This window comes from Ictidomys tridecemlineatus, chromosome 9, assembly GCF_052094955.1.
Source record: "Ictidomys tridecemlineatus isolate mIctTri1 chromosome 9, mIctTri1.hap1, whole genome shotgun sequence".
NCBI classification, from domain to species: Eukaryota; Metazoa; Chordata; class Mammalia; order Rodentia; family Sciuridae; genus Ictidomys; species Ictidomys tridecemlineatus.
Genome location: NC_135485.1, coordinates 130,489,511 through 131,642,943, shown reverse-complemented (window position 1 = coordinate 131,642,943; position 1,153,433 = coordinate 130,489,511). Strand labels below are relative to the sequence as shown.

Below are 1,153,433 nucleotides of genomic sequence, written 5' to 3'. Positions count from 1 at the left end.
AGTAAGGACGTGACAGGGGACAAGATATGCCATGCCGGGCCATGCCCCAGTGACGTACTTCCTCCCACTAGGTCCTACCTCCTATAGATTACTCCACTTCCCAATAGTCCATTCAATTTTGTACCTGCCAATGGATTCTGCCATTGATGAGATCAGAGTCCTCCTGATCCAATCAACTTCTGAAAGCCTTACCTATAAAACTTGTATCATTGGGAACCAATCCCAACAAGAATTTAAGAATCTTTGCCTAAACTCTTGGAAAATTTATTTACACACTTTCTGTGCATTTTCCTCCACCTTTGTTCTCTCATAGGTACTCTAAAGAGAGATTTTTCCTCGTTATCTCTCCATCTCCTTCATGGGTCAAGACAGAAGCAAAAACAATTACCCAGAGGAGCAACTGGCCTAGAAAGATTTATCATGTGTCCTTGCAGAGTATCTTCATTTTTGCTATAGAAGCTAAGCATAATTGGGGCTTAGGGAAAGAGAAGGCAGATAGAAATGTAAGGAATAAATGAGCCAAGAGGTAAGGGTAGAAGATATTATAGAGATCCTACATTGAGCAGTATGACAGAGGAGACCTTCCCAGTGGTCCATTTCCTACTTCAGACTTCCACAGTGATCCCAGACTTTAACGTGCCCACATTAGGTGGGAGTGAAGACATGTACAAAGCCTCCATCATGTACAAAGTAGAAATAAACACAAATTGCTGGACACTTTTTTATTGCTGAGCCTTTATGGTGTGAAGCCCCTCATGATTTTAAAATCTTCATACCAGATCACTGGTAGGATATTCTGAAAAATTCTATAAGAAAAGTCAAAAGTCTTTTTTAAATGCTGAATAAGATTTAAAAATAGCAATTACACAAATTCATGGGACCTAAGAAATCAAGGGGAATTCTTTAAAGTCAGGATAAAGAGTGAACCCAAATCTAAGAGGTTTCCCACTGTCCCAGGACATGATTTCTGGTAGCTTAAAACTTTGGCTTTAATGACTGCGTAAGAGCTAGTCAAGCACTTACAGTAGGGCCATTGAATAATGAGGAATTAGACTGGGAACTCTTGTAAAAATCCCAGAAGGCCTAAGTCTAGGAAAGGATAAAATAGTGGACTTCTTTGAGTAGGATTTACTGTAGTTATAGAGGAATGCAGTAGCTTCCCAAAAATATTTTGGGTCATAGATATGCTTTTATATATGTTTGAGACTTGAATTCACATTTTCCACAATTAAAGACTTTTAATTTAAAGATCTGGGTTTATAGCTTTCTAGAACTCAGAGAAAGTAGACAAATGCTTTCAAGTAAACACACTGTCACATCAAGTCTCAATAAATTCACAGAGTTTTAATAAACATGTGCTCAAAATAAAAAATGACTGAACAAATCAACTAGGCATTGTAAATGAGGGAGAACCAAACAGGTAACAACGAAAGTAAATGTGTGGGAATCATTAGAAATATAATGACTAGTAATTTTTTTATAAATAAAATATGGAATGAAAACACTAAGATCAAATATCTATCAAAGATAAACAGGCATAGTTGAGAAAAAGCAAAATCAAGCTTTTAGAAATGAAAAATAAAGTCAGTGAATTAAAGTTACATTTATAGCTTAAAAGGGAATTAATGACACAGAAGATATAAATGAAGAAATCACACAATAGGGACACAGAGAGAAAAAGTAATGAAAATGTATAAAAGAGAGCTTGAGAAATGAGGGACATGGAATGAGCTAGTCCAACAGACACACAATCAAAATTCTAGACAAAATAATGGACTGAAGAGAGACAATGTTTGAATGGACAATGGTTAAGAATTACCCAGAATTGCTGCACTCAGGCATACCAACAAATCTCAGGTAGGTTAAATTACCATAATCACACACACACACACACACACACACACACACACACACTTGTGTGTGTGTGTGTGTGTGTGTATGAAAAGCACCAAAAAAGAAAATAGGGTTTTACAAAAGGCAGAGAGAAAAAGTGGATTGTGAAGAAAATAGTGACAGCTACATTAACAGATGTCTTCTCCATAGAGAAGTCCAGTAAAAACAGAACATTATCCAGAACTTCTTCATTGTTCACTCCAGTGATCTTTAGTTCACTGACTGTATATATTTTTTTTCAATTCTAAAAGCTCAATTTTGCTTTTTCTCATTTATGCCTGCTTATCTTTGATACACATTTCATTCTAATGTTTTCATCCCATATTTTATTTACATAAAATTACTAGTCTTGACTTCTCAATGAAAGACAGAAATCACCAGAAAAAATATCTTCAAGGGTCGAAAGTTCTTTCAACCTAGAATCATCTACCCAGTAAAAACATCTTCCAAGAAAGGCAATTTGAAGACATTTTCAGAAATTAGAACTTTACCACCAGCAGATTGTCCTGTGGGAACATCTTAGCATACATTTTAACAAGAATGCACTTTAAAAAAAAGATTAGGAAGATTCTAGAAGGAAGTTATGAGCTACATAAAGAAATAAGGCAAACAGGGAGGCAAGTGCAGAGGGCCAACAGGGAGCTTCAACAATCTGCATAACATCTTATTTCACTGTATAATTTTTTGATACATGTTATGTTACATATGTTCATATGGGTACCAAATGCTTCATAATTTTGAAAATAGATGAAAATCATCATATGGTCCCTGTGGAAAAAATATTTTAGCATAAAAGAAATAGGTGAATATTATCCCTAAAAGTCAGTGAAAATAAAATCTCTGTAAATAATTTGTAAAATAAAGCAAAACAAAATTTTAGACAACTGTTTGGACAAACTGTAGTAGACAAGTGTTTCCACAACAGGGCTTAAATAGTGGTTCATGTGCAATAGGAGCATCAGTCATATGCAAAGAGCAAGTTGAGGAGACAAAGGGATGCTAAGCCAGAATACAGAGCTAGGAAGCAAAGGGAGATGGGAAGAGCAGTCACTGGACAATAAGGCAGCCATCACAGCAAGGCCCTGCTGAAAACTGGATGTAGAAAAGTCCCCTTGTTTATTGACAAAAAGTTTCCCAGCTCTTTGAGAATGCAAAATAGAATAATAAGGTGATGAAAATGATGACAGGCCAATCAACATGTAAAATAAGGAGCAGAGGAACACATCAGAGACAGCTGTGGGGAAAACACCATTAGAATAGTCACAGCGTGTTTATTGAGTGCCTCTTGTTTGCAGGCCGGAGGCCAAAACTAACACATCATCATCTTATTTACTACTACACCAACGTGAGGTTCACATTATCGCCACAATTACAAAAGAGAATTTTAAGCCCTGAAGAGGTTGCTAAAGACCACAGCTGGAATTTGAACCTAGGTTTTTCTGTTGCAAATGTTTGAACAATTTATCTTTTTCAATAATGATATCAAGCGAAATAAACTTCAAGTTAACCTACTATGTATAAAGGAAGTCATTTTGCATTCGTAGACAAATTATCAGCATGGAAAAGAATGTTAAAACTTTATACTTCAAAAAAATACAGCATAGAAATATGTGTGTGAGTGCATGTGCGTGTGTCATATAGATCTAAGGAGAAAACAGATACAGACACCTATATATTTCATGAATGTGAAAGCAAGATCTTCAAAATCAAGTTGACAGTTATTAAATTCATCAAAATTGCAAACAAATAAGCCACAAAGTCAATAAAGATTTTACCAAAACTACATGAATAGTTTGTTATTAGAATATAGATAATAATTTAAACATGTCAAAATTTATATATTTTATAACATATTTATACAAACAGAAGGAGTTCAATTACAAGGTAATTTAAGTTGCAATTTAAAGACATTTGATAACTAAAACCCTTTATAATAAAATATCTTATTAAATGTAACTAAGTTTACTTCTTTTGTATAACAATAATACTTTCCTAATTAACGGCCAAAACTACATTTGAGATTAAAACCCCAGAATCATTGTCAATAAGGAAGGAAGACTATTAATGTTTAATATTATTCTGAAATTATAGCCCATTCTATAAGTATATTAAGAAATTGTTAACAAATATAATTTTGGGAGGTCAGCTAAACTATAATTATATACAGATGGTCTGATTACACATTGTACATATTGTAAAATCCAATAACGTTTAACTCAGCAAATTAGACTGTTTAATATTTCTGAACATTGCCATGGAATGGGGAAATTGGTGCTCTCATATAATATCACATAGGGGAACATTTACTTTTTTAGTTAGCAATATTAGTTAAGATCATGTGATTGTTAACTACTGGGAGTCTGTCCTCAAAATAGCTAGAAACAAAAATAACATATGACAAAGATGATTACTATGATCTTAAGTCTATAAAATTAAAAAGAACAATATTTCTAAATGTCTAATTAAAAGAGAATCTTAATTAAAATACTGTACTATATACTCATTAAATCTTTTAAAATTTTGAAGAATGTCAAATGTTTGCATGTAGAATATTTGTATGTTGAGTAGGAAGAATCTACATATACATATTGTTTCTATACTGTAAAAAATACAACTTTAAAATAAATTTTGGAATGACCCTGCCTATATACTATGATCGCTTCAGAAGAAAAAGTTAATGCTGCACCTCACATTGCTCATCCTTTAGTACCAAGAACACAAGTTATTTCCAGGTCCTTCTTTATATATTTCTATATTCAATTCAAATAGGTAGTGAGGGAGGGAGAGGAGAGAGAGAGAAAAGAGGGTTATCCAGACCAGGGCTGTATTTGATAGCAATTCATTACCATTAGGAAGGAAACAAAAGTCTGCTAAGAGAAATCTGTTTAATAACTAAAGCCCTTTATAATAAAATCTGGGTAAAGAAGATGGGTAAAGAAACAGGACAGGAAGGAACACGTTGGCGGGATGGCGTCCATTCATTCACTCACTGCCTGAGAAGAGTGTCCTGATGAAATATCATGGTAACTTGACTTGGTTATTCAGAAACGGGACACATGGTAGTGTAGCATCCTGACGCTGCTCAACATTCAGATGACACCATCCTGGACCAAGCAACTGGATTATCTAAAATTTGCTATGTTTAACATGGCAAGGCCTCAACACAACCCAATAGCGGTCCTCTTGATGACAGCCTAGTTTCTATTTGTTCACACCAATAAAAGCGTTGTCACACAGATTGTCTTAGATTCAGTCCACAATGTCATATGCGTTTCATCACTTTCTACATGTGGAAACAGCTGATATAAAATGGACGTGTCCAGGATCACACAGAAATTAAATGGTAAATCCAGAGTTGAATTTCTGTTGGGCTTTCCTTTTAAGTCAAAATTAGCACTTTGTCATCTATTTCTTTCTACATTAGTTCTAAAAGAAAAAAAAAAAGCTATCAAATAAAATCTGCTTGTTGGTTACATGGAGATTTTTAGTTGAAATTTGAGATGCAGACATGAATTTTTGCCTCAAATATATTAAAGATGAATTTATTCAGACTACACAAAAGATCAAATAGTCTAGTTATAAAGCTAAAATAGATACCCCCAAAAAATACTTGTCTATTTTGCAATTACTTTGAAATAATAGTACAAGATTTTTTCCATGACCTGTTCTGATTGTTGATTCTATCTTACAGCATGTGAAAATTCTGTGTGTGTGTGTGTGTTGTGTTTTATTCAAGCAAAGCAAAGTAAAATTAACAAAATGGTACTTTAAATTATTCTTAGGCACACATTCATTAATTTATCCAATAATTCAATAAAAGTTTATTGAATATCATATATATATACATATATGATACTATGATGAAAAATTGTAAATGAAAAAATAAGAAAGAACTATGGAGTGCTCTAGCTGTTCGTTTTTTAGCACATTACCTAAACTCTTTGAACCCCATTTTTACTATCTATAAACTAAAAATCACAATCTCTAACAAATAATTTAGTTTTAGGATTAAGAATGAGACATTGAAGCCCTGAGGCCCTCAGGTGGGGCTGAGCAACTAGTCCTCGTGAATAACGTATAAGTCAGTCCTCATCAAGCTCACAGTAGATTAGGAAAGATGAGCTTTTGCAGATGGAAATTAAATATTGGATTCCTCCCTTACTTTCTGTGTGATCCTGGAAAAGTGTATGTCTGATCCTCAGTTTCTAAGTTAGTGAAGCAGGAATTCAGGCCAGATAGATTTAACCATTGGCCAATATTAAAGTGTTTCACAATTTTATATTTTCCATATTACATCATACTGGTATCAAAAATAGTACCTATCTTAGTGGGTCTGTATCTAAGAGATAAGTTTGTATGACTCATGGTTCTTGCATAAACAGATTATAGAATCTGTAACACATTAATTACAGAGTTCCCTTTTCGTAGATTTTGAGTGCATGTAAAACATCATCCTATATTTAATAACATAAATACACACATATACACACACAAATCTTTTTTGCACAGGATTATTCAAAAAGACACTATTTGCAGTTACATTAAACTTAAAAAGTCAACCACAACACATTGTAAACCATAGTAACAATTATGTTATATATTGTCCATTTGGGAAGGGAAGATTATGGCTTATACTGCTGTGTAATCTGCATCATGTAGTAGATGCTGGTTGCAGAGTTAACAATCAATAAATGCTAGCAAAAGGATGATCTCATAACTTTAGGTTTAAGTCTGTCAGAAACCTATTTACAGTCCACAAATCTTTGCCTTCGCAAACTATGCTTAGGTATAAATACAAACAAATGTAGATTTTAGGGGGTAGACCTATGTATGTTTGGCAAGATATGCAAATAAAACAGCCAAGTTTCCAATACAACTTATATACCCATATCAATTATTTATGGATGGATGAAAGTATTTTAAATATCATTCATGACCATTTCCAAATCTTTTTCTGTTTTCACTATGCTTGAGCATAAAGGCCAACTTTGCAAACGTGATTTCTGTTTATGTGATTGATAATCTCATTTCTTATTCATGTTCCAAATAGAACAAAAATGTCAACCCTCTGCTTTGAAAGTCATTTTTCAGGGAAATGGCCATTCAGTTTGAGTTTCTGACTTTATACTATCAAAAGTAAATCTTCAATGGCACATTTTCTGTTATTTTAGATAAGAATCCAAATAGTATATTATGCCTACCTCCAAAGTGCTGCTTCAACTGCATAAGAGACCTTACTGCTTTGTATTATGTTCATTAATGTACTTCATTGACAACCCTTTCTTTCCCTAGACCAGTGCATTTTCACCAGCTTTGATCTTTTTTACTTATGTTTTTAACTAAAACATGTAAATTTTGTATATTCATGGGGTGCCATGTGATGTTTCTGTACAAGTATAACGTTATGCAAAGTTTAAATCAATTAAACATATCTACTTTCTCTGTTAATACTTCTTTATGGTGAAAACATTCAAATCCTCTCTTCTAGCTTTAAAAAATATATGTGTGTAAACAACACATTATTGTCATCTAGGGTCACCCTCCTATGCACTAAAGCACCAGAAATTCTTTCCTCTAACTGTAACTTAGCACCCACTGATTAAGCTTAGCCTATCCTTCCCGTCCTGTTAGTCACCACAGGCTTAAGAAACAACCATTCTGCTCTCAACTTCTTTGAGATCACCTTTTTAAATTCCACATATGAATAATGTGGAATATTTGTCTTTCTTTGCCTGGTATATTTAACTTAACATAATGACAACTACTACCATGCAAATGACCAGATTCCATTGTGCTCTGTACCCCATTTTCTTTAGCCACTCATCAGTTGACAGACAGCTGGTTGTTTCTATTTCTTGGGTACTTAGAACACTGCTACTAAGCATATAGGAGTGTAGATATCTCTTTGAAAGACCTGTTTCATCTCCTGTGGGTATACACCCAGGAGCAGGATTGTTGGATCATACAGTAGGTTCTTTTCTACTTTTTAAGGACTCTCCACACTCTTTTCTACAATCGTTCTACTAACTCATATTCAAACCAACTGTGCATTGAGGTTTCTTTTTCTCCACATCATTACCAGTGCTTTCCATCTTTTATTTATTTATTTATTTTGGTAATAGTCATTTTTCCCAGGGTGAAGTAATTGTGGTTTTAATTTGCATTTTCCCGATGATTAGGGTTGTTAAGAATTTTTTAATGTATGAGTTGTCCAATTGTGTGTCTTTCTTTGTAAAATGTTTATTCTATCACTCAAATTCAGTTTGGAATTTTTTTTTCCCTATTGAGTTGTTTGATTCCCTTATATATTCTGGTTATTAGCCCTGTCTGATGAACAGTTTTCAAATATTTTCTACCATTCTTCTTTGTAGTGCAGGGGATTGAACCCAGGACTTTCTGCATGCTAGGCAAGCACTCTACCAACTGAACTATATGCCTAGTACCTTTTTCTCTCATTCTACAGGTTGTCTTTTCACTGTGACAATTGTTTCCTTTTCTGTGCAGAACTGTTTAGTTTGATTAAATCCCCTTTGTTTATTTTTGCTTTTGTTTCCTACACTTTGGGGGTCTTGTCCAAAATATCTTTGTCTATGCTAATGCCCCAAAGAGTTCCCTTTAAGTTTTCTCTAAGTTTTAAGTCTTATATTTAGTCTTTAATCTATTTTGAGTGAATTTGTGTTATGTGGTGAGACAGAAGTTTAGTTTCATTGTTCTGCCTGCAGTTACCCAATTTTCTCACCACAATTTATTGAAAATACTGTCGTTTCTCCAATGTGCGTTCGTAGCACCTTTGTCAAAGATCAGTTGGCTGTGAATGTTTTCTCTAGATTCTCTATTCTGGTCCATTGGTCCATGTGCCTGTTTATGTGCCCATCTCATGCGTCTTAATCAACATAGCTTTGTAGTATATCCTGAAATCAGCCAGTGAAATGCTTCTTACTCTTCTTCCTTTTAATCAAGATTGTTTTGGTTGTTCAGAGTTTCTTGGTGATTCCACACAAATTTTAGGAATTTTCTTTTTCTAAGTCTGTGAAAAATGTCCCTGGTATTTTGATAGGAATTACACTGACTCTCTGGATTATTTTGGGGTAGTATGAACATTTCAACAATGTTGATTCTTCCAATCCCATGAGCATGGGATATCTTTACATTTCCTATGTCCTCTTCAATTTCTTTCATCAGCATTTAATAACTTTTATTATAGAGATTTTTCACCTTGGTTGAATTTATTGTTATGTATTTTAACTTTTTTTGTACCTATTGTAAATGGGATTGCTTTCTTGATTTCTATTTCAGATAGTTAAGTATTGATGTATAAAAATGCTATTGATGTTGGTATGTTAATTTTATATCATGAAATTTTGCAGAATTCATTTATTAGTTCTAATAATTTTTGTCACAATCTTTGAGGTTTTCTACATTTAAGATGCTGTCATCTGCAAACAGTGATAATTTGACTTCTTCCTTTCCAATCTGGGTGTTCTTTATTTATTTCGCCTGCCTGGCTGGGGTTTCCAATACATTGAGTGAAAGAGGTGAAAGTGTACAGCCTTCTCTTGTCTAGTCTCCCCTCATTCAGTACGATTTTTGCTGTGGGCTGTTGTACATGACCTTTATCATATTGAGGTATGTTTCTTCTATGTTTTATTTGCTTAGGGTTTTTTATCATAAAGGAGAATTAAATTTTTATCATAAAGGGAATTATTTATCATAAAGGGAAATTGAATAAATGACTTTTCTGCATTTATTACAATGATCATATGTTTTTTGTCCTTTATTGGGTTGACATGGTGCATCCACATTTATTAATTTGAGTATATAGAATCATCTTTGCACCAGTGGGATGAATCCCACTTGACCATGGTGAATAACCTTTTAAAGAAGCTATATTTGTATTTATACAGCTTATTTAAAAGGTTATTCACTGTGTGAGTAGTATTTTATTGAGAATTTTTGCATCTTTGTTCATCAAGGATATGGACCTGTAGCTTTCTCTCCGTGTGTGTGTGTGTGTGTGTGTGTGTGTGTGTGTGTGTGTGTCCTTGTCTGGTTTTGGCATCAGAATAATGCTAGATTTTTAAGATGACTTTGGAAAAATTTCCTTCTCTTCAACTTTTAAAAATAACTTAAGAGGAATTGGTATTAGTTGTGACTCCATCTCGGATCTCAATAATTTTCTGGAAAATGCTTCACCAAGGAAATAGGGGACCCTCCAGAATACCAAGAGCCAGGTGGCAGCTTGAGGCCGTTCCAGACAGATACAGGAAAGAAGAAATTATTGGAAAGAGGAGGACCACTTTTCAGAGGCGGAGGGCATGGCCTGGTGTCAGGCTAGGATTTGTGAGGATATAGGCCTCCTTGTGGCAAGACTAGTCTCAGTCTCCTAAACAATAACTTAGTGACTACATCTCCTTTCTCCCCGCAACAGTTCAATTGTTTTCTCCATGGTATGCTGCCTGGGGTTGAGGAAAAATTGGTATGGGCTGTGGCCACCAACACCAGATCTTACCAGAAGCCCACAGCTTACCAAGACCAGTGGATGTGGTATTAGGACTGAGGCCTACTGTGCTGTGGGCTGCCTGCTGCTGGGGTAGAGTCAAGGATTGACACTGCTGCAGCCAGCTGGAGGTAATGCTGGCTGGGATATGTCAGACCAACAGAGATGGATGGTATCTACCTAGCAGAGGGTCAGATCCAGAGGCTCCATCCTCAGATACTGGCCTAGGAATAAGGAGTGTAAAGACTTGCCCAGTGTTAAGTTTGATTGACCTACCACTGAGTTCCAAGACACAGTCCTGTGCTCACTTTCTTGCTCCACTCCTCAGCAGCTAGAATCTTGCTCCTCATTTTGCTGCCTGAGGTCAGGGGTGCTGTTGGATGCAGTGCTTTGGCTGTCCAGGCTGATGTTAAACTGGATTACATGTGAGTCTCACAGCCACAGGGATTCTGCAGCTGAATTGATTAAATTGCATAATCGATGGGGGCACCCCAAGCACACAAAGAGCTGGTGATGATGCAGCCCAAAGCACAAGCCCGTCCTATCAGGGCAGAGATCACTGCTTGATGCCAGATAGGTCCAGAGGCTCCATCTCTAGGCACTGAGCTAGAGATTGGGGCCTTTGGGCTCTATCTGGTGCTGGGTTTTATCATGGTGGGCCCACATTGATCTCCACCAAAGTCCTATGCTTACTTTTCTGCACTATTCCCTGTTGGAGTCTTATTCTTCACCTTTCTTTCCGAAGTTTAGGAAAGAGCGGCCCAGACACTCCTTTGGCCACGTGACTAAGGAGGATCCAAATACTCAGGGGGCAGGAGACTTGGTGCCTTGTAATACACTGGCTTTTGCTATGGTGGATCTGGTACTGGGCTTCAAGTCTAAGATCTAGACTTAAATCCCTCTCCTTTCCCTCAGGTAGCATCTAGGAGTTGTGGGAAGGGTCTTGCAGGCAACTCCTCCTTCTAGCCTTCTTCCATGTATTATTCTTTCTTTGCTGTGCTAAAACCGAGCACTGTGTTTTCTTATCTGGCTTCCTTAGCTCTTGTGAAGGTGGATTGGTAAAAGAACAGCTGTCCATCTTGGCATCTCTTTGGAGAGACAAACACTGGAGCATCTTACTCACCATCTTGATCCATCCATTGTTGGTTTTTGTTAGTCTGTATTGGGAGTAGTATGGAACTCAATCATTTCTCCCTGCTCCCTCTCTCTCATTACAGGGGATTGAACCCAAAGACTCTCAACCACTGACGTACATTTTCATACCTTTATTTTTTATTTTGAGACAGGGTCTTATTAAGTTGCTTAGGGCCTAACTAAGTTTCTGAGACTGGCTTTGAACTGGCGATCCTCCTGCTTCAGCCTCCTAAATCACTGTGATTCTAGGTATGCACCACTGTACCTGGCCTTATTATTGTCTCTTAATTGAACATCTATACTGATGGCTCTGTCCTTCTTAAGACATCTGTCCTGGCTCCATTATTTGGATTTTTCATTATAATTGAATAATCTCTGTTTTCTTTCAGTTCTTCTCAAAATGTAGTATAAATATGAGTTCCTTCATTGGAGTTTAGGACTATGACCCCATCATAGTAATATGTCTTAAGATGAATTAGGGTGAGTTAATTTTAAAATTTCAGATCCTCCAGTCAAATTTTATATGAAGAGTTCTTAATTTTAGCCAAAATTAATCAAGTTATAAACACTTATAAGTAAGGGAATACTTAAGTTGTACTGTTATTTCAGAGTATTGTTTTATAATAATGTTTATTGCCATAGAGAATATTAATAATTCACAAGCATTAGATGTGTCATAGTGAAATGTAAATAAATGGAACACAGCACATTCTGTAGCAAAAAAAAAAACTATTCAACTGTTATGGCTCTTCTTCCTCAATTAGTATTGATAATAGAGTTTATTCCAAAAGAAAATAATGTGTCTTCAATAGTACCTTGCAAGTACATTTTCTGCACTACAAATTCTGTAAAAGATTAATTGATGTTCTACTGTTAAATGGTTCTTTGCTCAGTAAGTGTGAGAAACAAGTGAAACAGTACTAACCAGGATTTTTTTATGTCAGGACACTATAGAGTTTTCAATATATTGGTATTAATTTTATAATTCAGAAAGAGAGGAAAAGGTATTATAATGAGGAAATCTAATTACATCCCTTTTTTTTTCATGGTTTATACTTTCTATGCCTTATCCAAGAAATCTTTGTGAAGATTTTCTCCTATGCTTTTTTTTTCAGGAACCTTACAATTTTCAGCTTTTACATTTAGGTCTATGAACCATTTTTTTTTGTTAAATTTTATGTATATTAATGAGTTAAAGAATAAATAATACTTTTTCAAAATTCCCAGTTTTTCTATATAATTTGTTGAAAAGTTCATCTTTTCACTATCTTACCCAGACCCAATTGTCAAAATCAGTTGGCCATTAATTTGTGGATTTACCCTGACTCTCTTCTCTGTTCCATTGTTTTACTAACCTCAGACCTCTAGCACATTGCTCTGATTATTACAGGTTTATACTGCATCTTGAGATCCGGTAGTACAGATTCTCCATCTTTGATCTTTCTCCAAAGGATTTTGTCTCTTCTAGGACCTTTGCACCTGCATATCAATTTCTGAATCTTCTTATCAAGTTGTATAAGAAAATCTGCTGGGATTGCACTGAACTTATAGATAACTTTAGGTACATTTCAAATGTTACTAATGTTGAATTTCCAATTAGTGATATATCTCTCAAAGCATTTAGATGAAAGATTGGCAATCATTCTTTGTAAAGGGTAAGGCAGTAGTTTTTGATGCTTTATTAAATTATATGGTCTCTATAGCAACACCTCAATGGCAAAAGCAGATATGTATATAAACATAGCTGTGTTGCTTGGTGCAGTTGTGCATGCCTGTAATCTCAGAGGCTGGGGAAGACGAGGCAACTCAGAGAGGGGTTAAGAAATTCATCCAGACCCTGCCTCTAAATAAAAAAACATATATGAAAGAGGGGGTAGGAAAGTGGCTTAGTGGCTAAGTGCCTCTGGATTCAATCATAAAAATTAAAAAATAAGCATAGCTGCATTATAAAATCAAAAATAGACCACAGACTATAGACTGTAGTTTGCTAATTTCTGATATAGATCATCTTCAAATATTCCCAACAGTATTGTTAGTTAATTATTATTTTATGTTGGATAGTTTTATAAATTATATTTTTAAAACATCATAATCATGAACAGGATACATATAAAATTATAATTTGTTTTTAAATATTTACTTTGTATCCCATGGCTCTGCTGAATTTTCTAGTAATTTTTTTGGTAGATTTCTCAGTAACCTATTGCCTGCAAATAATGGCAGTTTACCTATTTCCAATCTTTATGAGCTTTTTTCTTTTTACTGTTTTGTTGCATCCCTCAGGACTTCTGGTACCTGCTGAACAGGAGTGATAAGAGCAAACATCTGACAACATCAGCAAACATCAGCAAACAGCTGACTCAGGGAAAAGACAGTCATTTTTCACTACAAAGTAACATATTAACTGGATATTTTCTCATAGATTCCTGTTATTAAGTTCAGGGATGTTTTTTATTTTTATTTATTTTTTGTTGTTGTTTTTTCTATTTCTAGTTTCCTAAGTGGTTTTATCATGACTCAATACTGAATTTTATCAAATGTTTTTCTCCACTCAATTAATATTGATAATTGTATTGATCAACTTTTGAATGTTAAATCAGCCTTGCATTACACAGTTGTTCCTGTTTTTTTTTTAAACTATATAAGTCAATTATATTTGCTATGCTAATGTTTTGTCAGGAATTTTTATGCAATGCTCAAAAGAGGTATTCATATGTGCACTTCTTTTATGTAATATCTTTGTTTGGTTCTTGGCAGGTAACTCAGACCTCTTAAGAAAAGTGGGGAAATATTTCCTATTCTACATTTCTTGAAGAATTTGGGTAAAATTGGCTGAATTTTCTCCTAATTAGAGAATTTCCCAATTAAACCATCTGGACCTGGAGTTTTCTCTGTGGAAAGGATTTTAATTATGAATGTAATTTCTTTAAAAGATATTGATCAATGTAGACATTCTATTTCCTTTTGTGTCAGTTTTTGTAACTTGTGACTTTCAAGGAGTTTATCCCTTTCTTTGGAGATGTCAAGTTTGTTGCCATGGTGTTGTTTTTTAATATCCCTCATTTTTTGGATGTCTGTAATCATAATGCTTCATTGCTGTTATTGGTAATCTGTATTTCTTTCCTTTTTTAATCAACTCAACAAAAGATTTATTTTATCCAAGAATATTATTGATAATTTCCAATAAATAATGTTTTATCAATTTTTCCCTTTCCCATTTCAGTTCTCATTTTCATTGTTTATTTTGTGGTTTTCCTTTTTCAGGTTTGTAAGATTAAGTTTATTCCACTGACTTTTATCACTTTTATTTCTGATATAAGTATTTATAGCTATAAATTCCTAAGCACTCTGTTAACTGCATCACTCAAATTTGATATATTTTTCCATTATTATTCAGTGAAAAGTGTTTTATAATTCCTTTTGTGATTTCTTCTTTGATCCATGGTTTATTCAGAAACTTGTTTAATTCAGAAAATTGTCAGAACATGCCTTGGGAAATTGCAGAACACTCTTGTTATTTACACTTAGGATATAATGCAGTTTGGAATACAAAATATGGGGAGAAGATGGCCCCAGAGGTGATCCAAAGGAAAAAAGTATGTAAGCATCCTACCCATATAGGGATACATGTTTACTCTAGGGAATTATCTAAGACTGAGGCTCATCTTAGGAAGGGGCACAGTGTGATCAAGATATTTTTAGAATCAGACTAATCATGACACTAATTATCAGGAGACCTTTGTCTTGAGATATTTTGTTTGATACAGAAAAAAAATAAATATTATAAACATTTTATTACAGAATACAAATCTCAAATGAATAAAATTAATCATACAAAGAATAACTTTGCTGTATTATCAGACACCATTTAATTCTATAAAGGACAAGAAAAAAAGCAACTTGTATACAAGTATGAACCACAGTCATAGTAAGTAAGCTAGTGGCAAAATTCATAACGTATGTTACATAGTAAGTTACTAACCTGGGAGACATGCTAAAGGTAGATAAATGTAATAAATAAAATTTATGTGCACTAGTTATCTTTCCATCACTGTAATAATTGTCTGAGGCAATTAACTTGGCTTTGGATCACAGTGGTGGAGGTTTTAGTTCATGGTCAGGTGAATCTATTGCTTTTAAGCTCTGGTGGAGGGGTGCCAGGTGGCAGTGGCAGTATCATTTGGCAGAGGATAAACCATTCACCTCATGCCTGGGAAGAGAAAGACAGGAATAGGAAGGGCCTGGGGTCCTGCTATCTCTTCAAGGGCATGCTCGCAGTGACTAGAAGACCTCCCACCTAGGCCCCACTCAAAATTTTCACCACCTTTCAATAGTGCCAAGATGGAAGCTAAGACACTTGGATCTTTAAGATCTGAACTAGAGCAATATGGCAAAACAAATAAAAATACCATTTACAGAAACAGAGTCAGTTATGATAATCCTCTTCTCGGATTTTTTTTTTCTGAGAAATGGCTATTACCTTCTTTTCAATGTTTTATTGGTGCATATAATACTTGATTTCATTTTGAAATAATCATACAATTTGTCATTTTGAATTTGGTATTTAATTTGCTCCATTTCAGCCCCAGGTCTTTTCTTTCCCTCTCTTCCTCCTTTTCCTTACTCCTCTTCCTCTACTCTATTGTTATTTTTTCTATTTATTTACTTTTAATTGGTGTTTTATAAATATACATAAAGATAGATTTCACTGTTGTATATTTATACATGCACATAACATAAATTTGTCAAATTCAATCTGTGTTTACTCTTCTTTCCTATCCCTCCTCCCTCCACCTCAGTCTCCTTCTTTACTCCACTGATCTCTATCCTTAGGATATATGAAATCCACTCCCTCCTTTCCTCCCTTAATTTGCTGTAGCTTCTGCATATAAAAGAAAACATTAACCCCTGTCTTTCTGATTCTGGCTTATTTCACTTAGCAAAATGTTCTCAAGTTCCTTCCATTTACCAGCAAATGCCGTGACTTCATCTTCTCTATAACTCAGTAAAACTCCAGTGGATACGCATACCATGCTTTCTTTATCCATTCTTCTGTTGTCAGACACCTAAGCTGATTCCATGCCTTGACTATTGTGAATTGTATTTCTATAAACATTATGGCTGCATTCCTATTGTATGCTTATTTTAGATCTTTTGGAAATGAAGGAGTGGGATAGCTGGATCATGTGGTGGCTCCATTCCTAGTTTTTTGAAGGATCTCTATACTGCTTTCCAGGGTGATTGAACTAATTTGCATTTCCATCAAAAATGTATATCTTTTTCCCTACATCCTTACTAATATTTATTATTATTTGTATTCTTGACAATCACTATTATGCATGGAATGAGATGAAATATCAGTGTAGTTTTGATTTTCATGATTGGCAGAGGTATTGAACACTTTTTTCATATCTGTTGTCCATTTGTGTCTTATTTTGAGAAATGTCTATTAAGTTTTTTGCCCATGCATTAATTGGATTATTTGGATTCTTCTTTTTCATTTTTTTTCATTCTTTTTTGTTGTTGTTGTTGTTGTTTTGGTGTTAAACTTTTTGAGTTCTTTATTTTTTGCCCCACCTGAGGAGCAGGTGGCAAAGATTTTCTCTCATATTAATGCCCCATCTGAGGAGCAGGTGACAAAGATTTTTCTCTCATTTTTAGGCTTTATTGTGCAGAAACTGTTTAAAATGATACCATCCAAATTGTTTATTCTTGGCTTATTTCTTGAGCTTTAGGAGTCTTGTGAAGAAAGTCAAAGTCTGTGCCAATATGTTGGAGTTTGAGCCTACCTTTTGTCCTAGGATTTGCAGAGTTTCTGATCTAATTTCTAGGTCTTTGATCCACTTTTAGTTGATTGTTGTGCAGAATGAAAAGAAAGGGATCCTGTTTCATTCTTGTACATTTCAATATCCAGTTTTCCCAGAACAATTTGTTAAAAAGTTCATCTTTACTCTATCATATCTTTTTGGCATGTTTTCTGAGAATCAGATGATTATATCTATGTGGGTTTGTCCCTGTGTCTTCTACTATATGCCATTAGCCTTCATGGCTGTTTCGATGCCAATACCCCAGTTTTGTTACCTTAGCTCTGGGGTATAATTTGATGTTCAGTATTGTGATGCCTCTGCAATTGATCTTCTTGATCAGGATTGAGGTTTCTATTCTTGGCCTCTTATTTTTCCATATGAATTTTAGGACTATGTTTTAGTCAGCTTTTTCATTGCAGTGACTAAAAGATCTGACCAGAACAATTATAGAGTTTCATTAGGGGGCTCATGGATTCAGAAGTCTCGGTTCATGGTTAGCAGGCTCCACTCCACTGGACTTGAGATAATGGCAGAAGAGTGTAGCAGAGGGAAGCAGCTCACATAATGATCAGGAAGGAGAGAGGAGAGAGGGGAGGGAGGGAGAGAGAGAGAGGAGAGAGAGAGAGAGAGAGAGAGAGAGAGAGAGAGAGAGAGAGAGAGAGAGACTGACTCAACTTGCCAGATACAAAATATATACCCTCCAGGCATGCCCCTCATGATCCACCTCCTCCAGCCACACCCTACCTGCCTTCAGCTACCACTCAGTAAATCCACATCAGGGGATTAATTCACTGATTGGGTTAAGGCTATAGTAGTCCAATCATTTCTCCTCTAAACCTTCTTTCATTGTCTCATACGTGAGCTTTTGGGGGACACATCACATCAAAGCCATAACAATTTTTTTTCTAGTTCTCTGAGGAAAGTCATTGGCATTTTGATGAGGATTGCATCGAATCTGTATACTGCTTTTAAAGAAAGCATTTTGATGTAGTGCTTGTCCAAGAACATGGGAGGTCTTTCCCTCTTTTAATTTCTTTGTTTGGTGTTCTATAGTTTTTATTGGAGAGAGCTTTCACCTTCTAGGTCATATTTATGCCTAAGTATGTTATTTTATTTTATTTTTTTTTGAGGTTATTGTAAATAGAATCATCTTCATACTCTCTTTTTCAACAGATTCTTTATTGGAGTATAGACGTCAATTGATTTATGAGTGCTGATCTTATATCTATATCTCTATATCCCTGGAAGTCTTCTAGTGGAGTTTTATTGGGTCTTCTAAATGTAGGATCATGTCATCAGCAGAGATAGTTTGAACTTTTCTTTTCCTATTCGTATCCCTTTAATTTCCTTTTCTTGTCTGATTGATGTGCTAGAGTTTCAAGGATCATGTTGAGTAGGAGTGTTGAAAGCTGGCTTCCTGTCCTGTTTCTGTTTTTAGAGGAAATGCTTTCAGTTTTTCTCCATTAAGTATGATGTTGGCCTTGGGTTGGTCTAGTATAACTTAAGTTTCTTCTATCACTAGTTTATCTAGCATTTTTAAATATGAAGGTCTACTGGACTTTGCTATTTGCTTTTTCTACATTCATTTAGATGATCCCTTGAGTCTTGTCCTTAATTCTATGTATTATTGATTCGTGTATCTTGAACAAACCTTACATCCCTGGGATGAAACCCACTTGATTATGGTGTACTATCTTCTTACTATGTTTTTGAATAACATTTGCCAATATTTTATTATGAATTTGGTATCTATGTTCACCAATGGTACTGGTCTGAAGTTTTCCTCCCTGCCGTGTTTTTGTCTAATTTTAGTATCAGGGTAATACCAGTTGTATAGAATGAATTTGACAGCATTCTCTCTTTTTTGTTTCATGCAATAATTAAGAATGATTGACATTAGTTCTTCTTTAAAGATTTGGTAGAACTTGGCTGAGAATCTGTCTGGGCCTGGAATTTTCTTTGTTGGAAGGTTTTTTAATACCTGTTTCATTTTCATTACTTGATATTGGTTTATTGAAGTTTTCTATATCCTCTTGGTTCAATTTGGGTTAGTCATATGTCTCCAGGAATCTGTCAATATCTTCAAATTTTTCTAGTTTATTTTAGTATCAATTTTCAAAATAGTTTCTAATGATCCTCTGGATTTTAGTAGAGTATGTGATGATATCTCCTTATTCATATCTAATTTTATTAATTTGGGTCAGTGTTCTCCTTTTTTGGTTAGTTCGACTAAGGGTTTATCAATCTTGTTTATCTTTTAAGAGAACCAACTCTTTATTCCATTTTTTGTATTTATTTTTAAATTTTCAATTTCATTAATTTTGGCTCTAATTTTAATTATTTCCTGTTTTTTTCTCATTTACTAATTTTGGTTATTAGTTTTTCTACAGCTTTAAAGTATGAGATTAGAGTATTTATTTTTCACCTTTCAATTTTTTTAAAGGTAGGAACTCAGTGCCATAAACTTTCCTCTTAGAGCTAGTTCATACTGTGCCAGAGATTTTGATGTGTTTTATCTGCATTCTCATTTGCTTTTAAGATTTTTTTCTCCCCTGATTTCTTCTGTGATCAATTCCTCATTTAAAAATATTTAGTCTCCAGGTATTAGAATGTTTTCTGTTTTCTATCTTGTCACTGATTTCTAATTTCGTTCCATTATGATTTGATAGGCTGCGGAGAATTAACTCTATTTTTTTTTTTTTTGTATTTTCTAAAACGTGCTTTGTGCTCTAGTGTATGGTCTATTTTAGAGAATGTTCCACAAGCCATTGAGAAGAAAGTGAATTCTTAGTTGTTTGTGGATGAAATATTCTATAAATGTCAGTTATTTCCATTTGATTAGTAGTATTTCTGAGTACTGAAGAGCCTTTACTTTGTTTATGTCGGAATGAAGTATCCAATGGTGAGAGAGGTATGTTGAAATACCTCAGTTGTTGCTTTGGAGTCTATTTGATTCTTTATAATTGAAAAGGGTTTGTTTTATGGGGGTAGATTCACACAGTTTGGGGCGTAAATATTTACAATCCTCTTATCTTTTGGTTAGGTATTTCCTTAACCAATACGAAGTGACCTTCTTTGTCTCTTTTGATCTATTTTGGCTTGAAGTCTACTTTGTCTGATATGAGGGTAATTACCCTGCTTGATTTCAGTTTCCATTTGTGTGGTATATATTATCCATTTTTTTTATCTTCAGTCTGGGACAATCTTTATCTGTAAGGTTAGTCTTTTTTATAAACAACACGTCATGGGTCTTGTTTTTTAATCCCATATGCCAATATAATCCTTTTTTTTAAATTTCTTTTTGTTGTTGTTATTGATGGACCTTTATTTTTTATATTCAGTGCTGAGGATTAAACCTCACACATGCCAGGCCTGCACTCTACCACTGAGCCACAACCCCAGCCCCAATATTTGCCTTTTGATTGAAGAGTTTAGACCATTTATATTCAGTGTTATTATACAGAGATTATTTTAATTTTCTGCCATATTGATTAATATATCCTAATTAATTCAGAATTGATTCTTTTAATTGACTATTCTTGTGAGATTCATCCATATATTGGCTCATATATTTATTTTTTGTTTCTTCTGCATGAAATATTTCATCATATATGTTTTGTGGTGCTGGGTTAGTGGTTATTAATTCTTCTGATTTCTGCTCATATGGAAGGTTTTTATTTCATCTAAATTCTGAAAGTTCATTTTTCTGCACACAACAATCTTGTTTGGCATCTGTTTTCTTTCAGTGTTTGGTATACATTATTCCAAGTTCTCCTCTCTTATAGGATCTGGGTTGAGAAATCAGTTGAAATTCAAATTGACTTACCTTTAAATGTGACTTGCCTGGTTAATCTTGTGAATTCTAACCTTATTCTGTGTATTAAGATTTTCATTATAATGTGACTTGGAGAGGATCATTTTTATCTTGCTTTATTTGGAAGTTTATGTGCCTCTTGTATTTCGATTTCCATCTCATTTCTAATACTTGGAAAGTTTTTGTTGTTGTTGTTGTTGGTATTGATTTTTGGTTTTTATGAGAAAAAGGAAAAAGAAGGTTTATTGCTTTGCTAGCAAAGAATAAACACAGGGGATAACTTTCCCAGGGGCTGTGATTCTGCCCATCAGCAGGAAGAGGGGGCTTTTAAAAAAGGGGATTCAATGGCTACATTTCATGTGTTCTCTGTTGGAGTTGTAATTCACTTGTTAATTTAGGAGAGAGTCATTTCTGAGATATTCTGGTACCATCTCCAAAGTCTGGATTACTTGGTTTCTATGGTGGGTATGTGCTCAAGGACAGGAAAATATGCCTAAAATGGAAAAGAAAGATAATTCTGTTTCCCCTGAGATTAGGGTGGAGGAGAGATTAAGGAGGAGCAGGGAGAGAGGAAGAGAAAGAAACATGTCCATTTTAAAAAATAAGTTGCTGTGGAGGAGCAGCAAGGGCTATATTCAAAGCATAAAGTAGACCACTGTTACATTTCCCCACTGTTAATTTCTACATTCCATTTCTATTTTTTTTAAAAAAAAATGGGCAATGACACCTCCAAACTGCTTCTTGCTGAAAAGGGGTGAAGTTGGGGGAAGTAATCCGAAGTCCTTGTTCTCTATCAGGTGGGGTGTGGACAGTTAAGGGTATTCAACACTGGAGCAGTCCAGAGGTCTACAGTGGCTGATGGCTGGTGATTGGACAAGGCATACAGAGGGCAGGGATCATGCTAAGCCAAGAATAAACAATACAATAAAGCATTACTTTTTGTAAACAATTAGCACAAAGGCAAATAGTATTTCAGTCAGTCTCTGAAAACCATGAGGACAGTAACAAAAAATCTTATCAGTGAAAACCAGGACTAGTTTATTGATGTAGGAGGTTAGGACGATTTGTAAGTCTATGAGATCATACTCCAATTAACTCAGGGCAAATTTTGCAACTGTAGAGTCCCTTGTGATCATTATTATGAGGCATGGAAAGTTTTATAATATTATTTCATTGAAGAGATTGTAGATTCCTTTAGTTTGTATTTTGGAGTTTTCTTCAATCCTGATGAGTCTAAATATGTTCTCTTGATGTTATTCCAAATTTATTGAATAGTCTGGTCATCTTAACATTTTTTCTTTATTTTCAAGTTTATATACTTTATCTTTAATACTGGAAAAAAATGATCTTTGAAGTGGTCTAATTTATTGTGATGTGTTCCGTTGGATTCTTAATTTGATTTATTGATTCTTTCATTTCCAGGATTTCCATTTGGTTCTTTTTCAGAATCTCTTTTTATTGAAATAATCTTTCACTTCCTATATTTTCTAAGCTTATTTCTGATGTCATCTTTTAGATCATTGAACAATTTAATAAGAACTTTCTAAATTCTTTCTCCAACATTTCCTCTTCTGTGGTGGCCATGGGGTCGGTTGTTGGAGTGTTGCAGGCCTTTTGGAATGGTTTGTACCTTTTGCTTTTTCATACTGCTTGTAGGTCTACCATTTATTAGAATGATCATTCTTTTTCTTTATGGAAGGGCCTATCTAATGAACTTCTTTCTCTTAAGAGTCCCAGCCTGGTCAAATATCCAGGTGGTGATAACTCTTACTCAGTGTGCATCCCATGTTGTTTCCAGTATCTGCACCACTTTGAGAGAAGACACTGAGTCTTATTTATTTATTATAATCATTTCAGAACAAAGTCATACAGTATTCAAACTTAGGAAAAAACCAAAACCTCATTAATAGTGTTGCCCAGAGTTCCTCTAATCAAGGGGTAAACTTGTAGTCGTGTTCATCTCCTGGTTTTCAGGGTGTTCCTTTTCTCCCCATGGATCTTCCTGTACCTGTACAGCAGAGAAATCTGGGCTCCTGGACATAAGAGATGGTGCCTAGAAAAATCTCAAGGTAGTTTTCATTGGCATCTGATTTTAAATCAGGGAACAGTTTTGTCAAATTGTGTTGGCCATTGTATTTCTTCTTTTGAGAAATGTCTGTTCTTGTGCCGATTGACTGTGTGTGTGTGTGTGTGTGTGTGTGTGTGTGTGTGTGTGTGTTAAGTTTTTTGAGTTCAGAAGACATTTTTATAAAACATTTTAAAATTGGCCATTCATTGTTGATATCCATTATGGCCCTATTTTAACTTCACTTGTTGTGTGTCCATGAAATGAAGGTAACCCCATGACTGTTCAGGAGAATGATTGCTTGCAGCTATGTCTTTCTTACAGAGCAAGGACAGGTTTTGGCCACGGTTAATCTCCATCTGTGCATTCCTTCCTTACTCAAACCCCAATTTTAGTCTGAATCAACACAGAATCAGCAAAGAAGGTTGCCTTGGGACAGAGAAAGAGGAAGTATGAGGAAAGGACAGGGACAGAGGTAGTGTATCAACATTTTATAATCCAAAATTAGGGTAGTAAGATCCTTTCACATACTCATAATCTAACCTAATACCCCATCTCTTTTATTTTGCCTCATATTGTATGCTTTTAGTTGATTTAATAGACCATGTTATTTGAGAATCATCATTGGGTCTGTAAGCCGTTTTCTTCTGAGACTTCTAGGATAGGAAATTGGAGGCTACTATTTCATCAAGATTATTTTCTACATGACCATTGCCATAATAACAAAACCAATGATATCTTAATAATCAATGATGAGAGGCTTCTTTTGGTATTGTTGTTATATATATATCAGAGTATTTCGAAATCTGATTTTGATATTTTGAGGAAAGGTTAAAAACTCAATAAAGAGATGGTAGAATTAGATATACATATAATCCATAGAATAAAGCAGTGTAAATTATCAAAGTATCTCATGATATTTGCAAAGAGCTTATTTTCCATCACTGTGACCAAAAGAGCAGATAAGGATGATTTAGAAGAGGAAAAGTCTATTTTGGCTCACTGTTTCAGGGGGTTCAGTTCATGGTCAGTCAACTCTGTGGTTCTGGGCCCAGTGTGAGTCAGAACACCGGCAGAAGCTCCTGGCAGAGTAAAGCAGCTCCACCAGGAAGCAGAGAGGAAGGTCTGCTCACCAGTGACCAAACTTAAACTCCAAAGGAATGCTCTCCGTGACCTACCTCTGAGATAGTGGCCATGCCAGGCAGCTAGACAGGGACCAGCTGGCCCAGGCAGGTCTCCCCTCTTCCTCCCTTATCCCAGGTTACCAAAGGCCCTGATCTTAGGAACACAGGAGACAGTATCACCAACAAGTTGCCCAAGCAGCCTGGGGTTTCAAGGCTGGGCCAATCCACAAACCCCAGCAGCAGATTTCAATCACAGAACGAATGCCAAGACCCCCAGCCTCACATCCCAACCAGGAATTTTAAAAACCAAGCAGCTCCTCTTTTCTGGCCATAAAAGCTGGATGGTCGGCCCTAGCGGGGGCACTCAAACCATGCACCAGAAGCTCTGAGCGTTCTCATTTTCTTTCTTTTCGAATACAATTCTTACTAGTTTGCTTCCCGGCATTCGTTGGTGGTGTTCATTCTTGGACTCTGTGGAATATAAATTCAACTTGGAACCGACCCCGATTTTAGCCACCCCCTACCTGCCTAAAGTTGCTACCTAGTGAACCCATTGTTTCACCTCTGAACGTTCTTACGTTGTGTCTCCTAGCTTTTACAGGACCCTTATGTGTAAACCTTCTCAGAGCCATTATATACACACACACGTACCTATTTATCTATCTATATAAATGTATGCAAAATGTGTATAAATGTATGTATGTGCATATATACATACCTAGGTGCTCAGATTTTGCTTTTACCACACATTTAAAACTGTGAATTTAATTTTGACAAAATAAATTCAATAAACACTAATTGAGAGTCTACTATTTCCCAGTCACAGGGCCAAAATCAACATCATTTTAACTTCACCTGTTGACATAGATGTATTATTGCCCTCAACTTTATCTTACATTCTTTGATTGTTAATATTATGATATGTTGCCAAAAATACATAAATTTAGCTGAGAATGGTGACCTTTTATCCAAGCCACTCAGTATCTTGAGGCAGGAGGATCAAGAGTTCGCAACCACCCTTTACAACTTAGCCATACCTTAATAAGATAAAATGAAATGCAATAAAATAAACATGTTAAACCATAGAACTAATTCAAGATAAGTATGGGCCATGTGTTCACAAGCATGTGATGTAAAGCAAAATTTATTTTTATAATTTGTCACTGAAACAAATGTCAACAAGATCATTCATATTGTATACCTCTATGATATACTTTCTTATTATAAACTAAATAGGGTGATGAATGTTTTTTGAATTGGATTTTGACTGATAAGATAAATATTAAAGCACTGCTTAGTGTTAGCACATTAACTCCTGACTCTAAACCTCTTCTCCATCCTCCAATGCATTTAACATTCAATGTATTTAAAATATACAAAGAATTCAATGTATATTATTGGTTTTGAGGCATCTCCAGCTTGAGACCAATGTGTTTTCCTTCTATGCCACTGGTGTATTGGGGTATATTAGGTTTTAAAAATTCACCCATGTTTATTAGGAACAGGCCAAAGTCTGTAACAAAACTCTGCCAACCTCCGTCAGTCACTTTGTTTACATAGCCTATATCTGTGGCAGGCCTGCAATCCCCAGGGCAGTTTCATTACAGAAACAGGAGATCTAGAGGAAACAATTCAAGGAAACTGATGAGTTTCTTCCCTGGCAGTGCCTAAAATTACCCTGTGCAAACAAATATCCGACAGAACAGCACTACCTGAGAGTCAGTGGGCTTCTTCCCTCATGTACGCTCTGGTTTCGAAGCCTGGAGTATAGTTATCAATGCAGAAGCAGCAGAGGGAGGAGGTCTGTCGTCAAGCCAGACTACCAGAGTGAAGTCCTTGCTGGGGCAGTCACTTGCCCTGAGACTTGATACAAGTTGTCTAATTTCTCCAGGCCTTAGTTTCTCCATTTGTAAAATAGAGATAATGATAGTTCATATTTCATTGTATTGGTGTGAGGATCTAATTAAGTTAATGTATTGTACTTACATTGTACACAGGTACTGAATATCACAATGTGCCCCATAAATAAGTACAATGAGATAAAAAAAAAATAACAAAATTTTAGAAATTGTACTGAGCACAGTACTAGGTGCACACGTTAAGTACTGTAGAAGTAATTGCTAACATTGTTATACCTCTGAAGATGCAACAACTCTTAAAGTTCCTGAGAACTTAAGTCACCTTTAAAAGCATGAGTATTCCTTTAATGCTGAGACAATCCAAACAAAACAAAACAAAAAGAAGTGAGAGTTTCCCTGAGGTGTAAGGCTGCACTTCAATCCCACTTATTCAAGATGGAAACTTGAGGGATCTTGTGTAGCCCACACTTTCCAAAGACCAGATCAACTTGTTCTTGGCTTGTGATTTAATCTTAGGAGGACCATAATAAAGCGTCTGTCATGGACTTTGAACACTAAATCTAAATGTTATGACCTAACATTTAGCTTAGTCCAAAAGCTATAGAAAACATATGTGATTGATTTATTTCAAACTTAACTATTTAATTGGCAAATATTGTCTTTGGGGAAAAAATCAGATATTGAAACATTATTTAAACTGTGGTTTTACTGTTCATTCTTTGAAGTCAGAAGATTACTATGGCCGATACTGTAAGGTTTACTTGATTTTTACTTCTTCCTACATTATGATTTTATCGTAAGGCAGCTTCAAATTATTTCATCAATCTTTGCCTTTGCTTTTAATTTATGAAGGGGAATTTACTTGTTCATTGGCTTGAATAATTCTCAATATCTTGCCAAACAGCCTGTGGCAACTGAACAGACAAGACACATACATTAGACTTTTCCATTTGAGTGCAATACAACAAAAACAAATTATGCAACAAACTCAACTTCATGAATTGTAGACACTCATAATTCAAAAATTTCCCTTTTGTGTCTGTAATTAAGAAAGCAAATTTGACACATTTATTTGGGAGGCAAGTAGCAAAGCAAAGCATGTCTTTGGCTATAATAACTTTTCATTCCATTTCTTTTTGTTATTTTATCTCTCCCTAATCTGACTGAATGCTTTATATCACTCAGACCATCTTATTTCAGAACATATATTAGGTGCTGAATCAGTAACTCTAGAACTTCATTTTTCTTATATCCTCAGATTGTTCTTTTAAGTATGAAGAAAGTTCCCATCAGTTCATAGTGTTATAAAAACTCTCCAGTTGCTCAGAACATGTAACACATTGTGGTGGCTGCAATGGGTTAAAAGTGTGCCATCAGACTGGACAGCCCCCAAAGACTAGTGCTCCCCAGCTGAAAGGAGCATCCTCTAGAGCACTTGGGCAGCCCAATGAGGCAGGATCTGGGATGCCATGTGTTCTCTGGCTCTGCTAGGTGGTGTTGGGTGTGGCCCGTGAAGGAGATGGGAGAGGAATTCACTTGGCAGGAACACAAGAAGTTCAGCAGTGGTCCAAGTTGAGGCAGGGGTCACCTTGCATATTGTCCATCCCTTTCCTTCTTCACACACATTCACATATCAGCTTTTTTGTAATTGCTATATAGTTCTGCAGTGGAATATCAAGCCTTTCAGATGGGCATGCATTTTACAAATCAGAGCTTTCTGATATTGCTATGAGAAAGGCAGATTGGAGTTGAAATTCATGAGCATTATCACAAGAAAATTCAACATTACCTTGCTTGGACAGAGAAGAATGATTCTTTCACTTCTTTAAATATAATTTTCAACTATGAAAAAATTTAGAGAGGTTGTAAAAGAAGGTCTTACATATTTCCAGTAACTTGCTATTATAGCTATATAAAGTTTGAAGTGATTATTATCAAAAAGTCTATCAGTTGTTTCAAACATAAAACTTTATATAGGAAAGGTAAGTTTATGGAAACAAACTCAAATTTTTTCATAAAAAGCAATAAATGATTTTATGTGGAATTTTTTTGCACAGTTAATAATCACTTTGAATATTTCCCCACTTTTTATCATATTAATTTAATACAAAAAAAATAGTTAAAATTTTAACAGGGCTCCCAGGAGTCTTATCATTTTCTTGGTGCCTTGACTCTGAAAGGTTCTGGGAAGCACCTTTCAACAGGGAATTTTAGTGATTCACATGCATGCCAGATTCTCCCAAGAACTGGGCATTCTGCCTTTGCTGCTAACTCAGATCCACATGCAGATTATTCAGCCTCAAAAACATCATTCCAATTTGAACATAAATAAAACATCTCAGGATTCCATCAAATGGGACCCCCGTGTAATGTTTTAAGCTCCACTACCTATTAGACTGAAAAAGGGATTCCAGAGAGGTACAGTTCCTGCAAAGTTCACTGATCCTGACAGCTGCCTGCAAGAAATGGGTCACTCAGGTGTCTTCAACAATTTCCTCTAATAAGTCAGAAACTTCCTTCTTCCTACTTCTGCTGCGGGGAAACTGGCTTCTCTGGAGTAACTATCCATCCCAATTCGAAATCCCTTTGCTTTCCTAGGAGCGCCTACCGCACCAGGGTCTTCAGGCTTTGCTGCATAAATTTCCCTAAGGCGGTAGTAGCTGTGACCTTGGCCTGTGGGCTCCACCCCAACCATTCAGACTTCTTTTTAGGTGTCCCAGGAGGCAGATAAGGCCAATGGCCAGTAGCGCATCAAGGCGGGTCCGGGCTTCTTCAGTATCCAGTTCCCCTTTCAGGTTCTGTGCCCCAGGACCTGCAGGTGATCGCGACTCCACTTGTGGCTCCAGGAGCCGCCTGCCACCCGCCCCTCCCCCAACCTCCGCTGGTGGTGTTTATCTTTGCCATTGCTTCTGGCTCTTTCTCTTTCACTTTTCTTTTTGCCAGAGTTGGGACTCCCCGATTGGAAGGCGGCGGGGGAAATCACAGCTGACTCGCACTTGCTCGCTGCCGTCGAAGCCCTTAGCCCTGTCCTTGGTACGCGGCGCTGGCTGCAAGGAGACCACCCTGCATCCAGGTCTCCATGGAGGTATGAGCTCAGCTTCTCCGCTTTGGGAATGGAGATGGTGTTGCTTGAAAACGCGGTGGAATTTTCCCCGAAAGCCTACGCCCCGGGCCCCTCCCAGCTGCGGCTCAACTCACACTTCTCCTCCACCAGCCGCAGCCGGGCCGCCCCGCCCACTTGACGGGGACTTCAGTTTTCGGTTGCACGTCTTGCAGACGGTTTTTCCCCTCCTGACCCTTTATTTCTCCGGTGGGTTCGCCTGCCCATACGCCTGCTTCCGGAGGAGCGCATTTTCGCGTCCCTTTGCGCCTTGCGTGAGTCTCCCCGGTGCGCTCCAATCCTGCCATTCCCGGTGTCGGGCGAGCAGTGACAGCGCCGGACCCCTGCGCGCCACCTATTCTGCCAAGGCTGGCGGAGGGTGTCTGGGTGTCCCAGCCACGCAGCGGGTTTCCAAGAAGACGCGCTCCCGCGGCACTGATTCTTCCTGAACCTACTCCACCACAGAAAGGTCAAGAAAGGTACCGCCGCTCTCCGCTTGCTCCCTGTCGCCCCAAGACCCTTGCTCTTCGTGCGTGCGCGCCTCTCTCACTACCTTTGCAAAATCAAATTACAATTCGTCTTTGATCAGGATATGTCTTCTAGGGAGAGAATTATGCAGGAGTGATCATTGCTTGGCACTCAGGCCTGGCGCTGTGTTCGCGCCAAATCTGCACAAGTCGCTTGTCTCTCAGAAAAGCAGTATTTGGAATGAAGGGGAAAAAAGAAAAAAGAAAGAAAGAAAGAAAAAGAAAAAAGAAAGGAAAAAAGAAACTTGCAAGAAATTTGAGAGAATGGTATTGAAATAGAACCCTTATTCCAGAGGCTTTGAATGAATAGCTAATTAATTTTTTCAAGCTTTATTGAAGCTCCATTATTACAAGAATTTACAGTTCACTTGAATTAAATTTTTGTGATTCTATGCATTTAAAATTTGCTAATTTCAAAGTATATGTCAAGCAAAATAGTTCTTCATTGATGCTTATAAATGAAGTAGATTGTTAAACAGAATGAGTCACAAGTTAAAACTAGAAGCAAAAGTGGCTGTCACCAGCAATTTCCCATTAGGTGTTTCTAAACTATTTTTGTAATATTATGATACTGGATAATGGCCACTTCTTGCAGTTGTGGTCACTCTCATCTTTCAGTGTATGGAACTAGACCCAACTGAGCTGGCTGAACTCTTGTGTTAGGATTGTGGAATAAATAGATCAGGATGGTTATTACACATCTTACTATGCAGAAGCTGTAAGGTGGACCATTCTGTTGAAATCATCAACATAAAATACACATTAAAATTTAAACTTTTGTCATTTTCTTATAAAGTAGTGCATTGGACATGGTAGAGGGAGGAGGTGCAACAGAAGAAATATCAAGATATGTGAAGGACTGAACACAAAGCAATAGTCATTTTAGGGTTTTAAAGTAAAGAAAAAGCTGAAGTTTTAGTGTCAGAAAATTCTTAGGGTTTATTAGGATTCTTTGTGTCATGTCCTTATATTTTTCTTTTTCTCTTTCTGAGGTTCATTCAGACTCATGATCTGCTTTGCAGCAGTGACTAAGAAGGGTTAGATTGGCCCTAGATACAGAATCTCAGATAGGTGGGGTGTTTCCATGATTTTGTTGTCATTGCTGTCTGCTAATTTAAAGGAGCAACTCCAGTGTTTGATTTGATGTTCTCATTAGAATTTACCTGCAGATTACTGGTAAGCTTAAGAAAAATAATATGATACTTTTTGTAATTAGTACTTTTTGAAATTAGTACTTTAAGAATTAATATTGTCAATGAATGTATTTTTTTAAACTGCTTTGAAGGATGGAGAAAAATAGTGATTTTAAGTTTATTGGAAGTAGAAGAGTTTAACATCTGGAGCTTCCCCATCTCAGGTTTGCTGCCTCTGGTAGGTTACAGGAAGTCTGTAAAAGAAGTGGCATGCTGTGTAGATGTAGATTTTCTTCAGGAGAATACCTCATAATTCTAATCAGCTTTTTAAATGGATCTTTGATGCAAAAAGTTTACAAAACTTTTAGAACTTAGAAGATTGTCCTTCCACCCATTTCTCTGAGTGTTTTCTTTCTCTTTCTTTGTTTATTGTGTAGTTACTCTTCTGAAGGTTAGTTAGTGATAGATAATATAGAGTACTGTCTTCAGATCCACAAGTTGCATTTTGGACAATAATAGGATTAACAGCCAACACCTGTTGAGTTCTTACTAATGTATCAAACATTGTTCTAAGTATGTTTTGGTTTTTGTATTTTGGCAGTGCTGGAAAATTTAACCAGGGCATCCAGCATGGTAGGCAAGTCCTCTACCACTAAACTACATGCCCAGCCCCCTAAGTATGCATTTAAAAAACCATCCTGATATATTTTCGTGGTGCAAACTATATTTTGTAGCTTATGAAATTATAGAGTAAATAACTTTCCTAAGGGGATAGGCTTAGAAAGTGGAATTCTAATTCACATAGGTTTAAACCATTTTGTCTCATTATCCCACATGTGGAAAACCTATAAAAAACTTAAATATGATAATAATATGATTACAAAATGATAAAAATATAATTATAATAGTTATGATATAATAACATAAATTCATGTTAATTTATATATGAGTTCTAGGTTATGATTTCCAACTTATTTTAATATTTTGTTGAAATATTTGCAGGATTGAATACTTGAGACCTACTAGGTTAAGAAAGCATGTATTTATTCAAGGATACTATTATTTCCTACAATAATATTCCTCACTCAAATATTTCCTACAGTTTGACAGTGACAATCATATTTCATTTTGAGGAAATGTTATAGTGTTAGAATGTAGATTTTAAAGTAATGTTTGTATGACACCTATATCAATGACATCAATAAGTACATATTTAACAATTCTCTTTAATCAAATAATATTCATATAAGTATCTCTATGTTTAGTTCCCTGGGGAAATATCTTTTATGTTCCCGAATGAAAACACTTGTCCAATTCATATCAGTTTTAACTGATAAAAGAATAACAGTAGGCAAATTTGGATTGATCCATATATCTGTATCCACCTAGTTACTTATCCATCGGTCCAGGTAGAAGGGCCAGGACTCATGGAGGGATCAGGATGAAAGACCTTCCTATTGCATCACAGCTGGAAACAGTAACATTAACTATTTTGGAAACCCCCTTTTCAGAAGGCCTTATGATAGAAAAGCTGGGAAGAAGCCAACTTCTTTCTTTAGCTATACATTCATTCTTAGATTTATTTACCCCGTGATTACAGTAACTGCATGAGGCTTTAGAGATTGAACATTGCTTAAATGCTTGCTGCTAGCCTTTTAAATTGATTGGATGGAAAAATTCCATAGGGCCTTTGAGAGAAAATGTGTGGTGGTGAGTACTGGAATGTAATTAACTAAATAATTAATAAAAATTTGATGGTGTATTTCACTAATGAACTATCATCAAGTGTATATACATATGTAAACATATGCATAACTGTGTATATTCTGTATGTGTGTGCATGTGTAAGCATATGTAAGTTTGTATGTATATATGTATGCATGTACATATCACCTGTTAACATCTGGGGACAGATAAGGGCTATTTTTCACTCTGCTTCTGGAGTATATTGAATCAGGGATAGCCCAAAAATCTTAACAGAGTCCTAAGTACAAATTATTGTTATTAAGAGAATCATTCCAGTAGAAACCAATGTGAATCTGGAAGTAACACAAAGGAAGTTTCACGCACCACATTGATATTTCATCTGCATGACCTCATGGACTTCTAATAATAACTACATTTTTATTTTCATTGTACAAAAAAAAATTGTACTGGTATGCAGAATTTCACTTGGATTAGGACATAGCTAAGAAGACATTCTGCTGAGATTTATTTTGGTTACAATGTTAATACTTTTTTGTATATCACATGTTTTCTTTTCTGGGTTCCGGAAGTCAGTTGTTCAGTACAATGAAAACTATAATGCTTGTATCCTTGCCATGAAATAGATGGTGATCATCACTGGGATAATCTAATGATATTTATTACTTAGCTTTATGTTAAAAGATGTTCTTTTTTTAAAATAAAGTTATTCATTGCTGGGATTAGAAATAGTAAATAAGAGGTTCTTTGAGCTCAGTTCAGTTCAACAATATTATTTGTACACATTTTACATCTGAAGGCAAGGTATTTGTATACATCTATTTTATAGTGTTTTAGCCCATGGCAGAGATAGAGGGTTGCATATAGTCTAAATTAAAAAGGACTCAAAAGTTTGGATACAATATGTGGTTGTGTCCTCTCCACAATGTTAATGATTCTTTCAAGTCCTGATAGGTATTGGGAAAGATCAGAGGGGAAAGAAATTATTTGTCAAAAGAAGGAATTGCAACTGAAAATAGTCCTAGAAGAAGAAGATATGATGATTTTAAGATTGATGGGGGAGGAAGTTATCATAGTGACACATACAAAAGTGCCCAGAGAAAGCCCAGATCTCTCATAGCACTGAATTATATTTCTCCTTAATGGGAATTTTACACACATATTTTTTAATTGAAATTTGAGAAATGAAGTAGCCCTTGCACACTGTTAGTGATGATCTCTAAAATCTTCAAATAATTATTCTTAAATTGAACATTTTTACAGTTATGGATTTTATAATATATTTTCCATTTTTTCTCCCTTATTTCCCTACAAAAGTAAGTCTATAAATTCAATCTTAATCCTTTTAACTAAGGGATTCCGTTGTTAAAATATCTTCTTGGTTATGTTGTTTTACCTATTATGAATGTACAATTAACCAAATAATCCTTTAACTTTTTGTAAGCAGCAATGAGGCATAAAATTAAAGCTATAGTGGAAATGTGAATGATAGCTAGACATAGAGATGATTGATAACATTGGTTTGATTTAAGTTAAAAGCTCTCTCTTACGTCAGTTTTTCAAGTTGCTCCTTTCTTTATGTGGCACCCTGGCAAGGCAAGCCAGAGGATCAGATTCTGCATGGGGGAGGGATGTGTCTTTCATAGAGTGGGAAAAGAAGAAAGGGGAAGTAAGAAAGGAGAACTTGCTAGAAATCTGCTTGTCTCAGGTCCAGCAGGCATGGCATTAATAGTACGGGAGTCCCACTAAGCAGTGGGTATGGAATTTGGTTCCTTTAGTGCTCTGTACCCACACACCCCTGGGAAAATGCAGGACACCCAGGGGCATATTTTGTTCCATTGGGAGATCTCTGATCTAGTTCAGCCTTATCCTCTTGACATCTGGATTGCCGTGGCTTACTGCACATAAAGCTAAGTACTCGGGGCCTGTGGGCAGAGGTAAAGGACCTAGTGGGACTGCTGTGGAGCCTCCTCCCTGGCTGGCAGTAGGAAATACTTTCATGCAGGCTGTGATCACTTCTGCATCCCCCTCTCCTCTTCTAGCCTCAGCTCCAGGCACACTGCTGCTGTCTTCTACACATACTTGCCCCTCAGTGCCAGCCTGCCAGGGTCCTGCACAAAGGGCTTATCATCTGTAGTGTCTGTGTCCTCATCCTCTGCCCGGGCAGAATTACTTTCTTCCTTTTATGTATTTATTTGGTGCTGTCTGTATTCCCTTATAATATTTTTTATGTCTGTAAATTCATTTTGATATGAGTCTGACTCTATACTTGCATTTTAAATAAAGAAAAGATCTGAGTGCCTTGCAGAGGACTGGTCATATACATGATTCGTATTGATTCAGTGAGAGTCAGTTGGATCATTCAAAAGCTGGACAGCTAAGCACATGAATGTGAAGGAGGGAAGAGGCATAGCAACATAGCAAAAAACAGTGCTGGACCAATAAAATGCCGACAGTATTTTAGGAAAATTAGCTCAAGGCAAGAATTTGTTGAAGAAAAAGGCAATTTAGAGATCAGAAAACCAGATAGAAATCCATGCAGTTAATTCAGGTGTGTGGTCTCATTCTCATTATCTACTCAAGGGTTTATAGCTCTAATAATTCTTTCTCTCCATCATTTTTTTCTCTCTCTAATGGGTCTTTCCCCTTACCATATCACCAAGCTATAATTCCTCCTATTAAGCAAAAAACAGCCTTGTGTTATTTTCCTCATTTCTTTCCCCTACCACCTGGGTGTTGTGCCCCCATTTTTCAGGAGAACTTTCAAGGTTCACCATATTCTTTACCTGAGATTTTGTTTTTTCTCACTCTGTCTTGAACCAGCCTGGTGGTCATCCCACTGGTGCATTGAAATCCATTTGTCAAGGACACAAGAACCTCTCTGTTTTTAAATCTCGTGGTGAGTTCTTGGCTCTCTTCCCCCATGCTCTTTCAGCAGGTCCTGAGAGTTCTCGGGTAGACCAACCCCTCTTCTTTCTTTATTTTCCTTTTTCCTCACCAGCAGCCATTTCAGTCTCTTTGACTGGTTTCTTATTTACCGAGTGTGGAAATAGAGGAGAGTTTGAGGGCTCAGCCCTGGGGCTTTACCCTATGAATATACTCACTACTTTGGTGATTTCATCTGTCTCATGGCCTTAATGCCTTTGTATACTGATGAGTCATAAATTTATGTCTCCAGCCATGACCTGTCCCTTGAACTCCAGACTCATATCCAAAGTCTCTCCAGAATCTCGATTAGATGTCTAATACTCATTGGATTCCTGAAGATCCTCCCTGTCTGCCTCTCCCACTGTCTTCTCCATCTTACCTGATGTTTCAGTCAGCTTTTTCACTACTGTGACTGAAAGATCTGATCAGAACAATTTTAGGGGAGGAAAAGTTTATGTTGAGCTCACGGTTTCAGAGGTCTCCGTCCACAGACAGCAGGCTCCATTCCCTGGACTTGAGTGAGGCAGAACATCATGGTGGAGGAGTGTGGCAGAGGGAAGCAGCTCACAGGATGAACAGAAAGCAGAGAGAGAGACTCCCTCTGCAACATACAAAATATATGCCCCAAAGCCACACCCCCAGGGCCTACTTCCTCCAGCTATATCCTACTTGCCTTCAGCCACCACCCAGTTGATCCCATCAGGTATTAATTCACTGATTTGTTTAAGACTCTCGCAACCCAATCATTTCTCCCCCGAACCTTGTTGCATTGTCTCACACAGGAGCTTTGGGGGAATACCTCCCATCCACACCATAAGGATCCATTCTTTAAAATGAATAGACAGTACGTCAATCATCAATCAATAAATCAATCATGGAGTCATCTTGGACTTTGTTTTTCTCCTACCTACTTGAATCTGCCACCAAATCATTTAGCCATGCTTTTGAAATATAGCCCACCCTTGACCTTTTCTCACCACCGACATTGCTGCCACCTGGGCCCAAGCGAGGATCCTTTCTCACAGTATAAATGCAAGAGTTGACCTCGCCACTGCCACACTTGCTTCCCTCTGCCGGACTCCAGCCTGTTCTCCATGCAGAAGCCACGTTGTTTCCGTTAAATGGCAGTGCATTAAAAATGACTATCGTAAGAGAAAAATGGAATGTAATAACAGTTGAGAACTCGGTGGCTTAAAAACCTCATTCATTTGTTATTTATCATGATTCAGCAATCTGGGCTACCTTTCGCTAGTTGACTCTTCTTAGGTTGTTAGGGTCAGATACCCAAAAATGCTTCTTCATTCTCCTGTCACCTCAGCTAGAACATCGGGAAAGCGAAAGACTGGCCAGCCATTCGCCTTCCTCTGTTTGGCCTCTCTAGATGCCTAATTTACCTTTGCATGAGTAGCCTGCTTTCTACCCTTAGAGAGTTCGAAATTTTTATACTTCTTTTAGTTTAGCTGTTGATGTATTGTTTCTTGTGTTTAAATTCATATCTCTTTAAGACATGGAGGACTTCCTTTTAATTTGAGTTTAACTCCATTTGATCAAAAATATATATATTTTATGTATAATATATAATAAATATACATAATATATAATACATCAATAATATATAATAAATATATATAAATGTGTATATATACACTGAATATATAATATATAATAAAAAATATATAATGTATATATATATTTTATATATATATATATATATATATTTTTTTTTTTTTTTTGTATCTGACAAGTGGAGTCTCTCTCTGCTTCTGATCATCATGTAAGCTGCTTCCACTCTTCCATCATGATGTTCTGGCTCACTTAAGCCCCAAGGAATGGAGCCTGCTATCTATGGATTAGACCTCTGAAACTGTGAGCCCCCAAATAAACTTTTCCTCCCCTAAAATTGTTGTGGTCAGATCTTTTAATCATAGCAGTGAAAAAGCTGACTGAAACATCATATCTATATCTATATCTATCTGTATCCTGAAAACTCTAAACACTGGCTCCTGTTTACTTTCGCTGAAAGTGAGAATGCTATAGAAGAAGCCCTTAGGATTTTTAGGGGCCCAATCTGACAAGATCTAAGGCAGCACTTTAAAACTTTCTAAGGTCTTACTGAAGGATCTTTTTGCTACGTGCCTATGATATGATCTTCAACCTGAGAGCACGTTGTTTTAGTAAACCTTGGGTTTGACCTCTTTTCTATGACTACTTCTCTCTTTGAATATCTTTTGCACCTAGAAAAGCAAGAGTTAGTTTTATTTTCTCAGCCAGCAAATCTTGGGTTGAGCTATTTCCTCTAAATTTGGCTTGAACACCGAGTTATATTTCTCTTCCTGCACTTACTCATGGTGCACTGAATGAAACCTATTGTCACTTTCAGAAGCACATTCTTTTTTTCTTCTCTATTATTATAGGCCACGGTGCTGCCAATGTCCTGTCACACTATGACATGAGTTGTTCTCTCTCCAGCCTCTAATGACAATTTCCCTGCTGACTTTCTAGCCCTTAGTGACAGTGTCCTTGATTCTCTTCAGATGTTCATCTGCCACCTAGTCTCGTATCAGTTTCTGGTACAGTTATTAATTTTTAAACTACCCCCAAACCTATTGGTGTATGATAAGAACTATTTTATTTTCTCAAAGTAAAAATGTGGACAGGACACAGTGATGATGGTTTGATGTTACTCCACAATGTCTGTGGTCTCAGGAGTTAGGACTCAGTGGACCTTGGCTCACTTTTATGGGATCCCAAGTCTGGTTGTTGTTGACTGGGTTCCCTGGTTCTCCTCCATGGTTTTCCATGTGGCTGGCTTGAGCTTCCTCATAGCATGAACCTCTCATGACTGTCACACTCCTTGCCTAACATTCATTTTCTATAAGAGAGAAAGTGGGAACTGCAGGCTCTTCAGGCCTGGGAGTTGAATTTCACAGACTACCACGTTTATCTCATTCTTTTGAGAAAAACAAGTCAGAAGACCATCCTCTGTTCAAGAGGACAAGACACAGATTCCACCTTTTAATGGGCAGCATGTCATGCAGGTTCATGATGGGAAGGCATTGACGTACGGTAGCTACTTTTGAGAGATAATCTGCCAAAAATGTGATCTTGTTAAAACATTAACCAGGTTTTACCGCCGCTCCTTTATTCAGAACTATCCATTGCCTTCTCATCTCATTCCAGTAAAAGCCAAATTCTGTTATTTTTATATTTCTGTTATAAAAATAACTGATATGTGATCAATATGTCCCTAAGTGATTTGTAGCCATCGTCTCATCCACTGTCTTTCCCAGAGCACTAATTCAGTCACCCTGGTGGCTCTTCTACTCATCAGTCATAATGTCACGTTCTTGTGTACAAGTCTTTGAACCTGATCTTCCTTCTGCCTAGAATGTTCCTTTCTCAGATATGACCCACTCTTCTTACCTCCTTAAAGGCCTGGCTTAAATATCTCCTCTGCAATGAAGCTTTTCCTGACTGGTGAACTTCAGATCGCCCTCCCTCAAGGCTCCCCTCAAAGCTTCTCCAAACACCTGGCACTATCTTGTTACCATGGTGAAAGGTCTTACCTCCTGGTGCTGTACAGAAATTTGGGAGAAAGGCTGGAAAGGAAGTAGCTTTATTTAAAACCAGGTTTGAAGAAGAGAGAGAACTTTCTGTCTCAAATTTCTACCTTTTGAGGGGAGATGAGGCTTTCAGAAGCTTTCAGAAGAGAAGGGGAGGCACAGTCAGGAAAAAGAGTTTAACTAGACTTGACTCAAAGTGAGTTACCTGTGATACGTGGCTGTTAGAAAATTCTCTCCAGCATATTCTGTATGGTCTGGATCGGGAAGGGCAATGAACTTTCCTGAGGGCCTAATTTGGCTCAGGCTGTTGATAGAATCCTCATATTTATCATTAGGAGTAAGAGTTTTTAGCACTGAAACAAATATGCACAGAAAACAAAATCAGAGCTGTTTAACATTGCCGGCCAGTTTTATTTAGAGTTGATGATTTTATTATCACAAAGTAAGTGCTTCAACAAATGAAAGGAAATTGAAACAAGGCACACCTATTTTCTCTAAATTCCTTCAAATGGAAGTCCTTTCATTTTCTTAATTCCATTTACCAGGTATTTTGAAAAAAAAAAAACACAATTATTTCAATAGTACAAAAATGATAAGGGAAATTTTATAAAACTGGAAGTATTAGTAGCACCTAGATTAGTGTCTCTTCTCTTAAAAATGCAAGAAAGGACTGGGGCTGTAGTTCAGTGGTTGAGTACCTGCCTGCACATGTGAGGTACTGGGTTCGATCCTCAGCACCACATAAAAATAAATATATTGTGTCCAACTATAACTAAAAAAAAATATTTAAAAAACGAATGCAAGATAACAAATATGTAGCCCTAACGGCATTATTATGTCACTTCAGAATTTACCATAACCCCAAATCAGAGTAAAAAAAATTCTGTATTTTGTATCTTTGGACTTTACTCCTGAAAAGCAAGATCCTAGTTTATTGTATGCCTAGGACCTCTAAACTTTGAGACACGGTTTTGCTGGTGGCTTATTTGACTTGATAGTAAGGCGTATATCTTATAAAGCCTGAGCTCTCTTAATTCAAGCCGTGTTATTCTCAGTCACTGCAATTTATAAACACGGCTTCCAGGACATTTTTTTTTTTCAGTCCAGGAAGGCTGACAGTGGACGAAGTTCTACTATGTAATAGCAGACATATACTGATCATTTTCTCTGTGCATGTCTCTCTACTATGTGCTGGACGGGATACAAACAAGGAGCCATAATAATCTCCAGGAATTTATTATCTAGTAGAGCAATTCATATTTGTATGGAAAGAGTTGCATCGTCCGTGTGTTGAAGGGCTGCCTGACCTTTAAGTACACCATGCTTGCTTGCATAGCTGGATATCTGGGCATGCTGCCTTATAGGTAGTACACTGTTTCATCCAATGCCTCTTCCTCCTGGCTCTTTTTAGCTGGTGCAAAAGTCTCCAGTAATACTTCCTCGGAAAATATTTCCCTAAACCTCTAAGCCTGGGTTAAGCATTTTCCATTCTTAACCTCATTGAGTAAATATTTGTGTAGTGAACATTTGTTGCCATCCAAAATGCTGAGCATTTTCACATGTTTAATCCTCCCAATTCTTGAGGCACTTTCTTCCTACTTTCCAGATGAGTAAACTGAAGCATCAAGAAGTGAGGTGACTTGCAGGGAGCTGATAGCTAGGAAGTGGTAGAACTGAATGTGCACTGGAATTTATCTCTAGAGCCTGTGTTCTCCACAGGGAGGATACAACGAAAGATTGAATGAGAGGAGATCCAGTTACCATTATTTGTAGACTCAAGCCATATGAATAACCAAGGTTTTCAGATAGAAGATCAAGAAAATTAGTGACACTTTGCAATACTAGATAAAATATTAGGACTGGCAGTATAGTTCAGTGGTGGAGTGCTTGCCTAGCATACGTGAGAGACCTTGGGTTTGATTCTCAGCACTGCCAGAAAAAATATTAGAATTCTAAATAAAATTATAGCTAGTATAACAACAGTAAAACAAATAAACCATGTAACCTCCCCCATCAGGAACACACGAACTATAGTAAAATACTTGAGGATTGTATAGATAGCTCAATATCAGAAAATTTATCAGTATAATCTTGTGATATGGAAAAATATAATAGCAAACTGTTAGAAGAACAAGAATAGATGGGATCTTCCAAAAGCAGATACAGTATATCTATGAAAATCCTGTACTGAAAATCGAATGTAAATCAAAAACTTGAAAAACATTTCCTTTAATTTGAGAGAGAGGGAGGATACCAGTGTTGGTACGATATTCCCTTAGAGTACTAAAGACAGAGATAACGATAGCAGCACATTTTTATTGAGCACTTAACTATATGCCAAGCAGGATAGTAAGCATGAGTGTGGCTTAGCTATTGGTGAGAACAGTGTGAATGGTCTATCTTCCCACTTCTCCAGGGAAAAAGGATAAGAATTGAACCACAGTGAGTCAGGGTTGAAAAGAGTTGTTTGGAGCAATCGCAGGTGAAATGTTTGTTTTTCTGACCCAGAAAGCAGCTATTTGGAAATCAGTGGTGGGGAGCCACTTAAATTATAGACATGTTTTGCTGATGGTAATGATGATGTTGATAGTTAGCTCTAAGATATGAAATGAAAAAAGCTCAAAATTCACTAATAACTACCTTTTAAATATGGTCAATTTATGTGAATTTCAAGTACAAAACATTGTAATATGGGCTGTAGATTAGACTCAGATTACAATGTATAGACTCTATCTATATATTAGACATCCTGAAATTGAAGTTAATATAGAGAAGTGGTATAATCCATATGTATTTTTGGTGTTTCTGTTAACTGAATGAATTCCTAATGTAGAATTAAAATGGGAATCCAAAACACAAATGGTGACCCGAAATGCATTGTTAAAATTTAACCCCTTTGGGTAAAAAATCTAGGCAAAAAATTCATTTACTTTTTTTTTTTTTTTCCCTCTTCTGAAAGTAAGATGATTAGAAAGGAGAAATTCCCCCTCAGGTGTTAAACCATCCTTGGTGGTTCTAAGGATTTGCATAACAATTCAGTATCTTCTAAGATTATCAACTATACCTTTATAGATGTTACTTAGGCACTGGATTGAACTTTAGTCACTTCCAATCTAATTTCATTTTAAAGATAAGATAACTGAGGTTTAGATATATGAGGTACTTCACTTATGGTGAATCTCTCTTTGGATGTGTTGTGGGAAAGTGATGTGCTTCCTACAAGGGCCACCGTTTTTCTATTCTGTTCATCTTTAAAATGTTACAGTTTCTAATGCTGTAGTTCATGTACCACTGAGACTGAAGAAGGCTCCCTGGCAGAATTTGAAATCTTGCTAATCTTAACCATGGAACAGACCTGGAGCTTAGAAGCTGCAAATGACAATCTCTTTAGAGCAATAGCTTGGAAACTATTAGTTAAATAATATGTAATTAAGGTCAGCAAGGAGGGATAAAGTACTGTTTCCTATCATGGAAACGGGCATTCTTTGAGCTCTGTCTAGATGAGTATACATAGCCCTGGTGGAGAGGAAAGAACTACAGTGTGTGACCAGGGTGGACGAGTTCTCTGAACTAGCCATGTGAATCACACTAGAGGTCAGGAGTTCAAACTCTCTGCCAGCTGTCAGATGAACTTTATTAATGGAGACAGCCTATGCTGAGCAGTTGTGTGAGCACCACTGCTTTGCTAGGTAGACTTGAGAAGTTTAGGTTGCTTGTCAGGAAGGAGCTCGGGAAGCAGTGCTTTAGAAATAAGATATTGGGACTACTGTAGCAAATTGGTGGCTGCTCTGTTGTTCCAGAGATCCCATGTTCAGTGTAAATGACTTGATAGATTTCATAAAAAGCCAAGTACTGGGAATGGGAAATGCCAGAGGTCTAATAGGCAAGAATAATTAAAGGTTAGAAGAATGGCTGCCAGTGTTAGTCAGACTGCCTGAGGACAGGGTAGGATTATGTGGTCTCCAGTGCATCCGGGTTTAATACAAGATCAACCTTGCTCTAAATCATTTTACTTAATTGGAAAGTGTTATTCCTGACATTCGTGGTAATCGTGCTTCTTTGCTGCTGTAGGGAATTAGTGAGAAGCAATAGAGATGTTTGAATCCGGTTATTCGCCAGCAGGAGATGTACTGTACCATTAAACTGTTGTTTTCATTGATAGGTTAGTATCAGCAGGTAATAGGAAATGTGCATCATTGCAAATTATCCTGTGGTATTTCCTGCTACAGCAGATGATGTACATCTTCCACTTCAGCAATGAGCGGTCCTGTAGAGATTGGTGTCATTATGGTTGTTATAAATCACAGCATGCATTTTAATAGTTAAACAATTATCTAGAGTGGCAGTACTGGAGTATTGTTGGGTAATGACTGGCTGATTTTAATGGTGAAGAATAAGTTTTATATGGATCTTTTTATATAAGTGCCTGAAGAATCCAAAAGACATTTTAAAAGCTTATCTGGGAACTTTTTGTTTTTCTTTTTTAGGCTCATTTATCTTTAACTGAAAATACATGAAGCTCAGAAGCCCATCAAAATAGCTTTCCATATGTATAGGTAGAGATTAAGGTCATGATATATACGTATAATAATTTCTATCATAAGCAGATAAGGTATAGAAGGAATAAGGAAGCCAAAAGTGGCCACTTGTAAATTCAGGCATACCTAAGTAAACAAGGTTTGGCTTGGCCTTTGGAATGAGAGGCAGACACTTCTTCAGTCTTAAGGGGCTAAAGCTAGAAGGCTTCTTTCCCCTCTCTTTCTCTTCTTTTCTTTTAGTCAGGTGTTTTCATTGCTGTGACAAAAAGATCCAACAAGAACAATTTTAGAGGAGGAAAAGTTCATCTGGGGACTCACGGTTTCAGAGGTCTCAGTCCATAGACAGCCATCTCCATTCCTGGGGACTCTAGGGGGGCAGAAGAGCGTGGAAGAGGGGAAACAGCTCAGGACATTACACCAGAAAGGGGAGGGAGGGAGGGAGGGAGGGAGGGGGAGAGAGAGAGAGAGAGAGAGAGAGAGAGAGAGAGAGAGAGAGAGAGAGAGAGAGAGGTGGGGAGAGGGAGGCAGAGAGATCCATTGAACAAGGACAAAATATAAATCCAAAAGGTATGTGCCAGGGACTCACCTTCTCCAGCCACAACCTACCTGCCTCCAGTGAGCATCCCAATCAGTGGATTCATGTGCTGATTAGGTGAAGGGTCTCCTAACCCCACCATTTCCCTTCTGGATGTCCTGGCATTGGCCCACACATGAGCTTTTGGAGAACACCCAGTATCTAAACCATTCCACATTTATATGATTCCTTTATCATAGTCCTCCTGCCATTGTGCTTACACCATTAAGGTCTTCATGTTCTTCAAAATTGAGCTCAAATTTACCAACTATAGACCCTTCATCTTGCTGCCTCAGGAAATCCCTGCATTTCCCATTTTGCTGAACGAGTCTTGGCCTTTTTCATGGCACAATTGGACGCCCTTTATATTTTAAAATCCTATCTAGTGGTGTGTTTTCCCAATGAGACTGGAACCATTCCAATTTTGAAAGTATAAAAATGTTCCTAGGCTTTCATTTGATAAAAAAAAATTGCATCAGAGTAGCAATCAACCATATCACTAACACACATTTAGTTTACTGATGTTTTCCTTATAGCAAGACTTTCCTGAGGAAGGAGTCATTGTGAGCTTTATTCATTACAAACTGAACATTAATAGCACTGAACTATGCAGATGTTAACAGCTACTTTTTTCTCTTGGTGGAATAGCCCAAGCGTGGGGGATGATGCGGCTGGTTTATAGTGTGATGCTTCATTCACAATGGGGATAATTGCCCATAAAGAGTCGATTTTTGAGTGCTCATGTGTATAAAACATTTGTTTAATGAAGTTTGCATGAATGAGCTCAGTTAAACTTCACAAAGATCCTGTGAGATGGGTAATGCCATGCTTCTCAATTTATAGATACAAGAACTGAGCTCCTGAAACAATAGCCTGCCCTAAATGTTACTGGTAGTAAGTAGTTAAGTCAGATTTCAAACCCAGCTTTGTCTGAGACAAAGTTCTGTTCTATACCTCTCCAGCGGAACTTTCTGCAGGAATGAAAACGAAATATTCTATCCCTCTCTGTCCCACATAGTGGGCACTAAAAGTATATGGCTTTTTACCACTTGAAGTGGCTGGACTGAGGACAGGATTTTCTACTTTTAGTTTATTTTAGTTAATGATTTTCTACTTCTAGTTTATTTTAGTTAGTTTACTTTTAAATTTAAACGCTACATGGGTTAGTAGCTACTGTACTTGTTAACACAGCTCTGGATACTTTTTAAATATTGATGACTATGAGCCAATAAAAGAGAAACAATATCAGAAAAATATATTTATAGAAGATACTATTCTTTATCCATTTCTAGAATTTTCCTGTTTCACAAAAAAGAGTGTCTTAAATTTGTTGCTGTATTAGAAGCATAGGATTTTATTTCTTTAAAAAGTTACTTGCTGCCTCCTTTGGTTGAGACATTGCTAAATTTTGGGCATTCTAAATGAATAAGTTATGGTTTTGAACTTTATGGAGCTCACCCATTTAGTAACTTAATAAATGTTATAATTTCTTTCATAGTCTTTTCATATGCAATTAATAAAGTGTTTCAATCTCTAATGTCTAATATTTTGTCATGTTTTTCTGTTAATTTTTAATGTTGTATTTTGGATATATCAATTGGTATAAATTCACATGTTCTAAACTTCAAAATGTATAAAGTGCTTTCCAGTTCCCTTCTATAGATACAACCAGTCCTGTCATTTTCTAGTGTATGCCTTTACAAATACTTTTGTGCACATGTGAGAAAATGCACATATATATTTACTTCTTCCCTTTTCAAAAAGTATAAACTGTTGAAGAAACTTGCTATTTTCACTTAAAATATACCTTGGAGTTTTTCATATTAGTATTTAAATAACTTTTTATTCTTTTATATGACTGTATAATATTCTAATGCATCATAATTCATTTAGTAATGCCTTATTGATGAAAATTTAGAATGTTTCCATTATTTTTCTATTATAGGAAATATTGACATGAGTAACTTCAATGATTAGATTCAAAAGTCATCCCGAGGGGACTGCAATCATGTTTCCCAGAGCATATTTTAGAGACCATAAGTCTCATAAAATGTTGAATATAAAAAAAAAATTCTATGATTAAGTAACTGGGTAACTTTAGCATTTGTTGGTGGTTCATCATGCACATTGTCAAATTAAAAGAAGTTCTGTGATAATCTATTTTGATTTGATACAGGTGCATTCCCATCTTACATTTTCTCAAAGAGAGAATACACTATATTTGTAGGTTGGGATTTCTAGGGAGCAGATGCCGGGGTAGAGATGTGCATTTTATGTGCAGTCTGCATGCAGTGCATGTTCTCAACTCCTAATGGAACTGGGGCAGATAGAAACAAGGTAGGCAGGGGGAACATTGTAATACAGTTGCAGTAGAGGATTCAGCAGATCCGGTGAGGAAGGCTGTGGAGCTAGGAAGCCCCATTGGAGGTGGTCCAATCCTGGGGAAGAAGGCCAGGTTCTTCCAGGGGAAGGTCATGACCTTGTACTAGATACCTTCTTTGATGACAGCATTTCTGGGTAGGGACTCAGCTATGTGCTGTCAGCTGGCAAAATGAGTGCCTCCTTGTTGACTACAACTCTGAATAGCATCTTCATATTTTTTAAGTAAATGTTTATTTGTTATTTACTGCATGGTCTTATTGATTAGAGCAAGTCACTAGGTCACTTTGGAAACCAGTTTCTTGCTCTCTGAAATATGGATGCTGAACTGAAAATTTTTTGAAACATCTAACATTCTCTTTTTCTGGTTCCATCATATTGATTACATTCAAGGTCAGAGATAAATTTTCCTAAATACATGATTGGCCACATCAAGGTCAACTATGGGTGTGTAGGTCAACCTTACGCTTTCATACTACTGCTGTGCAATGATGGAGCAAGTGCATTTTTATAGGGCTTTCGGGTGCATGCCACCTAACTTTGGGAAGCCTCTTAGGGGCAAAATATGGCCTAGGAGACGTGTATTAGTAATCTTTGGTCACTGTGACCAAAACACTTGACACGAAAAACGTGGAGGAGGAAAGGTTTGTGTTAGATCATGGTTTCCAAACTTTTTTGTCTATGATGTGCTGACTCCAGGCAGAAACATCATGGTGGTCAAGAGAGAGGAAACCTTCTCAGTTCATTGCAACAGAAAGGAGAGACAGAGAGAGAGAGAGAGAGAGAGAGAGAGAGAGAGAGAGAGAGAGAGAGAGCACACGTGGGTGTGCACAAGGAAAGAGAATGAGAGAGTACACAGAAGTAGATGGGGAGAAGAAATACCTTCCTAGGGCACAACCCCAGTGATCTACTTCCTCCAAGTAGGCCTCACCCCCTAAAATGTCCATAATACCATCAGATGATTTCATCCTCACTGGATCAATCCACCAATGAGGACGGGGTCCTCATGACTCAATCACTTTCCAGAAACCTCACCTCTGAGTATTGCAGCATTGGGGGAAAGGCCTTCAACACACAGGGAGACACTCCACATCCAGACCATACCAAGCTGAGTAGGAGGGGTGCTTTTGATTTTTAAATATGTTAGTCACAAGTTATTAGGTATTCACTGAAGTGGATGGCCCGAGGTCTTCCTAGGAATATTATCTCATACTGGTAATAATTGAGGAATCAGACTGCAGTCAGCAGAGAGATGACTGTGTGCCTGCCCCTTTTGTCTATATAAACAGTGTCTTCGTATCACTGCATCAGTCTGGGAAATATTTACCCCATACACTGGTCTCCCTTATGTTGCAGCATGAACCCCACCCCCAACCCTAAAAAAAACATAAAACCCTGTTTGGGATGGTTTTGTTTTGCCTCTTCATTCCTTCTATCTTGAGCTGAACAGGCTGAGATGGTTGCGTTAAGAGCTGGCCACATGAAGGGCTGCTAGTGCTAAGAGCACCGAGCAGCGGAGATCTGCTGAGTAGTTCCAAAGAATTGCTGAGAGCCTCTGACTTCTGAAGGCAAGTGGGAGAGCTGCTAACATGAGACGGAGAGCTGCAGCACTCAAAGCTCAGAGATACTAACACTAAGGTAGCCGCACTTCATCTTTTTGAATGAATTGAGCAAAAGAAATCTCAGCTGGTTGGCAACAAGGCTAGCTGTGTTATCATATGTCTGCTAATTGCAGACTTTCTGCACTGCTGTTCCCTGCATGGGTGCTCTTCAGATTGGAGTGGAGATAATGCAGTTGACTGCAGTGTGGGTAGAGGCGTCCAGAGCAGTACAGGGCAGAGGCATCTAGAGCATTCCTGGCAAAAGTGAAGGTATTTGACAGCGATTGCGGTAGCCATGGGCAGTTGTAATGGCAATCACAAAAGCAGTGGTGGCTAGAACAGGGCTTTTGGAACAGGTTCATGGAGACAGCCCAACTGGACTACTGAAGCAGTGGCAGTCTAATCAGTGACCTTTATGACAGCTGTAGGAGCAGCGATGGAATCAATGATGTCTGTGGCAACTGCAGAAGTGTTGGCCCTGTAGCACCAGCCGAGGCTCCCAGTGGAGCTGCAGGAGTGGCAGCAAGAGTGATCGCTACTCAGCGGAACATGGGACTGCCAGGATGACAGCAGTGGTCCCCGTCCAGCCTGATGTCATCCTGGCTGTTGCTGTCACCCTGGCTAGACTGGCCATCTGGCTACAGTACCTGGGTATAGGGGAGGGACATGATGGATATCAGTTGATCAACCAGACACAATGATGCCCAATTCCTACCACCCTCAAGCTGCTTTGGCTGTTTGAAATGAACAGAAAAGTAGAAAAGTATACCTTTGAGAGAGTTGGGTCTTCCTATTGGTCTCGTCCTGAGCTGATGTGATGTCCAACTAGGGGATGAAATGCCAGTTTGTATTAGCTGGGGCTCCCGTAACAAATTACTACAGAATGGGTGGTTTATACAAGCAACGGGAATCTGTTTCTCAGTTCTGGATACTGGGAAGTCCAGCAATAAGATGCCAGCTGATTTGGCTTCTGGCTTTCAGATGGCTGCCTTCTTTCTATGTCTTCACATCAGAGACAGAGAAAGAGACAGTAGAGAAGGAGGAGGAGGAGGAGGGGAAGAGGGAGAATGGAGGAGGAGAAGGAAGAGGGAGGGGAGGTGGAAGAGGAAGAGGAGAAGGGAGGAGAGGAAAGAGAAGCAGTCACAAACTAGCTCTTTGGTGTCTCTTCTCATAAAAGCACTAATCCCTAAGGGCCCACTCTCCTGACCTCATCTCAGCCTCATTATTTCCACAAGATTCCATCACAAATACTGTCATGTTGGGGTTATCACTTCAGCATATGAATTTTGGTGGAGGCATGTAGTTCACATTTCAGTCTATGACAGATTTTTGTTTTTTTAATAGGCTTATAGTCACTAACACTTCCCATCATGTCCTTGAATGGTGACTCGGGTCATTACCTCGGCTACACTTTCCTGGTATTTTAGTTTTCTCTATATGGATCAGAGATAAAGTCTCCGAGTGGGTTGATGGTGGGGGTTAGTAGTACGTAGGAGATGTTTTCCCACCTCTGAATTAGCCTTGGAGCAGATGTCTGGACCCAGAACTCTCTTTATAACTTTGTATAACTTGATGTTTATTTGTCCTTAACATTGAGTTCTAGCCACCAATTCTAGGACAAGAATAAAATCTCATGCCAAATCTTGCTGAAATCCTGTTCCTCCTCCAGGAATTCTGAGCCAGTGCAGGCAGCATGCCTTTGCTACTAAAACTGCTCGCTCAGGCCACTCCAATGTCTCATGTTCACTGAAATCTTTCCCAGTTCCTCATCTTCCTCATCCCCATGGGATCCATGGCCTCACACATTGACTTTGCATGAGACTTTCTTCATTCCCCTTTCAAAACATTCAGAGCATTTTTTTTTCTGTTGTTTTCTGGTTTTTCTCCACTAGTTGGTGAGCTTCTTAAGGATTAAAACCCATTCTTAGAGCACCAAGCAAAGATCCTTAGACATAGGAAGTTTTGCATAAATGTTTCTTTAAATGAATAATTTGGAAGAATTCTGGCTTCCAGGTAGGCATAAAGAAGGGCTAAATTTGGATTTGCAATTATATTAAACGTTTGCTACCTCAGTAGTGATCAGAACTAAGATTGTTTAAAATTAATTATTACTCTTATTGTAAATATTCTTTATACCATCGGCCATACTGAAATTTGGCTGTTTCTTAATTTACTTTATAAAATATAAGTTACACTGCTTTACTTTTTTAAAGTGGAATAAGTTGAAATACCATTTGTAAAAATAGGAGGCGTGCTATTTTAAGGTTTTCTAATAGTACAATCCGTTAGCATATTTAAACCCCTTAAATCAAATGTACTTTGAAAAATGAAATCATACATAATAGTGATTTAATATTAAATATATGAATGGAGATTTATATTTCATTGTTAGAATAGATGTTCAAAACTATATTCAATATCTTCCTTAGACATAGTAACATATCAGGAAGCCCACATATATCTTTGAAATTTTCCTTATGCCATTTTGTGGTAAAGAGAAGAACATTTTGCTAGAAAACTCTGGGAAGCATTATACTTTCTAATCAACATTAGCTCGAGTTAAATTGTGGGACACTCTCAAGACTTCAGGAAAGATTCACCCAGAAAATTCAGGCTTAACTTTTGAAGCCTTCTCCATGCAAGACTTCATGTCTTTTATAGCATAATCAGGAACATAGTAAACCATTAACCTGAGGAGAAGAGGATTCAATACCTAATTTTTGATCTTTTTATTCTCACCTTTGACTTTTACAGAATCCATCCCGACGTGTGGCCATCTGGCTCCGTGAAGCAATGTCTCCTCCTGTTCCATGTTAGTGATGTCCCTCGGAGTACAGAAGTCCATGCCAGCAGACAGCCAGGCTACAGGAGGTCATGTAAGCAAAGTTGAAAAACCATATTATGCAATAGAAACACTTTTATGTACTTAATAAAAAGTAGAGTGGGGGCAAACCTGGTAATGTCATACATAAATCAGAATTTTCGTAAACTGAGCACCTTGGATGAAAAAGAAAATGCCAATTTTCATAGACTGTTTAAAGCATTTCCTGTGGATGGAGAATACTGCACATAAGAAAAGTAGACATTTTTTTTCTTGCAATTACTCAGATAGGGAATGTTCTAAGCTTTCTAATCTAAATGGTCAGTCACAACTAGTCCACTCTCCTCTATTGATGGAAAGCAGCCATCGACATGGATGTGTCTGTTCAGTCCCAACAGAACTTTATTTAAAAGCACAGGTAGTGGGTGCATTTTAGTAAGCTTCTCAACTAAAAAAAAAAAATGATAAAAAAAATTTAGAGAAGAAAAGTTCATTTGAACTCATATTCAGGGGTTCAGTCTATGGTTGGCCAGTTCCTTAGCTCTGGCTCTAAGGTGAGGCAGAACATCATGGTGGAAGTGTGTGGCAGAGTTAAGCAGCTCAGGACATAGCAGCCAGGAAGCAGAGAGAGCTCCACTGACCAAGGACAAAGAAATAAACCCCAAAGACATGCTCTCAGTGATCTACTTCCTCTAGCTACAACCTACCTGCCCACAGTTACCACCCAGTTAATCCATATTAGTGGATTAACTCACTGATTAGCTAAAGGCTCTCATAACCTAATCATTTTACCTCTGAATTTTTTTCATCATCTCATAGATGAGATTTTTGGGGGGATACCTCATATTTGAACCATAACAGGATGAGATTTGAGCTATAGATCGCACTTTGCCAATCCTTGAGAACATAAGATGACAAGATTCTGCAGCTCACATTCTGCTACTTTACTACTTTGCTTTTGAAGAAATGGGTGCTTCAAATTACACAATAATATAATTCCATTTTCCAACTTCTTAGTTTACTACTTTAAGGAAATTAGAGACTATCTGACATTGATGAGATTATTTAATGACTAATTGAAATTTTTGAAAAATATATAAAGATAATATAAGATCAAGTTCAGTCTCAAGAACTCAACAAAATAAAGCCACAGAAATGAAAATTCAAGCACCTGGATTCTTATTGGTAAACCTATACATATCTCTTTTTAAAATTTTTTTATTGGTTCCTCTTAGTTATACATAATATTAGGTTTCATTCTGACATAATTATAAAAGCATGAACATACTTTGCTCTCATTCAGATCCCAGTAGTATCCCTTTCCCTTCCTTCCTCCCTGTTCCTCTTACATTTCGTTATAATTTCTGTGTAATTCCTCAAAATAAAATTTTGTATTGTGTACATAATGCAGAAGGAAAGGGGGTTTACATAAACTGAAACTCTTTACATAAATGCTAATGAGAAAAAGGTAATTCCTCTTTTGCTTAGTCATTTTTTGGTGCCAGAAAATAAGAACATAAAAAGTGAAACAAAAAGTGTGAAAAACATATCCTTTGGCAGTAATTACCTATAAACTAACAATTTCCCCTTAACTTCATTAGGCTTCCTTGAAACTACTGTTTAGTAGGAATTTTGGTAAGTATTCCCCTGAACTCAAGGACCAATTTACTGGTGGTCTTTTGAATACACGCTTATTAGGGTGTCTGCACTGAGGGTTCTAAAAAGGACAGGACATTTTGATCATTGGGGTATAGAACTTGGGACTTTTTAAGCACTAGTAATGTAGCTTTGAATTATCTTGTCACTATGAGATATTGATGAAAGCAACTAGTCATTAATTTAAAAAATTCCATTTTGATAAATTTGGGGACAGGAGAGTTTTTTTTTTTTAAATGAGATCATGGTTGAAAATGCAAGAAATTCCAAGAGGAACCTCCTCCCTTATTATCTCAGTAATAAATAAGTGTTTGAAGTTGTAAGAAAAAAAGTCTCATATGCTTTCAGTTTTTTCTTTTTGAAGAATTCTGATTCCTCAGTTTTTCCTTCAGCTTCCTTTGTTGGTATTCTAACAAACAGAGGCCTTTTGATTGGTCACTTGGGGTGACTAGTGATTAGTATTCCTGTCTAATATGAGTGAGGACTGAAAATTTAGGGTAGGTAGAGAGACCTCAAATATCTCAATTTGCATACTAAAAAGCAGGCAATCAAGTGCCATTTATTCCTTAGTGACCCTTGATATTACTGTCACTAGGACCCAGTAAAGCACAATTGGTACAGGATTTCCTCTCCAAAGCAGCTCTTATTTTGGAAAATCAATTTAGCATAGTAGGCTTCATAATAAAGAAACCTTGGCTGAAATGACATTTGTATAACTGAATTTCACCTGCAGTGTTTATCATAATCTTTACTTTTTTTTTTACATTCTGAGAATAAATGTACTTATGCATCAGAATTTGGGTATATGGTGAGTTAATTCTGAGAACAAATGTACTTATAAATGAGGATTTGGAATATGGTAAGTTCATAAGGATCTCATATCTACATGCTTTCACCAAAGCCCTCTTTATTTATTTTACCTACAACTGTAGTCTACAGGGTTGGGAAGCCATCAAACATGTCTTTAACTCAATTTGTTTAAAACTTAACAGTATTTCTTACTACTTTTTTGATTATCAAAGTAATACATGCTCATTATAGTAAAGTAAAAACCACAGAAATGTATACAGTGGAAAAATTTCACCACTTATGTAATTACTAAGGAATAACTGATTACATTATTCTTTCCAGTGTTATTTTTCATCAATATAAAAAAAAAGATACAACATTGTAACATTTCTCCTTGGCATTACATAAGTAAATATTATTTCAATGCATACATAATAATCCAAGTTAAAATGTATCAGAAACCATCATTAATTTCCCTAATTTTAATTATTAAAAGCAACACTGTCTAATGTATACTTGGGTAGATCTTTGTCCATAATTCTGACAATTTTATCAGGAAAGTTTCTTAGCAGGGTGTATTAGAGTTCTCCAGAGAAACAAAACCAATAGAATTCATAATTATAAAAGGGGATTTATTAGAGTTTCTCATATGACAAGGGAATCCAAAATGTCCCTCAACTGCGGTCTTCAGTCTAGAGAGTCAAAGAAAGTGGGAGCTGCTAGGTCTAAGGAATTAGAAGCCTCAGAACAAAGGAAGAGGCCAAAGATGCAGCCCCAGTGCTAGTGCAAAGAGCTGAAAGCTACCTAGAGAGCCCCTGGTGTAAGTGTGCATTCAAAGGCTGAAGGACGTGGAGTTCCATGTCCGCCAGTGGCAGCAGCAGAAGACTCCACCTGCTTGGGAAGAGAAAGCCAAGCATTTTCTAGTGGCCACTTCTGCCCTTTGCTCCGCCTGGATCTCCAGCCTATTGGATGGTGCTTCCTGCATTCAGGGAGGGTCTTTCCCACTCAGTTCACTGATCCACGTGCCAGTATTCTCCAGAAACACCCTAATAGTCACACCCAGAAGTGTGCTTTACCTATTCCTACCATCTCCTCCGTTCAGTCAAGCCGTGGACCAAAATTAACCTTGAAAGAAGGGAATTACAATGTCCAAATTTAGAAATAAGTTAAAGATGCTCAACACGTGTTCCAGAAAGCCTGTGCAAATTTACACTTTTGTCATCTCTCTGTGAGTCTTGGTGGCCTGTCTCCTCATCCATCCTAACATTTAATCATCCTTTTTGGTTCCATGAGGAATAGGATAATAGTTTATGCCACATGTGAGTATTTCAGGAACCCTACAGAAAACCAGGGAATTTGGATCGAGGGGGAGACTCACAAACTAAGCGTACAGCAAAATCCAGAGACAGTGAAATACCATAAAACCCCAAATATGTCATTTATAGGCAAAACAACTGAAGCCAGCAGAATTTGTGCAGGAAACCCTGCTGAGTGCCAGGGAAGAATGGGAATTTGGAAGGAACCCATTGATATCAGTGCTCATCAACAGATAAATACTGCAAGAAAGAAAAGGACCTGCTCTGTGAGCACTAACCTTGAACAGAAATCATTGCTGGGAGAAAAAGAGAAAGATGTTTTTGCATCTGTAAGTGGGAGAGCTCACAGAGCACATTTTTGAAAAGGAGAGAAATGCATTGGTGGGAAGGGGCTGTGGCCCATGGTGGCAGCTTCTAGTGATGACTCTGGAGGAGCTCAGAATTGATACTTATGACACCCCTTTTGTAAGTGCCAATGAACTTCACAGTGTGCATCCTGACAGGCAGTCAGATACCTGCCTGCAGTGTGTGTATGTCTTGTCTGGGGTTTCCTTCTGTCATGGAAATGTGCACAAGAGGACAGCCTGTGTGTGTGGGCTCTGACCAAGGAAATGGAGACGTCAGCAGGACACCCTTCCCCTGTCCTCTGCCTGGGAGTGACTCCTTATGGTGCAGTCTGTGTCGTCGTTCTGTGCTCTTAGAAATGGCCAGCTCTGCAGCACTTCCTGGTAGGGGCTTTTCTTCAGTATCCTGATATTTTCCCCTTATTTACTTCCTCCCACTTTCCTGGAATTGCACTCCTTACCGAAATGCTTCTGTGTCTAATGATGATGTCATACTTTTATTGTTTTTCTGGTTTCCATGGGAATTTCTTTCAGGCCACAGATTATTTTAAAAATATGTTGCTTAATTTTTCCAGCTGTTGATCATTCCTTAGGTATCTTTTGTGTTTACTGATATCACAGCCAGAATTTAAGTCCTTTTAATTTTTAATAACCTGCTTTATGGCCCAGCATATGCTTAATTTTGGCAAATGTTCCAAGAGGACTTGAAAAAAGTGTGAATTTTGTCAGTGTTGGGTGTCAAGTACTATACAACACCAGGTAGATCAAGTTTATTAATTCTTTTTCAGATCTGCTTTATTCTTATTAAACTCTTCTCTTACTGTTTGTTTTATGTACATTTTTTAAAGATTTTTTTTTTAAAACACCTACACCGATGGTGAAATTGCTTTAGTTCTATTAATTTTAACTTAGTAAATGTAAAGCTATGATTTCAGGAAATTAGATTTTGGATTGTGATATCCCCCGGTGTGTCAGTGAGCTTTGCATCACTATGACACAACATCTGAGATAAACAACTTAAAGGAGGAAAGTTGTATTTTGGCTCACAGTTTCAGAGGGTTCAGTCCCTGATTTTTATCTTTGGCTATGGGCTGCATGGAAGCACAATATCATGGGGGTGTGGAGCCCAGGATGGAGCAAGATGCATCCTTCATGGTAGGTGGGAAGTGGAAAAGACAGAGAGAGGGAGGAAGGGGCAGGGAGTCCCAATATTCTCCTGAAGGGCATGCCACAGTGACTGACTTCCTCCAACTAGGCTTCACCTCTTGAAGTTTCCCCACCCCGCATAGCACCGTGAGCTGGGAAGCCAGTCTTCAACACATAAGATCCAAACCATAACACCCTGGGAGATCGGCCTCTTCCTTGCTTTGAAATGCCCCCGCACCCTCATCTTTCTAATAAGCTACTTGACTTAAAGTCTCCTTTGGTGTAAATATAGCTACCCTGGTTTCTTTGCCATTTACGTTCATCGTTTGTTTTTATGTTACAGGCCTGCCTCTTAAACAGCACATAGCTAGCTATAGATCGTGCTATTGTCTTTAGTCCAACTTGGCAATCTTAGTATTTTACAGAGTGTTTAGTTCATTTTCATTTGTATGATTACTGATTTAGATGTGTTTATCTGACTATTTCCTCAGTCCTTTATGGTGCTTTTTCCTTTTGTGCCTTTATTTAGATTAATCAACTTTTTATTTCTCCTTTATGTCTACTACTCTGTTAATAATTGCCATTAGACTCTATAACCTCATATGTTATAACATGCATCTTGTTTAGTTTACATACCAGACATCAGTTTTTGTTGTTGTTGTTTCTAGTTTTGTTTTGTTTTTTTGAGGGGTGCTGGGGATTGAACTCAGGGGTACTCAACCACTGAGCCACATCACCAGCTCTATTTTGTATTTTATTTAAAGACAGGGTCTCTCTGAATTGCTTAGCACCTTGCTTTTGCTGAGGTTGGCTTTGAATTCGAGGTTATCGTGCTTTAGCCTCCCAAGCTGCTGGGATTACAGGCACGTGCCACCATGCCAGGCCAAACATTAGTTTTTACTGAGATATTACAACATACATTCTTCAAAATTGCATTCTATCTAGTGGTTATTTTAATGAGAAATAATTGCAGAGTGATTTAAAGCCTTCTCAAAAAATACAAACTTCAAATTATTTTCATGAAGTGAGCATGCCTTTGATACTTAAGCTTAATCTCATCAGTAAATTATTAGCAGAAATAATTTAGGAGCTCATTGAAGGAGTAATATATAATGGCAAAGTAGGGTTCATTTTAGGGATGAAAGATTGTTAACTGTTAAATTAATTAATCATATTAATGGATCTAAGAAAAAATACAAGTTAATCTCTATATATGCTAAATATTCAGTTGAGCAAATTCAGCAATCATTGTGGGTTTATTTTTATGTTTAAACAAATAAGGGCAACTCAATAAAGTAAGAATTAAAGATTTTATGACCGTGACAAAATGCTTACACACACCTGCATGTAAACACTTGCTACCACACACACACACACACACACACACACAGGTGTGCGCGCACCCACACACATACACACACAATCTCAGTGCAAAGATAGGATCATAATTTATGGCAAAATACTAGAGGTGTAGCTGCCATCCTTGCTAAAATGCCAAATGAGATAAAGATGTACAACCGTACTGGTGATGCTGTACCAGATTTCCAACAAAGCATACAAGAAAAAAAAAATCGAGTTTTAAACAGACAGGTGGAAGGAAAATGTTTTGATGACTAAATATTTAGAAACTCCCAAAGAATCTACCCAAACACTTTTAACCATTACTCAATTTTAGGATCTAGGATAGGGACTGATCAATAAATGAATCTGACTCATTAAAAAAAGTCCTTTGGTTGGAAGTTGGAGAACCAGTCTGGAAAATTTCAAAATAAAAATGATTAACTGGAGAAAAATTCAAAATGACTAAATGGGGAGAAACATTACCAGGTGTTTTCTTTCTGCTGTAACGAAAACTTTTAGAAATAGTTGGGTGGGATTGTGGGGAGTGCATAGCAATAGAGCCATAGGGAAAGAACACCAAGGACGTTCTGTATAAAAAGAAATAAATTGCATTTCAACTTATAAAGATATATTTAAGCCAGGCATGGAGCACATCTGTAATCCCAGCAGCTCTGGAGGCAGAGGCAGGAAGACCATGAGTTCAAAGCCAGCCTCAGCAACTAATTGAGACCTTGTGTCTAAATGAAATATAAAAAAGGTCTGGTTATGTGGCTCAGTGGTAAAGTGCCTCTGGATTCAATCCCCGGTACCAAAAAAAAAAAGAGAGAGAGAGATATTCAACTCGACATAAAATGCTAGCTGTTATTTAATTTTGCTTAGGAAGTGAAGGAATATAAATGTCTCTTTCTAGATTTGCTTGCATTTTATATAGTATTTTTGGAGGAAGCACAGGAAGTAACAGGAATGGTTACCTAGAGAGACCCAGTGAAGGGAGGATGGAGTCCACAGAACAGGAACTGAAATTTACATAAATGCCTTCTCATATTGTTTTCTTCAGTCATGTGAATATACTACCTTTAAAGAAAAAATATAGCAAAATGCAAATTAGTAATTATTTTCACACATTTGTAAAGTGAAAGATGACACTGTTCCTAATACTATAAAAGTTTAATTCTATAAAGTATTCATTTGCTGTTTCACACCTCAATTATCTATTAAAGTTCTTTATGTTTAGAGGTATTTTCATTCTTCATATTAAATTTTATGATCCTTTAATGAATTAAGGAGCCCGTGTATTTAACATATTTTTTACTTTTTAAAATCAACTTATCATCTTCATTCTATATTAACTTATCAATTTATTTTTATTTTGCCAAACCTATTGCTTTTCCTTTGTTGAATTTAAAAAAAACACACTACTTTATATTACTATTCAGATACCAGATAAAAATTTATTTGCTTTTTTCCTGGATATTTTTAATTTTTTTTAAAAGTCAGAATTTATTTGTCATAGACTATGGAAAAATACTATAAGTTTTCTCTTAGAGAGCTAATCTATTTTTTCTTGGGATCCTTGTTAAATAATAACTCACCTGTTTCAAGTTTAGAGTTATAATGTTTTGCCGAGTCACTCATTAATACCTTTGTATTGATAAACCAAACTTTTTATTTTTTGGTATATTTAACATCTATTCTTTCTAGCTCCTTCTTATTCTTTTTCTATTTAAAAATTACATTCAGCAGTAGATTTTTCCTTAAGGATCACAATTTTAATTCCGCTTTCTATGTCAACTCTTTTATGTCAATTTAGATTCCAAATACATTTCTTATGAAATAATTTGAAATAAATAGATTCGTAATATATACCATTTCTTTCAGGAATCAAGTTTGCTTCTCAAATTATTTAATTACCCTTTGTCTTTTTAATCTTGTTTTATTGGTTTTTTAGATAGTACCAGAACATTCCTTTTCATATTCATTCCTGAGCATTGTGTAGATTTTCCCCTGCATATTGCTGAGATAGGGAATGATGTATATGATATTTATTGATTATTTAATTTTCATTCATCATTTATTTTGTCTCCAAACTTCTCAGAACTTGATATTTTACTTCTTATGGTATCTTGGGTAATTTGCTTAACTTTCTTTATTGTATAATTGTGGAATTATGGTGCAATGACAAAGAATATGGGAAAATGGACTCGGGTAGAGGCTCAGTTATAGAAGATTCTTTGTCGTGATTGGAAAAAAGTTACTATGTTCTCCTTGGCATGCTCATAGAATGTTTTTCCCTTTGGAGTAGTTATAATTGTCATCTCTTCTTTTTCTCCCCTATTTGCAAAGAATAGGTACCAAGGTGTCTTATCTTTACTCTGAAGTACAGTAAGGATACTTGTGATTTGCTAGTAGGTTGGAAGTTGTTCAGAATTTTCAGTCTATTTATTTTGTTGATAATTATTTTTTTAAGGAATGTGTACTGGATTTTGTCAAATGCCATGTATAAAGATTGAGCTGAATGGATTAGAAGCCCAGCTCCACCACCTACTAGTATAGTATCACAACAGTGGGTCATCTGTTCCTGCTCTCAGTTTCAGTTGCAAAATGGAGATGATCTTTGTATCTGCCTCACAGGGATTCTATGAATGACATAGGACTTATAACCCTTAATGGGGTTTGCCTGCAGTTGGAATAGAGTAGGCATTCATTAAACAATGGCTACTGTCATCTATTAAGGTGATGGGATGATTTTTCCACAGGGCACCTTACATTGAAGAAGGTCCCACTGGCATCTCAGCTGTGGCTGAGTACTCTCATGTTTGAGTACTGTGGTTTAAGTCTCAGTAGATTGGAATTCACTCTCAATTGATACTCACCTTTAAAATAATAATGTGTTTGCTTTGTCTATCAGCAAGGTTAAGAAACATGTCTGTCTTCTGTTTTTGAGGGCTCTGTTTATTCAGTTAGAGGAAGGAAGGGTGGAGTTGAGTCAAATACTAATTTTTGAAACACTTTGTTTTTTTAGTTCTTTTATAATGGTAGATATGTGCGTGTGCTTTTATCTTGGTATACTAATGAACATAATACTTAGAAAGTTTCAAAGCACTGGAAAGTTTAGTCTGTATGGATAGACCCATCAGCATGAACCTCAACACCACCTACCATTAGTGAGCTTCTTAAGTTATTTCCCTTATTTTAATTTTCTGTTATAATAGGTTATTTTAGTGTTCTGTGAAAACCTAACCCGATTCTGATAGCATTTTTATGGGACATTAAGTTTTGTCCACTGTCACAGTTAATAAATCTCACTCAGTTTGCTAGAAATATAATTTGGACACTGAAAATTGTGCAGCATATACAATTTCATTTTATTAGTGTGTATTTTACAATTGCAGTTAAACCACCTTCTAATTTTGTTAGCATATGTTAAATGATTGATTATGTAATAGAGATAAAAGTGCCACTTATACCAAAAATATATGCACACCTGTTGGAGGAGATATTTTCCTTAGAATGGAGGGACTTTTGGGAGAAAGATGCTGTGATTTCCCCATGCCTTTGTCTACCTGGCCACGCCATGGTGGTAGGCGGTCTCTGACGTGGTAGGGGGAACTTCCCTCATGCCTCTTTGCCATTGCTGTTCAGGGCAAGTTTCTGATTCTCTCTTCAGCCGTCTTCCATGTTCCTGTGAACTTTGGCAGAAACTTCTGGATCCCTTCCACAGAGACTTGGATGGTTCACTCCATCCTTCTCTGCCTACTGAAGCCTTCCCTCTGGTACCCTGTCATATCTGGCTGCTCCATGGGTGGAATTACCCTCCCATTTGGAGTCCAAGAGTCCAACAGGCATGATCAGTACTCAGCTCCCTGTTGAACGTACTCTGACCCCACGTTCCATGGATTCTGCTCTGGAAGGAGAAGTGGTCCACGCCTCTCTTCTACTTCTGTTTTCCTTTGCCTTCTCACCCTCCTGGCTGAAGGGCCGGTTTGCATCACATCCTTCTGAGGGTAACCTTGTGTTCAGCTTCCGCTGACAGATGGTGTTTCCCCTCTCTACTACAGAATCCAGAGACCAGATCTAGGTCCAGTTTCATTTTCAAGACCAGAGGCTTGGAAACCCTAAGCAGTGGGAATTTTTCTGAAACGGAGGTGGTACTGGTTGAATTCTCAAAGGAACATAGTTCAGTGAGTAGAGTGAGTGATGATAACAAGGACACAAGCCAAGCTGCCTGGTTTCCTGTTCTGGGGCTGCCACTTACTGGCTGTGTAACTTGGGGTAAGTTATGCAATTACTTTGTTCCTTAAACTTGTCATCTTTAAAATGATGACAATAGCAGTACCTTCCTTACAAAGTTGTTGTAAAACAAAAATTAGTTAATAACACATGAATAGCTGAGAATAGAAAATGAAGATAGCACTGGCTATTAGTTAACTAGCATGATTATTTTTTATTTATTTATTTTGGTACTGGGAATTGAACACCAGGCTACTTACCACCGAGCCACATCCCCAGACCTTTTAATTTTTTATTTAGAGACAAGGTCTCCCTGAGTTGCTTAGGGCTTCACTAAGTGGCTGAGGCTGAATTTGTGGTCCTCCTGCTTCTGCCTCCCGAGCCACTGGCATTACTGAGGTATATCACCACACCTGGCTAGCTACTATTATTTTAATGTTATTATTAGAAGTAAAAATTTGCCTTTCTTTTCTGTATTTGAAGAGGTAGAATGTGAGGGGAATATGGTAAGGTCATTGGTAACTGAAGGGAAACAGGTGACTTCCTATTGGAGATTAAATAAAAAACAGATTTAGAAATGTGTGTGCCTTTAAGGAGGGCTTTGAAAGTGCCATAGAATTTAGACATACCATGATAAGCAACAGGAAGACTTGAAAATTGTAAACACTTGAGTGATTGTATTACAAAAGTAGCTCGATGATTTATATTAGTTCATCAGGAGCTAACCCAGGATAACCAAAGCATGAAACAGATATAGTTACAGGAATTCAGCCTGGAGGTGATGCAGGCCTGGACTGTGCCATTGCAATTAGTAGTGGTGACAAAGGAAACCAGAGAGGGTTGTTGGCAATCACAGAGGGCATCTGGACAAGGCTGCTTCTGAACATGGGATAGTGGTTGCCTGGTGCTGGATTTGGTAGAACTGGAGAGTTGGAAGAACAGGGCGTTGTCTGGAGGAAAAATTTTAATTTTAGGTTTCTCAACTTTGAGATTGTAATGGGAAATTCAAAGAAAAATATCCCCAAATCCAGAATTAGCAAACTTTTTTTTTTTTTTAATAAAGAGCCAGACAGTCTTTCTAGGCCAGATAGGGTCTTTGTCAAATATTATTTGTAATGCTTTTTCCTAATCTCTTTTTCCTAAACAAAAACCAGCTGTAACCTGATTTGGCATCCCCTTCCATGGTCTATTTCAAAAGAACTAAAGCTGGACTGAGATGTGGGATCTAGAGATCTAGATTAATCTTCAGCATGTGAATAATTTAAACAATCATGAGTGAACATGAGTGGTATTATATATTTATGTAGATTTGTTATTGTGTTGTTTTTCTCCATGGTGCCTGGCTTGTAACCCACACAGCCAGCCCTAGTCATTTTCTGTGTGAGTGGATCAATGCGGCATCTTTTGTTAGAGTACCAGGGATGAAGGCTAAAGACACTCCCTGGTTGCAGTGTTGCAGTGCCTTAGGCTGCAGTGCCTTAGGCTCCAAGTAAAGTCTCTCTATGACTTTCTCCTGCCCTTCTTTCATTAGTTTCTTTTTCTCCCCAAGAAAAGCCACTTAAACCAGAATTTCTCTTCCCCAGTGCAGGCCATAGAAACTAAAAAATATAATTATCTTCTTTTACCTTTTTGTCTTGGAAATGGGCATAAAGATACTTTGTGATGTACCTTATCTGATAGTAAATCATTAGACCCTATTTCGAAGGGGTTCTGCCCCATACCTGCAAGGAAGGACTGCTTCCCATGTGCAATTACATCTTCGTGAAAACGTGCAGAAGGACAGGGATTCCAAAAGCCGAACATCTGGAGGCTCACAGGAAGGTGAACGGGCACTCAGCTTCATGCTGGGAGGTCGAAACCCACCTCCATGCATGTGTGCCCAGAAGCCTTCCAGACTTTGCCTTATGTGTCTCATCACCTGGATGTTCATTTGCATCATTTAAAATATCAAAACTGGTAAATGTGTTTCCTAAATTCTGTTAGCTGCTCTAGCAAATTGGTGGAGCCTAAATAGGGGTGCATGGAAACCCAAACTTGGAGCTAGTTGGTCAGAGTTTCTGGAGGTCCAGATTGTGACAGGTGTCAGAAATGAGACAGTCTTGTAGGACTGAGCCATCACCTTGTGGGATCTGACACTATCTCTAGGTAAATAGAGCAGATTGGAATCAAATTAGCAAATGTCCAGCAGGTATCCACTGCAGAATTGATTGGTTTCCTGCTATTGGGGAGAAATATCCATGCACTTTTGGGTTCTAGAAGTGATCTGTTGTGAGTGTACATACAGTAGGACAAACTGAATTTGAATGTTATTTTTTCTTTGTTTGTTTGACACAGCATGGATATGCATTATTAAAATATCATTGTTAAGTTACATAACTATTGAAATAAGAATTTTTGTCCAGAATTAGATTTTATAAATCATGACCCACTTCTTGTGAGCCCAGGAATTCTAGCAAGTAGATATAAAAGTAGATTCAGTAAAATTAATGAGGATTTTAAAAAATGTTTTTTAGAATTGAACATAATATTGCAGGAAATTCCTGATTTTATAATCCTATGGAAATTAATGCAAAATAATGTTTACTTATCACAGAGAGAAAAAGTAATATCTCTGGTTTATGAGATTATCATAAAATAGCCCATAAGAATTGTAGCAAACTCCACTTGGATCAAGGAATTAGAATACTTATGCTTTATGGGATTGAAGAATGTTCTGTTCTTCTAAAATTGACCAAAGGATATGGTTTAGAATTTAAATAAAAAGTTTTGGTTCTGTAATTCAGCCCAAGTTAATAAAAATCAAGGGTATGATTTGAAGAAACCTCTCAAATTAGCCATAATTAATGAGTCATTTGTTCTTTTAACTCAAGTTGATCACTAGAGATTAAATATGCTTTCCTAGTAGAATTTATTGATTGCAAATTTAACCAACATATTTCCAGAAATATGTTGTATTTTCCCCCAATATAACCAGAATTTTTTTTTTGTTTCTTTTAAGACGATTCCTTAGTCCAGATAAACTGATGATCGCTGCAAAATGTTACTTTCATATAGACGCAAAAGTTCAGGTTATTGAAAGTAGTTTTGGACTCAGCATTATGCCAGGCACTTAAATACCTGAGTGTTGGAGAGAAACATCGACAAATCACATTTTTCTTAATTGTTTTTTAAAGATAAATGGGAATATAACATATCTAAGAACTAATTCAAGTGAAAATAACTGAAACAAGAGTCATGAAGGGCCTTGGTATAGGGGTGGGTTGTGTGTATATCACAGTTGTCTTAAATATTTAAAATATCAAGTGAAGAAGTAGATTTATTCATTCGTCTGTCTCTCCATCCATCCATTTATTCATCCATCTATGCATACATACATCCTTCCATTCAGTTATAATTTCTTTAAAAAAATAACCTTTTAGGTCTGGGATTGTAGCTCAGTGGTTGAACGCTTACCTTGCATGCATGAGGCATTGGGTTCAATCCTCAGCACCACTTAAAAAAATAAATAAATAAAATGAAGATATTGTGCCCACCTACAACTAAAAATAATTTAAAAATATGACCTTCTATATCTAGTCATCATGCATGTACTAGAGAACCAAGGTTGAGTAGTATAGGCTTCACTAGAGAAGCTCCTACTCTAGTGCCGAGGCTCCCAGGTTCAAGGATGTACTTACTAGCTAGGTAAACTAATCAGCTTTTGTTTTCTCCTCTGGAACTCTGGATGATGATATCTGACTCCGAAAGTCATCCCCGTCAGCAGAATGAGGTATTGTGAAAGTACTAAAAAATGCTGTAAAAGATACTTTAATATCATAGGGATATTTTTTTGAGGAGAGATTGTAAACTCCTATTTTCAGAATCTTTAGATTGAACCTATATAATGAATTGGTTATCTGTTGCTTTGTGAAAAAGAAAAAATGATTTTAAAAAATTCAACATTTAGCAATTAAAAATCACAACATTTATTATTTCTCATGATTTTGTTGCTTGACTGATTTGGGGGTTCATTGGAAATCTGTTCACTGCCCTGCCTGGGTCCTTGGGTCTGGTGGTGGCCTGAGTTATGAGTCATGCAGTAGTCTACTACTACATGGACTACTTCATTCAGTAGTCCAGCTGGATTTTCTCACATGCCACGAGAAACTTTCAAAAATGGAGCAAACAGAACGGCAAGGTCTCTGAGATCCTAGCCTTAGAGATCACACACTCCTTTCACCATATCCTCCTGATCAGAGCTAGTTATAGGGACAGGGCCTCGAAGATATAAAAGAAGGAGAAGCAGATAAAGGGGCAAAGTCAGAGTACCAAAGGACACAGGAGCTGGGAGGGATTGTAGCCGTTTCACTTATCAACCCACATTGTATATGTGGCGAGGATGAATTTCCCATGTGGTAAGAATGTAAATAATTTATTTTTCTATTCATGATGCCAACATTTTTTTTAATTTCAGTAATCCCTACTTGCAAATAATAGCATGAAACAAGATAAACTTTAAGTCCTCTTAAAGTTCATGCTAATCGTTTGTGATTAAAAGACTTGGCAACCACTGCTCACTGGTGTGTCATGAGGGAAGGTTCTGTGTGTGCCTGTGAGAAAATCTAGTAGTTTGAGAGCACTGAAGTCTTACTTGATAGGTACACTGTCTTCAGTGTTTAGTAATAAGAGGTAAATTCTGCTCTCTCAACTCTCGCTTTTATATATCCATGACAAGAAGACAAATATTTTAGTTCAGTTTTTCTCTTATCTCCATGCATAACCAAAGATTAGAGATTCTAGAGTTGAGGATGGGGAATGGTTTAGGTTTTTTTTTTTTCCTGTTAATTGAATAGTTTTGATGTTATTTCTAATTAGATAATCTTATTTATTTATCTACTTATTTATTTTTTTCTAATATTTTTTAGTTGTAGATGAACACGATATCTTTATTTTACTTATTTATTTTTATGTGGTGCTGAGGATTAAACCCAGTGCCTCATGTGTGGGAAGCAAGCGCTCACTGAGCCACAGTCCCAACCCTCTTATTTATTTTTGTTGTTGTTGTACCCAGGATTGAATCTAGGGGCGCTTAACCACAGAGCCGCATCCATAGCCTAATTTGATTTTTTTGGTTTGTTTGTTTGAGATAGGGTCTCGCTAAGTCGCTTAGGGCTAACTTTGAACTTGAGATCCTTCTGTGTCAACCTCCCAAGCTACTAGGATTACAGATGTTCACTACTGCGCCTCTGGCATAATCTTACTTTTTAAGAACTTCACAACAGAAAATTTTCTGTTTCATTGATCTATCTTTGCTGTTTTATAGTTTCAATGACTTTATAATTTATAGGCCACAATCTCTTGAGTGTGTATAAGACAGAAAGCATAAACGTGTTCATTTTGCTTAAAACAGGGGATTTCAAACATTTTGGAAAAAGCAAGAATTCTATATTGAAAAAAAAAATCACTGTCGTGAGATTGAACTGTAGACTTTAAATGTAAAAGAACCGTGATAATGAAGAAATAAGCCAGTTTATAGCCAATTATGTCTGTCAATCATAGTCTTTCAGGCCTTTAAGACATGTTGCCTGCTGAGCTGGGAACCCTCTCTGACCCCTTATCAATGAGTGTCTTATTGTCCTAAAAGTTTGCTCAGCTCTAGTGTCACTTTCTCCAGAAAGTCTGCTCTTGTGGGTTGTCACAGCACCCTCCTCAGATGCTCCCCACTGTAGTGCAGTTGCTGAGGCCTTGTCTGTCTTCCAACCAGACAGTGAGCTCTAGGAGAGCAGGCCTGACGCTCTTTATTCCTGTTGTATCATTTCCCAGCACAGCAGTGAGAGCATTGCAATGGGGGGAGGGGGGGCGGGGGCTGATGTTTAAATTAACTTGTAGTAGACTGCAGGAAAATTCCCCTCTTTCCTTTATGTATGCTTCATCCAAATAAAAATACAATAGAGGCCCTCTTTTCTCAATTAGGACCCATAGTTCTGCCATTGAAAAAGGAAAAGCGCACAATGACCTGCTTTTTCATTGCATGCAACAGATGAAACCTTCTGCTTTGTAATCCTCCTACAGGGAAACCAGGATCCACATGATCTCTCATTAGAGTGTAACTATATGATCAAGGAGATGATTTTTCCTGATCTACTCTGTATTATTGTGTAGTTTCCCAGCACATTGCTATGAGGATCCTGATCACCCACATCAAACAGCTCAATTGTGCCTTCAGTATCCAACCTCCCCACTTGATTTCCTGGTTTGGCCAAATCTTTCTGCTTCCTACAGCCTTTCTAATGGTTTCTTTTCACCCCCCCTAAACGATTATAACCTCATTGTCTGCTGTCCTCGGAGCTTCCCATCTGCCTCGTTTAACACATGTGAGATTCATTGTGTTTATTACCATTTCACAATGCATGCCATCTCCTGTTCTGTAACGCATCCCCCTTTCCTTCCTTTTGCTCATTTATCTCATACGTATAAAACTTGATTCATCCTGACAGCGGATCAGAGATTTCAGGACATAACTCATTCCCTCAAAAGAAAGATGTTCCAGGTTCTTGTCTTGTTCTTAATATTCGAACATTGTTAATGAACTGCCTTTTGATCCCAACCTGTATTTGTACTTTTTCATAAGTAGGAATTATTTCAACCAGCTAAACAATGCGAGCAAATTGAATATTCTTAAGACATTTCATCTTTCTTTTCTGGCCCCTGAAATGTTCAGAGTTTCACTGAGGTCCATCTCAGACCGGTAGAGATTTCAGAAAACTCTTCAGTCAATCTTTATTATAATAGCCAACCTCAACCTGGAGCGCTTAGGACTTTGGTTGACTTACTAGTATCCCAGGGCTTTTTAAGGGGATCTATCTGGGATTTTTTGTTTGTTTGTTTTTTAATGTTCAATTAAAACATAGCACAATGGAAATACAAATCATGGCTGATTTTTAGTTGACCTTTGTTGAGTCATTTTATCATTTTGGAGAAATCTTATGTGAAATTTTATTTTAATTCACCTAAACCTACAAATTAACTTAAGAGTATAAGGAAACCTAGGAATAATTAATACACTAATAATTTTTCAAAAGATTTCAGAAAGACTGACTTTTACAATGTGTCAGAAACTCTGGTGAAGTGTCACAAAATTAAAAGTCATGCTCAGATTTCTTTTGTTATAAAATCAGATATCTAAAGGTACAGTAATCCCATCTTAGTCTATTATATCTGAGTGTCCTATATATACAATGTCTATAGAAACTTAAGCAATTTTATAGGTGTCCTATAAAATTTTATAGGCTTGTACAGCTGTTCTACATATAGGACAATCAGACAATGGGTTAAATTCTTACCATATGCTAAAAGCTGTGCCAGGCACATTACATACCTAATCTCATTACTCCCTGTTACAATCATTTATTATTTGTATTATTATTTCTGTCTTTGAGCAGTTCTTCAAGTTAAATAAATTGCCCTACATTATTTTCTATTGCTGTGTAAGAAATTATCATCAACTTAGAGGCTTGAAATTAACACCATTAATTTTATTACACTTTTGTACTTCAGAAGTCCAGGCAGGTTTAACTAGATATTCTGTATGGGGCCTCACAAGATGGAAATCAAGGTTTTGACTGAACACTTATGTAGAGAATAAATAGAATTCACTTCCAGGCTCATTCAAGTTGTTGGAAAAGCCAGTTCCTGGTAGCTGTAGGGTGAAGTCTTGTTTCCTCGCTGAGTATCTAGCAACAAGAAATTCTCATCACTCCTAGAAGCTGTCCATATTATGTTTCACATGGTTATCTAGATCTTCAAAGCATCAATGGCAAGTCTTTTTCTTATGATTTGAGTCTGTCTTCCCCTTCTCTCACCAGCCAGAGGAAGTACTGTGCTTTTAGGAACTCATGAGATTAGATTAGATTCCCTTTCCTCAACAGCTTCCCTACTTAAGGCCAATTGCACTCTGTAACGGAATCACAGGTGTGAGAGCTCACCACTTGCACACCTAGGGAAGGAGATGCTTTGGGGAGAAGCAGAGTTCTGCTTACCATAAGTAATTAGCAGAGCAGGAAGACAAGCCTGCTTTGGGTCAAACCCCAGAACTTTGTCCTATACCACACTCATCGGAGGGACTGATTTTATCTCTGGGCTTTATGGAAACCAGCCAATTGCTCTAGAGCCAAACAGAGTTGGTCCCACATACTGTTATAAAAAGTACTACCTCAGAGGATTCCAGGACAAGTTTTACACAAGCTGGTCCCATAAAATAGGAGATCCAGATGGTCAAGAATCGCATAAATTGGGTTTTGTTATGCTCTACATATTTCTGTGATTAGCGCTGTGTTTGTTGGTCTGCCCTATTTTATTACAAGCTTTTGATTGCTGCTTTGTAGTTTATCTCCTCTCTGTCTTGTGAACACACTTTTAAAACTTGGTTAATTAAAAGTCGTGCTCAGATTTCTTTTGGAAATTGGAGCGCAATTATAGTTTTTCTACTTTAAATCCGTTTGAGAAGTAATTGAGTCAAGTGACCATAATTCCCATAGCAAGGTGCTTAAGGGAACAGCAGAGGATACAAAGTTAATCAAGAAAAATCACATCTTTGATCACCCAGAGCTACCATTTAACTAGAGACCTTATGAAATTTTTATGGAAAAAAAAAGATCTGATACACAAAGGGATAAAGAAAGGTATGTATTTTGTTGATCTAAATAACAAAAACAAATATATGGCACAGATTTCGTAGCTGTTGGGTATAATACTCTTTGAGAGAATCATTGATTTCTTTGCTGACAGCTTTCAAATCTCTTAAGTTCATCCCCATTATGACAATGATAGGGATTTGCTGTATTCCCAGACAGATCTCCTTGACTATATCCTGGTCCAGTAAATAGGAGCCGCCTGGGTTTTCTGTGAAACAAAGTTCAATCCTAGTCTACTTGATTACCAAAGTAATTGGAATAGTTATCTTTGAATTTCATTGTCCAAATTTATAAAAATGAAAATTCCCAAACTCTGTTGTTTTAAATTATATCTGCTATGATATACTTTGATGGAATCCGAGTTGCTAGAAAAATTTAATTGATTTTGTGTGACTACTAAGAAACTTGTTTCCTGGATTTTATAAAGACATATGTAAAAGTTTTAAGTTTTACAGTTAAGTGTGTGTGAATATTTTACTAAAACGGATAGGCATGTACATGGGGCTTGGTGTGCTTGATCAAGATGTAGAATTGTTTTTCTCTCTTCAGGTGACTAAAGTCTTTTCTTCTCATAAAACTCTTGTCTCCTCAAATATGTGTTTCTTCTTTGTTGCTGTTTAATCAGAAACACATTTTATTTTGAATACTGTCAAAATTTATTCATAATTGCACTTGCTTTAAATGAGATACGAATAGTTCTGCTGAGTTAAAGTAACAAAATATTAAAAAACAGACATGGTGCAGTTTATGGTCAATGTGCATACTCATTGTCTTGACAAAGTTGGTTTTGCCTTTTCCTGGGAAATATATTGTGTGAAGCCCTGGTGGTATCAGTTTGATGAGTTCTTCCACAAATTGATGGCTCAGTTTTGACAAGCCAAAGCAGCCATATGATGTTTTAAAGTGTTGAAGAAAATTAAATGAACAGTAAAAATTAGAAATGGGGTTGAGCTATAACTTGTCTCCCTAGAAGGGAGGATAATATGGGCAACATGCACACAGGGAAAGATTTTCCTGGTAATAAAGTTTGGGAAAATAGCAACCAAAACAGAACAAAACTATTCATGTTGTCATTCAGTACCAGAAAATAAAAGAATTTTCACTCTGCGAGGAACCTATGCTGCAATATATTTGCAATGATGCCTTTGTGCAAGGGGAAACAGCTGTTTATCTGTTTTTCTTTGGCTTTTATTTTCTTTCCCCACTGCCATTCTGTCACTACGTGGCTTCATAAAGCCATAGGATTCTGTTAGGGAAACTACTGAGTCCATGTGCTTTGGAAGCCAATGTGTTGATTTTCTGGCTTGATAGCAATGTTTTATGATAGCTGGAGGGAACATGCGCCTGTGTGCGTTAGAGACAGGGAGGCAAGTGCCACCAATACCGTGTCCAGAAGTGAGCCATCCCCTGTGTTTTATGGGCTTCATTCCACTGAATGAATATTGTTTCTCCTTTTTTTTTTTTTTTATATCAGATGGTTTCATTTCCGTCAAACACTTGATAGAAAGTCTTGTTGTAAAGCTTCCTCCATGGAGATGGCTTTATGTCCTGACTATAAAGTAAAGTTCCATAACATTTGATCAGAATTGTCTTTATGGGTTGCCATCCTGTGTGTGTTAAAAGCCCAGAACCCGAGTGTTGTTTTTAACGCGGAGCTGTGTTGGCCTCGAGTACTTGGATATGTCCTTTGTCTTCCTGCTGACCCGCTCTCCACCAGCTTCCCATCACACCCTCCCTGGCACATTTGACCCTTGCAGGGCTGGGGCAAAGCTCTCCAGAAGGCTGCATATGCTCTGAGCTAGCATTCAGTGCATGGTTCTCTTTCTTCTATGGCTAGGATTCACAGGTCCAAGAATTAAGGGGTGCAAAGGGGAATGGTATAGTTGACTCACCAGTACCCCTAGTGACCCACTAGCACAATTCCTTTTTTGTTTGTTTGTTTTATTTTATTTTTGCTTCTTGTCCCACAAACTTCTGCTCTGCTGAACTACAAGTCTTAGTTACAGAAGAATACTTCTGCCAGGAGGTGCAACAGTGTTTCCATTGAACTGGAAGAAGTGACTTTCCCTGGCCACTTTGAGCTCCTCAGGCCTCTGAGTCAACAGGCTAATAAGGGAGAAAGTTAAGGTGATTGATCCAGATTACCAAGGGGAAATTGGACTATCACTCCACAATGGAGGTAAGATAGAGTATGCCTGGGTGCAGGAAATCCATCTTTTAATAGTACCAAGTCCTGTCATCAAGGTCAGTGGGAAAGTACAACAACCCAATCCAGTCAGGATGACACATGGACTAGACCTTTCAGGAATGAAGGTGTGGGTCACTCTTCTAGTGAAGACAAAGTGTTGTAGAAGAAGGTAGCTGCAAAACCGCTGTGGCCATGTGGCCAGTGACTGAACCAAGGACTGTAGTTGTCGTGAGTGTTTCTTTCCTATTTTATTAAGAATATGTTTGTGCACAGAAACATTTAAGTGGAATCTTTGTTTTCTTGCTCTCATTCCTTTGTTAGGTAACATAATATTAATAGATTTAATATCAATTCCTAAGTGTTTTAAAATATTTATTGTAGATTTAAGTTGTAGACTGTCAAGATAGAGTAAGCATCACTCAAAAACTTTGCCTCCCCTACTGGGAAAGGAATTAGTGTATTTTCAGTGGTAGATACAGATGTCATTCCATGGAATAATGACATCGAGTTAGGTGGAGTTGTGACCTTGTTACTGTGTTTATTTGAAGATTAAGCATGGTTTATAGAGATATGGTTGGATGTCCATTTGACAAGGGGTGTACCTATGATTAACTTTGGTTCTCAACTTCACTATATTAAGAGAACCTAAGAAATAGTAAACCATACTCCTGGGTGTGCCTGTGAGGATATTTCCAGAGATGATGGGCAGGTGAGTGGCATTATCCATTAGACTAGAGGCTCGGATGGAACAGGAAGGGGGAGAAGCCTACCAGTGCTGGCAAGCTCCAGTCTTATTGAGCAGTAGAATCTGTTGCTGTTGCCCTTACCTGTGGACATCAGACTCCATCTTCAGCCTTTCCACGTGGACTCATACCAGTGACTTTCCAGGGGTTTCCACACCTTCAGTTTCAGACTGAGGCCACATCATTGGTCTCTCTTGTTCTGAGGCTTCCAGCGTTTTATACTGAACAGCTACTGGTTTCTCTGGCTCTCTTGGCTGCAGATGGCCACGGTGGGACTATCCAGCCTCTGGTCACGCAAGCCAATGACCAATCTAATAAATTCCCTTGTATAATTATATATATATGACCTACATATATCCTAACAATTTTGTTCCTCTAGAGAATGCTAATAGAATTCTCATGTTTAATTACCTTGAGTAAAAAGAAGGAAAACATTTTTTAAGGGTAAAAGAAGTCAATAGTAATCTTCTGCTTTGCATGGGAACAGGTTGTTCAGTGTCCAAAGGGGATCTAAACTACACAAGAACTTTTTCATTTAAAAATAAATAAATAAAAAGGCAAGTGGCAGCTCAGATAGGCTAGCTAGTTGTGCCTTCCTTCCTTATGGTAGCCCATATGTTGAAATGCTATAAGCAAGAAAAGAATTTCTTTCATCTTCTTTCCTGCTAATGTTTTTTACTTGATATAAACATTCCGTTCCGGCATGATAATAGGTGCCTAAGGGAATTAAAGTGAAATAACAAGATTCTTAGCATATTTTTTATTCCCATACAATTTATGTTTCACACATTTCTACTAGAAACAGAGAAAACACTTTTTCCCCCCCAAAGGTAATTACCCTCCATAGCCTTTCTATCCTATGGAAAGACATCCTTTCTAGTTAGTAATGCACAGTATCTCGTTAGGTGCTCATGTTAAGTCATTAATTGGTTTGACTAAGGGTACTTGACTGCAGAGAGCTTATTCTGTCTATTGGTTGTGTGTTACTCCTAGAATTAAGTGACCCTTTTAGTTGTTCCTGAGGCCAAGAATCATTATTCTATTTTGGAGTTTACTGACTGCAAACTTCAGTTTAATTCACAAACTTTTGAAATGATGTCTGCTAAGAAGCAATTTTTTTCTAGAGAGTAGTTCAAATTTTTAAAGAGTTGACATTACAAAGAACGTGTGAATTGGTGTACTGGAAGATGAAGACTACTCAGGGAAGACTTCTTGTAGTGCTCCTTTCTCTATCAGAAATGGGTTTTGCTAATCTGCGTTTTCTCATAAACATTTGTTAACAACAAAACCAAGGTAATTTATTATCCTCATGTAAATGATTAATGCACTTAACCACTAACATCCACCTTTGTTTTCTACCTATATACTTCTAGATACTTCCCTCTTCTTAATTTAACCATAAAAAATTAAATTATCAAGAATAGTACAAACTACAAACTTTTTTGTTTTTTGGTGGTGGTAACTAGGAATTGAACTCAGGGGTATAATACCACTGACTATATCCCCAATATCCCCAACCCTTTTTCTTTTTTTTTTTTTTTTTTTCACTTTGAGACAGGGTCTTGCTATGTTGCTAAAACTGTCCTTGAACTCAGCATCTTCCTGCCTGGGCCTCCTGAGTAACTGAATGTGTCACCACTCCCTCAATCTTTTGATCAAAACTATCTAAAATATTAAGTTCTGACTAAAATATATCTATCAGAAAGTCACTTCTATTTTTCTCCATAGGTCTATGACATATATTCATAATATATTAATTTACTTTGAGAAATAATTTACTTTGAGAAATAAATAATATGTATGAAGAAAGGGATTTCATTCCTTTTGTTCTCTACAGTGGCACATACTGAGTGGAAAGTCAAATTGTAAGGTTTCTATGGACAACTTGGGAAAGCTGAGAGACAATGTGATTATAATAGGAACATTTGTTAGCGGTGAGTAAAGTAGAATCGGTGTCTTCCCTTGGTTGTTCTACTAACCTTACTGTGGGAACCTGGAACAAATCATCTAATAACTTCTGGCTGACTTTTATCTTGTCCATTTACAGTCATCCCTCCATATGAATGAGTTCCACATCTATGATTTAACCGACAATAGATAAAAAGTATTTGGAAAAAAATTGTGTCTTTACTGAACATGTAAAAACATTTTTTTGGTTATTATTTTTTAAACAAATAGTATAGCTATTCATGTAGCATTTACACTGCATTGTAAGTAATCTAGAGAGAATAGCAGGTGTTTGGGAGGAAGCGCGTTGGTCATGTAAGTCTGTATTAAAGACTTGAGCATCTACAGATATTGGTATCCACGGTGGGCTCCAGGTATTAGAGTATGAATATATAAGGGTAAGTTCCAAAATGTAATTTCTCATTTAGTAGAATAATGGTTTAAATGAAGAAGGTAAAGTTAAAGTAGCAAAAGAGACATTTGGGTGGGAAACAGAATGTTAAAAATTTTCTAGGGCAATTATTTTTTTTTAAATTTTTATCTATGGTGAGAGTACAATTAATGGTTTATAGGGGTCTGAGTAATGTCCAGCTTTAGGAGGCAGGCCAAAGTGCAAAAATAGTATAAGTACTTGATAAAACAAATGTTTTCAAAACCACACAGTTACTGTTACAAATAGTATGTGTTTTAGTGAGCTTTATCACTACTGTGACTAAAAGACCTGATCTGAACAATCATAGAGGAGAAAACATTTATTTGAGGGCTCCCAGTTTCAGAGGTCTCAGTCCATAGACAGCTGACTCCATTCCTCAGGGCTGGAGGTGAGGCAGCACACCGTGGTGGAAGAGTGTGGCCAAGGGAAGTAGCTCCCAGGATGATTAGGAAGCAGAAAGAGAGACTTCATTTGCCAAATACAAAATAGATACCTCAAAGGCCCAGCCCTCATGACCCACCTCCTCCAGCCACACCCCACCCACCTTCAGTACCACTCAGTTAATCCCCTCAGGGGTTAAGGCTCTCATAACCCAATATTTTTCCTGTGGACCTTCTTACATTGTCTCACACATGAGCTTTTGGGGGACACCTCATATTCAAAACATAACAGTGTCACCGTCCAAATAGAAGCCTCTGTTGTACATATATGTTAGGGAGGCTGAAAGATTTTAAGCCTAATTAGATTTCAACTAATTATCACCCAATTCTTTACCTACAGAACTAATAATTAACATGTAACTTTACCATGCGGTCAACTATAAATTTTCATTCTTCAATAATTGATAATGTCTCCTTTCTTGTAAAAAGAATGATCATGGGTAGCCAAGAATCACAAAGTAATTCTTTCAAGTAGAAAGGCCACTGAGAAGATTAGAGTCATAGTTTTCTAAGAGGTACACATCTGGCCTGAGTTTTTATACTAGCTGATACATATTTTTTTTTTGCTCTTTAATCATTCATTTAGTTCACAACTAATTCATTTAATTCACAACTAATTCCTGTCAATTATAATTATGAGGTAACATCACTAAGAATCTGAAGTAGTTTCACATTGCATAGCAAATCAAATTAGATTCCTCAATTCGGCTTTGAAGGTCATGGGCAATCTATCTCCAAGGTGCTATTCATGTGTATTTCCTTTGGCTTCCTTCAATGCTCTTCAGTGAGTGGCATCTTTTAGGCTTTCTCATAATATAATATTATTTATGCAGGTCTATATTAGCTTGGGATAACCTCCTTTCTATTCAAGTTTTATTCACTCCTCAAAACTAACCTCAATTTCCACATAAACCAAAAACCTTCTCTATTTGCAACAGCATTTATTAAATATTATTTATTACCCATTTATACATGTATTCCCAATCATACAACAAATATATACTGAGTCCCTTCTGTTATAGGTACTGTCTTCTCCTAACCATAAACTTTTATTGCATGTATAGTCATAATCAATTAGTATGCTGAGTTTGTAGTTGAATGTTTATTTTATCTCCACTATAAACATGTGCCCACAGTGGCAATGATTATGTCATTAAAAAAAAACATAATGAATTAGTATAAGACAAGTTCAGGCATGCACGGAGTTATGAGGCTGGTTCTCTGTCTCTTCTTGGCTACTTGGAAGAGCCCTTGCACTTCATAAGCAAGGGATGATCCAAGTTGGAGGGGCCTCCAGCACTTACTATATCCAGGCTCCTTAAGAAAAAAAAAGCCAGGCATGGTGACACCTGCCTGTATTCCCAGCTACTTTGGAGGCTGAAACAGGAGGATCCCACATTTGAGGCAGCCTGGGGATGTAGCTCAGTGATAGAGCACTCCTGAGTTCAGTCCTCAGTACTGCAAAAGATTCCCAAATCAGAACTGCAGAATTAGTTAACTGGATCACTTTTTAGGTATCTCTTCAGACTGGGAAAAGAAATCACAAATTACAGATATCTAAAAATTGAAAAATACCATAAAAAGTTATCATCACTAAGTTTCAGACTCATATTTATAATACTTCCTTTCCTAAAGATTTTTAGTCACCTATACTCAAATTTTCTCTTTCAGACATTTATGAATTTTAATATTTTCCACAAAATAATATAAAGAAAAATCATTCTTTTTTCTAGCACAGTGAATTGAGGGTTTGGGGGGGTTTGTTGTTTTGGGTTTTTTTTTTTTTGTCATTGATGGTTTAGGAAGTATTCACTCACCTCCATGATGACCAGAAACATCACATACCTAACTTGCTCTGTGGCTTCTTGCTCAATGCCTGTTTAGGGGGAAGCCATGGAGAAATCCAGCTTCTGGGTCTCCCTGGGCATGATCTCAGTCAGGAGGTGCAACTGGCTGGCTCCCTGTTGACTCTCCGTCCTCACCCTTCTGGGCAGGTCTTGCTGGGAGAGATGAGGAGAAGAAGAAGAGAACAGCCAAGGGGCCTGAGAAATGGCGATGTCAAAGCCTTTTCCCTGATATCCTTAAGATCCCCAGTCAGGTCTTGATTCTGCCTGAGGTCTACTGGGGTCGGGCTGTCATTGGAGTGTAGATAGATTGAAGGAAATGCCGGCATCTCCTTGCCAGTACTACCTGCTGCAAGGCCAAGATGACTTCAGGAGGCAGAAGGTGAGCACCGGGCGGGGCTGCCCCCCATGCCTCCATCATAGTACCAGGCTGTGGTCTCTCACCACGAGCACGCGGGAGAGTAGAGCTGAAATCTAAGCTCCGGTTTCGTGACAAATCTGCCTTGTTTCTAGGAGTTCAGTAAGTTAACACTCTCCCTTATTATTTTACTCTTTCCTTGCCAAAGAGTTTTTCAGTCAGTCTCTAGGAATTTTGCAATAAATGCCTTTTTGATCTTGTGCATGACTTTATTTTGAGGAATAATTCTTTTTCTCTATTCTAAACAGGGTAGGACTTCAGGTAACCCAGCCTTTTCCTAAAGTGCATGTTGAGATGAGTGAACAAATTTAGGTTCGGGCTTCACGATCAAATTAAGATCAAATCATATTGAGATTTTAAAAGCCACATTCCCTTTATCCTTAAATATCACTTGTAGGTCACCATTCTGTGGCCATTATCCCCTTCAAGATGAAGAATCTGTTAGGCCAGTTGCCCGGGACTGCTGCTTGCTGGTTCCCAGCTGACAACTCTAGCCGTCCTAGAGTTTCTTGAGGACAAACTCTTCTTGCCCAAGGTCACACCTCCCTGGAGGCAGCCTTTGCCCAGTGTTCCTTGGGTGGAAGTGGAGGGGCGGTGGGTGGTTCCTAAAGGCTTCCGTTCCCATTCTCCCACCTCAGAACAACTCTCAGGCTCCATCCCAGCCTCAGAGCCTCTTGCTAATGATTGCACAGTGACTTCAGTTCTCTTCCTTCTGTCCAGTTGAACTATCTTCCTTCTTCCAAACAGATATCCTTAAGTCATGTCCTCATATACTTCACATGCATAAAAACTGTCTCAGATTCCTGAAGAATCACTGTTAAGAAGCACAATCTTTTTAATGGTTGCTTTTCTGAGGATGAAATCAAAGATCCTTTAGAATATGAAACCCAGTTTCAGAAATATACAAATTGAAAACAACCTGTCAGTGAGGTGCAGCGGCACATGCCTGTAATCCCAGCGGCTTGGAGGCTGAGGCAGGAGGATTGCGAGTTTAAAATGAGCCTCAGCAACAATGAGGCACTAAGCAACTCAGTGAGACCCTGTCTCTAAATAAAATACAAAATAGGGCTGAGGATGTGGCTTAGTGGTCAAGTACCCCTGAGTTCAATCTCCATACCTCTCCCCCAGCAAAAACAAAAAAAAATGTTTCTTATCTTCAGGAAAACAGCTCTCTGAGACCGTGAGAATCTATAATTGCTTACTGCATGATCGTTTTAGCTGTGACCAACCACTTGAAGCAATTAGAAGCCTTCATTAGGCCATTATCTAAAGAAAGGTTAAAGACTGTTGATCTCTCCTCTCCTTGCTGCAGTTTTCTCTTTACATATGCTCCTGGCTTGATCTCTTCTGAACTCATGGTTCTGGTCCATTGCATTGCATCTGCAGTCCTGCCCTCTCCTGAGTTCTGGTTTACTTATTCATCTGTCTGCCAGAACCTTTTCTTTGATATCCTTCTGATGTCCCAGAGTTAACATGTCCAACAGCAAGTGAGTCACCTTCCCATCAAACCAGTTTTGTTTCCAATGTCCATTAGTGGCACCACTATCCTGATATTCCAAGCCATAACATCTTAGTCACACTAGACTCTTCTCCTCCCTCATGCTGCATAGTCACACAGCCAAGATCTTCCACTGGCTTATGAAGAATCACCCCAGCCAGGCCTCTCTTTTCAATTCTTTGTTTTGTTTTTGGTGCTGAGGATTGAACCCAGGGTCTCGTGCAGGCCAAGCATGTGCCCCACCACTAGCTCCACCTCTACCCTGAAGTCTTTTTTTTGTACCGAGGATTGAACTCAGGGGCACTCAACCACTGTGCCACATCCCCAGCCCTATTTTATATTTTATTTAGAGACAGGATCTCACTGAGTCACTAAGCACCTCAACATTGCTGAGGCTGGCTTTGAACTCACCATCCTCCTGTCTCAGCCTCCTGAGCCACTGGGATTACATGGGTGCGCCCCCAGGCCTAGCCACCCTCAACTCTTATTACCACTCCTTGGTTGAGATTCTACAATAATAAATGCTCATTTCCCCACCTTTGGTCTTACTTCCTTTAAGCATACCCTGTGTGTAGTGGTGGAGACAATCTATTTAAATGCAAACCTAATCATGCCATTATATGCATGAGTGCAATCAGCCAAGGTCTGCATGACTGACTCCCATTTCTCATTTACCACGCCACTCCACTCCCTTTCTCCAACTTGATGTGCTAGGCAAGGTGGACTGCTCCCGTCTTCCCGTGGGCCTCCTGTTGTTCATGCCTCCGAACTTTGGCCCATTATCTTCCATGCCTTCTTGCCTGTGACCAGAGAGCCCTTTTCTCCTTTGTTGGCCTGACTTTCATCATCCTGTAAGATAATTTATTTTCATCATCTCTGGAATGTTTCCTTTCAACCTATAAGACTACAACGAAAGCCTGTGCTATGTTTCTAAAGGACAGGAGCTACAAGGATTGGCCTGTAGGCCTAGCACCTGGCACATACCAGATACTCCTCTGCTGGGGAGCACTAAGACCGGTAGATTCTGGGACCCTTGTGCATTTCCTGATTTCATTTCTTCTTATATTTTCAATATCCCTGTGAAAATTGATGAGTTTAGAATTCATTCATTCAGTAAGTATTTTTTGAGCCAATTATATGAATGTTACCTCTAGAGAAAAGTAAACAAAATAAATTAATATTAATTTCAGCACACACTATGTCTATTAAACAAATAAGAAAATTTCATTAGTTACTCCAGAAAAAAATAATGAGGACATCCTGTGTTCCAAGCACTATTCTGGAAGGAAGGAAATTCTGTGGGGAGGAGAGCTGGAGAGAGCATACATGGACCATTTTAGAGTGTTCTTGTTATATAGAGGGTGGACAACTTAGGAGTCCTTAGAGGAAGTCGTGAAGCCAAGAGTTTTCCAACAAGAGGTGAGAGGAATAATAGTATATGGGTATTTCTGAGATAGGTCACATTGCTATTTATCTATCATCTACCTACCTAACTACATACCTACCTACCCACCTCCTGTGCTTTTTGTTTTTCCTAAGAGTTATTTTTCTCCTTCTCTGATTGCCACAACCCACCACTACCACCTTCTGTTAGATTGCTCAAGGTATCTTCACCTTTTCTCCTATTTTTATGAGTTTGGAAATGTTTGTTCTTTCCATAGTTAAATTTTCTCTTGACTTTTCCCATTAATCAGTATGAATATGTTTCAAATACCCAAATAAAACAATAACCATTGCCTGACTTGCTGCTTCTTCCTTTTTCCACATCATTATCCATGATTTTCCTTCTACGTTGCTATTTGAAAATGCATGATTAAGTCAGTAACTGACTTGGGATTGAAGATGGAAAGACTGCACAGGGAATGTTTTGTGATCATCAATATGGTCCATATCATGGGAGTGGTGCTGATTTCATGAAAACACGGATTGTTAGAACTCTGCATACTGTTTGCTTAAAGTGTGTATATTTTATTATCTTGACATGGTACCCTGATAAACTTGAATTCAAGACGTAGGGATGGATGTAAGGGAGAGTAAGAAATATTTAACAGACTGCAGAGATTGATGACTCAGTATTTTTGAAATTACTGTAACTCAACATTCAGTAGTTTGATATTATTATTGTTGGTTTGTAATCATATAATGTAGGAGGTATGATTTCAGATTTTTTTAATCTTTAGAGCTCATGAAATTATAAAGACATTACTCTTTTTTCACAAATACTTAGCAGATTGGAATGTGAAATGGGCAAAATGAATGTTAGAGAAAGACAAAGTATTTGGGGATGTTAGTATCTACTTGGGAAAGCATTGCAGGGACCAAAGCACCTGTGGTATGGGGAAGCAAGCTCAGCTAAGAAGCTGGTGGTTGTGAGAATGGGCCCAATGTAGTTGAATCCAAAATTATGTAATATATGCTACTCTTAGCATGCTTTCAGGTATTTTATACACTTATGTATGAAACACTATTTTTTAAAAGAAGAAACGTTCTGACTTGTCATTTGTTTTTGTTGTTTTGTTAATACTGTGAGATTTATAGGCCTATAATAGTATGTTTCTGTTGCTAAAACAAAACACCTGAAGCTGGAGGCTTCTAAAGAAAAGAGGTTTATTTAGCTCACTGTTTCAGAGGCTGGAAGTTTTAGATTGGGTAGTCCCATCATTTTGACATTTGCCAAAGGCCTCGTGGTAGGTGGCATCTCAATTGCAGGGTGCCCTAAAGAAGAAGAGATCAAACTAAACTCAAACTAAAAAGCTTCTTTTCAGCCCAAGGGATTCATGAGTCAAGCTTGTTCTTTTATAATAACTCACTCTCACAGAAACAGCTGGAGGCCTTGAGAACATCAGCCCCTTCCACAAGCACAATTTCAGCAACTTAACCACATCCCACAGGCCCCACCTCTTAAACACTCAGCCACTTGTTGGTACTGTCACACAGAGGACCCAGCTTCTAACTCCTGCACCTTTGAGGGACAGTGCAGACCATAGCAAGGCCCTTGAATATGTTGTGCAGCATTATCAAATAATTAAATACACACTTCAGGTCTTTTTAATTTTATGAATTAATTTTTGAAAATTTAGCAGTAGTCCCTGGTAACAGAGTTCATAATGATTTATGTTTTAGTTTTAATATTGTACTTAGAATGTGTTTGAGGGAGTCTCTTATTTGAAAGAAGCAATTAGTGTAAAAAAAAATGCCAGCACAATTCATGACACTTAAAAATATACTTTCTCAGCTATATTCAAATTAGGGCTGATGGAGGGATGCATAAGATTCAGGGATCATCAACAAATGAACATTTTACTAACGTAGGTGGTTGGGAGATCCAAGGCCCCAATCACCCATTGACACAGGAAGTTGTATTGGAAGACAGTCAAACCCATTCATTCATGTGTTGTCTATGGCTGTTTTCACTGTAGTGGTCTTATTAAGTAATAATGAGAAAGACCACAAGATTTGCAACGCCTAAGGTGTTTATTATTTGGCTCTTTATTGAAAATGATTACCATGTTCTGTTTTATAAAATAATTATAGTTTTGCCCAATGACATTCTTTATAGAACTAGAAAAAACAATTATGGAATTCATTTGGAAAAATAAGAGACCCAGAATAGCCTATGCAATTCTTAGCAAGAAGAGTGAAACAGGATACATCACAGTACCAGACCTTAAACTATACTACTTAGCTATAGTAACAAAACAGCATAATATTGGCCCCAAAATAGTCATGCACACCAATGGTACACAATAGAAGACACAGAGAGAAACCCACATAAATATGGTTATCTCATACTAGACAAAGGTGCCAAAAACATATATTGGAGAAAAGGTAGCCTCTTCACTAAATGGTGCTTGAAAACTAGAAATCCATATGAAGCAAAATGAAATTAAACCTCTATCTCTCACCTTGCACAAAAATCAACTCAAAGTAGATCAAAGATTTAGGCCCTAGAACAGAGACTCTGCACCTAACAAAGGAAGAAGTACAACCAAATCCCCACCATGTTGTCTTAGGACCTGACTTCCTTAAGGAGACTCCTAAAGCCCAAGAAGTAAAATCAAGAATCAATAATTGGGATGAACTCAAACTAAAAAGCTTCTTTTCAGCAAAGGAAACAATAACATGAAGAGAGAGCCTACAGAATAGGAGAAAATTTTTACCACATGCACCTCAGATAGAGCACTAATCTCCAGGATATATGAAGAACTCAAAAAACAATACCAAAAAAAAAAAATAATAATAATAACCCAATCAATAAATGGGCTAAGGAACTGAACAGACACTTCACAGAAGATATACAATTGATCGACAAACGTATGAAAAAAAAATGTTCATTATCTATAGCAATTATCGAAGTTTTGACTTGCATTTCTCTAAGATTTCATCTCATTCTGGTCAGAATGGCAATTGCTAAGAATACAAGCAACAATAAGTGTTGACAATGATGCAGGTTGGGGGCGGGGAGGGTACACTCATACATTTCTGGTGGGACTGCAAATTGGTGCAACCACTATGGAAAGCAGTATGGAAATTTCTCAGAAAACTTGGTATGGAACCACCACTTGACCTCATTATTCCACTCCTCAGTTTACAAACAAAGGACTTAAAATCAGCCTACTACAGTGATGCAGCTACATCAATGTTTATAGCAGCTCAATTCACCAAAACTATGGAACTAACCTAGATGCCCTTCAACAGATGAATGGATAAAGAAACTGTGATACATGTACACAATGGAATATTAATCAGCCTTAAAGAAAAATGAAATTATGGCATTTGCAGGTAAATGAATGGAGCTGGAGAAAAATCATGCTAAGCAAATTAAGCCAATCCCCTAAACACCAAAGGCCAAATGTTTTCTCTGATAACCAGATGCTAATCCATAATGGGGATGGAGTGGGGAAGAATGAAGGAACTCTGGATTGTGCAGAGGGGAGGGGAGGGAGTGTGGGGAAGGACGGTAGAATGGATCGGACCTTATTACCCTAGATACCTGTATGATCCCACTACTTGTGTGACTCTACAACATGTTCAGTCAGAGGAAGGAGGAGTTGTGCTCCCTTTGTGTACAATGTGTCAAAATGCATTCTACTGTCATATGTAGCTAATTAGAACAATTTAAAATATAAATAAATAAAAATTTTAGTAAAAGAAAAAAAAATTGTTTGTTTTGTTTTTTTTAACTCCCAGGGATTACATCCACTCACAAACACATATGTTCTTAGGAGAATTGGTGCTCCATAGAATGATAGTATGTGGCAAGTTGAATACCTCCAAAGCTGCTGGTGAAAGCCAGGTTTGTGTTTCAAACCATAAAGATACTTATGTCCTTTTTCCAGATGCCAGACAAAGCGGTAACATGTTTTCCTTTTTCAGCTACATGGTTTTCTGTTATGGTTATGTTGTTAGAAGCTTCTGAGGACATTTCCTACTGCATTCCTGTCTCGTCATGCTTGAGAACCCCTTGCAACTGTGGAACATTCTGGCTAAAGCACTCAGTCTTCTTTTCTTCATGCCAGCAGGAGGTAGCCAGGCAGGACAGAGGGGGTCACTGCTACAGAAACCCAGGAGGGAAAGAAAGCCTCATTCTCTATTAAAGTAGCTTTCCAAGGCCTTACTAAACATTGCATCACTCTTAGCATTCATTTTTCAATCCCAAATCAATGAATAGTATTTTTTTTAAATGTAGAATTTGGGATACTATAAAAAAATGTAGAGAGTTTAAGATGATTTGGATGAAATTACAAAAATAATTGTGAAATGATGAAAGAAATGTTGAACACTGAAATAATGTAGACAGAGTATGATTACGAAATGAGAACAGTAAGAACAGCAATTTTATTGTTTTAAATAAATCGATCAATGGGCCGGTTAGGTCAGATGTACAGGAAAATTGGGTTTAATACATTCTTGAGGAAAAATACTCCTCAAACATATCCTTGTAATATTTTGTTTAATACCTTGATAAATAGTTGTTTTTTCTTTTAAACTAGTACATTATTGATTTTTAAAGCAATCATTTTATGTTTTAGAAAGATCTTAAAAGTAAGAATTCAACTGTTTGACCTTATGAAATAGTTGTAGTAAATACTTATCTCGGTGGATGTGGCAGATTTTGATATTTTTGTGGATGGGGCCAATAAATATGTATTATTTTTGTATATTATTTCTACAGGACAACAATGAATTATTTTTTAATTTTAAATATTTTAATAAAATGGAGGTGAATATATTTTGATTCTTGCATTCTTCCCATACCTTAAATTAGAAAAAGTAATACTTTATACTTAAGAAATTCTCAAATGATGTTCCAATTAGCAATGATTTATTTCAAAGACTGAACACATCTGTTCAATGTCTGTAGGAGTAGCTACTGCTATTGGAAATTGGATTGTCAAAGAGTAGTCATACAAATCTAAGAATTTACATGCATCTACTTTTCACTAATGTTCTTTCAGAAATTTCCAGTTCAGGGACACAATACAATAAAAACATTTCTCTCTTTATGATCAGACAAACCAGGTCTCATATCCTGGCTGTCACATACAGGATGTGGGGCTGGGGCAGCTTACCCAAACTGCTTACCTTACCCCACAGGACTGTCATGTGGATTAAATGTGATGCATATAGCAGGGAATTTCATTTTAAAAAGTAGATGCTCAGTAAACATCAATTCCTTCCCTTTCTTTCCAAAACGTCTCCTCGTGACTTTAATGGATTGTCCTTCACCTGGAATTGTGTTACAGGAGGTATTCTGGATGGATGGCTGCTGGAAACCCATTACCATAGCAGGCTCTTCTTCAATACCTGAGGACTTACTCTGGCATTGAGTAATGAGAATTTCGGTAAGAAAAAAAAAAGGAGGAAAATAGCGTATGCACTTTTCTTTCAAAGGTCATTTGAATCTCAGACACTTCATAACAAGCTATACGATTAGTTGTGAAAGACCTTGGGGTGTCACAGATATCTGTTCACCTAGGATTGTCTTTATTTTGAAAATAAATTAAATGGAGTTTTCAAAACAAGATTAACAATTTTTCGAGGCCCTTCGTGTCACTGTAAATGCATTATGTCACTCATTCCACTCTATTTTGTTCTTAAAATGTCTGTCTGTGCAGTAAATTGTGCAGTCTTTGAGGGCAAGGTCTGAGAATAATTCATCTCTTCTGTGGAGACCAAATGAAGCACAGAACTAAAAAAGCTTTGAAAACACAAAGAGTAGGCAAAAGTATTGAAACTTTGGGAATGTCTGAGATAAATGATTTTCCTAAGTCACCAAGAAAAATTCTTATACTGAGGCTCTTAGAATAGAATAAAACATCTTTATTTGAATCCATTCATATGTTTTTTTTCCAAGTGATCACATGTTAATGTTATTAATTTTCAAATTGTGGCATGAAACTAATATATAACTGGTGTACCTGTTATCAGTGCATGTTATTAATCTGTGCTGCATAAAATATGTTGGTCTATTAAAAAGAAGAGAAGGATGATAGGATTTGAAAGATAATAGAGAAATTAAGTGACATTAGTATATAAGTATAGTACTAAATATGTAAACTTTGTTAAGTGATTATCAGAAACATGCATCCAGAGAAACACTTATTAAAGAATTTTGAGGAGCTGGGATTGTGGCGGAGAGGAAGAGCACTTACTTTGAATGCATGAGGTGCTGGGTTCGATCCTCAACCCCACATAAAAATAAAATAAAGATATTATGTCCACCTATAACTAAAAAAATAAATGTTTAGAAAAAATAATTTTGAGCATCAGATAGATTTGGAGGTGAGTGATAAATAAAAAAATAAATTCTAGTTTCATGATTTGATAAAGAATATTAATTGTGAAATAATAATTTTACATTTTTGAACCTAGAAACATAAAATGTTATTTTACATTTAACTTTTCAATTAAAAATATTTCACTATCTGTCTATGATTATATTTTTCAGAAACCACATTTGAGAATTACTTCCATCCAGTGCTATGTGTGTTTACTTCTAAATACTCATTTTTTAACTGAGGCTGGCATGCGTGTCTTCATTTTGGGGTAATTTTACCTTTAGATATCGTAATCAGCATATCAAAGGCTATGACTATTGTCCTTGAATGTCTTCCCCATGAAACTTGTCCCCAGAAAAATGGTCAGTTTGCTCTTATCTCTAGGAACGAAGAATTTGGAGTATGATGGGCTAGATTATAGCAATTCAGAGGAGGCTGGGTGATCAGCCAACTGTGCATTTCTCCAATCCCCTGATATTCCAAATAAGTATTCGCCCCTCACCTTTGATTTCCAACTGCACCCAGTTGGCCACCAGATTTATTATTGTCTAATCTTATCACAATTTACTTTTCCTCCACTAATACCTTCATAGTGTGGGGAACCATAGGTTAGTTCAGGTAAATGTTCCTCATAAACTAGATTAGCCTTGATTATCATGCTTCTGTACAAGATCCATCAAAAAAGACTGTTTTTCCCCAAACTCTAGTAATTATTCCATAGTTACATGGTCAGTATCTTTCACCTGGATATTAAATTGCAAATTTTACCAAAGTTACTAAGAATATAATCATTTAGCCCAGATTAGGCTAAAGTCTGCAAAGTATATGAAGGAAACTGCTACAAGCATAAGAATAGTGTGAGCACCATGGAACTGAACATACTGGAGAGAACATTTACTGATACAGCTGTTATATGAAAATGATAGTTGCCTGTTTTAAGATCTGCATAGTAGGCTCCTGGAGCCTCTACCTAAAGAAAACTAGTAACTCATTCAAGAACAGTTATTGAGCATGGCCATACATCTTGTATTGTTTCTGCTTCATTAATTTGACTTTTCGGTAATCCTTGAGGTTGGCCAGTCCTGCAATTGACCTAAAGTGTCAAGGTGCACGCTGTATTCAGTGCTTAAGTTCATCTTCAAGACTATTGAATGCACAGAGACTGGGATAACACTGACCTTCACACTGGTCAGAATAAAAACATTTCAATTGCTCTGTTGCTTATAGTAAGACATTCAAATGCTTTGCTCTGTTTTTTTTTTTTTTCTCCCCAGCTGTATTAGTGCAGGTATTCCTAAAACAGAGGCTAACTGGGAAGATGTAAGAAAGGATTTGCAAAAAATTGAAAATCTTATTCAAGTGAGTACTCATTTATTTTCCATAAATAGCTGGTATAATTGCTATGGTGTATTTTTTTCTCCTTATATTTTTCTATTAACCTTAATGAAATGTCACATTAAAGAATAATATTTTTGTGGAAATTTATTAGCATTTTATAGTCTGAAAATACATCTTTTTCCATAGTATTTTTAGGTTCTGGTTATCTTTAAAATTTAATTAAAAGTAGCCTACCTGAAAAGTTCCACTTTTCACAGGTCAGACTGCCAGGTATCTTGGTAGCCACCTGCAGGCAAACACAGGGTGGACCTGACTCCAAGGAAGGATTCTTGTCTCTAGACTAAAGACCCCCTTCTTCCACCAAGAAATACCACCAGAATCAGTTCAGATATGATGAGCAGGGGCCCCATACAAAACAACAGTCTGAAGTGGTTTATCCCAGGGGGCTGTGGGTATCCCATCCTCTGCCTAAGAAACCAGGCAGCCTGGCCGAGAAAAATTCCTCCTACCGCAGGAGGTGACACCAAAAAGATCCTGAAAACTTAGCTGCCGTTGGAATCACTACATACAGAAATAGGTCAGAACTTGCCAAATCAGAAGAAGCTGACTGCATGTTAAAATGGATTTAAACAGGACCAGGTTCTCTTAACGTAATAGTCACAGTGCCACAATACCAACGAAAATCACTATCCCAAGAAGAGAAACATCACAATCAAGTTGGACTAGATGTTGGAACTATCTAACATGGATTCAAAGCAACCATTATAAACGTGCTTCAAAAAGCAGCTACAAATATCCTTGAAACAAATAAAAATAATAGAAAGCCTTAGCAAATAACTAGAAAATATAAAAGGAACCAGTTGGAAATTATAAAACTAAAAACTGGGATAGCTGAACCACAGAACAAACTGGAAAGGCTCATTAAGCAGAATGGTTATGACAAGACAGTTAACCTGAAGATAGAATACGAGAGAGAAAAGGAGGCAGGGAGGCTCAGGGACCTTGGGGACAATAACAACAACAATGACAAAAATCCAGCATTCCTGATATTGGCTTCATAGAAGAAGAGGAGAGGTTCCACCAAGTAAAAGCAGAGTTGATATGAAAACACAGGCTAGCTATGCTATCTATAAGAAGCTTCTTCAAGTATAATGACGGGAAGCCTTAAATTACAGAATAGAAGAAAACATACCATACGGTAGTGGGTTGAATAATGATATGTGGGAAGGAAGAAGGGTTTGACTATTAAAGAATAGAAGGAAGATCTTTGGGTTAATGGTGATAATTTTGTATCTTAACTGTGGTATGGTTATGTGAACCTATGAGACAGAATCACATAGAACTTCACTCACATGTATGCACACACATTATTGCTCATAAAACTGGTAAAGTTGAAAAACGAAGGTAGATTATGCATTATCAATTCCCTGGTTGTAATATTGTACTATGGTTCTGCAAGATATTGCCATTGGGGGAAATTTGGTGAAGGTTACACAGGATCCCTCTGTTTTCTCTCAAAATTTCATAGGAATCTAAAATTATGCCAAAGTTATAAAAATGATTTAAATGGCTTAATTTACTGTTTTCAGTAAATTGCTCTCATGATATCTGAATCAGGGCAAAGTTTTACATGTTATGTAATTTTGTTTCTTTTCAGTCTTTACATATGGATGCTACTTTATATACAGAGAGTGATGTCCATGTAAGTAGTTCCTTTCTTTTTCAAAATTGCTTTTCTTTTCAGTTTTCAAATACCTAAGAAGCATATTTTCAAAATTGAAGTGTGTATAGCTTTTAAATATAACTTTGATGTGTGTTTATAACATATGCTATGTCCTTAACATCTGCAAATTTTAGAAGTGATTGTTGAGGTTGTGGGGCTTGGGGACAAAGAGCTACATAAATACTGTTTTTTTAATGGTGCCAATCAAAATACACACACACATACACAAAAGCCTTTTCCATCAATGTCAAACAAAATATATTTTATGCTTTTGTGATGTGGTCAAATCATGATGCTAGAGTCAGGTTAACTGATTCAATTTAAAAGTATCCCCACATCAGTTATTTCTGGGCTGTCACGCGCGTATCATCATCTCAAATCGCATTTTGTACAAACTGCTTAGGAGCATTCGTGTTCCGTATTTTGCATGGATCTTTACATATGTCAGAAAAGCATTCTGATTAAGTTCTCTGTATGAGGGAATATACACATAGTTCATAAAACTTACCAGAATTCAAAATGATGAATTGGTTTCATTAATATACCGACATTGCCTGGGGCTTGTAGGTTTTGGTTTTGCTGTTAGTCTTTCTCCCCGGATTATCACTAAAACCAAGAAATGAGTTCTCAATTTCACTTTGTGAAAAAACACACTCTGTGCTGTATGTGTTCAAAACAGTGTCCTCTCTGTTATTCTTCAATTAGAAATTCGCTGAAATCGGCTTTTCCCCCACTAACATTTCATGTGCATTGAAAAGAATCTGTAGCTAAAAACCAGGAAAAGCAGATGTCCATCAAACACTTGGGTAGTGCTGCTGAACATGGAAATTGTTTCCTGTCTCCCTCCCCTGGCTTCAGCACGTTTTCTGTTTTTCTTTGCATTTTTTTTTTTTCTAAACAGAAATCAGTCAGAGAACTACCAACTCTCAGCATCTTGGGGTTACTTTTTTGCAAGAAGAAAACCTTGCAACTCGTGGGCTGTGGGGAAATTGAAATTTAGATTTAAACTGACATGACCACTTCTTACCTGTGTTATTTCAGAAGTCACTTAACATTTCTGAACCTCAGTTTTATTATTGTTTATATGGTAATAGGGTCCACCTTTCAATCATGAGCAGCTGCAGTGGGAGGTAAGGATACTGTAGGGGCGGGCACATGGGGTGTCCATTTATTCATCCATTTAGTGAGCATTTAATAAGTGCTTGCAGGGCTATGGATATTGTACCAGGCATTGGGTACCCAAAGTCTAATAAGTCATGGTCAAATCATCATTTAATGTTTTTTTTTCTTTTAAATTAGGTTTTTGTTGTGGAAAGTATACTTTGAGGTCCCTTTATGATTTGGCCAACTTTTGAATCAACACTATTCCTTCTTTATATTTATATTCCTTAGAGTCCCTTCTGCCTCTGGAACTTGGGAAATTTTAGGAATAGTGTGATTAGCAGCTACCACTATTTAAAATGTTAACATACGTCTGTTTCCAAAATTCTCACTGACTCTCTGTACTGAGGTTTAGAAAGTCTAGGGCCAGTGTTATCATGCTTTCCACGAGGGAAGTGTGCACAGTGAAAACAGCTGAGTACATTCATGTTTTCTGGTATTAAGTTCTTTCTCCTGCATAATAGCACCATCTTTCTTATTTGTGATTGGTTGGTTTGGTTTTGATTTCAAAGCCAAAAAGAAAAAAAATTAAGCTGCTTCCTATGTAAAATCTTTTATGAGTATCATATGTCTTTATAAAATATTTGGCTTGATTTTTTATATAATCAAAATGACATCAATGTAAAAATGAATAATGGAATTTTTTTTTCAAAATGTCTCTTTGTAACTCTAACTTCTAGCCCCGTTGCAAAGTAACAGCAATGAACTGCTTTCTCCTGGAGCTAGAAGTCATTTCACATGAGTCCAGAGATGGAGACATAGAGGAAACAGTAAAAAACCTGATCCTCCTAGCAAACAGTAGTTTATCTTCTAATGGGGTGAGTTATCCAATAGTTTTACAGTGCTACATCTGATGTTTTTGGCTTGATTGCAAGAAGCTATTAGTAGACAAGCAGGTCTTTCTCAGCAGTGCTCAGGAGAAAGAATTCATTTCTAGTGGAGTGGCATCCAAAAGTGGCACCATAGTTGGCGTATACACATGGTCCTCAACTGTTCATTGACTGATTTGATAAATAGACATTTGCTAAATAATGCCAGGCAGTGTGCTTCAGTGCTGCAGTCACAGTGGTGAACCAAACAGGTGCTTTAAATAAACATTAATCTAATTACATAATCACATGTTCAACATCAGTAACAGTAACTCACATTGGGGTTTTTCTGTGTGCCTGACACTGTTCTTAAAGCTTTAAACTGATATTCATTTAATCCTCAAAATAAATCTGTGAGATTATTATCCTTATATCTTTTTTAAAATCCAGTGAACCTCATTTCTAGTTGAAAGGTGAAGAAACTGGAGTATTGGGAGCTTAAATCATTTGCTCCAATTCATGTAGCTAGTAAAATAGGAAGCCATAATTCTAACCAAGCAGAGTCTATCTCCTTATGCTGGAAAAGGATAATCATAATTAATGATTAATGACTGGAGTGTAGTTTAGGACATGCCAGGCAACGTAAGCAATAGAGGGTTCTAAGAGAACTGATGCTATGGAGCCATGGTAGATGGGGAACCAGCTGTGCAGAGTCCTAAAGCACAAAGAATCATGGCTTTCATGGCAGAACACTCGTGGCAAAGGCGAAATGACAGAAACAGAGAGGGTGTCGTCAAATTAGGCCATTTAATAAATTCATTTTGGCCTTCAGGATACAGTCTGAAAAACACCCATGACCCCTGCTCTTAAGGAGGGAGGAAATAGAAGTCAACCAATCAGGAAGCAAATGAGTAAAAAGTCAGTTATTCATTAAGTCCAGTGGCAATAAAGAAGGCAGGTAAAGGGAACAGGTAAAGGCTGTAGGCTTAGATAAGTTTTCCCTAAGATGACCTGTGACAACGATGGGAAGGAATGAGCCTTCAGGTTGTCTGGGGAAGTATGCTCAGGCAGAGGCAATTGAAAGAATAGTGATTCAGAGGGAGCGTGGCTGGAGACCTTGACTTTTCCCTAAAAATGCCAGGCTACTTTAGGTCTTTGGCTTAAATGTCACCTATTTTCTTCCCCCTTTTAGCAGTCTCCTTCCCCTCCTGTGTACGTCCCACTTCCTGACATATCATGCACTTTACTTAATGAATAGTGTCCATTTCTTTCCCCTTCAGAATGTCAGCTTCAAAGGGTAAGGCATTTTTCTCAGTGTTCTATGCCAATTTCCAGAATAATGGCTCACCTGTACTCAATAGCCAATACGTTTGCAAACACAGTTATGGCTGCTTAACACTTAAGATGTTACCTCCATCTTATCAGTGGAGAGAGTGAATCATACAACAGATAACTCATGACAGTATCAATGTGGAACCATTTAAAGTGTTTGTGGACAGTCAGCTCCCTTAGGACATAGTGTGGAATGTGTTTAGTGGTTCAAGGGAGCAGGTCTGCACAATCGAAAGACCTGGATGTGGAGAATTTCAATTGAATATGTCAACGGAGCTGGATCACTTAATATCTTCACCTTCCTCTCTGATGATTATTTTCAAGCTCAAATAGGACAGTAGTATATACAATCTGACAATACTTAGCATATGGTATGTGCTTGATAAATATTGGTGAATCTGAATTCCAAGTGCCTAATTATAAAATCGAGTTCTAATTTTTTTTTTTTATTGGTTGTTCACAACATTACAAAGCTCTTGACATATCATACTTCGAACAATAGTTTCAAGTGAGTTATGAACTCCCATTTTTACCCCAAATACAGATTGCAGAATCACATAGGTTACACATTCACATTTTTACATAATGCCATACTAGTGACTGATGTATTCTGCTACCTTTCCTATTTTTGCTGGCACAGCCTTCATGGTTGGTTCAGATGACCTCTGAAATGTTTGTTCGGGATTGCTACATTTGGAATATTCTGGTTATTCATGATAGTGTTGTGGAATTACAACAGTTTGTAGTATTTGCCTATGTGAATTAATGCCACCAATAAGGATTGAGTGATTTTTGTGTGCCAGGCCCTATGCTTAATGCTGGAGAAGCAGAAATGGATGACCTTGCCCTCCTGGGAGAGCTTAGAGTCTAGTAGTGTAAAAGGGGTAAATCTTCATCAAGTGAATGTAAAATGGGAAGTGGATGTGAGAGAGGTCTAAACGAGGAGTTCTGAGAGACAGGACATGGAGCAGAGCCCTAAGGAGCTCAGGGATTCAGAAAAACCTTCCTAAAGGAGACAACAGTTGAATATTCTTAGATGTACATGGCAGTAGCTAAAATAGGAAGAAATTAACAGAAAAACAGAAGCAGAGAGGCCTTCAATAGCATGCTGTGTGCCTGGGGAGGAGTAATGGAGCTCACTGGATGTTCTCAGAGCATAACATTTGAAGCAGTGGGGAAAGGTGACAGGAATAGGAACAGCTCTTGGAGGGCTCATGTAGGATGCAGGGAGGCAAAGGCCCTATACCATGCTAGGAGGAGATGATAAGAAACGTGGAAGCACTCTAAGCAGGAAGTCTGATAGGCATGGCTTACTTTTTCCAATGACCTTAATCCATTAGAGGAAAAATAAGCTATATCATAAAAGTCCCAGTTCTCTTTTCTCATAGTTCTTCTTTCTATGATATTAATTTGTCAAAGCTCTCGTGTCTCAAGACCTCACCATATAGTTTAGATAATGTGATATTCCAAGAAAGAAGTATATTAGACTCAACAATGTAATTCTTCCTTTTTATTTAGCAGAATATAACAGAATCTGGATGCAAAGTATGTGAAGAACTGGAGGAAAAAAACATTACAGAATTTTTGGAGAGTTTTAAACATATTGTACAAATGTTCATCAACCCTCCTTGACTGCAGTTGATCCTCTGCAGTGTTTCTGTTATTAACAAACATCTTCCCCGATGCTTAGAAGCAACAAAACACTCTGTATTTCAAATGTGCTGCCAAAACAAGATGTTCCAGCAAGAAGATGAGCAGGATCTTGGATCATGTGAACTCCTAGAAATGAAGGCAGAAAAATGTCAGTGACAAAGTTAACTATGCACTTTTCTCAGACTTATTTTTCTCATTTATTTTTAATTTATTATTGAAATTGTACATATTTGTAACATAATGTAAAATTGTGAATAAAATTGTGTACTTTTCATCAATTGAAATTGCACTGATATTTTACCTCCTGTAGGAAAACGGGGTTGGGGGGCAGCATTTGTTTAAAGGGTATAGTCTAATTATATAGCATGGTGGGGTCTGACCAATGCCATAGCTGGACTGGTGTGCATGTATGGAACCACTGACTACTGGCTGTCATTTACTTCTTCAGTCACTGTAGCACCCAGAGAAGGAACTGGCTACCAACAAAAGAGGAACTATATGGGCACCCTGTGCTTTATGCTGTAATTTAGTTATATACAACACTTGTTATTAAAGAAAGACATTGCAATGCCTGGTGTACAGTGTGTACCAGTAAATCTTAGGTGGTAGTGGTAATAAACACACCTTCACTGAAAGGCAGAACAGTGAACAGAAAACTGATGGTTTCAACAACATTTATATTCATGCTTTCCCAAGTAGATGCATTTTATGTTGTAAAATAAAAAACTGCTGATTTGTAAGAGTCAAGGTTATTGAACAGAAAATAATAGTTTATTAATTTTCTGTTGACACTTTATTATAATTTCTTTGCATTTTACTATGTAAAATTAGCAAGTTCTCTAGCTTTTCTATTGGTGCAAAGTATTAAAAATTTAAAAAATACCATTTTTAATTCTAAGTTTCCAATCTAATCCTTAGATAAAGGTTAGTCCCCCACCTGAAGTTCATTGGGAAGGGGGAAGGAAAAACGTAATTCCAGTTGTATTCCCATAATATTTTATAGTGGCCATTAGCCCATTTTGGACATATATACATACAGTGGATATAAAATTTGGAATTTTCCAGTGCTCAAAATTAGAATTATTCTCAAATTAGCCACTTAGTCTGGATCAATTCCATTGATCTTAGGAAACTCAGGGCATAAGTTTGCAATTTATTTAAAACCCTCTTAGCATAAGAAACAAAGCAATCATCTACAACAGTCTAAATTTTATTTTTCATGCTTTGTGCTCTTAAAAAAAATCAATCTTATTTTAAAAACTTCCCTTTTTGGATCTCCACCCTGATTTACCTGCCCAGTGTCATTTGCCTAGAGGCTCTTGTGTTTACTGGCCCACTGCCCTAAATGCTGAAAATATTTGCCACACACTGTATATAATAAAGAAAGTACAAAATCATATATCGAACCTCAAATAGTAAAGGTAAGCCTAATAAAAATTAGATTTACAGTTCTAAGTCACATTGATGAATTACGTTCTTGCATTTTCTTAATTGCAGGCAAAGAAAAGATATATGAGAAAAAATCATCTCTACACTCTCCCTGGCAATAAACAGAAAGGACTAGAAGGCAGGGGAAGTGGAAATGTAGCAGAACCAGTGCATAATTAGGGAGTCAGGAGAATCTGTAAAACCCAATTACTTGTATATAATCTTATTCTTTGTCTTAAAAAGTGAATCAAGGGGATTGTTTTGCTGCTGCTAATGATGATGACGGTGATGATGATGTAGTTGAAAAAAGTGAGCTTGTATGTTTTCATGTGTTACTGTTATTTTTATGTGTTACTGTTTATGGTCATCAGATTCAATAATTCATAATATCAAACCAAAATATACAATATAAAATCAAATAATGTGATTGTTCCCTCCTCTCTGCCCCCCACCCAACACAGAAATATTAGAGAATGCATTATTTATTTTTCCCGTTATATCAGGCTTAGCATAGCTCTCTGCACACACAGGTGAGTTATGATTAACAATGCATGCCATATGTAAATCTTTGGCCCAAAGGAAACCCCATTTCCATAGAGATTTGGTTCAATGTTTCTGAATGTGTCTCTTGACAACTGGGCCCTCACTAGGGAATTTATTATTCAAGATTACACTTTACTGCCTAAAGAAGTCCCCTAATCATAACTGCATTCTCTAGTGCAACAGAGGAGAAAAATTAACCAGTCATTAACAAAGAGTCATGCTTATATCTTACATTTCACTCCTTCAGCAATGAATTTTAAAATAAGCTTCAAAGGTACTGAAGAAGAAATGGCTACACAGAAGCAGAAATGAAAATTGTATATTTGGTTTTTGCAAACAGTGTCAACCCTATCAGCATATTATCATCAGGGAATCTGGGGTCAGCCTGCAAGTTGCTCGTCTTCATCATCATGGTTTTATCCCTGTTCTTCCTTAATTAAGGAATTCACTCTCAATCACGTCGGAACCTTGTATATTGAAAGCCTACTACACGGAAACTTTTTGCTAGGGACTACAGTTATAGGTGTGAAAAAGGCCCCATGGTGTCTCCATTTCATCAGGAGAGTCATGTTATCAACCTAACCAGCTGAGTACTAGCTGGGATGCTGCCTGTTCTATGAAAGGAAGTCTAGAATGTCCAGGGCAGGAGAAAGGATTGCAAGGGACAGCTGGCAAGCTCAATATCAACTGGTGTCACAGGCTCTGCTATACATCCCCAAACAAATAGGACTCTTATTCTGACATGCATAGAAAAAAAAAATATTGGAAGCAGAATTTTCTACAGTCAAGGGAAGAGTTGAAAAGAAAAAAAAAATATATCTCACCATTTAATCTCATTAAATTATGTCTAAGAGCGTCATCTCACAAGAGCTCCATCACTGCAGTCATTTAATAAATTTCTTAATGGAAAGCAACCTCACAAGTAATGACTCGTTCTCCATCCACCCTAGAGTTCACGGCACACAGGACATGAGAGTCATCAGGGTTAATTTGTGAGGTTCTGGAGACCTTCAGAATTGGTCTGTGCTCCAGATTTTGCCACAGGGAAGACTTCTTGAAAGAAGGACTTTCTACATCACTCTTCACTGAGAAGGGTTTGCTATAAGGGAAGCCAATTCTTCTCATCAGGAGAAAGGGTAGAGGAGAAGGCTCAAGAGCAGGAGGACCGTGTTCTGCTAAGTTAAAGAGGGAGCTGGACAGAGCCAAGATGTGGCCAGGCAGAGAAAGTTCTAGAAGCACAATGACACTGCATATAATCAGAGTTTGGCCTTGCGGAGGGTCAGAAGGGACAAAGCGGGTGGGTTTATGGAGAGCATAAGTAGGAAGCTGAGTTTCAGAAGAGGAGTCAGCTGGCCTTCTGAGGGTGAAGTGAGGGTGTCAGCCTGGTGACGGTCCTGCAGGACAAGCACCGGTGTTTCCTAAGGTTTTCCACATCGCGGTCATCAGACAAGCTCAGCTTCCTGAGTTCAACTATTAAGTCAAAGCCCCAACATGTCTGTGGGTTCTTCTCTCTAAGGACCTGGCCGAGAGTCAGTTGTGATTCTTCAAAGTTCACAAAACACTTTTATCTATGTTATTTTATTCAGTGAGATTGTCTATCTTGGGCATAGAGGAGAAGATGTGCGGAGCCTCAGAAATGGTTTACTTTTGTCACTGATGTATACAGAAAAAAAAAAAGAAAAAAATGACCTGAAATTGTGCCCAAGTTCAGCTGTGTATTTTTCTACACCGTCCTGCCTTTTATATTTCTTTTTAAATAAGCATGAGTATAATACTCAGGAGGGGAAATTATTTGTTATTCCAGAAATCAAAATAAAGTTTAAGTATATATTTTTGTTCCCTATTTTGATATTTTTCCTTCGCACAATTCCATTCTAGTGCCTTGTTTGCTCTGCCCAGATGGCAAATGCACCATTAAGTGTATCCAGCCTGAATTAATTATCTTTTTATAGTAAGAGAAAATCCTTTCCTTTTGACAAGTAAGATGTTTGTGCAGTGTTTATGAATAAATGAAAGCAGCTGTTGTACACAGCATTATTAATAGCATCGCTTCAAACATTTCATCTGAAAAGAAATCTGTTCTTTTTAATATATGGTAAACTCTCGGTGTCTCGGAGATTGTTAAAGAGTGAAAACCACAGACCTGTTATCCACACTGTGGCATCAACAAAATGTCACACTGTCTCTGAAGTACTCAATTCAAGACAGCGAACCAGAGACAGTACACTTTTAAATCGTTGTTGTCTTTGCTGATCCCTTGGCCCTGACTCTTCAGTGCCTTGCACGATCGGAATCTAGACAGCAAAGCATCTCTCTCTACAAACAGACAGCCAGAGGGCACCCACAGCCTTGCTCTAAAGGGCCACAAGATACCATTCTCGGCTCTTCAGTTGGATGGCTTTTGGAGAGGGTATATGCCATTCCAGAAGAGACGTGTTGTTTGCTAAGAGAGAGTGGTTTGCTAAGCAGAAGAGCTCTTTCCCTTCACAAAGAGGCCTTCTAGTGTCTGAGCCAGGAAAGGTGAGAGGCAGGAGAGCCCTTGTCCCCGTGATGAAATCGAGACTCCGGGGCCTCTGGGGGGGCTTCCAACTTCCCACGTGAAATGACTTAGTTTTCCGAGAGGACACCATTTCTCAGCAGAACCCAATCACCCCTGAGAATTCACTTCATTTCTTTCTTTTTTTTTTTTTAATTTTTTATTTTTTTTATTGGTTGTTCACAACATTACAAAGCTCTTGACATATCATATTTCATACATGAGATTGAAGTGGGTTATGAACTCCCAATTTTACCCCAAATGCAGATTGCAGAATCACGTCGGTTACACATCCACAATTTTACATAATGCCCTATTAGTAATTGTTGTATTCTGCTACCTTTCCTATTTCTTAATCACCTTTATTTTATTTCTAACAGCAAACACAATATAGGCCCAAAGGATTGACCATTTGAAAGCAGTGACACCTAGAACGAGGGACGGAAGTTCCCAGTGAAGACTTCAAGGAAGCCCACTCTCTGTGGAGAATGCAGAGATAATAAAACCAAGAACCTTTCTGCCTTTCTTTCTTTCTTTTTTTTTTTAAATACTTTTTTAGTTGTAGTTGGACACAATACCTTTATTTTTATTTGTTTTTATTTTTATGTGGTGCTGAGGATCAAACCCAGTGCCTCGCACGTGCTAGGCAGGCTCTACGGCTGAGCCACAGCCTCAGCCCTCTCTCTGCCTTTCTGCAACTGGTGCATCCTCTGCCTCAGGATTCCCATGTGTGGACACTGACTGGGAAAGGGGACGCCTCCCTAAAGGAATTTTTTCGCTCTAAATTTTAAGCAATTGCTCAGATTATCATTTTTTTAAAATGACACCCATGTAAAATCCCATTTAGGATATTTTGTATGTATTCTTAAATGAGTGCCGTACAGAGAAGTTTATTCGGTGACCTTGGTTAGGTGGTTAACTCTCATTTCTACAGAACTCAGATTTATTTATACCAGTTTGGGACATGGGTGGCACTGTTTTTACCGGTTTGGTCCTGCAGAGTTTTGCATTTAAATAGATTGCAATAAACAATTACATAGCACTCTGACTGTGAAGAGAGGAAACTTATCTTGCCTCAATTCTTCCTTCAATTTATTTTTTTTGTGTGTTTGCTAGAAATTTCAATTTAACTTTCAAAATAGTGAAAAAAAAAACCAGTAAATTTGGTGGTGTAATAGTTTAGTCCATTCAAATGTTGACTCATTCCTCAAATGATAATTTATTAAATACAATTAGTATCTTTGACTTTGAAATGAGTTGTTGGATTTAAAACTAAAGGAAACACAAAGAAAATAAAAATTTTTATTAGTGGTATAATTTTGTAGTTGCCTGATATGCATCTTTTGCAGATGTTTCAGTTTTGCTAAAATTTACTTACTAGTTTCTAGTTATTCGCGTAATTTATTTATTTTATCAAACTTGTTATTAAACAAAGTCTAAACTGTTATGTAGATGTAAACAAAATAAATAGTTGTGGTTTTAGTTCTCCATAAACTTAGAAGGACTTATTTTTTTTTTGTAGTACTTTTGTTAAACTGCAACTGTTTCATGATTATTCTGAATTTTGTAAATAAATTTACATGGGGAACTCAAAGCAACATGAAACTACACTGATAATGAGTCCTGTCCTAAGGGTACAGACATTGAAGAAGAGAGGAAATGTTAGCAAAATTCGAAACAACAGGATTTGCGTTTTTAATAATGGAGAAGAAAAAGTACTACTAAATACCAAGTAACACTGAAGGCTCTAGTAAAGACTCCAGCATGATCAAGACTGTATTGAAGAGGGAGAATGGATGATAACCTATTTTGATGTCACCATCTAGACAAAACTACTTCCAGGTGACTTGAGAGGTAATCTGGTTAGCAAAGAAATGAATCTTTTCACAATAAGCATAGGACTACCTTCCAAATCTAAGGACAGGAAGAAAAGCATAAATTAGATACTCAATCCATAGTGAATCTGTGGTTTTTTGAAGTTTCCCTAAGTGATCTTGAAGCATCTAGTTGATTAAAAAAAAAAAAAAAAAACTTTTTTAAAATTTTGCTTCAGAATCCATAGTTAATAAAAGACAAAATTTTGGAATATTCAAGTTTATAGCTATCTAAATAGTTATGAAGTTATTGAAATGAAGTTTTTGAAAACATATTTGAAACTGTAACTTAAGCGTCCCAAGGAATGAGGTATCCCTGTGTTCTCTTAGAAAAACATGTTGATCAAGATCAAAGATCAAAGATCTTTTTCTTTGGGATTGGTGTTACTCTGTTTCCAGAGTGAAAGAAAAAATATGGGAGATAATTAACTTATGAAAGAGAAAAAAGGTTAATTTTGTCTCAGTTTGGGAGGTTCCAGTTAAACATCAGGCAGACTCACAGTTTTTAACCTCATACCAAGATAGCACATCATGGTGACTGCATGTGGCAGAGCAGAACAGCTCATTTCCTGGTCAGGAATCAAGAGACAAAAGAAGAGACCATGGTCCCACAGTCCCCTTCAAGGGAACACTTCTAATGACCCACAAGATGCTGCCTCTCCACGGCTGAACCACCTCCCAACAGCACCAGACTCGTGATCTTGGCTTGAACACATGGACCTTTAGAGAACTTGTAACATCCAACAACACTTCAATTAACTACTAATAAGTCTACTGTGAGAAATGAATTAAGAGAAATAATTAAAGAGGACTCCCTCATGTCTATATAGGTTACTTAAATAAAATTTCCTGCCAGCTTCTAGGAATGCATATGTAACTCAACTTTGATAGTATTTGTGCTGCTAATGGAAAAAGTGTATTTTTTGCTTTTGCTATTATATTTTTACTTTTCCAAACTTTTAATACTGGTTTTGATTTCTCCACTCTCTTAGTCATGACTCAAAAGCATTTTTAACCTGGTATCTACACCTAAATAGGTTGCCCATACATGGAATTAGGCTTTAACTCTCAGAAAATAAATGTAAATTTGTTATCACTTTGCATAATTCATTTTCAAGAATGAGTCCATAGTTTTTTGTCAGATTCTTAGAGTATTCCATATATCAAAAGGGCTTAAGAATGCATCTCTAGGAATTCCCATTCCTTCCTACTAAGCCAAAAGTTCAGGCAGCATTATAGGTTGTAAAACTTGAATATATACTTTCATGTTCATTTAGGGATGTTATTAAAATGAAGATTCTGACTCAGTAACTCCCAGGAGACATGAGGCTGTGGTTCAGGCAGGTCACACTTTGAGCAGTAAGGGTGTAAAACTTCTAAGTTTGACATCAGAGAGCTTTTACCTCTGAGCTATTCAGGCAAGCCACAGTCATGACTGGATGCACACCACCCAGAGAGACCCAAGAGTGGGTGTGGTCTTAGTCATCTAATATTGGGCAAGTCACTGAACCCCTCAGAGCCTGCTTTCTATTGGTTAGTGATATTGACTAGCAGGACTGATGCAAGTTATTCTATTAATTGAAACTAGTTATTTGGCCTAACTCACTACAATAGAATTGCAATACTACCTCTGCTGAGTATAGCTGCTTGCCTCATTCATATTGATTATTGATTTGATATATGACCTTGTGTACTCATCTTCTCATTTCATCCTTCTCCCCATTAGTCAAGAATCGAGCCTGTGTAGATGGCATTGCATTACAACTCTTAGGTGTCAGGTGAGCGGAACCTTAAAAGCTTTGGAATATATCATGGTTGTTTCTTCACATAGTTTACTTGGCTGTCCTTGCTTGCGAACAAATGATATTATGTTCTCATCATTAAGCTACAAAGGCAAGGAGATCTGGTCACTACTTTCTTATTAGCAAAGTGTGAAGGTCATGGTTAACATGGAACTTCCATTAATTTGACCTACTACCAAATTCTCATCATTAACAAAGTCTCTGAACAGATGGTAGTAAATAAATATGGTGGGAAACATCGGTACTGATTTATAATTTTTCAACTCTTAAAAAGTTGCTGCTTGTGGGAATAGATCACACTATTAAAAAAAAAAAAAAAGAAAGACTGTTGTGTTATTCTTAAAGACTATTAGGCTCAAGGTTACCAGCCAAGCATAATTCTTGTTTAATTCTCCCATTACCACGGAATCCTGTTTATGTCAGGAACACCTTTAATAGAATGTCACTTCAAATCATGAAAAGACAAAGACAGGCAGTGTAATTTACTTTAGCTAAAAAAAGACACCCTTTCCACAGGTCGCCCTGAGCTAGCAAGTACATCAGGGACAATACAGTTTGCTTCTGACCTCCCCCCTGTATATCAAACCCCCCACCTCCCAATAAATGAATTCCTTTTTATAGCTACATGAATCAGAGTGCTTTTCTCCCTATTCCTGAAGGGAATTCTGGGTGATGATCCCAGGATAAAAAGCATTTTTGGTCTCTGATACTGTGGTTTAATTTTAGCTTCTCTCTATAAAATGCACTTGACTTATCTTTCCAACTCCTGCAGCCCAGGGGATGTTCTGATGTTCCTTAGGGTCCATGACTGCCTTTAGTGAATTGTGTAACTCCATGAGATGAACGCTCCACAAGCTTGACTGCTTAGATGTCATTGAAGAAATCTGTACTCGTATCTGAAACACAATGTTGGACCTAATAGGTACCTCTGGTTGGCCATGGGCAGCTAGAGGCCTTGAAGTACAACAGAGTAAAGGCCACTGACTGGACCTTAAAGAGATAGTTTGAAGAACAAATCTCTAGAAAAGCAACATTTTAAAGAAAATTTGTATGATTTTTTTCTCAGTACAGTAGCTCAAGTATTAAATCAATAAAGCAAGGATGTAAGTGTTGTCTGTGCCATTAGATAACAAAAATGAACTTGATGATTGCTTATTTGCTCTAAATTGGGGCAGCAGAATAATCTTTGATTCCAGAAATGATTAAAGTCTCTGGAAATGATTGCTAGGATGGCTAACAGAATCCGTTGCCTGGCCAACAAATTCCCACAAGTTGACCACCTTAGGGGTTCCTTGCCATTGGCCATGCTTTGCAAATGCAAAAGTACAACATCAGAGGAAACCTTTTGGGTCTATAATATCTACTCTAGAACCCTGGATGTCACAATGCCAAGTTTTCCATGTTGCAGAGCTAAGTTGGCAAGAGCTCAAAAAGAACGGGGTAGGGAGTGAGTGGTTAGGCTTGAAGGGCCTACCTATTAAGGGGACTCCTATAGGAGATGGGCAAGAGATGGGCCCTGCCCATTTTTCTTCACTTCCTTCAGTTATCATACCATGTTTTTGACTATCTCTTTTATTAATTAATTTATTTATTTATTCATTCATTCATTCATTTATTCATTCATTCATTCATTTTGGTACTAGGGACTGAACCCAGGAGTGCTTAACAACTGAACCATATCCCCAGCTCTTTTTATGCTTTATTTTGAGACAGGGTCTCACTTAATTGCTTAGTGTTTCACTAATTTGCTGAGGCTAGCTTTGAACTCACAATCCTCTTGCTTAGTGTTTCACTAATTTGCTGAGGCTAGCTTTGAACTCACAATCCTCCTGCCTTAGCTTCAGAGCTGCTGGGATTAAAGGCATCTACTGCTATACCCAGCTTGAATACCACTTTTATAAAGTTATCTTTGTCTACTGTGGTGGCTCACAAACTTTACCATATACTAAATTTACCTGGAGGACTTAGAAACTAACGCACACTGCTCATTCTCACTCCCAGAATTCTGCTTCAGAGGGAATAAAGAGGGAGAAGGAACAATAATTTACATTCATAACAACATGACATACTGTTCTATTATATATGTTTTGGAGTACTTGGTTGATTATATCTTTTCTGTTTAATATTTCGCTTCCTTTTCAAACCAGAACTCCCTCTCCAAGAAAGCCAATCTATGCAAGTTCATATGTAATTAAATACTAGAGGAAGGATTTGAACCAGTGTCTCTAACACTGACAGGTGTATATTCTTAGGACGGTTAGGCTTGAAAAGAGTCTGATGGAGATGTCTCCTAAAGGAAGGGACATAATTGAATTAGTAGAAGTTTATCCCCAAAAGTGAGTGAAGAATATATCCCAATACTTTCACTCTGAGCTCTGGACTTTGTCCGTTGCCCTCTGACCTCCCACCTTTTCCTCCTGGGCGCTGTCTTCCTGTGTTGTGACCATCCCCATCATTCTCCCCCCCCCTCGTATGGGCGAAGGCAAGCGCCCTATTCGGTGCATAAATCTCTCATTCGGGGCTCATACTGGGGAAAGTTTTTATGTTCTTCTGACCTTAAGTGCTGCACAGATTGTTCTCCATTAGAGCAAGGACAAAATTACTTCTCATTTTCTTCCCGCCATCACTTTCCTCAAGGCCTAATAATTTGATCTTTTCCGTACAGCTGTTTCCCCATATAACTTAAAAACAAAATTGTTACTCTGGTTGATTTTGTTTTAATGTCTTAGCAATCACACATGGTAAATTCAATCAAACAGAAATGATGATTGGTGTTTGAAAAGGAAACCAAGATTCACAGAGAGACTGGTCGTAAGCAATCTGCAGGGGAATTCTAGCATCTCGCTCTCAATGTGAAGGCAGCTACAGACTGGGAAGAATTATCAAGTAAGCATGACCCCAGACATGACTAATGCTCTTTGAGAGTGCCTGAGTTCTTTGTGACATTTCAAATTTTGATGAGTGTTGGAGGTCATTTGGGGATTCCGTGAGATACTCAGCTTAGCCTAGGGCTTCTTGTGTCAATCATCTGCCGTCACAAGTCTCATCACAGCTGCCTGGTGTTCACATTTGTAAGACTCCCTGGTCCTTGCAACCACTTTACTGTACAACCTCTTAAGAGTCAATGCCACTTACACTTCGAATGGGATTCAGAACAGAAATTCTGGCCACCAGTGCCACCTCTTCCAGCGAGGTTACTGAGAAAGATATGCAAAAACAGAGAAAAAGTAGACACAAGAATTTGTATAAACAGTTATCACCAGCTTGGTTTTGAGCCCCTTCAAACTGCATTATGGAATCTTTGTGAACTATGACCCTCTAACCTTTGACACACTGTAAGCCCAGGGGCGAATCTCAGCACCCAGCACCAATGTAAGAAAACCCTGCAATTAAAAAAAAAATGCAATAATTAAAAAAAAGAGTGGAATATTTCCTGAAAACTGAAATGAAGAGGTTAGATTAGAGGAGCATTAGCCTGGCCCTCATCTGTGTCCGGCACAAGCTGCGGAAATGAGGTTCCCCTTGGTGGAATGGGCTAGCTACGAAATAAAAGCTAAGAAAAATAGAACGGCGAAAGAACCACAGGACACAGAAAATATTTCAAAAGCAGGGGTGGGACGGGCAAATTGGAGCCCAGGCTTGCTTTATTTATATCAAGGACATCAAAGGCAGGGATAGGGTTTCAAGGGCAGAGTCTGGCTTTGTGTTGTCTTGCAGTCAGCAGGTTGATTGACATCTTGGCAGGTCATACCCAGGTCTTGGCAGGTCTCAGGTGCTGTGTGGGATCTCTGGCATAGCTTGAGGGGGAAATTCACCTATATCAGGCGATCAATCCCTGTGGGGCTGCCACAGGCGGTTCCCAATGCCAGACTTGTCCCCTCATTAGGTAACTATGTGCAATGTAGTCCACACACAGCCCACAGACAGCTCGTGATACCTGGCTACCCAGCCCAGGAATTCTTAGGGTTGCTTCTATTAACAGCTTCATGAAAACAATTGAGTCCCAAGAGAAGAGTTCCCTGTTTCCTGAACACACACACACACACACACACACACACAGAGAGAGAGAGAGAGAGAGAGAGAGAGAGAGAGAGAGAGAGACTCAGATGTCTAATCCTTTCCCCATCACATAAACCTACAAGTCCTTTTGAACATAGTGGTCTAACAAAACATCTTTGAGTCTAATGGTGCTGAGTCTTAGTGCTTAAGGGTATTTCTGCAGGGCTGGGAAGATATGTTTGAGTCCAATTTGCATAATTATAATTATCAGAGTTCAACAAAGAAAAACAATTAAAGCCTTAAAGCCGTACATAGCAATATCATTTGCTTAATCGCTGCAGATTTTCTTTTAAATTTTCCATTTTTTGGCATGTGCATTTCTAAAATACAAAACGAGTTTACATTGTAGATAATATTTTATGTCATTTTTACCTGATGTATTGTAAACCTCACTTTAATAGCCATATAGCAGTATATCATTTTAATATACTATATTTTCTAAGTCTTTTTCCTATCATTGCACCTTAGTTATTTTATACCTTGTTATAAACTATCCCTTCAATAAGTATCCCTGAGATAAATCTTTTCCTACTTTCAGTTACTCCTTTAAAATACAAGTCTTTTAATCAAATAATATGCATATTTTAAGTCACCTTATTGTTGAATAGGAACTTTATTCTCATATTTTGTTTCTGCCCATTGGGAAGACTGATTATGCCTCAGCTTACACGTTTAAGTATCATCTGACCATTTTCTGTCCTCCATCTTCCCATCCTCCACTATAATGGCTAGTTGAATTGATCAGAGGGCACATTAAGAGGCCTCTGTCCACCAACAGTTAAGACTTTTAAAAGAAATCAGATTGGGGTACATCAGGGCTTCCTGCCTTGTCTCAAACTTCCAGCATCCTGTATTTCTGTCTGAGATTGACTAGCCTTCTGTCTAGCTGCTTCTAGACTAGCTGCAATCAGGCTTCTTGATGTGATCACGACTGGGAGAGAGGGTGAGTTGACAACACAATTCTCTCCTTTACCTCCAAGTTTTTAGTTGGGTAGGTAAGTGAACCTGAGTTCAGAGGTGAGGGAGTAGGAGATGAGCAGTTCTACCTAAGGCTCCTCTCTGGGTTTCAGCCACATCTGCAACTTTTCCAGGGGGTCCATGTTCATGTGAGCAGATAGAGGCCGGAGTGGTGTTAACCAGTAGCCTACTACCTTCAAAAAGAAATATGGGCACTCAAAGACCCAGGGTACATTATCAAGTACACTTGTGACATTTTTTACAAAAGTTTTTAATGTCCATATAATGGCAGTCAAATCTATATAGTATTTTATTATGATTCTTAGCCATTGGCATCTCACTTAGAAAGACTTTCCCCAGCCCAAATGCAAGTCTATGTAGCTTTCCTCCAGGTAGGTTTTGGTTTCATTTTTATTTTGAAATAATTCGATACTTACTTTGGTTCGAGGTATGAAGCAGGCATCTCAATCATTTCCCCAAAAGACCAACTGCATTTTATAAAGTTATTATTCCCACACATATATTCTTAGCCCCCTTCCTGGAATCCAACTTTTTCTTGTTCTGCCTGTTATTCTTGTTATTTGAGCAGACCAAGAACCCTCTGCTGGTATTAGCAATATTCTAATAAGCACATGAATTGAAAATGACATTAAAGAGACAGTGGAATGAACCACACATGACTTTCCTATGTTCATATATGAATACACCAGAATGAAACACCCACATCATGTATAAGCACAAGAATGGGATCCTAATAAGATAGATACACACACACACACACACACACACACACACACACACACACACACTCACACACACACACTCTTCTGTGATGTATATATAAAAGAACAAACTAAAGATGAATAGGCTGTGAATAAAACTTGAAGGGAAAGTTTCACTGTTCACAGAATGAGAAATGAAAGTTTTTTTAAAAATGTTTTTATTAGTGCATTATTCATTTTGACATACTCATACATACATGGAATATAATTTGCTCTATTTCAGTACCCATTACCCTTTTCAGTATACTTTTTCCCTCTACACCTTTCTCTCTTCTATTGGTCTTCCTTCTAGTTATTTATTGCTTTTTAATTCATACCTTACACATAGACATAAAGATGAAATTTACTGTGGTATACTCATAAATGTACATATCATAACTTGGTTCACTTGTGACCACAGTTCCTGCCTGTCCCATTGTCCCCTCCCCTTTCATCACCTTCTCTACTCCATGATCCTCTCTTCTATTTTCATGCCATTCCCTTCTTTTCTCTTATTTTGCATGAGTTTCCCCCTGAAAACATGTCTTCCTTGATTTTGAGAGTCTGATTTATTTCACTTCGCATGATATTCTCTGGATTCATCTATTTACCAGCAAATGCTATAATTTCATTCTTCTTTATGGCAGAGTAAAACTCCATTGTTAATGTAACATACCACATTTTCTTTATCTAGTCATCTTTTGATGGACACCTGAGCCACTTCTGTAACTTGGCTCTTGTGAATTGCACTGCTATAAACATTGTATCACTATAGTATGCTGATTTTAGTTCTTTTGGATAAATACTGAGGAGTGAAATAACCAGGTCATATGATGGTTCTATTCCTGGTATTTGAGAAATTCCCATTCTGCTTTCTAAAGTGGTTGTGCTAACTTGTAGTTCTACCAACAATGTACAGGTATACATTTTATTTGTATTCTTGAGGTGTAGCTGGAGTAAAATGAAGTAAGTCTCAAAGTAGTTATGGTTTCCATTTTCCAGTTTGTAAGAAATGTTGACTATACTTTCATTTATTTGTTGGCCATTTGTATTTCTTCTATCAAAAAATGTCTCTTTAGTTCTTTTGCCCATTTATTGATTGGATTTTTTAAGGTGTTGAATGTTTTGAGCTATTTATATACTCTGGATATTAATTCCCTATCTTAGGAATAGTTGGCAAAATTTTTTCCTCCGTTATTTAGTCTCTTTCTTCATTTTCTTAGTCATTTCCTTTGGTCTGCAGAAGTTTTTCAACTGGATGCTGTCCAATTTATTCATTCTTGGTTATAATTTCTTAGCTTTAGGGGTCTTATTAAGGAGTTGATGCCTGTGCCAATACATTGAAATGTTGATCCCATGTTTTCTTCTAGAAGTTGTAACGTTTTTGTTCTAATTCTTAGATTTTGATCCATTTTGAGTTGACTTTTGTGCAGGGTGAAAGATACAGATCTAGTGTTATTATTCTGCATATGGATATCCAATTTCCCCAGCATCATTTTTTAAAAGGCTATCTTTTCTCTAATAACTGGCACTTTTGTCAAGTATGAAATGATTATAAGTATATGGCTTTATCTGTGTGTCTCCTGTTCTTTTTTCCTGGTCTTCTTGTCTGTTTTGATGCTGATGCCAATTCAATGATATAGTTGTTTTACTATAGCACTGCAAAATAATTTGAGACCAGGTTTTGTGACACCACCAGCCTTGTTCCTTTTGCTCAGTATTGTTTGGCTATTCTGGGTCTTTGTTCTTCCAAGTGAATTTTAGGACAGTTATGTGTAATCTAGTTCTGTGAAGAATGTCGTAGGTATTTTGATGGAGATTGTATCAAATCTGGATAATGCTTTTGGTAGTACAGCCATTTTGATAATATTAGTTCTGTCTATCTAAGTACATGGGAGGCCTCAGGTCTTCTTAAATTTATTTCTTCAGTGTTCTGTAGTTTTTTATTGTAGAGGTATTTCAATCTCTTAGTTAGATTATTTCCAATTTTTTTTGAGGATTTTTGGGAAAGTGATAGTTTTCTTGATTTCTTTCTCAGCAGGTTCAATCTGGAGAATAGAAAAGTTATTGAATTTTATATTCTGATCTTGTGTTCTGCTACTTAACTGAATTTATGAGATTTCAATGTCTTCTGGTGAGGTTTTTTTTTTTTTTTTGGAGGGGGGGTCTTCTAGATACCGGGTCATATATCAGAAAACAGAGATAATTTGCCTTCTTTTTCTTTTTTCTATTTTTATCCTTTAATTTTGTTCTCTTGCCTGATTGCTCTTCCTTTTCTTGTTCTTGATTTGAGAGGAAATGCTTTCAGTCTCTTTTCCATTCATATGTTATTGGCTTTGGATTTTTATATATAGCTTTATAATGTTGCGATGAGTTCCGTCTATCCTTAGCTTATCAACAATTTTAACATGAATGGGTGCTGAGAATTTTGTAGAAGGCTTTTTCTACATCTATCGAGATGATGGTGTAATTCTTATTCTCAATTCTATGTGACTGGTAAATTACATTTATTAATTTGCATATATTGAACCAACCTTGCATCCCTGGGATGAAATCTACTTGATCATGATGTACTGTCTTCTTACTGTTCTTTTAAATGCAGTTTTCATAAAGAAGGAATTTTGCAGTTATTTTCTTCAGGAATACTGGTCTGTAGTTTTTTGTTTTTTTGGTTTTTTTCCTTGATGTATCTTTGTCTGACTTTGGAATCAGAGTGATATTGACTTCTTAAAATAAATTTGGGAGCTTTCCTTCTCTTTATTTTCATGGAATAATTTGAGGATTATTGACATTTGGTCTTCTCTAAAGGTCTGGTAGAAGATGACAGAGGATACTTGTGGTCCTGAGCTTATCTTTGTTGGAAGGCTTTTAATATTTGCTTCCATCACATTACTTGATTTTGGTTTGATTATGTTTTCTATATCCTCATGGTTCAATTTGTGTAGGTCATATGTGTGTAGAAATTTGTCAATGTCTTCTAGATTTTCCAGTGTATTGGAATATAAATTTTCAAAATAGTTTCTCATGATCCTCTGGATTTTAGAAGTTTCTGTGGTGATATCGCCTTTTCCTCTCCAATTTTGTTGATTTGAGTCTCTCTCTCTTTCCTTTGCTTAATTTGATAGGAATTTATCAATCTTATTTATCCTGTTAAAGAACCAACTATTTTGTTTCATTAATCCTTTGTATTTTTTAACCCAATTTTATTAATTTTGGCTCTGATCTTAATTACTTCCTATCTTCTACTAAATTTGATTTGGTTTGTTCTTCCATTTATAGTGTATAACATTAGATTATTTATCTGGAATCTTTCTTTTTTCAAATGTAGGCATTAAGTGCTACAAACTTTCCTCTAAAATGGCCTGCGGCACTATCCTAGAGATTTCGATATGTTGTATCTTTCTGTTCTCATTTGCTTCTAAGAATTTTTTGATTTCTCCTGATTTCTTCTATGACTCATTCCTCATTTAAAAGTGTATTATTTAATCTTATGTTGTTTTATCTTCTCATTGATTTTTTATTTATTCTGTTATAGTTTATAGGATCCAATGAATGCTAATTTTTGTATTTGCTAAGACTTGTTTTGTGTCCTGAAATATATTCTATTTTAGAGAGGGTTTGATGTGTAGCTGAGAAGAAAGTTAATCTGTTTGTTGATCAATGAGACTTTCTATAGATGTCTTTTAGGTCCTTCTAATTAATTGTATTTTTTAGTTCTGAAGAGTCTTGATTTAGGTTATGTCTGGATGACCTATCTATTGGTAAAAGAGGAGTGTTGCAATCACTCATTAATATTGTATTGGGTCTAAATATCCTACATACACAGGACATTTATTCTCAGCTCTGACCCAAAGTGGAAAAACTTGTTAGGGGAGTCTGTATGAGAGTTTCATTTTGGCTAGCCAGCTCTGACATGTCCCTCTTTCCGTGAGTATCACACCCTGTGCTGAGGTGAGAGAGAGTCAAATGCCCCAGCCTATCCTCCAGTCCTTTCTAGTCTTGGACAGGATGACTGGAGGATCACCAGATTTGGTCTGAATTTAATTGGTCTCAGTTCACTACTCCTCATGGGAGCCTGGTTCCTTATCTCAGAGCTCAGATCACCTGTCTCAAGTGAAAGAGTTCTTTGCTCTTTTCAGCTTTGAAATCCCATTTGCTAGTGCTGAATGCTGTTTTGATTCGCACTTGGGGAGCTGCTATGATAGAGCAGCTTCCTCAGAGCTACCTTACTCCATTCCTCATAGGGCTCCACTCCATCAATCATTTTAACATTTCAACATGGGAGTTAAAAATATAGTTTATTCAGAGTAAAGAAGTTGGGGTATGAAGGCAGAGGGAAGGTTGGATTGTTCAAGAGGTGAGGGGAAGAAAATTTGAAGCAAGATAGTGAATGAAGGCCCTAAAGAGGGAGGAACTGAAGAAGAGGAGAAAACAAGGTATTCTGCTATGAGAGGGTGAGGTGAAAAAAAAAAAAGAGTAATAAAACAAGCAAATACAAGCAGAACAAAGGAACACCACTATCCCAACATAAAAAAAAAAAAAAAAAACACAAAACAGGGCCGGGGTTGTGGCTCAGTGATAGAATGCTTGCCTAGCACATGCGAGGAACTGGGCTCAATCCTCAGCACCACATAAAAATAAATAAAATAAAGGTATTGCATCCAGTTACAACTAAAAAAAAAAACCTAAAAACAAAACAACACCAGAAAAAAACAAAAAATCAGTGCCTCTTAGAAAAAGAAAATGAAATAGAAAAAAAGATAATAAAAGGAAAAGAAATAATAAAATAAAAAAAGAAACACTGGTGTATATGTATACACATGAATCAACAGCAAACAGAGCTAGAATAATAACTAAAAAATGTTGATTACAACAAAAGAAAAAGAAAAAAAATTAATTAAAAAATGCTTGAATTTTTCCATTGATGTAGCTGAAGTTGAGTATTTATTTCCTATTCTGTCCCTACTTCTTGGATTATGCATTCACCTCTTAGAGAAAGGGCTGTATGATAATAAACCCAAATTCCTTTTGTGATTTTCACCACTTTGCCTGCTGGAGTGGATTGGAAGTGCAGCTGGTTGAGATGCTTTCAGTTTGTTTGCTGGACAGTTCAGGGTGGGGGTGGGGGGGGGTACTAGAATTATTTTCTATTGGGGTTTTGCCCAGATGTCTCAGATTGCAGTCCTTCCTGGTTGGAAGCAGTGCAAAGATTTATTTAGTAACTTGCAGCTGCTGGGTTGAGCTGTAAATGGAACTCTGTACCTTTGTTTGGGGTATCTACCTCAGAGCAGTTAAATCCTTGCACCCTTAGGGCTGAGGCCATCTCAGCTGGGCAACTGAGTTTCTAGCATCTTCCTATAGTTCTACTTATAGGGCAGGGTGACAGACCACTCTCAGTATGTGGTGCTTGGAAGGGTTCCTGTAGCTTACCCACCACTAAACATGAATTTCCAAGTCTCTGTCTCCAAGGTCAATCCTGCCCACTAGATCAATTTCTCTTAATCCTTTTTGGCTGGTCAGTCCTGCTGCAGAGTTCAAAAGGATACTGGGTTCCCTCTCCTGTCTCAATGTGATCATGCCTCACTGGTCAGTTTCTCTTCCTTTTCAGCTGGTTGTTCACATCACAAGTCCCAAAGGGAAAGCGACTTGCATCTTCAGTCCCTTGGATCCACATTCTCTGTAACCATTTTAGGATCACAATTTACCAAGTGTGCTTTAGGTCACAAATAGAGCACTGGCTGAGACAGAGCAGAAGTATTTGCCAAGGACTTGGGTTCCCATAGGAACAAGCCACTGGAGCTGGATCTCCACCTCAGATCTTCACTTAGAAGCTGAGAAACACTGAGCACATTTAAACAGCATCTCACTGTGCAGTCGCTGTATCAGCCAAGTACAGACTGCCCTCCACAGGTGTTCATGGGACAAATCTATCTACTTGTTTCTCTCCCCCTTTGATTGACACACCTCAGCTGCTGCCAAGCTCAGGTGTATTTCCTTATATTCTCCATTCACTGCAGCAGAATCTCTGGGTTTCTCTGAATTTCTGACAGATACTGATTTGTAATGGTTTTCTTCAGACATCCACCTCATTATGAAGCCATATTCCTGTCATTTCAATTTCAAACAGCAGAGCAAGTGCCTCTTCCCTCTATTCTACCATCTTGCAGCCTCTGGTGAATCCATTTTGCAAAGCCTTTGGAAGAGAGTCACCGAGTGGAAGATAATATATTGATAGCACTCATACAACTGAGAAAAGAAGGAGATGTAGTCTTAGCGGCAACAAGGATAAAGGAGATCACAAGCACACACAACTAGGAAAGCTCATGTGTTGCTCCCTGGAAAAGGGTTCCTTGACTGAAGATTGACTTGTACATTTCCAGGCTTGTACTGGCCTACTGAATAAGGATAGTCAATGGTCAGCAATCAGAGGTGTTGGGCTCCAATTGAGGTCTTGTTCAAATGCAGAAATCATACCTGCAGGCCAATCTGTAGAAATATTAATGGGTGTTATCAAAGCCTATTTCAAATGTAAAAGACCTTGAAGCTCACCTGTGAGAACTCCTCCTTTGCTCCCTCCTGTGTCCCAGAGGTGAGCAAATGAAAGTGGGGGAATGGGAGGTGGAAAGGAACTCAGACGGAAGTCCATAGTAAGAATTAAACTCGAAAGCCTGGGTGCTGTTCTCAAAGCCTTTTTTCAACCCCTGTTTAACAGATTTTGCTCCATGCTCCACCAAGAACCATATATAAACTCCTAAACTGGCACACAAAAATGGGATTTTCTGCTATCAGGCCCCCTCCTACAGGGTAGGAACTTTCTTCTTGCTCAAATAAACCCTGCTCCATTTACATTTCTTTCCTTCTGTTGTTGTCTGTGGGTTTCATTCTTCAAATTTTATGAGTCAAGAACCCAGAAGGAAATTGGCCAAACAGGGATAGTCTCATCTCGAAACTCCAGTTCCACTGCCGCAGCCTCAGCTGCCCTGAGCATTTGAGTTCTTGCTCTCTGTGGGGAGTCACTGCTCCATGAGTGACCTCTGCAGAAAGACTCTGGCTTCTTGTTTGGCTTGTCCTGAGGGTGCATGCTTGTAGTTCCTTGGCAATTATAAATCTTGTGTGTCTGTACACAGTATCCTCTTGTGAGCTTGATGTCAGTGTCACTGAAATTTGAGTCTGCACATGCAGTAGCAGCTCAATGACTCAAAAGTTTTTCTCTGAGCAGAGCTAACATTTTTTATGTGAAAATCAGACATTCAACCTTGGACTCAAGTGAACAGAACAATTTACATATCAAAAAAGAAAGAGAAAAAACCCCCACATTCTCTACATCCATAGATTAGGGTCTGTTTTTACTTTTTTTATATCTTTTAAGTGGGAAAGGGATAGGGATATCTGGGACTCCCATTTAATTATGCCAAATGACTTGAAGGATGATTTAAAATAAGAACTTCCAGATACATCTGCCCCTGAGAAAGTATACTCAAGTTCACAATGTATTAATTCCTCTTAGAAAGTTTGAGAAAATTCCACATCACCAGGACCACTTTTATTGTACCAGCTCTAGAAGATCTCCATGTTTAAGTAAAATTCTGTGGACTACTCGGAGGGAAAACAAAAAGTTGGAGCCAGTAGGTACAAAAATACTACTTAATTTGCTTTTTAAAATCTTGAAAAACAAACATGTGGATCTCACCAGTGGCAGTTTTCATGCCTCATGCAGTAAAAGGTGAGAAAAAATAAAGGGAATTTTATTTCAAATCCTTTCTTATTTCTTGAGATGATTTAGTTCAAAGTAATGGCTCAAAAAGTATTACTTTTCTCTCAAAGACATTTCTCTGTAATCCAATAAAAGTCAAAATAATTTTAAAAGAAGTATGGCACCATTCTTTGGTCAAAAACTTTGAGGTGGAGGAGGCTTGGGGCTTCATCACAGCTGGCAGTACCCCCAAGACACTAGAAAGGTCTCCAACTTACGACTCCACCTTTTCCTTTCTTTTCTCATTTTCCCCAAGCATCCTATGCCATTCCTCTGCGCCTGCCTTCTCATCCAGCTTTATGACTTATGTCCCCTCCAATGTTGCCCTTAATGGTGTTTTCACCTGTGCTGGGCATTAGAAAGAGAGGACATTTATTTGGAGCAATCTGTTGCTGTGATTATCTAAACTTGGGAGCTGGTATTATTAAAAAAAAAAAAAAAAAAAAAAAAAAAAAAGCATGTTTCAGCCTAATTGTGAGACTTTTTTCTTCCTACAGATGGTTTTCCTCCCCCTACTTAAAATGAAAGCACTCACATCTCACTAATAATCAAAATTGAGAAATTATGTTTTGGCATAAAATGCATCAGGGAGAAAAAATAACTTTGGAGTGGTCCATAGGACCCACAAATAGAGATTATTCTGCTCTATTAAATAATGTGTCTCTTATTTTTTTATGAAAATAATCTGTGTACATGATTTTTCATGAGGCAAATAATACATAACATCTTACGGCTGGAACAAAAGTGGTCCCCTGCCCCATGCCTGAGTCCAGCTGTCAGATGACAATCATTACCAAAAATTCTAACACATTCATCTATCTCCTCATATTTCTAAATACTGAGCATATACTCATTTCTTTTTTAAAAAAATGATCTCTTTTAAAAAATGATTATTTTAAATCCATAAAAAAATCCAAATTCTCAAAGTAACATAATGAAACAAAATTGTCCATTGACTCCTCGGGCAGATGAGAGTGTTATCCCCTTGTTCAACTCTGACCCCACCATTCACTTTGCCCCATGTCAATATATCAACACTACAATTTTTGATAAAACCAATTCTCAGAGTTTAATTATTGGGACTATGTAAATACTGTGACTCCTGAGCCAGTAGGATCCTGAGATATAAAATCATGTCTATAACAAGGAGTGGTGTTAATGCAACTCAGAAGTCAAGCTGTCTTGCTGGACATTTCTCATTCTACACTGATGTTTTGAGGATATGAGAGATCAGTGAACTCATGATTAAAAGAAAGCTTTATCAGTATACAAGTACTTCAACACACTGCTGAAAATCCTGTAAAATGCTTTCTATTTGATGCACAGAGCTGCTGGCTTAGTGGCATCAAACTCTACCACATGCTTACTGTGTCAATTTTGGAAAACTAAGTGTAGGAACATTTTCTTTGGTTTGGAAACACTTGCTGATGGAGAAGAATACTTCATATTATATTTTTAATTTCAATGAAGTGGATCATCCACAAAATGAGAAAAAGACAATCTTTAAAAAAATCATGATTATTTTAAACCCACTAAAGGCTTAAAGTCTCAAAGTAACATAATGATTTGAAATGTGAACAATGCAGAGTCCTCTTCTGGGAGGTGGAACCAATGGACCTTTCTTTTTATATTCGGGAGAATAGCAGAGGAAGAAGAAGCTGTCATAGAGTAAGAAAAAAAAATACAGTGGACTTGCAAGGATTTTTAAAGGGTGAATAGCTCAGTCTAAAAACTTAGAAACTCTGAGAGTTCCATACACAGGGGGAATCTATACTTCCTGCCAACCCTCTATCAGAACCTAGGACTTCAGTGAGTACTCTTTAGAAATATTGCTGGAAAGGCCTGAGAAGTAGAAGAATTTTCTTAGGTGCAACTGCCCCCAGCCTGCTGTAGACTGAAGGAAGAGCGAAGGAATTGAAAGGAACCCTCCCACACTCCAGGCTTATGCCAAATAGGAGACAGCAGCTGCCCATCATTTAGAATGGAGCCTAGCTAAAAAAGCACATGCCTGATTAGATAGAATGGCAAGAAGGAACCCTGAGACACTCTCTGCAGAAACTCTAAGCCTCACCCTAACTTTGAGTGATGACAGACATTCACAGGAGGAAGACCAAGAGAGCCCAGAGAAACAGCCCACATAGCTCCAGAGGCATAAGGGTTAAGGGGAAATCTGAGTGAAATCCTATAAGACATCCCAGGCCTTACACGGATTCTGGGTAGTAGCTTTCAGCCATCTGAAGAGTGTGGAGATAGACCTGCATATGGAAGAGCAAAGGGTTTTAAGCAAGAAAACCAAAGCAATTCAATGGAGAAGTCAAAAATCTTTTCAACAAACAGTGCTTAAAGAATCGTATGTTCTTATTTACAAAGAAAGGAACATCTCACATTATAAATGAAAAGCAATTTGAGATGGATTATAGGCTTAAATCTAAAGTTAACACCATAAGACTTCTAGAAGATAACACAGGAGAATGAATCTTCACTACTTTGGTTGAAAAAAAGATTTCTCAACCAACTCAGAAAGCATTAACCATAAAAGAAAAAATTGATAAACTGACCTTCATCAAAACTAAAGCTTGTGCTCATGAAAATTCACCATTAAATCAGCTAGCCTGAGACTGGAGAAAATATTCTGAACCCAAATGTTTGACAAAAGATTTTTCCCCAGGAATGAATGAATGTATGTGTGTATGTATATATATATATATATATATATATATATTTTACACACAAATATATGTATGTGTGTGTGTGTGTGTGTGTATGTATATATATATATATATTTTTTTTCTTACGAAACCAAAAATAAAAAGAAAACCCAATGGACAGAAGACTTGATGGCTCTTTTACCAGTGCACATACACACAAATGACCAATAAGCACAGGAAAAGTACTGAATATCATTTATTATTTAGGAAATGCAAATCAAAACCACAATGGGAACCTACTGCATACCAGCACAAATGGTTACAATGACAAAACTTTATAACACCAATTGTTAGAGAAGTTGTAGAGCAACTAGAATTCTCACTCATTCCTTCTGGGTAGGTCAAATAGCAAAACAATTTTGGATAATAGTCAATTAATTTCTTGGGGAGTTCAGCATATGCTTTCCCTACCACTCAACAACTGAGTTGAGTTGGACTCAAGGGTACAATCATTTTTATAGCAGATTTATTCATTATAGCTCCATCCAAGAAACACTCAGGAATAGCTCACCCCTTTCAAAAAATGGGACCAGATAAACAAAATGTGATGTAATCATACAATTAAATACTACTAAGAAATAAAAAGCAAAAAACTAATAATACAGGCAGCAACATATGTCAATCTTGATATTAACATTGGGAAATTTCCCAAAACCATTTGGCTGAAAGAAGAGAGATGTAACAAGGAACTTATTGTAAAGTGTCACTCACATGAAGTTTTAACACAGGCAAAGTGAATCTAGAAGGTTTTCCTTGGTTGGGTGTTAACTGGTATGAAAGAATTTCTTGTAATGAAAATATTCTGGACCTGGTAGAGGTACAAATTATACTAATGCATGCATTTGCCAAAACCTTGGACATGTACTCTTAAGATTTTGGTATTTCATGCTATATAAATTATATTCAACAAAAATGTAAATTATTCAGTTTTCCAATTTTATTTTTTAAAAAATAGTTATGACCCAATATATTTCTCCCTCTGTGGAGTTAACTTGTAAGCCAGATTTCAGTTATCTTTGGAATAATTTTTAAAGAATGTCTTTTTTCTGCCAAAGACTTTGAGGATTTAAATAATTCATGTTCACACGTATGAATGCAACTTTAAATTGAACTAAGCACACTCAATGAATGAGGTTCATTCATTGGCAGGTGTACAGCAGCTGTTTAGTGGAAAAGGGCCTGAACATTTACAAGTCTGACTAATGGATTCATTATCACAGTGGAGCAGGATTTCACCTTGCTGTGTGTCTGAAACTAAGTGAACCAGGGGACCTAATCCCTATTTTTCCACGGTGCCTTAAACGATGGGAGCATTGCAGAATATTTAGTCAACATATATTTACTAAGAATTCATAGTGAACATAGTCCTAACTAGATGTGCTATGTAAACTTCAGGAAAGTCTTAAGACTAACTAGTTAGTAAACGCATCAATCTCATTTACCTAAGTCAGTGTTGACCTTGAAACTAGGTCTTCAGTTCAATGATATGTTTTTTGCTTTATACTTTGAGAGCTCATTTTTAAAATTCCAGGAGAAAATACTTCTTACAGGTTTTGTAAAATTGGCTTTATCATGTTCTTTATTTAAATATAGTTCAAAATGACACTTGATTATTATTTTTAAAAACTACTCTCAAAAGATGGTGATTTACTCCCATTGAGGGAATTTAAGAGCTCCATTTGTAAAAAATTAAACAAAACAAACCTGTACCTTGTCAACCTAAAAGCAAGTTGATGTACACTGAATATTCAAAATGGTACCCTAGGGTCTGATTTTATAGATCAGAAAGGATGAGAAGGGGCTGCAGCAGGTTGGTTGTTGCAAACACATTGCAAACACAACGTTAGCCCTGGTTGTTGACTGTCCCTTGCTCACTTGAGCTATAGATTCCAGGGGGAGGATTTCGATAAACAGGGACAGACTTACTGGGCCTCTTTCCGGTCTCTATGGCATCAGAGAGTTGGCAAAACCTGGCAACTGCCATGCTCCACTTCATGTTTCCCCTGGGCTAGGGAATTTCATGACTTCATTCTTGTGACATTTTAAATCCTTTCTCAATCCTTAATTTAGATGAAAAATATTAAAGGAGTCTTTTAAAAGGTAACTGATCCTAATATGGCTGCCAGGAAAATAATATGAAATATCTACAATGTCTTACCATTCCTGCCTAGCCCTGAGAGAAACATCCATGAATAGTACAATCTGATAAGTTCATGCTGGGACTATATATAACAGGCTGCATGTGGTCAATGAAAGAGTGAATATGTTCATTTGGGATGAGCTTCATACAAGTGGTATCAAAGAAGGAATATGAGCTTAGTAGGTAAAAAGGCAGGAAAAGTATCCCCAATAGAAAGAATAGCATGTGTGGGGGCATAGAGGTGGAGACCCACATAGTAGAACCAAAGCCCCTCCTCTTCCTCTTTCTTTTTCATTTCCTGACCATGAGGGAGCAGCTTTACTCCACAATATGGCCCCATATGGCAGTGTTGGCTCACCACAGGCCCAGAAGCAACTGGACCAACTGACTGTGTGGATTAAACCTCTAAAACCATGAGCCAAAATAAACCTTATTTCTTTATAAGTTCCTCATCTCAGGTGTGTGTCACAGTGACAGAAGGCTAACTCAGCTACAGACTCTAGGCCTCAGATCTTCTCTTAGAGCCTTTACTTTAACAATGTAGTAATTGTAAATTCTTCTTCTTTTTTTTTTTGCCACTTTAGAATGTGTATAAATCTCCTTAAGAGCCTGTGCCAGTTTTACAACCCTGAGAATGTCTTTTTCAAGGACCCAAACGCTATCTCTTTGAAATGTAATTGTGGAGAATATAGTGCCTCCATCTCTAGCTTTCCACAGGAGGGTAGGAGCCTAACTAACCTCAGAGGCTCTTTGTTCCAAGTTGTAAAACTCTTAACTAACCTCAGAGGCTCTTTGCTCCAAGTTGTAAAACTATCTTCTGTCATTATGATGGAGGAAAGTCTACTTTTGTTTTGTGTAAAGACAATCAGCAAACATACAGGTGGGATCAAATTGTAAGACAGAATGACTCAGTCATTCTATATTTAATGCACCCCTTGGATAAAACTAAAAACTCTCAAGATTAGAGTTCACTCTCTTTTCCTTATTGCGATAATCTTTATGGGGGAATTGGGAGGGGCGGAGGACAGGTACTGGGGATTGAACTCAGGGGCACTCGACTACTGAGCCACATTCCCCAGCCCTATTTTGTATTTTTTATTTAGAGACAGGGTCTGAGTTGCTTAATGCAACTTTTGCTGAGGCAGGCTTCGAACTTGCAATCCTCCTGCCTTAATCTTGACTAAACAAACAGTAGTCTTAAATATGGTTAAAAATCCATTTAACTGTGTTTAGTGCAGTGTCTGACTGTGATACTGTCATGGGAGAAAAGATGTCTCTGGGGAAGGGTCTGAGGAGTTCCCACAGGAGAAGGGGAACTCAAATCAGGACCAGACAGGTCCTTGGCGATTGTGATAGAAAAGAATTTCAGCTCAAGGCAGACAAGGGCATAGTCAGAGGTTGATTTAGGAAGAAAATACAGAGTTAAGGGAGAATGTGGGCTATCTCCAGAGTGAGAAGCAACCCTGACTTGGGCTGAGGGCCCAATGTCTATAGAAGGGCTGTATCAGGGGCCAGACTGGAAGTGGAGCCAGGGTGGAGCTCTACAATTTCATGCAGTTTTCCCTGCATTTGTATATTTCCCTCATTTTATAAGGGCATGGGCCAAGGGCATGTTGTTCAAGATTTACAACTGTACTTTCTGCATCTCAAAGGCTTGTGGACATTTCCTTTAAGATTCCTTATTTCTCCCTCTCTCTATTCTAAATCCCTATCTCAATACCAGTTTGTACAGGCATTTAGCAGCATAAGAAGAAGGAGACCCTGGGTGTTGATGATTAATTATGAACCTATTACCATAATGCAAGCAGAACTATGGGACTGAATTAAAGAATTCATATGGAAAGAGACAGAAATAAGAAATATTTGGAGGGTTAAAACTATAGGACTTAGTGACTATGGATTAATGATAAAAATAATGATTCTATAGAGGTATTTAGAACTGGACAGAGGAGAGTGAAAAGAAAGGAAAGGACAAGGGGGTAGGAATGATAGTAGAATAAATCAGACATTATTACCCTGTGTGCTTATATGATTACATGACCTGCGTAACTCTACGTCATGCACAACCAGACCAATGAGAATTAAACTCCATGTAAGTATGATGTGTCAAAATGCATTCTATGGTCATGTATAACTAACTAGAACAAATAGAAAAAATAGCGATTCTAAGGTTTAGGGCAAGAATCAAAACTTCTGACTGGATAAATGGTGCTAAAACCTATCAATGAAGAACATACACAATTCAAGTATCCAAAAGGAAAGAGGTAAGTGCATTTTTTCTCATTTCAACTACATACCATGTACCCCAGGGAAAGTTTCCCTACCTGTATTGAAGGTACAGTCCATCGAGGAAAGAATATGGTAGTAGGTAATGTTGACAGGCCTCATCTTGAGGAAATATAATTCTGCCTTACAGTGCCCACCATGAATTCTCATCAGTTTGTCACTGGTTGCTGCCGAGTATTAGAAGATGAGCACCTTGCATCTGGCCTCAGTATCAATCCAGACAATCTCAACACTTTTATCATTTGATTAGGGTTAATGCTGGAGCCAGGAGTCCATTTGAAAGATATTGGCAAATAAGAGGATTGGATGGGTTCAGATTTTCTTACATATTTCAACCAGAACATAAAACTTGCTGTCTCCAGGGCCAGTCTCTTCATTTCATCAACAGACGGTGTCACAGTTGATTGCTGTGTTCTTGTACCAGCATATAAAATCTGAAGCAGCTATCCAAGGGGTGCATTAAATATAGAATGACTGAGTCATTCTGTCTTACAAGGAAACATATGGGAATCTTTGCTTCCTAATAGAGAAAACAGTGGGGGTGTAGGAAGCCACCAAGGGATTAATCTGCATCACAAAGCTTCCAGATTCAGCAAACAGCTTGAGATGTGCAACAGTTTTAGGCTGTTAACTTCCAAGTATAATGGTATTTTGGAGAGGATGCATTTCCTGAAACTTTCCAATAAATTCAATTCCTCATTGGACCAAAAGTCCAGATCAGTACCTCGGGTTAATATGAAGCTTTCTTTGAACACACTTATAAATCATCATTCAGCACAAACTTCATTATCCTAAATACTGGTCCTCTTTACTGATGAATTTTCGTCAGCCTGTCTCCCCTAAAAGGAAATTCGTAAATGAATGTGCTTGATTTTTTCTTCTCATCTGAATCTTTCAAAAGCCGACCTGATATGGATGAGGCCATTTTGGCTGTGTCACTGAATCAAGTGGCATTTGGAAAGAGGGCAGATATGCAAGTAGGAAGATCAAGTGCTTGGGAGGAAAAATGATGTTGAATCTAGAGGCTCTGTCTTTGCCTTAGAGATAACTGAATTGGTGTCTTCTTATTCCATGGAGCAGGATATGAGCAGCTGCCTACTTGGAAAGTGAAGAGGTGAAGGAAAAATGCTTTGCTCTTATAGGTTTTGCCCTTCCAAGCTTATGGAACCTTATCCTCTGAGAATACATTCAAGCTCAATGTTAAACTCACAGATGAGAAAATGGAGCTGCTTTGGGGCTGGGATTGTGGCTTAGCAGTAGAGCACTTGCCTACCATGTGCCAGGCCCTGGCTGGATCCTCAGCACCTCATAAAAATAAATAAATGGAATAAAGGTATTGTGTCCAACTACAACTAAAAAATGAATATTTAAAAAAGAAAATGGAGCGGCTTCGTCCATGTTTAACCTCCCTCCTTTCCCATTTCCTACTTGCCCTTCCTTCCTTCCTTCCTTCCTTCCTTCCTTCCTTCCTTCCTTCCTTCCTTCCTTCCTTCCTTCCTTCCTGTCTTCCTTCCTGTTCCTGCATGCATCTTCCTGCCTCCCTTCCCTTCTTCTTCTCTCTGTCCATCACCCCATCTCTCTGTTTGCCCTTATGTAATGGCCAGAGATCTCTACGGTGTCCTACTGTTGCTTGATGATGCTTGGCAAATCATTGAGACCTTTAAAACAGTTCCAACCTAATTATCTAAAAATTCCATTTCTCGCTAAAACTAAGATAAACCTTAAATCTTTAAGGCACCTAGTAGAAAGCCCCATCTTTGAAGGTCTAGACATAAATAAATCACACTGATAGTATTATTTACTGTGTTCTAGTTTTAAAGCACGGAGAAGTAGTTTATTTTCATGTCAGTAGTCATATAACCAGTGCCCTATAATGAAATAGAAAATTCTTATTCCTTCCTTCACTGTTCTGTATCATAATTCAAAATAACAGGACCCCAAGCAATTGGGACCCAGGAACATATTTGGGCACAAAAATGTGAGACTTTAAATTGGAATATAGAAAATATTTACTAAGACTGAAATGATCACAAAACACCAATTATCAAAAACAATTGGGGACCAATTAATAGCAGTGTTATTTGACCTGAGGGCATATGCCACCCACCAATCCTACACATCCAACCGCCTACATTCTCCAGGTCATCCCCACTTGTCCTTGATGACAATGATAATGTGATTCAGTTCCATTCATAGAAATATGGGTGGCAGCACAAGAAGTTCAAACCATAAAAAATGGAAGAAGAGAATAAAACTGAAGAGAATGGATTTCCATGGCCGGAGTCTGATGCATAGTGCTGATCTAACAAGTAGTTTTCTTTCATACTTGTGAGATTTACTATTAAGTTGCCAAAAGTCAGCTTCTCTCCACCTAGGTACCCTTTTGAAATAGGACATAAAAATAGCCAGCCTCTTGTGAATGACTTTAAAGGAGTGGAATGAATATTTCAAAGCCTTCTCGGGCAGGCTGAGCATCAGAAGAGCAATTGATTGACTTAATAGTTATTGAATCCAGTGAAGTGCTAGGCCCATCTGTTTGATGGTCAGCTATGCCTGTTCTAGAATGTAGAAGAAAATGACTATACCTAAATAAATATCACAATAAAACCATTTAATATGTTATCCATTAATCCCAAATCAACTATTAAGGGCAACATTTGCATCTCTGTTACTACAAGAAGCTTAAAATTTCAATAGAATCTTCTCTCAGAGTTTTTGCTCTTAAAAAAGAATAGAAGATTCCAATGAGGTAAAGACCTTAACAACAAGAATAATACAGTTACTAACTTTCATCCACATTTAATACCATGCATGTGGGATAAGCCATGTTTTTCCAGAAGGAGAATTTTTTTAAAAAAAGGGAAAATTAAGCTAATTTCAAGGTTGTATTTATACATTTGAATTCCTACAAGGCAGTGACAGTTTCACTTGTATGAATATGAGATATTTTTAAAAATTAACTTCCAACCAGAGATAGCCCAAACATCTCTTGAGCTTCAAGGGAATACTACCTGAATACTAACACCCAAAATGCTACCAGTGTAGATTTTACAATTAGTACCAAGGAAATCCAGTGTTTTCTTTTTAAAAATGTATAATTTATTTAAATATATAAAGTCATATTTTAACATTACCAATATATTATAATTCCAACACAATTAAACTAGTATTCTTGCTGAAAGATTTTGACAATTTCAAAATATAAGAATGTTGTTAAGGAAGAATTCAGCTTGTAAACAACCAGGATATGCAAGCCGTAGCAAAAATTTTAAGAAGACAGCAAAGAGAATACTTCAGAAACAAAACAAAGATGTGGTTTGCTTATAGGAAAGATAGAATAGAAAATTATGCTGCTGTGAACCAATCATGGTTTTTTTCATGCTGCAAAAATGTAGAAATGTAGATATGTTACACGATAAGGATATTTTTCTTGTTGCTATGGATCAAAAAAAGGAAGGTACAGGTGAAAATGTGTATGAAATAGGAGGCATGTTTTTTTTCATGTTATGGTTTAGAAACAAGGTGTTTCCCCAAGGCTCATGGGTGAAACAATGCAAGAAAGTCCAGAGGTGAGATGATTAGGTCTTAACTATGGGAACATTAATCCCTTGGCAGGATTGACTGGGAGGTAACTGCAGGCAGGTGGGGCAAGGCTGGAGGAGGTTGGTCATGGGGAGCATGCTTTTGTGATATGCATTTTATCCCCTGTGAGACAAGCTTAGTCTCTCCTTCCTGATTGCCACGTCCTCAGCTGCTTTCCTCTTCCTCGTGACATTCTGCCTCAACTTGGGCCCAGAGCAATGGAATTGGTGTTGTATGAACAGGAACCTTGAAACCGAGAGACCCAAACAAACTTTCCTCCTCTAAAACTTTTCCTTTCAGGTTTTTTTCAAGTCACAGGAGAGAAAAAGCTGACTAAAACACCATACTGTCTAAAAGGACTAAGATATACATGATAAAAAGTCCCTAAATTTTCCTTGTCTCCTTTCCTTTTCCTTTATTTCATTTTTTTAAAATTGAATCTTATTTATTATTCAGTCTGATCATTTCTAGCTTTGGATCAATTGTTGATCAATTCACATTTAATGTTGTTATTAATATAGTTGGATTTATGGCTGCCATATTGGTTTTGTTTTCTATTTTCCCTCTTTGATATTTCACTATATTTCCCTGTTGTTTTTTTCCCCCATCAATAATATTTCCTTACAATACATTTAAATTTATATTTAAGTATCATTTTTATTTTTTATTTTTTTGACAAAATTTATCAAATTTTATTAATCTATTATGTGCATGTACAGATATTTCATATATATTTGGTAACTTGAAGTTATTTATTTATTTTATCTTTGACCTTTCTGTACTTAACTATGCATTATATCTGTTTCTATGTTCTCTTTTTTTATTTGACTTTATTTTTTTAAATACATGACAACAGAATGCATTACAATTCTTATTACACATATAGAGCACAATTTTTCATATCTTTGTATATAAAGTATGTTCATGCCAATTCATGTCTTTATACATGTTCTTTTGGTTTTTTTGTTGCATTTTAATTCTTATTACATATATATAACATAATTTTTCATCTCTGTTTATATATAAAGTATGTTGACACCCATTTCGTGACTTCATACATGTACTTTGGATAATGATGTCCATCACATTCCACCATCCTTGCTAATCTCCTGCCCCCTCCCCTTTCCCTCCTACCCCTCTCCCCTATCTAGAATTCATCTATTCCTCCCATGCTCCCACTTCCTACTCCACTGTGAGTCAGCCTCCTTATATCAGAGAAAACATTAGGCATGTGTTTTTTTGAGATTGGCTAACTTTGCTTAGCATTATCTTCCCCAACGTCATCCATTTACCTGCAAATGCCATGATTTTATTCTCTTTTATTGCTGAGTAAAATTCCATTGTATATATATGCCACATTTTTTTATCCATTCATCCACTGAAGGACATCTAGGTTGGCTCCACAGTCTAAATATTGTGAATTGTGCTGCTATAAACATTAATGTGGCTGTGTCCATGTAGTATGCTATTTTCAAGTCCTTTGGGTATAGTCTGAGGAGAGGGATAGCTGGGTTAAATGGTGGTTCCATTCCCAGATTTCCAAGAAATCTCCATACTGCTTTCTTATCATTTTTAATATGATTGCAGCCTAACAGATCCCTTTTTCCTTGTCTTGTTTTTTTGCTACCTTCATACACCCTCTTCACACTTTGCTTAACCAACAAAACACAGAGATGCAAAAACTGAGCTTAGAAGTACTTCTAAGACAGGTATGAGGATAGAATAGCACTAACAATGCTGAGCAGGTGGAAGAAAACTGAGAAAATCCCCAACTGCAAGTTTCACAGCAGTTAAAACTAAAAACTGCAACCCAGTCACAATACTTCTCACCTAAAATTTCATTCTTCAGTTGCTTCCTGATACTTATCAACTGAAGAAAGCCTTTAAACTTCTCTATTAGCCATTGTTTTACTACAGTGAAATATCTGAGGCAATAAAAAGAGAAAATGTGTACTTAGGTTCAAATCCAAGGTTGGGCCACCTGTGGTTTTGACCTCAATGGGAGTAGCAGATGACAATGGCAAAGCATGTGTCAGAGCAACTGGTCAAGTTACAAGTCACAAAGCAGAGAAAGCCTGAGGGACTGAAGGACACACCCCCAATGGGTGTGTGCTTAAAGGCCTCCCAAGAGGCTCCACCATTTAAAGATTCACAGTACCTATCCAAACTGCCCCCTAAAGACAGAGCCTTTAACACAGGGACCTCTGGAGAGACAAGGTCTGCATTCAAACCACAGCACATTCATGTGATTCAACTAGGCTATTTTTTTTTTTGGTTTGTTTTTAGATAATTATCTGCAGAGTAATCTTATTTGCATCACCAAGGACTAGAATTTTTAATGAAAAATACAAAGATGCTGAAAGAAATTAGATTCTAGGGTTGCCCTGAAGTGTCTAACTTAAAGCGTAAGGTACATATGTTTTAAAAAGGTTTTGATTACAAATTAAAAGCTTTAGGAAATGTGTTTTTTCTCAAGCCCAGTGACATAGTGAAATAAAGGATTTCCCTGGTTTTAAATGAGTGTGTCCTAACAATTGTGTTTGATCTAATTTATTCCAGTAAGAGGTGTTATTTTTATAAAGGAAAACATGACTGATTGAGAAAACATAGTATTCTTGTTTTACTCAGGTAGACAAGGGAAGGGAAACCTCACCCAGCTAATACAGCCCTGTTCAATACCTTATCAGTTAACTGTATGGAAACAACAAACCCAAAGAGATAGAGAGATCATTAGAAAACTACTCAAAAGTGTCTTCTGGTGTCACTTGGATATAAAATCCAGATCCTTTCATTATAAAACTAAAGTTTTTAAAAATGATATATTAACCTCTAGTATATTATTTGCCCCAGAATGATGATAGCAGGAAAGGAATTATAATTGCCATTTTAAAACTCAGTGTGATGGTCTTTTATCAGATTAGTGGCAAGTTCAAAAATACATTTTGTGAATGAAGTGCACCTAAAATATTTGCCACTCCAAGATGCATTTGAAAAATTTGTAATTGTTTTATAAATAAAATAGTAAACCATCTTAAGATCAGATGTAGTCAAGCACTGCCACATTTAGCCCTCACTTTGTGGGTGGTATAAGGTTCTTAAGAGACTGTAAGGAGCTTGGACTTATCCAGGGTAAATATTTTGTAAGAAATAAATTCTTTACTTACAATAAAATGTGTTTAAGGTACTGAGACCTATTTTTAATGCATTTCATTGGCATTATCTGGAGAAATCAAAAAGAAAATTACATGAAACACTTAAGAATTCATTTAGAAAGTGCTGTGATAATGAAGTTTGTCTATGCATTTGCTTGAAAGTCAGCATTGATTAAGCAATTTCAAATGGCTACTTACAATTAAGAGTTCCAATTTGGCTGTATTCTAAGAGGCGCTTGGAGAATAAATAGGAAAGGAAAATATATCCAAATAAAATATAGTTTATTAAGGTATGGATTTTTTTTCAATTTGTAGATTTACACTTCATTTGTTTTAGAAAATTAAAGTTTTAACCTAATTTAGGCAAGATACTGAGCTACAGTGAACAAACAGATGCCTTTGTGATTCACTTCAGGTTTTGGAAAACACTGGAGGTGTTGAGCTATAAGAAACCAGGACATCATGAATGTAGATGTAGTTTTCTTCCTTTCTTACTATGGCGTTTTTGGTCTTGGGCGACTTTATGTAGCAACATGCAGAGCTGTGAGAGAGAGAAAGTATACTGAGGACCAACTTTGTGCCAGGCACAACTGTGAGAGAGGTATTTAAAAACTTAATAGCTATCATGAGCTTTGTAATGTTTTGAAAAACCAATAAAAAATATAAAAAAAAACTTAATAGTATTATTATTTTATCTTATATAGATTGTGAAGTAAGCATTGTATTCCTGAAGGGTTGATGCTCAGAAAGACTATAAGTAACTCATTCTAGGAAACAACAATCAAAGACATAAGAGTCATTTGTAAACCAAATCCTTTTTGCTTTGGGCTCTTTTTTTGACAATGAAAAGATGAAACACGTTGATATATGGATTTCAAATTTCCTGTTGCTTTAATTAGCTGTTGCTTATACACCTGTGTGTGTAGGTGCTATTTTACACATTAGGCTATATATAGGTACAGTATATAATACGAATAGCTATAATTACTATACAAAATTATACTATTACTTGTAACTTCCCCCAAGTGATGGAAAGTGATTTCTTGTGTTGAATTCCTAGGAGACAGTCCTGATCTTCATGCAGCTTCCTCCTAGTGATGATCCAGTCAGGCTCCTTCCATCTCAACCCTTGTCCATCTTTAGCACTTGGCTTCTGAAGTGCTCCCTCTGTGGCTGATCAAGATGGCCTAAGAGGAATGAGCGTGAGAGGTTTTAGGTGCCAGGACTGGAAAAGGCACAAACTTCTGCTTCCACAAGCTTCCACTCAGAATCCATTGGCTAGAAATTAGTTCATAGCAACATCTAAAGATGAGGAGTCTGGAAAATGTCATCTACCAGTGTTTCCAAAACTAAGAGAAAACCAGTTTATTGACATGTCCTTAGATTTACCAAAGATAAATTTTCCATATGAGTTACATACTAAGCATTGTTGCAGGAAAGGTGCCACATCCATGTGAAATGTCACTAAAGCACAAAGAATAATAGAGAGGAAAGGGAAAGCAATATTGGAATCCAAAAACCTGAACTTCAGTCTTGGATCTGTTACGTAAGAGCTAAAGCACTTCTCTGAATCAAAACTATCAAATGTGAATAATAACATTCTTGGCCCACCCATATAAGTGTTATAGAAAAAACTTAGAATATGATTGGATTTGGTAAAGGTTAAACTCCTAAAATACTTTTAATTTTTTCTTATCTATAATCCATTGTTAATAGAAATAGTTACCTAAAAGAAATATCAATTACATTACTCAGATGCTTAAAAGCATTCATTGGTTCTCATAATAAACAGACAGATATAGACAGACGGTAGATGGCATATAGATAGACACAGAGATCAATCAATCAATATATATAGTATCAAAGTCTGTAGACTATAGTCTCCAATGTCCACACTAGAGAATTCCAAATAGAATGTAATGAATTTCAAATTCTTCAGCACAGCATGCAAGCCCCTACAATATTGCTCAGTATGTATCTAGCTAAGGACATTTTCTTCTGTTTCTGTTAAACAAACTTGTTTCCTCTGTTTTTTTTTTTCTTTCTATAATGCTTATTAGTTGGACATTGGTACAACAGTGAATGTCCTGGGTCAGTCATGTTATTCTCATATTTGTATATTCTTTTCTATCTAATTCTCCAGAATGTCTTTGATTTTTATCTGCTAGTGTTTTCCAGCTGTTTCAAATATTCTGCTGACATGAATCCTATCAATTTTTTAACTTGTATGGTTCACAATTCACAGCGTCTCCACAGATTTCTCTGAGGATAATAACTGGGACATTTAAGTCCTCTACTCTTGGAGGCTCAGTTCTTTTCGTTATACATCTTGGCCTTCTCTTTCATGACACTGTTTTCCTTACAGGCTTTCTTTGGTTCGACTTTTATATTTGAGATTCATTATTCCCTGGTAGCTGTTGGGGGCTTTCTCCACTGCTTGCCTGAGTAACGTGGTTTCCCAGTTTTGTCTTTCTCTTAAACGAGAAGAATCCTGGGGAGACTGTGTCCCTGGCTTTGTCAACTGGTTGACTTGACTTTGGGGTAATCAGACAAGGATCTAACTGTCAGCTCTCATCTGAAGAGATTAATGCTGAAGGGCTTGCATCAACACCAGAAGCAGGTCCCCAGGCCATCTATATGATCACTTCAACCAGAAACACTCTGAGGACTAGTGGAATATTAGCACGGATATTTATAGCTGGGGCAGGAGATAGGCAGATAGAAATGGGGATCTCAGAGGATGGGATCCCCCCACTCCAGATTAAAACCCTAGGCCAGAACTTGTTTTGTTTTTGTTTTTCTCTGCCTGACTGAAGGCCCCACTCAGGCTTGGACACCCATCCATTCTGTGGTTGCCCCAGGGTTCCTTGACCACCCCAACATTAGTCCACCTCAAAGAGTTGTTTTGAATCCTGGCAATTCTTTTGCTTGAAGGAACAGGTACAGGACAAACTCAGGTTAACAAACACATTAAATCATCCTATTGTGGGAAGAAATTTAAAATGTACACCTTCAACTGGGTCAAAGGAAAAGAACAATCAAGGGGGACTCCCCAGTGAAAGGTTAGTTCCTCCATCAAACAGTATTAAAAACCCGGAGACAGACAGCCATGCACGACACTCGCACTGGGACCCTCCATGCTGTGGGGAGCTTCCTTTCTTGCTTCTAATAAATCTGCTATTGAGTCCTCACCCTGTGTTGTCTTTGGACTTCATTCTGCAGGTGCCTAAAAACCCTACAGCACACACATGACCCTGTGTTTCAGAGCTACAGCAACTTATTACTGTTTTGAAATATAGGCAAATTTTATAAAGTCTGATCATAATAGAAATCTTAAAAACATCTTCAAAATGTCTTTCTGGGAAATTGAGAGTAGCTGAAACAATAATACCAATAGCAACAATATTAAAGAATAGAGAATTTGAATGACATAACTTATGAACTGTATCTAATAATGTGCTGTTTCTTTTTTCTGGAATGTTCTCTGAGACCTCCACAGGGTCCTGACTTTTCTGTGTTTTGAGGGGAACTTGCCCTGATTATTCTATTTATAGCCACACCTCTGTCACTCTCCATCCCTTCACACCGTTTTGCTTTTGTCCATAGACATTATCACTAAAAATGCAGTTACTTGCAGAGTTAGTTGTCTCTTCTGCTTGAGTGCCAATTCCACAGAGGACAGTGATGTTGTCAGTTTTGTGGATTTCTCTTCTCTTGAAGCCCAGGATGGAGCACAGCATATAATAGCCCTCAACCCACAACTGTATGATAAATTACAGAAACAAACTTATCTCCAACCTTAGAAAAAAGAAACTTTTGAACATACATAATCTTTTTATGTAATAGTTTTTACAATAACTATTTAAATATCAAGCAAAAAAGTAAATATGTGTACTTCCCCAAAGCATGAATCATATGGCTCACAACCAGTAACCCAAAATAATATAAATAGAGAATTAATAAATTAGAGGTGGCCATAAAGATGTAACCGTAAGCACAAGTAACGGAGATGGGAGCGGACCTCAAACAGATCTGCAAACTTTCCTTTGTTCAGCAGCAGAGTCAATCAGTGAGGCATCAGAGAGGCTCATTTTCAGGGTGCAGAATGGCTGCTGGTTACAGAAGGGCTCTGAGGTTTAAAGGTCACGACGAGGGTGAATTAATCACTGGAGACTGAAGCAGAATGTGTCGGTTTGGGGCAGTCAGTTAAAAAATTGAAAAAATCCGAACCTAGCTGAACACAGTAGTATACCCTTATAATCCCAACTGCTTGGGAGGCTGAGACAGGAGGATCACAAGTTCAAAGCCAGCCTTAGCAACGGTGGGTGAGGCACTAAGCAACTCAGTGACACCCTGACTCTAAATAAAAAATATATAAAATAAAAGTAGGGCTGGGGATGTGGCTCAGTGGTCAAGTAACCCTGAGGTCAATTCCTGGGGCCTGCTCCTCCTCCTAAAAAAAAAATATATATATATATATATAAAATAATTCCAAAACTTATTGTTACTGGGAAGGGATGAAAGAACAGACCTGAGTTCATTGTTTATCTTCTTCCTCTGGGACCCCTTGTTACCTAGAGTTTTACTAGTTGCTTTTCTTCTTCCAGGACTCCTAAGAAAATGGGAAAGGGTGAAAGTTTAGGGCACAGCAGTCAATTCCTTCAGGACCCATTGTTAGTAGGAAGGATTAATGTTTGCATTATATATATATATATATATATATATATATATATATATATATACACACACACACCAGGATTAAACTCAGATGCATTCAGTCACTGAGCCACATCCCAGCCCTATTCTGTATTTTATTTAGAGACAGGGTCTCACTGAGTTGCTTAGCACCTCACTTTTTGCTGAGACTGCCTTTGAACTGAGAGTCCCTTTTAACCACTCAGGTTAAAAAATAAATTCCTCGTACTAATGTATTATTTTAAATTAACTACATATTGAAACCAGTGGCCATAGCCAAAATAGTAACAAAAAGACAAACACCTAAATCAGATAACCAGAAAGAAAACAAACAAAGTAAGTCAACTTTAATCTCAAAAAACTGGAAAAAGAGCAGAAAATCATTACCCCCCTCTCAGTGCAAAGGTGGGTGTCATAAAGACAGGAGTTTTCAATGAGGGTAATAGAAAACCAAGGATTCAAACAAACCTCCTACAGCCTACAACTAAAAATGCTGAATGAATTACTTTAAGAACCCCTTTGGAAAATATCAAATAATTGACAATGAAGCAGAGTTACCCAAAGAATAGAAGAGAAAACAAAGCCGGATCCTGAAAGGATAAACAGCTCAGAAGTCATTTTTTTCATGAGGAGTTTTTGCCATCCCTGAAAATTTTTAAATTTGTTTTCAGATCCGTTACAGACATGGGAGGAAAAGCAGACATTAAGACCCAGGTGGGGAGTGGGAATGTATGCCGTATTTTAATGGAGACACTCTCCACAATCTATTGTTATTCTGAAAGAAAATAAATCTCTCAGCGATATGCCAGTGGTCATATCCTTTGGGAAAAAGGAGACTTGTCTGAGTTTGGTTTCAGATTGTTCTTGGCTAACAAATAACACCCGTAGGGCACCTTGTAACGCACATGTAAAACCTCTTTAGATAAAGCCTCTTTTTTTTTTTTTTTAAGACCTTAAATCATTTTTTCCAAATTAGTTTTTAAAAGCAATGAGCAGCACAGAACCAAGGATATTTTAGCACCTGCAGAGCTTGAGACATCATCCAGCAGCTGACCAAACCAGAATGGGAAACAAACACGGCATACAGAAAGGACAACCTACCAGGTCCAGTGTATCGGATGCACAAAAGGAAGAAATGCTTAAGAAGAAGTAAAACAAAACAAAAAACCCAAACATAACAACAACAACAAAAAGACAAAAAAGAAAAAAAAAGAATACAAAGGAGTTGCTATGGTTGAGATCTGGAGGTCCCCCAAGGCTCATGTGTTCAAGGCTTGGTCCCAGTGCAGCCAGGTTCAGAGGTAGGACTTTGGGGAAGTGATTAGGCCATGAGGGCTCTGACCTCATCAATGCATTAACCCATTGATGGAGCCATAGCTGAGTGGGCTATGGGCCGCTGAAAGAAACTGTGAGACCTAGTTGATAAAGTTGTTCCTTGGCAGCCTGCCCTTGGTGACTCTATCCAGCCTGCCTCTGTCTGTCTGTCTGTCTCTTTCTCTCTCCTCCTGGCTGCCATGCCTCTGCCATCCACTGTGATGTTCTGCCTCTTCACAGGCCCAGAAACAATGGACTAGTTAAACGTCAACTGAAACTTCTGAAACCACAGGCCAAAAGAAATCTTTCTTTCTTTAAGTTGATTTTTCTCAATTATTTAGTCACAGCAACAAAAAAGCTGGCCAATATATGAGCCGTTCACAAAAAAGGATTGAAACTGTCAAGGTCAATGTGGAAAATAATCAACTTCCAAAATAATAAAAATATAAATTAAAACATAATACTTTCTCTTATTACCTTGGGAAGTGTTTTAAAATATCAGTACTACATTGCTAAAAGTGTTGAGGAATTTAGCCTCCAAGACACTGGTGATGAATGTTGTCATATTTTAAAGTGCATTTGCTAATGATTTAAAATGAAAATGCATATATCATCTGACTCACGAGTGTCATTTCTAAAAATTTGTTCTCCCTCTATTTACACAAAAGTATGCCAACATAGTTGCATGAATGTTCTTTACATTATTGAGTACAAAGGACCAAACTAGAAAAACTTAGATATTCATCATAAGAGAATCTTAAAAATATATCTATTCAGTAGTATTAAGCAGCCATAAGAAATAATGAGGTAGGGCTGAATGTCTTGATATTCAAGGAAATGGAAGCTATTGTAATAACAAAAGCAAGAGCAAAAATAGATACTGGTTATGACATGATATAAAAAAATCATGTAAAATCCTAAGTTAAAGTACATTTTTTTTTTTCTGAATGAATACATGAAGGATGTTAACTGTGGTCAACTTTGTGGAGAAGAATCGAGAATCTGAGTGGAAAGAAAAACCTTCACTCATATCTTACACTGTTTTGTTTGGTTTTCTTCCTTTAAAAAATAATTTTCTTAGTTGTTTAAACAATTTATATATATATATTATATATATATATAATATATATATATATATATATATTGAGATTCTCTATATATTCTACATATATACATTGTGCATATGCTGTTGACTCAATATATATATAAATTGTTTAAACAACTAAGAAAATTTATTTTTAACTATTTATTGGTTTTGTTTAATTTTAATGCATAATTCAATAATACATAATTTTAAAGTTAAATCAATTTAGTTTATTTAAGAAATTTAAACATTGAAAACATTAATAACATAACGATTAAGGGATGTTTTTTCTTTTGTATCATCTCCCGACCTTTTCCTTTCATTTCTGAATTTCCACTGAGTTTCCTACGGATCTCTTCCCTTCCAGTAACTCCCAACAAACTAGGTCCAGGCTGTGGGGGTGAAGTCAAGCAAGTGAGGGGCCTTCCATTGTTGAGTGTCTTTGAGCTACTTGAGATCAGGGAGGGAAACACTTGGAGTCTGTTACAGTTCTTGAACTTTCTTTTTTCACAGCAAACCTATCAGCTTTAAATTTGTAGAAGTTTCAGGTTTACCAAATTCTTACTGCTTTTCCTTAGAAAACAAAAGGGGAGATTTTAATTTCCAGCTTATTCTGCTTATTTAAAAATTTTATATCCTCTTCAGTGTCTGTTTTCATAGACATTTAATTAACATTCTTAGTTAATTATTAATGGCTCCTAATTTGAATTTCTTCTCAACTTTTTAAAGGTCATATCTTTATTTTCTTTAATTAAGAAAACCATGTGGTTTATGAAAAATTAATAAAATTATTGTCTCCTCCTATATTTTTTTTTAAATACGAGTTTTCTTTTTTTAAAATATAGTTTTTGAAAGTCTAGAATTTATCTTGGTTCTGCCTGTGTGAAATTATGTGATAATTATAATTTGAATGAATTCCAATAACTAAGAAAAATATTACCAAATGCTCAAAATAGCAATTCTGGTCCTCTCCCTAAAACCCTCCCTTTTCAGCCTCATACCTCTGGGTATGGTGCCCTGATGCTCTGACTGCAGTTACCACTTACAGAATTGCACTCTGGGGATGCAAAAGAGAGAGAAAGAAAGAAAGAAAAGAAAAAGAAAAAAGAATTCCCAAATGATTTCCAAACTCAATCCATCCTTTGGTAATTACATTTGTAGATAATGGAAAAGAAACCATTAACACAGAGTGCTTTTAAATCATAATTAATTACACATGCAAATGCACTGCTAAATTTGGATGCTCAATTAGACAGCTAATTGCATTGAAAATGGAAGTGCACCCTTAAATTGAGGACTGTGGGCCCTGGCCCACCTGTGTGCATCTTCTCACTTAAGCAAGCAACAGTTTTTTGTTTTGTTTTTTTTCCTTGATGCAATGGTAGGTAAGGAAGGAAATACATCTGCAACCTGCAAAATGTGGAAGATGTAGCCAATCATACTGACACATAATTTATATCTGTATTACAGATAGTCTATTTTAAACCAGATCCTTTGAAGACCAGACACCCTGGGGATTGCAGGAGTTTTAGCATCCTTTTAAATGCACTTTGCTCATGAAAGAAATGCTATGCTTACACAAGAGTTCACCCTTTGAAAACGTGGGAGGCATTTTTCCTATGACCCTTTAACTCCTACAATATTTGATATCTTGAAGCTCTGATTTTTAAAAAAATTAGGTAAATTGGAACATTGTAATTGTTATTGACATTACTACTAATAGATATTTTGTCTTATATTTACTTAGCAGGGTAATGTGATAGTTTAACACATATTTGCTCCTCTCATCACCCCCACAAGATAACTCGAGATCAGTAGGAAATGTGCAGTTACCCGTATGCTAGCAGCAGGCAACTGAGATTCAGAGAGGTTATATTATTTGCCCCAGAATGACGATAGCAGGAAAGGAATTATAATTGCCATTTTAAAACTCAGTGTGATGGTCTTTTATCAGATTAGTGGCAAGTATAAAAATACACTTTGTGAAAAGAAGTGCACCTAAAATATTTGCCACTCCAAGATAAATTTGAAAAATTTGCAATTGTTTTATAAATAAAATAGTAAACCATCTTAAGATCGATGTAGTCAAGCAGAATAATGCCCATTCCTCTCCCTCCACTGAAAGATGCCTATATTTTAATTCCTGTAACTGGAAATATATTTAGGTTACAAAGTTAAGTGAATTAAAGTTGCAAATGCAATGAAATTTACAAATCAGCTGAACTTAAAATAGGTCCTAAATTGTATGAGTGGGCCCAGGGAAATCACAAATGTCCTTAAAAGGGAAGAGAGGCAGAAGAGGAGATGAGAGAGAGATACTATTATAGAAGGTGTAGCATGCTCTGCACAGGTGGAGGTAAAATGCATGCAACTGAATCACAAATTGTAAATAAATGAAAGATGTCTACTAAATATTGTGATTCTGTAGGGGTATATAATCCCATGCGGTGTTTGCCTCTCATCCTGTCTCACTCTATCAGTTCTCAGAAAACATTCCTGGTCTTTATCTGAGAGTTTATTCAAAATTACTGCAAGTGCTGGTCTGAGGAGAGTCACCTGTTTTGCAAAGACAATTTTTTTCCCACTTTATCTAAATGAGACTGGCCAGGCTGTCTGTGAAAGTTCACCACATACTGGTATAAGCTGCATTGATGAATAGCTTTCTTTTAGGCTCAGGCTTAGTTTGTATGCTCCTTGACTTATGATAGGGTTACATTCTGATAAACCCATAGTAAATTCAAAGTAAGTCAGACTGCATTTAAGCCAGGCACAGGGGCACATACCTGTAATTCCATCTACTCAAGAGGCTGATGCATGAGGGTTGCAAGATTTAGGCCAGCCTGGGCAATGTAATGAGACCCCATCTCAAGTTGAAAAGAAAGGGCTGATGATGTACCTCAGTGGCACCGTACTTGCCTAGCCCTGGGTTCAATCTCCACAACTGGAAAGAAAACTAACAAACGATCCCCCACCCTGCATTTAATACACCAAGCCTAGCAACAGCTCAGCAACACAGTTCAGTGGAAAGTGATTGTTTACCCTGGCAATTGCTTGGCCAGCTGGGCCCTGGGCCTCCATGTCACTAACCAGTATTGCAAGAGTATCTTACTACATATTGCTAGCATGGAAAAAGATTCATATTCAAAATTGGAAGTAGGGTTTCTATTGAATTTGTATTGCTTGCTCACCATCATAAAGTTAAAAATGCTAATTTGGGGAACCCTCTACATTTTGAATTGATTTCTCACTTGTTCTTGGGAGATTCTAAGCATAATTGAACAGCAATTTTGCTTGATGGTTTGATAAGTGAGATGAAAGAGGTTTGACTTGGATTTAGATTTTTCTAGATGGACTTTCACCTTGACATTCAAGAGGCTGTCCCAGACAATCATTATTATGGTAAAATTTGGACAGTAATAGAATTTCGTGGATTCTAAGGTAGATTTTCCTGGATTTGAAATCAATATTCTTTATAGAACCAATAAAGATTGTGTAGCATCTTAGAATCACTCCCAGCCAGTTGGGTGTGTACAGCTGTCTTGCATGTCATCACTTCTGATAAATGACTGACGAGTGCTGCCGCTGGTTAGGTCTAACTGGTGTTGGATGAAAAGTTGGTGCATCAGCACAAACACAGAAACATAACAACAGGGTACACATTTTTCCCTTAGAGAAGCAAATGGTCATTGCTGGAAGAATGGATATGATTATTACTGTTATTGTTGTAATTGGAGAAACACCGACCGGGATTTAAGAAACACAATTACTGACAAGGAACTAGGGAGGCTGCCCTGTGCTTTGTTACTGGGCCTGTGACAAGGATTGTCTGAGCATAGGAGTGGAGACAGCAGAGCTGGCAGGTTCCTCAGAAGAAAGACACTTCCAGGTAAGGAAAGGCTTGTGCGACTGACGCATCCACTGCTTCTGTCTCCCTCACCCTGGGCAAGCCAGCTGCCTTGACGCGAGGACTCAGGCCAGGACTGTAGGGCCAGAAACAGAGACTTCCACACTACAGCCATGGGGACACCGAGGGCGCGACCCGCAGCCTTGGAAGGAGTCTCCCACAGGCAGAGCCTCCAACTCCAGTCAAGGCTTAAAACCAGGAGGAAACCCCCAGAGACTGACCCTCGAGAGAGACCCTAGGCCAAAGTCAAACTGCTAAGACACTCTGACATTCCTGATTTGGTAATAAGAAGTACAGTCTAATAAGTCATATAGCCTCATCTAAAACCCGAGGCTAAAGCTTACTTCATAAAGTTTTGGAAGGTTCAAAAGAGCCAAAGAGAGTTTGGAATGGAACCACCCGTTGACCCAGTTATCCTCCTCCTCAGTATTTACACAAAGGACTTAAAAATCAGCATACTACAGTGATACACCATTGTTTATAGCAGCTCAATTCACAATAGCTGAGCTATGGAACCAGCCTTAGTGCCCTTCAGCAGATGAATGGATAAAGAAAATGTGGTATGTATACACAATTGAATATTACACAGCCATAAAGAAGAATGAAATGGCATTTGTCAGTAAATGGAGGGAACTGGAGACTGTCATACTAAGTGAAATAAGCCAATCCCCATCACCCAAAACCAAAGGCCGAATGTTCTCTCTGATATGTGAATGCTAACACAATAAGGGGGTCGGATAGGAGTTTGTTGAATTAAAGTGGGATAAAGGGAAGGGAGTAGTGATGGGAATAGGAAAGACAGTGGAATGAACTGGATCTAACTTCCCTATGTTCATATATGAGAACATGACAGTGTAACTCCACATTATGTACAGCCATAAGAATGGAAGTTATGCTCTACATATGTATATTACTCAAAAATATATACCACAAAAGAAAAAAGAGAGAGTGAAAAAGAAAGGAGAGTCCAAGTTGTAAACTCTGAATTATCAATGCAAATGCTAAGTACGGTAATTATCTCTCATGTCCATATAGCACACTTCAAGTAATCTAAATGCTTTTCGACTTCTTCCCCCGATTCTAAATAAGGCAGGTGGAGGTATTGTGTTTGGGGCTCCTCAAGAACACACTCAGGTTCAGGAATTTGCCAGAAGAAATCATAAAATTCATAACTCGTGGTTATGTTTCATTGCAGTGAAAGGCTATAGATTGAACTCAGCAAAGGTAGAATGTGCAGAAGGCCGAGTCCAGAAAAGACCTGCACAAGCTTCCAGGACTGCTCCGCAGTGGAAGAGCCCAGACAGCACTTCATTATCACAGTAATGATGTGAGATTGTAAAACAGAGGATGCTTACCCGAGCCCTGGAGTCCGGGGGTTTAAGGGAGCCAATCACATAAACCTGAAAGCAACCCAAGAGATTGACCTCAGTTACTCAGTCTCCAGTTTCTCCAGAGGTCAAACTGACATAGTACGGCCCTGTGATGTGGCTGAAGTCCCAGGTGGAAAAGGACACTGAGCAGGCAAGATCTTCTGTGGGATTTGAGGTGTCTCCCATGAGCCAGGAAAGGAATGTACAGAGCTTGAACTCACTAAGCTTGCTGAGTTACATGTTCACCGCATGGATACAGATCTACAGATTTATAGGTTTGCATTCAGTCCTTCATCCTTCATGTGGAACATCCCCACCCTGCAGGCAGACCTGTCTCTTGTTTCCCATTTGGACTTGGATATTTGAGGATTATGTGGGTGCCTGGAGGGTCCTGTGATGCAATGGGATTATCTTGCAAACAATTCCATCTTCTTCCAAAGAATCAAAGAGGAAAGCCCCAGATGACATACATGTGACCACGTCTTACTAATACTAACACAGCTGGGCTTGCTCAGTGGTCTAACAGACAAAATGAGAGCATGCTCTAATGGAAAAGCGGTTAGCAGTCAGGTCAGAGCTTGGTATTCTTGCCCTTTTTCTCCCCTAAGAAGCTGTGCAATTTTTTTTCTGTGTAATTTAAGGGTCATTAAATATAATAATATATAAAAAAATCCGTAATAATGTTTTCATGCATCTATTGGCTCTGTCAGAAAATGACACAGAGTTGAAAATTTAACAAACATATGCTGAAAATAAATTGAGTTCAATGTGTCTAGGTTTGGAGAAAAGAGGAATGCTTTAAATGACATTCTTACAAAGTGGAGAAATCATTGCAGATTTTTTAGCTGGATATTGTTAGGATTAAGGCTGACCATTGAATGGCATGCTATATAGAACAGATTGGATTTCAGAAAAAGAAGGGTACCAGTCGGCTTGGAGCTCAGTGAGGTGAGCCAGCCAGCAGGGAGAAGACCTGGGTAAGGATGCCGCAGGGGAATAGTTCACTGTGAAATCATTAAGTTAGATTTTTTTTTTTTAACAGCTCTGGTTTGGAGAACCCTAAACAGAAATCATTACAACCATATTCAGTCCCTTGTGGCAAATTTAAACTATCAGACACTTTTTGGAAAATGTGCATTAGTCTCCAACTAAAACAGAACATCTCCCTTTTCTGCCTTTTAGCCTTAATCTCTTCATCAGATTTTGTTTTGCTTCTCATCTGCCTCACTGCCTTTCAACCCCACTGTGTCCTCTGTCCAGTTGTATCTCACCTTCCTATTTGGGCTTCACACTCATCATTTATTTTTTTCCTGCCTGGCTGTTTTCAACAAACATTCCATTCTTTCACACCAGGTATGTCGACTGCAAGCCTCCTACAATGAACTCCCTCCCAGATCTCTCATTTCCAGACCCTCCCCTGGTCTCCTAACAAATTCATATACCCAACGCATGGAGAATTCTCACTATGAGTGAATAAGAATGAATGATTTATAACAAACAACAGGAATGTAGTCTTACATGTTGCAGTAGTCAACCTTTGGAAGTCATTTCCCTGTTCCTGTTAGGTGACTTTTCCCGCCTTCACATGGGTCTCTATGGAAGTTTTTTTTTTTAATTTTTAAAAAATTTTTAGTTGTCAATAGATGTTTTATTTATTTATATGTAGTGCTAAGGATCAAACCCAGGACTTCACACATGCCAGGCAAGTGCTCTACCACTGAGCCACAACTCCAGCCCTCTATGGTGGGTCTTATTAGCGCAAGGAGCCCTACATGGCCCCCCATGATATTTATTTATAGGTGAATCCCTTTCAAACTTCTGAATTCTTGTACCACAAGAATAGTCTTTACATCTCTCATTTCAGCGTTTACACACACACACACACACACACAAATTCTTTTTATACACACACACACACACACACACACACACACACATAAATCCTTTTTATCAGTTACATGAAGAACACAGGGTTATCCCCATAAGCCAGGATGGCATGGAGAAGTAGAAACAGATGGAACTGGGATTGGTTGATGTAGTCTAAATCCAGCCTTAGTAGAAAATGACAAGCAGCCATAAGGCTCACAGGTCTGTGAGGTGAACGCGCTGCTTCCCTGCCAGACAAATCCAATGCCCAGCCTCACATGTCAGAAGTCCACCTTCTACTACCTGTTCCAGCAGTGGCTTTTTTATTTGTTAGAGAGTGAATCCCTTCCAAAATGGTAAAGATATGGCCATTTTGAGTTTTTAGAGCTACCTTGACCTTCAAGAGGTCAGCTCATCCTCCTTGATCCTATGTTTCATCTTAGGCTGTCACCCTGTAGTTTCTGAGTCACTGTTCCAAATGTGCACACTTTCCTGTCTCTGGGAAATACCCTGTCTTACACCCTAGAGGTATTAGTAGAGGAGTACTTAAAATTCCAAGTCATTACATGCTTGATTTGGGGGCGGTAAGAAAGCAGAGTACTGGGGTGACCATACTCAACTATGTGCCTCATCATAGCAAAGAAGGGTTCCAAGAAGTAAGTAAGCAATGTTCTAAGAAGGAAAGTGCTGGCTAGTTGAGAAGGAAGGAAAGAGTTGAAAGAAAGTGGATGAAGGTCTTGACTACAGTGAGCATATATCCTGGTTTGCTAGGGATAGAACAACTCTTACAATTGTTGTCCCGGAATAACTATTAAAATAGCCTCTTTTCCTCTAAGCAGTGTCCTGGTGTGTTTGGTAATTTATAAGGTAACCCTAAGCTAGTCTGGTGCAAGGGTTGCATGGTGCCCTTGAAGAACTGAGTAGCTGAGGGGAGAATTCCCAGGAAAAGCCTTGTGTACAGAAACCCGCTGAATGCCCCAGGAAGGTCAATGAGCAACATGGTCAACGCTTCAGAAAAAGCAAGAATTTTTACTGATTAAATGATTAAAGATGATTAAGATGATTAAATCAGAAGGCTGCTGGTGACTTCCAGAGAGTAGCTTTGGAGTACTTCTGATAGAGTTTGCAATTTCAACAGGAAATGGGTGAGTGGTTCTACACTGGCCACCTATACTTCAGATACATTTCATAGCTGGATAGAAGAAAGGAATACAAAGGAGGGATATATATGAATGGATTGATGCTTAAGAAAGAGCAAAGTGTCTTCTGGTCCCAGGTGCTTCAGGCATCAAGGGTTATGGTACAAATATAGCCACATCTAAGAACCATACCACCTGTAACCAGACCCAGAAATGGCACTAAGAAACCCCTGTCACAAAGACATGTATCTTTTAAGCAGGTAGATCCCAAGTTCCTGAGGAACAAGCATTTCACAAGAAGTATGGGAAGGGCCTAAAGAAGATTCAGGCAAACAAGAGTGTGCCTACAGAGGCTAACAAAGCCCTTGAAGCCCAGGAGGTTAAACCCAGGATCCCACAGGGTGTCAGCCACAAGCGCAATCAACTTGCCCACATTACCCAACCCAAGCTCAGGAAGTGTGATCATGTCTGCATAGCCACAGGTCTTGGGCTTCCCTAGCCAAAGGCCAGGGCCAGGGCTCAAATCAAGAAACAGATCCAGGCTCAGGCTGCAGCTGGCCTAACCCCTGGGCTGCCTTCTGATTGGGACTGGTGTCCCCTTGTGCTGTTTGTTCAAATACATCTGAGGCAGCATCTGCTGAAGAGGGAAGGAAGAAGGAAGATAGAGATTGAGAAAAAAGGATCTTCAACATCTGGGAATATGCTTAATGTGAGAAGGTAATTGAAATTAGAATTATGCTGTAGTATCATTTTTTAACTGTCATTTTGGTGATGGCGAGAGGACGAGGCAATCTCCTATCACTGTTAGTAGGGAATAAATTATTACAATCTCAGTGGAGGGTGGCTTGGCAATTTGTATGAATATATAAAATGCATGCTCCATTTGACCTAGAAATTTCTACCTTCAGAAATTATCCTATAGATATTCTTGCATAGCTACAGAATGACTTTATATGAGAGCATTTACTGCAAAATGATTTCTAAAATCAAAAAATTGAAAATAATTTATATTTCAATAGGAACCTGGACAAGTCATGATAGAAAAATGTTGAATATTTACTATGCATCTGACACAATGTTAAATGTTTTAAATGCATGACTAAAGTATTTTCTTGCAATAAACCTACAAGGTAGGGATGATAATCATCCTTCTTTTAAAGATAAGAAAACTGAGGTACGATGAGTGTAAGTACTTTGCGTAGGGTAATAGAGCTACGAAAGGATAGATCTGGAATTTGAACCTGGATATAAATCTTCTAATCACTGGTGTACACATAACTTATTCATTTAAGCAAAAATGAGGTCTTTTATTGTTGGTTCTAAAAAGAATGAAGTAGATCTGTACGTGCTTATGTGCAATGATTTCCACACATAGTTTTAAGTGAAAAGAGAATGATGTAAAACACTGTGTTAGTAAGTTTTTCATTGCTATGACAAAATTCCTGAAAAAAAAAGTCATTTTAGTGGAGAAAAGATTTAGTTTGTCTCATAGTTTTAGAAGATTTAGTACATGGTCTCTGGGTCCCATCACTTTGGGCCTTTGGTGAGGCATCTTGTCATGTTGGGAACCATGGGGTGGAACAGAGCTGCCCCACAAAAATGAATGAGTAAATGATGAAGTGCCTAATAACACCAAATCCTGAAGAATTAGAAGGTCTAAAACTAGTAAGGAGGATGAATCAAAAATAAAAAAAACTCCCAATAACAAGTCTAGGATCAGACGGCTTTCCTGGGGAAGTTTACTAAATGTTGAAATAAAAATTAACACGAATCCTTCTCAAATTCCTCCAAAAAGTTGAAGAGAAAGGAATACTTTCAGACCCATTTTATGAGGCTGGTATTACCCTGATATCAAAGCCAAAGGATGTTACTACAAGAAAAGAAAACTAGAGGTTTTCATCCCTGATGCCAATAAATATAAAATTCCTCAACAGAATATCAGCAAATGAAATTCAATAGCACATTAACACATATATCATGACCAAGCAGCCTTTATCTCCAGGATGCAAGGATAGTTCAACCTATGGAAATCAATAGATGCAATATAACACATTATCCAAGGACACACATCACATACATCATCATCTCAGTAGATGCAGAAGAAAACGTCTGACAAGATTTAACACAATTTCATGATAAGCACACTCAACAAGCTAATAATAGAAGGAAATTACTTCAATATAATAAGAGCCATGTATGAAAAGCCCATAATGCTAAAAAATTAGCATTATATCCCATGGTGAGAAACTAAAATCTCTTTCTCTGACATCAGGAAAAGCCAAGGATGAGCATCTTCACTGCTCTGTCCAGCAGAACTTGGTTAGGTCGCACGTGTGCATGAATGTATAGATCTTCTAGGTCATCCAATTTCTGAGTATGCAAGTGTTCATGATAGTCTCTTTTTCCTATTTCTTTTCTTTTATTCTAATTTGTTATATATGACAGCAGAATGCATTACAATTCATATTATACATATAGAGCACAATTTTTCATATCTCTGGTTGTACATGGTCTTTTATTGTTCTATTTCTGTGAAATCAGTTGTAATGTCTTGTCTTTCATTTGTGATTTTTATTTTTTTAATTTGAGTCTTCTATTTTCTCAATTTGTCTGTCTAGGATTTGTTAATTTTGACAAAATTTTCAAATCAACTAGCTCAGCTTCACGGATTTTCCTTCTATTGTTTTTATTTAATTATTTCATTTGTTTCTACTCTAATCTTTATTATTCTCTTCCTTCTATTTTGATCTTGGTTTGTTTTTTTTCTAGCTCCCTGAGTTGTACAGTCAGGTTCTTTGAGGACTTATTTTTTAATATGTCTATGTACTGTTTTCAACTTTCCCTCTTAGGTCTGCTCTGCTGTCTCATAGAAGCTTTGATATTTTATAGTTTCATTCTTATTTGCCTCAAAACATTTTATCATTTCTCTTTTGATTTCTTCTTTGACTTATTACTTCTTGTTTAATTCCCATACAGATGTGAATTTTTGTTTCCTTCTGCTACTGATTTCTAGTTTTATTCCACAGTGGTCTGAAAAGACTTGGAATGACTTAAATAGTCTTAATTATGTTAATGCTGTTACGTGGACCAGTCCGTGATCTACTCTGGAGAATGTTCTGCATGTGTCTGAGAGTCATGTGTGTTGTGCTCTTGGGTAGAGTGTTCTATATATGGGTGTGAGGTCTATTTGGTTTATAATACTTTTTAGATCTTTTGTCTCCTTATTATCCTTATCTTTTGTCTCCTGTTTGGATAGTCTATATATTATTGTAAGCAGGGGATTGAGATCTCTTACTAGTTGGGGGTTGCTCTTTCACCCTTCAGCTTATAAATTTTTGCTTCATCTGTTTAGGATTTCTGCTGCTGGAGATATATACACACACTCATAATTGATATTGTTTCATGAATAATTGACTCATTTATTATTATATATGTCCTCTGTCTCTTGAGATAGTTTTTGACTTGAAACCTATTTTGTCTAGTACAATTATACTCACTCCTGTTTTTCGGTTTTCATTTGCATAGATTATCATTTCCCATCTTTTCTCTGTCAAACTCTTCATGTCATTAAAATTGAAGTATGTCTCATATGCAGAATATATATTTGTATTTTTTTTTTATTATCCACTTTGCCACCAGAAGGACTTGCTAAGCTCTGTTGAGGCTAGTTTTAGTCTTGCTTGAGATGGAAGAGCCTCTTAATGAATTTCTAGATTTTTTACATAGGAAATTGCTTTGTGTATTGTTTTGAGTCAGTGTGTGCATAGGGGAATTGGGACCGGGCCTGGGACTTCTTTTTCCATTATCTTGCTGATATCACCTCCCAAACGATGACATTGCATATCACATTTTAGACCTTAAACGCCTATGTGTAAAAACTGCTGTATACACTGTATACACTGTAAAGTAATTGACAAAGAACTTTGAAGCATTTATGCAGTGCACCTACTTCATAGAAAGGTTTGGAAATAGCCCAGTGGGACATCACATGGTCACCAATGAGAGATCTTCTTTCTGAGAAATTTTTATGACTTTGCTTCATTGTCTTTTAAAGAGGAAAAGAGCTCAGCCTGGTAATAAACCATCATACTCCAACAATGACACGGCCCCACAGTGATCAAGTAAATGGGCCATTAGCCTCGGATGTGTCTATAGAGATTGGAAATGCTGTGGTACTGTGATGATGAGTACTTTGTAATACATGTTTTCTTTTAAATGTTGTTTTGGATCTCATAATTCTTTTTTAAGCTTGCTGCCAAAAATTCTGAGAAGAAGAATGAAATAAATACAAAAATGTTGAGAAGGGCTGTCTTAATTCTGGCTTTCGTACAAGAAGACTGCATAATAGTGAAAAGGATGCTTTGAAACTGAAGCAAGATGCTATGGATCAAAGGAAGAGCATAAACTATAGGCAAAAGAAGGTGATAGCAATGGTTCTCTCTCTCAAGTGTTTTGTTGCGTGAGAACTGAGGGTAAGGGGAATGCCCATTTAAATAGGGGTTAAGGTGAAGTGGTTTTCTTAAATCCTTTTTTAAGAAAATGTGTTCCAGTAGCATAGGAGTTCCAGAGTGGGCTCAGGTCAAGTGGCCATGGAATGTATTGAAGAGTACAAGGAATAAGTTAACCTGGGAAAGTGAAAATGGTTATAGGCGTAAGATCACCAAAGGCAAAAGCAGTGTGCAGAGGCTGGCTGCGTGTGATAATAATTACAGATCATAGAATGATAGACGTTAAACCTGGAACAGGTTGAAGGGTTGCCTAGAAGTTGAAGGTTGTTTCATATATATATATGCAAAATTAACTAATCCCATTGGACCCAATTGAAATAGTGTTGTTAAATATTTATAATCTAGGTACCACCTTCTTGGTACTTATGATTTTCTGGGATTTTCCTAATGGTTATGGGGTAGGCTTATACAAACTTAAAATTGTGTGTGTGTGTGTGTGTGTGTGTGTGTGTGTGTGTGTGTGTATTTTCATCAGAAGTGATGCAATTTGAAAGGACTCTTCTACCTGACCTGCCCGTTTCAGTATTACAGTTGGATCTCACCCTTGGGCTTCTCAATTAATGTTGTACCTGTCTTAGCCACTTTAAAATTGAAGCCGCTCCACTCATATAGCTTTTAGTGCTATAAAACCAGTTCAGAGAAAAGAACTTTCTACTTTCACCCCCTCAGGCTTTCAGACCTCAAATCATGATAATGAGATTCTTGGTAAAACTTTATTTATAAAGGAAATATAATCACATTATAAAAATTCTGAAAAATTGGAAATAATACCTCCAATTCATCCATACGGCATCATCTTAAGAGAATTAATGATATAATTTTGGTGTATTCTTTCTGTACATTCATATTCTCACATATATCCAAGCATATGATAAATTTAGTTTTTCACTTTGCTATTTTTATGTTAGCTGAAGCCATCATTTGCCACAATTGCATAAAATTTCCTTTACTTATTGATCCACAATAGTTCTCTAGCCTTATGCATTTCATTTGATTTTTTTATTTCTGTTTATATGATCACTGAACATCGTTGTGCACCCTTCTGTCTGTTAAATTATTTCTTTAAGGTAGTCTCATATATGGTTGTCATACCTAAAAACATAAAATAATGGCTGTTTCTTATTCTTATTAGTTATTTTTCCCACCATGTTATGTACAATTTTTTTAAACACTTAACTCCTATATCTGATTTTCGCATTTTAACCCCCTTATGGGTAGGGAATCTCAAGCTTAAGAGGTGAAGTAGCTTACTGAAGATCACCCAGCTGGCAGAAGGATAAAGCTGGAAATGAGCTCAAATCAGAAAATCAGAAATGAGAAGCTAAATCCCACTACATGTTACAGTCCCCAAAGAAGATGTACACAGAGTCTGGCTATTCAGATTTGCAATCTTGATGCTCTGTAAACTGAAAAAAATATTATTTTTTGACTATAGTGTTCTGATCTATATAGGAAACCTCACAGACTCTATATCTCTCTGAAATTACTGAGTAATATTAAAACATTCACTTTATCATCTGTTCCTTTGAACAAAGAAGAGATTGTGGATAATGTCAGCAGCTCAAATGGCATAGGTGCTATTAATTATTGATTTAATGGATGAGCATATATGTCAAAAGAGGAGCCCTCAGGACTTTCTTTCAGACTTACTTAATTCACTGATTTCCTCTTCAAGTGTAGAGATCATTCTCCTCCCAATAATCTGCACTAAGCAGTAACTATAGATCTCAATGACACATCTTAGCTGCTCACCAGTTAAATTGCCATGATGAAAATGAAATAAAATGTCCAATAATGTGCCCTAAAAACTTACATGTCTATCCTTCAGTGGACGTCTCATCAAAGGACAATGGATGGAAAAATGGAAATCCCAAAAGTGAATTATGGAGCAGACATCAAAATTTCTAAGTACAGAAACTGTTACCTTTACTCTCATTGAAAAAAAAAAAAAGAGACAACCTTTACCTAAGAGTATAGTTTTTAAAATCAGTATTAAATAGTATTTGAAACAGTATTTCTTACATTAGTCATGGGTCAAAAATACAACCTGAAACTGAACCTACTCTCTCTCTATATGTATTATTATCATCATCACCAGAACTAGAATGAAATTCAATCCTTTTAAAAAATGCTAGAAGCATCTGCAGTGGACTGAAATAACATGAGAGGAATGAGGGGAAAAAAAATAAATCATTCACAAGAAAAGGAAAGAACAGGCTTTTAAAATCCTAACAGGAAAATATCCTGCTGCTACCTAAGAAATGGATCATTAAGTTACGTCCCACTATGTGGTAAAGTTACTCTTTGTCTGCCTGCAACACATGTACCTTACTTAGGCACTTCTTTCTCCCCACAGAGGATCTGATGTAATTTTACCCAAGAGAAGAAGAGATGAGGCTTTTTCCTTCATTATTGGGTGAGCTTCTTTCTTAGGGTGCCTGTTCTTCGGTCTCCTTATGTGAGGTTTTATAGATGATACATTGAAACGATTCCATGATGCTGAAGAATATTTAAATAAATTGCTACTTAGAGTTAGATACCTTACAAATGCCCCTAAAATAAAGGTATACTATGAAAGGGCTTTCCTAATACTGTGAAGTCATAGCTTCCAGAATTGACGGAAAAGTTTGGGGTTGGTGTTGTCATTTCATAGCTGTACTTATACACACAGAGACGCAGCTGGCTGTGAAATCAGAGGGTCATATAGATTGATATTGCTGGAGTGAGTGAGCATCAAGGTCTGGAGAAAGGGTCACAATACAGTTGAATATAGGCCAAGCCCAAGAAGGCAATCACAGTGGGAATAATAATCCAGGAAAGAAATTCTCTCCTCCATCTTTAACCAGCCCGACATCTACAAGACCAGGGCTGCAGAGGTGTAGGCAACAGAGTGGACATTGCAGCCTCCGTGCCATCTACTGACTCAATGCTAAATGGTTTATTTGGGATTAATTAGACTTGCTTCAATGCCTTTGTTTTAAGTGATAGAAAGACTATAAGAAATAGGTTTTTATAGTATACATGCAAATATGGGTGTGTGTTTATAAATATGTTTTAAAAATGCAAAATATCAGATCCCAAACCAAGGCCCTCTGTATCAACAGTCAGATTCAGAAATTGCTTCTGTCACAGTAAATCTAGGTAAAATTCAAAGCTTAATTTAATTATACTTCATAGCCATTTACTTAGGAACTGAACTGAGTAGTTATGAAGGATAGGTTTCTCTTTCTTCCTTTCTTTTTTTTTTTTCACCAAGTCGAATCATTGGAGAATCTTCATTACTTACAGTCAGGCTGGGTCAAGTGTCACAAGCCCACAGTCTTTAAACCCAAAGTCACTCTGTACAACAGGACGATTGGTGGATAGTATTAGTGCTCGACTTTGTTTCTATGAAACTTTTATGTAAAGCAGTTTCTGTGATAAGCTACTTATCAATTAGTATCAACATTGCTTCGATTTTATTGAATGTGGAAGGGAAGCAGGGAGTAAATCTCATTTTGTTGAGGTACTCTGTCAAGTAGGGGGAATTCTGGCTTTGTGAGTGACTGTTCATGGATATGGGAATGAGCTGCTATGGACAGAATCAGAAGGACAAGAGGCTAATTCTGAAATCAACTGTGAAGGGAATGGGAGAAACAGGGAGGGGAGAGTACAGAAGCAGGCAGGGAGAGACTTCAGGTGACGCTGAGGGGCAGCACTTGTGAAAGGAGAGGAGACAAGGGAGATTTGAGTGAGGAGGGCTTCCTGCTGCAGTGTGTCTCTGAGAAAAGTCTAGCCCAGACCAATAAGGAGCCCTGGGATACTGACCTCCTTAGAAAAAAAGTCCAGCACCAAGTAGAAAACTCCCGCTGCAGGGTCTCCATCATGCTCCATCCCGAGGAGCAGCCTCAGGACCAATGCTTCTGTGGATCTCAGAGCCTCTGGGGTGGCCTCTAGAGTGGCCTCTGGGTCACCCTGGAAGGGAGGTCGTATACGTCCATGACGGCCACATAGCATCCATCACTTCTGAACTATAACCTCTGCCTCTTTCCATCTATTTCCCGAACGTTAAGTCCACGACAGAGATGGAATGTTCATAATAACAATTCCCCTTGTGTCCCAAGACAGGCATCACTAATCAATCAGTGTAATCCTTAATGCTGATCCCAGACACTGCACATGATTCTTCTCTGGGAAGTCACTATCCTGGTCTATGAGAAAAAAACTAAACTGCTACCTCTGGGGAGGCCTTTGACCTTTCTCTCTGGAAAGCAGCAGGGACATAGGTCAGCAGGAAAAGTTACAAAAGTGAAATTTGAGCTTGACATACAGATGCTTTGCTGAATATCAACATATCTTCAGTGTCTATATTATAGTTCTCTCAAAGGATAGATACACAATGCTAGATGTACGTGCTCTCTCTCTCTCTCTCTCTCTCTCTCTCTCTCTCTCTCTCACACACACACACACACACACACACACACACACCACAACTTTGTTTTTCAATCAAAGAAAGTCAAATTTATAATCATTCCTACTACCAGTATAGTTATTAAGTAGATGCAGTCTTTAACTTCGAATCTGCATTTTTCTCTTGTATAAAATTGGTTTCTTGATTTTGGGGCTAGAACACAGCTTCCTACCTCTTCATATTGCCATCTCCAATGCTTTGCTGACTTGGCACTTCTTGGCGTATTTTTTTTTTTGTGTATGTCTTTCCAAGCACAATTGGAAGCCAGTCAGAGATGACTGCCTCAAGGTTTGTATCCTTTTATAGAGTACTTGGCATAATCTTCACATTATGGATATTATTCTTTAATGCAAAAATGGAATAATACCATTACGGTGGAGAGCAAATTGGGTTTTGCCAATAAACTTCTAACATTTCTTTGAAATTTTTCATTTCCTCAAGTTCCCCTTGGTTGAGGGGAGGAAAAAAAATCCCTAAGATCAGGAGTTTTCCAAAGAGTTTTGCTTATGTATTAAATTCTTGCCACTGGGCAATCTCCTGACCCAGAAAGATTTATTCTAAAACTTTTATAAATAATCCCATCCCTTTTCATATACTTCTCCCCACATTCTAATTACATTTTTGAGAAATGTGAGAACAAATTTGATTGCCACTATTCCTTATAAAAGATGAAGGTGGTTTAACTCGAGCTGCTGAGTGAAGCCCCATTGCCCTTCGCAATATTTCCCCTGTAAATCTTTATCAATGTGTCAAGCAGAATTTATTCTTCCTGATATGATTAGATTTTTGAAAGGAAGAGGAGTTGGAAATACTGAATTACTCATTTATGACTCACATGGGGTTATTCTGAAAGTACACACTGGGGTACCAACAAATTCAGAGATGTGGGCTGAGCACCAACTCCAACAGGGTTGTCTCGAGAAAAGAATTTGGCTCCTGGTCACCACAATTAGAGGCACAGAAAGTTTAAATAGGAATATAGATGCTTAGTTTTTAAACAAATTAAGACCTCCCAAACACTTAGGTAAAAAAAGAGAAGCTAAAAGGATGTGAACTCGTAGAAGAAGGAACACGGAGTTGAAGCACAGATTCTTAACATAAGGATTGAGAAAGAGAAAGTCAGTGTGATATTTGCTGTGTTCATTGCATTCAAACTTATTGGACTTTAGCAAACCGCAAGGGGGAAAAACAGGAGGTTATACTGTGATGAGTGAGACAGTGCCTTCCACTTTTGAATGTATCCTGCCCTGGGTCATCAATGGTTCTGCTCTGAAGTCAGATCCTGCCCTTTTCTCTTCAAATCCACTTGTATTTATGGGTGCATAGAAATTAAAAAGGCTAAAAAACGATAGTCCATTCAATAGACGGATCCATTGATGAGATCAGAACCCTCACAAGACAATCACTTCCCCAAAGCCCCACCTCTGAATATTGCAGTTTTAAGGACCAGGCTTTCAACACATGAGCTTTTTGGAACATTCCAGAACAAAACCATGATATGTTACAATCAGGGATGGTTTCCTGAGTGGACTACCTGTGTAGACACATAGGGGTATCTGCGCAGGAGCCTCATACATGTTATTAATTGCTTGCTGTTACTGTCTTTGGCTGCCTAACAATTTTTGAAAGAGACATGAATTTTTATTTTGTACCACAAATTATATAGTCGTTCCTGATCACAACCCTTCCTCTGGTCCCTCCTCAGTTCCCACCTATTTGAAATAGGCATTGACTTAATTAACATTTTCTCTGGTGGCAGTAGGATTAAGGGTCTACCCTCGATGCCTTACTTCTCCCTAAAACACAGTCAAGTGAAGAAGTGATCTGATCACTACTACAAGTCTTCCATTATCTTTCATAAGGAAAGTGACACACTTAAAACAGACAATGATTTTCAGGCCAGACTGTGTTGACCATTACAAAAGATCCACCTTTCATTTTAAATTAAACCATTTTCTTGTTCCAAGTGGAAATTTGTCAATACGTCGTCTTTGCCTTCTATTTCCAAGAGGAGAAAAATGCAATAATCTTCCAATACAAAGTGAAGAAGCAGGCTTGAGGATTCTGAACAAGGTCTGTCTTTGGACAGGTGTCAGATGAAGTCCAGCCCTGAGAACCCCAGTGGGAGGGATGGCGGGTGAAAAATTCTGAGTAAATGTGCGGATGGCAGACACCTCACGCACATTTCAACCTAAAGTTTTATAGATAGATTCTGATCCAGGCTTAGTGCCTGTCTGCTCCAAGTCTGTGCATAACGCTTTAGTCTGAGCTGTCACCCAGCTGTCTCTCCTGGTTTTTCAAGATCCTTTGTTTAGCTTCTCGAAGGCAAGGGCTGTCTAAATCGCTTAGCTGTGTACACGTGTTCCAACACTAGTGCCGAATCTGAAGTGACCTGAATTCATGCTCCTCTGCGCTTTAGGCTTTCCTTTCTTTGTTTACTGCAACAATTATAAAAAAGGAATAAATATAAATCTTTACTGACATTAAAAATACTGCTTTCATTATATCTTTATAAACATTAAGCCAAGTGAATATTTTAGAGATTTTTGTGGTAGTAGTTTATACATATAGGATAACCAGTACAGTCATCCAAAATTAAACATTTCTTTTTGTAGGAAAGGCTTCATGGATGACATGGAAGTTAAGTCTAAGAGACAATACAGATGATGGTGTCAGGTTTGAATAAAAGAAAAGAAAAACAGCAACCATAGACTGTAAAGTACCTACAGACCTGATCATAAGGATAGGGGTTCTTTTCAGGAATTCCATCTTTCAAATCACAAAATAATGTAAACATAAATTTCTTATAAAATTGTTTAAGGAACAGAAAATCTTTTAATATTTTAAACCTTGGACGAGTGCATGAGCATGTGAAACTTTGAAACGTGACAACGTTATGAATCCTGTTGTTTCCTTTTTTGTTGTTGTTGCTTGATAGGAAAGACAGAGCAAGAGAACTTGATCATAGACCAGAGTCTTTTCTGAAACAGCAAGGTGAAAATCCCCACAAAGTGCTTGAGAAACTATCCACCAAGGCACGTTTTGAATTTTCCAAAATTATCTTCTGCTTTTTTTTCAAAGGCTGCAAGGTAGGAATGGAGTTTGCAAGAACAATTGGTAAAAAAAACTCATTCTTAAATCTTCTCTCCTGGCTTCCTGTGCTCCCTAGGGAGAAATTCTTGTGTTGGAGAGGGCATTTCAGTGAATTTAATTGTGTTCCTTAGCGTAAAATCAGACCTGTCTGAAACACTTCAGAACAATTAGCAAATTGTCATCCGTTTTCTTCTTATGCCCTGGCCCGCAGGGGCAAATGGAGAACTGTCATAGTGGTAATTGTAGGCACTCTTTTCCCTTTACATTTTCCTGATGACTCTTAATCGAAGCCTCTTTTAGGGCTTACAGAAAAAGAGCAGAATTTAGCCTCAAAAAGCCAAACTTATTTTCCAGTTCCATGATTTCCTCCCTCTTGGTATTTCACATGGGACCTGATTTCCATTCCATACCTCTGAGAAGCCACATTATCATATCATCATGAAGCACTAAATTAGCTGCTATTGTCCCTGAGCCCATATTCTGAGGTTGGCCGATTGGAATTTATCCTTGCTGATCCTGGAGCTTGGGCTGCCGGGGAACAGTAAAACAGGCAACGAACCAAGAGGTGCAGAGTGCCACTCCTGAGGAATGAGAAAAACGACCCACTCAGGGCCTGATAAGGGAAGGGTAATTTCATGCCAAATGACATTAGCACTGTGATCTGAATCTCTTATTATTAATTATTATTTCTGAGAGCAAATGCACTTGAGAAAGGTCAGTACCCTTCACATTTAAGCCCTCATCATTACATTGTGGAACTGCAGGAGCGTTGTGGAGCCATAAGCTTCTCCCTGGTAGATTAGTTTAGTGACCATCACCAGAAGATGTTGCTTTGAGGAACGTGTTCTTCCTGTTCTATACAAACTTCAGTTTATCTGTCTAGATTCTGGTTGGCAAGTGTGTAAGCCAGAGGACTAGAAGTGAAGTTTCTTTCATATTACACAGCTATGCAGAGAGCCACCACAATGCACCTGAGATTCATGTTGATAGGAGATTCAAGTGAGTAGACAGAATGACAGAATTAGACCTACTTACAATGTTGGTCCTTAGCAGACATCTAGAACCTTGGATTTAGGAAGGATCCCTAAAGTTGCCAAAACTAAGAAAAGTAGTTCACTGTGCTTTAATTATTATTAATTAATTAATTAATTAATTAATTTTTAAACCAACAATGTGGTTTATACCAAACATTTGCTTTCTTCTATGCCCTTGAATTTTGGTACATGCCAGGCAGAGAGGCTCAGTGTGACCAGCCTCCAGTAGAAACCTTGGATACCTAGTCTCTAGTGAGCATCCTGGTAGAAAATATTTTATATAAGTTGCTAGAGAAATTAAATACATCATACCTCACTCCGCTGGGAGGAAATTCATGGAAGCTTGTGACTGATTTTCTCCAGACTTGGTCCCGTGCATTTAACCCTTTGTTGATTATTCTTTCTATCCTTTTTCTGTCATAAATCACAGCTCTGAGTACCACTCTACACCATGTCCTGTGAGTCTTCCTAATATATCATCAGTTCTAGAGGCAATATTGGGGACTTCTCAACATGGAACATGTGGGTATCTCCATTTTTTATCAGGAATTTTTAAAATTAAAATCTTAAGTTGCATTTGTTTACTATTTGATGTCTCTTTAGATAACCTCTGAAAGAACTCAAATAACATTATAAATTTTGAGAATACTTTGAGATCAACTATAATCTTGGAAAGAAGTCACTATTATTGATTCTATATTTAAATGACTTATCTCCATAATAGTATACAGATCTCTACTCAAATTGGGTATTGTGGCAGCTTTTATTTTTAAAGGAGTTATGATACAATTATTTCCTTAGTAACACCCATGGTTCCTAGGGTACTACTGTGGGAAGGCTTGGGGGTCTGACTGAATTATTTTCCCTGCAGAAGCACTTTGAATTGAATTTTCTGAGAAATAAAAATAAAAAAATATTGTATCTGAGAATATATATTAGAGTCTTGGAGCTATAACACTCCCAGGATATTCTGGAGCATGTGTGTGTGTGTGTGTGTGTGTGTGTGTGTGTGTGTGTGTGTGTGTGATCTGATAGAACTACAGCTTTAGGTGATTGTACTAAACATTATATTAGATTATGTCAAAGTCCTTTAGAAATTCTTCAGATGGCCATAAATATTATTTAAAGCTTTAGTAAACTTTAAGTTCAATGGAATAAATAAGACAATATTGGATTAAGAAGGTTACACAACAAAGTAAGGGACAAAAATGGGAGAATTGGACCACTCCTGAGAACAGCACTACCCAATTCTCCCCGAGTTGGTACCAGAGCCCTTGGCTATCAGAGGGCCTCTGCTAAGTCAGAGGTTCTTGGCTGTATAAGTGTGGTGCTAATTATATGATGTGGCTTAGGCCACACTGTTGGTTTTTTGAGTTGTATTTCGTCATCATCAAGTGTGGATGAAACACCTGAAGAAAAGACATTAAGTCAGAGTGGGACCTACAGCCAGTTCCTGGAACACTGTGTGGCAGGCAATAAATAAATGGCAGAAATTCCAGCCAATCCCTTGTCCTTTGGGAGAATCGAGGCTTTTGATAGACAGATGGTCAAAGAAGAGTAAGTAAATAAGTAAAATGCTTTTCTATTCAACTCACTCTAAAAAGCAATTAATTAGTGTTTCCCATGTGAGAAATCATTTGAAAAGTCTGTTTGGAATTCAAAGCATCTTCTCACATGACTTGGGATTTGAAGCTGTTTGTTTCCTCTGCACGTGTTGTTTGAGCAACCTGGCAATTTCCTCTTCATTAGTAAGCACGTGGGCCTCCCACTGAATCTTTTTTTCCATGAGAAGAAAACCTACTGTGTAATTCCTCCTCTGTATGAATGATGCCATGACACTTTGTATTCTATATTTTACATCAGGTCAAATTTGGTGAAACCCATCCAGTCATTTTTCTGGGGATGGAGTAACAAAATAGATAGATGCAATTTCATTTCATTTTCACTGGAGATGATAACTATTGACACTGATCCTTGTTCTTTTTCCTGTCTCCAACTAAATATTAATAATGCAGGATGATTGCACTTGATGTCATTAGTACACAAGGGTGATATGGCACAAAAGTATGGATTCAATACTTTCTTCTGAAACTCCCTAGATCTAAAGATGCTTGGGGAGAAATCATTACAAAATGAGGCTACCCCTCCATCACAGAATCAGAGCAAGTAAGAGTTGAGAAGTGAAGTATGGCTAGGAACACTTTCAGGAAGCAGGTCGTGCAGAAAGAGAAACACACCTCCTCTGCCTTTTCAGGTAGACACCAACTTTCATTTGAGTTCACTCTGACAGTTTAGTGACTCAAACATGTTTGGAAACAAAATAAGCAGTACACTAAGGACATTTCTGGGTAGATAAAGGCCAGATGAGAGTGGTCAGGTCAGTGGGCTTATGGCTGTGATCCAAGAGGATTGTGAAGATGTGGGAGGGAAGAAGGAGGTAGAAGAAGTAGGCTAAGACTCTAATGGCAGATTCCAATAAAAAGGCATTTCATATTAAGAAGAAGGAGGAGGGGGAGGAGGAGGAGGAGGAGGAGGAGGAGGAGGAGGAGGAGGAGGAGGAAGAGGAGGCGGAGGAGGAGGAGGAAGAGGAGGAGGAGGAGGAGGAGGAGGAGGAGGAGGAGGAGGAGGAGTGAATAAGGTGCTGTGGGGAAGCTTGTAGTTAATTGATGGTGAGAGGAAAGCAATTCATGGCATGGCCATGGGTATGTGAAAGAGAAAGATAGCAGGGGACTGAAACCAACGATAACATACAGCCCGGCGCGGTGACACAAGCCTATAATCCCAGCAGCTTGGGAGTCTGAGGCAGCAGGATCATGATTTCAAAGCCAACCTTAGCAAAAGTGAAATGCTAAGCAACTTAGTGAGACCCTGTCTCTAAATAAAGTACAAGGGTTGGGGGCATAGCTCAGTTGATAGAGTGCTTGCCTTGCAGGCACAAGGCCCTGAGTTCAATCCCTAGCACCATGATAGATAGATAGATAGATAGATAGATAGATAGATAGATAGATAGATAGATAGATAGATAAAATACAAAATAGGGCTGGGGATGTGGCTCAGTGGTCGAGCGACCCTGAGTTCAATCCCATTACTCCTCACCCCACCCCCACAAAAAGAGAATTGACAGTTTGCTCTTAAGAGTGATATGAAGAATTTTCTCAGACATGAATAACTGATTGCCTGTTGTCCTCCTTAACATATTTTCCTTGAGTTTGTATTTTTTCCTGAACATCTTGATGCCCCATGTTGCTGTTGCCATCTGCGTCTCACACAACACCTGTGCCTATCAGTCTGCCTAATCAGCATGTCGTCAGGGTTCAAGACTCAACTCAAGTGCCACTCTCTCTGTGAAGATTTTCTAACCCTGATCCAGGTAAAATGGGCTGGTGCTTCCTTTGGACCTTCTGTGTACTCAATAATTACTTACATCAAAGTACTCATGGCACTCTATTGCATTTGTTTTATTTTTTTTGTATTTTTTTTGTATTTTTTATTTGTTTTAATTAGTTACATATGACAGTACAATGACCTTGACATAGCATTTGTTTCTTTTTGTGACTCTTCTTTTTGCCTTATAGATTATCATTTTCCTATAGGTTAAGAACCCAATTCATCTTTGTTTGTGCCTGGTGCCTGTCATCAAAATATATTTTGGATTAATGGCAGTGAATAAGTGAGAGAAACATGAAAGGAAGAAAACAGTAAATGAAAGAGAGAATGAATAGTATCTCCTACATTTAATAAAATGATAGAATAAGCATTGACTTCCTCACCTAGGTTTACTGAAGCCATGGGGGACAAACATTTCTCCTCCTGGGCCAGAATTTAAAGATGACTAGCTATGAAAATTTTTTTAAAGCTAAAAACAAAACAAAACAAAATATGAAATTTTTTATCACTAAAGTAGTCATTGTTGATGGAGAAATTGCGACTGGAGTTAAACTTGAGAATACAAATTAAAGACAAAAGAAAAACTAAAATCCTGGACTTTGTATTTTTTTTCCTTCATATCAGAAACTTTCAAATTGAAAATAGCCCTCAGACATTTCTGTTAAGAAGTCTAAAGCTCAGATGGGCCCATATACTCGTGTTTGGCAGGAAGTTAGAAGATACTTCGCTTTCCTCGAGGCCACCGGTGGGCCCTGGAGTATTACCTTAGTGAAGCCTACTTCTTTCACCTGCTTATTTTTCTACTTTGAAGTTACATTTCAGGCATCAGTGAATTTCCCAAGACATTAAAGCTTGGGCCTTGGCAGCAGTCTTCCCGAGGCCATCAGAGCTCTGCATTTCAACATCAATCACATGAGGAGTTTATTGGCACCAAGACAGTTTCTCATTATGAAACACCCAAGAGAAAATGTTCTTAATGAATTTGAGTCAGAGCTGGCAGTGTTCGTCTTGAAGCGAACAACCAACTTCCAGCAGCCTTATTATGTGTAATTATCAATTGAAACTGTGGTCTTAAGACCTATCATTGGCAGACCCAAACATATGGATTTGCTTGCTGTGGAGACTCTGGAGGATTTGATAACCAGGCATCTCCTGATCTTATTAGATACTTCTTGTATCAGGACTTGACACTTAAGTCTCTGAGAAACTACTACACTCTGGTTTTGAAAGTGAACCTAGAGCAATATTTTATGTTTAGAGTCTTTCTCTTTCTTCATTCCAAATTTATATTCTATAGAAAAGAGGGTGAGATGTACATTTATTCAATTCATAGGTATATATATATATATATATAAAATTATATTAAGAGTTCTAAAATTTGCTTATAATTCAAAACAACATAAATATGAATATTACCCTATTCCAAAGCCAGAGAATGATATTACACAAAGAGAAATTATAGCCTAATATCCCTCATAAACATACATACAAAAACCTTTAATGAAATACTAAATCAAATCTAGCCTTGTGTAAATAAAGGTGTTTATACCACAACCGAGTAGAGTAGAACTTTTAGACATGCAAGGCTTAATTTGGTATGGTAAGATTTAAACTTCCCATAATAAATGCAAGTTGTAACTTATGAAAATCAGTCACTATCATCAAGCATATCAAAGAGCTATGAAAAATCAGATGATCCTATCAATGGAGACAGAAAAAGCATTTGATAAAAATAAATACCTATTTATAATATAAACTGGGTGAAAACTAAAAATGGAAGAAAACACATATAACATGAAAAGCCGTATCTGCAAATTATCTACAGTTGGTTTCATATGCACTGGTGAGCACCTGGAAGCCTTCCCCCTAGGTTTGTAATGAGTCAAGATGTCCTCTTGCACCATCTCTTTCCAACATCACCCTGGAGTTCCTGGCTTTGCCAGTAAGACAAAAGGGGAAAAAAGCAAAAGGTATATAGATTGTAGAAAGAGAAATAAAACCATTTTTCTTTGCAGGTAACATGATTGTACATGTACAAATTCTCAAAGAATGGAAACAGAACAAAACAAAAACAAGAAAAATCTCCAAGAACTAATAAGCAGGCATAGCAGTGTTGCAGCATACAAGCTTAATAAAGAAAAATCTATTGCTTTTTCCTGTACACCAGCAATGATCATTCAGAATTTGAAATTAAAAATAAATCTACAATAGCAGCAAAAAGAAATGAAATACTCAGACATAAATCTGACAGGATATCTACAGAGAGAGCCTTTACAAAGAAAGCAACAAAACTAATGAAAGAAATTAAAGATCCAAAGATCTAAATAAATGGAGAGAGATGCTATGTTCAAGGATTGGAAGATCCAATACTTTAAACATATTTATTCTTCCCAAATTGACCTGTAGACAATTCATTTCCAATCAGAATGTCAGGAGGTTATTTTATAGATATAGGCAAACAGATTCTAAAGTTTAAACACAAAAGCAAAAGTCCTGAAATAGCAAATACTGAAACAGAAGTAAAAAGTGGGAAGAGTCAGACTATCTGCTTCCAACGAGGTCAGCACTGATTGTTCATGTTGGTAGGATGCACGCATGATAGGATGTAGAAAATGCCACTTTACCTCTGTGTTCTCTAGAACACATAACCCCAACTAGGCATGAGAAACACACTGGACATATCCCATTTGAGGGACATTCTACAAAACACCTGGCCAAAACTATCAAGGTCATTAATAACCAGGAAAGCTCGAGAAACTGTCATAGCCAGGAGAAGCCTAAGGAGATCTGAGGATTAGATGTGATGGGATTGTTCCTAAATATGACCTATTCTAAATGTGTTAGGATTCAGGAACATAAAAGGGACATTAAGTAGAAGCCAAGAAATTGGAACAGAGTATGGACTTTAGCTGATATCATATCAAGACCAGGTCATCAATAGCAACTGTACCATACTAATGTAAGACATTAATAATTGGGGAATTGGTGTGGCATGTGTAGGAACTCTCTGTATTATACTTGTAATTTTCTTTGCAAATCTTAAACTGTCTTAAATCAAGTTTATTTTAAGAGGAAATGAACTTTGGTGAAATATTTACTTAGAGGCTGAGGCAATGCTGGCCACGATCTCTGGTCTGTAGAACATTTTACCAATTGATGAAGAAACAGGCATTTGAACAAGTAGAAGAGAGAAATAAATAGCCAGTGAATCAAATCTACAAAAACATCACTATGTCATAGAAGCTCAAAGAAGAATCATGTGTGGTACTACATGACCCTTATTCCAGCTACCAGATAAGCTGAGACAAGAGTGTTGCCAGTTTGGGAAATATTATGAGTCCCCATTTCAAGTTTTAAAAAGGGCTAGATGAACTCTAGATAGAGCAGAGGGGTTGGAGGGGCAGGGAGAGGACATGGGGTTATTAATGATGGTGGAATGTGATGATCATTATTATCCAAAGTACAGAAATGAAGACACGAATTGGTGTGAATATATTATGTATACAACCAGAGACATGAAAAATTGTGCTCTATATATGTAACAAGAGTTGTAATACATTCTGCTGACATATATAAATTTTAAAAAGGGGGGCTGGGGATGTAGCTCAGTGGTAGAAGTCTTTCCTAGCATGCATAAGACCCTGCGTTCAAGCCTTAGTACCACAAAAATACAAAGAAGCTCCAAAAAGAGGTTCACATCAGAAAGAAACATCATCAGTTCACATCAGGAAAAAAACAAAGATTATGGAAGCCAGGATCTGAATCACTTAACCCTGGGCAAGCTCCGCATCTTCCTGTTCTTAAGTTTTCTCATCTCATTGACGATGTGAGCAGCAGAACATCGCTCACATATGTGTCAGAAGCACTGATGGATTTGTCCTGGAGGGAGCTCAGCATGGTACTGTCATCAGAGAGCAAGCACTCCACTCATTATCATCATCAACTAAATTTTAAAATGCAAACTTGAAGAGGTTAGTATTGCATATGGAATATTCCCTGGTGTTGATAAAAGTGAGAGCGATTCCCTTACCCCTCAGGTGGCTTTCACAGGTAAGATTTGTGCATAAGCCCATGAGATCGGAGTAGAACATGTTTTATGATCTCCAGTGTTCTTCTATGCAGTCACTTCTGAGGATTTATTCTGATATGGCTTGACTTCTGTTATTTCTAAGAGGAAGAAGAAAACCAAGAGCAACACAAATATTCTGTGAGCTTCAGCTTGGGTAAAGTGCCAAGGGACAAAAGAATCATTCTGACAGTAACCAAGTAATGTAAAGTGTTGCTCGAGTCTTCTCTCTCTGCTCTCAGGCAGGAACAAAGCTTAAAAGGAGGATCCAGAGCATCATAGCTTTGCTCCAAAGATGAGCTATTTGTGTGACACCTCTTTCCAGTTGTCACTCTCCTTTGTGTTCTCTTGGAACTGACAGAGTCACTTAATCCATCTGATTTAACAGTCAACATCAGATTGCATCACTTTAAGGTGGCTTCCAACTCTGAGATTTTAAAATCTCAACTAATTAAACTAATATTAGGAAAAAAATTTAATGAATTTCGTGTTCTTGTGATAGCCTCTGAGGTCATTTTTCAGACAACAAGTAAAGTCACAATTAGGGAAACAGATCCTTATATCAGACTCATTAATGTTAGGGCCTAATATTCTGGGGTATCATTTAGCATTTCCTTTTTGTTTCAATACCTTTTTTAAATAGAGGAGCAATATTTGGTGCTTGGAAGAAAAAGGTTTATGAAGGATAGTAATTAAAAAGTTTTAAACATATATATGTGTAAGATCTAAGGCAGAACAATATTCATTAACAGTCTTCAACTATATTAAGACGAGAAGATTGTCATTCTTTAATGTTGCAGGACAAGAGGAAATAACTATTAACTAACCTCTGGGGATTTCAATTTGTCATCTGAAAAGCATTTTCCAGAAAACTAATGACATTGAACTGATGCCAATGCAGAGATAATTTTCTGGAAAAAATAATTTGAAATTGAAATAGGAGTTCCTCTGATACGATGCTTCCTGGGGGGTCATGATGAAAGTCTGGAGCACAGGCTGATTGTCCCATCCACAATTTTCAAATACCTGTCAACATCCAAATAGAAGCAGCTGCTATTTTTTTTTTGTGTGTGTGTGTGTGAACTAGAGCAGATATAAATAAAATAAACATATTCTGAGTTAAATGTGATATAATATACAAATACTGCTATAATTTTAGTGGTTTCTCATTGTCAACTGTCACTCTATCAAATGGAAAATAGAGATGCAGTAATTTTGAGACTTGTTTTGAGTCTTAAGTAATTTTGTAATTAAGTAATGCAATATATATATATTTATTGATCCCTTCTCTATGCCTGGTACTTATGTTTATACTACAAATGAAGCAGTAAAAAAAAAAATAATTCAGATATTCCTACCTGTGTGCATGGAACTTACAGATGAGGGGTGTGAAGTTAACAATTTTTTAAAACAGTGAAACACAGAGTATAATAGTTTGTTGAATTTTTAAATCCAGATGTTGTGAATAGAAAGGCTTAGAAGGAGAATACAAAGTTTGTGTGCATAGTGAAGGAGGACAGTTATTACAATTTTTAGTAATAATGTGATTAAAACCAAGTAGAAGATGAGAAATTAGATGGATACATGCGACAGAATGTTCCAGGCTGAGGAGATGGTAAATGCAAATGGCCTGAGGCAGAAGTTTTGAAAAGGAGAATACTATGGTCTGACATTTTAAAATGATGACCTTAAATGCTGTGTGAGAATAAACGAAAAGCTGGGGCAGAGAGATCATTAATGTACGATTGAAATAACTCTTCACTATGCTTTCTGCTTCAATCGTTCATTCATGATCTTGGATTGGTCAAAAGACAGCAGTGAGTGTGGTACACTATGGTAGAATATATTTAACAAATAGAGCTGTGATGGGTCACATGGAGGGCAGGAGAGGTGGGCAAACTGAGCAGCTGGAAGGATATCTTTGCCAGTCCCTCTGATGGGGACGTCTGTAAGCACTCAGAGGGGAGATCCCAAGCCCAGTTTGGGACATTTTAAGTTGAAGATTCCTAAAAGACATTGAAGTAGATGGCAGAAGTTCAGAGAGAGAAGCAGAACTTTTGGCCCTAGATGCCATTTGAAAGCATGGCACTGGATGAGATTAGATGCCCTAGACAATGGGTAGGAGGAGATAGCTGAGTCCCTGTGTTGAGGGCCACAACCAAGTTAAGATGGCGCCTGGCAGTATGGCAGGAGGAGAGGTTTGTGAGCCAACGCCAGCGAGCCATGAAGATGATGAGGATTCCTTAATGACTGACTGCTGTGTCTAGATGATGTCAATTAAGTTAAGCTGTGTGTAATTAGTTGGGTATGTGTACCTCTGCGGTCTGGCAGATAATCGGCTCCTGCTACCTCGGGTGCCCGCTACTTTGAGTTCGCAGTTCCTGCTGAGTTCACTGGCAATAAAGTAGTTCCTGCTTCAACCTTCAAGTTGCTTGTCACCTCTCGGTTATTTTGTCCAGCCGGACTTAGGCAGCCCAGCCCGACTATGGCATCCCTGGGACCTCAAAATGCCAGAGAGCAGAGGAATGAGTAAGAACCCTTAAGTAGACAGGACACTAGGGAGACAGAGAGAAACCATAAGGCATCCTGAAAGCCAGTGGAGGAGATGATCCGCTGTGGCAGGTGTTGATGGTTGGGGAAGTACTATAAGGATAGAAAGCTGGCCATTGGATTCTGCACATTGCAGGAAGTTGGTGACTTTCCTAAAAACAACCTAAGATTGAAAAACGAATTTGAAAAGATTTTTAAAAGAGACTTGAATTTTTAAATCCATTGCTGATGGATTAAATTCAAAATCTTTTTAAAAGTATCAGAAGGTAGGCTACAAAATATTAGCAGAGGGAAATAAATGATAACAACTATAAGTGATGCATATTAATGATTAGCCACTAGGAATATGATGAGAAAGGCCCTGGAGTGGACAGAAGACTGTTGACCAAAAAGCTAAGCAAGTTACTGTTTAGTAACTGCTGGAATTTATACCATTGACATCCATTGGCCTCAAATTTCTTCTAATGTTCTATGGAATGAAGCTGAGACTAATGATAGTGTAGAACATGGAAGAAAATTCATCTACTAAGCTTAGCCTGAAAAAGCATTTTTAAGTTTTCCCAGGATCAGGTGAATATGGAAGTTGGGATTACAGCCAATCAAGAGTTATACTGGCATATTTCTAGACAGCACTGAGAAAAATTGGCCTCCTTCTTAGCACAATGTGCATGCCTCATAACATAAATAAAGAAAAAATAACCAGACATTTAACAAGAAATATAGGAAGCTGTGTTCCACCCAAATATGAGGGGGAAATTCAAATGATGTCTAAGAATCAAAATTTCACAGTGAATCCCATCATCATGTATGTCTACAAGAACGGGTTCCTAACTAGAATAAGATATATTCCACCCTTATATATCAAAATGGATTCTACTGTTATATATAACTAAAAGAACCAATAAAAAATCCACAAACATTTCTGGAGAATCTATTATAAAAGCCAACAGTGACAATTCCTTGTGGAGCACAACAAATTCAGTACACCACAGATTCTACTTTAAAGTCCATTTGGGAGAAAAGGCAGGGAGGGAGTAATGACTAAAAGCTAACTAGCCATATGCAATTTAAAAATTGGTTAAAGAGAAAAGGCTAATAGCTGTCCTAAGGTAGCACATGTTCAATAGCATAATCAATGAGGCTCTCAATATTACAGGATGCTTAGAAAGGGAAGCCATTCATTCAATTTCAATAGTATTTTGGGAAGAGGTTAAATTTCATTCAGTCATTAGACACAGGCACTTTTCCTGCTGAAATTTATCATCCAATGGGAAAGAATATGAAAAAAAATATTTCAACAGAAAAGTTAAACAATAATATACAGGCATATGGTTAGAGTTACTGGAACAAAATAACTTTATTGAAAAGATTAAGAAAAAGTTTCGCATATTCAAGGCAGGGAATTGAATTTTGAAGGCTTGATAACATCTTCACAGGTAGCTAAAAGAAAAGAAGCAAAATACTGCACCAGGTCTCTCAGCAGGAAGGTGAGCTAATATTTCCCACAAAAGCAAGTATTTGTGGAGAAGAATTTCTCATTGGAGGAATGTGATGAACTAAATGTGTAGAATTGTTTATTTGATGATGGTGTTATCAGTAATAAAGAGAGTACTGACTTGTAACAAGGACATCAGAATAATAGTAGATATTTGTCTTCATCTAAATAGCAAATATATTGGTGAACATTATGCTTGTCTACTTCAATAAAGAAATCTATGAATTTAAAAATATAAATAATAATCAAATGCTACTGTTCCTAAATACTGGGCCATACCTTACTTAAATAGCAATGCAGAATTTAGGAGTTGGTAGCAACTTCTAAAATGTTAGCCTTGCAAATTAACATGCTATCAAAGTATGATTATAAATATACTGAAAGCATGAATCACATAGACATACAAAATACTCTAGAGATATATTTAATTTATTAATGAAGAAACAACAGAATGGTTGAGATACTTCAAAAAGCGTCAGAGGCACACTGGAACAGATTTGTTATGTTAGAACAAAACTAATTACTGTTCTGTAGGACAATAAAATTCCAGTCTTTGATATCAGGAAACAATAATTTACAATTCTGACAGATAACTCTGGTTAAAATATTGCTAAAGCAAAGATATAATTGCACTGACTCAAGGCCTAATTGTGAGTTAGTAAGGAGTCCACTTAAAGCACTTTGTATAGAGAAATCATCTATTGGGTAGGTCTATTCGACAAGGTTCTGGAAAACATTGAAAAGACATGCAGCCAACATTTATACTTCTGTATGAATTTTCGTATAGTCTTGAATGGCCTTTACTTGTGGTCATAAATAATCATTATATATTTTTTTATTTATCATAAAAGGATTCTCTGATTCATTTACATGGTCCAATAAGAGATGTTAATTGACACGGATATTCTTCTCTTCTTAATGGTCATTACATGTACAGCTACCCTGAGTTGGAAACTACTAAACCCACAACATTAAATGCTGCCTGGAAATTTCATCAGGAATATAGGATTGCACATTGAAAAGCCTCTATTACTTGCTCTTCTTCCTCAAGTTTAGGAGACAAATAAGAGATTCATCTCCAGTAAATTCTGCTTGCAGTACATGTAATGTTGGTGAACTCTACTCCACAGGTTTTCAAAATCTGTGGAAATTCTTGAACTGTCAGAAAAATGGCCTTTCTTAAAACATGTACATCAGGAACCCTGTTATGAGACCAGTATTTTAGAAAAGCTTTGTAGACATTGGTCTCAATATGAAATACAACCTCCACTTCTTTAACTGTGGATGTTTTATATATGAAAAAGGAAGATTTATTTCTCACTATATCCTTGATTACACAAGAGATTTGTCTAATTATATTCTGGCAAAAAAGGAAGATGGAATCTTAATGAGCCCATGCAAGCCGTGCTATTGGCACAAAAGACAGAGACTCAGTATTTGTTGCTATCCCCTGAGGGAATCACTGAAGAAAAAGCCACTTTCAAAAGTATAATTTCACTCACAGAGCCCAGAATGGCCCAGGACAACCCCGCCAACCGACACACCGGAGCCCACACTGGGTCCAGAGACAGCTGACAGCCACAGAGCTGCAAGCCACAGAGCTGCATCACTGAACACATCACCCAGCACCACCACCCACCCATCCCTCCAGACACTCCATTGCTGAAAGCAGCCACCTCCATTTTGAGACACCTTTGTTACCATCTTTAGCTGGTGCAACTCCCAGCTTGTAACACTGGCTGGGCAGGTACTCATGGTCCCCAACTTTCCTCTCTCTCCCCTGCAGCTGCTAACCTGGCACAGTGATTACCCAATACAAAATAGCTCTCCAAGACAGGGGCACAACCACCAGAGTATGACCCACAAGACCTCCAGAGAGAAAGGTCCCTGATTAGGAAATAGAAAGGGAGAGGGAGCAGTACTGGCACCCTGAAGAGGCACTATTAGCCTATAGCATAAAAACTATAATGCCATGGATCCGAAGTGCTAGCAGGGAAGACATACAAACAACATGAAAAAACAAGGTTAAAAAGGTGCCCCAGACAAATCAAGATACTACATCATTAGAATCCATGGGCAGCACAATAGAAGAAATGACAGAGAAGGATTTCAGGATGTACATAATTAAAATATGTGAATTAATTATGTGAATTAAAGGATGATATAAGAGAACAAATACAAGCAGCAAAAGATCATTTTGATAAAGACCTACATAAACAAATATAGGAAGCAAAAGATTACTCAATAAGGAGATAGAGGTTCTAAAAAAAAAAAAACAGAAAGCCTTAAAATCAAAGAAACAATAAATCAAATTAAAAGCTCAATAGAAAGCTTCACCAATATATTAGAACGCTTGGAAGACAGGACCTCAGACAATGAAGACAAAAATATATAATCTTGAAAAGAATGTAGACCACACAGTGAAGATGGTAAGAAACAATGAGCAGAACATTCAAGAAATATGGGATAGCCTAAAAGACCAAATTTAAGAGTTGCTGGAATAAAGGAAGGCACAGAGTTACAAACCAAAGAAATTAACAACCTATTCAGTGAAATAATACCAGAAAATTCTCCAAATATGAAGAATGAATTGGAAAACCAAGTACAAGAGATTTACAGGATGCCAAATGTACAAAATCACAACAGATTCACACCAAGGCACATTATAATGAAAATGCCTAGCATACAGAATAAGGAGAGAATCTTAAAAGCCATGTGAGAAAGGAATCAGATTACATATAGGGAAAACCAATTAGGATATCTGCAGATTTTCCAATCAAGACCCTGAAAGCTATAAGATCCTAGAACAACATATAACAAACTCTGAAAGAAAATGGATGTAAAACAAGAATAATATCTGACAAAATTAAGCTTTAGATTTGATGATGAAATAAAAACCTTCCATTATAAATGAAAGTTAAAAGAATTTACAACTCTAAAGTCTGCACTACAGAACATCCTCGGCAAAATATTCCATGAGGAGGAAATGAAAAACAATGGAAATCAGCAGAGGAAAGTATTACACTAAAGGAAAAACTAATCAAAGGAGAAAACAAGTCAAGTTAAATACCAAAAAATAATCAAAAATGTTTGGGAATACAAATCATGTCTCAATAATAACCTTCAATATTAATGGCCTAAACTCACCAATCAAAAGACATAGACAGGCAGACTGGATTAAAGAAAAAGACTCAACAATATTATGCCTCCAAGAGACCCAACTCATAGGAAAAGATATTCACAGACTGAAAGTGAAAGGTTTGGGAAAAACATATCACTAACATGGACTGCAGAAACAAGCAGGGGTCTCCATCCTCATATTAAATAAAGTAGACTTCAAGCTAAAGTTAATCAAAAGGAATGAAGAAGGACATTTTATATTGCTCAAGGGAACCATACATCAATATGACATAACAATTATAAATATATATGCCCCAAACAATGAAGTAGCTATGCTCATTCAACAAACTCTTCTTAAGTTCAAGAGTCAAATAGACCACAACACAATAATTCTGGGTGACTTTAACACACCTCTTTCACCACTGGATAGATCTTCCAAACAAAAGCTGAACAAAGAAACTTTAGAACACAATAATCCAATCAATAACTTAGCTTAACTGACATATATAGAATATTTCATCCATAAATGAGTGAAAAAATTTTTCTTCTCTGCGGCACATGGATCCTTCTGTAAAATACAGCATGTATTATGCAACAAAGCAACTCTTAGCAAATACAAAAAAAGTAGAGATACTAACCTGCATTCTATCAGATCATAATGGAATAAAATTAGGAATCAATGGTAAAATAAAAAATAAAAGCTTCTCCAACACCTGGAGACTAAATAATATGCTTTTGAATGAAAAATGGATCACAAAAGACATTAAAGAAGAGATTGAAAAGATCTTAGAGGTAAATGAGAATATCGATCCAACATATTGAAAATCTCTAGGCAGTACTAAGAGGAAAGTACATTGAATGGAGTTCATTTCTTAAAAGAAGAACAAATAAATGACCTAACATTACATCTCAAAGCCCTAAAAGAGGAAGAACAAATCAACACCAAAAGCAATAGAAGACAAAAATAATTAAAATTAGAGCTAAAATCAATGAAATTGAAACAAAAAAATAGAAAAAAATTGACAAAACAAAAAGTTGGTTCTTTGAAAAAAATAATTAAAATTGATAAAGCCTTAGCCATGCTAACAAAGAGAAGCATAGAGAAAAGTTAAATTACTAATATACGTGAGGAAAAAGGAAATATCACAATGGATACTATAGAAATACAGAAGATAATTAGAAATTATTTTGAAAATTTGTACTCTAATAAAATAGAAAATATCAAAGGCATCAACAAATAATTTCTAGAGTCATTTGATTTGCCCAAACTGAACCAGGATGATATAAACAATTTAAACAGATCAATTTCATGCAATGAAATAGGAGACATCATCAGAAGCCTACCAACCAAGAAAAGCCCAGGTCCAGATGGATACACAGCTGAACTCTACAAGACCTTTAAAGAATAACTAATACCAATACTCTTCAAATTATTTCATAAAATAGAAAAAAGGTGAATACTCCCAAACTCATTCTATGAAGCCAATATCACCCTGATTCCAAAACCAGACAAAGACACATCAAAGAAAGAAAACTTAAGACTAATATCTTTAATGAACATAGATGCAAACATTCTCAATAAAATTCTGGCAAATTGAATACAAAACATCAAAAAAATTGTGCACCACATTCAAGTGGGCTTCATCCCAGGGATGCAAGCTTAGTTCAACTTATGAAAATCAATAAATGTAATTCATGACATCAATAGACTTAAAGAAGAATCATATGATCATATCAATAGATGCAGAAAAAGAATTTGACAAAATACAGCATCAATTCACATTCAAAACACTAGAAAAACTAGGGATAACAGGAACATCTCTCAACATCATAAAGGCTATGTATGCTAAGTCCCAAGCCAACATCATTCTAAATGGAGAAAAATTAAATGCATTCCTTTTAAAAACTGGAACAAGACAGGGATGCCCTCTTTCACCACTTCTATTTAACATAATTCTTGAAACACTGGCCAGAGCAATTAGACCAATGAAAGAAATTAAAGTTATACAGATAGGAAAAGAAGAACTCAAATTAGCACTATTTGCCCACAATATGATTCTATATCCAGAAGACTCAAAAAATTCCACCAGAAAACTTCTAGAACTAGTAAATGAATTCAGCAAAGTAGAAGGATACAAAATCAACACCCATAAAGCAAAGGCATTTCTGTATGTCAGTGACAAATCCTCTGAAAGGGAAATGAGGAAAACTACCCCATTTACAATGGCCTCAATAAATAAATAAATAAAATATTTGGGACTGAACCTAACAAAAGAGGTGAAAGACCTCTACAATTAAAACTATAGAATACTAAAGAAAGAAATTAAAGACAACCCTAGAATATGAAAAGATCTTCCTTGTGCTTTGATAGGCAGAATTAATATTGTCAAAATGAACATAGTACCAAAAGCACTATACATTTTTAATGCAATTCCAATCAAAATCCAATGTCATCCCTCAGAAATAGAAAAAGCAGTCATGAAATTCATCTGGAAAAATAAGAGACCCAGAATAGCTAAAGCAATCTCCAGCAAGAAGAGTGAAGCAGGTGGCATCATTTTACCAGAACTTAAACTATACTGCAGAGCAATAGTAACAAAAATAGCATCGTATTGGCTCCAAAATAGACTGGTAGACCAATGGTACAGAATAGAGGACACAGAGACTAACCCATATAATTACAGTTAACTTATATTAAACAAAGGCACCAAAAACACACATTGGATAAAAGATAGCTTCTTTAACAAATGGTGCTGGGAAAACTGGAAATTCATATGCAAAAAAAAAAAAAAAAGAAAGAAAAAGAAAAAGAAAGAAATTAAACCCATCTCATCATACACAAAACTCAAAGTGGATCAAGAATCTAGGAATTAAACCAGAGATCCTGTGCCTAATATAGGAAAAAGTAAGCCCAAATTTCTATCATGTTGGATTGGGCCCTAACTTCCTTAATAAGACTTCTATAGCACCACACACACTTCAGATAGAGCCCTAATATCCAGAGTATACAAAGAACTCAAAAAATTAGACAATAAGATAACAAATAACCCACTCAATAAATGGGCCAAGGACCTGAACAGACACTTCTCAGAGGAGGACATACAATCAATCAATAAGTACATGAAAAAATGCTCACCATCGCTAGCAGTCAGAGAAATGCAAGTCAAAAACACCCTAAGATACCATCTCACTCCAGTAAGACTGGCAGCCATCATGAAGTCCAACAACAACAAGTGCTGGAGAGGATGCAGGGAAAAGGGTACACTTGTTCATTGTTGGTGGGACTGCAGATTGGTGCAGCCAATTTGGAAAGCAGTATGGAGATTTCTTGGAAATCTGGGGATGGAACCACCATTTGACCTAGCTATTCCCCTTCTCGGTCTATTCCCTAAAGACTTAATAAGAGCATGCTACAGGGACACTGCTACATCGATGTTCATAGCAGCACAATTCACGATAGCAAGATTGTGGAACCAACCTAGATGCCCTTCAATAGATGAATGGATAAAAAAAATGTGGCATTTATACACAATGGAGTATTACTCTGCATTAAGAAACGACAAAATCATAGAATTTGGAGGGAAATGGATGGCATTAGAGCAGATTATGCTAAGTGAAGCTAGTCAATCGTTAAAAAACAAATGGCAAATGATTCTTTTGATATAAGGGGAGTAACCAAGGACAGGGTAGGGATGAAGAGCTTGAGAAGAAGATTAACATTAAACAGGGATGAGAGGTGGGAGGGAAAGGGAGTGAGAAGGGAAATCGCATGGAAATGGAAGGTGATCCTCAGGGTTATACAAAATTACATATAAGAGGAAAGAAGGGGTAAAACAAGATAACACAAGTGGAAGAAATGATTTACAGTAGAGGGGGTAGAGAGAGAAAAGGGGAGGGGAGGGGAGGGGAGGGGGGATAGTAGAGAATAGGATAGACAGCAGAATACATCAGTCACTAGAACGGCAATATGTAAATCAATGGAAGGGTAACTGATGTGATACAGCAATCTGTATACGGGGTAAAATTGGGAGTTCATAACCCACTTGAATCAAACTGTGAAATATGATATATTAAGAACTATGTAATGTTTTGAACGACCAACAAAAAAAAAAAATCAAGAATCAGTAAATGGGATGGATTCAAACTAAAACGTTTCTTCTCAGCAAAAGAAACAATCTCTACTATAAGGTGCTGAGAATATGCTTTTTGGTTGAGGATCAAATTTCTGAATTGTATCTTATAATGAGTCTTTAAGAAAATATGAGAGGCAAATATAATCCATCTGTTGATAAAGACTAAGTAGCAATGATAACTTTATTAAGCAACATTATTAGATTCCATGAGAGTACTTTCATTTGGATTATACCACATATTGATATCATAAAGGTTTGGTACACATTTCCTCTAAGGGTAAAACATAGGATGTACCTTAATCCTAGAGCCTTCCAATCTTTTCTGTAATGGGACAATCCCTGAAGTATACTTGTATTAATAGTAATTCTGTACAAAACTAATTCAGGGAAGGCTGAGTTGCTCTTTATTTGACAGGTCTTCCAAGCAGCTCTTTATTCAATAGCATTGAGTTAATTAGGAAATATTGGGCAGATCAAACAACCTAATTATTATTAGTAACCTTCTTTGGTAATATGAAAGAAGAATCTTCGTAAGTATCCAGAGACTTCTAGACAACCCAAAACATTATTGAGTTATTAAAAAATCTTAAAGAAATTATTTTTATGAATGTAAGATCTTGTCTTGGGAGGCCAAAATCAAAGATCTACAGAAGAGATTAGATACCCAACTAAGAGAGAAATAGAAGTGCCAGGGAAGAATAAATGGTTGTAGCCTCTTCATCTACTAATGATGATGTCAAAAGGATGACTTAAAATAGGAATAGTAAAAGGTAACCTAACCATCAGAGATCTTAGCTCTTTCAGAAGCAACTTTTGTCCTTTGCTTTTTAAAATGTATTCAAGGGCATTACAAATCAGGGAGAAAACACACACACACACACACACACACATCCTCTGAGGAGCCTAAAACTCTTTGTTGCCTGGAATGTTACGCAAAAGTTAGGGAGTAGCTTTTTATTGCTTCTTGTTCAGAGGAACTGAATGCTCCAATCTGTCATTTTAGCAGAGAGAAAACCCAAATTCTGGAATTGCATTCATGTGATTTGGGGCAATAAAGAATTCATAAACCATTTTCCCCCTTATGGACAAACTCAAAAAACTGCACCAAAGTATTTCACTGATCTTTTCAGACTAATCCATTTTGGATACTATAATTTCAGGTAAAAATTTTTTTCCCCTGAAACCTTAAACGACTCCCCATACGCAAATTTTTCATTCACTATTGCCTTCTTCATTCTGGAACAACTTGACACTTTCTCTGAGGTCAAACCTCTTCTACTTTTCTTTAAAAATACAAGCACACAATCCACTACCTTGCATACACAGTTTTATTTATTTGTCATTATTTTTTCATGAAGAGTCTTTTTTGTCTGCATTAATTGTATCTTTTAACCAAAATGCTCGGTTTTGCTCCACAGCAAAAGATGACGTGCATGTAAATGAAAACTCTGTTTCTTATACAAGCGCTTTGATAAGCAGAGAAGCTCATAAAAACAATTTTAAAACCTCTCGAACCACATGTTCCCTTGGTCCTCTAAGCATTGCAAAGATAAAAATGTCCATTCATATATTTTAAAGATGTGTTGTCCAAGGTAAAGTCATTCTGTAACATTTTGAAATAAAAATGTGCTTCTGACCATGGTGATGTTAATGAAACCTGATCAAGGTCTAAAATTTAACTCAGGATCTTGGATAGTTTCCTTAGGTTGACAAGCAATGTACAAAGTTTGAAGGGATATGAGTAAGGCAATAGCAGCTTCAGATGAACAACTTTGGCTCTGGGTCAAAAGTAAATGCAGGACACAAAATCTCACTGGCCAGATCCCAAAGTCCAAATGTCAAAGAATATATCCAACAGGTATGACATACTTATTTATTTTTGAGCCAGGTTACACACAGGCAAACTTAACATGTGGTTATGAGTTAATGTAGCAACCCTGATGTTTCTCACGTCTTACATTTCTGTAGAAGGGCCTGCTGGTGGGGCTGGCCTTGGCTGACATCTAGGAATTTTGCTTTAGAATGTTCCCTTCATGACTAATTTATAATGCAGTTTTGTATGCTTGGGGCACTGAACACTGCAAAAAATACCAGGCTATATAAATTGTACAAAAAATGTAATTTATGATAAGCACATAAATTCCTCCTCTGGGAATATGGCCTGTTGGTTATGGTGGCTGATAGGTGGGTAGAGGGTACCTGCATGACCAACTTCCAATCAAATCCTCAGCTCTGTGTTGTAAGCAGGTGTCTCTGGACAGATACATGCCATCACAGTTCATGAGTGGAGGAAGAAGCATGTTTTGTGCACTTCTCTGTGGGAGAACTTTGAAAGTTATGCCTGGATTCTTCTAGAACCTCCTGATGAAACTTGTCCCTGTTCATTCTCTCTTATGTCTCTTCACTGTAATAATTCATTATAAACTTCATTGTAATAAACTTCCAGCAACCACTGAACAGGTGGGTGGTCAGGGGACACCTGGAATGTGCACAAACACAAGACCACACAACAGGTTTCTCGTAGAGTCTTTCTTAGAAAACAGATGATGAACATTTCAATAGTGAGCACAAGACATTGTTGCCACAAGTAGAGAATAACTTACGTACTTTTGTATATACTAGAACCAGAACCAGGGTTGACCAGCAACCAGAAAAAAATAAAAACGAAAGAGCAGAGTCAAGGGAAAAACAATTCAGCAAAGATAAAGGTATTTTGCTACTTTTGATTTACTCTGGAAGAGCATACTAAGCATTTCTTCTAGATAAAAATTAACCTGTAATTTCACAGAATTTTGGATCTTTGTAGATCACACAAAAGTCATTCCTATTTCCTAGCTGGATCTGTTAGGCCATATACCAGTATAACTTTACAAAAATAGAGTCATCCTTTTGCTCTATTGTGAAGGTTTGGATGATCACATGAGTAGTGAACAATTATGTACATCATAGTGTACTAAAGAGTTCACATGAATAATTGAAAAACAGATTTGAATAAGAAATAAAACCTATTTACACAGTCATAACTCTAACATTGATTGTGACAAAAGATCATTTAGTGCATTCTGATAAATTAATTGCATCATTAAAATTTATGCTATATAGATAGATGTTGTGCTAATACTTGGATAAAATAATGGGTATTATTATGGGAGGGTAGATCTCACACTATTCTTTGTAGTTACAAACAATGCTAATGGTTTATGATTCTTTGAGTCAATGAAGTATAGTGAAAAGAAAATCTTTGATGGAATAAGCATTGTAATTTCAAAAAATGTTTTCTGTAAAATAATTGTGCAATTAACTGGATGTCTGTATCCCCTCAAAATTTATATATTGAAATCTGATATCTAATGTGATGCTATTTAGATGAGGGACTTGTGGGAGGTGACCAGGCCATGAGGTTGGAGCTCTCATGAATGGGATCCGTGTCCTTATAAAAATAAGACAGGTTTCTGGCTTCTCCTCTTTTCACAATGTGAGAATAAAATGAGAAATTAACAGTCAGCAACCTGGAAGTCTCTCACCAGAAGCTATCAGGTGGCACTCAGATCTCCAAATTTCAACCTCCAGGACTGAGAAATAATTTTCTGCTGGTTTTGAGGCATCTGTTCAACAGTACTTTGTTGCAGTAGTTCAGGCTTTCTAAGACAAATGGAGACAGTTACTTATGCTACTCCCAAGTGATGCTGTAATCTGTAACGCCTGTGTGATGCATCACTATGATTTCTCAAGAATGAAAACAAGTTTAGTTCATGCATGCTGGATAGGATCAAGTTCAATGGCAGGGAGGGAGAAGAGTTCACTGCAACGTCTTCTTTGAACAAAATGACCATGTTAATATTCATGGATTATAGAAGAAAACCTCATAAAATAGTGGCTGATCTAACATTTATGACCTCGACTGCTTGATAAATTCTCCAGAAACTGAAGTTTAATGAACTATTGAAAGAAACTTTGACTTTGTTGTGCTGGGAATCAGGGCCTGATGTTGGGAAATGGAGGGTTCCTCACGCATGAGCCAGCTGCATCTTGCACTGAGAGTGTTATCACTGTGTCACTGTCTGCCTGGGTTCAAGGGCTAGTACCCCTTCTACATTTCACAGGTGGGAGCTGAATATTTCCCAGGGAAAAATTACAATTTCTAACATTGCTAATGATTTGAGGCTGCTCTGCCCGTAATTCCAGCATTTGATCACACTAGCAGTAACACAAGCAACTATAAATCCAGGTACTGATTACAGGAAAACAAACATAGAAGAAATATTTGGCCAAAGCCCCTAAATTCAAAGAAAAGCAAAAACCAGAGATTGAGGCAAATAATGTAAAAAAAAAAAAATACCCTGAGCATCTATAGCTCAGAGGTAGAAGGCTTATCTTAAATGTGCAAGGCTCTGGGTTCAATCCCCAGCACTGAAAAATAAAATAAAATAAAATAAATAAAAAATTTTTGTAACTTGCAATTATAATTCTTATTTTACTCAAATAAATTCAATAGAGGAAAGGAAAGTCACATCAAAGCCATGACCTTTGAAAGTTGCTTCTAGCTCTCTGGGAGCTGCTATGGTTAGTGATAAAAATAAGGTTTGGTCCAAGTTGCTAAAATACCTCAAGAGCATGTCAAGAAAAGGAGACATAATATAAAACTCAATTTCTTCAAACTTGAGGGGACCATTTCTATGCTCCCTTCCCATGTAAGAGAATGCCAGTGTTCGCGCCAATGCAAAAACGTAACCTGTCCACATAGTACTATTGATGAAAGTCACACTGGAGGCCTCCTGGTGAGCAGTTCTGGATGTCAGGTTTGTAAGTGTAGCAGTTATGCTCTTTCTGTAAGGCTTTACCCCAGCAGGGCAATAACTCCTACATTAATTTTCCCCAAACGACACTGTGTAAGGCTCAAATATTTAACAAAATCTCATGAAAGGATGATTGATCTCTCTCACACCCCTCTCACAGGCTCATTACATGGGAAACTTAAAGCTAGGGATATCAGGTATTGGTATTTCCCACACCCATCCCCAGAGGGTTTCTTCATGTGGTCCTCCTTTATAATTTAACTTGGTTGCTGCTTTCTGTGTTCCACTCAGTTTTGCCAGAAATTCACAGAGGAAGGGAAGGAAGCCTCTTTTTTTTATAGCTTTTAATCCAAAGCCCTGAACACTCTTTTTCTGATGGCAGGTCAAAATATTAAAAATAACCATACAATAATCCACTGAGGCCTGTCCCATGCCTGCAACAACAGTTTTAAGCAAGGTATTTGTGTTATTTTGGTAGGCTCATGACTTTTAAATATATTGTTGTAAAGTTTAGTGTTTTTATGACTTTTCCAGTATAAAGGTTTCCCAAGGAAATGTCTTGTTAAGGTGGTTTCTTACAATTCAAATAAAGGGCCGCCTCAGGTTAAGTTTTTATTTTACTATTTTCCAAACACTAAACATGAAATCTATTCATGTTTTAAGTATACATTATTGTTGTGTTAAATAGCAGACCTCTAGAGCTTGTTCCTTTTGATTGACAGAAGCCTTTGCCTTGTTGGTCTGTAACTCCCAATTTCTTCTCCTCAGACACAGGAAGCTACCCCACCAGTCTTCTTCTATGAATTTGACTATTTTAAATAACCTGTATAAGTGGAATAATGGAGACTTTGCATATATATGATCTAAATACTATATATAGATAAACATAACATAATTCACCTGTGGAAAATCAAATAATTACCTTAAAATGGGCAAAAATCATGAAACAACATTTCATCAAAGAGGGCAAACAGATGGCAAGTACACACATGAAATGTTGTTCACCATCATTAGTTTCCAAAGAAATGCAAATGAGATCTCTTTGAATACCTACCAAAATGGGTAATAGAAAAAACAGGGACAGTACCAAATGCTTGAGATGATGTGGAGAAACTGGATCACTTTATGGAGGAAGAATGTTAAATGACACAAGTAACTGTGAAAAACAATTTGGCAGTTTGTTTCAAAAATAAATATGTAATTACCATATAACTTAACAACTATATTTTAGGGTATTTATCTCAGAAAAATAAAAATATATTTACAAAAAAATCTGTACCTAGATACTTGTTATGGTCTAGGTATTAGGTATCCCCCAAAAGATCATCTATGAGACAAAGCAAGAAAATTTAGAGGTGAAATGATTGGATTATGAGAGCCTTAACCCAATCAGTGAATTAATCTCCTGATAGGAATTAACTGGGTGGTAACTGAAGCAAAGTAGGGTATGGCTGGAGGAGGTGGGTCATTGTAGGTGAGTGGAGTAGAGTCACTCTGCTTACGGGTGCTATGTCCCCAGCTGCTTTCCTCAGCCACACTATTCTGTCATGATGTTCCAAGGCACCTGAGCCTCAAGGAAGGAAGCCAGACTTCTATGGATTGAGACCTCTGAAACTGTGAGCACTCAAATAAACTTTTCTTCTTCTAAAACTGTTCTCGTCAGGTCTTTCGATAACCACGGCAAAAATAAAACAATATTATAGCATTTATTTGCAATTTCTTAAAATTGGAAATGTTTTACAATGATTGACTGATTGAACAAAGTGTATTACATCCATACATTGGAATGCTATTTTAGAATAAAAAGAATGGACTGTCAATATATGCAACAATCTGGATGAATCTCCAAATAACTACAATGAATTGAAAAATAGAATTTTACCTCCCTAAAAGAGGTAAAATTTATCCAACAATCTTAAAATGATGAAATTAGAGAAATGGAGAACATACTGGTGGTTACCAGGAGTTACAGAAAAAGTGGATAAGGGAGGAAACTGGTTACAGGGTAACTGGAGGAATCTTCATGGTGACAGAAACGCTCTCTCTCTTAACTGTGTCCATGTCAATATAGTACCATTGGGGGAAACTGGGCCAAAGATACTTGCAGTCTCTCAGTGTTATTTCAAACAAGTGCATGGAAATGTGTAATTATATTAAAAAATTAATTAAGAATCAGGGCACACTATTCTACACTAAGATGGTATCATAAGTTCAAGTTCCTACTAAAATGTCAAGCCTACAAGACAGCTGGCTTGCTTCTCTAAGATCAAGCCCTGAGCAATCATCAAGGAAAAACAAAACAACCACAACATAAAGAAATCCAGCAAGTGATTTAAAATCTCCTGGCATGATAGGGATTATTTTGAAACCTTGTGTAGGGATGTGGCTTTTTCCTGAAAAAGGAAACATTCAAGTGAGGCCATGGGAGAATAAAATATAAAGGAGCTGTTAGAGTTCTGCTTCCTCTTCTTCCCTAGGGGTAACCAGTGCCTGTTCTCTGCACCTGCTGCTACTCAAAGGTCTAGTTCAGCTGTCATTAGAAGTAATACATGCCAATAAGAAGACTGTGAGCATCAGATTTTAAAAAGTGAAAAAAAAAAAAAACACAAAAACTTTTACACAGTCATTTCCCAACACCTCCCTGTCCAAATTCTCCAAGGGCTGGTGAATTAAAACTGAAACAGGCTCTTCTAATACACATTCCCCAGGAAGCAGAAGCATTATTTTCTGGAGATAGGAGGGTTTTGTTGTTTTGTTTATCTTTTATACTCGGGGGCTCTCCACATGTCCTGCCTGATAGTGTAGCTGGAACCTCACGGGATATGAGCTCAGAAGTCAAAATACTAATACTTTTGAAGAGTCCAAATATTTTAAAAGAAAAACAGCATACTGTATTAAGGATTCCAATACAGCAAGTGTACTAGAACCAAAGGACAAAGAAAATGAACTTAATCTAATTGCCATACAAAAAAAAAAATGATGAACAATGATAATCAGCAATAGAAAGCAGGTGAATTTTCAAAAAATAAAACTGTATTAGTTATGAAAAATTAAATAATTACAGTAGAGTCATAGAGAAATAAATGTTGAAGAACTTAAAGAGTATGAAATATCTCAGACTAAAATGTCCATAAAAAATCAAAGGACAAAGTTAAGGGAAAACCCATACTAGAACACTGTACTAAGGGTCTTTGAATACCAAAGACAAAGAGAAATTTCTAAAAGTTTTTCAAAACCCAATTATCACATGTAAATATCCCAATAAGACTTCAGTTGGTAGTATTTTTAACAGAAAAATTGGTGTGTAAAGAACATAAAATACTCTTTTAAAAATATTGATGGAAAGGGCAGAGACTGAAATGTTAAATATAGCCCAATATTTGGTAAGCTTTTAATCCCTATAGTCATTTGCATTATCCTGAAATCAAACATGAAGATTATGGAGCAGAGACCAAAGTTATTACTAAGGTAATAACTGTACCCATCCCTGCCATGTCTCAGACAACTATAGATTTTGCAGGGTCAGATGTCACCCTTCATATACTGAGGAATAGTACTTCAAGAGAGGAGAACTGAAGATACGAATTTGGTTGATCAACTGAGACTTTCTCTCCCTACAGAGGGAAATAATACTAATCTCTATAGTATGAATAATTTCTTGGGAAGATAAAAGGGAACTCTTTGTTACCCTTTGACTATGACTAAATCTTTCTAGGTAAATGATAAAACAAGCCTCTCAATTGACGATTCTTGAAATGCTTCCACTGTGCTAGATTTTTGTCATTATAATGAAATGACTGAGATAACTAACTTATAATGACACAAAGGTTATATGGGTTACACTTTTGGAGATTCCGTCCCATGACCAAAGTTGGCCCTGTGGCTTTGAGTCTGTGTAGCACATCAGAGAAGAGTCGTTTATATTATGAGCCAGGAAACAAAAGAGAAAGGGGAGGGATTGGGGTCCCACTAGCTCCTTCATGACCCCAAGACCTAAAGACCTCCCATTATTCCTGCCTCCCCTAGGGTCTTCGTCTTTCCAGGAGAAACACCAAGGAGACAAAGACTTTAAGGCATGGGCCTCTGGGTCATTCAAGATCTAAATGATAGCACAGCTTCTAGATTTCACCTTCCTCTGAAATGCAAGCACTTGACTCCAGAAAATAAATCTGCTCCGAGTTCTTTCACCATCTATTTGGTCATCATTTAACTTTCAAGGTTTCTTGCTGAGCAGGTGTCTGTTGTCTTCACTAAGAAAATCCTAAATAGGAAATAAAACATACTTCTTGACAATCTTTCGTGTACATGGATGTGGTAAAAAATATTCTCTTTCAATGCCTCAGACAATCACAACATTAAAACCTCTTCTGAAAACAGTTTTGAAAAGTACCTAGATAAGAGATAAAGCAAATTCTGCTAGTATTATAGGAGACACAAAGAAATCATGATCAAAATCTTGTTAAAAGCATATTCTCTTTAAAAATTTTAAATCCAAAGTAAAAGAGAAAATATGATTATAATGATCAAGAAATAAAAGACTTGATAAGGGTACAAGTACATAAGCACAAAGAGGGTACATAAGCACAAAAAGATATGAGAACTTGCTGACATTCTTGCCATTTTTACAAAAATGTAATTCAAAAATAAGTAAATAAAAATAAACTTAGAAACAGTAGGTAAAACTAAAATAAGAGCTAGGTGTGGTGGGGCATGTCTGTAGTCCCAGTGGCTCAGGAGGCTGAGGCAGGAGGATCACAAATTCAAAGCCAGCCTCACTAAAAGCGAGGCACTAAGCAACTCGGTGAGACCCTGTCTCTAAACCAAATACAAAATAGGGCTGGGGATGTGTCTCAGTGGTCAAGTGCTCCTGAGTTCAATCCCTACCGTACCCCTCCCCCAAATAAACTGAAATAAGAAATGAAAATAACAGAAACAAGTACAAGTTCATCAACAGTTACAATAAATGTAAATGGGATAAACAATATACTGACAAAATGGATAAGGAAAAAACATAGTAAAGAGAGAAACTCCATATGAACATTCAAAGAATGGGCATGAAGGTAGGTAAAAAGACATATCATGTAATTGCCAACCAAAAGAAGACTTATGCAAGTAAATTAGTGTCAGATAAAATGGTGTTAATATTTATTATAGGTGGAGTATCATAATATAATGATGAAAGCTTCACTTAAAGTTTTAGTGAAGACAGCAATTTAAATGATTAATGTACCTAACATAAAAAAGCCGGAAATAGAATTAAGGGAGAAATTGGTAAACCCACCATGGATTTCAACACCTCTTTCTCAACTGATGGGACAAACACACAAAATAATCAGAAATTATACAGATCTGAACACCACAACCAATTTTAAATAATGCACATAGTTTAGGTTTACAGCAAAGAATGTGTATTTTCTTCAGCATATATGGAATGATGTTTTATCATAAATTACTCAACAAATTTCAGACATTGTAGGTATAGAACATAACATATAATGCCAATATAATTGTCAGACATTATTTTTAAAGATAAAAGAAAAACATACTGTATATATGCAATTAAAGTGTATGAAATTTATAAAATTAAAATGAAATGATAAGAGAAATAAATTATTGTCAGAATATATTTTAATAAGAGATAATGAAAAGTTTACAAAGTAGAACCTGTAGTTTTAAGGGACAGACAGATGAGGGTGGTGGGCACATGAGGTGAAGGAATTCTGTAAAATAGGTCCACTGTGCTGACCGCCACATGCTGTCTTTGCCCGCAGCCCTGCCTGGCCTAAGTGGACAGGATATGTCCCATTCCTCAGCACACTGCCTGATATCTGCAAGGAAATGCAGCAGGGAACAATGCTGATAAGAGGGACCCAAGTAACTCTGAAGAGGGAGACTTTTGTGACACTTTTCACAGACCAGGTTCTGGAAGATAAGAATGATTCCTCCTAACCACAACATCTGTGAAGAATGATTAAAAATCTTTACAAACCACTCAACATGGGCCAAGGGGACTTAAAATGTCATGGCAATAAGTACTTGAAAGTCTGATGTCAATCAAAATTCGAGAGGTGGACCTGGATGGGACTCTCTGGAAACTTCTCCGGGATTCCCCAATAAAACTGGGGTACGGGGAGAGGTATGTTATCCTGCTCCTCTCTGAGAGGTCCACCCTCTCCCTTGAGATTGTCCCCTTTCCCTTTTCCTATCCCTTAAATAGACTCATTCCTGTTACTCGGAGCAACATGTCTGATCATCTTTTCGACTTGATCTCAGGAAGGGGTTTGAAAGGGGCCTCTTCATGCTGCCTCAAGTTTCTTGGAAGGCACCGGTTCTGTAACAGTAAGATGTGGTCAAATTGATTTTCTAAAATAAACATTTGTAGCTTTAAATGTTTATTTTAGAAAATAAGAGTAAAATCAATTTGCTAATATATATTTTCATCATTTAGAGTATGAACACAAAACTCCCAACCCCAAAGAAGATGGAAAAAAGTTATAGTTGTGATTAACGCAATAGGAAGGCTCTGTTTTAACTAGAATGTGTTTAATAAGCAAACGTAAGAAATAGAAGGAAGTAGTCCTCTGAGGCAAAGGACTGAAAGAAGACTTTGGCTCAGCCAGGAAATTGATTCCATTTTCCTCTGCTCTGAGCTCTGCTTTTTTTTTTTTTTTTAAGGCTCTACTGCCACACAAAATGCTGGTGGCAATCATGAGAAGTAATAGGCACTTGTCCACAGAGCACTCACAGACCTTCTGAAGGGAGTCACACTGTGTGGGCTTAATTTGCCCCTGCATTTTGCCTCATGCAGATTAAAAAAAAGAAAGAAAGAAATTGGAGAAGTGAAACATTATTAAACACAGGCACTCATGGTGACAGACACCGCCATTAAGTTGTCTGGCAAAGGAGGTCACCATATGTCTCACATCCTCCACCCTCTGCCAGAGGTTGAGTCTCATCTCAACTTTGACCAAGGTTCTTGAACACCCCAAAGAGTGGACCTCATTTTTGGGGAACTGAAAAACAATTTATTTTGAATTTCCATATTTTTAATTTGTGTTAAATCAAAACCCTGGCAGACGTCCTTATTTTCTACGCAATTAATGCATTACATGGTTCAGTAGCTCTGATTTCACCCTGGCAGCCTGATTATGGTAATGCAAAGATTGACTCATACCTCTGTTTGTGAGTGTCCTATTCTGTGTTGCAACAAACATCAGAAGTGGTCTGACCTTGGTTGTTGTTGTTGTTGTTGTGTATGTGCATATTATCTATGGGTATCCATTTGCATATATGCATAAGGTAAATGGTCGTCTCTATTCCTGGAAGAGGTGGTGGGAGCCGCCAGAAGCCCGCGTCATTGCTCTTTGTGCACACCATGGAAATCAAGTCTCTCCTTCCTAATGGTCTGGGGTTATTTTGGATGAAAGTGTTGTAGCTCAGGAGGAAAACTTGCTTATTCTTGGTGAATTACCCACCTAAATGCTTCTTAAAATACAGATTCCTGGACCTTTCCCAAATCTTCTTATTTGGTTGATTTGATGTAGAGTCTGGGTTTCTATACTTTTAACTTGTGCCCCTCAGACAAATTTATGGATTTAGAGAAGTTTAAAAAATAATGCTGTGGGGCTGGGGTTGTGGCTCAGAGGCAGAGCGCTCGCCCACCATGTGTGAGGCACTGGGTTTGATCCTCAGCACCACATAAAAATAAAGATATTGTGTCCACCTATAGCTAAAAAATAAATATTTTTTTAAAAAAAGAAAAAGAAAATAATGCTGTACCTAGTTACAAGGTCTAACAATTTCAAACTCTAACTACAGGGTCTTTTGAGATTGCTCATATTGTTTTCTGTAAGACTCACCTGACTTCTCCAACCAACCCATCAAAAAATCTGTCATACTCATTTAGTGTCCCCATTTAGTAACCTCTCTAAGCCTTATATTTCTCATTTGAAATGTGGTAACAATATTAATATTGATTATTGACCTCAGAGAGAATGCAAAACACACAGAATGGGAAAAGTCTGCAGTAAAATCGACTATGAATTATTCGTTTACTTGAGAAATGTCTTTTACCTGCTTAATGTAGCAAATTATTTAGAAAAAAAAATGTTCCTAATATTCTCCCTGTCCTGAACCCCTATATCCTGTTCTAGGTTCTTGAAATATATCAGTAGCCAAATCATAAAAAAGATCCTTTCCCACAGAAAATAATAATAAATGCAATCCTCAGTACCACAAAAACTACAACAAATGTTACAAATAAATATTTCAGCAGGATGTTAGTGGGTAAATTCTATGGGGGGAAAAAAGGTTAAGAAAAAGTAGAACCAGTAAGATAGAGGGCAGATTGCAGTTTTAAATACGATGGACTGAAGGAACCTCATTCAGGAGACAATCAAGCAACAACTTAAAAAAGATGAGAGAATGCAATGAAATGTTTCCAAGGAGACAATAAGATAAAGAGACTCTGGAAGTGGCCAGAAGTTTGGGTTCACAGAAACTAGGCCCGTTGTGCCTGAAGAATGATGAGAAAGTCGGACATGCCAATCAACCTGTAAGAGAGGATCCAAGAAAGCTTCCTGGAGGAGGTGACCTGTACGGAGGGCTGAAGCAAGCATACAAGTTAATTAGGATAGCAGAGAGGACCACTGAGGATGTGAAGCCGTCAAGAAAAGCACAGGAGCAATTCTAGGACTTCACGTTTTAGATCACAGACACATGAGACGCATTAGGAAGCCAGATATCTCAATGGGCAATGCAAGGAGTAGCAATATCTGTTTGTTCATTTGTTTAATATTGAGTCAATGCCTAGAGTATACCCAGGTAATATGAGAAAACACGAATAAAAAGAGTTGTGCTACTGTTCCAGAACACCCCAGTCCCTGGCGTGTGAGCACTGGCCCCAAGGTGCCACGAAGAGGTGAACAAATCCAGGATTGCAGAGAGGGCGACTTACTGGAGGACTTCCATTGGTAGTTCAGGCAGCGAGATTGAGTGGATGGCTGAAGTTTGGATTAGAAAGAGGATAAAAGTGATTTCCTCCAAAATGAGATGTTTCTGGTTTTTAATATGAAAGAGTCAGGCACATTCCTGGTGCCAAGAATGGTTTGTCTATTTCTAATATGTTGGAGAACTATGCAGGAGAAACCGACAGGTTATTCTGGGGAAGTCCTGGTGGTTATGACTCAAGATGGTAGAATTAGGTCAGCTGAATCCATCAGTGACAAAAGACACACTTCATCCCCAGTACACATGAATCCACTCAATTGTATGCATAATTGTAAAACATGCTAAGACAAACAGAATCACGTGTTTCACTTTTTCCAGCAAAACCAAGACAAATTTTTAGCCCTCATTGAGCTTACAGTCTAGATGGGAAGATAGACAAGTCATCTATGCATTTATAAAGTTGTAAAGCAAAATATAAAATTATGCTTAGTAGTCTGTCCACCAACTTAGAAGCTTCAGAAACCTTATAACATCTTCTAGCATTGCTACCCATCGAAGATATGGATTGCATTATAAGTTAGAAAAAGTAGCATTTTATTCTCGGTTTCTGATGGTGAGCACATTCATATCTTGTATTGACAAAATGCCAAGTGAAACGGAACAGTTTCCTTTTAAATTCATTCTGGGAGCTAATGAATTATGAATGTGAAGAGAGGGGCCTGTCCTAGAAAACTAATTCTATGTATCTCAAGGAAGCAAGAGTAAAAGCTGTGACCTTTAGGAACACAATGAATTCATAGAAAACCAGTCCTCCAGGCTTCCTCCCTGGAAAAGTGTACCTTATCTACCAACGACAGAGACAAGCTACACTCTTAACTCAAATAATAGCCATTCCTCCCTCTGAAAACTGCAAAACTATTCTTGGACTATAAAAGACTCCAATTGTGAGAAGAGCGATGGAGGAAGCTACCAAGTTACTTAGACACTGCAAGTTCAGATTTTTTTTTTTCTAAGTGCAAATGGAATATCAAACAAACACATTTTAAGTATAGGATGTTGGCAATCATGGACTTCAGTTCTGGATGCTCTTGTACTAAAATTATATATAAGCTGTTTATTAAAGTGAGCCGATTTATACTCAGTAGAATATTCTTTCTTGCTAGCCCCTACTAAATTCACTCTATGGGGGTATTTTTCCCTGCCTCTCAATCAAAACTGAAATAAATGCCATATCTTTTCCAACCACTCTCACACTATACAGTAACAGTCATCCTTTATTTTTCAACACTAGAAAGTCTAGGCAGGGTAACTATCATATTCATCAGGTCTGTGCTCCAATGCTCTCTCCCTTGACATGCTTATTTACAGTTTCAAATTCCACTTCCTCCTCAGCCTTCCATGTGCAATTCTGGGCTTCATTTTTTCTGCCTTTTAAGAAATAATTTTCTGATTTTTAAAAAAATATTTTGTCTTCCTTCATACCTTGAGGACAAGGGATTTTTATTTTTTTATTTTTTATTTTTTTTGCACTGTGTGTGTGTTTTTCTGACTTATTCTTTAAATTTCAAACAAATCAGTGATTAGCACAACGAAAGCCCTCAATACATATTTGTTGAATGGAAGAGTGAATCATCAGTCCAAATTCTCCTCTCCTTTGAAGCACTTCTCCTCTCTCAGCGTGGGCACAACTTAAACAGAACAGGATGAAGGAGGATCTAGAAGGTGTGGGCAGCTTCTCTCTTTTCCTCTTCCCCACGAATTAGCTGCTATTTGTAGTTGCGAAAGTCTGATACAGAGGCAGCATGTGTGGTAAGTGAATACAGAGTTATTTATGATGGCATTTTCTTATCAGGGCCCATGTGATAACAACAGCGATGGGTTGCAATTTGCTAGCAGCTTCCTTAGGGGGCAGTTTTGTGGGTCATAGAAGACCCCACATTGCTGCAGGTCTCTTGTCGCCTTTAGGTAGGTGATACCCTGATGGGTAGGCTGCTTATGATATGACCTAGTTTCTACATCCAAATGTTTTATTTTCTATGTCTTGAGTTAAAGTCATATGTACTTGATAATGAGTGAAATAACAACAAACGTTTATTCCACATCAAATTTCATCAAGTAATCAACATTAATAGCCTTTTCTGTAACTTTCTTTGGTTGTATATATGCATACAAGCATACATGCAAATGAAGCATGCTTTTTTGCATATTTATTTTTATTTAATTAAAACTATGGTCTGTTTATTACATTGACTAATTGCACATGTCATGGCTACCACTATATTCCCTAAAGCCTAAGATTTAGATACAATCAGCATATTGAATAAACATAAGTAATGACCTAGCCAGACCAGCCCTGGGTGTCTTCTCTTGTCTCTCATTTCTTTTAACATGTTTAAGAGATTTAATCTTTCCTTGCCCCCGATGAGAACTAAGGTCACTTTCAGTTTCTTAGAGGCAGACGCAATTAGAAAAATGCAGTGTTCATTCTTAGATATTAATCAGGTATCCAGACTGGATTATGCATTAAAATCTTGCCTTTCCTTTTTGAGTCCATTTTATTGGTTTAAGTATTGAAGGCATATGGAAATTTGTGCAATCATTTGAGAAAGATATGAGATGTGAAGTCCTCTCATACTATTAACAATTTGTGCCGACAGCATTTATTTTAAACTCTCTCACCCTTCTTGCCCAAATGAAGTAACTTTTTTCTTCATTTGTGCATATTAAATATTTGAATACATAAGGTTGATTTATAGATTTTTCTATTCTTGTCTTTTGATCTATTTCCATAAACCCCTGCCAATATTATACTAATGTGATTAAAATTACTCTATTATATGGTCCCATATATGGTAAGGCAGGACTTCTCCCCCATTATTCCTCTTTATTATGCATTCTGTGGTTTATTTATGGCGTTCACACTTCCTCATTAAATAATTGGATCCAATATTCCCTCACTTCTACCATCCAGTTGGCATTCTAGAATTGCATTAAATTTATATATTAATCTTGGGGAGTCTGATATTTTTATGACATCAAATGTTCCTGTTTAAAAATGTGGAATTCTTTTCAAATATTCACAACCTGCCTTATGTTCATCCATAGTAATTATTTTATTTTTATAGGTAGTACATGATTCACAATAAATTTATTTCTAAGCAGACATGATTTTCACTGTTAATGTGAATGTTATTTTTATTTTTTTTCTAGAAGTTTATGTCTAAGAGAGAGAAAATCTTTTCTGGGGGAAGGGGTATTCTGACCCTTAAAACTGTTAGGGGTATTCGCCTTTTAACATTCCTGGAAGTTTTTGTGCATCTCTTAATTACATGATCATATTCTCAGAAAATAAAAAGTCATAATAAAATCAACTATCATTTCTTTCCCAATATTTATATTTAACACTTTTAAAAAATCTTATTTCATTTAGTATCCTCTCCAAACAATGGCAACAGTGGACATTCCTGCTAACTGGTTTGATTTTCACTGAAATCATTTTAGTTTTTCTTTTTTGTAATGGTTTGATAAAAAGCTTTACAATATTTGTGTCCCCTAACTTCAAGGTTTTGCTGAGCTATCTTAAGATTCAAACCATTTTTTTTGCTTTTTAAACATCTATTCTAAGAATTTCTGTATAAGCTGTTTATATTTTGTATTTCACTTTAATTATAGCTAAACAAAAATACTGTATTGTGTTTTTGCAAAAACCAGATTCTAAGAGAAGATGTCATTAAAGAAGTTAGCTTGAAAGCAATTGATTCTAGGAACGTTCCCAGAGGTCAAGTAGCTCAGAGTGAATCTGGCACAGGAGAGTCTCCACATGAGCAGTTGGGACAGGATGCATTTCTGTGGCTGTCATTAAGCCGTGTGTTTCTTGCACATTCCTACCCTGCTTCTGGAGGGGAAATGGTTGGTACTTTGATAGATCTTAACCATGGGGTACAACGGCAGGAGTTTGGGATTTATAGCCATATGGAGTTGGACTCAAATTACTCCTCTGCCACTTCTTTCGAAGCAGTCACTAACCTACAGAGGTTCAGTTTCCTATCTGTGAAAAGGAGATAATTACAACCATCTCACAGGGTTGCTATGAAAATATGTAAGAGCACAGCCCTCCGGGACAGGTATCATTCGGCTCAAGTAACACTGAGGTCCCTGTTTTTCCTTGGCCAGACTGAATGTTGATTGCCTTAAGATAGTAAAACTAATTTGAAATTCAAACCTCACATCTTTCCTTCTGGAAGGAAGAGCAATAGGAAAAATAATTCTGTTCCCCTCCAGCCAAGCATGTCTGTTTCCATTTTTGTGTTCATTTTCTGTCTTTTCCAGATGCACGAATAGAGTTGGAAGTACCTTGAACTGGCAGGTTTGTTTGACAAAAATATTCTTTTGACTTTGATGGGCAGGTGCTTTTTGACTTGCCTCTTCCCTCTAAGAGATGTTATAAATCACTAGAGTCTTGAATTTGAACTCAAGATCTAATCAACTACAAAATAAAACAGAAACTCATGATAGCTGAGGGACATAATTAAATTTTGATTAATCTGGTATCTTTTCTCCGAGTGTCTCCAGGTGATGCTCACCTCCTTACAAAATGATTTATTGCCTTACATGTCAGCTTGGGAAATACACAAGTTTTAACCTGAAAGGGAATTTTATAGGGCAGCAAACCCACACTGTGCCTCCAGGCACGGAGGTGTGTAGCATTGTCCCTAGTAAAGTCTCCCTAATTTTCTTGTTCATTCTTTGAACTTGGGGTATCCATTTTTCAATTTTTTATTTAAATGGAAGCTTGCTTTTTAAATGGAACTTAACAAGGAGACTTTGGTTAACTCCATCTAACTAGCTATGAACTGAAATAGGTTTGTTTGTTTGCCATCAAACAACAACAACAACAAAATACCCACTACATTTTTATTAATACTTTGGTACATGCATTGTAAACAAATATACATGAGGACAGATCTGTGATTCATTTGAAGCTTTGCATCGTAGATTCTCGTATTAAAATCACCTCCTTCAGCTGCTGCTAAATTATTTTTCTAGGAACATAATTTGGCTAACCCACATGCTGATGCCATAGTCCTCAATTTGGGTCCAAATAAGCATCATCAACATCACTTGAAACTTGTTAAAAATAAAATTCTGTGGGCCCCACTCCAAATACACTGGCTTAGAGACTAAGCAGTCAGTGTTTGAAAAGGTCTCCAGGTGATTGCAATGCATGCTGAAGTTTGAGAACCACTGGATTAGAGACTAAGCCATCAAATTTCTAGGACTTACCACATATAGAATAAGTGCAAAGCCAATACAAGCAACCACCAAATTGCATGAAAATTTCAGACACTCTAAAATGTTACATTGCAGCACTGTCACAGTTCATGATAAACAATCATAAATGTTATGAATAACTAGAAGACAGCAGCTTGACGACTTCAAACACAAAGATAAGGAGACAGGAAGGTTGCTGACCCTGATTTTATCAGTACATATTGTTACATGTATTGAAGTATCATACTGTATTTCGTAAATATGTATGATTATTATGTGGTGATTTTTTAAAATGTTTCAGGAGATGCAAATATTAGGCTGATCTGATCATTACATACTGTGACTATGTATCGAATTTTCACCTGGAACCCCACAAATCTGTACAATTAAATAATAATTTAAAAAAACAATGACAACAGTAAAAAGAAATAAGAAACTCACCAAGAAACCTTTTATGAATTGTGGTCTTGGAATCACGTTCTCCTCCACAAGGTGGGAAGGCATTGTTTCACAAAGTTATTTATAAAGTGTCAGTTGCATGAACTGTAAGAATCCAGGGATCCTCGCAGAAAGGAAGCCGAGTCGGAGGTAGGAATTGTAACCTCCATTGAAACTGTACTCACCAAATCAGCAAGCCACCTGACCTTTCTGCTAACAAGCCATCACTTAGGACAATAAACCAGAATTCTCCAGGTTAAAGGAATGGTCCTTACCTTGGAGATATTGTTCCTCCTGAAAAAGAAGAAAATAACTAAATGGTGCTCTTTAGCATTTTTCTAGTAGAAAATAAATTCGAGGCTCTTTCAAGCGGGCTGCCTCTTGCAGGAGGGCTGAAGAAACGGGGGCCTTTTAGCAGGAAGAAGCTTCTGCACCTGCACAGCTGGGAATGATCCCTCCAGCATCTGGCTCTTGGTTTGGAACATCAGCAGGTCCCCCACTCCTCCAGCACTATTGAGGTACTGAAGTCACCCTCTCTGTGCCCGCTGATGAAGACTGTGGAGTGCTGTTGGGTCCTGCAGGTGTTGTTGGACATGAAATGTTTCTGAGGTTGCAGACCTTCCCACACCCTCTGACACCTGGCAGGAATGCACTAATGAACCTCATTAGCTTTTCCACCTGTAGTTTTAATTTTTCTTTTATTTGTACTGGATATTTCCTCCTAAAGAAAGTATAGAGACAAAGAAGGTAGATGAATAAATTGTTCTATTCATGCAGTTTGGCCAAGTCTTAATGAGAAAATAGTACTTTTGTTCTACTAATCTTCCTGCTCCCAACCACTCTCCTCTCTGTTGCTCATTTTTTCTCTTCCTGCCACAGTTTTGTTAAGCTTCTATTTTTAGAGACATTTTTGGTTCACAGAATGAGAGGAAAGTAGAGACTTACCCTACACCCCACCCGACACGTGCATAGTATCCCCAGCTGTGTAGAGGCAGTAATTATGCAACAAGGCCAGACCAGATGACCCTACGCATTTTAAACTAATTAATCTACATAATATATGTATCTATAATCCTCTACTAGAGCTAATGATCTGCTTATAGACTCAGAATTTCTTATGGGGAGATTTCAGATCATAAACAAACCTCTGAATGATACAAACCTAGACCAGACAAGTCAAAGTTATTTTTTTTCTTTCCCTAGTTAGTTTACATTTGTTATCATCGATGGACCTACACCAACACACCATAATGACCCAAAGTCCCTAGTTGACTTTAGTATTCACTGTTCCTGGCATGTATTCTGCAGGTTTGGGCAAATTATTACCTCATGCATGCATCATTGCAGTCTCATTCGGTATTTTCACTGCCCAAAATATCCTGTGTGCTACTATTCATCCATCTCCACACATCACAGTTATAAGCATTTTAAGATAAAAGAAGAAATTAAATCCTTTATGCAGGCATTTCTTCAATCAGTAGAATTATGAGACTTATTTTGTCACAAGCCCAGGCAACAGAAAATACATATATAAAATACATATATAAAATATAAGGGGAAAAGGAGAGTGTATCAGAAGCTTGTTTTTATCTGTCATTCAGACTTTCTCCATCTTTTCTTCCTAGGGAAGAAAGAAAACATCATTATCAATACACCTGTCATTTCCAAAGCACATCCTTTAGGGCCTCCCTGTGGGTCTAGCAGAAGCGAGACATGTCTCCAATTCTTACTAGCTTTCAACATCAACCACCTGAGTCATTCCTACATGAATATCTTTTAGGACTATAATAGGCAGGTCCTTTCAGAATCCTGCCTTCATCTTCCCAAATTCAAGACAGAGGACAGTTCACTCACAAAGAATTTGCCAAAACACTTGATAATTCGAGATCTCTCAAATGTGATGTTTTTCTGACTTTCAATGTCACTTCCTTTGTTTAGATCCCATTGTCATTTGCCTGGCTTGGTGAAAACTTCTCCTAATGAACTTTTAGGATGTTTCCAGAGGTTCTCAAGCCAGAAGCAATATATCATTTGAAGAGCAGATTCCTGGACCCTATCCCTAAATATGCATTCGTAACACCAAGGAATTGCTGATAAAGGAATCCAAACTCCATCCATTCCTTCTGTGCTGCTAGAGCACTCATTCTATAATGACAACATGAAAATGTCAGTCTCCAACAAAAAATAGATGATAACATCCCATTGTTATAAAGAATAAGGGCCAGACGTTTAGCTTCAAAAGTTGATGTATTTTTACTTGTGTGTGTGCATGCTTGCCTGATCTTTTTCCAAAAAATTTATCATGCAAATTATTAAAGTGCAGACTCTACAACAAAATTTTAAAAAATGAAAGGTATGGCAATCCTTACAGAGGGAACATAAATAGGGAAAATAAGATGAATCACTGTGAGAGTAATATCCAGAATGCAACAGTGGAGTGGACCCAGATTTGGCTCCAAATGGTCCAGCAGAAAAATGCAAAGAGACAGACATCATGAACAGAATGAGTCACAGTTTCCAAAAGAGAAAAAAGTAGATCTCTAGTTAATGAGGAGAACAGTCTTGTTGATACTGAGACCAGAGAGAATGTGCTCCGTGGGTCCTAAGAATGTGCACAACTCGCAATAAAATGAATAATGTTCTTCTGATCAATACAACAGGAGGTTTCCTCGGCTCTTTTATCCTTATGTGTTGGGCAGTGCTACAGCGTCTGGCATGAAGCAAGGCTCTGTCAGTGCCCTGATGGGATGGGTGTTCTCAGCTCTGTCTTAAGAAAGAGATACAACTTCACCTGTGTAAAGCAGAACTTTACAAAATCTATTCAGAGTTGGCAGGAGTTACACTAAAATTTATTAAATTCCCTCCTAGAGACCTTAAATATTATCCCTCTCCACTAAGTTTCAGGTGACTATTGGGCAAGTTTTGCTCAGATGAATACCTTGGGTGCAACTCTTCCATGATGAGGTTAAAGTATGTGCACATTAACACCCCACTATGGGGTAGGACGGCCATTCTTCTATGAAAATTGGGTAGCCCAGCGATAAGGAAACTTGCTGAAAAGTCCACCCCATGCAGTGAGCTTTGTGTAGCTTGGATCTTAAATGTCCCCCAAAGGGCTATACACTAAAGGTGTGGTCACCTGCCTGTGGCACTGTCGGGACGTCAAGGAAACTTTAAGGGGTGGGTCCTGGAGTGAAGAAGTTAGGTCATTAGGGGGGTGATCTTGGGGATACCGGGACTCCAGCCCCTTCCTGGATCTCAAGTACACCAAATTCTTTGCTTCACACTCTTTTCCTTCTCTGTACCTCTGCATGTCATTTATTCTATAGAAAACGCTCTCTCTAGTAAAACTGGCAGAATTCTCTCTTCAGTTCAAGCATTTTAGCTACTTGGGCATGTAGAATAATATCCTTCATGTAGCAAGATGCATGCATTCATCCAGTTTGTGTCTAATACATACCATCCCAATAGGTACCACAAAGGGCAGGAGTATCTCCTTCCTCTTAAAACGGGAGGAGGGGAGATTTTCTTCCAGATAGCCAGGTAAAAGAGAAAACACACGGCAGATGCACTTTGCATTGAATAAAGATTACGCATCCTCTTTAATTACCACCTATCCTTTTTATGGAGTAAGTGTGAATTATTGTCAATTTCATCATTTGTAATCAGAGGCTGAAACAGATGCTGAAGGTTTAGTTTAAAATGATATGTGTCTCTTATAACAACTTGCAATATGCTCTCAAAGGACTGTTTACCTTCCACATTCCATAAACTCAATACAAGGGAGTTTATTCTTAAAAGGCTTGAGGTAAATTAAGCACAGTGAATGAAACTTTCTATAGAGATAGCATTTAGCCGAAATATTAAAGGGCTTAGTAGTCTGCTTTGAGTGGGCATTTGCCTTAATGACTCTGTTTAACAAGCTTTCATTTCCCTGCTTTTATAATTTAAAGTGTTCTTACAACTATTTGCCCTTAGGAGTTTGTGTACCAATCACAATTTAGAATTAAAAAAAAAAAACAAGGAGAGAAATATTCATAGGTTCAATATTAAAGGAAATGGTAAAATTCTTTAGTTTGTTGGGCATGTTAAAATCTATTCTTCACTCTGAAACTTGGAGAGTGTAATCATGAATACCTAGTATTCCTCTGTCCACAAACAAGTTGCTCACTTCATGTACAACAGCCAGCTGAGTATACTCAATGAACAGAGGAACACACCCACCTGATTCTCAATATTAACTGGAGAAAAGCATATATTCTAATATGGGTACCTTGGGGAAAGAGAATCAGAAGCAAAATCAGAGTAGGGCATCAAAGAAGATTTTGTGTCTGATCTGTGACTCTTTGCAATTTTGTAAGGAGAATATGTTCACTTAATTTTCTTTTTAAACTAAAACTGGTATAACAAAGGAAAAGCTAAAAGAAACTACACTTAAAGAAAGAAATAAAGATAAAACATGTAATAGAAAACTTAGAATCTATCCATAAATGAGCAAATTATAATCCCTAATCACAACTGAGAATATAAGAACCATCCTAATTTTAAAAACTAGAGATTGAATTTACCAAAATTTACTAAAAGGAATTTTTAAAAGAAAAAATATAATTTGAATAAAAAATAAATAAAACATTAGATTCTACTGCAATTTTGACTCAAAAACCAATTAATTTTTTTATATTAGCAATTGAACCTAGAGGCGCTTAACCACTGAGCAACACCCCATCCTTTTCTTTATATTTTTACTTATATACAGGTTCTCGTTAATTTTCTTAGGGCCTTCCTAAGTTGCTAAGGGTGGCTCTGAACACACTTGTCTCAGCCTCCTGATATGCTGGGATTATAGGCCTGTACCACTGTGACCAACTTAGACATTTTTTTTTTAATTTTCCCAACTTATTTTTTATATTTTAAAATTCTGATTTGTTATATACAACAGCAGAATGCATTACAATTCATACTATACATATAGAGCACAGTTTTTCCATATCTCTGGTTGCATACAAAATAGAATATGCCATTCATTTTCATATATGTACTTAGGGTAATGATATCCATCTCATTCTGCCATTGATTTAGACATTTTTTAAAATTTATTTTTATACACTAGAACTAGTTTCTGACAATCTGTGATACTTCCTTAATACTTCACTGGTGTTTCAGTCAGAAGCATCTCTTGGTCCTTGAGACTTTTTTCTAGAAGAAAAATAAAATGAATACATACTATGGGTTGGGGTTATAGCTCAGAGATAGAACACTGGCCTAGCATGCATGAAACCCTGAATTACATCCCCAGAACTGAAGTAGCAATGCTAACAAAATATATGCTGCCTAGAATATTGGTGAAGCTTTCATTAATTTTTCCAAGTACCATGTATGCTTTTCACATCAAAAGTTTTATAAAGTATATACTTCTGCTCTCCTTGTCTCTTAAGGAAATGGACTGATTTAAGTTTATCAAGAAAGTAGACATCTTTATTATTTTATATTGAGTTATTCTTCAAATGACGTTTTATCCAAATGTAGCCCAATATTAAGGAACATAAGTGCTATTATTTACTTAATAAAGCCACACTTATTGAAAAGGCATAATCCCTATTAACTTATATAAAATATGGTGTGATATGAGCTGAATTATGTACCTTCAATATTCATATTTTGAAACTCTTAATTCCTAATTTGACTGTATTTTGAAATGGAACCTTACAAGTTGCTTTGCCGTGAATATGGAATGTCCCCTAAAAGCTCATGTGTTGAGGGCTTGGTACCCAATACAACAATGTTCAGAAGTAGGGCTCTTGGGAAATAATTGGATCATGAGGGCTCTGACCTCATCAATGAATTAATCCATAAGTGGATTAATAAACTGAAGGAATTAATAGGAGGTGGTAGAAAATATAGGAGGTAGGTGGGTTCTTGGGGGTGTGTCCTTGGGAGCTATATCTTGCCCTGACACCTTTTCTCTGTTTCGCAGCTTCCATGAAGTGAGTAGCTGTTCTCTGCCACACTGTTCTGCCATGATGTTCTGCCTTGCCTCAGGCCCCAGGCAGTAAGCCTGCTGATCAAAGGCTGAAACTTCTGAAATCATGAGCCAAAATATCTTTCCCTCTTCCAAGTGGTTTTTCACAGATATTTTGTCACAGCAAAGGAAAGCTGACTACCACTTGAGATAATTAAGGGTTAGTGAAGTCATAGATTGGACCATCACCCAATAGGATTGGTTGCTTTCTGGAAGAAGGATGGAGAGTGCACTTTCTCCTTGAGTGCATTAAGAGGTCACGTGAGCACATGGTGAGAAATCAGCCACCTACACTCCAAGGGAACATGTCTCAAGCAAACTGGCCTCTTGATCTTAGACTTCTAGCTCTCCAAACACTGAGAAAGAAACATCTGTTGTTGTAGTCACTCCATCTGTGCCATATGGCACCCTGAGCACATTAAAACTTTTTCCACCATGAGGATAAGGACATACCCGGTTTTAGTAATAACTTACTCTTCCCCAGTAGTGGGTTGAATGGTGTCCATCCACACAAAGATATAAGCATATCCTAATACTCGGAACTTGTAAATATTTGGCAAAAGAGCCCATATTACCTTATAAAATAACAGATGTGATTTAAAGGAGGTTTTTGAGAAGACAAGATTATACGGGGTTAGTTGCTTGGGTCCTACCTAAATCACATCACAAGCATTCTATGAGAATGAGGCAAGGACATTGAAGTGATGCAGACACAAGTCAAGAAATAGGGACAGCCACCAGCAGCTGGAAGAGTCCAAGAACTGCCACAAAGCCTCCAGAAGAAGTGCATCCTGGCCAACACCTTGAATTTGGACTTCAGGTTTCTAAAAGTATAAGGTAAATACTTCACTGGTTTACATCGTCAACTTGTGATTTGTTATAGCAGCCACAAGACACTAGTGCACCTACTTCATTTTCCTGATCCATCTTCAGTGGACTCACAATCACTCTATTGGTCTAATATCAAGTTTCTTTAGGAAACATCTAAATCTCTTAGATGAAACTTCTCTCTCTCTCTCTCTCTGTGTGTGACATACTAAAAAACAGGTTATAAAATATTTGTGAAGTCTTTATTAACTTCTCTTCATATAAAATTATACCTACCTTTCTAATAATGCATCATTAAAGATATTACCATTAAAATCAAATGACATGATTGATTTACCACTTAGAGGTCAAAATGAACTCTATGGAAACGGTGAAGTAGGTGAGCTCCCAAAGGGAGATAATTAAGGTCACTTGAAACATATCAACATCTTTATATCAGCTGTAACCAACTAACATCAAGCAGTAAGTCATAACAAAATGTGGACAAAAAAAAATAAATTATTTAAGATCTGCCATCCTAAGAACTATGAGGTATGCATAAGCAAAATTTAAAACCTCATTGAATATATGTAGAGAGAGAGACACCATATTTCTTGGTGGCAAAATTATTTCCAAAGCAATAAATTCTCCCAAATTAATAGTTTGACATAATGTATTTTTCAAACAAATCTCAACTACATTTATTTAGACTTCAAGTCAAGATCCATTTGAAAGAATAGGTAATCCAGAAAAACTAAGAGGAAAAGGAGGCTAATATTATAAAGATGCAATACTTTAAACATAAAAACTGTATAGTACAGTATAAAAAAATCAATAGATCAATAAAACAAAATAGTCCCATCAGTCATAATAATTTCAATTGTGATAAGAGTACATCAGCTACTAGTATAGAGAGCTATTTGTCAAATGACTTGGGATAATAAATGATTATTTAGAATAAAGTTTTATTTTTAGCTCATAGCATCTATCAAAGTAAATTCTAGATACACTGAAAAGTTAACATCAAAAATAAAATTTTAAAAATGCTCTTCATAATGTATATGGACATTCTACTGATCTCTCAATGAAGAATGACTTCTCAGACAAGATACAGTAAATAATCATGAGAAAATGTTTATATTTTACTAAATAAAAATAAAACACATTTGCATTCATAAAACAAATGGCTGAACAAAATGAAAAGGCACGCTTAGGAGTATATTTGTTGTAAATAAAGTGGACAGAAATTTTACTTTTCATTATAAAACAGATTGTCCTGGTTAATTCCTGTTTCCAACCGGTGACATTTCACCTATACACTCAGCCAAGAATCTTGAAATCCTAGGCATACAAGGGAGATATTTTATAAAGAAAAAAAGTCCTTCTGGCTGGAGGCTTTGTGGGGATGGCAAAGAAGATATGCATCTAAAAAGTAGGTAAACTGGTGAATTATCAGTCACTATCTGCCACTCTTTCCCACATCCCTTGGGTCTACTTTATGAGGGATAATTTTAAAAGCATCCAAAAGTTATGGAGGAGACCTCCTGGAATGGGCTTGCCTCCCACCTCCTGATAGGGGGTTGGAAACTTCATTGTTCCTTTAGACTTAGATGTGACCACTTCATTCAGAGATCAGTAGAATGTCCATATAAACTATGAAGAGCGTTTTTAAAATTTTATTTTTGATGTTAACTTTTCAGTGTATCTAGAATTTACTTTGATACATGCTATGAGCTAAAAATAAAACTTTATCTAGATGATCATTTATTATCCCAAGTCATTTGACAAATAGCTCTCTAGACTAGTAGCTGATGTACTCTGATCACAATCAAAATCATTATGACCTCAGAGGAGCCACTTGAGTGAGAGAGTGCGTCTCAGAAAAGGGATGCTGGTTCCCACGGGCCTGTGTGTATAATCAAGGGACCAGCTGGTGCCTGTGGAGGGGGCTGAGTGTTACTTGGACCTGAGTGAAGAGGCCACAGTGGGCAAGAATTTAGAAGCCAGAAACAAAAGGCCAGAATCAGAGATTCCAGTGAAGGTAGCGGTATGTTAAACTCAAACTGCCAAATAGGACCTCAGCACACTGTGTAGTCATTGGACCAGGAAATACAAAGCCCAACTACTTCCCAGTGGGGATTGGGAAGGATCCATGAGGTTGGGACAAATCTGAGGACTCCATCCTATCTTCTGTGAGATCAGAGAAGGCACAGGTGGTGGAGATTACAGAAAGGAAAATGGCCAGTGAAGATCAGAACAGCTGTGAGTAGAATGAGAGATCTGCAGTCCCTTCCTGTATCTCTAACAGGCACACGTTTCTGGCCTAATAACATGTATTGCCCACCCATGCATTTCTAAAGACAAAAGCATTTCTGTTCTGGAAAGTGGATCACTGAGAGTTTGGACTTACAGATAGACACCTTAGGATTGAATTCATTTTTTTCCTGGTATATTCCCCACTTTATTTTTTGAATCACTTTGCTCTTATCCAAAAAAGACAGACTTTTACATCCTGTTCGTCACAGTCTCACATGCTGTGGCCATAAGCTTCCTGGATTAGGTCTTATTTGGAGAGGAAGAGATTTCTCTCCAAAGCACAGTGGTTCTACATCCTCTAGGACTAACTCTACAGCTAGAAGCTGGGATATGACATGGAGCTGTGGATCTCTGAGAATCAAAATGATTTGCTTCTAAACGCTGTATTTTTGGAAATAATCTTAAAGAGCTCCTACCAACTGAGAATAATTGCCCACAAAGAAAAAGAAAATCAGAAAGGCCTTAGCCTTGTTCATTAGGGAATTGGTACAAAGTTATTATCATACACACGAAGAAAAAAAGATTCAAAAAGACCAAAAAGAGCCAGACATATACTGTTTTCGAACCGTTGAACTCTTCCCAGGAAGAATACAGAAAAACCTTTAGAAGGTTTTAAGAGAAGAAACAGACATGTTAAATAACACTGAAGTCCACAAGTAATGAAACACACATTTAAGAACGTTAAGTCTTATTAGGTTGTCAATTAAAAGATGAGTTCCTGTGACAGGTGCAGTGGTGCACCTATAATTCTAGTGGCTTCCTGGGCCAGGCTGAGGCAAGAGGATTGCAAATTCAAAGCCAGCCTCAGCAACTTAGCTAGGCCATAAGCAACTTAGTGAGACACTGTCTCAAAATAAATAATAAAAAGAGCTGATGGTGTGGCTCAGTGGTCAAGTGTCCCTGTTCAATTTTTTAAAAATTCCTAATATTGGAGACAGTGCTCCAAAAAAGTATTTTCATGGAATGCTGTTGGCAGTGTTAATTTGCTTAAAATTACAATCAAGCAAATTGGCAATGCATTTTGTATTCTCCAAAAGATCTCCTTAGATCATGTGTTTTTTAATGATTAGAAAAGATAATAAATATACTTTTGAGCAGGGCTAAGTAGCTCTTCTTGACATCAATCACTGCTGACTATGGCGTCTCTGTGGGTTGGTGAGACTTCCACCTGGCGTTTCCTATTGTTCTTATCTACATCCACCAGACATTTGTATCAGTAACTTGACAGGCAGCAAAGTGACAGGCATGTTGTGCTAGGAGTTTTAAGTAGCTCTAATTTTTTGCTTCAAATAAAATTCGATGTCATTTTCCAAACATTATGTAAATATTCAAACACAAAGCAAATCACAATGCTGACAAAATAAGAAGAGTAAAATTATTTTTGAAAGGAAAGTTAGCATGGTAAGGGTAGCAAACAGAAAAACTCTTTAAGTGGCACGACAATATGTCGCATATGTAAAAGTTCGTGAAGCAAATTGAGTAGAACTTAAAATACCATTGATGTAAAAAATTATCAAAATGAAGATGAAATCCCAGATTAAGGTGGCAAATATCTGAGTGAATCAACATCTTCTCTGACAAGTGACTTCCTTAGGATGGCGCTAGCATCTCAGAAAAGCAACCAGATGTCCCTTCAATTTCATGGCTCCTGTCGTGCACACAACAAATAAAAGTCTCAGAAAAGCCAAAATGTGCCAGAAACATACAATTTTCACACCTTTGAACTTTTCCTAGGAAGGACAGAACACATATGCACACACACATATACACATACCTCCTAACACACATCAACACATATGCAGATATAACTCTCTATGTACATTTTTAAAATTAAAATCCAGGGAAATGTTTAACCTGGAGCTATTACATGAAGCTGATTAAAGGATCCCTATAAAAAGAAGTGTGTGTTCTTCTGTTTTGTAAAATGTGTCCAAGAGAACTCCTGTGTTAAGGCAATTCCTCTAAACTAAATGAAGACTGTCCTTTCTCCTCGGTTCTATATTTTTCTTAAAAACATTCAAACCTTTAGTTCTCTAGAGTAGGGTTTTACTGAAGCAGAAAGTGAGATTGGAAAAGTGCAATGCTGTCAAAACTAAGAAAGACCCTCTGTGAATCCCTTCTGTATAGGTCTAGCAGTGCAGAGTGTTAACCTCCACGTTAACACCTTTACCTCAGATGTGGGGTCTCAGAGGCTCAGAGAACACAGGCCACTCTGTGGAGGTCATGCTGCTAATCAGCTGGAGACGAGATCTTGCCAGAGCTGCCTACTGTATCTCATTCCGTTGCATGGTTAGCTTAGTAAGAATACCTACCATGCCGTAAGGACGGCATCTTCCTCTCGATTTTCCAGATCACCAGGCAATGATGTACATGTTACACATGACATTAAACTTCAGATGGGCATAATGAAGGAGAGTTTAAAGTGCACGGGTAGTATTTTAAGTCAATATGTCTTTCTCCATTCATTTTTCCACTTCACTTTCCTTTCTAGCGCAACCCATCTTCCATGGCTTCAATCACTTGAAGAATCTGATGCTGATTGCAGTTTTATATCCTACACAAGCTTGTCATATAATTCTACAGACTGAGATTTTGGGGAAAACATTTCGAATAAACTCAATTCTTTGTAACTATACACATCACTTAACTCTATTGTTACATCTATCACATACATGTAAAGGATTAAAATCAGTGCCTGCAGAACAGATATGCATTATAAATTGGATTCTTCTAGTACTCTCGGGACTTTGAGACTTTCTATGGTATTTATAATCCAGACCAAAAATTCATACAATATATTAAGTATATATTAAGTGTATAAAACTTTATAAGGCTGAGAGATTGTTACATTTGATTGCTTTAATGACAAAACCTAAGCATCTAAAACAGTATCAGGCACAGAATAGAGCCTCAAAACACAATTCCAAATAAACAAATAGAGGAACATGAACAGAACAATGAGTCAGGAAGATTATAAATATAGAGTCCAGCTCTGATGCCTGCAACCAGAGCTCACAGGTAAGGCAGCCAGCCAGGTTGGCAAAAATGGAACTTATTATTTAGGGATGACAAGTCTGATTTCTTTTAACAGTTTAGGGTAACATAAGGAAACGAGAAACATCAGTAGGATTTCTAAGCTGTTGCTTCCATTTATGGGAATTATTTTAGATTAATTTCTATTCTAGTCAGGGAGACTTTTATTTGAGGCTAAATATTTTCATGAATACTTTTTTAAAAATAAAATTGTAGGACATTGTTCTCAAACACAACAATAAATTTGTTACAGGTTCATTGAATTGAAATTACCATGGATGTTGGGTAATTTCTCCATCAGGTGGCATTACTATTTTCATTCTAATTTTTTAAGAGGATATATCCTCAAGGAATGAGATACCATCTTTTTACAATGGTATTTATTTTACCAATGTGAATCAGATAATTTAGAAATGAGTTTTGGTGAGTAATAGGTCTAGACCTTTGCCTAGAGGTAATATAAAACCAACAACTAGATTTACTAAGTTAATTTGCATTCCATGAGTTAATTAAAAGTCTGTTATTAACTGGTATTATTAAAAAGAAATTTCTAATTTCATTGTTTCTAATTTTGGTAAGGACATAATCTGTTATATATCTTTATAAAAGAAATATGTGAACTGCAAATGCTAGTAGGTCATTTGAAATTTTCTACTAGTATAGCTACATTTACACACAATATCTCAGCATACACTTAGCAGAAATTGATTAATGAATGTTTTGCTTTTTTTGTTTTCAATATTACTTTGGAAAAGTCACATTTCAAGTGGTCAAAATCCCACATGTGGTTGGCGCCTACCATTGTGAACAGCAATGGGTAAGAGGTTGAAAGGTTTGGAGTTAGATGGTTGTGGATTTAAATCCTGGTTGAACACTTGCTGACTGAGAGATGTTGAAGACATTTAACATTCCAACTGTTAATTCCAGTGACTATGAAATAGAAATAATTTATAGCTTTAACATGTTTATGAATATTAGCAATAATGGGGAGACAGATCTATGGTTCTATATCTGTATTGATATTAACCACCATGCTGGGAACTCAGTGGCTATTACTTCCAGAGGAAACTGAGTCTTCAGTATTTAAAACATAATCTCTGTCGCTTATTACCATCATTGTTTTCTGTCTTTAGAACTCCAAAAAAATCTTTGTGCTTAAATTTCTTCCCTGAGAAGCTGATATTGCATTGACATATGGAATGAAGTTCATGATGGTGGAACACCTGAAAGGCAACCTCATTGGCACACAATAAGAGAGAGAATGTGTTGTTCCTGTTAACTACCCATCCATCACCCTTCGCATTACAGGTCACAAGAAAAGTGACAGTTGATATATTTATTCTAGGAGATATGATTTTTGTCAAAAGTCAAACAATGCCCTAATAATAATGAAATTCATTATGTGAAACAGAAATATTTTGTTTCTCTGAAACATTAATTTCCTCTTGTTTCAATTCACTGTCACACCCTGATCACTTCAGTCTAGGTATAGAAGCTTGACTTATTTTGACTACTTTTTAAAATGTCCTAACAGAGACCAATTTTGGGTTCTTCTGGAAGAAGAGTGTGAATTTACAGAGCTATCAATAATGGCAAGTCTCCTGAGGCAAAAAGAGTAAAGGCTTAGTTTGAAAACAAAACAAAGGAAGTTCATTTTCTTGTCATACTTGAGCAACAGTTGGCCTGGTCTAGATCATGGACTTAAAAAACAGTCAATACAATTGAATACTATCTGATCCTTTTTAAAGTTTGCAAAGTGTTCTCATGTTAATAATCTTAATGAGGGAAAAAATGTTTATTGTTATCTCAATAAACATCATCTGACTTAGAGTACAACATTTAGTTTGCATTAGTCAGATAGTACTGTTCAAGGAGAAGAATGTTTCTATTGGCCTGCAAAGACAGATGAAAATTTTAGAAAAGGCTTCCATTGTTACATGATGCTAATTCAAAGAAAAATAGATTTTTAAAATGGATTTTGGTCAGACTCAGCCAAAAGGAAATTAAATGTGAATAACATAGAGGTTAAAATGGAGACTTACATTCTGGATGCTGCATTGAAATTACTGTTAGGAACTTTCTTTTTAACAAAGGATGATGAATTCCATAGATTTAGTGGAAACTCTGAACTATCCCACCTTCCTTATTTTATGGAGAGATCCAGAGAAATGGAATGATTTTTCCATAAGCAAAGTGAGAGGGGGAACTTGTGTGAACCCAAGTGGTCAGCTCAACCCATGATGCTTTTCATGGCAGGAAGTTGCCACTAAGGAAATGAGCCACAGGCTGGGATGAGAGATAGATAAACAGTGTAAGTAGGGTATTTCCTGGCATTTTTTTTTCTATTGGCTGGACATGTTCTCACATAACAAAGTACAGAAAATAAATAAATTATACTTGTTTTCAAGTACTGGAGAACTTCAAATTGAGCTACAAACATGATGAATATTTGGAGGAAAGAGGTATAATTTATTCAAATAATTATTTCAATGCTATGTTGACTAGCAATACCATTGTAATATTTTTCAGCTTGACTTTCACCTCCAATTGTTTTGTTATTCAAGGATCATGGTCAGAGGAAGACAAGTTGTTACTACTGAAGCATCTCTAGGAAATTCTTCTAGGCAATTAATCAACCATTTTCCCTTCATGGATTACAGCACAGCCACGGTACCTTGGAAATGGATCAGATGAACCCTGGTTAAACATGCACAGTACCTTGGAAATGGATCAGATGAACCCTGGTTAAACAAATACCTAGCTGGCAATTTGGGTGTCTTATAAGGAATAGGCCTCTCTGTAGTGTTACTTTACGCTTGCAATTCACACATTGATAGGTGCCTTGTAAAAGGAGTTGCAGAAGTGAGTTCGTGCCTCTTGGCCTGAGATGTAAGGATACTGCCTTGTCCTCCTGCAGTGGCTGTGATGTTCCTGTAGCCCTCCAGCCTTTGTTCTTTCTGTGCACAGAAATCACCCACAATTACAGGAAGCTTATTTTTCCAAAACAAATGACAAGAGAACAGAGAATATTTTCAGCACCTTAAAGCTAAGAAATACAGTAACTTTGAAACAAAAAGAAAAAAAATATTTATTTACTCTACAAAAAGGAAACGCTAAAGAGAAAAGGTTTTTAACTGTTCAGCTTGATAGAATGTAATGGAAGATTTCAGTGGTGGCTTTTTATTCTGCTGATAGCAAAATCAAGACGGGTATCGAAAGTCAAAAATGAAATAAATTCCCAGAAGTCAACCAGAACTCTACATCTTTAGTAGAAGAATTAATGAAGTGGAAAAAGTTTATGTTTCAGAAGAAATTACTTCATAGTTTCCAAAAGTGATACAAGCACTCACTAAATTTCTATTTTCTTATGAATATAGCATTGGCCCTAAAAGCAACTATTTCTTTTATTATTGTCAAACAATATCTGTGAGAATCTATTCTCCATTTTCTATGTCTTCTTCAGGGCTCCTTAGTTCACCTGTCATTCATATCCTTTCAATTAGTAGGGTTGGTTTTACTCCAGATTATATCTTACAAGTATACCATTTCTTTCTGGCATTGTTTTATCTTAAGTTATACAACTAAAGCTACACTACACTTAAGCTATCATATCCTTATTGACTTGGCCTTTTCCAGGATTCTGGGACTATTCTTGCTTGTAAACAAAGAGAAACACAAGAATATCAAAGGAGAGAGTTCTTTGTCTTTATCCCTTTGAGTTACCAATCACAAAATACCTCAAGATAGGTAATTTGTAAACAACAACAAAAAAAATTATTATACAATTCAGAAGATGGGGAAATCCAAAAACAAGATACCTGCAGATTTCTGTCTGGTAAGAACTTGCTGTCTGCGTCCTAGATGATATCTCTTTTAGTCAACTTTTTGCTGCTGTGACTAAAGGACCTGACCATCACAATTGAAAAGGAGGAAAAGTTATTTGGAGGCTCATAATTTCAGAGGTCCAAATCCACAGACAGCAGGCTCCATTTCTCAGGGCTTGAGGTGAGGCAGAACATCATGACAAAAGAGTGTAGTGGAGGGAAGAAGCTCACGTGCTGATGCAACTTCCTTAGGCCCAGTTTTACTCCTGCCTTTCAAGTTCAAGTTTTTCAAATAGTTCTGCTCCTGAATATCACAATAAGTTTGCCTAAAAACCGCCAGCAATATCCATGCCACTGCCTGAATGCTATGCTAACTAGAAACACATTCCACTCGATTAAAAAGTCCACCACTTGGGGCTGGGGATGTGGCTCAAGCTGTAGGGCGCTCGCCTAGCATGCGTGCGGCCCGGGTTCGATCCTCAGCAGCACCACATACCAACAAAGATGTTGTGTCCGCCGAGAACTAAGAAAAAATAAATAAATGTTAAAATTCTCTCTCTCTCTCTCTCTGTCCCCCTCTCTCTCTCACTCTCTCTTTAAAAAAAAAAAAAAAAAGTCCACCACTTTTTAAATCAGCCTCACAGAAAATCTCAGGATACAGGCAAAATGCAGACAACTTCTCAGTCAGAACATAACACAAATGGCCTCTAGTCCAATTACCAATAGTATGCTGCTTTTCCTCTAAACTCTCTTGAGCCCTGTCTTCACTGTCCAGATTCCTGTTGGCATTCTGGTCTTCTAAGCTCCCACCAGAACTGGCCATAAACTCCCACTTACAACAACCTAAAGCATTTCCAGCTTGCACTGCTAAACATCTCAAAATTCCTCCAACTGATTCCGAAATGCTCCAAAAGCTTCTGAATCACATGGTCAGGTTAGTCCCAGCAATGACCCTATTCCCGGCACAAATTTCTGTTTTAGTCAGCTTTCTCACTGCTATGACTGAAAGAACGTAACCAGCACAACTGAAAAAGAGAAAAAGATTCAGACGTCTCAATCCACAGATAGGAGGCTCCATTCCTTAGGGCTTGAGGTGAGGCAGAACACCATGGCAGAAGAGTATAGTGGAGGGAAGCAGATCATATGATAATCAGAAAGTGGAGAGAGAAACTCCACTTGCCAGATACAAAATATATACTCCAAGGCCATGCTCCCCAATATTTTACCTCCTCTAGCCACACCCTACCAGCCTTCAGTTACCACTCAGTTAATCCATATCATGGGATTAATTCACTGATTGGATTAAGGCTCTCACAACCCAATCATTTATCTCTGAACCTTCTTGCATCATCTCACACATGAGCTTTTGGGAGATACCTCACATCCAAACCACAAGAGTATTTACATCCAAATCATATCAGTCAAGGTCAGTACCAAACATCCCTAATTCCATCATTAACTCTAGCTAGTGAGTATAGAAAAGACGGCTAACTATTCACCAAAACCCTGTTTCTTCTTTGTGGAAACACAGCTAGACTTCAGTCCCTGTATCTATGGCATGGCTAGTGTCCCGTTTCCCAGTAATTTTCAGCCATGCTACTGAGTTATGGCCAATGGAATATGATTGAAGTAATGTGTGTCACTTTCATTCCCAGCCCATGAAAATCTCTTGCTCATGATCCTTTCATTCAATTTCCCTTCTCTCAGCTGCTCTGTGCAAATGGGCATGACAACCATGAAACCCCCTGACAAAACTGACAAAATATTTTTTTGGGTCTGGTGCATGCAAGACAAGCACTCTACCAGCTGAGGTTTATCCCCAGCCCCTGACAGAATCTTAAGATCCCAACAGTGTGGGTGTCTGAAACTTTACTTGAAATAGAGACCCTCATCAATCACAAACACTCATTTTAAACTTGAATAAAATTGTTTCTTTATGAAGAACTACTAAAAGTGCATGCTTTATTCATTAAAGCAGCTATGTTATTTCATATAGTGTTGTTGACATGTAGACTTTTGCAACAATCTCCATTCCTAAGAACTTGGTCCCTGCCTTGTCCCCATTTACCTCGTCCTTGTTGCTCTATAATGCTTTGCTTTCTCTCTCATTATTTTAAGATATCGATCTCTGTTCTAGAAACCTATTCCACAAGGCAAATGTTGAATAGACCATCTAGTGTTAGGGCCAAAAGAGAATGACATGCTCTTTTCCCCAAATGAAAGTTTCAGAAATCCCATCTTCTCCTTTGAAGATTCTCCTGTATACCCTGCCTTCTGGGTGGCTTTTCCCACCTGCCTGACATGACAGTGAGCTATAGCATCCTAAGATCTAGTTATTACTATCTCCTTATGATCATGCAAGCATTTTACATTGTAAGGGTTTTCCTACTGTGAAAGAAATAGATTTTATGTTGTGCTTTAAAATTAGACTGGCAGAAATATTCATTTCAGCAAAAAAGAAAAAAATCACACAAGGAAGAAAATCAGAAGCTTTTCAAAATGAAAAAAAAACACAATAAACTCTTTCATAATTAGCATTTAACTATCATAAGATTAATGAGAAAATTTCAACTTACTATATAGCAAGCAGTGAAAAATTTAAGTGAACAAATTATACTTGTCTATGATAAACATCATGATACATGAAGTTTCCTATAACAAACATTTGTGTTCAATGTTATAGATTGTGGTCATTCTCAACATACCAAGGTTCTGAGATTTGGTACCCTTTTTAGTCCTTCCTATGGTGAATCTGGACTGGTCTTCTGTGCCCTATGGAATACAGTAAAAATGATGCTTCATGACTTCCACGTCTGGTCTTCTTTACAGCTTCTGTTTCTCTCCTGGAAAACACCTACTTGGAATAGCCCATCATCAAGAAAGGAGTCCAACAACCATGAGACTCCATTGCTGTGCTTTGATGTAACATGATGTGAGGGAGCTTCCCATTTCTCACCATTTCCCCCTCAGTGAGGAAGTTCTAGCCAGCCATATGGAAGAGCCACATGGAAAAAGAGAACTGACAAGTTCCAGTTCACATATCACTGTAGGGATGCAACTTGACACAATTAAAGCCATCTTAGTCATAACTGCCATCTTGCTTGTCAATAGACCCTGAAACACATTCCAAACCCTACAGGATAAACACAATCATTAAGATTGTCATCCAAAAAATTCATAACAACCACTGACGTTCATACATGTCTTAACTGACATGTGATATCTTCATAGTTTCTACAAAGCCCAGATATGTTCGGGTTGGCTTGGCCATCTTTGTCTGTCTTAGCGTAAGATGCTCTCCTCCTGCCTCAGCTTGTCAGGATCCTCCTGTCTTGCAGCCACTCAATGCATGCTTCTGTTGGTAAGTTCCTGACAAATTGCATCCTCTGCAGTCCTGAGTTTATCCTCTTCTCTCTTAGGTCTCTCTGAACCTTCCCCTTTGGTGGCTGATTTTTATATATCAGGTTTTTCCAAAACATATGCCAACCAAACGGAGGTGCCAGACTTGTGAGTCATCTTAGACAGCCAGTCCCAGCACCTTCAGATGAACAAACCCCAGTCACTCTGATTACCAAGCAGGGACTGCTCTTGAGTCCAGCCATTGCAAAGAACCATGGCAAATAATGATAAATTGTTGTTTAAACCACTTAAATTCAAAGTGGGATGCTATACAGAAGTAGATAGAGAAAGCCAAGAATGTTTTGTTAAATATTGGGTTTTGATAAATATTGGTTTTGTTTCTTTATATCTGTATTCTGAATAAGTTGAAAACAAAAATGAACAGCAGGTAGAGGTTTACCATTGTCAGTCAAGGCCAAGTCAGAGGTCATGTGGCAGCCAAATGTGCTTCATGGTGCTGACCAGCCAAATAGTCAGGATTAGCCACTTTAGTAACTAGAACAGGAAAACATCCAGAGGGCCCATCCTGGGTGAGTTTCACAGCAGAGGAACAGAAGAGAACTTGTGGGCAGGCTTGTTTCCAGGAGGAACAAAGAGCTGATTGTTCTTTCCAAATTACTAGTCAGTAAAGTCCCTCACCCAGGCTAGGGTGAGGTCGATAGAAGAGTATAGTTCCAGTGTCAAGGTAATTCACTCTCTCCACATGGAAGGACATACTAGGAGGGCAGAAAAGGTATTTTCCTTCAGTGGTAGAAAAGCTGGGACAAAACTGGCTATGAATAAGCATAGATGGAACTAAGATTTTTGAGATAATAGTATGTACACATTTTCTAGTAGTCTTAATTTTTTTTCAAACAGAATAAAGACTAATTCAGGGCTTTATACTTATCAAATTCTTATGACAACTTCCTTACTTAAATTTTATTTGAAATACCATTGAAACCTGTGCCTATGATTTCATTTATAATTTTATACAAAGAAACACTGAATATCCAGGATTTACAATTTCGGAAATTGCAGCTTTATTGATGTATAATAAATAGATACAAATTAAACACAGATTTATGGTGTATAACATAATGTTTTAATATATGTTAACACAAATTGTGAAGAGATCACAGCCTCCAAATAAATGACCATGTCCACCATCTTTCATAAATGCCATTCTGTGTATGTGAGAGACAGAGTACTTCAGATGTACAGTCCTCGCAAATTTCAAGTAGACAATATACTATTATTAACTGTAGAACCCATGCTGCACACTGGATCTCCAGACATCAGTCATCCCGCAATCTTTACATTAAAATCCACCCATTTTACCAAATCCTCAGCCCTTGGCAACCACAGTTGTGCTCTTTGCTTTTATGAGTTTACTGTTTTTAAATTCTACATGTGAGAGCATGTCTTTCCATTCTTTATTCCATTTATTTTACTTAGCATAGTGTCCTCCAGGTTCATCCATGTTGTTGAATGTGGCAGGATTTTCTTCTGGTTTAAAGCTGAATAGTACTCCCTTGTGTCCACATACCATATTTTCTTTATTCCTCCATCCATTGATAGACACTTAGGCTGTTTTCATATTGTGGCTATTGTGAAAAATGCTTTGATGAACATGAGAGTGCAGATAACTCACTGAGGTCTTAACTTCATGACATTCAGAAATGGGATTGCTGGATTCTGTGGTGGTTGTATTTTTTTTTTTTTTTTTTTTTTTGAGGAACTTCCATGTTGTTTTCTGGTCATGACTGTACCAGTTTACATTCCCATTAACAGAATACCAGGCCTTTTCTCCAGATCAAAATTTTCATTTATTCATTACTAATCACCACATGCAGACAGAGTACAACAAATGAAAATGACGTAAATTACAAGGGCTTCTGATTAGTCCAATGTTTTTACCATTGTAACTTCTATGTATTAATCTCCTTATCACAAACACAACTTTTAAAAAATTAAAAGGAGTATGGAAACATGGATAAATCCAAGGCTCCGTTTAGGATACGTACAAATGTCCCTCAATGGTACAAAAAGTGAGTAGAAGATAAGAAAGTAAAAACAATTTTGATTTGGAAAATGGGATTTGAGTGTAAATTCAAGTATGTGTCATCATTGGAACTGTAGGAATGGAAATGATTTAGTGAGGTCATTGAAGAACCTGACAGTTTACAGTCATTTCCTATATGGTAAGCTTAAAAAACATTACATGAAAATAAGCATTATGTGTCATTAACCAATTATTTTAATGCAAATTATGCATTCCCCAACAGTAAATATACATAATCTTTTTTTGAGGGGGGCGTGGAATATAACAAAGAGGAATTGCAAAGGTATCCATAGCCTGTGAAGATGGAATCAGGACAACTTCCATCTGCCCACAAGTAACATAGATTTCAAAAGGGTACTTCCCGGGCTAGGGATGTGGCTCAAGTGGTAGTGCGCTCGCCTGGCATGCGTGCGGCCTGGGTTCGATCCTCAGCACCACATACAAACAAAGATGTGTCTGCCGAAAACTAAAAACTAAAATATTAAGAATTCTCTCTCTCTCTTAAAAAAAAAAGGGTACTTCCTCTGCTTTCAAACTTATCATATGGCTATTTTGCCCTTGATTTTCCTCAGCATTAGGGATTTGATCAGCTCCTATGTGGACAAGCAACACTCTTTCAAACTGCAGGTTTATTTAACACAAGTATGTTTATTTAACTTCCCACAGCAGTATTTTACTCAACAATATAGTCATATTTCTTCGTATAAATGACTGCTCTGATAGTTCTCTCACTCCCTTATGGCTCACAGGAAACGTAACATTCCTGACACGGTTTATAGTTAGAAAGGATAGCTAAGGACCAAGTCCTTTCAGTGTGGCTATCACTTTTACCGCTCCCAGGTCAAACATCAACACTGGTCAGTGAAGAGTTCATCAGTGGTGTTAGAAAAAATACTGAGTCATGATGCCTGATTGAGTAACTCTGAGATCCAGGAGCAGCTATCAAGATAACCTCCTAGCCTTCCCACCACCATGGGCCAGATAATATGGGGATAAATGTCTTCTTAGTGGTCAAAGAAAATTGCTTCCATGTGTTGAAGGCACAGAACAGTGAGTGACCCCAGTCTTTGAGCAATGAACCCTGGAGGAGAAAAAGAATCACGGGGAAGAATCAATGAATACTTGTGTGTCCTAAACATTTTCTGCATGCTAGATAATGATGACATGCATGCAAATAGATGAGACGCGCATTCCTTTATTTTCAAAAGAATATATATCTTACTCAGATTAATGAAAACATTTGTATGTTTTTATAGCTTCTGCAATTCATAATACCCTTTGACATTATTCTGTTTTACAATCAAGCAGTTCTAAAATCCAGCTGTTCACAGATGGGAATCTGTGCAGCTGTTCCATGTGAGAAAGAAAAAAAAAAGAGTCTCCACAATCCAAAGTATTAATTTTTTTCTTCTTAACTTCAGAACACTAGTCATGCACAACTCTTCCACATCCACAGAACAGGTTTACCATTTGATGCAACAAAAGCACATTTTGGGCGGATGTGGAGTAGTGACAAGAGTGGGCAGAAAGCCCTACAGAGAAAAAGGAGTTTCCTTTAACATTCCAGGTGAACCATGAGCTGATACATGTGATTTTGTTTGAATATGCAAGAAGTCAGTGTGTCTTAGGGGAAAACCTGTAGTTAGAGAAAAAAAGAATTAAAACCTCCAAGAGACCCTCAAGTAGTGATTCTCAATCTCAGCTGCATATGAGAACCATTGGAGGAGTTTTGGGCCACTGATGTGCAGCTGCACACTAGGTCAAATAAATCCACACCCCTGGGAGAAGAATCAGAATCAGTAGTCCTTACAATTTCCAGGAGATTTCAATGTGCTTCAGGGCCTTACTGGGGTGCATGTCTCAGCGTGCAGGTACCTGATATGCCCCTCAGACTGAAAACAAGTTTAAGGATTCCACATCTGTAGTCTGTTTCACAATCATCTAGTCTCTTGAGGGGTAAGATAACAGGATTTGTTGATTTGGCAAGAGGTGTTGTTATGGCCTCTGAGGAAATATTAAGCACATCTCAGTCTCACAAAGAGAATCCATAATCACTTTGCCTAGTCTTGATTTCAAACATGTTCTTCTTATTTTACCTTAAACCAGAAATTCAATAGAGCCTGGTCTACAGGGAATTTTATTTTATTTTTAGGTCTTTCACAATAACCTTATTGAACAATCAATTAATTACATGACCATTGTGTGGAATTACCTCCTTGGATGCATCTGGGTATGCTGTTTTTCCCTATTTTCTGCAAATATTTCAGTGGAGTATAATGATGCAATTACATTAAATACATTTTTAGAGGTAGAATATTTTCCCCCAATACTTGGGATTGAACCCAGAATCTTAGATAAACACTCTACTACCGAGTTATACTCCCAATCCCCAGTCCCAGGTAGAATCTTTTTTATTTATTTATTTTTTTAGAGTCTTCATTTTTTTTTGGTAATCTTTATTTTATTAATTTATTTTTATGTGATGCTGAAGATCAAACCCAGTGCCTCACTCGTGCAAGGCAAGCACTCTGTCACAGCCACAACCCCAGCCCCAGGTAGAAACTTACTATCAATAAATTCTTAGGTGCACACCACAAAAAACTCTGAATTAAGACCTGACTGTTCCTCTCCAGAGTCACACTACAATAGGTGTAACCAGAGTAAATAAGTTAAAAATACATTGAAACAAGTTCTCATTATTTTATGAAGACATCTGTTATGGTTTAGATATAAGGTGATCCCAAAAGCTCATGCGTGAGATAAGGTAGCGATGTTTAGAGGTGAAATGACAGAATATGAGAGATGTAACCAGTTAGTGGATCCATCCATCTGATGGATTAATACTTTGAAAGGATTAGTAGCTGTTAACTGTAGGCAGGTAGGCATGGCTGGAGGAAGTAGGTCACTGGAGGCATGTCCTTGCAATGGTACTATCCCTGCTTCCTTGAACTTGAGCTCTCTATTCTTCCTGGCTATGAAGAACTGATCAGCTTTCCTCTATCATGCTCTTCCACCATGATGTTCTTCCTGGACCCAGAGATATGGAGTCATCGGGCTATGAACTAACCTCTAAACTGTGCGCCAAAATAAACTTTTATTGTATAAGTTTTTGTTGGGTACATTGGCCACAGCACCACAAAGCTGACTAACACAACATCCTATGAAGATCAAAATCATAACACATATGAAGGCAGAAGAGACAGAACACAGGTGGTGGGGACAATTGACCTTGGTTGTTTCAACACTGTTATTTTTTTTTCTGATTAATGAATATGCATAGAAAGAACTTAAAATATAAAAATGGGTGAAGAATATAAAAAATATATCAATAGCAATCTGAAATCATATGTACATATGAATGTTTATATGCACATGTGTGCATGTGGAATATGCTATATTTGAGATTTGTATATGTAGCATATATGCAAGTTTGTATTTCACATTGATATGTATATATATATATGCTTGTGCATAATAGTATATTATAGTATAATATATAGTATATTATAATAACATTATATTGTTATTATAAATATGTAATTATAAATACATGTTTCTATAAATATTCATCTTACTAAAAAGTAAATTCTTAAGAAATTATCTATTATTATTCTAATTTCTAAACCAAATTATACGTATTTATAAGAAAACAGAAGTTTTGCAATAACCTTAGATGGCAAAAGAATAATATATCAATTGCAAAGTGCACAAAATCCTTTAATTCATGAAATTACATCAATAAAGTTTCCCTAATTTTACATATAGGCTCTTTGCCAATATTAAACTTTTAGGGAGAAAGTAAAGATTGAAGAATAAATACTCTTGTCCATTAAATTAAAGAAAGGACAAAATCAAATTCCCTGTACTTTTTAAAATAAGTTAAAGGCAAAAGTCATGCCTGTAATTTCTATTCTGGTTTGGGGCTTACCATGAGCAGTTGGGGTTGCTTCAGAAACTACAGCCTTGGAAAGGTGTGAATCTTTTAAGGCTACAGAAGTTCTTAGTTCAATGTCAAGACTCATCGTCTTCCTCTAACTGGGTGCTTTAAAACAGGATTCCAACCCCACACTCACCTGAATTAAGATATAAGACAAACCCCTCATCCGTACCTATGGTGACAATCTTGCTCCACAGTCCGAGTAGGTAGTGTTCTCAAAGCCTATCTTAATGCTGTCTGAAGAACCAAGACAGGTGGTAGATAGTGACAATCTTGATTTCTTTTTGCCTTTTTGAAATCCACAACTTGTGAATAAAATTGGTAGGAATCTTCTAGCAAATGATAAAGCCATCACTATAAATTTGCCACACATGGAGCCAGAGGGTGAACAGGAATCCTGATACCTCCTCTGTCTCTGTCTCTTTCCTCAGACTGCCACCTCCATCAGAACCAGCATTGAGACAAAGATTTCATCTGTGTTTGTAATGGCAGCAGCCTCTTTGCCAGGTGTTGAGAATATTTTCTTTGTTGACCAACCTATTATAAATCCTTTTACTTTATTTCCCTTTGAGCACTTCAATTCGGGGGATGAGCTCTACTGAGTACTTCTGACTTCAAGATATTCTTCTAACAGGTACCTATGTGTGTGTATATATAGTGGCATCCTCCCTTTGCCTCTTGAAATGCAATTGCTATGGCCTATATATCCTGCAGTCTAGAAAAAGATTTTACCTTAGATCAAGCCGAAAAGTCACGCTGAGATTTCTGAACCGAAGCTGCTGTAGAGGCTGGTGGGACAGGTGCTCATCATGAGGGCCAGAGCTTCAGCCATGTGGTCCTCTAAAGTCTAGACAATGGCTATCTTTTCCATGCCATAAATTTCGTGAGCACAGTGGTACCCAGATGCCCAGTTACACTAATTTTAATTTTGAAATTCACTCCAACATTCTTTAGTATTTTCTGCTATTGAAACTTTGACCAAACACATAATTTAAGATCAAGTAGTCCATTGTTTCAATCTGTGCTCTACAGAATGGAGTCCTACCTACTGCCACCTGAGGCAAAGGAACCTAAAAGCTGCCTGGTGTCCAGTGGTTCATCTATACCTTTGCTGATTGCTGTGCACATGCAGGTAATAATCTCATGTTAGCCCAGCCAGCAATGCCAGGCAAGGCTGGGTCTGTATCATGACAAACTTCATCTGCCTGAATACTGAGGCCTTAGCACCAGCCAAAGACACTCCCTTTACTGAGGACCTTGCCTTGCACAACAAATTCAAGGTCATACTGTAGCAGCTTCTATCCCGAGGCCATCTGTGTTGGCTATAGGTCCACACCTTTGGCCCTCTCTCTACAGAGAGTCATCTGGGGTCAAAACAACAAGTCTCAGCCACCAAAGTGAAAACATGCCTAATGACTAATGCTTTATGGATCTCAGCAGTTCAAAGCTAACTATGCAGAATAAAAACCCATCTGGCCTAGTATAATCTCTACAAACCACCAATGTCAAAATTGCCTGCCCAGACACCAAGAGTGCATCAGAAGTTCTGTTCATTGCACCTGCAATTTACTTTCCAAATATTTTTTGTCTTGTTTCTCAAAACCAAGTGATTAAAGCAAATATGGAGTTTAGAAACACACACACACACACACACACACACACACATATAAGAATTTGCACATAAAATGTTTCCTTTTTTACTAAGTTGGAGTCATGTCAGCCATGATGTTATACTACTTGACTATACCCATAATGTTTTATATAAATGCCTAGAATATATTTGTTCCAATAAAACTTAAAATAAATCTGCAAATTAAAAATTAATAAATAATATCAAGTAAATAGATGATTTAGAGAAAGGCAGTTACACGTGAGTACTATCATTAGTCATCACTCATTAGTTGCAGGTGAGAAAAATGCAACTCAAAATGGTTTCATCTAACTTGAAGAATTTAATCATTCATGTAAGTGAGAATTCTGGTGGTTCCAAATATTTGAAAGAGGCTGATGAGAAATCTTTCTATACCCCTCGCCACCATCACTATCTCACCATCTTTCTGTTCAGGTTTCCTTAGATGGCCAGCACAATTGGTTAACTTACTGATCATGCCACATTCCCAAGGGAAAGGGACAGTGATTTGGTGACCCCGAATGAAGGAGGTTCTATCTTGTTGCCTTATTCTTCAGTCTCTAAGGAGGATTTAGTGATTCATCACTGGCCCTTAAAACATCTGCCTACATGTGACATCCATTACTAAAGCTCACACACCCTTGGCAAAGCAAGTCATATGGTTATAACCAACCTCCTGGAGCAAAAAAAGAAATACAGTCCTGCCATTTTTCCCAGAATGCAGCAGAACTGGAAATACACAGTGCAGAGCCTAAAGACTTCCACACTCACTGTTAGCTTTAATATGGCAAAAGTCCCTAAAAGTTAGCCAAGAGATTCCCAAATCATGGTCTTCCATTTTAGTAATCCAGGTAGAAATAAAGATTTTTATTTTATTTTATTTATCCAGTGGTTTTAACAAAAGACCCATGGTTGAAGGAAACAAATTTTGAGATGAACTCTTTTAGTTTTTTATTGCTGCTGTATAAATTTCCATAATCTTATTTAAAACAACAACAACAATAAAAGGTTATCTTGTGGTTCCAGGTGTCACAAATCTAAAATATCTGTTACTGAAGTAAAATCCAGGATCAGCAGGACTGTGTTCCTTCTAAAGTTTTAAGGAAATACATTGCATAGTACATTAAATGGTGACCCCAAAAGATATGTTCCTATCCTAAACTAGAACCTTATGAATGTGAACTTATTTGGAAAAAAAGGTTCTATGTAGACATAATTAAGGATTTCAAGATGATCTCATTTTAGATTATTCAGGTAGGCCTTAAGTTTAATGCAAATGTCCTCATGAGAGACTGAAATAGACATCAAAGGAGAGAAGGCCACATGAAGATGAAGGCAGAGATTAAGAGTCATAAAGCCCCTAGACAAAGAAATCTGGATTTACCAAAGACCAACCTTTGCAGGGAGGTTAGCCCTGCTGACACCTTGATTTTGGAATTATAACCCCCAGAACAGTGAGTGAATAAGCCTGTGTTGTTTTAAGCCACCAAATTTCAGGTGTTTGGGTAGCTCTGGTCACCTGGCATGAGACAAATCCATTTTTTTAATTATTCCAGCATCTTCAGGGTGCCTGCATTATTTAACTAGTATTCCCTTCCTCCAGCTGCAAAGATAGCGATATAGCATCTTCAAATCTCTTTCTCTCCCTCATAAAGACCCTTGTGATTACATCAGGTTCCCCTCGGTGACTGAAGATCAATCATGTCTTTCTTTGAAAGTCAGTTGATGAGGACTTTAATTCCACTTTTCAATCATCATTCACCCTCAGCCACATCATATATCATTTCCACCTATTACAGAGAAGAATGTTGATATTCTATTGAATTACAACACAAAGCAGGATAATTTATCAAGGAAAATGAGGGATAATATTTGATATTGAAAGAAGGAACAGAGGTAGTACCATTGTTTATTTGAAGTTTGAGGAGTCCTAGAAGTTATACTGAAGGCCAACTTGAGTCTGCAGACAGCACTCATTTGCTGGCCTACACAAGCGAGTTAGAAATACCTTGAACTGTTCCTACCTTTGCTTGTTACTGACCTGCACGACTTTTATCAGCTTTCTCTGGCTGTTGACTCAGGATTTTTTTCCTTATTTTCAACACAAATGTTGCCCTTTGGTGTTGGACTGTCCAATATCCTTTCCTGGCCTCTTGCAAAGCACTTGCCTTGGATTTCTATCACCAGCAGTTCTTGGTTTCAGATTATTTTCAGAAGAATTTTCTATTCATGTTGGTTTTGAAAATAGGACAATGATTTTTCTGTGAGGAGATTTTAAAAACTGGATAACAGTATTGACTAGCCACCATGTAGGATATGAAAAGGAACTGGGTAGGAGATAAGGCTGGAAAGACAGATTGAGGTTTGTTTATAGAAAATATTGAAAGGAAGAGTCAGGACTAAGCAAATTAAACTTAAAAGCTCAAATTTTATTACTTTATAAATTGAAATTTTATAGTGGAAATAAAAATAAATGTTAGAATGGTTTATTTTAGAATGGTTTACTTTTTATAACTTTATTAAGTACGACCATTGTTGGTTATCTACAGCTATATCTACTAAATGAGAGAGATATATTGTAATCCTCAATTTTACCACTATCCAATTACATCTTACACTACCCTTCAGTGCCATGATCCATATAACAATATTAATATGAAGAATAAACTGGAGGCAAGAGAGCCTGGTGGTACAAAGAAAAATTGAAAGGTTATTCTTATCATAGTCGTTTCAAGTAAAAGGTGATTTTCGATGAACTAGACAGACAATAGCCAATAGAAACATACTGAAAATAGAGGAGTAGGAAGGTAGAGTGTAGATTTATGTCCACCTGGATTTGAATTAAAAATCCAGCTTCATTTGTCTTTTGCCTGATTATAATCAAATATTGTAATCTCCTTGGCTTCAATTCCTTGTTCTCAGAATGAAAACTACTGCATACTTAATAAATATGTTGTAAATGATTTATGAATGTACTTAGCACATAGCAAGACGTGTTTGGGACTCAGGGAATATGATCTTTGTATTTCTGTTGTTTTTTTTCCCCTCATGATTAAAGCAAATACATGAATGTAGAAGAAAGGATGGAATGAAAGATGACTCTTTGGGTTTAGCATTGACAATGGACAGAATGATGATCCCACTAATAAGGCTGGGGAGTAGAGTTTTAAGAATTGCTATGAGATAGGAATGATAAATCTGACTTGGTTCACACTGAATTTGATGCATTAGTAGGACAGACATAAAGATATCATCCTAACAAATAAAATACTAGTTTAGAGTTTGAGAGCCAACTGGATGTACAAAGCCACACAATAGATTCTGGAATGGTAATGATCTAGACACTTGCCATAATGGCTGCATCAAGGCCTGAACTGAATGGGCAGTTCATCAGCATGTTTGCCTTCGGATGAATTTTTGTACCTAGTCATTATCCTGCTGGAGCAAGACATAGCCCCTGTCTGAGGCTTCCTGACCAAGTGCACCAATGAATTTGCTCAACTAGGGAACCACCTGTAATGAGGAATGGAGGAAGGAAGGAAGAGAGCAAGTAAAGGAAAAAGATGTGTGAAAATTTATGAAAGTTTTATTTGGGGGCTCACAGTTTAATATAAAAAGGTAGATCAAGTAGCAGTCAGGAGTATAAGTGGTTACTAGAGGTTGGATAAAATGAAGGAAAGGGTGGAATGGGGAAAGGCCGACGAATGGATGCAAACATAAGAGTAAGAAACCTCATACTGTTTTTCATAATGGCGGCAGTAATTTATGTTCCCATCAACGGTATGTACATCTTAACCAACACAAGCTGATTCTTTGAAAAAAAAATAAACAAAATTAAGAAACCCCTACCCTGACAAGAAAAAAGAAAGAAAGAAAAAACTCAAATAAAACAGAAATGAAAAGAGACGTATTACAACAAAGACACAGAAATGCAAGAAGCATTGTTATGGTTTGGTTATGAGGTGTCCCTCAAAGCTCATGTGTGAGACAATGCAAGATGGTTCAGAGCAGAAACGATTGGGTTGTGAGAGTCTTCATCCAATCAGTGAATTAACCCCCTGATAGGGATTAACTGAGTGGTAACTGAAGGTGGGTAAGGTGTGGCTAGAACAAGCAGGTTATTGGGTTTGTTTCTTTGGACTATATATTTTTTTTCTGGTGAGTGGAGTCTCGCTCTACTTCCTGATCATCATGTGAGATGCTTCCTTCTGCCACACTTTTCTGCTATGATGTTCTGCCTCACCTTGAGCCCCAAGGAATGGAGCCAGCTGTCTATTCACTGAGACCTCTGAAACTGTGAGCCCCCAAATAAAACTTTCTTTCTTTACAGTTGTTCTTGTCAGGTCTTTTAGTCAGAGCAGTGAAAAAGCTGAGTAATACAAAGATCATTACAGATTATTATGAACAATCTTATGATTCATATTTGATAACCTAGAGGTAATGGAAAAACTTCTGGACATGTATACCTTACCTAGATCGAATGAGAAGAAACAGAAAGACTGAACAGATCAATAATAACAAGATTGTATCAGTAATAGACTCCCATCAAAGAAAATCCCAGGACCAGACCACTTCACTGCTGAACTCTACCAAATACTTACAGAAGAATTAATATCTACTCTTCTTAAATTGTTACAAAAAAAATCAAAGGGGGAAGGGATTCTTCCACAATCATTTAAGAGGAACAGCATTATGTTAAATTCAGATATGGACACAGCAAAAAGAACACTGCTGTCCAATATCCTTGATCCAGATATCTTCAACAAAATATTAGCCAACTGAATGTAACATCATATTAAAATATTTTTTTACTGTAATTAAGTGGAATTTATCTTAGGAAAAAAAGGATGATTCAATACAGACATTTGATAAAATTCTACATCCCTTCAAAATAAAAACTTCGAACAAATTAGGTATAGAGAAAACATACCTCAACACAATAAAAGCCCTGTATAACAAGCCAACTGCTATCATAGTGAATAAGGAAAAGCTGAAGGCTATCTCTGTACAATCTGGGATGACATACGGATACCCACTTTCATCATTTTTATTGAATATAGTACTACATGCTTTAGCCAAATGAATTCAAGAAAAAAAAAATAAAGGATATCCAAATTGAAAAAACAGGAAGTCAAAATGTCATTTTTTTAAGAAATGGCATATTATATATAGTAATCTCAAAACTCTCTATTAAAAAGATGAAAAATTAGAACTAACAAATTAATCTAGCAGATTTAGAGGATACAAAACCAATATGCAAAAATCACTGGCATTACTTTGTATTTCAGTAATCTGATAAAGAAATTTTAAAAATCAATCCCTCTTACAATAGTTACAAAAATAAAATACCTACAAACCAATTTAATGAGAAAAGGTGAAACAGTTCTACAAAGAAAACTATAAAACATTGACGAAAGAAATCGAAGAGTACACAAAGAAATATAAAGATGTCCCAAGTTCATGAATTAGAATAACTGATAGTGTTACAGTTTCCATATTATCTAAACAAATCTACAGATCCAATACAGTCCCAATCTAAATACCAATGGCATTCTTCACAGATCTAGAAAAACAACCCTAAAATTTTTATGGAACCACATGAAACCCAAATAGCCAAAGCTATCTTGAGCAAAATAGAACAAAGCAGAGGGATTAGACATTAGACTACCTGACTTCAAAGTACATTACAAAGCTGTGCTAATCAAAATAGCTTGGAAGTGGCATAAAAGCAGACATATAGACTAATGGAACAGATTAGAGGGCCTAGAACTAAATCTTCATATCTATGTTCAAACAATTTTTGAAAAATTGAGCTTTGATTTATTGATTTATTGAGCTCTGATTATTCAAAACATAAAAATAAAAAAGGCAAATGACAATGTGATTTGTGGAGGAGACAGCACCAGCTCTGTATATACCCTCAGGGTCTTACAACTGATAAAGTGCAGATGAAAATATTTCTCTTAATTGATGGAATGTAGTTTCATATCAATTATTCCCTAAAAACACATTTAATAAATATAACATCCTAGACTTATATTTTATGGTTCTGACTGACTCATGTGGTACCTACTGTTAAACATAGCATATAATCAAGGCCTTCTGGCTGATGGGACCTGAGACTGGCGTAATGTTGAGACAATAGCATTTAAACTCTCAGAATGGTTACATTTTCATTTTATAACTCTCATTAAATCATCAATCAGGAAATGCTTGCATTTTGGTATCAGTTCTACTAAACCCAATTATTGTGGTCCCCAAAATAAGTTGTGAAATATCAATGCTTAGAGCATTTTTAAAAAAATATTGCTTGTTTCTTTCATTTTTATTATAATTGACATAAACCAAAACAGGTTGTCTTCTCAACTCTTGATTTCAATGCTTGCTAACTAATTTGGGACAATTAAAATGCTCCCAATAAGAATATCTTCTTATTAGGGGGAACATGTTTTCTTGTCTCAAATTTCACAAACATGCTTTGGGAACCAGCTCCTACTTAACATTTAGACTACTGAAAGAGAGTGTGTTCTCTTAATAAAACTCCGTAAGATCAGTCTCTTACCTCTTAATTTTTTCCTCTATAATTTAATATTTTTGGCTTCTTGGAAATATTTTGGAACAAATAGAAAAATAGATGATTTTGTTTAAAATAGTTTAATGGAAGTGATTAAACATGATTTTCAAAGCAACAAAGCTAACCTATGTGGTTAAAAAGGCTGAAATTGCTTTTGTTTGATTATACAGTGCTAGCAGTTTAAACTGAGACAACATTTGTCAAAAAGTCAACATTTAGCACATTTAAGCATTTCTTATTAACTTTGGTCAACCCTACTAACTACTTCAGTAGAAACAGAAATAAACCATATTCACAGGAAGCCAAGAAAAATGAGACTTATTCTACATTAAAGGTCTTTTGAATGTGTTTGTGCCCTAAACCTTTAATATAACTGAAAATAATTAGGTGGCATAAAAAAGTCATCATCGTCATGTAAAAATCTGGCTGAAAGCTAATGAAATAAGCTTTGCATTATGTAACAGCTTAACGTGTTTTTGTTTGATGTGTTGTCTAATCAAATGAATCACAGAGATAGTAAAATTGACTTTAAAAATTTTACATTAACATTTGCCCCACAGTCTTTCTTAAGTCTATTATGGTAGAATATATATTTATTGAAAGGAAAAACACTAAGTAGGCAACTTATCCTCTAAAACAGTACAGCATAATTTGATTGAAAAACAGAAATCAAATATGTGGCATCAACATGAACGTGAGACTCACAAGTTCAGAGAGAACCAGGTGGGACAGAATTCTTACTTTGAAGTAACTATTATTTATTATTACATAAAAAAGCCACAATCAAATGAACTTTCTCATTCATTAAAAGGCTGCCTTATTCTGGGTGCTGAAACTGGGGCTGAAGGGGCTCTATAGCCTGAACCCCAGTGCTATTTTATAAAAGCAATCCTTGAATTGGAATGGACTCCTTTTGCAAGATGAACATTGATTAAACTGGACAGGAACAGAGGAGAAGCAACTGAAAGTATCAGGGAATGACTAGCTAAGAACAGCAAAGAAATTGGCAAGTCACTCTAAGTCAAACATCAACACGTACACAGGAAGTAGGCTACTATTCTGAAAACAAGCAGAACAACAGTGGATGTAATGGAATAGAGCCAATAGGAAACTTACCAGAATCAGTAAAGGAGAAATACTGGAAAAGGCCAACCAAAACAGTAGAAGAAATTATAGAATTACAATTATAATTATAGGATTACATAACCACCATTTTGGAACCTCTAATGATACTACTGATCCAGAAAATGATTATCACCCAAAACAATTAAGCAATAGTAGATGGAGGACATGAAAAGATACCAACATAATCCCATTCTGAGTATCTCTGGCTTGCAAAGGAGAAAAAAAAGAATTTTACAATGAAGCAATTAATTTGTTTACTCCTTATTATCATGTATAATCTTAGTAACACTAAGGGTGGGTCAACCAGAAGCTAAGTTTTCTGATGTGACGAAATTTATTATCCAATGTTACTTATGTACACTTAATTTTAAAAAGTAGCTCTAATTTCTGGTTTTTAGGAATTACAGAGGACAGAAGAAATAGCTAGATGATAAGAGAATTTTAAAAACTTACTGTGAAACTCTGAGCAACATGTGGCAGTCAGTGCCTTCCACTCAATTTCCGGAAAATCTAGACCAATGATGTTTTAAAGATATCAACATTAAATTATAGAAATATTTATGTTGAAGTAAAGTTTCTTCATGACATACATTAGTTAAATTTAGGAACTCTATTCCCCATCTATACTCTTGTCTTTGAGCAAAATTATTGCACAGGGAGTAATTTTAACAAGGGAGTAATTCTAACAATTTTTATCAAATTGTGAGCCACCACAATTTCGTAAAATGCAAATTCGTTTTTAGCTCTCTTGGAAGAAATTAGGAATGGATATAAAAGCATTGTTCTTGTTTATTTTTCATTACCTTCAGATAAATTCACATAAAGAAAAATGCATTTCCATCCTGCTGTCAAATTCAATTATATAATCACTTCATTTCTGTTTCTTTTAAAGAAGACGGAATATCAAATTCAAAATACTTACAACTGATCCATAAATATAGCATCCCCATATCCTATTTATATAAATTTCATTTTACAAATTGTTTATATATTTCAATATAGATGTAATGATAATTTCATTCAATTCTACAATGACCTTTTATAACTGTTATGGACAAAAACATGCTAGGAGCTATAGTTTCCAGATGCAGATAAAATGAAGGCCCTAAGTCCGCATATTCCTCATCAGGCTAATGAGAATTAGTAGCAAATCTGTGCCCTCTTTGAAGATGCAAAATCTCCTTCAACAAATTAGGTGCTGAGCATCATCATGAGATTATTGCAGCCTTTTAATGCAAACCATTGTTAGACATGGCCCTTTAAGCTCTGCTGGTAAATCAATAGCCTAACAATTTTATTTTCTGTCTTTCATTGCCAGAGTATTGAAGAACTGTCTTAAGAAAGGACTCTCAGAGAGGCGGTTCTTTAATACCCTCACAGTAGAGGCTTGTGTTATTGATCTATTTATTAGGAGAAGGAATGGACCTAAAAACTTTGAGTATAAGGCCTACATTTCATTTTCTGTGCTCAGTGAAAAGGAACAAAAGAGAATAAATAAAGCCGCAAACCACAACAGCAAAACTCCTTATTTCCTACATTAAGTATGCCCTCTCCCTTTCTGTTGTTACTATAAATATACTGCAGTTCCAATGGCAAAATGCTAATGAGCAATGCAGTATTTTTAGAAACAAGGCAGTTTGGGCAGAGGGAGAAAAAAATAAATAAAGAAAAAGAAAAAGAATAATTTGAGAGCATGGATGTTCTGTGGTCTGAGTCGGAATAGATTTCTGCTGTACTGCTCTTTACAAACCCAGGACACCAACATTCCATGCTCAGAACCAAGAATGTGTGAATGGCAAGCCTTGAATTAGAGAGCCAACTCTGCCACTCACATCAACAAAAAGTACTGACAGCGAATATATTTTTATCCTCACAACTCTCCTAATAATAAATAACGATAGTCCTATTGAATCTGTTATGTGCACAGAACATGACTTTGGTTATTTAATTTTACCTTCACAACTCTTCCAGGACAAAGACATTCTTCTCCCCTAACAATGGAGGAAACTGAGCTTTTGCTTGGCAAGTTGTTGAAATTCACACAGTAAGTGGAAAACTCGAAATCTAATTTTAAGTCTATCTCACTCCAAAGTTTATGTTCTTTAATCTGTATCACAGTTTGGTTTCTTTTTTTTTTTTCTTACTTTTCTTTCCTTTCTTTTTTTTGGAGCCCAAGGTCTCAGTAAGTTGCTGAGGTTAACCTGAACTTGTGATCCATCCTCCTACCTCAGTTTCCCAAGTCACTGGGAGTACAGGTGTCTACCACCATATCTAGCTGTTCCACAGTCTTTTTAACATAAAAAATTAGATTAAGTATAGCGAACAACTGTGTCAGATGCTTAATTCAATTTTAACTGAATGCAGTGTCAATGTTGTGTCCTTTTCAAGTTTTTAGAGTTATACAGATTAAGACTTTAGGCTGTATTTGAAATAAAATTAGCAAAGACAGTAGAATGAATCCAACATAATTTTCCTATGTACATATGTGAAAATACTTGCTGAATCCCACCATCATGTATACCCACAAGTGTAGGGTCCCAATTAGAATACAATATATTCCATGCTTGTATAATTATATCTTAATGGGTTCTACTGTCATGTATAACTAAAAAGAACCAATACAAAATTAGGAATGGTTTACTAAATAGGTTACATGTTATATGAGATTTTAAATTTTAAAAACTCCTCAAATTCTTGACATTATTTTGTACTACAAAACATATTTTTCATTTAAGAAATGTTAGTGGAAGTCTATATTCTGGGAATGATCAGATGCTTTGCTCAGGTATACACCCTCTGGGACTCTCAGGAAGGTAGGCTACCATTTAATTTTTTAAAAAAAATTAAGCAGAAAAAGAAAAGTAGAAAGAAAAAAAGGAAGGAAGGAAGGAAGGAAGGAAATTCCTAACTAGCCACTACAAGTTTCAACTAGCTTTATGCGTCTCCAATATTAGATATTCTTAATTTGTGTAAAAATATTAGAGATTGCCTTTCTTTGGTGTAATGAATGAGGTTGAAGATAGGTTGATAGGCTGAAATGTACAAAAAACTGTGTGAAGAGAGCTTACGGATCTAGACTGAGCCCTTTATCCTCACCATAGAATTGAACTACCTGATCTCATTCCTAAATGGCCCTGTGTTTAGCTTGTGATTCCAGCACCTTTTGGGTTACGTGATTCAGTTTAACACAGTTAAAATAGTGTCAAATATGCCTTAAGATAAACTTTTCATGTAATTATTGTAACAACAACTAAGAAACTCTTCACGCATATAGAAGGTTTATGTGCCCTATTTCATGCTTGTGGCTAAATATCCGCATGAGTGACACAATTCAGTTTGAGACATGCTTTTTATTTTGACAGTTAAGAAATGGGAAGATTATTTTCTCATATAGGTCTAACCATTGGAGATCACTAATATTTATCAAAAATAATTGTAGGTGACCAAATTGACTTTGTCAAGTCAAAACAAATGTTCAGCTCTCTTCATGATATGGTCAACACTACCATTTCCTTGGGGCATGTGTTACCTCCTTGTTGTTATTGCCTTTATATCACCAGAAGGGATTGCTGCATGATTGGCTGGGTGTTCTTGTATCATTTCTAAGCAAGCGTTGGGATGCAGCTGGACTTTCAGTGGCTCTCAGGAGAGACTGGCAGGTTACCAGGCTGCCTAAAGATACTTCCATCTGCATAAGTTATACAGCCAGACCTCAAAATGGCCTAAAATCCTGTTATCCTCTTACAAAAAGGGACTTATCCAAATTTGAACACCAGAATAAATATCCTAACAATCCAGAGCCCTTCAAAATATTCTAGATTGGTGGCCATACTTCATGAGAATGAACAAATATGTCCTTTCAATATTATCTTCAAAGGGGATTCCAAGATTTCCAAGACCCTATGTGGTCCTTAGCTCCAAAAATACCTTTTACATTTGCTACCTAGTATAGTGGACTTCTTATTTTGGGGTGCTGGGGATCGAAGCCAGGGTCTTGTGCATGCTAGGCAAGTGTTTTACTATTGAGCTACATCCTGGCCTGTCACAGTGATGGAGAAAAGTCCTAAGATACCCTGTAATGTAAGTAGAGCTAGATTGACAGGTAGACCAGGCTCCTGAGATGGGGATTCTGGGCTCTATGAAATACATGATGTCAACAATTTTATCATCACTAGGCTTTTACGATCAATTTAACTTGGTAGGAAATAAAATTTGGTTAAGTATGCTCTTTTTTTTTAAAGAGAGAGAGAGAGAGAATTTTTTAATATTTACTTTTTAGTTTTTGGTGGACACATCTTTATTTTATTTTTATGTGGTGCTGAATATCGAACCTAGTGCCACGCGCATGCCAGGTGAGCATGCTACTGCTTGAGCCACATCTCCAGCCCAAAGTATGCTCTTAATATGACTTTTTCACAGAAGAGATTCCTACTTAGCAGTTCTATTCTGAACTATGTATGACAAAAGAATTAATCTAGGATATATACAGTCCGAGAGTGCCTAACTCATTTCCAAGCTTGTGCGTAACTTCATGACTTCTCATGATGAAGGAAGTAGTCTGGGAGTAAACTGTAGAATAGTTGGAAAAAGAACAGCCTCTGGATTCAGACTCGAAGGGCAATCGTTTATTTTCCCCTTCAGTCTACTTATAATATCTACTTCAAATAATTGCTTTAAGGGTTAAATTAACGAATCACCATAAAGCATTTAGCATAAAAGAAACAACATGTTTGGATGATTTCAATAAGCAGATATTCTAATTTTCATTCAAATTTCTTTAAAATAAGAATATATTCTAATATTTTTAATTCTTATAAAATTGGAGTTGCATATTTTTTTTCCTTATAAGAATATCACAACCATATATCATTAACTCTCCATAGTTAATGAAGAGCTACAGTAAAGCATAATACCAGTGTTCCTGAACACGAAGTCCTCCTTTGAATTCTAGCTGTATGACTGAATATCGACTGTTTAATTTTCCTAAGCCTCATTTGAAAAGTGTTCTAAAATCAGATGAGGTAGAGTATAACAAAACACCTATTATTAGCCAGCATAAAACAGATGCTCAAATATTATTAGTTGATTCTCCTCATCTAAAGCATATATTTTGGAAGACTAAGAAGTCTGCTATAGAGTCCTCTGTGTTTCAATGTAGCTCATTATCTGAACACCCTGGGTGTCTACCAATTAAATATTCTCAGTCTGCATGAGTAGAGTGCATTTTGTATTTTATTTGACCCTATGACAAAAGAGTAGAGTGTGTGAATTTGTTTGTTTTCTCACTGAAATGCCTGCATGCTCTTCCATACCACACAACTTGAAAAATGCTATTTCCTTTGTTAATGATGTCCAACAAATAAAACATTAAAAATAAATTGCAGGGAAACACAGTGGGAAATGAGACTTACCAGGTGGAAGATCAAGTGGAATTAAGCTCTGGACCAAATGTCTGGAAAATTGATTTGACTTAATAAGTTTGATGCAAATGAAGTTGTATTATTTGAGATGTGTGTATACATATACACACGGGCACACAGAGAAATCTGTAACTGTGTGAGTACATATTTTTTTCACTGTCCTTTTAGAATTCTCATGAATAAATAAATATAAATAGGTTGTTTTCATTTTTTAAACTCAACTTTTTAATATGAAATTTCAAACCAAGTATAAGATAGCAGATGAACAGACAAACTTTAAAGAACACAGTAAACTAAGGAATGTCCAAAGATAACCCATGATACTATATTGCTGTTCTCCTCTTGGTAAAAGAAGTACTATAGTTTTATCTCATTTTCTTGAATAAATATTAGTTTTTTAATCTTCCTGTATTTTATTTTATCTCACTTTTTGCCACTATGATCAGACACTGTGGTGCTTTTTCACTCCAAAGCTCTGCCAGATGATTTGAGGTAAAATATTTTCTGTCTTTTCTCCTGGCTGATCCCTGTACGTCCTTCAGGATTTGTCTTTGATATCCTCCAGCAAGCTTTTTCTTTATCCCCTCTTCCTATTCATGACAACAAAACGCCCTCCCTATGTAACCTAAAGCACCCTGCATCATGTGAAAAGTGGACTTTTCTTGTCTGTCTTATCCACTGGACAGTGAAGATCTTTAAGGCAGAGATTTCATCTTGCTTTCTTTTGTTCCAATCCCTTAGCACAGTGCCCAGAACATAGTCCATGTTTGTTACAGTTAGGAAATTAGGTGTCCCCCAAAAGCTCAGATGTGAGACAATGCAAGAAGGTTTGGAGGAGAAATGATTGGGTTATGAGAGCTTTGACCCAGTCAGTGAATTAATCCCCTGATGGGACTAAATGGGTAATGATTGAAGGAGGGTAAGGTGTGGCTAGAGGAGGTGGGCCATTTGGGGCTTACTTTTGGGGTATATATTTTGCATCTGGTGAGTCTCTCTCTCTCTCTCTGTTTTCTAATCAGCATGTGAGCAGCATCCTTCCACCATACTCTCCTGCCATGATGTTCTGCCTCACCTCAAGCCCCCAGGAATGGAGCCTGCTGGCTATGGACTGAGACCTCTGAAACAGTGTGCTCCCAAGTAAACTTTTACCCTTCTAAAGTTGTTCTTGTCAGGTATTTTAGTCATCACAGGGAAAAAACTGACTGAAACAATACCCACAGAGGTTTGATTCAGTTGCATCAATTTACAAATCAGTGTGTGTATATAAATTGATTCCAAAATGACCCTCAAATTTCCATTTGTCCAAGAAGAATGCTTCTTTATCTAGTTTCCTGACAAGAACATTGATAGACATGCTCTTAGAAAGCAAACTCTGAACTGTCTTGCAGAAAGGAGTTTAGCTTCCCACTATAATATAATGAAGAACAATAGCATATTTGTAACCCATGAAAGGTGGGTTACATGAACTCAGGCCAGGGGCTGAGTTTATGGATGTGAGTTCATCTCCAGACTACTCTTAGTCATGTGACTTCCATTTCTTGTATTTAGTTTCATTTGGTTTGCTGCTTTTCGATAATAACAACAACAACAACAATAACCTGTCTTTCAAAAACTAATTGTGTAATGCCCAATTAGACAAATAAAAGATGATTTTTAAAAATTGGTTAGAGCTGGTTCTCTGGCAGAGTTCTTTCACATTATTGTTGGTCCCAATCATTAGTATGATAAATTTGCAAAACATATGTAAAAATACCAGTAGATTTTAAAGTTATGATGTAATAATAATGGAAAAAGTGTAGGTTAGACAAAAGAGAAGAATGCTAGCATAGATGAAAATACAATTCCTACTTGTATTCCTATTGTCCTATATACAATAGGATTGTGTGCATTTAGGACAGCAGTTAATGTTTTGTTTTCTAAATTTTCTAAAATTTATTTTTTTTCATTATACCAATTTATGAGGCACAATATGATAATTTGAATAAATGTATATAATTTGAACTGATCAAATGAAAGTAAGTAAATTTCATCTTCTCACGCATTTTTAAAATTTTTTGATTAAAGCATAAAAATTGTACACATTTATGAGTACACTGATATTTCAATAGAATAGCATTGATCCAATTTGGATGATTATATTTCTATCTCCTTATTACTTTGTATTTGGAGCCATAAAGCTCTTCTCTCCTAATTACTAAGAAGATATGGAATAGGTTATTGTGGAACTACAGTCTCCACACTATTCTGAAGAACACCAGAACTTATTCCTTCTATCAGACTGTGTTACGGTACCTGTTGTCCAACCTCCTTCCAATCCAATCTCCAACTTTCCTGCCTGTAGTAATCACTATTATGCATTCCAATTGATTTTTTAAACACCACATATAAAAGAAATCATGGTATTTTGTCTTTCTGTGCCTGACTTTCTTCATTTAATATTATGTCTTCTAGTTCCATTGTTTTGTTGCAAACGTCAGGGTACTATTATTCTGATAGCTAACTAGCATTCCATGGTGTATATGAGCCGCATCTTTGTTATTCATTCACCCATAAATGGGTACCTAGGTTTATTTCATATCTTAGCTGTTATGAATACTGCAACAACAACCATAGGCATTTCGGTGTTTCCTTGATATTCTGATATCATTTTCTTTGACTAGATACCCAGAACTGGGACAGCTGGATCATAAGGAAGATCTATTTTTCATTTCTGGAAAAACCCTCACTCATACTTTTCTCCATAATGGCTGTACTAATTTACATTTCCCACCAGCAGTGTATGGGAGGTTCCTTTCCAAACATCCTTGCCAGGGTTTATTTATTTATTGGGCCTTTTTTAAAAAATAATAGTCCAGGTCTAATTAGAGTGAGATAATATCTCATTGTGTTCACTTGCATTTCCCTGATGGCTAACCAAGTTGAGCATTTTTTCATAAGTTTATTAATTATTTTAATTTCTTTCTTTGAGAAGTATCTATTCATATAAAATAACAGTTATTTTAAGGGCCTTTCTAGTTATTTTATAGAGTTAGAATAATAGGATTATTTAATTTCTTTTACAAGGAAACTAGAAAATCAGAAAACATTTTTATAAACTTAAATAGAAATATATCTCATCTCTTAAAAATACTAAAAACAAACAAACAAACAAAAAGCCCAAAGAATTTACCACAAAACTAACAACCTTTTATCCAAGGGCTCCAGAACTTTAAAACTATTTTATCATTTCAAGAGCACAAGTTATTCTTTTTTTGTATTTTAGGTAGTGTTCACTGACTTCATTTGAAAATGGAGAAAACTGAAAACAAGAGACAGTATCTTTTTTGACATTGGAATAAAGTCAAAGAAATGGGAGATTAGTGAATTTTACATATATACTAATTTTTATCTCTGGGGTTCAACTCTCTGTTTATTTTAAAATCACACTCAGATCAAACACACTTAAGACCAAAAGAAAAAAAAAAGATAGTACCTAAATCATTTTGCACAGATGACCATCTGTCAAAGACCTAAAACATAAAAAGAAACCAAGAAAAACAGAAACACATTGAAAATAACTTTACAGATATTGCACAATACATAATACTCATTAGAAAAAGTAAAGTTTACTGAAAAAATATTGAATGCTGTTCTGTTGAAGATTATATTTTATTTCTTACCTCAGCACTAACACAGTCTTACTAATAGAAGATCAAATCAATTCAGAAAGAAGTCATTGAAGCACATGAAACAAAAGCGAAAATAGACAATGGGGATTGCATCAAACTAAATAAAATCCCAGCAAAGGAAGAGTGGTTAACAAAGTGAAGAGGCATCCTGAATAACAGGAGAAAACACTTGCAAACTGCACATCTAAGTGAGGGTTAATATCCAGAATGTATAAGTAGCTCAAAAGCAAAAATAATAACAATAATAATAGCCGGATTAAACAGAAGTAGTGTTTTAGTTAGTTTTTAAATTGCTGGGACCAAATTACCTGAGAAGAACAATATGGAAGAGGGAAGTTTATTTGAGTCTCACAGTTTTCAGAAGTCTCAGTTCTTATATGACTGATTCCATTGCTCTGGGTCCAGGATGATGTAACACATTATGGGCAAAGGACCCGATAGAGGAAAGATGTCACTATGACAGGGTCAGGGAGCAGAAGCAGGTGAAGAGGAAGGGACTGCAGGGCGGACGCGCTCCTCCAGGGTACAGCCCCAGTGAACCACCTCTTCTAGCCATGCCCCAACCACTTATAGTTACCACCCAGTAAGTCCATTCAAACAAGGATGGGCTGATCAGGTTATAGCTATCATAATGTCATCATTTCACCTCTGATTATTCCTATATAAACAGGAGCTTTGGGGAGAGACTTCATATCCCAACCATAACAGACCGTGAGCAATAGACCTAAATAGAAATTTCTCAAAACAAGACTTACAGATGGAAAATGCACAAGAGAAATGATTAACATTACTCACCCTCATGGAGGTTCAAGTCAAAATCATGGTAAGATATCACCTGACTCCAGTAAGAATGGATATTTTATTATCAAAAAGATAAAAAATAACATACGTCGGTGAGGATATGGAGAAAAGGGAACACTTCCCCTGAGAGTGGGAATGTAACTTAACACCACAATCATGGAGCACAACATGGAGGTTCTCAAACATATTAAAAATAAAACTACCATATGATCCAACAGTACCAATATTGAGTATATATCAAAAGGAAATGATTTTATTCTTATGCCAAGGAATCTTATTAAGGAAGTTGGGGCCTAATCCCACATGATGAAGGTTAGGGCCCCCTTTTTCTTCTATTAGATGCAGGGTTTCTGGTTTTATTCCTAGGCCCTTGATCCATTTTGAGTAGAGTTTTGTGCATGTCGGAGATAGGGGCTTAATTTCATTGTGTTGCATCAATGTTTCTAGCAGCACAATTCACAATAGCTAAACTGTGGAACCAACCTATATGCCCTTCAATAGATGAATGAATAAAAAAGTGTGGCATATATACATAATGGAATATTACTCAGTAATAAAAGAGAATAAAATCATGGTATTTTCAGGTAAGTAGATGGAGTTAGAGAAGATAGCCAATCCCCCCCAAAAAATAAATGCTGAATGTTTTCTCTGATATAAGGAGGCTGATTCATTGTGGGGTAGGGAGGGGAGCGTGGGAGGAATAGATGAACTCTAGATAGGGCAGAAGGATGGGAGGGAAAAGACCAGGCATGGGGTTACAAATGATGGTGGAATGTGATGGACATTATTATCCAAAGTACATGCTTGAAGACACAAATTGGTGTGTGAATATACTTTGTATACAGCCAGAGATATGAAAAATTGTGCTTTGTATGTGTAATATGAATTGCAATACATTCTGCTGTCATATATAAATTTGAAAAAAAAAGGGGCTGGGATTGTGGGTCAGTGGTAGAGTGCTGGCATAGCATGTGTGAGGCACTGGCTTTGATTCTCTGCACCACATACAAATAAATAAAGTTTCATCAGCAATTAATAAAATTAAAAAAAGGAAATGAGAAAAGCATATTAAAGAGACCTCTGTGCTCTCATGTTTTTTGCAGCATTAATTGTGATACTCAAGAAATGCAAACAATCTAAGTATCCATAAATTGATAAATTGATAAAGAAACCACGGCACATGTTTTTAAAATCCTTTATGTATGAGAGCAACTTATAAGAAAAATTAATATTACTGAATGCTATTCAGAAATAAAAAAAACAGTTCATCATTTGGGACAAAATGGATGTAACTGGAGATCATATGTTAAGTGAAATAAGCAGGCAAAGAAAGATAATTACCACCTGATCGCACAATCTAAAAATGTTGATCTCAGAAGTTTAGAGTAGAATGATGGTTACTAGAAGCTGAGTAGAGTAAAGACTAATGAGGGATTCGGAGAGGTTGATGGGTGCTAAGTTACAGAGAAATAGAAACAAGAGTTTCTGGTGAGTTTTTACACAGGAAAGGGACTATGAATCATATACTGTGTATTTGAAAAAAAGCTAGAAGAGAGCATAGTGAATATTTTTCATCATAAAGTAATCATAATCATAAATGTTTGATGAATAAGATATGTTTAATCTGATTTAAACATATCTATTTAAACATTAAAGAGTATATACATGTATCAAAACATCACATAGCACCCCATAAATATATATATTTTTGATGCTTTTTTGTTGTTGTTGTTCTATGTATTAAATCCAGGGGCACATCCCTAACCCTTTTTATTTTTTGTTTTGAGACAGGTCCTTGCTAAGTTGTTTAGGGCTTTGCTAACTTGCAGAGGCTTGTCTCAAACTTGTGATCCTCTTGCCTCAGCCTCCCAAGTTGCTGGGATTATAGGTGTTTGCCACCATGCTTTTTGTATTAGATTTTATTTTAATTTAAAAATAAATAATTGACACTTATTATATATTTAGATTTACCAATACAAAATAGGGCTGGGGATGTGGCTCAGTGGTTGAGTGTCCTGAGTTCAATCCCCAGTACCAAAAAAAAAAAAAAAATTACCTTCATGTCCATTTTGAACCTTCTTGATAGTCAGTATCATATTATTAAAATAAGCAATCTCTCTGCTTATCTCCTTGCCTCTTTGTATAATGGAGGTGGAAATCATCATGGCACAGCAGGTGACTGTTAAGTTTGTTGATGACTTACAGCCTTCAAATGTTTTTCTAGTGCAGCAAAATTGGTTGCACATTCCAGGCAGGTTCTTTTCCTCTTCTTCAAAATTCACTGTGCATCTTAACATATTTTTAAAGGATTTTAAAAATGATCTCTAATTGGTTTCGGGTTCCATGGTGTTCACACAATGTGTTCACATGCTAACATTTGCCTAAGTGATTTTCTCCCCCTTGTCCAGAACATCTTTAGCATTTGTTTCAAGTTAATCTAAAGATTTTACAAACTGATGTATATGCAACATCTGTGAAATTTGAATTAATTTACACAGAAAAGCTTTTAAATTTTTCTCAGCTTTAAATACTGAATACTCATTTTCTTTAAATAGAGCAAAATTTATGCTAGAAAAGACATTAATGTGACAGTGAAAGAAAAAGCAGAAAAAAACAAATGTGTGTGTTTGTGTATTTTAAACTCACAGAGTTAAAACTAATGTCCAGTGTGAATTTTCAGGTATAGAACAAAAATCGTTTAGTATCCATGGATTTTGTTTGTTTGTTTCCTCAAAATAATGTTTAAGAGCCAATGTTTTTAAGACTAGCTCCAAAATATTAATTTTTCTTATAAGTTGCTCTTATGCATAAAGGATTTTAAAATCATGTTTGAACTATTATTTTTCTCTAACATATTTATATCTGATTTCTTGCTTCATCTATTTTCTAAAACAGTATATCCTTAAAAAAATTGAAATTATTGAAGAGAACAGTATTTCAAGTCAAAAATCTCACATACAATCTTTTAGCCTTTAGTTACTTAACTAAATCATCTGTTACAGAACAATATTACTTTGAATTTTAAGTAAAATAATAAGTGATGATAATTGTAATTGTAAGTAAGTAATATTTATAATTACAAGTAATTCATAAAGTAATTTATCATTACAAATAAGGACAACAGGTTTACAGATCAGTGGTAGAACCCTTGCCTAGCATGCCCAAGACCTGTGTTGAATCTCCAGCACTTGGGGGTGGGGAATAATCCTGTTGAGAATCAAGATGATATTTCCCAAAGTGGGATGTTCAAATGATCAAAAACTCAGAGGCATTAAAAATTTAAAGGTTTTAAAGAATTTGTGCTATGTAATCAAATCACACACTAAACTTCAAAGCCTGGCTAAAGCAAAGACTCATTGGGTTGCATAACAGATGCAATATCCATATCAATAAATTAACTCTTAAAATGATAACACTAAGAGCAAGTTTTTAAAAGATCAGCAATAAGGAGTATCCTAGAAGAGTCATGGATACTTCTATGTATCCAGCATTCTGTTAAATAGTTTTAAACTAATAAATATTTGAGAAGATTTTTTTACAAAAGATATTTTAGGGAGTTCATCTACATTATTTTTTTTCATTCTTCATATTCTGGACAAATTAGGTGGCAGAGATGAAAACATAAGCACTTCAATTTTTTTTGAGGTAATTTTTGACTTATGGGAGAGTTATGAAGATAGTAACAGGAAAAAAAAACAACAAAATTTGAAAAAAAAAATCAAAGAGATTTCAGAGTGTACCTGTACAACTTTCACCTCGATTTCCCTAATGTCAGCTTCTTACATAGCCATTGATACAAGAACATTAACTAAAGTGCATTCATGAGATTTTCCCTGTTTTTATGCTAATGATGTTTTTCTGTTCCAGGTGCAATCTAGGAACCACATAGCCCTTAGTTGCCATGTCTTCTTTGTGTCCTCCTTTAGTTCCTTAGTATTTCTTGGTTTATTAAGACCTCGGCAACTTTGAAAAGTACTAGTATTGATCTGGTATTTTGTGAATGTCCCTCAACTGGAGTCTGCTTGATATATTAGACAGAGATTACGGTTTTGGAGGAATATCAAAATGGTGAAAGTCCGCATTATAGTGTGTTATAACAGAGGGCACATGATATCAATGTGTGGTGGGACTAGTGATTTTGACCCACATTACTTGGGTTCAGAGGTGTCTGCCAGCTTTCTCTACTACAAAGTTACTAATTTTTTCCCCCTTTTACTTGGATAAAAGCGAGTCACTGAGTGCAGTCCTTACTCAAGGAGAATCAAGCTCTACCACTTGGAGCCAGGAGAGGAGAGAATCAGAGAATGACTTGGTATATGTGGAAACAACTGGAATAATTAAGTCCTAAAGGGGACTCATTTCTTCTTCATTAATTCCTTGGAATTATCTAAAAGGTAAAGTTGTCTCTCCTCTTTCACTTATTTAATCAGTCTTTCCTTTATATCATGGGTGCATGTTTTATTCTTCAGTTAATAATACAATACTATTGTCCTTTATAGCGTTGCTCTAAGTAGTCTGGCTTTGACCACTGGGGGCTCCTTGAGGTCGGCCCTTGCATGTTTTCATGTTTTGGACGCATGGTCTTCCCACTTTATTTTGTGATTTTCTCAGATTTTTTTTTTTTTTTGCTCAGTTTTATTTTTTCCCTTTAATTTTGTTTGTTTGGGTTTGAGAACAACTTCACTTCCTGTAACTTTAAGATGCTCAGTGTCATCTTGTATTTTCTCTGTTCCCAAACTGGAATAAATCATGTATGGAAGGAACTTTGGTTCCTTTTATTTAAAAACCAATAAAAAGGTGCTATATGTGTTTATTGCCACTGGTGTCTCATTGTTTTTAGGTCCTGTTAGTGGACAGAGCTCAAAAATGTATGTTTGTACACTGTTCCATGTCTGTACTTAAAATTATATTTCTGTATCCATCTATCGTCTGTGTGTTTACACGTATGTAACATGTATATTTGCTTATAAACTAAATTTATCCTGCTATCTCTGACTCCAATCCAGCACCACAATGTATGTTCTACCTTTTCTCTTTCTTTGTAACATCTTTCTTAGACAAGGAGAAACTGGCTTTCAACAAGTACAGAATAATTACTTATTTCTTCAACTATAGTATAGCTCTAGTTCCAAAATTGCCTAATCTCTGCTCACACAGCGAACAATTTACCAAATTGACTATGATATTTATATATAGGTCTTTTTCCTGTTCAGCATTACATAAAGCATGTATCTAGTGGATATATTGTTCTCCTTCTGTTCCTTTCCATGTGATTATGCCATACATTTGTAACGCTGATAAAAGGGCAGAAATAAATTCGAACTCAATGAACATGAAAATTCAACATATTAAATGTGTAGGGTGTAGTTAAAACTATGCTTAGAAGGCAATTTCATACAGATTAACTGCTTGCATTAGAAGTCTCAAATCACCAACATAAAATTTAAGAAAGTAAAGAATAACGCTTATGGATCCTCTGTGTGTGTTTCATTTTTTTGACCACTTAATCATTTTTTTCTTCGTCATTGATGATAATTGGCATATGATGTGTCTAGTTTTTAAAATTTCCTTGTGTTTTATGAGTTTCTTTGGTGTTTGGTCTTGGGTTTGTCATGAATTCTGGCAAAGTCTCCACCATTATTTCTTCAAGAGTTCCTTACATCCTATCCTTTTTCCATTCTCCCTCAAGGATTCCCATCGCTCATATATCAACCTACTCCTCTTTGTATTTTTTCTTCCCATCTTTTTCATTCTGTCTTTAAGTTTGGGTAATTTCTATTCATCTCTCCAAGTTCAGGGAGTCTTTCTTTGGCCATATTGAGTGGACTAATGAGACTCAAGGACATTCTTCATTACTTTATTACATTTTTAATATCCAGCATACCCTTTGGACTTTATCACCAACTCTCCTCTCTGGTTCGCACCTGATTTTGCATATGTTTTTATGGCTTACATTAGAACATTCAACATATTAATCATATTTCAATTCATTCTCAGAGCTCTTATTTCATTGTCAAATGAATTTGGTTCTCATTCCTTTTTTTCTACACAAGTGTATTCACTCTTGCCATTTTGTATGTCTTAACATTTATTTGTTACTTTCTCAGTATGATTTTTAGAACAATAAATACTAAAGTTAATGCCTCTTATACATGGAGATGAATATACCTTCTCCTAGTCTTCTTGCTTGGGGGTTTGTATTAACTAACCCAGAGATTTGAGTTTGTTGCTTTCCCTATTAGTACCCTTTGTTTTAGTCAGCTTTTTTGCTGCTGGGATTAAAGGATCTGACCTATACAACTGTAAAGGAGGAACAATTTATTTGAGAACTCACGGTTTCAGAGGTCTTAGTCCATAGAAGGCAGGCTCCATTCCTCAGGGCTCGAGGTGAGGCTGAACATCGCGGTGAAATGTGTGGCAGAGGGAAGCAGCTCACATAATGGTGATCAAGGAACACAGAGTGAGATCTCTATTTGCCAAATACAAATATATGTCCCAAAGCCACACCCCAATTCTCACCACCTCCAGCCATACCCTACCACTTCAGTTATCACTCAGTTTATTCCTATCAGTGGATTAAATCACTGGGTTAAGACTCTTATAACAGTCCAATCATTTTTCCTCTGCATCTTCTTGCATTGTCTCACATGTGAGGTGTTGAGGGATGCCTCATATCCAAACCATAACACCATCTTGCTCCACAAAATTCAAATTTCTTTAGTTATTCATGGAATTTAGGGAAAGGGTGGGTTTGCTACAGATCCTGTTCTCAACATGTGTTTCACCTGCCTGCTGTTGTCTGAATGCTTGTATCCTGCCAGAATTCATATATTGAAACCGAATCCCCAATATCAAAGTATCAAGAGGTGTAGCCTTTGGAAGGTGATTAATTATCTTGTAAAATAGTTCCCTGGAACATTTGTTAGCCTTTGTGCCCATTCTACCTTGTGAAGACATGGTCATCTATGAGGAACAGGTCTTTCCCAGACACGGAATCTGGTACCTCATTCTGAACTTCCCAGTCTCCAGAACAGTCAGCGATAAGTCTTTTGCTTATAAATTACCAGTCTAAAGCATTTGTTACAGTAGCAAGAATGGATTAAGAACACTTGCCTTAGATGGTCCCTGCGTGCTGCCTCCCAGACAGAATCTGTATTTTGCCCCTCTTCTAGCTGTGTTCTACTTTTGCTTTTTCTTTAGACTTGATAATCTTGTGGTAGGGACCAGGGACCAGGGTAGTTGTTCCATGATGGTGTGGTTAGTGTCTTAGTTTTAGGCAGAGTCTGTCTCTGGGTCTGATGTAAGTGACCTTTCCAAATGCCCCTGATGCCCCTGATCACTGCAATGATGGACATAGCATGTATCACCAACCCTCTCTCAAAGCTGGAGATAACTCTACTTTCCTTGTATCCTTTTAGTCACTTGTTTCTTACCAGGGCTCTCATGTGATGGTTTTGTTACCCCCATTCCCATTGATTCATGCTCCGTTCTGTATGTGAGCTAGTGGATATTGGTCTGAATAGAGACGCAATGGTGTGATAAACCATTTGCAATTTGCATCGTCCACCTTTGCGGTAAGAATGAGATCAGAATTCTTTCTGACTTTCCGTGGCTGAGCTGAAACAGGAAGTCAGTATTCACTTTTTCATGTAGCTCAATTAAAAGAGTATGACTCAGGGATGTGACCACTCAGGGTGACTACCCTGCTAGTGACAAACTCACCTACTCAGTTCCTGGAAAACAACAGAGTCAGAGCTTTGGCCAGTAAGCCTGTGTCATGGTTGGAAGAAGATCACACATATTTTCTACAGATGGAAAATCCCCAGGAAAAGATGAAAGAAAAAAAAGAGTTATTTATATATGCTGTTTTCTTCCCAAATTCATCACTCAGATTTGTCATCCTTCCCCACTGAAATGAGACAGTGGAAATAAACCAAGAATGTGTTTCTAATGGATATGCTTCCATATTCACAGTCTAGAGATATCTCCTCCCTTCCCAATAACATGACTTACCTGTGCAGTTTAACCGACAAATCCATGGTCATCCTGCAGGATGAATCAGCCAATCTAGCCACATTGTTATTTTTACCTTCCTGATGCTGCTTCCTCGTGAACAACCAAAGATCCTTTCAATGATCAAAACAGAAAACAATAATTCCAAGTCCCTGAATTTCAGCCTCAATTTTTCTTTCCTTACCAATTGGAGCCTGCCACATTGCCTAAAGTTACATGCTAAGTATCCTGTGATAAGAATAAGTAACAACATAAAATGATTAAATTCTAGGGGAGATTTAAAATCTGCAGATGAAATCCTCATTTAAATTACAGTGCTAAGATTTCAAAATCTAAACCATATTTAAAGTGAGAATTCAAATTACTGTGTCTTCATAAGTTACCAATTCAGGACAATTTCAGAGTTCACCAAGTCTTTATTCTATGAACTTATTCTGTCAACCTAGTCTCAACTATCTCAGTTCTCTGCATTTGGGTGGAGCTGGGATTTCTACAGCAGCCACAGTTTAGGCTCCCTCTGGAATGGGTGAGGTTTTCTCAAGGCTTAGAAGTTGTGTAAGCCTAAAGCCAAAAACCTCATGTTCTTACTTTTAAAGCATGCAAAGGATTACCAAATAACTGTCAGTGGACTACACTAAATTAAGTGAATAAGCTACTCATAGTTTCTAACTCAGAATCTACCGCTCAGTGTTGCCAAAGACCATCATATTTTTTTACCATCATGACATTGAATGGTAAAAAATAAATAAAAATAAATGTTAAAGTCTTCTTGGTTTTAGTCCAAGTAGGATGCCTATTAATATTTTTTTTATCTTTTCTTTCTGTAGCTCATGATCTATAAAGTTAATCTTAATTAATAGAAATCTTATTGTTTAGAATAGCCACCATAGCTGGAAATATAATTGCAGTAGCTGAGGGGAAACTCACCCCTGTACACTTTCTAGTTACAAAGAGGATGAAACACACTGGAGATACTGCTATAGTTTACAATTTTTTTTCTTTTAAATAATCTTTGTTATTTAGATGAATTTTCAGTTCACAGAAAAATTGAGAGGAGGATACGGAGATTTCTCACAAATCCACACTGGAGACACAGGCATAGATTTCCCCATTATTGATATCCCCATGAGAGGGGTACATTTGTTATCATGGTGCACCTATGTGGACACATCTTACCAACCCAAGTCCAAAGCTTGTGTTCAGTCTCATTCTTGCTGTTGTACACTCTGTGAGCTTTGATAAATGGATGATATGTATGCACCATTATGGAATAATAATAATAATGTTGCCACATTATGAATCCTCTGTGCTTTGCCTATTTACCCATACCCCATATCTTTACACTGTCTTCACAGCTTTGCCTCTTCCAGGATCATATATTTATGTCATACCATGGGAAACGTAGTCTGTAGCTTCTTCAAAGTGGTTTATTTTACTTAGTAATATGCAATTAAGGCTTTAAAGTCCACAAAATTTCAAAAATTATTATGTTTGCAGTGCTAATCATTTAACCTGAGATGAACCTTTTGCAAACCTCCCATTTCAAAGCTCTTGCTTTGTGTTACTTCCCCTTGGACTCTGTGGATCGGGTACATCATTCTGCTTTGAGCTTGTTGCTTCTCTCCTTTCTACAAAGAAGGCAACTGCATACAGCTCCGAGATGACAGCTGTCACCCTTCTTCCTCTGTTGTCACTCCTCCTTCCTTATGCTGGTTGTATATGAAGAATCATTTTTGGAAGAACCCTAAACAGAAACACCAGTACACTGAGAGTAGGGGTCCCTTTGCCATGACCTCCTACACAATTGAGTAGTGGAAATCTTCACCCATGACTATAACTTACATAAATAAGTCAATGTGAGATCATGTGGTAGTGAGTGACTCTTTTTATGCTATTTCCATTTTTAAATAAAAAATGTCTTTGAGGAAAGCGCACCAAGATGGATGGATTTTCCCATACAGATGTACTTACAGGACTGCTATCCCAGTCAAGAACTAAAACATCACTGTTAACCAGAAGTCTGCCTTCTGCCCTCTTTCAGCTACTGTTTCACGCTCTTCCTCAAAGTAATGGCTATTTGAACTTCTGACACCATAGATTCATTTCCCTTCTAATTGCATTGAAGCATACATTATGTATTATTTCTGTGTTTGGCTTCTCCAACACTAAGTTATTTTTGAGATTCCTATATGCTTCATTTGTAATATAAATTCATTCTTCTTGGTTTTTGTGCAGAATTTCATTGAATAAATATGCTAAAATTTGTCAATGCTACTGTGGCTGGACATTGTGTTATTTACTGTTTTAGAATAATATGAAAAAATGCTTTTTAAAGCATGCTTATAACTGTTTTGGAAATATACATATATGTGTGTATACACACACACACACACACACACACACATATAATGTATTTGAGGAAAGTGCACTAAGTGCGCATATATATATATATATATTGTGTATTTTTAAAATAATTTGCCTAAGTAAAAATACATTACGTATTTTTACTTAGGCAAATTAATATTTAATATTATCCCTTCGAGAAACAATTTTGTTTTCAGTAGTTACCAGGTAACTGTTGATAAGTCATTATTTTATTTATTTGTTCTTTAAACAACTAATTAATCATTTATGAAACAAGAAATTTCAATTTTAAAGATATTTTTAAAAGCTCATTATAATATTTTAGGTATGAACAAATTTGTATTTTCAAAATAAAAATATATTCTTTGTATTAATTATTTCACTTTTAAATTTATTTATTCTTATTTTTTAAATAAATCATATTTTTATATTATTATATAAAACTTGATGTATAAGATACATATATACTAAACTGATTGCTACAATCTAAGAAATCAACATATCCATCATCTCACTCTTCCCTGTGACAAGAATAATTATAACCTACTCATTTAGTAAAATCCTGAATATAGTACACTATCACTAACCATAGTCTTCATCTATGAGATGACGTGCACTATGAGATATGTGATTTTATATGAATTTTATATGTACATAAAATCACTAGATTTCCTACTTTTTCATCCTACATATTTACTATTTTGTATTTTTTTGACCTGCATCTCTCCATTTTTCCCCCACACCCAATCTCAAAATCTGGTAACAAATGCATTATTCTTTATTGATATGTTTGATTATTTAAAGATTCCACCTGTGAAATCATGAAATATTTTTCTTTGGCTTATGTCATTAAGAATGTCTTTCAGGTCTGCCTGTGTTGTTGCAAATGGTAGGCAGGTTCTTCTTTTTAAGGCTGAATGGTATTCCACTGTACATGCTCCACCATTTCTTTAACCCCCTTGTCCACTTAGGTTGTTTCTAAATATAGTGAAATATAGTGCTACAAAGAACATGGGAGTGCAGATATCATCAAGTGGCAATTTTAGTTCCTTTGGGTATATTCCTAGAAGGAGTGTAACTGAGTCATGCATTCAATTTTTAATTTCTTTAGAAACTTCCATATTGTTCTCCATGATGGCTGCATTAGTGGAAATTCCAGGTAACAGTGTACAAGAGTTTCCTCCTCTCCTCACCTTTAACAACATACATCATCTCTTGTCGTTTTGCCAAAAGCTATCCTAATAGGTGTGAGGCGATATCACATAGTGATTAGTGGTGTTAAGGTCTTCACATGCCTGCTCGCCATTTTTCATTCATCTTTGGAGTAATGTCTACTCAAGTCCTTTACCCATTTTTAAATCAAGTTATGTGTTTTCTTGCTATTAAGTTATATGAATTTTTATAAATCTTAGTGTTTCTTTTGTCTCTGTATTGATGTCTGAACACCTGATAGAAAAAAATCACCTTCTCCAAACTATACAGAGTGACTTTTGTAAAGAAGAACATTCACCTGTAGATCGATCTCAGTGTGCTGGTTGGGAAAGACGTGATAAACCTGGTTCCAAGTAAATACAGTCATATAACCTCTGGGCATCTTCTTAAGTTGTGATTAATGTCCATGGTGACTGTGGGGACTTTGGTACCCTCAGCTGTGGGATTCTGTGGCAGTGGCAGTAATAAGGTAGCTTGTGAGGGTACTCAGTGGCAAAGGCTTCTGGGGTCCCCCTGTTCTAGTTTTCTACCTAATGAGGAATCTTATCTGAGGTTCCCTATTGGTGTCAGGTCTGACATGTTCTACAAAGAGCTTCATAAAAAAATGGGTTTCAGGGTAAAAGAGCTTGGAGAAGCTGTGGAGCCAAAAATTGTGGGGTCTAAGTTTGAGGTCTTCTGGATCTCTCGTGTGTGGCACCTGAGTCTCGTAATGTAGGTTCACTCTCTGAGGCACAGTTTGATTCGGATTACCCACAAGGCTGGGGTTTGTGACTCTGGCACTTCCCAGCAGCTTGGGCCCAAGAGAGTGTGTGTAGGTGTGAGTCTGACTCTTGTGGAGTGAGGTGTGGACAGGACACAGCACTGGCCTTGCTCTAGGCAAGGAGAGGTATTTTAGAGTTTGAGACTTTGGTGGAAGGATAGAATTCCAGTTTATGAATCAGAGCTGAGAAGGTATAGCAGAAATCAAGGCCCCAAGGGACGAGGCTCTGTACACTGGTGACACTGAACCCTGAGATGGTAGGACACAGTGGTCTCTCAGAATACCTAAGGACAGGTATAGTGGCAGAAAGGAACCAGTAACGGACTAATGCAGCAGCTATTGTGCCCAGGGCAGCAGGGATCAAGCAACACAGTGGTGACCCCACTCCTCCAGGAGAGGGTAATCTCAGCAGCACATTAGCAAGGTGAGAGTTGACCCATGGATATTCAGTTCCCTTTGCACCATTTAATGAATATGCATCCTGTCTTCCATTCATTAGCACAAAGTAATGAAGTTTTTAATTGCCCCAAAGATTTCTAGCTATATTTTACAACCTATTTCTCCATCCACCAAACTCCATACCAGGTAAGCATTAATCCACAGTCTGTCACTGTAGATCACTTTGCATTTTTACACAATTTAGGTAAATACACTTAAACAGTATGTACTCTTATTTTGTCTGGCTTCTCTCAGGCAACATAATTCTTTTGAAATTCATCCATGTCTTTGTCAACCATTGGTATAGTAAGTCTTTTCAAATTTAATGATTGCTGTAGGCATGTAATGGTATCGCTTTGTGATTTCTAATTTGCATTTTGTTAATTTTGTTTTTTAAAAAATTAATTAAATTGATATACCACATTAAAGTTGTCAGTAAAATTGATCCATTTTACACTCAGGGATTAGGGTGCTGCTTCGGCTCCAGCACAGGGGGATGTGACTGCTGTTGGCTCCATGGGGTGCATATCACCTGCCCATCAGGGAGAAAGAGACCAATCAGAAGGTATAGACTAATTGGATTTGCATTTGTCAAAATGACTAAGTAGTTGAGTACCATAGATGTGTTTGGATTTCTTTTGTTGTGAAGTTACTGTTCAAGTCTTTTGAACCCTGACTAAATTATCTATTTTTATTTGGCTATGTTTTAATGATTTGCAAGAGTTAGTTATGTAACCCCAATATATGTATTATATATACACATATAATAGAGACAATCGTGGACTTTGACAAATGCAGTAGGGAACTCTAGGTGCCACCACAGTCAAGACATTGTGTAGTTCCATCACCCTCAGTTACTTTTGCAGTCAAGCAGTCTACTCGCCCCCAGATTTGCGCAAACACTGACTTGTTGCCTGTCCCGATAGTTCTCCTGTTTCAACGTGTCATATAATGGAAGCATACAGTATGAGGACCTTAGGATCTGGCATTTATTATAGCAAAATGGAATTTGAGGTTCAATCATAGATAGTTCATTCTTTTGTGTTACTGGATAGCTTTCCAATGATGTATGAACTTCAGTGTTTTTAATTCAGTGACCAAAGAACAATCTGAAATGTTTCAAGGTTTTGGCAATTGTTACTAAAGCTCTAATAAACATGTATGTACAAGTCTACATGGACATAGATTTTTGTTTCTTGGGTAAATCCCTAAGAGTGAGATTCCTAGATCACCTGATAAACAGATGTTTAATCTTGTATGAAATGGGCCATCCAATTTCCAAAGGGCTCTGCTATTTTCTATTCACATTAGCAGCAGTATATGACAATAGGAGTTGCTCCAAGTACTTCTATGATATTCCTTGTAGTTTAAGTTGCATTTCTTCAATGATTAATAATACTGAGTATCTCTTCATGTGTGTCTTTGCTAACCATTTATCTTCTTTGATAATGTGTCTGTTCAAAAGTTTTGCCCAAAATTTTTAAAGGGTAGTTTGTTTTCTTATTGTTGAGGGTTGATCCAAGGTCAAAAATATTCTGTACCATGTTTTCTTCTAGAAGTTTTTTAGTAATGTTTTATGCTTATATTTTAAGTGAACTGTCATATAAGGTTTGAGGTCTTGGTGAAAGGATTATTTATTTGTAAATGATCACCCAATTGTTCCAGCACTATTTGTTAAAAAAATATCTTTTTCTCCTTGGTATACTTCTACACCTTTGTAAATGGCATTTTTAGAATTTCACTTGAATTATTGTTAGAAAAATTAAAATACAACCAATTTTCTATGTTGATTGATCTTGTGTTCTGCATTTTTTATTTCTCCTTGTAATGTCTGATTTTTATATCAGAGCAACACTGGCCTCATGGAATGAGTTGGGAAATACGCCATCCTATTCAATTTTCTAAAACAAAATGTGATTTCTTAAAATAGGTAAAAGATCAAAAAAGAAGGCAGTGGTCACACCATGCATGTTCGGTTCCTTTTCTCATGGAAAACAAATAAGTAGTCGAGTGAATAACAAGCTGTGCAGTTAGGAGACAATATTATCTTAGAGGATATTCCCACTTTAAAACAGGAACAAAGTAGAGGGATATTTATCATTATATTTTCTTTCTCTCTTTAAGAAATAAACCTAAGTCCACATTTCTCTATAGGTATGAGTCAAAGATCTCTCAAATCAAATTATATTTTAGAGATAATTTATGTTTCAAAAAATCCTTGAGTTTAGGTAGATTCACTGTATGTTCCTGAAGCCACCAAGGGACAGGCATGGAGAGAGTTATGCTATCCTCTGTTTACATATTGGAAAATGGGAAACAAGAGTGAACTGACTTGTTTGATATTCATGGTAAAATAAGACCAGTAGACGTCTGGCCTCTCATTGTAGTTGTTTCCTTAGTTACATTCACTTCTCAATGAAATTGCATTCCATGATCATCTAAATAATATATATTATGATATACATTATATTGTTCTTTAAACATTAGGCAACACCTGCTCCTTTTCAGTTTATAAATAAAGAAATTACCTTTTTGTTTATGCTAGTTTTTTTTTGTCACTTTCAACCAAGTGCTGACTATTTCAAGTGTTTTACACATACACATTTCCGCATGCTAACAGCTTTCCTTATTACATTTTTCACTTAAACTTTACTCTCAACTCAAACAGCCCAATGAACATCACCGCAGAGGAGCCAATCAGCTAGATGTTGCTGGGGCCGCTGTGAGCCAATCATCAGCTGGCAGCTGGAAGTTTGCTGGGGCCCCTTTGGCTGTGACTCTCAACAACTTTCAACCAAGTGCTGACTATTTCAAGTGTTTTACACATACACATTTCCACATGCTAACAGCTTCCCTTATTACATTTTCACTTAGACTTTACTCTCAACTCCAGGTTCATATTTATGAATATGCTTGACTTTCAGCTTAGAGTGCATGATTCAGAAGCAGCTGAATATACCATGTTCAAAGCCAAACAGCTGATTCCTTCCCCCAAACTATTCTGGTTTCATGTCTCTGTGTCTCAATATGTAACCAACTCCTTTCTGTTAACTCAAATCAGAAAACTAAAACTCACTCTAATTACCTATTTCTTTTTACTAACCCCAACTCCACTCAACAAGGAGACCTGCCCTTCTTAATCCCCAATGTTAGAGGAAACTTTCTACTTCATTCTACTGTCTCTATCCCAATCTAAGACAATGCTATGTTCTCTCATTGCTTTGCAGTATCTTTCCAACTGCCTCACCCTTTCCCTTTGGGTTCTCTGTACCCCATTATCTGCACAACACCTAGGATAAGACTTGAAAAATATAAATGAGGCCACTTTAGTCCCTTCCTTGGAAACTTGTGCCTACTTCCCATTGCACATAAAATAAATCTTGAATCCCTTTTCCTGGTCTAAAAGACTTAACACTCTAACCTTGTCTGTTTCCCCAGACTCACACACACTACCCTCTCCCATATAATGACTCTGTGTTTGCCCCTCTCCTCAACTGACTGGATGTTTTTCTCCCTTTATGGTTCAGTCTAAATTACATTTACTCAGAGAGGTAACTCTGACAACCCTATCTAAAATAAGTAGCTCCTGATCAACCCCATGATTCTCCACCAAAGTTCTTGATAACTTAATATCATACATGATAATGAATAATTATTCATTATTTAGTTGGTTTTCTTTTTGTCTTTCTCTAGATGGATTGTAAGTTCCATGAAAACAAGAACCAGAACCCTGTCTACCACTAAACACTCCATGACCAACTCAGCTACACAGATGCTCAAAGGTATCTGCTGAATGAAAAAATGGAAGGTTAATGGACAAGGGAATGTGTGAATTATACAGAGTGTAATATAGAAAAATATAGTAAACTGATCCCATTTGGAGAGACTGAAAAGATTGCTTTAGAATAAATGTGTGAGTTTAACCTTGAGCAATAGTTTTGAGAATCCTGGGAAGAAAAGAAATAGACTCAGAGAAAACCTTTGTGTGTGCACGCACATATGTATGAGGGTCATGTGCTGTGTGCACAGACACCCGTTGTGTATGTAAATGGGGGCTGAACTGCAGCCAGTGGGAAACAATCCTAAATAGGGAAAGTGAGGCCAAATTGTGGAATTCATTGCTTACTAAACTTAAATGATTTAGTTCCAATGGAAACTACAATTATAGGGGTAACAAAGGATGCATATAAAGAAAATTGCTTTGGCAATGGAAGGAGGAGGTAATAGTTATGAGGTGATGTAGTGGTAACATTTACAAACTTTAGTGACAGGGGGAATATTACATGTCAACAGAGATGCAAGAGTCAAAGCTGAATCAAACTTGGGGAACTTTGTGTCTAGGATATAAATTCCATTAACAGACAGAAAACTCAGGAGAGCCATGTGTGACATGGGGAGCTATATGTCATTAAGATATGAACACACACCCATAGCCACTGCATACTTGAAAAGATGGCTAAAGACCAGTTCGAAAAACTAAAAATAAATAGGTGTGACTCTGTGTCTTCTATTGTGTTCCATTGGTCTTCAATTCTATTTTTGTGCCAATATCATGCTGTTTTTGTTATCATAGCTCTGTAGTGTAATTTAAGGTCTGGCATTGTGATGCCTTCTGCATTACTTTTCTCACTAAGGATTGTTTTGGCTTTTCTGGACATCTTGTTTTTCCAAATGAATTTCATGACTGCTCTATTTCTATGAGTAATGTCATTGGTTTAATGGGAATTGCATTAAATCTGAATAGCACTTTTGGTAGGATGGTCATTTTGACAATATTAATTCTGCCTATTCAAGAACATGTGAGACATTTCCATTTTCTAGGGTCTTCTTGGATTTTTTTTCTTTAGTGTTCTGTAGTTTTCATTGTAGAAGTCTTTAAACTCTTTTGTTAGATTGATTCCCAAGTATTTTATTTTCTTTGAGGCTATTATGAATGGGATAGTTTTTCTGATTTTTCTTTCAGCAAATTCTTCATTGGTATATAGGAAGACAATTGATTTATAGGTGTTAATTTTATATCCTGCTACTTTGCTGAATTTGTATATGAGTTCAAAGAGCTTTTTGGTGGAGTTTTTTTGGGGTCTTCTAAATGTAGAATCATGATGCTGGCAAGTAGGGATAATTTGAGCTCTTCTTTTTCTATTCATATCCCTTTAATTTCTTTCTTTTGTCTAACTCTTCTGACTCATAGAGTTTCCAGAGCTATGTTGAATAGGAGTGATGAGAGAAGGCATCCCTGTCTTGAGAAGATACAGAGACATAAACATATAAGTACAGCTATCTTATATTAGACAAAGGCACCATAAACATACACTGAAGAAAAGATAGCCTCTTCACAAATGGTGCTGGGAAAACTGGAAATCCATATGTAGTAGATTGAAAGTGAACCTCTATATCTTAACCTGCATAAAATTCAACTCAAAGTAGATCAAGGACCTTGGCATTAGACCAGAGCTCCTGAGCCTACTAGAAGAAAAAGTAGGCCCAACTCTCTGTCACATCAGCTCAGGAATGAACTTCCTCAATAAGACTCCTAAAGTGCAAGAAGTAAAATCAAGAATCAATAAATGGGATAATGCCAAACTTAAATGCTTCTTCACAGCAAAGGAAACCATCAAGACCATTAACAGAGAGCCTACAGAATGGGAGAAAATCTTTACCACCTGCACCTCAGATAGAACATTAATCTCTATGATATACAAAGAACTCAAAATACTTAACACCAAAAAAAAAAGAAAAAAGAAATAACCCAATCAATAAATGGGCAAAGGAACTGATTAACAGGCACTTCACAGAAGAAAAAAAAAAGAATGGTCAAAAAATGTAGGAAAAAAATGTTCAACATCTCTAGAGAAATACAAATTAAAACTACACTGAGATTCCATCTCTGGTCAAAATGGTAATTATCAAGAATACAAGTAACAATAAATATTGGCAAAGATATGCGGAAAAAGGGTTAGCCATACACTGTTGGTGGGTCTGCAAATTAGTGCAACCACTCTGGAAAGGGGTATGGAGATTCCTTAGAAATATTGGAATGGAAACACCATTTGATCCAGTTATCCCACCCCTTGGTGTATATCCAAATGCCTTAAAATCAGCATACTACAGTAAGGCAGCCACATCAACGTTTATAATAGTTTAATTCACAATAGCTAAGCTGAAACCAACCTAGGTGCCCTTCAAAAGATGAATGGATAAAGAAAATGTGATATGTATGCAATGGGATATTACTCAGCCATAAGGAAGAATTACATTATGGCATTTGCCAGTAAATGGAAGGAACTGGAGGATATCATGCTAAGTGAAGTAAGCCAGTCCCAACAAACCAAAGGCTGAATGTTCTCTCTGATATGTGAATGCTAACCCATAACAAGAGAGGGTAGGGAGAGGAAGTATAGAAGTTCACTGGATTAGACAAAGGGGAATGAAGGGAAGGTAGGGGGTGGGAATAGGAAAGACAGTAGAATTAATCAGACATATCTTTTCTATGCTTAAATATGAATAAATAACCAGTGTAACTCCACATCATGTACAATTACTAGAAATTGGAATGAGCCGAATTTCATGTAGGTACGTCAAAATACACTGTACTGTCATGAATATCTAAAAACAACAAATAAAAAAGAAATAAAAAATGATTAGACATATAAAATGCCTATTTATGCTCACCTTGTGAAAGAATGTGAAAACTGAAAACAATTGAAATGCATATCAATAATTAAAGAATATTAAAAAGGCTCAAAAAAGTAAATAGAATAATTAGCAATATCCGTCAAAAATAAATGCATGGAACATGGGGTCCATGCTCTAGGCAAAGGGTATCATCAGGGCTCAAATCAAGTTCTTCTAGCAGAAAATTTAGTACCTTTTAAACAAGGAATCAGATATTTGTAAAGTCATTGTGAAATCCAGAGGAAGGAATCTTACTTATATCATTAGTGGACTTTATGGATTTGTATACCTCTGATCTTGTTATCAGAAGCTACTACTGCCACCCAGAGGTCATGAACATGCTGATGCTGTGGCTTCCACCATTGTTGAAATTGGAGCCCAACCCACAGCAAGGTGGTGAGTTGGCACTGGGTGTAGAAGTCCAACTGCTGCTTATACTCTGGTGTAATATGCCTATGTACACACACTGGTGCAGACATATAATCTGCCTCCTGCTTTTCCCTGTCTTCCAAATATGGCATAGGCTCACTGTCAGAACTCATGTGATATCCTGGACCTTCATGGTAACTATACCAGGGAAATGTAGATTTCATTCTTTTAGCCTTCATATTTCAGGTAATGGGGTTGCAGGGACATAAAATTTTCTGCACAATGGGCATTGGGCAAAGAGCTATATATGTGTTTTCTCATTTTCACCAGGAATTATATTATTGATTTCATGTTATAGACTAGAATGTGAACACATAGAATCATTAAGTAATGTGACATATGTCTACATCTAATAAGTAGGAGAATCAAGACTTATATTCAGGCATACTGATTCAGAAACCAGCATGCCCTAGCCCTGTACTTGCATTTTCCCCTTAGAAATAATAGGTGTAGACTTCATACTAACTGAACAAAGACAAATTCAGAATCCAGACTTTTGGGCAATTCCTAAATGCAAGGAATAAATAGAGTGAGCAAAAGCAGTACCTGAAGATTACAAACTGAAAGGAAGGGGTGTTGGAAGCACACATCACATTCGCAGTCAGAATGGTGAAATATCATAGAAGAGGCAGTGGTTTATGATCAGTTGTCTTAAGATTTGGGAAGTCCTATGGGCTTTAGAATGGGCTAGGGCTGTAACCCAGTGAGTGTATAGCACCTGCCTTGCATATGTGAGGCACTGGATTCAATCCTCAGCACCATATACAAGTAAATACATAAATGAATATATTAAGAATAAAAAAGAATGGAGAATCCATCATACCCATCAAAAGACATGCCAGTATTGTCACTGTTTTTATATAAATCTGTAACTGAGGGGTAAGGTGAAAACTGAAGTGATAATTATTAGAAGATACAGTATAGCTTGCAGCAGGTTAGTGCTGCTGAAAGTTTCTTGTCCAACCCAAATGTGGTTCCCTCAACCCTTATGTTGACTTAAAGTTTACTGAAAGACTTGTTCCTGAATCAACCGTATTCATCAAAATCATGGAAAGAGCAGACACCTCAGAGATTGGTTTATATGGATGGAATGGACAGAGCCCTGGAATCATGACCATACGGCTACTTGGGCTTGGAATAGGTGGCGGCTTGAGGAAGTTCCAATGACATCCCCCTACCCTCATGAATCCAGACTCTGATGAAACCAGAATATAGCCCTGGAACAAATGTTTGGAGTCCCCTGTTGTATTCTGATTTGGGGTGAGATTGTCACTCCCTTACAAGGCTTACAGAGCCTTTGCAGGATATTTAAGAGTTCCACCAGTTTGTTCAGCCCTCCCCAGACTCCATGATGGGCAGCATTTCACTATAATTCACTGCAGTGTTTCACATTTGGACTATCCAGCATCCCTCTTGCTCAGCTACAGGAAGACACATGGGAGTAGACACATACTGATGATGATGGTATTACAGAGAATGTATTTTGTAGCCAGATCAGGTATGTCCTTGAAATTCTCTGGATGGCAAAAGTACACTCTTTACATAACCATGGGGACCTCATTTGGTTAATTTCTTTGCAATGAGATCTACTAAATTCTTCAGAATTTTTGTTCTACTATCAATCACTAAAACAGAAAAGATCATAAATAATCACATCCAGTCTATAAGGAAAAATTATCTTTGTGTGTTCAAATGACTACATATAATCTTGACAAAAAAAGAGTGATTTGCATGCACTGTTGAAGCACTGATACCTGGTGCTTGAATCTTTTTTAAAGGTGTAGGTGATTTGCTCTACAGATGAGCAATCCTGAAAAAGTAGATTCTACTAGTGAAAAATGAGATTAATCTAGAGTCATCAAAAAATTTCCACTGTAACTGTGACCATATTCTAATATTTTAGTTAATGTTTACACATTGCTACACTGATGAAAATGAAAAAAAAACATAATAGGGAGGAAAGACAGAAACATAAAAAATAAAATCATATTTATTTAAACAAAAAATATACACACAGTGTACAATGAATATGGTTTACACACAACAATAAAACAAAAATGATATTTCTACAAATGCCAACATAAAATGTTCTAATCTAGGTGTGGCTGGCTCATTTCCTATAATACAAATTATTGGTTCACCTAAAAAGTATAGATATTTAGCACAAAAAGAAAACAAATGCCAACCTTCCCGATGAGTACCACAAGAATCTGAAAATTCAATGTTGGGTTACATAAAATAATAAAATATTCACATAAAAAGTTATTTGTACAAGAGGCTATTATGTGTGCATTGAAGTGAGTCTATGTAGTATAGACATAGGCACTTTGCCTTTTTTAAGAGTGAGAGCTCTTTAACATGACATTTTACTTAATGACAATATAAAAACATAATAAGAGTTATATAGAGAGCATAGCAATCTTGGGAAAATTTTACCACTAACGCCTGCTAGTGATCAATACCATGCTAAGTCATCATTAAAGATAGGCTGTTGGATCATGCCCTGTTATGACCGGGGAAAAATTTTGATGATTTTAGGAATATTGTGAATGTTATCATAAAATGAGTGTAAATGAGCAACACCTTCATTCTAAAACTGTATTTACTAAAAGATGTATTTTATAAGCATTTTCCCTACCTACGTATGGTTTATCAGGCAATGCCATTTGTATTCCGTCTTTTTTCTTTAATATTCACTCTCTCTGGTACTAGGTTTAATTGTGATCTTTTTTTTTCTTTTTTCAATTCAAAATTCTTAGTATACATGCTTGAATAAGAATTCAAGCTCAGGAAACCTGATTGCACGTACCTTTTGGGAGTTAACATTACCCTACATTTTTTTTTCCTCTACCTTTGTTACAAATTGCTAGTTATGGTTTGTTTCTACTAAACCAGAAATGTTTTAGAGTCTGCTTTATTTACTTAGAAATAAAATTCAAAGAGTGATAAATGTGCACCATGTCTCAGAAAGAAAAAAAAATGCAATTTTGTATTCCTTAATCCATGCTTGGACTGCCATATTTTATCTAAAACATTGATTTTATTTTCTTATTTTTAAAGGCAGTTTTTGTTCTGGGTAGCATCACTTTGGATGCAAAGTTCTAACTTCAAACTGCCAAAGAAATAAAAGATGTCATATATTTGGAGTTTACAAAGCTAAGAAATTTAAATATGGGGGGAAAATACATAGCTTACACAGATTGCAGCTGGGTGAAATGAATGTGAATTTATGCGAAAATCATCAATCAACTACACAAATTCCTACCAAATTATTCTTAGTGCATAATTTGTAAAGCTTCCAGCTATTAGAGATGCTTTGTGTTCAATATGTTTGCTTCCCTTGATAACTGCTCACAATTCTTCTCAGGCCAGTTTCTTAAATCTGTGATAAAAGTTAATTTATTTCCTAAAATATTAGAAAACATGCCCTGTATATTGAACTAAAATGATATTCCATTTTGCTTGGAAATCAACACTTAAAACATCTGTGGTGCTTTAGCATTCTGCCAGAGTTTAATTTGTTTAATCTAACAGTTTGGGTTTCAATTGAGCTATATTTATTAGAATCTGGGCAAAGTAATATGTTACTGTTTTTTTTCTACTTTTAGCAAATGCCAAAATTATAAGTTTAAAAATTGATACTGAAGCACATTTTCAATGATACTCTGATTAGGCTAACATTTTCCTGAAATGAATCCTGAGTTACTGCTTACACTGAAGTTGCATTGCTAAGATTCCTCTTGCAGCACATGATTGAGAGATGGGTTTATAAATTCAACTCTATAATAATAATTTTAATTATAAATAAAATATAACTATTAAATATTAATTATAGCCTAATAGGAATCTTTAAAGAGGTTACACAGCAAAACAAAATTACGGCCATGTGAAATGACTAAGTTAATAATTTTAATAATTAATATTATTTTAATAATTTTATCCTGCTCCCCAAAATATGTTCCTCTTTGGATAAAAAATGGTGGTGGCTTTCAGCTGAGTGCTGGTACGCATTTTACAAGTGACATTTCAGGCACTAAGCATCTTAGTGTGCAGCATTTGCCAGTTTCTGTTGTGTAAATATTCCCACGGTGGCAGATTTTCAGATACCAATACCAATATGGTGCTCCTGAATTTGGAGTCGGGTGGAGATTCACAGTAGCATAATACTATATAGCACTTCAAAGATAAAGATACAATAGACCTAAATAAGCTCAAGCATATAGGTAAGTAGCAAAATTTAGTAAAATTATTAGCAAGTGGCAAGCTTCCATAATCACCTTCACTTTTTAGTAAAATGGATCCAATTGTATCTCATAATTTAATATTTAATTATGATTGTGTTTAGCAATCAGCTTACATAATTTATGAAAATTTAATGATTGACTCTCATGAGCCAACAAAAGCCAGCTCCAGCAAAGCACAACACTGGGATCTTATCTCCTGGCATAATTTAACACTTTAATAGGGAGAAATTTGATTTCTTTGGGACAAAAAAAAAGCACATTTTTTTTCCTTTTCTACCATGAGCCTTATTTATGCAAAATATTGCACTAAAGAGAGAAAAAATGGGAGAAGTATCCCCCATCAAATGGTAATTTTAGGGATTCACATTTTTTCAGAAGAGGTGTTAGAGATGTGTTGTGGTTTAATAAATGATTGGAGGCTAATGACATGGAATACTGCCCTAACAGAGAGGTGGTCATTTTAGTATAATTCATCACCTGGATCAGGTGCTTGCTGTGATCCATTGGATTATGGGACTTACCAAGCTCCATGCAACAAAAAGTTGTTTTGCAGTGTATAGATAAGACTCAAGGCAATATTCATGAGAAAAAAATTACCCATATGAGAAGTGACATGAATGGGTATACCAAAGTGGGAGTCTGCTTCAATCAAATATTTCAAAAATTTGTGTTTAATTGTTTTGGGGAATATTTCCAGACTCTGGATTTTTGTCACTGGGACAACCATAATCAAGATTGTGCCTTTGTTTTTTTTTTTTCCTCTAGGGCTCTATAAATGGTCAATCCAGTATTGACACCTATTTTTAATTACAGTTGAAGGGGAACACATTTTTTTTTTTAGCAAAATAACTGTGTTGTTTGTAAATGTAATTTTGGGGGCTCATTTTTGAGACAATATGGTCACCTCAAATAGACATGTTGTATAACTTTTAAATGAAAATATAGATAGAAAATCATCATGTTACTGTATGTGTTCAAGGGAGACTGAAAAACATGTTTTGTTTAAAAAAAATTCAATTCAGAAAGCTTTCATAGTTAAGTAGTTTCCCAAGGATATTTGCACTACCTGGAAAGGAGCAGGAATGTTTCTGAAACAAGAATTTTTTTGGTGAAATCCACTTTTAGATATACATATAAATATGTTTTTTTAAATAAGGATATGCTGGTGATTATGCTAATGACAAATGAAAATTTATATGCATTAGCATTACATAAAACTCTATCCTTTGCAATGTGTATGTTGGAATTTAATTTAAAAATCTATTAAATGACTTCTAAATATATAAAACCTTATGGCTGGCTTTCTAGTTAATGAATTTAAAAAATATTTGAGTTAAGAGGTTTTATTTTAAAAAATATAAATAATTATTGCCTATAAACATCAATGGGCTGATACATCATGTAAGGTCTCTTAGGATTCTACCATTTTGATGTACTAAATGAAGCTTCAGAGCTATCCAAGGAGAAGTCTGTCACCTGAACATCTTTATCTTAAAACCAAAGGAATGGGGGGAAAAAAGAACCATGAATCCTATCATTTTTAAATCCATTCAAACAATTCAAAGATCACATTTAATAATCACTGAAATGGAGAATGAGGTAGGACAGACTCCCAGGATAATGTTATCCATAAATAGTATGCAGTAGGCAGAGTATCCAGAGTATGCATCCCATCTTCATTAAAATGCCTGTAAACCCTGTGGCAACTGCTTTAGTAACACCCTTTGGTCACCAGCTAAAATAATAAATTGACAATTTGAGTGTTAGAAGCCTCAAAAGTTATCTTATTCTTATAGCAATTTGAGAAATGTAATGTGGGACTGGAGATTTGTTTGAAATCTTAGTTTCAACTTGTACTCTGGCAAGGAGTTATCACATTAGCTATGGAAGCCTCCACATTATCACCAGCTGTATGTGGTCAGAGCTGAGAAGTGTCTATGTGATAAGACCCCAGTGATCCCAAAGAAGATCCCTGCTCTGGGTGGCATGCTCCACGGTCAAGAAAGGAAAAAAGTAATTCTTAAAATTTGGAGAAAATAAACTTCATTTGTTCAAGTTTTTGTACCATTGCAATGATAGATCCTAATTTCTATGTGAATTAACTAGCATAGCATTCTCTCTCAATTTTGTGGTATATTTAGCATAGAAATTTGGAGAAGGAACAAGCCATAGGCTAGGAAGTTAAGAGTAATACTGTTGGTAAGAAGAGACTGTAATCATGATACTGTAATTCTCCAGTTAATGGTTATCCTTAATTTACCAATTTTTCAAATGTTGGTATTATAGAAGATAATTGATCTCTAAGGAAATTTCTAATTTGGAATTCAGAAAACAAATTTCAAATTAAAAAATTTGAAATCAGATAAACAGAAAACTGTTGTTAGTTTCTCATTAGTTACAGTTACACATGCCTTGAAGGTTTATTCGCCTACGCTAACCTATGCCAGAATGCACACTCCCACCAAGGTGGCTGCTAGAAAGCATCTCAAAGATATTTCTTGTGAAGTTCATGAACTTCACTACATAAAGTTCAACTGATGGGGATTTTCAGGTTGGGTATCAACAGGCTCTTTCAGTCCCTTGCAAGATTTTGCCTATTATAACATTAAGTTTTCTGTATCCCCACTGCTATGGCTGGGGCACCCAACACAAGCAGGAGTTTTGAAAAGATGTCACAGTTTGGAAAGGTGTGTCTTCTGCCGTGCTAACTCTGCTCATCCACCTGGTTAGGAGCAGGAGTCACATCTTGACTGGATGATAAAGGACTTTACAAACACATCTGCACACCATTTTAGTAGTCAGGGTCATGAGTTAACTTTATCTGATTTCAATTTGCTAGAAAGATCTTTAATGACTCCCTAAGGGGGCTCTAAGGTTGTCTGCAATCAGGGCTATCAAGGGGCATACTTGAACTCTCTCCCCCTTTACCTTCTCCTTTCTTCACTCTGGGGGAAGAACATCACTCTAAATCATCTCTGGCCGTATACAAGCAAGCGCTTTTTTTCTAAGACACTCTGCATTTAAATAATCCATGAATGAAATTTACACTTTTTGAATTAATATCCACCACTTTGTGAGGGTCAGCACAAAGGTGCTTGCGACTAGAAACGGCGGTGTTATCTAGGAGTTTTAGGATGGATTTCTTTCAGAGTCATATGCTGACAGGAATTCAAGTAATTCCTAGATTTGGGCAAATATCCACGATCACTTCCCCCCACAAATTCATAACAATAATAATAATAAAAGATCCAGGTGGAGATCATCCAACTGAGCATGTTTGTGTTGCTGTTTATTTACATGTTGGCACCCTTAGGTGTCAGCTTTTCCGTAAGTGCCCTCTGGAGGTCTGTAGTGCTTGGGGAAAGCCATCAGCTGCAGCATGTTGAAAGCATACTTCCTGCATTTGATGTTCTTCAGAACATTCTCTATGCGGCATCCTTCTCTGGTGAAAGGGGAAAAAGTACAACTTCATGAAACACAGAATAAATAAATATGCTTTATTTGTTCAATGCAGAGTTGCAGCAACAGTCCAAGTAAAAATAACAAAGATTCAACTCTACATTTTTTTTTCTCACAAGTGATGATACATCTTACAAAATTAAATCCTAGGCCAGGCCCAATACCATTATTGCCTTCAGAAAGAGATGATTAAAGTCTCTTTGTTCTTAACAGACATTTAAGGTTTAATAAACTCTTTAAATATAATTCGCTCCACAATACAGCTTCACTTTCATTTCATAAATATATCTGTCTTTTTATAACTTTTCCACAAATTAATTTCTCAGTCTCTTCAAAACACATTAAAATCTATATGTAGCCCTAAGGATGCAGGTTCTAGGAATAAGGCATTTAATTTATTAAGTCTGGCCCTATAGATTTTTAAAGGAAAGCTTCATCTCTATTTTACTTCATTATTTTAGCTGTGCAACGAAGAGAGAAAAATGGCTTTCTGAACAGCCTGGTCCAAGTCTCAGCTTTGTAAGGGAAGAGTGGTTGTCCACAGACAGTACAAAAGTCACAGGTGCAGAAAAATGACGCATCAAGACACACGAGAGAGACCTTGTTGAAAAGAATAGAAAAGTACTCCGGAAGCCAAAGCAACCCAAACAGTAGTAACAAACAGATTGATTTAATTACAAAACATAAATAGCCATTCTCTCCATTAAGTTACTTGACAGAAAAGGTTAAGTGCAGCAAAAAATAAATAAATAAAGAAGACAGGTTAAAAAAACCAAACAGTAGTTCTATCAGCTGATGGCAACTATGTTATTAGCACAGTGGAAATCAAGTCTGTAACCTCCCACATCCCTGGGATTTATTTCCGGGTTTCAGTGTGTTGTGCAAATTCAATCTTCATTTCATAAATAAACTGAATGGGAAGAGGAAGAGGAGGTTCAGAACTTCAAGCTTTCAGGATTCTGTTCTTTGTCTTATTCCAAAGACAGTAATTTAAAAATTCTTCTTGAGATAGTTAACAGTGGGAAACACTTTTTTTTTAATGAACAAAAGAGCAAAATAATTCACTAATGCATAGTACTTTCTGGTTTTCTTTTTTTAGATTTTAGGAAAAATGAACAGGAACACAATTCAAACATTTTTTTTAAATTCTATGAATCTGAAAATGTAGAAATATTACAGCATTGTCCCCATAATTTAAAGTCCATTGTCATTTGTAGAAAAACAAAAATGGAATACAACATAGAACTTATTGGTATTTGGCTAAGAGTAATGCAAGACTTAAAATGAGCCACACAACTAGCAGGTGTGAGCTGACTAGCAGCAAGGCGACAGGGTAGAAGTGTCGAGAAGTTGGCTTGTTGTCACTTAGACAGCCTGTTTCAGGATCATCGGAGTCATTCAGTGCTCCCTGGGTTTGTCGGCTGTTAAACAGGGAGGAGTTAGGGGAGAAAAGAAAACAGTATAGAATCTGCACAGTAAAGAAATTCAACCTTAAGTACTTTACAACACAATACACCATCCTATGCTATTACAGCTGTCTCAGATGAGTTTTTATGCTAAATAGCTCCAATGCATCTGTATGTTGTTCTCTCACTGGACTGCATTAGCAGAGATATTCAAAAAAGGAGAAATACTCTTGCTTTTTGCAAAAGGAGGAATTATGGTGAAGACATTCACAGAGGTGGTGTTGGTATGTGCAAGGTAGAGTCCAGTACACATAATAGCACCAGCAGACAAGACTGCATGAATAAAACTAAAATATGGATGAGCTCATAAACAAATCTGATAAATAGATCTTTGGGAAATGAAATAAGGATGAAATGAAGCACACGATGTAGTGAAACAAATGGATGTGTCTGGCACATTTAAACACGCCCTCTCCTGATAGTGTACCTATGTAACGTAAAATTGTAAAAATGATTTATTGAAATGGTTTGGTCTTTAAAATGAATGAAACATCTGACATGTCATCCTTGCCAGCCATGATATTAGTTTAGCAAAGCCCAACTCAGCACCCTTCTATTGGTTCAGCCTGTAAATTATATTGTCTCCTGCTAATCTCTCTTAGAGACAAACCTAGCTCCTATGGACTCCCGATGTAAAAAGAGATCCATATTTGCAGAGGCACACTTCAGAAAATAAAATATTCAGATTCGAAGAATGTGTATTTCTTGCCTAATTTTTTTTAAATGGGCTTTTCCAATTCTGCCCAGAAGCAGCTCCAGTTGTGACAAGTCTGAAATAAACACATTGAAAATAAAACTGATTTCTCTGGTATATTTCATCAATATTCAGAGTATTCTGAATTTCAATTACATTCAGTGATCAAGTGCTGGTTTAATCTTCATTGGCTCCTCCACATTTTGAGGCAGAACATTGGTTGAGTCTTATAAAGGTGCCAAGCAAAGAAATCTTCTACACAAGCCTCTTAGCAACGGCCACTTTTCAACCTTATGCAGCCCTTAAAAAGTTCCTACACAATAATTTTTGACCAGGTACTGACAATGCCAGGGACTACCTGTGGACAAACAGCCAGTGTTGTTATTTCAAACAGCGATTTGAATAAGTTTAAAACTCCAAATCAACCATGCTGTGCTGAGAACTGGTGTTTCCTTGTTTGAGAATTAAGGACTATGTAACCATCGATAAACTAGATTATCTGGAAAATAAATGGTTCACTGAGCAAATAGGGGTTTATTCATGTTGGAAATTGAGACACGTTCAGTTTTCTCCTGTATATTTGCTGGAAATTATGCAATAGATTTTAGAAGTAAAAAATACCTTGGGATATGTTTCTTGGGTAATATTGTTTTATTGGTTTGAAATCCTTACATAACTGACTAATCCCAGATAAATCGTTTATTTATTAAACCCGTACTTCTCAGCTCTCTACGAGGAGCCAGGCACTGCTGTGGAGTTGGGTCATACATCGGTGGATAGATAAGATAGAAACTTCTGCCTGCAAGAAGTTTGCCTTTTGAATTGGGGGAGAGGGAATCAACAGAAAAACAGTAACATTTTGGCAAAAGCAGGAGGAAGAAAAGTAAAGCTGGGAAGGAGAAGTGTGTGTGTGTGTGTGTCTATTCTGTGTGTGTGTGTGTGTGTGTGTGTGTGTGTGTGTGTGTGTGTGAGAGAGAGAGAGAGAGAGAGAGAGAGAGAGAGAGAGAGAGAGAGAGAGAGAGAGAATTTCAAGCAGAGTGATTAGAGACCCTCTCACAATAAATATACTTAGAGGAAAGGGAGGGAGACATGCAGATACTGACATTCGTTTTTATGTGACATAGTGTATTACCTAGCAGCTTCCTGACATAAGGGGACTGGCACCTTTAGGCTGGAGGACAAAGGAACATGAAGGGATCCCTGGAGGTCCTGTCTAGCCTGGCTGGATCTCAAACGAGATAGGGAGGAAAGTGGTCCCAACAACTGGTGGACAGACAAACTGGAGGAGAGCCTCCACAGTTATGCATTTCACTATCTCCACAGAATCTAGCACAAAAAGGACATTAAGGCTACTGAGGGCAGTGGTTTCGATTTCCTCTGTATTAATCCATCAACATGATCTACAAAGGGGGACGCATGCATCACAGGGGTGGTTCTACACAACACACCGGGAACAGAGGCTAAAAGTGTGAGAACTTTCACATCACCAATAAGCACCTCATTCTTTCTATTTTTCATGTATTCCATAATTCATATGAATCGGTAGCATGGCACATGTCGAAGCAGCTATGATACAGTAGACTAGAGCATGACTTTGGAGTTAGACCACCTGCTCACAGTTCCACTGTCACATGCTAGTTGAGTCACCTTGGGCCAGTCATTCAGTTTTTCATACCTCAATTTCCTTTTCTGGAAAGTGGTAATAACAACATCTATTTCCCAGAACTGCTGTGAAGTCACACCACAGGAGTCAACGCTTGAAAGTTCTTAGAGTAGATAATGCACGTAACAAGCATTCAATAATAACAGTTCCTATCCTTATGTTATTTGTAGGTCAATAAATACACATATAGTAGTATAGCTAGAACCGTTTTAACTAGGAGGTATGTGTAACCAAACAGGGCTGCAAGCCACTGATCTAGCCCTTGGGTGTGCTGAGGGATGGGTGGTGGAGAAGCACGGGGTGGTCAATGACAGCTATTTGATTTTCTTGATCTTATTTATCAATACAATGCCTTTACTTTATGTGTATACCACCCCAGTGGCCACGTGTGAACGAACAATAGTCCCAATTATTTCAAACAAATCATATAGCAATTCATATCAATTTCAAACATCAAACCCACCATGCTGTGTGTTCTGGTTGAAAAGAATATTTGAGAATGACGGGTTTATCTCATGCTTGAACAATTCTGAGAATGAAGGAAAAGTGCTTAAAAGTTTGTTTCACCCACATGCAGCTGTGGATGGGGTTCAGCCCCAGAATGAATGTGCAGGCCTGTGTGGTGGGAGGGTAGAGAAGAACTGGGATCAAAGGCCAGGGAAGGCTGAGGTGACCGAAGATGTCTCAAGTTTACCTGGAATCTTCACATGTACAAGGTAAAAAGAGAAACTCTGTTTTTTAATTCCAGCTATGGCAACTACTAGATGCATGAACTTTAGCACAGATCCTCTTTCCATTGTAATTTCTTCATACTCACAGGAACTGTAGAGTTCTTGAAAGAATTAAATGAGATGACACATAAAAAAACACTTAGCACAGTACCAGGCATAAAATACAGCCTGAATAAAAGTTAGCTATTAATATTAAGGGTAAAATTTTTTAAAAAAAATTTCATCATTATCATCCTGGTTACCATTTCCTCCTGATCTGTCCAGTTTTAAAGTAAGATTATCTACAGCAAAACTTAAAAATTTTATACTTTGGTTCTCTCTAATGATCCCTATAGTATCTATCCATGCATGCATGCATGCATGCATGCATCCATCCATCCATCCATCCATCCATCCATCCATCCATCCATCATAGCATATATATATTGCATGCTGATGGCAAACTTAGATTAGAATAATAGCCACAGTTTGTCAACATATAGTCAAAAATACTCTTTCCCAGTGAGATAGGCCCTGGCTGAGGACTAGAGAGCTCAGACCAAAAACAAGGCTGGAAAGTAAGTTGAAAATGTCTGATACAGAGCACTAATTTATGTCAGATGGCTTTATCTCTCCTTCCTTCCTTCCTTCCTTCCTTCCTTCCTTCCTTCCTTCCTTCCTGAAAATGTCTGATAGAGAGCACTAATTTATGTCAGATGGCTTTATCTTTCTTTCTTTCTTTCTTTCCTTCTTTCTTTCTTTTTTTTTTTTTTACAATTGCCAAAGCACATTTAAAAATTTCCAGTCTGATGTAGTATATGCCAAGTGAATATTACTAAGTAAAAGGCTTTTGTTTTTGTGTTTGGAGGGACAGTTTTATAATTGAATTAATTTGTTGTTTATTAAGCTCCATCTCTAGAGATTAGAGTAACACATTAAAAATGCCTCACATATACTCCTCCTATTATTCAGCTGGAATCCAAAGCAACGTGGCCTATGAGGCTGCCACAGGATTTAAAGCTTGAGGCCCCAAACCCTGTTCCTCCCCACTTCTTGCTAAGAATATCATAAACGGTGACTTCTTCATGGCCAGTGATTTTTTTTTAAGCACTCTTTAGGTGTGAAATACAAAGGAAGCATTAAATAATATTAGTAATTTCCTCACCAGAGGATTATGACAAATGATGTGTTGGTGTCTGCCTTGCAAGGTTCCCTCACAATCCAATGCCATTAGTTTTAGCTGGCACTAGACTGGATGGTCACCATGGAAGCAAACAATGATGCTGTCTCTGGAGGAGATGTGACAAGATCAGACTTTAAGGTCAGTTACTGAATCTTCAAGAAAGAAAATTATCTTCAAAGACCTGTCAAAGAAGTCACTTAAAACAGAAATAAGTAAAAAGAAATGTCTCACTTTTACATATATTGCTGCCTACACAGGAGGCATATCCTAAAATAAAATCCAGTAAGAATGGCTTGTTGGTATTTGCTCCTTTCTTTTTCCTGTAACTGACTAGTTTGTATCCTAGAGGTCATGAGTCACCCACTGAGATACCCTCTCATACCATTCAGATCTCCAAACACAAAATTAGAATCCTTCCCTTATAGGACAATTATCCATAAATAGGTTTTTATTTGATATTTTATTCTGTTAACCACTATAGCTCTTCAAACTTCCCAAAGGAATACTACCAATTAAAACTGAGTTGAAAAAAAAATATTTCCTTCTGACCAGAAAGCTGATTTCTTTCTGTGCTAAAATAAGAACTATCTCCTATTTAATTACATGCTTCAAGTCTGGGTCTATGGGTATTTCATCTTGAAATTATGAACCAAGATTTTAAAGCCAATTCCTTAGAGTGCTGTATTTGACACAACATTCATCTTAGGAGTCAATATTTCAGAACACCGTGTCTTGGGTCCTGGACTGCTAAACTCTATCATAATCAAACTGGCAGATCTGTGTAAAAAATGTATATAATGTATATAATGCAGGTCTTGTGTCAATGAGAGATTTGAGGGTGGTTTGGGGGGAATCACAGGATCAGAGATTCTCATATGAATGAGAAAAGTGGCTTAAAAAAATCTTCAAGTGAGATGTATACATTTCACAGCTGAGGAAATAAAAAGTCTTCCTGTTGTTTCTTTAGCAATCAACAGCAAGTAAAAACACATGAGAAAGTCACTTCCCTGGCTAATAGTTTCATAAATCACAGTTTAAGACCAAGGAAGAAAGCAGTGTTTTTCTAGTTTAGATCAAGGTCCAAGAGATCAGATATGAATTAGGTGACTCAAAATACATTTTGATAATAATCATCCAAAATCTTCAAAATACTCAATTTGGAATTAAAATAATAAAAAAAATAAAAAAATTAAAACTGTATAATTATTTAAATGAAAGGGAAATTTTATGAAAGAATCTCATCAATGAGGTCATTTCCAATAGCTTAGATGTAAGAATAGTCTTTAAGGCCATAAGATTAAAAAAAAAAGTCTTCCTTTTTCCTAACTGAATATCAGAATCTAACTCAGAATGTAGTATGCCAACCACAAGAAATTCTCTAAAGGATGAAATTATGCATAAAACATAAGACGGTGTTACTACTTTGAAAGTCCAGGTCATATACAATTTTGATAAGTGAGGACAAGTTTGCTACAAAAGCCATCTTGTATTTTACTGTGTGCATCTCTGGACATGACATTCCAAGGTAAGGGTACTGTATGCTAGAGAATACCAGAGTATAGTACCAAAAAATGAGAGCCGGGTCTGGGAACCTGACGTGTCAGAAAAGACTGATGAAACTACTAGGAGAGAAGTGTATGGTTAATTGATTGTTGATTTCCTATAGTCCCATGCTGTATGCGCTAACATCTTGGCATTTCCATGGGTTCCAAAGGGTTTCAAGATATGATCAGGTAGCAAGTAGAAGCTTTTGTTCCTGTCTGTCCAATGGAAAAAAAAAATTCCTTTCACATTATGATTGTAAGAACAGGTTTTCTGCTATTTCACGGAAGCAGGAAGATACAATTTCTTACCAGTTTTAAGATTAGATTCACTGACCTCTCTGACTACTTTCATCTCTATTTTCCCTGTGCTTCTTTGATCCTATTAATGACTAACTGCTGTAAGCCAGAGATGCATATTTTCTCCACTAAGAATTATTGCCTTCAGAAATGGTTGGGGTTGAGAAGAAACTGAAAAAATGAAAGTGTTCTGATATTCCAATCTGGTCTCTAAAGCAATCCGCTTCTTTCTCATCTACTCTGATGAATTAAAACAAAATGAAGGAAAACTGGGTATTTAATGATGTTCACTGAATTTCTTCCTGGTATTACTTTTTGTGCTCTTTGTCCCATTTTGATGTTCTGGCTTTACAAAGTCCCAGGACAGTCAGAGTATCTCCTCATCAGAGGAAAACAGGATCCATCCACATGGTGACGTTTTCAGAAGGTGTCTAAACCTTGCCTTGAAAAGAAAGAAAGTATGTACACTCAGGATTATACTCACAAGCAGACAAGAAAGTGGCCTGGTGTGAAACATAAAAGTGTTTTATTATTTTTTTAAAAAAAGAAGAAGAAAGGCATAAATGAGTTGAAAGCATAATTGCTTCTATCAGATCATTTTCAGAGAATAAATTTCAGTTTTGATCTTGGAGTTTTAGAAAGGAGAATATTTGGATCAGATCCAGAAAGAAATATCATAAATGATTAAAAGACCAAAGGAAAAACCTTATGAGGAGTACTTAAAGTTGATTTGTTAGGATAAAAGAAGGCTAATAAGACATATAAAAATATATGTAACACATATGGTAAAATAAATTGGATGTCTCCATTTGTGGTATGCTGTCTGCTGTTTCTTCTTCCTGGTAGTTTTTGAGGCTGTAGGTTAAAGCAGGTGCCCCAGGGACTTTAGCTGCCTGTGCTAAACAGATTTACCCTCCTTTCATGACAGAGAATTTGAAATGTCCACTGGGAAGGGGTAACACAGTGTTGAGAGGAAAAGAGGGAGAAGGTAGGGAAGGGAGAAGGGAAGGAGGAGGGAGGAAACCAGAGGGGGAGAGACAAACTCCATAGAGACAGACACACTGCCTGGGGAGGGGGCAGAGAAAGGCTAGTGCCACAGGGTGAAGCCTGGGCACGATCTTGTGTGTCAGGGCCGAAGGGCTGCAGGATACAGGGAAGGACGCTGGCCCCAGGACATTGCCAGCTTTGCCAAAGATTCCTCTCTTGGGTGAGACTGGGATGGGGGGGGAGGGGCCTGATGGTACCACAGGAGTGGGGAAGGGACACAACAGGGGCTGTCAACTGATGCCGGCAAGTTCAAGCCTCAGCGCCCAGTAAGACCTGTGGCAGGGGCAGGCCATGAAACAATAAAGCCTGACTTTCATTCAGCTTTGCCTGCTCGGAGCTGGAACTTGGAATGAAGTTTATGTAAAGAAACAAACAAAAACCATACCACGTTTTACTTACCATTGTGAACAGATAAGTAAGAAATTTCTGCCAAGAAATAGGTACACAGATCTAGATATATGCTTATAACTCATTTTCTGGATCCTATGTGTTATAGTTATGCTTTTCTTTATAAAGAAAGGTGTCTTGTTTCTGAGTCGACTCAACAGCCAGATCAAAGAAAGGAAACTATAAAACATTCTTTAAGTGTGTTTGTGGCTCAAGTATTTAAAAATGTGAACAGCCATTGTCTTACTGCTTGAATTTACAACTTCCTGGTGTTGGAACAACTTTGGCACCTCTGTTAAGAGAAAATTAACATGCAGAAATCGAAGGGTTCTACTTCCATCCCTGATAAGGCTCAGACAGAGAACAGTGAGGTCCATCTATCACTACCTCCCTTCCCTGGTAAAGCAGGAATTCTAGCAGAGCATGAAGCAGCCTGACTCCCGGGCTGCTAGGAAGCTCCTAAATAAAAACAAAAGTCCCCACATGCCATTGGATTATAGCCCAATTTATTCAGAAAATAGCCTGAGAAACGTAGCAGATATTAACAATGGCAAATCAATATTTAGGCCTGAATAACACAGATGAAAATCAGCTCCTGGACTCTCTATTATCTAACATGGAAGTCTCAACACTTTCCCCTCAAAATGAGAATGTTAACACTTATCTCATAGGATTAGTGTGAGAATTATGTAAAGGCACACAGCATATTCTCAAAGGTAAAAGTGAATAGATGCATTTTTAAAATAACACCCTCTGTTTCCATCCCCTTGCTACACCTCGATTCTTGTACAGGTGGTATGTCCCTTGTCCAGATGTGCAGCTGTTCCGCTCTATATTCTGAGTATGAACCAAGTTAACATTGGACACCACTGTCACCAGGAATTGTATATTTTTAAACATTCACCTTGACCCATTCTTAGCACTGGATTCATCAAAAGAATCAGGTAAGGGTCTGTACCCCAAGAATTAAGAGAATATCCATTATCTCCCCTAGAAGGATAATGTTGCTTTCCTACTATTTTCCATCTCCCAATTTCTCCCTTTACTCCCATGAATCTTTGCAAACATCATGATTTTACTACTTTTGTTATCAACTCCTAGAAGTAAAGGCTGACAAAAATCTAAGAAAAAGCAAATAACATAAATCAAGAAATCATATATTTTAGCTTTTTGATACAACAAGCGCATGGCTAGCTACAACACCAACAGTAACTCGCTATGAAGAAGGCAGAAAACAAAATGCACCAGGGAGGAATAACTCTCAGGTATAGCTCAAAGTGCTTTAAATATATCACCATTAATCTCTGGACAGGGATTCAAAGATCAGGGAAGGCGTCTTAGAGAAATAGATTTTTGTATTGGATAGTGAGGAATGAATAGAGTTTCAATGCCTAGAAATTGGCGGGGATTGAAGGAATGTAAATAACCAGGAAAAGACATGGAAACAAGAAAACTATACAGATGTATTTAAGAATGATTCACAGCCTGCCTTGGTTATAATGATGGGGCAACAGAGAAACCAATGAAGATAGGAAAATTAATTAAACAGGAGGGCATTTTCTTTTTTGTTACTTATTTTACATGTTTTCTAAAAATAAACTCACACACTTCAAAATAAGGAATTCAATGATGACGTTTTACAATGAGATGGGCTACCTGCAAATGTTTGTGTTGACAACAGCAACACAGAACATGGACCTTACTTTCTAGGAGGAGGTGGGTGGGCCCTGAGGACCTGGGAGCAGGGGAGGACTGTGATGAGCTCTGTGCTCAAGGACAGCAACCAGCAGCAATAAGAAGGATGGCTTCAGCCAGGGCTGCGGCAGGGATGAAATAAGATGGAGACCTGGAGACCAATTAGGAGACTCTTGCAATAGCCAAGGCAAGAAATGACTGAGTGCTTGAACTGGGAGTGAAAGAGAAAGGTGAGGGAGTCACAGTTTCTGTAAAGAAGTCATTGGAAAAACAGTATGTAGAGTTTGGATCAGGGGAAACGAGGACCAGAAAAAACTTAAAAAATGATTTTTGAAATTTAGGGGAAAATGTACTTCATTTACACATCCTATGTTTGATGCATAATTCTAGTTGGCTATGTAGGTTTGGACAGGATCTGTAACATCGCTTTATATCCTAGATTGTTACCAGTTCATGTAAAAAGTGAGCTAATTAGAGGAAGTCACCCATGCACAGAGTATGGCATGACTGGAGACAGGGCTGAAGGCAAACACTGCAGCGAATTCCTGCTTCTGGAAAGTTGGGAAGCAAGCGGACAATATACAGGGACCTAGAAAACAGTCCCAGATTCAAAGAAAGAGGGGATGACTGGTGTGGCCAACTCGGCAGCTGAAGCAAGGAGGTTTCAATGCAATAAAGGTCACAGAACTTGGTGATTATGTCTTGTAGCCTTTGACTTTCAGTAGAATTTTAGGAACAGGAATTAGAAGCAGCTGGCGCATGAGTAATGAAGTGCAGGAGAGAACATTCTGGTCTTTTCAGAGCCTTGGCAGAGAAAGAAGGAAAAGGAGAGCTCATGACTGTGAAAGGGTCAAGAGGATGGATGGATGAAACTGTTTTAGGATGCATGAGGTGAGTGTGCCGGGAGTCCCAAAGGAAAGGTAAAGAAGGAAGAGTAGAGAAGGGTGGAAGAGCTGCCACCACTTCTTTTTTCAGAGAATGTAAGATATTTATGGATTAAGAATTAGCCATAAATTTTACTTTTAATCACGAGGTTCTATTAGTCTCCTTGCTTCAGTGGAACATGAAACTGAAGACAAAGGTCAGGAGGAACAGGGAGATATAGAAAAGTAACTAACTGGAAAATTCACCTTTCTCCATATTTGGGGGCATAATCAGACATATTTGTAACATATTTGTTTAGTAAGAAAATAAAGGCATCTTCTACATTTTTTTAATGGGCTGCATAGTATTCTTTAGAATACTATGAAATTAAATTTTTAATTTAAAAAATACTAAAAAATTAAATTTTTTAATTTTAAAAAAATTTTAATCAATATTTGATAGATGAACTTAATACCTTTATTTATTTATTAATATGCGGCTGAGGATTAAAACCAATGCCTCATACATTTGAGGCAAGTGCTCTACCACTGAGCTCTAACCCCAGCCCCATAATAATTTTAACAAATTCTTTATTAATAATCATTTATGATTTCTTCAATTTGTTGCTATTATTATAGATTCCTAGAAGTAAAACTTTTGGACACGCACATTATATGCCTTTACTGGTTATCCTCACAAATTCAAGATATGAATGCAAGCTTAACATCTGAAATTAATACACTTACCATGTTCCTAAACAACCTATGAACCCTTTAACTCTGATTTCATCTTGCTTACTTCTATGCCATTTTTGAATTTTACTTCTTTTTCACTTAACTTTGAAAGAAAAATATTATTACTATTGTCTTCCATATTAGAAGTTTATAAGATTGATTAATTAATGTCAAAACAACTGAGAGCATCCAAATTGCCCATGGTATCTCTAAAAGAATCTTCATATATAATTTTGAAGCACAATATTATGTAGGTCCCAAGAGTTTACTGGTATGTACACATGTGACTTTCAATTCAGGGCTTATGCCTCCTGGACTAATTCTTTTTTCATATGTCTACTTGGCTTAGAGCCTTTCAATGAACATATAAACATATCAACACAAATAACCAGGAAAAGAACAGAGTGTATTGTTCTGCTTCTAATTTCTAATAACCACTAATGACCTTTAATTATTTGCAACATGCTATTTCCAATCTGATTTTGGGGTAGACTTAAATCTGGATTCCTAGAACTTAATTATCTATTCCAAGTTGATAAATGGCCTTAAAAGATGTCCTTCTATTTTTTTTATAGACAGGACAGATACTTCCTCTTATTTCTCTGTTTAATGTTAAGAATTTTTTTCTTTTTTAAATGGGTTGGTACTGTCCTACTAGAAGTTACAATCACTTTAACTTGGATCGTAATGAATCTTTCCCTCTTTTTAACTTATACCTTTCAGCCCATATAAGGATACAGAATACAACTCCATGAAAATGATATTTCCTAAGATATCTGTGATGAAATAAGTTAGGGCAATCCTAAGTTAAATGAACTCAAATAGTATTTATAATATACTTATTTATTCAAAAACTAGTGAGTGCATACATTATAATAAGCTTTAAGTACTATAAATATAAATTGAAAGAAGATAAATTTCCTACCCTTATGCATTTGATACTCAGATAAGAAACCAGGTAAAAAGCACATAAAAATAAGTTTTATTTTAGGAAATAATAAAGCCCTAAGGAAAAACATGTCAGGATGTGAGTCTGGAGTAGGGAGGGGTACAGGCTGATTCAGACAGCCTGGGCAGGTAGAGTGTTTTGGAAAAGCTGACCTACTTTAACCTACAACTTGTTTTTGTAATAAAAAACAATCTATGATTCAATATTCTACAAATTGAACCTTGAGAAGGGCTGATCTTCTAAGCTTCCCCCCCACCATCCAAATCTAGGTTCTAGCAAGAATTGTTTTAATAGCGCGACAGATGGCAATTTAACTTTTTCTTTTTAATAAGCTAAGCAACAATTTTGACAAAGTAACTAGGAATGACAGTTTAATTTTCCAAACAATATTTGTTGAGCACAAAAGAGGCTCTTGAGTTTCATTAAAATTAAAATCAACTACCATCAATGATCAAAGATGAAGGCACCAAGACCAGGTGCTGGCCCAGGGGCAGTGGGATGGCGTTGGCCATGGTGACTCATGGGCATCTTCCAGGGCTCTTGTGGAACCAAGTTGGTGCCTAAAAGATGTATGAAGGTGGCAGAGTGGAGAGAGGAGGGACATGAACTCAGAAGAAGGACACAGCAGCATGGGCGAGGGCACTGGGAAGGGGACATTAAGGTCTTATGCTGGGAACTGGGGAACAGTCCAAACTGACTACAGTCTCAGAATAGTAAGAAAGGAGGGAAAGAAGATTGAAAAAGTGGATTCATCTTGAAATGTCAGAGGCACCAAAATTTAAGCAGCTTTAACATTCTTTTTATGTAGTGGCAAGGAACATGATCATCATTGAACTTTAGGAACATACTCTTCAGTGGATGTGCAAAGTAGATAGTAAAGGCCTACACAAAGGAGAACAATTAAGAAATGCCTGGGGCTGGGGTTAGCTCAGTGGTAGAGGGCCTGCCTCCTACATGTGAGGCCCTGGGTTCAATCCTCAGCACCACATGCAAATAAATAAATAAATAAAGATATTAAAAACAGAAAGAAAGAAATGACTGCAGTGGTCCAGGCAAGAAGCAATAAAGGTTGGAATAAATCAAAATAAATAGAAATGATAAGAGGCCACAGGTGGAATACAAGAACTAGAGTGACTTAACGTCTTGCAGAACCTACTTATAGATAGGTCAAAGTAGCAATTATAATGTGTTAGGTGGAGGTGACAGCATTTTTATCTTCTCCGGCTCCTTTGGTCACCACACTGAAGCAGATAATCAGACCGTGTCTAACAGAGCCATCATTTCTGACACTTGCAACAATGCTCTGCAGTAATTCTTGAAATGACTCTGTTGTTTGCCAAACAGATGGCTCTCAGAGAGAGTGCAAAATATCACTCGGAGCCAATCGTGGCAATTGCTCAGAGTTAACTTCTCAGATTAAAATAAAAAGTGTTTCAGGAGTTTGATTCTAGTAGAACCAGGAGAATTCGAAGGGCACAGCAGTTTCTTTCTCTCTCCAATTGGTTTGGGCTTTGTTACACATCAGTCAGAAATCACACTCTGTATCGACCATCCTGCTCAATTGAGTAAAACACAAAGACACAGAGCTTGGGAAAGGGGTATTTTTCTCCCCCACTTTTCTCTTTTGTTTAGTCTCTTTTTAAATTGCTTAAAGCTTTTCTTCAACTCAGATTGCTGGAGTTAGAAGAGACCCTTAGAGATCATCGGTCCAACCTCTTCATTTTTCAAATAAGCAAAAGCTGAGGCCTCCGGAGGAGGACCCAGGTCTCATTAGCAGCCTGTGGGGGTGCAGAGGCAGGAATGTGGGCAGAACAATTGCATTAATGATATTCTTCAACTCCCACTGGGCAAAAGAAAATCTCTCCTTTCATGCCCCATCATTAATAAGAGGAGTAACTTCCTCTGTAGCTTCATCATTGGGAAGACTCTAGTTCAGCACACTTCTGTGCAGAAACGCTCCCAGGGGTGTGGGGACTGGGGCAGAGTCTGAGAACACACGATATGACTCCAGATCTCTCTGTTCTTCAGCAATCCCCATGGTCCTTGGCTCCTTTTCCTTAATAATTATGCCAGAAATCCATCTTTCTGAATCTGCTACTGCCCTTGCTATGGTACTAACTCACATGCCACTGAGAATATGGATGAAGGGAAATTAATACTCATTATTAAAGCATCAACTAAAAACTCAAGAAGTTAACAGTTCTCCTGCACAAGTGTGAGGCAGATGTAGAGGTAAGAGAGAGCCAGGGCGAGTGAGGAGGTCAGGGGCAGGACTAGACCAAAGGAGCATGGAGAAGGTCTTCCAATGAGGTCAACTTCCCAGTTGACGAAAGTGCACATGGATACAAGTGGGGGACCCATTTGGACAGACACTTCCATACTTGTGCCCCCTAAGTAGGGGATCTCATAGAAAAACAAAAACAGACCCTGGGTTTTGGAGGCACCAATGAACAATTAATTGTGAGGACAGAAGAAACGGAGAAAATTTCAGGGACCATAAAAAGAAGAAGACAAAAAATTCCCCACTGGACCCCCAGCTCCCAGGCCCATTCTCTTCAGAGAAGTGTGTTACTGTCACTTCTGCAACAAAACTGCTGCTGCTATCCCTGTGTCCTGTTCTTCAATTCTTTCCTGAACAGAGGCAATGAATCCAGGACCCCTAGATGGTAACAAGTGCTCATCACTTCACCCAGGTGATCTCCTTTGTCTTCATATCACTCCTGTGAGGCAGGTACAAAGATCTATTTTGTAAATGGGAAAACTCCAAGATATTTGGTAGCAGACTCAAGATTAAACTGGTAATATGACGCAGAGGTGGAACTTGAATCTGGCTCCTCTGACTCCCGAGTGCTGCTCTTAACAACTCTTTTTCTACATTCTTCTATGGAGATACCAGTACGTGCATACATGGTGTTCCAGTCTACCTAAGACAACTCAGTACCCCCGGAATATAGAAGTTATGTACTATTCTCTGAAAATTATAGAAAAAGAAGAATCTAGAAATTTGTTGGTGTAGACTTTTAGGATACCCTGGGGCAGCTCCAGCTGCAGGATTGCCCTAGCAGGATTTACATGAAGCAATGGAGAAGAGCATTTAGGAAAGAAAGAAAAAGACAGGCAAGGATTTGTTGTGTTTTTATGTGCTGAATGTTTTCTATGTGAGTGTGAAGGGGGTTAGGCAGTTACCTGAAAGAAGGGTGAAAGATGAGTGAGAGAAACAGAGAAATGTGATCTGATAAACAGATGAAGGGACCAAGGAGGTGATGAGAAGAGGCAAGAAAAGTTTGATAGTCAGACATTGAAGAGCCACTGGAGGACCACATGATTCTACGCAGTCTGCGACGCTCATCATCTTACCAAGGAGCGATGTCCCTTTAAACCCATCATGAATTGTAGATACCATGATTGAAAATGCATTCCATGCAGCTGACCTACAGAACATCACAGCTCAGAGACACAGCACACAGCAGAGTGTCAGTGGTCTCCCCTCAAGAAGACCTGGCTAAGTGGGAATGGTCACTTTCCCCTGCTATCAGCATCAAGAGAACCAATCATTCTACATGTTGCTAATCCTGGAAAAGATCAAAATTCAAAGTACAGCCTCTACTGAATACATATTGTTTTCATTCCATGGTAAATGTAAAAATCATAATTTGAACCTTGCCATGTCAGGGACTGTCTGTGCTTGGGTTAAAACATTAGTTTGAAAATATTACACAGGGTAGGTTGAAGTAGAGATATTGGAAGACATTGGGGCAAATATTGAAGTAATCGTGGTGTTAAGATAACACTGGGATGTCGGGAAGAATTTGTCAAAGCCTAATAACGTTCTGAGGCAAAGAAACAGTGGAATTTGTAGCAACAGACAGGTCATTAAAACTTCCATCATTGTTATAACATTCCTCCACCTTCTAGATGCTATTCTCATGGGAGAAAGATCTAGAGGATCTGGCTTACCACTCTCACGAAGCTTTGGAGCCAAGGGTCAGCACAAAGGTACTATAAATTGTGAAACAATCTCCCAAAAGGTTTTTACAGTAGTTTTGAAATTAGGAATGTGAAATCTTACTATCAATTAGCAAAGAAAACACAGGTTAACTGAATGGCTATCACATGCATTTTAATTGCAGAAAAACAGTATTGTGTCAGAGTAAATATATTGTGCTAACACAAATTATGTTCTACATAATTTGTTCAGTTGTTTTATATTATAGTTGTGTAAGAGCAAAAGGAAGGTTTATGTTTGGGCAGAAATAAGTCACATTACCCCCAAATTAGCTTATTATGAAAAGAAGGTAATACTTATCTTTTCTTAAAAGAGGTCTACACATGATTCAAGTCAAAAATAGTAATCTAATATAATTAAGAGTGTTTCATACATCACTGGCTTTGGCAAGGAAGTAGTTCTTAGTGATCTGCAACTTCATACTTTAATGGACTGGTGGCATTTAATGGGCTGGAAGCCACATTGCAAATAGAGAGCAAGTAAATACTGGTCCCAAGAGTTGTTAACAATGCACCAAGAAATGATCATTATGAATGCCAAATTCCAAAGGAGGAACACAAAATGAAGAAATACAAATAATAAAATCATCCATATAAATCTACTGTTGGTACTCAAGACCTGGTTCAATAGCTGCAGTTCACTCAAATGGAGTTTTGAGCGTGGTGGACATTAAATATAGTTCTTTTCAGAAAGGTGACTGTATCAATAGGCAGAAATTCATCTTATGGCTACATTAATATATGGCAATTTTCAAGATATGTTAAAAGACAAAGTATTAGCACAAATTTCTATTCAGATACCATATCTCATTTCTTCCTAACCACACATCAATTAATTGAAGGTCTTTGGGTCATATCCACATGAAGTATCATAGATATCAGTGGCAGATTTTATAACTTTTTGTCAAGTAATAGGTTGCTATTATGAACTCCAGAATTATATGGATAAAATACTTATATACTTTTAATTCCTTGTTCTAAATAAAAGCAAAAATGTATTGAAATTAAATTTCCAATTATTTTCTTGGAAGATCATAGAGAACTGAATCTCATTTGTACAAATAAAATTTCAAAGTTAAACTAGGAGTGACCTAAAACATTCTTATACAGAAATATAAGGTTACAATTTACAAGGACTTGTTTCCTTTTTGATAACTACATTCTAATGGACAGCATTCTAGTACAAGAAGATTTAGACGTCTTCTCATTAGCTTAAAATATTCCCCACTAGAGAGATATTAATAAAATAGCAATAGCTTATTAAAACTAAAATACAGGCAATTAGTTGACATGTTCCTGTAGTTCTATAAACGTTAGTGTGTTTTTACTCCTGGTAGCTAACACACCATAGAGTACACAGTGATTCAATATGGCATGGTGCTTACGACCAGGGAGTCAGACAAACTGAGATTTGAGTCTGGCTTTATCTTTTACTACCTGTATTGCTCAGACAAGGTACATAATTTTGCTAGACATTTATTTTGTCTTATTTTAACCAGGGATAATAATAGTAGCATTATACAAAGGTTAATGTGAAAACTAAAAATATGTGCAAACACAAATACATGTACACACAAAGTAAATAATTAAGCATATCTGGCATATAATGAATATTCAAGAAATTGTAGCTGGAAACTATTGTCATTATAAGCATTAACAATTATTTATTGAATAAAGGAAATGAAAGAATCCATGAGATATTTCTATTAATGGTTAATAAGTATAAAATCTACACATTAAAATTAGAATAATCACTATGAAATTTATAGTCCAAACCAATGATTTAAAAATATGAAACTGTTATTCGAATAATATATTTTCTATACCTTATATATATGAACAGGTCATACTACATTGATCTCTTTAAATGTTTTTCTTAAATTTATAAGTCCAAATTTGATGAACTGTTGGATGGAGTTTGATTCTTTTTGAGAAGAAGAAGAAGGAGGAGGAAGAGGAGGAGGAGGAGAAGGAAGAGGAGGAGGAGGAGGAGGAAAAGGAGGAGGAGGAGGAGGAGGAGGAAAAGGAGGAGGAGGAGGAGGAAAAGGAGGAGGAGGAGGAGGAGGAGGAAAAGGAGGAGGAGGAGGAGGAAAAGGAGGAGGAGGAGGAGATATTATTATTATTATTACATGGAAAATATTGCTTGCTTGCTTTTATTATTATATCTTATACAGTGCTTATTTCTTTTATGCTCCTATTCCATTTTAATATAATTATATCTGTAAAAAATAACTGAATCATTTGGGTCTTATAATTTATCTTGGTCTACCCGAAATTATCATTACATTCTAATAATGTTTTGCTGTAACACTATCAATCAGAAATCATTAATATTGGTATATTTGTTGAAATATTTATACCCTTAATAATTATAAGCATATAATTTTCTTATAACTTAGGTAATTATAATTAGAGATAATAGATTCAGAATAAATTATTAAGAGGCCCAATAATTTCTAAAAAGAAATTATGTTGCTCTTCTATTAATAAACTAGCTTATTCATTCCCTAGGAATTACTTATTTAAAATTTATTTCTTCAGAAAGTACTACCTGATTACTTAATCATAACTTATGCTCTTTTGTGTTGATAAATATAAACGGAAGCAATTGCATATAGATATAAGTTAAAACAAATATGCAGATTTCTCTATATTCCTTCATAGACAGGCACATGTTTACAAAATAACATTAATGTTCTGAAAAAATTCTATAGCCAAGAATACATTGAATATATTTCTTAAGTTGGAGAAAATAATGCCTTTGTCTCATCTACTGGTCAAAACTTAGTGCCCTATATTGTGTTCCATGGTACTCAGGGCTGGGCTAGAAAAAGGGCTTTAGACAGCGTCTTCCTAAGGCTTTCATATGTAAGTGTGTTGGGAACTTCTGGGAGCTGGCATATGCTATTTCTTGGACTTGGGTAGTTGTTTCTCAGGTATTCACTTTATACTTATTTTTGAAATGTACATTCATGATTTATTCCCTTTACTGCTAATATTAACAGAGTTGTCCCTTGATATCCTTGTGAGGCTGGTGCCAAGATCCCTCATGAATACCAAATTTGGAGGATGCTCATGTCTCTTAGCTAAAGTGTTTACATATAACTTGCACACATCTTCTTGCATGCTTTAAGTCATCTGTAGATTGCTTAAATTAACCAAATTCAAGGCAAATGCTAAGTAGATAGTCGTACTGCACTGTCCAGGGAATGACATGAAAAAATATTTACATATTCAGTACAGATGTATTTTTTTAAAAAAACATTTTGAATCAGTATTTGGCAGAATATACAGATACAGACCACAGATTCAGAGATCTGACTATACTTTAAAATTATACCCTATATGCATTGGGCTATTCTGAGGAACACAGGCCAGAGAAATTCTTTCTCTTGGAGCATCTATTTAACAACATAAATGTAAATATTGTTTAAAAGATAATGAATTAGAAAACGTTGCCCTATGAAAGTTCAAAACAAGTTTAAAGTCTCATATTAAAAAAAACATTTAAACAAATAATATCCATATACCAATGTCATAAATGTACACAGAAAATCAATGCAATTGTTTAAATAATTCTGACAAAATATAAAATTCTATAGATACTTAAGTGATATCTTCTTTTTAAATAAAATTAATCTGGCACAGGATAAATCCAGGGATGTTGTAAAAACTTGTAGATCCAGTCTCTATTATTAAAAGAAGATGGGGATGCCTGATTATTATAAGAAAACATAATGCTTCTGTCTTCATGTCTCCATGTTTCTTTAATATCTTTACTTTGAAAAAGTACAAAATGATGTTCTATATGGAAATAAGTCATTCATTTTTCTGACTTTCTTGGAAGCAACATTCAAGTCTCATTTAATCAAGAATAGACTATATTTTTCAGGCTCCCATTATATTTAAAATCTTAAGTGTCATGAAGCCTCATTATAATGTTTGTTATTTTTCAGATATATTTTTTAAAACATGGAAGCAGTTATAGACACAAAACGTTTTCAAGAGACAAGACATGTACAAATAATTTATTTTCCCCAGGTATCCTATAAAATGCTCTAAATAGTCCTTGTAAAGTTCCTTAACAAATTTAAGAACTCCTTTGGTGAGATTTAAATAGTTGTTGGAAAAAAATCTCCTCTTAAGGAAGAGTATTAAAAAGAAGAATTTGGCAAATGGAAACTGTTTTAGTCAGCTTTTTTGCTGCTGAGACAAAAAGACCCAACAAGAACAATTTTAGAGATATACAGGGTTTGGGGGGTGCTAATGGTTTCAAGGGTCTAAGTCCATTGCTCTAGGCCCAAGTTGTGTCAGAATATTATGATGTGGTGGAAGAAAGAGAACCAGTACATGGCCTCCAGGAAGGACAGAGTCACTGTAGACAAGGGACAAAACATAGACCCTAAAGGCACACCCACAATGACCTCCTCTAGCTATACCCACCATGCCTATAGTTACCACCCAGTTAATCTCTTTCAGGAGATTAATGCCCCAATTAGGTTAATACTCTCATAATGCAATCATTTCACCTCTGACGAAATTTCTTGTAGTGTCTCACACTTTTTCTTGCTTTTGGGGGATACCTCATTTCTAAACCATAACAGAAACTCCACTGGTACATAGAAAACAATACAATAGAGGATATATTGGGGGAAATGGATGATGGACTTGCTGCACTCACTAACTAGCGATACATCTGTAAACTTGACATGAAATTAACAAAGAAAATTGGCCTAGATAGTCAATAAGCCTAAAAAGTCAATTCCATCTCAACATTTTTATGATTTACCTGCTGAATTGCATCTGAAATACTAATGCATCAAGGACCACAAATCTGATGTAATGATATAATGGAAAGATTGGATAAATATGGCACTAGCCTAAAAGGCTCAAGGCTAGAGGGAAAAAAGGAAATCTAAGTTAGTATCAATACCTGAATCTCATCATAAATGCTCTTCAGTGATATTCAAGCACAAAGAACAATGAACCACTGCATAACATGTATCATACAGGGTAGATTTTGTGAAAATACAGTAGTTTATTAGGCAGAGAAGAGAAGAATAATACACAGGTACTCGTGCAAAGGACAAGTGGCTTCCAGCACCTCATGTTGATTGGGAGGAGAAAGTAGTGGACAGGGAAAAAAAACAGGTAGATGAAGGATCCTGTGAGAGGCACCTGACTTGTTTTTGAGCAGATGATGGACAGATCTGATATGTTTTTTAAAACATGAATTTAGGTAGCTATATCAGAAAATGGCTTTCAGAAGGCAGTCAAAAGAGGCAATCTGGTGAGAGAGCAAGGCTGGTATGGAGCAACACTGAATGGATGCTGACCCTCTGTATTAGCAACAGGAAGGGAATCTCTCTGGCTTTAGACACTAGTGATATTAGTGCCGATGTTACTATCTTGCTGGGAAAACCAAATATGCTGACTTGTATTTTTTGTCCTAATGATGGCCACCATATTCTCACATAGTAAAAAGTTGATAGTGTACCTGTTGTCTTGGCTCAACCTCTCAGAACATACTTAAGATATGCTTGAGTGTTTTAGGAATTTAGCTGACTCCCTACTTTCTCTCTGAGAGACCATGGAAGTCCAAGTACTATATATGATTGATTACATAGCTCTTAACAACAACAACAACAGAAATTATGGAAAGGATACCCCAGATCTAGAAAATTGTGGAGGGTAGCAAGTTTCTGATTTCCAAACTCTCTCAGTGAGTATGAATATTACAATAAAATTTAAAATTTAGGGCTTTCCTGATTTCTTGTCTAGAGTTTTAACTTTGACAGCGACTCTAGCAAGTATTCTCCAATCTATTTGACTATCTTATTCCACTTGAGTTCTGGTCCATAAAAGGTATAAATAGCCACAATCATTTGTTCATGTCCATAGAATATAATTTAGTATTTCAGCAGTAAACAGGACAGATGAAGGAATGAATGTATCTTCTGTAAAAGTCTAACTAATTTGGGGAATTCTTAGGATACTGGGGGAGATCTGTTCTGTTTCTTAGAAATATTTTATAATTGAAATCAACCCTGGCCTTTACATAATTTTTTTTTGGATAGTATTGCTTAGATTTTATGCATTAATTTAGAAACGTCTGACAGGAAGTGTTATACAGGTATTTATAAAAATATCCGAGCATGCTATATTGCTGCTTAGTCATTTTCTGTTATGTGTAAAGTAAAAAAAACCAAAACCTGGCTGATTGCCCCATGCTCAATATAGTGATATGCCAGAGCATTGCCATCTGTTTGGTATCTGTTTCTGAAGAACCGAATACCTGCAGAATAGGATCTGGAAACTCCACTGCTGTATCTGAAGACTGTTCTATGCATGTATGAGATAATCAGTGCTGCAAGTTCAAGTTCATTACAGCCTCATCTCAAGTTCCAGCTGGGAATTAAACTTAAATTGAGACTGAAATGGGTTTTGTTATCCCCATTGTGCTGCTTAGAGAAAGATGTTTCATGGTGATAGGGAGAGTGATTGCCTCTAGGGCCCAAAACAGTGTGCATTAGTTCTCCACATATGCACTCACACACACACACACACACATACACACACACCACACTTGAAAAGTAAGGGAATTCTATAGATAGTCCACAGGGTCCTGTTTTTTATTTTTTATTTTTCTTTTCTTTCGTGAGGACTGATTCAATCATGGGTGTCTGCTTGCCTCAGCTAGGGCTCTACAACATTTAATATTTTCTGATCGCTTACCAAAACAAGTGCTGTGATAATGGAAGTCTGGGCAGTCACAAAAGACTCCTAAGTCACCCACAGACACAAAAATGACATTATTGGGCAGTAAGAATTTGGGGGATAGAGATAACAAGAAACATAAGGGGCACTTTATTTTGTACTGTTTATAAAAGGAGTTAAACATCTGTGTTATCTTATTTAAAATTGTCTATTTTATGGAATTTAGATGGATGCTTTAAGATAAACTAATCTTGAGCCAAACTCCTCAAATGGGGGATATACTGTTCAACCTGATATGCTGATGCTGATCCATAATGGCGGGGAGGCTATGGAAGAATAGAGGAACTTTGGATTGGGCAGAAGGGAGCGAAGAAAGTTGGGGGGTGGAAAGGACAGTGGAATGAGATGGACATTATTGCCCTATGTACACGTATGTCTGCATGAACAGTGTGACTCTGCATCCTACACAGCCAGAGAAATGAGAAGTTGTGTTCCATTTGTGTATAATGAATTGAAATGCATTCTGCTGTCATGTATAATCAATCAGAATTTAAATAAAGAAAAAAGTCAATTAATTTCAACTTATGATTAGCTGAGGATTTTCTGAGTGATATAAGAAGGATCAAGTATATACATGTGTGTGTTCAGACCCCATTCACTAGTTTGAAATTTCTGGATTCTTGACTTTGCCTCATTAATTCAAAGTATATATTTTGATGACCTATTCCATGAAATTACAATGCAAAATTAACAGGAACCACATGAAACTAATTTGCAAGAATAGCATTTTCAATACTAGAGACTGTTAAAATTAGTTTGATGGTTTAAAAAAACACACTATTGATTCAGATCTGTGAGAATCACCAATTTCTATGAAGCACCTAAAAAGAGATTCAAACTCTAAATTCATTCCTGTCATGTATACACGATTCTGACAGACAAGAGTTTGATGTTCTCATTTGGAAGAGATCATGGAATGCAGCCAATCAACCGTGAAGTGATACAGTATGGTGGATATTTGTCAAATAGAAATGTTATATGCATTTTATGTCTAAATCCATACAAAAAGCAATGGAGTTTCACTGGTGTTTGAGTTAACTTAAAGGAGTTTGTTACACATGTAACAAATGGGCCTCTAGAATTAGTAATCATTAGGTTGTCTTAATTGTTATAAAACAGCATTTGTTCAATGTAAAAATCTTATTTAATTTTCTATGAAATAATTATTTCACACTCAGTTTTGTTCTATGAGATATAGTAAAGGATCTCTTAACAAAACAAGATAATGACAACAGAAGCAATTGGTATAAGAATAATTTGTGAGTTTGAAAGTATTTATTTTGTGTGAGAGAGACCAAAATTCTCTGGACACTGCTATCTTAAGAACATTTAATGTGGAAAATAATTCAAGCTACAGAAGATAAAATGTTAAATGGTGTCTCCTTTCTTTAAACTATTAAATTTCAGGGAAAGCCTTATTAGGGGATTATACACAATTTTTCATGGAGAAGAGACTGAATAAACAAAACAAGAGAGTGTGGTACTTGTAAAACTGTAATCTACCAAGGAAGTAAATGATAGAAAGATGAAGAAAGTCAGTGTCAAGGACTTTTAATTCTCAGAAAAACCTCCACACCAGGTATCAGAAAGAAGCTACTAATGTGGATGTTTGGGGCCATAACAAAATACTTAAAATGGCTATAAGCAGCAAAGCCTAAAAACATCAACATATTTTCCAAGGAAATGAACAACTTAAAATCTGAATTCTCAAAGGGTTGGCAACTTTATTGTTTTATGCCCTGGGTTATAACAAGATACATTGAGTAAATTGGGAGTCTACTACCCTCTTTTTTACCTAACTGAACAATACTAATGATAGGAAGAAATGAGGGAGTTGCACTCTGCAACTCAAATACAGCTTTCTTATCTGGGATGCTTGGAAAATTGAAAGGCTCTGCTCAGAGTCCCCCCACCTCCCACCTCCCTCAACTACCAACCACACACGATTGAGAGGTGGAAAATGCTAAAGAGAAAATTTTATTAAATTCTTTATGATGTCAAGGAACCTGTATTCTAGAGTGACAGGTGCCATGGAAATAAGCAATTACACTGGGAATAGAAGGAATCCATGAATACATCATCATCATGTAGCAAATCAACAATTAAGAAATAATGTATTTCACATGAACTTTCATAATGATAAAAACACTTCACTTTATTATAAGAATATTAAAAATCATTCATGCACTTTTTTCCTAGCTACATCTCTTTATCTATTATTCTAATGTTATAGGAACTTAACCTATAATCAAATTCTTCCTTGGCTGCCACTCACTCTCCAGGATTGGTTATTGATTGAAGGTGAGAAGAAAGAAAAGCTTCAAGCGAGTAGCTACATTTATCTCCTTCCACTTAAGATTCTAAAAAGATAAAAATCTCAGTAGCTATTCCTCACAGTAAAGTCAGTTTGACTCATGCACTCCCAGGCTTGGACCTCAAATTAAGAGGTCAGTTGGTACTGACATGAACATTAACAATAACCCATAGACCAAACCAGAAATTTGCCTCAGTGTAAAGACTATGGGAATTCTTACACAAGCAAAAGTTGAAGACACGAAATCCAGAACTAGTAATATTCAATTCCCTTGAGGTATTCATGCTAAAATTATAGCAAAATTATTCCATAAAAAATGTGCAAATCCAATTCAGAATAGCTAAACTGTGGAGCCAACCTAGATGCCCTTCATAGATGAATGGATAAAAAAATCTGGCATATATACACAATGGAATTTTACTCAGCAATAAAAGAGAATAAAATCATGGCATTTGCAGGTAAATGGATGGCATTGAGAAGATAATGCTAAGTGAAAGTTAGTCAATCCCCCAAAACAAATGGTGAATGTTTTCTCTGATATAAGGAGGCTGATTCATAGTGGGGTAGGGAGGGGGGGCATGGGAGGAATAGCCGAACTCTAGATAGGGCAGAGGGGTGGGAGGGAAAGGGAGGTGGCAGGGGATTAGCAAGGATGGTGGAATGTGATGGACATCATTATCCAAAGTACATGTATGAAGACACGAATTGGTGTCAACATACTTTATATACAACCAGAGATATGAAAAATTGTGCTGTATACATGTAATAAGAATCATATTGCAAAATAAAATAAATAAATAAATAAAAATGCCATGTTAAGTCAAGGTCCTCCAAGAGAGTCAAGTATTTTGAAAGCAGGCTGTATTTGGGCTTTGTATAGGCCAGTTACTCAACAAATAAATGTATTTGTTACAATTCATTATGCTTTAGTAACTACCAGAAGCTCATTACAAAAACACTGAGACTGAAAGGAATAGTTATTGGTATACAAATTTGTTATTTTTCTCAGTACACACCATCAAAAAGGCTTAAAAATCAGAATTAATCCTTATTGGACCTACTCAATAAAAACAATCCCTCATTTTCATAAATGCTTTTACAATAAACAATGCAGTGTCATGGGGCTGTTATTTCTCAGATTGTTTTCTTCCCTTAGAACATCATTAATAAAATATTCAGGTTCAATCTGTTCTCTGCCCCAACAAACAGCATGCAGTTATACAAGAGACTTGGTCCTCTGTACTTGGATATTATGCTCCAAGTACTGTGGAAATCATGTCCCACTCTTGCCTAGTGATTGTAGATGAAATACTCAAAGAGATGAGAAGGTTTTAGACTTCTAAAAACAAAACAAAAAACACAAACTAAGATGAAATTATATTCTGCACAAGTAATATTTTTAACATGACTGAAAATGTTTAATCAAATATTAAAAATATTGGGAAGGATTCTTGAACAAAATCAATTTGTAATTATCTGTTGTAAGATGGCTAGCTCTGACAACATCTTTCCCTAACACTAAGAAAAAAGGATGGGGTTTAGGGTTTAGTTTGGGTTGAACAGTAATGGAGTTTCCAAGTATTGACCAGAGGGTCAACTAAGAGGGAAACTAATGGAAGAGAGTAGGCTTTTGTTCTTCTTGTTGTTGTTTTACAGATTTCTAGCCAGGTGTAAAGGGGGAAAGTTCAGGCACATTAGAAATCACCTGAAAAACCAACGTATTTATGGAGAGATAAGGGCTGCTAAACCTGGATACATTTACAAGTCACTTTTCCAGTTTCTCTTTATTACTTACTCTGAGATCATAATTTGATAGAGCAATTCACTTTAATATTTTCAGTATGTCTCAATCCACATCCTCCAGCGAAAACATGCTGAAATTTTTATAAACAATCGCTTTTAAAGAATTCGAATTATCAAAGCTTCCTGTAGATAGAATATGTTCTTTCTTTTTATACTTCTCTGTAATAACACTAGGTGTTAAAGGTTACCCTCTCTCCCTGTAGCCCCCTAACTTTGCCCTCCACTTTTACCACCTTTCACTGCCATAATTGTTTCCTTATTTTTCCAAAAGCAGTTTGTACATAACATCATAGAAAACTCCATCTATCTTCACTTGTTTGCATGTGATTTTCTCCAGGGAGGTTTCTAGCTTTTAGAAGAAGAAACACAACATATTCTTATACGTATTTTCAAAATGAAGCAGGATTGTTGGTCAATAATATTCACTCAAAAAAGCACTTGCTTCTTTGATACAAGAAAGTCTAGTTCAGAACCATCTATTCCTTATGGTCAATGTCTCCTGCCAGTGTGGAACAATAATGAAAGACTTTTTTTAGAAGTGATCATCCCCCAAATCAGCCATCATCCTCCTGCTAGGCTCTATGTTGCAGTGAGAGAAAGCACAGAAGTAGATAACCATGATACTTGGGGATTTGTCTCTTGTGGTGGTCGGTAGACCCCTGAAAAATGCCTACTCCACCCTGCCAATAGCACAAAACACAGCTAGCTAGAGGTCTGATCGGCCAGCTTACTTCCCACTTTCAAGCTTTGGGTAGCTCTTCACGAGGAAGAGAAGGTGCCAGGTAACTGAAGCTTTTTAGGGAGATTCTATTTCATTTTACTTCATTTTGCAGCTGGTTCAGGGAAGAGCTGGAGGGAATGTGAACCAAATTTTGCAAAGGAACTCTCTCACTAACTTTCAGACTTGGTCAAGACTTTGTGGTCTGGTTTAACACTAAATCAACTGAAAATTGGTTCCCTTTGTTCTAGAAGTAGCTACATGTGTGATATAGATATAGATATAGATATAGATATATAGATATATATAGATAGATAGATAGGTATAAATGAATGACTAATTTTTGCTTTTTTACCTACTATGACTTTTCAACAAAGGTTATCTTACCATGCCCAAAGAAACTGTCCTATAGGATTTTTCTTTTAAATATTAATTTACTGCATTTATTTATTTATTAACAAGAATATAATTAGTAAGAATGTTGAGAAATATATGATGTCCATTTGGCCAATGTACTTACATGGCTAACAAGAATATTTTCACTTACATTTTATTGAAAAATATTAAGACCCCAGCAGAGCTTGGTAGAAACCTTGCTAAATAGCAATACATATGAGAACAGACCACTTCTTTATATTTATCAAAAAAGTGCCTTTAAAAGTATCAGGCATTTCATATATCCAGGAAGGAAGAGATAAATAGAAAAGGAAGGGAGGAATTTAGTGGTGGTGCATGCCTATACTAAATCCCAGCAGCTCAGGAGGCTGAGGCAGGAGGATCTAAAGTTCAAAGCCAGCCTCAGCAACTGAGCAAGGCCCTGTCTCAAAAACAAAACAAAACAAAAACAAAAACAAAATAAAAACTTTAAAAAAGGGATGGGGAGGTGACCTCAGTTGTTAAGTGCTCTGGGTTCAATACCTGGTACTGGGGACAGGGAGGTATGAGAGGAGACAGCCTAATTCCCTTATTTTCTTTTACCTTTTATTCCTCCTATTAAATTTATACAATAGTATCTGAACTTATTTGTATGTGTTTATGAAGGAATCAAAATAAATAAAGTATCCATCTGAGGGATGATGACAGTATCATTTAGGAGGGGTTGTACCTATTTTACGTCTTTAAGAGATAAGAAATTAAGAACAACACAGAAATCATCTTCAAAATATTTGACAAGCTGACCTAAAAAAGGAGATAATGACGTACTCTGTGTTGACCCAGGCAGAAAGTGGATCAATAATTGGAAGTTACCAAGTAACAGATTATAGTGTAAGACAAAGATAAGTCTTATTAAACCTGTGACTGTCTAACCAAGGGATGGGTTGATATGCAAAATAAAGACTCCCTGCTCATGGACATGTGCACGTAAAGGTTAGCTGACAGTCTGTCAGGAATGCTGTGTGAAGAACTCCAACCTTGGTTGGCAGGGTCACTAGGTAATCTCTAAAGTCTTTTCTAAATGCTGCAATCTTAAGACACCATTAGCATGAAAAGTTACAAGTGCACAGAAATGGAAGGAGTTTGAAAATTGACTTTTAGGAGAATGACAATTAAGGTGAATAAATGACACTTTATCACCAACCTGTGCCTAACGAGCCAGTAATCAGTCTGCCATACATGGGGGAAGTTAATGCATCAATTTAAAGTTACCGTTCTTTTCTCAATTTTTCTTTAATGAGATAAGCAAATGTTGGGAATTTTAAAATCAAAATTAAATTTAGTTCCTAAGATGGTAGTATAAGATTAAATACATCTTAGAGAAGTCACAATGATTGGGTCATTTGAATGAAAGTACAATTTACAAATAAGATCAAAAGGAGCATTTAAACAGTTTTTATATTTTAATCTTTATTCATGTTATTAGGTGTATGTATAACATAGAATTATATGTATGTATATGTATTGCTTAACATCCATAACTTCAGTCTCCAAAGCAAATCGAGAGTGATGTAAAAGAGTTCATTCCAATTCACTTTTCAATTTCAGTTACTTTATTTGGATTATAAGTCTTGTTGCCAAATTCATTTTGTTAAAGAAAAAAAAAGATTTTTCTGAAGCAGCTTTAAACTATTTCCTCAAACACAGAGCTCTAACCTTGGTCTAGTAATTCCATAATTCCATATAAATTATCACTCAGAGAAGCACATCATCTCATAGGAAATCAGGTCAGACAGAGGAAGGGAACCTACTGTGGTGTCCATCCAGGACAACTGCTTTTGACCATCCTCATGCCACTGCATCAGGAGCCACATTGAGCCTTTCAGTTAGGTTCAAGGTGTAGAGTCTTCAATTGAAAAACCAAGAAGAGTGACTATATATTTAAGAACACTCTCTAGATTAAAACATAACTACTCTATTGGATGAATACATTCCTTAAGGCAAGATATTGTGAAGCTATAGAATGAAAGATACCTACTTTCCTTTCCAATACTGATTCAACAAGAAGAAACATTTGTAGACGTCTGGGGCATATTCTGACAGAAAAGGACATAAACATTAACTGCACTTGCTGAGATTCCTCATCAAAGTTTTTTTCCAGGTGTTGAAATACTGTGTGTCAACTTTAGGCATCTTGATACCAATGAGGACATAAAGCCCACAAGATGAGGAAGCTGCTGCTGCTGCTGCTGCTAAAGGTTTCTTTTTATATAAGTAAAAATACTGCTTCAACAGTTTTTGTTTTTGTTTTTGGTTTTTTTAGCAGGGATATGGCAAGGACATCAGAATTCACCGGCATTTTTCACAGAGGAGAAATCAGCATTTGTGAAGAGTGCAGACTACCCTCTTTTAGCAATATTTTCTTTTAGTTGCTGGAGAGATATTTACCCCAGATTATCTGCTCAGGCAGAAGACCTGGCTCTGTGGAAGATCCCTACCATCCTCGATGGCCACAGGTCCCAGCCATGAAAGCCGCAAGAAGTTCACACAGACTTTCACCTTATCAAACCCCAAACGAATTAGAGAGTGGCTTTTCCTCCTACTCCCAGATTCTTCTAAGATAGTTTTATTTTATATTTTTCTTGACGATGATAAATTTTGCTCTGATTACTTACCAAACTTCAGTAGAAACTTAGCAGAGTTCAGCAACAGATGGAAAAAAGTAGCATTTTAACATTTAGTTGGAAATAGGAATATTCAAAAGGAAACTACTAACTTTCAAATTGAGCTTAAAATTTTAAAATTACACACACACACACACACACACACACACACACACGTATAGATACTTCACTAGCCTAATATGTCATCATCCAAAAAAATTTTAAGGCTTTAAAAAGATGGAATATTTTTAATTCTCCTTCCATCTCAGCACAAGTACCCAGGTTATTAGTGTGTCTTCTTTAGATATTCCAGTGATGTAGGCAAAGGTAGAAAAATAAACACAAAATTACCATAAAACTATATAAAGCAGACTGAAAGAAACCACAATGTGCACATGCCACAAATAGAAGTGAAATACAGAGTTTCCATTTTTCATTATGGTCTGAAACCATAACATCCACAACTGAAAGCTTAAAGGACTTTAAGGGTTGTATGAGGGGGCATTATAACTGAGTATATAAATATCAAAATACATCATTTTCTAAAAATAGAATTATTTACTTCATCCAAAGACCTATGATTTAGAATTAATTTCTTATTAGGTTCCATATACTATATGAATTCAGCTTTCAAGGCTCAGTTCTCCCTACAAGGTTGTTGTAAGGCAGCTATGAGAAACTGGATCATCTTTGCTTCCTCCTTACATTTCATAGCTTTTATTTATCATTAAGTTTATGAAAGAAAATGAGACCAGTTCTCTGTTGAGGAAGCACACAACTTATTAGCAACTTTAAAGTTCCTAATATGCATGTAATATTGTGTGAATGCAGTCAAACTGAAGAGGAAACTAGATTATAACTTGCCAAATATGTTGGCATTTGGACAGTCCAAAGTTTCTCATATGGTCAAGCAGGTTTGGACTTTATGATTTTGCAAGATTTAATCAAGTGCACAGGGTATCTATGCAAGGTATAGGGGTTTTGTTATTTTCTGGGAAAGATGTTTTCACTTGTTTTAATATTGACTAGAGATGTTAGGAGTTTTTGATGTATGAATCTATTTCAGGAAGAGCTGCTAGAAAACTAGTTCATTCTTACACAGAGGAAGTCACTCTCCCCCGCCTTTTTCAGGCAAAAATAATATCTTGACAGTTCTAATATGCCCTTTTATTTTTTGTTTGTGTTTCTCTTTAAGAGAAAAAAATCTATCATAAAATCAAATATAATTCTGTGTTATAAAAATTATGTGAATTTTTATCATAAAATTAAATTATAGAATTGAAACTGAACAAAAGATGATATCTATTGTATTTCTGTTTTTAAGAGCAAAGGAGCAGTCAAGGTGATTTGTGAATTCTAAAGCATGTAAAATATAATGGCCTTATTTTCTCAAATAGTTGAGAAGACACATAATTTTTGAAAACACATAAATTCAGGTGTAAAAGGCAAGATTTTTTTCATAGTTTGAGAAATATGTTTGCATTATTCAACTTGGATTGAAGAGTGCTAAAACTAGATTTAGAAAGAGTCTTGAGCAAAGGATATGATGAATGCATTGTGCAATTTTATTGTTATTTAAGGATTTACACTCTGCCTTTTTCTAAAAAAAAATAAGGTAGTTTAAGTGGATACATCAAATTCAGCAAGATTTCAGGAATGAATAGTGAGAAAGAAATAGTGAATGCAAGGGTAATGCCATAAAATAGAACTAGGAATAAGTCGTGTGTGTGTGTGTGTGTGTGTATGTGTGTGTGTAATATATATATTTAAAGAACCCATTAAATAATCAATATGTTTGAAGGAGGGGGATCACAAAATTGGCTTTGAGCTTTTTAGTAGGGTCTACAAAGGAGAAACCACAAAATTAAAGCACACATGGACACACACAATTATAGACAACCCGCCCCACATGCTACAAAGGATTATAAATACACCCAATGTCAATGATTGCCTTAGAAATAGAAATGGAAATGATTGTGAAGAATACCCAGAAAGATGGAAATTCATAAGATAATAAAAATGTCTGACACAGGAATGAACCTTGAAAACATGTTAAAGAAGTAATTCATGGTATTGTTCCATGAAGATCAAAGGAACAGAATAGAAGAAACAGAGACAAATCCACATAAATATAGTTATCTCATACTTGACAAAGGTACCCAGAACATGTTAGAGAAAAGATAACCTCTTTAACAAATGGTGCTGGGAAAATTAGAAATCTCTATGTAGTAGAATGAAATCTAACCCCTATCTCTCACCCTGCACCAACTCATCTCAGAGTGGATCAAGGACTTATGTATTAGAGCAGAGACCCTGCACCCACTAGAGGAAAATGTGGACCCAACACTCTTAACACGTCTGTTAGCTTAGGAACCAACTTCCTCAACAAGACTCCTAAAGCTCAAGAAGTAAAATCAAGAATCATTACCTAACTAGAAAGGTTCTTCTCAGCAAAGGAAACAATCAAGAGTATGAAGAGAGCCTACAGAATGGGAAAAAAATCTTTGCCACCTGTATCTCAGACAGGGCATTGATATCAAGGATGTACATAAAAAACTCAAAAAACTTAACACCAAAAAAACATATAGTTCAATCAACAAATGGGCAAAGGAACTGAATTGGCACTTTAGAGAAAAAGAAATACCAATGGTCAATAAATACATGAAAAAATGTTCAACATCCCTAGCAATTAGAGAAATAAAAATTAAAACTACCCTGAGATTTCATCTCACTCTAGTCAGAGTGATAATTATCAAGCATACAAGTTACAATAAATGTTGGTGTGGATATGGGGAAAAAGTACACTCATATATTGTTGGTGGGATTGCAAATTAGCGCAACCACTCTGGAAAGCAGTATGGAGAGTCTTAAAAAAAACCTAGGAATGGAACCACCATCTGACCCAGTTACACACTCCGAGGTATACAGCCCAAGGAGTTAAAATCAGCATTCTACAGTGACACAGCCATATTGGCATTTATAACAGCTCAATTCACAATAGCTAAGCTATGGAACCAACCTAGATGCCCTTCAACAGATGAACAGATAAAGAAATTGTGGTATATATACACAATGGAATATTATACAGTTTTAAAGAAGAATGACTTTATGACATTTGTTGGTAAATGGATGGATCTGGAGACTATAATGCTTAGTAGAATAAGCCAATTCCCCAAAACCAAAGGTCGAATGTTCTCTCTGATATATATAGATGGAACCCACAACAAGGTGGGGTGGTGGTTGGTGGGAATAGTTCAGTGGATTAGATCAAAGGAAAGTAAAGGGAAGGGAGCGGGGATAGAAATAGGAAAGACAGTGGGATGACTACGACAACACTTTCCTGTGTACATATATGAATACGCCACGTTGATTCTCAACATCTTGTACATCCACAAGACTGAATTCTAACTAGAATACGATAAATTCCATGCTTATACAATGTATCAGTATATCACGACAGTAGATTCTACTGTCATGTATAACTGAAAAGAACAAATAAAAAAGTAGTTATTCAAAAAAGACCAGAGATTGCATGATTCTATTTATATTAAATATCCAGAATAGTCACAAATAATGACACACAGAGACACTGATGATGGTATGGGGCTTCTTTCTGGGGTGAAGAATAGCTACTAAAATTATCGTGATGATGTTTGCACAACTCTGTGTATCAGTAAAAACTACTGAATGAACATTAAATTTTGTGCTCAAGTAAAGGTACATAAATAATATCTCAACAAGGTATTAAAACGTAACAATATCCTACACTAGACTGGCAGTTATCAACTTAAGTAGGTGTCAGAGTTACCTGGAGAGCTCATTCAACCACTGATCCCTGGATCCAAGTCCAGGAGTTTCCAGGTCTGGGGGAGCCCTGAGAATGAGTTTTTCCAATGAGCTCCTAGGGACACAATGGCTGCTGGGCCAGAGGCCAGTCTTTAAGAACTAATGCAACAGGTGGTATGAATGAGGAGAGGACTGTTTCTTTTAGTTTCCTTAGTACCATTTGAGGATGTCACACATATTTACAGTTTAACAAAAACTTCTCTACAGGAAGCCAAGATGACAAAGAAGCAATGACAGCAAAACTCACACTTTCCACACAGCATCCATCAGTGAGAGCCACAGCAGCACTGATTGGGTACCAATCCTTACTGAGTCAAGTAGTGAATTAGATGCTTTTTAATTTTATTTTTTTTGAGTTTTAGATGGACACAATACCTTCATTTACTTATTTTTATGTGGTGCTGAGAATTGCACCCAGTGCCTCACACATCCTTGGTGAGCACACTACCGTGAGCCACACACCCAGCCCATCAATGGATTTCTTTTTGCCCTCACAACAACCTTATGAGGATGCTGGATGCCAAGATGAGCATTTCAATGAAAGTACCACAGCGATAGTTACTTTATCACACACTTCTGAGACCCAGTTGCTGAATACACATATCTACAAATATTTATAGTCACATAAATATTTATAGATATATAGACTTTCATTTTTATAGATAAATAAATAATCTCAGGGCTTTTAGAATTTTCTTTATACTTTTAAGAAGTAGAAAGCAGGGGCAATTTAACTCTAAAACCCTTCCTAACCACTGCCCTGTGTTTAATTCATATGCCATCCTGAGGCACCTGCTCTCTGCAGAGCTGACTTAATGATTAGATTTTAAGAATACTCAGTGCAGTGATCCCCCCAAAACATTGCTGTGATACTTGAGAATATCACATGTGATTTGTTACAGCTAATAAGCTACCAATTTTGCAAATAACATGCTTTATAAATAACATTCTTGATCACCATAATGATGTCATTCACACTCACATGAATTCTGATATGTTCACTGAGTGGAAAAGAATGGGGTGTAATTGTGCATGACACATTTTTTTTGTCTGTAGGGCTTTGGGCCATTATCTTTTGGGCATAATTGTATTATTCTGGGCATCTGAACTCCTTTGTCATCTGTGATCTTCTCATCAGGGTGACTTGCCATAGCTTGGTTGCTTTTCCGTAAACACTTGCTTCCAAGCACAGCTTTAATTAGACCCTGGCCTGCAAAGACTCCCAGCACTATGACCAAAATTCAGCTTAGAAGGAGGGATAAAGCACTTCTGTGACAGTGTTCATCAGAGCAAACTAACCATCCTGATGGAAAGCAAGCGCTCTTAGAAAGTAACTAATGATATATGAATTTATCAGTCCTGGCTTTATTTTCATGTGAGGACAAAGGTAATGGGCACATTAGTGTATCAATTCATGGACATCATTGATTAGGACAAGGCTAGGAGAGAAATGAATTACAGTAGATGTGGTAGAGAGAGAAGATGTGAGGGAAGGAGAGGGGGGATAGTAGGGGATAGGAAAGGTAGCAGAATACAACAGTTACTAATAGGGCATTATGTAAAATTGTGGATGTATAACCGACGTGATTCTGCAATCTGCATTTGGGGTAAAAATTGGGACTTCATAACCCACTTCAATCTAATGTATGAAATATGATATGTCAAGAGCTTTATAATGTTGTGAACAACCAATAAAAAAATAATAATAGTTCAGGTGGTGCTTATGGAAAAAAAAATCATTCCATGGTTAAATGGGGATGGGGACTCACATCCTTGATTCTCCTGTCTCAGTCCACTAGGGGGCAAAATGGACCCTCTAGGTTTTGGTGTAACTGCTCTATTTCATAGATCATTCAGGCCTGGGCTGCCTTCACCTCTAGCTTTCTTAATGAGAGTCAGCCCTTTCCAAAATGAGTCCCTGATGCACCTCACTTTCCAAGTGCAAAGGCATCAATCATCTCCCTAATTGACCAGGGGTTTTATTTGTATCTCTGCTGGAAGTTTCTTTCCCTTGTCTAAAGTGGAGCTCTGTCCTCTCCCTGCTAAAAATCTTCCCATCTGTCACAGGCTCCTGTCAAAACACTGTGCATTTCTTGATCCAAACCCAAGGGAACTCTTGTCCTGTTCCACTGTGCTTTCATTTTAAAAACAAAACAAATAAAAAAAATATATTTTTTTAAACTGCCACTTCTGTAACCTTCTTCTAGAACTTGACTTAAACACAATAGACCAGAGGTTTATAAATGCTCGATTCTTTTTCAACCTACAATTCTATACAAAATCCTCATATCGGAAACAAAAAACGAGACACCGGAATTAGAAATTAGAATGGACAACCAATGTTCAAACACAGGTTCACTCTCACATTTCCGGGAAAATATAAATTTAAAAGGAATGTGAACTTTCACCCATCAGATTGGCCAGAACTCTTACTGGAATGGCAGCCCATGAGCATGGCTTGTGAACTGCGAACTAGTAGAGCTATTTTGAAGAGCAATTTGGCAGCACCTAGTAAAATTGAAAATATAAATACATTATCACTTATTCTATTAATGGGGTTTATATTGAAGAAATTCTCATAATTGTATTCATGGATATATATGTGAAGATGCCTATTCCATTACTGTTTATAGTAGAAAAATATCAGATACAACCTAAAATTCAGTATGTGAATGTATAAATTATTATCTATTTATATGAGGGAATTTTACCTAGTAATTAAATGGGAAATCCTAGATCTTACATATACACATAATCTCAAAAACATCAGGTAAAGAAAAGTTGTTCAATATGACAATTATGATACCTTTTATGTAAACAAAAATACTGGAAAAATGTGAACCACATGAATAATTTCAAGGGCAGCATAGCATTTGGCAGAAGCCTGGTCATTATTGGCTGCTTTTAGCCAGAAACAGGAGAAAAGAGGAACAAAGCAGAAAAGTTTAGAATATTTGCAGTTTGACTGGAGAAAGGAATGTGTTTAAAAGGCTTGGAAAGAAAGGTGCAGTTGCTAAAAACGTTTACCACATTAAAAAGAATGCAAGTACTTTGAACCAGGACAATAAGAAAGATTTCTGAACGGCATCTCAGGAATAAGTAAAGCCCCAAATATGACAAGCTATGTGTAAAAGTGCAAACTCCTTTCAAAGACTTTCTTTTGAGATGCCCTGCTCCCATAAGTGCTTCCCTGGGATTTATTTCCTGTTTTTAGCCATCAAGGCAACCAGAGCTGCCATAGCTATGGTTCTAGTGAACCATAGTTCAGTTCCTGGTGTAGACGTTGGCCTCATCTACATCAGAGGCCTGAGTGCATCACTGACCGGGTGATGCACGAAGCTAGGATTAGTAAAGTTGAAGCTGCAATGGAAATCCAAAGTAGTTAGATTCTAGGAATATGAATTTTCTGCTGAGGAAAGCGGCAGGCAGTGGGTACAGCCAGCCCAGGGGTGTGGCCATGTGAACCACACAATCCTACAGTGGTGGGCTGCCCAATCCCTTTGGAGCATATATCATGCCACTGTATATACTGGATGCTGAATGCAGAGCTACAGGACTTAATGTTTACCCTGATAGATTTCATTCTAGCTTTGCTTCAATTCCTTCTTATTATTTCCATGTTTCTCCCTTTTGGAATGGGACTACTTATCCAGGGCCATTGTATATTGGAAGTATGCAATTTTCTTTTTGATTTTTATAGAGGCTCACAGTTTGGGTTTGTTTTGAATCTCAGAGGAGATTGGCCTTGGACTTTTGAGTGACAATTGAGCTACTAAGATTTGGGGAACTCTTGGAGATATGGTAAATTCATTTGCATTATGAAATGGCCATGAACCTTTGCAGGTTGGAGACAGGATGGAGGAGTGTTAAAGGCTTTGTTGCCAGCTTATGATACTATTGGGGTTGGCAGACCCTTTAGAAAATAGGGCCTAGTGGAAGGAAGGTAGGCATTGAGTGCATGCTCTTCAAAGGAATATTGGGACCCTTATACCTTCTGGTCTCTCTCTTTGCTTCCTGGCAATGCAGAGGTGAACATCTTTGCTCTACCATGTTTCCACCATGATATACTGCACTGCCCCAGGTCCCAAGCAATGGAACCAACTGACAATGGACTGAAACCTCTGAAACCATGAGCTAATATAAACCTTTCCTATTTTCATTAATTGTGTCAGGTATTTTGTTGCAGCAATGAAAAGCTAACCAATACAGCATGGTGCTCTGCCATAGTAGATACTCAAAAAATGCTTACTTCTGACTATGAAAATAACTGATGTATTTGATTAATGCTCAGTAGCCAAGTTCACCTCTCAAGGTGGGGCTCCTGATACATTATTTATAGAAGATCCTAATTTATCAATAAAATCTATGGACAGTCAAGCATTGACCATACAAAAGTTTCACTATCTGAGCGCTGAGGAGCTTCTCTCTGAAAACAGATGAGCACAAACCCCTATTTCATGCTTAGCTGTTTCTAGAATCCTTTATTAGAAGGGTTCTAGCAAGATTTCTAAATCTTCTAACCTATAAGCCCTGGGAAATAATTCAAGCCATTTTGGGGGAAAAAAAGCTGGGGATTTTTCTTGAAGACCAGGCAAATTTTAGGAAGATAGAGAAACATGGAATAGGAAATGAGAAGCAGGTTAGAGACTGGCAGATGTTGACATTCACTGGGTAAAGAGACTTTAAATAAGTGACCTCATTTAACAGAATACACATAGCGGGGAGAGTGTGTATTATCACTTGTTTACAAGCCTCAGGAAACTGAGGCCTGGGTTGAATTTGAAGAGTAATTAAAGTTAGAATAAGGATTTTAGGTTTTGAATTTTAAATTCTGTTGGTGTGGCAGAAGTTGTTTGTGTATCTCAATTAAATCCACATATATGATTCAACTTATTTAAATTAATTTAAAAACAGATAGAGCTTTGGTTAATGGTTTCAAAAATTAAAAGAAGTGATTTTCTTGGGAAGGTGTGTGGAGATCTGGTGACTGATGGCTCCACAGTCCAGTGTCTTAAGTCACCAGTAAAAGAAAGCAAAATACTGTGTGCAGATTAACAAAAGAAAGAGACTTGGAAACCACTACTTTTTAAAATAAGGTAATATGATAATGTATTTTGTCACACAAAAATGATTTTTGGATTCTCTAAAATTAGCACATATATTTTTGTTCAGGAAGCTGAAAGTTCTTCAAAGGTCATTCTTTGATGTCTCCAGTAAAATAAATTCTCTTTTGGTGATTTATCTGCAAACCTCATTAAAAGATACTTGCTCCAACAAATCTTTGATTTGCAAAGAAATGTATTCTTTTCCCTAATTTCAGCTAAGCTAAAGCATCTTAAGTGGGGTCAGGTTTTGCGTAATCATTAGCAAGGATGAAGGTGAGTCCATTTGGAATGATTCCTGTTATTTCATACACATAGGGTCTGAAGCAGGAACAAGCACGATGAGATTCTCAAGGGAGTAGGTAATAGCAACAGTGGGAAAACTGTCCCTTGTCGCGCTATTCTCCACCAATACATCCCTTTGTATCAGTGGATAAATAGCTACAAACTTCAATTACTGTGTCTGCAGTGCTTATGACTCTCTTTATATTTGAAAGAAGAGAGAACTCTTATAAAACTCTTCTCAAACTAGTGCAATCAAGAAAAGTTAAGAAAAATAAACTAAAAGTGGAAACAGGGCTAAGAATGAAAAAAAAACTTTTTAGTTCAGCCAAATGTGAACTACACTATTCAAAAAACTAACTCTGCAAGGGAATAAGCGATCATAAGCACTATGTTATTGGCATCAATTGGTTAAGTGTCACTTACAAAAAAAGTGACATTTAACCATTTCATAAATTATTATCCCCCAATATAAATTTCAGGTGCAACATGTTGCAAATATGACATGCAATGAGATAATAGAATTTAACAAGGCTGATGAGTCATTAGTCTCTTTCTTTTGAAGTAAATACTTACTAAAAAAGAATAATTAGAACCCTGTATCTTAAAGGTGATAAGTAGGCTGTGTACTGAAACTTATCCTGATCCATCTTGCTAATGGCAGATCAATTATCTTCATCTTAAGGAGTAATAATGAAATGACAAGTTGACAGAGCAATGTAGCATTAGACAAATAAAATACAGACAACTAAGCAATATGATGTCACATGTTACATTGTATCAATGCATAATCTCAGTGCTCCTGTTAAAAGAAACACTCATGCAATGCCATTTTAAAAACTCTACTTTAGAGTGACAATTACATTTCCCAACTCAATTAATTTTGGCTAAGGCACGATGACTTTTAATCCAGCTATACTTATTGTATTTTTATAAGTCCAATTCTTATTCTCTATTTATCAAATATAAGTATCAAAGTTGGAACTAAAATTTCTTTTTGAAAAAGCATTGCAGAAAGAAGCCTCTTAGCAATCAAAGGAGATGTCATAGCTAAAAACTGAATGTTGATACTGCATTCAACTATTCTTTAAATAAAATTTAAAAAAAAACATAAAATGATCAAAAAAAGTGCCTTGCCAATTATTTTTTTTTCCCACCACTTTACAACGTTTTGCTGTAATTAATCAAGAAAAACATTTGGCCATACACTTACATTTTAAAACTCAAGAAAAGGACAGAAATGCCAGGTTTCCAGTGTTATAAAGGAATTAACATTGGTTGCTAATTTAAATTAAAATTGGTTTAAAGAAGGCCCACCATTATCGTTCAGATTTTCAATGTCTCTCAAGATCTGCTGAGTTCAGAGATGGGGCTCTGGAAAGGGACTGGATCATGAAGGCTCTGACTTCATAGTGGATTAACCTACTCATGACGGGATGTACTGTGGGGAGGCGAGAACTAGTTGTAGGAAGTAGGTCACTTCCGAGTTCTATCAGACAAGGGTGGAAAACCAGCTATTTCACTGTTTTTAGAACCTAACTGGGTTTGAAGTGGAGAGCCTCAGGGTAGGTGGGGGGGGCACCCACATGCATAATCAGAGAATTAGTGCTCCCGAAGGCAAACTGCCAACAGCCAATCTCACAGCTACCCTGAGACTAAAGCTCTAATGGTGCCACTCCCTTAGACCAGTGGACCAGCCAGAAAGTCAATATGGAGACTGTGGAAAGAAAAGAGCCTCATAGGGCCTGGATAAGCTTCCACATAACCCTGGTGGGCCAGGATGACCTAACAGGTCTCGGCACAAATAAAAGGCAAGGCAGGCTTGAGAACTCCGGAACATCCAGTGTACTTCCAACTCACCAGCAGAAATACCAGCAGAGGGTAGGAGCATTACTGCACTGAGCTGTTTGAATACAGCTTGTGACCAATCATTCACCAAGCTACCCTGATACAGGGGTGGCCCTGGGAAACAAGGCTCCAATATCAAAGTAAGAACTAAATCACATTCTCAGGACATAATCAAAAAAAGATAATTTTTTTTAAAAAATGAGAAAGTTGCTACAAAATGGTTCTGAAAAGCAGAGGGCAGCAGAGTAAATTCCTACGTAGACATTTCTTAATTCACTCAATTATTGTTTATATTTATTTTGCTCTAGACCAGATCCAGTTCTCAGTGTCTATATATAATGGAGAACATAATAGATAAGGTTGAAATTATAGAGTTTTTATCCTAGAGCCATAGAAATTGGCTCTTCGAGGTCTTAAGATTTGGGGAGTCCACTTTGGTTTTGCACAGCCTTGAATTTTTATAAGTAAAAGTTTTAAATGTGACTTCTGTTTTAACTAACGGGTTTGCAGTAGTTAAATATATTATCAGATCATTTCAAGTGATACTGTTTCATTTTATTTGGTACAAAGAAAGTAACCCTGATCTATAACTAGGAGACCTGTGTTCCAGTGCTGGCTCCAATATTATGGGCCCGAGTAGCTCTGCCCAAACACTCTAGAACTCAGTTTCATTATTTATAAGACAAAACATCTAAGGTGACTCCTTGAGCTCCAATTCCATGAGCATAAAATAACACACATTAACATAAAAAAGTATTTATACAAAACCTGCCCAGGCTTAATGAATGCAATCCTTCCATAATTTGCACAGCATTTGCAAACACAAGCATATTTTAAAGTGCTATTGAAAGAGCTGTTTTTCTTAGACAAGTTAAAAAAAAAACATTGCATTTGAAACCTTATTTACAAGTGTTGCCAGAACACTCTATTATATGGTATTGGAGTTAAATCTATATCATAATGTATTTACAAGTATAAAACTACAAAGTTCCTAATTACCTAAATTGTATTGTCCTTGGATGATGAGAATGTTAACATTGTGAACTTTGATATTTATTTTTATTAATAAATATTAACTTACTGGGTCAAACATTGTTCTCATCACTTTTCAGAGAGCAGTTCATGTTATCACGATTATTTTACAGATGAGGAAACTGAGATACTAAGAGGCCAATTAAGTTGCTAAGGCACTAAGTGGTGATGTGTTATTTACTGATTAGTAAGTGATCAATAGCCTGTATTCAAACTCAGGTCAGCTAGCTCCAAGTCTCAGACAACAACCTACCTCATAGGGTTAATAATCTCTGGCAACATAACAATGTAGGTATGTACCTATGAGTATGTATTTTAAGTGAGAATACCCAAAGAGAGAAATGCAGACAGTTATTAACAAACATTTTCTATTTTCTTGAAATACACACACAGGTACACACACAGATTCTCACACACTAGTTAACCCTTAAATATACAAGACTGAAAGGTCAATTTGTTAGCTTTGAAATTTAGCAAAAAAAAAAAAAAAAAGAAGAAGAAGAAGAAAAAAAATAATATTACCAGCGTAGTAGGGATATGGAAGTTAAGAGTGTTTGTCATTTTAAATTAAATTTCTAGCACCTTACTTTTTCTTAACAATTCAAAAACATACCTCGGAAAATGTTATGTCATGATCAAATGTGCTGCATAAATAAAGTCGATTCTGAACAGTGGTATACAATACAAAAATATTTAATTTTATAGTTTTATGTGCATGCTAGATATGTCCTTTATCTTCCTGACTGAAGGATAACCTTTCTAATGTAAGGATCTTTCCTTCCCTTCTCTCCAGCTTAACTCAGTAGGTAACGATTTCTCCCTCCAAATAATTTGTTAGTCAAATCCCTTTAGTGCCATGGTGTCCCCAGCCTACTGAATCACCTGCTCTTCATCTCCCCGCCAAGCACCTTTGTTCCATCCATGGTAACATTTGTATTCTTCCCTTGAACTGAGGATTTAATACTAGGATATAGAATTTTCCCTGTTAGTGCTGAGAGATTATTTTTGCAGGAATTTTTTAATTCTAGCATGTTTTATATGGCTGAGATGTTCATGTCAGGCCTCTCAAACATCATTATACATTTATCAGAAAGTTATGCTGGAACTCCACACAACAATGAAAATGCCAGGAGACATGCCATGCTGCAAACTCGAGGACTTGAGGACTCTCTCATTAGTGGGAAAACACACAGGCAGAGAAGAGCACAGGCACGCATCTGTGTCCCTGCTGCAAGGCACAGCAGTCAGAGGGCAGGGGAGAGGCTAAGAGCATGCAGATAAGAAGCCGCCTGTCCAGCGCCACAGGACACTCCTCTCTGGAAGCACGGGCCTGCCCCATGTCTTCTAAAGAGCTTCTGAGCTGGTCTTTGTGGCAGGGACGATTTCACTTAACTTTTAAATTAACGTTGTGTCCTCGATGATAGACACTGTGAATGAGGTACTTTTCCCTTCGCATTATGGCTCAGGGTTTAGATTTAATTACTGTGAAAATGAATCAAGACACATGATTCGGGGCATAGCATTTTAAATGCCTGCTGACTAACAATATTAATTCTGTGCTTTAAAGCAACAGTGTCATTCCATCTTTAGGATGAGTGATGTGAAAACCACTCCAGATCTTTAAAAAGGGTACTGACTCAGAGACCTCGCAGGCATTGGGAAGATGTCCTACTAGTCTCAATTTGGGAAGTTTTATTATTATTATTTTTTAAATTGAGTTAGTTTTATTTTGTGCATATTCATGGCCACACAGACATCAAGAAAATGGGCCCCTCAAAGTGTTGTGTATGAAATGTTCAAAACCCTTTATATTGAGCCAATGAACTAATGAAACAGTCCTCATGCATATGCTGGAATGCAAGCATGGCCACATTTCTTTTTATTGCTTGAAATGAGTAAGAGGATTACTTAAAATTGTCTCATGCCATGAGCTAAAAAACATGGGAATATAGGGGAGTTCCTTAACATTTCATTCTCTGATGAGATAAATGTTTTAAAAATAAAAAAACTCAACAAACAAAAAAACTTAAAATGACCTTAAAATTAAAAAAGACCTTAAAACATGGGGAATACCTTCTCATGCAGTCCAGAGCACGGATGAAGAAGTCCTTGTGCAGTTGGTGCTCATCCCTCAAGATGGAGCACTGCTCCAGCGTCACTGACATTGACGTCCTGTCTTTGGCACTCTTGCAGCAGGTGAAACGAATACCATTTAGCTTGCGACAAATCTGTGGCACATGTGAAAAGAGTTTATTGTTCCCGTGTGCGTTATCTTAGCATTAGCCTCCTCTAAACACTGCCAGCCTGGGCACACCAACTACCAGTGACTTTGGGTTTAGACTGATTAGTGAAATGGGTACAGTGTGCCTTATGAAAGGTAAAATGATTGCTTTTCATTCCAAAAGCCAGTGGTGCAGATTTAACTTATTTGCTCTTTTGCATGTGAGGTACAGAGTTGTTAAAACCAAATGAGATCTAACAGATGCAACAGAGTAGGTGATGGTACCCAACACGGAACCTGATTTGTAGTAGATCATGAAGATAATCCCAGCCAAGCTGCAACAACCTCAGTGGAAATGGAGACCACTTTACTCCATGGATCTGACAGTTGATCAGAGTCGTCACACATTTAAGAAACCTTTGCTAGACTGGTTTTATGCCATGGTGTTTGAAAAATCTTCATGGCATGAGATGATAGAACCAATTAGAAACATAAAGAATATCAAAAGTAGCTTCCATTTGGTGCACATCTGCTGTGTACCTGTATAACATTATGACATTTCACAGACTTGCTTTTTTAATAAACTTCACATGCAGGTATAATGGTTCTTATCTTCAGATGAAGAAAATGAGATTTAGGCAGATAAATAATTTGGCCACAAGAGAGCTGACCTGAGATGCAAATATAGTTTACCTGAATCCAAGGATCAGGTCTTTAACTTCTATTATATTCTGATCCCCTCTATAATTCTTTGTTGTTGATGTTGTTGTTGTTATTCTAACTAGCGTCAGAGAAGAATCCCTAAGCAGCACATTACCTTACCATTAATAGGTAAATTACTCCATTCCTTTCTTTCTCTCCCATAATGGGCTTTAGATATGAGATACCAATCATTAACCACAGCATCAACAATGCTAATCAATGTCCCTTTAAATTTAATTCAATGTGATATAATAAAGGCCTACTTCAATCTCTGTTATCAGGGGGTCCTTAAAAGTTGCCTGCTTTGAGAAGAAAATAATACCATTTATACTGAGGGCTTTTACCATCATTTAATTGTCATTGTGATACTTAAACTAGGATTTATAGATCCTATTAATTTAGACCTTCACTACTTTCTATTTCCAATAAAAGAGACTTGAGATATATGGGGAGCTTGATTTCACCATATAATCTTTTTTCACTTAGAAAATTTTAATCCTTTCAAATAAATGGTAGTTCACACTTTTAAAAGCTAAGTACATTCACAGTAATAAAATAGACCTTCGTGGCTACTTTGGAGATATGATTCTTAAAGAGAACTAATATTCTTTATATACCTATCCTAGTTAGGATATTTAGTGTTCTAAATTCAGGGTAAAGTGGAAATAGTAGCAAGCTCATCAGAGTAGAAAAGGGGAGTCTGGATTTCTGGATTTCTACAACCTTGAACTATATAAGTTTTATTTAGTGCACTTGATGAGTATTTGACTTCATTCAATTCTCATTTTTATTATTTAAATTAAGACAAAATTGAATAGTTTGAGATTTTTCAATTAGAATGTAAAACAGTAATACAAGGATTGTTTCATAAAACAAATTTAAAGAAGAGAGGAAAGAGAGAAATAAAAGCTTTTTGAAAAATATCAGAAGATATTCCTATATTTCTTCGTTCTATTTACAAATAGATATTGGAACTGGGGCTTCCACCCACAGAAATGCTACTAACCAGCCATTCAGTTGTACTTTGTACAGAAGCCATATTTGACTAGCATATACATTTAAGAAAAATAACCTTAGAATCATGTGGAATCTATAGGAAAATGTTTTATATATTCAAATGCAAAAACTGAATATCCTGAGAGAAACTATGCATTCACACTTAACACGTGTAGCCTCAATTTATCTATTTACATAACTTCCCAATATATGTATAATGTCTTATTTATGTTCTTAAGTAGCCAAGGGGCCTTGGCAAATGATGAGACTACCTTAATGCTATCATGTTATTAGTAAAATAGGAACAATGACTCGACCTACCATTGTGAAATTTTCAGAAGAATTAACAGCTATGGTGGTCTGGATAAGTGCAGCCACACTGGGAAGCTGTTACAGACAGCCTTCCTATAATGCAGCATGGTGCTAATTGGGAGCAGTTTGAATGAGCTTCCTGAAAGCTGGATTTCATACTGTCACCTTCAATGTCTTGCCTGGGACTCTTAAGATGGCATGCAGCAAACTAGCAGCTCCCTCTGTCTTGCTCTTGGTAAATTATTTTATATAATCTCATGGTAAATTATCTACTCCTTTTTTCCAAAAGGGAGTGAGTTATATTGGATCATAGTTGAAGCACTTGAAGTGAGGAAAAGACTTTGTAAATGCTAATGATGGAGAATAGAGTGTGCCAGAAGCTTGGTTGGGCTGGACTCCAGGTTATAAGAGCAACACTGCAGCATCCACACACATGGCGGCCCCCGTGGGCATCTCCAGTGCATCTTGCTTGATAGAAGGATCATTTCCTAACCACAGGAACTCTAGGTTTCAAGTTTTCACAAAATTCATAAATCTCATATGAATTATGCCTCAAAATTGCCAGAGAAAAGTTTTTTTTGAAAGTGGACACAATCCCTTCTCTAACTGTTATAGGAATCTGAAGTGAGAAAATAGGCTGTTCTACCCGAAGGGAACCATTAAGTGAAAAAGAACCATACAGAATATAGTTCATTACCCCAAGAGCAATCAATCCATAATAAATTCAATGCCAATATCTAAATTAACAAACACATTTACAAGCTCATTAACTGAGCAATATGTCCAGGAGCCCTACTAAAGCTGTGAGTCAGAGATCTGATAACCACATTCTATTGAAACCATATGTCTCTAGAGTTCCAGTTCAAAAATCTTCGTTGATATGGATAATCAACATTGCAACCTGTAACACCAACAAAATCACAAGTGCTTCATTTTAATCTCTCGAGTTGATAACAATAGCTAATGAGTAAGATTTTCTCTTGGTGAATGCACTTTCTTTCTACTTATTTTCTGGTCTATTGAAAGAACTAGCAACAGGAGTGACAATGCCTCATCCCCTGGATGGGGACACATAACAGCTGGTAACTAAAAGTGCAGAGGTTGGACCCCGCACAGTGTATGCCTCCTCACGTCTGCTGGCTCTGATGTGTCAGGGAGTAGGACCTGATATGTCAGTGCTTACCGTTGCAGCCAGCCACACGATTTCAACATTCTTCCTTTTTTTGGCTTGGATATTTTGGTGAAGGTTTTCTAGTAATCCTTTTAAATCAGTTTGTTCTTGAAAATGTGAAATGTCTGATGAGGAAAAAAAAAAGGAAAGAGAAAAAATGCAATAGTGTTAGTATTATGCTACACACAGAGTTTATTCAATCTATTTGCAGATGCAACATTCCAAACAATAAATGCCCTTTGGAGCTGAGAGTATCTGAGGATAATCATGCTTACTAATCCCTCCAGGTTTATTCTTCACTTGGAAATATGCTTTAGTTTTCATTTCTATATTTTGTGTAACTATAGTAATGCCAACTGGTTAGAATACATATTTTATCAACAAGGAAAACAAGTTTGAAGATGTTTTTAAGATGAAGATGATAGTCACTGTCCCACTTTAACCAAGGAATAAGAGAAATGTCATGGGATATAATCTCCTGGGTTTTGTTAGTTTGTTTTGTCACTGAGTAGCTAGTCCAAATCAAGAGAATGCATTAAACTGAACATTTCTGGGGTGAGAGAAATCTAGAAGTTCAACTTAAAAAGCATTAAGTCAATTCCCATACAGCAAGTCTCCTCCGTTTTGGCATTCTGACATTTGAATCAGGTAAAATTTTATTGGATGTGGGTGGATATTTTCCATTGTAAGAGGTTTAGCAGTATCTCTGAGCTCTCTTTCAAATGGAAGAAGCACCCTTTCCATTAGGAAAATAAAAATTTGAGCTGGACATTGCCAAATTTCCTTGATGGGAAAATCCATCCAGGTTGAAAACCACCACTGTAGGTGTGGTAGGGAAAGAAGAACAGCGGGAGGTTATGGGTAATGATATGAGGTAATTGTACAGGGAGTGGGAAGTAATGGTTACTCAGATCTCTACTGATAACTAAAGTGTTTAGTGATAAATGACACATAGGTTACACTCAGTCCTGAGGCAATGAACAATCACAACACAATTTTCCTTGAGACTTGATGACATTGAATTCAAGGTTAGAATATAGTGATGGAAACAAAGTTTTCTAAAAGAGTGTTGGGTTAATACTGCATCCTATGAAGATGTACTAGTGAATGCATGAAATGAAGTACCAAGAATTCTCAAAAACTCTGACTGGGATAACAAAAAAGGAAGATAAGCAAGAACTATGGATTCTAACTAATTTACCTAGTTATATCAGACAAATAGATTATATAATCCTGATTCATATAAAAAACACAAATTTGCTTTAATAATGTTGAGACTTTGTACTTTTCAAAACCAGGTGCTTCATTAGCAAAACAACATTGTTAAGCAGTTCTTGCATTAACTCCAGAGAACAGAGGATGTATCCCAATGAGCTAGTCTAGCAATATCTACCTAACAAGGTTAGAAATGGTTGGTAAAGTGGAAATGCACATTAAAAATTACCATGTATGATCTTGGATTTCATGATCACAAAATAAGGGTGAAATTCAGATAATTCAGCCTGTATTAGGGAGGTGAGATTTAAAAATATTCAAATACAATACATACATAATTCTAGTGTATTAGTTCCTAAAAAAATCAAATCCTGACTATGTAACTACAGATGATTCTCATGAGAGAGAGAGAGAAGGTTTAACTAAAAATATTGCATCACTAGGCAGAAGACTTTCTGATATACAGGAATTTTAACAAAATACAACCCAAAGGAAAATGAAGGAAAGTTTTGAAGAGAGTTATAAAAGCAGGCCATGTGTTTTAGTCAGGTTTTTCACTCTGGGGACCAAAAGACTTGACAGAACAATTTTAGAAGGGGAAAGGTTTATGTGGTGCTCACAGTTTCAGAGAGCTCCATCCATAGACAGTCAGCTTTATTGCTCTGGGGCCAAAGTATGGCAGAACATCATGGCAGAAGAATGTGGTAGAAGAAGGTGGCTCAGGACATTGGTCACCAGGAAGGAGAGAGAGAGAGAGAGAGAGAGAGAGAGAGAGAGAGAGAGAGAGGGGAGAGAGAGAGAGAGAGAGAGAGAGAGAGAGAGAGAGAGAGAGAGAGAGAGAGAGAGAGAGAGAGATCCCCTCACCAATGACAAAATATAAACTCTAATGGCACACTTTCATGGACCCATCTCTTCTAGCCACACTGTACTTGCCTACAGTTACCACCCAGTTAATCCCCTTCAAAGGATCAGCACACTGATTAGATCAAGGCTCTCATAATCCGATCATTTCACCTCTAAACTTACTTGCATTGTCTCACACATGAGGTTTTGGGGACACCTCCTATATAAGCCATTACACCAGGATTCTTCAACTAATCAAAGGTAAGGACAATATCAGTGCTTTTAAATTTATACTCATGGCATGTGAGGAATAAGAAGTCAGATCCCATATAAATTTTTTTTAACTGTTGATAAACAGCAACCAAAACAAACCTAGGGTGATCCATAAATTAAAATTATTAGCAGCCATTAAAAATTGTGTACAGCTATATCACTGGCATAGAAAGTGTCCTTGACATGGTTGAAAGGAGAAACTGGTCAGATTACTGAATGAATTTATTCAGGTCACATCGCATGTGTGTGCAAGTGTGCAGGTGCTGTGTGGGTAATAGAGCAGAGAGACTTTGGTCTACATATTAGCAGGAATCATCTTCAGGTTGTTGGAGGTAGTGTCCAAATTTCCTCCATCTAACAAAGTAGGACAGATATTTCAGAAAATACTGAGTGCAGGAAAATGTATCATGGCTATGATACAAACCAGTAAGGATATGTGGTGCAAGGCAAAGGCCAGGTAATTTCTTGAGTACTTGGGTATGAAAGGGCTTTTAGCAAAGGTAATCCTTTTGGGCTCTGGGAGCATTTGAGGCCAAGGGGAAAATATCAGCAAATGTACGGAGCCATGAGTCAGAATTGTAGGTACTGGGAAACTGCAGTTCACAATATCCTTGGAATGGTTGTCCTGGGACAGGATTCACAAAAAGCCTGTTCTGCTATGCTGGGGAATCTGAGGTTTAAACTAGAAAACGGGAGCAACCGATACGTTTTAAATAGTGACTTAACCATATCTGGGAGGCCCCTAAGATGTTTTCTGAAGTCAGTTCCCACAAATGGCTTTCAAGTGTTTTTTTTTTTTTTAATACAAAATAAGACATCTAATTTAATGCAAGATGAATAAGTTCTGGTATTCTCATGTATAACAACCTGATTATAATTAATAATACTTTATTGTATATTTGAAATTTTTAAGAGAGTAGATTATAAATATTTATACATAAAATAAAAGGGATATGCATTTGGAAAGATATATTAAACAGTTTGATTATGGTGATTCGTTTAACTGCTTCCATTTCATTTTCAGCCCAACAGTATGGGAGGTTCTTAGGTCACTGGGGGTATGCCCTCAAGGGGCTGGTGGGACCCTGACCTCTTTCTCTTCCTGGAACGCTGTCAGTGTTTTTACCACCATGCACTCCTGCCAGGAAAGCACCACCTTCCCACAGGCCCAAAACCATGGGGCCCCGTCATCTTGCAAAACACAAAGAGACAAAAAAATGACCTTTATAAGTGAATTTGTTCAGATGTTTTGCTATAGTAAAAGTGAAACTAATACTGTATATTTAAGTGACTTTTTTTCCCCACAAAGTTCATAGTTAAAGGAAGAGTCAAGCCTAATCTACCCGATCTGATGCCAGTAATTTTCTTCCAAATCTCAACTGGTGTTTTCACGATTAGAGGTGCTAAAAACAGATCTAGTATTAAGACAATAGGGAAGTTTCTTCATCAAAACCATTTAGTTTCATTGTTCACATGGATTTTTTTTTAAATTTCTTACATACATGACAATAGTGGAACGCATTATAATCATAATTATCCATTCACAGGACAATTTTTCTTAACTCTGTATATAAAGTATGTTCACGCCAAATTATGCCATTATACATGAGCTCTCTTATTTTTTTTTTTTGCATTACAATTCTTAATACAGTTTTATACCACAATTTATCATATCTCTGTTTGTATATAAGGTATGTTGACACCAAATTCACATCTTCATACATGTATTTTGCATAATGATGAGGGTCTTTTTAATAAAGCCATTTGAAAAGAGACTATATAATTCCTAAACATAAATCATTCTTTTGTCTATCCCATAGTGTCTTAGATGGTTTTCTTGTTCTTTTTTTTTTTTGTGTGTGTGTGTGTGTATATAGTGCTTTTGAGGGTAGCGTATGCAAATCTAGGGTCTTGCATTTGCTAGGCTAGTGCTCTCTCATCAAGCCATATGCCTAGCTCTCTATTTTTTTTTCTATAATGAAAAGCACATCCCTGTCAATCCAATACGTGGACTGGGGCCAACACTTTCAAACTGATAAAAACCCTGAGAGGCAGCTGGGCCTGACAGCATATGCGGGTAATACTAGCAGCTTGAGAGGCTGAGGCAGGAGGAGCCCAAATTCAAAGCCAGCTGCAGTAACTTAGCAAGGGCCAAAGAAAGACTCTGTCTCAAAATAAGACATATAAAGGACTGGGTATGTGGTTCCATAAATAAACACCCCTGGATTCAATCTCTGGTACAAAAAAAAAAAAAAATTCTAAGAGGCAGAAATTCAAGTCTGGTTCTGGAAGGAGTATCATTAATAATTCACTAGTAATGATCAGTTTACTCACAGATAAGGTTTTAAGATGTAATAATAGATTCTAATAATATCAACTAAAATCATAATATATATAGAACTTATATTGATCTTAGTCCTATACTATGTCTTCTCAAATACAAAAATACACAATAAATTTTACTTCTGCTACTCACTCCTGCATTATTGTAACACTGAATTTAGACAGTAAAATTAGTCTCTGTATACATCTGCATGGGAATATTTTCTTTCCTTTCAAATGGTACTTAAGAAAGCAGTTTAAGGGAAAGCCACAAGAATGTTCTCTGCATTATTTTTTATAATACTAATCAGTGAAAAAACCCATGCAAATATTCATAAAGAGAATGGATAAATTGTTTTGTATTTATTCAGTATAATAGTCTATATTGCAACAGGTAAAATGATTAAGCAGGTGCCACATGTATCTCCATGGAAATATCATAAAAACTACACTGAGAAAAAAAAATAAGAAAAAAAATTAGCAGTCATACAAGACAGCAGCAATAATATAGTTATATATAAAAATGCATCCTATTCTTATGGTCACATATGAAGAGTACAACACTGAATGCAAAGCATTGATTTTCTCAGAGGAGGTGAGTTAGTGGTGGGAACCCAGGTGAGGGGATGGTACAAAAGGAGATTTCACTCTATCTAAATAAATATTCATCTCTTACAAAAATTCCAAAGCTGAGTAATAGATTCCCAAGTGATTGTTATTTATTATTTGTCCTTTTTTGTTAGAAATTTTCATAATTCTTTTAAAGGAAAGCACTGAGACAAAATTCCAAGAAAATCATTTCTAATGTCAATTCCACTCTTTCTTTGATGTGTGGTCTTGGGCAAGTTGCTTAACCCTTTGTCCCTATTTCCTCAACTGCAAAATGAGGACAGTCACCCTGTCATGCTTCATCGACTTGAAGTGGAAAACAATTAATAAAAGTTATGGTAGAAGAGGCTACATGATTAAATTCTGTGTCAACCCTAGAAAACAGAGGGAAAGATTAATTGTTCTGAAGAAAGAGTTCAGAGCCTCAGACGGGAAAAGTCAGCATCTATTCAAGGCAGGAAATATTCTCCTCGCACCCTTATGGGCACAACGGCTTCTCATGAGCATTCACAAACCCAGGGACTGTCCTACTACTCTCCAGTGGAACAGAAGAGCCACGTCGAGCCACATTTTTGTAACTACTTTTTCTGGGTTTTGTCAAACAGAATTTCCTCAACAAATGCTCTGGATATGCCTCTTATTTGTATCAAAGGCAGGGTCCTGGCAAGTGAATGGGAAGGTGATGACGACTTCTCAGCTGATAGAGCTGTGATGCTAACAATAACCTGGCATCGCTTCGTTCTCTTGTGGTCAAATGACTTCCAGCTGCCAGAGGGTGTTTGAAGATGAAATGGAAATCACAGCTGGCTTTCCAGCACACACCCTCTCATTTTCTACTGAGTAAAGCAGACACCAATTTACATGGGATCAGACATACCTTCACTCTGATGAACCAGTATAATGCAGACCCCTTGAAATCAACCCAGGTTCAGGAATGGGCATGGTCTATGGCAAGCTGAATGCAATCCTGACCTCATCAATTATTTTAAGGGTACACAAGTGACCTCTGCTCTTCCAGTCCAGGGAAGCTCACCAGGAGGTTGAAGACCTCTTTATCTTTTGGGTTGAGCAGTGAGGTAGTTCGGGACATCATCTTCAGTTATGAGGAGATACAGAAAGAGAATCACAGTGATGAAATAGGGGGAAGAGTATCTCCCACTAGTCCTGAGCCACTGAACCAACCCTTCTCAAAATCTGCTTTACTCCTCGAATCATCAGCTCTATCAATTAATGAATTTATTGTTCAAAACAGTTTGAGTCAAGGTTGCTTTCACTCGAAAACCAAAGCATACTAAAGTCAATAAAGGCTATGTGTGCACTTTTAACATAGATGAGCCATCGTACAAATGAGTACTTTTGATTGACAGTAAGAAAAAAGACACAGAAGATTATTTCTGGAAAGCAACAAATCAATCGTGATGATGATCTCGGATGAAGGTTTTAAAACTGTGATTCCTTCTACTGAGAAGTAAAGTCTATGGCCACCCACTTTGAATCTGGATGGGCTTGGGACAGTGTTGACCAATACAGTATAGCAGACATGATGCTATCTAACTTCTATGGCCAGGTCACAAGTGACTGTTCAAGCTCCTACCTGATTATTCTCTTGGAATTTACCCATCTCTATTTTTTCTTTTGAGACATTCCCTGTGAGAACTCATCCACATTGCCAGGAGAGGCCCAAGCATATGAAGGGTTCCACTGACATTCTCTAGTCACAGCAGAACCTAGTCTCTAAGGCCAGCTATCCCAGGTGCCAGAATGTAATTCTAGAAATCTCTAGGTGATGCCTAATGTGGTGGCGCACACCTGTAATCCCAGAAGCTTGGAAGGCTGAGACAGGAGGATCGCAAGTTCAAAGCCAGTCTCAGCAATGGGGAGGTGCTAAGCAACCCAGTGAGACTCTGTCTCTAAATAAAATAAAATAGGGCTGAGGATGTGGCTCAGTGGTTGAGTGCCCCTGAGTTCAATCCCTAGTACCAAAAAACCACAAAAACACAAAATAAACCTCTGGATGACTAGAGTTCCCAGCCTTTCAGGTGGCTGCCAAGTCACAGATGTCACAAAGCGGATAAAACATCCCTGCTTTCAGTGTTTGACTACTAACCCAAAGAAACTGTGAGAATAAATAAAATTATTCTGACTTTATATAAGTATACTTGGGAGAGTATGTGCATTGGCAGTAAGTAACTAGAACCACACAATCAAAATAACTTAGAAGGGCCTGTATTTCTATTGGGGACAATGCTTTCAGAGTTCACGTTGGTTAGTATTATACTCTGAAGTATGGTCTCTTTTACTCTGAAACAATCATAGTTAATTGTCCTAGCAAACAGACAAGTACAATTGGCAAAAGCCAATTTTATAATCTTAAAATTATAAATTGTTCTTTTGGAGAAGATTTATATCTTAAAATTATGATCATTTGTATTTACATCTTAAAATTATAAATTATGTTCTCTGGGAGGTTCTAAAATGTTGAAAAATATAAAAATATGTTAAAAATGCTTCCTAAAACCATGTTTACTTAAATTATATTACCAATTTCCAATTTATGAAAAAAGTGAATATAAGAAATCAAATATTAAAATACCAATCTGATCAGAGCTGACTTTTTTGAGCTACACTTTCGGCATTTCCTTTTAAGTGTATTTCAAGGTTAATTATTGCTAACAACAGAGAAAACACACTGGAAAAATAATTATTAAAATGATTTCAAAACATCATACTAAAAATTCTTTAAAATCCCCTTGCCTGATATTGCACAGGGGAGCAGGGCTTGTGATGAGTAGGAAGAAAACAAATTAGCATATTAATCTTTTTCCTACTTTCAGTATTTTATTTTTTAAAATATCATTCATGATTTGGTTTCAGAATTTCCAAACAATTTAAAAGTCATGTCAAAGAGTTGTGAAATGGTCAGTTGAGACTCTTTAACACCTACCTAAATTCTCTTCTCCTCTAGCTACAGGTTAATGCGCAGGCAAGAGAGCTGAGTGGGCAACAGAATTCTTGAGTAAGAGAGGCTTTGAGTGAAAGCCCGATTCAGTCTTCTTGGGAGTCAGGTTGAACTGCATGGACAATTACTTTAGGCTGCACGTAAGAGACTGAGATCCTGGTGCTGAAGAAAACTGAGTAATTACCACCTTTTCTACCTGGCCACCTTCCAAGTCCCTGTAAAGCCGTGATAGCAGCAGCAAAAATGCCCATCTGTTGGCATACATGAAACTCTAAAAGAGGGATTCTCGAAGCTTAGGCAGACAAGGAATGTGACTTTGGAGGTGACTCCATGCCATACCTTTCCACCATGGGTAAGGGCCGGGCTGCTGGAGAAACAGACCAAGTTCAAATGACCCCGAGAGAGGCAGATGCACAAAAAGCCTTGTAAGAAAGGAAGGGCTCACCTCTTCCATGCCCCGAACTGACTCCCCAACTGCAGGAAAGACAGCCCAGAAAAAGAGATGGCTCTTCAGGGCCCTGGACGCAGTTAAGAATAAGAGCTTGGGGATTCCCTAATATTCAGCTTCAATTGAAACCACGACTTGATCTCATGCCATTTATATGTGCTGAATTTCAAGACTGGTCTACTGGAAGGCCGGCCAATAAAGCAACTCCTGGGGCATCGGAGATGACACGGGGTGAGGTCAAACAGAGAGAGAGAGTGATGGAATAAAGCTGCGTCTGAAGGTTCCACAATGGAAAGGAAAGAGGGAAGGAGGATACGAGGCCTACATTTTATTCCACTCTTTTGACTTGAAGCGGCCTCTTGTTTGGCGGTTGGTCAGGGACATTTGCCCAGTGGCAGTTTATCAATGGCGACACAGTTGTTCCTCTATGAGTGTTCTTAGCCTGCTCTTCTCTGCTGCATCTGATGAAGCAGCTTTCAATTCTCCTCTTTATCTGACTTTCCAGAAGAGCTCTTTTTTTTTTTTTCCTGGAGTTTTGTGATATAGAAGTGAGAACAATGAAAGGTGGACAGAAAGAGGGACCAGAAAGAAAAGGTTTTGCTGTGTGATTGTGAAGAAGTAAAATGGTAAATGAAGACTGACTATTTGGGAGAGTGGTAGGCTAAACAGCCGAGTGAATGAAAGTCGGAAAAAAGGACTTAAAAGGTGAGAAGTTGCTAGATGTCTCCTTTTTGGAGTTTCATTAAAGGTTGGAATGAGGTTTTTGTCACTTTTAATTGTTGGTCAGCTTATTTGTCATAATATCATAATGAATCTGAGTCACTGAAGAACTGGAATGAATTCAGGACAAATTCAGATATTCATATCCAAAGGGGATGGAGAGTACTAAGATTTTTCATGTCCTGCTTGTCACTGCAGGATCAAAGAAGGAATCCTACCGGTGATATTTTCAGGAGCTCATCTTTAGGGATGTTCCCAAAAGGGGAAAAACACATTTTGGGGGGAACAATAATAAGGTAATTAGTGATTACTCAAAAAAAATTAGTAAAGTTAATATAAATGTGAAAGAGTGTAGACAGAGCAGCAAAGAGGTCACTGAATAGAAAAGAGATGCTAATTGGTTCAAACTACAGAAAAAGACTTCATGATCAAATTTAACTGGACGCATAGGTTGGTTGGTGTGTATACAGGAGAAATATAACTCTCCTGAGAAACTCAAAGTGCACCACAGTCCTTGTCTTATCCATCTCTTTAACAGTCATTAGTGTAGCATGACATCCTTCTGTCACAGAAACTGACAATGGAAATCCTAACTTCCTTTCCCTGGTGAGATAATGGAAGAATGTACTTTGAAGTACAAGGTATATCATATTAATTATTCTCATTTGGCTGACAATGAAATGCGGGCATTGAAAATATCAAATGTCTCACATAAGTGAGCTTTCAACTGAATTCGTGCCTTTTGATTTTACACCATTTATATGTGGTGACTTATGAGAGTGGTCTACAGGGAGGCCAGCCAGTCTTTGATGAGTGGTGGAATCTGGAATGTAAGGCTTTGACATTTTAAAGAGTTTCAGTAAAAAAAGAAGAAAACGGTAGGATGACAGAAAAAGCTAGGCATCCAAGTCTATATCTGCACATGCTGTAGAGTAGAATGGGGCTAACCAAAAGTCGGAGGGATTTAAACCACCAGGGCCACCAGGTAAGGCAGAAGTTGCAGAGATCAATGTGCATTTGGCCAAGCAGGTGGCCGTTTGTATATGTGTATGTGTGGCCCATCTTGTTCATGGCAGTGCTACCTGTACTTCATTCTTCAATCCAGTCTCCAAGTTACTGAACACTGAAAGTGTCTGTCTACAGTTTCATGTACATTAAGAAAATTAAGATTGAACATTGTCTTCTATCACTTTTATTTACAAAACTACTTCAAGGGATAGCAGATAAAAAGAAAAGTCTCTGTTTTTTTTGCTGCCAGGAAAAGGGCATTAAAACTTTAAGAATTAAAGGAAATTGAACAAATTATGTTATCTGCATGTGTGAACATATCACAATGAATTCCACCTTTATGTTTTATGAAAAATTATAACACACCAATTAAGAAAAAAAAAACTTCAAGAGAACTTCAAGAGGTAAGTGTACCCAAGTTTCTTTTGCAACAAGTTGAAAATAAATTCATAGTTAGAAATATATAAAAATTAAAATCAGAAAATAAAAACATGGTGTTATTCAGTAAAATGTTCAGTTTTAAAATCTATAATTATAAATTCAGCTAATTTAGAAATCAAGTAATCTATAAATTCAGGTAATATACTTTTAAGTTCATTGCTGTCAGAAGCTGCTAGAAAGCATTGGTATAAAACTGAAAAAAAAATGGTCAACTGGGAGTCATTATACATGGAATTTAGTCTCTGTTGTCCAACTAGCTCAGTGTATGTACTTAACAAAATCTATGCTGCATCCCCAAGTCCCTCATAATAAATGATACGGCTGGACTAGATCAGTATTTCTTTAATTATGTCCTGAGGGGCACTTATTTAGCCAAATGCTAATGGATGTCTTATATAATCTTTAATGGTTCTATAATGTCAAGAATACTCTTTTATACAAAATTAAATAGGTTTAGAAACTATAAACTAGGGTCAGAAAACTATGGCCTGCAGACTAAGTCCAAGTGGTTCCTCTGCCTTTGTAAACACAGTTTTATTGAAATTCAGTCATGTCCATGGCATACATATTGTTTATGGCTTATTTTGAACCACAATATCAGATCTGAGAACCAGTGACAGAGATTGCAATACAAACCTAAATATTTACTTTCTGTGCCTTTACAAAAAGTTTTCTATCCGTGCTCTAGACCTTCCCTGAACATTCAATGTGATCATGTGAATTCCAAAGTAATTTCACTAGAGGATCCTTTTATCACTCAACAATTATTAACAGGAATAATGACAAAAATTTTAACATAACCTAAGTTGAATTCTAAGATCCAGTAGCTTTCTATTTTCTCTGATTCTTTAAAAACATACCTAAATGACCCAGTTTATGCCATTTACTCATGCATTCACCAACTATTTATGAAGTAGGTACCATATGCCAGGTGATGCTTTTGGAAGTTCAGCTATAAAGTCAACAAGTAACATTTTTAAAGGGTCACATTGGCTGCTGTGATAAGAATAAACAAGGACTGAGAGAGAAAAGACAGAGAACTCAAGGAAGCTCTTGTTATAATCTTGAAGAGATATTAGAATGGTTTATGCAGGATGGCAGCAATGAGGGGCTTTATTGATATATACATAAAAGTAAATTCACTCTGTTTCTTCATATATTTTGAAAGTACTGCCAATGAGATGTTCCAATGGACTAGAAGAAGGGTAAGAGTTCAAAGAGAGAGAAGAATCAAGAGTAACTCCAATTAAAAAAAATTTTAATTAGGTATATATGACAGCAGGAACCAAGTTTAAGGCATTGATCAGAACATGAGTTCAGAGAAGATAGATGGGCCAGAAATGAAGACATGAGGTCAATGGTTCATAGATGTATTCAACGTAGTGAGGCCATGTTCAACAAGGGAGCAGAGAAGAGAGATCACAGAAATGTGTGATGATGAGAGAGGGAGTAAATAACCATGCCGAACCCACGACTAGATCAAGTAAGACGAGGACAAAGAACCAGGCATTAGGTCTAACAGTGTTCAAATCCCTTCCAAAAAAAAAAACCCAAAAAACGTTTCAGAGGAGTTATGAGAAAAGAAGGCTGACTGGAGTAGATTTATAAGAAAAATCGGTGTAGAAAAGATGGAGACACCTAGAAATCTTCCAATTCTATTTTCCATCTGCCCTCTTTTGGACAGTTTCAACTTTGAGGCTCCTCAATTTGAGGTTGTCCTAAAGGTTATATGATCTCTTAATCAATGCATAGATGGATATCATGTAATTTTATTTGTGCAGAAATAGACATATAAATATCCCTTATACTGCCAGTTCCTTTTAACATTTTTGTGTATCTATGCAATGCCAAACATATGGCTAATATGTGAAAATTTCCTCTGCCATCTGAATGTTTCCAAATATACATATGCTTGAAACAAAATAAGCAAAATATTTGGATGACTAACTGGAATTTTCTTTGTATATTTGGATGTCTACATAGTATCAAAGTTGAAATGTCTTTAAAATTATTAATGTAAATTAGATATATGATACATCAATGTATAATAGGTGTTGAAAGGATACTCATGTTAACTTCAGAAAATCCTAATATCTTTTTTGTAAATGTTCACATTTTATTACATTCTGTAATCTTTTGCTGAGCCTTAGTGGGTCATTTCAGGCTAACTTTATATTTTTTTAATAATTTTTATTTGTTATTTTTAGTTATATGTGACAGAAGAATGTATTTTGACATACCATCCATACATGGAGTGTAACTTCCCATTCATGATATGAAGTTACACTGGTTGTGTATTCATACATAAACATGTTGGATTCATTCTACTGTCTTTTCTATTCCCATGCACCCTCCCTATCCTTCATTTCCCTTTGTCTATAGCAATGAACTTCTATTCTTCCCTCCCCCTTGCTTATTGTGAGTTAGCCTCCACATCTTTTTTATCTCTTTTATCTTCCAGTTTGTTAGAAATATTAGAACTCTGTACTATTCAGATTATTCTTGTTGCTTAGGAAACTTAGACACTTTAATTTAGCATGACATGTTAAATCAAGGTAATTTCACATTGAATGAAAATATCATTCCATCTGAGTTGCTTCATAGGTACGTGTGTGTGTGTGTGTGTGTGTGTGTGCACGTGCAAAGTATAAAGATGGGTGCCATTAAGAGCCTGGTATTCACGTGTGCCCTTTTGGCTTATGGAGGGTTGCCCGTCTATGAAGCACAGGTAGATAATGCTGTCAGAGTTGATTTCATCATGTATTTCCTAGCCTGTGATAGAGCTCACAGAATGATCACTAACTGAATGATCATCCACTTAAATAGCCTAAATCGTCATTGTCAGAGCAAATGTTGAAGCACCTCTCTGATAAGTGCACCAACCACAGGAGCTAATTTACACTTTCCTCTTCAGTGCTCTTTTCCATGTGTAGTACAGGGTACTCATTGGCACATGACAGTGACTATGACATTAAACACGATGGTGAGTCCAATAGTACAGTTTGCTAACAAAGTCTGCCAAAACCTAGTATTCAGTTTTTTTTTTGAGCAATATATGTTATTAATATTGTTGCTGGTTTTCTATCAATACTCTCATGTGCATCAATTTTTAAGTTTATTTTATACCAAGTACAGTTCCAAGTAAACCCTTGGCAGCTGTACTTTTCATTCCTTTTGGACACAAAAATAATATTTTAATTCAGGAAAATATCATCACACACTTATTTTCACTTACTAGAGAGTTCTGGCCCATGTTTGAGAAATATGCTACTTTTTCGATGGTTATATGGCAATGTCCAAAATGACAAAGTATCAGACATTACAGGGAGTTGTTCAATTTTTTGATCTAATTAACCTAATTTTTATATCCTATACTGTGTTTATAGTTAAGCTCTTCTTTTTCATCTGCCTCTGTGAAATCCTCTTATTTGCAGGTTTACTTGTCCCAATAGAGCACCGTTTCTTTTTATAAATTTCATTTATTTTGAATTCCAACATTTATTAAATCTCTCTAATTTTATCCCGACTTGAACCAGCTTTACTTCATGTATCAATTTTTAAAGTGAGAGTTAAGAAAAAAAATTGAAATAGTAAAAATAGAAAATGCTAACTGAGGGGCTGAGGGAACCCCCCTGTGATAGAGTGCTGGTCTACCATGCTACATGGTAGCATGTGAAAGGCCCTGGGTTCAGACCCTAGCACTGGGAAAAAAAAAAAGAAGGGAGGGAGGAAAAGAAGAAGTCCAAAAGGCTAAGAATATTTTAGTCTAAATTACACTCTGCTAACAAAATGTTAGTTCAGTAAAAGATGCCAGACTTCTTAATAGGCATGCACAGCTTTTTACAAATTATATTTAAGAAGTATATTTCAATAATTCTGTTAAAAAGAAGTTAACAGGCTATCAAGGAAAACCATGATTGACCTGATTTTTTAAATTGGCAAAGGATATGTGAAAAAAAAATCTTTTTCTAAGGCTTTTCTCTCTAAAAATTCACCAAAGGACTGTGAGACCTGAGAACCAGCAGTGACCAGAAGGGTTTTGAAGACCAACTCCTAGCTCTTCTTTTTAACCTTTCAAACCTTTTATGTGTAGAACACCAGTTTCACAGAGCGACTGTGAATTTTCCAGGTGTTAATGGGGCCTCAGCCAGGCATGGCCGTTTTCATTATACAGAAGCAAGAAGACGACTTTCATCCTTGTCAAGTTATATTCAGTCTCTGCCTTACATGGAAGGTCAAGTCCTCTGTACTCTCTTGGAGCTTTCTGGCTACTTACAGGAGACTCACCACTACTACCTTCTCCAGAACCTCTCAGCAACACCAAGAGTAGGTTCTTAGCCCACAGAGAGCACTATGAAATTTCCATCCGTCTTTGAACATACATTGGAAAACTGAATCAAAGCCAAAACAAAAACCCTTTTGTTTCATTCCATTGCTTTCAGCCTACTTTCTCATTTCTCTCTTGGTAATCAGTGGTGAGTTTCCTAAGGTATGGCTTTTACTCTCTCTCTACTTATACAAGATGCGTTCTCTTCTTAAAAGCCTGCTAATTAAAACTAGTCCATTAAACGTCATCAATCATTCATAGGAACCAAATCCAATAGCTTCTTTTTTAATCCTTATTCTTTGTCTTCAACACATCTAATATTCTTGCTCACCTTTCCCTGGATTATATGCCTCTCATTTTAGTTTCTTTTTTGCCTCAATGTCAAATAATTCCTTCATTCTTTGTGGGCTCTATAGCCCTACTTTTCTTGTAGTTACAGATATTACCTTTCACAATGTCTGTTATCATTTTCTATGCAGACTGTGGAGAAAACTGTTTAAATAATTCATCTAAAATTAATTATCCATAAACTATTAAATTTGCATTCTCTTTTCCTATTTTTGTAAATGGAATGAATGTACAGGATGTTTTATTTTTCCTAGTGCAGAAATGAAAGCTATGACAATGCGTAACCAGACCATGAATGTCAGAAACAATCAAGGAGAAAGTAAAACTCTTCGAACAATGGAAGCAAAAAACAATAAAATCAAATTATTCAGAAAAAGGATCAACACTCTAAAATAGCAATTATTTTTCTGAAATGAGGTTCAGAGTTAATGCAGATTATTCTTTGATGACACTGAGTCATTAAATTGTGTGCTACTAGGGGACAGGCCTATTCATCTTCATCATCCATAGTGATTGGCAGAGTTTTATACATAATATGATCTTCAACAGTACCTGCTCCATTGAATGTGAGACTTCCAGCAAAAATCACACACATACAATGAAATACATGACAACATTCTACCCACTTTCATTGCAAACTAAGTTTTTCATTTTTTTCTAAAAAAGCATTTCATGTGGAATTCTTATTGCTATAATGGAGGAGATCCTATACATATAAAGAATTTTCAATTAATATAGAAATAATTTAGAATAGCTAAGAAAAGCCCTGCCTGGTTTTCCTTTGTAGTCAAAAGTGCTACACAATCCATTCTTATTGTTTGAATAAAGGAGTCAGTTAAGTGGTCAAGTTTTAATAAACCTATGTTATGATTCCAATCTCCCTCTGTTTTGGGTACCAGGCATTACTACTAGAGAAAGTGCTTAGATGTGAACAATTGACAGTTGGTCCTTCCAACCTTAAAGCAGAGAGAAAGGAGCATTGAATCTGCTCCTTTTACAAAAGCTCTGGATTATATGTGAGATGCGATAACCGTCTTGAAACACGGAGCCTTTTATGCTGGTGATTTACAGAAGTGCTTTATTTTTCTTTTTCGTTTACTTATAATGCAAAATTAAATGTCTTCTTCATGTTTCAGGGAAGCAAGAAAGGGGCTTGAAAGATGTCTGAAAGATGTCTCAGATCATCGAGCTCAATGGGAAGATCAGAGCAAATAGGAGAAGCACATGGAATACAGGCCCCATGGAATTTCCCAGTTGATCAAAGGGGCCAGTGAATATCATAGGTAGGGCCTGAGGGGAAGCAGCTCCCAGAGATCACTGTGCCTCAGAGTCAGTGCAGGGATGGCAGCTGTTGGAAAGCAGCATTACCAGAGGAAAAAAAGATTGTGAGGGAGAATTCACAGCACAGAAAAGGGGCCAGCAGCAGCAGTTCTATCTGGTGGCAATTTTAGATATGTATGACTTGCTTCACATCATTTTCAGGGAAGGAAATGCCCTCTCCTGGGATTCCTATGCTAGGTTTGCCTCTTTGTCACAGGAACATTCCATGAGATGTTTCTCGAGATCCCATGATTTCTCCAGGACAAAGACACAGGAGCTGCCCTGCTTTACCAAGCCTTCCTCTGATGGTCTTCCCACAGCTGAGGGTGGCGGATAATAATAATACGAATTTGATTAAATACTTACTCTGATTGCATTGAACTTTTTAAATACATGAGTCACAAATTACTAGACAATGATGAACAGATTGGAAGGTATATAATGACCAAGTTTCTTTCAACATCCCTCCCCCGATTACTAACTCCAAAGGTTCAAGTGTTCAGTAAACCTGATAACAGTCACAAAAATAAACCTGTCCCATGTTTGTAGACTGCTGAATTGAGACTGCCCATTAAATAAATATACTGCATATAATGGGAATAGAGAATATTTGAGGAAGAATATGATTTTAGTCCTGAAAATTTTTCTAAACAAAAGAATAAAAGATTCACGGGTGACTAATCCACAGTACATCATGTACATCCATAAGACTGGGGCCCTAATTACAATAAATATTTTCCATGAATGTATAATCTCATCAAAATGGACTCTGCTTTCACATGTAACTAAAAAGAACAAATAAAAAAAGAGAAGAGCAAAAAGATGAAAGCCCTTTGGGAGTGAATATATTGGGATGGGATGTATCTTTATGTCTTGATATAAGAAAAGTAAGGGGCATCCCTTAAGGTTAAAAAAAAAAGTATTTGGAGAAAAAATTATTGTTTTTCCTCAAAATCTTATAGAATTCAACTATTTCATGCATAAATCATTTGAGAACTGGTTGATAAATTAATGGAAAGCACATTCATAATGGATTAATAAGTAAAAATAATTTATTAAGAGAATTAATCTATCTTAAATATCGACAGAAACTATCCATTGATTTTACTATGAGAGAAAACAATAAACTTTATGGATTGTGGATCTGGCCCACTATAGTAGTTCCTTCCCTTTTAGCAAATGGCCTAACCTCTAATCTTTCTCTACTCACAAATTTTGTGGTTTTGTCCTCAAATGGAGTGCAACTCAAATCATGCCTTGGCCCACAATGTTTCTACCTCAGGCCTAGCCCCCAGGTGTTAGCATAACTATACAAATGGGGTTCACACCCTGGTTCAGATGTACCACAGTCATGCTACAACTCCATTCTGCCGTGAATCTAAGATAGCTTTGTCTCAAAAATATAGGAAACAAAAAAGGAAAATCCAGTAATATTAAGACTCCTGTCTAAATAAGGAAATGGAACTGGTATGACTCGAAAGGCCGTCCTGTATTCAAACAGTAAATTTTCAAGTTTCTAAAAACACTTGATTATACAGTCAGTGCTCCACATCCACAGGTTGGACATCTGTTTATTCAATCAGCCACCAAACATATTCAGAAAACTAAAATACTGCTAACTGATTCAAACTGTATTTGAACATGTACAGAATTTCTGTGTCATTATTTCCTATAAGCAATATGGCGTAACAACTATTTGCATTGCAATAGGTTGTATGGCTTTTATAAATAATCTAGTCAGGATTTAAAGCATCCAGGAATATGTACCCAGGGTTTTATGCAAATACTACACCATTTTTATAGAGTACTTCAGTATCCATAGATTTTTGTATCTGCAGGAGGTCCTGCAAACAATTCCTCATTGATACAAATGGACAACTATTTAATTGCTCATATATAAGATTTCATCTTTCTAAATTTTTAATATTTATTTTTATGAAAAGTTTAATTTAAATTAAAATAGAATTATTTTGTATTTCATCTCTCAGGCAATATTTCAGCAAGTACTTCTACGTGATTCTTTTACAGGTGGTACAAGTGTTGTTCATGGACTTTCACATAGGTTTTGAATGAGGATGATATATCAACGACCATTGATGGCTCTCAAGAATTGATATGGATCAGGGACCTGGAGTTGTGGCTCAGTGCTAGAGCACTTGCTTATTAGCACATGTGAGGAACTGGGTTCCATCCTCAGCACCACTTAAAAATGAGTAGAATAAAGGTATTTTGCCCATCTATAACTAAAAAAGAGAATTAATATGGGTCAGGAACCACTTGGAAAGATTATTAAAATATGGGTTCAGGGTAAGTTTAGTACATCTGCAGTGGGGCTTGAGAGTCTGCATTGCTGACAGGTCCCAGGTCAGGCTGCTATTGCTAATCCAGGAACTACACATACATTTTAAGAACAAGATAAACAGAAATCAAGTTGATAGAAATTCTGAGATTTACTTCCAAATTACAAATAACTTATAAAGACTGAAGACTCACCAACATCCAAGTTAGAGTCAACTCTTTTTTTTTTATTAATGACCAAAGCAAAAGAGTTTTATACATAATATAGTAACTTTTCAGGTAATTAACAAATTTATAATTCAAAGTGTGCTGGTTGCTAAAAAACCTCTACCTGCTTAATTTCATTTTAACAAAAAACATTTGATGGAAAATAAAATAATATAAAAATTATAGTATTAAAACTACAAGTAAAACTTTCTGTTTGCACATGGGGGTGCATATGCCCACTGAAGAAATCTGATTCAACATTCATTGGGTTAATGAAAAGACCTTAATATTCTGCCACCTAATATTATCACAAAGTAAGTATAAGACTGTAAAGCAGTGAACAAATGGCTTGTGATTGGATGACAGCTAGATTTCAATTATAATTTTTGGTTAAAAATATTAAAACATTCCCTACTTTATTAAAATCTAGCTTATTATCATTGTGAATATCTCAATATCTCAGCATATTTATACTTATTTGCAAATGAACTCCAAAGACATTCTTAATTCTCTGATGTTGGACTACTTAAGTATTATGTACTTAACGGTGTAGGAAAAAGAGCTTCAGAATTAAACAATGGCCAAACCTTTTTCAAAGAAATGTAAAACACATTTCTATAAACTTGAATGCCTTAAGTTCTTCCTGTAAAATGCTGCAATAAGTATATTCAGTAAATTGGCTCCTTCTTTTATGTTACTGGGCATTACATTGTGTAACTTGTGTTCTTTCTGATTTTCTCTTTATACAGTGTGTGACATGTCTGACGTTATCTTGCAAATTGGAGACTTAAGGATTTACTTAAGTGTTTATATGGTGAAGAATTATGCAAAAATTTTTATTAGGCTCAATAGAGGTTTCTAATGTTAAGTTCTAAACTTTAAATTTTTGTCATTTTCCAATGGCACTGAAGTTAATGTCCCTGCATGAGCTGTGGGACGTATTCTAAAGTGCAATCAAGGTAATGAGGCAGGCGTCAGCCCGGCCACCTTGGCAATCAATCTTTTTGGTTCTCATAATCTCAGAATCACGCTCAACTCCCAGCCCATGCTTCTTTAGTCACTGACCTCGATGCCTGACCTCTCCTGAAGATTTATAATCAAGAAATTATTGTTACTGTTTTCTACAACTCATATACTTACAATCAGGAGGCATCTTTTCCATAAATGTTGTATAATATTCTTTCAGAAGTTCAAAATTTTCATGGTTAATACTTTCTTGCAAAGAGACATCTCCAAATCTAAAAGTAGAAAAAAAGAAAGTAGTTATGGATTGTAAAAGAGCTCCCAAAAGTTACATTTTTTAATCCTTGCTTTATAAATAGATGACAATAGTTTCCTAAGAGAGAGCTACATTTCAAAAATGTGATTTCAAACATATTCTAGTCTCCACCGCCCTGATTCCACCAATCACTCTGACAACATCAAACTAGTCTCACATCATTGCCTGTGAACTTTGACTAAATACCATATGCAAACATAACCCCCTGTGCATGTAGAAAACTAGTATCCGGTGAATGTTTATTTTCCTTACCCTGCACCTCCTCTTCGGGGATGCATCTCTGCATGCATAGAAAATCCTCCCTCCCTCCCTCCCTCTCTTTTTATCCATTCAATCTTCCTCATTACCCATGGCAGCTTGGGAATGCTTCAGAAGACCAGGACAGGGCACTGTGCTGCATGCAGTCTTGTACACTGTCAACTGCCAGAGGAACATGTAGAGCCCTATACCCACAGAGAGGAGTTCACTTTTACAGATATTTTTTTTCCTGCTAAATTTTAAGACCAACCTCTCTGTACCAGGGCTCTTTTAGTCCTTCTTTAAGATAAACCTTTCTACTCATGTGTCCCTGACTGTCTTCTCTTTGACAATTTCCCAAGTTCAAAAGTCCACTTGTCTCTCTTTTATAAAAGGATGCTGTATAAATGGCTCCCAGTGTGTATCTACATCCCAATCCATATTTCTAGATTGGAATTCTCAGTGTGAGTTGTGTCCCTCCTATACTGACTTCATGTGCAACATAACCCAAACCTGAATCCATTTCCTCTTATTGACTGTTTCTAGACCTATCCCTGATATCCTGTCATTAACTGAAGTTCAAAATCCAGGCACCATTTTGGATTTCATTTCGTTCCCCCATCCTACCCACTATTTGTTGATACCACATGTCTGCTTTCCCTTCCTTTTTTTTCACTGTCACTATATATTAAGTAGTTAATTACTCTCCTCAAGCCTCCCAAATGCTCCAGTGCTATACCTCCAGCCTCCTTCCCTTTTTGTCTATTATGTAGCATGACGAGATCATTCATTCATTCAATAAATATTTGCTCAGTATCAGCTGTGGACCCGGCATCGCATTACACATAAACCAAATGCTGAAAGAATCAATATCACCCTATCAGTTCACTGAACTTCAATGCTTCTCTTCTCCCTGTAATGACAAAGTCTGGTCCCTTTGTTCGGGACTGAAGTCTCCACAAAAGCTATCAAACACACTCATGGGAGTGTAGTTACACCCTCCTCCCTTCTCGGCATTGTCTTAACACCTCTGAGACTGTTCACATGCTCTTCCTCCTCTGACCAGAATGTCTAACCTTCCTTGTTGGCTTGATTAATTCATATTCTTCAAAGCAGGGAAAAGCTCTTGTTTCCCAAGGGACCTTCCACATGGACTCATCTCCCATTTCTTTCCTACGCTATGTCTGTCCTTTCAACATCTTTGATGATTGCGTAAGTCAAATGTAACATGGTGTTGGCTGACTCATCCTCCTTAATGTATTGTAGTTCATTCAGCACAGGTATCACATCCTACGTTTCCTATCTCCCTCTGTCCCATAGCTGGACATGGCAGTGCCTGGCAGAGCCAATGTTTAATATCTGTATGAACTGAACTTGGAGAATATGAATATAGTCATAGGAAAATTAAAATTAGAGTTTCCCCAGACTGAAAATACAATTTTCTAACTTTTTTAAGATACCAGAGTGAACTGGTGTTTTTAACATAGCATCCTCATGGAAGTAAGATTAGTAAAATCCATGTGCTGAAACCCTAACCCTAGTTTTGTTGTATTTAGTAACGGGGCCCCCTCTGAGTAAGTGAGTTGGGTTGATTGAGGTTATGGGGATAGGCTCTGATCCTGTACATTACAAGAAGTGACACCAGAGAGCTCTGCACTATCTACACAAAGAAGAGGCCATGTGAGCACACAGGGGAACGTGATCAGACACCTGCCCTCACCAGAGACCAATGCAGCTGGGTCCTGGCTCTTGGATTTCCCAGTCTCCTGAAGTTTTAGCAATTAATTTTTTTATCTTTAAGTTTTTACCTTGTTGATGAGTTAATATAAACCCCCAATATACCATATTCTAGTGTACCAAAAAAGTTTTGCTATATCAAAAAGACACTATTTATCCGGCTGGTTCTTTTTGTCCCAAGTTGTGCGAGTTATGTTCAGGAATATCATTTGCCACAGACACTGCTTTTGATATGAGGAAAAAGATTATACACAAACACACACACACACACACACACACGCACAATACAATCAAACTTTTATACTGATTTAAAAAAGTGTTTAATTATCAAAGAAAACTTCATGTACAATACTCTGCATACAACTATATTTTGATATATAAGTTCTGTAAGAAAAAGAGACTAACAGCTTCCACATGGATTGAAATCAAACATAAAATACAAAGCTTCATCATCTACTTGTTAACAGCCAAATGAGAATTACGAAAACCTATGTTTTCCAGGAAACATCTTGTGGGTAAGAGGGAGAAGCAAAGAGAGAGAGTCTGAAAATAATAGCTAACAAGAGGCATGTTAAGCATCATTGAAATTCAAGAGAACTACAATTATAGCAGAAATGTTAGTTTAGTAAAAGACAGTAATGAAGATCTAAAATATATTTAACAAGTTATAGCAAGTAATATGCCACACACTTTAAAACAGTTACTTATGGGGAGTTAAGAAATCATTTTAAATACCAAAGACTCTCAGACTGTCCAAAGTTTACCTGTCAGAGACTTCTCCAGCCAGGCCTTTCTTTTTTTTTTTTTTTTTTTTTCTTTTTTCTTTTTTTTTTTTTGGTATCAGGGTTTGAACACAAGAGGACAACTGAGCCACATCCAGACCTCTCTCTCTATTTTTTTTTTTTTTTTTTGATTTTACAGAGAGACAGGGTCTCTCTGAGTTGCTTAGGGCCTTGCCAAGTTGCTGAAGCTGGCTTTGAATTTTTGCTCCTCCTGTTTTAGCTTCCCAAGATGGTTTCTATAATCTTTATATGTAAATTAGGTGAAGAAGTTAAGTTTTCTGCTTCGAAAGAATAAGTGTTTTTTGACAATGCCTCATGGAATTGCATAAAGTCATTTACTATTTGAGGAAGTCATTATTAAAAGACATGTTAACATTATCCTACTTTAGTTATAATAATACATAAAACAAGGAAAAAAACAGGCTGTGTTCATAAATGTTAACACATATAACTGGATTTACAATGTTAATATATATATGAACATAAAAAGTTCTCAAATTTAATATACACATTCTACTTGCAAGTGTAAAAAAAAGTTGATCCATGTGACTACTTTGGTATTAGCCTCGACATGTGCCCCAATTTTTTAAATTTAAATTTAAATTTGGGCCAGATTTCCTTGAATATGAATATTTTACCTTGTTATATCAATTAACTTGGAATTAATAAAAAGGAGAATGGTACCAATAAATATATCTAAATCCTATGAGCAGAATCATGTGGGATTTCCCCACATAGCCTAAAAAGGAAAAAAGAACAACTGAAATCAACCTTGTACCTGAAGCTTACCTCTCAGCAAGAGTTTGTTGTTCATTGATCCCAACATTAAAAAGTACTGGATGCACACGGAGTAACTGTCCTTCTTTAATCTGTGCAGGTAGCGACTCAAACATTCCAGTTGGAAGCTTGACCTCTACCACATAGTGTTCACTGCAGAAGGAAAGGACAGGGAGGAAGCATGGCTTATTTCGTGTTTCAGATTATTGTAGATTCATTGGAATGTAGCCTGGATTTAGGGTTTTGTCTGCTTATTTTCTATTGTTCTTTCAAGAAGCCTCCTTTCATATCCTCACCAAATTGCTTGGCACAGAGAATTGCAAATATTTGTTTCCATGTTTGATTTCTCTACATTACTCTGAGCTCCATCAGGAAAGGAAGAATATTTAGTTTATTTTTTAACCCCCAGGGCTATGTGCTTAGATATGGTCATGGTATTTGTTTTCTTGAGTTATTTTTAAAATCTCATCAGTTCCCAAAATAAAGAAAGTAATTGAACTATGGATATTGGATATTTTCAGCATAGTTTAGTCTGATGAACCAAATCATTTGTAATTTTTTTTTGGCACAGCTCAATCATGATTATTATTGATAAACCCTGTTCGTGATAGCCTAGTGGAAATGAAATGGTTTAATTATTTAAGGTGTAACCTTTGAGAGTCTTGATCATTTTGCAACATTCACATACCACAGGCATATTTTCATTGGAAGTCTTTATTAAACATTATCACTATGGAAATCAGTATGGAGGGTCCTCAAAACACTAGGAATAGAACTATCACATAACCCATTATACCACTCCTTGATATTTATACTGAAGAATTAAAGTCATTATACTGTAGTGATACATGCATATCCATGATATTGGAACACAATTCATAATAGTTAAACTATGAAACTAGCCTAGGTGTCAGTCAGTGGATGAATGGATTAAAAAAAAAAACGTGGTATATGTACACAATGAAGTTTTATTCAGCCATAAAAAGATTGAAAAAGATTGAAATTATGTCATTTTCAGGAAAATGGATGAAACTTGAGGACATTATATTAGGTGAAATAAAACAAACTCTGCAAGTCAAGGATTGCATGTTTTCTATCATATGTGGAGCTTAGAGAGAATAAAGACAAAGAAAGATGGGAGGGAAATTTTCATGAAAATTGAAGGGAGATCAGTAGAACAGAGGAAAGGGACCAGGATGAGGGAGAAGAGGAGAGGAGGGAAAGGGGAAATACTGGGGAATGATATTGGCCAAATTATGTCGTTATATTGTGTGCAGGTACAAATATGTAACAATGAATCCCAATATTACTTACAACTATAGTACATTAATAAAACGTTTTTTAAAAATAACCTTTAATCATTATTCATAAAATATGCTCAGCAAGAGTAGTTCCTCGCATACTTTGAAGTTTGTTGTCTTCTGATATAGCGTGAATTGCGAGTGGAAATGTAAAGACTTTCTAGCTATGAAAGAGAATTGGGAATCACCATCAATCGAGCAAATATGGATGTTAACATTACCTTCAGATGGATGGACACCTTATTGCTCTTTGTTTAATTGCTTCCAGCCCTCCTTAGAATGGCATGGCTAACAGAGGGATGGGGTTTATTTCAAATCTTCCAAGAATATTTAAGCATCAATGAGACAGTACACATGTGCAAGTTGCTCTGAAGGTGACACGCTTTATGTAAATTTTCTGTGATAACTTTGTATTAGCTTAAGATACAATTGACATAAATGCATACATTTAATAACATAATCCAGAGCTTTAACAGGTTTACTGAGTTGTACAACCATAACCATAATCCAGTTTTAGAACATTTCCATCACCTTAAATGGATCTTTCATGCCTGTCAATCCCCCCTGACTGCCAGCCTTAGGAAGTCTCTACAGAGTTTATTTTTCTACATATTTCCTATGAATGGTTTCATACAATGGGTAGACTTTTCCATCTGGCTTTTTCACTTAGCATAATGTTTTTGATGTTACCCACATCATAGTGTACACCAGCAGTTTGTTTCTTATTACTAAATAGCATTCTACTTTATAGATACACTATAACACAATGTGCCGATGTTGTCATTAGTTGATGGAAATTTGGGATATTTTCATGATTTGGGCTATTAGGAATAATGCAGCTGTGAACATTCCAGCAAAATTTTTTTTGTTTGAATAAAAACTTTGTCTTCTTATGGGTATATACACCTACGAGTTCATACTTAACTCTGCGAGAAACTGCTTATTTCCAAAGTGGTGTACCGTTTTACATTTCCACCAATAATGTATGAACATTCTAGGTTTTACATGTCTTTATCAACACCTGTTATTATCTGACTTTTTGATTATGATGATTCTAGTGTGAGTAAACTGGTAACTAACTGTGGTTTTAATTCCATTCTCCTAATGATTAATGATGTTAAGTATGTTTTCATGTGCTACAAACCATTCATAAAATGTATTTGATGAAATATCTATTCAAATTTTTGCCCATTTTTAAATTAGGGTTTCTTTTCTTTCATTTTTATTGAGATACAAGCTATCTCTAAATATTTTGGGAACAAGTTCTTTTCAAATATATGATTTTCATGTTTTTCAGTCGGTGACTTGTATTTTCATTCACTTAATGATATCTTTGATGCTTCAAAGTTTACTATTTTGATAAAGTCCTATTATCTGTTTTTTCTTTGATGCACCTTGATTTTTGTGTCTAAAGAACTCATTAGTAAGCCAACTTATAAATATTTTCTCCTAGAAGTTTCATGGTTTTAGCTTATATTTTTAGATCTACATGGGTTAATTTTTGTATGTGGGTTCAAATTCTTGTATTTGCATGTAGATAGCCAATTGCTACAGTATCATTTTTGAAAAGATTCTACACTCACCATTAAGTTATATTTCTTGAAAATCAATTGACTCTAAATATGAGAGTTTATTTTTGGACTCCAAATTCTGTTCTGATAACCTATGTATACAGATACTTAGACCAGAACTATACTGTCTCGATTATTATAGTGTTATTGAAAATTCTGAAACCAGAAAATATAAACCCTCCATACAAATTTTGAGGAGTATTCTGGGTCATTTTCATTTACATTAAATTTTAAGTCTGCCAATTTCTGTAAAAAAAGACTCCTGAGATTTAGACAGAAATTATACTAAATCTATATAGATCCAAATGCCATCTAAACAATATTGAGTCTTCCAAACATTGAGCACAGACTGTCTCTCCATTATAACTGTATCATATTAATTTCTCTCAGTAATTGTTTTGTGTGTTTCGTAAACACTTCCTAGATAAACCTGTTTAATTGATTCCTATTTATTCTTTATGATTCTACTGTAATGATTCTACTGTAAATCACTGTTGTTTCTAACAGTTTTCAAGACTGTGCTTTTTCCTGTTCTCCAGTGCAAATGAAGTCATCTCCAGGACAGTGAAGCCCAAAAGGTTAGTGAATGGGCTTTGTCCTGGTGAAACTGAGAGAGGGCAGTTCTGCCTGGTGGGAGCAGCTCTCAGGAAAAGCACCTCAGATCCCCACTGCCTCTGTCCATTATTTCCTACCTTTTCACGAATAACTGCTTCTAAAATTGTTGTATGCCTTTGATGGAGTCCCTTAGTCCTAACATGGTGGTTTGAGATGACTCCTCCCAATTGCAGGATTCGCCAAGCTACCCATGCTGTCATTGGGTGGGGTGGGGCTGCTCCCATCTCTGTGACAACTTGAGAACTTAGATACTGCTTGAGGAGTGTCCTCAGAAAAAGCCCTCTGCTCTTCATCTGCAAACGCCCTGGTAAGGGTCCCTTATAAATTGTGAGAAAAGTATCACCTTCTCACTTTTGACAGTAAACTTGACGGTAATATACAGAGCTGTACTATTTCCAAGTGTGTATATGGGCAATTTTATTCCTTTTTCTTCCAATGAATAGCAAATGAAGCATTAATCTCCAAATGAGATTTTCAGTTTTATGAAGATGAGGATTGGCTTTTTTATTTTCCTCTCTCTTTATATGTAAGAAATAGTTACCTATCTTCGAACTGTGTGACTCTGGGCACCCTTCAAATAAACTTTAAATATCACATGTTTACTGTAGACAGGAAGACAAATGTATTTTGTATTAATTTTAGACATTGCCCCCTCTTCATTTTTCTCTAGCATGAAAAGTTTTCTTCCTTTTGTACATTCACGTTTTCATTATGACCAAAGAATATTTCAATCTTTAAATAAACTCATGTGGCACTTAAAACTGCTAACAGTAGAATAGTTGAAAGTTGAAGGAATTCTGATTGCAACAACTTACTATGGGATAGAAGTCTTCTAGTAGAGGTCTATTTTACACACAATCATTTTTCTTAATTATTTCTGATATTTCGCCCATCACATACTGACCTTCAAAGCTATATATTTAAAGCACTTCTTGGAAATTTCACAGCCTGAGAACGAATTGTCAAAAATAATTAAGAAAAATGGTGGTATATGCCCCTGACATAGAAATATATCTTTCCTAAAAATGTTGCTGCTTTTAACTGAATTTAATTTAAAGTCATCTCAAGAATTATGGAGCTATTAACTGAACGATTCCCGAAAAAGTAAAAACATCCAGAGCTTTAGACTAGATAGCTATAAAGAGAAAATGTTCCTTCTCATGCACACTATTATTTTAAATTTCTCATATTTCATGGAGAAGCATTACCAGACTCACCTGACTACAATTTACAAACATTTAAGGCTCTAGAAGATTTTCAAGATCTTGCCCTGTCACATCATATGTATTTACTTTTCACCAAAAAGGAAAATAGAACAAAAGAAAACAACTCAAGCCAAATCTGAATTCTCCAAGGCTCCTTTTCCAGGAATAAATACAACATCCCAAACAAAGCACAGTCTATAAGAAACGGTCACACTCACCGTCTTCCTGTTATAACTGGCAGGACATCATTGGATTTGGCTTCTATTATTTTAAATGCTACTTTCTTCAAGTCGGAAATGCCAACAGCCATGTCCTCTAGCATTCCAATTTCATCACCTAAACAAAGAAAAAGGAGCCTCTTTACAAACATACTTATAAAGAAAAGGTCACGAGCTACTACCCCTTCTTGCTGGAATTTGTTCTAATATTTTAGTGAAAGGGTTTTTGAAGGTGGCATATTTATTCCACGTACTGTTCCTCAAATAAGAACCTTTTCAATGGACTTTCTGGAAGTCCATGTTCCCCTGGAGGGAAGAAGAATGCACACTTTTGTTCAGAGGCTACAGAGAGATTTTAAAACCTTTATAAAACAAACTATCATTTGGACACATCTTTTTATCGACAGGACTGATATCTGATTTCTATACACAGAGAAGACTGAATTGCCCACCACTGCCCGAGGCCCCTGGTAGCTTTGTATCTACATACACAAACTAAGAAAGCCTGAGAAAGAGAGAGTTAAGTAGGATTCTGGATCATCTCTATCCAATAGAAACAGAATATGCACTATGTATATTATTATACATTTTCTGTCAGTCATATTTATAAATAAGACAAAAAAGTAACAGTAATTTTAATATGTTATTGAACCCAATATAGCCAAAATATCATTTTAACTGAAAATTAATGTAGAATTTTTAATAACTATATAAAATTTCCCTTTTTAAAAACTAATCTTTGAAATTGGGATGCACATCTAGAATATATTGATTTGGAGTAGGCCTATTTCAAGGGCTCCATATCCATTGGAGACTCCTAGTAATGAATAGTGTAGTTCTAGATATTACAGCATTAGGATTTTCAAATCTACTGATTGAAAGTATGTTGGCAAAGAGCCTTTTATATTAAAAAAAAAAAAGCCAGAAGGCTTCTCAGGAGTCTACTTTGAAATAATCTATAATTCTATTTTCAAAACATAATGGGATGTCAAAGTAAGTTACAAGGTGAAAGAATGTAAAAACCAGAAATTACATTATTTCTGTAATACTTGGCACAATAAAGATTTACTTCTTATTTTTATACTTCTCTGAAAAGTTGATGTACTAAATATCATGGTAACATGTACTAAACAGTACTCACTGTATGTGCTCAGCAGTCCTTCATATTGTACTATCAACCCCACTGTATGAAGCTGCTGCAAGAAGTTGGGGTCGTGCAAACTCGTGTGTAATTTGATGATAAAACCACAAACCAATCCAGCAAGCTAAAAAAAAAAAAAATCATTGAAGAAATTTACTGGGGTCAGCAATCTTATTAGTTCAATTTTAAAATAGTTTAGACTTTTTAAGACATCACAGATTTAATTAAAAATTCTAACAAATCCTAACAAAGTTACTAGTCTTCATACATAGATACATAATAAAATAAGTTGGTAGTCTTTGATCTAGCAAGGCTCTGTATGAAAGTTTTGGGGAAGATAGTATTACAAAAGGGTAAGTACATGGCTTTTGGAGTTTGAGTTTGTTTTCAAATGTATGTATATGATTTCTACCAAGAAAACCACAAAAAGTTACTTAGCACTTCCAAACTGAATTAATTATTATTTGTACATGCAGAATAGAGGCAATTATTTCACAGAGTCATTGAAAGGACGCAATAAAGAACTATATAGGGAGTAGGGCATAATTCCTGACGTGTGGTTAGCACCATTGGCTGTGCACCAGCCACGAGATAGCTTAATGGTTAAAATTCTCCCATTGAATGGAATGCTTAAAAGGTGGCCTTTTGTCTCCTTCTCTGCATGTTTTCTGTTTATAAGACTCAACCCTGTGGGTGGAGGCAGGTGGGAAAAAGGATGGCACCAGCAAGAGGTGGAGTAGTGGGGTTCTATCAGAAAAAGAGCTAGTCCTGGCAAGCTCTGGTTCAAGCCTTACTGCCCTGAAAATTTATTTTATAAACAAAATAAGGATTATAGTGAAATCCTGTCTTGGGAGTGGATAGGGAAACCGAGTAAAGAGATCCCTTTGCCCACTCCTAGCTTGTCACCTGCAGTACAAGGCAGAGGTCCCTTCCCTGACATGTTAGCAGACCCCAGAGCATAATACAAAGACAGGTCACCCCTTCTTCACAGTCTCTGTGCCCTGGTCAATGGAATGGACGAGACTTGGCCATCTCAGTGTTTCACAAAGAAATACTGAAGGTGGTTTCCTAAGCTGCGTCTGCATGGTTTTCTGCTCATAGCTATCACAAGAAAAAAAAATATTGGTGTCTAAACCTTAATAAAAAGGATCTTTAAAAATAAAACTGCCAAAGGAATAATTCTACCCTCATCAAAGAGAGGATGTGCACATGCAGCCCGGCTCTGTGGGAACAACGGGCACCTACTGCTTGGCTGAAGACGATGTCTCTGCGTAGAGTGAGCGTCAGGCACTGGGGCAAGCTGCAGGCCAGCTCCTGGAGCAGCACGAAGGTCAGCGACTGCTTGGCTCTGCTCACCACTTCTCCCATGCAGTCCTTCAGGGTCAGGACCAGGGGGCTCAACTGCTCATACCAGTCCTCTGCGGGAGTCAGAACAGTGCGATACATGAAGGGAGGTCTCGGTGCATAGAACCTATTCATGATTTCTTTCAGCACAATTAAACATACTGTAAAGGGTTCATAAAGAATAGATTTAAAGATTAATTCTAGTGACTCCCCTGAACTCCAAAAGTCTATAGCCAGCGACCCTGTGGATCTCCCTCATTGGAGGTATTGCTCACGCTCACATGCCTCCTTGGCTGAATGCTCATCTCTAACTTGGGCACTGCCAGTATCTTAGTGGAAGATGCCATTAGACTGTTCATATGCTAGAAACAGAAATTTATTCTATAGGTAGTCATTCAATTAGCTCTGTCATGTGTAACTGTTTCCCCTAACCTGCTTATTTCTTAACTGATCCCCCTTCCCCCAGCCCTAGTCTGCTCAAATCCGCTCTCTATAGTGTTGCTAGGAGCTTTCTGATCAGTTTGAAGCCAATCACTCACTCTTGTCTCCTTACTTAAAAAAAAAATCATTAAAGCATTCAGAAAAAAAGTCCAAACTCATGAAGAATCCTCTGTTGTCTCTTCTGCCTGTCCAATCCCATCTCTCAGAGCTTCGTGTGCAGTCTCGAGCCCAAGTGAAGTGCAAAACATATTCTCCTTAAACTGCGAGGCTCTCACACCTGTGATTCTGCAAACCCTATCTCCCCTCCTAGAACACTTTCTATATTTACTGGCCTGGCAAGTTCTTTTTCACCCCTGAAAATGTCACCTAGGCTCTCCCTCCTCTAGAAGTCTCTTCAGTTCCTCCTCCTCCCCTGCCCATGCCCTTGAAGTCTGGTGGCATTCACTTCCTCCTGTGCCCACAGCTTCTGGCCCTCCCTGCTGGGACCACTTGCATATTGTTTTCCTCTACAAAAAAGTGAGTTCACAGAGGGGAAGGAATTTACTTTGTAATCACTGAATCCTGAGAACCCAGCACAGTGCCTAGCACGGAGTAGATGCTTGAGTTGAATGAGTAAAGTTACAATAAATATAATAAAAGCTTCTTAACATGTAGAGAAGATTGAGAAAGTCAAGTTTTGACAATATTAGGGATTCACGCAGCTTTTCTTCAAATATGGATTAAAACTGAAGCCATCTGTGCTATTTGTGTCTATTTCTAACATATATCAATTATACACTCATGACTTTACATCATATACCAAAGCCAAGTGCTATTCTATTTCAGTTTGTTTGGAGAGCAAAGCCCTGACAACAGTCAAATATAAATTTTGGGCTGTATGACATCCCATTAACATACAAATAAATTAACACCAGGGTGACAAATACAATTTAATATGAAGGAGTACATGCTGCAAAATTAATTATGGAGCAGGTTTGAGATGATATGATCTTCTCAGCACAAAAGGAGAAGCATCATCATGAATGATGTGAGTGGTCGATAACCAGTGAAGACCTTGAAAGAGTTACGGGGAATGATGAAAAGAACCGTGATCGTTGTTGTACCACATCTCCTGCCACTTGCTGATTTTATGTTGTGGTGTAATAGACTAGATGAAATAAACCTAAGTAATTGAAAGGATAATTAATGACTCTAACTTAATAAAAAGATATGCTCTTATCAATGCTTTATGCAAATGCCTGTGTGATGTCATAATACAAAGAACATTAGGAATGCTGGGGTTATTATTGCTAAAACATTGTACATTTCATATAATTCTAGGAATGACAATAATGGAGAAAGGGGAACTCACAAATGTCTATTAAATCTGTAACCATTTAATAAAGAACACACACCTAGGATGAAATATGAATAATGGTTCAATTCAGACAAGCATTGACTATTAATTCTTACATCACTGTTATGTGGAAAGTGGAACATAGAGTTGCATCATTATATTCAGAAGAAAAGACAGCGGTAGACACCACTGGGGAATGGCCTGCATTTTTACATTTTTCCTGTTTGCATTGTATCTCTTTCTGTCTCTCTCTAATGTTGCTTCCAATACTAATGAGGACACTGAGACACATATAGAGAGAAATGGTAGGAAAAAAACTTCAACTGACCCAGATTAGATGTTAGCAGATAAGAGCCTGTGGACCAATTTGTGTGTGTGTGTGCGTGTGTCTGTGTGCGTGTGCGTGTGCGTGTGTGTGTGTGTGTGTGTGTGTGTATGTGTAGAGATCAGTTTCTGCTCAAGATGGCTTCAGCATAAAATCAGGCTTTTGTGCAGTAGGTGGCGCTGCTCTATCAGGCTGAGGGAGAAGTACTTGGTCACTCATCCCATTCAAGGAAATGATTGCCACTATTTTGGACACTTGCATAGTCCCCAAACAGCATGATCCTTTGTTTAAGCACCTAGCATATTTTCCTGTGTCTGGAGGGCAGTAACTTGGTCATGAACGAGATATAGCCCTTCTAGTTTGAAAATTAAAAATTAACTTAGGGGTCTACTTTTTTCCCCTTGAAAAATATTAACTGACAATTCAAAGTAAACAGAGCCATTGGTTTTTCTTGATGGTCTTTAAAAGAGGAAACTTTGCAAACTTCCTTAATAGCATTAGGATATTACTTCCCTCACTCCTAAATCCATAATCATGATTCTTTAGCCAGTTGACTTTTCATCACAAATTGTCATTGGATAACCAGAGAGAAAGACCATGAGACTAATTCTGATTTGCAGTCCCACTAGAAGAGGGGTAAAAACCTGGAACAAAGAAATGCACTGATACTCTAAACCTATAAACAATGTTAGATACTTCCGATATAAGCAATATTTTGGTATCCCAATTTAGCATAATTATATATACTTTATATGGCAAAAATGTAAGGAAAATGACTATATAAGAAATATTAATTATGAATGAGAAAATTACAAGAATGTGAACAAGATATAATGTCTTCAAGATAGTACTATGCCAGGGCTGGGGACATAGCACAGTTGGTAGAGTGCTTGCCTCGCATGCACAGGGCCCTGGGTTCAATCCCCAGCACTAAAAAAATAAATAAATAAAAAAGATAGTACTATGCCTCCTATGCAGTTGTCTCTGTAAATGAGCAAGGTAAAGATGAGAATTTTCTAGAAAAAGAAATAGCTAAGTTCAGCAGATAAAGGAAAACTGCACCAACAAATGCCAATTGCAACACTGACAGGTTTTCTTCTCTGGCAACATTCTCTAGGTAAAAAATCTCAGGTTTTGAAATAAACACAATGGGGTATGACAGGCCAAGAGAGCCTGAAGTCGGTTCGTAAATGGTCTTCTTGCTCGGGTGAACATTCCAAATCACTGGCACAAAGAACTGAAAATTCTGCTGCTTTCTTTTAAAAAGAAAATGTCTGGGGACAAAGAAGAAAGCTCCAGCTCTGGACAGTCTTGAGACTCTTGTGACATGTCCCTCACGTCTGTCCGTCCGTATCCTTCCTGCTGCGCTGTCACACATGAACAGGTCGATCCCTTATCTGGTAAGGATGAAGATGGTGTTCATTTTTGCACAATCTCATCAAAGTCAGAAATTGTGAAACACACATAAGCCGCACTTGAGAGTTTAATTTCTTCCAGTTTCAGCGAAGATTCTGTACTTATCACACACACACACACACACACACACACACATTTTGTGATATGGCAGCTAAGGGTGCACACACCATGAGGTTGCCCCTCACCTAACCTCTCACACAGCTCATCGGCCTAGCTGGCACTTAAATGTGATTCTCTCCCCTGGGCTCCTTTCAGTGCCAGAGGAAAATATGAAGAGAATGTTTTAGTGTCTCTATAAAAACTTGCTGAGACTCCTTAACCCCGAGACCAACAAGCAGAGTCTTTCCTCAGGAAAACATAAAATGCATGTGGCTTAGCTGAGCTTTTCCTGAGCTTTGTAAAGGGAGTTGGAAGCCATCCAAGCAGAGCTCTGTCTTCTAGCCCTTTCCTCGCTGCTCTAACATATTCAAGTGAAGCTCACTGAAGGATTCAAAGAATGACTGCCGGGTGCCCCCTCTCCTCCTCCACACACCATCTATTTTCTGTACAGGATGTTCCCATCCTCTGAGCTCAATGGCTCTTACATTGCTCAGGAGAAAAATAAAAGAGCCAAATATCAACCAACTGTAGCAGAGCGGAATACCTTCTTTCCAATTTCTAAGCCATTTTCTTCTCAGGTGTTTGATCTTCTTTCCTCACTTAAAATAATTAACTTCACAAAAGCTTGTAGCCCTACGTCATAATTGTTATCACAACTTTTCAGACAGAGGAAGAAGAAATGCTGAAAGATTGCACATCCATTAGGCTTCATGTAAAGAGACAAGAGGAGAAATGCTCCCAGTTTAGAAGATTCACCTGGGTAAGGAGATGACCAACTGTGAAGCCAAATGATTAGAATTGCCTCAGAGGAGAGTGAAAACACTCCCAATGTTCTGAGGTAGACACAGACCAAATCCACAGCCAACGGGGGTTTTACTGTACATCCAAACTCAGGTTAGCTCAGAGATGACAAAGGTTCATGTTTGAGGGGTGGGATGGGGGAGATAGACAACCCGTTCACAGAGTTATTGCTGACTTTAGTGTATGCCTTATATCAACCCAGATATGGTGATGTAGGTGTCCCCCTGAGCGATAGCCCTTTCTTGCAGGTATAATTTTACAATGTGAAAATCACTGTAAAATTCATGAAGGTGAACACAGAAGGGTCAATTACTGATGAGACCTCCTCTGCAGATAGTTTAGAGCTACACTTCTTTGTGTGTGTTAAATGCATGTGGCCAGCTTTGGTCATAGCCTCTAGATACCTGCACGTAGGAAGTCTCTGAATGCCCAGTCATCTCCAGAGATATGGAGCACAGAAACTATGCTAACGACACACCAGTAATCAGGGAAAGGAAAGCACCTGCTGAGGCTGGGCTGCTTAGAACATTTTGCTGCTCATTAAAAACCCCCTCCACTAAGCCCTCCTGACTCTTTCCCTATCTTCATGATCCATCTCCTGATTCAGATCCCCCAAGAACTGAAAAAGCAACTTGCTTTTATCTATTTTAACAAATCATAAGTCTACTGTTTTACTCAGGTAACTGACTTATCGAGAGAAAGGTATTATTTTGTCCCATAGTTTAGAGGTTCCAGTCCAGGATGAGGCAGACCCATCACTTTGGACTTCTGGTGGGACTGCCAGATGGCAACAGCAGGGAGTGTGTGGCGGAGATAACAACTCACTTCATGTCCAGGAAGATAAAAGACCAGATTCTAACTGTCCCCTTTAAGGGCACATCTCCAGTGACTTAAGGCCTACCCACTAGGTCTAGGCCCCACCTCCTAAAGGTTCCTTCCAATAGCTCCACTCTGGGGACCAAACCTTTAGCCCATGCACCTTTGAGGACATTCAAGATTCAAACCATAGCATCTTCTTTATCTGCCAACGTGAGAACTCAGGCATTGGACAAACCGAATGTCTTATGCATGAGGTCCTATGGCGATACTGATAGTGGAAACACACGACCCCTAATCTTGAGTCTTTAAGAGAAGGGAATATGAGATGGAAAGTAATATCTGCAACTCAAGGGGTGTGATAAGTGGCAAAGCAGTGGGGAGGGAGTCAGGACAAGCTGGAAGAGTAGGAGTGCAGAGGCAAGACCACTCATCTCTGTCAAGTCCACGTTCACTCATGAGTGTGGCATTTGCTGGTCCCACTCAGGAAGCCACGTGTGGAGAAATTTCAGGAAAGGTGGTGAGGCCACACCATAGAGGAAGGCTCTGTAAGAAGAGTGTGTGGGCAGCGCCTGGGTTGGTGACGCCAAGTCTCATAAACAGATGCCACAAAGTGCCCAGAGGGAGCGGTAAGGGGCACTGGAAGGAGGCTGAGATAACTCAAGGACTCGGAGAAAGCAGGAATGAAATGAAGCCAATGTTGAGCATATAGACAAGGGAAAGAAACGGAAAGCTAAATGTGGACTGTAACTACACAGGGATAGGGAGGGGACAGGGATGGGGTGAGCAGAAAAACAGAATGGTGCAGATATGTATGCAAAGAGCCTCAGCTAAGAAGCAAGGCTACGTCCGGAAGGAATGGGCATCAGGCCCGGCAAATGGAAAAAAGGGGTTATGGTAACCCTAGAAGGAGGCAGCACAGGGTGCTGTGCTTCCTTTGACTCTACCACAGAGGTCACAAGAGTATGATACAGAGGACACAGTTGTACCGTAACATAAAACCATTGTACTGTCCACTGGGGTAAGTGACTGCTCTTGGTACCTTCCACGTGTATTATAAATGAGTGTACTGCCCAACCCAAGGAAGACTGCAATGAGAAAAACAGAAGAAAACCTTTCCTCATGTCAAGGGCATCTTGTTTGTTTAAACCCTGCCAGCCTGAAAACACAGTGCCATAAAACTTCCCAGTCTTGCTCTTAGAAAAATAGCAAAGGAAGTGCATCAAATAATATCCTGCTTGAACTCCTCATTTTGTAGCACAAAGTTGAAAGCCTTTAGTAAATTCTGCTAAGACAGTTTCCAGGAACTAAATCCATTAATCAAACAAGCCCTGTATTTGTGGGAGGACAAAAAGCTTTGAATTCAGGTTGTGCTGGAACAGGAGGAGTCAAGATTCACATTCACTGGGCTTATTTTTTTCCTGTAGACCTCAAATAAACTGTAATCTCAGGACTCTGGCCCACAAACAGGCTGGGTACTGGAGAACAAGCTCCATAGGTCACAAGTTACAGAGCTACCTAAAGTCACCAATGCATCTGCATCAGATGGTTCTGGTCATTTAAATGCTGTGTAGCATCTAAGGATGGAAGAGAGAGGCAGTGGATATGAATGATACTGATAGAACTGATGCACAGGCAGCCAGAGGAGGAAAGTGAAGAAGAGAAAGCAATATTTTTTCCAGTAACTTTCAAGGCCAGGGGAATACAATACAACAATTTTTTTTTAATTTTTACAAAAATTTTTCTTAGAAAATCTTGTGCAGAGATTTAACTTGTAAATATTGACAGGTAGGCAAGTAACTGAACGTAATATGCACCGTACATTTCTCAGGTTACCAAAGTCCACTGGTAGCAGGCACCATTTCCCATTTCCTCCATCTATACCAGTTTCCCTGTGGCAGTGAGCGATCCCCATGCTTATAGGAAAGCAAAGTCATTTTTCAAAAGTAATTTTGGATCTCAATATACGCATATGATTCTATAGTAAACTTTAGGAGATACCTAGGGAACTGATTTTCATGACATTATTGTAGAGTACCACAAGTTCATGCCTGATAAAATTTAACTTCTTGTTAAAAAGGTGATAGCAAAAATGATTTGTATGGAGGAAGATTAAAGAAGCAGCTTTTTTTTTCTATTTTTTTTTCCTCCTGGAGAACAGAGGTAGTGCATCACAAAAGTCAGGAAGGCAGGCTCTGAAGCCAGACGACCAGGGTTGAGCCCCAGGGTGCCACTGGAGTAGGGGATGGCGGGGCATCAGGGGACTTTATCACCCCTTCTAGTCCATTAATTGTGTGGAACTATTCCTATGAGTGCCGTGAACACCAAATGAGTTCATGCAGGCAGTATTTTCAAAACAGTATTTAGCACACCTTAAGCAACCTATAAATATGAGCTTCTAGGTTAAAAATAATGGAAGTAACCATAATTCTACATGCTGCCCTGCATCTTCCTTCCTCCCAGTGTTGGTCCATTATGCCCTTACTTCTGTCCTGTTCCTCACGATGGACTACTTCTTCTCTAGCTTGGACCAGCCCTTCTTACGTGCTTAGGAGCATCACTCCTGCAATTCCCCTCCCTCCTCTCGCATTATCCGTATTTTCTTTTTCTCATGGGATCCTTCCCCTCGGCACAATTTTATCTCCTTATCTCTAAAAACAACTCTGGGTGGCCCCTATTTCCCTCAGTAACTTCTACCCTACCTCTGTCTGTTCCCTTTCATCAAACTCCCCAAATGTGTTGTCCATAGGCATTGTTTCCTGTTCCTTTTCTCCGTCTCCCTCTCAACTCATTCACCTGGAGTTTGAAGCCACTCTTGTCAATGTCCCCAGAGACTGTCCACAATGCTAAATCCAAACTCCACCTCTCAGGCTTCTTTGAACTCACCCACCAAATCCCACTTTCGAGAACACCATTTTTCTTGTTATTCCTTCCACCACACTGGTTGCTCCTCATTCAAATAGTTGATGGTTCCTCCACTTTTTTCTGACCTTTTAATATTGAGATATCCCCAGCTATAGTCTGTAGGTTATTTGCCTTTTCTATATACATCAAATCATTTATTGATATTATTCAGTCTCCTGGCTTTAATTACTATCTATTTGTCAAGATTTTTCTAAATTAACATCCTTAGCCTGAACATTTATCAGAAACTATAGATTTTTATATCTCGCTGCTTACTTGATATCTCCACGTCAAAGTTAACCTGTTCAAAATGAGTTTCTAAGTCACTTGTTAGAAGGCCTTCTCTATTCAGAGTCTTCTTCAACTAATACATAGCCCTCTCAGCCTTCCATTTGCCAGTCAAAAATTGTTGAGTTATCCTTGACGTTTTTTCTCTCACTCTCCCATCAAAAAACTCTCTTGGATTCACCCTCAAAATAAACAGAGAGCTCACGACCTCCTCCTTAGGCCACACCCATCTTGTGCCTCACCTACATACACTGCATCCGCTTTCTAATGGTCCATACCTTTCCATCTGCAGTCTGATCTGAACACAATAGACCAGGTGCTAATTGAAGTTAAATTGGGTTAATCTTCTGCTCAAAACCCTCCAATTCCTCCCCATTTTTCTTGGGGTAAAAGCCAACATCTGCACAAAACTCCTATATGATTGTTCCCCAAAACTATCTCCTAACTTCATCTTCTCTTCTGTCTGCTTCATATTCTTCATATTCTTATTTGAACCAAACAGGCTTTCTTGCTATTTCCTGAATATGGCAGGAACATGTGTGCACAAACTGTCTTCTATATCCAATCCATTATTCTCCAAGATGTCCACATGGCTCCCTCCCTCTCCTCTTTGCTTCTCTCCTGAAAATGTCAACTTGCAAACAAAGCCTACTGTGCCACTGATGGGCAATCCCTGGCCCATGCCATCACTCCAAAACCCTCATGCTTTACTCTGTGTTTTTTCCCAAAGCATCTGTCACCGTCAACATGTTATATAAGGCCCTGTTATTTTTAAATGCTTTTTTTTCCCTGCTAAAAACAATTACGCTTCAGGAAGGTAAGCATTTGATTTATTTTGTTCATTGTTTTATGAACAAAAAAACACAGACAAAATGACTGTTAAGAATTTAGCATCTCCCTTACCATCACAAAACTTTAGGACTGAAAGATTCCTTACCAATTTTTAGATAATATTGATCTTCCTTTAAAAGAAACGGATGCTCTGAGAGTTTAAATGACTTGTTAAAGGCCATGTGATCAAACAAGCCCCAAACTGTGAACATGCCAAGGATACTGCCTCGGAGGCCCACACTGCTCTGTTACATCCATCACAATTCATTGCCTGATTTTTAAGGAAAAAAATAGATTCCTGATAAGAGTGGTCATTAAAAAGGTCATAATGTAAAATGTTATTTATGCATGTTTAATAAAAATCTATGGTGCTTTGGATTATCTATTATTATGGTTTGGATGGAAAGTGTCCCCCAAAAGCTTACACGTAGGACAATGCAATAAGGGTCAAAGGAGAAATGATTGGGTTTTATGAGTCTTAACCAATAAGTGATTTAATCCTCTAATAGGATTAACTGGGTGGTAACTGAAGTGGTAGGGTGTGGCTGGAGGAGGTGAGAAATGGGGTATATATTTGTATCTGGCGAGTGGAGTCTCTCTCTCTCCCTCCCTCCCTCCCTCTGCTTTCTGATCAACATGTGAGCTGCTTTTTCCTGCCACACTCTTCCACCATGATATCCCGCCTCACCTGGAGCTCCTAGGAATGAGTAGGACTTCTAAGGACCAGACCTCCAAAACCGTGGACCCTCAAATAAACTCTTCCTCCTCTACAGTTGTTCTGGTTGGGTCCTTTAGTCACAGCAGCAAAAAGGTGACCAAAACATCTATTTACCAATTTTTTTAAAATTATAGATACACTTTAAAAGTTGTTTCACCTGGTAAACTGTTAGTTTTTAAAAGACTAACCCATTCATCTCTCTTTTCCCCAAAATTCTAAACATGAATGTGTAGAAATTCGTGGAATTCAGGAAAATTGACATCTAAAGCCTTTGAAGAAAATGATGCTTTATATTTACATCTTTGCATTTTATAAAAGCACTGAAATAATAATATCTAATGTTAAGGATAAGTTCTGAGGATATTAGCAATTACACTTGTGTGCATCAATGTGCCTATACATTGAAGAAGTCACTTGAAAACATCAGGACAAACTGCTTAAGCATTCTGGTGGATAGCAGTCCTCAATCAAGTTGACTAGGTCTTTCTTCCACTATGTTGGGTCCCTATCATTTGTCAACAAGTATATTAGACTTTGGAGATTCCAGCTAATCATAAAGACTTGGGGCTGGGATGGTGGCCCAGTGGTAGAGTGCTCGCCTAGCATGCATGAGACACTGGGTTAGATCCTCAGCATCATATAAAAACAAACTAATATATCCACCTAAAACTAAAGATACATAAATAAATAAATATTTTAAAAAAGAGACTTGGCATATTTTCTCAGAGAGAGTCATGTCTAGTAGGGGAGATAACATCAAAAATATTATGCACGATAAATCATATTCATAGGTTTCAAAGGAATGGCCCCAAAGCCAGTCTTTTCTGGCCTGGGTTTTACCATGTTTTGATCAATTTAACCCTTTGAATATTGGGATATTTCACATAAAAATTCAGTTTTACTCAAAAATCAGAGAGATAATGACTTCAGTTCCATGTTCCCCAGTGGAAATTATGGGCTGGGGCTGACGTGGTGGCCTCATTTGCAGGAATCTATATTCTTTAGTTTGCTCTAGTTTCAATCCCTCTCCTGGACTCATTCTTACTATCTTGAATGATGCTTGCAGGCCCTTGTGCCTGCAATCCCTGAAGAAGGTATGACTACAGAATCAGAAGAATTCAGTGAAAAATAGAAGTGCAGAATCCTATTCAAAAGGCAGTAAACAAGGCTTTTCCTTTCTCAGTGGTGTAACTACCCACCTGACATGGTGGTGGGTGATTTTAACTTACTCTTTCATATCACATTGCTTTGTTCATGGGCCTATGTGAGTTCAGAGCCTCAAAGAGCTCCAGTCTGATCCTGGCTCTCCAGTACCATTCCTAGGCTCCATGGTTAGTGGGAGTGAGAAGCAGTCATTGGCTGAAATGGGGATGGGGGGACAGGGCAGACATTGGAGAATCCCTCCAATTATGAGGAGTGGTAGAAATATATGTGAGTCAAAGCTTCAACTCCCAGGTCCTGGCTTGACTGACAACAAAACACAAATGCAAAGATAGAATTACTAGAATTTTCAAGATGGTAACTTAGAGCATTATGCCCAGAGCAAACAGTTCTAGTGAGCAAGAGGTCATGGGCAACAACATTGGTCCCACAGAGCCAGCTGAGCGAAGGTGCCACAAGGATGTGAGGTTCGGGCTTAAGGGAGGTGGAGAAGGGCAACTTTTGAAGGTCTAGGAGTAAGAAGCACAAGGAGAGATCTACACAGTTCAATGTGCCTGAGCATGAACATGGAGGAGGCAAGATGAATAGCAGAAGAAGTCAAGGCATGGTAAAGCCAGGGTAAAGGAATTTGAGTGCTTATCAGAAGTAAGAAAATTAAGCAAACAAGTGAAGCATCAGAGGTGACTGAGAAAGTAAGTCCATTAAAATATCAAGGGCAAAAATAAAGACAAGTCAATTCATATGCAAAACTGCTCTTGAAATTTAAGCACTCCTTTTCCCAATGGACATATGAGGACTTGGGTTCTTTTTGATAAATTCTATCAGGAATCACTCTAAGTGAATTAAAATCCATATTGAGATGCCTACCAGCTCTGTGCTTTCAGCCACAGTATTCAACTTCCTTTCCTATAAAATGAGGATAAAAACAGAACCTCCTCCAGGTGGGTCATGACAAAGGAGGAAGGGAGAGAAGTCTTAGAAAAGTGTTTTGTTACACAAATGTGAGCACAGCAAGTGTGAGCTGTAAATAAAATTATTATAGCTCTTTTTATACCCTTTTGTAATATCCAAACTGCACTTGACTTTCATCCCTTGAAGCTTCCCACACTTGAGCTGAGGGTGATCCCCAAACCTGGGGCTCTTTTTTAATGAATTTTGCTCATAGTTTCCTATTCTTTCTCTTTATATTTTATTCAGTTTATTCTGCCTACATGTTGATGCCTCTCAAATGTACACGTACTATCCTAAGTCCTTTATCTTATCAATTCTATCTTTAGAAGACATTTAACTTGGATAATTCCTTTCAAATACAACTTGCTCACACAGGAGACTGCATAAACAGGGCTATGGTTGAATGTTTATGAATACAGTACATGAAATAGGGTAGATGCTGGACAACACTTTATTGAATGAAGGAAAGGATCTTTATCTTCCTTTTCAAACTCAGAAAAAATGTTTAATGCTTGAAATATATAAATATATATTGTGATATATAAATCTATCCTTTAATTATTTCAAGTATGTTAGACAAAAAGCTCATCTGTGCAATCAAAGACGAAATATGGAACAGAGGAGTGATTTGCTTAAACCTTCAATTTTTCCCTATCTTGCATTTTTCAAATGACTAATCTTTGGCATTCATAAGCTCTTGATGACTATTGATATATTACTGCCAAATCCCTGGTAGTCGTCAGACAACTATGTTAACTGGAGTCAGCCAGAATAAAATTAAATAAATATAGTGAAACCTCAGATCCCAGAGGGAATGTGGAAAGTGCTTTGCAAGTTAAGAGAATTATGAAGTAGTAAGGAACATTAGTACCAAGGAACTAGAAGTGAATTCTAAGCAGTGATAAGTGAATTGATTCTGTGATCTGCATGGACATTTACCTCCTTTGAGAGAGAAAATAGTGACGACTTGAAGCCAGCATGAGCTCATAAATGAAAATTATGTCACTGGAGTTTCATCTCCTTTCTGACAGGGCTTACAGCTGGGTAGATTAGGAAGAAGAATTGAATGGCATAAGGTATTTGGCCTTTCACAGAATAGATCATGATATGCTTATGAAAGATGGAGAAATGCAGGCCATGCAATAGAAGCCATGGCTGCATACACAGCTGACTGAACACACATACCCGAAGGGCAGGGATTAACAAGTGCATTTGAATGCACATAGTTCTTTTTCATGTTGTGCCTCAAGGACCTGTATTAGCTCTGTTTTCCCATCATTTTTATCTATTACTTTTATGAATGGACAGGAAATGTGTATAAAATGTGAATGAAATAAGTCTGAGTAGGACAGTAGAAATGATGGATGAAAGAAACAGATATTTATTAAAGTGTACTCAAAAGTGTTTTATACTGTAGTCATGGGTTTAGACATCCATCTCTTCAGTAGAATTGAGATAAGCTGTCTTAATCTCCTTGTGCCACTAATATTTCACAAAGTCCCGTGTAGAGTGGTGCTTATATGTTGTTTGATAATGAAGGATGAGCAGGATGAGTCAAGTTTAGCAGAATTATGGACACCAACAGAATTACTACCAAAACGTTGTTTTCCAAAAGCTAATGAGAGCTTAGGTATCATAATATTAATAGTAGCTAAAGTAGGGAGGTGGACTTCCCGAGTTGCTCTGTAGTTATTAGCCACTGGGTTTAATTCTGGGGACTTCTCAAACTATAAAGGGTCTGAGAAAAGCAACTACTGGATGCATTTTGAGTCTATTTCTTTGAAAAATCTCACAGACATTGAGAATTCAAAAGGACACAATATGAGTTAGGCTTAATTTGGGAAAAGAAAAGTAAGTTTCTCCTGTTTATTGCAAAGGATTACATTTGGGTCAGTGGGAGAAATTTAAGAAAACATAATTGGATCAATGTCTGAAGCTTGCTGCCTAAAAAAATAAAAATGGTTTCAAGACTGGAGATGTGCATTAGAGGCTAGGTGAAAACCGGCAGAGATATTCTGGGCAAGCTTCTTTACATAATTTAGGAGGTCTCATTACATAGTCTTTAAGACCACATCAAATCTAAGATTTTAATATTATCTGATTTAATCTTTGAGTTCTCAATTTATCGTGAAATTTAAGGCAAGTGATTCTACATATACAACAGATGCCCATAAACGTGTTTACGTGTATTGAAAATATAAGAACAATCTGTGTTCACTAGGCACACACATGCTATAGATGTTTGGAATGGCTATTCCATTATTTGTGTTCAAAACAGTCGGGAAAGTTTTACTTCTCTCACCACTATATGCATTCATGCTGAAAAGAAATTTATTAAGCAATCAAAAGATATAACATTCTGGTTCCAAAATAAACAAGCAGAAATCTTTCAAACTACAAATTTAAAATACTATTAAATTAATATACCATAACAAGAAAAATCTACAACCTGATGAGGAATATTTATAGGTCAGAGAGGAGCATAAGAAAATGGATAAACATAGTGATAATTCACAAGACCACCGTGTAGCCATGTAAAATATAAAACAGCAAAACAAACACAAATACAGCTAAAACGTAAAAATAACGGAGGGTTTGAAGAAAGAAAAACTAGTATAAGTTTGATTTACCCTATAAGATTTAGATATATATTCCAATACAAAAGATAGTATAACTGTACATAACATAAAATTCAAGAAATTTATTAGAATTACTTGCAGAACTTAATCTGTAAAGGAAAAACAAAACAAGAAATGATATAATATGAAGACTCCTTAATAATGATGGTGCAAAAATGCCTAATATGCCAGGTTCCATGGTGCATACCTACAATCCCAGTGACCCCAGACGCTGAGACAGGAGGACTGCAAGTTCAAGGTCAGCCTTGCCAATTTAGCCAGGCCCTGTCTCATGATGGAATAACAAGAAGTAAAAAGGTCTGGTGATGTAGCTCAGTGGTAGAGTATTCCTGGATTCAATCCCCAGTAAAACACTCATCATCATCATCATCATCATCATCATCATCATCATCATAAAAAATAAAAGCCTAACAATATTTATCACTTATCACATCATCTATTATAATAAATACTAGATGACTCAAAACACTCCATCAGTTCACTAATTAATTGTAAACAAGGGAAAGCATGAAGGATTTTCCACCATGGCAAGGGGATGAGGATACATATAATAGTATTAAAGAAATAGACTGTATCATAAGAACAATATTTTGAAATACAGCAATAAGTTATACAATGTCAACTTCACAGAAAAGCAGAAGTTACGGTAACTTTCACCCAAAATAGCATGAAGCCCGTGAAACTATTTAAGGCTGGGAAGATGAGTCTGAAGGTGATTGTAGACCCTGGAAGTTAGAGCACCTGTTTCTTCAAAGAAGTAACAAAATGCCTACAGGCTCAGGTGCGGGTTTCTAACTGCTGTTCTCCATTGAAAGAAACTAAGGTTCCCTGGAAAGTGGGTGGGCCTGGATCTCAGAAATGCAAGATGAGCCTGGAGCACCTATGATAAGGAAGGGAGTAGAGAAAGTGAGAAAGTAAAGGAAGAATGAAGACTGAAAGTGAAGGACTAAACAATGGGAGAGAGCAAATCATCAAAAGGACACAGAAGCACAGAGCTCCCGAGGCTAAATCTGGAACAATTTGAGTCAAGATAAATACTAATAATAGATTACAAACCATAGGATATAGAAAACTTTTATGATCTCACATTGATAGAAATAGATGAGTTGTATCCATGAATACATAATTAAGTAGATAAGCTGAATAAATGAACAGGGACTTCTAGCAATCTAATGTAAAAGACAATACTTGAAACATGAAGATTTATATATTCAAAATTGCTTGTGCGTTAATCCATTAATTCCAGCATTATTATAATAACTGAATACCTGGATACCTGAAATGGTGGTTTCCCTGGAGGTGAATTAGTTTACAATTATTAAAATTCCACAAAATGTCTGAGAAAATATTAATACACAAAACTACTCAATGTCTGTATTTATAATGTGTGCTTCAATTTGGTTAAAATACACATGAGTGTGAACGTGTGTGTTTGTGTGACTGTTGAGTATGTGGATGTATTAACATAGGAAATGTTCAAAATGGTAAAATCACATTGAAATAAGAAAAAAAAACATTCATGATGGTATTTGCTTTTGTTTACAAATTTTCCAAGTTATCACTTTCATGTATAAAAATTTTAAAATACAGATAATTGGGAACAGGGAACGCATACCTCAAATATTTTAACTAGAAACAGTTTGGGCCATGATACAGGCAAATACATGACTTTCTTCATTTGTTTACGCTAGCTTAAAAGGCCACCATATATTTCTCTACTGCATTGCTTTATGTGAAAAAAGTTAGGTAGAAACAAAAATCCCACCCCCCAAATAAGAGGAAGGGTATAAATTATTAGCTTCATCTTGTTTTGGAATATGTCCACACAATGTCTCACATATGAATAAAAAAACGATTCGCCTACTCTTATAGATGATTTTTTTCCAAATAATTTTACTTTCTAAAGTGTTATTTTTTATCATACAGATACAATTTTCTAATGAAATATGATATACATAATATGTATTAAATTAATATTTGACATTTCAATGTTTTATTAATTAAGTGAACTCATCAGTTGAATCCAATTATATTATAGATACTACTGCATCTATAGAATGTATCTATAGAATGTATACATACTTTAGCACACTCATTTGTAAAATATTTATATATGTTAAGCATTTTTTATGTGTCAATTTTCTCTCTAGTAAAAGCACTCTGTAAGTAACTATAGAGCATGCAAAATTTTAATGTTTTAGTGAATAATTTAATAATGTATACTATGTTAAATAATTTCATGCAAAATGAATATTTTATCTTATATGTTTAAATAATGACATCTAAAATTTTATAACATAATGAAGAATGGACAATGGGTGAAATAAATATATGTAAAAAAATAAAAATAAGACACTTAAAATAAATTAGAACACAGTATGTTGTAGTTTGACTCTAACTATCCACACCAATGATCTGGTTGTGATTTCTACATTTGCAACAAGTACTGTCTGGTCTTAGAAGGTGTGTACTCATTGCTTCACTCATTGCTTCAAATAAAATCAATTCATTTAATCTTATGGCTGATTTGTCTACAAAATATTTTTTTAAATATAATTTGTATCATACATGTACAAACTTCTAAACATAAGATGTAGATAAAGTATGGCATTTCAAATATTAGAATATTTTTCTTTTTCAAGAGACATTTGGGGAACATCAAACAAAAAATGTAGCAATAGCTGTTATCCTTTATTTCTGTTAAAAAATCATGTCTAGTAAACCCATCTATGGATAAAATAAGTCCCTTCATTTTTTAATTCTGCTCACTTACCTGATTTGCCAGCGCATAACAGTGTCTGGCTCACAGTTCATAGTCAATATATGTTCAATTAAAGAAAATTGAAGTACACTGTTTCTTTATGATATAGCTATGACAAGCTTTCATTTTGATTCATGTGAAGTTATAGAACTGTACTAGATTCATTAGCTAATCAAAGTGATATTATTAAACAAGAAAAGCCCCATATACAGCGAGACCAATTAAGTATGAATATGAAGAATACCAAATACAATCATCATACAAACACAATCCTCTGTAGACTTTTCAGTTGTGTGAGTGTGTAATACAGGAAGAGGGACCATCTTTAATAAGGCAATATTGGAAAGTTGTGGTTTACAAATGTGATTAAGAAAAAGGTCTGCTGTTAATCAAGTGATGAGAGATGGATGTTTAACATAATTAAACTCCTGATGAAAATGTCAGTAATGGAAATCGGGAAGATAAATTGGAAAACACAAATTTAATCTTATAGACATCTATACCTTCTGAGGACTCATTTTCCTAAAGCAAGTAAAGAACAAATTTCAGAAGGTAGACAAATAGTGTTTATTCTCTCCAAAACAAGATACTTAGCAAAAAAGGTTAAGTCAACTCTAATATCAGTTCCTACTACCATAAAGAAATATTTTTGTATGGGTTAATAAAATTAACAACAATAATCATAAAAGTCATTTATGGGGATACGACTACAGTTGACATTCTATATGATGTGCTAGTCAACCTGTGAATATGACATGCATTTGAAAATCTCACCCCCTCCTTTCTTTTTTTCACATGTGTATGCATGTGTTTGTGTGGAAATCTATTGTTATGACATATTTTTTGGAATAATGCAGAAACACAGTTTTCAGATTCAAACCTTCTTATATGTTCACACAAAAAAAATCCTTCAGGGCTTCTTACGGTGGTGCACATCCATTGTCATAGCAATTCAGGAGACTGAGGCAGGAAGATCACAAGTTCAAGACAAGCCTCAGGAACTTGATAAAGCCCTAAGCAATTTAGCAAGACCCTTCCTCAAAACAAAACCAAAAATACAAAAGGAAAAGGGGCTGGGAATATAGCTCAGTGGCAAAGTGCCCCCTGGTTCAATCCCCAGTACCAAAAAAAAAAAAAAAAAAAAAATCCCACAAAATACATTCTATCACACTGCATTCTGTTCAAGAACTGTGAGAAATAACTGTGTCCTGGTATCCCTCAAATTTGTAAGAATTAAAAACAATCATTGTTTTTTCTTTCTATTAAAATTTTGGGAGAATGTATGAAAGTAGATTAAACTCTGTCAGACCCTTCAAGAGAAAGCACTGTTCTTTGTAGCAAAAAAAAAAAAAAATAGGCCTTGCAAGCAATTCTGAAAACACAACTAGGATCCATTTTGATAGTCTTCTATCCTCCAAGCCAAAGCAGTGGAAAAGTCTGCTACCAACACTTTCACCAAAGGCACTGTTGACTTCTCCTTTTCTCTCTCATTTCATCATGATTTTTTCATTGGATTTACTCAGTCAATAATTGGGAGGGGGAAACAAAAAAGGATTCCTTACCCCTTGGGTGAGATGTGATGGAGTCCGCTAGCGAAGGGTCCTTTTCTCCATCTTTGCTGCCTCCGCTGCAGCCTTCGCTACCGCCATCTCTCTCAATCAGCTTATCTACCATAGCAATAATGCAGTTCAGGCTCTTCCCCACGTTGGCCCACACCCTATCCTGAAAAGAGCATGAGTATCACTACATGCTTTGATTGCAACAACAGACAAGGCAAAATCAGGTGCATCCAGTTTAGAGAAGCAGTGAGGCAGGTGGTGGAACTCGCTGAGATTCTCTCATTCATTAGGTCAGACTGTGGATAGACAAGAAATCCATTTTCTCTGGATAAAGCCCAAATAAAGTTTTCCTCAATCTCTTTTAGTGAGTCCATTAGTTTTGCTCTGTCATATAGAGATGATGAACTTATAGAATATTAATCCATCACTGAGTACAAATTATGACAGTTGAAACTAGAGATACCTGTTATCTTTATCAACACTTAGTAAGAAAGATACCGCAAAGATACAGCAGTATTTTTAAAGAATAGCTAGCTCTTGCATTACAAATCCTGTTTTAAAAAGTGGTGGTACCTCATAGATAATTGGAAAATTGCTATTTTAACCATTTTTATGTATTTAGTTCACTACCATTAATTATAATCACATTTTTGTGTAACCATGACCTCTTATCCTTTTTCAGATATTTTCATTTGCATAAACTAAAATTCTGCACCACTCAGGCATGAATTCTCCATACCTGGCAACCATCATAGTTTCGTGTAACTATGAATTTGACTACTCTAGATACCACAAAATCCTGAAAGTGTGGCTGGCCTTCAGACCACTTCTAACAGAATGGCCTAGCAGATTAATAAGCAGATCCCTGGGGTCTACAGAGTCCATCAGAACCACTGGGGACAAATCAGTGTAAATTAAAACAAAAAAAAATTAATATTTTTTATAGTAGATGGACACAGTACTTTTATTTTATTTTTATGTAGTGGTGAGAATCGAACCCAGTGCCTCACATGTACCAGGCAAGCACTCTATCAACGGAGCTGCAGCCCCAGCCATATAAATTAAAATTTTGACAAGCTTATCATATGCTTCTGACCACATCAAGTCTCAAAACCTCTAAGTCATTTGGTGTGATTTACTTCTTAGAAGTGTCTCACATTACCAAGAAGTCTCTGGGTCACTAATCTTCAGATTAGTACCCATATTTGTTTAGGGTGATGCACCAAACTGAATTCTTTGATTCATAAAAATTGCATTAACTTATTTATTTATTATTTTGGGGGGCCAGAGATGGACCCCAGTGCTTAACCACTGAGACACATCCCTAACCCTTCTTTATTTTTTGAGACAAGGTCTCACCAAGTTGCTTAGGGCCTTGCTGAAGCTAAATTTGAGCTTGGGATCTTCCTGCCTCAGCCTCCCAAGCTGCCAGGATTACAGGTGTGTGCCACCGTGTTTGTCCTCATGATTTTTTTAAAAATAGACATTTTAAACATAGTTATCTAGATGGAAGTCTATCACCCCTGGCTTCCTTCCTCACTGTTCTTTGCACTTGAATTAGATGAAGGCACTGACTCCCTCATCCTTATCTCCAGATTAAAGATCCAAATGGATTTCTGGTCCTTTCCCAGCATTATGGCACAGAGTAATCTTTCAGTGAGAAAATTCTCTGTCCTAGAGCTATTTTAGGCACCTGGAGTACCATTAAATATAAAGACAAACTCAAATATATTTTGTATATATTTGGTGGTTTGTATATTTCCCCCAAAATGTATATTTATCACCTAAGTTAATTTCGCTAGTTTGTAAATAAGTAAGCTAATTTGGGAGAGGATAAATCTAGGGAGAGAGAACTTAGTGGAAATTTACATTATTTGATTCTTGTCTCTTTTAATGACTAAGTTAGTTGAATAATTCAACCACATGAAAACAAATGTAGGTCTGGGTAGTCACACAGTTGAGCTGAGGAAGTAATGGGGGGTTTTAGAAAAGCAAAGGAAAGTTAGGAAAGGTAATTCTGAGGTCCTCATGTGAGATGCTACTAGGAGACTTTGGGGCAAGCACTTCACCTCTGGGGAACCAGAGTTTTCTCCTCTAGAATTTGGTAAGATAATTCCTGCTCCACCTGCCTCTCCAGGCTGTGGTAGGAACCAAGTATCACAGCATGATTTCTAGCAAAGTGTTTGGAAAAAATTATTACATTTTTACACAGTTTTATCCAGCTTTATGGGCTTCCCTAAATGAGTCAAGTTTCTTTCCCTCATCATATAACTCTGAATGGGAAGTATGATATGAATCACAAACGATTATAAAAATCCTTCCCTTGAGAGGAGATCTTTCCTCCCAAATCTGAAAGCACTCCTCTTCAAGAAAATGAAGACCCTGATCACATCTGTGGAGTGCACCAGCCTCTTCCTACTGTCTGACAAGATGAAGGGAGGTACCTCTGAGCCAGGAACCAGGAGGGCCAAGGAAGCTCACCTGTGCAGGAGAGGTGGGGGAGGAAGGGCAGACAGCCTGAGCGCCAGGCATCACTCACATTGGGCTCTCACATTCCAAACCCAATAGCCAACTTGATCTTTATTCAGAATCCGACTGAATGACTACCAACTACCAACTGCATCTTTAAGGTGGTTCAACTGAAAAATCCAGCACCAGTCTAGCTAATCCTGGGAACAAAAACGCTTACTTGGGAGAGAAAAGGGGGAGGAGATTCTCCTCAGTTTTCCAGGTTAGCTTTGTCCATGAGATATGTTTCCAATGCTCTTCTTTTGCCAGTGTGGAAAGGAACTTTATATTTTGAACAAATACCCAAAGTGATGTTTCATGCTGCCTTCCTGATGGAGAGCAATATCAAGGATGGATCAACTGCTCTTAATGATGTTCCCAAGAGCCTGAACATAAAGAACATTAAAAGATAATGTGACATTCACACCTGCATACTGGCAGACTCACCCTATTCTTTATCTTTGGAAAAGAGATGGTGAGAGAACTCAGCTTTGGTACACTGCCTCCTTCTCTTTAATGGCCTCTACAGAGTAGATTAAAGTTATTGATTTGTGCCTTTGTCTCTCAGGCTGGACTGGGAACGATTTGAGAGTTCTATTCACACTGTAGACAAAGGGTCTGGTTCTCCATGACTTTTGTTGGAAGAAAGGAAGGAAAAAAGGCAGAGAAGGAGGGAGGAAGCAAGGGAAGGAGGAGTGGGGTGACTCCACTTCAGAGAAGAAGAGCTGGTGTCTATATTCATCTGTCATATGCACATTGGCTAATTTAACCTTCAAAAACTGCCAAATGAGTTTAATATTATTGACTTAGTCTTTAGGAAAATGAAGAGACTTTGGGTCAAAGATGTAGAATAACTATTTTCAACACTAAAATGTTAGGAATGTTCTAGAAATACAAACTTTTGGACTCCAAAGACTTGATTCTCTTGCAGGAAGAGTCAGAAGGAGGGGCCAGGAAGGTTAGATAGAGGGGAGTGTCATTTTGCAGGAGTAAGATGAGGATAAGTTATCTGAGACTTGAAAATGAGTCTGCCAGCAGCTCCTAGACTTAACAATGACTCTACAACATGAACACACTGGTCGGATGTACCCATAAGTGTGAGTCCAAGAGTGTCCCAGTAACAGGGATGGAGCAGTGCCTACTGGGCTACCGTGGCTTCAGGGACCATCAGCATGGGTCAAGGAATATAAATGACCAACATTTACAGAGGATCAAGGCCTCAAGTCCATTCAAGTGACTGGAACAGAAAATAGATTAAAAGTTACAGGAGGAAAGATAATAACTCAGTTAACTAAGAGCCTTGAGTATAAGGTGGTCCATTACTTTGAAAATAGGATATTCAAGGATAGGTGGGCAAGATGCTTGAAGGGGAATCTTGAATATCTGAGGTTTTTCCAAGTAAGCCAGTTTCTTTACATCTCTGTGAAAACATGCACAAAGGACAATAACCAGCAATTACACCTTCTTGTTCTGATGACTATTACTCACAAGGCCAGCTCAAATTCTTCTTGATTGAATTGTTGGGTCTACTCAGTGAGGCAGCCACCATGCTGAAGAAGGCTGGTTAGGGAGAAGACAATGGGAGCCCAGGAGCCTGGCTGAGAATAAGGAACCTTTAGACCTCCACCTTCTCTTTAGCCTGAGGAAGTAGGATTAGCCTCCCCATCCTGTTTAGCTCTTCTGCCCCATGAGAGGGTTAAAAATGACCACTATCTCTCTCTCTCTCTCTCTCTCTCTCTCTCTCTCTCTCTCTCTCTCTCACACACACACACACACACACACACACACACACACACACACACACACACAAGATTGATGGGCCTTTCCCCAGAAATACCAGCCAATACCCTGCTGGGCCTCTGGCTGTGCTAAGGAGCAATGGAACGTTAGTAGGTCCCAGTGTAACCTTTATTATGGAGGCTTAATTTTAATCAATGTTTTTAACCTTAATGGAACTTTCATATCACCTCCTTGGAAAGGTGAAGTGGCTGTAAACCTTTTCTGGTTACTGAGGGTACAAAATGAGTGAGGAACTAGTTGCAATATTTATTCCATTCTAAGTCAGGTGTGGTCTAGGCCATAATTTATTTCCTGGTTCGGATCTAAGTGAACATAAAGGTCAAGTCCAAGGACACACCTGCAAAAATTTGATGGATGCATCAGTAAGTAGCCAGGGGGCCCTGAGAGTTGGCAGAGCTGGTTAGGATAGGGGTCACAGTGCTTACTCAGAATGTCACATGTTTATGAACTTGGTGGTATCGAGAGAAATCCTGAGTGCTTTGGATCAGCAGTTAACTTCAAAAGGAAATTTCAGTAATGCTTAGCTGATCAACTTTTCTAAGGCCAAATTTTGATTAGCAAGGATGTGAAGATGCAACCAGAGCTGATATGGAGAGCCAAAATAGCCCTGTATTTCCATGAATAATTTCCCACTTGTCATTATCAATTTTAGAGGTCTTTGATTAGAAATTGTCAGTGAATTAACAAAGCTGATCCCATCTTATAAAGGAGCTTCCGTTTATCCTTGAGCTGAATGAGAGCAATTTGTTCTATACTGGCTAAGTTCCTTAACGCTGCAAACCTTTACTTCTTTAACAGCTTGATAGCCCTTCTCTATGAACCCTAACTTTATCACAGGTAGGTGTATTTATTACAGGTAGGTAAAAGAAGTTGCATGTTAAATATTCTATGGTCCAGTTAGTACATGGATGTTCCAAGCTACATAGCACTCAAAACACACACACACACACACACACACACACACACACACATCTACTTAACATGGACTTCTGAGATCTATCAGAATTAAATGAGCTTTGCCAATCTTTACTTCCTATTCATCTTTCTGCTTTGATTTCACTTAGTTGCTCATGTTAAAAGCCTTGACCTTCACTTCACACTCAGTTCAAATCTACTCCTTTTATTCTGACATTCAGTCCTTAGTCACACAAATTGACTCAGATAGTTGGCTACTGTTTGTCCAGAGGTGACCTTCCCCATGAGCCCCTGGTTTGGATCCTGCTCAGACCTACTTTATTAGCTTCACACTGTCAGGTCTATGCATGAGTGCCATGTTCACCTTCATTGATCGCTATGTCTATTTTATCACTCCTGGTCAAAAGTAGTCTTAATGCTGCAGCTGCTATCCCATTCTTCTCTCAGCCAAGAGGCACCTCATAGCGTAAAATTAGATAATTCCTATTTCTCCTTAGTCTTCAAAATGAAAACTTCATTCAGATCAGATCTCTTGCTGTCCTAAAGACATGCTCTTAAATTAGATCAACCCATATTTACCAGGCATTTGCTATATGCCTTCTCAGTGCTAAAGATCAAAACTTGAAAGAAACTTTGGAGAAACTAATATTTGTATCATGACAGGCTAATTTTTAAGCCTAGAATAACTTCTCCCTTATTTCTATCAATCTAAATTCTTTTCTGTTCAAGGCTCACCCGTGTCCATGAATTATTCATGTTACTCTCTCTCTGCATAACATGCTCTTTATGCCATTTATTTCTAACAAAGAATGGACTCTATGAGGAGAAGGATTATCCATTCATCCTTTTATTTTCAGGTTCTACTACTCACTCACCAGGATATAAATAAGATGAGAATAAATAAATCAATGAATGAAAGAGAGAAGGAAAGAAAAGGATGGTTCCTTCATCCTTTCCAACTCTCAGGTAACCTCTCTGAATGTTTTTGACATTTTAATATTGATCATTTCACCATATGGGGTCTTGAAATACATTTCAATGTTTGCTTGTTTTATGACTGCTAGTCATCTCACTTAAATTTCATATTGCTATTAAGCGCAGGTTCCAATGAAGCACCTATATGTTGTAACATACAATTTATACTTAGTATCTGTTGACTGATTAATATTATGCTCTTTAGAAGCATATTATAATATGAAACAACCATAAGAAGTTTTTATTATGTGCATCCTCAAATTGAAGTTGGAACCAAGTTCCTTTTCTGAATGACTGAATAGATCCTAATAAATGCCACATGATACTGAAGGTTTTATTTTAGTGAACATTTGTTTAATAACAAGTGGGAGAATCCCACTGATCAACTGAAGCTTTTAATTTTAAATTGATAATAAAATGTTATCTGCACATCATTATATACAAGCACAACTGGTTGACCTAGGTAATGTTATGAGTATGTTACATACAACCATTTTCAAAAATTGATTTTTTAACTGAATGTATCCTAACATATTCAGTCAATAATCTCTCTATATATTCCTCAGCATTTCCTTTACTTAGTCACCAAATTTGGACTTTCAAAGATTTCTATTGAGAAATAATATTTCATTATTTGCAATAATATATATTAAAGTTTGAGGGTGCTTATTTTGAATGTGATAATACATTTCAAAAGTATTTATATGCAAATCTGTGCAGTTATCAAAATGTATGGCATTGAACCAGGTATTGTAAGAGACAGGAGAGTATCCAAAGGGGGATGATGACATTCAACTTAAAACCACAGGAAACTCACCAGCACCTTTTTGGAATAAAATTTCTCTATTAAAACACAGGTGGACTTGGAAGATGAGCTGTTGGTTCCACAAATCTGTCCTTTCACCTGTTCCTACATTAACTGCAAAATACCTTGAACTAGACAGTATGAACACTGTGTTAAGTGCTATAAAACAGTGAACTGAAGGTGAAAGTATTAACTGCATGTGGGAAATCTAGAAACAGGCAGGATTTCATGAATATGCATGCACATAAAAATCTCATTTGGGGTTTCTTTTCTTTAATAGAACATTTGTGCATTTTAATGGACAGTCATGAACTTTGCTTAATCACCTTTTCTGGAATCTAATATGGGATAAGTATTCCAAGCACATTTCTTGAGGGTGAAATGAACTGGAGAAGTCAAGGAATGTTTCTCATCCATCAAGAAAATAGATGGTAGACTACATTCAGTTGTCATATAGGGAACTACTGGCCTCCTTCTCCCTGTCCTTTCTGAAGGGGAAAGTGATTATAGAAAAGCCTCATGCTTGTTCAGGTAATATATGGACTTTATTAACAAGGTGTTTGATGTAAGTATTGCTCTGAGTTTATGCTACTTTTCTAAATTTGATACAATTATTGAAAAATTATTATAGGTCGATGTGGATTATCCATTGCCCTTATGTGACATGAACACATTTACTGTAATCAAAAAGAGAAAATGTTCTCCTAGCTCAAGAATGGAGCTAAGACAGGTGCAGTGGACATGTGTGTAATCCCAGCATCTTGGGAGGCTGAGTCAGGAGGATCCTGAGTTCAAAGCCAGCCTTAGCAACTTAGCAAGACCCTGTCTCTAAATAAAATATGAAAAATGTCTAGGGATGTGGCTCAGTGTTAAGCACTCCTGGATTCAATCCCCCCCAAAAATGAATGCAGACTAAGATTCACAATCTGATTCATGTTTGCAACATAAATGAGGGAATTAATTGGGTAATTGAGATGTTGAACTGTGGTCTAATACAGAAACGCAGTTCAATTAAAAAATGCATTTGGGATATGACTAAATAATAAGAATAGCTTTCAATGTTGTGCACTTTGCTAGAATGAATCAGAATATAAAGGATCAGAAGCTTATGTTTTAAACAATTTATTTGAATAGGGATAGGGAGATTTAGCCCCAAGCCTATCAATGTAATGTTGAAATTAAATCACAGTGTTGCAGAGAATAGCATAATTACTAGAAGCCACAAAAACTGGGTCAACCTAATAGTTTGGTTGGATGACATGCCTTCATACTTTGGACAAACTAATCTTGGAATCCCAGCTGCTGGAAGCATCTGGTGTGGAGATGAAGAGAAATAAATGTGATATTTCATTTTTACCAGCTGGAAGATGAAGAACACTATTCGAGCCTATTTCCTGGTACAGATTGTCATAGAATCCCAAATAATCCTTTGGGGTTTAATTGTTTACTAACTTTTTAAGGAAAACAAACCTTTAAAGCACTCAATCATTTACTAAGTAAAATTCAGCAAATAACAAGCACTTTTGTAAGCACTCATTTTAGTTTCGATCTCTACCATATTGACTAGACAATTATTGTCCAGATTCATATGTCATCAACTTCATCAACAAAACAACAGAGAAGCCTCAAACAATTTAGTTAACAATGATTCTTATTCTTGACCAGAAAAGAAAGGTTGTTAGATGTATAAGCAGAACAAGACACAAGAGTCATTTACTATCATGAACTCAATTCCAAAATATTTATTACAAGAATAAAGGCAGTTATTCAAGCTAGGAAATTTTTATAGCCAAGAACAGAAATTATGTAAAATGAAGAATTACAAAAAGGGAACTACTGTACTCTTATGTGCAAACCTAAGCCAACATAACCAGAGAATATCTTCATATATCACAGAAACCCAATTACACTAATTTAAAACACTGAACTACTTCTAGAAGTTGACTAGATTTGTAATCCGTGCTGAAACTTTTCTAACAACTAATTAAGAAAAGGAAATACACACAAGGCTCTATCTCCAATTCATTTAATGGCACAGTCTCCAATTTTCAATTAGCTACAGTTTCTTTGGATTTACTCATTGTGTCAAAGTTGAATAAAATTTGAAAATAATCTGAAATGATTATGACTCTGGCAAAATTGTTTCTGTCTTTTTAAAAGGGATTTCCATCCCTTGGCAAAGGTATTTTTTTTTTCAATAGAAAGTGGTTGCTATGGAAATCAGTAAGAATTTTATAGAACAATCAAACTTAATATTGTTTGTAAATAAAGCAAATTATACTAAGATGAGAGAGTTAGAATTAACTTTTTGGAGTGGGAAAGCGTTTTCTGTAATTGAGGTTAATTTAGATAACATGCCTTCTAGAAACACTGGATTCTGAAAGAGATGCAGAAATGGTATGAAGGAAGGTGCAGAGAGAAAAGGTGGGGACCTTCATTATCACTCTATAGTCATTTTGCCTTTGAAGGAAACCAAGAGAAACTGGTCAACCAGTCATTAACTGCAAAAAAAAAAAAAAAAAAAAATTAGGAAAACTTTTTCCTCTGGAAGATTTTTTTTTCCTAGTACCAGCTCTAGGAAAAAAAAAAATACTCAAGCATTCCCAAGAGAAGAGGGGAAGGGAGCAACTACCAGGTAGACCAGGCTCACTCTTGACAAGCACTGAGATTCTTCCCAAGTTTTCCAAATGTTGCTAATAAGCTCAAGCTCCCATTTCTTTGGTGCACACTTGAAACTCCCCACTCTCCACTTTCCGTTCTTCTCATCACCTTCTCTTAGCACATGAGTCCTTTCTGTGGACAGAATAAAAGCCACCCACCCCCCCCCATCACCCGAGTCCTTCTTCACATGGTCCCTGCAGCCTCAGCAGAAAAGAGCACTTTTGCCTAGGACTCCAAGAACTGAGTCTCTTCCTTCTCTTGTAAGTATCCTGCTCCATTAGTAATCACTTCTCTGACTCCTAAAAGCCTAAAGCAATTTAAAAATGAAATAAGTAATAATCACATGCAGACACACCAACCACCTCTCCATGAGGCAACTATTGCAATCCGCTGCTAAAAGTACACTTCATCCCCTTTCCTTTTTTTATTTTGATTTAAGATGACCTTTTATTGATACAGTATAATTGCAAACAATAGTGGGCTTCACTGTTGCATATTTATGTGTGTGTATATATATATATATATACATATATATGCATTTTCTTGAATTATTAACTTCTACTCTTAGAATTACTTACCTTCCTATTTGAAATACCTAGGAGACTCACATTCTCAAAAAATATCCAAAGAAAAGAAAACAAGGAGAAAAGAAGAAGAGGAACAATTTTAAGCAGAAGGAAGAAGTTGGGGTGTGGGAGAGGGATTGCATATCACAAGGAGGGTAAAATGATAAAAACAAAACATACCCAATTTCAAAATCCTCACTTGATTTAACACAAAATGGTAATTTTTATCTCAAAAGGTTAACACTCTCTATTTAATTAAATGAGATATAACTTGTTTCCCCTATTTACCCAAACTGTTTAAAATTCACAATCCAAAAAAAATAAAATAAAATAAAATAAAATAAAATTCACAATCCACATTTTATGATCTGTACCCAATCTCCCCGCTTCTCTCAAAGGACAGATTTGATTCTCCTAATAGGATTATATAATTCACATTTCTTTCAAGAAAACACATAATAATAACGTTGAAGGAATGCAATGCATTTTCCTGGACCTATCCAGTTAATACAGCATCATTGCACAGGTAAACCATTTATTTCACGACCATCCTGAGAGGTAAGCAGAACAGGTGCTATTTTCATTTCATAGTTGAGAAAATTGAACTTCAGAGAGGTTAAGAGGTATGCACGCCTTGGAGCTGTGAATAAATTGAAGAAAGTGCAGATAAAAGGGGGAAATATTAGATTTGCTCTTTTGAAAATGCTTCAGCAGGAGAAACGCCATCTTAATCAGCAACAACACTTATTCAGCATTTATTTACCTCTTGAAGCCAAGCTCTGTGTTTCCTGTGATTGAAATTTTTTACAGAGAAAGAGCAGGCATCACCTTGTGGTCCCTCAGATAGCAAGTTTTTTTGGGAGATCATGGCTGCTCAAATAGTTCATTCCCTAAACACTTAAATTCTAGACTGGCAATAGCTTCACATCTAATATAGCTGGCCCAGTTTTTTTTCTCATTGTTAAACATATGATACAGGGTTTCTCTTTGGGTGTGTGTATGTGTGTGTGTGTGTACAACTACGCATACAACTTTGGAAGGCTTTTGAAAAATTAATATGCTTTGACTCCATAATAACATACCTCTCTCCTGCCACCTGCCTTTTCATGTCCCTCCTATTCTACTCTACTGAAGTTCTTCTCACTATGTTGCTTCTTTTACTTATTCACCTTTATTACATATCTTTTTTTTTCAAATGCTTATCTGGAGCATACAAATTTTAGAGTACCTGCAGCCACATCTTCTTTCCAATCATAGAATCATGAGCAAGAAGGGTCTAAAAGATCTTTATGTCCATTATCACTTAAATATGAATATATTTTTTAAAAGTATGCCCAGAAGTGAAACACGGGGTTGCAACACGGAAATACTTGTTGCATCCCAGTCATGGTAACGTGGATGATTTTTGATACTTCTTCTGAAAAACAATTCCAATATTTTTATATAGCTTTGCAATAAAGGAGAAAAGTAGCATAGAATCTTGTAATTATGATATCTTTGCTTTGATGGCATAGTCTTGGTTATAAATATGATTTATTTGCTAACCAATGTACTCCTATATCACATTAATTTGATCAGTAATATAACTTCCAAATATAACTTGCCCCTAAGGCAAAGTGTGACTTGTTGTTCCACAATATGCATCATGACTGTTCCTTAATACATTTTTTTTTACGAAAAACAGAGCTCTCTTATCATGTGTCCTTTATTTCTCAGGTTTGAACAGTGAGAGGCAAGCGATGTGCAAAGACTTACCCACTCTTCCTCGTCATAGTCTGAATGATGCGGTATGGAGTCCTGCCTTTTCATCCGTGGGGGCTGGTCCTCGGGACAGCTCTCCTCTGCTTTGCTCCTAGGAGAGGGTGGTTTCGTAAGGATTCCTCCTGGCCTTGCAGTATAGAGTGCTAAAAGCGCACTCCTCACCAGCTGATCCTTGAAAGCATGTACAAAAAGCTCTGTCTGGAAAGAAATTGACAAGGATTAGAAACACCATGGTAGGCAGCACAGTATAGAGCTATGGAAAGGTCAATTGCAGATTTGTTGGTACTTAAGTGGTGTGGATGGTAGAAAAAGCACAGGCACCAAGGAGAGAAAATGATTCATACCAATCAATGGAAAATGGTTTGGTGTTGGGATGCAGCCAAGGCCTCGAGTCCTCCTGTTTTAAAGTTAATGCTGAGGTTTAAAAGGCACTATAAACACCATCTGTCTCCTCCGCCTCTTCTCTTTTGGCTCCAAACCCTGTCTTTGGAGATGAATTTCACTGGGGATAATCATTTGAGCAACTTCTACCTGCTGCACCTTTCAAGTCATTCCAAACACATCTTAAGAAGAAATGTAATCAGACTATGTACATTTACTATTTTAAGCAAGGTTAAAGGCTAAAGAGAGAAAGAAAGATGTATCTTAAAATTACTGAGTAACTTTTTAAAAATACCATGAACAAATCTCAGCAGTAGAGATGACATAACAGTCTTCCCTATGAAAACATTTGCCGTTTACTCCTAATTACCACCCCTTGAACTGTCTCCTCCAACAAATGGTTTCAGTAATGCTCAATGTTAACAAGGTTACTGTGAAACCTGGCATGGTAGAATTTACAAGCTGGTGGTAAATACTTAGTAAGTACTATAGTAATGACACCCTCCCAACAGTAAAGAACTTTACAGCTGTACTTTGCAGTTTCCTGATGAAATGTTTTAAGAGCTTCACCCTGTAACACACCAAAGGATGCAGTAATTGATTCTCTGTATTATAGTACACTTAACATGCATGTGGCCTAACAATCTGTTGAAGGAGTACAGACATAAGTCAAGCATTGACCCACATTGTTAATGGAGTCATACTTTGTCATGTGTTAGAAAGGGGCCCTATAATGTGCAGCGTTATTTTGGATAATAATTGATATTCTCACCATTTAATGCAGCATCCTTATATATAATGCCGACTTCAATATTGCTGTAACTCAAGGTAATTATTTCTTGGTGCACTCTCAATATGCAGTCAATAGTACCATGTCTAACTCCTGGTTGCTAAATGATCTCTAAATCTTCTTGTTGTGAATGTCAGCAATTAAACTCCATTAAATCTTGTGCAAAACAAGTGCCTAATAAGACTGTGTTATATCTGCATAGTTACTTCTTTGCAATAGATCATAAAATTGTAAGCTGGAAGGGACCTTGAAGTTGACCTCTTTGTTAATCAGTTAAAAAACTAAGTGTGGTAATCTGTTTTACCACAAATTGCTTATGTTAGCACAAATGGAATAGATTCCCAAGTTGCCTAAAAATTCAGTAGTTTTTCTTATTCCAGTCCCCTCATCACCTGCTCTATCTAACTGTTCCTGTCTTTCTTCCCTAACTCCAAATCCCTACATGTTTTGAATATCCATTATTTCTCAAATGTGTCTACAATGCTGACATAACCATTGCTATTTTTCTATTTTTAATTATTTTTTCTTTTAGTTGTAGATGGGCACAATGACTTTATTCATTTATTTTTGTGTGTGTAGTGTTGAGGATCAAACCCAGCACCTCACATGTGTTAGGCAAGTCCTCTACCACCAAGCCACAACCCCAGCCCACCATTGCTAAATTTTATTGGTTATTTAAAATACTCTGTTAGTATATTATTTATATTGAATCTACTTTGAGAAGGTAAGAAAACAAGAAATATGGAAAATGGATATATGATAATAATAGATTGAAAAATATTTTGGATAAGAAAACATAAAATAAAAGGTCCATTTATATCGGAAAGGAACAAGAAATGTCCAATGATGTTCGAAATTAAGTGTTCAAATGGGAGTGGAAGATATAAAAAAAAGTTCTGATGGAAAAAATATGGCTAGACAGTATTCAAACCAGTCAGTATATTTACAGGAAAATGGGGAGACATGTTATTTGCATAATTTTTCACATAGCCTGGATATATTCATCAATGTGAATTTAATAGTGAAAAATGTGAATTTACTCCCATTCAGCTTTAACCAAACTATTTCTCCGTTGATAGTTTCGATAAATTCTTTTGATTTATTTTTAGAACAAAACAGCTTGCCTTCTTTGAATTCCTGCTACTACAGCTCTAGTCTCCACAGTATTCCTATAATTACTATGTAGCAGAATATCTATTCATATCCAATGAAATCTTACAATACTAGTAATTGTTTCCTTCCCATGCATGCACAAGCAGAGATTCCACTTCATTTATCTAAATCTTATTTGAGTTGATTTGCCACCAAAAGGAAGGAAGATAATTCAGAAAATTCTTGCAATTATACAATCCAGAATTTTCTTTGGATAGTTGAATACAATACTTGACAATCTTAAAAACAACAATAGCTGTTTTTTTACTTTGTGCCTATTCTGACTAATATATTAGACTGCTTGGAAATTCTCTGAATCACCAAGGTACTATATGTAGATTATATTGTATTAGATTTTATTAAATAATCCATTGCAATATCTCTGTGACCTTGAAGAATCTTAATTTTGTAGATTAGCAATACTTATTAAAAGTAGACCAGTGAAGAACTTGGTATGTTTTATAGTCAACATAAATCAGTTTGAGGAAATTAATATAGTCATTTAAACCCAACACATCCATATACTGTTGTTCCTACAACTGGATGACACTAGGGAAGTAAAGTCAATGGAAAGGTGTGGTCATGTCTCTGAGTAGTTGCCTGAGTGTTCTGAATCCCTTTTCCTCTTCTGATCCATATACAGACATGTTATTCATTACACCATTGGCCTGCACCAACATTATTCTTTTCCTGGATCAGCTTGTACTGTATTAAAAGCAAGAAGAAAAGCTCTCTAAATATTATTATTTTTTTAAAATTTTTTTTTAAACAGAGAGAGAGAATTTTTTTTAAATATTTATTTTTCGGTTTTCGGCAGACACAACATCTTTGTTTGTACGTGGTGCTGAGGATCAAACCCGGGCCGCACGCATGCCAGGCGAGCGTGCCACCGCTTGAGCCACATCCCCATCCCCCTCTCTAAATATTATGATAAAAATTTACTTAATGTATGAGCTTATCAATACTGTAAAAATAATAAATTCAGAACCAAGGAATATCTAGTTCACCTGTTTGAAAATAAAGAAAAGATAAATGCTATCTTCAAAATAAAATGTTTCTTTTTTCAAACACATATTCCCATATAACTATTTTTTTGAAGCAAAACACAGTTACCTACAAGTTTGATACTCAGAATTACTTCTCGTAGGGATGAGTGGTGAGAACTTCCTACTTTTCTGAGTATGAATGATAGAGAAAAAGTTAGAATATGTTCATTTAAGAATACTTTTTTTACTAGAAATCTCAACAAATTAAACTAAGTCCTGTTCTATTTAGAATTTCATTCTCTTTGGAAAAAAAATAATCAAGACAATGTCCAATTCCACCTGCAATACAGAATCAACTAATGACATTAGTAAGTGATTATGGCTTTCTTAATAATGTATGCAGCAGGAAGGAATCCTGTTTATTTTGTATTCGATGTGCTTTCATTATTTCATAGATATATATTGCTATATGCTGTCAATGGAATGAATATTTAACAGTCCAGGAGTTTACCTGACACTGGGCAGCTATGCATCATGCACTTGACCTAACATGAAGCAGGTCTGCATCATTCCCAGTCTGTATCAAATTATGGTGTCTCTCTGTGAATCTCTCAGTGGAGCTCACTGCTTGTGCTCCATCTCTTTTTCTCAACGGAACTTCTTTAGTTTTATTTTTTGACTCATCATCCCCTCTTCACTCAAAATGCTTTAATGTGAACCCCAATTGCTTAAATCACTCCCTTAAAACCTATTCCCCTCGACACACACTGGTGATGTCATCCATTCCTTCAAAGCTTCCACTATTATCTTTCTGCCAAAATGTCTAAAATCCATTTCTACCCACCTCCAGAACTATATCTATCAGCTATTTCCACTTAAAGTCCTTTGAGTTTAGGAGTCCCAGTCTGATCTCAAGTGGTTTTTTGTTTGTTTGTTTTTTAAACCTCTTCTTAGATTTTCTATCTGAGTGGTATCATTACTATTCGCCAACTGGGACTCGAAACCTCTGGCACATCCTCAGTGATATAAATATTCTAAATTTGTCTCTAATTTCTTCTAGTTAAATATTTTCAAGAATGTTAAAGACTAACTCTGGCATAAAGATGATAGTGGAATCTTTTAGATTATATATTAAGGTCTATGATCTATTTTGAGATAAATTTTACGTATATGTATGAGGTAAATGGTAAATATAAAGGCCGTTTCCTTTTTTTTTTTTTTTTTTTTTTTTGCATCTGGATGTCCAGACATTCCTGCATAGTATGCTGAAAAGACACCTTTTCCTGAATAAAATTAATTTGTTCTTTGTTTCCAAAGTTATTTGAACACAAGTATCAGTGTATCAGTCCTGGGTTCTAGGTTCTCTACCCCATTCCATTAATCTACAAGTCTGTGCTACACCGATATTTCACAACCCACAATACACACTAGTATTTTTTACTTGAAAGTAAATGTACTTAAGGAGATTAAAAGGTTGAAGTTTTTGAAATACCTGTTTCTGTTCACATATTTACTGTCTTTCTCTCTATTCTTTGTGTAGATCCAAATCTCTCTGGTATCATTTTTTTTTCTCCTTGATGACTTTTCTTTGCTACCTATTGTATTGCAGTGCACATCTGCTATAAAATATTTCATACTTTTACCTTTGACAGATATCCTTCTCAGGGAATGGAATTGTAAGTCATCATATTTTTTTGGTCAGTACTTAGAAGATGTTACTCCATATTTGCCTGGTTTTCATAGTGTCTAATGAGAAGTTGGCCATCATTCTCTGCATATGCCCCTTTTGGTTTGCCCCTATCAATTTTATGTTATCTCTGTTTCTCACTAATTTGGTTATGATATCCTGAGTTTCTTTTTCTGTATTTATTCTCCTTGGAGTATCTTGAGTTCCTTGAGTCCCTAGTTTTACTGTTTCATCAAATTATGAAAAAATTTGGCCATCATTTTTGCAGATAATTTTATGCCCCCTCTTTCCTTCTTTTTCTTGGACTCAAATGTCAGGCTACTTGACATTGATTTGTAAGTCATTCATGTTCTGGTCATGTTTTTCAGTGGTTTTGCTCTATGTTTCATTTCAATTGTTTTTAAGGCTATATTTACAAATTTGCTAATCTTGTACTATGACCAGTTTACTCATAATTCACCAAGAAAAGATTTTTATCTCAGATTTTGAGATCTTTGTGATTCTTTTTTATTTTTATTACTTACTTATTCTTTATTTTGTGGTACTAATATTGGACCTTGGGGTCCTCTATCACTGAGCCACATCCCAGACTTTTATTTTTTTTTATTTTTAGGGAGAGGATCTTTCTGAGTTACCCAAACTGGCCTTAAACTTGTGATTCTCCTGCCTCAATCTCCCAAGTACCCAGGATTAACAGTATGCACCATCACATCTAGTTGATTCTTTTAAAAATATTGTATCATTCTCCTCATTCTATTCAGTTGTTTCTCCAATTTCCAAAATAGATGGAGAATATACAAAATTCCTATTTTAGTGTCCTTATCTGCTAATGTAATCATCTCTGTTGTTTCTGGGTCTGTTTATATTCCATGTGTCGAGCTGCAGGTAAAATTTCCCTGCTTCATCACACGTTTAGTACTTGTTTAATAAGTGGTAGGTATTTTGATCATACAATCTTGGTTTCTAGATTTTATTATACTTATTTAAAGAATAATGTTTTAAGTTAAGTTACTTAAAATCAGTGGGATTATTTCAATCTTTATTTTAAAGCCTCATTAGGATGCATTAGGAGCAATCTTTAGTATTAATTTATCCCTACTACTAGGGCCATGTTCTTGTGATGATGCTACTCAATTCCCTGAACATCTCGTTTGCTCTGCTGGCAGAAAGATAAATTATTCTCAGCCCTGTGCGACAACTAGGAACTGTTTTAGTGGTTTGGGTTTGGTATTTCCTTTTTGAATATGGGTAGTTTATTCTCAGTGAAACTTGAACAAGAACTAAAGTACAGATTTAAAGGCACTCATTTACCGGACTAAAAGTCTCTATCTATATGAAGATTCCTCTTTTCTTGATGCTCTGCTCTGTTATTTCTAGCTATCTTGGACTTCCCAAACTCTAATCCCTATTTACTTAATTTGAGAACATACTGTTTATATTCCTTATCCCAAGCGCTACAGTCTGAAAAATGCCTTTGAATGTAAGCTCAGCAATTTAGGATCACATAGTCTGTTAACTTCCTGTGTTTCCTATTTTCAAGTGGTTAAAAACCATTTTGTCCAGTCTTATCACACTTTAAGGTAGGAGGATCCATGTGTCTCCATCATGGACAGAAGTTCTGACTTCATGAATTTTATATATAAGTTTCATTCTTAACATTTTCTTATTTTCTCATCTTTTTTTCTGATTCTGAAGTTTTCTAATAAACACAAATTTTGTTAATTGTATAATATTATTTCTTAAATTAAATATTTACTACCTAGAAGGATTTATGAGAAGCAGAAGCATAAATTCTGATTCTGAAATTTAATCTTCACTTAAACCAGTTATTCTCAAGTTCCCTTTATACCGCTAGTATGTATAGTTTATAACCATAGATAATAAGCCAAATATCTTTACTCATTAAATCCTATATTAAAGTTTGGTGCTGAGTTAGACTTAGGAAGGGTTGAAGTGAATAAACAATATGAAATTCCTATTCTTTATCTAAATAATCAACATAATTAAAATTCTCCTCTATATTATGTGTGTCTTCAATTTCTTACCATCCCTGGCATTGCTCTTATAGAAACAGAACAATTCTTAAGAAAATCTTGATTTGAGCTCTAGAATGAAATGTTTTTCATTTTTTCTTTCAATACACACAGTGTTTTAGCAGAGTATGCTGAAAATGAAAGAATACTAGTAATGAGAATTTCTTAAATATACTGTAATATAGACTCTAATATATGCATTTTTAACCATTTAACAATTGTAACACTGGGAAACACTACCATTCTTAAAGTCTTGGGCTATAAAAGTTAAGGACCATGTTATGTAGTATTTATCATATAGCACTGAGTACAATACCATACACAATTAAGTGATCACTGATGCTTTTTAGTGAGCAGGACAATAATGACTTTCTAAACAAGGCCTATAACTCTCTATAGAAAGAAGAAAGCAGTAGGCTTTTGAAAGTTAATGTCACACATATTTCTAAACCATAAGAAATAACATATATTACCTACATTCATTTTTCAATTCTTTTCAGCTTGAATTTATTTATATTTTTCCTTGGATGTATTTTCATGAAATAGCACAAATTTAATTTGAGCAAAAGAAAAATGAATTTTTATCCCACTCTAATAGTAAACTTTAATATTTCATATTAAAATTTTGCCTTATCCTTTGTCTTTTCATTTGTAATTATTCAGAGAAAGCTTGCTTAATATTAGAAACTTATAAAATTATTTAATATTTGCAAGAACTAACTTGCAACAAATAAATACAATTCTCCATCAAGAGGTATGCTAGTACATGAGAACATGAAACTGTTACAGAAAATATTCATTATTGTGAAATCACACTTATGTTCTTTACCATACAACTCATGCACGTGGTTCTATGTAGAAGTGTCCATCATAAACTCCTGGGACATTCAAAGACAGGACAATGGTTAAGCTCACAGAATCTGGAGTCAGAAAACCAACTCCTATAACTGTAAGCACATTATATAATGGTTCTCTGCCTTAGTTTTCTTAACAGAGTAAAATGAGAATACAAAACTAATTAAAATAAAAATAATAAAAAATAAGTAAAAGCATGATTCATAAAAAAGAAAAAAAAGATTAGGAGGAAACAGTGTAGAAAACAGTAGTATCTTCTTTATGGAATTGTGAAAACTGAATACCTTGCTGCAGAGTTAAGCCTCAGCTAACTGCTACCTGTCACAGTCATTGTCATTATCACCACAACTCTTATTGTGAATTTCTTGTAAAGAGCGGTCCAGAGTCTTTTTTTTTTTTATTCTGCCAGTGCCCCTGGTGTCAGACATAGTGCCTGGTTTACAGTACGAATTCAGGAAATACTTTTAATTTTTATAAATTGTGTGTGTTTCTTTCTTTCTACCAGTGAATGTTCATAAAGACAGAATTTTGTTTGTAACTTTAGACCTATGCTTTGGTTCTCTAATTCATAGCAGCAGAGATGCTATGAATTACTTTAGTATATAAAATTATTGTCTACTCAGAGATTTCCTGAATGTGTTAGCAAGTTCCCCTGCCATCTCTCTTTTTTTTTTTCTTTACTTTTCTCTTTTGGTGGGGGAGGGTATCAAGGATTGAACTCAGGGGTACTCGACCACTGAGCCACATACTCAACCTTATTTTGTATTTTATTTAGAGACAGGGTCTCACTGAGTTGCTTAGCACCTCACCAATGTTGAGGCTAGTTCTGAAGCCACAATCCTCCTATCTCAGCCTCCCAGCCACTGGGATTATAGGCGTGTGCCACCGTGCCCACCCACCTGACAACAAAAAACCCACAAAAACTGTGTAAGATGATGAATGTGCTAATTTCCTTCATCCTGGTAACCTTTTTACTATCTATATGTGGCCCTTAGGATCCTGCTGCATATCTTAAATACAAATAATAAAATTTACTTTTTAACACTGGGGACTATGAATGAAGGAAAAACAATGTATTCTCTAATCCAATTTTTAAAATCCCCCAAACTTAGAAAAATGAAACTTTAAAAATTTACATTCCACTAATATTAAATTACATTTAAACTTGGGATGTCACTAAAACTATTTCCTTTTCATAATAAACTCAGGGATCACACTTTATTCTAAGTCAGGAGCTACTCTTCTTCATAAACTATGTAAAATTGTTAATTTAGATCATTCTCTGAAATTCCAAGCATAAATTCTTAAAAGAATGCATGGCTTGCAAACTTCACTTAAAAAAGATCCTCCTAGCTTCAAGGGCTGAGAGATTTATTAGTAGGCAAAGCTTATCTACCCTGTAGAAAACATAGGGGGAAAAGTTGGAGCAGTGCTGGATTAAAGGAGCAGAAAGTCCCCCCACCCCCGAAATCACTGCAGCAAGTTGTAAATGATGTATGAGATGACAAGTCCCTGCCCAGTGCACAGGAAGAATATAAATAATGCTCTGTAATCATTACAGTGATGTGCTATTTGCTAAAATTTTCTGCTTAGGTGAGCCCGAAAAAACCTCACCTCATCTACAAATCCAAAAGAGAAATGGACCAAAATGAAATTATTTTACCATATGCATCAATCCTTTACTTTTTTTCTTTTTTTTCCCCTTGGCCCTAAAGACATATTTGTTGACTACTAGAATACATATTTGTCGCTAAGGATTTTGTCCGATAAAAAGACTTTTGAATATTTTAAATAAGGAAAACTCAGAACATATATATTATATAAAGGACATAGTCCTGGGTTTGAATCCCTGGTTTTGTTCAGTTCCTGGATTCTATGCTAGTTTTATGATTTCTAATAGTTTTTAACTTCTTGGAGTCAAAAAATTAAAATAATATGCATCCCACAATTGTGAAGATTAAACAAGATAGCGTAAGTCATGTAGCCCCTTGCTTTGACATGAAGTATGTTCTTGTAAAATTTGGTCATTATTTTCTTCCTTTTCATGATGGACGCATCTAATATGGCATGGAAAGAATGCTACAGTTCAATCTTGGGTTTGAGATTCTGAGTTTTGTCTTTTTAATTTATTAAGCAAGTCACTTAACCTTTCTTCACAGATGCCAGCTAATTTTTAATAAAAATGGGTATTAGTTTATTCCTATGAGAAAATGTATGAAAATTTAAAATGCAATTTGAAATGCCACACAAGTGCAAGGTGTGATTATTCTTAAACATCCAAATATCTGAGTAAAATTATAGATATACATAATATCCAGGATTCTAAGAATCTGTTCTTGGGAAAGAAGTGAAAGAAGTATACTTTTAACTTACTCTAGAATTATAATGTCAAGAGTTTCTGTTGGTCAGTTTCATTATAAGTGTCTCAAAATAAATTATAAGATGTCAGAATGCAGAGGTGATGGATGAGCACATTGGTATTAGACTCCATGACACCTGGTTTTACATTTAAAGTCAGCCCATAATTTGTCTTCTTCCGCCTTGGCTTTATGTCACACAGCTGCCCTCATTAGCTATGAAAGTTGATATGGAGTGTCTGTCCCATGCCACATCACCCTTCCTTTCTGCACATACAGGAGCAAATACCCAGCCTTAGGTTCTTATGTATGTCTCAAACAATAACTAACGTTTACAGAAATCTTTAGAATCTACTCCCAGTAGGTAATATTGGAGAGAGCAAACCGAAGCAGAGGAATTACCCCCATGTCAGGAGTGTGAACCCACATCAAAGTTCTGTTTTCAAAGGAAGTGACATATTTACTCAAATGCATGGCTTTGCATGCATAAACATCAGGTGATCAACAGAAGAAAATACTTTTCAAAATCTCATTTAATTCACCTAATAAGACCATAAGCCAAAGAAAATGAAAGATGCCAAGAAAAAGAGACAGTGTCCACCAACCAATAACAGGATTCACTTCTTACCAGGAAACAACAACAACAAAAATAAAATAAAATAAAAAAATAATGCTTGGTAAGATTTGAAAAGAGAACAAGGCCAATTCATTCTGATCCCGTGACGACACTTTGAAGCTCACTTTTAACCCAGTCTCTTACACTTCCAGATGCTAGGAAAGGCAATGTATGCAGAACACAAGACCAATGGGGCTAGGGGGATTTCATTTTCCCTCTATAGTGAAGATTTGGATCTTACTTTTTCTGAAAGCATCTTTAACGAATTCTTCAAGCTGTCTGGAGAACGCTGGCTTGCAGAATTAAGCAGCAGGTCGGCGTGGGTTGCTATCAGAGGTTGTAGTTGATTGATGTTGCTGAGAACTTCTTTTGCTTTGGCTGTGTTTTCAGGTGAATAGTAAATAAACTGGTATCCAGTACTGCAACAGCAAAGATAATGGCACATTATACCAAAAGCAGAAAGGATTTGCAGCCTTTAAAACCAGGTGGCTGATGATAAACAGAACTCCAAGTGGCATTACCCGCTATCAAACAGATCAGAATTATTCCAAGGGAGTTTTATGATATCCTAACAGTTTTCTGTTTGTTTTTCAATTGATGCATTATAATTATACCTGAGTGGGATCTGTTGTTACATATTCATACGTGCACATCACAGACTCGGTCAATTTCATTTCCCAGTATTCACTTCTTTCCTTCCTCTTCTCCCTCCCTTTGGCCCCCTTCTATTACTCCTAGAAATTTTTAAGTCAGGTGACAAATGCATTTTTTAAGACTACATCCAGTTCCTGTTCAACCACCAGCAAGATTCCATATGATTCTATATGTAAAGTATTAGTAATCAAAAATTATTATTATTATTAATTACTAATGGACTTGAGTACAGAGAGAAAAGCATGAGACTTTACATTCAAGCCATTGTCAAACTAAATCCTGGTCTGCCACTTACTAACGTGGCGATCTTGGGCAGCCTTCAGCTTCCTCATCAGGAGAGTGGGAATAATTGTCCAAACAACTCTATGAGATGGATGAAATTAGAGATCACTCAGGTGAGATACCTAAAATAGTGTTTGGTATTACAGCAAGCATTCAAAACCCACTCCCTCTACTTTCCCCATGGCACTGGGCAAGGAGGAGGGAAATAAGTATTAAAATTCAGAATAGGGAGAAAAGAAATTAATGCCAGGTGGGCATATGGCTAATTTTATTGAATAGAAAAAGAATTTTATAGCATAAAAATTTCATTCCATTACTTTATCACCACTCTTTTTTGTTCCTTATGGTTTCCCATCTGACCTTTAAAGAAATTTAATATGGATTATTAACTGAAGGATTATTGAAATTCATAATCATCATCTAGGACCTGATGGAGAATGTCATGGGAGTTAGGGATTCATAAAGCAAAGACATCTTTGGTCAGTTTCAGCAGGAAAGACAAAGGGGGCATTCCATCAGAGAAATGAATAAAGCAGCAAAATCCAATGCAGGAGGGAGGAGGAGAAAGTCATGGCTGGTACAAACCTGCCGACGTTTCCTTACATTCAACTCATTCCCCCCGCCACCACACCACGGATTGAACCCAGGGTTGTTCAACCACATCTCCAACCCTTTATATTTTTTTATTTTGAGACAAGGTTTCACTAAGTTGCATAGGGCCTCACTAAGTTGCTGAGGCTGGCTTTGAACTTGGGATCCTCCTGCTTTAGCCTCCTTTGCTACTAGGATTACAGGCATGCACCTCCATACTGGGCTATCTCCAAATACCAAATATACCTGATACTTAAAGTGCTTTTGCACCACAATTTGAAATCCATGTTGAGTATTTGCTAGCTATTTCCCCTACAGTTACCAAGCAAATTACTCAAATTCCCATAATTCCATTTCTCATCTGTAACAATTTAGAAATCAATAAGAAAAATTAACACCTAAGTATTCTCTTCTCTAATAATTTTTTTTCCGGGAGGTGGGGGGAATAACAATCTTTAGGGAATATTATTCTTTTAGCAAAAATATAATAAATATTCCTCATATTTTATTTATTATTCACGTATCTGTTACAGAGTGATGAAAAGAAATGTCCTTGGATGCTTCAGCTATACAGAAGCTCCAACAAGGAGTCAATGAGGATGACAGGCTTATGAAGGCAAAGAAATGCACGATGCTCTTAAGGACTGGCTTTTATTTTCTACTTGGAGATTTTAAATGTCAGCTGTTAAAATATACCTTAAGGAGTTATTATATATTTTAATGCTAATTAAGCACTTAATAAGAGGAGAAGGGACGCAGTAGAGCCCATGTATGACTTGTATGTATTCCTGATTCATTCTATGGTGGGAACTGGGGCATGTAGAACAAAAATTGTGAACTATTCCTTGAGACAGGCTCGAAAAGTCAACCCATCAAGGTCCTTCCTAAATTCCAGTGCTATTTTGGTGACAATTATCTAAAGATATTGATGTCTTACCAGAAGTTGGACCCCCTGCAGCTCTGACCTCAGGAAGCAGGAGGGACTACAGACCCAGTGCTGTTTGCTGGCCTGCTCTTCTGCCACTAGAGTTTGCTTCCTGGTGTGTGTTCTGGTGGGCACTCAGAGGCCACCCACTATTTAGTTCTTGAAAACCTGCCCTGCTCCAAGCCATGAAGTCTCCCTCTTCCTCTTTCCTTGACTCCTCCTTCTGCATTGTACCATTTCTGGCCTCTATACCCTCTCTCCTGTTCATTGTTTTTTTCCTCTAGTGTCTACTGTCTTCCTTCTTTTCTCTCCGGGGGGTTTGCTGCTACTTTATTTGTGAATATTATGGACTTTCATTATATTTTCTGCATTAGCTCTTACTCTGCAAACTCCCTTAGATTCTCCTCTCGACGTGAATTTAAAACATATATTTCTAAGATTTCATTCTCCCATTTTCTTTTCTCATAATCTAGATTAGCAATGCTCAAAGTTTAGCAGGAATAAAATTTACTGGGGAATGAGGACAGGGCCTGAGTGTTTATTTTAAAATGCAGATTCCTTGGCACACTGAGATACAGTAGGTTGCAACATTTGTCATAAGGCCTCAGGATATTTTGATGCAAAAAGGAAACTGAGCAAATTTAGAGATGTCTGCAGCCATTGTTTTGATTCATGACCCTGGATCATGCCATGTAATGATTCTGATAAAAGTCCCTTATTCAGCTCCTCTAATTTTCTTGAAATTTGTCACAGAGCTACACAGACACTCCATCCTTCTGTTCTGCACACCTTGCTTTGGTTCCTTCTCTTTGCCAGGGTTCCTCTCCTGACGTTTCTCATGGCTCTTTCATCTTTTCCCTCCCAATGGACTCCCTGCCTAACGTCTTTTAATGATGAGCATCTTACCCAGTGAGGCTGAAAGATTCATTTTCCCCAATAAAAGCTAATGTTGGTGTTCAGGATGAAATAGTATGGTATGGACAAAAATATCACCACCCACAAAATAATTTTAAGTAGACATAAATTCATGTACATATTCAGTGCCTTACTCTTTAAACATGTCATATATTTTAACAGTTAAATGGAAAGTTACAAGTATAATTTAATTATCTAGATAAAAAGAATATAACTAAACTCTATTTTATAGTGGTATGAAAATTACACTGAATCCAAACCCTTGAATCAACTATCAATCAGATAAAAACCAGAAGGAGGAGAAAATATTTCTTCAGACAAAATACATTATACACAATATAGCAAATCATAGAAAATGAAAATTGAAACAGGTTAATAATCATTTTTCTATTGATTAAATGGTGAATTAAAGTATTCATTTAAAATTTATATATTTACCTAAACATGTTAATACACTTAGAATCACTGTAAGTAGAACACATACACATACTCATACTCCTGTGTATGTAAGCTATAACTACGCATATCGTTTTTTGGAGATAAAGCACACAGTGAATTCACATTCATATTCATAAACTCTAATTGCTAGACAAAGTACAATTCAAACAAGAACTTCTATAGTTTGGATTGTGTCATCAATATCCTCCAACCCTTTTTGCTAATCTTTCTTAATCCCCTTCTCCAGGGTCAGCATGCACCAGGACTCTCAGTCCTCAGAACTTTTGCCTTGTTGATCTACATGTCTCTCCTAAGTAAGATCATTTAATCTTGTGGTTTAAATGCATCAATTGTGCCCATAATTCCAAATGCACATCTCTAGCCTGGACATTTTTCCTTGATTCCAATTAAAATAAGAGCTCTCCCTTGACAGCTGGAACTTAAAGAGGTCCACACTGCTCCAGTCAGCTCCTATTCTCAACCCCCAGGTCCACTGTCTTCCCTATCACAGTTCATGACGTGACCACAGCATGTGATCCATGACCCCACTCTCCCCTGCCTGCATTTTGTCTGGATTTTTCAGGAAAGCCTTCTCTGTCCTCCAGAATAGACCAAGAATCCAAACACTTTTTTTCCAACCTTATTGCAAATAACATGGTGCAAGCTACCACCATTTTAAACTACCAGAATTACTGCAATGACCTACAAATTGATCTCCTTACCCTTGTCCTTACCCTTACCTATCTGGAGGTAAATAACTCTAAGACACTGGTATTCTTGCCTTGTGCTTAGTTAGGATTTGATGGAGGTTGGAGGCAGGCAAGAAGAGAAATAAAGGGTCCTTCCATAGGTCCCTGACTACAAGTCCATACCTTGAAACTCTCACTTTTACTTTTCAACTCCTTCTCCTTCCCAACCCATTTACTAGCCAAACTAGGATTTCAGGAAGTGGAATTATAAAAAAAAAAGTATATTAGAGACAATGAACAGGCAAGAAGGAAAGGGAAGGAAAACATGAAGGAGGAGAGGCAGGGTTGTAGAGGAGCATGGAAGTCGACAAGTGTAGGAAAAAGTGCTTTCTACTAGCGTGTTCCCGCTTCTGAGGCAGAGCTCAATCTGCAGAGAAAATTCTCAGTACGATTTCCACCTATTTTTTCACAAATCAATCACTACTTGTAAATAAACGGTTTCTTGAATCCATAGGGAGGGACAGACATGTTCTTAGTTCTGAGAAGAAAACCATGTGGATAATAAATGAAAATTCACACTTTACTGCACTTAAACATGACCTTCTGGCTTCACGGGGTTTAACAATGTGCTTTCCTGAAATGGTAGAAAGCAAAATCATACCTGTCTGCTTTCCCCCACGTATTCTTTCCATTTTCTGCTAGAAATGGGGTTTAGAGAAAAGAACCAGAAGGTAAAGAGTATTTGTCTTGTTTATCTCCTGTGGGTTTCACTTACATAATTAAATGAATTATATGATCTATGCTTAAATGGATGTTTATTTTTAAATCTACTCTTGTTTAAAAAGATCCTGGCTTCATAGAAATTTTAAAACCAGAGAGCATTTTGATCAAAGCTTGATGCCATTCATTAGCTCTGTGACAAGTGATGCTAATTAAGTGGGAAAAACTTCCTAATATTCATTTCTGCTCAACTTGTTCTCCTAAGGAAATTTGTTTGTGAATGATCACAGTGGCTCCTACTATCTCATTTTAAATATTTAAGTTCTTATCTGCAACTTGCTGACCACTGGGACATCTACTTTCTATCTACGTCATTTCCTTAGCTTTAATTCTTGCTTTAATAAAAATTTCCAGGCACTATGATATGACTTTTAAATAAACAAATTCCAACATGTCTTTTTACCTCCTTCCTTGGCTCTAGCCACTTGTCTCTCAATTCATTGGCCCCAATTTCTTTTGCCAACTTCCAAGGTTCTGGTTCTATTTCTATGTGATTTGGCTTCTGCCATTTTCACACTTTTTTTTTTTTTTTTTTTTTGCCAAAGTTGATGGAGTAATAACCCAAACCAGGTCCCCTTCTCTACTTCCTTCTGGACCTTAACTAGTCATGTGTCACCAAGGGATAGAATGAGGTGCAAGAACAGGAACCATTCCCTGGTGTGCTGTGCATGTGAATGGTCCCTGTCTACAAGCAGGAACCAGAGACCTTTTGAGGATAATGGATATGTATTAAAATTGGGTTGTGATGACGAATGTACAACTCTGCAAAATTCATTGAAAATCATTAACTTTACACTTACCATAGGTCATTTTTATTATATGAAAATTATATAATTTCCTCTTCAAAAATCAAATATTTCTAGCATTGGATATTGTAGAACTGATGATCATGATACAGGGATAAGAATACAAGAAAAACAGAAGGCGTATTTATGAGCCACTTCATTTTTTCCCATGTTAAATCTGATTGTATTTTTAAATAGGGTCACTAATAAAGCCAATAATGTATTCTACATAATTTATGTGGACAATCCAAATCCCCTTATTTCTCAATTATTTTAATGTTTAATAATTATTGGATCTATATTATAGATCTAACATTATGCTAAATGCTTTTCAGGAATTATATTATTTAATCTTGACACTATGAGAAAGAAATATTATTCTATTATAAGAATTTGAAGCCTGGGTGGGCTGAGTAATTTGTCTTGGATCACATAACTAGTATAAATGATAGAGCTGGCCTTCAAACTCACACATCTTTATTATTATATAGTACGAATCCTAATTACGTTTTACTGACTCTTGAACTATTATATATTGACCCATTTCAAATTTGAGAAACTTATAAAGCTGTAACAAACATGGGCAACAACTTTAACAACACCATGGTGGGTCTGGCTTATAAGTATCAAAATAAAGTATAACTGAAGTTCTCATGTCTAACACATTAGAGAAGATATATGATTCTACTTTATAAAATGGATAAGCTAAAGAAGGAATTCAGCATTGTCTCATAGAAAATTGCTTTCAACAAATGTTTACTGATTGCTCTTTGGTCAATTAATTGAGGAAATCAAAGGCCAGAGGCAATAGCAAAATAGTAGATACATATGTAAGATGTTGCTTTGTTATGGTTTGTATATGAGATGTCCCCCCAAAAGCTCATGTGGCAATGATTAGATTATGAGGACTGTAACCTCATTGGGTTAATAATCTAAATGGGATACTGAGTGCTACTATAGGCAGACAGAGCATGGCTGAAGGAAGTAGGTCACTCTGGGCACGCCCGTGGGAATGATATCTTATCCCTAGCTCTTTGATCAGTCTCTGTCTCTCAGTCGCCACGACCTGAGTAGCTTTCTTCCACTATGATGTCCTGCTTCACCTCAGGCTCAAAGCAATGGAGTTGGCTGACAGTGGACTGGAACCTTGAGCCAAAATAATCATTTTCTCTTCTAAGGTGTTCTTGAAAGGTATTTTAATCACAGTAAGGTAAAGCTGACTTGCCCACAAATGCTACATCAGGGCTGGGTAGGATGTCTGAGTCTTCTTCCACCAGACCTTGCAAACCTAAAGCCTTATGTTCCTGATGTTGATATCCTGAGAGTAGCCACAGTTCAGGGCTTGCTCACAAACCACTCTGTGCTTCAGATCTTTACATTCCTATGAGGAATTTAAAAGAATGTCACATTTCACCCAAATTTTCTAGGAACTTTGTAGTTGGAGAATTTTTTTTCTATGACGCCTAGTTTCCATATTTGCTGGGAACAGAAGTTGCAAAAGCGTTTCATAAAGATATTTCTCTTATGCTACAATGAAAGAGTAAGAGAGAGAAAACAAAAGTATTCTAAAAGAAATATACTTCTGTATTTCTCTATAGAATTCTCAGTAAACCTATTAATTTTTCTAATGTTTTCATCAACATGCTTAGACTTCTATCTTCAGAATATATATAATTTCAAGTTTTCTTTTCTGCATATATTTTCATATATGTCTCTACACACTCATAAACTACATACTAATGGAGATTATTATATGATGTTCTACTCTGGAGATGAAAAAGATTTTTTTTAAAAAAACATTAATTCATTCAAGATGTTTCTGACATTTTACTACTGGGGATAGTAATCTTTGAATATCTTTCACTTCCCCCCTTCCTTCCTTCCTTCCTTCCTTCCTTCCTTCCTTCCTTCCCGTTTTCTTCTCCTTCTCCTTCTTCTTCTTTTTTTTTTTTTTTTTTTTTTTTAGTGACCCTGGGCATTTAATCAGGGAGTGCTGTACCACCGTGTCCTTCCTCAGCTTTTATTTTTATTTTTTTAATGATATGGGGTATATTTTGGAAGGATATAAATAGAAAATTCATAAGGCTAAAGTTTAGAAATATTTTCACTAACTACTATAGAGAAAAATTTTAGGCAGACTAAAACAGTAACAAAATCTGAGAATAAATTACCATATGAATTTACAAGTTTTTAATAGCAAAGATAATTTACTTTTAAGATTATATTCTAATAGAAGCCTGGGAGAAGTTAAATGTATGTTGTATTTGTATGTTTATTTGTATCGTGTGTAGCAAAATCAATACCTTAAAGGAACATCCATAAGCTAACAAATTATTCATTTTTTAAGGATATATTGTGTGTTGACCATCTACTGACTGCATGAGGCAGAATGTGAAACTGAGGACAGAAGTCTGTTTTCTAGCTTCGACATTGTTATTACGTTTAAGGTTGATTTGATCTTTGATTCTCACTGTTTTCAATAAAATTAATAGGGGAATTCATAATTTATGAGAATCCCTGTAGTTATAAAATTTAAAAGTTTTTTTAATGCCAAAAAAGTACACTTGAAAATATGATTTAATTTCCAAAATCTTTTATATTGAATATAGACAATTGAGAGCAATTGAAACAAGTGATTTATTTCCCATATTCCTTTTCCCAGCTGCCTTTGCAGTTACCCAGTGATGTAAACCAGGAAGTTAAGTGTCTTTTAGCCCTGCTCAGTCTCAAGTCTTTATCCAGTGGATTTATGTTTTGTTAAATGTTTCCTTAAAACATCATGGTAAGCCATTCCCTCTCACTATCATTGCAAGAATTGTCTGTTTGCCCTTCAGTTCTCTGCATGCTGTCCCTCAAAATGCAAATATGATCATGTCAATGCTCAGCTAAAAATTTGCTGAGAGCTCCCATGGCAAGGACAAGCTGATAAAACACACAAATGTCCTCAGGTTTTGACATCTGTCCCCTGCTTTGCCTCATTATCTCTTTCCCACTCACCAATACTCCATTAACTGTTCCAAGTTGCATGGGCCGGTGCAGTTAACAGCAGTCAACAGCTCGGAGATTTCCCTGCTACCTCCGGGTTCTTAGGTTCTCCCACTCCTAACAAACACACCAAACAATGGCCAATCCCTCCTACAGCAATCCTCTTCCATCTGTGCTGGGGTAGACCTTCTTTCTGGATAAAGTCACTGCAATGCCAGTTTGTAAATGCAAACCCCCTAGCAGGACATTGGAATTTTTCAGGCAAAGCCCACTTAATAAAGATTTTGTAATTACAAAATTTATCTCAATCATGTAACATTTTTTTTTCCGTTCCGTGACATGAAATCTCATTTGTATATTTCTAAAAAAAAAGAAAAATTAAAGAAAAAAAAACAGTAACAATAATCTTCCAAAAAGTGAGTAGCTATGAAATAAATACATAGTGTTTATAGTTTTCTGCAATTTATTTATAGATGACTTTATTGTCTACCACTTGCAGCTTTCGAGGACCAGGGATATTAAATATCTAGAGAAACAAAGAACTTTAAAAAAATATCCTGGAGATCACTTGGTGTTTAACTTGAGCATAGAGGGTCTTCCTTGGAGTTGATGTTTCCTGGCTGAGATGACACTATATGTGCTGTTTAAAGTATCATCTCAGTTTATAGTGAAGATGTATAATTCCTCACGTACAGAAAATAAATCCTCCAAGTATATTGTCTTTTCACAGTTATTTTTAAAAGCAAAAGGAAAGGTTGTTTTCCCTGAAATTTGCTTATTGACTTCAACATTTTGACTTTTAAGTCCTAATCTTTCCTCTTGATTTTTCTTTTGATCTGTCTCTCTCTCTTCTCCTATATTGTGCGTATTCAAAACCAGAATCATCATAATTGCAGTGTGAAATTGAAAACATTTTATTGTAAAGTCATATTATCCAAATTACCTTCCAGAGAAATAGTGGTGATTTATTCACTTAAGTTTTTCCTTGAAAGTCTCAGATTTTAACTGTTCTTTCCAACAATGCATCTGTGGTAACAATGAAGCAAATGAAGAGAATTCAGGCTCATCTGCAGCTCAGATGAGGAAACCCAGGCATGAGCAGCACAGGGGCTGTCTGAAATCCCACAACCCAGCCAGCTCGTGTCTTGGATTATTTCCAGACATTGTTCTCTCTGCCAAATTTAGTATTACTATAAATTTAGGATCACTTAGCAAACACATTGTTATTTTCACTTAAGTAAGTCCTTTTCTTTGAAGCAGCAATTTGGCTTTCCAGAATCCTGAACAGCCACACTTGCCATGGCACAGAGTGCTGCATCAGCTTCAGATCAGGCTTTGCTTCACAAGCTCCCTTGGAGGGTACCAGAAGCATGTCACCAGATGTTAAAGTCATCATACTATTACTAACATTGTATCAGGTATCAAGTAGGCATTTTTTACAAAATATTGCCACTTTTCTTCTTTCAGAACATTGAAAATAATTCACTCCCTTACCAGAAAATTGTGAGTAAATACTGATATTCTAATTCCTGCTGAATATCTGATTTTTAAAAGTATATGACATTTTTTTTTACAAATGTCTCTGTTTCTGTTTTTGATTTCAAATTCTTCAGAATGTCTCTATGTCTGTTACCTAATTCAGACACATCAGCCTTTTCAAGAAGAGGGATTTGTTTTACATTCCACTCCCATGACAGGAGGCAATCTTTTTTTAGTGCATTTACTTACTCCCGCAATGTACTTATTCATGAAACAAACACTTATCAAGTGAGTTCCTGGGGACACTGTGCTGAACCAGATAGACATAGTCAATGCCCTCAGAGTCAGAACAGCCTAGAGGGATTCTTGTTCACTGAAAGCAGACAAGCAGTTAGGAAAGGCCTCTGGGCAGAACTGAATTTTAAACTAAGATCTGTGGTAGGAAGGGAGGAAGCTCATGCTACATCACTATAGAGGGCAGTGCAAGAAGGAGAGAAAAAAATATAAGTGGTGAGATATGAAACCAGATAAGAAAGCAGAGACAGACCATACAAAAATGTAGGACCCCATCTAAAATTTTGCTTTCTATGATTTCAGTTGTCTGTGGGCAATCATGGTCTGAAAATATAAAAAGAAAATGTATGTTTTTAATTTTATGCCATTCTGAGAAGTGTGATGAACTCTTAGGTTATCCTGCTGTCCCCTGCCTGGGATATGAGTCACCCTTTGTGCAGCATAGCCTTGCTGTGTATGCTGCCTTCCCACTCGTCAATTTAGTACAATAACATCTTTGTTATCATGGTATCTCAGTACTTGTTCTCAAGTAAACCTTATTTTAATTAATAGTGTCCAAAATGTGCAAAATAGTGAAGCTGTCAACTTGGCTACAGTGTATTATTATAACTGTTCAATTTTACTATCATTTCTTATTATTAATCTCTTATTATAATTTATAAATTACATTTCATCAAACATATGTATATAGAGAAAAAGAACATAGCATTTGTAGGACTGGGAACCATGCATGGTTTTAGGCATTCAAAGGGGTCTTAGAATTGTTCCCTGAGTATAAGAGGGAATCACTGCATCTTATGTGCTTTATACTTTATCCTTCAGTCAAGAGTTAGTTAAAAAATATTTAAAATTCTGAAATCACAAGATTATATCTGCCTTTTAGAAATATTATTCCAGCCAAAAGGAGGAAAATGGATTGGATGAGAGCCAGCCTGGACAGAAAGAGAGTGATTGCAACATTTGGCAATAGAATACTTATGAGACAGTGTTCTATGGGTTAGGTTTATCATATCCCATAATTCACTGCTGAGATTAATGATGAACTGGCAATCATTTTTATTTTTTGAGGTGTAAGCAAAAATAGATAAAGTTGTCAAGAATTCCCAGATTTCTAAGTGGAGCTTAGCAGATAGCAGTGTCTTTTATTAGAAAAAGAATTCCTACAAGAACCAAGTTTGAAGGTCATAAGGTGAGAATTTACTGAACATGTTTACCTCCAGCTGTATGGGAAATACTGGTAAAGTGGAGGCATCTGAAAGACAGGGGTAAATACATGTCTGGACCTCATGGGTTCTTCCATCCATAACTGGACTTAATGCTGGGATGATATCTAAAGTTCAATGCTCAAAGTTGATGAGGGAAATTAGGCATCAGATTCATATTTTGGAAAGCAACATGGAAACATCTCTAAAATTAACCATTTCTTAACTAAAAAAAATTCCACTATCAGGAATTTATCAAGAACAAATATAAATTTTCAGAAATTTATAAATAAGGATGGATTTTTCAAGTACAAGTGATTATAACAAAAGGTTAGAAACCACCTGATTAACTTTCAGTAGTCTTTTGGTTAATTATGCTACATGCAATCTACAAAATCCTATTCAGCTTTTAGAAAGAATAAAATCTACACACACTGAGGTTGCCAAAACATTTTTGAGTGAAAGCATACTTATTTATACATTTTACATGAATAGTAGATAATTTTGATTAAGCTCTTACTATATGCCAAGAATAGTTATAAATACTTACTATATATTAACTCATCAAATTTTCAGAACACTAATGGGGTGAATAATTTTTTTTACACTTCATAGTTGAGGAAACTAAGGTATAGAAAGGTGAGTTGATATAATTAATGTCATGAAGCCAGAAAGTGTGGGAGTCAGGATTCAAATCTATACTCGGAGCAGAGTTTATGAATTGTCTGAGCTGAAAGTTTCTGCTTGACCCAGTATCAAGGGATAAAAGTTAAAAAGAGTCATAGAAAGGTCAAGAACATTACACTCTCATGACTTGAATTTGTGAATGAAGACTAATGACTGCTAAAATCTTTGATTTGACATGCCTAAAAGAAATCTTTCAGCACTAAATTCAGATTGGTTTATTCTAGAGAGAGAGTTAGGAAAGGCAGGATATTTCAACTATACTTGCTCCTTTATTTTCTAAATTTGTGTGACACAAGAAAATCTTATATCTGTATGTAACTAAAAATCATCTACAGTGCATATTCACTTTTGCAATGGAGCAAAAATCCTTCCATTCTCTTGTTCCTTCTAGTTCAATGTTTGGCCAGTCTCACCATTCACTTTCTGCTGGATGTTCAATGTTCAGCTAGACAAATGAACAGCAGTACTCCCTGTACCAAGCTGCAGATAAGAGAGAAAGCTCACTTCTTGTTGACAATTTGGTGTTGTGTACAAGAAGCTGTGTGCAAGAAGTCCCTTTAGAGTAGAAAGGCCATGTACACAGATTTGGCAGACCTAGTTATCTTTTTCGGAAATATGAACTGAACTGGGAGCTGTAAGTGGCCAAGGAAAAATCAACTCATCAGAAGGAAAAACATATATACCTCCAAGGAGTCGAATTATAATCAACACCAAATATTAAATCATCATCTCCTCCAAAATGACACACTGTTAGCAACTAGACATAAAACAAAAGAAAAAAACAAAGAGGAACTGACATAAGGCTTTTAATGCATTTCCATTGCTACTATGTGATATCTTTATACTGCTTAAAAGAAAATTTTGTGATAGAAAGTGTTCTTTCTGAAAGGAAAACAAAAACAGCATTTGAGAGTGAATAAGAGATTAATTTTTTTATTGCTCCAGAATGGAAATGTTTAATAGATTAGTTTTGGGTGTTTTGAATATGACTGCTAAAGAAACACAAAAACATAAATTATTTACAAAATGAAGAGCATCATATATATGTGTGTATGTATGTGTATATATACATACATATACATATATACATACACACACATATGAGAGGCAGAAACATAAGAGGCAGAAAACATACCAATGCCTGGCCCCCTTCCCAAAAATGTTGATTTAATTTGTCTGGGGTGATATTGTGTCACAGATGAAATCATTCAAAGCTGCAAAGGTGGTTCTGATATGGCAGCAAGGTTGAGAACCTCTTGTCTGTACGTCATTGATCTTAACTGCATTATAATATTTGTGACATTTTTCCTACCCCTGGAGCTTTCTGCACTTTTAAGTCTGAGACTATATCTGATTCATATGCGAATTCCAACACCTGTTGACCTTGATCTACCCAAAAGTTATATACAAAATGCTTTGTAGGGCATTCTGAAAGATCCAAAATTCAAGACCACTATCTATTATTCAAAGAGAAGACAACCTATTAGGAAAATACCAGGCAATAAAAAATATGCCATTTCTCTGTCCTTGTAAATAAAGCTACAAAGGAAGTAAAAATAAAATATGAGAGAATCAAATCAACTTGAAGAATCAGGAAGGCCTAATGATGAAGGTAGAATATTAGGCTAAATCAGCTGTATAATTTTGAATTGGGTTACTTATATAGCTTTGAGGGAAGGAAAAGGAAAATAGTATGGAGATGAGGAGAAGAGCAGATTTTCTCTCTCTCTCTATGTATGTGTGTGTGTGTGTGTGTGAGTGTGTGCGTGTGTGCGTGTGTGCGTTCGCGCATTCAGAATAAGGAAAGGAGAAGAGGTGGGAATGTGTGAAGCCCACAATAGTTTGCACAGCATTTAAGAAGCAAACACAGGAGAAGGAAGAGATGAAGGTGGAAAGTTGATGGGGTGAAACCATGGAGGCTCTGCATGCCTGATGGATGGAGGAACATGGACTCCTTCAAGGATTTGGAGCACCAGAGAAATGCACTCAGAAATGAATGCTTTAAGAAGATCAATCTTCCTAATTATCTTGTAGCTTTTAAAAATATGTTTGTACGTGATCTGACTTGCATTATATGATTACCATAAGGAAGGTTTTTCTTATGCTAAACCCGCTCCATTATGTGGTCAATGTATTCATCAAAAAATAGACCACTAAGGAATAGAAACATAAATTACATCTGTTCTCAGATGACCGTATTTCTTTAGCTTAGCTGAGAAGAAAATAAATGAAGGTGAAATAGCACAATGGTGGTGGTGGATCCTTCGAAAACAAGGCCTAAAAGATCTGAGTATCTTTTGGGGCAGTCATCACAGGAAAGAAGAGGCAAAAAAAAAAAAAAATCTTTCACTTCAGATGATTCTCTGCCCTTCATTATGTAGTTTTTCCCTTTAAGTGTGATCTACTCATTTTATATAGTCAGGTTTACTTTGCCACATTATCTTTGACTGACTAATACAGTATTGGCTGCTAAAAGGGGCTCCGGAAAAAGCACTTTCATGGTGCACCCACTTTAGGTATTACTTCTTTGCTCAGGTTAACTTTTAACTTAACAAACAGGCCAATACCATGTCGCCTCTGTATTGCCTCAGCATGTCATATCTGACCCATATACTACCCTATGGAGAGGCATGTTAAGATCCATGCTGTTAATTTTCAAGTGATTTGTTTAATTTTTTAAATAATTAGGAAAACAGTGGGATATATAACACATGTAAGAAATCAATCAATATTTACAAACATCAATCATACTTTTCTCTTATTTTATATTTATCCTACAGTTCTATGTGTTTGTGTTTAGATTAGAGACCCAGTGAGAAGATAAAACATAGTGAATAATTCAGGTATTAATGCATACAGATAAAACTCAAGAAATATTATTCAGGGTCCAATCACACAACTCAATATTTGTACTTGCTAAAAGTGTATAGTGATATTTTATAAAATTATAGGGTTATGTTCCATGTCTCACATTAAAATTGATTCTGGATACTCTGTGGACAATCTGATAATTAGGTTATGCACTTTGAAATTTGATTAAAAAATTATTGCCAATTCTAAATTTAGAGACTTCTAGTCTTAGACAAGATGGAGTAAACATAATCTATTTCACTTCTCCTGATATTCACAATAAAATACTCTAGACAAAATACATAAGTCACATCAAAAAGCTCTAAGAAGAAGAGGGGAAATATGTTGGCTAGGTCCTTAGGGACTTAGAAATGATATGACAGTGAGCTCTAGGTTTTTGTCCTCCTAAACATCCCAACTTGAATTTCAGAAAAGCTCTCAATGCAGCCAAATGCCACCACCAACAATAAAAATAGCACCTGAGAAAACCAAATAACTAGAAAAAGGGTAGCCCAATGGATCATTCATCTTTTAACCACCCCTGTCTGTTTTTGGGGTGAGAAATTCACAAAAAGCCAAGTTAAGAAATATACCCTCCTCAGTAAAGCCCATGTGCAGAACCTATCTTCCACTCCCATTTCCACTTAGCAGCCCTTCCTCATAGGCTCTGTGTTTTGGACTGACTTCCATCGCCCATGAAGTTAATAAGAGATGCCCCTTGTCTGCAAAGCCTGTTGCTGGACCCTGCCTTTCATTCCCCACTTCAGGAAGGTGATAGAACCATTTTCTACAGCAGAAAGGTTTGGGGCTAGGGAATGAATACTGAGCAGAAACCTGAGGGAGAGGGAGTTTATTTATGCTGATGAAATAGTTCTGTAAAATTATTGCAAAGGTTACTCCAATCTACAAATGTAATAAAAGTTTTCAGAAACATTTTTTTTCAACCAAAACCAGAAAAACAAAGAAATTGGAGAAATACAATAAAGGCTGTAGATGAGTTAAACATATTGTACCAAAGTCAGTTTCTAAAAAAGAAAAATAAAAACATATGTAATGTTAGTTTATACATTTATATAATAGGAAGTCAGGTAGTCAATTCTAACCGACTTTAAATGCTTTCTTTCTGAACATCGGGGCACCAGAAACAGCTGTCTTATGTGACAAATGTGATCAAATTTTCAAAAAAGCTTGATTTTGCCCCTCAAATAGATCTTCTAATACTATTGCTGAATGATTATGACTAAAAAAATGACTCTTTCCCCCTAACTTTTTAAAATTTAGGTTCTTAATCCAAGGATAGTAACTATTTTAAAAGGAAAGTTACTCTTCATAACTGCATGATGCTTTTTATGGTTTCCATATGTGTAATCATAACCAAAGAATATTACTGAGTAAACTCAACTGCAGCAGGACTTGAGGAAGGGGGATAAACTATTCATACAAAAGCTTTATAAGGAAAAGTGGCTTTAAAAAATTAGAGACAGGCATTGCTATGGGTTAGATTGGGAATGCCCTCTGAAAGCCCATGTGTTAAAAGCATAGGCCCCAGTGCATGGTTCAGAGAGGGGGTTTTAGGCCATGATTGGATAGAAAGGGCTCTTATGAGCTGACAGGACTACTGGGAGGAGGAAGAAGTAAGTCATTGGAAGCATGCCCGGGAAGGGGTTATCTTTTAACTGGATTCATTCATTCATTCCCCCCTTCTCTCTCTCTCTTTCTCTCTCTCCTCTCTCTCTGCTTCCTGCCTGCCATTAGCTAGGCTGAGTTCCTCCACCATGCCCTTCTACCATGATGTTCCCAGAGCAAGGGAGCCAGTCAACCACAGACTGAACCTCTACAACTGGGAGCCACAGATAAAACTTTTCCTTCTCTAGGTTGTTCTTTTCAGATATTTTGTTCAGAGTCATGAAAATCTGACTAACACAGGCGTGATAAAATTATAAACTGTGATAATACTTTGTTGTTTCATGCCTTTTCCCCACGGAGCAGGAAGTGTTCTCAGTTAATTTCACACTTGTAATAGAGTTTCGTTCTGATGTCTCCTTTTCAAATTGCAAAGTCAAATAATGGGGCAGTTATATGTCCTGACTCAGGTCACAGTAGAAATCACTGGTAGCGACATAAAACAGTACCTATCCAGTTAAATCTCTGAATGTCATTTCCTGAGTGAACATGGTTGGTCCTAGAACATCACCTCTTAGCGGCATGGCTTCCAGGAGATTTACCTGCCAGCACAGCATCCTGTTCAGTAAGTGGTTCATTCAGATATTTTGTTTGCTCTAATTTCTTCTCAAGTATTTTGGAGAAATTTGAAAACTTGGAAGTTACCCAGTGGATTGGAAATGTCAAGGACTATTGGTTATGATGGGCCAAGCATCTTTCGGAACCTTGGTTATAGATTTGCTCAAAGGGAAGACAATTTTGTTAATTTCGTCTCTACTTACTTTCTTCTTTCTGTTTCAAATCTATGCAGTAGTTTCCGAAGACCACCATTCTTAAATCCCTGAAAATGGGCAGCTGGGGCTCCCACTGTGATGACATCGTAGAGAGCATCTGGAATGGAAACAGACAAGGAGTTGAAGGCTTTGCAAACATTTATCTCCTATGTGCTGTTTGCACTGAAGCATACCCATACTGTGGGAAGTTTGAGAAATTATTCTGTTTAAATTTGTAGGAATAACTATGAACTCTCATCTCAAGGGGGCAAGAGAAACTAATCAATCTTTCTAAAAGCCACCTGTGCACCTAAACAAGTTATAATGTTTCTCTGATTTATGACTACATCTTAATTATATGCTACAGTGTAGAACAGTATGTTCTCTCATTCTTCTATATACTTACTGAGAAAACATGTTAATTGGTCTTTTGTGTATTTTACTTTATTGAGTTTTGCATCATTTAATTTGCAATCATATTGAAATTCAACAATAATGAACAATCTTTCAACCACATTTTATGGAGAGAAGAACCAAAATATTAATTCATTTTGGCTCAAGGGCAGAACAGAACTAGAGCATTTTAGAAAAATCTATACAGGTCATTTTTGCCAGTATATACTAAATCTTACACAATTTTGAATGCATGCATTTGCAATTTCCTTACCTGACATGGAAAGAATACAAAAAATGACTTTTGATCTATTTTTCAGCCAGATATTTTGTTTTAGCATAAAAATCCATACTTTTAAATTGTAAGTCAATCCTTTGATCTTGAAAGTCATCAAGTTGGATACATATTAAGTATGGCCTCAAAATATGGCATCATTTTTACATTCTAATAGAAAGTATCCTCATAAAAAGAAGACAGAGTGATAGCCCTCTTGTTAAACTACATTTTATTTGGGAAACCTCATTTCATAATAGATCTTTTTCAAATTGATTTTGATACTGAGGCAATTGTTGTTACTTTTTTTTTTGGATCTCATTTACTGGAAAAAACATAAGTTATTTTCTTAGCCTTAGGTAAACACTGTAAGTTCTTCAGAAGTGCTCCATCCAGACACATCTAAATTTCATTTTTTTATATACAAAATGTCTTCAAATGAAAGACTTCAGCAGTACTTCAAAAATGCAAGGTCAGAAGAAATATAGCACCACTCCAATTGATCCATTATAAGGCACATGCTGAATGATCAATTAATGGATCTCTGTGGTGGTAATCTGTGCCTTTTGAAAAATCACTGACAAACTACTAGAAGTTAACTCATCCTAAGATAGCACTGTATTGGATTGATAAGAAATTTAAATATTCTTTGACCAGGGAAATTTAATCAACAGCTGAGAAAAGGATTCAGGGTGTGTATGGATGTGCAGATTGCCTAAATGTATCGGTTCTAGTCCCTGACAAAGTGTCACAGCTTTCCAAAGGGTCATGTCATCACCCTGTGGTTATGGTTATAGTTTCAATCTAAAATGTCCCACAAAGGCTCATGAGTTGAAAGCTTGGTCCCCAGGACAGTAATGTTCACAGGTAGGGCTTTTGGGAAGTGAATGGATCATGAGGGCCCTAATCTCACTGATGAATTAATCTAATTAGGATTCATAGATGAATGAACTCTTGGGAGGTGGTGAAAACTGTAGGAAGTGGAACCCACCCAGTTCAAGGGAGTGGGTTTTCAGAGCCATGACTTTGGGGCATGCCTTGTTGCTGGCCCCTTTATCTCTCTCTCTCTCTCTCTCTCTCTCTCTCTCTCTCTCTCGTAGCTGCCTTAAGACAAGAGTGTTGATCCACCATATATTACCTGTCTTGATTTTCTGCTTCACCATGGGTCCAGAAAAAACGGCCAAGTGACCATGACCAAAACCTCTGAAATTTAAGCCGAAATAAAATTTCCCCTGTGTAAGTTATTTTTTCTCTGATATTTTGTCATAGCAAAAAATGGAAAGCTAAATAACAGAGTTACCAATGCTGAATTCTCATCTGCCTTCATTTATCTAACGAGAAACTGGAGGACCATGAAAAGCTGACTGCTTTGTCTAAGTTTCAAAAGACCTCAACCTTAGGGGACTTTGGCTTCTTAGCCAGAATGGACAGCCAGTGTTCCATGGGGGTTTAAGATACTAGGTAGAGCCTAAGTCCCTGGGTTTAGATCCAGGCCCTGCCATGCATAAGCTACATGGTATTGAAAAATTATTTAACATCTCTATGTATCAGTTTACTCACCAGTCAAAATGGAGGTAAATGTCACAGTCATTCAGTAAATGTTATCTATGATAATTTTCTCTACAAGAAGTAATCCCACAGAATAAACAAAGGTGATATTTTAGTTTTTACTCATTTCCCTATAAAACTAGGCATTTCAGTCTACAAAGCAAAATGATACTGAGGCTCAGTCTTCTGAATAGAATCAGCTCCTGTGATAATTTGAGTTAAAGATAAAAATACAAATCATCGTGACTTTCCAACCCAATGTGCTGTATTTCATACAACAATAAAAAACCACCACTTGGACTTACAAAGGAAACTGGTCATTTATGGCAACAGGGATGAACCCACGAGGCTCTACATTAAGGGAAAGAAGCTGGTCAGAGAGGGGCAGCCACTCCACTCCCTGTGTCTGCAGTGTCTCAACAGTCCAAGTCATGGAAGCAGAGGATATAACAGTGGGGAGGCATGGAGAGGAGGAAATGGGGAGTACTTATTCAGTGGTCGTAAGTGTCAGTTATGAAAAGTGAAAGAATTCTACGGAATGGCTGTACAATAATAGTGTGTCATGTGCTTGAAAATTTGTTAGGCAGAAGGATCTCATATTCAATGCTCTTAGAACAAGACTAACAACAATAAAAGCAAAAGGGGGCACGAGGATGCTTTCAGATAATAAATATGCCTGTCACCTTGAGTGGTGATGATTTCACGGGGGTAGGCCCCTGTCCAAACCCATCAATTGTATACATTAAATATATGCAGTATTTTGTAAACCAAGTGTACTTCAATAAAGCAGTATTTTTAAACCATATATTTCTCTAAGCCCACATTCCAGGGATTTCTAATTCAACTTCCAAAACTGCTTACAGCCTATGGCCCATCCAGCACCAGCCGACCAGAAGGTGTTATGGTTTAAAAACGAGCTCCCCCACCCCAAAGCTCAGGAGACAATGGAGCCATGATCAGAAATAAATGATTACATTATGATAGTAGTAACCTAATCTGTGTATTGATCCATTTGGTGGATTAATAATTTGAAAGGACTGTTGTAGCAGTTGGTCACTGGGTTGGCAACCATAGGCAGGTAGGACACAGCTGGAGGAAGTGGGCAACTGGGGGCATGCCATTGGACTTTAGACTTTGTTCCTGGTGCCTCCATTGCTGGCTCTCTGCTGCCTGGTTGCCCTGAGCCAAGCAGGTTCCCTCTAGCAGGTCCTCCTTCCATGATGTTGGGCCTCACCCCAGGCTGAGAGCAATGGAATCAGCTGATCATGGACTGAACCGCTGAATCTGTGAGCCCCCAAATAGACTTTTCTTCCTCTAAGTTGTTACTACCAGGACCTTCAGTCACAGCAACAAAAAGTGATCAATTCAGAGGGAAAAGTTTTTAGTGTGGTGGGGGAGTTTTAGTAGAAAGAGACAATACTTCACTGGTGAAGATTTAAATTACTTACTTTTACCAAATTTTCAAAAACATTTGATGAAAAACAGGGTGCTTGGGCCCCTTGTAATGCCTTGTAAGAAGCCCTAGGCTATGTGAGAGGTATTGAGAAACAGCTTTCTTGGCCTTAGGGTGAATCTGCGTCTTTAACTCATCCATGACTTCCTAGCTATCATCCAAAGCTACTTTCTAGAAACAGAAACTCTCTCTCTCTCTCTCCATCCACTTCATTGTTCATGGGAATTCTAGCCTCTCATGAATGAACCAATAGACTCGGAAGCATCAGGTAAAGGAAGAGAAGTAAGATGCTTGAATAGTCTTATCTCCCCATAATAAAGAACTGATTGTATATAAATCTAGATGAAGGAGTCCATGTTTCTTGAAATCATTTATAATATAATGCTTAAGGTTATAACAAGCTGTTGGGTGTATTCTAATTTTTGACTCTTTCCTTTTGTTTTCTACTTATAAATTCATTCCTTATAAGGTTTGTATATCATATTTGTTTTGTTTGTTTTTATTTGTTCTTATGAGTTGTGCATGATAGAAGAATGTATTTTGACACATTATACATATATGGAGTATAATTTTTCCATTTTTCTGGTTGTACATGATGTGGAATTACATTGGTTGTGTATTCATACATGCATATAGGAAAGTAATGGCTGATTCATTCTACTGTCTTTCCCATTCCCTTTCTCCCCTCCTTCCTTCATTCTCCTTTGTCTAATCCAAACTACATTAATTCTTCTCTAATCCCTACCCCTTATTGTGAGTTACCATCCACTTATCAGAGAGAACATTCAGCCTGTGGTTTTTTGGCTTATTTCACCTAGCATGATGCTCTTTAGTTCCATTCATTTATTGTCAAATGCCTTAATTTCATTCTACTTTATGGCTGAGTAATAGTCTACTGCTTATATATACCACATTTCCTTCATCCATTTGTCTGTTGAAGGACAGCTAGGCTGGTTCCATAGTTTAGCTATTATGAATTGAGAAACTTTACACCAAAAAATCCAAATAACCCAATTAATAAGTGGGCAAAGGAACTGAATAGGCATTTCACAGAAGAAATACAATTGGTCAACAAATATAGGAAAAAAACGTTCAACATTTCTAGCAGTTACAGAAAATAATATTAAAACTACATTGAGATCCCATCTCACTCCTGTCTGAATGGCAACCATCAAGTAGACAAGTAACAAGAAATGTTGGTGAAGATGGGGGCAAGGGGGCGGGTACATGCACGCATTGCCGGTAGGACTGCAAATTGGTGTAGTCACTCTGGAAAGTAGTATGGAGATGCCTCAGAAAACTTGGAATGGAATCACCAGTTGACCCAGCTATCCCACTCCTTGGTTTATACCTAAAGGACTTAAAATCAGCATACTACAGGAATGCAACCACATCAGTGTATATTGTGCTTTTATTGGAAACTATAAAAATCTCCATCATTGGCTAGTTCTGGCCACTTGCAAATTAAGTCATCCAATCCCTAGCTATTCCCTAATGTCAACATTCTCAGTAAGCTTAGCATGCTTTCTTAAAGCCCCCTGCTCCTCCTTCTTTACTCCCTGTGACCAGTGACCAGTACAGACAATGCATTCTCTGAAGCATCGCAGGGCACAGAACTCAGTTCCTCTCCTTCCCTCATCTTTATATCTGAACAATTTCAACATCTTTGTTACCAAGCTCTTAATTCTTGCCCATGTTGAGGATCATTACCTTCCTGGTGATGTCCTCATTTCCTGTAGGATTACTATTCCATCTTTTATGTTAGCTGTCTGCACCTGCAGTGTGGAAGTTCACTTCTATCTGGGTTGTCAGTCACTCTGCCTGAAGCACAGGCTACAATACTTAATCCCTCCTCAGCAATTTCAAACACTGATAGAAGAACATTCAAACACTGTAATACCATTTTCATGTCATCTGTTAGCTATCTCCAATTCCTTGTTGGTCACACTGTCCAGCACATTGTAAATGCCACGAATGTCAAGATTATGGTAGCTCTACTCACAGGTATACCCTCAGTGCTTGGAACATGGAAAGTACTTGTCGTTTATTGCACAACTGTTGCCTGGTTACAACCACAAGTTTTTATCTAATTTGTATGTACTTTGAAGTCTTTTTATTTTGCCCTTGTATTCTCTGATTTAGATTTCCTCCACTCCCACTTCCATCCCATTTCTTTATTGGGATGGAAATTCCACTGAAATTCCATGGTTATAATCAAGCTCAATTCTACCTTTTCACTGAAGCCTTCCTGAATATTCCAGTCAGAAATAACAGTTCTTTAAATCTACAGGTCCATGTTGCTTTGTCTTTATACGTTGAAGATTTATTCAATTTTCCCTTAATCTAGCTCCTATAGCCAAGTAAAATAACAAATATGAACATTAAAGTTTGTTATCAATGAATTGTTAACCTATTTTCTCCACTGGATATGTTATTTGTGGCTAGAAAATGTAATTTACTTAATGAATTATAATAATGTTAATAACAATAATACCTGGAATATAGTAGAAAAGTGAGAATTTATTAGATGAATGAATATTGGTGACAACAGCCCATATTTATTGAGTACTTAAATGTGCTGTTAGATTATAATACACACTATATATTCAGGATCTTACTTAATTTTCAAAACAAACTTTTGAAACAACATTTCCCCAGAATTACAGATAGTAAAGTGGATTCTCAATGAGATTATACAACTTGTCTAGTCTCATGCTAGTAAGTTTAAATTTTATATATTTTCCAATGTATGACTCACTAAAAAAAAGAAAAAAAAATAGTTGTGTTAGATTCAATGTTCAGTGTCTAGTGATGCTTATATTCTCCATTAGCTGTAGTAATTATGTACATACACTAAATTGTTCGGCAAAGTTTGCTTACGTGGAGATTCTAGATATTTATTTCTGAAATGAAGGTATTTTTGTGACTACATCAAAAATATGACTAAACTCTATCATCCTAATATTCACTGATTTACTAGACAAACATCCAGCACATGCACATGATTTTGAGGTGAGATTTTCACATTGGAACAGAAAAGATATGTATTAGAATTGATGCAATTCTTAAGAACAAGGCCTAAGAGGGGCAATTACATACAATTCACTGAAGAACCACTCCAAAAGACACACTCAAGTTGCAAAGAAAGTGATCTGGATGCAAGATCTTAATTACTTTTGCTTTCCTGACATCATTTGTATTTTCACACAGATCTTATTTCTTCTTTTAATTTTTAATTGGTTCTTATTCCTTTCACCTTCCTTTTTCCCTTGCTCTATCTCTGCATTTGTTTAACTGTTGCAGTCCCGAGCAACACCCATCACTGCCATTCTGTATCCTTCTCTTCTTCAGTCCTGTGCTCCCCTCTCTCTCTTGCCCTCTCTGTTCCCTGAAGGATTCCTCTGACTCAGAGAGCAAGTGTCTTACTTATAATCAATGGAATTACTCACAGTTTGCCAACAATTTTTTTCAGGTCTTATTTCTTTGTTTTAGTATCTTTCCAAGTTTTTATTTCATAAATTCACAAAGGAGGCAAATTTATCATATGTGGATTTATCATAACTTTTTCTTTTCTGCTTAAATCATGTTCAGAGTTCATATTCATAATTCAAGGGAATTAATGGAGAAATATTCTCCACATTTAATTAAGATGTTGAATGTAAAAATTAGATAGCACAACTAATTTACATTTACAATCTTTGCTTAGATTCTGTTGCAACTCTAAAACTCTCCAGAGGTTTTTGCACCCCAGACTGCCTCTGCCTCCCTCACTTTCCCCTCACCACACCTGCACGTTCCACCTGAGGTCTGGCTCCTTAATTAGTTCCTACCTAGAGACCTTGTGTGTTCTCTCAAGCAGAAGGTATTTACTTCTTCCTGGACCCATCATAGTCCTAGATCCATATATTTAACATAGCATTATTACTTTTTACATTGTATAAAATAATTTTTGAAAATTAATTTCTTTCCTAAATTTTAAGCAATTTAAATATAGGCATTATGAATTTAATGTATTTATCTTCCCCTTAACACAGATCATGACGCTAAAAAAAAAGTCAATAAATATAAATATTCTCAAGGTCAAGTCAGGTTGCCTTCTTTGTCTGTAAATCATAAAGGGAATTACTATTCCTAATTGAAGAATAAAAAATTTGATGTACTATTAAGACAATGCTTATTAGAGTTTGGAAATAAAGATACAAATATATAGAGAGAATATATTCCATCTGAGAATATTTATCTATCCATCCATCTAGATATTCTATATAGGAACAAAAAACTTATGACTAAATGGCTAAATTTCTACAGAATATGAATTAACTTTCTGGATGCTATCTAAAATAAGAATAAAGTCAGACTTCCTTTAAAACATACTTACTGCTGATTGAATACCATTTAAAATTTTTTATTGGAAGTTAGTTTTATACTTCCAGAAATGCTGAAAATTAGAACAGTTTCTATATGATCTTCATCTATGTTTCCCTTCTGTTAATTACTTTATTAACTCAGATTATTTTTCAAACCTAAGATATTTATGCTATGCTATTAAAGAAGAGAATGCATTTAATTTTTTTTTTCTGCTACCACCCTATTCTCTTATAGCAGTCCATGTTTCATTTAATTGCTGTATTTTCTCAGGCTCTTCCATTGTCTTTGGTGATCTTGCTGTTTTTGCAGATAATCAGTTATCTCATGGAATGTCCCTTGGGTCAGGCCTTTCTTGTGTTTTCTGATGATTAGATCAAGTTCTACACCACTGGACAGGTTACTATGGAAAGACCTGGCCTCATCAGAGCTCCACTCCAGGAAGTGTTGAGTTCAGGTTAACTTTGATGTTTGGGGCATCTGCTATTACCAGTAGTTGATTTATCTCTATAAAGTTTTGGGATTGGGGGTATATAATAGAAGCGTATTAAAATATCTTGTTTTTGCTTAAAGTTTTACCTACTGATTTTAGCATACAGTTTTAATGATTGATGGGATACATTTCTACTAAATTTGATGCACACTGTCATTAGCAATTATTACTGTTATATCTGAATAATGATATTCTGTTTATCTCATCCTTTCTACATTTATTTACTGGAAATATCCTGAGAGGAATAATTAACCTCTGTCCTACATTCATTTATTTATTCAGCTACTTATTAATATCAACGTGGACTTCTCTAGTTAGATGATAAATATTTCCCAAAGGCCCCTGTGTTAAAGGCTTGGTCATCCGGCTGGCAGCAGCAGGTAGTGGTGGGACCTTTAAAAGATGGGGCTTGATGGGAGGTCTTAGGTCATCCTGTCCTGGAAGAGGACTGTGGGACTATGGGCTCTTCCCCGCTTCCTTTCTTTTGCTTCTCAGCCATGAAATGATCGATTTCCTCCACCACACACTCTTAGCATGATGTGCTGCTAAACCAACAGGGATCTAAACCAACAGGGACAATAGATCATGGACTGGAATCCCCAAAATTGCGAACTAAAATAAATCTTTTCTCAGGTGCTATAGGAATAGAAAGCTGACTAACACATGGACCCAAGGATATTTTGTTCTCTGGTTTATGATCCTAGGGTGCTGCTCAAATTGTGCCAAATGTGTCTATCGGGACAAAGGTTGGTTCTGTGCCTTTCATTGCTATTCCTTCTTTTTAAGGTTTTCTTTTTTAAAGCACTTTCTTACTTTCTGGCACTCTAGATACTCCAGACACATCTTCTATCTCACTTGCCCAACCTATTATCAAACAATTTTTCAAGGAATTCTAGTCTTTGAATTGAAAAATAGTGTTTAGAAATGAAGCTCTGAAGGCTTGTTATGCTTACTGCTATTAAGTGTACATTTATTTCTATCCCCCCTTTTTTAAAAAACATTTTTGAGTGGCCAATGGATGTTCATTTCATTTATTTATATGTGGTGCTAAGAATCAAACCCAGTGCCTCATACATGCTAGGCAAGCACTCTACCACTGAGCCACCACCCCGGCCTCTCTTTCTATCCCTTTAAGTAGCTACAGCTAGGGGGAAAAATCATGCTTACAACTAAGCCATGTGCACATCTGTATTTATTTTCTTATTTATACTAGCAACAATAACAAAATCATCAGTCTATGTTGATATCTCTGACTTCAAAACTACCATAGTGTCCTTTATTTTCTCTAGCATTAAGAAACATGACTCTTATCATCAAAATGCTTACATATTTGGTTAACCCTCATATACAAATTAAATAACTTCACTGTTCATCCATAACCCTGTAAGAAATAAATTTATCAAGAGGGGTACAAATTTTGTAGTTTTCTCATTTATCCTTATAATATCCAGCCTTTTCCAATGTTTATTTAGGATTGATCCTTTCTTTCTGACTCTTCATCAAATGATAATTTTCATTATTTTACTTATCATTTATTATTATTTTAAACAATATAATAAAAGTAAGTTAAAATAAAAGCAGGTGAGGGTATTGAATTCTAGAGAACATTTCCATACTAGTAAGCATGAAAATAATCAATGTTTGAAGAAAACGGCATAACTATTCATTCTAAACGGCATAGCTATACATTCTTTAAGGCGAATAACAAGAAGGAAAAAAAAACAGGAGAAAAGTCCCCTCAACATTGTTCACTTTTAAACTTCATGGAATAAACTCTAAATCAGCAGGCTGGCAGAAGGATGCAAATTCTGCAATAGCATTGCTTTCTCTTCCTCATCTCCCAACCCAACCATGATCTTCCATGGATACCAAGAAGTATTTTCTGCAGACAGATTTCATGTCTGGATGTGGAAGAAGCAAACAAGGTCTCCCTCTTGCTTCTCGTCTTTCTAAATCACTTTTGATTCTGCGCATCTAGCTCAGAGGCACCCCTAAAACACTTGGTTATATTCCAACCATGTAGAACTCCAAAGAATTTGGGCTTAAACGGTCTTTGTACATTTCAGGTCTTTGTACGCTCAGGTCAAAGATTTAAAGCTTTGAAGATTTAAAGATTTAACTTTGATAGCCGAAGGGTGACTGTGGAGAGCAGTGACAGAGAATGAGAGAGCAGTGACTGAGATTGGTGGTCTCTGATGACCTCATGACTGTGGTGCACCTGGTGCCTGGGATATGGCGAAGTGACTCTGAGGACAACTGGGAAATAGCTACTGAGTGTTCTTCTCGGACCTGACGTGAATGGAAGTCACAGGGAACAGTTTGCTCTCTTGCTATGGGTATGTTCACTTTGTCAAATGGAATGAAATAAGAGTCAGCCAATCCCAAAAAAACAAATGCCGAATGCTTTCTTTGATATAAGGAGGCTGATTCATAGTGGGGTAGGGACGGGGAGCATGGGAGGAATAGATGAATTCTAGAAAGGGCAGAGGGGTGGGAGGGGAAGGGAGGGGACATGGGTTATAAATGATGATGTAATGTGTGATCATTATTATCCAAAGTACATATGTGAATATACTTTGTATACAACCAGAGATATGAAAAATTGTGAATTGGTGTGAATATACTTTGTATACAACCAGAGATATGAAAAATTGTGTTCTATATGTATAATAAGAATTCTGTTTAGAAATGAAGCTCTGAGGACTCGTTATGTTTGTTGCTATTAAGTGCTCATTTATTTCTATCCTATATATTTATATATATGTGAGTGTGTATATATATATGTAACAGATTGTGTACAATTGTGTAATCCTTCACCTTAATCAAAGGAGTTTGTTTAAAAAAACATTTTCTATAAGAATCACAATCTCATCTTAGAGAGTCTTATTAAATGATAATTGATAATGATCAATTATCAACATCTCAATGTTGCAAAATCTAAGCTTATCTATGACTACTTCTGTTTTGAATTTTACTTGCAATTACTACAAAAAAAGTAGATTAACATAGAGCAATAACTTACTCCCTTGTCTCTTCAGTTTATAGATAATTGCATGCACTTAAAACACTACACTTATTCTTACAGGAAAGTTGTATTCTTTAAAGTTTACAATAAACTACAGTTGATTTTCCTCTAGGATAGAACAGATATATGAAATAGACTCCATAAGAAAACAAAATTGAGATAATATGGTAACAATCCAATCTGATCAGTAATATCTATATTATCATTTTTTTAAATCTCCCAGTTTATCCTGCTCTTTAAATTGTATATCTTTATGAATTAATTAGTCCTTAGATATATATCACAAAAGTCTTCAGATTTTGGTAATAAATGACAATCATAAAATTCAAGGTAGGAATCTTTTACAGAAAATTTATACAAAAACAGTTAAAAGCTCTCTCATCTTCCTTTTTAAAAAAATAAATCTCTGTGTTTTCCTTCTTTGGCATTTTATGGAATCTAAAAAATTGTTTCTGGCTTTGTGAAAATGGGAAAGTATTCAATGTCAAAGGGAAATAAATCTTACATCATTGAGTCTCATCAAGCTAAAGATACCAGGTTGGTTTGAGGTTTCATAATCGTGTTCCCTTACAGCCTTTTAAAAGCCATTTAATAATAGAAATGAGATGACTCTATTTTTTCCCCAAGCATCTCTTTTAAATCCCTTCAACTACAAAATAGCACCAATAACATAAAATGCAGGCATGCTTATATCAAGAAATAATTTAAGTGTAAGCCCTGACTTTAAAATGGCCTACAAAGTCCTTTGACACAAATCATAAGGCTTTAGGGATATCTCTTTTAAAATAGCCCCAATATTTGACATTGTCTGAAGATAACTATGCTTCCCTGATGGAGTGATACACCCAAACTCTGGAGATACAGAACTCGGGAGTTCTAGCAGGCTCTCTTGTTTGGACCTTCCCTCCGCGTAGAATAGAAAATAAAGGGCCAAAGGGTTAGCTGACACCCACAGGTACACGTCAGCCTCCAATGCCATGCGTAAGTCAATGCAGCTTATGACATAAAATAGCGTTGTTTTAAACATGAAGTAGTTAAGGTTCTTTCCACAGCAACTCATAGATCACTACTTGAGATACCTGAAAACCAACAACACACAAACAAAAGCAACAATGAGTGTGTGTGTGTGTGTGTGTGTGTGTGTGTGTATTGTAACATCATGTCTACAGCACTCATCTAACATTGACAGAGCACTTGTATTTACTCTAATAATGTAGAGTTACATAAGGGAGAGCTTTAATTTTATAAATCACAACAGATTTATTAAACTACTATCTCTAACCTGAACTATTGCTAGCTGTATAGACTAGTACTAAACTACTACTTCATTATGGAAAAACACAATTGCTTTAATTTGAAATCATTAAACTTTATAGCAAATATAATAGTTTGGAATTATATATCTACAACATATTAAATAATTAAAACAGAATAATATGTAAGAATCTGTTTTATAGAATTCATAACCTTTTATTTTTATAAGAAAAATATTTATTTAAATATACTGGAGGAGGATATCATATTTGTAATTTTATAGGTTTTGTTTTTGTTATTGTCATTGCTAAGGCCTCTATTATGATGGACATTCTATTTGTTGCATTTAAGTATCAAATATGCACAAAATAACCATTGTAATGGGTCTGAGGGCACCTGAAGTTAACTGTAGTTTATGTCATTTTTCAATATGAGACATCACATTGATTCTGTTTAGTTGCTTATTTTAAAAGCTAGACAGGTGAACCCTGTATTTCGTGAATTGGCCCACTATTATCTGCAAAGCTATTTCTTTAAGCATAGCAGAGTTATTAATGAAATGTGAATAGACATAACTTACTATGGTAAGAATGAACATACATGTATATATTGCATCCAAGTAACTCACCAGCCAAACACCAAGAGTTAGCCAATCTTCCTTGCATTATCACCTTGCAAATTGTTTTCTGTAATTCAGCTAAACATTCAGATCAGTAACCAGGAATCTTAAGTAGATTGAACTGCAATTCAAAATCTGTTCAATATCTTATAGAAACAAGTAGAAAATTTGGTTTGCCTACCTATCACATCTTTTAACATTTTTATTTTATAATTAAGAAAACTGACAGAGTTCAAATAACTTGGTTCAACCCCTGGAATTACATGTAAGTAGAATTTTCAATCTCTCTTAATATGGAGTTGTGCTCTAGTCTACAAGTACCTATTCTATCTAAACTCCAGCTTCTAAACTTAATGATACAAACAATATTCTTAAAACAAGCTAAATAAGCTTTGTATATATTGTGCACATGCATACATATACTTATATATGTATGTATCATGTGTATATTATAGGTAAAAAATTGGGACTGGGAATCAGCATATAGTACAAATCAGTACTTTTTCCACTCACTTGGCTCTTAGGATATGTAGTAATCTCATATTCTCTAGTTAGATTGTGAAAGAGAAAAACCAGTCTTTCTGCTAAGAGCCATGTTGAGAATCCTGTCCTTCGTGGCTTGCTGTCATATCCACAACATTACAGTCCTGCTTTTCTCTGAATTTCTTGATATAAGTAATCACAAGAACAAAGTTCCTTTTGACATTTTGTTATGGGGTTTTCTTGTGCCCTCTAAGATGCTTCAGAATGTGACTTTATCAAGGTGAAATCCAGTCAAAGGTGAGCCCTGGTCCAATATGACCAGCATCTTTGGAGGAGAGGCTTGGACACAGAACACACAGTGGGCAGGGCACCTGGAGACAGGACCCCACCTTCTGAAGTCGGGGGACTGGCCAGGTGTATCCATCCACAACCAAGGAAAGCCACCACACACGAGGAATCAAAAGAGGACGATCCCTAGGATCCCCAAAGGAATGGTGGCCCTGCTGTCACTTTGATTTCAGACTTTTAGCCTCTCAAAGTGTGAGAGGATCAATTTTGTGTTCTTAAGTGCCACAGTGTGTGGTATTTTGTTTTGGCAGCCCTAGGAAACCTATACACTTCCCACGCCAACATATTTAGGATAAACTGCTGTTTGGGTTTCCAAATAGTAGTTCCCAGTTTCTTCTTTCAAATCAGAGAATCAGAAACTAACGTATTGTTTTCATCCTATTTTACTCTCATCTATTTTTCAGATCATATAATGAAAAACAGGATAGCGTATGCAGTTCTTTCATTTTTAAAGAAGAAACAAGAAGTAAAAGACCACTTCAATTACAATTTTTCTTTGTTTGGTGGAAGTATATTAAGGATCATTACCAAATATTTGAATGCATAATTAAATATGAATTCACATCAATTTGGCCCCAAATTGTCTCTGCGGTTTGATGACACTGCCATCTATCAGTGGCTATAATCCAAATTACCTCTTCCCTCATTACCTTATTCTATCAGTCATTAAGTACTCACGTGTGAGGACTCTCCAGAATGCCTCTCTAAATCATCTTTTCTCTAAACCCAGCTTTTTTTCCTTGGTACAAAACTCTATTGCCTTTGAATAGGGTCTTACTTGATTACTATTTTCTAGTCATAGTAGTTCTAATAAAACCAGCAGATCCATTTTGTTTCAGTGATGGCAAATGGCAGATGTATAGTAAAAATGCTATTATTGTATCATTTCAGATGTTTGACATACTGTATCTCACCCTTCATCAGAAATGAGGGGAGCATGGCTTAGAAAGATTCAACCACAGACTTGGGCCATACATAAGGAGTGGTAGAAATGTAACTCACACTCAGGCCTGTCATGCTCCCAGATACATCGACTTTTTACTAATACCCAAAATGTCTTTTCACACTGGCCATTAGGAAAAGCATGTTGGTTGATAGCTCTTAAGTGATCTGGTTTCTTTATCACTTGTTGATACTTTGAGATTTGGTGATTTTTTAAAGACCATTCCATATTGTGATGTTCAAACTATTGACAGTGTTTAGGGAAGAGTTCCTAAATTCCTTGGCCAATCCAATTCATTTTATTTCAGTTCTTTCATTTTATATAATATGTTGTGGAAAAGATCTAAATTATAATTTTAGCTGTTGATAAAGTTTATCAAATAAAATTATACATAAGAATAACTATGACCATACTTCAGCTTGTACATAAACTGGTTGTGTATGTGTGACTCATATGTTCAAACTAAAAGACCAAACACTTACTTTTTCTGATTATAAAACTATAGAAGATTCTAAAACAGAACAGAGATTTTTTATTTTAACTCTTTCTAAAACCACTTTATTGGGGCTAGGGTTTTGGTTCAGCAGTAGAGCACTCACCTAGCACATGCAAAGCCCTGGGTTCAATTCTCAGCACCACATAAAAATTAACAAGTAAAATAAAGGTATTGTGTCCAAAACAACTAAAAATATAAATATTTAAAAAAACACTTTATTGAGGATTTATTGACATACCGAAACCTATACATACTTAATGTATGTAACTTGATGAGTTTGAAAATAAGTATCCACCTTTGAATCCATCACCATGGGTTGTGCCATAAAACTATTCATCAGCCCCCAAAGTTTCCTCCCACCCTCTTTATTATTTTCACATATTTCTGTATATGATAAGGACACTGTATAAAATCTACCTTCGTATCAAAGTTTTAAATATATAATACAGTGTTCATTACTAGGGACACTGTACTGTACAGTAGATCTCTAGGGCACATAAATCCTGCATCTCTAGAACTTTTTATCCTTCACTAATACTTCCTTATTTTCCCCTCTTCAAGTTCCCAGAAAACACCATTTTACTCTTTGCTTATGTTAAGTCTGACCCTTAGCTTTCTTATGAAAGCAATTTGATGTGGTATTCACCCTTCAGGACCTGTTTTTTTCCTCTTAATTTGATGCCCCTAAGGCTCATTCAATTTGTTGGCAAATGGCAGGATTTCCTTCCTTTTTGAGGCTAAAAATATACCATTATTTATATGTGGTACAATTTCTTTGTCCAAATGTTCCCCAATGGGCATTTAAGTAACTTCCATCCCTTGATCATTGAGAACAATGATGGTGCAGATCTCTCCTTGAGATTCCTAAAGCAATTCTTCAGAGATAAACCTAAGAACAGAATTGCTCCATCATTTCATGTGGAAATTCTATTTTTAATTTTTGGAGAAACCCCCATACTTACCAAGTCTACCCAAATTCACATTTCTACCAATAATACACAAGGATTAACTCATTTTAACTTCTAAATTATAACCATTATATTGTGGACAATGGTTACAAAACTGGTTGTCAGATGTGTTTTTAGATGCCTCGATGCATACATGTTTGTATGTGAGTTAATAAACTTATCATGAAAGATGTGATTACCCAAAGTAACTTAAGGCCCCCTCAAAGATGGACACTATTAAAATATCCACAGCTGTGAAGAGTGGTGTCTTGGATCATGGTCTTGGACTGCCTCAGAGCTGTGGCTGAATGTTGCTTAGGGAACTTTCTGTGCAAAGATGCAGAATTAAGATTGCCCAGGAGCTAATGGTGATGCTTTGCCCAAGGAAGTTCTGCGCAAGGGCATGGAATTATATCAGCTTTGATCTTGAACTCAGATACCAGGTGCCAGACATTCAGGATTTCTGAGCATAATAAGATAATCATAATAGCTTGCAAGTGTTGTGACCCTCAAGCCTGCCTACTTTGCAGAAACTTTCCCACAGAAAACCTTTTGATGATAAAACCTATATAATAAATGTGCTGTGCTAGTTCTGGGTTACTGTTCCTCCATCAGAGGTAGGTCTCCCAACTGGTCCCACCTTTCTCTTTGTAAATGTTAGTGTGTCTCTCTTAAACCCCCATGGCCCCTTGCTGGTCTTTAGGATTCAGCTATGCAGGTCACGACATTTATTATTCAAAAAAGAGAAACTTTTGAGAAGGTAAGGGTAAGGCCGGGGAGGTACCACGAACAGTGATGCTAAGACACAAGACATAATAATCTGGAGCGTTTGCTGGAAAAACCACACATATCAGTCATCCTATAAATAAATACACAGAATGTTGATAGAGCAACATTCAAAGGTGGTTTGAGAATAATTTTTATATCATTGTCATTAAGGAATATCAAGAGAATACGTAGAATGGTAACAAATATGATACCATATCAGTCACTCTGGATCCTACTCAGGTACAATTATGAAGACACAGAGACAAACCCACAGAAATACAGTCATCTCATCTTAGACATAGGTGCCCAAAACATACAATGGAGAAAAGACAGCCTCTTCAACAAATGGTGTTGGAAAAACTGGGAAATCCATATGTAGCAAAATGAAATTAAATCCCTCTCTCTCACCCTGCACAAACCTCAACTCAAAGTGGATCAGGTCTTAGGCAATAGACCACAGACCCTGTGCCTAATGGAGAGAAAAAGGAGGCCCATATCTACATCATGTCAGCTTAAGAACTGACTTCCTTAACAGGACTCCTAAAACACAAGAAGGAAAATCAAGAATTAACAAATGGGATGGAATTAAACTAAACAGCTTCTTCACAGCAAAGGAAACAATCAAGAATGTGAAGAGAGAGACTTCAGCATGGGAGAAAATCTTTGCCACTTGCACCTCAGGCAGAGCATTAATCTCCAGGGTATATAAAGAACTCAAAATCTTAACACTAAAAAACCAAATAACCCAATCAATAAATGGGCAAAAAAAAAAAAAAAAAAAAAAAACCTGAATAGAGTCTTCCCAGAAGAAGAAATACAATAGGTCAACGAATGTATGAAAACATGTTCAACATCTCTAGCAGTTAGAGAAATGCAAATTAAAACTACACTGAGATTCTATCTCACTCCTCTCAGAATGGCAAATATCAAGAATACAACTAACAATAAATATTGATGAGGATGGAGGGGAAAAGAAACATGCACACATTGCTGATAGAACTAGAAATTAGTGCCACCGCTGTGGAAAGCAGTATGGAGATTCCTCGTAAAACCTGGAATGGAACCACCATTTGACCCAGTTATCCCACTCTACAGTTTATACCCAAAGGATTTAAAATCAGCATACTACAGTGATACAGCCACATCACTGTTTATAGAATCTCAATTCACAACAGCTAAACTATGAAACTATCCTAGGTTCTATAGTTGAATGAAGAAAATGTGGTATATATACACAATGGGATATTATTCAGTCATAAAGAAGAATGAAATTATGGCATTTGCTGGTAAATGGATGGAACTAAAGAATATCATGCTAAGTAAAATAAGCCAATCCCTAAAAACCAAAGGCCAAATGTTCAAATCTTCTTTCTGATATGTAGATACAAACTCATAATAAAGTGGGGTGGATAAAGTAGGGAAGTTACTGTATATATGTATAATATGTCAAAACACATTTTACTGTCATGTATAATTAATAAGAACAAATAAAAACCTAATATTTCTCCTTGACAAACTGAGCACATCAAAATGCCACCTTCCACCTATTTAATCTTAGTAGCACCTCCCCCATTCCCATGGGACAAAGTGTCTCTGTGGGTGGTCACCTTTAAATCAGAGAGACTGACTGCCTGTTTGCCTACTTTTGCCCTTCGGTTTCTTAAAAGCACATGGAAAACAAGTTTGGTTTTCTGTCTTCCATTCTTTCTTTCCCAGTTCAAGCAGTAGCACAACAGTTAGCTATTTTCTACCATAAATATTATTTTTCAAGAAGCTGATACTCTGTGCACTTTTATCTCTAATTCAACTCAGGTGCTACATTCACAAAGCGTTGCCCAGAAATACAGCAATAAACATACCGCAGTCTCTTTTAGACTATTGAGTCATTACCAGCTGTAATAGTTGCATCTTCCTCTGTACATAACTCTTAGGCTTTTGATTTGGGTCTACCAACAGTCCTGCTTTTTAAAGGAGGACACGCTGTAACATAATTTGCCATTTTTAAAATAATGATCCATCTTACCTTTCAAGTGAGGGCTGTGTACATGCATTCTTTGCAGGTGTAGATTCACTGGAACAAATTCTAATGTTTTCTCTCCTTTGCTGCTGCTTGATTTGAAAGAAGACCCTAGGAAGGGAAAAAATGGAACATTATTAGTACATAAATAAATAAAAAGGTTTTGTGTGTTGAAAAGACTATTGAATAGAAAAACTTCAGGAAGAAAAACATGTCCTGTGTTTACAAGTTTTCTTCTCAGAAATTCTATTTTTTGAAATAAATTATTCCACATATTCTTATGGTAATACGGTGGGATAGAACAGTATGTGTTAAGGTGCTAATATATTAAGAAATAAGATTTTTAAAAATCTGTGGTGCTTTCATCTCCATAACAATAATGCCCACTATTGTTTTCCTTTGACACAGTTAGAATGCAAGTGAGTTTGAGTGAGTCCAGTTGCTGCTTTCATACCTGCGTCCTTGCTAAGCTCTGTCAGAATGTCTTGGTACATATTCACCATTTGATCACAGTGAGTAAGGACTTTTTTCCGTAGATTGTCCCAGTGTGGGGAGAGCTCCCCAAGCTCTTTCAGCTCCTGGTTTCTGTGGGGGAAAAAAACAAAACAGAAATTCTTTACTTTTATCTCAAATCTTCAGGCACAGATTCCTTAACCAGGGCTGTCAAGCTAATAAGAAATTGCTTTAATACCCTTATCAGGAAAGTTCTATGAAGTTATTTATTGGAATTTTTAAAAATAATTTAATACAAAGGACAATATGATTTAGGGCAGGCTATGCAAACATTAAAAACATGTCAAAAGAGGGGGAAAAGGTTAAATTCCTTGATGAACTCCTCACAAAGATGGAGGTCTTACTATTGTAAATATGTGGAAAGAACATTCCATTAAAAAGCAAATACCCAAACCTCAATATAAATACAGCTAAGTTCTGGGCCTTAATTATCCAAAATCAAAGAACATGAAAAAGGCTATCTGCCTAGGTCTAAAGGAAACATGAGACACACAGGTAAACCAGTTTAGATAGTGTAGCTATAAAATTCAGAGCTTGAATAAGAAAGAAATTATATTTCCAGGTATGATTTTTTTTTGGCATTAGTTTCTCCCAAGAGGCCAATTTCAAATCCGTATGCATATGTGTTGTATCTTCTAAATCAAAAGGAAGAGCTAATCATGCCATTTAGGTTTTAATTATTAACTTTTATCTAAATCTCTACCCTTTAGCCAAGTTAATTTAAATCATCAGAATACCTTTTTTTAAATTATAGTGATAAATGGTCTAATATGCTGCTTGGTTAGATCTCTTATTCATTTCTGTAACCTTTTACCAACAACATTTTCATGAGGCTAATTTAACCAGCAATAATGAACCTTCTTTGCTATTTTGGCTATGAAACATGCTAAATACCAAGCTAATAAATAAGAAAGATGTAGAATCTTTAACATCCTCTTAAACGCAAGAATAATGGATGGTGTGCAAAAATGTGACTTGCTTTCAAATGTGGTACCTGCCTTGGCTGTGTTTTGATGGGTATGCAGTGTGGTATTGCTGCACCTTTCACCTGAGATCTTTATAATCTTTGTGAACATTAATCTAATTCTCAACTTTTCCCAAAATTAACATTTATGACACAACATGCATGGGACAAGAAATAATTAATCAATAGACAATTAATCAATAGACAGTAACAGGAGTTTGTGACCAATGGGGAGGCATAGGCAGGTTGAAATTTTGTGGTGTCAACTTCTTAGCCCTCAAATGGCAGGATTTGTTTAAATTAAGAACAAACCAATGACAGCCCAAGCACATAATTCCAGGAGCTTGATCCCTCCCACTGCAGAATAATCCCAGCAATGAGGTCAAAACTGAGACAGATAGCAAGTGGGATATATCAGTTTAATTGGTAAGGATTCAGGCTTTGATTCCAATATATAATGATAATAAAAATATTAGCTAATTTTTCTTGTTTAATATTAATACATATGCTATGGGTTTGTGATTTATGTTGTCTAAATCCTAATGAGAAGTAAGAAGTGAGGCATCATCAAGAGGAAGAGGTGGGTATGAAGCCATGACTTCAGTGTGGAATACATACAATCTCCTTGCCCAAGAAGTTTGGCAAAATATAACCAGAAAAACTTAGCACTCTGTTGTGGAGTGACTTGAGATAAAAATATGAGGTGTCCATGAGCAGTTGTTTTACATTTACTGAACACCTCCAACATGCCATGATTTATACAGAAAAATACACAGGCATGGTACTGAGAAGTGGCATATCCTGAAAGAGCCAGCCAACCAACATATACCATCACTCTGCCTACAGAAAAGTTCAAATACAGAGCAGTTAAGAAGCTGTAAAACAGAATGCAGAAGAGTAAGAGGGCAGCCATTTTTAAAAAAATTCATATTAGTACATTAAAAAGAGATAAGGAGAGAAGATCAATGGATGCACCAAAATTGGTAGTCTTTTCGATCAGGAAGTCTAGGGCTCTTTGTTTTTAAGTATATTTGTCACTCAGTGAACAAGAACATCTGAGTTCAAAAATTTGGCTTTGTGTCTCAATACACTTTTTCTTACAGGGTCTGAAATAAAGCATTTCAGGACCACAAGGAGGTTAAAACACACACACACACACACACACACACACACACACACGGAGAAAGAAGAAAGCAGACATATTACTGAGCTGGGCAGAACTTCATGAACAAACATGGCTGGTTATTTGGCCATGTGGAACAAACCAAGAGAAATCACATGGAACCTCTGCACCTTAGAAAATGTTCAATGGATAAAGAAATGTTGGTATGCCAGTTCCATACCACATTCTACATTCCATCAGTAAAGATGCATCCTAAAGGACATTAACTTCCCCCCACTTCCAGTGGTATATTCTGTCTGTTCTGGGTAGCCACTGGGAATGCAATATCCCAGTGGTGACAGAAATTTTCCTGGATCTGGTCTGGTAAGACAGAACTACTGAGGGTCCTACCATGCCAAGCTGAGCCTGGTAGTTATCTTCCAGAAGGCAGATACAGCTAGTGACCTGAAAGAACGATGTGTTCATGGTGGCAATATATGAGGTTCTCCATTAATCAATTGGTCAAAACCATCCAGACACATTTGGGTTGAGTTAATATATGGAAAAACACAAATTGCATTTTGTACATCTCAGATGCACTTGTGCCATTTTCTTATAACCCAATAGCATATGAGATAAGATTTCTCATATATTATAAAGAATAATATTTCAAATTGGTGGCCAGTTGCAATTCCCTAAAGACTCAAAGAGAGTTAGCAAATCAAGCTCTAATAGTCCATGCTCCAGCTGATCCTTGGCGACTTAAAGAATATTCGTCATCCATCTCCTACCAAGTGCCCTACCAACACCTCAGCTGCTCTGAGTTACTGCCTGGTGAGGAAATTGTAGATCTTAATCTCGAGGGATCAAGCTCTCTGTTTCTTGGATCTTGCAGAGTTTGGGTTGCTGCAATTTCCTAATTTTTTTCTGGGCATGGAGTAGCTATGAGCTCCAGACCTTTACCTCATTGCTCAGTCCTGTCTTTTTGCAGTCCTATATTCTTATAGCCATGAACAATCTCTTTCCATCTTTGCTCCCCCATGCTTTGGAAGCACACGTAGTAACCAGGTCACATGAGGAAACAATCCCAGCTTCCTCGTAAGTGGGACTCTTATTGGGTCACCTGACAGACTTGCCTCCCCCAATCCACCTCTGCCACAAGAATAAGGATTCTAATTAGCAAAGTCTAAGACTATAGAGAAAGGAAGCACAGAAACAGCAAAGGGGGCATTGTGGTTGACTATAAAAAGGGCCCACTCTTAGCCCAGAACTGTAAATTTTAGCTGTGATAGATACAGCACCCTGTTTCAGCTGTTAGTTTAGCATATTACTTCATTCTAGAGTAATCCAATTCTCAGGGTATTTTTTTTTTTTTTGCTTTTGCTTCCCCTCCCCCCAATGTGGGTACTTTAATTAACTATTCATGATTAATATTATTCCACTCTTCTGTTAGGTGACAGAGCCTGCAGTGGTTGTAAGCTCACTGTAGTGCATTCCTTGAAATAGTAGCAGGGTTCCCCTGGTAGGAACAACATTATAGGGGCACCATACCATTGGGTCAGGTATTCTATAAACTGTCAGATGTCAGCGCCAGCAGTGACACTGTGAGAGGAAAGGTAAACATAGACTATATGTCACCCACTTAGGAAAATGTGTTGTCCCCCTGAGGTAGAAGGGATCCATCTACATTGCTTGCTAATTAAGTCACCAACAAACAGTTGTGTGGGTTCAGTGGTATCATGGGTGAATGGTCAACTTAGTAGCTCATGGTCACGCTGGCATTTAAGAGTCAACAGTGATGATAGCTATATTTGCTTTGGAGAAGGAGGCCATATCTTTGGGTCCATGAATAGTTTCTACCACTGTCCCCAAGGTCATTTGGTTCAGGGTCTATTGCATAAACCATGGGGTAGCTGAGAAAGTGGCTTATATCTCCTGGACAAGGGATGCTATCTACCTGGTAGTAGAGTTTCCTCAGAAGCATTTACTGTCTTATAGGCATAAAGACTCTCCATGGTCACTCCTCTAGGCCCATCCACATAGCTCTTGCCCACACACATCATATCTAATTTGTCTAGACTTATCTCTTCCAGGTCCATGAGGCCATTAACTTAACCTGTGCTCCATATATATGTGTACCTCAAGCTACTCTTTTGTCCAAATAAAGGGACCGACAAGTAAATGTGCCCACAGACAGATTTCCTTCACTATTGATCATAAAATCCACCCAACATATATCAGACCAATTCATATCAGTTTCAATTCTTTCCTCCTCTATGGGGAAACCCCCTTGCAGGCATAAGGTATGTGTTGAGAAAGAACATCGATGCCAATAAGGCAGGTGACATGAGACCCTGGGACACCTCTTCATAGTATATGCTCATACCTTCTGGATCTGCTTGAGTCTAGTTCCAAATGTATCACTCCCTTCTAACAATACATTGTTCCTATACCACACCATGGGTTCAAGTTTAATACCAGTTCACAGTGGACAGCTCTAGTGACAGCCACTTTGTGTCTCATCAGCAGGAGTTCAGTTTCTGCTGGAGCCCTGTATCACATTAAGAGATATATATTTTTTTTTTTAATGAAAAGTAACTCTCTGATGTAAGCAGCACTGGAACATGTCGGGATCCTAGGGTCTATCCTGAAACTTTCCCATTTGTATTTCCCAAAGACTCCACAAGGCAGCATTGGGTTTTTGCCACATACACTTTCATCCCCATTAGATCCCCTTGGATGACTTGCAATACAGTCTGTATCTTCTGCAAGGTCTCTCTGGCATGGGCCCTACTTACACAGTCTGCTTTTGCATCATAGTTTTATACACACCCACACACAGGATGATTAATAGATGAATAAGCACAAAAAGTTTAATGTCATGTGGTTCATAAATATAGTTCAGAGCACAATTACTTATATGCATAGATTAAAAAAGTCAAATTTTAAGTTATATTATTGATTTCCCCCACTATTTCTCATTCCACCAACATATGCTAGAAGTGGGGCAACTATGCCAGTTTATACCTGTTATTCCACTGTATTATGAGTACCTTCTTTCATCCTCAAAATATCACATTAGATTATCCAAGTTATAGGATATCAGAATTAATAAAACCTGTCTGTTAAAATAAAAGCAGAAGGTTACATTGGGAAGGAGGCTCAGAGAATAGTTTGAAACCTGTTGTATCACATATACAGAAGCCCAGGGAAGACTGCTTGGTAGCCTTAGAGTCACAAGAGTCCACATGGAAACTGTGGTTCCCATGGCCATTCTTTCCTTACTTCATATAATTCCCTACTGTAAAAACAAAGAAACACTCACAAACACAATACAATAAAAACAAATTACAGACTGCTTCATGAAAAAAAAATGTTGAATGAGTGGGATATAGGATGTGGGCTCTTGACCTCAGGGACTAGTACTTGTAAACTTTCGAGTACTTTTCAAAGATAAACCAGATGTTACATTTTAGACACGAAATGTTCCCTAAACAGTTTGTGAAGCAGTGCAGGAAGGTTCAGAGGTAGAATGATCAGCAGACCTAATTTGTTTCATGGATTAATAATCTGAATTCATTACTGAGTGGTAACTATACACAGATGGGGTATGGCCGGAAGACGGAGGTCACTGGGGGTACATTCTTGAGGGCTATGTTTTTTTCTCTGGACCCTCAGCGGCTCTCTTTGCTTCCTGAATTCCATGAGCTAAGCAGCTTTCTCTAGCACCCTAACTTTTCCTCCACCAAGTTGTTCTTATCAAGTATTTTGGTCACAGTAATAAAAAGATGACTGAAAAATTTGAACAAAAGAGAAATTATACAATGGGAATTTTTACTTTTGAATAGTTGAGTAGGGCATGGAGGAGTGCAGGCCTGCCCATTTATATTACGTTCAAGTATTCGATGGTGCCCATCCTTAAGAGGACCCTGTGGTCTCATCTCTCCACTTTGTCTCATGGATATCAATGGTAATCTGATATTAAAGTTAGACTTCAATTATTACATATATTCACCAAGCCTCTGGAGTATGAGGCAAAGGAGATGAATTGTGTAAAGATATGTTTGATGTAGAGAGAAATATTTTTAAAAACACTCCTTCCCATCTATAAACATTCTCATTTTATTCACAGTAACAACAGCTCCCACTTTCAAAAGCTCTCTCCTTCAATTTTGACTTTGCAAAACTACCAAATGATTCTCTGTGGAAAACCTACCACCCTGCTAAATACACACCCTCTCATGCATCCATTCCTTTATTCTCACTAGAGATCTATCTAAAACACATCTTCTAGCCTGCCTCCAACTCCTCCTAATTCTCTAGGAGTTCAACAGGTAGAAAAAAGAAGTTGAGAAGAAAATATTTAATATTAAAATATTAATAAGCTTAGGCCTCTCAGACAGTAAACAGTTTTTTGTCACTTACTGCCATCTGTCCCATTTCCCTTTGCTACCTTCAGAAGAAAAAGGGAAATGACACAAAACTAATCTCCAAAGAAGACAGATGATTTCTAAGGCCTACTCAAGAAACCTCCAGCTCCGTGGATCTTGGCATTCCAACTGCATTGTGTGACATTTTTGATTCTTGATGAAATATTCATATGGCTCTCTGGAAATAAGCTTAAGAAGTATCTTTTGTCTGTGTGGCTTCTTTTGTTTTTACCTTGCTTAAATATTTCAAAAACACATGCTTTTTTCTTTTCAGTAAAATACAAGTTCCTCAAGGTCATCTCAGTCCTCTGAAAGGTCCATGAGATGGAACACCCTACTCACGCACAATGTTTCAAACATAAACCACTGAAAAACATGATGAGAAAATAAGATTAAAATTCTTTAAAAACTCCATTAAAAAAAAAAAAGAAAAATAATTGAACACAAAATTTATTGCAGAGGACTTGGAAGAAAATAACCAAACCTGCTTTAAATATTTTACCTATAAGGCGTAAAACATTGGCAAGAGTATTAAATTGATAAATGGTTTTTAAACTTTGTTCCTTCTATTCTGGGACTAGAGAGCCAGGGGATGGTCCAGTCAAGGCACAATCGCAGGCCAAAGGCCTCATTCTATACAACCATGTCTCCAACTATATCTCTTATATTTATATTGTAACTCTCTCTGTAAATGTGTTTGGGGAGAAAATAATGCTGAAATAAATATAGCAAGGTCTAAGACCAATAAGAGAAACAGAAAAATATTAGCTCCTATCTAAAGACTTTGTAGTCTTAAATCCAGCACCAGGGGATGGGGAAGATTCCAATATGGGACAAATGTGTTCTGAACCTGTCATAGGCAGAGACTTTCCTTAGTCATCTCTTGTCCTACCACAGTCCCCCGTCCTTGAGATGCATTCAATATGGGCTTGTTAGGTGAACAGATGAAAAGTACACTTGCAGTTTGTTGTTCTTAGGTTTTCCTAAAATGTGGGATGATAAAACCATAATATAGACTAACCTCAAAGTAGAGGGCTAAGCTCTGCCCCAACCGCTATTCAGAAGGAACACCTTGTTGAACTGTCTAACCTTTCATGTTTCGGAATGAAAGTTTTAGATCAGGCAAGTCTTCCTTAGATATAAAGACTTGAACTGTTATCTTCACATGACATTACCATGAGGATTAATTTTATGTGTCAATGTAGCTGGGACACGAGGTACCCAAATATTTGGTGGAATATTCTAGCTGTGTCTTGTGATGGTGTTTTAAGAAGTGATTAGCATTTGAATTGGTGCCCCAGTAAAGCAGATTGCCCTCCCTAATGCAGGAGGACCTCAACCAAGCAGAAGAAGGCCTGAATTGAACAAAAAGGCTGATCTTCCCTCAACTCAGAGAATTCTCCTACTTTACCGACTTTGAAATATAACTTTGGCTTTTTCCTGCCTTCAATTTCATTGGAATCATTGGCTCCTCCAAAGGCTCAGGCCTCCGGACTCAGACTGGAGCCCCTTCATCGGCTTCCCTGACTCTACAGCTGGCCAACTCACCTTGTGGATCTTGGGACTTGTCAGCTTCTACAATTGCATAAACCAATTCCATACAGTCAACAGGGAGATACACACACACACACTATTCTGTTTCTCTGGGGAATCGTGAGGAACACACCCTGCAAGGAATCTATCACACAGATTCCTCTCTTTACGTAAGAATCCAGGGGTGGGAGGTATAGGCTGGAGGGAAACTTTGGGGATTCAGACTCTTCCATGGGCTTTTTTAATCCACATACCCATTTCACAAATGGGTCCTCTGAACTTCGACAAAGGACAAATGACTGTAGAGATGTTCAACCTGTCAAAAGGCCACAGACAAGAAATCTCTAGTCCTGAACTTACAACTCTGTATGTGAATATGTATTTTATTAGATGGGCGAATCTAAAATGATAAACCCATTTGGAGTACACAAAATAAAAAAAAAATCTCTGAAATTAAGAAAAGTAATTATCCTAACAAAGAATAGCCAAGAACAACAGTTAGTTCCTTTATCAGAAATTAGTATTGTCCAAATAAAATAGTCTGGTAAAAATTTATATATCAAAGAATACAGCAGAAAGACAGACATCAAAATGTTATTTCAGATTGTTATTATTTAAGTAAATAGAAATATTTTTTACCAAAATGAGCTTTATAATACCATTTTGTAGAATAAAAATATCTCTTCGATTTAAAAAGAGCCTTTTGGTAATTATCACATCGTAAAACTACACGTGGGTGTGCACGGGTGGAGAGTTTAATAGCCAAGCTGCTTTCATTCATTAAGCAAAATTAGACCTTAAATCAAATCCCAAAGAAGTCATAAAAATTTATCTGATAGGTAAAAAAAAATGAAATACTAAATAGTCAGTGAAGAATAGACCACATAAATGGCTGGTGGGTGGCTTCAATTTCATAAAGTGGTTGGGCGACACCGTAAAACTGAGCAAAGTTCAACTGGATGTCAAGTTTCACAGTATGTTCAGCACACTATTCAAAACGTCTGTACTTTAACCAATACGGGGATAAAAATTGCATCCATAAATTACAGGCTTATTTTTCAAAAAATTCATTTTTCTAAATGACAATGTAGTTAGTGCTTCGATCCATGAGCCACTATTTCAATGAAAAACGATGGAATATTTCTGAGCGGTCATTCGCTCTGATTTTCACTTGACATTAAAATAAGTGGGTATTGTACTGTTCACTCAATAAAGTTTCAATTTATATGCAAAGACTAAGAATTGGAACACAGTTATTACAGGATTTAGTTGTAATCACAGAATCTGTTTGTGTCTGATAAACAGTCAGATTCTATAATTTAATTTTAGGTAACTGCATTAGAAAAAATAAATAAGTATGCCTTATTACAGCCATAGAACCTATCTGTTATTCCTGATAAAGGTGAACTGGTGTTTATTTCTAAATAACATCCTGTTTACCATTGGTAGTTTGTTCTAAAATTAAAAGACATGGACGGCAAGTATGTTTTAATATTGGTACACTGCCTTTTGTGAGGTTTGGCTCAAATCCACATATGTTAATTGCATGTCTTTCTGCTCCCAGGAGCCATGAGGATTACACACTGTACTTGAAATACCAGCAGAGCCAGAAAGGTAGCACTCGTACTACCCTCTCACTGCTCCTGCCTACACTTTCAGAAACTGCAAACATCTCTGGATACCATCCCTGCAAACGCCCTGATCCTAGGCTGAGGCTGTCACCCTGTAGACGGAGATAGGTGGATGGAATTCAGGAGGCTTCACTGAATGTTTTACATCACCCTTGGCTGGCTGGTGGACACTGTGACCCTTCTGATATTAGTCTTTATCCCTTCCTTCTGATAATCAGAGTTAATTTTGCATGAAATATATCTCTCCATCAAACCTCAAAATACCCAGAATTCACTGTTTCAGAGATGCGCCAAACAAAATTAAAAATTTGGCATTATCTCTTCCTCTGGGATGGCCTTCATTCTCCTGTGAACTTGGATTCCTTGCTTTACTCCAAAAGCATCTCCCTCTCAATCAATCAATCAAGCAATCTCTCTCTACTCTCTCTCTCTAGCTTCTCCCTTTGAGTGTGGATCTGCGTTCCTAAATAAATCTCCTTGATTCTTAAAAAACAAAAACCACAAGAGTCACACCAGACACATTTCAAGTACTCTGGAGCCACAAGGTTTACATAAGGAACAGGGCAAAGAAGAACATTTCCATCACCTGGTGAGTCTGAATGGACACAAACAAAAAGAACGTGACAGATGATGAGGTGACTTGATGGATACTGGTCAGGGGCACTTGTACCCAGGTCTCAATGTAAATCCTATTCTCTGTAATTTTAATTCCTGGTGAGTATGGTTTCTCCCAAGGAAAACATCCTAGAACAGGACAAGATTGAACTCTCGCACCTGAGGGACTCATTTGAACATTAACTACCGTCCAGCTCCACAGAGAACTGGTTCAAATAGTTTCTTGGGAGTGTGCACTTGATACACGTCTTGGCTATACCCAGTGCTAGAAAGTCAACCAACACAGCAAAATATTATTTATTTTATTTTTATTTAACAAATATTTATGCAGTCCGTGTTTTGTACCAGGTACTCTGCTAAGACCTCGACAAACGAGAATTCATTTGATACTCGTAACAACCCATTGAAGAAGATAAATTATTATTATCCTCATTTTACAAATGAAGAAATGAAGGCCAGAGATGTTAAGTAATTCATTAAGTAATTCACCATGGCCGTCTACCTGCTGAGTACAAGAGCTGGCACGAGGCCCAAGCAGTTTGGCTTTGGGGCCTGTACTGTTTGCTAGAGCTCTCACAACAAAATACCAAGTGGCTTAATCAATAGAAATATATTTTCACATAGTTCTGGAGCCTACAAATCCAGGATCAAGGTATCAGTGGTTTCTCCTGAGACCTCTATCCTTGGCTGAAGGTGACCCCCCTCTGACCTTATAATGCTTTCCCTCTGTGTACGTGCACCCTTGGTTTTCCTCTGTGTGTCTTATGTAGGTATCAGCCAGATTGAGCTATTAAACCAAAGGAGATTAAAATAAATTACAGACTCAGTTTTGTGTCTGAAACACTACATTATGATGGGGTGAGAAATAACAGTGGCTTTTTAGAAAATATTTTTATTAGTTGTTGATAAATCAAATTTTTAATTCACTTTATTTATTTTTTTATGTGGTACTGAGCATCAAACCCAGTGCCTTGTTTATGCTAGGCAAGCACTCTACCATTGCGCTACAATCCCAGCCCAACTGTAGCTTTGATATACGTATTGTTTGCTGAGTACATGATTCTTTATATGAATATTAAGGCATTCTTTCAAATTAACATTATGTGTATCTACACACTGGTTGCGTTGTATCCATAGTACATTTGAAATCTCACAACTACATGCATATATCACTTAGGCCCATTTTTACAGCTGAAGAAACTCAAAAATATAGCAATTTAGATTGGTCAAACCTTGTCATAGAGCTGTTCAATGGGGTTGGTTGAGCAAAGTCTCAGACCAGGTACTGCAACACACACACACACACACACACACACACACACACACACACACAACACACAACAAATTCCTATAATCTATAATGCTAGACCCTTCTGATTGCTTATTAAATTAATACATAGTCTTGCAAGACAAATGATGCTATAACCTAAATATTTTAAAAATCAGAAAACTGATAGATTAATTTTCTACAAATTTTAAGTATGTTCCAAGCAGCACATACATATTTTGAGCTCAATCTATAATGACTCCAACACACTTTTCTATACTCAAGTCATTTGAAATAAAGAATCTTGGCACAAGAGGAAAAAAAATAAGTTTCTTTATGAGTTTTGCCCTGTTCTTTCCTGTGGGGATATCATAATACCCAAACAGTGATATAAAACCATATTTTTATCGCCAGCTTGAAGTTCCTAAGTGCTCTACAGGACTTCTCATTAAATGATACCAAGAATCCATAACGATGAACTTAATGGCATGCAGCATCTGCCCTCCATACTAGGACTTAGTAGGGCAAAAGCACTTTACAAGATAAACAACGGATCGTGTGGCATCCTAACTGTGCTTCAACATTATGTAAAGAAAAATGAACAGAAGAAATAACACTCATCAGGCATAAGCCGACAGGAGAGTTCTGATGGGATGTTTTCTAAAGCATCTTTTGTGAATTCTTGGGTGGCACTATTCTCAGAGAACAGGCAAGGGAGAGGAAGAGAGAGAGATAAAGAAACACCAAGAAAAACAGAGGAAGAGTCAGGACACTATGGAAACTTCTATTAGACTCAACAGTTTGAGGTTTACTTGATATGTATGAGATCTAAATAGTGTGGCTGGCTCCCTATTGCCTTTCCCACTAACCAACATTTCTTTAAAATCATCAAAGATTTTCATTGTGTCTTTGTTTTAACCAAGTATGCAAATGTCAGCAGACATCCCAAAACATCCATGTTTCAGCTGTGCAAAAGAAAACACGGCATGTGACACAACAGGAGAATTAGGGAGACATAAGATCAGGCTTGCCTTGTAAAAAGAATGACTATGACTGGAAATATATCGACAAAAAGTAAATAAGTTGATTTCAAAAAGTGAACTAATGCTCAGTGGACAAGCTGGGTCACTATGTAAAAAATAATAGTGAAGAGGTTTTAGAAATAAAATTTGCCTGAATATACCTGGTTTTAATTTTAAAGTTAAAGACAGACTTTTAACACTTTAAAAGACATCTTGAAGTGGTATCATTTTGAAATAAAATGAACCATTTTTTAAGTGATAGTTGACATACGCTTTAAGATAATGTGTTCAACCTGGCACTGGGGCACCTGATAGTTGACATACGCTTTAAGATAATGTGTTCAACCTGGCACCGGGGCACACGCCTGTAATCCCAGCAGCCCTGGAGGCTGAGGCAGGAAAATCTCAAATTAAAAGCCAGCATCAGGAATTTAGCAAGGCCCTAAGCAACTTAGGGAGACCTTGTCTCTAAATAAAATATAAAAAGGAGGACCTGGAGATATGACTCAGTTATTCACCCCTCAGTTCAATCCCCAGTATCAAAAAAAAAAAAAAAAGAAAGAAAAGAAAAAAGATAATGTGCAATATCAGAAAATTATCTTCCATCTCCCAAAATAGCTTTGTTGCTTACAAAATCAACTCTAGTATAGGAAATAAAGGGGAGGGAAAAAAAGGGGAGAGAATTGAACAATAGCAGAGGAGGTAGAGAGAGAAGATGGGAGGGGAGGGGAGGGGAGGGGGGATAGTAGGGGATAGGAAAGGTAGCAGAATACAACAGTCACTAATATGCCATTATGTAAAAATGTGGATGTGTAACAGATGAGATTCTGCAATCTGTATTTGGGGTAAAAATAGGAGTTCAAAACCCAAGTGAGTCAAATGTATGAAAGATGATATATCATGAGCTCTGTAATGTTTTGAACAATCAATAAAAAAATTTTAAGTAAACATGCGGAACATGTCTCTCTAACATACACACTGTGTGGCATCTATGATTTCAAAGCTGGGGTTCTAGGAGATCTTAGTGGCCATCTTTTTTAAAAAAATAAAAGTACATTATATAATCAAGAAGTAGACTTAGGATACAGATGCATATGTAAATGTATATGTTCATAGTTATAAAATATAGATTTAAAATATAGGATATTTGAAATATTTAGTAATGAACAAAATACATGTAATTGTCATTGATACAAATATTTTATCATCATGAGTCTAGTATTATATATAGCATTTGCCAATTGAGATATCTAAAACAAAACATTCCTAAAGAGGCTCACAAAATCTTATATTTAAAATTTGTATGTCTCAAATTCTCCTACAGTTTTCCATAATGAAAGTTTCATTCATATTTATAAATATGTTGTTCATAAGATTTTTTTCTGCATGATACATATAAATATACTCATCTGTTTTACATGAAATTTAAGAAAGCCTTCAGGTTCATTGTTTGTGAAATATTCTTATCCTTTTAAACTCCCAATACCATAAGCTTGAAAATTTGTCCTCTTCCCTTTACTTGAATCAATGATGAAATATGTGTAAAGAGGTGAAAGAGAACAAAAGAAAAAAAACGTTTAATTCTATTGGCTTCCTATTTATTCTCAGTGAATATTCCTATGTATTTTATTAATTTTTTTGTACAATGAAAGGTTTTTAAATACATGTATTACATAGAAATGTGGGTGTTTTGTTAAAGCCACTACTCCATAGCCACGGGAGTCTCTCCTAAATTATACATGTGCACACCATGTTTGAATACATTTGTATCCAGCATGAAGCTTGAGCTATACAGGTACCTTCATTCTGTATAATAACCAGCATACTTCAGCATAGGCTGAGCATAGCCAAATTTTGAAATCATACCAAAGTTGGAGAAAATATTCAACATAAACAAAATATGTGGCAACATAAAAACAAACCGTAAAATTTTTATCAGTGGTAGTTTGGGGAGATCTATGTAACTTGTCTGCACCCAACCCAAGCTTAAAGGAACATAAAGCTTGACGCACTATAAACACAAGCAAACCTACTTATATTATTATCACACACACATAATACATATGAAATTTATATGCAATTTTCAACACATTAGTCTCCTTTTCCTCCCATTAAATTACCCCATGATAAACTAGTTCCCATTTCTGCCAGGTTTTAGTTATAATCAATAGAAGAAGGAGTTTGCTTTTCAATACCAAATCCTGTATGTATCATGAATATGGGATGGTTTATTGAAGTTCTCAAAAAGAAAGTATTAAACTGAGAACTTTATAAGCAGAAGTTTGTTCCCTTCTCCCCTTTCTAGCACATAATCCCAATATTGTTCTTAAAAGGTTAAATATCAAAGCTATCTCCCCCAAACTCCCACGGTATGTCTGCATTTTTGAAATACTTTAAATCATGTTTTGTGAGCCTGCAACTGAATCATGGATTTTAAGAAAATAGTAACGTTGTAGGTAGGCAGAAAAGCCATTAGTCGACTGCCACGTTATTGTAAGAAAGAAATGGGGGTATTCTGAGTATTCTTTTTGGAAGAAACTGTGGAATGGGAATGATTAGAAACTGAATCTGGAAGCTGAATGTGGGAAAATGTAGTGAGACAGGACAAAAGGGCACACATTCTATACTTCTGCATTGAGCCTACACGTGGGCAGGGTGGCTTCATGTAAGGAGATAGGAACTAATTGAGGAAGAAGGGTTTTGAAAGGAGACAGATGAGTTCAGCTTTAGGCATGTGGAGTAACCACAAGTTGTAAATAGACATAGACAGCAGGTGGTGGAGTAGAGGTATCTGGAGCTTGGAAGATAAGTGGGAGTTAAAGGATTTGGAAACAATGGCATAGAGCCCACAGTGGACTCCATGGGAGTAAATGTGACAAATCAGGAGCAGCATGTGGTGAGAGAGGCAGTGCAGAACTAAGCAGGAGAGGAGCCCATGGAGGAGCCACAGCAGGCGTGTCAGGTGACATTTGGCTCTTGCTGCCACAGGTGATGGCAGCCTTTTCCAGAAGCAGGTGGATGCTACAGAGAGGCCAGAAATGTAAGGCTAATGTCTGTTGATTTTGTTGTGATGACAAAGCTATCTTTAAGAAAGATTTTATCATCTAAATCTTTTAACCTTTGATAGATCAAGTAGCCAAAAAAAAAAAAAAGATGGAAAAAACAGTAAGAGATTGAGAATATAATAATAATTTCAAGTTTGAAGAAATTATTACAAGTTTATACATTTCAGATATAAAGCATAATTTATTTTAAAATATTTATAAAATAGCTGAGAAAAAACTTTATAAGGAAAACCAAGTATGAAAACTACTAATTACTCAGAATGTTTAAACAAAGCATGGGGGGACAAAAGGCTAATATCTTTAAAATGAAATACAATTTACAAAATAACAACTGGTCCAGAATGAAATAAAACTAGAATTAAAAACTTTCAAAAGTACTAAAAATGGCAACACACATGGCAGGGTTTATGCACCTAAGATTCATCACAAATTCATAGTTTTTGATCATTTTATCATTTAAACAAATAGCATGTGATCCATATAAGAAGTTTATTTTTTTAAAGAAAGTTGATGAAAACATTAGTATTTGATTGAGAAAACAAGAGTAGCATTAATAAGGCCATAAGAATTATTTCAAATTACCAATAAAAATCAAACATATTAATTCTTTAAAGAAATATAAAAACACTATGAAAAAAAAACTATAAAAGTGTTTTTGAATGTAGAAGAGACGGCATGACAGGACCATACTCCTTAATGTAAAAAACCAATACTCCAAAGATGTCTATTTTTAGAGTAAATTTGTTTTAACTAATACTTTTTAATATTTTTAATTACTTTGGTGATGACGGTGAAGACACATGGTAATTGGGAAAACACCATAAGGAAGTAAAAAAGAAATGAATATTGATTAAATTTTTAGAAATGTAGTCAACTTAGTGCCTCATTTTATATTAAATAAATTCCTGATAATAAAATTCCAAAATGTAAAATAAACATGTTAAACATTTATTGATATTGAACTGACCTGAGACTAAAAACAAGTCTTCTATGAACAATGGGAAAAAAACCCACAAAATGTACATACAACTTCATAATACAAATAATTATATAAGGTAAAACATAAAATTAGAAATAGTATTTTTAAAATATGTTATAAAACATATACTAGTCATATAAATATTTCTTGCAAATCAAAAGGAAAAGATGAACATCTTAGTTCCACACAGTCCTGTTATGTGTATGTGTGCCAGTATCTATAATATACATAGAGACAAATGTTCAACTACACAAGTAATTAAAAAAGTTTGAAAACTAGTAAGAGTTGAAGGTGTGCATATGTAGCTACAGAAGTGAAAACAGATGCAAACTTCTGAAGGCAACTAGGAAATATGAAACCAAAGCCACAAAACACACACATCTTGTTTCAGCAATTTTACTTCTAGTGTTTAAGCCTAAAGGATAATAAAGATCTATATGATTTTCTCATTAAAATTATTCATATTATATTATACATAAAAACATAAGCAACAATTTTTATGTACTTTATTAAGCTGTTCCATGACAGAACATCTGTAACTATGTGGAACATATTTTAGAAAAGCACTTAGAAAGGTATAAAAATATTTATAACATACTGGGAAAAATGAGGCTATAAAATGACCCCAATGAGATGCCAAGAAACCACCTGACAGGAAGATGGAACCCATGCATCTCAGGGATTACCAATCATCCCCTAGTAGAAACCAGTAGCATCCAAAGGATATCACAAGGAATCAAGAATCCCTTTGTTCTTGATGCTATGTATATACTGCAAGCCCACCTAATTTACTTATATATTGTCTTAAGGTAGGGAAGGGGACAAGTGAAGTTCTAAAGGACTATCAATATTCCTAAAGAGAGTCACCCAAATTTTTAAAATCAGGCCTGAATGGAGCTAAGTTTTGAATAGACTTTGGTATTTAGAATGAACGTAAGTTTTTAAACTATAGGAAGTGGCGCTATAGTTAATTGGCAAGTCTAAGTATTCTATGTTATTTTCAAGGGTTAGTGTATTAATGTTATATTGCTGTGAAATAAATTGCCATTCTAAATTCACCACCTAGGAACAATCAATGTGATTATGCTAGTATATTTCCTTCTAGGTTTTTGATGTATTAATCAAAATTAAGATGAAATATTTTAACTGATTAGTAGCTTACATTTTCATTTCAGAAGATATAGAATCATGGATGGATTTATAATACAATTCAGATATGCAAGAAAATTAAGCTTGATGCCAGTGTGTGATGGTCGTGGAAGTACAAATCCATTTACTACAATGAAGCTTACAAAGCTGACAGAGGATGTAAAATTAAAGTCTCTATTCCTCCTTCTTGACAGGGAATTTAGAATGATTTTCCTTTTTTTCTATATTTTCTGTATTTTTACTATATTTTTAAAAATATCTTTATTTACTTTTATGTGGTGCTGAGGATTGAACCCAGTGCCTCACATGTGCAAGGCAAGCGCTCCGCCACTGAGCCCCAGCCCCAGCCCTTTACTGTATTTTTATAATGGGAATGTATGAGATTCAAAGTAAAAATTCAATGTGTATTCTATATATTTGTAAACCATGGCTCCCAAAGCAAGAAATCGGAAAATTACTAGGCACAATACGAGCCTTTCTTCACAGCAGTAAACATATCTTGAGTGATGTCTAAGTTCCTTGATGGCAATTTTTTTTGGACCTAAACCATGACATAAAATTCAAAGCATGGTGTTTTGAAAGCACTTCACTGCTGATTCAAAAGCTGTTATGTATGTGAACATGAACTCAGAAGGTGCTAAGCTGAGGCTAATCAGAGGGAGTTTCCAAAGGATTTAAACTCTGCCATAGCCCTAAGAAACGGTCTACAAACAATTTCAAATTTAATAAAAGTAGTTCATGTGGAGTCCAAATGTCACATTAACTGTGAGACCAAGAGCAAGGGTGTTTTGGGGTGGCATCTGCAGGCAAGAACAGACACTATGCCTGACTGATGTGAAAAGAGTTGCTGCACAGTTCTGTCCCCTCCAGAACATTTACCCTCAGTGTCAAGCTTATCTGCAAAGGCACCATTCTCCTCACCAACCCCGTGTGTGAGCACTACGTCAACAAGCCCACAGTACACACACGTGACCCCTGCACACTGACCCACAACAACACACTCTGTAGAATACACACCAACCTCCATGTGCGAAAGTTAATACTATGCTTTTATGTGATGAGTGAGATTTCATTCTTACTAAGTTAAAAAAATTATGAAACTACTAATATGCCTTGTCTTTAAGTCACTGTTTTGACTACATAGACCTAAAATTCCCTTCCTTCTTTTCCTTAATGTCTATTTTCTTTCCCAATTAAATCCATAATCAAACTTAAGGAAATATCTATCTGTGAATTTCTGAAACTACATCAATTCATTGCAGTCATTTTAATTTTCCATTTTTAAAGCCTTGGTAAATAAAATAAGGGCACTCATGTATGAAAAATATTCAAATAAATACTTAAACACTTCTATAGAGAGATGGTAACACAACAACTCAGTATTGTTGAATTTTTGGCTATCAGCTAATTACATGAAAGGTCAAAACTGGGATAAAAAAGGAGATTTTTAGAGTCAGATCATCATGAAAGCACGTCTAGGATTTTCGTAATCCAGACTTTATAGATGTTAAGGACTGCCTTTGTTAGCAAATTCTTCATCATGGGAATTAAGAGGCAAGTCCTGCTTTTCTAAGCAAAATGTTGTTGAAAAATGGTATTCAAACGCTGCCTACACTTGTTTGGGTTAAAATAGCAGATATCCATATGCCTTATAAAGAGAAAAATATTTAATTCTGGCGCTTAAGGAAAGACTGCTGATGTAGGTAGGGTATGACTGAGTTCATTCTGTATTCACTGAGTTTTCTCTTTTTTGAAAGTATACCTTATTTGTAACTCTCAATCTATTATTATTTATCTATCAATCGATCGATCGATCGATCTATCTCTACAAGTATTATACAAAATATGAAAAGGGCCAGGTGTGGTGGTGGACACCTGTAATCCCAGACGCTCAGAAGACTGAGGCAGGAGAAGCTCAAACCAGCCTCAGAAACTTAGTGAGACCCTAAGAAACTTAGTGAGATCCTGTCTCAAAATAAAAAAATAAAAATACAGGCTGAGGATGTGGCTCCATGGTTAAGCACCCCTCAGTTCAATCTCTGGTACCAAAAAAAAAAAAGACTTAGTGACAGTTTATGTCTGCTACTAGTTAACTTAGTATGCTTTAGTACCCTTCACCCAAAATTTAATGATTTACCCAATATTTATCTTAAAGATCCAAAAAATAGTTATATAGAAATATATAAGAAAACAGTTATATAGAAAATGCTATATCCCTAACAAAAGAAATAACCTAAATAAAGTTACCCAGGCAATGATCTCTTTGGTTTTTTTTTCCTGAAGAAAAACTTCAAAGCTTTTTTATTAATAATTCTCCGAGGATGATTTCCAAGTGCTTTAATGAAGTGTTTTGTATTGTTTACAAGTCCTGAAAGAAAACAGCACTATGGCATCTCAGTCAGAGACCATCTTATTTTATTGTGAGGTTGGGAGGGAAGACAAGCAGGGCTAGATTCTTTCTAGAATCTGAATAAAAGTAATGGAACAGCAGCTGAGAAAAGTATTTCAGAGAAGACTTTTGTCCAGACTGGGGATTTCACCTCACAAAGAAAAATGTTGTAAGTACTTTTGAAGGACTTTCTATTCTTACATTAGCAATTCATTTTCTTATATTTTGTTATTTATTAATTTTGTATCACAATTTATGTACTAATCTAGAATACTCCATAAACTGAATTTTTCATTTAGCTTACTAGACGACACATGTCCTCATGTAGGTTTTGTAAGAAAGCTTGTGGATGACATTTTCTGAGCTCCTGCATATTTAAGTATGTCATTTCCATGGCCTTCATTCATAAAAAATTCATAACCCGACCCTAAATAATGATGTGGGGTCACAGCCTTTTCCTCTCAGAAATCATTAGACATTATTCCGTTGGCTTCTGCCATTTGGTTCTGCAGAGGAGTACAAGGTTAGTCCCATCTGGGCAGTAAGGGAAAAAAGGCACCCCTGTGGTCACAGATACCCAGCCATTGCTTTCCTTTTGCACACACTACTCTCTCCTAAGAATATTTAAAATTATTGAGCAGTTTCCCGCTTCTGCACTGCACATCAAACATCTCTTTCATCCTTTTGAGCTTTTTTCACCTTTGTTTAACATTTAGGGAGAGTTTATCATATTTGTCTTCCACATTACTGAGATGATTTCTTAGCGTCAAATCTTCTCTGCTGGCTCTATGGATTTAATTTGGCTGCTGCACTTTAAAATTTCATTACTTGCTCCATTATCACTTTCTTCTTGTCCTTTTCCCTTTCAATGGTTCTTTTCCTGTGGGTTTCTGATTCTGTTTCATAATAATCATATCTTCCCGACATTCTACTCAGATGGCTAGTCAACTTTTGTACTTTTTTTTTATTTCCCTTTGAGTCTCAAGGGTGATTTCTTTTTTCTCCTCTTCCCTTTGTAACGTTCTTAAAGGTTCAGTATTGAATTTTTTAACACTTTCTAGTAATAGAAGAGGTATCAAATAAAGCAAAAGTGATATAGAACAGGCTGGTCATCGCTATCTCTAGGCAGTATTAAGAATCTAACAGGTTTTTATGTCATTTGGTTTCCTAAAATTGAAATCTGACTTTCTCTGAACAATCCCAGTTACTAGTTATATCTCTGGCCATAGAACCTTGTATTTAGAGGCAATGATCCTTGTTCTCCACCAAAACTGCCCACCAGATTTCTCTGTGTGTCAGTGAATATTTTGCTATGAATGCATAAGAAAAGAAGAGAGAGAGAGAGAGAGAGAGAGAGAGAGAGAAATAACAAGAGAACAGAGTAGGGGAACAACACTTGCATGTTAAAAGAAAAAAATGAAGAACAGAAATAACAAAGGGCTCTCCATATTCTCTGCTCATTATTGCTCCTGAGGATTTTCTAATAGCGAGCGGACTGAGAGACACTGATGGGAGTGGAATCGAAGCAGGGGTTGGAGATATCATAGTGGTTAACTCAGAGGTAGGAAATGTGCCCCAGAAGGCCAGCTGCTCATTCTCTGAGATGTTTCCAAATGAAGGATCAAAGAGACATTGGGACATAGTGTAGGTTTTTCTCTATATCTTCTCTTTTACTAGCTTGTTATAGTTTTAAATTAAATAGCATGAACCAAGATTTTTCAACCCTATAATATCAGCCTAAAATTGATTGTTATATAAAATTTCCTGTGTATCATGTCCGTCGATTTCAGTGTTTTTGAAGTGCCGTAATTTTCCATTTTCTGTGTCTTTGTGAGTGTTTTAGTGGAAATTTGGGACTGGCTAAACTAGGTGCGGCTATTCAGGTCCCATATAGAGGGTAAGGTATAGTCACAACTTAAATGCACCTCATCTCACAAATCCTTTTCCTTGTCTCTCGGCTGATCAACTTTATTTAGGTTATTTCTTTTGTTAGGGATATAGCATTTTCTATATAACTGTTTTCTTATAACTATTTTTTGGATCTTTAAGATGAATATTGGGTAAATCATTAAATTTTGGGTGAAGGGTACTAAAGCATACTAAGTTAACTAGTAGCAGACCCAAGATTCATGCTTGTCTTCTGAGGGTCCTTTCTCATCCTCTAATCCTGTGAGAACTTGCTGCCTCCAACCTCTTAGTGAAAAATGGTGGTCCCTGAAGGGCTTTAGCATGGGTGCTTCTAATGGTCTGAACACAACCATGTTGAGGAGGATGACTCTCTTAGGACCTCAAAGACCCAATCTCTGTGCTGCTCTTTACTGTGTAAGCCTCCTTCTCGCTCCTGGGATCTGTCCTTGCTCTCTGCCTATTCATGCCACTGCTCCGGGCAAGGGTGACACTGAAGGCCCATTTCAGAACACTTTGGCTCACAGTAAAACTTGCTCTTGCAGCTGGCTCTTCTGCAGTCCATCAGTTCCTGGTCGGGCTGTAGCCTCTCTGGACCTGAGTCTGATTGGTCGGATACCTGCTGCCTGATTTCTGAAGCCTGATTTTCCTCACTCTGCTGTCTCCCTCTTTCCTTTTCATTCTTTATTGCCCTAGATCCAGAGGTCCTTCTAATCCAGTTTCCTGCCTGATTTCTCCTAAAATTCAGTTTCTGCTCTCTTTTTTGCCTTTGGTATATATAGTATTTATGCAGTTATAGGAACCCTAACCAAATTTGTCAGTACCTGGCAGATTTGACTTGCCCTGTCTCTGGTTCTCTTGATGGCATGGGTCAACAGGAATCCCTGGGGACTTTATGTCTACAGAAGGCATATGATACGTTAAATCCTATATTTCAGCAATTACAGATACTAACCATTAAAACAAATGAAAATTATCTCAGATTTAGGGCCTTAAAGGAATTCAGTGTAATGTAACACAGTATTAAACATTTTAAAAGTCAGGACAGGTTTGTTTAAAAGGCAAAGAAACAAATTATTTAATTAGTCATGATTCAGAGACAGTCTAATCAACCAATAAGCTCTTAAATTCTTCTGTCATTTTTACTATAGCTACTGACTTAACTCTGTGGTACAATACTGCCCACTAGCATAGCAAATTTTATCCATTATCTTAAATGGTTTTTCAGACCAACAAATATCTTAAAGCCTTGCTACAAATGAGTGGTCCAAGGAGGTGGTCTACTCTGCTTTGATTCAAGTTGGAATTTAAGAAATAGTTGTCGTAAGTAGATGAGTTAAAGATGTAAGAATTATTTTACAGGTCAAAGCTCAAGTTATTGATTAGATACCAAGCAATCCACAAGATGTAGAGCTTATTCAAGCCACAAAAGAAAATCACATTTGTAATTTTAAATTTTCTATTTGATATATTTAAAAAGCAAAAAATTAAAAGTCAGTTAAGATTAAATGTAATAAATTTAACTTAACCCCAATATAACTGCAATGTTAACATTTCATTATTAAATTACTTGTGTGTGTGTGTGTGTATGTGTGTGTGTGTGTGTGTGTGTGTGTGTAGTGAGTGAACTAAGAATTTGAGGTTTCATGTGTATTATAAACCTACAGAACATCCCACTGGGAAGCATATTTTAAATGATCAATAGCCAATAGAGCCAAGATATTTTAATATTTACCATAGCAGATAATGAAGGTCTAAATACGTATGTTATCATCACACTTTATGAAAAAAATGTTCTAGTAAAAGTGATAAGTATATGAGTTACTACATATGTTAATTCAGGTCAATTAGCTATAAAAACCTGTTAGATTCTGAATACTGCCTAGGGACAATGATGACCAGCCTCTCCTATATCACTTTTCCTTTAATCAACACCTTTTCTATAAGGTAAGGGCCAAACTATATCATTATATTGTATGCATGTATATCATAATATGTATATTTCAAGACAAGTTGGAGATGATAAACATACATAATTTATAAATTTGTTAATTCAAAAAAATTTAAAAATGGATGTGAAGAAATAAGTAATGTAAGAGGCAATGATAAATTGTTTTCTCTTACCTACACAGATCTTCTTTTATGTGGAGGGAAATCAGTTCCTTGGGAATATGAAAAGAAAGTATGCTCTCTGACATCTGCTCCCGGATCCGCATCCACTTATTGTCAGACGTGGGAAATCTATATAATTTACACACTGGATTCTTGAACACTGGGAAGAAAAAAGAAAAAGGAAATTGATAAATTACAAACAAATGCATATCAGATGAAGCAAAATTAATGTTAATCAGGGTAACATTCTATTTATTGGCTCAAAAATTTATCAGAATTCATTACTGTATTTGAATTTCTAAGGATTTTATTTTTATAAAACTTTTTAATGAAGCTTCTAAAACATAGTCTTGGTTAGCTAACAAATATTTAAATAAATATTCAACAGAGTTAACAATTAGAACAATGCAACTTAAAAGGACAATGAGATTTCATCTAACTTAGGTTAGAATGGCAGCCATTAAGAATACAAACAAATCCAGAGAGGATATGGGGAACAAGGAACGTCTCTACACTGTTGATTGGATGGTAAACTAATACAACCACTATAGAAATCAGTGTGGAGGTACCTAAGGAGACTAGGGATGAAACCGCCATCTGACCTAGCTATACCACTTCTCGTTACTTATCATAAAGAATTATGTCATCATACTATAGTGACACATGCATACCCATGTTTATAGTAGTACAATTCACAACAGCCAAACTGTGGAACCAGCCTAAGTGTTCATCAACAGATAAATGGGTAAGGAATATGATATACATAACAATGGAGTTGTTACGGTTTGCATATTAGATACCCCCCCTTCCCCCCCCCTTTAGGATATGCATTTTGTCCTCGGTGAGAGGAGCTGTCTCTTTGCTTCCTGATTTCATGTCTGGAGCCCATTTCCTCCTCCACACCCTTCAGCCATGATGCTCTGCCTTGTCTTGGCCCCAGAGCCATGGAGTCAGCTGTCTGTGACCGCTAAAACCATGAGCATCAAATAAATTTTTCTTCCTATAAAATTGTTCTTGTCAGATCTTTTGGTTATTGCAGCAAAAATGGTGACCAACATGGGAGTTGGATTCAGCCATCAAGAACAGTGAAATTATGTCATTTTCAGGAAAATAGATGGAAATTGAGAACAGTATGTGAAGGGGAATAAGCCAAACTGAGAAAGTCAAGGGTCATATCTTTTTTCACATACATGGAAGTTATAGAGTAGTGAGGTATCTCATGAAAATTGAAGACAGATGGGGAGAGGAAAGGGACCAGAAGGAGGGAGGAAGGGACGAAAAAAAGAAATTAGAGAATGATACCAGCCAAATTATATTATTATATTGTATGCATGCACAAATATATAACAATGAGTTCCATTATATACAAGTATAAAGCCCTAATAAAAATATGGAAAAAATTATATATATATCCAACTCCAACTCATAAATGTGGCAAGTGTGGTTCTCTGATTTATTATCTATTGACTGCTTTCTCTTCTAACTTTTTAATAAAGCATTTGTGCCTCTAAATATAGACGAAAATATAAGTACATACACATGACACACATTTTTTTTTTTTTTGCACTGCTTCGGATCAAAACCAGAGCCTCATGCATACTAAATAAGTTCTTTACCACTTTAAAATACACTTCAACAAATTATTTCTCAATTAATTCTGACTACTCTTGGTCATCTTTACTTAACAGGTGAAAACTGATAGGTTATTTCACAAGTTTTAAAAAGCCCTACTAGAGTGAGATGGTATCTTAGGGTGGTTTTGATTTGCATTTCTCTGACTGCTAGAGATGGTGTGCATTTTTTCATGTACTTGTTGATTGGTTTTATGTCCTCCTCTGAGAAGTGTCTGTTCAGGTCCTTGGCCCATTTGTTGATTGGGTTATTTGTTATCTTATTGTCTAATTTTTTGAGTTCTTTGTATACTCTGGATATTAGGGCTCTATCTGAAGTGTGAGGAGTAAAGATTTGTTCCCATAATGTAGGCTCCCTATTTACCTCTCTTATTGTTTCTTTTGCTGAGAAAAAAACTTTTTAGTTTGAGAAAGTCCCATTTGTTGATTCTAGATATTAACTCTTGTGCTATGGGTGTCCTATTGAGAAATTTGGAGCCCGACCCCCCAGTATGTAGGTTGTAGCCAACTTTTTCTTCTATCAGATGTCGTGTCTCTGATTTGATATCAAGCTCTTTGATCCATTTTGAGTTAACTTTTGTGCATGGTGAGAGAAAGGGATTCAGTTTCATTTTGTTGCATATGGATTTCCAGTTTTCCCAGCACCATTTGTTGAAGATGCTATCCTTCCTCCATTGGATGCTTTTAGCCCCTTTATCAAATATAAGAAAGTTGTAGTTTTGTGGGTTGGTTTCTGTGTCCTCTATTCTGTACCATTGGTCCACCCACCTGTTTTGGTACTAGTACCATGCTGTTTTTGTTACTATTGCTCTGTAGTATAGTTTGAAGTCTGGTATCGCTATACCACCTGATTCACACTTCCTGCTTAGCATTGTTTTTGCTATTCTGGGTCTTTTATTTTTCCATATGAATTTCATGATTTCTTTATCTATTTCTACAAGAAATGCCGTTGGGATTTTGATTGGCATTGCATTAAACCTATAGAGAACTTTTGGTAATATCGCCATTTTGATGATGTTAGTTCTGCCTATCCATGAACAGGGTATATTTTTCCATCTTCTAAGGTCTTCTTCAATTTCTCTCTTTAGGGTTCTGTAGTTTTCATTGTATAAGTCTTTCACCTCTTTTGTTAGGTTGATTCCCAAGTATTTTTTTTTTTTTGAGGATATTGTGAATGGAGTGGTTGTCCTCATTTCCATTTCAGAGGATTTGTCACTGATATACAGGAATGCCTTTGATTTATGTGTGTTGATTTTATAACCTGCCACTTTGCTGAATTCATTTATTAGCTCTAATAGTTTCTTTGTAGACCTTTTTGGGTCTGCTAGGTATAGAATCATGTCATCTGCAAATAGTGATAATTTAAGTTCTTCTTTTCCTATTTTTATGCCTTTAATTTCTTTCGTCTGTCTAATTGTTCTGGCCAGTGTTTTGAGAACTATGTTGAACAGAAGTGGTGAGAGAGGGCATCCCTGTCTTGTTCCAGATTTTAGAGGGAATGCCTTCAATTTTTCTCCATTCAGAATGATGCTAGCCTGAGGCTTAGCATAGATTGCTTTTACAATCTGGGTATATTGTTGAGGTATATTCTTGTTATCCCTAGTTTTTCTAGAGTTTTGAACATAAAGGGATGCTGTACTTTGTCGAATGCTTTTTCCGCATCTATTGAGATGATCATATGGTTCTTATTTTTAAGTCTATTGATGTGGTGAATAACTGAAGTCAAACAACAACAAGTGCTGGCGAGGATGTGGGGAAAAGGGTACACTTGTACATTGCTGGTGGGACTGCAAATTGGTGCAGCTAATTTGGAAAGCAGTATGGAGATTTCTTGGAAAGCTGGGAATGAAACCACCATTTGACCCAGCTATTCTCCTTCTCAGTCTATTCCCTAAAGACCTAAAAAGAGCATGCTCCAGGGACACTGCTACATCGATGTTCATAGCAGCACAATTCACAATAGCAAGACTGTGGAAGCAACCTAGATGCCCTTCAATAGATGAATGGATAAAAAAAAATGTGGCATTTATACACAATGGAGTATTACTCTGCATTAAAAAATGACAAAAATCATAGAATTTGGAGGGGAATGGATGGCATTAGAGCAGATTATGCTAAGTGAAGCTAGCCAATCCCTAAAAAACACATGCCAAATGTCTTCTTTGATATAAGGAGAGTAACTAAAACAGGGTAGGGAAGAAGAGCATGAGAAGAAGACTAACATTAAACAGGGATGAGAGGTGGGAGAGAAAGGGAGAGAGAAGGGAAATTGCATGGAAATGGAAGGAGACCCTCAGGGTTATACAAAATTACATACAAGAGGAAGTGAGGGGAAAGGGAAAAATAATACAAGGGGAGAAATGAATTACAGTAGAGGGGGTAGAGAGAGAAGAGGGGAGGGGAGGGAGGGGAGGGGATGGGGGGATAGTAGAGGATAGGAAAGGCATCAGAATACAACAGACATGAGTATGGCAATATGTAAATCAATGGAAGTGTAACTGATGAGATTTTGCAATCTGTATACGGGGTAAAAATGGGAATTCATAACCCACTTGAATCAAAGTGTGAAATATGATATATCAAGAACTATGTAATGTTTTGAACAAACAACAATAAAAAAAGAAAAAATAAATAAAAAAAATAAAAAGCCCTACTAATAAAAAATCTTGTATGTCAGAAAGGTTCATTTCTTTGGTGGATGGTCTATTAAAAGTCAAGTATTATACATATTTAAAAGTGCCAGTGAGTCTACACCACATTTTCCTGAAATCACAGATTGTCAGAAGCTAGTTAGGAGAGAATGAGGAAACTATCTAGGGCAAGTGTACAATGACTAGAGGTGAAGAACAGGTCATACTACCAAAGATTTAAAAGGATTCAGGAAGAGTGGGGGCCCAGTGGGTAGGATAAGACACAGTACATTTCATGAAACCAGAATTCACACGCACCTCCAAGCCATATCTTTCAGGGCAGAATGTTTTCCCCATTGCTTTTGGACAATGAATATCTTTGTTACATACATACACTAAAGTTTAGTGGGCAATAAAACCTCAGATCAACCACTAGTCAAGCATCTATTATTAGTTGGCTACAGTTTATCAAAAAAAAGTTGTCTAAAAATATAATTGATATTGAAGTGGATGTTAGACTTTAAAAAATATCAAGCGTGGTGGCCCAGGACTCCTCAATATTTAGGCATAAACACCTTTCAAAATTTTAGGGCTCTGTAAGACAACCATATCTCATTCACTACTACAATAAACATACAATATCTTTCTGAGCTTTGAAATGAGAATCTGTTTATCCATTCTTCTGCAGCCATCCATTCTCAAAGGGATACTGGAGCATTATCATTATCACAATTGGCATCAATTACAGCAGAGACCTTGATGTCAAGCATCCCATTCTTCAACCCACAGATTCAAATCTCTGGTAAATTTTACATATCCCTGTCAAGAATGAGGCAGCAGCATCACCTTTCAACCAGACCAAGAGAGGCCAGAAATCAGTAGAATATTTCCAGTGTGCTGAGAGAAAATATTTTAAAATCTAGAGCTGTGTGCCCAAAGAGATTATCCTTTGAATATATTCATGACCACTTAAGATTTGTCAATTAGATTCTATCAGAAATACATACAGAGCCTTCATTATATTTATTTCCTTTCATCTAAAATAGAAGAACTTGCTGTCAGTCAATAAAAGAAACTACATGATTTCATTCATTTTTAAAGTGACAATGTTTCAGAGATGTAAGAATTTTACTACCGCTTCTGTTAACATATCTCTAGAGTTGAAATATGTATTGAATGCAATATAGTGTCAGGTTAAATCATATGGATGAGATCTCATGAATTCTAATATATATCACATGGTTAGGAATATTAATGCTTCCTTTTATGGAAAAACAAAAACTTCAATCCCTGAAATATCCAAATTATTGCATAACACATAAATATCCAATCAGTATAGTTGCTGTGTCTTAATCTCTCTTTTTTTAATTACACAGAATCTTTATATCAACCAAAACACAGTCAAGTAGAATCATGGGATGTTTCTTGCCCTTTATAGGTAAATAATTATTTTTTTAAATTCATATTTTGAATTATGTGAGAAAGCAGAAAAATATTTTCTCTGTTAACCCCAAGACATGTCCCTTAACTTTTGACGTATTTTTTTGGCTTTCCATTTTAATGTTTTTTTTTCTGTGTTCTAAAAAGAAACCTCTACTATGTCACTTAAGCAGAAATCAAGAGCAGTTTGATTAATGAGTTTGGGGACGCTCCTTTGGACACCAGGCACACATCATCCAAAGACAACACGTGAATACTGTTATTTTTGAAGGAAATACCTGGGGCAAATGATCAAAAAGTCAGGCAGCTTAATCATGCCCCCTCCCTCAAAAATATTCTGCACAACTTCATTTCATGTCTTCAAACGTTGGCACTAAATTGTATACATTAACCAGCATCTAAATGCAGATATGGTGGGATCTACTTTGCAACTCAGATCCACCAGCATTCCTTCTTGAGCACCTGCTATGTCTGAGGCAAGGAGACCTAGAGTTTATCGGAAAATACTATATAATGGACATGACAATAAAAATGAGGAAGTATGATCTGACCTTAAACCTTGATGCAAGTTCATTGCACTAGTCACAAAAAGACCTGCTAAAATGTCTCAACTCAAAATTCTTGCTTTCCTGGTGGGGTGAGTCATCATCACATTAAACAAATGGCATGGTTCTCATGCATCCAATATTAAACAACGGTTCATAAATGATAAATGCTTTGGCCAACTTTTTAAAACGCTTCTACCTTATATCAGAAATAGGATTTCAGCAATTTTGCATACATGCTCCAGCTGTTCATGGGAGTAAATGACTTTGTGAATGGCTTTCAGCTCTGATTCTCCATTGTGTCAAGTATTGTTTCATGTAGGAGCAGCTTTCTTGACCATGCACTAGGCCAATAACAATTTCAATGTAGCAAGACAGCCCTCTGTGTGTTCTCCATCTCCAATTTTTACAGTGCTTTTTGCCAGAACAATTGTTGAAAACATTATGTGCCAGATTCTACCAAGAGAAAGGTAGTTTTGGTATTTTGTACCATACCATGGTCTTATGCTGACTTAATGAGGGTTAAAGTTCCAAACTGGGCCAGATTTTAACTGTTCCCCTTTAGGGGGAATTTTAATCTGTTCCCCTTTAGGTTCACCTCTTGAGATGAACACAAGACAGTTTACTCCAAAATTGCAACCCCCAACTCAAATGTCTATATTACTTCTCCCAGAAATAACATTTAGCAAGGTAGCATGCCACCTGCCTTTCCACGGGATTCAGCAATTGTGAAAGCCAAGCTGTAGCAGTTCTGAATAATTCAAAATAAAGATGCCAAGGAAATGTTCAACAAAACCAACAGAGATAACACATAAAAAAGACTGCTTCTCAAGCAACCTCGGGCAGGAAAAAATAAACCAGAGCTATCACAGGATGGTTTCTCTTTTCTGTTAACAAAGGACTGCTAGGGATATCAGTGGGTTGATTGGACAAGGAATTTTGGAAATACGACTCAGGGTCCAAGGGATCATCAAAAAGCTGGAACCCTTATTTCATTGGGTTATCTTTTATACACTTCTCTGGGGAAAGCTCGTCTGTGGTTATCTTCAAGCACTTCTTGCCTCCAGGATAAGGCAGAAGTTATATATTTAAATAGAATCTGACTTTATAGGCTCAGGGACTTAAAAAAATCACTAGTTTAATGTACTGTGTACTCTTATAGAGGATCCATTCTTTCTGTAGTTTTAATTATGCAGTTGTTTAATTGTTTAATTATTCAGCCAAATGTGCATACATTGCCTATTCTCCAAATGCTATATTACACTTATTCAGGGTAAGTCCTTGTAATCCAATTAGATACTGGTACACCCTCGTTTGTGCTTAAAAATATCTCAGATATATGTACATCTGAAATGTAAGTTGGCTGCTTTTAAAATTGGATAAGAACGGAAAAATATAAACAGAGATCATCAGAACACTATCCTAAGCATGGCTCTAAGCAAACAGAGGGAAAGAGAAACATGAGAGGGCCTCAGAAAATACAGCAAAGAGATATTCCTTTAAAAAAAAATGATATAGGAAAAATAAATTGTTGAAAAATTTAGATTCACAAGAAAATGTAGTGACATTTCTTTAGGTATGTTATGAATTCTAAATTGTATTACAGTTTTAAATAATAAAAACAAGAGTAGAAACTGGATATAAGCTAAGTTGGACAAAGAACTGCTTTCCTAATGCAGCCAAACCCAGCAGCTCTTGGCCTTCCATTGAAGACGGAAGGCCAAGAATAGGAAAAACTAGAACAGATGCCATAATAAAATGTGAAAGTACTATTTGTCTCCAGTTGGTGACACTTGGTGAATCTACTCTACAGAATTTGGATTTAGATACTGGGTGGACAGAAAAAGGAATCTGCTTCAGCTCCATTCCTTCTCTAAGGGTACAACTGGAAAAGCCAGAAAAGGGTTCATATTTCATGCTGAGAAGCCAAGAGTGGCCTGTAGTCCACTGAACTCACCAAGTTCTCTGCCAACATGCCTCTGCTGCATTCCCTAGACTCAAAGGAAACCCCCCTTTCTGAGCGACATGTCATCATGCTATAATCCAGCTCAGATGGCACCTCCTCCAGGAAGCCTTCCTTAGCCTCTCTGCCTCCCTCCATGTGATGCCTCTCCTCTTACTGCATCTGCCATTGTGCTTGCCAATTATGCCACAGTTGCCAGTTTACTACATGTGATAGTTTGGACGCTGAATGTCTTGCACAGGTCCATGTGTTAAAGGTTTGGTGCTGAAGATGGTGCTCCTGGCATGTAAGGAAACTTTAGATAAAGAGCAGCCTAATGGAAGATACTTAGGTCACTGGAGGCATACCCTCCAAGGGGGATATGAACGCAGGTCTCCTTCTTTTCCTTTCTCTTGTTTGCTTTCTGGCACATGAGCTGAGCAATTTGCTCTACTACATGTTCCACCATGACATGTCATTCTCGTCAAAGGCCTAAAGTAAATGCAGCCACCTCATCTTAGACCAGAACTGTGAGTCCAAATAAACCGTTTCTCTTTTTCGGTTGATTGCTTCAGGCATTTTGTTATAGTAATGAAAAGCTTACTAATACACTGGTCCATATCCCCCATAAGAATATGAACTTTTTTTTTTTTTTTGGAGGGGGATAGGACCTGTGCCATTGTTTTTCTCATTGTCTTTGTTTTTCTTCTCTGGTACCTGGCATGGTGCCTATGTAAATGCAAACAATGCACAGAAAAGAGCTTAGACTTTGCAACTTAAATGTTTCCCATCACTACTTTGCATATGAAAAGAACAGCCACATACAGGGTACCTACAATTGTTTAAATGAAGAGGGGTAAGGGAAAACAGAAGGGCATATTTAAAATCCCCATTTTAAGGGAGAACACACATTTCAGAAGGAGGGAAAGATTAATCATGGCTAGAAGTCCTTCTCCCATTCTTCCACAGAATGTTAACATTTTGACCACATCTTCTTGGTGCCTTTATTACTGTTCTTTTGGTTTATCTGAGGTGGGAAAGAAAGGAGACAGAACATGAACAGAGTTGAAGTATTTTGTTGAAGTGGTTGAAGGTTCCACTGACTGTTGGTGAAACACACTCTTCCATTTAAAGCCACTTACCATCCTAAATAACTTGGGGGCCCAGGAATGAAAATGTATGGAAATTCCAAAAGAGCAAGGTGAGTGGATTTCATTATGTTTACTGAAACAGCAAAAGGGCAAGGACGTTTGGCAACTAAAAAGGAGCAAATGCCAAGGTTACAAGCCACAATGGGCCCAAATTTTTATAATCAGAGAGTTATAAGGGGGAAAAATCTATCTAAACTTGTAAGAATACATGGTAATTTTGTTAATACAAAATGATATCATCTGACATTTGACAAGGTAATAGATAAAATACCACATGAATACGAAGAAAAAAAGGCAAAAGCAAGATTTGCTTTTTGGCTGGAATACATGAGAACTCAAAAGGAATCCAGAAGGAAATATTTTTGACAATCTCTTAAAGTATTATGAATCACAGATGGCGGAGTTTATGAGAATGTTATCTCAATATTTAGTTCTGTTGCATGGTAATGTAAAAGGTAACTCAAATTTATGATTCTACATGAAGCAGAAAAAAATTTTTTTAAATGAGAATTTTCTTATAATTTTTAAGGAGAGTAAACTATTTGATTCCAAACCTAAATAATTAAATTTGAACAGCTTTCTCAGGGGACCTGAAGCATAAATTCAAATAAGATTCACCTGTCATTTGTCACTTGATAATCATTCATTGAGCTTCTGTAGGGTTCTGGCTCTGGAGATCCTCCTGAAATTCAGAAGTCAAGGAAGGCATTGCCCCCGCCCCACCACTGTGCACCTGCTCTCAGCCTAGAGCTCCCAGATGCCCTGGCAGATTCTCTAGCCAGGCCTGTGTCCACTACTGGCTAATGGTCACATCCATCACAAGATGGGGCAGTCCCCGGTGCTTTTAGGAGGTATCAGTGAGAGGAATGTATCTACATCGGAACTCCAAGTCCCTCAATTTTTAGAGCTTTTTCTCCATGAGATTAAAGAAAGAGAAGCCCCAGTGTTTTTGTATGTGTGTGTGTTTAGGGTTAGAAATCGTCCTTATCTAAAGGGAATTGGCTATCTTCTCTGGGTTTTGTTTTGTTTTTTTTTTTTTTAATTTCAAAGGTGCACATTCAGCAGGGCTGAAAACTCTTATTTCTTAATAATAAATTTTTATTTTACCAATAAATTATTGATCAAGTTCTACATGATAGAAGATTTTTATTAGGTTAATGGGAAAGGGTGCATGTTAGACCATGTAAAATTCAACATAAAAGACTTATGGGTCCAATGCTTGTTAAAAAAAATGCATACCATAAATACAGAAGAAAGAAAAAAAAAGAAAGAAATAGCAACATCTCTTCTCCAATAATTTGCACTCCTTCATCTTCTGAGAAGCAACAGTACTGGATGGTTTAACCCTATGTAGGGATAAAGAATCCAAGACACGGGGGCCTATTTTGAGGAAAGATGTGGTTTTTGTATGAAGCAAGAAATAGAAACACCAACAAACTGTCCAAACAGGAAGGCAAACGGCGTGCCTTTATGGCTGACAGCAGCCAGTCCCTCATCTTTGTTTAGATCCCAACCTACACAGTCATGGAAACCACTGCTTGTCAGAGCTGTGCTCCTTGAATATGAGGGACAGTGTACATATTGAGAGTCAGCAGGAAAGTGGTCTTCAGAGAAAACGAAGGACAAAGTCATGACTCCAGAAGTAGGGAATTCAGCCTAGGAAGATGCTGCATCCAGTTGAATGCTCGCTGAGACGGAAAACACACTCAAAACAGGATGATAACAGGGAGCTCTGTGACATGGCCCTGTGGCTCCTCAGATGAGTCATGGTGATGTAAGGATCTGTGGGCTAAAGTATTCTTTATAATTTTACAAAAAAAAAAAAAAAGGAGAATTTGAGATAGCTAGGGAGAATTGTCTCCTTGACAATATTGTGAGAAGTCTGATCTCCAGGCAGGCGTTTTGGCTGTAAATGACAACTCCCCAGAGATAAAACTGTGGATGCCAGAGTTTGTATGTGGCTCCATGTGAAACTGATTAAAGTACATACTTTCACAAAATGTTTCTAAAAAGGAAAACAAAGAAAAAGCTAACTCTGCTACACTCACCTCAAACATGAGAGAGCCAAAAGGGACGTCAAGGACTCGTGAGGTTAATGTGGCCACCTGATGTCCAAAGAGGTCACCTTGTCTGTCCACTGGTGTCACCTGCTTGTTGGCAAACCTAGGGCTGGCATTGGTTCTTAGGACAGCCTGGGCTATGCTCTTACATGATTACCACAAAAGCCAGCAGTGGGCAAGGTACTTGGCCTGATGTGACTTAAAAAGAACCCCAACCCCATGCCCAGGTTTGGGACCTGACCCTCTGTACTTCTATACATTCAAAACTAATTCCCCGCCGCCCATCCCCCAACATCAAATACTTCCAGCTTTCTTACTACTATTCTGCTTAAATAAATTCATAAATAATTAAGGAGATAAGCCTATGTTTTAACAATCTTATTTTATAGGCTCTACATTTAGAAAGTCAAACTAAATAAGAGCTTCCTCTCTCTGATACTTATCACTGTGTCTTTGGTTTGGTTTGTTTTCCTACACAGCGAAGGTACTTATATTTCATTCTTATGGAATTGTAAGTTCTGCCCCCACCACTCCTTCTCCTCCTTCCCCAAATTCCCGACTTAAACATTCGACTTGCAAGGTAAATAGGCCATGAAAAGGGTGAGACCTCTGGGTGAAGAGATTTTCTTTTTACAATAGATAAGAGAATTTCCTGAGTTATAAATGAAACCTCTGGAGATATAAATAGAATACTGAAGAGTACACTGAGATATGACATTCTCTCCCACTCACTCAAAAAGTACTTCATAACTCACTGGAGACGGGCAAGTTCCATATAATATATTAATACAAAGCCTTGAGAAGAATGTCAATAGCTCCCTTTGCCTACAGATTAAAAAAGAAAAAAAAAGTACCACTTGGGAGTTTAATGGATTTATTCCAAAGTTGCTGAGTTTATATAGATAAATAAATGGAACAAAAGACAAAGGTACACACAGGCCAAAGTCATACATATTCTATGCCAGTACAATGCACTTTTTATTTTGAACAGAGATAGTTTATGTATAGTGCTTAGCTTGTATTTTTAAAACTTTCTAAAAACCTAGCCTTTATGACAGCGACTTTCTTTTAGTCTGATCTTTCCTAATATAAAATGACTCAGAAAATATTTGTGATAAATAATCTATGGTCAGAAAGCTCCTTGGGTTTCCCTGGACTAAAGACATTTAGTAATAGCTTCAGAAAAACCTGGAATATCACCACCAACTGTCACCACCGTGAATGGAGAAAAGCATTAACCCACAGTGTTTTACTCCATCAAGTAAGTGCACTTAGTGCAGAATTGAGCTGTTCCCATGAATTCCACATCTGCTGTCTTTGTCTTATAATGTACACATAACAAGCAATGATCTAGTAATCTCAAAGAATATGTGTTTCCAAAGCGTACAGACTCTATACCCAGGTCTTAGGAGGTGTGGATTCATTTTCCAGTATTCTATCTCTGTAACTTATATCTTCAGTCCTACATTTGTTTACTTAGGAGTAAATTTTCACTTTTGCTTTGAAATTTAACCAATCAGTATCTTAAAAATGACATTTCTTTTTATGTGTTGAAAGGTAAAGGTTTAACATGAATGAAACTTTCAATTATGTGATAATTATAGTATAGATGATGTGAGTGATAACATGAGTCATTCCAATTGTATTTAACATGAACTCAAATATCTGTCACACTCAAAATCATTTTTTAAGAAAACATGTCATAAAATGAAACAGATCATATGTACATATTAAAGTAAAGGACTAAAGGTTTAGTAAACCTTCAGATGAAAAAATAAACATGAGCAAGACCCTTTGATAACACTTCAGATATTGAACCATACTGATAATTTATCAGATATTTTATGGTTTATGGATGATCTAGCTGTCTGGGTAGACCATTTAACACTGTTATTCACATCACTTCTGAGATTAAATCTTCAATAAAAAATAACCATCCAAACAAAAATCTCCCATACCATTTTTCAAGGGTTGAGAAGCAGCTCTTCTTTTCTGACATAATGCTTCATTTGGCATAAGTAGGGTTGATTTTTTTCATGTTTCTCAACTAAATTTAATTTGATTTCTTTGTGTATATAATACAGTCAAAGGGTGTATTCTCTTCTCCAGTGCCTGTTATTAGCTGCCCCTAATAAACAGCTAATAATTTAGAAGTTATATATGAGTAAGTCTTTGAAGTTCTGCACCATTCATTAATCTGATTTTCATGCTCTCTATGTTGTTATTGCAATGTAAATAACACAGCGCAACAAGAAAAATATAGAAGACTTATTTTACTGTGACAGCAACTTTGGAAGTAGTGGCATGGCCTGGGACTCAAGAACAAATGCCTTAGTACAGAAACTGGTGTGAATTCTGAACCCACTACTATTTACCAGGTGGGGGACACCTAAGGATTTCCTCATCTGCACAGTATTGCAATGGTAACACCTTCCCCAAACATGTGTTGCAGGACTGTCAGAGGCATCAGGTATACTGCCTGTCACCACAGCAACCATTATCTATTGATAATGGTCATAGTAACTTACATTATCCTTCAAAAATAGTTATGTAAGTTGACATATTCAATATTATCACACATATCCTAACCACACCACACATTTCAATTTTATACATAAATGCATTCAATACATTGTTTGATGCTTTGTTAAAATTGCAACACATGACTATGAGTAACAGACAAATATTATATTTCATATAACGTTCAGTTCCATGGCCAAGAGGTCTTCTACATATAGCTAAGGTATTTGTCTATGTTTCCTATGGAATTATATACTGTGCCTCTATTCTGCTGGCTCTACCTGATTCCCAGTTTATTTATTAAGTGCTCAGAAGTCATTCTCTGGCAAAACCACCCACTTTCAGAGTTAAATTCATAGAAAATTCAAGTCTATGTTCATTTGACACTCATATAATTATCCAAAATCTGAGTTACATACCTGCATTCAAAAAAGGTAAGTTATCTTTTCCACTCACACTTTCTGGGGCTGTACATTCATATACCAGGGCACACTAGGAGAAAATAAAAGAGATAAATATATTTGAAAATAATCAAGATGAGAAATGAAATTACTTTTTGTTTATAAAAAGAGAAAAACATATCTCTACTATGAATCTTGTTTAATTTGTGCTTATTTGCTCAAATTTATATGTAAGACATTTGTATTATACAATTATAAAATACATCTCAGTTCTGGTTGAAGGGTATGCAGGGAAGAAACCAAAGAATTGGGGAATATACTAATGTTCCTAAGGAACTGTAACCAACAGAGGACACAGGAGGTTGATAAGAGACCAGGGTTCACAGAGGCAGATCTAGAATTCATTTCTTCATATGAGTTTCCTTCTATCTCCAGCCTGCAAATGGGGGGATTCTGGGGAAGGAGGAAAGTGAATTTTCTGGCAATATGTACCAGCTATAAACAAGAAAATGTAAACAAAACAAGCAGGAAAAAAAAATACCCTAGAAAGTTGTTTGGGTGAGTATCTATGGGAAGCATTCATCCTCCTGTAGGGTCTGCTTGGCTGAGCTCAAGAGAATGCATAGGAGTTAGAAATGATGGTAGAATGTGATGATCATTATTATCCAAAGTACATGTGTGAAGACACGAATCGGTGTGAGTATGCTGTGTATACAACCAGATCACCCTCCCCAGGAGGTTGGACCAGATTTCCTTGGGCAACTTCCCAGCTGTTCTAAGACTTGTCTCCTCCCACCCCTGGCCTGTCTGTCCTCAGGGTCTCCTCCCAGTTGGGAATCATGAACACTGAGGTTCCATTAAAGAGGGAATTGTTTCATGTTCCTTAAACTTTGAGGAGGTAGGTATATAAATCAAAGCACTGATTCAAATGTTGCCTTCTGTATTTTTACAGTCTACTACTAATCCCTCTATCTTCATGTTCATCAGATTACACAGTAACTTTGTGGTTGGTTGAAACATGAGCTTTTGTAACTATTTTACTGAGGTCCCAGGAAAAATGAAAGAATGAAAAACTGCAAACAGCTCTTAACATTTGATACCCTCCTAAATCATTTTTCTGATCAACTGGAAGTCACAGGTGGTTCCCTTCTTTTAACTCATAGCTAGTTTGGAAATGCACTTCTCAAATCACTAGAGTAATGTGCAATGATGCTTGGACATACTTAAAATTCTTTATTTTTCTCTCTTTCCTATATTTATTCTACTCCTTTCAGTCTCTACAGGGCTGTTAAAATAATCTTCCATAAACACTATATTCATCATATCAATGTTCTGCTCTAGCATGTATAATGGGTATTTACAGACCAATCAAACCTAATATTCTCAGATGGGTCTGGACGTTTTCCCATGATTTGTCCCTGATACCCTTCCATGTAATAACTAGATATATAGCTACAAGACACCCTCATTTCCAAAAGAAGAACATTATCAATATAACTTACAGGAAAGGTGAGATCGAACCCTTCAAGTAAAGTCCATAATTTATAGAGACCAGGCCATTATTCTGACACAGCTTTCCTATATGAGGCAGTCTGTCTCCTTGTCATAAAAGATGGCTTCATGTTTTCTAATAGAAGGAGTGTATTATTTTGCAAAGTGGACACAGAAATGTGACCTTCACATACTCATATCTCCCATCCAAACTGGAAGGCAAATATTTAGGACAATTTTGACCTAAGGGTCTTCTTCTATTGCAATTTTACTGTATTTTAAAATTCTGCTATTTATAATGCTCTCAAAATTTAGATTCAGGGCAAAAAATAGAAAGTATCCCAGAATAGGTACTCCATTAACTAATGCTAATTATTTCCTTACCAGGAACCAAATTAATAGACACACTAATCTGGGACTTTTTAGCCTCCAGAACTGTAAGAAGGTAAGTTCCTGCTGTTCAAGCCACCTGGTCTAAGGTATTTTGTTATGACAGCACAAGCTGAATAAAATAGGTTTCACTACTATCTGCTTAAATGTACATGAGAGATAACATGTGTCACTCTCAGGGAAAAAAACTACAATGCTAATACATATTCCACTCCTTCATTCTCAAATTAGGCAAAACAGTAAAAACAATTCTATTTTAGCATTGTTACTTTCTATTTCAGTTACTTTCCCTGTTCATATATGTCAATCATTCAAGACCTAAATCACCATTAGTAACAAATGGTGTTAATACCCTTTTTGTGGATTTGAGGTTAGCAGATCTACAGAAGAGTCCATCATTTGCAGTTCTAAAATAACACCCCCCAAAATTCTGACCACATTTTGAAAACACTAAGAAAACTTATTTCCATATATTCTTCTAAATATTGCATACATATTGCATCTTAATATGTTTTTCACTCAATAATGAGTTTTATAAGGGATTAACAAAAGACTTGATAGTTACTTTATAAAATATTCACAGAAGGTCAGTTTTTTGTTTTTTTTTTTAAACTCCAGACACGACAGAGATGCTGCCATCTTTGGTTTGCTTCCCTTCTTTGTCAACTTATGACTCATCCCTGGTGTCTACTGTCGCCTTCTATTTCTAGAATAGCTCGGTTACACCTTTTTGTTTTTTTAAAGTTCTGATGATTGAGCCAGAAGTATTATATAGGACTTAGGTGGGGCATTTTCCTAGGTATCAAGTTCTCTCTCTATGAAAAGAGCATGATTCAGTGTGTACTATCTCCAACAGAGACAGTCTGGAGGCGAGGGGCGGGTGAGCTGGAGGAGAAAGGGGAAGTGGCTGGGAGCAGAGCCAGGAAAGCAGCTCTGCTTTGAAATGGGAAGGGTTTCTACTACTGGTCCCCTGGCCCATGGCTACAGGTCCAGGTATGGTAATCTGTCTACTCCTGCATCCAGTGCCCCACTTAGCATCTAAATCATCTTTCCCTAAACTTGATACAAGAGATCATGGGATGGTGACCAAGATGAATCTTATATGGGACTCCAAAGGGAACAATGCTGGTACAAAGGGACCAAACCAGGACAGGGGTCTTGAATGCAGAAAAGCCACCTGGTCTAAGGTATTTTGTTATGACAGCACAAGCTGAATAAAACAGGCTTCACTAATATCTGTTTAAATGTACATGAGAGATAACATGCATCAATGAGGAGCTCCTGCCAAACTTTGCCCCAGTCCTGACATTTGCAAGTGACCTGATTTAAACTTTAGGTCTTCTTGGAATATTTTCATGATATATAATAATGTCCCAATGGGAACGTGAGGGAATAAAGAATAGTAAAGTTTAGGGGCAACACAGAAGATGCTGGCTGATTATGGTACAAGAAAAGTATTTTTTGAGAGTTTTATATATTTTATAAAAATTAAATGTTGGATAAACATCTTCTTCCATGTTGATGTTTCCTAAGTATCAAAATTGAACATGCTCCAAGATAAGAAAAATAAACTAGAAAATACATCACAGTGGTCTTATAATTTTAAAATATTCACTTATGAAAAGGTAGGTATTAAAGTATATAAAACAATTCATTTTCCTCCCCCCCCCCCAAAAAAAGAAAAATCCTACTGGCTTTTTTAAAGTATGTTCCTGTGCTTCAATTGCTTCCATAAAATAGGCAACTGCATTCCTAACAAAGGAATTTAGGTTAATATTTATATCAGGTTTTTCTTTCTTAGGGAAAAGGAAGCAATAGAAAGAGAAAATCCTGTACACATATTTGTTTGCACTGAGCCTTTATCATGGGCTTCAAAAAAGCTGCTTCTGGCGGGCATTGTCCCTCCACTAGAGCTGTCCCTCTGCAATATATTATTTCCTGCCTCTCTCTGTACAATTTCACAAGGCACGCAGTTCTTGTTAAATCTGCCTTCCTTCACATAAAAAGGAAATCCAAATTAAAATTGCATCTCTTTCCAATGAGAGCTCTGGGAGGAGAGAGCAGGTTACATTTTGGCAGAGCCCTCCCAGAATCTTCTGTGCATCTCATGCAGGGTTAATTATGACAGAATGCAACCATGATCAATACTTTTGTTCCAACTGAGAAGAGGCAGTGTCAGCAAGGGAGCTGGCAGTGAAGAGAAAGGTGTTTCTGAATGGTGCGTAGCCCTACCTCGTTCCATACAAATGGACCCTCTGGTTCAGAGGATGAAACACTCATGTTGTACTTCAATTCCAGAGCTGATTCTCATTTAGCTTTTGAATAATGAGATTTCAAACTCCACAGAGTGTTAGAGATACAGGCATCTGGCAAAACTGATCATTTCTAATTTAATTTGTGCAAGGAGCTGATTGCGATCCTACCTTTTGTCCCTGCACATCTGTTGTGATGTGGTCGGTTTCCCCATCCTCGATCTCCCCCATCTTCACGACACTGACTTCAATGGTGCCAACCACTTTGCCACCATCTGAAGTTCTGCAAGCAGAAATCAATGAAATTCAGAGGTAAGAATCTTCTCTCTCTAAACATGTGCAAATAACACTTGTTTCTGAAAACCAGTAACATTGCTATTTACCTTGTCTTAAACATATCTGCTAAAAAAAAAGCAAATTATATTACCTGTATTGGTATTTTTAATTTCAAATGAAAATTAGAAATGAATTTATGAGATAAACTAGATCAAAAGCTACTTCAAGAATAGGAGTCTTCCTAAAGAGTCTCAGGAGCAGCCTCAGGGAAAGAACATTGTTGTCTCCAACCTGTAGCCATCAAATTCTATAACAGCATAAACCCTCGTCCCTCAATCCCAACTGCATGACCTAGAGTACTTGCCTATCCCAAAAAATAGAAACGAAAATAAATAACCATGTATCCATCTATGGCTGAGCCACTGGCTACAAAAATCTGACTTTGTACATTTTTCCCTAGTGTATTTTTTTCTTCTAAGATAAAAAGGTAAAGAAAATTCTCTCCTAGCAAACATTAGTTAAGGCACTTGCAAAGCAGAATATAATCTAGAGTTTATTTAGTGTAGCCTCTTATTTTTCAGACAAAGAAGTTGACACACAAAAGGAGAGGAAGACTAGTCCAAGGTTACACATAGCAGCCCCGGGTCTAGTCTTCTTCAAGTGCATTGGTCATTGAATAACTCTTCTAAACTTAAAGATAATTTTATTAGATTTTTATCATCATTATTTTCATCAGCATAAAAGCATTATGGTTGGCAATTACTGTGGAAGCCAAAGATAAACTAATGAACCACCACACATTAAAATTCTTCTGTTTCTCTTTCTGGGCAAGAAAACCTTTATAATAAGTGCTGCCCTTATACCATGGAAACACTGTGACACATAACAACATGTTTCCCTCCAGTCCTACTGTGAAAGTAGGTAGCATGTTACCGCACAGGTCTGACATGCTGCTGTACCTTCTCTCTAGCCACTCTGACTGAATGACAGTGATCATGTGACACTTCACATGTGACACTTCCTTTTCTTTTTCAGTTACGTTCTTTTCTGAAATTTGCTTTTCACTTTAATCGGAGTACAAGTGGTGTATCTCTTTTATCCAATTCCTTCTAAATGTTGCTATATTATTATAAGAGGTATCAGTTTAACAAAATCAGTACGTTTAACAAAAAAGACTCATTAAAATAATGAGGAAACTAAGTGAAAAGGAAGCATAACTACATTACTGGATCATGATACATTTTTTCCAGCAAAACAAAGGGTACAAATTAAAAGCCACCTTTTGAATTATGTTTTTAAGAAAATTGGAGTAGGAAAATATTAATGTACACAATGAAGGTCAAAATGCAATAAACTAGAGATGATATAGATAGAAAAAATTGACTTATATAAGATCAATATTCACACTGAAATATGAAGTAAAATGCTAGTTGGCTATTTTAAAATCAGTGGAAATTATCATAATATTGACACAATTATTTGACATTAATATAGAGAATTCAAACATTCATCACCATGAAGATACACACAGGAGATGTTATAATCTGTGATATTGTAGAAAACTATATTAGCTCCAATTCTGGGATAGCTTTAAATAACTCATTACATCATTTTCCACTTAAACATGACAAAATGACTTATCATAGGCATGTGGGGCATACCTTGGCATGATTCTTCCAGACTTGGTAGTGTAATAAAAATTCTCATTGATAGTATGAATTTCTTTTTCTTTTTTAACTAGAGATTTGCAGACTCCTCCCAACAAAAATAACCAGTTAGCTAAATGAATAATGTTATCTTTTTCTTTTCAAAAGGTATTGCTTAAAAATAATTCCTTAACTAAACTAAGCTAACTTAACTTCCAGGAATGTAAATCCTATGTGTAACATTCTAAATTTTTTTAAATAAACTAATCCAAATAACACACCTAATGAGTTAGAACAGTAGGTAAAGCTTTCACAGCCACTTCCAGGGCTGTGTAATAATTAAAATGACATCTGTCATAATGGTGACAAGTGTCAACTCAAGGACTGGGCTGGGCAATCATATAACCATATAAGGCTAAGTTTTCCTCTTTTGTAACTCAATCCTTCTCTCAAGGATTAAATTCTGTGCTCATCACAGTGCCTAGGAGTTGTGCTCATATATTAGCAGCATCAACAGAATCATTAATGCATCATGTTTTAACCAATAGAAATTCATTAAATATGATTTGATGTGATTCTCCTAAGAATTATTACTCAAAAAAAATATCTAAGAGTATAGTAAAAAGAGTATAGGATCTCATGGTATGTGCATTTCAAGAGTGACTGAATGCTCACTGGAGATACAAGACTTAGTGATAATGGATGATGGTACAAAGCCCACATTCCTGGTCATGCAAAGTATACAGATCTATAACTATCACAGTCCAAGTAAACCTTTCAAAATGCTGAGAACATAAAAAAAGCAATACACAATGGAAGACAACTTTTGAGCTCTAATCTTTTGTAGTTATCTAGCTACTTGTTCAATGATTTTTCTGCCTTCTGGGTTTCCAGTTTTATCTCTTATTGGCTTCTACTTAGTCACTAAGTAGAATTAAAGTCAGAAATTTGCTTAATCTAGTGATACCACAGAATTCTAGAGTCGATTTCTCCCCAAAATCATTTTAGATACATAGTTCTTTGGAGCACCCTATAGTATATCTCCTCATCTTATATTTGTAGAAGATGAAATGTTGAACCCAGGTTAAATAAACCCAAAACAACCCATATAGTGCCCTGTCACTGAATTAGAATATAGAATATAGAAGCCAATTCTTAGTATAACAATTTACTACACACAACAGATATCAATGCCTCTCTTCAATCAGGAGAGTCACAAAAGAAATATTTATTTAATGTTCCAGAAGGTCCATTCAAAGATGACATCACAGAGATTTAAAAAACAAATTTACTTGTAAATGATTAATTACCTATCACCCAACAAGTTGGGGAAACTTAGTAATAATAGCTTAACCATTATGCACCACTGTTTATGCATCATGTTTTAACCAATAGAAATTCATCATCTCTGCATAGAAGATACATTGAAGAGAGTTCTGGGCTAGGAATCAAGAAACCCAAGTTCTACTTCCACCTTAACTACTAATTATCTATGTGACCAAGTACATAAAATTTCATTTCTCTGCATTTCAGATCCTTTTACTGCAAAATAAAGGGTTGGTCTCTAACAGCTATTCCACACTATTGGCCCTTGAACCCCATCCTCTAGTCACTTCTATGATTTCATAACAGCCACCATAGGCCATTACAGGTTAATATGGACTCAAGGACAATCTCAAGCACATTCTAGCCTCTCCTCCTTAATCCCACCTTCTGTCCCACTTCACCCCCCAACAAACAAAACAAAACAAAACAAATGGGTGCCAAACCTGGAGAATAAGTGAACAACAAATTTGACTGAACCCAGAACAGAAGCAATCTTCAGATCCTTTCCTAGCAATTCATGTGACAATAAGATGAAGTGCTCTTAGAAATATCTCAATCTACACCAAGAAAAGAAAAAAAAAACTGTCATTTCAGAGACTGTATTGCCGGATTCATTATCACTGTTGAAAGCAGAGTTTCATAAGAAAAGACAAAGTGGATGATAGTTCACGGCCACTGTTGTATTTCTACCACAACATCAAGGTCCTCTTTCCATCAGACTTAAATATTTAAGCATGCCAACAAGATGTGGAAGACAAGAAAGGGGGATTTCCACAACACAAATCTACACATTTTTCTCACTTAGGTTTTCAGGTACATAATACATTAGTAAATAAGCTCTTTAAAATATGCTTTTAAAATGACTCCCTGAAGTGTCCTAATATTTTCAATCTCATATGCTGAAACATGCACAGACATTTTAGAAGTACATATACAAAATGCAAAATGTCCTTCTAATCAAGTACAAGTTAATGTACCTCATTCTCTAAACTTTTTTCCCCACCTATTTCACCACCCTTATTACAGGAAAAGAGGGTGGGGGAGAGAGCAGGAGAAAAGAAAAATAGTTCCAGAAATGTTAAACAGCAAAATGTAAATAACTTTTCTATTTTGGAAATGTCGCAGAGATGCAAACCAACAAATGACTCTGTAAACATCCGGGAAAAAGCCTCATTAGCACTGTCAGTCTTTGTGAATTTGAAGTAGCACCGGTACATACCCAGGAATTTGCAGCTGCAAGACGTGCTTGACATTGAAACCATCTAGACGTGTAACTAGAAAATGAAAAGCTCACCCAGACAGGAGAATAAACAAAGGCCATAAACGAACAGAGTCAGTCAGTCAGTCAGTGCAGCCTGATGATCTTTTTTTCTGGCACAATTATTCAGCAGTGCTAACCTCATGCAAGTGAGAGTTCTCTATGTGTAAGTAAGAACACCTCTGTTCTAGATGAAATTCACAAAGCCATAAAACTCTTTCAAACTTATACTCAAAACTTTCAGTAGTTCTTAATAGGAATGGCTTACATACACCAAAATTTAGTTGTGGGATTTTTTTTATATTTTCTCCTTATAGATTCACCTGCAGAAATTCCACCCACTCTCATGGAACTCCAATGTTCTTGTAAGATGGGCCACAATTTTATATTCCCAGTTCAATCTCAATTTCTATTTCTAAATTACCTTGGTCTTAATGTCATTGTTGAACATTCTAGAAGCTTGACACATAACCCTTCATTTTTTCAAACCCAAACTCACGCAAAAGCATGTTAGTCTAAAACCAAAACAGAAAGCACTTCTCTTTTCCCTTTGCCTTTTCTTTATCCTCCCGTCACTAAGCCCTGATTCTTTCCCCTGATGTCTCTTACATGTATCTCTTCCCAACAGCAACATCCAGATAGATCACATCTCTTATGTTGTTACACTTGAAGAATCTATTTCTGTTCTCCAGTATCTTTCCCTTCCATTCCATCTATGCCAAGTTTTCTGCCTAAGCTCTGCTTTCACTGTTTTATTTTATTTTTCTCATGTTAAAAGTCTTCAGACCCAGCCCAATCCCTATCCAAAGAGGAGGGACTACATAGCAACAGTCTTTCAAGGCCTGATATCACTACCTGTCAACTTTATGGACAGCTTGGTATTTTTGGTTCAAATTGATCCACCTCATCGCACGTCATTAAATAATGGAGTATGATGTGGTGGAAAGCGACATGGACCTTGAGTACCAAAGTTCCTAGCCAAGGTGCTGGTTCCCTATATAATTTACAGCTTTGTGACTGATTGGGAACAGGCAGCTCAGCTTCTAAGAAGGTCTCCCAGCTTTAAACTATCAAGACTGTAAACCACCCACTTTTCTCACAAGATTTATGTAACCAAAAATAACAGATTTTAGGTTTAAATATAAAAATGATTCTATAACAAGTAACATAGTTATACAGCCTGGGCCACAAAGCTTCAAGAGTGCATTATATAAATAATAACCATCACTTTTTCAGGTCTGTTAGATCCCTTTTTAATGCTGAAAATGAAACTGCCCCAAAATGAGGAATACCACTCATACAAATGTCACCCTCGTCAGACACTATTAAAATCTGTCATCAATTATATTTTGAAACTTGTTTCAATAATAAAAGTGAAATATAAACCATCTCCTTGGATTAAGAATCATCCCATCGGCAAAGTGAGAAAACAAGGTGGGCATCCTGGGAATATCATTGTCAGGAGGCTAAAGTAACTAAAATTACAGTAGAATTAATCACACATCTTGATCTGCCAGTAGGGCTTCAGGCAGCATAGGAGAAGACCACTGTAGCCCATGACACACATGAAACACAACTACAACCCCTGGACATGGAGCAGTTACAGTATTTGAGAGATTTGAAAACAGAATCAGGCAAACGTGGGGGTGAGGTGCACCAGCATCTTAAACACCTCACAGCCAGCAGTGAGGGTGCAGTTTCCCCCTCGGGTATCCCTTGACCTAGACCCAACACAGCCTCAAATGCAGAGATTAGCATTGGTGTAAACAGACAGGGATCCAGGAAAAGGCCTCTAGGAGGATTGAAACCACAGGGTTCTACAGGACACCTGATGAATCTACAAACATCTAGCAATGAATGTTTGGAATCCAATTATTCGTTTCTTTCTTAAAAATGAAAATTCTTTGTAATGGACAACAGATCAGCGGTTGCTAGGGGTTTTTGTGGGTAGACATAGGAACCAACAGGGCAGCAGAAAAGAGTGTTTGTATCCTAACTATGTTGGTGGTTATGAGAATTTATTCATGTGTTACAATTCATAGAACTGTACAACAATAAAAAGTCAGTTTTACTCTGTTAGTTCATGAAATCAAAGAAATGAGAAAGGACACAGCCATTTGCTGTGATGATAATTTAGTAGACAATAAAAACATCAGTTTGGTCTGGGAATATAAAAGCCATATTTGTTAAAAGGTTATCCTCTTCTGTGTCAACCAAACCTAATTTCTGACATTTACTAGGGATGCCAGAGTCAAAGTGTGAATTTTATCCCATCTGTTGTGATTTTGAAATACCTGAAGACCTTAGAAATCTCACATATAAAAAAAAAAAAAGAAGAAGAAGAAGAAATTCCACCTGAACAATGGAAATGACATTCCTGTCATCAGAATGGACAGGAAGATGCTTATTCGGGGGAGTAATACATTTACCAGACCAATGACTCCCCACCATGGTATAAATCAACTGGCCTCCTCCTGCCTGAAATCGCTCACATTTAGACTTAGGAAAAGAAACCACAGCTTAGATTTTTGTTGAATCTGTTTTATCATATTTATTTCCTTGTATTTTTAATTTTGAGTAAGAAAAGGAAGAGAAACTCCACACTAGCAGAGGCTATTGAGAGACGAAAGAAATAGGAGCAGGGATTGAATAATAAGATCTACACACATGGCAGGGAGATACTTAATACCAAAATAATTATATATATATATATATATATATATATATATATATATATATATATATATAGAGAGAGAGAGAGAGAGAGAGAGAGAGAGAGAGAGAGAAATCTTTATGGCAAAGGGAAAACAATACTGACAGCTAAGGAATTTTGCTTTTGCTCCTTCAATAATTTTTTTTTTTTACATAAATGGCTTCTAAATGTCACAAAACTTATCAAAATGCTGTTCAACACTGTGAAAATATCCATACACAATACACATGGAGAACTGAAGTATTAAATGATCAATTAAATATTAATGAGGGAACACTATTTAATATTCATATTTTCAATTGTACACTTTTATCAGGTTTTCTTGTGGTTTTGGATTTTATGTCAGTTTTTAATAGTAAGAAAGAGTGTAAAAAAAAGCTAGTATAAAAGGTCAAACTTATACAGTTTTTGAACGTAATTATAAAGTACAATGTATTTTAAACCTGTGCAATCAGAAATTCAAGAGTTCTAAATTACAGGAGGCAGGCACTCTGAAACTGAATAACTCTTATTGCCTATATTTTTATGCTTAATTGCATTTCGATTTTTCTTAAATCCTCTGTCACTCAATTATAAAATCTTCTGGTTTTCAAATGTTTATTTTCTTTAATCTGATATATCCTGCTAAAAACTTTTCCAAATGCATAAAACTCCATAAAATATAAAAATAAGTTCAAAATTATAGAAAACATCAGTTTCAAACCTTTATTTGGCACCTACTTGTACTATTAAGTACTATTTCATGCACAATACAACAGAGAAAAAAAAAACAAAAATTTCTACCCTCAGGAATTTACATTCTAAGGGTAAACAAGTGAGAAATATATCAGAATATGATAAATGCCCAGAACAAAATCTAAGCAGGGTAAAATGGTAGAGAGGAGAGCTGTTTTGGGGCTGCTACTTTATGGGCAGTGGGAGAAAGTTCTGTTTAATATGATGATATTTGGACACATGCCTAAGGAAAAGAAGAAAGTGAGCCATATATCATAATTGGAGCAAGATCTTTCTAGAAAAAAATCAGATGGTCCAAACGCCTTTAAGTGAATATGGTTGCCATAATCCAGGAATGGCATATGCCAATGTGGCTAAAGCTAGGTAGGAAGGAAAGAGGGGACAGGAAGACCAAGTCAGAGAGGCATGTATTAGTTTTCTATCTCTGCATATCAAATTACCACAGACTCACTCTTTAAACAGCACCCGTTAATTATCTCACAGTTTCTTCAGAGGAGAAGTTCAGCCAGACTACTCTGCTTAGGGTCTAACTAGCTGAAATACATCTAGACTCAGACTGGGTTAGACGCTCATGAAGGAACTCACTTCCTGTGTTGACTGCTAGAATCTATTTCCTTGTGGCTGTGTGACTTGGGTCTCCATTTTCTTGCAAGTTAACAGCCTACATGATGCTCAGTTCTGAGGCCACTCTCAAGGTTCACTTCTTCAAGGCCAGAAGGAGAACTTCCCTCTCTAGTCTGCTAGGACTGGGTCTCAGACATGGCTACCCCAGCCACCGACATGAAATTACATGAGTGTCGATCCCACTATCTATGCATAGAAGAGAAGCCTGTGAAGAAAGTGAATTTCCCATCATATTCAGGGGAAATTGGGGACAAACCAAAGATCATTTAGATGAGTCAGGAGAAATTTGGAGAAGCACGAGGTGGGTCAGAGATTAGTTTTATTTTGAAGGGAGAGCTTATAACATACTATTGTCCTTGGTTGGATGAAATAAGACAGAGCAGAATCCAAGTCCACAGGGATTTGGACACAAGCAATGGGAAGGGGGAAATGCAGGTCCCTGCAAGGGGAGACTGTGAGGGAACAGGATTTCAGGGGGAGTGATGGGCAGTGGATGGGAGGCACTCAGTTTTGCCTATTTTAGATTTGAGGCATTATTCAAAGTTGAATTATCAACCTTAGTTGATTGTGAAGGTCAGGGGCCCTAGGGTTGGTCAACCATCCACAGTAGAGAAGGCGCTGATTTCAGATAGGAAGTGAGGGTTCATTACACAGGAGGGAAAGCAGACTAGGTGCGGATGGGTTGGTAAATGTGCTGCAGAAAATTGTCAGATTCCTCTTCTTGTTGAAATAGAAACCAGATAAATGAGTTGAGAGAGAGGATAAAGAGAGTGATTTTGGAGGTTTTAGAGATTTAAACATCAGCATGATCAGAACATCAATGCTAGTGACTGGGGAAGAGATCCCTGGAAGAATGTACCATCAGCATGCATAAGCCCCTGGGTCTGATCCCCCTACAAATAAAGAAGCATAGATATTATTAAAAGCTTTGAGACTGGGTACAGGAGAATGAATGAAGAGTGAAAAGAGAAGAGTCCCTACACTAAAGGGAGAAATAGGACCCTTCCACGTTTGGAGGTCAGGGTGTTGAGGAGCAAACAGGAAAAGAAACAGATAGGGGCCACAGTGTTAGGAAGAGGAAAAGAAAGTCTGGTGTCCCGGTACCTAGTGCAAAATGTGTTTTAAGGAGCAAGCAACTGACCCACTGTGTCAACAGGCCATTAAGGGGGACACTGAGAATTATCCTCTGGATTTAGCCATATGGAGTAACTGCAGATCATGACCAGTGAATAAAGTACACTGGTAAAGTGGCAGGATGAGAGGCTGAGGAGGACAGATTCAAAAGACAAATCAAAAGAGGGAAGCAGAGACAGCTCTTGCCATGGTTTGGACACAAAGAGGAGTAGGGAAATGCAGCTTGAGTTGGAAGGAAACAGCAGCCTGGTGTGGTACTGTCTTATACTGACATATATCTACCAGATAATACTTAATGAGGCCAGCCGAAAAGTTCCTGTAGTGGCGTTCTGGGTAGGTAAGGAGAGGTGGAATCTAAAGCCCTGATTGTAGAAAGGAAGCCAGAGTTCATGTCAAAAGCAGGAGGGAAGGCAGAGAAGTCACAGACAAGTTGGTAAATTCGGCTTGGGAAATTGCTAGATTCCTCTTCTCTGTGAAACAGAAACCAGATAAATTAGCTGAGAAAGAGGAAGAGGAGAGAGGCTCGGGAGGTTTCAGCAAAGAGGTGACAGAAAATAATGTTCCCAGAGATTGGGAGAGTGTGACCCAGGAAATATGTGGGGCTACAGGGTTAGGTCACCAGGTAGCTAGGGGTCACAGGCTCCAATGCAGCCTGTAAGCCCCCTCAACTACAGGAAAGCCCCTGCGGAGTGGGTGAGCTGAACATGGGCTTCGCCAGAGTTTGTTACTGTAGTTTTTGTTTTTCATTGATAAGTTAATGAGGTTATGTCTGTCTCTGGGAACATAGTAACAGGAGAGAGGCACGGGAGTTGAGGGTCTATGTGAGGGAGTTGTCTTGTGATCTCTCAGGGATGGACTGTGGAATCTTCACCTAGATAAGAAAGGATATGGAGGAGAGGCCATGAAGGATGGAGCAGGGGCACAGCTTTGGGGTGTCAGTGCAAAGAGCAGCCAGAGCTTGTGTATCACAAGTGGGGAGGGGGGAGTTGGCAAGGAGGGTGCTTCAAGTGGAGACTCCGGAGGGACTAGATTAGTGGTGAGACTCGGGGAAGACGTTGGGAGCGAGTTGCTGAGGTAGGATGGAGAAAATCCTGAGAGGCTAATGAACGGAAAAGGTCATCCATGTGGTCCTGCATCCAGGAACTGAGAGGAGTGGCGCTGAAGAGAGACCCAGTGTCACAAGCTAAAATTCTCATGAAATGGGGGGAGGTGATATCTGGGGTGACCTCAGTAATGTGAAGAACTGGATGGTTTGAGGCCATGTGCCACAGTCCAGGGTAACTTCATGAGATGCCCATCCTATCTCAGGTATGAAAGGCAGGGCTACAGGGAGAGGGCAGCTTCCAGTGAAATGAAGAGAAATGACTGAGGGAGGGGCACCCGGCTGAGGGTGGTTATCAGAGTAGAGCTGAGGAGCACAGGCTACCATGGTCAGAGCATGGGGTGCACCAAGGGGAGCAGGGTGACTGGCCATGTAGATGAAGGATGACCTGGGAACTAGACTAATGTTATAGCAAAGCACCTGAGAAATAGTAGCCATTAATAGTCACAATAAAAAAACTCAGCTTAGCTAAGTGACATATGCAAGACAGGTTGGCACTAGTTTTAAAGGTCTATAAAGACCTGAAAGTTCCCATTTTTTTGGTTTTAACTTATTGAACTACATGATTTTAGCTATGCATTACTAAATCACCTAGTAATTATTTTAGAGGTCAAAATGTGACTGATTCATAGGTCAAGCAGTCTATACTGAACAATAAAGATTCCTAAAGAAGGTTTTTTTTCCCCTAAAAGGAAGAAAAGTAATTAAAGAGAAGTTCAATATTTCTGCCATAGAAAAACTATATTGCTTTTATTCATGTTAAATAAATTCTGAAGATCAGCAAAAATAAATCATCTTGTACTAGTTTTTCAACTTCAAGTACCCAGCAAAGTTGCCTACTTCTTTTTCTGAATTTCTCACTTTTAAGACATTATTCCAAGAATTCTGATTATTAGTGGATATATCTATTATAACTCAAAGGTCTTCATCATATCTCTAAGAAAGAATCTGTATAAGAAAAAATATGTTTTGGGTATTTGGCAGACTGAAGTTATAACAGGAAGTAGAAAGATATAAAACTTGAAAGTCATGGGATTAAAATTTTCAATTCAAAAGGGATTGCTATGTATCCTTCTGTAAATTTTCAAGAAGCATAATGAAATGTGTTCCTAATAAAAGATTTGCTGGTTTTAGATAACCCTGGATGTACCTGTTCCTTTTTTCTGTTATTCTGAGATAGATTCCTTGGAACTCAGTTATTAGGTTTGGTGAAAATCAGAGAATGTAAAAGACAAGAGTAACTTTTAGCATCACCCAGTCTGTTTTGTAAAAACTGAGTCATCTGCAGTGCTAGGCCTTATCCAAGAACGGAAACAGTCAGATGACCACACCCAATCTTTTAACACTTATTTCTGAAGACCAAAACTCAAAGTGGTGGTAACTTATTTATTAGTAGCTTGGTCAATAATTGTTTTTTTTTTAAATTTTAAAATCTTAATAAAATCTATCAACAACCTGCTCCTAAACAGTGAGAAAACTTGCTTTGTGTTAAACTAGTCGATCTTCCTTACAGGCAAGAGACATTTTGGGATGGGTTGATCTCTTCTTTTAAATTTCCTCCTTATGTTTGTTCTCTTAGACTGTGTTCTGACACAGCAGCATGACCTTTCCTATGTGTCTCTCCTCCAAGTTTGGACTTTAGTTATTCTTTATGCACTGAGAGAATTGTGTCTTATGAGCATCTTCATCTTCTTCCATTAGATTATTCATATAATCTGGAATTTTCTGGTCTATAATGTGCTTCCAAACTACTTCCCATTGCATTCTTTGCTTTCTTAATCAAAACTGGGGAAGCATTAAGTTCTGGGAGGAATAGTCAAGCTTTCATTCAAAATTTTCTCCACAGCCTCAAAAACTTGATTTCCAGGGTATTTTTGGCAAGGACTGCATCCAAAACCAAAATGCCTTCACTATATCCTCTGGGAGTTCATGGGCATGAGCTGCACAGACTCTCATAACCCCTTTGACAAAGGCATGAGGAAGCTGACAAAGGACAGCTGTGTCTGTCACACAAACCATCATCCTGCATTGGGACGTGCTGTTTTTATTTTTATCCTGGAGTATGACACATTTCCAGGCATAGCCTTCAGCTTCACCTTTTGTATTTCTCTGGTTATCTCTTGAAGTAGGTCTTACCCTTGAGAACTTTAATAAACCCCATTCTGCAGAACAGAGTCCCACACCTGGGGCTTGGCACAGACCTACAGCAACGCTGTGACCTTTGTCTTTTGATTCTTACTGGTAAAAACAAGAAAACATTGTCGATATAATAATATGAGTTTGAGCATAAAAATCTATTCAAAAACTTACATCCGAATGTAGGAACTCTTGGCTTTAGTTGGCTTGGGTTGCCAATGCAAAGTACCACAGAGTGAAATTTACTGTCACAATTCTAAAGGGCTGGAAGTCTGAGAGCAGTGTACAGGGATAGTTGAGTTCTGGTGAGGACTCCTCCTGGCTTGTAGATGGCTGTATTCTAGTTGTGTCCTCCCACCAGGGAAAGAGAACAAACACTCAGCCTTCTGTCCTTACAAAAGTCCAGATCCCAGGAGCAAGGTCCCATCCTCACCAGCTCATCTCTTGCCAACTCCAAAGGGCCCATCTTCAAATACCAGCACATGGGGGGTTGGGGCCATATGAATTTGGAAGGGCACAAACATTCAGTCCAAATATTTGAAAACCTCAAACTTGAAAATTTAGCAGAGCAAAACTTAAAATTGCCCATAATTTATTACTTTTGCTTCACTGAGAATTGCCATGAATTACATTTATAAATATCTGGAAAATTTTATCTTAATATAACTTTGGTTACTAAACAGGGACCATCTTCCTTCAAATAAGCTTTTTGTTTTATTGCAGTCTTATAAATTGCCCTCCTCATAAATTATCTTCTCTCATCCTTTATTTTTCTTTTTTCATCTTCACTGGAATGTACCAACAATGTAGAGTTAGATAACAATCCCAAGTCAATTTTTCTCATCTATAAAATGGGTATAATTATAATACATTCCTTATAAGACACTTTGCAACTTAAAAAAAAACACTGTGCACACACTCAGTAAACTTATTTTCCTGGTAGTACCTTTGGAGAAAGGTACTTCCTTTTTGGAAGCATACCAATATTTTGAATCCTACAGTATTGCTTGGGTTCATCTTTTGCCTTGCTGATCAAGTTCTCTGCAATGTCAAATGGTTATTTCTTATTTTCAATGTGTTTAATTTAAATATAAACCATTATGTTTTTACCTTCATGATGTACTTTTTTCTCCATCCTGTTATTGAGTAGACTGATGTGCTGAAGGATTTTACTGGGAACACTGTACATTTTCTAAAATATTCTTTCATGAATGGATTTTAAAACTTTTTCGTGATTTTTCTCTGTTTGCTTATTCAGAAATGCACTTCTCTTGATAATAATTTAAAATACTTTTCTAGGCTTCAAAGAGTTTCTTTAATATTTTCTTCATTTGTTTGTTCTTCAAAACTGAACTCATCTCAACTTGGTAACGTTTAACTGAATTTCCAATTTCTCTCTTTAAAAGAGCTTCTCTGCAGCCTCCCATGCTCAGCATTAGCTCTGTTCTTCCCCCAAATCTAACCTAACTTCCTAGATTCGTTTCTGTTTCATTTTTCTCTTTCATATTAAACATCCATGCTATCATCAATTTCTGTCTGTCCTTTTTTTCAAAATGAATCTAGAATGGGACTCTGCCGAACCACAGCTAAACCACCTCCCTGGTTCAAGCCATCAGCACCCCTCACTGCATTAGGATGGAGTTTCCCACCTGTTTTTTCTGCTTCTACTCTTGTCCTCCCTACAGTTGGTACATTCACGACATAAGTCAGAGCATAAATCAGATCATGCCACTTCTCTGTTCAGAACCTGTCTAGGGCTCTCAGCTTTAGCCAGTGTAAAGGATGAAGATGTCAGATGGATTTCATCTCTGAACCAACTTGACTTTGTTACCTCTTTGGCCTCATTTATTTAACTCTCCTTCTCACTCTATTGATTCAACTCTTGTCTCATGGAACAATAGTATTCCTTGGATGAACCAAGAAAATTCCTTCTTTAAGGGCTTAGCATGAACCATGCTTCTGATTCTTCAATGCCCCCCACCAACCAACACCATCATCACCACTCCCAACCAATATCTGTGTGGTTATTTCCTCTTTGAGGAATATGCTTAAATGTCATCCTCCCAATGAGACTGGCCCTAATCACCCACTGAAAAAGGCTGGCCATGTAGGTGTGAGGGAGTCTATGACCAAAACCAATTTGGGAGTTTTTGAATACACATTTTTCAAAGAGAAGAAGCTCTTCAGGGCTCAGTGTTATGAGATATCAGAGTTGCTGATAGTGGTCACAGTGATCAGTATATATTGGGGGCTATGTGCCATGCATTATTTCAATTGAATCTCATGTATTCTTTCTAAAATATCTCAAATCAACCTTACAAAGCACATGTTACTCTTGTTCCCAGTTACAGATAATGGTAAGATACCAGAGAACTCCCATGTGTGCCTGTTTCTACAGGATTCTTTGGTTCTGATCCTGAAGGGCTATCTTCCAGGAACACAGAAGTTATCTAATATAGATTAAACCCTTTTCCTTGTATCCTTAATAATCAGGAACTCCAAGCAATGCAAACATTACTTTTGCACACCCTGTCCCCACTGTTCCCTACACTAAGTCACAGGGAGACAATCTTCAGGAAACTAACACTAGGGATCAGGAGCTCATCTAATTGGAATTCTTCATTTTAGAGAGGATAAAACTAAAGCACAAAAGTCTATGTTCCGAAGTTGCTGTGTATAGTCAGTGGCAAAATGAGGACCACAATTCTTTGGAGTGATGTGACTTTGGTCTGCAATGGAACCTCACAAGTCAGTTTCATGTGCTGATTATGAATATGTAGGACCTTTTCCCGGAAATGAGTATTCATGAGCTATGATGAAATGTTACTTGTTCTCTACTCTTAACTTCTCTTCCAGTTTCATGGGTGCCCAGCATCCTATGCCTAAAATCAATTTCAGAAGGACTCCCTCCTCATCACTTAGAAACTTATTAGCCCTGATTTCTGGCTCTATCTCCCTATGGAAAAGGTATTAGGTAGAAAGTCCATAAAAATTCTCTTTGAGGAATGGACCTGTAAGATATGAAAAAGGGAAAACATTCTCCAGAAAAGATAAATATTCCCATTTGTTATTCACTTTAGCCCTGACACTCAAAGAATATTTTGTTACATCAGTTCATATCTATAAACAGTATTTAGGGACTCGAGGAATTTAACGATATTACAAAGACAATCTTTGAGAAAAACTAATACAATTTTATAACAAATATTATAAAACCAATTCTATGTAATTTTACCATTTTCCTTCCCTGGAGCTTCATATATCTAATATTGTCTCAGATATTTTTCAAATGAACTTGGCAGGAAACAATAACATCAGTTGACTAGCACTTGATTCAAGGACTCATGGGGATTCTGGGAAAGGAGAGATGGAATGAAAGAACGAGGAGGGAGAAAAAAATGTTTCTTTTTTCTATTAAAGTTAAGGGGATCCTTTTAATATTGCTTATGAACCTATAAATTATGCTTATCTCAGCGATATTCATATCATTACTAGATGGATTGGGAAATTTAAGCAAGGTCATTAACTCCTGGGGATGGCAAGGGAGCTGTGACCTCCTTCAACGTCACAACCAGTTTCACCCTCCATGATTTAGAGGCCTCTCCACTTGGGCAGAGGATCAATCCTTTTTTACTGGTGTGAGAGGCAAGTCTCAAGAGTTGAGAAATTTTGTGTTAGCTGGATGTTTGCCCAACAAACGAGCAAACTCAAGATCCCTTAGAGACCATCTCTCCTATTTATTGTGTGAGACTCTGGAAAATCTTCCATTTGATTCTAGATAAGAGAAAATAATTTCTCCTAAACACCATTTCTAAGTTTAGATTGGAAACTTTCAAGCCAGCTTTCACTAAGAAAGACTGCCTCAGAAAAATACTGGGGGAGAAGAAATAAAATAAAATTCAAGTTATCTGCACTGGTCTTCCATGAACACACAAGGATTAGAACGTGCTTATTAGGATAGTTTAAATTTGTTTTTATTGGTCAACATTTATGTTAAGCTCTGAAGGACTGCTTGTTTACTTCCTAATTTACATGTATCAACGTTAGAGATAACATTCACTATTTATCTGCAAAAAGTTAATCTTTTGCTTTTCTTATACAAAGTAATGAATGCCCAGTAACATTTAGGTCAGGACTAATTAAACCTACATTCAATGATTTGGGTTAATTTTAAAAGCTTTTTTTATTTCTATGCAATAAAACTGTCCCAGAATGTAATAAAATCATCAGTGCAACATAATGTTATAAAGAAGCACCCTTAATTATGTCACATTTTCTATACAAATTTAATAAGCTTTTAAGTACATTGATTAGAGAATCCAGTGGATCACCCCCAAAGGAACCATCCCCCACTGTAGCACATCATTGAGAAAAACAATTTGATTATATTGACGCTAATTGTATTGAAATAAAATAAAATAAACTTTCCTATTTTCCCTTTTCTCTTATTCTGAACCTTTTTGGCATTTTCTCATTGATCTTATCCTTCTCTTGTGCTTTCTTAGCATCTTATTTATCTTATTTTTTTCATGTGTTTTCTGTTCTCCTATCTTCCATGAATAAAATAGTATTCTTCTCCTTTGACTTCTCCCTTTATTTTACAGAAGCCTGATCACAGATAACCTTTCCTAGCCACAGTTTTACTATGAGCGCACAATAGTATGGCTTAGAACAGGCACCTGTGGATTACATTTAATGAATAAAATTGGGACTCCATGGGTAAGCTGTCCGGGGAAGACACTGTCAAGTGGCAGGTCACTTTCTATATGCCCTCTGAGCAACACCTCCCGTACCTCTCACACTTATAAAGTAAACAGAACTGACAATTTATAAACAGAAAAGCAAAAGGAAACGCAGTTAAACATGTGGCCTCATTGTGATCACTAAGCCTCTATTAGCCAGAGCAGGATGAGGAGCTCTGACCTCCTTCCAGCATCTACTCAAAAGCATAAGATACTCCTGTGAGTCATCTGGTCACAGGCAATCGAGGAGCCATGGAGAAAGGATGATAGCTAGACATTTTCACTGGCATGCTGAGAGGTTCTTACCTCTTGTTTTTAGTAAGAGTAAAGTTGGAGAACATCAGAATTTTCTAGACAGATAAGACCTATTGCTTGGGCATGGGGTACCAAAAAATGGTGAAAAAAACAAAATGGACATCTGGGTAGGGAAGAAACTTTGGTGGATCATCTGTACAGACAACGCTATGGTCTATTATTGGCTGAAGTTGAAAACTGAGCTCAAAGAACACAAGAGAGAATTCCAGAGAAATACAGAAACTCTTGACTCCACACTTGATGTTAAATAGCCAGAGCCACTATAAAAGGGGGGAGAGGGTGGCCAGTGTCAAGGGCAATGTGTGTGGCTGAAGATGAGACAGAAAAAGCAGACCCACACTTGGCTCTGCGAGGGAAACTTCTGCACCTTGGCTCAAGAGTTTGCATGTTCACACTCATTGTGGAGGCTGGAGGCCAGCGTGGGCAAGAGGAAGAGGGAAGGCGAAATTTCAAGAAGGAAATAGAAAACATAACCAGACAAGAATTTTAGGAAAGATAAGTTGAAAATGATGCCAAAAATTCTGACTAGGGTTACACTTAGAATATCTGATAGTTCTTTATTTAACCAAGAAAGGAAAAGTATTCAAAGGAAGAGCTCTCGGGAGAGTGAAGTTCAAGTTGGGGTCCTTAAAGTATGCAATTGTGAAAGTACATGTGTGTTTATTTATCTAAGCTTAAAGAATCTGCCAGCGAACAAAGAGATGTTCGGCATTTTGCAATTCCTTCCCCTTACATTTTGTACAAACTCCACAAAATGTTTTCTGTGTAGTCCAGAGGGATGAGTCTAGAGAGACAGGAGACTGTCATTGACTGGATGAGACGTGTGGAGGGGACATGATGTGCAGAAGGCGGGGATACGAGAGTGTGTTCTTTTGGGTGTAGACCCCATGCCTGCTGACAGGAGTGTGTGTGTTCAACAGTATATTATGGTAGAAGAAAGTGGATAAATACACACAGACATTCATTCATCTGTTTCTCTGAAAAATGCTTTACTGTTTCTGTGGTTTTAAATCAGGATTTTCTAAACTGCATTGTTTAGAAATAAACTGTGTTTCCTGGAATACAGCATCTATTAAGCTATTCATAGGTGTTCTGTGAAGAAAGCATCTTGTATTTAATTTAAGGAGGGCTAACCCAGGTGCAGTGGTGCACATCTGTAATTCCTGTGGCTCAGGAGGCTGAAGCAGGAGGATAGCAAGTTCAATGCCAGCCTCAGCAATCCTAAGCAGACCCTAAGCAACTCAGTGGGACCCTGTCTCTAAATAAAATACAAAAAAAAAAAAGGGTTGGGGATGTGACTCAGTGGTTAAGTGCCCCCAAGTTCAACCCCAGGACCAAAATTTTAAAAGAAAAAAAAAGGCGGGGGCGGGATGGGGGGGCTTCCAATGACACAGGTCTTGAAAGATTGATGAAGGTTCTAAGAAGTCCTACAGAAACAAAACTCATTTCTTTTTTTTCATTTTCTTTTAAATATAGGATTTTTAATTTTCAGACATATTTGACCCTAGATTTCCTTTATCGGAAGAATATATATATCAATAACCTAAATGATAGGGTGTTACAAATAACATTGTTTAAAAACATCAGTCATAAATGTACCCAGAGCCACAGAACACAGTCATAATGATAAGATAACATTGGCAAATACAGAAAAATCTAATACAAAATTTTCAGGTCAAATATAATTCCTTTGGGGTCTAATCATTCCAGCAAATTATCTTCAAAGCTATATTAGCTCTCAAACTTCTTAAGCAGGTAGGTCTTTGTATATAGATATTAACTTTGTGTGATTTGCATTTTAAAGAGGAGGGATTTTTCTATCCAAATGGAGGAGCTATTGAAGTGTACTCTAAGCATGTGTTGTCCCTTCAGTGTCTGGGAACTCCAAACCAATTTGCAATCTGCGGACTCCAACATCTTTTGAATAATGCAAACTATGAACGTGCTAATTGGTTTCCATAGTCATAGCTGAAGCTTCACGAAAATGGATTAGGAACATAATGAAGAATGCAGAGTATATAACTGCAGGGCCATTTATGTTATAAATGAAAGTCTAGTTGAATGAAATGAAAAATAATCACATTGATGATGATAATATAAATAATAGGTGTATGGTGAACACCTCCCTTGTATCAGATACCATTTCAGATAGTCTATGACTAGGATATCTGATTCTGTCCTGAAAATAAAGGACTGGGAGTAGATAAGCTCCTCTATTAATAAAGAAAAAATAAAAATAACTAACATTTATCAAGTACTGTGTCAGACACCACTGTAAACATTTCACATTATAACTCTTGTGACCTTCACAGGAATCCCTGGGGAAAAAAATGTACATTTCACTGATAAGGAAACAGTTTAAGCAATCAACTTTCTGCTAATTTCTAGAAGAATCCAGAAAAGGGCATAGCCATGTCGACAAATCACATATTCTTATTTCTTTACTGTCTTAATCCTATATTTGCATGTTTTGCATTCTTCTCTAGTTTCATGATAAAGTGATGGGATTTTAACAGTCATTATAAAGTGACTCATGTGAGAGCCTTGGGAATTTTAAGCAATTTTGTCCCCAAGAGTGTTTAACATAGCGACTTAAAGAAACATCATCAGTTTCACAAGCAAATTCCCTACTTCTGTGTTTCATCAAAAAGTCCCTTTCTCTCATTCCAGCTCAGAATAATAATCTCACTTGAATTTACTTTTGTGGACAGTTTTGGGTATATTGCAACAAACACATCAATAATTCTAAAAGCAACTGATCCCTTGGGTTACCCTTTTACATTTCTGTAGTGATTTTGATAGTATATTTGTAAAGTTTTTAAGTCAAAACAAATTTTATTTTTTCCCAACTCTATTGATATCCTTCAACCAAACAAGCTGCTTTTCATATGCCTCTTGCTGGGATCTGCTGCCTTCTATACCAAGTAGGATATCAAAGCTGGGCTTTAAGATTCAGGTAAGAATCCATTCCTTGGTTGATAGAAATGATATATCAAGAACCCAGGGGAACAACATTGACAGTGTTTTCCTCTAATGTAGGGCAGTGGTTTGCATATACTAACTGCTCAGAACCATGCTGGGAGAGAAGTCAGCACCACTTCCCTTAGCAGACAGCAAGCCAAGACAACCTAGTGAGCACTCAAACTCAGATCTGTTATTATGTCCTCCTGTCTACAACCTCCTTCCTTCCTAAGAAGAAAAAAAGGAAAGGTTTACAGTTGAAGGAAAGAGCAACTTTCAACTGTGCCAAAGAAAAAAGAAGACTTGTTCTACTTAACTCCATGAAGAGCCTGAACCATGGCAAGGAGATGAAATTCAGGAAAATATACGAATACATTTCTCTACTAGAACTATTTGATGATAGGGTCAAGGGTTAGGAACAGTCCTGAGTCTGAGTTCCCTGTTACTAATGGAGACCAAGAAATGGTTGAAGGATCCGTTTTTTAAGAACTCTTCAGGTCTCTAAAATAGCTTCCTGCCTAGGATTCTAAATAAAATAGACATTCTCTGGGAATTTGATATCAAGAACTCTTGTCCTCTAAAAAATCTCCATTCTCCGTCCCGTTCCAGCTACGTGACCCTGGAAAGTCAAACTGCTTTTCCTCTATCAGCTTATTAGTAAAACAGGAAAAATATTATCTCCCAGGCTACTAGAAGATTAAGGTTATGAGAAGATTAAGTAAGATAAAACACTCGAAATGCTTAATACATTTCAAACCTCAGAAAAAGTGTCGTCGTCCCTCCCTACATTTCTGTGAGGTGCCAGGCCATGTCAGAGCTGCCTTTCAGAGCTTCATGCAGGAGCTTCCTGTCACTTTGGTTAGAATCATGCCAAAAGCCAGTGGAGGGACATTCCAAGCTATGTGCATCGAGATCACTGCTGAACGTTTGCTATTAATTTTCATGTTTCCCTGCCTGTTTACTTCCAAAGAGAAAAATGTAGTGTTCTGATGCATTGCTTCCAGGGATTAGGGTATAAATTTTTAATTTTCTATGAAAAAAAGAATCAATTAAGTTAGCTATTTGCATGCCATTCTCATTACTCACCTTTCTATTGATGCATCCAATAAAGTATACTACTGCTCTGCTTTATAATTAATCACAGATATGATACTCTCTCCTAAAAAGGGGCCTATTGGCTGACAATTTCTTTTGATATTACTTAATATATAAAAGATTTAGACATACAGAGCAGTGTTTTGGGCATCATCAAAAATATCTGAAAGAATCTTTATGGCAACTCAAAAAAAAAGGTAATTGGAAGATTAATGAAAGAGAATAAAACTATGCACCCAAGACATGTCTATTAAGGTGATGGAATGTAAATTTTTAAATTATATCTGAAGTTCAAATATATATTAATAAGAAAAGATTATCAGTTATCAAGAACACAAGTAATAATAAATGTTGGCAAGGATGTAGGGGAAAAGGTACACTTAGACATTACTGGTGAAACTGCAAATTGGCACAACTACTCTGGAAAACAGTATAGAGATTCCTCAGAAAACTTGGAATGGAACCAGAATTTGACCCAGTTATCAGACTCCTCAGCTTGTACCGAAAGGCCTTAAAATCAACATCCTACAGTGATGCCGCCATATCAATGTTTATAACAGCACAAAAAAATTCACAATAGCTAAGTTATGGAACCAACCTAGGTGCCCTTCAACAGATGAATAGATACAGAAACATGGTATATACACACAATGGAATATTACTCAGCCATAAAGGAGAATGAAATCATGGCATTTGTCAGTAAGTAAATAGAAGTGGAGACTAATATGCTAACTGCAATAAGCCAATCCCTAAAAAACAAAGGCTGGATGTTCTCTCTGATATGTGGATGCTAACAAACAACAAGAAGGAATAGAGGATTGAAGTTCAGTGGATTAGACAAAGAGGAATTAAGGGAAAGTTTTATAGAAAGAGGAAAGTCAGTAGAATGAATCAAATATACCTCTCCTATGTTCATATATAAATACACAATAAGTGAAACTCCACATCATGTACAACCTCAAGAATGGAATCCTAATTAGAGTAAGTTATACCCCATGTATGTATAATATGTCAAAATACACTTTACTGTCATGTATACCTAAAAAGTACAAATAAAATATTTAATAAAAAAGATACACTATACAAATATTCTTCATACTCATATGTTAAAGATCAGATCTGATGATTAAAGAAGAATTACATAATCTTTATTTTTGTGCAAGAAAAATAGTGATGGATAATTAAAGGTCTGGAGATGTTTAATATCATTTTTAAAATCCTTCATGGAAAACCCTATTGTCAGTCTACGGCTGGTTGTTCTCAGGTCACCATGAGGATTCAGATCTGCTTATTGGAATTCAGGAACCAGTGGATTCTGAGCTACTGCAAAGCACCTTGCCTGCCCCCAACCTCCAACCTGCAAGATGGGATTGACAGTGTCACCTCTGTTCCTCCCTGTGAACTTTGCATAGAGGACTGTACATCATAGCCTGTGGGCCTCCCCCTTTCGCCCATCCTAGCTCCCAAGTTAAGATGATGTCCTTGGGAGATTCAGTTAAATGTTTGTAGGGGTTGTTGTTGTTGTTGTTGATTTTGGTGCTGTTTCTTTTTTATTTTTATTTTTTATTTTATTTGTTCTATTTAGTTATACATGACAGTAGGATGAAGTTTAATTCATTGTATACAGATGGAGCACACATTTTCATTTGTCTGGCTGTACACGATGTAGAGTCACATCATTTGTGCAATTATATATGTGCCTAGGGTAATGATGTCCACCTCATTCCACCATCTTTCCTAACCCTCTGCCACACTCCCCTCCCCACACTCCCCTCCCCACACTCCCCTTTGCCCTATCCAAAGTTGCATAGGGCTATTTTATTTTTAGAAACAATAAACTTGAACTCCTGTGTGATTAGGAAGGTTGAATTAAGCAAAACATCAGAAACAATTTTCAAACTCATAAGTTTGATCTTACCTCCTTGGAGTACAAATGTTTGACAGTAATCACAATTGAGTATTCATGTTTTTTTGAGAAAGCCAAATAATACTAAAACAATACAGGTACATACACATATATCCATCTAGACATTCAATGATATATATGTCCTTGTATGCTTATGTACCTATATAACTGCCCCACAAAATAGGGAATTAATTTTGAATAAACAGTTGAACATTCTTTTTCTTCCTAGCTTTTCTCATATATCTGTATAAAATATAAACTACATATGCATCTAGGGTCATTGAAGTCATTTTCTTGGTCAAAGCACTATTATAAAGGGGCAGAAGTAGTAACTGAAAATAAGATAAATTCTGTTTGGTATGAATAAATGCTTGCACATCTGTATTTTATAAAGCTTTTTATCAAGTCCATCCTGATAAAATGATATAAAGGTGTGCCTAATTGGGGGGTTTACATGTAGAGGTTACAAAAGAAATCATGGAGCACTTGTTAGGATGAGCTGAAGGTAAAATGGTCTATACTGAAATACAGTGTATTCTAAGTGAAGCTTCCAGCTTCTTAAGATCACAGTCTATCAATCACTCCTGCCCTGGAAGTTTTTTGTCTCAGATATACTCTACTGCTTACACTGCATCATGTGTCATAATTTAGATAAATTCTACCCAGAAATAAACTCTCAGTACTAGGTTTACGTATAGCATCTATAAACATGTAAGGAAGTCATTATTGTGAATCAAAATCCCAACAATTATTATTGAAGCTTTACTATGTTGCAGGCACATAAAATTGAATTTTAAGAGAAAGCATTAAGAGATGGAGACTCCTAAATTCTCCAGAGGCTGGAATGAAAACGGTAGAAAGAAGTAAAGATTGTATTAGGTTGTGAGCTTCCTAGGAGATAGTAAAATAAAAACAGAAAAGGCTCTGGAATCATACTAAATTTGAGCACCAAACTTACTTGTAAATTCACCAGCTGTAGGATCTTAGACAAGTTGTTATAAAATAGAGATGATAATGCTACATGAATTAAATAATAAAATGATGCATTAAAGGAATACCTAATGTATTCCTTGCATGCCAACAGATGTTCAATAAATAATGATTCTTTTCATTAAACATTCTATTAGTAACATCAAGTGCATTCTATTAGTAACTCTGCTGCCATTTTTAAAATTTCACCAAGAACCTGCCACCGTTCTTAGCATATGAAAAATTCTTCCTATAGATTTGCTAAATGAAAGAGCACTGAATGAAACCCACACTGTACATTTACAACACTTCCACCTGTCTCCATCCCTCTGAGACGAATTTCCTAGGACAGAAGTTGACCCTTTTTGAGGGCTTCTGTTGTTTGTCTTTCTGGCTGTTGGAATATTTTAACAGCAGTGTACTTTTTCCTTTGACTGCTAACGCACCAACTCCAGCCACAGATCTGACATTTCCACATTTCCACTCTCTCTTAAACCATAAGAGAATATTATGATGATCCAAAATTCTGCTCATGTGGTCCCAAGAGGTTCAGGTCACTTGGTGGAGTACCCCAGGACTAGGTTCTTAGGCAGCAAACCCTGTCTAGGGTTTGGCTAAAGTCATGGTTCTAGAATGAGAACAGATGTCTCAGCTTTTCCTCTGGCACCAATCAATCCCCTTTAAACTAGAAGGCTGATTCCTACTTTCTGTCTTCTTGGTTAACATCCCCAGCTTGTCCTTAGCATGACTCATTTAGTCATCACCTACTATAAGACCAGATGCTGACGAAATCAAGCATGAAAGAAAGAGTGAACAGATGGTCCTGGGCCCACGTCCTTGCTTTGCTCTGAATTAAGTTACATGACAGGAGACATATGTTTCATCTGGTTCTGTTTTCTCCTTCATTGAAGGAGACACACAGTGGGTCATTAAGACCACTGGTTTGGTAGTCAAAAATGTGTGGCTTTCCATGTTCCCTTTCCTGTTGAAGAGCATTGTAGCAATTCACAAATTACTTAAGTGTTTTCTATGTCTCAGATTAGATTTATGAAATGGAGAAAACAATAGCATCATAGACCAGTTTGATGGGGGTCAATGAGACACCTGTAATATACTGAAAGGATAAAGCAGAGTAGACTATTGCTGCTGTTCTTCTTTTTCTCACTATCATTATCACTTCTCTATCTAAAATTATAATCCTCAATATAATAACTCTACCTTGTTTATATCAGAGCACAGAATTAAGGACTATACAGCAAAGAACTGGAGATAAGAACAAAAAATATGATTGAAATATAAAAGAAATCAGAGGAGGTAGGAACAACTGCATTTAAAGTAGCAAAATAAGTAGTCACAATACAAAGGTAAAGAGGTTAATACTAAATAAAGAAATCAATTCCATCTGGGATACTAGAAAATTCTGAACAGAAACATAGGAAACCATGCATTTACATGGAGATGACTCATGTGTGTAGAAACCACTTCATATATTGGAGTCATTTTCCCCAACATAATAAAAAAAATCATACTCTACAACCTCAAAAACACACAATATTGTATTTTATAAATGTGAGTCTAAGTCTAAAAAATCAAGATGTAAGTTTCTGGCCCCCCTCTAAGTTTTCTGTAGGAAAAACACAAAACTCCCATGCACCTGATCTACAGTTCAAAGCATTTTTGACCTGGTAGCCACATTAAGCCACGGTTCATTATGGAAGTGGTTGAGAGGTTTAGAATCTGAATCATGGAGGTAAGATGCACCAAAGGTTAAGAGAAGCAGAACTGTCTGCTTTGGAGAAACAGAAATAGCACCTGGAGATAAGGCACTAAGAAACTTCATCATCTAGAGTGGCAGCTATAAACATGCCCTTATTTCTGTGAATTTGTTCCTGAATTCTACTGTTTAAAAATAATGGCTGGAATTTAAAAGGAATCCAAGTTCAAGAGTAAGCAGCACAAAATAATAATTAAAAAAAAAACAAATGAAAAATGCTTCTTAGGCCTGACCTAATGTTCTCTCAAAATCAATACCTCAGAGACAGTCAGAAAAAGAAGACAGATTACATCAGAAATATTTTTTAAACATACAACCACCACCACCACCACCAACAACAAAACCCATCACGTACCACATGCCAAAAGGCTGTGATGAATTTGTAAATCTGTCTGATTCTTAAGGAGACCAGTCCACAAATTTGGCAAAGCACAAAAAGGGGAAAACAATAACCTTGCCATTTTGATATTGGTATTCTAAAATTAACATTTACCTAAAAAACTCAATTTTGTATTGTTGAATTTGTTTTCCTTTTACAAATCAATATCAAATTACCAAGAATCGATGTTATTCAATGAAAGGTGGAAACTTGTCTTGTTTTCATCAAAATCTAAAATTTTTATATTTCACTTTTCTTCCAAGAAAAGTAGTCTAAACTTGACCCTTATGTTCTGATCTTCTTTTTAAGGTACTGTATGTGTTCAAAATTTTCGTATCATTCATAATTTCTTGTCCAAATTTTGGTTTCAAACTTGGGTCTCAATGGTGCACTATTATGCTTTGCTGTAGGTGCTAATGAGTTGCAAGATGATCAGAAGATGTATATCTGATCTAGAAAACATGAGCACTGCTGATGGTTCCAGGTTAGCTGGAGATTGGACATGCCATCACAGATCCAGGGCACCAGGTTGCTCCAAGGGTTTTGCTAGGATGGTGATGCATTTTAGGATATCAATGACTTTGACAGCTACCTTTGTTAACTAGCCCCTTTGGACACCAAACTGAAATTAATTATAGCACAACACTCGTTGGGGGACATAATACAAAACTCTGTAAAGATTTTTAATATGACTTCCTGAATAAAATACACAGAGATATAGCCTAAAGGAGGCTTTACTAGAAACCATAAACACTTATATTTCCTGCTCAGAGTATGACTCATTTTAAATAAAAGCAAAGAAAATGCAGAGCCAAAGGATAAGGGAAAATCAGAGTAAGAGAAATCCAGAAGTAGAGTTCCTTGGGGAAAGAGGGGACAAACAAACTTGAAGACATTATGTGATCTCCCCAAGTTGTCAATTCCACTATAGTAAGATTGATAAAAGATGTTGTTGGAAATTTTTGTATCCATCATGCTATATATTCTCCAGAGTATTCTCTATGTACATATAATTTTAAAAGTTCTTACACACAAAAAAACCAGAGCATTGTTTTCAAATTTATCATTAACTTAAAAAAGACACATTTATCCTATTTAATATACTTCACTTTGTAACTACCTAAAAACTGTTTTCTCATCTTTGGTATCAAAATAAATTTAAATTGGGCTCATACCCAGAATTAGCTATGCTCTGCTATCTGTTTCAATGAGTCTGCTTTAACTTATAAGCATTTTATGTTTAACAGCATAACAGCAAAAAAAAAAAAGCTAAAACTATCAATTCACTCTCTGCTATCATAAAAGCTGTAAGGTTGCCTCTACAAAATTTTGAAACTAAAAACAATTTACTTGATAAAAAGTAACATTTTCATAGGTAACAGAAAATTTATTTAATAACATGGTCATAATTTATATTTATGGTTTATTTTCAAAGCACTCTGTCACTTTAATAATAATGTAATACTGCCTTTCCAACGAGGTCTAATAACATTTCATACATTGAAACATGAACTTGAATGTGAACTTGAATAATTACTGTTCCACTATAACTAGTTGTGGTGGAGATTTAAGCTATTTGAAAGTTGACATTTAACATCTGCAAGAATTATGAGTTTTCAATGCAACCAGTCATCAATAAATATCCGGGTTACTAACTTTATCGGTGTTGTGTGAACAAAGAGACCCACCTCAGGCTGAGGGACAGCAGCTGCTCCTTTGACTTCAGTAGCTCCGCCACTTTAAAACTAGCAAAGCCCAAGAAGCTTCGCTGAAAATGAGAAAGAAAGAATGGTTTCCATTAACTTCTGGGGTTCTTAATATTTTTGATGTCACATCAATCATACAAAATTAGTCTTTAGAAGAAAAAAAAATATTGAATCTATTAACCTAACAAAAATTTCCACTGACAGATATACCATTACAATAGCTTATCCACCCTGGAGATGCAACTGAGGAGGGAAAAGTATCATTTGGTTTAAAAACAAAGAGACCAACAGCCTGGAAAATAACAAGGTGTGAAATACAGCAGTCGTGACTTTTCCGTGAACTGCAATTTTCTCTCTGTAAGAAAAATCTAGGGTAAAAAAAAAGATCATAAACTTTCAATATTTACCAATGCTGCAGTTCCTCACATCACTGGGATCAACAACTTTATATTCCAGATATGAGCAAATCTGTTACTTGGAGCTATTTTTATGTGGGACTCTACAGGAGTTATAAATAGAAATGCTATAATTCTCCCCCATCACAGAAACATTTAAAAATATTTGTTTCCTTTGTTATTTCTTCACTGACATGGGATAATTTCATTCCAGTGTACTCAGATAAAATGGTGCTCCTTCCATTATATTTTCTAAAATTGCTTTTTAAACCTATCACACGGGGTTGTTGACTTACCTACAAATTCTTTCTACTCTTTTTGACTCAATGTCAATAATAAAACCCTATTTTTTCTTTCTCTCTCTTTTAGGATAAAAATCTCCCATCTCTTTTTAATATCCCCTGGCTACTTCTGATTTGAAAGACACGATATTATGACAGTAATAACATGAATAGTATCTCTCATTCTTTCCTCAAGATTAAGGAACAAGCAAGAAAATATCCAACCCTACTATCACCTATGCCATTGCTGCCAAGCATTATAGGCACTCTCCAAGAGGTTAATGCCACTTCTTCCAGAACTTTCCCTCATCACAAGTCTGCTGCTAGACTACAATTGGATTTAAGTAGTCTGAGGCTAAGTGGATTTTTTTCAGAAGAAAATAGGAAGTTGTTTCCTATATAAAAGCAGGGTCTACAGGAAGCATTTGTTAAGCACTATTATGGAAGAAGAGATTCAGGTGGGCACTTTATACCTCTTTCAAAACTCCAACTTGGGAAAGGAGGTCCATAAAAGGTTAAAACAGACATTTGAAAAGACAACTCAGTTTTGAAGTTGGAGATGTCTCTATGTATTAATGATAAACCCAATACATTGATTTGAAACTCAAAGCACTAATTTAGACACCAACTCAACAAAGCCATGAAAATCTGAGGTTGTAGGAATAGATGGAAAAATATTAGGCAAAAATCAGAGGTTTTGATGAGCAATGGAAGGGAAGTGAATCAGGGCAGAGAAGCAAGTTCGGAAGCTCCATCAACAAAAAAAATGCAGAAATCCGTGACTTTTCCGTATAGGGAAGAAAGCTCGGGAAACATCCAGCCTAGGAAAGCATTCAGGTACCTTCCCGAACACTCCCATGGAAAGGACCACTTCTCCCCCCCCACCACCCCACAGTCTTCTCTATTCCCTGTTTTATTTTTCTTCATTGGGGTTTGTCACCTCTGGGGATATTATATGTTTAATTGGTTATTTTTACTCTCCACAAATAATTGAGATTGGAAGATACACAAGAGCTTTATTTCCTTTCTGATAAACTTTGCCGGCAAAGCACTCAGTAGGCTTGTGAAAAATGAATGAATAAATGGCAGAGACTCAAGCTTTCAAGTAAGTTATTTTATTGTAGTAGCACCCCCTTCTCCACAGAAAAGTCTTAACTGGGCTTCTCCAGGAATCCTCACCATGGCTGATTTTAGGACTGTCAGCAAAAGAGTCTCTACAAAAGAGTTCAGTGCAGATAAACTTCCAATTTTCCTGTTGCCCTGTTTTACTTGGCCACTGGCTGGGAAGAAATCAGCACTCCATGTGCTGGACACCCCTTACTAGTTTCTCACAAACACGTATCCAGTATAGTAGTTTGTAGAAATGTGTAAAGGAGGCCTCTGACCATTTCTACATCTCTGGGGCTTCACAGAGATGCCTACATTTCTAAGGGAAGAGACGTTACCAATTGGGCTCCATGGTAACAACTGGCCGGGGGAGGAAGGAAAGGGGAGAAGAAGCTCTCCCCCTCTCAGGTGTTGTCCTTGGAGGGTTAACTTGCCCAGAACAGGGAAAGGAAAAGCTGCTTTTATGTGAACTCCTGCAGACTGTGAACTTCTGAGCCCCTCCCCTTACATACTGGGTATAAAATTCTGAAACTTACCTGAACTCGGGGTTCAGGGGATTTATTGATTACAGCAAAAGCTGTGCCCTCTGAACCTGGCTGCGGCCAAATAAAACTGTTGCCTGCTATCTTCGGTGCCCTGCCTCGTCTGTCCCTACAACATTATCAGAAATGGGAGAAACACTCATTCTGTGGTGGTTACTTATAAATGACTGTAATTCACTGAGATGGGAAAATCAAAACAATTTTATAGTGTGCAGACTCTATAATATTGTAGTAAATTTCATTCCAGCATTTTAAAAATATGTCTATCTCCCTTTTTCTCACACTTATAATCAGGATTTTTAATTTAAATACCTACCCCTCACCCCTTATTCACAAAGAAAAATTAACACATTATCAATTTTGTAACCCCAAATTTTCAATTATTTTCTGTTTGCCTATTGAGATTACGTAGGTAAGGATGAGTTTAGAGTTAATAAAACAAACTGCTTATGTCATGATATTACTGTGTTTTTTTTTTCTTTTTAGAAATGAAGGCACAAATACCCCAGACTGGAATGTAGCAACGTGAGACAGGTGGAGTGGCTATTTTTAGACACAAACTACAGACACACCATAAGGCACAGCTGCAGTAAAACAGATGACCACAAGCCACAGAATTCCTCTCCTGTCCACCAGCCCAGGAGGCTCCTATGCAAACAAGGCCTTGGCTTGTCCATCTCCTAGCCAAGCCCAGTGTCTGGAAAAGACAGGCTGTAGGCTGTGTCTATTGCTATGCTGGGAGCTCACACAGTGGGCCAGGAGAATGAGCAGGAGTCAAGCTTTTCTCCCACAACTGTTAACCACATTCTTGATTTCTGGATAATATCAGAACCTTCAGAAATAATGCAACCTGTTGAAATTAATTTGGTTCATGAAATCTTAGTATTACATTATGAAAACTTTTCAAACCAACAGCACTGTAATCTAGGTACAAATATTACCTTGTTTATTCTAAAAATAATTGTATGTGGGGGACTCGGTGTTAGATAAAATGCATTCATGAAACCCCCAAGTTTAAAGACAATATATACTTGTTTCGCACTGCAACACGAAAAAATGGAATTACCTAGACATTTACTCTCTAGCAGGTCTTTATGTGCTTACTTCACCTTGATATAAGTCAAACCAGGGTCTTCCCCACTCCCCAAATGAGAAAGCAAATCCTACAACTCCGTCAATATTCATTGGACACAATGTGAAAGAATGAATTAAAGAGCAATCAGTCTTTTCCTGAGATCTCAATTTCCATGGAGGGAAAAAGAACTACTTTTATCTTTGCTGTCACTGTGACCGTAATCACTGAATTTAAGAGGAGTTTCTTTTAATTTTTTTAAATTTCAAATATAATTCAAGGTGTGATGTTTTCTGTCTCTCTTTTGGTGCTATGGCTGTGGGGGAGAGAATAAAGACAAACAAAAAATGAAAAACCTCATTGAGTCTGGAAGTTAGAAGACAGACATGGTCCTAACTATGAACTGGGAATCTGGATAACATAAATCACTTCTCCCAGGCCCCAGGGTCCTGGACAAGTTGCTCTACTACTCTGGGTCTTACTTTCCACCTTTAAAAATGTACACGTAACTGTTTCTTTCCCACAGTTATTATTTTGAAAATCAAGGTCATCCAGGCAAAGTGCTTAGGACACTACCAGGAAAACAGGAAGCACACCATAAATATCAGCTTACACAGTGACTGAAATAATGCACCCGAGTCAGATGCCTCAGGGTGATCTTCTATCCACCTTAAATACTCCAGAAAAGGTAGAGAATTAAAAAAGGAAGAGAAAAAAAAAATCTATGAGGAATGCCTTCCTTACAAACAGAAAGATGTGTGTAATATTAAATTCCAGTGACTTGGGAGACTGACAGGAGGGTCGTGAGTTCAAAGCCAGCCTCAGCAAAAAGGGGAGGCACTAAGCCACTCAGTGAGACCCTGTCTCTAAATAAATAAGGGCTGGGGATGTGTCTCAGTGGTTGAGTGCCCCCGAGTTCAATCCTCGGTACCCCCCATGAAAAAATTAGTTTCGGGAGAAATATAAATGAGAAGAAAATCTACATAAAAGGTGAAGAAAATTAAGAGAGTCTACAAGGTCTTGTGTAGTTATCACTGTTAGGAACGAACGTGTGGCCTATGATACTGTATAGTGCAACACTGTATTGGGTTATGTGGACTGTTTAAAGGATATTAAGACTTCTTAAGGCATCAGCAGAGAATAAAGGAAGGCAGGGGGGCCCACCGAGTAAACTGCCTTAACCTGCAGGGAGGTCAGAATCCAGGCTTCTTGCTTCTCTGCCCAGCATTCTTCCGTCCCCATCACACTGTGTCTCATTTCTAGGACAGTTGACAATTCCCTTTCCTTCTGACAGGCTCTCTGCCTGCACAGTGAGTGGCTCTACCCCTTCTTGCCTGCTCATGTGACCCTTCAACACTCACCCTTATCATCTGGTCCACAGAGCACAAAGCTGACCATCATTACACTGCCTGATGCATGATCTCACTCATTCACCTGGCTGGAGAGTAATGTCAAGCAGGGTGGAAAAATAGGGGTGGAGGACGTGGGAGGAGCCTGTCACCATCCCTGGATCTAAGGGAAGTACGAAAATGGTTTATGCTGATAGCAACAGCAGGATCTCAGAGCAAGTCACGAGACCCCACTTGCTCACCAGGTGATCCAGGTCTACCGTGGCACTCTGGTCATTCATAAGGGAGTTAAAGGAGGTACAACCCCAAGTTTATTGCCACAGCCTGGTCAAATCTCCATCCTCCCATTTTTATCCACAAAATCTTTATTCAAAGTATAAGTTTCCTTTATAGCATAATTTGAATGGTCCTCCTCAAATTACTCCAACTTCAGTCCAGAGCTGTGCTACCCAATGGGTAGGCATGAGTTTAATTCAAGCATGCAAAATGTGTCTGCTACAAGTGGAAAATGTTCTCAAGATACATGGTGAATACAGCAGACAAAGTACCAAAAAAGGAATGTGAAATATAACATTAATTTTTTGGTATTGATTACATTATGAAATGATAATATCTTTCATACATTAAATTACATTAAATTGAACCAGTTACTTTTCACTTTATTTTAAAACATGGCTATTAGAAAATTTTAAATGACTTATGTGGTATGCATTTTTGTGGTATACATTTATATTTCTTTTGGACACTGCTAGTTTAAAGGTTAAATGAATATCTTAATAACACTTTGACCTGTTCTCAAAGGATATATGGAGTAAGTTTTAGAAGGTCTTTCAAGAGCCAAAGTTGATATCATAAGGCTGAGACATGATATCCTATACATATAACTTAAAGTACAGGTTCTGTTTTCACAGTCCAAGTACTCTTTTCTTCATTGCCAACCATCATCAATATGGTTACATGGTTTCCACCCCCATGAAAAAGGGAAAAGAATATGTGAACTACTAACATTGAAAAAACACATCATTAAAAAAAAGAATTGGGAGGAAATCTATTAGAAGTTAGACTCACCCACAGAAAACATTAAATTAATCATTTTATGGTACAGCCATTTATTATAAAATCTTTACTCGGAATACACTTTCAAAAGTCTAAGAGCACAAAGTGATACCTGTTTGAATTCATCATCAACAAAAAGGCTTGGATTCACCCAGTAAATGTTGCTTAAGAAATAAATATAGCACACTCTTTACCAAGAGGTTCCATTTATTTATTCAGTTTCAAGGAGAATGAGCTGGTTTACCTCTTTCTCCTCAAACTGCAGCATCACAGGGAGTAAGAGGGTCCTGCACACCTGTGGCTACGAAGAGCTGATGAGGCTCAGAAAAACTTTCTGGGCCCTCTGGGGAAACTAAAGGCAGGCCCACGTATTCCGAGCACAGAGACTGTCAGGGGGCAGATCAGCCTGAGCAGTTGAAGTGGTGAGCACCAACAAAAGTGCAGAGAAGGAAGTTGCTCATCCTGTCCCTGGGAAGAAACTGGAAGCTTGTGTTAGGCCAGTCCCCAGGGCCTTCTTTCCTGCTCCCTCTTTACTAGCAGATGCTCAGGTAACCAGACATTCTGCTCAGCCAATTCAACTTGCACACTGGTGCGTATATGTGGAGTGCTCCCTTGGCAGAAGTGACTGTTGTCAATGACGAGAAATGAATCTCACACAGTGCTTCGCACATTCACTGGAAGAAAGTTGTCGAGTGCCTGCAGGATTTGAAATAGGTCTTTTCAGCTGGCTCAGCCCCGGGGCCTCTGAGACTCAACTTTCTTCTGGACTTTTTTCTCCTCTCTGAATGCACAGGTTGCAGGGATTCAGCCTGCTGAGTTGTGTCTTGTCGGGAGCTGTCATCTCCGACTCTAGCCTTGTCTAAGCGGAAAGCATCTGCTCTCCTCTTGTTCTTCCTAAATCTGAAGCCTGGAGATTCATTGGTCCAGAAGCAGCAGGAATATATCTCAGCAGAATTTGCCAATACTGGACTGAACATCAATAGTCGTCTCTCTTTTGACCTGCCTTACATGTTTCAATGGCTGGAAGCAGAAAACATCAAAGTCCCCAAACTGGTTCCCTGTCCTCTTCCTATGGAGCTGCAGCTCACGACTGTAATTTCCCTAGCCTCCTGATGGCCTGGGAATGTAGGCTATGAACTGCATTTCAGCTACCTGCTGGGTGATCTCTGTGCTCGCCTCTAGTCGGCTGAACTAAATAGATTCATTTGAGGATGATTTTCAGGAGACAAAGAATGAATTCCACACCATTCGATAAACATGTGACAGGGCCTCTTTGAATAGTCACACCCTGCTAATTTAACTCAAGTTCACTCCTCAGCTACCAGGGAGGAGGCCAGAGAAAATTCAAATGATTAACTAACAAAAGACGTGTCGTGTGCACTTTTTGGAAATATAAGAAACACTTACCCCAACTTCTGGTGGGGGATCTTTCTGTTCAGGTAGGACACTGGTTCGAACCTATGGAGAAAAACAAATATTTTCTATATGACTTTGGAATACAAACTAGTGCAGAAGCTTCAAACAGGTGCTGGATTTCAATTTCCTTCTTCTGGTGTCAATTCAGACTCTGGTTAATCATTAGTGAAGGTGCCTGGGCTCAATCCCCAGTGCAGTGCAATACAGCTGTCCTTTTATAGTTTTTAAACTTCCTGATTTTCCTAAGTGGACAGATCCTTGCCCCATTGCCTCTTTGTCAAATATAGTGACATCCGGGATTTAGGAGAATCGCCTTTAAACTCTTCCAAAAGCAAGCTTTGTTCATTGGTCAAAGGAAAGAGAGTTGGTGTAGGGAAAGTAATTCCATGCATGCTCCACAAATGCTCTCTGAATGAGCTCTAAAACCCATGCTCCTATTAGGATACCCATTCCACATGAGAATTCTGGGTCAATTATCAGACACTGCCATCTGAACTCATTTAAAAATAATTCTCACTTGGAGTAGAGGGAAAAGGGTCAAGCAACCAGTCATCTGGGGGAGGTTTTGATATCAGCGTTCCATGTGAAATGGCAACCCCTTGGATAGTGAGAGGACATATATCTTCTACTGAGTTGTGATTCTCAGTCCAGGCTATACACTACAGTCAACTGAGGATCTCTGCAAAATATTGCTGCTCATTCCTGCCCCCAAATTTTCTGAATTTAATGTACTGTCTAGGGTTCTCTTAAGGAAAAAAAAATGTTTCATACAGAAATTTAAAAAAAGACATGATCATCTTTATCTTCTCACTTCAGAAAAAGGTAGCCAAAGCAAGAAAAATAACTTAAATTTTGTATCTAGGATGACTTCATTTGAAATAAAGATGAGATAAACCACTGGAATGGCCACAGAGCAATATAGAAGCTCAGCCTGTTGCATTGGGAAGGATAGGGAACAGCAGTCAGGAGGATTCCACGGGTCAATATTTTAGGGGTCATTTTACTGAAACTCCTTTGAAGGTGTAGCACGTCAAATCATACTTTTCCTCACTTTCCTTAAGTCCTGACACACTGGACCACACCAAGTCAGTCAAACCAGGACAAAGAAATGCTTATAATACCCCTATTAATGTCAATCGGCTTGACCCGGACCCTAACGACCTGCTGATCTTTAACACGGTGTCCATTTCCTTTAAAAAATAAAAAATGGTGCAAGCCATGGCAAAATGTGCCTTTTCACTTCCAGCTTAAGGCTCCGTTTCTTTTCTTTATGAGAGATCAAGCACTACTGCTTGCACAATTTGTCAGTCATTATGGCTCCACACTGTTGACCAGAGCACCAAATAAATGACAGGAGAGATCCCAACAGAGTAAACAACACAATTTACAGCACCACTTGACTTGGAATTTCATGGCAGAGTGCAATTGCATGGCAGAGCTCTTGCTGGCCAAGAGCATTTATAGTTAGCTGAGTAGCTGCATTCGTGTTCTTTGCCCGGGTGTACTATTCAGTCCCATTATCTGAGCGCCATCCGCTAGCCTGGGATCAGAAGAGAACTATATGAGAAGTGGGCTGTATAGACCATAGAGTGTGTGTGAATATAGCAACTCTACATAACCGTGTGCATGCACATGTTCAATCTCACATTCTCTCTCTAGATATATACCTAATGTGTTATAATGAACTATACATGTAGTGAATAAATGCACATATGCAACACATACACACACTCATGTACATTTTTTTTTCTTTTTGGTTACTGGGGATTGAACTCGGGGCACTCAACCACTGAGCCACATCCCAACCCCTGTTTTGTATTGTATTTAGAGACAGGGTCTCACTGAGTTGCTTAGCGCCTGGCTTTTGCTGAGACTGGCTTTGAACTCACGATCCTCCTGCCTCAGCCTCTCAAGCTGCTGGGATCACAGGCATGCGCCATGGTGCCAGGCTGTATATTATTTTTAAAATCATTTTCCAAAGTGGTATGCTTAAATTTACAAATATAATTTTTAAAGTCCAAAATCAAGTTCAACATATATCAAATCATATAAAGTATGTGGATTACGTATATGGGTTAATAGGTGTGTATAAAGCTATGATTAATGATGGAAAAAGGTAGAATAATATTGACAATGCCGACAGGGACCTTTAAACATTTATATTAATTTTATCTTTCCTTATAAATATGAATAGATCATAGGGAAAAAAAGAAGATTCTGTATCCCAAAGCCGTACACATAAAAAAATTATAATTCACAAACAAGTTTGGCATGTTCTGAGTATGTTTTTATGTGTAAATGGGAAAAAGAGAGAGAAAATGAAGTCCTTTTTCAATTTACATAATAGAAACATGAGTACGTTTTCCTATATTGAAGCGCATTTAAATCACCAGTCGAGTTCCCGATTTAGCAGAACTGAAAGATAAAATTTTGTAAACCAATTCCAAATTTTATGAGTCAGATTTTCGTAGGAAACATTCATTTAAGCCAGTAAAATATGTACAGCTCTAAAACGTTTCAGTTAGTATTATTGATATTTTGGAACATACGTTATACATCATTGATGCTTTTTTACATAAAACATGCCTCATTTCAGTGAATGCAAACCAGGTAGCAAGGTCTAGGTTTGCCAGTCTCTTTGGAACTTGAGAGCCTAGTAAATAGGATAAAAGTAAAACAATCCAGTACAAAATAGTGAGTACCCTAAGGGACATAAGAGCTTTTGCTCTGGGCATTGGAAGGGAAGAGTAATTCAGTCTGTAAGTGACATAAAAGGCTCCACAGGAAAGGTGCCTGAGTTTTGAAGGATGAGTAGGAGTTATAGGCAGGCATGTAAGCGCACAATAAAGCAAGAAGCTGTGTAGCAGGCAGGAGTCAAGGAGTGGTGAAAGTTCAGTGGCGTACAGGAAAGCGTGCCTAATCTGGTGACGCGACAGGGGCTTGTGAGGAAGGGAAAAGTTAGACATGCTCAGGGGAATAGGTTGGGGTCATTGGCTGTATAAGGCTTTCTATTGTGTTGTAGAATTGGAGCTTACTTGCATAGATTTATTTGAGGCAACAGGAAATTAGGGAAGGTGCTGGATAAAACAATGACATGAGCAGATTCCCTTGAATCACAGCAGTCTCCTTGGAGAGATATTTACCCTTTGTATTCCAGTTGCCTTTCTAGCTTTGGTTCAGTTCTTTAATAGGTAATTAATAACACACCCTGTACCTTGTTCTCTCAAATCTTTTTTAGTCCTCAGAAGAGTACCAGATCCAGAGAGAAGAAGGCTTAGATGCCCTTCAACAGATGAATGGATAAAGAAAATGTGGTATATATATACATAATGGAATATTATTCAGCCTTAATGAAGAATGAAATTATGGCATTTGTGGGTAAATGAATGGAACTAGAGAATATCATGCTAAGTGAAATAAGCCAATCTTCTAAAACCAAAAGCTGAATGTTTTCTCTGATGATCAGATGGTGATCCACAGTAGGGTGGGGGGATAGGGAAGAATAAAGGAACTTGGGTTCATGTAGAGGGGAGTGAGGGGAGTAAGGGAAGGAGTAGAGTTGTGGGAATGGGAAGACCAGTAGAAAGAGACAGACACCATTACCCCATATAATATCTGATTCCACACTGGAGTGACTCTGAGCCATGTATGTACAGCCAGAGGAATGAGAAGTTGTGTTCCATTTGTGTACAATATATAAAAATGCATTCTACTGTAAAATAAAAAAATAAATTATTAAGAAAAAATAAGGCAGGAAGTGATAGAGAAGGAGATGGTGTAAGGAGGAGAGGAAATGAGGAGGGAAGGGAGAAAAGAAAGGAGGAAAGGAAGACAGAGGAAGGAAGAGAGGGGGAGAGAGAGGAGCAGTAGGCAGGGGAGAAACATGTCACTGAAAAACACTAAACTCTGCACAAAGTGAGGCGGGGCCTCTTGGCCAGGAAGGGTGAAGTGATGGTCTCATGGTAGCATCTGGAATATTCCAGTTCACTGGCAGTGTCAGGCCTCCTGAGAGTACTGGCCTTCCTCAGGAATTTGTTTTCCCTTTTTTGGTCTCATCAGAAGTTTCCTCTGTCTGTCTGCACCATATCCCTCCTGTCTTGTCTTGGGACAGAGGAATGTCTGCCTGAGTGATGACCAAAAGCTCCTGCAGCGCTCTTGGGTCTTGACACTGATACAGGCTGCTATTCACTTCTCCGCTGGAGCCTGCAGAGCAGTGAACAGGAATGACCACGGAGGAGATCTTGCTATGCATCCCATCTTGACTGTGTTTGAAGTTCATATGAAACAAACTAATTGGCTTCTCTGTAAGCCTCAGATGTTCAAAATTCTACTCACCAAATTGGCCTTGAAAACAAAACAGAACAACCCATAGCACATGTGAGTTCTACTCAAGTCTCCCATCAACTTCCTAGAGTCTATTTCACCGACCTTAACTGTTTCCTAGCAAGCTGCGGCAGGTAAAACAACACCTACAGGCTCAAATTCATGCAGAAAACATTCCTTAAACTAGTCAATCTTGCTAGAAACACGGGTCCACTGTGCTAAGGTGAAGACCGCCATGGTTTTCATGGATGAGTAGGAAAGAATGTGGCACTGGGGCTGCCAAAAATGCTAGAGAATCCAAACCTAGAGAAGGAGAGGGTCACACTGCCATGAGTCAGCACACCTGGGTGGCACTGCCTGGACCACATGCAGCTGTATGTGGGCACCCTCATTGGGGTGAGGATGAAGCAGCCTACCATAGAAAGACTCAGCAGGAAGACAAAGGGAAGGGTGGCTGGTTCCAGAGGGACTCTTCTGAGCAGGGAGAGAGCCCAGGTCCTCTGCTCAGAATACTGTCACATCTAGGGGTGTGTCTGAAAATGAATGCAACGTTGAAGCATATTCTTCTTCCCCGCCAACACAAATTTCCAATTATCTATGTATCTCTAGTTCAAATACACAATTATCATCCCATTACCTTGGATAAGACAGAGATCTATATTCATATTTGAACCCATGAAAACCTGGCTGGGATAGAAACGTTCAGCTTCCTTCTACAGTATGAATTTTTTTTTCTGGAAGGAAGATGTTTAGTTGGGATTACATATTCCCTCCTTTTATCATGGTGTAGTCCTATAACTCATTCATACCAATAAAATACATATAACAAGTGATATTTGCTGCATCGGTACTGGAGTTTCCAGAAGTAGACATAGTGTGCTCTCTCCACTGTCTCTTTCTCCTTCTAATAGTGAGAAGTAGAACGATCCAGTCCTTGGGCAATGATAGAGCTGTAACTGAGTCTCCAAATGACCACATGAAAAACAGTCATCTGGCAAGGATCACTGGCAATACTAGACTATTAAACGACTGGGTTAGCTTTCTCCTGGTGGGTAACAACCAGCGGCTTAAAACAACTTTCATTTATTTGCTCAGTTTTATGGATCAGAACCAGGCATGAGGCTGGTTCTCCACGAAGGTCACACAAAGCAAAATTCAAGGTGCTAGCTGGCTGTGTCCTGATCTGGAGGATCCACTAGGGAAGGATTTGCTCCCAAATTCCCTCTGGCTGTTATTAGAATCCAGTTTCTTGCAGTTCTAGAAGGTTCTCTCTCTCTCTCTTTTTTTTTTTTTTTTTTGGATGACTGTTAGTTGGGCCACTTTGAACTGCTCAAGGCTACATACAGGGCAGGGATGCTGGGTTGTGGCCTTCTCCACCTTCAAATCCAGCAGGAGAGGATCCCCCTTGCTTTAAATCTTTGCATTTCAGATCTCAGTCTGCAGCAAGAACCATCTTCTTTAAAAGGCTTACCTGAGTGTTCAGCCTTACCTGCGGATCTCCCTTGCTTTTTCTTTTTCTTTTTAACCAATACATGAAAAAAAACTAAAATTGTGCATATAAGGGATGCGCATTTGAGAAACGCATAGATGTGGCATGTTTTTATTTATTTATATATGTATTTATTTGTCTGTTTATGCATTTATTTATTGGTGCTGCTGGAAATTGAACCCAGGGCCTCACACGTGTTGGGCACTCAGTTGAATCCCTGCCTTCCACAATGTTTAAATCAGGTTCAATATACTCATCTTCTCAAACATTTATCGTTTCTTTACACTGAAAACATTCCACCATCCTTTCTTGTAGTTTTTGGGTAGAGTACATAATTATTAGCTGCCACCAGCCCAGTGTGCACACTAGCACTGTTCACGACTCTTGACCATAACTTATGACCATTAGCCAACGTGTCCCCATCCTGCTCCCCCATGTCCTCCTCAGTGACTTTGTAACTACCGTTCTACTCTCAACTTCTAGGAGACACGATCTCTCTTTTGTAATATCAACTGAGCCATCAGTACCATAGTCATGAGGATCGTGCAGCCAGGTACATGGAGCAGAAGTCTCAGGGACCATTTTAAGATTCTGGCTACCACAATGATTGAGAAATAAACGCATTTTGCTAAGACACTGAAATGTGGATGTTTACGCTTGTTTCAGCAGCCAGCATAATTTAGACCTCTCATTTGCTTCAAATGGAGTTTCCGATTCAGTTTATGGCTATGAGGAAATAAAGCAAAATAGCTCATATTAAATCTTAACTCACTATTTTAAACTCAGCGAACATATATTAAGTACTTATTATGACTCAGCCACCATTGTAAACATGGGCAATCTCAGAAAGGATTAGGAAGGCAAAAGTTTTCTTGTTATTTTTATCGTTTTGTTTGCTTTGTTTTCCACAGACCCAACAACGACAACGTGGCAAAAGTAGAAACTTCTAGTAATAACTGCTAAGAATCCTCAATATTCCAAAGGCTATCAGTGAGTCTTAGAAAATGAATTTGAAATTGTTTAACTTTTATCTTGATGGAAAGAATATGTATGAGCAAACCTACATGATTTAGATGCAGAAAGTTAGAGATGGAAGGCATCTTAGAGTGAACCTAGGAAAACCACCTACATGATTTAAAAATGTGACCTGAAATATCCCTGGGAGGTACATTGAAAATTTCGTCTTGGACAATGAACTTATCACTCCTATCTCACAAATCCCTATTGCAGATGTAGTGTGGCAGACTAATATTCCCAAGGGCTCTAGTCTGTCAATGAAAGAGGCAGGCTGGGTACAAGACACAACTGGGACTAGAGAGGACTGTGGAAAAAGACAAATCACAAAGCCAGCCTCTATAGAGCAGCGACTATCCAGCTGTAAATTATTAAAACGTTCCTGAAAAAGATTCACTCAAATATTAACAATGAGTAAATCCTAATTCTTTTACAGGTCGGCTATTATTCCTATGTACTGACATTTACCAAAAACATGCCTGGTAAATGAGGTGGGTGGATCAAAGCAGGCCTACTATTATCCTAGTGCAAATAATTTTAAAAGTGCTCCTCTAAAACAGTTGCTCCCATTGTCAGCTTTTTTTTTCCCCACTGTGACAAAATACCTGAGGATAATCGTTTTTAAAGAAGAGAGGGTTTATTTTGCCTCAGAGGCTTCAGTCCACAGTTCCTGGTCCTCTTGCTTTGGCCTTGTAGCACCATGGTACCTCATGGCAGGAGAACCCTATTCACTTCATGGTGGCTGTGAAGCAGAGGAAGGGGCTGGGGTCCCAGTATTCCCCAATATTCCCTTCAAGGGAATGCCACCATTGACCTAATTTCCTTCCACTAGGTTCCACCTTCTAAAGGTTCCACCAGCTCCCAATAGCTGCAGGCAGGGAACTAATTCTTCAACACATAGACCTTAGGGGGACACTGGACATTCAAGGTCAATGTTATTACATTCACCTCAACCACACATTAGAGTCAGCCAGAAGGTATTTTTGTGATTGTGTTTATTTTTAATGTCTGGTCACAAGCCACAGCCTATTATAATTCAATCAAAATCTCTGAAGGAGGGCTCCAGGCTTCAGTGTTTTAGAAGGCTTGCTATTCACTTGATTCCAACGTGCAGCCCAAAGTTCCTATAAAGGATTACTGCTCTAAGTGTGTAAGATTTTGCATGTGTAAATGCTGCAAATTCGCCCTAAATCATAAGAAAAAAGATCTCCAAAAAAATGTGTTGTACAATGATTAAGCCATACATTATATTCTCTTTTTAAAAGGCAGACAAAGGAGTTCACATGATCTCCGAGCTGGAAGGGATTTAGATTATTTTAGGCAATATATATTAAACCTGAGTGTGCATACTCATCCATCACCTTCTGGTCTGCAGCTGGTTGGAGGGGTGTCCGGAGACTACTCTGTGGAAGCCAGTTCGAGATACAGAATCTCAAGCTTACCGCAGACAGGCCAAATCAGAGTCCGCATTTTAGACGATTCCTAAGTCATTCTCACATAAAAGTTTGAGAAGCTTTGCTTGAGAAGAATGCACATGAATGAAATGGGTTACAGGTGAGAATGGGAGATGATCATTGGTACATAAACATGCCTGAAATAAGGAATGCAGTTTATTATGTTGGTTATGAAGGTATTTAACAATTTTTTTCCCCAATGGCCAGCAACTATAAAAGCTCCTGATGATGTCTACCAGCACAGAGGTGAAACCTTCTTTTTTGGACAAATGTGTGTTGAGCAGGGTGGAAGGGTTGTGCTCTTCAATTAAGTCAGAGGTTGAGCTGTGGCAGAGCTGGGTTGGAATTTTATTAAGACTCAGTATCCTGAGCTGAATTGTTTTCCCAAAATTCATAGGTTGAAGACCTAGTTCTCAGTACTCAGAATCTGACTGTATTTGGAGATGGATCATTAGTGAGGTGATTAAGTTAAATGAGGCTTTTAAGGTGGAACCCTAATCCAATATGATTGGTTTTCTTAAAGAAATACCAGGAGAGCCCATGGACAGAGGAAAGACCATGTGAAGAGGCAGCCAGACGATGACTAAGCTCTTACAGCAACTTGACCTTGGACTATCCCTAGCTCCATAACTGCAAAAAAAATGAATTTTTATTGTTTAAATACCCAGTCTGTGGAATGTGTCATGCACAGCCCTGGGGAAGATGCTTGTTCTGGTGCAGTGTGGCCTTCCCAGATTTTTAACTAATAGCATGTACGGACTTAGTTTTTCATCCCTGAAAGAACACAGGAGATTCTCAGGGTTTCTGTAGACCTCTTTGGCATTGTGTCTTGTACAGAATCTCAAAATCTGGCAAAAGATTTAAGAGGAAAACCAGCTAGGAGTTTGAATGCACCGTGGACTTCAGATTTGTCATTCTGGCTCTACATGCAAACCAGAATCTTTGAGGAGTTCTCTGCCAGCTGCTTCCTTCTCCTTGATGTTAAGATTTCTAGCTCAAGGGAGATTCTGTGAACACCACCAGGTGAGAAATGGCTTTTAGTATCAACTCCAGGGTTTCCTCTCCTGCCTGTTCTTTTTCTTTTCTTTTCTTTTTTAATCCCTTCCTATTTTCCTAAACATTGTGAAACTGTGGGAGGTTCACTTTGCTTTTTATAAGCCTTTGCCTGATTCTTTAGTCTCTTGCAAAGCAAGAGAATTCATCAAGTTTCTTCTGAGAAAAATGACTGCTCTGAAGGAAGCCTCCCTCTTTCTTACTTCATCCAACACAACTGCTAACTGCTTTGCTGATCCTTTCTTCAAGCAGAAGTAGCTCTATTTCTCCAAGGCCCGTACCTCCGCTTTCTCTCAAAGTTAGAATATGCCCCCAGATGAAAAGTCGATGCTCTTCATAGCTCAACACTGAAAGGTCTTCTTTTCTCTACAAGTTTATTCTAGGCTTCAAGCTTCCATAGCTTGATGAGGCATTTCACCTGTGTGATTTTTGTAATCTGTCTGACATTTTTCTAGGTGCTGTCAGAGGTAACACTGCTTGGTTACATCCTAGATGTGTGAGGGGGCACTTGCACGTGCACACATACACACACACACACACACACACACACACACACAGACACACACATTTTGGTGGTAGGATTGAGCCCAGGAACTCACATATGCTAATCATATGCTCCATCACTCAGCTATGCCCCTGAACTTTTCCAAACATGTGGCTAAAGGATGAAAATGATATTTAAAAGAGCATAAGATAAGTATGATTGGAGAGGGGGAGGGCTGGGGATATATCTTAGTTGGTAAAGTTCTTGCTTTGCATGCACAAAGCCCTGGGTTCAAACCCCAGCACCACCAAAAAAAAAAAAAAGGGGGGGGAAGGGGGAGGGAAATACCATCCTGCCTGACCCTGTCTTTGGAGTTGAGTCTTTGGGAAGCCAGTTACATATCTACAAGTGATTCTCTTGGTAAACAGGATTTAGCCTGAAGCCTCAGCACATCCAAAGCTTGATGTGCTGTCTTAGACTTGACTGGGTAAATGTGATCATCTTTCAAATGTCAACGCACACTACGCCAAATTTTGTACACAGAACATTCTATAGACTTTCAACCTAAAAAGAAATAACCGTTCATTTCAGCATGGTTTCGGTTGGGATGTATCTAATCTCAGTGTTTTCCATCTCTCTAAGGCAGCAATTTTCACACCACACTCTCTCGTCACACTCTCGGCCCCCTTTATGTGTAATTGGTGGCTCTTTAAGAGTTCTAATTTCTCTCTATGAATGCACCATTATACTAAATTCCACTGGTCAGACAGGAGTCCTGTGGTTCTTTAGGTTAATGGTGACTTCAAATGTGGCTCCAGAGTCACATAATTCTGAGCATCCCTGCCGTTAACCACATTTTATTCAATTTCCCTTTCCAACAATTACAGGATCTGTGGAAGGCAGGCGAAAGAACACAGAATAACAAAACTATCTATAGGTATTTCCTTCCTTTCCAAAGTCCCTGAAAAATCCAGGTTCTGCTGAAAATAAGGGATGACAAGACTCAGGCTTCATTTTCATGAGTCAAAGATGCCTCTGTGCAGTTGTCCGGAGCTGACCCTCCTGCACTCCAGACTGTTTACTCTGGACCTTTCCAAAAGAGCCACAAGGTGAGGAAAGCAAGCATTCTCCAGAACCCACCAGCTTTCCTGCACTGTGTGGACAAGCCGCGTTCTGCCCCACACATTTATGAAAGCACAAGGGACAATTGTCTAAAGAGCTGTTCAATTGAAGACAACAGATTTTCTTTCAATGTTAAAAGATGTTTCCATCTTTTTAAAACAGGAATAAAGAACAGTGGCACACCTTACATGGCAAAAACTCAAGCTAAGAATGTGCTTTCCAGGCCCTTAGGACAACAGCAGGTAACTTGCTAACCACCTGTTTTGTGTAAGTTGAGGACTCCGTTTCTGCTGACTCACTGCTGCAGAGTGAATCTGAAATGTCTCTCCAAGGCCGCTGTATTAAAGCCTTGGTCCCCTCTTAGTGCTAGTGGAAAGTGGTGGAAGCCTTAATAGGCATCTTAAAGTTGGGAGGTCTTTAAAGCTTATTGGGAGTGTGCCCTTGGAGGTGGGGAGTGGAACCCCAGCCCCCTTTATTCCTCATTTTCACTTCCTGGTCACGAAGTGCACAGTTTTGCTATGCCATGTGCTCCTGCCATGACATGTGGCCTCACCATTGGCAAGGGACCAATCAATCATGGACCAAAACCTTTAAAACAATGAGCCAAAATAAACCTTTTACACTTTATAACTTGATTTTTCTCAGGGACTTACTCCAGTGATGAAAAACTGACAGATGTACTTCCAAAGGCTTTTGTGTGAATATCATCAATATATGAAATAGAGAGAGAACTCAATTCAAATCCCAAGTATTCTACAACAATAGTGTATTACGAAGCCACACCTCCACAACTGCCTTTATCTCCCTTCTTCTCCTTCTTCTACCACCTCAACATACAAAGCCACTGTACTTTCATTCAGAAAAGTGGAAAGAGAATCAGTAGATTACTTTCTTATCCACAGCACTAGACCTGGGTGGAGTCTATGGTACTCTAGAAACATCCTACCCTAGACAGAAATAATGGGAAGCTTATAGTTGGTAAATAAGGATAACTAGTGCAAAGGAAATGACAATAACTGTACTTCAGCTTTGGTTAAATCATTTCAGGGCCTCATATGTTAATTTATTTACTTATGTTATCTAATTTAATTCATATAGTTGTGTGTTGTGTTACTGATTTGCCCATTTTAAAGATGAGAAAACTGGATTTCAGAAAATCAGGAGAAGTTGTTCAAGGTCAGTTCATGAGAGAGTGGCAGATGGGTCTACTGCTGAAGGCTGTGCCCCTCCTATAGCAATGTGCCACTTTGGAACCCAGACTGATGTTGACTTTAATTGTCTTCCCTAGGGTTGCTTAATGAGAGTTTAAAAACTAAAAATCTATTAGCCTCAGGGAATAGAAACAGACACAATTCATCACACTGCCAGACTCAAAAACACCACGCTATGTATTAACAGCCCCCAATTAAGACCACAGTCATGAGTTAATGAACAAGCCATTAGACGGAGAACAGCAATATCAACACAAGCACATGTCTATCAATCTGTTGCTCCTTGGAAGCCATTAGTCCCAACAATGTGAGGCTGAATAATCTGTAGGTAGCTTCAAAACTACTGTGATACTGCTGAAGAATCTGAAGACATTACTTATAGCCAGGACTTGAGTTACTCTTGTTCAAAGGATCATGAAGTCCTGTGCAAAGATCAATTGATTTAAATGCAATCAACTTACAAAGTATGTTTTTCTTTGAATTGGGGGTCTGTGTGTGGGCATGAAGTGGAGGAGCTATCTCCAGGCACAAATGGGATGCCTGGCACAGGAACTCTAAAGAGTTTCTCTCTATGGATTCTATCACAGCATCCCATAGTTTGATAAATGATTCTCAATGTTGGCAGTATACAAGATTTACCTGGAGGGGTGTTTTTTGTTTTTTGGGTTTTTTTTTTAACACTAATGTCATGGAGCTACTTGTATCCATTCCTTTCATTGGATGATTCCTTATCACTCAGAATTGTCTTATACTACTTTCGTATTCAATTTCATCTGTAAAAATAACCTTGGGAGAAAACTGAGGCTCAAACTTCAAGTGACTTTCAACTTGTAAGAACACAAACCCAAAGATAAGTAAATTTTTCCCCAGGTGGTGTGCCTGGAAATAAGAAACTAATATTTCAACTTGAATCTGCTGTATTCCCCAACCCATGCTTTTAGACCCTCTGTTGTGTCACCTGAGCTTGGGGATGAAATAGCACTACAAGCCCACAACACAAAAGGCATAAATTGCAGCAAAACACCCAGTTTCCCTGCCACAGAAGGTTTCATGAAGGCAGCATCCCATGGATGAGGGTATTTCTTTGCTCAAGGAAACACCTTACCACAGTAGCCACTGTCTACTTCCTACCTAAGTGTCATCTTAAAGGAGGAAAGCTGTTCGCTTCAAGGTTGTGGGCTCTTTCCTGGAAGCTTATAAAAATATACAGCAATGTCTCCATCAAACAAGTGCATTTGAATTTTTCAAGAATTGCAGTAGGGTGAGGGTTTCTGTTCCCTAAAAAGCCAGGTGCACACTGAGTGCTGCTGCCCATGTGAACAGCAGCTGGTTGCAAGATGCCTGCAGCTCATATCTATTCAAACCATCAGTCTTCAGTTCTCAAGTGTGATCCAAGCAAGGGATTTGGAAGGTCAAAACTATTTTCATAATAATACTCGGATGGCAGTTTCCTTTCTGACTCTCATCCTTTCAGCAGGGTACAATGGAGTTTTCCGGAGGTTACAACACATGTGGTATCACAACTGACTGCATATGGAAACAGATACGACAATGCAGGTCTCCCCTGTTGGTCAGGGATGACAGATACTTGCTTTGCAAGTTAAACAATTCCAATCTCAGTAACCATTTTTGGCTTTCTGAAACATGATTTTCAAAAATATTAATAAGTAATCGAAAAGTATTACTTAACGGGTTTCTTCTTTGTGATTGTATAGCCATGAATAAATATTTTTTTTTTTACATTTTCTGAGTTTTAGTGTCCAATACAGGAAATATCCAGAGCCAATCAATGTCAGCCCTTCAAGATTCTATATAAGTTTTAAGATTGTCAAAAGGCCCCAAGACCCTTTATGTTAGAGAAACACTGCTACATAAAGGTCTTCTGGTAAGAAACCTTGTGCTTCAGCATCTTTATTAGTGGCAGATGTGAAGCTTACTGAGGCACCTGATACTCCAGCCACCCTGGACTGCAAAGGGTCCCTGCCTTGCTCTCAGCTCCCTCATGTCTCTGCATGGGCTGGTCTTTCACTTTAAGTGCCAGGGACATAGTTGTGAACAAGGAATGGTCACTTCCTGGACGACATTCTAGCATCAGGAAGAGGTGGAAAATATCAAAATGGGTAAAAGAGGTGTAATGCTTTGGATCTTTAATGTCCCCAACAAGATTACGTTAGGCAACACAGGAATGTTCAGAGGTGAAGTGCCCTGAGTGCTAACTATAGGCAGGTGAGGCAGGACTGGAGAAAGTAGGTCACTGGGGTGTGTCCTCAGACTATCTGCCCCAGCTTCCTAGTGCTGTCACTGTCAGGGCTACCCAGGTGAGCGGCATTCCTCCACCACACCCTTCCTCCATCTTGTTCTGTCTCACCTCAGGTGCAGAGCAATGGAGCTGGCCCACCATGGACCAAACCTCTGAATCCGTGAACCAAATTAAACTTTTTCCCCCTCTAAGTTGTTCCTGTCAGGTATTTTGGTCCCAGCCATGAAAAGCTTTCTAACACAGTCGGAAAACAGTGAAATAGAGTTATGGCAAAAAATGTAACTAGTTGCAAGGGAATTTGTCTACAGCAGTGAGTGGCCGGGTTCTCCGAGCAGGTGACTTTGATTAAAACCTACACTATGAGGAGGTGCCAGCTCAGGGAAAACTAAGAAGGAAGAATGTTTCAGGCCAAGGTAACATCAAATGCAAAGGCCCTGAGGCCAAAGTGACTAAAAAAAAAAAAAAAAAAAAATCAAAGTGAATGAGAGGGAAGAAGGAGGAGGCAGGGTCAAAGAAAGGCAGGGTTCCAGGAACACAGGTTCGAATCATAATTACAATAGAAAACTCCAGCAGGATTCTGAGCCAAGAAGTGGTGTGATCTTTTTCATGCTGTAAAAATAGCATCCAATATGTGGAGAACAGACGGCGAGAGGTCAAGAGAGGAAGGAGAAGCAATAGGAGCCATTTACAAATTAGAGTTTCATCCCCGTTACTCTACTTTTCTCTAGAGTCAGGATAAAGCCAGGTATGTAGGTTTTAGAGGAATAATCATTGGGGTCCCTTGAGTCATCTGTTTCTAAATAATTACAGAAAGCACTTTGATGCTGACAGAAAAACAAAGTAAATACATAAATTTCCTGTAAGTGTAATTATGTTAATCTATAAAGATAATAATGCTTGACTGGTCACGCAGCTATTTGTGGGTTAACAATTACTTAAATAAATCTAATGCCAAGTGATAAATGTTGTACTATTTATTCCCTATTTACATTGTGGATGTTAAAGAATAGCACAGCTCTTAAAATAGAAGATTATTTCGAAGAGGGAACTTAATTCACTAGGAAACATGCATACACTGAGTAATAATAACGATCATAATTATTAACAAAAGCAAATGAAAGAGATTGTTTATGGATGGGATCTCTTCTGGCAGGTACCTGTGACAGAACTATATAGAAAATATCTTCCTTGTTACTCTGTGCATTTGGACTGTGTCAGCCAGCAAGGATTCAAAGATCCATGACTGGCAAACACAGATGCATGGAGGGAAGAATACAAAAAGGAACAAGAGCACCTTTAATTTTTGAACCAAACCACTTATTTCTAGCACCAAAAGGCCTATTTAATGGGACTTCTAAACGCATCTTTCCATGTGGGCACCATTTTGCACATCATTAGGCCTGGATTAAAATAGATTTTGGAAATCCATCTGTGAATTTTGAAAGTTAGAATCATGAAACATCCTTCATCTGTCCTAGAACCAGAAAATGCCTGTGAAATGCTTTTGTTATTTTATAATCAATGTTTTTTCTGCCTGTTTTCAGAGTAACTGGCAGTCAGAACCAATGATGCATGTGTGCACACAGGCATATGCAGCAACACTGTTCAATCCCACTAAGTTTTAACTATTAACAGATGCCAAAATTTTCCTCCTACCCCAAACCATCCAAAAAAACCTATAGAATATATCTTCTTTTATGTCTAAGGAAACCACATTTGAAACCAGAATCTTTACATTTAAAATTCTTAACATTGGAGTACCTTTGTCATTTATAATGCATGTTTTGTGCTTACAGTGAATTCATCCTCCGTATTCTTGCTGCCTCCATGCTTAGATGCTGGCTAAGTTTGGGCTAACAGGTTCAGGCATTTTAGAAGGAACTGTTTTAAATCTAAGTGCACTAAATAATGTCCACTCAGAAGAGCAACAAGAAGCACTGTCATAAATTCATCCTATCAAAAGTTGTACTTTCATCTTTTCTACTTCTTAAGGTGAATTTTTCTTTGATGCTGTCAGAAAAAGAAACTTTAAAATACTCTCAGCTGAGAGAGCTCCTATATTTGCACCGACTAGCTGAAACCAGACGTAAGAAAGTTCAAGGGACTTAATGCAGCCATGCAGAATGGGATTTTGCCCTTAAAGACAGTGGTATACAGGTAAATGCCTGGCAATTTGGCTCTCAGAGGATGGAGATCAGTGGGAGACAGCTATCATTTACGGTGACTTCCAGTCTGTTTGGTAGAAATATCCCACCAAGGCCCATTCCACGTTACTGACTTGAGATCACTGACTATGGGTAGAGATGTGGGGATGAGGTCTCCAGAGCTAATACAAGCAGGTTCTAGGACACCACCACAGGATCACTGTGGAGAAGTCAGCACAGTGGAGACATTCTGGATCTCAGTCTATTGAGATCCTAGTTATCATGAGCAGCTGGCACAGGTATGTCTTGAAGGAAGAACTTAACATAAGCCCTGTATTCTAGTCAATAATTTGAAAACACTGTCACCTCTGACATGTCAGAGGACAGGTAAGACCATGTCTCCAAGTAGTTTTAACTGGGTTAAAACTCAGTAGAATTTAAATGTCTAAGAGGTGGTCAGCACTGTCTATTCAATCAAATTCCTAGTAGTTGCTGAGGAATGTTTTAGGAAAATCAATGGAAACTTTGGTCATGGGAAAGATGTACACACACACATCAAGAATGTGGCTCATCAGAATTGGTCTCAGGACATATCTGGCTCTAGGGTCAGTGTTAAGTGACCTGGCAGCTCCAGGGTCAGTGTTAAACTCACTGGCAGTTTGTACTGGATGCTTTAAAATTTTCTCAATCTTTGGAACCTCTAATTGTGGTCCTTACAGGCCATAGATCATGTTGTGCATCCGTATTCTAAAAAGTACTCCCACAAAGTTGAAAGAAACCTGAGGCTGTCAGAGCATCCCATGTTCCATAAATAGGCTCATAGCCAAGAATGTCTAGATTAGAGTCTAAATTCTAAGGGAAATCTTCCATTAAGGAACTTGAAAAATTTGCTACAATTAAGAAGAGATTTCCTTAAGTGAAAAAAAAAGAAAAAAAGAAAGAAAGAAAGAAAAGAGCTAATCTTTCAGTACAGCCATTTTACCTTATTTTAATTTCACAGCTTATTTCAAACCAACCTACGTAATATGGCAATTGGTGCTTATATTACCGTGTTTCAGAGACCTCAGATGATTTTATCAAAAATAGAGAAAGAAATTTACGACACCATAATGAGACTCTTTAATCTTGGCCTTCCTATAAAACAAAACAGAAAGGGGGTAATTATGAGTAGAAATTTAGTACAGGTTTTGTAATAATAATTAGATTAGTAGCCTTCATGGACGTATCAATATTAATGAAAAGAGCAATGGAACAGAAAAGTATTCAATGCTATTTTTAAAACAAAAGAGGAATATTTCTCAATGACTTAGGGAAGTGAGTAGCTAAGCTAATTAAGCTAATGAAAGGGTGGGGGGAGAAAACCACATTTGGTAAGGGAAAAAAAAAAAAGAAAATACATGATCACTTTGAGTACCAAGAACATCCGCATCATAGTTGTTCTATCTTTTATTAGCAAAAGGATGTTGGGTGAGACAAAACCTTAGAACTAATTTAACCTAACTACCTTCACTTAAAGTTGAGAAAACTGAGGCTATTGGTGGATACATGACTTCTTTCCGGGCCTCTCTATTAGTTCAAAACAAACTTCTATCTAGACTCAATGTTTTCTTTTGTCTTTCAAAAATTTCTAAAACCACAGAGACACACCACAGTGTGAGCCTGAGAAACACTGAAAACAGGTTATTTGAAAGAACCCATCTAGAGCCCCCTGCTCACAGGTGCTGAGCAGGGTTGTGAGGGACCTGTCTGATTTGATTAGCTGGGCCCACCTGTCTGCTCTCTCTCTTCTTCCTCCTCAAAGTGAGGACCTTGGATCAGCAGCACCAGAATCTCCTGGGAACTTGTTAGAAACGCAGAATCAGATGTCTTTCTCTGGGTTGGAATCTGCATTTCACAAGATCCTAAGAGAGTCAGTCCCCAAGCATAGAGGTCTGAAGAGACACGTTCACTCAATCTTTCCTTTCCATCCTTCCTCAAATTCTATTTGGCAGAAAGCAGGACGACGGGGAAAATAACAGCACACTCATTTAGGATATGTTAAAGCATATCCTAATGTGACGTCTCATTAGGGTTCTCACATATATGGAGAAAGGAAGACTTCTACATAAACACCATCTCATTCAACTGCAGGAGTCAACTTCAAGGCCCAGTCTGTATTATAGAAAACTAAATTCACTTAGTTTTTGTTTATTTTCTGTTTTTGTACATATTGCATTTAGACAGTTGGTCCAGTGCCTTTATTTTCTTCTAGCTTTATTGTAGTATAATTGGAAAATAAAATTGAATAAATATATTTACTGTGTACAACATGATATTTTGATATCCATATACATTATGAAATGATAATCCACAAACAAGCTTAATTACTCTACCCATGGCTTCATAAATATCTTTTAAGAGTGTGTGTGTGTGTGTGTGTGTGTGTGTGTGTGTGTGTGTGTGTGATGGGGAGGGCAGGGAGAACATTTAAGATCCACTCTTTTAATAAAGTTCAAACATGCGATATAGTATTATTAGCTATCTTCACCATGTTGACATCAGATTCCCAGAACTTATGCATTTTGTAACTGGAAGTCTGTACTCTTTGACCACCATTTTCCGCATTTCCCCTCCTCTTGGCCCATGGCAACAACTTTTCCAATTCTACTATTTCTATGAACTTGATTTTGTAAAATTACACATATGAGATCATACAGTATTTGTCTTTCTGTTTGAATTATGTCACTTAGCATAACATCCTAAAGGTTGTGTTGGTGTTGGTGCAAATGACAGCATTTTCTTCTCATTATGACTGAATAATATTCTTGTGGTGTATATGTGTGTGTGTGTGTGTGTGTGTGTGTGCGCACAACAATTTATTTATTCATCCATCAACAGATACTTATGTTGTTTCCACATATAAGGTAGTGTGTTTAATGTTGCAATGAACACAGAGTGTGGATTTTGAGATTTGGTTTCCTTCAGATATAGTTTCAGAAGTGGAATTGCCATATCTGATGGTAATTCTATTTCTAACCTTTTGAGGAACTTCCGAACTGCTTTCCTTATTGGCCTTAACCACTTGCATTCTTTGTGAATATGTGTAAGAGTTCCCTTTTCTTCATATCCTCGCCAACACTTATCATTTGTCTTTTTGATAATAGCCATTTTTGTAGGAAATGATATCTCAATTATGGTTTTAATTTGCACTAAAGACTGGTGAATTTGATCACCCTTCTATTATCCATTGGCCTTTGTGTGCCATCTTTAGAGACATGTGTATTCAAGTCCTTTGCCCATTTTTAAATTGGATTATTTAAGGATTTGTGGGGTTCCGTTTTGATTTTGCTTTTGTTTTTCTGTTGAGTTGTGAGTTTCTTCTCTATTTTGGATACTAAGTCCGTATCAGGTATACAGTCTACAAATATTTTCTCTCATTCCTTTGGTTGCTTTTCCCCTTTGTTGGTAATGAACTGCCCTTAAATACTGAATGGACAGATAAATCCTTTAGGGAGTACCTGAACTTATAGCAAACACTCCCCTGAAGATTTTTCTTTCTGAAACCTCCCAAGAATAAATGCTATAACTCTAGCAGGCTGGCTAATGCTCACCCCACCTCTTCCTGGGAAAAACGCAGGAAAACAAAACATAGAATTCTCTCTGAGAATCCATGAATTCCCAAAGCAGCTGGAGGAGTTATAAAAAGAAAGGCATTTGACCATTTCCATGGGAGCTTCTCCACTTCTCTCATTTTCTTTATTGATAGTGACTCAGCTTAAATCTTTTAGCAATAAAAACAAAATGTGGAGCGAACTGGCTCCTAACCTTTGCTTTGCTTGGAGTACGGGCTTCAACTCTGGCCTTGTTACTTTTCTAGTCCAAGCGCCTTGTCCTCACTTCTCATCCTATACCCTCAGTGATCTTCCTCTTTGCAATTCAGCCATTGAAGTCAGCATTAGCGCCACAACCCAGAGCTTCCTGGGTATGTCTTAAGGATGCCTTTTTTTGAAACTTCCACAGGAAAGACAAATTGGTGTGAGTCGCATGGATACTTAACTGGATATTTTCCTTTCCTGTGAAGCTGCTGATGTTTAAATTCTCAGACACTACAATGTAACCTGAGATTTTAAAACAATGCTACTAAACCCCTTGGGAGACAGGAAAAGTCAGTATCAACTAGCAGAACACAGAAGAGGAGAGTCAACTGACTTAAAGTTGTTGCTTTATTTTTGTCAGAAACAAACCTGCATGATTACACAGATGCAGCTAAATGACTATGTACAAAGTCACACCGGTATGAAACCACTAGCTGTGGATGAAACACAAGTTGGTCAGCAAATTTTTATGCCTTTTTCTCCACACGACTTTTAATATTTTATGTAAAACACATAAATACTTCTATGTTCCTTTGTCTTACTTTGTTTGTCCAACATTTCTGTGATTTACTTACATTGTTTCGTATAGCTAAGTTTCATTTATTTTCATTGCCAGATATTAATTTATTGCATGACCATACCACAGTTTATTCATCCTTATTACTCTTGATGGATATGTGGGTTACTTCCATGAGTTGGTTGGAATGAACTTAAATAAACTGCTGTTATGAAATTCTTGCACATGGATCTGGAGGCCAGGTATAAGTGGCTTTCTAGAGTACAGATAGGAGAATAATTGCTGATTTTTAGTGATTGTATCTTCCACAGGGCTGAAATGCTAAGCTGCTTTTCAAACGGTGGTATCATTTAACCTTTGGTCATATGAAAATTTCATATATGCTAAATTGTCATAGTTTTTTGTGAACTTGGTAATTATAAACTCATTGTGGTTTTAATAAATATTTCTCTGATTCCTAAAGAGGCTGAGTCCCAAACATACTAGCCATTTGACTCTCCTCTATGACAGAGTGCTGTTTGAATTTTTGCTCTTTTTTTCCCTATAGTTGTTTGTTTTGTTTTCATTGATTTGTGTCTTATACATTTTATATGCACAATGGATTGTAGTCCTTTTTGGTGTATGTGTTATAAATGTCTTCCCTACTCTCCAATGTGTCTTTTGGCTTTTTAATGGTGCTTTATTCAACTGACTCAAAGGTTCATATTTGAGTAAGAAAAAAGGAATGTGGGATCATATATCTTTAAAATACAACTTTTTCACAATGTATCCAATATCATCATCTCCAATTCTGTATCTGAGAAATGTCCTTTCAGCACTTACCCATCTAACTTCAACATACCAACCCAGAATTACCTATGTATTGTTTTCCAAATGCTTTTCAAAGATTTCTGAAACTTCTTCCACAAACCCCAACACCTAGATGCAGACCTACATCTAATGAATTTTTTAAAAGTTTAGGGAAATGCCATCTGAAAGACTAGCCATCCAAATGTCCTAGCTGTTTTTAAATAAAGGATGTTCTTAAAAGAATATAAAATGACCTGTATATGGAAACCCGCTCCTTTGCCTTGGCACTCAATAAATGAGTGGGCTGAATTTTGTTTTTCCTGAACTTCAAATTCAAGAAAGAAAGGCTCTTGGAGCCTTAACTCCTCATATTTCTGATATTAATTATTATGATCATCACAAGCTATGAATAACCTGAATTACAAGATTCAAATTTCCACATATTAGAATTTGTGCTAAGTATACTAAAAGTCTTCTACATGCACCTCCAGATCCCAGATTCTGCCCGTTTCCATTCGTCTTCTTCCCCTGGGCCTCTGTGGAGGACACCAAGGGACTTTCTTGTCCTCTGACTTTCAGTTGAGTTCCACAGTGGGGGCCCAAGCTGGACAATAGGAGGCCCAGGGGGAATGGAGCTCTGGACACCTACCTCTGGCTCCCTTCCTGATAGGTAGTTTCTGGCTGCCTGAGTCCTTCGACCCAGCTGGTATTCTCTACTTCATTCTCTCCTTCTGCTTTCTGAAAACAGTTTCCTTCTATCAGACCTAAAAGTCATAATAGCTCCACCATTATTAAACCAGGTTACTGCCTTGCTCTGTGGTGCTGCTTTGTAAATAGTCCCTTTGTAAATAAACCCTCCTGGAATTATCCTAATTTGCCAGTGCCATCTGTTTCCTTTTGGGACTCTGACTGATAACAGACTTAATAGCCATACTTGTGTGCAAAGAGAGAAGCAAAACAAAGCATTAAGGTAGATGACTCTAAGTGCTGCTCTTCCAGACTCACAGAGGAAGCACAGAGAGGCACAAGTACTCTCCTAAGGAGCTCAGGGAATGATTGGCAGCACACACATTATGTGGGATGTTGGGAATGTAATAAATAATGAAGAATAAAATTATCCTTCCTTTAGGAAGGATGGGTTTTTTTACAGGACTAAGTTGTAGGTCCCAGTTATAATCTCCCAGCTGGATAGCATCAAAGGGTCTGGCGGAAAGTGCTTTCTTCACATAACAATTCTTTACACCCCTTGTTAACCCTTCCTTGTCACACTGTCATTGTGAAAGTGAAAGGGGACCTTAGTTAGTACAGGAAGCTGAATAATATTTTCAAGTGATCCAATGCATCCTTCTTCCGAATGATATTCAGAAATGTTCTTCAGCTAGGCATGGTGGCACACACCTGTAATCTCAGTGACTTGGAAGGCTGGGGCAGGAGGATTGCAAGTTCAAAGCCAGCCTCAGCAACTTAGCAAGGCCCTAAGCAACTCAGTGAGACCCCATCTCTATATAAAATACAGAAAGGGGCTGGGGATGTGGCTCAGTAGGGATACTACTCAGTGCCTTTGAATTCAATCTTTGGTACAAAAAAAAAAAAAGAAAATAAATTTTCTCTATTATTTTTTTTTTATTTTTGCTTTCTCTTTATTCCTAAAAGAAGAGGCAGTGTTGGTGCCTATGCATTCACTATACTTAATTGTATAGCTCCCTTATTTCTCAAGCTTTGATACAGTATTAAAAAATTAAAAGATGGCTTTTTCTTTGTGGTTCAGGCAAAACTAAAAAGCAATTATGAAGCTGGAAAAAGGAAGCAAATTATAATTAGCAACATGAATATATATATATATCTCAGGTTGCTGCAAGGAAATGTTTTTATTTCTCAGCTACAAGGTCTTCTTAAGAACATGTTTTATTGTTTATTCACTACAGAGATACAGACCCTCAAGTTAGAACATATTTAATACCCAAAAAAAGCACATTAAATGGAAAGAGAGTATTAAATTTCTAACTGGAAGTACATAAAAGGTATCTGGGGGAGGGGAATAGCAGTGGGGGTGCTCCCTGTCTTCCTATAGGCTGGCGACCTAGTTTCCATGTATAAAGTGAGGGAGGCACAATGTGGGGAGACTTCATGCTCCACAACTTACTAGCCACTGCAGCAGGCAAATATGGAGAGGAGAGCCAGCCACTCTCTATCCTGGGTGCCACGATGTCGCCTTCTTACAAACAACACGATGGTCCTTCTCTTCCTCCTGCCAGTCTGGAGGAACCTCTGCTTCACACGTCTCTCCTCTGTTAGTAGCCAGTGACGTGACTGGACAGGAAGTAATCTGAAGGCCTCTAAACCCAGGGTAGCCACAGTGTCATACACTACAGGAACTCAACGTGAAATTCACAATGTATTTGCCATCATTCTACTAGAGATTCTAATGGTAAAAAATAAGTTCTGTTTTCTAACATAAAAGAATACACAGGTCTCACTGTGCTTACTAGTGAACATACAAATATACTTATTTGGCTAGAAAATCCATGTGCCAATCTCCTTTGACAAAACTTAGCATTTTATAGAAAGTCACTCAGTGAAGTGGGTCTCTTTATGTTGATGCTATTTGGTGTTTAATTCGACATTATACTTCCGTTTTGATACAGATGTGATACAACATACATAAGCTTCACTTTAAGAGGTAATTTACTATTAAGAAGGTTCTCATCTAGAAATTCGATCTCTTAGGCTATACTTTAAAACAACCTGTTCAAAGGGTGTACAGACAAAAATCTTACATACTTATATTTAGTTTATTTGTATTCTATGGAAGAGGGTAAATACAATGGCTATGCATGGGCCTCTAAATCAGTAACCGTTAGCTGTGAATCTTAGTAGCTCTGTGATCTTAGTTAACTATTTAATGCAGCAGGGAGAATTTAAGATCCCCCACCTTGTCTCCACCCCTCACATTCTTGTCTTCCTGTTTAATTTCCTTGCCTTGAGTGGGGACAGGACCTGTGATTTGCTTCTAATCTAGAACATGGCAGACGGGACAGGATGCTACTCTTGAGATGGTTATGTTACCCAGAAAAGGTGATGGGCTGTCCCTGTGGGATTCTATTGCGTATGATAAGATTCTGTTTCAGCAGACTGGACCTGATGACTCTCTTTATGGACTTGGAGATGCTCGTGTGGCAAGAAATTGCAGTTACACTCTGGAATCTGAGAACCTCAAGTCAAAGCCAGCAAAAAGCTGGGTCACATAGCCCCAAAAGGCACTGACTCTGCCAAAAACTTGATGACATATAAATCTTCCCTAGTAGAGTCTGCAGATGAGAACGCAGAGTCCAATACCTTGATTTTAATCTTGTGAGACCCTGGGCTGAGGACTCATCTAAGGACAATTCTTCCGGAGAAACTTGATAGTAAATACATATTGGGGTAAGCTGCTAAGTTTGCGGTGATTCATTACCCATGTCTCAACTCCTGACAGTCTTTACATGTGAAATAGAAATGACTGAGTCTCCCACAGTAGCTGTGATCATTAAGTGGCCTCCTGTTTTCAGTGCACACAGGACCTGGTTCTGGGAAGACTCTCAAACATTGATGGTGATGTGATCACTACTACAGCAGAACGTTAACTTTCAGAAGGGTAAATATAAGATAATCGCCTTAGGAAGAGGTAAGCTCAGCTCATGGTAATAGTGAAGACGGAATCAAAAAGGATATTGATTAACCAAGAACATGACAAACAATTTTATTATAGTAAGTGTTTGGAACAGTCCTGAACAAAAACCAAGAAACAGAAGAAATTGGTCATGGATACTCTCTCCTTGTGCACGCAAGCCCTCTGGACATTCTTCCACAATCTCCCACCCTCTAGGTCCTTAGCTTCCCTCAGCAGTTGTGTATGTGAAAGGCCAGAGAGTCTATTTTTAGAGAATCTTAGAGTGGCTCGAGCCATAGCAGAAACACATATTTACCTTTTCTCCCAGAATATAAGAATTGTTCCACATTTGCACAAGACGTTAAATGAAAATGGCAGGGAAATATTTATAAGAATACAAACATTTTCATAATATATAACACTTCCAAAATAGACTTCATGCATTTTGTATAGAGAAATTCTTCTTCAAAGGCATTCACGTTCTTTAATAGCAGTCTGAACTATCTTGCTTACTGCCTTAATCTCTGAAACTGAGCTTTATTTATGACTCTCATTTTGATTTCAGATCATTTTAATTACCAATAAAAAGCAAGTACCAACACTGAATGGATTATTACTTATGCGGATGCTTAAAGCTAGGATAGTTAGTGGCCTCATTCCAAAGGTTCTATAAACCATTTTTATAAGTGAATGCTATATAAAGAAAATGTGGATAGAAACCCTATCACGAGTGGAGAAATGCAAAGAATGACGAGAACCTTAAATGTGTCAAGCACAAATCAACATCATTAGCTTAAAAGTGTAAACTTCATCCATTCTTCAATTTTATGAGAATCATCAGTGAGGAGATGAAAGATTTCATTTATATCCTGTCAGTTCAAACATGGGAATTAGAAGAAATCTGAATATTACAACATAGGAACTGATGCAAAACAATTTTGTGGTCTTGGTTTATTTGTCTCTGAGGCCAAGAGGAATTTTTTCCAATACAATAACCCAAAGAGGAACCACTGAAATTGATCTTCTGCCTGGTAAATTAACCAGGGATCTCAAAAACTAAGTAGACTTTACAACCTATTCTAAAGGGTATATTTCATATTTTATGGTGACAAAGATATTGATGTTCTAGAGATGAAGGAATGGACAAGTACAGGGCATTTATCTAATGGATTATAAGAATATTCTTTGCTTCTGAGTTCACATAAATCCCTATACCCGTGAAGGAATGTAAAAAACCTGAAAGTTTACAATAAATCAAACTAATACAAATTGGCCTTTCACTAAACTGAAAAATTGGAGTTTTGCCTATTTTTTTAAAATATGAATTCCGTATTCAGAATCACTAGCTTAACAGTAAGAATATGACCAAGAGCTCCAAACCAACCTAAAAGCCTTTTATGTCTATTTTTATTGGCCTTATCTTCTGTTTTATTTATCTCATCAACTGAATGCTAAGGAAATTCAATGGTCAGCTATTATTAATAGCCCAGCCACTAACTAATTGTAAATTTGGTCAAGCTGGTTAATTTCTTTGAATCCTTGCTTATCTCTCATAAAAGTCAGAGATCCTTTTCTTTATTCATCTCTTTGTTGAGAGCCTCAGAAGCAATACTGTGTGAAAGCACATTGGAAAACAGGGAGGCACTATGCAAATTCAACATAAAAATTACTATAAATATTAATACTACCACTTCGGGCCTTTGATTGCTCATTGAGTATCACTTTTGCTAAGTAATAAGCTGAAATCCCATAACATTTATTAACAATGATATTTTCTGTGCATTCCAGATGTCACCATTTAGCTGCTTTAGTATTGAGAGTACTTTGGTTATCTTTTTAATAATGGCCATAAATTAGTTTTATTCCATTCATACTGTCTAAAATAGTTCCTCTCTCTCGTAAAGACCAGGATGCATTTAAAGAGAAATGACCACAGAAATGGGAGAAATCTTTGCATAAGGAAGAGGACACTACATTCTTCAACACAAAGATGCTCCAGCCACATCCAGGCTGTAAAACAGGGCAGGTCAATGAACAACCTCTGTAGAGATCCAGAGATACATGACTCGTATGTTTTATGTAATACATGTATCACGTACAACATCATATTATCTATATGTTTTCACGTAAAGAGTTTAAAAGGCACATTGAACAAACTACAAGGATTATTAAGTCAGAGGACAGCAAGACAGTGGGAAATGTGTATGTTGTGAGTTCTTTTCAACAACACCTTGAACACCTCTTCTCAAGTAGCCCAACGTGCTCACAGCTCACAATCATATAGCTTCTACCCAGGGAAAATTTACATGAATAGAAAGATATTAGGTACAGCCAGAAAATCAACTCCTTTCCCAGTTATACACATCAGTCATCCAAGAACAAGTACATAACTTCATGTGACAACGTGATAAAGGTTCACCACTTAAAATGCTGATAGCTTTTCTTTCAAATATAAAAGTGTCAAATACTCCCTATTTCCACTTTTTTGCCATTTTGTGTCATCCAGTTAGAACAAAACAATATTTTCTCTAGGTTCGTACATTAAAATAACACAGTTACCTTGTTTTTCTGTCATCTCATTTGATTTGTATAGAAAGGCTACATGGCTCTCTTCAAATTATTCCAAGCTAACCTTGCTTCATTCTGCTTATTTCTGTACAGTCTTAAAATTCACAATTTAATAACATTGAAGTGCACCTAACTCCCTCATACTTGAGGAAACATGTACAATAAAAAGTTTTTCATGGAGGTATCTATACATTATAGGGTATAATATTATTGTTTAGTGGACGAGACACATTATATAGCAGCAGGTGCCTTTGCAACTAATTAAATTCTAATACAAGGCACACAAAAGGTGCTAGATATCTAGAAAAATAATTGATTTCTTGATGAGAAGGATCTATATTCGCTATCAGATTTCCTGATTAAAAATTTTTAAAAGCCCTGGGGAACAATATTGTTGAAAAATAAAGCATTTAAAAGACAATGACAAAGTAGTTAGTATATATAATGCATTCAGATATATCACAAGGTTTTCACATTTCAGGTGTGGATAAAGGTAGGGAGTTATGTCAATCAATGTGCACAGCTATAGACCAGGAAGAGAGAGCAAACACATTGGTGGAACTGCTATGGCTGTACATAGTTGTTCCCCACCAAAACTCACATTAAGGCTTGGTCCCCAGTGTATCAGTATTGAGAGGAATAGAGGGCCTTTAAGAGAGATTAATGCTTTTCTTTGTTATGGAAGTGAGTTCTTGCCTCACTGGGAGAGTGATCACTATGAGAGTGATCCAGGGCACCAGGTGAGCCAGGAACCACTCTATATCTCTTGCACACATCCTTTTCCTCAAATACCTACTTCCCCTTTCCAGTTTTTCACCATGACTTGACTACCATGAAGCCCTCACCAGAAGCTGAGAGGACTTTGTCACCTTGCTCTCGGACCTCCAGAACACTGAGCTAAATAAATCTCTTTTCTTTATAAAGTACACAGCCTAAGGTATTTTGTTACAGCAACACAAAAACTACTAAGACACTGAAATATGGATCATGATCACATTAATTAATAAGTATAGAATCTGAGCAGAAGCAGACAATCAATTAATTTAATGCATGCAATAAATTCCAGTGGCTTTAATAGTAAAAAATAATTGATCCATAGTAATTTACATTTGACTTATTATAACAATGATGAAAAGAACCAGAAAAATAACCAAAGAAAATAGAAGGTTTATGCGTTCATCAATTTCAGGCTGAAAAGTGCTCATTTTTCCTACAATCCCTAATATTTCACCTCTTTCAGTGTACACCTAGCCTAATAAGTGAACCGGTGTCTAGATCTTCCTTTTCCTATTTGGTGACTGTGGTAGTTTGGAGGGAATGTTTTTCATCTCAGCTCCTCACCTCAGTTTGCTGGTGTGAACATGCAGTTAGTTGTACATTCTTCTCATTAAGTCATGCATATGGAGTCACAACAGCAAGGATGTGGCATGGTGGGCAGGGACACACAGCAGAAGTGGCTTTATCAGAAACCATTGCCATCTTCTTATGTGGTGCTGGACTGGGCCCTTACATAGTCCTGGTCTCTGCGGCTTATGAATTTATGAACTAAATCATCAATAACATGCTGTCATCCCTTCCAAGCGGACCTGGCCCATGGGCTTCCTAATTAAATGCAGGCACCAGAACTCCAAGTTCAACTGGCCATTACCTCATTCTGTTTCCTCTTCTTTCCTTTTGGACTCTTACCCTCTATCATGCCATAATTTAAAATTATTGTGAAAAAAAAAGCAGAGAAAGAGTCTAAAGGGCAAAATATCCTCCACATGAAATAATAGAAGCTGAAATGAGACTTGAAAGAGGTGGTATATTAAGGATGTGGAACAGGATAACAGCCTCTTTGGTGAATCAGACTAGCACCAACATAAACAGGAGGTAAGGGATATCATCTGGCTGAAGAGTGATAATCAAGAAGTGTAAATTAGCCAAGAATAGAAAGGAATAAATAATGTTTAAAAAAATTAGAAGAGAGGACTTGGGAGCTATTTAAACAAAATAATTTTTTAATGTAATCACAGCTCTAAGCAACTCAGCAAAATGGGCCAAATTAGATAAATGACAAATAATTGAAACTTATACTATCTACATAATTAAAATATTTGGCTTAAACCATAATCAACATTTTAAATCATGAAGATACAATACTGAGTAGCTTAAACACGTTGAATTACAACATTTGTGTATGCGTGTACTACTGGAGATTGAACCCAGGGGTGCTTTTGCATTGAGCTAAATCCTCAGCTTGTGTGTGTGTGTGTGTGTGTGTGTGTGTGTGTGTGTGTGTGTGTTTTGCTGGGGATTGCAGATTGAACCCAGGTCCTCATTCATGCTAGTGCTCAACCACTAAGCCACATTTCCAGCCTTCTAACTCTCATGAGCCTTTCCTTCTTTCTTCCTTTCTTTCTTTCTTTCTTTCTTTCTTTCTTTCTTTCTTTCTTTCTTTCTTTCTTTCTTTCTTTCTTTATTTTCTTTTCTTTCTTTCTTTCCTTTCTTTCTCTTTCTCTCTTTCTTTCTTTTTATTTTTTAAATTTTGAGACAGGATCTAAGTTGCTAAGGTTACCCTTGAACTTGTGATCCCTCTACCTCAGTCTCCTGAGTCACAAGAATTACAGGTATCTGCCACTGCATTGTGTCTGAATTTGTCATTCTAAAAGGCAGAGTAAGCTCCATAAATGAAGCCCTTCCCATTTGAAATGACATGGGAGAGAGGACTTGGAAACCGACTACCCTCTCCTTAACCAGGTTCACTTTCATGACTTATTTGGGTCCTGAAAAGGAAAATTTCCATTTCCCTTTGTGTACACATAGCCCAGTCCTCCCTTACAAGAACATCAAGACAACCTCTCTGTCAACTAATGTGCAGTCATGGAATGCCTGGATTAACAACCACATCTTTAATATGATAAGCAAAGCTGGAGTCATATTTGATTTCATTTGATTTCATCACATTTAATGTCATTCCAAAGGAAATTCATGTGCAACTAATTTTCTTGTCAAATTAATCCAGTGAGAATTAAACAAAATGCTGTCACTTCAATTTCAACTTTAGATACTCAATGAATATCTACTGCATTATCTCCTATGTTTCAGCTACTGGGACCAAAATTTTTCAACTTCTGTTTCCACTTAATGTGAAAACCTAAGGAGAGCCTGAAACAGTCAGGGCTACTATGAATTCATTGTTCAGAGGAAAGAGCTACATACATCCAAATCCCTGATTATGATTTGGCCAGTGCTCTGGGGACAGAAAACCCATTATCATTATGAGGAACTCAGCAGCACATCACAGCTGCTACAGTTCAATCTGGAATATCCCCTAAAGGCCCGTGTGTTGAAGGCTTGGTTCTGAGTTTTGTGCTATTGGGAGATGATGGAACCTTGAAGAGGTGGGACTTAATTGGCAGCCCCAGGTCCCTGGGAGCATACCTTCAAAGAAGATTTGGGGACACCAATCTCTTCTTTTGGCTTCCAGCCATCATGACGTGAACCTGTTTGCTCTACCACGTGATACCACCATGATGTGCTGCCTTGCCACAGATCCAAAAGCAATAAGAACCACAGACCAGGAATTGAAATCTCTGAAACTGTGAGCTGAAATAGACCATTTCTCTTTTTCAGCTTATTGTCTCAGGCACTTTCTCACAGTGTTGGAAAGTTGACTGACACTATGGCTGACACAGAAAATAAAGGTTGAAGAAAAACAAGTAAATTAATTCACTCTCAGTTAAATTAGTAAAGATGTTATTCTTTTCATTTAATTTTTAACTTGGAAAGAAAAATAAAAGTGGAAAATATTAATTTCAATAAAAATATTATTAAAAAGAATCCATGAATTAAAATATTCAAGCAAATAATATCTATGTGAACTTTTCTCATAAAATCTCTCTGAAATCATAATACAGAATATTGAAAGTAAAATATGAAAGCATTGATGAGATGGGGAAAGACTGCATAGGGTGAACATTTCCTTCTAGATTGAGGTGCACTTGTAATTCACAATTGGCAGACAGTCTCCTCAAAGAGCAGAAGAATTAGGGTCCCAGTTCTCCCATCCTGAAGTTAAATATTCCCATCCTAATTCACAGTAATTTCCTGACACTCTTTGAGGGGAAGAGATGAAGAGACAGAGAGCTCTAATGATTACAAGTCTGAACATAGTATGCAAACATGATAAATCTTCAACTCTGCTATGTCATTCTAAAACAAAAGGTTTTAGAATACAGTTCCATTCCAGGACTGCAGGGATCTCAGCACAGTCTGTCAAAATGAACACCACATCAAAGGTCAATGAGGAGCTCCCTCTTAGAAATAATATCTTTCTACCTTGAAACCTTTGTTGAGGATGTTGGGATGGGGTGGGACAAAGTCTTGCGATCTGAAGAGGGGTACTGTGGAGCCCTACCCCAACCCTGCTGAGACAGCACCAGACAGCCTGTTTCCATCAGCCCCTAAACCAACTGCTTCACTACTGATCATCTTGGCAGAGGATAAGAAATGGAACAATTGCCATCTCAAGGAACCCGAGGCCTTCACCATTCAGACACTTTGGTATTTGTTCTTCGTTAGTATTTTACTTCAGGAATATTTTTTATTGTAGAGGAAGAATTTTGAACCAGTCAATTGGGAATTCAAATCACATTCATTCCTGAGCCCCAACACCAACTTCCCTGCCCCCAATTCTTCCCTGCAGAGAATGTTGAAGGGGAGGCTGGAAATCAGCATGCTGGAGGGCCTTTCTCTCTCTCCTGCTTTATGGATCCCCATAATTTTCAAGTGGAAATCTGGATTATAAGAAAACAAAAGAACCTCTTTCTAAATATGAGCTGGGTGATGTATGGGAGTAATATCGCCTCAGGGCTGCAAATGAGAACTGGCTTGACTCAGGGTGGCGATTGTCTAAATGGTCCCTAGTGAACAGTTTGAAGGAAGAGCCCTTCCCTCTATGGCCATTAGTGGCTACCAGAGCAAAGCCTTATCTGTCCTAAGAATCCCCTGAAGTCAACTTCAGTGAGTGCCTCCTCCCAAGAGCTGCCCTGTGAAAGGGCAGAGAGACTGCATAGCTCTTCATGCTGCTCAGGCAGGGAGCCGGAGGGTGCTACCGCGGGAGGCCATGTTTACAGCTCAGCCTTGCCAGCACCAATGAGGACCAGCACAGAAGGGACTTTTCTAGTGTTTTTACACTCTTTGGAAAGAAAGATTTCTTGTTCCTTCTCCAAATTTCCACTACATTTGGCTGTTGATTAGCTGTCTCTACACACCCTGTCTAGTAGCCAAGATTGTCATGGGTATAGCCATTTATTTACAACACATGTTAAAATACATTAATTTGAGTCAATTATCAGCAAGATATCTTAATGTGGATGGAAACTCTGATATCTTAATATATATGAAAACTCTGATCTCCTTTTTCCCCCCAAAGGAATAAGAACTGATATACAAGATTTTTTTAAAAAAAAAACTTTTTTTAGTTGTAGATGGACACAATATCTTTCTTTCTTTATCTTTATGTGGTACTGAGGATCAAACCCAGTGCCTCACTCCTGCGAGGCAGGCACTCTACCACTGAGCTATAGCCCCAGCCTAAGAACTGATATACAAGATTTGTGTATCATTTCCAAATGAGGGGAACAAAGAAAGATAATGTGAAAGAGATGCTATTTTTTAATTGTCTGTTATGCTATATATTTGTAAGTTAGAATCTTAGGAATCAAGATCCACTTTCTCATAGAAACTTAGCACTAAATTGTCCTCTAAGAGAGTGAAAGTCAAACTACTGCTTAGCAAATGGTTTAAAACTAAAAGTAATTTGCACACAAGAATCTCATGGATCATATTTCCCATCTTCTTGCAGTGGCATAAGATTATTTCTCTGAGAATATGAAATGCAGGATGATTTCACCATCAATAATTCATGAAAATAAAGTATTTGCTAAAGATTCCATATACATTAGCAAAACATGTTTATAGAGGAAATTTTGTTGGAAAAATGTTAATCACTCTATGAATATAACAGCAAGAATTGTTCTCCATAAAAACCATATCTTTCTGACTCTCAAGGAATAAAGAATCAAAAATGAATTCCTTTAATTTAATTTTTAGTTTGAGAGTTTTATGTTGGGGATTGAAACCAGGGTCTCCAACATGCTGGACAAAAGATCTATAATTTATTTATGGCAAGCCTTATTTCTTTATTTTTTTCAGCTATAGTTTAAAAAGAGACCAAAAAAAAAAAGAATTTTATACTCAAATAAATTCAGATTTCTCTGAAATCAACATGTCAAGGAAGTTGTAAAAGAAAAACCCATCATCATCACCACCATCTGACCACTAAGTATTTGTTTATTCCCTTCAATGTAGGACAAAGCTAAAAGTTTAAAAAAAAAAAAAAAAAACAGATACTGATAGCCAGATGCTATGGCATACACTTATAATCCCAGCAACTGGGGAGGCTGAGGCAGGAAGGTCGCAAATTCAAGGTCAGCCTGGGAAACTTAGCCAGGTCCTGTATCAAAATAAAAAAATAATAAAAATGTGCTGGAGAATATAGATCAGTGGTAAAGTGCCTAGGATCCATCCTTAGTACCAAATAGTAAGAAGAAATTAATTATTAGTATCATTATTTTATTACATTACTAGTATTATTTTTATTAATTAATCATCTTATTATTCTTTAATTTGCTCTAAAAACAGTCATGCTGCAGGACTTATCACAATGCAAGCTCCCTCTGTGCTCTTAGATGCCATGAGGTATAGAATGAGTATTGCCATGAGCCGAGAGGCTGAAGAACTTGGTGTAGCTGTTGCTTTCCTCGGTGAAAAACAAACACTGCTCTGTCAGCCTTTCTCTGAGCATCCAGGTTCAGGGCCTGCAAGATCCCCATGCCCTTGCTTTATGTAGGCAAGAGTAAAGGCTGAATCATTGCTGTCACATTCCCTGTTCAATAATTGGTGTCCATGTTTCAATTGCCATGTCTAGTGGATAATTTCAAGATAAATCAGAGCACATAATGGGTAACAGTCAACATCTTTATTCTTGGTGACTTTCCTTCCAAGTATTTTCTTTAGCAAAACAAACAAGAAACTAAAACCTAAATCACTTTGCCTACACATCACCAATACCAAAGTCATTAAAATTCTCAGCATACTTCCCCTTACTCTAGGGCTTACTTAATTCTTCATTAATGTTCTAATCCTTACTTTAATAGGGAGAATGAGGATATTATTCATAAGCCATAGAGCCTCAACTATGAGAAGGCTTTGTATGGTATAAATATCGATTAACTACCCTGCTTTGGGGGAGATACTTGGAAATACAGAAGACATTTAAAAATATCTAAGCCACTATTCTTTTTCAAGATGTAAAAGAGTGAAAATATTAATGATTATAAAATTCTGCTTCTATACTGCAAAATTATACTTTCCCCATATTTCATGTTACAAAGTACTTTTATAGACATACAAGTGTTTCGGTGACTATCTCTCCGCTCAAAACCCATGCATCTATACTCTGTGAAGCTGGACCTGAGACTCACAAAACCACAGTTTTTGCTATCCCCAGCTGGCTGCATATCAGGCTCTTCTAGCAGGGAGCCCCCTATGAAGACAGAAAGGGGTGGAGGAGAAAAATGAAACATACTGTTCCTGTGGGGCAGATGTCTGCCTGCTATTGCTAAGCACCACCCTTGTTAGTTTCTTTACTCTAAGAACAGTAGGTCCTTCCCCAGCTGCATCTGAAACCAGTGTGCAATATGCTAACATCTGCAGCCCTGTGCACACCTTTCAGAAATACCAGTGCCAGGCTTGCCCTGTTCCTTCTGCAGAGTGGATCTCAGGCCCGTGCCTGGATCTGTTATCCAACCTCAGCAGGGAGTATATTTCAGCTCCAAACTCTTTCCTTTATTTCTCCAGCTCTGGGACAACGGCCCTCTCCCACAGTGTCCACCTTTGCGATTGTCTGGAATTCTCTTTTGATCCTCTCACTTTCCCCAGTAACAGCAATGTTCTGCCTAGTTAACGGTTACTTAGGTAAAATACCTAAATTTGAGTAATGAGTGGGGTTTCTGTCTCCTGACCTCACCCTAATGAATTCAATAGCCCTACAGGGGCAGTAGAACAAGCATTATTGTCCCCACTTCACAAAGAGTTTAGAAACATTCCACTTGATATTAAGAGGAAAACGTGGGACTTAAACCCAGTATTCAAACTCCAATTCCCGCATGGTTTCTGCAGAAATTGCTCTAGATGTAAAGTGAGTAAAGTACTTTTTCATAGCTACTCTACATGTTCCATCAAAACTCTCATGTAGAAAGCAGATCAAGTGGCCACAGGAACATGGCTATTTAAAGCCAGATCTTTTGCACCAAGTCCCAGGTTAATCTTCACATCACTGCTTTGCAATCGTTTTGAATCTTGGGGTTACATCTTAAATACATCTCGATGTATTCTTATTCCTGTCGTATAATAAACAGTCATGATCCATTAAATGTGACCACATTGAAGAAGGCCAAAATAATATTTACAAGATCATTATTCCTTTACTTTTAAAATGGGAAAAGCAAAATACTAAATAAAAGGTAGCTCCCTTTAATATTTTCTTTCTGCCATATAGTCTATTTACGTGATCACAGATTACAGGAGCTGCCATTTAAAAGAAAAGGTGAAATTTTCCAGATATGCGCTTTCTTACTCTGGTTGGCCAAACAGTGTGCTTTTCCCATAGATGTGGGTCTCCAGACTTCTTTGTATTCCTGTAAATTATAGCAATTCCTCCTTCATGGTGCCACTGGGAAGCCCAGCAGCAAAGACTAATCAAGTTGAAGAAAGCACCACAAACACTTCCTAAAGTGCCCACATCTACAACCATCAACATGAAGACAACAAAAGAAAGTAAAAACAGGGTATAAAAACAACGCACCAACTTGTTTTTTTTTCTTTCCTCATTGTCAGAACTGAAACAAAAGAAAACTAGATTAACACTACAATTACATTTGTAGTATCCATGCTATACTATGATATAGAAATCTATTAAAATATATAGTCTGTGTGATATGAAAATGAAATTCTTAATTTTAAGTTGTATTATATAGAATAATAAAATATTCCCAGCCCTATGTCTGTATGTCCCACCAAGAATTGAACAAATCCAACTGCTACTTTAATAGGATCAGAGTTCTCTTGTGGTATTTGGTGGCTCATCACTAACAGAGTGCCAAGTAAGAAATGAAAAACAGAATCTACATTTCCACCTCCCTAGTTACTTTCTGTTAATTAAATACTTATGAAGTGCAACCTTCCATTTTCATAATTTTAATATTGTCAGAATTTGTCATTGGGAAAATAATGGCAAACAACAGCATCTAAGTTGCCTCTTTTTATTGCTGAGTGCATTTGGCTGCACAATAATCAAGTCCTTGAACATTGTGTGCCAAGTTACATGTGGAAGCTTCAGCTGCTGACAAGGGGGCCTATTCAGTTAGGAACTCAGCCCCTTAGAAATTAGGGTGGTGTACTCCCGGTTAATTACCCAGATAACTGAACCCCTGACTCTTTGCTCTGGAGATTATCTGTGTATTACACCACAGAAGCCGAAGTGTTGCCAATGAGCACATTAAAAGGTCAAAGTCACTAAATGCTTATTTTTAAAAAAACTTCCCATCATAAAATCTTTTATGAAGGAAGCACAACTGTGAATAATCCTGCTTTTCAGCTTGTTAAAATTTGTTGAGATAATAAATTAGAGATCACTTAAAACATTCGTCAGGAAATTGTTAAGAGAACAAATACTAAGATTCTTCAGTTGCAATGTTTTTAAAGTTGTAAGTATATATATTAGCCTCTAGGGGGAACTCCAGGTTCTTCCCCTTTGATTTTCTAAAGGCTGAGAAAGGAAAAGAGAAAACTCCATCCTCCTGTGAGGGAATAATCTGATGTGGCAGATTTCAGGACACTGAATGGACAATGTGTTGTAGGACTGGAGCTTTCAGAGACTTCAAGAGATCTGTATGCAACTACTTCTGAAGCTCTCCATTCCCTCCATGAGGCACAGACTAAATCACTGCTTGGGCAGACTGGCAAATTTGCACTCCCTCTCTCTCTAGATGTACATACAGACAGAGATATATACAAACACATATGCATATGCAACTGCACCCAGGATTATCTGATTACTCCCGTTGCTTAGCCAATCTTCTCCATGCCCTTGAGGGTAAATATTGCCCACAGGAACATTTATCAAGCCTGGTTCCCTGGCCATAATATCGGAGCACTAAAGATCTTTCTCTGATTTCTAGTAAAATGCAAGAATAATACATAAATCATCTATTTTAAAATTGTACAGGATACCATTACCTAGCGTGTGACTTTGAGCATCTCCCTTTGCTCTGCAAATCCCACTTTCCTCACTAGATGGTTTCTAAGATGCCTTCTGATTCCAAACTCTATGCATCTTTTTTTCTTTTTCTTCAATAAGGTCTTCAACGCTAAGTGAAATTTTGTTTAATAACTCTTGGCAGTGTACACCATTTCTCAACCATTGATCTAATTGAAATAATTCCATCCAAGGTCACAGAGCAAAACCTAAAACACCCAGCAAGCATATAAGAACTCAAGCCAAGGCATGTGATCAGTCAGCTGCAGAAACCTGGAACACAACAGCCAGAAACCACCTGAAGAGAAAACCTCAACAGTGAAGTCACATCTGCCTAGATTTAATCCGGCATATTGGATAACATGTGCGACAAGCCTTCCTGGAGCCTCGGGACATGGGCTCAGCAAATGTACACGTGGACTTTTACACCTACAAATTCAGTGGGCGCACAGACACCTTGCATAAATCATCTTCCCGACTGTGCCAGCAGCATTTCTTTCTATAAGTATGCGGCAATTCAGACACCAATTTGGAGGAACACAGCCCATGTTTGTGTAGGAGGCACGGGGTTTTCACAGGACAGGCAGAGAAGGATTCTTGTTCCTTCCCTACATACTTGACAGCTCCCATTCCTTCCTATTTTGTGTCTTTTGTGTATCTTGGTTACTCAAGGAATAAAATGTCCAAAGCAGCGCAGGTAAAGGACAAAGAAGAAAATTAGAATCAAGAATTCCAATTTTCCCAGAGAAATCAAATAACAAAATGGGATATTATTGGGGAAGGCAGAACAAAGAAGGATCTTAAATGGCAATTGATCCAAAACCTTCTGGGCAAATTAGGAGACAAATTTAGAGAAGTCCAGTCCTTGACTGTGATGATCTTCATTTTGGGCTTAGCTTACACATGACGAGTATGTGTCTCACCATAGTGGGGAAAGGTAAGTAGAAAATTCCACTTTTGCACACTCCAGAGTTGAAAGAATCAAGTTAAAATATACCTGACCCATAGCTAATATATTAGTTACACTTCTCAACATAACAAAGCAACCTAATACTTAGGGACTTAATGATAATTTATTATCCCTCCTGGTTCTGTGAGTTGACTGGGCAGTTCTGTTTGTCTCATCTGGACTCACTTATGAGGTTAGTCAGCTAGTGGCTGAAGTGGGCCAGATGTCTGAGACAGCCTCACTCTCACGCCTGGGGCCTCAGCTAGGAAGACTGGTATGCTCATGACATCCGGGACCCTCTCTACAATCTATCATCTGGGCTTTTTACACAAGTTTTTTCAAGAGGGCAAATGTAAAATCTGTAAGATCTCTTAAATTGGAAGTACTGAGTCTGTTACATTCTCCCTATCAGAGCACATCATGAGGACAGACCAGAATCAAGTGGTAGAAAAACAGACACCATCTCTTTATAAGAGGAGCTGCAAAGGATTTGTGGTCCTGGCAGATCTAGCATATACAGGCCAGAGAGAAGTCAGGAGGTTGAATGAGATGCTGATTTGTGCCCCTTCCCCCTTTTTCAATAAACTACGCATTAGGGACCAAAGAGATGCTAGAGGTCATTTATTCATTGTTCCAGATAATTATTCAAAATTGTTAACAAATAAAAAGGATGCAAACGCTACACTTTTCTACAAGGTCTACACCATAATTGGCACTCCATAGGCCCACAATCTAACAACAATGAGGACAGATGCAGGGACAAAAATGTTTCACAGAAACTAAACTCGATTCGGTGAATTTATTTATTAAGCACATATTCTTATTTTCAATGAAAAGTTATTGCCTTCTCTACTAAGGAAAGCAATTACTTTTTGCACAGAGGATCTTTATATGACGGCACCAAGAGATTCTAAAAGTTACAGGTTTCTGGCAAGACTATAGTAGCCAAGGCAGGCATTGTCTAAGCACGCAAATTTTGTAAAGCAAGTCAGCTTCTCAGGGCATGGATATGAAGTTAAAGCTTTGATCTTCAAATAGGCCAATTAGTGTAATGGAGAGAGATCCTTTTTACATAGGAGAGCCTTGATCAATTCTCTCCCTACTGGGTCCCTTCTCAACCTGAAGAAAAATGGACAATGTGATTCAATAAAATGCACCTATTTTTTTTAATGTCACACAATCAAATAGATGTAAATTGGGCTCAAAAAAATGAGAATGGTAGTTTTTTTATTTCCTTTCGTAAATTTTTAGATTAGTAACCAGAACAAAAAAAATTTAAAAAATATAGAGGAATTCCTACTATTAGTGTATAATGTATAAGATGAGAAAGAGCTGAAGAGAAGGTACAAATAAAACCAAGTTTAAAGGGAAAAAAATATTTTTACTAGGGAAATCTAGAAAATGTACAAAGGTGGTGGTATTGCACTGTGATTTTAAAAGTGTGATAAAATTTGTGCCAGAAAAGGGAGGAAGACATTTCTAGATAAAAGGGAGAATAGTGAACACTGAATATTAAAAGAGAGAGAGAGAGAGAGAGAGAGAGAGAGAGAGAGAGAGAGAGAGAGAGAGAGAGAGAGAGACAGGGGCTGGGAATGTGGCTCAAGCGGTAGCGCACTCGCCTGGCATGCGTGCGGCTGGGGTTTGATCCTCATCACCACATACCAACAAAGATGTTGTGTCCGCCAATAACTGAAAAATAAATATTAAAAAAAATTCTCTCTCTTTCTCTCTCTCTCTTAAAAAGAGAGAGAGAGAGAGAGAAAGGAAACAAGACTATAAATGTAGATTGAAGTCAGATAAAAAGGATTTATCTTATTTTGGAAGGTCATAGGGAGCTATTGAAAGTTTTTGAGCAGCAGAATAAAATAACCAGAATAGTACTTTTGGGGAGCATATTCAGGCCATGATGAGTGGAAATGAGAGGTCATGAAGAGAAGCTGGGTTTCTACTACAGTAAACTACATGAGAATACTAAAAGGTCAGAACCATGAAGAAAGATCCACCCCACCACTGGGCAGTTTGCACTCTAAAGTGATACGTGGCCTTCCTTTCTCAGATATGGGACAAACTAAAAGGAATATAAATCTCATGTAGATATTTGATAGAGGAGATGAGAATGTGAGGAAAACATGGGCAGTTTCAATATTCCCAGTTATCTAGACTAGCTTCTGGACAATGATGTTGGGCTTTGCTGGGACACTCAGTGAGCTGGGGACTTCTCCAGCACGCACATAAAAGGGCAGCGACAGGGATGAGAAAGACCAAAAGCTGTGCCGACGGAACCACTGAGAAGCGATGCACACTTTGCAGAAGAATCTGGTTAGTCTGATTTTGCAAGTTTCTCTAGCCATGCTCAGTATTCTGTGAGGATGAATGTAACTGCACATTGGAAACCAAGAGGGATCAGGGGAACTAGGCAAGAATCTGGGCTTCTGCTGAGGACATGCTAGGAAACTCTCATCCTATGGTTCTGGCTGAGGGACCGAAGCCAGACTGAGAGGGAAGGTCCTTGCAGGATAATGGGGTGAAAGGTCTGTGGATCCCGGTCAGCAGGAAAATCAAGGGCTGGAATTGGGGCAATGAGGAGGATAATGTTTTGCTGTGGAGGAAGCAGAGTTCCTACCCTTCTAATTTCCTGAGCTATAGGGGTTATGTGGGCATCTTCTGTTCTGATACCTGTCTTTGACAGGTTCCTAATACAGATCTAATCTGTTGGAATATCCTGGGAGACAGGAATGCCTTTTCTTTCAATGAAGGAACTCTTGGTGACCTCCTAGATGGAGGCTGGTCATCAGAAATACCAAGCCGTCATCAGAACATTGGACCTTTTAGCTACCCTAAACCCAGTCCTCTGGGATGGGGAGAAGGGGTGGAGACTGAATTCATAACTGATCTTTCCTACCAGATGAAAGTCTGCTAGAAATCTCTGAACTATAGGGTTCAGAGAGCTTCTGGGTTGGTGAACACATCCCTGTGTCAGGAGGGGGTGCACCTCAACTCCAGGAGGACAAAAATCCTTTCTCCATCTCATGCTATGTACCTCTTCATCCGACAGTTCATGTGTGTCCTTTAAAATACACTTTGTAGTAAATCAGTAGTAAGTGAACTGCTTTCCCAGTTTCTGTGAGCTACTTCAGCAAATTATCCAACGTAAGAAGAAGGTTGGAGGAAAAAAAGAAAAAGAAAGAAAGAAAAAAGAAAGAGATTGGGGGACCTTGGATTTATAGTCAACCTGGACAGAAGTTGTGGGTAACCTGGAGACCCAATCACAACTCAGATGCATTGTGACTGGCATCCACACTCTTGTGGGACAGTGCCTTTAACCTGCTGGGTCTGTGCTGACTTTGCACTTGTTAGTGTCAGAATGAAACTGCAAGACATTCTGTTGGTGTCCACAGAGAATTAGAGAATTGCTTGGCATGGAAAACCCACACATCTAATCACAGAACTGTTCATCATGAGTATAGTGAGGAAAAATATGCCTGGTTTTCCCTACATCTACATAGTAATCTTCCTACTATTGTAGGGGCACTCAAACCTCCCCCTTCTCAAACAAACCTCAAAAAAATGTGACCAATCTGTAAAGGAGGAGCCTCCCCTTCCTCTAGAAACTCTCCAATTAATGAACACAATATGGGTATTGAATATGTTATTTTATATAATAATATATTATAAATAATAACTCTAATATAATATTGAATATAATTCTTTGCAGTACTTTCTGGCATTAGCATTTTTTATAGTAAACCTTATATTATTTCATCTACAGTAAATCCATGACCTCCTTAACTAATCTGTAATTATTTCCAAACACACAGACAACTACAGAGAAAAACTATGCATAATATAACAAATATCCCTATGCCTACCATTAATCTGATTAAAACTTTTTTGCCATATTTGCATCAATTCTACTTTCAAAAGAAAGATGGATGTACATATACAGAAACATGGTGAGCCTTTTGTGTGTCCCTTCTTGATCCCATTTTTCTTCCTACCATTTCAAAACTAAAAACTGCATCTGAATTTAGTTTTTTATGATCACCATGCACATTTTACATCTTTAATAAACATGTATGCATCTGTAAGTTCTCTTTTAAAGTGCTTTTACTTTTAAAAATGTATGATGGAGGTTAATTCCTAGTTACTACTCTCACTATATGAATATACAGTTTATCCATTCTGTCTTAAGGGACATTTAGATTTCCCGCTATTTTATCTAAAACAAAGAAAATGTTGCAAAGCAATTCTAGGAGACTAGTGGCAACACTGTCTGAACATTACAATTACCTAGGGAATTTTTGAAAATTCAGATGCCCCATCCTACATCTCTGCAGGCAATTTGGGTTTGACCTCACAGCAAACCTAGAAAAAAATACTCACAGGGTACACAGGCGTAAAGAGAAGAGGATACTCAAAGAATGTAGAAGGGTAACACAACCACTTTTGGCTCTTGCAAACCCAAATATCCTCAAAACTACAATGAGTCAAAACTCAATAGATAGAAAAATTTTCCCAATTTCCAGCACGTCAATGTGGCAGAAATACTACCAAATGGCTCTAGAACAGGGATTCTCAAATTTGGTTGCATGTGAGAATCTGCTAGAAAACATTTAAAAATCTGCTATGCCCACGCTGCGGCAGATTAAATACCTGGCAATAAGGATCAAGACATCATTGCTTTTTGAAGCCTTCCCAGGTGATTCTGACACAGTGCTAAAGCTAAGAATCATGTAGTTACCCACCAAACTCCCCTGACAATGAGAATTACCTGCAGCACTCTTTACAAATGCATATCCTCATTCCCCAAACTCTTTAATGGCCAGGCTGGGAACCTGTGCACCTAAAAATGCCTCAGGTATATACCTAAAAGCAAAATTGCCCTCTCTCAAATGAACGGTGCTGAGAGGGCTGCTTCACAGCCACCCGAAAGCCCACATTTGTTGTATCGATCAATTCAAGCAAGTAATCTTGCATTTCCAGATAAAAATCCATGTCTGAGTAGCCCCTCTGACCTTCTTACTGCATTGGTCAGTCTGGCTGGAATTGGAAGGATGAGTTGAGAAGCCATCAGGAAAGAAGCCTGGCCTTGGGAGGGGCTTGGTAGGATGGCTGTGTGCTTTGGGTTGCCATGCCGCTCCACGGGTACTCTTGGAAATGGCCCTCGAGATTCTCACTTGCCTTACTTTAAGGGGCTGTAAAGAACACTGGTGAAAGACGGTCTCTGGAGCCAGATGCCTGAGAACTGGCTCCTCGAACAGCTGCAGCGTGATCCTGAGCAATACACAGAATGGAACCGTGCCTTGGTTCCCTCTTTTGGAAAAACCATTACAATATAAATAGTACCTACTCTCAGGATGCCATGAAAATTAAATAGAAAATAATTATAAATGCCTAGAATTTAAATGCTCAGTAAAAGGTTAATTTACTCCTAATTCAAATTTATACTTCCTGGTGAGCTCATGAGGTGTTTTTTTCATTTATTTTCTAGAATTCTTCCCATTTTCACCCACTCAAACCCCTACTCCTTTATTTTCACTGTAGTAAAGAAAAAGCAAACAAAATTTGTAAACCTCTCTCAAAAAAACGAACTGTATATATTTTAAAAAATATATTAAATATGTTTTCTCTCTCCAGGGCACTATCATGGATTATAATGTGGAGATTAATTATAATATCATATAGTGACAGTGTCTAATTTGATTTCAGCTCTATGCTATTTGGATTCAATTTTTTTTTTTTAGGAACATCTAGGTTTTGGTATCCTATTACCCACTTTGATAACCTGTTGTTGAGTTAAAATAACCCTTTTAGGTAGGAAATTCGTTTTCATGTCAAAGTATTTTGGTCATGCTGAACTTTAATCCCGTTTTCTCTAGGCTTAGCTCTTGCGTCCACTCTAAAAAAAATGAGACTTGTGATAACTATTATTACATAGTACTGATTGTAGAAAGAACCTCAAATCTTTAAAAATTATACTAGAATGTTACATTATGGTTCATTTTAAGTTAAATGTCATGACTAAGAGGAGCTTTTAAAGAAATACTAAAACAAATGTTATTTGAGGCAATTTTAACCATAAAGTGGATCACAATAGACCATGAGACCAGGATTCTGACATCATCTATGTGAATTATGACCCTTAGGTTAATATAAACAAAACACATGTAACCAGCAATATGATGAACCATTTCAGGTCCACCTCGAGGGGTTTAGTAGGCAGACAATGTAGTAGGGTCATTCTAAAACTTGCTCACTTATGGTTTTTAATACAGTTCAGTATTTTTTGTCTTCTCCCTGAGAAGCAGCTGGTCATCTAAACCATCTGGTCTTTTGTGCTGGATAGAAAATGTCACAGTCAAGGTGTTTCAAAGTCATCACAACGAAGCAAATAGATTTGAGATCTGGGAAGCTCACAGAAAACTACCCTGAAAATATATTTCAGACATTTTTATTCCTTAGGACTCCTTCATATGGCAAAACCAAGCGTAGTTGTGATACACTAAAAATAATTAATGCTAAAATCCCTCTCGAGGCTGTGAAGAATTTAGGTCACTTCAGGGAAAGGATAATGTCTATGTTAATTCTGCAAATCCCACAGGATCCAGGTCAGAGATCTACATACTGCAGGAAAGGAAAACATAATTTTAGATGACAGTTAAAGATGATGATTATAGTGACTACAATGAGGGAAAGCCTTTTAATTATGTCAAACTCCCCAAAAGTAATTGTTTTTTGTAAAATATAAGGTGGGAAAAAATATATTACAATGTTCATGCAAATAGTTTAAAAAGTCTACCAAATGATTAAAAAAATCTGTGTTAACTCTTTGCTTGTAGGAGCTGAGTGTCACCAAGGGTACATATTTACTCTATACGTATCTCTATGTACCTGTTATTTTTACAGTCTACATTCATGTGCTATTTTTTGTTCCCCAGTGTCATCCTTGATGTTTTATCTTGACCTCAGCTATTTTCTCATTGTCCCCCATGTCCCCTGTCTCTTAAGACTGTATAAGGCCACTTCTTTCCATTCCACTGTCAATACACTGATCCATTCACCAGTATTTGCCTCTTCTCCAGTATCCCCAGTGAGTCTATATTCTACAGAGAGACTTGTGTGATCATCCAAAAGTATAAATGAATTATGTCTTTCCTACTTAAAGTCATTGAGTGGTTTCCTATATCAGAGAAAATGAAATTAAAATATCTTCAAGATCTTGCAGGAACTGCTGCTACCCACAATCCCAAGCCTGATCTCTAAAAAGGTTATGAACTAGCTTTAGTAAGTGGACACGCACCGCCATTTGTCCTCCCTAAGTCAATTTGCCACCTCTTCCTTCCTGCTATAACCCTGCTTTTGACAGGACTGACAGATCTCCCCGTTTTCTTACAGATAGGATTGGCTAACAGTTCATAGTCAAGGATGCATACGTGGCTACATATGAGGAGGGACTTCCTTCAAGTTTCTAATATCATGGAGATATTCCCTAAGCATCCTATGGAAAATCAGATTCCGTGCTTTTACTCTGTGTTGGAAAATCCTGTTTCTTCTTGGCAGTGATTACGATTTGAAAATATATTATGTGTTTTTTGATCTGATTCTATCTCCAACTGCTCTGCAAGTTCCATAATGATCCTTTGTGTCTTATTTACAAGTGGATATTGTTACCTCTTACAGTAGTGGTAAATATAAATACAAATAAACATTTGTGGGCCAAAGAATAAAGTAATTTATCCTATTATTAAATGCTGCTCTGATCACCATCTGAGCTCCAGAGCTATGAGCCAAATAAACCTTTTTCTCTTTATAAGCTAATGGCTTATAAGTTATATAACTCCATGACATTTATTTTATTTAAGGCAGAGGCTTGGTGAGGGGATGTAACAGTTAATATGACATGTTTTGTGCCCTAAGAAACTATCTAGGAATGGTGGCTCACACCTGTAATCCCAGCCATGGAGGTTGAGGCAGTGGATGGCAAGTTCCAAGCCAGCCTGGGAAAATTGGTGAGATGAGTCTCTAAAATAAATAAACAAATAAAGGGTTGGGGGTATGGCTCACTGGTAGTGGGCCTCTAGGTGCAACTTGCAAGGAACCAGCAAATAACAAAAAGTGACATCAACTACTGCAACAACCGTATGGATATGATCATCCATAATGGATGGCAGGTGCTGTAAGCCTGATACACAGGTAATAGCTGCTCAAAGGAGAGAAAAAGCCCAACTGGAAAGTGTTGGCAAGAGACAGAGAGAGAACTGCTGTCTAGCTGACAGTAAGGCTCAATATTATCCTAATGGAGGTGGGAGGGGAGGATTAACAGATGGAGAAAAAACTGCTTTGAGAAAAAACTCAAAAGGCATTTTCAGAAAGTTCAGGCTGTGTATAACAGGGAGTAGCTTATCAAAAACTAAACATGCTGCCAGGTGTGGTGACACATGACTGTAATCCCAGCCACTCAGGAGGCTGAAACAGTAGGATCACATGTTTGAGGCCAGCCTCAGCAAGTTAGTGAAGTCCTAAGAAATTCAGTGGTTAGGCACCCCTGGCTTCAGTCCCCAGTACCAAGAAAAAAAAAATGCACACAAATATATCATTTCTATATGTTCACTTCCTTTAATTCCTTACCTGGGCCAACCTGAGGATGACCCAGTTAGGTCTAGGAATAAGAACTGTCATTTAGTAAGATTGATGTGAGGGAGGGAGAGAGAGGAAACAGATGTGAGGTCCTGTGTAAGTTCTATCATCATCTTCAGGGGCTGGGGATGTTAACTCCATTAAAAAGTCTATCATCCCAAATTGGAACCAAGCAAGATAGGAAGGAAAGGAATCTGTTATGAAAGTAAGAACACACACACAAAAAATGGCTGTTTAACAGAGGTAAAACCAAAGAACTGAATACAGCTTACAGAATACTGAGGGGTAATGTAATCTATCTCTGCACATCTGTGATCTCACCTGTAGTTCTTGAAATGCCTTTTATTCCCATGTACCAAACTGCCATCACCAGAGGGAAGACAGAAAAAGTTGGAAGAATCAAGTTTTAATTACTTGTGAAAGTCTCTCTCTCTCTCTCTCTCTCTCTCTCTCTCTCTCTCTCTCTCTCTCTCTCTCTCACACACACACACACACACACACACACACACAGATGAATGACAAATTTTCAAATTATTATAAAATGAGTGGCAATGAGTTGAGCTTGAGATACTCTGGCCTCAGCATCCTATGCTGCTGGGATTACAAGTGTGAACTATCGTGCCCTACACTGAATTAACTACTTATTCATATATATGAATTAAAAAAAAATTAAGGACTGCTTCTCCAATGGGGCCATGCAATTAGCACACATGGAAAGGAAACATACACATACACATGATATATAATTATACAGTTATATTGTTTTACTTGTACTCTATTTGGGTTGCTAGGTGTTCCCAAAGGTCCACATGTTAAAGGCTAGATGCCCAGGTGTTGGCACTGGGAGGTGGTAGAGCCTTTGGGAGGTGGGGCCTTGTGGGACATCCTTTCTTTAGTGGGGTGTGTGTCTTTGAAAGGGATTATGGGACCCTGGTATCACACTCTCTCTGATTCCTGGCTTGTCCTCTAAGTGGTTTGTTCTGACATGCATCTCACCTCCTTCACTCCAGAATTGCCATCTAGCACCCTCACCAGAAGCCCAAAGCAATGAAACTACTGGATCCTGAACTGAAAGCTCCAGAGCTATGAGCCAAATAACCCCCTTTTCTCTTTATAAGCAGTTACTCCAAGTATTTTGATGCAGTAATATGAAGTTTACTAATACAATGTGCATATGTATTCATGCACATATGAGCTCAGATATATTTTGAAATGTGTTACACATTTCAAAAATGGCCCTTCCTCTTTGTATTACTTGACCCTTGTCAAATGTCTCTGAGGAGTAAATAACATTTTGTTACTACATGTTTTTTTTTTAAGATATGAAAGTAAATGTAAAGAGATGATGTTGTTTGCCTAAAGAAATAAGTCAGTTCATGCAGAAAGTAAAGCGGAGCCAAGATTTCAAAACTCATTGAGTCCAGTGATCCTTCTAATGCATTTAGAACAGCACGGCAACATCTTCTCTTGTAGCAGGTGGGAGAATGATTAAGGTGGTGTCTCATATATAATGTCGCCCTAGATTTATACATCACATTTCTTCCAAAGGGTTTTCAGATATTATCTCATTTGTCTTCCTACATCCCTGAAAGATAAGTCAGGGCAGGTAGGTTCATCTGCATTCCCTAAGATGGATTTATCTGAGGTGAGGAAGGGTGAAGTCACTGTGAGCTGCGGAGCTCAGACGGTGATCAGACCAGAATTTAAGCCGCCTGCTTTCAACCTCAATCTTGGCTGATCTGTGTAACAGAATCATGTGAAGGCAAGCGGGCCTGGGAGGGTGAGGTTGGGAAACTTCAGCAAACAGCTGTAATTCTGCTATTCCATTGTTTCTTTTCCTAATATCTCTTTCTAGGCAACAGGATTTTAAATAGAACTTCTCCTTTTCTTCGAAATTGATGATTAATGTTTAATGCAAAAATAACACTAATACCCCATATCCTAAACAGAATGGCAAACAGTAGGGGCTCCTCATCTTCAGAGTATTCTAAGGCGGCCAAAGTGAACTCGATGTCACTTCAGCCTCCTGCCTTCCCTTTTCCTGTCTATGAAAAAATAAAAATGGAAAAGGAGACGGGAAAGAGGCCATGCATTCTTGTTATAAATTCTTGACCCAATTCTTGACACCTACCTCTGTTCAACATGCTAAATCAGTATCTAAGAGAAGCCTGGATAGATACTGGGGTTCCAGAAGCTCACTGATTTATTACGGAGAATTCTTGATCATTCCTGTGTCTATCAAGGCCAAGAGAAACCTAATCGATAAAAATAAAAAAAGGTAGAAAGGAGTGACTTTAAAGAATTGCACCTTGTTGTTCCTGTGTTTGATTTCCATGGTTAAGAGAATAGGACTGGAATCACCTTAGCAGGTGATTTTTGGGAGGACATCTGGTCAGGGGAGGGACCTCACAGAGCAAGAGGCTACAGGGAAGGTCCAAGAAAGGAAGACTCTACAGAAAGGAAGCCTAGCCCCGAGAAGCCCTCTAACAATCTTTTTGCATGTCCCCTTTTAGATCAAACTAGCAAGGAATAAGTTGGGTAGCAGGAGCAATCCACAAAAATTACAACAGCACAATCATGTAAAAGACAACTACTCTTATTGTTTTCTTTCCCCTTAACCACACAAGGAAAATAAGAGGAAGGAGGTTTCCCAAGGTCTGTCAACTTTCCTATTCTTGAGTAGGAGTAGATAAGTAAGTCACAGCCCCTTCTCCTAGATCAAGGGTCCCCATGCCTGTCCCCATGATGTTAGAAAGTTTTATAAAAGACATGAAATTGGAGTTTTCAACTGGATGGAATTTGAATAGTGGGAAATGACTTGAGAGTCGTGGAATCTGCCTGGGATGCTGTGAAGGGATTTGCTATCCAACTGGGGAGAGGAATTTGACATCACACAATAGGGGAGCAAGGACTGGTAAAAAAATAAAACCATTTCATGTTTGTTCCCTACTGAGCTGAGCCTGCTCCATAAACTAGCTACATGTAGATGCCAACATCAACTGAGACAGTGCAGGAGGAAGGGCAGGCTTCGGCAGTGAGAGAAGAATATTATCTATGCTTCCTCACAGAAATGATTTACTGCAATTGAAATAGCCCAGGAGGCCCAGGAAGAAGCGATGGGAAGAACTATGTGCTTGCAGCCCTCTCTTTGGCAATACTTGCAGTTTTTAGATTCCTTCTAGATTCCTTCTTTCCCACTTAGATGCACTTGGATTGGGGCAGTGCACACTGAAAAATCTAGAGAGGTTTATACTTGACACTACAAGGAACATTTATTTCAGGCATGTTGCTACATCAATTAAACGTGATGTGTATTCACAACATTAGTCATTCCACACAGCAGCTCATTATAATGCATGTGCCTTGCAAAAGCAGCCACGATTCAGTGAGGCATGAAACCACAAAGCATCATTATGGATCATACATCACTATTTTTAAAATATATTAAGTTGTTGCAAGGGTTTTATTCTCCCAATTATTAATGCTGGCCAAAATTACCAACTTTCTTCCTCACTTATTCACGGTAACTTCCATTTGACCTTCCATCCTGATTATATAAATTGACCCTCTAATTAGCTTAATTCAACAATAATTTTAAAAAGTGTTTTCCCACCATTGTGAAATGAATACCCATAAATTTGGCATAAAATATTAAAAAGTAAATGGCTCTAATAAAATATTATTAGGGGCTGCTATTTCTAATTTAAAACACTCATTAATTAAGTTTCAGCATGAGGGTAACTAAACTAAAGTAAATCACATAAATGAAAAAAGAAAAATAAATTGAAATATAATTATAGAAATGACTATTTTAGTTTCTGTAAGCAAACTGTAATTTAGTAAAATTAGGTATAATTTAACACATTAACTGAAAGGGTGAAAATAGGAGAATCCAGTGTGAATTTAATTCAGTTCAACTAAACCAAGATTTACTTTAAGCATATCATAGGAATAAGTAAATGCATGGAGGGTTGATGGAACCACAGAATTGCAAAGATAAGTAAGATAAAGTCAACAAGCAGGAAGGAATGCAAGTTTGAAGGTATCACTATCAGTCAAATGCTGTGTAATGAACCAATATATTTACTAGCTAAAAGCATGTCTTATTTGCTATACCAGTCAGGGCCTGATAAGAAACAGATGGCATGTTCAAAATGGTTTAAATGAAAATGATTAAAGGAAGGACCATTTATAAAGGCATGAGGGGGATGTCAAGGGACACCGGAGGAGTGCATGAAGCACTAAAGCCCCATTGGCCAATTCTCCCTACCACCTGTGGGAAGGACCCTGTTTCCTCAGGACCTACTGAGAGATGAGCCAGGAGCAGGCCTGGTGCACCCAACAAAGTGTGGCAGGGGAGGAGGGCGGCCAGATCCAGAACCTCACAAAAGGGTGAGTGAGGGCTGCAAAAAGCTGGTGTCTTTCTCCTTCCATGTTCTCATCTCTTGTAGGGCCTCCACTCCTCTCTGTCTAGACACCCTGAAAGCTGAAATCCAAGGATTTCAGGGACTATGATCAAAGAGGCCAGAGGAGGATTGGGGTGCCGTGGGGGCAGGAATAGGCAACCAGAACAGTGCATTTATTAAAATGAGATTTAGAGTACAGTTAACCAGACTTCTCTTAATGAACAGGATAAGGTCTCAAAACCAGCATCCACAATGAAACAAGGTCCAATACTGAAAATAGAAAAAGAGAGATTTTGAAGAACATACTAAAGTACTCTAGCCTTCAAGGCATGTGATATCTTGACAGGGAGTTTGTATCACTGATCATCAATGAAGGAAATAAATCCTGGACAACAGAAGCTTCCTTCTGCTTAGAAGCACACATCTCAACTGCATTGGTAAGACAGGCACATTTTCTTATGCAGCTCTGGAATCCATGCCTCCATCTTTCCTTATTTTTTGAGAATGAATTTGTCACACCATAGACACTCAGTGAAGACACTTAACCACGTATCTTCAGAATTCAGGGAACGTATAGGAGGAAAAAAAAGAAAGGTTGAAACTATAATGTGTGATTCAGATTGTAGCAAATCAAATGCTTATATTAAGGACAATTCTGATTAAAGGTATTTGGGGTTAGGGAAAAAAAATGAGTGAATCACGGCATGGAAGTATTTATCCCAAATAACTACTTCATAGCTCTGTTAAGGAAGATTTGGTGTACAGGATGAAATGTCAAAGCTTTTAATTGAAAGCCTGAGAGATTTTTATTATTAACAATTGGTCATAAACATGGGCTTCTCAATGATTCTTGCCACTTGGTATCAATGAATTTCCTCAGAATTGATACACATAGGTCCCATGATACGCTGACTTCTTGTTCTAATTTTTCATGACTCCATTCAAGACAGAAACTGCTTTTTTAATTGTAAAGGGAAAACTGTGAAGGCTTCCTCAGTGGGAAACGAGCAGGACCTTGGTTCTTCTCGTGAATGAAGAATACTGGTAATAAAGCAGGAATAAAGACCTGATATAAGTTGTGGGACTTCTGTGAGGGCATTAGTGGAGCCTCATCTGATAGAAACACCAAACACAGGATATTCTCGCAGGAACCCTTCCTGACTCTCAGAATAATAAGTGCATGTCAAAAGAAATTGAAAAGACACGTGGAGAAAAATAATTCTCCTGGTGCCTTAATATTAGTCACAAATATTAGCTCTGAATTATAATTCAGGTTGGCAAAAAGTAAGTTTCTCTCTTTCAGGTCTTTCAATCTAAGTGGAAGTCATCATAAAAATACAAATTTCAAATATTAACTGACCAGTTCTATGAGATCTTTATAATTAATGAGGTCTAATAATGAGTTCAGCATGATTTCATGAAGAGCCAATAATACCTTTTGTAGTGGTAAGAGACATTATAGAAGCACATTTAGAAATAAACAACATTCACTTTGTTTAAAAGATTGAGGGGGAGGGCTGGAATTGTGGCTCAGCGGTAGAATGCTCTTGCCTAGTACCGGCGGGACCCAGGTTCAATCCTCAGCACCACATAAAAAGAAAGGCATTGTGTTGTGTCCATCTACACCAAAAAAATAAATATTTTTTTAAAAAAAGATTGAGGGGAAAGATCTATTTTGTTGGTTGTTTACCTACCCTCAATCCTACCAGCATTCCTGTGCCTTGGGGTGTTGTTATTATCTTATCTGAAAAGCATTGAGAGACTATCTAAAATTCCCAATACAATTTCAAAAACACCAAAGGTATAAACGGAGCAAAAGTGAATCGAAAAACAATAACAACAACAACAACAACAAAAACACCTTTGGAACAATTGTTAACACTGGAGGCTCTTTTTTATGTTTTCCTTTAGGGAAGTGCTGATTGGATAACTGATAACCTTTCTCAACAATCTTTGCTTTTGAATCTTTGGAGAAAATTTGGTTTGCACAGTGCTTTTGCTAAGGCCCTGGTCTCACCTTCAACAAAAGCTATTTATTTATTCTCTACCACACATAAAACTACGAGGAGATATGTTGAAGGTTTTTTTACCCCTGTTTTATAAAGGGAAAAATGGAATCACAAAATGAAATAATCAATATTAGGAATATTTCTAACCTGCTTCTCTAGGATGAATGTCATATATATTTTTAGTGATTAACATATTGTATGTGTATGTATCTCTGTGTGTGTGTGTGTGTGTGTGTGTGTGTGTGTGTGTGTGTTCATGTCTTTAGGGGAAGTCTAATTTAATTCCATGAATTAGGTTGCAGATGGAGATGTAAATTTTCTTTAGGACACAATTTCCCTGGAAATCCCAAATTCTTTAATTCAGCTTTTATAAACGGTATAATTTCTGGCAAACACTGTCAGATGCTAGTTGGACAGGAGTAATAAAAAGGACATCACACATGGCACTCTTGGCATGTCATGAACTCTGTTGAAGGCTCCATATAACTACCTCATTATGCTCTTCATTACCAACTGTCTATTATTAAGATACCCAGACAAACAAGAGGGCACCACCTCAGAAAGTGAAATCTACTAAGTAGAACTAGGAGAATGTGAATTGAAAAACAACAACAAACTTTGGAACACTTATTAACACTGGAGCCTCTTTTTTATGCTCTCCTTCAGGGAGGTGCTGAGTGGATAACGGAAAACCTTCTTCAACAAGCTTTGCTTTTGAATTCTTTGGAGAAAATTCAGTTTGCACAATGCTTTTGCCAAGGCCCTGGTCTCACTTTCACAAAAGCTATTTATTTCTTCTTCTACTGCACATATAACCAAGAGGAAATAAGTTGAGTACTTTAAGAGGAGTTAGGGAAAAAAGTATAAAAATTGAGGATAAGATATAGTTCATGTTTGTATAATTATATCAAAAAGATCCTAATGTCATGTATAACCAAGAAGAACATTAACAAAATAAGGAAATTTGGAATTTATTTGCTCATATAAAGTACCCAGAGATTGCTCATGTGTGGGTACCACTAGATACTGATGCTTAAATATTATCTACACCCTTGAGGTGACTTTTCTCTTTGTTGGCTACACTGTCAGATTTGTTCCAAGAGCCAATAAAATAATTGCTGAGAGCATCCCCTAGTATTTCCAGAAAGGTGGGGGGGGGAATCTCAGGAGTTCATATAATGTCTCATTTACCTGGTTTAGTTCGCATGCCTGGGAAACTGAGGGTAACATCTTGCATACCAAGAGTAACAGACATATTAATTGCCTAAACAATATTGGAGTCTGGGAAGTTAAATGCTCGAGATCAAGCCAATAAATACTCAAACTCAAGTCTGTTCATCCTCAGTCTCTCTCTTCCAGATATAAATAAGTGCCTTCATAATAGTCAATTACCAGCCTGGGACAATGTCTAGCACTTGCTTTGAAAAACTACCCACTCTTATGAAGCACAGTAAACCCTGTGCAATGAGTCCCAGTGGAGATTTCTAGAGTTCTAAAACTCTTTTAGGTTTTCCTTTAAAATAAATCACCCCAATAAAACTAGTTCAGACTCTCAGTGATTTCCCACATCTTTTATCTATGTAATATAATGCTGTGTACCTGGGTGTGGGGGGGGGGAGGAAACACTAAGAACGTAATAATAAAGGCTGAAAATAATATGTACATTTGGTTTTGCCATGGAAAAGGGTACAGAGACTGAGAGACCTGTAGATGCTGGGCAGGTCTTGCTTCCCAAGTCTGTTCTTCATTTCCAGAATGACTTGACAGCCAGTGGGAATGTGTGCCTCTGAAGGAGAAGCTTGGCACAATCTCAAGGACAAAACGTAAGGTTGATGACAGCCTTGCCATTCCTATCATGGGATGAAGTATATTTTTCTCCAGGAAGGAGGAATGAGCTGAGTCTTCCAGTCCTGAAAGTGAATTCCCAAAAGTGTTGACTACACTGACTCCTGCTACCTGGATGTCACCACAAATAGTGCCTTACATGATTGCTTATTTAGGATTTTACTTCCATCTATACTCTGAACCAAGGGCTCACCCTCTGTATCTGCCTGCAAAATAAATAAATACAGATATGCACACGTCCAAGGGCATGCAGTGCACCTTTCTCCTGGACTTGAAATATAGATGGTTTTTAACAGAACCATTTCTCTTCTTTGCCAGAACAGGGATCATTCTCAAATAGCTGCAGGCGCTAACAATTACTATTTTGAAAATCTGACTCCATGTGATGCAGCATAGTGGAAAGAGTCCTGATTGAAGAGCCAAGTGCTGTATGTGTCATAAATTCTATTTTTTGCATCTATATTGAATAGACTGGTGCCCTTTCATAAAGTAGAAAGTGTTTGAGAAGATGAATAGAGTAACAACATTTGACCTTTTAAGGTTTTGAAAACCTAAGATAATAAATCTCAAATACTTAGAGAAAAATATGTTTTAGGGACATCATTAGAATCGCTGCCTTTGACACATAAAATAAACAAGTAAAAAACTCTTGTGGCAAGATATAATAGCTATCTGGACAATTATTGATTATATTAGTTATGGTCATTTTAGAATATATTGATTGAAGGGAGCAGAGACTCTGGAACTAAATGTCCTGGTTCAAATCTGAGAAGTTCTATTCAGTAGCTTTGTGATTCAGGAGAAGAGCTTCCTCTCTGTGCCTCCATCTCCACATCTAGGAAATATGGGTGATACCCACGGTATCTATCTCCTAATAAAGTCTTATAAATATTAAATGAGGACTGGGGCTGTAGCTCAGTAGTACAGCACTTGCCTAGCATGTGTGAGCATTGGGTTTGATCCTCAACACCACCACCTATAAATAAATAAAATAAGGTATAAAAAATACAACAATAACAAAATAAAATAACAAAAAAAAAAAAAGATGAAATGAAGCTGGGCACAGTGGCACACACTTGTAATCCCAGTGGCTTGGGAGGCCAGGGCAGAAGGTTCAAAGCCAGCCTCAGCCTCTTGGCCAGTCCCTGAGCAATTTAGTGAGACCCTGTCTCAAAATAAATATAAAAAAGGGCCGGGGATGTGGCACAGTGGTTAAGCACCCTTATATTCAATTCTGGTATTTCCCCCCCCCCCAAAAAAAAGATTAAATGAGAAAATAGATAAAGCCTAGAGAATTGTATCTGACATAGATAAATGCTATTAAGAATTTGCTGTTATAATGATAAGTATGAAATAAATGTATAATAACTCAAAAATGATAAGTATATCACATACTTAAAACATAAACAGCAGGGAATGGTGACACAAGCCAGCTCCTTGGGAGACTGAATTGGGAGTTCTCCTTGAACCCAAGAGTTGTTGAAGATCAACTTGGGAAACACTGTGAAACCCCATCTAAAAAAACTTAAATGGAAATGATACATATTTGAATGTAAATATGCAAGTTAAAGTGTCATTTAGGAAATGCTATTCTTTATTATACTCCTTGGTGAGAATTTTTCTTTGGTTATTGTTAAAACACACAGAAAACAAAACATTTTCAAGGTTCATTATAGTAGTAAAATATAAATAAAGATCATGTAATAATATTAAGACCAGCAGCAAGAGCAAGTAGCCTGCCCCATGCAGCATTGGTGTGGCCGGCATTGGCTGGAGCTTTGCAGCAGTGATTCCCTTACAAACACCCCAGCAGCCACTACTCTGATGGTCCCCAATTTCTTTGATGAGTAAATTGAGGTCCAGAAAGGTTAAGTAACTGGCTGATACGTACAGAATTAAAAGGCACTGGGCCGGGCGTGGTGGTGCAGGCCTGTTCCAGTGGTTGGAGAGGCTGACACAGGAGGATCGTGAGTTGAAAGTCAGTCTCGGCAAAAGCAAGGCACTGAGAAACTCAGTGAGACCCTGTCCATAAATAAAATACAAAACAGGGGTAGGGATGAGGCTCAGTGGTGGAGTGCCCCTGAGTTCAATTCCTGGTACCAAAAATTTACAAACTAAAATAAAAGGTGTTGAACTTTGGACAGACACCTATTGAAGGTGGGCCCAGGCTCATAATCTCAACCATGACGACAGTGACCCTGTTCTAATCAGCACTTTTTTGTGCTGATACTTTCTGCAGTGATCTGGATTTCTTAGATGTAGAATAAAGAGGAGATGTTAATAAAAGGGGAAGCTTTTCATATTGCAATATTTTTGAGATGGTGCCAAGAAGCAGCATATATGTTATAACTGAATGTAATTTCTGATCTTCATTCCCTCATTCTTCCACATGATTTTCTTTTTAGCATATTTATTCTGGATTCCTGGATTTTGTCAAGCCAGTCAAAATAATCTTTTTTACTGAGCTTGTAATAAATATTAAGGAATCACTAGATGACACTAATCTCCTTATGTCCTCAGGGAAGTCATATTACTGGTGAGCGTCACATAATACAATTTACTTCCCACCAGAATTGCTAAACGCATCATGAAAAAGAATTCTCCCACTTGTTATTCAAATGGTGTGGTTTCCAAACAGGCATTTTATTATTTACTTGATAAACTGATCCAAAGAAAGGACTGCAGCATAGTTGATGCCACAGAAGAAATTTTACAATTTGAGCTTAAATGTCTACATGTAACTATAACTCTGTGTGTGTGTATGTGTGTGTTTTCTTTGTAACTAGTCTAAACAAATTACCAAGACAACTGCACCTTTCTGTTCTGGAACCCCCACCTCCCCTCTACCCCAGGATTCCAGGTGACTCACTACTGTGTGCACAGGTAACCTAGAACACATCCACAAATGTGTCCAAACACACCCGAGCATTCAACAATCTCTCTGTGTGTTTACTGGCACGGCTATCCTCTTCCTTCTTTCTGACACTCAGTGTTTACAAGTCTCCTCATTCACCTCTTAACCTCCAAGCTCCTTCTCTGTACCTAATATTTTCTCAAAGCTAGTGACCTGCCGCCTTCTAATCCCTGAGTCCAATTTGTTTTTTATCTTCCTGGACATCTGAGTAGAGCTAGGCAATGCTGCCCTTTCTATCTTAAAACTGCCCCACTATTTCAGTTTCCCACGGCACTATATTTACTTTCCTCCATTTCTGTTCTTACTGCTCTTTATCATTTTTATTGGAAGCTGACCGTCTCTCATGCCCTCTGTCAGTATTTCCCAAGGTACTCTCTTAGATCATTTTCCCCGCTCCTTTCTTTCTTGAATCTCTCATTTTCAAAGATGGTCTCCGTAAGTCTCCCTTTTGAATTGTTATTCGAAAGCCAGTGGCCACTTGCTTAACCCAAAAGTCATTCCCAACCAGCTTCTTTTTTGCACATGCCAGTACGAAGAATTTAGAAGAACAGATGCACTGGACACAATTTTGGCCAATGGGATTCAAGAATGAGACTGGGATAGCTTTTCTTTCCTGAAGAAAAGAGTCAAAATCAAGAGATACAACTCTTTCCCTTTGGCTTCCTGGCTTATAAAGCAAACAGGAGTCCTTGGGAATTACTGCACTCTCCTAACCATGCAATAAGAGACAAACATGTGTACTAAAGGTCAAGATGATTAGAGTAGTAAAGTACAAAGAGAAAAATCCTGTGCCTCTCATCATAGTATGAGGCATATGAACCAATATCAGCAAATGCCTGGATCTGAATTTTTTGCAGTGTAAGAAAAAAATAATGACTAATAATTATTTAAGCTACGATTAGATGCTTCTAGACATATGAATCTTATCCCTATCACTTAATTCCATCCACCTACTTCCAAATGAGGATATCCCATCTGCATGTCAAATTTATCACAATGAGTATTAAATTAATATAAAGAATACTTTTAGAGACTCTTTGTACTCTTACTATATAGCACTTTATAGAGAATTAGTGCAAACTAAACTGTGACAGAACAAGTAGTGGTGGAGCAAATGTAATCTCTAGGAACTTCCCATCAGCGGAAACAGCCTTGAAATACACAGTTCATCTTCCCACTTGACTATTTTCATCTTGACATTATCGGCAACCTGGGATAAGATCTCATGATCACATGACAACATGATTTAGCTCTTCCCGGATGTCGGTTCATCTGTAGCAGAGTTTTACATCCTGAACTCAGCAAACCCAAGACAGGCACCAATGACACTGACTTCTTATAATTATCACAGCTTTTCTACGGGAAGGTCAGACAGGGTTACCAGGATGGAAATGGAAAAAGAAAGGTTATCAGGACATTTTAGCTTATGTGCTCAGATCCCGTGGCTCCTGCGGTATGAGGTATCATCTACCCAGTTACTCTAGATGTCCACAGAAGATTTCCCCTCAAGAAGTAAGATCCAGACCACACTTAAAGTGGAGATTATCTTCAGCCATGAACTGACTGGAAGTCATCATCAAACCAAAAGCATTTAACATAGTTAGGTACCTGAGACTATTCCTTGGAAACTTCCTTCGTCCATTGGATTCATTGTCAGAAGGCCTGGACTCTGGCTCACAGTTCAATATGACCTTAAGCAAATTTAAATTCAATTTCCAGTTCCCTCTTCTGTATAGTGACACTCTGAACGGAAGGGACCCCTATGATGATCAAATAAAATGGTGTATGCACAAACTCTTTATACCTGATGAAACATTATAACATTCATTTGTTTGTTAATTTTAATATTCAAGGACAATCAGCCATGCTATCAATGGTGCAGGGACATGTAGAGCAGCACAGTGTGACTGTCCTCTCTCTAGTCTGCCATTCATTAATACCACTTGTACTCTGGTCCAATGTGTGATTAAGCAATAGCACTTAAATCTTTCTTCTATTTTATCTTTGATGTTTCTGAGTGTCTAACTGGTTAAACCATTTTTCCCTTGGGGAAGGGAATTTTTGCATGATTTTTAGGTGGCTATGGACTCAGATGTTGCTTCAAACAATCTAACCTACTTAAACATTCGTGAATCTCATGAGGTCAGGCTAGAGAAGATACATTCTGCTAATCTTTTTCTGACAAATGTCTTTAAAGAAAGCAAAGGAAGATTGTATGAAACAGAGAAAGTGATTTTTATATTTGCTGCTTTTACTTTTTGCCATGTTCAAGGTCAAAGAGTCTTACAAAAGCCTTTCATTTTGGATAGTGGGAGTGATGTCTCAAATATCAAACATGATTAGAGAATCAAGAAGGGTGAAGAAGAGGGACAGGGTGACTTGCTGGTCAGCCCATCAGGTACAAGTATGATCTGAAAGAAGAGTGTGTTGTTTTCTTTCTTCTCTGTCATTCTTTTTTCTGTGTGGTTTTAGAAGAGAGACCCCTGGACACATTGCCATTTGTAACCTGACAGAAATGAGAATCAGGTATCAAAATGACTTTATGACAATGGAAAGCGTGGGCACGTCTAGGCAGGGTTTCTCCCCTTTGGGAAAGAAATACTCACTCAGGAAATGAATGTTAGAGTATCAGAAAACTAAGTATCAAGAGTAATGAAATACTAAAATAAAACCAGGTAAAATAGCTTCTTATCCATTGTTCTTCATGCATTTTAAAGTGAAATAACTCTGGTGCATCAGCCCAGGCTCTCTCCCCAGACACAATCACCCGACAAGAACATAGATGAGACTCAGATTGATGGACGCACTGGGAACATCATCAACCTTGTGGAGTCTGATGACCATCAAACCACTAATCCTTCTCTTGGAAATACACAGCGTCACTTAGAAAAGAACCCCCAAGTACAAAAACAATATTTGTGGTCAATGTTTCTGATACTTGCACTTCTCTTGCATTTTCTACTTCCAAAGCAATTTCCCATGAGTTTTACAATATTCCTTCCAGTGGTGAAGAGAGTCCAATATTGAAGTCTCCATTTGGGAGCTGCAGAAACTGAGACCCAAAATGAGAGAACTTGTCCAAAGTCACACGGTGAAGTGGCAGATCTGAAACTACAGCTGTTGACTTTAAATGCTGCGTTTTCTCCTCTCTGCTTTCTGACTGCCATGAGCTGAGCAGCTTTTCTTAGCCACACACTTCCACCATGATGTTCTGCCTTGCCTTAGGCCCAAGACAACGTGGCCCAACATGGACTGAACTTCTGAAACCAATTAACAGTGATGGGGGAAACTGAGGCAGAGATATCAGAAAAACCCATGTGAGATAAAACCTAATGGCTGCTCCCCTATTCTCCAAGAATATCAGAGAGAAAGGAGCAGCAAGTCACAAGCACTTGGGGTGATACCAACAGCAACAGCCATCATCAGAAGGACCTGGCCCATGCATCCTGGGGGCTCAAGAAATGACAGTGGGTTAATGATGGAACTAGAGGGCCAAATATCTCTGAGCAATACAAGGATTGTGGAAGATACAAAGATGTTGCTCTTATTTTCAAGGATGGAGTGGTGGAATTAGCAAACAAGATAGAAACATGAAAATATGTCCTCAGAGCTGCAAACACAAGAGAATATTTAAAATGAAGGCATCCAGGGAGCTCTCTGGGGCTAGATTAACAGCCTCCTACTCCCCCAGTGCTTATGTGAGTGCAAATAAAATCACGGTGAAATCATTAAAAAAACAAACCCACAAAACCTTGTGTCCTGTTCTCAACATGGCATTATGATTGAGAAGGAATCAACGAGGAGACACGGAATTGTATCCTTGATCCTAAATCTTCAAATGTCTCTGGCATGGCTTTCAAGACTCTGTGTTGTCTGTCTTTTCCCCTCCTGGTGTTCAGAAACCTTGTTCTCACATCCTTCCGTGGGATTTTCAAATGCCTCTCATTTTCTATTGTAATCATTCATTTCCAGTTTGGTATTGTATTTTCTCAGGATACTTGCTTAGGTTGCAAGTTCAAAGTTAAAGAAACTAATGAGAAGGAAAAGTGTTTGTTCCACATATATTCTGGGAAAAAAGAAAAAAGAGACGATAAACTCTGGAAGACATGCTTCCACCTCAAACCTGCACTAACTGCAGAGGGTCTCAGTATACAGAGAACATTCCTTTGAATATCAACAACGCCCGAAAGATATTGTGGGCTTTTTACAGCTACAAATGATCTTGAGCCTAGAATTTACAGTTGAAAGCCTTACCTAATGCACGACTTTGTGAATATTACTCAATGCACAAAGCTCAGATTTAAAATTATGTATAGGTGTGAATCCATAGCCACAAGGCCAGAGTTTTTAAGATGAGATGCCAGTTTCTTTGTTACTCTGAGGCCAGAATAAGCTGCTCTGCGTGTTTCACTGTGTCTTAACTGAAATTCAAGAATGAAAAGCAAATGTGGTAGCTAAAACATGTGCTTCAAATTCCTTGAGTGGGGATGGGGTGGGGGTTGTGGTGGGTGAGTTGTTGTTTACACTTAGGCCCTTTGCAGTTAATATTTTCTTAGAAACTTCTTTCACACATTGCAAAGTGCTGTTATAATTTATCAGTGCTTTTTTTAAGGGGCAATTTTAAAACATCAGCATATTATATAAAATGTTAGGTATCACTGATCCAACACATTTCAATGGTGCCTTTCAAAAGCTGCTCTCCGTAGCATGATTCAAAACTATTACCCAAGTTTGTGTGAAAGACTGATATCTTTGTGAGTTCACACACAAATTCCTTGGGACAGTGTGTAAGGAGCAGCTGTCACCTCAGCCTTTAGCTCCAGCCTAAATAAGTGCATCTTCAAAGACAGCTTGTGTCACTGCTATGAAAACCTAAGTAACCCAGCTTATGGCAAAAGGAGAACAAAATCTTTGTGATGTGGAAACAGATGTCCTTAACATTTTTCAGTATGTGACATCATCTGCTGCAGTGGTACAAACGACTTTTCTGAGTTTAAAAATAATCTGTACCTGAATTGAAAGGCCAACCCCAAACTAGTTGTAATTATCATTCCATTCAAAGAACTCCAATGAAAGGCCATGCTTCTTTAGAATTTCCTTTTGTTCCCATGGTGCAGCATATATAAACTTTTGGTAATTAAAAGCTATTCCCAGCCAAAGCAGAATAACCTTTTAAATTTCTAGCTTCTGCACCTTTCTAAGCTGAAGAAATATTTTGCCAACAATGTCACATTTCAGCTTTACGAAACCAAGCATTAATGAGAAGCCGATGCAAGACTCACAACTCCAGCACCCGCCATCAGGTGGGCTCCCCACCACCAGACAGTCAGTTCACTAAGCATTACCTGCACGTACTGCTGTGTCAAGGATGCTGCAGTGTAGACAAGACAGCACGGTGGGCCAGCAAATGCTAAAAGACCTAAGCCCCCCAGGCAAATGGTAACAACTGCAGAGCCCTTAAAAGTAGATAATAAAGCATATATCCATATATTCTATCAAGGGAAATAACCTGAAACAAAATTAATCTGCCTTTCCATTCAGGCTTCAGTGTCACTCACAAATCTCAGAGGTCAGTCAGTTATCAGATTACTTTATTTGTGTTACGTGGTGAAAAGATCCATGCTCTATGTCTACTTTGAGTATGACTGCATTATACCATTTACTGGCTAAAACGTAGCACAAGGATGTGTTCCCACTTGCTCATGGAGAACACAGAGCGCCTTTGAACTTCCTCTTAGTTGTTTCAGGGAGTTCCCAGGAGCTTCATGAAATATTGCGAATGACTGGAATTTTCCTCCTTCTCTGCAGGAACCTGCCGCGGGTGATATTTTCAGTGACTGCCTTCATTCCATATGATGACCACTGGCAGGAGGTCCCCTGAGTCTCCCTGGGCCCGCACCTGCCAGTATGCTCCCAAGTTGCCACTTGCTCAAGACAGTCCCTCCCATGGGGGACCGCTGACAGTCCTGATGTGCTGTAGCTTCAGAATGCAAAAGTGACGTTCCGCTCAGGTCCACAGATTCTGTGTCCAGATAATGGGAAGGGCACTCGTCTTTTTAAGTGACATTCATTTTATTAGAAGTAAGGAAATCTGTAGGAAGACCTATTAGCATGATATTTTATCCTGTTATCATCTTATTTACTTCATACTCTCTCACTTCCTCATTCACTCTTCTTCTTCTCCATTCCATCAACTGTACGTCGCTTCCCACGCTTCTTTACATGCTCATTATAGTTATGTACAATTGTATAATATCTAAACACAAGACTCAGACATAGATAAAGGCACTTTTCCTTACAAGTTTCTAAAACATGAAGTGATCTAGTGTTTTCTGAAACACCCCTTTTTCTCAATTATGCAATGGCGCATGATTCTTCATGGATGCTTTTGGAGGTTCAATGTATTACATCCTTCTGTGGGTACCCCGCACTTATTCTCACATTCTGTTACTGATATGCCTTCACCCTGTTTCTGGTTTATCACTATCACAAGTCATGCTCAAACATGCTTTTCCATATATTCTTTGCTTTGTGGGGAGAGGGTTCAGAGATGGAGCCCAGGGTTGCATTACCATTGAGCTACATTCTCAGTCCTTTTATATTTTTCGTTTTGAGACAGGGTCTTACTAAGTTGCTTAGATCTCATAGGATGCTGAGGCTGACCTCAAACTTGCCATCCTTTTGCCTCAGCTTCCTGAGTAGCTGCGATGATAGGCATGCATCACTGTGCCTAGCTCTTTCCATTTATCCTGAAATCTTAGTGTTCTATGTGGTTGGTAACCAGGAGTATCTTTGCTGGATCAGAATATATACTTTTTATTTTAATAAAAGCTGGTAGACTATTTTTTTAAAAGATGCAAAAAATTATATTCAATCTGTAATTTATGACAGAACACTTTTTAGAATGCAAAAGTGACGTTCCTCTCAGGTCCACAGATTCTGTGTCCAGATAATGGGAATGGCACTCGTCTTTTTAAGTGATTCATTTTATTAGAAGTAAGGATATCTGTAGGAAGACCTATTAGCATGGGAATGGCCCTGATCTTTAAAATCTTATGATCTTTAAAATTTTAGCCAGTCTTATAAAAAATAGGTAATCACATTGCTATTCTAATGTTACGTTTTCATGTAAAGACAATTAGAACATTTTTCATGCTTCTTTTTTTTTTGCTGATTTATTCATATTGCTCAAGACCATATTTTCAAATCCTTTGCTTAATTTTTTGACCATTTTTCTCAAAATAGAACTCTATTCTACGGGGATTAACCTACCAATCTGCAAAATGCAAATTATATTTCACATCTACTTTTTCTCTTTTGTATGCCATATTTCTCATAAAAAAATGTTTAGATACCATAGAGTCATATATTACTACATATATATATTTTTAGACTGCCATTCCTCAAAAAATTTTCTCTGCTCCTCACCCCTAGATTATGCAGATAAGTATATAAAAAACTCTCAGATTATTTTCTGGGAGTTTTGATGTAATTTAGCTTTCCCACACTTAATTAAGCCACCTGCAATGTATTTCCATACATGAAATATGATATAACTGTAATATTATTTTTCAAGATGAACAATTTTTTCACAGCTGTTTTCTTAAATAATATACTCTTTATCTGCTGAGTTAAAGCCATCTAAATCAAAGCTAATCATCATGTGTTCTGGAATCCACTTCTGGATTCTATATTCTCCCTCTTTTTTCTAGTTGTCCATTCTTGCCATAATACTGTACAGATTGAATTGCTGTGGTCTCATGTTAAGTTTTGATGCCTGATCAGATAAGTCTTATTATTTAACACACACACACACACACACACACACACACACACACACACAGACACACACATGGATATATAAGACAGCAGATTGGGCCAGATATACATATATGTGTATCTCTTTGGCTCTTCTTAGATATTATCTTTTTACCCCTCATAAACTTCAAGGAAATTTTATACCCAATATTCCTTCTTCCCATAAAAATAACTTTTTTGAGTTTTTAAAAAATTATGTTAAATAGGGAATTCTGGCCCAAGTTCTCACTGAGCTGAGCCTCATCTCAACATCCATTCCCTTAAGAAATGCAGGTTAGGTTATGCTTCTCTGCTGGGGGTGATTAATAGTAGTGAAGTTGTCCTCCCTCAGAAACAGAGTATCAAGTGGTCCTACCCAATGATTCCTATTTAAATGAAAGAAGGTAATTTTAATTCCATGTACTGCAATGTCGAAAGAGGTTAAACAATTTTTCTGAAACTTACACATTCACATACGATCAAGGGTGAGAGACTTCACATCTACTGAGACAATTTTCTTGTTGGTCCCCAAGGAAAAAGAATGTGGCTACTTCACAATCAAGCATCTGAGAATCCAGACCTTTGCCCAAAGGCAAAAGATTTTATCTATGGATTCATTTATGAAAATAAATTTTTAATTTAAAAATATATAAATTAAAAAATAATTGGGGGCTGGGGATGTGGCTCAAGCGGTAGCGCGCTCGCCTGGCATGCGTGCGGCCCGGGTTCGATCCTTAGCACCACATACAAACAAAGATGTTGTGTCCGCTGAAAAATCTAAAAAATAAATATTAAAATTCTCTCTCTCTCTCTCTTTAAAAAAATAATAATTGAATGCATCTATGTTGTGTCACATGATTTATTGTTTGCTATGTTTACATGGTGAAATGACTAAATCAAGCTAGTTAACAAATCCATCTCCTCAGACAATCATATTTTTATGGCTAGAGTGTTTGAAATCTACTCTTGGAGATTCTGAAATATGTAACCCGTTGTCATTAGTTATAGTCACCATTATGGGCAAGAGAGCCGGACGCTTCTTCCTCCTTTCTAACTGAAGCTTTGCGCCCACTGATCAGCATTCTCCCCTCTCTCTATCCACCCCAACCTCCAGAAAACACCATTTTGCTCTCCAGTGCTGTGCATTCAACTTCTTTATGTTCCACCGCTAAGTGAGATCGTGTGATATCTGTCTGTGTCTGGCCTCTTCCATTTAGCACAATGTCCTCCAGATTCATCCATGTTACCACAAATGGCAGAATTTCCTTTTATTTGTGGCTGAATAAGATTCCACTGTGTACAAATCTCACATTTTTCTTCACTCATTTATCTGTCCATGGGCACTTAGGTTGGTTCCATTTCTTACTATGAGGAATAATGCAGCAAAGAATGTAGGAAGGCAGATATCTCTTTGACATCTGATTTTAATTCCTCTGGATATATACTAGAAGTGGGATTTGCTGAATCATATGCCATACCATTTTAATTTTTTGAGGAACCAACTGACTGTTTCCCATAAAAACTATATCAACTTACATTTTTCACCAGTAGTTCATTTTTTTCTACCTCCTCACCCACCCTTTTGTCTTTGGTCTATTTGCTAATAAGCATTCCAGTTAGTGTGAGATTATCTCACTATAGTTTACATTTCTATTTCCCTGATGATTAGTGATGATGAAGACTTTTTCATATACTCATTGGCCATTTATATCTTCTTTAGAGAATGTCTATTCATATATTTTGCCTACTTTTAAAAATTAGGTTGTTTTCATATTATGGAGTGGTTTGAGTTCCCTACGAATTTTGTATATCAGAACCTTATCAGATATACAGAATGCAAATATTTTCTCTGTGTGTTATGTTTTCACTATACTAGTGGTTTTGTTTGCTGTGTAGAAGCTTCTGTACAGTTTGATACAACCTCATTAGTTTATTTTTGCTTTTGTTGCACGTGCTTTTCGGGTCATGGCCAAGAAATCTTTGCTCAGACCAATACCATGGGTAAATCTCCCTATGTATTTGGCTAGTGTTTTTTATTTGTTTGTTTGTTTGTTTTTTAGATATTGATGGACCTTTATTTTATTCATTTTTTATATGGGGTGCTGAGAATTAAACCCAGTGCCTCACACATGCTAGGCAAGTGCTCTACCACTAAGCCACAGCCACAGCCCCTCAGCTAGTGGTTTTATAATATTATGGTCAAAAGTTTAAAAAATAAAAGACATTCATGATTAATTTCATCATATTATTCTACCATCAAATAGCAGTCTTTCTCCAAGCAAACATCATTATTTATTATAGAAAGAGGGGAGGGATCAATAAATACCCTTTTCTTCTCTTTTGAGAGTCCAAATCAAAAATATCAACAAAAAACCCTCTGAAGAGATGATACAGAAAAAAGTGCTACACTATTATAAACGGGTGTGGCACATGGAGAGAATGAGAGAAAAAGATAGTGCAAAGAGCAGCAGCACAGAATAAAATTTAACTAATATGTAAAGTGCAAAGATGAGGAAATAAAGGAGACAGAGATAGAAATGGAAATGTGTAGATAGGATAAGCTGTAAAAAGTTACAAGTAATCCTCACCCCCACTGTGACACTGAAAAGTCAGACACACTACAACATCATAGCTTTTGTTAAACTCATCAGAAAACTGAGTGTAAAAATAAACCAAATTGAAATTTAGAGAGTTTAGACACCTTCTAGAACATTCCTCAAGAAAATTAAAATTAGACTGACCATATAATACAGCAACATCACTTCTCGGTGTGAATCCAAACTAATTAAAAGCAGGATCTCTAAGACACATGAGCACTCCAGTGGCCACTGCATCACTATTCCTAACAGACAAGATGGCCAATGACCTAAGTATCCACTGACAACCAGATAAAAAAAAATGTGGTAAATACACCCATGGGATATTATTCATTCTTAAAAGGAGGAGGAAGTCCTACAATATGTGACAACATGGATCAACCTGGATGGCATCATGCTAAGTGACATAAACCTGTTACAGGACACACACTGCATGATTCCACATATTTGCAGTATCTAAAGTTGTCAAATCTGTAGAATCAGAGAGTATGAGTGTGGTCGCCAGGAGCTAGGCACGGGAAATTGGGAAGTGATAATTAACCAGCATAAAGTCTGAGTTAAGCAAGATGAATAAGTCCTAGAGATCTGCTGTACAACATGAGCCCTTAGTTAAAATATTAAATTCAAATGTTTTGAGAGTATATTTCTCATGTTAAGTGATCTTATCAAATTTTCTTTTTAAAAAGCACTATAAATTAAAGAATTAATAAGTTGGATGTAGAATCTAAAACTTCTGATCAGTGAAATATACCAGTAGGAAATGATTAGGCAAAGTCAAGGTTTGAAAAAAATTGTAATATATATATTCAAAAAAGCACTCTTATGATAGACAAAGAACTCTTAGAAATCAATAATAAAAAGAAAACTATTTTTAGATAGACAAAAGACTTGACTTTTAAAAAAAAAATAGATGACCACCCAATAAGCATTGAGAAAGATACTAAACATAATTAGTCATCAGGAAAATGCAAATCCTAAGCACAATGAGATACTACTGTAAGCTCAGTGGAAAAGCTAAATGAAAATGATTGGCAATCTCGTGTGCTATTAGTAACTGTAGCTTTCATATATTGGTATAATTAGGAGTATAAAGTCATATAACAAATTTGAAAAACACTTTGACAGCTTTTAGGAACATTAAACAAGAATCTCTCTTATAATCTAACAATTATACTCCTCAGTTTTTACTCAAAAGAATAAAAGCACTTATTCAAAAAACAATTTGTACACAAATTTTTTTTGAGGTTTCATTCATCATTATCAAAAACCAGAAGCAATCTAAATGTCTTTGAATAAGAAAATGTTTAAAGAAATTGTGTCATATCTCTAGAACAGAATGCCATTTAGCAATAAGAGGAATGAGCTATTGATTCATGCAACAAATGAATAAATCTAAACAACCTATAAAGCAAAGGACACCAGCTACTGGAAGCACACTTTCTGCATGATTTCATTCATGCAAATTTCCACAAAGAGCAAAACAAGTCTATAGGAAAGTGGCTGCCTCGATTTTTATCGGGTGGCAAGGGGACTTCTGGAATAAAAAAAATGTCTACATGGGCACGCGTGAATGTCAAATTCATCAAACCAAACACTGGATATCTGTCTATATTATTCTATGCAAATTATGCCTCAATAAAAAAATACATATGCCTTTGTAAAAATATATGCTACTTTTTGGCAGGTAGAAAGAAAGTGAACTTACTTAAATGTGACTAAGTAAGAAACCTGAGCTCCTTCTACACAGAACCCATAACTCCCATCACAGATCAAGTGACAACAGAGACAGGAGCTTCCAAAAGGCAAAGGCAGGGCACATGGCCAAGCTCAAGACCACACAGAACATAGGGAAGGGAAAAACAAAGCCAGGAAGAGGAAAGCAAAATTTGAGCCATAAACTGAGGCATTTCACAATATTAATGGACATTTTTTTTCCATCAGTAGGAGTTGGCCACTTCATTATAAACTTTATTTGAACATCTGCAATTAAATTATACATGCTTAAGGGCTTAAGTGTTTACAGTATGGATCTTTTTCCCTACACTTGAATACTGACTTTTTTCCTCAATCAACTATTAAACTCCAAATAAAGGTAGTGTTTCAAAATATCAGCTAAAGTAAAAGTGCTATACTGTAGAGTAAAAGTGAAGGGAAACCTATCAACGATGTGTGTGCCATCACATAGCCTGAAAAAAAAATAAGGGGGATCTCTGACCTGGCTGAAATATCTCAGAATATCAGTTTCTTTCATCTTGAAAATGGGCATAATAACACTTTCTTCAAAGGAGTTACATGGGGGTTAAAGAGGAAACCCTGCATCACATATTAAACATAGTGTTCGGTATGTACTTAGTGACTGGAAATCTCAATTTCTTTTTCCTCACTCACAGTTTCATGTCATGCTGATCAAGAGGAAAAATAGCCAGCAAATTTAAACCTCAACAAACATAGTTAGGACTTAAAGTTCTTCAGAAGCCAGTTTAGAACACCAAGCAAAGTCAAATTATTCTAAACACAAAATACTTTTATTTTCCCTAGGGGAAAAAAAATGAAAACAGTAAACTAGATACTACTGTCTAGGAAATCGTATTATAACCAGAGTGCCTTGTGCATATAACACACAAAATTCAATAAATTTACACTCAATTTTGAGAAGTTCACTTTTCTAAAAGGTTCTAATGAGGGTTGCTAGTAATTGGTAATAAAAAACATCTCCAGGTATATATCCTTACCTGAGAAATGTTCAGTGTCTACTGGCATCTAGATGTTTTCCTATAAGTTAATGAGGATACAGCAAACATCTATTTACCCCCAGAGTAAAAAGAACAGGGTCAATGTGCACTTCTGCAAAACAGAGCAGAAATTCACATTTCAACGACGGGCAAAAACAACTTTGTAACCTAGTCATATGTTTGCAGTTTTGATGGCTGGCTGTCCTCAGTGGGGATCTGAAAGAGCCTTGTCCTACCTTCAAAAAATACCTACTTGCATGGGAGGAAGGAGGAAAGGGGCAGATTTTGATAGTGCCAGTCTTTGCTTTCTAAGTTATTCCTTGTTCTGAAGTTTCCACTGTGACATGTGAAAACCTCAAATTCTCAGCCTGACTCCCTAAGACTGTAAATAATGTTCTGAAAACATGTTTGTCCACATTTCAGTTTCCAGGAGATTTAGAGTGGGATGTACAGTTGTTAAATCTCCAGACATCAACTTCACTGAAAAGAATTTGGGCTTTCTTCTTCCAGCCATGGGCTTTAATTTCAGGCTTTAAAGACCCCACCCAAACAGCTGGATGTTGGAGCAGCCCATCCTGAAAAAAAAAAAAAAATGATTCCCTCACAATGAGGAAAATAATCAAAATGTCACTTGAATCCTATTAAGGATGCTAATAGCCCCAGAACTCGACTCACCCCCATCTGCCAAGCCTTTTCCATCCATCCGCCTCAGAGAGGGATTCAGCACAGAATTGAAAGATGAAGGATGTAGTAGGAGGAAAGGAAAGCCATTCTAAATCAACAGTTAGACTCTTCCCATTTGTTATGATGATTAATTGCATTTCTACTAAAGTCACCAAGGATAATCCATCTAGGTCTGGATTTTTAGAAGTGTACAAGAACAATAAGTAGTTAGCAAAGTAGTTGCTGTGTCAAGGACATAGAGGAAAAGTCATTACTTCTCTTTAAAAATATCTAAGATTAGTATGTATGTAAGCAAATTTGAAAGGGTAAAGTAACATATTTATTTGCCCAATTAAACCTAAGTAATCATAAGGTCAATAGGAAAACAGAAGCAACTTAGTCATTGGACTTAACTAATTGGCAATCAACCAGTAGAGAAGATCTGATGGTTATGCACCAGTGTAGTATAAGCAATGACTTGCGAGAACCAGCCAGTTAAAAGACATTTAAAGGCATGCATGTAACATTATTTTTTAAAATAACATATAAACATTCAGAGTCTCATTGCTTATACCTTAAAAGTATTATGATCTTCAAGCATTTGGGCTTTTAAGTGCTTACAATTAATAGCTGTATTTTAAATCCCTTTTTTCCTCTCTGGGCTACCCACCTCCAAGGAAAAAGTAAGAATTCAGGGTAAAAAAATTCCAGGATAAAGACTACCAGTCCACAGGGACTATTAGCATATCAATGAACTGTGTTTCTATTTACACTTCCATCACTGGAGCTAACTGTTAGCTATTTTAAGGAAGAGGTTATGCCTTAATTAACAGCACTTGGTAAATGAAAGCCAGCTGCATTTCTTAAGTATGTTCAAATTTCAAAAATTTTATTTCACAGCAGGGATTCCAGTTCATCCAATACTTTCATGTGATAACACTTCTGATCAAGGAAGAAAGTCTTTAAAAGACCCCAAATAATTAGTTTCCAGAACTGGAGTCAACAAAAAGCATAATTAATGAGTAAGCAAATTGTTTATCTTTGGAGCATTAATATGCATGCACATTTTAAATGAAGGGACTTGAAGGGAATACAAACACCTTCAGTATTTAATACTTCAAGCATGGATATTTCTAAATCCTTAACGAAACCAAGTGCTCAGGGCAATATCACCAGCTGTGTAGCATGGTGTATGCCTATAACTCTGGCCCTTCACATTGTCCGTCCTGCCTATACCCTGGAGCTGCTGCACTTAACCATGAGCGTTGCAGAACATGAAATCTTGTCGTTTCTGCTTGCTTTCTCTTTCCTTCTGGTCATTCTCTGCTTATTCCTCCTCTACACAGTCCTATCATCCATTCTGAAGACCCAGAGCTCCCTCCTCCCCAACTTCGTGATTCTTCTCCCTTTCTCTCTTCTCTGATTGGAGGTTTCAAAACCGGCCATAGGTGAGGGCTTTGGAGAACTTCTGTCACAACAGGTCCAGAGCCACACTCACAGTCAACCACTTTTCCACATTTATCTCACAAATTGAGAATAAAAGACAAAGCTCCCAAACAAATATTTTTTCAGTTGTGGTTTTAACCCAAATTCTTGCCCTTTTTTCAAAGATGTCAGAAACAACAAATGTGGGACCACTTATGACCAAGTTAGTAAATACAGGAAAAGACATTGGTAAGAGAGCCCCTTGTTTGATTTTTACTATTTAGGAGGCACCGTCAGCAGCAGCCCAACAGCAAAACCAACACCAGCAGCAGCTGCAGCCCCAGTCTTCTATATAGCTTATGTGTATGAATTTATTTCACCCATATAACAGTCTCCCAAGGTGAGTATTATAAAAGAGGAAGCAGTGGCACTGGAAATTAACTCTCCCACAGTCACAAAGCTGGTAAGGGACACAAAACCACCCAGTGTCACTGTGGAACCTGCCCTCTTACAAACCCACCAGACCGCCATGCCTATTTCTATCGCATGTACCTGTGGTATTGAAATGAGACTCTGTTCTACCATTTTGAAGAAGTGATCGTTTTTGGGGCTGAGTTGAAATCCCTTCAGTATACATTACTAAATATCCCCAGCACTGGACAGAAAGGAAGTTCCTTCTACCTGTGTCATACACCTACCAGTGAAGAATGGAAAGATGGGTAAAAGTTACCATGGATCAAACAGAAATGCCTAAGTATGGGCAGTGTTTAAAGCAAATTTCCTCTGCATGAGGCACTGTGCTCTTCTATAGGCCCGGCAGTATCCCTTAGCTTCCATCAAAGTCCCCACCTGCCATCAAAGCCCTTCCTGTCTCTTACTTCACTATTGACCACCATTGATGATTCCATAGTTTCCCTGCCCTGACAACACAAAATTTCATTCTAAGGGGACAGATATAAAGGAAAATACTTCTTCCTTCTGTTCAATATCTCCCCAGTAGCATTTTGTCCTGTCCAGGAGTTTTAAGAATAGCCCCTAGGGATGGTGCCTTGGCACCCCGTTGTCTAACCAGGAGAGGTGATTCAGTTGGAAAGAAACTCAAACCAGGTGGAAGATTGAAGTATCTGGGACAAAAACCATTGGGATGTTGCATGGTCTTGATGTAAAGAGGCCAATTAGAGTTTCTGCCTAGTGATTCCCAATACTTTCTCTGTTAGCTCTGGTGCCAATAAAAAATGTCAGGGAAAAGAGAGGAAGTTTATCTACAGTATTTAAAAGAATAATAAAGTTTAAAAGTAGGGTATGTTGTCAATCCGTGCCTTTAGAATAATTACAATATCTTGAAAGTTTTGAAATATTATTAAATCTTTTCTATTTGCTTTCTGGCCACATTATCACCCACTTAGCTTTAAACAACATCAACAACAAAAACGCAAACCAAGAGATCAAGTCAGCTTTCCTAAAAAAGAGAAAAATCTGTTCTGAAAGCTTCTGCTCTGAAACCAATTGCCAATTTGGCAATAAACCAAGCGAATTTGACAAACACCCAGCACACTCTAAACATAAGACAAGCATGAATGCAGTACAAATACCCTCTCTGAAAAATGCCAATTGTATCCAAAGTCCAGTAGAGTTTGAAAAAGCATAACTAACTCCTTCTTTTACTAAAGAAAGAAAGAAGCACAAGTACTTACAGTGTCATGAGACTTGTCCTTGACATCATAGACGGTCAGTTTTATTTTGGTCTCCTCATAGATGGGATACTCGGATGGGAATGTGACACCAGTCAAAAACAGTGGGTCTCTTGTCCCCTGAAACACACAAGCAGACAAGTTGTATCCAATAAGGCAGCAACTGCAGTCGGCAACACGCGGTGACACATGAGAATGCAGAAAGTGTGTCTGAGGCTCTTTTTCTAGGAAATAGTTCTAATAGAAGACAGATCTGAATTGCCAAATGTCACTCACAGGCAACAAGGAGACCCAGGGCCCCAGAGCACTGGTACAGCTGTTGATGGTAGATAGACTTGTATCACTGTTGGAGCTGCTAATCATGAGACTTGAAAAACAATTTATTTCATTATATTGCAGAATATGCCAGCAGTCAGTCCATTTAAAATATATTTAATAGCTATAACCTATAATTTACGTGAATAATCCAAGATAGTGACTGATAAAACTAACATGAAGTTATTTTCTCAAAAACAGCCATTTGGTAATCTTATGCTGTTCATTTTGTCCCTTGCTATGATTCAACTGAAAGCCATGCTCTGAGAGGATATGCTTGTTTTTAAATGATCAACTGTGACCTTTTTTTTTTTTTCCTCCTAGACCAACTTAAAAACTTAATGAAAGAAACTTTAAATATGATAGATTGGGGACTATGAAATAACTAGCTCAGGAAGCAGTATACAGAATATTTCAATGCCCCAAGATTTAATCTTAGGGAGCTGACATCCAACAACACTAAATTATGCATATATACACATAAACATACATATCTGAATATCATGGGAATGTTTGCTTGGGTCTATAAACCAATTTTCTATAGAAATTTCTAAAATCCCACATGAATTCATTCATTTATCCATTCTTTTACTCAACAAATACTTTTTGCTTGTTATGGTGTCAAACACTTAAGTGAATAAAACAGCCAAAAATAGCAATGTGTGCTCAAATATAAAATTCTGAAATTTGCAAACATAAATATCATTTTTATGTTTAAAGTGGTATATTTTATGATATGTGTGTTTTATCACAGTAAAAAAATGGGGCGAAGAGCATTTCATAAATAAATAAGTTCTTTTAAGTTTTTGGTAATATTTTGAAAATATACTAATTTAGAATAATGATTGGAAAAAATTGGATGTCAACAATTTTACAAGTTTAGCCAAGCTATCTTTAGAGGAATAAGATTATTTTTGTTAATTCAAATGCAACATGAACTATACATTACACTGGCACAGGAACCTAAGGTTTTCAAAGGGCAGACTCAGGGCTGCATGGGTATCTGGGTCATTCCTATTATAGAAGTGACTGGTCTGAATCATTTATTCCGCCAGCCGCATCAAAGCAGACGGGCAGCTCTGAGCCAGCCAGGTCTGGGGCAGGCAGCTTAAGTTCTTACAGAGAAATTCCTGGTTCTGAACAGACGCAGCTCACAAGTCTAAGAAAAACAAGCAAACCCGAAGGAGTGTAGAGTCTACTTTCCCCAGCTCCAGATGTGCACAGAAGTACCTCGCTCTTCACTAAGGTCCTGAAATATGCAATCCGAACAAAATGATCAAAAGGGAAACACTTCCTCTTTTGAATCTGATCCAGCACAATAACGAGTTTCCTCTTGACACATTCTGAAGGCCATATTAGTAACAATAAATGTAAATAGGAAATCTCTCATTGGATGAGTAATATTTACACCTTCAGCCTGGAAATGTTACAGTTTCACAAATCAATCACCTACCTTTCTTTGAAAAAAACATTGGACTTTGAAAAATACACACACAGCAAAGAATCTAAAGTTTCCACAATCGGACTAAAGAATACAGGGGGAAAAAAAAAGAGCAAAAACACTTGCGCTCTTTAGAACTTCTATGGGTACTTTACAACTCTTCCCTAAAATAAATGTTCTTTCTCTTTCATTTAAAATCTCTCTATATATTTCCCCCTCTCTCCATTCTAATGTCTATTTGGGGATTCAAAGGAGAAACTTTCCTATCTTCGGAAGAAAAATACAATCTTTCATTGAAAAAGGTTAAGTTTCCCCGCTGTGTTTATTCTGGTGAGTTACCAGTGCAGGCTTACTAACCTCAGGTAGGCGTTCCTTAATGACAGAGGACAGTAACAGCATGGCTACAGACCCTGAGCTGTTTGCTCAAAAGGTGACAGGAGGCAGGTGGGAGGGTGAGGAGGGGGAAAAAGGGAGAGAGAAAGAGAGAAAGGGAGAGAGAGAGAGAGAAATGCAGGCACACAGCATGCTCACCTCCACAATTTCAGTGCTGGAGTATCTTATCAGACTCTGCTCCGCGGGGTGGATTACAGAGATCTGCACCACTGTGTTCAGTTTCCGATCACGGACAGGAGCCACGAGATCCTTGCATGCTGGCAACAGCAGAGAAAAGAGGAAAAAAAAAAAAAGAAAAAAAGAAAAAAAAGGAAACTAACACCGTATCTCAGGGAAAACTTCTGTCCTGGCTGAAAGTAAACTTAGCTACGCGCTGAAGGAAACCTCCCGGGACTCAGGCTGGTTTTACAGAGGAAGTCCTTTGGAAGTACCTTACAGAAGTAGGAAGTCACGTGCTGCGGAGCCGAATTGAGAGTTCATTTCCACTGACCACATTTGCAACTCATGCAAGTCTTGACTGCTCTGAGATCCCAGCTCTAATGTGTGACTCTGCATATCCTGCTGGGACTTGGGTGACTTTAATTAGTCATTAAACCTTGGGCTTCAATTTAGACTCCTTGATGAAGTAAGCTGATTTCGGCCACATCCAGAAAAACTAGGATGTCCCTTACTGACAGTGGTCGGATAGTTCAGATGTTAGAATGCGCACTTGGTCCTTTCCTACCTATTTTCTAGAACTGCCCTCCTACATACAGTCAGAGGCACCAAACCAACCAAAACAGGAAGAGTGATTACCCTGCAGCAGCAGCAGCAGCAGCACTCAAGCAGAAAAGGAAGCAGAGGAGGGGTTAAAAAAAGCCCTCTGTCTGGAATTCCAAGCCAAGCCTGGGAGAGAGCAACTGGGATAAAGATGGGGTAATTCTTGCCCAGGGGCCACACAGCTAAGAACTTTCCCTTGAGACACCAGGCTCAGATTACAGACTCTTACCACCATACCATATTTACTTGAATATTTCCTCCCTCTCACGTATCCTTCCCTCCATGTGGGGAAGAAATGTCCATAAGAAATAGCTTTTACGGTTAAGTCCTATATCCACTCTCCTAACTACATTCTCCCTCCCTCCGGGTTTTGAAATAGTAACTTCATTCCTCACTAGATGTGATGTAAAGTGTGTGGCTAAGTGTGAAGCAAAATGCCTTCACCAGAGGTGGCTCATGTTAGGCTCAGCCTGGTGGCTCTGGGTCCTGGATTCCACCTGGTGGGGCTGCAGGGTTCTGTACAGCTCCTGCCCCACTTCCCTGACCAAAGCATGAAGGCAGGGGAGGATGGGTGTATTCAAGCCAGGTCACAGCACGGCTGCAGCAGGTAGGCCTTTATCCATGGGCACAAAGGTAATATAGCTGAGATGTGAAACTTGAAAGCAAAGGAAATCATAGATGTAATTATCACCTTTCAATTGCTTACAGATCATCTCATTTATTGGAGCACAATGAGATAGGAAAAAGCAGGAGTTCTGAAATAAAATAGGCCTGGTTTTCATAGAGCTCTAATAGTTAAGCAATGCTGGAAAAATTATTTAACTTCTTCTTGCCAGAGTTTGGGATCCTCTTATTCCTATCTGGCATTCTGTCATATGTTTTCCTTATTTAAACCACATGCTTCTAGCAGTATAGGAGTGCTTAGGAAAGCTCGTGTGGAAAAAATAATAGCCAGAGTTTATTTAACCCTCACTATTTTTTAAAACACTCTGCTCATTATGTCTTTGTTCCTCAAAATGGTGCTTTGGATTAGTATTGCAGTTTTGCATTTTAAGAACTAGAGCTTAGAATCATGAAGTGCTCATACCTACATGACTAGAATCCCTTAGCAGCTTGCTGACATCAAACCCTACCATCTCTACATTTTTCCCCCAAGGGTATGGATTTGCTCTCCTGACTCTGGAACTTCCTTTGGAAGACCTTTTGCCATGGTCTTTTACTGCTTAACCCAAGAGATCTACAGTTCTATGATGACTGATACAAGGTTTCAATAATATCAGCATGTCAATGGAAGGAAAGAAAAAGCTAGATTTAGATTTTACGGTTCTTTGGTGGTTGTTTTGATCATTTCCTTTTCTTGTCTTATGAGCCTGTTCAATTTTATCGCTCTTGGTTTTCTGTTCACAGTGAGCATCAATGTGTGCTCATTTGCCTTGCATCTATGTGTCTTTGGATTTTAAAGCCGGGGCCACTGTGTTTCCAACACAAGAATGTTGCCCATGTTCTTGTTATAGCTTCACCTCTATCTTGTGAGCTCATGACACCTTTGCTCAAAATAAGTCAATTCTTTCTGAGTTCTTATCGGGCTCGATTGTGGGCTGTGGTTATTTCCCAGAAGTGAGCAGCTATTCTGCATTTCATCAGAGAAACTCAGCCTCACTCCCCACAAAGACAGAGAAAAATCTCAACTAAACTGAAATGTTTGTGCCTGATCTGCAGACCTCCCAGTACCCAAGCAGCATAAAACAATAGTGGTATGTTATATTTTGTACCCCCCCCCCCAAAAAAAAACAGGCACAGAAAACAATAGTTATCTTTTGGGCTGCACTTATCTCTTTTCTTCCTAACAGCCCACAGTACTGACAGTTCCTTAGGGCTGAGGTGGCAAAATGTCAAGCAAGGCCCTGAGATCTGACAGCACTCCTGAGATACAGCCCTAGGTTCCTTGCTTCCTAGTTCTGTGGGCTGTGTAAGTCACAAACCCTCAGATACATAATGCCTGTGTCCGCCTACCACTCAGGGTAGAAGCAAGGAAGAAATTAGGCCTATTATAAACAGACTTTTCTATGCACAAGTAATGTTTACTATTGTCATTATACTAATACTTACCAACATTTGCTGTGTTGTTATTATGTAAAAATAGTTTTTATTGGCTCATTCATACTCAGTTCCTTACCATATCCAATATTTCTTTATAAATGCATTTCCTAAAGTGAAACCCAGAAACATCATGGATTTCAAACTGTATTGAAACTGTACCCCTGGAGGGGTGATAAATGTTGAATGAGTGGATTGCTTCAAGGAGATATTACTCATTGGAACAGTATAAAATCTAATCTTCTAATTATTTAGTAGCTAATAGAGAATCTTGAAAAAAATCTGTTTTCAAAAATTAAAAAAAAAAAGTTATATCAAACTTCCAGCCACTGTTACCACTGTGCATTACCCAAATACAACTCTACAAAAGAGAGCCCTACATAAATGTCTTTCTTCAACTTAAAAAAGACTAAAAGAAGGCCAAGTTTTGGGACTTTGCTTCTGTTTCGTTTATTTAAGAACCCTAAAACAAATTCTAGTCAGCAATAATACATTCATCAATAGATTTTTTTAAATTTTTATTTTGACCCTTTTACTGACTTTAGTTTAGATCGAGCTATTTAAAAGTATATCACCAAACCCAGACGAATTGAAATACACATGATGTTGACAGGCTGGAATTCAAATGTGTTTGTGTCCACTAATTGACTTTTTTTTTCCTTTGGTACCAGGGATTGAGCTCAGGGTACTTGGCCACTGAGCCACATCCCCAGCCCTTCTGTCTATTTTATTGAGACAGGGTCTTGCTGAATTGCTTAGAGCCTTGCTAAATTGCTAAGGCTGCTTTCAGCCTCTCAAGCTACTGGGATTAGAGGCATGTGCCACTGCACCCTCTGATGATTTGAAATTTTTCTTGAGAAAAATAATAAAAGCTCTGAGTGAACACGTTGCCTATTAACTCTTGTCATTGTAACTAGCAATGTGAGGGGTTCGCTTTCCTTTGCCAATCATGGCGAGTGAGCAGCCTCTCAGGCTCAGATCTGTCCAGGAGCCAGGCGGATCTTCACTGGAGGTGAATTCTTGGTGGAAGTATAATGGTAAAAATAAATGGAGCCTCCCTCTCTCTCAAGAGCTCCCACAGGGAATTCATTGCTGGATAAATGAAGGCCCACTGCAGCCTGATTCTAGAATTTGTCCAAAGCTTAAAATCCCTATCACTAATGGGCTAACACTAGAATAACCACAGGGCCTAAATTTTGCTAAATTCTGCCTCAGGGCCACTGTTGCTAACCTCTGGTTAAGAAGTTTGCATTCAGGAAGGGGTCTTATCTTCTAGTAGCTCTAATATTTGAAGTTCCAGAATCGAAAAGCTGGAGTCTCCAGGGTACTCGTTGAGTCACAGAGCCCTTCTACTTCAAAACGCCCTGTCGCTGTTTTTTAAATAAAGTATTGGGTTTCATTCCACTTGGCCATCATTTCCACATCACGTCAAGGCCACCGATTTCATAGAGGCTTTCCATCACCCTAGCCAGCTTTGGCTGGAAGCCTAAAAATGTCTCCTGCCTCACGTCAGAAAGCTCTGCCCCAGCACTGATCAGTGTGAAATGGGGCCGAGCAGCACCTCTGGGTGCTGCTGAATTCAGAGGCACTTCCCAGGTCAGGGAGTCCTGAACCCTGCAATGGATGTGGTGGGTAAGCATGATAGGGCCCCAGGCCTTCAGAAGGAAAGGTGGGGGCGGGGGGGGCGGGGGGGGCAGTTTGTCAAGAATTTGCAGATCTCTATGATTCTATAGTCAAAATTAGCCAGAGGAAATTGAGGCTTAGAGCAGACACCACACAGTATAGCATATGGAGGGCAGAGTAATGTTTTTGACATAAGATAAAACTGTATTTGATATGAATCATACCTTAAGGAGCTAGATGACTTTGTCAAATTATTCAACCTCTCTGAGCCTCTGTTTTCTTATCTGTAAAATGGGGCCTCTGTCTTCTCCACAAAATGGAGAACAGAACAGACTGTATACATTTGTTATAAAGACTATATAAGATCACATGTAGAATGCTAATCATATAAGAAGGCTTTTACATTATTATTATTGACATTAATAAGATTGATTAGCATAAAATGGTCTTATCTATCTCACATTTTTAGACAAAATGCTAATTAAATGCTCAAGATAATTTGTTTACTCCTGATTTTATGTAAGACACCCTTTTCCAATAAAAGTGTCTACTAATATATACCTGTGACTTTTTTTTTTGATACTTTCTCAATATACTTTTTTTTTTTTTGGTACTGGGGATTGAATTCAGGGAAATCTCAAACACTGATCCACATCTCCAGCCCTTTTTTGTATTTTATTTAGAGACATTTTGAAACCCTTTATTGGGTTGTATGTTAATTTGAACAGACAAGCACATTAATGCCTCTCACCTGTAAAAGCAGGTGAGTAATCTTAATGCTTTTTAACTTTACTTCTGACTGGGCACTTCCAGATGAGAAGTCTGAAGCAAAAGCTTTATTTCCTGTCTGCAGGCAGATAACACAAAAGGGCTGAGAATCACTGGGAGGCTGGTGTTCCTTTTAGTTAAAGGATGTTGGCCTACGGGGTCTGGGTGGAGTGGGGTGGAGTGGGTGGAGGGATGTTATCTCAAACACTGAGACATGCCAGGGTGATGGACTTGCTCCTTGCTCTGCAGGTTTCCTTCATCAAGAAGGAAGACCACAGATGCTAATGAAGCTTCCTAATATTGCAGTTAAAACTCAACATTACAGGTAGAATCCTTGGTAGCCAGGTAGAAGCTACACTAGGAGGAGATTTTTTTCTCTGAAGGAAGAGCACTCCTTGTCCCCTCTACAGACTCTTTGTGGGAAAAAATGAAGAGTAATCCCTACCTGTTAAGGGCAAAAAAGGCCAGAGTAAGGAGGACAGGGAACTTTCTAGAATAGAAATGTACACCCTGCATCCCCAGAGGTTTAGAGAAATAACCATTTGGCTTCTGGCCTCCCTCAATAACCAATCTTATCTTGCCACCTCTGCTAGGAAAATCATCCACTTCCCTGAAAATACAGGAAGGACTTTCCACAGCCCACAGTAGTTTTTTGTTGTTGTTGTTGTTGTTTTTTAATTCACCTCTCAAATTCTTAATGTTCGGTCAAGTTTCCTAAAAATGTCACATATATATTCTTTCTCCTTGTACTTCAGAACATTAGATTCTACTAATCAACTGATAAGCCAATTTAGGTTATGTTTCCAGCCCAATAAATTACTGGACTCCATTATATGGTTTCACAGTTACCATTCTATACCAGTGATTACATTTAGATTAAATCAATTTACATCATACATTAAAAGATATATGGAACACTTTAAGAGTCTAATAGCCCCTTCTCCCTAATTACTTTGCTGGTATAAAATGCTTTCCTGTTTTCAGTTTCTACTGACTTTCTGTTTTTTATTCTTCCTTCCCCTGAGGAATTTTAAGACAGCAATTTTCTGAAGCCTAGGATCTCTACAGTTCAGATCCCCTGAGTAGACTGAGAAGACGGTACTGCCTAGTTCCCAGTGAACTGCATTCCAGGATAATTCAACTGTGCCGGTAAAATGGCATAAAATTTCTCCCGCCTTTACGTTAACACACAATGGGAATTACACAAGTAGAGGGGAACACTTTGGTCACTTTTGATTATTTGCTTCAGGTTACTTCCCAGAAGAATGTGGCTCCAAATCATGCTGGGCTGATTTGTGGTCATTAATTCTTTTTCCATGTTCATTCTGTATTCTCTATGATTTTTAAAAGTATTTAATGCATTGAGTACAGCTTCTCTGCTTGCCCTCTCTGTTCCTTTTAGCGTATTTTCAATTGGGCAAGGCTGCTTTCTGTAATTTTTCTTTCTTGGTATTAATCCTTTGTGTTCTTTTGTGTTCTATCTCAAATTTCCTAATATGTTGCTCTCATTACTCTGAAAAACAGATCATGGAAGTCACTGCTCCTATATTCATAAGACCCAGCACCCTCGGGGTCAGGAACTCATTGTCTTAACAAACCGCAGCTTCTCCTGAGTTAGCTAGTCAATTCAAGTCTTAATAGAAGCATAACAAAAATGTGTTATCTTCCTCTTAACTGTCGTTGTTTTATTGCCACATACTAAAGAGCATTCGAAACATGCATAGCTGCCAATATAAGTAATATTTGTTGAAAAATTAAACATCCAAATTAAATATTAAAAAGATAAAAATTTAAAATTTTTATTTTCTATTTTTTTGTTGTTTATTTTGGCACTAAGATAAAAAAAAAAATAATGTCCCTAATCCAAAACCAGGGCCTTTTATTCAAATAAAGACAATACTCCTATAACTTTTAACAACAATATTAATTCTAGGTTTCTAGAAGATCAGGGGAAAACACAGAAATTTAATGTTTAAGGTTGAAAACAAAAATCAATCCTAGGAATCAAAACACACATGTGTGTGCACACAAGCGCAAGCACACACACACACACACACACACACACACACACACAATGAATGAATGAATGAATGAAAAAATGAATAAACAAAAGCTATTCTAATGCAAGAAACCCTTAGGTATATTAAAATAATGCTAGACACTTTTGCTTCTACCTTACAACTAAAAATTCTGATATCATATATAATTTAGGGTTATTCTCATTTAAAATATTACATGAAATGTACAAAGAAAGCAGGGCTGGGGGCAGGAGGCATGCTTTACTGAGCCCTTACTATGTGTTGGCCAAACTTGCTCAGACCCTTGGCTTCTGTGGCTCATATCCATCCAGGTCAATGATGTACCCTTTGCTGCCTCATCAGCTCTATGTGCATGTTTTTATTTTTTAGTCAATCTTCACAGATGACAGCATTTAGCACATGGATAAAGACTATCTTCATTTTACCAATAACTCAGTCATTTGGAGTCTGAGTTCCTATTTTTCCAATAATATCAATCTGCCCCGGAGAATCCTCTGCCTTTAAAATAGTAATTTGGCTTTGTAAGGAGAATTTTAAGACTCTCGACACTCAGATAATAGAATTAAAATAAAACTTGAGAAGCTGAGGCTAATACCATAGAGGGGAAACAGAAGAAGATGGAGCTCTTGAGGAAAACGGGCAATAATTTACAAGAGGGAACTTAAGAGATTTTGTTACAGAAATATTGCTTTGAAATTGTTGCTACACTGAGATTTGAGCACCACGGCTCCTAAATTTTCTGACAACTGATTCACTGATAAATTAAACTTATTTCCTTGATATGAAAAGCTAGATTGCTTGGAAACAGAATCTGAAAGAAAACTGTTACTTTTTCCCATGACAGAAGAGTATAAAAATATATGACCATATTTTACGTGTGTCTTTATGTGTGTTAAATAGAAACATGCCAGTCTTTATATTTTTTTTTATTAAAAATGGGAAGTCTGAGAAGATGAAATTCACTCCTTTATTAAGAACACTATTGATGTTCAAATAAACTTCATGCTCAGTACCAGTTCTCAATCTAAGTATCTAAGAATCTCAATCTAAGAATCTGGAGGGAAAGAAAAAAACCTTGCGATCTCTGGCTGGAACAATGGTGCTCAGGGGAAACACTCTTGGATTGTGCTGGGGAGCAGTGAAGAACACCAGCTGTACAGCAGACAGCTGATTTGCATTTGAAAAGAACAAATTTTGTTCAAATCACTGTTGTCAGTACCAGAAGACTTCCATTCTTGAGCTTTTCCCCTGCTCCCTCAGCTTCTGTGTTTTCAATCCTGAGACAATCCTATTTTGTCTTGTTTTCATGAATATTACCCTAGGTGGCTACGATTCCATCCTCAAGCAATTGAATTAAAAACAACTCTGTGCCCATGTCTCTTCCAATTTTGAGATCCCACGCCACACGCCGTAAACTCCAAACTGGCCTGACATCGCCTAACGTTGCACACAGACTTGGCTCCTTTTAGAGTGCAGGCTCCAAATTCACGCTTCACGTTGGAAACAGCAAATGCTTGCAGTTTTCTGCTGTTCTTTTCAGCGAGAACATATGTGCTGCTTCAGAAAGGAGGAAAATGTTATTCCAAGAAGGAAAGCAGGTCCCACTGAATACTAAAAGAAAAAAAAAATGTGAGTCCGTAATGGAAATCTGTAGTGTAACTACCAGGATTGAAGAAGTAAAAAAGAAACACAGGGAATGCTCTTGCTTAAGCCCTTTACTCTCCCTTCTCCAGGGGCCAAGATGGCAACTCTGATATGAAAGCCAAAAGGATCTCCATTTGGGCTCAGAATTGGACCCAGCAGAGCAAGTAGTTAAGGGAAAGGATTCTTCCCTGATCTACCTGCAGACCAAAAGTTGAGAGGATCATAGTGTGGCTGGTGGAAAGAAAGGTACAGGAAGGGTGGCAGGTACAGTCAGCAAAGATGTGCTCAAGTTGGTAGATTTCAACTGACGACATGTGATGACATCTTGGAGGCATTTGTGAATCTGATGAAGAATAAAGGCAGCAGGGACCTCTGAGGTTGCATTGAAGGGTCTGTGGTCTCCTGAGGGAATCTGAGGTACCCTTGTTTAGGCAGGTTGCAGAAAGTAATGTGGGGAGCAGTTTCTCAATTTGGGTGTCTTCCCACATTATACACCGACTCATGGGTCTAGGCTTCAATAAATCCTGAACAAGGCAGTTTTGAGACATGCTTTCTTAAACTGAATGTTTTAAAAGGACTGCATTGTATATATTGTATTTAGGGCTTGATTATATGGGGCAGTGCTCAAAGATGAAATAATTGATTCAGTGGTTTTGCCCCCCCTCCCCACATAAATGCATTGGACTTAGTATGCATGAAATTAAAAGTTTTTATGAAATTGATATCATTCTAATGTCAAATATTTTACAGGTAAAATTAAAATACAAAAGCAAAGATATGCAAAGAAAGAGACACATTCAGGAAATCAGGGGGAGAGAGAGAAATGGGAAAAATAGAGAGTTCTCAGAGAATAATTGACATCTTGTTTTATTGTCTCCATATTAATCATTCATTGGGGAAGGACAAGCTTTGAAGAGCTTGATTAACTTCCCATTTCAATTGAGTCTTCAATCACATATATATAGACAAAAGATAATCTCAGTACTTGGATTGAACAAGGGGTCTCTGAGGGTAGCCAGTCTCCTGCTCATGAGATGTTGACTGATAAGAAACAAAACAAACCATACAGATAAGGTAAAGCTAGTGATCCATAAATAAGAAACAAAAGAGGAGCAAGAGCCTGGGAGAAAGCCAACTGGGGCTACACTGAGGGTAGAAATTATTTGGAGTAAAATTCACTACTACTTCAATAGTTCAAAAACCAGCAAAGATCAGACAATTTAAAAGTGTTCCAAGAGAACTAGAGTTTGAAGGAAACAAAGCACATTTCTCAAAGATTTGAGATTCCCCAAGGAGAACACCTCAAAGGTAGAGCTTGGCAGAGCAGCTAAATGAATACAGAATCCTTCAGAGCCCAGATATGCAGAAGCTGCAGAACAGAGAAGTCCTGAACACTACCCAAGAATTCAACTCAACACTCCCAAATCAAATAACCCAATTGATAAATAGGCAAAGGAACTGAACAGGCATTTCACAGAAAAAGAAATTGAATGGTCAATAAATATATGAAAAAATATTCAACATTTCTAGCAATTAGAGAATTACAAATTAAAACTACATTGAGATTCCATGTCACTCCAGTCAGAATATCAATTATCAAGAATACAAGTAACAATAAATGTCAGTGAGGATGTCGGGGGGGGGGGGGAAGGTATGTTTATACGTTACTGATGGGATGCAAATCAGTACAAGCACTCTACAAAGCAGTATGGAGATTCCTCAGAAAATCTGGAAGGGAACCACTACTTGAGCCAGTTATCCCACTCCATAGTATATACCCAAAGGACTTAAAGTCAGCATACTACAATGATGCAGTCATATCAATGTTTATAGTAGGACAATTCACAATAGCTAAGCTATGGAACTAATCTAGGTGCCCCTTCAACAGATGACTGGATTAAGACAATGTGGTACATATACACAATGGAAAATTGCTCAGCCATATAGAAGAATGAAATTATGGCATTTCCAGGTAAATGGATGGAACTGAAGACTACCATGCTAAGTGAAATAAGCCAATCCCCCAAAGCCAAAGGTCAAATGCTCTCTCTGATATGTGGATGCTGACCCTCAATAAGGTGGGGCTGGAAGGAAGAGTAGATGCTCATTGGATTACACAAAGGGAAAGGAGTGGGGATGGGAATAAGGAAGATATTAGAATGAATCAGACATAACTTTCCTAGCCTTGCATTTGAATATAGGGAAAGGGTTGATGATTCTGCATCGTGTACAACCACAAGAACAGCATCCTAATTAGAATAAACTATACTTGATGTGTGTATAATACGTCAAAATATTCCACTGTTTATGTATACCTAAAAAGGAGAAATAAATTTTAAAAATACACACACAAAAAGGACAATTTTCTTGGCTTTTCCAGGACTCCTGGTAGACCACATAAGATTAGGGTCTGTTTAAGGGTCCTCTTGACAATTTTTGCTCCCTTTGTGTTGTAAATAGCCAAAATTCCAAGGTCACAAATCCCAGCCCTGACTCTGTGACTTCTGATTTCTTCTGAAGTCTCAGAATCCTCATCTGAAAACAGAGATGATAATTATACTTACTCTTACCCAAATGCCTATGAAAATCCAATTAAATACATGGGGAAAAAAGATTTCAGAAATTCTTAATAAATATATTAATAATGTATTTCTTACTTGGAAATATTTAGCTCAAACACTCTGTGGAAGAGAAACTATCTGGAACTTACAGATAAGGAATCAGAGTGTCAGAGAGGATAAAGGAATAGCACAACCACAAATGAAAGCAATAGCATTCAAGCCATCTCGGCTGCACCAAGCACCATTCTTAGTGCTTTAGGTGAATCGTCTCATTTAATCTGTGAAACAGCACAGTCAAGGAGGATTCTTCAGGAATGCACAGGTAGCCAGTGGCAGAATGGGGGCAGAAGGCTCTCAGGCCAGCACCTGGCTCATGACCTCAAACCCTGCTTCTCTGCCAGCTCAGGTCTTCTGATTGGTCCGTTGCTATTATTCTAGTTGTCTATTATTCTTGTTTCTATTTGTATATACACCTCAGCAAGAGGATTCAATACTTCTGGAGACTGCCATAATACAGGGATTCCAAAATTCTTACTTTGTGAAGAATTTTATGTATCAAATTCGACAGTTAATTCTGTATTTCACTGCCAGATCTTGTGTGAAGAACTAACGTGTTCCCTTCAGCCCGGGAACACAGTCTCCTTGTCAGTTCCTTCTAGAAGAATGCCAAGGCCAATAAGACTTTATCCCTCCTAAAGTGAATTTGTGAACAAAGAAATATCAATAATTAAATAATTGAATTCATTAGGGATTTAATTTTTTTTTACAAATAATGTGTCAGCAATAATTACAAAATATATCAATTGATTTTTGCCAAGAAGTGTGTGAAAGTGAAGCAATGGAATGTATGCATGCATTCAGTCCATGGGTATTTACTGAATGTCTAAAATGTGTCCTGTATGTAGGCAGTTGAAAAAAATAAAAAAATCAAGTTCTCCCTGTCTGCCAGAAGATGATTAATAAACTGTGTTGAGAATTCTAAGCAGGGTGATAAAATCAAGAGAGTTGGAAGATGATGGATCAGGAAAATAAGCTTCTCTGAAGATGTGTCCTTTGAGCTATGACCTAGACCACGCCAAGGAGCTAAATGAGGAGAAGCAACAAATATTTGAGAAGTGGAAAGAAAACCAATGCAGTTAGTGCTGACTGAGTTAGATTTGGTAGAAGCAAGGTAAGAAGAGCCTCCCTCCTTAAGACCCAGGTCCAAGGCAGTAAAAGTTGTGTGTATTCCTGGAAGATTTTAATTAGGGGAGTAAAGCAATTCCATTTATATTTATGAACAACTAACTGCTCTTGGTATTCTGTCAGGAGGGCAAAAGAACCCAGACAGACCCTTGAGGATTCTCCAGGCTGGTCCAGACCAGAGCTCTGGGTAGCTTGGAACTGAAGGACAGTGATAGTGCTGGAGGGTGGTGGGTGGTCAAATTCAGAAGATGACCATCATATCTTCAACACAGACCATACAGAACTTGATTGTAGATTTGATGCAAAGTTAGAGAACAAGAACAACTAAGATGGAGTTGTAGTTTGGGTATTTTAATAACAGAGAAGGAGGTATATTTTGCAGACATGTGTATCATGGGGAATAAAACATTTGAGGGGATAGGCATGAGAGCTGATAACTCAAGTTTTAACCATCTTAAAGTTTAAAATACCTCCTAGACAAGCAAGTGGAGTTATCTAGTGTCAGTAAAGTCCCATTAGCATTACTTTAAAGCCTTGGGCCTCAAAATTGCATCAGAGGGTGTTGATGTTTTCACTGAGAGAAAACTGATGTCCTGAATTTGAATACATTTGACTCAGGAATGACCTTCATTGTTCAAAATGACTTCTGCCACCTTACCAGAGCCATCTGTTTGTCCTTGGCAATGTGGAGATATTGGAGGGGAAAGGGAAAGAAAGAATGCTGGAAAAGCCTTGGCTTCTCCTAACAGGTGAGCAGCTTAACTTCTCTGAGATTGAGTTTCCTCCTTTGGAAAATGGGAATACTATCCTCTTTGTCAGCTTAAAAAAATCAAAATTTCCAATAAGAAGCATGAGGGGAACACTGTTTAGTTCAATACAAAGAAATACAAAGAGACTTTTAAAACTATCACCTTGTGTCCTGCAAGGTCTCTTCTCTTCCTCATGGTCTGGTTCTCAGGTGGCCTAGGACACAGGTGCAACCATTTGCTCCACAAGAAAGTGGACTGACATGTTTTAACCACATAGACAAGAGGATCAGGGGATGATTCTCTGTCCACAGCCTCAGTGGCTTTCAATTTTACACAAAGCAAAAGCACCCAATGAATGCAGCCCCAATTTCTCACGAGTTACCCATGAGTAGCAATAGATGCTGCAGAACAGTGGCCAATGCTCTCAGCAATTAGACAACGGAAGGAAGAAGTCATTGGGTACATGCACAGAAAGATAAATAAACTAGATGTGGGGTGTTGACTATAAGTGAAAACCACAAATAAAAAAGGTAGAAAGGGAACATTGAGGAAGGGAAAAAACCCTCACAAATAACTTGTTTAACCCATGTGGAACAATCAATTAAGCCTGCAGAGTTCATCCTGGTCAAAGACATCCCTTAATTAAATGTCCTACAATATATAACTCAGAAAGAAATGCCATGTGAAGAATATATATCTTTTATGGCAATGCAGTGCATTTAAGTGCAACAGTCACAGCAAGAGAAGTGGGAAGTTTGACTTCCTGCATATTTCTCATTTGTTGATTGATATCACGTGTCTCAATATCCGCAGAGTGCCAAACTGGAATTTAGACCAGGGTCAATGAAAAAAGGCTACAATCCAGCTTCAGAACCCATTAAATGCTGGATCTCTAGAAACCACTAGCACACGACAGACCTGTTAAAATGCTCTAATTGGTTCATTTTCTCTTCTTCCAATTAAGTCTCTAATTATTTCAGCAGTACAGGAACAATTATGCAGGTCTTAGATAACCTTTTATTGCTCTTCCTTTCTCATTCTTGCACTTTTAATAATAACTGCAAAGAACATGGCCTTTGGAGTTAAAATTGAGATCCCCACACACCCTAGGCATATGCCATTGTGCAAAGAGCTGAAGTTATCTGTGAAACATGAATAGCGAGAAGCATCTATGGGCACACTGTAGGATCAGGGTGTAAGTGTAAAGCCTAAGAATTCCTGGCACTCAGGTGTTCCGTAAATAATAGCAATCATTATGCACAAAAATGCAGAGCCAAGACTCCTAACACAAGGCAGTACTGACTGAGTGTGATAAGGTGATTCACCTAAGCTAATATTCATAATAACAGCAATCAATCATTTAGCATATGTCATATAGGTATTTCCTGTATATTAACTTATTTAATTCTTATGAAAAGCTCTAAGGTAGATGACAATATTCTTCCCATGTTAGAGAGATCCTGAGACAAAGGGTGATTTTTTTTCTAAGGCCAAATGTCTAGATAGTAGCATCTGAATCCTAGCAAGTTACCTGTACAACCACGATGTTCACTAGGAGAGCTAAATAGCCTTCAGACTCTACTTCAGCCTAAAATGCAAATCCATTTCTACCCATAGTCCTTATTCTGTTGTTGCTGCAGTTTCGTTTTTGGTAAGTGAGAGTTCTGAAAAATATCTCTTCAACTACCTGCTGTTGTCAAAATTGAGACAATTCAAAGACTCACTGCAAAGGCTGTTGCACGTGCAAATTCCTCATCTGCAGGCAATTGTCTAGGGCACAGCAGCCTATAGTCCACACTGTCCCACTCAGAATGGCCTGAGTCTTCAAGACCCAAGGTCAGTAAGACCCACTTCTTCATGATTCCAAATATAATTAACTAGCATAAAACAATGTTTGAAACTGCTCATTTAATATTTTAAAACAAGGTCCAAATATTCAGGCAACGATTATAAAATATTTCAAAAGGACTTCTAGAGCTTTATTTTAGAATGCATTATAAGCAATAAAAGAAAAATGCAAATGAGCATTAAATGCATCACTTTGGAAATGAGCTCTACGGATTTTATATTTCATGTAGTTTCTACTCCTTTTGCCTGAATTTTCTCCTGAGCTCCTGTAAACCAACTGAGATCTTGTTCCTCCTTCAAGACCTGGTCCAAATGCCATTTCCTCAGAGATGCTGTCTCTAATGCCATAGTAATCTTTAATCATTACTTGCTCAGCAATTCCATAGTTATTGGTTTAAGTCTTTGTTTCTCTCCTAAGCCAATCTGCATGGCATTATTATAATTTCCTGGAAATTCCTAGGAAGCAGGAATCAAAGGAGGTGGGTATGTCAGTCTGTTGGTTAAATGCAGGAGTTCAGAATCAGACAAAGCCCAGCTCAGATCCTGACCCTGTCGATCCTCTTCCATAGATCTGTGAGAAGTTAACCCTTGGGAGTCTAAGATTTTTCATCTCTCAGATGGAGATAGTATACGAGAACATGTTTGAAAGTTAAGACTCCTGGGTTCAACTCTTGGGCTCATTAGCTATTCATGTCTAATTTTTCTTACCTCTAAAACAAGGATGTTAATAAAGCAAGAACTCAAAATGAAATTGTGGGAATTAAAGTAATTAATCTACGTAAATTATTTAGAACACCATATGGCAGAGAAGCAAGCATATAATAAATGTTAGCTATTTTTAATATTATTATCCAGTAGAATTGTGATAGGGCCTATTCATGACACCCTGCTAGTAAAGAACTAAGCTCATGGTGAATGTGAACAATGGCAGCTGATCCTGTGATCTCTTGGGACCTCACACACTCCCTGTCTTTAGAAGAGTCCCAGAAAACAATTTTCCGTGGAATGCAATATTTTACATGGTACATAGTACAATGTAAGAATCGGAAAAAAAAAATGATGATCTGTTTGTAATAAGGCACCACAATAAGGCAAGTGCAAAGCTTTGTCTAGTGCCGTTGCTTCTCTTGCTCTGAAGGTCATCTTGCATTGAATATAGTGAAATAATATTTTTATCACTAGATGAAATACAAAAATATATTTCTGTGCTTAGTATCCCTTTCAGCTGAGTCAGTGTACCATGTTAAAGGTGAAAAATACTAAGAAAGATGGACTAGAATCTTCCTTTCCCCCACTGGAGTTTTTAAAAAGTCAGTGTTTTATAGTCATTTATAGAACACAAATCAGCAAGAGAGAAGAAGTGTGAATACTGAAAAAAATTAGTAAGTTTTGGCCTCCTAAGATATTTTTTTTAAGAGAAATGTAAAATAATACCTGATTTATAGCCATTTGTAAAGTATAAATGCACCTGACATGGAGGCTAATGAAGCCCTAGGAAGTGGCAAAAGATGGGTCTTTTAAAGAGGTGAGACAGTTCTTCTCATGCAGCTTGTAATTTTGGACACAATTCTATGCATTTACACATACTGAGCACTAAAAACTGATCACATGAATTCATGATCTTTTCCCCCTCACTGAACTTTAGAAATAAAGTGACTTTTTTTTTTAAGCTGGGTACAGTGGTACACACCTGTAATCTCAGCAATTTGGGAGGCTAAGGTAAGAGGATCACAAGTTCAAGGCCAACCATGGCAACTTAGTGAAACCCTGTCACAAAATAAAAAATAAAAAGAGTTGGGGATGTAATACGGTGGTAGAGCATCCCTGGGTTCAATTCCAGTACTTCCAAGAAATGAAAAGAAGTTAAATAAGAAATACAGTGGCCCTTCTATATAAAATCCAAAATAGATACATGTCATTTAATATATAAAACAAGGGACAACTAAGTATTTAGAATCAGCACTTTTCTGCCAAAGCCTTAACAATCAAAAGACATAATCTCTCCTGATTCACTGTCACTGTGGTGTTTGCTATAACCTACCTAAGGACATCCTGTCATCGTACCAGGGCATGATATTGTGATGAAACTTGGTCATCAGCAATGAACTCCAGGATGCTACACACAATTTGCCTGGCACTGCGTACAATGGGTTGCACACTAGAATTTTCTGTTTTAATTGTTCACTTTCACGGAGAAAACAGAGACTTCTACAAGAATTGCACTTCATCTATATAATCATGATACCTGTGATACCAAAATTAATTCTCTATAAGACACATGGAACCACTAATGTTTTTTCATGTATACTACTATTCCCAGAGGAAGAGGAAGTAGATAAATCAAGAAATCTATTTAAGGAGAGCACTCTGCATTTTCTCCTCTAGGAAGACAAGATGGTTGTCCTGCTACTATAGATTGGATCTTCAATGACCTCAAGAACCTATGTGTTAAAGACTAGGTTCCTGGGCTGTGATGCTACTGACCCGTGGGGGAACCTTTTAAGACATGGAGTCTTCTAGAAGGAATTTAGGCCATTGGTGGTGTGTCCTTGAATAGGATATTGGGACCCTGGTCTCTTTCCTATCTCTTTTTTGCTTTCGAGCTTCACCACAGGCTCCCATCACAGGCCTGAAAGCAACAGGGCCAAGGGATCATGGACTGAAACATCTAAAACTTCAAGGAAAAATAAACTTTTCTCCTTATAATTTCATTTTCTCAGGTATTTTGTTACAACAATTAGAAACTGACTTGTACACCTATTTATAGCTAGGCAGGATCAGAAGTATTTGCTGCCTGTCTTTTGGGTATGTTCTGAATTTGGACTCTTCCTCTTGTGCTAAGAACAATGTGCTGAAATCATTTTATCTCTAAATACTCTATTCCTCTCACAATGTAGTTTGAATAAATGAATGACTTATACTTTTAGGGGTTTCCCTGTGGCTTTCATGTTCCCATATACATCATAATCAACCCTAAAACTTGTGAATATGTACAAAATGCATCTTTTATTTTACCTTGTTGTGGGCCATTTGGCTTTGATTGGGTATCAACCATAAAGAAATAAATTAAGAACATGACTTCACAGTGTCCAAACAAGAACACAGGATCACATCATATTCTCTCCAATAGGAATCACTATCTATTAACTTCAATCCAAAAGGTAACTGATATATTTATAAAATATGAAAATATTCTCTTAAGATTCCATTGACTGGAGATAATTAATGGAGGCATGGGACAACATTGTAAGTATAACCAAAGAAGATAAACTTAAAACAGTTCATAGAAATTTATTTAATGTCTTTTAAAGATTAGTCTTCTCTACATATTTTCCACAATGGTTTCAAGGAGGAAATATACCCAGATTTTGAGAATTGATTCCTCTTTTTGAAAGCCAACTTTGTTGAAATAAATTTTGTTAAAGCGATCAACAAAATTCATGTTCTGTTTTAATAATTTTTTTTCTTTGTGAAAATAAAAAGCATATCAATACATTCAAAGAAATAAATATTATGGAGCAGAGTTGCAGTTGAATAAGGATAAATTAATATGAATACAGTCACTCATCAGAAACATGGTCAACGATGCACATGAGACATTTTCATTTCCAGCACATGTGTACCTAGTGCTATCAAGACATCTCTAGCCAACTAGCTTGCTCAATCTTCTACCTTAATTATCTGATTAAAGATGTAGCAGAGGAACCTCACTGAGATGCAATGGTTTTATGACCTCACATAGCCAAGAGATAAACGAGTCTTCATGAAAAATAACTTGGGCAAAGCAACGTGATACCTGGTGACATGATTAGTCAGCTGTTTCCTTAATTTAAGGAGCAAGGCCCATGAAATTCTCAATTTATTTGACTATTTCAGCAGAGAGTATCCAATGTAAAACTTTTAAATGGACAAACAGTGCTCTCATTGTATTTTTTTCTCGAGAACTTGTTCTTGTTTACTTCTGATTAACTAAATATACACATCCTTAAACAATGATCGAAATATTTTAAGAAGCTATTTTTCTCTCACTATTCGATAAGAAATGTATACAAGTTAATTATATAATAGGTGAAGCTGAAGAATTTGTCGGATTAAAAAAAAAAAAAACTCCAAGGAAAAATACTGACAGAAATCTAAATAAAACTTACAAGGATTTACCTGTGCTATTCTTGAAAAAGTAGTTTTGTTTTTGTTTCTGTTTTTTTTTAAAGTTCTTCAAGAAATGGTGTAGTTGAGGATCTAAAAGTGCTAAGAAGCATAACAGTCTAGAAAATGTGCCTTTCATAGTCAACAATACAATTGCATGAAGACTAAATAACTTTTTTAGTAAATTTATATTCACTCTTCAGGCATTTCTTGTCATTTGTAAAGGTAAAAATTATCTATTCCTAAGACTTAGTGTATTTTTGAATAAATACAGGAAAAGGAAAAATGAAGTTTCTTAAAGAGGAAGAACATTATCACCAATCAATTCTGTGATTCAGAGCTATGATTCAAAACCAAAAAAGTAAGTGAGGACAGCGTTGTTACTGGACTTGAGTAGGCTTTCACACAATCAGCACAATTAGGCCTTTGAACAGAAGACATGGTTTTGTTTTACTGGCAGTAGACAGGAGTCTGACCCAAGTGCCCTGTCTCTGGAAAGTTGGGGGCCATGTCTCTTCAATACTTTCCATTCCAACTGGTTCTACCCCCTTCTCGTTCCCCCTTTCTCCAGCACACAAACAAGAAGGCTTGCTTTTACTTTGAAATATACCAAATCAATCTAACAGATCTTAACTTTCAGAAGGTGTATCAGAAAGGTAAAAAAGAAGCTCCTTCTCTAAAATATCAAAGGTGGGTACACACCAAGTAGAAAGAGGTCTACTCAGTGAGTCTTGGGGTACCTAGGCTTCCTTCTGCTGCTCAGCTTCATTTCTGAAAACAAAGTCTATGATCCCACATCATCTCAAACTCAAAAAAGTAAAAGCTTTATTGGTGTTCCCACAAAAGTTTCTAGAGTTTTTACATTTTCCCCCTGATTCTCAATACCTGGCGGGGAGAGGGAATCTAGAATCCTTAGTCACAGCACCTTTTAGATAGATTTGTAACAAAAATAAAATGTTCAAAACACAAATTATACATAATTATTATTCTCAAAAATTTATGCTTCAAAGTGAAATATTTTGAGCAAAGGATATAAACTTGAAACATAATTAATACAAATATATGTTCCTAAACTAATTAGGATTTAAACCACTAAAGGTCAGTATATTATATGTACATATTTAAATTTGCCCCCAAACTTAAGAAAATACCTGTATTAATATGTAAAGATTTGTGTACTAAAATGTATTTGGACTATGTGATAGTTTTTAAAGCCTAGTTTAAAATAAAACAAAGATATTGTTACCCTTTCAAACCATCTAGGAAGAAAATGAAAGAACTCTCTAAATAGTTCATACAAACTCTATTTTTAACCCTCATTAAATACCTTTCTGCATCTAGGTTTGCAGTTATATGTGGTTCAAGTCCAAAGCAATTCCCTTTCCATACTAACAAGGTGGCCTCATCTCAGTGCACATTTTCGATTTATTCTTGGACAAACTTACAAATTTCAACAAGTGACAGAACTTGAAAATGGCTTAAGGAAATCCAAACTTGGATTTAAAGTTAAATTTTCAAGTGCCAAAGATCTGTCCACAAAATCCATATTTAAGAATAAGTGAATCAATAAGTGAATATTTTTGAGTAAGGCAGAAAGGGAGCAAGGATTCTAAATGGCATAAAGAAACACAAAGGGAAACTTCATGGAGCCTTTCTCTAGCCCAAAGAATGAAAAATTTAGACAAGCAGATTTCGAGCAACAAAAAGCAGTCACTAAACTGGAATGAATGTTGTCAAGGGATTTGTGGTCAGCGTACCTGTTTAACAGGTAAAACTCTACCATCGCTATAACTCTGTACCCTTGGGCAGCAAAGTACCCTGTGCAGCATCCAGGAATTTTTATTTAAAAATTAGAGATATTTACACCTACCTTATAGAACACATTTTTCATAGAACAAAATTCATGAAAGTTTACAAAATATGATATAAGTAATGTACATATAACTACTATACAAACTACTATACAAATTTGTATTATACTTGTTGGTATAAATAAAATGAAATCCCTTACCAAGGATGAATTCCAATTGTGGTTCATTTGGAATCTTCTGAATACCTATAAATAATAGGCATAAATTCAGATTTAAAAAGTCAACTCATTGTCAATAATATGACAGTATATATTACTGTATTTTACTCTGACCAGAACAAATATATTATATGACAGAATGTATTCATGTGTGGCTAATCAGGCTCAGTCATTTTAAGTTCTCAGAAGAAGGCATATTATTTGTAGCTGAACTAGATGTGACTGGAGATGGCCATTTCTTTTGGAAGCATGCAGACAGAAGTAAAACTTTTAAAAGGAACCACCTTACCAAAGTTATCCTTTAAATGGATTTTTTTTCCCCAGCTGCTCTGGCTGCATGCAAATAGGAAATCATTAGCTAAAGGAAGTCTCCAACGAGGGTTATGGAGGGCATCATTGTGATGCTGGTGGTTCTGCTAATTTATCGAGAGCCTAAACCAACATTTTGATGAACGTGTCCTTTCCTTTTGTTAGCAATGTTTAAAAAAAAAAACGTGACATGGTGAAATGACTTATGATGACATAGCAGGGAAGATGAGTCTGAAGAATAAAGGCATGGAAATGCAGACATCTAGAAATGGTAGGAAAGTGGGATGGTCAGGGTGCAGTAGTGGTAATGTAGGAGGTGGATTCTAGACGGACACACAGAGCAGGGTCCTCCTGAGGCAGAGAAGGTGAGGACTGGCTGGATGAATGGGATGCCGTCAATTACAACTCATGAGTGGCTCAAGAAGCCCACGTAAAACATACTGCAAAGGCAACCACTTGGCAATAAATTTAAGAATATGATAAAAACAACTCTCCTTGTTTATTTTTGTTGGTGCACTCAGGAGACACCATTCAAATAAACTGTCACTAAAGCCGCATCTTTTCATAAAAATAATAATTTTATTCACAGAGTTAAACTTTTTTTTGCATGGTAACCACTTATTTTTTTTTCTCCTGCTGACATTTAACAATGCTGTGGTTAATAATTTTAGACTTTTCATGAGAGGTTAGAGGGACAATCATTAGGTAGGTCTTTGTGAAATTCGAATAGACTGCATTTTGTAAAAGGTTATGAATAATTAACTCCACTGGAGGCTTTGACAATCAAACTTCTTGAAAATGCATCCAACCAATACCATTTTTTAAAGATAATTTTATAATATAAATTAAAAGAGAAGGTTAGGAATATATTTGTCAGTGTTCAACAACTGGGCAACAAGAATCTTCTGGGGAAAAAAAGATGTAATTCATACTAAATTATACAATGCAAACCCCAGAATTTTAAGCATGAGAGGAAACATACAATTCTTCCAATGATTTTAATTATTTGAATAGCACACACACACAAAAGAAACAATCCTAATGTTCAAATGAAAAATTTGGCCAAATCTCTGAGCTTGCTCTAGTGAGATGAATTAGTGCTCTCTGGTTGAGCAGCAACAGTCTACCCTGTTAACAGTGTAAAATAGTGTAACAATCTTTCACTAAGACTTTCAACTAAAATGCCTTTTGGTCTTAAAGAGAAAATATCTATGCTCCAAACAATATAATTCTGCATAACAAATACCAAATACAAGATGTTCTTAAATAGTCTACTATATAAAAGATGTCTTTCAAAAGTATTAACTAGTGCTAATACAAAATAAATTACTGTGATTTATCATTTTATATTTAACCATTCCATGGACTATCATCTATCTCTCCCAGGATAAAAGACACGAAGCATACTGTATGTACACTCACATACAACATAAATAGTGCAAAAGAAAAAGTTGTGCAATCTCATGCCACTTGCTCCAACTCCCAATTCTGTGAGTGCACAGGTTGTGTGTAGTTGACCCAGCCTGCTTCTTCAGAGACTTACTCTGAAGGGAAAGGGCACAAAAATACTTACTTGTGAACTGAGTACCCCCGGTTTCATTTGCCTGGGCTGTAGGAAGAAAATGCTGGCCTTCTTCCGATGCTCCTTCTTCTTTGATTTCCATGATCGTCCTTCACAAGTGTTTAATTTGCCAAGTGGTCTGTTCCAAATGACCAGCCAGTGATTTCTGGTAGATCTATCTTCACACTAAGGGTTGGATGTCTCACTGAAATTCTGAATGTAGGGAACATCAAGAGTGAAAAATCTCATTACTTTGGATTTCAACAGAAAGTTAAGAATTAAAGGTAAGCAGAGCACAACTACCTATAAATAAACTTCCTTCCTCCCCATCTCACCCGGTTCACAAAATCAACACACCGTAAGTTCTAGGTTAAATAGAACTTTTCCAGGCAAAGGTTGGTCAGTCACATGAGTGACTTCTAAATTCTGAAAGGTGTGTTCTTTCTCTTCAGGTTAATTCTAAAGGAGAGTAGACAGATTAAGGGGCAGCTAAGGTAATATGTGCCTAATTTAGCAGCAAAGGCAGGCAGCTTCATATCAAAGTATTATCTTGCTTTGCCAAGGTGAGGACTACCATCATTTCTTCCATTAGAATTGCCCTTTCTGCTCATCTTCCCATTTGCCCATCTTAGAACATAATTCATGATCACAAAAAGGTAATTTGGCTTGACGTGCATCTTCTGAGATGGGCCAACTGTTTGTATAGTGGAGTTTCCAACCTTATTATTGTCCATAAACTTTCTTGCTGTTATGCCTGATAAAGGTTTAATTGTTTAATGATTGAGATATAGTGAAAAGAATGAATAATAATTGTAAAAAGCTAAAACTCAAGCAGAAATGAAAGTAATAGCAAACTGATGAAAATTAGCATGGGGAAAAAAGTCACTCCAAAAAGTTAATACCTTGTTACTCAGTCAGTCTCAAATAGTTACAAATTCATTTTGATACTTAGCATGATATACATGACCAAGAATGAGTTGAAAAAAAAATCAATGTTGTTTTAAATCAAGTTACCAGCTGAATTAAAATGTGTGAAAAATCTTTAAGTGTCTACCCAGCACTGTTTAATGAGATAGCGGCAATTGAGTGGTTTGGAATACTGATGTGGTCTCAAACTTTTCAAATCAACAGCTTCAATTTCTGTTGTTCTTAACAAAGCAGTTTCATTTATAATTCAGTGCTAGTTCTTAAAAATCATATAGAAAAAAATTAAATCCAGAAAGGATCTTGAATCCTTAGAAAATATTATAATAAAGATGTAGATAAACACATATTGGTTTCTAATTATATAAGAAAACATTTTCTGGTGCAAAGGGCTATTGCGCCATTAATTAGACCAAATCCTTTAATTTCAAAATAATGTTCTGAATAAAGATAATGCTTCCTAACTTCTTTTACAGCTATGAAATTTTGAAGTTTTTTTCTAATAAGGAAAGACACATATTCATTGCAGTCCCAAGGGCCTGTGACAAATTCTAATAGTGGGATATACCCACAGAGGACTGCAGTTATCTGTCAGTTGAATATAAGGATCTTGCTAACTTCATTATGTTCTTTTACCAAAGACCCAAACCTTAATCCTGATAAGTCATCTTAGAAATGTGAAAGGAGATTACATGAGGTAGTAGCAAAAAATAGCTCAGTATTATAGGGGAAATTAATAAAATAAATGTCCAATTAATAAATAATAAAATTAATAAAGTAAATGTCCACTCTCTGTGTCATTGTGCCCACTTGTATAATTTGGGGGTGAGGGAAGAGGACTGATGTCTGCAGTGACTCCTAGCCATGACCCCATTGTAAGCATATCAACCATTTAAAACGAGTTGACTAGGAAAATACAATTGCAAATTTAGAGAAAACTGAGCCAAATGCACCACACAAGGATTATGTGATCACCTGTGAGATTCTATTCATTTTCATTCGTCCTTTGTTGCAGTGAGGCCTAATTGAAGATTTAAAGAGCATATTTCAGAAGGAATCACTGACCAAGCTCCAGGAAAGAGAAGCATTTGTAGCTGATAAAGGGCACATTTACCTATGGTTATGGTTTGGTACAATAGTTCCTTTTCTGTGTCTATTTGGAAATTTTCTGGTTTGGCGATCATGCACAAGAACAGACTGTGGTTTTTGCATGCCACGAAAATCATTAAAAGACAACCTTTAAGCATAGCAACTGCTCAGGCCAGTTCTCATATCTTTTGTCCTACTTAGAAGAGCAACAGACCAAATGGTCATAACATTCAGAAAATATTCTTGGTTTTCTCCTACTGCTCCAGCACAGAGTGGAAAGGATCAAGAGCTATTCAGTTATGTGTATTGAACAGTATTTCGCACTGACTGCTGTAATATCAGGCATTTTTAATGGTTTGTTCATCTCACACTGCAAAGAAGAATCTGATATGCACATAGAAACATATGAGAAGATTGTGGTTAATTAGGAAGAGAAGACTAGTAACACCTATGAAAATATTAAACTGTTTGATGAAGGACAAAAAGTGACATGTTCAATATTAGAATCCTGCAGTGTGATGCGAGCCACTTACTGGTGATAGGAAATAAAACAGCATCTTGATATCCAGGCAGAGTGCTCTGGTGGTGAACGGAGGGTACGGGAGATTGTATGAAGGAGCATGCCGCCCTTAGCTGTCATGCTTTACTAAACAGCACCATTCTACCACAGTGTCATAGAATATAGTCACCATTGAATTTGAGAATTTTTTTAAAAAGAAAATGGAGATGAATGAAGTAAGATCAAGGGATTTTAATATAAAGTCTAGAAGATGAAAGAAGAGAAAACAAGAATCAGGTCTCTTAGTGATTACATGTAACAAGTTATGATCAGACAAACATTTTGCAAATATTAAATAATACAACTTAATTAAAGTAGTCTTACATGGGTCTGTAGGGCCATGATAATTGTCATTCCAGGACAGGAAAGCACAAGAAAATTAGGTTCAGAGAAACAGGATGTATTAAATCCTTTTTCCCGGTTGGCCAAATTCTAGAATATTTACATATATTCTAGAATATATGTAGATAGTAGACTGAAGGTAATCCTAACATTGGTGAGGGTAGAATCAGAGACAGAGGAATAGAGGGAGTAAGGAGAGGACTCCAGGGTGGGAGAGCTGCACTTCTCTATGGGACTTGAAGGCCTGAAAGTGTGGAGAAGCCTTTTGGTAGATGGCAGGGGGATGTCTGGGATAAGCCATCTTACAGGTGGCCTCTCTGTCAACACAGGGCTTTATCCTAAGAGGAAGAGGGTCCCCCATAGATGGACAGAAGGACAGGACCTCTGTTAAAACCCAGGATTCCCTCTGCTTCTCTAGTGCATGCATAGGCCCAAGAAAAGACTCTCTGACTCTCAAATGGGTACAGAAGAAAGCAGAATTGAGACCTAGAAGGTGAGCACTGGGGATGTTGACTAAAGGATATGACAACTCTGTAGCAGAAGTTGAGATATTAGCTTCCAAGGCCATGCAGCAGATAGAAGATCCAGCCCAAAGGCACCAGACCTTCTCCTCCATCTAGAGCCAAGGTAAGGCCCAGTTATTCAGAAATTATTGATGAGGCTACGAGCAACCAGCTTAGGGGGTCACTCCAGCCAGATGGGGGAACAGTGACAGAGCCAGGATCACTCATCATAGTAAAATCCTTCTTCATAACAAAAGAAAAAACATTAAAAGATAGAAAAAGCATCTCCTACAGAATGGGGGAAAATATTTGCCAGCCACTCTTCTGACAGAGGGTTAAAATCCAGAACAATTAAAGAACTCAGCAACTCAACACTAAAGAAAAAACAAGCAAACAAAACAAATGAACAAACAAAAAACCCAATCAATAAATGAACAAATGAATTGAATACACATTCTCAAAAGAATTAGTACAAATCACCAACAATGATATGACAAAAGTGTTCAACACCTTTAGACATCAGACTCTGAGTTGGGACTAGAAATCAAAGGACCAACTCAACTTCCTGGTCTTACTTGTCCTCTCTTGGATTTTGTGAAATACCTTCCTAGAATTGAATCTAAAGTCTTCATGAGTCTCCCACTTTAATTTTTTTTCTTGTGGTGATTGTTTCTGAAATTAAATGGGAATTGCCTTCAGAGAAAATCTATAGAGATAAGAAGAGATCAGTCAGTAGAGGAGACTGCCAACCAGATTGGAGAGACTAAGCTTACTTAGAAGAGTAGAAAGAAAGCAGGTTCAATACACTTTAAGCAGGAGAGTGACATGGACATGCTTGAATTTTAGAAAGTTTACCAGGTATCAAGGTAAGTAATACCCTGCAAGGTGGTAATGACATGGAAAACAACCTCACTTGGAGGTTATATTCTAGGAAAATAAAATAATAATGGATGTCTAAACCAAGATTAAAGTAGATGATTAGAAAAGAGAACCATGATTCCAAACAAAGTTATTTCACAGAATTTACTGGCCTTCATGATAAATTCTTAGTGACACCCAGAAGCATTACGGAACACTAAACCATCCCAAAATGAAGAAGGAAGAATTTTAGTCAAATATGATGAATTTAGTTTTAACCATGTTGTCTTGAGGTAACTTCAAATCGCCAGAAAGTTGTTGAATATGCATGGATTTTTGATTCTTGGGAGAGAAATTAAGGCCAGAAAAGTGTATTTTAGAAATCATTGGCTTATAGTTAAGTCAAAAGAATGTATAAAGTTCCTGAAAGAAAATGCATGTACTGAGAAGAGAGGGTTAAGGAATCCACCTTAAGGCACAAAAAATATTTTAGGAGATAAGAAGGGATTCCTTGGAAAAATCATGGACCATTCACAAAGAGAAGCAGCAGTAGGAGTAACCTGTTGGGAGTCACCCCGGCTCCAAAGATGGCGCCGACCAAGCTTCTCTTCCTGTACTAACTTCCCCGTGCCCCCAGACAGCAGCGGGAAGAGCTGCCCAATGGTGAGCCCTGCTGACCCTCATGATCCTTACCCACCAATCAGAAAGCACCCTGTGCCAATATCATGTCTGTTGAACCGCCCCTCCGGCTCTATAAATGTGCAAAGCTGTTCCTCAATAAATGCAACGGACGAGCCTTGTCCTGTCGTTCTTTCACAACCAGTTCAATAATGTCCCTGGACCTGATGGGTATGTCTCAAGTGGATAAGATCACGGGTTCAGAGATGGCTTTATTTAACTATTCATTTATTTATTTCCTTATTTTTAAGGATGAAGAGATGTGAGCAGACCTCAATGCTAAAGGGATATAGCCAGAAAAACAGAGCAACTGAGGGTTGAGGAGGAAGGGGGATGATTGATTGGGCAAGGAAAAATCTAGAGTATAGAGTCCACTGGAACGAGAGGGACGGCGGTGAGAAGAAAATGAAGCATGAGCCGACAGGTGAGGGCTCAGGCTCGAGATGTCTCCTCGATTGCCTCATTTTTTAAATTTTTTCATTTCAAGAAAGGCATATTTATAAATTAAGTTTAAGGGAAAATTTCTCAACCCAACTTCAAAAGTGCACACCATAAAGGAAAATATTAATAGCTGACGACATTAAAATAAAAATGTCCTGTGAGCAGACGCTACCTTAAAAATGAGAAAAGAAACTACCTACTGGCAAAGTAGATTGTTCTAGCTGATCTTCAGAATAAAGAAAGATGTCAATAATATCACTCCCACCCCAACCATAGTAAAAAGCTGAATGATATATAAAATCACAACCAGTTCTTAACTAATAAAAGAAATAAGGGGCTCAGGGCCACTAACGATGCTGAATATAAGGAACGACAGATTCTTCTATAGAATAGCTAATGGGAAGAAGAGATGTCAGGCCCTAAGTAGGCTGGTAAAAAGACATTAGCCAAAGGGTTCAATGAACTAATGAAGGTGGACACTGGCTAGTGTGGAGTAGAGAGGTCCTCTGTACTCTCTAACCAACTCTTCTTTCTGGACCTCACCCATGGGTTTAGGAGAAAGACTAGGAGCAGAGTGGGGGTCTGGTGGAAACACCCCTCCATGACACATGCCTGTGGCCGGACAAGCAGAAAGCACCACTTGGATCCTCCTCTTACAGGACAAAAGAAACAAACCCTGTTGCCACAGGGGCACAGGTGAAGACTCACCACACAGAGGAGAGGAAAGCAAGGGAGGAATGGGAGATATCCTGAGGCCAGATCATTAAAGACACTGATCTTCTATGGCTATGACCCAAGATCAAGGAGCTTGCCCAAGAACCCAGGTCAAAGAGGACTAGAAAGTAACTCTGGCTTCGACTTCCAGGCCAGCAAACACCACAACCCAGGCCATAGTCGACTGCCTACCACTGAAAGAGGAACTACCATAAACAGTGGCCCTCTCTGTGGTTAGCAACCCCCAGGCAAAGCCTAAAGTTGAGAGTGGAGATCAAAGCCCCACCACTCAGCCCCATCCTCTGCATGAGTTAAGGCTGGAAGATGCGTAGCCAGTGAGACACACAAGTTGGCCCTGGCAACAAAACCCAAACTCAGCTAAGTTACTGACTAGATTGAGTCAAATTCCCTGACATGCAAATTAAAGGTCCACCAGAAAAAGCAATATATGCCCACACTTCCAGGCATAAGTAATCTTTACCTCAGATTCAGGAGGAGAGGAGAAAGAAAAATATTATTGAGAGAAAAATGTAGATAAGCAATGAAGAGAGCCATATTTGGATATTACCCAGTACTGAAAAGTCAGGAGGAGAATCAGAAAAAGAACAGGCTGAAGACTCAGTGGAATGGGAAGCCAAACTGCATCACCAGATGGGAAAGCTGAGCAGAAATATGGAAAATGCAAAATGAACAAAATGGAAATACTAGAAATCCAGATCATTGTAATACAACTGAAGAACACCTTTAACAGGCTTCTTCATAGATTCAAAACAGTCAAGGAAACAGTCGATTTGAAAGGTAGGTCAATAGAAATCAAGCAAACTGAAACAAAAAGGGTAAAGAGTGACAAAGCAAAAGTGCATCCAAAAGCTCTGTGACAATAATGAACAGCCTCATATATATAAATATTTAAGTGATAATGGCTGAGGATTTTCCAAGGGTTGAAAGATATCCAAACACAGGTCCAAGGATGTCAGAAAACTGAGAAGAGTGATTACACACGCCCCCACCAATGAACCAATGAGCAGCATATATTCAAACCACTGAAAACCAAAGGTAAAAATATAAGTATAAAGAAAAATGGCAAATTATATATAGACTATCAAAGTAAGAAACATAATGGCCATCTTGTTAAAGCATGGAATCCAGAGGACAGTGGAGTGGCATCTTTAAAGTTCTGAAGGAAGAAAACCTGTCAACTCAGAATTCTATACAAAGCAAACATAATTTGTTAAAAAAAAAAACTAAGGAGTAATGAAGGCTTTTATCCAGAAATAATGAACGACAAATTCATTATCAGCACTTCAAGAAATGTTATAGGAAGTTCTTCAAGTGTGACACTTGGATTTAGAAAAGAAATGAACAGCTCTGCAGATGGTAAAAAGGAAAGTAAAAGTTAATTTCATCTGTTCTTGCTTTTCGTGATGATTCAAAATAACTGCCTAGGGCAGAGGCTGCCAAGCATTGTCTGTTAAGGGCCTGGTAGCAAATATTTTGTGCTTTGTGGGCTACCTAACCTGTCACACCATTTCAACTCAGGTTAAGGCAGCCACTGGTGATACCTAACCAACAAGCATGACCTTGTTACCATAAACTTTGGTTACAAAGCTCACCAGCATTTTGGATTTGACCTGTGGGCCACAGTTGGCCAACCACTAGCTAGCACAAAGTAGTAGCAAAATATTGGGTGCTTACGACATACAAATGAAAATAGATAATGCAAATAGCAAAACGCATGGGAGGAAGAAACTCGGAGTATATTATATAGTCTTGTACAAAAATATAGTGTACAATTATGCCACTAATGTATTTAAAGTAAACTATGACTAATTTACAATATATGTGGTAACGTAGGTTAGCCACAATTGACCTCAAAAATATAATAACCTAATAATGCAGAGAGAATGGAGTAAAGAAATCTACAATTCATCTACAAGCAAGGAAAAAGACCAAAAGTGGATGGAATAACTAGAAATCAACTACCAGAATATTTTTAATTCAACTATATCAAAAATTATATTAAACAGTCTTCACACACATGCACACACATAAACACACATACCCCAATTAGAAAGTGGCGATTATCAGCTTGGATAAAAACAGTATGATTGGCTATGTGCTCTGCATTGTATGTCAATATGATAACACAGATGGGAGAGAAACAAAGGGATGGAAGAATATATACAACGCAAAGGGCAGTCAGAAGAAAGCTGGAGTGGCTACAGTAGTGCTAGATTTTGATTATTGATTTTGAATATTGATTTCCCATCAAGAAATATTAGCAGGGGCATGATAATTACAAAATGGTTAATTCACCCAAAAGACATAATAAACCTAAATGTGTATGAATCTAACAACAGAGCATCATAATACACAAAACAAAAACTGACAGGATTGATAGAAGACGTCAACCAATCCACGGTTATTCCTGGGGCCACCAACATTCCTTTCCTAGTAACTGACAGAACGAATATATGAATATATAAACACTGAGTGCTCAGTGAGGGCCAGGCACAGTGGTGCATGCCTGTAATCCCAGTGGCTCTGGAGGCTGAGGTAGGAGGATTGTGAGTTCAAAGCCAGCCTCAGCAAAAGCTAGGTGCTAAACAACTCAGTGAGACCCTGTCTCTAAATAAAATACAAAATAGGGCTGAGGATGTAGTACAGTGGTTCGGTGCCTCTGAGTTCAATTCGTAGTACAAAAAAAAAAAAAAAAAAGGACACAGAAGAGTCTCACAATTCTCATTTATAAAATAATCTACCTAAAACGGAATGCACATTTTTTTTTCAGAGTGCACATGGAATATTCACTATGAAACATTAAATTCTGGGTTACAGAGCAAACCTTAACAAAATTAAAATAAATGAAATTACAATGTAGCAAGTACATTGTCTTTAATAATGCATCATGGGGTTCTTTTTTGATATTGTCTATTCCGGTTTTTTAATACATCCTGCATCTGGATGTCCACCTTATTATTGAGGTTTGAAAAATTTTGTTTAGTATTTCCCTGAAGAGTCTATCCATTCCATTAGCCTGGGATTAAGGTGTGAGCCATGGCACCTGGCAAAAATATTCCATTTTTAAAAAGTGCACAGAGAACAGGGTGTGGTGGCGTACACCTGGAATTCTGATGGCTCGGGAGGCTAATAAAGGAGGATCACAAGCTTGAGACCAGCCTCAGCAACTTAGCAAGCCCCTAAGCAACTTAGTGAAACCCTGTCTCAAAATTAGAAAAAAAAAAAAAGAGGGAGAATGTGGTTCAGTGGTTAAGTGCCCCTGGATTCAATCCCTGGTACACAGAGAGAGAATGCAGAAGCGATAAAGCAAGTGATGGTTATAAGAAAGGAGGAGATTAAAACAGGAAAAACAAAATAGGGTGAAAGATCAAAAAAAAGAGAATTTGGTGGTTAGCAGGAGAAACAAACAAATAGAAAAAGAGAAACAAATGAAAATAAAACAAAATCCAAATAAACAAACCCCAAACCCTAACCCTCAAAAAAATGAGACGAGTACAAATAACTACATTAAAAAATGCTAAAAATGAGGAAGGAAAAAAGAGAAACATGTATATATTCACAGTTGATGAAACAATAAGCATGGTAAGAACATCAAAAAGCCAAATAAATAAAAGATAAATGAAAGGAAAATATATTCTTTAATAAAAAAAATGAAGAAATCATCTCCACTAAAGGGGTCAGAAATGACAGAAATGGACAGTCATGGCCCATGCTCAACTATTCTCCTTTTTGTTTCTTCTTGGGCTATGTACTGGCAGGCCTGGGGCTGGGAGTGTTGCCCACCAAGCTGCCAGCCCCAGTGGCCTAAGATTGAAGCTGATTGAAAACAGCCCTCAGCTTCCCTTCTCACCAGCAGGAGGTAGGATGGCGTAGGAAGTACTGTCAGTTGCAGTTTTGTCCATACAGACCAGACTGAAGCACTTCCGGGGTGGGGTCACTGCAGAGCTGGATGAGGGGAGACCCAAATTCTGGGACTTGGGTCTAATCTGGCCTCAAATAACTCAGGAATCAAAAAGGGTCTAATCTCCCTATGGACCACAGCAGTTGCTGATCCGTGTGGCAAGAGTCTGGATCTCAAGAGCCTTCTAAGAATTCCACTTGTGGGGCAAGGGAGCCAATTCTGTTCCCAGGAAGAGTATTAGTCCCTGAGAATCTTCACACTCACTTATTCAGATTCCTTACCTGATTCAGCTGGTTATGTGAGTCCTCAGACTCAAAGGAGAAGCAAGTTGGGACCTCCTTTAGTTATCCAGCTGCAATCCTCCTGGTACAATGCCTGTTTCTTTCATGTTCTGCTAGATACACCCTAGACCACCTGGTAGACACTTGCCAGGACAGAATGGCCCTAAAGAAGGGTCCACATCAGCTCTCCAAGGGCTCGGAGAAACAGAGCACTTCTCAAGCACCACTCCACAGTGCAGCCTCTAATTTCAGGCTGCTTTTCTGAACTCAGGTTGTTCTATACTAAATCTGTCTGTCCACTGTATTCTGAGTCTCTAACATGCTCTGACTGTCCAATATCAAATATTAGTGAAAAGCCTCTTTCACCCACCTCTCTGAGAAGCCGTACTCCTATAGCTTGAACCTTGAGTCACAGAGCACCTAAGATTCAGGCTTCTTCTAATCCGCCATCTTGAATTCTCCTCAACAAATAATATTTTCTTACCATCATGGAATTAAACTAGAAATTACACACTAAAAGATGTCTACAAAGTTCCCAAATATTTAGAAATTAAATAATGTATTTCCAAATAACTCACAAATTAAAAAGGAAGTCACATGGAAAATTCAAATATATCTGATCAAAATAAAATTATTTTAGTACATATCAAAATATTCAATGGAGGAAAATCCATAGTATTATATGCACATAATAGAAAAAAATTCTTGATATAATGATCTAAACTCATACTTCATAAACAAAAAAATGCAAATCAAGTCTAAGATAAGCAGACAAAAGAAAATAATGTGTGATAAATACAACTGATGAAGTTCATTTCTAGAACATATTAAAAATGTTAACAAACATGTAAACAGGGCAAAGCAACCCAATAGGAAAAAAGGTTTTCAAAATAAAAAATATTAAACATAAATTGCCAAGAAACATTTTTTTAATATTTATTTTTTAGTTTTTGGTGGGCACATTTTAAAAGTTTTTTTTTATTTCACTTGCAAACAAAAATGTAAACAAAAATCAAATGATATATAATCACATAGTCATCAATAAATAAAACTTTTAATCTCAAAACCTCAAATATTGATGAGGATTTAGAGTAATATAAAATTTTAAACACTGATGGAGCTCCAGCAGTATTAGAAAATAATTTGTTAATATCAAATAAAGTTGAAAAGCAATTGACTTCCAAGCATTATGTTCTAGAGAAACTCTTAGAAATATGTATCAGGAAAGAATTAGGAGGATGTTTAGAACTAATCAAGTTTTAATAATAAAATGTTGAAAATAGGCTTTCATCAACAAAAAAGTAGGTAAATATATTATGGTTTATTTGTTTTGTGAAGTAGTGACAATAAATGAATCTTCATTTGTATTAGCAATATAGGTGACCTTCAAAAACTATTGAGAAAAGCTCTGAAATAATGAGTAGGGATAGGAAGACAGAGCAAACCATGATGGCATTTATAGAAAAATCTAAAATGTGTAAAGCAACACACCGTTGTTCTGTATTATATGCACCATACACATAAGGTACCATTACAAGGAAATTCAGGTTGAACACTAAAGTTAGAATCTGTATGTCTAGAGGAAAATGGGCACTGGGAATGTGATCTGAAAAGGGAACACCGTGGTCTTCAACTGTGCTGAGAAAGTTTTACACTTTAAACTGGGTATTAGAAATAAAACATCATGGGGCTGGGGATACAGCTCAGTTGGCAAAGTGCTTGTCCCCCATGCACAAGGCCCTGGGTTCAATCCCCAGCACCAAAACAAAACAAAACAAACAAACAAAAAGAAATATAACATCATATATATATTTTCTTTATATATTTTATGTCCTAAATATTCATTATGAGTGTTATGGTTTAGATATTAATTGCCCCTCAAAAGCTCAAATGTGAGATGATGCAAGAAAGTTTAGAGGTGAAATTACTGGATTATGAGAGCCTTAACCTAATAACTGCATGAATAATAAATAATTTCTTTATACCATGGAATTAAACTAGAAATTACTCAAGAAAGTTCCCAAATATTTGGAAATTAAATAATTTATTTCCACTCCCCTGATAGGGAGTGACTGGATCACAATCGTAGGCAGTAGGGTATGGCTGGAAGAGGTGGATCACGGGGATATGTCTTTGGAGTATGCATTTTGTCCTTGGTGAGAGACGTCTATCTCTCTTTCTGTCTGTCTGTCTCTCTCTCTCTCTCTCCCCGCCAAACACACCTCTCTCCCTCTTTTTCCCTCTCTCTCCTTGTTTCCAGCTGCTTTTCCTCTCCATGCCCTTTTGACATGAGGTCCTGCCTCTACCCTGGCCCAGAGCAAAGGAGTTGGCCATCTATGGACTGAGACCTCTGACACTATGAGCTTCCAAATAAACTTTTCCTCCTCTAGTTGTTCTTGTCAGGTTTTTTTTGGTCACAAAAGTGAAAAGGTTGACTGAAACAATGAGTTTCATAAGCTAAACAAGCAATATCCTGTGTCGAGAGGAAATAATGAAGAAGTGCGTAGGAGCTCTGAGAAGAGCCATGGAGTTTTGAACCGGCCTTGAGCACTGGAACAAAGAAGCTCATGCAGGGGCAGCTCTGTGGGAATAGCTGGGGATAGAGACCATAGATGTGCAGGATCTTAGTCTGCGATGTGGCAGCCTGGTGAACAAGGACAGTCTAGATGGCACCGTGTTAGGATTTTTCCTTTTAGGGAGGAAAAGGTGAAATCAATAATGTGGTCCTGATAGAGAGACTAAAGGTCCTGTCGGCTAAGCAGAGAAGTCATTAAAAGGGAATAGCACTGTATTGGGGAGATGAGAGAAGTATTCAATTCTAAGCAAGGAGAAGTTCAGGAAACAGCCATGGGACTAGAAGAGCAGGGCTGGTAGTAAGCAGAATCAGTAAGGCAAAGCAATGATGAATCAAAAGTTAACTCCATGGAGACTGAAATCAGAAGTACAGTAGAAACAACATGGAGACCAAGAAAAGACAATGCGCATCACAGAGAAGTCTGGAGAGACTAAAAGTTTGGAGAATAAATGCAAAAATTGGGAATGGAAGTGTGGTATAGCCAGGCAACTGTGATCTTAAATGAGGTCCCAGCAATTTAAGGGGCCTCTAATGACATTAAAAAATGATAAGCCTGTCTCCACACTCTGTGGTGGGTGCCTTGTCCACATTAGATTAAGAAACAGGGAAGCAGGGCCTCACAGAAAAGCCAGGTTCCATTAAGACAGAAAAAGAGGAGACTTTCTCTAAAGAAGCAGAAAGTAGAAAAGAAGAAACAGATCTTATGGACTTAATGCAATATTTTGAAAGTGAGATGTTAAGGTATAGATTGAATCATGGCCAACTAAGCCCACAGTGAAAGGGGCTGGTGTGGTAGGCAAAGATAAAGACAGAAGGCACTTGGTTCTGGGGGTGCCCTGGAATGACAGGGAGGTGAGCCATTACGTGATGAGCCATTCTAAATGGACCTCTGGTAAAGACCTCCTCTTGGCCAAGCAGGCTGATGTCCAGGCAGGGAGTGCTGGAAGCTACAGGATGCGACCTACCTGTGACTTTGGCTACGGTTTCCAAACTCTGCTCTTACGTGAAGTGCTGAACGAGTTGTTCTTTTTCCATCATCTCAAAATGAAACACAATAGCAAGTCTCTGTGGTGCTGATGATATCATCTTTGAATAGCTAAAAAAAGCTAAGTTTGCTCACTTCTCAGCAGTGTCTCAAAACTTCATTCATTTTGGTAAACCACATAAAACAGTCTGGAGGTGTAGCTCAGTGACAGAGAACTCACCTAGCAGGCATGATGTTCAATCCACAGAAAAAAAAAAAAGAACAAACAATAAAAAATAATTCACAGTACTGAATTACTCCTAAAGCTTTCCAAATACCCGGGATTTGCAGACAGGGCTTATAAGGATCAGCCAAATACTAAATAGTGCCAAGAATAGGTAGGACCCAAGAACATGATTCAGATGGAATTTTGCGTCTGCCTTCTCCTTTCCCCTCCTGGAAAATATCAGGCTACTTTTAAGGCAACCATGAGTGTAGAACAACTAGACTCCATTTTGCAACTAGGTCCCCTGTGCTCAGTAGTTTGAATTTCTTCGGATATGACATCATTCAAAAGCAATAATGGAGTTTAAAAAAAGTTTCCAGAAAAAAAAGGCTCACTTAGAGGAAACTGGCATAAATTGTCAAATTCTATATTTTACCTGAAGAAACAACCAAGAGTGTATTAAAAAGATCAAAGATACTCCTGGGTTCTTGAGCAGGCAGAGTGACCTAACCCGGCAGAGGAACACTCCTATCAGACCAGAGAATGAACAGCATGGGGAATGCTTCTGCACAGGAAAATCAGTCACAACTGAATTCTCCAACCCATCTGCTACAGTTTGGATTTTGAATGTTCCCAAAAGTCTCATGGGTAAAGGGTTGGTTGCAGTCCTGTGGCACCTGTTGAGTTGTGGTGAACCTTTAAAGGGCAGGGCCCAGTAGAAGGAAGTCAGTTCCCTGGGGCTCTGCCCTTGAAGGGGATTGGGACCCTGCCTTTTCCTCAGTCTCTCTTCCCCCCACTATGAGGTGAGCAGCTCCCTCCACCACATGCTCACCACCATGATATACCAGCCCAAAGGCAATAAGGCCAAGGGATCATAGACTGAAAGCTCTGAAATGGAACTAAAGTAAACCCTTTTTCCTTCTCATTGTTTTATGTCGGTTATTTTATTAATATAACATAAAGTTGAGTAGCATGTTATCAGTATGTTTTTGCCACCAGTCTTAAATTCAGCGAAGCCCTGTTTTGTTACGGAAGAATAAAGGTGAAAATTGTTAGGACTCCAATTTGATCAAAAAGTTTGAAAGCAACCAGTCCAAACAAAGTCTCGCATAGCAACTAGTCCGTGATATTCTCTTCGTTTTTACTTTGAGGAAGCACCATCGACAGAAAACACATAAAAAAAAAATACATAGATCCAAAAAGACCAAACAGCAACAGTTTTCCACTTAGAAGATGGGTATTTTGTCAGCAGCATTTGAATTCACTAGAAACTTGATAGAAATACAGAACCTGAGTCCCACCCCAATCTACTAAATTAGAACATTCATTTTAGCAAAGGTGATTCCTACGCACACTTCATCTTCAGAAGCACCACAATAAAGCATAGACAATCACCCAGATTCCAGACTCATAAACTGGAAGAGGTGAACAGGGAGTACAGCTGGATAAAAAGCCACAGTAGGCTAAAATCCATGTCCTTAACTACATTTCTAGAGTGATGCCAAGAGATCATGGACCGTGGCCTGGGCTTCAGTCACTCTAGCCATTGGTTCATGTCTTACCATCAGCAATGACCAGGAACACATAACCTCACTTCTCTCTTGGGACCTTAATTATTGGCTACCCTTTCACTGTCCTATCAGTTGTCCCCTTTCTGATGGAATCTTGCTGTAGACCAGCCCTGGCTCAACCTAAATTCTGTCACTAGATTTTACTCCCTTTCATCTTTGCATTTCCCAGCCTCGGCTCTGCAGCCGGACTCTTGGCAGTCCACTTGACCCTTGGCAAGGGCAGATCAAGGTACTTCTGTGGCGAAATTCTAGAATGTGTTGGGATTGGGATTATGCGGCAGCTCACAATAAGAACTAATACCTTAATGTCATCAAAGCAGGACCATCTAGCATCCAGTCACCCACAAGGGGGAAAAAAAATCTGGACTGTGGGTTTTAGGCTCAGAGTAGTTAAAACTATTGTGATAAATGGAAAGAGGGAGGGGAAAGCAGAGTGAGACAAGAAATAGAATCAATTCCATAAAATACAAATGACCACAGGTTGCACTTCCCTTTCTTTGGAAATACCAAATCAAAGGAGTCTCTACTAATATCTACCCGTATTCACCACAGAATTCTATCTCTACTGCTGTGTTTAAAATTCATTTCATCCAATCCAAGTTTTGATGTTTATGGGCCAAGCTGTTCTATCACTTTGTATTAATCTTTGCAATAAACTTATAAAGTCACTACAACTTTACAGGTTGAAACTAAAAAACTGAAGTTTAAAAGGTAATTTATTACAGGACCCACTTAGACGTTGATAAACTGGGCTGAGAACTTGGGTCTCTACAGAGCACTTCCTTATTCTATCTGCCACCCAATTTTTAATTTTAACATTCAAATATTGTTATGGATTTGATACTAAGTGTCCCCCAATAGCTCCTATGTTTCTGCGGGAATATTCAGAGATACATGATTGAATTTTTAGACATTAAGCCTAATCAGCCCATCCTAGTTTGAATGGATGGACTAAGTGGTACCCGTGGGCTGGTAGGGCATGGCTGGAGGAGGTGGGTCACTAGGGCATGCCCTGAGAGAGTTCCTCTTCCCTCTAGCACCTGCATTTTAATACCACTCTACTCTCTGACCCCACCATGAACTGAACAGCTTTCCTCTGCGGAGTCCTTCCCGCATCACGTGCTGCCTCTCCCTGCCTCCAGAGCCATGGAGTTGGCCATCTGTGGACTGAGATCTCCGAAACTGTAAGTCCCAAATAGACTTTCCCTCCTGAGTTGTTCTTGTCAGTATTTTGGTGATTGAGATGTAAAGCTAAATAAAACAAGTTTTTTTTTTTTTTAACTTTTTATTATCCCTTAAGAAAGATCTTAAGGAAGAGTGGTAGAGACTGACAGGAGAGAGGACTAGAAGAAGCTTACCTTATATTTTCTGTGTTTTATTTAAGTTTTTCTTAAGAGATGAAACATTATTTTACTCTGATTTCATCAGTATACCTTGTATACATACATGCATTAAAATATCACACTGTACCCCCCCACAAGTATGTACAATTATTAAATGTCTACTAAAAAAGGTTTTTAAGTGTTTTAGGATATTGAAATGTCAGATACTTTGATTTGATCATTACAGTAAATGTATATCAAATTATTACACTATATTCCTTAAATATATACAACTATATAATAATTAGTGAACTTATAAAAAATTTTATTAAGAATATAAACTTCTGGAAAAATCTATAACTTCTTGTATAGCACTTAATGCCAATACCACAATCCTGAGGCAGGAAAAAGAAAAACAGGACACGATACTTTTATGATTCTATTCATAATATCCTGTCCATTTGAAGCATGCTCATTTCTGGTTCTTTTACTGGGTCCTGGTATAAATATATTTTCAGTGGACAAGTCAGCATGAGAAAAATCAAGAAGAAAAATTTAAAATCACTGAAGTTTGAAAATAGAATCTAGTGATGGAATATCCCCCGTTCTCCAGAGCCAGCATTCTGCTTACTTAAGAAAAAGATATTACTATCATTTGTTTTAATACTTTGAATCGCAGGTCCCCTTTTGGAGATCATAATTCCAGTTGAGAAATAATCCCCAAGCATAATGGGTGATTGGTGATCACTGGAACCAGCATCATCTTGACTTAGAAGCACAGCATATAAAACAGCAGTGCAGAGGCCGCCATTCCACCAACAGAACTGTATATTTGGTTCATTGTAAATGGAAGGTCAGCCTGTTTCTTATTTCTAATTAGGGTAAGAATAATTTGGGTCTTTGCTGTAGTTTGGATCTTGAATGTCTCCCAAAGGCTCATGGATTAACAACACGATGTCCAGGGGGTGCTATCAGAAGGAGGTGCAATCTTTGAGAGGTGGGGCCTGTGGAAGATCCTTCAAACACTGGGGGTGTCCCTCTGAAGGGGACTCCAACACTCCAGCCTCTTCCTCTCTTGCTTTCTGGCCACGAAGTGAGCAGTTTTACTCTATCACATGCTCCTTGCCGTAGCAATCCAGCACCTCCAGAGAGATCTCATGGGTCCACCCCATCAGGAACTGGAAAGCCATGAGCTAAAATAAACCTTTCCTCTTTATGAGTTTATTATCTCAGGTATTTTGTCTTAGTGAGATAAAAAGCTAACACAGTCTCCAACGTATACAAAGCAAAAAAGGGAGGCTCCATCAATCTATGACAAGGCAGCCTTAATCCCAAGAACCCAGAAGGCATCAAATCTAAATCAGAATTTAAACAGTATCTAACAGTAACCTGATGTCCTGAAGGGGAGCATAATTTGGGGAATAGAGGGAGTCAGCCATCAGGCTATTTCTATTTTGTTCTGTGTCTAACAGCAAAAGTAAAAAAGCAACCCAAATAATGACAGAGTACAGATGTGAACACATGCTGGGTTTAACCTCAACTTTCTCTTAGAAAAAAAAGGTTAAATATGTCCACCTACCACCACTCTTTAAGATACAGGAATAAAATATTACGACAGAACATAAAATTGAAGAGCCTTAAAGAAACTAGGCGCCATTCTCACATAAGAGATGAGAGCACAAAGATCCCCAGGTGGCCAGAAGTGGACACGGCTGGCCAGGGCCACTCTGGGATCAGACAGCAGGTGTCTTCTGAGGTGTTGGGGGCATGAGCCTCTTGACTCCCTCTCAAACGTCATTTCAAAGGACAGGAACTTCCATCTATAGATACTTCATGGGTCACATTGGATTTTGCTTGTTTATCAAAACTTCATACAACCTGGAACCCCAAATATAGTTATTAAAACACGGTTATCACACGGAACCTAAGGATTATGGAGGAGTGTCTGGGATGCTTATAGATTTTTGAATGCCTTCCTGTGTCATCTTTGGAAGAAATTTAAGTGAAGGATAGCAGTTTATTTTCCATATTCCTGTGGCAGGGTTTTCTGTTCCTGCTTCTTGTCTTCAAACAAACTGCCTGTACCGAATATAAGGTCTCTTTATAGCCTGTCTCCAGCCCACATTGAGAAGCAGAGATGTACAAGGAAAAGTGTAATTTGGTTGGAAGTTGATTTTTATTTCACACACATTAAAGAAGACTGCAGAATTGTGGTCTGAGCAGAGGCAGATGTTTCCAAATCCTTATGAACACAGTCCCACATATATATCCAAGGCCAGTTAAATTTCATGTGTGAGAGTAAAACTAAAACTGAAGCTTTGATTATATCCTCAGGATATGACTAATACAGACATCATCAGATGTTATTAATTCACAGAGCTGATTGAATTGCTTATGATGATATAGTTCAGGTTCAAATTAGTATTGACTAAATGATCTGTAGTTTCTGATGATGAATTACCCATTTTCTTTTGAAATTTAAAATTTCAAAGTAAGAACAGATAACGAATTTAATTAAAATTTTATCTTCTGCTTTTTATTATGACAGGCAAGAATAAATGTATATATATGATTATTATAATTTCACTTTAGCTCTCTAGAGAAGTTCACAGAATGCCCGCGGTTATCCACAAAGAATATAAAATGGCATAACTAAGTTCTCTCATTCCCATTGCCTACTGCATACAGATAATGCATCTCAAATTCTTCACCACAAAGTTTCCTTGTTCTCTGAGAGGTACCCAATGACATATTCCACCTTAAGATATTTATTGAGTACAACTGCACCACGATGAGAATAAGAGCAAACAATGCATGATGCAAAGGAAAAAAAAAAAAGGAAAATTTAATTGCTGAACACAACCTGAGCAAAATATCTACAAAAAGAACCATGATGAACAGCAAAGTTCCAGAATACTGCACCACCTGCAATTCCTCCAGCGTTTCTCTCATGGAATTAAGAGAAAACCAGGGACAGATGTAACAATCCTCTCCATAACACAGGTTAATCTACTGTGATCTCACATGAAGGAATGTCACTGAGATATTCAGGGACTATGAACTTAGATATTATGCCAAAGTATGTCATTTATATATGCCTGAATAGTGACCAAAACAACACGAGAAGGTTTTCCTACTATCTCTTCCACCTTTGCTATCTCTGGTGAAAGATCTCCAAATTTTAGGATTTCTCTGATCCTATATGTAAGGAGAGTTGAGGAAAAGAAATACCATCACCATACTTCATGGCATATGCATTTATTGAGTGCCTACTATACATAGTGTACTATTGTAAATAGAAAGTTTCCTTTTGAAAAGGAAACTACTACTAGGTTTGCCAGACTACTAGGTTTTCCATCCATATTCAGCATAACCAATATCACAGCCTGTTCTGCCACCTCCCTCTAGACCACTCTCCCCTTGCACTTTTTATCATATAAAATTCCCTGACTTTCTCTTATGAAAATACTAGAAGAATTTATTCACTGGCTTTTAAAAATTCACGTCAAATTATAAACATGCCTTTATTTGGCTATTTCTTCTTGCTGTTCTGAGGTCTTTTTATCCTTTAATGGTGTATTATTCTAACATACATATCCTAATCCCTCTCACTTGATGCTTATCGTCATGGTAATTCACCAAAAGCAAGGTAGCAAGTGGTAAGAGACCAAGTGTGAACCAGCCTGCCTAGGCCCTTCCACTCAGTCTGGGATGTTGGGCAATTCATGCAAACGTGGTTACTTCATCATAAATTATGAAAATGCTAATTCCCATCTAATAAATTGAGAGGGATTAAATACATTGATATACACAAAGTTTTTGGCATGCCATTTCTGGCCAAGATAAACCAAAGCAACTAAAGACTGCATCTCCTGCTGACTGGGGGTATCTATAAAAAAGCATGCTGCCTAAAAATTCTGAAAATAAAAAGCAGGAAATATTTTGGAAGGAATTGAAATTTAGAGAAGAAAACCATATAAGGGTGAATATTTCATTTTTCTCTGTTTTCCTCATGGTTTTGATCTAAGGAAAGTTTCAAATTTTGACATGGATTATAAAACAAATTATGAAAAATTTAAAATGATGAAATCACAATGAAGTGTATTCCCAAATCATAATGGTATTAAACTAGAATTAAATAGTAAAACAATATTTGGAGAGAACAAATTTTTCAGAACTAGGCAACATACTCCTATATCATATTTATAGGCTGCAGCTATAGTAGTGCTTACAGGAAAATACAGGGTATTTATATTAGAAAAGAAGTTGTGAATAAATAATTTAAGCTTCCATCATAGAAAATTAGAAAGAGTACATTAAACTAAAATCAGACAGTAGAAAGGGAGTAGTTAAAATTAAAAAAAAATAGTGCAAATGAAAATTAAAGCAATAGAGAAAATCAATTTTAAAAAAGTTGATTCTTTGAAAAGATTAATAAAATTGATAAACCTCTACCCACATGATCAGGGAAAGTAAGATTTCCATGTCAGAAATAGAAAGGGGACATCATGATAAATCATGATAAAAAGGAAATATGATAATATTATAATGATAACTATAAACTAAATAAAATTTATCAATTTATTAATGAGATAAGCCAATTTTATTGAAAAGCACCCTAGATAACCTGACTAATCCTGTGCCTATTACTGAAACTGAATTCACAGTTAAAATATATAAAGAACACTATAGGCTTTGAAGAGTTGCACCAAAAATTTGAAAAACAAATTTTATAAATAATATAAACTATTCCAGAAAACAGGAGAAGAGGGAATATTTCCAACTTGTTTTATGAAAATAGAATTATCTGAAACAAAACTGAAGACACTATAAAAATATAGATAAAATTTCTTTTTGAACATAGATAACCAAAACAATCAGCAACCAAGTTTGAATCATTAGAAAATGTAATCCAACAATATATAAAAAGGAAATATATCCAAGAAGAGTTTATCCCCAGAACACAAAACTGGATCAACATTCAAATATCAATCAATGCAACTTATTATTCTAACAGACTACAAAAGAAAACATATGATCATTCCAATAATACAAAAAATACACTTAACAAAATTCAACATACAAAATATTTAAAGTCTAATCCCTAAAAAAATCCCTCATCAATTTAGAGATAGAAGTTCCTTCATCTGAAAATGAACATACAGAATGATAAAAGCCTTGAGTCTTTGTTTCTAAAATTAGGAATAGGGCAAGGATATCTATTCTCATCTCTCCTCTGCAACATTATATCAGATGTATGATGCCTATGCAATAACACATGAAAAATAAAGTACATATGAAAAGAAACAAATTAAGCTGTTTCTATTTGTTGACAACATGACTATTTACATAGAAATTCCCCCAAAATTGTTATAAAAAAACAACTAGGGATATTAAGTAAATGTACTATTCATTTTTTGAATTGTCAACAATATATTGATGAAGCTAAGGGGAAAATGAAGCACCAGTACATGTGGCAACATGGATGAACCTTGATAACATTAAGCTAAGTGAAAGTATCCAAATTGTGTGATTATGCTTATACAAAATGTCCAGAGAACACAAATATATAGAAATAGAAAGTAGATTAGTAGTTGACTAAGATTGGAGAGATTGGTGGGAAATTAAGGAGATGGCTTGTGGATACAGGGTTTCTTTTTGAGAAAATGAAAATGAATCCATATTATACTGCTGAATGTATAACTCTATAAGTACAAAAAAACTACTTAATTGTATAACTTAAATGGCTCAATTGTATGATATATAAACTATATTCCAATAAAGATGTTTAAAAAGTGAGTTTATCAGTTACATAATACAAAATCAACATATGAAAATCAATTTTATAAACCTATAAACCAACAATGAAAAAATGAGAAAATAACTTTCAAAAAATGAGCCATCTATCATAGAACCAAAAAAAATCACATTATAGGAATAAATAGAATATGGAAAGAATCTATGTGTGTGCTCTTCTAAAAACACTGATGGAAGATATGAAATAATATCTGTTTAAGTGAATCTATTTAAATGGAGAGGTATATTATGTTCATGAATTAGAAAACTCATTGTAAAAATGTCAAATTTCTGCAAAGCTAACTGTAGATTCAGTATAATTACAATCAAAATCCAAACAAGATTTTTATAGATGTCAATAAGAATTTAATTTTAAAATTTATATCTAAAAACAAAAGAAGTAGAATAGCCAAAATACTGTTGATAAAGCAGAAAAATGATCAAAAAAATAGAAGGATTCTCATCACCTAGTTTTTTTTAAAATAAAAATTTAGAAAAAAGAACAGATAGAGAACAATATAATATATACATAAATGGTCTGTTAATTGTTGGAAAGATGCAAATGATTTTTTTAACATTATAACAATCAAATACAAAAAATAAAATTAAAAAATAAGAATACACCTTGAACCTTTCTAATTGTACAATTAACTTAATATTGATCATCCAATTATAAAATCTAAAACTATAAATGTAATAGAAAAAAAAAACATAGGAGAAAACATTATTGATCTTGGCAAAGATTTCTTTTTCTTTTCTTTTTATTTTGGTGTTGGGGGATTGAAACATCCTAAATACAGGCTGTAGAACTGAGCTACATACCCTACCATAAACATTTCCTAATATAACACATAAGTTATAATCAATAAAAGGAAATGATTAGTAAGTTGATTTCATGTAAATTAAAAACTTTTGACTCTGTGAATGATACTAAGGGCTTAGGAAGACAAGCCGCACCTTGTGAGAAAATATTTGCACAGTTTTTCTGTGGGTAAGAATTCCAATACAACATTTAAAGATGTCTCAAACTCTATTAAAAAGAAAGAATGAAAGAAAGAAAAAAATAAAGAAAGAAAGAAAGAAAAGAAGTAATGCACTAAAAAAATGGGCAAATGATTTGAGTAGACATGTTATCAAAGAAGATATATATGTGTAAGATAAAATGATGATAAAAAAGCACATGAAAAAACTCTGCCTCATGGATCACCAGGAAAATGCAAATTAACAGTATGAAGAGCCATCACTACACTCTACTGGAACAGTTCTAAACACATTTTAGAAGACTAACAATAACAATCTGTGGTCAAAATGTGAACCTATCATCGTCGCTTTCAGACACTGCAACCAGGAATGCAAATTAGCACAGCCATTTTGGAAGAGTGACTGGTAGTTTCTTACAAAGGCCCACGCGTACCTACTATGTGACTCAGAAATTCACATCCTATATATTTACCCAAGAGAAATACAGCTTTTGATAACTAAGAGCCTGGATGTGGATGTTTATAGTGTTTTCTTTTTTTTAAAATCAATACAAAATTGAAACAACCCAAAGGCTCTTCATATGGTGTCATGAGCAAGCCAGGCCATTAACAGACCAAACTCATTTGTGTCTTTCCACAGTGTCAGAATTTACTGAACAAGAATAAGTTCATAGGCTACACCACTTTCATTAGTGGCAGTTCACTGAACACTTGTGTGTCACCTAGAAGTCATCAGCTGGGAAGCACAGGTTCTTTTATCCCAACCTTAGTTTCTAATACCTATAACACTCAAGTCACAAGTCACACTTTACAAAACATAGAGAAGAGCTATGGTTAAGCAGTCACAGGGGTTCAGCAGGCACCTAGAAGACATGAATGCACAGAGTCACTGCAGGTCATCAGATAAGATTAAGAACCAGGCATTAAGAACCTGTTTAGGGCCCCGGGATGCCAAAGCCCAGGGACTTACTCTGGACCAAGGCCCTGGTGAGAGCAGGTTCACAGTATCAGTTGGAGTGTCAGTTTGAGATGTCGGCTTGGAGCAGGCCATGTCACAGGCAGGAGAAATCACATCCTCTGCTAAAGTTCAAGAAGAGAGACTCAGCGGTTTGTCCCTGTGGCAATCTTCCTGGGTAAGGCTTGCAACGAATGACCAGAAGATAAGTCAGAGTGCTGCGGGTGTCCAGTCTTGGGGTCCTCCTACTTTCTTGGACCTCAAGTGAGGGCACTGCTTCATTTGGTGATTTGTTGAATTCAATAAGCTCATGGGCTTATTGAACTGGTTTTTCTGATATAAATTTGAAAAGACCATGTATTCATGTGCTTCTGATTAATTTGATAAGTTCACAGGTGGTTGTTTTTATTAGTAAGATTAATTTATTTATCATTTTGTGCCTTATGGTTGAGCCAGGCAGATGGTGGTTGTTTACTTGTACAAACAAGGTGGAAAGTCATTCCACCTCAGCATTTAAACTCAAAATGCAACAGCATATGGCAAACCATTGCATTACAAAATGGAGTGAGCCAGGTTTAGGCACAGCCTGAAAACTGCTGCTCTATACACCATGGAGTAACCACAGTCTGCCCACCACAAAAGGTACATGTACGTACACACACATACACACACACACACACACACACACACACACACAGAGTAATAAATCTGTAAGATGAAATACTACTTAGCAATAGAAAGGAATAAACACTGTTAACAGGTGAAAGGAGGTGACCTCCTGGTAATTATGCCTTTTCCATTTATGCCATATAAATGGAATCACACAGTATAGAGCCTTCTGAGGTCAAGCACAATAGGATAGGTGAAAGGAGGTGACCTCAGAAGGCTCTATACTGTGTGATTCCATTTATATGGCATAAATGGAAAAGGCATAATTACCAGGATAAAAACAGATCGGTGGATTCTAAGGGGTTGCAGTTTGCAGAAAAGGCTGACCATAAAGGGACAATGGGAGGAAAGTTTCTGGTCCAATGCAAGAGCTCTGAATCTTGATTGTGACAGTGGTTACATAATTAATTGTATCTTTGTCAAAATTAAAGACCATGACACCAAAAAGTGTTCATTTTACCTTACATAAAATTTCACAGAGTGAATAAAAACCAATGATATTTTAGAAATGGCCAGTAAACATGACAGCATTGTTGATTTAATTCTACTGGTAATATGACCAGGCGACTGGGAAGTACGATGTGAATTCAATGTAGAGAAATGTAGGAACATGAAAAGAGGAAATGGAGATCCAGTGAATAAGGGAGTCAAGAAGGATAATGTGCAAAAGAAATGGTGGTGCATCTGTGAAGAAGGGGAGAGTCCCTAACACCAAGATTTAACTGATCACTCCAGTTTGATCTCTGGATGCATTAGTAAGGAAGGGGCATCCAAGGGGTTGGGACAGCGAGTAGGAAAGCACTCAAGTGGGCTGCTGTGGAGGGTAGTTCTCAACATCATATGTGCATCCAATAATCAGAGAGGGATTCAGAGGTGAAGGCATGGCACAGGGAGAGAGATGCAGGCCAATGTCCTGGCAGCCGGGGCTCCTAGGCCACTGGACTGTACAGCCTGGCTCCTGACTCTGAGGACCCATCCAGAAAGCCATCTTGACTCAGGCAATTGTGACTGCAGCCCAGAGCTTCTGCATGCTGGTGCTCGTGCCCTGAAGGGTACGATGCTACCAGGAATGCAGACTTCAGAGTGAAAGCAAGCCACTGAGCTGGAGGTCCTCTCCTTTGCTCATAAAGGGAAGCAGGATGGAGCAGAGAATGAAAGGTAAGAGCTGTTCACACATTATTTGCCTTGGTTTTCCCTGGCTTCCTCAGACTCCATTTTCACCAACAGGGAACAAGGACAGGGCCTGCAAACAAATAAACCAGAACAAAGGAAAGGCAGCAAGATAGTCTCCTAGGAGATGCGCAGGACAGCTTCACAGGAGACATGATATCAGATCGGAACTTAAGACATTTGTATATAAACATTGAGGACAAATAAAAGAAAGGGAGAAGAGAGAAAAATGAGCTGTCAAAAAAAGGAAAGAATAATGAGAAAGGCAACAGGGAAGAAAAGAAAAATGCAAAAGAAGAATATCGTGCATGCAAGCAAAGACCCAAAGCTCAGCCTGTGGAATGTACACAAATACTGGGAAAGGGGCGAATCTGAGGGGAGCAGAGAGCATGGAGCAGCAGCAAGAAGTGGATGAAGGACGCAATCCACAGGAAGGCAAATGCTCGCGCTCTGATGTGAGACCTAGTGTTCATAAACTGGAGATGTGGCAATCTGGGTTCTGTGTGCCCTGGCCCCATTAGTGCATGGCTTCATTCAACCTGTCAGAAGGTAATTGATCATCTATCCTACCTGGTGCCATGAAAAGGGCTGCACTTAATTCAGAAATAGGTAATATTGCCTCTAAGTAGAGTTTACAATCTGAATGGCAGAATCCAGAACATCTACAAGAAAGAGTTTGAATAAAAGGATGAATCAAACGGCCTTTGAGTCTTTGCCTCCAGTGTATAGGATCAATAAGCACTTTCCCAATATTTTTATGTGAAATATTCTGTGTTACATATTATAATATATGTTCTCAAACTTAATATTCTTTTATTTTACTTTCCTTTCTAGAACTTAATATTTTATACCTACTCCTGCTCTTACATACCAGTCAGTGTGTAAAACCAAGAGAGGAACAAGATAGAAATGTTGAAAACACAGTTTTAGAGATGGGTATGTTAGGAGTTTGAAAATAGTTGCAAAAAATATGTCCAAGATCACACAGAGAATCAATTAAGAGAGCTGGGCATTGAACCCAGGCTTCAAAATATTAAAAACATTGTTTTTACAGTGAGAAAAAATATAATATTTGAAATTAATGTATAGACATTGAAAGATTCTTCATTTGGTTGAAAAATTCCTCTTGAGAGAGGAAACAGTCAAGTTTCAGTGTGGAGCCAATACCATGTTCCCCAAAGGCCAACTCAATTGCAGAGAGGTGATTATTCAATTTGGTTGGAATATTACATTTGTGTTTTTCTCCCTACTTTTATGTTTCCATGTTGATCCTTATTCTTTCCTTTTTGTAAAAGTCATTTCAATTAAGATTTCTAATTAGATTCCAAATTTGAGACATATCGCTGGTAGAGAGGCAAAAAGCAAAGAGTAGTAATTAAAAGACATCTGTCTCTTGTCTTCCTGAGAATAAAACAAGGCTTTGGATTTCAAAGTTTTCAAATCCTGGGGAATTTTTCATGATTTTCTTCTTTTGAAATAATAGTTAACTTAATTGAAAGATATTGAATTGGTCTAAGAAAGTGGATGCCCCTTCTAATATGTACACTGAAATCCTCTCTTCTGGAATAAGCATAAGTCAGTTTGATACTCTAGGTTCTCAGGACTTTCCTTGCTGAAAGTACCAAAATCTCCATATTTCATACAATAACAACCATTCTTTAAAGTACTTAAGTAGGCAATACCCCCAGGTCATTTGCCTTACTTTAAGACTTCTTTTAAGAGCCCAACTTATGAGAATTTTATAAATCAAGAAGAAAAAGCATTTTTGATGGACAGAAATATGAGCCAGATTAGCTGAAAGGCAAACAGTTTTTTTTTGTGATTTTACTCTGTGTCTGACTTAAGAAAACCAATATGAGTAAGCTGATATTAAAATTTATTTATTGAGTTCTTACTACAGACCTTTATATTGGGACCTCAGGATATATTTTCACATGCAAAATATAATTAGGGCTTGAAGCAATTAAGTATGTAACTCAGGTCAAGAAAAATCCCCCTGCTAGAAGAAGCTAAACCATCAAGGCAAACAGATTTTTCTTTCCCTGACTTGAATTATCTTGATTTTAGGACATTATCTAATACAGTTTAATGTGCATAGACATGAAATAGGCCACATTACCTAACAGCAGACCAGTCTCAGGAGCAAAAGGAACCTTTTAAAAATGCATATTTTCAAGAGAGAATCTTTCAAAATAATTTCTAGTATAATTCTGAAAATAGTTTTGGGAAGTACCATGTGAAATAAAGGTGTACACACACACACACACACACACACATACCACACTATTTTTCTTGTTTTTCTTTTTACTGTACAACTTTGCCAGGAGATGCAATAGGGTAGTGCCTAGTGGGGTGAAAAGTTTGAAAACATCTCTATTCAGGAGATCATAAAAGAAGACAAGTGACATCACACAAAATTTCCAAGGGCAAGAAGTGGCCAAGCAGGGTGGGCCTGGGACATCTTACTTGAACATGAAGGCTTTGTGGGACTGGGTTACTTCCTATACTCAACCCAGCTTCTATTTCTGTGATTGAGCTATAGCCACCACACTACCCTACTTTCAATTTTTTCTTATTTCCTATTTTTAATTATGTTTTATTCATTGTTGTCCCATTTGCCTTACCCTCACAATTTAGACCTTAGTTTAAAAGTCATCTTCTAAAGAGGTACACTGTTTACACAACGCCCCCCCACTCTTCCTTTCTTTCCCCGTATATTCTCCCATAGAATTCTACACTTTTTCTCTGCACTTCTTTAATAGCATTTATCACAGCTTTCAATCATATATAGTTATTTGATCACTTAACGTCTCCTTCACTGTGTTTAAGCACCATGAAGGCTAGACTGGACTGTGACTGTTTGCCTAACTGTGTGAAATCACTTCATAGATGAGTTTCCCATGTAACAGACCTTTAATAGATGCATACTTACAAAAGGGTGTGTGTGTGAATGTTCTCTGATATGTGGATGCTAACCCAAAACAAGGGGGGTTGTGGAGGGGAATATAGAAATCCATTGGATTGGAGAAAGGGAAATGAAGGGGGAAGGGGAGAGGGAAGGGGAATAGGAAAGACAGTGGAATTAATTGGACATAACTTTCCTAGCCTTGTATTTCAATACACAACCAGGGTAACTCCACATCATGTACAACCACAAGAGTAGGATCCTAAATAGAATGCTATACTCTCTATATGTACAGTTTGCCAAAATACATTCTACTATCCTGTATAGCTAAAAAGAACAAAAAATATTAAATAATAATAATAAATTAAATACAGTGTTAATATTAAGGGGTCATGGTCAAGTAAATATGTTTGTTGAAATTAATTTCCCTGAGTAATGACTGTAAGTAAAAAAAAAACAAAATAAAATGCTAAAATAATGTAATAATAATAATTTGATTCCTTCACATTTCTGTCTAGGCCTAGTTCAACCACAACCTTCAAAATTGGTGTGATGTTGATGTAGAAACCAATTTCTCTTTAGGATATGGTTAACTACCTATAACACACAGTCCCACATATTCTAAGACACCAAGCTGGCATTACTGTAAAATATTTTGTTAATAATAGAGTAATAAGCTTGAATTAATCATCAATTTAAATGAGTCTTATGTGTCAATTATTGAGAATGACTTCTGTACCTTATGTATGTTGTATTCCTCAACAACTCTCCTCTTTGACTACGGTTTTGCTGGGTTCAGGGCTCTGTAAAGGACAAGAGAACAAAATTTTACGATTTGGCATTTTACAGGAAACTTCTCTTACTAAAGCACCCATAGATATCACATTTAATAAGCTTATGCTGCCAGTTTCATTACAAACTTGGGGGCTTTTCATCATCACAAGATCCATAGAACCCAACTGTTTATTTCCAATTAATCTGCCTCATTCAGTTCACAGAGATCCACTAGAAGGAATTATAGCTGCCCCTTACATATTGCTCACAAATGCCAAGCTCTCTTCTGTTGCCAAATGCTTTTCTAAGTTACAGGATTAACTTGTTTATCCTTATAACCCCTGGGCAAGAAAGGGTTAATGCAGCCAGGTCTGCATTGCTCAAACCCTGCACATTCCATAGAAAGGCAAGTCTCCAGGATGGGCCTCTGCTGGTTCCTGGGAGATAACTCTGAGCTCTTGGAATAGTCTAAGTGGTTAAGAATGTTTTTGTATGTAGGAGGCCTGGGGCTACGCTGTTTCAATCCAACCAGCTAAGTTTACCCTAAAATGTGATTTATAGTGAACACCTGGTTTTGCTTGAAGGCTGGAGTCTGTATAGTTGAGGTCAATTGCCCAATGCTGCACATTTATGTGACTAATTCCCAATAGAAGTCTAAAAACCAAACTTCTAAAAGCTTCCTGGCTTATTAAAATGTTATCTTTTTTTGTGTGTGTGTGTGCTAGGAGCTTTAAGCATGGGACTCCACTGACAGGGATACCTGGAAATTGGTTCTTGGAGTTTTCTTCATGAGCCTGTTCCCTTTGTTGATTTTAGTCTGTATCCTTTTACTATTATAAAACATAACTATGGTTATACAGTTTTTCTGTGTCTTCTAGCAAACCATTAAACTGAGGGTAGGCTTGGAGATCTCCAACACAACCATTTGCAGGTAAAGAATTTGGCCAAGAAATATGAACTAGCTCAGTCAGAATCTCACAGTTGGTTTAAATGTCAGTATGTGAATTTGAATCCAATATCTGGGCCCAGAGTTTGGGCATTTTATCACTCTACCATGTTGTTTATCAAAACATTTTTTACTATATGCATGCAAAAAGAGTATTAAAAATAATACATGGGGCTTTTTTCCTACTTCTATTGTCAGAAATTATAATTTCCAAATTATAATTTTATTATCAATTACAAAAATTTCATTTTATCTGTCAAAAGAGAATAATAACTTACTGAATAAAGTATTATAGTACTTTATTTTATAAAATACTACTGTACTTTATTCAAAACACATTTTCCTCCTATCACTTATAAAAATAAATATTGCATCAGATTTTTCTCCTTTATCTTATCACATCATTCTCTCAATTCTACAGTTGTCTCTCAGTATCTCTGAGAGAACAGTTTCAGGATCTCATACACATATTGAAATCTGCAAAAGTTCAAATTCCTTATATAAAGAGGCCTAGTATTTTCATATAACACAGTCATATCTTCCCTATACTTTAGTTTATCTCTAGATTATTTGTAATACATCTAATCTAATATAAATGCTATGTAAATAGCCATCATAATATAGTGTTTAAGCAATAGTGACAAGAAGAAAAGCTTGTGCGTGTTCATCATACACACAATTTTTAAAAATATTTTTGACTTGCAATTCATTGAAGGATGTGGAGCCCACAGATATGATGGTTAACTGTATATGGTTTTCAATTTAGAAAGAGGAAACACAACAAGTGAGCTATAAATCACATCAGTCCTAATTTCATTTGGGGAAAACAAAATACTTCATCTAAATTTGTCCTACCATTTCTCATGTGTTGAGTCTGGTATAACCAAAGTTACTTTTAAGATAAATATTAGAAAAGAAAAGTTTTATAATAAGAAAAAGCATAAAACTAGTTACCCAATTACAACTAAAGAAAATGTAAACCATCGATTGATTACAAAACATGAAATACACCAGTTACGTAGAAAAGTTTGCTATATTGAGCTTTTATTCAGACTTTGAAAAAGACACTTGGGTCTAATTAGTCCTGGTCATGAGGTATATGAAGGAGTAACTTTATTCTACACTTAATACAAGCCATAATTTATCCCTTATATTTTTAAAATCCAACCAAAGTTTAACCTGTTGTATGTAGAGCACATGGCAATGTCCTATCCTTATCACCACAAGAGACTATATGTCCCTCTTGTTACTTTGAGGTGTCAGACATCTGCAAAGGTGATGAGATGGCCTTACAGATACAATGTCCAGAGGTCAACAGACTCTCGTATGGTCCACAGTGTCCAAACAAGCCACTGAATAATTCTTAAAAATGTAAGTTAAGCACACAGAGGAAGGGCAACCCCTCATATGATGATGAGTAAATACACTGAATATAAAAGGAATAATTGGGCAAATCCAAAGAACAAATGTTTACGATGCAGAAAGATCAATGGTATTATACGGACCTGTTTTTCGCACTCGTTTTGTCCCCATTATGGTGTTTGTCACTTGTCAGCTCCCATTATATAGCAAGAGCCAATATTTACTCAAACCTACTGAAGTGCCTGGTCACCTCAGACAAACATCCCACAGAGTTAATGCAAACACAAAGCCTCATTTAACACTCATCATTACCTTCACAATAAATGACCAAAAAGGATACTGCATTAATCAGGACATAAAAGTTTTTTTAAAAAATCTATTTTAAATAGAATTCTACTTTAAATAATATAAATTTAAAATGGATATTGGGTTGAATCGAGCATTACTGTTTAGGATTAGAATGTCACAAACAAAAAGGAAACTGAAGTGGCCACATTGGGTTTCCACCTCATGTGATGCAGTTGGTGCATTCTGTGGTCCTTGGGCTCATTCCCTCTGTGGTCCTGAAAGACACAGGTCTCTCCTGCTTCAGAGAGTGTGTAAAGAGGATGCCACTAACATCAAGGCTGACTATCTTTTCACATTCCCCATGGAAGAAACCTAGGCTTTAGATGTCCTATGTTGAACCAAAATAACCTGCGTGCCTCCAAGACAAAGGTCCCCCCTCAGTAAGAGTTTTGGGATATTATGCCAAAGCCTGGAGCTGAGAAGCTTGGAGTTCAGAAGAGGTCAGAGAGGGAACATACCACTTAAGTTGGGGAATTCTGCAATATGGAGGTAGTCATGGGCTCTGAAAAACCTCCACATTTGTCCCCTAAAAGTTCCCCCATTTAAATGCCTGCTCGGATTATTTGCATGAAGTTACTAGAAGCTAATATAATCAACTGTCTCTAACACAGGTGCAAAAGTTCCATGCAATCTCCAAAAGCAAATTTTTAGAATCATATTTTTGTTACCCAATTCCCATCCCTAATTGTAAAGACAAAATAGAATTTAGCTGAAGTGACATTATGCTCAACCATTATGCGTGGTCTTTGGTTCAACTATAAAATTTCTCTACTAGAATTAATAAAATAATTCAAGCAAAGTCCCAGAATGTAAGGTAAATATGCAACAGTAACTTTTTTGTATAATTGCAACAAATAGAAAGTAAGTTTTTCAAAATAAATGAATACAAATCCCAGCAGAAGCAATAATAATCTGAATCACTACAGCAGTAACAAGAAAATCAATAAAAGGATTATGAATGACTCTGTAAAGAAAATTATTGAAAGCTGTAAAGGGAAATAGGAGCTATAACACGTATGTGCGTGGGAAGGTATTTACAATACGAAATATCGATTCTTCCAAACCTTAATTTATATTTTAACATAATTCAAACAAAAATTCTAATGGGACCAATTTTTAGAGACTGTTGAAATTTTCTGAAGTTCATTTGAAGAATAAGTCCTGGTTCCAAAAGAATATTCTGAAAGTGAATATTAATAAGAGGTTTGACTCTAATGATAAAATGTATTATTGTGACACAACATTCACCACAGTGCAGAAATGATTCTGGAATGGATGTAATTAGTGAGAAAATATGGGTTTGCCAGAAAAATCCCATTTTATGCATTCATCATTCAACAGATATATAATGCCTGTCACATGCCAAGCACTGTGCTAGTTATCAAAGGGACAGCACAATTCTGTCCCCTCCCATTAAATTTGGAGGGAGAAAATTAATAGCCATTTTTCATTACAGTAGAAATTGATATAAACAGGCATAAGACTCTGTGGACACAGAGAAAGGGAACCCAAATTCATTGCAGAATAAAATCAGAACCACAAATGAATGCAAAAAGCAATGGTTTAATAATTTTTGAGATAATTGTCTAGCTTTGGGGAATAAAATATGTTTCATTAGCTATAATAGGAATTCCAAATGTATAATGGGGATAAATAAAAATAAAATACAACACAAAAAATATAGACAAAGTTGAAAGAAGTCAATTATAGTTCTGAAACTTATGCTAGAAGAAATTACAAAGAAAATGCCTGGTAGTTTAGATTATACCAAAAAATTTCCCTAGATTAAAAATTAATAAAAGTAGATATGATATCATTTGCAACAAATACAATACACCAAACCTATTTGGTACAAATACTAAATACCAAGTGAGAAATAGTCAAACAACACTTCCCAAAGAAGAAATAACTCATTAATAAATGTATGAAAAAATGGTTGACCTCATTGGTACTCAAGGAAATAACCATTAAAACAGTGATTGAAAATATTTCATCTAACACATTGGCAAAGAAGAAAAATCACTTATACTTGATGCTACTTGAGATTGTTTTGAATGCCACTTTCCTTTATCCTAAGAGTATTTTCCGGGAACTTTCAAAGTGTTCTTAACGCATCCCAGAATATGTAGGGCACATGCTCACTAATGTAGTAATACAAGTTGAGATGTTCACTTTAGGCCCATCATAATTTAACATCCACAAAACCATAATACTTTTAGGTAAATGTCAAATATTCAGCCTGGTCTTAACAAGTATCCCCCACAGCATGAGGAAGGCATGAGGTGAGTATCTTGAAATATGAATAGATATTATTAAGATTAATTAAATTAAATTAAACCAAAGTGTGGCATTGGCTTCTTAGAAAATACATTTACATTCCCTTTGATTTTGTATTCTAACTCTAGATCTGTATTCTAGAGAAGAAATATAAATGTAGGGGGAAAGTATATGCAAAGAATTTCTATAATATGATTTATATAGGAAAAAAATAGAACCAACCTAAATATTTAACAATATAGAAATCTTTGAATAAATTTTGTCACATTAAGTGGGTGGAATATTCTGTCACCATTATAAACATATCCAGAAAGAGTTTAAAATCCACAATTGAAAAGCTTTTTATCAAAAAAACTAAATGTAAAAGGTAGTATTTTAAAGCTGTACACCTCATTTGTGACTATGATATAGTGTAGCAGGTAAGATTCACAATAAAAATCCTATCTTCACTACTCCTTAACTTGATCTTCCTGGACAAGTGACTGAGCCTCTTTAAGCCTATCTCTTCATTAATAGAACGGGGAAATGGCACCAATAATGCCTATCCCCAAATGCTGTTATTTTTAAATTAATGATTAAATTATAAGATTCAAAGAATAGCACATTGTAAGTAGTCAGACATTGCACTTTTTATGTGAGTTATTACACAAAAGCCACACCTACCTATGCCATAAAGTTTAGAGGGTAATGCTTCAATATGCTGGGGGTTTTGTGTGGTGGCTTGCCTGTCTGGAATCTCAGGAACACCATTCCTATGTCTGGGAAATGTCCCCCATCACCAAGAAAGACCCTAGGAATCCACTTTTCAGTCTTTCTTATTGAGAGTATGTAAGCATTCAGCCAAGTCTCCCATGATGTCACCGCACAGAGCATCAGCTCAGAAACATATGCTTCACGGAAGCCATCTGGCAATCTGTTCTGAAAGTTGATAGCTCTACCAGCTCTCAGAAGCAGTGGGGGCAGAGGTTCTACCCCCTGCTCAGTGCCAGCCAACAGTGTGGGAGGGGGTCCCAGTGCCAGCAGCAGCAATAGGAATTTTTCCTGGTGCTCATGTGGATTTGATTGGGGATATAGTTCCTGAGGCAGCCTCCAAGCCTGAGCCTCTGTGTTCTTTATTTTAGGGGACCCTAGACACTTTTTACATTCATGAAGTCCTTTTTCCATGCACATACACACAAACTCTCATACATAGCTATATAGCATATTTTGTTCATTGGGTAAAAAGATAAATTTATATCACACAATAATCTTTAATCTAAAAACTCATTTTTTATTCAAAATTTTTTAAAAAATTAAAAGTTTGTCATGGGCTGCTAAAAAAATTGGGGGCCTGACATTATGTCTACAGTGCTTTTTGGGTAAAATTATTCTCCTGAATGCCCCCCAAATAAATTCATTTCCTCTTTATCTCCATTTTGAAGCTAAGAAGTCTAATTTTACAGACTGCAAACAACAGTGAGGTTTTTTTTACTTTATACTTTTCAAATTCTTTGAAAAAATTATGTTTATTTAATAAAGGGAAAATAATACATTTATGAAGGAAAAGAAGAAAGTCTAACCAATTGATGTATAATCAGTAGTTTAGAGCACCAAGGGAAAACCCAACATATTTCTGAACCTCAATCTAAACAAGTACTGCAAAGATCACTGTGGAAAAAATGTCAAGTGTCCAATCACTCATTTCCATTTGAATCACCTTTACCCCACCATACCTGGTCCGAACTTTCACCTCTTGTGATAAGGAACTCAATAAATCACTACCTCAGGAAGCAAAAATCAGACATTCTCTGGCATATACTAGCAGCTGACTATTAAATGTCTTCTTTGATGTTGAGCCAAAATATATTCCTGAAACATTTGTTTTTCCCTGAGTATATTTCTGACATTTGAATATTCTTTATGCTTCAAGTTTAGGTACCAAATATCAGTCCTCAGAACCACCATCTAGTTCCCCAACTCAAAAACATGTGTTCCTTCCAGTACCAGTACGTGGTCCACCACTTCCCTAGGTAACCTGTCACTCCAAAGCAGACTGGGAGTTGCCAAATCAGAGGCACCAACTCTTCTCTCTCTCCAGATCAGATCTTTTCTTTGACTCCCATAATAATACAACAAAGAGGAAAAAAAAGAGAAAGGAAGGAAGGAAGGAAGGAAGGAAGGAAGGAAGGAAGGAAGAAAGAAAAAAGAAAGAAAGAAGGAAGGAAGGAAGGAAGGAAGGAAGAAAAAAGAAAGAAAGAAAGAAGGAAGGAAGGAAGGAAGGAAGGAAGGAAGGAAGGAAGGAAGGAAGGAAGGAAGGAAGGAAGGAAGGAAGAAAGAAATTAATTTGGAGCCTAATTCAAAATTTAGACATTTAAAGTGAAAGGTAATAATATTTGATGGGCAGCTGGCCACCTCCATCACAGTCTACTGTAGTTTAAGATTTTTTGAGGCTTAACTGACCCAAGGCAGGTAACACACATTAGTCTACAGTAATGCTACATATCTAAATAATAAAACAAGCAAAGGGAAATGCAACAAATAAGAATTTTGGTAAAATGGCACCTGAAAATAGCTGAAAACAAGAGGATAATCAGAAGAATGTGATGATTAAAGCAGCAACCACCACAGGGAAAATAGGCAATAGGGATCCAGAAGGAAAAGGTTCCTAAGAAGAAGTATTGGAAATATCTTTGGATCCTCCTGTGTCAGTCTCCCAAATCTCTGGGATTACAAGAATGTGCCAGTGCACCCAGCTAAAAAAGACTTTGTCTTCACTTCTGTACATTTTGAATTTTGTAACAAACAATGCTGCCGAAGTCTGGCTGGGCACAATTCAGGAGCCACTTGTCAAAAGAAACTAACTTTATTTTTAGAACTATAAACGCCAAACAAAACAGCTCCTCAGGAAAAAAACCCTCAGAGCCCAACTGCCACCACCGGCTTCCACAAGCCTCTCACCCACACCAACCTCTCCACCTTCCCCAATCCTCCTGCTCTTGAGGCTGATTGGCTGGGTCGTGTGGGCGGAGCCAATGAAATCCCCCAATGAGCAGTTCCATAGTCTGAAGGGCCGGGAAACAGCCCAATGAACATCACCGCAGAGGAGCCAATCAGCTAGATGTTGCTGGGGCCACTGTGAGCCAATCATCAGCTGGCAGCTGGAAGTTTTCTGGCAGCTGGAAGTTTGCTGGGGCCCCTTTGGCTGTGGCTCTCAACATCATGCTACGTGTGGAAGAATGTGTCAGTCAATAGCAACAGCAACAGGTATGTGCTATGTTTCGTAACACTGCCATGAGGTCCTACCTCTGTGGTCTGTGCTGTGCAATCACATGATCCCTAGTACTGAGCTCTATGGTAAAATCTCATTAATTAGGTTTTGACTGTTAAGAAATTTTATTATGAAAATAGCAATGTAAGGAACTATTTTTAATTATCCTGGAAGTTGCCTTAAATTTATTTCATCAAATACATCTTGAATAACTTTCACATGCTAGGTATTAGGCTAGCTGTAGCTCTGGACAAGGCAGACACTTTGCTCACGGAGCTGATAGCAGGATGAAGAAAAAATTTATGTGTGTGGTGGGTATTGTGAAATAGACATTCAAGATGCTTTAGGGACATGGAACAAGGGGCTCTTTCTCTGCTGTGGGGATTATGAAAGGACTTTCTGATTTATGAGGGATGAGTACCTATTATCTGGTAGGAACTGGAGAAGAGGGTAGGAGAACAGTATGTGTTGTTAGACCAGTGTCTAGACCTATTCTGCCATATAAGGTAACCACTAGATACAAACAGGTACCAAATTCTTGAAATAGGGCTAGTCTGGATTGAGGTAGTCCTTAAATGTAAAACACACACAGGGCTTAGTATGAAAATAAAAATGTGAACCATCACATAATGTCTTATGTTGATCATATATTTAAAATGGTGCTAGAGTTTAGATCTGGAATGTCCCCCAAAGGCCCAAGAGTTAGGAGTTTGTTGGCCAACCCCTGGTGTTCTTCAAAGGTGCTCCAACCTTTAGGAGGTGGGACCTGGTGGAGGAAGTCAAGTCAGGGGTGCTGTGCTCAGTCTCCTAGGAGTCATTGGGACCCTGGCTTCTTCCTATTTCTCTTTGTTTATATTCTCCCTGATTCCTCACTCCCTCTCTGTTTCCCAGCTACTGGGAGGTAAGCACTTTGACTCTACCATGCCCTTCTATCATGATGCTTTCTGGCTGAAAGCAATGGAGTTGGCCAACCATGGACTGAACCTCTGAAACTGAGAGCCCAAAATAAACTTTTCCTCCTCTAAACAAACAAACAAAATCAAAAATAAATATCTTTGGAGCAAAAGTCATATTAAAATTTCTAAGGGTGTTGTTTCTTTAGCCATGTAACAAAACATAAAAATATTCCTCAGAATTATACTCAGGTCATTTTCTAATCTGCCCCTTTCTTCTCCTTCCTGGGTTCACCACATGGAGGCTTGTCTGGTTTTGAATTTCCTCTGCCTGGACTCACCTTCCACCATTTATGATACCTGCTAGACCTTTACCAACCCGACAAAAGTCCTTCACCCAGCCCAGAAGAATGTTCCCGTTCTTTCCCTTGGGAATTCTCCTATTGTTTGTGATACGCAGGTTCCTTGTGTGGCTGTTTATTGGTAGAATGTTATGGAAATTTACTTTTTTTTTCTTTTTGGTTCTTCGCCCTATCATATCTTTTTGTATACAGAAGGAATTAAAATATTTAGTGAATGGTTGAAAAGTTAGAAACAGATTTATATATTAAACTGGTGTTTTCTAAACATATTGCATAGCAGAATTACTTTGGGAATACAGATTCTCATTCAGTACAATGGGATGCATATGTTTCATTTCTCAAAAGCTCCCAGATGATTTGATTTCATCAACTTTGAGGGGGGGAAAAACATAGATAAGTAATTCTGCTGAATCTGAGTTGAAACTGTTAAGTCCTACTTCAGACAAAAATACTATGAAGTCAGTGGTTTTAATCATCCAAACATAAACTGATAGGGATATGATTTAGCACCAAAAAGTTTAAATAGGATGTTTAAATATTTCCTAGAACAAGCGGTTGAAACTTCCCAAGAAAGGAGAATCTCTTCCATTTTCTATAGTTTGGTTCCTGGAAAGTGCTGGAAGGGAGGACCCTGGGTGAGCTACAAAGTAATCATCGTCCAATAGCATTTCCTGTTACCCTTGTGAGGGTGAGGAAATGGCATCATTAAATATTAACAACAAAAGACAAAAGACATATGGCAGCAGTATGTGGGTGTTAGTGGAGTAATAATTTTAAATTAAAGTAGAAAAAGTTATAGCTTCTGTGAATCCTGATGATGTTTATGAAATCTTTTACAATAAAACCAGGAAAAAATACACATATCAAGGATCAAAAGTATAGGTATGGTTAATAAAGGAAGACAAAGTTATCACTGGAAGGAAAAAGTGTATATTTGTGCTTAAAGTTCCGCTATCTTTATCAATTTTCAGATAATCCTATAGAGTTTTGAGTTTTTGCCTCTTTCAAGTAGCTTCTGACACAGTGGTAAATACTACCAATTAAATGCCATAAGTTGTCACCTGTTAAAAATTGTCCTTCAAAACATACAAAGTCAGACAGAGTATGACAACAAGGAAGCCCCCACAATCGCCTACAGGTTGAACAATATCTGGGAATAAAGGTTTTCCCCAAAAGACAACTTGCAAGATTACCTTTCAAGGAAGATTAAAGCAAATATGAACTTTGTTTTTAATATATCAAAGGAAAAAGGCCAGTTAGAGACTCAGTGAGCCGCACAATGACCAGTCAGGATCTTAAGATCAAACAAAAGCAGACTGACAGGGGAAGGGTTTAAGGGATCTCATAAATTATCCCCCAAAATAGCAGGTTAGGAGACAGAATAAAGAATTGTATAAAAATATTTACCTAATTAAAATAAATAAATTTATTTAAAAAATCTACCATAGTAGTTTGCTTCTTTAAAGATTTATTAATGTTCAGGTCCTATGCTAAAAAAAAATACTAATTCTTTATCATCTTTGTTTTAGTTGTTTCCACATTAGAAAGGCTGGCTGAAGCCCAAATCATCAGTGAAAAACAAAACAAAACAAAAATGTCAAGAACTAAGGAGAGACCAGACCAGAATGGCTTCTCCTCATGATGTGAAGCAACTGAAATACATGTTCATACAAATCCATAATATGAGCAATATGGAAATCACGCCTCAAAAACCCAGATGGCTCTTGAAAGGAATCTCAGAAACTTACATTCTTTTTGAGGACCAAAGACATAACAATTGGTGTCACAAACTCAGAATGTTGTTGGATTAGTTTCAGGGTGGCTGCAGATGTGGCTGATTGAGTTCAACCACGGTGGAAGTATTTACACCTGGAAAATGGGCAGACAGACACCTCAAATCAGGACTTTTTTGTTTTGTTTTCCAGTTCACCAGCAACCCACTGCCTGAAGGGACATGTTAGAGACATGTAGAACCGTGACTCCAGAGGAAAGAGTGATTTTGAGGAGATACTCCAAGAAAATCCAAGGAGGACGATGATAAAGACGATCCAGGCCTCGATTAGTTGTTGTCCTGAAGACAAAATACCTCTGAGGTAATGTTCTCTGTCAGGAAGTGAAGATAAATAAAATTGGTATAAATATTAGATGCTTTTGGTAGATTCAGTGATGAGTGATTTTTTTGTCTCTCACTACAGGAGTCTACATAATAAAAAATTGAGAAGAATATGTTAGAAAATCAATTTTTCTGAACCAAAAGAAAAAAGGTGCTCAGATACAGCAAACAGTATCTGTACTTCATGAGGTAGAGGTAAATAAGAACCAGTTGATGAAGCAGAGGAAATCATTTGTTCCTCTGCGAAGCCTTCTGACAAAGCGTGAGAGAAGGAGCACCAGAGATGGAACCTCTCCTTTAGAGAACCGTGAGGCAGAAGAAAACCAGTCCAAACTATCAGGCAGGACACAGGGTCTTCCCTGGAGAGACCTCCCCACTGCCACTGAGGAGCCCCCCTGATCCAAGCTTCGGAGGGACCAGTCTAGCGGAGGTAGAAGAGAATAAGAAACCAAGCAGAGGGAAACCCAAAAGTTCAACTTATTTGGGCTTTATCTTTGGATATAATTTCTCCTGTGTTAGGAATATTGTAACATTAAAAATAATCAGTCAACATTGAATTACTGGAGCATTTTTTTGTCAGATATTGTCATTGAATAACTTCTAAAGAAACATATTGGATGTGGGAGTCTGGAGTAAGGAAACAAGGTCCTGAAGTTCATTAATGTGCTATCCTCAAGTATTTTAATGCTTTCTAAAGTCATGAAATCAAATGGATGGTTCCGGGATGACACAAATACATTCTAGTCTGTTCTATCCTAGAGACCCCTCCACTAGGTATTGAGCACTGGAATGTGCCTACTCTGACCAAGGGATGAAATTTATATTTTATTTAATTTGATTTTAATTCATTTGAATTTAAGAGAGCTGGTGGCTATCTTATTGGACAAAACAGTTCGAGGAGTGAACATTAAACTTCCCACTAAATACACAAAGCAGCAGTGCTTCTCAACTTTATGAGCCAAGAGTAGAACTCCTAGGGAATCAACAGTTTTCTCAAATAAGGTCAGTCATAATTCTGACAAGCCACTGGCTTGACTGCTAAATCTAATAGTTCAAAGAAACAAAAAGAACATGACTTGGGTGGGGTCTTCCATTCTTCAGGATTCTCATGATAGAACTGCACTAGAGAATACTCTTGCCTTTGTCCTCCTTCCTCTTTGACTCGGGCTTCCTCCTCTATTTGGAATTTGAGGAGACTTCATTTTCTTTTCTTCCTACCTATGGTAAGCCTTTAAGGGTGGGCTCTGCCCCAAGCAGTAAACCTGCCTGTGTCCACTGTGTCTGCCTAAATAGGTGATTCTAGAAGGAAACATCAGGAAGCTCCATCTGATATAAAATGGGTCATTATCATCCACTCAAAATTTTATCAATAATAAATTGTTTCCACTCCATTTGGTTGTTTTTGATGCCTACTTAATTATGGGCATCCAAAATAGGAAGGGTAAAGAAAAACCTAGAATTTGGTTAAGATGGCAGAGTAGAGGAGGTGACTTTCCAAGCTGCTCCATGACGTGAGACCAGGAATGCAGACAAACAGCTTCTTTTTGAGGTGGGTGGAAAAAGAAACCTTACTGGGATTTTATACTGGACTCTCAGAACAGTCCAGGGACTCACAAGTTTGAAAGGAATAAAATAAAAAAGAAAGAAACACTCACAGTGCGTGCTTGGAGGCCACTGATGGGAATCCTCTGCAGGCAAATTGGAGACGGGGGACTAAGAAAACCTACATTTTGGGTGACATCATGGCATGTCTTGAAATGGAGAAATGGGTGATCAGGGACATTAGGACATTGTTGAACGGGTCCAGTGGGTGCGCTACTCTAAATTCTGGTGTGGGAAAGACAGTTCATGTCTCCCAGTAGCCCACAGAGATCCAGGACAGCCACCATTGTCTCCCACTGCTCTAGGGCAGCCGGCAGGTGTGGATCCAATGTAGGCACTCAGACCTGTGTGATTCCAGCTGGCCTGAAATCCTGACCTGACAGAGGGCCTGCCACATGACCCAGAGTGTGACTAGAAAGCCAGGTGAAATTCAGGCATGGAGAGTGTCGTATGCAGGGGAATTTAGGACACTACAACCCGAGCGATACTGGGTGTCTCTCCTGGTTCACAGGACCAGCTGGGGACAGCCTGGGACTTGGTCAGGCAGGAGGGGGAATGAGTGTGCACTTTGGAACTAAGCCCAGGAGGCTAAGCTATGGAAGCCTTAAGTGGCCAACCTGGTAAAGGACTGGCTCCTTCACTGCATAATCCAGTAATCACATAAAACCCAGGGAAGACTCTAGTGGTATAGACTCCCAGCACGAATAGGAAGCAGCCAGGCCCTGGGGGTGTGCTGATTTAAAAGCTTCAGACTAATCCTCATTCAATAAAGCACTGGGGGTCCAGCTAGACCCAACCCTGCCTCTAGGAGGTCCACTTCAGGGAACTCCTCTCCCTAAACTCCACAGTGACCCCTTGCTGTAAGTGGAGTAGACAACACCTTCCAATCTGCTCCTGGAGAGAACGGAAGCTGAGAAAGAGCAACCCCACCAGCTCCATAAAGACAAGAAGGAAGTGAAGCCCCTGACTACTGCTCTTGCACGCAATGCATACCTCAAGAAAAAACAGAAAGACAGACAATTGGGAATGGACAACCAACATATAATATTATTGACAATTTTTTTTAACCACTGCAATGGAAACAATTCCATAATCTTTTGTGAAGAAATTTTTCTTTTTTTTTTCTTACAATTTTTTGTGCTGAATGGTTCATGAACATTTATTCATACACATATTTGTCTCAGTCTTCTCATTTCTAGCATTTCTTGAAGGTAGTTATTTTCCTGTCTCTTGAGAACTAGGGTTTTTGGTTGATATACTTTGGTTCTCTTTTATTTATTTGTTTATTTATTTACTTTGTAGTTGTTCTATATTGTTTTTCTCCTATTTCTCCTAATTCTCTTCCTCTCTTTTCTTTCACTAAGAGCCAAATTCTATTGTTCTTTCACTCTTCCTTGAAATCTTTACTACTATTCTCTTTCATCTTCCCTCTCATTTATCACATCCTATATCTCCTCTGCATTCTCCCTCTTTAACGTTTTGAAATGGCAGATCGTTTTTGCTGTTGGCAATTGCTTACCATACCATTTCTGTTTATACTGCCAATTAAGATTGTATATGTCAAAAGAGGAACTAAGTACTTAGTTTAATGCTGTATATTGTTTGCATTGGTTATTATTATTATGTGTCTCCCACTAAACTCTGAGGTACTAGAAACCTCAGGGATACTATAAATTTATAGGGTAGCAGCTCTGATGCCTCAGATTCTTACAGACAAATGGGTAGAAAAAAAAGGGAACAAACCAAAATACCTCATTCACAGAATCCAATGATATTACAGTGGAGGAAATGTTCAAAGAAGAAATGTAGACAATTCAAAGTTAAAATGAACTGTGAGGTAAAAAAAAAAAAATGATGAAAGGAGTGAAATCAGAGAGAAACTCCAAGAAACAAAAGATCATTTTAGTAATGCAATAGAAATCCTGAAGAAGAATCAAATCAGAAATCCTCAAAATGAAGGAATCAATAAAATAATTAAAAACTCAATGGAAGGCATCACCAGCAAACAAGACCACTTGGCTGATAAGCATTTAAGGCAACAAAGACAAAATATATAATCTTGAAATAAAGTTGACCATGGGAAAAGATGTTAAGAGACCATGAATAGAACTTTCAAGAAATATAGGATAACATGAAAAGGCCAAATTGAAGATTTATTGGGATAAATGAAGGCTCAGAAAAACAAACTAAGGGGCTGCACAATCCTTTCAATGAAATAATATCAGAAAATTCTCCAAACCTTAAGAATGAAGTGGAAACTCAAACATAGGATGATTATAGGATTCTAAATATACAAAATTTCAACAGACCTAACCAAGGCACATTATTATGAAATGCCCCAAATACAAAATAAGAATAGAATTTTAAAGACTGTCAGAGAGAAAGGATTTGTATCATTTAGACGGAAACCATCCTGGATCTCAGCTGATTTCTCAACCCAGACACTAAAAGCTAGAAAGTCTTGAAATAATACATACCAAGCTCTGAAAGAAAATGGATGTTGATCAAAAACACTATATCAAGCAAAATTAAGCTTCAAATTTGATGATGACATGCACCTTCCAACATAAACAAAAGTTAAAAGAATTCATAACTAGAAAGCCTGCACTACAAACATACCTAGTAAAATATTTCACAAAGAAGAAATAAAAAATAAAATTGAAAACCATCAAAAGGAAGAACTATAATAGAAGAATAGTCAATCAATGGAGCAACTTATTCAAATTAAAATCAGAAATAAATCAAAATGACAGAAAATAAAAATTATTCCTCAGTAATAACATTGAATGTAAATGATCTAAAGTCATCAATCAAAAGACACAGACTGGCAAATCAGATTAAAGAACAAGACCCAACAATATGCTGGCTCCAGAAGACTCACCTCATAGACAGAGATCCATACACTGAAGGTAAAAGGAGGAGTAAAAAACATATCATTTACATGGATCTTGTAAATAAGCAGGTATTTCTATCATCATATCAGATAAAGTTAATCAGAAGTGGCTAAGAAGGTCATTTCATACTGCTAAAGGAAATAATATATCAACAAGACATAACAATTGTAAATATTTATGCCCCAAACCATGAAGCATCTATCTACGTCAAGTAAACTTATCTTAATTTCTAGACTCAGATAGGCCACAACACAATTATACTGGGTACCTTTAACATTCCTCTCTCATCACTGGATACATCCTCAGGACAAAAACTAAATAAAGAAGCTATAGAACTAAAAAATACAATTAATAACTTAGATGTAACTGACACATATAGAATAGTTTACCCATCAATGACCAAACATACTTTCTTCTCAGCAGCACATGGATCATTCTCTAAAGTAGATCATATCTTATGCCACAAAGAGACTCTTAGAAAACACAGAAAAAAATAGAGATACCTTGCATTCTATCAGATAATAATGGAATGAAATTAGAAATCAATGATAAAATAAAAACCAGAAGCTACTCTAATATCTGAAATCTTTATAATATGCTATTGAATGACTGAAGGATAACAGAAGAAATCAGAGATGAAGTTTAAAATAGTGACATATCAAAATCTCTGGGACACTATGAAGGTAGTTCTAAGAGGAAAGTTAATTGCATTGAGCTCATTCACTAAAACAACAGAGTCACCAAATAAATAACTAACATTACATCTCAAAGCCCTCAAAAATGAACAAACCAACCCCAAAAGCATAGGAGACAGGAAATAATTGAAATCAGAGCTGAAATCAATGAAATTATAACAAAAATTCAAAAAACCCCAATGAAACAAAAAGTTGGTTCATTGAAAAAATAAATAAAATCGATCAACCCTTAGTCAACCTAATGAAGAGAGAAAGAAAACTCTAATTACTAAAATCCATGATGAAAAAGGATATATCATGACAGATACTACTGAACTATAGATGATAACTAGAAACTACTTTGAAAATTTATACTCCAATAAAATAGAAAATCTTGAAGACATCGACAAATTTCTAAATGCATATGACCTATACAAATTGAACCATGAAGATATAGAAAACTTAAACATACCAATTTCAAGCAATGAAATTGAAAATGCCATTAAAAGCTTACCAAAAAAGAAAAGCCCAGGACTAGATGGATTCTCAGAAAAGTTCTACCAGAGTATCAAAGAAGAAATCACACCAATCCTTCTCAAATTTTACATGAAATAGAAAAGGATGGAATTCTTCCAGTCTCATTCTATGAAGCTACTATCACCCTGATATAAACACTAGAAAAAGACACATCAAGAAAAGAAAACTTCAGACCAATATCCCTAATGCACATGGATGCAAAAATTCTTAGAAAAAATAAAAGTTTTCTTTTCTTGATGTGTCTTTTTCTAGTTTTTGTATCAGGGTGATATTAGCACCATGCACCATGATCAAGTGTGGTTCATCCTTGGGATGCAAGGTTGGTTCAACATACAAAAATCAATAAATGTAATTCTCCACATCAATTGACTTAAAGACAAAAATCACATGATTATCTAAATAGATGCAGAAAAAGCATTTGACAATATTCAGCATCTATTCATGCTCAAAACACTACAAAAACTAGGAATAGTACGAACATACTTCAACATTTTTAAAGCTATATACATTAAAGTTCAAGCCAACATAGAAAAAACTGAAAGCATTGCTCTAAAAATTGGAACAAGACAGAGCTGCCCTATTTTACCACTTCTATACAACGTAGTCCTTGAAATTCCAGCCAGAGCCATTAAGCAAAATAAAGAAATTAAGAAATTTTTTACTATTTTTACAAATAGTTAAAAAAAAAAAAAGTGCTCAATCTATCCCTATTTGCTGATGATGGGATTGTACATTTAGAATGATCCTACATTGAGAAGGCCCCAAAACCTCCACCAGGAAACTTCTAGAACCCATAAATTAATTCAGAAAAGCAGCATGATAAAATTAACACCCATAAATAAATCATGTTCCTAGTCAATCACAAAAAACAAAAGGCTAAATGTTTTTTTCTGATAAGTAGATGCTGATCCACAATGGAGGTGGTAGTGGTGGGGAGCAAGGGAGGAACGAGGAATTTTGGATAGTGCAAAGAAGATGGAAGGGAAGAGGGGGGATTGGGGGTAGAAAACATGGTAGAATGAGATAGACATCATTACCCTAGGTATATGTATGAAGACATAAATGGTGTGACTCTACTTTGTGTACAACTAGAGAAAAGAAAAATTGTGCTCCATTTATGTACTATGAACTGAAATGCATTCTGCTATCATATATAACAAATTAGAACAAATAAATTTTTAAAAAGAGAAATTAGGAAAACTATCCCACTCACGATACCCCCTTGGTCTGCCCCCCTTCCCCCCCAAAAAAAATCCTGGGAATCAATCTAACAAAAGAGGTGAAAGTCCTCCACAATGAAAACTACATAAAAACTAAAGAAAAAAATTGAAGACTTAGAAAATGGAAAGATCTCCCATGTTTTTGAGGAAGAATTAATATCAAAATTGCCACACTTCTAAAAGCACTATACATATTTAATGCAGTACCTATCAAACTTCCAGTGATGTTATTCATAGAGATAGAAAAGAACAATCATGAAATTCATTTGGAAAAGAGGCCCAGAATAGCCAAAGCCATACTTAGGAGAAAAGTGAAGCTGGAAGAATCATAATACCAGCCTTAAATTATACTACAGAGCTACAGAAACAGAAACAGCATGGTATCAGCACCAAAACAGACATGAAGATAAGTGAAACAGAATAGAAGACACAGAGACACAAATAGAGTCACATCATCCTAGGCAAAGGCACCACAAATATTCAATGGAGAAAAGATAGCCTCTTCAACAAATGGTGCTGGGAAAACTGAAAATCTGTACATATTAGAATGAAATTTAACCCCTTACATAACAATTAAATCAAAGTGGATCAAATACCTAGGTATTACACCAGAAACCCTGAATACACTACAAGAAATTGTAGGCCCAACACTCCAACATGTTTGTCTGATTAGGAATAGACTTCCTCAATAAGACTCCTAATGTTAAAGAGGTAAAATCAAGAATCAATAAATGAGATGTTATCAAACTAAAAAGCTTCTTCAGAGCACAGGAAACAATAAAAAATGTGAAGAGAGAACCTATAGAATGGGAGGAAATTTTACCACCTGCACCTCAGATGGCATGAATTCTTAGTATTTAGAAAGAACTCAAAAAACTCAATACCAAAACCACAACAAAAGCAAACCCAAATAACCCAATCCGAAAATGGGCAAAGGAAAGGAACAGACACTTCATAGAAGAATAAATAAAAATGGTCAACAAATATATGAAAAAATGTTTAACATCTCTAGCAATTAGAGAAATGCAAATGAAGACTGTACTGAGATTTCATCTCACTCTAGTCAGAATGTCAACAACATCAAGAATACAAGTAACAATAAATATTGGTGAGAACGTGGGGAAAAGGGTACACATATACATTGCTGGTGGGACTGCAAATTGGTGCAACCACTCTAGAAAGCAGTACGGAGATTCCTCAGAAATCTTGGAATGGAACCACCATTTGATCCAGTTATCCCACTCCTTGGTATATAACCAAAGGACTTAAAATCAGCACACTATACTGAAACAGCCACATCTATGTTTATAGCAGCTGAATTCACAATAGCTAAGCTATGGAGCCAACATAGGTGCCCTTCAACAGACGGATTTTAAAAATGTGATATATATACACAATAGAATATTAATCACCCATAAAAAGAATGAGTTTATGACCTTTACCAATAAATGAATGGATCTGGAGACTATTGTGCCAATCCTCAAAAACAACAGTTGAATGTTCTCTCTGATATGTATATGCTAACCCAGAACCGGGGAAGAGGGAAGGGCAAAAATAGAAGTTCACTAGGTTAGACAAAGGGGGGATGATGAAGGGAAGGGAAGAGGGTCAAGATTAGGAAATGAATCTGTCATTACTTTCCTATGTACCTACATAAATTATGAATACACGACAGTGAATCTCAACAACACTGGGATCCTAAAGAGAAATAAGATGTATACTATGTATAAATATATCAAAAAATAAAAATAAAATAATAAAAAATAAGGAAAAATCTAATTTATTGACCAACAATCCTTTCTTAGAATTTCAATATTGAATGTTTCTGATTATTTAATGGCTAAAAAAAATAAAAGGTAGTATTTTTATTTGTATTAAACTCTTTTTTTTCTGAGAAAGAATACCTGATTAATACTTGTACGTAAATATGTATATTTTCATTTGTATTAAGGCAGCCATGAACCAGAGGAATAAATCAGATGCAAGTGCTTTATATTGTGATTAAAGCCACTCCTGACCCAGTTGACTTGGCCCAACCCACCATTTTTGTTTCCATACCATGTGGAGCTTCTCTTTTGTATCACATCAAATATTTCTATAATTCATTAGTGAAGAGGTTATAATTCAACTTAATTTAACCTCTGTAGGAAGAAGTGGCCATGTATGCTTTTAGATCATTATATCTCCAGTACCTACAATACTGATATATATATATTTCAATACATAAATAATGCAATATTTTATTTAATGACATAAAAGATTATCATTAGTATGAGCAAAGATTATAATGCAAAGTCATTTTTTTTCTTTAGTCATGCATGGTCCACAGAAGCAAGAAACTGTGCAAAAGAAATCTTGTTTGAAGATTTGGATATCATTCCTAGGAACACAAACCTGAAAACAGTCATCATGATAGAAACCAATAGCAATGACTGGACTTAGGCTACATTTTTGCTTGTGGAGGTCAGTACCAAGGGTCTCTCTCGAAAGTTGGCTACATAATTCAAAGCGCATAACCATGACACTCAGACCATAGCAGCAGCCTCCATGTCTTGTCATTGTGTTCAAATATTAGGCTGGCATTCTAAAAAAAAAGCAATAGACTTAGGATAAGAACAGTCTGAGCTGGGGTCTTTACCACTTTTCCCTAATAGCTCCCTTCTCATATTGTTTTCTTAGGCTCATAAAACAAAGCCAATAGGAACTCTGCAAATTAGTATTATCAATGGACCTCAGAGCAGTGATATCTAATATTCAGTTTTAGGTTTTCATTCTTGCATCAAAAGTTCTCTAGGTCTTAGATAATTTTGTAAACTTGAAACAGTGTGTTTTATGGACTCATATAGAGCCTGGGTGCATATTTTAAATCACACTACCAGTGAAGTGCTGAGACCGGATAAATGCAACCCTGTAAACACGGGCAGTAGGGAAGCCGCTTGCTTGCAACTGAAGAGCAGCAACTAGAACAGATTTGTGCCATGCAACATTGTTCACTGGAGATGCTCAGAAATTCTTAGGGACAGTCCTTGATTTCTTGCCATTGAGTAGAATGAGGACTTGAGGCTATTTCTGCTTGGATATTAAAGAAAAACAAACTACTGAAAAGAAGATCACTTATCTATGGAGTCCAGCACTAAACTAATCAGAAAGGTGTGAAAAGAACCTAAGAATCTTTAGACTACTGCTTGGGAACATGGATCTTGGTGATGGAGTAGTTGATAAGGACCAAAGATTTTTGTGCATCATGAGAAATTTAGTTTAAAAATATCAGAACAATTTTCCTTGCCTGGGATATCGAATATAGCTCTTATCACTATCTGAAGAATATTTAAAATTTAGGAGGGCTCAGAAAACCAAACCCAAAAACAATCAGACAAGTGAAGTATGGAGGCTGCTAGATACAGCCAGATTAAAACAGTGTGACTTCATGGACTTGAAAGCAGAAGCTCAGCAGGCACATTAATCTAAAGATTGGCAACTTAATAATCAATATAACTTACAAATTTAATATGTGTTTGTTGAACAAATCTCAAAGTATCAGGACAATGGACTATGCTTTGAAGAAATAAGATGGCCAGTATTTTTTAATACAAATTAGAAATGTATTTTGTAAGTGTGTGTGTATATATATATATATATACACTATATACATATATATAAGTATATATTAATATATATATATATATTTTAGATATATACCTATAGGTGTATGTATATTGGCCAACCTAAGATGTCCCCTTTTTATAAAATTTATAAAAAACTAAGTCATAGTCAATAAAGGAAACCTTATATATACCCAGCCTCCATAACCATCTCTGAAAGCTTCCACTGTCAATCAAAACCTAGAATTAGAAGGGCCTTGACATATTAATAATATAGCCCCCTCCCAATCCAAAATATTATACGAAAAGCAATGTAAGCAGAACCAACATTTAAACTTCTGAAACAAAACTTGGATAATTTAAAGGATTCTCAGAAACAGATCTCTTTGTTCAGATATTATAAAACACTATTGCACTTGGAGTCCTGTACTTGGATTTGGGTTAATAATGATTCTCTACTTTAGGAATATCTAGCAAGAAAGAGAAACCTGTGGGTGTCCAAATGTAAATGTGTCACCTGGGATATTGAAGCAGATGTGACCACTCACCAGAGAATCCTTGTTCCACATGGGACTTTAAAAGATTAGTCTGCTTCTTTCTAAGGCATGAAAATTGCCTTCATTGAAAGCATATACCAATAAATTTTTTAGTCTGACACTAAGGGAGATTCTTTGACAGAGGAATCTTTGATCTCAGGCTACAAAGCTGAGAGACGAGAACAAAGCAATCAGAATCCAGGCAGGGTCTCAACTTTCATTTAAATGGCTTTAGAATACTTCACCGAAGTGAAAATTTTCTCATAAAAAACAAATAAACCTTAGGCATTCAACTGTTAGACTGATAGTCTATATCTCATAACCACAAGATTATAATAGATAATCACGCTCATTTAACAAGGACTCTTTTTTCTCCAAAATCTGAGTTTAGGTAAACACCACATAGAGCAATGCTCCTTTGTCCGATAAGGAGGAAAACCATTTGTTTTTATAACATAATTCAGAAGCATATCTAATTTAATCTTTAGGATTAAACCTAGAATGAATAAGAACAGGTATCATGATTTCTAATTTGTTAAAGTAAAAATACTCTCCCCAAGAACTAAAAAGTGTATCAATAGCTTCTAATAAGATCCAGTGTACAAATGGGTTTCATTAGGGAATCAGTTAAGAAATCTGGATTTGAACAAATATGACCCTAAGACCATGCCCTTAAACCTTTTTTTTCCTCTCTCAGCAATTTTCCATGTTATTGTTAACTATAGTCACTATGTTATACAATATAACTCCTCAACTTCTTCCTCCTAACTGCATATTTTGATCAACCTCTCCCGAATTGTCCACTGTGCCCTCCTCCACTGTCTTAGTCCCTGGTATCCACTGATCTACTTTCTGTTTCTATGAGTGACTTTGTTAGATTCCACATATAAGCAAGATCAAAGAAAGTATTTGTTTTTCTGTGACTAGCCCACTTTGTTGAAAACGTCATCCAGGTTCTTTCATGGTGTAACAAATTATAGAATTTCCTTCCTTTTTAAGACTGAATTATATTCCATTGTGTAGATAGAGTCGTGTTTTCTGTATCCATTCATGTACCCATCGATGGGCACAACTTAGTTTGCGTCTATATTTTGACTTTTGTTAATAATGCTACAATGAAAGTGGAACTGCAGGTATCTCTTTGGCATACTGATTTTATATTCTTTGGGTATGTATCTAAGAGTTGAATGGCTAGATCATGGTGGTCACTCTACATTTGATTTTTTTGAGGCACCTCAATATTGCTTTCTGTAATGACTCTTCTAATTTACATTCCTGCCAAAAATGTATAAGATAACAGAATGACATTGGGCACATCTCATCCCATACAGAAAAATCAGTTCAGATTGGATTGACGTCTTCTCTGTAAGACCTGAAATGAATTGGTGAAAAGATCCTTAACACTGTTTTGGGCAAGTATTTTTTTATAAATAACCCCCAAAATCACAGGCAAGAAAAAATCAAAATTAAATGCATGGGACTTCACCAAAACAACCACCACCAAAATGCTTATGCACAGCCAAGGAAACAGCCAACTGAGTGAAGACAGAACCTATAGAATTGGAGACAACATCTGCCAACCAGACACCTGCTAAAGGGTTGAAATCCAGCGTTTATACAGACCTCATATTATCCAATAATCTAATTAAAAATGGGCAAAGGATGTGAATAGACATATAAATAGACAAAATGTAAAAGAAAAAAAATGTTCAACATTATTAATGAGGGGAGAAATGTAAATTAAGACCACGCCAAGATATCACATCATATCTGTTAGGGTGGCCATTACCAAAAGACAAGATATAATAAATATTGAAGAACAGTGTATACTCTATTTTTTGCTGCCTTTTTATTTATATACTTTGGTGTAATTTGAAACACCTCTAAAAGATAATAATTTGCATCCTTCATTTTATCAAAGATCTAACTCCTAATTATTATTGTACTATTGTTGACATATGTCATAAGCCCCACAGATAATATTTTAAATGTTCTAAACAGTTTTTAGTTAAATAACGGTAAATCATCAAATATAGACTTGTCATTTTTGGGCTCATCATCCTTTCCCATTGACACAAGTCCCTATCTTTATCACTTCCCTTCAGCTGGCAAACCTACTTTAGTTTTTCTTGTGTACAATTCTGCAAAGAAGGAATTTTCTCACATTGAAAATGGTCTTATTTCCCCTTCAGTATTGTGGAATACATTCATTGGTCACACAATTCCGACAGGTTTTGCTTTCTTTTTAACATGTTAAAGATAGGGTCCCATTATTTTCTGTTATTTCTGGTTTAAAAAAAAAAGATAATCCATAATTTGGATGATGGAGCTCCTCTTTGTAGTGTGCATTCTTTTTCTCTGATTTCTCTCAAAATTTTTTCATCTTTGATTTTCGGCAGTTTAACTGTAACATGAGCAGGGCTAGTTTCTTTCGTATTCCTCCTTCCTATGTTTTTGAGTTTCTTAGTTCCATATATTGGTTTTGTTATTTTTACCAAGTTTGAGACTCACAAAACATTATTTATTTAAACAATTTATTGCTTCATCCCTTTCTCTTCTTTTTTTTTCTGGGATTCTTCACATATTATACCTTTTGATATCACTTTACACATAATGGTGACTGTCTTTCAAAAACACTTTTGCTCATTGTTCCTAAAATGGCATGATTTCTGTTGACCTGCCTTGTTCACTCATACCCTTTTCTCTATGGTTTGAACCGGCTACTAATTCTATCCAGGATTTTTTTTTTTAAAGTTTACATTTTGTACTTCTCATAGTTCCAGAATTTCTATATGCTTCTTTTTATAGTTTCCATCCCTCTATTATTAATAACTATCTCTGCATTCTCTTTTCTATGTATTTGTTTTGAACTCTACAACATATTTATTGTAGGTATTTTAAAGTCCTGTTATAAGGGCTGACTTTACTATTTTACTTTCGATCTCTTGGTCATCAAGGCACCTGTTTCTATTCATTATTCTTATGATTATGGGACATATTTTCTTTCTTATTCAGATGATACAGCTTCTGACTAACTTGGATTCTCAACCTCTTGCTAACCCCCTAGAACCCCTACATATCCTTAGGAATAAGATGCCAGGAGTTCTGCATTGCCGACTCTCCATAACCAATTTAAACACTAGGGTTTTCTCCTATTTTTAATCTCTATAACCATGACGGTATGTTATAATTTGGAATGTCCCCCAAAGGCTCCAATGCCAAAAGCTTCCTCCCCTGCCTCTGGTGCTACTGGTGGGGCCTAACCAGAGGAAGTTAGTCATTTCTGGCATGAACTTGATGGGTGTAATGGTTAATTTGAATTGCCAACTTGATTGGATTAAGTGGATTATGGGTGTATCCATGAGCATGTGTCTAGGAAAGACTGGCATGTGGGACAGCGAACTGAAATGGAGACCCTCCCCAAATGTGGGCAGCACTGACCAATAGCATAATGGCTTGACAGAATACAATTTGGAAGAACAAGGAAGCAGCAGCCGCAGATACAAGCTCGATTCTTCTTGAATGGGTTCTCGATTGCTGCGTCAATCATCTGAGGATACTGGTCTCTTCCTCCTCGCTCTTTCCAAAGCAGATTCTCCAGAAGCCTTTGGTCTTGGACCAGGGTAGCACTATTGGTCCCTCTTGTTCTGGGGCTTCGGCCCCTTAGACTGCACAGCTACTGGTTCTTCCAGCTCTCCAGCTTGCAGATGGTCATGGTGGACTGTCCAGCTTCCAGTCACATTGGCCAACCTAAGATGTCCCCTTTTTATAATTGCACTTCCTGCTGATTCTGTTCCTCTAGGGAACCCAGACTAATACAAAGGGGATATGGGACCCAGGGCCTTCCTCTCTGCTTCCTCGATGCCTTGAGGTAAGCTGCCACCTCTGCCATGTGCTTCTGCAGGCCTGATGTACTGTGCTGCCACAGGCCAAAGCACCCAGGCCAAGCAAACACAGATGGAAACTTCTGAATCCAGGAGCAAAACAAATCTTTGCTCCTTTTAAATTGATTGTCTCAGGTATTTTTTTTTCCACAGAGAATGGAAAGCTGACTAACACAGAATAGTTTTACTCTCTCAGAGGCTTTTGTTCTAATGCTTTAAATTTCATCCAAAAACCTCAGAATGTACTGACTTACAAAGCAGCTGTGTGATTAGCGCTCCTAATTTCTCTAGTTTTGTTCTGTGGAGTGACCACTCAAGCTTTGTTCCTGCTCCTGGCTCAACACCTGATGCTCAGTCTTCCTCCCTAGCAGACAAGCGCTCGCTCCAACAAACAGAGAGTTGCTGATGCTCAGCAAGTTCTGAAATTTTTCCCCAGCTGCAGTTACAGTGCATCTAATATTCTTTGATTCCACAGTTTTCTGGTATCTTTGAAAAAAAATGATTTTTGGAATTCACCCAGTTCTTCTGGTTCTGTTAGCAGTTTTTGTGGCCTCACAAGATTGACTGAATTCTATTCTGAAGCACAATTCCAGTTTTGCCTGTATATATTCTTGTTTTCTGGCTATTTTTGCCTAATATTTTTTAGCTATTCATCCATACCTTTGCATATCCAATATTACGGCTGTGGATTATTCTACTGTGTGATCATACTAAAAAGTATTCACACATTCTGCTATTAACAAGTTTTGGACAAATTCCCCCTTTCTGGCTATAACATAATGATGCTTCGAACATTCTTATCAATGAGTTGTTGTAAACATATAAGTAAACGTTTGGTAAGTGTGTAGAGTAGCATAATTCTGGATCATGGGGTAAACCTATGTACTCATCCTTAGGCACTATTGTAAAATAGGTTTCCAAAGTACCTCCATTAGGGTATGAGAGTTTCCAATTGTATATTCTTAATTCACTGCATTTTTTCTAATATCCTTCTCCATCTCTTTATTAGGGTATTGTTTTCCTATTATTTTAGATAAGTCCTTGATGAAATGAAGATGTTATCTCTATTGTTTGCAGCAACATATTCCGGCCTATTCTGTTCTCCTTCTTCTAACTCAAAGCTATGTGAACACTATGTTAAATGATTTTGGATTACTCATATTTTGAATTATTCACATCTCCACTTCAGCCCATTAAAGCAAATAATTAAGTCTTGACAATGAATTCTTTCTCATCAGATTCATCTGTCAATATTTAATGCAATGTTATGTCATACCACTTTAAGACTGGGGAATGATAAAGCAAATTAGGAATAAGGTAGTTTACTTTCACTCTTTGGGGAGACCCAACTGGAAAGTAGAAAGAAAAAAAATTTAAAGGAGGAAGAAAAAGATTTCTGTATAAAAGGTTTTTTTTTAAGCTACATAATCAGAGTAAGATAGATTTATAGTTAACTAGATGACAACATGAAGTTTTGGGGGGCTAATAGTTTCAGTTGTTTGTTTTTTTCTTACTTTGGCCCCCATAGAAGGCTACATATCAGTGGTCATGGTTACTGTGTTTCTCCAGCATGCCCCTGTAAAACAGGCCTTTTTACCTGACACATTATTAGCCACATCACATCCCATTATTTCAGCTATGACTAATATGAGATGAGAAACAATTCGTCCCCGGCACAGCTGTAACTATTATAATCACACAGTGCCAAACCCACCAGAGCTCAGGATGGTCAAATGATATTTATTTTGACATATAGTGAAACAAATTTTCAGTCTAATATATTTCCCTAACTGGATAATTTGAAAAAAAAAAAAAAACAAGTGTAAGAGAATCAATGACATGTCTGCTAATGATGAAAATCCCAAATTTATTCAGAAGAGATTAGAGCTCCAAGACTTTCAAGACTCATACACAAACCCACAAATATTTTTCAGTGTTTAATCTTTTTTCTAACATAAAATATATTGAAAGCAAATGCTTTATTGGCTAACCACAAGCTAAATAAACTAAGGAGTCAACATTGTAAATAACTAAATCAATGAACACCTCCACTTAAACAAAACTGTCTGAATTCTTGGTCTGCTTTTAATTTCATTGATTTTTTTCAACCTTATCTGAAAACAACATATTTCCCAGTAGTCACCTTCATCTTCTATTAACACTCTATCACTACCAGCTTCAGTCATCGCATGGGAAAGTCTCACTCTTGGCACACTGACAAACACTATATGCAATGGCTTAGAGGCCATTAACAAGTGTCTTCCACCACCCATCTGAAACATATAGAGAAAATGAGCATACGTTTCAAAGGAAGTTTAACTGGGTGATTACTTGCAGTTGCGTGATCCATACCTTATTTGGCCCAGACAATGAGAAAGGTCATTTACAAATGAAGAGATAAAACTGCAGCCAAAGCAAATATTATGCATATATAATGTAATTACTTTTTATGAGCCCTTAAAGGAATTTGAAACCATGATACAACTACTCTTATCTTGTGGCTTGCTTTTCATCTATACATTAATTCTCTTGGGTGATTTCATAAGGGAATAAGTCAATGTCCAAAAAAAAATGCCAATCCAGGCAATGCACCACCAGCCTTTACCCACCACATGCTCTTCAAGTGGGTAAAAGTCATTTCCCACAGAGCAATGAGACAGAGAGAGAAATGGAAAGAATTAAAGATAGCTACCTTAAAAGTTAAAGATGTGGGATTTATGACCAAGAACCTACCAATTTAAAAAGTCTCATTTAAGGAGGAGTTCATTTGCAATCTTCTGGTTTAAATGAGAAGATAATATTTACAATGTGTTATCTGAGTTTGAGAAGATACAAGCATAAATTATAATTGTCAACTACTGAGGCAAACTGTGTGACTCTAAATAAACAGTTTGATTTTTTAAAGAAATTATAATTTTCTAAACTGCATAAAAACATTTAGAAAACTTATTTGGAAAAATCTTTCTCCCTGGAAGAACTTGTTCTCAGGCTCTTTGTAGTAGTATAAAGCAGAAAATGCTCCTTGATTTCTGTGATCTGCTTTGGATCTATAGGTTAAAGGAAAAACCCCTAGTCCATAGAAACCAGTCAGTCTGGGGAACTGCAATAGAAGTTTCATACCACTGAGAAACGGCTCTGCTTGTTTACTTGACTTTCAAGAAGCAATCCAGCATTCAGAGGAAGAAAAATATTTAATCCACACCTCATATATGTAAAACAATGATAACCATATGCCCAAGAATATGAAATTGTGGGTTAGCAAATCCCATTTGGCTAAAAAGAGTTTGAAAGGAAATAAACATAATAAAAAGCAAAATTTTGAATAGGTTAAAACTGCGTTGACTTAAATATGTACATAAAATCTACAGTTTGCTTTATTGGCAGCAAATAAAGGCCAACTACAATTTCATCTATTGTTTGGTTATAAAACAATTTTGATTTCTCTAGTGATTTACAAGCTGTCTTTTGTCTAAAAAATACTGAGCAGGGACAGGAATTTCTTTTACCAGGAAACTGAATGTGAATGTTCAGATATCGCATGGAATAAGAGTTCTCTTGACAATGTTGTCATTGTCACACCACAGGGATCACGATTGCTGAACCATACCAATTACCAACTCAACAAACCTCTCAATATCCTTTCCCTTAACCAATAAAAAGAGAACCCAGCCTCCCAGGATGTTAAGTAATGACTGAAAGCCTATTACATCGTGAAAGAATAATCCATGACCTCTGATTTTCTTCCTCTGTTCCTCATCCTGCCCCTGCAATCTGAGCAAAATCCTCTTGGGACCAGGCGGCTCTCATACCTCCCAGGGAGGAGAGAGGCTGGGCCATGAGCTCATTGCTCCAGAAATATTCGGAGTCAAATTGATAGGAAAATAAGTTTTACTCAAAGCCAGCTATGAAGGAAGATAGAAAAAATTCAATTGCTTCAAAGGTTTTATTCCCCAAATACCCAAAACTAAGCAGAAAAATTAAAAAAAAAAAAAAAAAAAAAAAAGAAGAGAGAAACCAGATAAGAAAAGGAAGTGTGGTGTGTGGAGGGTTAGCCTGCAGTGGACAGGCAGGCCTGAGGGACAGTCTCGGCTCCCATGGCTCCAGGTTTCTTTGGCACCTATGAGGTCAGGGGTGGCCCGTCTCCTCAGCCTCCACATTTCACATGAGGAAGCCATTCCCAATTTCATAGGAGAGGCCCCTAAATATAGTCGTTTTCTTCCATAAAGTGACCCCCACTGACAAGCTAATAAAAGCAGAGGGCCAAATCCCCTGCTTGGTTGCGGGCTTTCCCCTCTCTGTAGGCTTAGAAAAATTAGGAGAAGAGGAAAACCTTCAGCCCTTGAAATGTAAGCATCAAGAAAGTAGTACTGTGGAGTGAGGTGGTGCAGCCCTGTAATGCCAGCCACTCAGGAGGCTGAGGAAGGAGGATTGCGAGTGTTAAGCTAGCCTCAGCAACTTGGCAAGATGCTGTCTCAAAAGAAAAAGGAAAAAAAAGAGAAAAGAAAGGAAAGGAAAGGAAAGGAAAAGGGCTGGGGATGTGGCTCATTGGTTACGGGACCCTGGGTTCAATCCCTGGTATCAAAAAAGAAACAGAAAAAGAGAGTACCAACCTTCTTTTCAAGACTGAATAATATATACCACATTTTCTTTATCCATGCATCAGTGAAGAACATTGAAGCTGTTTCCATGTGTAGGCTATTGTGAATAACACAGCAATGAACATGGGCACACAAATAGCTGTTTGAGCTCCTTACATGAGAAAAAGGAAGTCCTGCAACAACATGGATGAAACTTGCAGACACTATGAGAAATGAAATGAACTAGTCACAGAAGGAAAAATACTACAGGATTCCACTTATGTAAGGTACCCACAGTGGTCAAACAAATATAAACAGGAAGTAGAATGGAGTTACCTAGCTCAGGAAAGAAGAAAATGAGAATTTACTGTCCAATAGTGTAACGTTTTAGTTATATAAATGGAAAGCCTTGTAGAGATCTGCTGTTAAACATTCTGCTTATAGTTAACAATACTGCAAAGTACATTTACAATTTGTGATTAGGCTATATATAAATGTTTTATTTTTTTAGCCACAATAAATAATATTTTTAAAAATATATGCTCTAATCCTGAGGTCTCTGTAGGAGTACAGGAGCCAAGTTAGCACCAATTAGTAAACATAGATGGCCTCATTACCCCGAGCCTCTTCTGCCAATATTCAGTAGCTTATCAAGGAATTGACAGTTGCTGTCTTCCCTTCAACAGGGCTGCAAATGTAGAAATCAGTGACCTTTCACCTTTTGTGGAATACTCAATGACAAGACCTGAGTTCCAATGTATTACCCAAAAATCCCTTAGAACCATTTTAGGTGACTAGCAGTCAGAGAAAACAAGGAAAGTTAGAACAATCTACCCAGCAAAGTAGTAACTGAATAATATCCATTATATTTGAACTTCAGTTCAATGCATGCACACACAGAGTTAATAAACTTGACTTCCAAAGTAAAGATTTAATTAAGTAAAAGGTGAATTGTTACCATTAAGAACAAAATGGTGGCTTCAAAAATCAAGAGTTACGTTAGAAAATCAAGAACAAAAAAGAAGGAAATGGAAAACATAAAATATTACAGATTTTGATGATAAAAGGCCTTACATACAAATAATAAAGATTCCAAAAAGAGAACAAAAACTGATGTAAGAATAGTCAAAACTGAAAAAAAAACCTGAATAATAATAATAGAAATTTTCCTGAGGTATAGAAATAAAAATAAGCATTTGAAATTACTAAGTTGCATAATTTGTTGATAAGAAAATACATATTTCCAGACCTGTTTAATGGAAATTCCTAGTCTGAAAATTAAAAAAATGACACATGGTTTTAAAACATATAGAAAAAGTTATCTAAGAGAAAAGAACCAGACTGAGATTTCTATGATACCCTGAAAGCTATAAGGCAGTGGAATAAAATTTGGAGCTAATTAAAAAACAAAGCCAGCAACATTAGAATCTTTTCAATCAGCTAAGGAAAACAGAACAAAAATTGAAAACATGAGATACTATATGGAGCATCACCCTTATAAAGTGTGAGAAGATACATGGAAAAGTGACTCAATAACCAGAGCAGAAATTTCAAAATGAAGGAAGAGTTGCTCAAGCCAGACAATGGGGGAAGACACTTAAGTCACAGGCACCAGATGGAAGAAATTACAGCTAATGAAATGGAAGAGGACAGCAGGTTAATTTGAAGTAAGAGGACAATTAAAGAGTAGTTTTTATTTTCTTTAACAATACTACACTTTTTAAAAAGAGAAATATATCATTCATTATAGTTATAAACATTACAAAATACAAAGTGACTTAACAAAAACGGCATGGGACATATACTATCTGAAGAAAACTATACAATTGTATTGAAAGTTATTAAAGAGCATCTGAACCAAATGGGAAGGTTCTTAAGTGGGAAGAAATTATGTCATAAAGATGATAATCTCCACCGAAAATTAGTACCTGCATTTAATGGGATTGTAAATAGAATCCCAATAGGACTTTAATTAGAATTGGATAAAATAATTAGGTATTTACAACAATAGGTACCCAACAATAGCAAATAAAATCGTGTAATAGAATAATAATTAAAAAAGCACTTAAAAACATGATAAAGACACTGTGTTATTACCACATTGATATATACTGGAACAAGCAATCAATGAAATAAGAGAGAACCTAGAAATGGATCTCACACATCATCAATAAAAAAGAAAAGATTATCAAATTGATAATCTGGTATAATTGGCTATACAAAAAAATAAGGTTTAAACCTATTACCATACACAAAAAAAATCCATATAAACTATAGACTCAATTATAAACAAAGCTTAAGAAAAACCAGAGATACACCTATGGTTAAGGGGTAGGAAAATATAGACAAAATAAAAACCACACAAAAAATATAGATAGATAAATAGACAGACTTAAAAGCTTTTTTTGAAACAATCATGCCAATAGACAAATGAGAGAGTTAGAAAAATATATTTGCCAAGCAAATGGCTAACTAAAGATTATCTATATAGCATACAAAATAACATTTAAAATTATTAAGAAAAAGACAAGCAATTCAGTAGAAATATGAAAATAGTTCACAGAGGAAAATGTTTAAATTTACCAGGAATCAGAGAAATGCAAATAAAATTGAAGAAATATCTTTTTATACATATCAGGCTTCCAAAAATTTAAAAAAAAATTCTAACACCACATAGTGACAGGAACTTAGGAGAAAAAGTCACTCTAATATCTTTCTGGGATATGAAGTGTCATAGTCTATTTGGAATGCAATCTAGCAACAGCTACTAGAAAATAAATACATATACTTTACTATGGAAAAAGTCCCATTCCTAGTATAGAATAAATGAAAAGTTATCGGGCCATTAAAGACAATGAATTAGAGCATTACCAGTTAATCTAGCAATGGTTCCATATAACAGTGCTGAATCACCAAAGGAAGACACAGAAAAATGCAGAAGACATCACCATATTTGCAATGTAAATGATTACAAATACACATGAATAATTACAAATAGCATAAGCATATTTTAATTATTATTATAGTATCATGTGAAATGAAATGTGGAAGGATAACTTTTAAGGATAAATATGAGAACTTCGCCTAATATTGCCATGCTTTGGGAGATGGTTAGAAGTGTAATTTATATTAAAGATGGAGAAAGGCTTGTAATCCCAGTATAGGAAGCTGAGACAGGAAGATCATGAATTCAAAGCCAACCTTAGCAATGGTGAGGTGTTAAGCAACTCGGTGAGACCCTGTCTCTATATAAGATTCAAAGGAGGACTGGGGATGTGGCTCAGTGGTTGAGTACCCCCTGAGTTTAATTCCTAGTACCAAAAACAAAAAAAAAGAAAGGAAGGAAGGAAGGAAGGAAGGAAGGAAGGAAGGAAGGAAGGAAGGAAGGAAGGAAGGAAGGAAGGAAGGAAGGAAGGAAGAAACACAAATGGAGAACAGGAAGGAATCAACAAAACTGGAATACAAAATGAACTATTAAAAATGGAAAACTATACAAATATTCAAAATTACATATGTGAATTTGATAACATATGTGAAAGATTTTCACTATTAATCATGATTCTATCATTTTTGTTTCCACAGCTTCCTCCTCGGTGACAAGGAAAGTTTTTCTGGGTGTCTGTAGGAAATGGCAGGGAGATAGAAGGTCCACAATCTTTGATGTTGAGCAGCTGGAATTCATATCCCAGCCCTGCTACTAACTGGAGATGAGATCCCAATTCCATTTTTCACTTTTCTAGGTTCACAGTTTCCTCAGTCATGAACTAAAGTTATAAGAAAAAGTTTCAACAATGTAATTAAACTGCTCAGCACATTGCACATGGCAAATGTTCAGTAGATTTTGAATATTAACACTATCAGTCTTATAGCTACTGCAAATTGGCCAGATTTGGGTCATGGTTAAAGAAAAGGAAAGGAAGAGAGCAAAATGTTTTTGACGTTCAAGTGTGAGTGATTTGAAATCACATTGCTATATTTTAAATTCTTCCTTTGTTGCAATCAGGAAATCTCTTAGTATGACACTCAGGATCCTCAAAATCTTTTATCTAATTTCAACAATTTGCCTATGCCTAGATATTCTGTTTATTTTCCAAATAATTCCTGCAATAACTACACAAATTGCACAAATCCCTGTTCTACCCACTGATTTAATAATAGTGAATTCCAGTTTCACCCTCAGCAAACAAGCACTACTTAGCCAAGGTCTTAAAGTTGCTTTTAGGATCATATAGTAAAGAGGTTGACTCACATTTTAGGATCACCTATTACATTCCAGTAACAGTTACTCATGCAATAACATTTGAAAAATACACTCAATTTCCCCCCATTTTGCAGATAATAGAACTAATATGACTGTAGTTAATGAGTGTCAAAGTTTGTTTATACATGATCTATGTCTACAAACTCCAGGCAGGTTCTAATAAAGCTGTTGCTATCAATGTATATAAATATTCTATAAACAGTAAACATTCTACAGAATGTAAGTGTAGCAGGATATTTAATAGGAGGCTTCAGTTGCCTTAAGAGTCTTGGCTGAGATCCTAAACTTGACGATGGCAGGTGATAAATGATCACACATTACAAAAAGAGGTGCTAGACACTCCTACCTAGATCTTCTGAGATAAATCTAAACATGCCCTCACCTCCTTACCCATCACCAGCTCTATATGTAATGAGTAGATTAGGTAATGGGCTTTATAGAAAACATGTTGGCCTGACAGAGGGAGGCCAAGCTTTTCACCTGCTCACTTCCACACTGTGTTCAAGAAGCATCCCACTGCAGAAAGATGAGCTATTGGGCATCTGTAACAGAGGGCAATGAGCCAGTTTCAAGAGAGCCCAATGGGGAGACTTGTCCATTTACTCTTGTTTCCTAGCCCATCCCAAAGCTATGGGGGAAAAAAAGGGTGCAAGAGTAAAAATATAGACAATGTTCCTGCCTCTAGCCTAGGGTCAGTCACAGATTCCAGAACTTTGATATATATACTGTATGTATTTAAGTGTGTATGTGTGTGTGTATACATATATATGCATATATACACACATATGTATATATGTATATATCTATATACATATGTGTATACTCCAGAGGCATATGTGTGTGTATATATATGTATATGTGTGTGTGTGTGTGTGTGTGTGTGTGTAATACACACACACACACAGATACGCACACATGCCTATGGAGGATAACTCCGGAAAACATGCCCCAGGCAGCAGAATTCTGTTTCTGCTTTCCTGAGGACTTATCAGAAAAAATTAAGACAACTTTGACTCAGGTAAATATCCAGGAAAATTGAGAAGTAGGTGTCATACGTGCAAGAAACAAACAACTATTAAGCTCCTATTATGTGTCAGGCCTTGGGAATGAACAGCAGAGAGGACACTGCACCTGCCCTATTCCTGAAACAGCTTACAATGGTATGAAACAGAACTATGCTTGAAAAATTTGTGATCAACCTTGACTGAGAGTATCAGCAGCTTAAATTCAGAGTTGGTGTTACCCAGATGTGCGCTGGCAGCTGTGTAAGACAAAGATACAGCAACCAAAGTGGGCACAATTGTGGGCATTAAAGCAGGCCCTGGCACAGACCTTCTTTGCTGAGTGTGTGGAGGTTGCACAAATCCCTATCTGCCCACTGATTTAATAATAGTGCATTCCAGTTTCACCCTCAGCAAACAAGCATTACTTAACCAAGTTAGTCTTAACTTCACACTTTGACTAAGCTAGTGGCAGTTTTCTTTCTGACCATATGCTAGACTTCCCTAAGGCATTTACTCTAGAAAACTCATTATTGCAGATTCTTTAGATACACTTTGAGCTGTGAATCTCCTCCCAGCCTTTAGTCAGTTTTACTGCCCAGAAATGTCTTTCTAAGGACCTGTGGGCCTTCCCTTTGGCATGTAGTCATCTAGAAAGACAGAGCCAGTCTCCTAGTCTCCATGAGAGGGGAGGAGCCTAAATTCCATTCACACAAGTGAGTGAACACAGATGGCCTAATCACATGATCAACCTTGATCCTGAGATCTCTAGCACATTTCCACTAGCTCATCCCCATGTTTATCACTCCTCTGCCTTTGCTTTAGGCAGAATTGTATTCAATCTTTCTTCTATTGCAATATTCCTGATTGAATTCTTCCTTGCCTGTTATTTACACTTCTTTTTTGACAACACTTCACAGCATTTTACCCTTGGCATAATGATAAAAATAGTGTGATTAGTAAAATACACACACACACACACACACATATATTCAATAGCATTTCATGATATTATAAAGCATTAGTTCTTACCAAGGCCAATTTGCTCCCATGGTTGTCAAAAGTGGGAGAAGAGTGGGCGAGTTTGCTGTTGGCATCTAGTGGGGGTAGGCTAGGAGTGGCACTAGTGAACATTTTCCTAGGCATAGGGCAGCCCCTCACCACAAAGAGGAATTGACTAACTAAATGGAGAAAACTGTTTTAAATACCTAGGATCCTAAAAGCACTCTTTTTTTTTTTTTTATTGTTGGTCGTTCAAAACATTACACAGTTCTTAATACATCATCTTTCACAGTTTGATTCAAGTGGGTTATGAACTCCCAACTTTACCCCGTATACAGATTGCTGTTTCACATCAGTTACCCTTCCATTGATTGACATATTGCCTTTCTAGTGTCTGATGTATTCTGCTGTCTGTCCTATTCTCTACTATCCCCCCTCCCCTCCCCTCCCCTCCCCTCCCCTTTTCTCATCCCTGTTTAATGTAAATCTTCTTCTCAAGCTCTTCGTCCTTACCCTGTCCTTGTTTACTCCCCTTATATCAAAGGGGTCATTTGGTATTTGTTTTTTAACGATTGACTAGCTTCACTTAGCATAATCTGCTCTAATGCCATCCATTTCCCTCCAAATTCTATGATTTTGTCGTTCCTTAATGCAGAGTAATACTCCATTGTGTATAAATGCCACATTTTTTTTATCCATTCATCTATTGAAGGGCATCTAGGCTGATTCCATAATCTTGCTATAGTGAATTGTGCTGCTATGAACATCGTTGTAGCAGTGTCTCTGTAACATGCTCTTATTAGGTCTTTAGGGAATAGACCGAGAAGGGGAATAGCTGGGTCAAATGGTGGTTCCATTCCCAGCTTTCCAAGAAATCTCCATACTGCTTTCCAAATTGGCTGCACCAATTTGCAGTCCCACCAGCAATGAACAAGAGTGCCCTTTTCCCCGCATCCTCTCCAGCACTTATTGTTGTTTGACTTCCTAATGGCTGCCAATCTTACTGGAGTGAGGTGGTATCTTAGGGTAGTTTTGATTTGCATTTCTCTAACTGCTAGCGATGGTGAGCATTTTTTCATGTACTTATTGATTGATTGTATGTCCTCCTCTGAGAACTGTCTGTTCAGGTCCTTGGCCCATTTATTGATTGGGTTATTTGTTATCTTATTGTCTAATTTTTTGAGTTCTTTGTATATTCTGGTTATTAGGGCTCTATCTGAAGTGTGTGGATTAAAGATTTGTTCCCAGGATGTAGGCTCCCTGTTTATCTCTCTTATTGTTTCTTTTGCTGAGAAGAAACTTTTTAGTTTGAGTAAGTCCCATTTGTTGATTCTAGTTATTAACTCTTGCGCTATGGGTGTCCTATTGAGGAATTGGGGGCCCGATCCCACAGTATGTAGATCATAACCAACTTTTTCTTCTATCAGATGCCATGTCTCTGATTTAATATCAAGCTCCTTAATCCATTTTGAGTTAACTTTTGTGCATGGCGAGAGATAGGGGTTCAGATTCATTTTGATGCAAGTGGATTTCCAGTTTTCCCAGCACCATTTGTTGAAGATGCTATCCTTCCTCCATTGCATGCTTTTAGCCCCTTTATCAAATATAAGATAGTTGTAGTTTTGTGGATTGGTTTCTGTGTCCTCTATTCTGTACCATTGGTCCACCCGCCTGTTTTGGTACCAGTACCATGCTGTTTTTGTTACTATTGCTCTGTAGTATAGTTTGAAGTCTGGTATCGCTATACCGCCTGATTCACTCTTCCTGCTTAGCATTGTTTTTGCTATTCTGGGTCTTTTATTATTCCATATGAATTTCATGATTCTTTTATCTATTTCTACAAGAAGTTCCATTGGGATTTTGATTGGCATTGCATTGAACTTATAGAGGACTTTTGGTAATATCGCCATTTTGATGATGTTAGTTCTACCTATCCATGAGCAGGGTATATTTTTCCATCTTCTAAGGTCTTCTTCTATATCTTTCTTTAGAGTTCTATAATTTTCATTATATAAATCTTTCACCTCTTTTGTTAGGTTGATTCCCAAGTATTTTATTTTTTGGGGGGATATTGTGAATGGAGTAGTTGTCCTCATTTCCGTTTCAGAGGATTTGTCACTGATATACAGGAATGCCTTTGATTTATGCGTGTTGATCTTATATCCTGCCACTTTGCTGAATTCATTTATTAGCTCTAATAGCTTCTTTGTAGACCCTTTTGGGTCTGCTAGGTATAGGATCATATCATCTGCAAATAGTGATAATTTAAGTTCTTCTTTTCCTATTTTTATGCCTTTAATTTCTTTTGTCTGTCTAATTGCTCTGGCCAGTGTTTCGAGGACTATGTTGAACAGAAGTGGTGAGAGAGGGCATCCCTGTCTTGTACCAGATCTTAGAGGGAATGCCTTCAATTTTTCTCCATTCAGAATGATGCTGGCCTGTGGCTTATCGTAGATTGCTTTTACAATGTTGAGGTATGTTCCAGTTATCCCTAATTTTTCTAGAGTTTTGAACATAAAGGGATGCTGTACTTTGTCGAATGCTTTTTCTGCATCTATCGAGATGATCATATGGTTCTTATTTTTAAGTCTATTGATGTGGTGAATAACATTTATTGATTTCCGTATATTGAACCAGCCTTGCATCCCAGGGATGAATCCTACTTGATCATGATGTATAATTTTTTTGATATGTATTTGAATCCGATTCGCCAGAATTTTATTGAGGATTTTTGCGTCAAGGTTCATTAGAGATATTGGTCTGTAGTTTTCTTTCTTTGAAGTGTCTTTGTCTGGTTTCGGAATCAGGGTGATGTTGGCCTCGTAGAATGAATTTGGAAGTTCTCCCTCTTTTTCTATTTCCTGAAATAGCTTGAAAAGTATTGGTGTTAGTTCCTCTTTAAAGGTTTTGTAAAACTCTGCTGTATACCCATCCGGTCCTGGGCTTTTCTTAGTTGGTAATCTTTTGATGGTTTCTTCTATTTCCTCTATTGTTATTGGTCTGTTTAGGTTGTCTATATCCTCCTGACTCAATCTGGGCAGGTCATAAGACTTAAGGAATTTATCTATGCCTTCACTATCTTCTATTTTATTGGAGTATAAGGATTCAAAATAATTTCTGATTATCTTCTGTATTTCTGAAGTGTCTGTTGTGATATTACCTTTTTCATCCCGTATGTTAGTAATTTGAGTTCTCTCTCTTCTTCTCTTCGTTAGCATGGCTAAGGGTCTGTCAATTTTATTTATTTTTTCAAAGAACCAACTTTTAGTCCTGTCAATTTTTTCAATTGTTTCTTTTGTTTCAATTTCATTTATTTCAGCTCTGATTTTAATTATTTCTTGCCTTCTACTTCTTTTGCTGTTGTTTTGCTCTTCTTTTTCTAGGATTTTGAGATGAAGTATGAGATCATTTATTTGTTGGTTTTTTCTTTTTTTGAGGAATGAACTCCAAGCAATGAATTTTCCTCTTAGAACTGCTTTCAATGTGTCCCATAGATTCCGATATGTTGTGTCTGTGTTTTCATTTGACTCTAGGAATTTTTTAATTTCCTCCTTGATGTCTTCTAAAACCCATTGATCATTCAGCAACCTATTGTTCATTCTCCAAGTGATGCTTGATTTTTCCTTCATTCTTTTATCGTTGATTTTCAGTTTTATTCCATTATGATCAGATAAGATGCATGGTATTATCTCTACCCCTTTATATTGTCTAAGAGTTGCCCTGTGACATAATATATGGTCTATTTTTGAGAAGGTTCCATGTGCTGCTGAGAAAAAAGTGTAACTACTTGATTTGGGGTGGTATAGTCTATATATGTCAATTAAGTCTAGGTTGTTAATTGTGTTATTGAGTTCTATAGTTTCTTTATTTAACTTTTGTTTGTAAGATCTGTCCAGTGGTGAGAGAGGTGTGTTGAAGTCTCCCATGATTATTGTATGGTGGTCTATTAGACTCTTGAACTTGAGGAGAGTTTGCTTGATAAACACAGCCGCACCATTATTTGGGGCATATATATTTATGATTGTTATGTCTTGTTGGTGTATGGTTCCCTTGAGCAGTATGAAGTGTCCTTCTTTATCCCTTTTGATTAACTTTGGTTTGAAATCTATTTTATTAGATATGAGTATGGACACTCCTGCTTGTTTCCGCATTCCATATGAGTGGTATGATTTTTCCCAACCTTTCACCTTCAGTCTATGAATATCTTTTTCTATCAGATGCGTCTCCTGTAGGCAGCATATTGTTGGGTCTTCTTTTGTGATCCATTCTACTAGCCTGTGTCTCTTAATTGGTGAATTTAAGCCATTAACATTTAGGGTTATTATTGAGATATGATTTGTTCTTCTAGCCATATTTGTTTATTGATGTTTCTAAACCTGATTTGTTATCCTCTTTGACTATTTTTCCCCCTTTACTGTCCTATCTCCCATTGTTGGTTTTCAGTGTTATTTTCCATTTCCTCTTCCTGTAATGTTTTGCCAAGGATTTTTTGAAGAGATGGTTTTCTAGCTGCGAATTCTTTTAACTTTTGTTTATCATGGAAGGTTTTAATTTCATCTTCTATCCTGAAGCTTAATTTCGCCGGATACACGATTCTTGGTTGGAACCCATTTTCTTTCAGTGTTTGAAATATGTTATTCCAGGATCTTCTAGCTTTCAGGGTCTGTGTTGAGAGATCAGCTGTTATCCTGATTGGTTTGCCCCTAAATGTAATCTGCTTTCTTTCTCTTGCAGCTTTTAAAATTCTCTCCTTATTCTGTATGTTGGACATCTTCATTATAATGTGTCTAGGTGTGGATCTCTTATGATTTTGCACATTCGGAGTCCTGTAGGCTTCTAGGATTTGTGATTCTGTCTCATTCTTCAAGTCTGGGAAGTTTTCTTGTATAATCTCACTGAATAGTCTGCTTATTCCTTTAGTTTGGAGCTCTGTGCCTTCCTGTATCCCAATGACTCTTAAATTTGGTCTTTTGACATTGTCCCATAATTCTTGGATGTTCTGCTCATGGTTTCTTAGCAGACTTGCTGAGCTGTCTATGTTCTTTTCCAGTTGAAATACTTTGTCTTCATTGTCTGATGTTCTCTCTTCTAAGTGATCTAATCTGCTGTTAGTATTCTCAATTGAGTTTTTAAGTTGGTTTAATGATTCCTGCATTTCCAGGATTTCAATTTGTTTGTTTTTTATTACCTCTATCTCCCTGTGAAATTGATCTTTTACTTCCTGGATTTGTTTGTCAATGTGATCTTTCATTGTCTGATTTTGCTGTCTCATGTCTTCCTTGAGACTCCAGATCATCTGCAGCATATATATCCTGTACTCTTTATCTGACATTCCGTCTGTTGCAGCTATTACCTCTTCTAAAGTTGAGTTGACCTGCATTGCTTGTGGACCTTTCTTTCCTTGTCTTTTCATACTGCTCGCGTTTCTTCCTGCTTGGTGCAACTGTTGTGTTTTTGAAATTTACCTCCTATTTATTTATATTGCTCTTGTATAGTTGGGAAGTCTCCCTTGCAGGGCGGGTAGTGGCTGTGCTCCTCCCCTAATTAGGGTGGTCTGTCTACCACGCTAATTGGTCGCAGGTCTGCCCCCACTGCAGGCACTGGTGGCTGTTCTGCTCTGACCCCACTCCAATTGTGGTAACGTAACTACCACACCCTGGGGTCGTTGGTCCTGATCTGGATGTGGGTGGCGGCTCTGCTGTGCCCCCACTCCAATTGGTGTGACGTGTCTACCACGCTGGCAGACCTCTAGGCCGGTGGGTCGCAGTTCTGCACAGCCCCCACTCCCAATGGGGGTACCTGACTACCTCTCCAATGGGTCGCTGAGCCCCCTCCGGACCCAGGCGGCGACCCTGCTCCACCCCCACTCCAACCAGTGTGACGCGACTGCCTCAGTGTTACGTGTCCACCACGTTGGCAAGCTACCTGGCCTGTCTTGCCAGTGGGTCGCTGGTCCTATTCTAAGCGTGGGCGGCTTCTCTCTTCAGCACCAGCTGCATTTGGGGTTTCATGGTACCACACCGGCGGGTCACTTGGCCTGCTCTGGGCGCAGGTGGAAGCTCCACTCTGCCCCCACAGCACCCAGCAGGACCCTGGCCGAGAAGCAGTCACCGCCGGTTCCCTAGCCTTGGGCCAAAGCAGCTTAGGTAGCAAGAACCCCGCCTTTCCTATCCGGATACACTCTCTCCGCTGGGAGCTGGCCCCAGCGAGTGACCCCCGGGGTTCCCCAGCCCCAGGCCAAAACTGTCTCGGGAGTCAGAACCCAGTTGCCCCAAGCTCAGCGCACGCTCCACTCGGAGCTCGCCTTCACAGGCAGTCTCTGCAGATTCCTCAGACCTGGGCCCGGTTAGCCCTGGGAACCCAAGTCCCGGGAACCCAAGTCCCGCTGCTCAGTGCCCGGAGCACGCCTTGCCAGGCACGAGCCTTCAAGAGTATTCTCCACAGGATCCCTAGTCCCGATCCTGAGCAAGAAATCTGTCTGCTAGACGAAGGCAAATACCAGCCTGAATTCACCTGTTCCGTAGCTGAATGAGCTGAGATCAGCAGAACAATGGGATGATTACATCATCTCTCCAAGATGGAGGCCGCCGTCCTCCGTGGTCAGACCGGTGACTGGAACCGCCGCTTCTCTCCTCTGTCTCAAGCCGGAACTCCGCACCAAGCGCTGCCGATGTATCGCTGGCAGGAGCCCTCCGAATCCGTATCGCTGTTCTCCCTCTCCTCGCTGTTCTCCCGCTCCGGCTCCCTGCCGATTCCCAGCGCGCGCCACAGACAACCCACCGCGGAGCTATCAGGCTATGCGACCCTCTGTGCGGAGAAATGGAGCTCCCACTGCCGAACCTCGCACAATGGAAACCTGTCTATTAGATTCTGTAGCGCCTCAATTTCACTGGAAATTCCCAACAAGATATCCTTCAGCCGTTTCATGTCTTCTTTCACTGGCTCAGTGATGCAGCGCACTGGGGTGATGCACTCCCTTCGCCGCCATCTTTCCTAAAAGCACTCTTATCTTGGTCCTAGCCTGGTAAGGAAAATCAGGTTGTGCTCATATCAGAGTAGGATATAGCTCCTAAAACAGAAAAGCAGGCTGCTAAAAAATAACTATAAGTAGCTCTGTAGAAGAACACCTTTGAGAAACATGAGCAGAACCAATGAAACTTACAGAATATAAAGTTATTATGTTAACACTAAATATAGTTTACTCAGCAATAAAGAAGAATGAAATTATGGCATTTGCTGGTAAATGGATGGAACTGGAGAACAGCGAAATAAGCCAATCCCCCCAAACCAAAGACTGAATGTTCTCACTATTACAGGGATGCTGACACACAATGGGGGATGGAATAGAAGTTCACTAGATTAGACACAGGGGAATGAAGGGAAGGGAAGAAGGATGGGAATACGAAAGATAGTAGAATGAATCAGACACAACTTTCCTATGTTCATATATGAATACACAACCAGTGAAACTCCACATCACTTACAACTGAAAGAATGGGATCCTAATTTTAAAAAGTATACTCCATGAATGTTTAATAGGTGAAAATGCACACTACTCTCATGTATATCTAAAAAGAACAAAGTTTAAAAATCAAATTAAATTAAAATAAGAAAATAGGGAATCTACAAATTGATAAAAGAATAAATGACATATAATTAAGTTGGTCATTTAATATTTTAAGATCAAGATAACTCTTCTAAGGCATTTATTTTTATGACAATTTATGTTTGAAGATAATCCACTTTGTGGTACACTGAGTCATTTTAAAGTCATAATACACATGAAGGTATTTCCTAGTAAGAATTTAATTAGATGCTTAATTAATCTGGAGAGACTAATGAATGACCATTCTTCCATTATCTGCTTTAGAGGTTCATCTTAGTCAAAGTATTTAATCAGTAAGAACTATGATCAATCCAACACAGGATGACACTACCTATCAATATCTCTATTGACAAAGCAATGGCTTTTCAGTGAGCTGATAAATTTCTTGACAAATTTCTAAATTTGCAGTAGCTATCTCCATACCTAGCAAGTTACCACAGCAGGTTGCTTGATTTTCTTTTCATTTACACAAAACACAGTTATTGTGATGATAATAAAATATAAACAGATTTAATTCACTTGTGGTACATTGATCTCATATTATTTGGCAAAAACCCAATAAAATAAAGAAGCATTTTTCCTCCTCCATCTTGCTTGCAGCTTGAAAAAGCAGGACAAGCTAGTTTAAAGTAATTGTATATAGCTCAGATGCAAATGATTTGGCTTAGCTTGTAACATAGGGCTCTATTGTATTTTCATCAACTACATAGTGAGTAACAGACAATAAATACCATTCCTTATTTTATTTGTTCCACATTTAGAGCTTCAGTGATTTATATTTCTCTTATGTCTTCTTTAGTAATATACTCATACCTAAGTTTCCTCAAGCTCAGTAGTTTGGATTTAAAAATAAATTAGTATATGTGAAGCAAGAGTGAGATCCCTTTAGTCTCCACTCAATAACTCATTATTAAATAAATATGTAAAGAATGCATTTAAACCCCACCAGACTAAAAGAAACTTAAAGATAAAAAACAATGGATCTCTCTCCTCCAAATTTTCTAAACTAATCTTTTCTTCAGATTGACTTGTCAGTTTCAAATTGAATGTGATTTGGGTTTCAGAAATCTTGGAAAATACAGAATATCTTACTTAATTTTCTATTCCTCTGTGAAGCAGAGTTGTATTCAGATCTTCAAATTTCTTTTCCTTTTTATGAGTTCCACAGGGTGCATTTTGGTTAGTTCAATATGCTGATCCTGCTTTAACTTTCGTATATGCTCATTTTTCAATTTTTATCCTAAAATTTCAAGTAAAAGAATAAAATCTCCAAAGTGCCAGTCCTCCCTAATGTACTTTCAAAAAGGGAGATATTAGATATAACTTCAATGAGGTACAAATCAGGGCATAATGCTAAGATTTTTTTTAACAAAAGAGAGAATTATAAAGAGTGGCAAAGCCACAGAATTACCCTTTACAATAACCATGAAATGAAGGCAAATGGTCTGGTTGATACTCCATCTAAAAGGGAAATTTTTCATCATCTAGAAATCTTCTATATACAGGGTTTGGAAAGACCTTTGCTATAAGTCAGTCAGGACCAGTTACAAATCCTGAACTAAACTAAGTCAGTAGATTCGATTATTTAGAAAATAATGCTACAGTCTAAGTAGATTGGGTATTCACATTTTTTTTTATTTTTTTGGTTGTTCACGACATTACAAAGCTCTTGACATATCATATTTCATACATTAGATTGAAGTGGGTTATGAACTCCCAATTTTTACCCCAAATGCAGATTGCAGAATCACGTCGGTTACACATCCACAATTTTACATAATGCCATATTAGTGACTGTTGTATTCTGCTACCTTTCCTATCCCCTACTATCCCCCCTCCCCTTCCCTCACATCTTCCCTCTCTACCTCATCTACTGTAACTCATTTCTCTCCTTCTTTATTTTCCCATTCCTCTCACAACCTCTTATATGTAATTTTGTATAACAATGAGGGTCTTCCTCCATTTCCATGCAATTTCTCTTTTCTCTCCCTTTCCCTCCCATCTCATGTCTCTGTTTAATGTTAATCTTTTCTTCCTGCTCTTCCTCCCTGCTCTGTTCATATTTGCTCTCATTATATCAAAGAAGACATTTGGTATTTGTTTTTTAGGGATTGGCTAGCTTCACTAAGCATAATCTGCTCTAGTGCCATCCATTTCCCTGCAAATTCTATGATTTTGTCATTTTTTATTGCTGCGTAGCACTCCATTGTGTATAGATGCCACATTAGATGAATGGGTATTCACATTTAAATCAGTGGTTCTCAACCCTCTTGGGACATTAGAACCTACCCAGTACCTGTGGAGCTTTTAAGCACTACAGTATTCAGACTGTTCCCAAATCAGAATAGCCAGATTAGGACCCAAACATTAGTTTTGTTCTAATACTCAATCAAGTGAGAGGTAGAAGATTTCACAAGAGTGGCCAAGACACAATAGAGTTAAAAGGGACATTTGCATATATTTTCATAATTGATGGCCAGAATAAGAGGAAAAATTTTCACCCCTAACTATAACATTGAAAATGAGGTTTAATGATACTACTGAAACACATTTTAAATATTTACGTACTTTTACAGTGTTACAACTGAATTTAGAGATCTTTTCTACATGTGTTTCTAAGATGAGGCAATTTGATTTTCTATAACAATGTAAAAGATTATTAAATACAAATATAAACATTGCTAATCAGTCAAGTGACTGTAGGTAAAAGAAGTAGATACTGACTTTTCAATTTTATTTCCTCAAAAGCAGGACCTGTCATGACATAGCAGGAAAATAATTTTTCCCCCTATCCTGAAAGAAAATACTATGACCAGATTGTTAAATTCATTAAAAATATTTAGGTACAGAGCACCTTGCTAGTCCCTGAGGGTATAGCAGTAAAGGAAAAGACTCCATTATTACCCCTCTTGACTCTTAGCCCAGCTGGCTGATTTATAAATTAGGCAAAGATTATGAACCAATCTACACATTTATCATAAGCCCAAGATATCATTAGAACATCAGTAATATCAAGTTCTGAATGAATTGCCATTTATTTATACAATATTTTCAGACTGTCTTGGATGTTTTTCTATACTTCATTTTCTGAAAAATCATGAAAAGAGTGCTCCTATAAACATTACTCCTTGAGCTTGTGAAGGTTTATACAAAAACAAAATTGACAATTATCATATCTCCACCTCCACCCCCAAATTTTTATTCCTTTTTTGCTCTTTTACTTGGCTGATTATCACAACTGCCAGCTGATTATCTAATGTGTAATTCAAAAGAGTGTCCAAAAGCAAAAATTATGGCATTGGAAAATTGTTAATCTATCTTGAAAATGCTTTGGATTTGGTTAATTTACACTTTTCTTATAAAATGTGTATAAATCATCCTCTAAAGTATGAGACAATTACTCATAACCCATTTACCATGACTGTTGAGAGCCACAGCCAAAGGGGCCCCAGCAAACTTCCAGCTGCCAGCTGATGATCCAGCTGCCAGCAAACTTCCAGTTGCCGGCTGATGATTGGCTCACAGTGGCCCCAGCAACATCTAGCTGATTGGCTCCTCTACGGTGATGTTCATTGGGCTGTTTCCCTGCCCTTCAGACTGCCAGCTGATGATTGGCTCACAGCGGCCCCAGCAACATCTAGCTGATTGGCTCCTCCACGGAGCTGCTCATTGGGTGACTTCTTTGGCTCTGCCCACGCAACCCAGCCAATAGGCCTCAGGAGCAGGAGGATTGTGGGAGGTTGAGAGGCTGGTGTGGGGGAGAGAGGCTTGTGGAAGCCGGTGGTGGCAGTTGGGCTCTGAGGGTTTTTCCCTGGAGCTGTTTTGTTTGGCATTTGTAGTTCTAAAAATAAAGTTAGTTTCTTTTTGACAAGTGGCTCCTGATTTGTGCCAAGCCATTCTAAGACTTCGGCACATGACAACCATTTTTTGACATGTTTACATGCTTATCTCTATCAAATTTTTAACACATCACACTGAATTTAAAATCCTGTATACAGTTTTTAATTTTTTCTTCACAGTATATATTAAGAAACTTAAAATGTTATTAAGGACTTTAAAAAAATTCTGGACCCATAATATTTAATTATTACTAAATTATCTTGAAAACCTAACCATAATGTGCTGTAAGAGCCATTAATCTCCATTGACAATTATTCACAGGATATCAAAGGAACTCGAATAATTTGACTTTTTAAACAGAAAGTCAAAAATTTAAAATTATTTTTATTGGTACATTACAATTATTCATAATAGTGGGGTTCAGAGTGTCATATTCATACATGCATATAACATAATTTGGTCAATTTCCTTCCCCTTTCTCTTCCCTCCTCCCTCACCCCGATTTCCTCCTCCCTTAAGAACTTTATAAAAATTTCCTTTGAAATAGAATGTGCTGAAAGTTCTACCATGACAGGGAACTTCAAAAGCTTCAGCATATGAATGAGCAAATATGTACCAAGTATTATTCCAGATTCCTAGGACACAGAAAGAACAATGTGTCAGTCTAGCTTTGACTACCATCATCATCATCATCATCATCATCATCATCATCATCAATTGTGCAGCTTACAAACAATAGAAATTTATTTCTCAGGGATTTGGGAGACTGAGAAGTCCAAAGTCAAGACACCAGCACACGTGGTCTCTGGTCAGGGCTTGTTTCCTAGTTCACAGATGGCCACCTTGCTCTCTGTATCTTCACATGGTATGAGGGATATGATAGCCCTCTGGAGCCTCAACTGGCGCACCAATCCCATTCACCAGGCCTCCACTCTTGTGATCTAGTCACCTTCAAAGATCCCCCCTACATTCCCAAAACCATTACAGTGGGGTTATTATTTCCAAATATAAATTTGGGGGGAGTCATGAATATTAACTACATAGCTATGATATCCCTGTTCTATGGAGTTTACAATCTAGTGAGAAGACAAAGACAATAAAATAAAAACAATGAGATCGTCTCAGATAATGATTCTTATTTTGAAGAGAGGAAAAGTGTCACGGGATTCTGACCTTTTGAGAGAGGACTGGTTGGGGAGGGCACATATTTGGGAAGATGATACAAGGAAAGTAGATAGTTCTTGATCTAAGATCTGAATGATAAGCACGACTCAATCATGTGAGAATAATTAGTAAATCATTTGAAGTAATATGCGGCTGAGATTCTTGATATATGTAAATGTGAGAAGAGTAGATTAATGCTACCTTCCAAGCCATTTTTAATTACCTGCAAGAGACATCTTCATGAAGGAACAGGCAAAGAGTGAGCAAGCCTTCAAAATGTCCTTTGTCTCCAGTCCTTGGCTCATTCCCCTAAAGCACATCCCAATCTTAATTCATCCTGCCTTCGAAGCCATGTAGAGGCCACTGCCTTTGTTACATCACTCCCCAATCACAATGAGAACTGATATCACCAAAGTCCTTCCTTAACCGCCAACCAAAGACAGTGTTAGACGCTATCACATAATCAGATTAAAAATCTGTGCTGTATTTTATTTTTGCCATAAATTTTTACCATATATTTTTGATGATTCTTGACCTGTCCAGGGGCTATGGGCGGTTGGTAGGGCAAAGTCTTACCCAAGCTACTTAGGCCAGATTTAATTTTCTTGACACAATAAAAATATTGTGAGTTTTAAAAGAGATAATGTACAGAGTTTAGCTGAAAGCCTAACACACAGCAAGCCTTCAATAAAGACAGAGAGAAAGAAACAGTATGCACACGCATACCCCAGTTTGAGATAATTTTAAATATCATATTTATAAAGAGCTCAGTAGTAGTAAAAATGAGATATAATTTAATTATGCTATAATGCTGAAATTCTTACCTATTTGTGGTCATCTAGGGAGAGCTATCCACAAATTTTATTTGGGTGAATTATTTAATATGAAGTTTAGGGAATTTGAAATCCTAAGCTGTGCTAACTCTTGGCCATAGAGTTTTCACATCAGTTTTCAAACACATGCCCCTCTTGGGGCATGGAAAAGACATGCTGCACATCTTCCCTTGATTCTCCTCAGGGCTGTATTCTCAAAGCCTTAGGTGACTTCTTCTACATTATATAAATGTTTTCATGGAACACTATCTTGAAGCCCAGCATGCTGTCTTAAAATACAACTCCAAATGACAGCCGAGTGATGAGGCCTTACATCCAAGGAAATGAGAGAATCTAGAAGGAAACCAAAGAAGCGTTCAAATAAGAAACCAGCAGTTCTTCATTGGAGTCAGCTCAGAGCAAGGGAAAAGGGGCCCGATTAGGTGGGCTGGAGTCAGAAAAGCTCACATTCACGTGTGTGTGTGTGTGTGTGTGTGTGTGTGTGTGTGTGTGTGTGTGTGTGTGTGATGTGCCATGGTGTAAAACCTAAGTTTGAAAACCACTGAGCCAATAAATGTGAATACCCTTTTAAACTGTACTACGGTTTACCAATGCTAGTTTAAAACATTATTATGGATGTCTCTTTGTTCCTGTGAAAATTCTAATGCTTGTTTCATTGGGAAATTGCTTAATTAGATAATATATCTCAGCAATAGGCATTGTTCCAAATCAAAGATTCATTTTTGTTTCTAACATTCTGTGCGATAAGCACATTTAAATGTGTTCTTTCTAAATAAACTCATCCAATGAAGTAAGCAGAAACAGCAAACTAAACTTTCGCATCACAAATGTAATTCACTCAGGGTCAACCCCGCCTGTCATCTTTTGCAGAAAAGAAATTCACAAGATTTCCTGGTTGTTAAGAGGATATTCAGGAAAGTGTTGCCTGCCTTCTTTTGTTGGAAGTGAGAATCCTAATGATGTAATATGATTTAATTCTAGGTTATAGTCAAATGCCAAAGAGATACTGAAAAATAATCACTAACCACAGGAAATCGATTTAATTCAAAGTACATTGTTTTGTCCTAAACAGCATCAAACCAAACAGTACTGTATGGACTTCACTAAATGAGTCAAGATGTAAACTGCTTCCAGTGTGCTAGACATCTCTTGAGGTCTCCAAACACTTGTCATTTATTCCCCACCTCCATCCTGAGGACATACCCATGATTCTTCTTTCACAAATGTGGTCCAAACAGAGTAAGTCACCTACCCAAAGTCAATTAGAGCTAGGATTCAAGCCCAGAAGTCTAGCTGCAGAGATCTCTATTTCAGTTTTTAGTTTCAGTAAAATAAAGAAAAATAGGATTTATTTTGACATAAATTCCACCATGGGTGCTGGGCAGCCTCTTCGGGGCCCTCTGTTTCCACATCCCAAATGTATCTACCTTGCTGTGTACTCTGGCACCTGTGTCAACAGCATCAATGAGTTTCCAGTGGTATTTGGGCTACCTGGAGATTAGAGGTAACGTGAAGAGTGAAGTCAGGGTATTTATTTTCCCCATTCTTCCCCATCAGGTCATGACTAGTTGGCTGCACCCCTCTGTTGAAAGCTATATCACCTGTCAAATGTCACAGTGCACTCTGGATTCTGCATCTCCTACTTCCTCTGCTTCTAAAAATAACTCTCCACCATTACATTCACTGGGGCATTATACCATATCATTTATTCTCCCTAAACTCTGACCACATCTTTGTAAAACTTTTTATCAGACTTTTCTCAGGTTGCTCTTTGAAGAATATGAGCAGTGCATTTATTTCTTAATCTGGTTTACATATGATACTGAAAAAAAATATTTCAGTATCTCAGATAAAAATTGCAGGATCATGCTCACCATCCTCACCTTCCACTCTCTGCACACCAGCCCAGGACATAAGTTCTACAGCTGTCCAATAGAGCTCCATTACCCCCATGACAAGCCTAGGTGAAAACTGTTTTCCTATTTTCCAGAATTTTGTAAGAGGCCAGAAACTCAGGTCGACAAATAGAATAATAGTTTGATTCTAATAAGTGTCATTTGTTCTATTAAAGCACCATGAGTGTGAAGCAACAGGGCACTGACAGAATTACTCATGCTGGGTGCTGGCTGCTCAGTGAAGGACCTTACCAAAGCCCTGGCTCAGATGTCATAAATCAGACATTCAACCTTAATTAAAAACAAAAAATATCTGATGTTATGCAACTGACAATCTAGACAGCTGACTTCCTGGAACAAGGTGGTAAAGTACATCCAGGAAATGTAATCTCATGGTGCACAGAAACACCAGGTGCTTCCTTCTCTTACCCTTCATCCTTCAATCTAGTCATTGGTCACAAACAATGCACATGTGGGAATATGTCTTGTTCTTAAAGAGAGGGAGGGTCTTAGCTGACTGTAGCATTTCTTCTTCAAAACACCTCAACTGTTTGAGGTGTTTTTGGTATTTTCCTGTAGCAGCCCACCCAGTTATGAGAATGAGGCTTTCCCACTAAAAGGAATATAAGAACAATTCTGAGTTCTAATTTTAAAAAACACAGTGAATCATCCCTTCCTGACCCTCATCCACTTAACAGTGATGACACCTCTTCTCTCTTCCATCCCTGGTTTCCATGTTGTCAGCCTAGCTCCACAGCTACAGATTCAGCTGGTTCGGCATTTCCTTTACTACATACAGACATTTGCAAAGTTAAATATGGATGGCAATAAACCACTCACCTTTTGTCTTTTGAACCTCATTGTTTCATCAACAGGAAGCGTCACAGCATGTGTAAGTGCCAGTGGAATAGACACAACAAGTGAACATCACCTTAGGTACAACTTCATAGAACAGTGGTTGGAAATAAACGCATAAGATCCTGACTGACTTAAGCAATTAGCATCTGAGAATCTCTTGGGACATTCCTGGACTGGCAGGAAGCAATGACCAAAGGTTAAAAGTCAGGAACCCTGGGTCTCATTCCTCTTACTGCCACCATCTTGGTGTGTGACACTGGAGCTCTCCCACTATCAAATGACAACTTTATCTGCATGACCTATCTAGTCACAAAGTCATTTGCATAAAAAAGTGGTTTATATGTATATAAATGGTACAAAAAGCTTGTGATACTTCACCTAGCATAAATAATTCATAAATTATTTTTAGGGATTTAGATTCTCATTGCCTAGAAGCAAAATCCAGATACAATGCTTTTTTTTCAAGTTACATATGCAATTTCTTTCTCTCTCTACCACTAAGGGCAAAACTATGACTCTGAGGCAGTCTCCTCCAAGGACTGTACCCACCGTTATTCGCACACTCTTCTACAGTATCAGTGCCAACCTGTGTACAATATTGCCTAAATGTTAGTTTGTAACTTCCAAGGTTGTTCATAACTCACTGGGCATCTATCTTGTTCTCTCAGTTTACTATTTCCAGGAGAAAGCAGTTGCAATATGTAAACAACATTGAAGTAGCTTGATACAATAACTCATGGGTTGAGGCAATCAGGGCTTCTCCTGAAAGCCAGCACCCACTACCATCATGGGATTAAGCCATCTCTAAGTAGGGGACTGTCCTTACCCAGCCAAACTCTCAGCTGATACCAGCTCTGTCCACTGTAATCCGGCAAGAATGCCCAAGCACAAATCACCCAGTACCTCCCTCCTAAATTCTAGATCCACAGGGATTATGTGAGATATTATGTTTGTTTTTAAAAGCCACAAAGCCTGAGGGTAATCTGCTATGCAGGACCAGATACCTAAAACATTTGTCATGCTGCTCTCCACACCTATACAAGGTGTATGTTGGGTATTGATACACACCATATTTTTCAAGCAAGGCTTCCATATAGTAGCACAGCAAAAATGTCTAGAACAAGTACACTTTGAGAATAGCACTTTAAAAAAAAATAAAGCTCTAAAGTAGAGGTGTCCAGAGTTGCACCTGTACATATAATAAAGGTGCATCTGGAAAATGTCCTCATCCCAGAAAATGTTTATAAAACAAAATATCACACACTTAGCACATTAACATCACTCATTATTGTGTATACTCTAATTTATTTGTACCACAAGAGATTATTCTATTTTCTTTTAGGAGCTAGAATGGAATATTGGTGATATCACTTTGGTGCTCAGGTAGTTAACAAGCAGTGAATTACTATCCTGCCATTGACTCCTGTTAACTGGAGGAACTGAGTCATCTTATCTCAACTTTAGTGAAACCAGTGAGTTAGATGGTGAACAGGACACCTGCCTGAAAGGCTGCTCTAGTCTAGCAATGCATTTAAATCAAATAGTAGTTTCTTCAGGTGCAAAACAATTAAACTATCAGTAAGTGCCACTTCACCATGAGTCATGATGGCATTTTAAAAGAGTGCTAAAGTACAAACATCAGAGGAACCCAAAGCAGATACAGCATCCATTTTAATACTTTCTATCTTACATAAATGTCAATTTATTACTAACATTTCAGATCAATATTAAGATATGATAAAATTAGAGAAGTAAATATTTACTGTTGGAATCACTCTATTTCCAAGGCTAAAATACCAAAGGGGTAAAAAAAAAAATCTCTGAAAACTGTTGGGTCCTTGTAGAATTTCTTTATTAAACCCTCTTAAAATTGTTTTCAGTGTTATATTCCAGTACGGTAATAGGCTGAAAACACAAATTACTTTCTTAGTGTTGCTATGAATCCCTTCTAGGGAATCAGGACTCTAAATTAACCTAAACAATGTTGAAGATATTGAATTATATACTTCAAATGAGATTTTAAATGAGCAAATTATGCTTCCCCAAAGCACAGAAGTTTTCTTTTGTACATGTCTACTAAACAATTTTTTCAGAGTAGAATTATAACAAAAATTTTACAAATAAGATTCAAATGTTTTATCCTTAAATAAATAATAGCAAATTTTTTTCCAAATAAAAATGGTATAAGAATAATGATTTCAATATTGCTAGTAGGACTGCAAATTGGTGCAACCACTATAGAAAGCAGCATGGAGATTTCCCAGAAAACTGGGAATGAAACCACAATTTGACCCAGGTATCCCAATCTTTGGTTTATACCCAAAGGACTTAAAAAAAGCATTCTACAGGGACACAGCCATGCCAATGTTTATAGCAGCTCAATTCACAATAGCTCAACTATGAAACTAACCTATACGTCCTTCAATAGATGAATGGATAAAGAAAATGTGGTATGTATGTGTGTATATATATATATATATATATATATATATATATATATATATTCCAATGGAATATTACTCAGCTTTAAAGAAGAGTGAAATTATGGTATTTACCAGTAAATGGATGGAGTTAGAGAGTGTCATGCTAAGCAAAATAAGCCAATCTCAAAAAACCAAAGGCCAAATGTTTTCTCTAATATGCGGATGCTAATTCACAATAAGGTAGAGGGCACTAGAAAAGAATAGTGTTACCTTAGATTAAGTAGAGGGAAGTGAAGGGAGGGGAGAGGAGGGGATGTGGGGATAGGAAAGATAGTAGAATGAAACAGACATTATTTATATATCTATCTACATGACCAATATGATTCTGCAACATATACACTTAGAAAAATGAGAAATTATATTCTATCTATGTATATCAATGTGCATACATGCATTCTATTATCATGTATAACTAAAACAAATTTTAAAAAATTTTAAAAAGAATGAAAATTTTAGAATGAAAATCAAAACTAGTTTTCTGAAACCCTCAAATGAACAAGTGGTGATTCATTCATTCTAGATACTAGATCTTTACATATCATTTAAAAATTTTATTTCACTTAATACCTACATTGAATATATTTATAAATTATTGAAAGAGTAGGAATGAGGGACATTTACTTATAAAATTAAGTTGGCTGATATATAATAATTGATTCAAAATATAGTATCAAATCAACAAATTTTTCCTTCATCAATTCTATTTATTTTATTTATTTTTATATCAAAATTATACCCTCACTAATCAAGGAATTTAAGATATGTTTGGTAGTCACAAATCCTTAAATGAATGGATTATTTAAATAAAACTGTGAATTGAATTTATGTTTAATGTTACTTCAAAAGGATTGAGCTATTTTGCTCTGAGAAATCACAGATGATTTAATTTTGAGAAACCTTATGCATTGGACTATCCAGTTTCTAGATATTATGAAGGTGTCATTTTTCATCAATTTATATGACACTTGTTGAATAAAATGAACACATAAATAAGGAAAAGAAGTCCCAAGCAATTGGCTCTGGCAACGTTTTGGTACAAATATATTCCATTTGGTGAAACAACATTGTTATCCTTATGTTGATCTTTGTGTTCTTTGGATTTGTTTTTTAGTCCCATTTAAATCTGTAAAAGGACTCCTTTTACTACCACCCTTCTGCCCTAAATCTACATTTAGTCTAATGAACTACACAATAATTTCTAAGAAAAATCAAACAAACCATCAAAGTGTTACTAGCTAAAAGAAATAAGACTGAGGTCCTGACATCAAGGAGATAGAAAAGATAATCAGGGAAATTAAGTTAAATTACATAAAACAATTAGGAAAATTAAGTGCTTTGATGTATAACAGCATTTCCCAAAATATCCATGAGTTGTTAATAGATGTTTCGTGAAAAAAATGAAAGGTTTCCATGGTCAAATAAGTTTGGGAAATATTTCATAAGACATTACCCTCTTGGCAATTCACACTTTCCATTAGCATATTAATGAGTATAAAGTTTTTCAGCAAAGAAAATGGTTGTACTTTTGATTAACCTAGAATGTTCAGAAATCCTATGACCATGGAAGCATTTGTCCAAATTTTCTCTAATCATGAGAAATTTTAAAATGCATAAAATAGAAGAAAAAAAATTAACTCAATTACTTGCCACATTAACAGACATTACCATTTTGCCATATTTGGTTCAGGTGTTTAATCTAAAGAATAATGAAATAGTCCTTATACAGTTAAGTATACCTGACTCCCTTATTTTCCTCTCTCTTTCCCCAGATGTTGCCAATATTTTGAAATAGATATATTCTTCTTGTCCACAGTTTCATACTTTTGATTTACATATTTGTATCAAAAAATAATTTATAGGATTTGTTTTAAATTTATAAAAGTATTTTTGCATTATTATGATTCAAGTAGGTCTATTTAACATTCTCTTTGTTGAGATATTTATCTATGATAATATATATTTTATTTATTTTAATTGAGAAATTATATTCTATGCATAAATAGATAACACAAATATAATTTTGTTTTTATTAAAAAATAACTCTAAAAGTCCAATAGGTGAATTAACAAAAGTACTATTCCTTCCACAATTCCAATATAATAACAGTGGATTAGAGCCCTGCTGGCCACTGCTGGGCTCTGTGCTTTGAGTAAGTTGCTTCTCCCTGCTAGACACAATGTCCACATATATAAAACAATGCTCAAGTTTTATTATTTTTTTAATAGCTGTGAGATTTAAATTAGAGAGGGTGTAACATATCTACATAATCAGAGCTAGGACAATTTGGTTTATCTTGTACACTGTGTTATTGTTATCCTAAGTGACTCTCTGAAAATATTGTATTCTTGTTGTGTCTTTATAACTACTATTGCATTTTTTTAATTACGTGCATCTCTTTAGGCATTTTTAGTTTGTTTGTTTTTCTTTCTTTTTTTTTTTTTTTGAGATGGGGTTTTGCTATGTTGCATGGACTGGCATTAAGCTCATCATCTTCCTAAGCATCTGAGTAGATGGGATTACTGGTTTGTGCCATGACAACCAGATAACATTTTAACTTTTTATCGGAATCTTGAAAGTCTATTAAATTTTTTCTGTATTACCTAAAATAATGCTAATTCCATAGAGATGCTCTATTTGTTGAGAGAAAAGATTAAGAGATAACATTAGTGACTTAAACAAAGAATGTTTTTGCTCTCTACTGACTCTTAACATTCATCCTTAACATTATGCCAACATACAATACTAATTTCCCTTACATTTGAAATCTGAACATATTTTCATAACTTTTTCAAACATCTTATTTTACTCTTTAGTGAGTTGAAAAGATGTTACAGAGTTGGACTATATATCTTATAAACTAATCCTTCATTGGTGTTATTGCTCCCGGTTTATGGTTTGCGCTTCATGTTTTTATATTTTCTTGTTTTTCTACAAGCTTTGGTGTTTATCAATTTTGTAAAGTTTGTACTTCTGATGTCTTTATTATTTATTTATTTACTTTTGATTTGTAGTACTAAGGATCAAAGTTAGGCAAATGCTCTCCCACTGAGCTACATCCCCAGTCCTTGCTTTTTGTTGTTGTTGTTGTTGTTGTTGCTCCTTAGTTATAATCCCTAAATTCCAGGAATATTGTAAATTAAGACAGAGAATAAAATGCTAAAGTTCAGAAGATATTAGTTAAAAGGATGCCATGTAAACCATGGGAGATAACAATCATATATTAGAAAAGATGCTTTCACAAGAAACCTATTTCCTGGGACATTCATGAGAATTGAATGAGATAATAAACATAAGATGTGGCAGCAGATGATGGTGGTTGGTAGATGATCCTGTGGCTGTGTATCAATATCCACTCTACCATTCTACCCTGTCCCTATTGTACTATAATGTGCCAATTTGGGATGTGAGCCCAGCTCAGCTCAAGGGGTGGAAATTGATTTTTTAATTGAAAAATAAAATTGTGTACATGTATCATATACAAAAATTTGTTTGACATACACATGCATTGTCAAATGACTAAGTCAACTTCATTGACATATGCAATGTCTCACTTTTCAATTTTTGTGGTGAGTAGTTTCTTAATGTTTTCTTCTAACATTTCCAAGGTTTTATTTTTCACATTGAGGATTTTCTCCCATCTGCTATTTATTTGTACATGTGTCATAAGGTACCTAATTGCCCCAGTTGTGTTTCTTGATTAATCTATACCATCTGCACTAATTTCCAGTGCCCCCTCATCATAAACAATTCTGTGAAACATAGCGGGTCATTAGGGGTTGAGACAAGGAAGAGAGGTCTCCATTTCATAGCTAAGAGGAACTTCATGAAAGAAGTGGCCTGCAGGTGGGGTCTGAATACATGATGGACTTAGTATAAAAACATGGGTTCTAGTATCAGGCAGACCTTTATTTATATTCCTTCTGCAATATTCACGTCAGGTGAATTATTCTTGCAACAAATGAATTTCCTCACCTATAAATGAGGACAGTATAACATACTTAATAATATTACTTAATAATACACTTAAAAGTAGTTACCATACTACCTTATATGTAGTAGGTGTTCAAAAAAGTTAGTACTTTTAATTGTATTTCTATGGTTGCTATTTCATAGTAGTAAGTATTAGGTTACTTAGTAGTAAGATTAGGTTAGTAGCTGTAAGTTTGAAAAGAAAGATAAATCTGAAAGAATTCCTAGAAAAAGAAAGTTTGAATTGGGTCATTGCCTGAATGTAACTCAGAGATGACTCCAGGTTGGGTTTCAGAGGACAGGCTGACACAGAGAAATAGAAGACACTGGTTCACAACAGAGGTTCTGAGAGTGGGGATCCAGAAGGAGCAACAGCAACCATTCTGTAGCACTTATTAGAAATGCAAATTCAGGACCCCAGACCTGCCAGATACTTCCCTGTGTGGACTCCCAATCTGTAGTTTAGCTTCCCAAGCAATTCTGCAGCATGCTCAAGGTGGGGACCTCTAGTTGGAACCATGATGAGTAGGAGCTGATGCCATGAAGCCAGGTGAACATGACACAGAAAGAAATACCAGAGCTGTAGGTGTAGGCTTATCATACAAAGTGAGCCAGAATTCTTCTTTTCTGATGTGTTTACTTGCTTTCAGTGTTGGTTTTATTTTACCAAACAGCTTCCCAATGTCAGAATCAATTCTGAGTTTTCAAATTGTCCTTGAAATCCACCCACCTAGCAAAGCAACACCAAGTTCGAAACCTCTAATCAGCCTGTGCTCTCCCCAAGACCTCCCTCCTGCACTGTCCTCCTGCTCTCAGCTTGCAGGCTCCTGGGGGAAGGCAATTTGCCTGGTACAATGTCATCTGACATTAAGTACCATGCACACTTACAGAGCTTTTCAATAATGAATGAGGGTGGGAATAGCCTAGAACTCAGCTTTTGAAAGTAGGAATTCCTGGTCTTTAAATATGAAACAGACATCAATATATGCACCAGCTTTTAATAACAGGAGTCCCTGGTTATTAAATATAAAACAGTTAACAATATATGTGTAGCTATTGACCACCTCCAGCACCTGAAAGACCACATTCTGCAAAGAACATGCTGCATCTGGGCTATTTAGAAGAACCTTTATTTAAAAAATAAATTTCATCTTGTATTCAGTAGGTATAAGTGTGCAAGAAGAATAGAGCAGTAGCCACAGAAAATATTTGGGTAGTTTTAGATTTCTTACGTGTGTTTATCAATTTTATTGATTCTGTGATGAAAATTGAGGTGGAAAAAAAATGAGGAAGGTCCTTACAATAACCTACCAGAGACCTGATCCCATAATAAGTATCACTTCCAGTTGCAAAGATTCAACACAGCTGTGGCTAGCAGGATCAATTGTATAGGCACCTGAGATGAGTCAATCAACCACAGTGTGCTCTGGAGCAAGACACACATGAGGATACCACCTGGATCTTAAATTAGTAATGACTGCTTTGTAACATCTGTGGACTCATGTTTAATAAAGCAAGATCAATCTTTAGGGACTTGAAACCTGTCGCTTTTGCTATTTGTAAACCCAGGATAATTCTGATGTGTTTCTTAGTGTATTTCCCTTTACCTTTGTAATTATATCACAGGCATGAGTACATGTAAACTTAAAAATCTGTAAAATATATAGTATAGCATATAAAAATAAAATCAATAATATGTCTTTTTTTATAACTTTGTGTAACATACCTGACAATTTAGGCTAAATTAACCTACACTGAAAAAGTTTGAAATTTCCCAATATTTTGGACAATTGAATACCACTGCCTTTGTGCTGGGAAATCATGCTTCTTTGCAATAAAATCTAGTCACATGTTTAAATTGTCTACAATCACAACCAGAAGAATTAAAATAAGTTATAGTGTTGAAATTGGTCTTTAAATTTTTTAAAGAAAAATTAAAATATCCCTTAAACAAATATCAAGTGCATGAAAAAGAAAATACACAAAACTACTATCTATGGTTTTTGTCTAGGTGGAAAGATTATAAGTTATCTTTGTAATACTTATTCTCTAAATCCCCTATTACAACAGTATTATCATGAATTTTAGCACTAATGTTAATAAGATACTACAAAATATGAACTTGGAAATATGTATGAATCTTATTCAAACATGTACTAGTATCTTTTTTATAGAATTCATACAAAAACAAAAATCAATTCATGCACACACAACACCAAAAATATACTTTCAATGTCTTTCTTGATAATTAAGAAATCAGATGCAGATAGCAGCAAGTAAACAGCATCAAACTGTTTTCTTGATATGCAGGGACTTGGACTGGTGGGCACCAAGCACTGAAGTGAAGCCTCCGTTCAGCAGTCATGAACTGCGAGGCACTCATGTGCATGTACCCTGAAGGAAGAATCTCAAAACTTTATAAAATATAGTTCTCTTTTTTAAATGAAGAGAATTATTTATTGTCTTTCCTTAGAACAATTTTAATATATAGTAACATACAGAGCAAGGTTAGCAAATTAAAAATTTATTAAAGGTAATCACTGGGACAATCTAGACGAGCAATTCTGAAAAGTGTGATTTTGGGGTCCATCGGGTCCCAGGATACTTTCCAGAAGGTCTACAACGTCAAAGCAATTCTCACTGCATTATTTATATTTTTCATTCTTTTTCTCTTCTCTTATTGTGTTGACATATGTCCTCTTTCACGATGTTGACATTTACACTGATGCTACAAGTGAAATGAGTAAGATTGTTGGTGATTTAGAAAAAAAAAATCAAAAGGCAGTAGAACGAAAATATGGGAGACTTTGGAAACTTCATCGTCATGTGCCAAAATGCAAGTTGCATTTAAGAGTCTTTGAGGAAGCAGGGGGAATTACTCATTTTATTAAGCTTGTCCTTTGTATACACACTTTAATAGTCAATGTGTGAGGCAGAAATTGAAAGTGCATGCGAAGCGCTTCTACATCGTGCAGTGGAGGGTTGTATTAGTTATTTATTGCTGTTGTAACAAATTACTCTGAAATTTAGTAGCTTAAAACAACACACATTTATCATCCAGTTTGTGAGGGTCAGGAAGTCCTGGGCTGCTTAACTGGCTCAGGTTCTTATAGGACTCTATTCAAGGTGTTAACTGGGGTCAAGTCATCTCAAGGCCCAGCTAGGGAGGGATCCTCTTCCAAGCTTATAAGTCTGTTGGTTGTTGGATGGAATTAGTCCCTTGAGGATTTCTGGCTAGATCTCTCTCTCTCTCCCCATTCCTTGTCAAATGTCTTATCTCCTAGCAAGCATGAGAGGAGATTGAGAAGCCCAGCAGGACAAAAATCCAGCCTTTTATCATATCATTTTATTTATTATCAGCAGATCACCAGGCCCTGCCCACAATCAAGGAGAGGGAATTACATAAATCACCTAAATTCTAAGAAGCCAGGGTCAGAAGCTGAATCAGAAGATGCCTCCTGGAACAGGCATCTGCAGGAAAAGCAGTGGTGTAAGGTGATACAAGTCGAGCTATCTGCTCTTCTCACTAAACACCACTTACCCTTGAAAGAGGAGAGAAAGGGAGAGGAAAGGGGAGAAGGATGGAGGAGTAAGTAAAGAGAAAAAAGGAGAGGTCAAGGACAAGATAAGCCCTTCATGCCATGCCCCTGTTGACCTGCTTCCTCCAAGTAGGGCCCAACTCCCAATTATCCACTCAAATTATCAATCCATCAAATGGATTAATCCACTAAAGAGGTTTAAGCTCTCATGATTCAACCATTTCCTAAATGCCTAACCTCTAACATGGGGAACCAAATCATTAACATGAGCTTTTAGGAGACATTCCAAATCTAAACCATAAAACCATATAACTACATGAGCCTGAATCTTTTATCATACTTCAACCACATCAAAAAACAGTAACAGTTTGAATACTGCAGGAGCAGTTATATAAAAACACTATTACCTTCCATTAAGTCAAATGTTGAAGACATTTACAAATATGTATAAAACATCTTTTCTCATGAAACTTTTTTCATGTGAAGAAAACATATAATTCTTCTTTTCTGTATTATTATTTTTTTATTTTTTGCAGGGGCACTCTACCATTTAACATGTGCATTCCTAACCCTTTTTATTTATTTTTTTTTTATTTTGAGACAGGGTCTGAGTTAGTTGCTAAGGTTGGCCTCAAATCTGCAATCCTCCTGCCTCAGCCTCCCAAGTTCTGTGCCACCACACCCAGCAAATACAGTTATTTCTACTAAAATACATTTTATGTGAACATGAACTGGGTTTATTTTTATTTTTAATAAAATTTTGAAATATTTTGATTTCTACCATTTAAATATTGATTTACATAATCCCCAGAAATAAAAGCTATTTAGGGACCTTCAATAAATTTTAAGAGAGTAAAAAAAAAAATGTTAAAGCAAATCACCGGGCTAGGTTTTGCTTTTTTAACAAAACAACCCCAGATTCTCAGAAGCTTTAACATATGAGTCTATTACTCATTCACACTATATATTCACTGTTGTTTTTTGAGAAAATGTGTTCTCTGTTTTCTCAGGGAGCCAGGATCATGGAGACCACATTTTATCAAGGTTTTATATATAAATGTGTGTGTGTGTGTGTGTGTGTATACACCTAAAAAAAAAAAAGAAAGAAAAGAGAAACGAAAATCAGAATATGGTACTATGGTAAAGTTGCCAAGGTTCATAAAGCTTTATGTAGAAGTTACATATGTTGTTTGCACTCATCAGTCATCAGAGTGATTAAGAAAGTTCCACAATGGGCAGGAACATAGAATTCTGCCACTTGTCCCCAAAGAAAACCAGAAATATTTAGTGAACAGTACTAATGACTGAGCTGAAAAGCATTCTGGGGCTCAATCTTAGCTCAGAAGATGCATTATTTTCTTATTGCTGCCAAAAACAATTGCCACAAATATTCTGTCTTAACCCAGATGTTTTATGTTATATTCTGGAGTTCAGAAGTCTTGACATCAGGGTGTTGGTAGGGCTGTCTTCCTTCAGAGGCTCTAGGAGAGAGTTAGTTCCCTGCCTTTTCCAGCTTCTAGGAAACATCAATTCTGCAATATCCGCTCCTCAGACCAATATACATTGAGCATCCATCGGGCATAGGATACTATTTTTAATGCTGTGGATGCTGAGCTGATCAAACAGTGCAAATCCCACACTGTCATTGAGTTTGCATTCTAATGAAAGCAGAAAAATAAACAAGTGAGCAAATACTCATAGTTATTAAGAGAGTGGCTTGTAAAATGAGGAAAACAAAGGCAGGAAGAAATATAGAAAACTATGCTGAGAAGAGCCAGCAAAGGTGGCCAGCAAAGGACTCCATGATCAGACTAAAACTGAGTCGATCCCTGAAGAAAGAAACAAATCAAGGTATCTGGAGGAAGACAACGTAGGCATCAAAAACAACTGAAGGTACCCCAATGCAGAAGGATGCTTGGCCTGTCTAAGAGAGAGCAAGGAGCCTGCGTGGGGCTGGAGAGGGGAGGAGGAGGTGAAGTCATGGAGCTGAAGTGCAGGTCACAGAGCATCATGAGGATTATGATGAGGCATGGCCTTCTGAGATAGGCGGACAGAGGGCCGTTTACCTAAAGGAATGTTATGGTATGTCCTTGATGGCTGGAGGGAGAACACGACCTCTGGGGAGCAAGGGTAACAGCCTGAAGAATAGTCAGAAAGTAAATGCTGTCCCTTAGGAAGGAGCTGGTGCGGATTGGAACTAGAGCCGCCATAGGGGGGTGGTGAGAATCTGGATTCTGGATACCCTTTAAAAATAAATAATTCTGATGAATTAGATGGTGTGAAAGAGCTGTTTCCAAGAAAGTCCTTACCAAGAAAAAAGGTTACCTTCCAAAGAGGAAGGAAGACAAACACAGATGGAAAAAAGGCAGGGAGAGAAAGAGGGAGGCAGTCCCTGCCCCGCTGAAACATTCTGGGACCAGAACAAGTATGTTTTTCAGGAAAATTAATTCTGTGACTTAGGAAAGTCCTTGGGTATCCGTCAGGAGAATGATGAATCTTAGGTAAGCAAAGCATGCTTATCTAGCATCACAAACTGGAACCGGTGTTGGGCAAACTTGCCACATGTAGCTGCCTGGGCACATTAGTGCGGTATCTATGAGAAGTAATTTCTCTTTTATGAGTCCAAGTTGATGATGTAGCTTTCAGCATTATTACAACATGATTTATTGTTATCTTATCCACACTTGAGTAAAATGGTACTGTCCTCTGAATTTCTCGAGTACATTTTTTAAGAAGCTGTGTGAAGGTCACATTTGCTGTCAATCCCACAATTTTGCACTAAGCAAAAAGACCCGACCTAATAAACCAAGACACTAGGCAGAAGGGGACTGTTTTTCAACAAAGGTGCCAGAATTTATTGGTACCATCTATAAAAGACCAATTATCCATTTCTTTTCAAGATGTTGATATCAAAGCATTAATGAAACTCAATATAACTGATAAAGATTGTTCATATACTTTTTAAAAAAATATTTAGTTTTTAGTTGTAGTTGGACACAATGCCTTTATTTTATTTATTTTTATTGAGGATCAAACCCAGCTCCTTGCATGTGCTAGGCAAGCGCTGTACCACTGAGCCACACCCCAGACCTATTTATCTACTTTGTAATGCATTAGAACATTTTACACAAATATATTCTTATTTGAATTACCTTTTGTTTCAATAGCCAGATGTTGAATCCTGAGTCAGGCTCCAGTGAGGAGAGACATTAGAAATTTTCTTTATGGATGGCCAGTTTCTACTTTGAATTCATTGCCAGTTTAACTTCATTTCTAGTGATTATTAGAACATGGCCACTTGTTCCCATTGTTGGCCACCATCATCCTGGTCCAAGTAGTCACAGGCTCATGTATTCTCCAACCCTGATCTCTATGTTCCCTCTTACTTCACTCTGAACCTTCTCTACAGAATGGTAGGAAAGATACTCTTAAAACTTATTCCTCTGCTTGAAAACTCTCCAAGGTTTGCAACTGTAAAATATCCTGCACAGGCCTGTGGCGGGTCTCTCCACCCTCTTCTGCAGCAGGATTCCTCTCTTCTGGGAACTGTTCACCCTTTGCTTTCCAGAAAATGCCCTGCTTCCTTCCAGCCCCAGGTCTTTGCACAGGCTGTTGCCGGGTCAGCCTTCCCCCTGGGGTTATCTGGGTCCCTATTCTTTGTGTCTCTGGTCATTATGCTTTGCTTCCTCGGAGAACATTTTCCTAACCACACTGCTCCACCTCAACAAGGTCAAACATCCCTGTTATATACTCCAACCATCCAATGCTCCCCTATTCACAGCAACTCAAAAACTAGCATGTGTGTTCATTTAATTAATGGCTGCCTCTCCCTCACTGGTTGGCACGTCAGCTTCCACAGTAGAGACCCAAGCCAGTTCAAGCTTACTGGCCTACCAGAAAATAAGATATCTGATGCACAGCGAATGCATGTATAAATTATTCATAAAACAGAATAAGAGATTTAATAAAAAGCATAAAGTAGAATATATTAAAATACTTAAGTAAAAGCAAAACACCTAAAAATTTAAATAATAAATTTCAATTATGAAATGGTTCATTGGAAGAAACTAAGGTTGGTAAATTCAGAGCTTTTAATTTCACTCAGAGGCTATTCATCTGTTGACCTGTTGTTGCTCCTTGGGATTCGACAACCCCTTACAATTTTGTTTTGCTTTATTTTACACCATGTCGAATATTTGCCTTTTGAAGATTAATGCTAAAAACAATTTAGATTCCACTAGTTAATGCACCTAGAAAGCAAATGAAACACAAGACAAAAATACAGCCTCAAGTTAGAACAAGTGAATTGGAAAATCATTTCAGGTCCAAAATTATAGGTCTGAAAAGTGTCTGTGCCATTTACCCTTTTATCTTTGGAGGTCAGTGTCCAAACTGTATTGTAAATATATCACTAGTCTCACAATTTGAATGAATTCTATCACAGTTTTATGAACATGCACAAGACAAACATTCTCACTGCTGTGTAGCAATCATAAAGCTCTGATAAGAGAGTTTACTTTTAAATAGTGTGGCCTCCTTCTAGGGAGACTGCAAGGTGTCTCCTCAACCGATCTGAAGCTAGTGTAAAGATTCAATGCAACGAGCTCTCAACCATTTGTTTTCATTTCTACCAAATAAAAATCAATGTTACCCTGGATTATGAAACATACAAAAAATATTTCTGAAAGAAAATCAAGAGGCAAGAATGTTGGGCTCTATAGCCCAAGTTGATACAACAACTCTCCATGAACATAAGAAGAATTGTGAGCATTCGTAAGAAGGAGTGAATACGTTCCCAATCACTCATTCCAATTACCTCATCACACTTCATAAGATTAGAATGAGAAACCCATTGTGGGTTTTAAGAAAAAAATTAGATAAAGCCAGGTAAAAAGGTAATAAAACTGTCACCTTGACATATTAGCAAAATGCTTAAAAAATGAAATAATGTATTCCAAAGAATATGACCACCTTTAAAAACGGGAAGACATCTCATGAAAATCCACATCCAGGTTCCATACTTTCCTTATTGAGATCACAGGAAAGATAGTGTGATTGTCCTCAATACAAGTCATCAAATATTTCTATACTTTCCTGCTGTGGGCACATAGTAGATTTGCAATCATTAGGTTGGGATAGCCATGGATGTTTTGGCTGATGAAATCTTTAAAGAACTGATGGATGACATTTGGAGTAAACTCTCTAAGAGCTCATGCACAGTTTACCAGGCTTCCTTCCCCTGGACACTTCCCTGGCCTTGCTGAAGAGGGTAGGGACTCCATGATTCCTTAATACTTGGTCTTCAATTTTAAATACATGGATCAGAGCCCTAGACAACTTACCGTGGATATCTATCCTAACCAAAAAAATAGGCATTACCACTTACGTCTTTAAAAGTTGAAGTTGTTCATTTCTCTAGCCTAACTTTCTCTAGCCCTCCTGAGTGACACACATTTGTAACTTCAAATCATCAAAAATAATTTTGAATTATGCTGCATGCTGATGTGAATGACGGTGTGCCCTCAAAGATCAGTTGAAACTTAGTCCCCCCGTGCAAGGGTGTTAGGGGTGTGGCCTTTGGGAGGTGAGTAAGTCATGAAGGTTCCACCCTCACCAAGGAGAATACTATCTTTAAAAAGGGTTCAGTTTGAAGAGAGTATGCGCTTACCTTTCTACCTTCTGTTGTGAGAAGTTATATAACAAGGCGCCATCTTGGAAGAATAGAATACCGTGCCTTGATCTTGGACTTCTCCACCTCTAGAACTGTGAGAAATAGATTTCTGTCCTTCATATATTGCCTAGTCTATGATATTTTGTTATAACAGCACAGGTAGAATGAAACAGATAAAAGAGACCAAGGAAGTCAAAGACTATAGATCATCCTCAAGTTTCAATGCATTAGAATTCCTGACTTCACATGGCTCAATGTCCTTTGAAGCTGTCTGGTCTGAGAGAGGACAATTGTGTGCATTTCTAAAATTGTCCTTTTTCACGTGGACAGAACAAATTACTTTCTACTGTAAACAATACCTTTTGTTCTTAAAATGCATACTCTCTGGGGATTCCAGCCTACATATATATTACCAATATCTAAAGCAAAATTAATTATCAAATATTATGGGGAAAAGTGCACATCATCTTGAGGGTCTGTAAAAATGACTATACTTTTTCACAATTTGCTCAGAAGTGCCAAACACTGGGAACTTCACGAGTCAAATGATGATTTAACAAGAATTCCCTACACACCTAGAAATGTATTTTTTGTCTCCTGTCTGAAAATGTCCCTTGAGTTAAGTAACAACTCAGAGAAAAGCTGAGAGAGTTTAGTTCATCCACCTACACAGAACTGGGTACATCTGTTTTTCTTGCTTCCAGATAAATGTCAACACTTTTTGTGTCCTTTAAACGAAAACAAAATTCCAAATAGAGATTTACTAATCCCTAAACTCTGGGCATGCTACTACCTATCTCGGTGTTATGGCAGATCTTTAGACTCTTTTTGGGAGACTGTACATAAATGAGAGATATTTGGCAGCATAGCAAAACTGAGCTGTTTGCTTAGCCTGAGTACTCTTCTTGACTAAGAAGAAATGCATGAAAAGCAACAGAGTTATAGCAGCTCTCTCTTCTTTAATATAGGGCTAAAATATCCCTAAACTTAAGAGATTATATCAGATGAACAAATCTATATGTACTGTGTAGCACATTATAGTAGCTCATAAATCGCAATCATTAAAATAATTATTATCCAAATCAATAAATGTGTGTATTTTCCAAGTTAAGTTCTCAATCATTATTTTTTTTCAAACATCCTGTCTTCCCTAAAAATCTCATTCAATCTCTAATCTTCTATTATCTACTCTAAAATTTGATTCCTAAGATTCTATTCTTATGCCTGATTTCCGGCTCCTCTGAAACATTTCCAGTTAAATGTTCCATCATTTTCTCAAACTCCATAAGTCTACATAATGCATAATATCTCTATCCTGATTCTTAGCTCAGATTAGGGTGAGGAGGGTCATTGCATCTATGCTCTGTTGAGAAGGATGTGTCCTGGTCCTTCTTTGGCTATACTTCTCAGAACAAGGATTCTGCAGGACTAAAAGTTCTCATTACTACAAAATTATTTCACAATTGTCCAATTTCTCAAGGGCAAGTAAAATTTTTAGTAGATTAACAGTATAAAATTAAATTTTCCAATTATCTGAATTTAAAATCAACATTCAATACTTGGTTCATGAAATCTAACAGTCTCATGTTTAATAGTTCTACAAACAATACTGGCTGATTTTCTGAATTTCTCTTTTCTGCGTATGCCTTGATAATTAGCTGCCTTCTCATTCTCCATTTTCTACTTCAGAAAGCATTTCCCGTTTTAACTTCTGAAGATTTGAACTGAGAAAATTCTAAGCAGGAAAAGATAAGTGACCATTAATTCAATGGATAATCAACCACCTGAAAATCAACAAAGGATTATATCCCTGGGCAATTTCTGCCTTTCTAATGATTGAGGATTTTATTTCCCTCTAAGAAACACAATTATTATTTTCTCAAAGAAAAAACAGTGGCAGCTGCCCGTAGAGTGTGTGCCCTGGCATCTCTGGAGTTGGAGCTGTTGCCTGCACTTGACCCAACGTCATCTAGGCAATGACACAGAAGCTGGGAAGGGCCATCTCCACACTTGGAAGAGTGGGAACTTCCCTGATAGCTCTGTCCCTTCCATTACCAATGAACTGGACTCCAAGCAGGCAAAATGACAAAGGATGGGGACTGTCATTGAGTTTCTGTTCTGCCTCTGAAAAGGATCTGCCAGGCCAGTGGGGCAAGTCATTTGAACACCTTGAAATTTCACTTTCCCCATGCATTTCTCAAATTCATGTCCCCTCCCATCTAAAACTCTGCCCCTGTGTATGTGACTTGTCACTATGGAGAGTTAAAATCTCATTTTCATAAATAAGCGTTCCAAATGCTTCTGTTTGTTTATATACATGTGTGTCACACTATTCATGAGGCCACCTGATTTTGGAAAAGATGGCAAAGAAAGACCAGAACAACACAGCAGCTAACAAAATAGATCACTTAAATAATGAAAAGAAACCTATGATTCCGTCATTGATCCCCGTGTTATAGGATAAATTCTACTCGAGAAGGTACAGAGGTGTGACATATTAGGTCTCCGTTATCTCTAGTAACTTTCCCTAAAAGTCTAAATCTCAGCTAGTCAATGTGTACTTCCTAGGATACCTGTGTTCTTTCTCATCTAAAATTTTCTAAATATTCTGTTTTTCCTCAGAATTGCCCCCATTTATCTAAAATAATCAATATACACCTACTTCAAAATGCAGTTGAAAATCTGAAACGCCTATCCTGGCCTTGCCCAGGAATGATTCAGCACCCAGATAACAGCATGTATTGTTCTGGTGGCTGACTGTTCATATGTCTGCCTGTCCTGCTACACCTACACCATATGAATCTATTCCCAGACCCAGTTCAGTGTCAGACACACACATGAAACTTCATACAATTTGTAAATAATATACTGATTCACAGTGAAAATATTTTTAAAAACCAAGAACTCTGTTTTTGCTTTTTTTTAAAAAAAAATATTGACCTTGTTTGCTATCTCCTGAAATTCCAAAAGGTTAACTGCATATTGTGTCTGTGTTCCTATCTGTTGTCATGATCTAAAAATTGCACTGCTGCCACAAACAATAGACATCCGATCATTACTTCATCTAACAAGTTTGAAATAAGCAATAATTTTACCTCATGTGTTTCTGCAGTGGCCAAAGCACCAAGCATAGGTCCTAGCCACACTTGAGGTTTGGCATCTTCCTTAAATATACCTTTAATTGTCCCCACATCCCTCTGTTGCTATTGTGAGGAAATACACTCACCTGTCCAAGCCCAAAGAAGGGATGAAGAGACACAAAGTACAGCAAAAAGTGAGGCTTTGCTTTAATGATGATCTTGCAAGATTGGGTGCCTGGTGCTCAGGGACACACAGATTGGGCACAAATAGTGCTTTATGCCCTAGAGCACAAGATCCCTCTCCCCGTTCCTCATTGGCTGAGTACTTAGTCTTCCTAGGTTTTACTGTTTCCTATAGGGCTATTTAAAGAAATATACCTTTAATTGTCCCCACATCCCTTAACTACTGTGTTAGGAAAGTCCCCTTGGGATTGAGTGCCTTTGGAAATACATGGTTTATCTCTGTTGGATCAGGTGTGGAGAGAGTTATTTCTCACCTGTGAATTTTTATACTCTGGTGTTCCCTGCTTATAACTTTTCATCCTGCTTCCTTTCCAGCTGTCTTTCTTACTTCCCAAGTCATTGTATATTTAAAGCTAAATACAGCATTCAGAAAATGAACTACCAGACTTTTTTTTTTCTTATTTCTCACACTATTAAGAAGCTAAACTGTGATACCCAATTGTAATTTTTAGTCAGAATTGAAATCAATGTTCATTGTGCATACTCATAAGTCACGCAAGTCAATAATTAACACTTAGAAGATAAATTTCACAGAACAAGCTGAAGGTACCTCAATAAACTCCACAATCTAGCAAACGTATTCTGATTTTTAAGTGATTTCTTGTTCTAAATGTTAACAACAATCATGAGCTGCCTAAACATATTTATTTTTATTGAAGATAAATACACTACTATCACCTAAGATTTAAGGTAAAGGTCACGATCCACTTCCCCAGCACTAAATGAATCTTTAAAAAAATGAAATTCCTCTATCGCTCCAAGAATTTGGTTATGCTGACTACCAAAAAGAGGAAAGTAAAGAAATGAAATACTATCCATCATCTGCAGGCATCTGACCTGAGCAGGTGCAGTCAGCTCTCAGTCCATCTCCACACGGGGCTGGAATGGAGCTGAATTGGGATGAGTGTGGCAATAGGAATCTGACCCATGCTGTGGTTTTCCACCCCCATTCCATTCTCCCTCATCAACGACTCTACAGGTATCCTGAAAGGTACACAGCTATTAGTTGAGATTTATATTTCACAGAAAATAATCAGAGATTACTAAGACCTGATATGGCACACAGCCTACTTTCTTGACTGGATTTTATCCTATACCCAGAGAATCAAAGAACGGTCTAAGTTTCATTTCATCATTCAACTGTCTGTACTTTGTCACTTTGATTATAATTTACAAGGAGTCTCCTGGGCATAGGTTCTAGGAAATCAGGGCACGCAGAGTCATTGTGCTTAATGAGCACGACAATGAGAGTAATTCATAGATAGCAAGGAAAATCTCAGGTGGCACATTTTTAAACTGAAAGCTGCTGAATCCTAGGTGGCCAGCAAATGTCGATGTCAAATTGTGGCAAGGGACAGTGGGACAAAGAAGGGGAAGTCAAACTGCACACCTTACACAGCTTGAGGACCTCTGCCTTAAAATGTTGTCAAATGAACAAAAGAGAAGAAAATAAAAAAAACAGTCCTCTGAAACCACAGAGAGGGAGAGAGAAATTAAAAACAACACCACAGGGGGGAAAAGAAAACCTCACACCAGGAACCCCAGAATTTAACAGTTATTCCAAATTTGTATAATTTTTCCAAATTGGAATATGTAACAGTTACTCTAAAATTTGCTTAGAATCCTTCAGAGGGAATACATGGAAAACCAAAGTAGACTAGAGTTCAGGATGTAAAGACTCTTACTTCAAGAAAATGTAATCCTTTAACTTTTAAAAAAATATAGGATAACATTTTGTCCCTTAAACAGTAATATCAACAGCAAAAACTCTCAGCTAAACCTGAAGATTTTGGAAAACGAGCATGGTCCTCATGCATGACCTTTTTAAGATAGGAGCCAAACATCACAGCTTGGTTTTGATTGCTAATCATCCACTTCACCCTTATGTAAGTGGCTTCCCATGCTCCTTCTTTGGGAGCACTATTTTTTCAGTACTGAACATATTCAACACCCACTGTTAAATTGGTTAAATCCACATGGCAAGAAGGGCAGCCAACAATCTGGAGTGTGTTAAAAATGGGAATTAGTTAAAAATAATTTATTGTAAACTCTGTGACAGGCAGGAATCTATAATAATGTTAACATTCCAACTGATCTAGTAAATCATCAGGATTTGTATGTATGTGGAAAAAATATATATACATTTATATAATAATAGAAATCCATAGTCCTAAAGTTCTTAAGCCATATTCTTTTAAGAAAAATTTTATTTATTTTATCTAAATGCTTACAACACTGGGCATCATAATTCTTTCTGATGTGCTAAAAGGACACTTTGGATATGCCTGTTTAATAAAGAAAGAATTGGAAGGGTTCTCTTATTTTGAACACTGAGAATCATATATACAAGTTGCACTCTGACAAACAAGCTACTTTGACATTCTAATATTTCCAAGATGAATGATATCTATTCACCTGCCCATATTGAAGGCCAGGGTATAAAGGTTAAGGAATATTAAAATACTTTCTCAGAATTCTTTCAACCAAACAATTTCCCCATTCAGCTATAATATTCTTCAACTTCAATATTGCAGAAAGACATTTACAATTATAAGTTTTACATCTCTTGTCAAAGAAGTAAAAAGAAATTGATCAACTATACCTCAATAAAGGTTAAAAATAAAACAAATATTTTTAGAACACAATGCAAAAAAAAATTAAGAGGGGGCAAGAAAAGAAAAGTAAAACATAAAAAAAACCCCATGATCTGCCCTGTTTGGGTCTCTTTTTCTGTATGTAAAAAAATATACTATAAGCTACACATTTCACACTGAGTAAAACTTTGTTGATCATGGTTCCTCGGAAAGCAAATGTGAACCAGATATGTTCCTCCTTTTTTCAAATCAGAAAGTCTGGATGATCTCCAGGTTGAAAACACAAGACCTGCTTCAGGCTGCTCATACCAATTGCTAGATCTCTACTGTATTTATCACCCAGATACCTGAGCATCTGAGGATGTCATGACACAGCCAGATGAATTTATTTTGCATATCTACATCACAATCTAACAAAAATGTGCCCTACTGAAACAGAACATGTTTCAAAGTCTATTTGTTTACCAAGCAAAATGATTCTTCCTTTAAAGGTCTATTTGCATGAAGTCAACCAAACCATCAACACAAGGTCAACTCTGACACTGGATCAAGGCAGTGGAAGTCACAGGACTTGAGCTCAACAGCATCCACTGATAAACTATTCAGGTGGTTAACCAAAACATTTGACCAGTCTTGGCGAATGATACACTTTGTTTTCACCCCCTTCTCTTTTCCCTAATTTATTCTTTCTCACACTGAAGCTCACCATTGTGAGAACAAAACTTCATTATTTAATATAAACCACTGAATCCCACAGTCTCTCCCCTGGTTCACCCAGGCTGACTATGAGAATCTGGTGAGAAGAACGGCCAAACTGCATAAAATCTCAAGTCATTCCTCAGTCCTGATGTTGAAATTTCTCTTTGGAGTCTGTCCTATAATTTGTTCTTTTGGTTATAGATATTATTTGATTAAAAGGTTCCTTGGAGGAAGAGCCATCTGATAGAAAAAAAGTGGGCTACAAATTATGATAAAATGAATTAGTAAGTTTTAGATGACTTTGAGAAATACTAACATAGTTTATGTAGAGAAAAAAATAATTACTAAATTTTTAATGACATAAATAATTCCAGGAAAAAAAAGCAATAAATGTGAAAGATCTTTGTTCTACATATTATACAATAGCCACTTCCACCTTCTTCTTATGGTTTACTCCTTGCCAGAATTGCTGAATATAGAAAGCAAAAATCTAACTTTCTCAACTCCCTTACTCTGGTGCTCTGGATGCAATTTAGTTTCTTCCAAGGAGGTATTATGTGCACTAAATGACTGAGTCACAACTTAAAAAGGCTTTTAAAGATATCATTGTGGGTAACCTAACAATTAAAATTCTGTTCCACAGTTTGGTTCTAATATTCTTTAGTACATACAGAATAGGGAAGCAATTTATATGGAAAATATATGTTAAGTGTTTGTTCTCAAAAATTCTAATGAGTCAATATCAGATGCAGCTGCTGGCATTGATGCAGAATTATGTTATATTAATAAATGTGTACTCTCCAAAGCATAAGCTACTAGATTCACTCAATTCGGCATCTTCCAAACTATACTTTGAGTGTAGAGTTTGAGGGGTGCTGTAAAACTAAAGCTGGGGATCAAGGAGAAAATCAAGGAGGAAAGAGATACAGGGAGTATATTTAATAGGTTGTCTTGGAGACTCCCTTGCTTTAAGGAGGAAACAAAGGAAATGCTTGAATTTATCTTTTAAAAATTATTACTGACCTGAGGATAAAAAAATGATGAGTGGGAAACATAAGTCAGACAGGGTTTGGGGAAAAAAATCATTGAGCTTCCCCAATACCAGTTCCAAACACTTTGGGAAATTGAAAATAGAGGAGGTCTGTGCCAGTGTCTTACCTGGACATTGGGAGAGATACCAGGTGCATGGGTGATACCTGTATTAGACCAGCATAGACATTGTCATAGAGAAGATTCCTAGGGGTAACAGGAAAAAAGTTGTCAAGGTATCCTCAGCCCCCTTCCCCAAACTGCCCATGACAGAGAATGGTGAAGAAGAATAGTCAAATATTTCCCAAGAATTTGAGATGTTAGGTAGATGGAGAGGGAGAAAGAGACATAAGGAGAACACAAGTGAACATAAAAAGGGTCTGGGACCATGACAACAGATACTACAGCAAGAAGTGACCTGAGCTATGTGCTCCATACCAGTAGAAAAATGATCAAGAGAGGTCACAATCAATCTTATGATAGGACTAGATAACTTCGTATGTGGTCAGTGTAAGAGGCTAAATGAGGAAGGGGTCCCACGTTCCCTACTCCCCACTCTAAAACATGACACAGCCCTCCACAACTTAAGGGGATTATTCTAAACTGATTAAGCCCGAACTAAAATAGACTTTATGTGAAACTGACAATAGTAAATACTATCATAGGCAGCAGAGGGGCCTGAAATGAATTGAGAATAGAAATACGAAGTTAAGCTTTTGCACCCCTAGATTCAGTGACCTGTGAAATTTAGACCCTCTACTTGAAAGCAAGCCCAGCTTTGCCTTTATGTTTTTTTTTTATTTAATAAGCTTTATTTTTAATGCAATTTTAAGTTCAGAGCAAAACTGTACAGAACGTACAGAGTTCTTGTATATCCCATCTCCCCCTCCCCAAAACTCTGTCACCAATCATTGATATCTGCACCAGAATGGTGCATTTATTAGGACCAATGAATCTACCCTGACGTCATTTAATCAGAGTTCACTCCTTTTGCTGTGCATTCTATGAAATATGACATATATAGAATCACATGCATCTTCCATTGTCATATCATATGAAATAGTTTCAAAGCATTAAAAATCATCTCTGTTCTGCCCATTCATCTCTTTCTCACCCTAACCTCTGATCTTTTCAATGTCTCTGTCCTGCCTTTTTCAGGGTTATACAGTTAGAGACAGACAGTAGATAGTCTTTTGAGATTGGCTTCTTTCAGGTAGTAGAAGGTATTTAAGTTTCTTCTGTGTCTTTTATTGACTTAATAGCTCATTCTTTTCACTGCTGAATAATATTGCATCATCTGGAGGTATCACACAATGTATGAATTCACCTATTGAAGAATATCCTAGGTGCTCCTAAGTTTTGCTAATTATTAATATAACTGTTATAAACATGGTTTTCAGGTTTTTGTGTGAATGTAAACTTCCAATCCATATGACTAAATAGCAAGGAGTGCTTTTGTTGGATCCAGTAATAAGAGTATTTTTAATTTTAAGCCACTGTCTTCCCCAGTGGCTGTACGATTTCACATTTCCACCAGTAATTAATGAAAACTCTTGTTGATATTCTCACCAGCATTTGATAATATTAATGTTTTGGATTCAGGCCATTCAAAGATGTCTAGAGTAATGTCTCCTTGCTGTTCTAGTTGGCCCTTTTCCCAAGACAAATGATGCTGAAAATCTTTCCATATGCTTATCATCTGTATATGTTTTCTGATAAAGTTCAGGTATCCTGCCAATTTTTAAAATCAAGTTGATCATCTTCTTAACTGCTGAGTTTCAAGTGTTCTTTGTGTATTTTGGATAGCACTCCATTCTCTAATAAGAGAATATTCTTATCAATTGGAGGACAGGCAAGTATTTTTTTCCTGCTCTGTGCCTTCGTTCTCATTCCCATGACATTAACTTTCTCAGAGCCTAAATTTTTAATTTTCACAACATTCAGCTTATTAATTATTTTTTTCATTGATTGTAACTTTGGTGTTTTAGCTAAAATATTTTCACTACACCCAGGTTTTCTCCTATGTCGTCTTCTAGGAGTTTTATAGTTTTAACTTTACATTTAGGTCTAAAATTCATTTCAAGTTAATTTCTGTGAATGACAGTGACTTTTCTCTCCACCTTCAATATGGAGATGACTATTAGGGATCTTCTGTTTCTTCATATAAACTTTAAAATCAGTTTTTAATTTTTGATATCCACAAGACACCTTTCTGGGATTTTAGTTGTAATTGCATGGAATGTGTACAGCAACTGGACAACAGATGTCTTGACATTTATTATTCTTCCAATTCATGAACATGGAATATTTCTCCATCTAATTAGTTTTTCTTTAATTTAGTTCATCAGAATTTTGTCATTTTCCTTATACATAGATCTTGAACATATTTTGTTAGGTTTATACCTAAGGATTTAATTTTTGGATGCTAATATAAATGATGATGTATACTTACATGTAATTCTACTTGCTCATTTCTAGAATATATAAAAGCAATTTATATTTGTACATTAAACTTATAGCCTACAAACTTGTATAATCACTTATTATGTACCAGGATGTTTTTATTGATTCTTTTGGATTTTCTACATAGAAATAGCATCTGCATGCAAACAAAAATAGTTTTACTTATTTTCTTGTCTTATTGCATTACATAGTACTTTTAATACAGTATTGAAAACTGTGATAGTAGGAGCAAATGTGACTCCATTTTGTTTTATGACTTCATCCTGTAAAACAACCATGCCAAGTAGAAGAGTCATGACTGGAGCAAGATGTTCTTTTCCTTTTGCTATAGAAACCTTTAAGAACACAGAACTACCTAATGGGGTATTGTTTCTGTAACTAGGGTCATGGGGCTCTGTTTCTGTAACTGGGGTGACTGGGCTAACTGTGATTGGTTAGGCTTCCCTCTGCTTGACTGCACTGTCCCACTTCTGTAACCTGGCTTGCTTACATTGGCTAGACCCCCCCAAACATCCCTTTTGCGTTTTTCAGGCTCATAAGGAGTGCCCTTGCAATTGTTCGGGGCTGATCAGGGGAACAGCTTTATGTTCTGGTCAGCTGCCACCAGTGTGCTTCAATAAAGGCTTGATTCGATTATACGTGAGTGGTCTGGAAGTCAGTTTATGAAACCCTGGGACAAAGTTTAACTATAACAAAACCAGTAGTGAGAAGGGATTTCTTTCCCTTCTTTCCAATATTACAGAAAAGTTTCAAGATTCTCACCATCAAGTGTGAGATTAGTTGTAGGGTTTTTTACTTTCAGATGTTCTTTATCAAATTGAGAATTTTTTAAATTCCTAGTTTACTAAATAATTTATCATGACCTGCTCTTTAGTTTTAATGAATCCCTTGGATTTATACCCATTTATCAGCTTAAAACAAAATTACAGATAAATCTAGATTAAAAACTCTTTTAGGTTCTAACTTCCAGAATATAATCAGAAATTTTCCTTTTTATTAAATAACTTACAACATGGCATGTATGCCAAACAGCCTATAAAACTTAGTATCAATAAGAGAATTGTTAATAATTTTATCATATTTCTATTTCAACATTGAATTCTTTGCCATCCTTCCTAACTTCAAATCACTTCACACTGTGTAGGTGTGTACATGATAAAGTATATTACACATATACACTCATAATTTCACTTAAGGGAAGAGAAAACTGATGTTAAGTAATTTCACAAAGATAAATCACACAGGGGGCTGGAGTTGTGGCCCAGTGGTAGAGTGCTTGCCTAGCACGTGTGAGGCCCTGGGTTCGCTCCTCAGCACCATATGAAAATAATTAAATAAAATAAAGGTACTGTGTACAACTAAAACAATAAATATTTTTTTAAAAAGATAAATCACACAGTTAATTGTCAATGTCTAGATTTGAACTTCTGGCCACAAAGCCAATATTATTTTATTATTATTTTCCTATTCTTCTCTATATCTCATTTAAAGTAAGGATGATTTACCATTAGTTTGGAGAGCAAAACACAATATTCATTGTGTGTGATGCTAAGAGTCCACATCCCATGGAGCCCTTGGTAGAGATTACTACAGCCAGTGCCTCTTCCAGCCAAAGGCAATGAAATAAATAGCTACTACTAAGAACCAATACTGATATTGATATTACTATAGATATTTAAATAGCATTCAGTAAGTCCAAAATATGTTGAAAAATATTTAGCTTTAACTAGTTAGCTCATGTAATCTTCAGAAAAGTTTTTTTTTTTTTTTTTTTTTTAAGGAGGTAGGAGGTAGGTTATATTGGTATTGCTTTTAGTGCTTTTACAAGTAAGGAAGCTGAGGCAAGAGATGACTTCCTGTATCTGTCAGATTTATACTCAAGTAGTTGGTGATAGAAAAGGAAGATGTTAGGTAGTCCCAAACGTCTACAGGGGTTCTGTCTGGCTAACACCTGCAGCTAAGTCCTCCAACATACTTTGAATTGAATAAAGATTTGTAGACAGGAGCCCACAAAAGACTGGGGCTAGAACAGTAGGTTGGCCCTTGGACATATACCTCTAGTGACCTGCAGGACTAGTCTAACTCAGGGATACAGCCCACAGGTATGCTTTTATTCTCTTTAAATATTTGAACAAGTTATTTATTTATCACTTCACAGCTCCAAATCCACCCTTTAATGTCTGCTTTATAAAAATGCAGCTGAGCTCTTCAAATATATATATTTTTCTTTTTTGGAACAGGAATATTAAGCTTTATTAGTGGAAGGTACCACAGAAGCATTGCCAGATAAAAGAGATTTGGTTGGTGGTGGTGGTGGTGGTGGCTCCTAAATGCTCCTTCACTAGCTCCTGCAGCATGAATGTTGGCTTCTCACTCAGCTCCTACAACAGTTATGGCTATCCTGCCACCCAGTTCCTGAAGCACAGTATCCCCAGCATCTAGCTTCTGCAGTCTAAGTGACCTCCTCAATGCCCAGCTCCTAAATATCAGGAAGTTTCTTAAGTATTTAGGAACTGGATTATTGGCTCCCTCTCCAGTGTCCAGCTCCAGAGATCTAAATGACAGAACCATCTATCACCCAGTAGCCTCCCCAGCACCCTTTCCCAGGTGGTTTTGTAACAGAATCTGCACACCTCTCTGTGAACAATATTCCCAAGAACTCTAGAGTATGGATTTGTTTCCTGCAAGGGTCTAAATATTACATTAATGAGAATTAGAAGCCCATTTCACATTTCCAGCCAGCTGTGCCCAGAAGGTACCAGAACAACTGCCATCTATAACCACTATTCCTCCACAACGTCTGTATCTCAGGCCTAGATTTTAGTGAGAGGAGAAACCCTTCTTGGATATTCTACCTTATCCTCAGAGGTTCCGTTTCTTTCTTATGTTTATTATCCTTATATTAGAGTCCTTTTTATTTCTGACTCCATTTTTCTCTTATTGTTGATAATTCTTATATTAAACTTTCTCTGTTCAAGTGCATGTATGATTTCTATCTTCTGATGAGACTCTGATCAAATATTCAGCAACGTTCATCCCCATAGTAGGATAATGACAATCTTTACCAGAAAGTGAGCAGATGATCTAATTTTTCAAGTATGAAAACTAAGAAAAACTTTGATTCAAGTCTGATACAAAATTTTAATTTCTGCTAATCTTTACATAATCTGTATTTCTTTTGCTTAATTAGGAAACAAGAAGCAACTTCTTAGGTAGTATCTGAAACTGAATTCAGGATACTGGAGTTGAATATTAAAGCATAAAATACTATGAAGTACTTTTCCCTTCTTGGGCTACAAAATGATTTTGGCTTTGATATTTGTTTTCCTTCAATACTCAAATTCATATGAAGCTCATTTCCCTCTGAATTTGGGAATACTGAAAATCAATGAAGCCATTTTGCCAAATCAATAATAACTAGATTGTTATAGATACATATGACTCAGTAAGATTAAATAAGATACTACATATATCAATGAAAATTCACTGAATGAATTAGTTTTTATAGAGTGAAGAAATTATAAATTTTCTTTGCTCAAAATGAGAATCAGTTGGTTTGATTGTAAAATAAGAAAAGATAGCAGACGTTCAGAGAAAGAAAAAAATGCATACATACTAGCTCAACATAGTATTTTTCTCACTATATGGGTAAAAAAGTCCTCTAGAAATCACAATTCTGGGGTCTAAATATTACATTAATGAGAATTAGAAGCCCATTTCTCAAAGTATTAACATTTGTGCAAAATTTAAAGTGCACTTTGTTTACTAAACCAATTGAAAAATATTCTTTCATAAATGTGGTAACCCCAAGAGAATATATCATATTACTAGTGTCACATTTTCAAACTCTCAATTGCAATCACTAATGAAATGCTATTTCCAATTTTGCTTAGTAGTGCACTTTGTTCTAACCATGGTTTAACTCTGCTGCTACTATGCTACTTTTTAGCTAACTGAAAATTTGGTAAATATGATTGCTTCTCTTTTCAAGCAAGTGAATTTTATGCAAACTTATTTCCACTGTCACAGGATTAATTCCCTATTAGCATTATAATCTATTATATGTGTGGATGATAAGCAGAAAATGAAAGGGAAATTCTCTTTCTGATGCAGCTAAATCCATTAGTGAACTTTGGAACTGTGTAGCTAAAAGGTCATTTTACTTCATTGTAAAATGAGTGTTCTTTTGTTTTTAATCTTAGAATTCAATTGTACAAGTCAGCATTTAAGGAAAAGTTCTCCTAATGATCCTCAGTAATGTTTCCTCTCTTTCATTGCATGATATATTTTTCCTCCTTAAATCTTCAACTATTACTCAAAGTTTAAATTGCATAAAATTTTATGCAGTTTCATTTTTAACTTGGAATCTCCATAGACTATATGCTATATACAATCACTGGAACATTTCTGGAATATTTTTAAAGTTTATGAAATGAATTTTAAATCCGGCATCTCAATTGAGATAACAAGGATGCTAAGATAATAGATATCACAGTGTGGGCGGGTCCACCCAGGAGGAAGCTTCAGGATAGATGTCAAGAGCTTGCTGAATGGCTATTATAGAGGAGAGGGGGATTTGTATGGAAAGACATTTGGGTAGAAATTTTGTTTGGGGAAAAAAAAAATGGGGCCCCAAACCAAAATAGAAACATAGATGACTGCGATCTGACCTTCTGCAGTCCACAGAGTGAGAGATGGCCTGTCTTGGCAGCATGGCCAGAGGCTTTATTGTTGTTACAATCATCAGAACACATTTGTAAATATGTCCTGCGAATCAGAAGTGGGGATCCATGGGAGAGCAGGTGAGCTGAGATGGCCTTTGAGTTCTTCTCCAGGGAAAAGGACAAGGGAAAAAAGAATGGGTAGAGGCCAGTGGGGGGCAGGGAGGGAGGTCCACCACAGGCTGAGCAGGTTGGATTGGATGGAATGCTTTTCCCAGGTCATGGGAGGAGTCACTGTCAGAGGACAGCTTACCAAGAACCCACAGGAGCATCCATGAGAGAAAAAACTTTTCAGAATCCCTTCTAGGACAAGAAAGGATACAACAAGTTCTGATGTACTCACTCAAGAAAGAACCCGATGCTCTCATATTCCTTCCCTACCATCCCGTTTTGATTCCGTCAGGGTTGGGAGCAACAGCTCCAGAGAGGGAAGGAGGGAGGAGGCGGCCAATGTGAAGATGGGGCTGACCATCCTTGATTCCCTGCATACAGGTGGCCAACAGAAACTACCCAGGCCAGAGGAGAATGAAGATTGAGTGTTGACTAATATATTAGAAAAGACAAGCTATTTTCTGAATTGAGACTGTATTTTCTGTAGATGGTAACCTTAGGACTTCCTATTACCCAAGAGTAATGAAGCTGTTGAAGTCTCCATTGACAATGGAGAAAAAGCTTCTCCTACTAAGTCTATTTTACATGAACACTAGAAAACAAAAACATGCTTTTTTAAAATTTTATGGTTATATTACAAGAACTGTACTTTTTTTAGTTATTTACACTATTTATATAAATCTATAGTTTGAGTTTGAAAGACCTAAATATAGGTATGTAGGGAAAGGATTTATGTAAATTTATCTGTATTTATATCTTAAAAAATAGATATGTAGTATTAGAATTAGAATATACCAAGGAAACAATGTCTATATTAATTCAGGACACAATGAGGTGAAGATTCAATATAATTACTCTGCACCAGTATCATACTTAAAAGAGCTAATGCATGCTGTGTTCTCACTTTGTGCAAAACACTGTCTGGCTGCTTATAAAAAGAACTTGTATACCACGCTCCTCACCCCAGGATTTGGTAAAGCTATGAACTCCATTGAAAAGAGAAGTTAACTGAGGCACAGAGGATAGAACTGATGACTCAATCACAGTCACTGAGTTACTACTAACTGAGAGATGGATCTAGAGATAAAACTCTTAACCAGTAGCTCTTACAGCCAAAGAGAAATAGGGGCAAAAAAAAAATAGAAAGAAAAAGAAAACAGACTATAAGTCTATCATAAAGCCTCCACACTAACCCAAAAGGCAAGCTCCTATGCTGGCAATTATTTGTCCACCCTCCAGTTCTCAGAAAGTTCCTTTACTGCAATTATGTTCAATTTCCATATAGTGCTTTAGTTCACCTGTGCAAAGAACATGAGACAGCAGATATAATACAGATACACAAATGGTTTGCAGTTCAAATCATTGGGATGTATGTTTCAGGAAAAAATAACTAAGGCATTCATCTTTCAGAATCAGTTTATATTATCAAGAAACAGTTGTGAAAGAGTAAAAATGGAGTACTTCTGACCAGAGCGCATGTCCCAAACTGAGAAACCTAGAAGTCTTAGACAGCAAAAGAAAGTTCCCAGAGTCCCAGTTTTTCTACCCTGACATGCCATGCCGACTCAGGAGAATTGAAATATCATGACCTCACCAAAATGTTCAAATAGTCAAACTGGATAGTGAAAACAGAAGCACTAAAATGCTGTTTAATGATCTTGTTAACTAGGAATTTGGGATCTTCAAACAATACTTCAAAGAACACTCTTACTATCCATTGTTGATTTAAATAAAGAAGGTTAACAGCATGCAAGAGTAATGCAACTTCGACAAAATGTATCCCTGGGGACATAAAAGACAGTCCAAAGGGATGCCCAATTCCCATGTCAATTCATTTTCCAGTTTATAAAAGTAATACATGCTCCTTAAATAATATTAAGAATCTCCAGATAAATATGAATATGAATACAGAAATTGCCTGTTTTAACCAGAAACATGTAAATGCTATTAATAGTGTATGCTTTTTCCAAAATTAGATCATATTATAATCATCTTGCTTAAATTTGTTTTAGTTAACAACATTTGTTTTATTCACGATTCTTCAAAATCATCCTCTTGACTCTCCATATATTTCCCATTATATAGCAATACATATGCTCTTCATTCCTCTCCTCCTAATTCCAGTGTTGTTATTGTTTTTCCCAAGGCAACCAGGACAGTAAACAATCTTTCAGAAAGCTACATCTGAAAATTCAGAAAACTTACCCAAAAATCCATATCTTGTGTGCAGGTAGTCTCTCTGGCATCTCAAATGTCTCTGAGAATTCTAGCCAGGCCTTTTATAATAATAAACGATCTGACTAAATAGTGAATCTGCCCAGTCCTCACCACAATCCAAGATCTCTCTGATGTATCAAAAGATGCTTCAGCTTCTGAACCCCTAAAAGCTTGCAGGATTGCCTGGGCAAGAGTTAAATATTAAATACTTGTAACTGACTTGGAAACTCTGCACTAATTTTCTGCAACCCAATTAGCAAGATTTGGCAAAAGAAAAGTGCCCTTCATCTTGTGGATCACTAGCAAATCAGAGAGTGAAAAGAGCCAAATGGGCCATCAGAGGTCACGGCGTTTATTCCCCATATTTTATATCTCAGGAAAAAACGAAAGACCATGAAGGTTAAGGGACTTGGCTGAAGGAACTGTGTTGAGGGAGGCTTACACAATGGCTGGCAGAAAAAAAAAAATACTGCTTTTGCATTTCCTAAAAGGTAAATGTTCCTCTCTAAGAATTTATATTGGGGGAAAAAAATGATTCCTCATGTTCTATTATTATGGTTCCCTATTGGGAAGAACAAACTTGGAGACTAGTTTAGAACCTGCCATAATATATCCGATTTCTCCTGGAGATGAAAATACTATGAGAATTCATAACAAGAAATCACAGTTCCCATAATATACAGGAAGGAACAGCCCAACTTCATTCTTTTATAGCCACCAAATTTATTTCAGAACTCGAACATTAAAGTCTCTCGGGAAGGCTTCTTCTTCTTAGAGAGAGCTCCATGCTGAGGATTGTTCTAGCACACTTCAGGGGGGAAAGAGGCTGCACCTCTGGTCAATGGTAAGTTTGGAGAGAAGCCCAAACAGCCTCTTCAATAGTTAAGTAACATCTCAAACTTCTTCACTGGGATGCTTAAATAGTAGAGGAGTACCAGCCACCCCAGAGCAATGTCTCCAGCTCAGGAGGACCTTGAGAGGGTCATGGCTGGAAGGGGCACTTGTGGAAACTCTTAGTACTGACCTAAGTGTTTTAAGCTTTTCTGTCACTGACGGAACAAGAGCCAAAGTATTTCAAAGGATATAAATATACAAATAAATAAAAAGGGTCATCAAAGAAAAACTCTTATCTCCTGAAGTAAATAATGATAAGATCAATATATAAATGAATAGAAGAGGAAGTTAATCGAATCGGTCCTCTCTTAGGAGTCAATGTGACGTGAGGATAAGAAATTAAAATATGAAATATATACTATGGGAAAGCAAAGTTAATTGCCTCCATAAAATGTTATCTAAAGTGTTTAACATGGAACATTTTTCTAGATTGACAAATACCCTAGTATGTAGCAGTCATTTTGATCAAATGCTTTACAGATACACAAAAAGCTTCACTCTGCAGAATCCTTGAAATGTAAATCGTTCCAGATGACATGTTTTCAGAGTAACCGAAAGGTTACCTTTCTGAGTACCGAATACAGTGCTGGGGTGTGTGTGTGTGTGTGTGTGTGTGTGTGTGTGTGTGTGTGTGTGTGTGTGTTCATTTAACATTCTGACAGAAAATCATTCTAAAATGTATTAAACTTTATGAGGCCTTCCTTAAAAGCACATTGGGCATAATGTGATTTTCCTTGATGACCCAAAGTCATCGTTGTGAATATTAATTATTGTACTATGCTGCAATACAATTATGTCTCCGAGGCCCCCAGAAATGTATACTCTCTGTTGCCCTTAGAATTACAGAACGTCAGAATGAAACAGGACTGGAGCACATGTCCAGCCTCCTCAATTACAGAAGAGGACACTAATGTCAAGAGAGGAGTGCCATGGTTTGATTAAGGGGACACAAACAATGACCCATCCTAAGTCTCCCAACTTTTAAACCAGGGTCCTTTTCGATTAACCCACACTGTCCAACACCACAAACTACGCTTTTCATCAGCTCTTTGGCCTGCTCTGGGGAGTTTTCCTCTCCTCCCTGGGTGTGTTCTGTGCTCACCTCCTCACAGCTCTTGGTAGTATCTCCTCCTCCCACAGATATGCATTCTGAGATTGGGATGTGGGAGGGCCCAGGAAGCCCAAGACGGTGGGAGGGCAGGCTCCAGGGAGGGCCCAGATGAAATTTAGGTGAGCGATCTAAAACCTACAGAGTAATCTCAACTGGACCTCTGTCAACGGCCCTAACCAAATGTTGGAGTTGAAGGTGTAAATAGAGGTGAGGAAGGAGTACAGGACCGAATGCTGAGCAGAAGGTACTGGAAAGAGCAGGTGGGTAAGTTCCAATGACTAAGATGACTGACTGCACCTTCTTTCAACTGCATTCCAGAGTGATTATGTATTGAAAATAAACACAATGGAAAGGAGAGGAGGGATGGAGGAAGAGTGTCAGTTGTTTTTTGGTTTTTTAACATGACCTCAATCTTACTAATTTGAACCTGGCTTAGAAAAGAGCCCACCTCTTGGATGGTTAGGTGAGATCTGCTAAGCAACCCAGGGGTCCCTAGGAGAGGAGACTGGAGGCTGAGGCATTTCACAAGTCTTATTTGCTTCTTTCTCATAAACAACTTTGCCTGGCTTGGCCCCAGAGCCCTCTAAAGCTTCAGGACAATTACATTCCAGGTAGGTGAGTGTTCCTTTGTGCTTTGGTTTCCATGTCAATAAGCAGATAAGGCAACTACAGCCCTGTGTGTTAGGAATAGGAGGAAATAGGCATAATAAAATCCAGCTGCATTTGAGTCTCTTCTGGTAGGAGGGGGAATTTTCACTCTCAGAAGGCACTGACCACCCCCGTTTTTTAAAACGAAAAGCCCAAAGTTCCCAGGGGATGAATGACCTGTGCAGTAGCACACAGTGGCAAGGTCATCGCCCTGATTAAAACCTCTTCCAAACCCTTCTGCTCCAGATCTGTTTTGACTTGAGTCCTACAAATTCTGTCCATTAAGTAGCCTCAAACTGTCTGTCCACTTCTCTGTCTTAGAGCCAAGGCTCCGAGCAGTGGTCCTAGTCAGATTATTCTAATCTCAGAGGAAAAGGCTCCCTGTGGGGTGGGCAGAGGAGACTCTGTTGTGCTTTCTTCTCGCTCAGGCCTGTCGTGCCAGAAGACTGCACAATCTGGAAGACAAATTGGTGTTCTCTGTAGGAACAGACAGGATGATTCATGCTGTGTGGTACATAATTAAGGGCTGTGAACTCAAAATGAGCAAACCAGGATGTTAGTCATCCTGGTGGAGGAGTGGCTTGAGAGGGCAGGCGTACCTTATTCTTTATTTTACTCTCTTTGAGGTAGGACAGTTCAGCGTCTCTGAGGTAAGGGAACTAACCCAGAATAGAAATTCTTTTCAAGTGTTTGCTCCTCTACCTCTTGATCCTCTACCTCATGACACAGAAAAAAAAAAAAAGAAAAAGAAAAAGAAAAAAAGCATGCATTTTTCTTTCTTTTTTTTTTATTTTAGTGCCAAGAAACCAGCTGTATCTCTCACCCATTATGCTTTGAAGTATTCATTTGATCCAAACAATTACTGAGGACCTATAGTGACCCAAGGGCCAAGTACTAAAAAAAAAAAAAAACACATAAGGAGATAGTATGGTACTGGCTTCCATTAAAAAAAAAAAAAAAACACGGATTGGTTGGGAAGATAGAGATGCAAATCAATTACCTGGGTATTTGTCTGGCTATGTCACTATGGGTAAAACACAGGTCTCCTCAATTGTGAAATGACTCATGCTGATCTTGCCATTGGGTGTGAATATGAAGAGTGAATGTACATAAGTCACTGAGAAGTGTGCTTGGCACACACTAGGTGCTTAAAACAAACTAAGAAGCAACAGTAGAACCTACCAAGTGTTCTAACCAAGGAATGGCAATGAGTCATGGAAAGGCAAGGAAACAGGTGGCGATTTCTGCCCAGAGCAGGTGACATGTGTTGTTTTATGAAGGGGACATTTGTTGCTCGATGGCTGCCCAGCAAGCACCCATCCCTTCCTTGGCAACACCATCCAACTTCCCTGGATGAGGCCACCGTCTCTTTCTTAGTCCACATGTTCCTGAGGGAGCTCACTCCAGTTCTGGTTACACAGCAAGGCAGAAGCCTTTTCAAAGCTTTAGCAGAGTCTGGGTAGACAAGAGGAGCCTAAACCCTCAATTATAATGTTTTAAATATGGAAAGAACAATTACAGGCATTTTCCTTTAAGATTTATTCTCTGAGGCTGCACAGAAGTGAGTGCGATGGTGAAGCCCAGGGACAAAAGGCAGTCTGTGTAGATAATAAATAATTGGGTCCTACTGGGGAGATGGGGGCTGGTTTGAAAAGAAAGGAAAACAAATGCAGAGCCCTTCCCCCTCCTCCAGAGCCCTCCCCCCTCCTCCTTCAACCTGTTGCCAAAGTGACGATCTCCAGGGAATTGTTCCTTCCTACAGGAGTTATAAAAATTGTTAATTGATGCCTCCTAGGCCCATCTTTTGGGTCACTTGTCACAAAAGCAGGATGGGGGAGGAGGAGAGCATGAGAACAAAGGAATTATAAAATGCATCAAAGAGGCAGGACACCCCCACTTCTTTGGATACCAGCTCTGGATCCCCTTCTTCCTCCTGGGAGAAGTCTGCCTCTGTTCTATCCTGTAAATAAAACTTGCTTTCTACGCTTGCCTCCTCGTTTCTTAGGTGTTCGATCTTCACACCTGGGGAAGTGGAACTCATTATCACTGTTATCAAGGGTAGGGAAACAAGACGGGAACCTAGAACCCAAGCTGAAAACTGTCCAAGGGGACATTTTAAGGCAACGTTGACGGATACTCTAATATAAAATTGTTTGTGTTTCTGGGAGGTAAACCCCTTCTATCTCCTCAAACCTATTATAATTCATCTAACACAGAGAGGTCTCACCTCCTTTAAAACACCATTCCCATCCCTCACCTCCCACCTCCCCCCCTCTTCTGAAGCAGAAGCATAGGATTGGCCCCCTTTGAGCCTTTTTCAGAAGAGTAACAGTGGATTCAGCATTAGCTAGATAGGTCATGGGATTTCTATGGACCACAAAGTCACAGGGAAGTAGTATAAAGTATTCTGAAATCACTCTTCCTGAATTTGGGCAAGGAATTTGGAGATTAAATGCTTGTAGCAGAAAATCAAGCCTAGGCAAAACTATAAGAACTCTGAAGAGCAGCACATTATAAATTTTCACGTGGATGTTTATCAACTAGGATGCTGTTAAAGGGTGCTGAACCCTCATTGCTGCAGACTTTTTCCTGCCCTCTTTAAATATTATTATCTTCCCTGGTTTTTCAGGGCTTAGATTCACCTGGTTTCTGTTCTCTCTCTCGAATTCCTTTCCCCTTTCTTTCCAGGACCATTCTCCAAGCTGAGATGCCTAAAGTCTGAGTCAGAGATTTCCTGTTCTCTCCGTCTGAGGTTCTTCCCATAGACAACAGCAAAGGCTGCTTTAGGATCACCTCTACTCAGAAGACTCCTCGTCCCTATTCCCCTTTGAAATCTAGACCCATCTTCAACTCAACGTCTCTATTTGTACATCTGAAAACTTAGGTCAAATGAAATAGATCTAAAACCAAGTTCAAGATTGCTGCTGCCTCATCACCCAGCTTCCAATGGCTACCATTTGCATTTCATCTGAATGTTTTCCCTGGCCATTGCAGTGCACTGCGTTTATCCCACATGGTCAACTGAACAGCTGGAGATCTGTTGCCAGCTACTGAACTAATGACAAACAGGAGGCGAGCTCAAGGATAACTAACCACCTCCCTTTCCCTTCAGGTGTGAAGACCGAAGCACATGTTCCATGCCGGGTTCTAGAGGTCCCCAAGAGGCGTGAGCACCTGTATCCACCGCAGCCAGCGCCATGAGAATGCAACATTGATTGACCGTCTGCCCTTCTCCATCTCACTTTCTTGTCTCTTAATTTGTAATTCCTGGAACCAATTCCCAAATAAACACTTGTCCTTAAACCTGCCTCGGAGTCTGCTTCTGAAGGAGCCTATACAAAATGTACCCTTCTGAATGTCTTCAAGTGCTCTCTTTTCAGTGACCAGGTAAAGCAAACATCTCATTCCACTGGCTAGAATCTCAGCATGATCTTTGACCCCTCCCACTGCCTTCTACTCCAGATCTACTAAGACCTATAAATTCTGTCCATTAAACACTTCATATTATCTACTTTTCCATTTCCTCCACCAACTGGCTAGTACAATCACTATCATTTCTCACCTACAATAGTTTTTTATTGTTGTTGTTGTTGTTTTCTTTTTTTGAAGTCTCTAACTGGTCCCTTACCCAGTCTTCACCCAATAAATCCATAAGAAATTAGTGAAGCGCACCCACTCTCCACCCTTCAAGTACTCCCCACTTAAACCTCCACTGGCTTTCAGACTAACGATGAACAAGCTAGCCAGAGGAAAGACACTTTGGGATTCAATTTTCCTTTCTCCATTTCTCCTTACATCAACATATCCCTCCTATCTGGACTTCACCACGCTAAGTCTTAAAGAAGTGTCTCAGCATTTAAGTGAGGTAGGATTACACACCTATAATCCCAACTCCTTAGGAGGCTGAATCAGGAGGATCACAAGCTTGAGACCAGTCTTGGCAATTTAGCAAGACCCTGCCTCAAGGTTTCAAAATAAAATAAAAAGCGCTGGGGTTGTAACATGCGTGAGGCCCTGGGTTTAATCTCCTACACTGAGGGGAGGGGGTACAATTTAGTTGGTCAAAGTCAGGATTTTATTTTAAGGTGGAAAAAAACACATTGTAGTGTTACTTGTTAGAACTTTTCATTTAATTGCATGGACACTACATCATAATGAAAACCATATTTGTAACCAAAGATCAGAGTCAAGAGTTCAAAAAAATGACACCTTCAGTTGGCCCTGTTCTCTGCCTAGGAATCCCTATGCACCCTCCTGATATCAACTTTGTCTATGATGTAGGGGATCAGAATCTGAAACACTGGCCCCCAGGTAGCTCCACAGTAACTGAGGAGAATCTGGCATACCCAACTGGGGAAGGTCAAGAGTGACAGCCATGAAGATTCCAAGTAGCAGGCTGCTGGAGGGTCAGCAGGCACAGCAGCCCAGAGGAGAGAGGGTGGGACAGAGGGTGGCAAGCTGAGCCTGCAGAAGTCCCCAAGGCATCAGAGTGAGGCCAAGAGGACCCCCATGAGACAATGGCATGCTGTGAAGGACAAACAGGAGGCTAAAAAAGCCAAGGCCAGGAGGTCAGATTTAGAAAGCTTAGTCAGCAGGCCAGGTGAGAGGCAGCAGGCATATCTATAAAGACAGCAGCTGGGGGCTGGACAGGAGGGGCCGACCTGAGCAGTCGTTAAGGAGGGAGGGTCTATAAGACCTGATTACAATGCAGTCTAACATGTTCTCATTAGACAACAAATAACGGCAAATGGACATTTTTACAATGGATGTATATAGACTCCAGGGTCAAGTTTAATAGAATAAGGGCCTTGAGACTGATTGAAAAAAAAAAAAAATTTAAAGTATTCCTATGTTTCTGCCTACTAGCAGAAAGTACACGCACACACAAAAGCACACAGCTTTCCCCAATCAGTGACACAGGAAAGTTCTTAGCTGTGGGTGACCACTGAGGATACAGAGTTAGGATTGTAGGATGGAAAATATTTGAAACTCTTAATTGGTGGATAAAGAAACTGAGGCTCAGAACTCCATTGTCTCACAACCTAAGAACAAAAGTTACAATCAGAATGCAGTCTTCAGTCCGATAGACGATTTTGCCCATTTTACTATACACAGCCAAAGATGGGATTTCTAAGCATGACCCACATGAGCCTCCTATTTCCATACAACAAAGACCAAGAAACTTCTCTGGCCAGAGTCTGCTCTGTCTCCGCTGCTATCACCTTGAGGAGGGGGTACACCAGCACATCACCCCTCAATTACTGAAGCAGGTCATTGCTGAGTCCCTGGCTCTAGAGAGGAGCTCAAGATTCACTTAAGGAAAAAAAAAAAACAGCTATTATTTATAAAATAGAGATTAGGGTTATATCGAAGAAAATACAAATATTGAAGCTAATTTTGTGCAAAGCACTTAACACCTGAGTAGGTATAAGGGATAAAGGAGAAAGAAGCACATGGAGAAAATCAAAGACTTGGAAACTGGGAAGAAGCCAGTGTCAAGGGCCCAAACAGGGTCACCTGGGAAGGAGAGGAAGTGCAGACCACAGAAAGAAAGATTGAAACCACTGGTTCAGTCTTATGTAAGTTAACATTGCAAAGAGGGTGAGCTGCGCATGCAGAGATTTCCTGCTGATGTGTTATTTGGGCAAAACGTTTTATATCACCTAAGACAGTTTTACTTCCACCCTGAGTCAGAAAGTCAAGCTTAGCAGTTATAGCAGGAGGGATTAGGGCCTGAAAGAGGTGCACAAATTGCAGGAGAAAGTACCAATTGCTGTTTTCATCATCTAAGCTGATACCTGGGAAACCTGCACCGTCTCCTCAAATATTCAGGCAAAAGAATAGAAGAGAGAGGGCCAAAAGGGGCACTTTCTTCTCTCCTTCTGATGTATCAGAACTGATACGGTGCAAAGTTGCTCCTCAAAACTGCCCTGCTGTGACCACTGAGGCCCAGCAGCCAGCCTCCCATATTGCACCCCAAGTCAGGCTTTTACCCAGCTGCCCAGTCTGAGAGACGTGTTCAAAGAGGCCGCCTGGAGCGCTTTGCTGGTACAAGGGCGAACATCCCTCCAAGTGCTCACGGCTGCTGGCAGAGCTGGAGGAGACCGGCAGCTTGCCAGGGTAGGGCTGCTGACAGGAAATTTTGGAGAGTTGTGGAGAGGGGAAACTCAAGAATGGATAAAAGCTGGATCTAAATTTAGGTTCCAATGTTAAGATCGACATGGACGAGGACAAGAGGAACGGACAGAACTTGAGTTCCCCCAAATGGAACTTCTGTGAAATTCAGACTCACTGCAGAGAAGTACTTCAGGGAATTAGGGGACCCAAAGGCCTTGACGTTCCCACTGACAGCACCCCCCATTCTACACTAACACAGAGGCCCACGGATTCCCTGAAGAAGACACTGATGCCAGAAACCACGTGCCCTCGTGGCTGTGCTATGAGCAGGTGCTGGTGACAGAATCCGTGAATACATTCAGGGACACTGATAGGGGCATGGTAAATACCAACCCCACCACTGTGGTGAGGCTCTCTAGGTATCTGCAAAACAGAAGAGGTAAGGAGAGGGGACACATATAAGGAAATAGGATGGCACTGAGCTCACTTACCTTTCTTACAAAGTGAATTAGAGACCCCCAAACATGTCACCATGGCATCCTTCAGGACAGGTATCATGAGCCATCTGAAACTGCAGTGCTTCCCCAGTGCAAGGGTCTTTGCTCTGCCCTCTTGTAGAGTTTCTGGTCTCACATGGCTCAGTCCCTCTCTGCCCTGTCCAGGTTCTGGCCCAGCCCCGACAGCCACATGGAACTCCTGCATGAAGCAAGCTGTTCAGCAAATGTCGCTTCTGTTACTCTGTGTTTGAAGCAGCGCTTGGGCCTGGGTTGAGGCTCCCTGCCCAGGTCCTCTGATTTGAGGAGCTGTGTCCTGGCAAAGGTCTTGTCCTGTGTCACTCATGCAGACCTAGACAACCAGATCTGCTCTTTTCATACCTGAAACACGAACGGAGACTTTCATCCTGAATTCTACCCCCACCTATCATCGCAAACCTCTGCATGAGCCACAGGCTCCAATCAGGGCGTTATCCAGCCCTTTGCAAAACTCTGACCCCCAAGTTCTGAGCCTAGTGTGTGTATTCAGATCACTTGTTCATTTTGCTAGCTGTGGCTCGATGCCCTGACTCTTCTCTGACCTTCAGGTTGACAGCATTTATTTGTCCTACACCCCATTCCCCATGCCCTTGTTATCTGTCAAATGTCAGGGTCCTGTCCTCAGAGAGTAACTGACAGCTTGTTTTTGCCAGTACAAAAGAAAAAAGGAAGAAAATTGGAAACTGAAAATCAAGAAGAAATAGGACTTATTTTTGAAACAGATGTTACTAATATGCCTAAATATGAAGCCAAAAGTGAAGGAAGTCTACAATAGTCTACAAGTCTATTGTTCAGGGGATGCTAGATTATGCTGTTGTTCAATTTTCCTGGAAATCTCAGTGGATCCACCCAAGTAAACACCCTTCTTTTCAGATACTCACTGGGTGTCAGGAGGTAGTGAAGAAGCTGCTCTAAATAGGAACTAGGCACCTGGGCTAAAGGAGCCCTGTCTTCCCAAAGCCTCCTGACCCACAACACAGCCCCTTCTCCATTCTCTGGTAGGTGGAGAGAGACTGCAGAATCCCCGGGGGCTTCAGCCTCAGCTTGGAACCAGCAGGAATCCCTCCCTTTCCCCAGCTAGAAATGAACAAAGGATCTGCCCATCTGCAAGGACCCTGAGAGGCCCAACTCTCCATGTGTCCAAAAAGAAGAGTTGGTGAGGGAGAAAGCTTAATGATGTTCAGGGACACAATGATTTCACATGCTTCCGCTCTTGAATTTTTGTTGTGTTGGCAAAAGGCTGACACATCTGCAGTTGTCACAGGACTTCTCAATTTTAGTTGACAGTAAACACTGGCTCACAATACATGTGATAAAAGACTCTATGGTGATGTGACAAATACGAACTAATGTATGATAAATATCACCAAGAGAATGAGGAAATGACCGTGCTCATGTCAAGAGCTGAGAATAGGGAGGTGGCAGAGAATAGAAGTGCTGTTACCATCTCATCTCACTCTTCTGTTCTTGTTGGTTTTCTTTTCATAGCTTGTGGAGAATTACCCAATGTTAATTTTTTAAGGTGTGCCTTAGATTTAGTGGATCAAGATTAACATTGGAACACTTACCTCTCATTTTTACATATTCAAATGCTTAAAACAGCAAGGATGTGTTTTTCCAAGCAACCTCAGTATACTCATAGGATAGGAACTTAATAGTGAAATCTTATGCATTGATTTTTATCAATACTGTGATTTAATTCTAGAGTATCACCTACACTTCTACACATAGTTAAGTTGTAATCATAACCCTCTTCAGACAAACCCATAACCCAACACACTGTTAATTATGCCAGAAATTCTGGCCTGAAATTAAAAGTCTTTAAACTCTCAATATATAATATATAATTGAACATTATGCCAAGAATACACTAAAAATGGAAAAAAAAACTGAATTTCCTTTTATTATTGCTTGCTCTTCTTCTTCATATGTCAAAAAAAAGGTTGCAAGTTGTTTACATTTAACTTATAAACATGGATTTTAATACCCTCAAAGATGTCTACAGTAAGAAGAAAGCTATGCCATTCTGTCTGCCTCAGGGCCCAGAGCCATCCCAATGGCAGACAGGCCTCATTCCACCTCAAGACATCTCATCAGATAAACAGCAGGAAATATAGAAATGTTATCAAGCAATGTTTTCTCTGTTGAGATTATCACAGAAGTGAAGTGCTTTGGCAAGATCTAATCCTCAACACTGGGAGCCCATGGCATGAAGATACCGTCTCTCTGTCTCGGCCATGCACCTCTCTATGTGTGCTGAAGCCCGGGAGGGGGTTGGCTCTGACATGGATGTCTCTTTTACAGCCATGAGAGAGCACGGGCACAAGGCAATCTGCCCTGTCTGTGGAATTGAAGGTGGTCCTTCCTTATCTGCGGGGATATATTTCAAGACCCCCAGTACATTTTCAAGCCACATGTAGTACCACCCTCTGTATGGACTGCTTTAGCCCTTACATACATACATCCCTATGATAAGCTTAATTCATAAGTTAGGTACACCAAGAGACTAACAACAATAATTAATAACAAAACAGAACAGTGGTAACAATATGCAAAAATAAATGCTATTTATAACTTATGAATTATTTCTGGAATTTTATATTTAATATTTTTTGAATCATGGTTGATCATTGCTGAGGGCCATTACCAAGTAGGAATGACGCATCGAAATTTCCTTGCCAAGCGTACCCCATGCTGCTTAGAGGACATTCGATGGGACATTGCATGCATACTTTAATAAGGTGACCTTGCTCAAGGACCAAGGCAGATCCGGGTTTAGAGCTGATCAGGTTTGAGGAAGTAACCGGCTCCTTGAGTTTAAGGCGTTGCCAGTTTAAGATAATGGGTTTTAGGGAAGTTGGAGGTTGAAGATTATTGCTGGGATTAGGGTGTTCCTGCTGCTTGTTCCCGTTGAGTTCTCGTGAGATTAAAATGGGATTTGGAGATAGCCTCGTGGAGTAGGTGAATTGTGCAGGCAGACGGCAGAACGCCATTGCCCCTGGACCTGTGTGGAGGTGGTGTGAGAGCTGGAATAAAGAATTGCTGTTTGAATCTACAAAGCTGTGTGGTGGCTCGTGATTCTGGTGCCAAGCCGAGACATTGGCCTTGGCAGATCATGAGTAACTGAAACCACAGAAAACAAATCATGGATGAGAGGACTTTCAGGCTGCTTAACCCTGAAAGCTTGTAAATGCTGCTATTGAGTTTTAAAACTCAATCTCATAGGTTGAAAAAATCATGACTGCAATTTCGGTTAAAACTGAAGTGACCTTTTAATATCACTTGTTTTTCTATGATGAATAATTGCCAGACCCCCATTATAAATTCCTCAAAAAATATTTAATAAATAGTACTCTGTATTACACAAATGTCACTAGCAGTAGAATTCAGGAATTTTAGCTGATGTAGTAAAAGACCACAAAATAAAAATTATAAAATTCTGTGTTTGCTGATGTTTATGATATATTCTCTGTTAGGGAAGAATAAAATATGGGATTGAGTTTTAAAAGACTCGAGATGAAAATATAATTCTAAAACAGAAATAAATTCACAAAATTATCTCCCTTGAATGAAGACCCATTTTGTAAATGGAAAAACTGAAGGAGAATGATGATATGACTTGTTCAAGTTTCCAGAGTTGATTTGTGAATGGAGCAAGAAATAGATTTTTTTTTTCTTCTAACATCAATTCAAATAACTGATTCAAGTTTTTCTTGATACTTGTCTTTAGATCCATGAAGAATGAAATGTCTGTTTATGTGTACATTGTAAGAAAGTTTCATCTAAAGTTTCAAAAACATCTTTTCTGTAGAGTTTCCATGTACATCTCACATCTGCAGGATCATATCTAAATTTCTTTTTTTTTTCCCTCTACCATTTTTTTCTTCCTTAAGATTTTCATGGGAGGAGTGTACAGGGGGAAAAATGAAATTTCATCAGAGGTCAGTTCTGATCTGGAAAGAGGAAAAGAAGACGGACCTTATAACAAGAAAGAAAACTAACAGTTCTTTAAGGGGCGGGGGAGTCACTCTATGATTCTGCTTTATGTGGCTGTAAAAGTTACCAAGTTTTTGTAGCTTGAACAAGGATGAGGATTTTCTTATGACACTTTGAAAGGTTTTGTGGTTGAAAAGTAATGTGAAAAACAATAACTTCTGCCGCTGAATGATTGTTATAAGGCTCAGCACCTTCAATAAAAAGATGCTTCTGTTCAATTTCCAGTCACATCAAATTCTCATTACAAGCAGCTAAATCCCATCTCTCCATGAGCCAGACTGTATCAAAAGTAGCAGCTTTATGCATTGGGTTCTGCAACACACACTTACATCCCATATATCCCAGGTTGCAAAGCAAATTCTAGGACATTTCCCTCTCGATGAATACTAGGATTGGATGCCAAGCTTCAAGGAGATCAGCAGCAGGGAAGTACAGCGACCAAAGTGCCCTTGAAAATAAGAAAGAAATCCTGCTGCTTTTTGAAAACAGAAATTTCCAGTTTCAAATGCTTGCATAAAATCCATTTTGGGTTAAAGGGCAAAAAAAAATGAATTTCTGAGAGTTTCATTCAGAATCCATGAGAAAGAAACTTACAGGCAATAAGGAAGGGGAAAAAAAGCATAGTTCCTAGTGTAGAAAACCCAAAATCCTACTTTATAATCTCCATGCTATTATCTCTTTTCATGTTATTTACAAATATTAGATATTTCCTTCTAAAGTCTGATGAGAAAATTAAGTTAAATGCCAACATATTTGAAGATCCTTGATTATACATGAGAATTAGGATAAGAAGGTACAGACATCAATAATGAGTGCTAAGGTGCAAAATGCAAGCTCTAAGTCAAAGCATCCCTCACCTTTCTAGGAACGAGGCCAATGGACATGCCCCCGAGACAGCTTTGCCCTTTAAAGAAATCTCTGGTTAGCAGTGAAGAATCCCTCTGGCAGGCAGAAAGATGAATGCCACTTTTAAAAGAAAATAGGTCAACTGATATGACAGAATGAAAGCAGGAATTTGTCAATTTTTAAGGCAATAACACTGAAAAAGAAACAAAGTTCAAGGATATACAAAAGTGGTGTGTCTTCTGAGCAACATGTCTTTCACTATACAAGTGCACAGTTTGCTGTGCCTGAGAGTATTGGCTTCCTTTAATGACTTAACTAAATCCTAGTAATTATCTGAATAGCACATCTTTATCTGTATTTCTCTTGAACAGATGCAAAGGGTACTCTAGAAGAGGCAAACGGAAGGCAACCTGGGTGATAGTGGTAGAAAAAGCAGCAACATATCACAACATAATGCTATGAAGATTAAAATGAAATGATACCTACATAAGGTGACAGCAGAGATAGTGCTGAAAATGAGAATCCAGTTAATCATGCCATGGAAAATAGCAATCCTCAATTTATATGCATTAGACCCAAGGAGTAGATTGCAAAAAAAAAAAAAAAATGGCCATAATATATTCTATTGCCTCCAATCAAAAAGTAGATCTTAGGGCTGGGGTTGTGGCTCAGGGGAAGAGCACTCACCTAGTGCAGGTGAGGCACTGGGTTTGATCCTCAGCAACACATAAAAATAAATAAATAAAATAAAAGCATTGTGTCTACCTACCGCTAAAAAAAAAAAAAAAAAAGTATTTGCCCATCTATAAATTGGGTCTGATGTTGCGACTTGCTTTGGCTAATAGAAAGTAGAAAAATAATAGTGTGGCAAATCTGAACATAACTCAAAAGAACCTGCAGGTTTCTCCCCACTTCTCCCTCTCCACTCTCTTTCTCAGATTCTGCTACCTCCATCTAAATAAGGCCCACACCTGGACTAGCCTTAGAAGTCATGGTTTAACCATTACCATGGTTCCACCCAACCACCCAGCCAATCTCCAGGAGCAGAGCCACCTCACTGACCAGCAGCTGACCACAGATGAAACAGTGAGACCACTTGACTCAGAACTGTCCAGCTGATTCTAGTCCCAATTATCAACCTATACAATTATGAGCTAATGAAGTCATTCCAAGACACACAATTTTCCAGATGATTTATTACACAACACAAGATAATGGGTAGAATTCATAGAGTCTCAAAGCTTTGTGTATGTATCATTAATTCAATCTGCCAAACTTTTAGTGTAAACTAGGTGCCAGACATGCTGACAAAATTTGGTGATAGTGCTCTGGGGAGAAAGAATCCTCTGGTACACAAGGTTTGGCAAAAAATCCACCTGGGGGTGACAGCAAGCCTTGGAGCAAAGGACACCAGAGTGATGACTTGGAATAGATTTGTAAGTGGGCCAGATGAGGCAAGGTGAAAGAAGAGTTTCAGACAATGGAATAGGACAGGTACTGTTATGGTTCAGATACCAGGTGACTCCCAAAAGCTCATGTGTGAGACAGTGCAAGAAAGTTTTAGAGGTGAAATGATTGGGTCATTGGAGTTTTAACATAATTAGTGTGAGTGTGGTCATCTCTTGACAGGGATTAGCTGGATGGTAACTGTAGGCAGGTAGATTATGGCTGGAGGAGGTGGTTCATTGGGGGGATGTGCCTTTGTGGTACATATTTTATTCTTGGTGAGTGGAGCACACCCTCTCTCTCTCTCCCCCGCTCCTTCCTGGTGCCATGCCCTGAGCTGCTTTAGTTCTGTACACCTTCCACCCTGATGTGCTGCCTCACACTGGCCATCTATGAACTGAGACCTCCAAAATCTTAAGTGCCAAATAAACTTTTCCTCTTCTAAAATTGTTTTTGTCAGCTCTTTTGGTCACAGTGGTATAAAGGATGACTAAAACAGGAAGACATGATATAGCCAGGTATAAGCAGAGAAGAATGGGGATTTATAGTAGCAGAAAGGGTGGTTTTAGTTAAGGAATAGTGAGAAATGACAGTCCGGAAGTTAGCAAAACCCAGACCCTGGAAGGCCTCAGACGCTCCCATGAATACCTTGGAGGGAAATACAGTGAGATGGTGGTTCTCAAACACGACAGCACAGGAGAATCACTGGTGCCGTCAATACAAATAGAAATTTTGAGTCACTCATTAAGAATTACCGATTCTGTCATTTGGTGGAGTCCAGATTCTGGGCTTCAGAGTTTTTAAACTTTCCATTTTCATTGTGTGACCTCAGAGGTTCTGATACACATTGTCCATGGACCACACTTTGCAAATCATCACTGTGGGGAATGAGATGGCTCCTGAAATGTTTTTAAAAGGAGAGTGCCTCTTTTCTTTCTTTTCTTTTTTAAAATTTTTATAATCTCAAATTATCTTCAGGTTAGTATTTTAGACTGTTCTTTTTTTTCTGACTATAGTCTGGTAGCTCAATGTGAAATACTCAGAGAAAGAAGCAGAATAATAAGAAAACCTGAATGAGGAGAGTTACAGAAAGTCAGGAACAGTGTGTGGAAGATTCAGAAGGTTACCTAGCTATCGCCAGGGATTGTTATCAATTGGAGGAATGGAAGGGGAAGGGAGGAGAAGTGTCACAGATAGCAGCCAGATGAAATTAGATCAGCAATATCATGAAGATGTCCAGAAAGTTCTGGTTTGGAAGTTCAGTAAACAGATATAAGAGTAACAGTGTCCAGGTGTTAGATCAACTAGAGGGGCTGAGAAGGTACCTGGGAGGGTTAGTGGATCAAGAAGGGACAGGACCAAGGACAGAACCCAAAGGCAGATCAACACCTAAAACACACGTGAAAGATTAAAAAAAAAAAAAATCTTAGGAGATTGGAAGAAACTACCAGAGTTGAGAGAAAAACATGTCAACAGTGACATTACAGTACCAGCAATTATAAGCCAGCATTGCTCCAGGAAAATTTCCATGTATGGTTGCCCTACTTAAAAAAAATCAGAAAGTATCATTTCAAGTTTCTTCTGATCATTGCCCATCTAGCTGCAGACAACACAACAAAGTATTGAAAACTTACATAGAAGTAAAAACATGAAAGCAAAACTTACACAAGCCTTTTAATAAAATGCAAGGTATGCAGAAAATTATAAATAAGAATGCTAAAAACATATAGCTACTTATGCACTTTTGTGAACAACCTCTTAGAGTCTCTCTGTCTATAGATAATTTTAAATCAATAGGGTTTGATTAAATATTATACTTATATATAATTATATGTAATAAAAAAATTTCCTTAGTCACTCAACAATATTGTCATCCAGCATCTTAATAATCCATATCAGGAGTGGCAAAACTTTTCTGTAAAGAGCCATAGGAAATACTGTAGTCTTTGTGAATCATACATTCTCTGTCTTAGCTGCTCAACTCTGTGTGGGCATTGCAGAATGAAGGCAGCCTTGGATAACAGGCAACTAACTATATGGGTAATCTGGCTCACAGGATGTGGTGTGCCAAACCCTGATCTACCTCTAGTTTTAAATAATTTTGTACTATTTATGGCTACACTGAAAATTATCAAACCAATCTGACTTCAAGAAATGTATCCTGAGGAGCTTTTCAACTGTTTCAAAATATGTTTAATATAGTCTTATACACCATCATGGAAAAACAGAAACATCTAAATGTTCATCAAAAGGAGTTAATGGTATATATTACATAAATTACACAAAATCTATCCTAACTGGTAAAGTTAGAACTCTTAAGTATATTTTCATTTCTTTCCTGAATTATCCTAACCCCAATTCAGATCAAATTTTTTAAATACAGTAATTAGACAAAATTTTTTCCCAAAAGGACATAACTTACTTGTATACTTAGGTCATTTTTACTTGACCAAAACAGGAGGACAAAAATACTTAAGATTATAATATGTTATAAGATTATGTAATGATCTACAGAATTTATTTTGATTCCTCCAATTGTCTCAAGAGTGTTCTCTTTGGTTTGGAATCTAATCCACAAATACACGTTGCATTTAGTTGTCATGTTTCCTTGGTCTCCTTTAATATGAAACAGTTCCTCAATCTGTGATTTTCAGGACCTTGACAATGTTCATGTGTACTGCCATGTGTTATGACACCCCAGTAACAATAAGCTCACTGAATGCCCAGACGTTGATTTCTAAATACCATTCTCTGACAAAGAAAACCACAGTTCCTTGGGAAAACAGCTAAACCCAAGGTTAGGGCAGAAGAAGAACGAGGCACTGAAATATCTGTCAGAAAATATAGAAGTGCTTTAAAAGTAAGAAAGAAAAAAGAAGGATGCAGGAGCAAACTTGAATGGGGATCCTAAAGGTCATATCTGGAAATGGTAAATTTAAAAAAAATCATCATTGTTATAGATTGTAACCCATGGAATAGCATAAGGATTCATATGCTTGTGCTAACATAAATAAATGATCAAATAATCAGACAAACAAGTGAAAGAGAAGTGGAGACTCTTCCTTAGGATCAAATTCTAACTAGTATCTACAGACAAGGAATGATCAAAACAGAGAATTACCATTTGGAAACCAACACAGCAATAATTTTTTCAAACATGCATCATCAATGGATGTACTATAATTAGTGGTAAACTTGTGACAAATAAGGAGATATTTATATATTCTCACATTATTTCCCCGGGAGACACATATGAAGCATGAAGGAATACAATACCCTTGCTAAGGATAAAATGTGGCAGACACCACCATCACCAAGAGATCAAAGCTAACATTTTCAGTAATGGAACAAATCAACATCAAGTGCCTTCCAATATGATGTACTGAGAAGGTCACCACCTCATTTTTTGGCATCCTTGCCAAAAATGCAAAAGTTCATTTCAATAAAAGGAAACATCAGAAACAACTTATTGACTGGCAGACCCATCAACCTGGTATTAGACACACTAGGGTACTCTCGGACGTGCAAGATGCACTTTCAGTTTGGCCTCCATTCAGCTCACAAAGATACTCATTGAAGGACTTTTAAGAAGAAAAATTGCAGGATGAGAGCTGTGCCTCAAGGAGATTAAACTGGCAGCAGAGGGTAGGATACAAAGAGAAGGGGGTGGGAATGGGAAGCACTGATGCCTGTAAGGGATCTATCACATTATTTCAGGCCCAGAGTCATAATCATCTCAACTAGGGTAATAGCCACAGAAATGGAGAAGAGGAGAGTGAGCCGAAGAATAACATGAAGAATAATCAAAATGTTTTTTCCACTCACTATGAAGGAGACAGAAAAGGAGGGAATGGAGATTCCTATTGGCTAGACTGGGAACATGGGAGTGTAGGCAGGAGGTAAGGAGGGAAGGAGAGGTAACAATTCTCTTTTGGCTAGATACTGGAAGTATTATAGAGATATTCTAAAGAGAGTGTCCAATAAGCAGCAGAAAAAAAAATGAAACTGCAGTCTGGGAAAGAAGGATCACACATAGCAATGATTGCATTTGACAAGAAATTGAGTTTTAAGAGAATACGTAACTTGTCCAGTATTCCAAAGCCAGTAAGTGGGAAAACCAATATTTAAAGGAATTCCAGGTTCAGAAGATGCTATGGAACTTATGCAGTTCTTGTGTACATTGGGACTCCTCGAGGGGTTAAAAAGAAATTGCAAACCTCTCCACCTATCAGTTTCTAAGTGTACCAAAATATCAAAGGTATGCATAAAATTATAAAACCTCATCTTAAAAAGAACAAGTGACATTCTCTTCTCATCCAAGGTTCTATTGGGCTTCACGCCAAAATAAGGACTATGTGCAGAGTCTTCCAGGGATTTTGATAGTCACTCTGACTTGTCAGCCTAGTTGGCCTCAGGACCATCAGCTTAAGTGCCAGCATTTCACAGATCAGGTATCTCATCTGGCACATTCAAATATTTATATGTAAGTTAGATGGGAAGGACACTGGTGTAAGTAATCTAATTTCTACTAGGTCTCTCAGGCTATTTTAAGAGCAGTCAGGAGATAGACTTCTCAGTCTCAATTCCCTATATAACTGGCAAAGTGTTTCATCCTGAATAACTTCTTCAAGAAAATGTATCATCCTTTGAATAAATCTTAACTCTTACACAGCAGCATAACCTGGGGTGAGCAGAGGACCCACCATAAGACAGCTTTAACAGGAAAAGAGGGTCCCTAAAGATGATGCTGATCACTAACTGTAACTGGTTTTTCTTGTGGCAGTTCCCTCTTGGTGTGAAGGATGGTCTAGAATTTCCCCTTTCAGTTTCCCATCATGGGAAGTAGCCCCATCTCTCTGCAACAAGAGCAGTAGGAAAGAGAAAAACCTCTTTCGTGTTACCTGCTACGTTAAGAGATTGAAAGGCTACGTGCTGAAATAAGTAAATTTATTCTCCTTAAATATCTTTTATTTGCAATACCTATAATAACAATGAAATAGATATATGCATATTGGAAAAAGTAAGCATAAAAGACATATATCCCTTACATGAATACAGCACTTGTCTTAAATGACCACAGCCAAAGTAATCGCAGCATTCTTAAATCCTTCCTAACCACAGTTCATTACATACTCTAAGGCAGGTTTTTCATTATTGCTGTTCATTTATTTATGCTCCTGAAAAGGAATTAAAAACATCCCTAATTCAGATACTCTCAAATCATGCACTACCTTCTTGCAATTATAACACAAATTTACTTAAGACACTGCTTTCCTCCAACAACCATATTTTTAAAACAGGCGCTCCATGAGATTCCTTAGGAACAGCTAGCTGCATGCTTTGGAACAGAGCAGAGGTTCAATTAAAGGATTACAGCTCCAGAGCCACAAAGGGAAAGACTGTGAACTCCCCTGGAACATTTCCCATGGCATTCTTTCTCTCTGATTCTAGTTTGGTTTTGATCATTCTTTCCCCTTTTCCTTTCCTTTGTTTCTTTTTTTTAACTTTTATTTATTATTTTTCTATTTCCAGTTGGATAAAACTATGAATTATAGGGCAAAAGAGCAGTCAGATCTTACCAAGGAAGTCGCTGCTCTCAAGTGGTTTCTCATTTCCAAGCTGGTTCCAAACCCCAGCCTTTGTAGGACTTGTTACCTGTTATTTTTGGTGACTCACCAAAGTCCAAAGTCTGCTACCTGAATGTTTGACCCACCTCTATATCCAATTTGCTTGCATGGGCACTCCTCATTTTTCCTCATATGCAAATAGGGTTTTGAAATGTTTAAGCAATGGCTAAGTGAAGAATATGGAAAGGATATGAATGGACATTGGACTTCCATGTTATCAACATTTTATGTTTCTCTCCACTTGATATCATGTGAGTTTCTAAGTATTCTAAAGAAGTTAATGAAAACTAGCCACTTAAGGATGCTCTTCCAAAAAATGACCGTTTTAGAAAAGTAGCAACACTTAAAAAAAAAAAAATCTTTCTCATCACTGATATCCTGGGAGCAGAAGGAAGAAATTCATAAACCTGTGAGCTAATACTGTAAGATGCTCTGAACAGCTACTAAAGACATTACTAATTGATAGTAATACTTTGGTATACAATTCAATCCTGCTCAGGATCGGGGGCAGAATTGCTGGGATTGGAAAAATCTAAAGTGATAATCTTCAATTTGTCAGTAGGTGACAATCTAGTAGCTCAGAGAAACATTTTATAGGCACAGAGACAAATGAGGATGGTAATTGCAAAGGATTAATACTTATAGGTTAGAAGACTTGACCTTTTCAAAAATAACTATTTTGATGACACTAGAATTTAAAACAGATTAAAATGTTGTGATATTTATTAGATAAATGAGAGATCAAGTTAACGAATTATTTAAGTACACTACACCATGGAATTCATTTCATCTGAATGTGGGCATGAATGAGAACAACTGCTCACACATTCGGTCCCTCTGTGTAAAAAGGGTAGATGGCAAAAGGAAAATGAGACGACCTTTCTTTATGTATCTCAATTTTGACTTTCTATTTGGAAAAGGTGAAGGATAATTCTGGACACTGTTTGTTCATTCCCATAGCTTTCTGGAACAGATAATATGAGTTTCTCAGCAATGTCATAAGCATCTATTCCCACCACGGCAGAGCTGCTCTCTCATGAACACATTATCGGAAAAAATGTCCTTCTTATGTGCTATTGCAAACCATCTGGCATATTCAGGTTTTAAAATATGTAGTAAACAATGACAAAATAGAATCAACAAATTTGGGGGGCAATATCAGCATATAAGAATTATAAAGGTATGCCTTTGCTAGGAATGAATATGCAAAACAGCATAGCAAATGGACCTACTAAAACACCTACCGCTGCAAATAAGCATGGTGTTTTGTGGTTAAAAAGAACATGCCTCTGTTTAATATTTTCTCTGTTTAAATATTTTCCCACCCCATCAAAGGGTGGTGAACTTTGTTTATTAGCAAACGTATAGTGCTTATTGTATGCCCAATCTATTCCAAGTATTTTATCAACATCAAACCACTGCATCTGTAAGATGAATAAGCTCATGAGGTTGAATGCTAGGAACCTGCCTATTTCACAGATGGGAGAATCTGGACAAAGCAGCCCAGGACTGAAACTCAGGCAGTTTGTCACAGGAGCTCCCTCTGAAACATCACTCTGCTCTGGTGTTTAGAGGTTGGTTCCTATTTCTGCAATGTGCTCATAAAAATTTTCCCTAAGATAAAGGTAATTCAAAATTGAGATTTATATGCTAAGATTAATTTCAGTGTCAAAGTCATAACTAATATCCAAATTCACTTTCCAGCAGTCACTGAATATGTGCTTTCTTTCCTAAAAAGCTTTCATTTAAACACAGATCTACACAAAAGAGAAAAGAAGTTTTCATTCTCCCTCCCCTGCCAAGTAATAAAGAATTCAGGGATCCGATCCATACACACACATACACACATAAATATTTAACCACGCCAACTCCAAAACATATATTTTTATATATAGGAAATACATAGGTAATAAAATAAAACCAATATTATTTTTCTTTCCTCCCCACTCTCAAAAATATTATTTAATGATTTAGCTGCATACAAGAATCAATAATACCCCCCCCCAACCACCACTCTAAAAAAATTACAGGAATTTGGGGAATAAATAAAACTAAGAATAGGTTGTACCTCCCTGTAGCTACAATATGCACTTAGGAAATCACATCATTTTTCAGTGTCCTCAGAACAACAGAACGAAACCAATGTTGCTTCTTTATGTATTTTGTTTCATACTGAAAAAGAACTGATTTTCAATGACATTAATAATATGCTCTCTTGCTAAACAACCCCATACCAGGAGCACCATCTTTTTTTTTTAATCCCTGAACACTCATTTGAAAATTAACTTAGAATTCTCATTATACTTGTTCCCACAGCCCCTGAAAATTTTCAACATATTATGAAAATTAATTAAGTAATATTTTATTGCATTTTTTCATTAGGAAGAATTAAGGATAACATTTTTTAAAATGTAGTTTAGGGAAGAGGGATGAAATACAAACTGAATGTATGATAAAAAATAATATATATACATACATATATATATATATATATATATATATATATATATATATATATATATATATATATAAGCTAACTTCAGTGGGGAAAAGACTCAGTAATCACAAGTGAGTAGAAGCTACCTGAAGACAGAGTTTGAGTTTATTCTGAACTTGATAGGAAAACTAACACTCAGAGGATCAAGTCTCTGAGATCAAGTCACTTAAAACCATATTTAAAAGAAGAAAAAGAAATACATCAGCAATTTTTAAAAAAATCTAACTCACTTAAACATTTCTTCATATAACTAAATGCTTTTTCAGACCTCAAATGAACTCAATCATCAATTTTACCACCCGTAGCATATTTTTAGCATGCTCAAACTAATTGTTAATGAATTTTACTTTCCTTCTCTTTTCATTTCAGGCCTGATTTCTCTTTTGCTACATCTCATCAACCCCACTCTCACCCCCAAGGTGAAAACCCAAAGTCTCTCTCTAGAACTTCCCTTTATTCAAAAGTTGTACCTTGCAATTAACCTCCTATTCGTCTACCTGGATCCCATTAAAAAGTCTCTTCTCTAGCCCCATGTCACCTGCCGCAGAGTTTCAGGAATCCCCACTCCCATTTTTCACTTTTTACCAAAATTAGGAAAGTAAGGACTGGGGCAGGAAGTCCAGGGGAAAAGAGGAAGAGGCCTTGGCATCTTCCTGAAAACCTTGCAATACATTTAGAAAAGTTTTCAATCCCTCTTCCAACTCCCATCTTCCTCATTTCCCCCGTCTCGTCTTCTTTTTCCTTTTGATCTCATGCCTTCATTTCTCACTCTACCACACAAATGAATCTGAGCAATGTTCAGACAATTTCAAAAACGTGTATGTGTAAATATCTGTGTGTGTCTGCACAGGTACATGTGTGTATACACTTTTCTAAAGTATATACAACGATGTTGTGTGCTTATACATGTGTGACATAGTGTCACTGTGCCTATAACACAACTGAGAGAAGGGAGGGTTGATTCTGGGCTCAAGGTTTCAGAAATTGAGTCCAAGGTTGGCCAACTTCATTGCTGTGGGCCCAAGGTGAGGCAGAACACCAGGGAGGAAGGGTGTGGTAGGGGAAAGCTGCTCTGCTCTTGGCAGCCAAGAAGCAGAGAGAAAGGGGAAGCAGCTACAGCCCCTCTGGAGCACGCCCACAGTGATCCAGCTCCGCCTACCACCCAGTTAGTCCATTCCAACCTGGATGGACTAAGTTAGAGCTTTCATAATCCAGTTATTTAACCTCTCAGTATTCCTGAATTAACATGAAAGCTTTTGGGTAATGCTTCATATCCAAACTACAGCAATATACATAGTCAAATGATTACTACTGTCAAATTAACCCATCACCTGCCAATGGATTTAGTTATGTGAAAAAAAGTCAACTACCAATATTCACATATAATGATTGACATTTCTATTTAAGGTTAGCCAATATTTGCATGTAATGATACATGCTGAAGAATCTTTTTGTTTCATTTATTACAAATCTCTATTCTTATCACATGTACTGTCTTTATGAATTTTTGCATAAGTACCATAATTATACCCTTTTAATAAAGAAAAATTGTTCCATACCTATCTATAGATTAAAAACACTGCTCAATAAGTGGAAAAACAAGTTTTACCTATAACCATAGAATTAACTAAACTATACTCTAAGGGGTTTGGCAAAGGAATGGGAGAGAGTTCACAAATCAGATTGTTCCAAAAGAAGGAGAATACCAACTAGATACAACTAGATACAGAAAACATAGAACTATATTTCAGCCAAGTGGTATTTGTGAAAACTACATTTAATAGTGCCTGATACATAGGAAGCACACAGTAAATGTTTACTAAGTACATGAGTGAGTGAGTGAGTGAATTGTTTTTCTGGCTTTTACTGGGTCAACAAAGTTTGTGAATATTTAACCATTTTCTACATACTTCAGTTGTATATTGCTGCTTCCTAATCAGTGCTAAATATTCATTTTCTTGGATTGTCAATAGCAGCTTCCTTTAATTTTATCTTCAGGTCCCTTTAATTTTATCTTCTTATTTTGAAGTCCTTCCTGTCTTTAACAATGACATGTCATACTGCCCTGTTGTTAAATTCTACTATGTGTAAAAGTCTCTTGCATCACTAGCATGAAAAATTATGAAATTCTGCTCCATCTTCAATTATAAAGAAATGACCTGCTTCCAGTCTCCTGGGTACTGGCATCACCATGCTCCAGGGAAGGGCTGAAAGCCAGATGTCTCTGTGGAGATAAGCACAGGGTGTGTTCATTCCTGAAGGTGCCTCTAACAATAAGAAGCTACACACTGCCTAACAGGGATATTGAAAAGCTTGTTGAAGACTGGAAAGACATTAAATGCCACATTGTTCCTCATAATGCAATCCTAAACTCTGGCCAGAAAAAAAAAAAAAAACAACCACCAAATATTTCATGAAAAATTTGCATGTGATAATTATTTAAAGTGAAAGATTCTGATCCCTTTGATCCCCCTTAGCTTGTCAGAGTAGGATGGACACAGATAAACAAGTGAGGGTTTAGTGATCTGAGGTTTTTAAGAATATGACTTTTTTATGTAGGTAAAAATGTGCGCATTTTCCTTCATATGAACTCTCCTAGATAAATTTTAAAAATTATAGGAAGCATAAGAATCTATGATAAAATGTGAGCATTTATATTTATACCCCATTCTTGTGAATCCCACGATTGAGATTCAGTAAATATTCAATGAATGGCTGACATGTGTGTATCACAATAAATGTAAATATTTATGTATATAAATACTACAGTTACCTCTCTGTACCCGAACGTTCCACAGTTACAAATTCAATCAACTGTGAATCAATTTTTTTCTGTACTGAACATGTACACACCTCTTTTCTTAACAGCATTCCCTAAACAAAACTGTATAACCACTATTTACAATAGAATTTGTGTTAATTATTAGAAGTCATCTGGAGATGATTTAAGAGATATTGTTGGGTATGTGCAAGTTATATACAAATCTTACATGGTTGTATGTAGAGGATTTGAACAGCCACAGATTTTGGTACCCATAAGGGGTCCTGCAACCAATTTTCCACTGTTACCAATGATTGACTATACATGTAAATTATATGTATAAATGTTTGTTCACATCTTCCTATAACTGCTCTGGCTTGACCATGTCCTTCAAAGCTTTTGTGTTAGAAACTCTCTGTTTATTAGGAGGTGGGGCTTGCTGAGAGGTGTTTAGGTCATGAGGGCAGATTAATGTCATTATCACAGGAGTTGGTTTGTTATTGTGAAAGGGGGTTTGTTATATTTGCTATAGAAGCAAGTTCAACCTGCTCTCTTTCTTCTGCCAGAGAATGACATATAGACTAGATAAAGCACCATGTTCCTGGGCTTCCTCGCTTCCAGAACCAAGAGTCAATAAATTTCTATTCTTTAAAAATTATCCAGTCTTAGAATTTTGTTACAGAAGCACAAAGAGACCAAGACCAACTATCTTCTACCTATTGCAATCCTTACACAAAGCCTTTGAGTTCCTACAGAAGGAAAGGAAAATAAAATATTAATCCAGTACCAAATTCTTTCTCTTGAAAAGGAAGGGCAATAAAACAAACAAGAAAAAAAAATGAACCATTCTTCTGTTACTGGGTTCATCTGCCCTTATATAGCTCTCTGCATCCCTTGCTTTCTACAGAAGAAAATCATGCATTTATGTGCTGGTGACCAGAAGGGAGATGTGGCCTGCAAGATGGTCAGCTCAGCACATCTATGACAACACGAGGAATAATTCACTGTTATAGCAGGCTGGAGTAGAAGAAGCCAGCCCACAGAGAGCCACAGGGCGAAGGGGGATTCAGAAGGAGCTCCTTAGGTCTAGCTGGAATGTCTTTCTGAACAGCTTTCAGGGGGCCTGGGCTCTGAGGACTCACCATAGAGGGCTTTCTCCTTTATTATCTCAGTTCAGTTTGCTCATTCTTGTTCTACACAGTTCCTTTGTTCTTTTAATAAACCTCTCTTCCACGCTCAAGGCTCTCCATCCATTTTTACCTTGCCTGTTAAGGATGGGCATTGATCTTCTGTTCCTCAAAATAGCACAGCAGGAAGAGAAACGCTGTTCGTAAGGCACAGATCCTGCTCTTCTGGTCTATAGACGAAAATCCTAAAAATCAGTCATCCCCCTAGCTCAAGGAAGAGTTATCTCCACCAGCCTGATTCTAAAACTTATTGTGCTAAAAAATCATTCCTATTACCCTTTCACCCTCTTAGCCCTTTTTTTCTAAGCCTACCTTTTGCTTGAGCCATATTGTATTGGTTTGGTGAAAAGGTGGGTGCACGGTAAGGAATTTAGCACACCAGTGTAGATTGCTTGTGTTAAATCGCACGTCGAACTAGTGTGCCCTGAGCACAGCAACACATGATCCCCGACTAGAGGCTTTCACTCTGGACTCTGCCACTGCCCCTAGTTTCCTGACTTCATCTGTTCTGCAGCAAATCCACTGACAGTTTACATCAATTTTCTCATGTCTTTCCACTTAAAACTTCTTGGCTACTCATGTATCTATTTACTTGCATAAAATTCTACAATTTATAAATTATATGCATATAACATGACATTCAAGACAAAAATAAAATCTGGACTCCCCTATGTCCACCATTTTATCCAGGCTATTTACAAATAACCTCTCTGCTCTAGGAAAGGGCTGAGCCTAGCCCAGTCACCCAACCTTGCTTAGAGAACTGATTTCCTCGCTCATCCTGTCCTCCCAAGCTGGAAAACTCTTCACCCTCCTTGTGTAGTTTTCTGACCCAGAATCAGCTAGTCTTCTATAAGCTTCAGATCCAGTTGGAATCCTACCTTCCCATCAAGCCTCCCCACGGTGCCTCCGCACTTTCATCCCTCAGAATTCTGTGCGGCCATTTTTTCTCCCTAATGTGGGCCTGATGTATAGGCCTCACCATCTGCACAGTCACTCTCAGCCCCACCCTGGCCAAAGAAAGTTATTCCAAGCTTAGAGAGCGAGAGGATCCTGAGACACCTTGTCCTCGTGCCCACTTCTTTTGGTCTGTCACTAGGGACAGGAAATTACCCCTTGATCAACAGAGCACTTTTCAAAGTTGTCAGGGTTCAATTCGAATATTCCCTCCTCAGTGAAGGCCTTCCTGATCCTTTCAGGCAGATTCAGCAAATTTCTCATATCCCGGTTGTAACTAGCCCATCCTTCTATAGAGTTTTGCTTGTGCACGCAATCATCTCCTGCCTTCAGCTGCCCAGTCCCCTGGATATAAGGCCAGTGACACTAACTGTGATCTACCCGATACTGGCTCCAGATAGGCAGGCTTCATTAAATATTTATCATATAGCTGAATGAATAATATGAAATTCAGGGTTAAAGGAAACCAGAACACAATTTCTCTAAATCATATTTAGTTAGCACTGAAGAGTCTAAAACTAACCAACAAAAACCTTGTTGATCTTTGAGTGAAACAACTTTCAACTCCTACAAGGGGCAGAGATATTTACTGTGGAGGGTGATTTTCCCTTAGGATGTGTTAGCCATGTTATCTGACTCACAGTTAAGCCTCAAATCCCACTTGATCCACCATGTAGCAGAATCATGATGACAGCCAAATGAGAGGGGAAAAAAATAGAATGAAAAGGAGGAATTTGGTGGAGGGGTGAGTTCTTAGTTAGTTTTAGATCACTGTAATACATAACAACTTAAAAAGAGGAAAAGTTTATTTTGGCTCTCAGTTTCAGGTTTCATTCAGTCCATGGTTAGTCCAAAAAGAATGGCAAGGCAGTACATGGGAGCTTGTGGCAAGGTAAGATGCTCACTCAAGGGCATGCCCCTCCCCAGAGACCTAACTTCCTCCCTCTAGGGCCCACCCCTTAAAGGTTCCGCCACCTTCCAGGAGTGGTTTGTGTCCAAGCTTTTAATATATGAGCCTTTGGAGGACACTTATCCAGACCATACCAAAGAATTTCCACTGGAAAGAAGCAACATATTTGTACATCCAAGGAGAAACTCAAAACAAAAATTACAGAAACTTTTTGAAACTGAAACAGACTTCCAAACCTATTCTGTCTTCACACTTGTAACACTGAGGCTCCAGAACAGGTTGTGAGTTGACTAAGATCAATTTACTGAGCCAATGTTTTATACGGCCATCTATTTTCTCCACCATACCTTGCTTGCCTTTCTAATATATTTTTATTGTTATTATATCATAACTTAAAATCTGACTGTAAAAAAACAACAATAATCATAATAGAAACACCATCTCTGAGCCCCTGATTCCTCAATGATAAGGTGGAAGGACAAGAATGAGTAACTCACACTACTGTTCGTCAGTATTAGATGGGATAGCAAGTGGAAAGTACTTAAGACAGAACAGGAGCATTGGACTTTGTTTGTTTTTAGTTTGGGGGGTACACTGGGGATTGAATTCAGGGGGAGTCCACCACTGAACCATATCTCCAGCCCCACTTTGCATTCTAATTTAGAGACAAGGTCTCACTGAATTGCTTAGTGCCTCACTTTTGCTGAGGCTGGTTTCAAACTCAAGATCCTCCTGCTTCAGCCTTCAGAGCCACTGGGATTACAGGCATGCGCCACCACGCCTGGCTGAGAAGGAATACTGGAAAACCACAGTAGATATCACTATCACTAGCTACTCTCATTTGTCTTGATCTGATACCTGTTTTAATATATATCTTTCTGAGAAGCTGGCATGAACCCAGAACTATTTAATACTTTGTCACAAAAAGAAAGCTTTTAGCAACTATACCATTATACCCTTGACCCCACAGTTGCTATTTATATCACCCATCTAGTTGATCAAGTAACTTGAAATGCTACGTGCAAAATGACATATTATCTGCATCCAGGTTATCTTTAAGAAACTGAGTCCTTGCCTGTGTCCTTGCATAATAGTTACAAATATACCAAGTTGTAGGGCACAGACTTAATGCTTTTTAACTATCCTGATATAAGCATCCCACATGCAGCTGCATTTCCACTTGGTACCCAGGTAGGGCTAATTCATTTATTTAACAAATATTTATTGAGTTTCTAATATGCATGAACTATTTACCTGTTGCTCGAATATAGTTGTGAATAAAGGAGAAAAAATATCCCTGACTTATTAGAAATGCATTCTCATGGAAGAATGATCTAGAATAGTAAAGGGCGGAAATAAAAGTGTTTATTCCTTGGAAATACCACCTACTAAAGCCCAAAGTACAAGGTGCCCTTAAATTCAACATAAAGGAAATTCTTATGAAAAGTTATCTTTTAACCTTGATACTTTGTGATCTCTCTGGTAAGATCTTAAGTATGGCTCTCTGAAGTCTGGCCATATGTTTTTAAACTTTCTTATCTGCACCAGAGTTTCCAAATGAGAATAACATCAAAAAACACGAGAGAAATCTATTGACAATGAAGATAATAATCAGAGATCACTGTAATAAAGTTGAAATGACCAAGCTTTAAACAGAATATATATAATCATGTCTTCATGGGACATAAAGGCACAAAAGTAATTTGAGGGCCGCTCACCCATCTCTTCCATCAACCTTCTTTCTCCCTCTAGTGCCCTAACCTAAACCCTTCAACCCAAAGCAGCAGTTTTAGCTAGTGATCACACACAAGCACTGGCCCTGCAACCTGTCCCCTCCCTCCATGCCTATAACAGAAGCATCAAATCCAAAGCCAGAGGTTCTAAATTTAACTGCATTTAACAGACCAGTCAATTATTGGAGAACTGTGCTATATTATCTGTTGCAAGGTCTTTTTTATTTGTATACATTTTAGTTAAAAAGACAAAGAAACTGGTGATTTGTAATAAGATACAAATAGATGCATATAGCATGTAAATATAAATGTTTAAATATAGTCGCAAGCTTACATGTAATTCACAAATAATATGATATTTTATTAAATTCCTATATCCATTGATTTCTCAAATAATATTTTCACTGTTTTTGCCTATTCTTATAACCACACCAACCTATGATTATCATTTCACTATGATGTAACAATTGATTATGCTATTAAATTCTTAAAAATTTAATCTCTATGATTACCATATTGTCCATCACTTTCATAAATCTACATAATCAAAAAAACACTAAATCAAGCCTTGATGTGTACTGTTTGCTATCTGTGGTAAAAATGCTCCTATCACTGCCACTTTCAAGCTAACAACACGAGATCACTGAAGGCCATCTTGGGAAGAGATACTCAGTAGCATGACAGTGTATGATCTTTCTGCCAAGAAACTCAATTTACTTTTTGCACCCAACCCCACGCTAATCTTTATGAATGTTGTAAAATCACATGGCACAATTCCTGGGCTAGAAGAGTTTCTCTGTCTATAAGAAGAAACACAATGGGAAGAGAAAGCAGAAAATAATTCCTGGAGCTGTGGGTTAAAACCAGGCTGAATGACTGCGAAAGACATTCAGCCCCTGCACACTGCACAGTCAGGCTGTCTCACATTCTATTGCTTAGCCATGAAGACAACTTCCCATAAGTCAACATTTTTTTTTCCCCCGTGCACTGGGCTTAATATTGGTATCCATCTCTAGAACTGAGTTTGGTTTACTGTACAGTATACAATAGTGCCTGAAACTTGATAAATATTGGTCTTTTGCGTTATTATTCTAATTGAAAATCACTAACTTCTGGCCAGAGGATGTCCTCAGATCCAAGAAGCCACGGCAGCTCCTTGTTCCAATATGGCTGCTTACTCTCTCAAAACTTGCAGAGGAAACTCCAGCAAGATGGGTTACCATGTTATGGAACATAAACACATAATGTTATGTAATGTGCTACAAATGTGCAACCATGCATATTCTGTCACCTCCTACCATATTCTATTAGTTAGAAGAAAGTCCCTCTAGGATCACACAAAGGTGCAAATAACAGAGATGAAGACGGCAGGAGAAAACTTAATAGTTTGCTTTGTGAAGGATGCAACAATCAAGTACCTGATGGCATCAGGCCATGGCATGCTGATCAATTTACCCTGTCTCCATCACAGAAAACCCTGCCAAGAGGATGAAAATATACAAACTCTGTGGTATTTTCTTCCTTGAGCAAAATTTAAACAAATAAGATTTGTCTTTAGGACCACCTTGCCTCTTTTCCAGAGGTACTCAACTTTCTTTTGAGTGTTAGGTTCTGTATTAGTTTGCTAAGGCTATTGAACAAAATACTGTCAAAGAAAAATTTTAAACAACAAAAATTCAACTGCTCACAGTTCTGGAGGGTAGAAGCCCAAGATTAAGGTATTGGCAGGTGTGGCTTCTCCTGAGACCTCACTTCTTGTATATGATGACCATCTTTTCCCTTTGCCCTTAAAGGGTCATCCTTCTCGAATTCACATCCCTGGTTGGAGGGTGCCCAGACTGGATTATGGTCCATAGTAATGGCCTCATCTTAATTAAATAACCTCTTACAAAGACTTATCTTTGAAATACGTCACATTCTGAGATACTATGAATTAGGGATACAAATGTGAATTTTAAAAGGAGTATACTTCAGCCCATAATAGATGTTGCCTTTTAGAAATGTTGCATCAATCTGTTGACAATTGGGCCTTACATGTCTGCAACACCTTTAAAATTATATGCCCACCTTGACAATGACTCATTACATTTTCATGTGAAACTTTTAAATCTCAGGGAGAAATCATAGTCCTCCTAACTTTAAATTCCCAGGAAATTTATTACTGTGGCCTCTTGTAACTGAAAAGTTAAGTGTGCTTATAATGTATCCCTACCAAAAGAGACAGAGATAGGGACACAACTAACTGAAAGTATGCTAAAAGTCTACATGGTCTCCATGTTCATGGAGTCAGCATTGAACTACGAGAAGTAGAAAGTGGAGTGGGCGGTAATCAAGTAAGCAGATAAATACAAATTATGTTCTAATGTGAATCTTAAATGCTGTGAAGGAGACACTGCTCATGATTTGGGGAGAAGAATTCTGCTGCTCACAGGGTAGTGAGGGAATATATTCTATTGATTCTGTTTCTCTAGAGAACTCCAGTATATGGACACCAACAAATGCAGAGTCCCAAGGCAAGACTATCAGACAGACAGTGGTGTTTGAGGACATGAAAATGGAAAGCAGTTGGGAGATAGAGTGAAAAGAGGCCAGCTCTTGCAGATGCTGTTCAGTCACACACACACACACACACACACACATATTAACCAGTACACTACTGTGGCTCATAAAACAGGCCCAGGTATTCAGGGTCTGGGTATGAATGAAATGCTTGGGTTTAAATCCCATCATTTTAACTCACTAGCTGTGTTAACTAAGATTCAACTTTCTAACTTCAAAAGCAGCAAGGGGTTATTGCATTTGTAGGTCACTGCTAGGACTACATGAATTAAACAATATAAGATACTTAGTTTCTGGCACATATCCCATGTTCTGCAAATATTAGTAATCTTAACATGAAGCAAGCCCAACCTCTGATTTTTCTTTTTATGTTACTTTCTATTTTAGACATACATCAGAACAGAGAGTTCCAACAGAAAGTTTTCCTTGATTAAGAAGCCCCAATTAAGAAAGAGGGCTAATTTTGGAAGGGCTGAGAGTTAAAAACTTCACGTGATAACTATGATTAAAATCCAGGTGTTAATCTCCCCCACCCCACCACCATCAAATAAAGAAAGATCCCAATACAAGTTACAAAGACTGTATCAATGTGGTCTATTTCTGTGTTCACACAGTAAAATAAGACAAAAAAACAGATATTTTCTCTTGTTAGTTTCCCCTTCCTTTGCAAAATGCCTGAGATATCTTGGAAGGAACAGAAAAGGCACAGCCTGTTCCAATCTTGGGATCGAGTTAAACCAGAGTGTGAGCAACACATCAAATAAACTGGGACAAAATCATTTAATCCATCTCTCACACAATTTTAGCTTCTGGGGAAGATGAAGGTGCTGTTTCATAATTCATCAGGCCTGATATCTGCATTGTTATATAAAAATTTATTTTATTACATGGAGTCTGGCCCAGGTTCAGGAGACTTCCTAATTGTACAATATGTATAAAATTTATCTTTAGATCAAAGAATAACGGAGTTTTCTCTCACTTCATCACTATGAAATTTCTGGAAGAAATATATACAGATTAAGCCCAGACCTTGAACTAGAAGGAGCGGGGAGGGGGAAAAATGGCATTTCTTGTCATTATTTTGGTTAAAAAGAACAGAACCAAAGAAAAGAGAACAGAGAAAAAAAATGTATCCGATTTACAAAAATATCCTTTGCTTACTCTTTAAAGAAAAGATATGAAATCTAGGAGGACACAAATAAGGAAATATTTTATATTTTTCCAAGAGCTTTAGGGATTTTCCCTACAAGTTTAGTGCTACACAAAGAAAAACACTCAATTATTCCCACACAGTAGTTATCCCCCAGATCCAGCTTCCCAAGTCCTATTAGAAATCAAGGGCAAGCAAACAGAATACCCAAGTTGCCATCAGATTAATAGGGTATTGATTGATATGCTATCTTCCAAATCATCAAGGTCAGCAGGCAGCAATTCTCCATGAACTTTAGGTGACTAAGACATAGATATGAGCTCCATTCGTTCTATGTGATTTATTTCCAATGATTCATCTTCCTTCAGCTTACTTGAGGGAAAATCCTTCAAATTACCTAATGGAAAACTGCTACAACTATTCTGAATTGGTCATCAATAGGCCTATTCTTTCCATGAGATTATTCCAGTGCCTTATTTTCATAACCTAATCCTCAATCTTATAGGGGTCAGAGATAGTGCAGTAGATACTACTTAGAAATTACTATAGGCAACAGCTGCTATGAGAGACTCATTGTCTTCCGCATTTCAGCATTTCAGGAAGAATATTAATCATGCCAAGGGGAAAAAAAACATCTACTTAAATAAAAGATATGCTACAACCACACACTGTGGGAGCCAGCAACCGCTATATTATCCAGCAATTTGGCATATGTATGTGGTCCATGCCACGTCTCTTCCCAAACTTGTTATACCTGCTGCTGCCAATTTGTTCTTCCTGTAAAAGCGCTTGTGGTCTTGAAGACCTTCTGCACTTATTTCTTTAATCTGCTGAAAACACAATCATCTAATGGTAAAGAAAATAAATCTACTCAGAGATTGCTACAGGTTGTAAAAACCAGATGTTACAAAATTATAAATGAGTTTTTAAAGGTCTGAGACTGGACCTGGAATCTGTAGTTTATACTTATTAAAGCTGTCAAGCAAAGCCACAAAGATATATGAGAAGAGAAAGGAGCAGATGCAATTTCATTTGCTCTGCCTAGATCCTGTTCAAGTGGATGGAAAGAAACTCAGCTAACCCAGGCTCAATGAAACTAAGTAATATGCTCAAATAATATTTTCCCACCCATGTGGGAGAAGATGGGCAGAAAAGACATAAATTGAAATTTATGTCATATGGAACTAGATGATATCTGAAAGGGATGGTGCTTGTTATTAATAGTACCTTAATGAATTTATAAAGAATATGGTACAGCCAGTTTGGTATGTGTTAAGTTAAACTTCATAAAATGGACAGGGGCCAGGCCTAGCTTCCCCATCTGGTACTTTCTATATGTGTCAACCTGTTTGCTAAGGAAAACTTCCCCACGAACCCAAAATGACTGATAGTGTGTTATGACACAGTCAGGCACTCTCTAAGAGTTTGGCATTTTGCTTTATGCAAAGTTGGTTGTTGGTGTTCAGCAAATGTACAATTCCTTCTAGCCAGAGATTAATGACTATTCACATTGGGTTTTACACAGGTGATGCAGAAAATAATAATATTGAATCTCATTTTTACTGGTTTCTTAGCTGTGTGGGCTTAGAAACATCTGAATTTCTCTAGGCCTCATTTTACTATTAAAATAGATAAAAGAATAATATCAAACTTCTTTCTTTCAAGCATCAAAATATGTGTCTTTCCAATACCACTAGCCTTGGCAATGTTTTGGGTTTTTTTTAATATTTATTTTTTTAGTTGTAGGAGGACACAATACCTTTATTTTTCTGTGGTGCTGAGAATCGAACCCAGTGCCTCACACATGCAAGGCAAGCACTCTACCTCTGAGCCTTGGCAAGTTTTCATTATGAATGAGATCATATTTCTATTTAGGCCAAAATTACAAAGACTTTGAAACCCTACCTGCCTAAACTAAAAAAAAAAAAAAAAAAACCCAGACCCTCTCAAAGACTATATCAATTATTTTCTAAGAGTCCAGAAAAGGGATTTATAAACTGCAGTCACTCTCCATTTCATTTCTTGCTTCTATTTATCACTCCTACTTTGAAGATCCTGCCAGGAAAGGGGAAATATTTAGCCCTGACATTACATCATAAAGCAATTTGAAAATACTCTTGTCCTGCGCTGAGTTAACTTGTCAAAGTTCTTGAAGCAGAGCTTAGTTCCTTGGAACCGAATGAGGAAAATGGCCTTCTTCCCAGCTCTGTGGTGGACTTTACACCTGGCAATGAACACCCACCAGCAGCAATGCCTCTCCTCTACCCCTGGCCTCTCACAGTTACTTCAAGGGAGACTTAGCCTTGAGCCTCCCTTGATCCCCATAGAGGATCAACCCAGCGCAAGGAACTAGATGGAGACAGTGCCTCACCTTGAACAGAACCTCTAGAAAGAGGTTTCCAGACACAGGGCCCCGAGCAAAGGCATGAACACAAATCTGAGCCATGACCATAAATCTGGTGGAAGATACAAACAGCACCCGGGGCCAGCTCAGGCCACTGAAACACCTACATGTGCAGATGAACTCATTTACCCAGCAAATGTTTCATTTAGCTAGCTTATAGGATGAGCTGCCTTTGTACAGCAGAATCAAGAAACAATAGTATCTGTCTCATAAAATAGCTTTCAAATCCACTCTTTTGGATAACCTGTCTTCTTTTGAACGGTATTTTTAGAAAGTTACCGTGGCTTTTGTTTTTTCATTTGGGTTTCATGATTTGATATTAAACAGTTCTCTACTGATCAAACCCCAAATGTTAATCTCTTAGTTTCAAGTGACCCTTTACTCCATAGCTCTTGTTTCAACCTTAGAAACCTACAGTAGAAAAGGAAGGCAGGTTCTGTCTTTGCCTATTCTATGTTCTCTGTACTCTCCTTTTCAGACAGGGAGAAAGTTGAAGGAAAAGGATTACTAAGCATTTCATTCTGCTTTCTTTATATCACAATTTTTAACAAACTTTTTAGAACAGTTCCAGATAATCATACAAATTGCTAAGAGAGCAAAAAGAGTCCCCGAGTACCCCATACGCAGTTTCTACCATTAATTAATATGTCATTCGTATGGAACATTTTGTTATAGTTTAGATATGAGGTGTCCCCCAAAAGCTCAGGTGTGAGACAATGCCACAAATTTTTCAGAAGTGAAATGATTAGATTCTGAAAGGTGTAATCCACTGATATGGATTAACTGGGTAGTAACTGTAGGCAGGCAGGTAGGGTGTGACTGGACGAGCGGGTCACTGAGTCACCTTTGGGGTTTATATTCTGTTCTTGGTGAACACAGCTTGATTGCTTGCCATGTCCTGAGCTCCCTTCCTCTGCCACACCCTTCCACCATGATATTCTGCCTCACCTTCTGCCCAGAGCTGTGGAGTCAGACATCTATGGACTGAGACCTCTGAAACCAGGAGCCCCAAATAAACTTCTGCTCTAAGCTATTCTTGTCAAGTTCTTTGTTCACAGTGATAAAAAGCTGACCAAAACTCATTTTTTTTAGAATTAATGAAACAACACTTTATTATTACATTATTACTATTATCTAAAATTCAGACTCACTTGAGATTTCCTTGGTTTCTACTTCTGGGTGTTGTCTATTCAGGACCCATCTAATATGTCTTATTCCATCTGTAAGGAGCATTCTATCTCCTTATGCTCCTTTGGCCCAAGACAACTTCTCAGACATTCCCAGTTTTTTTATTTTACTTTTTGGTTGAGGGGCAATACCAGGGATTGAGCTCAGGGGCACTCAACCACTGAGCCACACCCTCAGCTCCCTTTTTTGTATTTTATTTAGAGACAGGGTCTCATTGAGTTGCTTAGTGCCTGGCTTTTGGTGAGGCTGGCGCTTTGAATTCACAATGCTCCTGCCTCAGCCTCCTGAGCTGCTGGATTAGAGGCGTGTGCCACCAGGCCTGACCCCAGTTTTTGCTAATAAGTCTTATGTCTAATAGTTCATGGGAAGACTAGTCGATCACTGTTGTGACATATCTCAACATGGGGATCCATCTGATGTTCTTCTCATGATTAAGCTGGGAATTGGGAAGTAAGTCTATAGAGGTGAAGAGCCCTGCTTTTCCTATTACACCAAGGGGACTACTAAGAATGGCTGATCTCTGCTAAAGCTGGCCTCAAGAATATGGATGAGGCACTTGTGTCAGGGTTCTCTACTGTAAAGTTGTTCTGTCTTTCTTCCTCTGTTATATACTGTACATCTGCAAGGTGGTCTCAATGCATAGCCCATATTTAAGTAGTGGTAGTTATGCTTCACCTCCTAGAGGGCAGAATGTTTACATAAACTACTTGGAATTCAACAAGGGATCTGTATCTGCTGGCCATTTACTTATGTATTCCATCATTTATTTGTATCAGTATGGACTTGTGGGTATTGACTTTAAAATTGGAGTTTTAACCCAAGACTATTTTTGTTTTCTTACTCACATTGTCTCAGCTTTGGCCACTGAGAATTCATTCAGTTGGCTCCAACATTTCCTCAGCATTGTGTGTGGAGGTGGGGGTGAAAGAGAAGAGGAGGCTCTGCATTGTTGCTGATGATATCGGCACTTTCCTACTTTCTGGCAGTAAAAGACACTTCAGGCCCATATTCTGTATTTATTGCTCTAGATCTAGAATTAGCCATTTGTCCAAGGAGTCTTGCTTCTTTTTATTATAGAATGGTATTCTAAACTTAGCTCTGTGGTTTTGTTTTCTTTCCTTAATGCCCTCTGTGATTTTTTGTTGTTGTTGTTGGCTGTCAAAGGGTCTCTTCTTGGAAGATATTCTTTCTTCCCGTGGAGAGCTTTGGGCAGAGACGTGCCTGCTGGAGACCTACTCTGCATGTTCCCAGCGTAGCTGCTGTTCCCTCAGCCTGACACATACAACTCCCCTTCCAGTTACTGATTCTGGTGGGAGACCAACACAAACTCCTCCTGTGGAATTAGCTAATCCAAAAAAATCCTGTGGGCTGAGGTCTTTTCAAAGTTATTCAAGCCCACAGGACAAGCAGTCTCCAATCCACGTTGTTCACCCATTCTTGTTCAGCCATTAAGAAACTCCAGCTTTGCCCCCTCCTGTTGTGGTGCTACTGAAGAAATTCCAGGAAGTCTGTCACTGTTACATTCTACCAGGTGTAAATGAGGGCGTGGTCTCTGTGTCCTCCACATTATAGGGGCATATATCAAACTTGGTTTTCTTGAGATCTCCCTTCCCATGGCTTGAATTAGAAGTCAGAGAGCATACAGAAAGAAAAGGAAAATAAAACCAACTCCAAATTTACACTGAAAACCTTCTTGCAGAATTCTTAAATCTCCTCTCCTATAACCTGGAAGGAGGTAAGGCAAAAAGGATCCCAAAGGGTCCCAAAACATTTAGAATGCTCTCAAAGTCCTGTATAAAAAGGGCCAACAACTCTTAAACATGGTAAATTCTAGCCTTTCCCATTATTTTCAACAGCATTTTGAAAACAGGTAAAGGATCGCATTTTCATATCCTGTTCCATTAATAAGCACCTGCAACATAAAAGGCCCTGAGTTAGTTTCTGGGGTAATAAATAAGGGAATAATACAGGAGGTAGTGAGTATTGCTAGTAAAAAATGAAGTTTCAGTGTCTTTATGTTATAGAGATTGTGAAATGCTGAAAGAATAAAAAAAGAAGAAGCTTATTTTATTCGCTGAGGAGGTAGCAGGGAATTGATGGGATGTGCAGATGAGGATGGCTTCTGAGAGGCAATGTTTAGGCCAAGATCTGAAGCATGTAGAAGAATCAGCCAGTAAAGAAACAACTGAGTGATGCAGGTCCAGGGACAGCATGCACAACAGCCTGAGAGTCCAGGAGAGGAGAGCCTGTGTGTGAGACCCAAATTCTGAAATACGGTAGAAATATAGGATGTAGAAGAGGAATATTGAGAAGTAAGGCCAGAAAGCATACATGGCCTTGAATGCTATTTTCAAAATGGGAGGCTTTAAAGAAAATCATTTAATAAACTGTGAATAAGTACAATGAGTTGCTGAAAACTTTTTCCACTATGAATTCATTGGTTTTCTCGATAAAAGTCAATGTAAGCGTACAGAAACACAGAAGGTTTTATGTAATGGATAGTGAGGATGGAAAAGAAGGAAGAAATGAGATGATCCCTCATCTTTTTTTAAAAGTCATACTTAGTTTTTCATGACTACTTTCCACAAAACCCACCATTTTTGTTGGCTGTCACTAAACCCCCAGTGGTGACATTTGGTCAAACTCAGGTTACAGTGATTTTAAAACTGTGCTGCAAAAATCAAACATCTTTGGAAATGGAGTTTACTATCTGAATAGCCATATAGCTTCTAGGAAAATTTAATAAATAATTACCTCCCTTCTAAAACAAAGCACTAGATCTAGATGACATCCCTGTTGTCTGCTACCAAACAATTTTTTGCTTTTTAAATTTATTTTTAATTTTTAAATTTATTTTTAAAAATAAATGACAGAATGCATTACATTTCTTATTACACATATAGAGCACAATTTTTCATATCTCTGGTTGTATATAAAGTATATTTACACCAATTCATGTCTTTATACATGTACTTTGGATAATGATGTCCATCACATTCCACCATCATTTCTAACCCCTTGCCCCTTCCCTTCCCCTCGCACCCCTCTGTCCTATCTAGAGTTTGTCTATTCTTCCCATGCTCCTCTCCCTACCCAACTATGAATCAGTCCCCTTATATCAGAGAAAACATTCGGCATTTGTATTTGGGGGATTGGCTAACTTTCTCCAGCGACATCTATTTACCTGCAAATGCCATGATTTTATTCTTTTTTATTGCTGAGTGATAGTCCATTATATATATATTTTTTACACTTTTTTTTTATCCATTCATCTATTGAAGGGTATCTAGGATGGTTCCACAGTTTAGCTATTTTGAATTATGCTGCTACAGACATTGATGTGGAGGTGTCCCTGTAGTATGCTGTTTCTAAGTCCTTTGAGTATAGTGCTATTTCAAAAATTTAAGGAAGAAGTAGTACCAATTGTCAATGATCTCTTTCAGAAAAAGGAAAAAAGAAAAGCACTTCCACTTTTTTAAATTAGTACAGCATTACTTTACATAAAAACTAGATAAACATATTATAAGAAAGGTAAACTGTAGACCAATGTCTCTCATGAACATAAGTGAAAAAATCCTCAACAAAATGTTAGCAAATCATATCCAACTATGTACAGAAAGAATTATACACCATGGACCAATTTTTTTTGTTGTTGTTGATTCTTTTGTATTTTCTACAGAGTAGTCATATACTCTACAAAAACAAAAACAAGAACAAAAACAACAATAAATTGTGACAAATCTATTTCCTGTTTCAACATTTGAAAATCAATGTAATCTACTATATCAACAAGCAAAGAAGAGAAATCACATGACTATATCAACAGATACAGAAAAAGCATTTGATAAATCCTACATATATTCATGATAAGAACTCCCAAGAAAGTAGAAAAAGAAGGGAATTTCCTCAACTGTCTACAAACAACCTTCAGCTAACATTGTAATTAATGGTCAGAAACTAGACATTACCCCTTGAATATCAGGGAAAAGGCCACAAGAATATCCCCACTTTATACCACTCCTGTTCACCTTTGCTCTGGAATTCCTAGACAGTGTAATAAGACAGAAAGTGAAAGCAGAAAGTATACAGATCAAGAAACAGGAAATAGATTTGTCACGATTTATTGTTGTTGTTGTTTTTGTTTTTGTAGAGTATATGACTACTCTGTAGAAAATACCAAAGAATCAACAACAAAAAAAAATTCCTAAGGAATATAATATAATATAATATAAAGAAATATACAAGGGTACAGGATACAAAGGTAATAGTCAATTGCTTCCCTATGTATACTAGAAATTAACAATTAGAATTTGGAATTAAAATAAATACTGATTATAATAACACCAAAAAAGGTGAAATATAAGCAAACTGTAATACCATAGCATATGAAAAGATGCTCAACATCATTTTTAATTAGGGAATTGAAACTTAAAAATAATGAGATAATCATTTCAACATACCTAATGGTTAAAATCCCAAAATTTTTGCTATATCAATTGTTGGTAAGAATGCAGAACAATGTGTCTTCATTCATTGTTAATAGCACAGAACAGTACCCATTTAGAAGATAGTTTGGTAGTTCCTCCTTACAAAGCTAAAGATGAACTTTCCCTGTGACTGAGCAATTATGCTTCCAAGTATTTACCCAACCAATCTGGAGACTTGTTTATGTTTTCTTGGAAACTACATCAAATCTTATTGTGTCTTTATGCATAATAACCCCAAACTAGAAGAAACCACAATGTCCTTCAATAGGAAAATGGATCAACAATTTCTAGTACAACTATAAAATGTAAAACAAAATATTATTCAGCAGTAAAAAGAAATGAGCTATAAAACTTTGTAAAGATGTAGAGGTATCTTAAGTGCTATTGCTGAGTAAAAGAAATGCACCTGAAAAGATTGCATATGCTATTCCAGAAAAGGTAAAAGTTTAAGATATTAAAAACTTTACTGGTTTCCAGGGGTTAGTGCAACAAGGAGGACACACTGAATAGGTAAGATGCAAAAAAAAAAAAAAAAAAAAATACATTTTTTTGTTAAAATTTTTTATTGTTGTTTTTGAAACTTTTTAAAAATAATATTATAATGGCAGATACATTACTCCTTTGTCAAAACCTATATATACTAGAAATTAACAATTAGAATTGGAGGAGGAGCTGCAGCCCTCCTCCAATCTGTTCATTGTGGTGCAGGAATTCAAGGCCAGCCAAGGTGATTAGACTCTCAAGGTACAAACAATGAATTACAGTTAAATCTAATATAACATGTTATGGTTTAGATGTGAGGTGTCCCCCCAAAGCTCCTGTTTGTTAATGCAGGAAACTTATGGCATAAAGAGAGAATTTTGCAGGGGGAGGTGGCGTGCTAGAGATTGAACTCAGGGACACTCAACCACTGAGCCACATCCCCAGCCCTATTTTGTATTTTATTTAGAGAGAGTGTCTCATTGAGTTGCTTAGTGCCTCAGTTTTGCTGAGGCTGGCTTTGAACTTGCAATCCTCCTGACTCAGCCTCCTGAGCTGCTGGGATGACAGGTGTGCACCACTACACTTGTCACAAAAAGTGAATTTTACTGTATGTAGATTTGTTATGAAATTGATGCAGATATTGGGAGATCCCAAGATGGAGGGTAGAATGTCAAAAATAATCAAATTGCATTTTACATGTATTAAACAACCCAACTCAAGGGCATGGTGGGAGAAGGTATATCCCAAGTAACTCTGGAAAAGGGTGCAGGCTGTAAGGCCAAAGGCAAGATAATCCATCCCTAAGCACTGTCTTCTAGCTGATAAAGATCCCCTGGCCGGGGAGTTCAGGTCAACAATTTTGTCACTGCTAAGCATGTAGGCTGGGAATAAAAGTCCACTCTGTTGAGTCTCAGCACTGGGGTACTTACCTGTCAGATATCATTGATTGGTGACATAGGTTATATCAAACACTTAGATGTCCCAACATAAGTCTGGCATGTTACCTAATTTGTAGTGAAAGCGAGGTGGCTATAGAGGCTTCCTGTCTTGGTGGTGTCTGTTTTCCAGGCCCACTTCTTTCTGATCCTTGCTTTCAGATGTGTGTGTGGGGGGGGGATCCTTGGGCAGCTCAAACAGAGGCTAGCTCAGCAATCACCTTTGTGCTGACAGTTTTAACAGCTACAAACTAATAAGTCAATGAGAGAAAGCCCTGGGGTGGACTTTTTCTAATTTCTCTTTTGTGGCTGCAGCCCTCCTCCAATCTGTTCACTGTGGTGCAGGAATCCAAGGCCAGCCAAGGTGATTAGACTCACAAGGTACAAACGATGGAATTCTAGTTAAATCTGATACAACATGTTATGGTTTAGGTGTGAGGCGTCCCCCCAAAGCTCCTGTTCATGTAGGAATATTCAGAGTTAAGATGATTGGACTGTGAGAGCTGTGACCTAACCCATCCATCCTAGCTTGAATGGACTAACTGGGTGGTGACCATAGGCAGGTGGGGTGGGGACTAGACAGGTCAGTGTGAGTGTGCCCTGGGAGGTACATCTTCCAAGTAGCAGTCTCTCTTCTTTCCCTCTTCCTCTCCCTCCTTTCCCTCTCCCTCCTTCCCAGCTGCCCCGAGGGGAGCCCTTTCCCTTCCATCATGATGTTCTGCTTCACCTTGGGCCCAACACCAGGACTGAACTCCAAATACACTTTTCTTTCTCTAAATTGTCTTTGTCAGGTATTTTGGCCACAGTGATTACAAGCCGACTAAAACACCACATTTATTAACCAAGGTAGGATCTCGTGAGAAAGAAAAGGGGAGTTCTTTTTACTTTTATTCTGGGTCAGCAGATTAAAAACAGAACTGGTTCACCAACATTTTGGACCCTCATCAGCACTTCTTTTATTATTAATCTACCTTACTTAGTCCTTATGAAGTGCTGAGGTAGGCTCTTTCGTTCCATAAATGCCCACAGCAATTACTCCCCTACTTGTCCGCCATGTGATTCTGTTCTTGATGTTATTAAAGGTAGAGTCTATTTCCATCTCCCTTAGACAGGTCTTGGGCTTGCCTTGACCAATAACATGTCAAAATGGCAGTGATGTCCTACATGGCATCTGAGGCCTAGGCCTCCAGAGGACTAGCAGCTTCCCCCCTCTGTCCAGTTGGAATGCTGCCTGCCGTCAGCTTGTGGAGAAGAGGCTCAGGAGAAAAGCCTGAGCAGCCAGGCCAAGAGGCAAGCCCCGGATGACCACCAGATGAATGCTCAAGGCCAGGTAGGGTGAGTGGCAGAGTCATGGGAAATGATGAACCATGATTCCTTTTCAGTCAATTAACTGAAACAGACACAATATATCATTTTCCCCTCCCATACATACTTGTGATTTAAAAAGTACAATAAAGAACATTTGAAATTTATTCAACATACCAAGCTTTAAAACATGGTGGTTTTTTGTTGTTGTTTGTTCGTTTTTGTTTTTTTGTGCATGTTTATAAAGTACCATGATCCTCAACCAACAGCCTCTCTGCTATCCAGCTAAAATGGCAAGCTCAGCCTGGCCAGGGCTTTGTGGAAATGAGTCAAGTAGGGGGCTGGTTTACACCATGTCAGGGCCACCCTCAAGTCCCTTCAGACTTTGCAGCTCTACAGATTGAAGAGCACGGTTTCCTGTTCTTCCTTCTGGTCTCTAAAATTGTGTCATCCCCGTTACCTTGAAACAAGAAGCGTGTCTTCCTGCCTGGGCTCCAGAGCCACTGAGCCTGCTCATTCATTAAAAAAACCGACGACGATGGGTGGCAGAATTAAATGATTAGGGATACATATAATTTTAAAATATTATAAAATGTCATTTAACCTGGAGATTTCTTACACTGGCTCAGTATGCAACTTGATCTAATTTCCAGGTCCCTTAAGTTGTCCCCTTGAACAATGATCGAGCATAGCTGGGAAGAGCCCCCTAAAGGAAGAGCCAACAATACCCACAGGATCAGTCTGCAGTGACGGATTGGATGATGTTTCCTGGTGGGCAGGGCGGCAAACTGAAGTGAGGACCTATTTCCATTGAGTTCTCTATAAATGACCAAGACCCAGGGAATGTGCCTTCCCAGCAGAAATGACAGAAAGTGACTCAGAACTAGAGAGAAGAATGCTTTCTCCAGATTACTTGACTAAAAACAATTTGATCTTAATTGATTTAATTTGAAATAAGATGGTATTGACAAAAATCAACAACTTGGCTTTGGATAAATGTTTGGTTTGAAAAGATGATGTCCTCAAAAAATGGAAACAACAAAACAAAACAATGACGATGAGGAACCCAGGAAGGACCAGAGGAGTCCCATGGTATCATCCAAACCTCATAACCCCAAGATGGAGATGACATTGGAGAAAGTAAATGTCCCCAAGTCGTCACTGAGAGGGGAGCAGGACTCCAATTCCATGGTGATCTTACAACGGAACGTATAGGATTTCCTGTTTATTTTTATCTACTTTAATACTCAAAAGTAAAGTCAGTTCTGACTTCTTCAAAGGGCCTTTCCAGTTTGTCCTGCAGATTCTGATTCCATAGCTGGCCAACCATGAACTCAGAACCTCTGTGACTACGTGAAAAAGCAGAGCTACCCATTTCCCAGAAGTGAGGTTCACATGAGGCTAGGTCCAGTTTCACAATAAATTTTCTGTGTTTTTCAGATACTGTCCCAAGAAATAATTGAGATAAATGTGCAGATTTAGATGACAGAGGTCTAGGTGATGTTTCACTTGATTGACTCCATGAATCATTTAGAACTTCTCTTTATCCTAAACTAGAAAATCCCCTCTGAGAGAGGATGAAATTCTAGAAGGTGGTTGTCAGCAGGTTTCAAAAGGAGACTAACTGCCACATCGGCAAGCATCTTTTCATTTGGGGAAACTTAATGAACACTATGGCAAGAGTCATTTAAGAATCTGTGGCAACTCATTAACAATTTTTATTCACTGTGGTAAAATGTCTGTTCATCTGTCTCGGAGGCCTCTTGTCTCTCTGGAACATCCAGAGTGCTAATAGGCTGTAGCAGCTAGAATACCGCCATGCTGGGAGCTGGCTTCCTTCTGTAAACAAGAATTTACAGTATGAAACCAAAAGCCCCTGACTCCACTGTGAATTTGTTGTGAAAATAAGACCAAGACAGCCTTCCTGCGTCAAGAAGAGCCAACCAATTTTAAAATATCAGATTGAAACACAGCTGTTCAAATACATATTTTCAAATATTTTAGATCTCAAGAATGTTTGCCTAGAGGAATTTTTCAATCTTTTCACATGCAACATTCTGGCCTTGAAAGTGCTAAAATTCCGCAAGGAAGCTGCTGGCAATATTTCTGTTTATTAAAGGAAGAATACTGAAATCAGATAATGCTGGACTCAGATCAAATTATAAAATGAGAAGTACTGAAAAATGACAGTTTCAACTATCTGTGGTACATGCATCAATCTTTTAAGTATTTGGAAATCAGAGGAAAATTCTTTAAAAGATAAAAGTTATGATTAAATTTGTTTTAAATTATAGCTTTGCTTTTATTCTTATGGTAAGAGATTATGTAGTCAGTATAGAATAGTTCAAAAATCTAAAACTACAACTCTATAAATCTAAAATTTACATAAACTCTATATAGCATTCTATTTAGATGATTATTAACTTTCATATTTTATAGTATTGTTTTCAATCCAACATAGATGGTATTGTAAGAAAAACATAATACTATTCCTGATCTGCTTATGTAATACTTTTTGCATAAGTATATGCCCACACCTTTCAGTTAAAATGAAAAAAAAAATAAAAGACAAACGTTAATTCTCAATAAATTCCATCATATAATTCATTTGATTGTTTTTCTTTGGTTGTATACTGTGGATAGATATAGAAAGCAGATAAGAATTTTGTTTAAATATAAAACTAGCTACAAAATTAAATGCAGGCAAATATGTAAATGAACTGGACTAAAGGTTATCATAGCTCTTTTATTAATACACACGACACTTTCACTTCCTAGTTCACGTGGAGAGTTTGTAAGCTATTATGTGTGTTCATAAGCTACACATGTGATGTGGCCTCACCTATCTGCCCCTGCTCCAGTCATGGCTGCCATGAAGCTGGACACCAACAGTGGTCTGCATTCAGGTCTCTTTATCTCTAGAAAATGCATACTGGATTCTAGGTCTGTCCATCTGATCCAAAATGCAAGTAGAAAAATCTTGAGCTGTTTTCCCAGATGTGTATGTACAAAACACGTTTAACACAAGTCTTTTTGTACAGGTTTTGTCCTCACTGACATTAGCCTTATTCTACAGAATAATTACAGAGAAAGTAGGCAAATTTACATAGATGATATACATTTTTAAAGAGTAACTATTAGCTTGCAGAATGAGAGGCTTATGTCATATATCCTGCTCTGGGTGAAGGGAGAAAAAGCCTCTGTAAGCAGCCCTCCATTCCTTGAAAAATCTGCCTTTTAACATGAGTGGGTATATGCCTGGTCTATGGTGCAAATGACCAAATGGCAGCAGCCCCTCCTAATGACAAGGACACTATGAAACACCCCCAGGACATCAGCAATGAACCGTGTTCTTTGATTCCCAGGCACTCAGCCAATATCAAAAGCTTCCCATTATCTGACATATGTACTGCCACATCCTTAGGGCACAGGTAGGCATTAAGAAGTTGTTTGTTTTGCTTTGTTTTTTCAACAAGTGAATGAATCATCCAGGTCCCAGTTGCCTTCTAATTATAAGCAGCTGCAGTGACTGCCACACCTGCCTATTATTAGTTTGTGATCCCTGGAAATGAAGGTAGAGGTTTCCTTTCAGAGTTTCCTCCCAGAATGCCAGAAACTCTCTTCTCCATTAACCACCAAAATCCAAAGAGGGCAATTCCTCTCTCTCACCTCCACAATAATATTTCACTTTTTACATCCTCATTCATTTGGAGAAAACAAATATGACAATGTGAATGGCCTAAAGAAAATAATGTCTTTTCCAATACCAACATTCTGGAATATGAGGGGTTTCTGAGTTTCCTATATTTTAGAGCTACCTCTGTCTTTCTTACCACCTTATAGGATCCTACGTACTGTGCTCAAAATCCCCAGTGCCTGGAACAACACCTAGCCCAGGTAGCTAGAGATAAGAGGCAATGAGAGAAGGGAAAAGGAGGATGAATTTGGGGAAGATTGACAATAAAAATGGCCCCAAATCAGAAAGTGACCCAGAGGTACCAGCCTTTTTCCACATTCCAGAAAGAGGCTTACCACAGTCTGCTGTAGTTTTACAGGCACACATCATGTTCCTAACGCAACTCATGTACCCACAAGCTGCCAGAAAGGGCAAAATGACCCAAGTATGCAGGGGCACATCCTAAGTTTTCACACAGCTCAGGTGTGTGGCTTCCTTCACACCCGGAACAGCTACACAAAACACTGGGTGCAGAGAGGCCTGGCAACCTGCCGCGACAGGCTTCCCGCCACAGTCCCCACCCCTTATCCTAAGGAAAGGAAGAAGCCTGGTCATCTCAGTGCATTTCAGTCCCTAGCTGGTCTGCATTCCCGTTTTGTTTTTGTTTTTTTTCCCCCCTTGGGCCTATCTCATCTTCTTTTGTCGTTCCCTCATCTTGCAATAGACCTTCCCCCCATTCTGCCTCATTGCACCAGGAATAACTACCCAATCTTAGACAATGACATGCCAAGACCAAGGATCAGATCACAGTGCTCCGCAGCCATCTCTCAACCTCTGGGAACAAGAGGTGCTTAGTAGGCATTTCCGGACTTCTTAGGTTACAGCTATGACCTCTGGTCTCCACTGTCTCACTCCTTCTGGGCCATGCCATACAATACCCTCCAGAACTTACCATCTTGAAAAACCAGTTTAGCCATGACTTTGACGTCTTTGACGTCTGCCCCCACACCAACACTCTTACCCTTGGTCTTCTCTGTCCTTGACAGATCCCACCTCTCTAGCAAGTGCTGCTGCTGCTACTAACTTCAAACACACACCTTCTGGGGCCCATCAGGCCTCTCGGGGTCTGCTCTCCAACCCTAACTCTTGCCAAATTACACACACATTCACATCTTCAGGACTGCTCCTCCTTCACTCAGAAAAGCTGCCATTTCCTTCTTCCCTCCCCAAATCCTACTTGTTTTTCAAGAGAAGTTCAAATTTTGCTTCATTTAAGGTTTTCCTCTTCTCCCTCTATATTCAGATTTCCTCTCTTTTGTGAGTATTTACTTACTTCTTTATTTTCTTCTTCTTTTTCTGTGGTTTGCCTCTCCTATTAGATTACCCCTCAAAGCTCCCAATAATTTTCAAGTAGCATCTTAATGTAATTAACATTAAGGCCATAATGCTGTGTGTGGAAGGGCCAGAGCTCACTAAGGCTGCCTACTAATTACTGAGAAGCTAATTTAATTCATCAGCAAGGTCCTACTGGATGCCTAATATTGTAATGTATAAGTCATCAAAATGAATTTGAATGTTTCAGTGCAATCAGGATGAAGTCCTTAAGTATCTGATGATGTGTATGTAACTGTGGTGTGTGCTTTTTTTCCCTAAAAGAAAACAGAAAAACTGGGTTTCTTCCTGTTGATCTCTGGGTACCTCTCTTTCCCCTTTTCTCAAAAGACTATCATCGTACGCAACCTCACATTGCTGGGATATAATATTAACTCAAACTCAATTGACAGGGCTTTGAATTGAACCCTTTCAACATTGTCCCCAAAGGCATTCTACTCATAAAAATTATGATTCAAAATGTTTTCTGCAAAAATAAAATGTTTAGAGAACCATCTATAAATATCTGTGGTGCCGATGACTTCCTAAAAAATCATTTATCTGCTTAGTTGCAACTTATTATTCTAATTTCACACATACTCATTTTCTTTTGAATAGGAAAAACGTTTCTTGAAGAGTCAACCGTTTTCTAAATCCTTCTGATACTGCTGCTTTGCTTGCTTACTGTTCCTAACATCCCCAAGCACCAGCTGAAGCAAGAAATAAGACTATAAGTGCCCTCCAATATAACCCTGTTCAACAGATCTTCTCTGGTGATGGAAACAGAAAATTTGCACTGGCTGATACAATAACCACTAACCCTCTCCTTGGCTATTGAGAACTTGGAAGTGTGGCTGGCAGGACTGAGGAAAAGGATGTCTTAGTTTTAGATAATATAATTTTGAATAACCCCAAGTGATTATTGACTACCACATTAGACAGTGTTACTCTAAGATAACCAGCTCTGTGGATATTATATATTTGATGAAAATGCAGAGGATAAAGAGATAATACTCAGGACCAGATAATATTTATTTTAACAGCAAATGCCTCCCATTCCTACAATCGCTATCTCTGGGTAAATAATAAAAATATTAGAAAGAATATTCTCTAGGAGTCAGAAGATGTATGTTTGCAGCTGTATCCCTAACTAGTCATGTGGTAGGGGGAAAACTATTTCATTCCTTGGGGCCTCAAAAAGTTGAGACATGGGATCACCCAATGTGAACCTATTTGATTTCAGGTTGGTCTCTTTCTTATTCTTACTACTTTGAGAATATTTTTGAGGATCAAAGGAAACACACACACACACACACACACACACACACACTTTAACACTTTGCAAATGGAAAAACTACACACCAATGTAGGCATAATTAAAGAAAAAATATGATTCAGTCTTGTCACTTCTAAAATTTATTGAGATCCTGACTACCACAGGATACATGCTGGTATTTATAAATCTGTAATAATTCAAATTGTTTCCTTTTTGTGTCTCTCCAGCAAGTAATGGCAAGCATATAACACAAAATAAGTATGAATGAGACATTTTTATGTAGCCTGGTAGTTTGAAAATAAATCTTTCATTTTTTCATTTGTTAAAAAAAAATGTTTTTGAGAACCAAAGATGAATTGGAATCTTGAGTGCTATAGCTCCCCCCAGAAGGCCTCTCTTGAAGGACAGGTTGCCAGCCCACCTTGATGTACACACAGCTCATTGACACTGCACACCCAGGTGTGAGAGAGCACCTGCCAATCAAGAACCCTGAGGAGGAACAGCAGCGGAAGGGAGAGGTGTCCTCCAGTCCTACCTGTCTTGGGGATGGCCAGTGAGTTGGAGACTCACCCTCCTTCTGCTTCTGCCTCTGAAGTGAGGGTTCCACACCCAGGAAGGTTCCCACAATGACCCGTATGTATATAGGAAGCAAATACTAATATTCCTACTTATATTTGATTTTTATATAAAAATAAGAGAAATTAGGCCTCACAAACAGTTCACATACAATGTCTAGAATCTATTCACTTCTTCCACCAATATCCCTTCTTAGACTTTTCACCTGCTATAACAAAAATACCACAGACTCAGTGATTTATGAACCACAAAAGGGAATCGCGCAGGCTGGGAAGTTCTGCATGCTGGGAAGCCCAAGGTCAAGGTACCCACAGATCTGCTGTCTGGGGAGGGTCTGAACCCTTGCTCAGGGACATCTTCTTGTACATACTCACTTGGTGCAACGCACAGGGGATCTCACTGGGGCCTCTTATGGGGCACTAATCCACTCCTGAGGGCCCACTCCCATGACCTAATTATATCTCAAAGGCCCAGCTCAAATGTCACCTAGAGTGTGTTGGAACTTAACATATGATTTGAGGGAATACAAACATCCAATCTACTCCACCCTCATCCCCACTTTGTAACATAAGCCTCATTTATAGTTCAATTGATTGCCTCTCGAATAAAGATTGTCATTTCCTGGCTTTCCTCTAAGATAAGTTTTGGCCCCTGTCATGCAATCATAAGTTATGTGAGAGCCAGTCAGAAAGTGTATTCAAAAGGAAGTATGGACTCCCGCTTTCCTTCTTCCTTCCCACTGCTTAGACTGGGAATGTAAAGACTGGGGATCCAGCAGCTACTTTGTACTATGAGGTAGAAGACTTACACTGAGAATTTCAATGAGAAGAGGTTTTCCCCCTGATGACCTCACAGAGCTACCTGTTGAGAGCCACAGCCCAAGGGGTCCCAGCAAACTTCCAGCTGCCAGCTGATGATTGGCTCACAGTGGCCCCAGCAACTTCTAGCTGCCAACTGATTGGCTCCTCTGCGGTGATGCTCACTGAGCTGTTTCCCTGCCCTTTCAGACTACGGAGCTGCTCGTTGGGGGACTTTTTGGCTCCGCCCACACGACCCAGCCAATCCGCCTCAAGAGCAGGAGGAGTGGGGAAGGTGGAAAGGCTTGTGGAAGCCGGTGGTGGCAGTTGGGCTCTGAAGGTTTTTCCTGAGGAGAGGTTTTGATTGGCGTGTGTGGTTCTAAAAATAAAGTTCATTTCTTTTAACAAGTGGCTCCTGATTGTGCCCAGCCAGACTGCGGCAGCTACCAGTCCTTGACTGTCAACCTCCAGTCAAGAAATAAAGTACCATCTAGTTTTAGACAATGTTATTTATTTTAAATGACTTTTATATTATATTCAGTGAACCTAAACTTAACCTAGACATAAAGTTTTATTAGCAGTGCATTTTAAGAGAAACAAATTAATACATATAAAATTTGTAATGTTCTTTATATCTCATAAGATACTCAATCAAATAGTTTGGGGATTACAGGGTGTAGAACTATTATACTACCACCAAGTACCATCAAGTGCTTGACCATGACCTTAGTATAACTCAAAGACCCACTTCAAATACCACCTACAGTGTGCTAGAATATAACATATAATATATACTACCACCAAGTGCCATCTCTATTTTGAATCAACAGAGTTTAATGAAGGCTCACCATACATATGCTAATTACTCTACAGTGGACTCTTGATATTTGAGGAGCTGTGGCTGCAGATCCTTAGGAAATCTAAAATTCATAACACAGGAAATATAAAATTCATAACTCCTCTGGCTTTTCACGAACATAATTTACGTTCAATTTCATGTTCTCTGAATATATTCTTCCATCATACACAAAGAAAGTTGTTTAAATAACTTCATAAAATACTATGAAATAACAAATGAATGCAAAAAAAGCATTAATATTTAGATATTAGGTGGTCAGTAGATTACTTGTTGGTTAATAACTTCGTCCCACACAGTAGTCTCATGGTGCGTATCCCTCAAAGCCACACTTTTGACTAAACCATAAAAATGTCACGGTCATGATCCTTAATGTTGTTTACAAATGGTTGAGCTCTCTAAGGCCTAGTCTACAAATGCCAAGGTTTTATTGTGCTAAAGAGCCAGATTTCTACTGCATCCTATCATGCTACTGCAGGATGCTTGGTTGATAAAAGTTCATGCTTAAAAACCAGCGGCTGTGACCTTGGGAAAGGGATAGTATATATACACTGAAATGACACTTTCCTGCCCCCTAGCATGCTCCCACTGAGAACCCTCACACTCCTGACCCACAATCATTTATTCCATTCAGTGGCTTTCCTTGAATACCAGGAATATTAAATATACCAAAGGACTCTATTCCTAGAGCCACTGTTTCTGTGGACAGACACAAAAAGAGGGAAATGCCATCCTTCTCTGGTTGTGGAGACAGGCGACAGTTGACAGGCCTGAGTCCCACTGACACACATCCACAGCTGACCAATATCCACATGCTCTAAGTGATGGCCGCTGCTTGAAGGCAGGGCTCACTGCCCACTGCCCAGAGGTGACCTCCCCTCCGAGCAGCAAGACCAGAGCAGCATCAAGGGGCAATGGTCCACAACTGGAGGCCCGCTTCCAGCCCGATCTGCATAACCAGAGTGGATGCTAAGCAGCCTCTAGAGAAGGGGGATTTAGTGGCAGACTGAGAACAGGCCCTGCTACATGTTTCATTAAGTTAAGCCCCTGGAACTGTAAACACATGGTAGAGCCACTCCAGGTGCTGTGTCACCTTCCCAAAGAAACAGCACAGAGGAGAGGACAAGATGGCCAACCACAACACAGAGCCTACAGGAGCCCTGTGGAAGGCGGCTTGTTGGCCTTCATCCTGCCCTGCCAAGGGGATCGAATTAACACCGATTCCAGGCCATGCAACAGAGAAACAGCAAGGGAGGTGGAGTTTCTCATGCCACTTGTCATTCCTTGGGTTTTATTTATTTTTTGAAAAGGGCTACCCCAAATTATTGTGGCTTCCACTCAAAATATCCATCTAAGTAAGCAATATGGAAAGATGTCGTTTAAATGGTGGAATGGTAATTCAATGCAAACTTTCAAAACTTTCAAAAAGGGAATTAAAGAAAATTTTATTTTATATACTTTATGTGCTGCAATAATATTTCCAATGGGGTACATTAAGAAAGCGCTATTGAACAATTTAATATTGTTAAAACTTCACATTATTCAGGTCAATATCTATCAAAATCCCAATAGCATTTTCTTTTTTTCAGTACTGGGCATTGAACCCCAGGCCTCTCTCACTGAGCTACCACCTCACCCCTCTTTTAAATAAAATTAAGGCATTGTGTCCAACCATAACTAAAAAATAAAATATTAAAAGAAAAAGACCCTATCTATAAATAAAATTTTTTAAAAAACCAATCGTTTATTTTGCAACAGGGTCTTGATAACTTGCTCAGGTTCCCCTTGAGTTTAGGATCCTCCTGCCTGAGCCTCCTGAGTAGTGTGGATTATAGGCATGTGCCACCACACCTGGCCCCAATGACATTTTCTAAAGAAAAGCAATCATAAAATTTATAGATAGCCATAAAAAGAACAAAGCTAAAGGCATCATACTTCTTAATTTCAAAATACATTATAAATCTCCTATAATTAAAACAGTATGGTAATGACAGAAATTCAGACACACAGTCCAAAGGACCAGAAGAGAGGGCTCAAAGTAAAGCTGCATATACACTGTCAAGTATATAAGAACATAGAGGGGGAAGGATAGTTCCTTCTACCAGTGGTACTGGAAAAAACAGATATACACATGCAAAAGAATAAAACTGAACCCTGGAAAAAGTCAACTCAAAATGGATTAAAGACTTAAACACAATGCCTGGAAATGTAATGCTTATAGAAGAAAAGCTTCATGATATAGGTCTTCACAAAAGCACAGAAAAAAGCAAAAAACAGAAAAGTGACACTGTTTCAAACTTCCGTGCAGCAAAGGAAACAATCAACAACATGAAACAAATCTAGGAGAGAGATATTTTTCCCTTGGGAGAAAAGTATTTACACTTATTGATTCTTGGTTTTAATTCTTGTGCTATAGGAGTATTGTTAAGGAAGTTGGGAACTAATCTGACATGATAAAGATTTGGGCTTACTTTTTTCTTCCATTAGGCTCAAAGTCTCTGGTCTAATTCCTAGATCCTTGATCCACTTTGAGTTTCGGGCTTGGTAAGAGATAGAAGTTTAATTTCATTTTGTTACATGTGGATTTCCAGTTTTCCCAGCACCATTTGTTGAAGAGGTTATCTTTTCTCCAATATATGTTTTTGGTGCCTTTATCTAACATAAGATAATTGTAATTATGTAGGTTAGTCTCTGTGTCCTCTATTCTGTACCATTGATCTACAGGTCTATTTTGGTGCCAATACCATGCTGTTTTTGTTACTATTGCTCTGTAGTATAGTTTAAGGTCTGGTATAGTGATACCCCAGCTTCACTGTTCTTGCTAGGGAATGCTTTGGCTATTCTGTGTCTCTTATTTTTCCAGATGAATTTAATGACTGCTTTTCCTATTTCTTTTTTTTTTGTCTTTGAGAGCTTTAATTTTACCTTTTGTCAGGTTTATTTGTTTTTTTAATTTATATATGACAGCAGAATGCATTTTTTGAGGCTATTGTAAATGAGGTGGTTTTCCTAGTTTCTCTTTCTGAGGATTTGTCACTGATGTACAGAAATGCCTTTGATTTGTGGGTGTTAATTTTATATCCAGCTACTTTGCTGAATTTATTAGTTCTAGAAGATGTCTGGTGGGATGTTTTGGGTCTTCTAGGTGTAGAATCATATCATCTGCAAATAGTGATAACTGAATTCTTCTTTTCCTATCTGTATCCCTTTAATATCTTTTGTCTATCTGAATAGAAGTGGTGAAAGAGGGCATCCCTGTCTTGTTCCAGTTTTTAGAGGGAATGATTTCAATTTTTCTCCATTTAGAATGATGTTGGCCTGGGGCTGAACATAGATATAGCCTTTACAATGTTGGCGTATGTTCCTGATATCCTTAGTTTTTCTAGTGTTTTGAAAATGAATGGGTGCTGTATTTTGTCAAATGCTTTCTCTGCATCTATTGAGATTATCATATGATTTTTTATCTTGAGTCTGTTGATGTGATGAATTTCATTGATTTCCATAGTTGAACCAACCTTGCATTCCTGGGATGAACCCTACTTGATCATGGTGCACAATCTTTTTGATATATTTTTGTTTTTGATTTGCCAGAATTTTATTGAGAATGTTTGCATCTAAGTTCATTAGAGATACTGGTCTGAAGTTTTCTTTCTTTGATGTGTCTTTTTCTGGTTTTGGAATCAGGATGATATTGGCCTCATAGAATGTGTTCCATAAATAGGATGGATTCAAACTAAAAAGCTTTTTCTCAGCAAAAGAAACATTCATTGAGGTGAATAGAGAGTCTACAGAATGAGAGCAGATCTTTACCACAAGTTCATCAGAGCACTAATCTGTAAGATATATAAGGCACTCAAAATCCTTAACACCAGAAAAACAAATAACCCAATCAATAAATGGGCCAAGGAACTGAACAGACATTTCTCAGATGAGGATATAATCAAACAACAAACATATGAAAAAAGTTCAACATCTCTAGCAATTAGAGAAATGCAAATCAAAACTATTCTAAGATTTCATCTCACTCCAGTCAGAATGGTAGTCAAGAATACAAACAACAATACGTGTTGGCAAGGATTTGGGGAAAATGGTCCACTCATATAGCGCTAGTGGGAGTGCAAATTGGTGCAGCCAATCTGGAAAGCAGTATGGAGTTTCCTTGGAAAACTGGGAATGGAACCACCATTCGACCCAGCTATCCCACTCCTCCATCTATACCCAAATGACTTAAAAACAGAATACTACAGAGACACAGCTACATTAATGTTTATAGCAGCACAATTCACAATAGCTTAATTGTGGAACCAACCCAGATCCCCTTCAGTAGACGAATGTACAGGGAAACTTTGATATATATATATATATATATATATATACACACACACACATACATACATACACACACAATGGAACATTACTCAGCATTAAAGAGAATAAAATCATAGAATTTGTAGGTAAATGGATGGAGTTGGAGAATATAATGCTAAGTGAAGTTAGCCAATCCCAAAAAACCAAAGGCCAAATATTTTCTTTGATATAAGGATGCTGATTCATAGTGGCAATGGGTGGGGGACAGCATGGGAGGAATGGAGGAACTTTTTAAAGGGGAGGGATAGGATGGGAGGTGACATGGGGATAGGAATGATGGTGGAGTGAGTTAGATATCATTACTCTAAGTACATGTATAAAGACATGAATGGTGACTTGAAAAATTGTGCTCTATATGTCTAATATGCATGTAATATGAATTTCATTCTGCCATTGTGTTTAATAAATTAGTAAAAATAAATAATTTAATAAAGAAAAGCATTTACATCTATATATCTAATAAGAGATTAGTAAAAGGAACCCCTTTAACTCAGTAGCAAAATGATAATGAAAATTGATTTCTAAATGAGCAAAGGATTTAAAGACAATTCTCCATGGATTTCATACAAGTGGTTGACAGGCACATGAAAAGATGTTCAACATCACTAATAATCAAGGAAATAAAAAAAAAACATCATAATAAGTTATCACCTCACACCTGTTAGGAGAGTTATTTATCAAAAAAGAGGACGGAGAGAAGAAGGGAGGGAGGGAGGAAGGGAGGGAAAGAAGGAATGACAGATAGTGCATGTTGGTGTGGATGTATAGAAGTTGTAACCCTTCTGTACTCTTAGTGGGAATGTAATATTATGCAGCTGCTATAGAAAATACTTTGAAGTTTTCCCCCCAAATTCAAAATAGAACCACTATATGATGCAGAAATACCATTTCTGAGTGTCCAAAAGAATTTAAATCAGGTTCTCAAAGAGTTATGTATAACAAATCAGACATAACTTCCCTAAGATCATATATGAATAGACCAGTGTAACGCCACATCATGTATAAACACATGAATGGGAAGTTATACTCCATGTATGTATGATATGTTAAAATACGTCCTACTGTCACATATAACTAAAAACAACAAATTAAAAGAGGGGGCGGGTAGGTGTGTGTATTTCCTAGTTCACTACACACTATTTGCAACAGCCAAGATTTAGAAACAACCTAAACATTCATCTATAGATGAATGGATAAAGAAATCATGGTCTATCTATCTGTCTGCATGCGTGTGCACATGGAATAGTATTCGACACTAAAAAAGAGGGAAATCCTGCCATATACAACCATGGGTGGACCCTGAGGACATCATGCTAAGTAACATAAGCTGATGACCGAAAGACAGATACCACCACCCAGCTCAGCTATCTAAGATAGTCCAAAACATAAAGAAGCAGAGAATAGAACATGTGCTGCCAGAGATGGGAGGGAGGAGGCTTGGGGAATTGGAATTCAGTGAGTCTAAAGTTCCAGTTGTGCAAGATGATGAGGTTCTATAGTCCTGCATTCGACAGAGTTCCCATAGTTAATACTGTGCTGTACACTTAGAAATTGGTTAAGAGGTTCTTACCACAATTACAGAAGGAAAACAATGGCTACAAACATGAAATGAAGACCCATCTCTGGAGTGGATCACAAGAAAGGGAGAAACACATTTCTTTAGCAGTTAAAGTAAGGATTCTCTCTGAAATGTTTGAGTTCACATGATTTAACACAGGTTCATAGTCCCAAATTTTGAGACCAATTAAGAGTAGCAGGACAAGTTTAGACGAAACTCCTTAAAGGTGAAAAAAGCTGGGATTTTACAAAATTAAGGATGCCCACTAGAGTACACATCTACCTAGTAGAAGAGTCAGGAGAACTCAGGTCTTCAGATTTTCTGCCAGTTTTTAAAAATTCTATTTTCATATTTCTCCCTGTAGCTGAGTTTGACCTTTGTATGTTTTTAAAGACTCGCTTAAAACATAACCTTTCAGGAAGCTGTTTGGGATGATGGAACTGCTCGTGTCCTGACTGTGTTGGTGGTCACACGAGGCTACACGTGTGGCACGATTCAGAGCTGTAGACCCCAACAAATAAATAAAAAACATCTAAAAAAATAGCCTTTGATGTTATTGAAAGAGCTGGGGTTTTTTTAAATCTAGCATACTTGATTTCTTCATATGAAAATTTCTTAGTTGTTTTCAATAGAGACCCAAATATAAAATGCAGGTCCTTTTGACCCCTCTGCCCTTTTCCCACAGACTCTGTTTTACTTGGTGGCTTGCTTTACCAGGTGCAATTTTAAACATAAATGTAAAATAAGGAAAGAAGAATGAAGCATAAATTTGTCCTGTTGACCACAGATGTCCCCAAGAGAGAATATTGTTTGTGAAAAGCATACAGCAGACAGAGAAACTATATTGATCGACTAAAGATTTAGAAGATCATCTCCATTGGGTCAGTCTTAAAGAGCTCGGGGTAAAATAGATAATGATTACCACTGCCCTCTGTTTACAGTCCTTGGGCACTAGTCCCTGCACTAAAATAGGTCTTATCTAGGCCAGAATTATCATTTACAGGAAAAGAAAAAAATATTAGATGTCAATTTTCTAATACAGGGTTAAATTCAGTAGATCATAGAAGAATGATAAGAATTCAATCACCAGAGCTTCTTAATGGGATTCAAATGAGGCTTCATTCTCTTCTTGCTCAGAGATATTTAATGTTTGTTTATTGATTTTTGCTTTTTGTTTCTTGGGAGGGTTTTTGGAGGGAGGTTCCAGGGGGAATTTTTTTTTTTTTTTGAGGGTGGGTATTCAGTGCTTAACCACTGAGCCACATCCTCAGCCCTTTTTATTTTGAAACAGGGTCTCACTAAGTTGCTTAGAGCCTAAGTTGCTGAGGCTGGCCTTGAACTTGCTAGCTTTCTGCCTCAGCCTCTTGAACTGTTGGGAGTACAGACATGCACCCTGGTGCCTGGCTGTTTATTGTTATTATATACTTTTCAATCTGTTTCCTCACCGAGAAATGGAAAAATCCTGCATACCAGGCTGGATAATTATATGGATTAAATAAGATGATGCATATAAATAACAACAGTTAGCACGCAGTGTTTGGCATGTGTAAGACACTAAGTGCTTTCATTGTATAACTTATTTGCAGAAAATATTGAAAGACAAGTTTTGTTATAATCCTAATGTTACAGACAGAAAAACTGAGACAGAAGATTAAGTAATTTAAGTTGGAACCTGAGATTTGGACCCAATGTTCTGACTCCAGAGCCATCTACTCAAACAACTTCACCAGCATCATCTCTGGTATGGACAACGTGGCACAAAGCCGATGCTCCATCAGTGGTTGCTGTTGTAACTGCAGCTCTTCCTTTTTTATGGCAAACTCATCTCAGGGTACTCCCAGGAGGCTCACTGTTGGCCAGGGCTACAAATGTTAATGAAGTAAATAAAAGCCATTTTGCTAACACTGATACTTTTCATGACATTTTCCTTCAAGAATGCAACAAAGACAGAAATTTCTTTTTAATGCTGATATTAATCCAAAGTGAAGGCCTCCATTCAAATAAAAGAAAAAGAAAGTCCCCGTCCTTAACTGCCCTCCTGAGCTCTGAATCTAGATGTCCAATTGCTTCCAAACACCTCCATGTGCACGTCATACCTGAAGAAATGGGGTGGATAAAAGAGATGAGGCATAAAATGAGGAGCCGAGTGGAGGTTTCTGCAGTTTGAATCTGGTGCACTAATGCCTTCTGTAAGAAGAGAGAAGAGGTATGACTAAGGGATCCTGTTTGGAAAACTTCTGTTCGAGGCTACACATGCTACCTCTGAAGGTTTTTTTACACAGCCCCTAGTAGAAGAGCCCTTCCCTGGGACACTGCAGCACTGCCTAGATGACAGGCTTCGGCCTTGGCGCCTCTGCAGAACCACCGTGCTCTTCAGCCAACTGCACCTCTCTTCCTCCCTTCAGACTTCTCCATTGACTGTCAGTTCCTGTAACACCTTTTTCCTGCCGTGATTATTCTGTGCATACCCAGGTTGTTTATATCTTTGATTCACCCATCTGACAGGCATTTCATAAAAAGGGGCCCCACTATATTACAGAATTCCTAATGTTCAGTTTCTTTGCAGAGAAAATATATTCATTCTCTGTGACAGGTTTATTCTTCCAAAGGAGTATCCCCTTCAAATAAATGATAAACGCAAATAAATGCCCAGCAGCATCACGAGGAAAGTGTTCTGGGGAGGAGCATTATGGAAGACGTGACACAAAGCATTTATTTCATGAGAAATAATCCACTACCATACATCTCACTGTGATTGTGGAAGGCGAAATCTACCTCCACATTGTATTAATTCCTCTCTCTTCTCACTCATCGTGTTTATGGAAGCAGGCTGGACCCTCTTTCCTGCAATTAATAATCTAGCAAACAGAAGATACACCACCCAGCTGTGCATCTGCTGATCTCTTCCTGGGCTGAGAAAATAAACAAAGGTAATTATGGGTAAAGAGTGTGCCCAGGGTCTCTTCCCATAGCACAAGTCTGCTGGAAGTGAGGAGATCTGTAAGCATATTTTAAATTGCTTCCCAGAAATAGCAGTCAACCAATATTGATTAATTACTGAGCCAAGTGCTCAACCTTGGAGGATATCGGCTCTCATTAACTCATTCAAACAAACACTGATGCCTATGTTGATGTGGCAAAATAGAAGAGCATATATATGAGGATAAGAAAGGGCTACTGAACTCAGCTGATCATAGTTTGATAGAGGAGTATAAATAAAATGAGATTAGTTTCAATAAGATAAATGCTTCAAGGAGAGATTATTTCCAGATGAGTTGACAGAAATTCCAGAACCCGTGAGAGTGTGTGGGGTGGGGAGAGGGAAGGGTACACAGAACATGCTGAGGTGATCCCAAACCTGGGTCTTTATAATAATTATGCAATGCTAGATCATGTGACAAAGCATATTCCCAGGTCAGAAAGCAATGTGGACTCGTGAAAAGAGATGACATATTGGGGAAAAGATTGAGATGTTGATCATGACAAGAATTTAAGTATGAGAGAGGGAAGAGCAAAATGTGATATTGGAAACAGAATGGGACTTGTTTGCAAAAGACTTTATGTAGCTTGGTACTGGGAACACGCTTTTCCTTGACTGACTCTTCTCTGTTCCTCCTCCTAAACTGACCCTGATCCCAGGGCTAGCGTCTGCTGCAGCCAATCAGGTAAGTCCCTTCTAGAGAAATTGACCCTAACCATGGGACCTAGGAGCTAAGGCAGGTTACAGATGCTGACTACAGGGATGATTCACTGACAAGCACCTTATAGGCATTTCCTAAGATTCTTCTTACTGGATTTTGCTGGAAGAAAAGGACAGGTAGAAAGATGGCAAGGTACAAGGTGTAAAAATATAAGCCCAACACTCGCATGATGAAAAAGCTTTTCTGCAGCAGGAAAGAGTCAACTGCTCAAGAACAGAAGAGGCAAGAAAGCCCTGGGAGGCATCACCCACATCATCATCATTTGTTCTTTAAAGCCACTCACTTCTACGGGCAAACCTGTGATAGCCTTTTTTAATAATTTGATTTACTAAGCCAGTACTTTCATACCCAAGTTAATTAAACTTGGATTCCTGCTACTTCCAACCAAAGAGCAAATTTCTGTTTGATTTTGTTAGTGCTTATCTTTTATTATTTTTGTCAAATTACTTTTAAAAATATGGGTACTTTATTTTTACATTATAGAAACAACATTAGTTATCTTTCATTGGGATATAGAACAATGTTCAGTTATCTAATAGGTAAGTAAAAAATAACTATATCAATGCTTCTAATTCTGCTAATAGCACACTGAAAAATACCAATCGATACTGCTTCTGAGGGTAACTGGATATCAGGGTAGGAAAAAAATCAAGTATTTTATGTCTTTGCCAAGCTAGCCAGAGAATAAAATATTGCCAGGTCAAGGTACAAAGGCAGGCAGAAGTTCAGGAATATCAGCCTGGCTTTGGGGGCCACTTTGCTGGGGAATCTGAAGGTCAGCTAAGAAGCAACAGATACGGCCCAGCAGTACAGGAAGACTGGGATTGGAGTCCAGAGCCTAGTAACAGGGGAGGAAGTAGAGATGATATAGATGAATGCAAACAAAAAGCTAGAACTTTGAACCTTAAATAGGCACAATCTTAGAGGAGTGAAAAATGACCCAGAAGAGAGTGTCCCTTCACTGGAATTGCAACTTGGCTTTATGTCACAAGGACTGGAATTGAAATGAAGCACTGTTGTATTGCCAGTGCCACCAGGAGCTACCAGAATCCTCTCTGGAGAAAAAGACAAAACAAACAAACAAATAAACAAACAAAAGAAATATCATGGGCTCAAATTATTTCTCCAATTTAAACAATGTTTTACTACTTAATTCAATTGAGAGCATAAGAAAACAAATCAATAGAGATGAAAATCTCCAGGTCCAACAAACAAAGAAAAAGACTTATAATCTAACTTCCAGGATACAGAATAGACAAAGTGACTATCCTTGCCTTGTACAAAGGAATAAAAAGGTCAGATTGAATACTTGTGCAGAGAAGTAGGTGACATAAAAATAATGACATGAAAATTCCACAAACTAAATATGACTAAAATTAAGAACTCAATGTATGGTGAAAAAAAAATAGGAACAGTTGACAAAACTATTTAGAAAACTTGAAAATGAGTTGGAACAAAATATGTAGAATGAGGCATAAAAAGATAAAAGGAATGAAATGGTGAAAAGAAAATAAGGAACACAGTGGGAGAGTTGATCATTCTGGGTAACTGAAGCAAAGAGAGTGAGAGAGAGGGAAGAAAGAAGGTAACTTCATTATTGGAGAAGATGCTGACTGAGAACATTTCAAAATTGCTTTAAGACATTAATCCACAGATTCCAGAGGCTTAAAACATTGGAAGCACAACTGATTTTAATAATCTGAATCAAAACACATCAATAATATAAAAATTAAAGATAAATATCTTAAAAGAGGTAGAAATGAGAGGATTGACATCAAAGTAGCAATAATTATACTGATAGCTAGCCACATAAAAAAGGAATTTGAGAAAATAAAATTGTATTTGCAATTTGTTTAAAAAAATATATGCCAACCTAGAGTTCTGTACCAAAATAGAAGATTCTTTAAGAATAAAGATGAAATCAAGATATCTTAAACAAATAGAAACTAAAATAATTATTCAGGAACAGGTCCCTACAAACTAAAACACTAAGTGATATGCTTGATATAAATGAATGCTAATGAAAATCTTGAACTAATGAAAAAATAAAGAGCAGTAAGAATTGTGCATATGTGGATCTTTAATACTATTGCTACGAAATAAAAAATAATATATTTTTAGTTTAAATTATTAAATGTCCAAGAATAAAATCATGTGCTTAAAGATAAAAACAATTTGAATTAAAATATTATATGGTGCTTGCATTATCAGGAATGAGGGGAGAATATTAATTAAAATATTAAATTTGATTGATAAAGGACGCAGGTTGTAAGATGCAGAACAACTGTCAAAAATAGTGAGGAACATACAACTTCATGTTTGAATAAGTAAAACAATTCATCTATATAAGACATACTAGAAAAGCCATAAATATCACAGGAAGACAGATTTAAAAATAAAAGCTTAGATTGTAATGAACATAATTAGATTAGATTTTACAACCTGAAATCTGAAAATTAAAGGAAATAGACTGAATATATAGTAGAATGAATAAAAAAGTAAAATGCCTTCAAAATTGATAAAAACTTACACAGAATGATAGAATAAAGTAGATGAAATTAAAGAGATCTTTGAAAACTCAGTGGAATTAAAGGGGGAAAAGGGGGGCACGTATTAGGAACATTTTATGCAAATAAATTTAACAACTTAAGAAAAATTCAAATTGCTTAAATGAAAGTTAGCAAATATGACACAGGAATGAATAGAAAATCTGAATATTCCAAAGACAGGGGTCACCCACTTGGTCTTGAACATCCAGCAGGGAAGTATAATCAAAGACTAATGTACTCATATGAGGGTGGAAGAAAAGTCAAAACACAGTCATGCATGGACAATCAGAAGGGAAGACAGTGGCCCTTCTAAATGTGACCTGAGATGTGCACTTGTGTAAACCCTACCAAAAGTAAGTCAAGCCCAGAAGTTGTGAAGAAGGGGTTCTTATGCATGATTGCCAGACTCTAATGCTCTTCCACTAACACCCCCACAAAGAAAGCAGAACTCATAGCTCCGAAAGGGGCCCTCTATTCAGATAGTATCAAGAAAATGGCTATTCCTTCTGATCTCAAATATGCTTTTTAGTAGTCCATACTCACAGAACTACTTAAAAGGAGGGAGAATCCCCTAAATGATGCATTTATTAGTTGGGTATCTTCAGACTCTGATTCTCTTTTGCATTCTGTTTTATAATGATATTTCTACTTTTAGACTTAAGTGTCTGATCTGATCCTTTTGAGTTATTTGCTCTCGCCTGGCTAGTTGTCACCAGGGCAAGTGACACCTTACTCCTCTCAAGATCAAGGAATGAACAAAAGACAGTGGGACTTATGGAGACTGGCCTAGCTGTTGTCCTGACTCCCTGTGGATGCCATCTTGCCTTCCTGGCTTTTTTCTGAGCCTTTCTCCTCTGTAGTCACCTTGAATTCCAAGAACAAAAGGACTCATGGACAAACATATAGTAAGAGTCAAAACTATACCCTAGGCCAAAAGAGCTTTAGCCAGGACCAGACTGACAAATTCTGAAATAATGATTCACCAGACCTAAGTAGCCCAGGTCACCTGCTGCAGCAGCTGAACTACTTCCACCTGTGCAAACCATCCCACCGTTTCCCTCATTCCTCTGCCTGTAAAAACTCAAAGTCATTGTCAGCCTCTGAAAGACAGGGCTAAGGACATAGGTCTCTGGTCTTGTCTTCCAGGTGCAGCTATGCTGGTTTTAAGTTCTTTTCATGTTTAAAGAGAAAAAAGAAAAATCTGAATATTCCAGATTAGATTCATAACAGAAACTCCAGAAGTTAGAAGGCTTCATTGATAATTCAACACTTTAGGCACAATGCCCTCTTCATACAAACTGTTCATGAAAATAGAAAAGGAAGCACTTACTGATTCATCTTTTAACCCCAGCACTATGCTCAAAACCAAAACCAAGCAAGAAATATTTGTGATATTGTGATAAAAGTCACAGTTCAATCTCATTCATAAATGTAGTTGCAAAAATTCTAAAACTACTAGAAGAATCAAATCTAGCATATAAAAATTGCAATACAAAAAAAATCAAGTTTAAACCAGTAAGGTCAGTTTAACATATAAAATTAGTATTACAATTCATCATATTAATAGAACGTATGGTATAAAAAGCATATGATTATCTCAATAAGACCTAAAATTCTGACAGAAATTCTCATTAACTCCTGATTAAAATTTCCTTGAAACCTACATTAATCTGTTAAAAGAGATCTATGAGCAAATTATATAAAATATAATTTTAATAGCAAAATGCTTAAAGCTTTCTCTTTGAGACTAGGAATTCTTGAAAATGTGCCTATTATTAGCATTTTTACTCAATATTGTAGTGGAATTTCTGATCCATGCAAAAACATAAGAAGAAATAAGAGCTATAATAATCAGAAAGAAAAAATAAAAAAATTACTTACTCGAGATCATTGTACACTTAGAACATTCAAAAGATTTTATAATGCATTTTAAGAATAAGTTTGCAATACTTCCACAAAATGTACAAAAATAATTACATTTCCATATACCAGAAAAAATCAACAAGTAATTCTTAAAATATAACATTTACATTACAATGAAACAAAAACCTAATACCTAGAAACATATATAACAAATGATGTATAAAATCAATATGGAGAGATCTATAGACTGTTTAGAAGCATTAAAGAAAACCTGAGCAAATACAGGGAAATATCTTTTTCATAAATTGATAATCTTAGTATCAATACATTACCAACTCTTCCTAATTCATAGATAAGGTAGACGTAGTCTTAGGTGAAAACAGGCAACAAGTACATATCTAATTTCTTGACCAAGAGACTAGTTTGACTATAAGTGAATTATCAAATAATTCTGGTCAAGTTTTTTAAATGACACTATTTTTTTAAAAAATTTAATAACCTAAAATTGCAAACACTTATTAGAAAAGAACCTTCTTTACATGGGTCATCCAAACCTAAAATTAATTACATAAGCAGAATTATTCTTATTATGCATTCATGTTTTAATACATTTCTTAGCCAAAATTCCATGTCACTGATGCTTCCTAAAAAACGTTATTTTTATTAAACATGGTCTTATTGTCTTAAAATTTTCATAAATTCGTGGCATTTATTTATACTATTTCATTTTGTGGTTAAAATATTTAAATTGTAGACACCTTCATTGGACTAGTCTAGTAGGTGATATTTTAATTGTGAAAGTATTCTCTAAACAGGGGAAAATTTTCTGCTAAGTCTTACTTTCAATTCTATTATTTTACTTTAATAAATGAAATTAATCTTTTAGAGCAGTCTTTGGTTTATAGCAAAACTGAACATAAAATACAGAGATCCCGTATCCCACCTCTCTCAATACCAACATCCTTCACCAGAGTGGTATATTTTTTAATATATAATTGGTGAACCTACATTGACACTTTGCATTTTAAGAATAAAAATTTATCACCCAGCCCATAGTTTACATCAGGGTTCTCTCTAGGTGTTGTATATTCCATAAGTTTGACATATGTATAATGACTTATATCCATCATTGTAGGATTGTAGGATGGTATAGAATTATTCAGTGGTCAACAAATCCTTTATGCTCTACTCTTTATCCCTCCCTTCCAGCAAACCCTGCCAACCACTAATCCTTTTAATGTTTCTAAAAAGGTTTGCTTTTTCCAGATGTCATATGTTTGGAACCATATAGGGTATAGACTTTTGAACTGGACTATTTCACTTAGTAAGTAATATGCATTTGAGTTTCCTCTACAACTTTTCATGGCTTGATAGCTTATTTTTTTAGCACCACATGATATTCTATTCTCTGAACATACCACAGTTTAACTTACTAAAGCACATTTTGGTTATTTCTAAGCAATTATCAATAAAACCGATATAAACATTCCTGTGCAAGTTTTTGTATAGCTACTGATTTTCAATTTATTTGGGCAAATAGAAGAAATATGATTGCTGGATCCTATGGTAAGAATATGTTTAGTTTTGTGGGAAACTGACAAACTATCTTCTAAAATAGTGGTACCATTTTGCATTGTCAACAAAAACGAATAGGAGTTCCCGTTACCTGACATCCTTCCTAGCATTTGGTGTCACCAGTATTTTGGATTTGGACCACTCAAAATGGCAAGCAGTGATATCTCATTGTTTTTATGACATATGACATATCTAGTGGCATGTAATGCTGAACATCTTCATATAATTGTCATCTGTATATCATTTTTGATGAAATGTCAGTTTAGAACTTTCGCCCATTTTCTTTTTAAATTAGGTTGTTCACTTTCTTACTGCTGGGCTTTCTCTTTGTATCCTAGATAGTCCTTTATATGTCATTGGTATATATTTTCTCCTAGTCTGTGGCTTGTCTTACTGTTGATCCTGTGTTAAAATATCTGAATATTTAAAATTTTTTGTGTGTGCACGCTGGGGATTGAACCCAGGGCTTGTGCATGCGAGGCAAGTACTCTACTAACTGAGCTAAATCCTCAGCCTGATATTTTTAATTTTAATAAAGCCCAGCTTATCAATTATTTCATGGATTATACCTTTGGTTGTTTGAGAAAGTTATTACTATAACCATGTTTAGATTTTCTCCTATGTTATCCTCTGAGAGTTTTATAATTTTGCATTTTACTTTTAGGTTTATTATATATTTTGAGTTATTTATTTCTGAAGGATGTAAAGTCTGGGCCTAAATTCATTTTTCTGCATGTAGATAAATAGTTTCACCATTTGTTGAAAAGACTGTCTTTGATACATTTGTATTGGCTTTGGATCTTTGTGATTATTAGTTGGTTATATTTATGTGGATCTATTTCTGGGTCCCTTAATTCTCCATTGATTTGAATATTCTTAAGCCAATAACACTATCTTTATTGCTGTAGTAACCCTTAAAGTTCAGTAGTATCAGTCCTCCAATTTTATTCTTCTTCAATATGGTGTTATCCATTCTAGGTTTTTTTTAAAATCATGTGAATTTCAGAATTTGTTTGCTGTAATTAAAAAAAAAACTTTCTAGGTTTTTGATTAGAATCACATTGTATCTATAGATAAAATGATGAAGCAATAACCTCTTTACAACAGTGAGTCCTTCTATTCATGAACATAGAATGTAACTGCATTTATTTAATTTTTGACATCTTTTATTAGTTTTCCTTATATAGATAGTGTTTATATTACATTAGATTTATGCTAAATATTTCATATTGGGATGTACTAATTTTAAATTTTACTTGCTTATTGATGGTATATAAGGAAGCAGCTGACATTTGCATATTAACTTTATATCCTTCAAACTTGCTATACTCATTTATCCAGGAAGATTTTTGCTTATTCTTCCATATTTTATACATAAACGATAATGTTGTCTGCAAATTCAGGAAGATTTCTTTCTTTCTTCCCGATCTGTATATCTTTTATTTTTTTATTTTATTGCAATAAATAGGACTTGCAGTGTGATGTGGAAAAGAAGTGATGAGACATCATTTTTCCTGATTTTAGTGGGAAAAGTTCTAGTTTATCACAAGTATGATGCTAGCTATAGGTTATCAGTAGATAATCTTTATCATATTGGTAAAACATTTCTCTATTTCTAGTTTACCAAATGGTTGCTGTTGTTTTTAATCAAGAAATAGGTGTTGGAATTTTATTGTATGTTTTTTGCATCAACTAATATGATCAGGTGGTTTTTTCTCTTATTCTGCTGGTGTCATAGATTATATTGACTGATATCTGATTGCTGAACTAAGTGGGATAAATTTCACTTGATTGAGGTGTCTATTTGTTTCTACAGATTGTTGAATTTAATTTATTAATATTTTCTTGAGGATTTTTCCAGCATGTTCATGAAAAATAATGGTCTGTTGTTTTATTTTCTTGTAATATTGTTATCTGACATTGGTGTTAGTATAATTCTAGGCTCATGAAATGAATAAGACAGTATTCCCTGAGCACTTATCATTGGAAAGATACTGTACAGAACTGATATAACTTCTTCCTTAAATGTTCGGTGGAATTCACCAGTGAACCCATATGAGTCCTGTATATTCTCCTTTGCAAGGTTATCACTTATTGCTTTAATTTTTTAATAGCTATAAGCCTATTCAGATTATCCATTTATTCGTGACTTTAGAAGATTGTGAGCTTGAAGAAATTGGTCTATTTCATCTAGATTATCAAATACGTGAACATATTCATTTATACCAATATGACTCCACACAAGTATTTCCATAATACTTTGTGACCACCTTTTTTTCAGAGCACCTATTTTAGATAATTATTTGCATAAAGCAGAATTTTCCAGATGTAACACAGACACATTAGATGATTGGCATAGACAGTGTAGTCAAATTTTACCACCACCATCTTGGATCAGAATATATTGCCTACTTACAGTTCTTCGTGTGTAAGTTCACTTTGTTTTAGCAATGAGTATTCTGATTACTGACTTTCAATGGAAGGTATTAATAGCATTGCTATATGAAGGGCTGAAAAGAGCAGATCATTGCTGATCCATTTCTAGATTTAACCACTTTTACTTGCTTATTGATGGTATATAGGGAAGTGAGAATTCTGTGTGCTATACATTTGTTTCACCCACTTCAAGATGTGACCTTATGGAAACTGGAATGACAAAGCAGGGGTCTACCAAATTCTCTTCAGCTTCTTATAATCCAATAATAATATAACAAGTAAAAAGATGAAAAAGCTCACACAAATACGAAAGTCGATAAGATGCCAGGATTGTAGGGAAAGCAGTGAGTGCGGAAGGCCAACCAGGATAAAAGATCATACTCCCCGTAATCCAGTTCAATCCTAATGAAAATGCCACGGGTACTTAACAAACTAATTTTAAAAAGCAGATGAAAATACCAAAGAAAGAACCAAGACTTTCTTAAACACAAGGTGAGAGGATTTGCTGTATTGGAAATCGAGACTTATTACAAAGCTATGGTAATTAAGATTATGTGATACTGGTACAAGTGTGACCAATAGATAAATGGCATGAAACAGAGAGCTCAGGGGTAGAATAATTAATATGTGGATACTTGAAGCAGAAGAGAGTTGACACTGCAGAGCTGTGAGTTGGGTAAAGATATTTTTTCAATGATTTGTACTAGGGATGTTGGACGGCTATATGAAAAAAAAAATAATGTGAAATGGGCAACAATAAATTTCCAAAAAATAATATATTTGAATATAACATCAACAACACAAAAAGACGTACATTTCTTAAAAGAATCCTAAAAGTACGAGGCATCAAAAAAATGGGGCCTAAATTGGACTATGCTGAAATTAAGAACTTCTCCTCATCAATATTCACACTGCCAGAGTAAAGAGGAAAACCAGAAGGTTGGAGATGATATGTGTAACACACATGACCAAGAACTACTAATTTTTGTTTTAAGACAACATAACAGAAAGGGATTCAAGGGCCTTTAAAAAGCATTTTGTAAGAAGATGATAACAAATTGCCAATAATCATATGAAAAACATGTTCAAGCCCATTTGTTGTAAGAGAAATTCTAATTAAAACTACAATAAGATACCACTGGACACTCAGAAGAACGGCAAAACATTGTAAAAAGACTCCTAATCACAAATGCTAGTGAGGACGTGAAGCAGCGGGAACTCTTCTTTCACTGATGGCAGAAATATAAATCACTGCCACTTTGGAGAAGTGTTTGGCCATATCTACTGAAGTTACAGACAGCTACAACTAACTGTGATGCAGTAATTGCTCTCCTAGGTATGTTCCCCTCGAAAATGCACATGTGCTAAAAAGTAAAAAAAAAAAAAAAAAAAGAAGAAGAAAGAAAGAAAAATGCACATGTGTCCCAAGAGGCAGGCACACAGTGTTAACAGCAGCATTATCCATAACTTTCCCAAACAGAAAGAGCCCAAATATCAAAACATCCACCAAAGTAGATGAGTTGGCTAACACGTGGTCTATTCATATAAAGAAATACCATACAGCACCTCACATTTTTTACAACTGCTACTTGTTAAATCAAGATGATTATTGCAAACAATGTGAAGCAAAAGAAAACACACAAGCATGTTTTACATTATTTATGCAAAGTGAAGGACAAAACCAGAAACAGTGACATAACGTGATTAGGCATGCATACTTAGGTGTTAAAACTCTAAAGAGTAACAAAGAAGGAGTGAAAGTAATGCTATGGATCACAACTCATTCGGGGGCCAAAAAGCCTCTAGTAGGCTGGCATTCTTTACCTTGACCTGAGGAGGGTCCTAAGTGTGTCCACTCTCCTAAATCTCTGAGAGGGTGTTGTTTTGTGTCTTTTAATTTTTTAAAACGATATAATACTGTCATAGCTCCTCATTCGGTGCTCATCTCATGTTATTATTTGAAGCATAACCAGCTCTGCCTTATTTGAATGCACTATTTTCAAGATTGACTAGAAGGTAGAGGTCCTCTTAGGATGGATAATGCTATGTGGCCAGTTGGGGAGAGGTTGTGGTGAAGATTTCATAAATTGAAAACTGAAGTCTACAAGCAACAAATCCCCTAATCCTAAATATGGTGCTGAGTGACATTTGTTTTTATTCTGAAGCACATCTGATCAGAACATGAGTAAGAAAATCAAGACCATGGCTGGCAGCTACACCAACTCCTCACATACTGACCTCTCTGTGATTCTAGTAATATCATTTCCTAACTGTAGAGTCTCAAAAATCCATCATATGATTTTCTTTCCCCTCAAAGTGTTAAAAATTATGGGTGAGTAGTATTTGGAATCACATCAAGAATAATGATTTGTGCTTAGATTATTAAAACTTTAATTAAAGCAGGATTTTTTTGCCAAACTTTAGTACATAAAGTGATATCATTTTGAACTAGTTTTAGTGAAATTTAGCAATAGGAAACTCATCTCTGGGAAAGGCTTTTGTTTATTCTGTGAGTGTATTTGAAGACCAAACACAATCTTCACTTTATAGTACTCATTTAGTCTATGTCGAAAGTATATCTATATGTTATAGATATACTTTATACTATAGATTATTGTACAATATAATTACAAAAAATTGAGGTATAATAGTTAAATTTTTTATATTACATGCTACTGATCATGAACAAATACAAACATTCAGGAAAGGCCAAACATTAATTTTATATTAAGCCTCACTCATAACTATAAAAATATTTTTTAAAAAGACATTTATGAGTTTTGATAATGAGCTTCAGGAAATTCATAGTCAATAGAATTGCACAAAAAATTTCAGTGAAAGAAAAACCCTAATGACGGAAAAGAGATCATAGGATTTGACAATTAGGATGCAGAGGTGCTCTTAAGATGGATAACGCTATGGTTTAAACATGGTTTGTCATAACCAAACCATATTTCACGTGCTGAAGGCTTGGACTCCGAATTAATAGCATTGAGAGGTAGAGGGGCCTTTTAGTAATGGGGGAATCGCCCCGAGAAAGGATTAATACTCACCTCTGCAGAGTGGGTTAGGTCTCATGCAACTGGGTGGGTGCCACCAGCACAGGTTGTTTTAAAGCTGGGCACCTCCCTTCAGTCTGTCTCTTGAATAAGCCCACCTCCCCTTCTACTTTTGAATGCAGTCACAAGGCCCTGCCAAGATGCTGACACAGTGTTGTTAAGACTTTGCAACTATCAAGAATAGTAAGCTAAATAAGCCTCTTTTCTTTATAAAGTACCCAGCCTCAAGCATTTTATTATTGTCATAGAAAACAGATGAACATAGATAATTTCAGAGAAATAGTGGAGGCCAAAGGGAGGTGGGGTAAACCAAACTGAATGGGAATCAAAGCAGTGGAAATAGTTACTAGCTTCTGAATATCCATTCTTCCTTCTTCCTTCATTTAAAAAAAAAAACTAAACTAAATTTAGCTGGATCTGTGGCTATCCTAATAAAATTATACTTCTCATTCTTTATGGCAGGAATGTGTGGTCATGTGTCTAAATTTTGAACAATAGAATATGATATCTGCAATTTCTGTGCTGTCCACACCTTCTCCTCTTCCCTCTTACAGAAAAACAGACTTGGTAGTCAAGCAAGAGAAGCAGTTTTAGACCAGGAAGCAGGGGTCAGGTGTTACGAGTGGCAAAACAATAAGATAAAACAATGAGACAGCCATTGGCAATGTCAAGTCAGCAGTGGGCGGCTTGCTGCACAAGAGAGAAATAAACGCTACCTATGAGTCATTTCCATATTGGTCTTTTCATCAGTGGAACCTAGTGGAATTAACACTGTGAGAATAGACTTCTCCTTTCCTCTCTCTCTTGAGTACGGGAGTGAACACTTCCAGGGGTGTTGTAGGTGCTGCATCACTGAGCTATATTCCCAGTCCTTATTAATTTTTATTTTAGACATTACTTTATATAGCATCTTGCTAAGTTGCTGAGGCTGGCCTTGAACTTACAACCCTCATGCCTCAACCTCCCAAGGGGTTGGGATTTGAGGTGTGCACTACCACGCCTGACTTAGACTTCTCTTGGTTAGTTTAATAAAGACAAAGAGAAAGAAATAAGAAGGGAGAAGAATCCAAAAAAAAAAGATTATTTATTGCTTTAAGAAGGGAGAGATTAGCACATCTTCATAGGCTGAGACTTTAATGAAAAAACAGAGTCCTTCATTATACTATCAATCAGAAAGAAAACTGAAGATGCAATTAATGAATCTTTAGTGACAGAAACCTGATTAGTGTTAGCCTGTCACCAGGAGTGAAGCGAGGAATGACCGCAAAGAGATATAAGAACATTTTTTAAAATTATTATTAGGGACTGGCTTTTATTTTGTTTGTAGTCATGGTTACCTGGTTACCTACATTTATCAAAATAAACTGAATGGTAGGCTTAACGTGTACATTTCATTATATGTCAATTATATCTCAATGAAATTCATTAAAAAATAAGCAAAAAATAATCAACCCTCACAATTGGCAACACTTCTAAAAGCAGGACGCTCACAGCCTAACACAGTAAATAAACAAAGATCTAAATCAAAGCAAATAGATATAACATTTTTAGACTCTCAGGAACAGAAAAGATCCAAAAACTTTTGGGACAAATAAATAAATAAAACAGATATTCAATAAGCATTTTATAAGCAAAAGATCAGACATCAGCTTTGTATGAAACTTCTCTATAGCAACTTAGGGAATATTAGGAGAAATATTTTCCAATATCACCAAGAGATACTTTGAAAAGTCCGTGAAAAATGTTCATTCCAGTCCAGCCAAACTACCAACTGATTATGAGGACAGAATGTCAGACATGCCCGAATTCAAAAGCCTCTTCCCAAGCATCCGTTTGTTGTAAAGTTGAGAATGTGCTTCACCAAATGGGGATGTAAAATAAAAATAAATAAATTGAAAGAGAGAAAGAAAGCAGGTCCTGAAGCAGGATTTCATTGGAGAAGGGATGTGTGTGAGTGTGGAGAAAATCCCTTAATTGATGGTTAGAAGAAATCGCCTGACCTTTGGGCCTCAGGTATAGAGGTCAACCTGTCTGGACAGGAGTCCATTTCTGAGGAGCAGGAGAGAAGAGGGAAAAACTTTGGTCGACCAGATATGTGACATTTTTACTGAAAGCACAGGCTGGGTGAAAAACAAACCAAATACCAAACAGGGCAACAGTTGGAAAGATTTATAGGAAAAGGAAATTGTTCTGTGTTAGGTAGCCCAGCTGTAAGTAATGTGCAAAACTGTATGAATCAGTTTCTCCAAGGACTGTAATTATTACTTCATTGGAGAACAGGAAGAAGGATTTGTATGGGGTCAATTTAAGAACAAAATCTTGCCTGGCTCATGCCTGTAATTCTAGCAGCTTGGGAGGTTGAGGCAGGAGGATCACGAGTTTAAAGCCAGCCTCAGCAAAAGCAAGGTGCTAGGCAACTCAGTGAAACCCTGTCTCTATTAAAATACAAAACAGGGCTGGGATGCGGCTTAGTGGTCGAGTGCCCCTGAGTTCAATCCCCCATTACTTAACCCTCCCCCCCCAAGAAAGTAAAAAAACATCTAAATCTTTATCTTCATGGAGAAAAATTGGTAAAAAGTGCTTATATATAAAAAAAAAAATAAGTTAAAATGAAGCCATTAGTCCTGTTATTTTTAAAGAAATGGTGAAAATACCAAAAGAAATGGCTAAAATATTTGACATATTTGCTTCAAAAAAGAGGGAATCAATTCAAGAGGGGCACAGCAGCAGAATAGGGACCTGCTGATTTCTGCTGTTGTTTCACTTTGTAGATGTTAACTGTATGCATGCTTTTAAAAAATAAAATAAAAATTTACAAACAAATTTCAGTTAATGCAGAGCTTGACCCCCACCATTTCCTGTTTTATTGTTATAAGAAGACAGAGGACCTGACAGAAGGCACCAAGGAGAAAGTGGGAAGTCAACAATGGTAATTCGAGGGGGGAGAGAACAGTCCTCTGCATCCTCATTTGATCTAACATCTGGGCTACTGTGTATGGAAAATAGGAGCAGTCTCCAGTGATGCTTTGCCTTTTGTAATGGGTTCTGATAACCTTGCCTGAGATCAGCAAATCCACAGACCCTTCTCCCTAGCTGAAGACGGAGCACAGTGCTGCCAGCAGGACATGATCCTTCCCAAGAGATCACACACCATTGAAAAGATTCCTGTATCTAGTCTCTGCATCAGTCACCGTCGGAAGTACGATTTCATTCAATTCTCACAGCAACAGCATGCAGAATAAAGAAAAAGTTTTGACTTTGGTTTAGAATTCAGATTTTCTGTTTCCTAATTCACTGCACTAAACTCTGATTTCAGAAATTAACACTCTTCCAAAAACAACAATGGGGGGAAAAAAAAAACCTCACCTAGGAACACTTTTATCATTGCTGTATGGCATCCATTTTCCTGGTTAAAAAGATATTTATGAAAATCATCTCGCCTGGTGGTCCAGCTCAGCTGGTGAGCTCCATTATCTCCACAGTTGTACGGTTCTTGTCATTTTGTTTTCCAAACTTTCATTTACAGGGAAGGGTATATTGAAATTTTCTGCCCTCAGTGAATCCTCTCTATGTTATAGAGCACACCACAATTTCAATTAACCACACTCTTTCCGACTTGGCCAAAGTCTAAGGGAGAGGACCCTCCACATGCTCATTTTTAATATTTGCCTTGAAAATTATCTGACAAGTGCAGCTAATTTTGTGCCCTGTATGTTAAGTGCTTTAAGGCACCTGAATGAATTATATTTCTAGAAAAAAAAAAGTACACTTACATTTCCCATAATTAACAGCATGAGGCTATGGTTAAGTAACAAGACTTAAAAGGATTCCGTAGAGTTAATGAGTGGCACGGTTAATTATGTGAGTATAAAAAATCAGAATCTGTGGCAACATATTGTAGATTACAAACTTAATTTGATTTAGTTTTCTCATTTATGTGTATTATTCCTTTTAAAGTCCACATGAATGCATGAGCAGCTTGCCAGTATTCCAATCTATCTTCTATTTTTTCCTTACATTCTTTGTTGGTTTTCAAAAAACGATCTGCTGTCAGCTAGAAAGTTGATATTATTCCCTACATATGAACAATCATATAATGTATAGAATATCTGATTGTTAGTTCTGAAATGCAAGATGAGGGCAAAGTAAGTTAAGAAGACTGAGAATAAAATAATCATGGTCCTGGGGAGGTTTTAAATCCATCCATAGCAGAATTAAAACACATGTGCACTGATAAAATTAATTTCAACAGGCCAAATATAAGCAGCTATTTTCTCCATCCTGCAAGAGATCTCAAGAGGAAATGAGCTTAATTACTGCCTGAAGAATTTCAATCAGACACTGTATGAGTCCTTAATACTGAGCCCTTAAAATGAATATCAAAAGAGAAGGTAGAATTTGAAAAACAGGTTACCGTCTTAATACTAGGTAATAGCTAAGTTAGCTTTCCTCTTACAATGTATCTTTTGTGATTGTTAAATAAGGGGGAAATTCTTAATTTAGCAATTCTTTCCAAATTGAAAAACCCTTTTAAATCACTACTGCATCTTCTTTTCATGCTGGATTTGATCTTAAGGATGGTTATTTAAAACAGGAATCTTTCCATCCCATTCATGCTCCAGCTATTGACTAAGGAATAGTAAAACGGAACTTCTCTCCATCTGAATTTGCAGATGCTGGTTTTCCCTCAAAATAACAAGTAATCCATTTGAAGTTTTTAGTAGATGTGACCTTTTAATAGATGGATCCCATGAAATGTTACTTTGAATTCAATTTTCCAAGCAATCACATATGGACGGTGAACGGGATCCTAAAATATACCCAGTCAAAAGAGGGGAAGAGATTAAACATGACTTGATCCTCTGTGCTTACTCGGTCATGCTCATGAAAACTCTGCAAAATCTTGTAGCCTACTTTTTGTTGCTTCCTTGCTAAAGAACATCACGTATGTTATGAAAGGGGCATGCACAATTTTCATCTTCCTTGGCACTAATGACAAACTGTCCACCAACCACTGGCCCTATCTTTTTCAGAATACGGTGCAAAGACTAACAGGCAGCTGCCAATCAGGGAAACACTTTCCAACTTCCCTGGATTCAGGTCTGTCCATGTGACTAATTCCCACCAGAGGAACATGAGAAGAGATTGTGTCACCTGCACGCTGAACGCTTTATGAAACCAAAGGACCTGAGGCTGGTGGAATCGAAAGGTGGAAATTTCCTGAATGACTCCATAGAGGAAAACTTCCCACCATCAGGACTATACACATTAGACTGTTACAGAAGCAAAAACAAGAAAAGGAAGGAAGGAAGGAAGGAAGGAAGGAAGGAAGGAAGGAAGGAAGGAAGGAAGGAAGGAAGGAAGGAAGGAAGGAAGGAAGGAAGGGTGGGTTGCTTATTAATTGGGGCAAGTAGAATAATCCTATAACTCTAAATCCAAGGGAAATGTAAAAGAAAACTTGATATGTAGATTTTTAAATTCCTAATTATGAAAATGTCAGATAAATGATTAAAATCTTAAAATATAAAGGGTGGTCTCATCATTAAAAAGTGATAGATATTAAGAGGCACTTCATTAGTTATTGATACTTTTTTTTTTTTACACGTGGTGCTAAGAATTGAACCCATTGCCTCACATGTGCCAGGTGAGTGCACTACCACTGAGCCACAGACCCAGCCCCAAGAGGCACTTCATTAGTATAAAACATTTAATACATGTTAATAGTTACCGTTTTAGTAAGAATTAGAAAGTTACTGGAACAAGTTGCAGGGAGAGTCCCTCATTGAAAGACATTATTAGGATAAAGGAAAATGAGAAATTGAGAGGCATTAAAAGTATGGATGTCCGTGAGAATCAAAAAGGTAAAAGAACAAGGCTTGTTTCTATAGACCAGAAGCAAGATGAGGCAAGTCATCCCATTAACATCTTCCCCTCCTTGAAATGTTTAACATCTATCTTGTTTTTCTGTTAAAAGGTCAAGACAGAAAGAAGATGTGATCGCTCTTTAAAAACTGTCAAGGACTAGGAAACATAAATCAATATTAGTGCTAATAAATTAGAATAATCAGAACAGGTCTATATATTGCAGGATAATGAAATTGTATTAATTTCTTTTATCTCATAGATTATATGTGAAAGTCCAAGGAAATTTGCAGTTATACATTTGAATATAGGAAATAAAATCCTGAAATAAAAGGAGAGGGTGATATATTTAACAATGGACTAAACTGGCATTTTAATGCAAGCAATGCATCTTTGTTTAGAGAATAAGAATAATTAGACAATTAGGAGTCTTGTTTCAATACAGGGAGTAGGTTTTTTAAAAAACTCACAAATAAGTGTTTTAAAAACCTATCCACCTTGCTGAAGTAATTATATTTAATATATTTAAATAGTCCACTTATTTTTCATATGGAAAAATTAATCAATTTAAGGTTTTAAAGACCATTTTAATTGGGTTTTAGTCTGTTTATAAGAATTTCTATAGCAACTGTCACCATAGTTTTCAGATTTTCAGACAAATCTATTGAAAATTTGGAAAACCTCTCAGTAAGTGAAGATTTTTCACTGACAAAAGAGTATGGAATATAAGAAGAAAGAAGGGGAAGAGATGAATTCACTTTTTAAACTTTTTGGTTAAATGAACTAATTATCTCAGGAAAATAGTTCCAAATATTCCCAAAAGTGACGAAGCAATAAAATGTATCAGATAAATGTCTTAGATATATGTTTTCTTGCAGGCAATTAGTTAAACCTGCTTTAATCTAGCAATGCTACACAACTGATTCTGATGGCTGATTGTCTACCCGAGGGATCCATGGGATTCACAGAGAAGCTTCAGTCTTGGCCTGAACAGAAAGGAAAGGGTGGGAGAGGGCCCTGCCTCAGAAGACCTGACCTGCTCACCACCATCTAAGTCACCACTGCCAGGACTTTGGTGGAGGAAGCAAGTCATTCCCCACACTGCCAACCCAAGCTGCTTGTATGGCTTGCTGGCCTCTGGTTCTCTTGGCCATCTCTGCTCCCCATTGTGGCCAAGTCCCTTTTCAGCCATGTGCCTAACATCCCCCCAAGAGCTCACCTAACCACGGGCCATTCTTTCTGAGACAGAACTGCATTGTTGCCATGCAACACCTGGTACTGCAGCACATATAAACTGGGAAACATAGGATTCAAGGTGGGGTACTAGACCATACACCCTGAAATGCCAAGAGAAATTTATACCTTTTATTTAAGAAGCCTGAAGATAGATAACAAAATCCAGTAAAATAATAATTTTATGCTTGATATTTCTGATTTTAAAAATTAAGTTTAAGAATTTCCTTAAAGGAAAGCACTAACAGAAATGGAATGTAAATGTGTTGTTTCAATAAAAGGTAATAAAACAGAATCCTAAGAGCAATAAAATTTATAAAAATCCCAAGAAAGCAGGGAAAACAAAAAAATATAAACAAAATAAGACATTAAATTCTACTTGTTCAACCCAAATATTTAAATTTTATGGGTTTTTTTGTCTCATCTATTTTTCTTCTAGAAATTTATTTAAAGAAGTAATGATTGATGTCTCAAAGACTTGGCTACAAGGTCCTTCATTGCAGCTTTGTTTGCTGATGACAAAACAATGGAAATAATGTAGCCACAGGAAACAAAAAAAAATTATGATACACTAGGATACAATAGAATATTGCATTTCTATAAATTATGTGAAATGGTAAAAAAATTTCAGAAGATTTTATTAAGAAGTAAGGTAGCATTAAAAAATAACTAGTTCATATTTAGAATGCTTATTCTGCTTTCAAAATAAACCAAATCAATATATATGAATGTTTGTATGTGTGAATATATTTGGAAAAGTATACATAAAATTAGTAACAATTGGAAGAAGAAAGTACTAATATGTGTGTTTATTTAGGTATATTAAATATGTACATATATATAACTGATTCATAATCCCTATATACTGCAAGAAACACAATTTACTCTTGTAATAAAAGCATTAAAAATGTGTTCATAATTTCAGATTAATAAAATTTTAAAAACTTGTTTATAAGAGATACATCTAAGGAAAAATAATGAAAAAGCTTAAAGATACAAAGATGAGGAAGAATTTAGAGGTAAATTAAAAAGCAATCAGAGAAAGCCACCATTTTCACAAAAATAAAGTTACATGAGTTAAAAAACAATTTAACATATTATACATTCATTATAATCATGTTTCCTCTTAATATTTTATCATATTAATGAAAGTCTTATTATACAGTATTAAGTGAAATTATTTATATCAAACAAATTAAAATATGTGATACCACATATTAAACTAATATATTAAATGCAATATATTAAAGTTTTATATGGTTATATGTAGCACATATGATGACATATACATAATAAAAATGATCAAAGAAATAAAGCAAAACATAATGATTTCCCTTGGTGATTTGTTAGAAGTGAATTTTTTTAAAAAAAACATCATATTTTCATACTTGCATAAAAATTTATTGTTTAGATTCAGACAAAATATTTAAAAATATAAAATGTATATCAGTTATTGAAACCAATCATCTCATGTAATATACAAGATATAAAACTGGAAGGGAGAAGTAAGGCAACTCAAAAACTATACTTTTTTTTCTGCATCTTTATGATGAATTCATAGTATCATTGTTTAGAACCTTGAAACATAGAGATTTATGATACTTTTAACAGTAAGGGGAAAAAAATCACAAGAATTTCCTTCTAACATTTTTGAGGTTATTCTAAGATTCCGTTCTCATAAAGAAAACATTTAAGATAAGATTGACATCGTGTGTGTGTGTGTGTGTGTGTGTGTGTGTGTGTGTGTATACTTCCTTGCTCCTGAATGCCTACAATGTATTAGTGCCCAATGACATCACCAGCACTGGCCTTGGGAACAAAAGGGTAAAGACAAGTGCAATCTATCAACCTTTTAATTTGCTAACATCTTTTAATGAAGACTAATAACCCTTAATATTCATTTGCTCAATAAACAAGCCATCTTATATGAATGGAAGGTCAACAAGGCCTGAGGCTATTAGCATGCTGTTCAGTCAGATTCTCATGGCTGCTGGAGTCAGATGCTATAAATACACACCCAATAGGCCCACTCATACTGTTAACCATGGACTTTATAAATAATGGGAATCATTGACATGACATGCACTTGTCAACATCTGTCTTCTTAGCCTGGATCAATCATGGTTGTGTGGCCATGAAAGGGTAAACCCTGGGGAAGTGCTGAGCACAGATAGCATAATGGACTCAGAACACCTATAGATAGGGTCATCAGTGAGACTTGCTCCCTGAATGGTCTGACAGGGCAGAGCTCTATGAATCTCTGTGTCTATTGGATGCTACCCTCCTTTCTGGTCCCTGCTGTGTTTGTCCACTCCTCATGTTTTAACTTTCTCTTGTTTCCTGATCTGAATTCCAGTTTGTTTCCCTAGAGTTCTGACACCCAGGTCAGGACTGTGACAGCTATACATTTGAATATCTTTACAGAGTGGACCACTTCATGCTGAAAGAACCTAGCTCCATAAGGACAGACCACCAAGCCCAACAATAATAATGCACTGGTTTAGCTTGTTTGAATATGGTTTCTACCTGGGAGAGATGGGAGTAAGGGTCTAGAGTCAAACTACCTGCTCCAATACTATCCCAGATGCTAAAAAGAGCAATGAGCCATCTGCCTTCTCTAAGCCTGTATCTTCATCTGAGAAAATATCTCAGATGAAGGGGTTGTTTTGGGAATTGAGTAAGATGCTCTCCTAGGAGTGTGGCATATGGCTAGCTCTTGTTAGAGCAGGTTACCTGTGGATAGTGAAGAATATAGGCCTTCGACAGCATGAAGAATGAAGAGAGCCCACAGGGCCCTGTGTCCAAGGGGCGGCCTCAGAGCAGATGACTGGACAGAGATGACTGGGTGTAGGAGCACAGTCCAGGAATTAACCATCATGATCGGGATTCAAGATGAAGTCTTGGTCAGTTAAAAAGCTAGAATCTGTGCTGGGGATGTGGCTCAAGCGGTAGCACGCTCGCCTGGCATGTGCGGGGGCACTGGATTTGATCCTCAGCACCACATAAAAATAAAATGAAGATGTTGTGTCCACCAAAAACTAAAAAGTAAATATTAAAAATTTCTCTCTCTCTAAAACAAAATCTTTTTTAAAAAGCTAGAATCTTACAGAATTGGACATAAGATCAGTGGCAGGGAAGATGAATGATTACCTTATTGCAAACTTGGCTGAAATGCTAAATTAGGCCTTCTTAAATTTCAACCTGCAAGGAAGACAATCTTATCTAGAATACTAGATAGGGAAGAGAATATAGACATTGCCCAAAACACCAAAGATTTGAGAGCTGAAGACATGATCTGTGCAGAGAAAGTAAATGGACCATTAACACCATTCTTTTCTCTTGAGCCACATATCCTTAGGACTCTGGCCTAGCCAATCCCCTACTGGGTAGCTATGACCATCTGCCAACACATCTCTCAAAGGCCTTGAATGCATTACAGAAATATATATCATCTTTTCAGCCTGATATCTTGTTATTCAACTTTCCTATACAACTGTTATGCCAATATGGTCCTACATATAATTAGTGCTCCCATGAGATAGACTCTGAGACCCACTGTACCTTTTCCTGTCGCCAAGATTTTGCTCTTACAATTTCTTCTCCCTGGAACTCCCTCTCACTTTGAAAGCCTCCTGCAACTAGCTCCTTCAAGGCTTATCTCAGATACAATTCTACTGCATGGTGCTCCAACCGCAAATGGGTTGACTTTGTAAGTCCAGAAACCAAGGGATAAAAGTAGGAGTGGCCCAACCTATTATCACTGCATGTGGGAAATGACCAGTGGCACTTAAGGAATTTGTGCAGGTCACCCTTATAACTGTGGGTTCTGTAGGGCTGGGTGCTTAAGTTCCTAGAGGGTAACATTTCCACCAGACAGCATGATAGAGGTTCCACCCAACAGGCCTTCTAAGGCTTAGTTGACACACTTACGATTTTCCCTTGTTAGTATACAATCCTATGAGTTATGTCACATACATATAATTGAGTAACCATCACCAATTCACAATATAGGACAATTCCAGCAACCCAAAATATCATTTCAAACTACTTCAGAGCCAATTCCTACCCCAACCTGAGTACACAGCAACCACTTACCTATTTTGTGTTCTTGCAGTTTTATCTTTTCCAGACTAGAATCACATAACATGTGGAATTTGAATCTGGCTCCTTCCAGGAGTATAAATCTCGTTACTGCATACAGAAGTAGTTCATTCCTTTTTACTGCTGAGCTCAATAGTTAGTTGTCCACTGTACCAATGCACCAGTTTATCTATTAACTCATTGAAACACATATGTCTACATATGTCTACATTTTGTGCTATTATGAATAAAACTGCTATAAACATTCACATAGAGGTTTTTGTTTACTTACATGTGAACCTAAGTTTTCACTTCTCTTGAGTTAAAAACCTACAAAAAGGATTGCTGGGTCATACAGTATGTATATGTTAACCTTTATAAGAAACTTGCAAAATGTTTTTGAAAGTGGCTGTTCTGTTTCTTCATTCCTTCCAGTAATAAATGAGACTTCCAGCTGGTCCTGGCCACCCCTTAGAATAGACACCATCCTTTCCTTACTTAGACATTCCAATGCAAAAATGCAGCACTGACTTTGTAATTTTAATTTGCTTTGCCATAATGACCAATGGTGTTGAGCATTTTTCATTTTCTTTATGTACATTTTCTTTGGCTAAGTCTCCCTTCAAATAGTTTGCTTGATACTGGATTGTTTTGATCATTGTTGAGTTTTGAAACTTCTTTATAAGTTTTAGATACAGGTTCTGTACCAGAGATGGGTTGCAAATATTTTCTTCTCATTTGTGGACTGTCTTTTCATTCTCCTATCAATGCCTTCTGAAGGGTAGAAGATTTCAGTTGTTATAATCTAATTTATAATTTTATGGGTTATGCTTTCAATATCTTGTTAAGGAATCTTTGCATAATCAAAAGACATAAGGATGTTACTCATGTTTTTTCTTCTAAGAATTTTATAGCTTACATTTTACATGTGGGTCAATAATTCATATTGAGTGAATTTTTTATATGGTGCTGGTAAAGTTGAAGTTCATGGTGGGGGGGTGGAAATTGTTATCTAATCTTTCCAGTATCATTTGTTGGAAAGACTGACTTTCTACACTGAATTGTTCTTGCATCTTTATCAACATTACTTGACCATATATGTGAGAGCCTATTTCTGAAGTTCTCAAACTTTTCTACTCATCTGTACATTTGTCCTTTTTCTAGCACCATCCTCTCTAGATTACCTTATTTTTATGCTTAGCCTAAAAACAGGTGGTATGAGTCTTCTATTTATCCATCTTTTTAAGGATTATTTTTGCTGTTCTAATTCCTTTGCCATTCCACATTTTCAAATCAACTGGACAATCTCTCTTAAAAAGCATTTTTATCTTGACAAATTGCATTGAATCTATTCTTAGAAATAAAATTCATAAATTGAAATGTGATAAATTTGTTAAATTCCAGTCTAGACAAAGTTCTATTGAATACTAGACTATGAATGTTTCTGGTCACTCTGGAGTTCTTAATGCCAATGACCAGTAAACAAGGAAAGGAGTCACTCACACTTCTAACAGGAATAAGTGGTCCCGATCATCCCAGCGAGGCAGAGAGGCTCTGGCTAGTGGGGTGGGAGCAGAGAATAATACATTTGCAACCCTGAGCATCTCTTTATACTCTTCTACCTGATGTTAATGGTAAATAGGCAAATGCAATTGCATACCTTGGCCTGAGAAGCACATGGGAATCAGAGACTCAGTCTCCTTAGGGGTAAGGATCAGTCTACCAGGAAAGCCCAGTAGACCAGCAGAGGTGCCATCAAGAGGTTCTAGGAGTAATCTAGAAGGAGCAGAGAGCAGAAAGTGGGAGACCATGAGTATCAGCTGCAGCCTCAAGTCCTGCTGCAGGGCAGTCTTGAAGTCCATCTAACTGGCCTCTTTTATGTTCCCCAGGAGGAAACAACCATAATCAGAAACTGTTCCTGATGAGGTGAGTTACCATATAAAGCAAGGTACTCTGGTTGAGACCTAGGTCCAGCACTTAGACCACCCACTGGACTAAAAGTACGATTTCCTCAGTTGCCAGGAGAGCTGGCCACTCAGAGCTCACAGCTGAGTCTCTCTGCACCTCCCCCACCCAGATGACATATGAGAGCTGCCTCTTTCGGGGTTACACATCCACTCAGGAAGTGCCCAATGACTGGACCCTGTGCTCCTTCTTTGATTCAAGGATGAGTCTGAAGGGTGAATCATCCCAGGAGCTCTCCAAGGCTCTCACCATGAGCTTGACAGGACTCGGTGGCATCTACAGCATCTCCCTCTGCCCAGTCTGCTTCTAACAATTGCTTTGGGGTCATTTCCAAGGGTGATTTCCAATAAACCTCCTGAATTTGCTTGTTGGGCAAACCATTGCAAGATGCACCCACATGCACATGCCCCTCATCCCTGATTTCTTCTCTGAGTAAGTCTGAAGTGTAGTGTTCATGAACCACCAGTATATAGATTGAGTTTTGTCAGTGTTCTGACCCAATTCTTGAGGTTTCTTATCAAGGAAAAAGAAAAATGATTTTTAAAGGTATACAGTATATGTGGAAAGAATGTCGTCATGTTGAGGTCAATAAATGGTAGCAATCAGTATATTTTTGGGAGAGATACAAAATGAAGGCAGACCATCATAACGTTACCCTTTAGAATGCTATGATGATGGTCTGATAAATTAAACCCACAGGGCCTGTGGACTGGCCATTAGAAATACAATAATAAGGAATGAATCCCCCTAGAAACGTCAACTATACCAGACCTTTAGCCCTGCACCCCACATGCCTGGATCCTACCAGTCAACAGAACCAATCTTGTTTTGCTAGAATAATTATTTAATTCTTGGCATCCGGATAATTTCTGAATAGTAACCAATATTTAAGCTTTTCCTAGGAGGGGGTTTATCAGGTTTTATGCTTTGTAGCCAGCATGTGGTTCCCACTAGACAACTGACTTTGTGTATCACCTTGGACAAATCGCTTCACATCTCTAGGTCTCATTTCCTTATTACCAAAATGTGCAAGTTGTACTAAGAATTCCTGAAGTTTCTTCTGGCTCTAAAAACAACTGATTATATGATATGTTGCTCTTTAAAAAGATGACTAATTATAACACATCTTGCACTCAACATAAAAACACACAGAAAAAAAAGAATGAAAGGAAAACTGTATATATCACATAGCTATGAACAAGGCAAAGTTTTAAACTGTATTTTATATTGGGAGGGATATTTGACAGGTGATTTCAGTAACTGATCTGAAGTTAGAACGAACTGGGAGCATCCAGCAAGCTAAATGTCTTCTCCACTCAAACGTGTTATTTCCTTTAGCTGAGCAATGAAGAACTGAATAAAATGTTCTGAGCCATTTCCCAAGAGACGTTAATTTATCTTCTCTAATCTTTAAAAATTCATTTCAATAGTAAGGCTGAGGGAATTGTTTTGTTTTTTGAAGAAAAAGTTTTTAAAAAAGAGAGTTCAAGGAAGAAGTCATTTCCTTACTAATAAAAATAAATTTCCTTTCACTTACTTCAATATATTTTAACTCTGAAGAAACCACTGATAAAATCATCTATCCAAAGACCAAAGATACCTCAGAGAGAATTTTACTTCATGGGAAGTACGGAAGAGATTTAATGTGTTTTATATACTGCTTATATATTCTTTCCTTGGAAGGCAGAGAACTGATTTACCAAGTCAGATAAACAACTATCTAGAACTCAAAGACTGAACAAGACTCAATACTTTCTTTAAAGCAAGACTCCTAATGGGATTAGTGTAGTCCCCTAAGAGTATCTTGAAAACTATGGAATTATTTTTGCCCTTTGGTAAATTTCTGTATAAGTATTTACAAGACATTATTTTATGATAGGTCACTTTGCTTTTTAATTCTCCATTTATGATATTAGATTGAAATTATGTGTGTAGATAGGTTGTACTGTCCCTGAATTTTGTTTCATGATAGTAAAGTGGGTATTCCAAAACATTATTACTGAAAAGTTGAGAAGCACTAATTAAAATGAGTATCCTTGGAGAGTCCATCTGTAGGGAGGAGTCTCTCCTGTAGCACCGTCAATGCCTCAAACCCACATAGAGGTTCAAGTTCTAGAAGACAAAGAACTGGCAAGCCCGAATCCTCCAGAGAGTGCTAGCTACTTCATGGGGAATTCCACAGATTACACATATAGGATTCAGTGCTTACCCAGGATACACTAATGGTAACCCTTTTGTTCCAGAAGAGCATCCTTGAATCAGTCAAATAGGCAATAAGAGATCTCTTCAACAATCCTGTGTCAGTGTATTTTTTTTTTAAATAGATACACTCTGGTCTTATCCAAACATTAGAGACTTGAACAGTTAACTTTGGCAATAGATGGCAACACTTAGTGAAGACAGTTTTTATTCAATGCCCCGTTTTGGGTTTTTTTTTTTTTTTCCCCAGCAGCAGACAAGCTATTAGCTAGTTTTACCTTAATCCACTTTGAGTTCTGATTTAGAACTAGAATATCACAATGCATAAATATAATTATGGGTCTTACTTGGTGAACTCAAACTAAACTTGATTATTTTTTAGACTAATTATAAAATGGCATTTTAGCATAAAATATTAAAACTTCACATATTTCTATTAATGTGATTTCCTCCCTTTGTGCCAGGAACCTCAGCCAAGAAATCAACAGGAAAGCAAATCAAAATATTTCTTAGCTACACTGCATTCCAAAATTACCTTGCCAAATCCTACTGCCATCCTTACTAGCACATCCCCCAAGGGAAGCACTTCAACCAACATGACCATTTGTTTTAAGTTTGCTTCCAAATTAAAAAGGCATTTAGCTCCCCCTGTAAAGTAGCTATTGCAACACAACTTAAATCTTTATTTATAACTGGCTATTCATCTCTAAATAACCATGAAAAATAAAAAGACAAAAAACTATAGAATCAAAGATTCCTACCTGGTGTGAAGCAGCTCCCAACAAGTACATAATTGAAGCTTTTTTTTTTTTTTTTTTTTAACTAGTTACCTGCACACTCTCAAGGAACTGAAGTCACTTTTTGGAAAATCACCTTTTGCATTAATTATTTCTACTAGAGATGGGTTACTTCACCAAATGCAATTCTGCACTGGGCTGTGACTGTTAGAAGTGCTCTCTTACCTATCTTCCTATTTCCATCTTCCAGGCATCTCACAGGGATTTTAAGGTTAGACGTGGGGGAGGTTCTTCAACTATCCGGGCAAACCAGACACTCTCCACGGCGACGCAAAAGAGTCAGAAAATCCAAGTATCATAGCAAATTTTCTTGCAGATACCTCTTCTCAGGAGCCCAGGAGAATAATCTTGTGCAGGCTCAAGGCGATACCCGTATAGGAAAAGGCTGTTGAACTGGCTTAGTTTTCAGCCAAATCTATACAAAATGTTCACGAAGTATATGGGCATTTGGGGCCATGACCACTTTCCTGTAGGTTTCCTCCCTGTATTCTTATCGACTGTGATTACATGGCCCTTTAAACAGTCTAAAACGAGCGTTTATGTTAGCATCATTTTTTTAAACCCTGTAGAGACTTCTAATGAGCCATGGACATGAAGTCAATGTCCTAACCTAGCACAGATATGATATGCCTATTATGTAAAAAAGAGAAAGTTCCTGTTCAAAGCTGAACAGGGTTGACCTGGTTTTCCTTTTCTCTCATTTTTTGACAGGGATGGGGAGCAATGCTTAGGATCAAACCCAGGGTCTCATTCCACTTTACCAGGGCGGGCAGACCAAGGGTCTTCACAGAGGAGTGCCCACTGAACCAAACCAGGTTTCACAAAGTTCTAAATACAATTCATTAGTGAGAATAAAGGCGTCTGAAACAAGGGCGACCCTTTCTCCTTCTCTGCTGTGAATGCTGATTAATTAACCATCTTTGACTACCGCATAAAGCTACAGAAAAAACAGAAGAGATTAAATAGGCAGGAAAGGTCAGGTGTTTAAAGATTAAAATGAAAGTGAATTTAAAAGTGGCATTAATTTTGGCATTTAAGCAAACACCTGGATAACAGAAGGTCAAGAAAGAGGGAGAGAAGAAGGGAGGAGGAGGAGGAGGAGAAGGGGACAGGGAAGGAGAGCCAGAAGAAGGGAGAGGGAGAGGGAGAGGGAGGGAAGAGGGGAGGAAGCAAAAAGTGAAGCAAAAGCTTCTTCAAAGAGGTGAAGATCTACAAATGCTGAGAGGGGACCAAAAAGACAAAAACAAATAATGGGACGATTAATAGCAGAAAGTAAAGCAGCTCTAACATTTGTCTAACATTGTTTTTTAACCTGCCTTGAAAATTTCTCAAAATTCAACATAACAAATTATATGGCATTTTAAATGGGCCGTGTGTATCCAATCCTTTACTTGTCTGCACTTGAAAATATTTCATCGTGTATACTTATCCCAAATCCATGTGAAGCAACTGGAAATCTCACTCATAAAAGCACTACTTTTTCTGTTCAATGTGCAATTTTAGTCTTAATGTACACCTTTGGGAGGTTGTGCCTCTGTCCTTGTTCAAGTGCTCTGTGACTCGAAGTTTATCCTTGAAGCAATGTCTGTCATAAAATTATTTCATCTGCTTCTGACATCTGAAAACAAATGTTCTAATGATGTGGAAAATGATTTTACAAGAAGTTAATTTATTCTATCAATTTCTACAACTTCTCGAAGGTTTTTTTTTCCCCAGACAGAATATTTAATGTGATTACTAGACAAGAATCATTCTCTTTCTTTTACTCAGCTGCAAAACAATACCCATTCAATTCTACCTTGCCCAGAGATTGTAAAAAAGACATCTCAAAACATCCAGAAATGCTATTATTTTTAGAAGACTGTAATTAACATCAATTAAAAACTAAATTCTCAAAAAGAAGCAATATTTCTACAATACATTTCAAATACAATAAGGTTCCTAAGGGCATTAAATTATGTCACTGATAACATAACTATAATGTTTTTCATTAAAATAGCATCACAAACTCACTCCTAACATTTCCTCCTAAAACAGATAGTGTCACTTTCATCCAAAGGCACAAAATCGAGATGATTTACAAAGAAAGTCTTATAGGAAGAACTTGGGCAGCAAAGTAATTGGGTTATTACCCTGACATCTTCCATACACATAACTTTTATATAAAAATAGCTTTATAACCTAACTAACCAGAATTCAGTGATAGACCAAAAATAAACTTTGCAACAATTTATGACAAAATAAATAACTCATCTTATTGAATATCAAATGAAATTAAAGTTATATTCACCAAAATCAATAATATGGTATAATTAAGAAAATAAATTCTAATTTCATGTGATATTAAAAGATCAAATCAGTAGGACTAACTCATAATTTTGAACTAACCTCAGCATAACTGTATAAAAATCATTTTCATTTACTCTGTCATAACATGATTGAAGCAAAATAACTAAACAGCCTTATCATGAAGTATGAAGTAACTATTTTGCTTATACAGGCAACAATAAAATAATATTAGGGAGAAGAAGTAAATTCTCAATATATAAAATATATTAAGGCACACTAATACACTCTTCTCATGCAATTCATGAAATGTGAAGCAATCCAAGTTGATATTAATTTTATGTTATGGTAATTTTAGACTAGAGAGAAAGTAATTAAACTTATCACAGAAAAGACCACCTCATAATTTTGAGTACACGTTAAATATCTAATATTTATTTGAGAACAAAATACATTGCCTTGCTTCTATCTGAAGTCTACTTTCATAAGCACCATTCTCTTGTGTATTTTAACCAATATTACATTGATTTTCCCTCCAAATAACACTTAGTATTATGCCATGCACAGCAATGCGAAAAAATATTTGTTGGATAAATTAAATTGTCTGGATAGATATCTTTGTCAAGGAAACATCAATAACCCATATTTCTTGGAGCTGTTCCAATTTGCTTGGGTTCATAATCAGTAAAGTCAGGTTAGGTTTTAGCTTTCCTTATTCCAAGGTAGAAGTTTCAAGGTAAATCTTAGGTTCATCAACACTGAATCAATAATTCATTACTCAATATGTCTACCATTCTCAGGGATGAAATTGTGAGCATTCATATTTTCTGTTTTGGCTTTAAAATAGTTTTAAGGAGAATGCAAGGACAATGTAAAATATTTTTGAAAATTAATTTTATACTTTCACTATTATTAGGAAGATATTTGCAAAGGTCTTTAATGAAAACAACACCAAAACAATTTATAATAAATTTGTGAATTCTATATGCATAAGGATAATTTTTCTAAAGATTAGAGCAGTGTTATGTGAAGTTAAGGTCATCTTGAAGTTTAGCACAGCACAATCTAAATGAATAATCCCTTATTAATTCATCAATAGTGCTCTGTATCTGATTTAATGAATAGAAGTAATTTATATTAAAATAGTGATAGCTCACTCATGGGCAGCCTTTGGCTTCCATGCTAGGGAGTTGGCCCTATCCAACAGAAAGCCAGTACTGCAGTTCCCACAAGGTATTGCACTGCTCAACATCTTAAGAATACTATGCTGATTTTTACCTCCACCTTTAAAAATTCTGCAATGCCCCCTTTCTATGTGCACAAGAGAGGTATCTTTTAGAGAGAAGATATATTCTATTGTGTTAAGCAAGATGTAAGCAGGAGTAAGACTTAATCCCAGTGATTTGCTATAAAATCCAAATTCTCCATCTGCCTTGGGGGGTGTGGGTTGGAGACAGGACAGTGTGATTTCGGCATACTTTGGAACACAAGATAGGACAAGCAGAAGAACCCTACATCCCCACTTCAAATATTGTCATATGTTTCCTTCTGTGTCTATTTCAGTATTTTTAATAGTGAAACCTGGAACTACATCTGTGAAGAGCATCATGTATTGATTGGTATTTAGACATATTGGATGATGATGATTTTCTATTTGTGATTGCTGATAATAACTTGGTTACTTGATATATTTTTATCCCATTCTTATTTTGCACATCAATTCTTGGCTATAAAGATATTACAATCATTTTAATCTTATTAAAAATCTTTTTAGTAGATGAGCTGGCATAGGTAGTTAGCAATGTAGTTAAAATAGTTAAAGGAAAAATAGTTAGAACCTGCATCTGCTGCTTTAAACACTTTAACTTAAAAATATAGACATGTATTCACCAATCTTCTGAGGTTGAAATAATTTCTTCCTTTTAAGTATAGTTTCTCTGATTTGTGGACCACATCACCTTTCTTAAATAAAAAGCATGTGCCTTGAGTATATCCAATGTGAAATCTTTAAGATAAACTGGCAGGGTTGGGGTATTCAAAGCCTCCATAATTCAAGGAAATGACTAGTTCTTTACAGTCTCCTGAGAAATAATCTAAAAGCCTTTGGAATATCCTGGTTGATAACGACTTTTTGTATGCTTAAAGCCTTGGACAATTTCAAGCAGTTTATGTTAACAATGTGAAATGGTGAATGCTTATTTTGTTGTTTACCTATAGACCTGGATCACACTGTATCCGTTTGACCTCTGGGAAAGATAAGCCCTCCATGATTATGCAGCTAAAAACTTCAATAAAAACTTTAGACACCAAGGTTCCAGTGAGTGTCCCCGGTTGGCAATAATTTATACATGTCAGAGTACCTGGTGGGAGAATTTTGTCTATACAACTCCATGATTAGAGCTTCCTTTGTATCCCATATATGGTCTCTCCTGGACTCTGCTTGTAATGATTGACTTTATGTGTCAACTTAACTGGGCTAAGGGATGCCCAGGTTGCTCATATAACATCATTTCTGGGTGTGTATACAATGATGTTTCCATAAGATATTAGCATTTTAATTAATAGACCAAGAAAAGATCACCCACACCCATGTTGGCTGGCATCACACAATCTATTGAGGACCAGACATAACACAAAGGTAGAGATATAATTTACTCTCTGCTTGAACTGGGACATCCATCTTTTCTTGCTCTTGAGTATCACTACTCCTAATTCTTGGGCCTTTGAACTCAGACCAGGACTTATATCAATGGCTTGCCTGTCTCTCAGGCCCACAGTCTAACTGAGCCACACTATCAGCTTCCCTGATTCTCCTTGTAGATTGCAGATAATGGAACACAATATGAGCATTTAAAGATACTTATAAAACATACACAGAATAAACCTGGATTTTAATAATTTTTCTTTATTGTTTTTTCTAACCAATTTTGTGAGCCTTTAACTCTTTTCAAAAGATTAACTTTAAATTAATTAATTTATGAAAAGGCCAGGTCTCTTTCTTTTTGTATCATGTTTTATCAATTTTCAGAAGCCTTAATTTGGGCACTTATTGATAATAATAACCAGTTTCAGAACTGAGAATGTGTAATTTCTTAAAAAAACAAAGTCCTTTCCCCAGTGCATGAGAGCAGATAATATTTCTTCTGAGGATCAGTGTGTAAAGTTTAAAATTTCCTCCCCCAAGAAATGGTGACTGAGGAATTCTGAGAGACAGACAAGGAACTGACATTTGGAATTTTAATCTCAAAAGGAAGCGTGTTCTGTTTTTGAAATCTGATGTTGTTAAAAAAAAAAGACTTATTAGAAGTTGAGAGAAAACTGTGGTTAACAGAGGTAGGGAAGAGTAATGTGCTTTATTTGTGTTTCTGTGACAATAGAGCAGAGAGAGGAGGAAGAATGAGGAAAAGCTGGTGGATGGGTACCAAGTTACAGTTAAGAGAAAGAAGTTCTGGTTTGGTATTTCAGGGTAGAGTGACTTTAGCGAAAACCTACAAGAAATCATTTTGAATGTTTCACCATAAAGAAATGATAAATGTTTGACATAGACATGTTTAACCTGATTTAATCATTAAGCAATGTATACATGTATCAAAAAAACACAGGTACTCCATGGACATGTAATTCTTACGTTTTTACTATCAGTTAATATAAATCTAATTCAAAGTTTTAAAAATAACTTTGTTAGCTATAAGGTATCAATTAATAGGTATGAAAAGAAGCCTGAAATGAGCATTTCGGCTTCTGAATAAAATTGTACAATAAACAAAAGTATTATATATTATGTGCATGTATACATACATACTTAAGGATGAATGTAAGGACTTGGAAAAATGCTCTCTTTGGATTTGAACTAGATGGTTTCCTAGTTGAGTGAAGGTTAACTCAGCCAAAGCTTTCTTATTGTTGGTTCTCTAGCCATCCTGTCCTTGAACTCCAGATCATTTTTAACAAAGAACATGCATGTTAGATATTCAAAAAACCGCCTATAATTAAATGCTGTAGCTTTGGAAGAAAAAGTCACCTTTTCCCTTTTCTTCCTACCAATGTATTTTATTTGTATTTCTGTGATAGAAATGCAGGTATACCAGTTATTTTTTAAAATGTCTATAAGGCATCCAGAGCACAAAATAGGATGTCCTGATGACAGTGGAATAGACCACAGTTCTAGAGTGAGTGACAGGAGTTTCCCCATCAGGAGGTACAGAATGAGCATTGTGATTTAAAAAGAACACTCAACAGGCATCCTGTGAAGGACAAAAGATAACAGGTCATCACTGGGCTTTGGTGGCTTCCAAGGGGCACTGAGGAAACATGCTATAGAAGAGAAATATGCTATCTACCACTTGGAAACTATCAACTATTTATTAAGGTTAATATTTATTAAGATTTTTTTTTTTATTATGAGACAACCCCACAACTACCATATGTGAAGGGACAAAAAAAAAAAAAAGTATTAACCTGGATTTGCTCATTGCAAAACTTCTTTAATTAATATGCATAATAAAACATATTTAGGACTTTGGTAGTTACCATGTTTTCAAGTGAGAGAACTGCTTCTAGCCAATAAGTTTGCCCCGAAAGATTCTCCAAAATTTTGGGTGGGTTTTATGAAAAAAATACAAAATAAAACATTCATAGAAAGCAATCCGGGCCTTCCTGAATGCTTCTCTCCCAAGGTATTTCATGGATACGATCCCTGTTTGGGAACTCAAGTTATCAGTATCCAAAAGGCCCAAATAACTCTTCTAAGAGCTACAAGTATAACAATATTTTTAGACTGGGCATCCATCTAAGTCAATAATGTGAAGTCCTCTATAAGAATCTCTTCTACCTCCCATGCCCACTCCACCTAGGCAAAAGAACTTTGCTACCAGTAAATCCCAAATACCTCAATGGCCCAACACTGAGAAAGGTTTGAGATTTTAGGAGAGAGGTATAAAAGGAGTTTATTAATTTAAAAAGAAAAAAGCCAATCACTTAATTATGATTTAGTACCTGCCCTTAATATTTAATTGCTTTTTCCCTGAGTATTCAGAAATGTTATTTTAGAAACATTATTTTTGAAACTTTATCCTTGCTATTAAGCTATAGCCATTTCAGATTAAAATGAAGAGCCAACATTGTGCACATTATGTGTAGGTAAGAAAAAAGGCACGTCCATGTTACTAATTACTTGGAAAAATTACAATTCAACCAAATTGGCATAAGGCTACAAAAAAAATTATCTGGAGTAGCAATCTAAACCTCAAAAGGCCAGTTTGAATACTGCATGCTGGTTATATACTAGTAAAAGGAAATAAATCAAAGAACATATATGTGACTTTGAATTTCTAAAATTAAATATATTTTAAACTGCTGCTCAAAAGTGGGTATTTATTTTCTCTGACATTATTTCCTGATTCAGACTTAAGTATGTCTTCAATAATTCTGAAAGGCAGAATAGTCAGAGACATAGCAAAGCTCTGCTGTGGCCCCAGATACACCGCTTCCCAATTTTACAAGGCATAGCAGTATTACTTAATAAGCAGAAACTGGCTGCTGCCAACTCAGCCCCATTCTTGCCTGAGACAGGCAAATATATAGGACTTTACAAGAAGAGCATTTGAATTTTTACCATTTTATAGAACCTCCCTGACTGCAGAGAGAGGGAAAAAAAAAGGCAATTGCACTTTAAAACAATCCTTCATGGGCAGACACTTTTAGTGAGTAATATTTCAAAGACTGTTCAAGGGTGGAAAAAAAGTGTTCTAAAAACAATAAATATTTTAGTGACTTCCATAGTGCAAATTTCATAGTATGGTTTTTGAGATCATCTACCTTCATTCTGCTCAAAGTCCACTCTTTGTAATTATCTTGAAAAATTCAAGTAGTCAACAGTTTCCCTACCAAGTCACTCTTCTTCAAATTTCCAAACTAATTATACTTACTCTGAAATCAACGAGGTTTCCATGTATAAATTGTCCCCTAGCACTTTAAAATAGATGTTAAGACAACTGAGCTCAGTAGGTAAGTCTACAGCTCATAGTAAATATCAAAAGACTGACTAAGTGTACACAGGAGCTATAAAGAAAGATTTGATTTGGAAAACAAGATTTATGAAGTTTGCAGCTCACTCTAGGGCACAGGTTCTCAAAGCCTGAGCAGCTTATTCTCCATATTACCTATGGCTAAGCTGTGTAGATTCCAGAACCAGGTTGGAATTAGAACTAGAAATGCCTCCAAGAATTAGGACCATGACTTCTACCCTCTCGATGAGCCTTCAGTTCTCTAGAAGGCCAGAACTCAATGCTACATTGGTACAGGCTAATAGGTAAGACCTCAATTAATAAAAAAAAAACAAAAGGTACCACAAGCTTAGGCAGGAAATGACAAAAACCAGAAACCCACCAAGTATAGGTTAAGAACCCTGTGGAGAGAGAAATGCCGATTCTTATGACCTTGCCTGCCAACCTGGCTAAGATATATGGTGATATATTGAGTCAAGTCCAATAAGAGGCCAGATCAAGAGTCCAGTCAACTCTCTGTGGTGAACTGCTCTGACCTCAGTGGTCAGGAATGCCCAACAAGGCTGGAGTGCTGATGGAGTCAAAGAACCACTCCAACAACTGGAAACACAAGGCAACAACCTCATCACACCATGCAGAGGAAAGATCAGTAAGCCCCTAAATATTCTTAAATCTCAAACACGTTCTACCAGTCATTCTGAACTCTACCATCACTACCAAGATTCATCCTCAAATACTATACCTGAAAACCAGCTTCAATTGTAAGATCTTTGTTTATTCTTGAGTTTCATGGGTTAATTATAATTTTTAAAAAGAAAATTTTATTAAGAGAAAATAGGCCTAACATTAAAATTATTATGTTGCTCCTTTATCTCTGCTCTCTAGAGATTAGCAAGCAAGTCATCCAAGCCAAGAAAAACTGGAGAAAAAATATCCGTGTCACTAAAGATAGGGATGACAACCAAGATTTGTTCTTAGGAATTAAGTATATGTGGAGAAAAAAAAAACGGCATAGTATTTTTTCTAGTTTATGAGAAACAATGAACAGGTTTTGCTACAAGTAAGGATGAGGGACTTTTTTATTGAAAGCTATGTATTCTGATATTATTTCAGAAAAAACATCAGATGTAAAAAGATAGGAAATTAGCCCTCTAATTAAGAATCAGTAGAGAACTGGGAGGATTATGCCAGAGAATGTGAGCTTAGATTTTTGATTATTTTTACTTATTAATTGTCAATTCATTCTAAAAGGGTTCAGAGAACTTTCTAAAATAGCTAGAATGCCAAATCACAAAATTAAGCATTGAGAAAATCAAGACAAAGCAAAAATAACCATAGATAATTAAATAAGGCTCTGATTAGGATTTGCACAAAGAAATACTTAACACAAGGTTTTACAGAGTTGTTGAATTAGGAAACAAATTCAGCTTTAATCTAAAGCAAAAAGGGATGCAGAGATGGTGAGATGGCTAATTCTTCCTTCTCCCTAGTTGTTTTTACTCAGGAAAACTTTTGGAAGAAGAACTGAAGTCTTGGGTCTTATGATTTTTCTTGGTTCTGCAAGACACAGCCTGCAGGAAAGATGACAGTAGAAATACCAAGAAGGAGACGTGGAAAAGACCAGAGCTTGTTGGTTCCCACATTGCAATTGTTGAGAATAGAAGACTTTTGAGTGATGTGGGTCATATTTGTGTAGACACTCCAAGCAGCATGGTGCTTTGGGATTCCTGATGATCACACATATACTCAATTCCTCATCCCTCTCTGGCTCTTGCACTGTCCTTATCCTCATACCAATTCTGCCTTGAGCCTTCTTCATCCCTCAGTTCCTCTTTCCACCTATGGAACCCAATGACATCGACTAAACTCACTCTCCTGCAGTCCTCCCTATTTACTCTCCCAGGACTCACAGATCATGCATAGATATCCACGCCACACTTAGTCTTCTTCTGAGGCCCGTCGCTTCCAGACCATCTTTTTTTCCAATGTAATGACTTTAAAACTTTGTCTTCATAACACTTTCCAGATTCACTTCATCACCCTAGTGAACTGTGTAATCTTACTAAGTCCTGCTCTTTCCTAGTTCCTAAAGACCGCAACAGTGTCTTACCTGTCTCATGCTTGCTGCAGAAACAATATAAATTGTTTCCATTGTGGATACATAAGTGAGAGCAAGCTTTCAACAGGAACCCAGCAGCACTATGCACAGTCCCCCAAATCCACAACCATAGCTCTTGCCTCTGGGACTCTGTATGTTATTTCCCTTTTTCTGGAATTCCTCCCCATGATTTTTTTTTTTTAATATTCCCCCTTCAAGACCAAGCCAAGAGTTCTTTTATTTCTTGTTAGAGATAAACATCTATGAGTAAACAAATTCTAATCCACATAAATGCACACAACTGAAAAATTCTTTAAAACTTAAGTTAACCTCCTTGTTTTGTAAAGAACTAAATTCACCAGGAAGTAATAAGTTTATACAATTTTAAAGGTCAAACTTTCTGCATCTTATAAGATAAACTGATGATAGATAAACGCCAACTACTATCTGTATAACAAAATAAACTGGCATTTATACACTTAATAATCTTTTTTTGTGTACTATCTTGCATAATGCCCTGAAGTTTAAATGCAAAGCGAGTGTCTTTCTTAGCTGTATTTTGCAGGAAAGAGATCTAGTCACCATCAATTAGCACCATGATGTGAAGTCAGCATCTGGTTCTTAACTTCCTTTCTAAACAGTAGCTCATCTTTTATCGATCTATGAATATATGACTCAGGTGCTCCAAAACACACATACACTGGCTGAGAGTGTGAGCCCAAAGGTGCCCTGCCGTTAGACAAAGGATGATCAGGGGAGCCCTGATCTAAACATACCATGGGGGAAATGTCACAAAAGTCCCTTTAGTTCTTTTTAGACTAGGGAAAATACTCCATATATAAAACAAATAATACTAGAGGGTACAGTGAAGAAAAGATCAATAAGGACAGACAACATAGTTTAAAATAAATGTAAAAGTCCTTTAATTTCACTTCCCATCCCCTAACCTATTCTGTGGCTTTATTTGCTGCTTCCCTTCTTCTGCATCCACGCCCCACAGGAGACCTGGCTGCCTTCAAAATTTTCTTCACTTAAAAAGACTAGGTTGGGGGCTTACTGTGCTCTTGATTTAGTGTCAATTTAACATTGAAACAATCTTGAAAGAAATCAGGGCTCTCCTGCAGAGAACTGCTGGAGAACCGGCAGAAAGGGCCAGGGAAGGAATGGTAAACGGCTGCCTCGTGCTCCTCCAAAAGGGCCTCCCTTGGAGCCTCCGACTTAATTGGAGTAGCCAACTTAGACTTTCAAATAGCTCCTGATGCTCAGGCTATCCCAGGGAATGGTGAGATCAACCTGTTTGTACCCTGCAGTCAGAGGTTAGGAATGGGTGGAGGGACCCCAGCACTCCCAACCCACCCACCTCCCCAAACCCCAAACCACAGAATCCAGGTCCTTGTTCCTTGAAGCTATTTTTAGACAAGCCTACCCTAAAGCTGTTCATAGAAAGCAACTTGCCTTTTATTCACTCTGGCATTTACAGTTCTGAGCAGAACCCTATTGCCACAGAGCGTGCCATCCAGTCCGATGACCAGCTGACGAGGAAGGCACCACTGAGCTAAGACCTCAGCAGGATGGAGCTGCTGAGTTCCATCACCGAGAGCTGAGCACAGTACAGCACATCCAGCCCTCCAATGCATCTCTTTTCCTTTGCATCTTAACAGTATCTTAGCTGCAACAGGCACCAGCCTGTTTCCAGCAAATTCTAAAGGCCCCATGAAAAAATCTCTAAGGCAAATGATGGTACTTCTCACACTGAGTCTTGAATGTGAATAAGAAGCATTTTGAAAAGAATAAAAGACCAGTGGGTCCAAAAATGCCTACAGAAGCAAAGATTCGTTCTTTCTTTCTTTCTATTTAATTTTAGTTCCTCAAGATCCTCACAATATCATGTAAGCCACAAAGACCACGTTGGCAAAACAGATGCTGCTAAGAAAAAGATACTCAGATTAATACTGTGATGTACATTTATAAAAAATCATTGAAGAACATGTATCCTGTATCTCAAACTCGTGAATACGACGCAGCTGACTTATTCATCAACAGTCCTGATTTGGAAACAATACAAACTCAAAACCCTAGTTATCTGGTGCAGATGACCTACTGTATCCTCTCACTACTGAGGAATCTACTCATTGTCTTTCTTTTCCAAACTTTTCCAACTATCTTGGGAAAAAGACTGTGAGGTGGCTACTTTTTTCAAGGACAGAATCTGTAAACTATTGACCTTGAATTGCAATGACCCATTGTGGCTTGGATCTGGAACATCCCCAAAAGTCTCATGTTGAAAGCATGGTCCCCAGTGCAGCAAGATTCAGAGGTGAGACTTGGAGAGGTGACTGGACCAGGAAGGCTCTGACCTCATCAGTGGATAATCCACTGATGGGTGAAGGGACCACTGGGAGGGGGGACCTTGTTAGAGGGAGGAAGACACTGTCAGCATGCCCTGGAAGGCTCTATCCTGTCTCCTGCCCCTTTCTCTCTCTCCCTTCACCTTCCCCCTTCCCAGCTTCTAGGAGCTGAGGAGCTTTTCCCAGCATCCCTTTCTGCCATGTTGTTTTGTGCCACCTCAGACCCAGAGCGACAGAATCAGCTGATCATGGACTGAATCCTCTGAAATCATGGGTCAAAGTAAGTCTTTCCTCCTCTAAGTTGTTCTTGTCAGGTATTTTGGTAACAGCAAAGATGAACTGACTAAAACAACCCCTTTGTTTATGCTTCCCCCATTGAGGATCTACATAAAAGCTGTACATCAAAAATGCAGGGGGGAAAAACAAAGTATTTGGGTTCCATGTCTGACTCTGCCACTGACCACTGTCAGGCATGTCCTGCACTTTTCTGGGCCTCATCGTCTCTATCTGAAATAAAGGGGATGAATTATAGAATCTGTGACTCCTGTCCTTCCAATCCAAATTTATGATGAATTACCCAGTGTTCTCAAAGTGCATTGTCACACATCAAAGAAGCCTCATGGACCATGTGACGTTATTTTTCTGTAGCACTCAAGATTTCTGTTCAGAAGTGAAGATGGGACAAACCTAATCAGGGTCTTACTTGCATAGTCGATTGCTAGAAACAAAAATGAATATTAAAGATAAAATATAGAATATTGATAAGCAATGTCCACCCCCCAACATTTTATAATTATCCACTTAGCTATTTGTTGACAAGATTTATAGTTAACATAAAAATGTTCTTGGATTAATTTACCAAATTGGCTTTCCTTTATAATTCTTGGGAAATATGTTTGCTTTGACGATATGTACATGGAGAGGTATCAACTAAAGTCTTCCAGGAAAATATTTTCTCTATTGGGAGCAAAAAAAGTAAATGTCACTCCATTTCACTCTTGGCCCAGTACTAAAATAGGCTCTTGAAAGGCTGGGGAGAATATTATTCTACATTTATAAAGTCAAAGATATTTGCTAAAATTGTAACGCAAGTTAACGTACCTACGCCACCTTCTTATTCATTCGTGTTTTGGTATTAACACCAATAGCTATAAAAATTATAAAATCATGTACACACTATTCAAAGAATCACCTTATAAAGCAAGTTCCAAATTAGAGACATTGAAATCACTGACCCTATTTCAGGACTACATAAAAAACAAGTTCTGAAATTGAGATACAACCCAAGAACTGAAGATTTCCACAGATGGTGCTAATTCTCCCAACAGCCCTGCCAAAGTTGAAGCATCAGTTCTGTTAGCCAGAAATCCCCAGACAATTCTGCCAAACTCAATGGCTATTTTGTTTCCCTAAAAGTAATATTTTTAAAAACTTAATACACAGAATAAATTTTAATGCTGCAAAAGATCTAAATGTGCCTTAATTCTTAATGTCTTTTATTCAAAGCAAAGGGCCGAGTATAATGCAGCTGTCACTATCCTGATGCAATTATCTGTAAATTAGTAGTTTATTTGTAAAATTCTATGTACAAATCTATGATTGGAAATAATTGGTTGAAAGAAAAATAAGCTGTTGTGTCGTGTTGTTAGCAGCATGCCTCAAAGGCAGGAGCCTAACCAACAGATATGATTTAATAAACTGCATAGTAGAATTTAAATCAGTTATATAATGCTCATTAAGACAGCTACAATGCTCCATCCTGCAAAGTATTAAACTAACTAGAGCCAAATCTCAGCTGTCAGGCATAGGGATCAGTGGTCACCTATACATCATTCACACAAATGGAGGCAATGTTTCTTATCAGGATATTGGATCCCAAGAGACAGGATGAGTCACAAGAAATTCAACTTAGACATTGTTCATCAGGTGAGGAGTCAAGAGCAGGAGAACTAGCCAGGACTATGTGAAGAAGACAGGTGCCCCCAGGTTGAACAGAAAAGAGGTGAGTATTGAAGGAATCCTCATCGGACAAAAAGTTAGAAAGATATTGGGAGCCTAGGAAGGTAGTGGTTAAGGCCTAGGTTGTCAGATGCAACACTAACATATTAGATAAACTGAGGCACACTCTCTTCCTAAACCAAAACACTTCTTCTTGCCTCTTTCCATGTCCACTGACCAGACAGAGATCCTCATGCAACCCCCAATCTTATTCCACTCTGGGTCCAGCTGCTCAAAAGGACAATTATAAAACAAGATTGTCACCCTCAAAGAGCATACAATCCAACCGAGAGGTCCAAAGATTCACATAGACCACTGCAAGGCACTCATTGGCCCAGTGCCCAATTTTATGACTTAAACATCTCTTTCCCCTTCCCAGTTTCCACATCTACCTTACACACCGCCTGCCCAACCCTGCCACTGACTGGCTGCTTACACCCACTCCAACTAGTTAATCCTGGCATGTGCATTGCCCTTGACCCCTGCATCCCTCTGCTTCACCATCAGCCACTACTCATGAAGCTCTCTGAACAATTCAAAACTACCCCTGCACAGGCATCCACATCTGTTCCTCCCAATTTGCCAACTTGCCTCTACAGCCAGCTAGTTGAGGGACGCAGAGAGGAGACAAATTGGATAACACCAAGGGTGTCCAAGAAAAAGTAGGCTTATAGTTCCACTCTTTGATTGTAAAATTACTTATTATATGACTTCTCTTTGCATGTTTTACTTGTTTTTATAAAAGCCCTCACCTCCAGCAAGGAAGTAGATAAAACCTCAGTGTGCAGCCCAGTACACGCCATTGTATGCACTTATTCTTAGAATGGTAAGTCAGGGAGAGTGGAACACAATAGAAGACTTGGCCAGCCTTCACTTTCTTCGTTTAAAAGTATGTCAGCTATCATTTATTATCCCAAAGATAAATTTTACAAAAATTCTTGGAATCACTTCTTAAGCACGTAATGTTGAGGTCAGTCGTAAGCAGCCCAAGTTATGTTGCTATCATATTATCTCTCATACAATGCTTCATATTTTCCAGGAAAGCAGACTTCAAAAGTAAAGACATCTGTGACTGAACATAGGATGAGTGACCTCGATACTGCTGTCCCCATTGATATTTTTAAGCTTTCTCCAAACCACACCCAAACCATCAATCTTACTCTCAGAAAAAGCTGCTCTAATTTATTGACTTGCTATTAAGAAATAAATAGCTCTGGTATCAAATGTGAAAATAAATTATATACATTAGTAAATAAATCAAAATATATTTTAACCAAAAAGGTTAGCCAAGTGTATTGTCCCTGCCATTAGATTTTAATCACATGCTAATCCTCTGTTCATCCTCTCTTAAAAATCTCATCCAATTACATAAAACCATCAGTCAGTCTCAACCTGAAAGATTTGAACAATGCATTGTTAGAAGGCTGCTCTATATAACTGAATGACAAAAGTCTATTGCTTTTCGCTACTTTATGTGGCCAGAGCATATACCAAGAACTTAACAGAAAAACAGAAAATAAAAATGAGCAATGTAAAAGGAAAAGAAGCAATCACAATCAGTAGAATTTTCCAATATCACGAGTTGAATATATTCAGATCTGCATGCTGGCTGAAGCCTAAATCCCAGGTGATAAAATAAAAGTTTTTATACATCCATAACACATTACAAATCACTTTCTAGGTACTGACTCACTCAACCCCCACCCCACTTTTTTCACATTGTTACACATACAGATATATATATTATTATTATTACAGATATTAATAATAATATTCTTAGCAATACGCTTAGAATCTAAAAATTTTCATTTGAGAATGCAAAATCCAAGAACACTAAAAACTTAACAAAATAAAGGCTTCATATAATTCCCTTCCTAGAATATGGCACAGGGTTGAATTTACACAGCACTGTGCATAAAGAATAGATGTTAAAATTCTAAGCTACAAACAAAACACCAAGGCTAAAGTGAATCTTGGCTTAAATCAAGATAAGCAACCACAACCACCGCTGTCTTTCAAGGGCCACTATTAGCAAGAAGTACCCCAATAAAAGAAACAACACAGTTCAAGATCTTACAACCTAAAAAAATAAAATAAAATTCTTGACACAAATCCATCTTCTTGATTGATATGAATCAATAATGTTTTCATAAACCATTTTTCACAGAAAAGGACATATATGTGATAAATGGTTAAGTATATTATCACTGAAAGTATAGGTCACCATTGATCTTTACAGCAGTATTCCTGTCATAACTCTTGTTTTATTCTGTTTATTTGCTTTTAGGTTCTAAAGATTGAACCCAGGACCTTTCACACTCTCTTGAACTTAGCTACATTCCAACCCCTTGGGTCATAACGCTGAGATTTCAATTTCCACAGATAGGACCCTGCCTCTCCTTGCAAATGAATTTATCTTTTTACCAACTTATTAGGCCCATCTATTTCCTTGACCAATTCACAGACCTTGTCATACCCCATAGTGAGACAGTCACCTGATCTCCACTGCAAGCATACATGTCATAATTTTTCTGACTCACACTCAAGTGTGCAACACTCAGTCACACTCGACTGTCACTTGCATTTTGTCACACTGTCTTTACTGCATCAGATCAGGAGCAGCTTCTGTTGAAAGCCTACCTGTGACTCTTGACAGTGGACAGTTACCAAGGCTTGGCCCCTCCGGCCTCATAGAGAAAGCTGCCCTCCCCACCAGACTCAGTGTGCAGATGGTACATCATTGAACAGAGCTTTGGCCAGGTTCTCCGGCCGAGGGCCACCATGCTCTTGTGCACACCTCATTCGGAGCTCAGCACCAAGTCCTCTTCATCAAGAACTGTGGCCAAGGTCATCCTCAGCGACCTCTGATTAGGAGGAGTCTGAGGGAGCCTCCAAGACACATCTGTCCACTTGACTCGTTTCTGCACTCCTAGCCCTTCCTTTTCACCCTCTTCTCTGGGTCCCAAGCACATAAAACTCCAAGAGCCTCTTGTTCAGGGCTCTCTCAGCAGTAAAGGATTCTTCCATCTGGGCTGACCCACTGACCCTCCACCAGCAATGGTCTAGGGGGCAACTGGAACGGAGCTGGAGAGGGGGCAGCGCCTTCTGCAGTTAGCCTCTTGCTCAGGCTATCACAGGTGTGTTGAAAGGCTCGACTGTCACTTGAATTCTGTCACATTGTCTTCACCAGCTGCTCTAACGCCTGGCAGCTCAGCTCAGGGGGACCCTTGGTGTCCACGGTCCACTGTACCACCATGCCACGGACCTTCCCTCCTCTTGTCCTCACTTCTGCTCTCACCCAGCTCAGACGTCCTGGTTGCTCACTGCCTTCAGCATTCCCTTAACAGCCCAAACTACCTGAGGTTGGCCTGGGAAAGCCAGCCCTCTGCCCTCTCTGTTCTTCTCCCTGTGCAGAATGTTGTCAGAGAAGAGCCGCCACTATGCTGAGTGGTGTCATTTCAGACACACCATCTCTAGCCCCTGACCATCCTGCTTCTCCTCCCTGGTCCAGTCAAGTTGATTAAATACCTTCATCTCCTATTAAATGCCTGAAACCTCCTCCATCCTGTCTCTATGATGCTTTGCTTCCTATTTCAAAAGGAAAACACCAGCGATCAGAAGGTCATTACCGCTCCCATCAGAAGGTGTGTGGCATTCACCCTCTTAAACGTACCTGCGTGGATACATCCTGCCTCCCTCTCCTCTATCATTAAGAGGGGATTCCATCTGCTTTTGTCTCAAACCAACCCCTCTACTGAGCACGAGAGCTCAAGCACTCTTGCCTAATCACAGTGTCTTTCCTACACAGCTTCCCTCTACCTGTGCTTTTTCAACACAGTACAAATAAACTGTTGTTTCTTTGAAAAATTAAACATAAAGAACTTTCCACAGCAATCCCACCCCCACTCTCCCCCTCCATGGTAACATATTTTGACAGATTTGACTCTACTTTTGATCCTTAAATTGTCTTTTCTCATCCTTTTTTTGAAAACTACTCAAGTCAAGCACTTGTACCGATCATGCCATCAAAAATTCTGTTTTTGCATCCCCAACAGCATCTTTGTTGTACAAATAATCATAGTTAAGAGATCAGGACCCAATACCAAACAGCACCCAAAGAGTGATCCTCCTCTCCAACTAACCCAGATGCAAAGATCAGGGGACACAATTTCCTTAGGGTAATAACCTCAAGTAGCAAGCAGAAAGGTTAGGCTCAGGAAATGAGGAATTTGTATTCGTCAATAGGTATATGGAATAATAAACATTTTACTATTTCAAGTGGAAGGATCCAATTTAAATAGTGGGAACATTTATTGGACAGATTTTATTAATTATATTCCCCATAAATACACAATACTGAGTTCAATAAAGATGTAACAACTCTTTACTGAGTGTCTGGTACATCAGATCAACCCAGAGAGTCACATCTTCAAAAATGAAACCATTCCGTTACGTTTCCATAGAATTATTTCTGTATTTCTTCCCATACTAGAATAGAGAATCTCTCCCTTTCTTCCAAATATCTGTTCCAAATTCTATTAACCCCTTCACTTTGTTATAAAGGCATTCTTATTTAAGAAAAGAGCCCTTCATCATGACACACTTGCCCCATTTACTACTCCTTTGTTTTGCTTTGGCTTGCTGTCATGCAACTAAAATTGTATACGCTTGCAGCAGGTGTTTCTTCCTACCTCAGATTATGATCTTTTCTTAGAACAAAGTCATGTGATCTTTCTGTGAAATCGTGTGGTTTTGTGTTTATGTACCAGTGAGATGTCTTCAACTTATACTTTCATGTTAGTTTTCAATTAAAAAAAAAAAAACTAGGCTGGCCAAGAACACTTTATTGATATCACACCTAAACCATTGGAAAACACTGAAACCCAAATGATGTAAACAAATGTTGTATCAGAACATGCTATAGTTAAATTAAGTTCTTCTACCAGTCAGAGCCACAGAACGAAACCATGGAAATTGGCCCTCACTGCCTCGAGCTGTCGGGGGACTTCACTGGGAAGATATCAGAGCTGATGGGAGGCTGGCAAGATGGTCTGGGAGAAGACTGGGATTGAGGGAGCCCCAGGAAGTTAGCAGGGATCCCAGGAAAGTCCACGCAGCAAGAACCATCTGGTCTGTATGCCTCTGCTGACACAGTCTGTGCAAGAAAGTTCCAGAAAGTGCAGATGTTAGCTAAGCTATGTAAGTGGGCATTACCTCTGGCTTATCCAAAGCAGGAGGAGAGGGGCCACACCCATGCCATTTCCATAGTAGGTAGTGGACACTTCCTCCTCTAAAAGGGAGGAAGATGAGGGAAATGATGCCATATAACTTAGAAAATGAGGAAGGCTGGCACTAAGCAATCCTTTAGAAATGCCACACAGATCCACTCACGGCGAAGGCAGACACGCAATGGGGTGATCGGGCTGGAAGGATCAACAGAAATGGTCTGAAAATTTCAAATGACATCAGAGAGTACGGAGCAGCCAGGAGAAAGGGAGGGTCTCATGGACAGAAAAAGGCATGTGCCTCGGTGACAGCTGGGCTTGTTTCTGCCTCACCACGTATGTATTAATATATGTGACATTGCGGATCCCATGTTTGAACCCAGGTGGAAAGTTACCATTTCTCACTGGACACCTTCCTGAATCACTGCTTATATTCAAAGTTCCCCAGAGTCAGAGGGTGGTAGCTCCACCTAGATGCACAGGGAACACAGGCAACTGTGGACATTCAAAATGTGGTATGGTGGGCACCAAGTCCTCCCAAACTGCTACTGAATAAGCACTTAGGTAGGTTGACAGTTTCTACAAGTTGGTAAATACAAGGAATTACCAGATATTACTATAACAGTTTGACATGAAGTCAACAAAATGACATCCTTGAAAAGAGGTGAGCTCCTTCAAATCAAGCCTAAGTTAGGAGCCAGAAACTTGTTAGCAAGTGACTTAAACCCTTATTAGCTCTTATTCCCTTACCTGCAAAAGAGATATGATAAATAATGATTAAAAAGGACAGCTTGTGGGGAAAATAACTTTCTTTTAGACCTATCACTCTCCCTCTCACTCTCTCTGTGAGCCCTTCAAGGCCATTTCTGTCCTTTAGTAAAGCACTGGAGATCTCCATAATGTCCTCCACCTCCAAAAGGTAAGGACAGAAAGAAGTAACGGCATGAACTCTACAGCCCCAACAATCACTTTTCACCCAAGAGGTTTTGTGAAGAGGCCACCTGAGGCACTGAACCTTGCAAACAGAAACACTTTTTCACCAGTGATGAATCCGTCTTTAAAAATCTTAGAATTTTTAATTTAGGAAGGATTTTTGAGATTTTTTGAAAGATGAGTAAAAACCTTATAACAATGGTACATTTTTTAGTTAGAGTAAAATGTTAGACCATAATATTATGGTGGCCAGATATCCTGCCAAGAGGATAGCAGGAGCAGCAAAGATGAGAAGATTCACTTTAAACCGATTTCTAAGAAGGCCAGCGAGAACAGGAGTTTCAGGAGAACAAAGTAAACCAGCTTCTCAAGGTGAGGGAGGAATCTAGTGATTCCACAAAATAAATCAGCACAGGATTCCATGTACGGAGTTTGATGTTTATAGATCTATACAAACATAGCCTGTTTGCTCAGGGGCAGTTTGATTTCCTACAGCATGTCTCGTTTGTCTGGAAGGATGCACACTGCCATTATTAGGCTGCCTCAGGACTAGCGAGTCCTGGAATAAGAGGGGGCTCCTCTCCTTGAAGATAAAATGCATTGATACCAAACCGTGAAGCACAGAGGAGACTGGAAACACTCCAGCAGGGACAAGAAGCTGACCCAGGTAGGAAGAAAATGGAGTCCCATGGTCTGTGCTTTCTACCAGCAGCTGAGAGGACCAGCTCTACCATTTGGGATCACCCCATATGAGAACATTTTCTTCAAGGTGTGGAGGAAGAGGGTGTTTAAAAATCTGGTACTTAACTAGCCAGGAACAACAGCTGACCATAGAGGATAAGGAGGGTGGGGCCCCCTCCCCAATGAGGGTACAACAGAAATAGTAGAAGGATCTGCATGTCCCAGAGCAAGGACTCAGGGTCTCACCTGCATCATAGGATGCAACAGATGGCAAGATAAGGAGGCCAGAATGGACAAACCACAGGAACTTGTTCCAAACACATAACAGGCAAGCTTCTAAAAACAAAATAAAGACCTATTGGGGTGGGGGTGAGAAGATACAGAGTGGGGGGTGGTGATAATACTTTGAAAACACTTTGAGAGTGATAATTTTCAACAACTAATCAGTGGAGCGCTTTCTGCTGAAAACCTTTAATTGTATTTAGTTATGTAATAGTAAGTCCAATAATACAAGAATTATATACAATTTGGTAAAAACAGAAAAAAAATCCTGAGACACCTTCTTTGTTTAAATCCTGTATAACCAAGACAGTTGTGACTTGCACATCCACAGAATAAATAGAAGCTATGGCATAGAATTTCCTTAATTTATTGACATAAAACTTAAACATTTACAGGCTTCTACGCAGATAGTTTTTACCGTTTCCTTCTATTACACATGGGAAAAATCAAATTTAAAATTAACCTTCCCCCTAAGGCTGTGGGATCTCCCTCCCACTTGCTCACCAAGTTCCACCACGTGCATATCCTTCCTCCTTGAATCTTCTTCCACCTTCTTTTCTACTTGTTTTTCTCTATCACCAGGTAAACACACTGAATCTCCTTTGTTCTTAACAAACAATGAGAACAACTTTCTCTCAAATCCCTGTCCCTGATACTTACTACATTTATTTCCTCCCCTTGGAAACCTCTAAATATAAATGCCAGTTCTCTGTCTACTTTTGACCCCCTACTCACTGTTCAATCTGCAGTAATCTATCTTTTGTCTAAATTTTCCCCCAAAGTGCCCTCCTCACCATCGCTTTGTCACTTGACTAATCACCAAATCTCATTAATTCCTCAGTTTTTCCACTATTTAGCATTTCAGAAACATTAGTATTATTGGTCATTATCTCCTCTTTGAAATTCACCATCCTCTGCTAGTTTTTTCTCTGATCCTTGTTTTCAATCCCTTTTACTGGCTCTTTCCTCCTCGGAGGGTTTTTAAACTACTCTTCCCCACCTCCGGACATCTTTGATTCTCACTATAAATGTATTTCCTGTGGATTAGGTGGCTCCCTTGATGCTTAGGACCATCAGTCCTCACTTGCTAATCCAGATCACAATTCGAAGCAGGACAGCACCTACAGGCTTTCTGAGATCACCTTAAATCCAACATATTCACTGAATTTATCATCATCTCCCCAAAACCAGCTCTTTCTTCTTCATCTCCATGATTAACAGAGCCATCGCCAACTTAACTGATCTGGGCCAAAGCCTAGATATTATCTTTTTCTCCTTTCAACCCTACCCGTCCTCCCTGACTACCTTCACTATACACAAGCGCAAGCGTGCGTGTGTGCACACACACACACACACACACAATCATTTTGCCCTTGATCCCCAAAACAACTCCTTCTATTCAGCCCATTCTACTTCCCCAGACCACATGCTCCTGGAGAGCTGCACCTGGAGGTAGTGTAGACAAGTGGTTAAGAGCAGGAATTTCTCAGGCAGAGACTGAATCCTAGCTTGGCCACTTATTTGCTGTGCTACTTTCAAGAATTAACTTCTTTCAGTCTCTCATCTCTTCATCTTCACAACTGGGATAATTATAAAGCATAATCTCATGGGACTATTATAATCATTAAAGGAGATGTTGCACAAGGTTTTGTCACCCTGCTGGTAAAGATCCAAGTGCTCACTATGCCACGTTAGTGCTTTCAGGTTGCCAGCCTCACTCATCCGTATATTCTCCACATGCAACCTGATGGTTTTCCTAGATAGGGGAAAAAAAAAAAAAGCCCATTTCCAAATTAAACCCATTTGATGGCTCCTTTGGTACATGAACAGAATCCAAGTCCATTAAGATGACCCCAGATCCTCCCAAGACTCAGCCTTTGTCACCCTCTCAGCCCTCTCTCACAACCTTGACCCCTGTGCTCTGTGACCATCACAGGTACTTCCTGTCACTTCCCTCAGAACTTGGTGCTCCCTCATCCCCAGACTTCAGGAACGCGACTTCTCCAGGTGGAGTACTATTCCTGTTCCTCTCTGTCGTGCCCCCACACTGAAGGCCATTGCTTCGGCCAGGAATATCCACAGATGCCCTGTCCCTCTTCACGGCTTTACTTTTCTCCATAGCTCTTTTCCAGAGTCCTACACAATTATTTATTTTGTTTACTGTCTGCCTCCTCTTACTGGGACATAAAATCCAGCAGGGCAGGGATTTCTGTCTGTTTTGTAGACTACTATATTCACAGCATCTAGAATTAATGGCCCATAGAAGGAAGCCAATAACATTTATTAAAAGAATGAATGACTGTCATTAATCACATATTCTTCCTATGACGGTAGACCTGAGAAAACGCACAGCTACGGGTACTGCTCTACACAATTCCCTGTCAGTGTGGTGTGGTTTTATTAAAAGACCTTTAGCCACTGAGGTTTGAATGTGTTCCCCCAAATTCAAATGTTGAAACTTAATCACCCACACGATCGAGAAGTAGGACCTTTAGCAGGTAATTAAGGCACGAGCCCAGAGCCCACAGGAATGGGAACTGGGACTTATAAGAGGTGTCAGGGGGCTGGGGATGTGGCTCAAGCGGTAGCGCGCTTGCCTGGCATGCGTGCGGCCCGGGTTCGATCCTCAGCACCACATACCAACAAAGATGTTGTGTCCGCCGAGAACTAAAAAATAAATATTAAAAATTTTCTCTCTCTCTCTCTCCTCTCTCACTCTCTCTTTAAAAAAAAAAAAAAGAGGTGTCAGGGGTCTATGTGTGTCCCTCTTGCACCTTCCACCAGGTGAGGAAGCAGCCAAGTAGGGGACACCTTCTCCAGAGACTGAATTGGTGGACTTCTTCCAGGCCTCCAGATCTGGGAGAAATAGATTTATTTATTATTTATAAATTACACAGTCTAAAGTATCCTGGTGTATTAGTAGGAATGGGCTAAGATAGTCATTAACAAAATACAAGATATTGACATGAAATTACTGAGATTAATAGCCGGGTCTTAAAGGGTGACAGCATCTGAGTCCTGCCTCAGCAATTTCCCTGCTGGCTGATCCCACAAGAGGCAGACTCTTCACGATGGCTGGATGCACAGATGACACAAAGGTGCCAGGCAGGCTGCCATCGGGTCCTTCTTATTTATCTGCTCCATCATCAATATACATGATCACTTCTATTAGTGATGCTAAAGGTGGTACAGATAGTTCAGTTTCCTTCTGTTATTTCTGAGCAATAGTCCATAAATGTGCAATGAAAGAAAAAAAAAACAATATTAATCAATTTTCTCATGGATTCTAACCAGCTTTATTTTTTTTCTTACTCATTGCTCTAGCATTTTAAGGTGATTTTCATTTCTATATAAAAGCAAACTGATCCACTAGGATTTTTTTTTTTCTTCCCCAAAAGAAGCAAGTACTCCACCTCCTTGTTCCCCGGTAGGTAAAAGAAATCAATCAACTTGATCTTCTCTACACATCCCCAATTGATCCTTATTTGATTTTCACAAATCATAATCCTCTCCTAGGTATTACTGTTATTGCTCCTTTACAGATGAAGAAAACGAGGCAGAAGGACAATAATAAGCATGTGCCTGTGCACCTTACCAGGTGGAGGAGCTTTGACTCTGAGGCCTACAGTGTGCCTGAGCCTAAGGAAAGGGGGAAAAATGGGAGGGGAGAGCCTAAGAGGTGTCAAAATTAGTAGGACTTGGCAGTTAAGTGCTAAAATCTAAAGAGAAATCTTAAATGACTCCAAGGTTTCTGACGTGGGGTGAGCAGATAGGTTGCATTTCTTCAAATGATCTGTGGGTAGGAGAGGTTTACAGTACAGGTTCATGAGATCGATTTTGGATTTAAGTTCGTGATGCCTCTGGGGATACAATTTTGAAGCTCAGAATGCAGTCTGAGCTGAAGATCTACGGAAGGACAAAGCATTGAGATAGAATCCAAAATCACAGAGGCCAGGCAGTTCACCCAGGAAAAGCCCAATGCAATTGGCAAATAGAAAATAACTGCTTATCTGAGTATGAAGTCTACTCGGATGAAAGTAAAAAAAGATCCTTGTGAACCCAAGAGTTAAATGGTTGGTGAGAAAGGAGAAACAGCCAGAAAACCCCACTGTCCTGAGAAATAGTTATGTAAAAGGGGGAAGGATGGAATCAAACACTCTCTGGAAGCCACACTGCACTATTAAGTTTTCAACTAATCATCTCCTATTTGATGTCTTCTACTAAAGGTCTCCCCAGAAATAGCTCTGAGTCTCCCATCTCAAGAAACTCCTTGTGCAACGTGCTTGGCCATTTTGAGCATAGAAATGCTCTCTGTGAAGTCCTCTTCCATACCCTCAGGGTTTTAGGATGCTGCTCACTTAAGAAAGTTAATCCACCTGAATCACTTTTGCTTTGCAAAACAATCTTCTTAGGAGATTTTGTTTTATTCTAAAGAAATATGTCACAAAGTGAGCTACTGAAACCTGATAACACTGGAATATAATGAGTATTACATGAAAATATTTATTAAATATTTACTAAAATATAAAAAAACTTTCATGATCCACTCATTTTAGGCAACGCTGGGTTACAGTTAAACAGGTTTCTTTAAGGCAGGCTTTCTCAGAGACCAATATCCTAATGTGCATCACAAAACAACAGGAGGGAGATATAAAATTTAGCATTTTTCAGTATTACCTGATTAAATTACCTCGTGGAAAAGCCATCACATAGGTTGGAAATTTAGGAAGACATATCACTATGGAACAATGGTAGTCGAAGATATTCTGGGGAAGGTGACAGATTGATTAAAGATCCAAATCAGCACTCTTTTCAAGTCATCAGACATCCCCTCTGTCAATTCTCTTCTGGTCACCCACCTTCAGACCCTCCTCACACACTGACAGAAATCCAGAAACAACCACTCCTAGCTGGAATGGACCTTTGGAAGTTATGTATTTACTTTCTCTTTTGATCAACTAAATTCTATGATTTTCATAATAAAAAGTAGGGTTGGGGCTTTGTGGTGCTTTTTTATTTCACAGCCCTATGGTGACTGACTACAAATGAGATTAAGTTGACAAATAAACTTGTTGATCATTGATATTATTTCCCTGCTTTGATTTATTTTTTCTTTTATGGTTTGCAAGCTCAGTTGTTACAAAAAGAAAAAAAAATCAATAAACAAGCTTTCAAAGAAACTTATACCCAGAGAGAATAAAGACCCCTTTGCCTTGAAGTCATTCTTTTTCTTTCTTAAGGTAGTGATATCCACTCCACAGTCAGAGTTCACTTTCAAGTCCACAGGAACCTCTGGGCTCATGAGGACTCTCTGCTGGGAGAACAGCACCCCCATGTATTTGCAGAGGGATATCTTTTGTCACAGGATCACTTATGTGAATCGAACTGTTCTGAAAGTCAGGCAGGATTTTTTAAAAAGGAACAAATATACCCAGGAAAATAAACCATTGTCCTCATGTCCAGGGGCTAGAAAAGAATTTAGGAAAGGTGAAAAGAGGTAATCTTTTTATGTGAATGTAAATGAAACATAACCCCGTTAACTGCAGCAGAGATTCACATCCCTGTCCTCCCCAGAGCTCAGACCCAAGAAAGAGTCCAGATGCTTTAGAGCTCTCTGCTCAAGGTCAAAAGCTTTTTTAACCATTGTATCTCAGTATCTAAAGGATTTAGTCTTGGTCTACAGGTGTGAATTGCAAATCAGGGCAGTACCCAATAGAACAGTGAGATGATAATTTTCCCCTGTTCACTAGGTTAGCCAGTAGTCACATAAAAAAAAAAAAAAAAGGCTGACAGCTTGAAATGTGACTAGTATAGCTAAAAGACTGAATTGCTATCATATTTAATTTTAATCCAATTCAAATTTAAATCATCCCATGTGCTTGGTGGCTGCCATATTAGATAGCATAGCAAGAGAGAGTGGGAGAAGAATTGGTCAAGGCAGGATTCCCTGACTCTCAATAGGGGGCATGGGGCAATGCAAGGAACTCCAACACTGTTTCTATCCCAGAAAAGCTGCACCACAAAGCTCATGGAGAAAACAAGAATGAACAGAAAATAACCACATCTATTAGGTAAATCAAAGGAAGCTTAAATCAAAGCACAGAACAATTGAGAATGGCAGCTCCTGGGTAGAGCAGGGTCTGACAAATGTAGAAAAGAGCCCTGGGAAGGAACTCTAGGCATTATGCTCCAATGCTCTAAGCATTATTATCTATGAACACCTAACAAATTACCCTAAAATTTAGTGGCTCGAAACAGTGACATTTGCTTTGCTCATTAATCTGCAGTTGGGGAAGGGACCATGGGAGGGAAAGCTCATTTCTCTTCCTCTCACCATCACCCAGGCTGCTCCAAGGCTGGGAGCTGGGATTATCTGAAGACCTGGTGACTTGCATGGCTGGCAAATGACACCGTCTTTTGGCTGAGAATTTAGAGACTGCTATCAGCCAGAACGATTTACAAATAGCTGCTCTGTGAGGCCTAGGATATTTCACATGATAACCAGATTCCAAGAACAAGTGTCTCCAGAGATAGAGACAGACAGATGGACATGGACACACACACACACACACACACACACACACACACACACACACACAGTACACCTACCAGGCAAGGACCTATTCCTTCATTATGGCTTGGCTTTGGAAGCATCATTTCTATTGCATCAGACACAAACCCACTTGGCTTGAGGAAAGGAAAATCATCTTCACTCTTGGTGGGGAGAACCAAGGAGGTTCTGGAAGAGCATACAGACTGGAAATGATGCTGTGCTCATGTCTGCAGAATGATCTATTGTCATTATTCAAACTGTTTATGCTTTAAGTGAAGAAAACTTTGTCAAACCAGTTGAAGGACAAAACAAAATTGTTTGAGTTCAAGAAATTAGCGAGCTCAGGGTTTCAAGCATGGCTGGGTCCAGTGGTTCAATGGTATAATCACAAGTTCCTAATACTTGTCATGTTTCTCTTTCTTCCCTCTTTCTTGTCTCTCCTTCCCCTTCCCTTTCTTAATTTTTCATTGTCTTTGATCTTTTCCAAGTGGCAGAACAAAAGATTATTGTAAGTTAATATTGTAAGTTTGGATCCAAAAGAGAAAGACTTATCTCTTGAATTACAGGACTCTTGTTAGAGTTGTCAATCATTCTGTTTAGCACACCTGCCCATTCTTCATCAAAGCAATGAGTTCTGGGAAATGAAGTCCCACAGCAGGCCAGGTACAGGCTCTAACTCTATCCTAGCAGCAGGTTATATAATCTCTTTTATCTCAGACTTTTAACATAGAATGAGATTTTAGTTTATAATTTGCAAAAATAACTCCAGTTTTCTATTCACCTGTATCCAACAAACTGTGATGTGATTTGGCAATTCCTCCCATCAAATGGTGAGGTCTCTTCCTTATCCCTTGGTTCCAGTGTGGTCTTGAGGTATGGTTTGGTCAATAGATTGTGGTAATCTATGCCACCTCTGAGTCTAGATCTCAGGAACCCATAAGAATTTATTCCTTCTCTTCCCTAAACCCTGCTACCATCCTGGGGAAAGCTGTTTTGAGTGTTGGGAGAAGCAGCAAGACTGTATTCAGCAATCAGCCGAGTCATCCTAGCTGAAGTCACAGATTTGTGAGTTCAGCCAAGATCAGCAAATTGACTCATAGCTTACTACAGACTTGTGAGCAAGCCCCTCTAACAACAGCAACATCCCCCTACACAAGCTTCAGGATTTGTGCTAATGAGTTTTGTAGTCGTTGGTTTCATGGCACTATTATGACAAACGAAAACTGGAATAGAGATCATAATAGCCCCTAATTCTCAGTGCTACTGTGAGATACAATGGAGTCACTCTTTATGTTCCCCCTAAATTCACATGTTGAAATCATAACCCCTAAGGTGATGGTATTAGGGAGTGGGATCTTGGGACTTATTAGGTCATTATGGCTTCATCCTTATGAATGATATTAGCCCATTCACCCTTCTCACAACATGAATGCATAGCTAGAATGTACTATGAACCAAAACACAGGCCCTCAGCAGATATCTGCTGATGCCTGATCTTGGACTTTCGAACTCCCAGAAGTACAGAAATAAAATTGTTTTTATAAGGTACCCAGTTATAGTATATTTTTAAAAGCACCCTGAATAGACTGAGACAGAGACATGAATGAACTAACACTCATAAGAGTTTCAAGCAGTACCTGAAATCAAATAAGCACAAATGTGCTCTTCAGTACCCACAGTGGATTGGTTCCAGTGTCCTTGTAGATACAAAAAATCATCAGCACTCAAGTTCCTAATGTAAAATGGTGCAGTATTTCCAGGTAGCCTAAACACATGCTCCCAAATACTTTAAATCATCTCTAGATTACTATAACAGTACTACAATGTAAATGCTATATAAATAGTTGTTCTACTGTATTATTTAGGGAATAATGTTAAGAAAAAGTCTACTTATGCCCATTACAAATCCAATTTTTTTTCAAATATTTTCCATATGCAGTTGGTCAAATCCATGAATATGGAATCCTTGGATACAGTGGGCAACAGCATTCAAAAAATATCTACTATTATCATTATCCATGATCTGCCAATTCCACAGAAAACATGAGTACTTCCTAACAAAGATGTTTCCCAAACCAAACTTCAAAACCAAATAAAAATAAAAATCGAAAGTTTACCACAAGCTTCATAGGCACTAATGAAGAGCAAATCCTGACCTGTGGAATTGTTAATAATTCTACTAAATTCATAAGAAAAATATGAATTTATTAATGAAAAGCATTTTCTAATAATGGGAAATACATTATCCCATAGGTGATCTCCAAAGCCTTTCCTATATCCTATATAGATTCCTAATATCTGATCTATGCCCAGCCATCCCATCACCAACTAGATCAAATATCAAACTTCCTCCTTGAGAAATGGACAATAAATATTTTATTACATGGTTAATTGCTGTTGTTAATGATATTTATATCAGGTCAAAATTTAGGCCAAGAGTAATTTTATCTGTTCTAGTATTTTCAGACATAGTGGTTTTATATCTGATAGGACTTTCAGCTATGGATTTGAAAAGGATGCTTGCATTAGCCCAATGAAATATTACATTTCTTACTTTATAAAACTTACAAAAACCATGATGTTGAGCCTCCCTCTCCTGGGTGAAAGGGGAGATGGGTGGGAGGTGTTCTTTCCTGGCTGCTCTTCTCTGTCCACTCTCCATCCCAGGTAGGTTGTTCATTCATTCATTCCCACATCTTCCGTCCACTTCTATTGTAGTTACCAAATGTCTCAAGTTTTAACTTCTCTTTTGAATCCCAACTCTATGCTCCCATTTCTGCCTAACTTTTGTGCTTGACTGTTGTGGTCTCCTTCCTCAGTAGGTGCCAACCCGAATTCATTACCTCCCTGTCCATCACCCCAACACACGTTATATTGTTGTGATAAGTTAATGTAAGTGTAGCCCCTAATTCCATTTCTTACACATAACAGGAGTAGTATAAGCAGTAACTACAACCAACTCTGCTATTTTTATTTTCTAGTTTTGCCTTCACGGGAACTAGCTATTATCATTATCCTACCTTATTGACAAGGAGATTAATACAGCAAGTGATTAAAAATGTATGGATCTCTAAATATAAGTGTGACTGGTGAGGTGATCAGGTAGAGTTTCAAATACATACTAGTGACATTAGTGACAGAACAACAAATTTTGAGACCAATCTTTATGGAAGGGAATTGGGAAAGTGATTTGATAGAATTAATAGTGGCAACATCTGGGTGAAAAACTGGATGGAAATGAGTTTGGGAAGATCTGAAACGCAGCCAGCAGTAAAGGAGTCTTCTCATGTCAAGCAAAGGGTGTCTGAATTTGTGGAATAGCCCAGAGGGAATCCAGGCCTCTCTAGATTTTGACTGAACCCATGTCAATGCACAGGTAAATTAATATGTTGAGAAGAAATATGTGCTGATGCTGAATGAAATGCCTATCAGTGAGCTATCTCATCTCACCACCTAGACAAAATGGCTGTCATCAGAAAGAAAAAAATGAACAAATGCTAGTGAGGATGTGGAGAAAAGGAAACTCTTACACAGTATTCATAGGAATGTAAATTAATACAGCATTATGGAAAGCAGTATGGAGATGCCTCAGAAAACTAAAAATAGAACTACTATATGATCTAGCAATTTCACTACTGGTTGTATATCCAAAAGAAATGAGAATATTATTCAAAAAAAAACTCTGCTTGTACTGCCACGTTTATTGCAGCACTATTCTCAATAGAGCCAAAATATGGAATCAATCCAGAGCCCTTCACTAGATAACATGGTGTATTTATACAATAAAAAGCCATCAGCTATTAAAAAAAAAAGAATGAAATTCTGTCTTCACAGCAACATGGGTGGAACTGAAGGGAGTACATTAAGTGAAATAAGTCGGCCACAGAAAGACAAATACTACCCATTTGTGGAAACCGATAAGCCAAATTTATAGAACAAATGGAAGAGTGGTCGATAGAGACTGAGAAGGGCAGGAGGCACCCAGCAGTTCAGCAAGGGGCACCAACATAGAGGGAGGGAATTGTTTCTAGTTCATTTTTAGCACAGTAGGGTAACTACTGGTTACAACATCTATGATGTACTTTAAAATGATCAGATGAGTACAAAATTCTCAGCACATTAAGGATTAATGATGGAAGAGATGGATAATAATGCTTATTATCCTGATTGGATTATTGCACATTGTATACATCTATTGAATTATCATAACATAACCCATAAAGATGTGCAAATATTATGTCCCAATAAAAATTATGATAAAAAGAAAAGCACTTATGCATATGGAAATAGGAATTGGCTTATTTATAAAGCTAGGACACTTTAAAATGATCAGCCTCTCTATTCAAAACAACTGTGAATCAACTGTGAATTTAACTACTTATAAATGATGAAGAAAGTGACAGATTGACAAGAGATGCCCAAGTCAGATCCCGACCCTAATCTCTCCTGGAGAATCATGTGGACTACTATAGATCCTGAAAGCTGTGTGCTTCCACACAAGGTTCAAGGTTGAGAGTCCTTTATCTGAACATCTGGCAAAACGATGTATTCCCACTACTGACTGCACTTGCTCCTCGCACCTACTGCAATGTGGGTAATTACATCAGTCTAGTAACTGCAGCATGATTTCAATGCTGGCCTTGTCACCTATGAACATAATTAAAGATAACAACCACAGTCTTGGACAAAATTTTGGTAAGTCCATTTTACTAGCAGTGAAACCTAATATTACTCTGAAGAAGCTAAACCAATATCTCTCAATGATAACAACTTCATTATGAAAGGAATTTTCTCTTTGACCTGTGTACTACTCCAGTTAGCCCTACCTCACCATCACCAACTAGAACCACCATTTTTAAAAAAATCTTAGAAGTGATAAGGATGCAAAAACCCACATTATTATATTCATTGGTATAATCTGCTTCAGGAAAGGAAATATTTTTATAATCCTCCTGACATCTTTTCCTAAGATGCATTTTTAAATGCAACTTAAAGCAAAAATTTTCCAGAGGAGAGAAATAGAAAAACTCCACTTTTCTCATAATTTACAAATCTACTTGGCATTTGGTCAACCCACAGCCAATCAACCATGACTGAATTTCAACTGATGCCTAAAATCCAAAAGATTAGACTGAATCTTCCTACTCATGTGAATACAATCTGACCAGACATTAATGGCATTATTTCAAAAATTATTAGTACCTATTGAACATTGTTCATACTATAATTTTCTTACTCTTAGAAAAAAAGCATTTGTAATATTTTTATCTACTTTTTAAAGGCTAAAAATGATAATATACATAACTGTATGTATACACTGAATACATGTTAAATGTGTTATAATTCATGGAATTTTTTTTCATATTTCCAGATCACTTTCTCTATCAAACATCTATACCCTGTGGCATTTATCAAAATGTTCTGAGAATCTTACAACAGAATACAGATGCAGGGAAGTTTAGATGTTACTAAGTAAACAGGGCACAGATGTGGATGCTAAAAAATTAATAGTACACAATCATCTCATGGTTTATTCCATCCAAAACATATCCAAAAAGCCAAAATGAAAGAGAAAAGCCAAATCCCAACTACTTATGTAATGCTGACATAAATGAATCAGAAAGTGTTGACATAGAAATGCAGAGCTCCAATTCAGGGTATAATTTCACTCAACTCACACTTAATTCTTCATGCCATCTCCCTGGCACAGGGAATACTGGGAACAAGAGCAGCATGTTACACGTGAACAGAAAACAGTTTCAGAATGATTTCATGGGCTGAGGTTGTAGCTCAGAAAGCGCTAGGCACTGGGTTCGATCCTCAGCACCACATAAAAATAAATAAGTAAAATAATGTCATTGTGCCCATCTACAACTAAACAAAAATATTTTTTAACAAATGATTTCATAACAATTCTACTTTTTAATGCCTCAGACACTGGTCTTAAACTTTCATAATAAGTATTTATTATCCTCAGATAAAATAGTCTAACAGCACTTTTAATTTTTTTTTTATTTTGTTATATGATAGCAGAATGCATTACACTTTACATTACACATATAGAGCACAATTGTTCATATCTCTGGTTGTTTACCTAGCATTATATTCTCCAACTCCATCCACTTACCTACAAATGTCATGATTTTATTTTATTTTATTGCTGAGTAATATTCCATTGTGTATATATACCACAGTTTCTTTATCCATTCATCTATTGAAGGGCACCTAGGTTGGTTCCACAGTTTAGCTATTGTGAATTGTGCTGCAGTAAACATTGATGTAGCTGTTCCCTGCAGTATGTTGTTTTTAAGTCCTTTGGGTATGGACTGAGGAGTGTGATAGCTGAGGGATGTCATTTAAATTTTGATTTTGACTGGAATTGCATTAAATCTGTATAATGCTTTTGGTAGTATGGTCATTTTGACAATATTAATTATGCTTATCTGAGAACAAAGTATATTTTTCCATCATCTAAGGTCTTTGTTAATTTCTTTCTTTAGTATTGTGTAATTTTCATTGTAGAGGACTTTCACCTCTTTCATTAGGTTGATTCCCAAGTATTTTATCTTCTCTGAGGCTACTGTAAATCAGATAGCTTTCCTTTCAGAGGATTTGTCACTGACATACAGAAATGCCTTTGCTTTATGGGTTTTGATTTTGTGTCCTGCTGAATTCATTTACTAGTTCTAGAAGATGTCTGATGGAATTTTTGGGGTCTTCTAGGTATAGAATCATATTATTGGCAAATAGCGCTAATTTGAGTTCTTCTTTTCCTATCTGTATCCCCTTAAATTCTTCCAATTGCTCTGCCCTGTGTTTCAAAAACTATGTTAAATAAAAGTGGTGAAAGAAGGCATCCTAATCTTGTTCCAGTTTTTAAAAGAAATGCTTTCAATTTTTCTCCATTTAGAACGATGTTGGCCTGGGGTTTAGCATTGATAGCCTTTATATTTACTGATTTCCATATGTTGAACCAAACTTGCATCCCTGGGATGAACCCCACTTGATCATGGTACATGAACTTTTGATGTATTTTTGTATTCGATTTGCCAGAAATTTGAGAATTTTTGCATCTATGTTCATTAGAGACACTGGTCTGAATTTTTCTTTCTTTGATGTGTCTTTGCCTAGTTTTGTAATCGGGTGATAGTGACCTCAGAGAAAAAGAGGGAGCACTTCCAAACTCACTCTGTTTCCTGAAATAATTGTAGAGTATTGGTATTAGTTCTTCTTTAAAGGTCATTTAGAACTTAGCTGTGTATCCATCTGGTCCTGGGCTTTTCTTGGTTGGTAGGCTTCTGATGGCTTCTTCTATTTTTTCACTTGAAATTGATTTGTTTAAAATTGTGTATATCACCCTGATTTAATTTAGGAAAATCATTTGACTCTAGAAATTTGTCGATGCCTTTGATATTTTCTATTTTATTGGAGAACAAGTTTCCAAAATAATTTTTAATTATCTTCTGTATTTCTGTAGTGTCTGTTGTGATATTCCCTTTCTTATCATGTATGTTAGTAACTCAGTAGCATGGTTAAGAGTTTGTCAATTTTATTTATTTTTTCGAAGAACCAACTGTTTGCTTTTTCAATTTTTTCAATTGTTTCTTTTGTTTCAATTTCATTGATTTCAGCTCTGATTTTTAATTATTCCCTGTCTTCTACTGCTTTGGGTGTTAATTTGTTTTTTTCTAAGACTTTGAATGTTAAGTCATTTATTTATTGTTTTTCTTCTTTTAAGGAATTAACTCCTTGCAATGAACTTTCCTCTTAGAACTGTCTTCATAGTATTCCAGAGATGTTGATATGTTGTTTCTGTGTTCTCATTCACCTCTAAGAATTTTTAAATCTCCTCCGTGATGACTTTTGCAACCCATTGTTCATTCAAGAACATATTATTCAGTCTCCAGGTGTTGGAGTAGCTTTTATTTTTTTATTTTATCATTGATTTCTAATTTCATTCCATTATGATCTGATAAAATATGCAGGGTAGTAGTTCTACTTTTTTATATTTGCTAAGAGTTGCTTTGTGGCATAATATATGGTCTATTTTAGAAGAAGGATTTATGTGCTATGAGAAGAAAGTGTATTCATTCATTGAAGGGTGAAACATTCTATATATGTCAGTTAAGTCTAAGTTATTGATTATATTATTGAATTCTTTAGTTTCTTTTTTCATGATCTATCCAGTGATGAAAATGGTGTGTTAAAGTCACCCAGAATTATTGTGTTGTGGTGTATTTGACTCTTGAACTTGAGAAGAGGTTGTCTGATAAATGTAGACACTCCATTGTTTGGAGCATATAAATTTATTATTGTTATGTCTTGTTGATGAATGTTTCCCTTAAGCAGTATGAAATATTGTTCTTTATTCCTTTTGATTAACTTTGGCTTGAAATCTACTTTATTTGATATGAGTATAGAAACCCCTGCTTGCTTCTGTAGTCCATGTGAGTGGTATGATTTTTCCCAAACTTTCACCTTCAGTCTGTGGATATCTTTCCCTATGAGTTGAGTCTCTTGGAGATGGTATATTGTTGGGGGTTTTTAATCCAATCTGCCAGTATATGTCTTTTGATTGGTGAGTTTAGGCCATTAGCATTCAGGATTATTATTCAGACATGATTTGTTTTCCAGGTATTTTTGGTATTTAACTTAACTTGGTTTCTCCTTTGATTAGTTTTTCCTTTACGTAATACCTCTCCCTTTGCTGATTTTTATTGTTGTTTTTCAATTCCTCTTCATGGAATATTTATCAAGGATGTTCTGCAGTTCAGGCTTTTAAGTTGTAAATTCTTAATGTTTGTTTATCATGGAAGGTTTTGATTTTATCATCAAATCTTAAGTTTAAGTTTTCTGAATATAAGATTCTTGGTTGGCATCCATTTTCTTTCAGAGTTTGATATGTACTGTCCTAGGATCTTCTAGCTTTCAGGGTCTGGATTGTAAAATCTGTACATACTCTAATTGGTTTCCCCCATTTGTAACCTGATTCCTTTCTCTCATGGCTTTTAATATTCTCTCCTTATTTTGTCATCGGTGGGGTGTCCAGTCAGGTAGGGGAAGCCAAAATTTTCATTATAATATGACTTGGTGTGGATGTGTTGTAATTTTTTACATTCGGCATCCTGTGAGGCTCTTGAATTTGGTTTTCCAATTCATTCTTCATGTTTGGAAATATTTCTGATATTATTTCATTGAATAGATTGCTCATTCCTTTGGTTTGGAACTCTATGCCTTCCTCTATCCCATTAACTCTTAAATTTGTTTTTTTACATATTTCTTGAATGTTCTGCTCATGGTTTCTTACCATTTTCACTGTGTTCTTTTCAAGATTATATATTTTGTCTTCATTGTCCTATCTTCAAAGTGGTCTAATCTATTTGTGATGTTTTCAATTGAACTTAATTTGTCATTTCCTTCATTTCAAGGATTTCTGGTTTTTTTTTTAAAGAACCTTTACCTCCCTATGAAGCAATCTTTTGCTTCCTGTATTTGCTTATGTATCTCTTTGTCAAAATGATCTTTTGCTGCCTATATTTTCTCTCTTATATCATCTCTTAATTCACAGAACATTTTAATTATGTATATCTTGAACTCCTTCTCTGTAATTTATTCTGCTGTGCTGGCCATGGATTCTAATAATGTGGTATCTTGATTTTTGGGGGGCACTTTCTTCCCTTGTCTTTTCATATTGCTTGGGTGTCTTCCCTTCTAGCACTGTGGATCCAAGGCATTATTGTTTTTGCCCTATAGGCTTATAGTACCCCTGTAGGGTTCCAATACCTCTCCTTTGAGGTGAAGGACAATGTTTACAGATCCCAATATAAATAATATCCACCCTAAAGACAAATGTTTGCTATTAAGACATTTACAGTTTGTTCACAATATACAGAAATGGTGAATTCAATTATTATCTATAATATACTCAGTAGGTTTATAAAAGGGTTTACAATTTCTGATGGTGGACAAAGAACTGGGGTTGAGGTATAAGATGATATGCTGAGGAGGTAGGAGGTGAGGCTATAGAGTTATTATATCTTAGGAGGTATAAGAGAAATCTAAAGAGGAAGATTAGTAGCAGGAGTAGAAGAGGAATTAATTTTGGGTAGACAAGTGGGAAGAGAATAGAGTACTTAAAACAAACACACATATATATTAAGAAAAATAAAAAATATTAAAATAGTAGAATTGGTGGAAAAAAGAAAAAATAAATACAATAAAACTGTAATATACTATTTAGACCTCCCAATCCTCAAAATCCTAATTCATGCAAAGTACTTGGTTTCACATATGTTGGGGATGGGCAGGGGGCAGAAGAATAGAGAGGAGAGGGAAAAATATCTTGAAGGGAGAAAGAGGATTGTTTTGGTTGGAGGTCAGTATCTTTCCTGCTTCCCTTCTCATCCAATAGGAGGGGTTGTCTGTTAACTGGTATCTCAGCCCTCAGGATGGTGAAAGTAACCAGGGTGTCACTGTGCCAGGGTAACAGCTGCTGGGGAGAGGGGGGAATTAGAAACTGGGTACCTGTCCAGCCAGAGTTCCAAACTGGGAGTTGTCCCTACTAAAGATGGTGATGAAGGTGACCCAAGATGTAGGTGCCTGCTTTCAGTGGTGAGGTGTCCAGTCAGGTAGGGGGACACAAGCAATGGCACTGGATGATGAATTCAGAGACAGCTCTGTGGCGTGCAGTGTGTGGCTGTCACTGACTTCTGAGCTTGTGTGAAGTTCCCAGGTGTAGACAGGCTACAGCGTCTAGGGAAATATCTGTACTGCTGCAGAGGACCAAGATGGTAGCCCCACATTGGTAGAGGAGGGTCCAGACGGAAGTGGTGTCCGGAGTTCCTGTGTGTGGGAGCTGCCGGGTGTCCTGCATGGGAGCAGCATCTGTGATGTCTGCCCAGGTGGGTGGCTGAAAGTGCAGGTGCTGCCGTCGATGGTCTTGCTTTAGTACCCAGTGGTCCTGCGTGGGCAAGTAGTTGGGAGACCTACTCTGACACTGAGGCCTTGAGCCACGTAGGGCATAGCAATGTCCTGCGTGGAGCAGGAATATCACTTGCAGAGAAGCAGTATTCTCACTCCTTGAGTCCCAGGTCACGGAGCAACACAAGAATACTGCTCCCTCTGGCCTGCCATCTTTAATTCTCCCAAATACTTTTTATCTATCATAATCTTTGTCTTCTGATTACATGCAGGAGCTGCACACAGATATTTGTCCACCAGTAATATCCCAGCCAGAGACTGTTAGAATCTTGCCCTGTCTTCTTTTGGATTGATCAACAAAGTACTTTTTTGTTGTTGTTGTTACAATCTAAGGTCAGAGGAACCCTAGGTGGTTGCTGCTGACATCTAGTGGCATAATTTTTAAAAAGCCAAATGCATTTGAAAAGAAGAGGAATATACATCAACATCTCTCTATATATACATACATACATGTAATTTTTTTCATGGTTGTACCTGCAAAGCCTAGTAGACATCCTACATTACAAATTATTTGTTCCAGTCCAGACCACTTTTTCTTCAAGGACAGATTCCCCTTTGTGCTAACACTGCAAATCTGAAGAAATGAAAATATATCTGCTAAAGCCAATTTTGTCAAGTTTATTAGTCTTTACTAGGAATCACCAGTTCCCTAGAAGCTCAAATTCCCAAACACTCTGCCCTAACCCCAATAAACCTGATTGCATCTCAACATTTCAAATAACCATAACCCTATTTTTGTTTCTTCACCTAGGATTTAGATACCTTTAAAATCCTTGTCTGGAGAGGCTCCACTGTAGAGCTAGGAGTAGGTCCTTTCAGACCCCATATCCACACACAGACATGCACATTCAAAAGAGCCATACAATTCCTCCACATGAGATGCAACTACTGCCAAAGACTTAAAAGCAGCTGCCAGGGACTGCCTTAATGGTTTCTAACCATCCACATGAATGGTGATATGCCTAAGAATGTGAAAGAGATTGGAATCTGTGTGAAAATAATGAGGAGAGCAGAGATAACTTCCACCAGTATGCAAGGGGGTTCTGGGTCCTGTGTGTGGCATGCACATATGCACTTGGGGTATGTTGAGAACAAGCAGCAGACTCTCCAGCACTGGATGGACTTCCAGTCCAGTGAGAGCCCTGTGAACACTGCAGGTAAATACTGAATTGATAAATGAATATGTAAGTGAATGAGCTGGCAATTCTAACTTGTGTTTTGTTATTGATTCTGATGGAAAATATGAGTTAGCTGGTACTCTTATAAGGAAATGATTTGTTCTTAGGCAAAAGTGACTTTGCTGAAGAGCTAAGGTGAAAATTTTTCTCCAATGACATGTGCAAAGTGGCACAAAGCCAACAGGTGATAGAATTAGGCCATCTCCCCTTGGTGAAAAGAATGTCCCTACAACAGCTTTAGAAGTTAGTGGATTTAAATTTAGATTTTACTCTCTTTGAAAATAAGCAGTAGAGTGAGTTCTCAAGGTAGTCCTACTTAACACAAAATATAGCTAAATCCTGACTCCCATAGTACAAAAGAAACCTTTAGCCTTTTAAATATTCCTTCAGTAGAAATCCTGGAGATTTAAGGATTCAAAGAGAGCACTCATTCAAAATGTGTCTACTTTACTCACAAGTGGGAGCAAAAGTGAATAGCAGAAAGATAATTTTTATAATCATATTAAAGAAAAAATAAACCATGTCTGTGTGTGCACCTTTATATAAAATTATATGTGCACATGTATGTACTCACATAAGAACACAACCATATATGCCAATCAATGACATTGACAGGTATTATATCTAAGGTCTGTACTGAGTCAACGAAGACTAAGGGAGAGAGGCATATATGATGGGGACCCCAGAAGCCAATTCTTAAGGTCAATCTCTAAGGTTATGTAGGCTGTGGAGTATGGCAGAAAAAAAATGAGGGTGTTTTTAGGACAAAGACACAAAGATTTAGAGTACAGAGTAACAGAAACAAATAACATAAGAAACTGGTGGGAAATTGATGAATGAACTTGAATATTAGCAGGAGCTATTCTAAATAACGCTGTGGTTCATAGTCCTGGGAGCTTTTTTCATGTTTAAACACATCCAGTATCCCACAGAAACTAATCCTCAAGGAGTCAGAAAGCCCAGGTACTTCTACACATGACAAGATCCATAAAAATCACCAAAGCCAAATTCTTAGAACTATTATACTAACTCTTCTCATGGAAATTCTCCCTTAAGAACTGTGTTTAATCACTTCTCCATGAAAGTATTCAATGACCAGTTCTCCAATTTGCAGTAGGAGTGTGCTTTCCCTGATGCTACACTCTTTGTGTAAAGCTCTGTGCGTGTCGGACATGGAATCTAATTCAGGCATTGGCAAACTACATCTCATGATTCATCACAAGCCATAGAAACGTTTGACTCATTTCAATTCACAGCTGTTCACTTATCAATCGACCTGCAACTTTTCATGTCATTTCCATTGTTGTTTTTATAATAGGCAAGTGATATATAATTTGTAGTAAGTTCCTAAAATGTTCAACCTATTTAACCTTTTAAATCTCAACATAAAGTACATCTACAAAATTTTCTACATCAAATAATAAACCAAGATAAAACCAACCTGTAAAAAATGTATTAGTAACTTATTTCTTACTGTTCTTGAACATAAGTAGAACTATACACCACTCTTATGATCCAGTTCATTTTCATTTCTCAAAATGTGTTTTTCACTAAGTCTTGATATTAACCTATCACACATCAAAATGTTGTTAAATCCTTAATATGACATTTTAATTTTCTTATAGAAAAAGTTAAATACATGTTAGAATAAAATCCACCATCTCTGGAGAATAAAAACAATTACAGAAATGTAATTTTCTCAGGTGAAATTCAATATTTTCAGGAATAAAAACCTATAAAAGTTGAACAGAATATGTCTCTTTCTCTCCCCTTGCCCACACACATCATTGTCTCGCTAGGTATATAAGAAGGACATTTTAACCTGATTAATTAAAGTTGCCTCTATCTTTGGATGACAAAATTAAGAACAATTTGATTAATAGATACCATTAACTTCACTTAATAAGACATTACATGAAAAGTTATGTAAATACCCTTTTAATTGAATGTGGAATTTGCAGGTTCCACACACACACACACACACACACACACACACACACACACACACAGTGCCTGTGAGTCCCACAGACTTCTCTGGACTCCACCGCCAGAATTAATCCTACACAAAATGAGTGTGTTAGTCATCATCCTACACAAAATGAGTGTTTTCATGTACAGCTTAGGGAAAGAAAAAAAAAGCTGAACAGTAGTATTTATCTAAAAATAGCACCTTCACTATAAACTTAAACTTCCACTATTAAAAGACTTAAATTTAAATGCAAGCATCTCATCTGAGATAGCAGAGTGTCCACCATTAGCACCATCTTATTAACAGGAAAATTTTAAGATGGAAACACCTCTCACTGAGTGAAGCTAATGGACAAACCTAGAGAGATAATAACGTGAACTCACTTCCCCCACCCCAAGCTGCTCGTCCACAGCCTGCTCTTAGCCTGACACAAATGCACAGACATCCTAAATAAGAATCTCTTGGGGAGTTTTAGCTTGGAAAAGCACTTGAACTTTGGTACTACACAAATGCTTCTTTTATTCTCACAGTGGAAAGAAGCAAATTTGTTACTCTGGGTACACAGATGCTAGAAATTCTATCATGTTAATGGAAATTCCCTCCCTCCTCATCCTAACTCTTCCTCTACTATGTGCATCTCAAAATAAGTTGATCCATACCTGAAATAAATCAAATGACTGCCTAATAACTATTAGTATTCAACTATCTCTAAGAAAAGAAAAAGTTCACACGAATGCATTGTGAGTCTGCCCTCCCCTACTTCCTTATTTTCGTTCCAGAGAATATGGGTCCAAGATGCTCCTCGGTGGCTGCTCCTCATTCATGAGCTTCTCTTCTCTACCAACTCCTCCCCAGCAAGCACTTTCACACCAACTGTCTCCCTACACCTGGATCACATAGCTGAGCTCCAGCTTCTTCTCATATCACACATTAGTGTTTGTGATCTCATCCCTCTTTGGGGAATCACAGACCTACGCAACAGGCAACACTTAACTCATTTCATTAATTATATAAAAGACTATAGTTTGAATTAACATTTTCGTGCCAATGAAACTTGGGAAAAGTGACTACAATTTTTATAAATCCCCTTAAAAGAAGAGAAACTGTTTTCTCAAGGGGTTTACATCTCCTTTGAAGAATTCATTGAAAGCCAAAAATAAGTAGAAATGCTCCAATATGTAGTTCAATTTAACAGTTGATTTTTTTTTGTTCAACTGCAAATCAAAGTTCAGAAAGAAATTTTGTCCTGATGTCAATGAAATTCCAAATTCAATCTTGGTTTCAATACTCATTCGGGGAAAATTCAACCATTAATTATAAACAAAGTTCAGTCAATACCAATTAAAATGCAACCATATAATAGATTTCAATTAATAAATATGTTCCAATATACAGAGTGACATCGTAGCTGTAACAAACAGGTAGTACTCAATAGATGCATCTAGTTCCCTTCACAATTCTAACCTGTCTGAAACTTTTCTATAAAAATTTCTTTTGAGCTAGAAGCTTTGTTGGTAAACATGCATATATTGCTTATCTGCATCTGTGCTCACACTTTGTTTACATGTATATGTCATTAGAATATTTGCATGAGTTTTCATATTCTTAGGACAACATATGTAAATAAATCAGATAGCAATTTGAAAATTTAGCAACTAAAGATGCAATCTGTTAAGCATAATCAGGCATGCTATTCAACAACTGCACGATATAACTCAATCTTCCAGAGAAAATACGTGGTTTGTACCAGATTATCTTCATAAAACTTCAAATTTTCTAGGAATCTGCATCAATTTTTGGCATACTCAGAAAAATACGTAAAGCCATCAGACTAATGCTTAATAGAGGAGAAACTCTCATTACTCTACCTCGACAAGAATCTTTCTCTTACTGCATATCATTTGTAAATATGATATGCCAATTGGGAGTTATTTCCAAATGAAGAGAATGCAATCTTCTTGTCAAGATCCTATTCATATATTAACATAAATGAAAAAGCAGTCTCAAAAAATTAACCATTATCCATAATGTTTTCATAAACTATTATATATTTTAAAAATTTATTGTTCACTTCATGAATATGGTGGTCATCATAAACCCTTCCCTCTACTTTTCAGTGCATGATTTACTTTTTTGATGAATCACGCAATGTTGAAAACCAGAGCAATCCAAGAAATAGACTGAAAAACGTATGAATTCAAAATAAGCATTACTACCTTGGTCTGATTTTTCATAAAAGACAGGAGATCTCCTGCCAGGTAACACCATTTCTTTGAGTTCTGTGGGCAAAAAGAGAGGAGATTAATAAAAATAACCTTTCTTTTTACTTTTTAAAGGCTTCTTAAAGAAGATTCATTAGTAATAAAGGTCAGAGAAGAAAATCATTTAACAAAATATTCAGCTCCATTCAGTAAGTGCCTCAAGAACCACTTGTTTTAAATGCCAAATAACTTCCCCAAAGGTCCTCTCTCTCCTGTAGCTGAGAACATGGGTGACTTCGACAGACACCCAGTCTGTTTTCTTTGCTTCTCTTTTCTTTTCTCACATGGGAATGAGATTTGCACTTGAACAAGGAAAGGCATTAGCTTCCATCATTTCAAAAAACAAGATGTAAGCCATGTTGGGACTGAACATTTACCAGGAATACAACAGACTGAAATGGAATTTGCAATTATCTAAACTTCTTTCCTCCCTCTCCTAGTGAGTATGGGCTTTAAAATATTCATGAAATTTTGGGTCTTTCCACAAAAGTGATAAGATGAGATATTGTGGGATGACTCTGTAAATAATTGCAGATTACCCTCCTTATGAGATGCAATTTCAAAGCTTTTCAGTGCTGCTACGAGGAGGAAAGTACTTTACAGAAGTCAGAAGTTATGAAAATATATCTTATCCCCTCCCTTAGCATATAACAATCTTGAGGAGTATCCCATAAAAGATTTTATTGCATCATTATCTGAATGTTCAGATTGGAGGATAAGAAATTCAAGTCTGAGCAGTAGTTTTCCAGAAAGGGCTGTCGCATAGATAAGGGATGAATCTAAAATTCCTACTCAAGAAACTTATTTGACGGAAGGAATGTTAACAGTTAACAACACTGATTAATTGGCCACAGCAGTTGTTATATGAATCATCTTATTACTGCAATCACAACAACATCGTAGCAGCTGTGTGATCTTGGGCAACTAAATGAAACTCACGGAAAACTTCATTGTTCCTATGTAATATGGGAATAATTCTTCCTTCTCCACAGGGCTGATATAAAAGTTAAGTGAGATAAACACATACAAAGGACATCCATCACACCAAGCTAAGGGTTAGCCGGTATTATTATCAGCATCATTTTTGCTATTATTTGCACAGTTCTCCTTTAAAAAAAAAGAAAAGAATTTCACTGCCCCATTGACAATCAATGCCTAGTGAGCCACACAGCAGAATGATTAAATCACATCACACAGGACATTGCCTGATTTTTTTTCTATTTATTAATCCGACTCTGTGATGCAGGTCGGTAAAAAAGATTGAAGAGTATTTCAGAAGATTATTAGCAAGCTGTCAACTGCTGCACTGCAGTGGCTCCTCTTGATTTTGCTTAGGATTTTACTTGGAAGAAGCCCTTCAAGACATTGTGATGGACTTCAAGAGTCACTTAAAGCATCATCGGGCCCTTGTCTACTCTGTGAATACTCAGTTCCATTCAGAAAAGACCTCGTAAGCTCGTACTACAAGTCAGGGCCTGTGACACACTTAAGAGACATCACAATCAAAAAAAAAAAAAAGAGAGAGAGAGAGAGAGAGAGAGATTCTCAAGGAGGGCAGTTTCACAGACAATTATTCCAAGTAATTGGTTAAAAAAAAAGCCATCATTAACATAAAATGTGCTGAATTAGCAGAAAGTCTTGAAACAGTGTTCTGCACAAAATTACAGAGGGACAGGAATAATAAAAGAGAATCTTTGAAACACTAATCAGAAAGCTGAACTGCTAGACATAGCTAACAGTCCTGTGAAGTCTCAGAAAGTTTTATAAAACAGAAGAATCTTGAAAGACTGAGTCTGCTGTGGTGCTATAGTTTGGATGTTGAATGTCCCCTAAAGGTCTATGGGCTACAGGCTTGGTCCCCAGGGTGGTGCTATTGCGAGGTGGTGGGCCGTTAGTAGATAAGGCCTAAGTTCCTTAGATTACTGAGGACATGCCCCCAAAGGAGACTGGGAGAACCCACCCTTTCCTCTTCCTCTGTGCTTCCTGGATCAGGAGGAAAACAATTTGTTCCACCGTATGCTCTAGGCATGATGGGCTCCCCTTGTCAGAGGCCCAAAGTCATGGGGCCATTTGATCTTGGACTTCAACCTCCAGAACCATGAGCCCAGGCAAATCTTCCCTCCTCATGAGTTAATTATCTCACATATTTTGTTAGGATAACAGGAAGCTGAATAACACAGGCACAATTTTCCACGGAGATGGAATAACACATACAAAGAGCTAATAGTATTAAAAAATATGGAGATGATCAATATGAGACCTCTTACTCCCCACTGTGTGTCTTCTCAACTTCTCCTAAATTGTCAGAGAATGTCAAAGAAGAGGAACATCGGTTACAGCATCGGAATGAAAACGGACAACACATAGAGGTATTTCTAGTAGATATATTCCCAATAGGAATAGACTAAGAAATACTGTTTTAAACATTTATACTGTGTATTTTGAAAAAGGGCAACATATAGGATTAGAAAGGAAACTAGGAAGCAACTTTGATTCACACCAACAACAGTCCCTAATTCTGGGTTGGGCATCAAGTAGACCAAAGTCTGCGTAACATCTGTTGTGGATTAAATTATATCCCCCAAAAGCATATACTGAAGTCTTACCCTGGTACTTCTGAATGTAGCCTTATTTGGAAATGGAATTTTGCAGATACAATTAAGGTTTTAAATTAAGGTGAAGTTATATTAGCATTGAATGAACCCTTAGTCCAATATGACTGGTGTCCTTATAAGAAAAGATGAGAACACAGAGTCAGGTGAAGCAAAGACACACATGAGGAGAACATCATGTGAGCAGGCAGGCAGAGACCAGAACGCTGCACCTACAACCAAGGAGCTGCAAGCACAGCCAGCAAGCTAAAAGGAAAGCATGAACCAGATTCTCCCAAAAGCCTTCACAGAGACTACAACCCTCTCATACCTTGATTCTAGACATACAGTCTCTAGAAATGTGAGAAAGCAAATTTTTATTGTTCCAAGTCACTCAGTTTGTGGTACTTTGTTACAGCAGCCATAGGAAACTTATACATCATTTCAGCCAACAACCATCAGGCCTCTACCTAGACTCTGATCATTGAGAAATGAAAGAAAACATTTACAGTTCTTTTGATTCACTGTTAGAAATAAGAAAGCACCCCAAGAAATCAAACACATCCTCAAGTGTTTGAGTGGGCAAGGCAAACCTTTACTTCTGCCAGAAGGGCTTGCTCCCGAACCTGGCTAGCAAGACACTCTGCCTGTTTGTATATCTAAGGCAGAGCTCCTTTTGGCCTGATTGGACTCAAGGGTACCATCTATGCAATTGGCTAATTTTAGAATTAGGGTGGGCAAAAGGGAAGGGCTACAATTAAAATGACTACAATTGGATCAAATTAAGGCTGAATACTACATTTTGAAAATGCACCACCAGACTTTCTATTTCTTACACTCACCAAGCACATTCTCAGTTCAGTCAGTGGACATCCAGCTGCACATGGACAATTAGCTAGAGTCTGCCAGAAGCAGAAGCCAATAGCCAGTGAAGAGGGATTTCCCCTCCACTACCACCCTCCCCCCACAAAGCCCCTCTTTCCCAGCTAGTTAATTTTGTATTCTGATGTCTCTGGAATATGGGAGCAGGGTAAAAAGGGGAGGGTGGGGAAAGAGGAGATCAATGGAGAAGAAAAGGGTTTACTTTCTGGTCACTGAGCCAAGAAGGCTCACTCTCTGGGGCTGGTGAGTCCAAAGCTGCTTCTCTCCCTATGGGTGCCATTTCAGGTTCTTCAGTAATCCCCTTCTCCACTCACTGGGCCCCTTTCATCTGGAATGTTCTTGATGTGGGTCTCACTTTACCACAGTATCCACAGCCCCAAGAGACACCCACAGCTTCTAGCTCCTGAGACCACTTCAGCTGCTGCTGAGTCTTAAGGGAAGGAGCAAAACAGCTTCATGACAGCTCTCAAGGCTACATGTCTTCCAGAAAAACGGTCCCTGGAAGAACAGGCTCACTGCAGTTCAGCATCTCTACTGCTCTAGCATGAGGGCTTCTCCATAGCTCATCTCTTGGACCCTTGGCACTTAGGTTCATCAGAAACCACGGTACTTTACTGCCTCACCACAGGCTCCACTAGCGCCCCAAACTTGAGGAGAATCTCTTAACCTCTTCACTGAGTCTCCTTGAAGCACCTCTCTCTATCCCTCAAGGGGGAAGACACCACCCTCTCTCCTTGTTAATATCACCAGGACCCTCTGAGTTCATTTAAAATAAACCTTCCTGTGATGGTCTAATCTCCCAACTCTTTAGATTAGGAATATAAGAGTTATCTAACCAGTTCTCATCTTTGTTCTCGGGAACTTCTACAAGGTGATCTATCTTATAAATCATGTGAGTATCTGATAGCTATTGCTTTACAAGGTCCAAATTTAACAATTTTAGTTTTTTACAATTTGAGCTTTAAGAGAACTATAGGGGACGCAGCTAAAAATAACATGTCTACTGGATATAACCCCTCCCCCTTAGTTTCCTGAACATTCCATGTTCTTTTCAATATTACCCTTTGTACTCAGTCAAGCATAGTACCTAGTAGCTTCTATGTCTTTCTATCTCAGTTTCATTCTCTTTGTTTATTCCTTCCAGTTGTGATTCAGTTCTGAATTTTTGGTGCCTTCCAAATTTACCAGCCTGTCAAGGTTTTAATGCCAACTTCTCCATGAAGTGATCCCCAGGCACTGTGGACTCTTGATTTTACCATTCTCTGACCTCATTTAGCAATTATGGTCTATGTTTATAATCTGCATTGCTCTTGTTGTCCCCTATCTACATTTTAGCTTCCTCTTAGGGTGGTTTATCTTATGTCTCTCATCTCCTTCAGTGCTTAATTCAACAATCAGCAAATAGGAAGAAGGTCCTTAATAAGTACACCATCAATTTCTATATATTAAATGTCTATCCATGTAGATAAAACAAAGCTGACTGATATGGCATAAATATCTTATCACATCCTATGATAAAAATTACATGGTAATTCTTTACCATTGCCCTATGATTTTAAAGAACATTTGAATACATGTTCTCTAAATATAAGAAGGGGATAAGACATCATAAGACAGGGATGCTATTACTTGGAAATATATCCTAACGGAATATTGATGATTCTCTGTGTTAGACCACACATTTCCACTATAGATAGCATTTACTTCCAAGAGGATCGGAATTATTATTAAAGAGAGGAACTAAGAAAGAGCACTAGATTTTGACACATGGAAAGAACTCTGGATCGATAGCAAAACCAGTCTTCGATATCAGGCTTTTCTTAGAAAACAGTTTTTAAATTAAGGTTAAGCTTCCATGAAGATATTAGAAGTTAGAGAAGTGGATCGTGGAGTTTTTCAATGCTAACAGCAGACAGCAGACAGAGTAAGATGCTCTATGGAAAACCACCTTGAACTCAAGACCTTTGCAACTGTATGGACCAAAGGTAGGGGATTAAAGACTTCATTTTAAGCCTGTGGCACTATTGAGAGGTGGTAAAACCTTTAAGAGGCGTGGCCTAGTGGGAGGAAGTTAGGTCACTAAGAACATTGTAATCCTGGCCCCTTCCTGTCTCCCTCTTTGCTTCTCCACCACCATAATATGATAGACAATTCACCACATGACCCCACCACAATGTACTATCTCACCACAGACTCAAAGAGCAAGAGGGCTAAGTGACCATGGACCAAAACTTCTGAAACTGTGTAAACCTTTCCTTTTTTAAATTTTATTTTTTTATTAGAGCTTCATGATTATACATAGTAGTTGGGTTCATCCTGACAGACTTATACCTGCATGGAAATTGATTTCAGTTCATGATTCTCCCTGTTTCTTCCTCCTTTTCCCTTCCATCCTCCCCACTTTCTACTTGTAGATTACCTCAGGTATTTTGACACAGTGCTAACACAAGGTGTGTGGGAAAGAGGAAGAGCAACAGAAGAGGAAGAGAATATAAAGTCCTCATTTCCATTCTAATTTGAATCCCCCCCAAGAAAGTGGCATGGAGATAACAGGAGTGTTTGGACTGGCAAACTAGTTTATAGGGCACAGACTGGAGAACAGTCAGGATTCCCAGAGAAAAAGCATCATTGAGGACTGACACAACATGGAGAAGTCAGAAGGATGAGAAGGAGGAAGTGTGAAGAGATGAACCCAGATAGAATCCTAATATCCCCAGAGCCAGTGGGAGGTGTCCATGGGAGGTGAAGTCCTCAAGAGCCCTGAGCAGGGGACATGGACGTACCGAGTGGCTTGGTCCCACTGACTTCCTTCCTCCTAAATGAGGCCCATTACCCCCCCAAATCACTAGACCACAAAGGGAAAAGCAGAGAAATGGGGAAAAGTCTGAAAGTACAAGAGTTGGCCCACGATGATAAAAAGTAATGAAAGCTCAACTAGCCCAGGACCACTATTTTGCAGCTGAGGAAACCAAAGGCCAGACTTATTTATTCAAGAGGATTATGCATCTGAAGGTAGAAAGAGGCAATAATTCCATTTTTCTAGCATCTATGCAAGCATAATGTAGTATCCCAAATTCTCTAGATCTAGAGTTTAACTTTTATTTTACTCTAGATTTTATTCCTATCCAATTAATATTTAGAAATAAAAATGACAGTTATCAAATAAAAATAACAATGGAAATAATTTTACTTTATTCATTTTAACAAATAATGAAATGCACTTAAGTTTAAAATACTAATGATTGAAAAGAGTCCACAGAAAATTGTTAGGTGTAAGTAGTAAATTTAGCAAAATGACTGAATACAGGTTCATTGTACCAAAATCAATTATTCTATTGAGAATAATCAAATAAACATAGAAGTTATAAATAAATAAAAATAAAAGCTATAACACTTTAAATAGAATAAAATATTAAATACCTGGAATAATTCTAACAAGAGATGTTCATTTTCATGACCTATACACAAAAAAACTTATAAAACATTGAGAAAATAATGCAGACCAATTAATGGTTAGGGATACAACATGCTTGTTAATTGTAAGGCTCAAAGTTATTAAGATGTTATTTCTCCCTAAGTTGGTCCATATTATTCAGTATAATCACAATAAAAATTCTAATAATCTGTTTTTTGGTTGTTTTCATTTTTACAAACATTAACAAGCTAACATTTATTCAGAAATGTAAAGGGTCAAGATGAGCCAGGCAATATTAAAGGAAAACAAACCTGAAGGTCTTAAATTATCAGACATCAAATATCATTATAGAGCTTTTATATTTAAAACACCGAGTAATTGGTGCAAAGACAGATGAATATATAATTGGAACCAGAGTCCAGAAACAATCCCACACAAATTATGACAGTAAATTATAGTGAGTTTTACAAGGTTGAGTTGGGAGAAAAGAACAATTTCTTTACTAAATGGCACTGAATGAAGCATATGTACCCACATGGGAAAAAAGTGAATCCTGACTTCTACATAAACAAACATCAACTCCAGAGGGTTGTATATCTAATGTGGAAGATAAAACAAGAAAGCTGGCAGAAGAAAATGTCTTTCCCTTTGGGGTAGACAATGATTTCTTAAATAGCATTTAAGTGGTAACCATGGAAGGGAAAACATGGTAAGTTTGACTGCATTTAAATTAAAAACTTCTCTTCATCACACAATGGCGAGTAGAGAAAGACAAGCCTCAGAGTGCAAACACACACACCAGACTTGCAATACACACGTCAGACAATAACTCACATTTAGAATTAACAAACTCCTGCAAATCAATCCAAACAAGGCAGACAACTTAATAGAAAAATGGACAAAAGATACAAATAAAATTTTTACAAAAAAAGGGCATCTGAATTTTCAATGAATATATTAAAAGTTCCCCAACTTTGTTAGTTATTGGGAATGCAAGTTAAAGTCATCATGGGATACCACTACATGCAGAAAAAATGTGACTGAATTTTAAAAAACAAGAACACCAACTCCAAGAGTTAACAAGTGTGGTACTGCCTCACACTGCTGGTGGGTATAGAAAATTGGGTGGAATTATTTTAATTTGAAAAGCAGTTTGGTACAGACTAATATGGCTGGGTAAGTCCACTCTTTAGGTTTGTATCCATGGTAAAGGCAGCTTATGGTTGCCAAAATTATGTACAGAAATATTTATAGCAGTACTATTCATACTAGGAATAAATCAACCCAAATCTCCAAAATATCCTTAATAAATTAGTATATATTCTTACCATGAAATGTTATGTGTTAATGAGAATGAGTAAGCCCCAATAACATGAAAAACATCAGTGAATATCATAAATAATATTAGAGAAAAGAAGTCAGATACATAAACGCATATAGTACACAATAGCATTTTGTTCTGGATTAATTGTATTCTTCCAAAATTTAAATACTGAAATTCTAATCCCCAATGTGAAAGTATTTAGAGACACCTCCAGGGAGATAATATAGGTTAAATGAAGTCATTTCAGTGGCATTCTAATCCAGAATCCTGGATGATGTCCTTATGAAAAGAGACAGACGGACAGACAGACAAACACCACAGAGTCACAAGCACAGAGAAAGGACTGTGGGAATACACAGATGATTCTGCCTGCAAGCTAAGGAGGGAGGCCTCAGGAAGAATCTTTTCCACACCTTTACCCTGAACTTCTTACTTCCAGAACTGTGAGAAAATAAATTTGTTGTTTAAGCCATATAGTCTGTGGTCTTTTGTTATAGCAGCCCTAGCAAACTAATACAGACCATTCCTAACTTAAAATGGTTCAAATTACAATTGTTCAACTTTACAATGGCATTAAAGAGATTCACTGTTAGTAAAAGCCATATATTGATTTTGAATTTTTATCTTTTCCTGAGCTAATGATATGCTATATGATACGGCAGTGAGCCAGATGATCACAAGGGGAAACAACAGAAACCCTGCGGTGTACTGTGTTGCTAGGTTAGGATGGTCCATAGGTTAGGTGTATTTTCAACTTATGATATTTTCAACTTCAATCAGGATGTAACCCCATCATTAAGTTCACTAGCATCAGCATATATGGATATAAACTGAGGAGGAAAAACTTATGAGTTATACAGTGCTTAGAGGAGACTTGGGGAGAGCCTCTGAGATACTGAAAATGTTTTTTCTTGATCTGCTATTGGATCTTCAAATGTATTCCCCATGCAAAAAAAAAAAAAAATTAGCAAGCTGTGCATTTAAGATTTGCTTGCTTTTCCACATGCATGTTATACTTAAAAAAGAAAAAATAGGTGACACTGAGAATCTTATCTGTCTCAGCACTTGAAAAAAAATCCAGAAATTGGTGTTTTAAATGATGACTGATTTTAAAGACAATTGAGAATAATTGTAAGGGCAGATTCCAATCTATGAATGTTCTTAATTCCTGGCCACTGGGTGATCACCAGAGAAGAACAAGGATCCAGGGCAGCCCCAGACACGGAACATCAGTCCTTTCCCACAACAGAAACAACTTTACATACTTCAGACTTCTAAGATTCCTCCACAAATTGCTTATTTGTTGTTTTTATATATATAGCATGGCATAGAGTATATGGGTATTCAGGTTTAAAGCATGTTCATGGAATACTTAACAAAAAATTTTCGAGAAATTTTTAAAATTTGGGAGTCTTCAGTCAGAAAACACTTTTAATCCGATTGTATTATATTTGCTGAAATTTAATTCCTTTTGCAATTACTAACCATGCTACCAATTGGATTTCTGTCTCATTTTTCTTGTTTATTAGTTTACAAAAAAATTATTCTAGGAGAAACAAAACAAAACAAAAATAGAGGTTTAGAAAATATCTTCATTTATATTTTGGGAAAAAATAAAAATACAAAAATTAAGTCCAATAATTACCCTTTTGTCACTTTCTATATGCAATAAAATAGAGAAATATTTTTTCTTCTCTTTGTAACTATGCCTAGATCAAGTATCAATAATGAGAGAACACAAAGGTAATGATCAAGGCCCATCATTTTGATGTATGCTTAATCCTTGCCAGAGGAAAATCAGCAATAAAATAAAAACAAAAATCCAAATCCTATGTGTAAAGGATATTAAGAAGCTGAAAGATAGGAATAATAAAAATCTAGCTTTATGCTCTATTTTTTAATAATCAGAACTTTACTGAGCTGATTTCAACATTTTTTTCAGATACTGACAGACAGCCCACAAGAGATTGGTTCCAGATCCCCTGTAAATACCAAAATCCTCAGATTCTCAAGTCCCTTACATAAAATGGCATAGTAGTTGCATGTAACTTATGTACATTTTCCAATACACCCTAATACAAATATTATGTAAATAGTTGTCACACAGTATTGTTTAGGAAATGACAAGAAAAATCTGTAAATGGTCAGTAAAGATGCTATTGTTTTCCCAAATATTTTCAATCTGCAGATGTAGAACCCAAAGATACAAAGAGTTAACTTTAATTTTACTGTGTTATTCCCTCAATCATATTTTTACTTCCTGCTGTTTATTAAAATTAAAAAAACAAATAATTTTATATGCAATTAGCAGCAGGACTCAAAGGAGTTTCTGTTTTTAAGGACTTTCTTAAATCTTTTAGTCTGAATTAATTTAAAATAATTTATTATTATTGTAATAATAAAAACAAACATTTAGTACTGTCAAATACATGCCAAGCATTGTTCTGAGTTTCTATCTTTCTCATTTAATACTCATAAGAAGCTTCATAGCTGGGCAAACTATCATCTGTATTTTATAGACAGAGAAGCTGAAGCACAGTATGGTTGCCACACATTGCTTAAGCTACAGAGGAAGCAAAGATGGGATTTGTCTGCAGGCGGCTGCAACAATCCCTCCCTTTAACTCTTTGCCTCGGCTAATAGACCTTGTTATTTCCATGTGAGTTACTGTTATTCTGAAATATGTTCTGTCCTTACATCACATCATTAAAATATATTACTTATTACTATGAAGTCTCCCATTTTACATTAAATGTATGTACTCAAAAATTATTTTATATGTATGCATTTGCTATCTTCTCTATTTTCCATGCATGCTTAAAATTGTAAACATTTTGAATTTAGAGTACATACTATCCCCTGAGAGTTTAAAGCAATTTACATACCTCTTTCTATTTACACTGAAACACATAGACACAGCCACCACTACTCACTGAATTACTGTTTATGTATTTCATTACATATTTCTGATCTTATATTTCATGCCATTGCCAAAGTCAAAATCTCGGAGTCCACATCTATTATAATCAAAGGGTGGTCCATAAACCAGTACCAGCACCTTCCTTTGGGGCTCATTAGTAATCCAGAATTCTAGGCTCTAGTCCAGACCAATGGAGTCAAATTCTTCATTTTCCAAGAAGTACAGATGATCTGAAGGCAAATTAAAGCTTAAGAAGTCTGCATTACAAGATACATTCTTCTAAACTAAAGGCTTTTTAAATCCTTCCTCCAACTAATTTATTTCCCTAGGTTCTGTGAAAGATTCTCTTATCAATTTTACCACTAAGTGTTCCTAGCCTATTAAAATTATTATTGAGTATTTCTCCATCCCTATCAGCTTTCCCGCCAGCAGGGTTACTGCGTTTTACTGAATTAATTATTGAGGACTCAGAAAAGTTTCTCTTCTTATAAACATGTTAGGTTTTGAGGGCTGTCAGAAAAAAGCTAGCTGTTTGCAAGGTATTGTATTTTGCACATGTGATCACAAATGTCATCCACTGGAAACAGGCAGAGTTGACAGGTTTTAGCTCTGGTGTATAAAAGCCTGGCCTTATAAATGTCTATGTGAGTTCCCAAGTTAAAAGATCAATAGTAAAAAAGCTACTGTTTTCTCAAAATCCTGTGCAATTTTATGCTATGCTATAACACAGTGTTGATCTCAATTCCTTTGAAAATTCTTCTCAGGTTTCCTTAGTTCTTAGGAATTCACATAGAAAGTCACCCTAGGGGTTTCTTACTTTTTGTATCAGTTGACCTGAAGAAATTCCAGAAAGAGAACTTAGTGATAACATTATTCTTACTTCTAACTAGAACAACCATCACCAACAACCACCCAAACCAAACAGGCAACTAGGTAAATCTTCAAACAGAGGAAAATATCTACACTGAAAACCATTAAGACAAACTTCAAACATAAGAGATTCATGCAAAGAAAATCAATCCTATTTCAATTTTTAAAATAAGTCCTTTTTACTATTTGAATACCCAAAGATTGAAAAAATATTATAAAATTTGTATCACCTTATCTCTTTGTATTGGCTATTGAATAATTTTCCAGCACATGAGCTAGGTAGGATAAGAATATTAACTTACTTGAGCATATACTGTTGAGGAGAATAATTCTTTAATATTTTGCCAATAGGAAAGCAACAAATATTTGAGTATATACTGGGTAGTAGGGTAAGAAAGAGTTAATTTTAATTTTGTCACGTGGTATAACCATGCTATGATTGTGTAAGATAAATGTTTTTATATTTATTTAGAGAAACATATGGAAATAAATCGGGATGAAATGGCCAGAAATTGTCAATATAATATACTGGTACAAACCATTATCACTAAAAAAGAAATAAAATAAAACCACCACTAACAAAGACAGAAAGGAAGAGAAACATTCAGAATTCAGAAAAGACACCAATAAAAGAGAAATTTAGATTCAAGGCAGGGAACCCCAATCAGTCAGTCTATTGAATTAAATGTTTTCTTAAATATTCACAATGTCACTAAAAAAGCACATTACATTTGAAAAATGTCAGGAACATCTTTTATCGATCCTTGCTCAAACTAATCACTATAACAATTCTTTTTCACAAATTATTGCTGTTAATCCTTACAAGAGAGGCAATAACAAACACTTTCACCACTTTATGATTTTTTGGATGGGCCCAAGGAGAAGAGTACCAGTAGGGAGTTTCCATTCATAAGTCATTAATACAAGCATAAAATTTAGTTGACACACCTAGATATACAACATAGTAGGCTCAACTAACTATTACTCTTTTGCCCACATTTTTCTAAAACCAACCATTTTTAGTGGAGAATATTAACAGCAAAAATAATGCAGCAGAAAAAATAATTCATAGTGTGAAAGGTATATGCACAGAAAACCAAACAACATCTAAATGTGAGAGAAATAAATCTAGGAAAATTTAAGTTGTAAATAAAGATGTCCATATTCTACTATCAAAGCGTCACCAAAACGGGGGACAAAAATAAAATAACTGTATGGTACTCAATAAATGGATTTATGCTTCAGTGACATTAATCGTTCAAAAAGTTCCTCTGCCTTAACACTCTTATAAATACTAACAAAATACAACAAACACAGTTTAAAATGCATTGCTGAGCTCATGACAGAAAGGAGAACCTCATGGGCAAAAATGAAGTCAGAGCTGAGGAAGTAGTAGCATCCAAGTGCTAAGTGCCAAGTCCAGGGCATCCTGACAACGCTTACTAACACGAGGATCATGGATTTTAACAGACTCCAGATTTTGGATTTGAATAGCCTCATAGAAGATAGTGGCCAAGATTGTAGGATTGCAAAAGATGGGGAGTAGCAATTTAAATATTGAAAAGTTCAAAAGGGTAGGCCAAAAGGGGTGGAGGGGTAAGTGACAGGAGAAAATATCTGTGTGACATCCCTGATTTGGAATAAAGAAACAGAAAATCTTCTAAAACTGCATAAATCATTCTCCCTTCCCTGATAGCTTTTGGGCTTGATTTTTATACTGATTATAAGTCCTGAAAATTTTCAAGCAGAAAAATTAAATCAGAGCAAACTAATTCCTCTCTAAAAAGAATATAACCTCATCTCAGAGCTCTCAGGATTCCTGAATTTTAAATAAACCAAAAAAAAAAAAAGCTTATAATTCAACATTATACAACCTATATAAAAAAAGCCTTCTTTACAGAAAGTCCAAAGAAGGAACAGTGAATTGGACCACCAGGGAATTCAGATTTTTGAATTGTCAGATATATAACTTAAATTGGACATGCTTAAAATCCCAAATGTATAAACAAAGAAGCTAAAAACATGAGAAAAAAATAGGACACTGAAACCAATTGTAGTTTTTTTTAAAAGACTAACAGTAACGTGTAGAAATTAAAAATAAACATATATAAAAAATAAAACTACAATTGCAAATGAAATTTTACTTCGTATTTTGCTAGTCAGCGTTTTGCTGCTGTGACCAAAATACCTGACATAAACAAATTAAAAGGAGGAAAGATTTATTTTGGCTCACAGTCTCAGAGGTTTCAGTCCACACTGGTTCCATGCTTGGGGCCTGAGGTAGGGCAAAACATTATGGCGGAAGGGCCTGATGGAGAGAAGCTGTTCAAATCTTGGCACCCAGGAAGCAGAGACAGAGAGAAGGGGCCAAGGACCACATGTAGTCCCCAAGACCATCCCCCAGTGACTTACTTCCTTCAACCATGTCCCACCTGCCTACAGTTTCCACCCCTTCTCAGCAGGCCACTCGGGTCTCAAAGGATTAATATACTTTAATATAAAGTATATATGATCCAATCACTTCCCCAAAGCTCCTCTGAACCTGGCTGTAATTGGCAACTTAACCTTCTACATGTGAGACTTTAGGGACATCCAGATCTAAGCCATCACAGATACATTGGAGAAAAATTATACACATCTTCAGAGCGATAGTTAATGAACTGAAAAAAACACTTTAATAACTACATAAAATACAATAGAACAAATGAAACTCATGTAAAGTGGATGGCAGAATACCAAGTTCTCACATCTGACCCACAAAATTCCCTGAAGAAGAGGTCAGAGAGAATGGAAAAAGCCAGGTTCAGGCCTCAGACCGGCAAGGAAAGAAGCCAAAGCACAAAAAAAGTTAAGAAGGTACTAACTTTTTAAAAATTTTGCCACTAGGAGAGACAATATCCAAAAGGATAATATAAAAGCTTTTTATATTAGAAATATCAGGTCCCCCACACAAAAAAAACAGGTTTTCCAAACAAAACAAATAAAAAAGAAATTTGCACCCAGGTACGCTAGTAAAACCACTAACTGCCGGAAGACAGAGATCCTAAAAGTAGTCAGAAATAACATGTTGTCTCTCAGTGCCCTGTCCAGATTCCCTTTACCATATTGGTGGACTCGTACCACTAATCCTCCTTAAATCACTCTTCTCAACCCATTGGAAATGTCTTAAAAGTCCCATACTTTCTCTGGGGTCAGTCCACAGCCCAAGCATGATTCATAAAAGGATATCAAAAGCCAGTCCCCTTGCACGGATGGGGGATATTTTGAGGACCTCTGGGTTGCAGAGCTTCTTATAGGATCAGACTGATCTTCTACCAGCTGCTTTTATCTGACCGATGCTTCTTTCTTAATTTCTTTTTGTCTTATTTCAACAACAAAAACAAAGAATTTTCATCTTGATTTTTGACTCGAGTAAACACAAAGGAAGATAAGTACCAGTGAGCAAATCACAGATTCTCAAAGGAGCAATGGATGCCAGAAGATTGTGGAATAATACAGTCTAAGGACAAAGAAAAATAACTGCCAATTAAGACCCTATTTCCAAAATAATTTGAGGATAAAAGCAAAATATATACTTAGATGTACCAAAGCAGAGTTTACTGAAAGACCCAAGCCTAAGAAAATTTTAAAGAAAGGATTTGAGACAGAAAGATAACAATCCCAAATTTTAAAAAAACATATAAAAAGGACTAAAATAAAAAATAATTAGTGAACATGTGGGTAAATTTGAAGAATAAATGTATTTAAAATATTAGTAAAATGCCGAATTCAATGAATAACAAGGTAGAACTAAATTGTTATGCCAAAAAAGGGGAGGTGATTAAGTTTGTCATAATATCTCACACCATTGAGGAGACAACAAAGATGAATCAGCTTTAGATTGTAAGTATGAAAGCAAAGATTCTAAGGTTAATTTCTAAAAAGTAGAAATCAAACATATTAATTTCAAACCAGCAGACAGAGGAGAAAAAAAACAGAAAATCTCAATCAGAAAAAAAGTATGAAGAGGTCCAAAGCTGGGGCTGAGGCTCAGTGGTAGAGCACTGGCCTAGCATGTATGAGGCACTGGGTTGGATTCTCAGCACCACAGGAAAACAAATACATAAAGGTCCATAAATAACTAAGAAAAATTTAAAAACAAAAGGTATGAAGAACTTCTATTTCTGGCTATAGTGGAGTAACTTGTCCTAGACGAGTCTCCCCCTGATAAACATTGATAATGAACAATATATATAGGGGGAATCTCCACAAGCATTATTCTATATGCAGCACCAAACTGCCCTTGTATGAGGGGAAAATAAAGCTCCAAAATTGTTCCAATTCCTGGGATAATTTTCCCACCTCAACAAAGCAAGTTGGGATCTAGGCAAGGCACAGGCCATGGATCATAAATCATGCTTTGCTTGTGGGCTGTCAACCAGAGGAATGATGACACTTTAGAGATGAGTCTTCAAGTGAGGTGAAGTGAATGGAATAGGCAAGACAAGCAGCCTGTAGGAAGGAGCTCTTCAGAAGGAAAAGGTTTCAGCTGTCTAAGTAGTATTCCCAGTAAGTTCTCAATCAAGGCTGGGCTACACATGTATGGGACAAGAATACATGAAACTCTTTAGACAGTCGCTGCTGTCGGCTGAGAGTAAACTAGAGGTATTAGCAGTCAGGCAGGGGTAGTGGACACTCAGGTCCAAGCCACCTGAGGGAAGATGGTTCATTAACATGTCCTGATACCACAGGCAGCCAGCTGAGAAACTGGTGGTACTATGAGTCCTGCTTATGAGTAGAGATAGTGTGCTAAGGCAAGGTATGTTCTAGAAGCACTCTCACAGAGCTTGCAACTAAATCTTGACATTATCTGCAGAAAAGATGGATTTCAAAGGTTGAGTCCAAATGAATTAAGAGTGGCTCTCAGCATGGCTTAGGATTTCCAAAGATCTGTCCCAACAAAATACAAATTCTACAATGTACGAGTTCAAGGTGATCACTTGTTAACTTGATTTTTTGCAGTGTCCCGTATAAATCAACTATCAAAAGATGCACAAAGAAAATGTGATATAGTAAACAAAAAGGCACAAAAGAGAGACTAATCCAGAGATAGCATGAGCCTTTCATTTAGCCAATGATGACTTTAAGTCAGCTATAAAAATATATTCAAAGACCAAATAAAATGTGTTCAGAGAAAAAGAAAACATGTTCTTAATGAAAGAATTGATAGTGTCATAAGAGAAATGTGAGTTGTTTAAAACAGCAAATGGAAACTCTAAAACAGAAATGGAAGATAAATAAAACCGCAAAATTTACTGGATAGGCATAACGGCAGCCTGGAATTGTAGAAGACAGAGTCAGAGAAGCTGAAGAGTAAACAATAGGAATTCTGCAACCTGAAAAACAGAGGCATAAACTGACTGAAGAAGAATAAACAGCACCTCAGTGTTCTGTGAGTCGATACCAAGTAATCGAATGAGTACAGTAGTCATCTCAGAAAAAAGGCAGAAAAGAACATAGTGAACATAGTGTGTTAAAGAAATAAAGACTAAAAGATGCTGAATTTAATGGGAAAAAAATCAACAGACTCAAAAAATAAGAAAATTCCAAAAGCAATGATTTCAAAGAAAACTATATCAAATCACTTCCTAGTCAAACTTCTGGAACACACACACACACACACACATATATATATACATATGTGTGTGTGTAATGTGTGTGTGTTTGTGTGTGTATATGTATATACACATACACGCATACTTATTTTTATATATTTTATGTATTTATGTAAATAACTATATATTTATATATTTGCTTACATATGTATGATTTATATCTTCTCAGTTATATATAAAATTATACATGTATACACGCACATAATTGTTGATTTCTGATCTGAACAAGGTAATCCACTAACAGTAGAACATCTTTAACAAAGTGAAGGAAAAAATATTTTTAAAAGAACTTTATACCTAATAAAAATATCCTTTTCAAATAAGGTGAAATGGCTATTTTATTATAAACAAAAGGTGAGAAAGTATTTGTAGCAAACAAAATCTATAAGAAATGCTACATGAAGAAGGGAAGTCATATAATATGAAAAGTCCTATCTGTAGGAGAGACGAATGAAGGAAAAAGCAAATAGAGGATAATATGAGATTATTATTTGATTCCTCCTTTTATTTTCTTAAAAGACAAAGTGATTTCTAAAGCAACGATGTTGTAAATCAGAGTTTATAACATTTGAAAAATAAAAGATATGCAATCCCTAGCTCAATGGGTAAGGGGTAGGTGGAAGGAATTCTGCAGTTAAATGGTTATTGCATTTGGAAAATGGGGAGCAGGAATGGAGATGTGGGAAAGATGGGGTGTGAAGTAATAACAAATTAGGACTGAAGAGTGAGGAGTTAGTTCGGTGGAATAAAGCTAACTCTAAATAAACTTCAATAAATTAAGGGTAGGATAGTATTAATTCTAGAGAAAACACTACATAAATTAATTTTTTAAAAGGGCTAAGAAGCCAACAAAGTAAATAGAACATTTAAAAATATTCAATTAACCCAAAGCAGTCAGGAAGGAAGGAATAAAAACATACAGGAAAAAATAAGGGAAGAATAAGGTGACACTAGACTTGAACACAACTGTACTGATAATTGTATGAAAGGTAGACAGAGAGAAAGAAAGAAATGTAAATAGACTAAAACTAAATGAGAGGTTTGAAAACTACACCCTGCAGGCCAAACCTTGCCCGCTTATTTTTAGATACGGTCAGGTACCATCTAACAAGGGTGCTCCTCTACGATTTAAGAGGATCTGAAAAATTCCTACTGCCTAGCGATGCCACAGACATTGTGAGACTGTGGCAGAAGGCATTAGGCCTGCTCATGGCCATCCTGGGGCGGACACACCCACTGCATGCCATACAATTCTGCACAGCACAGAGCACCTGATAATGCTAGCAAGCGACCTGATTTATGCATTTACAATACTACACTTTTTATTAATATTTTAGAGTGCAAACTGGAAAAGGGCCTCAGACAGGTCCATCAGGAGGTATTCTGGAAGAAGGCAATGCAGTCACAGGGGATGACAGATCTGAAGACCTTCCAGGGGACAATACATTAATGATCCTGACATAGTGTAAGTCTCTACTAGTAGGTGTTTGTGTCTTAGTTTTTAACTAGAAAATGTTTAAAATTTAAAAGAAAAAATTAAGTAGAAAAAGTTCATAGAACAAAGAAAAATTATTTTTGTACAGGTACAATGTGTGGTTTAAGCTAAATATCACAAAGAGTCAAGAAGTTTTGAAAAACTAAAATGTTTACAAAAAATTTAAAGTAAGTTATGGTTAATTTGTTACTGAAGAATTACTTCAATAAGTTGAGTATAACTTAATGTGCACAGTATTGTAGGGGAATCTCCCAGGACTTTGTACTCACTCAGCATTCCCTTATACCCAGAGCACCTCCTGTCCTGCAGGTCCATTCACAGCAAGTACCCCGTACAGGAGTAATGTATTTAATCTTTTACACTATATTCTTACTGAAACTTTTCTATGTTCAGATAGACTTAAATCAGGAATACCAGACATTGAGTTACAACTGCCTGCAGTCTTCAGCAGTGACAAGCCACACAGGTTTGCAATCTAGGAGCAAGAGGCTCCACCACTTAGCCAAGGTGTGCCTGCCCTAGGCTGCACCAGCCAGGTTTGTGTAATACACTGTGATGTTCACACAGTGATGGAGTCACTTAATGGAGCATTTCTCAGAGTGCAACCCACCCTTAAGTGTCCCAGGACCATTTAAAAAAAATAGCCTTGTTTTCATTTACATATTGTCTGTGATCTGCTTTTGTGCTGCAACAGTAGAGCTCAGATTGATCAGCCTGCGAAGTCTAAAATATTCACTCTCTGTCCCTTTACAGGAAAAGTTCATCAACCCTTGAACTAAACACTCGGATGATGTAGCAGATTTTTTGAAATGATAAAACCAGATCCAAGGCTATGCCACCTACAGAAGACTCAGTTCAATTGTGAAGAGATAAATAAGTTGAAAGTAGAAAAATGGGGGAAGATATACTATATACTATATATTATATATATATATATGTGTGTGTGTATATATATATACACACACACAGATATGTGTGTATGTGTGTGTGTGTGTGTATATATACACACTCATGCATGTGTGAGTGTGTATGCGGGTATGTGTGTTACAATTTGGATGTGAGGTATCCCCCAAAAACTCATGTGTAAGACAATGTGAGAGAGTTCAGAGGGGAAATGATTATACATATATATGTGTGTATATGTGTGTGTGTGTGTGTGTGTGTGTATAGGTGTGATGGGATTAACTGGGTGGTAACTAGAGGCAGGTAGGATATATTGGAGGAGGTGGGCACATGGAGTGTAGTTTGGGGTATATATTTTGTATATAGTGAGTGAAGTCTCTCTCTCTGCTTCCTGATCATCATGTGAGCTGTTTCCCTGTGCCACACTCTCCTGCCATGATGTTCTGCCTCACCTCAAGCCCCGAGGAATGGAGCAGCCTTCTATGGACTAAGACTCTGAAACCATGAGCCCTAAAATAAACTTTTCCTCCTCTACAATTGTTCTGGCCAGATCTTTCAGTCACAGCAGCAAAAAAGCTGACTAGATCAATATGTGTGTATGTATGTGTGTGTGTATATAAATCTATGTCTATGTATATGTCCATATGTACTGTATATGTATATGTATGTATAGATGCATGTGGGTATATGTGTCTATACATGTATATATGTATGTGTATATGCACATGTGTTTATGTGTGTGTACATATATATGTACATAGATATGTATAAATACATGTATATGTGTATGTGTGTGTATATGTTCATATGTGTATATGTAGATATGTGTTTGTATGTGCGTATGTATATATGTGTGTATATGTTTGTGTGTATGTGTATATGTGTATGTATATGTCTGTGTGTACGTATGTATACATGTGTGTATGTATATATATTCCTGAAAAATAAGAAAACTGGTGTGCTTATATTAACAGAGACAACAGACTCAATGACAGAAGGTAGGTATTTCACAATGAAAAAGGAGTAAGCACATCAGGACGACTCAACAACCTTAAATATGCATGCACCTCATAGTAACACTTCAAGATTCATGAAACAGAAACTGGTAGAAATAAAGGGAGAACAAAGCAAACCAATACTCAATGTTGGAGACTTTGATTACCCCTCTCTCAGTAACTGATATGTTAAAAAAAATATTCTTTATAGACTCTGGATATTAATCCCTTGAGAGAAGCTAAAGTAGTGTAAGCGGGAGAGGCAGGGCACAGATCCCACAAAAATAGAGAGGAGGGGACAGTGGAGCTGATGAAGGGATTGACAGGGAGGGAGTATGGACAGGAAAAGGGAGGAAGGGCAGAATGAAATTGGCAAAATTACTTTATACATATATATATATGTGTGTGTGTGTATGTCCATGTATGTGGGTGTGTATGGGTGTGTATGTGTGTGAGTATGTGTGTGTGTGTATGTATGTAATGTGTATGTGTGTGTGTTTATGTGTATATGTGTGTATATGTGTTTATACATATATATGGATATAGGGATATATATGTGTGTGTTTGTGTGTAGTGTGTATATGTGTGTATACATATACATGGACACAGGTATATATTTGTGCGTATATGTGTGTATACATACATATGGATATAGGGATGTGTGTGTATGTGTGTGTGTGTGTGTGTGTGTGTGTGTGTATGTATGCATTACAGTGAATTCCACCTTATGTAAATCTATAAAGCACCAAGAAGACCAGAAGGGTATAGGAAGGACAACAGGGGGAAGGAGGAAGTCCTAGGAACAGAAATGGAACAAATTAATTTCCATAGTTGTGTGATTAGATCAAAATGAGCCCCAATGTTATGTATAACTAATGCACTAATAAATACATTCTAAAAAATAAATTAAAAATATAAATACTACAAACCCTCTTTTACCTAATTGACAATCACAGAACTCTCACAAATGTGCCCACAGAACAGGCCCCATGAAAGGATTCACACTAGCTACAAAATAAACATCAACATTTCATCAAAGAGTGAAACCTCACTCAGTATGTTCACTTCACAAATTGGAGCTCAGTTAAAAATCTATAAATATAGATGTAGAAAAAGCCCGAATAATTGGAAATTAAGTAATCTGTTCCTAAATAACACATGGAACAAAGAAGAAACCACAAAATTAGAAAGTTTTTCACACTCGTTGACAAGAATGCCGCACAGGGATATTTATGGGTCACAACGAAAGCCCTGATTAGAAGGAAATGCGTAGTTTAACTGTCTCAATTAGAAAAAAAAAAAAGACCTAAATTTGAATTAAAAACTGAAAAGGAGTAAATTAAACCAAAGTGAGGAGGAGGGAAGACAATGAAAAATCAAAATAGAAACCATGGAAATGAAAAATATATGAAATATAAAAAAATTTAAAAACACAAATTGGTTCTTTGAAAAGTATAATCAAATTGATAAATTCCTCACACACTAACCAAGAAAAAAGAGAAAAACAAAATGGAAAAAAAATGTAATAAAATTTATATATTACTAAAAATCATATTTTTTTTCTTAAGGAGAAAAAGCAAATATAATGAACAACTTTATCCAATTAATTTTACAACATGGTAAATTAGACATATTCCCTGAATAACAACTCCCAAAAATGCAATCAAGGAAAAACATAAAACTGAATGTTATTCCTTCCTGTGTTAAGGATTTTTAATACTGAAATAGAGAAGGTACAAAGAGGAAAAAAAAAAGAGTAAAAGGGAAAAAGCAAAAAAATTATAAAACTAGGAATTTCTAATATATTAGTAAAGACAACACATAAAACTGAGCTATTGTTTCCTTTAAAAATAGTTTCCTGGAAAGCAATATGAAGACTCCTCAAACAACTAGGAATGAATTCACATTTGACCCAGTTATCCCACTCTTTGGCATATATCCAAATGATTTAAAATCAGCATACTACAGTGACACATCTCATCAATGTTATAGCAGCACAATTCACAATAACTAAGCTTTGGAACCAAACTAAATGCCCATCAACAGATGAATGGATAAAGAAAATGTAGTATATATGCACAATGGAATATTATTCAGCCATAAAGAATGACTTTATGACATTTTCCAGTGAAGGAATAGACCTGGGGACTGTTGTGATAAGTAAAATTATCCAATCCCCCCAAACCAAAGGTCCAATGTTTTTGCTGATATGTAGAAACCAAACCACAATAAAAGAGGCAGGGGAGAGAAGTTTAGCATATCAAACAAAGGGAACAAAAAGAAATGGAGGATAGGAATGGGAAAGAAAGTAGAATAAATCTAACTTAATTTTCCTGTGTACACATATAAAAATACCTAAGTGAATCCCATAGACATACTCACCCACAAGAATAGGATCCTACATATGAACTACCCAAATTGAACCAGGAATATATAGAAAATTGAAACAGATCAATTTCAAATAAGGAAACTAAATAAGTCATCAAGAGCCAAGACCAGGACCAGATGTATTCTCTGCAGAATTCTAATAAACCTTTAAAGAACAATTCATACCAATCCTCCTCAAATTATTCCATGAAATAGAAAAGGAGGAAACACTTCCAAACTCATTCTATGAAGCCAATATCACCCTGATACCAAAATCAGACAAAGACACATTAAGGAAAGAAAACTTTAGACCAATATCCTCAATGAATGTAGATGCAGAATTCTCAGTATAATACTATCAAATCACATACAAAAAAAAAAAACAATATAAAGATTGTGTATCATGACCAAGTGGGGTTCTCCCAGAGATGCAAGATTGGTTCCGTGTAAGGAAATCAATAAATGTAATTCACCACATCAATACACATCAATACACATAAAGACAAGAATCACATGATTATCTCAACAGATGCAGCAAAAACATTTGACAAAATGCTGCATCCATTCATGATAAAAACACTAAAAGCATAGGAATAAAAGGATCATACCTCAACATTATAAAAGCTATCTATGACAAACCCAAGGCCAACATCATTCTAAATTGAGACAAACTGAAAGCATCCCTCTAAAAACAGGAACCAGACAGGGATGCCCACTTTCACTACTTCTATTCAACGTAGTCCTTGAATCTCTAGCCAGAACAATTAGGCAAAAGAATGAAATAAAGGGTATAAGAATAGGAAAAGAAGAGCTGAAACAGGCTCCATTTGCCAACTACATAATCCTATATTTAGAAAAACCAAAAAAAAAACCCAAAAACTCCACCAGAAAATTTCTAGAAATCATAAATGAATTCAGAGGATACAAATTTAACACCATAAATCAATTGCGTTCCTACACTCTCAATTATGAATCAGCTGAAAGAGAAATTAGGAAAACCATCCCATTCACAATTGCCTCAAAAAAACAAAAAACTTGGAATCAATCTACCAAAAGAGGTGAAAGACTTCTGCAATGAAAACCACAGAGCACTAAAGAAAGAAACTGAGGAATATCTTAGGAGTTGGAAAGACCTCTCATGTTCTTGGATAGACAGAATATTGTCAAAGGGCCATACTATCAAAAGCACTCTGCAGATTCAATGAAATTTCCATCCAGATCCCAAGGACATTCTTCATGGAAATAGAAAAAACACTCATGAAACTCATGTGGAAAAAAAAAAAACAAAAAACATGGTGCCTGGAAGAGCCAAAGAAATCTTTCATAAAAACAAACAAGCAAAAACACCAACAAACAAAACAAAACAAAATGAAGCAGAAGGCATCACAATACCAGAACTAAAATTATACTATAGAGCTATAGTGACCAAAACAGGCAAGAAAACCAAAGGAACCGAAGACACAGAAACAAACCCACAAACACGGTTTCCTCATACTAGACAAAGGCACCAATAACATATATAGGAGAAAAGATAGACACTTCAACAAATGGAAAACTGGAAATGATGGAGTAACATGAAAAATTTCTATCATATCCTGCACAAAACTCAGTTAAAAGTGGATCAAGGGTTTAGGTATTAGACCAGAGACCCTGCACATACTAGAAGAAATGGTAGGCCCATGTACAACCACATGACTACAGCAACATATCGGCGCAGGAACGGATTTAATACTCCTCCAAAACCAATAATCAATAAATGGGATAATATCAAACTAGAAAGTTTCTTCACAGTAAAGAAAATAATCAAGAATATGAAGAGAGGACCTACAGAATGGGAGAAAGTCTTTGTCACCTGCACTTCATGTAGAGCATCAATCTCCAGGATATATAAAGAACTCAAAAAACTTAACAACAAAAGAAAACCAAATAGCCCAATCAATAAATGAGCAAAGGAACTGAACAAGCAACTCACAGAAGAAATATGAATGTTCATCAAATATATGAAAAAATGTTAACATACAAATGTTAACATACAAATTAAAACTACACTGATGTTCCATCTCACTCCACACAGAATGGCAGTTATCAAGAATACAACTAACAATAAGTGTTGGTGAGGATGTAGGGGAAAAAGGTCTACTCATACATTGCTGAGACTGCAAATTGGTGCAACCACTATGGAAAGCAGCGTGGAGATTCCTCAGAAAACTTGGAGTGGAACCACCATTTGACCCAGTCATCCCACTCCTCAGTTTATACTCAAAGGACTTAAAGTCCGCATACTACAGTAATGTAATCATGTCAATGTTTATAGCAGCTCAATTCACAGTAGTGAAACTATGTAACTGGATAAAGAAAATGTGGTATGTATACTCAATGGAATATCACTCAGCTTTAAAGAAGAGAGAAATTATGACATTTGCCAGCAAATGGATGGATCTGGAGAGTATCATGCTAAGTGAAGTAGGCCAATCCCCAAAAACAAAATGTTGAATGTTTTCTCCAATAGGTGCAAGCTAACCCACAATGGGGCGGGGGGAGTATAGAAGTGCAGGAGATTAGACAATGAGAAATGGAGGGAAAAGAAGGGGGAGAAGCAAAAGAAAGACAGTGGAATGAATCTGACATAATTCTCCTATGTACATATATGAAAACAAGATAGTCAATCTCACTACCATGCACATCCATAAGAATGGGATTCTAACTAGAATAAGATATAGTCCATGCTTGTACAATTACATCAAAATGGATTCTGCTGTCATATATAACTAAAAAGAACCAATAAAACATAAAAACCAAAAAAGAAGAGTCCTGATAAGAATAAGATGTATTTCATTCTTGTATAATTTTAACAAAATGGTTTCTACTGTCATGTATAAGAAGAACCAATAAAAAATTTTAAAAAATAAAATCAGTTATAACCATAGTTTCCAGACTCAAAAGAATAACCCAATAAATCTAACAATAAGGTCTTCAAAAGATTCAAAATCAAAAGGAACACTGGATAGTAAAGAGTAAACAACCCCCCCCAAAAAAAAACTCAAAAAAAGAGTTAACAGAGTTAAAAGAAGTAAAAGACAGTGGTACAGCCACATGACTACTGACATCAGACAACAGGCCATTTAAGATTAAAAGCAGCAAGAGAAATAAAGAGATGCCCACTCAGTGGTAAAATATCCATTCCATCTGCACATAGAACAGTGAACAATTCAGAAGCTGTGTCTATCTTGCCATATGAAACAAAAGTTGACAGTATAACAAAATGATATATATACTTTACATCATAGAGGGAAATTTTAGCACACTTAACCTAGCATTCTTTCAGAATGTAACAAGAAAATAAATATGTTGAAGATCTGAACAACAATGGCCACAATATAGAGAACACTGTACCCAAGAAACGTGAAAGCAGGGTTGCTTTCCTCAAGTATGATTGGCTAGAATTGACTCAATACCAGATTTTACTCTTAATGACTATTGCTCTAATCACAACAAAAACAAACCAGGGATTACTGACAAAGACTTCCAAACAACTAAGCAGAGCCTCCAAAAATGTTTTCTTGTTTGTTTTGTTTTAGTTTTTAAATATTTTTTTATTGTTTTAAAAATTGATATATAAATATATATATTGATTTGTGTATCATTTAAAAACTCATCCTTTGGCCATGTGCTTTCACATTGCATTTCTTGACAATTTATTAAAATGAATCACATGTATGACAAATATTAATTAAAGGACTATGTAGAATAAAGAATGAATTTGAAATTTTTGATATAAAGATGATTAAATAGGAAGAAAACAGAATGTACTACATTTTCAACTATTTTTAAAAATAGGTCATATGCTAAGATATCCACTCATTTTAAATAGGAAAACATAGGAAGTTGATAAATTATATTTTTAGATTTCAAGATAATAAAATTTTAAATACTTAACAAAAATAAGGAATTATGTTCATTTTATCAGAATTGATGGTTAAAATCATGTTTGTCTTATAAATTAAAGTGGGAATATATTGTGGGGAACTCAATCATATGGGAATTTTAAAGCTAACTCTTTTGTCATTGATGACAGCAATGTCAATCCTAAGAAAACAAAATACCTAAATATAGACACCTTTTTGGCAGAGAAATCAGGAATATGGAGCAAATATATATCCTGTGCTTCTAGATGTGATATTCTGAAGAGAATAAAACGTGACCCATGTAATACACTCCAGGCAGATAGTCACAAACTGAGCCTAGCTGTAAGGAGAAATCAGAAATCACACACTAAAGACATTCTGTGAAAGACTGCCCTGTATTATTTCAAAAGAAAATTCTATAAAAGAACTAGCCTATATTATTTTTAAAGATCACTCCATAAAAGAACTGGCCTTTACTATTCAAAAAAATGTCAATGACGTAAAAATGCTAAAAAGAATTAAAGGAGACTGGAGACACAGGAAAATTAAGCATATAATGTAATTACAAATTGGTTCTTGTTCCAGAATGGGGGTGGGGGTGCTTTAAAGGACATTATTGGGACAATTAATGGAACTGAAATTAGGACAGCAAATTAAATAAGAGTCTTATATCAATGCTCCATTTCCTGAATTTGATAATGCAGTACAGAAATGTAATTGAGTATTCTGGTTCTTAAGAAATACACATTGAAGCATCATGGAGTGAAGGGCTATGCTGTAGCAACCTACTCTCATAATAGTTCATAAAATAAAACACACATGAGAATATGGTTCATGTACACAGAATAATAAAGCCAGTGCAGCCAACTGACTTAAAAATCAAATTAAAATTGAAGGGCTTAAAAAAGTGAATCTAAGTAAAAGACCAATGTGTGCCTATTTTGCATTTTGGGGGCAAACAACTTATTCTCTAAGTCTGAAATTATTTCTAAAATAAAATAATCTTAAAAAAGGAAAACTCTAAACAGATTAGCTTTCTTCACCAACATTTGCATTTAACACATTTCAAGAAATGCTGGTGACATTTATTGAATAAAAAGGGGATTATGTGATAAAATTTGAATTTATGAAGTTTACAAAAGAAAACCCAAAGAGTGTCCCCAAACTGTAATTGAGTTCAGAAAATTGTATATGTGAGGTACATCAGAAATAGAAACAGTAATCCTAAGAAAGACAGTTATGAAGAATTTGACCTTGAAGGCACTCAGACATGAGCTTGAATACTGACGAGTACCATCAATTCTGTGCAATACTGACCAGTTACGGGGCCTTAATCTCTCTGAGCTTTAGTAGTTTCCTCTAACCCTGGAAATAACATGCCTAACACCACAGGATTAGCACTGTCATGAAGAATAAAAACAACGCAAAAGACCTAACCCATACTATATACTTCTTAGAGTCTGCCAGTTTGGGATAGCAGTGACACACAGCTAGAAATACCATCAGTACATTAAGCCTGTAGGTGTTAATTCTGTTCCTAACACAACAAAGTGGTTAAAACACATGGGGAAAAAAAAAGAGAGAATAAATACAGGAAGGTTGACTTACATGAGGACACTTTCATAGTTCCTAAGAATATTGAATTATGATATATATTGGTCCTTAAGCAACATGTAATGGCACATTCCAGTTCTCCATATAGTAGTACAAAGTGGCAATACAATTGACTTGGAAGAGTAAGCAGGATAAAATTAAATAAGAAGGACAGGGGTTCAGATGTACTTACCTAATGAGCAGTTCAGTCATATGACAAAGTAAAAATTACTAAAGCCATAAAAGTGTTTAACACAGAAAAATAAATTAATAGACTGGAACATATAGTCAAAAATGAATCAAACTGTCATAAAACCTTAACAAATGCCAAATTAGAGCAACCCAGGAAGAGAGGAAAGAATCCCTACTTAATAACTATTAATGAAAATGTCAGCATGGAAAATGATATAAATGCATAATTCACAACTCCATAGCTATGCTTTTCAAAGGGATCCAATAATCTAATACATGTTTAATATGAAAAACATAAAAATTTTAATGCTCTCTGAGAATGAAATAAAAATGTTTGACCATTAAAGAAAGGACAATCATTAGACATGAGATTAATTAAGTACATTTTGAAATTGCATATTAAAGTGTAATAATAAAAATTATGAGAAACAAAATGCCAATACATTTTTCAATAAATTGATCTTGCAAAATATTTAAGTGTGAGTGATCAAAGGCCAAAATTCTCCAGATAACTCATAAAGCAGGTAAACTAAGGTGGATACACTAGAAAATTCAGAAATCTCACAGCCTATAAACCACATGTTCAACAGCATTGTAATAGAAATGGTCAGAAATAACACAACTGCCCAATAAGAGGGGAATTAGTAAAGAACCTACCACTTACCAAATTGATGAAATATATGTACATATATATAATTTCTTTTCCTTATTTCTTCAAAATAATATTTTTCTACATAAAATTATACATTTCATTTATTTCTTGAAATATTGCCTACTCTGCTCTAGTTCTAGATTGAACCCTGTCCCTCTTCCTTATGAGTGTTTATCCATCTCACAGTATTATGATCATATTGAGAGAGAGAAAAAAAAGCACACACTCTAGACAACATCACACTCTTTCCATAACCTAGCTCTGGGAGCCACAGAGGATTGCTCTTTCCACACTGTCAGTTGGAGCAGTCACCAGCTCCAGCCCAGACCTAAAGGGAGGAAACTGGGTCCTTCTTTAATGGGAGCAGGTCAGTCACATGAGAAAAGCATGTGGGATGGATTTATGTACTGGAGTAGCCAAAACCCAATCCGCCACAGACCGTGGATCAAGAAGAAATGACATAGAGTGTACATAATCTTGCAGCTGATGTTACAGTAAGAGGGATGAGTAATGCTTTCAAAAATATTAAAAACGAAAGTCTTTTATTCCTGATCATTGTTAACAACTTCAGCTTTGAAGCCAGCCTACTTAGGCAGGTTCAAATGAATGTCTTGACTTAGGAAGCCGGGATAGTAATCTTTACCTTTTAAGGTTGTTGGAGAATTAAGGGAGAATGCCTTTCGAGTACTATTAAAGTAGTTAGCTCGGTGCCTGCCACACAGGAAGGGCAGGCTGTCATTATTAGAAAGACTCACCACAATGTTTTTTTAATAAGGAATATTTGGAGAGTACAAAAGTATACAGAGAAGAAAATTAGTCACTTGTAAGTGCACCACTCAGGACAAATGAAACTCATTTTAAAGTGACCTTGACAGAGTATAGTAAGAGTTCTGTTCTAAAAAAATAATAAAGTATCCAATTCAGGCAGAAAAGGGTGGGAAAAGATGAAAATCCCGTGCTGTACCACTGACAGAGGGCCACTGCTCGGTAGGGCAGATGCAGTGCTGAGGAGGCTGGAGGCTCACAGCTGGGGGTGCGTGGAGCCTGAGGGGAAGAAGAGATTTCACCAAGAAGATTGTGCATACACTAAGCCCAAAGCCCAGACAGCTCCAGATCACCTGGAAGCAACGGAGGTGGTCTGAGCACAGGTGGTATCAGCGGGGCCTGGAAACAGGACAAAGGTTGGGGGAGTCTACACTTGGGGGCTCCTGGCAAGACAGGGCCCAACAGATTGAAAGTGAATGTTGAGTAACTATTAGGTCCAAGGATAAGCAGTCTCCAACGCCTACTTAAGGAATTTAAACTTTATCCCTGTAGGCATTTGGGAAGCTGCAGAAGGGACGAGAAAGGTTATGACCCATACCATTGTCTTTTGAATCATTTAATTCAATGTGAACCACATGGGAAGACTTAGAAACTGAGGTTAAACTCAAAATATCATAAGAGAACTTAGTAAGGAAAATTCAAAATCGGAGAGTCCGTAGTTACGACAGTACAGAAAAGAACTAAGTAGAGGTACTGTAGGAATCTAGGGACTCTGTCGCCACAGAGCAAATCTGGAGTAGAGCTGTAAACATCACATGATGCTGAGAAATGTCAAGAAGGAATAGGTTAAAAAGGGCCAACGTACACCGTGTAATCAGAACTTCATGGGACAGTTTCATTCCTTAATGTAAAAAGTCAGACAGAAGAATACTATGAGTGAATTAGGAGGTCAAACCAGAAAGTTTTGGCTTAAAAAAAAAAAATGAACAAAAGGAAGGAGTTAGAAAAAAATCAAGCCTGAAATGACATTTGATCTCTAGGAGAGAGAGAACATTAGTGAGGAAGAGATTAACTTATTGTTTACAATAAATCTGTGTAGGTGTGTGCAACATAAAATGACCTCACAGAGCCAAAAACATGCTTTTTCCCAGGAAATAATAAAGCATCTCACAACACGTAGCTTCTGCCCTGTTTCTCACCCCAATTTCCATGATATAATTTGTAAAGCACTTGAAGAACTTCCTTAAAGACCTACTCAAGCTCTTCTAATCCCAAATTCTTTTTGTTTTGTTTTGTTTTTGGTATGGAATAGAACCCAGGGTCACTTTACCAGCGAGCTACATCATCAGCCCTTTTTATCTTTTATTTTGAGACAGGGTTCCACTAAGTAGCTTAGAGCCTCACTAAGTTGCTGAGGCTGGTCCTGAATTTGTGATCCTCTGGCATCAGCCTCCACGCCACCAGCTATGATCTGTAATTCTTGATCCTCTTATATCCAGTTAAGTTTTCTTCTTAGCTTATGGCTTCTGCCTCAAGTAGATGGAGCTAAGAGGAATGAGATCTCCCTCGTATCTTTGGAATATACCCATCAGTCATCAGCGATCGATGGTGTGAGAGACGAGACGGATAGTCTCATCACTTATTTCATATTTGACTTGATTTTTAAAAATCATTAAATAATATCACAGACATCCGGAAGAGAACACTCCTTACAAAACTGTTCCTGGGGACTGCAGGATTTGGAGCATGGTCCAAAAGAGACACAGAAACCTGGTTTGGCTCCTCTTTGGTCCTGATGCTGCTTCGTTGTATTTTGTTTCCTGTGTGTCCACCTTAGTAGGTTTCCATGAGTTGGTGAAGTTACTTCCCTCTCCCCAAAGCACATCCTGTATATATCTACTTTTGAGAACAAAGTTTCCGTTTTCAACAACACCTTTTTAAGACGTGCAGTTCTATTTTCCTTTCCTCAGGGGGCCTGCCTTGTCATCTGTGAGACCAGCACACAGACACCACACGTGGAATCCTCCCAGCCGGCGCTCCCTGCAAGCCCTGTTTAAGGAAGTAGACATTTTTAGAGTGTAGGACGGAAGCCAGCCGCATAAGGTACAGATCAGAGAATCACATCCTCGGCAACTGAAAAAGAAAATCAAATCGTTCCAGGTAGACAGCAGAGATTTAGGAAGCCCAAGGAATCTGGCAGACAGGAGAATGCAGGCCCGAGACATGACATTCTGGCCCAGGAGGACGCTGCCCTGGTCATCATCTTCTGAGGATCACCGTGTAAGCACCCTCAGACCCCCATCCACAGACCCCTTTCAGTTCCCACTTGGGTAGACACAAGAATCGCAGCCTGAACTTCCCCCCAGACCCCCGTCCAGGAGACTTGGCACTGGCCACCTTTTGCAAGTGAACACCCCGCCGGTTGCTGGAGGAGAACAGGCAGGCTTTGTCCTGTTCCTGTTTCGCTATTTGATTTTGAGCAACTGGCTGGGGAAATTCTAGGCTTAATGAGCCCTTCTTTCATCCTCGGAAGAGCCACAGAACGCAGCTTCAGGCAGCAAGAGTTGTGCAGAATCCTTACAGATCCTTCATAATTCTTTGGATAACATCATTTTTTTTTTACATTATCAGCAACCAAGCACGGACACCTGGGACTCTACCTTCTATAAATGCCCCAACAAACGAGGACCAGATGTGTCTTCTTTCACAGCCACATTTTCCTGCACATTGTGACATTCTGAGGGGTCGTTGAAAAAGAGCCAATTTTCCTTTTTTCTATGAACAGGGGAAGGAACAGCGTGTATTAACAAGTAGTTACTAGAATTCAGTGACCCAAGAAGGCCTTCCTGAGTATTTCCTTTGAGCCAGGCACTTAGCAAGGATCTATAGATGGCATTCAGAAAAGGATAAATAATTCCTGGCACAGCTTACCTAGGAGAAAACAACTCTGTGCAGAGAGCTCCAAGCCTCAGGACACGCAATAAAGCCTTTATTTTGACAGATCTAGAGATGTCTAAATCAGGACTTTTAAGTAAGAATAAAGATTTTACTGAGATGCAATAGTTAAAAAATAGTCACAGCAAGAGATTTATAAAAACATACATACAATGATCAGATTTGGCCTCATACCCATTGGTTAAAAGTGGCCCCAATAAAGTGACATGAATTTTATTCCAAATTCTTACTCTTTTTAAGGTTAAATTCCTAACTGCACATGGGGAGGGGTGCTCAATAATGATGGTGTAATATGTTTTTGACATTCTTGCTTTCATAAAATATTTAAGCATACCCACCAGCACCTGGTGGCTAGGTTGAGACTACTGAGTTATATAAGCTTTAGCACTTTACAGTGAAGCCCAAATTGATTTGTTGTCACCGTGGTTATTATCATCTTGTCACTGGCCGTCCATCTGCTCTGATGATGACCAGGTCAACCCAAGAGAATCTTTCAAAACCATTCTGCGTATTTATTCCCCTCTCTTCCCGTCTCTTTTTTTGACCAGATTCAAGGCTTTCCATGAGTTAGAGACATGTGGGACTGTATGTTTTTCAAACAGGGAAAACTTCAAATCTTTTTACAAATGTATTTTCGGGATGAATTACTGTTGAAACCTCATGATAGTAGAACATGCTTCTCAAAGATGAAATAAGGCATATTTTAACAAATTATTATGTCAGTTTGATTATGACAAAGAAAATAGTCGAGAACAATACAGATATCATTTGCTGTTTGTGAAAACTGCTATAAGAAATGTGGGATGTTGATCACAGGCATTTTATAGAAAAGCTCAGCAGAAACCCCAAGTACCATCTCCCTTTTACTTCAATTCCTTCACTCAATCCAAGTTTTAATAGTCCTCAGAAAACCCCAGAGGGCGTTATTTAGGTGACTGATTTCCACCATCAGCAACTAAAAAATCAGAAGAATGCCATGGTACAATTTCAAGGAAAGTCATATTTAACAGCAAATGTGCCAATTGTGCTGGCTTCCAAACTAACAGATCTGGAATGCAGGGGACTGTGAATTTCTCATTCAAAATTCCCCTTTTTACCTTTAATAATTTCCCTGCATCTCTTCTTTAATCCAAAATAACTCCAAAATATTATTAGTCAGGGATCTCTTTCACATTCAATTTCTCAAGTAAATGAGTCATACTGCTCTCTAAGACGTCTTTTCCTAATGAGCTACTTTATTTCGGCTGAAGCAATGGTGACCCCAAGTGTGACAGGCAGTGAAAATAATTTCTTAAAACCCAAACAGTGCATGTGGATGTCAATCAGCTGAGCCTGCTTTGTGGCACAGAGGTGGCTCTTCCTTTCCTTCTGTCCCCTGCATGCTCGCAACGATGTAACCCTCTTGGGCTACCTTTTTTCAGTTATGCTGTATCCAGTCTTAAAACTCCTTGCAATAGAATTTGAAATGCAGGTGTCCATTACTTAATAAAATGGACCCTTTTATGAAATAAAAGATTAAAAATCTAAGTTATTATCTCAAGCTCTGGGAGGTGGGGTCTTGTCCTATTTGCCCAGCTTTTATATATATGTATACCTATTCCTTTCAAAAATGAAAAGATTCAGGACTATGAAGTGGAGGTTGTAACTCATTTCTGCTTTAATAAATTAAATGGGAGCTTTTGAGACTAGACATCAAATAAAATGGCTTAATGATTTTCACGACACAGCTACACTCCTGACCCATGGGCTTAGAATTGAGGTAAGCCAGTCTGCCCAGCAACAGACGGACAGAAAAAAACGTGAACTAAAAATACCTTGCGTGAGTATGACACATGACAATTTAAAACTGCAAAATGCTCTGTGATCTGCCTAGCTTACATCACACCTGCCTCAAAGGGTTGCAAGGATTCGTTGAAACAATGTAAGTTCCCCACATATAATTTTTATCTGTTTATTTCTATGTGGTGCTAAGGATGGAACCCAGGGTCTCACACGTGCAAGACAAGCGCTCTACCCCTGAGCTCTTCATATACTTAAGTCACAATGCACAGGAACTCCTGTTCTGATTACTGATTCTATTTCCTTCTGCGGGTCACAAACATTTCTACTGCAGGTATTTTCACAAATTTGCTAGTTTTACTTGTACCTTGCAGAAAAAAATTAAGTTGCCAGAAACTCACCTAGGCTTTTCTTTCTTGAAGGGCAGTAAGTAATTTAGAGGTCATGAACTCCTCAGATGATTTTCTATGTCTCTAACAACCTGTTTCCCAACTCTAGATTTCAAAGAGAAATAATAACACATTGACTTTGTGTGAACTTTCTCAAGTACATTTTTAATTTTTGCTTCTTTATCCAGCTCACTAAAAATTATATTTCCTCTCCCAGACACTTGCTCTGTCAGTGATCTCAATTAGCCTTATTTTTCCATTATTTCCAATTGCAGAGCTTTAATTATAACTCCTTTCATAAGAGTTATTGGAAGACTGTCAAACCGAAGGGAAAAAAATTTTTTTTAAATAAAAGAGCAGTTGTTTCTGAGAGCTGTAGGTCTGCCCTTCTGGGCAATGACGGAACACTTCTACCTACAACCAATAATCAGTACAGGATTATTTTTTGAAAGTAGGCTTGCATTAATTTTCTTCAGAAGGAAATAAAATGCAAACGTGTGGTCAGCAGAGGAGTTTATACTGCTCACTTCGCCCTATGAGCATTTGCTGGATCTTTTGCAACAATCCACTCCTTCAGCATCTCAACTATTTTGAGAACATTTTCAGCAGCATAATAACAATGTGTATGAAATGCTTTTGAGCTTTAGGAGGGTAATGGATGTTGATAGTTGCTCACCTAGAAATTATTCCCCCACAACCACCTTCTTCATTGCTCTCAGAATCCCAATTTTCTTCAGGTCTTGCTCACGCAACTCTATTTTTTATCAGGTACCGGATCTCAGTCAGCTTCCCCGGGAGGGGTCCCCATCTCCAGATGCAGCACCAGCCCTCCACCTGAGGATGAAGGGCTACATGTCCGTTTGCCCCCGTCAGTGATCCTCTTAGGCTGGGATATGTGTATCGTTCAGGTGAATAAGGGAAGAGGAGAAATCCAATGAGCAGGTTCTAAAAAGAGACGGAGAGCTCCTCTTTGCTCCAAGACATTGTCACATATGCATGTTATGAAACTGCAGCTGACATTTTTGGACCACGAAGGAAGTTACCCTGAGAGCAAATGCTGAGAGGGGCAGAGTGGGAAGATGAAAAAAGATGAAAGCAGGGTTCCAATGACATTAGAAAACTGCTGAGTTAACCAACCTTGGGACTGCCCTCCCTCCAGGACTCCTTGCTACATAAGATAACAAATCCCCACTTTATGTCAGAGGTGGAAATTGGAATTCCTGATACTTGTCCCCAGTGACACTCCACAACCTGCTGCCTCTCAGCTTCCTGCGATTTGGAAAGGAAAGGGTGATTCAAAGCATCAGGCAAACAGATGCAATAAATATAAAGGACTGAGAACTACTGGCAACACTCACCAGAGAAAAGGGGTGATCAAGGATGGACCGGAACCCCCTCTTTTGTTCATGACTCTGGAATACCTGCTCAGAATTAATGAATCCTTAAGTTTCTCTCAATGAGGCACATGAGATGGAAAACACGGGTCCTGAAGAATGCTAGCTAGAAATGGTCAACATGAGATAAAATAAAATGTAAATGTAAAATGGCAGATGCACAATCCTAGAAAATGCCATGTGCAAATTTAGGGATGATCTAAGGAGGAGCCCTGATGGTTTCAACTGCTGCAAATTTGGTGCCTAATGAATGCAGTATTACATGGCTGTCGTGAACACTGCTTTGTCTCGCCTTTGTTAACTGAGTAGATTGTTTAAATCTGTGCTCCCAGTTCGAACCAGATGTCAAAATTATTCATAAATTTTATTTTTTCGCAGTAGTTTTAGGTTCACAGCAAACTAAGTAGAAAGTGCACAGAGTCCTCACAAACCTTCCTACCAACACACACACTCACAACCAGTCCCGTTATCAACAGTCCAACCTCCCACCACATCAGACCTGTAGTGGCGTGGTGCCCTTGTTACAACAGATGTGCACACGGAGACATCATTATCACCCAGAGTCCATGGCATAGATTAGGACTCACTCTTGGCACTGTATATTCTATGGATTTTGATATATATATATATATATAGCGATGTGTGTCCATCACTGCAATATTTTACAGAACAGTTTCACTGCACTAAAAATCCCCTGTGCAGACCCTGCACCTACTAGAAGAAAATGTAGGTACAACTTTCCATCATGCAGCTAAGAAACTGATTTCCTCAACAAGACTCCTAAAGAACAAGAAGTAAAATCAAGAATCAATAATGGGATGGTATCAAACTAAAAAGCATCTTCCCAGCAAAGGAAACAATCAAGAATGTAAAGAGAGCCTACAGAATGGGAGAAAATCTTTGTAACTCGGATAAAGCATTAATCTCCAGGATGTATAAAGATCTCAAAAAAAAAACTTAACACCAAAAGAGAACCAAATAACCTAATCAATAAAGTAGGCAAGGAACTGAACCGACACTTCACAGAGAAAGAAATATGAATAGTCAAAAAATATATGAAAAAATGTTCAACAACTCTAGCAACTGGAGAAATGCAAATTAAAACTACAATGAGATCCCATCTCACTCCAATCAGAATGGCAACAACCAAGAATACAAATAACAATACATGTTGGTGAGGATGAGGAGGCAAAGGGTATACTCATTCATACATGGCTGGTGGGAATACAAATGGTGCAGCTGCTCTGGAAAGCAGAATGGAGATTCCTCAGAAAACTTGGAATGGAACCACCATTTGACCCAGTTATCCCACTCCTCAGCCTATAGCCAAAGGACTTAAAATCAGTATTCTACAGGGATGCAGCCACAACAATATTTATAGTAGCTCCATTTGCAACAGTCAAGCTATGGAAATAACCTAGGTGCTTTTCAACAAATGAATGAATAAAGAAAATGTGAGATGAAAATGTGAGATACACATACACACACCATGGAGTATTACTCAGCCATAAAGAAGAATGACTTTATGACTCTTGCTGGTAAATAGTTGGATCTGAGACTATCATTCTAGGAGAAATAATCCAATCCCCCAAACCAAAGGCCGAATGTTCTCTCTGATATACAGATGCTAACACACAACAAACGGCGGGAAGAATAGAAGTTCAGTGAATTAGACAAAGGGGAATGAAGGGATGGGAGGAAGGATAGGAATAAGAAAGAATGAAGCAGACATAGCTTTCCTATGTTCATATATGAATACACCACCAATGAAACTTCACATCATGTATAATCACATGGACGGGATCCTAATTAGAATAAGTTATACTCTGTATAAGATGTCAAAACGCATTCCATTGTCATGTACATCTAAAAAAGAATTTAAAAACAACATAAATAAATAAAATTAAATCCTCTGTGCTTTATCTACTCAGCCCTCACTCCCCAATAATCCCTGATCTTTTAACTGTCTCCATAGTTTTGCTTTTTCTAGAACATCTGATGGTTGTAATTACTCAGCATGTAGACTTTTCAGACGGACTTTTTCTCTTAGTAATATGCATTTAAGGTTGCTTCGTGTATTTTTCTAACTGGATTGCTCATTTCTTTTTAGTAAAGTTATGGTTTGAATATGAGGTAACCCTCAAAGGTGCCTGTGATAATACAGGAATATTCAGGGGTAGAATGATTAGATCATGAGAGCCATAACCTCACTGGTCCATCCTAGTTTGAATGGAGAGACTGAGGGGTAACCACAGGCAGGCAGGGAGGGGTGGCTGGGGAGATGTCACTAGAGAAGTGCTTGGAAGTGTGCATCTTCTCTGCAGCAACCTCTTTGCTCTCCCTCTGCTTTCTGACCTCACCCTAAGCTGAGCAGCGTTCCTCTTACCACCCTTCCACCATGGTGTTGTTCACCCTCACCTTGGCTGCACAGAGATAGAGCTGACCAACCATGACTGCACCTCTGAAACTGAAGAAATAATAAAATAAACTTTCCCTCTTCTAAGTTGTTCTTGTGGGTTATTTTGGTCACAACATGAAACTGACCAACATAAGCACCAAATAATTGTCCTTTCTCTGAAGTTACCATAATTTATTTAACCATTCACCTACAGAGGAATATCTTGCTTGCTTCCAAGTTTGGTCAATTATTTTTTTTAAGTTTGGTCAATTATGAACAAATCTACTACACATATATGTTTATCCATGTACAGGTTTTGGGGTTGGGATAAGTTTTTGTTTCATGTGGATATATAAAAAGTTGTGTGACCATGTTTAGTTTTATAACAAACTATTAAACTGGCTTCTAAGGTATTTTTAAACTTCTCACAAGCAAAGAAAGAATTTCTAGTGTTTCTGGGGAACTTTTTTAAATGCCCATGTTTAGACCTAGTGAATCAGAATACGTTGAGATTGGACCTGGATTTGTGCATTTTGTAAAATCCCAGAAGAAAGAGCCAATGATGCTGGTCTAGACTGTCCATCAAGCAAGATCTGCTGAACTTGGCTCTGAATAGATATTAGCAGTGGGACATTATTTAATGATCATGTCACATGATGAGTCACTGAAAGATGGAGGATATTTGGGCTAGAAGTGAAAGGACTTAGGAGGAAGCCATGAAAGGAAGCCACATCCTTAATGCTGGATATTTCAAGCTTCACACGAGATGCTGCCATTTGTCAGTTCTGAAACAAAGGACTTGGGAAGTGACAAGACAACAGACCTCAGATCAATATCTAAATGTCCTAAGCCTTTCAATGTTCATTAAGGGAACATTTTTGGAAAAAAAAAAAAAAGGCAAATTGTCTTATAATGGAAAGGACCCCAGAGGCCCGAGAACAGAATGAAAATCAGCAAGGGTGCAATGGGGGGAGACTAGCATGCCTCTGTGGTTACCTTCAACTGAGATTCCATGACATTCTGCACAACTACATCACACAGAGATCAGAGCAGCATCCCAAAGAAGCCACCTTGGAATCCCCCTGTTAAGGGCTCTTCCTGGGGAGCATAGCAAATGCTAATCCTTGGTGAGCAATGACCATGTGCTACCCTTAATTCTTCACAGCAACCCAGAAAGACCCTACTGCTATTCACTTTTTGTAGGTGAGGAAACCAAGTTTATAAGACTCACTTTTAATATTTAACTAGTGGAATAGGGAGTACATGACACCATGTCTTGCCACAGCCAAGGGACTTCTCAAAGAAGATCCAAAAAAACAAACACACTAACCCCTCTGTTTGGTACACAAGATCTTTTAGGATCCGTCATCAACTTCAATTTCAAACTGAGTTTTCATGATTATCCTCAATTTACCTTAGAATCCAATTAAACTGAACCATTGTTTCTTTCCAAACCCAAAGAATTCTTGAAACAAGCCCTACCTTAAAGCTCTTCCTTTTGATTTAAACACAGTTTCTTCTCTTCTCAACCTCTTCCTAACCACACCTCTCTTCCAGTCCATGTCCTTTTTCTTCTAATCCTTGATGACCTCAACTCAAATTCTTTACCTGGAGAAGTCTCAATGCATTTTATGATAGCTCTCTTGTAGGGATTAATATTTTCTGCTCACCAGCATTATATGTCTGTTGTGTCTAGTAACAATTTTTTTATTGTTGTTGTAGATGGGCACAATACCTTTATTTTATTTACCTATTTTTATGTGGTGCTTAGGACCAAACCCCATGCCCCACACACAGGAGGCAAGCCTCTACCACTGAGCTACAACAGCAGCCCTAGTGACAATTTTTGTATGTTTCATTTCTCCCTCCCCCAGACTGTCCACAAAGGTGAATATAGTACCACACACGTGGAAGATAGCCAATATATTTTAATTAAAGAAATTAATGGGGGGTGGGAAGCCTTGAGCTACAAAGAGGCTAAATGATTTGTCCAGAGTCACAAAGGTAATTTGTATTTTAAACAGAATCTACCTCAGATCTTTTACAGAGCCCTTCATTTTTTTTTATTTTTTTAAACTGTATCATGAAGCAATTCTGCTACACACTTAGATAATAAGAAACAAAACAAACGAAAAAAGAATAATGTAGACTGTTGAATTAGCTCTCCAAGGAGCAGAGAATAAAAGCTGAAGTGAAGGTAAAAGTGTTTTTAAGACCATTATTTTTTTTTCCTGGGAAAAGAAAACTGAAAATCTGTTTATGGTCATGTTTTTGAATGATGTTCTACCTGAGATAAACAAGAGGAGCTTAAGTACCTCAATCCAAAATATGTCAGTGCAGACACTAAATATACAACTTCCAAAGTACACGAATACAAAGAAACCTACCTTCCTAATTAAACAGAGCATACCATAAAGTTTAGAATATGCTCCCTGAACAAATAAATCTGGGAAATACTCTTTTCATGCCATCATGTTAAAAAACAGCAATAAATCATTTTAACAGCTTTTCTGCCATGTCATGCATGAAGAAAACAAAGAAAATGTTTTTTAACTAACAAAAACAATGACTCAGGAGTTATGAAGGTAAAGCCAGAGAACTTGTTAGAAAAACAGCAATAATACTTAAATTATGAAAGCTGATTGTGTAAAACAATCTGGCAATTTACATAAATGACCAGCAGTACACTTGAAGTTAGTGTCGACATTTAATAGAAGGCTTCACAGCCAATTCCAGGGAGGAAATCAATTATACTGAAGAGCAGAGGTACTCTTTTTTTTTTAAGTAGCAATACATTATACTAAAAATACTTTCAGTGTCTGTCTCAAAAAAAATTGCAAGAGTCATAAAGAAGCCCAATGTATAAGAAAAGCTAATTACCAAAAAAGAAGGAAGGAAGGAAGGAAGGAAGGAAGGAAGGAAGGAAGGAAGGAAGGAAGGAAGGAAGGAAGGAAGGAAGGAAGGAAGGGATCATGTTTAAGAGTCTAACTGTTCTGATAATAAATATTTTGGCCAAAATCACTGGTAATGAGTTTTTCTTTTATTTATACTTTCACCACTGACCATGCAATGGTACTACCACATCTAGGAACATCATTTTCCATTACTTTTCTCAGCACCCAGTTCCTTTATTCTGCCTAAATTGTACTCATTCTTGAAGTTTCAGATTTCCTCCCTGAACATGTTCCCCAATGCTGTTACATATCCCCCACAAAATGAACACCAGCCCTGGCACCCCATCCTTACCCCAGTATTGCACAAAGCACAATGCATTGTCCTTTCTTATTTATATTCCCCTGTCTTCCAGCATGTCTGCCTACAGAGACTGCAATCTACTTCTGTGAAAGAATGTTAGGGTCCAGTATCTTCCCAAGAACAAAGTATGAGTCTATTTGAAGGAGTACATGTAGTAAAAGAAAAAAAAGTAATTGTTTTTGTTGCTGGCTAAAAAAAAAAACCAAGATATTTCCAATTGTCTTCTGCAACATTCTACATTGTATCTCCTGGCCCTGCTAACAGAAGTCTTTAGAACTTCTGCAAGTTGGAAAAGTGACTGAAGTTTTGTACATGAGTTCCTTATGACATTTTTCTGTATAGATATTCAGCTTTAAGAATAGAAAGGCAGGCATAGTGGTGCACATCCACCATCTCAGCTACTGGGAAGCTGAGACAGGAGGTTCCCAAGTTCAAGGCCAGCCTGAGCAACTTAGGAAGACCCTGTTTCAAAATAAAATAAAGAGGGGGGGGGTGTAGTTCAGTAGCAGAGCATTTGCCTTATAGGTATGAAGCCCTGAGTTCAATCTTCAATGCCACCAAAAGGGTAGAGAAAATGTATATCATGTAATTTATTTCAAATATTTGCCATGAGAGACCTTCCACAGAAGAACACACTGCATGCACCTGGGGCATGAAAAATATGTCTAATTTATCCATAATTTTCTATAAATTTTGTATTTTTTAAAAGTTCATAGTGGATATTACTGTAATCTTTGTTGTAAAAGATTTTTAAAGCTCATTCTATGTTAGGAAAATTCACTTGAAAGGCACTGTCAAGCCAAGAGTGTATGGTATCTGAAGGTTTCTACTATTCACACATGGATAGAGGTAGAGAGATGCACTGGTCATTTTTGTCAGATGTTGAAATCAAGCCCCCAAGTCCTTGTCCCAGAGTGGCAGAGCATCAGTCAGAGCAGGCATGAGCCTGCACAGAGCCTGCCATGTCTGCACAGGCCTGAGGCTCGGCAACTAGGGCCAAGTGGAGCCAACCAGTCCTGCCCACCTGTCAAGTGGAGGCTGCCCAGCGTGCAGACATTCATTCCACACAGTGCTGTAACTAGGAGCCCAAATCATCCACTATTGGATGACCTCCACTCCCAGCTTCCCAAGAGTGGGAAGAAAATGGAAGCGATCAGACCTAAATAAATGTTCAGACTCGAGGGTTAATCAATACCATTACTACTTTTCCCAAAGCCTGATTAGCATAAATTTGAACCAACAGCATTGATCAAAGTGCTATATAAACCTCTAGACTAGCACACTCAAGTGACAACCCCGATGGGGGTCCTCTCTTATAACTGCAAAGTTTCTGCTTCTATTCTTCACAGTTGAATAAATCCTTCTGCTTTCACTGTTGCCTCTGCTGTCCAGTGAATTTCACTGTTTAGATTGTGAAGAACCTGGAAAGAAGTTGGCAGTGAACTGCTAGGGTCTATTATGATACCGGAAGGCATAGCCTACCACTTTAAGCTGTGACATGCCACTCAGTAGTGGAGAATAACCTGACTTTGCTGACTGCAATCTTTGGAGTTGATGCTGGTAGGCATCTCCTGCTATTATTAGCTGCGAACACAAAAACAGAGTTTCTTAGCTACAGAGACCTGTAGCGTGTACATGCCCTACTACCAAGAGATGCTGGGAACCAAGCTTCATCTCAAATTCCCGATTCAATGTTACACTAAGTGGGTTTCATTAGGACTCCCTTCTAAAAAGGAACATTCACTGGGGCTGCCTTGACTTTTGATCCATTCAAATATGAATGGGTTGTACTTAGGGATAGTTAGGGTAACAGTCTTAGCCAAGGGTTGAGCAAAAACCATTTCAAAAACTCTTGAAAAAATATCAGAGCCAGCCAGATTCAACATGCTAGCCAAAAAAAAAAAATCATAATTTCTCATTTATATCCAACATGAAATCTTGACACAATTGAATTTTAAAAAGAAAAATTTATTATATAACTTGAGCCCACGGCTCTGAAGTTGACTGTCCTTAATAGTCTCAGACAGAAAGCATCGTCTATGCTGATATGCCTAAGGAACTCATGAACACCCCTACTTTTTCTCATTTGTTCATTTGAATACACTTTGTATGTCTATTAAGTGCCCTGACACACTCTACATCTCCTGGTATCCTGTAAGCATTTTGGATCTGCAGAGCTCTAGAGAGCACTCTCCACTGGAGTGGAGAAATAGATCTCACCAATCCATCCACCTCACTATTCCAGTGCATCCCCCCCCCCACACACACACACATATAAACACATACACACAGAGTTTGTTAAGTTCCAAAAAAAAATACCTGGGAAGATCATCTTAGTGATGAAAATTCTCAGTATAACTTTGGGAGCCACCATAGTCCTATGAGGCAAGTTTCAGGAGCAAAGATAGCTGTCTGGTTAAGCTGTTCATGGCACAGAAAGCAATCCAACACAAGCACTCTGCAGCAAGACAACCAATTTTCCCATGAATTTCCCTTTCCAGATAGAACAGATCTAACCCATATGGTATAGACCTATACTGTTCTAAAAGACAAGGGAAGAAACTATGTTATTTCTAGCATTTAATTTCTGTATGAAATTAATGATTAAACATATCCCTGGACAGCTTCCTAAAAGCTCTATCTGCTATTTAAAATTCTCTGAGCTTATCTATTTTTTAAATGTTTCATTTCAAGTTCAAGAAGTTATGACAAAATGCAGGAGAAGGCAGAGTAAACGTGCTAGGGTGTGGGGGCCATATATTTAAGCATGTTGTGTGAACCAGGGGGAAAAATATTAGAACAAGAATAAAATCTTGGTCTCTGTTCATGTCATTGCTATGATCTAAATATGTGCCCCATATAGATGTTGAAGTTTAATTGCTAATATGGTAGTATTAAGAGGTGTGGCCTTTGGGGGTAGAGCCTATCTAAGATCAATGATCTCACAAAACAAGTGCAAAGGAGCTAGCTTCTGTCCTTTCACCTGTGAGGACTCAGCAGCAAGGGACCATCTGGGAAGTAGAGAGCAATACTCCCCAATGTCAAGTCCGCTTGATCTGGGACTTCCCAGCTTCCAGAACTACGAAAAATAAATTCCTGTTATTTATTAATTAACTAGTCTAAGAAATTCTTCTATAACTACAGTGATGCACTGGCAGTCACCTTGGAGCAGTCATTTAAATTCTCTAAGCATTCATTTCTATCTGCTCATAACTACATTATCTTACCGAACCTTAATTAATATTGTGTACATTGTTTAAAAGTTTAAAAGCAAACATATTCTATGTCTTTTTCCAAGTATGTTAATTTATCAACGCTAACAGAGCCTTTTATAATTTTGTAAAAATCATTAACACATTTTATTTATGAAATAAAAGTGGCAGACTTAAAAAAAACTACTTTGATAAATATTAATTAATTTCCTCCTTGATTGGATTTAACACTGAATAAAAATATGTAATGCCAAGAAACAAACAACAGAACACATTAAAAAAAAATCACCAAAATATCACCCTGGGGGACACAGGATGGAAGAGTTTGCTGGAGAAATTGGCCCATGATTAAGAAGGGAAACTGAGTTTGAGAATTACAGTACATCATAAAGGAGAACTCAGAAGTTTAATCAACTTAGATTTGCTCTCTTTATAAGACAACAACAACATCTGGAAGTAGGAAACTACTGATGCAAATCAACGGGTTAGTTATACCACCAAAGGGAAACCAATGCCAGAAGCAATGGTAATGAAGGTTCAATATGCTTATATCTCTTTGCTGTGAATGAATTTTCCAAAGACAAGAGCACAGATTTTGCATTAGTGAAAGGAAATTTTTAAATAAAAAAAAAAGATCTGCAAAGAAGCAATGTAAGTAGTCAAGATGGAAAGACAGATTAAATTACTTAAGTTCTTATAAGAAGAAAACAAAAAGAAAATTCTGTATGAAATTAATGATTAAACATATTCACGGACAGCTTCCTAAAAGCTCTATCTGCTATTTAAAATTCTTTGAGCTTATCCATTTTTTAAATGTTTCATTTCAAGTTCAAGAAGTTATGACAAAATGCTAATTTTATTACTTAATTTATGAGAGCATAAATTCTCTTTCCTCAAAGAAAGTTTTATCACATTCTCAAGATATTTTCCATCCCCCTTTTTAAATGCCAGACAAAATTATATATGTGTACACAATAAAAATATAAAATTGGCATCCAAAATATGAAATACATTTAATTGGTATTTTATAAGTAGAAACTCACCAAAAAAAAAAAGAATACTCTTTTCTCACTAAAATCATTGAATTAATTTTTTGACCCTTTAAAAGTGGTTGTTGGAAAAGTATACAAATGAACACGTACATCAGACAGACACTGAAACTCTCAAAGGTTATCTCTTGCTTTATATAGTGATAAAAAATTCAAGGCAACTGTCAGAAAACAGCTGAAATTGCACCACACTGGGCTGACATCTAAGAAGTTGTTGATGTTGTAGTTTCCTTCAAACACAAATTCAACTTAGTTTGGGGCTCTGATGATCCCACCCTGTGAACCTAACCATCTTATTTTGACAAAAACAAAGAATAACCTGCTGTCCTAGGAACACGTCAGAATTCAGAACAGCCATCATTCCTCAAGAAATGTCCCTGAGACACGACATTGGCCTAGACTGCTGAGAGTCTCTTCATTGTAAAATGCTAAAATGGCTCTTCAGGGCTCCAGGCGACTGGTGAGGCGATTGAGGTCTACCAGGTGTTTATGGGTGAAGCCAGGGTGGGTAGTTGGGTGTACTGGAAGGACTGGATCTGCAGTGCTGTGGAATAAAACAGGAGGGTCATGGCTACCCGAGTAGGACCCATAGGCCTCCAGGAGGCCCACCAAGCATCAGACTGCACCGAAATACCTTCACCAAATACAGAACAGAAAGTCACACTGGAACCACTACTTTGATTATATTTGGAGGAAGATTTGCAATGGAAAAAAAATCAGTATATATAAGTAGAAGATAATCCTTGAGCTTAGAATAGATCAATCTCTTCACTCTCCAATCAATCACCTTGACAGAAAATTTGGTTCAAAACAAAATTAATAAACAGAATTGATTTTGGATTGATCCAAACAACTGTACAGTATTTTCATTATTAATTTCCCAAGTCCTGTTGTTCCTTAAAGAAATAAATGAGTAAATGAGATAAACTAGTACAACTGCATAGTATGCCAGTTGTAATCTTTCTCTTATTTTTGTAACCTGGGTTAAAATTAAGTATTAATTTTCTGATTGTCAATTTACTCTTTTATTAATCTTGGATTTCAACTCATAAAAATGCACAGGAAACACTCAGCAGAAAGCTACTGATTTTATCAAAACACAGTATAATGTAAATCAAAGGTACTGCTGTTTTCCAGTTAACATGGTACTATTTTTTGTCAATAAACATATTAGTTCATCTAAAGTTGTCTGTTAGGTTTTTTTTCCAGACCATTAGGTTCTCACTTAGTTATTTTTCTTTTAAAAGTAGAGATGTTGAATCAATATGGTTTCCTATAAGAAAAGTTCAGAGCACTGTAACATTTGCATAAATATCCTAATCTTAGACACTGAATCAATGAGAGAAACACATGGGAACAACTATTCACTTAAATCATCTTGTTCTTCTTATTTTTAATTTTGTTCCTACTGGGAAGAACCCATCTTTCACTGCAATGATATAAAGATAATCCAACCTAGAATAATGCACAGAATTAGATCTAATTTTTATTTTTCTTCCTAATGTCTATTTAAAATCTCCTGGATGCTATCAAATAATTCGCTTATTTTAAGTATGGTAGTTAGTAAATGGCACATAAGCAAAATGAATTCAACAGGTGCTTCTTTGCTTAAGAACACAAGAGGAGCTGGAATGGGACTTACAGACTATGGATTCTTAAACTTAGAGGGTTCATAGATGACACAAGCCCCTAAAATTATACAAGGAATAGTACATGTGCTTGGAAGGTGGGGAGAGAAAATAGGAATGATATACATAGATTTCAGAAAATTCTTCATGACTCAAAAAAAAAAAAAAGGGTAAGAGCATCCACTATAACTCAAACTCTTGATGCAAATGAGATGCAAATGGAGGAATAGAGTCACCCAAATTCATGAAAGTCCAGTAGTTTACAGGTGGCATTGGTCTTACAGATTATTATGTAAATACTCATTCCACTTTCAGGGGATTCCACTATAAAATATTAACAATGGAGCTCTTCTATATTGTTCTTCTCCTAGGGGGGAAAATACTTAGGGATTTTAAAGTGGAATTTATTTGGACAGAGGAAGAATATAGCCTTGATTTTAATGCTACATTTAATCTTTCAACCAAGACAGTTTAAAACACAGTAAGAATGGGTAGTTTATATCATGCAATTTGAGACTCTTGTATTTGTTGTTATCTTTAGTCAGTAGGGAGAGCTGATCAAGAAAATGGGCTCTATATTCAGACTTTCTGAGTTCAAACCGTCTCCTTCACTTTCCAGGGATAAGTCTTAAGCAAGGTATTTAGCTTCTCTGTGCCCCCATTTCCAATACTGTGGGGACAATAGTAATGCTTGTCTTAATTTGAGTTTCCCCCAAATGGAAACTAATCTTGTGTGCAAGTTTATTTGGTAGCTCTCTCTTCCAGAGTCGGAAATGACAAGAGTGAGAGAGTTGTACAGCAGGAAATTGTCAAAGGTACTTTCTATAAACAATAAAAGTTTGATTTTGCCAAGACCTCTGAGTATGCAGAATGCCTCAGAATAGTTCATGGAGGCTGAAGAATTTACCCACCAGCTTTTGTGCGTCCCCACTTGAGGGCTGCCCTAGGAATGTTAAATCCCCTTCACTTTGTGTGAAGCTCACAAACAGATGGAGTGACTTCCTGCAGCTTTGGAGAGATCCTGAGACAAAGCAGTTTGACACACAGTGTGTCTGGGGTGAGACACTCGGCATGAGTCTGAGCTCACACAAAACTGTCTGCAACAGCAGTGACTAAAATCAGAGTCAAGGCACAGTGACCCAGGACACCGAAAGCCCTGGCTGTATTATCTACCTCAAAGCACTGTGGTAGAGACCGAATCAAGTAAGTCATGTAAAGGGGTGAGAACAACATGCCAGGGAGCAGGAGATCAAATCATGTTAGTTTTGATTATTATTCTTACAGTATTTATTGAGTATCTATCAGACATCAAATGCTGTACCATGAGATACACAAATAAAATAAATGAATGAACAATACAGACTTTGCTCTCAATCTCTTCATAATCTACTAGGGGCAGCAAAAAAAAAAAAAAAAAAGTCAACCAAACCAGTGAAGGTTGTGATAAAGTATGCATAGGGTTTAATGGCTGGACAAAATAGAGAGCGACGCACACTGCCCAGAGATCCCAGCAGCCATAAAGGTTTCCTATAGGATGTGGGGTCCACACATACCTTGACAGATACGCAGGAATGGCTCCAGGTGGGAGGCATCTCAGTAGTGAGAAAGACATACAGAGAAGAAAGTCACAGAAACGAGAAAGAACATGGGGCTTTCAGACAGCAGCAAGGGTCTTAAGGATGGTGGCACGCTGATCCCCTTGGTGACTGGACATGAAGCTGCATCACGAGAGGCCAAGGCATAGTCAGGAAGGATAAAGAGAAGCATTTGTCTTAGTTTGGAATAAGTTCTACAGGCAATGGAAACAACAGAAGGAACCATGTTTTGGGGACTTACTGGAAGTGTGGAGAATGGATTGGTGTGGAACCTCCACTGGATGCAGAAAGAAGCCTATTCCAATAGCCCAAGACAAATGTGAAGTCCCAGGTGAATCCAGAGGAGCAAGTGAGGGTAAGAAGTAGAACATATAAGTTTGGTAACCGGATAGGCTTGGAAGTTGAGGAAGGTTCATGTTTCTAAGATGGGCTTCAGGTTTCTGGCTTAAATAACTGATTGCTTAGTCATATTTTCACCAAGACAGGAAAGAAGAGACATACTACTCAAAGAAATGAGAAAGAAAACAATGAATTCATTTTAGATCTGTTGCCTTTGAGGAATCTACCAAGAGTGCGCTGATTAAAACTGCAGTGCTTACCTCCACTGCCAATTCAGCCAAAGGGACCGTGTCAAGGTGAGAAGGACCCAGAGAAGACCCCACGATGCTCTGCAAGGGCTTTGCAGTACTTTTCTGAGAAAAATACCGGTACCCAAAGTTTCAGTACCAAACTGAAACGTACTGTGATATTTTAGCAATCTATAAACTAAGCCACATAGAATCACCTTTTCACTCCACTAATTTATTATACCATCATTAGAAACTGACATTATGGCCTTGGCACTTGGGTGTGTTATAATAGAATGTGGATTAATGTTATGTCTGAGATTTTACCACTGATGATTTATTACTCTTAAGATATTGTTCTCTCCAGGAATTTTTATTTTAAAAGTGCAAATACCACTGGATCCGACACTGAGGTGCTATTACTTATGGACAAATCAGTGTTTTTCTTCATTAATCTAGCTGGAAGGAAGGCACAAGGGAAAGGAGCTTTGATATGGGCCAGTAGAAGGGAGTCACTTCAAGAGTCGAGGGGGAGGACAGGATGGAAAGAGACTCATTTTTCTTTGGGATCAGAAGTCAAGGGCCCAGCACATGTCTGAAGAGACAGTCAACTGGAGTTGGGGAGAGGGTCTTAGGAAATAGGAAATCATTAAAAAACAACTTCATTATTTTAGCTCTTCGAACTTGACCTCTAAATCTGGTATGATTTATGGAGTAAAAGAACTGTATTGAAAATAGATGGAGTCATCTTTGCCAAGAACCAATAATAGTTGTTTCTACTTTATTTTACTTTATTAACATGAATTCATTGGACATATTAATGGGGTTTGGGGTGCTGTTTCAACAGATGCATACAGAGGACAATAATCAGCTTCCCTTTATCCATCTCTGCTCCCCTCTCCACCTTTAACAATCCCTATTCCTTCTTGAGCACTAGAATTTGCCAAGGAACCTGGAACATCCCCTTGTTTGGGAGTACAGCCAGCAACTTTGGTGCACTACTAATGTTCAGTTTATAATACTCTTATATAATCTAAGATTTTGTAATAAAGATAAATCTCGATTTAATCATGTTAATAAAAGTAAAAGCGCTCTAATTTATGAGAAGACCTAAGCCAGTCCCTCCGCTTGTAGAGAGGATGAACTTATCTGACAGATCATTTTTTCAGTGAATTAATAGCACTGGTTTTCCTGCCTAATAAACTGGTACCCTGAGCATCACATCTTCATCTCCTCCATTAAGGGAAACTATTCCCACTGCCCTCCTACCACATTCTTTCATTAGGTAAGTACCTTAGGTCACAGTTTCTTTTACCAATTATAGGCCTCATCAATTCTCCAATCTCAGTTTTAAAGAACTCTAATAGGAATTTAAGTTTCCTATAACTAACAAGTAATTCCATTTAGGAAAAGAATGGGGAAGAAAGAAGTGACGATGGAATTAAAGGGAAACACATGCTTATCCACACAACGGTGCTCTGCACCCATTCTCTGAGAGGCGCTGGTGACACAGACACGCTGTCTACTTCCAAGAGGTCTGGCCCAGCCCAAAGAACGGCTGCAGTGTGCAGAGAGCCACAAGATGGGGGGAAATTCTTACCACAATAAAAGGACACCCTGCCTGGAGGACCAGGGCAGACTGCCAAGCAGAGGACACCAGGCTCCCAGCCACCAGCTGATAAACACACGAAGGCAGGGACCCTGTGGGATGCTAGAGATCACACCCTGGTTGGAAAGTGGCTGACAGAAGCATCCTGCACCTAGCAAGGGCCACAGAGAGGATGAAATCACGGGCTGCTCATTAGCAAAGTCTCAGGGAAGGCCGCTCTGAGCACTTGATGTGAAGATCAAGGACAAATTTCGTGGGGGAATGTCACTGCACCCTGGTACACAGAGGACAAAAACAGAAGGAAATCCATAGATTACTCAAGGATTGGGTTGTGTGGGCCTTAGGCCAGTGTGGTGAGAAATGTACTTTAATTGCCAGTAGAAGCTGCTGAATAGGGCTTGAAAATGGTAATGGTGTGGTCTGTGTGTGTGCTGTAGAGTCTTCTCTGGCCACTTTGTGGGGGGCCTATTTTAGGAGAGCAGTAAAGGAGGCAGGAGTCCAATTAGGAGGCTCTGGCTGACGTTCAGGTGAGAAATCGGTGGCATTAATCCAGGTGAGAGATAATGATGGCCTGGACCAAGACCTTGGAGAAGGAATGGCAAAAATGCACCTGACTCGGGATATATTTTGGCAACAAATGACAAGAGCTATCAAGATCTTACTGTGAGGAAAAGAGACATCCAGGCTGATGCTCAAGTGTAGCCTTAGCAGAGCTCTGAGCAGCACTCACTTTAACCAAGATAAGAAAGGCTTGGTTAAGGTGAAAACCATCAAGAGTTTTCTGGCCATGTTAGGAATGATACTCTAATTAGAAAATCAGTGGGTTACAAAGATGCTTATCTATTAGTACAAGAGAGGTTGAAGAGAGGTGCAGGTTGGAGATACAAATCCGTGAGTCATCAGAGAAAGGATGGTTTTGAAACTCTTCACAAGGCATATCATTCAAGTGGCAATCCCAAAACATCTGCAGTGGATAGAGCCAAGTGCTCCTGTGCTGGGACAACCAGGATACCTGTCCTTAAGGAGCTGATCAAGGGGCACGAGGATGGGGCAGGGTACAAATAAATAAAATACTTAGCAGGACGAAATGAAAGCGCTAAAAGAGATCAAAGCAAAGTGGCGCTGACAATGTAATTAATTCCATCAGAGTCCTCCAGCTCCCCTGTTTAAGGTGTGGATATCAATGGGTGGAGAACGGGGAGAGAGTTAAAGGTCCACTGTGGGCCACAGCAAGGAGATGCAGAAGGGAACACAATACCATCAGCATGGAGCAGGAAGGAATGAGCAAATAGATAACAGCCCAGTCCCAGCAGTGAAAGGGCTTGCACTCTACTGACAGAGACCAGATGGACACCGTGGTTATCCCAAAGGGGCAGAGAGGAGGGTGGATGGCATGCAAGAGCAAATTTGTCGTATGAAAATTGATGCTTTGAAGATTTAATATCGCAGCACAATTGCTCTCATGGTATGACCCCAGGAAATCGATGCTCTTAAAAACTGATGCTGGAACAGAGAAATTAAGGGCTCCTCCTAGACTAAAGAGAGAGATGGTCAGATGAGTCAGGGGAATTAGCCAGTTGTGCCTGTGAGTTCTCAATTAAAATCAGATCTGACCTGTACAGTATGTGGCACTTGATCACACCCCACAGCATTCATTTCATCATAATGAACACCAGCAGAGAAATTCAAAGTCCAGCAAGGCACCACAGAGCACACATAAAAGTTTGGAGTCTTCTCTAAAAGTTTACTTTATTTGTATTTACCATTGCATGTAAATCACTTCCAAGGAATACAAAGCCTACTTCCCATGTATTTGCATGTTTATATATCAAAGTGGCAGAACTGGATACAGTTTATTACTAAAAGTCACGTGAGCTAATAAACACACATACATATACACGAATGTACACACACATACTGCTCTCTCTATGCTAGGCATACAAGGATACTTCTAGATGTGAAATATACTAGCTAAACTATTTATACTGGAAGGGCTAAAATATGAGGTGGAAAAAGGCTATACTTTATACACTTGTTAGAAAGCTGACATCCCATAGTTTCATATTCACTTCTGTATTTCTGAAGTTCCACAACTTTTGAGAGCATGAATCACAAAGTAAAAATACATGAAGGAGAAACTCAAGAGTTAGAAACATAGAAGCAAAAACACACTGTTTTGCCAGAAGCATCAGAACACAAGAGACCAAAAGTCCTGCTGTTGCTGTTTCCCCAGAAGAGAATGAAATTGATCTGGATTTCTGGAGGGCAGGAGCCATCTGGTCCTATGGATAACAGTACTAAATCTACCCTCCAAAAACCACTCCTATTCACCAGAGCTGACCTCAAGCAGCTAAAGCCAATATTCCATAGAGTATTTAAAAACCAAGATGATAATTTCCAATATTAAAACCATGGTGGGGTCTGGGGATACAGCTCAGTTGGCAAGAGTGTTTGCCTCGCATGTGCAAGGCCCTGGGTTCAATCCACACAACCACAAAAAATAAAATGAAATAAAATAAAAATAACCCACAGTGATATTTTACTTTATGTCTTAATTTTGTTTTATCTTTTCATTAGTTTTCTTTATAAGAAAAGAGTGCACACACATAAATATATTCTCAGAGGCTTCTCTTAAATCTATTCCTCACAGTGTTCAGCAATTATTTCTCCTTTTCTATCCAGAGTGTGTAATTTCAAGATGATCAGAGAAAACCTTACCATCTGGATGTCATAAGAAAATAACTAGTTTCTGCAGTCCGCCTGGAGCCACCTGACCCACTGCAGTCACAGTGGGCTTGACTAACACACAAGTAATCACAGTGTCTGAGGACACCTTCAGGCCCGTGTCCAGCTGTGCTTCTGCATGACACTCCTTTGGCTTCTGCTTCAAGATCAGTAAGGGGACATGCTCACTTCTCTCCAAAGGCAGGCTGGTCATATACGGACAACTCTAATGCTCATCGACATCTTCTTTCAATCTGCTGAAATCTGCTTCCGAATAACTATGATCGATTTGTTCTTATTCTCTCATGGGTACGCTGAGTGTGATCCCTTTATATTTAACATCCAAACTGTTCAAAGGCAGCAATTATGAGTACTTCAATTACAACTACTTCAGAATATAAGCACTTCCGACATACTCTCTTTAATTTTTAAAATCAATCTTTCCATTTATAATCTGGTTATTAAAGTCACTCATTGATTTCGTCTTCCACACACCCTGGTTGTCTGAAAAAAAAAAAAACAAACTACTTTAAAACTGTTTTAGACTCATGAAAATATTTTAAAGACAGTCCAGAAGGGCAGACTTCCTGTATACTCTCAATAGGGCTTCCTTATTATTAACATTTTATATTATTTAGGACTTTTGATTGCTGAGCCTATATTAACTAAAGTACATATTTCATTCAGATTCTCTGAGGTTTTTTTTTGTTGTTGTTTGTTTGCTTGTTTTTTTGTGTGTGTGTGTGTTTTTTGCCTAATGTCCAGGATCCCATCAAGACATCACATTAGGCTCTTTTTGACTGTGACAGTTCCTAGGACTGTTCTTGTTTTTGATAGCTTTGATACTTTTTAGAGATACTTGTATTTTGTAGAATGTAGTTCAAATAGAATTTACCTAATTAAAAAAAAAATTCTGGCTAGACTGTGGTTACTGCCTTAGGTACAGAAACCACAGAAGTAAAGGACCCTTGTCACCATATCACAGCAGCAATGCATACAACACATGCGATTCACCATTCCTGGTGCTGACCTTGATCATTTGTGGGGGGATAGAGTGGGGCAGATTCCTCCATGGGAAAGTTACTCCCACCCTCCCCACCCCTTCCACTACGTACTCTTTGGGAGGCATTCTGCAGAGCTCATATTGAAAGAATAGGTAGCTATGCTCCATCTCCTGAGGGTGGAGAATAAACATATGTTGTTTGGAATTCGTTGCATGAATATCCTATGCATACTGGTTTGTCCTCTACTTACTTATCAAATATATTGTACCCATATGGACCTATTTTAAACTTTGGCTTATACTTCACTATTACTTATTAAAATTGTTACAATTTTGTTGGGAGCTCTTGCAATTAGCCCCTGTAGTTTATTGAGGTGTTTTTGTTTATTTGTGTTAATTTATTTGCTCATTCAATTATTTCCTTACTTTCAGGTACTACAGATGCTTTGTCTAACTCATCTTGCATTATCTCCTGCCCCGAATCTAAAATCACCATGACTCCTAGGTACCCTATCTTTTCCTTGTTGTTTGTTTGCTTTTTTTTTTTTTTTTTTAAGGAATGGTACTAAAAACCAAGAACTGAGAGCTAGATATGCCCACTGCCAATGAGATGGTCATTTCTAGCCTCTCTTAGCTGACAGAAAAACATATATGTATGTACATTTACCCATATATATTCGTAACTCAAAATATTTGCATATGGACCTCTCTGTCCCTATACTGAGCTAAACATGAGTCCACACTGATATATCTCCAACTCTAATCCATTGCTACCTGAATCATTTCAGCCTCCTGCCTTGCCTTTTTCTGTAAATTCCCACTCCAACAATGAGAAATCTGGCTCTTACCATCAACCAGCCATATAACTCTTGGATGCCAGAATACTTTCATAAGCACCATCAGAATTGCTAACCTGTAACCCTGTGAGAACAACCTTATCAACTAGAGTGCAGTACAGTTCCTTTTGACTTTATTCTTATAGATCCAAATCATTTCCAAAGTTAACTTAAATCATTATTTTCCCCATGTCATTCAGTGACATTATTTAATATATCTGGAATATAGTTGAATTATTTTTTAAAACAGAATTCTGTATTCTATCATTCAAATCCTCCAAAACCCTAATGGTTTTTAAATTTGCATTTGTTGATCCACTCATGCTGGAAAGTTCTGTGGGTTCTGAGCCACTGCTTGCTTCACAGTGCCATGCATCCATCGTTACACTATCGTACAGAATTATTTAACCATCCTAAGATATCTCCTGTGTGTTCTAGTCAGCTTTTTTGCTTCTGTGACTAAAAGATCTGACCAGAACAACTATAGGGGAGAAAGAGTTTATTGGAGGGCACCTGGTTTCAGGGGTCTCAGTCCACAGAATTCTGGCGCCATTCCTTGGGGCTTGAGATGAGGCTGAACATCATGGCAGAAGAGTATGACAGATGGCAGCAGCTCACATCACAGTGATCCAGAAGCAGAGAGAGAAACTCCACTCCCCAGATATAAATATATACCCAAAGCCACACCTCAATTCTCACCCTCTCCAGCCACAGCCTACCACTTCAGTAGATTAGGCTAAGGCTATCACCTAATTATTTCTCCTCCAAACTTTCTTTCATTGTCTCACTCACATACAAACTATAACACTGTATTTCACTCAAACTGTCCTCTACTCCCCCGACCATCTGTCAACCATTAATGTGTTTCACCATCTCTGTAGTTTTCCATTTCCAGAATGCCATACATTTGGCATCACATAACGTGTAGTCTTCATGTAGCAAAATGTCTTTAAGATTCAACCACATCTTTCAGTGACTTGAGCTCATTTCTTTATATTGAATGATAATGTTTCATTATAGTATGAAGCTACATCACAGTTTATTCATTTCCCTTTTGAAGGACATCTTGATTGCTTCAATGCTTTAGTCATTATGAATAAAGTGCTATAAACTTTACAAGCAGGATTTTGACTCCATTGAGCCAATGCCTGAGTACAATTGCCAAATCGTATGTTTTGCTTTGCAAGAAACCGCCCAAATCTCTTCTAACGTGGGTGATCAACTTTTGCATGTCTTCCAGCAATGGATTGTAATTCCTGATGTTCTTCATCCTCTCCAGCAATTGGTATTGTATTTTTTTTATTTTAACTATTCTAACAAGCACTCATAACAGATTCTCATTAGGTGTTGTAAATTGAAGTCTTCTAATAAAAAATCATGCTGAGAACCTTTACATATTCTTTATTATTTTAATTAGGTATATATGACAGCAGAATGCATTTTGACTCATTGTACATAATTGCAGCACAACTTTCCATTTCTCTGATTGCACACCCTATGTGCAGTCATACATGTACCTAGGGTAATGTTGTCCATCTCATTCCACCATCTTTCTTGCTCCCCACTCCTCCCGCCCCATTGCCCCATCAAAGTTCCTCCATTTTTCCTACCCCCCCCCATTATAGACCAGCATCCCCTTATCAGAGAGAATGTTCAGCCTTTGTTTTTTGAGGATTGGCTCACTTTGCTTAGCATTACATTCTCCAACTCTATCCACTTACCTGCAAATGCCATAATGTTATTCTCTTTTAATGCTGAGTGATATTTCATTGTGTATATGTACCACAGTTTCTTTATCCATTCATCTATTGAGGGGTATCTAGGTTGCTTCCATAGTTTAGCTACTGTGAATTGAGCTGCTATGAACATTGATGTGACTGCAGTACTATACTATGGTCTTTGGGGTATAGACGGAGGAGTGGGACAGCTGGGTCAAAGGGTGGTTCCATTCCAAGTTTTCTAAGCAATCTCCATACTGCTTTCCAGAGTGCCTGTAGCAATTTTTAGTCCCGCAAGCAATGTATGAATGTGCGGTTTTCCCCCACATCCTCACCAACATTTATTATTGCTTGTATTCTTGATAACTCCCATTCTGACTGGAGTAAGATGAAATCTTAGAATAGTTTTGAGTTGCATTTCTCTAACTACTAAAGATGTTGAACATTTTAAATATATTTGTTGATTGAATGTATGTCTTCTGAGAAGTGTCTGTTCAGATCCTTAGCCCATTGGGTTGTTTGTATTTTTGCTGTTTGAGTTCTTTATATATCCTAGAGATTAGTGCTCTATCTGATGTGCATGTGGCAAAAATTTGCTCCCAAAATGTAGCTCTCTTTACGTCATTGATTGTTTCTTTTGCTAAGAGGAAGCTTTTTCGTTTCCCTCCATTCCATTTATTAATTCTTGATTTTATTTCTCATGCTTCAAGAGTCTTGTTAAGGAAGTCAGGGCCTAATTTGACATGATGAAGATTTGGGCCTACTTTTTCCTCTGTTAGGTGCAGGGTCTCTGGTTTTATTTATAATCTGTACAATGTCTTTAGTGTGATATGTTTGTATATTTTGTCCACTTCTTTAAAAAATTAGATTGTTTTAATGTTACACTTTTTTATCTATTTTTGATAGAAGTCCTTTATCAGATATTATTTAGGAGGAATGTATCTCATTATCCTTTAAAGTTTGATGTTAAGTACAAAACTATGTCGGCATTCTTTATCAAGTTGAGGAAATTCCCCTCTGTTTATAAATTGGTCAGAGTTCGTAGCAGAAATGAGTATTGGATTTTGTCAAATGCTTTTTCCACACCAAATGATATGATGGTACAATGTTGCTTCTTTAGCCTGCTGTGTGGTGGCTCGTTTTCTTTTAAACTATGATAGTTTTGTCTTTCCTTAAAGGGAATAAGAATTTTACTTCCCTTGTTCCTATTAATATAAGTAAAATGTGCATTAACTTTCCCATATCCTGATTTCCAATTTGTTCTTGCTATTGATAAAATGCTCAAAACTTTTTTCTTTTAAATTAATTTAGATAGCTTCTGTTGTCTACTTATGAATTTTATCCCTAAATAAGTTAGACAATTATACTTTAAAAACTATTCTAACAGAGCCTAATATGTGTCATGAAGATAACATACAAGGTCTGAGGATGCTGGGGAGCGAGGTGCTGCTGTTCGGGGGGGTGGTCCAGAAGGGCCTTTCGCATCGAGTCAGGTTGTTGATATTTTCCTCGGGATCCTGCCATCCAGCATGTGCTGCCATTCATTTTGCACCAATATGCTCAGTCAACAGGGAAGGGCCAAGGACAGGACTCTCTGCTGTCTGTATTAGCTTTGAACTGTGTCAGCTCAGCTAAGCTGGAACTACATTTCGCATAATTCCTCTACCTAGTTCTGAGATGAGACCTACTAACCACAGAGAAATGTATGCAGACTGGAAGCCAACAGCAGAGAGCAAGCACTGCTGCAGCTCCTAGAAATCTGCCCTCCATCCACTGGCTGACCTCATTGGCACATGGTGGCTGCCAGGGCCACAACTCCTTCAGCTTCTCTTTCTTTCACCAAGAACCGCATCATGAGAAATGGAAACTTGGAGGCTGCAGCAGGACCCAGATTCTCCTCATACATCCCAGTTTTCCCAAGCTCTCCTCTACTGCTCATCCATCTTTTCTCCTTGAGCTTCTGTCATGCTATCAGTTCCCCCAACTATACAAGGTCAAAGCTCTATAATAATCCCTTATTCCATATCATTCCATAATTGAACTCTGAATGGTACAGGGATTCATTCCTTCAAACACCATCAAACTCCTTTTGTCAAAGTATTTTGCGATGCAACCTAGAGGGGATATTACTCAACCAACCATGAATTCATTTGGCTGTGCTATTATTTGTGCCCTATTTCTGCACATGACCTATAAGGATATCATCAGGAGCTTTGTAAATACCTATCTAAAATAAAAAATATCATGCCTATGGTTTCCCCTGGGCCTAGCGGTCTTGAAAACACATTATAAGAAAATCAAATGAGGTTAATTTGGCATGATTCCTGTGATTACCATTTCTATTTCTAAAAGCTGACAAGTTACCTGTTTAATAATTCCTTCCAGAATTTTGTAGGAAATTGCTGTCAGGCGTGCTACCCAGTAATTTTCAGGATTCATCTTTTTCTTTCTTTGAAAAAAAAAATGGCACCTCTCTGGCTCCCTGTGATTCTCCAGATTACTGGCAGTCCTTCTCTAATCACAGCTATAAATTCTTTCTGTACCCCAAGGATGTAATTTGTCTGACCCTGGAGACTTATATTAATTCAAAGCAGTTTGATTGCTCTTACTGTTACTTGTCAGGACTGTTACCAGCTGTGAGCTAAGGTCTATTACCCACTGGCTCTGACCAAGACAAAAACAAGATGGGTGGAGCCCCTAAGACAGCAGTACCACTCAGCATGTGGTCTAACATGGTGCTTCCCAAACACTAATGTGCATAGTAAGTACCCAGGGTCTTCCCAAATGCAGAGTTTTCTTCAGCAGGTGTAGAAGGGGCTAGAGATTCTGCATTTTACCAAGTCCTCAAAAATTGATCCACCTGTACAGTCAGAGGGCTGTACTGGGAATCACAGGCACAATTCTTGAGAATGTCATCAAGCCACAGGCCCATCACTTGCACGGGCTCCCTTGGGTACTAGAAGTTGCCAGGAATTATAGAATGTTCTAAGTGAATATAAGGAAGCCAGGCTATAATCAGGAAAACATCTCTATATAAGAATTTCAGGAAAAGTGCTTAGAGATATCTGGGGGGGGGGGAGATCCAGATCTCTAAGGTTTGAGAAATTTGTTGTGATTTCTCTCATTCTAACTACTCAATTTGAATCTAATATAGCCAATTAGACACAGTTTTCTACAACTGTGGACTTCTACATGTGGCAAATAGACCCTATACAATCCCCAATACTCTATTCCCCACCTCTTCTCATTAAGGTCTTGTTTGTAAACTTCTGCCCTGATGACTCGTTTTTAACCAATATTGGTGGTAAAGGTGACATGGCTCTTGTGATACACTACAAGCAGATTGAAGAGACTGAAAGGGAGCATCAAAGACCCTCCTGCTGGCTTGAAAATGCAGTCGAGGTGAGCTACCTATGAACACAGGTCCAGGAATTCCATGTGGCTTCTAGGAGCTGAGGACCTCAGTCCCAAAATCCCATCAACCACATGAGCTTGGAAGGTAGCCCACTGACCCCCAGAAACCATGAGTTAACAGATATGTTTTTTTTTTTGCTTTAAGATACCACAACTGTAGTACCTTATTATATACAATAGAAAATTAATAACATGCCTCAAGCCACATTAGCTTGTATGATCATATGGGGAAAAAATTCTTCTTTTGAGGATGATACATCTTCAGGACTAGTGTCTTGTTTCCAGAGCATAAATTTCTTGTTGTGCCAGCCCTGAGGCTGCTTTTCTTTCCCTCAGTATGACTTAAAGGGCTTGATAGTTTTCAAGACGAGTCTTTAGGGAATGTCTATGGACAGACTTTGGCAGAGCCTACTACCAAGACTGGCTGTCTAACTTGTAAGGTCCGACATGAAATGAAAACATAGGGTCCTCGTTCAAAATGATTAAGAATTTCAAGATGATGATTGATAGCAGAGCTTTAACCAAGTATGAATCCCAACAAAGAAAAAGACCTTAAGACTGCAGAGGCCTCAGATGTACTCATGAGGACAGATCTTACCACCATATTGGATAAGCCACGAGCAAATTATATAAACTGAGCATCAGGGAATTTATACATAGAAAGTGGCAAACTGTACTTGCAGAAGTTTATTGTAAAATTGAGAGGAGGAAATGATAAATGCAGAAGTCCTCACATGGCATATTTACCACAGTTTAGATCTTGAATGTCCACCAAAGGCTCACGTGTTGAAGGTTTGGTCACCGACCTAGCTGTTGGGAGGTAATGGAACCTTCAAGAGGCAGGGCCTAGTGGGAGGAAGTGAGGTCACTGGAGGTATGCCCCTGAAGAGATACTGAGACCCCAGCCCCTCCCTCTCTTTTTTGCTTCTTTGCTTCCACAAAGTGATCAGTTTTGCTCTACACCATAATATATCAAGATCCAAAGCAACAGGCCAAACAACCCTGGATGGAGACTTGTAAAACCATGAGCCAAAACAAACCTTTCTTCCTTTTAAAGTAATTTATCTCAAGTATTGCTTACAGCAATGGGAAGTTAACACAGTACTCAATAAATGTTCTTTTTTTTATTCTTCCTTTTGGTCTTATTGCTATGGTTTGAATCTTATGTCCCCCAAAGCCCATGCATTAAAGGCTTGGTCCCCAGCTGCAGAGATTGGAAGGTGGTAGAAATTTTAACAGGTAAGGCCTACAGGGAAATATTTAGGTCTTTGGGGTATGTCCTCCAGGGGGACTGTGGAACCACAGTCTCCTCTTTTTTGTCTTTTGCTTCCCAGCCAAGAGGAGAGCAGTTCCACCAGGATATACCGTCACAAACCCAAGACAACAATGTCAAACATTCATGCCAACAAAAACAAACCTTTTCTCTTTGTAACTTGATTTATTTCAGTTATTTGTCCTACCAATAGAAAGCTGGTTAAACTTACTTATTATTGAACTATCAGCCTCAACACACATATAACCTATTTTACTCATCTTTCTTTCCCCAAACACAGCAAATATAATAATTTGAGTTGTTCAAAGACACTCGTTACAGGTGAAGTCAGAAATGGCTATTTCTTTTGATGTTTGTTATTGGTCTCCAGATGCTATTTCTGCTTTGTTATTTCTTTAAATCAGCGATTTGCGTAAAACTTTACGGCACAGATCCTGAAACATTTTTAAGTTTTCCAACATGGGTCTTCATCGTTGCATTATCCCAGTCTTACAAACTGCCAGCGAGAGAACTTCCCCCACCCAGTCCAAGTGAGCAACATGGCACATTTTCATCAAAGCCAACGATGGCAGCCTGGTAAGTTCTCAGCTGGGTGGATCTGAGAGACTGTAAGATACAATTGTAAGATCCAGCCGGTGGGTACGCTGAAAAATTCTGTGGTGATTCTAACATGACAAGCACCATCACCACTTAGCAGGGAGCCATTTTTAGTAAGAAATCCATAGAGTTTTCCTTCCAGGGATGTACAAGGTTATATTTTGTTTTCTTTCTCCTTTTTTTCCTCTTCTTTTTTCTGATAGTGGTGGTGGCAGGGGTCCTACAGTATTTTATTATTTGCTACTCCCTGAACTGGCATGTAAAATTTTGTACGAGCAACATAGGACTTCACATTAGAGGTGGATTCGTTGATACAGACAGAGAAATTAGGATTTAAATCAGAACTTTGCCTACCCACGTGAGCCTAAGAACCAAAGTACCTCTAGAGAGTCTGCTGAATCACTGGTTTATATTTTTTAAATATGAACAACAAAAGTAACTTTTCATGTATATAAGTAGAGTTAAAAGCCTGATTTTTAGGTGGTTCACTGGTTCGAAATCGGTCACGAACAGAATCACAGCAAATGGTCTCTGGCGTTCTGAGATAGGATTCAGGGATTTTGTTTTCCTGAAACCGTTTTATGAATGCTACTTACAAATGCTGAAGGCATTAAAATTCTATCTTGAACTCATTATGTGTTGGATGGTATTTTGTGGATTACCTTAGGACCCACTATCTTAGGACTTATAATTTCCCAACAAGCAGACTTTTGGAACATAGCGTGCACATAATTTGGAGTCTGCACAAATCTATGACATTAAAGGCAGCAAGAGGATGGAGCAAAGGAGGTTATGAAAGCAGAAGTCCATGCATGAATGGTGAATGTTTACTGTCCTATCAGAAAACTTTTCCTTCCATTCTTCCTATAAATCAATAACTCCCAGCTATTCGAGTTCATTATTTTGAACAGAGTACACTGAGACCATGATGAGTTTAGCATCCTTCTTATTTTATTTTACTTTATTTCGACACTGCATGTTCAGAGAGTAAATGGTGCCTGAAGCCATGAGATGTAGGTCCATGTTCTATCCAGGAGCTCAGGAGGCTGTATATTTGACTTTTTAAGAACAGAAAACTAGACTTTTGATCATAATGATATAGAAACGAACAATGCAAGGAAAGGAATTCAATAAAGAGAGCAGGAAGGATGAAAGAAATGTGAAAGAAGACACTAAAACCAGGCAGTGGATGAGGGTCACAGTGCTCAGAGGTAAAAGGTAGTAAAGGGAGGAAGAGATGAAACTTTAAGGGAGTCATAAAATATGCTGGCAGCAGATCTAAGAGGTGTCCCAAGCCACAGCACTGTTCAGAGAAAAGAGCTCATATTTATTAAATAAATACAATTTTATATTCGTAGCCAAGAAAGAATAGGGCAACTCTGGCATCTCAATGACAGCTTAAATAAATTCAGGTTCAATTTAGAGAGAATTACATTTTTTCTTTAAAATGAACATTATTTTCACAGTTTATTAATGTCAATTCGATAAAGCTAAGTGTCTGTATCTTCACATATGACCAAATCAAGTAAAATTTCTCATCTCTGACCTTCAACAAAATCCCCAAAGAGTGGTCATGAGAGTTTCAACTGAAGCTGAGTATCGGAGGAAATTGAGAGAAGAGGGCAGATTCACATGAATTTTCGGGGATGGAACCAACAGGACTTAATCAAGATGGGAAACAGGACAGAAAAGCACAGTTATGCTCAAACTTGATACACGCTGAGGATGCATTTAGCTCTAAGAAATTAAGGCATTAATAAACACCAGGAAGAGAATTTTCAATTTAAACAAAAATTCGATTCTGTCTAGACTGAATCTGATCTTAATGTACTTCTCATAAAGGTCTCAGAAGCTCTGTGATGGTTTCTTTTGGGGTTATGAATATAAAATTAATGAGAATGTAGAGAAATGTCTGTGTGTTCATTTATCTCAAGACCTTAGAGGCTTAGAGAAATCAATCTCATAATATTCCCTGAACTCGTGAGCTAAAAAGTGCTTTAATCATGGGCAGTAGCGCTGATTTGGCTCTTTAGGTGCATGTGAAATGGTCTTAAAATTTAGATTTTTCAACAGGAGAGTGGTGCAGTTGGATATCAGTGTAGAGTGGTTGTCATGAAAGTGGGAATAGAATGAGGTATGTCACTCACTGTTAGCATTTGGGTCTAAAAATGTCCCCCAAGGAGCTCATGAGTTAGGCAATAGAGAAATGTTCAGAAGTGAAATGATCAGACATGAAATCTACAACTTATCAGTAGATTGATCCATGTAAGGACTAATGATTTTAATGGACTACGGCGGGTAACTGTAGCTAGGTGATGCGTGGCTGAAGGAAGCAGTTTGCTGGGTGGGCCTTGGACTACATCCTGTCCTTGGCTCCTCATGCTCTGTCTCTTGGCTGCTACAAGCCACACACAGCCTCTACCCAGCCTTTCTGCCATGATGTTCTACTTCGCCGCAGGCCCAGAGCAATAGAGTTGGTTAACCACAAACTGAACCTTTTAATCCACGAGCCCCAAATCAACTTTTTGTTCTCCAAGTTGTTTGGGTTGGGTATTTTAGTCATAGCAATGAAAAGCTGACTGATGCATTTACACTTTAGGGACAATTAGGGGAGCTTCTCCCTCTAAATCATCAGGAAACTCACTCACTGAATGTCCCTCACAAATCTCCCTTGATTTGTGAGTCAGCTTTCCCAGTGCTGATCCTCTTTCCAGGGAGGGCTCACCACGACCCCACCTATGGGCTGTACTATTGAAAACAGACCTCCACTCCTTGTGGGTAGACATAGGAGAGGACAGCTGGAAGCAACCACATAGGGGCAGGGTAATGTTCCATCACCTTGGGAGGTGGTGGTTTCTCTGGCACCATATGCACTTACGATGTTCCTTGACCAGGAAACATGCAAAAATGAAGTGTATGATTGTGCTTGGATTTGGTAAACATTTCCCATCTGAGATTTAGTGAAGGTAGATATATATGCAAAAAACCAAAGATGAAAAACTAGAAACTGGAAAGGAGATTATGGAAAAGATGATAGAATTGCATAGGATCAGTCGGAATTGATATTTATAAATGAAGGTGTCAATCTTCACTTAAGGTATGCAACATTGGAATTGCAATATTAAACATATCAAACATCACAGTAAAATCAAAGAAAATCTCATGAAAGTGGACTTGTCATTAGAAAATAAACACTTTAGCAATAAGAATTCAGTTACTGCCATTTAAGGTTTACTACAGAAAGGCCATTACTTTACTTGCTGGTCACTGGTTCAGCAGGAATGACTTATTCCCTCTTTTTGTCTGGCTAGCTTTATAAAAGTAACCTTATTTTAAATTAAATTGGACATCTTCCATACTGGCATTATTTATGTTATGGGGAGTATCAAGTGCCAGGCAAAGACAATTTTTATTGACCTGGTTCCCTTTTGCTTTTTCTTAGCTTTTAGTTCCTAGTTTTATTTTTATATATCCCTTGTGGAAGATTAATTTTTTAAAATACCACATCTTTCTACAGTGGGATTATGAAAAGCAGAAATTTAGAATGCTCCATGTATTCTGAAAAACATGAAAATGATATAAATATGCATTAGAGAGAAGAAAGTGCAATAATGCTTTTCCCAGTTCCCCCCACTTTTTTCTTGTGAATCATCAAGGTGGGCTCAGCACTAGGATCAGGATTCCAAATAGGGCCCAGCAGGTGAAAGAACAAGCAGAATGAACAAGCACAGATAAAAGTCCATCACTGGACCATAAACAATGAGACAAATTGCTCTGTGAGAAGAATTTTTAATTGACAAAAAATAATTGCACACATCTAGGGGGTACTGTGGGATATTTCAACATAGACAGATAAACACCATATGATATCACTTATATGTGAAATTTAAGAAACTTGAATTCATACAAGTAGAGAGTGGAATGAGGGCTACCAGAGGCTGAGAGGAGAAAAGGATGAGAAGAGGAGAAAGGGGAAGACATTGGCCAGTGGGTACCAAGTCAGATGGGAGGAAAGAGTTCTGCAGTTCTAGTCCCGTAAGAGAGACACTAATTAATAATAGTGTTGATATAAAACAAAAAGAAGAAGAAAATTTAAGACTTTCAAGGCTAAGAAAATGCTAGGAACTTTCAATTTAAAAGTCATCCCTTCCATACTTCCAGCAAGAAAAAAGCTGAACAACCTAAAACTTAATAACCTTTTTAACCAATTAGAGATTTGATCTCACATGCCAAACCACCACTCCATGATCTGGAAGGATAACCAAATATAGAGGATCACAAACAAGAATAACTTACCTGGAGCAAAAGCTAGTGGAACCATAACTGCTAGAAGCACTTAAATGTTTATTGTGATACACTGTTGGGGGCTGAGTGTAGGCTAGCTTCACAGGAGAAACTTCTGGAGGCCAAGTCTAGAGAGTCCCCCAACCATGGTGGATTTCACCTCCAGGAACCATACCAGGTCATCACAATAAAGATCCTAGGAAAACCCTCTCATGTTTTGGGGAGAAGGAAGAGGAATGAGACTACTTTAAAATGTACCTAGAACATTTTCCAAAACATTCTGGAAAAGACTTTACCGGATCCTGTCCAACCTTGGAGAAGAACAATTATTCAACGAGCATCCTCTTTAGATTTCCTGTCTCACTTAAGGTAAGAACAAAAGAAAAAGGAAGAAAGAGTTGTGGAGGACAAAGCCCAGGGACAGAGATTCACTAAAACACTGAGATTCAATCATAGCATTACAGAGCATTGTTCCTACCCCAACCCTTGCCACAATATCCACAGGGTTCCAGCATAACAAGAATGAATGACAACTTAATCAGCAGCAAGACACAGGGTCGACTTCAAAGGAGTTTTCAAGGAAGCTCAACAAGAAACAAGAAGATGAAGACTGGGAAATGAGAGGAAACAAACTTTTTGCACTATAGCTTTAGGAACATAACACAGCCCAGTTCCTTATAGGAGAAATACAAATCTCCCAATCAAGGCTATTGTCCAACATACCATACCCTCTAAAATTTTACAAGTCATGATAATGCACAAGAAAAAAAAAACAAATTCTGAAGAAAGAAAGCAACTGTCAGAACAAAAATCAGATAGGAAATATATTGATTATCAGATTGGAAATGCGAAACCACAGGTAAAGGAACTTGATGAAAAAAGTAGACAACAGGTAAGAACAAATTGGCAATGTAAGTAGAAATATATGGAAACTCTAAGAATTAAAATAAAATGTTAGAAATCAGAAACATTGTAAAAGAAATGAAGAATGCCTTTAATGAACTCTCAGTAAACAGACCATCCTGATATGACAATAGAAATTTCCAAAGCCAAAATATAAAGAAAGAACAATAAAAAAGAAATATGGAACAAGTTCCAAAGTTATAAAATGGTCATAACTGATATTTCAATTATGTATTGGTATTCCAGTGTGTCTATGATATTCTAATTGGTATTCCATTCCTCCAAAAGGAGAAAAAAAATAAAAGAGCTACAGAAATATTTAAAGTAATAAGGGCCAAATTTTTTCCAAAATTAACGATAGATACCAAAACCATAAGTTCACCAAGATTGAAGAACACCAATCACGATAAAATCTTCCCCAAATCTGAACCTTGGCATATCATATTAAAACAGAAGAAAACCAAAGATAAATTTCTGAAAGGATTCAGAGGACAAAAACAACTTACTTTTAAAGGAACAATAATAATAATTGTATATTTCTTACCAGAAATCATGAAGTGAAAAATTTTAAAAGAAATAAAGAATTTCTCAGGCAAACAAAAACTGAAGAAATTCACTTTCAGAAAACCTAACTGGCTAAAATGAAGTCTTCAGGAGAAGGAAAATTATATCAGCTAGAAATTCAAATCTACATATTCAAATCAAAAGCATCAGAAGAGAAATAAAAGAAAATAGAACATTTTTTAAATTTTCTTATTCTAAATTTATAACTACTTGTTCAATACAACATTCACAATATTTCCATTCATTATTATATTTGAACAATGAGATTAATGCTAACAATGTTTAAAGGGATGGGATGAGTATATTCTGTTATAAGGTACCTGAAGTACCTATTAGGCCATATAATATTATTTGAAAATGAATTAGATTAGCTACAAATGCATATTACAAACTCTAGGAGAGCCAAACTTTAAAAGCAGTATAATTGATATGTTAAGAGAGAAAAGAAAATGGGATCATAAATTGTTCAATTAAAACTGGAGAGAAAAATATAGAAAGAAGGGATCTAAAACATTAAATAGAAAATAGTTACAGATGTATTTAAATATTACTCCAACTGTATCAGTTCTCACTTAAATATGAATGATCTAAATACAGCAATTAAAACACCAAGACTACCAGGAAGAATTTTAAAAAAAAAACACCTAAATGTTCTACATATAAAATCCTATTTAAACATAAAAATGGATATAATAAAAGTGAAAAAAGAAAATGAAGACACACCATGTAAATACCAATAAAAACAAATCTTTAGTAGCAGTATTACAAAGTACTCTGCAGAAGAAAAATTATTCAAACTAAAAATAGGCATTACATCACGACAAAGGAGTTAAAATTTCCCAGAGGACATAATACTCCTTAAAGTGTATACAACAGACAAGAGATCTTTAGGAATATGTGAAGCAAAAACTAATAGACTGAAAGGAGAAATAAAACAATCCACTACCATAGTTGCACACCTTGATATGCTTTCTAAAGTCATCATAAAACTAGCAGGTTAAATATCAGTAAGGAAATGTTTGAATTATACAGCAGAATCAACTTGATCTTATTTATAGACTCCTTAGTCTCACAACAGCAGAACATTGGTATTGCCATAAGATATACCTGAAAAACTTTTTAAAAATAGAAATCATGCAAGGAATATTCTCAGATGAAAATAAAATTAAACTAGAAATTAACAAATGTAATTTTTAAAATTCCAAAATATTTGGATATTAAATAACACACTTCCAAATAACACCTTGGATCAAGAAGGAAATCTCAAAAGAAATAAACATTTTTGAAATGAAAATGGAAGTATCAAAATTTGTAGGATACACAGATACCTAGAGAGAAATTTCTAGCATTAAAGGCATCCATTTTATGGATCAAAGATCTAGGAATTAAACCAGAGACTCTGTGTCTAACAGAAGAAAAAGTAGGCCCTAATGTTCATCATGTGGGATTAGGCCCCAACTTCCTTAATAAGACACCTATAGCATAAGAATTAAAACCAAGAATCAACAAATGGTATGGATTCAAACTAAAAAGTTTTTTCTCAGCAAAAGAAATAATCTGTGAGGTGAACAGGGAGCCTACTTCCTGGAAACAAATTTTTACCCCTCACACATCAGATACAGCTCTAATCTCTAGGGTATATAAAGAGCTCAACAAGCACCAAAAAAAAAAAAAACAAATAATCCAATCAATAAATGGGCCAAGGACCTGAACAGACACTTCTCAGAAGAGGATATAAAATCAATCAACAAATATACAAAAAAATGCTCATCATCTCTAGCAATCAAAGAAATGCAAATCAAAACTACTCTAAGATACCATCTCTCTCCAGTATGCATGGCAGCTATTATGAAGACAATCAATAACAAGTGTTGGCAAGGATGGGGGTGGGGGAGGTATACTCATACATTGCTGGTGGGACTGCAAATTAGTGCAGACAGTTTGGAAAGCAGTATAGGGATTCCTTGGAAAGCTGGAAATGGAACCATCATTTGACCCAGCTATTTGTCTTCTTGGACTATACCCAAAGGACGTATAAACAGAATACTACTCGGACACAGCCACATCAATGTTTATAGCAGCACAATTCACAATAGCTAAACTATGGAGCCAACCTAGGTATCCTTCAGTGGATGAATGGATTAAAAAATGTGGCATTTATACACAAAAGAATATTACTCAGTGCTAAAAAAGAATAAGATCATGGCATTTGTAGGGAAATGGATGGCATTAGAGAAGATTATGCTAAGTGAAGTTAGCCAATCCCAAAAAAACAAATGCCTAATGTTTTCTCTGATATAAAGGGGGTGACTCAAAGTGGGGTAGGGGGGGAGAGCATGGGAGGAAGATTACCTCTAGATAGGGAATAGGGGTGGGAGGGAAAAGGAGGGGGAAGGGGAATAGCAAAGATGGTGGAAGGAGATGGTCATCATTATACAAAATACATGTATGAAGATATGAATTTGGTGTCAACATACCTTATATACAAACAGAGATATGATAAATTGTGGTATAAAGGTGTATTAAGAATTGTAATGCAAAAAAGAGCTCATGTATAATGGCATAATTTGGTGTGAACATACTTTATACACAGAGTTACGAAAAATCGTGCCATGAATGGATAAGTATGAATGTGATGCATTCCACTATAGTCATGTATGTAAGAAATAAGTTTTAAAAATGCATTCATACATTGAGGAGTGCTCCGTATAAAATGAATACATCCAGCTTGCTTATTTTTAATTGTAAATAATGTCTTTAATAATAAAATTTTAACCTGTGGAAGGGGGGAAAAATAAAGGAATCCATTTTTAAAAAGAAACATCTAAAAATCAATAATTTAAGCTTTTGCAAACAAACTAGTATATTCATTCAAAACAGTGTTATTTGGTAATAAAAGGAAATGATCTCTCAGGTCATGATCACACAGGTGCATACAGATGAGTGAAATAAACTGGCCTGGAAAAGGCTGTGCATTGTATGATTCCATATGATACTCTGGAAAAGGCAAAGCTACAGAGATATTTAAAAGATCAGTGATTGCCTGGAGCTCCAAAGGGGACAAGGAGGGATGAGTAAGTAGAGCATATGGGCGGGGGGTGGGGTGGGGTGATTAAACTATTCTGTACAATACTATAATGGTGAATTTATGACATTATGCAGTTTTGAAACCCATATAGCACTAAGAATAAATGTAGTTTATGCAGATTTTTAAATAAATTACCATGGAGGTCAAGGAAGTAATGTAGGCTATGATGAGAGACTCTAAATGTATTACAAAATTTTTGAGACAAACTCTCCAAAAGGGGTGGGGAGAAAGGGATGGGGGGGGGAATGCCGGTTTAAGTGACTTTGAATCTAAATAGAGACTGCAAGACTCAAGGCAAAAGAAACTGTGCATGAGCCCCATGCTCTGATAAAGAGCTAGAGAACTCCCAAGAGAACAACTGAACAATTCTGACAAAGGGATCCAAATACAGTGGAGCTGAATAGTTAAGGAAATGGGAAGTAAATGGAGGGATCCAGCCAGGAATCTCACTGTCAGGGTGGAAGTCTGCAGAAAAGCAAGCGAAGGAAGCTAGACTTAATTCAGGTGGCAATGGATTGAGCCATCAGTTAGGAAGTCTTGTCAGCTTACTATAAAGATGCCTCTGTGTAGCGAAGCATGTGCACACGTGTGTCTGTGCATTCATACTCCCAGGTTAGTATGCACACATATTTCTCTGTCTACTAGGAGGGCCTAACAAGGTAAAAATAATAAAATAAAAAAAGCATGCAACCCCCACTCTCATATCCTTCTCCAACAAAGGGAAATCTCTGGAGAAATGGCAAGTTCTAGGGATGGGGCAAGAAGCACACAAGATTACCCCATAGTGGGGCTGGGGTTGTGGCTCAGTGGTAGAGCACTTGCCTAGCATGTGTGAGGCACTGGGCTCCATCCTCAGCACCACATAAAAAAATTTTTTTAAATGTATATATAAATAAATAAAGTTATTATGTCCATCAACAACCAAAAAATAAATAAATAAAAAGATTACCCCAGAGCACTTTATAGTGGCAGAAAGAAAGTGTTCACAAATAAAACAAAAACGCTGGATTAAGGGGAATACACCAAAAGGGGCAGAAGACCCAAGTTAAAGAGCTCTCTTTAGCCAAAACTGGAACAATTTAAGCAACAAATATAATAGGACTGGATTATAACCCAGAGAATTAAATAAGAAGTCAAGAGTGCATACTGATATGAATTAATTTTGAATTGCCAAATGGGGAATAAGAGACATATTGCAAATAATTTATGAAGCTATTCCACCATAAAAGAAGTAGAGCATAACTCCCTACTCCTTAAGTATGGACGGAACGTAGTGATTTCCTTCCACAGGAAAAGAACAAAAATGATTAGAGAAATCAAGTAACTCTACCTGAAGAAAGCCTAGCAAACTGAGTGATCAAGTCAACATCAACAGTGGTAAATCATGTGGACAGCATGTTCCCTCAACACGATGTGATGCAAGTGTCACTTTACCTCTCCTATCAACCTCCTTCCCCCACAAAAACCATCACTCCTGTGCAATCACAAAAACACTATGACAAATCCAAATTGAAGGACATTCTACAAAATGCCTGACCAGTAATCCTCTAAGCTGTCAAGGTGATCAAAATCAAGAAGAGGGCTAGAAATTGTCACAGTCAGGAGACACCTAAGGAGACATGACAACTCAATGTAAGTGGTACCCTGGATGGTATTCTGGAAAAGCACAAAGACGTTAAACACTAAAGAAATCCAAATAAATTATGAGCTTCAGTTAATAATAACATTTGTTCACTAATGACATCAAATGCTACTTACAATGGGGGAAGCGTGTAAGGTACACAGGAATTCTCTGTATTCTCGATTTTTCCGTAAATCTGAAAGAGTTGAAAAAATAAAATCTATTAAAATAGATACCAGATTTAGGATGATTAAAAAAAAAATCACATTGCTACTATTTGAATATGTCCCCTATGTTGAAAACTTACTCTCCAGTGAAGAAGGTGTGGGGAGGTGGGGCCGGACGAGAGGTGAGTGGCCAGGAGGGCTCTGCCCTGGTGAGTAAAGTAATGCCCTTATCATGAGAGCAGTTTCCTTATAGATTATAAGGATGTGCTTGTGTCACGGCTCCTGGGCAGACATCACCCTTACTTGCAAAGTTCCAAACATGATGACCCATGAGGCAGAGTGCCCAACAATTACAACACTCCAGCCAATGAACACTTGGGAAATTTAAAGCAAACATTAATTTTAAAATGAAGCAAATATTAATAACTTTAATACTGCATCTTTATTCCAAGGACCTCAAGATAGTTCTCAAATATAATTTCACTTAACTTCATAGTTCTTAATAATAAAAGCATGACCTAAAATGCCTATGTAAAAGAAGATGGACTTTTAAAGTTAGATGTGAGTCTAAAATCTAAGTTTCTGGAAGAGGGGTTTTTCCTTCATTCTGCAGCATCTCTTACTAGGTAACAGTGAATACTCATTAAATTTAGAGGAACTGAGAAACTTTCAGCAGATATGTTATCAAACCAGGAGGCTTGTTAAGAAGAAGAATCACACATGGGGCCAAAAAACTGATATGGTTAATCTGATAAAATATTAAATGCTAATTTTCACATTTTATTTATATAAATAACTTTCTATGATGAAAAATAGTATATTATTTTAGATTGAGATCCTATTTTTTTCTTATGTAGAAAATGAACCAGGTTCTAGAAGTGTCTCTTTTTCCTTTTCCCCTAAAATCTTAAAATGAGGGAAGTACTTAGCCCAATATCCTAAGTGGGCATACCTGTTAATGAGCCACACTTCCTTCCATCAGAATCTCTAACACTAAAAACACCATTATAATTTTTTCAAAACCTGCCTACATTTAAGCATATTCTTCATTAAAGAACAATAATACCTAAACTTTGCATGAAACCTCACTCTTTTCCAGGTGATTTTCCATACATATTCTTTTGACATTGGACTTCACAGCTTAGTAAAACAGACCATGATTTTATATGCAAAGGAATAGAGGCTTGGGATATTGAATTGATCTGTCAAGACGAGATGCCTAAGAAAGGGCATGACTTGTTGGTTTTATCACCAAAGCTTAATTTCAAAGCATCAAAAACTTCTCTTCAGAAATATTCTGCTATATGTAGAGAGACTGCTAAACAGTGCTATTCTGTAAGGGCTTTTGTTTTATTTCATCTGATTTTAGCAATTCAGCAAGTGTCCTTCTCAATGGGAAATTTGCCAGGAGAAGGAAATGGTTCCATTTTAGAGAGGCAGAAATTAAAATAGTGGCAATTAAAATGGGATTCTTCCCATGGCATTAACACACCCTCCACTGCCTGGACTTCAGGATGAATTTCAACAAAGGTGTGTGCAGGGGACAGCCAGCAGGGGGCACACCTGTTGGGTGGGGATTAGAACTGAAGAAGCCCTTGAGTGGTCTCTTTGCTTCAAGGTTTCAAACCAGCTTATCCCAGGTCCTACCAGTAATGTGGCTCTTGACTCTTCTTGATGATTGAACTCTAGATCAATGATTACTTCAATATCCCACCCATGATCTTCCCACAGTAGATGTCTCTAGTAAGTTGGCTCCCTGTGCAACATCCCCAGGGATCAAAAACAGTCTTCTTCTCATTGTTCTTCTCATCAATGATTATTTCCAGAGTTCCATCCCTCGAGTAAAGTCTGGGCTCTGCTGCTTTCCCACCTGTGACTGCTATTTAAAACCAGCCACTACCAACAGATCCTCGCAAACCCTGATTTCCCACCCAGCTGTTGTCACCTATCTTGCACTGCCTACAGCCCACCTCCAGCAACCTTGGCCACTAGGCATGATTGACAGGAAACTGTACTTCAAACTGCAGTGGCCAAGAGTGAATTAATTGCCTAATGGTGACTTTAAATTTTTAAATTTCAGGAGTAAATAGCCCTAGGGTACCTCATAGTTAATCCTACTGTTTGTATTTTCCTTTCTAAAAATCAAATTTTATTTATTTTTAAAAAATCTCTCTAACTGGAAAAATAATACAAAGTTGATAAAACTTTTGGGGAAAAGAAACAAAAATACATGAATCACTTGTGTTGTTCAATTTCTCAATGAATATTAATATAGATCACACATAATAGTTTGTTTTGCTAACTTCATTTAGTATTTTTATCAAGAACATTTTCTCCTGAATTAAAAATTCTTCTACAGTGTTTTTAGATGCTGCGTGAATTTCCATCATATGAGAATATGATAATTTATTTAATCACAGCCCTAAGTCTTTTCTTCTTAGGGTATGGAAATTGCTATAAGGTGAAGTCAAACAGGGACACTGCTTAAGAAATGAAAACATTACCATTGGCTCAGAAAAAGTAACATCTTGTGGCCATATTCTCACTGACCTAGGAATGGAGATGTCCTGAGAGTTGTCTTAGATGGAAAATAACTGCACACTTAGCATGTCAGCCTTTTCAGGCCACCCAGCAAGTACAGAGAGGATGCGCTCCACATCATAAGTAAAGTATTGACATGCAAACAATACCAAACGTAACCAATTACTGCTCTGACTTTCAAAACTGAAAATCAAGTGTCCAAGATATTTTTAGACACACAAGATAAAAAGTAACCAAAATAAATCTCTGGATGAATTGAGCCATGCAAACAATGTCTATTCCCCACTCTTGTCCCCCATATTCCCATGAGCTGATAGATGTCTGTAACTAATCCCAGGAGCTGAAAGGTCCTACTGCTCTTCTGGAAACATAGTAACCTTCTGCCTCTGACTATGCTCAGATGCCTCCTGAAGTATGGAATAAATGGCAAACATGTACAGAATCAGTGACACACCAATGACATTCATATTTATTTGTTTATACTCAAAGTTTAAAACACATGAAACGTCCACAGTTTTTTGCTCCATTTACTGCCCATCAGAAATGGAACTTCCTGAAGAAAATAAATTCCCCTTAGCAACACGGAAGAATTAACCAGGAATGAATGTGCCAAAATGTCCACCAGACTCTAAATTATTAGAAGACAGGGGCTGACTAGAGCATTAAACTGAACATAGAAGCAGAACTGTGAAAGGGAGCTTATTTCAATGCAAATATCAAAGAACAAAGCGAATTAATGGCAAAATAAGCATATGATAAGCTTGTTCCAGCAACTATGGTTCAAGCCCTGCAAGTAAGAAAACATATCTGTAATGATTTTCCTCAGAGGCCTCAAAGTCTTAGTCAAAGAATGGCAGAAATACCAAGTGTGCTAATCAATTGTGCATAGAAAACTGTCATACCAAACTTCAAATACACAAAATAAATAAATAAGGCATACTGTATTTGTTACGAGGATTGCCGAAACAGTTTTAATATATTGTTGAATATGAAATCAACACATAAAACTCAATTGTGCTGGTCAGTAGTGGTGCACACCTGTAATCCCAGGGGCTCAGGAGGCTGAGGCAGAAGGATTGTGAATTCAAAGCCAGCCTCAGCGAAAGCAAGGTGCTAAGCAAGACCCTGTCTCTAAATAAAATACAAAAATAGGGCTGCGGATGTGGCTTAGTGGTTGAGTGCCCCAGAGTTCTATCACTGGTACCAAATCAAGAAAAAAGAAACTCAATTGTATTTCTAAACACACCAGCAACAAGGAGTCAGAAAACGTAACAAAGATAACCTCTTTTACAAAGCACTTAAAAAACACACTGGAATAAGTTTAACATAATACATGCAATGCCTTTATTAGAAAATATTAAAGCTTTATGCCAAAATACTGAAGAAATGGATAGATAATCCATGTTTGTGAATTGGGAGTTTAAATACTGTAGAGATGTTAGTCCTACACAAATAGATCTATAGAATCAATACAGTTACAACCAAAGAGTCCATGGGCCATTTATGGTAGCTGTTTACCTCTGTTACTTATGTCACTATTTTCCTACCTACCTACCTATATATCTACTCGACACAAGCCAATCTAACATTTTTCTATTGGAAGAACAAGGGACCAAGAAGAGCCAAGAATCTATTTTAAGAAAAAAACAAGGGTGGAGATCTGTTTTGCCAGAAATCAAAAGACTTATAAGGTTTAAGCTATAGTTTTAGATGGAATGAATCAGGGATAGATACACCAAACAGGCAGCATATTGTACCAAGAATCAAAGACGTGGAATTTTCATTTATATAGTCCTGAATTGGAAATCAATAAAAGCAACTAAGACAAAATGAGGAGAAAAACAACCACACTTGTCACCTAGTGATACCAAAAAAAAAAAAAAAAATAGGTCATAGAATTAAATATAAAAGATAAAACCAAAAAATTTTATAGAAAAATAGTTTTAATATCCATAAGGTAGAGAACAATTTCTTTAATGTAAAAGCCTGAAATCAGAAAAGAAAATGCCGAAAAATAGACTATATCAAAATTAAAAACTGTTCTTCATCAAAAAAATCATATAAAGAAAGTGAAAATTCAAATCACAAACTGTGAGATGACATTTTTCATAAATTAAAATACTAGCATAAAATATGCAGAGCACACATGCAAATCAAGCAGAAAATGGTAAACTAATAAGAAAAATTACAGCAAAGTACACTGGTGCACATCTGTAATTCCAACGACTTGCCTCAGGAGCCTGAGGCAAGAGACCAGCCTTGGCAACTTATGAGACCCTGTCTCAAAATAATTAAATACATAAATAGGGTTGGGGATGTAGCTTGGTGGTACAGTGTACCTATAGTCAATCCCCAGTACCTCAAAAACACACACACACAAAAAATGTCAAGTCTTCACAAAAGCAATAAAAATGGCCCAAAGATTTAGGGATAAAATTTAGAAACAAGTTGGCCTTATGTTGTAGGTATAAGTATATTCTTCTACTGTAAGCTATTGGACTCCTAGATGTATCTTAGAGAAAGTTTCACAAAAATATGCATTCAGCATTCAAATGATAAAATACAATCCAAAAGTGGATAGAACTGATAAATTTTGATACATTTCGTGCACTACTATTACCCTGATCTGGATAAATGTCCCCCATAGGCCCACGTGCTAAAGGCTTGGTCACCAGCCTGTAGTTCCCCTGGAAGGTGGTGGAACTTTTGGGAGATGGAAGGAAGTTCGGCCACTGGATGAGTGCCCTTAAAGGGGCCAATGTGAATCTGCCCCTCCCTCTCACCATCCTTCGCTTCTTGGCTGCCATTAGGTGGGTAACTTGGCTCCACGCCAAGATGTTCAACACCTTGAATCAGGTCCCAAAGCCGCAGAGCCAACTGACTGTGGACTGAAACCTCTGAAACCATAAGCCAAGATAAATCTTCCCTCCTTCTAAATCATCTATACCTCGGGTGTTTTTCAAGGCAATGGAAAGCTGACCAGCATCATTACGTAGCAATGACAATGAATGAACTCGGAAATGAACAACGACACTCATGTCTCAGGAATATAATGTTGGGTACAAAAGCAAGTTACAGAAGAGTTCAAGCATGATTTTTTCATTTATGTAACTTCAAATGCATTAAGAACAAAAAAAAAAAAAAACGTTGTTTGGGAATAGGAAAATACAGTTACAACCATGAAGAAAAAGCAAGGGAATTATGACCCCAAAATCCAGAACAGTATTTACCTCTTAGGAGGCACAGACAGGAGTGGCAATGGGATGTGCCCCCAGGGAGCAGCAAAGATAAGGATCCTCTTTCCAACCTGAGCAGTAGATACACAAGTGATTGCTTTAATACTTAAGATTTAAGATTACTTTAATCTAACATACTTGTCATTCTCATCACCACAAATTCTCTATCTAAAATCCCCAAGTTTGCAGACTCTATTTGATGTACCTCTTACATGTTTTTACCTAATCTAGGTCATTACCTGCAATTTAAGAAGATTATCTAAAATGAGGGTGATGTAAGATGCTTCCACACTCATTCTGTTTTTACATCCATTCCTCCCAAAATGAAGCCCTCATCACTGAACTTAGTTGCAATATTCAATCAGGCTAGGGGTGGAGCTCAGTGATACAGCATGTGTTTTGCATGTGAAAGGCTCTGTGTTCAAGCCTCAGCACTTGAAAAGATAAAAAGCAATAACATCTTGGTCACAATATTCATATATAATGAGAGGGGACAGCTCAGAGGATCAATGCAGTACCCCAACATCTTGCCTCATGGGATGAGATCATTTGTGTATGTTCACAAGATGCTAGTTTTTCACCATCAATGGTTGTCTCTAAAATTAATGAATTAACAAGGAAGCAAACAGACCTGAGGATTCTTGTTTCCGTTAAAGGGGAGAGCACAATGTTTGCTTCTCATTTGTCCAAAGACAACAGTGTCATTAAAATGACACAATTCAACACACACAAAAAAGGATAAATATATAAGAGGAATCAGGGTTCAACAGTCAAATTACTGAAATCCTAAGAAGGGAAAGTTGTGAGATGTGTTAAGAATCAAACAGAACAGGAGAAGCTGTAGCCAGGAGATGAGGACCTTGAGTGGGATCTGCACTAAAGTCAGCAAGGGCAGCTGACAAAGAGAAAATGTGGAACAGGAATGGAAAGGAAAGGCTGTCCCAGCAAAGAGAGCTCACGCCCTACCAAGATGTACTGGAAAAGCTACCAGCAGGTTTTATGTTCAGGCAAAAAGAAAAAAAACCAAAAAAACAAAAAACCTCAGAGGACCATTCTGAAGATTTGAGTAACTGCTGTGCAAAAACTAGACTATTGATTTTGAAGTGGGCACCTGTCTATCATAGCATTTATAAGTGCTCAGCCTAAGAGGACATTTTCTGATCATTTACCCTAGAACATAGACTTACAGCTTATGAGACCCATCTACATACAGAGTTGCCAATAAGCTTCTGTATTCAGGAGAAATTAATGTGTAAAATAGATGTGTACACACACACCTACACATACCTACACACAATCAGAGAAAAAAGAAATCATACTACCTGTATAGATGACCAGTCTAGTTCTATACTATTAAACATGAACAACTAGAAATAAGTACATGCATTATTTCATTAAAGAGAGATGACATATAATAGAAAAGCAATTAAAATTTTACAATTGGTTTTAGAACAAATTGCAAAACTCAGATTATCTTCAACAATGAGACTGAGAATATAAAAAGCTGGCATTTATTTAATGTTAACCATGTACCAAGCTCTAATCTGAGAATTTTGCATGCTTGATCTAATTAAATCTTCCCAATGCTCGAATGAAAGAAGAGATGGTAAAGTCTAGATTCAGAAAACATTAAGAAATATCTCTAATATCACATAGTAAGTGACTGAGCCACAAGTTGCACCTGGGCTTTCTCCTTCAAAATCTGTACTTAGCCTTACACTATGCTACCTTCTAAAACAGCATCTACAAAACGACAAAAGGTCTCCTGGGTTTCCAGAGTACACAAAAGCCTCCATCAATGTCAATCATGATTACCAAGAAGGAAACTAGAAGATAAAGTCACAGAATTTTCCCAAAACACACAGCAAAGAAAAAAGGAAGAAAATCTTTGCTAAGAGGAAATAGACATAAAAGATCTGTATCTGAGTGATTGAAGTTCTACCAAGGAAGACAGAAAAGAGGTTTTCACATTAGAAGGAATAAAAAAATTTCCCAGCCCAAGTAATAATAAAAGACACAAAAAAAACTAGACAGACTTTCATGTCATTTTATACTATAGTGACACAAAAGAATATCCTAACTGCTCCAAAAGGAAAGAAAATAATAACAGGTTATTCACAAAGAAATGATACTCGCTCTATTATCATTGTTAAATGTTAGGAAACAAAATCATGTCTTCAGAGTTTACAGGAAAATGTTTGAAACCAAGGTTTTCTATTTTCCCATTGTGAGATAAAATAAACAAATTTTCAGATAACTCAAGAATTTGAAAAAAATGTACATTTCACATACTCTCCTGAGAAAGTCACTAGAGGATGGGCTCATGAAAATAAGAATGGAAATCAAGAAAGAGAAATACAAAGGAAAAACAGAAATAAACCAGAATTAAGTGCAAAGACATTTCAGCTAAACAGCAAGCTTAAAAAAGTAGTTTTATTGAAGATGGGAAGACACAGGGCCATCAGTAGAAAATCTCAAAGTAGGAAAATTGACATAGTTTCCAATCAATATTTTAAAATAAGTCAAATGAGATTAGTGATAGTTTGGAAATGGCATATATTCCTTTACTGTTCCTGAAGAGAGGGGAGGAAAGGGAGGAAGAGAAGCACTAGGAAAAAGAAAAACATAAAACTATTTTGTCTCACATAAAGCAAACCAAGATGTGCCATGATTTTAGTAGATAAAGAAATGTAAGGGAAAAAAGACAATATCCATTTGACTTTGATGATAGAGTGAAGAAACATGAGAAGGGAGCGATTTGGCCCATGAACAAAGAAGCCAACCTTGGCTCATCATTAAGAATCTACCTAAAACGTGAAAGAATTAATGTGGCTTCATATTCATAGAACATAATGTGAATGTTATCTGCCTTAATAGCATAAGAGTCAGAGCTAATGAGGTTGAAAGATGGAGAAGGATAAATGTATAGGGAAGAGGAGAAGTACAGATGTCCTCTTCGATCCCATGTAAACACAAGAGAACAAGTCAAAACGGAAGTAGATTATCAAAAGCAACAGAGATCCATAAATGAAGACAATTCTGAAGTTTAGAAGTATTCAAAATCATAACGGAAATAGAATTGTTAGGTGGAGATTGTATAATAAGATAAACTGTTATACTTACCCATGGGAAGTACAGATGATGCCTAAAATTGGTAAATCAATTAGTATGTACATATATGACTTAAATTTATAGAATTAACTGATAGAAGAACCAAAACTAGTAATGGTTTGCATGGTGAAAGTGTTTGAAGAAATAGCAAGATGGCACTGTGAGATTGGAGCTATTTTTGATGAACAATTCGATATTACTGAATTTCACCCATAAGCCCTATTAATGAAAAAAGAAAGAATGAATGGAATTTTTAAAAAAACACAGACATATAAGATTCAAAGATTGGGATTAATGCCCATGGAAACATCACCACAAAAGATGAAATATAAAGGAATTCTCAAATTCAAACTCCAGTACAAGTGCTCTTCTACTAAGACTATTTCCAACTGCAACTTATGATTCTCTTGTTTCTCCTTTCTGGTACATATTTCTGGATTGCTTGGACCCATTACTTTCTGAAGCTCATTGGTCCTGACAATAGTAGTATGCATTTTTCACCAAGTTTCAATTAGACGTGTTAAAAAAAAGTATGTATTTTATATATATATAATGGGGAAACTGGGCAACTCTGAAAAATACATAGAACAAATGATCATAATCCACTCTTTGTAAGCAAGCCCTTTTGATTTTTTGGCAACTGTGTCTCTTGCTTAATATAACTGAAAGAACCCCAAAACTAATATTTTGCATAGAATATATTTCTTAGGCTGTTAAAGGAACTATTCAAACGCCACTTAAAAGAAAGTTTGATTATAAAAATAATTTATAACCAATGTAGAAATGTCAGAAAATGAGATAAAGTATAGAAAAAATAACAATCTTTATAATTCTATAATACACAGATATTCAGTTTCAATATTTAGATTTCCTCTGATATTTTCTTTGTATACACACTATGTTTTTAATAATTGGTCTAATGTATCAGCAAATTTGTTCCCTGTTTTTTTTTACTAAATATTATAACAAAAGTATTTATCCAATATATAAACCTCCTAAGTACCTTTTTTTATGTTTTCCTTTTCAGATTTTAATTACCTCTTGTTACTATTAAGTACTTAGTGTTCTTCCAGTTTTTACATTATTCAAATTATAAATAATGATGCAATAAAACAGTATGCATATGATCATTTCCTCTATTGGGTTATTCCCTATCTTAAATTTCCAGAAGTATTAATACTGAATCTAAGCAGTATCCAATCAATTTTAACTATATAAAGATCATTCTGAATACAACCGGAAAAGCATCATAATGTAAGTAAATGAAGAAAGGACGATTCTCTGACTTACATAAAATGTTGCTGCATGAACTAAAAAACAAGAGTCTATGTGAAATTTCTTTCCTAGTTCTTTGTAAATAAGTGAGAAAATATGATGCCTTTTAGGTTGAATGTATATACAGCAGCCTCCTTTCTCCCCAAAGTGAGTAATAATTTATACCAGACAAACAAACAGCACCACTGCTTTCACTCCTTTTATGGCCAGCGTATCTCCATGGAAGCAGCAGAGCAGGTAAAGATTCTGAGTCAACTACAAAGCACCAGTGCTTATTTACAAGGCTATTAAAAAGGTTGGCTAACAAATCATGCTTCCTCTCTGATCCTAATGATTCCGGCATAGCATCAAGTTAAGGTAATGGTGTATATCTGATCAAATGGAAATTGGACCACTAGAATACACAGAATCATGTTTTTCAAGATATATTAAAGAACTGGAATTTCGCTGAGATTTTATGTGCAGATTTCTGAAAGAAACGAAAAAGACCCAGTGACTTCCATAGATCACTTAGTGGTTTAAGTTCTAAAAAAAATGAAGCACTGACTGACTTTATCATATTATTTAGCATGTAACCCTGAAAACACAACATGATACTGACTTTCATTTCTGGGACTTGTGTTAAACACTTGAGTTTCGAATCTTGGAGGCTCCTTTCAGTATTTTCTCCCTAGTACTATACACGGAATATCTTTAGTCCCATTAACTGAACAAAGGTGACTGGATGGTAGTGATGACTTAAGATAGAAGCGACATAAGACAGCACATTATTCCACACTGGAAATAAGTTATAGACAAAGGGAGTGTCTAAGGACCCAGAGTCTATAGATAAGGCCATGTAGAGGACTTAAAAATAGACTCTTATGTTCAGAAAATGGATTTGTTGGAGAATAATGAAGAAGAGGAATTGCCCAGAAATAAAGACAGAAAGATTTAAAAGAAAGAAAAAAAAATACTGTTGACCAGAGACCAATAAGAAAGGGCCTTGTATATCAGGTTAAAGTAACAAAAAACAAAAACCCACTGAAGTACTTAAACATGGAGGATTGTGATGACACATAAAGAAGACCATAGTTGGAAAACAAGAACTGGCAGTAGTCATGAATGGGGGGGGGGGGGGAAGAGGTGGTTGCAGTAACGTAGGCAGGAAATGACAACAGTCTTGGGAACAGTGTTATGGGCTGAACTGTACCCTCCCAAATTCACATGTTGAAGACCTGGCCCCCAATCCCTCAGAATGTAAATGTATTTGGAGCCAGGGCCTTTGAAGAGGTGATTCAGTTAGAATGGGGCATGGGTGGGTCCTAACCCAATCTGATTAGGGTGGGCTCTAATTCAATCTGGCTGAAGTCCTAAGAGACAATTTAAACACACAGACATCAAGGATGTGTGGATCCAAGAAAATGTCCATCTACGAAATGTGGAGAGAGGCCTCAGGAAAAAAAAACCAAACTTCTGGATTCTTGGTCTTAGACTTTGCAGGCTCCAGAATTGTGAGAAAAGAAGTTTCTGTTGTTCAAATCACAGTTGGTGGCACTTTATTATGGCAGCCCCCAAATACTAGCAAAGATGGATAAAAATAAATGAATCTGAGAGAGTTGGAAGGCAAAGATCACAAAATTCAGCAACTCAGTATGAGTATTAGTGAAAAAATAGAAGACAGAATTTGACTTAAGTAGTGAGAAAGGCATATAGTCATCTTCTGGGGTGAGAAACCCAAGAGACAGCAGAATGGTCTAAAAGACCAATTCAGCTGTGGACTTATTGAGTTTTATAAGTAGGAGACCAACTGGAAAACACTTCCCAGTTAGAAGGATGCATGACGGAGCTCAGGAGAGAGTGCAGAAACGGACCTATGTAGCATCAACATGTGGACAGATGGACACCCTGTGGGAGCAGCGGACAGCACGTGGTAACTTGTGGACAGACGAACACAGAAATGAAAAGGTCACAGACAATTCCATCTCCCCCTGACACAGGTCACTTTAATTTGGCTTTCAGGTAACACCTGAGGCTGGACAGAGACGTTCCTCTTTTTAAGGGGAGCCTACTTTGGTTCAGGTTTGGGGCAGTAATGTGGCAAGCCCCAGGATATGAATCATGATCCGTACATGGAATTCACAGCAATCCCACTTCTTTTTGCCAGAGAACGTTCATTGGCTTTTGACCTATTCACACCAGTCATGGTATCTCTAAGGTATACTCCTTGATAAAAAGAAAAAAAAATTACAGGAAAGTTTATCCCTTTCTTCTTCAGTTTGAGAGCTGGTAAGAAGACACGATGCCCGGCGTTGTAGCAGCTATGTTGTGAGGGGAGGAGACGGGGAGGAATCACAGAGAGGCCTTCCCAAAGGTAACTGGCAGCTCACTGCAGCCATCCTGAGTCACCCATCTGCTCACTTGTGATGTGAGGGGCAAGGGGGTGGGGACACTCCCTTTTTATTCCACATTCATTCAAGCTGTTTCTTGAAGCTGAAAGCATTCCAGTAGCTTCCAGGATTTTTCTCAAACAGCTGACTGACCAAAATGATACAGACACTCTCTTGGACGTGCCCCTAGGCCAACTCACTCACCCACTAAGGCTGGAGCCTCCTTCTTTTAGCCTGGACATTCCTTTCTCCTCTTTAAGTTGCTGTTTTAGTAATAATTCTAAAAGTAGTATGGACCACTTTCCCTAGGCAAAATAATAAAATTGAATAAAGTGGAAGGATATGATACAGAAAATATCAAGAACCAGTTCTTTAAAATACTTTATGCAATAAAATGGGTTTTTGTAACCAACATCAGTTAGTTAACAGGTATAGTACAATTTCAAGTAGATGCTGAAAAAACACTTCTCATCAATTAAATTTGCATGAAAATTATCAATAAATTGTTTTAAATTGTTTCTTTGTTATTCAAATAACTTTCCCTAAGCCTCATTTTACCATTTTTCATATAAGAGAGGGAGGAAAGGCTATCTCTACTGCTTTACATTTGAATTGCTAGATAGAATCCTACAAAGTGAATTCCCTTCTGTGGTCTAATGGAGGAACAGAGATAAGAAATGTCTCTGGTTTCCCAAGGGAATTCCAGTAAATCTTTAAAAAATCAAAAAGCAGATAATGCCAATTCTCTTTAAACACTACAAAACAGGAAAGTAAGGAAAATCTTACTTTATGAGAAAAACACAAATATTAATCCTCAATAAGGGATTGCTCCAGCATATACATAAGCCCTCCAAACCAACTTCATGTATGACTATCATGTAAAAATCAGAAAGAAAACAGTAGCAAGCACAAACTACCTGTACTTCAAAAAGATGAGCAGTGCCATCTTAACCAAATATGGCTCATTCCAAGATCACCCAATATTAGGAAATGTACTAATAGTGTGTCATTTCAACAATGAAGTCAGATCATGTCATTTCTCTCCTCTAAGCCTTCCAAAGAGCTCCCATTTCACTGAGAGTAAAAATCCAAAACTCTCCAAGGCTCCATGGAATCCGGAAGCTGCAGCTCTGTATCTGATACTCTCAGCTGAATCACCCTGGGCAGGCAGACACTGCTCCTCAAACAATCCAGAAACCCCCCTTCCCTGTAATATTTGCATTGTTGTACTCTGTGTCTAGAATACGACCCCAAATATCTGCTTAAAGGTCACCCTCACAATAAGACTTATATCTATTGCCCTGTTTCAAGTGGCAGCTGCCCACCCCGACCTGTGATACTTTTGAATTCCTTACCCTGTGTCTTCTTTTGGTTAAACCATGGTAATATCATCTCCTACAACAGATTCAAACTATTTATGTATCATGACTTTTTATTTATTCTGTCTCCCTCCCACCATAATATAAACTAAGAGGGTAGGACTAACTCTCTGTTTAGTTCACCACTACATTCCATATACCTACCAAATTCCTGGCACAAAACATCAAAATGGTATTTTTAAATAATTGAATTCTTATATTATGTTCAGAGAGGCACCAGGTTTTCATTATAGACACTGAAAAGCCAGTTGATCAATAAGTATACATTTTTTTTTATACCAGGGATTGGATCCAGGGTCATTAAACAACTGAGCCACATCCCCAGCCCTTTTTATTTTTTGCGACTGGGTATTGCCAATTTGCTTAGGGACTTGCTAAGTTGCTGAGTGTGGCCTTAAACTTGTGATCCCCCTGCCTGGGCGCAGCTGGGATTGCAGGCGTGTGCCACCATGCCCAGCAAGAAATACACATTCTTGCCAAGTACTCAACGAAATAGAAATTGATGGCAAAATCCTAAAGAGGATTTCCCTCCAAAACATTCTTTTGGGGAAACACTAGAGGCACCCCGCTACAGTCACATAAAAAGATGCACACCATCACTACCAATACTTAACACTCTATGGAATAGATAATAGATTAGAAATAATAAGAAATTATAGATGTAAAATCATGAACAAAATAAACTATAAGTACTTATAGGTAAGAAGATATACAACTAGAAAGTCCAGTAGAAAACCACCAAAATGAACATAAGATTTAGAGAGTTACATGAATACAAAATGAACATATAGAAAGCAATAACCTTTATTTGTGCAAACAATAACTAATTTAAAGTTAAAATGAAATGGACAATCCAACATATGATAACAAAGCAACAGAGAAAATTAGAAATTATTTTTCAAGTAAATGCATAAAATGTTATTCGGACAACCTAAGTACGAATTGAAATGGTAACTGAAAAATAATCAAAGAATAAATTAGTGTCAATTCTTCCTAAATTAATTTATAAATTTTAAATTATACCAATAAAATATCAATGAATCTCCCCCCTGGAAATGAACAAGCTGATTCTGAAGCTGAATAAATAAAAACAAAGGAAATCTCTATAAATCTAGAGACTACCTGAACTTCTTCGCTCATTTTTCCTTTCTATACTGAGAGCCAGCAATAGTTTGTCAAGTCCTTCCCAAGTCACATCATTCTGACCCCAACTTTCAACCTCTTGCCTTCACTGATAAGGATCCCATGACTATACTGCATTCACCCAGGTAACCCAGAATGGTTCTCCATCTAAAGGTCAGCTGCTTAGCAACCTTAATTGCATTTGTTACCTTAATTCCACTTGCCATGTTAAAAAAAAATTTACAGAAATATTTTTCAGAAATTAGGATATAGACAGCTTCGGAGAGCCACACTGAGAAATAGTTCTGAATAATTAAATAATTTTATATATGATAAAACTGGCATACAAATGACGTGGGGAAAATTGGACTTTGTAATAACTATTTTGGAATGAGTGCATAGGTCTCAAAGAGAGATTAAATTAGACCATACATTATATACTACAACAGAAAAAAAATACAAATGAATCAAATGACTTAAATACAAATAAATGAACCTTAGAAAAATTAGCAGGCGTGATGAAATTTTTATAACACCATGGAATTTTCTATTTCCCTGTCCATGACAGTCACTGTGATGGACAGAAGTAAAATTGCCACCATCCTCCTGCCTCCTCCTATTCATGTCTGTGCAATCCCCTTTCCTAGACTGTGTGTGGGAACTATACTTGTGTGATAAACACGATGTGGCAATGTCACAATGGTGAAGGAATCTATGTGATTTCATCTATGTGCTTATGAAAGCGTAAGAGTGCAATAACAATCTTCCTAGTCTTGCCTTTTCCTCCAAAACTGCAATATTCCACAAGTCCTGAAGAAGCAAAGACATCGTTCTGCCATGAGTGAGCTTGGAAGTGGATCCTTCCAAAGCTGGGTCTCCACACCAAGCATGCAGCCCAGCTGACACGCTGATTGCTGTTTTGTGAAACCCTGACTGGAGTTCCCATTAAGCAGAGCATGGACTCCTGACCCCACAGAAACTGAGAAAGCCTATGTTGCTTTGAGCTGTTAAATCTGTAACCACTTGTTACATAGAACAGAAAACAAATACATGCAAAATTTAGAACACATAGAAAAAAGATTAGTTTAACTACACTAAAAATTTTTAAAACTTCCATATTACAAAGCAAACAAGAGAACAGATATATAATACCATAATTTACCAGTACTAAGAAAACATAAACTTCCATAAATCAACAAGTAAAATATTAATCAACCATCTAGTTGAAAAATAGTCCATGGACATGAACAGACTGTTTTCAGTAAATATGAATATATTAAATTATATCTAACCTTTTATGAAAAATTCAACTAAAAATATACTGGGACCAAAGTAATGATAAGGAGGTAGAAATTTTAATTATCCTACTGTGATCAGAACATATTGTGTGTGTGTATAAAAATATATAAATATCACATTTACCCCATAATCTGCATGGTTATTAAGCATTAATCAAAGGTTTTTAAATGTTCAAGGAGATGGAAATGTTAACTATCTTGATTTGATTATCACATACCCTATACAAGTATAAAATTATTACACTATACTCCATAAATATGTACAAATGAAATATTTTACAATTTTTGTTAGAATATCATTTACAACTGACAGATTTGTTAAATTCCAGAAAGTCTGATACACTATGTAGTAAGTGTGTGTGTGTGTGTATACACCAATGAAATGTGGGTACATATCATGCATCACTACATAGTGCATGAGTATGTGTGTGTGTGTGTATACACACACACGCACGCTCACCCTCACATGCTGCTGATGCAAATCAGCAGTTACCAGTATCAACCAACATTACAAACTCATATACCTTTTTAGTCTAGCAATTCCAAGATTCAGAATTCACCCTAAAGTAGCACTCACACTCTTTGAAAGTGATACCTATCGAGACTATTTGCAATAAGATTTAAAACAACCTCATGTCTACCATAAAACTGAGTTAAATTCTAACCAACGAGGTGGTCCTTGGGAATGGACTGGGATACCGTGGGGTGTTCTTCACTAGTTGTTCTCAGCTCCCCTACTTTGATGCCTACCCTGTAGGAGGATGCCACCACCCATGCTGTTGAATGTTGGAGGGCAAGTGATTGCTTCACCCAATGAAATGTGGGTACATATCATGCATCACTTCCAAACACAAGACAGAGCCAACATGAGCTTCCAGTGCCTTTCCCCCTTCTCCCATGAGCCTGGCAATGTTCCATGATCAACCAAATCCTCAAAAGATGATGGCATAGGCCAGGACCGTGTCTGGCCACCAGACATATAATATGGCTTCCAAGTAAACCTATGTTGTGTCAAGGCACATAGATTTTAGGATCAGCATAGTAACCTATCCAAAACAATATACTCACTTAGGAAAATCTCCCCAAGGTACACATTGTTGAGCAAACACAGAGAGGTATAGAAGAGTATGAAAAACTATCTCATACTCTTTGCTTAAATATAGAGGGAAAAAAAGACACTAAAGTATGTGTGTAGGAGCTTGTACAAGCACACCAAGTCTCTGGATGACCTTCCTCTCCTAGGGTCAATGGGAACTGGACAAACAGAAGACAAAGACTTCGAATAACATATTCCTTCTCATATTTTCAGATACTTGGCAATATGAGTACACAATTTCTTAAATTTAAAATGCATTTTAAATTATTTTTTAGTGCATTTTGATTATTCATGATAGCTTGTGCTCATTTTGACATGATCATACAGGTATGGACTTCAAATTATTCCATTCAATCCCCAGAGCCTCCTCTTGCCCTTCCCACCCCTGTCCCCCTACTTTCCTTCCTTCACTCCATGGTCTCCTTCTGTTTATTTATTGTTTCTTTTTTAATTGGTGTTTTATAGGTATATGTAAAGGTGGCACACTGCAGTATATTTTTATAGGTGCATAGCATAATTTTGTCAAATTTACTCTGCTTTTTCTCCCCTTTCTCCTTCCTCCTCCTCAATCTTCATTTTCTATTCCATTTATCTTCTTTCTATTCCAAAGAAATCTGATGCCTCCACTTTTTCCGCCTTATTTTGCTTTAGCTTCCACATATGAAAGAAAACGTTTGATCCTTGATTTTTCTGAGTCTGGATTATTTCAATTAGCACGATGGTCTCCATTTCTCTATTTACCAGCAAATGCTATCATTTCATATTTTATGGCTGAGTAAAATACCATTGTGTATATTTACACCACATTCTCTTAATTCATTCATCTATTGACAGGCATCCAGGTCAATTTTTCATGATTTGCTCTATTGTGAATTGTGCTGCTATGAACACTGAAGTGGTTGTACTGCTATACTATGCTGATTTTAATTCTTTTGGATAAATATCAAGGAGTGAGATAGCTGGATTATATGTTGCTTCTAAGGTTATTCTTTTGAGGAATCTCCATATGGCTTTCCATACTGGTTGTACTAATTTGCAGTCACACAAACAATGTATGAGTATATCTTTTTCCCCACATTCTCACCAGTGTTTGTTATTTTTTGAATTCTTGATGATTAACATTCTAATGAAATGATATGGGAATCTGAATACAGTTTTTATTTGCATTTCCCTAATTATCAGGGATGTTCAACTATATTTTTTCGTATTTTGTTGGCTATTTATCTTCTTCTTTTGAGAAGGGTTGGTTTAGTTCTTTTGTCCATTTATTGATTGAGTTATTTTGGAATTTTGGGTGATAATCTTTTTGAGTTCTTTATGTATTCTGGATATCAGTTCCCTTTGAGAGGAGTAGTTAGCAAAGATTTTCTTCCATTTTTGTAAGCTCTCTCCTTACACTCTTAATCATTTCCTTCACTGTGCAGATTTTTAATTTGATGTCATCCCACTTACTGATTTTTGGTTTTATTTCTTGAGCTTTAAAGGTCTTGTTAAGGAAGTTGGTGCCTGTGCCAATACGTTGGACTGTTGATCCTATGTTTTCTTCTAGCACTTTCAAGGTTTCTGATCTAATTCCTAAGTCTTTGATCCACTTTTATTGGATTTTTTATGCAGGGTAAGAGAGATAATTAAGATCAGAGTCAAAATTAATGAAATTGAGAATAAAAAATACAAAAGATCAAATCAACAAAGAGTTGGTTCTTTGAAAAGATAAATAAGATTTATAAACCCTTAGCCAAACTAAAAATGAAAGGAGAGAATTCCCAATTCAACAAAATCGGAGATGAAAAAGAAGGTATCACCACAGACATTTTTTTAAATCCAGAGGATCATCAAAAGTTATTCTGAAACCTTATACTTCAATAAACTAAAAATAAAAAATACATCCACAAATTTCTCACTATAATATGACCTTCCCAAATTGAGCCAGGAAGATAAAGAAAACCTAAACAGACTAATATCAAGCAACATGATTGAAACATCAATGAACAGCCTTTTAACAATGAAAATCCCAGGACCAGATAAATTCTCAGCTGAGTCCTACTAGACCTTTAAAGAAGAACTAACACCAGACTTCCTCAAATTATTTCATCAAATAGAAAGGGAGGGAACACTGCCAAATTCACTCTATGATGCCAGTATCACTCTGACACCAAAAATCAGAAAAAGACACATCAGGGAAAGAAAACCATAGCCCTATATTCCTGATTAACATAGTGCAAAAATTCTTAATAAAATATTTACAAATCCCTGGTGGTGTATACAAACACAAGGCTAAGAAAGTCATGACTGATTAATTCTACTGTCTCTCCTGTTTCCCGCTCTCTTCCCTTCCTCTTCATCCAGTGGATTTCTATTATTCCCCTCCCCAACCTCCCCCGTTTGGGGTTAGCATCCACAAATCAGAGGAAACATTTCCTAGTCTTGTATTCATATACACAACCAGGAGAATTCCATATCATCTACAACTACAGGAGCGGGGTCTTAAATAGAAAAAGTTATATCCATGTGTGTATATTCATCCTCCCAAAATTCTACTGTCACATATAGCTAAAATAGTTTTAAAATATTAACAAATCTCATTCGAAATGACATCAAGAAAATAGTACAACAAGATCAAGTAGGCTTTATCTTGAGGATGCAAGATTGGTTCAATGTATGCAAACCAATAAATAAAATCAGCACATAAACAGAATTAAGGATGAGAATCATGTGATCATCTCAATAAATGCTGAAGAGGCCTCTGACAATATCCAGCACCCATTCATATTAACAATGCTGGAAAAATTATAAATCAGGGCATAAATGTCAAGAGCTATGTTTGGAATGACCACCAGTAAATTGGTATAATCACTCAGCATAGCAATGTTACAATATATATCAAAAACCTTAAAAATGTTTCATAGCATAAAGTTAGCATTCAAAAAGATATTTGTTGCATGAATGATTATATGAATAAATGAACCCTTAGTTTCAATTCTAAGAATGAACTCAAAGGAAATAATGAAATGGAGATAATAAATGTTTATGTCAAGATGGTCATTATGCAATTTTTGGAACAGGTAAGGAGTGGAAATAAATGTACAAATAATGGAATATAAAAATAATATAATTTATATCTTGGTTATTTTGCAGCTATTAAAAATTAACTTTTCAAAAAGTTTTCTGGAGAAACTAGGGATAGAAGGATTTTACCTCAATATTATAAAGGATATTTGTGACAAACTCAAAGCCAACATCATATTGAATGGAGAAAAATCTGAAAGCATTTCCTCTAAAATCAGGTACAAGACAAGCAGGTCCACTCTCACCACTCTTATTCAATATTGTTCTTGAAATTCTAGCCAGAGCAATCAGGTAAGAGAAGGAAATTAAAGTGATTCAAATAGGAAAAAATAAATCAAATTATTTCTTTGCTGATGATATTATCCCATATTTAGGAGACCCAAAAAACTCCATCAGAAGATTTCTATAGCTGAGCAAAGTAACAGGATATGAGATCAACATTCATAAATCAGTCTTTCTTATACTCCAATAGTGAATCAGCTCAGAAAGAAACAAATCAGGAAAACTGTGGCATTCACAATAAATTAAAACTATACAACAACAACAAAAAAAAAACTTGGGGAGTACATCTAACCAAGAAGGCAAAGAGGTAAAAGACCACTGTGATGAAAGCTACAGAACCCTGAAGAAAGAAATTGAAGACGACCTTAAAGATGGAGGGACCTCCTGTTCTTGGATAGGCAGAATCAATGCTGTCAAAATGGCCACAGCACCAAAAGCTTTATACAGATTCTATACAATCCCAATAAAAATTTAAAAACATTTTTAAAGAAAGAAACACCTATCTCTGAAACACATCTGAATAAAATCTTCAACAGCTGAAGAATCAGTGGGAGAAGAAAAACCTCATGTGAAATCTTTCCAGAGCTTGGACAGGACCATCAGCCCAGGCTTTCCAGACACTGCTATTCCCATCATTGTGCCTGCCTCTCAAGACGGTCATCTAGCAAAAAGTCATCTATGACCGTAATACAGGATTGTGGTGCTGTATTGAACTGCTACATACTTTTCACTCCACCAAGAGTGTGCACAGATGTGTACATAGGTGTGTGTGTAGCTAGAATGTAAACGCCATCAATTGAACCTAATATGATCCAATGAACATTAAGTGCTGAGTCTAACTATTAGCTCAAGCTGTCACCTTCAATGACAGAAAGAACGATAAGGCTGGCATGAAGTGTTTGATACATACAAACCTATACGCCTGTACACGAGTACACCAAACACATACGCCAAAAGACATTAAGACATGATGTCTTATATTACTCTGAAGGTGGATAATAGGAACAGGGAAGGGGAACGTTCCAGGAGAAAGAAATTGCATGTACAAACTGACAAATATGTAAAGTAACACAAAGATGAGTTTGGAGAGGTTTGTTAATAAAATGAAAAGTATTATTCAGAGGAATATTAGGGGAGTGGGCAATAATCAGATTATCAAGAGGCTTGACAGTTAATGCTATAAAGTTTAGACTTTATCCTCAGGGGATGTGGAGCCAAAATAATCTTTACCAAGGAGAACCTGGGAATAATTTATGGCTCACCTGGTTAGCTGGTTGAAGTTGCAATGGAAAGGGAAAAACCAAACCTGCAATTGTCCACTGAGATATGATGACAGTGACGTATCCCTAAGATTCATCTTTGCATCCCACCCAGCAACATGCACATAAATTCCTCAGTGATACCCAGTAGCCACTAGATGTTCCATAACATCATTTAACCTATTCCTGACAATACCTTAGCTCTAAATAAATAAATAAATAAATAATAATAATAATAATAATGGTGTAGGAATCCATCTACATTGATCTCTGCTAACATTTGTAAATAATATTAGACCTAAATATCCTAATGTTAGAATTAAGTGAAAAACAAGATTTTTATCTTACCCAGAATTTATTTGTATGTGAGTTCTTATAGGTCCCACAGGTGGTGTTTGGATTTTCCAAGGTTATAATGCATATTTAAGTTGCCAAGTTCCATCATCTCCCATTAACTACACAAAATAAAAGACTAGTACACTCTTGCTAGCTTCCCAAAAAAAATGGGTCTTGCTGCCACTGAGTTTCATGATATCACACACACACACACACACACACACACACACACAACATTCACCGACCAACTACATACATCCTTTGGGACAAACAGTTTCTCTTTTTTTCTTCTTTTCTTTTACCAAATAATAATTCCAAAAAAAATCATCAAGTAGGTTTCGGAACAGGTGAGACTCTCTGGGATTCCTACTTGATGTTTTAAATAGAAAGTGAAAAGGCAGAGGATTCACAAGACTTCTCAGATTGAAAACTGGATGAAGAGATGAAAGAAAACACAATGGAGAAAGGCTCAAAGGATATACAATACCTGTTCTCAGACTCAAAGAATCATCCAGTCAAGGATGAAAACAGCACACAACCATTATTTACAGATAGGACCTCATCCCAGTTGTACTTCCAATTGTACCCACCTTTTTCAATTGGACAAGACTACTTTAAATAACATCCATACATAATTCATGACACTCTGAGTACATTTAGAGGTAGGAATAAGGAGGAACCATGTTTATAGAGCTAGTTTAGCTGAAAAACAGCTTTTGACAATGCAAACAAATCCCTCTCGTTGTATGTTTATTCAAATAATTCATGACCCATACAGAAACTACCACATAAGAAATCATTTTCTTAAAACGTTTTATTTTTCTATTTCCAGGCTATTTATTTATATGACCCACTATTTTAAATAGTTAAGGTTTTGAAAGGCTAAAAAATTTCAGAATAAAAATTATCTATATCTTTTAGCATGACATGATAGTATCTAAGCTGCTAAAATTGCTATCCTAAATAATATGAATCTTTTAATAGTAAAATATAGCATTCAAAAATTAATGATATATGGTAGTGGGAATTGAACTCAGGGGCACTTCTTCACTAAGCTACACCCCCAGGCCTTTTTGTTTTTTATTTTAATACAGGGTCTCACTAAGTTGCTGGAGCTGTCCTCAAACTTGAGATCCTCCTGCCTCTGCTTTGGGAGTGGCTGGGATGAGGGGTGTGAGCAACCTTGTCTGACTCCAAAAATTAATAATCAAATATTCAAATTGCGAATTTAAAAAGACACAAGGAATTTTTATTTTTCAGGAATATTTGTATGTAAATGATTTCATCATTCATCCAAGACTGGAAAATTATTAAGAAAATAAAGTTTGCCAGGCACAGCAGTACACGCCTGTAATCCCAATGGCTCAGGAGGCTGAGGCAGGAGGATGGTGAGTTCAAAGCCAGCTTCAGCAAAAGCAAGGAACCAAGCAATTCAATGAGACCCATCTCTAAATAAAATACAAAATAGAGCTGCAGATGTGGCTCAGTGCCCACAAGTTCAATCCCTGGTACCTCACTTCCAATAAAAGGAAAGTATAATCCTATCAGTAGATCTTTATCAATAACTGGTATGCTAGAATCCCACAAATAGTCAATGAATTTTAATGTTAAAAAGGCAAAAATAAGAAATTAACAACATTTCTATTTATAACAAAAACATATACCAATCTTACTGTTCTAAAACATAATTATTACATTCAATTTACATTTTTGTAATATAAGATGTTTAAGAGGACTAAACAGCAATGATAAAATTTTACCCTGACTTTATAGATATCCCTTAATACCTAAAAATTAGAGCTCATTTTTCATTTTGATAAAAAAAAAAAAGTTTTCTAAAACTCTAGCTGTTCAAACAAGTGCTGCAGAATCCTGCTGGTCTCTAAAACCATCAAGTACAATCAGGACAAATGCTTGCTGTTGTGACAGGTTTCATCCCTGACCATTTCCATTAACCCCTGTGGTAACTGCTCATGCACTGCCCATTTGATGTAAATGTGAACCACTGATGACGAACTGACTCACAGACTTAAGTTTTCTTTTACAAGCTATTGATATTTTGTCACCACGTGATCAAAGTGCTGACTCAAATGCAAAGAAAAGTTTCTCAAACACTGTAGAATATACACTAGTCTAATAGAGACTTTAACATCTGTAGCTGTTGTTTCCTACCTGTGGAGATCTAGTACCTGCTAAAAAGCTGCAAGATCTTTGTTTCCTGTTTTATGTATGTGCACACCTGTGCATTGTAAGTTGTCTTCCAGTGCTTATGCCCATACCAAGTACATGGAATCAAGGTTGCTCATAGATAAATTAGTACCCAGAAATTCAGTAAACAGATCCAAATTCCTCTTCAGTTCACATGACTTCAGCAGAACTTAAACGAAAAAGTGTCAATTTACATTGAAAATTGAGTAAGAGTATGGATGTCTTTGAAATTACTAACCCATACATTTTTTCTAGGTGGCCAATCAAAGTGTTGATTTCCATGAACTTTTTAAATTGCAATGTCCATTGTTTTAAAGGATTTTTCTTTGTCAGGAATAACTGGCTTAAAAATATTAACTAAACTTTTCTGATACCTTGGTTTTTGTGGGTAACCTAAGTTTAAAATGGGCAGATTTGTTTTAACATGAATGGGATTAACCTTCCTAAATGTGTTTGTTAGAAGAGACATCTGATTAATTTGCAAAGTTAAAATAGTAAAGCAGCAGCAACTCCTGAATATAAACTTTTCAAGAACTCTTGGCTTCTTGAGTTCTGTAAGACAATATATAGTTGGGTCTATTAAATGTGTTTTTTAAGTTGTTGGTAAATGGAAAAACTGTTTAAGATTGTTTTGTTTCTGGGTCTTCATTGAAAGCAAGATTACTAAGAGTTAGAATTCTAACTGGTATTCTATATGCAAAGAATACAAAAGCTTCAGCTGTGTTTTAAGCACTATTTTAAAAAAGCAAAGTGTTTCATATCATAAAAAGGAGGAATTTGGTTAAGTTCACAAGTTTTATAAAGATTGTTTCAGAATGTAAATTTAAGAAAAAGATAAGAAAGTCATAGATATGGTGTTATATTTTGGTTCCCTTGTAGGGTAAACAAGTTAAAGAATGTCTAAATAAGATACAAAAGATCTATGGAAAGTGAATCTCAAAATGTCTGTATATGAGTAAGTAGACTATAATTAGCACAGTTTCACCAAGGTCAAAATTCAATATGTTTATATAGAGCAAAGTCTAATTTTCTAGGTTTAACAATAGGGTTTCTTAAAACATTGATATGCTTATCTATCAAGATAAATACTTGTCTGTTATTTAGGGAAACAGTATTAAATCAGGGTTTGTACCTATTTTAAGGTCTTAATTACTCCATAACTGATTAAATAATCTTATTATTTCAGGTTATTACAATATAGTTGATACCTAGATATGTGTGACAAGAGATGCATGTATATCTGAGAAATAAATTTTCAAGCTTTGTCTAAGTGTTATGTAAAAGTTTATAAAATGAAATCTTATGAAAGTCTAATGCAAGTAAGATAATCAATAAGTGCTGTCTTTTATACTTTGTGTCTGATATAAAAAAGGACACACATTTAAAACCTGGCTTAATCTCTTTGCTCTGAGTACATAAAGACTTTATCATATTAATGAAATGCATGTATATGTTAGATAAGTTTATTTCTGATCACTAACACTGTTTCTCTTATTAATTTCACTTTTTTATAAATTTTCCTTATAAAACTTTATAACTGTGGCCTGTTGTTTCTAACACAACAACCTGAGTTAAGACAATAAATCAGCTACAGGACAGATAAGATATAATGCCAATATCCAGTACTGATACTGACCCTAATAAGGCAAAAGGGACTACTATAAAATTATAGACACTTAAGTTGAACCTGTAACTCCCATTTTAAGAATGGTGAAACTGGCCTGCCAGATATTTAAAAACAAAATCTGGAGCTCAAAGTCAAAGAAGTTAAAGGGCTAAGGAAAAAATAGCCAATATTTTGGCCCTTGCCTTTTAGATCAGCCAAAACTCAGGGAACAATGGGACTTCTCTAAAGGCCCTGAAACTCTGTACCTGACCTCCCAATCAGGGGCATCAGGGAACCATAGAAAACAGGAAACCAGGCAGTGTACATTCTGCAAAAAGCAGGGTCACTGCAGAGAGAAATGTCCCCTATACTTCCAAGGGAAGCTACATGTGGTCAGAAAGGTCCTGAGCCATGCTGGCAGATGGCACAGCCAGCAGAGGAAAGCTAAAGGAACCAGGAGGCCTCTCAAAAGTTCCCAAGAGTGACCCTGACAAATCTCAGCTGACTCTTAACAGCAAATAGGAACAAGACTGATTTTGAGCAACTTTGATCAATACCCAGCAGGAAAGTATAACCAAAGCGCAGTCCTACATGGACATTTAAGAAAGACATTGTTTTATTGTTTGTTTGTAATATAACTTGAGATGCACACGTATCGGTCCTCTCAAAAGTAAGTAAAACTGAGAAGTTACGCAGCTACAAGAAATTGCTCTATAAAATAGGTAACACTCAGGAAAATGCAATTTTACAGAAATCCATGACACTTTAGCTTAAGAAGATACCTAAGCCATCATACAAACTAAATGTTTTATGTTATATGTTTTTAACAACTCTGCTAATGTTTCCAAAGTCCTTAATGGTCTCCACTTACTAATCAGTAGCATGTTAGACCACACCCTAAGATTTAATGTTATTGTCTTCATAGTTTTGGGGTACTAGTTAATAATTACTGTTGTGCTGTTCATTTTACAGAAAAAGAAATGCTTTGCTATCTTGTTTATTGTCTTAACATGTTCCCTGCCCTATAAATGCCTTGTCCAGTCACTCACCAACCACCATTATGGACCTCTGGACTGCCCTAATGTCCAAGATGCCCAAGCTCCAAACGACCATACACATCGAATCCTACACCATGTTCCCCTTCTTCTGGGATCCCCTACACAGGCCTCTCTGAAGGACCCCATCTGCCATTCCCTTTCATGCCCCTTTTCAGTCTGAAACAGCCAGAGTGGTCATTGTCCCTTTTTCCTGTAACAGCAGCTAGAGTAAATTCCTCAGAGGGGTTGATGAATAAGAATAGATAATGGTCAGGCAATGGGCCCCCAATAAAGTCTTATTCCAAGGGCACCAACCACACCAGCGACTACCCAACAGAAATATTAATGGGCACCACCAAGTCCTGTTTCAAATATGACAGACCATGAGGCTCACCTGTGGGAACACTCCAACCAACTCCTTTGTCCCAGACACAGGGGAAAAACAAAGGCTGGAGTGAACCCAATTGGCAATTGCAGGAAGGATTAAAACGCAGGCTGAAGGACACAACCAGCATCCTCGATACGTTTCAATGCCTATTTAACAGATTTTGATCCATGCTCTCCCAAAACCAGATAAGTCCCTAAGCTGGCACATCCACGTGGGTTTTCCTGCTATCAGGTACCCTCCCACATGGCAAGAGTTCTCTCTCTTCTCGCTTAAATAAATCCTACTCTGTTTACTCTCTTCTTGCTTAAATAAATCCTACTCTGTTTACTCTTCCCTTCCACTATTGTCTGTGGATTTTATTCTTCAAGTTTGAGAGACAAGAACCCAGAAGAAAACTAGCAAAACAGAGAATCTAGTCTCATCTCAAAACTCTGGTTTCTCTCGGACCTATTTCAAAGTGATAGAAATTACATAAATCATCCACATTCTTCCTTTCCCAGTGTCCTCTTTATGACCGATTTGCCCGAGTCCAGCAAGACACAGTCAAGCTGTAGTCAATGTCTCTGGAAAAGATTTTTTTCTTGTTTAAATAATTAAAAACCTACAGGAATAACACAACCTTTGTCTTAAGAATGTGCCATCGACTTATACAACAATTTGAATTATACTTAATGCCACTGAACTTAAAAAAACACACTTAAAATGGCTAACAATTTTAAATTTATCTTATGTATACTTTACAAAAATAGAAAGGGAATTTATTACCAAAAGATTTATCAATGATGCTGCCATTACTTATTTGATTTTGTAATTGCATACATCCCCTCTGTTCACTGTGAGTCCACACTGTTTGTGCTTTTGTTCCTACAGTATCTGGGTTTTTATTTTTTACCCATAACCCTGAACTACACTTTCATGGAGTCAGAATATAAATATTTTACTGTCATAAATATGAGTAGTAATCTACCAAGATTAACAGTTCGATGATGGGACAGCTGCTAAAATACATGACCATGTTTTCACTACTATACCAGAGACTTTGTTGAAGTAGCTTAGTTTACATCTATTTAATTCCTGTGGAGCACAGGGGACCCTTCCAGGGCTCCTTTTATGATCATCTCCATACATAATTGACTAACCTGTAAACTTACACTATAGGTCTAGTCATGTATGAGGCTATTATTAACCATTGAGTGCAATCCCAAAGCCACTAAAGCAATTTCCTAAGACCAGATCTTGTTGGTATCACATGCATGCTATGCTTATATCAGACTTCTAATTTTCTTGCCCCCAAAAAAATGACCTTGCACACAAACTGTCATTCAACAAAGATACACTGGTTTATAGTAGATCTTCTTGATTTTACTAATTAAATACATCCAGAAGGTAGTTCTTTGCCTTTAAGCATAGAGGAGGTGCTTCTGGGCTTTTGTTTTCTTCATGGATGGCCATTCTCGTTTTGGCTTAAATAAACTCTGTTCTCACACTTAGTGTGCCTCAACTTGTCCTTTGGGTTGGCATTTTTGATGACTAGGAATGGACCCTGAAGTGACTCTTCCTTGCCTCCCTGTCGGCTCTCTGCAGACTCAGCTCTTGGTACCGGAGGTGGAACCCAGTGTGTCCCCCCACTCCAGGGACTCAGCTGGAGGCTCCTGCAAGTCCTTTCAGATGCTCAAGTCGCCCAGATCTTCGGCTGAGACTGGATTTTATTCGAGCTATTGAGTTCTGTCTCCAAAGGACGAGTACTTCTTTCCACCGTCCTTTGCAGAAGGCTCAATATCAGAGGAGAGCTGGGCTGTTTACAGGTAAGGAGCCTTAGGTTTTTGTTTCCACCCATTTAGTATAAGCACTTTCTAAAGTGCAGTTGATTTCTTTGCTTTGTGATATGGATCTACCTTTCTCTGTGACCAACCCTCTCTTTAGTCTGACCCCAACGAAAGCATAAGAGCAAATCTTGCTCCAATTTTTTTAAATCACATTGCTGCTTCCAGCCCAGCAAGTAGATAACAAGGGCTCTAGTAGAAGCCTCTGGATAACTCTCAGTGACATGCAGCAGGCTCACGGGGATTCCCATAAAAGAAGAATATCTCAGGGACATTCATGCAGCTGGGAAGTGCACATAAAAGCTGGTCACTGGCACCTTAGCACCCTGCTCACTCTAAGGTAATTCTGTTTCCAAGACATGTAAACTAGCAAAATCCAGTAGAGGGTGATACCTTGAGGAGTGGAACTACAAACAGCACATAAATACAGCAGACTGGTCACATCTCAAAGAATTCTAAATTATAGAAAATTGCTCATCAAAGCCTGAGCTCTCCCTTTAAAACTCCAGCTGCCTTCATGCATAACACTGGATAATGCCTCATCTTGGCAGTACCTAGAAAAATGGTATACTCTGACTAAAAATAATCTTAAACTCCAAATGGCCAAAATGGGAATCTTCTGATATTCTAAAAATGGCATATTTTATAGTCATTTGAGAAAACTCAGTTTTAAAACTATAACAGAGAATTAAAAGCTGATTTTGCTTACTACAGCGAATCTTCATTTGAGTCTCCAGATGCCGGATGGGTAACTGAAAGCAGGATAAAAGCTAGGCATCCTGGGCATCTCTGTCTTTGTTTTCTGGCTCCTTTATTATCTCAAATTTTGGGTTGCTCAGCTCCGTATGTAGGCATGGTAATATAAGGTTAGCCCTAAGCTTACCTAACCTCCCCAAGACTCTGTTCAGGACTAACATAAGAGCAAGTAACATAGAGCAAGTAACATATTTTCAAGATTTTCAGAGACATTCAACCAACTGTTACACCCTGGAGGGTGCCCAGAAGTCTCTAGTCACTGTTCCAATCCTTCCAGGAACACTACAGCCTTGTAGGCAGATCACCAATGATGATATCACACCCTCCCCACAGCCTCTTCTCATGGAGACCAAATCAACCCCTTCCAAGATCACATCTCTGATGGATAAACATCTGCATCCTTCAGAGCAAGTGGAGATTGCCACCTAAGGGGTAAGGACTTCCTGGAGCCAACTCACGGAATCAGAAATGAGATTATGGTCGACCAGATCACAGTTTGACCAAGATTGCTTCATCATACGCACCTCTTGCCTTCTACCCCAATTCTTCCTCTAAGTCTAAAAACCCCTGTTAGCACCCTAACAACAGCCCTGAGACGCTCAAGCTTACTTTGCCTTCCCCATATTGCAATATTGATTAAAGTTCTTTTCCTGCTTTTCACCATTACTTTTCCATTTGGTTTTTGGGGTGAGTGGCTGGACCCAATTTGTTTGGATCCCCCAGAATATGGCCTCTGGCCTAGGTCTCTGGTGATACAACTAAACAAAAAAGTGGGTATTGGTTATCAATGATACCAAGAGCTTCTAAATGCAGCTCAGAAAAAAAAAAAAAAAAAAAAGATTAGCTCCCTCTAAACAGTAAATCAAATATAACAAGAGACTAAAACTTCTTTAGAGCTGCTTCCTTTTCTATATCTCCTCCTGCTAAGGAAGGCACCGCAGCCCCTGCAGCCCCTGGTGGCAGGGATCCCAATGGTCCAGGTTTGATTATGGTCAGGGAACCATGGCATTCTTTGGTGACCCAGATGGGAAGGTGTGGCTTCCTTCTTACTCCCTTCCTTAAAAAAGTAACAAAATAAAAACAGAAGCCAGTCTCTTAATCTCCATGGGTGCTCCCAGGATTCACAGGGGGCCTTCCCTTGCCTTTATACCAATATGTTAGAGGAAGCTAAATGTCCATTAATGGCCCCAGGTCTAACAGACATGGCTGGAGCCATCCTTTCTGATCCCACCCCAACACTTTTAAAGATCTTCTTCCTCCAGGTACTGGAATGGGAGGGTCCCTAGTCAGTTCCAGGTAAGTCCTGGGCTCTCGCTCCTTTCTGTCCATCTCATCCATAACCATACAGCTTCCCCACAAGGACTTCCCAGAAACTCATAATGTACACATTTCCTTGTCTCATAGAGAGATGATGTTTTTAAACCTGGAGAAAGCAGAGCAAATAGAACTAAAACAACCAGAACACCCCGATTTCAGCTTCTATGGAAATCTTCAGTCTCTAAAATCCTTTTCTGTACAAGATTCTCTGCTAAAATGACTGAACCCTATAATAAATTAAAACAAGAAAGCCTTTTAAAGCGCTAAAGAGGTTTTCCCAAGTACTCCCTCCAGTCAAATGAGCACAGATAAGGCTCTTTACCCTATTCTTTAAAGGAGTATGCCCTAAAGTCAGTCATCTAATTAAAAAACAAGCTGGTGACTTTGAATATTTTAGTTGGCTTTTTAAAAACTATTTGTATCTATAAGGGAAATTTCTGTTTATAAGGGTGTCTCCCTCTCTGCACATTAACTCGAATAATAGGAAAAGACATTAACTTAAATCTGCAATAACAAGCCTCACCCTTGGCCATTTTTTTTCTTAGCTGGGCCATTACCTATGCCCTGCTAGTCTCTGCTAGTCTCTCTTGGTGTTTAGAGCCAAGTTGTTTCCTTAACTGTAAAATTTCTGTTTTGTTGCACCAGAGTTATACCCTTAAAAATGAAAATTTAGGGTTGCCTCCGTGATCTAAATCACTTGGGACAATAAGAATCAGTCTAAGGGTAAAAAAAAGCTTATTTAAAAGCCAGCAAATTTAAAAAAAAAAACAGAATGAAAACCTCAGATCTTTTTTTCTTTAGGTATCCTTATTATACAGTTATATATTGTATATAGTTATATATTGTATGATAAGCCTGCATATATCCTTATGCCTATAAATGAGTGTGTATATTGTCTACATTGTACCAAACTGTCTACATTATACCAAACTGACAGAAATAGATGTGTGTTCACAAATAACAAACATTTTTCCAAGTTTATGCAACTTGGAAACAATTTAAGGTTACATTAATATTAAATTAAGCAATATTAATTAGACATCTATATTATTTCTAAGTAAGTTAAAACACTAAAACATCAACAATTAAACAAGTTTAAAGTTAATATGTACTTGAACATTTTGTTTTACATGATTTGAAAAGGGCTAAATATCCTTGAGTCTGTTTCCACATTCAGGGTTATGTTATGAAAATGCATTTATTTCTAGAAATTATAAATGGGTGTTGGTCTTAAGGGTGCTGGTTCACAGCTGCTGAAGATTACTATAAAAGGTAGTAAAACTAAAAAAGAGAAACAGCCATATTAGGAAAATGAGACGTATTTTATAAAGAAAGTTGCAAGTATGAGAAAGTTTTTTTTTTTTTTTAATGAGATAAGTCTGAAAGAGAAATAATTTTTGTTTGAGAGAGAAACTTTCATGGACAAAAAAGATAAGAGGAACAATGTGGATGCTAATTTCCAACAAGTGGGGGGAGGGAATACAAGTAGTTGGGATTTGACAAAGGGAAATAAAGAGAAGAGGAGGTGATGGAAATAGGAAAGCCAGCAGGAAGAATCAGACTGAACTGTCCAAAGTACATACATGAATACACCACAGTGAATCTCAACATCACGTACAACCACAAGACTGGGATCCTAATTAGAATAAAATGTGCTCCATATGTATAAATATGTCACAATGAACTCTATTGTCATGTATGATTAAAAAGAATTTTTAAAAAGTACACTGATACAAAACCACAATCTCCTGTGTTAAAACAATAGGGTTTTCTCAGAGTTTTGCTTGTATTAATAGGAAATAATGAAAAGGGGTTTTTATACATTTGTTTCACTTTTTACTGGCCTAGGAAACAAAATTCTGTACTTTAATAAGATAATCTTATATTTGGTGCTCTTTTATTATATTCTGATTATTTAAGAGAAGCGAGTCTTTGCAATGTTAAAAAAAAAGAGCTAAGTTTTTGCTAGAACCCTGTAACTTTACATAGTTAACTTTATAACTTATTGTCATTTTGATTAACCAAGTCATGCTATGGTGTCTTAAATATCTTGATATTTTTAACAAACTTCCCAAAAATCAAATTCTAAAGTTAAAACTTTTATATCAAGAACTAACTTTGGGATTGCTAAAGGGCCCCCGAAAGTTGTGTTACAAAAATCACATGGCATTTCTAAAAACCTGCCTTGCTGCTGTAGGTTATCAGTCACTATCTGAATGAAAAAAAAAATTATTGTATTCTGCAGAAACAACCAAATTTCTTTGCCAGTTCTGAGAAGTCATCAGATCTCTAACCATGGTCACGTTAAGTTTTGTTCAGAGTTACAATTGTCTTATACTGTTGTGAAAGCAATCCCAATCCAGAAGCAACAACTTTCCAAGAAGGTTTGTCAAAAGAATGGAAAAACTCTGAAAATTATAGGTATCTGGTAACTTTGAGATAATACACTGGACTCTGTAAGGATTTCTGTAACTCTAGGGAAGAAACTAATTGGTTCACAAAACTGCTAAACAAAGCCAGGAGCAGTGGTGCATGCCTGTAAACCTGGGTGGGAAGCTGAGGCGGAATTGTCCAGTTCAAGGCCAGCCTCAGCAATTTAGCAAGACCTGGTCTCAAAATAATTTTTGATGCTAGAGCATCCCTATATTTAATCCCCAGTATAAAATAAACAAAAAAAATGCTAAACAAAATCAGGAAAACCATAAATTAATTAACATGAAACTAAATTAGATTTTTTTTTAAATTGGAGTAATTGATTTCTGTAAACATTTTTTTTTTTAACCCTCAACCTAAACCCATTGACTCAAGTTCCCAAAGATAAAATCTGATGGTACTTTAAACACGGAGGGAAAAAAAAGTCAGCTTCCCTCATCCTTTAAATTCCTTGAGACTTTTATTCAAATCAGACCTCACTTTTACCAGGTCCTAGTTGGTACCAGTACTGCTTTTTCCACCTTAAACCCTCTATGCCAAACACATTTTACCAAAGAGTCCTGAAACCCAAATCCAATATTTAATTGAGTACCATCAGCAGTAGGGTTACGCCTGAGATCAGAACTTTACATTTCTCTTTTGTAGCTCATCATTCTTTGCTTTTTCTTTAAGTTGCTTGTCATTTGTATAACTCAAGGCTTAAAAATAACAGGAAAAAAAAACAAAATCATGGTGGACCAGTAACTGGAGATGATTCAGGAACTGACCACATGTATGACTAAAGCCCCATGCACTCATGAAACCTCATGTTGTTACCCATGATTCAGCCTCAAATCTACATCCTTCTCTTCTTTTCCCATGTGGACCATGACTACCTACAAATGAGCCTTCCAAGCAACAAGGGAGCCTTCAGTTCTTAATCCTTGCAAACCAAGAGTCAATCATCAAGAATCTTGAGAGAAAGATTTTCATCAAATAGGGAAATGTCTCAAATGCAAGATCACAAAATTCTTTAGTGCAGGGGTGGTGGGTAGACGGATGCTGAGGCATGAGATTGCACGCACCCAGATCATTGACACCTAGCTCACAGGTCTTTGTATATTCTCTGACACCAAGAAGATTAAAAATAACCCTGATAAAAGTAAAAAAATATGTATTTTTAAAAAAATTGTTTAAATGCAGTAACTGACATTTTCTGCACAAGTTATTAAATTATTAATCTACTTTCAATCCAATCACTAAATTCTAGACTTTTTGCTTTATAAGGATTCAATTAAAAAATCTTGCTATAGGGCTAGGGGTGTAGCTCAGTGGTACAGTATTTGTTTAACATGTACAAGGCCCAGGGTTTGATCCCCAGCACCAAGAAATGCAAAAATTAAAAAAAGTAAAAATTTTAAAAGGATCTTGCTTTGGTAGTATAGTCTGAAAGTGAGACGGGCGCAATATTGGTGAAGGTGTGTCCTCTAGCTTCACCCACACCTCTGCACAGCATACAGAGGAGTCATGGGAAGTGGTTGTCACTGCCCCAAGGAGCATGAGGCAGGCATAGAGGGGTGTGGAGGGCACAACAGGAAGCACTGCAGCAGGTGCTATTGACCGACCACAGTAGGGCCTCCATGATTCTCAGTCTTAGAGAATCACAGACACTCAAGTGTGTATCCTGCCCTTACACAAGGGCATAGTGCCAGCCACGCTCCACATGTATGGACAAGCTGACTAGGGGGAGACAGTGAGGAGATCATTGGAAAGTTTGATGTGATTTTCTACATCATGATTCAGAAAAGGGCATCATAATTATTAACATCTCCCCCGAAACAAAATATCACATTGACACTATCTAAAAAATCAACTGATGACTTGAAAATTAGTGGAAGGATTTGACCAACAATTTACATTACAATTTATGGTGCTTGGTAAGCAGTCTTAAGATACGTATCACACCGAAAATAATTGAGTCAGATGATTATTTCTTTAAAGTTTGCCTGCACAATCATCAGTCCCCACCCCATGAGGATTAGGACCAGTATCTATGTTTGCTTAACAATCTATCTGCAAAGAAAAGCACTGTGCTAGCACATAGACCTAAAAATATTATCCACGGAATGATTAATTAATTGAATAAATATATACTCAACTATCACTCACCATTTCTCATTCTCCCTAAATCCAAGGTCAATAATTCAATCTCACATAAAAATCACTGAGAAACTCCTCAGCATAAGACACCATGGGAATTGCATGGATGTGTGAGATCAACAGTTATCCAGCCCCTGCTCCCAAACAGCTTAAAATATCACGAGCAATAGAGCCTCATGATAAAAATTAGAACCCCCAATATTGACTGCACACTTCTGCAATACAGTGACAGTGGACCTTCAGGAAATGACAAGCCTATCAATGTGCTCAAATGCTTTAAACTTGATGGTAAATACAGGGTTTGGGATTTCAGGAGGGTGCCTCTCCTCCTCACCCTGGACCAAGTTCTTCTCACAGCTGTAGTTGTCAAGTGGAGGCATTGCATTAGCTTCCAGATCTACACACTTTGACAACTGCTCCATCATCAAACATCTTGATTTCTCTCTTGCTTTTCTCCCCTTTAAATTTAGAATATTATGCCTTTATAATAAATGCACAGATTTCATGGATTCCTCGTAATCCATTCATTTCCATCCCTGCAAACATTTGTTTTCTTGCTTAACGTGAGGTAACAGGTATGAACATTGTGCTGTTCATTTTGCAACACAAAAGCATGAATACTTAAAGGACAACATAGAGGAAAAACTAGAAATAACTGTACTATCTCACTGGTACCTTATAGGTATTTATAATAAAACAAGGTATAAAGATTAATGTTAATGAAGTATTTTTAGCAATAGATGCCCCAAATCTATCAATTTTAGATTCCAAGAATCTCCACATTCTTCAGCTGTGTGGATTTGACAGGTTGTATTTGTAAAAGCATGCTAATCCCTTGTAATTATCAAAACACCCTTCTGGAACATCTTACCAGTCACAGATGGGAGATTTTCACCTATGTTTTAAATGCCAAAAAAATAAAAGTTTTTACTGTGTGATCAATATCTGATTGATATTCATAACACCTAGCCATCCAAGTACTTAAGGTCAAATGCTTGACTTCACCTTCTCCTGAGATGCTTATAATCTAAGTCCTAAAAATGCTAAAAGTGAAGTTTTGAAACGGCTCCAGTATAAAGAGAGCCTCTTCCACAAGGAGACTCAAAACACAGCACTGTTCATACCCCAAGTCAATGATAAGTAAAAATAACAAACACTGTGATACCATCTTGAAACCCTTTCATCAACATGATGTCATTTCAGGGTAGAAAGTACTACTTTATCCTGGTAATTCTATAGTAAGTGTTTTGTCATTCCTCACCAGTCATTTTATAAAAGTAAATAAAGAAATGCCAAGGCTCTTTCGGGAAAAACCTCTCCACGTCATGGCATGGAGCTGAAAATCTCTGGGTGAACAGAGACCAGTTGACGTGCAGGAGGCAGCTGGGTTACTGCAGTGAAGAAATGTTAACATCATGTTTCTCAGACATTGATCCCTGCTCTACCAAGCAGTGGGATGGAGTTTCTGTTACTCAATTGAGCCTTGCTCTATGCCTTGTCACTGGCAATAACAAGATAAAGAAATAAACAATATCACATAAAAGAAGTTGGCAAAGCTTTCTAGTGACACAGCTTATAGATTCAAGGTAATAAAAAGTTTCATTTTAAAAGACCATGGTACCGCCAACAAAATAAATGAATGCTAAATCAATGATTTACAATATAGTGGTATCTTCTAAACTACAAAACAACCAAGTGACTGAAGAACTCCGCCTCTTCTCCCTTACTTCCTTTTATTATGCTGCATTTTGTGTCTCTGGGCAGTATTTTTATTGTGAATTGAAATTCTAGTACCAAATAAAACACAGGTAACTACTTTGTAACTACTTTAAACATCATGATACCAGTTTCTCTAATCAAACTCTAAAACTCTCGGCTCCAAGTCATGGGGCCATTTCCAATTTGGTTTTGCTGCTAAAAGGAAGAAAATGTCACACAGAAGTCTCAACTTCTGTCCTGGTGTGGACAGCTGCAGGCTGAAGGTGGCTGCTAAAGGACAGTGGCTAGAAAAAGGGACTTATCAGGGTGTCCCCATTATAAAGCAAAAATCCAGAGGGAATGCTCTGATTTGGTTCAAGTGTCCTGCAAAGGACAATGTGTAAAAGGTTTTCTCTCCAGGGTGGGGCTAGTGGAAAGTGGTGGGGTCAGTTGGCAGGTGGGGCCTAGGAGGTCTTTGGTCATTGGGGTGCACACTCATAAGTGACTCTGGGAACCCTCTCTTTCCTCTCTTTTGCTCCCTGGCCATCAGGTGAGTGGTTTCGCTCTGCCTTCTGCTCCCACCATGCTGTGCTGCCTCACTGCAGCCCCCAAGGCAACAATGCCAACTGATGGAGGATTGAAACTTCCAAGACTGAGCTCAGCCTCTCTCGTGATAAGCTGACTACCTCAGGTGTTCCGTTGTAGGAAAGGAATGGCAAGAGAGCAGATGAGAGGGATAAGGGAGGATCCTATATCCTCCTTTGAGACTGTAATTTAAGTACAGTATCTTTATGCAAAACAACAATGAAGAGCTGTAGGGAAAGGGAATGAGGTGGTTCCTTCATCACATACTATGCCCAGTCTTTTCTTCAATCGCCCTAGATGCTAAAAAGATAAATAAATAAACCATTTAAAGAATGAAATAATTTCTAAATACATTGTTAGTGAGCTTTTGGTCACAGTGACCAAAATACTTGATAAAAACAACTCAGAGGAGGAAAGATTTATCTGGGCTCATGGATCCAACATTTCAGTTCCCGATTGTCAAACTCTAATGCTCTGGGCCCCAGGTGAAGTGCAACACAGGGGCAGAAGGGTGGCCAGGAAGGAGGCAGAGGAAGAAGGGGTCCTAGGGAAGATGGACCCTTCCAGGACACACCTCTAATGACCCCCCGGCTCCTGTCAGGCCTCACCTATCCATAGTTACCCCCACTTAGTCCTTTTAAACTTAGGTGGAGTGATTAGGTTACAGCTCTCACAATCTCATCATTTCATCTCTGAATATTCCTGCCTAACACAGGAGCATTTGGGAGACAGCTCAGGTCCAAACCACGGCATGCATTGGCATAAATTGCAAAATATGTCTATTTTTCTAGAAATAGTATAGATGAACCAGATTCTGAGATAAAAATCAAAACAAAGAGACAATGGATATCTCTATCTGGTTGAGCCTCCTACCACTTGGTCAAATACTGTCCTCTTCTCCAAAACTATAGAGTTGGTGTATGAAGAGGGAGAGTAGCTGTGGACGACTTAATTTCACTTTGGCTGACCTACAAGCTTTTACACAGGACTCAGGAGCTACCTGAGTGAGTTCTCTATGGCAAAAATTGGAAGAATTTGAGCAACAGTCATAAAGTAGCATGGGACTATTCACCCATAGCATAAAATATCAGTGAATCCATAGTGAAATAAATAAATGATAAAATAAATAAAGATACATCTCCTGAGCAGAAAGATTCGAGGTGATGTATGTGGACACACCACCCTCAAAGATATGGTGAGTAAACCCCCTGTACATCCTCCTTAAGTTCAGTGATTTCCATCCAAAGAATCCAATATGGAACCAGGGAAGGGGAAAGTACTGCTGAGACCTCCAGGGAGACACCTGCCAGACATCAGCTCACCAGGTGATGAAGGTCAGCCGTGACGTCACGGCGATAAGATGCTCTCGTGACACAAGGTGACCAGAAGGGCATGTTTCTTCAGTCATCTTCCTCCTAAGAATACTTAAGCTCAGTGGAATCAAGTGAATATTTCAAATTCCAGTCCAGGGGCATCCTACAGTACACCTCACTCACATTCCTCAAAATCATCAAGGTCACACAAACAAGAAAAGTCCAAGAAACTGTCACAGCCAGGAGGAGACTCAGGAGATATGATGACTAAAATATAATATGATGTACAACATGGGGTTTTGGAAAAGAAAGAGAACATTAGATAAAATTCTAAAGAAATATGAAGTATGGGCTGTAGTTAATAATGAACATTGGTTCATTAATTGTAACAAATGAACCATTCTAATGTATGGTGTTATTAACAGGGGAAATGGGGTATGGGGTTCGTGAAAACTCAATCACCTTCATTTTTCTGTTAATCTGAAACTTTTCTAGAATAAGTGATTTTTTCACAAAAACTGCACAAATCTCTCTCAATTGTTTCATTCACATGTTTGAGCTTAACACACACTTTGTTAAATGTGAGTTCTGATGAGAAAAGCAAATCAAACCGGGTCTTTCTACAGGGGCCAAGTTGTCATTAGATTTTCAACTTCACAAAGACAAATAACACAAGGAAATTGACAAACCCTAGCTTCAGTCCACATATATTTTTCTATGAATCAGCTTCATTCTGTTTAAATGTTTTCTTTATTACAAATCAGGTGGCACTGTTTGGAAGCTGATTTCAAAAACTCAAGACATCTTGCTTTAAAGGGCAGATGAAAACCTACCGCAGAAAACCCATTTTCTTCCACCAGTAGTTATTAATTTTATCTTCACTTTTGCAAATTGCTTGCTTTGTACACAAACAAGATGCTTTTTCTTTTCACAGCCGATCCCGTCTACCTACTGTGTAAAGAAAATGAAATAAAGGTCTGCTTTTTATTATTAAGTCAAAATGCTAAATTTGTGTCACCACCAGGGTTTCTGTGGCAACAAACTGAGGTCAGAAAAGTGATCAGGCCGACTTCAGAAGAGAAGATAAATGCCTGTCTTCTGCTTGTCTTCCTCCACAGCCAGGGGGAATGCCTGCTCCCTCCTACCAGGAAGACTCTTCAGCCGGGGAGACCCGTGGAAGGGATATTTTGCCACTCTCTGTCCTTAGGATGGTAACATTGAGAGAAAGAGACATTTCTCAAAATGAATTCAAATGGGTTAAACTCAAAGGTCCCAATTTCCATTTCATAAGAACTTATTTTATTAATAACACTGCAATGATATTCGTTTAATTTTATACATTGTGATACTTGCCATGCCCTTATGTTAAATATACTATGAGAAGAAGTTAAAAGTTGGGAGGAGAAGGGAAAAGGATCTACTTAGTCATTTCCTTTAGACAACTGGCTTCAATTATTTCCCATCTTGAAAAAAAAAAAATAAAGAGTAAGACTCCACAGTGCCCAACTTCTTTAGAAAATCATGAACATCATCAATATACATATATACACACAAATTTAATTATTTTTCCACTGTTTATAAGCTTTTCCTGTACTTTGCATTATACTCATTCACTTAACACGGTGGTTGTTGATCATTATGAAAATAAGTGTATGTATGTCCAGTAATTATAAAAGACAATGGTTATTCTCTCACAGAAATGTCCTTAGATTCTATGTGCATCTGATCATTGTTTGTAGTATATTTGAATGTTTAAACTGCCATTTAGCAACCATGTATTAAGCAACTGAGTTCCAAGCGCTACTACAGATATAAACAAGTAAGATATTAGCATTCAAATAAATTGAGAATCTAGCGTGTGGGGGTGCTGAGTTGAAGAAGTGTCCTCCCAAGTGTCTACCTGGATCTCACAATGTGACCTCATTTGGAAGGTTCTCGCAGATTTGATTAGTAAAGACAATATGAAGTCATAATGAATTAGGATGGGCCCTACTCTAATGACTGCTGTCCTATGATAAGGGGCAACAGAGGTGGGGGGACAGGCACACAGAGAGCACCAGGTGACAGTGGAGGAAGAGAACAGAGTGATGCTGCTAAGAGCTGAAGAATGTGAGGAACTGTCGACCACGCCCAGAAGCTGGGAGCTCCTTCCCCTGGAGCTTCCAGAGAGCACAGTCCTCTTGGCACCTTGATCCAGACTTCTGGCCTTCAGAACTGTGAGAATACACTTCAGTCATGCCAAGTCTTCAAACTGGTGGTTCTTTATGACAGCAGCCCTCCCAAACTAATGCAGGGGATGAGATGGCTACACATACAGATGAGGACTCCTAGAAGAACAGGCTGCTTTCAATTGGAACTTTCTAAAATGCAGATACATACCAGGCCTTCCATAACAAAATGGATGTCACACGCACAAAACCACAAAGCACGCACGTAACAATTAAGATGCGGACAGGGAGGATGGGGTTTAATTATCATCTCTGCTGTTTAAAGGCCTGATCCGGCCGATGCCTTGCACTGCACTCACTCATTGAGCAAGGTGGTTGATCATTCTGACTCTGGGATAAAAGTTTTTTAGTGAGCTTTCCAGCCATGGCTAAAGAGCAACATAAAACTAAAGATGTGTGAAATGAAATTATCAGTCACAGACCTGACGAGTTTCCAAAATGCAAGTGAGCAGCCTGCCAAACGCAGCCCCTTCCCCTCCCTGGCCTCCCCCAGGGCTCGGTGCTTGCAGAGCCAAGGCGCACAGGACTCTTTCATCTGTGAAGGTGCAGCTGCATCAGACTTCCCAGCCACCACCCCCGCCCCCTTCTGGTGGGTCAAATCCATCTCTTCTCCAAGGGGCATGTTCAGGTCAGTGACAGGCTGAGGACAATGTCTGAGTCACAAACCTTTAAAAAAGAACAGGGAGGAGCTGATGGAGTGCTAGGCCCGCCAACCTGCATGACCCAGAGCCAGAGACGAAGACCCAGGATGTCGGCTTTCCTGCAGAGCTGACCTTTAAACAGCTTACTGCTAATGTATCTGGACTGAGACAATAAAAACAGACCAAACCTACGTTATGACTACTGTATACAGGCATAGAAGGAAGGCAAAATAACAAAAGACACCAGGAAATTGGGACTTCTTAGGTAAATTTTTCTGGGTCTTTTGGGGGTTTCCTTTCACTAGAAATAAGAGAAATGAATGGCAAGTCTTCTGGGAATTCAAAGCAAAATAGAGGGAGAGAGACCAAAAAGAGAGAGGAGATAGAAGAGGTCAGGGAGAGCTTAAATAACAAGAAAGAAACGGGGCAGGGCGGGGGGGGGGGGAATCAGGGAGGAAGTAGTAAGAAAATGGAGCCTTAATAATGCTAAAGAATGAAAAGGCGGTAAGACAGCAGCTCCTCCTCGCATTACCTGGAAAGGCGAGAGAAGCACCTTGACCTTGGACAACTTCCTACACAGCCTCTCAGTCCACTAATCCCCTACCCTGGCCAGCTTTCTCCTCTTCTCCAATATCCAAACTTCAAAGACTGCCGTTTCTTCCTTGAGAAGGCCTGCTTTCTCAGAATCACGAAGGCAGCTCTTTATACCATTACTGGCATTTTTACCAAAGTAAAATTTCCCTGGCTCTTTTTTTCTCTCTAAGGTGTTTCTACAAAAAAAAAAAAAAAGAAAGCAACTTAAATATACAAGCATATACATGCATGCACATATATTTCCAATTAGATCACTACCTATATTTAAGCAAAATCCCAATTTCTGTAAGAGTCGAAATTTGAAGGCGAATTAACTGTACAATTCGAAATCTTTTTAATAAAAATTTCACTAACAATATGGAAACAAAAATCATGGAGCAGGGGTATGGCTCAGTGGTAGAGCACATGTTTAGCACGTATGACGCTTCTGGGGTGCAATCCCCACCACCAAGAAAAAGAAACTAATTCAACGTTAGCAATAAACAGATTTTTGCCTAAGAGATCCTCTAGGACCTCTTCCTGCCCCCATAGCTGCAGCCCAGTCCCTCTCTGCATACACTTTCTTGTGCATGGCCAGCCATACTGCATGGCTCCCTCAGCTCACGCCTCAATTGCACCTGTGTCAGAAAACCCATGCCCCTCACAGGTCTACACAAAACAGCAGCCATTCCACATTCCTTCATCTTCTTCCTGTGTTATTTTTATCCATAGTGTAGCCCTCCCACTGATGTGTTTATGAGTTTTTGGTCTACTGGCACACAAATGCTAAGGCAGCAGGGCCTTTGCCAATTTGGTCTATTACCATATGCCCAGCACTGTGAAGAGCATTGGCTCCCAGAGGCTCAAGATGAATCTTTGTTGAGAAATGAAGGGCTTCTGCTTGGCACCCTACAATAGGATTATTTTGTGGTATTCACTCCAAAGAAAGAGCAGCCCAGACACTCATATTCCCAACCTATCTAGAAATGCTTTAAGGTATTTATTTAATTATTGAAAGATCAATAATTGAGAAAAGAGCTGAGCATGGTGGTACAGGCCTGCAATCCCAGAGGCTCAGGAGGCTGAGGCAGGAGGACCAAGAGTTCAAAGCCAGCCTCAGTAATGGCAAGGCTCCAAGCAACTCAGTGAGACCCTGTCTCTAAATAAAATACAAAAAGGGTTGGGGATGTGGCTCAGTGGGTGAGTGTCCCCGAGTTCAATCCCAGGTATCAAAAAAAAAAAAAAAAAGAATTGAGGAATAGATAAAGTGTTTTAAAGCTGTTATTTTTACCAGTTAACAAATAACTTTACTTTCAAAGACCAAGACCCCTAAATGGCTGCACCTTAGGCTCTCCCAGTTCTTTTCCTGTACTTATCACATGGCCTGCAGAAGACGAGATATCGTTTGATCCAGTGCCTTCAAACTCCAGAAACAGCAGAGTCAGGTTCACAATCGAGTCACCAAGCAACAGGGTAAAAACAGAGCACATGAAACAGGAGATCCTAAAAAGGCAACTAGAAAATTCACAGGGAGTCTTAGTGGAGGATGAAACCTGAATTCTAAATGAATACCTTTACCCTCTTAATCCAAACCCATAGCTATCTACAAAACTGGGTGAAGCACTAGATACTGTTTAGGGCTACAAATTCTATCTGCTTCCCTTCTCTCCCTAGCAAGGCCTATTGAAAGGGTATTTCTGAAGGTCAGAGTTACTGGAAAAAAACAAAAATTCAAATATGTATGCAGTAAAGGCTGCGGCTGATGCCCCACCCAGACCCTGAGTACCAACAAGGGCCAACTCACAACCAACAACTAGCTGGCAGCTGGGCTGACAGCCCAGGGTGATGTGGTCTAGGGTGCGTCTTCTGCCTCTGCAGTCCCTCCCTTTGCTCAGCATCTAGTCACCTAGAATTTACTTCAGTGAGCCCAAGGTAAAGCCACATTCTGATCAGTCCCTCCTCCTCCTCCTCTTCCCCAGCCTGCATCACCTCCTCCCTTACAGCTTAACAAAGGCCCCATAAATCATGGCACCCAAATCAGCCCTTCAGTCCCACAAACTCAATCCAACATGGTGCATCTCCACACAAAATCTGAAAAATTTTGACCTTAAATTCTATCTCATTTTATATTCACATGAATTTAATAGATTTTTTAGTAAGTTTTTAGAAATACAAAGAGATTGAACACAAAAGCAGGACGTCACCTATTTCATCTGACGAGTTCATTGCCTGTCCATGCTCTGACAACGTAAGAAGAAAAATGTGCGTGTTTTATCAGAGAATGATTGCAATGTTCTCTAACACTTGCTCCTCCAGCTTCTTTCCGCAAGAATAGTTGGTTGGTGTGCTTTTCTTTGTTTTTAAGCTCTTAATATAGAAAAGTTGGCTCTAGAAGCTTAAGGAAATAATATATTTAGCTAAGTCAGAGTCCTTTCATTCCAATTTTAATTTTGTGTTTGTCTTGTGAAATTGATCTTGTGTATTTAATGGATTTTAAGAGGACCCTTTCTCATGGTTTCTATTATAACTTTATTAGTTATAGTCAGTTAAGAATTTAATCTGCCTCCTTCATTTTATTAGCAAACTGTGTGAATTATCTTCACAATATGCAGGCTTGCTTCTGTCTGGTCAGTTATTTCTCTTAGGAATTATGATGCCTCTTGAGAACTTGGTCAATTGCTTTTTATATTTTTAGTTCACATTTTTTAGTAATAACACTATAAAAAAATCCTTTACTGGAGATAGCGTATTTTTTATATTCTCTTCAGCCTAAACTCTCAAGTGAATTTATTTTCCTGATTTATATGTTACTTTCACATGAACAAGTTCAATTTATATATTTGTCAGTTTTCTATTTTCACACATCATGTTAGAAATACACACTGCCTTAATTAAAGTGACATCACAAGGTGGCTATGCCTTTTTTTGGAGGACAATAATTGTTTTCCTTAGTTGCTGAGAATAATCCAAAAATTACTAATAAGTATGATAAAAAACACATATCTTGCATTATACTGTTGCTTCCCTGATTAACATTAATTTACTGTTATTAATATTCTTTTTCAAATTGATACCAACTACCAAATTTTAAAATATTTTCAAATAGATCAAGGACCTAGGAATTAAACTAGAGACTCTGCATCTAATAGGAGAAAAAGTAGGCCCTAATCTTTATCATGTGGGATTAAGCCCCAACTTCCTTAATAAGACTCCTATAGCACAAGAATTTAAAACCAAGAATCAATAAATGGGATAGAATCAAACTAAAAAGTTTCTTCTCAGCAAAAGAAACAATCAGCGAGGTGAACAGAGAGCCTACATCCTGGGAACAAATTTTTATCCCTCACACATCAAATAGAACTCTAATCTCTACAAAGAATTCAAAAAGCTAACCACCCAAAAATCAAATAACCTAATCAACAAATGGGCCAAGGACCTGAACAGACACTTCTCAGAAAAGGATATACAATCAATCAACAAATATATGAAAAAATGCTCATCATCTCTAGTAATCAGAGAAATGCAAATCAAAACTACTCTAAGATATCATCTCACTCCAGTCAGAATGGCAGCTATTATGAAGACAACAATAAGTATTGGTGAGGATGTGGGGAAAAAGTTACACTCATACATTGCTGGTGGGACTACAAATTGGTGCAGCCAATATGGAAAGCAGTATGGAGATTCCTTGTAAATCTGGGAATGGAACCACCATTTGACCTAGCTATCCCTCTCCTTGGTCTATACCCAAAGGACTTAAAAAGAGCATACTACAGGGACACAGCCACATCAATGTTTATAGCAGCACAATTCACAATAGCTAAACTGTGGAGCCAACCTAGATGCTCTTCACTGGATGAATGGATAAAAAAAATGTGGCATATATACACAATGGAATTTTACTCAGCATTAAAAGAGAATAAAATCATGGCATTTACAGGTAAACGGATGGCGTTGGAGAAGATAATGCTAAGTGAAGTCAGCCAATCCCAAAAAAACACATGGCTGACTCATAGTGGGTAGGGAGGGGGAGCATGGGAGGAATAGATGAATTCTAGATAGGGAAGAGGGTAGAAGGGAAAAGGAGGGGGCAGGGGATTAGCAAGGATGGCAAAATGTGATAGACATCATTATTCAAAGTACATGTATGAAGACACAAATTGGATGTCAACTTACTTTATATACAGAGATATGAAAATGTGCTATATGTAATAAGAATTGTAATGCAAAAAATGTACATGTATAAAGACATGAAAAAATAAAATATTTTTATTATGCTGTTCATTTCTGTGAACTTCCTGCTATCCATATGTACACAAATATATATTTAACAATATTACCAGTAGAGAGAATGATACTTTTTTTACTTTTCTCAGTTTCTTAAACACAAATTATAGACAGAAATAAAATCAATCACAAAATTGTGGTGAGGATACAGGCTGGCAGGAAGCAAGCCCTCTGTACCCACTGGCCCTCCTGTTAGTGCCACAGGTTAGTTAGGGGTACCAGGTGGAGGTCTAGATACATGTCATAAATGAGTCATGCATACAGCAAAGAAATAGAAGGGCATGGCAGAGTCTAATCAGCTACATTTCAGCTAAAGGAACTGGCATTATATGAAAGAAAATTTCTATTTTGCTAGTGGTTCTATCTTTGTCTTTAGGGACACAACACGTGGGAGCTATGAGAAGATGCCCATCTTTGCCACATGAGCACCCTGTCACTGGAGACTTAAGCAAAGCAGGACAATCACCTGTCAAAAGTACTATAAATGTTATTTCTCAATTGGATAGGATGTTTTGCTGAAATAATAAAAGATTCCTTACACCTGGAACAATAAAGAACAATAAAAACTAAAGGCCACTGGGTGTCTATTGTGTGGCACTCTGAAGCACAAGTGCTTCATCTCCATTAATCATCACATCTTGGGAAGGCCAGTGCTGAGCTGATCACTCCTGCTTCACAGATAAAGAAATAATGCCTTAGGCTCTCTGCCTCACAGCACCTGACCCTGCTGACCATTAGGACATACTGCCTCCCAGGAAATGATGAACTTGTCAACATAACCATGGAAGTGGACATTCTGTCCTTGCTCACTGGTATCCTAATCTGGTCCTATGGTTTGGAATTCATCTGTATCAGTCAACATGCAAGGTTATGCTGCATTAACAAACAACCCCCAATCCTCCTGTCTTCTTAGATGTCATTATTCACTACACCTTTTGTCATGTGGGTCTGGGTTCATGGAGGAGCTATCATCTCAAAAGATGTCAGTGACCCGAGCAAAGGGAAAGAAAGTGCTCCGGAAGGTGGCTTGCTGGCACTTAAACGTGCAAGTAAAGAAGTGACATAAACCCTACCTTTGTACCAAGGCACCAGTTGAAACTAGTCCCCCCAAACACAAGAGGGTGAGAGTGCATCTGTGACAGCTCAGAGGACAGGACCTACCTGTCCTGTTAGAAATATACACTGATTACCACATTTCCACTACACAGTTTTTAGGTATTTTCTCCTTCAAAAGCTGCTCAAATCTCAGTCTCTCAAAATGCATTCCACAAACTATAAATAATTTTTTGTAGTAGTGCAATATAGCTGAAAGCATTGTCCCTTTATTTCTCTTTCACAGCATTTATACCTCTTCCTAAAGTAAAGCATTTCTTCTAATATGAACAATTAAGATGTAAGATTCCACAAAAACATAATTGTAGCTATTGTTTTGAGACTCCCAAAACAAATCACTGGAGGGGAGATAATGACACAATTTTAATATGTAGCCTGTTTAAAAGCATAGACTGGATTTCTATTAATCTTTATCATGTTAAATAATGGAGATTCTTTTTTATATTAAAGTACTTTGTTATTGTTTACTAGATCCTATAAATCACTAAATATTTTTTCCTTCCAAATGACTTGTACTTTAAAAAGTGATTCACAAAAGACTATGCTGTCTTTGAGACACAATGGACTTTTAGTTGTACCAAATGGAATGACAATGTCCTTGGATAAAAGTAATTCTCCTTCCCTGGAAGTCTCCAATGAGAAAGCTTAGGCTGCACCCCACTAGACAGATCATCCTTATGATGGTTAATTTCATGTGTCGAGTTGCCTGGGCTAAGGCACACTCAGCTGACAAATATTTTTTTTTCCCTGGGTGTGTCTATGAGAGTGTTTCTAGAACAGACTAGCATTTGAATGAGTACACTGAATAAGGGAGGTCCACCCTTCAGGGAGAAGACCACTGTCCATCATTGAGGACCAAACAGAACAAAAAGGCAGAGGAAGGGAGAACTGGCTCTCTTCTTGAGCTGCCCCTGGACATGACAGCTCCTGGTTCTCAGGCTTTCAGACTCTGAGACTTTCACAGCAGTGGTTGTGTGGTGCCAGGCCTGAAACTCAGACTGAATCACAGCAGTGGCTTTCCCAGGTGTCCAGCTTGCAGATGGCAGGACTCCTGGGCTTCTGTAATCACGTGAGCCAATCTCCATAATCATTCACCCCTTGTATATCTAGTAAATCTTATGGATTTTTGTTTCCTGAACAATCCTGACTCATGCAGAATTCTAGGCTCTTTTCCCAAACCACCCATTCCTCCCTCTATACCCTATTTGCTTTAAAACACTCTAGAGCAGGCTCAGGGTGGTTGCCAAGTGTTGTCATGATCCTATTCAGTTAAAGAAGCAATTACTTCAAGTTTGAGAGTTAACCGTAACTAACTCTAAGAGCTACAGCTTCTGGGTTATGAATCACCCCTTACAGAGGCACAATCCAAAAGCTTTCTCCCCACAATATTGGGAGAGAAATTTTCTGGAAGAGGTATCTGTCATAGCAATCTCAACTGATTCACTTCCCCAGTCCTTTATTCAGAAACAGGTTTCCAAAGCCTCCCTCACAAATAGATAGTTTGAACAACTCCACATTATTCTACTTTATACAAATGAATTTTTAAAATAGACTCCTTCCTCTGTTTTTTTTTTTAAATCTAGACCTGAAAATGAGAGAGAAACAATTTTAATATTACACACTTGAAATTGTTGAAAATGGAAATCTTTGGATTTGGAGATACTTTTCTTGACCCAAAGATTGAGGACTTCCTTTAAGGCCACTTTCATTTTTAGTACCAGAGAACTTGACCTAGGAAATATACTGGATGGGAAGAAAGCGATGGCAATTTTGTGTAATCAAATTGCAGCCCTGGATTTCTGTGCCAGCACTCATTGATAAGCTAGAGCACATGTCAGACTTCTCTAGTAACCATGCTCCCTTGGACATATTTTAAAGGGCAGGCTATTTGCATTTTCTGAATGGAATAGGTTATTTTCTTTCTTTCTTTTTTTTTTTTTTTTTTTTTTTGACTTCTAAAAGCCTCAGTATTCTTTCCCACTCTGTACTGGGGATTGAACTCAGGGGTGTTCTAGCCCTGAACTACATTCCCAGACCTTTTTATTTGTGAGACAGAGTCTCACTAATTCCCCAAGCTGGCCTCAAACTTTTGATCTCCCTGCCTCAGCCTTCTAAGTGGTGGGATGACAGGTATATATCCCTGCAACCAGCCTTAGTACTTTTAAAAGAGATATAGTTATTAAATTACTACAACGTGGGTTTTGATACTATAATTTATCATCATTGAGAAGTAGACATGTCCAAGAAAGTTTCTATTCAGATGATGTAGACCCCCAAGGTACCCAATTTGACTATCTGGACTAAGTGTATTACCTAGGTTGAAGATTTTTCTGTAATTTTATTTGAATAGCTTTAATCTACCAGTAAACTGTTTTCTTTGTTTGACTTTCCACTCAGTGGTGAATAAGAAATAGCTATTATGTGCGAATCGCTGTGCTGTACATCAGGAATCCAACACTGGACTCCCTGAAGCCAAGCAGGTTGGAATGGAGGAGAGTTACTGAGAGTGGGCCCGTAGCCAATGATGAAGCAGCACACGAGAAAAATTACACCCGAGCCAAAGGGCCTTGGTGCACTGCCTCTCAGGACCCCTTTCAGCTAGAGGTCCTGAGGACAGCTTGGTGTAAGATCTCACAGGTGACTATGAACCTGGGCTGGACCTTAAAATGTGGATCTGAGAGTCAAATCTGGGCTAAAAGAAACAGCGTACTGAAAATGAGAAAATGCCATGAACAAGTAGGGGATGTGTTTGGGTAAATCATGTCATCCTTCTGGGATTTGAAAGAGAGAAAATGCAGCTGGGCCTGACGGCTCAGGAGGCTGAGGCAGGAGGATCACGAGTTCAAAGCCAGCCTCAGCAATTTAGCAATGCCCCAAGTAACTCAGTGAGACCCTGTCTCTAAATAAAATACAAAATAGGGCTGGGGAAGTGGCTCAGTGGTTGAGTGCCCTGAGTTCAAACCCCAGTGAAAAAAGGAGAAAAATGCAAAAATGTATATTATCAGTCACATAATGCTCACGATAGAAGGGATCTCAACAATCCTTTGTCTTATCTCTTGTTTTAACAGTTTTGGAAAATTAAAAAAACCCTTTTCACATATTCCTTTTGTTCTTGTGCTCTGTTCTAAATTCTTATTTTTAATTTTATTTTTTTCTTGCTCCTTTGACAGGCTCCAATGTCATTTCAATATCAATTGCTTTAGTGGAAGTTACATAACAAAGTCCTCTATGAAATATATAACAATTGTTACATTTTTCCAGATTTGGTAGATAAAATTTGACACAGTAAATTCTCCAAGTTTTAATTGGTTAAGTTTAATTTATTTGACTGCACGGTGAATGAGGCTCGTATATACGGATCAAGAGGCTCATATTCACAGGACAAGACCTTCATTTTAAATATTCTTGTATTTCAGGACAATGACATATAAGATTTAGTAGCACTGGCTCTTACTTTTGCCTGAGAAGTTAGTGTCCTTCGTGTTTGTTGCTGAAGATCCTGCCTTCTGACCCCAAATCTCTGAGTCCTATAGTCAGTTGGGAACTGAGTCCCATCCTCTTTACCATTCTCCTCATGCTAAACTATGTTCTTAAAACCAAGCACAAACAATATGGGAGATATTCTTGTGTTCATGAATTCAAAGAATCATCATTTAAAATGTCCATACCGAGGCAATCAGCACACTCAATGCAACCTCTATCAAATTACCCATGGCTTTCTTCACAGAGCTAGAAAATCAGTCCTTACATCCATTCGGAAGTATCAGGACCTAGAATAGCCAAAGCAATTCTGAAAAAGAAAAGTTATGCAGGAAGCACCACAGTACCCAATCTCAAATTATACTACAGCCAGAGTCACAAAACCTGCACAGGATTGGCATCAAAACAGAAATGAAGACCAATGGAATGGAAGACAGAGACAAACCCAATTACTTAGGGCAACCTGATACTTAATAAAGGTGCCAAAAATGTATATTGGAGAAAAGACAGTGGTTTAAACAAATGATGTTAGGAAGAATATCCGTAACCAGACATAGAAGAATGAAATTAGATCGTTATCTTTCATCCTGCACAAATGTCAAAACAAAATGGATCAAAGACATAGGAACTAGATCAGAAACCATGCAAATGTTAGAAGAAAACATAAGGTCAATATTCCATCATAAAAGCACAGGCATTGACTTCCTCCACAAGACCCCTAAAGCTTAAGAGATAAAACCAAGAATCAATAAGCAGGATGCCGTTGAATTAAAAACCTTCTGCACAGAAAAGAGAGGGCTCCCATCCCTACCAAATGGGAGAATATCTTTGCTAGCCATTCCTTTGACAGAGGATCAATATCCAGAATATATAAAAGAAGTAAAAAACAACACCAATGAAATAAATAATCCAATTAATAAATGAGCCAAATATTAAATAGAAATTTCTAAAAAGAGGAAATACAAATGATCAACAGGTATATGAAATAATGAATACCAATGATATTCTTCACGGAACTAGAAGAATCCATCCTTGCATTCATTCAGAAGATTCAGACCCTAGCAATCAGGGAAATGCAAATCCAAACTATACCAAGATTTCATTTTAGACAGAATGTCAACTATCAAGAATGCAAACAATTAATGCTGGAGTGGAGGTAGGGGGAAAGATACACTTATATACTGCTGGTGGGACTATAAATAATACAACCACCATGGAGAGCAGTGTGCAGACTCCTCAAAACACTAGGAATGGAGCTGGGTGTGGGGCAAATGCCTACAATCCCAGCAACTCTGGAGGCTGAGGCAGGAGGATCACAAGTTCAAAGCCAGCCTCAGCAACTTAGCAAAGCCCTAAGCAAATTAATGAGACCCTGTCTTTAAATAAAAAATTATTTTAAAAGTCCAGGGATGTGGCTTAGTGATTAGGTGCTTTCCTGTGTTCATTTATGAATACAAGACCACTGTAACACCACATCATATTCAACCACAGGGAAAAAAACCAGGAATAGTACCACCATGTGACCAGCTAGTTTACTGTTGGTATGTATCCAAAAGAATTGAAATCAGCATACAATAGCCATACAGCCACTTCAATGTTTATAGCAGCACAATTCACAATAGCTAAATTATGTATCAACTCAAATGCTCATAAACAGATGAAATGAATCAAGAAAATATGTAGCATATGTATAGTCAAAAAGAAGAATACAGAGAATTAATCTCCAGATATACAAAGAAAAAAAACTTAACATCAAAAAACCAAATAACCCAATCAATAAATAGGCAAAGGAACTGAACAGGCACTTCACAGAAGAATTACAAATGGTCAAAAATGTATGAAAAAATGTATGCTATCTCTAGCATTTAGAGAAATGCAAATTAAAACTACACTGAGATTCCATCTCACTCCAGACAGAATGGCAATTATCAAGAATACAAGTAACGATAAATGTTGACAAGGATGTGGAGAAAAAGGTTCACTCATACATTGCTGGTGGGACTGCAAATTAGTGCATCCACTATAGAAAGCAGTATGGAGATTCCTCAGAAAACCTGGAATGGAACCACAATTTGACCCAGCTATCCCACTCTTCAGTATATACCCAAAAGACTTAAAAATCAGCATACTACAGTGACATAGCCACATCAATGTTAATAGCAGTTCAATTCACAATAACCAAGCTATGGAACAAACCTAGGCCCCTTAAACAGATAAACTGATGAAGAAAATGTGGTATATATACACCACAGAATATTACTCAGCCATAATGTCCCTCAGTTAGAACGGCCATTACCAAAATGACTACAGGTAACAGAATGTGAAGAAAAGGAAACCCTTGCAGAGCTGGTGGGGATGTGAATTAGTACAGCCATTGTGTAATAAGTATGTCAGTTCCTCCAAATGTTAAAAATAGAACTACCATATGATCGAGCAACCCACTACTATGAAATCAGCACCCCGATGAGACATCAGTCTCCCAAGTTCATCACAGAACCATCCATGACAGCCAAGGAATGGAAATATGTCCATCTCCTGAAAAAGATGAAGAAAATGTGGACACAGACACGCTGGAACAGTATCGAGCAAGATAAAAGGAACAGAATCCTGTCATTTGCAGCAACATGGCTAGAACTAACGATCCTTATGTTGAAGGGAATAAGCCAGGCACAGAAAGACAGCCACCACAGGATCTCGCCCCTATATGGAAACTAAGGAGTTGAAACCTCAAAGTTGAGAGTAGAACAAGGGTTAGCAGAGGCCAGGGAGGGAGGTTGGGGAAAGGTTGGTCAGAGGCTACTAGTTGGACAGGACAAATAGGTTCTGGTGTTCTCTGGAACAATGGAGTGACTACAGATCACTGTAATGCATTGTGTGGTTTTCAAACAAGCCAGAAGAAAGGATTTTGAATGTTTCCACCATCAAGAACTGATAGTTATTTGAGGAGATCAGTATGTTTTTGTGTATCACACAATGTTCATGACATGGTACTCCATAAATATAGACCATCTTATGTGTCATTTAAAATAAATAAAAAGAAATAATCAAACACAAATGAGCAAGCCAAAAAGGAACACCTCTCCCAACCCTTCCCCAGTCCAATCTGTCGCAAGTGCCCAGCACCTAGCTCCTGGAGGGGCCGTGTCTCCCGGATGGCTGGGTGGCCCAGCCCACCGCACTCTTCTTTTCAACTGCAGTTTCTCCCTGCAGACTCCCAGCCAGGGCAGCCTGCGTCTCCATTCACTCTGACAAGAGCTCGCTCTACTTTCGCCTTCACAGACTGAACTCTCGGGCTTCAAACACACAGTTAGAATGAATGACCCAGCAAGCTCTTCAAAATAGCCAAGATAAAGTACAATAACCATTTTCATCTTGAAAAGCTCTTGGAAGCTTGTCACTGTTGCTGAAATAGCTTTCCCTCTGCAGCTACTGAAATTGGCAGCAGCCTCCCTTTGTCCACAGGGCTACTGATGCCTTCCTGCAGCCCCCGTTGCTCCAAGAGTCATCTCCCTGCCACTGTCTCCCTGCCACTCACTACCAGGCCCTGCCACACCGCATCAGACAGTTACTCACTTTTGAGGCCTGTTGAAAGTGAGGGGACTCGAACCCAGGCCCTCACTCATGCCAGGCCAGGAGTTTCCCCACTAAGCTGCATGCCCAGCCCCCCACAAAGTCTTTATTTCAACGATCAGAAGAAGTAGGTTTGTCTTTCCACAGCAAACACTTGTTCTCCATAAAGTCCTTTGTGGGAAGAATCTTCAAGACACCAGCCAGCCCTGTGCTGTCGGCGTCAGAGTCACGCCTTAGTGATAGTCAGGTTTCCCCCACTCCTGTCCCTCTGTGCATTTAAAGTACTCTTCCATACACTCAGGTGTTGCATGCTCTGAATATTACAGAAGCTAATTTTTATTTTATCTTCTCCACTCGAAGCCTTCATGTCCAATCATCCAATTAAATAACATCGCTACAAACTGGAAGGTCTTAATGTTAACTGGAAAAAAAGACCAACCTCTACATATTACCATTCACCAAAGGAAATCATAATATAATAATATTCCCCTCAGCAGAGAGAAAAAAAAAATCCCAGCACTGACTGAAGCTACTGAGAATTCTACAAGCTCGTGTACAGATGTATGTATTTAAAGGAAAAGGTAAAAATACTTAACATTTTCTACAGCAGGAAGGTAGAGACAAAGCCAAAAATACATTTCCCAAAGAGAAGTGCAAACATCATAAAACTGAAGTAAGATGAGAGCATTTATCCATTAGAGTGCCGTCGCCTGCCCAAAGTGCAACAAGCTAATCATTCTCTCTTCAGATACACGGTGGTCCTCCCAGTCACTCACTCTACAAGTTCAAACTGGACTCCTGCGATGTGCTGCCAGACTTTATGCTAAACACGAGGGAGATCCTGGTTGAATAACAACCCAATCCCTGCACACACGGAGATTACAGCAGGCTGTGAATTAGAGTCATATGGATTGATCTAGACGAGGTGATACAGGAAGAGGAAACTGGGCAGAACTTTCAAGAATCCCACACTGAAAGAATCATCAGGGAAATGAGATGGATAATAAGGCACAAATAGAGGTGAATAAGCAGCATCTCTTTCACCTCATTTTCAGATAGATTGCCCTACCATATACAAGGCTCAGTTTTGAAGAAATGAAAATCCTTCAACAGGATTAAAATGAACTGCAAATTAAAACGAAACACACATCAAGAAAGGATAAGACAAATGTCAAAAACCAGGAAACTAGATCTTGGAACACTCAAAGTCAAGGCATTGGAGGATCAAGGTGAAGGCCATGGGTGATCTGCGCCTTGCCTAGGACTACCATACTCAAAGGGAAGCAGCAGTTATGAAGGGTGGGCTGGAAGATTCCCTCCCTTCAAAAAGGTTCAGATGAGAAGATCTCTATCTCCATCAGAGCTGTGAACAGGAGCAAAACCACTGACAGCCTCTTCAAAAAATACTGTGTATATATAATTATTCTCTCACAAGAATTTGGGATCCAAGTGACGTGGCTCGTACAAAAAGGGTAGGGGGAGGTCCATGATGTCTCGGAGAAACAAAGGCAAGACCTCCTTGAAGGACAAGATCCTCAACCCAAGTCGCCGGAGTTGAATGGTGCACGTTGGTTTTATGCAGAAATGTGCTCACATTGAAAAATGAGCGTGAACTCAAGAAAAGGAGCCACTGTGAGCAAGAGAGGACAGAAACAACCCGAAACTATAAATACCAGACCCGACAAGACACATTATGAATAATGATGTACGAGATGCCTAAAGAAATGAGAGAGGGGACCGACATTTGAGAAAGAGGCAAGAAGTAACAAAAATTACTAAACAGATCTGAAAATAAAAATAGGTATTTTTTGCTTTAACTTCCAGATCCACTCTTTTCACCTACCAGGCTCTCGGCCCCCAGAAAGCTGACCTCCGTGGAGCCTGGCTTCCAGTGGGATTTGGCCAATGTGGAGCACAGGCAGGAGATCAGAGCATGGACGGGGAGTGAGTCCTTCCCTGTGAGGTCCCCAGGGCTGGTGTGCCTCTTGACAGAAGGCCACTGCTCCTCTCAAGGTGGCCCACTCTGCACACCCCACCTCCTTCTGGTCTCCAATGACCTCTCCCCCACTTACAGGGCTCTTGCTGCTATTTCTGAGTCTGCCCTCTTCTTTGTGGTTGGCCTTTCTCAAAACCAGAAAAAAAAAAAAAAAGAACCTACCAAGAAACAGCAATTAGACTGACAGCAGTGATAACAATAGAAGCCAGAAAACCGTGGAGTGATATCTTCAAAGTGCTGAGAGGAAGCACTGTCAAGTTGGAATTGTGTGATACCGTCATTCAACAGCAAGTTCTGCATAAAGCAGCTTAAGGTAAACAGAAACCAAGAGCATGATTCCACTAGCAAGAGACTTCTGTTACAATAAGTATTATATTTAGAAAACAGCAAAGTTATAAAAATATGAGGATAATTTTGCAAAGTAGCTGGCATTAAGATTAACACAGAAAAGCCAATAATATTTATATATGCCATAAATAAAACATAACCTTAAAAGAGATGCCATTTTAAATAACTATGATAAAAATGAGATGTCTGTAAATCTAGCACACAATACAGAGGATCTTAACAAGACAAAGATTTGAACTGTGTTGAAAAACACTATGGAAGACAGAGATACATTACGTAATGGATACAAAGATTACAATCAACAATGTTAGGGTCAAAGCCACCCAAATTGATCTAATGATTTAATGCAATTAAAATCACACAGAGAAATATAGTTGGGCATGTTTATTTTTTTTTTTTTACTTGCACAGTATGTCTGTGTCTGCAAGATACTTTTATATTCAAAAATCAAATTTAAGAAAAGGAGAATTCAGTATCAAAAAAAAAAACAAAGGAAGAATTTTTTTTAAAGGAATAGTTCACACAATCCTTCATTGCCAGGAGATAAAGTAAATAAAGACAGAGAAAGCCAGGGGTGGTGGCACACGCCTGTAATCCTGGCAGCTTAGAAGGCTGAAGCAGGAGGATTGAGAGTTCAAAGCCAGCCTCAGCAAAAGCAAGGCACTAAGCAGCTCAGTGAGAACCCCATCTTTAAATACAAAATAGGGCTGGGAATGTGGCTCAGGGGTGGAGTATCCCCGAGTTCAATCCCTGGTACCCAAAATAAATAAATAAAGAGAAATACTTATGAAATGTAACAAAATATTTTATAGTGACCTTAACAAAAGCAGTTTTTTTTTTAAGTGGAAGCCAAATTCAGACTACAATGAAATGGCCATCTTCGACAAGATGCATGGCTCTCCCAGGAAGAGAGAAAGAGTGGCTAGAGGGGAATGTGGGGTGGAAAGGGGTTCTAGTCTTTCTGATGTGTGAAAATCTTGAATATAGTCATTGTCAGCGGAAGGAGGCAGAGAAGAAGGGAAAACACAGGAGGCAAAGAATAACGGCCATCAGAGGTCCCTCTGGTCATCTGATTATTGGGGGAAATAGGACCAAGTACAGATGTGCAGAAAGGAAGAGGTGGCAAGATGCATGAGTGCATCACTGGGAGGCGAGTCATTAAAGGGATCTCTTTTATCTACTTTCCCTGGGAAGAAAGAGGTGAGAAGGCCCAAGAATACAGTCTCCCCGACACACACCATTTTCTGGTTCCCTACCCTTATGCTGATAAATCACTCAGTCAATTCAAAAAGGTAGATGAGGGCTGGGGTTGTGGCTCAGCGGTAGAGTGCTCACCTAGCACGTGCAAGGCCCTGGGTTCGATTCTCAGCACCACATAAAAATAAATAAATAAATAAATAAAGGTATTGTGTCCGACTGCAACTAAAAAATAAATATTTTTTAAAAAGGTAGATGAATAGAAAAATCTCAATATTTTTACATATTTATTCCATCATATCTAAGTCACACTACTTGGTGATTCCCCATAGTGATCAGAGTCCTCGAGAAGTCTAGGGCAGAGGTGGCTTTGCATTAGAGGCTCCATTTGCCCCTACAGAAGTTTCCAGGAGGATGAGCTATAAGGGAGAAATAAAGCAGGAAGACTGTGCAGCTCAGAGTGCCACTGAGCAAAGAAATTGTGAGTTGTCTGATTCCACATATTACACCATTAATCTCCCCACAGGGGAGCAGCTCCAGGAATTTCTCTGCAAATGTCTTCTCCAAGGATCCACAAGGGTGAAGAAAGTTTCCTCCATAGCCATTAATTTAAAGAACACATAAGTATGGATCTCCTTGTGCGGTCAATGAATTATGATCAGGCTAAGAGTACACATTCCTCTTATGTTTCCCCAAAAAGCATTTCTTCCTCTTCCCATGATTAAGCTTCTGTGTCGAGGGATCTGCAAATGAACCTCATCAGGAAGATCAGAAAACAAACTTCCCATGATCTCACAAAGCTAGTTGTGCTCCTCTTCCATTAAGAGCTGGAGGCTCCTTCACAGACTGAGACGGAATCCCTGCTAATCTTCATGGAGACTTGTCACCCAAGGTGTGCTCATTTTTTTCCAAATAAGTGTTCTTACAGCATAGATGAATTCTCATGATGTCTGTGCTATAAGTAGCTGAGGTTACAAATAAACTTAAGCAGCATTGGTACCATACGGTGTAAACAGATTCTTCTTAAAAATAAAACATATATCTTGTGCTCAAGACATATGAAAAAAAGTCCACCACGTACAGTGGTTTTCCTACATTAGCTACCAGCTTCTATAGATTGCTTGAGCCGGTGGATTTTATAGAGGTTAATGTTTATTTCTACTTATGTGGAATGTTCCAAATAGAAAATTCAGCAACAAGCAACATTTTTAAGTGTGCCCAATGCACATGAAATGACTGTGTAAATGAAGCATATTGGATTCCAAAGCTCTTATGAACAACACAGCAGATGTTTCCTTCCAACTATGGATGCTTTTAGGCCATAAAAAAAAAAATTGGCTGGAATGTTCAAAGTGCATGATTAAAGGTTTTCAACTGCTGGACGATTTTATGCTCGTAATCATCACTGGATCCTCAGACTATTATGTATATATTCAACAGATGGGTCTAGTCAGAGCTCAATAACCATTTTTCCCCCAACTTAAAGAAGAGGCAAATGGTAAAGAAAGGGATCCTCTAGATACTTATATTATTTTTAGCCAGACTCCATCCTGGCCTAGAACAGTCAATCTCTTTGGTCCTTCAAGGCTGCACTAGGGAAAGGGCTCCTGTCTCTGCAGTCTTGGCTGCAAGCCACTCCCAAGGGGCAATTATGTCCTTCCCACCAATAGAAGCTTATTGAAGAACACTCCACTTTGAAACAGCAAGAAGACTGTGACTCCCTCTCAACTTTTGCTACTGATGTTCTAAGAGACGGACTACTACGGTATTCTAAGGACCTGAGACATGGATGTCTAAAGCATTTGCTCAGGAGCCTGGATTCACCTCTTCCTGAATCTGTAGCTGGAGCTCTCTCTAGGGCCATGCTGTCCCACAATTCTCACCTTATGCAGGAATAATCAGTGCTTACCTCACACAACTGGAGGAGTAAAAGAAGATGTGAATAAAGACCTCCGTGTCCAATAAACATTAGCTATTATTTCTCCAAAACAGTGCAGATGGGTGAGTTCCAATGAAGAGACCTTTATTCAACCGTTTACCCCAACCTTCTTCTCATGGATGACAGCGATAAGCAATTCTACAAATTGCTCTTCCCCAAAATGACAAAAGCTAACCACACCACTACTTACAAGGTTGCCATTGTTTTTCCATCATCTACGTGTCAAAAAAAGGTGATGAATATTTCACTGATCTAATTTCAAGAAGCTTTAATGCTAATGCAACAAATTCCTCCAGAAAGGTAGACCCTGTTCAAGGCCATGTGCGTGATACCTGGCAGGCCCTCCACAAATGCAGGCTCCTTACCAATTTTCCTTGACTGTAACTCCTACAAATCCACACGGGTGAAGGAATACACCTCTGCACAAATACCTAACCAACATTTGAATATCAGATTCTCTTCTGGTATAGCAAGAGCTTCACTAATAGATCAAAATTCTTCTAGAGTGTTATCAAAATGCATCATTTTTAGGTCATTTATTTTTATTATATCAGGAAACTATCACTTTCATCCAACTAACCACTAACCAACCCTAAAAACCACAATGATTTTTTTCAGATTAAAAAAAAAAACAAACTTAGTCCTGTTCATGGTTTCATTAAATATGTATAACAATTTACGCAGAATTGTATATTTGTAATTTTAAGATTTCTCATTCAAGAACTGGGTGTGCATTTCTGTTTTTTTAGCTAATGATGTAGCCCTTTGATAAGATTTTATCATTCTCTTCCTACAGATCCTGCAAACTTTGTTATTAAATTTATTTAAAAATATTTAAATTCTTTGTACAACTATAATATGTGTGTGTATAAATATATGTATGTCTACATATACATACATGAGATTTTTCCAGTTCTAATTCTGATTAATTCTTGTAGAGGGCCATATATTTCTTAAGTGGAAATTACAAATTCAGGCATATTACTAAATTCTGATACAATAGTTCTAAAATGGAGTCTCCAGTGCTGTTGGTTCTTGGTTTTGGATAAGTAGCATTTATTGTATTTAGGTGATTTCCTCCTATTCCTATTATTTATTAAGGTTTTGGTGGGAATGACTGCTGAATTTAAACAAATGCCTTTTCAGCATCTTAATATATGATTTTAAGCCATTGCTATACTGTTGTAATGGATTATAGTGTTGAAAGGAATCTTGACATGAGGCCATCTTTGCATCAATAATTTTACTTATTCGTGACTAAATGTTAAAAAAAAAAAATAGTAGCTCAGTGGCCGAGCACTTGCCTTGCATGTGTGAGGCACTGGGTTGGATCCTCAGCACCACATAAAAATAAACAAATAAAATAAAGGCATGCTGTCCATCTACAACTACAAAAATAAAAAAAAAAAATTTAAAAAAACTACCCTACCGTTTATTTATTTATCAAAGAAAAATAAATTTATTGAGACTTAGTATCTGCCATCCATTCTTGCAGGCATTGAGCCCAAAGATTAATTGAACACCCTACACATCCTCAAAGAGTTTGCAATGTAGAGAAAGAAAACATAAAAAACAAAGATTCAAAATAAAAATACCAAATAAACTAAAAACAAATAAAATAAAGATATCAAGAAAGAAACTAAATAATTCCATAACTATTATCTAGAAGACAGATTTTACAAGCTCATTTTCAGCCTGGGAATCTCCTTATTCCCATTAGTTGACTTTCTCCATAGCATACTTTAAAAATATGTACTTACTGCATTTATACTGATAGTTTATATTTACTTTATGTAACAGGAATTCATTTAAAACTCTACTGCCAAAGTTTAGAAAATACTACATCAGATAACTCTTTAATCTCAATTCCTCATCCATTCATATAATAAAAATACTAATCACAGAAATAGAGTGGCTTAAAAAAGAAAAGAAAGTAGTTTAGAGAATTATGATTCATCGAAGACTTATGGTCTGACACTGTGCCTTACATCCTTTATTTAATTTAATCCCCATAACTCCTTTGCCAGGTGGGTATCCATGAACCAGCTTATGCATAAGGAGTCTGTCTATTAAAATCCATTAGAGTGGACTCTGAATTCTTTTTTGAAAAACATTCTCTTGGTTTCACCTGAAATCCCCTGGAGCCTTCTCAATTTTTAATTAGAAAATGACTAAATAGGTGAATGATCATTTTTATTAAATTCTTATGTTTCACAAAAGAATGCCAAACCTATCACTTGGTTTTAAGCAAGTGATAGGCCTTAAGTAGCCACGGAATATTTTCAGGCAAAATCACTGCCAGAAAGCATAACACTAAGTTGTGTACCTTTTACTGGAACTATGTTTTACGTAATAACATACACAGAAGATGCTGGAGGAATATGTCACTCACGCGGTTTACTTTCTGGTTTAGAAGACTCAAGTCAAATGCCTATAAGTGCCAAGCAAAAAAACCAGCACAAGTGACATGGGTGAGGTGTAAGACAATAGGGAGGAGTAGAGATTGTGACAAGAATAGGTCTGCTTTGTCAAAGATGGATTCAATTTTTAAAAAAAATGTTTGGTACTCTTGCTCTGCCTAAAACAGTCTAAATTCAGTTTTTAAAAACATTTTAATGTTTTCATTATCTTTTCTAGAAGCTCTGTTTGGATGCTACAAAACTGTAACCATTTTATTTATTATACATGTTGAACCAATTGATTATATTTGTAATTCAAAATTTTGACTTACAGAATATAAATATCTCTCTATTAAAAATACTCTGCCATATACCTTCAGCAAAGATGAATCAATATAGTTTTCTTGGATAAACATTTAAATTTGTAATTAAGCTCTAAATGATTATTCTGAATATAGAACAGAATAATATTAGCGCATGTCAACATTATTAACATTGTACTTTATAGGTATCTCATATCATTTTTTTACATATAATCTCACTTAATTCTCACTACGAATTTGTGATACAGTTAGTTAGGATCTCTACTTAATAGATGGAAAAAAACACTATAGCTTGGATCTTGAATGTCTCCCAAAACCTGTGTGTTAAAATCCTGGACCTCAGCTTGGTGCTACTGGGAGGCTGTGAAATGTAAGAGGTGGAAGTTTTAGTTCACTGGGTGAGCGTCCTATCTGGGGATTGTGGATGCTAGCCTCCTCTTCACCTTGCTTCCCAGATGCCATGAAGTGAGCAGCTTCTTCCATGATGCAATCCATAACAGTCATTGCCTTGCCAGAGGCCAAAAACAATGGTGCCAACTGATCATGGACTGGAACCTCAAAAACAATAAGCCAAAATAAACCTTCCCTCTTCTTAAGTTATTATCTCAGGTATTTCATTGCAGTAGTGAAAACTGACTAACCCATAACTGTGGGTAAAATACAATGACTCTGCCAAAAATCACTAGACTGCAGATTCGGAAGAACAAAGACTCAGTCCAGATCATTTTAATAAATGCAACAAGATAATTATATGCAAGTTAATTATATCTAATGCTAGAATGTGTGGAGCCAGAATCAAAAACATGTATGTAAAAGAAAACTTGAATGAAAGTTTGGATTGGTCCAGGGTTCTTCTATATCAATAGCTCACTCACACTGTCCAGTGGGAACTTTATGACATCAAATAATGGCTCAGATAGTTGCTACCTTTTTATCAAAAAATCATGGGAACCTAGGTAGTGATTTTAATTGTCCCAACATATTTTTCTACATCACGCTGACTAGTATTCACATTATCAATTTTAATTTTAAAGGCATGCTCCTTTTAGCAGAGCTCCCAAATCTCTTATATTATTCTTGAGCCATTAAAAACTTGGTATCTTTCAGATTTTCCTGTAAGTCAGCTGAAAATTATTTTTAAAATATACAGGGACTAAATTATGAATAAATAAGTACATAAATAAAAAATACCCAGTTTCTGCCAGCAAAGGACAGTGAGCCCAGATTTTGTAAAATCTCTGGGGTGATTTACTATTCGGGCAATGTTCAAGTAAGCTTTCATAAACCAAAACACTCTCTCTCTCCATTATATGGACTATAAGAGATTATTTGAAAACTTCTACTTATTACTTTCCCTTTACTCTTCAAACATGTTTGTGGAGATAAGGTGACCAGCCTTCCCATTTACCTAGGTCTCTCCTGGTTTTAGCAGCAGAACTCCTCAGTGCTAAGAAGATGGTCATAAATTGCCTGGATTAGACAAAAGAGAAGGAAAGGAATGGGGATGGGAATGGGAAAACGAGGAGAATGAATTGGACACCATTTTCCCATGTTCATATATGAATACATGACCAGGGAAACTCCACGCCACATACATCCACAAGAACGGGAACCCAATTAGGATGAGTCGTCCTCTATGTCTGTATGATATGTTGAAACACATTCTACTCTCCTATATATCTAAAAAGAACAAACTTTACAATTTTTTTTAAGAAGATGATGGGTCATTCCAAAATGGAATATGAAAATAAACTAGAGTTCCTTGAAGGTACCTTCCCCAAGTAAGACTGTCTTTGCAACAAGAATGTGTAAATTTTCTTAGAATCAGTGTTTATGTGAACCAGTGTGCTAGAAGCAAAAAGCTATCAAAATGCATATTTGAATATGAGTCCCAAGTAGGATGCTGTGTGATTTAGAATCCCACTTGCAATTTCTTTGCTCTGCAGCATGGACACTGGTCACTGTTCCTCTCTTGTGCACTCTTTCTCAGCAACAAATCACCAAGAGATTCTGACAGGGAAATTTAAACAAGTAGGGAAAAAACTCCCTGGAGGCTATAAAAGGATTTTTATCACTGCTAGTGGCTGTGGCTTTGAGCATTCAACCAAAAAGCAACATATCAACCTAAGGATGGAAATTAGAAAAACCTTATCAGAGGCAAATTATAAGCTTTTCACTTGTTTTCATTTGTCATTGAGTTCCATTATCTACCTATGAAATGGAAAGTGGATGTCTGCAGACTCTGATGGGGTGGCCCACCTTAGTGGAAACCTTTGCAAATTTAGGCAGGGAGGAAAACATGGCTCTTCCAAAGCCCCAAGGCTCATAGCTCACCCATGACTTACACTCACAATTCCCAGCCCCACAGAAGTTCTGCCCTGGTGTTGGAGGAATGTAGAAGAGAAGGCAGGACCACCCCTCCTCCTGATACTTATCTATGCACCACGGCCTGAAATAAGCACCACCAAACGAGTATATGGGAACTTTCTGTACTTCCCACTCCATTGTTCTTTGAACCTGAAACTACTCTTGAAAAAATAAAATCGACTCTTCAAAATTATATATGCATATACCCTTTGAACCCAAAATATACTTCTAAAAATTTATGCTGTAAATTATTCACATAGGACAAAATAACATGTAAAATTTTCCTTATTGCAGCATTATTCATAGTTTAAAAAGATTAAAAGCAATGTAAATGTACATTCTGTGGGTTTTGACTAATGTGTAATGATACAAATCCATCATATATTATCATATGGAATAGTTTCACTGCCCTAAAAATCATCTGTATTCCATCTGTTTATTCCTTCCTCTGGGCTACAAATCTGCAACTACAGATCTTTGTACTATCTCCATAGTTGTACCTTTATCAGAATATCATATAGTTTGAAACATACAGTATGTGATCTTTTTAGATTGGTTTCTTTCACTTAGTTACATGTTTTTTCATTTCCTTCATGTTCTATCATAGTCTGATAGCTCATTTCTTTCACTTCTGAATAATACTCCATTGTATGGGTGTACTACAGTTTGTTTATCCTTTCATCTATTGAAGGATGACATTTTGGTTGCTTCTAGCTTTTGGAAATTATGAATAAAGCTGCTATAAAAAAAAATCAGGCAGACTTGTGTAAATAAAGGCAAACCTTTCTCTCCTGTGATTCTAATAAACAAACTGTTTCATACATCAAGGTCAAAAGAAGAGAGCAGGAATAGATGGTTATGTAGCATTAAAGAAAGACGTAAACAACTCACATACATGAAAACATTTTGGACTATTTTCATCTTTAAAAAAAATCTCTGGAGTACAGACACACATAAATAAGCAAGAGCTTCAGGCTAGATGCCCAACCTAGCCACTCTATGGCAACAGGCCAAAATCGATCATCTTAGAGGTGATTTTGTTAGATTTGCAAAAAGAAACAAAACCTCACACCAACCAATGCTTGCTGCATTTTATTTTGTTGATATCAAAGGTAATACATATTTTTGGACAATGTTATGACACCTCATTAGTAATGTGTTTAGGAAATTAAACTATTATTCATACTGATGGTTTAAATATTTATATTGAATTAACTTCTTAGGTTAAAGTAAAATAGTTTAAAACAAATGCTGAGAGCAAGGTCGTAAACTAGTAATGGGAAAGAGAAGTGTTCAGGCTCTATGTGTCTTTCCCAAAGAACCTCAGACGCCACGGTAGACCATGGAGCATATGCTGTGCACATAATTCCTTCATTGGTTTGAAGGGAGAATCAAAGGTAATCGTTGGGGGAAAATGACTGATGTCTAGCATTAGTACTTTTATACAACATGAAATCTCTCCAAAACCAAACCTTTCCTAGACCAGGCTCCTGGACAAAAAGACAAACTTTTAAAGTTGCCAGTTCTCCTCAATTCCATTTATTCAATTGGTGAGGTTTCAATTAAAATCTAAAATCACTTGGGAGTTGATTTACAAAATTACTCTAAAATGAGTGTGGAACAAACATCACCGAAAATGTCTTCAAAACCCACGTGCAAGCGCACACACATATCCATGCACAAATACATACATACAGAGAAAATGAACAAGAACAGGATATAAATCTACCAGATGTCAAGGAAACGGCAATGACGCTTAAGCCTGTGTGATATTAATAAAACAACTGACAGAAGACTGGAATGAAATAAATATACCAGAACCAGAAACGCACTTAATACAAGAGTAGGTGTGTTTGCAGGTGTGAACACCTAGAATAAGGTATGATGTGATGTGGAAGGAGCTATCTCCCACAACTCAGTGGGAAATGGATAGGCTATCTGAAAACTACTTTTGAAAAATGCTCAATTATTTTTAGGAGGAATGTCATTTTAATCCGTATCTTATCCACCAGGAAATGCTGGATAGACTGGAGAGGAAAACACATTAAAGAATTAGATGTAGATCTTTTAAGGTGGATGCAATTTAGATATATTTTAACTTGTTGTGAGAGAGAAAGTATTATCTACACACACACACACAAAAAAAAAAAATCCCAGTGGAAGAAATACAACATTCAACTTAACCACATACATATTTTTAATTTGTATGCCAAAAATATTAGGTAATGCAAATGACCGGGGTCCCTATCCTGAATACACAAAAGACACTTGAAAACTGATGAAAGGACAACCAAGGTTTTAATACACAAATAGGCTAGAGATATTATCACCATTAAATATGAAATGCCCCTGAATAAGCATTTCAAAATCTTCACTCTCAAGCAAAGAACTGTAGATGTTTTAGTCAGCTTTTTCACTGCTGTGACTAAAGGACCTGAGCAGAACAATTGCAGAGGAGGAAGAGTTTATTTGAGGGCTCAAGGTTTCAGAGGTCTTAGTCCACGGACAGCTGACTCCCTTCCTCCAGGCTCAAGGTGAGGCTGAACATCATGGCGGAAGAGTGTGGCAGAGGAAAGTCGCTCACATGATGATCTGGAAGCAGAGAGAGGTCTCCACTTGCCAAATACAAATATATACCCCAAAGCCATACCCCCAGTGCCCCACCTCCTCTAGTCACTACCCAGTTAATCCCATCAGGGGATTGATTCACCCACTGGGTTAAGGCTCTCACAACCTGGTCATTTTCCCCTCTGAATCCTCTCCTCCGGTCTCACACGTGAGCTCTTGGGGACACCTCACATGCAAACCACAACAGTAGAAGGATGTGGTACTTTAAAGCCCAGATTTTAAAGTAAAACCCATCTTGGTCCAAGAGCCAATCCTACTGCCTAATAGTTGTATGGTCTTGGCCAGCCACTTAACCTCTCAAAAAATAAGTTCTCTAACCTTTAAAATTGGAGTGCTAACCCTGTCCTCTCTTTAGAGTCATTGCAAAGAGTCAAAAAACATGATTGTAGACACGGGTTTGCACGACATGTGGCCTTGACAGGTGGCCTCAGCAGGAGCTCAGTAGCACAGGTGACTTTTGCTTTTGTTGTTATCACAATCATCCTCCACTCCTGAATTAACAAACTTTAAAAAAATAACATCCCTACATGTTGAGGAGGGTGGCAGTGCGACGTGTGTATTTCCAGGGACAGGGAAAGTGGGTGCAAGCCTTCCGGAAAGCAGTTTAGCAATAAAGACAAGAAGCTTTCAAGGAGTTCATACCTCTGTGCAGCACACGACTTGCACAGATCACTCCTTAAAAATCAGTAAAACAACAAAATGCAAAGAATCTCTGAAATCTAGGTTATTCAGGAAAGTTATTCAGAAGTCAATTAAAGTTATTCAGAAGTCGATTAAAAAGTCAATAGCTCAATTATTTCTCATTACACTATTCCATGTATCACTTTTTACTCCCACCCAAAATATGAAAGGGGATATGAATAAATCAATTGGAAGGCAGTCTTTGAAACATAGCCCAAGAAAGAAAACACAGTAATTTTTTTTTAAAAAATCATGCAAATTGTGTCAAATATGAAGAAAATTATACAGGTGTTTTGGAATCTATATAATTTATACATATAAAAAGCATGACATGGCATGAATCTTTTGGATAAAAAACTATTTGTTTTCTCTACAATGGAATTATAGTTGTTCTTACATATACAACTATAATTCAGTGAGATATATACCTAGTGGTTATTATCAATTTTGAAATTTAAAAGAATTCTACTCATCCAAAACATCAATTCTACAGCATCTAGAAATTATATTTCAACAGATCCCTGATATTCTCAAAGGAGAGAACCAAATAATTTCTCAGCTTTCCAAATTTCCAACATTCTCACCAATGATAACTCCAGAGAGTGATGTCATGAGTCAGCCAGAACACAGTGTTACCCAGGAGTGTGGCTGCCGGCCACCCACTGGGCTCCTTCCCTGAAAGGCCAGTCTCTGGTAGTGATTTAAATTTACACCACGGTAAAATTATAAATTAGTACATGCTGCTCTTTAAAGATGGCTGGTAGAATCTTAGCTTTGACTGGAGTATCACTAAGTTCATCTATTCTAGGTATATGCCATGTCCACAATGTGAAATTTTACATAAGAGGACCTTGGCAACAAGATATGCAACCAGATGCCTAATTCATTAATTAGCTTATCAAGGATATACTACCTATCTGATAAATTCAAAGAACACTGCTGCACACTTCTAGTGATTGAAGAAATATGACAGAACAAAACTGAAATCTATTTCTTAATGTTATAAAGTCTTTCATGTTTTTCAGAAATTCAAGTATTTAATATATCTAATGCCAATATTTCTGACTTTGAAGTGAAATATCTAGTGTTTTTACTGTGGTCATTATTTTACATATTATTGTTGTATAATAATATATAATATTATATATTATTAGTTATATATTATCTATTATCTATAATTGCCCAAATATAAGATACCTGTATTTGTGACTGTTTCACAAATATGCTTCCTTCAATGGAACTTTATGATTTGCTTCATAAACTCCAATTTTTTATTCTTCTTATTAGCTTTGACACATCAGTTTGGGAATTTTTTGTTTTGTTTTGTTTTGTTTCTTTGAGTTTTTTTTTAGTAGTGCACTTCTTAGTTTTGCCAAGTTAGTTTGACTAGTGTCTCTCTTGGTCTCCATTCCTGCAGCAGCCACACTGAGAGGGCAAGGCTGAAGTGCCAATTCTTTTAGATGTTCCTATCAGATGGCTGGATAGTGACTAGTGTACAGAAGAGGGAACAGATTGGTCAACTCTGCAAAGACTCATAATTTAATCATCCAGCCAAAGAGAGGAATGTCTACATTCAGATGAACCACGAAGAAGTGGTCATAATAATCCATAAACCACAGAGCTACATGGTTGATCCAATATGGGCCATCGCTATTACAGAGGACATTCAGGGGTTTGCTGAAGCATCAATGAAATAATCTGGACTTTTTAATTGTCCCAAGGACAATGAGATAGATAAAAAATATTTATAGCCTTTAACTCCTAGGGAGGAAAAAAAAAAAGAACTTTCTCAGCTGGTGCTGTGAGAAGATTAGGATTAAAATGTAAATCATTAATGGTTAATACACTATTTTTGAATGACCATATGTTTTTTTTCCTATCATGTTCATTTAATTTTCTTTCTCTCTTATCCAGTCATAAACAGAATTCTGGCACACATTTAATTCCATTAATTTCCGACAGTTCTTCACATAAGCAGGCCCCTCATAAAAACAGAGTGTGTTAAATATTACAATCAAATCTTTAAAGTATTACAAATAATAGATCTTCTAAATATACTACTAAGGATTTATTTGCCTGTTGTCTTTAATTTCATTAACTCACTCATGATATAAATTGTTTAAAAGTCTTAAAATGAATATGCTGAGATTAAAAGAAGCAAGGCTTCTAAGCATTGCACACTGCCACCTAGTGTTCAGTGTCTCTTTTGCCTCAGCTGCACAATGAACAGTTTCAGGAACGTGGGAATGCTGTATTTTAAAGGAAAAATTTCATCAAAACAGGTTTGAGACATATTTATTCACAAGAATTTCAAGAGAAGACTATAGGGAGTACATGAAATTACACATAATACAAAAATCTCATCTGTCTCATAAAGATCTGATTAGATCTGATTGGATACAAGTCCCAGATTTTGTTAATAATAAAGACAAACAATTTAAAGGTAATTTTTTATACTGTTCATCAACCATGCAAAGTATTATGAGTTCAGTTTGTGCTGATCTGAATGGAATAGTGGTTATCTCACTACTGTGGCACACGAAGATGTTCAAACAGGCATCATAGGATATTAAAAAACCACTAAAGATAGTGTAAAGGTCTCTTGAACACAGCTAAAATCTCTGCTCCATACAGGTTATAACTTCAATTCAAAATGCCACTGGTTCTTGGTTCTATTTTATTTTCCCCACATTGAATAATTTTTGTTTTGGTTGAGCTCATCTCTGATCATTGTCTAAGAAAAGCAAAGGCCCATGAAAATGAAATGAAAACCATTTTCAAAGTATTAAGAAAAGTTTGTGGTGGATGACTTGGTGATGGTCAGGGGGCACATTTTATTTGACTCACTATATTCTAAAATGGTCGTCTTGAGTCTGATCTACTTCATGCATTATACCCAAGAACTAAAGTGAAGGGTGGAAGACTCACTTCTGTTATGTTTTTCAAAGTGAAAAAATACTAAGTTACTTTAAATCATAGTTACTTTTTAAAAACTCTCTCCTTTTTGAGAAACATAAAAATCTTAGGTTCTGTTTTAACAGTATTTAAAATTTATAAATAAATAACACACCATACATAGCTGACACATGAAAAAAATAAAAATCATACTTTTATTTTTAATTTGGGAGGTGCTTTTCACTGCTGTTGTCACTCCAATCATTCAGGATCAGCATGCCAATTAAGGCTGCTTGAATATCACACAGACTCTTCTATCCTTGGAAAACATCAGAGAAAAGCATTGGGTAACTTCACTAGTAGGCCTGTTGTATTGCTTTGTTTGCATAAGCAGAAGAACAGGTAAAATAGATAGATGGCTATTGTTGAACAGATAGAACTCCCTTGAATGGAAATATTTCTATCCCCTGTGAAAAATCATTAATTAATTCCCAAAGGAAGTTCCAATCAAAGCCACATGATTTAGAAAACTTCTCAGGATTTAATCAGCTTTCCCACCTTACTGTTTCACTTAGATCTGCAGGAGGCTATTTTAAGGTCCCAACACACAATGGGCAAACCTTCTTGGAATGGTTGACTAAATGCTCAAACTATTGCAACTCAAGATATTGCAACTGAAGAAACTCAGTTTGGAAAACACATACTGTCTTGTGTTGTGGTGACATCTATCATGATAACAAATGTTCAGTAAAATTTTGAAGTTAATTGACAAAAAAAAAATACTAAAATTATAGCTCTTTCATATTCCATTGGCCTTATGTATATCATATCTCCAAGAATATTTCAGAATTGAAGATAGTTGATACAACTGTGCCATCTATAAGGAGAGTCCTGCTTCAGTTGCAAATGTATATACACTATGGTTATGATACCTAAAACTTTATGAACATTATTTATTGGTACTGGTGATCGAACTCAGGGCCTCAAGCAAGCTGAGCAAGCAATGAGCCACACCCCAATCCCTTCATAAGCACTTTTTAAAATGCATTTATTAATTTATGTAGGACTGCAAAGCATAAAAAGATTGGAGTAACATGACTTGATTCAAATGACAATTGTGCTTGAGGCTCTAAAAGTTCCCCTAATTTTTCCCCACCTATCTTAATGCCATTTCTACACACACACACACACACACACACACACACACACACACACACGGCATCTAAAGTTTTGGAATCACAGACTATAGCATTTTCACTGGAAATTAAATCACAGCATCACCATTTGGATTTATCTATAAATAAATGTTTAAGATGAGATTATTTGCCTAATAGCATCATTTCTTAAGCCTGAGTATTAAAGTATACATGATTATGAGCATATCCCAAGAAACTCTCTGATCAGGGATTTCTAATCCAACATTCAAAAAAAAAAGCAGTAACAACATGGCCTTTGGAGCAGATTCCTTGGGGCTTTAGAAAGAGAGCTAGGTCACATGGAGAAAGTAAGATACAGCATACAGAAGAGACTGATGCAGCTTTCCACCGAACATTTAACCTGAGATTATTTAAAACAGGGCATTTCTATTTATTAAAAGCTCCATGTGAAAGATAATTTATTCCCTAAGGATTACAGAATGTGTATTTGTATACCTAATATTAGTACTACTGGGAACTGCTCACAGTGAAAAAAGGAAAGTAATAAATATTCAGTAAGCATCTCACTAATTATGATTCCATCAGTTTTCTAGCTTTGTATTTTCAGATGTCAGTGCTTACCTGAAAACTGACATCTATTTGGTTGCTAAGAGATATAGGATCAGTTTCCAGTTGTTGCTCTGTCTCTCAGAGACTTGCCTTCTTGGATTTAGCCTGAAGGTAGTGCAAGTTAACTCTGTTACCCATGTGGGGATTTACCTTATTTAAACTAGAAGATACTCCAAGGTCTCAGAAAAGAAATGAACAACTTCCAATCGGCACAATTTTGAACAAAATATCTGGCTTTCCCTGAGTTTAATGGTTTTTCCATTTCACAAAATTAAAATATAACTGCATTATTTTATAATCAAATTTAACTGATGAGTCTATGAAGGTCATTTAGAATTTTGACAAAAATCTTATAGGAAATGAAGTCAGTCAGTCAATTCTCATCCCTAAAGTGATGCTCAAGCCCAACATTTTAAGAGTATTGTCTGTCTATAACTTTGCATGATTCTTCAAACATATGGAGGGACAAAACTAAACTTGATCTATCTGGCTGTTCTGATACTATACCAGAGTCTGAAACAAAGTGCTGTTATAATTATACACATCCTAACCGGTCATTAGTGTATCCCAAATAAATATTGATTTGCCTTATCAAAGAGAATATTCCTCCAACGTCAGAGCAGAATTTCAATAAGCAAGTATGTTTCCCAATAACACTAATCATCTAGCATCTCTTCCCATGCACATTTCATAACCTTTCAAGGACAATCTTCCAAATCACTTTGGAAAGAAATAGTCAAAAAAAAAAAAAAAAGGCATCCCATTGCAGAAGCATTTAAAATTACTACATATCCAACAGGTTCAACTTTTAATGCCTGTGTACTAATCACACAGCCATTGATCACTAACTAGTTTAATATCAATGCTTTACTGAAGTACATCGCAAAGGAACATGAGCTAAACATTACCTTGTCTACCAAGGGAGCTGAAAATGCCCACTTGCTCAGTCCTCTCCTTACTCAACTTCTTACAACACTGTCAGCCAACTGCTCTGTTGATTCCCAGTGCCTTATGCGTTCCCTTAGCACTGAGTCAGGTTACTACCATTTCTGATCCAGAACTCATTAAGAAAATTCCTGTTACAAGCAAAGTCTTTGAAATGTAGGAGCACTGTAATAAAAAGGCTTCCTTTTGCTCATCTTGAGACAGGGGCAATAATGTATACCCTCTTCTAGGCTTTTACTTATAGAACCACAGCTTTATAAACAATACTGAGAGGTGGGAGGTAGGCAAAATGCAACACCTGGCCTCAGCAAAAGTAATGACCTCAAACAACATTTAAGAGAGAGAGGAGAAACCTGGTTCAGGAGAAGGAAAAAAAACAACAAAAAGAGCCAATCTGCATCACTGAAACAAGAGTAACAGAAAACCTTGCCAGGTTTTCCCAGTAAGTTTTGTGAAGCAGAAACAACCTAATCAATATGTGCAACCTCACCCTTAAGAAGCCTCTCGTTTCCAAACACAAACTGCTGGCTCCTTCTCCACTGGGTTTTTCCAGTAAGTTTTGTGCAGCAGCAACAACCTAATATGCACATCTTCATCTGATAAACCTAATATGCACATCTTCATCTGATAAACCCTCTTGTCCCCAATAAGAAGCTGCTGGGTCCCTCTTCCTTGGGTCCTCAGGGACAGAAACCACCACTCCGAAGGGAGGAGAATTCAGAGGTGCGGGGAGGGGCAAACGCAGATTTGTGTAGCTCTACATCTTCATCTTAATGTCAGCTACAAACCTGTAAGTCACTGAAGAACCAGGCTCCTGACTTGCTCCAGCTCTGGTCCCTGCCAGAGGGGCGCGAAGAGGTTTAGGAGCCTACAGCGCCATGCTCCAAACAATGACTCCTCACCCCTTCAGCCAAGTCCCACCTTGCTAACCTCTTAGTCAGACCTCTCAGGAGTAGGATAAAGAGATGCGTGGGTAGTCGCCCAAAGGCGACACGCTCCCAGGAGTTGCTGGGGGTGGGACTAGAGGTGGTCACAGAGAGGGGCTTTTTAGGAACCATCAGGAAATGAGGCAACCGGGACCCCAGCATCCTCCACCCCTTAAATGCTTTAAGGACTCCTTGTTCTGAGGCTGGGGGGCAGAGGGGCGGCAGCCTGTGATTGGGATTAGGGGCAAGTCCCTGGGCCACAAGGGCTTCTCTCAAGGACCGCGCAGGTGGGCGCAGCCTTGGAAGGTCAGCGAGGCCAGAGCTCAGAGTTACCCCGGGGGCCGGGAGAGTGGGAGCCGGTGAATGTGAGTAGGAAGAAGCGCGCGCTCCGGGGCGCTCGACAAGACAGTAAGCGGGAGACAAGGGTACCCCAACAGCCAAAGACAGGCAGCACGCCCTCCCCTACCCACTAAGCGACAGGGCTAGAGGGGCGATCTGGGCTGCAGGGTTGAGAAACTTGATGCAAAACACACAGGCTCCCCAAGGCAGGACGCGCCCCCGCGCTCTCAGACACGCTCCAACGCCTCCCTGATCGCCCACCCTCGCCCACCCCACCCTGCGAAATCCCCCACCGAGCCCTGGGATCCGAGGCGGGTAATTACCTCTCCCGGAGGCTGAGCGGGGGGCGGCAGCAGCAGCAGCAGACACTTTTAGCCTGACTTTCCAGCGTTCGCATGCGAGCGAGTGCGCGCCGAGAAGGAGCTGTAACCTGCTATTTATAGACCCGAGCTCAGCACCCGGGGCCGAGAACCCGGAGGAAACAAGCAGACGTCGCGGCGCAAGGCGCGGGCCGTGGCTGCCGAGACTCCCGCCGCTGCCCGGGGCTCGGGCTCGGGCCGCGCTCCGCGCTCGCTCCCCTGCCCGCCGCGCGCGCCCCAGAGAAGTTGTTACCAGCGCGGCTGCCTCTCGGGCTGCTCACACGCCCCCCGGCACAATTGCTACTTTCCCCCCTCCCCCACCTTCCTTGCCCCTTTTCCTTCTTCTCTGCTCTCTCCCCAAGCGGTCTCCTCCCAATGTCACTAGCGACAGAATAGAGGCGGTGGCAGCAGCTAGGATCTCGCAACTGGCGCAGCTTGCCTCCAGCTACAGATGGAGCGGAGTTGGTGGCCTGGCCTCGCACCTCGAAATGACCAAAACAGCCTGGTTGCGTGTGCTGACACCCCGCACCCAGCCCCTCTGCGCGCGGGGACAACCACCCAGCCTAGGGTGTGGGATCACTGCTGTGGTGATGAGGAGACGCCACGCTGAGTCCGGGGCAGGAGAAAACACAGAGAAAAAGATCAGCAGGAGAAGGCGCCCCGGAGCTGACGGCCGTGAGGTGAAGGTGAAGCAGTGTCCCACGTTTGGGGGACTTCTGCCTGCAGCCGCCCTGGGACGCTTCTCTCCTGCCTCTCGGCCCCCTTGCCCCAGTTGGGGGTCTGGCGTGGGAGACCTGGGCACCGACTCGGTTTCCAGTCCAAAGCAACCCAAAGTCACCCTCGGCGAGACCCCCACGTTGCAGAGGGTGGCTAAGGCCGATTTGCTCCCAACAAGCTTGTGATACGACTTAGACAGCCTGAGTGCGTGGGGACAAGTCGTCCCTCGGCGTGTTTGGGGTGTTAGGAAGATGGGGTGTGTAATCACGCAGTCTGGAAGGAGACTAAAACTCCCCCACTTCCTCGCCAACAAGCCCACAGGGGAAAGCACGCAGCCTGCTGGTTCCAGGCTGTGGGGTGTGGGGCAAATGATTTCCCCATCTGCGCCTTACAGGTGCCACCTGGCGGTTCTCTTGGAAAGTCTCTGACTGAGCTGCTCAAAGGTAAAGGTGCCTAGAGCGCCTATAAAGACACCCTCAGTTTTTCTCTTCTGAGCTCTTTAAATTCACATTTTAAACAAAATGGAGTTTCAGTGCTGTACACAAGTGTGACATTCGCCATTCGAAGGGCCTGGAATCCCTAAGTCAGGATGGTGAAATCAATTTGGGTTAAGTCAGTGCTTAACAGTTTCACAGCGTGGGAAGCTGTATCTACCCCCAGCTGTCACCCCTGCTGTCACTGCCTGAATCTAGGCATTCATTCACTCCAAGAGCATTTGACTGCCACTAGGTTACAAGCTTTGTCAATCAGGGCAGGAACTTTGGTTGTTTGGGTTTTTGGTTTTGGGGTGGTTTGTTTTGTTGCCACCGATTTGCTTCCAGGGCTTGGGACAACACCCAACATGCTGTAGTTTCCAGAAATAGTTATAGAATGGATTAATAAACAGGATAGGTCAGAAACTGTTTCAGCCCCTTCTCCTTGGGTCCCTGCAGCCCTTACCTTTCCTTTTAACTACTTCTGCTCTGCTGTGCTCTGCTCTGGCACCATCGATGAATGGAGACAAGTGAGAGGTGAGGGATAAACTGTCAGACAGATCTTGGAAAACTGGAGGTCTGGTTATGCAGCTAGAGTTTTCCTGCATGGGATAGGACTGAACACACCCACCTCCGGCATTGGCTAAGTCCTGTTCATAGAGGTCTGCTGAAAAGATGGTACAACTTTCCCGCTGTGTAACAGCCTTAGACCACTCTTAAAAGACAGAAGAATTGAAAGAATATCAGAACATTAGGATGCCAAAGCTTTACCACTAACTTGAAAATGTCATTAATATGTAAGTCCTCTAACTTTAAATGGAGATTGTGTTTGTGAAGTCTGCTTCACTAGTGCCATAGGTACAAAAGCATTCCTCCCCAGAACAGAGGTAAAATAGGTACAGGTACTGATGGAAAGGAACACTTAAAGGGACACACCCAGAAAGCCCCATTATAACAAAAATCCAGGTAGAGATCATGCTGACCAGGACTTTTTACAGGGACATTGAGGACTATGTGACATACCTGTGATGGTCATATAGGAACTTTAAAGGTGGGGTGGGGGGAAAGAGAGAGTGAGAGAATAAAAGAAACCAGGACTTTATCAGATGTATATGCCACATGGCATTTTTTAAACTCCATCCATCAGCCTGATATTTACCTTTTTTAGTTATTTAGTGGCATGTTCCTTGAATCATCCTGGAGGATTCAGATGCTTCTGTGGTTGATTAAACTCATTCAGGCTTTACTTTTACCAACCTTGAACTTTTGGCCACTTGTGTCCCCAGAACGTAACTCCATTTGCCAGTGCAGGACAAAATATTTTTCATTTCCTTTTGAAATATCTCTGTATGGTCAGAAGTCGAAGGTGATTCCCAGTAGTTACTTTGCTGTCTGAAGCAATAAAATCAATCTAACATCTGCAGGACTCATGTCACACCTCCTTTGCAATGAGTTAGCTCACACTCTTTCTGTATACTCACTGTTCCTGGAGGTTTTTTATTTTGGTGAGATTGATGTGACACAGTGGGTATCTGTATCTTTATAATCCTCTACTCTTCAAAATCTCCTAATACATAACACCATGTGTGACATCAGGTATTTTCTTAACTACAGTTGTTCATTTATATTAACAATATGTTGTAAAGCAAGTTCTTGTTTTCATCCCAGTTTGGGGTTTTTGTTTGTTTGTTTGTTTGTTTGTTTGTTAGTACCAGGGATTGAATTCAGGGGCACTCCACCACTGAGCCACATCCCCAGCCCTATTTTCTATTTTATTTAGAGACAGGGTCTCACCAAGTTGCTCAGCACCTTGCTTCTGCTGAATCTGCCTTTGAACTCAAGATCCTCCTGCCTCAGCCTCCCAAGTTCCTGGGATTACCAGTGTGCCTCACTGTGACCAGCTTCATCCCAGCTTTCAAAAAATTAAAAGCAAGAGTTGAACTTTCTTATTTGTTATTTAGATAATCTGTGTGTGTGTGTATGGAAGTTAAGGGGGATGTTATGAGAAATTTTTTAAAAATCGACTAACTTATATAAAAGGATTAAATTATTATATAGGTGCTTGACTGTCTCATGGACCCCAAGAGCAGGAATGAAGCCAGACGTTGACAACCAGAAACAGAGACATGCAGCTGGGACTTCCCCCCATTGCTCTATCTGCTCTTTTCCTGCCTTTTCTCCCTCCTTCCTTCTCTTTACCCACATAGACTCATAACTTTCTCTGTTTTTCTGATATTCATTAAGTGGCATGGTTACTAACAACCCTTGAACTTCATAACTCACAGGCCAGCTCCAAATTCTCACAGAAGTACCATGATCGACACACCTACCAACCCCAAGACCAGACCACCAAGCCAGAGATGGCAGTCAAGTTACATTCTCATAGCAGTGACTATAGCAACCAGGTGGGTGGTAGTGGTGGGCCAAAGTAGGAGGAAAGGATGAAAATGCCCCAAATGAAAAGAGGAATGGGGGTGGTTCTTCTGTTATCTCCCACTCCTGTTGTTTCATGAACAGTGGCACCAAAGGCAGAAAGAAATAGGAAAAAAGAAAGCTTAAGGAGGAGTCCGTGTCTCTGGTATGGGAATGACATGCATGTCGGAGTACTGAGCGGGACAGAATGCCCCTTCCTGCTGGTGGCACTCTAAGGTCACTTGTCCCAGAAGTATGCCATGGTTGGGATATGAGGTGTCTCCCAAAGCTCTCAGGAACGTACAGAAGTGAAACGGTTGGATGAGGAAAGTCCAACGAAGCAGGAACGTACAGAAGTGAAACGGTTGGATGAGGAAAGTCTGTAACCTCCTCTGCAAATTAACCAATTTGATGGATTAATGATTTGAAAGGACCATGGTACTGGGTGATGATTGCAGGGTGGAGTGTGACTGGAGGAAGTGGGTCACTGGGGGCACGCCTTGGGCGTTACATTTCACCCCTGTGGCTTCAGTTGTGCTCTCTCTGCTTCCTGGCTGCCAAGTAGAGCAAATTTTCTCTGGCATACCCTTCCACCATGATGATCTGACTCCTCTCCAGCCCAGAGCAATGGAGCTAGTCCACCCTGGACTGAACCTCTGAAGCCATAAGCACAGAACCAACTTGTCCTCCTCTCAGTTGATTTTGTCAGGTATTTTATTCACTGTGACAAATAGCTGACTACCACAAAGTAGCAGTATGTTTTTGTAACCTCTTGACATGGGATTCAATAACCATGAAGGAATTAAATTTTTCAGTTTACTGTAGCTTTATTTTTTTTCACAGCAAATTAGAGGATTTTTTTTTTAATGAAGCATATGAGTGTGATGATTTTTACATTTATTGAATATCAACATTCTGCTCTCACACTACATATTTCTAAAGTCATATGTAAAATGTTTGAACTTTTAGGGGGGGACACAATTGGGCCCATAACAGATGTCCCATTTTCAACTAAGCACTTTTTTAATTACCTAATTATGTCACAAGTGGCATAAAATTGAGGACACATTTCAGGAAATGTTTGCAATAATCAGGGAGATTGTTTGGAACAACTGGTTCTTTCTAGAAGTAAATAGACTATTTCTGAACATTTCATTACATTTTGTTAATTCATATCTCTTACTGCGCACTTAAACATATAAACAGATCCTTCTTTCCTTATTTTTAGCAATTTCTTTACATCTAATCATCTTGTCAAATTATCACCTTGATGTCTCTTCCTGGAATCATCCATCTCCTCCATCTTCAGGTAACCTGATTTCTGCTGGAATATCCCAGTTTGATCACCAGAGCAAGTCAGAACAGTTGTGCAGACCTTATCTCTTAATTAAATCCAGACCTTGAAGATTCCTCTCCATCAGGACTTCATTTGTTCATCAGAGAAGTAATTATGCTTCATAATCAGACAACTTGTGTGGTTCCTATTCACTGCCCATGTGACTTTTGACAAGTACTTCTAAATTTCTGAGCCTGTTTTCTTTTATAAAATGGGAGTATTAGTACCTACCTTCTAGAGGGGCTATGAGAATTCTCTGAGGTACCATAAGGACATGACCTGGCACTCATCTTGCTCTTTCTTTCTACCCATATCCTCTTGCTGAGGCCAAAAACGATGGACATAGAGCAAAATAAATTTCCTCATGAAACCTAATTTATGTGCTCTAGACTGGTTATTTCACCATTACATCTATGAAAAGTAAAATAGTCCTAGAGAATTTAGCTAAAGTCTATGCCATATGGGAGGAGAATTTTCCAGAGTTTGTTATGGAGATTGTAAAACAACCTCCAACTCCCAGATTATCTGTATACCTCCCTTTCCTATGTCTTCAACTTAATTCTAGTAAATATTCATTGAGCAACTACTATTGGCCATGGATTGTGCTTAGTTCTTAAATAAAAAGGAGAATTCACAAATTTTGCCTTCATCATTTAGCAAATTTAGAATTGGTCTCCCTAAGCCTTCCAGTATGTATGCCCTACTTGATTTACTCTAAAATTACACTCACTGAGTGTCTAGTAGACACAAGGTACAGGGATGTGGGAACCTAGGGATGAGCATATAATTTAATAGAGAAGACAAAGGCAAGTCTACGAACAGATTTCAAGCAAATTGAGATATTATGTATCAATAAAGCAAGCCAAAATGTTATGAAAATCAGATGGCAAGAGAAACCAAATCTATTTGAAAGGATCAGAAAAATCTTCATAAAGGAGGTGGCAATGAATACAGGAAAGATTTCAAGGGACATAATTGCCAGGCATTCTAGCACAGGAGTGAATGAAGACCACCAGGTGAGAATCTCACCCCTCAGGTCTGATTTGAGCAATGTGTGCTCTGAGAAGCCTGCCAGTCAATCCTCTTCTGTGCTCCCCATAACCCTGCACGTCCCTTGGTTGCATGCTTACTGAATTGCTCTTGTTTACCCATCTTTCTCCTTTACTGAGTTAAAAAGCTCCTCCTGAAAGCAGAAACCCTGCTTTATGGCTTTTTGGGAAGAGATATGAAGGCATTGGAAAACTGGGCACTTAGGGTAGTTTGTCTGTCTGTTTTGCTATGCTAGGGATTGAACCCAGGGCCTCCTGCATGCTACATTGATTTTAAGTCAAGGTCGATCCAGTTTGGCTTCTCACCACCAGCTGTTTGGGGCCTCCTGCTCAGATGGAGTTTACCCAGTCCTGAGATGCCCTGTGATTCATGGTTTTCTCGGAACTTCTGCTTTCTTCACAAGGTCAGGAGGAACTCTGGATCCCCTCATGGTACCTCCAACAAACATCTTCCTCTGCCAATATTCTCTAACAGGCTACACCACTCTGAGTGTGGGAGCTCTCGAAACTGTGCTCAGAATGGATCCTTAAAATGGACCTCAGTGATCCACTGATCCCCACTGCCAATCAACCTCAAGAGGACCCATCCTCTTGGATCACATCCCTTCTCCTGCCCTTTTCTCATTCTTGTTTCCTCTTCTCCTCCGTCTCCCAGCTTTCTCTTCCCCTGCCCTGTTCATGAAGCCTCCTACCTCATAGCCTTCTCCATCTCTAGTGACCATTACACTTTCCTTTCTCAGAATCGCCATGTTAGAGCAGATATAGAGAAAGAACTGGGTCACCACAAGGAGAAAATTCATCTGGGTTATTATTGCTAAAGCATTGGGTTGTGTTGCACAATAGGTGAGTGTGTGTGTGTGTGTGTGTGTGTGTGTGTGTGTGTGTGCGTGTGGGTGTGTAATCACTAACCTTTCAAAGACTTTTTAAATTCTATAGAAACTTTTTATATTCACTGGCATGTTTGTTTCTATAATACAGTACGGGAAGATATAAAGTTACAGATATTTTCCTTTGTAAACAGAATATAAGCTTCTCACACAGAAATGCACTGCAATATTCTCCAAGGTAAAAGCAGAGAAATCATAGATAGCTCAAAAATGTTCTTCCTTTGAAATACAGCACTTATGAGTAAATAGAACCATTTGAAACCTAAGGGAAAAGTTGAAGAAATTCATCAATGTGAAAAAGACAACCATTTTATTTAGTCTAAAATGAAGTAACATTTTATAGGACTGAATTTTAGTTTCTTGAATGTTATAATGAAAGCAAATGAGTGATTCATTTTATGCTTTCTAAAAGCACAAAATGCCTGAGATAGTTAGCCTTTTCTGGTTTCATACCCAAAAACTCTGCATGATTTTTTTTAAGTTGAATTTTGTTTTGTTTTGTTTTTTTTTAATCTTGATAGATTGGATAGGCCAGGTGAGTGGGAGCAGAAGGCATGGACTTAAAAATGGTGAATGTTCATCAAATTTTCCAAATGGAGGCTGTTAGCTTTCTGTCACTGTGACAAAACACCTGACAGAAATCAACTCAAGAGAAGAAGACATTTATTTTGGCTCATGATTTCCGAGGTTTCAATCCACAGTCAGTCAGCTCCACTGCTTTTAGGCCTGTGGTGAGGTAGAACATGGTGGTAGGAAGCATGTGGTGGAGCACAGTCATCTGGGGGCAGCCAGGAAGCAGAAAGAGAGAGGAAGCGCAGGGAATGATAGGGAACAAAATGTGCCCTTCAAAGGCAGCCCCCAGTGCTACTTCCTCCCACCAGGCCCTGCCTCCTAAAGCTTCCCCAGCTGTGGACCAAGGCTTCAAGGCATGAGCCTTTGGAGAACACGCTCTATCCAAACTCCACAGAAATTTGACTTGAATTGTGCAACTGAATATGTTTGTTGTTTATTTTTTAAAAAAATTGTACTTTGATGGGATTTTATAATGGTCAATACAAAAAGAATACAATTCCATAACGGAAGGTCAAAAATAGAAGACAAACAGCTCTCCATAATAATGGGTTGTCTTCATTCCAGGTCCTATTAGTTCTCTGAAGAGGATTGTATATCATGGAGTCAGGCTTTGAACTGGGGGTTAGGGGTTGTAGATGAAAGAGAAACTGGATTTGGCTCTTTTTTCTAGACCTCAAAAGATTTGGGGGAGAAGTGGACTCCAGGAAGGGAACCCATAATCAGAGGTAATTCTATGAAAAGTACTCCCTAATTGTGCTGGCAGACCAAGTAGCATCCCCTGTGCACCGCCCTCCCCCCTTTCTGCCCCTGTGCCCATGTCTTGGCTTAGAATGCTCTAGCAGAATACCGCTGACTGCTGTGTGTCCTAAACAACAACAATGTTTTGCTCTGGAGGCTGGAAGTCCAAGATCCAGGTACTGGAAGATAGATGCATCGTGAGGGCCCAACTCCTGTTTCATAAACAGCTGTCTTCTCATGTCTTTGCGTGGCTAAGACAGAGTGATTATCTGTACATGCCTCTTTTTCTAAGGACACTAATCCCATCCATGAGGACTTCCTGCTCCTCCCAAAGGTCCACCCCCGCCCCAACATCCTCCCACTGGAGATTAGGGTTGGAACACATGGATTTGGGAGGGAAACAAATATCCAGTACAACCTCCTCACCCCAACTACCCCTTGTGGAAGGTTGATACTTCAGAAGAAGTCCTGGGAAGTTTCCTGTTCTTTGCCTACCCCTCTCCCCTGTTCCTCCTTTCTGTGTTCACCATCTATCTGTGAAGTGTAAAGAGAAGCCACAGAAGTTTAGTCAAACCTTGATGATTTTGTTCCTTCTTGGAATCCCAGGCAACAACAATCTAGAGAAGCCCATCACAGAGCTGGAACCAGAAGAGGACGGGTTGCAGGGACTCCCCAGATTAGAACAAATGGGTAGAATATGAGCATTCTTGGGATCAAAAACCCACTATACTTCCTAAAATCAGATGGGATGCCAGCTCCAACTGTTCATTGCTTGTTAAAGGAAGGTGTGATCCTCAGAGGCTGGAGCAGTCACAAACATTTGACTGAGAGTTACAAGGACAAGGTGCACTGAGCAAGTGTGGAATACAAGGAATCGGTGGTATCTGACAGGGCTGGTGGGTCCCCTCCCTCTCTGTATCTCTCAGTTTAATCTGTCAGAGAAATGGCTGATATTGCTGTTCCTGGTGTCCTGGTCATCTTCTACTGAACAGCTTTGAATGGAGAAGTGCAGAAAAACTGGGGGGATTCTGCTATCCATGATCAAGCTTTACTCTCTTTTGAATCCTTCTCTTTGATTATTAATACATAAAAAAAATTTCATTGTCTGTGCTACTCTTTACAGGTTCCCCTTTCTTCTCCTACACTAACTGAATGATCTCCATTCTCCTTAGTCTAAATTGCAAAAGACAGCATCAGATTGACTGAGGAAGTTAACATTGCTCCTATAAAGAGAGCAACAGTCTAGCTCCCAGGTTGCTGAGCCTGAGATCAGGAATCCATGCTTGTCTAGAGAATGAAAAGGCAAGTCTGGCATTATTTCTGAGAGCAGGGAGTCAATTTCAACTTGTGGGTGAAATTGAGTACCAGGCTTTAGGAAACAAAGACACCTCAAAGACGTAAGAAAATAGCATTTGCTATGCACAGTGGTGCACACCTGTAACTCCAGTGACTCAGGAGGCTGAAGCAGGAGGATGGCGAGTTCAATTCCAGCATCAGCAAGTTAGTGAGGCCCTAAGCAACTCAGTGAGACCTTGTTTCTAAAAAATAAAAAGGGCTGGGCATGTGGCTCAGTGGTTAAGCACTGCCTGGTACTAAAAAAAAGAAAATAGCATTTAGTGAACACAAGTACATTGAAATATGTTTTTACCAATGGTTCTAGAATCAAACAAAGAGATTCAAGTACTTCTACTACAGACTACACTTAAAGATGCTTAAAGATGGGGTTAAGCCAGCACAGCATGGGGAAGTCAACTCTCTCACTATTCAGGTCAAACTCCTGGTATGTTATTCATTGTTGGGCTTTGTCTTTCTAAAATAAGGGAAATACTGCTCAGTCTTTGTTCTGCATTTTATAATAAAGCACGCAGTTGTGGCTTTTATTAGTTCTGAAAAACAAAGCATACTATGTGAAATAGTAAACCACAGCTTGATCCTCTCTTGACAATCTATATTCCATGGAGGCTACAATTTATTTATACAACTATTGATGAAAGGCTAAATTTTTATTATGCACAAACCAATTTAAATGGTTCTTAAAATGAATGAAGAAGAAAAGTCCTCTCTGCTTGCACAAGTACATAGATTTCAGCAATCTCTGAATGTTTTTTTTTCTTTTGAATTCCCTTGGAACATAGCTATTTTTGTATTACCTATATGCAGAATTTGGGGGGGGGGAGGGTTGAGGATTAAAGTTGAAATTGAAATTCTACCAGCTTCTATCTATGTCAGACAATAATCCCAATCAAAAATGGCTCACTGGTGAAGAGGCTCAAAATCAATATTGCAGGAACCTAATTTTTCAAGCCCTTTGGTTCCCGGCTACTGTGTTCTTCCTTTCCCTGCAGCTGAGCCATTCAACACTCTACTGCAGCTTCTCAGTTCCATAGGCCCTTGTTGGGGGGGGGGGGCTTAAGGATAGCCACACAACACCAAAAGAGCCAGCTTCAAGACATACTTGTTCATCTGTCCCAGAACCTGTGTCTTGTTCTCCTTATGAGATTATCCTTGCTTCCAAACTCCAAAATTTAAATTAACTTTCTGAAATTTGGCTCTGTGCAGTGATAGGATAGTGAGTTTTCACAGGATTTATCTTCCACTTTTGACACTGAAGCACCTTATCAAGACATCCCGGGGTACATGTTATGTTCTGCATGCCAAGCAGTACCTGCTACTTTTGCTGACCATTATAGTGTTAAAGGAATGGAGCTGCATGATATTCTGCAGACTCGTGAGATATCCAAGGTCCCCATGAGCTGTCAGGGATCAGCAAACTACTGCCTGAAGGCCAAATCTGGCTAGCAGCCTCTTTCTGTGACTCTTGCAGGCTAAGGTGTTTATTTTTTTGTTTTGTTTTGTTTTGTTTTACTTTACAAGGTTGTTTTAAAAAGAAGAATATGCAACAGAGAACCATACATGGCCTGCAAAACCTAAAATGTCAACTTGGCCCTTTGCGTGAAAAGTTGCCCATCTCTGAACTAAATTATCAGGCAGAGCCAGAAAGATGATCTAGCCCCTTGGTCCAGTGCTGCTCCTGTTAGGTGAAAGGAAAGCTTCTGTGGTTTCTTCTTATTGGTGTATTTTTAAATAGCATTTGTCAACCTGATAACTCTACATCAGGCATCAGAGTCTGTGATCCCTGGCTTCAGGAAATAAACCACATATGGAACAGCAGTATCCATTGGAATCACTCCCTAATTGAGTTTGTGATAATCTACTGATAATTGTTCCAAAGACGTGTCTTCTCACTGGTCAAAAAAGAAAAAAAAAAAAAAAAAGAGCCAAATAAGTTGTAAGAGTTTCATAAGGAGGTGGGGAAATTTGGAGTTTAATAAGAATTTCTACCCCTGCCTCTTACAGCTGTTCTCTATCAATGTTCATCTCCAAAGCCCCTCCAGGTACATAGTGCCGCTTTGGGTTCACTGTTTTGGAAACATTCTTAGCACAGAGGCCTGCTCTTCCAGAACCTTCATTCCGTGGTCTTTTCCAGGAATACATGAGAAAACTGTAAAAGTAACCTGAGAAAAATTCACCAATAGGTCCACACTGACCCACTGTGGGGCAAACACAGACCAAACCTGTACTTACTCTCCCTGACCCCAGTAAGCCTCCTCTGAGTAGAGGGTCACAGGAGCACTCTGGGCCCCCTGGAATGAACATTAGCTAAAGCTCATATCAGTAATGCCCCTAAGATCCGGGAAGTTCACTTCCCTGAGAGATGACTACAAGCCCTTTTTAGAGGAAGAGTAGAAAGAAGATGTATTGTGCACGCTTGTGGCACATCACAGGAAATTCCTCATGAGTGTCTAGTTTTCCCTTCCTTTATGAGCTGAGGGTCTGGGGGTAGGTACAGGTACCATAAGGTAACTGTAGTTCCCAAGGTCACCCAGAGTCTTGTTTTTGTTTTGACTTCAGCTTATACAGATCAAGGAGGATGATGACAAGTTATATGTTCTCTTTCAGTCCTTGGAGCCTGTTGGTCAGTTAGTCACGGCCAAAGATCCCTGGAATTGTCACTCAAACCCCACTACCTATGATCCTTACCCTCCTCTGTCTTTGAGTCCCTGTGCATTCTGCCACGTCAGACCTCATCTCCCCAGAGAAATCCGAGCACTTTTAATTTGACAGCAGCTCCTACCATCGGGTCTGGCTGCAGAAGACAGCCACTCCAGCATTTTCAAGGTATTTCTTGATGGAAAGTTGTGCCTCAAAGAAGGAAGTTCCCTCTGGGTTCTCTGAGGAGGCATAACTAGGCACAGATGAGTGGTTTTCACTGTGATAAATACACTGAAATGTTTCTTTTATCTTTACATCCATTTCTCCACATTATCCCAAGAAATTACTGGCATCACAAGCATCAACTAGTGCTACACCCACATTCCTTTCAAACACTTTCAGCTGCTCAAGTGAACATATTGAACCCAGAATCTCTGGCAAGTACACTCAATGCAAGCCATTCAACCCAAACTAAAATTATGCCTCGCCCTTCAAGGAATAGAACCGTCAGGATCCAGTCCCATGTGTATTCCAGGTTTTTGACATTGCAAATGAGCAAAATCTTAGAATTCTTTTTGTTGGGAAAGCCTGTTCCCTCCAGCTTTGAATTTGTGCTTACACCGAGCCACCACGCTGGGACTGGATTCCAGGGATGGATCTGAAGGTGACACGGGAGTGTTTGGCAGGTGGGGGATTGGCATTTCCTGGGGTGATGTTTAATTTTAGATGTCAAATCAATGGGGTTAAGGAACCCTAAGGAACTGGTGAAGCATTAGGGTGGTAGGTGTGAAGGTGTTACCAGAGGAGATTGGTGTGTGAGTCAGTGGGCTGAGTGGGGAAGACCTACCCTCTATGTAGGCAGGTGTCATTCAATCATCTGGGGACTGGGAGGACGAAACAGTAAAGGAAGGGTTTCTTTGCCCACCCCCTACCCTCTTTTTCCTGAAGTTCTATGACCTTGGGTCTTCAGGACCTGCAACAGCTGGCCCCCTACATGGAACAGTTTGGCTTTGGAGTAGGAATTACAACATCAACTTCCCAAATTCTGAGGTTGTCAGACACTCTGAGCCTTAGTACTGGTACCCCAGGGTCTTCAGCCTGCAGACAGACTGTTATGGAATTTATAAGCCTCTATTGCTATATGAGCCAATTCCTCCAATAAGTCACCTTCCACTATATCCCTATCATCTGTCTATCTATCTATCTATCTATCTATCTATCTATCTATCTATCTATCTATCTGCCTGCCTGCCTGCCTATCTACATTCTACTGGTCCTGTCTTTTCTGAAGAACCCTGACCAATACACCTAACGAGTTAATTCCCTCAAGTAAGGTTGTCGGCCTTCAGACAAAAAAGGAGCAGCTTCATGAAATAGGAAACACTTTGCTTCTCCTGTGCTATTTGGCCTTTTAAGATATTCAGAGACTTGGAATTCTGGCAAATGTTCCTATTTCAGCTTTCCTGGTCCCAATAGTCTGGTTCCTGTTGCTTCCAAGAATTGCCCTATTGTTCACACTCGACACTGAAGTCTGTGAATAGGCCCTCCCGTGCAGTTCAGCAACTTGAAGGATCACACACTGGTTCTGCTTGTTGGCTCCTGTCACTTCTGCTGCAAAGACAGAAAAGAGTCCTGTGGCAACCATAGAAGTTCCCTGATTATCTGGCCATGCCTTAAGCAGAGAGTTTTAAATCCCAATTTATCATACCTTTGATGGGCTTCTTATTCAGAACAACCACAGGTGAGATTTTAAGTTACTACATCATCAGAATACACTCGTGTCTATTGGATCACAGTAACCGAATATTAGCTGTCTTTGGTTCAAGTGAGCAAATTAACCAATCTCAGAATCTCATTTCTTCAAGAGTCTGTTGCTTAGAACCACTGGAGTTAGCAACTGCAGTATTAGAACTTAAACACAGAGAACAAAACACATTCTAGATTATATCAACATAAAGGAATTTGTTTTGTGGGGATATTAAATGACTTTTAAAATTGTTTATAACCTGAAGAGACTCGGGAAAATCTCGAGTCCTGTTATAGGTATGGACCACCCAGGATGCTATTGCCACGGTCACAATCAGGAAGCTGCCCGATTAACTTGCTCTCTCAAGTTCAAAGCATTTCCATTTTGATCTGCACCAGTAAAAACAGGTATCTCATGCCATTTTACTCTCCACTCTTTTTTTCCCACTAACTTCTACAATTACGGTAAAATATGCATAACCTAAAATTTACCATCTTAACATTTTTAAGCATACGGTTCACGTGGCACACTTTAAACATTGTTGTACAGCTGTCCTCATCATTCAACTCCATAACTTTTCATCTTATAAAACTGAGATTCTATAGCAATTAAACCCTGAATCCCCATTCTTCCCTCCTATCATTCTGCTTTCTGTCCCTTATGATGTTGATGACTCTAAGTACCTCACATAGGCACAATGATACAAGCTTTGTCTCTCTGTGATGAATGGACTGATTTCATTTAGCATAAAGATCTTCAGGTTCATTCGTGTTGTAGCAGATGTCAGAAATTCTTTCCTTCCTAAGATTGACTAATACTCCATTATTTATATTTAACACCCTTTGCTTATCCTTTCATCTATCAGTAGACAATTGGATCACTTACACATTTCAGTCATTGTGGATAATACTGCTCTGAACACAGGTGTACAGATAGCTCTTGGAGACCTTGCTTGCAATTCTTTTGCATCTGTACTCAGAACAGCTGGATCATATGGGAATTCTAATTTTAACTTTCTTGAGGAATGACCTCGTGTTTTTCACAATGCTATATTATTGTGGATTCCTACCAACAGTGTACAAAGGTATCTATTTCTCCACTACCTCATCAACACTTATTTTGTTTTTGCAATAATAGCCCTCCTAATGTATATCAGGTGGTATCTCATTATAGTTTCGATTTGCATTCCCCTAATAATTAGTGATGTTGAGCTTCTTTTCCTGTGTTTATCAGCCATTTGTATAAGAGCCATTTGTACATTTTCTTTGCATAAATGTCTACTCAAGTTCTTTGCCCATTTTTGACTAGCTTTGTTTATTTGTCATATTGTTAAATTTCTCTTCACTCTTTCAGCTGTGGGTTTCTTTTTTTTTCTTTTTTTTTTTCTTTTTTTGCGATTCTGGAGAGGGAACCCAGGGTCTAGAGTACACTAGGCAAGTTCTCTACCACTAAGTTACATCCCAACCCTGGGCTTAAGTCTTACATTAAGGCATGGGATTGAGAAAACATAAATCACATCCAAAAATTTGGGAAATGTAGATTTTAGCTCATGAGCCTCTGCAGTATAGGAAGCCACACCAGAAAGAAGGTGGGAGTCCATTTTGGGCAAACCACTGTGCAATATCCACCACGGTCCTCTTCCTGGGGGCAGGGGTTTTCTGTGACTGGAACTGGAACTCTGCTGCCTCCTGACAGGGTTTCCTGAAGGCAACCTACCTGTCTTGCCACACATTCACACACTGACTTCCCTTAGGTTGTCCTCCACCCACTAGATTAAAATCTGCCCTGCCCCCATTTTTGGTGTTAAAGCTCCTCAGCATCAGATGCTTTCCTGCAGCGTCATGTGTGGACTCCTAGTTATACTCTCTGTGGATATTTCTGCATACAGGCTTGAGCTTTTCCTACTCTGGTGCTGTCTGCATAGAGCACTTTCTCCATAGAATGACCTTACCCCGCACCCGTCTATCTCACCTGATGCAGTTTACTTGAACAGGTTGAATCAGGTCCCATGAAATATTGATATAAATAGATTACTATTTCAAATTCTCAAAGTAGTCCGTTTCATCTCTTATGAACTTGTTAACAATAATATTAATGTTTATCAAGTCAAACCTTGGGACTTCATAGTGTCTTTTTTATTGGTTGTTCAAAACATTACAAAGCTCTTGACATATCATATTTCATACATTAGATTCAAGTGGGTTATGAACTCCCATTTTTACCCCAAATACAGATTGCAGAATCACATCGGTTACACAACCACATTTTTACATAATGCCATATTAGTGACTGTTGTATTCTGCTATCTTTCCTATCCTCTACTATCCCCTCTCCCATCCCCTGCCATCTTCTCTCTCTACCCAATCTACTGTAATTCATTTCTCTCCTTTTTTTTTCCCATTCCCCTCACAACCTTTTGTATGTAATTTTGTATAACAATGAGGGTCTCCCTTCATTTCCATGCAATTTCCCTTTTCTCTTTCTTTCCCTCCCACCTCATGTCTCTGTTTAATGTTAATCTTTTCCTCCTGCTCTTCCTCCCTGCTCTGTTCTTAGTTGCTCTCATTATATCAAAAAAGACATTTGGCATTTGTTTTTTAGGGATTGGCTAGCTTCACTTAGCATAATCTGCTCTAGTGCCATCCATTTCCCTGCAAATTCCATGATTTTGTCATTTTTGGTGCTGCGTAATACTCCATGGTGTATAAATGCCACATTTTTTTATCCATTCATCTATTGAAGGGCATCTGGGTTGGTTCCACAGTCTAACCTATTATGAATTGTGCTGCTATGAACATTGATGTGGCAGTATCCCTATAGTACGCTCTTTTAAGGTCTTCAGGGAATAGTCCGAGAAGGGCAATAGCTGGGTCAAATGGTGGTTCCATTCCCAGCTTTCCCAGGAATCTCCATACTGCTTTCAAAATTGGTCGCACCAATTTGCAGTCCCACCAGCAATGTACAAGAGTACCCTTTTCCCCACATCCTCGCCAGCACTTGCTGTTGTTTGACTTCATAATGGCTGCCAATCTTACTGGAGTGAGATGGTATCTTAGGGTGGTTTTGATTTGCATTTCTCTGACTGCTAGAGATGGTGAGCATTTTTTCATGTACTTGTTGATTGATTGTATGTCCTCCTCTGAGAAGTGTCTGTTCAGGTCCTTGGCTCATTTGTTGATTGGGTTATTTGTTATCTTATTGTCTAATTTTTTGAGTTCTTTGTATACTCTGGATATTAGGGCTCTATCTGAAGTGTGAGGAGTAAAAATTTGTTCCCATGATATAGGCTCCCTATTTACCTCTCTTATTGTTTCTCTTGCTGAGAAAAAAACTTTTTAGTTTAAGTCCCATTTATTGATTCTTGTTATTAACTCTTGTGCTATGGGTGTCCTATTAAGGAATTTGGAGCCCGACCCCACAATATGTAGATCGGAGCCAACTTTTTCTTCTATCAGACGCAGAGTCTCTGATTTGATATCAAGCTCCTTGATCCATTTTGAGTTAACTTTTGTGCATGGCGAGAGAAAGGGATTCAGTTTTCTTTTGTTGCATATGGATTTCCAGTTTTCCCAACACCATTTGTTGAAGATGCTATCCTTCCTCCATTGCATGCTTTTATCCCCTTTATCAAATATAAGATAGTTGTAACTTTGTGGATTAGTCTCTGCGTCCTCTATTCTCTACCATTGGTACCACCTGTTTTGGTACCAGTACCATGCTGTTTTTGTTACTATTGCTCTGTAATATAGTTTGAAATCTGGTATCGCTGTACCACCTGATTCACACTTCCTGCTTAGAGTTGCTTTTGCTATTCTGGGTCTTTTATTTTTCCATATGAATTTCATGATTGCTTTATCTATTTCTACAAGAAATGCCGTTGGGATTTTGATTGGCATTGCATTAAACCTATAGAGTACTTTTGGTAATATCGCCATTTTGATGATGTTAGTTCTGCCTATCCATGAACAGGGTATATTTTTCCATCTTCGGTTCAATATACGGAAATCAATAAATGTTATTCACCACATCAATAGACTTAAAGATAAGAACCATATGATCATCTTGATAGATGCAGAAAAAGCATTCGACAAAATACAGCATCCCTTTATGTTCAAAACATTAGAAAAACTAGGGATAACAGGAACTTACCTCAACATTGTAAAAGCAATCTATGCTAAGCCTCAGGTTGGCATCATTCTGAATGGAGAAAAATTGAAGGCATTCCCTCTAAAATCTGGAACAAAACAGGGATGCCCTCTCTCACCACTTCTATTCAATATAGTTCTCGAAACACTGGCCAGAGCAATTAGACAGACAAAAGAAATTAAAGGCATAAAAATAGGAAAAGAAGAACTTAAATTATCACTATTTGTGGACGACATGATTCTATACCTAGAAGACCCAAAAGGGTCTACAAAAAAACTACTAGAACTAATAAATGAATTCAGCAAAGTGGCAGGATATAAAATCAACACGCATAAATCAAAGGCATTTCTGTATATCAGTGACAAAACTTCTGAAACGGAAATGAGGAAAAACACTCCATTCACAATGTCCTCAAAAAAAATAAAATACTTGGGAATCAACCTAATAAAAGAGGTGAAAGATTTATACAATGAAAACTACAGAACCCTAAAGAAAGAAATAGAAGAAGATCTTAGAAGATGGAAAAATATACCCTGTTCATGGATAGGCAGAACTAAATAATGTCTTGAACTCTCTTTTTAAATTAAGTCATGTACAGAACAGCTCACTTTTCCTGATTCAAATATTTTCTCTTGTTCCAAAAGAACATTAATTGTGCTGATCAGTCATCCTTGGTTAACCAGATTTACCCTAATTAGGTAATCTCTTTTCTTATGAACCCCATGACTCTGGCAGCTTTGTATTGGAATTTGGAGACTTTTCTAGAATGCTTGCTTTGCATGCACAAGACCCTGAGTTTGATCCTCAGCAAAAAAAAAAAAAAAGAAAAAAGAAAAAATACGTGAAGAACTGAAGATCTTTCTGAATAATCTAGTAGGAAGTGAATTACATAAGTTCTTTCTGTCAGATTTTAAAAAATAATAATTCTATCAGCAAAATCACATAAAAGATTACAATTACTCTCACTAACTTGTGATCTTTTTGTGCTGGCCATAGCAGGGTTTTAAAGGAACTTATAGAAAAATGGTAGGTTTATCAAAGTATGTTAAATCTTCCTAATATATGATACATCACAGAATTTATTCTTAATCTTCTGCACAATTCATATAAAATTGAATATTGTATAGGTAGGGAGCTCTGTTTTATTTCTATTTGAGATTTTTGTTGAATTGTTACTTTTGCCATCAGTAGAATATTCATTTTATTCTAAACGATTATCTATTTCTTTAAGATTGTGTCTGTAGCACAGAGTTCCAAGGTTTCTATCTTTGATGAGCTAGGGAATTGGTTTTGTATAAATGTGTCTGACACATTTATTTCTAAAAATAAATTGTGGATTGCTCTCAGGTTAGCCTTCTGAAATTACATAATTTTCACAAGTTATTAATATCGCTCAGAATTTCTCTTTCCATGCTGTTTTTAAAATCAACACATTGTCTTTTTCACTAACACTATCATTCCTAAGTCACTCTTTTTTTTTTCTCTTAAGGGGGTCTGACTAGGAGAGGCGTTAATTGACTGTCATTCTGGCCAGCAGTAACAAGAAGTTGGGCCCCTCATATAATGCTACTCCCAAGACCACCCTATATATATTTTGACTTTAGAAAACAGACCTTTCTATTTGTTCTGAATTTCCTTTTTGAGGGTGGCAGACTGTTTCTAAGGGGACATGCAGGCCTCTGATGGGCTCTCTATTCCCAAGTGTTTAAATCCAGGTCTGCACCCTGGTTAACAATGCATAGCACAGCAGGCAAGATCCATAGCTTTGGTTCCTAGAAGCTTGTCTTCATGATTGATAGGTTGTTGCAGCTGGGCTAATTGTGCAGCCATTTATATCGATTGTTTAGAGTAGCAGTGGTGAATCCTAGTCACTAAACTTACCATATAAGATGGGTTTCTTCTTGGCCTATACAGAGGTAGGATAATTCAAACACATTGTGAATTCATAGGATTTTTAGAGCTGTAATTCTTTATGGTTCCAAAAAACAGTGAGAGAACATAGCTTTCTAAGCACTTAGAGAAGGTTTTAAAATGTGACTTGGAGACTAAAAGGTAAGTAACAAACTGTTTTCCTAACAAGTTCTAATCTTTTGTCCTAATGTTTCATTGTAAAATAAAAGTGGGTGCATAGATTGTGCATGCTCTTAATTTTATATAGGAGTAAGTGGGGTTAGCCTATATCATTTTGCTTATGGAGTTGATTTAACATCAAATAGATCTTAAATCATTTTTTTTCACATTTAAATATTAACTTAGGTGAAGGCCTGAAACTCTAGCTATTTATATTTAAAAGTCAATTTCTGAATGATTTCTCAGTTTTGAAGATGATGGGTTTTCCATTCAGGGAGGAGGAGAAATTTTCATACTAGGTAGAGGTCTTTATACTGTAGTTCACAGTGATGGTGTTCACATAGTTCTTCATATGTCGAAGTTGCTAGCTAAAGACCACTGGTGGTTTAGAAACAAGTATAACAATAGCCCTTCTAAATGGAAAACATAAAAGACTATTGACTGGCAAGTTGTAGGTGACTCCTGAGTTACTGAAAATAGGCAATGCTCCATTTGCTCTTTACCTAAATAAATTAAGTTCTTCATGAATGCCATAGGAAAAGGTCAAAATCTTTTATTCCCATCTCAGGGGCAAGGGCTCTAGAAGACATCATGCCCTAGGTCTTTGCTGAACAAAACAGCTAGAGGGCCAGCAAATTTTAATTATAGGACACAGGCTTTCCCATTGACCTTCTGACTTTAGGACATTAAAAAACCTGTCCACAAACAAGGCACAAAAAATGGAAGAAATCCAAATGAAATGTCAATCTAAATATTACATAGGAATTCTCTTAACTGTATCTACATGAAAGAAAATGAGTTGTATGTCTTTTTTTATTTGAAGATACCTGAATTTTCTTTGCTTTTATTTTTTAAATGTTATATTTATCTAATATATGAATGTATACTTTTTGTTATGCTACCAAAAATTTCTACTGGAGTGAACTATGGCTCTTTTTTTAATATTTTGTTTTTTAGTTGTAGTTGAACACAATACCTTTATTTTATTTTTATGTGGTGCTGAGGATCAAACCCAAGGCCTCACACATGATAGGTGAGTGCTCTATCCCTAAGCCACAACTCCAGCCCTGATGACCTATGTTTTTGACAAAATACAGGTTTTAAGTGTGGCATTTATTATTACAGTAAAATAATAGGATTTTTTAAGAAAAAATAAAAAACTTTACTCATTGAGTCACAATTGGTGACTGTAAATTTGAGGAAGATCTATCAGCTAAATGAGAATATCTCTTATAGGGGAGTCCACCAGGAAATTATTCTGTGGTGTTAAAAAAAAGTTATTCTGACTTAACTTTTGTATGTACATATATGAACATACTACAGTGAATCTCTACATCATGTACAACCATAAGACTGGGATCCTAATTAGATTAAGATATATTCCACATTAGTATAATTTGTCAAAATATACTCTACCGTCACATGTATCCAAAAAGAACAAATTTTAAAAATCTGTAAAAAAAGTTAGTAATTACAATATTATTGATACTCATTCAGAAAATTCAGGAAAACAATTTTGATTAAAAACATTATCATAGTGAGAAATATTTACTACTTATATTTTGATTTTATCCCAATGTTCAATTGTTAAGGGTATGAAATCTAGAGCCAGTTCAAATAATTGCTGTCATTGGTAAGCTTTGAGACTTTAAACAAAGTACTTAACTACTTTGTGCCTTAGTTTCCATATCAATAAAATGGTCATAATAATAGACCTAATTCATAAGGTCAATGAGTGAATTAAGTGGGGCTACACATATAAAGTGGTTAGGAAAAATTCCTGGTATCTAGAATGTGTGCAGTGCATAAAAACTTTAATTATTATTGCTAAGATTTTCACTTTCATGTTTTCTTTCATATCTCACCAATTCATTAAGTTTGGGAAGACATCAACTTATAAAGAGATTCATGAACTTCTGGAAAATTTGAAAAAGTATGGACAACATTTAAAAACAAAATTACTTTCACTATTACATTATCGGCTATAACCATTATTTATATCTGGATTACAGTTTAAAAGCCATCTCTAATCACGATAGACCCCCAAATCCTCACCTCATATCTCTTCTCTCTCTCTCTCTCTCTCTCTCTCTCTCTCTCTCTCTCCCCCCTTCCTTCTATCCTTCCTTCCCTCCCTCCTCTCTATGTAATTATATTACATATATATAAAATCTCCTCAGGTGAGATTTTTTTAAAAAAACATTTCTCTTTCACTTAAGAATTTTTAGGTCTATCTTATAGATATCAAAATTGCCTTTGATGAGCTCATCAGAGAGAGAGAGAGAGAGAGAGAGAGAGAGAGAGAGAGTAAAAAGAGGGAGATTTTTTCTATATATATATATATTTGCTTATATGTACACATGTATTATATATGCATAAGAATGAACTTAATAAAAGTATTGAAAGAACACTAAAGATTACAAATATTGAAGAGGAAAAGTGATTTCTAAATGATTATAAAGACATTCCACATACCTTAATTTGGATACTCAATAGTGTTAAAAGACTCAACTTCCAGTCTCAAAATTGCTGTTAATAAAACAACACAGTATTGGCAAGGATACACTATTTTATTATTTTGAATAATAATAAAATATTGAACCCAGGTGTGCTTTACCAGTGAGTCACATATCCAGCCCTTTTTATTTACTTTTTTTATTTTGAGATAAATTCTCACTAAGGTACTTAGGGCCTCACTAAGTTGCTAAGGTTGCCCTCACACTTGAGATACTCCTGCCTTAGCCTCCCAAATTGCTGGGATTACAGGTGTGTGCCACCATACCCAGCTAAACACTCTCTCTCTCTCTCTCTCTCTCTCTCTCTCTCTCTCTCTCTCTTTCTCTCTCTCTCTCTCTCTCTCTTTTATAGATAGACAATTCACTTTCTTTTTAACAAATGATGGTTGAACAAGTGGATGTCCTAGTAAAAATAAATAAAAGAAATAAAACACTGTCTAGTCTACTTTCCATTACTATAACCCAATTACTAAGACTTGGTAGCTTGTTTATAAAAATAAGAAGTTTATTTAGATCACAGCTCTGGAGGTCCAGCACTACCTCAGCTCTGACAGAGGGGTCTCATGGAAGAAGGCATCACTATGGCAAGACTGAAGGTGTGAGTGATCACATGGCAAGACAAAAGACAGAGAAGGGGTAGGGGATGCAGTTTTGTTCTTGTATAACAACCCACTCTTTCTTTTTTAATAACTTTACTTATTTATGTGGTGCTGAGGATCGAACCCAGGGCCCCGCATGTGCTAGGCAAGTACCCTACCACTGAGCCACAACCCCAGCCAACAACCCACTCTTGTGGGAATGAACTCACTAATTCATTCCTTCGGCTCAACATTATTTCCTTTTAAAGATAACACCCCTGGGGCCTAACCACTTTCCACTAGACCTCAACTCCTATAGGTTTTACCACCTTTCATACTGTCCTATTGGAAACCAAGCTCCCTGCAGATGAACCCCTGGAGAATAAACCACATCCAAACCATAGCAGACTCCTTCTTCACACCACACACCAAAATAAACATAAAATTGACTATGGACTTAAAGAGCAGAAACAATAATACTTTGAGAAGACAATGTAAGAGAAAATATTTGAAAAATTGGATTAGGTAAAAATGTCTTAAATGCAACATTAAACATATGATCCATAAAAACTTGAATTTCCTCAAAATCCAAAACATTTGTGTTTCAAAATATACCACTAACAAATTGAAAACACAAAGCACAGACAGGAAGAAAAACTTTGCAAAACACATGTCAGATTTTTTTAAAAAAAGTATAGCCAAAATATACAAAGAATCCCTACAATTCAACGATTGTAAGAACTCATTCTATATTTAAATAGACATTAAACAAAACCATGGACAAAAGATTCACATAGACATTTCATGAGAACAATAGATGAATAGCTGGTGCTCCCCAAAAGGTGCTTCAAATCATAGTAGCTAGTAGGAAAATATAAATTGAAAGCACCGTGAGATGTCACTTCATAGCAACTAGAATGGTATAATCAAAGAGAGAAAGCTACAGGTGTTCACCACGTTGCAGAGAATCAGGAGGCCTGCTACACTATAATGTCAATGTAAAATGATGTCATTGGTTACTACTTTGTCAAACAATTGGGTAATTGCTCATAAAGTTTAAGCACAAATTTCGTATAGAGCACCGAAATTCCAATCCTAGGTATCTACCCAAGAAAAAATTAAAATCTACATCCACACAAAAATTTTCACATGAATTTTGTTAGCAGTATTTTTCATGATAAGCAAAAACTTTAAACCACAAAAATGTCCATCTATTGACCAAGGTACAGACAAAATGTAGTATGCCCCTACAATGGAATGGTATTTAGCAATATAGAGAAATAATCCACTGATACCTGTTTTAGCACATTTATTCTTTTTATTCACTTGTCTTTGACAGTTATTAAACAACACTGTCAAGCATTACACTATGTGAAAGAAGCTAGATACAAGAGATCACATATTATATAATTATATTTTTGTGAAATGTTCCAGGGGAAAAAAAATCTATGGAAACAAAAATTAGATTAGTGGTTGCCCGGGGCAAGGTATGTGAGATAGAGATAGACATTAGCAGTAAATGAACAAGAAAGGTATTACTAGGGTGACAGAACTGTTGTAAAACTGATTTGTGATGCTTATTGCACAGGTAGTAAATTAAATAAAAGCCATCATATTGTGTGTTTCAAATAGGTGAATTATGCAATGTGTAAATTATGCAATGTGTAACAGTCCTCAAGACTGTTATATGAGAAGATGTTTTGGTACATCTTGGTGAGGAGCTTTGAAGTTGTCACTCCATCCTATAATAAACAACAGCTAAACAGACTAAAAAACAGCAATTCTAAGATCCATAAGAGAAGTGAGAATACAGAGAAAGCATAGCTCCCAAGGCTGGAGAGGCAGACGGGTGAACACACAAAGTGGCCACACACTGGAGCAGAGACTCACAAGTGGAAACCTATGGAAGAAACAGTGCCGTACAAGAAAAGTCTGAGGCTCAGTGTGGGCAACTGTGAGGGGCTCTAGTCTTTTCTAACTTCCCGTGTGGTAGGAGGTAAATACCCATCTCTAGTTCACTCTAGTTATCCTCCACCACCTAAAGAAGGGAGAAGAATAACAAACACATGAAATCCACAGTCCAAAGGCAAAGGCTCAGTAAAAGACTGAGACCTAGTCCACAGGGCAATAGGATCATGCTTACCTTCCCCCCACCTGTCCACCACAGTACTAAAGGCCTATTTAAAATAATTTCTTCTTTCTGGTAGATAAAGTCTGTCTATCAAGAAAAAGCAAAAATCACAAGTTGTAGAGACAGAGCAAACATCAAAAACAAACATGTTAGAAATGTTGGAATTATCAGACCAAGAACTTTAAACAACTACGACTAATAAGAACTCTAATGGATAAGCAGACATTATACAAGAGTAGATAAGCACTACAAGCAGAAAGATAGAAATTCTAAGAAAGAATAAAAAAGAAATATTCGAGATTCTAAAATACAAACAAACAAAAACAAAAACACCATAGGTGAAATGGAAGAATGCCTTCAATGGGCTCATTAGTAGACTGGATATGGCTAAGGAAAGATTCTCCTAGCTTAAGGATACATCATCGGAAACCTTGAAATCTGAAAAGCAAAGAATATTTCAAAATTGTGGGGCAATTACAAAAGATGTAGCATTTGCTTAGAGGAAAGAAAAAGAAAGCTGGATGTGGTGGCACATGCCTGTAATCCCAGTAGCTCCAGAGGCTCAGGCAGGAATATGGCAATTTCAAAGCCAGCCTTGGCAAAAGTGGGGTGCTAAGTAACTCACTGAGACTCTGTCTCTAAATAAATTTTGAAAAGGGCTGGGGATGTGGCTCAGTGGTTAAGTTCTCCTGAGTTCAATGCCTGGAAGGAAGGAAGGAAGGAAGGAAGGAAGGAAGGAAGGAAGGAAGGAAGGAAGGAAGGAAGGAAGGAAGGAAGGAAGGAGAAAAAAGAAGAAAAAAAGATGAAAGAAAGAGAGTATAAAAGAAGAAATATTTCAAACAACAATGACTGGAAATTTTCCCCAAATTAATGTCAGACACCAAATGACAACTCTAGGAATCTCAGAGAACACCCTGCAGGTTAAAGAGAAAACAAAAACTACATCTTGTTATATAATTTTCAAACTCTAGAAAATCAAAGAAAACAAAAATTACTGAAAGTAACCTGGCAATGGGGGATGGGGGGAGTCATTACCAATAGAGGAATAAAGATAAAAGTTAAATCTGATTTCTCCGCAGAAGTCATGCAAGCAAAAAGAATAGAGTAAAATATTTAAACTGTTTAGGGAAAAAAGTTAACAACCAAGGATTCTATATTCTATGAAATTATCCTTTAAAAATATAAAAAGAAATAAGACTTTCTCAGACAGGCAAAATTGAAGTAATTTATTGCCAATAAACTTGCCTTGAAAGAAATATTTTTAAAGTTCTTTAGAGAGAACAAAAATAATATAGATAAAACTCAGATTTACATAAAGAAAGGAAGAGATTCAAAGAAGGAATAAGTTAAAAAGGAAATTTTATTTTTCTTATTCTTAATCGACCTAACGAATAATAGTAGGCCCAAATATACTAACAAGAATATATTCAATTATACATGCTTTTGTATGTATGAAATGAGTGACAGAAATAAAATAAGGGATAAGAGACAGGATTGGGATTATTTTGTTATTAAAGATTACTGACACAAGGGCTGGGGCTGTGGACAGGGGTGGAGCACTTGCCTAGCATATGTGAGGCACTGGGTTTGGTCCTCAGCACCACATTAAAAAAAGGTATTATGTCCATCTAGAACTAAAAATATTTTAAAGAGAGAGAGAGTACCGGGCTGGGGTTGTGGCTCAGCAGTGGAGCACTCGCCTCACATGTGTGGATCCTGGGTTCGATCCTCAGCACCATATTAAAAATAAAAAGTGAAATAAAGATATTGTGTCCAACTACAACTAAAAAATAAATATTTTTAAAGAGTACCGACAGTATCCATGAAGTAGGATAGCATTATTCAAAACTGAATTTAGATTAGTTGTAAATATATATTATAAACTCTAGGGCAACTACTAAGAAAAGTTTAAAAGGTAGGGACATAACCAATATGCTAAGAAAGTAGAGAAAATGGAATCCTATAAATGTCATTAAACTCACAAAGACAGAAAGAGTTGCACATAACAAAAGGAATGAAGAGCAAAGATGACAAATAGAAAACAGTATCAAATATTAATCCAACTGTATCTATGGGGAGGCAGCCAGAGCATCATTGGGGGTTCTTCTTCCTGCTCAGGAGGATATAAGCCACCTAAGAAATTCTAAGTCTAGAGTAAGTAGGAAAAAAGACAAAGTCGGAATTAGTTTCAAAAGATGGAGCCCCTGATAGGTCCAGTCCACATAGGAGCTGGAGCTAGACAATTAGAAATGGCTCTGGTGGTTTATTTAGGGGGCTACATCAAAGGCAGGGATAAGGTTTCAGAGTTGGAGTCTTGCTTCATGATGTCTTGCAATCAGCAGGTTGATTGACATCTTGGCAGGTCACACCTATCTCTGGTGCTGGGTGGGACCTTTAGCAGAGCTTGAATAGGGCTCAAAATGTGTCTGGGCAGTCAGCCAGAGGAAATGTCCACTGGAAGTTCCCAGACACCATAGTCTCCTATTCAGCTGTGATGCTGAAGTAGTCCACATATAGCTCATGGATGGCTCTCAACATATATCAATAAATATTTTGAAATTCAGTGACCTGAGGTACCAATTAAAAGAAACTGGGGTAGGGGGGGGACATCTTAGCTGAACAGGAATAAAGATTAAGAAAAGAAGACCCAACTATATGTTATCTACAAGAAATCCACTTTAAATATAAAGATAAGTGTACATTTCAAAGAAATGGATGGAAAAATGCATACCTTGGTAATGCTACTTTTATTAAAAATGCCAGAGTACCAATATTAGCTTCAGAAACGGAGATTTTTCAAGCAAGAAAAGTTATCAGAGATAACAAAGAGTATCACATAATGATAAAGGGCTCACATCTCCAAGAGGACATAACAGTTCTTAACGTTTATAAGCCTAAAAAACAAAGTGAGTGTCAAACTACACTGACCAAAAATGGATAGATCTCAGGAGAAAACAGATAAATCTACTATGATGGCTGAAAACTTCAATACTATTTTATCAGAAATAGGCAAATCAAGCTGGTAGAAAATCTGTTAGGACACAGCCAAAGTAGAAAACACAATCAATGATATATAATGGGAATCTGTATCATCCAACAACAGCAGAATACACATTTTTCTGAAGCTTATATGAAATATTCACTAACACAGACCTTTCTGGAAGCATTAAAACTCTCTTTAACAAACTTTAAAGAATCAAAGTCATATATCTGCTCTCATACCATAATGGAATTAAAGTAGAACTGAATAACAGATAACAACAACAAATACAAACCAGAAATACATTGAGATTAAAAAATATACTTGTAAATAATACATGGGTCAAAAAGAAACATCAGGGAAAAATTTAAAATATATTGTGCTACATGAAAATACAACTTATTAGAATTAATGGAATGAAGCAAAAGTAATGCTTAGAAATTCACAGCATTAAATGAACATATTAGAAAAGGAAAACATGAACAAAACCAATAATCTATGCTTCCACCTCAGGAAACTAGAAAAGAAGAGCAAATTAAATCAGAAGAAAGCAGAGAAAAGGAAACAATAAGAACTAAACCAGAAATCAATGAATTTGGAAAAAAGAAATCAATAGAGAATACAATAGAACAAAAGTAAGTCCTTTGGGGAGAAAAATGTCAGTGAAATAAAAAAGATTCTAGCAAATCTAATAAGAAGGAGGAGGAGCAGGAGGAGGAAGAGTAGAAGAGGAAGAGGAGGAAGAGAACGATGAGAAAGAGAAGGAAAGGAAAGAGAGAGAGACAGAAACATTTCTAATATCAGATATAAAAAAAAGTGACATCACCACAGATCTCATGGGCAATGAAAGGAAAGATACTCCATACCACAAATTTGGGTAACTTAGATGAAATGGAATAGTTCTTGAAAGACAAAGGCTGTCAAAACTCACAAGAAGAAATAGAGAATCTGAGTAGATCTACATCTACTTAGAAACTGGACCAATAATTATTAACCTCCCTAAAAGAAAGCACTGGACCCAGATATGTTCATTGGTAGGTTCTAAAAAATTCTAAGGAAGTAATTATAAACATTTCTCTATAATCTCTTCCAGAAGAGAGAAGCAAGGGGGAAGATGTCCTGTCATTCTATGAGGACAGGAGTACTCTACCAAACCAAACAGACATTATAAGAAAGAAAATTTACAATCTCTCTCATGAATACAATCAAATGGGATTTATTACATATATGCGAGACTTGTTTTACATTTGGAAATCAATTAATGTAATCCATCACACTGACAGGCTAAAAAAGAAAAATCATATGATCATATTAGTAGATGAAGAAAAAGTATCTGACAAAATATAAAACCCATTCAAGATTTTTTAAACATTAGTAAACTAGGAGTAGAAAGGAACTGCATCAACTTTATAAAGACTATCTCCAAAAATATCCTACATCTAACATCATGCTTAATGGTGAAAAACTTGAGGTTTTTCTAATTAGGTATAAGGCAAGGATTTCTCCTTCACTGTTTTTAAACATTGTATAGCAAACTCTAGGTAATGCAATAAGACAAGAAAAAACAAGGTATAGAGATTAAGAAGGAAGAAATAAAATTGCCTTATAAATGACCTGTAGAAAAATGAAAGAATCAGCAACATCACCAACAGCAAACCCTTCTGGAATACTAACTGATTGCAGAAAAGTGTCAAGATCCAATGTTAACATACAAAGTCAATCATTCTGACATACCATAAATGAACAAGTGGAATTTGAAATTAAAAGTAAATATAATTTCAATTGGCATTACAAAAAATGAAAAGTCTAAATAAATCTAACAAAATATATGCAAGATTATATAATCAAACTACAAAACTGATTAATTAAATCAAAGAAGGACTAAATAAATGGAGAGGTATTCTAAATTAAGGATAGGAATACTCAATATTGTCAAAATGTTAGTTCTTTCCAACTTGATCTAAAGAATTAATGCAATCTCAATCAAAATTCTTTCTCTCTCTTCTTCCTGGCTGCCATGATCTGAGAAGCTTTCCTCCACCACACCATTTCACCATGATGATGCCTCACCTCGGGGCCAGAGCAACGGAGTTGTCTGATTACAGACTGAACCTCTGAAACCATGAACTCAAAATAAACATTTCTTCCTCTGAGTTGTTCTTATTGGGTATTTTGGCTCCAGCGATGAAAAACTAACACAGAGAACTAGGAAAAAACACTCCTAAATTTCATTTGAAAACACAAAAGAACTCAAGTGGCCAAAGTAATCCTGAGCAAAAGAGCAACATTGGAGGTTTCACAATACCTGATTTCAGAAGATACCACAGAGCCATAGTAACAAAATGAGCATGATATTATCATAAAAATAGAATTGCCTTGTACCTAATTAGAAAAATCCCAAGTTTATCACCATTAAGCATGATGTTAGATGTAGGGTATTTTTAGAGATAGTCTTTTTAAAGTTGACGCAGTTTCTTTCTACTCCTAGTTTACTAATTTTTAGTAAATAGGGAACAGAATAGGAAACCCAGAAGCATGCCCATATATCTTCAGTCAACTTTATGCTCTTTACAAACATATATTAAAGAAGGACAACTTCTTCATCAAATGGTGCTGGGAAAACTGGATATCCACATGTAGAAGACTGAGGCTAGACCTTTACCCCTCTGTCTACACAACAATCAGTTCAAAATGGGTCAGAAACCTTAACTTAATATCTTTTTAAAAGTTTGAAATGACTAGAAGAAAACATAGTGCAAACACTTCAAGACATTGGCACAGACAATAAAACTGAAATAGCTCAGGAAATGAAATTAAGAATTGACAAATGGGATTATATAAGATTAAAAGACTTCTGAACAGCTCAAGAAAGAGTCAACAGAATGAATAGGCAACCTACAGAACAGGAGAAAATCTTTACCATCTATTCATCGGACAGAGGATATCCGAACTATATAAAGAAATCAAAAAACTTAATAGCAACAACAAAAATCATAAGTAATCCAATCAAAAATGGGCAAATAACCTGAAGAGGCACTTCTTAAAAGAAAAAAATCCTAATGATCTATGAATTTATGAAAAAAAAATGCTCAACATCCTTTAGTCATCATGAAAATGTAAACTGAAGCTACTTTTAAATTCCATCTCAATTAGAAGGGCTATTACAAAAATAAAAACAACAAGAACAAGTGCTTATGAGGATGTATAGAAAATGAATCCTCATTCATCGTCTGTAGGAATGTAAATTAGAAGAGCCATTAGGGAAAACACTACCGGAGGTTCCTCAAAAACCTAAAACAGAACTACTATACCATCCACGGTACCACTCTTGGGTGTATATCCAAAGGAAAATAAGTTAAGACACCTATAGACCTATGTTAATTGTGGCACTATTCACAAAAGACAAGATATGGAATCAGCCTAGGTCCACACTTGTGTGCATGTACACACACATACGCACACATACTTTCCATTCTATAATGATTTTGAAAACACACGTACTCTGGTATGTTCCATTCTCTGTGGTTTATCTCTGGATCTCAAAAACTGATCTACACTCCATATAGACAGATTTGTCATTGGAGCTTGCCATAATTACTTATTTCCAAGCCACTTACTAGGAGTCTTGTAGGTCAAACTTAGAAGTATATATTTGTAACAAGTTCCACATCACTGGTATTGAGTTAACCACAATGAAATCACAGAAATACATTACATTGCTATAAAGCAAGGTAACGCGGCAACATGGCCAGGACAAAGCAGAAGAGATTGGAAGAGCAGGGGGTCTGTGCAGCAAAGAACTGGCTTTTAAATGCAAAGGTGGTCAGGCATGTGATCCAAAAGTCAGAACTCCTTGGGAACATGTGGCTCCAGCAGAGGCCTGAATGAGGAGTAGGTGAACTAGGGGACAAGGACTTGTCAAGCTACCAGCAACTGAGCCATGACAACCAGGTGTGTTTTATGAAGTCCTGTTCAGCCTCTTGTTCCTGTGGGTATAATGTGCTCTGCACCCACCACTGTATCCTGTGGATAAAAAGTCCTCTGCTGGTGAGTGCAGATGTGTTCTGATAGGGGCTGATGTGTTCTGAACATTGGGACTAGGAATATGAAGAAGACAAGGAAACTTTAACAGGAAACCCAGTGGATATCAAGATGATGCACATACCAAGATTTCACTTGTTTTAATCACCCACTTATTATTTTTCAATAAATTTATGGAGATATAATTTACATACTGCATAATTCACCCCTTTTGACTTTTAGCAATTTTATTGTTTTATTAATTTTATTTAAGTTTTATTAAGCCTACATTCAAATCCAAATTTAGAACATTTCATCACACAAATAATAACCTTCTGCTCTTCAACTGTTAATCCCCATCTCCACCCGGCATTTCATGTACCAAGAAATCAATAATCTACTGGTTCCTCTATATATTCACCTTTACTGGACTTTTATATAAATAGAATCACTCTTTATTTGGCTATTGGGAATAATAATTCATAAAAATTTGTGTGCAATTTTTAAAATCATGAATATATATATATATATACTTTTCATTTACCTTAAGCAGATATGAAGGTACGGTTTGCTAGAATGACATTCTAATTTTATTGTTTATGTTTAAATAAAAAGAAAACAAAAACCCCGCTAGTCTATTTTTCAAATTGGCTGTGCTATTTTACATTCTCACCAACAATGGAAGAGGTGGGCCACTTCTCCACAACCTTGGCTATCTTGACAGTCTTTTTGATTACAGCCAGGCTAGTGGGCATGAAATGGTATGTCATTGTGGTTTTAATTTGCATTTCCCTAATGACTAATGAAATTCAGCACTATCTCATATGCTAATTAGCCATTCACATATTTTCTTTGGTGAAATGTCCATCAAAATATTTTGTCCATTTTTAATTGGGTTGCTTTCTTTTTACTATTGAGATATAAGAATTGTTGGAATATTCTAAACATACATCCTGTATTAGGTATATGACTTTCAAACATTTCCTCTCTTTTTCTGGCTTGTCTTTTCATTTTCATAATGGTGGTCTTGGAAGCACAAAAGTTTTTAAATTTGATGAGATTCAATTTATCATTTTTTTCTTTTATGGATCATGTTTTTACTGTCATAACTAATAAATCTTTGTCTAATCCAAGTTCTGAAAGATTTCTCCCTATATTTCCTCCAAAAAAATATTTTTTAGCTGTTAATCTGCCTCTGACCCACTTTGAGTTAATTTCTGTGTATCGTGTGAGTTCGGGGCCTAGCTCAGTCTTTTTACATGCCCCAGCATCGTGTGTTGAGATGTTGAAAAGACTATCCTTTTCCACACTTAATTGCCTTGGCCCCTTTGTGGGATACCAAGCATAGTTTATTTCTAGACTCTCATTCTGTTCCATTTTTCTGTATGTCTAACCTTCTACTGGGACCACACCATCTTGGTAAATTTTGACATTGGAAAATGAATATCCTTCAACTTTTTTTTTTTAAATGACTATACTTGGTATGTTGGTTCAGCTTTTCATTGCTGTGACCAAAATATTGACAAAAACAACTTAAATGAGAAAAAAGTTTATTCTGGACTCAGGGATTCAGAGGTTCTGTCCATGTGAGTCAAGTTCATGGCTCTGGGCCTGAGATGAGGCAGAACATCATGTTGGAAGGACATGGCAAAGGAAAGCTCCTCAGCCCACTGCAGCCAGGAAGCAGACAGAGAAGGAAAGAGACACACAGAGAGAGAAAAAAGACTGACAGAAGAACCAAGGACAAGATGTGTTTCCCAAATGCATGCCCCAAATAACCTACTTCCTCCAGCCATGTCCCACCTGCCTACAGTTACCAACTAGTAGTCCATTCAAACTATTAATTCATCAAATGAGTCAATCCACCAGTGAGGTTATAGCTCTTATAACCTAATAATTTCATGTCTGAACATTCCTACAAAGCCTAATATATGAGGTTTTGGGGAACGCCTCATATCCAAACCATAACACTGGGTTTTCTCATTCACTTATCGTTAACACTTAACACTTCAACAAGTAAGTACCTTTAAAGCTTCATTTGCCTGATAACTTTTTAAGTTATGCAAGTGCTATGTTGTTCACATAACAACAACAATAAAAAAACCCACACAAACTGTTTCTGAGGCACTGTGATCAATTGATAACTACAGGAGTATAATAATATACATAAAGTACTATATGTGAGCATGACAAATTTTATTTCAATAAAAATCTTATAAACAGCACCATGTCATTGAAAAAAGAATGAGAAATATTTCTTGTAAGCACATGAATATAAAACATTAGGACAAAAATACCTCTACTTAGTTATTTCATCATTAATTCCAGATCTTTCTCAAATCACAAAGATGTTTTCCATACATCATTCATGATAACATTACAACATAATCAACTACACAAGAAATCTTTGTTGTAAGTACCAATTAATCCATCAAAACAAGTTAAAATAGCTGTGCAAACTGTTATGCTTGCTAAAAAGATGCAGTAGTTTCTCCTGGTAAATATGTCTCTTTTATGTTTGTTTGATACATTTTCTAGGAAATATGCTAAGGAAGCCACAAAACATGATAAAAGGGCATGTGTTTTCTTCCTCTGATAGATAATATTGAATGTTTACTACTGGCTTATGAATATATTATCTAATAAATCTACAATTGCTTTTTTATCTATGAGTAAAACAAAATGAACATCACAAAATCAGCAACCCCAAGACGTACAGCTACTAAAAATGAGATAGGACTTTCTGAATCAAACCCTAACCTGATGATTCTTTAACAGAGCCTGGTATTGAAAGTTATGGACCACATTTATATACAATCTTATCGGTACCATGACACTATCCAGTGTCAAAGGCATCCCAAAACTGTGGGGAATTTTCTGGCTATTTTTCACAAAGAGAGGAAATTCTCCACATAACTCTGCACTAACATTTACTATGCTGACCTGTATTGCTCATTATGAAGGATGATGGGAGATTTCCTTCTCCATGGAGCTTCAAGGCAGGTCATAAAATAAGACTTTCTGGGTAAAATTTGTCATTTGATGTTCCTGAAATAGAAACTTGTAAGACACACCAAATCACCCTGTGACTGGATTCTACTGGCTTCGCTATTGTTCTGCCCTCAGATGTGAGCCAGTTGCTTCGTGCCCCTTTTCTACCTCAAATCACTGCAGATATTGAGCCTGACTGTCAATCATGCTTGCAGTAGGGAGCACACTTTGTGCGTACCTTTAAAAACTGTTCTTAAGGTCTTTATCCAGGATAAAGATTACCTCTACTTCATGAAAATACATGAAGTCAAGCTGTGTGATCTCTTTCACAGAAGCTATATAAAATCTTCTACGATATTAAGATCAGGTAATTAACAGAAGAAACAGATCAGCTTCACAGGTCATAAACCATCTAGCAAAAGTCACCTGTTAATTCCATAACATCCAACCTCCATTCTCTCAGGTGTATGTTTTATATTCAATGATTTAAAAATAACAATAATAGATCAGTTAACAATAATTAACTGGCAAACACTTTAGTGTCTCAAAGCATTTCTAAAGCCATGATTCCCAAACTCTAAACATATTCTGTTAATATTAGATCTACGGGAATCAAATTGTTTTCTTTGATAATAGATGAACCAGAATGAATGAAGTCAGCCAAGACAACTTGGGGAAGCATTTGAGCTCATCTGATAACTTGCGTAAGTGTCATGGAACATTGCTTCTCAAATTTTAGCATGCAGATGAATAACCTAGGATCTTCTTAAAATGCAGGTTCTGATTCAGAAAGTCTGAGGTGGGGTCTGGAACTCTATTTTTAACAAGCTTCCAAATGATGTTGAGACTGCTAGCTTTTGGACCACACTGAATTGTATAGTGAAGTTCATGAATGAGGATGTAAGCATGAAAATATTGAGGCCAATGTTGCTTCCATGCTTTTAGTATTTTTTTTATAAAAGCAGTTTAAGATTTAGAATATAAAAAGTGGTATTTTAAGGAAAAAAATATAGGATTTATTTAGAAGAATAAATATTATTATCCTCCAGGGCAGATGCTGAAAACTACAAAGCTCATTCTTTCATTTATTCATTCATACATGTGAACTATGGTGGGCACATACTACGTGCAGGCACTGGCTAGATTCGGGAGTACAATATTCAACAGATCAAATTTGAAAGCTGAAGAAACTCATAAGCTCATCTAAACAAACAGTGAATTGTGAGATAAAGACAACATTTGTACTGCATACAAAGAAAAGCAAAACAGAAGAGAAAATATTCACTCAACAAGGTAGAAAGATAAGGTGAGCAAGTCAGGAAGAATTCATAATAATTTTTTGATGACTCACCTTGAGCCAGGTACTTACTGTTCTGAATACTTTGCTACTAACAAATTACTCTTTTAAAAAGGTGTCCTTATTATTCCTATTTTATAGCTGAGGAAACAATAGCAGAAAGACATTACTTCATTTATCAAATTCCTATTTTATAGCTGAGGAAACAATAGCAGAAAGACATTACTTCATTTATCAAATAAGTAACTTATTGATGATAAAGAATAGCAGCAAGATTTACTCTGCTTGCCTCTCAAATACTACTTACTAGTATGTCCCCCAAAGTGCACAGTCCTGGAAATCAGTAAGATTCCTTGCCCTCCTTTCCTTCAGGGCATAGTCCTCCTTGGGTATAAGCAGGGACACATGCTGATGAAATGCGATCAGAAATGACATGCATGACTTTCAGGAAGAAGCATTTAATAGCTACTGTACCATTTTCAATGCCATTTTTACCCAGCCCTGTGGTCATAGTCTTCATCTATACCAATGGGAACCTGCTCCCATTGTTGAAATGGAATCCCTACAAGAGCAAAAGTCCCTGAATGCTGAACCTGCACAAGGACAGCATTCTCAGATTGTCTTCCAAACCTATGTATGCAAAAACTTGCAAGTGAAAGAAATTATCTTCTTCGGTCAGATGGATATTTTTTTGGTGTGTGTGGGGGCTACCAGGGATTGAACTCAGGGGCACTAGACCACTGAGGCACATCCCTAGCCCTCTTTTTGATATTTTATTTAGAGACAGGGTCTACACTGCGTTGCTTAGTGCCTCACTTTTTGCTAAGGCTGACTTTGAACTTGTGATCCTCCTGTCTCAGCCTCCCAAACTGCTGGGATTACAGGAGTGTGCTACCACACCTAGGAACATGAATTTTAATGATGTATGTTACTGTAGCCTAATATGGCTTATTTTGATAATGCATTGCAGTAGAGGTGATGCACAGATAATATTGCAAAATAAGTTTGAGTATATGTCACCAGAGGAAGTAAGGGTGTGCTACAGAGGAAGCTCCAGGTAGGCATAGGAGATGCTCAATGTAGGAAACTTGGGATATAAACTTGTGCTCTACTAAGAATAAGTTTCCAAGGAACTCATAGGGATGGGAGTAGGAAGAGTATGAGCCTCAGGCATCTCTGAAGTGAAGGGAAAGAATGGAGAAGGAATGAAGGTCCAGGCAGTACTACACAGAACTGAATATGGAGAAAGGTACTCATGGACTCAAGACTAAATCAAAGAAATATCTATATAGAAAATCAGAAATAGCACTATGCTGCAAAGAGGGACCAGTCACAAATCACAAATAAAGAGGTAGAAGAAGCTGAGCAGAGAAGAAAAAGCAAAATAGACAAGGATTTAAAATCCTACAACAAAACTAGAGGAAATGGGAGGGTGGGTTCATAGCAAATAAAGAAGAAAAGAACATGCATCTATTTGCAGGATGCCAGCTCTCACACACACATACACACACACACACACACACACACACACACACACACACCTGGCACATGCTCTCTGAAGTATGCCTTTTCTTCACCTGGATGATGCCTATCAAATACCCTTAAAGCTACAGCCTCTGAGAAGAGTTTTCTTTCCATGCTCCCATTACCCTCACTCCTATCCACCCACCCCCCTACATCTTCACTTTATCACTACATTTATGCAAGGGCATTCTAATGGCCCATTCATTTGTTTATCTCCCCAATTATGAAAACTTCTTAAAAGGATGATTTTATCTAATTTATTTATTTATTTGGTACAGGAATTGAATCCAAAGGTGCTTTTACCACATCCCCAGCCCCTTTTATATTTTGAGACAGGGCCTTGCTAAGTTGCTGAAGCTGGTTTTAAATTTGTGATCCCCCTGCCTCAGCCTCCCTAGCCCCTGGGATTACAGGCATGCCACAGGAACAGTGGTTCCCAGCATATCTAATTTATTTTTGTAATCCCAACACCAAGCTCACAGTTTGGTCCATAGTGGTCACTTAGTAATTGGTGGTGACTGTTGCAAACCCAGAGAGAATTTCCCCTGAGTATTTGAAACATGCTTTAGACCTCAGAAGTATTTCTGAGACAAACACTAAAATGTGGTCATCTTTATTGAATGCTCTCAGGTTTTAGTCAGTTTTTTTTTTTTGACACTCTAACCCAAAGACCTGACAAGAACAATTTTAGAAGAGGAAAACTTTATTTGGGCCTCATGGTTTCAGAGGTCTCAGTCCATAGACAGTCAGGTCCATAGCTCTGGGCCCAAGATGAGGCAGAACATCTTGGCAGAAGAGGGAAGCAGTTTGGGACATGACCAGCAAGAAATAGAGAGCTCTGTTCAACAAAGACAAAATATAAGCCCCAAACACACCCTCAAACACACCTCCTCCAGCCACACCTTACCTGCCTATAATGACCACCCAGTTAATTCCTACCAGGGAATTAATGCACTAAGTGGATTAAGGTAACAGTTGGAACTCAAGCATTTCACCTGTGAACATCTTGCATCGTCTCACACATGAGCTTTTGGGGGACACCTCATATCTAAACCCTAACAACTCACTTAACAAATATTTGCAAGTACTTATTACATTAAGTGAGGGTTATTCTGGTGAACAAGGAAGACACTGTTCCTGTGGTGTTTGGATACTCATGGAAAAGACGTATTAATAATTTTAAAAACATGACACTGTAAGAGCTCAACTCAGAGTCTTGGCCTTACATGACTGATCAAGAGCAGTCTGCACACCCCATCCCTCTTTATGCCTTGAAGCAAGATCCCACATTCATTTCCCCTTTGCTTTCTCTGTCTTCACAGATGTTCCCTCTTTACCTCCCAAACTCGACTGGAAGGTTTGCCCAAGAAGCTTTTTCTTTCCTTCCACCTTCACTCCCTAGCTGTGATCTCACCTAGATTTATGACTTAAATGCCATTTAGATGCTGACGATACCCAAATTATATTTCCACTCCAAGCTTCTCCATTGAACTCAAGGTCCATATCTTCCAGTGATCTACTCTAATAATTGGTGTCTAATAATTGTATGACATAAAACTCGTCCAAAAGCAAGGTCCTGTTATTTTCCCCTTGACCAGTCTCTCCTAAAGTCCTCCCCATCTTAGGTAGTTGCAATACCACTCTTATGGTTTCTCAGAACAAAAAACTGTCACATCCTCCCCTCCCCCCCACCGCCTCTCCCTCATACTGTATCTTATCCATCAGCAAATCCTTTCTTAAAAATATGTTCCTAACTTTTCTACTACTTACTGTTCCCACTGCTATGAGCCCAGTCTAAGTCAGCATCATTTTTTATCTGAATTATCTCAAACTGATCCCCCAGTTTTTGCAAATCCTTTTTCTCTGCACAGCAATCAGAGTGTACTGTTAATTCCTATCTTGTGCTCCTTAAAACCCTATATTGTTCCCTATTTCATTCAGGGTAAATCAAGTCCTTCCAATGGTTCATAACCTTTCATATGATTTGGATAAAGTATGGTTTATCCTGAAATTCACCCTATGATTTAAGAACCTACAGTACTTTTCTATAGTCCACCTCACATTAAAAAAAAACAAAAACCAACAACAAAAAGAGGCCAATACACAGGGCAATTCAGTAATGATCCAGGATGCCTTTTCTTATTTATAATATTTTCTGAATGACAGTATCAGAGCAGTTGAATGGAAATGGATCTATTCTCTTCTCAAAATTCCTTGAGAAATCATAGTCCAGTGTCCTTTAAAGAATATTCTGAGTCCATTTATACAGGAACCTAGAATCTGTTCCCTATTTAAGCAACATCAGAGTTGCAAGGTAATCAGTTGGAACAGAGATTTAAAGAGAGAAAAAAAAGCTTACTTCAGCTGATAGAGTTCAAAAAGCATTACTTAAGACAATCTCAGCAATTTTTTGTACTGTTTATCTCTTCTTATTCTGTTTCACCACCAAATTACAGAGTGTTTCACTGCTGACCTGTATTTACTACTTACTTCATGCTATAAAAGAAACTCATTTTCCCCTTTGATTAGAATGAATGCTGTGAGTGTACAAGTATGTGTATATATGTTGAGAGCGAGAGAGAAAGACAGAGACACAGGAGGTGGTGGGCAGGAGAATGAATTTGGAGAATAAAATAGTAGACAAACCTAGTTCTTTGTAGAGGAAGAATAATCAGAGACAAAAAAAAAGCCCACTTGGGGTCCAAACCAGAGCTAAAATAGAAGTGTTTCTTTCTTCATTTCAATTCACTGAAACCTAGAGAAAACCAAAATTTGAAAGAGAAAAACAAATATTTTAAGTTAACCTAAAAAGTTTTTAAAATACCTAACACATTTAAGGCTAAGTCAAGAAAGGATTTGGTGAAGTAGCATATTTCTATGCAAATCTCAGGTACCACAAGGAGCTTTCCAAAAGAAATTGGCAAACCATGGACGAGTAAGCCACGAGCCTTGCTTATACCTAAGAACATCAGAAGACTAGCTAAACATCTCTGAGACCAATTTCATAGTCCGGAGTAGCTGAAAAGGCACAGCTAAGCAAGGAGTGTTTCACTTTGCAAGAAGCAGGTGTGGTAGGGTGGAGCAGAGAAGGAAGATGCTAATCAGCAATGTAGCTGCCAGAGGAGAGCAAAGGCCAAATGACATATGAGGTCTGAGACACTCAGGCTTCTCTGATTTCCAGGAATCCTGGCCTGATGTAGCCAGTGATCTTTCTTCAGCAGAGCCCTATTGGTCCTTGCTCAGAGCTTTAAGCACAAAGAACCTCTCTTCTTAGTTCTTTTGTGTATCTAAAGGCAATATTATGATCCACAGTAAAACCAAATGATATATCAAGAGGCCAGGCAGAGGAAGCAGCAGAGATCAATGGAGTGAGCTATTTCTACCATTAGTGTGCATGTGTACTTCAACAGCACGTTCTGCGTACTAAACTTGACAGGAAGTGTTATTAGGTTATATATGGAAAAAGTCAAGACAAGTGAAATGGGTTATTGCCAGGCAACTTCTAGATGTAACTGCACATTAACTGTTCCCTCCATGTGCATAGCTAGCAGATTTCAAGCTAGAGGCTGAAAATTTTTTACTCTGTAGTAAATGTCTATCAAATTCATCCAGGTTTATCCTATTGCAACTATTTATAAGGCAATTTATTTATTTTTGTGAAAATAGAATATCTAAGGCAAATGCAAGATAAGACAGGATCCCAGGGCAGCAAGTTGAATGATAGATGGCAAACTTCCAGGCCCATGAGCAAAAGACTTAACTTACTTTTAAGGGAGAAAATTAGGTTGTCCTCAAAATTATTTATAGCAACATTAATAGTAGAATGCAGAGAAGCATTCAACAAATTTGCCAGAGGAATAATGCATAACACCAAGAATTTTATAAAGGCAAACATATTCCAATGTAAAGAATTTGAGGAATATAGCACCCATGAGTCATTCCTGAAAACAATACTTGATGATAAAACTCAACCAAACAGATGATGGATGAAGGGGCCAATGAGAAAGGACTGAAGGTGAGAATTGCATTCATATAATTGCATAGTTTTAAACAAGGCATGGTAGACAGTTTATAGTGATAAAATGTATAATGCACAATGAACTCTCATGAATTTGTGCATCCAATATATATATATATATATATATATATATATATATATATATATATATATATATATATATATATATATATAGCACCAGTACTAATAAAGCCAAAGCTATAGGAAACACCAGGAAAGTAGAAACAAGATAGAAGGACATTAACTTCTCATTCTATGAGAGATCAAGGAGAAAAATAATATTAGTAAGGGTATATAGACTCTAAATAACAATATTTGAGAAGTCAATGTTCTCTTCCCAAATGTCCAGGGAAATCTATAAAACAGCAAAGCTCTTGAACCACAGAAAAGAGATGAACACTCATCAGATGTTGAAGTAAAGACCTGGACTAGGTAGATGGAGAGCCAGGTTTGAGATTCTGCATTGCTAACCAAATTCTAGATCTGTTGCTGGTTTAGGGACCAATTTTGAACAATATAGTCTTAACCTGATTCAAGAAATAAATTAACATTTCAGAATATTTCATAGAAAAATTATCGACTTAACTATGTTCAAATAAATATGAAAACTAGATGAATTAATTGCTTTTCCAGAAAATACATAAGGATACAAAATGGATTCTAAAAGAGAGGTAAATCCAAATTGTTATTCTTATTGAGAAGAGTATTTTTAATGGACATTTAAAATTGCATAAATTAAACATACAAAATAAAAGCAAAAATGAATTATTTATTTATATCATTTGCAGATTTTATAATCTGGTTTTTGGATTTTCCCTCTCATTAAAAAAAAATTGTCAAGATATAATTAACCTTTGTAATGTGCCTAATTTGGTGGTTTTAGTAAATTCAAAAATTTTGCAAGCATTACCACCACCTATTTCCAGATAGAAATATAATTCCAAAATTTTTTCACTCCAAAAAGAAATCCTGTAAATTAGAAATCACACCCTACAATCCCTGACTCTCAGTTCCTGGCGGTCATTATCTGTCCTTCTATGTAGATTCACCTTTTCTAGAAGCATTAACTAAATGTCTATGTTACTCCAAAATTAATTGTGTCAAAATCCTGATCCTTAAAGTAATGGTGATGCCTTCAGCAAGTGATGAGGTCCTAAGGCTTGTGCCTTCATGGATGGAATAATTGCACTTAAAGAAGCTGAAGAGAGCTCCCTTGTCCCTCAGACATGTGAAATCATAGAAAGACAGACTGTGATTCGGGATTTGGGCCTTCATCATACAGCAAACCTTCTGGCCGTTTGGTCTTGCTCTCCTGTGTTAGTTTTTCATCAGTACGATGAAATACCCAAGAAAAACATTTCTTTTGTCTCATGGTTTCAGAGATTTCAGTCCACGATCATCTGGCTCCATTGCTTTGTGCCTGATGTGAGCAGAACATCCTGGCAGAGGGAATGGTGAAAAAAAGCAGCTCACCTCACAGCAGTCAGGAAGCAGAAAGAGAGAGAGCGAGAGAGCGAGAGAGCAGAAGGAGCCAGGAACAAGATATAGTCCCCAAGGGCATTATTTCAAGCTAGAGGCTGAAAATACAGAGTAAATGTCTATCAAAGTCATTCAGGTTTATCATAATGCAACTATTTATAAGGCAATTTATTTATTTTTGTAAAATAGAATATCTAAGGCAAATGCAAGATAAGACAGGATCCCGGGGCAGCAAGTTGAATGACAGGTCCCCTAGGACCTACTCTCATCAGCTACATCCTATTCCCTACAGTTTCCACCACTTCCCAATAATGCCATAAATTATGAATCCATCGATGTATTAATCTGCTAAGGAGGTCAGAACCCCCAAGATCCAATGACTTACCAAAAGTCTGTCTCTGTACATTGCTGCACTTGAGACCAAGCCTTCAACGCATGAGCCTTTGAGGAGCATTCCAGATCTAAACCATAGCAACTTCCCAGTCTCCAGAGCTGTGAAAAACAAATTTCTGTTGTTTATAAACCACTCAGTCTATGGCATTCTGTTAAAATAGTAATGTGAAGTTTTCCATTTTTAAAATATATTTTTAAGTAATTTTTATACCATTAGGATGATCTGGTGTTTGAGGTTTGATACAAGTTTTCTTTGGAATCAACTGAGCCTGATATTTACTTGTTTGGTAATTCCTCTACAACTTTCTCTAATTGTTTTGTAAAAAATTATCTGTTTAGGCTTTATATCTTAGGGAGAACAATTATATCAAAAATTGATCATTTATGTTTTCAAATATATTTTCATAGAGGAGTTATACAAACTAATCTCATCCTTTATTTTCTATTACAAAAGTTCTCTCATCATACCATTTCTTATTTTGTATATTTGTGCTTTCTTACATTATTAGATTATTTTTAATTTTGTGCATTTATATTTTCTCACCTTTTGGATTAAGTTAGTTAGGGGCTTATCCACTTTTGTTGGCTAGTGGTTTATCCACTTTGTTGATTTTTTTTTCTGAACTACCAGCTAACAATCAAGGGAAAAAGTTTACTTTCCATATTTTGTAGCTTTTTTTTTTTTGGTCTGGTTGACAGTAGGTGTCCCTTGATACCTTTAAAATTCAGTCACCCATTCTGCCTTTCAATTAGAATCCCTACATTTTAGCTGAACACATTAATACCATAAATAACGACATTTTTCAGTCTAAATAGAAATTTGATATTGCCAAGTGACTAAATTTGATCAATGTGATATAAGTAAAGCTATGTCTGCAGGGTCTAGGAAATGTCCCTAAAGGTAACTATGTTTCTCTTCTCCTTCTCCCCGCCTTCTTTTTGTCTGAAATGCAAATAACATGGTTGGATCTACAGTAAACTTCTTGGAGATAAAAATATCTTATAATGCAAGTCATATATGAGAGTACAAAAGGTTAGATGCTGTTTGACCAGAGAATAAGGTTAGCATATAAAATGTATACTCCAGAATTTTACCCAAAAGATGAACCCACATTTATTTTTTTAAACAACAGCTACTGTTGGATTTTCTATCAACTGTTACAACAACAAATCCTAACTGATTCAGGAAATATATAGACCTGTCCATTCCTTTCTATCAGGACAAATGCTCCCGCAATTGTCTGTAACAGTTCAATGAAATGTAATTTATAAAATGGATTTTGGAAAGTATATGAAACTTTCAGTTACCAGGAAAATTATTCCTTGGTCATTTGTCTACTCAAGAACCATTTCTTAACTGAAATTCCATGGTGGCAGAAATGATTCAAGTTGGACATCTGAGAATACTCACTACAGACTACAAACCAGCTGGTGTTTTATGTGTGGTGGCTGCTCTCCTATTTAATTGTGTTTTTTTTTTTTTTTAATTTTTGTTTTCTAAGAGAATTCACTCAACTACCTTTCAAAATGAGGTCTCTGGGGTACCAAGAAACCACAAATTAAGTTATCATGGAGTGGTGGTCCTGGGAGAGTTGCTCCTGAAATGGCGCTATAGTTCATAATGTCTCATTAATTCAGGAAGCCCGCAGTGTGAGCAAGAAGATTTATACATTGATAAATTGCATTTGTTTGCGTTGAAATGTTGAGCTATGTGATAATTTAATATTAGAATTGGAACAAATTCTTTTATTACAGCTAAATGGTCTGAATATAGTATCATCACTATCCAAAATCAGTCTAACTCATGAAGTGCCAGTGGCCAAAAGTGAAACCTAACTGTGCTTTCACAATAAAAAAAGAATTGGTCAGAAAGGGTACTACTCACTACAGAATTTAGAAACTAGTTGCAGAATTTAGAGTTCAGTAAAAATGTTAAAGATTATTGAATCCAACATTTTCATTTTATAGACACCAAGAACCACAGAGTTTATGCAGCCCACCTAAGATTACAAAGGCAAACCAGGTTCATTTGATTCCAAATCCAAAGTTTCTCCCATCCCCTGTAGTCAAGTTGTGCTCAGTGTAGTAGGTTCTCGTTCACTATTGTCCACTTGTCTAGAAAGAAGAGTCCACACCTAAATGTAGACCTCACCCCAGCATTGAGACAAGCCTGCTAAGCTTTCTCCCTGGGAAATAGCGGTAGCAGGCCAAGCCCAGCTAGAAATACTGCGTGCAGAGCTTTCCAACTCTCATTGTTTATTTGTAGCCATATGCACTTCTGATACGTCTTCACACATCACAAAAAGTGCAAATTCACACTTTTTTTGCATATGAACCTAATTTCAACGTTCCCCACTCATGGCAGTCTCAATTGCCCAATAATTAACCTTGGCATCTGCCGCACAGTAATTCTTAGAATGAAATATGCAGGGATCATTGTTTAATTAGGTTCTATAATTGAAACAAAGGAAAAATAAGCCAAGGATTTCCAGAGTCAGCAAAGCTCTGATTTGTTTGTGCTTTTTAACTTAAAATGTACCATTGTTTTTTGAGATACTATTTAAGTATGGCTTTTGAGAACATGATCTCCATTTCTGAAACATAGATAGAATGACTTCCTTGTGACAAGGAGCTATTATTATAGATTTGAGCCTGGTGGTGAAATTGTCTCTAACAAAGGAAAACAGGAACAACCCAAGTTGTCATGGGTACACTGTTTCTCCCTTGCTGCCTTCTTTTTTTATCCTTCATATTCTGATTATTATACAATGATCTATTATTCCAGTTTTTTTTTCCTGAGGCCCCAGTATATTTCTTTGGCCTTTTCTCCACTTAAATTTTCTTCCCAAAGATTCTGATTTCATTTCTGATCACTACACATACTTTAAAACCTCATTTTCTTCTAAAAATAATCTATTGGTTCATGTTTGACCTTTAAATGCAGTCACATATGTGTATATAAGTAAAAGCTCTCCCGTTTTTCATATTTCCCATAGTTATCAGCTTCTTTTATAACTGTTTAAGCTCTGCTAGCAATTTGCATAAGAGTCTTAAAAACTGCCCGCTAATTCCTTGAAATTTTATTTTATTTAAGAGAGTGAAAGAGCAGTCAAAGTTTTAATGAAATGGAAATAAAGGCTTTTTCCCTCAACATTAAGCAACAAGAAATTTGGGTAGTAAGGTTTCTGATTTTACTGTTTTCAAGTGCAACAGCACATATTGGTGCTCACTGGCTTAGTATTAAATATAAGGTAAAGTGAAATAAATAAATCAGCTTTAGAAAGCCCCAGGAAGTGAGATAGCATGAAAGCTACATTTCTGTCGTTGGTAGAAGACATTTATCTTGAAGTGTAAATCTCTTAACCCATAGAGCTTAAATACAGTAAGTATTTATCATATTGAATGATGAGGCAGAAGTACGACATTAAGGTTTGTGACAGCAGATCTGCGTGCTTGAGCCCAGCATTTGTTAAGCACCTATTTTAAAAAACACCCATCAATGGAGCAGAGGCTTATGCGTTTTCTCAGTTTGTGGTGCATTCTATCCAGGTCCATAATAACGAAGTCAAGTGGAATGTGGAAACAGCCAGTTACATCAAGACACAACGCTACAATGCCCATAAAAGATTTGGGAGGATGAGTTTTCTCTAGGAATTTAGATTTTTAACACAAATTATACAATTTCTTAGTCCCTGTTCTGAAGAGGCAGACAATGCAATGATCTGCTGGATATTCCCTGCACACATCTAAGTTATGAATGCTAAACCCTCTCCTTCAGCGTCCTGCCTACTCTAGGACCAATGTTATTCCTATCTGGGAAGAACTAAAACAGATGTATATCAGGAGCTCACCAGCCTAAAATCATGGTAAACTGTGGGAATATTAATTGCATCTGTCTTGTTCAGCCCTATGTATTCTGCACTTACTTTTTGACACATGGTGGGTACTTGATAGTTACATATTGAATCAGTGAAAGTGAATGAGCAAGTAAATGAAAGAACTAATTGCATCTGGGGTGTCCTAGTTGAGATCTAGGTACAAAGCCCTTTTTGTAAATTCAAATAAGTGTATCTTGTTGTAGTGCCTGATTTCCTGAGGTTCTGCTTACTCAAAAATGTTCTATGAAAAAAAAGGGCACTGCCTCTGATCTAAGGTTCCAGGGTGGAGGAGACTCTCTCCCTCCTGCTTCCTCATCTCCTTTATGCCAAGCCTGATTGATTATCCTCCCCTGGCCTTCTTCAGACAGTCATCTAGTAGAGGACTCACATGTTAGAATTTGCTCTGCACCTCTGACTACTTCTTCAGTCTCTATACTCTAAAACTCTTCTCATAAAATTTGGAGAGAAGGAGGAGAGGGGGAGAGGGAGGGAGAGAGGGGCAGGGAGAAAGGGGGGGAGAGAGAGGGAGAGAGAACTGTCAAGCTTATATGTGATGATGAACACTTTGTAATTTATGCTGGAATATTTTTGAAAAGCCAAAATGTTTCTTCAAAGTAATACTAAGTCTCATTGATTGATACAAAGAGTGGTAGTTTGGTATTTATCTTTCTGCTTTTTCTTTATAATTGTCATTAAAATGCAGAAAGAATAATAATGATGACCAATTTGTAATTAAGGGTCAGAGGGGTGGATGGTAGAACAAAGTTAATTCCAGCTATTCTGTTGCAACCCTGTATTTATGTCCCGAGATGTTTTTAGTTATAGGGTTGATCCTTGGCCAAACTCAAATGAAACGTGCTAACTAGTTATAAAATAATCCTGAGCTAGGGTCCCCAACAGACCGACGGGCAACCTGTGCCAGCTTATCAGCATTGTTTACAGAAAAAGTATAGATTGATGGTTTGCACCTGGTTTCTGCCAGTTCTCTCAGTTTCTGCTTTTAAGCCTCATCATAAAGCCAGTTTTGAGCAACATGGCCAAAACAATATAAAAGACATTTCCCCACTTGGAACTCTGGTTTCCCTGAGATCAAAGCTACTTTATAATTCAGGGACAAAGCGAGTTCTATGCAACTGAGAAAGGAACATGAGAGCTGAGCCAGAAAGTCCTGTACCTCTTTGACATCTGTGTCTTCTTCCTCCTGTTAATACCATCTCCTTTACCTTCATTAGAGCTTACATGGGTATACCAGGAAGGACCTCTTGAGTTCTCTTAGTCATCCAACCTATAAAATTCATCAGTTGACATGAATCAAAGCTTCCATTTTTATTAATATATTATAACTATACATAATAGTGGGGTTCATTTTGACATAATCACACAGGCATGGAATATAATTTGTTCCATTTCAGTCCCTAGTACCTCCTCCTTCCTCCCTGCCCCCAATTCCCCATTCTCTACTCCCCTGGCTTTCCCCTATTTATTGTTTTTATAAACTGATATTTTATAGGGACATATAAAGTGGAATACATCAGGGTACATTCACACATATACACAGCACAATTTTTTCAACCTCATCCCACGGTTCCTCCCTTTTCCCATCCTTCCTCCCTCCCTGGACCCCCTTCTCCTTTCCTTTCCTCTGATCTCCCTTCCATTTTCATGGTGTTCCCCCACTTTTACACCATTTTTTAAGCTCTAGCTTCCTCATATGAGAGAAAGCATTTAACTCTTGACTATCTAAGTCTGGCTTATTTCATTTAGCATTATGTTCTCCAGTTCTATCCATTTATTGGCAAATGCCATAATTTTATTCTTCTTTATAGCTGAGTAAAACTATATTGTGTATATATACCACATTTTCTTTATCCATTCATCTTTTGACAGGCATGTGGACTGGTTCTTTCACTTAAATATTTTGAATTATGCTGCTATAAATATTGATGTGCCTGTATCACTATAATATGCTGATTTTAGTTCTTTGAGGTAAATAACAAACTGTGGGGTATATGAGTCACATGGTGGTTCTGTTCCTGTCATTACTGCTCCATACTGCTTTCCAAAGTGGTTGTACTAATTTTCACTCTCACAATGATGTATGAGTATACCATTTTGCCCACATCTGTGCCACCATTTATTTGTATTCTTGATGATTACCATTCTAACTGGAGCAAGGTAAAAAAAAAAATCTCAATGTAGTTTTAAAAAAAATTTATAACTTTATTTATTTACTTTTCATGTGGTGCTAAGGATCAAATCCAGTGCCTCACCCATGCTAGACAAGTGCTCTATCACTGAGCTACAGCTCCAGCCCCTCAACGTAATTTTGATGAGCATTTCCCTGATTGCCAGGGATGTTGAACATTTTTTCACATGTTTGTTGGACATTTGTATTTCTTCTTTTGAGACATGTCAGTTTAGGTTTATTGTTTGTTTTGCCCATTTAATGAACATGGTTTTCTTTGGTGTTAAGATTTTGAGTTTTTTATGTATTCTGGATATTAATCCTCTATCAGAGGAGTAACTGGAAAAGACTTGCTCCCATTCTGTGGGCTTTCTCTTCATATTTTTAATCATCCTTTTTTTTTTCTTTGCTGTGCAGAAGCCTTTTAATTTGATGCTGTCCCATATATTGATTCTTGGTTTTATTTCTTGAACTTTAAAGATCTTGTTAAGGAAGTTGGTACCTGTGCCAATATGTTGGAGTATTGACCCTGTGTTTTCTTCCAGCAGTTGCAAAATTTCTGGTCTAATTTGTAAGTCTGTGATCCACTTTGCTATGAATTTTATGCAATGTGAAAGATAAGAATCAGCTTTCATTCTTCTGCATATGGATATACAGTTTTCCCAGCACCTTTTGTTAAAAGGCTATCTTTTTTTTTGTTTGTTTGTTTATTTATTATTTGGTGCTGGGGAATGAACCCACGGCCTTGTGCATGCGAGACAAGCACTCTACCAACTGAGCCATATCCCCAGCCAAAAAGCTATCTTTTCTTGAACACATATTTTTAAGACTTTTGTCAGGTATCTGAAGGCTGTAAGGATGTGGATTTGTCTCTTTTATTCTGATCCATTGGTCTTCATGCTTATTTGGTTTCCAATACCATGTTGTTTATGATAGTATAATTCTATATAATTTCAGATCAGGTATTGTGATGCCTCCTGCATTACTTTTTTGCTCAGTACTGTTTTAGCTGCTCTAGGTCTCTTATTCTTCCAAATGAATTTAAGCATTGTTTTTTTTTTCTTAATTCTGTGAAGAATGTCATTGGCATTTTGATGGAGATTGTATTGAATCTGTTTATTGCTTTTGGTAGGATGTCCATTTTGGCAATATTAATTTTGCCTATTCAAGAACATAGGAGGTCTTTTCATCTTCTAAGGTCTTCTTCAATTTCTTTCTTCAGTGTTCTATAGTTTTATTGTAGTGATGTTTAACCTTTTTGTTTAGATTAATTCTCAAATATTTTTTGAGTTTATTGTGAAAAAAAATGGTTTTCCTGATTCCTTCCTCTGTAGAACCACTATTGAAGTACAGGAAAGCTATTGATTTATGAGTATTGATCTTGTATTCTGCTACTTTTCATTTATTTTCTGTATTCTACTGATTTTGGAATTAATTTTTTTGCTTCCTCTTCTAAGTTTACTACTTTTCTAATAGTATTAGATTATTTGTTTGGGCTCTTTTTGTTTTTTTAATGTAGGCACTCAATGCTGTAACTGTCCTCTTAGAACTGCCTTCATACTATCCCAGAGGGTTGGGTATGTTGTTTCTCTATTCTAATTTGTTTCTAGGAACTTTTCATTTCTCCCCTGATATCTTCTATGACCCATTCATCTTTAAAAGTGTAATATTTGCTGGGCATGGTGGCAGTCTCCAGTAACAAAGGGGAAAAAAATAACTTGGAAACTAAATAACATACTTAATGAATTTTTAGATCCAGCTAATAAGTTATAAGGCAGCAAGTTGGAAGTGTCAGTTGTCTTGCTTGAGCTGTGTATAATAAGGTACAAGAGAGATTAAATACAGAAGAAATTTCTCAGAAAGATAAAATATACACCGGGCACGGTGACACATGCCTGTAATCCCAGTGGCTCAGGAGGCTGAGGCAGGAGTATCACAGGTTATAAAGCCAGTCCCAGCAACAGTGAGGCACTAAGAAACTCAGTGAGACCCTGTCTCTAAATAAAATATAAAATAGGGTCTGGGGATGTGGCTCAGTGGTTGAGTTCAATCCAAAGTATCAAAAAAAGTATAATATTTAATCTCCAGGTGTTAAAATGATTTTTATCTTGTTATTAATTTCTAATTTCATTTCATTATAATCTATAGGATGCAAGAAATTATCTCTATTTTTTTGTATTTGCAAAGACATGTTTTGTGTCTAAAAATATGATCTATTTTAGATGTGGAGCTGAGAAGAAGGTGAATTTAGTTTTTGATAGATGGAATATTCTAAAGATGTTTATTATTTCCATTTGATTAATAATATTTTTTAGTTCTGAAAGTTTTTACTTAGCTTATGTCTGGATGATCTATCTACTGGGTGTGAAATCACCCAGTATAACTGTATTGGGGTCTATTCAATTCTTTATATTGAGAAGTGTTTGTTTTATGTACATAGGCATACCATTGTTTGAGGCATAAATATTCATTTTATCTTCTTGTTGCATGATTCCCTTAACCAGTTTGAAGTGACTTTCTTTGTCTCTTCTAATTAATTTTGGCCTGAAATCTACTTTGTCAGTCATGAGAGTAGCCAACCCTGCTTTCTTTGACTCTACTTTTGCATAGTACATCTTTTTTCATCTATTCACCTTCAGCCTGTGAATATCTTTGCCTATAATGTGAGTCTCCTGTAAACAACATATGGTGGGTGTTAGGTTTTGATCCATTCTACCAATTTATGTGATTGGAGAGTTTACACATTTTATATTCAATATATTACAGAGAGATGCTTTTTGTTTCCTTCCATTTTGATTTATTCCTGATCCTTCATCCAGATTTTATTCTCTTTAAAGTAATTATTCTTCTAGCAAGATTCACCCATAAACTTGCTCTTGTATTTATTTTTCATTGCTTCAGCACGAACATATTTCATGAAGTATGTTTTGTAGTGTTGGTATAGTGGGTATGAATTCTTTTAGTTTTTGCTTATTGTGGAAAATTTTTATTTCATCTTAAATTCTGAAGGATAGTTTTGCTGAATATAACAATCTTGGTTGGCACTCATTTTCTTTCGGGACTTAGTATATATTATTTTAAACCGTTCTGGTTTTTAGGGTCTGAGCTAAGAAATCAGTACAAATTATAATTGGCTTACCTCTAAATGAGAGTTGCCATTTTCCTCTTGTGGCTTTTAGAATTCTAATCTTGTTTCATATGTTAGGTATTTTAATTATCAGGTGGCTTAGAGAGAATCTTTTATTTGGGGTTCTAAATGAGTCTTATAATTGTAATGTCTATTACATTCCTAAGGTTTGCAAAAATTTTTGATATTGCTTTATTGTAAAGTTTTTGCATTCCTTTAGTTTTTATTTCCATTCTTTCATGTGTGATAATGATTCTTAGATTTGTTTTCTTAATGTTACCTCAGACTTCTTGAATATTCTGATTATGGTCTCTTAGCACCTTGTTTTTTATTGTCAACTTTATTTTCAAGGTTATACACTTGTCTTCAGGGTCTGAGAATCTGCCTTCATAGTGGTCTAATCTATTGATTATACTTTAAACTGAACTTTTAATTTGATTTATAGAGTCTTTCTTTTCCAGGATTATTATGTTTCTTTTTATGTTGTTTCTTTTCTTTTTATTATGTTTCTTTTCTTTTTTTTTCATAATCTCTATCTCTGTTGAAATGATTCTTCACTTCCTGTATGTTCTCTTCTTTCTTTCCTTAGATCTTCATTGAACATTTTAATCATGAACTTTTAAAATTGTTTTTATGTTATTTCCTCTATGGTGGTTTTCATGGAGTCAGTTGTGTTGTGATCCTTTGTGGGTGGCTTGTTTCCCTGGTTTTTCTTATTGTTAGTATTTCTACCCATTTTCTTTTTTTTTTTTATTGTTGGTCGTTCAAAACATTACACAGTTCTTAATACATCATCTTTCACAGTTTGATTCAAGTGGGTTATGAACTCCCAACTTTACCCCGTATACAGATTGCTGTATCACATCAGTTACCCTTCCATTGATTGACATATTGCTTTTCTAGTGTCTGATGTATTCTGCTGTCAGTCCTATTCTCTACTATCCCCCCTCCCCTCCCCTCCCCTCCCCTCCCCTTTTCTCTCTCTACCCCTTCTACTGTAAATCATTTCTTCCATTTGTATTATCTTGTCTTACCCCTCCTTTCCTCTTATAGGAAGTCAAACAACAATAAGTTCTACCCACTTTCTTGGATGATTCTCTCTTCTACTTTCATATAAGGGATTTTTAGTGAGTTGCTTTCTCTTGAATGTGTGTCCTGGGTTGGGCAAATGTTTTCATGTCAGTATTTTCACTTAGTTTGAACTTGCTGGTTTGTCCAGTCTCTAATACCACATAGAGAGGAGATACTAATCCCCATTTTGTAACAATGTCTTACACTAGTTTTATATACTAATAAATCTTTAAAAATACTTACGAATAAAGATCTTTGACAGCCCACTAAGCTACTATTCTTGGTCAGACTTTTAAGGTGGAATGATTTTTTTATGGGGCTTCAGTTATTGTGCAATTTTTTATCCTCAGCTCTGACCCAATTTTGGTTAAAAGTGTAAGGGGAGTCCATATGTCAAGTTTCACTGCAGGGTTTCACTCTTTTCTGATCTGGACAGCTCTAATGCCACCCTTTCTGGAATTCTCAGACTATGTGCTTGGGGAGGAGAGTGGAATGCATCAGTCTAGTACTTTGTAGGCTTAGAATGGATTACTTGGGGTTCATCAGATTTGGCCCAATTTTAATTAGTCTCAGGACTCTGCTCCACCCACACCCTTTCAGTATCAGCCAGGCTCCTAATCCCAGAGCTCAAATCACCTGTTTCAAGTACAAGAATTCCTCACTCTTCTCAGCTTTGCAGATTCCATGTGCTGGTTTTGAAAATTGCTGTTTTGATTTACTCTTGTGGAGCTTCTATGATAGTGTGGAATTGGAAGTACCTTTTATTGAGATTTTGTCCAGATATATTAAATTGCTGCTCTTCCTACATGGGAGTAATGCAGAAATCTATCTGGGAAGTTCCAGTTGCTGGAGATGAGTTCTAAATGGAATCTTGGGCCTTCTTTTGTGGTATGTACTCCAGAATACTTAAATCCTTGCATCCCTAGGGCTTTGGCTGAGTAGATGGCAATATTCTCTGGGTTTCTGGGGCATCTCCCCAGAGTTCTATTCATGGAGCATAGTGACAGACCAGCTAGTGTATATGATGCATGGCAGGTTCCCTGTAGACTGTAAGTATGAATTTCCAAGCCTTTGTTCCAAATGTAATCACACCCACCTGATCAATCTCCTCATCCTTCTCAGCTGGTCCTTCATACCACAGAGATCAAAAGGAGATCAGTTTGTACTCTTGTCCCCAGTGTATCCATGCCTGCCTGCCTGGACAATTTCTCCAATTCTTTTCCAGTGGTCATTCACATACTGCAGAGTTCAAAGGAAGAGCAGGTTGCTTTCCCCTCTGAACTTCTGCCGTGAATCCCTCTGGATCCACTAATATAACTCTTTTGGGATCATGATTTGCCAAGTGCATCTTAGGTCACACAGTAAACTGAAAGAGAGTGGAATTATAAGCTAAAGACTCTCAGATTCCCATAGGAACAAGTTTTAACACAAAGTCTTTGGGCAGAATCTCCCCCACTGATCTTCACTTAAAGGTTGAGAAACACAGAGCGCATTTTGTGTGCCAAGTTTGTCTGCTGTTTCTCTTCCCCTTTGTGTTGTCCCCACTTTGCAGTGACACAAGGCCACGTACCCTGCAGGGCTCAGATCTCTGGGCTTCTCGAGAAATAATGATATATGATAATGGTTTTCTTCAGACACCCACCTCGCAATAAAGCTGCATCTCTGTCGTTCAAATTCTGAACAGCAGAACAGATGCAAAGTGCCTCCTTTCTCTACTCTGCCATCTTGCCTTCCTCTCCAGAGCTTCCTTTTATGTTGCTAATCCTGACAATGTTTATTTGTCATACTGATCTCCACAGCAGATCTTGCTGACCAAGTTGGCAAGTCAAACACGGTGCATCTTGATGGAAGGAATGGCCTCAATAAGCTTTGCTGATAGTTGACACGTGGCTTAATTTGATTCCAAATCCCATTACCTCCTGAAATAAGAGTGAAGTGACTGTCCCTGGTACGTTCACTTGCACCTTCAGTGAATTATGGCAAAAATAGAAGACACACTAGGTTGCCCAGTCTCTGGGGTGATGTGCTTATAATTTCACATCTAATGTGGCTCTGAATGCTGTCTTCACTAGGAAAACTCTATGAAGTCACTGGACATACATTTGGTCCAAATATCTAGAACTATTGACCTATTTCTGCAGACTCTGTTTTTCTGTAGAGATAAAGAAGGGACAAAATAAATAAAGACAGAAAAAAGATTTATAAATCAGTAGCTCAAATTATTCTTCACTGAACTGAATATTGTTACCCTAGGGAGAGTTAAAGCAATCTGATCTTTAAACTTAGATAAAACAATTATAAATTTAGAAATCATATGCTTTATTCTAGAGGATTGATACCTAACCATATTTGGCAGATGGACATCACACACTTGCCAGAATTTGGAAAATTAAAATATTTGCATGTTACAGTTGATACTTCTTCTGGATTTTTGATGGGCTCCCTTCATGCCAGAGAAGAAACTAAAGATATTATAGCTCATTGCTTACAAAATTTTGCCACTGTGGGGCGTTCCAAAACAGTTAAAAACAGATAATGCCCCTGGTTATACTTCTACCTCTTTTAAACAATTTTGCTCAACATTTGGCATTACTCATATAACAGGAATCCCATACAATCCACAGGGACAAGGCATAGTTGAAAGAGCTCATCAAACTATTAAAATGTACTTATTAAAGCAAAAAGAAGGAATTGGGAAGGGGTATATATTCCCCAAAGATAAACTAAAATAACCCTTTTTACTCTAAACTTTTTAAATTTGGATTCATCAGGGCTTAGTGCTGTGGAAAGGCATATGTGTCCAAAAAATGTACATAAGCCCAAGGTACTTTGGAAGGATATTCTAACAGGACAATGGGAAGGACCTCCAGTAATTGTCTGGAGTCTGGGGTCTGTTTGTGTGTTTCCACAGGGAGAACAGCAGTTGATTTTGATTCCAGAGAGATTAACTAAGGTCCTGACCCAGTGATTGTCTGGAGTTGGGGGTCTGTTTGTATGTTTCCACAGGGAGAACAGCAGCCGATTTGGATTCCAGAGAGATTAACTAAAGCGATTTTTACAGACCAAAAATAAGATGATTTGGCTCAAATCCATAACAGCTGATATCCAGAACTCCAGTTTGGCTCCCCTTACATCTGCAACAGAACCAGGATGCTTTTTTCAATATCTATTTTATTATTGCCCTTTCCCACATCATGAAGTTCTATTTTGCTTTTTGAGCTCATACAGACCTAGGTTAATGTTTTGCTGATCAGTTCTATTTTTTTAAAAAAAACTATAGAGTTTTTAAACATTGCAATGGAGATTTCACCTGTAAAAAGTTATAAGGCCTTTACTATTATGTTATGTGTTGTGTGCACACTTGTGTTTTATGTTGTATGTTTGTAAGTACGTATGTCCATATATCATATATGATGAGTGCTCATGAAAAAATGGATCCAAATATTTTTTTTTTATTCACTTGATTTAAATGGTTTAATTTAAATTCGGTAAACAACTGTTGAGGATCTTTTTAATATGTGAACAAAAAAGGAGGTTAACAGATCTGTTTGTTTACTTTCACTTTTCCTTTTCATTATATTTAATAATTCTCTTCAAGATAATGTAATAATGTAATAATGCCACAGTCTGGCTGGGCACAATTCAGGAGCCACTTGTCAAAAGAAATGAACTTTATTTTTAGAACCACACATGCCAAACAAATCAGCTCCTCAGGAAAAACCTTCAGAGCCCAACTGCCACCACCGGCTTCCCACAAGCCTCTCCACCTCCCCCACTCCTCCTGCTCTTGAGACTGATTGGCTGGGTCACATGGGCAGAGCCAAAAGAAGTCCCCCAATGAGCAGCTCCATGGTCTGAAAGGGCAGGGAAACAACCCAATGAGCATCACCGCAGAGAAGCCAATCAGTTGGCAGCTAGAAGTTTACTGGGGCTGCTGTGAGCCAATCATCAACTGGCAGCTGGAAGTTTGCTGGCAGCTGGAAGTTTGCTGGGGCCCCTTCGGCTGTGGCTCTCAAAATCTCCCCCTCTCTTTTTAAACCACAAGCATGTGGCTTAGGGATCGTGCCTGCTTTAGGTTGTCCAATAGTATATATGGTCCTTACCTATTATCGGATGAGCTGACCTCAAGGCGTCAGCCTCCTGTCTTAGGTTGGTACCATTGCAATTGGATCTTACCCGTCACTGACTACCGGTCCAGTATACAGCCACACCTGTGGATAGGTCTTAGTACCAACAGGGGGGTGAGGTTCTTTGCCTCACCTCTGTTGGCCCCCAAATTTTAGCTGAACGACCTTGACAAGCAGAAGGGAGGAAGATACACCAAGCCAATTGACGGCTCCTTTTGGAAAAATTGTACCACCAATGACATCATCAGAAAAAGTACCCCAACATTACCACAAGTTGCTGCACCAACAGATAGTTCACAGTGCATACAGGTGAGTTCACAATGCATACAAGTGATACATAGTCCAGGCAAGTTCTGCAAGCAGTTCAGTGATGGCTATTGCAGAAGCTGTAGATTGGTTTTATCTTTGTCTTCACCAGCACTGGGATGAAGATAGGAATTCTGGAAATAATGGCTAAAGAAAAAATTATGTAACATTCCAGAAGGTACTAAAAGAAAACCTACAGATTGGGAGAAAATCTTTACCACATCCACCTCTGATAAAGCATTAATCTCTAGGATATATAAAGAACTCAAAAAACTTAACACCCCCAAAATAAATAACTCAATCAATAAATGGGCTACGGAACTGAACAGACACTTCTCAGAAGAACAAATACAATTGATCAACAATTATATGAAAAAGTGTTCAACATCTCTAGCAATTAGAGAAATGCAAATAAAAACTATTCCATGATTTCATCTCACTTCAGTCAAAATAGCAGCTATTAAGAACACAAACAACAATAAGTGTTGGCAAGAATGTGGGGGAAAAGATACACTCGTACATTGCTGGTGGGATGGCAAATTGGTGCAGCCACTGTGGAAAGCAGATTCCTCAGAATGAAATACAGATCTCCACAGTATGGAGATTCCTCAGAAAATTGGGAATGGAATCACCTTTTGACCCAGTTATCCCACTCTTCCATCTATTCCCAAAGGACTTAAAGCCAGCATAATACAGGGACACAGCCACATCAATGTTTATAACAGCTCAATTCATAGGTAATAGTATTTTAAACATAAATTACCTTGATTATTTTTCTGTTATAATGGGAGGCAATGTAGGATAGTAGAAAGTACCCCAAATTTGGAAACAGAAGTAGGTTTTTCTACTCTTTCAAAGTTTAGTACTGAATGAGCTACTATAATTAATTTCTGTAAACCTCATTTTACCCATCTCTAATTTGGCAATTATAATAATTATGCCCCCAGACAGCATGGGGAAAATAAATAAGGTAGCTCTACATATACAGTGGTCCAAAAATATTGTTGACTTTTCCACATAATGTCTCAATACTTCACTTCACTTAGCCTAGGATTAAAATGTGTTTTAATCTTCTGTAAAAGATCAACATTTTATCTTAGTCTCCAGAGTTAAAATTAAAGAAGATAGGTATCATCAGAAATGATAATGTCAAGTAGATATAATTCATCATTCTTATAATATTTCAAGTGTTAAAATCATCTCTTTTGGGCACCAATTTGAACATTAGCCAGAAATGGTAATGTCAAAACCACCATTGCCCTTCTTATTATCAGGCACACTGTATTCTTAATATTGCCTTCATTTCAAATTCTTATCAATTTATTGTAAATTTCCATCAATAGCATTTAGATTTGCATGATTGGGGGAGTAAATACATTTCCCCACTATTTGATTAAAGGAGAAATATGAGGCCTTGAGACCTTTATAAGTACATAATGAAGTTCTTTTCAGAGACTGAAAATATTACCTATGTGGAAAGAAGTAAAATTCACTTAGAATACCAATAACCCTTCTAGACTCTTTGTCCTTTTATCAGTACAAATCTTAATTGAAAAAAAACTAATCTAAATGTAAGATAAGCTCACAGAAATAAACAATAACTTGTCAAGACTACATATTAAGAAAAATAAATTATGAGTGTTATAATGACCTTCAATAACTGAAGAACAGTACTTACTACACAATTTCTCTGATCAATAACTGTACCCCAGGTTATCTAATATTCACATCAAAATACTAAAATAGATGGATCCATGAATCAGCTTATAAATTCAGCTCCCAAATCAACCCTCCCAAACACACAAGAGTCAGGATCCCCTGTCGTCGTCTGATACTTTCCATTTGTACCCACAGGTGCTGGATATCTAACTCAAACATCTCATTGGAGACAGCAACAGAAAAATGATCACACAGTGTATGTTCTCCTTTTTTCTCTTCTTCTTCTTCTTTTAATAAAACCCAAAAAATTCCTGCTCAGCACGTAACCCACGCAGACAGTAGGTATCTGTCTAGCCTCCTAGAAGTGAGGTGTGACTAACAGTAATATCAGCTGAAGATGTAGAGCATGAGTGAGATATATGAAATATCTAGTTCATCTCCTTAGAGTCAATATTGCTCACTCTGAACATTTCTCTTTACCCTTCTCATTTCCTTAGAGACTGAGAATACTTGGACGAGGTTGGAAGAGACAGAGGGAGAAAGATAGAGCCTTTTCTATTAGCAATAAACTCCTGTGCACTGGATAGTTATATTAGAAATAAAGTTCTCTTTTGATGAAGTTGATGTATCTGAGGTGTCTTGGTTGCAACAATGTGGCCTGTGTTAACAGAACATCATCAAATGGAGAAAAAAATGAAAGAATTCCCTCTAAAAACTGGAACAAAACAGGGATGTCCTCTTTCACCACTTCTATTTAACATTTAAAATTCTAGCCAGACCAATTGGACAGACAAAAGAAATTAAAGGAATACAGATAGGAAAAGAAGAACTCAAAGTAGCACTATTTGCCAACAATATGATTCTATACCTAGAAGACCTAAAAAATCCACCAGAAATCTTCTAGAACTAATAAATGAATGCAGCAAAGTAGCAGGATATAAAATCAACACCCATAAATCAAAGGCATTTCTGTACGTCAGTGACAAATCCCTAGAAAGAGAAACTAGGAAAACACCCCATTTACAATAGCCTCAAAAAAATATGGGAATCAATGAAAGAGGTGAAAGACCTGTACAATAAAAACTACAGAACACTAAAGAAAGAGTTTAAAGAAGAACTCAGAAGATGGAAAGATCTACCTTGTTCTTAGATGGGCAGAATTAATATTGTCAAAATGACTATACTACCAAAATCCCAAAGGCATTCTTCATATAAATAGAAAAAGCAATCATGAAATTCATCTGAAAAATTAAGAATCCCAGAATAGTCAAAGCAATCCTTAGCAAGAAGAGTGAAGCTGGTGGCATTACTATTCCAGACCTTAAACTATACTACTATACTACAGAGCAATAGTAACAAAAACAGCATGATATTGGCACCTATAGACCAATGGTACAGAATAGAGGACACAGAGACTAACTCAATTACAGTTATCATATATTAGACAAAGACACCAAAAACATATATTGGAGAAAAGATAGCCTCTTCAACAAATGGTACTGGGAAAACTGAAAATCCACAGGTAACAAAATGAAATCAAACCCCTATTTCTCACCATGCACAAAACATAACTCAAAGTGGATCAAGGACCTAGGAATTAAATCAGAGACTTTGAGCCTAATGGAAGAAAAAGTAGGCCCAAATCTCTATCATGTCAGATTAGGTCCCAACTTCCTTAAGACTCCTATAGCACAAGAATTAAAACCAAGAATCAATAAATTGGATGGATTCAAACTAAAAAGCTTCTTCTCAGCAAAAGAAACAACCAGTAAGGTGAATAGTGAGCCTGTAGAATGGGAGAAAATCTTTACCACAAGCACATCAGATAGAGCCCTAATCTCTGGGATATATAAAGAACTCAAAAACCTTAAAACCAAAAAAAAAAAAAAAAAAATCAAATAACCCAATTAATATGGGCCAAGGAACTGAACAGACACTTCTCAGAAGAGGGTATATAATCAATCAATAAATATATGAAAAAATGTTCAACATCTCTAGCAATTAGAGAAATGCAAATAAATACTACTCTAAGATTTAATCTCACTCCAGTCAGAATGGCAGCTATTAAGAACACAAACAACATTACGTGTTGGTGAGGATGTGGGGGAAAAGGCACACTCATACATTGCTAGTGGGATTGAGAATTGGTGCAGCCAATCTGGAAAGCAGTATGGAGATTTCTTGGAAAGCTGGGAATGGAACCACCATTTGGCCCACTCCTCTATCTATACCCAAAGGACTTAAAAACAGCATAGTACAGGGACTCAGGCTCATCAATGTTTATAGTAGCACAATTCACAATAACTAAATTGTGGAACCAACCTAGACGCTCTTCAGTAGATGAATGGATAAAGAAACTGTGGTACATTGGAGAAAATGTAATACACAATGAAATATTACTCAGCAATAAAAGAAAATAAAATCATGGCATTTGCAGGTAAATGGATGAAGTTGGAGAATATAATGCTAAGTGAAGTTAGCCAATTCCAAAACACCAAATGCCAAATGTTTTCTCTTATATAAGGAGGCTGACTCATAGTGGGGTTGGGAGGGGGAGCATGGGAGGATTAGATGAACTCCAGATAGGGCAGAGGGATGGAAGGGAAGGGGAGGGTGCTGGGGGTAGAAAAGAGGGTGGAATTAGAAGGACAGCATTACACTAAGTACATGTATGAAGACACGAATGATGTGAATATACTTTGTGTACAACCAGAGATATGAAAAATTTTATTCTATGTGTGTAATATGAATTGTTGTGTATTCTACCGCCATGTATAATAAATTGGAATAAAAATTAATTATAAAAATAGAACATCGTTAACTTCAGAGAATGGAATAAATGAGGGTTGAGTGTATAAATCAGTGGTTTTCTAAAAGGAATTAATTTTTCTCTTTCCAAAAATTTAATTGAACAAATTTTTAAAAATAGTTCTCATTCTTCTAATCCTTCAGGAGGGCTTCTACCTGACCACAAGACCTCAACCAATCCAAGTTTTAAGATTTCTAGTTTGGGAATATTTGCAGATACAGAATGAGATATCTTGGAGACCCAAGTCTAAATGTAAAACTCATTTATAAATATTTCATCTATATACATAGCCTGAAGGTAATCTTATGCAATATTTTAGAGCACCTGTGTTCTGACCCATCACATGAAATCAGGTTGGAATTTTCCACTGTAGTATTAGATTAGTGCTCAAAAGTTTCAGATTTTTTAAAAACTACACTGAGATTCTTTCTCACCCCAGTCAGAATTGCAATTATCAAGAATACAAGCAATAATAAATGTTGACAAGAATGTGGGGGGAAAGGTCCACTTATATATTGCTGGTGAGTTTGCAAATTGATGCAACCATTATAGAGGCACTATGAAGATTCCTCAGAAAACTTGGAATGGAACCACCAATGGACTTGGTTATCTCACAACTCAGTTTATACTCAAAGGACTTAAAATCTGCATACTATAGTGACACAGCCACATCAGCTTTTATAGCTGCTCAACACAGTAGCTAAACTATGAAACCAACCTAGGTGCCCTTCAACAGATGAATGGATGAAGAAAATGTGGTATATATACACAATGGAATATTACTCAACCTTAAAAAATGAAATCATGTCATTTGTCAGTAAATGGATGGAACTGAAGGCTATTGTGCTAAGTGAAATGAGCCAATCCCAAAGAACCAAAAGCCGAATGTTTTCTCTGATATGCAGATGCTAATTCACAATAAGGGCAGGAGGTAGGGAAAAATAGAGGTACTTTGGGTTAGACAGAGGAGAGTCAAGGGAGGAGAAGAGGGATGGAGTAGGAATGATAGTAGAATGAATCAGACACTCTATATTGTGTACAACCAGAAGAATGAGAAGTTATACTCCATTTATGTATGATGTGTCAAAATGCATTCTACTGTCATGTGTAACTAACTAGAACAAATTTAAAAATTAAAAATTAAAAATTCAGATTTTTTAATGCTTTGGATTTTAGCTTTTTGGGTTAGCCTGTAGTAGAATGACAACAGATACATGCAGAAAGATGGAGTAAAAAAATCATCAGCAGATGCTGATAGTAGAAGAGGAAATTTGACTAAGGAATTTTTTATATATTAATATAATATCTTCCTATAAATTACTTAATTACAAAAAATAGCAAATTTACAGTGGAAAAAACTCTCATTAAACTGACATCATGACACTCATGGTACAATGGCTTAAGAAGTAGCCAGATAACCAGCATCTTTTTATTTGCTTTCCTGTCAAAAATGAATATATAAAAATATCTAAAAATGAGGAACAGCAAATTAAATGCTATTCTACAAAACAATTAAATAACCAAATTAAATGTCATTTTACCAAATAATAAAATTATCAAAGTCAAGACAAACAAAGGCAGGCTGAGGAACAATCTAGAAAGATTAAAACTAGAGATGCAGGCACTACCAAGGTCCTAGGTTAGATCCTAGGCAGGAAAAAGAAAAAACTATAAAGGATATGGATGATAAAATCAATGAAATTTGAATAGGCTGTAGATTAGGTAATACAATTGTATTAAGTTTATTGATTTTGATAATAAAGATGAAGAAAATGTTCCTATTTCTTAGGAAATAGGCACTGAATAATTTAGGGATACAGAGATACAATGACTCAACTTACTATCAAAGGGCTAAGAAGAAAAATCTGTGTGTGTGTGTGTGTGTGTGTGTGTGTGTGTGTGAGTGAGTGAGAGAGGGTGGAAGATAGGGCTAAATATATACCACTCATGAATCTGGGTCAGGGTCAAATATACACCAGTGCATCTTATACAAGTCACACATTTTTCATAACGTTTGAAATTATATACATAATCTCTTCTGCTTTTCATTAGTTTGCCTCTGACTCCAGAAATATTCTGGAATATATGTCTTTAGAGCAATCTCCATATGTACCTGATGACATCCAATCATCATCTCTAACCTCCCTGTTGGTAAGTTCCTCTCCCTATTTCTCAAAACCCCAAATATATATAAGACCCAGACCAGGACAACTTTTCAATGTTATTCATCTTTTCCTTTCCTTTAGCACCATCATATTCCACGATGTTACTCTCTCCACTGACTTAGTATTTATACTCCTCTTTCCTTAATGCAGAAGGCTCTTTCATTGAGGGGAGGAGAATCTATAAATTACTGCTGGTGGACACAAAAGGGGACCTATGAGCCAAAATGGAAGCTTGAATTCACAGTCTGATACTAGGGCAGGGCACAGGGCCCAAGAAAAGATCCAGTTGATTTCAGTTTAATGAAAAACATCTTAAAGAGTTGAAAGTAAGTGAGGTCAGGGCTGTGGTATTATCTCCCTGAAATCTTCCCTGCTGGTTTGCTCTGCACAAAATGTTACCTCAACAAAAGGACCCAGCTCCTCACAGGTGGCCACCTCCTGACCACTAGACGCCTAAAATTGGAAAAATGCCCTTTCTCGATTAGCCTTAGAGTAGTGCACTATCCTTAGTATTTTCTCTACACCCTACCCAACCAATCCTTAAATGATCCTTTTAAAAATGTTCTTCCAATTACCTAATTATAACTTGAAAAATTCTGGGAAGATGGTTAGCAGAACTGCATTAGTAATTAAATGGTGAACACTTCCAAATGTTAGGCTCTAATAACATAAGAGAAAGGGATGGGACCCTGAGATATGGGGTAGGATATTTGAACAGTTAAAAGTGAGGCTGGGGATTTTGAACCCCAAAACCTTAGAAAAATCCCTTGAAAATTTCAGAGAATTCTTTTCTTCAAAAGCATCCTCTCATTCTCCCTCTGAGGCAACTGGCTTAATTCTGAATAAAAGCCTTTCGATGACTAACGAGAGAGAGTTACCTTCTCCTCAGAAACTAATGTGTCTTCTCAGGACCCACCCCAACCTCTCCTCAATGACTCTGGACCCGAACAAGAGTAAGAGCTCTACACATTCCACACTGAATGATACAAGGCCAACTCCAAAGGAGATGGTCCACACAGTAAAAAAGACACAGCATATTCTGGCAGAGCTGGGAGCATGTCTGGAAGTAGATTCTAAGAATATTAGATCAAGAAGAATGAAGCATATGACTCAACACAGCTGAGCTGATTTACAAGTCTGTTCACTCAAGACTCAGGAATAATGCATGAGATCATAAGCATGGCAGAGGTGTTCAGTCTGCTAAGTTGGTTAATTGAAACAGGATTCAAATGTTATCAACATCAGGGGTCAGCCAGCCTTGGCCTGTGGGTCAAATCTGATTTTTTTGAATTTAAAGTTTAGAGGAACATAACTAAATTGATTTATTTCACTATTATCCAAAGTTGCTTTTGAGCTAAAATAGTACAACTGAGCTGTTGAGACGGGGCCACATGGCTCTTATTGCCTAAGATGTTTACTATCCAGCCCTTTACTGAAAAGTTTGCTGACCCCTAACTACATCTCTGAGGTCAAACATGCTGAATCCTAGGGAGAAAGAAGTATTACTGGTAAATGGGATTTGCTCATTGTTCCTCGTCATATGCCATGGGCAGCCCAGAGAATGCTTCCTTTACCGGGGCATTGACAAAAAGGGCACCAAGATGAAACACCCTGCGCTGGCTGTGCTCTGTCAGCCAGAGATAACGGTGGAGGAGGCTGCATTAAAATGTGGCTTTCGGATCTCAGTGGAAATAATGGAATCCCAGAGGGCTAGAGACCAGATGTTGGCACTTCACCATCAATGATAAGGCGTTTGCAACTCAACAATAAACCTCTGGGAAAAAGGGAGCCAGACTATTTTGGTCCGGAGGGAATTGTGGGGATGGTGAGGTGATCATAAGATCCCTATAAATGAAGCAGATGGGCTGTAAATGAAGCTATTTCTATGCGTGTATCAGCGAAAATATTCTAGATCTGGGTGTCAGAATTCAGCTCAATAGAAAGGGATCTATGGTCCCTTACTCAACCATACTAAATCCAGTTCAAGCCCACAGGCCCTTTCTTGACTGACAGAGAGTCAAGAGCCCTTGGGAAAGGTCTGTGTACCACAGCCAGAAGCAGTGGCCTTCCAGAGGAACCTGTGGCCATTTTACCACTTTGTGCAAACGGAAAGTTACAGACCCTCTGAGGCTTATTAGAGCTTGGTTCTGACCAATCACTGTACACCACACTGTCCAGAGAGGGTATCTGTGACATCTTGGCCCAAGTTTTTCTAACAACTGGTCCAGTGGGGAGAGTGAGATTACCGTATTTTTTCCCCAACTCCTTGCCTAGAGTGTAACCACAGGCTGTCCTCTCTTAACTCAAGTTCACAACTCTGGTCTTCAAATACTTTCTCTTTCTCTAAGTTCCAGTATTCACTTTCTCCTCACTTCAGGCATAGGCATGGTTAATGCACCTGCCATTACTACTACTAAACTCTGATTTACCTAAACTATACCCACATTCATATCAGCACACCTTTGTAAAAAGCCCCCAATTTAAATTCTCATGTTATCGTCACAGTACCATATAGAAAACTCCACAAAACAATAACAGCACCCAACAATACATGTAATTTCTTGAATGTCCAGTATCAGCTGGACAATCAGCTAGTCAATCCTTGGTCAAGTTCACATGTATATTTTTGACAGCTGGGTGATGGGGGATCTCAGACAGCCTCAACTTTGTTCCTCATGCGTCTCCATCTTCAGAAGGTGATCCTAAGCTTACTCCCATGATGCTGTTGAAAACACAAGAAAGGAAGCCCAAACACAAGTGCATTCCAAGCTTCCACTTGTATCTCTCTTGCTAATGTTTCATTGGCCAAAACTAATCACATAGTGTTTAGCCCAGAGCCAAAAGGCAGGTTGAGTGGGTGTGACAGGTCACTCTGCCTAGAAAGGAAAAATTCTACACATCAAAGAAAACAAGGAGAAGAAAGTGAAGAATAGAATCTATTATTTCATTAGTGCACTCAAATTAGCCAATTTGAATGTGCTATCTCTTCTAATTCTTGTAGAGAGGTTAAGAAAGTTTTTGAGCTTACTCACTATCAATTCAGTGTGGGAAAATAAACCAAGAAGTCTCTCTGGAGGTATCCATCATAGTAACCATCCCTTGTGCTGGGTACTAATACAGACAGAAGTAAGTATAGTTCAAGAACAAAGGCAAATAGCTTTGAACAGTGGATAAGTTACACTAAGTGTCAGGTTCAACAGAGGAACATGGGAAATAAAATAGAAAATGAGGTGGTATCCTCATTTAAATGTGCATCCTCAGATTAATGTAGAATCAGGATATGAATGGAGATCAGAGCTATAAAATTGTTCTGGAGTAAAGAATCTGAAACATTGAATGTACACCGGAGAAGTCCCAGAATTTATGTTTATTCGCTCTAGCTCCATGTTGGTTCTTTCTGATCTAAAGTTCCAGGCTTATGTTGGACAATAAGAAATAGCCAAATTGAAAAGCACTATGAAGGTTTCAGAAAATCATTGCACCCATGGTTACTGGCTTGCTTCTTTATTATCCCTCTCTAACACTCCACTCTGTCTTGTGGCCCTCTCTTCTCCTTGATGACCTTTCTTGTCCATGTTCTCATCTACTAGCCCTAAAGATACAACTAAAGTGAAGTAATGGGTGTGTTCCTGTCTTTATTTATATATCTCAGACACTATCCGGGTTGGTTGCCACCAGTTTCAATGAGTTCTTTTCTATTTTCTCATTAGATTGGAGAACTAGTCTAAGATTTCTTGTTAATCACTGTTGCCAAAAAGAGCCAAAGAGGCCAAGTGTGGTGGCATATGCCTATAATCTCAGGGCTTGGGAGGCTGAGGCAGCCTCAGCAACAGTGAGGCACTAAGCGACTCCATAAGACCCTGTCACTAAATAAAATACAAAATAGGTCTGGGGATATGGTACAGTGGCTGAGTGTCCCCAAGTTCAATCCCCGGTACCCCCCCAAAAAAATAAAGAGGCAAAGAAACAGAAGCCAAGCTGAACACAAGGAAAGAATAGTGTATACAATCACTGCTTTAGTACAGAGAAAATTCCTATGTAAGTACTATCTCGCTTCTTATTATGGTAAACTGAGGAAAAATATGTATGTCTGTGTTTGGATCAAAGTAAAAAGAAAACAATACCATCCTCTGCCCTTCTGGGTCAGAAGGGGTGGAAAGTGGAAATAGCAAGAGAAGTTGAGTAAGGCAGTGTACCACTCACTACACATTACAAAAATGCAAACTGTAGCATTTTGGAGACGGCTTACATGAAGGTTTCTAAATTTCCTTTCATCATCAGAAAAACATACCTCTGCAAACATAACAGGCTACCATTCTCTCCAAGTCCTTGTTAATGTTTGACTTTTAACAGAATGCCAGGCACAAACTTCAATGAAATGTCACCTTTAACAATATAATGAGATTTAAAATCCTGTAGAATGCCTACATGATGGATCAACCTTCCTATGAAATCTCCTCTATAACAACAGTCTAGATGGTGTGGAATAGTGCATAATTTGCATTCCACAGTCAGTGTAACCCATTGGCAGTCAGAAAAACAGTGAAAATATTGCCAGCCATTAAACTTTTCCGGATACAAATGACCTCCTTTATTAACAAAATAAATCCCAGAACATTCGAGGCTGGGATTAGAAGAAGGTGCTTTGTGTAAATCAAACAGCTGGACATCACACCGCACATCTGTTTCCCCTGGAATCATCTCTTCCTTTTCTTAATTCCAGTGCCACCTTTATCCTGGGCTGGGGCATAAAACATTGTCCCCCATTTAATCTCTGGTCCAAACCCAGTGGTCTAAACCACAGCTGAAATCACACGGAGACAGTTAAATAAAAATTTTATGAAAGTTGAATATCACAAAAGGGAAATCTACTCAGAAAGTAGCATTAAACTAGATACATGTGTAATGGCTATAATATTTTGAAAATACTGTAACCATGTATTTTTAACTCCCTGTGGCTCTCTCAGGCATTGAATCAAAGGCTTTCATTGCTTTAGTGGAAAAGCCTATAATACCTAGAAAAAGGAATTGTCCAGTGTTGAGTTTTCAATCAGATTTTTTAAGTTTAGTGAGAAAACTGTCTCAGATGCCTGGTTAATTTGAGCCAGGGCATTTTCTTCCCACAAGCCACGCCACACATATACCTCCACTCCCACCCCTTAATTTTTAAAAGCTTAATTTGCAAATACTAAGAAACCTAGCAAAAAAAAATTTTTTTGAGATACTGAGGGTTTGAACCCAGGGGTGCTCTAAACTGAGTTCCATCCCCAGCCTTGCCTTCTATTTACATTTTTTTTTTATTTTGAGACAAGTTCTCAATAAGTTTCCCAGGCTAGCCTGAAACTTGCAATCCTCCTGCCTAGCCTCCTAAGTCACTAGGATTATAGGCATGCACCTAGCAAATTGTTAAACAGAAAATCAAGATGTGTACTAAGAAAAGTTCCCACCCAATGGGTAGACATACCTTTGGAGAAAAGGAAGAGGAGAGAAATGCAGGGTGAATAATGTTGAAGGGTCTTTCTCCCCCTCCCCTACCATTGAGGACAAACCTACTCTCTAATGAAAAAGTCCTTGGTGAAGGGACAGTGGCTGGAAAACTCACAGGAGTTAAGGGACTTGTCAGAGTGGGAGGCAGCTTTGCTTCCCCTGCATACATGCCCCTCGAGGAAACCCTGGCTTCTTCCCAGTGAAGCTTCCAACACAGCTTCGTAGCAAAAGTGTAGCAATAGCTGAGGAAAGCTCCTGCAGTCCTCGTGGTGGACAGAAGATGCTTTTCACCAAGGAAGGGGAAACATCCCTGAGGATGTTAACTGGCACACCTGCTATGGTGCAGGGATGAGGGGTCCCACTTGGAAGAATGAAGTTCACTCTAGAGCAGACATCCTGGGAAAACCGCCTGGAGATTCCTGGCCACGCCACACAGGGTCAGTAACATCAGGAGAATAAAAGAAGAGGCTCAGTCAGCAAGCAGGGAGCTTGGGCCTTGGTCACATCAAAAGGAAGACCTCAACCTACCCCAGCCAAAAACATTCAGCAAAGGGCCTGCTGCCTTGCCATCCGAGGACACCCAAGATTCCTGCCTGGGGAAGCAGAAGGCAGAGAAACGTTCAACAGGGTGGAACCAACTTTTACAGGTAGTATGAGGTTTGCCGTAAACAAATATTACCTGCAAGACCATAATACCTCAGAAGATACTAAATGGCTCCTAGTGCAAGGGGTTCACAACTCTCAGCCATGAATAGGAACAAGGAGGAGAGAGACATTGAGCCCAGAGACAGGAAACAAAGCTCCACTGTTTGCACTCCTATTTATAACTGTTAAATTTAGACTCTCTAACATAAAGAATGTGTGGAATGTGGCTTTTTAATGAGTAGCTTACATGCTACAGAAAATGTGGTAGTTTCCTCAGAGTATGCTAGATGGTTCTTGGCTGGCCTGAATTGTCCTTTGGCCACTCTCCTGGATCCCTTAAGAGAGCAAATAGCTAAGAGCATTGGTTTTGGATTCATGCAGACCCGAGCCCAAACCCTAGTTATCTCACATCAAACAGTTTGGTCTTCAGTTACCTTAACATAATAGACCTGAGTGTCTGAATCTTTTGGGGGGGATGGTGGCAGTTACTGGGGATTGAACTCAGGGGCACTCGGCCACTGAGCCACATCCCCAGAACTATTTTGTATTTTATTTAGAGTCAGGATCTCACTGAGTTGCTCAGTGCCTCACTGTTGCTGAGGCTGCCTTTGAACTTGCGATCCTCCTGTCTCAGCTTCCCAAGCTGCTGGGTTTATTGGTGTGTGCCATTGTGCCCAGCCAGAGTCTTCAACTTTAAAACAAAGATAATAATTGGGCTTGCCTCACAGAAATATTGTGAGGAGTAAGTGAAATTATACATATAACAGAAGATGTGCCATACAATTAAAGCTGTGTGTGCCCTAAAATGTTACCAAAATGTATAGGATATATACAGTCCTGCACTAACGGTCCCCATAGTTTCACATCCTCTGGAAGATAAGCTGTCTCTAGGATGTCAATTCCACAAATACAGAGATGCTTTCAGAGGCTACTGCAATCCCTGTGCTCTGCATTTCCTGGATGTGGGCTGTCCCTGATGTTGGCTCCTCACCACCATGACTAATAACGGCTACAATTTCCAGAAAAACTTCACCATGTGCTGCACATGTATTAACTCACAATCCCACAACAGCCCTAGTAGGTAAAGGTTATTATTACCATTTTATGGATAGGAAGATTAAGGCAAAAGGTTGGGTAACATCCCCAATGTCATTAGCCAGTAAGCAGCTGAGCTGGGATTTGCAACCAGGCTCTCTAGATTAATATGCCAGGTTCATTACCACTTCACTCTTGCCTCTTCAGAAATATTTCTTCTCTCCACCCTTCTGGCTTCCGAGAATTCCTTCCCTATGGAGTACTCCCCGTATCTTGAATGGGGTCTTCTCTCTAGCTTTTTCTCCCTACTCTCTCTCTCTTTCGCAGCCAACCAATGAAGACAACACTTGCATGAATAAATCACCAGCCCATTCATTCAACTTTACCATCCTGTCTGGGTCCTCTAGGCAATATCTGCGCATGCTCTCAGACTTTTGTGGTTGCAGCTGAGTCTGCAGCTCCTCCAAGCAGCTGAGCCAGCTAACTATCTCTGAACCCATTTCCCTGTAGATTCAACAAAAAAAGCATCCAGATGTGTCAGATAGATGTAACTCTTGATCCCGAGCCCGTGAATGTGCTGATGCTCTGTGGACTTGCCTCCAGCTCCTCTCTTTGGGTCGACCTCCATGCAGATCTGCAGCACAGCACAGATGGCTCTGCCCACATCCCTGTCTGTTTACAAGGCCGTCGCTTCGATCCTGCGGACACCTGGAGCCAAACAGACTTGCCTCACTGATTCAAGGAGCCAGAACAGCGTTATCTTGCACATTTGCCTGATAGTTAAGTGTTGTCTTATTTGTCGTAATTTATAAAGATGCCATAGATGGGGATTGGAGCGTTTCAGGACATGTCACCCTACAGTTTCAGCAGATGGTGATGCTGACTCAGAACGGTTGACTTATGTCCAGGGCCTTGTCCTTGAGTAATCTTTGTGCCCGAATCATCCATAGATGACTGTTTTTGAAAAATTAAGTTTCAAACATTGGGGAAAGGGGAAGCCCAAACTTGGATGGTTTAAACTAAATACCTTGAATGGAAAGGAAAGATTTTCCTGAATTATCTGAAAAATTACAGTCGCTTTTTCTCTGACAGACTGTCTTGCGCCACCCTGAGGGGCATCTCTGTGGTTTGAACTGGTCTGAGTTTGTTCCCCAAAAGGTTCCTGTGTTGGAAGCTTGGCCCCCACTGTAGCAATGTCAAAGACACTAGGACATTTCAGAGGTGGGACTTAGTGGGAGGTAATTAGGTCACAGGACTCCACCCTCTGAATGAACTATTGGCAAATAATTGACAAAAGAGAAAGTCTGGCCCCTCCCCAGTATCTTGCTACCTAGCTGGCACATGGGCTCCTGCAGGCTCGCAAGCCAATTCCCTTTTCTACTTCTCCACCAGGCTGTGCCACAGCCAAACAGAAGTGCTGTGCTATTTGATCTTTTCAGCCACTGGAATTGTGAGTCAAATACACCTCTTTTCTTTATACATTTCCCTCTTTTCTTTATAAGTTTCTGCCACAGCAACACAAAAAGAACTAAGATAGGCCTTAAACTCATTTTTATACATTTTTTAAAAAAGAAAAATTTATCCTCTGGATATATCTAGAAGACTAAGTAAAGTGCAGTTTTCCATTTTCATTGATAATTACACTTTGGATAGCTACTAAGGAAACATTTATATTTTCTCATAAATGAAGTTTATTTCTAGGTAAATGGCTAAATTTTTTCATGTATAAAAGTGCTTTAAAAGCTGAATACCTATAAATTCATTTCTTGCTTTCATTTCTGAGACAAAGTAATTTCGAAGACAAATTCTATTAAAATGTAAGTAACTAAAATATCATTAATTAATATTTCTATGTCCCCTTAAGTGGCTTTTAATCCTTACTTCAGTGTTATAATTTTTATTGCCAATAAAAATTAAATGTGCCCATTAAATATCTAACATATAATTATGATTTAAATATACTAAAAAATGTTTATTATTTTAAATTCAACTAAAAATCAAAATACTTTGAATAGTTAAAGACAAACCTAAGGCCAATATTTGTTACCCATTAATACGAATAATTTATAGCAACTAAGTTCAGATAATTTGAAGGAAAAGAGCACATCGTATATACATTTTGCAGTAAAATTTCAATAAACCCCAGCCCAGGAAAAAGATCCAGAAAGGAGAGTAAACTGGGATTTGTGAGCATCCTGGGGGAGGCTGAAGTCTGGAGGACCACCCAAAGATAGTGTAGAGAGTGACAATAGAGTTAGAAAGGACACAGAACCCGGGGCGTCAACTTTGAAAGGCAGAAAGAGGAGGAAGGCACAGAGTCCATGAAACGTCCTGGTAAAATTTGGCAAAATGGTTTAAAGAACTCCCAAGATAAAACAGTGTCATGAACGAATGAAAGAGGATGAGAAAGCAGTGGCAGAGAAACATCTGCAACAGAGGACACAGGATGAGGAAGAAGGATCTTCATGTTGTTTAGAAAATGAAGAGACGGGTGGCTGTTATGTCATACACATGGGGCGTCGGCCTGTCCTGCGCCTACAGTTCTGCGATTAACATAGTGAGAGACGACTGTCCCGGGATAGGGAATTATCTGTATGTGTCGAATGGTGGCAGCATGTCAAGGAGGGGACACTGGTTTTGAGTGGGACATTTAAACTAACACCCAAGCCAAAACTGAGCATGTCATTTGTGTCCATGAAGGAAACTTATGCGGACACATTTAGGGTCAGTGTAGAGGGAAAGTATAGGTAATGACTCCCTGCTGGAGGCACACTCCCTGGGTTCATATTCTGGTTCACCTACTCATTCTCTCATTTACTTACTTGGAGAGTGCCATCTGCAGTGTGGGGGTAATAAAACAACGTACCAATCTGGTAAAATTGTAGTGATGATTAAATGAGACAAAACATCTGAAGCCATTAGAATACTTCCTGGCCCATAGCAGGTGCTCAGTTAATGCTAGCTATTGGGAATGAGATGCAATACACTACTTTTGCCAAGTGTCTGTCAAATAAATTCATAGGGTTTGAGCTCCTGTCTCTTTACATGTAAGGTAGAGTGTTATTTTCCACCAACCAGTAATCACTAGACATGCCACATTCCTATTTAATACACACACAGTAACTGGCTCTGGAGTCCGTCTTTCTGTCCCTTGTTCTGCACATTTAGGAGTGGGTCCTCCAGCTTCCTGGTCAAGCCTTGTGATGCTATGCTGCATGGTTGTCAGCGAACCTCCTAGGGGGTTCTTTCTCATTGTCTCCGTGTGGTAGGAGTACCCTGTGTCCTAGGCTGTAAAATCCAGGCCCGATCTATAGTCTCAGAATGAGGATGAGACACACTTGACCTATGGGCCATGGTTCACTTTTTCAGTAAAATCCCTGCAATTCCTTGCAAAGATGGCTGCCCTTCTCCACTCATCTTCTCCTGCAATATAAGAACCTAGTCTTTAATCTATGGTGCATGCACATGCAGGGCAGTGCTCCAAAATATGCTATATCATAGGCAGAGCAATCTGAAGAACATGGTTGGCACTTCTTCCTGGCACTCCAAGAGGAGTACGCATGGATCAGATCAGGGAGAGGTCTCTCAATCCCTCAAGCAAACCGGGACATCTTCTACTTTCTCTCAGGACCCTCCTCACTGACCTTCATCTGGCCCTTGGCTTGGGACAAGGATGTGTAGAACAACATCCTCTGCCAACCCTCAAGAAGGTACGTGGGCACAGCTACTTCTTCCCTCTAGCCTCCTTTGATCACCTAGTTATCTTGCTGGTTTCTTTACATCTTTCCTCAGTCTGCTCAAGAAGTTGCTCTGATTTGTCTTGGTAGGCCCCATGGAGTGTCTCAAAACTGCTGAGGAAATAGCCCTCACCCTTCAGCGAGACAAAATGGGAACATTTTCATTTTTTAAGCATGCAAGAACTTTAGGATCTCTGATCGTCAGGTGTTGGGCACTGTCTCTCCAGATTGGGAGAAATGTTGAAGATCTGCCCTAAACAATGTTGAGCTGTAATGTTCTGCAAGGTGCCTTGCTCTTGCCATCAAGTATGGTCTTCTCCCTCCATCTCTTTAACTTCCAGATATCAGAAAGAAGACTTAGATATTCCATCAGAAAATCCTGTCCTGGAGACCCCAGCCAGGGGATACCTGGTAGTGCTTAGAATAAGGAATGAGAACCACAAATCAAAATTAATTTTCATAAATGTGATATTAGAAAGAAGGAAGAAAGCAGATTAATACCTTCAACTGTAGACAAATTTGAGGTTAGAGGATATTCCACTCATTTCCTCATGCCTTCTGCAAATGCTAAGAATGTTCTGTGTTTCAGGCACTGAGCCAGGCACTGGGGCAGCAGCCATGAGCAACAGCAGGTGCCCCTGTCTTAGCCTGGTTAGAGTCAATGTAGAGCTGGGGAGAGGCAGACGTTAATTAAGTAATCACGCCAATAAACACAAAATCAAGTTGTTAGCAGGGCTGTGAGGCAAGGACAAAAGGTTCCATGGGGGAGACAGCAATCATCCCTGACCTGCTCTGGGCATACAGAGGAAGGTTCCTGAAGAAAGCGATGCCCAAAGTGAGACATAAAGTTTGGGGAGAAGGAGAGAAAAGAGAGGGTAAAGCAGAGAACATGAAAGTCACATATTTCCCTAAATAAATTCTCTCTAAATCCGGGTGTTTTATTATCACACGTGAGCGTGTTACTACGGATATTACTACCACACGTAAATTCAGAATATAGATTTGCTCATAGTGTGCAAGTAGAACTATCTTGTTTCAGAATCACCAATAATAATCATATTTAATAGCTTAAAAGACTAATTCAGAGTCAATGGTCTTGCTAGGAAGAGGGCACTGAAGTCAATGTGAGATTGGGAAGGATCTCGAATCTGCCTCCACATTCCCAGAAGCCAGCACAGGCTTTCCAGGAACGGAACAGCCTGGAGCGAGTCACTCTGGCTGTTAGAACTTGTTCCTCAATCTGAAAATTGAGAATGTTGTGATAAATTATCTTGAATAACCTTTCAAATTCCAAAATGTCATACTTCTGTAATTATTGTTGGCAGTATCTGGAGATATAAAATTAAGATAAACTAGTGGTCCAAAGACTTCTGTGGTGTGACTACCTATGTAAAACAGTAAGCGGAAAATTTTTTGATCCTAGTTGGGGTTATGTACAGCTTATACCTTAAACTAGGCACTTGAAAAAGTTCACTAAGTTTTTTAAAAAAATGTATGCATTTTGGAAAAACAAGAATCCATTTTGAAAGTCTCACAGAAATTTATGCTGATGGAGGTACGGATGTGCAGGAACCAGGAACATCTTGCAGTGTTACAACTCATTAAAGTACTCAGTGGACCATAGAATACAGCATCTGAGTAACAAATAGGACTCTGAACACTGTTTTTGTAATTAAAATTCTCTATTTAATTCACATGAAATATGTAATAAAAATAAATAAATAGAAAATGCAAAGGAAAACAAACATTGGGAAATAGTGTTTCAAGTCCTGGCTATTTGTTTTTCAACTTGGAGGGTATTTCAAGTTGTATAATCATGATGTAGTTAAAAATATAATGAGGAATTGGTGCTGGTAGTTTTATAGGGTTCCAAGATTGGTTTTTATGCATCAGGCTTTTTGTTATTTAAACTTTGTTACTGTCATCATTTTTCTAGCTGTTGGGTTTAACCTTTGAACACCACAGACTGCGGAACCATAGAGCATACTTGCAAACAAATGAAAAATGTTACTGAGCCCAGTGATCCATAGGGCATGTCATTCCACAGTGAAGTTTCCATGAAATGAGGCCTCTGTATTTGCCCATGTGTTTTTAGGTCAAGCATGAACTGCCCAATTTATAAGCTGCTGTCTATGAATTTAGTTGTTATGATTCCCATTATTAAAAAAAATCATTTAAGACTAGTCTACACACATATAAGGTAGAGAATTACTGGAATAATCCTAGAATCTGAAGGCTCATCAGACCTCAGACTCTTCTAGATTGACATTTCCTCTATGGGCCTGAAGATAAGAATAAACTGGAATCTTGTTCAATTTCTTGAAAAATTAAGAACCGAAAAAAAGAATATTGTTGGGTTCCAAATCGATACAACTAAGTCGGAATCCTTGACAAGAAAAGCCTTGATGTGTGTTCTCAGGGAACACCTGAGAAAGTATGATCCGGTGCAACCTTATCTGAAATCTGGATCTCCGCCTTATATGATTCCTTAATATGTGCATTAAATGAATTGGAGTGTTGTTTGATTTTGTTCCAGAAGTGAGTCCAATGCATCCTCCACAGATATGAAATCAAAACAGGGTACAGAGGTCAATTTTGTGCACCAACTGGACGGAGCTAAAGGAGGTCCAGATACCTGATACAGTATTGTTTCTGAATGGGTCCAAGAGGGTATTTCTGGAAGAGAATAGTATCTGAATTATCAGATTGAATCAAGGAGGTCCATCGTCACCAATGTGGGTGGGCATCATCCAATCTGTTGAGGATCTGAATAAACAAAAAGTTGGAGGAAAAGCAAGTTTGCTCTTTTTGTTTGAGCTGGGACATCTACCTTCTCCTGCTCTGGGAGAATACAACTCTTGGTTCTTGGGCCATCAAGCTTAGACTGACCACACTACTGGTTTTTCTGGTCCATCATTGAACAAGCTCATCCCTAATAGTATATCTCTTCCTATCTGTCTCTATATAGTCTATCAGTTTCTCTGGAGAACTCTGACAAATCCAAGGGTTTGTAACCTGGTTTTCTTTCTTTCTTCCTTTTTTTTTTTTTTTTGGTACTGGGAATTAAACCCAGAGGCATTTAACACTGAACCACATCCCCAGCCCTTTTAATATATTTTATTTAGAAACAGGGCCTGGCTAAGTTGCTGAGACTAGCTTTGAACTTGTGATCCTCCTGCCTCAGCCTCCTGAGTTGCTGGGATTACAGATGTGCACCACCATACCCAGCAGTAACCTGGTTTTATTTTATTTTTTGGTGGTGGGGAAGGGGGTGGGTACCAGGGATTGAACTCAGGGGCACTCTGTCACTGAGCCACATCCCTAGCGCCATATTCTGTATTTTATTTAGAGACATGGTCTCACTGAGTTGCTTAGCATCTCGCCATTGCTATGTCTGGCTTTGAACTTCCAATCCTCCTGCTCCAACCTCCCGAGTTGCTGGGTTTACAAGCGTGTGCCACTGTGCCCTGCTGTAACCTGCTTTTCTTGTTTGTACGTTTATTAATGTTTCTAAGACAATGCTAATGCCCAAGATGGTTTAGGAACAGTTGTAGCCTCACTTTCACTGACAACCCATCTCTGCTTAAACACCTCTAAGCCAAGAGCCCAAGTCACTTCCACCTAATTTAATTATAAATATCTTGTTTTCTGTACATAGAAAAGCTTTCTCTATCCAATTTACCATTCTGCTTTTGCACATAGACACACCTAGTCTAGGAAAAGAAGTAGAGACTTTGATTCTGGCTGTCAATATATGTACAGTGAGTTGGAGGTAAGTTCTTTTGTTATGACATCTTCTCCAGAGCAAGATAGGAGGGATCGAAAAGGGAGGAGGGAAATATGACAATATATAATATGGTATTACACATTTTGAATATTATAAAATTGAGCTATTTGGGAATCCCCTTGAAGAAAATTGCTGTTCATTAAATGAGCACATTTCATATTTTAAATTGATGCCACGAGCTTCTCTAGTACTCTGTCAAGTCATTAGAAATACACCCGACTGAATTTTCACATTGCTGTCTTACAAATATATATTGAGGGCTTATTACTTTCAGGCACTGTCATTGACATTGGGGATACGGCAGGAAGCAGGACCAAAGACCCTGCCCCTTTGTAAACTTCCTTTGGCAGAGGATAGGAAGGAAACAATTTATAATGAAATAAAGATATATAATGAATATCTGGCAAAGATGAGGCTATGGAGAATATAAATCAGGCCAAGGGGACAGAGAATGACTGGAAGACTTTTATGCAGCACAACATCTAGCATATCACCATTAGTTGGCATTCATTAGCATGATTTATGGGTATGCATCATCTCCCTTCACATATGATTTTAATGATGCTGGCAATGTTACTTTCCATATTTATGGACATAGCTGTAAAAAAAAAAAAAAAAAAAAAAACCCTGCAGACTGTTCCCAACAAAAATTTTATCAAGCCTGCTTCCTGACTGCAGGTACCAAGGCTAGGCCTGTCACTGTGGTTGACTGTCCTAGCCTCACAGGCTGCTCAATACCTTGAATCAAAATGAGCCACCCCTGTCTCACTGCCATGTGCCGTGTCTACCCACAGAGAGTACCCCCCCCCATTCATCACCCCCTGGCGGCAGCCCGCTGGGCAGGTGTCACATCCACATTTCCAGATGGACTCCTCAGTGGATGCATCTGTGCAGCTTTCTTGCACATCTTGCTGTGGAGCAGCCACTCCAGGGTCCTGCTGCCATCCATCCTCGGCCAGTGCGCAGCCAGGCAGAGCGGCATCCACAGCTTCACATGTGCAGGCTGGCTGCTCTCCAGGGCAGCTGGTAAAGCAAGAGTGGTGCTGTGTTGCTAAGTACTTACATAGTGATCATCACCTTGTGGCATGGCAACATGCAGATCCAATAATATGTTCAAATGAAACCGGGACAAGTTCACTCCTTCTCTCCACCTCTGGGAAAAGTGAGCCATGAATAGGCGTTAGCAATGACTGGGTTCTGAAATATAAAATTAGCAAGCTTAAAATGTCATGTGTAGCATTATTGTGGTGCTGACAAAAAATCATGATGCAGAGACGCCTTGCTCGGTATGTGCCAACTTTTAACCCAGCGGTTGGGGAATAGCACCATATAGTATGTGTACAAATTCCATCTTTGATGTTTACAGCTTGTTTCTTTTAGAAGCTCCTTTATGTACATTACATCATTATATGTTCACTGGGTGTCCATTGAAAATATTTTTAAATGTGCTATACAAATTAAAAGTCACTAAAATGACATTTTACAATGTTTAAAAAAGTTCACTTGACTTCTCTAATCCACTTCATGACACTGCCCTGAGCACTTCATCCCAACTCTTGGATAACTACTCCTTTATTCCAAGATGGATATATCCTAAAGTTTAGCATGCCACATTTTTCCTTCCCAATATCTATTCTTTTCCCTAAGATGTCACTCATCTTCTTAGTGTCTTCAATTTCATCTCTTTCTGGGTGATTCAAAAATCTTTCCCTTCTACCTTAAGATTCACATACATCATCAATAGCATAAATTATAGCATTTGCTGGTAAATGGAGGGTTCTGGAAAATAACATATTAAGTAAAATAAGCCAATCCCCCCAAACCAAAGGCCAAATGTTCTCTCTCATATGCAGGGGCTAAGTCACAATAAGGTGGGGGTGGTGGGGGGAGAAGTTCATTAGATTAAAGGGAATGAAGGGAAGGGAATGGGGAAGGGAATAGGAAAGGCAGTGGAATGAATCGGACATGACTTTCCTATGTCAATGTATGAATACACAACCAGGGTAACTCCACATCATGTACAATCACAAGATGAGAAGTTATGCTCCATGTATGTATAATCTGTCAAAAACATGCTACCATCATGTATATCTAAAACCAACAAATTGAAAATTTTTAATAAAAGATTGGCCTATGTAAGCCCCAAATGGATTGCCTCATGGAGGGTTTTAGAACAACCAACCATTCATTTGGATTAAAATGTAGATAACTATTTTCATACTTCCTACAAAATTCAACTGTAGATGGATTAAAGAGATAAACATTGTTTTTTAACGTTTTTCTATAAAATCAGAGTGGTCATGAAGTTTAGTGATGGATTGATGGACAACTGAATCTCTTTGATAATATCTTCTGAGATAAAAACATAGATCAGTGCCCTCCAGATGCACAAGCAGGGTCTGATGGAAACAAGGCCAAGGCACATTTATAATAACTTTGTAGTGCATTGAACTCTATGGCAATTGGGTCCAACACATGGAACATATCGTGAATGTCATTCAATAGAATATTGATATGCCTTTTATTATGCATATTTACTTGTCCTTCCAGATTTTCTGGCCACTCTATTTAAGGAGAAGTGATTATTTTATTTAACACTATGGGATAAGAAAGGCATTTCTATATATATAAAACTCAGAAACTGTAAATACTTCTAAATGCATTTTAAGGGTCCTCAAAGAATGCACACTGATAATTTTTAGTGAGTAGGATATTTTTATTTATCTAAAAATGTTTTATTTTTTAATTAATGAGACTATTAGCATAGATTACTTGTACAATTTTTAAAACAATAAATGTCAAGCATGCAACATGGCACTTAAATGAGTTGTTAATAATCAGTATATCCACTGGAACGATGTGCATACATTTCTCTGTCATACACTTTGTAAAAGTGCTGACAAAAATACAAAATATAAGTTGCCTATAAATTCTTCAACTAAACAAGAATAAACATGCAGAGAGAAATTTTTCTCCTCAAGTTACTGAAGTGGAAAGCCAGCTCTAGAAGTCTACAAGAAATGACAGAAACAAATATAACTATTTTGATTAGAAATGTCAGAAACAAGAAGCAGAAGCCCTAGGAAACAATAGGATAATAAATTATGGATTAAAACAGCTGTTTCCCAAATTTTTCCTTTGGAACACTAGCACTTCAGAATGTAAGTGTTCTGCAGGGGAATCAAACTGCTTCATCATCCAAAAAGTTTGGAAGAAATCTAGGCTAAGCATGAACATATTTCTTAACTTCCAGCCTTCTAGTAGAAGCCTTTATAATGTTCAGATACATGGCAAAGCTCTAACAGAGGGAGTATCCAGAGAATTTCATATGATTTGAGCTCAAATCCTTTTTCTGTGGTAGCTATTAACAGTTCATGTTATGCAAAATGCTCAGCAATATGTCAAGAAAGGTGCTAAAGTCAAAATGATTAGTTCCAAATATAGAAATTACCAATGACACCCCTGATTTCTTAGCTAATCAAATAAGCTTATACCATACATATAGGCTGAGCCAAATGTTCCTTTGGTCCAAAAATCATGGCAGAAAATTTTAGAAATTCTTAGGAAATCTTTGCCTAACTGTTCATCCTCACATGTACTCCACATACTCAAATGCATCTCTTATTAAAACAGGTACAGTGTTTTAAATGATTAATAAAGTTGTCTTCCTTTTGCTTAAGAGTTTCAGATCAATATCCTTTGAATTCAGAACTTGTATAGTCTGGATGCAATTATATTAAAAGACTGCACATCAAAAATATATAACAAAACTCCTATAATTCAATTTATACTGATTAATAATGTCTATAATCACAAATAAAATTAAATATAAGTACATTATGGAGTATATTCAAAGAGAAGAACCTGCTCTAAAATAGTTTACACAAATCAGATAACAAAAGATATGTAACATGTAAGGGAAATTTTCTTGCATATTAATGCAAACATGGATATATCTTCATATGAATATGCATGTGTATTAGGGATCTCATTTTCCTTCCCCTTGTAATAAAAAAAAATCAGTAAAAATACATTGGTGGGACATAGCCAAGAAATCTCTCTGTTGGGACCTGAATTCTTTCTCTTTGAGAGTAGACCACAAACACTATGAAATCATAAATCTGACTGCTCCCTTGGGCAGAGACGGAGACGTAGTTATACTTTGTGAACTACATTAAACATCCTCCCTCATTGTGGTGGCTTGGGAATTTTAACATTTAATCATCCCTTACTAGAATTAGATTGACTACAAGTAGATTGCAATAATCTCTAAACATTGCCCTAGAACAAGAGGCCAGCAAGTGATAGCTCCTGGGCCAAATCCAGGCAGCACCTGTTTGTAAGTAAAATTTTTATTGGAGCATAGCCATGCCCATTCATTTAAATATTGTCTATGAATGCATATATGCTACAAAGTACTAGCAATAAAATTTATTTCCTGGCCAAGAAATAGACAGTAGTAGAAAAGATTATCCTATGTGGATTTGACTTAGGGAAAAGTCTTCACAAAGTCTAGAATATTTACAATCAAGCCCTTTACAAAAAAAAAAAAATGTGTGACACATTCTGACAGACTTCTAAATAGGCAAATTCTCTTGCTGTCAATGTCATTGCTACTAGATTTGGTTTTGAAATTGAGTACCAGTCTAAATTGAATTTATCTGTAGTTTTGAATATTAGAGTCTCTAATTCTCTGAGCATACACAATTTTTATTAATGAAGTTGTGATGGAGTAGCCAGCACCCTAGCAGAGCAGGTTCCTGCTAGAAAGTATGAGCTGCCTGGGAAAATAAAAAGTCTGAAATAATCAGTAAGAAATAAAGACAAAGCCAGGGATTAAATTTAGGAAGCAGGATGCCTGATGAAACTGAACAACTGAAAAAGGCCCCAATTCTTTATTTAAGGGGACGTACATCAAAGGCAGGGATAAGGATAAGGGAGGGGTCTTGTTTCATGGTGGCAGGGATCTTGCAATAAACAGGTTTTTTGGTGCTTGGCAGGTTATGCCCATCTCCAGGAGTAGGGTGCATTTGATTCTAAGGCTGTGAGTTAAGGCGGGGTGCCAGCATGATCTGGGCTTTCTCAAACTGGGGAATTTCACCCAGGAGTTCCCAGAAAAGCAGTTTACCTGCCTTATGTTGGCTCAAACAAACTCATAATTCATATATGGCTTCCAATCATATGGCTTGTATTTTAAGGTCTTGATTGAGGCATTTATGGAAGCTATGGCTTTTCTCAGCCCTATCTCCTACTTCAACAATGTTTAATCTTCTGACATTAATGAGAATCTCTAGCTTCATAGAGAATCACTGGTACATTTTCTAGAGTAATAAACCTAATATAAGACATTTGAGGCTTCTCCACAGAAAACTACAAAACACAACTGAGACAAATTTTCAAAAGGCAGTAAGTAGTGGGGAGGGAGGAATAAAGAACACTTCCATGAATTGGAAGACTCACTTTAGAAAGTTATCAGTTCCTTCCAGATTGATCTATATCTATAATGGAAAACCAATGAAAACCCACAAGAGATTTTGGTAGAAATTGACAAGTCAATTCTATGATTCCTTTGGGAATATAGAAAACAAAAAATACTCAACACAAATTTAAAGAGCAAATTTGGAGAGTTCATACTCCCCAAATATCAAAACAAATTATAATCCTAAGCAATGAGGAAAAGTTGTTTCAGTAAAGCAGAGATAATAGGCCAATGAACAGAAACTGGAATCTAGAAAAAGAAGCAAACATATAAATTCACTTGATGTATGTCTTATAAACTGTGTTGTGTCAGTTATTTATCCACATAAAATAAAAATGGAAGCTTAATCTATATTTCACAAAAAGATCAATTGCAAGGCTAAATGAGAAATATGCAATAGTAAGACTTAAAGAGGATTTTAAAAACTCCTCCAGACTATGGGATCAGACCTTATAGCAGTCCCAATGATTCACATCCCCAGGAGTTCTCATCATAGACAAGCCCATTCCCTTTGAGTGTGACCTATGCCTTGCTTCTAAGTAGTAGAATATGGCAAGATGAAGGAATTTCTAATGTAACTAAATTCTCAAATAAGTTTAGAAGTATTATCAAAGAAAGATTATCCTATGTGGATTTGACTTAGGGAAAAGTCTTTACAAGTGGCCTCAACCACCTGAGGATAGCCACCAGCCAAAACCAAACAGAAATCCCAAGTGCTCAGTGTAGACACAGAGAAATTAATTCTACCAACAGCCCAAGTGAGCTTGGAAGTAGACTCTTCTAAGTCAGGTCTCCAGATGAGGACACAGCCTGAGCAACACCTTGATTTCAACCTTGTGAGACCCTGAGCAGTGGTTCAAGGTCATGTTCAGACTCTTGACCCATGGGGTTTGTGAAATCATGCTATTCCAATAATGGATTTAACAGCAATAGAAAATGAATACAATGACTTTTAGGTAGGGGAAGATTTTGGTAATAGGATCCAGCAAAGCACTAACTAGAAAAGGTTGATAAATTAGACTTCAATAAAATTAAGAGCTTCTTACTCAACAAAATCACCATTTTGAGAGTAAAAAGGCAACCATAAAGTGTGACTCAATTCCACAATATGCAATACTTTTCCTTTATCCATAGTCCTGCTTTCTATATTTTCAGGTCCCTGAGACCAAAACTGGTTCAAAAATATCACGGAAAATTGCAGAAATAATTTGTAATTTTTCATAACTTATTTTATTATACTGTTAAAGTTTTTCTCATTTATTATTTGATATTATTGTTAATTCCTTATTATGCCTAATTTATAAATAAAAATTTATGATAGGAATAAGTATAGTAGACACATGGTTTAATACCATCGACAGTTGGCACCTTCTGGGGGTCTTAGAACATATGTTCCATGGATAAAGGGATTCTACTCTATAAGGAATTACTATAAATCAATGAGAATACATAGACAACTCAATCTTGTAATGGGAAAAAGACGTACACAGGTGCTTCACAGAAAGTGTATCAAATAATCACCAACATGAGTAGGTGTTTAACATCATTATTCTTTCAGAAAAAAAATATTAATCCTAACAAAAGAATCACTGGGGATCTACCAGGTAACTAACAACTTGGGTTTTTTTTTTTAACTATACCAAATAGTGGTCAGGCTATAATATAGAAAGAACTCTCATACACTGCTGATTGGTATACAAATTGGCACTACTTCTGAAAGTATCTCAATAGTATTTATCAAAGATGAATGTATACATGCACACATATTCTTATTATCCTCTGAGTCCACTTCAGAGTACTACGAAACAAAAATGTGCATGTGTCATTCTTGAATATTCATATTTGGTTATACTAAATAGCCAAAGCCTATATAAACAGTTGAAGTGTTCATAAATAACTATATAGACAAATAAATTGTAATGTAATCATACAGTAGGAAACTGTACAGCAACTAAAATGAACAAGTAATTGTTACATGTACAACACAGGTAAATATCTGAAACAGAGTTGAATGAAAGAATCCAAAAAACAAAAGGCTACACACTTTACAAACCCATTTTCATAAATATCAAAATAGTCAAAGCTAATCTATAGTTACACACACACACATACACACAATATATATATACTGGTTATTGTGGGCAAGTGATAGAAGCCTGGGAAAAGAAGGGTTTCTGGTTGCTACTAGATATTCCATTTCTTGATCTAGGTGGTAGTTACACAGGTATGTTCATTTCAAAAATTCATAGAGTTTAAAAAAAAAAACCTTGGGATTTGTGTACTTCAATGTATGTATGCTATATTTAAATAAATGTTTAAAATAATTTAAAAATCAATCAGGAAATTACATATCCAAAAAGGATGGAAAGGATAGAGTTAGTTCAGTATGGTTTGGCACCAGGATAGACAAACAGATCAATGGACTACAATAGAAAGAGCATTATCACAAGCACACTTTATAGGGCCACTTGATTTATGCCCATAGACCTTACTTAGAAATTTTCAGAGCTATAAGTAACAGAATAACAGAGATAGTGAAAATACTATTTAAAAGAGGTGACAGTCAAAAGATACAGAGAAACGGGGTGGACGCAAAGCAGAGAGAATGGATATTCACCCAAAACTCTGTTGCAAGCTTCTCCACAAAGTCTTTCTGGAAAGTACAGACGGTGATATGTGAAAGCAGAAGACAATGATAAGTACAGTCACAGAGCAGACCCTATTCTCTGAAGGAAAGACTACTTTGCAATGCCTCAAAGAACCAGAAATCAATGTCACATGATTGACTCCACTGTATTGGGTGAATAGTAGAATAAAGACCTAAACCGTGAATTAAGGCATTTCCCTACCCCTGTGTAGGCCATCTGTTGATGCATAACAAACGATTCCAAAATTTAATGGCTTAAAACAACTAATTTATTATCTCTTGTGACTCTGTGACTTGGGTAGGGCTCAGCTGAGCATCTCGGGCTTCTTATGTTATCAACATATGTAACTTGGTGTTATTCAGATTGTGAATGTGCTTGTCTGCATGGTCCAAGGCGGCTTCACTTCCATGTCTTAAGTTCAAGCCCCCTAACTTGCATGGATCCTTTCTTAAGACTGGGGTCACTGGGGTGACTAAAGTCTGACTGGGCTGAGCTGAAACTATTCATCAGAATGCCCACTTGGGGCCTCGACTCCCTGGCATGGTGGTCATGGAGTAACTGTCACTCCTTTCATGGCAGCTAAGGGTTCCAAGTGTTCCAAAAGTAAGCATTCTAAGAGGTTCAGGCCAAAACTTCAATACTTCCTATGACCGAGACTTTGAAGGCTCAGAACAACATTATTGCCTATATAATTGATCAGGAAATCCAACTGGTCAACCCTGATTAAGGGAAGATAAATGTTTTAGTCAGCTTTGTGTCACTGTAACCAAAATACCTGACAAGAACAACTTAAAGGAGAGAAAGTTTATTTGGGGCTCACAGCTTCAGAGGTCTCAGTCCATAGATGATCGATTCCATTTCTCGGGGCCCAAGACGAGGCAGCATATCAGGGGGAGAAGGGCCCATTGGAGGTTAAAATGCTCAATTCATGGCAGGGACAGAAAGTAGGAGGTGGGGAGAAGGGGCCACGGGAGGCCTCCAGGGATCCACCTCCTCCAACCATACTCAAACCAATCATTTTACCTCTGAGTATTCCTGAATCAACAGGAGCTTTGGGGGGACACCTGATATCCAAACCATAATAAAGGATGAAATAGACGGTCACTTACAGAGAGAATAGTTTGCATGTACAAGGAAGAACAGAGGGATGTCACCATCTTAGACACATGTGGTCATACCCCCTCATTTGCTTATTGTATCAAGACATTTTTACACTCAGTCTGTGACATACACTGCATCAGGAAAGGAATTACAAAGCATACAGAGAATGAAAGAGCTGTCAGATTTTCGTTTTTGCCTGAGGATGAAGACCAATAACTTGGAAGCAGCTGCTGGAAGATGGTAGCAGATGCCAACAAGGATGGGTGATTACTGAGTAGATGTTCTGCCCCCTCTGCTGCTGCTGAACACTGGGGGGAGCCCCCCAGGAGATCTCTCTCTCTCTCTCTCTCTCTCTCTCTCTCTCTCTCTCACACACACACACACACACACACACACACACACACACACACACACACTTACTTGAGAAGAATTGGGAAGAAAAAAATCATGAATGGCTTAATGAATTCTTGAATTGACTAAATTTGTCTTGGAGTGTCATTTGTGCCACTAGGCATAGATTGGGGTAGAAATGATGTCAACTGTAAAAAAATAAGATCATACTTTTTAATTCCTAAGTCTGTGGGAAATTAAATTCATACCTGTACCATTGCTTGAAGATTTCCTATGGTTTTATCATCTCAATTATTTGTATGCTATGATTCAAAAAGATTTAACTCTGATGAGCCATTTTTCCTGTCCCCTACCTATTTTAGCTTAGCATAGGAAAGGTGCTTTGACAGGAAACATGCATTCAAGTTTGCACCTAACCCTCATCCTGATTCCTTTCTGTTCTTCTACTCTCAGAGCAAAGAACGAACTGCCTTATTATTTATTTCACTTCCATAGTCTCAATGACTTTCAAAATCCAATTTGTCTTAGACATAAAATATTTACTCTTTTAAACACTTAGTTAATTTCCATTGACTCTTCTAAGTATCACACTCCTGAGATCGTCTGCCTGTTGCTCCTAGAGGAGGCCATAATGTAATACTTTCCTAGGTTCATTATTATTTGTTTTCTGGGAAGCTTCTGTCCTTGAGCAAAGTTATAATATTTCTTTGAAGACAGATGGGCAAATATTGACTGAGATAAACCACCAGATATAACCAAGGCAAGAAAAAGTAAGACAAAATTTGAAGCAGAGACCAAAATTTCAAAGAGTTGGATTTCAAGGGGCAAGATAAATTCACAATTGTACATTTATTCACCATAACCATTCATAAAAGCTTATGGATTCAATAACAGAAGCAGACATAAACAAACTATAATCTTTTCACAAATTCTGAGTTGTCTCTTTTTAAAAAAAATTTTTTTTAGTTGTCAATGGACCTTTATTTTATTTATTGATATGTGGTGCTGAGAATTGAACCAAGTGCCTCACACATGCTAGGCAAGCATTCTGCCACTGAGCTACAATCCCAGCCCTGAGTTCTCTTTTTAATTGTAGCTTCCCTTTTGTTCTGTTTCAACTCTACCATATACCAAATATTTGAGCCTTTTAGTCACAGGAAGGTTCTATGAATGTTCAAATTTGGATCCACAGTATAATCAGGCAGGTCTACCCATAATTCACTGTACCCAAATATTCTCCCATATGAAACACTAACATCTGTAAGGAACACATACACATAAATACACACACACACACACACAAACACACACACACACACCCCAACTAAACAAATATTTCATCAAAATGCTTTGTCTTGCTCTCTTAGCCAACATGAAAGAACCTTGTTGTAACATACTATTTCGCTTTTGATTATTTTGCAGCAACCTCAAACACTGTTGAAGACTCAGTCACTAATAAATTCAGTGAAGCCTTATTGAGTGCTTAGCATAGGAAAGGTGCTTTGACAGGAAACATGCATGCAAGTTTGCACCTACCCCTCACACAAAATACCCACAACCCTTTCAAACAGTCCCATTGTTAGCACAATTGTATAGGTGGGGAAATTGGAACTCAGGGAGTTTGAATAATTTGGCTAAGCTATAGTCAACCATAGTCTTGAATTTTTAACAATCCTGTTGACCCATCTTTCCACTTAACACTCTTGCTCATTCCAGTATATCCCCTACCAATAGCTAGAAGGGCCAGACTTCAGCAAGGACCACTTAAGAAATGGCCAAACATGTCTCTCCTCGAATGGTTCCACAGAATAAACAGCTCACTCAGAATAATTCCAAAGTCCTTACAACAGCAGAGAAGACCTTTGAAAGGTTTAGACTCCCAACACCTTTCTGCTCTTCTCTTCTATAGGAGCTCCATTCTCTTTACTTTAGATCATTTGCCTTCTTGCTGTTCCTACAAAGCACCCCTGGGCACTGTCACTGATGCCTGCAACAGTCTTACCTAGATGTCCACATTCTCTATGTTTTTTTCAAATATTGCCTTAAGTACCCTCTTCTGAGACCTTCCTTTATTTCACCCACAACATACATTATTTTTCTTCACAGTACTTGATTACTTCATTGCATGTTAAATAATTACCTGTTTATTCTCTTCATTGTCTGAGAGAATTTTTAGTATTTAGTTCATTGATGTACCTTTAATCCCTAGAACACTGCCCAAAACATAGTAGGCCATTAATAACTATTTGTTGAGTGAATAAATGATAACACTTGTTATAGGTGTTGCTTCAAATAAAACAGCAGGCATCTGTTACATTGCTTTTCTTGGATGTGTTTCATTTTTAATCAGCAAGGGCTTCTGCTATTAATAGTAGCAGAGCAAATCTTCGTCCCATCCTATACCCCAAACCCCATATTAGGAATTCTGGTATTCAATTTAGAAAGAACAGAAATAACATTTAAAACTATTTTTTAAATAAAATATAAATAGATCTTTAAACTTAGTACTTAGGAAGTTTAGGCCTTGTGTTCACAGAGTTTTACATAAACTCATATACATGAATGTTTAGGTATAAGAAGAAAGAATTATTTCAGCCCCATTACAATTTTATCTTTTTGTTCTCCTTGCAAAAAACACACTGAAATTTATTGCAAGGATCCTTATAAAAGTAATAAAATAATGTAAAATGATCATAAAACCAATCACATATTTTATAGAAAATAGCAGAATAAAATCACTTTTTGTGAGATGTCAGATGCGAAGAAATTTATCACTTAAGAAAAAAAAACAACTTTCTGCCATCTATAAGCATTTAATTGCTTCATCTTCTTGTGCCCTTGCAGGACTAGGAAGCCATTTTATTATTGCCAGTTTGAAAAGAATACTGAATACTGACTATGGTTATAAAAACTTTCAGCATGGATTTTCTTAACTGAAAAATCTTCTTAAGAGTTGTCTTTGTCTTGTCTTTTCAATTGTGTTTACTCACACTCTACCCCTCACACTGCAGCCAAATGCAAACAAACAAAGAGACTCATGTTGCCCATAATTTTCATATGTTTGAAAACAATAGCTATTATAATATGCTAAGTTCTACTACTGGCCAATGTAGAAATATTAGAGAGAGACACACACACACATACAGAGAGAGAGAGAGAGAGAGAGAGAGAGAGAGAGAGAGAGAGAGAGAGAAATCTAGGGATCACAGGCATTCAGCATGTTTCTAAATTTGCAGATATTACTTAGTAGTTAATTAATAGAAACATAAGCAGGTTAAATATAGCACTAGCCCAATTCAACTAGTGGAATTCACTCAGTTCCACTCAAGATAAAGGTTCAATAGGGACTTCAAGGAAGTTAAAGATAGACAAATATAATTTTGAGAAAGCTCACAAAACAATACTTAAATAATGGAACTGAATGGGAAACAGTGAAGAAAAAGTAGGCAAGAAAAGTAGGCAACACAGTGACCAGGTAGGTGCCCTCCATTTTCACTGGGAATGGATCAAGAAGGTCAACTGTAGCACTTAAATAGGTAGAGGTGTGCTCGTGACCTCTTGTTGGTCTTCAGGGAACTTCACATTCTGAGACTTTGTGCATTGTCCCTGACTCCCCACTTATGACCATCCTCTTCCTTGTCCTGAAACATGACTCTCTGCTCTTATCCTACCTTGTTGATCCTCTGCTCTTATCCTACCTTGTTGATCATTCTTCTGTTTGCAGGATGTTCACAGCCTCATGGTCCTCTCATGGCCAGGGTTTGGAAACAAACTGAGTTAATCTCCGTGTAATTTTTTTGGGGGGGTGCAGTTACTGAGGATTGAACTCAGGGGCACTCAACCACTGAGCCACATCCCAGCCCTATTTTGTATTTTATTTAGAGACAGGGTCTCACTGAGTTGCTCTGTGCCTCACTGTTGCTGAGGCTGGCTTTGAACTCGTGATCCTCCTGCCTCAGCCTCTTGAGCCACTGGGATTATAAGAATGCGCCACCAAGCATGGCTTCATATAATTTTTTGCTGTTACTCTTTCTTTTCCCTTTCAGTTTCTACTTCTTCTGACTACCTGTACAATGTGCGTGTGATTTAAGATCATTTCCTTTTTGATTCTCTCTTTTCTTTTTTTCCTCTTTTTCTTTCCTGAGCATTCTCATGCATTTAAATTGGTGACTCCTAAAATTATAATCCAGCTGTAATTCTTTTCCTGAGCTCCAAATTAAATTTCTCTCTTCTCTGTTGTTTTGATGGTGCGCATACTTTTTCATCAAGTTGAAAACCAAATGTATCTTGTCTGCCTAAAAACCTCTCCTCTTCTATTTTCTGTTAATGACATTTCCATCAAAGCAATCCTCCAAGTTAGCAACCTTGAAATGACCTTCAGACCTAAACCCAGAATCCCTGCCTGCCACATTTTATGTATTTTGCTTTTCCCTTCTATGCTGGTGATGCTTTTTTTTTTTCTTTTTGTAGTATTGGGGATTGAACCCAGGGCCTTGTGCATGCAAGAAAAGCACTCTACCAACTGAGCTATATCCCCAGCCTCTTGTGATGCTTCTTGAAAGCAAGGATCTTTCTTTTTCATCCTTCTTATCTCTGCCTAGAAGATATTTAGCACATAGCAGTTATGCAAGGTAGAAAGGAAGAAAGGAAAGAAGACAGGTTGGAGGAAGAAAAAAACATAGTGAAAGAAAGGGAGGAAGAAGAAATGTAGAAAAAATATATAAGGATGAAAGCAACTAAAATCACCAAGATATTACCCATTATTGGATAGTTAAAGGTCTAAAGACTGCTGACCTTATAATTCTAAGAAGAGAGCTCTCTTTGCTGGAAAAACATAATGAGAGGTATCAAGAGTAAAATTTAAGCTTCGTGGGGCCTGGAAATCAACCAGTGAAACTTTGGAGGAGGTTTGTATTACCCTATAATACAGAGTCTGGAGAATTCCAAGGTTAAAAAAAAGAGTAGAAAATAAACCAAGGGAGGTAGCAAGACAAGTACCATGTGTTCTCTCTCATACATGGAAGCTAAAGAAGTTAACCTGAATAGTGACTGCTAGAGGATGGGAAAGGTGAAGAAGGGAGGGGGACAAAGAGGGACCTGATTTGATCCATGCACACTGTGTGCAGGTGTTGAAGTATCACACTGAGCTACATTAACATGCATAATTAATTCATGCCAATCAAATATAAAATATTTTTTAACAAGAAAGAAAATGAAGTGAACAAATCTAAGGTACAGTTATAAATTCAAGTGCTGAAGGCTGCATAAGACTTTGCTTTATTATAAATTCAAAGACACCAGGCTAAATCAACTTGAAATCCTAACAGGAACCTAAGTAATTCAACTTTGATCTTGGCCAATCTGTTCCTACAATTGTTAGGAATAGTGCTACAATCTCTAAAGAGCCATCCAGGCTTGAAAATAGTCTGTGACCCACACTGCTTGAATTTAAGAGCATCTGTATCAGTTAAGAGATTCTTTGGCAGCCCATGAACAATTAATGTCAATATAGTCCTTTTTCCCCTTTGCTTCTTGGTCCAGGTAGTCGTGTGTTCTCAGAGGTGTGTGAACTGGGAAGCAGTAGGAGGAGATAACTATGTCTAATGGTTCAAAGTAGATTTATTTATTCATTTATGTCTCTCAATATCAGGTTCTAGAAATACAACCTTTCTTACCAGTAGGACACTATACCCTTCATACTTATTTTGATGATCTACAGCCTAGTTTATTTCCTTTACATTGCTTCAGTCTGAGTTTTATAACTTCTAATTGTATGTATTGTTGTTATATAAAAAAACGAAGGTAGCTACTTATTTTGACAGGCTGATGAGGTGCAGGAGTACAAAATGCTAGAAGTATGTGATTTTACAGAAAATTCTACTATCAGACTTGTTTTGTAATGAACCAAATGCAGACCTCCAAAACATGCTGCTGTCTTATGATAAAAGCATTCACAGCAATAGATAAGTGAAGAGAATCCTTGCTTTCCAATCAGTGGGCAGTCACCTCTGCTATAAAGAAAATGCTCTGGGTTGGTTTTTGAAGCAGAAAAATCAGCAGACACCCAAGAAACACTCCAAAAAAACTAATGTTAGTCATCAAAACAAACTACAAAAGCCTCAAAGCCACTTGAAAAATATCCACCTTGCAGAGGTTATAACTATCTTACAGCCTCTTCCACCATCAGCATTTACAGAACCTTTTTCCCCTTCACTAATTTTCTTGACTTTTGGCATTGTTCCCAGATAGTACCTTCTCACACTAAGATGCTCTATGCTGCAATTGTTCTTAAGTCAGAGACATTGTCTGGATAGTATACACTGCATTTCTCAAATGTATATTGCCTGCCTAAGGTCTGACTTTCCACGTTAGGCTGACACCTTTTTCCTTGACCAAGAGACAACTTTTTTCTCTATAATCAATCATGTTTATAGCTAGCTTTCTATGTTACAGAAGCAAAGAGAATCACTAAAGGCCCTCCCTAAACTTTTCCTTTGAAAACTTTACCTCTGACATCCCAAAGACATGAAGCAAGATAGGTGAAATGGTCATCTATGTGTATTCCAAATCAGGGGCCAATGAGTGAGCTCCTATATAGCCACTGTGGAAAAGAGAATGAATTGATTCCCAATCACAGTGACATCAGATGCAGAATCAATAACTCTTGGTTTCTCCTCTGAACCCCTGCTTTGCAATTCATCTATTTTTCATAGCATAGAACAAGCTCTCCCACTGCTGAAGCAACTACCCGAACAACTAAAGTTGCCAAAAACCTCACCTATGCAGAACTTGCCTGTCTTGCAGTTCAGTCAGTGTGCCACGGAGCAAAGACAAAATGCTCTAGATAAAATGCTCTGAAGACCACGAATGCTATTTATATAAGATAGCCTCTTGCTTCTTTTCAAAATCTATTTGCTCTTAGTTCGAAGAGAATCTAAAGAAGCCTAAAGGCAATGCAGCATCATTATTAAGAACACAGGCTCCAGAGCTCGACTGATGAATCTTTGATTCTGCCATTTACTAGCTCTGAGACCTTGGGCAAGTGACCTCAAGGCAGTGCTCTGCTGAATCGCTCATAAGATAGGGAAAATAATAATATCTCTATAGGGTTTTTATGAGGATGAAATGAGTTAAAATATGTAAAACATTTAGAACTGTGCCAGGCACATGGTTTTTGTTTAATTTTTAAGCCCATAAAATATAAACAGCAAGAAAGAAGAGGGAGAAGGGTTACTTCAGGCTCTTGCATTGACACTGGCTAGTGGTGTCACTGGAGTCCCTTAGAAGGCAAGAGGTTTTATTCAAAAATATACACAAAAAATTAAGCCAATTGAGTATTGGAACAAAGCCTGGTGAGGTCTGAGGATGTTAATCTATTACAACACAACAGAGCAGTAGAAGTTTATCAACAGGATCCTGACCTGTCGTGTCCAAGCACAGTGTCATGCCCACTGTTTCAGCTGGGTAATGAGAGTTGATAAAGATGACTTTATAAAGATGTTTGTAAAGATGGCTGAGTTTTTAGATGGAATGGTTTTTAAAGGCTCTATGACTTAATTGAAGAAGCAATACAAAAATATTTTTTGTTCAAAATAGCCAAATAAAAACTTTTTGTGCCTTGGTGTGGATACCTACTCAGATATTGAAGAAATGTGCTATTCAGAATGGTTCAATCTCCAAGTGCTCTTGTTATGAGAAAATAGTGAAAGTAAGAACAACATATAGCATTGCAAAACATTTCACGAGATGTGGCAAAGAAGGCTAATTACCTCCTACTTTCCTTTCTCTGAGTCTTCTTTTGGAGAATAGAAATGTTCTGAGTATTTGGAGATATGACTGCATGTGCATGCACAGGCTACATGTCCCCACCTTGCTGGTGGCTCAGTGAGGCCATGTGACCAAACTCTCATCACTGATTATGAATGGAAATCTATTGTGTACCTTCTGTTGTGCTTCTTTATAAGAAAACTGCTTTTCTTCCCCCCACAATCTGTATCCAGAACATGAAGCAGATGGCAGTCTCATATCTCTTCCTGGATCCCATGCCTCTCTGGAGGCAATTACACTGTTTCATTTGAGTCAGAGTAATTTTCAGTCTTTTTGTTGTAGCAGCATAACATTATCTTAATAGACTTAAAGAAGATAATAGAAATTAAAATCAAACATATCAACCATAAATATTGGGCAAATTACTGTGTTAAGCTCGACAAAGATACAGGATTAGAGACAAGTTCTGTCATCAGAAGCTTTATAATCAAGAAGAGATAAGTCAAGTATCCACATAACTACAGTACCATGTAGACTATGTTGCTTGTTATAAGCCATGTGTTAGGGACTTACACAAGTAAACAGTTCTATCAACTTGAACCAGGAAATTGAGCAGGAAATTCCTCATGAACATGGCCTTTAAGAACAACCTGTAGTTGACAGAATTTCAAAGACAGAAATAAACATTAACAGGAAAAGAGAGAGGCCATTCCAGGAAAGAAAACAGAATAAATAAAAGCACTATAGCAGAAAAGTGGACGCTTGTTAGTTTGTTCTGTTAGAAGAGAGAGTAGAGTTATAGGACCTTGTAACACATAATCTGGAAGAGTAAGAATAGATCACACTGTAAAGAGCACCAAAGTATTATAATTACAAAATGTTTAATAGATTCTTTCTGTATGCAAGCATTGTTAGGTGCTTTATTTGTAGTTTTGTAATTTATCCACAAAATGATCTTCTATGTACCACCTCTGCCCTGAGCAGTCTGTATCTAATTCAGCAGGCAATAGAAATGTTGAAGAACTACAGGCAGGTGGTGGCACTCTCTCCCTGGGTTTCTGGAAGACTAAGCAGGTAGCTAGCAAGGGGTAGAACATGGTGCACAGAGGAGCAGTGAGGACCCTTTTGTCGTGATAAGAAATGAGACAAGGTTTGAGCTACTGTAACAGCTTTGAAAAATGGAAAAGAAGGACTGGATTTAAGACATCATGAGGAATTTGGCAAGTAATTTGATGATTGTATGAAAGAGGAGATGAAATGAAAATCTGAGTTCCAAAAGTAACAGAATAAGGAGCTGGTGTTATGTTTAACAAAAGATAGGAGGCAGGGAGCATGCACTGGATATACTGAGATGTTTCTAGAATCTATGAAGAAAACCTTTGCTTTATGTGACTTCCTATATGATTTATAAAGAAATCTTAATATCTCTAAGCCTGTTTTATTCTCTAAAAATATTAATAAGATACAAATCATAGATTTTTATGTGAGAATTAAATAAGATAATATTTTTTTAATGAAATGGAAAAGCACCTAGCTAGCATCAAGGATAGCACTAATATATGCTTATTAAACAGGAGCTAGTACTATTGCTGACACTGCTGCTGCTCTTGTTTCTCCTGGGCATTATGAAAAAATATGGGGGCAAAAAGTATATTAGTCAGATCTCTATCACTATAATAAAATGCCTGAGATACTTAACTTTTAAGGAGGAAAGGTTTATTTTGGATCATATTTTTTGAAGGTTTCAGTCCATGGCCACTTGGCTCTGTTGTCTTTGGTCCTGTGGTGAAGCAATACATCACACTGGGAGCATGCTCACCTCAAGTCCACCAGGAAACAAAGAAAGAGACAGGAAGGGCCAAGGTCCCAAGATTCCCTTCAAGGGTATGACCCTGATGAACTAACCTTCTATTAGGTCTACCCAAAGGTTTCACTACCTCCCAATGGCAAAACTGTGGGAACCAAGCCTTTAATATATGAGCCTTTGGGGAATATTCCAGACCCAACCTACAGCAAGAGATATAAGTTTGAGAGATATAAATTGAAGACATGAGAGATGATGAAATTATCAAAGAAAAGGAAAACGTTTTGAGGAAACAACCTCAGGAAATTCCTCCTTTTTAAGACACAGTAGGAGAGAAGGGGACCTGGGAAGGGAAGAGAAGAAGAAATGGAAGGGAGTTAAGAAGAAGTGAAAGATGGGAAAAGACAAGTTCAAAGAGGAGAAAGTCAAGATGCCAAATGCCACCTAGAGAATCAAAAGAGTTGGGACCTGAGGAAATAGCCTTGATCATGGTGCTGGCCGGAGATGGAGAGCTAAGTGTGATGGAGATGGAGAGCTAAGATTCGTTTATCCTCAACTCTCTAAACCCAGCTTTCCAGCTGTGTCCACTACACGGTGTCAGCCCCTTCATGCTAGTGCACATCGTATGTTGTATTAATTACATGTGTGAGACCACAAGCGTCCTGAAGCTAGAGATTGTAGGTTGTTTTCATCTTTGTATTCCTTCTCTGGAAAACTGCTAAAATTCTGGCTGAAAAGAATGAAATTGGATAAATTTCAGGTGGGGGAAAGCTGGTAGAGACAGAGACTGCATTTACTGAGGAGAAGAAAAACTTAAAGGACTCCAAAGAAAAATTAAAATCTCAGAAGAAGCAAAGGGAATTAGATCTACAACAGCACAGGTGGAAAGATCAGCCTCTGCCAGGAGACGCTTTTTTCATGGAAGGAAATGAGAGAAAGGGCACTTGAGCTTGAGTAACTGGAGACCCACAGGGCAGCTCTGCATGTGAGAGAGCTCACTTCAGCTGCAGTAAAGTAACAGGTTAGGTACTAAACTGAGGGGAAAAGAAATGGACAAATTAGACTTGGAACGTTCAGTTTGCTTCTCCTTCACAGGTAAAGGGCATTGATCCAGCAAAGAGCATTCTTTTCTCATATTTCCACTTTCATCATATTTTATCACAACTGTTTTTCTCATAAAAGCTTCATTTTCCTAGTGTTTGGAGAAAGTTTTCAGAGAAAAGCATCTTGATTGGCAACATGAGCCCTATCCCCACATGTGAAAGTGAAAGTGGTGGTAATGGTGGTAGATAGGGCTGTGTTTGAGTCAGCTTTTTCACTGCTGTGACTAAAAAACCCAACCAGAACAACTGTAGAGGAGAAAAAGTTTATTTGAAGGCTCACAGTTTCAGAGGTCTCAGTCCATAGACAACCAGCTCCATTCCTTGAGGCTCGAGGTGAGGCTGAACATCATGGAGGAAGAGGTTAGCAGAAGAAAGTGGCTCAAATGATGATCAGAGAGCAGAGAAAGAGATTCCACTCACCAGATACAAATTATGTACCAAAGGCATACTCCCAATGGCCCACCTCCTCCAGCCACACCCTCCCAGCCTTCAGTAATTTCCATCAGGGGATTAAGTCACTAATTGGGTTAAGGCTCTGATGACCCAATCATTTCTCCTCCACACCTGCTTGCATTTCTCACATATGAACTTTTGGGGACATCCCACATCTAAACCATAATAGATCCTGAATTGTACAGAACCATTCTGAAGCTTTCACCTTCCTGTGGAATGGCTGTAATAAAATTTTTATGGATCTTTTTTCTACACCCACTGTACTGCGGTAGATGTTGCTCCTCCCTATCCCCAGTCCACCAAAATGCATCCTCACCAAGAGCCTCAGCATCTGACCTATTTTGGAAACAGTATATCTCTGAAGATATACTGGAGTAAGAAGTCCTACTGAAATAGAGTGAAATACAACAGGGCTGGCAAAGAGGAAAGAGAAAAGAAAGAGTAGAGAGAACTAGACACAGATGCCAAAGCAAGACGGTCACATGACAGCAGAGGAAGGGATTGGAATTATGCTGCCAAAACTAACCAACACCTGGAGTTCTCAGAAGCTGTCAGAGTAAGGAAAGGTCCTCCCCTACAGGCTTCCAAGGCACTAAGACCCTGACCATATCCTGATTTTAGACTTCTGGCCTCCACAACAGTGAGGGAATAAATTTCTGTGTTTTCTTTCCAAAGCATAAAACTAGTACACCTACCACAAGGAATTAAGGGGGCCAAGTCCTATGACTACTGGGTGCTTCCTCCTGAAGAGCTTACATAGATCAGAAGTACCCTTGAAGAAGATCTTCAAGATCCATTATATAAAAACTTGTCAAGCACCATCAGTCCCAAGGTTCTGCAAAAGAGGTCAGTCAAATAAGAATGAGAACAAATCACTTGGAATAATCAATGGGTAGGGAAAAAAATAATAATAGCTTAGGTTCCTAATATGTGTAGCTTTAAAAAGAAAGACACCAATTAGAACACTATGCCTGGAGCTAGGTGCAGGCATGAGCGCACCAAGTGCGAGGGGTGCGTCCAGAACTCCTTGACAACACATCAAAGGGATCTGCTGTCAGAGGGGGTGGAGAAGTCAAAGGTCCTCTCTGTTTTTGAAGACTGAGGTGCTGATTACCACAGATTTGGATGAAAAACAACCGGAATCCCTGGGCTTTGAGTCTACGAGATATCACAGGAAAAAATAAGTCAGAATTCAGAGATCAAGGTCTGGGACTGTGTTGCAATCCCTCTGGAGAAGTGAAGAAAAGATACTACAAAGAGCCATAGAACAGCAGAAATGAAGCCATAAACTTAAGCTTCTCCTTCTCCTTGAAACAGTGAAATTACAGGGGAGGTGAATGGAGAACAATGTACTTTTTACTTAGAGAATTCCTGGGAAATAGGCTGGATTCATATGCATAAAATGGGGAAAATGTGATGGAGGAGAGTTGGTCACAGTAAGAAGTTATAGGAGATATTATTTACAAAGAACATTATATTTTGATTTGAAAATGAACTGGAATCATTGCAGATTTCTAAGAACTTGAGTACCAAAGTCAAATCAACTTCAGAAAGAGGCTTCATACTGCTCTATGAATGACATAGTTTACAAAACAAAGAAAGTGATTAAAAAAAAAAACTGGGCTGTGTAAGTAAAAAGATCAAGACATAGAATCAAAAACATGTATTAAATGAAACAAACTTGTGGCTATGTATTCCTTCCAAACACTCTTCAACCAAAACCTCCAATCTTCTCTTCCCTCACTCCCAGGTTGATATGCCATTAATCCTTCACTACCATCCATTGATCCCAACAAACTTTTCATTCCCTTTCATCTCCATCAAGTCCTCACTTCTCTACCGACTCAAGTTAAATTCCATACTTCATGGTCACTTCTGATCCCAGAGCAGCTTCCTTCCCCTCTCTCCTTCCCATATACCCACCTGGCTAAGTCGCAAGGCCCATTAAGCCCAATTCCGCAGCCCTTCACCTTGCACCTGAGCTGAAGGAAATGCACAACCGTGCAAACCTGCTTCCCAGTGAGTTAATAATTCCTAACCTCAGAAGGACCTGTGCCCAGCTACCCTTCTTTTTTTTTTTTTTTTTTTTTTTTTTTGGTCTGCTCACTGCCACATTTGCATAGATAGTTATTTCCTGCCTTCTTTGTCCTCAAATCTCCAAAGCCATCTCCTTTCAGCTGATGATCTTGACTCCTGTTTCGCTGAAGACTCAAGGGAAAATTTTCAAACTCCCACCTTTCTTTTTGCTACTAAAATCTGACTCATGCGCCCAAATTGAACCTTCCTTTCTTTTTTATTTTTATTTTTTTTAGCTGTTGATGGACATTTATTTTTATGTGGTGCTGAGAATTGAACCAGTGCCTCACCCGTGCAAGGCAAGTGCTCTACCACTGAGCCAGGACCCCAGCCCTCGAACCTTCCTCTTGCCCTCAATGCTTATCCCTTGTCCCTTTTAACGTTATAAATTTTCCTCTTTCTTAGATTATTTCCATTAGCATACAAACATAATATTGAATCTGTTTGAAAAAATATTGTCTTTTCCCCCCTTTCCATTTCATAGACAACTTACTCTTTCATCCTGAAAATTGGTCCTTGTCCTGCCACCTGTTGCCTCACTGCCATTCATTCCTGGTCCTCTTATCCTAAGAGTGTCATCAGCTTTGGCACAATTGATCCCTCCCCGTCACAAACACTTCCTAACAGGGATTCCAGAGCACCACTCCTCCAGGATTCTCCTCTTGCTTCACTATTGGTCTCTTGCTTTTTCCCATCTCAGTCAAATACATATAGTAGGGTCTGAGGGCTCAATCCACTGACCTCTTCCCTCTTTTATTTTCCAAAGGTGATAAAATCCAGGCCCTGGCTTTAAAAAAGTATCTGTCCATGGATAACTGCCAAATATATCTTTTTTTTCCCCCCGCTTAGACATTTCCTTTGATCTTTCAACCTCCATGTCCAAATGGCATATAATTCCATATTGTATGTCTATTATTGGTTAACAGCATATGAAATAGCATGTTTGCATTTTAATTAGGTGTCTATCATTTTAAAGATTAATGTGACCAAAACAGATTCCTTAATTTCTCCATTTCTATCCTAAGATTTCTTCAGTCTTCCCCATCCATTCTTTCTAGTTTTTCAACTAGAGACCATCTTTGACACTTCTCTTTTTCTCCCTTAATTCAATTCATTACCAAGTCGTTTCGTAGATATATATACATCTCCTCTGTTTCTAGCGGTCATGTTTTCTCTTTAAGATTACTACAAGAGCCTGCCAGCCATTCTCCCTACTTCTTTCACTATATTTTCCACACATCAGCCAGAATGGTGCTTTAAAATGTAAGTCAGATCAGATCACTGTCAGGACAGGAACTGTGGGCATTGGGAGACCTTACCTTAGTAGTGTTAGAAATACTAAGGTGCCCCAAGAAATCAAAAGCATGCTAGGAAGTGGGTCAGCAGGGCAAAAATTGTTCTTCTGCAAAAGGGTATGTTCCAGAGGGAATCTAAGCAAGGCACACTGGGCAGGACCAGCAGCGCTGCCCTTAGTCCTGATTGGAGGAGCTCCAGGTTACAATCTACACGATTAGCTATTTTTAACATTAGGATAGGCAGAGGGGAAGGGCTATAATTAAAATGGCTACAACTGAATCCAATTTAAGGCTCAATACTATATTCTGACAATGGACCACCCAACTTTCTATTTCTCACAGCAAGCAACTAAGTTAGCCTGCTACAGTTTCAGATACTTGCAGAAGGAACAAGATCACTGTGCAGGAGACAAAAGAGACTTAATTACTCAGAGTGATAGCAAGGGTCAGTATAGCATTGTTGTGAAGCCAGAATTATACAGGCAGATAGGCAAGAGTCAGATGGAGGAATTGAAATGTCAACGCCTTCAGATCCACTTCCCCAAGCCCTAGTTCTCACAGGAAAAGATGGAGGGCCAGGGGTGGCTGGCACAGGCTGAAGTGTGCTCCAGAAGAGGGGCACCGATGTTAGGAAGCCTGCACTAGCATAAGCAGCTGCAACACACTGCCACTCCTCCTCTCCAGGTGAAGCTATCTCCATCTTATTCCTCTTGGGTTGGGGGGCGAGGCGGGAAATCTGCTCCAGGAAAGAAAGCAACTCTGTCATCCAAGGCTGCTTGCAATGCAAACACTATTAAAAAGACATTTCAGAGCAAATTATCTGTTAGTGCCTTGGATGATGTGCAGAAATATAAAGCATCCATGAGGAATTTTGCCCCAACAATCACGACCCTGCTTAAAATCTTTCAATAGTTTCTCATTTTATTCATAGTGAAAGTCAAATTCCCTCTAAAGGCCTACAAGGTCTCGTATAGTACCCCCTCTGTTTCCTATTAGGTCTCATTCCCCGACACTCTTGCTGTCACCACTCTAGCCATGCCATCCTCCTTACTCTTTCTTATAATGCCAGGCATGCTCCCCGCTTCAGTAACACTTGGAATGCTTTCCTGATTACCCACTGTGCCTACTCTCTGTAGTCATGTCTCTGGTCTAGTGGGCCAAAGACAGGATGAGAGAGCAATGTCAAAGACTGTCCCAAAGTTGTGTGTCTGCAGGGTGCAGGGAGCAACGTGAGTAGTAAACTGGGCTACAACTCATTTTTTTTTTCTTGAGAACAATAAGTTTAAAAATCAACAAGCCAAATATAACTTGTTTAAAAATGTATTGAAAAGCTTATTTGGGGGGAGGTGGGGTGACCAGGGATTGAACCCAGGTAGCACTTAACCACTAAACCACGTCCTGAGCCCTTTTTATTTTTATTTTTTTTAATTTTGAGACAGGGTCTTGATAAGTTGCTTAGGACCTCGCTAAGTCACTGAGGCTGGCTTTGAACTTGTGATTCTCCTGTCTCAGCCTCCTGAGCCACTGGGATTACAGTATACACCACTGCATCTGGCTTCTATTTTCAATCATTATTTCTCAAAGGGAAGCTTGCAAACTCCAGAGGATAAATGGTGATATCCCTACGAATCTAATGATTTTCTAAGAAAAATTTAAACTTATTAATTTTTATTTTTGTAAAAATGAAACACATTTACTTAGCTAATTAAGATGATATTAATAGTAATTTAAGCCAATATTGGTAATGCATAAATGTTTTCACTTTTAAAATCATTTCATTATAAAATCATTTCTTGAATATAAGAAATGAGTATCTGACTTCCTCACAGTTCTATATTTTAGATTCTGCTACTTTGCTCTACTCCTAAATTTTTTTTCTACTCAGGAATATATCCATAAATTTAGGATAAATTTCTACTCAGGAATATATTCCATAAATTTATTAAGATCACACAAGATCATACAGTTTATATCATAAACTGTATGATCTTAACAAACCAAGACAATATGAGTCTTTCTTTACTATGTTCTCACTGTCCATCCTCTAACTTCAGTCAGACCATGAAAACCCTGAACATCAAAACTCCCACAATAATAAAAGTGTTCAGGATTTGAAGTGTTAAATTCACTATCAACAGAGTAACTGAATGTATTCTGTTATCTCCTTAATACCTTTAATAAGCAATAGCCATCCTTTGCCCACTCTGAGGCCAGTACAGGCAACAGCCTTGACAGAATGAATCACAAATTTATATCAGGAGATGACTATGGTTCATTACAGAGCTGAACCCAAGAGGTTGCTAACTTTTAATCAACCCTTATATTTTTGTGCTCAGGTTTCCATAACAAAATAAAACAGACTGATTGATTTAAATGTCAGAAAATTTGCTTTCTCATAGTTCTGGTGGCTGGAAGTTGAAGATCAGTGCCAGCAAGATTGGCCTCTTGTGAGGATTCTTTTCCTGGCTCACAGTGTATTCCTGTCGTACTGCCAAGAAAAAGAGAGGGCAAACTCTCTGGTATCTCCTCTTTTAAGGCACTAATCACATTGTGAGGACCCCATTCTTCATCTAAACCGAATTACTTCCAAAGGCCTCATCTCCAAATACCATCACACTGCGGGTTGGGCCTTCAACATTTAAATTTGGAGATGACACAGTTCGGTCCATTGCAGTCTTTAATAAGAAGGACATCATGGAGATAAAATCTCTTTCACTCCCTCTCTCTCTCCCCTGCCACTTGTCTTTTCCAGGTAGATACAGGTGGCTTAGACAATCCTTTTTTCTACTTTCTAACCTGGTTTAATTTGTTGTTCTGAGGATCCCATAAAGCAGGGTGGCCAGTAGTATTTTGGTTCAATCAAAAGATCTCAAACTAAAGTGGACTTCCTAAAATTTCTCTCTAGCACCAGTAAACTCAAGTTTAACAGGGATATATTTTCATTCATAGAATATAAACATCAGGAGTCCAGGACTGCCTCCTTTCTTCCTGGATTCTCTTTCAGGCTGTCTCATAAAACAAAGGGCTTCTTTCCATCTGGAAGGCTGTGGATGCTTAGGCCTGGCTTACACTTCACCTGTCAACTATCAAAATGGAAACACTTTTTAATCTCTGTGAAATATTTTGGGGAATAGGGTAATGAAAAATGTTTATTAGGGTAGTGACATGATAAACAATTTTTAATTCACTTAATGTCCACAAAGTAAGTATAATTATTTCTCTAACTCTTGACTCAACAATTGTCTCTTTCAAAAAGCTGACCCCAGAATTAAGTAAGGCAAACATATTTGTGACAAAGTGTTTACTCTCACTAGCAAATCAAAAATGTCAGGTTAAAATGAAGTACAATTTTTGAATATCAAATTAACATAGATATTTATAAATAAGATCGAGTGCTGGTGAGGCCGAGGTGGGAGTGTAAATTAGAATAATTTCACTGAATCTAGGTTTGTCAATAAACATTAAAGATCATAAAAAACATGGCTCTTGACTTATCATTCTCGTTACTGATTTATCCTAACAAAATAAAGATGCCCATAAAGATTGAGTCCTAGGATAGTCCTAACTTCATCATTTATTATCTTAATCATTTAGGCAACACTCAAAATTCCAATGTCATGGAATTGGTTGAATAAATATAATATATCTCTACAATAAAATGACAAACATTTTAGAATAACATGTAGTAACATGGAAAGATGTCTGTCATTTACTGTTAAGTGGCAGGGAAAGTTTAACAAATAGTACATAATGTATAACTTCCAGCTGCCAGCATTAGGGAAAGAGAGAAAGGAAATATGTATGCTCAGAGTGGATCTCTCTTGTTTGTGTTATCCCCCCTTGTTTTTGTCTATTTCCTAAACTTTCAACAATAAAAAATAATTTTTAAATGTGTAACCTTCTCTCTTTGAATCTACATCCAACTTTCAAAAACTCAACGACTAGCAAGGCATGGTGGCGCATACCTGTAATCCCAACGGTTTAGGAGGCTGAGGTAGGAGGATCATGAGTTTGAAACCAACCTCAGCAACTTAGCAAGGCCCTAAGCAATTCAGTGAGATCCTGTTCTAACCAAAATTCAAAAATGGACTGGAGACATGGCTCAGTGGTTGAGTGCCCCTGGATTCAATCACTAGTACCAAAAAGAAAAAAAAACCAATAACTTCTACACCTTTATAAGTACAATATGAAAACTTTAGCTGATATGAATCCTCACAAATATGTTTTTGATCTTACACACACTTTTTATTCAATTCTCATAAAAGAATCATAAACTAATATATTCCAAATGTCAAAGACAAGTATATCTAATTCTTTAAGCTTCCTGGAACTTAATAGTATAATGTACAAAAAAATTATACCAAGTTAATATTTCCCAAATCAAACCATCAATTTTTCCACGAACACTGCCCAGCTTCAGAGGTATTACCATTTGAGAATCTGTCCTAGCCTCAGTGTCTGAGTCCAAACTGTTACTCAGAAAAGCAGCACCTCATCTCTGAGTCCCCACAGCACCTTGGCCTGCCTGAAGATTTGATCGAACTGGAAATCATAGTTCAACTGACTTTAGAATTTTCCTTCTCTTCTATTGACTGGCTTGGTCTCACAATTTTTTGTGCTATTCTATTTAGGGCAAGAGGAACAGAAATTCACTCATGTTATTTAAAATAATGGATGGAGTCTTACAATCAGATGATTAAATAAATAAGTTGAGTGTTTGACTTTGCTAGTCCCAGAGTGGGAAAATATTTTCTAAATATAACACAAAATTTAGAAGCCATAAAGACAAGTATTGAAAAATTCGATTATCTTGAAAATAAATCTTTTTGTGTTCTCTCAAAATAATTTTTAAAAAGAAGAAAATAATTTATTACTTATGTGGCAAAGGGATAATTTAATTAAAAATTTGTGTGAGAGAGAAAGAAAGAGAGAAAGACTCTAAAATCCAAATCCAGTAAGAAAAAGACCAAAAATTCAATTAAAAAAATTGGGCAAATATAAACATAGCTCACAGAAAGAAAAGTACAAATGATTCTTAAACATACACAAAAATGCTGAACTCCACTTCCAAGAATTTGAAACATAAAAACTATAATTAGATTCTATTGTTGCCAAAAAATTGCTGAAGGTCAAAAATTGCAACCCACAGGGTTAGTAAAGTATGGTGGAACAGGCACTCCTGTGTATCATGGATAGGAGTGAGAATTGCTTCAAAATCTACCAAGAAGCACTGCACAATATGTATAAAAAATTGCAAAGCATAATTAATGAGTTAGCCTCTAGTCCAATTATTCTACTTCTAGGAATTTCTCCTATATATGTTATACATGTGCTAAATGATTTATGTAAAAGATACATATTCCAGCATGGTTTATTTATAGCAAAAGGTTGGCAATAACTTAAATACCTATTAATAGATGAATAAACCAATTATATTTCATGTTTATGATAGATTATGTGCCACCTTTAAAAACAGCCATACACATACACACATACACACAGACATATATGCATGTATATACACTCACATATGTACTGGTATAGATGTTGTAAAGTGAGCAAAGCATATAATTACATGCATAGGAGGTAGCATGTGTCTAAATATGAGTGTGTGTGCGTAGGTGCATGCATACAATACTATAAAAGAAAACAAACACCCAAGGGAAGGGGAACTAGGTTATCAGGAGATAGAATGAGAAAAACATTTACTTTTCAAAATAAATTATTCTGGACTCTTTGAATACTGAATCCAGTGCATACATTTGCCTTTTAACAAGCACATAAACCAATGTGGAACATATCTTCTTTACTGAGTAAACTTCTCAGTAACGCAGGTGAAAGACAAGTAAGCACCTCAAGCCCTCAGGAAAGGATGCGGCATGACATTTATGGGACCAGGTGAAAGTCATACCTAGTAAGCACCCTTAGAGTGAACAAAGTAAGCACTCAGAAGGTTATAAATGTGGAGGAAGTGAGAAAATTTGCACATAGTTCAAGGTTAAAGAACTCTGTGGGAACATAGACATTGGGATTTTGACTTGTTATTACCATTAGAAACTTTCTTATTGATCCATATAAGTCCAAAGGCAAAAATGACTTACAATAGTCCGTTGGAGAACTTCAACATTAGTGAAAGGCCTCCGGGCCCATGAATGCACTCTGCACCAGGACTGATGCTCATGGTAGAAGAGCTTCTTGCAGCAGAGCTGGGGCTGTGGCCTTGAGCTACCTCCCTGAGAGGTGCCCAGGTTTTAGGATAATAGCTATGTGTGTGAGTGTGAGGCAAAGTTGAACTTGGCAGCACAAGTCTGGAGCATATTTGCAAAAAACATCACACTGAGAGTGAGATCATTTTCTCTAAAAGTACCTCTGCAGCTTCTTGGCATCTGCCCCACTACTCATGGTTAATGAACATTATTAGTATTAGGAGCCTCATGCAAAGTGATCACAATTGGGCTTAACAGTATGGGGAGGAACCTTTAGAACATCCCCTCCCTACAATGGAAAACTACTACTAGACTTGCAGGGATGGCCCTGCAGCAGTGAACTGAATGACAAAATTTAAAAAGCAGATCCTCTCCTTTTTTCCAGCAGCATGTAGCAGTGTTAGAATTAAAATCTCCTGTAAGCATTTAGAAGCATGGCTATGCCTTTGAAGAAAGTAAGCACTCAGAAGGTTATAAATAATTTTTTATTTGATGGAAGGGGAGAAAACCTCTGAATAAAAAGTTGGACTTTCTAATAATTTGGGTACATGAATGCTCAAGCCAGTATTAATGTGAAAAATGGGCTGAGGACATAGTTCAGTGGTAGAGCACTTGCCTAGCAGGTGCAAGGCGCTGGGTTCCATCCCCAACACTGAAAGATAGGTAGGTAGATAGATAGATAGATAGATAGAAAGAAAGAAAGAAAATTTTCCTATATACCTCAAACTGTTGAAATGGACCATATGAGGAACCTAAGAATGAAGAACTGTGTCAATGATGAGCTTCTGGGGTGCTCAGGAAAAGTCAAACAGCCCTCATAAAGAGCAGGACCTGTGTAAAGCTTGGAGCCTGGAACTCAAAGTCTATTCACTTAGAATCAGGAAATTAATGAATTTATTCAAAACCTTGTCAAAAGGAAAATGTTCCCTAAATTTACAAGAATTAAAGTTTCTATGCATCTCTTTCTTGCTCCTAAAACCACTTAACGTGCCCAGCCCTTTACTGCTCGTATTACAGTATGTTATGATTAAATCAGAGTTTAATTATGCTCCCCAAACACCTTTGTTGTACTAACAGTCCCTAATGAGACTATGAGTTGAATATATTAAATTGAAGACCATTATGTTGAGAATAGAACAAAAAGATCATTAGTTATTATGCTAATGCAGTGATCTTCTAGACGTGAGCTGATTAGGGGACTAGCCTTCATTACAAAACAAGGATTAGAACTTGATTTAGTGGCTTCCTCTGCCATGCCCCAAGATTACAGCAGCAAACTCTAAGGGTTACTGGGCAAAGATAATGGGGAAAACATCAAGAAGATTCACACTCTAGGAAGAGTGCCAAAATATATTTTTAATCTTAGATTTGAAATTACAAGGGTTTCAGCTGCTTGAAGAAGGTCAAGAGCTCAGCCAAACTGCTTGGCAACAGTGTGGCTGTATTATAAGTTAGTGGGTTTATTTTGTGACTTTATTTGCTCTCTCAAGAGAATATTGAGACTAGAGATGTGTATACATACCTTATTTCAATTCTGAACCAAAATTTGAATTAATTTTTTTAAACAAATTATAGAGAGAAATACAAATTTTAGATCATTTCAGTTTTGTCTAATTCTGTTGCATGTTGAACATCTTACTCAGCAGATAAACTACGTATGGGCAAAAAGAAGAATTTTAAGTATATGTATTCTATCTCATGTTATGTTTCATAATCCTTATTGATTTATTTTGCTCAGTAAAACATTTCACTGTACGCAGAAGCAAGATTGGAAGCTTTCTACAAATCGAATATTATGTTTCACTTACTAACTGCCCCTGGAGTTTTGAGCTATAATGATTTTTCTTTTGACCACCCTCTTAATTGGTGAGGAAACATACGAGTTTGTAAGTATATTTCTGTGTGCCTATCATTTGCACACTAACCTAAAACTTTAAAGGATGAGACATGACAGCACCTCTTCTCTACAATAAGTAAAAGTCAGGCTGTGTTATTACCACTGCTGAGATGTTTACTGTGACCTAGTCAAACACGTACCCAACCAAGAAATCCTTTTACCTTCCTTAGTTAGAAACTGTCAAAGCTCTTCAGGTACCCAAGGTACTATGGAAATGTCATATTCTGAGGTAGAAAGCTCTACCCCAGCTACGGCCCTCTAATATCTCCTCCTCCTCCTCCTCCTCCTCCTCCTCCTCCTCCTCCTCCTCCTCCTCCTCCTCCTCCTCCTCCTCCTCCTCCTCTTCCTTCTTCTACCGGGGATGGAACCCAGTAGTGCCTAACCACTGAGCAATATCCCCAGCCTTTTTTAGATTTTATTTAGACACAGGGTCTCATAGTTTCTTAGGGCCTTGCTGAGTTGCTGAGGCTGGCCTTGAACTCACTATCCTCTTGCCTCAGTGTCCTGAGCCACTGGGATTATAGGCATGTGCCACCCTGCCTGGCTTGGCTATCTAATTTTAACAATTATGGACTATACAAGGTATATCTTCCAATACCATATTAATAATTAATGCTGGTAATAAAATTGGCTGATCAATGATAAAAGAATTTAAACAAATCAGATCACAATAACTAAGAAAAGATAAATGATAACAAAATAAAATCACAGTAACTGAGAAAATGTAAGGACAAGGTAAGCAAAAACAAAATGAAAAAAAAAACTAAAGCAAAAAATAATATTTTATAATGTAAACAGCTAAAAACTGATCCAACATAAAGTAGCTAACCCATCAAAAGAAAACAAACACCAAGGAGTTTTAGTTACAGAGGAAGACAAAAAATTTCTGAAAAAATTCAAATTATGTTAATATACACAAAGAAAGGAAGATTTTTACTTTTTAAAGTAAAACACAGAGCAATTTAAAAATTGTTCTATACCATGTTAAGGTGCATGTAAGTTAAAATCTCAGTGACAGTTAACCTTTATAATGGATTCATCATCTGCCACCAGCCATTAATATCCTGGCCTATATGTTAGGGTTCTATTCTGACTATTTTCCCTTGTAGTTATGATTAATACTGACTATGCAAGATAAAGTTCACTGATTATTAAATGTCAACTCATTCAATAACTCATGACTCATTTATTCTTTATATTATCAACATTTCCAAAAGAAAAGAGATTATACAAGAATGAAATTATTTTATACATTTTTACAGAACTGAAAAAAAGAATAGAAATCACTGTAAGTTATCTAAAAAGAACTTTGTCATTAGTCTCCAGAGACCATTTAAACTGGGTTTATCTGCTCATTTTAAAGAGTGGAAGATGCTTATCAAAGTAAGAATATAACTTATTTAAGACATTGGTTTCCCTAAAAGAAACATAATTTCTGCTGGCCCTCTTCTTTCTCACCCCTTCTCACTCTACTTAGGGACAATTTTCATTGACTTGGCAGGCTGTATGGGTGAGGTAATAGTGTAATATAACAAAGATATATTCAGAGAAGTAGATAATCTCTCCTGGGCTGATGTTCCTAAAGAATTTACTAAGTATTTGGAAGACATAAAGGGGCATGACAGAGAAGTACTCTTGTCTGTTTGTCGTTGTTTGATTTAATAGTTTTGTTGGATCTTTCCCCTGGATACAATTTAGGAAGTTTTATAATATCTACATTTTGTTTAATTGAGGTATACTCATATTTACACACCCAGACATGTATGTACATTGAAATTCAAATGTGAATTTGCCAATGATTTTGTTATCTCAGGACTTCCAGCAGTGGAGATCACAGAGTCAGAAAGACAACCAAATTCAGTCAGCCAAAGGTGTGGCTTTGACAAAAGTTAGATGTCAGGTACCAAAGGAAGCTGGAAATGGATAACCAAGTTGTAAGTAGAGATCAAGCCAGATGAGTACTTAGGGCTTATCCAGAATGCAGTTGTCAAAGACTAAGTCAGTTATGTGGAGAACTGGAGTTGTGAGAAAGTGAGAGACCAGCAGGAGGAGAGAGGGACTAGAACCAGGCCATAGAGGTCACCTCTGTGCTTTCTTCTAGAATGAACATTATTTCCACAAGATGATAGCCCAGGGCATATAAAACCAAAGTCACATCTGAAATATGCTAACTGGATTCGCCTGATGAGCTGTGACATTCAAAGCCAGGGTAAATACACCTTCTCAGTTCCTAGGAATCCTTCTGCAAATCCTGTAAAAGGTTATGCCTGAGAACAGTTGTGAGAGATGCATTTTAAAGTTTGAGAAAGATAATGGATTTGCATTAAGCTGCTTGAAATGTCTATGTTTTTCACAAGCTTCTAATGCATTTTTGCCTTTGTGGGAATATTTGTTTAAAGACACTTAGTGACCATTTCCATACATTACTTAACTTCTCACAAAAGTTCTCAGGCATAACCTCTTAGTCCCACCATTCAGGGTGAAATACAAAATAGACTTCTATGAATTTTCATGAATACTCAGAGGATTTTCAAACAAAACAAATCTTTCCCACAGGCAATTAAACACCTTTGGGAATGACAGTTGTGTACGATTTTGAGCCCAAAGTTTACATCTATTCATTTTTTGTTTAATTAAAGAAAAAGAGAGAATTTTTTCCCCAAAGCATAAGGAGGCTTAAAACAAAATTGAGGTGAAATATTCAAACATTTAGGTCACAGATGAGGCTGACTGAAAGTGACATGCGTGTCCTTATGTTCCAATAAAAAGAAAAAGAGAAAAATGATGAGAATTGTTAAAAGCAATAGAACAAGTAAAAAATTGATTGTTGATCAAGTAGCTATCCCAACTACAGTTTCCTTAGGTCATAAAATGTTCATGACAAGATCTCAGAGAAGAAATTCAGCTTTTTAGAGAAGGATGGAAAAAGACTATGATATGCCGGGTTGGTGCTCATCACCTTCCTCCCTCTCCTTCCATGTCCTCTCCTGAAGCAACCAGGTTTGGTGTGGGATTCTGAGTACCTGAGAGGGGCTACTTCATCATAATCACTTGCTTCTTGGTGGTAGGTTCTTCCTTCAGTAAGAGCAAAGGGGAGCATCTTCTTATCAATTGTACTGGTTATAGACTATCTATATTATCCAATTTTCAAAATATCCAAATAAATTTACTTTCTTATTCTATAAGAGCCAAAAACTGAGAAAAAAAATTCTCCTTGTATGTAACAAAGCCATCCTAAATGGCTGTCTGCTATACAGCAGGAATTTTCTGGAAGTTGTTCTCATGAAGTTAGTTGCCAACTTAAAAGCTGGTAGGGGAATTCTAGCAATAAAAGTGTAGATAATATATACACTGAAAGAGAATGGAACTATCACATTACTTGACAAGTACCAGGCCCAGAGAAATATTCCCTCATTCAAGTTTAAGAAATCAGAAAAAAATGGGAAAAGGGGGACATAAAAAAAAAAACCTCTTCGTGATGTGTAAGAAATAACTTAGCTATTACCCTAATATAAATGGAGATGTCTACCCCTCAATAATATTTATCTAAGAAATAAAATAAAAGTTTATAATATTTATGGCTTTTTATATCAATGAAATATAAGTAACCATAGACTCTGAGGTAAGAGATAAAATAAGATGAAAGTGTAGCTAGCAGAGAAAAATAAAAATACAGAGAAACATCCAAGGAAGCACCATAAAATACAAAATAGTTAAAATAGTCATTGGTGCATATAAATGATGCAATTAAGACTGCAAAAGAATTTCATCAGTAACAATCTAGAGCAATTCTCTTAAGAAAACAGATACAGTGAAACAGAAAATTCAGTATATGCATAATCACCATCACTGAGAAGAAAATCAGGAGACATAAAGATATATTAGAAAAAAAGTTAATGCCCTGAAGCCAAAAAATAATGAAAGCATAGATGTTGACAGATCAAAAAGTTTTGACAAATTCTAGGCAAAATTAATATAAAATAAATTAAATTAAATGTCAACCATACAAAATTTTAATTCCAATGTTAGATTCTATAAAGCTTTGGGCAGGTAATAGATTGGTTTTAGAGAATCCAAAAAAAAAAAAAAAAAGCCAGTCCTGTCTCACTGAACCAGAACACCAGAATTATACTCAGAATTTAGAGAGAAAATAAAAAATACAACAAATATTTTATATACAGACAGGATAATACAATCAAATGGCTCTGGAAATGTCATACATGTGTAGCTACTGGAAAAATTAAACAACAATTATTCTTTAGAGTATGAGAAAAAATTAAAAAGCAAGAATGAGGAACTCAAGTTGTAAAAGGACCATGTTCAACGATTTAAAATATTATATAGTGGAAAATAAGGACCATCAGTAAGAGAACAGGTTAAGAAGCTAAGACAAAATACAGTAGCTGAACAAGACTTCAGTATACTTCTCAAGAGGCTAAAGCTGGGAAGGCAGTAGAGACAGATGGCCCAGTAGGACCACATGAGCACTCACATTCCTTTGAGTGAGTGGTCTACTTGCTCTGCTATCTCTTAAGAACATCCTCTTCATGTACATGGTGAAAGCTGGCATAGATGTCAAGTCCAAATTCTAGGACATGGAAATTGGGGAGCAGAGGAAGTGAAAAGCATGCCATATCCTTATATAAAATTGATCTGGAAATTATATGGCATCACTTTGCTCACATTGAATTGAATAAAACTTAGTTAGGTGGGCTCACCTAGCTCCAGGGAGAGTAAGAACTAGAGATCCCTGGTTGAGTGGACAACTGAAACACAGATGGCATACGGAGGTGTTGCAGAGTGAGACCTGCCCCCAAAGTCAAAGCCTTGATGGTTTTCAGTCATCAGTTCTTGCAATCTCACAGAAAAAAATTAAAACAAGTTATACGTAGAGGTAGGCTTGGGTTTATTAGAAAGATGGAGAATTCAGACATTTAGGACAGTCCAGAGGGGTCACCTAGAGAGGTCGATGTGAGTCTTCCAGAGTTGAGGTTTTTTTTAAAGACTGAATTGGGAAGCCCTTCTCCTCTAAAACTGGAAGACACACATGCTGATCCCAGAAGTCTCTCCCTTAGACTTGATAAGGGGTTAAAATCTATGCAACTCCTAAAAGTGAAAAACCTGTGTCTTCTGTCCTAATGCATTGTGTTCCCCTTCTAGAACTTCCCTTCCTCCCAGAATTTTTGGAAACAATGAAGTTTGTTACATCTTCCCCTAAAGCTGGCTTTGAATAAAACCCACTCTCCTACTGTATGGAGCTAGGGCTTTCCAAGAAACTGAGGCAACACGAAGACTCCCTCTTCAAATCCCAATTCTGCGGTCAAGTCAGAAGGACTAGCAAGTCAAGTCTCAGGTCAAGTCTCAGGGTAGCAGGAATGAGTTCATTAAAGGATAAAAAAAGGGAAAGGGACACTCTCAAAGGAGAGAGTTGGTGCTCTTGGAGAGGAGAGGGACAATGTACCTCTCCTCTCCTGCACTCCAGTTTTGGGGGGGATACCAGAGAGTTCTGCCCAGGTCCACCTCTTGACTTTTGACTGACAGCAAAGTGACATCAGACTTTTAAGTCCCCACTGTCATGGTAACTCTAGGTTACTTTGGCCCATGTTGACCAGTTCTAATTGGATTTTTAACCAGACATTTTTACATATTTGATGGTTAGGAAGAACTATCCTGATCTCCCAGAGTTTCAGGATCTGGTCACAAAAGTCTCCTCCTTCAGGGTAACTTATGTTCCTCTTAGCACAGTCTTTTGGGCCTGCATTCGTCCTTCAGTTAACAGGTAGTTTGTTGAGGAATGTGACATATCTTGTCCACTGAGGCCAGGCAAAGCTGCAGGTAAACTGCTTCTTGAAAAAGAAAGTATGTGGGGGTCAGCACAGGGGCCCATTTAATAGAGTTATTCTCTTAACTTCATGTTCCCACCATCCTCATGTGTCTGCCTCATAACTTCCAATTTGACTTTGAATATCGCCAGAGCAGAGAACACTGTGGCTTGGCTTCCTTCCTCCAAGGACTGTATGAGAGCTGCCAGGTGACAGTGTCTTCTGTTCTTGCCTGCTTTGATCAAGTTCTCCGTCATCCCCAATCCTGTGACCTATGGCCTATCTGTGATGCGTGTACCTGATTTCCTCTCTGTAACTTACTGCCCTTTACTAACTTTTCTCCATCCACATCTCCCAGCTGACTAAACCACCTAACAGAGGGAAAACCTATGTAAAAGAAAAGGCAAGCTGAGAGGATAGCAGATACAGCAATTCAATGAGCTAACTACTATCATTACCACAAACGACAAAGCTGAAACTTGAAAGACAGCATAAAATTGAAATCTGTAACCATATGAAAATAATAATTCATATTTCTAACTAAATTACATTAGGGGATCAATATATGGTGACAGAAGGGAAAATGTACAACTTATGGGATTCAAAAATTCCTACTCTTTATATAATTAGACAAAATTTAGTTTTAAGCATTTTTTAAACTAATTTCTTTTAGAAGTTAAAATGAGATTTTATCTTTCAATCATTAGAAAAAGGAAAAGGAAAATAAGAGAAAAAATTTCAATAAACATTTAAAATAAAAAAAGAAAGATGGCAAAAATAAGACAATCCAAAAGAGTTTGAACAAAAATAAAACAACTGAAGTTGCCTATTAAGACAAAAATCTAACAATGTCCAACTCTCATAACATAAAGACATCAAAAGGCTAAAAACAAAAAATAATAGATTTACTAGGCAGAGTCAGACCAAAATAAAGCAAATAATATTAATTTTAAACAAAGTAAAATTGAATGTAAAAAAATTACTCATTTATATTAGTAAGTGATTTAACTCAAATTGAAAGTAAAACTGTCACAAACGTCTATGCTATAAAAGGCAATACTGATAGAAAAATGATTTTTGTTAATGAGAATTTGAAACTTTTACAGAAAAAAAGATTGACCAAAATCCCATAAGGGTTTGAATAGTACAATTAATGAGGTTATTTATTAGGTAAAGTCTACAGAGAACATTTGCCCCCCAAAACAGGTAGTAGTTCAAGAAGATAATCTCAGCAAAGGCCAGGAAAAAATATGTTGTACACTTCACATTTTCTGACTGAAAATTAAAACCGGCAATTCACAACAACAAAATAATTAAAACAAAAAAAACACCCAAATCACTTGGAAATTTTTTTAAAGTGCCTAGGTTGAATCCTAGATTGAACAGAAAAATCATAACTGTAATTATTAAGTAATTTTTAATTAAATACTCTGATTATTACATAAAATGAAAATAAATGAACTCAATTCAAATCAAAATAATAGAAAAGTCTTAGGGAAACAGAATGCATAAAATCATTCACTCTGTTCAATCATTATTCAACAAATATTTTGGTAAAGATCTATTACATTCCAGAGCCTACTGTAGGCACTGGGATATAAGTAACTTACCTTTTAGCAAGGCTACAAATAAGTAAATACATAAATAAGCCTGTGTAACAGTGTTACACAGAGATCAACACTGTACAGAAAGCAGAGTAGGATAAGGGTTTAAAAATCACAATAGGGCTGAGGATATAGCTCAGTTGGTAGAGTGCTTGCTTAGCATGCACAAGGCCCTGGGTTCAATCCCCAGCACCACAAAAAAAAAAAAAAAAACATAATAAGGTAGGCAGTAGTGCCCATTTCAGGTAAAAATGAGCATGGAAGTTTTATCTGAAAAGGTGACATTTCAAAAGAAACTTGAAAGAAATAAGTGAGCAAGACAAGCAAATGTTTGGTTGAAGTTTAATTTAAAAAAATGTAGATAATTGGTAGATCAGAAAACCAAGGCTGATCCTTAGAAAAAGTTGCAGACACACCTTCTAATATGAACAAAAAAAAAAAAGAAAGCATGCACACACAAGTACAGACCAGAAGAGCAAACAGAAGAGAGACTCTTAGAAAATAAGCATGTGTATGATAGAGAAGAGCTCCGACTTTTGCTCTGGTTAGAGTATGTGACGTTCATGAACCTCCAAAATGATAAATACCTACATATTAACTCAGCTTTCCTCTAAATTGCACCTCAGTAAGAAGTCATGGGATTCCAGCACATCCCTGCCCAGTAATTGAGCTGTGCTTCAACCTGTGCTAAAGTATTCTTTCCCTCAACAACTGCTTTGCTCAAAGAAACCCATTTCATCACTTGCTGAGTTGCTGTCGACAAGTAGAGAACAGCTAAGCCACCTTGACATAAAAGCACTGGACCCAGGCTTGCTCCATCCAAATTTCTTATCTCACAAAATTTCAATTTCCTTATGTCACTGCTAGTAAGAGCCAGTTGTGAAGAACTGAAACCAAAACACATTAACTCCACCAAATAATTATGTAACACAGCTATGGAACACAAACACAGATGATATATAATTTTCTAAAAAAATTAAATATTTTAAAATTAAAATCAAGAAATAGAAAACTTAGGAAATAAAGTTTTAAATTACATTTTTCTGTGGTCTGGGAATTTGGGCTAAATGTTCAAAGAAACTGCACTTTAAAGAGAATAACCAAGGAACTGCCAAATATCCACTCTGGGGCTTATTAAATGAAATCAAAATCAGACCTGTTCCCTTCATCCCCATTCACCATCTCCAGCTTATTTAAAGAGAAAGTGATGGTGACAGAAATGAACGTGGTAGAGAACTGACCCCAGATGTGGGCTGTCAGCAGAAGGGGAGTCTTGTGAGTAGTCCCCTCCATTTTCCCTCTTGGATCTAGGAGAGAATCCAGGAGAACCAGCCATAGGCTTGTCTGCACCTGAAAGAAGAGGAGATTGGCTTCCTTTCTCCCTCTGTGTGATTAGCATGGACTAGATGAAACTTGGTTCTGCCAAACACAGGATGGACCATGACAAGAACTCTCACAAAAACCTGGCACATCTTCCCTGTTGGTGATGAGAAGTTGGCAAGGAAAGTACAAGAAAAGAGGGCAGCAGAGGTGTGCCTTCATGTGAACCATTTCCAGCACGTGCTGTAATCTTAAAGGTACTCTTGAGAGGGCCGCCTGCAGACTCCTCTGCTACAGAAGTCAGGTTGGCTTCCAGGGTGGCAAAGAAGTTCTTGCAGTGCTCCAAAGGATCCACCCCTACAGTCCAGGGTCCACAAAGGTATTAATGGCAACAGTAAACTGTAAGACTTACCACTCTCCTGTAGGCCCCCTGCATCTCATTGCAAACCTGTAGAGTGAAGAGCCTCACATAGAGGAGGTGTCTGGGGGTTGGGAGTGGGGCAAAAGGAAGGGGAGATGTCAGTGAAATAGCAGATATGGCCTGGATTTTTGCTGCTAGTCTCCAGCCCTAGGTCCTGCCTGGGATTGGGATATGAGGAGTGGTCAGAGATTGAGATATGAGGAGGGAACAGACATGAATTTAATAAAGAATTAGGCCAAATAGTGTAACAACTGCTTGAAGATATTAGTGTTACTCAGTTTTCTATTACTATAACAAAATACCTGAGGTAATCAAACTAATTACTCATTTTTTCATTACTGTAACAAATACCTCAGATAATCAAACTAATTAGGACGAAGGTTTATTTGGTTCTCAGTTTGGGTGGTTTCAGTCCATGGTGGTGGGTCCTGTTACTTTTGAGCCTGTAGTACAGAAACATATCATGGTGGAAGCATGTGGGGAAACAAAACTTATTCACCTCGTGACCAGATTACAAAAGATAGAAAGAGGAAGAGATCAGGGTCTCACAATCCCCTTCAACAGCATGCCCCCAATAACCTAAAGCCTAGTACATTAACCTCCTTTAGCATTACTAAAGCACCTCTCTCCAGCCCTCACCTCTTAAAAGTTTCCACTCACCTCTTCAAGTGCCAAGTTAGGGACCTACATATTCTAGATGTCTGGGAGACTGAGAACAAAACAAAACAAACAAACAAACAAGAGCTTAGGACATGTTGATGAATCAGGAGACCCATCGGAGGATCAAGAGGTTATGAACTCCTAAAAAGAAATCGGCAAATCCTTCCAGTTGAGATCTTATACACACAAGCCCAGAGAATATACATACCGAAGGAAGATTCCAGAGGCTCCCAAATATCAATCCTTGACCTTGGGATGCTGCCCACCTTAACCTTCATTGGATGGGATTTTCCCTGGAATTTTTTTGTTCCCCAATAAAAGCTCACTCCCTGGCGTGCTCTGCCTCTCTCGCTAGTCTCTTCTGTTAATCTCGCCAGGGGCATTAGGTAGCTGGAGGCAGGAGCTAGGAGTAGGAGAAGCCATCTCAGAGTGTGTTAAAGATAATGAGAGTCTGTCTCTTTAATTTAAAACTCACTAGTGATTTCTTATGAACCCAACCTTCTTTCATGAAGCTCGCGCTGGTTGTGTGGTAGAGTATTGTGATATGGTCATTTCAATTAGAATCCTACTTCATAAAAGAGAAGGAGAACAGCAGAGCTGCTTAAATGTCCATGATCTGTGAAGAAAATAAAAATTGTTGGATTTTAATTTATATGTACTTTTTGATACAGATTAAGACTTTATTTGACTCATCTTTATGAGGGTAAGTGGGATAAAATTAAATTAGTGTAACAAAGATCAAGTTTTAAATTCACAAAACTTTATTACACGCATATGTATGCCATATATATGCACAATACACATGCATATTATACATGTAGAGATACTTATATATACACACATACATACGTTGTTTGCATAGATTCACACATACTGAAGTAGCTCTTTTCCCTTGAGATTAGATAGCCAAAGTATTTTAAAAATCAAAGGAAAATATCCTATGTGAATATTATTTTTGTGAATAAAATATGGATAGTCTTTCAACAAAATAAAAAGTGTATCTCTGACATGTCAAGTAAATACTGTGTCATCACATAGCTGTCACCCAGTTATCACATTTCAAGTGTTTGGGACATAGTTTGATATCACCTTAGAAGTTCAGAAGCCCAGAAAACCTTTTTTAATCATTAAATGACAGAAGAAAGATGACAAATTTTTTGACATTTCATTTTGTTTTGAAAGAATATAGAGGAGTTTAAACAATAGTAATGCAAAATACCTTTGGTCTTGAGAAATATATTTGTTAGAACTCTTTTGTTAACAAGTAACAAAACCCAAATTAGGGTAGCATAAATTTTTTAAAGGGTATGTATAATAAGAATGTAAAGGTCTTTCAATTCAGATGCAGCTGGGCCTCAGGACAACTGGAAACCAGGATCAAATGCCCAAATGATTCTTCTTTCATATTTCACCTCTGAGCACTAATGGAAGTCAGTTTCAGTCTTCTTTATACCTCTAGGGCCAGGCACTCTCTGCTTTTCTAATTCATAAGGCAAAAAACATGTCCAACAATAATGGAAGAATTTAAATTTTAAAATGCTAGCCAGAAGAAAACCCAAACTTAAGACCAATTTCAAATTCTTTGAGAGACTTTGAGGAGGCCAGTCCTGCTGCACTAATATAGCTGTTCTCATTATCACTGGGGAGACTGAGTAATGGGGCTATGAGTTTCCAAGACAGACAACTAGGACATTCGATCCCACATGTTTCCATTACAAAGACTAAATAGCTAATACAGAGATAGTTTGAAGTGTTCCAAGCATGGAGATATGCAGTATGATTTGACTACTTCTGTTGGATTTTGTTGTTGTTTAAGTAAATGTTATATTTGTTGTTGTCGAAAAAGAAAGAGAAAAATAGATCCTGTGGTAAACGTTTAGACTAACAGACGCTTGTATTTGCCAGTGTGCCTTGCGAAAATAATTATTCCAGAAACAAGAAATCAAGCTAACAAATATGTGCAAATGAGGACAATCATCTAGCACAGTGAACAGGGAAAAGATGTGACTGTTGTGGGAAGGAACATTGAAACAATCACCCATGCAAAGCAGCTATAAAGAAAAGAAAATGAGACACTGAGATATTCTTAGCTGAAAAAAAATACAAAACCAAAATGGGGCATAATATTATCCAATATGGTAGCTCTTTGTTCCCACTTACTGAATTGGGTGCAGAGCAGATCACCAGAATACAAAAACCTATTAAGAGAAAGTGAATATATTTTTCACTTCCAGCACAAAAATACTGAAAACATTTTTAAAAATTTGGATAAAAAGAATTTAATATTTCTTGGTAACCTGATATTTCTAATAATGAATGAACAAATAGTATTTTTACACTGGTGTGACATTCATAAACAAGAAAGCATCCAAAATTTATTAACTATCAGCAAATAAATGTTGCAACCTGCAATATTACTCCCGGCAAAGTGTAATTACAGTGAACAAATTATTGTGGAAAACCACGTAGGAAATAAATATCCCATTACTGTCCATAATAGCTAAAGGCTATTGTGATGGGCCAATATCATTTCTTTGAGAACCTAACCAGTACTTACCTCCCAGAAGTAGCATTCAATGGTAAGACTCAAATAATCATGTATGGCATTTAACTATGGAACACAATTACTTTATTCCCCTATATTTAATATTTGAGTATCATATCACTTGCAAAAGCAACCAAATTCAAACATATTCCTTAATCTTCTTCATATTCTAAGTCCTTTGCTACTTCAAACAGCAAAATTATTAATTTTAATCTTTATCATAGTGTACTTAAGCCAATTGCTTTTATGCATATTTATAACTACTACCAGGTATTTACTCCAACCCAAAATTCCCTATGCCACTTGCTTCACATATCACATTTCTAAGCTTAACTTAACACTATTTCAAAACCTTGTACAGAACACCTGATTTTTTGTTGATAAAAATATTTAAGACAATGTCTGTTATTGTAAGGATGAAATATCTGAATCAGTGTTCAGGTACCATTGCAATATCAATGAAGTTAAATTTGTCACAAGCAGATATTTGGGGACATATTTTCCTGCTCAAGTTTTGAAAAACTATAACTAGTATTTCTTATCCTTGAAAACTTTTTTTAAATTTGAGGTTCTTTGAAATAATAGTGAATTTAATATTAATAAGTTGAAATCACTTTGAGTCCTTACCTCTGCCATCCAGATATGAAGACAAAAATGTTCATTCCCTTTAATCATATTTCATCTAGGAGCCTTTAATCACTGCAATAGACTTTTCATTGCCTTAATTATGGTTTCAAACACCATTCACCCTCACTATTGCAATGCCACTCAGATGTGTGAGACTTTATTACTACTTTGTCATCTTTGATGATTTACTTTTGTTCTGTACTGAGAGATATTACAATTATGAAATTGGCACAAGAGATATATTTCTTATTTATCATTCCTAGTATGTGTGTTCTAATCAGAAAATATTCTAGATAAGTTCAATACATAAATAAGAAAAATAAGTATTAGCTTTTTTCTACAGAATGTTAAGTACAATTGTCATGAAATGCAATCTCATTTAATAACTACTGTGTATACCAGGCATACTTACATATCACTAAACCTCTTCAAAAAAAAAAAAAAAGAAAAAAAAAGTCAGGCATGGTGGTGCTCACCTATAATCTTAGCAGCTTGGCTTGGGAGGCTGAGGCAGGAGAATCATGAGTTCAAAGCCAGCCTCAGAAAAAGCAAGGCACTATCCATAATGAGGGAAGGCATGGGAAAAATGGAGGAACTTTGATTGGGCAAAGGGGAGGGAAGGGAGTGGAGGAGGGGGATGGGGCAGGAAAGATGGTGTAATGAGATGGACATCATTACCCTAGGTACATGTATGACTGCACATATGGTACATGGGACACTACATCTTATACAACCAGAAAAATGAAAAGTTGTGCTGCAGTTGTGTACAATGAATTAAAATACATTTTTCTGCCATATATACCTAATTAAAATAAATTTTTAAAAAAGCAAGGTGCTTAGCAACTCAGTGGGACCCTGTCTCTGGGAAGGGAAGGGAGGGAGCCGGATGTTAGCAAGGATGATGGAATGTGATGGACATTATTATCCAAAGTACATGTATGAAGACACAAATTGATGTGAACATACTTTATATATAACCAGAGATATGAAAAGTTGTGCTGCATATGTGTAATGAGAATTGTAATGCATTCTGCTGTCATTTATTTTTTTTTAAAATCAATTAAAATTTTTTAAAAAATAAAATACAAAATAGGGCTGGGGCTGTGGCTCAGTGGACGAGTGCCCCTGAGTTCAATCCCTGGCACCCCACCCCCCCAAAAAGTACCACTGGCTAGGCTGCAATAAGAATACAAGAATTTGTTTTTCATTTCTTTTTTTAAAAAAAACTTGTTACACTACCTGGCAATGCCTAACCTACACACACACACCCACCAACAACCAGATGCTCAGGAATCGTTAAGATGCTTCTTAGTACTAATTTCCACCAATGCTGGAACTTCCCAGGCTTCTTTTCTTAGGAAGCCACTGAAAGGGATGCTACACTAAAACAAAGTGACAGGGTAAAAAAAAAAAAAAAAAAAAAAAAAAAAAAGACATGGAATCCTGGAAACAGGAGAGGAAAGTGCTGAAAGGGGTTTCTGTGAACTTGTCAAAAGCGAATCCCACATTGACAGCCATACAGAAAACCTACACTGAAAACCATCATGGAAATGAAAGATGGAGGTCCCAGAAAGAATATTCTTTAATAAAAGGGTGCCGTGGTTACTGTCAAACTATCTGAGAAGTGTGAGTACTTACAAGGTTATACTCAGAGATATTTCACAGTGCTGTTAGAGGATGTAAACATACTCTGCTTTTCATTTAAAGGCAAGTAGGCAAATACAGTGAAAAAAAATAAGGTAATTATCAGTTCCAAAGGGAAAAGCTTTGATGAGAATCCGTAATCATGCCACAGCATTGATTGAGCTCAGTAGTGAAACACCACACACACACACACACATACACACACACACACACACACATAATTTTCATAGTATTGAAAGTAGATTTAATTAAATTTGTAATATTCAACTGAGCAATGAAAAACCACACAGTATTTAGAGGAAAAACCATTTTTAAAAAATGTTTTCATAAATTCTAAGCAAAATTGATGAGCACTCTTTTTGTACTATCTGTTGCATATCATATACTTTTAATGGCACCCTGGCATGCTGTTCTTTATATTAATTTCCCTAAATGGATTTTTATGCAAGTGAAAAATAAGATTAATACCTTTGATACATTATCTAATAAATATAATTCAGAGGAAATTGACTATTAATGACTCAAGGTACAAATTAACATTTAAGTAAGAATAAAAAGATAATGAAACACAAACTCATTATGTGCTTTTAGTAATTTTGAAGTTTAATTGTTTTTACCATTTAAGTATTTTCTCATTTTCTTTTGGTCACTTTTTTTGTATTCTCCAACTAAATAAATATTGATTTAGTCTCCTACTTTTGTGGCTGCTTTTGCAATTCCAAGTGAAAACTTTTACAAAATTTAATCAGTATCTTTCCAAAAATAAAATAGAAATTTGGGTGACATCTCTTTCTTCTGATTTCAAATTAATCAGCTTTTAACAGCATACATTTAGTACAGAGTCAGGAAATTCCAATGAGCACAGTGCAGTTTTTCAAAGTCATAGAATTCATTGTTATCCAGCGGTAATGGGAAAAGGTAAGAAACACTGCCTTTCTCATTGGCCTCCTGACACACTTTATATTATAGGATTTTATGAGACATCTTTACTAAGTGGTGATTACCTAGTGTAAACCCACATGACCTCATTTAATGGCTGATTCAGAACCAAAATTATTTTTTTCCAACTTCGCAGTAGAAATCAGTATTCCAGAGGTTAGCATATTGTTTTTTGGATAGGGAACTTGGGCCCAAGGCTTGATTTAAAACAAAAATTGAAAGGATGGATGGAGTAAAGAGGAAGGTTCTCAGCAATCTCTATGACCCCTTAACCACCAAAATTTACCCACTGCTCCACTGAATGGTTTTGTGAATGAGATCTTTTGTTTCCTTAAAGGAAGAGTGAATCTAAAAACTTCACTCAGCTTTAAAAAGGAATTTATTCAATGATTACATGCAACCATGAGGAAAAGTCAACTAACCAATGATGATAAATGTAAATATAGAAAAAAAGCTCAGTGGTCATGCTGACAACTTCCTCTGGGTTTCTTCTTATGACAAAAATAAATCCATGATGTAAGCAACTCTTAACCAGTTTTGTTCATTTCTTGCAATCCTAAATAATACATATATAAAAGATGAAAAACCAGATAGTGAAACAAAGACTTTTCAAAATAAGAAAATCTTTAGTTAAAAAAAAAAATTCACATGAATGCTGTGGGTTAGGTCTGAGAAGAAAACTACAGTATGTATCATGATCAAGTTTCTGAGAGGAATCAAAGGAAAGGGAATACAAAATAAAGTTAACAGAGATTTCACTCAGTGAATTGCCATTTTTGCAAAGAGTACTTGACCTTCATAAGCCAGAATCTGCAAAGTTTTTGAGAGTTTGTAAACCACTATGATAAATCCTCTTTCAAAGGAAACAATTGTTATATTGCGAGATCTCATTCACAAAGGAGAACATAAAGAGCTCTTCAGTGCATTCTCCAAGAATGGAAAAGCCACATGGGTCTTTGGATGTGCTAAAACTATGGCAGCAATGTTTTTAAATGGAAAGAACAAAATAATACAACACCCCCCCCATGTTAAGTATCTGACAATGTAATCCCCTTAGTGTTAAAAAAATATAGGGTTTAAAAAAATGTTCAAATTCCTCCTTGATTTAAAAAGAAAAAAAAATCTGAAGAAGCTTTCCAATCAGTATGCAAAAGAGATGCAGTATAATAAATGAATTGTTAAAGTGTGTCAGCAGAAATCTTTATCAAAGCACTACTATTCAGTACTACTACACCAGTTTGGATAACACATAAGTTTTCCCTCAATAAGCCTCAGTGTACTCATCTGTAAAAGGAGAAAAAATTTTGAACTAGTAACATCTAATACTCACTATAACCTTAACTTTTAGTAATAAAACATTTTATTATTACATCCAAAATATGCATTCATTAGGAAAAAATTATGAAAACAAATTAGCAGAAACAACATGATTCTTACCAAATCAATTCCATCTTACTTAATAGATTATTTTCAAAACAATAGGACAAAGAAGTCAGGACACTAAGAGACAGAAGTCAACCAGAGATTAATTCACTTATTCTATACCTAAGACTCTGTAGGGAATGACTACAATATAACCTAAACTCCTTCTCTGTGATCTGCTAGAGATTGTCTCTTTCAAATATGCAAATCCTTTGGATCCTTTCTTGGATAAATATTTGAGCAAAAAGGGTTTTTTTAAAAAATAATTTTTGGAGACACAACCTTGAGATTGTTTCAAAGGAAAATAAAATTCCCATCCAACCACAACATTGTTTCTTTGCTCTACTGAAGCCCTAAGCAGCAGTTTGGGGTCACATTATTTGTTCTTTGGGTTTAGGGAGATTTTTGTTCTCCATTTGTTATGGTTTAGATTTGAAGTGTCTCCTGAAAGTTCTTTTGTGTGACTGTGAAAGAATTTTCAGAAGTGACTAGATTATGAGAAGTGTGACCTATTGTTGGGTTAATCCCTGGGGTGAAAATTGGGCAGGTTGCAGGGTGGAGAGGGGGTATCTGGAGGTGGGTCACTGGGTGCTTGCCTTGGGGGTTTTTATTTTGTCCTTGGTGAATAGAATGTCCCTCTGCTTTCTGGTGGTCTTGTTCTGAGCTGCCTTCCTCCACCATGCCCTGCTGCCATGATATTCTGTTTCATGAGCCCAGATCTATGAAGTCAGCTGACTATGGACTAAATCTTTGAAACCATGAGCCACAATAACCTTTTTCTCTTCTACGTGGTTCTTGTCAAATTTTTTTGGTTACAGCTATGCAAAAACTGATTAAAACAGTAATAAAAATCATTAAAAGAACTCTAAGCTGTAATTCCAGAACAAAGAGCTCTAATACATGTCTTTAGATTATTTGTCCTCTTAAACTATTGTACTGAGCCTAAGAAAGCTAGTGTCAATTGATTGTTCCCACTTTTTTTCTCAGAAAAAAAATGTGTCACAGAAGTCCAGTGTCAAAATTTCCCCTAGTCTGTAAACAGGATAGCATCAGGGTCTTCTGTGACAGCTGTAATCCAGCTGACTTTTTATCACTTAACATATCAAAAATGTTATTAAACACATTTCCATGTGATTAAATACATTTCTACATCTTATTTTTAAGGAGAAATATTTTTTTGTTTTCTATTTACATATATAAAATCTCTTCTATTTCAATTTAGACAAGTTACTTAAAATCAAAGCTTCAATTACTCATCTGTAAAATGAGAACAATGTAATTCTTATCTTTTATTAAGAAAATTGAAAGAGAAAATTAACATATGTCATTCATCACAGTGTCAAATACATAGTATTGTATGATTAGTATATTGTAGATAGTTTCTCAGATAGTACAGAAAGTGATAAAATGAAAATAATATAAAATCCTGCCACTGAGGGATAATTCCTTTTGACCTTCTGTTTCAACCTTTTCAGACCTTTCTTGAGGTAGATACGTACATAAGTGATCATAGATTTGTACATAAGTGCTCATAGATACAAACATGCATTATTTTCCTTCTTTTCACCATTGTATTCACAATGTTTTGCAAGTGTTAAATAAGTATTTGTGGAATGTCAAAAGTATTGTTGAATTTATTCACTAAAAATTTTATTTCTTGAAAAATCTTTATCATATTTAGTCCCAGACAGAGGGACAGTTATTTCATATAATGTTTGACACTTGAAAAAATTCAATATAAAAAAACTCAGTATTTTTCACAATGTTAACATATAAGTTGAAAAGTGTATGTATGGACTTTTACCAATTTAAACAGTTTGCCTTTAAGTATCAGAAAATGTAATTCAAATTAAAATAAAAATTGTATATCTTCACATAACTAGAAATCCAGAGAAAGGGTATTTATCAAGTTAGAGCTAATTGACATTGTGTCAGTTCTCTGGGTCTATCTTGGGCTCAACTGCCTTAGGTCTTGTCCTCTTCCAGGTTTAAGTCCCTGTTCTTGCTAGTAACAAGACACAGAAATTCCTTGCATCACATTGATACAGAATGGCATGAGGAAAAGCAATGGCTCCCTCCTGGCAGCTCTTCAGAAGTTCATCCATAAAGGGCTAATAGGTATCAGGTTTACCTTCCTGTAATAAATTGCAGTGGAGTAGGAGAGATGTATGAGGTGGACACAGTCAAGCCATATACAAAAGGAAAGATGGAACTGTGGTCTTTTCAACAAGGGAAACTCACCAAGAAATCCCTACTTTCACCCTGGCTTTTGTCTATGTGCACTTTCTAACAGCCTTATGGAGAAGTAGAACCTGAGCCAGTATGAGTATATAACATAAATGCTGGAGTTGAGAGTGCTGAGACATTAAGAATTTGCTAGCCTGGGTGCCAGAGGGAAGGAAGCTACGAAGAGGAAGAAACATAAGTCTATTAGGAGTTAGCCTGAACCTTTTGCTAAATTCTTATTTGTATAAACACAGGGTGAAATTCTGTGACTGAAGTCAACTGTTGGAAGTCTGCAAGCTGAATGTAGATCTCACCATGCTTAGATTCTGACCACCTACAGATTCTTACTACTTTCTAAGCAATCAATATCTTTTCAACCATTTTCCTATGTGACCTTAGGGTATATCTAGCTATAATATAGAGGCTACTACAGACCCATGAAAACAAACCTGGAAATGATGCTTCAAAAGAAGCAAACCAAATTATCAATAAATTTCACTTTCTGCCAACAATGACAAAAGAATCAACATTCTGTATATACAATATAATTTAGACTCTTGACAACATATTTACAATATCCAGCATATAATTTTTAAAAAATTAGGTGTATAAAGAAGAAGAAAAACTTGACTCAAAACAAGAATAAAAAAGTCAACAGAAACAGTTCTAGATATTATAAAGATGTTAAAAAATGAACAGGAAGGACATTTAAAATATCTGTGGAAACATTTGAAGCTTTGTCATGAAAAAGATCCACTTCTCAATTTCCCAAATATAAAAGCAAATTTTATACTTGGTGTCTTTATTATTAATCACTTTTAATATAAAAAATTGAGGCAGTTGCCAGGAGCAGTGGTACACGCCTGTAATCCTAGTGGCTAGGAAGCTGAGGCAGGAGGATATCAAGTTCAAAGCCAGCCTCAGCAACAGTGAGGACCTAAGCAACTCAGTGAGACCCTGTCCCTAAATAAAATACAAAATAGAGCTGGGGATGTGGCCTAGTGGTTGAGTGCCCCTGAGTTCTTTCCCCATACCAAAAAGAAAAAAAATGGAGGCAGTGCTCTTTGGAAAAGAAGAAACAGGAACCAGATCATATCTAGAAAGGTTGACTATATAGATAACATATATATATATATATATATATACACACTATATATAGCCTTATATTGATAGGGCAATGCTGGAAGATAGAAAATGGATAGATGGTGGTGGGCATTATTATTTGAAAACACAGCTTGAGAGAACATGATGAAATAGCCATTCGTTTGATCTTAAAGCTTAGTTCCTCAATTATCCAGGGTTCAGTCAGAAAAGCAGAATCTGTTATTTCTGTTTCAAGCAATAGGATGTTACATACAGTAAATTACAAGGTTACAATTAGCAGGAGGTCAATAGAATTAGTCTGATTTCAAGTTGGTAGAAGGATTGGTAGAATGAAGGTCAGAAAAGCCAGAAATAACTGTCCGGTAACGGGTGGCTTTTGAAAGAGAAAGCATGGCAGGATGTAACTGACAATGAACACAGCTGCTATCACACAAAGAGGGGTGATTTTCAAGGAAATGCCTAGAGGTCTCTGCAAAATCTCAAATTGCTCTTCTCGCATCTGCCCACTTCTGCTGAAGAAGCAAGAGAACAGAAGCTTCTCTTCGCTCTTGCAAATCACATACAGGTGCTTCTCAATGACAGAATGGAACCCAGAATACTGCTGGCCAGCCTTCTGAGAATTGAGTTTCCAGGCATCCATTTCCATGCTTAAGGGAGAGCCTAGGAGAAAGGCTCTGAGTTGCCAGCACGCCTTCCAAAACTTCTTTCATCACCCCTGTTCTTCAACTCTCACAATAATGCCTGGCATTTATAAAGTATTTTTGCATATGTTTGCTTACTTGACTTCCCAATAACATTATGGGCTGATATGGCTGATGCTATGACCCTCATTTTACAAAGGAGAAAACTGAAACTGAAAGTGGTAGTTATTTTTCTTTTCTGTACTTTTTCTACCATATGCTAGTTGGGCCAAAGGCATCAGGCTGTAATACAGCAGATGTATTTTAAGCAAGGAAATTATCTGACTCTAAGATAAAAGTTTAAACTTCACACCAAATAATTTCTGTAGTGAAACGTAGTAAGACTAGTCCATCAATTGAACTTACAGATTTATTTCTTTAAAATATCCTTTATGTACGTTATCTTCAAAAGTGATTTTTCCTCCTCTATCCTAATTAAGAATAATTAGTCATACTTATTTTACATGTGTGAAAAGGATTTAAAAGTTATGCAGTCAAACTTTACCTACTAGTAATCATCACCTGTAAGGTCAGATTAGCAGCACATAGACATTTATTTAACAGTTAATTGAAAAGTAGCAACAAAATGACACAATTATTGACACACAACAAAATCATCTTTGTATATTGTAGGACAAGAAAACAAAGAAAAATAATCAACACAACTTACCTTTGCACATCATGAAGTCTCATGGTAATCTCTATATATGTATATAATTTATCACAAATAACTCTGATTTAAATTTTAAATAATTTAACTAGTTTTTATTAATATATCAATTCATTTTAACCCTGGCTTTTCTAAACTTTCTGGCATAAAATAATTAATGCATGGAATTATCATATCAAAGCCACAATAATAAAGCAAGATTCAGATTTTAATAAAATGACAATAATACAGATTTCTTCTGGAGATGAGTTATCAACCAATTGGACTATAGAAATTACTGTAGTGGTAAAAAAAAATTACACTAAAAAGGGAAAGGTTTATATCTAATTATCTCATTAATTTAAACTAAGATTTTTGTGATCTAGACACAGAATGAAAAGTGCCTTTAAATACCATTATGTTTCTACTGCCTTTCCTCCTCCACTGTAACCTGTCCTCTTCTTCCTTTCTTCCTCCTCCTCCTGTCCCCATCTCCATTTTTTTCTTTTCCTCCAACTTCTCTTCCTTCTCATACTTCTCCATCTCCCACTGTCCCTCCTCCCCCTCTGAGTCCCTAAGATTTCTTATACAATAGAATGACCTTCACAAACAAAACTTTTTTCCATATTTTTATTGGTGCCTTAGAGTTGTACACCATGGGGGCTTCGTTGTTACATATTTATATAGATACACAGGATAATAATGTCATGTGGCTAAACAGTGATGTAAAAAATGATTTTTAAAAGCCACAGTCTTCAAAAATTACTTATTAAAAGTACCAATAGAGTTTCTCACAGGCATTAAACATTTTCTGGGCATTTGAAAAATATTTCATTCTGTCAAATTGCATATGATGTAGTTAGCTAAATCAATATTCAAACCAAGGCTGGTCCCAACGCCAGGACTTGCTGCTTCCCCTGATTTCTTCTCATTAGAGACTTTCATTTATGTCTTCACTCTGTTCTACTTACAGATTGCCTGAGAATTCATCTATTCAAGCTAATTATAGGGACAACCTCCATTTGCCTTTAAGTCTCCTATCAATGAGAAGTGTCTATCGCTCCTTCTGACATCCTTACATCCTCATTATTTATCACCTCTCTTCCCAAAGCAGATAGCAGAAATCACTGCCACGTGGGCACCTCTTCACTCCACTTGTGAATCTTTTCATTTAATTGAGAAAAAAATATCTCTGCTGCTCTCAAAGAAAAGAGAACTCTCTCCTACTCATGCAATTTGATCCTTGGACGAAATGAGTGGAAGAGGAGACAAAATGAGGGAGACAAAAAAGCAAGCATGAGAGGACATGAGGCATTGCAGACGGTGACCATTGCGATTCTTTATCAAGCTGAGGTGGCCCAGAAACTTTAACTTTGACAAATATTCCTACAGTACAAAAAATTAGAGTTTGATCAGCAATTGAAATACACATCTTAGTAATAGACACTTGGAAACATTATCATAAAAAAATCACCTCAAAGATTTTTGGCACTTTTCCTAAGAAGTTTTGCAGTTACTATGTTAATTGAATCTTATGATGAGCCTGCCAAAAAATTCTGAACAGGTTATTTTCTTTTTATAAATAAAAAGAAACAGGGGCTAAGGGTATATAGTTCAGTGTAGAGTGCTTGCTAGCAGATACAAGACCCTAGATTTAATCCTCAGAACAACCAAAATAATAATTAATAATAATACATTTTCATTTTTAAATATTAAAATAATGCAGTACATACACCAAAATATGAAGGTTCTTCTTGTTCAAGATCAGTCTCCTTTCAACAGTTTCCCTTACATTTGAACACATACATATATACACGATTTGGGATGGAAGAAATTTATAAACATGGCATTATATATATTGTTTCATGATAAGTTTTTCCATGAATATAACAAATATCTGCCCAGTTATTTTAACCTAACACATAGTAATCCATAATGTGTCTGTAAACTTAAGTTATCATTCCCTTAGACATATATCAGATTTCATTAATTAGACTAGGTTAAGAGTTATAAAAAGGCAGAAACTTCCCATAAAATTTAGTTCTGCACTAAAGTTACAGTTCAACAGATCAGTAATAAGTCTTTCTTTTACATGGGATCAGGTTTATTCCTTCTTCAATGTCACCCTCAATAACCAGCAAGAATTAGTCATGGTGCCTACTAAGCGGGCTGGGAAATTTGATTGAGTTTGTGGCAGGAAGTAGAAATAGGCTTGATGAGTCTACTCTCTGCCACATAAATTAATCCCATGTTTTTTCCCTATTAAAAGCAATGCTGTAATAAACTCCTTCTAGATACATCTCTGTATCCTATGGCAACATTTCTGCAGGACAGGTATCTACCCTGGGAATTTCTAGGCAAGAAGTCACTCACACAGAGGTATTTTCTAATTGTCATGTTTGAAATAGGAACATTTTAGTAGTTATGTTACTTTTCTAAAGTAAAAATATTTCATCAAATTAGATCAGTCTTCTAACATACTAAGTACATACGACAAAGCTGTCATTCGAAGGATTGTACAATCTCTTTATAATTAAAAATTTTTCCTCTACTATTCTCCATAAAGACCTTCCACTTCTGGACTTCTCAACTCCCAAACACACCACGATTATTTCAAATTCTGAAACTGCAGTTTAACATTTTTGGAAATGTTACTAAGACCTCAGAGTCTTAGAGTCATTATTCTATAAAGGAGGTACCATTATAAATCACATTTTTAAAATAATAATTGGTAATAGCAATGAGAAATGCTTAGAACACTCAATGAGTATTCACTTCTACCCTTCCTTCTCTGATTATCCCAGGACACAATAATAGTTCGCCTTTGTATGTTTTCTGCTGCTACAACTAAATACCACAGGCTAGGTAGTTTATAAAGAACAGAAGTTTATTAATCAAATTCCTGGACACCCAAGAGCATGTATCATGCAAGTGCCAGTATCTATAGAGGGCTTGTTGCTGCAACATATGGTGAGACAGAGCTGGCATGCCAGCTGGAATCTCTCTTTTCTATTCATATAAAAGCACTGATGCCATCATGGGCACCCTTCCCTCATGACTTCATCTAATCCTAGTTACCTCTGAAGGTCCCACCTCCAAGAACATTAACATACAGATTTGGGGATTACTTCCAAGAGATGAACTTTGAGGGGACACATGCAAGCCACAGCATATTGCCATCATCTAGTTCCTACACTATTCATTCATGTTACTTTTCTGTAACCTAGCATTTGACCTTTCATGACCATTTATCTTTTCATGTGTGTCTTGTTGCCCATCTCAATTACAAGCAACTTGAGAATAAGAACCATACCATATTCTTCTTTGGGTTCCCAGTGCCTTATAGCAATGGTCCTAGATAAATATTTGTGATAATGTCAATTAAATCGAGCATAACAGTGGAAGACGGAAAGTAAAATGAAAGAAAAATCCATCCCACTTACTCAATTCTAGGGAGAAAAAGCATGGGAAAAAATCTATAAAGATTAGTTAGGGAAAAAATTGATAGCATTTAAAAATTCAATAACCCACAGGAAGGTGAAAAACATTTGTAAACACTTCATTGAAAATACAATATAAATGTATGTCAAATTTAAAATGGCACGTGTGTGTGTATGTGTGTGTGTGTGTGTGTGTGTGTCCCCAGACAAGGAATTGAGGAAGAAGATTTTTCCCATTTAAGAGAGCTATTTGGGGGGGGGGAGGAGTAGCTGTTTGAGAAAGAATTCTTTTTTTTAAATAAAGGGTGGGGGTGGGACTGGAGGGAGGGAGAGAGGGAGAAAGGAAGGAGGAAAGAAGGAAAGATGGGAAAGAAAGGAAAGAAGGATAGAAAGAAGAGAAATAAAAGAAATCTTTCATAGCCAAGAAAGCTACTCAAAAAGAACAAGGAAATCCAAGAAGGTTGGCAGATCAGGTACAACCAGAAACTAAGCAGATCAAAATCAAATTGTGTGGCACTTGAGACAGATTGTCTAAAACTATCAACAGAATCTGTGGGTGCTGCCTGTGGAACAGGTGGGACTACTGAAAGGTCATGGTGCAGAAGAGGGAGATAGCACTGTCTCAAAACAGCTGGTGCTGGGTGTAATCTGAGGAGCTGGAGGCAAAAACTGTCCAGGGATCTGAGTAGGTATTGAGATGAGACTAGGAAAGGTGGGTAAGAGGTACAGGGTTTTTTTTTTTTTTCTTCCTGAACTAGTCTCTCTCTCCACCTTTTCCATTTCTA

At 37.3% G+C, this 1,153,433-nt stretch overlaps 2 protein-coding genes and 1 long non-coding RNA gene across 19 annotated transcripts; 1 reads left to right on the top strand and 2 right to left on the bottom strand.

Annotated features, from left to right (window-relative positions):
- Positions 1 to 28,726: 28,726 nt before the first annotated feature.
- Positions 28,727 to 96,141, top strand: Il15 (interleukin 15). 4 transcript variants are annotated; one of them, XM_078022086.1, is made up of 9 exons: positions 28,727 to 29,278; positions 50,995 to 51,116; positions 52,663 to 52,696; positions 86,813 to 86,911; positions 88,018 to 88,115; positions 89,122 to 89,206; positions 90,843 to 90,887; positions 92,750 to 92,887; positions 95,729 to 96,141. In XM_078022086.1, exons 4-9 carry the CDS (start codon positions 86,900 to 86,902, stop codon positions 95,840 to 95,842), a joined length of 492 nt encoding a protein of 163 aa, XP_077878212.1. In that variant the 5' UTR covers positions 28,727 to 29,278; positions 50,995 to 51,116; positions 52,663 to 52,696; positions 86,813 to 86,899; the 3' UTR covers positions 95,843 to 96,141. The 4 variants fall into 4 exon arrangements, with proteins under 4 accessions (XP_077878212.1, XP_077878210.1, XP_077878213.1 ...); XM_078022084.1 differs by lacking the exon at positions 52,663 to 52,696 and having other exon boundaries at positions 28,728 to 29,278; XM_078022087.1 differs by lacking the exon at positions 52,663 to 52,696 and having other exon boundaries at positions 28,731 to 29,278; positions 95,732 to 96,141.
- Positions 96,142 to 131,709: 35,568 nt separating this feature from the next.
- Positions 131,710 to 137,926, bottom strand: LOC144366937 (uncharacterized). 2 transcript variants are annotated; one of them, XR_013426147.1, is made up of 3 exons: positions 135,976 to 137,926; positions 132,454 to 132,631; positions 131,710 to 131,985 (listed from the first exon to the last, which is right to left on the bottom strand). It is a non-coding gene; the product is annotated as an uncharacterized LOC144366937 (long non-coding RNA). The 2 variants fall into 2 exon arrangements; XR_013426146.1 differs by lacking the exon at positions 135,976 to 137,926 and having other exon boundaries at positions 132,454 to 135,955.
- Positions 137,927 to 264,566: 126,640 nt separating this feature from the next.
- On the bottom strand, positions 264,567 to 1,015,385 carry Inpp4b (inositol polyphosphate-4-phosphatase type II B). Of its 13 annotated transcripts, none has more exons than XM_021727898.3 (27): positions 1,015,244 to 1,015,385; positions 938,577 to 938,635; positions 864,018 to 864,080; positions 641,307 to 641,370; positions 611,136 to 611,336; positions 609,236 to 609,280; positions 587,944 to 588,062; positions 585,660 to 585,776; positions 509,689 to 509,739; positions 502,462 to 502,541; positions 473,854 to 473,965; positions 469,568 to 469,640; positions 455,242 to 455,389; positions 431,008 to 431,138; positions 430,560 to 430,664; positions 411,137 to 411,245; positions 393,378 to 393,555; positions 382,274 to 382,477; positions 370,292 to 370,451; positions 351,144 to 351,316; positions 349,899 to 350,022; positions 348,758 to 348,875; positions 343,860 to 344,000; positions 340,176 to 340,273; positions 319,710 to 319,822; positions 316,369 to 316,523; positions 264,567 to 270,280 (listed from the first exon to the last, which is right to left on the bottom strand). In XM_021727898.3, the coding sequence occupies exons 5-27, from the start codon at positions 611,224 to 611,226 to the stop codon at positions 270,148 to 270,150; spliced, it is 2,778 nt and encodes a 925-aa protein (XP_021583573.2). In that variant the 5' UTR covers positions 611,227 to 611,336; positions 641,307 to 641,370; positions 864,018 to 864,080; positions 938,577 to 938,635; positions 1,015,244 to 1,015,385; the 3' UTR covers positions 264,567 to 270,147. The 13 variants fall into 13 exon arrangements, with proteins under 13 accessions (XP_021583573.2, XP_040149208.2, XP_021583569.2 ...); XM_040293274.2 differs by having other exon boundaries at positions 264,567 to 270,275; XM_021727894.3 differs by lacking the exon at positions 264,567 to 270,280 and adding an exon at positions 270,322 to 271,718.
- Positions 1,015,386 to 1,153,433: the final 138,048 nt, after the last annotated feature.

Coding starts and splice junctions, on each gene's coding strand:
- Il15 (XM_078022086.1), top strand. Junction 90,888..92,749: donor ATACAGAGAGTGATGTCCAT/GTAAGTAGTTCC, acceptor TCTAACTTCTAG/CCCCGTTGCAAAGTAACAGC. Junction 92,888..95,728: donor GTAGTTTATCTTCTAATGGG/GTGAGTTATCCA, acceptor CTTTTTATTTAG/CAGAATATAACAGAATCTGG.
- Inpp4b (XM_021727894.3), bottom strand. CDS start 611,226: ATGGAAATCAAAGAAGAAGGAGCATCGGAAGAAGGCCAGCATTTTCTT. Junction 502,542..509,688: donor ATCCCCCACCAGAAGTTGGG/GTAAGTGTTTCT, acceptor TCTCATTTTCAG/CGAAGCTTCTTGGGCTTTGC. Junction 344,001..348,757: donor CCAGTTATAACAGGAAGACG/GTGAGTGTGACC, acceptor TTCCTTCTGCAG/TGAACACTATGTGGTAGAGG.